The sequence below is a fragment of the Pristiophorus japonicus genome, chromosome 2 (assembly GCF_044704955.1).
Source record: "Pristiophorus japonicus isolate sPriJap1 chromosome 2, sPriJap1.hap1, whole genome shotgun sequence".
Taxonomy (NCBI): Eukaryota; Metazoa; Chordata; class Chondrichthyes; family Pristiophoridae; genus Pristiophorus; species Pristiophorus japonicus.
The window spans coordinates 350,520,369-351,673,801 of record NC_091978.1 but is presented as its reverse complement, the minus strand read 5'-3'; the positions used below and the strand labels follow the sequence as shown (position 1 = coordinate 351,673,801).

The 1,153,433-nt window shown below is 46.4% G+C and overlaps 3 protein-coding genes and 1 long non-coding RNA gene across 4 annotated transcripts; 2 read left to right on the top strand and 2 right to left on the bottom strand.

Moving 5' to 3' along the window:
- Positions 1-31,190: 31,190 nt before the first annotated feature.
- On the bottom strand, positions 31,191-45,972 carry LOC139249361 (exosome complex component RRP40-like). The gene is made up of 4 exons (XM_070872354.1): positions 45,727-45,972; positions 35,539-35,688; positions 32,310-32,461; positions 31,191-31,566 (listed from the first exon to the last, which is right to left on the bottom strand). Exons 1-4 carry the CDS (start codon positions 45,940-45,942, stop codon positions 31,359-31,361), a joined length of 726 nt encoding a protein of 241 aa, XP_070728455.1. The 5' UTR covers positions 45,943-45,972; the 3' UTR covers positions 31,191-31,358.
- Positions 45,973-289,707: 243,735 nt separating this feature from the next.
- LOC139231646 (thrombospondin type-1 domain-containing protein 4-like) lies at positions 289,708-962,146 on the top strand. The gene is made up of 17 exons (XM_070862523.1): positions 289,708-289,735; positions 289,920-289,990; positions 392,632-392,957; positions 408,653-409,043; positions 418,622-418,724; positions 443,850-443,986; positions 860,299-860,503; positions 889,456-889,631; positions 894,561-894,666; positions 903,151-903,384; positions 921,097-921,226; positions 923,464-923,668; positions 926,644-926,817; positions 927,274-927,447; positions 935,879-936,058; positions 937,081-937,225; positions 961,848-962,146. Exons 1-17 carry the CDS (start codon positions 289,708-289,710, stop codon positions 961,985-961,987), a joined length of 2,925 nt encoding a protein of 974 aa, XP_070718624.1. The 3' UTR covers positions 961,988-962,146.
- Positions 310,833-342,849, bottom strand: LOC139249358 (uncharacterized). Its single transcript, XR_011591136.1, has 2 exons — positions 342,764-342,849; positions 310,833-311,134 (listed from the first exon to the last, which is right to left on the bottom strand). It is a non-coding gene; the product is annotated as an uncharacterized lncRNA (long non-coding RNA).
- A 103,707-nt stretch (positions 962,147-1,065,853) lies between the features above and the next one.
- LOC139249351 (insulin-like growth factor-binding protein-like 1) lies at positions 1,065,854-1,141,306 on the top strand. Its single transcript, XM_070872333.1, has 5 exons — positions 1,065,854-1,066,510; positions 1,121,671-1,121,780; positions 1,132,825-1,132,941; positions 1,134,469-1,134,586; positions 1,140,486-1,141,306. Exons 1-5 carry the CDS (start codon positions 1,066,069-1,066,071, stop codon positions 1,140,521-1,140,523), a joined length of 825 nt encoding a protein of 274 aa, XP_070728434.1. The 5' UTR covers positions 1,065,854-1,066,068; the 3' UTR covers positions 1,140,524-1,141,306.
- The last annotated feature ends 12,127 nt before the right edge of the window (positions 1,141,307-1,153,433 follow it).

Genomic DNA, 1,153,433 nt, shown 5'->3' with positions numbered 1-1,153,433 from the left:
GTTATGTATGCAACACCTTGTAACCAGCATTCTACCACCACCAGAGGGTGTATCTGTTGGAGTCCCAAGGGATCCCAGCATTCTTTGGGAGCACTGCATATAAGCAGGCCTCCCATGCTGTGCCAGCTCTCTGGAGTCAGAATAAAGAGACTAAGGTCACACTTACTCAAATCTACAGTACTCAGTCACATTGCTTTATTTGAGACATAACAACTAGTGACGAGTAATAGATAACGAACCATCACGTGAAAATGCAGAGAACTGTTGGTATCCTGGAGAAATTCTCAGAAGGTGATGATTGGGAAGCCTTCATGGAGCGACTTGACCAATACTTCATGGCCAACGAGCTGGAAGAGAATGAGAATACTACCAAACGAAGGGCGATCCTCCGCACCGTCTGCAGGGCAACAACCCACGACCTCATGAAGAATATTTTTGCTCCAGTGAAACCAACAACCAAATCGTATGAAGAACTGTGTACGCTGGTCCGGGAGCACCTAAGTCCGAAGGAGAGCATTCTGATCGCAAGGTATCGATTTTATACATGTCAACGGTCTGAAGGCCAGGAAGTGACGAGCTACGTTGCCAAATTAAGGCACCTGCAGGACATGGCGAATTCGGTGGATTCCTGGAGCAAATGCTAAGAGACTATTTCATGCTTGGCATTGGCCATGAGGTTATCCTTCGCAAACTATTGACTGTTGAAACACCGAACCTGAGCAAAGCCATAACGATAGCCCAGGCATTTATGTCCACCAGCGATAACACCAAACAAATTTTGCAGCTTAAAGATGCATCGGCAAGTACTGTACACAAAGTAACGTCGTTTTCAGGCAGGAGTGCATATGGCAGAATGTACACGCCAGCAGCTGCACGACCTCCGATGATTCAGAGTCCGCCATCAAGTGTGAATGCAAGGCAATTAACATCTTGTTGGCACTGCGGAGGTGATCATCGAGCCAATCAATGCCGCTTCAAACACTATGCGTGCAAAGGCTGTGGAACAATGGGACTCCTCCGGCGAATGGGCAGATGAGCTGCAAACCCTGAAAACCACCACGTTGCAGAGGAAGACCGATCCATTGCGGATCAAACTGAACTAGAGACTCAAACCGAGGATGTAGAAGTGTAAGGAGTACACACCTTCACCACGAAATGTCGACCAATCATTTTAAAAGTTGAACTGAACGGAATTCCAGTATCCATGGAATTGGACACGGGTGAGAGACAGTCTATCATGAGCAAAAAAGCTTTCGAGAGGCTGTGGTGCAACAAGCACAAAGGCCCAAGCTGAGCCCTATTCGTGCCAAGCTGAGAACTTACACTCAAGAGCTGATCCCTGTATCTGGCAGTGCAGCAGTAAAAGTCTCTTATGATGGAGTGGTGCATGAACTACCACTATGGATTGTACCAGGAGATAGCCCCACACTGCTCGGCAGAAGCTGGTGGGAAAAATCCGCTGGAACTGGGACGACATCCAAGCATTTTCACCTATCAACGACGCCACATGTGCCCAGGTTTTGAGCAAGTTCCCGTCGTTGTTTGAGTCAGGCATCGGAAATTTCTCTGGGGCGAAGTTGCAGATCCACTTGGTTCCTGGTACACGACCATTCCACCACAAGGCATGAGTGGTGCCATACATGATGCGAGAGAAAGTGGAGATCGAGCTGGACAGGCTGCAACGAGAGGGCATCATTGCGCCAGTTGAGTTCAACAAGTGAGCCAGTCTGATTGTTCTGGTTCTCAAGGGCGATGGCACGGTCAGAATTTGTGAGGACTATAAAGTAACGATTAACCGTTTTTCGCTGCAGGACCAGTACCCGCTACCCAAGGCAGACGACCTATTTGCGACGCTGGCAGGAGGGAAGATATTCACCATGTTGGACCTGACCTCGGCCTACATGACGCAGGAGCTGGCGGAATCTTCTAAAGGCCTCACCTGCATCAACAAAGGTGTGTTCATCTACAATAGATGCCCGTTTGGGATTCGATCGGCCACAGCTATTCTTCAAAGGAACATGAGAGTCTGCTAAAGTCGGTTCCGCGCACCGTGGTTTTCCAAGACGACATATTGATCACAGGTCAGGACACCATCAAACACTTGCAGAACCTGGAAGAGGTTCTAAGTCGGCTAGATCGTGTGGGACTCAGGTTGAAATGCTCGAAGTGTGTTTTCCTGGCGCCAGAGGCCGAGTACTTAGGGAGAAGAATCGTGGCAGCTGGCATCAGACCCATCAACACCAATATGGAGGCCATCAAGAACACACTGAGACCACAGAGCGTGACGGAGCTGCAGTCGTTCTTGGGACTCCACAATTATTTTGGTAATTTCCTACCCGGGTTAAGCACCTTGCTAGAACCTCTACATGTGTTGCTACACAAGGGAGATGACTGGGTATAGGGGAAATCACAAGAGACTGCTTTTGAGAAAGCCAGAAATCTGTTATGTTCTAACAAACTGTTTGTTCTGTATGACCCATGTAAACGTTTAGTGCTAGCTTACGATGTGTCTTCGTAAGGGGTCGGGTGTGTGTTACAACAAGCAAACGAATCGGGAACATTGCAACCGGTCGCTTATGCATCCAGGAGTTTGTCCAAAGCCAAAAGGGCCAACAGCATGATTGAAAAAGAAGCTCTAGCATGCATTTACGGGGTAAAAAAAATGCACCAGTATCCGTTTCGGCTTAAGTTCGAGTTAGAAACTGACCATAAGCTGTTCATATCGCTATTCTCAGACAGCAAAGGCATTAATACCAAAGCCTCTGCTCACATCCAAAGATGGGCACTCACGCTGTCTGCATATAACTATGTAATTCGCCACAGGCCAGGCACAGAGAACTGCGCTGATGCTCTCAGTCGGCTACCATTGTCCATCACCAGAGTGGAAATGACACAGCCTGCAGACTTGCTCTTGGTGATGAATGCATTTGAAAATGAAAAGACACCCATTATGGCCCACCAGGTCAGGACCTGGACCAGCCAGGATCCTTTACTGTACCTTGTCCTCCATGGGAGCTGGTCCAGCGTCCCAGCAGAGATGCATGAAGAGATCAAGCTGTTCCAGCGGCGCACAGACGTAATGTCCACACAGGCGGACCGTCTTTTGTGGGGTAATCGTGTGGTTTTGCCTAAGAAAGGCAGGGAAACATTCATACGCAACCCACACAGTACCCACCCAGGCATAGTAATGATGAAAGCTATAGCCAGATCCCATGTGTGATGGCCCGACATCGACTCAGATTTGAAGTCTTGCATGCACCAATGCAACACTTGCTCTCAACTGAGCAATGCACCCAGGGAGGCACCGCAAACCGTGGACTAGGATCCACATTGACTTTGCTGGCCCGTTTCTAGGCAAAATGTTTTTGGTTGTTGTGGTTGCTTATTCAAAATGGATTGAGTGTGTCATAATGTCTGTAAGCATATCCACTGCCAGCATCAAAAGCCTACGAGCCATGTTTGCCACGCACGGCCTGCCTGATGTCCTTGTCAGCGACAATGAGCCGTGCTTCACCAGCGCTGAATTCAAGGAATTCATGACCCGCAATGGGATCAAGCACGTCACATCTGCCCCGTTCAAACCCGCAGCTAATGGCCAGGCAGAATGGGCAGTCCAAACCATCAAGCAAAGCTTGAAACGTGTGTCGGAAGGCTCCCTGCAGACCCGCCTGTCCCGAGTCTTGCTCGGCTACCGCACCAGACCCCACTCGCTCACCGGGGTTCCCCCTGCCGAATTGCTCATGAAAAGGGCACTCAAACCAAGGCTCTCTCCAGTCCACCCTGATCTCCATGATCACGTCGAGGGCAGGCAGCATCAACAAAGCATGTACAGGCAACTCGCGATTATCCGCACACGGATTCAACGGGAAACCGTTGTAACGGGATTTTAAATTTCGGCCCAGGAAGACATCAGGCCGGGGCATTCGGACTCCTTTCAGCCCTGGAAGGCATCAGGTTTTAACTTTATAATGTTAATCGCTCTAATGGAGAAATCGTTTACCCAGCATAGCCCAATCCCCAAGGAACCCGGATAATCGAGAGTTGCCTGTACTATGTTCGCGCAAATTTGTCACGCGATATTGAAGTCAATGACTCTGTATTTTACTCAACTATGGACGTGGTCCCAAATGGCTTGCCGGCATTGTGGTAGCCAAAGAAGGGAGTAGGGTGTTTCAGGTCAAACTCGCAAATGGACTAACTTGCAGAAAGCATTTGGACCAAACCAACCGCGATTCACAGACAGCCACGATCAACCGAAGAGGACACCACCAACTTCGACCCTCCGATACACACACAAGTGGCAACCGACATCACGGTTGACCACGAAGCTGAACTCATCATCCCCAGCAGCCCAGCAAGGCCAGCTGCACAGCAGCCCAGCGAAGGCCCAACCAACTCACCTGCACCTGTGTTTGTACCGAGACGAGCGACTAGGGAGCGGAAAGCCCCAGATCGTCTCACCCTGTAAATAAGTGTACTATTGACTTTGGGGGGGCGGAGTGATGTTATGTATGCAACACCTTGTAACCAGCATTCTACCATCACCAGAGGGCGCATCTGTTGGAGTCTCATGCTGTGCAGGCTCTCTGGAGTCAGAATAAAGAGACTAAAGTCACACTTACTCAAGTCTACAGTACTCAGTCACATTGCTTTATTTGAGACATAACAGCTGTACAGTCCAATACGAGAACCACAGTCTCTGTCACAGGTGGGACAGACAGAGGTTGAAGGAAAGGGTGGGTGGGGAGTCTGGTTTGCCGCATGCTCCTTCCGCTGCCTGCACTTGATTTCTGCAAGCTCTCGGCGCATATATATATTATATATATATATAATATATATATACACATATACATGGATGGATAGACAGACATATACATGGACAGGCAGATTATACACATTGACAGATATATACACAAAAAGACAGATATACTAATATACAGACAGGCAGCTGTATACATGGACAGATAGATGTACACACTGACAGACAGGCAGATGTATGCACTGACAGACAGGCAGATGTACGCACTGACAGACAGGCAGATGTACGCACTGACAGACCGATGTATACACTGACAGACAGGCAGATGTATAAACTGACAGACAGGCAGATGTATACAGTGACAAACAGATAGATGTATATAATGACAGACAGACAGATGCATAAACTGACAGACAGATGTATACAATGACAAACAGGTAGATGTATACAATGACAGGCAGACAAATATATACACTGACAGACAGGCAGATGTACACACTGGCAGACAGGCAGATGTATACAATGACAGACAGACAGATGTATATACTGGAATACAGATATATACACCGACAGACAGGCAGATGTATACAATGACAGACAGGCAGATGTATATACTGGCATAAAGATGTATAAACTGACGGACAGATGTATACACTGACAGACAGGCAGATGTATACATTGACAAACAGACAGATGTATACATTGACAGACAGATGTACACAATGACAGATGTATACAATGACAGACAGGCAGATGTATACACTGACAGACAGATGTATACACTGACAGACAGAAAGATGTACACAGAAGTATAGACACTCAGACAGGCAGATGCAACCAGCTGTTTTCGCAGTAGTTAACGTTTCAAATAACACTCACCCTATTCTCTTCCCCTCTCACCTTCTTCATGTGTGCCCCCCAAAAAGTTATAAATGTTTTTATAGTACTGATAAATAGAAACATAGAAAATAGGTGCAGGAGTAGGCCATTTGGCCCTTCGAGCCTGCACCACCATTCAATAAGATCATGGCTGATCATTCCCTCAGTACCCCTTTCCTGCTTTCTCTCCATATCCCTTGATCCCCTTAGCCGTAAGGGCAACATCTAATTCCCTCTTGAATATATCCAGTGAACTGGCATCAACAACTCTCTGCGGCAGGGAATTCCACAGATTAACAACTCTCTGAGTGAAGAAGTTTCTCCTCATCTCAGTCCTAAATGGCATACCCCTTATCCTGAGACTATGTCCCCTGGTTCTGGACTTCCCCAACATCGGAAACATTCTTCCCGCATCTAACCTATCCAGTCCTGTCAGAATCTTATATGTTCCTATGAGATCTCCTCTCATCCTTCTAAACTCCAGTGAATAAAGGCCCAGTTGATCCAGTCTCTCCTCATATGACAGTCCAACCATCCCTGGAATCAGTCTGGTGAACCTTCGCTGCACACCTTCAATAGCAAGAACGTCCTTCCTCAGATTAGGAGACCAAAACTAAACACAATATTCCAGGTGAGGCCTCACTAAGGCCCTGTACAACTGCAGTAAGACTTCCCTGCTCCTATACTCAAATCCCCTAGCTATGAAGGCCAACATACCATTTGCCTTCTTCACCGCCTGCTGTACCTGCATGCCAACTTTCAATGACTGATGAACCATGTCACCCAGGTCTCGTTGCATCTCCCCTTTTCCTAATCTGCCGCCATTCAGATAATATTCTGCCTTCGTGTTTTTGCCCCCAAAATGGATAACCTCACATTTATCCACATTATAGTGCATCTGCCATGCATTTGCCCACTCACCTAAACTGTCCAAGTTACCCTCACAGCTCACACTGCCACCCAGTTTAGTGTCATCTGCAAATTTGGAGATATTACACTCAATTCTTTCATCTAAATCATTAATGTATATTGTTTTCTATGTTTCTATGTAAAGAGCTGGGGTCCCAGCACTGAGCCCTACTGCACTCCACTAGTCACTGCCTGCCATTCTGAAAAGGACCCGTTTATCCCGACTCTCTGCTTCCTGTCTGCCAACCACTTCTCTATCCACGTCAGTATATTACCCCCAATACCATGTGCTTTGATTTTGCACATCAATCTCTTGTGCGGGACCTTGTCAAAAGCCTTTTGAAAGTCCAAATACACCACATCCACTGGTTCTCCCTTGTCCTCTGCTAGTTACATCCTCAAAAAATTCCAGAAGATTCGTCAAGCATGATTTCCCTTTCATAAATCCATGCTGACTTGGACCGATCCTGTCACTGCTTTCCAAATGCACCACTATTTCATCCTTCATGATTGATTCCAACATTTTCCCCACTACTGATGTCAGGCTAACCGGTCTATAATTACCCGTTTTTTCTCTCCCTCCTTTTTTAAAAAGTGGTGTAACATTAGCTACCCTCCAGTCCATAGGAACTGATCCAGAGTCGATAGACTGTTGGAAAATGATCACCAATGCATCCACTTTTTCTAGGGCCACTTCCTTAAGTACTCTGGGATGCAGACTATCAGGCCCCGGGGATTTATCGGCCTTCAATCCTATCAATTTCCCTAACACAATTTCCCATCTAATAAGGATATCCTTCAGTTCCTCCTTCTCACTAGACCCACTGTCCCCTAGTACATTCGGAAGGTTATTTGTGTCTTCCTTCATGAAGACAGAACCGAAGTATTTGTTCAACTGGTCTGCCATTTCTTTGTTCCCCATTATAAATTCACCTGAATCCGACTGCAAGGGACCTACGTTTGTCTTTACTAATCTTTTTCTCTTCACATATTTATAGAAGCTTTGGCAGTAGTTTTTATGTTCCCTGCAAGCTTCCTCTCGTACTCTATTTTCCCCCTCTTAATTAAACCCTTAGTCCTCCTCTGTTGAATTCTAAATTTCTCCCTGTCCTCAGGTTTGTTGCTTTTTCTAGCCAATTCAATGAGTGCAAATTACATGAAGATGATTTGACTGTACCTTTTGCTTTAAGATCATCCTGTCGATTATAGCGCTGTGATTGGCCACTTCCATATTCCTCTTGCTTATTCGTTCATGTTGTTCTTTTAAGGCACAGCAAGCAGTTTTAAGACTGTCAGTAAGGGCACATCTTCTGCTTTCAGACTCCAATAAACTTAACTTCAGGTTCCTCTCAGACTGTCTTCCATAGCGATGTGTTGCACAAATATCTTCCAAAGCCACTGGTGAGAATATTTCTTTTCCCTTGTTGCAAAGTTCAGAACTTGATCGACTACTGCAGGAACTGAAATAAATAAAATTCTCAACAACGTCCTTGTCAAAATATTTCAAAGACTGTATTATGTATTTAAAGAGAAATATAACCTGGACATGATGGTAATATTTTGCTAAGGTTGGTAGAGTGTGAATTATAACAAGCTTTTGGGGCGGATTTTCCGGTTCTTTGTGCCTTGTTTTTCGACCCGGAGGGCTGGCAATGACGGCGGTGAGGTCCTCTGGGCGGGTGGTCATCCTCCAGCGCCCCATGGGGGTTTTCGGGGCCAGTTTTGCGACGCCCCTAGTTACGACACTGGCTCGCTATTTGACTCCCACCCAACCCGTACGCCCCGCAGCGCCCCCTGTAGTGACCCCCTGGGAAAACGGCCGGTACGACCTATACCGACTGCAGGGCGGTAAGTAATGCCAACCCAAGGTAAGTCCGATTGTTTTTTCTTTTAGTTTTTTGGGCGATTTATGTTGTGCTAGTATGGGCTATGTAATGGGAATATTTTTGTGTATTTTTTCCAGTTTTTTTTCTCCCTAGGCATCTCTCGGAGTGCTCCCGGCCCGGCTCTTTAGCTGGGGATTTTCCCATCCTAACACCCTAAGAGAGGTGTACAATGCCTTCCTTAGCGCTGTGCCCCACACTCAAGGCCCTGCTGCCCAATTTTGCTGACTGAGGCGGAAACAGTTCCCGGGTGCAAAATTTACCGCCGCGCCGCCATTATCCCCCCCCCCGAAATCAGCAAAGCCGAAAATCCAGCCCAAAATATATTAAAAACACACTGATATTTGACTAATGCATCATTCTTACAAAGTAGGTACTGAATGTCTTTTAGTGACAGCAGTATATCGACTCCGTAACCATGGAGATTTCTTGCAAAATGTGTTTCATTTTTAATATGGGTCTGTCCCAAATTGCACCTAACAGCATTTGCCAGTTGGAAACCGATCCTGGTCAATATTGAGAGGTCATAAAATAATGCTTTGTTAAAGTGAGAACTATTGTCATACTAAATATTTTGATATATATATTCACTACATGCTGCCAAAGTGATACGTTCCAATTACTACAGCCTACACCCTCTCTACACAGTAATGTCTATATGTAAAGTGGGTTTAGGTTATAGTCAGTGACTAGTAGGGACGTGTGGACAACACAGGCTATAATGGGAAAGCTGCCAAATGTGATAATCAGTGGATAATTATTTAAGTTGTATTTTCCATAAGTAAAAGTAGGAGCCTAAATTTTTCGAGTACTTGTTGGCAGTGAGCAAGCTTGTCCACATTTAATGGCTGCTTTTATGTCAGACTCTCTGACATGTGCAAGGTTTCTCACCCAAGGGAACTCTCAGCTGTTTCTGTAAGAAAGAATTTACATTTATATTGCACATTATCACATTCCTAGGATACCCCAAAGCACTTAACAATCAATTGATTACTTTTGAAGCGTACTCACTGTTACGTGGACAAATGGAGCAGCTGAGTTTGCATATAGCAAGGTCCCACAAGCAACAAATGAGATGAATGACCAGCTAATCTGTTTTCAGTGGTTTTCATAGAATCATAGAATGGTTACAGCACAGAAGGCGGCCATTCGGCCAACACTTAGCTAGATCCATTCCCCTTCCCTTTCCCCATAGCCCTGTAAAATGTTTTCCTTCAGATACTTGTCCATCATCATCATCATAAGCTGTCCCTCAGGATCGAGGAAGACTTGCTTCCACTCTTAGCATGAGTTCTTAGGTGGCTGTACAGTCCAATATGAAAACCACAGTCTCTGTCACAGGTGGGCAGATAGTCATTGAGGGAAAGGGTGGGCAGGGAGCCTGGTTTGCCGCACGCTCCTTCCGCTGCCTGCGCTTGATTTCTACATGCTCTCGGCGATGATACTCGACGAGCTCAGCGCCCTCCCGGGTGCACTTCCTCCACTTAGGGCGGTCTATGGCCAAGGACCCCCAGGTGTCAGTGGGGATGTCGCACTTTATCAGGGAGGCTTTGAGGGTGTCCTTGTAACGTTTCCTCTGCCCACCTTTGGCTCGCTTGTCGTGGACGAGTTCCAAATAGAGTGCTTGCTTTGGGAGTCTGTCATGCGAACTATGTGGCCTGCCCAGCGGAGCTGATCAAGTGTGGTCAGTGCTTCAATGCTGGGGATGTTGGCCTGGATGAGGACGCTAATGTTTGTGCGTCTGTCCTCCCAGGGGATTTGCAGGATCTTGTGGAGACATCGCTGGTGGTCTGGACATGAATCGGGTCTGCGATGGATCCATTGGTAAGGATCACAGCTTGCATGTCATCGTGGAGCGGGCGGAGTATGGTGACATACTTTTGAGGGCATCCGAAACGGAGGAAGACGCTCCATAGAGGAGTCACAGTGCGGATTTCGTCCACTCCGGGGTACAACGGACATGATTTTTGCAGCACGACAGCTGCAGGAAAAATGCAGGGAACAGTGCCAGCTCTTATACATGGCCTTCTTCAATCTTACAAAGGCCTTTGACACTGTTGGCTTGTCAAACTCCTTGTTGAAAGCAGTGATTGAGTCTGCCTCCACCACCCTTTCAGGCCGTGCATTCCAGATCCTAACCACTCGCTGCATTAAAAAGCTTTTCCTTACGTCGCCTCTGGTTCTTCTGCCAATCACCTTAAATCCGAGCCCTCTGGTTCTCGACCTTTCTGCTAATGGGAACAGTTTCTCTGTATCTACTCTGTCCAGACCCCTCATGATTTTGAATACCTCTTTCAAATCTCCTCTCAATCTTCTCTGCTCCAAGGAGAACAATCCCAGCTTCTCCAATCTATCAGCGTAACTGAAGTCCCTCAGTCCTGGAATCAATCTTGTAAATCCTGTCTGCATCTTCTCTGAGACCTTCACATCCTTCCTAAAGTGTGGTGCCCAGATTTGGACACAATACTTCAGTTGGGGCCGAACCAGTGTTTTATACAGGTTCATCATAATTTCATATTTATGAAGCCCAGGATTCTGTAAGCCTTTTAAACAGCTTTCTCAACCTGCCCTGCTACCTTCAATGATGTCTCTCTGTTCATGCACCCCCTTTAGGATTGTACCCTTTAGTTTATATGTCCTCTCCTCATTCTTTCTACCAAAATGCATCACTTCACATGTTTCTGCGTTAAATTTCATCTGCCATGTGTCCGCCCATTTCACCAGCCCGTCGATGTCCTCTTGACATCTATCACTATCCACCTCACTGTTCATTAAACTTCCAAGTTTTGTGTCAACTGCAAATTTTGAAATTGTGCCCTGCACACCCATGTCCAAATCATTAATATATGTCACGAAAAGCAGTGGTCCTAGAACCGACCCCTGGGAAACACCACTGTGTACCGTCCTCCAGTTTGAAAACAACCGTTCACCGCTACTTTCTGTTTCCTGACAGTTAGCCAATTTCGTATCCATGCTGCCACTGTCCCTTTTATTCCATGGGCTTCAACTTTGCTGGCAAGCCTATTATGTGGCACTTTGGCGAATGCCTTTTGGAAATCAATGTACACTACGTCAACCGCATTATCCTCATCAATCCTCTCTGTTACCTCATCAAAAAACTCGATCAAGTTGGTCAAATACAATTTACCTTTAACAAATCCATGTTGGCTTTCCTTAATTAATCCATATGTATCCAAGTGGCTGTTAATTTTGTCTCTGATTACTGTTTCTAAAAGCTTCCCCACTACCAGCGTGGCGGTCCCGACCTGCAAGGAGACACCAGCGGCAAGTCGGGGCCATAAAAGGTGAGCGGCGAGTGGCCCCTGGACAGCATGGCGGCATACCGCTTCAGGGAGCAGCGCGAGCTGGTGCAAGAGGGCGACAGCAGTGAAGCGGGCAACTGGATTGGATGTCACCAAGGTCCAGGTCGGTGATTGGAGCGTGGGCAGGTACAGCAGGGGCGCCGAGGTCGGGCCGAAGGAGCGGCGAGTGATCGTAGAGTGATGTTATCGGGGCCCAGGAGCGGCGTGCGTTCGGGGCCCAGGGGCAGCACGGGCCAGCCCACACTGTGATACGTGTGCGCACTAGGTCTGTGCAGCAGAGCTGGTCTTGAGTCGTCTTGGGTAATCCCCGCCACTGGACCAAGACCTAGCTCTGTCAAGCCCGTGTGGTGGCTGGTGTGCAACGGCCACCACCCGTTAAAAAAATCCACGCACAGGCATCTTCCATCCCCTCAATTGGAGTTCAGATCTGGAACATTGGGTCCTTCATTGAAACATCTGTTAACTCATGTGGAAGCAAGTCATCCTCGTTTGAGGTTCTGCCTATGATGATGATGTCACAAGCGTGACATCCAATTTGCACAGTGTGATAATCACCAGATCATCTGTTGGTTGAGGGATTGGCCAGGACACCGGGGAGAACTCCCCTGCTCTTCTTCGGAATAGTGCCATGGGATCTTTTCCGAGCTCCTGAAAGTTCAGACGTGGAAGCAAGTCATCCTCGATACGAGGGACCGCCTAAGAAGAAGACTACCGAGGTTAAACTGACTGTCCTGTAGTTACTGGGTTTATCCTTACACCCTTTTTTGAACAATAGTGTACATTTACAATTCCCCAGTCCTCTAGCCCCACCCCCATATCTATGGAGGATTGAAATATTATGGCCAGTACCTCCACAATTTCTGTCCTGAATTCTCTCAGCATCCTAGGATCCATCCCATCGCTCCTGGTGATTTATCTACTTTTAAGTACAGCCAGCTTTTCTATTACCTCTTCTTTATCAATTTTTATCCCACCAAGTGTCTCCATTATCTCTTCCTTCACTCTGTCTATGGCAGCATCCCCTTACATGGTGAAGACCTGTACTGGCCGGACAGAACCAATATCCTCTCAGGGAGGTTTCCTTGTGCCAATGGAGAGGGTTTAAACTAATTTGGCAGGGGGATGGGCACCACAATGTAACATTAGAAAGGGCTCAAAGGATTGGGAGAGGCAGAGAGCACTAAAGTAAGAAATAGTAAGGTATTAGGTGGGGTCAAACAAAGAGAGATTACAGGATGGTGTAAGATGGGTTTACAGTGCATGTGTGTGAATGCACGAAGCGTTTTGGGTAAGAGGAGAATATTGCTCGGAACACTGGGAGAATTCTCTGCTCTCCTTCAAATAGTGCCATGGGATCTCTTACATCTACCTGATTGCGCGTGAATGGTTTGGATGTGGGCCTGGAATCTTCCGAAATGGCGTAACCGGCAAGTTGTGCCAAAATTGATGCTGAGCTTCTCTGGGCGAGTTATGCTGAAATCTCCCGAGATTCTCATTAGCATGCGCTGGAACGTAAAGACAATTTACTCGCTGTTGACTCACTCTGGGCTGGTCCCCCTGCTGAGCAAGGGTAATGCTGGTTCTGATTAAATGCAATGGCTCTGGTCACTTAAACAGTTTATTCTAAAGACGACTGCTAGTGTTGTTCACAGTAACTCACACCTGTTAAATACCCCATTAAAAGTTAGGTCCTTTTGGATAAGGTGTGACTGGAGTTTTAACAGGAAAGGTTATGGCCGTGAAAAATGAGTTGATAGGTTTTATGTTGATAAATGCTTTGTGTGATCAAGGGAGTGTGGAGGGTGGCGGGGGGGGGGGGGGGGGGAGGGAGATGGGGGAGGTAGTTAACCCCTTACTCACTGTGTTGCGCAATGCAAAATACAAATTAAAGACTCAATATGGACAAAAAGTACATTAATTGTCATAGTAATGTTTCCTTATATCAAATTTAAATCTACCTTCTCGCAGCTTAAGTCCTCTTGATCTGCTAACTTGCGTCAAAACAAAAGATTTACATTTTACTCCAGGTAAACTAGCATAACAATGTGTTATTTATATAATATGTACCTCAGAATTCCACTGTCTGTGTCCAGTACTTTAGTCAGCAAGGTTTGAGAAAATCTTGGAGAATTACAGGAAGCTGGACTGGATTTCTGTTTGGGTTTAAAAATTATATTTACTTAAGAACAATTTTTTAAAAAGCAAATAGACTTCATAGTTAATGCATTTGAAATTCAACAAGACAGTACATATCTTGAACTTGATTCGCACAATATAAACTACAGATATACACATGTACCACAAAGGCCACATATAGGGCCCAATTTTCCCCAACCCCTTTTTTCGGCGCACTTACCTTAAATGCGCCGACTTTGCCCGCTGGAAACGGCACCGAAGAAAAGGGGCCCCATCCTGCCCGCTCTGCTGACTCTCCAGTGTCCCAGCGTGGCGCAACTAGTGAAGTGGGGGGGCGGAAGAACAGGCCAGCGCAGAAAGCACTGCCGGCAGCTACGCGCATGCGTAGTGAAGTCTGCGCGCATGCTCCTGCCCTCCCAGCATGTCCTGCGGGCTGTGAGCAGGACCCGACGCTCGCAGCCCTTATCCCCGGCCGAAGGGACGCCCCGCTCTTCGCCACACCCTATCCCCGGCCGAGTGGCCTCCCGCACCGGCCGGCCGGCCCGCTGAGTTCCCGGGCCGAGGTAGGACTTCAGTTTTATTTTTTATTTATTGATGGTTGTGCTTTGTTTAGTGAGGAAAGTTTTTTTTTGGGGGGGGAGGGAGAAAGAGTGTTTTGATGGGGGGAGGGGGCTTAAAAAAAAAACTTGATTCTGGCATAAAGGTAGGACTTCTATTTTTTATTTGTTATTGATTGATTGCTTATTACTTGTTGGCCTTTGTTTAGTGCTTTGTAAGTCTTGGTGCAGGTCCTCTCAGCTTCCTTGTATTTTTTATTTGTTATTGAATGCTTGTTTTTGTGCTTTGTAAGTCGTGGTGATTTAAATGAACTAACCTGCGTCGATTTCTTAACTGCCCACAAGGTTTTTCAGAGCTGGCCAAAGTTGATTTAGAGTAAGTTTTTGCTGATCAAAGTGGCATAAATGGCCAAAACTGGTGTAAGTGCCTGGGAACGCCTCCTTTTGAAAAAAAAACTGAACTAAAAAAAAAATCGGCCCTAACTGACTTACTCTGGAGCAAATTTTGGGGGGGAAATGGCATTTTTTAAACTTACACCAGAAAAAACAACTTACTCCAAAATAATTGATGCAAGTCATGGCCAAAATTGGGCCCATAAAGTTTAAATCGATGTTGAAACCTTTTGTATTTGAAATACATTAGCTGATCTTTTACAGTGTATGTGTGTGAATGCACAAAGCGTTTTGGGCAAGAGGAGCATATTGCTCGGGACACTGGGAGAATTCTCTGCTCTCCTTCAAATAATGGGGTGTGAAACAGTTAATAACTGCTGGAACAAAAAATTGGTGCAAGGAAAAGGTTAGTCAGGCAGTCCTGAAGTCTGCTAATTTTTTTACTGCTGTTGATTTCTCTTTAAATTGTAGTCATAGTAACCTTTAGCTTTTGCCTGTGAAGTGACAAAGTACAAGTCAATTTAGATGCTTCAGGGATCCCGTGCAGCTGGCTTGCTGGCTTTTCAATGTGTGGTATTTTGAATGACCCGCACAGCCCCTTAAAGGGGCCCAGCATAGCCAAAAAAGTTACAGGGAACATCATCATCATAGGCAGTCCCTTGGAATCGAGGAAGACTTGCTTCCACTCTTAACATGAGTTCTTAGGTGGCTGTACAGTCCAATACGAGAACCACAGTCTCTGTCACAGGTGGGACAGAAAGTCATTGAAGGAAAGGGAGGGTGGGACTGGTTTGTCGCACGTTCCTTCCGCTGTCTGCGCTTGATTTCTGCATGCTCTCGGCGACGAGACTCAAGGTCCTCAGCGCCCTCCCGGACGCACTTCCTCCACTTAGGGTGGTCTTTGGCCAGGGACTCCCAGGTGTCAGTGGGGATGTCGCACTTTATCAGGGAGGCTTTGAGGGTTCGCATAGTTCATATAATTCACATGCCAGACACGAGACTCCCATAGCAAGCGCTCTACTCGGAACTCCTTCACGGCAAACGAGCCAAAGGTGGGCAGCTGAAACGTTACAGGGAACACTGAACTGTTCAACTGTTGAATTAAGACTAACCTTAAAGCAATGGTCAGTTTAAACAATAAACCTCATTAAAAAAAAACTTCCAGTGCACACTGCAGAGAACATTAAACAGTTGATAACAAGTTTGTTCTGCAGATGGATACATCTGCAAATACAACATAATTTATAGAAGCAGGAGATTGGTATGGAATGGTACAGATTTATAATTAGAAGTTTTATTTGGTAGTATAGCAACAAGTGAAACTATTGATAACAAAGTAGGGGAGATGTATGGAAAAATAGCTTGTTAAAATACGTTATTGATAATTGGCAAGGAAAAAGCTCATTAGCATTGACCTTATATGGAGTTGTATTAGGTAACGCAAAAACGTGTGGAGCGTCACGTAGAAGGGGTAACAAAAACCATCTAAAACGTGGGTGTTGGAACAGAGACTTAGGATTCAAAGGTCTTCAGCCTATACAACCAGTTCAGAACTTTGATGCAAGTGAACCCTCCGACTAAACTCACAAGGTTTTTTCGGTTTAGCATATGTTTAATTATTGTATACAGGTACTTAATATATCTGTGAGCTATGTCGCTGATTGGAGCATGGGCAGGTACAGCAGGAGAGGCGGCAAGCAGCAGAGGAGTGGCGAGGTTGGGGCGAAGGAGCGGCGAGAGATTGTAGAGTGACGTGATCGGGGCCCAGGAGAGGCGAAGGTTCGAGGCTCAGCAGAGGCAAGGGCCCAGGGGCAGCACGGGCCAGCCCACACTGCAATATGTGTTTGCACTAGGCCTGTGCAGCAGAGCTGGTCTCCAGTCGTCTTGGCTAATCCTTGCCACTGGAACAAGACCTAGCACTGTCAAGTCCGTGTGGTGGCTGGTGTGTAACGGCCACCACACGTTAAAAAAATCCACACACAGGCATCTTCCATCGTTCAACATGTAATTTGGGACTGGAATATCAGGTCCTTCATTGAAACACCTGTGAACTCATCCCTTTTTGGTGTGGAAGCAAGTCATCCTCAATACAAGGGACCGCCTGAGAAGAGAAGAGATATGACGTTCAATATTGCAAACCCTATTGATTTGAGGAGTAAATTTTAAGTAAGAACGCATACATTCAACCCTCTTCTAACACTGATAGTATTGTATATGTAGGCACCTTTAGTAATGACTCCACGAGGCAAGGTATGGTACTTAAACTGTGCAGACCTGCAGTCCTTTATTAGCAGCTCCTGAGTGACCACAACAAGCTGCGTGTTTCTTTTTATACTGGGTTACCTGCCGTGTGCAGGCAACCCCTGGGTCTCCTGCCGTGTGCAGGCAACCCCTGGGTCTCCAACAACAGCACCCTCTAGTGTACCGGTAAGGTGTGTACAGTACAAGGGTACATTCAATGTTGCATGACAGTGTTACAGATATCATACAGTGAACAGGCATGCCTACACAACAGATAGGAAGTATTTTTTGTCCCTTAAATTTAAAAATGATGGGTATTTACGTGCTACGTCCATACCCTTGGGTTCCAACTGTCTAAACTTATTTGATGTAGAGGCAGTATAATCAGCAGAGAGAAGATACCTTCATCCTGTCAGTCTGGGTTGGATTCAAAGCCAATTCCAATGGTAAATGTGGCGAACATCATCATCATCGACAGTCCCTCAGAATCGAGGAAGACTTGCTTCCATTCTTATAGTGAGTTCTCAGGTCCAATACGGGAATGATAGTTTCTGTCACAGGTGGGACAGACAGTTAGTGAAGGAAATGGTGGGTGGGGAGTCTGGTTTGCCACACAGTCCTTCCGCTGCCTGCGCTTGTTTTCTGCATGATCTCGTCAATGAGACTCGAGGTGCTCAGCGCCCAACCGGATGCTCTTCCTTCACTTAGGACGGTCTTGGGCCAGGGATTCCCAGGTGCCGGTGGGGATGTTGCACTTTATCAAGGAGGCTTTGAGGGTGTCCTTGAAATGTTTCCTCTGCCCACACCTGGGGCTCGCTTGCCGTGTAGGAATTCAGAGTAGAGCGCTTGCTTTGGGAGTCTCGTGTTGGGCATGCGGACAATATGGCCCACCCAACGGAGCTGGTCGAGTGCGGTCAGTGCTTCAATGCTGGGGATGTTGGCCTTAGCGAGAACACTGACATTGGTGCGTCTGTCCTCCCAGGGAATTTGCAGGATCTTGCGGAGACATCGTTGGTGGTATTTCTCCAGTGATTTGAGGTGTCTGCTGTGTATGGTCCACGTCTCTGAGCCATACAGGAGGGCGGGTATCACTACAGCCTTGTAGACCATAAGCTTGGTGCCAGATTTGAGGGCCTGATCCTCGAACACTCTCTTCCTCAGGCGACCAAAGGCTGCACTGGCACACTGGAGGCAGTTTTGGACCTCGTCAATGTCTGCCCTTGCTGATAGTAGGTTCCCGAGGTATGGAATGCCAATATAAATGCATGCCAAATCCATGACACCACAGTTTCATTTGTACGATGCTTCCTTATCGTTATTAAATTATAAGTATATATAGCAGAAAGAAAAAGACAACACTAGACTGAGGATTTGAATATTTATCACTGTCGTTACGCTGGCCTGGCCAGTACAGGATTGGCATTGTTTGTGCAGCTTTCATCATGTAGTTACAATGCAGCGGGGAACAACAGGGTTCTGTACATGTAAGTAGTGTGATTTATCACTCTCTTGTATTGTCCCCATCGAATGTCCTATCATTACCTCTCCATCGGCAGAAAATTCAAAAGTGACCTTCTGTGTGGCCAAACTTTAAAAACAAAGATCTTCACATTGGCTGCTAACATTCCTTCCTACCCCAACAACAACTCGTATTAATATAGCACCTTTAATGTAGTAAAATATCCCAAGGAGCGTTATCAGAAAAAATTGACACTGAGCCACAGAAGGAGATATTAGGACAGGTGACCAAAAGCTTGGTCAAAGAGGTAGGTTTTAAGAACATACGAATATAAGAATTAGGAGCAGGAGTAAGCCATTTGGCCTCTCAAGCCTGCTCCACCATTCAGTAAGATCATGACTGATCTTCTACCTCAACTGCACTTGCCTGCACTATCCCTATATCGCTTGATTCCCTTAATATCCAAAAATTTAGCGATCTCTGTCTTGAATATGCTCAACGACTGAGCTTCCACAGCCCTCTGGGGTAGAGAATTCCAAAGATTCACAGCCCCCTGAGTGAGGAAATTTCACCTCATCTCAGCCCTAAATAGCCAACCCCTTATTCTGAGACTGTGACCCCTGATTCCACGCTCCCCGGTCAGAGGAAACATCATCCGTGCATCTACCTTGTCAAGCCCTATAAGAATTTTATATGTTTCAATGAGATCGCCTCTCATTCTTCTAAACTCTAGAGAATATAAGCCCAGTCTACTCAATCTCTCCTCATAGGACACTTCCCCCCATCCCAGGAATCAGTCTGGTGAACCTTCGTGTCTGACTAACTTGATTTGAGGAGATAAAAAGGAGGGTCGATGAGGGCAGTGTGTTTGATGTAATCTACATGGATTTTAGCAAGGCTTTTTGACAAGGTCCCACATGGCAGGCTGATCAAAAAATTAAAAGCCCATGGGATCCAAGGGAGAGTGGCAAATTGCAACCAAAATTGTCTCAGTGGCAGGAAGTGGTTGACGGGTGTTTTTGTGACTGGAAGGCTGTTTTCAGTGGGGTTCCACAGGGCTCAGTACTTAGTCCCATGCTTTTGTAGTATATATCAATGATTTAGACTTAAATGTAGGGGGCATGATGCAATTTGCAGATGATACAAAAATTGTCCGTATGGTTGACAGTGAGGAGGAAAGGTTTAGACTACAGGAAGATATCGATGAACTGGTCAGTTGGGCAGAAAAATGGAATTCAATCCGGAAAAGTGTGAAGTAATGCATTTGTGGAGGGGCAACAAGGCAAGGGAATACACAATAAATGGGAGGATACTGAGAGGTGTGGAGGAACACAGAGACCTTGGAGTGTATGACCACAGATCCTTAAAGGTAGCAGGACAGGTCGATAAGATAGTTAAAAAGGCATATGGAATGCTTTCCTTTATTAGCTGAGGCATAAAATATAAAAGCAGAGAAGTTATGCTAGAACTGTATACAACACTAGTTAGTCCACAGCTTGTGTACTGCATGCAGTTCTAGTCACCACATTACAGAAAAGATGTGATTGCACTGGAGAGGGTCCAAAGGAGATTTACGAGGATGTTGCCAGGACTGGAAATTGTTAGCTATGAGGAAGGATTGGGTAGATCGGAGTTGTTTTCTTTGGATCAGAGGAGGTTGAGGGGAGACTTATTTGAGGTGTGTAACATAATGAGGGGCCTAGCTAGAGTGGATAGGAAGGACCTGTTTCCCTTAGCAGAGGGGTCAATAACCAGGGGGCATAGATTTAAAGTTGGTATAAGGACAGAGGGAAGATGAGGGAAAATGAGGAAAAATGTTTTCACCCAGAGGGTGGTGGGGGTCTGGAACTCACTGCCTGAAAGGGTGATCGAGGCAGAAACCCTCATCACATTTAAAAAGTACTTCGATGTGCACTTAAAGTGACTTATAACGCTATGGATGTAGTGCTGCAAGGTGGGATTAGGCTGGGTAGTTCTTTTTCGACAGACATGTAATTTTCTAGGATTCCATGTTTCTGTGATTCATTGCACTCCCTCTATGGCAAGAATATCCTTCCTTAGGTGAGACCACCATAACTGTACACAATACTCCGGGTGTGGTCTCACCAGGGCCCTATATAATTGCAGTAAGACGTCATACAATTTGCTTTCTTAATTGCTTGCTGTACCTGCATGTTAACTTTCAGTGATTCGTATAAGAGGACAACCAGGTCCCTCTGAACATCAACATTTCCCAATCTCTCACCATTTTAAAAATACTCTGCTTTTCTATTTTTCCCTACCAAAGTGGATAACTTCACATTTCTCCACATTATATTCCATTTGCCATGTTTTTGCCCACTCACTTAGCCTGTCTATATCCCCTCTTTGCATCCTCCTCACAACTTACATTCCCACCTAGCTTTGTATCATCAGCAAACTTAGATATATTACATTTGGTCCCCTCATCCAATTCATTGATATAGATTGTGAATAGCTGAGGCCCAAGCACCATTCCTTTCAGTACCCCACTAGTTACGGCCTGCCAACTGAAAATGACCAGTTTATTCCTACTCTCTGTTTTCTGTCCATTAACCAATCTACAATCCATGCTAGTATATTACCCCCAATCCCATGAGCCCTAATTTTGTTTAATAACCTCTTGTGTGGCACCTTATTGAATGCCTTCTGAAAATTCAAATACACCACACCCACTGAACCCCCCTTACCTATTCTGCTAGTTACAACCTTAAAAAACTCTAACAGATTTGTCAAACATGATTTCCCTTTCATAAATACATGCTGACTCTGCCCAATCTTATTATTATTTTCTAAGTGCCCTGTTATCAAGTGCTTAATAATAGATTCTAACATTTTCCCTACTACTGATGTCAGGCTAACTGGTCTGTAGTTCCCCATTTTCTCTCTCTCTTCTTTCTTAAATAGCGAGGTCACATTTACCATCTTTCAAATCGTGGGAACCGTTCTAGAATCTGTAGAATTTTAGAAGATGACAACCAATGCATCCACTATTTCTATTGCCACCTCTTTCAAAACCCTAGGATGTAGGACATCTGGTTCAGGGGATTTATCGGTTTTCAGCCCATTAATTTCTCCAGTACCATTTTTTTACTAATACTAATTTCTTTCAGTTCGTCATTCTCGCTAGACCCTTGGTTCTCCACTCTTCCGGCAAGTTTTTCACTATTTTTAATATTTTTATACTATTTTTAACTTCTCTTGTTACCCATGGTTGGACCACTTTTCCTGTAGGATTTTTGTGCCTTAAAGCAATGTATATTTGTTGTAAATTATGTGTTAATTATTTAAAAGCTCTGTTTTAAGAAGCAGAATTCCAGAACTTAGGACCTAGACAGCTAAAGGCATGGCCGCAAATGGTGGGGCGAATGAAATCAGGAATGTACAAGTGGCCAGAATTGGAGGAGCGCAAAGTTCTCGGATTGGTTGTAGAATTGGAGGAGGTTATAGAGAAAGGGAAGGAGGGGCAAGACTACAAAGGGATTTGTACACAAGGATGAGAATTCTAGGTTTGAGGAGTACTGAAATCAACATTAGTGTGGTCCTTCCTCCCTACCTCCCCCTTCTCCCGCCCCACCCAGATCTGTAAACTAAGCACAGATCCAAGTTCAAACTTAGGATCTTTGTTCACTGCATGGCTCATTTGCACACATTGACTGAATTCTGTAAAAACAATGTAAGGTGGTAACTGCCTAATTTGTAGTGATGATGACTTCGAAGATCTGGTTGGCATTGTAAGCATTATATTGTGCATTTGGCATTGGCATTGGGAAAATCTTGGCACAGGACCGCATATAAAAAAACAATTTTGAATAACAGTATTTCTTTGTGAACAGTTGAAGGAAGAAATCATTCGGAATATTTACTACCTTGTGCTCATTCACTGTTTCAACCCCTGTTTCCATCTTTAACCTTAGTTACCCAGATAGGCTAAAAGAGAGAAAAGCGTAGAATCAGGGAGGATTGCAGTTTTTAAAATAATGAAGAGACTACTTTGTGTTTATGTGGAACAATTATTTCAACAGGATAGGTTACGGAAGTCTAGGGGTTACGCTTACATGTTATATGAAGGCAGAACTAGGGTGGAAGTTAGGTGGTTCTTCTTTTCCCAGAGAACAGTGGATCTGTGGAACAGGTGGCCAGTTCATTTGGTGAATGGTGATTCACAGTATTCTTTTAAGAGAGAGTTGGGTCTGTTTCTAGCTGGGGCAGAGATCACTTCATACAAGAGGAAGGGACCCTAAAATAGATATCAGGATCTATCTGAGTCAGAAGATTGTGGGTTCAAATCCCACTCGAGCGACCTGAGCACATAAAGCTAGACTGACACTCCAGTGCAGTGCTGAGGGAGCACTGCACTGCCAGCGGTACCGTCTTTTGGATGAGACGTTAAACCAAGGCTCTGTCTGCCCTCTCAGGTGGATGTAAAAGATCCCATGGCACTATTTCGAAGAAGAGCAGGGGAGTTATCCCCGGTGTCTTGGCCAATATTTATCTCTCAATCAAAATAGAAAAAACAGATTATCTGGTCATTATCACATTGCTGTTTGTGGGAATTGCAGTGCGCAAATTGGCTGCCACATTTCCCACATTACAACAGTGACTACACTGCAAAAGTACTTAATTGACTGAGACATCTGGTGTCGTGAAAGGTGCCATATGTGATTTCCTGGATTCATTTTGATCGCCTAATGGAGTCGGATAGGAATTTCAAGATTTTTTGTCCTTAATTGACCTGGGTTTTTCCATTTGTTTTTTTCGCCTCTCCCAGGAGATTACAAGGCTCTGGGTGTGTCTATATCATGATGGGGCAGGTCATGTATTGGTGAGGCCACACCTGGAATATTGCGTGCAGTTTTGGCTTCCATATTTATGAAAGGATATACTTGCTTTGGAGTCAGTTCAGAGAAGGTTCACTAGGTTGATTCCGGAGTTGAGAGGGTTGACTTATGAGGAAAGGTTGAGTAGGTTGGGCCTCTACTCATTGGAGTTCAGAAGAATGAGAGGTGATCTTATCGAAATGCATAAGATTATGAGGGGGCTTGATAAGTTAGATGCAGAGAGGATGTTTCCACTGATGGGGAGACTAGATCTAGAGGGCATGATTTTAGAATAAGGGGCCGCCATTTAAAACAGAGATGAGGAGGAATTTCTTCTCTTAGAGGGTTGTAAATCTGTGGAATTTGCTGCCTCGGAGAGCTGTAGAAGCTGGGACATTGAATAAAGTTAAGACAGAAATAGACAGTTTCTTGAGCGATAAGGGGATAAGGGGTTATGGGGAGCGGGCGGGGAAGTGGAGCTGAGTCCATGATCAGATCAGCCATGATCTTATTGAATGGCAGAGCAGGCTCGAGGGGCCGTATGGCCTACTCCTGTTCCTATTTCTTATGTTCTTATGTTCATCTCTTCTCTAACTGTCCACTTAAGGTACTGAAAATAAATTCTTATGGTTAAGTTATTTGTCTGCAGCCATTCTTTTTCCAGGTATGTCTTTACCCATTAATAACCACTTTAAAATGTCTCTGCACATTCCTATATTTATACAGTGAGCCCTTCACATTTCTCCCTCCAGGATTTGTAGTTTGTTTTTCTTCTTTAATGCACCTGATTAATTTATTAACTCATTGCTTAGTCTAAGCTTGCTGAGTCTGCATCTGTATTTATTATATTGTCTTTAAAATGGTTGAATAATCCTCATCCAATCAACTTGTTTCCTCATTTCTTAGCAGTTAGCCCTTTAATATTATGTAGCTGGTTCCAGATCCTTGGTATTTCTGAACCTCGCATCACATCAAACTCAAATCATTCTGCAGTCGCCATGACTTCCATTTTTTGTATATTATCTGGGTCACTTACCATTACCAACTCAAGATTTGCACTATCGTTCATGGCATCCCTTAAGCACTGGGTCATGTGTTACATTTACTCACTTGTACATGGTTGCTTCAAGTCACCCAACTTTTCTGTTTTCATAAATGCTTCTAATCTCTTCATAAAACAACAGCCTTCCTTCTTATGCTGACTTGGTGGTCTGTAGCATGCCCCTAGTCATAGATATTTTTTTTGCACTAAAAGCTCTGAATGAATTTGCCCTGTTTTACCAACTCGCAATCATGCAAAGCACCTGTTGTCAACGGGGAAGAAAGTTCAGGTGGGAAGAACTGCAAGCAGCACGAATGGAGAGTAAAGGCCTCTAATGCATATTGATAAATGTGCAAAACCACAGATTACCATCATCATTGTAAAGCAAAAAAGATTGTGTGACCGCAACATTTTCCACAGCGTGGGCCCAGAATGGGGCAGTGGCATGGCAAAACAGCAGAGAAAGGCTATCTTAATCATAGATAACTGGCCCACTTATCTGAAAACAATTGCAATCCTAAGGTAACAATGATTGTGCACCTCCTCCCAATCACAAAGAGCTACCTTCAGCCAATTGTAGCTTGATAAGAAACTTCAAAACTGTGCTTTGGTGCCACGTGACAAGCAGTGCAATCACAGCTATGGAGAGATGATGGGAAACATGGGTATGCAGATTAGTCATTAGCATGGAATGTTACTGAAATAAAATTGGTACTGGCACTGCATCTTCAGTTTTGAAATATCTACAGAAAGGCCTCTTCCTGCAGCTGGTGATATACAGGAGCTAGCAACTGAGAGCACCTCTACCCCACCCCCAAGTATTCCAGGCGGTAATGGATTACATACATTAAATCTGTATTTACTTTCTTTCTATAAGAAAGCCCTGATCCAATTATCCACTGCCCTCTAATCCCATTTCGCCTGAAGACTACTCTTGATTTTACCTCCCTGGGGGCAATCAACTAGTCTGTAATAAATGTTTAATTGGTTGCTGTATGCTGTTACAAGTACAAGTGATCGAGATCATTTGGCCTTCTAACCTCCTCCCACAGAAACTTATGACTCCCATTGCAGCATTGAATGACTCCAGAGTTTTTGCTTCAACTACCCTATTTAGAGCCTATTCTAGGTATTAATCATTCATTGTGCGATGAAGTGCTTCTTGAACAGGCTCGAGGGGCCGTATTCCCTACTCCTGCTCATAATTCTTATGTTCTTATCAATCCTGAATTTGCCTTTTCCCAGCTTGTATGTGTATATCCCCTTGTCCCGCAGTTGTGATTTAAGTTGAAATAGTGCTTGGGATTAACTAATATCTTCTCTAGAAAGTCCCTTCTCAGTTGCTTCCTTTCAAAGCTGAAGAGTTGGCTTTGCTCATTACTCAGTCTTCTAACAAGAGGGATCAGCCTTACGACCCTTCTCTCCACCGCTTCCAGAGCTTAGATATTTCCCTTGTGCCTTGATGACCAACATGAATATGATACACATGATGCAGACTCACCAGATCACTAGGCAGCTTCATTATGCTGACCTTAGACTTAAACTCTACCGATTTCCAATATCGCTCAGTATTCTGTTTGCTTTGCTTGGAGTAGAATGTTGGAAAGTGTGAGGTCATGCACTTCGGCAGAAAAAAAATCAAAGAGCAAGTTATTATTTAAATGGAGAAAGATTACAAAGTGCTGCAGTACAGCGGGACCTGGGGGTACTTGTGCATGAAACACAAAAGGATAGTATGCAGGTACAGCAAGTGATCAGGAAGGCCAATGGTATCTTGGCCTTTATTGCAAAGGGGATGGAGTATAAAAGCAGGGAAGTCTTGCTCTAGCTATATAAGGTATTGCTGAGGCCACACCTGGAATACTGCATGCAGTTTTGGTTTCCATATTTACGAAAGGATATACTTGCTTTGGAGGCAGTTCAGAAAAGGTTCACTAGGTTGATTTCAGGGATGAGGGGATTGACTTATGAGGAAAGGTTGAAACTGAGATGAGGAGACATTTCTTCTCTCAGATGGTTGTTAGTCTGTGGAATTCATTGCCTCAGAGAGCTGTGGAAGCTGGGACATTGAATAAATTTAAGGCAGAAATAGACAGTTTCTTAAAAGATAAGGGGTTATGAGGAGTGGGCGGGGAAGTGGAGCTGAGTCTGTGATCAGATCAGCAATGATATTATTAAATGGTAGAGCAGGCTCGAGGGGCCGTATGGCCTACTCCTGCTCCTATTTCTTATGTTATGTTAATGGTTGCCCTGCAATGACTGGACATGGCCAGTGTAGAGACCATTATTCCCAGATCTGTTTAAGCCTCTACCTTAGCTAACTAACACCATTCACAGTACCTTCCTCATTTTTCTTCCACTGTGTGACACCTTGCACTGTATTGAATTTCAATAGGTCTGCCCCCTTGCAAATGTTGTCTTCGACCATCTGTAAATGAATAGCTTGTATAAAACAGTTCAGATAAAGCAGTTGCTGTATGGTGCTATGCTGCTGTACACTTTTAAATACACCACTTTATTTTGGTGTAGAGATGTAGATTGGAATATGGATGCACATCTACGAAGAGCAAATGTTTCCCGAAATGTCTAAATATTTTGAAGATTGGTTGCAACAACAATTTTAGTTCCTTCAACTTTGGTATAGTGAATTTACACGACTCTACCATAGCTTATGCCGTAAGGGATCCTTTTGGGCTGCCTGTGCGACAGGAGGAGCAGGAAGGTGGGGCGAGTAGCAACACTTCTCCATAGGGTCATTAATAACTCGAACATTGCCCTATATGAAGTTTGGTGGTTATATTAATTCCGCTAAAAGGGAGAACTGATTAATTAATGTCAATATAAAAATTTACCCTACATCTATTAAATTAAAATATCTTAAACTATAAAAGTAACCTTTATGAAAATTAGTGGCTATAACCATTAAGCTATTCGGGACAATCGAGTAATAAATTGTGCTAATTATAAAGCTTGAACTCTTCATGGCAAAAACGTGAAAACTGACATAAGCAGGAGCAAAAGCAGCTTTATCTAAACTAGTCCCGGCTTCGCCATTATAATGTTGGATCCGCTTTGAAGTGTCTGACTTGACATGATTCACACAAAACATTGCACACATTTGTGTTGGAGCTTGCTGTCCCAGTATATGATTGACATTTGCATCAATGGCACGGTTAGCAGATATATAAACAAGGCTCTGTTTAAATCTAACTTCCCCCAACTTACTCTCCTTATTCCAGCTCTAACCCTATGAATATTGCTGCTATGGAAACGATAGGACAACAGCTCCAGTTCTGGGAGCTCTGCACCCGAACTCACTGCATTGAAAGACCCGAAATGCCCAAAGAACCAGACTCACCGGGACATAATGTCGGCACTGTTCGCCACCTCTAAATAAACCTCGGTCAAAGGCTTCTGGATCCATGTTTCCTTTGGGATAGGTGCATGTGTTAATAGGGTTAGTATTTGCTACTTAACTCTCCGGTCCTCTCTGGCAGACTACAGGTGGTGCTGTGAGCTGCAGTCCTGCCATTCCCGGCAACCGAGCTCCCAGCTCCTCCCATTGTGAGATCTATAAAAGGACTTTGAGATGTACAGGAGGACAGCTCATATTTCCCCCAGCTGACAGTTCCTCAATATGAACGGGGCATATCTGATTCATACATGAATTCCAAAGGCATGTTAGTCCTCGTTTACTCGGGTCTCGATTAGTACCAACCATGACCTTGAAAATAGCGTCGAGTCTCCCTTCTTCGCTTCGTTTGGACGGAAGTGGGGTAAAAGATGTCATGGTCGCATGAATTGCAGCCACGCTCAACTATAACAAAGAGAGGTATGTCACAACTTACAGAAAGAAGTTCAACTTGCATAGTGCCTTTCACCACCTCAGACGCCCCAAAGCAAATTAAATACTTTTGAAATAAAATAGAAAATGCTTTCTCTCCACGGATGCTGCCTGACCCGAGTGTTTCCAGTATGTTGTGTTATTTCAGATTTCCAGCATCCACAGTATTTAAGCTTTGTTACTTTTGAATTGTAGTCACAATTGTGATGTGGGAAATGTATATCCAGCCAAAGGAAATAGTTGCACACAACTTAATGCACACGTGAGATTTATAGTTAATATGAGAAATAACATAGCATGCAGCAAAGAATAAGTTCTGTAGTACAAGATTTATCATCCCCCCTTCCTTTCAGGTTTTGGCTTAGTGATCAGCAGGAACTAATGGTCCAAAAGTAGAGGACAGCAGTAAGCACTGAGTTGTCAGAACATCAGTTTCCCTGTGGGAACTCGGCATCCTACATAGAGATGGTATAAGACTTTGGAATTAAGCTAATCAAATTAGATTTTGCATAAGTCTTGACTCTTGGGTATACTGTCTCTGGTGTCCCAATCTCTCCAATGCCAGTTATAGGGTCTTCTTCTGGGTTTAGGCCCTGTACCATTGTTTCAGAGGGCAAGTCACACGTCCACCAGTTGGCGACCTGTATGTGGAGCAGGGAGCAGGCTATTACGATGATTGTGAACGCCACTATAGTCTTGGTTTGTTTGCTAGATTAACATGGAGGTGGGAAAGAATTACGCTAACGATCTTCTTTTTTGAGTGAAAGATTGTGACGAGAATTAAGACATATGTCTGAAAGTTGTTCTCATGCCTGTTCTGTAAGGCACATTTATCAGCACACTAGCCTTCTTGGAAGCTTTAATGATCAGGAACAAGCTTAGAGGTTCTAGATTTTCTGCATGCAATTTCCGAAAGCCTTGTGCTTTTTTCAAAATGCTCTGCTTTTGAGGTACATTTCCCAGATCAGTAGATGCTACCTTGAGAAACTGAAATTTGAACCACTTATTGACATACAATATTACAGCACAGAAACAGGCCATGTGCCATTTCTCCACATTATTTCATGGTATTGCCTGTACATGGAGAAAATGTTGGAAGCTTTAGCATTTTTGTCCTTAACATCTTGCTTCCCTTATTTGGATGTATTGAGATTAATTTAAGTTCCATCTATAAAGATTTATTTCAGACAAAATTTAAATATTTCATTAGGTGGCATAGTGAAAGTCAATAAAAGCACCATTTCCTCAGGTTCTGTTCAGAAAGGATACAGTTACAAGTTTGAAGCCAAGTAAATGGCACAAGTTGATTGGGGAAAATATTCAATACAAACTTCAAGTAGATGCTCTTCAAAATAAGTTGTAGTACAGTGGCAAATTCTCATATGGTGTGACCAGTCTCCATCATAACTGGTGTGGATGGCAGGAGCAGAATATACTTCTACATGTAGTTTATTATAGACATAGAAAGGAAATTTCACAATTTGTGCCCACATAATTTAAGGTTCAAGGTATCTTAGTGTTTCCCTACTTTCTATGTGGAACTTGGCTTAACACAGAACAACAAGGACAATACTGGGCCTCTGTTCCACGCACCAATTTATTTGCAGGTTTCATTTGGAAACGGAGATATAGGAAGATATCTGTGGAGCAAAACAGAGTTAACATTTCAGGTCTGTGACCCTTCGTCCGAACTGATAAGACATGAGCTTACTGATATGCATTGTGGACATTTAAGATCTTATTGCAAGGGGGTTGGAGTACAAGAGTAAGGAAGTCTTACTACAATTGTGCAGGGCATTGGGGAGACCACACCTGAAGTATTGTGCATAGTTTGGGTCTCCTTATCCGAGAAAAGACATACATGCCTTGGAGGTGGTGCAACAAAGGTTCACTGGATTGATTCCTGGGATGTTCTATGAGGAGAAATTGAATAGATGGGGCTTATACTCTCTGGAGTTTAGAAAAATAAGGGGTGATCTCACTGAAAACAAGATTCTGAGGGGGATTGACAGGTTGTTTTCCCTGGGTGGAGTGTCTAGAACTAGGAGGCACAGTCTCAGGATAAGGGGCTGGCCATTTAAGACTGAGATGAGGAAGAATTTCTTCACTGAGGGTTGTGAATCTTTTGAATTCTCTGCCCCAAAGGGCTCAATGAGTCAGGACATTCGAGGCCGAGATTGATTTTTGGATTCTAGGGAAATCAAGGGATATGGGAATCGGGTGGGAAGTAGGCCATACTGCCCCTCGAGTCTACTCCGCAATTCATTATCACGGCTGATCTTTGACCTCCACTCCACTTTCCCAGTCGATTCCCATATCCCTTATGTTCTCATCCAATATCATTTCTCAAAACAGGTCATAGGCAAAAGTAAATAAAACTGCTAGAAATGTAGTACTTACACTAAAAATATCCTTTTTAGAGCATTAACTAAAATAGTTAATCCTGTGCACCTAAACTAGAAAATTATTACTTTTAAAGACTAAAAAGAACTGCCAATAAACTCGTGTTTTTATTTCTATAAATCTATCAATTTTAATTGATACAGAATTGACCATTTTAATCAATAGACAAATTATAATTAAATATTACTGAATATCAATTTTTTTAAATTTACCTTTTCAGTGTTATTTTCAAATTCAGAAACCATGTGGCTTTTTAAATTACAGTAAGGCACTGGGTAAACTATCATTTGCCTCAAGAGTGTTCTACTTTCTTTCCAGTTTTCATTGGAGCACAGCCGGAATACATTCCTATTTGGTCCATTATGTTGTGGTCTGATTTATTGGACGGATCAGGACCGTCCATTCAACTACTCTACAGGAAGAAGTCAGTCTTGACCATCAACATTTTGTATCCTTAAAATATTTTGAAGAGTTCAACAGTTGTCATGACTTGTTAATTAAATATTTTAAAAATGTTTGCACAATTCCAAGATCTAAACCAATACATTTATTACTTTCATAAAGTCATCAGGTAAACTGCTCATTTTATAATCCAGACTTCTTTTCTTCCAGCATCGTTTGTTTCTTCAACAAGTGTGCAGGGCCTATTTGTCCAACTTGCCAATGTTCTTACTGAATCACATGCCTGGGAGTCATGGCACATTTTCAGACAGTTTTTTGAAGACACATTTCCTTTGCTCTGTGGTCATGTTCTCACAGCTCTCCAACACATTAGCTACTAGTAACGTATGCTTAATTGTTTTGGCTTTTACCCATATCCGTCCATTCATTCCAATCACTATCTCAAATGGGTACAATTCTCCGAGATTCTTGATGACTTCACAGTTTGGAGAAAGTAGCCTGTAATTCAGAATTAAAAATATAATTAGGCAGTTGGCTGGTAGTGAAGCGCTCAGAATCTTGTCAAATTAATGACCCCGATTTATCGGAACCTTTGCAAGTGTCCCGCAAGTTCCGGGTTTCCGCATGTGATGCGTGAAAACCCAGAACTTGCGACCGGTCAGGTTTCCTTAACAGATCGTACCCACCTGCTGGAAATTCACTTTCGCTGCCGCAGAGTTAGGCTATGAGCTCAACTACTGCCCACCAAATATTCACCAAAACCTTAAGCCTGGTAAAAGTAGGGAAAAGGCCTTATTTTACCAGTGTATGAATGGAAAAAAATATTAATTCTTATTTTTTTTTAATAAATGGTTTAAAAATTCACTTACATTTAAAATTAGTTTGTCAATTTTGTCCTGGTTAAAAATGTTCATTTATTTTTGAAAAAAACATTATTTTAAACGTTTAATTAATTTTGAACCCATGATCGTTTATTTTTGTGTGTTGTGAAATTGTATTTTTTAGGCGGTTTTATCATGTTTGTGGGGATTTCATACATAAATTGGTCGATTGGCCTGGCCCACGTGATCCCAGGGATGCTTGCGAACCACATGGGCCTTTAGGCAGGCGTCCGGCTGCAGGCCCAGGACTGCAAGAGTACGAAGCTCCAGAGCCAACAGATAAGTATGGAGTTTTCTTGCGGTTTGGAGGCGTACGCGGGCGGCAAGCCTCCGACCGCAATTTCCAGGCTTTTAACTTACTTGCGTGCAATACTCAGTGAAACCTTAAATAATAATCCATCTGGCCCAATCACTCCCATTCCGTTGGATCGACCACAGCTGTCAATGCAAACCAGTTCTGGTTCCATATCTTTATTGGCCACAACAAACTGTGCAAAAACAAGATCTCCAACCTGCAACAATGAAACAAAGGTCAAAAAAGCTAACATTTCAAGTATGGCTGTCAATTAATCACAGTTAACTTTTGCGATTATCAAGCTAACATTATTTTTAAAATGTACATTATTCGCCAGAGGTAAACCCACCCCAAACCGTGTAAATAAAGTTCGCTGCTCCCAGCTCAGTATTTCCCACAGCTGGCACAAGCCTTTCCTGTTTCTTGGACTTGTTTGTATCAATTCTCAGAGACATCCTTACAATTTAACATCTACTGTCAAGTAACAATTATCATCTCCGGCTACTCCAGCCTTGTTTTTCTCTTCCCCTTACCATGATGATGAAGGAACGCTATAAAATTTGTCAAATAGAACTTGACATTAACAAATCCATGCTGTTTTTTTCCCCCAGTCCAGCATCCTTACCTTTGACTCATTATCCTTTTCTATTGTCACATTGAACCTAAATCTGGTGTGGTAGCCATTTCCTTGTGTTCTACTCTTGCATCAGTTAGTTGCCCCACTTCATTTCCAAGATCTAGATCAAGCAATGCTTTCCTTGTTAGAATGGAAACATGCTGCCCTAGGAACCCATCTTGGAAGCATTCTTAAAAAAAAAATTCCCATTGCGACCTTTATTTTGGGGTAGTTAGAGGTGCTCCATATTATTTATTAAATTACATAAACTAAAACCCATTCTTGATGAACAATCTATTTTTTCTATCTCAATGTCAAAAGAAAACAGAGGTGGTGTAAATCGCAGGTACTGTTTAACATCCGAGAGGTAAAATTGAACAGTTCATAAGTGAAAAGCAGTTCTTTATATTTTAACATGAAACTTGCCTGAAATAAAGCTATAAGAAGTTAATCTCTGCTGTGTTTTAAGTATTTTAGCAAAAGCAAAGAAACTCACAATAGTCAACATCCTCTGCTTCAACTCAGAGAAAGCTACTAATACACACTAGGGAATTCTCCAAACTTGACAGGCTTGGAGTGCAGGGATGTGGCTGGCAACATTCAGCTGAAACCGTAGTTTTAGAAACAGGCTAAGGCCTGTATCCAAATACTTTTCTATATATTAAAAGATTCAAGAACAATTCAATGTGTACATTTAATCATGTTATTGCAAAATGTAATTTTTTGAAAATAATAGTTTAAAATCTTATTTTGACATCAACATTGGAGTGTGATTTTTGATTGGACCAACTCCTGTGGCAGAGAAGTGATAGGTGTAGATCATACTGGTGGGCACAACTGTGAATAAAAACATAAGAATTAGGAACAGCAGTAGGCCATTCGGCCCCTCGAGCCTGCTCCTCCATTCAATAAGATCGTGGCTGATCTACCTCAACTCCATTTTCCTGCACTATCCCCATATCCCTCAATTCCCTTAATATGCAAAAATCTATCGATCTCTGTCTTGAATATACTTAAGACTGGGCATCCACAGCCCTCCGGGGTAGAGAATTCCAAACATTCACCACCTTCAGAGAAGAAATTTCTCCTCATCTCAGTCCTAAATGGCCAACCCCTTATTCTGCGACTGTGACCCCTGGTTCTACACTCCCCAGCCAGAGAAAACATCCTCCCTGCATCTACCCTGTCAAGCCCTGCAAGAATGTTGTATGTTTCAATGAGATCAGCTCTCATTCTCTAGAGAATAAAGGCCTAGCCTATTTAATCTCTCCTCCTAGGACAATCCCCCATCCCAGGAATCTGGAGATAGGGAGTCCAAGATTTTGACCTTTCTGCTGTTGGAGGGCAACAGTATTTGGTAGAATTCCTGAATATCTGAACAGCCTTTTTAGAATTGCACTGTTCACCTGGAATGAGTGAATAAGCAGCTATAAAAAGATGTTCTAAAAATTGCTAATTTCCACCGGCTTGTTGCAGTTGGTGGGCCATCTGCCCAAGTAGTTGAGACAAACATTATTGGGAGTATTATCTTGAATCAATCTAAACCATCCATACTGCTGAAGAGCTAAACTTTATATTTATGATTACATAGAGACCGTAAAAATGACTGTTTATATTGCAGCACCAGCCTATGGGCCCCAAGTTTCCACACGATAAAAAACGGGCGCCCCTCCGAGCTGGGCGCCCGTTTTTTGCGCCTAAAAAAAACCTCGCAATTCTGGAGCGTTCTGCAGCTCCTTGTCTGCCAGGCGGGCAGAGCCTACACTCGCGCCGATTTTGTAAGTGGGAGGAGGCGAGTACTATTTAAATTAGTTTTTTTCCTGCCGGCAATGCTGTGCGTGCGCGTTGGAGCGTTCGCGCATGCTCAGTGTGAAAAAAACATTGGCACTCGGCCATTTTTGTAGTTCTTTGTAGCTGTTTAATTTTTGAACATTTTTTAATAAAAGCACATTGCCATCAGCACTTGCAGCCTTCTCACTGTCTCCTTCCTCCTTCCCCCCTCCCCCCTCCCCCGCGGGAACAAAACGGCTGTTTAATTTCCCCCCTCCCCTCCACAGGAATGAAACGGCTGTTCCCCCCCCCCCCCCCCCCCCCCCACCGGGAACGAATGCCTGCAGCATTCTCCGTGCCTGAAGCACTTTCACACAGGTAGGAAGATGGTTTATTTAATCTTTTCTTATGTTTATTCAGGTTGGATTTATTTGTATAATATTTGTAGAAGTATAAATAAGCATTTATTGTAGAATTTAATGACTTCCCTTCCCCCCCCCACCTCGTTCTGGACGCCTAATTTGTAACCCGCGCCTGATTTTTTAATGTGTAGAACAGGTTTTTTCAGTTCTACAAAAATCTTCACTTGCTCCATTCTAACTTAGTTTGGAGTACGTTTTCACTGTGGAAACTTTGAAATCAGGCATCAGTGGCCGGACACGCCCCCTTTTGAAGAAAAAATTCTGTTCCAAAGTAGAACTGTTCTACCTGACTAGAACTGCAGAAAAAAAAGTGGAGAATTGCGATTTCTAAGATAGTCCGTTCTCCACCAGTTGCTCCTAAAAATCAGGCGCAAATCATGTGGAAATTTGGGCCCTATGTGTCTTAATGTTTGCAGTGGTATTCATAGCTAAAGTATTTAATCTAATCTGGTCTATCTTATTCAAACTAAGAAAAACAATTCTTACTTGGACATTTGGTCGGTTTCGCTTCGTGGCTCCTTCAAATGCTAAATATGACAACGAGGCTTGCTCACTTCCTCCAACATCAACTTTGAATATATCGCCAGACTTTGTGGTCACAATTCCGATCACATATTCTCCTTTAGCCGGTACATACTGGGAAAAAAGGCAATAACTCAATCATGTTAAATTCTTGTCCGGATAGGATCTGCTCTGCATTACATCAGCAAATTCCAATCAATGATATACAGGATTGATTATACTTGCATATTCTGGAACAATGCTGCTCAATTCCTTAAAAGTGCTCTAGAGAGCCAATGAATATTAGTGTTATTGGAAATCTGTGCTAAGAACCACCAAGGTATTCTTGAGAATTTTGTTTGAGGCAAACTTACCTATGTTTCTCCAGGGAGCTCGTGCTTTTGATCCATAAGAGACATAACTAGGCTAAATATTATCTTGCTGATAACACTGGTTCTTCAGGACCTTCTTTTGTGCTGATAAGCTGTATGGTTTTAGCTGGCTCGACTTTAGTAATGCACCCCCCCACCCCCCACACACACTTCAGGCTCCCAAGACTTGGACATTGCCAACTGACATCTAAGCTCTCGACGATTTGGGGACTCTTATTTTCATCTCTCAGGCAGCCCGCTAACTAAAAATACAAAAATGGGTGGGGGTGGGGGAGGGAAGGAGGGTCAATGCAAGACTGCTGTATCCAATGTTGTCTTCACCCAACATTCATCCAGTTCCACTTCCAGCAGGGCTCGATGGATAGATGCAGGCTGATTATCTCTTATACCCAGGGACACCGAAGCCAATTGTCATACCTTAAGCACGGTGATAACATAAGAAATAGGAGCATGAGTAGGTCATTTGGCTCCTCGAGCCTTCTCCGCCATTCAGTAAGATCATGGCTGATCTGATCATGGACTCAGCTCCATATTCCTGCCTGCTCCCCATAACCCTTGACCCTTATCATTCAAAAATCAGTCTATCTCCCTTTAAATATATTCAATGACCCAGCCTCCACAGCTCGCTGGGCTAGAGAATTCCAAAAATTCATGACCCTCAAGAAATTCCTCATCTCCGTTTTAATTGAACGACCCCTTAATCTGAAACCATGCCCCCTAGTTCTAGATTCCCTCGTGAGGTGAATCATCCTCTCTGTGTCTACCCTGTCAAGCCCCCTCAAAATCTTTTATGTTTCAATACGATCACCTCTCTTCGAAACGCCAATGAGTATAGGCCAAAAATACTCACCCTTTCTTCATAAGACAACCCCTTCATCTCAGAATCAATTGAGTGAACCTTCTTTGAACTGCCTCCAATGCAAGTTTATCCCTCCTTAAATAAGAGCAAAACTGTATGCAGTACTCCAGATGTGGCATCACCAACACCTTGCACCATTGCAGCAAGACTTTCCTGCTTTTATACTCCATCCCCTTTGCAATAAAGGCCAACATTCCATTTGCCTTCCTAATTACTTGCTGTGCCTGCATGCTAATTTTGTGTGTTTCATGAACAAGGACCCCCAGATCCCTCTGTACCGCAGCATTTTGTAATCTCTCCCCATTTAATTATTTGCTTTTTTATTCTTCCTACCAAAGTGGATAACCTCACATTTTCCCACATTATGCTCCATCTGCTAAATTTTTGCCCACTCACAACTTATCTATATCCCTTTGCAGATTATGTTTTCTCCTCACAACTTGCTTTCCCACCCATCTTTGTATCCGCAAATTTGGCGATGGTGCACTCGGTCCCTTCATCCAAGTCATTAATATAGATTGTAAATAGTTCAGGAACCAGCACCGATCCCTGCGGCACCTCACTAGTTACAATTTGCCAACCTGAAAATGACCCATTTATCCCGACTCTCTGCTTTCTGTTAGTTAGTCAATCCTCGATCTATGCTAATATATTACCCCCAACCTGGTGAGCTCTTGTGCAATAACCTTTTATGTGGCACCTTATCGAATGCCTTCTGAAAATCCAAATACACCACACACCCATTGGTACCCGCTTATAAGAACATAAGAAATAGGGGCAGTAGACCATACGGCCCCTCGAGCCTGCTCCGCCATTCAATAAGATCATGGCTGACTCCACTTCCCTGCCCGATCCCCATAACCACTTATCGTTTGAATAAATTTAAGACAGTTTCTTAATGTCCCAGCTTCCACAACTCAGACAGCGAATTCCACAGATTTACAACCCTCAGAAGAAATTTCTCCTCATCTCTGTTTTAAATGGGCGACCCCTTATTCTAAGATCATGCCCTCTAGTTCTAGTCTCCCCCATCAGTGGAAAAATCCTCTCTGCATCCACTTTGTCAAGCCCCCTCATAATCTTGTAAATTTCAATAAGATCACCTCTCATTCTTCTGAATTCGAATGAATAGAGGCCCAACCTACTCAACCTTTCCTCATAAGTCAACCCCCTCATCCCCAGAATCAACCCAGTGAACCTTCTCTAAATTGCCTCCAAAGCAAGTATATCCTTTTGTAAATATGGAAACCAAAACTGCACACAGTATTCCAGCTGTGGCCTCACTAATACCCTGTATAGCTGTAGCAAGACTTCCCTGCTTTTATACTCCATCCCCTTTGCAGTAAAGGCCAAGATTCCATTGGCCTTCCTGATCACTTGCTGTACCTGCATACTAACCTTTTGTGTTTCATGCACAAGTACCCCCAGGTCGCACTGTACTGCAGCACTTTGCAATCTTTCTCCATTTAAATAATAACGTGCTCTTTGATTTTTCTCTGCCAAAGTGTATGACCTCACACTTTCCAACATTATACTCCATCTGCCAAATTTTTGCCCACTCACTTAGCCTATGTCCTTTTGCAGATTTTGTGTCCTCCTCACACATTGTTTTTCCTCCCATTTTTGTCTCGTCAGCAAACTTGGCTACGTTACACTCGGTCCTTTCTTCCCCAAGTCGTTAATATAGATTGTAAATAGTTGGGGTCCCAGCACTGATCCTTGCAGCACCCCACTAGTTACTGATTGCTAACCAGAGAATGAACCATTTATCCCAACTCTGTTTTCTGTTCGTTAGCCAATCCTCTATCCATGCTAATATATTACCCCCAACCATGTGAACTTTTATCTTGTGCAGTAACCTTTTATGTGGCACCTGTCAAATGCCTCGAATTCCAAATACACCACATCCACTGGTTCCCCTTTATCCACCCTGTTCGTTACACCCTCAAAGAATTCCAGCAAATTTGTCAAACATGACTTCCCCTTCATAAACGCATGCTGACTCTGCCTGACCGAATTTTGCTTTTCAAAATGTCCTGCTTCTGCTTCTTTAATAATGGACTCCAACATTTTCCCAATCACAGATGTTAGGCTAACTGGTCTATAATTTCCTGCTTTTTGTCTGCCTCCTTTTTTTTTTTTAAATAGGGGCACTACATTTGCAGTTTTCCAATCTGCTGGAACCTCCCCAGAATCCAGGGAATTTTAGTAAATTACAACCAATGCATCCACAATCCCTGCTGCTACTTCTCTTAAGACCCTAGGATGCAAGCCATCAGGTCCAGGGGATTTATCTGCCTTTATTCCCATTATCTTATTGAGTACCACTCCTTAGTGATTGTGATAAGTTGCTCTCCCCCCCCCTATAGCCCCTTGACTACCACTGTTGGAATATTGTTAGTGTCCTCTACCATAAAGACTGATGCAAAATATTTGTTCATAGTTTCTGCCATCTCCATGTTCCCCATTACCAGTGCCCTGGTCTTGTCCTCTAAGGGACCAACATTTACTTTAGCCACTTTTCCTTTTTATAAACCTATAGAAACTCTTGCCATCTGTTTTTATATTTTGTGCTAGTTTACTTTCATAGTCTATCTTCCCTTTCTTAATCATTTTTTTTTAGTCATTCTTTGCTGGCTTTTAAAAGCTTCCCAATCTTCTGCAGCGGGAGCAGGACTTCCACGTTGGGGGCTAAAATTCCCTGCCCCAGAAGGTTACCGCCCCCAAGATGGGAGCCTGTGCGGGGAGGCAGAGGGAAGATGAGGGGAGACGGGGGATAGAGGGCAGAGTGGTGGAGGCGGGGGGCGGAGAAACCCAGGTAGGGGGACAGGAGGGGCCACATTGCAGCGAAGGTCTGGGGGGGCGAAGTGTGTTGGAGGGATGGGCCTGGGGGCTCTGTGCCTCGGTGCGGGGAGTGTTCAGAGTGGGGTGGACGGGTTGACTGCGCAGATGGCGGTTGGTGGATGTGGTGTGGTTGGCGTCGCGGGGGCGTGGCTCCGGGGTGGCCAGGGCTGGGGGCTCGACATCCGGGGGCGTTCGGCATTTGGGAAGGATTCTGACGGGACGGAGCAGGTTCAGGTTGGGTTGGGTGGGTCCAGAGCCGGGGGAATGACACGCTCTTGGGATGGGGAGGTGGGCTGTTTGGGGCTGGGATTGGGAGAGACCTCTTCACTCGGGGAATTGTTGGCCTGTGGAGTTCCCTGCCGCGGAGAGTTGTTGATGCCAGTTCATTGGATGTGTTCGGGAGGGAGTTGGATGTGGTCCTTGCGGCGGGGGGGGGGGGGGGGGGGTCGGTGTGGAGGCGTGGGGGGAGGTGCTGGGGTGGGTGATCAGCCATGATCTTGTTGAATGGCGGTGCAGGCTCGAAGGGCCGAATGGCCTGCTCCTGCACCTATTTTCTATCCTCCCATTAGTTTGGGCCACGTTGTGTGCCTTTGTTTTTAATTAGAGACTGTCCTTTATTTCTTTGGTTAGCCACCCTGCTCATTACAACCTCAAAGAACTCTAGCAAATTTGTCAAACACGATTTCCCTTTCATAAAACCATGCTGACTCTGCTTGGTTGTATTATGATTTTCTAAATGCCTTGCTACTACTTCGTTAATAAAGGACTTCAGCATTTTCCCAACGACAGATGTTAGGCTAACCAGTCTATAATTTCCTGCTTTCTGTCTCCCTCCCTTATATAGAAACATAGAAAATAGGTGCAGGAGTAGGCCATTCGGCCCTTCAAGCCTGCATCACCATTCAATAAGATCATGGCTGATCACTCCCCCAGTACCGCTTTCCTGCTTGCTCTCCATACCCTTTGTTCCCGTTAGCCACAAGGCCCTTGAATATATCCAATGAACTGGCATCAACAACTCTCTGCGGCAGGGAATTCCATAGGTTAACAACTCAGTGAAGAAGTTTCTCCTCATCTCAGTCCTAAATGGCCTACCCTTTATCCTAAGACTGTGTCCCCTCGTTCTGGACTTCCCCAACATCGGGAACATTCTACCCACATCTAACCTGTCCCGTCCCATCCCATCAGAATCTTATATGTTTCTATGAGATCCCCTCTCATCCTTCTAAACTCCAATGTATAAAGGCCCAGTTGATCCAGTCTCTTCTCATGTCAGTCCTGTCATCCCGGGAATCAGTCTGGTGAACTTTCGCTGCACTCCCTCAATAGCAAGAACTTCCTTCCTCAGATTGGGAGACCAAAACTGAACACAATATTCCAGGTGAGGCCTCACCAAGGCGCTGTACAACTGCAGTAAGACCTCCCTGCTCCTATACTCAAATCACCTAGCTATAAAGGCCATCATACCATTTGCTGCCTTCACCGCCTGCTATACCTGTATGCCAACTTTGAATAACTGATGAACCATGACACCCAGGTCTCGTTGCACCTCCCCTTTTCCTAATCTGCCGCCATTCAGATAATATTCTGTCTTTGCGTTTTTGCCCCCAAAGTGGATAACCTCACATTTATCCACATTATACTGCATCTGCCATGCATTTGCCTACTCACCTAACCTGTCCAATTCACCCTGCAGCCTCCTAGCGTCCCCCTCACAGCTCACACCGCCACCCAGTTTAATGTCATCTGCAAACTTGGAGATATTACACTCAATTCCTTCATCTAAATCATTGATGTATATTGTAAAGAGCTGGGGTCCCAGCACTGAGCCCTGCGGCACTCCACTAGTCACTGCCTGCCATTTTGAAAAGGACCCGTTTATTCCGACTCTCTGCTTCCTGTCTGTCAACCAGTTCTCTATCCACGTCAGTATATTACCCCCAATACCACGTGCTTTGATTTTGCACACCAATCTCTTGTGCGGGACTTTGTCAAAAGCCTTTTGAAAGTCCAAAAACACCACATCCACTAATTCTCCCTTGTCCACTCTACTAGTTACATCTTCAAAAAATTCCAAAAGATTTGTCAAGCATGATTGCCTCTTCATAAATCCATGCTGACTTGGACCGATCCTGTCACTGCTTTCCAAATGCGCTGCTATTTCATCCTTAATAATTGATTCCAACATTTTCCCCACTACTGATGTCAGGCTAACCGGTCTATAATTACCCACTTTCTCTCTCCCTCCCTTTTTAAAAAGTGGTGTTACATTGGCTACCCTCCAGTCCATAGGAACTGATCCCGAGTCGATAGACTCTTTGGAAAATGATCACCAATTCATCCACTATTTCTAGGGCCACTTCCTTAAGTACTCTGGGATGCAGACTATCAGGCCCCAGGGATTTATCAGTCTTCATTCCCATCAATTTCCCTAACACAATTTCCCACCTAATAAGGATATCCTTCAGTTCCTCCTTCTCACTAGACCCTCGGTCCCCTGGTACTTCCAGAAGGTTATTTGTGTCTTCCTTCGTGAATACAGAACCATAAGTATTTGTTCGACTGGTCTGCCATTTCTTTGTTCTCCATTATAAATTCACCTGAATCTGACTGCAAGGGACCTACGTTTGTCTTCACTAATCTTTTTCTCTTCACATATCTATCGAAGCTTTTGCAGTCAGTTTTTATGTTCCCGGCAAGCTTCTTCTCGTACTCTATTTCCCCCCCTCTTAATTAAACCCTTTGTCCTCTGCTGAATTCTAAATTTCTCCCAGTCCTCAGGTTTGTTGCTTTTTCTGGCCAATTTATATGCCTCTTCCTTGGATTTAACACTATCCTTAATTTCCCTTGTTAGCCACAGTTGAGCCACCTTCCCCGTTTTACTTTTACTCCAGACAGGGATGTACAATTGCTGAAGTTCATCCATGTGATCTTTAAATGTTTGCCATTGCCTATCCACCGTCAACCCTTTAAGTATCATTTGCCAGTCTATTCGACCCAATTCACGCCTCAAACCATCAAAGTTACCTTTCCTTAAGTTCAGGACCCTAGTTTCTGAATTAACTGTGTCACTCTCCATCTTAATAAAGAATTCTACCATGTTATGGTCACTCTTCCCCAAGGGGCCTCGCACAAGATTGCTAATTGGTCCTTTCTCATTACACATCACCCAGTCTAGGATGGCCAGCTCCCTAGTTGGTTCCTCGACATATTGGTCTGGAAAACCATCCCGAATACACTGCAGGAAATCCTCCTCCACCGCATTGCTACCAGTTTGGTTAGCCCAATTAATATGTAGATTAAAGTCACCCATGATAACTGCTGTACCTTTATTGCATGCATCCCTAATTTCTTGTTTGATGCTGTCCCCAACCTTACTACTCCTGTTTGGTGGTCTGTACACAACTCCCACTCGCGTTTTCTGCCACTTGGTATTCCGTAGCTCCACCCATACCGATTCCACATCATCCAAGCTAATGTCCTTTCTTACTGTTGCATTAATTTCCTCTTTAACCAGCAATGCCACCCCGCCTTCTTTTCCTTTCTGTCTATCCTTCCTAAATGTTGAATACCCCTGAATGTTGAGTTCCTAGCCTTGGTCATTCCGGAGCCATGTCTCCGCGATGCCAATTACATCATACCCGTTAACTGCTATCTGCGCAGTTAATTCGTCCACCTTATTCCAAATACTCCTCGCATTGAGGCACAGAGCCTTCAGGCTTGTCTTTCTAACACACTTTGCCCCTTTAGAATTTTGCTGTAATGTGGCCCTTTTTGCCTTAGGTTTCTCTGCCCTCCACTTTTACTTTTCTTCTTTCTATCTTTTGCTTCTGCCCCATTCTACTTCCCTCTGTCTCGCTGCATAGGTTCCCACCCCTTGCCATATTCATTTAACTCCTCCCCAACAGCACTAGCAAACACTCTCCTTAGGACATTGGTTCTAGTCCTGCCCAGGTGCAGACCGTCCGGTTTGTTCTGGTCCTACCTCCCCCAGAACCGGTTCCAATGTCCCAGGAATTTGAATTCCTCCCTTCTGCACCACTCTTCAAGCCACATATTCATTTGAGCTATCCTGTGATTCCTACTCTTGACTAGCACGTGGCACTTGTAGCAATCTTGAGATTACTACTTTTGAGGTCCTACTTTTTCATTTAGCTTCTAGCTCCCTAAATTCGTCTTGTAGGCCCTCATCCCATTTTTTACCTATATCGCTGGTATCTATATGCACCACGACACCTTGCTGTTCACCCTCCCTTTTCAGAATGCTCTGCACCCGCTCCGAGACATCCTTGACCCTTGCAGCAGGCAGGCAACATACCATCCTGGAGTCTCAGTTGCGGCCGCAGAAACGTCTATCTATTCCCCTTACAATTGAATCCCCTATCACTATAGCTCTCGCACTCCTTTTTCTGCCCTCCTCTGCATTGGCAGTTTTAAATTAATTGGGACCTCTCCAGAATCCAGGGAATTTTGGTAGATTACAACCAACGCATCCACTATCTCTGCAGCCACTTCTTTTAAGACCATAGGATGCAAGCAATCAGGTCCAGAGGACTTGTCCACCTTTAGTCCCATTAGTTTGTCTGGTACTTTTCTCGAGTGATAGTTTTAAGTTCCTCCCCCTCTATAGCCCCTTGATTATTGGGATGCTTTTCTTCCGTAAAGACCGATACAAAATATTTATGTTTCCCATTATTAATTTCCCAGTCCCATCCTCTAAGGGGCCAACGTTTACTTTTTATACACCTGTAGGAGCTCTTCCTGTCTGTTTTTATATTTCTTGCTAGTTTACTCAAATCAATCTTTTTTTTGTCATCCTTTGCTGATTTCTAAAAATGTCCCAATCCTCGCAACATTGTATGCTTTTGTTTTCAATTTGATACCATCTTTAATTTCCTTAGCTAGCCACGATGGTTCATCCTTCTCAGTCTTTCTTTCTCACTGAAATATATCTTTGCTGAGATCTGAAATATCTCCTTAAATATCTGCCACTGCTTATCTACTGTCTTAGCCTTTAATCTATGTTCCCAGTCCACTCTAATGATGTGTTAAGTGTGCATATCAGATTATAGAACTAGCATCACAATTAATGACTGAGTTACCCTGTCATATTGGTGCATTTACTGTGCTGTGTAGCATCAAAGGCAGTAAATTCCCATCATGAATTTCTGCAATAGCTTAGCATCACATTGGCACATTACTACAACAGCGACAAAGCCAGGCCATGGTGCAGGAGTCAAAAGGAACTGTGGAAACCCTGGATGCAGTGATCACTTTGTAGAGAGAGGGGTGTCAACAGTCAGTGAATCTACATGTGAAGAAAAAGATTAAAGGACATCGCCTAGGACATGAACTAAAGGCAGAATGGGCCCAAAAACATCTCCATTATGCTGCAGCTAGTCTGATTCAACATTCATATAGCATCTTTCACGACCACCAGAAATCTCGAAGCAGTTTACAGCCAAGAAGTACTTTTTAAAAAGAGTGTAGTAGTCACTGTTGTAATGAAGGAAGCGTGGCAGCCAAATTGCACACAGCAAGCTCCCACAAACAGCAAAGGGATAATGATCAGATAATTTTTTTTTATGATGTTGATTGAAGGATAAATATTGGCCAAGGATAGCTCCCCTGCTCTTGTTAGTGCCAAGGGATTTTTTTACCTCCACCTGAGGTACTGCACTGGGAGTGTCAGCCTAGATTTTTGCGCGCAAGTCCCTGGAGTGGGACTTGAACCTACAACCTTCTGACTCGGAGGCGAGTGTGCCACCCACTGGGCCACGGCTGTTCACAGATGGAGATGGAGCGGATGCAGGGCGCCTACTGGTGATCGCACTTGATGGGAGAGGGAGGCCCGGAAATCAGGGGCTGGTGTAAACATTATGAGCGAACATTAGCAGGGTCCCGTGCCGCGTGCGCTGGGCTACCTCAAACATTCAATGCGATGAACCGCCATAACCGCCTGGGGCCTGGGGCCTCGGGCCTCCTTCCCCCCCCCCCAGGTATCCCCATCCCGGGGCCCGGGGCCTCAGGCCGCCACAAGGCCCAGGCTCCAGCCTGCGCCAGCAGCCACCCGCTCACCCGCTTCTGCTGCGATTCCACCCAGTAGACGGAGGGCTCCTTGCGGCGGACCACGCCACACTTGCAAGCGGCCAAGCCGGAGCCGGAGGCGTGTGCGCGACCCTGGCGCCGCAGGCCGGGCCCGCACAGCAGCTTGTCGCCGGGTGCGACGGGAAAAGTGAGCAGGTCCCCGGCCAGCACCGTCTCGCCAACCGCCTCAGCCGCGTCGCGCGCCATTGCTTGCCGTGGTGACGTCACACGACCATATATGCCTCTCGCCGTGACGTCAGGCGAGGACAGACCCCGCCCCCCTCAGTGACGTCAGGTCGCAGCTGCACGCAGTCCAAGTGCGCCTGCGTGTGGGGCAGAGCCTGTTATCTTCGAGTCTGAGCTAACTCTCTTCAAATGATGCCAACTAAAAGTCAAGCCTGTGCCCCCTTTTTAGAGGGGCACAAAGAATGAAACGTGTAAATTAACAAAAGAAATGTTTAAAGGAAACTTAACAAATTAAATTAAAATTTGGTTGCCGGGGGTGATGAGGCACTCCAGTCCCTCCGGTGCCCACCACTCGCGGAAGGTCTCGAGCCTGCCACTGGACCACCGCCTGCTTCATCTCCTGGGACACCCCGGCGCGAATGTAGCTGCTGAAGAGAGGCAGGCAATCGGGCCGAACAACCCCCTCGACCACCCGCTGCCCCGACCTGGAGTCTGGCTCTTGGAGTCTGAGCTGGGCCGAGACTGAGATAACAACAACCTGCATTTATATCGAGGCAGTTGGAGAATAGACTGTGCCCACCTGCTGCAGATCGGTCCGAGCCCTAGACCTTGAACAGAGCGGTGCTGGGACCTGCGAGAACCTGACCATTGCCATAGTAACTCACGCACACACACACACACACACATACAGTCTGCTCAACTGCCGTGCTCAGCAACACACACTCATCACTTATCATAGCAGCCTGAACCACAGCAACAACCTGCACTCTGCAGCCACAACCCTGCGCTCTGCAGCAACAACCTGCACTAATGTTGAGCCTTCAACGTAAAAAGAAATGTCCCAAGGCACTTCAGAAAGAAACCAAGAGATTTGCTACAATGGTTCCAAGGATGAGAGAATACAGTTACATAGATAGACTAGAGAACCAACTCAAGCTCCGTTTTTTGGAGCTTGAGCGGCGGCTGGAGTCACTGCGGTGCATCTGCGAGGCTGAGGGCTACGTGGATAGCACGTTTCTAGAGGCGGTCAGCCCACAGCTTAAGAATGTGCAGGCAGATAGGGATTGGGTGACCCTTGGACAGAAGAGGAGGACTAGGCAGGTAGGGCAGGAGTCCCCTGAGTCCATCTCGCTCTCCAAGCGGTATTCTCTTCTGAGTACCGGCAGGGGCGATGCTGGCTCCGGGGAGTGCAGCCAGAGTCAAGTCAATGGCACTACGGGTGGCTCAGCTGCACAGGGGGGAGGAAGAAGAATGGAAGAGCTATATTGCTAGGGGATTCGATAGTCAGGGGAGCAGACAGGCGTTTCTGCAGTCGCAGATGTGAATCCAGGATGGTATGTTGCCTCCCTGGTGCCGGGGTCAAGGATGTCACTGAGCGGCTGCAGGGCATTCTAGGGTGGGGGGGGGGAGGAGGTGAACAGCCAGAGTTCATGGTCCACATTGGTATCAATGACATAGTTAGCAAGAGGGATGAGGTCCTGCAGGCAGAGTTTAGAGAGCTAGGAGAGAGATTAAAAAGCAGGATCTCAAAGGTAGTAATCTCTGGATTGCTCCCAGTGCCACAAGCTAGTGAATACAGAAATAGGAGGATAGAGCAGATGAATACATGGCTGGAGAGATGGTGCAGGCGGGAGGGCTTTAGTTTCCTGAGGCATTGGGACCGCTTCTGGGGGAGGTGGGATCTGCACAAACTGGATGGGTTGCACTTCAACAGAACCGCGACCAATATCCTCACAGAAGGGGTTGTTAGTGCTGTTGGGGAGGGTTTAAACTAGCTTGGCAGGGGGATGGGAACTTGAAAATGGATTCAGTAGGGAGGGGAGTAAATCTGGAATTAGAAAGCAAAATTAAAGAAAGTGAGTTTGAAGGAGAGAGGAAACAAGCAGGAAAAAAGGATAAAAAAAACGAATTTAAAGGCACTTTGTCTAAATGTACGTAGCATATGTAACAAAATAGATGAATTGACGGCACAAATTGAGACAAATGGGTATGATCTGATAGCCATTACAGTGGTTGCAAGGTAACCAGGACTGGGAATTAAATATTCAGGAGTATTTGACAATCCGGAAGGACAGACAGAAATGAAAAGGAGGTGGGCTAGCTCTATTGATAAAGGATGGAATCACTGCAAAAGTGAGAAATTATATTGGCTCAAATGATCAGGATGTTGAAACAGTTTGGGTGGAGATAAGGAATAATAAGGGGAAAAAGTCACTGGTGGGCATAGTCTATTGGGCAACTCTGTTGGTTGGAGCATAAACCAGGAAATCGCGGGGGTTTGTAAAAAGGAAACAACAATAATCATGGGTCATTTTAACCTCCATATTGATTGGACAAATCAAATTGGTCCGTAGCCTTGAGGAAGTATCCATAGAATGTATAAGGGACGGGTTCCTTGAGCAGTATGTAACAGAACCCACTAGGGGGCAGGCTATCTTAGATCTGGTTCTGTGTAATGAGACAGGATTAATAAACAATCTCCTAGTAAAGAATCCCTTGGAATGAGTGATCATAGTGTTATGTATGGAGAAAGAGTCAGACTGAACACTGTGAGCTCAAAGTAAAGTGTGACCTTAGTCTTTTATTGCAGGTCTCCAGAGTGCCTCTCCAGCCTGTGAGGCCTCCTTAAATACCTGTGCTCCCAAGGGATTATGGGATCCCTTGGGACTCCAGGGGATGAGCCCTCTGGTGGCTGTACAGAGCAAATACAAGTTTACATATATAACAACACTCCCCCCCCCCCCCAAAGTCAATAGTGTAACTATTTACAATGTGAGTCGATTTGGGGCCCTTCCTGCCCTGGTTGATCGCCTCGGTGTGAAAGCTGATATTGTTGAATCATTTGTTGGGCCCTCGCTGGGCTGCCTGGTCTGTTGGGTCCTGCTGGGCTGCTGTGGATGATGGGTTCTGCTTTGTGGTCAACCGTGGTGCCGGTTGCCACTGGTGTATATGTTGGGGGATCAAAAAAGGTAGGGTCCAAGGTGGGTTGCTCAGGATAGTCCGTGAATCTGAGTTTGATTTGGTCCAAGTGTTTCCGATGAATGAGTCCATTTGAAAGTTTGACCCGAAACACCCTGCTCTCCTCATTGGCCACGACGTTGCCAGGAAGCCACTTGGGACCTTGTCTATAATTCAATACAAATACAGGATAATTGATTTCAATATCGCATGACACATTTGCGCTATGGTATGTACTTTGTTGAAGCCGCCTGCTCTCTACCTGTTCATGTAGATCAGGGTGAATTAACGAAAGCCTTGTCTTAAGTGCTCTTTTCATGAGCAGTTCAGCAGGTGGGATCCCAGTGAGCGAGTGGGGTCCCATGCGGTAGCTAAGCAGGACTCGGGATATGCAAATCTGCAGTGAGTCTTCAAGCCTTGCTTGATGGTTTGCACTGCTCCCTCTGCCTGACCATTGGACGCTGGTTGAAACGGGGCTGATGTGACATGTTTGATCCCATTACGGGTCATGAATTCTTTGAACTCAGCACTGGTAAAACATGACCCGTTGTCGCTCACCAGGACATCAGGTAGACCGTGTGTGGCAAACATGGCCCGCAGGCTTTCAGCAGTGGCAACGGACGTGCTAGCCGACATTATCTCACATTCAATCCACTTGGAGTATGCATCTACAGCCACAAGGAACATTTTACCCAAGAACGGGCCTGCATAGTCAATGTACCCTAGACCACGGTTTGGAGGACTAAGACCATAAACTTAGCGGTGCCTCTTTGGGTACATTGCTTAACTGCGAGCGTGTATTACATCTGTGAATGCAGGACTCTAAGTTCGCAACGATAGTGGGCCAATACACGTGGGATCTGGCTATCGCTTTCATCATTACGATGCCTGGGTGGGTACTGTGGAGGACACTGTGAAAGTGTCTCTGCCTTTCTTGGGAATCACTACTCGATTGTCCCACAGAAGGCAGTCTACCTGTATAGACATTTCATCTTTGCACCGCTGGAAAGGCTTTATCTCTTGCTGCATTTCCACTGGGATACTGAACCAGCTCCCGTGAAGCACACAGCTTTTGACTAGGGATAATAAGGGGTCCTGGCTCATCCAGGTTTTGATCTGCTAGGCAGTGATGGGTGATTGCTCACTCTCAAATGCTTCTATAACCATGGCTAAATCTGCAGGCTACGCCATTTCCACCCCCGTGGTGGGCAATGGCAGCCTACTGAGAGCATCGGCGTAGTTTTCTGTGTCTGGCCTGTGGTGGTTGGCGTAGTTGTATGCGGACAACATGAGTGCCCATCTCTGGATGCGGGCCGATGCGTTGGTATTTATCCCTTTACTCTCAGAAAACAGGGATATGAGTGGCTTATGGTCAGTTTCCAATTCGAATTTTAGCCCAAACAGGTATTGATGCATTTTCTTTACCCCATAGACACACGCTAACGCTTCTTTCTCAATCATGCTGTGGGCTTTCTCAGCCTTAGACAGACTCCTGGATGCATAAGCAACCGGTTGCAGTTTCCCGAAATCATTAGCTTGTTGCAATACACACCCAACGCCATATGACGATGAATCACATGCTAGTACCAAACGCTTACATGGATCATACAACACAAGCAATTTGTTTGAGCATAACAATTTTCTCGCTTTTACAAAGGCATTTTCTTGGCTTTTGCCCCAAATCCATTCATCCCCTTTTCGTAGTAAGACATGCAGTGGTTCTAACAGTGTGCTGAGACCCGGTAAGAAGTTACCAAAGTAGTTCAGGAGTCCCAGAAACGACCGCAGCTCCATCACGTTCTGTGGCCTCGGTGCATTCTCGATTGTCTCCGTCTTCGCGTTGGTGGCCTGATGCCGTCCGCCGCAATCCTTCCCAAGAACTCGACTTCAGGCACCAGGAAAACGCACTTCAAGCGTTTAAACCTGAGCCCCACGCAGTTGAGTTGACTGAGAACCTCTTCCAGGTTCTGCAGATGCTCGACTGTGTTCTGACCTGTGACCAAAATGTCGTCCTGGAAGACCACGGTGTGCGGGACCGACTTCAGTAAACTTTCCATGTTTCTCTGGAATATCGCCACTGCTGATCAAATTCCAAACGGGCATCTGTTATAAATAAAAAGACCTTTGTGCGTGTCGATGCAGATGAGGTCCTTTGATGATTCCTCCAGTTCCTACGTCATGTAGGCTGAAGTCAGATCCAGTTTCGTGAACGTCTTTCCTCCCGTCAGCTTTGCAAAGAGGTCGTCGGTCTTTGGTAGTGGGTATTGGTTCTGCAGGGAGAAACGATTGATAGTTACTTTGTAATCGCCACAGATTCTGACGGTGCCGTCTCCCTTGAGAACTGGGACAATGGGACTGGCCCACTCGCTGAACTCGACCGGTGAAATGATGCCCTCTCTTTGCAGCCGATCTAGCTCGATCTCTACCCTTTCTCTCATCATGTACGGTACTGCTCTCGCCTTGTGATGGATGGGTTGAATAAGGTGGATCTGCACTTTTGCTTATTGGAATTTCCTGATGCCTGGTTCGAACAGCAAAGGAAATTTGTTTAAGACCTGGACACACGAAGTGTCGTCAGCGATAGCGCTCGGACGTCATCCCAGTTCCAGTGTATCTTTCCCAGCCAGCTCCTGCCGAGCAGCATGGGACTATCGCCCGGTACCACCCAGAGTGGCAGCTTGTGCACCACTCAATTGTAGCAGACCTTTACGGTAGCACTGCCGATTACGGGAATCAGTTCTTTTGTGTAAGCTCTTAATTTCGTGCGAACTGGAGTTAAGACTGGCTTTGAGGTCTCATCCTCATCTTAGAGGATGAGACCGGGGAATTAGTAATGGGGAACATGGAGATGGCAGAAACTCTGAACAAATATTTTGTATCAGTCTTTACAGTAGAAGACACTAACAATATTCCAACAGTGGAGAGTCAAGGGGCTATAGGGGGGAGGAACTTAACACAATCACAATCACTAAGGAGGTGATACTCAGTAAGATAATGGGACTAAAGGCAGATAAAACTCCTGGACCTGATGGCTTGCATCCTAGGGTCTTCAGAGAAGTAGCGGCAGGGATAGTGGATGCATTGGTTGTAATTTATTTTAAAATTTCCTTTATTAAAAAACTGCAAATGTAACGCCCCTATTTAAAAAAGGAGGCAGACAAAAAGCAGGAAACTATAGACCAGTTAGCCTAACATCTGTGGTTGGGAAAACGTTGGAGTCCATTATTAAAGAAGCAGTAGCAGGACATTTGGAAAAGCAAAATTCGGTCAGGCAGAGTCAGCATGGATTTATGAAGGGGACGTCATGTTTGACAAATTTGCTGGAATTCGTTGAGGATGTAACGAACAGGATGGATAAAGGGGAACCAGTGAATGTGGTGTATTTGGACTTCCAGAAGGCATTTGACAAGGTGCCACATAAAAGGTTACTGCAAAGATAAAAGTTCACAAGGTTGGGGGTAATATATTAGCATGGATAGAGGATTGGCTAATGAACAGAAGACAGAGAGTCGGGATAAATGGTTCATTCTCAGGTTGGAAATCAGTAACCAGTGGGGTGCCGCAGGTATCATTGTTGGGACCCCAAATATTTACAATCTATATTAACGACTTGGATGAAGGGACCGAGTGTAACGTAGCCAAGTTTGCTGATGATACAAAGATGGGAGGAAAAGCAATGTGTGAGGAGGACACAAAAAACCTGCAAAAGGACATAGACAGACTAAGTGAGTGGGCAAAAAATTGGTAGATAGAGTATAACGTTGGAAAGTGTGAGGTCATGCACTTTGGCAGAAAAAAAATCAAAACAAGTTATTATTTAAATGGAGAAAGATTGTAATGTGCTGCAGTACAGCAGGACCTGCAGGTACTTGTGCATGAAACACAAAAGGTTAGTATGCAGGTACAGCTAGTGATCAGGAAGGCCAATAGAATCTTGGCCTTTATTGCAAAGGGGATGGAGTATAAAAGCAGGGAAGTCTTGCTACATTTGTACAGGGTATTGGTGAGGCCACACCTGGAATACTGCGTGCAGTTTTGGTTTCCATATTTACGAAAGGATATACTTGCTTTGGAGGCAGTTCAGCGAAGGTTCACCAGGTTGATTCCGGAGATGAGGGGGTTGACATATGTGGAAAGGTTGAGTAGGTTGGGCCTTTACACATTGGAATTCAGAAGAATGAGAGATGATCTTATCGAAACATATAAGATTATAAGGGGGCTTGACAAGGTGGATGCAGAGAAGGTGATTCCACTGATAGGGGAGACTAGAACTAGAGGGCATAGTCTTAGAATAAGGGGCCGCCCATTTAGAACTGAGATGAGGAGAAATTTCTTCTCTCAGGTTGTGGATCTGTAGAATTCGCTGCCGCAGAGTTGTAGAAACTGGGACATTGAATAAATTTAAGACAGAAATAGACAGTTTCTTAAAGGGGTTATGGGGAGCGGGTAGGGACGTGGACCTGAGTCCATGATCGGATCAGCCATGATCGTATTAAATGGCGGAGCGGGCTCAAGGGGCCGTATGGCCTACTTCTGCTCCTATTTCTTGTGTTCTTATTAGAAGATGGGTTTGTTCTCCTTGGTGCAGAGAAGGCTAAGTGGAGATTTGATAGAAGTGTTTAAAATCATGAAGGATTTAGATAAATAAAGATAAACAGTTTCTAATGATGGAAGGGTTGATAACCAGAGGGCACAGATTGAAAGTGATTGGTAAAAGAACCAGAGGCGACATGAGGAAAACTTTTTTTACGCAATGAGCGTTTAGGATTTGGAATGCACTGCCTGATAGGGTGGTGGATACAGATTCAATAGTAGCTTTCAAAAGGGAATCAGATGCTTGAAGGAGAAAAAAAATTGCAGCGATATAGGAACGAGCGGGGAAGTGGGACTAACGGGATTGTCGACTCAACGGGCTCAATGGCCTCCTGCGCTGTACGATTCTGATTCAATGAAACGCAACAAAAATGGACACGGAGCCAGGAAGCGTGACCAAAAGCGTAGATTAAGAGCTGGGTTTAGAGTAAGTTTATAAAGAAGGGTGAAGAGGTGAAGGGATTTCCAGAGATTGGGACTCAAGTGGCTGAAAGCTCTGCCACCCACAGGAGTGCATTGGGGTTGAGTCTGGGGATGATGAAGGCATATATAGGGTTGATAGTGTAAGATCTTAGGCAGAGGCAGGCAATGTTGTGGAGGTGAAAGTAAGTATACGTACTGTTGGAGAGGATATTGGGTCTGAAGCTCAGTTAATGGTGAAACTGGACACTGAGGTTGAAGACAGTCTGGTTCAGCCTGAGAGAGAGGCAGATGAGGGGGACTAGAATCAGTGGTAAGTTTCTGGTTGCCAATCCTCTATTGTCCTGGAGTCTCCAGGAATGGAAGATTAATCTCCAGAACACTGCTGCAAGCAACCCAGGAGGAAAATCATTGGGGCATTAAACACATTTTTCTTTTTTTTCCATTTTCTTTGAACACTTTAATTTATTAGTTGTAAAAAATATTGGAGATGGGTGAAAAAAAAGCTGTTTCACTAACAGCGAAGAATCATCCAATTGGGTAACAAAGAGCCTGTTCCTTTTCCAATTGATATGGGAAGGAAGCATGCCTGGAGGATGGATCAATGGTGAGGCTGGGGTGATTTGAATTGGGAGGTCATGTGATGAAACATCCAGAGTTGGCAACCCTAGGTAAGGGAGTGGAGTTTGTAACAGGAGCTGGAGAGAAAGACTTCCATTTTCCTAATGTTGACATGGAGAAAGCTAAGACTCATCTAAGACTGGATGTTGGAGAAACAGTTTAACAGCAAGGAGACAGTTGAGAGAATTGGTGAAGAGGTAAAGAAAGAAAGACTTGGATTTATATAGCACCTTTCACGACCACCGGATGTCTCAAAGTGCGTTACAGCCAATGAAGTACTTTTGGAATGTAGTCACTGTTGTAATGTAAGAAACACGGCAGCCAATTTGAGCACAATCAAGCTCCCACAAACAGCAATGTGATAATGACCAGATAATCTGTTTTTTTAGTGATATTGATTGAGTGATAAATATTCCCTCTATGGCAAGTATATCCTTAGGTAAGGAGACGAAAACTACACAATACTCCAGGTGTGGTCTCACCAGGACGTTATATAATTGCAGTAAGACATCTTTACTCTTATACTCAAATCCTCTTGTAATAAAGGCCAACATACCATTTGTTTTTTTAATTGCTTTCTGTATCTGCATGTTAACTTTCAGTGATTCGTGTGGACAAGGACACCCAGGTCCCTCTGAACACCAACATTTCCCAATCTATCACCATTTTAAAAATACTCTGCTTTCTATTTTTCCTATGAATGTGGATAACTTCACATTTCTCCACATTATATTACATTTGCCATTTTCTTTCCCACTCACTTAGCCTGTCTATATCCCCTTGAAGCCTCTTTGCATCCTCCTCACAACTTACATTTCCACCTAACTATGTATCATCAGCAAATTTGGATATACCCTGTATTACATTTGGTCATCTCATCCAAATCATTGAAATCATAGCTGAGGCCCAAGCACTGATCCTTGCGGTACCCCACTATATACAGCTTGCCAACCTGAAAATGACCCGTTTATTCCTACTCTCTGTGTTTTGTCCATTAACCAATCCTCAATCCATGCTAGTATATCACCCCCAATCTCATGAGCCCTTGTTTAATAACCTCTTGTGTGGTACCTTATCGAATGCCTTCGCAAGTCCAAATACACCACATCCACTGCTTCCCCCTTACCTATTCTGCTAGTTACAACCTCAAAAAACTCTAACAGATTTGGCAAACATGATTTCCCTTTCATAAATCTGTGTTGACTCTGCCCAATCGTATTCTTTTCTGAGTGCCCTGTTACCAAATTCTTAATAATAGATTCTAGCACTTTCCCTACTACTGATGTCAGGCTAACTGGTCTTTAGTTTCCCGTTTTCTTTCTCCCTCCTTTCTTAAATAGTGGGGTTATATTAGCTACCTTCCAATCCGCGGGAACCATTCTAGAATCTACGGAATTTTGGGAAATGACAACCAATGCATCCACTATTTCTTTAGCCACATCTTTCAAAACCCTAGGATGTAGGTCATCAGGTCCAGGGGATTTATCGGCTTTCAGTCTCATTAATTTCTCCAGTACTATTTTTTTACTAATACTAATATCTTTCAGTTCCTCATTCTCACTGGACTCTTGATTCACCGCTATTTCCGGCAAGTTTTTTTGCGTCATTTTTCCGTGAAGACAGATACAAAATATTTGTTTAATTTCTCTGCCACTTCCTTATTCTCCATATCATTTCTTCTGTCTCAGGCTGTAAGGGACCCACATTTACTTTTGCTAACCTTTTCCTTTTTACATACCTATAGAAGCTTTGGAAGTCTGTTTTTATGTTTCTCGCTAGTTTACTCTCATTCTATTTTCTCTTTATCAATTTCTTGGTCCTCCATTGATGAATTCTAAAATCCTCCCAATCCTCAAGCTAACTACTCTTTTTGGAAACATTATAAGCCTCTACCTTTGATTTAATACTATTTTTAACTTCTCTTGTTAGCCACGGTTGCACCACTTTTCCTGTGGGGTTTTTGTTACTTAAATCAATGTATATTTGTTGTAAATTATGTATTAGTTCTTTAAATGCTATCAATTGCTTGCCTACTGTCATACCTTTTAATGTAGTTTCCCAACCATAGTCAACTCGTCCCTCATACCTTTAAGACCCTAGTTTCAGATTCAACTAACTCATTTTCAAATACAATATAAGATTCTATCATATTATGGTCACTCTTCCCTAAAGGTCCCATCACTACAAGCTTATTAATTAACTTTTTCTCATTGCACAATACTATATCTAAAATAGCCTGTTCCCTAGTTGGTTCCTCAACATACTGATCTAGAAAACTATCTTGTATACATTCCATGAATCTCTCCTCTACACTATTACAGCAAATTTGGTTTGCCCAGTCTATGTGTAAATTAAAGTCTTCCATGATTACTATATTACCCTTATTACATGCATTTCTAATTTCCTGATTTATACTCTGCCTTACATTACAACTATTGTTTGGGGGCCTTGAAATAACTCCCATCAATGTTTTCTGCCCCTTGCTCTTTCTTAGCTCCACTGAAACTGATTCAACTTAGAAGACAAAATAAATATATTTCCTGTAAGATAAAAAGGAAGAGCAAATAATAATATTCCAGGGATCAATAGAAAGATTAAAACTGAACTGAAAATTAAAAGGGAGGCATGAAATTACAGTTAACGATACTAAAGAGAGTCATGAGGAATATAGAGAGTGTACTGGCTCGGTGAAAAGGGAGTGTGTTTTTAAATGGGAATATGAAAAAGACTTGCAGATTAAAAAAAGAAATAGTAAGGGCATTTATAAGCATATTAAAAAATGTTTAAATATTTAAAGAGGAAGGCTATAGGAGGAATCTATTTGTAGAGGATGCAGGTTAGACAAAGATATAATGGCCTGGAATTTGCAGTAAATGACGAAGCGACAGCACTCTAGTGATCTCTGCGGTGTGAATTTTACCTCTCCAGACATTAGTTTGAATGTGGCACCAAATCAAGCGAATCTCCAGCCCCCAGTAATAGTGATGTCATCAAGCAGGCTAAGCAGCCAATCACATTGGGAGAATTCTCACAGATAGAAAACCAGGAAGTAAAATGCACAGATTATGTTACTTTTTCTAACTTTTACAGAGAGCGAAATAAAGATTGGGACATTCATATCAAATTAAGATAGAAGCTGAAATATCATAAACAAACTTAAAAAAAAAAATTATTATATTAAAAACCATATAATTCTTATTATATTAATGGAAAAAGTTGACATTCAACAAATATAAAATTAGTTTTTCAGGGCCAGAACAGTTGCTCAGAAGCCAATACACCATTAAAATCCCAGTTACACCTCTTTCAACAAGGCTTATCTTTTTTGGGGGGAGGGGTGGGGGGGGGGTGTTAACAGTGATATTCCAGCATAATAGGGGAAATTTTTATCAGGAATTGCTATTCAGTGTGACTTGAATGGATTGTGGGCTCCGAGGAGTTCCATAGCACAACCTGTGGAGAAGCGTAGAATCACTGACAGCAATTTCCGGATTTCTGCATTTATCTGCGCATGCGATGACTTAAGAAGTTGTCACTTCGCTGACAGTTTTTCCACCATTACCACTGCAAAATCCAGGTCATTAAATATATGATGGTGGTGGTGAGAATGTAGATGTACTAGAGGAGTAATGGTGGAACAATTGATGAGCTAACCCAGTGTTAAAATGTCATAAAAGTGGACAATATTCCTTGGCTTACCCCCAAACCACAGATAACCCTGTTCTCTTCAAATAGTGTGGCAGCATGGACTGCTGTACAATGAAGGCACCTACGCAGCTTCCTAGATAATGGCTGTTGGCATGTGTAATGATTCTTCTGTGGTCAGATGCCATCTAAACATTAATTAAATACAAACCTTTTCTGTTCTTGAATTCCGTGCAGTTGACCTGAAGGCTGATGCCGACATAGGCACTATGTGTGACATACTTGGCAAATCTTCCAGAATTTTTTGAGGATGTAACTAGTAAAGTGGATAAGGGAGAACCAGTGGATGTGGTGTATTTGGACTTTCAAAAGGCTTTTGACAAGGTGCCACACAAGAGATTAGAGTGCAAAATTAAAGCACATGGTATTGGGGGTAATGTATTGATGTGGATAGAGAACTGGTTGGCAGACAGGAAGCAAAGAGTAGGAATAAATGGGCTCTTTTCAGAATGGGGTACCACAAGGTTCAGTGCTGGGACCCCAGCTATTTCCAATATACATTAATGATTTCGACGAAAGAATTGAATGTAATATCTCCAAATTTGCAGATGACACTAAGCTGGGTGGCGGTGTGAGCTGTGAGGAGGATGCTAAGAGGCTGCTGGGTGACTTGGACAGGTTAGGTGAATGGACAAATGCATGGCAGATGCAGTATAATGTAGATAAATGTGAGGTTATCCACAGGAAGGCAGAATATTATCTGAATGGTGACAGATTAGTAACGAGACCTGGGTGTCATGGTACATCAGTCATTGAAAATTGGCACGCAGGTACAGCAGGCAGTGAAGAAGGCAAATGGCATGTTGGACTTCACAGCAAGAGGATTTGAGTATAGGAGCAAGGAGGTCTTACTGCAGTTGTAAGGGCCTTGGTGAGGCCACACCTTGAATATTGTGTACAGTTTTGGTCTCTTAATCTGAGGAAGGACATTCTTGCTATTGAAGGAGTGCAGCGAAGGTTCACCAGACTGATTCCCGGGATGGCAGGATTTACATATGAAGAAAGATTGGATCGACTAGGCTTATATTCACTGGAATTTAGAAGAATGAAAGGATATCTCATAGAAACATATAAAATTCTGATGGGATTGGACAGGTTAGATGCAGGAAGAATGTTCCTGATTTTGGGGAAGTCCAGAACCAGGGGTCACAGTCTAAGGATAAGGGGTAAGCCATTTAGGATCAAGATGAGGAGAAACTTCTTCACTTAGAGAATTGTGAACCTGTGGAATTCTCTACCACAGAAAGTTGTTGAGGCCAGTTCGTTCATCAGATATATTCAAAAGGGAGTTAGATGTGGCCCTTATGGCTAAAGGGATTAAGGGGTATGGAGAGTAAGCAGGAATGGGGTACTGAAGTTGCGTGATCGGCCATGATCATATTGAATGGTGGTGCAGCCTCGAAGTGCCGAATGGCCTGCTCCTGCACCTATTTTTTATGTTTCCATGTTTCTATGCATTTGAAGAACACTGCCACCCAGTGAAACCTGCACATCTTTTGCACAGGAGAAGTGCAAAGGGTGTTACCCCTTGCAAACATAGCAGTTGTCACTCTCCAGAATGCCTCATAATGAATGGAGGGTGTTTCTATGACTTGACTTGACATGATATGGGGACAAGTAAGCTTCATACTTCAATGAGAAATGTCCCTGATCCCATGGCAATGTACAGATCATGGAGCAACATGGAGAATTCTGTTGTGGTCCACCTTTTTAAAACATTTGTTCATATGATGTGGGCTTTGCTGGCAAGGCCAGCATTTATTGCCCATTCTTAATTGCCCTTGAAAAGGTGGTGGTGAGCCACCTTCTTGGATCGCTGCAGTCTGTGTGGTGAAGGTGTTGAGTATCTGTAAAGCATGCACTCCCATGTTCCGCCACCAGGGAGCGCATCCCCTGAAGTCCCAAGGGATCCCAGCATCCCTTGGGAGCACTGAATATAATCTGGCTCCTAAGGCCTGTTCCTCACTCTGGAGTGTCTCAATAAAGACTAAGGTCACTGTTACTTTAACCTCCCGGTGTGCAGTCTCATCTTTGTTAGGAAACAATAACTGGCGACGAGTATACGAATCCAATGCAAAGATGCAGCAAACTGCATCCTGGAGAAGTTCTCGGAGGAAGAGGACTGGGAAGCCTATATCGGATGGCTAGACCAGTACTTTGTAGCCAACGAGCTGGACGGAGAAGGAAGCGCTGCAAAAAGGAGAGCAGTCCTCCTCATGGACTGCGGGGCACCGACCTACAGCCTCACGAAGAACCTTCTGGCTCCGGTGAAACCCACAGATAAGCCGTATGAGGAGCTGTGTACACTGGTTCAGGAGCATCTTAACCCGAGAGAGAGCGTGCTGATGGCGAGGTATCGGTTCTACACATGCCAGCGATCTGAAGGTCAGGAAGTGGCGAGCTACGTCGCCGAGCTAAGGCGACTTGCAGGGCAATGTGAGTTTGATGGCTACCTGGAGCAGATGGTCAGAGACTTTTTTGTACTGGGCATTGGACATGAGACCATCCTACGAAAACTTTTGACTGTAGAGACACCGACCCTCAGTAAAGCCATTGCGACAGCACAGGCGTTTATGTCCACCAGTGATAACAGCAAACAAATCTCTCAGCACACAAGTGCTAGCAATGTTCATGAATTAACTGGAACTGTGTTTGCGAACAGAAATGTACAGGGCAGATACCACGAGTCTGCAAATGCCAGCAGGCCTCAGGTGACCCAGATGACTCAGAGTCTGCAACAAAGGATGAATGCAAGGCAATTCACACCTTGTTGGCGTTGTGGAGGCCTCCATTCAACCTATTCATGCCGCTTCAAAGGGTATGTTTGCAAGAGCTGTGGAACAATGGGGCACCTCCAACGAGCTTGCAGATGAGCTGCAAGCTCTGCAAAACCTGCTAACCACCACGTGGCAGAGGAAGATCGGTCCATGGTGGATCAAAACAATTTCGAGCCTCAGAGAGAGGAGGCAGATGCTGAAGTACATGGGGTGCACACATTTTCGATGAAATGTCCACCTATGATGCTTAATGTAAAATTGAATGGCTTACCCGTAGCCATGGAACTGGATACTGGTGCGAGCCAATTCACCATGCGTAAAAAGATGTTTGAGAGACTGTGGTGCAACAAGGCACTCAGACCAGCCCTGAGCCCCATCCACATGAAACTGAGAACGTACATCGAACAGCTCATCACTGTCCTGGGCAGCGCCATGGTCAAGGTCACTGGTATGACTGTCCCGGGCAATGGCCCCACACTGCTTGGAAGAAGCTGGCTGGGCAAAATCTGCTGGAACTGGGATGACATCCGAGCGCTATAACATGTTGAGGCCTCATGTACCCAGGTTCTGAACAAATTTCCTTCCCTCTTTGAGCCAGGTATTAGAAACTTTCCCGGGGTGAAGGTACGGATCTACTTGGTCCCAGAGGCACGACCCATTCACCACAATGCGCGAGCGGTACCTCACATGATGAGGGAGAGAGTGGAAATCGAGCTAGACAGGCTGCAACGCGAGGGCATCATCTCCCCAGTGGAATTCAGTGAGTGGGCCAGCCCGATTGTTCCAGTACTTAAAAGTGATGGCACAGTCAGGATTTACGGCGATTATAAAGTAACTTTTAATCGTTTCTCGCTACAGGACCAATACCCGCTACCTAAGCAGACAACCTATTTGCGACGCTGGCAGGAGGCAAGATATTCACCAAGCTCGAGCTGACTTCGGCCTACATGACGCAGTAGCTGGGGGAGTCTTCGAAGGGCCTCACCTGCATCAACACGCACAAGGGACTGTTCATCTACAACAGATGTCCGTTTGGAATTCGGTCGGCTGCAACGATCTTCCAGAGAAATATGGAGAGCCTACTCAAGTCGGTACCACGCACGGTGGTTTTTCAGGACGACATATTGGTTATGGGTCGGGACACCGTCGAGCACCTATAAAACCTGGAGGAGGTCCTCCAGCGACTGGATCGAGTAGGGCTGCGGCTGAAGAGGTCAAAATGCATCTTCATGGCTGTAAAGTCCTGTCCCCTCAGTACAGATTCACACGAGGCACGTAGTGAAGTCAAGATCACTCTGGATCTGCACCTTTATTTCACAGCTCTGGAATGCTGCACTTGCCTGAGACCTGTCCTTATATACCTGTCTCTTGCAAGTGCACCCGTGGTGGTAAGGTATGCTGGTGGTTACAGGTCATATCTTATTACAGTCATGTATAGCATGTTAGGATACAGTTATATATAATAATGTAAGATACATGACATCACTCTCCCCCAAGGTCTTATTGCCTTTATAGGTTCAGTCTCTCAGGTGGTCTACGCTCTCGCGTGGAGCGTCTGAGTTGTGGTTCAGTTGTTTGCCTTGTTGTCTGTTTTTCTTTGGGTGTGGTTGCTGGTATCTCGCCTGGGCTGTCTGTTTCGATTGGTGTGATTGTTGTTGACTCATCTGGGCTGTCTGTTGGGATTGCCTTTTCCTCAGGTTGTTCCCTCTGTCTGTCCACCAGGTGTGGTGCGAGTTCCACATTGTAGTCTGCCTCTGGTTCCACAGTGTTGTTGGTAAATCTGCTTTTGACTTGGTCTACATGCCTCCGGCAGGTTTTGCCATTGTCCATTTGTACTACCAGTAGCCTGTTTCCTTCCTTGCCCGTTACTGTCCCTGCAAGCCATTTGGGACCCCTGCTATAGTTTAGTACAAACACTTTGTCCCCTATCTCATTCCATCTCCCCCTTGAATTTCTGTCATGGTACTCAGTCAGCTTACGGCGCTTTGCCTCAATGATTTTGTGCATGTCTGGGAGGATTAATGAGAGCCTTGTTTTTAAAGTCCTTTTCATCAACAGTTGCGCGGGGGGGATCCCAGTCAGTGAGTGCGGACGAGATCTGTATGCCAGCAGCAGTCGCGACAGGCAACCCTGCAGAGTGGGACCTTGGATTTTAAGCATGCCTTGTTTAATGATTTGCACTGCTCTCTCTGCCTGGCCATTGGAGGCCAGCTTGAACGGTGCCGTCTTGACATGATTTATGCCGTGGTCAATTATAAAGTCTTGGAATTCTGCGCTGGTGAAGCACGGACCATTGTCACTGACCAATATGTCAGGGATTCCGTGCGTTGCAATAATGGTTGCGAGGCTCTCCACAGTGGTGGAGGTTGTGCTCGAGTTTAAAATGGTGCATTCGATCCACTTTGAAAATGCATCTACAACTACGAGGAACATTTTGCCCATGAATGGGCCCGCATAGTCTACGTGCACCCGCGACCACGGTTTGGTAGGCCAGGGCCAGGGGCTCAGTGGCGCCTCCCTGGGGGCATTGCTGAGTTGGGCACAAATGGTGCACCTTCGGGCGTAGAGCTCCAAGTCCGCGTCAACACCAGGCCACCAGACGTGGCTATGGCCTTCATGAGAACAATCCCCGGGTGCTCGCGGTGGAGCTCCCAGACAAATGCCTCTCTGCCTCGCAGAGGCATGACGACTCAGCTGCCCCACATCAGGCAGTCTGCTTGTAGTGATAGCTCATGCATGCACCTGTGAAAGGGTTTTAATTCCTCGGGGCAGGCATCGCGAGCCTCTGCCCAGTCACCGGTTAGGACACATCTTTTTACGAAGGATAATGTGGGGTCGCTGGCCACCAGGCTCTGATTTGGCGAGCCGTAATGGGCGAAACTGTGGACTCAAAGACATTGATTGTCATGACTATCTCACAGTCCTGTTCGTCAGACCCTTCCGTGGTCGCCAGGGGTAGCCTGCTGAGCGCGTCGGCACAGTTGTCTGTGCCTGGTCTGTGCCTTATGGTATAGTCGTAGGACGCCAGCATGAGCGCTCACCGTTGAATTCGCGCCGAGGCGTTGGCGTTTATTGCCTTGCTCTCGGATAGGAGGGACGTGAGGGGCTTGTGGTCAGTTTCTAACGTGAACTTGGCCCCGAAAAGGTATTGGTGCATCTTTTTGATACCGTACACGCACGCGAGCGCCTCCTTCTCTACCATTCCGTACCTGCGCTCCGCCCGCGAAAGTGACCTGGAAGCATAAGCTATGGGTTGTAATTTGCCCGCACCATTGACATGTTGCAAAACGCACCCGACCCCATACGCTGACGCATCGCATGTGAGAACTAGCTTTTTACCTGGGTCAAAGAAAGTCAAAACACTGTTGGAACACAGAAGGTTGCATGCCTTATTGAAGGCACGTTCCTGGGCGTCCCCCCAAAACCTATCGCACCCCTTCCTGAGTAGCATGTGGAGAGGCTCCAGCAGCGTGCTCAAGTTCTGCATAAAGTTCCCAAAGTAATTGAGTAGCCCGAGAAAGGCGCGCAGTTCTGAGACATTCCGGGGCCTGGGTGCCAGGCGAATTGCTTCTGTTTTGGAATCTGTTGGGTGGATTCCATCAGCGGCAATCCTTCTGCCCAAAAACAGGCACTTAGATTTCTTGACTCGTAGGCCTACCCGATCCAACTGCTTTAGTACTTCCTCCAAATTACGGAGATGGGAGTCGGTGTCCCTGCCCGTGATAAGTATGTCGTCTTGAAATACAACCGTCCCCGGGATGGACTTGCGCAGACTCTCCATGTTGCGCTGGAATATGGCAGCTGATGACCTGATGTCGAATGGGCATCGATTGTACATGAAAAGGCCTCGATGTGTGTTGATGGTGGTGAGTAGCTTGGATTCCTCAGTCAATTCTTGCGTCATATACGCAGATGTGAGGTCTAATTTTGAGAAAAGTTTACCTCCAGCCAATGTGGCAAATAAGTCCTCTGCTCTGGGCCTGTAGGGAGACTCTGTTTATGGTAGATTTGTAGTCCCCACAGATTCATACGGATCCATCAGGCTTCATAACTGGGACGATGGGACTTGCCCAGTCGCTAAATTCCACAGGTGATATAATGCCTTCCCGCAGAAGCCAGTCTAGTTCGTGTTCAATCTTTTCCCTCATCACATAGGGTACAGCTCTGGCCTTGTGATGTACCGGTCTAGCATTCTGTGTGATGTAGATTTTGACTTTGGCCCCTTTGAAAGTGCCCACACCTGGCTGAAAGAGATGTTCAAATCGCTTTATAACTGTTGAGCAGGAGGTCCGTTCCTCTAATGACATGGCATGGACATCATCCCATTTCCAGTTTAGTTTTGCCAGCCAGCTTCTCCCCAGCAGTGCTGGGGGGTCTCCGGGGATAATCCACAGGGGAAGTCGGATCACTGTCCCTTTGTGTGTGACAGAGAGCATGGCGCTGCCGAGGACTGGTACGATTTCTTTGATATAGGTCCTTAGTTTGGTGTCGACCCTTGTGAGTTTTGGTCTGTCTCTTTTATGCGGCCACAGTTGTTCAAATTGTTGAGTGCCCATGAGAGATTGACTCATTCCCGTATCCAGCTCCATGTTGACAGATATCCCGTTGAGTAGGACCCTCATCATTATAGGAGGCGTCCTGTTGTAGGAGCAGCGGCCATTGATCGTGTTGACCCGCTGTACATCGGTATCCCGGGTACTGTCCCCACCATCTTCTGGTCCGCTTTCCGACCCATTCGATTCGTATACCAGCCGAGCTGCTGTTTTTTTGCTCATGCAGGCCAAATGCCCTGTATATTCACAATTTCTGCGAACAGCCTGCTGAAATCGACATCCCCTTGATGAGTGCCCACCCTCACACCTCCAGCACAGACCTGTTCCATTGTTCAAAGTGTTCCCAAAGAATGAGTTGCGTCTGGCTGATCTCTCTTGAGTTTCTCTCAGTTTGTAATTGATTGCTCGCATTGTGGATTGATGAGGTGTGAACGGCCGTTCCTGTGGCCCTTGATGGCTTCTGCCTGCTGTCGAGAGCCTGTTCTCCTGGTTTTGTCTGTGTGTGGGGGTAGCAGCTTGTTTAGTGCTGTGAACTTCTTGTTCCGATATTTCGTTAGTTGTCGTACCTGCATTGTAAATCAACCTCGTTTCTTCTTCCCCTACCAAGAATGTCTGTGCAACCAGTGCTGCTGCCTCTAAGGTCAGGTTCTTGGTCTCTATGAGCTTTCGGAATATGCCTGCGTGGCCTATTCCTTCAATGAAAAAGTCTCTCAGCATTTCTCTCCTCAGTTCATCGGAGAACTCACATAAACTAGCCAACCTCCGAAGTTCCGCCACGAAGTCGGGTATGCTCTGGCCCACACAGCGTCTGTAGTTGTTGGACCTGTGTCTGGCCATGTGTAGGCTGCTCACTGGCTTCAGGTGGTCTCTTACCAGTGTGCTCAATTCTTCAAACGACTTGCTTGCTGGTTTCTCAGGTGCCAACAGATCCTTCATTAAAGCGTATGTTTTCGAGCCACAGCTGGTCAAGAGATGGGCTCTTCTCTTGGCTGCCTTATCGTCGCCTAACCAGTCTTTGGTTACAAAGCTTTGCTGGAGCCTTTCTATAAAGTCCTCCCAATTGTCTCCCACATTGTACTTTTCATCTGATCCGTTGTTCGCCATTCTGTGGATTCTGTAATCCCGCAACTCGTCGCCACTGTAAAGTCCTGTCCCCTCAGTACAGATTCACATGAGGCATTTAGTGAAGTCAAGGTCACTCTGGACCTGCACCTTTATTTCACAGCTCTGGAATGCTGCACTTGCCTGAGACCTGTCCTTATATACCTGTCTCTTGCAAGTGCACCCCTGGTGGTAAGGTATGCTGGTGGTTACAGGTCATATCTTATTGCAGTCATGTATAGCATGTTAGGATACAGTTATATATAATAATATAAGATTCATGACAATGGCAACAGAAGTGGAGTTTTTGGGGAGAAAGATCGCAGCGGACGGCATTCGGCCCACAGACACCAAGACAGAGGCTATCAGGAACGTGCCCAGGCCACAGAATGTCACGGAGCTGCGGTCATTCCTGGGACTCCTCAATTGTTTTGGTAAATTCCTACTGGGGGTAAGTACCCTCTTAGAGCCCCTACATGTGTTATTGCGCAAAGGTGAGATCTGGCTATGGGGAAAAAACCAAGTAATTGCTTTTGAGAAAGCCAGAAAGATTTTATGCTCCAACAAGCTGCTTGTATTGTATAACCCGTGTAAAAGACTTGTGCTAGCATGTGATGCGCCGTTGTCTGGAGTCGGGTGTGTATTACAACAAGCTAATGTTGTGGGGAAGTTGCAACCTGTCGCCTATGCCTCCAGGAGCTTGTCTAAGGCCAAGAGGGCCCACAGCATGATTGAGAAAGAGGCATTAGCGTGTGTGTTCGGGGTAAAGAAAATGCATCAGTAACTGTTTGGCCTCAAATTTGAGCTGGAAACCGATCACAAGCCCCTCATATCCCTGTTCGCTGAAAACAAGGGGACAAATACTAATGCCTCAGCCCGCATACAAAGGTGGGCACTCGCGCTATCAGTGTATAACTATACTATCCGCCACAGGCCAGGCACCGAGAACTGTGCGGATGCTCTCAGTCGGCTACCATTGCCCACCACGGGTTGTGAATGGTGCAGCCTGCAAACTTGTTGATGGTCATGGAAACGTTTGAAAATGATGTATCACCTGTCACAGCCCACCAGATTAGGGCTTGGACCAGCCAAGCTCCTCTGCTGTCCCTGGTAAAAAAACTGTGTACTGCATGGGAGCTGGGCCAGAATCCCTGTTGAAATGCAAGAGCTAATTAAGCCATTCCAGCGGCAAAAGGACGAGCTGTCCATTCAGGCAGACTGCCTTATGTGGGGTAACCCCATAGTGCTCCCCAAAAAGGGCAGGAAGACGTTCATCTCGGATCTCCACAGCACACACCTGGGTATTGTAATGATGAAAGCGATAGCCAGATCCCATGCGTGGTGGCCCAGTATCAACTCTGACTTAGAGTCCTGTGGATGGCAATGCCGCGTGTGTGCTCAATTGACCAATGCGTCCAGAGAGCCACCACTAAGTTTGTGGTCCTAGCCCTCCAGACCATGGTTGAGGATCCATGTCGACTATGCGGGCCCGTTTCTCGGTAAAATGTTCGTGATGGTGGTGGATGCTTTTTCAAAATGGATTGAATGTGCAATAATGTCGGGAAGCACCGCCACCACCACCATTGAAAGCCTGAGGGCCATGTTTGCCACCCATGGCCTGCCTGACATACTGGTCAGTGACAACGGGCCATGTTTCGCCAGTGCCGAATTTAAAGAATTCATGACCCGCAATGGGATCAAACATGTCACCTTGGCCCCGTTTAAACCAGCCTCCAATGGGCAGGCAGAGCGGGCAGTACAAACAATCAAATAGAGCCTTAAACGAGTCACAGAAGGCTCACTCTAAACCCGCCTATCCCGAGTACTGCTCAGCTACCGCACGAGATCCCACTCGCTCACAGGGGTGCCCCCGGCTGAGCTACTCATGAAAAGGACACTTAAAACCAGACTCTCGCTGGTTCACCCCAACCTGCATGATCAGGTAGAGAGCAGGCGGCAGCAACAAAATGTAAACGATGGTCGCGCCACTGTGTCATGGGAAATTGATTTGAATGACCCTGTGTATGTGTTAAACTATGGACATGGTCCCAAGTGGATCGCGGGCACGGTGATAGCTAAAGAAGGGAGTAGGGTGTTTGTAGTCAAACTAGACAATGGACAAATTTGCAGAAAGCACCTGGACCAAACGTGGCTGCGGTTCACAGACTGCCCTGAACAACTCACAGCAGACACCACCTTTTTCGAGCCCACAACATACACCCATAGGATCAACGACACGACCCCGGACCAGGAAATTGAACCCATCACGCCCAACAGCCCAGCAAGGCCAGGCTCACCCAGCAGCCCTGCAGGGCCAACAACACGCCAGCCCAGCGAGGGCACAGCCAACACACCAGAACAGACATTTGTACCGAGGCGGTCCACCAGGAAAAGAAAGACTCCCGACCACCTCACCTTGTAAATAGTTTTTACTTTGACTTTCGGGGGGAGTGATGTTGTGTATCTGTAAAGCATGCGCTCCCATGTTCCGCCACCAGGGAGCGCATCTCCTGAAGTCCCAAGGGATCCCAGCATCCCTTGGGAGCACTGTATATAAACTGGCCCCTAAGGCCTGTTCCTCACTCTGGAGTGTCTTAGTAAAGACTAGGTCACTGTTACTTTAACCTCCCGGTGTGCAGTCTCATCTGTGTTAGGAACACAGTAGAAGGTACTCCCAGTGCTGTTAGGGAGGGAGTTCCAGGATTTTGACCCAGCGACGATGAAGGTAATGCCAAGGGGCAGTGGTTAGACTCTCGCTTGTTGGAAATAGTAATTGCCTGGCACTTGTGTGGTGCAAATGTTACTTGCCACTTAGTAGCCCAAGCCTGAATTTCATCCAGGTCTTGCTGCATGCAGGCATGGACTTCTTCATTATCTGAGGAGTTGCGAATGACACTGAACACTGTGCAGTCAGCAGCGAACATCCCCACTTCTGACCTTATGATGGAGGGAAGCTCATTGATGAAGCAGCTGACGATGGTTGGGCCCAAGACACTGCCCTGAGGAACTCCTGCAGCGATGTCCTGGGGCTGGGATGATTGACCTCCAACCACACAACCGTCTTACTTTGTGCTCGGTATGACTCCAGCCAATGGAGAATTTTCTCCCTGAATCCCATTGACTTCAGCTTTACTCGGGCTCCTTGATGCCACATTCGGTCAAATGCTGCCTTGATGTCAAGGGCAGTCACTCTCATCTCACCTCTGGAATTCAGCTCTTTTATCCATGTTTGGACCAAGGCTGTAATGAGATCTGTAGCCGAGTGGTCCTGGCAGAACCCAAACTGTGCATCGGTGAGCAGGTTATTGGTACGCAAGTGCCACTTGATAGCACTGTCGACGACACCTTCCATCACTTTGCTGATGATTGAGAGTAGACTGATGGGGCTGGATTTTACACTTTTGTGCAAATCGCCCAAAAATGGCCGTTATTTCCGGTGTGGGTGGTAAAAATTATTTTCAGATCGCCGGCTTCTCGCCTGTTCTCAAAGCCCCTAGTCTCCATTTTTGAAATTGGGCATTACCACAACCGATATGAAATGGGTGGTAGCGTTAAATCTCTCTGACCTTCTGCCGCAAAGTGTCGCCGTCCTTAGCAACGGGATGGCAACGGTCGATTTCCGCGATTCAGGAGGTCAAGGGTCATCACAACATACGTAGAAGAGGAGACAGAGAGAGAGGGAGTTGAGAGGTACAGAAGGTGTGTGTGGGTGTGGTATGGCAGGGAGAGGAAGGGAGAGTTTAGAGCTTTAGAGCAAATATGGAAACAAAAATTAACTGATACCAGCCACGTATTTGCCCGAATTTGGTCTATAATGGAGGGAGAGAAGGAGGCGACACAGCACGCTGTGAAGACTGATGCTGGCGAGAGCAGTGAGCTGGGAGAGGAGCACATTGGAGGGCGCAAAAGAGCGAGGAGATTCTCAGATGATGCAAATGCCTCCCTTCTGCAGGAAGTCGAGTTATGGTGGGGTGATTTAATACAGGGAGGGCGTGGGAAGCCCACACCAAAGGCCTACCAGTAGATATGGGCCGAGATAGCAGAGGTGGTCTCATCGGCGATCAATGAGGTGCGTCAAAGCAACCAATGCTGCAAATGATGGAACGACCTTGTGGGATCTGCAAGAATAAGTATTACATTTATTTACGTGTACTTATGAATTTATATAATTTGATTTGTAACAGTTATGAGTGACTATCAGCACGTGTGAGGTCTTGCACTTTTACCAGGAATGTTGTACTCAAAACCTGCAGTCACGGTGCACGTCTTTAGGTAAAGAATGATAATTATCATAATAATCATGATTGCATCTGTCGGTGATGTGTTATCAGTCTCTGTGACAGTACCGAACAATGGTATCACGTAATGGTTTCATGCCATGTCGTCCTGTCACCTTTTACAGAAGAAGCTATCGACGATGAGGTCTGTGCAGAGGCGAACGGGTGGGGAGCCACCAGTTGTCAGCGACATCATTGAGATGGAGGAGCGGGTGCTCACACTCATGGGGAAGAATCCCCGAACATCCACGAAAGCATCTGCAGACCCTGAAGTGAAGCGACATGAGTAAAGTTTACACCATTGCGTGATGTAATATCAATAGATGCCACACCCACTCATATCTGAACAATCAGCAATGATAGATGATTTCTAAAATTGTCTTAGAAGTAATGCTGGTCTAATGGAAATCATTGCAATGCACCATGTGTTGAAGGTCATGAAATGTGATGTCGGTGATGATCTTGATAACGATAGTGCTTTTGTCGTGCATATGCTGTGTGTAGCGCTGGAATCACCTTGTGACCCTAGCACCCCTTTCTCTTCTAATAACCTCATTTGTGTTTTACAGCTCAGCCAGCAGCGTGGCCCCAGGCAAGACCACAGAGGCCAGAAGGTGGGGGCGCGGACTCGCTGAATGATCCTACATCTGCTGAGGAGCTCCGATTCTTGCCCGTCAATCCGCTGGGTCTGTTCTCTACGGATGAGAGCGCGGACTTCGAGGAACCTGCATCGCCATGCTCCAGAAGCCATTCCACCCCAAGGCCATCTAGTGCTCCTCCGGTCATTCCCGCCTCCACTCTGGAGGTACCGGCTCCAAGCACCTCCCCACAGGGTTCCCCATTTGTCCCCATGACGGTGCCGACCCCGCGGAGGTTTCGTGGATGCAGCAGGTCCGGTCCACGAGTGTGACATGAGAGCGGAGAGATGGTACAGTTGTCCAGGAGGACTGCAGATATTGGTGACCAGCTCCTCGAAGCATTGGGGGGGCATATCCCATCAGCTGGCCACCATGACTGAGTACATTCTGCCAAGGCTCTGGAGGCGATAGCCAGGAACACTGCTGGCACAGGCCTCCCAGTGGTCCCGGAGCGCGGCACTCCTCCCCTAGGTTCCGCACCACCACTGCGAACGACAGATGAGAGGCAGGACCAAGATCCTGCTTCTGGTTTGGAGAATGTTCCCCCCTCGGCACCCCCCGCTCCCGTATCTGTGCAATTAACGCCTCTGCCTTCATCCCCACCAATGAGGCACCGCCTGAGGAGCTCTTTGGCCAGGCGGCATGGAGCGAGGAGGGAAAGGGGTCGAGGTGGGGAGAAGGAGAGGGGGAAAGGAAAGTGAGATGCATGTCCGCAGGTGATGGCTGTGTTATATTTCCATCTGGGTGTATGCAATTTGTTATAATGTATGGGGGGAGGGGACAACCCTCCGGCTTTGCATTTGTATTCTGTGTTGCTGGACATGTTGAACATTTGATTGATGTCAATGTTGGAAAAAGTGGGGTGTGGGCGGGGGTTGGGTGTTTTTGCTCGTGATACTTATGATTTCAGACCAATGTTGGTATAAATTCTTTTTTATTGAACATAACCTTGTTGCGCATTGTCTCAGATAGCTGGACCGTTACACACAGGTGATTCCTTGACATGAAAGGGTTAAATAAAACTTAACTTCAATCAACATAAACTTTAACTGGCACCAAGATGATGGGCACCATTGATGTCTGAGCTGCACACACACAGCAGTGTGTCGGCATTGTCATTCACAGCATCATTTGTTCAGGCAAATCGTTCAGATATCAGCTCCTCACGTAAGAGTCTTGCAGCTATGTAGCCACCACGGGCCCCTTCCTGCGGTCTGGAGGGGGTCGTGGGTATGGTTGCATAGCCAGCCTGATTGTTTGGCCTTAGGTCAGCATCTAGCCCCTCGTCGTCCTCTTCCTCTCTCTCCTGAGGTGGAGCATCAGTCCCTTCTGGCAATTCTTGTCCCCTCCCGATAGCCAGGTGTGCAACATGGAGCACACGACCTTGAATTTATCTACTTGCTCAGGGTTGTATTGTAGCTCCCCTCCTGAGTGGTCCAGACATCTGAAGCACTGCTTAAGCACAGTTATTGTTTTCTGGACCACATTGTGTGTGTCTCTGTGGCTCTGGTTGTATCGCTTCTCGGCCTCGGTGTGGGTGTCACGCAGGGGGGTCATCAGCCAGGTGGCTAGGCCATATCGGTTATCAGCAAGCATCCAGCATTGTCCTTGTGGCTGACTCTGAAACATGTCAGAGACAGCGCTCTCACGCAGGATGTGAGCCTTATTGAAGCTGCCCGGACATTTGGCATTCACTGCCATTATGATTTGGTTGTGGTCGACAACTAGTTGGACCTTCAGGGAGTGAAATCCTTTTCTGTTACGAAAAGGCTCCAGGTCCTGAGAAGGTGCCCGCATGGCGATGTGAGTGCACTGCATAGCTCCCTGCACCCTGGGGAACTCAGCAATGTGATTGGATGCTCCAGCTCTGTCAGTCTGAGCCTCCGTGGTCATGGGGAAGCTGATAAAGTCCATCATTCATGCATAAAGGGCCTCCGTGACCTGTCTAATGCAGCGATGTGTGGCATGGTGAGACAGAGGAGAAATCTCGACCGCAGAGGCCTGAAAGGAACCGGACGCGTCGAAAGACAGTGTCGCGCTGATCTTGACCTCGACCGACCCGACACTGATGTCCTGATGGCAGGCTGCATATGTAGCCTGATGAGCTCACATATTTCATTGATCACCACGTTGTGGAAGCGCAATCTCCGATGGCAGATGTGCTCGAACACGTCGAAGTAAGACCTCTTTTCCCTGTACATGCGGGGTATGTGTAGTTTGACCCTCCTCCTCATTCTTGCACATCTTAAATTGGGCACATAATGATGTGCATCACACATTGAACCATCTGCACTCTGCAGCATCTGCGTATTAATCGATGCAGGCTGAGAAATGGCTGGCCCCCTTTGCAATGAAAGTATAGTAGCGATTGATCAGAAGCAATAATTTCTTCACTAAAATACACCTGCAGTAAGCCCCCAATAGTCCAGAGTCTGAAAATATGTCTGTTGAGATGGTCACTTTATCTGAGAAGAACTCCAGAGTCAATCCAAACTCCCTCGAAGTTGAAACAGCCTTTTGAATGAAGCGACCTGCGATTTAAAAAATGGCAGCCACACTGCTGGCTTTTGTTCAGAACAGTTCCATTTTTTCTGGGCGATTTTTTGGGCGAGCGATATTGTGGGCGATATGTGTGCGAGGTGGTGAAAGTGATGCTGGCCGATCTCCTGGGTGTTAGTTTCGGCAAATGTGATCTTTACGACAAAACAAAGTGGGCAGTCGGTATTAATTCCATGCGGAAACTAAGGCTGGGCGATATCATGGGTGTTGATTTCGTCCATTCTGATGATTCCACCCAAAAAAAGTGATCGGGCGGTATTATTTTTTCCCAGCGTTACGCACATGGGGAAAGTAAGGCTCGGCGATAAGTGTCCGAAAAATGCCCGCCAGTTTCCATTTTATGGCTAAATGGGCGATATATGGGCGTTATACATCATTTCAGCCGTAAAATGGACGTTAAGTGGGCATTAAGCATGCACAAAAAGTGGAAAATCTAGCCCATGGGCTAGCAATTGGCCGGATTGGATTTGTCCCGCTTTTTGTGGATAGGACATACCTGAGTAGTTTTCCACATTGTCGGATAGATGCCAGTGTTGTAGCTGTACTGGAACAGCTTGGCTAGAGGCACGGCTAGCTCTGTTTTCAGTACGACAGCAGGGATGTTGTCAAGGCCCATAGCCTTTGCTGTATCCAGTGCGCTCAACCGTTTCTTGATACATGTGGAGTGAATCGAATTGGCTGAAGACTGGTTTATGTGATGGTGAGGACCTCAGGAAGAGTCCGATATGGATCATCCACTCAGCACTTCTGGCTGAAGATGATTCCAAATGCTTCAGCCTTGCCTTTTGCACTCACGTGCTGGGCTCCGCCATCATTGAGGATGGGGTATTCATGGAGCCTCCTCCTCCCATTAGTTATTTAATGGTTCACCACCATTCATGACTGGATGTGGCAGAACTGCAGAGCTTTGATCTGATCCGTTGATTGTGGGATCGCTTAGCCCTGTTTATGGCATACTGCTTCTGCTTTTTAGCATGTATGTAGTCCTGTGTTGCAGCTTCCCCAGGTTGGTACCTCATTTCTAGGTAAGCCTGGTGCTGCTCCTGGCATGCTCTTCTGCATTCCTCATTGAACCAGGGTTGGTCCCCTGGCTTGATGGTAACGGTAGAGTGAGAGATATGCAGGGCCATGAGGTTACAGATTGTGGTGGGATACAATTCTGCTGCTGATGGCCTACAGCACCTCATGGATGCCCAATTTTGAGCTGCTAGATCTGTTCTAAATCTATCCCATTTAGCACGGTGGTAGTGCCACACAACACGATGGAGGGTGTCCTCAGTGTGAAGACGGGACTTTGTCTCCACAATGACTGTGCGGTGGTCACTGCTGCCAATGGAAAGATGCATCTGTGACAGGTAGATTGGTGACGTGTTCAAGTAACTTTTTCCCTCATGTTGGTTCGCTCATCACCTGTCGAAGGCCCAGTCTGGCAGCTATGTCCTACAGGACTCGGCCAGCTCGATCAGTAGTGGTGCTACCGAGCCACTCTTGGTGATGGACAGTGAAGTCCCTCACCCAGAGTACATTCTGTGCCCTTGCTACTCTCAGTACTTCTTCCAAGTGGTATTCAACATGGAGGAGCACTGATTTATCAGTTCAGGGCGGTAGATGATAATCAGGAGGAGGTCATGCTTGACCTTGGTAAGGGTATTGAGGTTATGGTACAACAATTGGTAAATGGAGTTGAGGTACAGATCAGCCATAATCCAATTGAATGTCAGAATCCTGTACCTATGTTTCTCTGTGAACTGGAAGTGGCAAAAATAGGAGTCTTCTGACAGTTGCAATTTAGACCTTGCTCTCTCTACACAGTATTAAAAAAATAAACAGTGCAGCCCTGCTCCCTGCTCTTCACTGGGGGAACGAGAGAGTGAGGGATTGGAAGAACAGAGAGAGAATGATCAGGGAACAGCTGGAGAGAAATTGGCCAAGGAGAGACTAAGGCACAGGAGAGAAAAATCAAGTGACAGATTGGGGAGATAGAGTGGCCGAAATGGCCCACAGCGGGAAATTGGAGAGGGCACTTTGAATTAACCGAAAATTTACCGCCATGCGGGAGTCAGAGGGAAGAGCCAGAAAATTGGGCTCTTTAACTCTGACACCGCCTCCCAGTGCTTTGGAGCGGTGTTTGAGGCAGTGTAGAGGTGGGTTTGAGAAGGAGTGGGGCTGACGTGGAGCCCACTGGGCCACCAGGGAGGGGTTCGGCCGGGCCAGCTGTTGGCGGCCCGGCCGAACCAGCAGCTGCCATTATCGGGCCAACTCAGGAGTCGGCCGACAATTAAAATAAAATGGCAGCCGCGGCAGTGTGCCTTCCCCTTTAAGGACGGCCGCACCGCCCAGCCACTGACAGCTCACCACCGCCCGAAGCTGTTGGGGGCACCGTCGGCGGCGGCCGTGCTATCTCAGGGCAATCTCCCCCGTGAGTCAGGAAGGGATTGCCGCCGGACGGTAAGAGGTCGGTGTGCCGGGCGGGGTGGAAACACAGGGCGTGACGGAAACCCGTTCCCGCTACCCTCGGCTCGGGGGCAATTGCAGATGGGTCAGCCTTAGTGATGGTAACGGGCCTTAAAGAAGGGTGCAATTTCACCCCCTCTTGTGGAAGGTGAAAGAAAAGAGGTTGTGGAAGCAAAAAAACAGTGACAATGAGGAAGACACAAAGATCAGGTTAGTGGAAAACTCACTGTGAGCAACTTCATGGACGATCTACTTCCACATTTAAACTTTTGCACGTGGTGTGCATTTTTTGTGTGACAATTTTGAGTCATTTTTAAGTCCACATTTAACATTGAATTTGTTTTTATATAAACATTTATGATGGGGGAAAAATCTAAGAAAATTGTCAACATTTATAAAGAAACATCTCCCATAAAGTTAATATTTGTTTATTGAGGAACCAATTGAATCGTGCAGAATTTTTTCTCAGTAACTGCAATTACAAATTTCCAAAATAAGGTCTTAAACAAAATAAAAATTACACATTTTACAATGACATTATTACATTTATTTATTAAATCTTCTTTTGCATCTTTTAATACCTTAATTGAAGGTTTTACTTGAAGGCCTCTGGCCCTTCCATAAGTCTGAGCTTCAACTTGATATTTTTGCCCAGACAGGTGGCGCTGTTAGCTAAAGACAAATCCTGCAATCGACCATGAGAAGTGTGTACAATTTCTCACAATTCATCAGTAGCACTTAATGTAGTCAAACGATTGAATGGTTCTCAGTGCTTAATAAAATCTATTTGGTGGTTTTTCAAAATTCTTCGATGAGTAGCTAGAGGATAAATTTCAAAAATGTAATTCAGAAAAAATGTATGTTGTGCAGAACAATAGAAGCTGTGGGCTGATTTTAATGGGGACGGCAGGTTGGGGAAGGGTGGGGTCTCCGAGGCAGTCGGAAAATGGGTTTGTCGCAGGCCCCGCCGACTTTAACGGCAGGGCCTGATTTGTATGGGCAGCCTCTGTTTCCCACCCGCAGCCAGCCAGATTGAGAGGCTTGCTGCATGCAGGTACAGCTAGGGCACAAGACCGCACAGAGAAGGAAGGGAGAGATCGGGTGGTGGCCAGGGCCGGACTCCTGAGCATCAGGGGGGAAGGGAGAGATGATTAAAGCCAGACTCATAGAAGAATCATACAATCATAACAATTTACAGCACGGAAGGAGGCCATTTTGGCCCATCGTGTCCGCGCCGGACGACCAAGAGCTATCCAGCCTAATCCCACCTTCCAGCTCTTGGTCCGTAGCCCCTGTAGGTTACGGCACTTTAAGTGCACATCCAAGTATTTTTAAAATGTGGTGAGGATTTCTGCCTCTACCACTCTTTCAGGCAGTGAGTTCCAGACCCCCACCACCCTCTGGGTGAAGAAATTCCCCTACATATCTCCTCTAAATCTCCCCCCAATTACTTTAAATCTATGCCCCCTGGTTGTTGAACCCTCCGCCAAGGGAAACAGGTCCTACCCATCCACTCTATCCAAGTCCCTCAAAATTTTACACACCTCAATAAAGTCTCCCCTCAGTCTCCTCTGCTCCAAAGAAAACAGACCCAGCATCTCCAATCTTTCCTCGTAGCCAAAATTCATCAGTCCAGGCAACATTCTTGTAAATCTCCTCTGCACCCTTTCCAGTGCAATCGCATCTTTCCTGTAATATGGTGACCAGAACTGCACACAGTACTCCAGCTGTGGCCTAACCAGTGCTTTATACAGGACGAGACTCCCAAAACAAGCACTCTACTCGGAGCCCCAGCACGGCAAGCAAGCCCCAGGTGGGCAGAGGAAACGCTTCAAGGACACCTTCAAAGCCTCCTTGAAAAAGTGCAACATACCCACTGACACATGGGAATCCCTCGCCCGAGACTGCACAAAGTGGAGGAAAAGAATCCGGGAAGGTGCCGAACACCTCGAGTCCTTTCACCGAGAGCCAAGCGTTAACAACGGAAGGAACGCACGGCAACCCAAGCACCTCACCCATCCATTCCTTCAACCACCATCTGCCCCACCTGGGACAGAGACCGTAGGTCCCACATAAAACTCATCAGTCACATGAGAACTCATTTTTAGTGTGCAAACATGTCATCCTCGATTCCGAAGGACTGCCTAAGAAGAGAAGAGAAGATATAGTTCAAGCATAACCTCCTTGCTCTTGTATTCCATGCCTCGACTAATAAAGGCATGTATTCCATATGTCTTCTTAACCACCTTATCTACCTGGCCTGCTACCTTCAGGGATCTGTGGGCCTGCACTTCAAGGTCCCTTTGTTCCTCTACACTTTTCAGTGTCGTATTCCCTTGCCTTGTTAGACCTCCCCAAATGCATTACCTCACACTTATCCATATTGAATTCCATTTGCCACTGTTCTGCCCACCTGACCAGTACATTGATATCTTCCGGCAGTCTGCAGCTTTCTTCTTCATTATCAACCACAGAGCCTATTTTAGTGCAACCTGCAAACTTCTTAATCATATCATTAACATTCAAGTTCAAGTCATTGATATATACTACAAAAAGCAAGGGACCCAGCACTGAGCCCTGCGGAACTCCACTGGATACAGCCTTCCAGTCACAAAAACACCCATCAACCATTACTCTTTGCTTCCTGCCTCTGACCTAATTTTGGATCCAAATTGTCACTTTGCCCTGGATCCCATGGGCTTTTACTTTCGTGACCAGTCTGCCACGTGAGATCTTATCAAAAACTTTGCTAAAATCCATATACAGTACATCATATGCACTGCCCTCATCGAGCCTCCTGGTTACCGCCTTGGTAGTCAGACATGACCTTACCTTAGCAAATCCATACTGACTGTCCTTGATTAATCCATGTCTTTCCAAATGAAGATTTATCCTGTCCCTCAGGATTTTTTCCAATAATTTTCCCACCACTGAGGTTAGGCTGACTGGCCGGTAGTTACTCGGTCTATCCCTTTCTCCCTTTTTAAACAAAGGTACAACATTAGTGTTGTGTATGCATGCCTGTTTACTGTGTGATGTCTGTAACACTGTTATGCCACAATGAATGTACCCTTATACTGCACACACCTTACCGGTACATCAGAGGGTGCTGCTGCTGGAGACCTAGGGGTAGCCTGCACACGGCAGGTAACCCAGTGTAAAAGGGAACTCACAGCTTGTTGTTGGCACTCAGGAGCTGCAAATAAAGGACTACAGGTCTCGACATTTTAAGTATCATACCCTGACTCGTGGAGTCATTACTAAAGGTGCCTACATACACTACAATTAGCAGTCCTCCAGTCCTCTGGCACCGCACCTGTAGCCAGAGAGGATTGGGAATTGATGGTCAGAGCCTCTGTTATTTACTCTTTTGCTTCTCTTAACAGCCTGGGGTGCATTTTATCCAGGCCTGGGGATTTATCCACTTTCAAAGCTGCTAAGCCCCTTAATACTTCCTCTCACACTATGTTTATCTCGGCTAACATTTCACAATCCTACTCCCTCATTGCAAAGTCTGCATCGCCCCTCTCTCTTGTGAAAACAGATGCAAAGTATTCATTAAGAATCATACCCACGTATTCTGCCTCCACACACAGATTTCCTTTATGGTCTCTATTAGGTCCCAATCTTTCTATAGTTATCCTCTTGCTCTTAATGTATTTATGAAACATCTTTGGGTTTTCCCTGATTTTGCTTGCCAACATTATTTCATGCTTTCTCTGCTTTCTTGATATCTTTTTTAATTGCATCCCTGCACTTCTTATACTCCTCTCGAGTTTCTGCAGTATTGAGTTCTTGGTAACTGTCATAAGCTTCTCTTTTTTTATTTATCTTACCCTGTATGTCCCTTGACATCCAGGGGGCTCTAGATTTGTTAACCCAACCCTTTTTTTTTTAAGGGAACATACTTGCTCTGTACCCTCAGGATCTACTCCTTAAATGTCTTCCACTGCTCCGACACTGATTTACCATCAAGTAGCCGTTTCCTGTCCACTTTGGCCAAATCCCATCTCAGTGCAGCAAAATTGGCTTTACCCCAATTAAGAACTTTTATTCTTGGTCCCCTTTGTCCTTTTCCATAACTACTCTGAATTATGATCACTAGCACCAAAATGTTCTCCCACTGATACCTCTTTCACCTGCCCTTCATTCCCCAAAACCAAGTCCAGAACCACTCCCTCCCTCATTGGGCTTGTTACATACTGGCTAAAGAAGTTCTCCTGGATGCATTTTAGGAATTCCGTACCCTCTGTACTATTCACACTACTTTTTTCCCAGTTAATATTAGGGTAGTTGAAATCCCCCACTATAACTGTATTAGGATGCATTTATTTGTACTGCCAAAATGGTCGCCTTGTCTCTGATTGGCTCTCCAGTATCACATGACCTATTGCTGATTGGTCCCCTTGGAGGATAAGCCACATCCTGAAGTTTCTCTGGAATGTGTAACCGGAACAGCCCAACCCAGATTCTGACTGACTTTGCAATTTGTATTTTAATCTATTTTGACTTCAGAAGCCAGAGTATAGATCTTCCCAAAAGCTACCAAGTTCCAGCTGAAGTCCCTTACCCCAGCAAAAGTGCTGCGTCCCCCAGCTGAAGTCCATTACGCCAGCGCAAGGGACCCCAGGTAAGGTATGACCTTACTCCCCACCCCCACCCCCACCCGCCATAGATGAGGCATTTTGTGTGGGTCACAGATTGTTAACAGGTTTATTGGTTATGAAGTGAATAGTGATAGTGTCGTGACTTCTGGATTTCATCCACTCTAATGATGTCCCTTTTAACACATGCACAGAGCATTCCGAGAAATTGGGTGTGGGTATAAAGGGGGTTGGAAGAATGTGATCCGTCTTCCCTGAGTTCCCTCTCTCCCCTCCCGCTTCCCCTCTCTCTTCCCACCCCTGTGTCCCTCTCTCTCTCCCGCCCCCTCCCCCCGTGTCTCTCTTCCCCCTTCCTGTGTCTCTCTCCTTCCCCTCCCTGTGCCCCTCTCTTCCCCCCCCCCATGTCTCTCTCTCTTTCTCCTTCCCGTGTCTCTCTCTCTCTCCCTCCCCCCCTCTCTCTCTTTCTCTCCTCCTCCACCATGTTTATTTCTCTCCCCACCCCCTCTCTCTCCTCCTCTCCCGTGTCCCTCTCTGCCCCCTTTCTCTCCTCCCACTCCACCCCTGTGTCTCTCTCTCTCACCCCCTCTCTCCTCCTGGATAAGGGGGAACCAATGGACGTGGTGTATTTGGATTTCCAAAAAGCATTCAATAATGTGCCACATAAAAGGTTACTGCACAAGATAAAAGTTTACGGGGTTGGGGTAATATATTAGCATGGATAGAGGATTGGCTAACTAACAGAAAACAGAGAGTCGGGATAAACGGGTCATATTCCGGTTGGCAAACAGTAACTAGTGGGGTGCTGCAGGGACAGGTGCTGGTGCCTCAACTATTTACAATCTATATTAATGACTTGGATGAAGGGATTGAGTGTAATGTAGCCAAGTTTACTGATGATACAAAGATGGGTAGGAAAGCAAATTGTGAAGAATCTGCAAAGGGATATAGACAGGCCAAGTGAGTGGGCAAAAATTTTGCAGATGGAGTACAATGTGGGAAAATGTGAGGTTATCCACTTTGGCAGAAAAAATAGAAAAGAAAATTATAATTTAAATGGAGAAAAATTGCAAAATACAGTGGGACCTGGGGGTCCTTGTGCATGAAACACAAAAAGTTAGTATGCAGATACAGCAAGTAATCAGGAAGGCAAATGGAATGTTGGCCTTTATTGCAAGGGGGATAGAGTATAAAAGCAGAGAAGTCCTGCTACAACTGTACAGGATATTGGTGAGGCCATACCTAGAGTATTGCGTGCAATTTTGGTCTCCGTATTGAAGGAAGGATGTACTTGCATTAGAGGCTGTTCAGAGAAAGGTCACTTGGTTGATTCTGAAAATGAGGGGGTTGACTTATGAAGATAGGTTGTGTAGGTTGGGTCTATACTCATTGGCATCCAGAATAATGAGAGGTGATCTTATCGGAAACGTATAAGATAATGAGGGGGCTCGATAAGGTGGATGCAGAGAGGATATTTCCATTCATAGGGGAACTAAAACTAGAGGGCATAGTCTCAGAATAAGGGGCTGCACATTTAAAACTGAGATGAGGAGGAATTTCTTCTCTCAGAGGGTTGTAAATCTGTGGAAATCTCTGCCCCAGAGAGCTGGGTCATTGAATATATTTACGGCGGAGTTAGACAGAATTTTGAGCTATAAGGGATAAAGGGTTATGGAGAGCGGGTGGGGAAGTGGAGCTGATCCATGATCAGATCAGCCATGGTGTTATTGAAAGGTGGAGCAGGCTCGCGGGCCAAATGGCCTACTCCTGCTCCTATTTCTTATGTTTCCCCCCCCCCTCGCTGCTTCCCCCCCCACCCCCCCCCGCACACGTGTCTCTCTCTCCTCCCCTCACCCCCCGTCTCTCTCCCCGCCGCTCCTCCCCGCTGCCTGCAGGCTCTCTCCCCGCCACCTCTCTCCGCCGCCCACCGCTGCTCTACCCGCCGCCCGCAGGCTCTGAGGAACAACGTGTCCGGGTCCTCACTTCCGGTTCCAGTGTTGGGCGGGAGGCATCGGGGCCGGAGTCGAGAGGACACAGGCGCAGAAGGACAGAAACAGGACAGTACAAATAGACACTCCGCCACTATTATAGCTCAATAGTTTTTGCACTTTGCAGCAATTTGCCCATTTATTTGTTTTTCTATCGTCCTCTGACTGTTTGGGGGGGTCTACAGTAGACTCCCAGTAGTGTGATCGCCCCTTTTTTATTCTTCAATTCAACCCATATGGCCTCGTTTGATGACCCCTCTAACATACCATCCCTTCTCACAGCTGTAATTGTTTCTTTAATCAATACTGCGACCCCCCCTCCTTTTTTACCCCCCTCTCTATACCGTCTGAAAACCGTGTAACCAGGAATGTTGAGGTGCCATACCTGCCCTCCTTTCAGCCATGTCTCAGTAATAGCTATATCGTACTCCCAAATGTCTATCTGTTCTATCAGCTCATCTGCCTTATTCCCTATGCTGCTTGCATTGAAATATTTACCATTTAGTGGTGCAAAATTCCCTTGTCTATTTTCCAGCCCTTGATTCCTCTGTCTTCCAAATTCACCTTTTACTTTTCTACTGCCTAATTCCAGCTTTGCTTCTCTCCCCACTGAATCTACTCTCCGGTTCCCATCCGCCTGCCCAAGCTAGTTTAAACCCTTCCCAACATCACTAGCAAACCGTCTGACGAGGATACTGGTCTCGGTCTGAATGGGGCCGACTACTGAGGATCGGGGTGTGGGAGAAAAGCACCAGACTCCTGAGGATCGGGGGGGGGGGGGGAGGGAAATATCTGGGCCAGAGAATCGCGGGGGTGGGGTGTGGATGGGATGAGAGAGGAAAGCATCGGGGGGGCGGTGGATGTAGCAACGATCGGGACCGGAGCATCAGTGTGGGGCTGGGAGGAAAGTTTCAGTGCTGGGGGTGATGGGGTGGGGGTGCGGAAAACATTGGGGCCAGCCTGAGGATCACCATTGGGGCGGGGGGGGAAGAGAGGAACAGGGCCGGCCTGAGGATCTGTGGTGGGAGTCCGGGAAGGCGATCGGTGGCCTCATGGGCTGGGGGGGGCTGGGGCGGGGTCTCTGATCATGGGGCTGGATTCGGCATTGAACCTCGATACAGGAGGTAGGTATAAAGGCACTTACCTCCTGGATGCACCTGTCCTCGCCATGCTGTAGCTGGCAAGGTTTACAAAGTGTGCAAAAACTTGACCAGCTACAGTTAAACACAAAATGGAGGTTAAAGAAGAGGCTTCTAACCTCATTATAATATTTAAATAAATTGCCTGCCTCCTGTGTAGTCACTGTATAGTTGTTATAAGATGGAGACTTGTTACCTGCTGTACTATCAATACACTGTGTATACACTATGCTGGCACCACTAGAGGGTGCAACAGGTGGAGACCGGGGTTTCTTGCCCCTGTGGCAGGAGGCTGTCCACTAGAGGACACTGTGGTGGGAGACCTGAAGGTCACCTGCATAGGTGTGCAGGGCCCAGTATAAAAGGCTGCCCACCATGCTTGTGCCTCACTCTGGAGTTACGAATAAAGGACCAAGGTCACTACAGTTTGAGTACAACACATTGCCTCGTGGAGTCATTCATAAGTGCATTACAGACATAACACTTGCAGTGTGAAAATTGGCTGCCGCATTTCCTACATTACAACACTGACTTCACTTCAAAAGCAATTGGCTGTAAAGGTCTTTGGGACGTCCTGAGGTCATGAAAGGCGCTTTATAAATGCAAGTTCTGTTTACTATTGTTTCTTTGTAGATACCCCCAACCTCAATGTAATTTTAAAGAAAAATTTCCCCAAAGTCAGTTGGGCCCCTGATCATATTGCTAGCGGTTAAGTTTTAATAGAAATCTGGCTCTGCTTTTCCTCCAAGTTGGCCTCAACTCTTGCTGGCTCCCCTCCCACTGTAAATTTTTTTTTTAAATCCCATGTCCTGCTGGCCCCAGTCCTGCTACAGAGGCTCTGCTTCCATTGTTAAACTTAAAAAGGTCCCACTGCTCCTGTAGAATCCGGAGATAACAAAAGCATGGACGGGGGTTTCAACAGTCATGGCAATGAGGTAAAAGTAGAAGTGGGCGATATTGCAAGGTGGAAGTAAGTAGTCTTGGTGAATCCCCATGTACAGTCCCAGGATTAGAATCCCCATGTACAGTCCCAGGTTTAGAATCGCCATGGACAGTTCCAGGGATAGCATCCCCATGTTCCCCACCTGAAGGGGGTTGACAGGATAGATGCAGAGAGGTTGTTTCTCTTGGCTGGAGTGTCTAGAATTAGGGGGCATAGTCTCAGGATAAAGGGTAGGTCATTTAAGACTGAGATGAAGAATTTATTCTCTCAGATTGTTGTGAATCTTTGGAATTCTCTGCCCCAGAGGACTGTGTATGCTGAGCCTTTGAGTATATTCAAGTCTGAGATAGATAGATTTTTGGACTCTAGGGGAATCAAGGGATATGGAGATCAGGTGGGAAAGTGGATTTGAGGTCGATGATCAGCTGTGATCTTATTGAATGGCAGAGCAGGCTCAAGGGGCCATATGGCCTAATCTTGTTCCTATTTCGTTTGTTCTTATGAAGTAAGTAGTCTTGGCGATGGATTGCGTATGGTGTTTGAAGCTTAGCCCAGGCTTGAACTGAGCACCATCTGGTTCAGCCCGAGTGAGCAGCAAGTGAGGGGAATGGAATCACGGTAAAGGCATAGAGTTTTTGGCAGGAGCCAAATAAGATGGCTTTACGTTTGTCAATGCTCATTTGGGGAAACATTTGGCTTGTGTACGACTTAATATTTGGCAAACAGTCTGGCCATACAGAAATGGTCGCAATGCTTACCTGCAACATCCTGCAATTGGCAGGGCTGTGGATTATTTCTGTGGATGCCCTGAACAAAAGCAAGATATGCCTTCATGGGTGAATAATCCAAAAAGCGGAGTGTATTAACTGGCTTTACAGGCAGGAAAGTCTGCGGTAGCTCTACCTCTCAGCAGTATCCTGTGATTCATTGAGACAGTCATAGCAGGACCGCGTATCTACATTTCATACAAAGGCAAATAGTCCAGGGGTGCATCTCTGTCACAGTTTGTGACCGCTGCAAATTACACAAAATCATGAAAATCCTTTGAATTTTGTGAGAATCGTGGGAAAAATGTGAAATTTAAGAGCACTGCCTCAGTGCTATTCTGGTCTCCTGGTGGAATGTGAACATTTTTAATGCATTACTTTTTGAACAGATCTGATGTGACCAATGAATTTTGCAATGTGTGTTCAGGAAGGCAACTGCGAAGGCAATGTGTGTTTTCTTTGGGAAGAAACTTTATAGGGTCGATACAAAAATAGAAAATGCTGAAAATACACAACAGGTCCATCAACACCATTGAGGAGAAAAGATGGATTCATCTTTCAGGTGTAGACCCTTTGTCAGAACGGAAAACCGTTTTAGAAGTAAGATTCAGTTTGCAACAGAAGACTAAAATGGCGCTGAGTGTTCCCAAACATCTCGGGTTTGAGTTTATCGATGGGTTATACCTGAAAACTTTAACCTGATTTTTCTCCTTACAGATGTTGACAGAGCTTCGATTTTCAGAGTTCCATTTTTTTTCCATTATTCTAAACTTTCGTGCTCCCCAAGATGAAGAGGTGTCTTTTTCAGGCACCCAGTCACCATCAAACACTCCCAGGTCAGGTATAGCACAGCCAGATGAATAAAGCTTCCTTTACTCTACTTTAGGAATGTTGCAAAGCTGCAAACTCAGTTTGATGTTTTTTTCCTTTTCGCACATCAACCAACCTGTGGTTTTCAGATTAGACTTGTCAAGTAGTGCAGAATGGAGAATTATTTGCTGCAGACTTATGAAAACCGGGAACTGAATTGATACTATCTAAACTCATTCACATAAAACCTTTACAGCCAGCAGACTTTCATCCCATCAGTTTGAGTTTGATTTGAACCCAGTTGCAAGAGGCCACTGTCTAACTAACTGTATCACCCAGTTCCTTTTATTAGTTTTATAGGATCAATGGTACGTGAGGTAAACAAATGGATGTTTGTTCATCACAAATGTACTGACTCGTTGTCAAAACACACTTGTTGAAAGATAATTGTGAATTAACAGGCAGATGGAACAGTGTTAAGACAAAGTTCAGGGGTTTCAAAGAATAGAAGCTGATGAATTATATCCATTTTGTATTTCTTCAGTTCTTGCAAGTTTTGATCTTCACCAGTGGCACATGACAGTAAATAACGTTAAAGAAAATTCGTCTTTTTTGTTTTGACAATGTGGTTTGTAGTTATTAATGGTTTGTCTGATTAGGTTTGAAGATTAGGATATAGTCTGAAGTGAGACAATTTAGAATTACATATTACCTATTTAAAATCCCTTATATATATTATAATAACCTTAGTTTTTAATGGCTCAACATTATTTTATAATGATGCCATTTGAAAGTTTTCATATGGGCCAAAAGGGCATCCGACAAAAGTATAGGGGATAGATGTATTGAAGGCATAAAGTGATTAAGAACTGCATAGGTCCTTTTGAGAGATTCAGCAGGACAGGTTAGGATTGAAGACCAATATATCGCTGAAATGCTAAATGGATGCTAGAAGATGATGCTAAGTTGCCAGTGGTGCCAGCTACACATCTCCCAAAATTGATGCTATAGAAATAAATGTAGAAATGGTCTTATCTTGGATTAAATCTCCCAAGGCAGATTGAGCTGTTGGACCTGGTGATCTTTACCTCAAAGTGCTGAAAGAAATGGAAAGTGTAGTATGCCAAATATTGGCTTATATATTTAACAGGTCTTTGAACTCTGAGATTTTTTATGTGGACTTATGTGGTTCCAATATTTAAGAAGGGAAATAAATACGATCCTGGGAATTATATGCCAGTTAGTTGGATGACAATTATAGGGAAGGTACTGCAAGGAATTATTGGGGATTAATGTATGATCACCTGGAGAGATCGGCAGTTAGTCGAGAATTATGGCAATGCTTTCGGAAACAGAGGTTCTGGCTCACTAATTTGATTGAATTCTTTGAAGAAGTGACAAGGTTAGAACATAAGAACGTAAGAAATAGGAGCAGAAGTAGGCCATACGGCCCCTCGAGCCTGCTCCGTCATTTCATATGATCATGGCTGATCGGTCATGGACTCAGGTCCACTTCCCTGCCCGCTCCTCATAATCCCTTATTCCCTTGACGGTTAAGAAACTGTCTATCTCTGTCTTAAATTTATTCAATGACCCAGCTTCCACAGCTCTCTGAGGCAGCGAATTCCACAGATTTACAACCCTCTGAGAGAAGAAATTCCTCCTCATCATAAGATGTCCCCTTATTATAAGAATATGCCCTCTAGTGAACCTTCTCTGAACTGCCTCCAAAGCAAGTATATCCTTTCTTAAATATGGAAACCAAAACTGTACCAGAATTCCAGGTGTGGCCTCACCAATATCCTGTACAACTGTAGCAAGACTTCCCTGCTTTTATACTCCATCCCCTTTGCAATAAAGGCCAATATTACATTGGCCTTCCTAATCACTTGCTGTACCTGCATACTAACCTTTTGTGATTCATGCACCAGGACCCCCAGGTCCTACTGTACTGCAGCACTTTACATTTTTTCTCCATTTAAATAATAACTTGCTCTTCGATTTTTTTCTGCCAAAGTGCATAACCTCACACTTTCCAACATTAGACTCCCATCTGCCAAATTTTTGCCCACTCACTTAGCCTGTCTATGTCCTTTTGCAGGTTTTTTGTGTCCTCCTCACACATTGCTTTTCCTCCCATCTTTGTATCATCAGCAAACTTGGCTACGTTACACTCGGTCCCTTCATCCAAGTCGTTAATATAGATTGTAAATAGTTGGGGTCCAAGCACTGATCCCTGTGGCACCCCACTAGTTACTGATTGAGAACCCGAGAATGGACCATTTATCCCGACTCTGTTTTCTGTTAGTTAGCCAATCCTCTATCCATGCTAATATATTATCCCCAACGCTGTGAACTTTTATCTTGTGCAGTAACCTTTTATGTGGCACTTGTCAGATACCTTCTGGAAGTCCAAATACACCACATCCACTGGTTCTTCTTTATCAACCCTGTTCATTACATCCTCAAAGAATTCTAGAAAATTTGTCAAACATGACTTCTCCTTCATAAATTCATGCTGACTCTGCCTCTGACTCTGCCTGACTGAATTATGCTTTGCCAAATGTCCTGCTATGCTTCTTTAATAATGGATTCCAACATTTCTGACTGTCTGTCTCACCTGTGGCAGGGACTGTGGCTCTCATATTGGACTGTTCAGCCATCTAAGGACTCATTATAAAAGTGGAAGCAAGTCTTCCTCGATTCCGAGGAACTGCCTATGATGAGGACGATGATTCTTTAATAATGGACTCCAACATTTTCCCAACCACAGATCTTAGGCTAACTGGTCTATAGTTTCCTGCTTTTTGTCTGCCTCCTTTTTTAAATAGGGGCATTACAGTTACAGTTTTCCAATCTGCTGGGAGCTCCCCAGAATCCAGGGAATTTTGGTAAATTACAACCAATGCATCCACTATCCCTGCCGCTACTTCTCTTAAGACCCTAGGATGCAAGCCATCAAGTCAGGTTAGTAGATAGTCAGGATTGTAATAGAGTTGATATTGTACACCTTAATTTGCAGATAATGTCCGATAAAGTGTTACACAGAAGGCTATCAAGTTAGATTTTATCATATGGAACTGACAGTCAGTTATTATAGTAGATAATGAATTGGTTGCATTCTGATAGCAGAGACTATAACTGCCAAGTCATAAGTTGGCGTCCCATAGGGAGCCAAGTGGGAATGTTGCTCTTCACCACCTTCATAAATGATTTGAATGAGGGCATTAAGGGAATCTTTCACAAATTTCTTTCATAATCTTTCATAAAAATATGCACAGCAGTTGGGAATTTAGACAATGTAAATAGAGTACAGTCCAATTTAGATATTTTGGGGGATTGGGCAGCATGGATAAATACAATGAAATGCATTTTGGTGTGGTTAATTCCAGATGTGCATACCGTGCATGGATACACACAAAAGGTTATGGATCAGGAGAGGAAAATGGGGTCAAAGTGATAAAACAGTGAAGGTCCACAAGAATGTCATGAGGCCATTGCGAAAGCAAATAAAGTTTTAGGTTGTATTGCTGGACCAGTACAGTATACACCAGGAATACGATGGTTGTACTTGATGTGCCTGCATTTAGACTAGTATCCATTTTTGGTCTTTATACATGGTGGGAGATATTAAGTCCCAGAGGCAGGTGCCCAAAATGATACCCAGTTTTGGGCACTTAGCTATCAGGAGAGGCTCAAGGAATTGGGGCTTTTTTATTCTTTAGAGAAATTAAGACTTATCAGATATTATTGAGGTTTTTTAAATCATGAAAGGCATAGATTGTGTCCAGTTGAACAAGCTATTTGAATCGATAGGAATGGGAGAGCCAGGAAGCATGAGTATAAAATACGTAAGCAAAGAATTAGGTTAGAGGAACCATTGACCTCAGCAATAAATTACTGAAACGTCTGGTAAGTGTGGATTCTTAGCGGACCTTCAAAAGGGAGCTGGACAAGTTGTTGAGACAAGAAGCAATTTCAAGTTATAAAAAGTAGTTTGCAGGGTGGTTGGAATTAGTAATACCTTTGGGTTATCGCAGTCTGATGGAGCTTTGTTTTGTTATCTTCACATGAAAGAATTTAGCAGGGTTTTCCCTAACTTGGACTCAGATTTCTTATTTTTTGAGAGTTGCTGTATCATTTACCCAAAAATAACGGTGATCACCATTAGCCTCAGCGTTATTTTGACAGCAAAATCTGGCCCATCAGGACAGGTGACTGAAAGCTTGGTCAAAGTGATAAGTTTTAAGGTGCGTCTTAAAGGAGGAGAGAGAGGTAAAGAGGCAGAGAGGTGTAGGGAGGGAATTATAGAGCTTAGGCAATTGAAGGTGTTATATATGCAGACTATAGATATACTCTCTGTGTAGTCACTGTATAGTTGCATAAGATGGAGACTTGTTACCTGATGTACTATCAATAAGGCTTACACTGTGTATATACTATGCTGGCACCACTAGAGGGTGCAACTGGTGGAGGCTGGGGTTTCCTGCCCCTGTGGCAGAGGCTATCCACCAGAGGGCACTGTGGTGGGAGACCTGAGGGTCAGCTGCATAGGTGCACAGGGCCCAGTACAAAAGGCTGCTCACCATGCTTGTGCCTCACTCTGGAGTTACGAATAAAGGACCAAGGTCACTACGGTTTGAGTACAACACATTGCTTCGTGGAGTCATTCATAAGTACATTACAGACATAACAGAAGGCACGGCCACCAATGGTGGAGCAACTTAAATCGGGGATGCACAAGAGGCCGGAATTGGAGGAGTGGAGAGATTTTGGAGGGTTGTAGGGTTGGAGGAGGTTACAGAGATAGTACTACGATTCTGACAGCAGCTATTAAATGACTGCTGGCTGCTCTTAAAGCTGTATCTTTTTTTTAAACAAAGTTGGTTGGAGGAATTAGTATATTTGTTTCATGGATTCTTTGCTTAAGAATTCATAGCTACACATTTGCTATAAAAAACTAGTTGGTTTCTTAGAAAAAGTTTAACACTCAAACTGAATGCTACCTGGCTCACAACTGCACACCTCATCGTAGAGAACCTGAACCCAACTAACTGGGGTTTTATTGAGTCTTGTGAACATCACATGACTGGCTAAGCCACTCACAGTGCAACAGTTCCACAATTATTTTGGTGAAAACTTTAAATCAAGGGCATTAAAACCAACAAATTAAACAAATTAAACTTTTAACATTAAAGGATTAAATTAAAATATGGTTGCCGGGGGTGATGATGCACTTCAGTCCCTCCGGCGCCCACCGTACCGGTGGACACCATGTGCTCCATCGTCAGGGACACCCTGGCTCGAACATAACCGTGGAAGAGAGGCTGGCAGTCAGGCTGAATGACTCCCTCGGCCGCTCGCTGCCTGGTCGGTTAATGGCCACCTTGGTCATGCCCAGGAGCAGTCCTACGAGGAGGCCTTCCATCCTGCCCATTCCCCTCTGCACAGGATGCCCAAAGATCAGGAGCGTGGGACTCAAGTGCAACCAGAATTTGAGGAGCAGCCCCTTCAACCTGACACACTCCACATAAACATGGAACACGGACTCTTCCAGACCGCAGAAATTGCAGGCAGCCTGGGAGTCCATGAACCGACTTAAAAACCGATTATACGGGACTGCCCCATGCAACACTCTCCAGGCCAAGTCCCCAATAAATAAAGGGAGGACTCCCACATATAGAGCACTCCATTGAGGACCCCCGCCTCCTCCGGACGGCAAGATGGTGTGCCATGGCGTGTCCGGATGGCAGACGAGGATGGCAAAATGGAGAGTGTGCAGGAGCAGCCCGTACAGGAATGCCCTCCATGCAGAACTGAAAGGCATGGAGGGGATTTCCCGGAGGAGGCTCAAGTTGTGAGGCAACAGTTCCACAAACCTGTGCAGAAGCTCCTGCCATGAAGAGCGATCATCCAGCAAACCACCCTTACAACTTTTGGATTGCACATGGGATGTCGAGTCGGTTTCAAATCCTCTGCCCAATAACATAGGTCTGGTGCCTGAATCAATGCAGCACTGTCCATTTTGTTATTGGCTTCTCTATATACTAATTTAGATGCAATAGAATGAACTGAAATGATATATCAGCCGCTTTCATATTTTAATGTTCGCCTGATTAATAATGCAATGACTGGATTGCTTTTCAATACCCCTAAAACTAATTTAAAATCTAAAACATGACTGATCAAAGACATTTTAACTCTTTAAACCCCATCTACCCTGAATGCTGTTAGTAAGAAAGAAAATCAAAGGTAAGGTTTTTTAGTTTCTGTGCTTTCATCAAATTCTACATTTCCAGGATTTTCCATCCATTTGAAATGAAGCTGAAATTCCTGACTCATTAAAGCTTTTCAGTCTGAAGCATTATAATCTCTTAATGTCCTCTGTGAGATTAGACCTTTCTGTGACAATAAATAGAATATTTTGTCCATGTTTTCTTATTTTTCTTTTTTCTTTATCTTGCTTAGACTAAAATAGGTTTTAAAATGCCACACTCAAGATGGGCGTTACATATTTATTTAAAAGCAAGCATGTTCACTTTGAGAGCTGACTTCTTTGAAGGGACAATGTATCCTTAATTTGTGAACATTTTTATTACAAAACTCGTTAAAAGTGAATGTACCACTGGAAACAATTACTGTAATTCAATCAAAGAAGATGTGCATTTCCCAATCCAATGAGTTAAGGACACTTTGAACTAAGTGTCCATGGGATATGTGAAACAGCTCAAACACAGACAGATATCATCGTGCCTTTGTGCTCATAGATTTGTTGACACTGTTCAATTATCTCTGTCTCACAGACTGAACTTCAAAGCAGGGGCTATTTTTCAAAGGATTTTGTGAGTATAAAGATCCAGCACATTTCATGCATTAGTCTGGCCATGAAGCACAGGGATGGAATGTGACTGCATAAGCATGTGCAACGACTGCGTTCTGTTTGTTCTCCGAGGAATAAGTCTGTTATTTCTTTCTGAAAGTATTTTTTTACCTCCAGGTTTGTAAGTAAATTTGGAAAGGATCTGCTAAGTTTGTCTGCCTAACTCGTCACAAATTAGTTCCAGGCTGCTGTTCATTGGAATGATTTTATTATTTTGCTTTTACTGCTTTCTTCTGCAAATGATTATTCATGAATAAACCTGTTTAATTGTTTAGCTTGTTATGGGTGCCTCCCGTGGCTCATATTATTTGTCTTCTGAAATGACGTGAGATGTAATGAAATTCCTACATGATATCCAGTAAAAATCTAAAGTTTCATGTTGAGTAGTAATGTCATTTTTTAGTTCATAGCAAGCAAAGGTTTGCTTATGGAAGGACACTTTTTGCACTTGAAATGAATGAGCCAAAATAGTAACTCCTTATCTGTCAGCTATTTTGACTTGCAACTGATACCCATCACAGGCTTGAAGGAATAAGTGTCCCTGTGATTTTTAATTTGTGTTATTTCTCAAAGCACACAAAGTATTTCTCCACTGCATACCTCTGTAGCAATTGCTTTCCAGATTTAAACAGTTCAGTTTTATTTTATAATGGACTCTGGGGCATTCTCTTGAACCCAGCAGTACATTTATATATAGGCTTACACAATATCTGGGAAGATCAGCCTGTCAAAGGCCACCTTCAGAAATGTGGGAAGAACAGATTTAGGAATCGTGCCTTATTTATACTTGCTCTCTCACCTCTCAATCCTAGTTTTGTTCTGGTTTAGGGAGAGTGAAGTGGAGGATGTTGGTTAGGAGTTAGCATAAAGGTATCTGTTTTAGGGAGGTTTCAGGAATTGATTTTTGGGGTGTGTTGTGGGGTTGTGGATATTTATCAGAGAGGTTAGGGAGTACCATGCAATCATAGCTGTGTTTCAAGATTGTGCCCTATATCAAAAAAGGTTTCAGCAGTGGATTTGGTCTGTATTTCTTATTCTCTTCACAGTCTTCAAAGAACTAGGGGGCATAGTTTCAAAATAAGGGGTCGCCCATTTAAGACGGAGGTGAGGAGGAATTTCTTCTCTGAGGGTTGTGAATCTTTGAAATTCTCTACCCTGAGAGCTGTGGAGACTGAGTCATTGAATATATTCAAGGCTGAGATAGACAGATTTTTGAACTACAGAGGAGTCTAGTGTTATGGGGAACAGGCAGGAAAATGGAGTTGAGGCCAAGATCAGATCAGCCATGATCTTATTGAATGGCGTAGCAGACTCGAGGAGCCACATCGCCTACTCCTGCTCCTATTTCTTATGTTCTTCCCAGACAAAGGATTTGCAAGTGTTTCCTGTTGCTTTCTCTCACTGGAAAAGACAGCCATGCAGGGAGGGTTATTCCAGCATTCACTGTGGTAGTAAAAAAAACATAGAAAGACTTCAGTTTCTAACGTTTTAATTGAGGTCTTTCACTATCACTTTAAATTCTGTTTCAGCCCTGCTGGAGAGCAAGTGAAAGCAAGATAAACTAATCACTGGAAAAGTGCACACATGGGAGATGTCCCATGAGATGCCTGACAAATCATCATCATAGGCAGTCCCTCAGAATCGAGGGAGACTTGCTTCCACTCTTAACATGAGTTCTTAGGTGGTTGTACAGTCCAATATGAGAACCACAGTCTCTGTCACAGGTGGGACAGATAGTCGTTGAGGGAAGGGGTGGGTGGGACTGCTTTTGCTGCACCCTATTTCCGCTGTCTGCGCTTGATTTCTGCATGCTGTCGATGATGAGACACGAGGTGCTCAGCGCCCTCCCGGATACATTTCCTCCACTTAGGGCAGTCTTTGGCCAGGGACTCTCAGCATGACAAATAACAAACACTTGGTAGCCTTGTGCTGTGGAACCAGAAATTATTGACCTTTCTGCTGCCAGTTCCTCTGATAAAACACGGGTTAGTAGTTGATGCATTGGGTTATATCTTCTTTGTTTTTGCCAGTCATTTAGCCAGCATGTACTTCCAACAACTCTGGGTGAGCTAATGAGAAAATTGTACAGACGGAAGAATTGGAGAGTATAGCCCATTAATGTGACCATTACTACTTGTCCACTCCATCTTCCCTAGTATGGAGATCAGGTTACACTTACTATCCCAGTTAGTTATAAGTTCTCCAACTCACTGCTTCTTGTCTGAGAATGTTACTGTTTACAATCACTTCCAGTCGCAGTCATTACAGTATTTCACAAAATAATCAAGGTTCTTTCCATGATTCATCATTTACCTCTGACAGCAGTCAAAAGCACAGACTTATAACCAAACAAATTTTGTTGCAAAGTAGGTTATCCTTTCCTCTGACAGAAATACCATAATGTTTGTTTGAAGTCAATGTAATTGTAACTTCAAAATTACTCTCAAATTGTAACTGACAATATCAGCCAACCACTGTTTTCCCAACAACATTTTGATTATTTTTCAGTATTGTAGACAGTCTTTCATTGAAAATATGGAGGTATTCATGGTTTTTACCAGATCTGGTGCCGCATTTATTGAAATTGTAATCTGAATTTATGAGTGGTGAGCAGGCAATCTCTGTTGTTCACTGTAGAGGGCATACTTCACTCAGACATATTACCTAGAAAAAGTTAGCTCCTAGGAAGCATCCCAAATTATTAACAAATTACCTAGTCACTAAGCGGTCCAGTAGAAATATATATGTGTACTTTCACAGTACTGGTATACAATAATATGACAAAGAGGGTCAAAATTCAAATTCATGAAAACCAATAAAAAATAACTTTATTTGGTTCTTCAATAACATAACAATAATAGGAAAAGGTAAAAAGATAATTACGTGATAGCAAGTTTATGAAAATTGCATCAGAATACACAAGCTGCGTTATGTAACATTTATCACTCGGTGTCCACAAGTGACCTCATAAGTAAACAAACACTCAATATTCCTCAAACCTTTCTTTGTTGATAGAATGCCATTGAAAGCATAACTCAACATGCATAATTTCTACTCCCTTTATCTAATCTTGTAATGTCTTATGTACATATGAAAAAAGGGCACCGCGACGCACATTACCCCAGTGGTGGCGACATCCTGTATCTTCCTGTTATGTGGTCACTTGTTTCAATTTACCACCTTTCCTATTTCCAAAAGCCAACTTAATATCTGATTATAAAAATATTATCACCATCCTATTGAAACAAAGCTCTTAAATTCAAACTTAAACTCATATGTAACATTCATCGCATGGACACCAAAACATGTGAAAAATGCAATTCTCTGGAACAACAAAGAAGCTTTCATTCTTCATTGAGCATCTACCAACATTTTTTAACTTACATATATAATAATGCATAATAATACCCTCTCATAGGAGGATATTTCAAATTGAAACTGTTATCCCAGCTATTTCCTTTTGAGTGTAGCATTCATCACATGAAAATACAGGATACAGGGCCACCTGTCTGTCTTTTTTTGTTTTCCTTTTGCCTTTCAATACAGGTATGAAAGCATGTACGATGGTTGATCCTATATTTAGGAAAACTGGAAAGATTTTGGAAGACACTTCTTGACATTTTGTGAGTCTGAGGAGGAGAAGCGGAATTTTTCTCTTTTGTTTGCAAGTTCAGGGAATTTCACTTTATAGACGATGCTACTCCTAGCTTCCTATGATGAGTCTTCCAGAGATGGCCAGATGTACAAGTCATAAGATATATGTGTCTATCTGTCTCTCTCTCCCTTTCTCTCATATAATATATGGAGACTCAGACAACATTGCTGTTTATAAAAGGCAATGCTCAGGATGGAAAATATTATGAGATCTGTAGGTCTCTCTGACTAAATTCCCAATATTTGAACTTAACAGGCAAAACTCTGTTGGAACTTTCAACTGAAAAATATGGGGGCCGAAATTCACCATGGCACTCAAGAGGGGGTGCCAGGCTGCCTGTTGGCGGTCCGGTCGAATTCAGGGGCAGTATTTTTCCGTCCGATTGGGAAGTCAGCCGGCAAAAATTTTTACATTGCGGCCGCGACAGTGGGCCCTCCCCTTTAAGGGTTGCTGCACTGCTGGGCCGCAATCTTCAAAGGCTGCACCGGCAGAAAAGCCTGTCAGGTGTACCGCATGGCGGATCGATGGATGGAGCTCAATATCGGAAGGTAAATATTTTTGTTTAATAACATTGGCGGTGCAACCCCTGATGACTCGCATTTGGCGGTCATCAGAATCGGGTCGAGGCTGCAAAATCCCCAACCTAAATTTAGGTCGGGTTGGCCAGTTAACCCCAAAGCAGTGGCCATTCGATTTTTAAGAATGGCTGCTGCAAACAGGCATTAATAAGTCTCTTTGAGACCCTGAATTTTGGCCCCAAGGTCTATAATATTTCTCCACTTTCTACTTAAATATAATAAGTCTCACTTTGTTATAGGGATGGGTCCCATCTGAGATGGTAAAACATTTGCAGCAATAGATTGTATAGTTGATGCATATTTACCACAGATGGATCAGATTTGGGGTTGCCAACTCTGGTTGGAGGTATTCCTGGAGGTTTGGTGACTTGACAATCTAACCACATGACATCTGCCTGATCACATGACATTTGATCACATGACTTCTAGAAATGTTATTGCATTTATCTTTATAAAGGTTGGGCCCAATGTGGTTTTGCTCGTGATTTCATGCCAGCAGCCATTGTGCGACAAGTTCAAAGAACCAGGAGGCCACCCATGAGCAGGAGAGGAAACTGGGGGCAGGGAGGATGGGAAACCGGAGCTGGAAGGAACTTTGATTCCACCAGGAACTAATGGTAACTCACTGATAGTCTATCTGTAAATTGGGGGGAAGCCCAAATATCCTATCTGCAACTAGTAGTAATCCTATAACCCGCTGATATTCACCCAAAAACCATTGCCCGAATCATATTACACTGCACAAGGTGTGGTCAGGCTCCCCTGTCAATGCCATTTTTAACAAGCCCGATCTCTCTCCCTATCTCCTAGAACTCTGGTTTGCACTCCAGTACCAAGTGCAGATGACAACTCTGAACTGGAAACGACAGTTAGAGCTGATCTGTACTTGGACTTCACACGTCAAAACCGAGTGACACAGACCCACCTGAACTAAACCAAAAGATCGCACATAGGACAGTGGGCTTGGTGTTGGGGCGCTCCTCAAAGGGCACATCGTCTTCAACTCAACTCAGCATCAACATTTCTAAACCACTCCCTGGGTTCGGACTCAATAGAATCATAGCACAGAAAAAGACCATTCGGCCCACCAAGTCTGCTCTTTCAAAAGTTTTCATAGAATTATAGAAATTGCAACATAGGAGGAGACCATTCGTCCCTAGGTACTGGTGCTCTCTCCTGTAACTCCATCCCCACCCCCACCCCCAGATCTTTTTATATTTATAGACAATATGGTAAATGGACTATGTATAGAACAGTAGGGAGATGGACTACTTATCGAATATTAGGGAGGTAGACTAATATCCAATAGTAGGTAGATGCATAATTTATAGATCAGCAGGGAGATAGACTTTTGGGCTATTAATAGAACAGTAGGTAGAGGAACTGATTATAGCAACTTGCAGATGGACTATTTTCAAAAAAGTAGTTAGATAGACTATTACAGAATAGACTATTTGATTTTGTACGTAAAGGGAATATTTATAGAGCAGTCATGATGCTGACACTATTGTGGTGCTTGTAATCCTGAATTTAATCGCTCGACGATTCGCGACCGTGCTTTCAGTGTCTGGGCCCTAAGCTCTGGATTCCTTCCCTAAACCTCTCCGCCTCTCTACCTCATTCTCCTCCTTAAGAACTACCTCTTTGACCAAACTTCTGGTCATCTGTCCTAATATTTCCTTATGTGGCACGGTGTCAAATTTTTGTCTGATAATCCCTCCTGTGAAACACCTTAAAGGCGCTATATAAAAGAGAGTTGTTGCTGTTGTACTGTTAACAGTATTAGATAAATGACATTAATAGGCAACTGAAACTTAAAGAGACGCACATGATAAAACTAGGGCTAACAATACTAAAGAAAATCATGTGGAATAGAGAAAGTGTAGTGGGGAAGTAGAATAGGGGACTACAACACCTAAAAGTGAATATAAGAAAAGGCGAGCAGCGAATATAAAAGGAAATAGTAAGGGCTTTTATTAGCATAAAAGGGATGGTAGGACTGCTAGGGGTGAAGTGAGAATTCTAATTATGGAGGATGAAGCTATGGCAGAGATATTAAATAAATATTTTGCAAATGATGATTGCTGTGAGGATGTATGCTAGATGAGGATGTGGAGCAGTTGTCAGAGATGGTTGAGAAAGAATTAATTCTGGAGGAAAAAAGAGCAGAACTCAAGGCAGATAAGCTAGCTTGCCCCGAATGGTATATTTCTGAGGCTGTCGAAGGAAGCCGGAAAGGAGAGAGAGGTTGGAGCACAATTTTTCAATCTGCCTTAGATATGCAAATTGTGCCAGGGCATTGGTGGGAAGCCAATTGAACACTTTTCAGGAAGGAAGAGAGGACTAAGTGAGAAACCATTGACAAGTTAGCCTAATGTCTGTTACGGGCAAATTCCTAGAATCCATTATTCTAGATTAATTAGTGAGCATTTAGAAATGCATTGGTTAATCAAGGACAGTCAGCATGGATTTCTTAAAGACAAGCTATGTTTGACAAATGTAATAGAGTGTTTTGAAGAAATGACTGGATAGATAAAAGAAATGCCGTGAATATAGAATATGTGTTCAATAAGATGTTTCCTAAGAGCATTGTTATGCCTTCCACCTACAGGTCTTCCATGTTGATGGCTTAATGTACTACAAAGTTCTGGACTATGCAGTGGACTAGTGATGTGGGAGCCTTTGGCCAGGCTGTATTGTTCGACATCCCCTGACCTGTCTTGACATTTTAATCTGTTTTAGCATGAACATATTGTGCTTTTATGATGATTCTGTTACATGTACAACCCAATGATCGCTGTATTGAGCAGATATACATAACAATTTTAGAGGTAGCATCAACTGCAGGTTATCGTTGGTCTACTAGGAGCCAACTTTTCACCTTTTCAATAGAGATCAAATAATGGGAGCCGGGTGGATTGTCTTTAAATCACGGAATTGCGATTGCCTCTGGGAAGCAGGTATTCCCCTGCATGATTGACTTGCGGATGGTCACCAACTGCTGCATGTTGATACCAGACACAGTTAATGTGTGTGGGATCATCTAGGGCTACATGGGTACCATCAATGAAGCTCTCATTTTGGCGAATACTGCATACAGTGTCCACTAATGCTATCTCCAGTTGGCAAATTTGCTAGCTCTGATAAACGATGCATCAGTCACCTGCTTAATAGATCTGTGCACTGCAGATTGACTGTGGCAGCTTGATGAATTTTAGCCTATTGTTCCTCAGCCAAGTCCGGGCCTTTGCTTATATACGGGGTTGGAAGGGTAATGGCAGATAGACTGGTTCAACCTGATATGGCCAGCATCCCTTTGTCAGTTCCTATGGAGTGGAGGGTAGCCAATGTAACCCCACTTTTTAAAAAAGGAGGGAGAGAGAAAACAGGGAATTATAGACCGGTCAGCCTGACCTCAGTAGTGGGTAAAGTGATGGAATCAATTATTAAGGATGTCATAGCAGTGCATCTGGAAAATGGTGACATGATAGGTCCAAGTCAGCATGGATTTGTGAAAGGGAAATCATGCTTGACAAATCTTCTGGAATTTTTTGAGGATGTTTCCAGTAAAGTGGACAAGGGAGAACCAGTTGATGTGGTATATTTGGACTTTCAGAAGGCTTTCGACAAGGTCCCACACAAGAGATTAATGTGCAAAGTTAAAGCACATGGGATTGGGGGTAGTGTGCTGACGTGGATTGAGAACTGGTTGTCAGACAGGAAGCAAAGAGTAGGAGTAAACGGGTACTTTTCAGAATGGCAGGCAGTGACTAGTGGAGTGCCGCAAGGTTCTGTGCTGGGGCCCCAGCTGTTTACATTGTACATTAATGATTTAGACGAGGGGATTAAATGCAGTATCTCCAAATTTGCGGATGATACTAAGTTGGGTGGCAGTGTGAGCTGCGAGGAGGATGCTATTAGGCTGCAGAGTGACTTGGATAGGTTAGGTGAGTGGGCAAATGCATGGCAGATGAAGTATAATGTGGATAAATGTGAGGTTATCCACTTTGGTGGTAAAAACAGAGAGACAGACTATTATCTGAATGGTGACAGATTAGGAAAAGGGAAGGTGCAACGAGACCTGGGTGTCATGGTACATCAGTCATTGAAGGTTGGCATGCAGGTACAGCAGGCGGTTAAGAAAGCAAATGGCATGTTGGCCTTCATAGCGAGGGGATTTGAATACAGGGGCAGGGAGGTGTTGCTACAGTTGTACAGGGCCTTGGTGAGGCCACACCTGGAGTATTGTGTACAGTTTTGGTCTCCTAACTTGAGGAAGGACATTCTTGCTATTGAGGGAGTGCAGCGAAGGTTCACCAGACTGATTCCCGGGATGGCGGGACTGACCTATCAAGAAAGATTGGATCAATTGGGATTGTATTCACTGGAGTTCAGAAGAATGAGAGGGGACCTCATAGAAACGTTTAAAATTCTGACGGGTTTAGACAGGTTAGATGCAGAAAGAATGTTCCCAATGTTGGGGAAGTCCAGAACCAGGGGTCACAGTCTGAGGATAAGGGGTAAGCCATTTAGGACCGAGATGAGGAGAAACTTCTTCACCCAGAGAGTGGTGAACCTGTGGAATTCTCTACCACAGAAAGTAGTTGAGGCCAATTCACTAAATATATTCAAAAGGGAGTTAGATGAAGTCTACTCGGGGGATCAAGGGTTATGGCGAGAAAGCAGGAAGGGGGTACTGAAGTTTCATGTTCAGCCATGAACTCATTGAATGGCGGTGCAGGCTAGAAGGGCTGAATGGCCTGCTCCTGCACCTATTTTCTATGTTTCTATGTTTCTATGTTCCTCCTCTTTCTTCAAATAGGATCAATACAAAATGATTTCAATTGGGGCAGCCTTTGTCCCAATGAATAGATTACTAACAAAAATTAAATGGCCCAAAACCTATGCCACACACCCCATTCGGTCTGAGTTGGTCAAACAAAAAGAATAAGAGCGGCAAAAACCAATTCAAAAACACACCTGAAACTGACAGGTTGTCCTTTGAAATAATTTCATATTCAAAGGCATAGCCGAATAACCTTGGACACCCAACTTATACAGGTATGGGCAAAATTTAGCATTGGTGTACTTCTAATGTAAGGGCCAAGGAATGTGTCACTTCTCCCATATTATCATATTGTAATTCAATTCCCATCTACTTTGTCGGGAGCTTCCTGTGCCATTCAAAATGCCGACAGAAATACAAATTATGTGCATTATGGCAGAAAATGATTTCTGGCTACATTTCCACTCCATTACTCCCTTATTGTGCTCATTTATGAGACACAGTGGAGCTTAAAATAAGGCCTGCTACATCTCTCTTTTAAAACTCTGTTCTCGGGGAGGTTCCATGTACTCACGGCATAGACCAGACGGGACCATTGGCCACTGCTGGCCCGTACAAAATATGTTAATTTGCAATCAGCAGAGCACCACAAGCAGCACTAATTGCAGGACCAAAGCCAACACTAATAGCAGAACTCACCACCAGCACAGTTGAACATGCACCAGCATAAATACAATTCACTGCATCACCACCACAATCAAGTGTTAAAGGGTGCCAGATGATACGGTAATGATGTAGAAGGAAGCTCCTACCCGTTTCCCTTTCTTAATTATAAGGAGCTGCATGCCACAATAACAGAATGAAGAAATGAGAAGCAACCTGCTGAAGGGAGAGAATTACGTTGCAAGCACAGATGTGAAAATCGACACCAATCTTCAATGCAGAAACACAGAGTGGCTACATTCTTCCTTGTACAGTGATGTGCTCAGTATGCATGGACTGGGATAGATAGGCGTGCAAAGACTTGATAAGTTCCATTACTGGGTTGCATGATCTATTAGATTTCTACTTGACAGAAGTTTCGGTAATATAGAGATTGGTTTTACAATTTAATAACTCTTGGTTTAACTGGCATAGGTGCTGAATTACAATCTGCTCTCAATCTTGATATTGAGAACATTCAGCTCTCAGTGTCGGTTTGACTGACAATGGGGATAGATTGCAGTCTGTTGCAAGAAGGATTAACAGGCATTTGGGATATTATTCACGCTGTCACAGGGTTGATTGCAGGATCACAGATCAAGGAAGCCACTTCGTTCATTTTAGCTAATCAATCCTGAATAGAAGACCTACAGACCCACATCACGATATCTAACTGTCTGTTGAATGAGTCGAATGTTTTTGCCCCCACTTTCATATCTAAAAAAACATTCAAATGTTGGCCACTATTTGTGCGAAGAAGATCTGACATCTGTCCTAAATTTTCCTTTCACCAGTTTTGTAAAAGAAGGAAAAAGAAAGACTTGCATTTATATAGCGCCTTTCACGACCACCGGACGTCTCAAAGTGCTTTACAGCCAATGAAGTACTTTTGGAGTGTAGTCACTGATTGCAATGTGGGTAAAGTGGCAGCCAATTTACGCACAGCAAGCTCCCACAAACAGCAATGTGATAATGATCAGATAATCTGTTTTTTTAATTATGTTGCTTGAGGGATAAATATTGGCCAGGACATCTGGGATAACTCCCCTGCTCATCTTTGAAATAGTGCCATGGGATCTTTTAAGTCCACCTGAGAGGGCAGACAGGTCCTTGGTTTAACATCTCATCTGAAAGACAGCACCTCCGACAGTGCAGCACTCCCTCAGCACTGCACTGGAGTATCAGCCTAGATTTATGTGCTCAAGTCCCTGGAGTGGGACTTGAACCCACAACCTTCTGACTCAGAGCTACCCACTGAGCCACAGCTGACACATTGTGCTGCCTTCTTCTAGTATCCTGGCATACCTTGATGTAGTGCTCTGCATTAACCTTGTCTATGCTGCTTAGTATCATATACTTTTATGAGGACCCCTCTCATGCCTCCTTGCAAGATTAAGGAGCCCCAGTTTCTCCTGTACTTCCTCACAACTCACTCCTTTGTTGATGGGGATCAGCCTCTTGGCTATTCTCTGCATCGTCACCATGACTTTTCTGTTCCCATTGTGTCTTGGGGCTAGAAATTCGGAAAATACCGCTATGACCGGTTTTTGGGTGGTATTTGAGGATTTTGATTTTTTTTTTTACTGCTGGAATACCACTATGACAGACCTCAAATCTGACTCCAAGCTTATGATCTACAGGGCAGTAGTGATACCAGCCCTCCTATATGGCTCAGAGATGTGGACCATATACAGTAGACACATAAAAGCGCTGGAGAAGTACCACCAGCGCTGCCTCAACAAGATCCTACAAATCCACTGGGAGGATAGACGCACCGATGTCAGTGTTCTCGATCAAGCCAACATCCCCAGCATTGAAGCACTGACCACACTCGACCAGCTCCGTTGGGCGGGCCACATCGTCCACATGCCCGTTACGAGACTCCCAGAGCAAGTGCTCTACTCGTACACGGCAAGTGAGCCCCAGGTGGGCAGAGGAAACGTTTGAAGGACACTGTCAAAGTCTCCTTGATAAAGTGCAACATCCCCAGCACCTGGGAGTCCCTGGCCCAAGACCGCCCGAAGTGGAGGAAAAGCATCTGGGAGGGCGTTGAGCACCTCGAGTCTCGTTGCTGTGAGCATGCAGAAAATTAGGGCAGGCAGCGGAAGGAGCGTGTGGCAATCCAGACTCCCCACCCACCCTTTCCTTCAATGTCTGTCTGTCCCACCTGTGACAGAGACTGTAATTCCTGTATTGGACAGTACAGCCATCTGAGAACTCACTTTTAGAGTGGAAGCAAATCTTCCACGATTTCGAGGGACTGCCTATAATGATGATGATGGAAGGCCGAAAAATTTGCCAAATGGTGACCAGCAGTAGCGGTAGCGGTAAAATCCGGCCTTGCACGATTGTTCGCCGGAGCCGAATTCAGCGATATGAAAAAAAACCGCATCTGCTGCGCAAATGTTTTTCTTTTTGCCGAATTTTTTTTCCCTTTTTTTCCCCCATGCTTCTGATCAGGTGTCAGGGTGCGCCCGTACATGTGCAGTACACCCAGCTCTCAATCAGATATTTTACAGACATAGTACAAGATGCAGCACGTTGATCAGAGCAGGCAGCGGGCCAGAAAATTTAGCTTTGAGGCAAATGAGGCACAAATAACAGTCATGGAGAGTAGATGAGGGGAGTTTAACAGGAGGGGTCGAGGTAACACCCCACCCATTGTAAAAAGACTTTGGACCGCTGTTGCTGAGGAGATGTCCTCAGTGGATGACATTCCAAGGGACTACCAGCAATGTCGGAAGAGCTGGAATGACCATTGCAGGATCGTGAGAGTAAATAATATTTATACTTATGCACTCCTTGATTATTTAAATTGTAAATCTGACACATGTTGCTGTAGGTAGGCTTAGTGTTGCAACTTATTTGCCATGAATGATCGTTACACATTATTAACATTGCTTTCTGAGATCGTAAATGATGTTTCTGCACTTCGAAGTCATCCTCATGAACCACGTGCTGCTTCCAGGGACATTAAGCAGAGGACTGTATTAAATACACACATTATGGTACAAGTGCTTTCATGGCTATCTGTGTGTGCCACAAGATCAGAAGGGCACTCAGGTAACCATTGCTATTGTCATTTTTGCAGAAAAAGCTGTCACACAATCGGCGCGAGCAGCGACAGACAGGCGGTGGTCCACCCAATACGTATACCTTGACTGACCTGGAGGAACACGTGGCAGGCTTAATCGGTGCCCACGGGAGGCCAACTACCCTTGCAAGTTCTGGGCCCACGAGCGGAGCTGAGGGTAAGTCCTGCAAAAATCCCGGGCTGGGTTCGGGTCATGTCATGCAGTGTCTGTGGACTCGTGTTCGGACAATGTGATGCAGTGTCTGTGGACTAGGGTTGGGGCAGTGTGATGTAGTGTCTGTGGACTAGGGTTGGGGAAATGTGATGTAGTGTCTGTGGACTAGGGTTGGGGTAATGTGATGTAATGTCTGTGGACTAGGGTTGGGGCAATGTGATGTAATGTCTGTGGACTAGGGTTGGGGCAATGTGATGTAATGTCTGTGGGCTAGGGTTGGGGCAATGTGATGTAATGTCTGTGGACTAGGGTTGGGGCAATGTGATGTAGTGTCTGTGGACTAGGGTTGGGGCAATGTGATGTAGTGTCTGTGGGCTAGGGTTGGGGCAATGTGATATAGTGTCTGTGGACCAGGGTTGGGGCAATGTGATATAGTGTCGGTGGGCTAGGGTTGGGGCAATGTGATGTAATGTCTGTGGGCTAGGGTTGGGGCAATGTGATGCAGTGTCTGTGGGCTAGGGTTGGGGCAATGTGATGCAGTGTCTGTGGATTAGGGTTGGGGCAATGTGATGCAGTGTCTGTGGACTAGGGTTGGGGCAATGTGATGCAGTGTCTGTGGACTAGGGTTGGGGCAATGTGATGTCGTGTCTGTGGACTAGGGTTGGGGCAATGTGATGTAATGTCTGTGGGCTAGGGTTGGGGCAATGTGATGCAGTGTCTGTTAATTCGGGTTGGGGCAATGTGATGTAGTGTCTGTGGACTAGGGTTGGGGCAATGTGATGTAGTGTCTGTGGACTAGGGTTGGGGCAATGTGATGCAGTGTCTGTGGACTAGGGTTGGGGTAATGTGATGTCGTGTCTGTGGACTAGGGTTGGGGCAATGTGATGTAATGTCTGTGGACTAGGTTTGGGGCAATGTGATGTAGTGTCTGTGGACTAGGGTTGGGGCAATGTGATGCAGTGTCTGTGGACTAGGGTTGGGGCAATGTGATGCAGTGTCTGTGGACTAGGGTTGGGACAATGTGATGCAGTGTCTGTGGACTAGGGTTGGGGTAATATGATGTCGTGTCTGTGGACTAGGGTTGGGGCAATGTGATGTAATGTCTGTGGATTCGGGTTGGGGCAATGTGATGTAGTGTCTGTGGACTAGGGTTGGGGCAATGTGATGTAGTGTCTGTGGGCTAGGATTGGGGCAATGTGATGCAGTGTCTGTGGATTCGGGTTGGGGCAATGTGATGTAGTGTCTGTGACTAGGGTTGGGGTAATGTGATATAGTGTCTGTGGACCAGGGTTGGGGCAATGTGATATAGTGTCTGTGGACCAGGGTTGGGGCAATGTGATATAGTGTCTGTGGGCTAGGGTTGGGGCAATGTGATGTAATGTCTGTGGGCTAGGGTTGGGGCAATGTGATGTAGTGTCTGTGGGCTCGGGTTGGGGCAATGTGATGCAGTGTCTGTGGATTAGGGTTGGGGCAATGTGATGCAGTGTCTGTGGACTAGGGTTGGGGCAATGTGATGTCGTGTCTGTGGACTAGGGTTGGGGCAATGTGATGTAATGTCTGTGGGCTAGGGTTGGGGCAATGTGATGTAATGTCTGTTGGCTAGGGTTGGGGCAATGTGATGCAGTGTCTGTGGACTAGCGTTGGGGCAATGTGATGTAGTGTCTGTGGACTAGGGTTGGGGCAATGTGATGTAATGTCTGTGGGCTAGGGTTGGGGCAATGTGATGTAGTGTCTGTGGGCTAGGGTTGGGGCAATGTGATGTAGTGTCTGTGGGCTAGGGTTGGGGCAATGTGATGACGTGTCTGTGGACTAGGGTTGGGGCAATGTGATGCAGTGTCTGTGGACTAGGGTTGGGGCAATGTGATGCAGTGTCTGTGGACTAGGGTTGGGGTAATGTGATGTCGTGTCTGTGGACTAGGGTTGGGGCAATGTGATGTAATGTCTGTGGATTCGGGTTGGGGCAATGTGATGTAGTGTCTGTGGACTAGGGTTGGGGCAATGTGATGTAGTGTCTGTGGGCTAGGATTGGGGCAATGTGATGCAGTGTCTGTGGATTCGGGTTGGGGCAATGTGATGTAGTGTCTGTGACCAGGGTTGGGGTAATGTGATATAGTGTCTGTGGACCAGGGTTGGGGCAATGTGATATAGTGTCTGTGGACCAGGGTTGGGGCAATGTGATATAGTGTCTGTGGGCTAGGGTTGGGGCAATGTGATGTAGTGTCTGTGGGCTCGGGTTGGGGCAATGTGATGCAGTGTCTGTGGATTAGGGTTGGGGCAATGTGATGCAGTGTCTGTGGACTAGGGTTGGGGCAATGTGATGTCGTGTCTGTGGACTAGGGTTGGGGCAATGTGATGTAATGTCTGTGGGCTAGGGTTGGGGCAATGTGATGTAATGTCTGTGGGCTAGGGTTGGGGCAATGTGATGCAGTGTCTGTGGACTAGCGTTGGGGCAATGTGATGTAGTGTCTGTGGACTAGGGTTGGGGCAATGTGATGTAATGTCTGTGGGCTAGGGTTGGGGCAATGTGATGTAGTGTCTGTGGGCTAGGGTTGGGGCAATGTGATGTAGTGTCTGTGGGCTAGGGTTGGGGCAATGTGATGACGTGTCTGTGGACTAGGGTTGGGGCAATGTGATGCAGTGTCTGTGGACTAGGGTTGGGGCAATGTGATGCAGTGTCTGTGGACTAGGGTTGGGGTAATGTGATGTCGTGTCTGTGGACTAGGGTTGGGGCAATGTGATGTAATGTCTGTGGATTCGGGTTGGGGCAATGTGATGTAGTGTCTGTGGGCTAGGGTTGGGGCAATGTGATGCAGTGTCTGTGGATTCGGGTTGGGGCAATGTGATGTAGTGTCTGTGGACTAGGGTTGGGGCAATGTGATGTAGTGTCTGTGGACTAGGGTTGGGGCAATGTGATGCAGTGTCTGTGGACTAGGGTTGGGGTAATGTGATGTCGTGTCTGTGGACTAGGGTTGGGGCAATGTGATGTAATGTCTGTGGACTAGGTTTGGGGCAATATGATGTAGTGTCTGTGGACTAGGGTTGGGGCAATGTGATGCAGTGTCTGTGGGCTCGGGTTGGGGCAATGTGATGACGTGTCTGTGGACTAGGGTTGGGGCAATGTGATGCAGTGTCTGTGGACTAGGGTTGGGACAATGTGATGCAGTGTCTGTGGACTAGGGTTGGGGTAATATGATGTAGTGTCTGTGGGCTAGGATTGGGGCAATGTGATGCAGTGTCTGTGGATTCGGGTTGGGGCAATGTGATGTAGTGTCTGTGGACTAGGGTTGGGGTAATGTGATGTAGTGTCTGTGGACTAGGGTTGGGGCAATGTGATGTAGTGTCTGTGGACTAGGTTTGGGGCAATGTGATGCAGTGTCTGTGGACTAGCGTTGGGGCAATGTGATGTAGTATCTGTGGGCTAGGGTTGGGGCAATGTGATGATGTGTCTGTGGACTAGGGTTGGGGCAATGTGATGCAGTGTCTATGGACTAGGGTTGGGGCAATGTGATGCAGTGTCTGTGGACTAGGGTTGGGGTAATGTGATGTCGTGTCTGTGGACTAGGGTTGGGGCAATGTGATGTAATGTCTGTGGGCTAGGGTTGGGGCAATGTGATGTAGTGTCTGTGGGCTAGGGTTGGGGCAGTGTGATGCAGTGTCTGTGGATTCGGGTTGGGGCAATGTGATGTAGTGTCTGTGGACTAGGGTTGGGGCAATGTGATGTAGTGTCTGTGGACTAGGGTTGGGGCAATGTGATGTCGTGTCTGTGGACTCGGGTTGGGGCAATGTGATGTCGTGTCTGTGGACTAGGGTTGGGGCAATGTGATGTAGTGTCTGTGGGCTAGGGTTGGGGCAGTGTGATGACGTGTCTGTGGACTAGGGTTGGGGCAATGTGATGCAGTGTCTGTGGACTAGGGTTGGGACAATGTGATGCAGTGTCTGTGGACTAGGGTTGGGGTAATATGATGTAGTGTCTGTGGGCTAGGATTGGGGCAATGTGATGCAGTGTCTGTGGATTCGGGTTGGGGCAATGTGATGTAGTGTCTGTGGACTAGGGTTGGGGTAATGTGATGTAGTGTCTGTGGACTAGGGTTGGGGCAATGTGATGTAGTGTCTGTGGACTAGGTTTGGGGCAATGTGATGCAGTGTCTGTGGACTAGGGTTGGGGCAATGTGATGTAGTGTCTGTGGGCTAGGGTTGGGGCAATGTGATGACGTGTCTGTGGGCTAGGGTTGGGGCAATGTGATGTAGTGTCTGTGGGCTAGGGTTGGGGCAGTGTGATGCAGTGTCTGTGGATTCGGGTTGGGGCAATGTGATGTAGTGTCTGTGGACTAGGGTTGGGGCAATGTGATGTCGTGTCTGTGGACTAGGGTTGGGGCAATGTGATGTCGTGTCTGTGGACTAGGGTTGGGGCAATGTGATGTAGTGTCTGTGGGCTAGGGTTGGGGCAGTGTGATGCAGTGTCTGTGGATTCGGGTTGGGGCAATGTGATGTAGTGTCTGTGGACTAGGGTTGGGGCAATGTGATGTTGTGTCTGTGGACTAGGGTTGGGGCAATGTGATGTCGTGTCTGTGGACTAGGGTTGGGGCAATGTGATGTCGTGTCTGTGGGCTAGGGTTGGGGCAATGTGATGTCGTGTCTGTGGACTAGGGTTGGGGCAATGTGATGGAGTGTCTGTGGGCTAAGGTTGGGGCAATGTGATGGAGTGTCCGTGGGCTAGGTTTGGGGCAATGTGATGTAGTGTCTGTGGACTAGGGTTGGGGCAATGTGATGTAGTGTCTGTGGGCTAGGGTTGGGGCAATGTGATGACGTGTCTGTGGACTAGGGTTGGGGCAATGTGATGCAGTGTCTGTGGACTAGGGTTGGGGCAATGTGATGCAGTGTCTGTGGACTAGGGTTGGGGTAATGTGATGTCGTGTCTGTGGACTAGGGTTGGGGCAATGTGATGTAGTGTCTGTGGGCTAGGGTTGGGGCAGTGTGATGCAGTGTCTGTGGATTCGGGTTGGGGCAATGTGATGTAGTGTCTGTGGACTAGGGTTGGGGCAATGTGATGTAGTGTCTGTGGACTAGGGTTGGGGCAATGTGATGTCGTGTCTGTGAACTAGGGTTGGGGCAATGTGATGTCGTGTCTGTGGACTAGGGTTGGAGCAATGTGATGCAGTGTGTGTGGACTAGGGTTGGGGCAATGTGATGCAGTGTCTGTGGACTAGGGTTGGGGTAATGTGATGTCGTGTCTGTGGGCTAGGGTTGGGGCAATGTGATGTAGTGTCTGTGGGCTAGGGTTGGGGCAGTGTGATGCAGTGTCTGTGGATTCGGGTTGGGGCAATGTGATATAGTGTCTCTGGACTCGGGTTGGGGCAATGTGATGTCGTGTCTGTGGACTAGGGTTGGGGCAATGTGATGTCGTGTCTGTGGACTAGGGTTGGGGCAATGTGATGTCGTGTCTGTGGACTAGGGTTGGGGCAATGTGATGTAGTGTCTGTGGGCTAGGGTTGGGGCAGTGTGATGCAGTGTCTGTGGATTCGGGTTGGGGCAATGTGATGTAGTGTCTGTGGACTAGGGTTGGGGCAATGTGATGTCGTGTCTGTGGACTAGGGTTGGGGCAATGTGATGTCGTGTCTGTGGACTAGGGTTGGGGCAATGTGATGTCGTGTCTGTGGGCTAGGGTTGGGGCAATGTGATGTCGTGTCTGTGGACTAGGGTTGGGGCAATGTGATGACGTGTCTGTGGACTAGGGTTGGGGCAATGTGATGCAGTGTCTGTGGACTAGGGTTGGGGCAATGTGATGTCGTGTCTGTGGACTAGGGTTGGGGTAATGTGATGTCGTGTCTGTGGGCTAGGGTTGGGGCAATGTGATGTAGTGTCTGTGGGCTAGGGTTGGGGCAATGTGATGTAGTGTCTGTGGACTAGGGTTGGGGCAATGTGATGTCGTGTCTGTGGACTAGGGTTGGGGCAATGTGATGTAGTGTCTGTGGGCTAGGGTTGGGGCAATGTGATGGAGTGTCTGTGGGCTAAGGTTGGGGCAATGTGATGGAGTGTCCGTGGGCTAGGTTTGGGGCAATGTGATGTAGTGTCTGTGGACTAGGGTTGGGGCAATGTGATGTAGTGTCTGTGGGCTCGGGTTGGGGCAATGTGATGACGTGTCTGTGGACTAGGGTTGGGGCAATGTGATGCAGTGTCTGTGGACTAGGGTTGGGGCAATGTGATGCAGTGTCTGTGGACTAGGGTTGGGGTAATGTGATGTCGTGTCTGTGGACTAGGGTTGGGGCAATGTGATGTAATGTCTGTGGGCTAGGGTTGGGGCAATGTGATGTAGTGTCTGTGGGCTAGGGTTGGGGCAGTGTGATGCAGTGTCTGTGGATTCGGGTTGGGGCAATGTGATGTAGTGTCTGTGGACTAGGGTTGGGGCAATGTGATGTAGTGTCTGTGGACTAGGGTTGGGGCAATGTGATGTCGTGTCTGTGGACTAGGGTTGGGGCAATGTGATGCAGTGTCTGTGGGCTAGGGTTGGGGCAGTGTGATGCAGTGTCTTTGGATTCGGGTTGGGGCAATGTGATGTAGTGTCTGTGGACTAGGGTTGGGGCAATGTGATGTCGTGTCTGTGGACTAGGGTTGGGGCAATGTGATGTCGTGTCTGTGGACTAGGGTTGGGGCAATGTGATGTCGTGTCTGTGGGCTAGGGTTGGGGCAATGTGATGTCAGTGTCTGTGGACTAGGGTTGGGGCAATGTGATGGAGTGTCTGTGGGCTAAGGTTGGGGCAATGTGATGGAGTGTCCGTGGGCTAGGTTTGGGGCAATGTGATGTAGTGTCTGTGGACCAGAATTGGGGCAATGTGATGCAGTTTTTGTGGACTAGGTTTGGGGCAATGTGATGCAGTGTCTGTGGACTACGATTGGGGCAATGTGATATCGTGTCTCTCGACGACATATAATGCAATAGTGGTTGTCCTTCAAACAAACCTGCGCTATGTGACCTTACTCATGTCACCCTGCCCCCTGCCCTGCTGTTAACCACTCATCTGTTGTTTTCTATTTTGCAGATGAGGATTCTGAGGCTCCACATCGTCCGATGCAAGTCTCCACCTCAGCCCATCGTGTGTGGGTCGAAGAGGAAAATGAGGGGTGCGCTCCATGGGAGGAACAACATCCTCCAGCTGTTGCAGGAGGGGTATTGTTAGTGGGGGTGCAGGGGGTGGAGGAGCTGTTGGGGGTGGAGGGGTTGCTGGGGTTGGGGGGCGGAGGGTGTGGAGGGGTTGCTGGGGTTGGGGGGCGGAGGGTGTGGAGGGGTGGAGCGTGTGGAGGGGTGGAGGGTGTGGAGGGGTGGAGGGGGTGCAAGTGTTTTAGCTGCGGCCACATCATCATCATAGGCGGTCCCTCGAAACGAGGATGACTTGCTTCCACGCCAAAAAAAGGACAAGTTTACAGGAGTTTCAATGAAGGACCTGAACTACGTCCTGAAGGGTGGAAGATGCCTGTGCGTGAATTTTTTTGACATGGGGTGACCACGGCACACCAGCCACCACAGTGGCAAGGATTACCCAAGACAACTGGAGACCAGCTCTGCTGCACGGACCTAGTGCGCGCACATATCGCAGTGTGGGCTGGTCCGTGCTGCCCCTGGGCCCCTGGCCCTGAACTTGCGTCTTCCTGGGCCCCGATCACGTCCCTCACAGTCTCTCGCTGCTCCTGCGCTATCTGCCCACGCTCCAATCACCGACCCGGATCTTGATGACGTCACTCTTCACAGCCGTCGCCCTCCTGCACCAGCTCGCGCTGTACATTGAAGTGGTACTCCTCCACGCTGCCCATGGCCAGCCTGCCGCTGATGTTCCCTCGCAGGTCGGGGCCTCCTCAAGTTGTGGCCACAAGCTCCTTGGAGGAAGCCACATTTACAGGCTTTGGCCCATCTGAGGCAGCGGGTACAAATCGTGTGCAGCAACGCACCCCCAGGGTTGAACCCCGTATGCCGCCCCTGCGGAAATTGAGTCGGCAAAGCCTTTCTGCTGAAAGTCAGGCAGACGCACACCTGGACATGGTGGGACTGTCAAGGGAGAGCGTTGAACTCAGTCGAGAGCTCTTCCAGGCCCTGGATGGCATTTCCGGCAAAATTGCCGCTGTCATGTATGCAAGCTTGGGTTTACTAGCCACCAGGTGGCGCCACTGTCGGAGGTCATTAGGCTGTGCGGACGTGTGTAAAGCCCAGGTATAAAAGGCCAGCCATCTTGTAATGTAATCACTTTGGGCCCTAACAAAATAGAGCCAGGTTTGTACCTGTTTGGAGTTTACTGTATTCAGTCTATTGAGTTATTGCATGCACAACATTTGGCGACGAGGTAACAAGAACCTTCGCATGCAAAAATGAGCACAATTGGAATTCTGGAGCGATTCGTGGAGGGAGAAGATTGGGCAGACTTTGTAGCCTGCTTGAACCAGTACTTCGTAGCCAAAAAAATGGAGAAAGGGGCAGACAAAGTTCGGCGCCGTGCGGTCCTCCTCATGGTTTGCGGTCTGAAAATCTATGGACTCATAAAGAATCTCCTCTCGCCCTTAACTCCAACAGACAAGGACTATGAAACATTATGTGCTCTGGTACATAACCATCTCAAACCAGATGAAGGCTTCATCATCCCAAGATATCGATTCTATACGCATGTTCGTTCTGAGGGCCAGGCTGTATCGGAATTCGTTGCCGACCTAAGACGTCTAGCTGGACCGTGTAAGTTCGAAACTGCATTGACAGACATGCTGCAAGACTTCTTTGTAATTGGCATCAACCACGAGGTCATCCTGCATAAGCTACTGGCGGCAGAGACACTGGATTTGAGCAAGGCCATCACGATTGCCCAATCATGCATGACGATTGTCAACAGCTTAAAGCAGATATCATTGAAAAATCGGATCTTGGCAAGTGCTGTAAACAAGATAGTATCGTTGTTTGGCAGAGCTGCATAGGGCAGGGCCTACCCGACTGCGTACGCGAAACCTGTAGCTGTTGAAAGCCCACCAACGGGAATGAATCCGATATCATCATGTTGCCGTCGTGCGGGAAATCATCAGCATCATCAGTGTTGGTTTAAACAGTATATTTGTAAAGGCTGTTCGAGAGTGGGGCATCGCCAGTGCATGTGTCCGCAATTGAGCAAGCGTGCTGCGACACACCACATTGAGGATGATGACCAATCTAGCGCGGATCCGGATATGCAATCCGAGATACCAGAGGAGGAAGTGTATGGACTGTATTCGTTCCGAACAAAGAGCCAACCGCTAATGATTAATGTAAAACTTAATGGTGTGCCGGTACCGATGGAATTGGACACGGGTGCGAGTCAATCAATAATGAGCCAGAGGACATTCGACAGGCTGTGTGATACTAAGGCTGTGAGGCCTAAGCTGAGTCCAGTCAATGCCAAGTTGCATACATACACTAAAGAACTCAACAATGATTGGCAGTGCAGCAATCAAGGTGTCGTATGATGGTGCAGTTCACGATTTACCGTTATGGATTGTTCGAGGCAATGGTCTAACGTTGTTCGGCAGGAACTGGTTAGAAAAAAATCAAATGGAAGTGGAACGAGATCAAAGCGTTGTCGTCAGAGGAGGATGCTCCATGTGCTCAAGTGCTGAGCAAGTTCTCCTCGCTGGTTGAACCAGGCATCGGCAATTTTACGGGAGCCAAAGTGCAGATCCACGTGGACTCGGTTGCAAGACCCATCCATCATAAAGTTTGGGCAGTTCCGTCCATGATGAGGGAGAAGGTCGAAATCGAACTGGACAGACTCCAGCATGAAGGGATCATATCACCGGTCGAATTTAACGAATGGGCCAGCCCCATTGTTCCTGTGTTGAAGAGTGATGGCACTGTCAGGATTTGTGGAGACTACAAGGTTACGATCAACCGAGTTTTGAAACAAGATCAATACCCATTACCAAAGACCGTTGACCTGTTTGCAACGCTAGCCGGGGGGGAAGTCATTCACAAAACTGGATCTGACGTCGGCCTACATGACACAGGAGCTGGTCGATACGTTGAAGAAACTTACGTGCATCAACACTCATAAAGGGCTGTTTATCTACAACAGGTGCCCTTTTGGAATATCCTCGGCTGCAGACATATTTCAGAGGAACATGGAGAGTCTACTGAAGTCCGTCCCCAGAACCGTCGTGATCCAAGAGGACATACTGGTCACAGGTCGTGACTCTGCCAAACATCTGAAAAACCTGGAAGAGGTTCTATATCATCTGGACAAAGTGGGACTCGAACTGAAACACTTGAAGTGCGTGTTCATGACGTCAGAAGTCGAATTCTTGGGGAGGAAAATTGCTGCTGACGGTATCAGGCCTACAGACTCGAAAACCAAGGCCATCAAAAATGCACCCAGGCCTCAGAATGTGATGGATCTGCGTTCGTTCCTTGGTCTACTCAACTACTTCGGTGATTTTTTACCTAGATTGAGCACCTTATTAGAGCCACTGCACATGCTGCTAAGAAAAGGTGTCAACTAGGTTTGGGGTGCGTCTCAAGATAGCGCTTTTGAGAAAGCTACTAATCTGCTTTTCTCTAGCAAGCTGCTGGTATATTATGATCCATGTAAGTGTCTAGTATTGGCCTTTGATGCTTCGTCATATGGAGTTGGTTGCGTGCTCCAACAAACTAATGAGTCGGGCAAATTACAACCTGTTGCATATGCTTCAAAAATTTGTCAAAGGTGGAAAGAGCCTACAGCATGGTAGAGAAAGAAGCACTAGCCTGTGTGTATGGGGTTAAAATGATGCATCAGTGCCTGTTTGGTCTTCGGTTTGAACTGGAAACAGATCACAAGCCACTCATTTCATTCTTTTCGGAAAACAAAGGTATCAATACCAATGCATCGTGCTGCATCCAGAGGTGGACGCTGACATTATCTGCCTATGATTATGTCATTCACCATAGACCTGGCACTGAGAATTGTACCGATGCATTAAGCCGTCTGCCGTTGCCCACACCGGAGGTGGAAACGCCACAACCAGCAGACCTACTGTTAGTCACGGATGCTTTTGAAAGTGAAGGAACCCCTGTCACAGCCCAACAAGTTAAGACCTGGATCAGCCAGGGCCCAATATTATCAGTTGTGAAATGTTGTATCCTTAGTGGTGATTGGTCTGCCATACCCAAGCAAATGTGTGAGGAGACCAAACCTTACATCCGTCACAAAGACGAACTATCCATTCAATCAGATTGTATACTGTGGAGTAATCATGTTGTTATGTCCAAGAAAGGCAGAGAGAAATTATTGCATGATCTACATAGCACTCATCCCAGCATTGTCATGATGAAAGCCATTGCCAGGTCTCATGTATGGTGGCCTGGAATTGACTCTGATCTGGAATCATGTGTGCATCAGTACAACACTTGCATGCAGCTTAGTAAAGCACCAGCGGAATCGCCGCTGAGTCTGTGGTCATGGCCATCTAAACCATGGTCCAGGATCCACATCGACTTTGCAGATCCCTTCCTGGGAAAGATGTTCTTAGTTATGGTGGATGCTTATGCCAAGTGGATAGAGTGTACAATCATATCATCCAGCACATCCACAGCTACCATTGAGAGCCTTCGTGTCATGTTTGCTATGCATGGTCTGCCTGACATCGTTGTAAGCGACAATTGATCGTGTTTCACCAGTCTGGAGTTTCAAGAGTTCATGAAACTCAATGGTATCAAACATGTGAGGTCAGCACCATTCAAACCCACATCCAATGGACAAGCAGAGCGTGCGGTCCAAACCATCAAGCAGAGTATGAAACGTGTTACTCAAGGTTCACTGCAAACTCGCATGTCACGCATATTGCTTAGTTACAGGACCAGACCCCATACGCTTACCGGGGTATCCTCTGCTGAACTATTGATGAAGAGAGGTCTTAAGACCAGGCTCTCTCTTGTCCACCCTGACTTGAATAATCGTGTCGAATACAGACATCAAAGTCAGCAAGGGTATCATGATCGCGCTACTGTGTCATGCAACATTTTTATCAATGATCCTGTGTACAGTTTTGGTCTCCTAATCTGAGGAAGGACATTCTTGCTATTGAGGGATTGCAGCGAAGGTTCACCGGGCTGATTTCCGGGATGACAGGACTGACATATGAAGAAAGACTGGATCGACTAGGCTTATATTCAATGGAATTTAGAAGAATGAGAGGGGATCTCATAGAAACATATAAAATTCTGACAGATTGGACAGGTTAGATGCAGGAAGAATGTTCCCAATGTTGGGGAAGTCCAGAACCAGAGGTTACAGTTTAGGGATAAGGGGTAAGCCATTTAGGACTGAGATGAAGAGAAACTTCTTCACTCAGAGAGTTGTGAGCATGTGGAATTCTCTACCACAGAAAGTTGTTGAGGCCAGTTCGTTAGATATATTCAAAGGGAGTTAGATGTGGCCCTTGCGGCTAAAGTGATCAAGGGGTATGGAGAGGAAGCAGGAATGGGGTACTGAAGTGCATGTTCAGCCATGATTATATTGAATGGTGGTGCAGGCTCGAAGGGCCGAATGGCCTACACCCGCACCTATTTTCTATTATTCTATGTTTCTATGTACTGAATTATGATCAATGTCCCAACTGGATCACCAGTACTGTTACGGCCAAGGAGGGTAACAGAGTGTTTATCGGTAAGCTCAGGAATGGGCAGATATGCAGGAAACATGTCGATCAGATAAAGCTGCGACACACGGAATATACGGAACAGTCTGAGGAAGATACAATGAGTGACCAACCAACCTACCCTCAGTCATCAGAGGACTCCGCTGACATCAATGAATCTGGACTTTCAATCACTGACATGGTCAATGAATCTGGATTTTCAATCCCTCACATGGTCATTGCCACTCCCATCAGGTTGGCTACCCAGCCCCCATTCGTAACAGACTCAGAACACTCGTCCAAGTCTGGAGTTGAACTGAGACATTCAACTCTGGAGCGGAAAGCCGGACCGTCTCAATTTGTAAAAAGGCCGTTACTAATATCTTAAGGGGGGGGGGGGGATATTGTCATGTATGTATGCTTGGGTTTACTAGCCACCAGGTGGCACCAGGATGGTATGTTGCCTCCCTGGTGCAAGGGTCAAGGATGTCTCGGAGCAGCTGCATGGCATTCTGGAGGGGGAGGGTGAACAGCCAGTTGTTTTGGTGCATATAGGTACCAACGATTTAGGTAAAAAATGGGATGAGGTCCTACAGGCTGAATTTAGGGAGCTAGGAGTTAAATTAAAAAGTAGGACCTCAAAGGTAGTAATCTCAGGATTGCTACCATTGCCACATGCGAGTCAGAGTAGAAATAGCAGGATAGTTAAGATGAATACGTGGCTTGAGGAATGGTGCAAGATGGAGGGATTCAAATTCCTGGGACATTGGAACTGGTTCTGGGGGAGGTGGGACCAGTACAAACCAGACCGTCTGCACCTGGGCAGGACCGGAACCGATGTCCTGGGGGGAGTGTTTGCTAGTGCTGTTGGGGAGGGTTTAAACTAATATGGCAGGAGGATGGGAATCTATGTAGGGAGAAAGAGGGAAGTAAAATGGGGGCAGAAGCAAAAGGTAGAAAGGAGATAAGTAAAAGTGGAGGGCAGAGAAATCAAAGGCAAAAGTCAAAAAGGGCCACATTACAACATAATTCTAAAAGGACAAAGAGTGTTACAAAAATAAGCCTGAAAACTCTGTGTCTCAATGTGAGGAACATTCGTAATAAGGTGGGTGAATTAACTGCGCAAACAGCTGTTAACGGATATGATGTATTTGGGATTACGGAGACATGGCCCCCAGGGTGACCAATGCTGGGAACTCAACATCCAGGGGTATTCAATATTCAGGAAGGATAGACAGAAAGGAAAAGGAGGTGGGGTAGCGTTGCTGGTTAAAGAGGAGATTAACGCAATAGTAAGGAAGGACATTAGCTTGGATGATGTGGAATCTGTATGGGTAGAGCTGCGGAACACCAAAGGGCAGAAAACGATAGTGGGAGTTGTGTACAGACCAGCAAATAGTAGTAGTGAGGTTGGGGATGGCATCAAACAGGAAATTATGGATGCGTGCAATAAAGGTACAGCAGTTATCATGGGTGACTTTAATCTACATATAAATTGGGCTAATCGGTGGAGAAGGATTTCCTGGAGGGATGGTTTATGAGGGATGGTTTTCTAGACCAATAGACCAATTGTGTAATGAGAGAGGATTAATTAGCAATCTTGTTGTGTGAGGCCCCTTGGGGAAGAGTGACTATAATATGGTAGAATTCTTCATTAAGATGGAGAGTGACACAGTTAAGTCAGAGACTAGGGTCCTGAACTTAAAGAAAGATAACTTTGATGGTATGAGACGTGAATTGGCTAGGATAGACTGGCGAATAATACTTAAAGGATTGACGGTGGATAGGCAATGCCAATAAAGATCACATGGATGAACTTCAACAATTGTACATCCCTGTCTGGCGTAAAAATAAAACGGGGAAGATGGCTCAACCATGGCTAACAAGGGAAATTAGGGATAATGTTAAATCCAAGGAAGAGGCATATAAATTGGCCAGAAAAAGCAGCGAACCTGAGAACTGGGAGAAATTTAGAATTCAGCAGAGGAGGACAAAGGGTTTAATTCGGAGGGGAAAAATAAATTATGAGAGTAAGCTTGCAGGGAACATAAAAATTGACTGCAAGAGCTTTTATAGATATGTGAAAAGAAAAAGATTTGTGAAGACAAATGTAGGCACCCTGCAGTCAGAATCAGGTGAATTTATAATGGGAAACAAAGAACTGGCAGACCAATTGAACAAATACTTTGGTTCTGTCTTCACTAAGGAAATACTAGGGGTCCAAGAGTCTAGCGAGAAGTAAGAACTGAAGGAGATCCTTATTGTCAGGAAATTGTGTAAGGGAAATTGATGGGATTGAAGGCCGATAAATACCCGGGGCCTGATAGTCTGCATCCCAGAGTAATTAAGGAAGTGGCCCGAGAAATAGTGGATGCACTGGTGATCATTTTCCAACATTCTATAGATTCTGGATCAGTTCCTATGAATTAGAGGGTAGCTAATGTAACCCCACTTTTTAAAAAAGGAGGGAGCGAGAAAACAGGGAACTATAGACGGTTAGCCTGACATCAGTAATGGGGAAAATGTTGGAATCAATTATTAAAGATGTAATAGCAGCGCATTTGGAAAGTAGTGACAGGATTGGTCCAAGTCAGCATGGATTTATGAAAGGGAAATCATGCTTGACAAATCTTCTAGAATTTTTTGAGGATGTAACTAGTAGAGTGGATAAGGGAGAACCAGTGGATGTGACGTATTTGGACTTTCAAAAGGCTTTTGACAAGGTCCCACACAAGAGATTAGTGTGCAAAATTAAAGCACATGGTATTGGGGGTAACGTATTGACATAGATAGAGAACTGGTTGGCAAACAGGGAGCAAAGAGTAGGAATAAATGAGTCCTTTTCAGAATGGCAGGCAGTGACTAGTGGGGTACCGCAAGGTTCAGTGCTGGGACCCCAGCTATTTACAATATATGATTTAGACGAAGGAATTGAATGTAATATCTTCAAGTTCACAGATGGCACTAAGCTGGGTGGCAGTGTGAGCTGTGAGGAGGATGCTAAGAGGCTAAAGGTGATTTGGACAGTTTAAGTGAGTGAGAAAATGCATGGCAGATGCAGTATAATGTAGATAATGTGAGGTTATCCACTTTGGTGGCAAAAACAGGAAGGCAGAATATTATCTGAATGGTGACAGATTAGGAAAAGGGGAAGTGCAACGAGACCTGGGTGTCATCGTACATCAGTCATTGAAAGTTGGCATGCAGGTAGATCAGGCGGTGAAGAAGGCAAATGGCATGTTGGCCTTCGTCACGAGAGGAATTGAGTATAGGAGCAGGGAGGTCTTACTGCAGTTGTACAAGGCCTTGGTGAGGCCACAGCTTGAATATTGTGTATAGTTTTGGTCTCCTAATCTGAGGAAGGACATTTTTGCTATTGAGGAAGTGCAACGAAGGTTCACCAGACTTATTCCTGTGATGGCAGGACTGACATATGAAGAAAGACTGGATCGACGAGGTTTATATTCACTGGAATTTAGAAGAATGAGAGGGGATCTCATAGAAACGTATTAAATTCTGACGGGATCGGATAGGTTAGATGCAGGAAGAATGTTCCCGATGTTGGGGAAGTCCAGAACCAGGGGTCACAGTCTAAGGATAAGGGACAAGCCATTTACGACTGAGATGATGAAAAACTTCTTCACTCAAAGAATTGTGAACCTGTGGAATTCTCTACCGCAGAAAGTTGTTGAGTCCAGTTCGTTGGATATATTCAAAAGGGAGTTTGATGTGGCCCTTATGTTAAAGGGATCAAAGGGTATGGAGAGAAAGCAGGAATGGGGTACTGAAGTTGCATGATCAGCCATGATCATATTGAATGGTGGTGCAGGCTCGAAGGGTCGAATGGCCTACTCCTGCACCTATTTTCTATGTTTCTATGTTTCTATTGCAGACACAACAGCTGCACAATCTGCGACACAATCTGCAGACATGGCGCAGATTGCTGCTGCGATCCGGGAGAATGCCCTGCGTCAATTGATGGTCTCGACCTTTGGCATTGCAGTCCCCAGTGTCATACTACCCAGACCGTTGGCCTAGCATGAGCCTTCAGAAGCCAGGCCTTCCATACCTCGAGCTTCTTCAGAGGGTCCAATGGCGTCTTCATTGTCTTTCCCCCAACAACAGCAGCGCTCTGTGCTCCATGCTGCACACCATCTTGGTCCCAATGCGGGTAGGGGCAAGAAGCGAGGGGCAGGGGGGGGGTTAAGATCGGGAAGGGGGAAAGGTGGCCGCAGTTCAATAGAATTTCGGTGCGGGGGCGGGGGGGTAACGGTGGGCAGTTGTCGTTGTTTTGTTGCTGGGTTTTGGTTATTTTATAAAAGTTTTACAAATTGTTTCAAGTAAAAAATATATTTAAGTTTCACAATTAAAATTTACCAAGTTACAACAGTGTACAAATGTTTCATAAAGGTAACAATATTTTATAAATTCTCTTGTTCAATAACTATTCTTGTGCAATGTCTCATTTATAGTATAAGAGGGGAAATAGTGAATATGATGGGATAGAATGGGCAGGCAATGGTGAAACGTGCCTTTCACTGTTCAAGCAAAGCATTAATTTATGAGCTGCTGACGTTAGACGTTTGCAGTGGCGAAAGCTCCACGAGGCCTTCCCTGTTGTAGTGGAGGTGTCATATTTGTAACCTTCACACAACTGTAACCTTTATGTAACGACACTGTACACTGTATACACCTGAGTAATGCACACCTTGACCACAGGGGGTAAATTTGTGGGAGACACTCCTCACCTGGTCATCCAGGTATATAAAGGGAGGTCCCACGGAGGGTCATCACTTCTTGGTCCTGGGAATAAAGGTTCAGGTCACGTAGTGACCTTGTCTGCAGTTCATGCCTCGTGTAATTCTATAGCAGGGTGTAAGGACACTACATTTGGCGCCGAAAAATGAGAATCAACGACCCACGAGGATGGCCACCGGTAGCACAGAGGAACGGTACTGTGTCGGTGAGGACTGGAACGACTTCGTTGAGAGGCTCCAGCAGAGCTTTGTCACGAAGGACTGGCTGGGAGAGGAAGCGGCTGACAAGCGGCGGGCGCATCTACTGACCAGCTGTGGCTCCAAGACGTATGCGCTGATGAAAGACCTGCTCGCACCCGAGAAGCCGGCGAACAAGTCCTTTGAAGAACTCAGCACTTTGATCGGTGAGCACCCCAAATCGGCGAGCAGTATACACATGGCCCGGCACCGGTTCTATACAGACCGGCGTTGGGAGGGACAAAGCATATCGGACTTTGTTGCGGACCTTCGGCATTTGGCCAGCCTCTGTAGGTTCACAGACGCCTACAGTGGGGAGATGTTAAGGGATTTCTTCATTGAGGGCATTGGTCATACCATGATTTTCAGGGAACTTATTGAGACCAAGGACTTGACTTTGGAAAAGGCAACGTTGATAGCCCAGACCTTCATGGCAGGGGAAGAGGAGACCAAGATAATTTACACACGCAGCCCTGGTTCCAACATGGCGATGGACCAGGGAGTTAACACTGTTAGCGAGACGCAGAAGCCCGCAGGCAGGCAAGGGCAATTCGACACCGCCCAGGCAGCAACAGACTCTATGGCATGTCAGCAACAGAGATAATGGCAGGGGGATCAGCAATTCACACCATCACAAGGGACAATGCGTCCCAGGATGGGACCATTGACACTCAGCAACAGAGTGCTCAGGAGTAATCAAAGAGACAATCAGAGAGGAATGCCTGCAAAGAGTTCCTTTGTTCACAACAATCTTAGCCCATGCTGGAGGTGCGGTGGCAGACATACTGCGAAAACCTGTAAGTTTCAACAATTTATCTGTAGAAACTGTAACTTCAAGGGACATCTGGCTATAATGTGCAGAAAGCCCATAGCGAGGCTAGTTTACGAGGCAGAGGAACCAGACGAGGGATCTGCCAGGCAGGGTGATGCTTGGGGCCAATCTATGGACACTGAAGTCCAGAGGGTTCATGTGGCAGATGTCCACAGCTCTTATACCAAAACGCCACCCATGATGATGAAAGTTCTATTAAATGGCATCTTGGTACATAGAAACATAGAAACAGAGAAAATAGGTGCAGGAGTAGGCCATTCAGCCCTTCGAGCCTGCACCACCATTCAATGAGTTCATGGCTGAACATGCAACTTCAGTACCCCATTCCTGCTTTCTCGCCATACCCCTTGATCCCCCGAGTAGTAAGGACTACATCTAACTCCTTTTTGAATATATTTAGTGAATTGGCCTCAACAACTTTCTGTGGTAGAGAATTCCACAGGTTCACCACTCTCTGGGTGAAGAAGTTTCTCCTCATCTCGGTCCTAAATGGCTTATTCCTTATCCTTAGACTGTGACCCCTGGTTCTGGACTTCCCCAACATTGGGAACATTCTTCCTGCATCTAACCTGTCTAAACCCGTCAGAATTTTAAACGTTTCTATGAGATCCCCTCTCATTCTTCTAAACTCCAGTGAATACAAGCCCAGTTGATCCAGTCTTTCTTGATAGGTCAGTCCTGCCATCCCGGGAATCAGTCTGGTGAACCTTCGCTGCACTCCCTCAATAGCAAGAATGTCCTTCCTCAGGTTAGGAAACCAAAACTGTACACAATACTCCAGGTGTGGCCTCACCAAGGCCCTGTACAACTGTAGCAACACCTCCCTGCCCCTGTACTCAAATCCCCTCGCTATGAAGGCCAACATGCCATTTGCTTTCTTAACCGCCTGCTATACCTGCATGCCAACCTTCAGTGACTGATGTACCATGACACCCAGGTCTCGTTGCACCTCCCCTTTTCCTAATCTGTCACCATTCAGATAATAGTCTGTCTCTCAGTTTTTACCAACAAAGTGGATAACCTCACATTTATCCACATTATACTTCATCTGCCATGCATTTGCCCACTCACCTAACCTATCCAAGTCACTCTGCAGCCTCATAGCATCCTCCTCGCAGCTCACACTGCCACCCAACTTAGTGTCATTCGCAAATTTGGAGATACTACATTTAATCCCCTCGTCTAAATCATTAATGTACAATGTAAACAGCTGGGGCCCCAGCACAGAACTTTGTGGTACCCCACTAGTCACTGCCTGCCATTCTGAAAAGTACCCATTTACTCCTACTCTTTGCTTCCTGTCTGCCAACCAGTTCTCAATCCATGTCAGCACACTACCCCCAATCCCATGTGCTTTAACTTTGCACATTAATCTCTTGTGTGGGACCTTGTCGAAAGCCTTCTGAAAGTCCAAATACACCACATCAACTGGTTCTCCCTTGTCCACTCGACTGGAAACATCCTCAAAAAATTCCAGAAGATTTGTCAAGCATGATTTCCCTTTCACAAATCCATGCTGATTTGGACATATCATGTCACCTCTTTCCAAATGCGCTGCTATGACATCCTTAATAATTGATTCCATCATTTTACCCACTACCGATGTCAGGCTGACCGGTCTATAATTCCCTGTTTTCTCTCTCCCCCCTTTTTTAAAAAGTGGGGTTACATTGGCTACCCATAGGAACTGATCCAGAGTCTATGGAATGTTGGAAAATCACTGTCAATGCATCTGCTATTTCCAAGGCTACCTCCTTAAGTACTCTGGGATGCAGACCATCAGGCCCTAGGGATTTATCGGCCTTCAATCTCATCAATTTCCCCAACACAATTTCCCGACTAATAAGGATTTCCCTCAGTTCCTCCTTCTTACTAGACCCTCTGACCCCTTTTATATCCGGAAGGTTGTTTGTGTCTTCCTTAGTGAATACCGAACCAAAGTACTTGTTCAATTGGTCTGCCATTTCTTTGTTCCCAGTTATGACTTCCCCTGATTCTGACCTCAGGGGACCTACGTTTGTCTTTACTAATCTTTTTCTCTTTACATATCTATAGAAGCTTTTGCAATCCGTTTTAATGTTCCCTGCAAGCTTCCTCTCGTAATCTATTTTCCCTGCCCTAATCAAACCCTTTGTCCTCCTCTGCTGAGTTCTAAATTTCTCCCAGTCCCCGGGTTCGCTGCTATTTCTGGCCAATTTGTATGCCACTTCCTTGGCTTTAATACTATCCCTGATTTCCCTTGATAGCTATGGTTGAGCCACCTTCCCTTTTTTATTTTTATGCCAGACAGGAATGTACAATTGTTGTAGTTCATCCATGCGGTCTCTAAATGTCTGCCATTGCCCATGCACTGTCAACCCCTTAAGTATAATTTGCCAATCTATCCTAGCCAATTCACACCTTATATCTTCAAAGTTACCCTTCTTTACATTCTGGACCATGGTCTCTGAATTAACTGTTTCATTCTCCGTCCTAATGTAGAATTCCACCATATTATGGCCACTCTTCTCCATGGGGCCTCGCACAACGATATTGCTAATTAATCCTCTCTCATTACACAACACCCAGTTTAAGATGGCCTCCCCCCTAGTTGGTTCCTTGACATATTGGTCTCGAAAACCATCCCTTATGCACTCCAGGAAATCCTCCTCCACCGTATTGTTTCCAGTTTGGTTAGCCCAATCTATATGCATATTGAAGTCACCCATGATAACTGCTGCACCTTTATTGCATGCACCCCTAACTTCCTGTTTGATGCCCTGCCCAACATCACTACTACTATTTGGAGGTCTGTACACAACTCCCACTAGCATTTTCTGCCCTTTGGTATTCCGTAGCTCCACCCAGACCAATTCCACATCATCTAAGCTAATGTCTTTCCTTACAATTGCATTAATTTCCTCTTTAACCAGCAATGCCACCCGACCTTCTTTTCCTTTCTGTCTATCCTTCCTAAATGTTGAATACCCTTGGATGTTGAGTTCCCAGCCTTGGTCACCCTGGAACCATGTCTCCGTGATACCAACCACATCGTATTCGTTAACTACTATCTGCACAGTTAATTCGTCCACCTTATTCCGAATACACCTCGCATTGAGGCACAGAGCCTTCAGGCTTGCCTTTTTAACACACTTTGACCCTTTAGAATTTTGCTGCAAAGTGGCCCTTTTTGTTTTTTGCCTTGGGTTTCTCTGCCCTCCACATTTACTCATCTCCTTTCTGTCTTTTTCTTCTGTCTCCATTTTGTTTCCCTCTGTCTCCCTGCATTGGTTCCCATTCCCCTGCCATGTTAGTTTAACTCCTCCCCAACAGCACCAGCAAACACTCCTCCTTGGAACTGGACACAGGAGCCAGCCAGTCACTTATGAGTGCCCAACAATTTGAAAAACTATGGCCACACAAAGCTAACAGGCCCAAATTGGAACGCATCGACACGCAGGTACGGACGTACACCAGAGAGATCATCCCAGTAGTAGGCAGTGCAAACTTGGTGGTCACACACAATGGATCGGAGAACTGGCTGCCACTCTGGATTGTCCCGGGGAATGGTCCCGCGCTCTTGGGGAGGAGCTGGTTAGACAAGATGAACTGGAAATGGGGGGATGTGCATGCCATTTCATTTGTGGAGCAAAGTTCATGCTCACAGGTCCTACAGAAATTAGAGCCACTTTTTCAACCAGGTGTCGGGACTTTTAAGGGCACCAAAGTAGTGATACGCATCACGCCGGACACCAGACCAGTGCGCCACAAAGCCAGAGACGAGCCGTATGTGATGCGTGAGAGAATTGAGAGTGAGTTGGACAGGCTGCTAAGAGTGGGCATAATTTCGCCTGTTGAATTCAGTGACTGGCCAAGCCCCATCGTTCCTGTCCTTAAAGCGGATGGTTCGGTCAGGAGTTGTGGTGACTACAAGGCCACCATCAACCGAGTGTCACTACAGAACCAATACCCGCTTCCAAGCAGGTGGCAGGTGGCAAGCTGTTCAACAAGTTGGACCTCACCTCTGCCTACATGACTCAGGAACTGGCTGATGAATCCAAGCTTCTGACCACCATCACTACGCACAAGGGGCTATTTGTTTACAACAGGTGTCCGTTAGGCATTTGTTCAGTGGCTGCTATCTTCCAGAGGAACATGAAAAGATTTCTTAAATCCATCCCTGGAACAATCGTATTCCAAGATGACATCCTAATCATGAGTCGAGACACCGAGGAACACCTCCGCAACCTGGAGGAGGCGCTATGCCGACTGGACCGGGTAGGCTTGCGGCTAAAGAAGTCCAAGTGTGTGTTTTTGGCCCCAGAGGTCCAGTTTTTGGGCAGGAGGGTTGCTGCAGACGAGATCCGGCCTACCGAATCCAAAACAGAGGCGATCCGTCGCGCGCCCAGGCCCGCCAACACACTAGAGTTGCGTTCATTTCTGGGACTATTGAACTATTTCGGGAACTTTCTGCCGAACTTAAGTACATTGCTGGAGCTGCTACACGTGCTCCTGCGTAAAGGTTGCGATCAGGAACGGGCTTTTAATCGGGCGCGGAACCTGCTTTGTTCTAATAAGTTATTGACCCTGCACGACCCCTGTAAGAAATTGGTTTTGACATGCGATGCATCATCCTATGGGATTGGGTGCATGCTGCAGCAGAGCAATGGTGAGGGCCAACTCCAACCTGTGGCTTATTCCTCTAGGTCGCTCTCCCAAGCAGAAAGGGGGTATGGGATGGTCGAAAAGGAAGCACTCGCATGTGACTATGGGGTGAAAAAGATGCACCAGTACCTTTTTGGCAGAAGGTTCGAGTTACAAACGGACCATAAGCCGTTAACATCCCTTTTGTCCGACAGCAAGGCTGTCGACGCCAATGCGGCAGCTCGCATACAGCGATGGGCTCTCACGCTGGCTGCGTATGACTACACCATACGGCACTGGCCAGGCACCGAAAATTGCACTGACGTGCTCAGCAGGCTCCCACTGGCAACCACCGAGGGGGTGTCGGAGCAAAATGCGGAGATGGTCATGACCGTTGAGGCTTTCGACACTGCAGGCTCTGCCATCACAGCCCGCCAGATCAAAATCTTGACCAACAGAGACCCTCTCCTATCCCTGATAAAGAAACGTGTCCTGACTGGGGATTGGGCGCCCGCACACGGAGCGTGCCCTGAGGAGGTCAGGCCGTTCCACGCACAGATGGACGAGCTCTCCATCCAAGCTGACTGCCTGCTATGGGGCAGTCGGGTAGTCATGCCCCAGAAGGGCAGGGAGGCATTCATCAGGGAACTCCACAGCAAGCACCCAGGCATTGTGCTAAACTAAAAGACGGGAAAATTTTAAACGACAGCAAAGAATGACTAAGAAAGCAATAAAGAAAGGAAAGATAGATTACGAAAGTAAACTTGCAGAAAACATAAAAGCAGATAGTAAAAGCTTTTACCGATATATAAAATGGAAAAGAGTGACTAAAGTAAATGTTGGTCTCTTAGAAGATGAGAAGGGGGATTTAATAATGGGAAATGTGGAAATGGTTGAGACCTTAAACAATTATTTTGCTTCGGTCTTCACAGTGGAAGACACAAAAACCATGCCAAAGATTGCAGGTCATGGGAATGTGGGAAGGGAGGACCTTGAGATAATCACTATCACTAGGGAGGTAGTGCTGCACAGGCTAATGGGACTCAAGGTAGACAAGTCCCCTGGTCCTGATGAAATGCATCCCAGGGTATTAAAAGAGATGGCGGAAGTTATAGCAGATGCATTCGTTATAATCTACCAAAATTCTCTGGACTCTGGGGAGGTACCAGCTGATTAGAAAGCAGCTAATGTAACGCCTCTGTTTAAAAAAGGGGGCAGACAAAAGGCAGGTAACTATAGGCCGGTTAGTTTAACATCTGTAGTGGGGAAAATGCTTGAAGCTATCATTAAGGAAGAAATAGCGGGACATCTAGATAGGAATAGTGCAATCAAGCAGACGCAACATGGATTCATGAAGGGGAAATCATGTTAAACTAATTTACTGGAATTCTTTGAGGATATAACGAGCATGGTGGATAGAGGTGTACCGATGGATGTGGTGCATTTAGATTTCCAAAAGGCATTCGATAAGGTGCCACACAAAAGGTTACTGCAGAAGATAAAGGTACGCGAAGTCAGAGGAAATGTATTAGCATGGATCGAGAATTGGCTGGCAAACAGAAAGCAGAGAATCAGGATAAATGGGTCCTGTTCGGGTTGGAAATCGGTGGTTAGTGGTGTGCCACAGGGATCGGTGCTGGGACCACAACTGTTTACATGTACATAGATGACCTGGAAGAGGGGACAGAGTGTAGTGTAACAAAATTTGCAGATGACACAAAGATTAGTGGGAAAGCGGGTTGTGTAGAGGACACAGAGAGGCTGCAAAGAAATTTAGATAGGTTAAGCGAATGGGCTAAGGTTTGGCAGATAGAATACAATGTCTGAAAATGTGAGGTCATTCACCTTGGAAAAAAATACAGTAAAAGAGAATATTATTTGAATGGGGAGAAATTACAACATGCTGCGGTGCAGAGGGACCTGGGGGTCCTTGTGCATGAATCCCAAAAAGTTAGTTTGCAGATGCAGCAGATAATCAGGAAGGCGAATGGAATGTTGGTCTTCATTGCGAGAGGGATGGAGTACAAAAGCAGGGAGGTCCTGCTGCAACTGTATAGGGTATTAGTGAGGCCACACCTGGAATATTGCGTGCAGTTTTGGTCACCTTACTTAAGGAAGGATATACTAGCTTTGGAGGGAGTACAGAGACGATTCACTAGGCTGATTCCGGAGATGAGGGAGTTAGCTTATGATGATAGATTGAGTAGACTGGGTCTTTACTCGTTGGAGTTCAGAAGGATGAGGAGTGATCTTATAGAAACATTTAAAATAATGAAAGGGATAGACAAGATAGAGGCAGAGAGGTTGTTTCCACTGGTCAGGGAGACTAGAACTAGGGGGCACAGCCTCAAAATACAGGGGAGCCAATTTAAAACCGAGTTGAGAAGGAATTTCTTCTCCCAGAGGGTTGTGAATCTGTGGAATTCTGTACCCAAGGAAGCAGTTGATGCTAGCTCATTGAATGTATTCAAATCACAGATAGATAGATTTTTAACCAATAAGGGAATTAAGGGTTATGGGGAGCGGGCGGGTAAGTGGAGCTGAGTCCACGGCCAGATCAGCCATGATCTTGTTGAATGGCGGAGCAGACTCGAGGGGCTAGATGGCCTACTCTTGTTCCTAATTCTTATGTTCTTATGTTCTTATGTAAGGCAATTGACTCAGACCTGGAACACCGGGCTCGCAGGTGCACGACATGTGCTCAGCTGGGCAATGCCCCAGGGAGGCCCCACTCAGCCCGTGGCCCTGGCCCACCAGGCCATGGTCACGTATTCACGTAGACTACGCAGGCCCGTTCATGGAAAAATGTTCCTGATTGTTGTCGATGCATACTCGAAATGGATCGAGTGCATAATGGGAATTAAACATACAGGGGTATCTGACAATTCGGAAAGATAGACAAGAAGCGAAAGGAGGTGGGGTAGCTCTGTTAATAAAGGATGATATCAGGGCAGTTGTGAGAGATGATATTGGCTCTAATGAACACAATGTTGAATAATTGTGGGTGGAGATTAGAGATAGTAAGGGGAAAAAGTCACTGGTGGGCATAGTTTATAGGTCCCCAAATAATAACTTCACGGTGGGGCGGACAATAATCAAGGGAATAATGGAGGCATGTGAAAAAGGAATGGCAGTAATCATGGGGGATTTTAACCTACATATCGATTGGTCAAATCAAATCGCACGGGGTAGCCTTGAGGAGGAATTCATGGAATGCATACGGGATTGTTTCTTAGAACAGTATGTTACAGAACCTACAAGGGAGCAAGCTATCTTCGATCTGATCCTGTGTAATGAGACAGGAATAATAAACGATCTCCTAGTAAAAGATCCTCTCGGAGTGAGTGATCACAGTATGGTTGAATTTGTAATACAGATTGAGGGCGAGGAAGCAGTGTCTCAAACTAGCGTACTATGCTTAAACAAAGGGGACTACAGTGGGATGAGGGCAGAGTTGGCTAAAGTAGACTGGGAACACAGACTAAACGGTGGCACAATTGAGGAACAGTGGAGGACTTTTAAGGAGCTCTTTCATAGCGCTCAACAAAAATATATTCCAATGAAAAAGAAGGGCGGTAAGAGAAGGGATAACCAGCCGTGGATAACCAAGGAAATAAAGGACAGTATCAAATTAAAAACCAATGCGTATAAGGTGGCCAAGGTTAGTGGGAAACTAGAAAATTGGGAAAATTTTAAACGACAGCAAAGAATGACTAAGAAAGCAATAAAAAAAAGGAAAGATAGATTACGAAAGTAAACTTGCGCAAAACATAAAAACAGATAGTAAAAGTTTTTACCGATATATAAAATGGAAAAGAGTGACTAAAGTAAATGTTGGCCCCTTAGAAGATGAGAAGGGGGATTTAATAATGGGAAATGTGGAAATGGCTGAGACCTTAAACAATTATTTTGCTTCGGTCTTCACAGTGGAAGACACAAAAACACCGCCAAAAATTGCTGGTCATGGGAATGTGGGAAGGGAGGATGTTGAGACAATCACTATCATTAGGGGGGTAGTGCTGGACAGGCTAACTCAAGGTAGACAAGTCCCCTGGTCCTGATGAAATGCATCCCAGGGTATTAAAAGAGGTGGCGGAGATTATAGCAGATGCATTCGTTATAATCTACCAAAATTCTCTGGACTCTGGGGAGGTACCAGCTGATTGGAAAGCAGCTAATGTAACATCTCTGTTTAAAAAAGGGGGCAGACAAAAGGCAGGTTAGTTTAACATCTGTAGTGGGGAAAATGCTTGAAGCTATCATTAAGGAAGAAATAGCGGGACATCTAGATAGGAATAGTGCAATCAAGCAGACGCAACATGGATTCATGAAGGGGAAATCATGTTTAACTAATTTACTGGAATTCTTTGAGGATATAACGAGCATGGTGGATAGAGGTGTACCGATGGATGTGGTGTATTTAGATTTCCAAAAGGCATTCGATAAGGTGCCACACAAAAGGTTACTGCAGAAGATAAAGGTATGTGGAGTCAGAGGAAATGTATTAGCATGGATAGAGAATTGGCTGGCTAACAGAAAGCAGAGAGTTGGGATAAATGGGTCCTTTTTGGGTTGGAAATCGGTGGTTAGTGGTGTGCCACAGGGATCGGTGCTGGGACCACAACTGTTTACAATATACATAGATGACCTGGAAGAGGGGACAGAGTGTAGTGTAACAAAATTTGCAGATGACACAAAGATTAGTGGGAAAGCAGGTTGTGTAGAGGACACAGAGAGGCTGCAAAGAGATTTAGATAGGTTAAGCGAATGGGCTAAGGTTTGGCAGATGGAATACAATGTCGGAAAATGTGAGGTCATTCACCTTGGAAAAAACACAGTAAAAGGGAGTATTATTTGAATGGGGAGAAATTACAACATGCTGCGGTGCAGAGGGACCTGGGGGTCCTTGTGCCTGAATCCCAAAAAGTTAATTTGCAGGTGCAGCACGTAATCAGGAAGGCGAATGGAATGTTGGCCTTCATTGCGAGAGGGATGGAATACAAAAGCAGGGAGGTCCTGCTGCAATTGTACAGGATATTGGTGATGCTGCACCTGGAGTACTGCGTGCAGTTTTGGTCACCTTACTTAAGGAAGGATATACTAGCTTTGGAGGGAGTACAGAGACGATTCACTAGGCTGATTCCGGAGATGAGGGGGTTACCTTATGATGATAGATTGAATAGACTGGGTCTTTACTCATTGGAGTTCAGAAGGATGAGGGGTGATCTTATAGAAACATTTAAAATAATGAAAGGGATAGACAAGATAGAGGCAGAGAGGTTGTTTCCACTGGTTGGGGAGACTAGAACTAGGGGGCACAGCCTCAAAATACCGGGGAGCCAATTTAAAACCGAGTTGAGAAGAAATTTCTTCTCCCAGAGTGTTGTGAATCTGTGGAATTCTCTGCCCAGGGAAGCAGTTGAGGCTAGCTCACTGAATGTATTCAAATCATAGATAGATAGATTTTTAACCAATAAGCGAATTAAGGGTTATGGGGAGCAGGCGGGTAAGTGGAGCTGAGTCCACGGCCAGATCAGCCATGATCTTGTTGAGTGGCGGAGCAGGCTCAAGGGGCTAGATGGCCTACTCTTGTTCCTAATTCTTATGTTCTTATGTTCTTATTGAATTCGTGCCCAACATCCACCACCGTGGAGAGTTTGAGTACGGTCTTTGCCGGACATCCTGGTTAGCGATAACGGCCCGTGTTTCACTAGCTATGAATTCCAGGAATTTATGTCGGGCAATGGTATCAAACATGTCAGGACAACACCATTCAAGCCGGCTTCCAATGGCCAGGCGGAATGTGCGGTTTAAGTCATAAAACAGAGCATGCTCCGGATTCAAGGACCCTCCCTTCAGTACCGCCTATCGCGCCTCCTGCTGGCCTATAGGACCCGCCCGCATTCGCTCACAGGAGTCCGCCCGCGGAACTACTCATGAAATGCACGCTTAAAACGCGGCTGTCCCTCATTCATCCAGCCCTGTCAGACATTGTTGAGGGCAAGCGCCAGTCCCAAACCGAGTGCCATGATTGCAATGCAGCGGGGAGATGCATAGAAATTGATGACCCTGTATTTGTTCTCAATCATGCTTTGGGACCCAAGTGGTTTGAGGGTACTGTAATTGGCAAAGAGGGGAATAGGGTTATAGTGGTCAGACTTAACAATGGGCAGATATGCCACAAACATCTGGACCAAGTAAAGAAAGCAAAATTCTAAAAGGACAAAGGGTTTTAAAAAAACAAGCCTGAAGGCTTTGTGTCTTAATGCAAGGAGTATCTGTAATAAGGTGGATGAATTAACTGTGCAAATAGATGTTAACAAATATGATGTGTTTGGGATTACAGAGACGTGGCTCCAGGATGATCAGGGCTGGGAACTCAACATCCAGGGGTATTCAACATTCAGGAAGGATAGAATAAAAGGAAAAGGAGGTGGGGTAGCATTGCTGGTTAAGGAGGAGATTAATGCAATTGTTAGGAAGGACATCAGCTTGGATGATGTGGAATCGATATGGGTAGAGCTGCAGAACACCAAAGGGCAAAAAACGTTAGTGTGAGTTGTGTACAGACCTCCAAACAGTAGTTGTGATGTTGGGGAGGGCATCAAACAGAAAATTAGGGGTGCATGCAATAAAGGTGCAGCAGTTATAATGGGTGATTTTAATATGCACATAAATTGGGCTAACCAAACTGGAAGCAATACGGTGGAGGAGGATTTCCTGGAGTGCATAAGGGATGGTTTTCTGGACCAATATGTCGAGGAACCAACTAGGAGGGAGGCCATCTTAGACTGGGTGTTGTGTAATGAGAGAGGATTAATTAGCAATCTCGTTGTGCGAGGCCACTTGGGGAAGAGTGACCATAATATGGTGGAATTCTGCATTAGGATGGAGAATGAAACAGTTAATTCGGAGACCATGGTCCAGAACTTAAAGAAGGGTAACTTTGAAGGTATGAGGCATGAATTGGCTAGGATAGATTGGCAAATGATACTTAAGGGGTTGACTGTGGATGGGCAATGGCAGACATTTAGAGACCGCATGGATGAACTACAACAATTGTACATTCCTGTCTGGCGTAAAAATAAAAAAGGGAAGGTGGCTCAACCGTGGCTATCAAGGAAAATCAGGGATTGTATTAAAGCCAAGGAAGTGGCATACAAATTGGCCAGAAATAGCAGCGAACCCGGGGACTGGGAGAAATTTAGAACTCAGCAGAGGAGGACAAGGGGTTTGATTAGGGCAGGGAAAATGGAGTACGAGAAGAAGCTTGCAGGGAACATTAAGACGGATTGCAAAAGTTTCTATCGATATGTAAAGAGAAAAAGGTTAGTAAAGACGAACGTAGGTCCCCTGCAGTCAGAATCAGGGGAAGTCATAACGGGGAACAAAGAAATGGCGGACCAATTGAACAAATACTTTGGTTCGGTATTCATTAAGGAGGACACAAACAACCTTCCGGATATAAAAGGGGTCAGAGGGTCTAGTAAGGAGGAGGAACTGAGGGAAATCCTTATTCGTCAGGAAATTGTGTTGGGGAAATTGATGGGATTGAACGCCGATAAATCCCCAGGGCCTGATGGACTGCATCCCAGAGTACTTAAGGAGATGGCCTTGGAAATAGCGGATGCATTGACAGTCATTTTCCAACATTCCATTGACTCTGGATCAGTTCCTATCGAGTGGAGGGTAGCCAATGTAACCCCACTTTTTAAAAAAGGAGGGAGAGAGAAAACAGGGAATTATAGACCGGTCAACCTGACATCGGTAGTGGGTAAAATGATGGAATCAATTATTAAGGATGTCATAGCAGCGCATTTGGAAAGAGGTGACATGATAGGTCCAAATCAGCATGGATTTGTAAAAGGGAAATCATGCTTGACAAATCTTCTGGAATTTTTTGAGGATGTTTCCAGTAGAGTGGACAAGGGAGAACCAGTTGATGTGGTATATTTGGACTTTCAGAAGGCTTTCGACAAGGTCCCACACAAGAGATTAATGTGCAAAGTTAAAGCACATGGGATTGGGGGTAGTGTGCTGACGTGGATTGAGAACTGGTTGGCAGACAGGAAGCAAAGAGTAGGAGTAAATGGGGACTTTTCAGAATGGCAGGCAATGATTAGTGGGGTACCGCAAGGTTCTGTGCTGGGGCCCCAGCTGTTTACACTGTACATTAATGATTTAGACGAGGGGATTAAATGTAGTATCTCCAAATTTGCGGATGACACTACGTTGGGTGGCAGTGTGAGCTGCGAGGAGGATGCTATGAGGCTGCAGAGTGACTTGGATAGGTTAGGTGAGTGGGCAAATGCATGGCAGATGAAGTATAATGTGGATAAATGTGAGGTTATCCACTTTGGTGGTAAAAACAGAGAGACAGACTATTATCTGAATGGTGACAGATTAGGATTAGGAAAAGGGGAGGTGCAACGAGACCTGGGTGTCATGGTACATCAGTCATTGAAGGTTGGCATGCAGGTACAGCAGGCGGTTAAGAAAGCAAATGGCATGTTGGCCTTCATAGCGAGGGGATTTGAGTACAGGGGCAGGGAGGTGTTGCTACAGTTGTACAGGGCCTTGGTGAGGCCACACCTGGAGTATTGTGTACAGTTTTGGTCTCCTAACCTGAGGAAGGACATTCTTGCTATTGAGGGAGTGCAGCGAAGGTTCACCAGACTGATTCCCGGGATGGCGGGACTGACCTATCAAGAAAGACTGGATCAACTGGGCTTGTATTCACTGGAGTTCAGAAGAATGAGAGGGGATCTCATAGAAACGTTTAAAATTCTGATGGGTTTAGACAGGTTAGATGGAGGAAGAATATTCCCAATGTTGGGGAAGTCCAGAACCAGGGGTCACAGTCTAAGGATAAGGGGTAAGCCATTTAGGACCGAGATGAGGAGAAACTTCTTCACCCAGAGAGCGGTGAACCTGTGGAATTCTCTACCCCAAAAAGTTGTTGAGGCCAATTCACTAAATATATTCAAAAAGGAGTTAGCTGAAGTCCTTACTACTCGGGGGATCAAGGGGTATGGCGAGAAAGCAGGAATGGGGTACTGAAGTTGCATGTTCAGCCATGAACTCATTGAATGGCGGTGCAGGCTAGAAGGGCCGAATGGCCTATTCCTGCACCTATTTTCTATGTTTCTAAAAGGTTCAGCATGGACATTGAGGAACCTGAGGAAGGTCATGAGATGCTACCCACACCACTGCCAGAGAACGAGCAACAAGGACATTCACCAGCATGCACAGTCCCTGCAGCCAGCCCGGACAGTCCAGAATCACCTCAGGAGACAGAAATGCATGCCAAGGCCCAACCACCAGAGCCCCAACTGCGGTGCTCCACGAGAGAGTGTTGACCGCCTGAAAGATTCAATCTTTGACCCAAAGACATTGGGGGGAGGTGATGTCATGTTTGTAACCTTCACACAACTGTAACCTTTATGTAACGACACTGTACACTGTATACACCTGAGTAATGCACACCTTGACCACAGGGGGTGAACTTGTGGGAGACACTCCTCACTTGGTCATCCAAGTATATAAAGGGAGGTCCCACGCAGGGTCATCACTTCTTGGTCCTGGGAATAAAGGTTTAGGTTACGTCATGACCTTGTCTGCAGTACATGCCTCGTGTGATTCTATAGCAGGGTGTAAGGACACCACAGGTTCTTTCTTTCTTTCTCTCTTTCTCTCTCGCCTCCCCTCAGGTGGTCCTGCAATCCCCATTGGCAATTCCTGTTCCCTCATGATGGCTAAGTTGTGTAGCATGCAGCACACCACAATGAACTCAGTGACCTGCTGAGGGGAGTATTGCAAGCTGCCTCCAGAGTGGTCCAGGCATCGGTAGCGTTGCTTGAGCACTCCAATTGTCTTTCGACGATGTTACTCTCTATATAGCTCTCATTATAGCGATGCTTGGCTTCTGTCTGAGGGTTCTGGAGGGGGCTCATGAGCCAGGTGGCGAGGCCGTAACCTTTGTCCCCGAGAATCCAGCTCTGACCTTGTGGCTGACGCTCAAACAGGTCAGAGACGCTGCTCTCACTCAACATGATAGCATCATGGATGCTCCCTGGAAACTGGGCATTGACTGCCATGATGCGCTGAGTAGGGTCGCAGACAATCTGTGTGTTCAGCGGCTGGAATCCCTTTCGGTTTCGGTAAGCCTCTGGCTCCTCTAAAGTTGCTCGCAGGACGCTGTGCGTACAGTTAATGACACCCTGAACCTTGGGGAAGCCAGCAATTCATGCAAAACCCACAGCCCTCTAATTCTGTGCCCCCCCTGGTCATTGGAAACTTTATAAAGTCTATCCTGCTTGCGTACAATGCAGTAGTCACCAGGCGAATGCAGCTATGTGTAACAAACTGAAAGATGCAGCATATGTCTCCCGCTGATGCTTAAAGGAGTTGGAGGCATTGAAGGCAAGTGTCGCAGTCACCTTCACCTCGACGGGCAGTGCAGTCTGTTGCCACTGGTAGGCTGTAGGTCTGCCTGTATGAGCTGGCATATCTCTGTGACCACCTCTTTTCGAAAGCACAGCCTTCAAACGCACTGTGCCTCAGACAGCTGCAGGTATGAGCGATGTTCCCTGTAAACTCGTGAGGGGTAAGGTCTCCTCCCCCTACGTCTGCGAGCTCTTTGATTACGCTCAAAATGCTCTTGAATAAGCCTTCTTCCAGCTCGATGCTGTGTAGAAAAAGCAGGCATCATTATTGGCAGAGAAAGTATAATCCCCATTCTTTTAAATGTCCTCCAATGTGCTCAAATAGCCTCACCTTAAAAATGAACTATGAACTCACATAAAGCTCAGTTAAACAAGGCCTTCTCTCAAAATTCTTTTATGCACTGAACTTCTGCTCCATTTTTAAAAATTGGCATCGTTAACATCCGAGCAGGTAAGACTTGAGTTTTCACGGCGGGTTTTTGGGCGGGCGGTAAAAATGGCGGCATCGGCAAATTTCCCGCCCACGGCGATAGCGGGGCATTGCACGCCGATTTATGTAATTACAAAAAGGGCAGGCGGTATTTTTTGCCGCCATCACATAACCGCTGGCGAATTTTCCACCACGGCGCTAAATTTTGTACGTTGCATGTACCGTCTAAAAAATGACCTTTTTTGCCCAAAAACGGCAGTAAATGGGCAGAAACCTGCTGAAAAACTGAACACACTACTGAAAGTGCAGTCTGACCAGGGCAATGCACAGATTTAGATTGCCATCATTAAACTTATATTCACTGCCCTAATAATATAATGTAGAATTTTGTTTATTGGTACTCCACAGTGAATAAACATGTTAAGTCCAACTCTATTGTTACTGCCAAATCCCTTTCCATTTCACGGTTAACTGTCCACACCATCCAAAGTATAGTTATGACAGCCATTTTTTCCAACCAATGTTTTGTATCTTGCACCTTTATTTTATTGTGAGGTACTCTGTAGAGTCCTGTAGAATAAGTTGGACCCCATATTTATACTTGGAGGAGGGCATTGGGCCCAAGTTTCGGTCTCAGTTGCTCCTGATTTTTTGGAGCAACTGGTGTAGAACGGAGTATCTTAGAAATTCAAATTCTCATCATTTAGTTTGCTCCAGTTCTAGTCAGTTAGAACAGTTTCACTTTGGAACAGAATTTTTTTTCAAAAGGGGGCGTGTCCGGCCACTTACGCCTGTTTTCAAAGTTTCGGCAGTGAAAACGTACTCCAAACTAACTTAGAATGGAGTAAGTGAAGATTTTTGTATGCTCAAAAAACCCTGTCTACACTTTAGAAAATCAGGCGCAGGTTACAAATTAGGCGTAGGGAACGAGGTGGGGGGGGAGGGGGGGGGGAAGGGAAGTCATTAAATTCTACAATTAATCCTTAGTTATACTTATACAAATATTATACAAATAAATCCAACCTGAATAAAAATTTATAAGCAAAGAAAAGATTAAATAAACCATGTTCCTACCTGTGTGAAACAGTAGCAGCCTTCGAGCTGCTGTGCTTGAGGCAGGCCTTTCATGTTGGAGACAGGCAGGGGTGTGGCGTCAGTGTCTCGACAGCAGCCCCAACAGCGGCAGCAAGCAGCCTTCGAGCTGAGCTGCGGTGCTGCAGGCAAGCCTTCATTCTGTTAGTGGCTGGCCGGCAGCCGAAGATACAGCACCGGACCGACGTGAGGCCATTCGGCCATGGGATAGCAGTGGCGTCAGTGGCTGGCCGGCAGCCGAAGAATCAACACAGGACACACGCAGCTCTTTATGGTGCTGGAGGCCATTCGGCCACGCTTTAGGGGCGGCGTCAGTGGCTGGCCGGCAGCTGAAGATACAGCAGCAACCTTCGAGCTGTGAGGGGGACTGGGGCCATTTGGACAGGGAGAGGCAGCCACATAGACAGTTTTATATTTAAATTTGCAGAATGGGTGCTGCATTGTCAACACCACGTATTATGCAATGGTTCGCCATCAATTCACTGCATAGGAGAGAATTGATTAGAGCTCACCGCACCAGGAACGTCGTAGCCCGTAGGTTGATGGGCAGGTGACCTTACCCATGTCGACAATATCGAACCAGGTGCTCGTACCTGGACATGAGCGAGGCTGATTGTGTGAAAAGGCTGCGTTTTCGCAGAGAAGTTGTCACTGAGATCTGTGATATGGTGAGAGCAGATTTGCAGCCCAGAAGCAGAACGCCAACTGCCCTGTCTGTTGCAGTGAAGGTAACAGCTGCACTTTCTTTCTATGCCTCGGGATCATTTCAGGCTACAACTGGAGATGTGTGTGCCATCTCTCAACGTGCAATACATGCCTGCATTTACCAACACGGCTGCACTGTATGCACGAAGGAATGACTTCATCAATTTCCCAATGACCGCACAAGCGATCCATGAGAGGGTTGTGGGCTTCTTCAGGATTGCCGGCTTCCCAAAGGTACAGGGCTGCATTGATTGTACCCACATAGCCTTGCGAGCACCTGTGGAGGATTCTGAGCAGTACCGAAATAGGAAAGGTTTCCACTCCATCAATGTGTAGCTCGTGTGTGACGACAAGCAGCGCATCATGTCAGTCGATGCGAGATACCCTGGCAGCACCCATGATGCATTCATCCTACGCGACAGCGTTCTATCTGACGTGTTTGAGCAGCAGCCAGAAGGGCAGAGCTGGCTACTGGGAGACAAAGGGTACGGCCTGACCACCTGGCTCATGACGCCCATACGCGTGTCACGGACAGAAGCTGACCGTCAATACAACATGGCGCACATTGCGATGCGCAGCATCATTGAGAGGACCATTGGCATATTGAAACAGCGATTCCGATGCCTGGACCATTCTGGAGGCCACTTGCAATACTCTCCTCAGATTGTCGGTCACTTCACTGTTGTGTGCTGCATGCTTCATAACTTAACCATCATGAGGCAGCAGGAGCTGGTAGTGGAACCAGAAGACCTACGTGAGGGTCCAGTGCCTGATGATAGTATTACGGAAGACCAGGATGTGGATGATAACGACAATCAGGAAAGCATGCAAGTGCCTGATGCCGGAGCACGAGGTTGGAGGAGGGCCGTCCATCGTGCCCCTTTAACGATTGCTCGAGCCCTGCACCAGCAGCTCATCCGTGAATGCTTCAACTACTGATGCCTGAGGGCTCTGCGATCACTTTTGCATATGGACATGTTTATTCATTGCAGTTGTTCCTACGTTGTGTTGTGTTAATGGAACATGAAACAGTTATAATGAAAAAATATTTTATTGAAAAGTTAACGTCACTGTAATAAAATATTTGTTGTATCAAACTATACTTTTTAATATGACTCTTGAAGATCACTTATAAACTTGTAAAGTTACAAAAGTTACAAAACACTTTCTATGTGAAAAATTTTACACTCTAAGATCACTTACACTTCAAGATCACTTTTTAGATGCAAAATTAAATAATTTACAGAATGTGAGAGCATTTACACTATACGATCACTTGAAAACCCTGAGATCACTTATATGTTGTAAAGTTACAAAACTTACAAAACAGTTTCATTGTGAAAAATCTTACACTCTGAAGAACACTTTAACTTCAGGATCACTTTTTAGGTGCAAAATTAAATAAGATACAAAAAGATTTGAGAGCATTTACACTATAAGATAACTTAAAAACCATAAGATCCCTTATAAGTTGTAAAGTTATAAAACTTACAAAACAATTTCAATTTGAAAAACGCTACTACAGCTACATCAAGAACAAGAACAAAAGCAGCAAAGGCTGCAACCATCTCTCATCCATATCTCAGTGAAAGTTCACTTCCTCATGGAGGTGTCATTTGATTGGCTGGGCTGTGTGCCCTTATTGCAGCAGCTACCTCAACCAGGCCCTCCCTGACGGCCTGTGCCGACACTTGCATGCCCTCCCTGATGGCCTGTGCACTCCCTCGGACATTCCCTCCCTAAGTTCCTGTGTCATTACTGCTATTTCTCCCGTCAGGACCGTCAACTCTTCACCTACTGCACTGACGCCACCGATGAGTGATCGGGTAAGCTCATTGGTCTCCATACCCAATGCCACAACCTGAGCCGCATCTGTTGCACGCTGCATCTCAGGAGAGCGTGTCTCCAAACTCCTTCTCCTCTGCCTGGGTCTGCCTCGAGGCACCACTGCACTGGGAGGCGCGGGCACGGACGGTGGGACGCTCGGTGTTGCAAGCGGCACCACAACACAGGGAGGCGCGGGCTGGGACGGCGGGAGGCTCTGTGTTCCAGACGGCAGAACTAGAGGGAGAGGCTCGGGCTGGGATGGTGGGACGCTCGGTGTTCCAGACGACAGCACTCGAGTGCGAGCCATGGGCTGGGATGAATGGGTGTAAACTGCTCCATGATATCAGCAGCATGATCCCGAAGCGTCGGAATCAAAACCATAGTAGGTGGAACCAGAACCTATGCGAGAGGGAGGCGCAGGCTGGGATGGTAGTGCACTGACTGTAGAATGCTGCATTATACCAGCAGCACCACTGGGACCGGCAACATCGGAAGCGAAACCATGGAAGGTGGAACCAAGGCCTATGCTAGGGGTTGAAACTCTGATGCCCCTTGATGGGGGCTCATAAACATTAAACTGGAAGCTCTCCCCTGCAGACATCGCTGCCATCATCCAGTTTGGATCGTCGCAGCTGGTTGTACTGGTTCTTGTTCTGTACCCTCAGGATCCTCAGGGTTGGCAGCAGCAGCATCGTCATCATCATCATCATCATCATGATGTTCTGCAAAATACATCAGAACAGTCAAATGCTTAACAGCAAGGAAGGGGGCCGGATGGGTGGCATGAGTACTCTGACACATAGCAGGCCAGGCAACAGGTTGATTTAAAGGGCCACGATGCATTTTCAGGACTTACCCTCTTCCTCGCGTGCGGGCCCAGCTTGTGCTGTACCGATTGCTTTTCTCCATGTACGACTCATCATAGCAGCTACCCTTTGTTCCAAGGGTGTTAGTGGATGCAGATTGGGCATGCCTCCTCCTGTCCGAGTTGCCTCCCTTTTGTTGTGGGCCAATTTCTTCTGCAAAGAATAAAATATAACTTTTTACAGAGTGTGTCAGTCTGCAAGGTGGGACATACAGATAGCCAGGTTACAATTACGATTAAATAAAAAATGGGAAATATTACTTACACTAACTTCTTTACCAAGGTCGTGCCATTTCTTTTTACACTGGCTTCCAGATCTCCTGGTATGCACCACTGCGCAGTAATCTTCTGCAACTTGGTTCCAGCGTTTCTTCATTTCTTTAGGTGGCACTTTTATGCGACCTCTGTTGCTGGTATCTAGCTCCTGCCACCTCTGCTCAATTACGTTGACTAATATCTCTACTTCCTCATGCAAGAAATTCTTTGTTCTTGGTGGACGTTGATCCATTGCAAAGTTGAATTGGAACTCTTATTTCTCAAAACACACAGTCCTTAATTTGCATGCACCAACGCAGCACCGGTTCTGCAAGTTTAGCAGTGAAAAGCTGAACTCACTGATTTCAGCAGGTGATTTATTCAACAGTGCTGCTAAAAGCACTCCCTCACACACAGAAATATCACAAAAATTAAATTACAAGCCTTTGCAGGGATCCAAGAGACAAATCTTCACTTTTTCTCCAGTCCTTTTACAAATGGCCGAGTGCCAATGTTTGTTTGACACTGCGCGTGCGTGCACGCTCCAACGCGCACGCGCAGGGTTGCCGGCACCATGTTGGCTCATTTCAATTGTACCCGCCCCCCACTACTTACAGAATCGGCGCGAGTGTTTGGCTCCGCCCCCCCGCTGTGAAGAGCGCGCCGCGCCAAGCTGAGATCGAGCTCTGAGGAGCCGGAGAATATCGAAGTTTTTTTCTAGCGCACTTTTAGGTGCGAAGAACAGGTGTCCAGCTCAGAGGTGCGCCATTTTCGGCGCGGACCGAAATTTGGGGCCTTTATAACTTACATTGCTGTAAAATCTGAGCTATCCATTAGAGAAATTTGCCATCGCCTCATTGTTCCCCAATTGTTCTTGGTCGGCTGGTTACCTGCCTGGGCAAAAATACACCACCAAGTTTGAGTCCCTAATTCACCCTAATGAAAAATCAACACCCACTTGTAGGGTTTCTGTTTATTAGTATGAAGTGCTCATATCCCGCTTACCCAAGATCAGAAAGCTTAGGTGCAGGTTGGCAGAGTCAAGGCTTGAGGACCCCAAAGTGTGTGCAGGAGTAATGCTGGAATGTAACCAGCTAACATTGTACAGCTTACTAGAACAGAGCAATCTGAGCTAAAATGCCGAAAGAGGTCCCGACAGAGCATCCATTCTCCGATGCTGCCTTGGACATCCCAATCCAGGTAGTAGGCAGGAGGCGGGATATCCCATCCATGTCACATCTGTAATGTATTTGCTTCATGGATTCTTTGTTTAAGAATTCATAGTAACACATTGCTATTAAGAATGAGTTTATTTATTAACGAAAGGTTTAACAATCACACTACACATTACCAGTTCATCCACCGGGCTCACAACCACCTGCCTCATCGTGGATCCCCCGCACCCAACGGGCTGGGGTTTTACTGAGTCTTGTGAACATCACGTAACTGACTAAGCTACTCACAACTCAACAGCTTTACAACTATTTTAAAGTAGCATTAATACAAGTGCTTCCTTATTAAAGGGACACTAAAACCGACAATTTAAACAAATTAAACTTTTTCAACTCTGGTCAAATTAAAATTTGGTTGCCGGGGGCGATGATGCACTCCAGTCCTCCGGTGCCCACCTTTCGTGGAAGGCCGCGAGTGTACCAGTGGACATCACGTGCTCCATCTCCAGGGACACCTTGGCGCAAATGTAGCTGCAGAAAAGAGGCAGGTAGTCACGCTGAATGACCCCCTCAGCCGCCCTCTGCCTGGGCCGGTTAATGGCCACCTTGGCCAGGCCCAGGAGCAGTCCTACGAGGAGGCCCTCCAACCTGCCCGCTCCCCTCCGCACTGGGTGCCCAAAGATCAGGGGTATGGGACTGAAGTGCAGCTAAAATTTGAGGAGCTGCCCCTTTAAATAATTGAAGAGAGTTTGCAACCTGACACACTCAACCTAGACGTGGAACACGGACTCATCCAGACCACAGAAATTGCAGGCTCCCTGGGAGTCCGTGCACCTACTTAAAAACCTATTGCAGGGGACTCAACAGCTCTATAAACCTGTGAGCATACTCACAGGTGCATACATTACACCCACCAGGCAACATCTCCAATGCCAGTGGGAAGAAGTTGCAGAGGAGATCAATGTCAGGAACTTAGTTCCCACGGCGTGGTTGCAATCACTATTCCCAATACACCTCTGCCCTGGTTCACTTCTCTCTCCTACAATCATTGTAGCAGACTTCACTACATCTCTTTCTCCTAATACTCATGGACTCATCACGATTGCAACCTTCACTTTCCCACACCTCACATCTTACACACTACATACCAACTATTCTACCATGACATGCACATTCTCTAAACACCTCCCACGATTGTCACAAACACACTACCCTCTTTCTTGCAGGAGAAGGTTGTGCATCACCTGTGCCGAGAGGTTGCCAATAGAGGAGGCCGAACACACCTGCACACCCTCTCTCCCTTGTGGAAAAAAATATGCTAGCCATCACGGGCATGGGGAGAGTTATGGCTGTGGCAAGTGGTAATGCGGGATGAAAAGTTGCTCAATCACCACCACCGCCACCAGAACAACTTGCATTTATGTCGCACCTTCAATGTAGTAAAACGTCCCAAGGTGCTTCACAGTTGCGTTTTCAACCAAAATTTGACACTAAGCATCTTAAGCAGACATTAGAACAGGTGAGAATTGGTTTTAAGGATCATCTTAAAGGAGGGGAGCGAGCTGGAGAGTTTTAGGTTTAGGGAGCTAATTTCAGAGGTTACGACCTCGGCAGCTGAAAGCACAGCCTGAGTGGAACGATGAAAATTGGGGATGTGCAAGAGGCCGGAACTGGAGGAGCACAGAGATCTCGAAGGGTGTAGGGCCGGGGAAAGTTACAGAGATAGGGAGAGGCAAGGCCATGGAGAGATTTGAAAACAAGGATGAGATTTTAAAATCGAGGCGTTACCGAACTGGGAGCCGATGTAGGTCAGCGAGCAAAGGGGTGATGAGTGAACGTGGCTTGGTGTGAGTTAGGATAGAGGTAGCAGAGTTTTGGATAAGCTGAAGTTTACGGAGGGTGCAAGGTGGGAGGCCGGCCATGAGAGCATTGGAATATTCGAGTCTAGAGGTAACAATGTCATAATAGGAGGGCAGAAAGAGAAACAGCAATGCAGAGCAAGTAAGAGAGGGACTATTCTCTAACTTATTGGGCCCCAGTTTCCACACGATAAAAAACGGGCGCCCCTCCGAGCTGGGCGCCCGTTTTACGCGCCTAAAACGGCGCCGGAAAAAAAACGCGCGATTCTGGAGCGCCCTGCAGCTCTTTGTCTGTTTGGCGCGGCGCCCAGGGGGGCGGAGCCTACACTTGCGCCGATTTTGTAAGTGGGAGGGGGCGGGTACCATTTAAATTAGTTTTTTTCCTGCCGGCAACGCTGCGCGTGCGTGTTGGAGCGTTCGCGCATGCTCAGTGTGAAAAAAACATTGGCACTCGGCCATTTTTGTAGTTCTTTGTAGCTGTTTAATTTTTGAACGTTTTTTAATAAAAGCACATTGCCATCAGCACATCAGCACTGAGAAGGCTGCAGGAAGCCTCAGAAAGTTGAGGCAGCCGTTTCCCTCCCCCTCCCCGCCCGCCGTCAGGAACAAACAACTGTCTCCTCCCCCCCCCCCCCGCGGGAACGAACGACTTTCTCCTCTCCTCCACACCCCCCCCCCCCCCCGCGGGAATGAACGGCTTTCTCCTCCCCCCCCCCCGCGGGAACGAACGGCTTTCTCCTCCCCCCCCCCCGCGGGAACGAACGGCTTTCTCCTCTCCCCCCCACCCCCCCCCGCGGGAACGAACGCCTGCAGCATTCTCCCTGGCTGAAGCACTTTCACACAGGTAGGAAGATGGTTTATTTAATCTTTTCTTTGCTTATAAATGTTTATTCAGGTTGGATTTATTTGTATAATATTTGTAGAAGTATAAATAAGGATTTATTATAGAATTTAATGACTTCCCTTCCCCCCCCCCCCCCCCCCACCTCGTTCTGGACGCCTAATTTGTAACCTGCGCCTGATTTTTTAATCTGTAGAACAGGTTTTTTCAGTTCTACAAAAATCTTCACTTGCTCCATTCTAAGTTAGTTTGGAGTACGTTTTCACTGTGGAAACTTTCAAATCAGGCGTCAGTGGCCGGACACGCCCCCTTTTGAAGAAAAAATTCTGTTCCAAGGTGGAACTGTTCTACCTGACTAGAACTGCAGAAAAAAAAATGTGGAGAATTGCGATTTCTAAGATAGTCCGTTCTCCACCAGTTGCTCCTAAAAATCAGGCGCAAATCATGTGGAAATTTGGGCCCATTGTGTTTAATGCCACAGGGGATCAACTAGTAATCTAAGTAAATAGATAGATATAGATGTTACTCACAGCTAAAATGTTGAAGACCAGGTAGCATCTTCTCAGGGGTAAATGATCCAGATCTAGATAATAAATGGGCCAGGAATTTATAACACATGTAAAGATCAGCCAAACAAGTGTTATGAATAAATTGGGAGAAGTAAGGAGCCTATTTTTGGACTTGTAGGGTAACATCATTTTTGGTGGGAACTGGTTGCAGGATCAGAGAGTAAGGGTGATAATTGGAGACTGTTATTTAAGCTAAATAGTTTCTGATTCTGGATTACAACTGTTCAAAACAATGTTAACCTGTCTAACTGCATATTATTCAAAACAATTTCAAATGTCTGTCCCTGAAACTCCACAGAGGTTCTACAAGTCTCCTGCTATAACTCATTGAAGTAATTTACAGCGGGTGAACCCTTGCAGAAATATCAGGGCCACTATTTTAATGACTAAATAAGCCACTTGATTTATATAATGGACCACAGTTTGTGCTCACCTTATGGATCTTCAGACTCTGGCAAGTGATATGCACTGCACTGTACAAATGTACTAATGAAAATAATAATTTCATAATTCAGCATGCCAATAAATATTAAACAGATTCCTGCAACTCATTTTTTGTTGTTGATTTACATTTCAGAAAAGAAATAAAGACCGATTTATATAGCGCCTTTCACGACCACCGGACGTCTCAAAGCACTTCACAGCAATGAATTAATTTTGGAGACACGAGACTCCCAAAGCAAGCGCTCTACTCGGAACTCCTTCAGGGCAAACGAGCCAAAGGTGGGCAGAGGAAACAATACAAGGACACCCTCAAAGCCTCCCTGATAAAATGCAACATCCCCACTGACACCTGGGAGACCTTGGCCAAAGACCGCCCTAAGTGGAGGAAGTGCATCCTCGAGTCTCATCGCCGAGAGCATGCAGAAATCAAGCACAGGCAGCGGAAAGAGCATGCGGCAAACCAGTCCCACCCACCCCTTCCCTCAACGACTATCTGTCCCACCTGTGACAGAGACTGTGGTCCTCATATTGGACTGTTCAGCCACCTAAGGACTCATGTTTAGAGTGGAAGCAAGTCTTCCTTGATTCCAAGGGACTGCCTATGATGATGATGATGATGATGAATTTTGGAGTGCAGTTTTTGTTGTAATGTAGGAAACGTGGCAGCCAATTTGCACACAGCAAGCTCCCAGAAACAGCAATATCATAATGACCACATAATCTGTTTTTTTCTTAAGTTGATTGAGGGATAAATATTGGCCAGGACACCAGGGATAACTCCCCTGCTCTTCTTAGAAATAGTGCTGTGGGTTCTTTTAAGTCCACTTGAAAGAGCAGACAGGGCCTCGGCTTAAGGTCTCATTCGAAAGACGGCACCTTCAACAGTGCAGCGCTCCCTCAGACTTGTAGTGTCTCTGCACCTTGTTACGAACTCACACTCTGTGACCTTCACTTTATTCCCAGGACCAAGGAGTGCTGACCCTGGGTGGGACCTCCCCTTTTATACCTGGAAACCCAGTTGAGGAGTGTCTCCTGCAAGCTCACCCCCTGTGGTCAGGGTGTGCATTTCAAGGATACAGGTACAGTGTGCATGAGTTACAGTTACATAACTATTGTCATTGCAAGATGGTTAAATACATGACATCACCTCCCCCCTTAAGTCTTTTTGTTTCAGAGGTTAAGTCTGTCAGGTGGTCGACGCTCTCTCGTGGAGCGCCGCAGTTGTGACTCTGGTGGCTGAGCCTCAGCACGCGTCTCTGTCACTTGAGGTGATTCCGGCCTGTCCGGGCTGGCTGCCAGGACTGTGCATGCTGAGGGCTGTCTTTGTTGCTCGTACGCTGGCAGTGGTGTGGGTGCTATCTCATCATGCTCTTCTTCCGGTTCCTCCATGACTATGCTGAACCTTGTCTTTACTTGGTCCAAGTGTTTGCGGCATATCTGCCCATTGTTTAGTCTGACCACCATGACCCTGTTTCCTTCTTTGCCGATTACAGTGCCCTCAAGCCATTTGGGTCCCAAAGCATGGTTAAGAACAAATACCGGGTCATCTATTTCTATATACCTCCCCCTTGAGCCTCGATCATGGAGCTCGGTTTGGGACTGGCGCTTGCCCTCAACAATGTCTGCCAGGTCTGGGTGAATAAGGGACAGCCGCGTCTTGAGCGTGCGTTTCATGAGGAGTTCCGCTGGCGGGACTCCCGTGAGCGAGTGCGGCCGGGACCTGTAGGCCAGCAGGAGGCGCGATAGGCTGTACTGAAGGGAGGGTCCTTGGATGCGTAGCATGCCCTGCTTTATGACTTGGACCACCCGTTCCGCCTGGCCATGGGAAGCCGGCTTGAACGGTGCTGTCCGGATGTGCTTGATCCCATTGCCCGACATAAACTCCTGGAATTCATGGCTGGTGAAACACGGGCCATTGGCGCTGACCAGGATGTCCGGCAAGCCGTGGGTCGCAAAAACCGTACGCAGACTCTCCACAGTGATGGATATCGTGCACGAGTTCAATATGATGCATTCGATCCACTTCGAGTATGCATTGACAACGATCAGGAATATTTTCCCCATTTACAGGCCCGCATAGTCGACATGAATGTGTGACCATGGCCTGGTGGGCCAGGGCCACGGGCTGAGTGGAGCCTCCCTGGGGGCACTGCCCAGCTGGGCACACGTCGTGCACCTGCGAACCCAGTGTTCCAGGTCTGAGTCAATCCCTTGCCACTATACATGTGACGGGCAATGGCCTTCATTAACACAATGCCAGGGTGCTCGCTATGGAGTTCCCTGATGAACGCTTCCCTTCCTTTCTGGGGCATGACTACCCGGCTGCCCCATAACAGGCAGTCAGCTTGGATGGAGAGTTCATCCATCTGTCTCTGAAACGGCCTGACTTCCTCGGGGCACACCCTGTGTGTGTGGGCGCCCAGTCCCCAGTCAGGACACATTTCTTTATCATGGATATGAGGGGGTCCCTGTTGGTCCAGAGTTTAATCTGTCAGGCTGTGATGGGGGAGCCCGCAGTGTCAAAAGCCTCAACGGCCATGACCATCTCGGCGCTCTGCTTCGACGCCCCCTCGGTGGTGGCCAGTGGGAGCCTGCTGAGTGTGTTAGCGCAATTTTCGGTGCCTGGCTGGTGCCGTATGGTGTAGTCATACGCAGCCAGCGTGAGGGCCCATCGCTGTATGTGAGCTGACGCATTAGCCGTTGACAGCCTTGCTGTCGGACAACAGGGATGTTAACGGCTTGTGGTCCGTCTCTAGCTTGAACTGTCTACCGAAAAGGTACTGGTGCATCTTTTTCACACCGTACACATACGCGAGTGCCTCCTTCTCGACCATGCCATATCCACACTCTGCCTGGGAGAGCGACCTGGAGGCGTAAGCCACCGGTTGGAGTCGGCCGTCATCGTTACCCTGCTGCAACACATACCCAACCCCGTAGGATGACGCATCGCATGTTAAAACCAGTTTTTTACAAGGGTCATACAAAGTCAACAGTTTGTTGGAACACAGCAGGTTCCTCGCCTTATTGAAAGTCCGTTCTTGACAATCTCCCCAAGACCATTCACAACCTCTACGGAGGAGCATGTGTAACGGGTCCAACAATGTGCTTAAGTTTTCAGAAAGTTCCCAAAATAGTTCAAAAGTCCCAGGAATGTTCGCAACTCTGACATGTTGCCGGGCCTGGGCGCCCGGCGAATTGCCTCAGTTTTTGATTCAGTGGGCTGGATCCCGTCTGCGGCAACCCTCCTGCCCGAAAACTCGACCTCTGGGGCCAAAAACACACACTTGACCTTTTTCAGCCGCAAGCCTACCCGATCCAATCGGCGTAGCACCTCCTCCAGGTTGCGGAGGTGTTCCTCGGTGTCTCGACCCATTATAAGGATGTCGTCTTGGAATATGACCGTTCCATGGATGGACTTGAGCAAGCTTTCCATGTTTTGCTGAAAGATAGCCGCTGCCGAACGAATGGCAAACGGGTACCTGTTGTAGACAAATAGTCCTTTGTGTGTCGTGATGGTGGTCAGAAGCTTGGAATCTTCCGCCAGTTCCTGAGTCATGTAGGCCGAAGTGAGGTCCAGCTTCATGAACAGCTTTCCACCTGCGGGAATTGGTCTTGCAGCGACACTCGGTTGATGGTGGCTTTGTCGTCGCCACAAATCCTAACCGAGCCATCTGCTTTGAGCACGGGAATGCTGGGACTTGCCCTGTCACTGAATTCAACGGCCGAAATTATGCCCTCGCTGAGCAGCCTGCCCAGTTCACTTTCAATTTTCTCATGCATCATGTACGGCACCGCTCTGGCTTTGTGGTGCACTGGTCTGGCGTCCGGAGTGATGCGTATCACTACTTTAGTGCCCTTGAATGATCCGACACCGGGTTGACAGAATGACTCGAATTTTTGCAGTACCTGCGAGCATGAACTTCACTCCACGGATGAAATAGTGTGCACAGCCCCCCATTTCCAGTTCATCTCAGCTAGCCAACTCCTCCCCAAAAGCACGGGGCCATTTCCCGGAACAATCCAGAGTGGCAGCCGGTTCTGTAATCCATTATGCGTTACCACCAAGTTTGCACAGCACTGGGATGATCTCTTTGGTGTACGTACGTAGCTGCATCTCAATGCGTTCCAATTTGGGCCTGCTAGCTCTGTGTGGCCACAGTCTCTCAAATTGTTGGGTGCTCATGAGTGACTGGCTAGCTCCATTCAGTAAGACTTTCATCATCATGGGTGGCGTTTTAGTGTATGAGCTGTGGACGTCAGCGACATGAACTCTCTGAACTTCAACATCCATGATTGTTCCCCAGGCCTCATCCTGCATTGCAGACCCCTCGTCTGGTTCCTCTGTCTCGCAGACTAGCCTCGCTACTGCCTTTTTGCACATCCTGGCCAAGTGTCCACTGACATTACAAATCCTACAGGTATAAAGCTGGAACCTGCAGCTTTTGGCAGTGTGTCTACCCCCACACCTCCAGCATGAGCTGAGGTTGCTGTTAACAAAAGGACTATTCCCAGGCATTCCTCTCTGATGGCCCGTTTGGCTGTTTCTAAGCACTCTGATGGGCGTGTTAATGGTCCCATCACTTGATGCATTGTTCCTCGTGATGGCATGAATTGCCAATCCCCTTTCCATTGTCCCTGTTGCGGGCCCACCCGGGAGCTTGTTGCTGCCTGGGCGGTGTCAAATTGTCCTTGCCTGCCTGCCTGGGCGGTGTCGAATTGCCCTTGCCTGCCTGTGGGGTTCTGCATCACTTTTACAACATTAACTCCCTGGTTCATCTCAACATTAAAACCAGGGCTGCGTGCATAAATTAGCTTGGTCTCCTCTTCCCCTGCCATAAAGGTCTGAGCTATCAATGCCGCCCCTTCTAAAGTCAGGTCCTTGGTCTTTATGAGCTTCCTGAAAATGCCAGCATGATTAATGCTCTCGATGAAAAAGTCCCTTAACATCTCCCCCCTGCAGGCATCGGAGAACTTACAAAGACTGGCCAAATGCCGCAGTTCCGCCACAAAGTCCGAAATGTTTTGATCCTCCCGATGACGGTGAGAGTAGAACCGGTGCCGGGCCATGTGTACACTACTTGCCGGCTTGAGATGCTCACTGATCAGCTGGCTGAGCTCTTTGAAGGACTTGTCCACTGGCTTTTGGGGCGTGAGCAGGTCTTTCATCAACGCATACGTCTGTGGACTGCAGCTGGTCAGTAGATGCGCCCTCCGCTTATCAGCCGCTGTCTCTTCCAGCCAGTCCTTTGCGACAAAGCTCTGCTGGAGTCTTTCCATAAGGTCGTCCCAGTCCTCACCCACACAGTAGCGTTCCTCTGTGCCACCGGTGGCCATCCTCGTGGTTTGGTGATTCCCATTTCTCGTCGCCAGATGTAGTGTCTCTGCACCTTGTTACGAACTCACACGAGGCATGTATATATCAGACACGGTCACTTTGTGAACTTCACTTTATTCCCAGGACCAAGGAGTGCTGACCCTGGGTGGGACCTCCCCTTTTGTACCTGGAAACCCAGGTGAGGAGTGTCTCCCGCAAGCTCACCCCCTGTGGTCAGGGTGTGCATTTCAAGGGTACAGGTACAGTGTGCATGAGTTACAGTTACATAACTATTGTCATTGCAAGATGGTTAAATACATGACAGACTCAGAGGCGAGAGTGCTACTCACTGAGCCACAGCTGACACTAATAAAATAAATATATTTACTATTTGCCTATTTTCATTTTGTGAAAGTGTGAAATTACAGCCATGGCTCCGATGTGAACTATAGCTCTTTAATGTGGTGCAGCCCAAGCTCTCGTTCCACTGTAGCCTATTGTGGAGCATGCATTGCATTTCATGCGCAGTTGTGTCCTCGCTTTAGGCCAGCCGTAGCCCATTTTTGCTAGGATTGCAAAATCAGGATTTACCGTAATCTGTGACTTCTTCAATATGCTTCTATAGCGGAAGGAAGAAGCGCGTCAGCTAGGCCGGAGTGGGAGCTGAATGGGAGAGCCCTGGTTGCTGCTTCCATCTCCTCTATATTCAGCAAATTTATATTTGTACGCAAGAAAAACTGTTGAAGCATTATCTGCAACAATTGCACTGTGTGTTCCAGAAAGGCACTTAAAGCACAATACTCAATCACAATCTGGGATACTTCAGTAAAGCATCACAGCGAAAAGCTGAGCAGAGACAATTAAAATAGCTTGGAACTGGAAAGGAAAAGCTGCAGGTAGAGTTACAGAAGTAATAACAGAAAACTGAAAGAGCAAAGGGCCCGAATTTGGTGAAGAGCCCCGCCAGTCCAAGTGCCGCCCAAAGGACCGCCGATAGCCGCCGAGGTACCTGACGGTACTTTGGGCAGAGTTTTCATCAAAAAGGTCCTTCAAAGGACGGCGGGCAGCAAATGAGGGACTTACATTGCCAATCTGGGCGGCAGCCGGTGGGAGCTCCCAATCTCACCGCCCAAGTGCCGCCAAGGATGGAGTCGGGCCCACAGAGGGTCGAAGATCTGCAAAGAAAAACATTTAAAAAATCCCCATCGGAACACCTTCAGGGGACCCCATCCATGTAAGTCCCTGTAAAGAAAAAATGTTAAAAATGTTTACTCACCTTTTTTTTCAGCTCTTCCTACCTACCTTCGGGGACAGACCAGCCCACCCATTGGAGCTGATTGAGCGTGATCAATGCTTCGATGCTGGGGATGTTGGCCTGAGTGAGAACACTGACGTTGGTGCGTCTATCCTCCCAATGGATTTGCAGGATTTTGTGGTGGCACTTCTCCAGTGCTTTGAGGTGCCTACTATACATTGTCCATGTCTCTGAAGCATAAAGGAGGGCGGGAATCACTACTGCTCTGTAGACCGTGAGCTTGGTGCCGGGTTTGAGATCTTGGTCTTCAAACATTCTTTTCCTCAGGCGACCGAAGGCTACATTGGCACATTGAAGGCGGTGTTGGCTTTCGTCATCGATGGCTGCCCTCGCTGGAAGCCAAGGTATGAAAAATGGTCCATGCTGTCCAAGGTCTTGTCGTGGATCTTGATGATCGGGGTGGGGGGGGGGGGCAGTACTTTGAGGCGGGGGAAGGTTGGTAGAGAACCTTTGTCTTATGGATGCTTACTGTAAGGCCCAGACTCTCGTACACTTCAGAGAAGATGTCAACGATGGTTTGGAGTTCGGCCTCTGAGTATGCACAAACGCAAACATTGTCTGCATGCTGTAATTCAATGACAGAGGTTGGGATAATCTTGGTACTCGTCTGGAGGTGACGGAGGTTGAACAATTTACCATTCGTCCTGTAGATTAGCTCCACTCCAACGGGGAGCTTGTTGGAGGTTAGATGAAGCATTGCAGCGAAAGATTGAGAAGAACGTTGGTGCAATGACACAGCCTCTCTTGACCCTAATCTGCACTTGTATTGGATCTGAGGTGGATCCATTGGTAAGGATCACGGCTTGCATGTCATCATTACCTCAAAATCACACAGTTTCCTGACTGAGACATATATCGCAGTTCCTTCATCATCACTGGATCAAGTTCCTGAACTCCCTACCTAAACAGCATTGCAGAACACCTTCACCACATGACGCAGTGATTCAAGAAGAAGGCCCACCACCATCTTCTCAAGGGCAACTAGCAATGGGCAATAAATGCCAGCCTCGGCTTTAACATCCACATCTCGAGAACAAGGCAAGGGAATACAATGGTACGACACGGAAAAGTAATAGAGGAATAGAGGGATCTTGGAGTGCATGACCACAGATCTCTGAAGGTAGCAGGACAGGTAGCTAAGGTGGTTAAGAAGGCATATGGGATACTTGCCTTTATTCACCGAGGCATAGAATATAAGAATAGGGAGGTTATGCTTCAACTGTATTAAACACTAGTTAGGTCACAGCTGGAGTACTGCGTGCAGTTCTGGTCACCACATTACAGGAAAGATGTGATTGCACGAGAGAGGGTGCAGAGCAGATTTACGAGGATGTTGCCTGGACTGGAGAATTTTAGCTATGAGGCAAGATTGGAAAGGCTGGGGTTTTCTTTGGAACATAGGAGGCTGAGGGGAGATTTAATTGAGGTGTATAAAATTATGAAGTGCCTGAACAGAGTGGATAGGACGAACCTATTTCCCAAAGCAGAGGGGTTAATAACCAGGGGGCATAGATTTAAAGTATTGGCGGGAGCTTTAGAGAGGATTTGAGGAGAATTATTTTCATCCAGAGGATGGTGGGGTCTGGAATTCACTGCCTGAAAGGGTGGTAGAGGCAGATAACCTCATCATATTTAAAAAGTACTTAGATATGCATTTGAAGTTCCGTAACATATAAAGCTGCGGACCAAGAGCTAGAAAGTAGGATTAGGCTGAATAGCTCTTTGTCGGCCGCCATGGACACGATGGGCCAAATAATTCTGTGCTGTGAATTTCTATGGTTCTATGGTTTGTAACAGGCATATCAATAGATCTGGGGATCGGTAATTAATGCTCACCACCCCCCGCCCCGCCCCGCAGCCTCCTTGCAAATTCTGCAGTGAAAGTTGTAAAGTCCTGACCCTGCAGTACAGACTTACACGAGGCACATGCTGAAGTCAAGGTCACCCAGGACCTGCACTTTTATTTCACAGCTCTGGAATGCCGCACTTGCCTGAGACCTGCCTTTATATACCTGTGTGGGACAGGTGTGTAGTGTCTCCTGCAAGTGCACCCCTGGTGGTAAGGTATGCTGTGGTTACAGGTCATATCCAGTTACAGTCATGTATAGCATGGTAAGATACAGTTATATACAGTGGTGTGAGATACATGACATCACCCTCCCCCAAGGTCTTATTGTCTTTATAGATTCAGTCTCTCAGGTGGTCTATGCTCTCGCGTGGAGCGTCTTAGTTGTGGTTCAGTTGTTTGCCTTGGCGCCTGTTTTTCTTTCGGTGTGATTGCTGGTATCTCGTCTGTGCTGTCTGTTTCGTTCAGTATGATTGCTGGTATCTCGCCTGGGCTGTCTGTTGAGATTGCCCTTTCCTCAGGTTGTTCCCTCTGTCTGTCCACCAGGTGTGGTGTGAGTTCCACATTGTAGTCTGCCTCTGGTTCTGCAGTGTTGTTGGTGAATCTACTTTTGACTTGGTCTACATGCCTCTGGCAGGTTTTGCCATTGTCCATTTGTACAACCAGTAGCCTGTTTCCTTCCTTGCCTGTTACTGTCCCTGCAAGCCATTTGGGACCCCTGCCATAGTTTAGCACAAACACTTTGTCCCCTATCTCATTCCACCTCCCTTGAATTTCGGTCATGGTACTCAGTTAGCTTCCGGCGCTTTGCCTCAACAATTTCATGCATGTCTGGGAGGATTAACGAGAGCCTTTAAAGTCCGTTTCATCAATAGTTGCACAGGGGGAACCCCAGTCAATGAATGCGGACGAGATCTGTATGCCAGCAGCAGTCGCGACAGGCGGCTCTGCAGCATGGGACCTTGGATTTTAAGCATGCCTTGTTTAATGATTTGCATTGCTCTCTCCACCTGGCCATTGGAGGCCGGCTTGAACGGTGCCATCTTAACGTGATTTATTCCGTGGTCAACTATAAAATCTTGGAATTCTGCGCTGGTGAAGCACGGACCAGTATCACTGACCAATATGTCAGGAATTCCATGCGTTGCAAACATGGTTCTAAGGCTCTCCACAGTGGTGGAGGTGGTGCTCGAGTTTAAAATGGTGCATTCGATCCACTTTGAAAATGCATCGACGACTACGAGGAACATTTTGCCCATGAATGGTCCCGCATAGTCGACATGCACCCACGACCACGGTTTGGTGGGCCAGGGCCAGGGGCTCAGGGGTGCCTCCCTGGGGGCATTGCTGAGTTGGGCACAAATGGTGCACTGTCGGATGCAGAGCTCCAAGTCCGCGTCAATGCCAGGCCATCAGATGTGGGATCTGGCTATGGCCTTCATGAGAACGAAACCCGGGTGCTCGCAGTGGAGCTCCCGGACAAACGCCTCTCTGCCTCGCAAAGGCATGACTACTCGGCTGCCCCACATCAGGCAGTCTGCCTGTAGTGATAGTTCATGCATGCGCCTATGGAAAGGTTTGATCTCCTCGGGGCAGGCATCGCGATCCTCTGCCCAGTCACCAGTTAAAACACATCTTTTGACTAAGGATAACGTGGGGTCGCTGGTCGTCCAGGCTCTGATTTGGCGAGCCATCACGGGCAAACCTGTGGACTCAAAGGCATTGATTGCCATGACCATCTCACAGTCCTGTTCGTCGGACCCTTCCGTGGTCGCCAGGGCTAGCCTGCTAAGCGAGTCGACACAGTTGTCTATGCCTGGTCTGTGCCTTATTGTGTAGTTGTAAGACGCCAGCATGAGTGCCCACCATTGAATACGCGCCGAGGCGTTGGCGTTTATTGCCTTGCTCTCGGATAGGAGGGACGTGAGGGGTTTGTGGTGGTTTTTAACACGAATTTGGCCCCGAAAAGGTATTGGTGCATCTTTTTGACACTGTACACGCACGCGAGCGCCTCCTTCTCCACCATACCGTACCCGCGCTCCGCCCGTGAAAGTGACCTGGAGGCTTAAGCAATGGGTTGTAATTTACCCGCACCATTGACATGCTGTAAATCGTACCCGACCCCGTACGCTGACGCATCACATGTAAGAACTAGCTTTTAATCTGGGTCAAAAAAAGTTAAAACACTGTTGGAACATAGAAGGTTGCATGCCTTATTGAAGGCACGTTCTTGGGCTTCCCCCCAAAACCAATCGCACCCCTTTCTGAGTAGCATGTGGAGAGGCTCCAGCAGCGTGCTCAAGTTCTGCATAAAGTTCCCAAAGTAATTGAGTAGCCCGAGAAAGGCGCGCAGTTCCGAGAAATTCCAGGGCCTGGGTGCCAAACGAATTGCTTCGGTTTTGGATTCTGTTGGGCGGATTCCATCAGCGGTAATCCGTCTGCCCAAAAATTCAACCTCGGGCGCGAGAAACAGACACTTGGATTTCTTAACTCTTAGGCCTACCCGATCCAATCGCTTTAGTACTTCCTCCAAATTGCGGAGATGGGAGTCGGTGTCCCTGCCCGTGATGAATATGTCGTCTTGAAACACAACCGTCCCCGGGATGGACTTGAGCAGACTCTCCATGTTGCGCTGGAATATAGCAGCTGCCGACCTGATGCCGAATGGGCATCGATTTTACATGAAAAGGCCTCGATGTGTGTTGATGGTGGTGAGTAGCTTAGACTCTTCGGTCAGTTCTTGCGTCATATACGCAGATGTGAGATCTAGATTCGAGAAAAGTTTTCCTCCAGCCAATGTGGCAAATAGGTCCTCCGCTCTGGGCAGCAGGTATTGGTCCTGTAGGAAGACTCTGTTTATGGTAGATTTGTAATCCCCACAGGTTCGTACGGATCCATCAGGCTTCATGATGGGGACGATGGGGCTTGCCCAGTCGCTAAATTTCACGGGTGAGATAATGTCTTCTCGCAGAAGCCGGTCCAGTTCATGTTCAATCTTTTCCCTCATCACATAAGACACAGCTCTAGCCTTGTGATGGACCGGTCTAGCATCCTGTGTGATGTAGCTTTTAACTTTAGCCCTTTTGAAGGTGCCCACACCTGGCTGAAAGAGATATTCAAATCGACTTAGAACTGTTGAGCAGGAGGTCCATTCCTCTGACGACATGGCGTGAACATCATCCCATTTCCAATTTAGTTTTTCCAGCCAGCTTCTCCCCAACAGTGCTGGGAGATCTCTGGGGACAATCCACAGGGGAAGTCGGTTCACCAACATTTTGTGTGTGACTGAGAGCATGGCGTTGCCAAGGACTGGGATGATTTCTTTGGTATAGGTCCTTAGTTTGGTGTCGACCCTTGTGAGTTTTGGTCTGTTGCTTTTGTGCGGCCACAGCTGTCCAAATTGTTGGACGCTCATAAGAGATTGACTCGCTCCCATGTCCAGTTCCATGTTGACGGGTATCCCGTTGAGTAGGACCCTCATCATTATTGGAGGCGTCTTGTTGTAAGAACAGTGTACATTGATCGTGTTGACCCGCTGTACCTCGGTGTCCCGGGCAGTGTCCCCACCGTCTTCTGGTCCGCTTTCCGACCCTTCCGATTCGTATACCAGCCGAGCTGCTGTTTTTTTGCACGAGGGCCAAATGCCCTGTATATTCACAATTTCTGCAAACAGCCTGCTGAAATCGACACCCCCTTGATGAGTGCCTACCCCCACATCTCCAGCACAGACCGCTTCCATTGTTTCCGAAGGATGAGCTGCGTCTGGCTGATCTCTCTTGAGCTTCCCTCAGTTTGTAGTTGATTGCTTGCATTGTGGGTTGATGAGGTGTGAACGGCCGTTCATGTGGCCCTTGATGGCTTCTGGCGCCACTGCCTGCTGTTGAAGGCCTGCTCTCCTGCTTTTGTCTGTGTGTGGGGGCAGCGGGTTGTTTCACGCTGTGAACCCCTTGTTCGATGTTTCGTTAGTTGTCGTACCCACAGTATAGATCAACCTCGTTTCTTCTTCTCCTGCCAAGAATGTCTGTGCGACTAATGCTGCTGCCTCTAGGGTCAAGTTCTTGGTCTCTATGAGATTTAGGAATATGCCTGCGTGGCCTATTCCTTCAATAAAAAAGTCTCTCAGTACTTCTCTCCTTAGTTCATCGGAAAATTCACATAAACTAGCCAGCCTCCGAAGTTCCGCCACGAAGTCAGGTATGCTCTGGCCCACACAGCGTCTGTAGTTGTAGAACCTGTGTCTGGCCATGTGTAGGCTGCTCGCTGGCTTCAAGTGGTCTCTCACCAGTGTGCTCAACTCTCCAAATGACTTGCTTGCTGGTTTCTCGGGTGCCAGCAGGTCCTTCATTAAGGCATATGTTTTCGAGCCACAGCTGGTCAAGAGATGGGCTCTTCTCTTGTCTGCCTTATCGTCGCCCAACCAGTCTTTGGTTACAAAGCTTTGCTGGAGCCTTTCTATAAAGTTCTCCCAATTATCTCCAGCATTGTATTTCTCATCTGAGCCGTTGGTAGCCATTCTGTGGATTCTGTGATCCCGTAACTCGTCGCTGCTGTAAAGTCCTGACCCTGCAGTACAGACTTACACGAGGCACATGCTGAAGTCAAGGTCACTCAGGACCTGCACCTTTATTTCACAGCTCTGGAATGCCGCACTTGCCTGAGACCTGCCTTTATGTACCTGTGTGGGACAGGTGTGCAGTAACTCCTGCAAGTGCACCCCTGGTGGTAAGGTATGCTTGTGGTTACAGGTTATATCTAGTTACAGTCATGTATAGCATGGCAAGATACAGTTATGTACAGTGGTGTGAGATAGATGACAAAAGTTGCAAGTTGCTGTCCTTCAGCAATGCTGCCTGGCCCTTTAAGCTGTTGCAATCACCGGTCTCCGCTGCAGAAGCTATTTCTCAGCCCCTCCCCACAATGGTGAACTCCCAGGCACAAGTTGAAATCCTTCTTGGAGCCTGCTGAAAATATACTGATTGACCTGAAGCTTCACAAGGATCAGTGGCCAACAGGTTCCCACTGCTTCACCGCCACAATCGTTTGCTGCTGCTCATTCAAACTCAGTTACTCAGCCAGCGCACCCTCCTGACACTGACCGGCAATGCATAAAATGAGTAACACAGGGTGTTGGAAGGTGTGAAATTGAGAGCTGCAACTGGTGTTTTGGGGTTGTCTATAGAAATAAAAGAGCAACATGCTGCCCTTTCACACATTACTTGTGTGAAATACACTGTTTACTATGGTTTTATGCTGGAGTGTTTGCCTGGCCGATAGTTAGAGGGAGTGAGCAAGAGAGTAAATACATGCATGGAGAAGAAAAAGCATGAGGAAGATGGTACTATCCCTCAGGGTGGAGCATGCACGTGGTTTCACCTTCTGTCGCTCCATCTGTTCCATCAGTCCCAAAGCTGCCTCCTCAAAGGCTCAAGAGGGCAAATAGTTCCGGACGTTTTTCAAATGTTTCCTTTGCAACTACTTACCCCAGGTCTGATTCCCGCTTGAACCCGGCATCGATGATATCCAGGCAGGGGTACGGGAGGTAGGCAAGTGTGCAAGGAGGCTGTGGCCGAGGACCTGTGGGAATGGCCTCTGGCAGTCAGGTAAGTGATGGTGGGGGGGGGGGGGGGGGAATGGTGGGAAGGCGAGGGAAGTAGGCGATTGCAGTCGGGGGAACGTGGAGATTGATTGCTGGCCCCGCCCCCCTTGCAGCCAAATATGGACGCGTCAAAAATGAGCCCTTTTAGCCCCACAATGCTGTGCTGGCTCTCTAAAGGAGCTATCCAATGTCGTTCTATTCCTCTGCACTTTTCCCAGACCATTTCAAATCATTTATATTTCAAATAATTCTCCATTTCCCTTTGAAAAGCTGTAAAAATAGATTCTACTTCCTCCACTTCTGATCCTGAATGTAAAAGGCCACCAAAACTTCACACTCAAAACCAGTTTTATTTACAATTTTAACAAAATAATATGAAGTACTACAGACCTATAGTTGTATATAGACTGAATTATGGGCAGTAAGCGGCTGACCACCATGTTTATTCCCCTGTGAGGAGGCATTTTCACTCTCTTTTACGTCCAATGAAGTTATCATTGAACTATTCATTATCCATTGGTTTTTCCAAGGTTGGTCACAATGAATTTAAAGCTCTGATGCTGGTTTACATTCTGCAGTTTCACAAGTTGCTGCTCCCACTGAGGAGCCTTGCTTGACAACAGGAGGTCTGCCTGTAAATCACCCGCAGAGGTCACTGTGACCGAATCACAGCTGTTCACATTTTCCGGTTATTAATCTAAATGAGTGAAAAATTGGGAGAGACAGCAATCACATTCGCTGAGCTCCGTATCCAATTGTCTAACCTGCTCTCCCGTCGAGCAAGGCACGGTAATGGGAGCGCTAAAACGCGGTCTCAGATACATGCCTGTTTTCTTCAAGCATCGGCAATAAGAATCTGATTTTCCACGTTTGCACCACCAACAGGTAACCTCACCCCTTGGAGAAGCATTTCGGGAAACTTAGGGCCGCACACCTGTAATTTCCCGATAGGTTTTCCAATAAAGGGGGACACAAATTAAAACTGAGGAGATTAGGAGTAAGATGAGAGGAGGGAAAAGAAAGAAGGAAAGAAAGAGAGAAAGAAAGAGAGAAAGAAAGAACAAGGCCCCATTTTCATCAGGCCTCCACCCGCCCAAGTGCCGCCGATGGCCGCCGAGGTACCGGACGGTACTTTCGGCGGGATATTCATCGCCGAGGTTCCTCGAAGGTTGGCAGGCGGCAAATGGATGACATATGCCGCCAATCTGGGCATCAGCGGGCAGGAGGACTCATTCTCGGCAGCAGAGGCACTTGCCGCCCAAGTGCCACTGGGGATGGAGTCGGGCCCACGGAGGGTCGAAGACCTGGGAAAAAAATTCAGTAGTAAAAAAATAAAAAAACTATCAGAAGATCTCCAGGGGACCCCATACAGGTAAGTCGCTGTGGAATTTTTTTTTTTTAAATGTTCACTTACCTTTTTTTCAGGTTCTTCACACTCACCGTCGGGGACAGACCCGCCTCCAGCCAGTGGTTCACCCCCGTTCTGCCGCCGAGTCCCGCTGACTCCCGCCCGCAGGAATATGAGAGCTCGGCGGGCGGGAGCTCAGTTGCGCCACTCGGCCTCATTTCCGTTTTAAATCGGCGACCCCTCATTCTGAGGCTATGGCTGCAAACTTACACTCACCAGCCGCTTCCGCCGAATGCGGGCAAGTTTGTGGGTGGTCTCCCCTCAGTGCCAGTTTCGTGGAGGTTCCCAGCGGTTCTCCCCTCCCACCTCCAAAGTGGCACTATGCGGATCAAGAAGAGCAATGTTGGCGACAGTGGGCGACAGCGGGTGGTGAGCTGATGAATTTCGGCCCCAAAGAAAGAAAGACTTGCATTTATATAGCGCCTTTCATGACCACCGAATGTCTCAAAGCATTTTACAGCCAATGAAGTCCTTTTGGAGTGTAGTCACTGTTGCAATGTAGGAAACGCGGCAGCCAATTTGCGCACAAGCAAACTCCCACAAACAGCAATGCGATAGTGACCAGATAATCCTTTTTTTTGTTACGTTGATTGAGCGATAAATATTGGCCAGGACATAAGGGATAACTTCCCTGCTCTTCACTGAAATAGTGCCATAGGATCTTTTTACCTAAGAGAGCAGACGGGATCTCGGTTTAATGTCTCATCCAAAAGACGGCACCTCCGACAGTGCAGAACTCCCTCAGCACTGCATTCAATTGTCAGCCTGAGAGAAGAGGATTGTCAATTTATAGATGGCAAGAATGATTTGACAAATACTTTGCATTGGTCTTTACTAAAGAGAAGGATAATCATCGAGCAATTCTGAAATGATTGAGAGCAAGACGTGCAATATTGCGATTGATAAAAGGAAAATGTTAGATGTTGGGATTAAAGGAAGCCAAAGCACCAAGGCCTGACAGGATACATCCGAGGAACCTGTGGAAGGCAATTGCTGAGGTCCTAGAAATTCAACGGCGCAAACCATGCACTTAAGCATCCAATATTGGGCGGAGCGTGCGTGCTGATTAAGCACCAGATGTACACATTGATAAAGGCAGGTTGGTGCATCTATCCTGCCAATGGATTTGCAGGAGCTTGCGGAGGCAGCTTTGATGGTACTTCTCCAGTGCTTTGAGGTGCCTGCTGTACATAGTCCATGTCTCTGAAGCATATAGGAGGCCGGGTATCACTACTGCTCTGTAAACCATGAGCTTGGTGCCAGGTTTGAGGTCCTGGTCTTCAAGCACCCTCTTTCTTTCTCAGGCGACCAAAAGCCGCACTGGCCAACATCCCCAGCATCGAAGCATGGACCATGCTTGATCAGCTCCGATGGATGGGCCACATCGTCTGCCAAAACACGCGCTCTACTCAGAGCTCCGGCACGGCAAGCGAGCCCCAGGTGGGCAGAGGAAATGCTTCAAGGACACCCTCAAAGCACCCTTGAAAAAGTGCCACATCCCCATCGACATCTGGGAATCCCTGGTCCAAAGTGGAGGAGAAGCATCCGGGAAGGCGCCGAACACCTCGAGACTCTTCGCCGGGAACACGTGAAAGCCAAGCGCAAACAGCGGAAGGAGCGCACGGCAACCCAAACACCCCACCCTCCCGTCCTTCCAACCGCCGTCTCACCCACCTGTGACAGAGACTGTAGGTCCCGCGTTGGACTCATCAATCACCTGAGAAGCAAGTCATCCTCGCTTCCGAGGGAGTGCCGAAGAGAGAACCAGTGGTCCGTCGAGGGACCAGTGCAGCCTGCCACCAAAAAGGTATGATGTTTTTAAAAAAAATAATACTTAGCTGAACGTGAAGCCAAGAGGTCTACTGCTTCCACCCCTAATTGTCCCCATCCTGGCCCCCTCCCGATCGCTTCCCCCCCCACCTCAGAATCTACCTAAGACGGCTGCCGAAGGCGCAACGGCCCAAGATTGGAATTCTCTTCGCCGGCGCGATGCCCAGTATAAGGTGAGCCTCGGGCCCACCCGTTCAGATGCAGGGGTTGACACCCGTCCCCAATACGCACCGGCACGCCTGCGCAAACCAATTGCTAGGCCCATACTTCAGGGCTTTATTGTGTGCCGGAGGAGTAGACAGTGGCCAATGTCGTTAAAAAGAGAGATGAATCTAATCTAGGTAATTACAGACCAATTAGTTTAACATCTGTGCTAAGAAAAGTCTTTGGGGATAATTTTGATTTTATGTGATCTGTAAAATGGGTGATATCGATTCAGCCACTCATTATACATCTCTCCCAATGTGGAAATGAAATTCTATATCGATTCAGCCACTCATTATACAACACTCCTCAATGTGGACATGAAATTAAGGAGAAATGTGCAACAACAACAACTTGTATTTATATGCAACAATTTGTATTTATATAGAGCCTTTAATGTAGTAAACAAGCCAAGGTGCTTCACAGGAGTATTATGAGATAAAAAGCTTGGTCAAAGAGGTAGGCTTTAAGGAACATTTTAAAGGAGAAACGAGAGATTGAGAGGAGGAGAGGGTTAGACAGGGAGTTCCAAAGCTTGGGGCCTAGGCAACAGAAAGCACGGCCACCAATGATTGAGTGATTATAATCAGGGATGCTCAAGAGAGCAGAATTAGAGGAGCACAGACATCTCGGGGGGGTTGAGCGGCTGGGGGAATTGACCTTACCCGGTTTCCACGATCACTCAGTGTCTTTCATTATAGATTAAATTCCCACATATTGAGATAAGGGAAAATGGATGTACAGTTGACAGCACAGAGTTCATAAGGGACAATTGTGCTTACATACCATAGAATTCCTTTAAGATAACAGATAGATTAAATGCATCAGAAGTAGTGTACATGGATTCTAGGAAATCCTTTGACAAGGTACCGCAAGAGATTAGTGGATTAAGGGTATGGAATTAGGGGGAGCATGGTAAACCAGATTGAAAATGGATTAGAAGGGAGCAAAGAGAGAGAGAGGAGTTAAGGTCAGTGTTTTAAAGTGCTTGAAAGTGGCTAGTGTTCCACAGGACTTTTAGGCATGTTACAGCCTTATGGACTCAACACTGAGTTCAACAATTTCAAACCATAACCTCTACCACTAGTTTTTTCTTTTTTTCTGTTAATTTCTCTTTCCCACAGCAGCTGTTGATGATTCTACCATTTACACCCTATCTAGACTCATCTTTTGTTTCTTAACTTGCCCCATTACCATCTCCTTTTGCCTAGCACCATCTCTTAATCTCTTCTACCTTCCATCCTATCACAGACCTTCCCTTTTGTTCTTTCCTCCCCTACCCCCTTTCCCTGCCCCTACACTTGCTTAAAAACTTGTTACATCTCTACCTTTTGCCAGTTCTGACAAAGGGTCATCAACCTGAAACGTTAACTCTGTTTCTCTCTCCACAGATGCTGCCTGACCTGCTGAGTATTTCCAGCATTTATTATAGTGTTCCACAGGGTTCAGTTCTGTAGCCATTTGTGTTCACTGTATCCATCAATTATTTGGAAGTGTTGCGATGTTTCCCACTGTTGGAAGGCACATGTAAATATAATGGACATCCACAAACTCTCCAGTGAGCAATATGCCATGGATAGAGATTAGTTGTTGATCCTGAGCATGCTGATCTGTACGTGTCAAAGAATAAAGATGCAGGTCTTGTTCATAAGAGACTTGGCCTGCAAACATCCATCAAGCCATGAACATGAGGGAAAGCGTTGGGAAAAAGTTTGAACCATAACAGAAAGGATTGTCGTGAAAACCCATCTGATTCATTAATGTCCTTTAGGGAAGGAGAATCTGCTGTCCTTACCCGGTCTGGCCTATATTTGTCTCCAGATTCATAGCAATGTGGTTGACTCTTAACAGCCCTCCGAAATGGCCTAGCAAGCCACTCAGTTAAAGACAATTAGGGATGGGCAATAATTGCTGGCCCTGCCAGCGATGCCCACATCCTGTGAATTAATTTTAAAAAAGGACCACCAGGTTTCTCCTGTACCTAAAAATTCTTATTTTGTTAAACAACATCTAAGTGTTCCGTTCTTCATTAATATGTGTTATACTGTTCCTTGTTGTGGGTTGAACCCAGCTGCAAGCTATAACTCTCATTAGCTTAAGAGCGGAAAATCTTTTGCTTCTGCCACCAAAAACTCTCAAGTTGTGATTTCACGTCTTTTTTTGTGTCATTCGGGATGCGTACTATCAGTGCACTGAACAAAGGTTTCACTCAAACCTAGCACAACATGAATGAACTGAAATGATAGATATTAGCCAGTGAAGAATGGGCTTTATATTAAAAAAAGAATCAACTTCTGTGTTGTAGTGCAGGACAGAACATGTCATACTAAACAATGTGCAAAGTTTGAAAGACTTTTCAGTCTACAGCACAAAGCTCATTTTACCTTTTGTAATGTATTTGCTTCATGGGTTCTTTGCTTAAGAATTCATAGCAACACATTGCTATTAAGAACTAGTTGGTTTATTAGCAAAGGTTTAACAATCAAACTATACATTACCAGTTCATCCACTAGGCGCACAACCATATGCCTCATTGTGGATCCCCTGAACCCAACTGGCTGGGGTTTTATTGAGTTTTGTGAACATCACGTGACTGGCTAAGCCAGTCCCAACTCAACAGCTCTAGAACCCCTGTGAGCATAATCACAGGCGCATACATTACACCTATAAATTATACTGACAATGAATAGTTAATATTGAGCTAAACTGGGTTGTCATTATATCAGTGGTCATTATAAAGAAAGTTATTTGAGTCCAAATTTATTATTTAATTATTAAAATTATTTGATTAGAAATGTAAAGGGAGATGGTAAGAGAAATTACAGTCTCTATCTACACCTTTATTTCAAATTGTGAGAACAATTTAGAAGCTGATGAAAAAAGTTCAAGTTATAAAAAATTCAGGGGTCATTTTGCAAATTTGTGCTCTTGGCACGGAGCATCTGCTGCCAGGAGCATGTATCACCAAGTTATTTTACAACACATTGGGTGCCAGCATTGACACAGTGCTAGCATTCCTACCTCTTGAGTCAGAAGGTTGAGGGTTCAAGGTCCACTCCAGAGGCTTGAACACACACTCTAGGTTGACACTTCAGTGAGGGAGTGCTGCACTGTCAGAGATGTCATCTATCAGATGATACATTAAACTAAGAACATAAAAAATAGCAGCAGGAGTAAGCCACATGGCCTCTCGAGCCTGCTCCGCAATTCAATAAGATCATGGCTGATCTGATCTTGGCCTCAACTCCACTTCCCTACCCTGCCCCCCATAACCCTTGACTCCCTTATCTTTCAAAAATCTAACTATCTCCATCTTAAAATTATTCAATGACACAGCCTCCACAACCCTATGGGGTAGAGAATTCCAAAGATTCACGACCCTCTGAGGGAAGAAATTCTTCCTCATTTCCGTTTTAAATCGGCGACCCCTCATTCTGAGGCTATGGCTGCGAACTTACACTCACCAGCCGCTTCCGCCGAATGCGGGCAAGTTTGTGGGTGGTCTCCCCTCAGTGCCAGTTTCGTGGAGGCCTCCCGCCGGCGGGAGAGGAGGACCGCTGGGAATCGCCCGCTGACGTCCGCTAGCGCGCAAGGCGCGAAAGTGTCCTCCCGCCCGCCGAGCTGCCAGTTTGCTCCGGGCGGGAGCCAGCGGCAGCAGGTGGAAGGACCGCTGGGTGAAGGCAGGTCTAACCCCAACGCTAAGTATGAAGACCTGCAAAAGAGGGCTAGTAAACTTCTTTTAATATTTTATTTTACAGCGATTCAGGTGGATCGGATCCCCTGAAGGTTTTCCAATGGTTTTTCCTTTTTTTTTTGTAAATTTTTATTTTTATATCTCCCCCCCACCCCCCTCCCTGGGCCCGACTCAATCCTCGGCGGCACTTTGGCGAGGATTCTATTTGCCGCCGAGATTAGGAGCTCCCGCCCGCTGCTGCCCACATTTAGGGCGTAAGTCGTTGTTTTGCCACCGGGCGATCTTTGCAGATCTTTTAGAGGAACCTTACTGGCAAAGTACCGCCGGGTCTCTCGACGGTCCTTTAGGCGGCACTTGGGTGAGCCTCAGCTTTCACCAAGTTCCGGTCCTCTATCCATTTGTTCTAGATTCCCCCACAAGAGGAAACATACTCTATGCAGCCAGCCAGTCGAGCCCTCCTCAGAATCTTACACGTTTCAATCAGATCATCTCTCATTCTTTGAAACTCCAATGAGTATAGCCCCAACCTGCTCAACCTTTCTTCATATGAAAACCCCTTCATTTCAGGAACCAACCTCGTGAACCTTCTCTGAACTGTCTCCAATGCAAGTATATCCCTCCTTAAATAAGGAAACCAAAACTGTACGCAGTACTCCAGGTGTGGTCTCACCAACACCCTGTACAGTTGTAGCAGGACTTCCCTACTTTTATACTCTATCCCCTTTGCAATAATGGCCAACATTCCATTGGCTTTCCAAATTATTTGCTGTACCTGCATCCTAACTTTTTGAGTTTCATGTACAACGACCCCCAGATCCCTCTGTACCACAGTATTTTGTAATCTCTCCACATTTAAATAATTATTTGCTTTTTTATTTTCGTTCCAAAATGGATAACCTCTCATTTTCCCACATTATACTCCATCTGCCAAATTTTTGCCCACTCACTTAGCCTATCTGTATCCCTTTGCAGATTCTTTGCCTCTTCCTCACAACATGCTTTCCCACCTATCTTTGTATCATCAGCAAATCTGGCTACATTACACTCGGTCCCTTCATCCAAGTCATTTATATAGATTGTAAATAGTTGAGGCTCCAACACTGATCCCTGTGGCAACCTACTAGTTACAGTTTATCAACATGAAAATGTTCCATTTATCCCGACTCTCTGTTTTCTGTTAGTTAGCCACTTCTCTATCCATGCTAATATATGACCCCCAACCCCGTATCTTGTGCAGTAACCCTTTTATGTGGCACCTTATCGAATGCCTTCTGGAAATCCAAATACACGACATCTACTGGTTCCCCTTTATCCACCTTGCTCGTTCCATCCTCAAAGAACTCCAGAAAATTTGTCAAACATGATTTCTCTTTCATAAAACCATGCTGACTCTGCTTGACTGTATTATGATTTTCTAAATGTCTTGCTATTACTTCCTTAATAATGGACTCCAGCATTTTCCAATGACAGATGTTAGGCTAACTGGTCTATAGTTTCCTGCTTTCTGTCTCCCTCCTTTCTTAAATAGGAGTGTTACATTTGCAGTTTTCCAATCTGCTGGGACCTCTCCAGACTGCAGAGAATTTTGGTAGATTACAACCAATGCGTCCACTATCTCTGCAGCCACTTCTTTTAAGATCCTAGGTTGCAGGCCATCAGGTCCAGGGAACTTATCCACCTTTAGTCCCATTAGTTTACCGAGTACATTCTCTCGAGTGATAGTGATTGTTTTAGGTACCCCCCCCCCCCCGCTCCCCCCCCCACACTCCACAATAACTTCTTGATTATCAACTTTTGGGATACTTTTAGTATCTGCTACCATGAAGACTGACACAAAATATTTGTTAAAATGTCTGCCATTTCCCTGTTTCCCATTATTAATTCCCCAGTCTCATCCTCCAAGGGACCAATGTTTACTTTAGCTACTCTCTTCCTTTTTATATACCTGTAGAAGCACTTACTGTCTGTTTATATATTTCTTGCTAGTTTACTCTCATAAACTATCTTCTCTCTCTTTATCATTTTTTTAGTTGTCCTTTGCTGGTTTCTAAAAATTTCCCAATCCTCTGGCCTTCCACTATTCTTCGCAACATTGTATGCCCTTGTTTGCAATTTGATACCATCTTTTACTTCCTTAGTTAGCCACGGATGGGTTCATCCTTCTCTTAGGGCCCGAACTTGGTGAAAGTTAAGGCCCGCCCAAGTGCTGCCCAAATGACGCCCAAAGGACTGCCGAGAGACCTGGCGGTACTTTGCCAGGGATATTCCTCTAAAAGGTATGCCAGTTCGGCCCAGCAGCAAAAAAATGACTTATGCCGTGAATCTGGGCGGCAGCGGGCGGGAGCTCCCAATCTCGGTGGCAAATGCGATCCTCGCCAAAGTGCCACCGAGGATTGAGTCGGGCCCAGGGAGGGAGGAACAGCTAAAAATAAAAATTTACACACAAAAAAAAAACCAGTGGAGCACCTTCAGGAGACCACATAAATCGCAGAAAAAAAATAAATGAAAGAATTCACTAATTTTTTTTTGCAGATTTTCTTACTTACCATTGGGGTTAGACTTGCCTTCACTCAGCGGTCCTTTCCGACTCCTGCCCACACCAAAATGGCAGCTCAGTGGGTGGGAGGATACTTACGCACCTTGCACACTAGTAGCCATCAGCGGGCGGTTCCCAGTGGTCCTCCCCTCCCGCCGGCGGGAGGTCTAGAGGAAACTGGCACCAGGGGAGACCACCCAAAAAACTCAGTGGCAGTTAACGGCAGTGGGTGGTAACGCCACAAAGTTTGGGCCCTTAGAGTCTTTCTGGAATATATCTTTGCTGAGAGTTATGAAATATCTCCTTAAGTGTTTGCCACTGGTTATCTACCATCTTACCTGTTAATTGATTTTCCCAGTTCACTTTAGCAAACTCTGCCTTCATATCTTTGTAATTGCCTTTATTTAAGTTCAGGACACTAGTTTGAGACCTAGCTTTCTCACTCTCAAACTGAGTTTGAAATTCTACCATGCTATGATCACTCTTCCCTAGAGGGTCCTTGACTATGGGATCATTAATTAAACCCGTCTCATTACACATTACCAGATTTAAAATAGCCTGCTCCCTGGTTGGTTCTACAATGTATTGTTCTAAAAAACCATCCCGCATACACTCTATGAACTCTTCCTCCAGGCTACCTTTGCCAATTTGATTTGTCCAATCAATATGAAGGTTTAAATCACCCATGATTATTGCGTACCTTTCTTACAAGCCTCCATTATTTTTTGATTATATTCTGTCCTACTGTGTTACTACTGTTAGGGGGCCTGTAGACCACTCCCACCCTTATTATTTCTTATCTCCACCCAAGCTGATTCTACATCTCGATATTCTGAGCCAATATTATTTCTCAGTACTGCACTGATCTCATCCTTTATGGATAGAGCTACCCCACTTCCATTTCCTTTCTGCCTATCCCTCTGAAATGGCAAATACCTCTGAATATTCAGTTCCCAGTCTTGGTCACCTTGCAACCACGTCTCTGTAATGGCAGTCAGTTCATATCCATTTATTTCTATTTGTGCCGTCAACTCAACTATTTTGTTACGAATGCTCACATTCAGATAAAGAGCTTTTACCATTATTCCCCACTCTGACCCCACTTTCTGATCCACTCTTATGTGTATACACTACCTTGCACCAGTGCCTTCTCATTTCTCTTTGACTTTTTAAATTTCCGCCCACCAGATCCCTCCCCGGCACTAGTTAGTTTAAAACTCTATCTACAGCCCTAGTTATTAGATTCGCCAGAAAAAAGCCCGTCCCCATGGAGCAGCTCCCTCTTATCCCAGTACTGGTGCCAGTGCCCCATGAATTGAGGACCCAGCTGCTTGCTGTGAAGGATCCCAGCACTATCTAAAGAAGGGAAGTGGAGTTATTCTGGTATCCTGGCCAACACCTATCCCTCAACCAACATCACTGAAACAGATCATTTGGTCATTTATTTCATTGTTGTTTTTCGGACCTTGCTGTGTGCAAATTCGCTGCCATGTTTGCTGCATTACAATAATGATTACCCTTCTGGTCTGCAGCACTTTGGAATGTCCTGAGGATGTTAAAGGATCTATAACCTCTTAATTGTGGGCAGTAAATTTCCGATATACACTCCATGTGGCTGAAACTCCATGTCAGATTCATAAAATGGCCCCCCTATTAAGTGAATTACAGAATAGAGCAACACAATAGTTACTACAATAGGGGGAGCTTTGAGAGGTTCCAGTCTTAAGGCCATAATGAAATAGGAGCAGGAATAGGCCATACGGCCCCTTGAACCTGCTCCGCCATTCAGTAAGAACACGGCTGATCTTCTACCTCAACTCTACTTTCCCGCCTAATCCCCATATCCCTTGATTCCGTTAGTGCCCAAAAAACTATCAATCTCAATCTTGGATCTATTCAACGACTCAGCATGAACAGTCCTGACATGGATCCTTGATAGATGGAACTAGAGTTATGTGATTTAGCTCTGTCTTTGATCTGCACTTCACCCTGGGAGCCTTGCCTTGCAAAAATACTCCTAACATTCCAAGGGCTGGATTTTTGGCCAGTTGCTAGCTCTGATTTTGCCCCGGAGGGGCAGCAATGGTGGCGGTGAGTTCTTCCAGGCGGGCGGCCAAATTCCAGCGCCCCGCCGGGGTTTGCGGGGCCGGTTTCGGCGGGGGAGGAGCATTACCGCCTGGGAGAGGCAAGCTTGTGTGCAACGTCCCTGGTTGTGACACCGGCTCGATTTCAGGACCCCGCCCGACCCGTAGCACTCTGTGGAGCGCCATGCTGGGACCGCCTGTGAAAGCGGGCGGTCTGAGCTGTAGCGGCTGCAGTGAGGTGAGTAATGGCCACCTCGGGTATGTGTGAATGGATTTTATTATATTTTTTTTGTGAGTTATGTTGTGGTGGCGTGAGTTATGTATTGGGAATGTTTTTGGTGGTTTGTTTTCAGTTTTTTTTTTCTCCCTAGGCCTCTCTTAGAGGCCAGCTGCTTAGCTCGGGATTTTTACTTGCTCAGCCGGCCTAGCGCCCTAAGAGAGGTGTGTAATGCCTCCCTTAGCGCTCCGCCCAACACTCAGGGCCCAGCTGCCCAATTTTGCTGACTGAGGCACAAACTGTTCCCGGATGCAAACCTTACCGCCCCGACGCCATTACCGCCCCGAAATGAGCAAAGCCGAAAATCTAGCTCTTCAATTGTTTCTTTATGATTGAAAATGTTGTGTATAGAAGAACTCCACAAGGCTGAGTACTGTGAGCTAAACTTAGTGTGACCTTAGTCTTCTTTATTACAACTCCAGAGTGCCTAAACAACATGGCAGCCAACCTTTTATACTGGCCCTGCACATGTGTGCAGGTGACCATTAGGACTCCAACAGTCACGCCCTCTGGTGGCAAGAATCACATAGTTACATACATAACATCACTCCCCCTCAAAAGTCTTCGGTACAAGTTATTTACAAGTTGAGGCGATCCGGAGCCCTTCGCTCCCTGGTTGATCATCTAAGTTCAAACCCTGGCGTGTGTGAGTTGGCCGGACCATTGCTGTACTGCACCGCGGCTGGTCTGACCGGACTGTCAGGAACGGTGGGTTCATCCTCGTGAGTGACAGCGAGGTCGATTGCTGGTTGGGTGTGTGTTGGTGGATCGTCGATGGTGATGTCCTCTTTAAGTCGTTCCTGGTTGTCAGTAAATCACATTTTGGTCTGATCTAAATGCTTTCTGCACGTTTGGCCATTAAACAATTTGATTCTAAACACTCTATTCCCTTCCTTGGCCAAAACAGTGCCAGCAACTCACTTGGGACCATGACCGTAATTCAGGACAAACACAGGGTCGTTAACATCAATGTCACGTAAAACAGCTGCGGGATCGTGGTACATGTTCTGCCGGTGTCGCCGGGTTTCCGTGTGATCATTAAGATCCGGGTGGACTAGGGAGAGCCTGGTTTGGAGGGCTCTCTTCATTAACAATTCTGCCGGGGGAATCCCGGTGAGCGAGTGGAGTCGCGTCCGATTACTGCGAAGAATGCGAGACAAGCAGGTCTGCAGGGAGCCGTCCGTCACACGTTTCATGCTCTGCTTGATTGTTTGGACTGCCCGCTCCGTTTGACCATTAGACGCGGGCTTAAACGGAGCAGACCTGACATGCTTGATGCCATTGCGGATCAAAAAACTCGTTGAATTCCGAGCTGGTGAAACACGGTCCATTGTCGCTGACAAGGACGTTGGGCAAGCCATGGGTGGCAATCATGGCCCGGAGGCTTTCAATGGTGGCTGTGGATGTGCTGGATGACATGATTACACATTCAATCCATTTGGAATAAGCGTCCACAACTACTAAAAGCATCTTTCCTAGAAACGGCGCCAGCAAAATCTACGTGGATCGTGGACCATGGTTTGGAGGGCCATGACCACAGACTCAGTGGAGCCTCCCTTGGTGCATTGCTCAGTTGCGAGCAAGTGTTGCTCTGATGCACACATGACTCCAAGTCCGAGTCAATGCCGGGCCACCAAACTTGCGACCTGGCAATTGCCTTCATCATGACAATGCCTGGGTGGGTACTGTGTAGGTCGCGTATAAACGTTCCCCTGCCTTTTTTTAAGCAAAACCACGCAATTACGTGGCTGGTCCAGGTCCTGATCTGGTGAGCTGTGACGGGTGACCCCTCGCTCTCAAAAGCATCCTTAACCAGTAGCAAGTCTGCGGGCTGCGCCATTTCAACCCCAGTGGTGGGTAATGGTAGCCGGCTGAGAGCATTGGCACAGTTTTCAGTGCCTCGTCTGTGGCGGATAACATAGTCATAAGCAGATAATGTTAGTGCCCATCTTTGGATGTGGGATGAAGCATTGGTATTTATTTATACCTTTGCTCTCTGAAAAAAGTGAAATGAGCGGCTTGTGGTCAGTTTCAAGCTCAAACCGAAGTCCAAATACGTATTGGTGCATTTTCTTAACCCCTCTAACGCCTCTTTCTCAACCATACTATAGGCTGTCTCAGCCTTAGACAGACTTCTAGACACGTGTTCAACCGGTTGGAGGTTGCCTGATACATTGGCATGCTGTAACACACAGCCGACCCCGTATGATGAGGCGTCACAAGCTAGAACTAAATGTTTACATGGGTCATAGTGTACAAGTTACTTATTAAACATAGCAGGTTCCTGGCCTTCTCAAAGGCTGTGTCTTGAGATTTGCCCCAAACCCAGTCGTCACCCTTACGTAGCAACATGTGCAAAGGCTCTAACAACGTGCTCAATCTGGGTAGAAAGTTACCGAAATAGTTGAGGAGTCCCAGGAATGAACACAGCTCCGTCACATTCTGTAGTCTGGATGCATTCTTGATGGCCTCTGTCTTTGAGTCCGTGGGCCTGATGCTGTCTGCTGCAATCTTTCTCCCCAAAAATTCGACTTCTGGCGCCAAGAAAACACACTTGGAGCATTTCAGCCTGAGTCCCACTCTGTCCAGGCGACTTAGAACCTCTTCCAGGTTGTGTAGATGTTCGATGGTGTCACGACCATGGTGATCAGGATGTCGTCTTGAAACAGAACGCTGCGCAGAACAGATTTCAGCAAATTCTGCATGTTTCTCTGGAAAATGGATGCAGCCGAGCGAATCCCGAAAGGGCACCTGTGGTATATAAACAGCCCTTTGTGTGTGTTGATGCACGTCAGTCTTTTCGAAGATTCAGCCAGTTCCTGTGTCATGTTGGTAGAGGTTAGGTCCAACTTGGTGAATGACTTCCCCCCCCCACTAACATTGTGAACAGGTCATCCACCTTGGGCAGTGGGTACAGGTCCTGTAGTGAGACTCGGTTAATAATTACCTTGTAGTCTCCACAGATTTTGACCGTGCCATCGCTTTTCAACACCGGAACAATTGGACTGGCCCACTCGTTGAACTCGACTGGCGATATGATTCCTTCGCGTTGGAGCCTGTCCAGTTCGATCTTGACTTTTTCCTTCATCATGTATGGAACCGCCCGAGCCTTGTGATGGACGGGCCGTGCATCGGGGCCTAGATGGATCTGTACCTTGGCGCCTGTGAAGTTGCTGATGCCTGGTCCGAATAGCGAGAGAAACTTGCTCAGCACTCGAGCACATGAGGCGTCATCTACTGAAGATAGTGCTTTGATGTCGTTCCAACTCCATCTAATCTTTTCCAGCCAGCTTCTGTCGAACAGTGTTGGGCCATTGCCTGGAACAATCCACAATGATAGGTCATGCACAGCTCCACCATACGATACCTTCACTGCCGCACTTCCAATGACTGGTATGAGGTCTTTGGTATAGGTACGCAGCTTTGCATTAATTGGGCTCAGTTTGGGCCTTTGTGCTTTATTGCCCCACAGTTTCTCGAAAGCCTTCTGGCTCATTATTGACTGACTTGCACCCGTGTCCAACTCCATGGATACTGGAACTCCATTTAATTTGATTTCAGCATTAAAGGAGGGCTCTTGGTGGTGAAGGTATGTACCCAATACACTTCTTCCTCGGGTTGAGTTGCCTGTGCTGCGTGATACGCGCCGGATCGATCATCCTCTGCAACGTGGTATGTCGCAGCACGTTTGCACATTCGCTGGAGGTGCCCCATCATTGCGCAGTCTTTGCACAAGTAGTTCTTGAATCGACATTGATGGGCCCGATGATTACCCCCACAGCGCCAACACGGTGCTAATGGATTCACATTCACCCACCGATGGCGCACTCTTAATCATCACAGGCCCTGCCATATGCAGTTCAGCCTGCTAGCGACATCATTTTATGCACAGTACTTGCCAGTGAGCTTCGATGTTGAGAAGATATCTGTTTGGTGTAATCGTCCGTGGCCATGCATGCCTGGACGATCGTGATGGCCCTGCTCAGGTCTAGGGTTTCGGCAGCCAGCAGCTTTCGAAGAATGACCTCGTGGCTGATGCCCAGCACGAAAAAGTCCTGCAGCATTTGCCCCAACACAGCTCCAAAATCGCAAGGTCCCGCGAGGCTTCTCAGGTCGCCGACATAATCCACCATGTCCTGGCCCCCGGAGCGATGGTGCGTGTAAAAATGATATCTGGCCATGAGGATACTCTCCTTCAGCTTGAGGTGGTCCAAAACCAGCGTGAACAACTCTATATATTCCTTCTCCGTTGGTTTTGTCGGTGCGAGCAGATTCTTGATGAGGTCGTGTATTTTAGGCCCACAGACGGTGAGGAGAACCGCCCTGTGCTTGGCTGCGTTAGTGTCTCCTTCCAGCTCATTGGCCACAAAGTACTGGTCAAGAAGTTCGATGCAGGCTTCCCAATCATCACCATCTACGAATCTCTCTAATATTCCAATGGCAGCCATGGTTGTGTGAAGGTTCGTATTCTGTTACTCGTCGCCAGTTGTTGTGTACAGAAGGACTCCACAAGGCTGAGTACTGTGAGCTAAACTTAGTGTGACCTTAGTTTTCTTTATTACAACTTCAGAGTGCCTAAACAACATGGCAGCCAACCTTTTATACTGACGCTGCACGTGTATACAGGTGACCATTAGGACTCCAACAGTCGCGCCCTCTGGTGGCAAGTATTACATAGTTACATACATAACAGAAAAGACATTAAAAACTGTGCTTATAAACAATGTATCTTTCATTGTCATGAGAAAGGCAAGGGCAGTAGCTGTGCAATCCTTACTTATTCTGTAGAGTACTGTTATTGTCATTGACCACACGACTACCAACTTCACATTCAGATCCATCCTTTAATCCACACATCATACTCCACATCAGACTCAACTTCATCCATAATCCATGCTCCACACTCCGTCCAGTTCATCATCTGTAGACAGTAAACATCACTGGAGAAGGCAAGGTTAAGAGGAGTTATAATTAGTTTATTAAATTATGAAGGGCTTTGCTAAGTTGAATAGGGAAAACCTGTTTTCTCTGGTTGGAAAGTTAGTAATAAGAGTTTTAAAATTGATGGACAATCACTAAAAGCATGAGGAGAGAGGTTCACAGAAATTTGTTCACACACAGGATTGTTGATTACAAATATTTGATGCAGAGGAAGATGTCGGGCATGGAAAGAGAGTATGGTTTCATTTTGGATTACTCTAACAATGAGCCAGCACACACATGATGGATCAAATGGCCTCCGTCAGTGATGTGAACTTCTATGGTTCACTCCATCAATTCCACATCTAACTCCACACCATAATCCATATTCCACACTCAACTTCACTCCATAGCCCATAATCCACACTCAGATACATTCAGGAATCCACGTTCTGCCTCAATCCATAATCCATGCTCCATATTGAACCCCACTCTATAATATACTCTCCACACTGAGTCCCACACCGTGGGGCCGAAATTGGTCAAGTACAGCCCAAAGGACCACCGATGACCGCCGAGATACCTGGTCGGAGTTTCGGCAAAAAGTCCTTTGAAAGGGCGCCTGGCAGCAAAAGAGGGACTTACGCCGTCAATCTGGGCGGCAGCGGGCAGGAGCTCTCATTTTCGGCGACAAAGGCACTTGCCGCCCAAGTGCCGCCGAGGATGGAGTTGGGCCCAGTGAGGGTTGAACAGCTGGAAATAAAAATCATCAAAAAAAAACTTCAGAATACCTTCAGGTGACCCCATCCAGGTAAGTCGTTATAAAGTAAAATTTAAGAAAATGTTTACTAACCTTTTCTTGCAGGTCTTCATACTTAAAGTCAGGGATAGACCAGCCTCCTCGCAGCGGCCCTTCCGCGTCCTGGCGCCAACTCCCGCCCGCACCAATCTGGCATCTCGGCAGGCGGGAGGTGACCTGCATCACTTGGCTGTCCACTGACGTATGTGGGCGGTTCCTGGCAGTTCTCCCCTCCCGCCAGCTCCAGACCAAATGGAAACTCGCACAGTGCGGAACCCGAGGAGGAATGTCAGCAGATCTTGGCAGCAGTGGGTGGCAAGGCCATCAATCCATGCTTTCATGATCAACTGCATTCCACAATCCATATGCTACACTCAGCCCCACTCTGAATAAAGACTCCACACTCAACTACATCATATAATAGGCCCAGATCTACTTCACTTACATACGAACAATGATAAATAAAAACCCTGTGGTCTGTCGAGCCTGTCCCACACAATGTGTATCACAACATATACACTCCACCCCACCCAAAACCATGTGATCTCCTGGGAGGAGGCATAAAACCAGATTAAAACCCCACGCCAATTTGGGAGAAAAAAATCTGGGAAATTCCTCTCCGACCCATCTAGGCGATCGAAACGAGTCTAGGAGATCACTCTGGCCATTAAATTCCCTGCAGTACCTACCTTCTGTAAGAGGTGATCTCCACCACAGCCAGGAACAAATCCAGCTTTCACTTGAAGGAATTCAGTGAATCTGCATCCACCACATGAGAGGGCAGCTTGTTCCAGAGGTCCACTATTCTCTGGGAAAAGAACCACCTCTTGACATCTAACCGAGATCTAGCCTTATACAACTTAAAATTATGACCCCTGGTCCTGCCTAGCTTATTTAATTGAAATAAACTCTCAGCTGGAACACCGTCTATTCCCTTCATTATCTTATAAACCTCAATCATATCTGTCATGTATTCAACCAGCATTGTAACCCATGTATAAACTGACCTAAGTTGTACACCGTGAGAACACTGACCACTAGGTGGGAGACACTCCTAACCTGGACCTTCAGGTATAAAAGGGGAAGCTCCACCCACCTTCATCACTTGAATGCTAAGGAATAAAGGACAGGTCACAGACTGACCTTCTCTCAAACATGGGCCTCGTGTGCATTTATACTGTGTAGTAAGGACGTATCAATATCCCCCCTAAGTCTATGCTGCTCTAAGGTACAGAGTCCCAACTCTCCACTCAGTTCACTCCACATTTATTCTACATTCCATTCCATACTGCATTCCCAACTCTACTCTAGACTATCTATTCATCCATTCACTCTGTAGTTCCTCGTCAGATCTCATACCCACTCTACTTCAGATTTGGTCGGAGAGGGGAAAACAGTAGCTTTTTTAATAATAGCAAAATGAGCTCGATAAGCCGACTGGCCTCCCTCAACTGTAATTATTCCATTCCCCACTGCGGTCCAACGCAAACTCCAGAATCCATACTCAACTTCACTCCAAACTCCTTACTTAATTTCACTTAACTTCATTCCAGAATCCATATTAACTATGAGTTTGCAACCTTCCCTCATCAGTTGAAACCCATACAAGGTGCCCCCGTTTTGCCAAGTGGTTGCTGGAATTATTTTACTTGTGAGAAACACCTGCCCTCTGCAATAACCAATGTACATCTTTTTCCAAAGGCCCACATCTTGACAGGTGAACAACTATCCTACATCTATGTCCAATACGGAATCAGTTAGCTCCTACAGACGATAATTAAAAGCATTTGGAAAAAGGTTGACCTTGGCAAGCTCATCCATTGTGTGCAATGGCTAACAGCTGAGAGCTGTGCAAAGAATAATGCCATTGTTCGGGTTTACTACCGTGCGAGCTGTGCTGTCATCGGTGGAATTTGTTTTGTGAAAGAGATTCTGACAGTCCTGCAAAAAGCAGAAATGCTGAAAGATAATGTGTAAAGCTTAGAGACCAAAGTGAACCCAGTGATTATGAAAACTGTTCAAAGGTAAAGGAGGCAGCGTTTATATCATTCCTTGCCGCATAGATTTGTGAATTCAGAAATTTTTGTGAATCATTAGGTAAATAAAAGGATTAATGGGGTTGGAGCGTATTTGCTGAGTGACATGATAAATGATTTCAGTAATGGGGGAAGCTCAGAATTCTATCATTATAGTGATTACTTACTTTGTCCTCAAATGTATTTATGTTTTTTTTTAACAGGTAAATGCACTCGGTATAAAGATCTACACACTGGAAGGAATCCATAAACTATTTAGAAAATCACAATGTTAGAACAATAAATAACCGAAAAGCAAAAAAAAACCTGAAGATTGTCTTCCCTTTAAACAGAAACACCTAGCCAATGGGATTTGTGTTTATATAGAGATAGTGGACACAAAACACACACATGCACACTTTTTTATCAAGAGCAGCTTTCAATGACAGGAAGTGCCTGTTCAGACAGCATTGAATAAGCATTCCATTCAGAATCCAGGGGATAAGGTTCCATAGATGTGCTCTCACTGATGCTGAAGCAGATAGCATTCCCTTTAATCAGTTCAGTGCTGCTGTTAATATACAATATAGTACACAAAGAATCAAGTTCTGCGCTAATTAGTCAGGCTTCCAAGTATCTGAAATATGCAATTACCTTTAATTAAACTGGCAACTGAAATTTAAGCTTTCAGAAAGGAACTATAGAAAAGTGTTTTCGACTTTTCAAAGTGGCCAGTGTTTTTCTAAAAATATAAACTAGTTGGGATTTTATGACAGCGTCATGGTCCACTGCAGCTTTTTATTTCCAAAAGTCCAGAGTCTTGAGCACAAAAATCTGAGGGAGCAATGCACTGTCGGAGGTGCCGTCTCTCGGATGAGACGTTAAAAGTCTGCTTTCTCAGGTGGGCGTAAAAAATCCCATGGCACTATTTCGAAGAAGAGCTGGGGAGTTATCTCCGTTGTCCTGGTCAATATTTATACCTTAATCAACATCACTAAAAATACAGATTATCTGGTCATTATTACATTGCTGTTTGTGGGAGCTTGCTGTGCGCCTAATGACTGCTGCATTTCTTACATTACAACAGTGACGACACTTCAAACCGTTAAAGGCTTTGGAACATCTGGTGGTCGTGAAGGGTGCTCTATAAATGCAAGTCTTTCATTTTATTAAACTGAATTCAAATTTTTAAATTTAGATTTTAATTCACGTTCTCTGGATTATTCATCCTGACCCATGGATTACTAGTCCAGGCCTTTGGATTCATTATCATCATCATCATAGGCAGTCCCTCAGAATCGAGGAAGACTTACTTCCACTCTTAGAATGATTCCTCAGGTGGCTGAACAGTTCAATACGAGAACCACAGTCCCTGTCACAGGTGGGACAGATAGTCATTGAGGGAAAGGGTGGGTGGGGAGTCTGGTTTGCCACACGCTCTTTCCGCTGCCTGCGCTTGTTTTCTGCTTGCACTCGGCGATGAGACTCGAGGTGCTCAGCGCCCTCCCGGATGCACTTCCTCCACTTAGGGCGGTCTTTTGACCAGGGACTCCCAGGTGTTGGTGGGGATGTTGCACTTTATCAGGGAGGCTTTGAGGGTGTCCTTGTAATGTTTCCTCTGTCCACCTTTGGCTCGTTTGCCATGGCTACCGTACCCCAGTACAGTTAAATCTGACTGACAGAGCTTTTGCAGATACAGGCTGGTTGTAAAGTACGAAGAGCTGAATTCTCTACATACTGGTATCAGTAGAGTGACCATGAAACTACCGGATTGTCATAAAAACCCATCTGGTTCACTAATGTTCTTTAGGGAAGGAAATCTGCCGTCCTTACCCGGTCTGGTCTATACGTAACTCCAGCCCCACACCAACGTGGTTGACTCTTAACTGCCCTCTGAAATGGCCTAGCAATCCACTCTGTTGTATCAAACTGCCAGAAAAAATAAGAAGAAGAAAATTGGACGGACCCCTTGGCTACAACGTAGGCGTCGGATTCGGACATGACAAAGGCACACTCAGTCCTGCAAAGTCCTCCTCGGTAACATCTGGAGACTGGTGCCAAAGTTGGGAGTGCTATCCAATAGATTAGTCAAGCAACAGCCAGGCATAGTCATACCCCTTGGAAAAAACTCTCTCCCGACTCTCTTACAACTGCTCTTAAAAACTCCCAGCCCTACTCCTAGTCCCTGTTAAAATAATTACTATCTCTCACCCTGGCCGTTTCCCCTGGTACAGCCCCGCTCTTCATTCCCTTAAGTCCAAGGGACGTAGACTTGAATGGATGTGGCAGACAACTGGTTTAGCCATTCACCGCCAGATCTGCCTGGACCAAATAAAGCACCATCGAGTCCCGCTCACTATTCCAGAATCGTTCTGGAATATAAAGATAAACCCCAGCTTCTATTCTCCACTGCTAACCACCTTTTTAAACCCCTCTCCCCAGCCTCCACCCTCACCACCGACAATAAGTGTGAGGAGGTCATGGACCTCTTTGTCACTAGATTGAGAACATCCTTCCTGCCATCTCTGCCTCTTCCCTTCCTCTCCCGAACCCATTGGGTCAAACTTCCTTTGAGGAAGCTTCCTGCCCTAGCCCTGAATTCACATCTTTCTCTCCACTAGTTCCTCTCCAATCTCCGCTCATGACCTTTCCGAGATCATCTTGTCCATGAGACCCACTTCCTGCTCCCTTGACCCTATTCCCATCAAACTGCTGACCACCTAACTTCCTTTTCTGGCTCCCATGTTAGTTGACATTCTTAACGGTTTTCTCTCCTCAGGTACTATCCCCCTCTCCCTCAAATCTGCCGTCATCACCCTTCTCCTCAAAAAACAACCCTTGACCCCTCCATCCTTGCAAACCAGCGCCCCATTTCCAACCTCCCTTTCCTCTCCAAAGTCCTTCAATGTGTTGTCGCCTCCCAAATCCGTGCCCATCTTTCCCATAATTCCATGGTTTGAATTCCTCCAATCTGGTTTCCGTGCCTGCCACAGTACCGAAATGGTTCTAATCAAAGTCACAAATGACATCCTCTGTGATTGTGACAAAGGCAAACTATCCCTCCTCATCCTTCTTGACTTGTCTGCAGCCTTTGACATGGTTGACCACTCTATCCTTCTCCAATGCCTCTCCACCGTCATCCAGCTGGGTGGGACTGCACTCGCCTGGTTCCATTCTTATCGATCTAAACGTAGCCAGAGAATCACTTGCAACAGCTTCTCTTTCCTCCCCCACATCATTACCTCTGGTGGACTCAAGGATCTATCCTTGGCCCCCTCCTATTTCTCATCTACATGTTGCCCCTTGGCGACATCATCCGGAAACACATGTACGCTGATGACACCCAGCTCTACCTGACTTCCACTTCTCTCGACCCCTCCACGCTCTCTAAATTGTCAGACTGCTTGACCAACATCCAGTTCTGGATGAGCAGAAATTTTCTCCAATTGAATATTGGGAAGACTGAAGCCATTGTTTTCGGTCCCCGCCACAAACTATGTTCCCTAGCCACTGACTCCATTCCTCTCCCCAGTTTCTGTCTGAGGCTGAACCCGACTGTTCAAATTGGTGCCATATTTGACCCTGAAATGAGCTTTCGACCTTATACCCGCAGCATAACTAAGACCACCTATTTCCACCTCCGTAACATCGCCCGTCTCTGCCCCTGCCTCAGCTCATCCGTTGCTGAAGCCTTTGTTATCTCTAGACTTGACTATTCCAATGCACTCCAGGCTGGCCTCCCACATACTACCCTACATAAACTTGAGGTCATCCAAAACTCGGCTGCCCGTGACCTAACTCACACTAAGTTCCGCTCACCCATCACCCCTGTTCTCACTGACCTACATTGGCTTCCGGTTAAGCAACACCTCGATTTCAAAATTCTCATCCTTTTTATCCAGTCTCTCCATGGCCTCGCCCCGCCCTATCTCTGTAATCTTCTCCAGCTCCACAACTCCCCTGAGATGTCTGCGCTCCTCTAGGCCTTCTGTTGCCTAGGCCCAAAGCTCTGGAACTCTCCGCCTAAACCTCTCCGCCTCTCTACCTCTCTTTCCTCCTTCAAGACGCTCCTTAAAACCTATCTCTTTGACCAAGCTTTTGGTCACCTGCGCTAATTTCTACTTACGCGGCTCGGTGTCAAATTTTTATCTCATAATTCTCCTGTGAAGCGCCTTGGGTCATTTCACTACATTAAAGGTGCTATATAAATACAAGTTGTTGTTGTTAGTTACAGAATCATACCTATCAGAGCAGAAACATACTGATCTAGCAAGCAGTCCTGGATGCTTTCCCTACTGTGACCACACGCATTACCTTTATTCTAGTCTGTCTTAGCATATTAAAAATCACCCAGCATTATTTCCCTGTGCCTGTACATATGTCTATAACTACTTGCATATCTCTATCTCTTCTCCATTGTTTGGTGGCCTGTAATGCAGACCAAGAACACAATTTCCCTACCCATTTCTTAATTGAATTCATTAATATTTAAGATGGAGATAGACAGATTGTTGGGCAATAAGGGAGTAAAGGGTTATGGGGAGCGGGCAGGGAAGTGGAGCTGAGCCCATGATCACATCAGCCATGATCTTATTGAATGGCAGAGCAAGCTCGAGGGATCAGGTGGCCTACTCCTGCTCCTATTTCTTATGTTCTTATGTTCTAATTCTATCTGTAGGGAATCTGTCTTAACACAAACCCCGGGTATTTGTACATTCCAGCACTGTGACAGAATCTTTTCTTAACACTAGTTTAGTTATCTTGTAGAAGATTTCCACCAGATTAGTGAGGCATGACATATTGATTCTAATCCTCTGTGCTATTTTAAATGTGCATCCCTGGAAACGCTGTCAAACAATTTTCCCACTGTGAAAGTTGCATTAACCGTCTTATGATTCTTGGGTTTATGTCTCATTCCCATGTCAAGTATTGGAATAGCATTCATCATCTATGGTCCTTGGTTGCAGCTACTTTGCTGATGGAACTCCTGAAAATCTTAACTACAGTCTGAGCTATTGTGTTCTCATTTGCCTGAGAATCATTAGGTGATACCAGGTGGCCCAGGTTCCTTGCAGACTTTGTAGGTCAGATAGCAGTACCTTTGCAGATGTGCCTTTAAAAAAATGAGTGGTTATTTAAAAATAAAAATATGTTTTAAGTTATTTCTGTTCAGTGCTGTGAATTTGTGGCACTTCTCGATTCTTCTGACACTGGTTGTCCAGGTTTTGCAACAGCCCCCTATTGTCGGAAGTGCTGTTTTGCTGGTATGTTTAGTTTGATACAATGACTCAATAAAGCGTGAGCTCCTGTGCCATTCCACACAGCTAACTCATTCCAGTTTGTTAATGTGGTATATGATAATCTGAGGAAGGATGTTCTTGCTATTGAGGGAGTGCAGTGAAGGTTCACCAGACTGATTCCTGGGATGGTTGGACTGACATATGAGGAGAGACTGGATCAACTGGGCCTTTAAATACTGGAGTTTAGAAGGATGAGAGGGGATCTCATAGAAACATACAAGATTCTGACGGGACAGGAAAGGTTAGATGTGGGTAGAATGTTCCCAATGTTGCGGAAGTCCAGAATCAGGGGGCACAGTCTTAGGATAAGGGGTAGGTCATATAGGACTGAGATGAGGAGAAACTCCTTCACTCAGAGAGTTGTTAACCTGTGGAAGTCCCTGCCGCAGAGAGTTGTTGATGCCAGTTCATTGGATATATTAAGAGGGAGTTAGATTTGTCCCTTACGGCTAAGGGGATCAAGGGGTATGGAGAGAAAGCAGGAAAGGGGTACTGAGGGAATGATCGGCCATGATCTTATTGATTGGTGGTGCAGGCTCGAAGGGCCGAATGGCCTACTCCTGCACCTATTTTCTATGTTTCTATGTTAATAATCTCAATGAATGCTCGGGGGAGAAATTGGGTGTGTTTGTGCCTCCCATGGGGGGGGGGGGACGTTAATTGTGCGCAAATCCCTTTGCAACCGGGCGCGGCGCTGATATTGACTCCTGCCATATCGCCCGGTTAGCGCCCCGGACCCCAAATTCACTTTCGTCCCCTGCAGTAACGCCGGGCAAAAACATCAGCAGCTGCAGGAGATGTGAATCGGGCGGCCGGTTGCTACCGGGGCGATGATTAAAGGTGAGGTGGCCGAGGTAAGTAAAAAAAAACTTACCTTTATTGTTGACGTTTTCTTCACGGGTTCTGCCAGCGATCGTTCAGCCCAGCACTCTGCCTGAGTGCCGAAATGATCGCGCAGGATCGCCATTGCCTCGGTGGTCTAGGTCGGTGAATTTTTAATTGCAGAGCCTGCAGCGATAGCCCTTCCATTTAAGGGAGGGAAGGGCCCTTTGTACGCGGCAGTGCTTCACGGCCCAGTGTGCAGCACTGCTGAGGTGTCTGCCCCACCTGTGTCCTTTAGCTTTCCCAGAAGGAAGTGGAGCACTTGATTTGGTGCTGCATTTCCTTCCTGGAGCACTAAAGCCAATTTTTTGAATGCGGGAAGCAGTAGTGCCTGGTGCTAAGTTTCCCAGCGCTCAAAAGTTACCGACCCCAAACGGGGCGATAATGAATTTCACCCCCTTATGTTTAATTTACAACAACTACTAGCATTCATATACTGCCTTTAACATAATAATACATTCCAAGGCACTTCACAGGAGCGATAGCAAACAACATTTGGCACCGAGCCACATAAGGAGATACAGATGGTCAAAGTGTTAGGTTTTAAGGACCATCTTAAAGACGGAGAGAGAGAGAGAGGTAAAGAGGTGGAGAGGTTTAGGGAGGGAATTCCAGAGCTTGGTGTCTCGACAGCCAAAGGCAAGGTCGCCAATGTTGGGACGAAGGATATCAGGGATGCACAGTAGGCCAGAATTGGAGGAACGCAGAGATCTCAGAGGGTTGTGGGGCTGGAGGAGGTTACAGAGAGAAGGATGAGGATTTTAAATTTGCTGCCAGTAGATTGCAATATTCATTACTCATTAACCAAAAGGAAAAAGTGACCAAGTGGTTCGGGTACTGAACCAGCAGTTGAAATCTGCTCACACCAAGTTGTGAAATTTAAGAAATCTTAAAGTCTGTCTGCTCCTACCAGAAAAATAACCATGTAATCTGGTAGATTATAATAAACGGAGCCTACGTGCGACTCCAGTCTCACACTGTATTGAGTATTAATGCCCTCGGAGGCTGCTTCAGGTGTAAACTTATTGACAATGACACTGGCCTTGCATCATGATAATCACAGCTTATTCGACTGTAAAGTCTTTCTCACTAACATCTGGTACCCAGGTTGGAAGAACTGTACCACAGATCAGTTAAACAATAGCCTAACATAGTTGGAGTCATGCGGCTGGATTTTCGAGGAGTTTGCGACCGTGTTTTCGGCGCGTTTTGGCCCTCCACGACCCGAAAACCCGGTCGCTAAGCCCGTTCACATTCCTCGGTTCCTTGTTTGCGGTAACGCTTGGAAGCACCGCCGTGGACAGCTGCGCCGGACATGTAACGACGCGGATTGCGTTTCCGTCCGAGTTTCGGCACTCACCCGACCCATACGTCGCGCCCCGAACACCGACAGGTAAAACCCAGTGGTGCAGCCCTGCCAGCAGCAGTGAGTTAGAAAACATGTAAAAAAGGTAAGTTAAAGTTTATTTTTTGCAGCGACTTGTTAGTTAAGGGTCTTGGTAATGTTTTTTTGAAGTTTCCCCCCCCCCCCCACTCTCTCGCAGCACTCCCGGCCCCGCACTAAAGTTGGCGAGGATCGCGTTTTTGCGCCCTGAATAATAGTGCAATGCTCCCCTTTGCGCTGCACCCCCGCAGACCCCAAGTGCCGAAAGTTAGGCCTTAAATCGGTAACACAGCAAAAACGGTAATTTTCGCGTTTTGCTTACATTTTCGCCCAAAAACGGAGAATCCCGAAAATCCAGCCATCAGCCAGGATTTGGGTGGGAGTGGACTTGGGAGTCCTCAATATTCACTCCATACCCCATGTGTCTCATGAGTTCAGATTAAACAAGGTCAAGGAAATCGCTTGCTGATCACCACCTCCCCCCTCTTCCTACCACTGAGAAATCAGAATTCCTTTGGAGAAAACTTTGAGGGAAACAAATTGTACCGAATATACTTTGGGGCCATGAAAAAATGCAAGATATAACTGTCAACGTAGGCCTGCACCAAATGGTGAGGTAACCAATGTGTAAAAGTAACCCTACTTGACCTTGTCCTCATCAATCTACCCACTACAGACACACCTGCCCAAAATAGCATTGATAAGAGGTCTTGTGAGGATGAAGTGTCATCTCCACAGTGAGGACATCACCTATTGTGTAATGTAGCACCTCAGCTGTGCTAAGGACAGATTCAGAAGCCTAAATCTGGGCATCCATAAGACACTGTGGGCCATCATCATGAGCAGAATTAGATATATCACACTCTGTAACCTCATGGCCACCACATCATCTCCCTCCTTGACCATCATCAAGCTGTAAAACCAACCCTTGGCATCAAGGCAACATTCTGCTGAGTATGGCACCAAGGAGCCCTAGCAACAGTGAGGTCAGTGGGGGGTCAAAGGAAAAATCCTCCTGTGGCTAGTCATACCTAACACACAGGAAACAGGTCATGATTAGCAATGGTCAATCACTGCAGCCTCGGAGGTTGCTGCAGGTGTTTTTCAGGGACGTGTCCACAGCCTAACAATCTTTAGCTGCTTCGTCAACATTCAGTCTGTCATAAGGTCTGGCACTTTACAGCCTTCTGCACTCAACATCGAGGTCAAAAATTTCAGCGTGTAACCGCTGCCAATCTTTGGCTCCCTCCCCCCCCCTCGGCCCCCCTCAGAGCCTGTTTCATTCTTTCTTTTTTTCTCCTTGTCTCTAATGGCAGTTGGTCATTATCCTGTCATTCACACCCGATCTTGACGAATGTTTTTCTAACTCCTGGCATTACCATTTGAATTTGGGCCATCATCCCTTCTGTCTCTTTAATCTCGTCTGTCTTCCAACCTATCACAGACCTTCCCTTTTGTTCTTTCTTCCCCTCCCCCTTGTTAAGAATCTGTTCTTTTCGAACACTCTCCAGTTCTGACGAACGTTAACTCTGCTTCATCTTCACAGACGTTGCTGAAATTTCCAGCATTTTCTGTTTTTATTCCAGATTCCAGCATCCGCAGTATTTTGCTTTTGCATAGGTCTATTCACTGATGATTCCAAAGTGTTCAACTCCATTCACAACTCTTCTGAAAATGAAGAAACGTATGGCAGCCTATAGAAGGACTTGGATAACATCTAGGCTTGGCAAGTCACAAGTACCATTTGTGCTACATAAGTGCCAGGTAATGGCCCTTTCAAACAAGTGATAGATCAGCCATTCTATCCCCTCACCCCCCACCCCGATCTTCAATGGTTGCAACATCATTGAATCCCCCATGGTCAACATCTTGTGGGTACGGTAGCATAGTGGTTATGTTACTGGACCAGAGTCCTAGAGTTCAAATCCTACCACAACAGCTGTGGAATTTAAATTCAATTAAATAAATCTGGAATTTTTTTAGAAAACGCTCGTATCAGTAACGGTAACCATCAAACTACCGGATTGTCGTAAAAACCCATCTGGTTCATTAATGTCCTTTAGGGAAGGAAATCTGCCGTCCTTACCCGGTGTGGCCTACAATTGTGACTCCAGACCCACAGCAATGTGGTTGACTCTTAACTGCCCACTGAAATGGCCCAATCAGTTGAAACAAATCACTACGACAAAGTCAACGGGAATTGTGGGACTACCTTCACAAGGACTGCAACAGTTCAAGAAGGTGGCTCAACATCCTCTCGAGGTAAATTGGGAATGGGCAATAAATGTTGGCCTTGCTAGCGATGCCCACATCCTGCGAACGAACTTTTAAAAAAATCTTGAGGGACACCATTGACCAAAAATATAACTGTGCAATGTAGACCCTATGGCTAGCTGAAGTAATATGACCATCAATGGATATGTATGTCACAAAGCTTGTACTGCTGTGTAACATTATAATATTTTTAGTCTTGCCAAGCGAATATTTTGCTATTATGAAAAATTACAGTGGACAAGTGAGATTCTGTTAAGCTGCCAGTATGCTGTTGTTCCTGAAATACTGAGTCATTGTTTCCCCCAGAAAACCCTTACTGTTATCAGGATGAAGTAGTAGCTTTGTTGAAGCTGTAATGTTGGTACGAGTATTCAATGGTACCTAATATTCTGTTGCCCCTTCAATTCTAATGTGTAGCAATCAATTGACCGAGCTTAATGCTCAGTCTTTGTTTGCTTGCATCTTTTAGAGTAGTTTCCCTGAAGGCAAGATTATTTTTCAATTCTTAGTGCTCTTCATTTTGCTATGATTGACTTTTTCTGACTTAAAAGATTACAATTGTTCACCTGTTTTATCTTTTAGTTGCATCACCCTCCTGCTTCACCCTCTCTCATAGCGTGTCTTAAAGCGCTGACTTAGTTTTTGTTAGTTTTGGCCTAAAGCTCTTATATCAATTCGAATGTACACTGATTACGAGGGACCCAGGCACACATCTATTTCCAGTTTCACACACAGTCCTGCTGTACAGATAAATAATACATCTAATGGTGCTGTTACACTGTCAGTGCTGGTTCCCAACAGCCATCTGGAAATTGTAAAAGTTTACTTTGTATCGGATGCATTAATACTGCAGCTGGTGGTAGGCTGAAGTGGTGTGAAGCTCTCAATCAATCATAGGCAGTCTCCCGAAACGAGGATGACTTGCTTCCATGCCAAAAAGGGATGAGTTCACACGTGTTTCAATGAAGGACCTAATCTTCCAGGTCCCGAACTACATCTTGAAGGGTGGATGATGCCTGTGCGTGGATTTTTTTAACGTCTGGTGGCCGTTGCACACCAGCCACCACACGGGCTTGACAGAGCTAGGTCTTGGTCCAGTGGCAAGGATTACCCAAGACAACTGGAATCCTTGCTCAGCAAAGTTTGATGTACTGTCAGTTCAGTGACCTAACTTCCTAGTCACCCAGTACGCTCCAGTTAAGGCACTAATGGTTTTCTCACAACTCCACGTGAGTCATAAGTTTGGACTGGATCCTGCGATTGTGTTTGCATATCAACAGTCATTTGTAAAATTCGTCTCGATTACGGAAAAAATGTACAAATCCTCCTTCCCCGCAGATACGTGGCACACATCACTTAAAGCTACAACAACAATAACTTGCATTTATATAGTGTCTTTAACATAGTAAAATATGCCACGGCGCTTCATAGGAGCGATTCAGCCATATTAGAACATAAGAAATAAGAGCTGGAGTAGGCCGTTTGGCACTTCGAGTCATTCAACAAGATCATGGCTGATCTATTACCTCAACTCCACCTTCCCGCACTATCCCCATATCCCTTAATTCCCTTCGTTCCCAAAATATTATCGAACTCTGTCTTGAATATACAGAGGCAGAACTCCAGGACATAGTCAATGTATTTACTGAGGCGTACGAAAGCATGGGCCTTACGCTAAACATCCGTAAGACAAAGGTCCTCCACCAGCCTGTCCTCGCCGCACAGCACTGCCCCCCCAGACATCAAGATCCACAGCGCGGCCCTGGACATCATTTCCCATACCTCTGGAGCCTCTTATCATCAAGAGCAGACATTGATGACGAGATTCAACACCGCCTCCAGTGCATCAGTGCAGCCTTCGGCCGCCTGAGGAAAAGACCAGGCCCTCAAATCTACCATCAAGCTCATGGTCTACAGGGCTGTAGTAATGACCACACTTGATCAGTTCTGTTGGGCAGACCACATGGTCATGTGTCTTGCATGCCAGACACAAGACTCCCAAAGCAAGCGCTCTACTCGGAACTCCTTCACGGCAAGCAAGCCAAAGGTGGGCAGAGGAAACGTTAAAAGGACACCCGCAAAGCCTCCCTGATAAAGTGCAACATCCCCACCGACATCTGGGAGTCCCTGGCCAAAGACCGCCCTAAGTGGAGGAAGTGCATCCGGGAGGGCGCTGATCACCTCGAGTCTCATCGCCGAGAACATACAGAAATCAAACGCAGGCAGCGGAAGGAGCATGCGGCAAATCTGTCCCACCCTCTCTTACCCTCAACGACTATCTGTCCCACCTGTGACAGGGACTGTGGCTCTCGTATTGGACTGTTCAACCACCTAAGGACTCATTTTAAGAGTGGAAGCAAGTTTTCCTCGATTCCGAGGGACTGCCTATGATGATGACTCAACGACTGAGCATCCACAGCTCTCTGGGGCAGAGAATTCCAAAGATTCATAAGCCTTCGAGTGAAGAAATTTCATCTCCTCTCAGTCCTAAATGGCCGACCTTTTATTTTGAGCCTGTAACCCCGTGTTCGAGATTCCCCAGCCAGGGGAAACATCTTCTCAGTTTTAACCCTGTCAAGCCCCTTAAGAATTTTATATGTTTCAATTAGATCACCTATTATTCTTCTAAACTCTAGGGCATATAGGTCTAGTCTACTCAATCTCTCCTCATAGGACAATCCCCTCATCCCAGGAACCAGTCTAGTGAACCTTTGTTGCACTCCCTCTAAGGCAGGTATGTCTTTCCTTAGATAAGGGGACCAGAACTGTACACAATACTCCAGGTGTGGCCTCACTAATGCCCTGTATAATTGTAGTAAGCTGATATTAGGACAGGTGACCAAATGTTTGGTCAAAGAGATGTAAGCATGGTAACTGCGCCTCATGTCCTTAGATGTGGCTTTACTGTTCCATGGAGAATTATGTTGGCCAGGTGTGTGTATGCAGGGTCTGAAATTTAATTTAAAATGGCACAATTCAATTTTAGATTATCTGCCAGTTACTGTCATCTCAAATTCATTCATTCCGAATGAGATAACCAGGAATCTTCACACATTTAGGAGCAGGAGATTGAATATGATACAGGAGTAATTTTATGAGTATAGGGCAGCAACAAGGAATCTCTCCCACTGGGAAAGTTGTAGGCCACACTGCTCGTGATTCTCCGATGTGCATTGGTGCCAGGTGAGGTGCCCCACCTGCACACACTCAGAGAATTACCCATTATAGGTTTTTCATTAGTCAACACACATTGGATAATCAGACGTTCCAATTATGTATGCAATTGTGACATTCTTCATTACTGAATGAGACCCCACAAAATAAAGAGTGCCAATGATATCTCACGGGGTCTCAGCTCTTCACATTTCAAAAGGCAAAATTGCGAGAAAGAACGGGACCTTGCAAAACAGATCGGGCTAGAAATTGACCTTCGCGCCAAACGGGGCGGATATTCCGAATTAAATGAATATTCTCCGCCCGAATCCACGGGGTGGAGAACAGAGGGAAATTGGCCTCTTTAACTTTTTTAAATCGTTGCGGCGGTGTTTGGGGCGGCTGAGGGGCGGAAGTGCGGCGGGAGCGGGGCGGAAGGTGGGCGTCGTCATCAGCGCCACGCTGAGCATGTCAGCGCGACACAGATGTGCCGTGTTAGCAACGTCCCTCTCCTTCAGTTAAAGGGGAAGGCTGCTGCGAGCTCTGCAGCCACTTTAGTGGCACGCTGTTGCCGAACCCGTGGCGGTCATTGCCGGGCCGACTCCAGAATCGGCCGACAATTAAAATAACAATGGCGGCCGCAGTGGTGCGCCCTACCCTTTAAGGGCAGACGCGCCGCCCAGCCACTGGCAGATTCCCGCCGGGAAAAGCTGTCGGGGGCAGCGAGTGGCGGCGGCTCCATTCCTGCGGGAAAATTTCCCTCGCAGGGCAGAAAGGGGTCACCGTTGGGCGGTAAAGGGTCGGCGCGCATGCTTGACAGAGCGGGCAAGTGGGCGGGGCGGAAACCCCTTTCCACCGGCCCCGGTCCAGGGGCAATTTGGAGTGGGTCAGCCCACCCGCCTGCCTCCAGTCAGAAAGGTCTTACTGCCCCAGCGCTAATGGACCTTAAAGAGGGGGACAATTTTGGCCCCATAGTTTTAACTGTACTGGAAATCAACTGCTCAGGTGAATTATTAAAACATTGATGTTAATGTTTCTAGGCCGTTTGATTGCAGTGAAAGGGCCTGCTTGAGAGTTTGCTGTAGAACATGTTAATAGAGTGCATTCCAAGGCAAGGATGGGAAGCTGGCCCAAATAAATTGAAGGGAAGCGGGAGGAAAATCTTGGAGTAGAGTTTCCGCGTCAGGCGCAATTGGGAAATTGCGGCCAAAATGTATTTGAAATTGTGTTGGTTAAGTTAGGCTTCAAGTTTCCACTAAAATTTATTTGCACAACCACAAAATTAAAATCTTCCATGAACCAGCACAATTGAACAGCTTAATAGCACATCATTGTTTCTTTTTTTTTCCATTTAAAAAGTATTCCTCGATGTATTTCAGAGCGGTAATCTGGTGCAGTTTTAATAATACAGCTGAAAATGAATTTATCAGCAAAAATAAGCATTTTTAAGCAGAGTGTCCAGTACTCCACCCTGCGAGTAACATGATCTAAAATAGAAAGAAAGACTTGCATTAAATAGCGCCTTTCACGACCATTGGATGTCTCAAAGCGCTTTACAGCCAAATAAGTATTTTTGGAGTGCAGTCACTGTTGTAATGTGGGAAACGGGGCAGCCAAATTGCGTACAGCAAGCTCACACAATCAGCAACGTGATAATGACCAGATAATCTGTTTTTTTGTGATGTTGATTTGAGAGATAAATATTGGCCAGTACACCAGGGATAACTCCCCTGCTCTTCTTCGAAATTGTGCCATGGGATCTTTTACGTCCACCTGAGAGAGCAGACAGGGCCTCGGTTTCTCATCCAATAGACGGCACCTCAGCACTGCACTGGAGTGTCAGCCTAGATTTTTGTGCTCAAGTCCCTGGAGTGAGACTTGAACCCACAACCTTCTGACTCAGAGATGAGTCTACTCACTGAGCTGCAGCTGACACTGAAATCACTGAAAATGACTTTAAAAGCACTGAAAATTACTTTAAAAAACTATACTGAACCATTTAATAGTTTACACTAGTCAGTTTCTCAGTAAAGTAAATCTTTTAAAACATGTCTACTAGGGCATGTGCGCCTAAGAAAAAGAGAGCAATTTGAAAAGTCTTCTTGAACCAGTGCAATCGGTGGAATGTCGCACTTTTCACCGGGGGCGTGGCCAGTTTTGTGGGCGGGGCCTGAGTCAGGTGAATGGAATCTTGGACCAGCGTAAAAGATTGTGGAAAACACGAGCGAAGGTGGTTTTGGGGTAACTCACTTATGTTTGCATTTCCCCGATCTTTAACGCTGGTTCGGGTGATACCGCCCAGAATGTGTTAATATAGCTGGTGGAAACAAGCGGATACTCGACCCCAACCAAGTTTTGAAGGTCCTTCATCAAGCATTTCCCTTTAACTCATGGATTGTGCCTGATTGCTAGCAGGTAGCAGTTAAATAGAGTACTATAGTCAAGGCGACACAAAAAGCCATGTTGCATTAATGGATAGACATAGTATAAATGGGTCATGATGTACCAGATATCATACGACCCCGCTTCACATATTGAACCAGAAATCATGCTCCCCACGGACGCATACAAAGTGCCCAAGCACCCGTGGAGCTCCTTAAAGTTCTGGGTTTAGGTATGCGAAGCGCATGTGCCTAAACCCGACACTTGCAATCTGTCAAAAAATCTCTTGACAGATCCACCACATCCAAAACTGAAGGCCACCGCGGGCGGATAGTTGGGCTATTTGCCCAGTGAATGTCCTTCAAATTCTTACACTGGTAAAAGCAGGTGCAAGAGTTAAAAAAAAATAGAAAAATAAAATGTTATAACTCATTTTTATATTAAAAACCCTGTACATTAAAGTAAATTTATTTTTAGCCCTGTTAAAACATATTTTAAAAAATATCAAAAAAAATAAATGTTTGTATAAAATATTTAATTAAATTGTATTTTAATTAATTTTAAATAAGTAATGTGTTTTTTAAAAGTTATTTTCAGTGTTTGTGTGTTTTGGGGGGTATTCCCATACATACGTATAGCAACTCCATTTATACAGAACTCACACTAATATGAATGGGGATCCCCCTACTCTGATAGGTTGGGTCGGCCCACGTGATCCCAGAGATCCGTATGAAACTCGTACAATCCTGGGCCCCTACGCTGGCCTTCGCATAGAGCCCCAGGACCACAAGTCTCCGAATTTCTGGGACCACCAGGTACTGTTGTAGAAAGGATTGTGGTCAGAATTGTCCGCCCGCGGGAAGCCTCCGACCATAATTTCTGGGCCATTGTGTTAAGAAGCAGTTGTTGATTATCTCTATAATTGTTTGGACTTTGTCCCCTTCAATTGTGCTCATTTTAACCAGTTACCCCATAGGATATTGAAAAACCCTTGTACTTATCACACGATAATTATAACAACCCCATAACTGTTAATCAGTTTGTAATTTATCCTGGGCTGAATCTACTTTTTAATTATAACCTTGTCATTACAGTACGTATTTGCACGAGTATTAATTCTGCCTTCTCACCTTGTGCTGGTAAGTTATTAACTACTGTATCACTAGTTAATGCCACCCATCCATCCAATATTTGAATCTTTGTGAAACATTCTTTATCTCCTCCCTTACGTCACTTCCTAATTTCATGTTCTGAGCTATGTTTCTGTGCTTTACCTGTTCCCAGTTCAGGTTTTTCTCCAGTGCCTCACTGCTGCCCTCTGATTAGCTGCAGCCCATTTTTTAGGTACACATTTCTTCTACACAATAGCTCCCCAGTAATTTACAAAACAATTTCTCTCCATTGCACATTATATTTACAAGCGCTTATTACATTCAATTATCCTTCTCATTATCTCCCTGCCCCTGGCAGCATTAGAATTGACCCAGCTCCCAGCACCTGATTGCTTTATATTTACCAAGATACCTTTACTTCCTCTAACCTTCCTTTCCAATCGCTTGTCCAGACATGGCATAGCGCTGTCACTTCAATCCTATTCTCCATTATTAGCTCATCGGCCCTTCTTTCCATATCCCCTGTGCGAGTTGCTATGAAACAGACTTGCAAACATGAACATTAACAGTGGAAAAATATGAACCCTGAGACTACTGGGAGCATGTTTTGAAAGGAACAGTTGAATGTGTTGATCAGGGGAGAGATCTGGGTGTTATACAATCTATGAAACTGTGTTTGGCTGTAGCATAAAAAGGCATATAAGATATGGGGTTGCATCAGCAGAGGGTCAGATTGCCCATTGAAAAAGGCTGTGTGAAGTGTGGCTGCCAACTAATCTGGAGTATTGGGTGCAGTAGTGGTCATTGAATCACAGAAAGGATAAACTTTCAGTTAGAGTCTCCTGTGATTAGTGGCTCCTTTCTTCCAATGCTGGCTGTCCAGAGCAAGATAATTGACTCCATCAGAGTATTATCTTGCCGTACATTCACCAGATCGTATTTTTCCACCGTTAATGTTTGTATTTGCGAGTCTGTAACAGACTAATCTTTTCGCTGGGCATTTTTATGTGAACAGGTCATTACTCTGACTCTCAATCCCCTACCGGGAGGACTGGTGAACTGTCTTTAATCTGGTTCCTATCTTTCAATCTGTCTGGCCCTATCAGGAGTTATACTGCCGCCAGCATAGCTCTCAGAGTCAGAGGGCATGCATGCCTTCCCGCTGCGTCAAGCTGTAGTCCAGCAAAATAAAGATACAACAGAGGGGGCAATAATGATGATTTGGGGTATTAGGAATTTAGATTATGAGGAAGGGTTAAGGAAATTGTGCTTGTTTTTCTTCAGAAACAATAGTAATTCCCTGAGGAAATGATAGGGTTGTGATTGCGCCCATGATGGGGTTGATTGCACAGTCATTGGAAGAAATGGATTAATGGATCGGATGGGCTGTGTCCCAGCCAATACTTATCCCTCCAGCAACGTCACTAAAAACAGATTATCTGGCCATTATCACATTGCTGTTTGTGGGACCTTGCTGTGCATAAATTGGCTGCCGCGTTTCCTATATTGCAACAGTGACTACACTTCAAAAGAACGTAATTGGCTGTAGAGTGCTTTGGGACGCCTTGCATTCATGAAAGGCGCTATGTAAATGCAAGTTCTTTCTTTCTTTCTTTTTTGACCCTTCCATTCTAGGTTCTATGAAAAAATATTTGGGAAGGGAGAAGACACAGACGAGTGTAATTTTCACCATGAGATGTGTGTCAAAGAAATAACGATGTGTTTCATGGCAACTTACCTCATCGTTCGGCTAGAGTGTGTTCTCAATACGCTGGGAAGCAAATGAAAAAGCTCTGCCAAACACCTTTTCCTGATGGCAGTGCCCTTTTATCGTTAATAGCTATTTTTCTGGAATTGTTTTAATATAAAACACAACATGACCATCAATAGCCAAGTTTTAAGGAAAACTTGGAGTGAGAAACTGGAATTTCACACACTAAACCTAACACTGCTGGGCCTGCCTTCTATTACGATCAAACAAACCAATAAATTGTGGTATAGCTGTAAGCGTAGTCAGGATTACAGCATTAAAAAAAATAGCAAAGCCCAAGCGTATATTGGCCTGTAAAACAAACCATTGTTATTTAGTTTCCGAGTTCCCTTGGATTTAAAGAAATATGAGAATATTTAGATTTGCACCAAACTCTGATTATTTAAGTACATCTGATTTTCGCAAGTGCAGTGATTGAGTACAGATGCTTTGCTTGCAGCTGAAAGTTAATTAAAACGAGTGAGTTTGTGTTGGATGGAGTTTTCTGATACTGTACTGTACTTCTTTATCAAGCAGGTTCAGTCATTCATCAGGTATTAATCTGTATTCATTAGTGCAGGGAATTGCGACTTAATTGCACCTATTAAGGGTTAGCATGGGCTGTGCCTTGTTGAGCTAATCCAATGAACAGTATCAAATGATCATAAAAAGGATTAGTTGCAGAACATTAGAAGGCTCACCTTTTACAGCAGCTGGCACACCAGAAACATGGTATCCCGACTGGTTTCACAAAAGAATCAAGGAGTAACAATCTGAATACTATGGGGAGGTTTATACTTAAGCACCAAGATAATGTCCCAATGTCAATGCTTCCTCCGACCTTTTGTCTAAACCCAATGTGGGTTATTTTGGCCAAAGGGTGAAACTAGGCACTAAATGGGTGCTGTGCTAATAGGAAATGCCTGTTTGAAAGACCGGATTTAGCACGCAATTTTCGGGCTAATTGATGGTTATCATGATTTGAAGGTGCCTGCAGGAGCAAACCAGAAACCTGCAGGTTTAGCACTCCAGTGCTGATTAGACACAATTTCCGTGGTGCGGTATATGTGGGCTCCTTGCACCCACTTCCACTGAAGGTGTGGAGTGCTCTGGCTGGCACACAGCGGCAGGCTTTAGGATGGCTCAGGGACCGAGGGAGAGGGTGCACAGGTTCTCGGACACTGCACTGGAGGTCCAGGTGGAGGATGTCCAGAGGAGGAGGGATGTCCTGTACCTGCAGGGGATTTGGACACCACCTCGCCCTCCTGACCCTCTCCCCTGCAGCAGTTGGGGCTGCTCTGCCCGGCCTCATGTCCTTCTCCCATTCCTCCTCCAGACCCAGGGGAAACCCGAGCAAGATGTCGATAACCAATCACTCCTTTCCCCCTGCTGACTCCTATATGGTGTCCAATAAAGTGGAGTAGCACAGCACTCACTTGCTTTAGGTGAAATCCCCACAGAATTTCCAGAATAAATGTTGCTCGAGCTTTGGTGAAGTCTTGACAAAGTTTCCCAGACAATCTCCCAATGTGTTTCAGAGGTCTTCTTCACAGCTCCAGCAGCAATGACCACAAGATGGGGAGTATCCCTTTAAGTGGTGAGTACCCTTTTAAGTAGCGCTTGAAATTGACATCAATGCCGTGTTTGCTCCCAAACATCTGGTCGCTGTTAGGAGAGGGAAGTAGCTGAAGCGTTAGCCACCAGAATGCCGTGCCACCTCTTTAATGAGCGTTAGCAGGCATTTTAAGAGGCAATCAGCTGTTTAATGAGCTATCGGGCATGGCTTCAACTCCTTTACCAAGATGGCGACTTGTGCTAAATGCAGGCTAAACTGGTGTTTTAGTTATGACCCTATCTTGGCTACCTCTTTACTGCCTGAAGTATTTGGCGAAAATCACCCCCGCAATTTCTTTTCCAGATTTCCAATTGCAGATATCACAGATTTCACATTCCATGGTTTCTTCTGACCATTTCCCAAGTGCTGCCCATTTCCTGTTGACTTAAAAGTGCACATTGAAGTTGTCAGATTAAATAGCAGGCTCTAGCTTGTGGGCTTTATCTTCAACAATTTATACTCCCAATTCACTAACCGGATTGTGAACGGAGTGAAACATGAATTTCGATTCCCAACATAACACGCTGCATTTATACATTGGGCCCTTAACATTGGGAACATCCCAGGCACTTTGCAGAGGAGGGAGACCAAATAACTAACATGGTTAACACAAATAAAGGAACAGACACAGAAACGTTGTGAGAGATCTAGGAGAGCTGCATGAAGAATTGGTCAAAAAGGTGACTTGCAAAAAAGGTTCTTAAAGATGGAGAGAAAAATGAAGAGGCAGAGGTTTAGTGGAAGAAATTCCAGAGAATAAGGCTGATGTGACTGAAGGGTCTGCTGTCAGTGGTGGGCTATGGTGGGTGGATCCACAAAAGGCTGGAATCAGAGGACTCAAGTGTGTGGTAGGGGATCAAAGGCTGGTGTAGATTGCAGAGGTAGGTTGGTGTGAGCCCATGGATGGAGTTGAAGGTATGACAAGGACTTTAAATTCAATTCATTTATAGACATGCCGGATGGGAATGATGGACGAGCTGGAGTTATTGCGGGGCAGAATTTGGATGGCCAAGTTTTGAACAAGTTGGAACTTTAAGGAGGGTCAAATATGGGAGGTCAGCAAGGAGGCGATTGGGAAAATCGAAACCAGCAGCGAAAAAATCATCTCAGTGACACAAGAACATAAGAACATAGGAAATAGGAGCAGGAGTAGAACACCTGGCCCCTCAAGCTTGTTCTACCAGTTAATAAGATCATGGCTGATCTGATCATGGATTCAGCTCCACTTCCCTGCCCGCTCCCCATAACCCTTTATACCCTTATCGCTCAAAAATCTGTCTATCTCCGCCTTAAATATATTCAATGACCTAGCCTCCACAGTTCTCTGGGGCAGAGAATTCCACAGATTTATAACCCTCTGAGAGAAGAAATTCCTCCTCATCTCAGTTTTAAATGCGGCCCCTTATTCTGAGACTATGTCCCCTAGTTTTAGTTTCCCCTATGAGTGGAAATATCCTCTCTGCATCCACCTTGTCGAGCCCCCTCATTATCTTATATGTTTCAATAAGATCACCTCTCATTCTTCTGAACTCCAATGTGTATAAGCTCAACCTACTCAACCTATCTTCATAAGTCAACCCCCTCATCTCCGGAATCAACCATGAACCTTCTCTGATGCAAGTATATCCTTCCTTAAATATGGAGACGAAAATTGTATGCAGTACTCTAGGTGCGGCCTCACCAATACCCTGTACAGTTAAAGCAGGTCTTCTCTGCTTTTATACTCTATCCCCCTTGCAATAAAGTCCAACATTCCATTTGCCTTCCTGATTACTTGCTGTACCTGTATACTAACTTTTTGTGTTTCATGCACAAGGAACCCCAGGTCCCTCTGTACTGCAGCACTTTGCAATTTTTCTCCATTTAAATTATAATTTACTTTTCTATTTTTTTCTGCCAAAGTGCACAACCTCACATTTTCCCACATTATACTCCATCTGCCAAATTTTTACCCACTCACTTAGCATGTCTATGGGCTCAAATTTTGGACCCCACTAGAACGGCACACATTGGAGAGGCCTGCCTAATTTATGGAACAGAAATTGCGGCGAATACTTACCTCGCGATTCTCGGATATATTTCGGGCCATTTCCACTTGGCGTGGCGCAGCAGGAGCTGCTGGGGGCGGCGCTACAGCCCTGCACATAAAAGAGTGCCAGCAGCTGCGCGCGTGCACAGTGGAGACTGCACGCATGCGCAGTAGCTCCTGGCCGTCCCAGCGCATCCTGTCTCTGAACGATGACCCTATCCCTGGCCGAAGAGACATCACCCCTATCATAAGAACATAAGAATTAGGAACAGGAGTAGGCCATCTAGCCCCTTGAGCCTGCTCCGCCACTCAACAAGATCATGGCTGATCTGGCCGTGGACTCAGCTCCACTTACCCGCCCGCTCCCTGTAACCCTTAATTCCCTTATTGGTTAAAAATCTATCTATCTGTGACTTGAATACATTCAATGAGCTAGCCTCAACTGCTTCCCTGGGTACAGAATTCCACAGATTCACAACCCTCTGGGAGAAGAAATTCCTTCTCAACTCGGTTTTAAATTGGCTCCCCCGTATTTTGAGGCTGTGCTCCCTAGTTCTAGTCTCCCCGACCAGTGGAAACAACCTCTCTGCCTCTATCTTGTCTATCCCTTTCATTATTTTAAATGTTTCTATAAGATCAACCCCTCATCCTTCTGAACTCCAACGAGTAAAGACCCAGTCTACTCAATCTATCATCATAAGGTAATCCCCTCATCTCCGGAATCAGCCTAGTGAATCGTCTCTGTACCCCCTCCAAAGCTACTATATCCTTCCTTAAGAAAGGTGACCAAAACTGCAAGCAGTACTCCAGGTGCGGCCTCACCAATATCCTGTACAGTTGCAGCAGGACCTCCTTGCTTTTGTACTCCATCCCTCTCGCAATGAAGGCCAACATTCCATTCGCCTTCCTGATTACCTGCTGCACCTGCAACTAACTTTTTGGGATTCATGCACAAGGACCCCCAGGTCCCTCTGCACTGCAGTATGTTGTAATTTCTCCCCATTCAAATAATATTCCCTTTTACTGTTTTTTTTTCCAAGGTGAATGACCTCACATTTTCCAACATTGTATTCCATCTGCCAAACCTCAGCCCATTCGCTTAACCTATCTAAATCTCTTTGCAGCCTCTCTGTGTCCTCTACACAATCTGCTTTCCCACTAATCTTTATGTCATCTGCAAATTTTGTTACACTACACTCTGTCCCCTCTTCCAGGTCATCTATGTATATTGTAAACAGTTGTGGTCCCAGCACCGATCCCTGTGGCACACCACTAACCACCGATTTCCAACCCAAAAAGGACCGATTTATCCCGATTCTCTGCTTTCTGTTAGCCAGCCAATTCTCGATCCATGCTAATACATTTCCTCCGACTCCGTGTACCTATATCTTCTGCAGTAACCTTTTGTGTGGCACCTTATCGAATGCCTTTTGGAAATCTAAATACACCACATCCATCGGTACACCTCTATCCACCATGCTCGTTATATCCTCAAAGAATTCCAGTAAATTAGTTAAACATGATTTTCCCTTCATGAATCCATGTTGCGTCTGCTTGATTGCACTATTCCTATCTAGATGTCCCGCTATTTCTTCCTTAATGATAGCTCCAAGCATTTTCCCCACTACAGATGTTAAACTAACCGGCCTATAGTTACCTGCCTTTTGTCTGCCCCCTTTTTTAAACAGAGGCGTTACATTAGCTGCTTTCCAATCCGCTGGTACCTCCCCAGAGTCCAGAGAATTTTGGTAGATTATAACGAATGCATCTGCTATAACTTCTGCCATCTCTTTTAATACCCTGAGATGCATTTCATCAGGACCAAGGGACTTGTCTACCTTGAGATCCATTAGCCTGTCCAGCACTACCCCCCCTAGTGATAGTGATTGTCTCAAGGTCCTCCCTTCCCACATTCCCGTGACCAGCAATTTTTGGCATGGTTTTTGTGTCTTCCACTGTGAAGACCGAAGCAAAATAATTGTTTAAGGTCTCAGCCATTTCCACATTTCCCATTATTAAATCCCCCTTCTCATCTTCTAAGGGACCAACATTTACTTTAGTCACTCTTTTCCGTTTTATATATCGGTAAAAGCTTTTACTATCTGTTTTTATATTTTGCGCAAATTTACTTTCGTAATCTATCTTTCTTTTCTTTATTGCTTTCTTAGTCATTCTTTGCTGTCGTTTAAAATTTTCCCAATTTTCTAGTTTCCCACTAACCTTGGCCACCTTATACGCATTGGTTTTTAATTTGATACTGTCCTTTATTTCCTTGGTTATCCACGGCTGGTTATCCCTTCTCTTACCGCCCTTCTTTTTCACTGGAAATGTATTTTTGTTGAGCACTATGAAAGAGCTCCTTAAAAGTCATCCATTGTTCCTCAATTGTGCCACCGTTTAGTCTGTGTTCCCAGTCTACTTTAGCCAACTCTGCCCTCATCCCACTTTAGTCCCCTTTGTTTAAGCATAGTACGCTCGTTTGAGACACTACTTCCTCACCCTCAATCTGTATTACAAATTCAACCATACTGTGATCACTCATTCCGAGAGGATCTTTTACTCGGAGATCGTTTATTATTCCTGTCTCATTACACAGGACCAGATCTAAGATAGCTTGCTCCCTTGTAGGTTCTGCAACATACTGTTCTAAGAAACAATCCTGTATGCATTCTATGAATTCCTCCTCAAGGCTACCCCTTGCGATTTGATTTGACCCATGATTACTGCCGTTTCTTTTTCACATGCCTCCATTATTCCCTTGATTATTGTCCGCCCCACCATGAAGTTATTATTTGGGGGCTATAAACTACGCCCACCAGTGACTTTTTTTCCTTACTATCTCTAATCTCCACCCACAATGATTCAACATTTTGTTCATTAGAGCCAATATCGTCTCTCACAACTGCCCTGATATCATCCTTTATTAACAGAGCTACCCCGCCTCCTTTCCCTTCTTGTCTATCTTTCTGAATTGTCAGATACCCCTGTATGTTTAATTCCCAGTCTTGGCCACCCTGCAACCACGTTTCTGTAATGGCCACCAAATCATACCCATTTGTAATGATTTGTGCCGTCAACTCATTTACTTTGTTTCGAATGATGCGTGCATTTAGGTAAAGTGTTTTAATACTAGTTTTTAAACCATGATTTTTAGTTTTGACCCCTCCTGCAGCCCCTTTATATTCATACATATTGTCCCTTCCTATCACCTTGTGGTTTACACTTACCCCAGTGCTACTCAGCTCGGTTGCCTCCTGCCTTTTGCATCCTTTCTTGGGGCTCTGTTCATCTGAGCTCTCACCCACTCGAACTAGCTCAGAGCCCTCTCCTGGGTTCCCATCCCCCTGCCAAGCTAGTTTAAAGCCTTCCCAACCGCACTATCAAAACCACCCGCGAGAACATTGGTCCCGTCTCTGTTGAGGTGTTACCTGTCCGACTTGTACAGGTCCCACCTACCCCCGAAGCGGTCCCTATTGTTCAGGAAACTAAAGCCCTCCCTCCTACACCAATGCCCCAACCACGTATTTATCTGACTAGCCTTCCTATTTCTACCCTCACTAGTACGTGGCACTGGCAGTAATCCCGAGATTACCACCTTTGAGGTCCTGGCTTTCAATCTTACTCCTAGCTCCCTAAACTCAGCTTTCAGGACATCACCCCTCTTTCTACCTATGTCGTCGGTACCAATGTGGACCACAACCACTGGCTGTTCCCCTTCCCTCCCCAGAATGCCCTGCAGTCGCTCAGTGACATCATTGACCCTTGCACCAGGGAGGCAACACACCATCACTTTTGCTGCCGCAGAAGCGCCTATCTGCTCCCCTAGCTATTGAATCTCCTATCACTATATCCCGGGACGAGTGGCCTGACTGCCCTTACCTCTTCTGTGACAGGCACGCCCGGCATCTCCTGTGGGTGGGCCCTGCCCGAGCAGCTCTTCAGCAGGCTGTTGGAGGGTTCCTGGTGCTGCAGTAGGTGAGTAGAAACTTTTAATTTTGTATTTATTGATTGATTTTTTTAATTATCTTTTTTATTTATTTATTTTTTTGATTGATTTATTGGTTGATTTATTGATTTATTGATTTATTTATCATTTCTTATTGATGATGGCTCTTTTTTGGTAAAAGTGAAGTGTTTAATGCTTGTAAAATCCGCTAACTTCCCTCTAACTTCCCTTCCTGTCCCTCGCCTCCACCCCCCCCACCCCCGCCATCTCTCGCTCCCTGCGCCTAATTCCTAAAATGTAGGCAAGGTTTTTCTGAGCGTACAAAAATCTACACTTACTCCATTCTAAATTGGTTTGGAGTAATGTTTCGCTGTCTAAACTTGCAAAACAGACGTAAGTGGTCGGTAACGCCCACTTTTGATTTAAAAAACTGTTCCAAAATGAAACTATTCTAACTAATTAGAATTGGAGCAAACTAAATGCCGAGAATTGCAATTTCTAAGATACTCCATACTAAACTAGTTACTCCAAAAAAATAGAGCAACTCAGGCCGAAACTTGAGCCCTATATCCCTTTGCACATTTTTTGTGTCCTCCTCACAATTTGCTTTCCCACCCATCTTTGTATCATCAGTAAACTTGGCTACATTACATTCGGTCCCTTCATCCAAGTCATTAATACACATTGTAAATAGTTGAGGACCCAGCACCAATCCCTGCGGCTCCCCACTAGTTACTGTTTGCCAACCAGAAAATGACCCATTTATCCCAACTCTCTGTTTTCTGTTAGTTAGCCAATCCTCTATCCACGCTAATATATTAACCCCATCCCCATGAACTTTTATCTTGTGCAGTAAACTTTTATGGGGCACCTTATCGAATGCCTTCTGGAAATCCAAATACACTACATCCACTGGCTTCCCCTTATCCACCCTGCTCGTTACATCCTCAAAGAACTCCAGCACATTTGTCAAATATGATTTCCCTTCCATAAAACCATGCTGACTCTGATTGATTGAATTATGCTTTTCCAAATGTCCTGCTACTGCTTGTTTAATAATGGACACCAGCATTTTACCAATGACAGATGTTCTGCTAACTGGTCTGTAGTTTCCTGCTTTTTGTCTGTCTCCTTTTTCAAATAGAGGCATTACATTTGCAGTTTTCCAATCTGCTGGGACCGCCCCAGAACCCAGGGAATTTTGGTAGATTACAATCAATGCATCCACTATCTCTGCAGCCACTTCTTTTAAGACCCTAGGATGTAAGCCATCAGGTCCAGGGGACTTGTCCGCCTTTAGTCCCATTATTCTACCGAATACTACTTCATTCGTGATAGTGATTGTATTAAGTTCCTCCCTCCCAATAATCCCTTGATTATCCATTATTGGGATGTTTTTGGTGTCTTCTACCGTGAAGACCGATGCAAAATATTTGTTCAACGTCTCTGCCATTTCCCTGTTCTCTATTATTAATTCCCCAGTCTCATCCTCTAGGGGACCAACATTTACTTTAGCCACTCTTTTCCTTTTCATGTTTCTGTAGAAACTCTTACTATCTGTTTTTATATTTCATGCTAGTTTACTTTCATAATCTATCTTCCCTTTCTTTATCATTTTGTTAGTCATTCTTTGCTGGCTTTTAAAAGTTTCCCAATCCTCTGGTCTCCTACTAGTCTTGACCACATTGTATGCCCTTGTTTTCAATTTTATACCATCCCTTATTTCCTTAGTTAGCCATGGATGGCTATCCCTTTTCTTACAGTCTTTCCTTCTCATTGGGATATATTTTTGTTGCTAGTTATGAAATATCTCCTTAAATGTCTGCCACTGCTCATCAACCGTCCCTTACTTTAATCTATTTTCCCAGTCCACTTTAGCCAACTCTGCCCTTATACCTTTGTAGTCTATTTTATTTAAGCTTAGGACACTGGTTTGAGATCCAACTTTCTCACCCTCCAACTGAATTTGAAATTCAATCATGTTACGGTCATTCATTTGCGGAACCATTCTGGGGAAGTCCAGAACCAGGGGACATAGTCTTAGGATAAGGGGTAGGCCATTTAGGACTGACATGAGGAGAAACTTCTTCACTCAGAGAATTGTTAACCTGTGGAATTCCCTGCCGCAGAGAGTTGTTGATGCCAGTTCACTGGATATATTCAAGAGGGAGTTAGATATGGCTCTTACGGTTCAGGGGATCAAGGGGTATGGCGAGAAAGCAGGAAAGGGGTACTGAAGGAATGATCAGCCATGATTTTATTGAATGACGGTGCAGGCTCGAAGGGCCGAATGGCCTACTCCTGCACCTATTTTTCTATGGTTTCTATGTTTCTATTTCTAGAGGATTCTTTACTACAAGATCATTTATTAATCTTGTGTCATTACACAGTACCAGATCTAAGATAGCCCTCTCCCTGGTTGGTTCCGCAACACACTGTTCAAGGAAACTATCCTGGATACATTCTATGAACTCTTCCTCAAGGCTAAACTGGCCAATTTGCTTTGACCAATCAATATGAAGATTAAAATTGTCCATGATTATTGCCGTTCCTTTTTTACGTGTCTCCATTATTTCTTGATTTATACTCTGTCCAACAGTGTAGCTACTGTTAGGGGGCTATAGACTACGCCTACCAGTGACTTTTTCCCCTTATTATTCCTTATCTCCACCCAAACTGATTCAACATCTTGATCTTCTGAGCCAATATCGTTTCTCACTAACGCATCCTTTATTAACAGTGCTACCCCACCTCCTTTTCCTTTCCATCTATCCTTCCGAATTGTCAAGTATACCTGAATATTTAGTTTCCAGTCCTGGTCACCTTACAATCATGTCTCTGTAATGGCTATCAGATCATACCCACTTGTATCTAGTTGTGCCGTCAACTCATCTATTTTGTTACGAATGCTGTGTGCATTCAGATAAAGAGCTTTTAAACTTGATTTTTTACCGTTTTTTCCTACTTTGACCCCACTTTCTGATTCATCTTTTTATTTATATATTCTGTCACTTCCTGGCACGCTCTGGTTTTTATTTCCCCCAGTGCTACAATGACATTGGGGACGAACCAGGCAATATCTTGGAACTGAAACTAAGTGATCTTGGCAATGCACTGGGTGTGCGGTTTGAAACATAACTCTGGGTCAAATCGAATGCCAAACTTTTGCATGCTGTGGTTCAACTTGAGCAGGGAAAGTGATGCAGTCAGTGGCAAGTTTAGGCGGGGGCTGAAAATGATGGCTAGTTTTCTGGCTGATCAGTTGGAGGAAATTCCGACTCATCCATAACTTGAGGTAAGACAGGTAATCTGAAGCAGAGGTAGTTGTGGGGTCGAGGGAAGTGGTGGAGAGGTACAGAAGGATGTCATCAGCGCATGTGTGAACCTGACCCTGTGTCTGCGGATGATGTCACTGAGAGGTAGCATGTGGTTGGGGAAGAGAATAGGAACTTGGGAAAGAATAGGAACTTGGGAAATTAAAGTGGTGGCAGTGTGGTCATTGGTGAAGGAGATGCCATTGCTGGAGATGTGCTGGCTACATATGGTAAGGGAAGGGTTGAACCATGTAAGGGCAGTCCCACTGAGTTGGATAATGGAGGAGAAGTGCCAGAGGAGAATGATGTGGATGACCGTACTAAACACTGTAAAGAGTTCAAGGAGGACAAGGAAGATAATGCATTATTATCACAATCACAAGGGATATCACTCATGACTTTTGCTAGGGCAATCTCGGTACTGAGAACATAGTGGAAGCTGGACTGAGGGATTTAGATCAGAAGCTTTGAGAGATGGGCATGGACCAGGGAGGCAATGACATGTTTTAAGATCTCAGCGAGGAAAAGGAGGTTAAAAATAAGGTGATGGTTGAAGAGGATAGATAAGTCAAGATTAAGCTTTTGAGGTAGAGTGCTTGGAAGAGTCAACAAGATGAGTGGGCAAGGCGCAGGTCTTCAGCTGCTAATCTCCTCCAAACACTCGGAACCTGTAATTTGGGCTGTTCAAAACATGTGTAAATACTGGAAATTTGCATTGTCTGGTCTTCTGAATTTCGGCTGAGGTTTCAGTCATTCCTAGATCTTTTACACTGGAAACTGGTGTAACCCTCGTACATCCACACATGTATTCCGAGGAATTTATGCACCTGCATTTCGCCGTATGGAAATTATCTCCACAGGAAATTTCAGTGTAAATTGCTGCCAACAATACCAGTGCAAGAAGAGTTTTGGCGTAAGTTGCCGGTTATGCTGTTTGAATGAACATTTTTAAAGTATGGATTTCAGCCTGTGTAAGTCTGATCTGTGTTCTTTTGCTCCACTGATCGAAGTGAATGAGAAGTTAGTGTAAGATTCAGCACCATGTTGTTTTTATATTTTCATATTCTTCCCTCGGAGAATAGTGTGTAGAGGAACGATCTGCAGGCTGCCATGGCCATAAACATCTTTAGACCAACTGATAGAGTAGTTAGTCCTCTATGGCAAGAGGGTTCGATAGGCTCCCACAACCCATACAATGAGGCAGGGCGGCATTCACACCCACCAGACATGACTTGTGACTGAGACGGGGAATGCTATCACTCAGCCAAAGGCTCACTGCAGAGGTTCTTATTGTCATGTGACGTTCCACAGTTGGGGTTAATGTTTAGCCTTAAGTTGTGCTATTTTCATTTTATTAGTCCCTTCAGTTTCATATACTTCTCACGAGGATTAAAGCCAATATTAAGTTCAGTATTAATGTGAATGTAACATAAGCTTTCTATGTCAGATCATTTATTACATCCTGGAATTGTTATGGATCTCCACGGCCCTGAATTTCCTCGGACTTTCTGCCACTCTGTCACTGTCGCTTTATCTGACGCGCATTAATGTGGTTTCCGCTGCACTTCCGATGGAGTTAACAGGCAACATGCCGATTTGAGGTCTCTATTCAGCAGCAATCAATCCTTCTATAACCCTCAGCTCTGCCCTTCCACGCTTGTGTGAAGTGACTCACCCACAACTTCTTCCACTAAGTCAGCAGAGTGTCTCTGGCCTGGTGCTGCTTCAAGTGTCTTAAGTGCCACGGTGAGAATTGTTGGTGATGAGGCTCATTTGGCTGCTACTGACATTGTGGCATATCTGTAACAAGAAGAAAATTAACTAGGATGAATGCAAACACCAAGTCAGGCATATTGTTGTTGCACAGACAGTACATGGTACACTTCATGGTGTACATAGAAACATAGAAACATAGAAAATAGGTGCAGGAGTAGGCCATTCGGCCCTTCTAGCCTGCACCGCCATTCAATGAGTTCATGGCTGAACATGCAACTTCAGTACCCCATTCCTGCTTTCTCGCCATACCCCTTGATCCCCCTAGTACTAGTCATTGTAAACTAGGATATTGTGAAAGCAAGAAAGACTTGCATTTATATAGTGTCTTTCACGACCACTGAAGTACTTTTGGAGTGCAGTCACTGTTGTAATGTAATGCAGCAGCCAATTTGTGCACAGCAAGCTCCCACAAACAGCAATGTGATAATGACCAGATAATCTGTTTTTGTTATGTTGATTGATGGATAAATATTGGCCAGGACACCAGGGATAACTCCCCTGCTCTTCTTCGAAATAGTGCCATGGGATCTTTTACGTCCACTTGAGAGAACAGACCGGGCCTCGGTTTCACGTCTCATCTGAAAGACGGCACCTCCGACAGTGCAGTGCTCCCCTCAGCACTGCACTGGAGTGTCAGCCTAAATTGTTCCTCTCATCCAGCTTATGCATCATTGATGCTATGTACTACCTCCCAGCCAATGATCTTGTATTGTTGCTGCTTTGAAGGGCTGAAGATTTTTCCTGATGAGTCTATCCATCAGGTTGTGCTTGGTGTCTACTGTTGTAATTTATCTTTTTCAGTGAGAAGAAAAAATGCATTGCATGAGAAAATATTTTGTACTGTGTATTTATCAAAAACAACTTGTATTTATATAGCGCCTTTAACATAGTATTATGAGATTAAAAATTTGACACCGAGCCGCATAAGTAGAAATTAGCACAGCTTGGTCAAAGAGGTAGGTTTTAAGGAGCATCTTGAAGGAGGAAAGAGAGGTAGAGAGGCGGAGGGGTTTAGGGAGGGAGTTCCAGAGCTTAGGGCCTACGCAACAGAAGGCACGGCCACCAATGGTTGAGCAATTATAATCAGGGATGCTCAAAAGGGCAGAATTAGAGGAGCGCGGACATCTCGAGGGGTTGTGGGGCTGAAGGAGATTACAGAGATAGGGAGGGGCGAGTCCCATGGAAAGATTTGAAAATAAGGATGAGAATTTTGAAATTGAGGCATTGCTTAAAAAGTGTATTACAGGTTTAATATTTTACGTGTAGCTTACCTGATTGTAAAGTACCTTGCTACAAAATGTTTGAGAGCTTATTGGGTTGGATTTTCGAGAGGTTTGCGACCGGGTTTTCGCCGTGATTTGACCCTCCGTGGTGAAAACAAAGTTGCAAAGCCCGGACGGGATCCTGGGCTCATTGTTTGCAGCGGCAATGGGAAATACCGCCGGGGAGAGGTGGGCCGACGTGCAACGACGTGGATTTGCGTTTGCGTCCGAGTTTCAGCATTCTCCCGACCCGTACGGTGCTCCCAGGACAGCGATGCAGCCCTGCCCGCAGCGATAAGTACGAAAACCTGCAAAAAAGGTCAGTTAAAGTTTTTATTTTTAAATTTTTTTTTGCAGCAATTAGATAGCTAAGGGTCTTGTAAATGTTTTTGGAATTCCTTTCCCCCTCCCAAGGCCTCTCTTGCAGCGATCCCAGGCCCGCACTAAAGTTGCCGAAACTTGCGTTTTGCGTCGCGAATGCTTGTGCAACGCCTCCCTTACCCCAGACGTAGGGACCGAAAGTTCCACCTAAAAACGCTAGCGCAGCGAAAATGGTAAGTTTCACGTATCGCTACCGTTTTCGCCAAAAAACCCCAAAAGCCGAAAATCCGGCCCAAGTGCATTGAAATTGTCAGCTAGTTGGCTGATTAATGGTAAGAACATAGGAACAGGAGGAGGCCATTTAGCTCCTCGAGCTTGTGCCGCCATTCAGTGAGATCTGTGTAGTCCACTCTATATAGTCCATCCTGTACAGTACATCCTGTGACCTAACTCCACATTCCCACCTTTGCCTCGTATTCCTTAATAACTTTGGTTGACAAAAATCTAGCAATCTCAGATTTTAAATTAACAATTGATCTCGTATCAATTGCCGTTTGCGGAAGAGAGTTCCAAACTTTTACCACCCTTTGCATGTAGATGTGTTTCCTAACTTCAGTCCTGAAAGGCCTAGCTCTAATTTTTAGACTGTGCCTCCTAGTAGTCAGCTTTCATCCTTTCTCAGCTGTATCATTCAATGTTTTCCTCTTCAATCTGCCCCACTAGTTCTGAACCATCTCCATTATTTCCCTTTTTATTACAATTGCACAGATTAAGCATGCTAAAGTACACAACAAAAAAAAATCACAGGATCAAGTTTAATCCCAGATGGGCATCAGCCATGTGACAGACAGTGCAATTTTGAGGGCCAGGTCTCATTTCCATATTCCCAATGAGTTGCGAGCTCTGTTCCAGTGCTCACAGGCAGCTCAGGGGAGCCAGAAGTCATGTCAGTACAGATAAGGAGTCAGAGTTGGAAATGTTATTCTTAGTGGGTGTGAGGGAGGTTATTGCGGATGGGGGACGCAGGTGGGTCGTCAGCGGGCCGGAAGACTTTTGTGGGGTCAGAAGGAGCCTTCATTTGCAGTGCCTTCAGTGGTCCTTTTAAAGATTCTTGGCTGCCCATTGCTGCCTCAATATTACATCAAGGTCCTCTGTATATCACAGGACTCCAATTAGCATATCGTCTGAAGCAGGCGGGTGCCTGGTCACCCATGCGAAGGTCCTAACCAAAATAGCAATGGGTGGGATCAGGGTGATAGCTGTGATTTTCGGGGGCATTTGCGGTTCTATTCCCACAAGTCAGAAAGAGGTAAAATTGCCCCAAACATGTGACATGCGTAACTTACTTTGATTGGAACTAATGGATTCCTAGGGATCATCCTGATTTCTCACTGTGGCACTTTTCTTCTAGTCGTAAACCTTCTTGCAGCTATTCCTCCAGCATTTCTGGGTGCATGAACTTGCAGTCTAGCCCAGGGTAGTGGCTTTGCACATCTGAGTTTAGCCCTCAGTTTATTAATAAATTGTCTTTCTACGCAATGAAGAACACGTTAAATCTTCATACCATCTACTATCACTGCGGATTGCTAAACTTTCACTCTTTGCTTGCAACTCCATTTCTACATGAGATTGTACACTGCACTATTCGATTGCCCTGGCTGGGGAGTCTAGAACCAGGGATCACAGTCTCAGAATAAGGGGTCGGCCATTTAGGACTGAGATGAGGAGAAATTTCTTCACTCAGAAGGTGATAAATCTTTGGAATTCTGTACCCCAGAGGGCTATGGAGGCTCAATCATTGAGCATATTCAAGATGGAGATCAATAGATTTTTGGATATTAAGGGAAGCAAGGGATATGGGGAAAGTGCAAGAAAGTGGAGTTGAGGTAGAGGATCAGCCATGATCTTATTGAATGGCGGAGCAGGCTCGAGGGGCCGAATGGCCTACTCCTGCTCCTATTTCTTATGTTTTTATGTTCTTATTAGTCCACAATGCACTGTTTACAGTTAAAGTTTACATTCCTGCCAGTACATAAAAATAATTGGCCAAATATCTTAACTAACATTTAATGCATCTTTGAGAAATTCACCTTAAACAGTAATGACACTGTACATGTATGCTCTTGTGACTTTAAAACAACAGTTATCCATTTCATATATCCATTTATTTCTTAGTTTTGAACAACAATCAATAGGCTATAAACTGAAGAATCCAGTAGATTGGAAATATGTTCTCTCCATACTCAAAAAGGTGACAAAACAGACACAGGTAACTATAGGCCCATTAACCATTCTGCAATTCTGTGTAAATTAATGGAATCAGTTATCAGTAGTAAATTTGAGGATTATCTGTACAATTACAATCTGGTAAACAGCAGTCAGGATAGATTGAGAAGGGGAAGAACCTGCCTGACCAACCTTCTTGAATTTTGGAGGAAGTGATAACCTAAGTGGCCTGTGCAAAGTCCTACGCTGTGTTGTACCTAGATTTTTCAGAAGGCTTTTAACAAAGTTCCACAGAAAGGCTATTAAAAGAAAGATTTGCATTTATATAGCATCCTTTACAACAACCGGATGTCTCAAATCACTTTACAGCCAATTAAGTACTCTTTGAAGTGTAGTCACTATTTAATGTGGGAAACACGGCAGCCAATACGTGCATAGCAAGCTCCCACAAACAGCAATGTGATAATGACCAGATAATCTGTTTTAGTGATGTTGATTGAGGGATAAATATTGACCAGGACACCGGGGATAACTCCCCTGCTCTTCTTAGAAATAGTGCCATTGGATCTTTTACGTCCACCTGCACTCTTTGCTTGTAATTCCATTTCTACATGAGATTGTACACTGCACTGTTAGTTTTCCTAGCTGGAGTGTCTGGAATCAGAGGTCACAGTCTCCAAATAAAGGGTCAGGCATTTAGGACTGAGATGAGGAGAAACTTTTTCACTTAGAGGTTTGTGAATCTTTGGAAATCTCTACCCCTTCAGTTCAACATCTCAGCCGAAAGATAGCACCTCCGACAGTGCAGCTCTCCTTCAGCACTGCACTGGTGTGTCAGCCTAGATTTTTGCGCTCAAATTTCTGACTCAGAGGCGAGAGTGCTTGCAAGTAAACCATGGCTGGCACGCATTAGTTAAACTTAAAACTTGGGGATTCAGGGTCAACCTTGAAAGGTATATGAAATTGATTGAAGGGTAGGAGATATGTCAGAGTGGGGAGAAGTACTGAGCGAGATGCCTCAGGACTCAATGGTTGGACCACTACTGATTAGAATTTATATCAGTGACTTGGAGTGAGAAGCTCACTGCAAATTGCGCAGGACACCAAACTAGGAGAAGTGAAATTGGAGGAGACAGCTCAGACATTACAGAATGATCTGGACAAAATCCCATAAATGGGAGAAACAATTGCCGATAAAATTTAATGCAGACAAATATAAAGTGCTGTACCTAGAAAGGAAACATAGGCAGCTTATGTACTCCATAAATAGTGTGGAAATTACTAAGGTTGAAGCTGAACGAGAGCTAGGAGTATTAGTAGACTCCACACTGAACATGTCCAACCAATGCAGATCAGAACCCACCAAACCCAATAGAATATCAAAACAGTAGAGTATAAGTCAGAGGAAGTCATGATCAAACTTTACAGTGCTCTGGTGAGACTGCATCTTGACTCCTTCATCCAGTTCTGATTGGCAAGAAACAAGAGCTATATTCAAGTGCTGGGGGCAGTGCAGAGGAGAGCAACGAGACTGATCCCAGTGTCAGGGTCTGAATTATGAGGAAAGACTGGAGAGACTTGGCTTCTGAGAGGTGACCTTATAGAGGTGTAGATGATTGTTGAGGGAATGGAAAAAGTTAAACTGTAATGTTACTTCGAATTAAATTGTGGGATTAGAACAAAGAGACACACGCTCAAACTAGTAAAGGTAAATTAGGGACTGATACCAGGATTTTTTTTCAATAACACAACAACTTTAACACAGTAAAACGCCCCAAGAATATAATCGAAGATTGATACTGAGCCAAAGAAAGAGAGATTAGGACATTAGGACAGATGACCAAAAGCTTGCTCAGAGGTTTTAAGGAGCTTCTTAACAACAACAACAACTTGTATTTATATAGCGCCTTTAACGTAGTAAAATGTCCCAAGGCTCTTCACAGGAGTGTTATAAGACAATAATTTGACACCGAGCCACATAAAAATAAATTATGGCAGATTGGTCAAAGAGTTAGGTTTTAAGGAGCGCCTTAAAGGAGGAAAGAGAGGTAGAGAAGTGGAGAGGTTTAGGGAGGAAATTCCAGAGTTTAGGCCCTAGGCAGCTGAAGTCACGGCCACTGATGGTTGAGCGATTATAATCAGGGATGCTCAAGAGGGCAGAATTTGAGGAGCTCAGACATCTCGGGGGATTGCGACGCTGGAGGAGATTACAGAGATAGGGAGGGGGCGAGGGCCATGGAGGGATTTGTAAACAAAGATGATCATTTTGAAATTGAGGCATTGCTTAACCAGGAGCCAATGTAGGTCAGCGAGCACAGGAGTGATGGATGAGCGGGACTTGGTGTGAGTTAGAACATGGGCAGCCGAGTTTTGGATCACCTCAAGTTTATGTAGGGTAGAATGTGGGAGGCCAGCTTGGAGTGCGTTGGAGTAGTCAAGTCTACAGGTAACAAAGGCTGAAAGGAGAAGAGACAGGTGCAGAGGTGGAGAGGTTTAGGGAGGAAATTCCAGAGCTTAAGTGCTAGATGACTGAAGGCACCTCCGCCAATGGCGGGGCGACGGAAATGCGTGATGCACAAGAGGCCAGAGTTGGAGGAATGCAGTTCTTGGAGGGTGGTAGGGCTGGAGAAGTTTACAGTGATAGGGAGGGGCAAGGTCATGAAGGGATTTGAACACAAGATGATGAGAATTGTAAAATCAAGGCGTGCTTGACCGGAAGCCAATGTAAGTGAGCAAGCACAGAGGGTGATAGGTGAACGGGATTTGGTGCGAGTTAGGATATGGGCTGCAAAGTTTTAAAAACCTCTCTTAAATCTCATTGCACCTTTTTCTGCTCTGGTGAGAAGTCCCAGTATCTCAAGTTTCCCCTCATCACTATAGTTTATCTTCTCTGGTATCATCCTGATGAATCGACTCTGTATGGTCTCTATGGCTTTAATATTCTTTCTATAATGAGCTACCCAAAATTGTACACAGTATTGTAACTGTGGTCTAAATGATTGCCATGGGCAAATTTATCTCTTTGCTTTTGTTTTCTATATTCCGATTTACAAATCCCAAAATGTCTTTTTATGGCATTGCACTCACGTTTGTACCTCTGCGTCTCTCTGTTTCTCCAGAGGTACATTGCATTGTATTTCCACTGAATATTTACTCCCATTCCCTGTTTTGCCTCCCAAAATGCATTACCTCACATTTCTCTGTATTAAGTTGCACCTCACCTGCTTTCCCACTCCACTAACCTAATCTTCCTGGAACCTTTTCTGTCCTCGCTGTTTGCCAAACCTACTATTTTTGTCATCAGCAAATTTCAATACTGAGCTCCCTGCATCCAGGTCCATAATATCTATATTGAGAACTAAATTAGACCCAGCACTAACGGAAGTGTACACCACTTCCAACTCTTCTCCATTCCAAGGAACATCCACCAAACACTCCTAGGGGAAACTAAAACTAGAGAGGGGAAACTAAAATTAGGGGACATAGTCTTAGAATAAGGGGCTGCCCATTTAAAACTGAGATGAGAAGGAATTTCTTCTCTCAGAGGGTTGTAAATCTATGGAATTCTCTGCCCCAGAGAGCTGTGGAGGCTGGGTCACTGAATATATTTAAGGTGGAGATAGACAGATTTTTGAGCGATAAGGGAGTAAAGGGTTATGGGGAGCGGGTAGGGAAGAGGAGCTGAGTCCATGATCAGATCAGCCATGATCTTATTGAATGGCGGAGCAAGCTCAAGGGGTCAAATGTCCTACTCCTGCTCCTATTTCTTATGGCCTTATGTTCTTAGAAACATGGACCATGTATAGTAGACACCTCAAATCGCTGGAGAAATACCACCAATTGTCTCCGCAAAATCCTACAAATCCCCTGGGAGGACAGACGCACCAATGTTAGCGTCCTTGACAGATCAACAACCCCAGTATTGAAGCACTGACCACACTTGCTCAGCTCCGCTGGGCAGGCCACATTGTTTGCATGCCCAACACGAGACTCCCAAAGCAAGCGCTCTACTCGGAACTCCTTCACAGCAAACAAGCCAAAGGTGGGCAGCGGAAACGTTACAAGAACACCCTCAAAGCCTCCTTGATAAAGTGCGATATCCTCACTGACACCTGAGAGACCCTGGCCAAAGACCGCCCTAAGTGGAGGTCGCTGAGCACACCTCGAGTCTCGTCGCCAAGAGCATGCAGAAATCAAGCGCAGGCTACGGAAAGAGCGTGCGGCAAACCAGTCCCACCCACCCCTTCCCTCAACGACTATCTGCCCCACCTGTGACAGAGACTGTGGCTCTCGTGTTGGACTGTTCAGCCACCTAAGAACTCATGTTAAGAGTGGAAGCAAATCTTCCTCGATTCCGAGGGACTGCCTATGATGCTGATGCTGTTCTTATGTTCCTGTCAGTACTACTACAATTCCTTTTATACCGCTCATCTGATTTTTTTTGTAACAAGCCTTTTGTGAAACACTTTATTGAATACCTTCAGAAAATCCATTTCCACGACATATAGTGCATTCCTTTTATCTCCCGAATCAGTAATTTCTTCAAAAAATTATATTAAATTTGGCAAACACACATGCCGTTAACCATTCTATGCTTGGCTTTCCTTGAATTTCTAAATGCATTTCTAAATCTGAAAGAAAGAACTTGCATTTAAATAGCGCCTTTCACATCTTCAGGACATCACAAAATTCTTCACTGCCAATGAATGACTTTTAAATTGCAGTCACTGTTGTTATATAGGCAAGCACAGCAGCCAAGTTTCATAAGGCAAGGTCCCACAAACAGCAATGAGATAATGGTCAGTTAATCTGCTTTGGTAGTATTGGCTAAGATAGTGGGCGCACACCTCTGCTCTTCAAACAGTCCCATGGAATCTCTTAAGTAAAGCTGAGCAGGCAAATGGGGCCTCAGTTTAATGCCTGATCCAAAAGACAGCACCTTTGACAATGCTGCATACCCTCAACACTGCACTGAAGTGCCAGCCTAGTTTACATACTTTAAGATGCATATGGCACACCCATGGGTCTTACATCAGTGGAATGATTCTGAAAGGGGCAAGACACAGAGTATGGGGTCTCCATGAGCCTGCACTTCTACAATAAGAATGAAGGTACCTGTTATTTCTACTTATGCGGCTCGGTGTCAAATTTTTCATCTCATAATAGTCCTGTGAAGCGCCTTGGGACGTTTCACTGCCTTAAAGGTGCTATATAAATACAAGTTGTTGTTGTTATTGGGTAGGAGATGTTGTGGTAACTGACAGAGCTTGGAGAATATAAAAGGCCAAATACTGCGGATGCTGGAAATCTGGAATACAAACAGAAAAAGCTGGAAATACTCAGCGGGTCAGGCAGCATCTGTGGAGAGAGAAACAAAGTTAACGTTTCAGGTCGACGACTTTTCATCAGAGCTTGGAGAATACATTGGACAGAAGTGCTGCCCTGGACTGCCTTTCCCATGTTTGTCAAAAACAATTGCAAACTGACAAATCTGTACCGAATATTTCCTTTGCATTACCTACACTAGGACAATGTTTAAAGTCAAATCCAGTATGTACATTTTGGGAAAGTATATGCGAGCACAGGAATATTTTAGCAAACAAGTAAACAATAAATCTGTTTCATCAAACCTATCTTTCGTAACAAGCAGACAAAAACATTACTTAAGATGAACAGTTTGAGGACGTTGACCAGAAAACACTAGCAATTGTTTGTAAAGTATAAATTTAAAAGCAATTCATCCACTTGAAAGCAGCAATCCTGCAAGGCTGCATATTGAAAGAATCTAGACATGAATACTTTCAATTATTTATGTGAGACAACCGTAGCGATTTGTTATTCCTAAATAGGTTACAGCTGTTAAAATCAATATGTCCTGTCAGGTAAAAATTTGCTGCAAGGTTTTCAACGTTAAGTGTATCCACACCTTACTGTTACATTTTCAATTGCCTATGACACTTTTAGGTGATGCTGGAATAGGACTTATTGCACTTTTGCCACACATTCCTGTCACTAAATCCCTGTCACTAAACCCCTGTGACTCTGTGAAATTCCCCCATGGGAACAATTGGTTTGCATTTGGGGAGGGCGAAGAAGGAAAGGGAATACACATTAAATGGTAGGACATTGAGAAGTGTAGAGGAACAAAGGGACCCTTGGAGTACATGACCACAGATCCCTGAAGGTAGCAGGCCAGGTGGATAAGATGCTAAGAAGGCAAACGGAATGCTTGCCTTTATTAGCCAAGGCATAGACTATAAGGGCAGGTGGGTTAAGCTTGAACTGTATGAAACACTGGTTAAACCACAGCTGGAGTACTGCGTGCAGTTCTGGGCACCGTATTACAGGAAGGACGTGATTGCATTGGAAAGGGTACAGAGGAGATTTACAAGGATGTTGCCGGGAGTGGAGAATCTTAGCTATGAGGACAGATTGGATAGGCTGGGCTTGTTTTCCTTGGAACAGAGGAAGCTGAGGGGAGACCTCATTGAAGAGTATAAAATTCTGAGGGGCCTAGATATAGTGGATAGCAAGGGCCTATTTCCCTTAGCAAAGGGGTCACTAACCAGAGGTCATAAATTTAAAGTAATTGATGGAAGGTTAGAGGGGATTTGAGGGGAAATTTCTTCACGCAGAGGGTTGTGTGGGTCTGGAACTCACTGCCCAAAAGAGTGGTAGAGGCAGAAACCCTCACCACATTTAAAACATACTTGGATGTGCACTTGAAGTGACCTAATAGACAGAAAATTCTACACTCTATTAAACCTATATACATTGACTGCACTTCAGGGTTACGGACCTAGAGCTGGAAAGTGGGATTAGGCTGGATAGCCCCTTGTTGGCCGGTGCAGACACGATGAGCCGAAATGACCTCTTTCCATGTTGTAAACTTCTATGATTCTATAGGTTTGAATCTACATGTAGTTGCAGGCTCTGACCACCGGATGTCACTATAGAGCAGATTTGTCAATCTTCATATGCAAATTATTTTCTTAAATATACCCATTGAATTGTCTATTGTTTCTTTTAATGCCTTTGTTAAAGTTGTTGTTTGAAGGCCCTGGCCTCTCCCAAAAGCCTGGGCTTGGAACTGAGGGCTGAGGAAATTTATGGGGACACAATCCCAGCAGAAAGGCCCACCACAAAACTCTGCTGCTAAGCCTGTTTATGATCACGGGGTCAGCTGAAGGGGTCTCCAATAGAAGGCACATCCGCAGGAACTCCTGCTGAAGACCCTGAAATGCCAGAAGAGGACATTCAGATTTCTCCCGTTTCCACCCCAAAAAAAGAACTATCTGGCTGCCTTCATGATCCCTCACAAAGCAGGCTGCCTTGAAATATAAAAGGGAAATGCCTCTTCTGACCTTTGGGTGGTCCAGGCCTTGATCCACAGGTGGGTTACAGAGGAACATAGGAGGAGGCCATTCAGCCCCACGAGCCTGTGCTGCCATTCACGGAGGTCATGGCTGATCTGTGGCCTAGCTCCATATACCTATGACCCATTTCCCTTAATAAATTTGGTTAACAAAAAGGTATCAATCGCCGTTTTAAAATTAGCAATCGATCTAGCATCAATTGCCATTTGCGGAAGAGAGTTCCAAACTTCTACCACCATTTGCGTGTAGGAGTATTTTCTAATTTCACTCCTGAAAGACCTGGCTTTAATTCTTAGACTATGCCGCCTAGTCTTAGACTCCCCAATCTCTCTATCTACCCTTAATATCTTGAAAACTTCAATCAGATCACCCCTTAACCTTCTAAATTCCAGGGAATACAACCCTAGTTTGTGTAATCTTTCCCCGTAACTTAACCCTTGGAGTCCAGGTATCATTCTGGTAAACCTACGCTGCACTCCCTCCAAGGCCAATAGATCCTTCCTTAGCTGTGGTGCCCAGAACTGCTCCCAGTACTCCAGGTGTGGTCTAACCAGGGTTTGTATAGCTGCAGCTTAACTTTGACCCCCTTGTACTCTAGTCATCGACATATAAAGGCCAGCATTCCATTAGCCTTTCTGATTATTTTCTGTACCTGCTCATGACATTTTAATTATCTTTTACCTGAACCCCCAAGCCTCTTTGGAACCCACTGTTTTTAGCTTTTCACCATTTAGAAAGTACCCTGTTCTATGCTTTCTATGTCCAAAGTGGATGACCTCACATTTGCCTACATTGATATCTATTTACCACAGTGTTGCCCATTCACTTAATCTATCGTATCCCTTTGTAATTTTATGCTTTCATCTACACTGCTTACAATGCCACCTATCTTTGTGTCATCGGCAAATTTGGATATATGATTTTCTATGCCATGATCTAAGTCGTTAATAAATACATTAGCCTTTTTGATTATTTTCGGTACCAGTGGTTCCACCACGGTTGGGTTCAGTGAGCTAGACTTGGTGAGACCAGGCACACCTGGGCCATACGACACCAGGTCTCGGCTGAGCTGCAGGAAGTCCTGACCGACAGAGTCCCCACCCTCAGCCCCGCCCATCCTCACAGCGAGAGCCTTGTACGGCTGAGTGAAGGCTCTGTTTGCACAAGGCCACACAGGAAACTCTGCCTTAAGATTGGCACCCAATGTACCTGAACCCTGGCCATGTATTCAGTTATTCCAGTGGACTCCCACTGAACCTGAGGCAGGAGACCTCCAGAATAGCTGGGACGATATTTTTGCCCAGTATTGTGATGCTGTGACCTGAATTTGGATTGTGCCATCTGAGCATGTGCTAAATGCTTAATTTCCCAGGATGCATCTGCACTGTTAATCCTGCTGTATTGATGGAATAGTTTTCATTAGTTTCTAGCAGTTCCCGTTCAATTATTTTTGAAAATTAATTTGAGGAAACGCTGGAAGTCAAACTTCAAAAGCCTGATAGAGGTCATATTTCTATTGAGCGCTTTTTAAAACAATACAGAGCAGCTGTATGTCTGAGATAGCAAACAAAATAACAGTGGAATGAATACACACAGCCTGTAATAGGTACTTATACTCTGTAAGTTTCAGAAAGGAAGAGTAGGAGGGGGTGAGGAAGAGAGAAACAGGGTGAAGAAGTCACTAGCCTCTCACTCACTTGGCTTTGGAAGTAGATGGAAGGGTAAGGGTGAGGTGAATGACAGCAGAATGCGGTGGTGGGGATGGAAGGAGAGGATACAGGAAGGTAGGGAAGAAGGGGGCAGGCAGAGTGGGTGAGGAAGGGCAGGAGGGAGGAGAACGTTTTTTTGAAGTGTAGTCGCTGTTATAATGTAGGAAACACAGCAGCTAATTTTGCCGCCGTAATAAAAACAGCAACGTGATAATGACCAGATAAGCTGTTTTTAATGATGGGAGTTTAGGAGGTGCTAGAAAGGGGAGTAGATAATGGGAAGCTGATGGAGTCATCATAGGCGGTCTCTCGAAACGAGGATGACTTGCTTCCACGCCAAAAAAAAAAGGATGAGTTCACAGGTGTTTCAAAGCTGATGGAGTAGGGATGGCTGATCATGCAACTTCAGTACCCCATTCCTGCCTTCTCTCCATACCCCCTGATCCCTTTAGCCGTAAGGGCCACATCTAACTCCCTTTTGAATATATCCAACGAACTGGACTCAATAACTTTCTGCGGTAGAGAATTCCACAGGTTCACAATTCTCTGGGTGAAAAAGTTTCTCCTCATCTCGGTCCTAGATGGCTTACCCCTTATCCTTAGACTGTGACCCCTGGTTCTGGACTTCCCCAACATCGAGAACATTCTCCCTGCATCTAACCTGTCCAATCCCGTCAGAATTTTATATGCTTCTATGAGATCCCCTCTCATTCTTCTAAATTCCAGTGAATATAAGCCTAGTCGATCCAGTCTTTCTTGATATGTCAGTCCTGCCATCCCTGGAATCAGTCTGGTGAATCTTCGCTGCACTCCCTCAATAGCAAGAATGTCCTTCCTCAGATTAGACCAAAACTGCACACAATACTCAAGGTGTGATCTCACCAAGGCCCTGTACAACTGCAGCAAGACCTCCCTGCTCCTATACTCAACTCCTCTCGCTATGAAGGCTAGCATGTCATTTGCCTTCTTTACTGCCTGCTGTACCTGCATGCCTACTTTCAATGACTGGTGTGCCATGACACCCAGGTCTCGTTGCACCTCCCCTTTTACTAATCTGTCACCATTCAGATAATAATCTGCCTTCCTGTTTTTGCCACAAAAGTGAATAACCTCAAATTTATCCACATTATACTGCATCTGCCATGTGTTTGCCCACTCACCTAACCTGTCCAAGTCCCCCTGCAGCCTCTTAGCATCCTCCTCACAACTCACACTGCCACCCAGCTTAGTGTCATCTGCAAACTTGGAGATATTACATTCAATTCCTTCGTCTAAATCATTAATGCATATTGTAAATAGCTGGGGTCTCAGCACTGAACCTTGCGGTACCCCACTATACACTGCCTGCCATTCTGAAAAGGATCCGTTTATTCCCACTCTTTGCTTCCTGCCTGCCAACCAGTTCTCTATTCACATCAATACATTACTACAATCCCATGTGCTTTAATTTTGCACACTAATCTCTTGTGTGGGACCTTGTCAAAATCCTTTTGAAAGTCCAAATACACCACATCCACTGGTTCTCCCTTGTCCACTCTACCAGTTACATGCTCAAAAAATTCTAGAAAATTTGTCAAGCATGATTTCCCTTTCATAAATCCATGCTGACTTGGACTGATCCTGTCACTGCTTTCCAAATGCGCTGCTATTACATCTTTAATAATTGATTCCAGCATTTTCCCCACTACCGATGTCAGGCTAACCGGTCTATGATTCCCTGTTTTCTCTCCCTCCTTTTTTAAAAAGTAGGGTTACATTAACTACCCTCCACTCCATAGGAACTGACCCAGAGTCCATGGAATGTTGGAAAATGATCACCAATGCATCTATTATTTCTAGGGCCACTTCCTTAAGTACAATGGGATGCAGACTATCAGGCCCTGGGGATTTATCGGCCTTCAATCCCATCAATTTCCTGAACACCATTTCTTGACTAATAAGGATTTCCCTCAGTTCCCTTAGTTCCTCCTTCTTGCTCGACCCTCGGTCCCCTAGTATTTTCGGGAGGTTATTCGTGACTTCCTTAGTGAAGACAGAACCAAAGTATTTGTTCAACTGGTTTGCCATTTCTTTGTTCCCCATTATGAATTCACCTGATTCTGACTGCAAGGGACCTACGTTTGTTTTCACTAATCTTTTTCTCTTCACATAGCTATAGAAGCTTTTGCAGTTAGTTTTTATGTTCCCTGTAAACTTCCTCTCATATTCTATTTTCCCCCTCCTCATTAAACCCTTAGTCCTTCTCTGCTGAATTCTAAATTTCTCCCAGTCCTCAGGATTGCTGCTTTTTCTGGTCAATTTATATGCCTCTTCCTTGGATTTAACATTATCCCTAATTTCCCTTGTTAGCCACGGTTGAGCCACCTTCCCTGATTTACTTTTACTCCAGACAGGGCTGTACAATTGTTGTAGTTCATCCATGTGATCTCTAAATGTCTGCCATTGCCTATCCACCATCAACCCTTTAAGTATCATTCGGCAGTCTATCCTAGCCAATTCATGTCTCATACCATCGAAGTTACCTTTGGAAGAAGTAATACAGAGCTCCCTCTAGTGGACTGCTGCTCCACCCAGTGGATTACTGTGGTAATACAATTACTGATGTATATAATAAAAGGATCATGTGACAAGGTCACATGACATGTTCTGCAGAGCCATCTTGTGTATGCATGTGTTTGTGATGTTGTAAAGAATATTACACATTGGTGACGTGGGATAGGATAATCGGATTCCTGAGCTGAAATTTTTGTTGGTGGATCATCCAACCAAAGAATAGAGAGACTTTGAGATGTTCTTTCTTATGCAGCACAGCTAAAAATCCAAGGTAAATCTGAAGCACGCTGTTGACATTGCCAGATTCCAGAGTTACATCTTTCAACAATCCCTACCCCAGATGCAGACTGCAGCCATTGGTAACTCATTTCCCTGCCAACCTGTGCCATGCCATGTTACCATCTCCCACCCAAAAGGAAAGCAGGAAAAAGCAGAGAGAGAGAGAAGCAAAGAGAAGAGTTGGCTGGAGAGGGAGCAAAGCAGGAGAGGAGATTTAGAAAAAAAGAAGAGTAATATGAAAGATAACAGAGAAAGTATTAAAAAATTGGTGAAGTTCAAAAAAGTTACATATTGTTTAGGATGAGCAATTTGCTTTAACTATTTAATTCTGTTCCATTTCACTTACTTAGGGTCCAAGTTTCGGGTGGAGTTGCTCTTATTTTTTTGGAGCAACTAGTTTAGTTTGGAGCATCTTAGAAATCACAATTCTCGGCATTTAGTTTGCTCCAGGTCTAGTAAGTTAGTTTAGTTTTGTTTTAGTTCAGTTTTTTTCCAAAAGGGGGAGTTACCAGCCACTTACGCCTGTTTTGCAAGTTTAGGCACTGAAACGTTACTCCAAACTAACTTAGAACAGAGTAAGTGTCGACTTTTGTACGCTCAAAAAAACCTTGAATACACTTTAGAATTAAGCGCAGGTAGCCAGAGATGGGGGAGAAGGGAAGTTAGAGGGAAGTGAGGGGATTTTCCAAAGCATTAAACACTTCACTTTTAAAAATAAAGAACCATCATCAATAATAAATAATAAATAAATCAATAAATCAATAAATAAAAAATTGTAAAAAGTAAAAATAAAAAATCAATTTAATAAATCAATAAATAAAAAATAAAAAGTTCCTACCTCACCTACCCATTCAGGAGCACCGGGAGCCGGCCAGGGCTAGGGGCTGTGTGCTGCAGGCTGGAAATCGGCACTCTGCCCGCTCCAGGAGTTCATTCGGCCAGGGCTCGGGTCAGCATGCTTTGGCCCCTCCCACACAGCCAGCAGCACACGCACACAGAATCTGGGGGCCAGGAGCTACTGCGCATGCGCGCAGACTCCACTGCGCACGTGCGCAGCACCGGCACTCATTTTGGCCCAGGGCTGTAGCTTTGTCCCCTCTGCTGCTGTTGTGCTGTGTCACACTGACTGCTGAACAGGTCTGCTGCACTCGGAGAATCGCAAGGTACGTTTTTGGCGCCCTTTTCATTCCACAAAATAGGCGGGCCTCTCGGAGGTGCTCCATTCTAGCGGATATCGGAAACTTGAGCCTTAGAAACAACATCCCATGTGGCAGAAAAGGGGCTGCAGCCCATTGGTTTCTGTAGCACATACTCTGATTTAGATCAACAACAACTTGTATTTATATAGCGCCTTTAATGTAATGAAACATCCCAAGGCACTTCACAGGAGTATTATGCGATAAAAATTTGACACCAAGTCGCATAAGTAGAAATTAGCTTGGTCAAAGAGATAGGTTTTAAGGAGCATCTTGAAGGAGGAAAGAGAGGCGGAGAGGTTTAGGCAGGGAGTTCCAGAGCTTGGGGCCTAGGCAACAGAAGGCACGGCCACCAATGCAGATGCAGCAGATAGAAACACAGGAAGCCACAGCTGGGGACAGAAGAAGTAGTCCCCAGAACTCAGGTAAATTGCAGGGAGCGGGTTCGGGAGGTGCTCACGATCGGGGAAACCCAGGGCAGGGGAGGATCTTAACTTTCCTTTTGGAGCCCGGAAAAGCACTCCTCTTCTGGACTCGACTGCTCTCGGTGAAAAAGTGTTATCTAGTCTCTCGTAGACTGCAAAATCCTTACATAATACCACAAATCCACACGAGGCACATTCTATGGACAAGGTCACTCTGTGACCTGCACCTTTATTCACAGGACCAAGAAGTGATGACCCTGCGTGGGACCTCCCTTTATATACCTGAATGACCAGGTGAGGAGTGTCTCCCACAAGTTCACCCCCTGTGGTCAAGGTGTGCATTTCTCAAGTATATACAGCATTGCAGTGTTGTTACATGAAGGTTACATACATGACATAGACTATTCCACCTAATGGCCTACTGATATAATAACAACTGATATCATAACAATAAAATGTCATGTGGCAAGGTCATGTGATCACAATTCTGTTAAGGAGCCATCTTGTAGTGCGCCTACTTGTGTAGTGGTGTCTAAAGATAGCAGGTTTTATAGGGACACTATAATTGACTTTAACTTCTCTCGGCTAGGCAATTAGTGGCTGGGGATGAGAGAGAGGAAATCAGCCAGTGCTTCTGCTCTTGATCATATCCATTGACCCTTACTGGAATGCATGCTTGTGTATTCATGACAGACTAGAGGAAATCGGCGCGGTCCCGGCCTGCAAGACCATCAGCAGCGTGCGGCGGTATACCACTCAGGGAGCAGCGCGTGCCGCTGCAGGAGGGCGATGGCTGCAAAGCCAGGTCGCTGATTGCAGTGCGGGCAGGCACAGCAGGAGGGGCGAAGGAGCGGCAAGAGTTTGTAGCGGGAAGTGACCGGGGCCCAGGAGAGGCATGAGTTTGGGGCCCAGAAGAGGCGAGGGCCCAGGGGCAGCACGGGCCAGCCCACACTGCGATACGTGTACTCATTAGGTCCGTGCAACAGAGCTGGTCTCCAGTCGTCTTGGGTAATGCTTGCCACTGGACCAAGACCTAGCTCTGTCAAGCCCGTGTGATGGCTGATGTGCAATGGTCACCACACGTTAAAAAGAAATCCACGCACAGGCATCTTCCACCCTTCAAGACGTAGTTCAGGATCTGGAATATTCGGTCCTTCATTGAAACACCTGTGAACTCATCCCTTTTTGGCATGGAAGCAAGTCATCCTCGCTTCGAGGGACTGTCTATGATGATGATGTCTAAAGATATTACAGATTGGTGATGAGGATAGGATTTTTGGATTCCCTAGCTGATATTTTTCTTGGTGGGCAATCCCGCCAACAAAAAGCTAAATCGTTTTGCCCACGTAGGCATCTAAAATAGCAGTCGGGTTCCGAAGACATTATCGGAGCCCAATCTGCATATTTAAAAAGAAGATCCCTCCAGTTTTGGTGGATGATTCTCTCGTTTGCTCAGGGAACAGGTTCATGTGTTCAGCTCACGTGTCAGCCATGGCTCAGTGGGTAGGACCCTCACCTCTGGGTCAGAAGGTTGTTGGTTCAAGTCCCATCCCAGAGACCTGAGCATAAAAATCTAGGCTGATACTCCAGTGCAGTGCTGCACTGTTGGAGGTGCTGCCTTTTGGGTGAGACTTTTTTTTTATTCGTTCATGGGATGTGGGCATCGCTGGCAAGGTCAGAATTTATTGCCCATCTCTAATTGCCCTTGAGAAGATGATGGTGAGCCGTCTCCTTGAATCACTGCAGTCCGTGTTAAACCGATGTCCCGTCTGCTCTCTCAGATGGATTATACAATCATGGAAGTTTACAGCATGGAAGGAGGGCATTTTGGCCCATCATGTCCATGCCGGCCAACAAGAGGCTATCCAGCCTAATCCCACTTTCCAGCTCTAGGTCCACAACCCTGCAGGTTGCAGCACTTCAAGTGCACATCCAAGTACATTTTGAATGTGGTGAGGGTTTCTGCCTCTACCATCCTTTCAGGCAGTGAGTTCCAGAACCCCTCAACCCTCTACATGAAGAAATTTCCCCTCAAATCCCCTCTAAACTGTCTACCAATTACTTTAAATTGATGCCCCCTGGTTGTTGACCTCTCTGCTAAGGCAAATAGGCCCTTGCTATCCACTATATCCAGGCCCCTCACAATTTTATACACCTCAATGAGGTCTCCCCTCAGCCTCCTCTGTTCCAAGGAAAACAAACCCAGCCTATCTAATCTGTCCTCATAGCTAAGATTCACCACTCCCGGCAACATCCTCATAATTCTCCTCTGTACCCTTTCCAATGCAATCACGTCCTTCCTGTAATACAGTGACCAGAACTGCATGCAATATTGCAGCTGTGGCCTAACCAGTGTTTTATACAGCTCAAGCATAACCCACCTGCTCTTATATTCTATGCCTCGTCTAATAAAGGCAAGCATTCCGTATGCCTTCTTAACCACCTTATCCACCTGGCCTGCTACCTTCAGGGATCTGTGGACATGCAATCCCAGGTCCCTTTGTTCCTCTACATTTCTCAATGTCCTACCATTTAATGTGTATTCCCTTTCCTACTTAGCCCTCTCCAAATGCATTACCTCACATTTCTCTGGATTAAATTACATTTGCCACTGTTCTGCCCATTTGACCAGTTGATTGACATCTTCATGCAGTCTGCAGCTTTCTTCTTCATTATCAACCACACAGCTGATTTTAGTATCATTTGCAAACTTCTTAATTATACACCCTATATTCAAGTCTAGATCATTGATGTATACCACAAAAAGCAAGGGACCTTGCACTGAGCCTTGCGGAACCCCACTGGAAACATCCTTCCAGTCGCAAAAGCACCCATCAACCATTACCCTTTGCTTCCTGCCTCTGAGCCAATTTTGGATCCAACTTGCCATTTTGCCCTGGATGCCATGGGCTTTTACTTTCGTGACCAGTCTGCCATGTGGGACCTTATCGAAAGCTTTGCTCAAATCCATATACACTACATCATACGCACTACCCTCATCGACCCTCCTAGTTACCTCCTCGAAAAATTCAATCAAGTTAGTCAGACACGACCTTCCCTTAATAAATCCATGCTGACTGTCTCTGATTAACCCGTGTCTTTCTAAATGTAGATTTATCGTGTCCTTCAGGATTTTTTCCAATAATTTTCCCACAACTGAGGTTCGGCTGACTGGTCTGTAATTACTCAGACTATCCCTTTCTCCCTTCTTAAACAAAGGTACCACATTAGCAGTCCTCCAGTCCTCTGGGACTACACCTGAAGCCAGAGAGGATTGGAAAATGATGGTCAAAGCCTCTGCTATTTCCTCTCTTATTTCGTTTAACAGCCTGGGATGCATTTCATCCAGGCCTGGGGACTTATCCACTTTCAAAGCTGCTAAACCTCTTAATACCTCCTTTCTCACTATGTTTATTTCATCTAATATTTCACACTCCTCCTCCTCAATAGCAGTGTCTACATCGTCCCTCTCTTTTGTGAAAACAGACACAAAGTATTCATTAAGAGCCATACCCACATCTTCCGCCTCCACAGACAGATTATCCTCATGGTCTCTAATAGATCCTACCCTTTCCTTAGTTATCCTTTTGCTCTTAATATGTTTATAAAACATCTTTGGGCTTTCCTTGATTTTACTTGCCAAGAATTTTTCATGTTCTCTCTTTGCTTTCCTAATATCCCTTTTGATCTCACCCCTGGACTTTCTATACTCCTCTAGAGATTCTGCAGCATTTAGCCCTCGATATCTGTCATAAGCTTCCCTTTTTTTCTTTTTCCTGTCCTGTATGTCCCTAGACATCTAAGGGGCTCTAGATTTGTTAGTCCTACCCTTTTTCCTTAAGGGCACATATTTGGCCTGATTCCCACGGATCTCCTCCTTGAATGCCTCCCAATGCTCTGACACTGATTTACCTTCAAGTAGCTGTTTCCATTCCACTGTGGCTAAATCACTTCTCAGCTTAGCAAAGTTGGCTTTTCCCCAATTTAGAACTTTTATTCCTGGTCTAACCTTGTCCTTTTCAATAACTACCTAAACCTAACTGAATTATGGTCTCTAGCACCTAAATGCTCTCCCACTGATACCCCTTCCATCTGCCCAGCTTCATTCCCATCAAAGGATATAAACAATCCCAACGCATTATTTCAAAGAAAAGCAGGGGAGTTCTCCCCAGTGTCCTGGCCATTATTTAATCCCTCAAGCAACATTACTAAAGCAGATTATCTGGTCATTATCACATCGCTGTTTGTGGGAGCTTGCTGTGCGCAAATGGCTGCCGAATTTCCTATAGTTACCTACAACACTTCAAAAAGTACTTCATTGGCTGTAAAGCACTTTGGGACGTCCGGTGTCATGAAAGATGCTATATAAATGCAAGTCTTTCTTTTTTTTCTTTTTAAAATGTGGAACCGGTGTGGGACGTAAGTGGGTGCATTCCATGAGTAATTTTAACTGCCTGCCCGCCTGCTTTCCCCCCGAGTGGCCAGGGTTAAAAATCGGCCTGTTCAAAATGTTAGGATTTCCTGGGGCTCAAATGCTGACTAGTACTGGATTTTTGAGTTGTGTTGGACTGTCACGATTAGAAGTCAACAGAAGATGGCCATCTCTGCTCATCTTAATGCCAATTGGCCAGAAACAGATCCATCAGATATGTGATCCAACAGGCATTTTCTAGCCAGAGGCTCAACCTGGCAGGCCTCCATGAGGCTGAATGTTACACTGACAAAATAGACTAAGGTCTGGAATCATTGGGGTGAAATTCAGTGGAAAGGAAAGCCGAGCTGTCAATTTGTTACCACCCATTTTGCAGTATCCCCAAGATGAATTTTACCTTTCCCCACCCCCCCCCCCCCCACGCCCTGATATGAGTGGGCAAGAAAATCAACCTTTCCAAATCTCTCAAGGAAGAAACAGTTTTAATTTTCTTTTTCTCTTTCCAGAGGGAAAATCCAGCAACGCTTACAGCATCGGAGAACACTCTAGCTCATGTGTGATGGGCCAAAGCTGGTGGCTCCTGTTTTATTTACAAGACTTTTATTATAACCACAGAGACATGCAGTAAAAGCTCACAATATTATTTGTGCCAGGCCATTAAACCCATTTCTAGTAGTTCCTTACTTACTGGCTTCATTATCATTAACAAGTCACTACTGGTGTGCAGGTTGCATCTTTCTTGGACTGCTCCTGGGCCTGGCCAAGGTGGCCATTAACTGGTCCAAGCAGCAGGCGGTCGAGGGGGTTGTTCAGCCCGACAGCCTGCCTCTCTTCCGCGGCTACGTTCACGCCGGGGTGTCCCTGGAGGTGGAGCATGCGGTGTCCACCAGTACGCTCGCGGCCTTCAGCGAGAAGTGGACACCAGAGGGACTGGAATGCATCATCACCCCCGGCAACCAAATTTGAATTTGATCTTTTAAGTTCCCTTTAAAGTTTTAGTTGGACATTTGTGGGTTTTAATAAGGGGGCGGCTTTGTCTGTTTATTCTAAAATAGTTGTAACTCTTTCTTCACAAATGAAGCCACATTCTTCCTCCCTTTGCCCTTGGTGCCACACAATTTCTCAACGTTCTCAGTATCCTCCTCGACTATTGCCACATCTGCTCCATGATGTGTGCCAGTCAGTGTGCACCGTACTTCCCCCAGTATTGAAAACTATCTTTTGCATTATCTTACATTTCCAACCTCAAAATGTGTAAATCCCAAGTTGTGTCTTGACTGAGGTGAAATTTCAAAAAGTTATTTGACCATTTTTTTTTGAAATGCTTAGATGTTAGGATATCGGAGGGCATGGATTAACTGCAAATGGCAGGTTCAAATGATATTGCCAGAAAATGTGTTGTAATGTCCTTGAGGGCTGGTCTGGACTGTACCATACCGTGCATGCAGGTGAGAAACTGAGATCATCGCCTGGAATTTACACAGGGGTTCTTCCAATCTCCTGCCATAACTTCGGTTGAACCCCCAGACAAATGGCGTAAACTTTCCACCAATGTAATGGCGGGAGATCAGAGGAACCTTCACAGTAATTCTAGGTGCAAATGTTATTCAAAACCATCACCAACAGAAACTTGCAGCCTTCTTATCTATTTTGTGTTGGGTGCTCCGACGAGTGCCCATTGTAAAGCCTTTGTATAATCTCTGCATGCATGTGGGTAGAATTGCAGGTGTTTCCCCAGTCTCCCACTGTAACTTTGGTGGAAAATCGGTGGAGACCTTGGAGAAATGGTGTAAGGTTACAGCAGAAGATCAGAAGAACTCCCTTCAAATTCCCATGTGTTACATCCTGCTATTCTATTCTACATTAAAACAGTGAGTACATTTCAAAAAGTACTTCATTGGCTGTCAAGCACTTTGGGACTTCTGGTGGTCATGAAAGACGCTACATAAATAAGAACATAAGAACATAAGAAATAGGAGCAGGAGTATGCCATAGGGCCCCTCGCGCCTGTTCCGCCATTCAATAAGATCATGGCTGATCATCGACCTCAAATCCACTTTCCCGCCCGATCTGCATATCCCTTGATTCCCCTAGACTCCAAAAATCTATCTATCTCAGTCTCGAATATATCCAGAGACTCAGCATCCACAGCCCTCTGCGGTGGAGAATTCCAAAGATTCACAACCCGCTGTGTGAAGAAATTCCTCCTCACTTCTGTCTTAAATGGCCTTCCCCTTATCCTGAGACTGTGACCCCTAGTTCTAGACACTCTAGCATCTACCACTTCAGAATCTTGTATGTTTCAATGAGATCACCTCTCATTCTTCTAAACTCCAGAGAGCATAGGCACATTCTACACAATCTCTCATCATAAGACAGACCTCAAATCCCAGGAATCAATCTAGTGCCAGTCTTTCTTTCTTTCTTTTATTCTGGCTATACGTTCCAGCATTTCCACTGGTTGGCGAATTGGTAACAATCGGTATCGACTCAGGATTATCACTAGGAGAACAAAAAAGATAGTTACAAGAAATATTTCACACATACGGAGGAAAAGCAGATTAACGGGATTGGAATGGATACCTTCCATTGAAGAGCCAACACTTGCACAGGTGTAATGGTGTACATGTCTACTTCTGTGCTGAATTCTCTATGATTCATTGAATTGGCTTTCTTAATGATGTCATTACATTGTCTATACGTTGACATTTTAAGGTAACTCCATTTAACGTTTAATATATTTACAATCCAAGTATTCTCCCACAAACTTTGAATGTCCGTTGTGTTGTTTGGAACAGGTTCGTGTTCCTGCTTTTTTTCCTCCCGTTTCTCTGTTCCATTTCTAAAAATTCCAAGAAAATTCCAGCTTGGCAGAACAACCTGAGATGTAGTTGTCCGAGAGCTTTGTCTCTTGTGGCCTGCTATTATCCGGTGGGATCTGCCTTCATTTATGTCTGGATGTAGTGTGCGGTTTGGCTTGGAGAGGGATTATTGTTTCAAAAGCATACTGCGCCAAAATGCATATTGTGCTGTGGTAAATATTAGAATTAGTTCAGAATGGAATATCCTTTCGGGTACACTGTCCTCCAAGCCCAAATTTCTGATATGTGTTCAGAGTTGATGCTAATTCCTAAAATCTTTCCCCGCAATGCTCTGTTAATAACAGTATTTACATAATTCATGCCATTTTCTCTCTCTTCCCTCATCTTCTGAACCTGACACATGTTGAAGTATGGTTCTGTGGGCATTTGGCACTCTCCACTACCTCCCTCTACTTGTTACACGTGACCCTAGATTGTATCAGAAAATTCAAGAGGCTTCGATAAGCACATGGGGCTGGATTTTGCTCGGAGTAGTAAGCAAACAATGCCAGTTGTTGGTTATACTTGCGCTTACCCACTGACTTTCTTTGGAGTTTTGCCCGGCAAGTTACTGTCAGCCAAACATGCACATAGTGCAGCGCCCTCTATAGGGCATCTGGGATCTGCGTGAACAAGGCAAGCAACTGTGTACCTCCTTCACCAATCAGATTGAAGAATCATTCATGATAAGCGCAGAGCCTGAACCAGGAAGTATCAGTTTGACTAGTGAATTAAATGTCAAAGCAGGTACAGAAAGTGAAATAAGGAAAGGGAAAGAAAGATTGGATTAAGAGAGAGAAATAAAAGAGACAGAAAGAAAAAAAAAATTACATTTAAAAAAAAATCTCCAACAATAATTAAAAGCTGAATGAATGAGAATCCACAGTTGTAAAAGTTAATTTTCAGTGCTAGAGTGGTTGTTTAGCAGTAATTAAGACTTAGTAAGCCATTAAAAGGGTACGTACACTGGAATGGACAAGCCCACACTACTTTTGGCGAGATTAGTCCATACCTGTGAGGTAAGTACCAGAACTTCATGTCGTTCAATACATTTGAATGGTGAGTCAGACAACGAGATGCCTTTTCGGGGAGCTTGTGGAGGAATGGTGCATCTCGGACAGCAACTTCTGGATTTCCGTATTTAACCTTTAGACTTGACTATTCCAATGCACTCCTGGCTGGCCTCCTACATTCTACCCTACGTAAACTGGAGGTGAACCAAAACTCGGCTGCCCGTGTCCTAACTCGCAGCAAGTCACGTTCACCCATCACCCCTATGCTCGCTGACCTACATTGGTTTCTGAGGCAACGCCTCGATTTCAAAATTCTCATCCTTATTTTCAAATCCCTCCGTGGCCTCTCCAGCCCCACAACCCCCCGAGATGTCTGTGCTCCTCTAATTCTGCCCTCCTGCGCATCCCTGATTATAATAGTTCAACTGTTGGTGGTCATGCCTTCTGTTGCCTAGGCTCTAAACTCTGGGACTCCCTGCCTGAACCTCTCCGCCTCTCTACCTCTCTTTCCTCCTTCAAGACGCTCCTTGAAACCTGCCTCTTTGACCACCTGCACTAATTTCCAATTAAGCGGCTCAAACTTTTATCACATAATACTCCTGTGAAGCGCCTTTCACTATGTTAAAGGCGCTATATAAATACAAGTTGTTGTTGATGACTGTGCATGTGCGGTCACTAGAAGTTGCTGTCCGATTTGGATATAAATACTGGTAAGCGCTGTTCGGCTCACTGTTACCTTCACAGCAATGTAGTAAATTTGATCAAGGGCAGCGAGGGGGTATGATATATCTCCTGGACACTGAGACCAGACAGGTGGACCAGAGTTGTGTAAGTTCCTGCATTCCTATGTTTCCCAATGTCAGCGATAGGGCGGCATCACATTTGAACCCAATTTTGCTGCCAGCCAAAATCCACGATCGCGCACTTCCTCCCTAACCTGGGGGGCAAGTAAGAAAAGCTTGCATTCCATTAAGGGTCAGGTCTGTGGCAGACCACAAGAATCAAACCATATAAATTAATCTGTAATATCCTGGGAGCAGTCCTAATATTTTTCATTTTGCGCATGTCTGCATCTGAATTCTGGTGGAGCGTGCCAATGGCACAGATTCAATCGTTTGGATAGATCAGAGAGAAGGACTTCCTGTTCTAGACCATGGACAAAGTCTCCGAAAGCATCTAGGTCTGTTTAATATTGCAGCATTTAGCGCCATTTTGCCATCCATAGAGAAATAACTACAGAGGAAGAGGACCAGGAGAGGAACCCTCAACACTTGAGAGAGAGGGAGGAGGAGGGAGAAATGGCTAAGTGAGAATGTGGTCAGGAAGATTTGTGACAATCAGTGATTGACTGGACTGGACCCAAGTCTGTAACTTAGGCCCTGCATGAACAGTCCTGGTCTACTCAGCACAATACAGTGGCCCCATGAACACCTTTGTAAGTTTCCCACTGTTAGCAGGCGTAATGAGCTCATCATCATAGGCAGTTCCTCGGCATCGAGGAAGACTTGCTTCCACTCTGAAAATGAGCCCTTAGGTGGCTGTACAGTCCAATACGAGAGCCACAGTCCCTGTCACAGGTGGGACAGATAGTCGTTGAGGGAAAGGGAGGGTGGGACAGTTTGCCGCACGCTCTTTCCGCTGCCTGCCAGGGGATTTGCAGGATCTTGCGGAGACATAATTGGTGGTATTTCTCCAGTGACTTGAGCTGTCTACTGTACATGGGTCCATGTCTCTGAGCCATACAGGAGGGCGGGTATTACTACAGCCCTGTAGACCATGAGCTTGGTGGCAGATTTGAGGGCCTGGTCTTCAAACACTCTTTTCCTCAGGCAGCCGAAGGTTGCACTGGCGCACTGGAGGTGGTGTTGAATCTCGTCGTCAATGTCTACTCTTGTTGATAAGAAGCTCCCGAGGTATGAGAAATGGTCCATGTTATCCAGGGCCATACCGTGGATCTTGATGTAATGAGCTAAAGAGCTAATGGCGAGCTAAAGTGTGTCAGCTGTGGCTCAGTGGGTAGCACACTTGCCTCTGAGTCAAAAGTCCCTGATACCTGTGGGAAGAAGTCCCTGATACTCCAGTGCAGTGCTGATGGAGTGTTGCACTATCGGAGGTGATGTCTTTCAGATGAGACGTTAAAGCGAGGCCCCGTCTGCTCTCTCAGACGGATGTAAAAGATCCCATGGCACTATTTCAAAGAAGAGCAGGGGAGTTCTCCCCAGTGTCCTGGCCAATATTTATCCCTCAATCAACATAACCAGAACAGATTATCTGGTCATTGTCACATTGCTGTTTGTAGGATCTTGCTGTGTGCAAATGGACTGCCGTGTTTCCCACATTACAGCAGTGACTACACTCCCAAAGTACTTCATTGGCTGTAAAGCGCTTTGAGACGTCCGGCGGTCTTGAAAGGTGCTATATAAATGTAAGTCTTTCTTTTTTTTATTTTCTAATGATTGTGGTTTGAGCTACAGCCACAAAGGTTGGCACTGTTGTTTTACGTTGATATCTGTTCATTGTTTGTCGTTAACCAAGTACAGGTAATGATATCCAACCTTACTGCTCAAGGTGTGGGAGAGGATGGGTGGGGTTTTAAATCTTTAGCATGATTGGCAGATTATGTGTCCATTTTTTTGGCACTGAATCTGTACATATGTAAACTTGTACAGCCACCAGAGGGCTCATCCCATGGAGTCCCAAGGGATCCCACAATCCCTTGGGAGCACAGGTACTTAAGGAGGCCTCACAGGCTGGAGAAGCACTCTGAAGACCTGCAATAAAAGACTACGGTCACACTTTACTTTGAGCTCACAGAATCCAGTCAGACTCTTTATTCATACATAACAACTGGCGACGAGATACAGATGATGAACCCAATGATGTAGAGAACAGTGGGCATCCTGGAGAAATTCTCGGAGGGAGAAGATTGGGAAATCTTTGTGGAGCGACTTGACCAATACTTCGTGGCCAATGAGCTGGAAGGAGAAACGAACGTTGCCAAACGAGGGACGATTCTCCTCACCACCTGCGGGGCACCAACGTATGGCCTCATGAAAAACCTGCTTGCTCCAGCGAAACCCACAGAGAAATCATACGATGATTTGTGCACACTGGTCCAGGAGCATCTGAACCTGAAGGAAAGCGTTCTGATGGCGAGGTACCGGTTCTACACCTACAAAAGGTCTGAAGGCCAGGAAGTGGCGAGTTATGTCGCTGAGCTAAGACACCTTGCAGGACATTGCGAATTTGAAGGACATTTGGAGCATATGCTCAGAAACTTTTTCGTACTTGGCATTGGCCATGAAATGATACTTCGCAAACTTTTGACCGTAGAGACCCCAACCTTGACTAAGGCCATAGCGATAGCTCAGGCGTTCATTGCCACCAGTGGCAATACTAAGCAAATCTCTCAGCACACAAATGCTGCGACAAGTACTGTGAACAAAGTGATGTTGTTTTCGAATTGTAACGTACAAGGCAGGCCACACATGCCTGCAGCTGCACGTCTGCAGATGTCTCAGAGTCGACCATCAAGGGTGATGAATGCAAGGCTATTAACACCTTGTTGGTGCTGCGGGGGTGATCATCGTTTCCATTCATGCCGCTTCAAAGGGTACGTTTGCAAGGGCTGTGGAACAATGGGACGCCTCCAATGCATGTGCAGGCGAGCTGCAAACCCTGTTAATCCTGCAAACCACCATGTTGCAGAAGAGGACAGATCCACGGCGGAACACGACAAACCAGAGCCTCAGACCAAGGAGGCAGAGGTATATGGGGTGCACACATTTACCACAAAGTGTCCCCCAATAATGCTGAAGGTTGAATTAAATGGACTCCCAGTGTCAATCGAGCTGGACACGGGCGCGAGCCAGTGCATTATGAGCAAAAAGACTTTCAAAAAATTGTGGTGCAGCAAGGCCTCAAGGCCAGTCTTAACCCCCATTCGCACGAAACTGAGAACTTACACAAAGGAACTGATTCCCATAATCGGCAGTGCTACTGTAAAGGTCTCCTATGATGGAGCGGTGCGCAAGCTATCACTCTGGGTGGTACCGGGCGATGGTCACACGCTGCTCGACAGGAGCTGCTTGGGAAAGATACGCTGGAACTGGGACGACGCCTGAGCGCTCTCGTCCACTGACGACACTTCATGTGCCCAGGTCTTAAACAAGTTCCCTTCGCTGTTCAAATCAGGCATCGGGAAGTTCCAAAGAGCAAAAATGCAGATCCACCTAATTCCGGGAGCGCGACCCATCCATCACAAGGCGAGAGCAGTACCGTACATGATGAGAGAAAGGGTAGAGATCGAGCTAGACCGGCTCCAAAGAGAGGGCATCATTTCACCAATCGAATTCAATGAGTGGGCCAGTCCAATTGTTCCAGTCCTCAAGGGAGACGGCATGGTCAGAATCTGTGGTGATTACAAAGTAACTATCAATCGTTTCTCCCTGCAGGATCAATACCCACTACCAAAGGCTGACGACCTTTTTGCAACGTTGGCGGGAGGAAAGACGTTCACGAAGCTGGACTTGACCTCGGCCTACATGACGCAGGAGCTGGCGGAATCATCGAAGGGCCTCACCTGCATCAACACGCACAAAGGTCTCTTCATTTATAACAGATGCCCGTTTGGAATTCGATCAGCCGCGGCGATATTCCAGAGAAACATGGAAAGCTTACTGAAGTCAGTCCCGCGTACGGTGGTCTTCCAGGACGACATCTTGGTTACAGGTCGGGACACAGTCGAGCATCTGCAGAACCTGGAGGCGGTTCTTAGCCAACTCAACCATGTGGGGCTCAGGTTAAAACACTCGAAGTGCGTTTTCCTGGCGCCTGAAGTGGAGTTCCTGTGGAGAAGAATCGCGGTGGATGGCATTGAAGACGGATGCAATCGAGAAAGCACTGAGGCCACAGAATGTGACAGAGCTGCGGTCGTTTCTAGGATGCCTGAATTATTTTGGTAACTTCTTACCGGGTCTCAGCACACTGTTAGAACCACTGCACGTCTTACTGCGTAAAGGAGATGAATGGGTATGGGGCAAAAGCCAAGAAAATGCCTTTGTAAAAGCTAGAAAATTGTTATGCTCAAACAAATCGCTTGTGTTGTATGATCCATCTAAGATTTGATACAAGCATGTGATGCGTCGTCGTACGGCATCGGGTGTGTATTGCAACAAGCTAATGATTCTGGGAAATTGCAATCGGTTGCTTATGCATCCAGAAGTCTGTCTATGGCTGAGAGAGCCTACAGCATGATTGCAAAAGAAGCGTTAGCATGTGTCTATGAGGTAAAGAAAATGCATCAATATGTGTTTGGGCTGAAATTTGAATTGGAAACTGACCATAAGCCACTAATATCCCTCTTTTCCGAGAGAAAGGGGATAAATACGAATGCATCGGCCCGCATCCAGAGATGGGCGCTCATGTTGTCCACATACAACTACGCCATCCGCCACAGGCCAGGCACAGAAAACTGTGCCGATGCTCTCAGTAGGCTGCCATTGCCCACCACGAGGGTGGAAACGGCGCAACCCACAGATTTAGTCATGGTTATGGAAGCATTCGAGAGTGAGCAATCACCCGTCACAGCCCGACAGATTAGAACTGGACGAGCCAGGACGCCTTACTATCCCTAGTAAAAAATTGTGTGCTTCATGGGAGCTGGTCCAGTGTCCCAGTGGAAATGCAAAAAGAGATAAAGCCGTACCAGCGGCGCAAAGATGAAATGTCTATACAGGCAGACTGCCTTCTGTGGGGCAATCGGGTAGCGGTCCCCAAGAAGGGCAGAGACACTTTCATCAGTGACCTCCATAGTACTCACCCAGGCATCGTAATGATGAAAGCGATAGCCAGATCCCACGTGTGGTGGCCCAGTATAGATGCGGACTTAGAGTCCTGCATGCACAGATGTAACACATGCTCGCAGTTAAGCAATGCACCCAGGGAGGCACCACTAAGTTTATGGTCTTGGTCCTCCAAACTGTGGTCCAAGGTCCACGTTGAGTATGCAGGCCCGTTTTTCGGTAAAATGTCCCTAGTAGTTGTAGATGCGTACTCCAAATGGATTGATGTGAGATAATGTTGGCAAGCACATCCGCTGCCACCACTGAACGCCTGTGGGCCATGTTTGCCACGCACGGACTCCTTGTGAGCGACAACGGGCCATGTTTTACCAGTGCCGAGTTCAAAGAGCTCATGACCTGTAATGGGATCAAACATGTTACATCTGCCCCATTCAAACCAGTATCCAATGGTCAGGCAGAGAGAGCAGTACAAACTATCAAGCAGGGCTTGAAGTGGGTAACTGAAGGCTCACTGTAGTCTCACCTATCCCAAGTCTTGCTTAGCTACAGCATGAGACCCCATTTGCTCACTGGGATTCCACCTACTGAACTGCTCAGGAAAAGGGCATTTAAGACAAGCCTTTCGTTAGTTCTCCCTGATCAACATGAACAGGTAGAGAGCAGGTGGCTTCAACAAAGTACATATCATGATAGCGCAAATGTGACATGCAAATTGAAATCAATGCTCCTGTATTTGTATTGAATTATGTGCAAGGCCCCAAGTGGTCTCCCGGCACTATTGTGGCCAAAGAGGGGAGCAGGGTGTTTCGGGTCAAACTTTCAAATGAACTAATTCACCGGAAACACTTGGACCAAATTAAACTCAGATTCACGGACTATCCTGAGCAACCCACTTTGGACCCTACCTTCTTTGGCCCCCTAACAGATACACCAGTGGCAACCGACACCACGGTTGGCCACGAAGCAGAACCCATCATCCACAGCAGCCCAGCAGGACTCACCACACCAGGCAGCCCAGCAAGGCCAGCTACATAGCAGCCCAGTGAGGGCCCAACAAATGTTTCACCAAAATCAGCATTTGCACCGAGACGATCAACCAGGGAAAGAAAGGCCCAGATCGACTCACCTTGTAAATAGTTACACTGTTGACTTTGGGGGAGGGGGTTAGTGCTGTTATATATGTGAACTTGTATATACCTTGTAAAGCCACCAGAGGGCTCATCCTCTGGAGTTCCAAGGGATCTCACAATCCCTTGGGAGTACCTGTACTTAAGGAGGCCTCACAGGCTGGAAAGGCACTCTGGAGACCTGCAATAAAAGACTAAGGTCACACTTTACTTTGAGCTCACAGTATCCAATCAGACTCTTTATTCATACATAACAGAATCTACATCTGATCTCTGCTGGAGTGAGACTGAGCGCATACTAGTTTATACTACAATACTGATTGTTTTTCCCTTGGAGAATAGCGTGACGCACGTAGGAACGTAAGAGCATCGGAACTGCAGTAGGCCATTCAGCCCCTCGAGCTCCTGTCAGACCGCATTGCGGCACTGGAGCTGCAGGTGGATTCACTGTGGAGCATCCACGATGCTGAAAATGACGTGAATAGCACGTTTTGGCGAGTTGGTCTTACCGCAGGTAAAGGATACACAGCCAGATAGGGGATGGGTGACCAACAGGAAGAGCAGTGGAAGGAAGGTAGTGCAGGGGTTCCCTGCGGTCATCCCCCTGCAAAACAGATACACCACTTTGGGTACTGTTGAGGGGGATGACTTACCAGGAGAGGGCAGCAGCAGCCAAGTTTATGGCACCATGGGTGGCTCTGCTGCACAGGAGAGCAGGAAAAATAGTGGGAGAGCTCTAGTGATAGGGAATTCGATTGTAAGGGGAATAGATAGACGTTTCTGCGGCCGCAACCGAGACTCCAGGGTGGTATGTTGCCTCCTTGGTGCAAGGGTCAAGGATGTCTCGGAGCGGGTGCAGGACATTCTGAAAAGGGAGAGTGAACAGCCAGTTGTCGTGGTGCATATAGGTACCAACGATATAGGTAAAAAAACGTGATGAGGTCCTATGAGATGAATTTAGGGAGCTAGGAGCTAAATTAAAAAGTAGGACCTCAAAAGTAGTAATCTCAGGATTGCTACCAGTGCCACGTGCTAGCCAGAGCAGGAATCGCAGGATAGCTCAGATGAATACGTGGCTTGAGGAGTGGTGCAGAAGGGAGGGATTCAAATTCCTGGGACACTGGAACTGGTTCTGGGGGAGGTGGAACCAGTACAAACCAGGCGGTCTGCACCTGGGCAGGACCAGAACCAATGTCCCAGGGGGAATGTTTACAAGTGCTGTTGGGGAGGAGTTAAACGAACATGGCAGGGGGATGGGAACCTATGCAGGGAGACAGAGGGAAATAAAATGGAGGCAGAAGCAAAAGATAGAAAGGAGAATAGTAAAAGTGGAGGACAGAGAAACCCAAGGCAAAAAACAAAAAGGGCCACATTACAGCAAAATTCTAAAGGGGCAAAGTGTGTTAGAAAGACAAGCCTGAAGGCTCTGTGCCTCAATGCGAGGAGTAGTCAGAATAAGGTGGACGAATTGACTGCGCAGATAGCAGTTAACGGATATGATGTAATTGGCATCACGGAGACATGGCTCCAGGGTGACCAAGGCTGGGAACTCAACATCCAGGGGTATTCAACATTTAGGAAGGATAGACAGAGAGGAAAAGGAGGCGGGGTGGCGCTGCTGGTTAAAGAGGAAATTAATGCAATAGTAAGGAGGGATATTAGCCTGGATGATGTGGAATCAGTATGGGTGGAGCTGCGGAATACCAAAGGACAGACAAGGCTAATGGGAGTTGTGTACAGACCACCAAACAGTTCTAATGAGGTTGGGGACAGCATCAAACAAGAAATAAGGTATGTGTGCAATAAAGGTACAGCGGTTATCATGGGCGACTTTAATCTACATATTGATTGGGCTAACCAAATGCCGTGGAGGAGGATTTCCTGGAGTGTATTAGTGATGGTTTTCTAGACCAATATGTCGAGGAACCAACTAGAGAACTGGCCATCCTAGACTGGGTGATGTGTAATGAGAAGGGATTAATTAGCAATCTTGTTGTGCAAGGCCCCTTGGGGTAGAATTCTTTATTAAGATGGAGAGTGACACAGTTAATTCGGAAACTAGGGTCCTGAAGTTAAGGAAAGGTAACTTTGATGGTATGAGGCGTGAAGTGGCTAGAATAGACTGGCAAAGGATACTTAAACGGTTGACAGTGGATAAGCAATGGCAAACATTTAAAGATCACATGGATGAACTTCAGCAATTGTACATCCCTGTCTGGAGTAAAAATAAAGCGGGGAAAGTGGCTCAACTGTGGCTAACAAGGGAAATTAAGTATAGTGTTAAAATCAAGGAAGAGGCATATAAATTGGCAAGAAAAAGCAACAAACTTGAGAACTGGGAGAAATTTAGAATTCAACAGAGGAGGACTAAGGGTTTAATTAAGAGGGGGAAAATAGAGTATGAGAGGAAGCTTGCAGGGAACATAAAACTGACTGCAAAAGCTTCTTTAAATATGTGAAGAGAAAAAGATTAGTGAAGACAAATGTAGGTCCCTTGCAGTCGGATTCAGGTGAATTTATAATGGGGAACAAAGAAATGGCAGACCAATTGAACAAATACTTCGGTTCTGTCTTCACAAAGGAAGACACAAATAAACTTCCGAATGTACGAGGGGACAGTGGGTCTAGTGAGAAGGAGGAACTGAAGGATATCCTTATAAAGCGGGAAATTGTGCTCGGGAAATTGATTGGATTGAAAGCCGATAATCCTTGGGGCCTGATAGTCTGCATCCCTGTGCACTTAAGGAAGTGGCCCTAGAAATAGTGGATGCATTGGTGATCATTTTCCAACAGCCTATCGACTCTGGATCAGTTCCTGTGGACTGGAGGGTAGCTAATGTAACACCACTTTTTAAAAAAGGAGGGAGAGAGAAAACGGGTAATTATAGACCGGTTAGCCTGACATCAGTAGTGGGGAAAATGTTGGAATCAATTATTAAGGGTGAAATAGTAGCGCATTTGGAAAGCAGTGACATGATCGGTCCAAGTCAGCATGGATTTATGAAAGGGAAATCCTGCTTGACGAATCTTTTGGAATTTTTTGAGGATGTAACTAACAGAGTGGACAAGGGAGAACCAGTGGATGTGCTGTATTTGGACTTTCAAAAGGCTTTTGACAAGGTGCTGCACAAGAGATTGGTGTGCAAAATCAAAGCACATGGTATTGGGGGTAATGTACTGACGTGGATAGAGAACTGGTTGGCAGACAGGAAGCAGAGAGTTGGGATAAACGGGTTCTTTTCAGAATGGCAGGCAGTGACTAGTGGAGTGCCGCAGGGCTCAGTGCTGGGACCCCAGCTCTTTACAATATACATTAATGATTTAGATGAAGGAATTGAGTGTAATATCTCCAAGTTTGCAGATGACACTAAACTGAGTGGCGGTGTGAGCTGTAAGAAGGACGCTAAGAGGCTGCAGGGTGACTTGGACAGGTTAGGTGAGTGGGAAAATGCATGGCAGATGCAGTATAATGTGGATAAATGTGAGGTTATCCATTTTGGGGGCAAAAACACGAAGGCAGAATATTATCTGAATGGCAGCAGATTTAGGAAAAGAGGAGATGCAACGAGACCTGGGTGTCATGGTTCATCTGTCATTGAAAGTTGGCATGCAGGTACAGCAGGCAATGAAGGCGGCAAATGGTATGTTGGCCTTTATAGCTAGGGGATTTGAGTATAGGAGCAGGGAAGTCTTACTGCAGTTTTACAGGGCCTTGGTGAGACCTCACCTGGAATATTGTGTTCAGTTTTGGTCTCCTAATCTGAGGAAGGATGTTCTTGCTATTGAGGGAGTGCAGCGAAGGTTCATCAGACTGATTGCAGCGATGGCTGGACTGACATATGAGGAGAGACTGGATCAACTGGGCCTTTATTCACTGGCGTTTAGAAGGATAAGAGGGGATCTAATAGAAACATAAGATTCTGACGAGACTGGACAGGGTAGATGTGGGAAGAATGTTCCCGATGTTGGGGAAGTCCAGAATCAGGGGACATAGTTTTAGGATAAGTGTAGGTCATTTAGGACTGAAATGAGGTGAAACTTCTTCACTCAAAGAGTTGTTAACCTGTGGAATTCGCTGCCGCAGAGAATTGTTGATGCAAGTTCATTGGATATATTCAAGAGGGAGTTAGATATGGCTCTTACGGCTAAAGAGATCAAGGGGTATGGAGAGAAAGCAGGAAAGGGGTACTGAGGGAATGATCAGCCATGATCTTATTGAATGGCGGTGCAGGCTCGAAGGGCCGAATGGCCTACTCCTGCACCTATTTTCTATGTTTCTATGTTTCTATGAGCCTGTTCTGCCATTTAATCTGATCCTGGCTCATCTGTGCCTCACCTCCATTTGCTCACCATTGTTCCATATCCCTCAAGCCACAATCATTAGAAAAGAAAAAAAAGAAAGACTTACAATTATATTGTGCCATTCACATCCACTGGTTAACCCTTGCCACTGGATTAAGACCTAGCTCTGTCAAGCCCGTATGGTGGCTGGTGTGCAACAGCCACCCCACTTTAAAAGAATTCATGCACAGGCATCTTCCACCCTTCAATACGTAGTTCAGGACCTAAAATGTCAGGTCCCTCATTGAAACACCTGCGAACTCCTCCCTTTTTGGTGTGGAAAATGGTCATCCTCGATACGAGGGACTGCCTAATACTATACTGTATATCCTTCAAAATCCTTACTTAATGAAAATATGTCAATCTCAGTCTTGAACATTTCAGTTGATCCAATATCCACACCTTTTTGGTGGAGAGAATTCCAGATTGCCTGGATGTGATTCCTTTTGTGTGAAAAAAGTGCCTCCTGATTTTACTTCTAAATGGCTTCGCTCTCATTTTAAGATTAGGGCCTCTTATTCTTGATTTCCCCACTAGAAGAAATAGCTTCTCTGTATCTTTTTGAACACCTCAATGAGATCATCCCACAACCTTTTAAACTTGAGGGAATACAAGCCAACTTCAAGCAACCTGTCCTCATAATTTAACCCTTTTAACCCTGATATAATTTGTAGTCTATCTGCAGTGTACCCCTTCCAAGACCAATATGTATTTCCTGAGATGCGGCGCCCAGAACCAAATCAGATCGGGTCTGACCAAGGCCCTGTACAATTGGAGCACAGCTCCACCCCTTTTATATTCCAGCCCTCTTGAGATAAAGGCCATCATTCCATTAGCCTTCTTGATTGCTTGTTGTACCTGTCCAATCGCTTTTAGTATTTGTGTAGTGGTGGCAGGATTTGCAGGCTGATTATGAGTGTGACAGTCCGTGGTGTGATTGCTCATTCCATGGCTGTAACCATCTTTATACTGGTCGATAGGGTGGTTTGTCCTATATGGTGGGAGGGTTTTATGAGAGGTGGGGGCCACCCACCGGACACAGGTATCCTGCTGGACGTCAACCCAGAGTCGGAGCTGTGGTCTCCACTCGCTGGGACTGTCTGGAACTGTAAAGTCCTGTCCCCTCAGTACAGATTCACATGAGGCATGTAGTGAAGTCAAGGTCACTCTGGACCTGCACTTTTAGTTCACAGCTCTGGAATGCTGCACTTGCCTGAGACCTGTCCTTATATACCTGTCTCTTGCAAGTGCACCCGTGGTGGTAAGGTATGCTGGTGGTTACAGGTCATATCTTATTACAGTCATGTATAGCATGTTAGGATACAGTTATATATAATAATGTAAGATACATGACATCACCCTCCCCCAAGGTCTTATTGTCTTTATAGGTTCAGTCTCTCAGGTGGTCTACGCTCTCGCGTGGAGCATCTGAGTTGTGGTTTGCTTGGTGTCTGTTTTTCTTTGGGTGTGGTTGCTGGTATCTTGCTTGGGCTGTCTGTTTCGATTGGTGTGATTGTTGTTGACTCGCCTGGGCTGTCTGTTGGGATTGCCCTTTCCTCAGGTTGTTCCCTCTGTCTGTCCACCAGGTGTGGTGCGAGTTCCACATTGTAGTCTGCCTCTGGTTCCGCAGTGTTGTTGGTAAATCTGCTTTTGACTTGGTCTACATACCTCCGGCAGGTTTTGCCATTGTCCATTTGTACTACCAGTAGCCTGTTTCCTTCCTTGCCCATTACTGTCCCTGCAAGCCATTTGGGACCCCTACCATAGTTTAGTACAAACACTTTGTCCCCTATCTCATTCCATCTCCCCCTCGAATTTCTGTCATGGTACTCAGTCAGCTTACGGTGCTTTGTCTCAACGATTTCGTGCATGTCTGGGAGGATTAATGAGAGCCTTGTTTTTAAAGTCCTTTTCATCAACAGTTGCGCGGGGGGATCCCAGTCAGTGAGTGCGGACGAGATCTGTATGCCAGCAGCAGTCGCGACAGGCGACCCTGCAGCGTGGGACCTTGGATTTTAAGCATGCCTTGTTTAATGATTTGCACTACTCTCTCCGCCTGGCCGTTGGAGGCCGGCTTGAACGGTGCACTCTTGACGTGATTTATGCCGTGGTCAATTATAAAGTCTTGGAATTCTGCGCTGATGAAGCACGGACCATTGTCACAGACCAATATGTCTGTGCGTTGCAAGCATGGTTGCGAGGCTCTCCACAGTGGTGGAGGTTGTGCTCGAGTTTAAAATGGTGCATTCGATCCACTTTGAAAATGCATCTACAACTACGAGGAACATTTTGCCCATGAATGGGCCCGCATAGTCTACGTGCACCCGTGACCACAGTTTGGTAGGCCAGGGCCAGGGGCTCAGTGGAGCCTCCCTGGGGGCATTGCTGAGTTGGGCACAAATGGTGCACCTTCGGATGCAGAGCTCCAAGTCCGCGTCAATACCAGGCCACCAGACGTGGGATCTGGCTATGGCCTTCATCAGAACGATCCCCCGGTGCTCACGGTGGAGCTCCCGGGCAAATGCATCTCTGCCTCGCAGAGGCATGACTACTCGGCTGCCCCACATCAGGCAGTCTGCTTGTAGTGATAGCTCATACATGCGCCTGTGAAAGGGTTTTAATTCCTCGGGGCAGGCATCACGAGCCTCTGTCCAGTCACCGGTTAGGACACATCTTTTTACAAAGGAAAATGTGGGGTCGCTGGCCGTCCAGGCTCTGATTTGGCGAGCCGTCATGGCGAACCTGTGGACTCAAAGGCATTGATTACCATGACTATCTCACAGTCCTGTTCGTCAGCCCCTTCCGTAGTCGTCAGGGGTAGCCTGCTAAGCGCGTCGGCACAGTTGTCTGTGCCTGGTCTGTGCCTTATGGTATAGTCGTAGGACGCCAGCATGAGTGCCCACCATTGAATTCGCACGAGGTGTTGGCGTTTATTGTCTTGCTCTTGGATAGGAGGGACGTGAGGGGCTTGTGTTCGGTTTCTAACGTGAACTTGGCCCCGAAAAGGTATTGGTGCATCTTTTTGACACCGTACAAGCACGCAAGCGCCTCCTTCTCTACCATTCCGTACCCTCACTCCGCCTGCGAAAGTGACCTGGAGGCATAAGCTATGGGTTGTAATTTGCCCGCACTATTGACATGTTGCAAAATGCACCCGACCCCATACGCTGACGCATCGCATGTGAGAACTAGCTTTTTACCTGGGTCAAAGAAAGTCAAAACACTGTTGGAACACAGAAGGTTGCGTGCCTTATTGAAGGCGCGTTCCTGGATGTCCCCCCAAAACCAATCGCACCCCTTCCTGAGTAGCACGTGGAGAGGCTCCAGCAGCGTGCTTAAGTTCTGCATAAAGTTCCCAAAGTAATTGAGTAGCCCGAGAAAGGCGCGCAGTTCTGAGGCATTCGGGGCCTGGGTGCCAGGCGAATTGCTTCTGTTTTGGACTCTGTTGGGCGGATTCCATCAGCGGCAATCCTTCTGCCCAAAAATTCAACCTCGGGTGCGAGAAACAGGCACTTGGATTTCTTGACTCGTAGGCCTACCCGATCCAACCGCTTTAGTACTTCCTCCAAATTACGGAGATGGGAGTCGGTGTCCCTGCCCGTGATAAGTATGTCGTCTTGAAATACAACCAGCCCCAGGATGGACTTGAGCAGACTCTCCATGTTGCGCTGGAATATGGCAGCTGCCGACCTGATGCCGAATGGACATCGATTGTACATGAAAAGGCCTCGATGTGTGTTGATGGTGGTGAGTAGCTTGGATTCCTCGGTCAATTCTTGCGTCATATACACAGATGTGAGATCTAATTTTGAGAAAAGTTTACCTCCAGCCAATGTGGCAAATAAGTCCTCCGCTCTGGGCAGTGGGCACTGGTCCTGTAGGGAGACTCTGTTTATCGTAGATTTGCAGTCCCCACAGATTCGAACGGATCCATCAGGCTTCATGACTGGGACGATGGGACTTGCCCAGTCGCTAAATTCCACAGGTGATATAATGCCTTCCCGCAGAAGCTGTCTAGTTCGTGTTCAATCTTTTCCCTCATCACATAGGGTACAGCTCTGGCCTTGTGATGGACCGGTCTAGCATCCTGTGTGATGTAGATTTTGACGTTGGCCCCTTTTAAAGTGCCCACACCTGGCTGAAAGAGATGTTCAAATCACTTTATAACTGCTGAGCAGGAGGTCCGTTCCTCTAATGACATGGCATGGACATCATCCCATTTCCAGTTTAATTTTGCCAGCCAGCTTCTCCCCAGCAGTGCTGGGGGGTCTCTGGGGACAATCCACAGGGGAAGTCGAATCACTGTCCTTTTGTGTGTGACAGAGAGCATGGCGCTGCCGAGGACTGGTACGATTTCTTTGGTATAGGTCCTTAGTTTGGTGTCGACCCTTGTGAGTTTTGGTCTGTCTCTTTTATGCGGCTACAGTTGTTCAAATTTTTGAGCGCCCATGAGAGATTGACTCGCTCCCGTATCCAGCTCCATGTTGACAGATATCCCGTTGAGTAGGACCCTCATCATTATAGGAGGCGTCCTGCTGTAGGAGCAGCGGCCATTGATCGTGTTGACCCGCTGTACATCGGTGTCCCGGGTACTGTCCCCACCATCTTCTGGTCCGCTTTTCAATCCATCCGATTCGTATACCAGCCGAGCTGCCATTTTTTTTGAACATGCAGGCCAAATGCCCTGTATATTCACAATTTCTGCAAACAGCCTGCTGAAATCGGCATCCCCTTGATGAGTGCCTACCCCCACACCTCCAGCACAGACCTGTTCCATTGTTCAAAGTGTTTCCAAAGAATGAGCTGCGTCTGGCTGATCTCTCTTGAGCTTCTCTTAGTTTGTCGTTGATTGCTCGCATTGTGGGTTGATGAGGTATGAACGGCCGTTCCTGTGGCCCTTGATGGCTTCTGCCTGCTGTCGAGAGCCTGTTCTCCTGGTTTTGTCTGTGTGTTGGGGTAGCAGCTTGTTTAGTGCTGTGAACTTCTTGTTCCGATATTTCGTTAGTTGTCGTACCTGCATTGTAAATCAACCTCGTTTCTTGTTCCCCTACCAAGAATGTCTGTGCAACCAGTGCTACTGCCTCTAAGGTCAGATTCTTGGTCTCTATGAGCTTTCTGAATATGCCTGCATGGCCTATTCCTTCAATGAAATAGTCTCTCAGCATTTCTCTGCTCAGTTCATCGGAGAACTCACATAAACTAGCTAACCTCCGAACTTCCGCCACAAAGTCGGGTATGCTCTGGCCCACACAGCGTCTATAGTTGTAGAACTTGTGTCTGGCCGTGTGTAGGCTGCTTGCTGGCTTCAGGTGGTCTCTTACCAGTGTGCTCAATTCTTCAAACGACTTGCTTGCTGGTTTCTCTGGTGCCAACAGATCCTTCATTCAAGCGTATGTTTTCGAGCCACAGCTGGTCAAGAGATGGGCTCTTCTCTTGTCTGCCTTATCGTCACCTAACCAGTCTTTGGTTACAAAGCTTTGCTGGAGCCTTTCTATAAAGTCCTCCCAATTGTCTCCCGCATTGTACTTTTCATCTGATCCGTTGTTCGCCATTCTGTGGATTCTGTAATCCCGTAACTCGTCGCCACTGTAAAGTCCTGTCCCCTCAGTACAGATTCACACGAGCATGTAGTGAAGTCAAGATCACTCTGGACCTGCACCTTTCTTTCACAGCTCTGGAATGCTGCACTTGCCTGAGACCTGTCCTTATATACCTGTCTCTTGCAAGTGCACCCCTGGTGGTAAGATATGCTGGTGGTTACAGGTCATATCTTATTACAGTCATGTATAGCATGTTAGGATACAGTTATATATAATAATGTAAGATACATGACAGGAACGAAGTTCAAACCCTCCACCTTCTGACTCAGAGGTGGAAATTGCTGTCACGAAGTCTAAAGCTCACTCCGATTGCAGTCGCGTTTTCCGGTAATATATCACATTCTGTGTGATTTTATAAGGCCTCATGTTTCAGCAGAGAGGATCAGATTTGGCTTTGCATTCAATAGCTGAATTTTGTAACACTAATAACTCTAGGAAAACCCAACTCATCTTTTCTGTATGTTATGTAATGAATAGATTGTGTAGAGAGACATAGGGTGCATATTGATACAGCAGTATTATTATGTACATTGAGCTCATAATCACAAGTTTGGGACATGGAAATCTGGCTACAAAGAGGATGTTCTGAAAGGAATATTGCAGATCAGCAACTGTGCTTATAACCAAGAGCATTTGGTTCGGAATATAAAGGGCTTAGTTTTACCAGTCCATTCTGGCTGCAGAGAGACACTCCCACTATATGCCATTGTTATTATAGAGAAGGTGCAGCACAGGATGGTGCTAAGAGAGTCAGGCACTATTTAAGGAGGATACAGCCCACCAAATATTACACATCCCCATGGAATATACAGACAGCACAGCCCATAAATTCAGTGCTAAGTGGGCAGAGTGTGTAGACAAAGGGAGAGACAAGAATAGAAAGAGAAATTATAAAGAAAGGAAACGTGGGGAGGTTCAGAGAATCTGGGGAGACTGTATGGACAGTGAGAGGAGACAAGATATAGATGAAGGAAGCTCAGTCTGAATTTACCACTGTAAGATTATAGGGACTGCAGAGAGAAAGAGAGAGAGAAAGGAAGCAATTTGAACGGACATGTGAAATTATAGGCTCTGTGGAAAAAGGAGGAAGGAGGTATGGAGGAGGGAACGTCAGCCTGAACTGACTCGGGTCAGTACTTTTCTGAAGTACTCCCCAAACTATCCCGTCTCCAATTCCATTCAATTACTGGTGCAGTAATCGAGAAAGGTTGTTGGGTTTGCTCACATTTAGAGCGGACAATTAGCTGCCTAACGGTCAATAAATGTAAAAATAAGTATTCATTATTAATTAATGAGTGATTTGGGTTACAGAAGATATTTTAAAATTAAACCAATGAGATTAAAGGCAGCTTTAACTGATGGGGGTTAACTATCTATATTAACTGTTAAACTGAAAGCCTATTCTGGTATAAATTTTATAAAAGAGTCAAAAAAAGACCGTGTGAGATTTAATTGTTCTCCCCCCCCCCCACCCCCCGCAATATAATCATGTAGTTAATCATTCAAGAACAGCTGTGTACATTAGAGAATTCAGCTAGTGCTGAAATGAGGGAGGATTATCGGATTTCCAGTATTTGAAGATGGATTTTTGGCTGGAAATAATATAAAAAGGACAAGTCCTGGGACAATTTCCAGAGGGGTCAAATCTCCCAATAAACTGAGTTCAGGGAATTGTGGTAACAGTTAGCCAGCATCTAGTTGCCCTGGAGAATGTGAGTTACAGAGCTGGATTTCATTGCTGCTGCGCCCCTGCTGCACACACACACAATGCCACAGTGCACAGCACCAGTGCGGCTCATCAGCACGCTGATGTCGTGTCATATTTCAGGCTTCCTCCATTAATGGCGGTGTGCCAGTAAGGAGGGGAGAGGGACAGGTAACTCCCTGCTATCTGCAACTTAATAGCTGCCACGTGGATATTGGCTGATCGCACATTGCCAATCCCGTTCTATGTTGTAGTTCGTAAACCCATTTGTGACTGACGATTTGTGATGCTTTTCATTCATTTTTAGCTCTCTCTTTTTTTGTTTTGGTGAATTTTTGTGCTTGAGGCAAGGGCTGTGAGTGCGAGAAATAGATTGCTCTCCCTTTCCCAGCACCCGGTATCAGCATTGGGCACATCCTTGGTCAGGTATAGTATGGGTCAGCTACAAAACTAAACTCCCTCTATTCTGCTTCATAGAATCATAGACATTTATGGCACAGAAGGAGTACATTCAGCCCATCGTGTCTGTGCCGTCTGAAAAAGAGCTATCCAGCCTACTCCCACCTTCTAGCTCTAGGTCCGTAGCCCTGTAGGTTAGGGCACTTTAAGTGCACATCCAAGTACTTTTTAAATGAGATTTTCTGCCTTTACCACCCTTTATGGCAGTAAGTTCCAGAGCCCCACCACTCTCTGGGTGAAAACAATTTTCCTCCATTCCCCTCTAATCATTCTATCAATTACTTTAAATCTTTGCCCTTTGGTTGTTGATCCCTCTGCTAAGAGAAATAGGTCCTTCATATCCACTCTATCTAGGCCCCTCATAATTTTATACATTTCAATTAGGTCTCCCCTCAGCCTTCTCTGTTCCAAAGAAAACAAACCCAGTCTATCCAATTTTTCCCTGTAGCTAAAATTCTCCAGTCCTGGCAACATCCTCACATCTCCTCTGTACCCTCTCTAGTGCAATCACATCTTTCCTGTAATGTGATGACCAGAACTGTACGCAGTACTCTAGCTGTAGCCCAACTATTGTTTAATACAGTTCAAGCATAGCCATATTCTTGCCTCTCTGTAATATGTCCGAACCAATGCATATTTAAAAATGATCAGTTTTAGAACTAACTGAAGCAAGGATTGTTTCTTTCTTTGGTAACACTGATAAATCTTAGTTATACTAGTTAGCTCTAAAGGTGAAATTTTAACCTGGGCACCTGGGACAGAGTGGCAGCCTTTTAGGAAATTCTGGGTGCGCTGCCTGTGATTTTCCACCAATGGACATGAATATACAAAAACAAGGACAAGTAAATACCTTCTTGTACATCTGCACATGATGCAGCCACATACTTTGTTTAAAGAAGGAATCTGAATGTATCCTCTGAGATTACATAAATACGTCACAATCAGTGTCTTATTTGGAAATACAGTCCTGTTGTTATGTAGGGAAATGTGGCAGCCAATTTGTGCACAGCAAGCTCCCACAAACAGCAAATAAATAAATGGTCGGGTAATCTGCTTTTTTTTTGGAGTAGTTGCTCGAAGGATGAAGGTTGACTACTAAGACATCAGGCGAACTCCCTGCCGTTCTTCGAATGTTGGGCTTGGTATCTTCTACTCCCATCTGAGCTACTGGGTGCCAGTTTAACATCTTGGGGTAGAAATTCCCTTCGACACATTTTCAGGCCTGGAAGGAGAGGGTGCCCAAACGGGAGGCCCGTGACCGGCCCGAAATTGGGCCTTGGCCTTATTAATATTATTTGGGCCAGCTGCTGGTGCCTGTACAGATAGCTTGTCCATTTTATAAAGATCGATGTGTGGCCACTTGCCACACTGGTATTGAACTACAGGTAATTCCTAGTGGGAGAGAAGGAAAACAGACCGGGCGATCGTGGGCTGGTAGCAACCCTCAGGAATGCTAGCAATCCACGAGGAGCACTCTTACTCCTGCTCCTCCTGGCTCCACATCAAATAAGCGAAAGACAAGTCACCTTTTTGGTGGCGGCCGCTCGTAAGGCCGCTAGCCGCTCTTGGGAAACCTCAGCGGAGCAGCCTTGGACACTTAAACATGGCCCAACCCAATATCGGGAAGGGTGTCTTCGACATTCTTGGGACGCAGGTCATTGGTCCCTGAAGTTGGCACTCATTGCTCCCGCGACTACCACCCTCATCTGAATGTCAGCACCTCTGACAATGTAACACTCCCTCAGTACTGCACGGAAGAATTTGGGGGGGACTGAAAACAGTCTGAGGTACAATAACCTCTTTCAAGGACTAGCCTTTGGAGATCAAGTAGGTCCAACAAAGTGCGGCCGTATTAGCGGAAGAGAGTCACCCAGGAGGAAAAAAGTTCCATTTATTTAGAGGCCTCCACTAAGCCTCTCGAGTCCTGCACAGGGTACTTGAGCTTGGTGTGCCTTTCTGTCTGTGAGCATACTTTGCATGATACGGTTTTTAGTAAGACGAGGCTTGGGTAATACGACCTGTGGAGAATTTATATGACTTGCACAAATCTAAGACAGTTTCTTCAAATCCTTGCCAGAATTTTCCGCAATATCCATCAAACATTAAACACAAGGCAGGATATAGACATAAGGATTGCTCTTAGCTGGTTTCATCCGCGCCTAATAGATGTAAATCTGAAAATATGCGTAAAATGAATTTTCAGTCAGTGCCAATACAATGTGTATATAGACAAGTATTCAGACTAGGGCCTTTATTGGTTGGCTCTGAATGGAGAAATTCAAATACATGAGAATTACAATGTAATATATTTCCAATAATATCATTAGGTCGGGAGTAAGAAAGTGGATCTTTCTGTTTGTCAGAATAAGCTCCAGGTCTGCAGTTAATGAAAATACTCGGTAGTGACTAGCTTACAAAAGACAAAAGATATGGGGCTAGAGTTTCCCTAACCCCTTTTTCTGGCGCCCTCACCCGAGGTGCACCGTTTTTGTCCACCTCCAAGCGCGTCGAAAAAAGACGTCCGTATTCTGGCCACTCCCCAGCCTCTCCTCGGTCGTGGGGCAGCGTGGCCCAATGGATTGGGGGTGGAGCCAAGTCCTGGCGCTGAAAACAGTGCCGGGACCTCTGCATATGCACGCTAGAGTCTGCGCGCATGTGCAGTAGCTCCTGGCAGGCCGTTTCTGCAAAGGCTGTGTGGGAGGGACCCGAAGCACACCGTCCCTAGCCCTGGCCAAATGGGCTCCCTCATCGGTGGCCCGCTGCCTTCCCTAAGGTAGGACTTCTATTTTTTATTTGTTATTTACTGATTGATTTTGGTGCTTTAGGTGCAGGGTTCCTTCTATTTTTTTATTTGTTATTTATTGATTGCTTATTACTTTGGTCTTGGTGCCTTAGGTGCTGGGTTCCTTCTATTTTACTTGCTAATTAATTGCTTATTACTTTTTGTGCTTTGTTTGGTGCTTGGTGGTGCTTTAAATGTAGTTACTTGCGCCGATTCCTTAACTCGAGGTAAGGTTTTTCTGTGCAGACAGAAGTGGCAACATATGCTGGCCTAAGTTAGTTTGGAGCAACTATTTGCTGGCCAAATGCCTAAAACAGGGGTAAGTGGCTGGGAACGCCCCTTTTGAAAAAAAAAACAGAACTTAAAAAAAAACCTAACTAACTCACTTACACTGGTGCAAATTAAATGGCCATAATTGCAACTAAAAAGCTAGTCCAGAAAAATCAAGTTGCTCCAAAAATTAAAGAGCAACTCCTGGGGAAACTTGGGCCCATGGGCCTTAATTTGCTCTGGTGGATCAGAAGTACAACGGAGCTGTCAGAAAATCGAGTGGTACCCAGAAACACAAGGGGGGGAGAAATTCGGTAGTTTAGTGCCACATTTAGCACCAGAGAGGGGCGCCAAGGGGCCGCTAAGCACCTACCTCCCGAGCGCCACGCTGTCAGCTCCTGGCGCAAACTTCAGCGAAGGTTTAGCGACGGTGCTGACAGCTTGCGCTGCGCTAGCGCCGCCCACTCGGTGATGTCACCGAGTGTGCAACGCCCCTGTAGCCCCGCGTTTGCAGAAATTACTTTTTGCCTGCGGTAGTGCCTGGCGCTGGGACCGGCCGGGGGAGGCAGTCGGTCCAGCGACGATCCCGGGGCGATATCGTCCGGAGTGCAAGGCAAGTGCTGAAATTCCGCTTTTTAAACTTCGACTTATTTGTTGCAGCAGTGGAGAAGTGTGGGTGAGGTTTATTGAGATTTCATCCAGGACTTTTCTTTTCATCTTCAGGCGCTCGGATGCGGCCAAAAAATGGAGTCGGCCTCCTGCGCTAGCGCTCCGTTAGCACCTGAAGAGGGACTGTGGAATGCTTCCCTTAGTGTTCCACTCTCCTCTTGGAGCGATATAACCGAATATCCCACTTTAAGACGGTAGATATCACCCGGCGCTACAGGTAGCGACCCGGCGCCATCACCACCTGAAAGTGGCCGATGTCGAATTTCTAGCCCCCAGCCCCCTGTCTAGACGAGCAGGCAGACACATTTCTGCTGGGGTCTGGGGCAGGCAAAAGTTTTGCCCTCCCAATAAAAGGCCCATTTCATCGAAAGAAGTAGGTGGGTTGGCTTCCATTGAATTCCCATGGCTCTACGCACAGTCTCATCTGTGGCTCAGTGTCGCCTCTGCAGGATTCAGGTCCCGCTCCAGAGACTTGAGCAGATAAATTTAGGCTGACACCCCAGTGCAGCGCTGAGGGAGTGCTGCACTGTCGGAGGTGCCGTCTTTCGCATGAGACGTTAAACCGAGGCATTATTTTGAAGAAAAGCAGGGGAGTTATCCCAGGTGGCATGGCTAATATTTATCCCTCAATCAACATAACAAAAACAGATTATCTGGTCATTATCCCATTGCTGTTTGTGGGAGCTTGCTGTGCGTAAATTGGCTGCCGTGTTACCCACATTACAACAGTGACTACACTCCAAAAGTACTTCATTGGCTGTAAAGCACTTTGAGACATCCGGTGGTCGTGAAAGGCGCTATATAAATGCAAGTCTTTCTTTTTTTCATGTCTCGAGACATTATTGCCTGTTCGTCATAGGATCTCATGAATGCTCAGCCTGCGGCAATAGTTTATACACAGATGCTGACTCATCTGCTGTGTTTGCAAAATGTTCTGATTTTTATTTCTTAATTATAACATCTGCAGTTTATTTGCTTTTTGTTTAATTTATTCATTAATTGTGTTTAATTTGTCATTACTGACTCACAATTGCTGGAAAAAGTTTCTCTCTATTTATGTTGTCAAAGCCCTTCATAATTTTAAACACCTTTAATAGATCTCCTCAACCTTTCAACAAAATGCTGCAGATGCTGGAATCTGAAATATTAACAGAAAATGCAAGAAATACTCAGCAGGTCAGGCAGCACCTGTGGCGAGAGAAACAGAATTAACGTTTCAGGCCTGTCGCAGTTCTGACGAAAGGTGATCGACGTGAAACATTAACTCTGTTTCTCTCGCCACAGATGCTGCCTGACCTGCTGAGTATTTCCAGCATTTTCTGTTTCTCCTACGGGTCTTTCAGTTGGCTCAGTGGGTGTCACTCTCTCTTCTGAGTCAGAAGGTTGTGGGTTCCAGTCCCACTCCAGGGACTTGAGCACAAAAGGCTAGGCTGATACTCCAGTGCCGTGCTGATGGAGTGCAGCACTGTCAGAGATGCTGTCTTTCAGGTGAGATGTTAAAGCAAGGCCCTGGCTCTCTCAGATGGATGTAAAAGATCCCATGGCACTATTTTGAAGAGCAGGAGAGTTATCCCCGGTGTTGTGGCCAATATTTATCCCTCAACCAACCTCACTAAAAGAAATTATTTGGTCATTGTCAGAGTGCTGGTTATGGGAGCTTGCTGTGCGCAAATTGGCTGCCTTGTTTCCTACATTATAATAGTGACTACACTTCAAAAGTACTTCATTGGTGTAAAGTGCTTTGGGACATCCTGAGGTCATGAAAGGCGCTATATAAATGCAAGTCTTTCTTTCTTACCCTTATGATCTGGATGCTGGAAAAATACTTGCATCCAGGTCCAAGGAAAGATGCAAGCTTGGATACTTTCTTGGGCACCCCAGAAGACTTTGGTAAGATCAGGCAAACCAGACCCCCGTTGCAGGTTGGAATGAGCCTGAAGTTCAGAGTTGAAAACTGCCAACAGTGCCAGCTTCTCTATTGCTTGGTTGCAGGTCAGTTTGCTGCAAGCAACATAACCTCTATATGCACTGCTCTTCAGATAAATCCAGGTAAGTCCTCCGATTGCTACATATGATGTTGGTAGGATAAAGGCACCTGGGTGGTCCTCCTCCGATGTAGTCTGGCTTGCCTGGAATCCCTCAATTCCATACTCTTCCTCCAAATAGAACATAAGAACATAAGGGGGCTGAAATTGCAGTCGGAGGCTTCCCGCGGGCAATTGCCTCTGACCTGAAACGAAATTACCTGGTGGTCCGGGAGGAGCGTGGGATTCCGGTGGGGAGGCCTTCCCTTCCCACGCGGCGAAGTGTGCTCCCGTCCTCCAGGTTCCCACACAGAAGGTGCAGTCACGTGTGACTGCTCAGCCAATCAGGCTCAGTATTCCACAGCTTTCTCATTAATAGCAATGGGAACTCCGTATCTACGACTTCTCATTGCTATTAATGAAAAAAAAACAAAGACACGAAACACTAATAAAAAAAACGCACCTCACATAATTAAAATTAATTGAAATTAAAGTTAATAAATATCTAAGAAAAAATGTTTTTTCCGAGATTTTAAAAAGTTTTTAAAATTATGGTTAAAAATAAATGTAACGTGGTGGGCAGGGTTTTTAAAAAATGTGTTTTTAAATTAAATTTAATTATATTTTTGTATGTTTTTAAACTCTTACGCCTGTAAAAACATGCTAAGTGCCTGCTTTTATCAGGCACAAATGTCCTTGCTCCCGATATGTGTGAGATCTGTCAAGCCAGAAACTTGACAGATTGGAAAAGCCGGTTTTCAGCGCATGCACATTGCGCGCTTTTCCGATGCCTTCCCGGGTCCATACGCATTCGTACGGACCCGGGGAGGCCGGGATTTCCAGGCCAATATATAGGAGCAGGAGAAGGCCATTTGCCCCCTCGAGCTTGCTCCGCCATTCAATAAGATCAGGACTGATCTGAATAGCACATATAAAGAGAGATTGCCATAGAGGCATTCATTGTTCCAAGTTATAGCTGCAGTGCCTGAAATGGAAGCCTATTGCCAGTCATAGGATCTCTCAGGAACACTCAGACTTTAGCAAAACAAGCCAGAAGACAGCCCATCTAATGTCCTGGGTCACCGAGATCAGGAGAAAGATGGGGCCAAGAGCCTGACAGCAACCATCACCTGCCATTCTCTGGACCTATTCCTAGGCCTATTCTCAAGGCTGCGTATCTCCTAGTTCGCCGTTCTTTTCCCCTGGAGCTATTTGACACCTCAGGCATCCTATAAAACTTCTAGCTTTTCCTCCTCCTCCTCCATGTTAAAAGTAACACATGTTGCTGGTCCTGTCCAACAGTGCACCTCCTCACCTCAGGCAGCAGGTTGCGCTGCAGAACCGGCTCCTTAAGATGAAAGGCATTCCACATCTGTCCCAGTTTTACCCACCGAGCCAACGTCTTAGCTCATGGCACCCCGTTTGGACAATTCAAACATAACCAATGACTATTTTCTGACAGATCCATCAGCCAATCCCCCTGGTTTTGATTTTCCATCACAATTGAGATGTAGCGTTAAATCTCAATCGTGTCAGATGTGGAATGACCAGATTTGCTCCAAATGACTATACCGGTGGCCCCTTGGCCACTGTGGTCAGTTGGAACATGTAGGCCACATACTTGTAGGCCGCATCTATCGCCAATCGAGTTACGCACCGTCCTTCACTCAGCTTTTCAATGATTAAAACACTTCACGCTTGACTTGACTGCAATGTAAATGCAATGGCAATAAAAAAATATGTAAAAGAAGATTGCATAATCTTGCACAATAAGGTCTCCTCCTAGCGACCTAAATCCTCTTAACAGAGTATCCAAGTTTGAATTTTCACAGTGCCCTCTGTTTTTGGGCTGGCAACTTGCACATGACCTGCGACCAATGTTTGTTTAGGAATTCTGGGCAAATTGGCATAAAATTACTCAATTGAATGTTTGAGCCTCCAAGTTGCATCACTCCTAGAGGGGATTTTGAACTAGCTCAGGAATGGTGCATGTGGAACTGATTCTAGTTGCTTGGTGTGTATGACCTTTTTTTCCTGGCACTGAGCTGACTATGGAAATTTTGGGGGGAGAAATTCCCCAACGGAAGTCCTGCCCCAGCCGCAAAATTGCGGTGACTGCCCCTCAGAGGAAGGGAGCACAATCTCACACGATCCACTGCCTCTTGGGGCGGGTTCCGTGGCGATACTGGGGCACGATCGGCAGCGCTGTGCAGCAGCTCCGCGTAGCACTGACACGTTTCAGCGCCTCTCCGCTTCGATTAAAAGGGAGGGCCGCTGTGCACTGGACCACCAGGGCGGCGTGGTGCTGAGGACGCAGCCCGCCACCCAAAATGGCACCCCGGGCTGCACGATGGCGGCTCGGACCAAGCAACGGAGCGAGAAGTCACGCCGACCGGTGAGTCGGCCAAACAGGTAAGATGGCGGCGCGGAGTGCTCCCAGCCTTCCCGTAAACGTCCGCCCCGCGAGAGCGGATGTCGGCACGGTTCATGACCCGCGGTGTTGGCACTGACGCCGCTTGCAGCAGCCTTGTGCGGTGCAGGGCAATATCTGCTGCGGGGTGGAAACGGGTCAGCGTGTGTCGCTAAGGGGTCGCTGCGCGCGCAGATGATGTCATCACCGGTTGCGCGCCGGCCTGGGGTGCTACCAGCAGGGCGTGGCGCTACCGTGGCAACGCCTCGGCTAACTCCTGCACAATTTCACAGCAGTCGGTAGCCACCCTTCCTGTCCCCGGGTGAAAACTGTTTTGCGCTCCATTAGCACCCCCTGGAGGCGCTAACAGGTGATACAAAGCAGAGCAATTTCCACCTCTTGAATCCACCAAACTAGGCTTCCCATATGCACATGGAGCTCATCCGGGTCTGTTTTAAAAAGACAATTCCTATTACAGTGCAGGAGATATTATTCTTTGAAATACTTTATTTACAGATGCAGTTCATCACTGAATCTCTATATTCTAGAACCGAAGACAAACACTTTTATCTAATGGGATTGAGGTTAAGTCATAACCTGCAAACATGAATTGCGTTGAGGGTTACCATTTTACATCAGCCACTGTTTCCCATTGTTTCTTTTATTGAAGCCTCAGGTTTCTTCTGAAACCCCTCTCCCCTACCTCCTCCACCCTCACCTCCAGCAAGGAGCTCATGTCATTTAAGATTGAGAACATCTATTCAGCTGCCTCTACTACTCCCCTCCCTTCCCCTAGCCCACCGGGCCAAACTGCCTCTAAGGTTCCCCCTACCCTAGCCCTGAACTCACATCTTTCTCTCGTTTCTCTCCTATCTTCCCTCATGCCCTCTCCATGAGACCCACCTCCTGCTCCCTGCACCCTATTACATAACATAAGAACATAAGAATTAGGAACAGGAGTAGGCCATCTAGCTCCTCGAGCCTGCTCCACCATTCAACAAGATCATGGCTGATCTGGCCGTGGACTCAGCTCCACTTACCCGCCCGCTCCCCATAACCCTTAATTCCCTTATTGGTTAAAAATCTATCTATCTGTGATTTGAATACATTCAATGAGCTAGCCTCAACTGCTTCCTTGGGCAGAGAATTCCACAGATTCACAACCCTCTGAGAGAAGAAATTCCTTCTCAACTCAGTTTTAAATTGGCTCCCCTGTATTTTGAGGCTGTGCCCCCTAGTTCTAGTCTCCCCGACCAGTGGAAACAACCTCTCTGCCTTTATCTTGTCTATCCCTTTCATGATTTTAAATGTTTCTATAAGATCACCCCTCATCCTTCTGAACTCCAACGACTAAAGACCCAGTCTACTCAAGCTATCATCATAAGATAACACCCTCATCCCCGGAATCAGCCTAGTGAATCGTCTCTGTACCCCCTCCAAAGCTAGTATATCCTTCCTTAAGTAAGGTGACCAAAACTGCACGCAGTACTCTAGGTGCAGCCTCACCAATAACCTGTACAGTTGCAGCAGGACCTCCCTGCCTTTGTACTCCATCCCTCTCGCAATGAAGGCCAACATTCCATTCGCCTTCCTGATTACCTGCTGCACCTGCAAACAAACTTTTTGGGATTCATGCACAAGGACCCCCAGGTCCCTCTGCACCGCAGCATGTTGTAATTTCTCCCCATTCAAATAATATTCCCTTTTACTGTTTTTTTTTCCAAGGTGGATGATCTCACATTTTCCGACATTGTATTCCATCTGCCAAACCTTAGCCCATTCGCTTAACCTATCTAAATCTCTTTGCAGCCTCTCTGTGTCCTCTACACAACCCGCTTTCCACTAATCTTTGTGTCATCTGCAAATTTTGTTGCACCACATTCTGTCCCCTCTTCCAGGTCATCTATGTATATTGTAAACAGTTGTGGTCCCAGCACCGATCCCTGTGGCACACCACCAACCACTGATTTCTAACCCGAAAAGGATCCATTTATCCCGAATCTCTGCTTTCTCTTAGCCAGCCAATTCTCGATCCATGCTAATACATTTCCTCTGACTCCGCGTACCTTTATCTTCTGCAGTAACCTTTTGTGTAGCACCTTATCGAATGCCTTTTGGAAATCTAAATACACCACATCCATCGGTACACCTCTATCCACCATGCTCGTTATATCCTCAAAGAATTCCAGTAAATTAGTTAAACATGATTTCCCCTTCATGAATCCATGTAGCGTCTGCTTGATTGCACTATTCCTATCTAGATGTCCCGTTACTTCCTTAATGATAGTTTCAAGCATTTTCCCCACTACAGATGTTAAACTAACCGGCCTATAGTTAACTGCCTTTTGTCTGCCCCCTTTTTTAAACAGAGGCGTTACATTAGCTGCTTTCCAATCCGCTGGTACCTCCCCAGAGTCCAGAGAATTTTGGTAGATTATAACGAATGCATCTGCTATAACTTCCGCCATCTCTTTTAATACCCTGAGATGCATTTCATCAGGACCAGGGGACTTGTCTACCTTGAGTCCCATTAGCCTGTCCAGCACTACACCCCTAGTGATAGTGATTGTCTCAAGGTCCTCACTTCCCACATTCCCGTGACCAGCAATTTTTGGCATGGTTTTTGTGTCTTCCACTGTGAAGACGGAAGCAAAATAATTGTTTAAGGTCTCAGCCATTTCCACATTTCCCATTATTAAATCCCCCTTCTCATCTTCTAAGGGACCAACATTTACTTTAGTCACTCTCTTCCGTTTTATATATTGGTAAAAGCTTTTACTATCTGTTTTTATGTTTTGCGCAAGTTTACTTTCGTAATCTATCTTTCCTTTCTTTATTGCTTTCTTAGTCATTCTTTGTTGTCGTTTAAAATTTTCCCAATTTTCTAGTTTCCCATTAACCTTGGCCACCTTATACGCATTGGTTTTTAATTTGATACTCTCCTTTATTTCCTTAGTTATCCACGGCTGGTTACCCCTTCTCTTACCGCCCTTCTTTTTCACTGGAATATATTTTTGTTGAGCACTATGAAAGAGCTCCTTAAAAGTCCTCCACTGTTCCTCAATTGTGCCACCGTTTAGTCTGTGTTTCCAGTCTACTTTAGCCAACTCTGCCCTCATCCCACTGTAGTCCCCTTTGTTTAAGCATAGTACGCTCGTTTGAGACACTACTTCCTCACCCTCAATCTGTATTACAAATTCAACCATACTGTGATCACTCATTCCGAGAGGATCTTTTACTCGGAGATCGTTTATTATTCCTGTCTCATTACACAGGACCAGATCTAAGATAGCTTGCTCCCTTGTAGGTTCTGTAACATACTGTTCTAAGAAACAATCCCGTATACATTCTATGAATTCCTCCTCAAGGCTACCCCTGTGCGCTTTGATTTGACCAATCGATATGTAGGTTAAAATCCCCCATGATTACTGCCATTCCTTTTTCACATGCCTCCATTATTCCCTTGATTATTGTCCGCCCCACCGTGATGTTATTATTTGAGGGCCTATAAACTTCGCCCACCGGTAACTTTTTCCCCTTACTATCTCTAATCTCCACCCACAATGATTCAACATTTTGTTCATTCCCACTATTCCCACTAAACTGCAGACCACCCAACTTACTTTCCTGGCCCCTATGTTAGCTGATGTCGTTAGCAGTTCTCTCTCCTCAGGTACTGCCTCTCTCCTTCAAATCTGCCGCCACCACCCACCCCTCCTCAAAAACAATCACCCTTGACCCCGCTGTGTTGCAAACTACCGTTTCATCTCCAACCTCCCTTTCTTTTTCAAAGTCCTTGAACGTGCTGTGAACTCCCAATCCGTGCCCATCTTTCCCGTAACTCCATGTTTGAATCCCTCCAATCTGGTTTCTGCCCCTGCCACAGTACCTAAATGGCTCCTGTCGAAGTCACAAATACCATCCTATGTGACAGTGACCATGGTAAACTATCCCTCCTCTTCCTTCTTGACCTGTCTGCAACCTTTGACACTGTTGATTGCACCATTCTCCTCCAACGCCTCTCCTGGCATCCAGCTGGGTGGGACTGTACTCATCTGGTTCCAGACAGATCTATCCAGTCATAGCCAGAGAATTACCTGCAATGGCTTCCCTTCCTGCTCCCACACCGTTACCTCTGGAGAAATATTCCCTTTAAGCCGCAGGGCCGCACAGCTGCCTGGAGCTCACGCACAGCTGGCTCGCCAGCTTTTAAAAGCAAGAACCACGTAACAGAAATTCGAGGGAACATTGCTTTGCAGTCCCGGAAGGATCTATCCCTGGCCCCCTCCTATTGCCCATCTACATGCTGCACCTGGGCGAGTCGATGGACAAGGATTGCGGGATACTGTGCTGAGTTTCATTTTCTTCAGTGGGAGGAGGAGCTACAGTAGACATGGACCCGATTCCATTTCCTGAGCAGGAGGGAGGTTTTCGGAATAGAGGAGGGATGGGTGGGGAGGATGGTGGGGGGGGGTGGTACTAAGTTGTTTCTGGCTGAGTGGCTGCAAGAGGCACAGATTACTTCTCGTGGCTTGAGGGTGAATTTGCTTCTCATTGGGGGCTGGGTGAGTTACAGCTCGCAGAGGAGAAATGGACCAATATTTTGTTCGAAGTGAAAACCAAGGTGGGCGATTAAGGGAATTATTATTTGTGGGGAATAAACAGTTGTGCGTAGTGGGGTGTGTGTGGTGGGGGGGGGGCGCGGGGGGGGGAGGGGAGGAGCGGGCTGGCGGGCAGGCGGGCAGGCGGATGGCTGAATTTCCTTCAGTTGGTGGTGGGGCAGGAATGGCGATTGTAGGGCTGTTTGTGTTCTTGGTGGGGAATGGGGAGAAAGGCCAGGTTAGTCTTTACTGGGGGAGCTCTGTCCGCAGTGGGAGGCAGCTAAGGCTAATCTTGTCCTCGGTGGGGGAGGGGGTTTATTTTCTGTGGTGGGAGAGGAGGCTGGGTGGCAGTGGAAGAATTTCAGCTCAGTGCTGATGGTAGCTGTGGCATAATCCCTGAGGAGTGCAGGGGGTAGGGTTAATGCGATTGTTTCTGCTGGGTTGGTGGAGGTTGATGACTATATTTCTACTCAATTGTGTGTGGAGCAGTTGGTGACCAGACCTCTGCTTGGTTCAGGCTGGTGCCCCGATCTCTCTTTTTTAAAAGGAGTACCTGGGGATTGTTGGATTCTTTGGAATTCTTTACCCTAGACAGCTGTGGAGGCTGGGTCATTGAATATATTTAAGGTGGCGATAGACAGATTTTTGAAAGATAAGGGAGTCAAGGGTTATAGGGAGCGGGCAGGGAAGTGGAGTTGAGCCCAAGATCAGATCAGCCATGATCTAATTGAGTGGCGGAGCAGGCTCAAGGGGCCAGATGGCCTACTCCTGCTCCTATTTCTTATGTTCTTATGACATCATCCAAAAACACAGCGTCAGCTTCTACATGTATGCTGATGACACTTAACTCTACCCCACCACTACCTCTTTTGACCCCTCCACCGTATCCAGCTTGCCAGACTGCTAGTCCGATATCCAGTTCTGGATGAGCAGAAATTTCCTCCAACTAAATATTGGAGAAAACAAAGCCATTTTCTTCGGGCCCCACCAGAAACTCGACTCCCTAGCCACTGACTCCATGTCTCTCCCTGGTAACTGCCTGAGGCTGAACCAGACTGGTCGCAACCTCGGTGTCGTATTTGACCCCGAGCTGACCTACCGACCCATATTCGCGCCATCACTAAGACCGCTTACTTCTGCCTCTATAAGCATCATGCGGTTCTGCCCCTGCCATAGCTCATCCGGTGCTGAAACCTTCATCCATGCCTTTGTTACCTCTAGACTTCTTCCAGCACACTCCTGGCCAGCCTCCCATCTTCCATCATCTATAACCTTAAGCTCATCCAAAACTCATGCCCATGTCCTAACTCGCATCAAGTCCCGCTCACTCATCGCCCCTGTGCTCGCTGACCTACATTTGCTCCCGGCTGAGCAATGCCTCAATTTAAAAATTCTCATTCTCATCCATGGCCTCGTCTCTCCCTATCTCTGTAACTGTAAGGGAGTTAGATGTGGCCCTTACGGCTAAAGTGATCAAGGGGTATGGAGAGAAAGCAGGAATGGGGTACTGAAGTTGCATGATCAGCTGTGATCATATTGAATGGTGGTGCAGGCTCGAAGGGCCGAATGGCCTACTCCTGCACCTATTTTCTATGTTTCTATGTTTCCTCCAGCAGTACTAGCCTCTGAGATATCTGCACTCTTCCAATTCTGGCCTCTTACGCATCACCGATTTTAATCATTCCATCATCGGTGGCTATGCCTTCAGCTGCTGTGGCGCTCAGCTCTGGAATTCCTCCGTAAACCTCTCTGCCTCTCTACCACTCCTTCCTCCTTTAGGATGCTCCTTAAAACCTACCTCTTTGAGCAAGCTCTGCCCTGATATCTCCTTATCTGGCTCGGTGTCAAATTTTGTTTGATAACGCTCATGTGAAGCGCCTTGGGACATTTCACTACATTAAAGGCACTATATAAATGCAAATTGTTGTTATTGATTGAAAATGAAAAAGGAACTGCTTTCATGACAAAAGGCATTTTTAATCACATGCGCTGAAACAGAAAGAAATGCAATGTATTATTGGCTTTACATCAGTTTAAACCGCTTTCCATCCCCATATGTCACATTCAACATCAGGCGTCGGGACTGAGTAACAGCTGACTTGTTTATACTGGCAGGGGTTTGTGTAAAACAGCTCGTGAGGGAGAAAAAAAGCAAAAGGGCAGAACTAGAGTGCAGACCAAAAGGAAAAGAAGAATAGATTGAGTGGTGAGAAATACAGAGGCCAACGAAAACAGACCGAAAGAGAGTGACAGAAAGTGAAGTCAGAAATTAGAGATTGAAAGTATTATAGGATAGAGAAGTGTCAGGAAAACTAAATAAAAGAATTGAAGGGATGTCAGACCTTCCTGTCTGTGGATAATTTTGACCATTTTTGATATTTTCCCAAGTAGGTATCCTTCCCTCGTAGTAGCTCTGATTTCAGAGAGTACAATTGCATATACAGGTTGAAGCTCCCTTATCCAGAACCCTCTGGACCTGGCCTGTTCTGGATAAGGGATTTTTCCGGACAAGGGGTGGTATTGGATGGTACAGGTACTGAGCAAGTGGATATCGGGGCTGGCTGACTTGGAGCTGGGAGTGCGACAGAGAGATCATGGGCGGGGGGGAGGGGGGGGGAGGTGGGAGGCGGTGGATCGCAGGGTCAGGCCAATGATTGCGGAGTCGGCAGCGAGAAAGGACTTCAATTTGTTCATGTCGGAGTTCTGCACATGCGCCACCCGGTGGCTGGGAATGGTTCTGGACGAGGTGTGGTTCCAGATAAGGGAGTTTTGGATAAGGGAAGTTCAACCTGTACCTTACAGCTAAGATAACCTCTCCCTGATAAACATACACACACACACACACACACACACACCCACAAGTCTCAAGCCCCAAAAGATAAAGAGAAGCCAGACATTGATGGGAAATAGAAGGCCAAAATTGTACAGGGTTGAAGAGAATAATTCTAGGGTAGGTCTGGCCGAAAGGGCATAACTTGGACTGATATGGCCCTTATGGCTAAAGGGATCAAGGGGTATGGAGAGAAAGCGGGAAAGGGGTACTGAGGTGAAGGATCAGCCATGATCTTATTGAATGGTGGTGCAGGCTCGAAGGGCCGAATGGCCTACTCCTGCATCTATTTTCTATGTTTCTATGTTTCTATGAACCCAGATCTGCCTCCATTCCTCCCTATTGATAAAAACAATGAAGAAACGACACTGAGAGAGGAGGAGGCCGCTGCTTCTTCTGTCTGCTCCCACGTTACATTGCTCTAGTAGTTTGAGGATATGTCGGGGGTTTTCCTCTGGTTCTCTGGGAATTCCATTCCATCTGATAGATCCATGGGCCTTAGGTCCATTGTTGGGTCTAACCTGCGGCTTGAAGCTGCAAAACAGTGATCAATCCCAGCAGTATCTCAGAGGGTTCAGTTACCTTTGCCAAAGGGCCATGCAGTGTCCCTTGAGATTTAAAATTGGTTGCTGACCTCTTTGTCTTCAACCCAAACTGGACCGCAGGCTCCCCTTCTTGGAGTGGTCAGCTCCCCTGGATTTTGGAAAGGGACAATGGTGGGTCCAAGCAGCAGACTGGAGTTCCACCCTGCCGCACCTCTGCAAGAAGCGCAGGATCCTAATTTAAAGAAATTATTCTGGGCTGTAAATGTTGCTGGCGTGCGTTCCCGCCACCAACGCATCTACCGTAACCAAGGCAACCATAGCAGGCAGTGCACTTCCAGCCAAAAACGTACATCCGCTATATTGAAGCCTCAGTAGGCCGTTTTTCGGGTGCTGCACAGCTGAATTTCGAGGCCATATCATTGCAAATCAGAACTAAATATTATCAGCATAGACAAGTGTGAAATAATTTGCAATCATGTTTCATGTTTTGAGAAATGTCCTTAAACCAGATGCCTTTTCCTAATGACTTCCTGTGTATGTTAGCTGTCAGACACATCCTTGGCTTGGGAGCCACAGACTTGCAAGCCCAGTGGACTCTGTGTGATAGTTGGATGTCCTCCAGACATGAGAAAGTGCTATTTGTTTTTCCCTGACACTATCCGCTCTGACCTGCATGGCATCATTGCTAAACATGGCTTTGTTGCAGTCATAACTCCTCCAAATTTCTCATTGTGTGGCAGTATTAGCTGTCAGCTATTTCAAACCCGTAAGAGCCAATTATGGCAGTCACAGAGTGCTGAAGCTGATTTACAGCAGCTGTGATCACATGCCATGCAGGGTTCTGGGTTGGTGCAAACCCATAGCATTCAAATTAGTTCATGGAATAAAGCTGCAAAAGTGGGACGATGGGCAAAAAGAAAATGGAGTAAAAATGAGCTCTCATTTAATGTACTCTCAGTGAGCTAAAAGTAAATTAGCTTTGGTATGGTTGACAAGATAAATGTAGCGAAGATAATAAAAAGCTTTGAGTTTGAAGCAGTTCAGAATAGAAACAGAGGGGAGAATTTTCAGTATCTGGGCGGATCGGGTGTGTAGGGGCGGAATTTTCTGTATCTGGGCGGATCGAGTGTGTAGGGGCGGAGTTTTCTGTATCTAGGCGGATCGGGTGTGTAGGGGCGGAATTTTCTGTATCTGGGTAGATCAGGTGTGCAGGGGCGGAGTTTTCTGTATCTAGGCGGATCGGGTGTGTAGGGGCGGAATTTTCTGTATCTGGGTAGATCAGGTGTGCAGGGGCGGAGTTTTCTGTATCTAGGCGGATCGGGTGTGTAGGGGCGGAGTTTTCTGTATCTAGGCGGATCGGGTGTGTAGGGGCGGAATTTTCTGTATCTGGGTGGATTGGGTGCGGCCGGTCACCATGGCGGGTCACGACCCTGCTCCCCATTCCACCTCGCTCCTGAGATCGACTTTCCCTCAATGGGGTCTATTAAGGCAGCGCTGTGCGTTACCCAGCCCTATTAAATGATGACATCATCGATGATGCGTTGTCAGCCGGGATATTCAAAGGAGCCACGGCCACATTGCATTTGAAGGTTCATCGAGGATTGTGCAGGCACTGCACTGGAGCTTGTGAGTTTTCCAAACACCTGTAGACATGACTGCACAGTGGCAGAGGGCTGCACCCAGATTCTAAGATGACTCCCTCCATATGCTTGCAGAGGGAGTGAGAGCATGCAGGAAGATCCACTTCCCTTCAGATGGGCGCAAGAGACCTCCCCAGTGGACTACAGGAGCCTGGCTCCAAATAGCAGAGGAGGGCAACAGCAGGGGTGTGGTCAGGAGGACCTGGGTGCAGTGCCAGAAGCACTTCAATGATCTGCTGAGATCAGGACAAGTGAGTGCAAAGCTACAACCAACTTCACCCTGCTGCGCTTCTCATCACATCCCCATCATTCTGCCTTCTCAAGCCTGTTCCTGCACATCCTTATTCACACCAACATACCTTGCACATCCACCCATCCCTCCCTCTCTAACTACATTATCACATCACCATCTGATACTCATACTCACCCTCAACCTAATGTAATCATACCAAGTAACACCACCCAAGCAGGCCATTTGGCATTGACACCCCACTCCATCATGGTCACCCTCTAAAGATGTAACCTATCCATTCCTTACACTCACTTCATCACTCTCACTCAAACTTCTCTTCTTTCCCTCCTTGCAGGAGAAGAGAGAACACACTAAGAGGGAGAGGGAGAGAACTGGAGGTGCCCCTCCATCATTGGCCACCTTAATTGCAACAAAGGAGGTTGCTCTGCAGGACTCAGGAGTGCAGAGCAGCTGGAGGTGGGAGACAGAGAAGAGGGGCATCTCGCCAACCTGGTGACTGAATTACATCTCAAATAGCCAAATGGCATACAGCAGTCACTCATATTGGGGATTGATGTCAACAGCCAGTGAATGTTCATCATGTGCATAATGGTATTGTTACCCATTCTTGATATGACATTTGTAAATTATCTCTTTACTTTCCCACTGTTCCATCAAGAGCCCTCATCACTGTCCAGGAGGAAGAGGAAGATGACTCCTCTGGGGGGGGGGGGGAGGGGAGGGTCTCCAGCCTCTGAGGGCACAGCGTCACCAGACATAAGCGCACCCAGCACCAGCACAGAGATGTACACCCCGGTGGCCCCACGCAAGATAGAGTACTGTTTTCAGATAGAGTACATAAGAAATAGGAGCAGGAGTAGGCCATATTGCCCCCGAGCCTGCTCCACCATTTAATATTATCATGGCTGATCTGATCATGGACTCAGGTCCACTTCCCCGCCCGCTCCCCATAACCCCTTAATCCCTTATCGGTTAAGAAGCTGTCTATCTCTGTCTTAAATTTATTCAATGTCCCAGCTTCCACAGCTCTCTGAGGCAGTGAATTCCACATATTTACAACCCTCTCAGAGAAGAAATTCCTCCTCATCTCAGTTTTAAAAGGCGGTCCCTTATTCTAAGACTATGCCCCCTAGTTCTAGTCTCCCCCATCAGCGGAAACATCTTCTCTGCATCCACCTTGTCAAGCGCCCTCATAATCTTACACGTTTCGATAAGATCACCTCTCATTCTTCTGAATTCCAATGAGTAGAGACCCAACCTCCTCAACCTTTCCTCATAAGTCAAACCCTCATCTCCGGAATCAACCTAGTGAACCTTCTCTGAACTCCCTCCAAAGCAAGTATATCCTTTTGTAAATATGGAAACCAAAACTGCACGCAGTATTCCAGGTGTGGCCTCATCAATACCCTGTATAACTGTAGCAAGACTTCCCTGCTTTTATACCATCCCCTTTGCAATAAAGACCAAGATTCCAGAATGAATACAGCAGCTGCGAATAGCTCCCGCAGGGTCCTAATGCCCGTCCGGTGAGCTGTAACAAATAAATAGAATATTAACACAGCATAGTTCCCCCCTTTTTAAAATCACAGTCTATGTACAGACAAAGTCCTTGAGATAGACAGGTTGTGTTCTGATACTCTGAGACTGGCATGGAGCTTGCGATTTTTGATCGAGGTTTTCGGTTAGGAAACAGAATGGTGCCTCTGTTCCATTCTGCTCGCCTATGAGTTGGGATCAGTCTATGAGCATTCTATCGAGTTCCATCATTGAGCTTGTGGGTGTGAGGCTAAACTTTCGCCCGATCTGTTTTGTAGGTGAAAGTGAAGATGCGAGTTTATGACTCCGGTTTGGGCGCTTAATTCTGACCCAATCTCCGTTCTTCAGTTGGGGATTTTGAGCGCGCGTTTTGTGTCGGTGTACGACTTTGCTTTTCGTTGGTTCTGAAATCTGGGATGCGAGTGTGGTTATCTTCATGCTAGGTTTGGCTGGGGGTTTGAGAATATCCAGTAGTCAGTGAAGATTCTGCCCAATCATGAGCTCAGCGGGTGTCTTCCCCGTTAGCGAGTACTTTGTCGAATGGTATGTGCGGAGAATGGTTTGAACTGCTTCGTCGAATGTATCGCCTGTTGCGAGGTTGGCTTTTAAACCTTATATGATGACGCGGTTAAATCGCTCAACACCTCCGTTGCTTTGAGGATTGTACCGAGCAGTAAGGCAATGCTCGATATCATGGCGAGTGAGGAAATCTGTGAACTGGACGGACACAAACTGTGCTCCATTGTCAGTGATTATGACCTCTGGGAGGCCCCACTTCGTGAACATACGCTGCAGAATAGTGGCGATCGTTGATGAGGTCACTGAACTTTTAGCGATTTCTGGCCATTTGGGATGCAGGTCATGTACTAGAACAAGGAAACACTGGTGCTGTGGAGCTGCTTCAACTGGACTGAAGATATCCAACTGAAATTGTTGCCATGGTCTTTGTGGCCATGAAATGGGCTTCATTGGCGCTGGTCGGATGTTTGTGGCCTTTTTGCTCAGACTGCAAGCTTCGCAGTGTGAGACGATGCTAGTGTCAATCCCAGGCCACCATCCTGAATCGCAACATCTCTGCTTCATGCGGACAATGCCAGGGTGTCCATTGTGTGCCAGTGAGAGAACGCGCTGTTGAAGTGACTTGGGAATTACTGCCCTATCACCACGAGCTAGGCAGCCATCGTTCCAAACGGAAAATTCATCGCGAAGTCTGTGAAATGTTTTTAGCTCTTCCGAAATTTGCTTAAGCCACTCGGTCTGGAGGAAGTGGCTCACGTGCTGGAGCGTAGCATCATGCTGTGATTCGGTTTTGAGTTCGTCGCAGGAGACAAGGTTTCTGACGGACTGAGTGATGATCGACGTGACATCTGTGTCATCATCTGTGAACAAGTCGGCACCAGAGTCCGAAGCAGGTGTCGAGCGGCTGAGCATGTCAGCTACGTGGTTGCGACTGCCAGCGATGTACTGTACATCAAAGTTATACTGATGAAGGCGATCTGACCATCGGCTGATTCGTAGTGGTCTGTGCCCAGATCCAGTTGTAGCGAGTAGCGTAGTTAGCGCTTGGTGGTCCGTACGGAGGGTAAATTTCCTGCCATAATGGTAGATGTACCGGTGTTCACATGTATAGATGCAAGCGAGTGCTTCGTGTTCCCCTGTAGCGTATTTCCGTTCTGCAGACAAGAGCGTGCGAGAGGCGAAGGTGACTGGGCGTTCCAGGCCATCAATCCATTGCAAGAGCACAGCATCCAAGGCGGTGCTTGATGCATCCCTGGTGACATACGTAGTGGCATTCGGATCAAAGTGCGCGAGGATAGGAGCAGATGTGATTTTCTCCCTAAGCGTGGTGAATGCAGGGCATAGCAGACCACGACGATTCTAGACACCGTGGCTGGTGCGTACTGAAGGGCTCCTCCAGACCTGTCAAGGCATCTGAAGCACATTGTCTATTGTCTGCTCTATGACACATCTGGTGGAAATGTGGCTTTCATTATATCTCTCCTCAGCCTCAGTACTTGGCCTCCTCAAGAGTGTCATAAATCATGTCTAATGTGGATAGCCCTTGTCTCTAAGCAGCCAGCCGGAAAGTCTGTTTGGAGGTGTGAAGAGTCAGGGAGGGTAGATTGGCACAACATGAAAGAGTCGTGGCAGCTGGCAGGGAATTTGGCGCACTCATACATGATGATCTTCCTATCGTTGCAGACAAGCTGCACATTGAGGGAGTGGAAGCCCTTGCCGTTGACAAAGACTCCTGGGTTATGATGGGATGCGCTGCTGGCCACATGTGTGCAGTCGATGACGCGCTGTACCCGTGGAAAGCTGGCCAGAGTGGCAAAGCCGAGCGCTTGCTCAGTAACAGTGGCAAAGTTGATATATTGGCTGACTTGTCAAACAAGGCACCGGTGATCTGTGTGATGCATCTGTGGGCGGCCAGCTGCCAGATGCCTGTCTGCTGCAGATCCCAGGAAGGAGCCTGAGATGAAGAAGTTGAGGGCGCTGGTGATCTTGACAGCCATTGGTAAGGTGTAGCCACCCGTTGCTCTGGGCTGCAGATCTTGCTCCAGCAATCTGCAAATGTCTGCAACAACCTGGTGCGATAGCCTAAGCTTCTTTTGGAACTGCTGCTCATTCAGTACATAGGATTATATAGGATATACGGCACAGAATCAGGCCATTTGGCCCAACCAGTCCATGCCGGTGTTTATGCTCCACTCGAACCTCCTCCCGTCTTTCCTCATCTAACTCTATCCACATAACCCTCTATTTCCTTCTCCCTCATATGCTTGTCTAGCCTCCCCTTAAATGCATCTATACTATTCGCTTCAACCACTCCCTGTGGTAGTGAGTTCCACATTCTCACCACTCGCTGGGTAAAGAAGTTTCTTGTGAATTCCTGTGGATTTCTTGGTAACTATCTTATATTGATGGTCTCTAGTTATGCTCTTCCCCACAAGTGGAAACATTCTCTCTGTATCCACTCTATCAAAACCTTTCATAATTTTAAAGACCTCCAATAGGTCATCCCTCAGCCTTCTTTTTTCAAGAGAAAAGAGACACAGCCTGTTCATCCTTTCCTGATATGCATACCCTCGCATTTCTGGTATCATCCTTGTAAATCTTCCCGTGCCTCTCGATCCTTTTAACAATATTGCGGCCAGAACTGTACACAGTGCTCTAAGTGTGGTCTAACTAAAGTTCGATACAGGTTTAGCATAACTTCCCAACTTTTTTCTATCGCTCTAGAAATAAACCCTAGAGCTTGGTTTGCATTTTTATGGCCTTGCTAACCTGTGTCGCAACTTTTAGTGATTTGTGTATTTGTTCTCCGAGATCCCTTAGTTCCTCTACTCTACCTCGACTCTCACCCTCCAAGGAATACGTGGCCTCCCTATTCTTCCTACCAAAATGTAATACAGTACCTTACATTTATCTATGTTGAACTTCATTTGCCTATTATATGCCCATTCTGCAAGTTTATTAATGTCCCCCCTGTAATTTGTTGCAATCCTCCTCAGTATTGACTATCACCCCCAAGTTGGTATCATCACAAATTTAGAAATTGTGTTTTTGAATCCAAAGCCTAAATCGTTAATATAACTTGTGAACAGCAGTGGTCCCAGCACTGATCCTCGTGGAACACCACTACCCACTAACTGCCACTGTGAATAGCTACCCTTTACCCCATCTCTCTGCTTTCTGTCTTGAAACCAGCTAGCGATCCATTCTGCTAATTGTCCCCTGAGTCTGCATTCTCTGACCTTGTTCATCAGTCTATTATGGGGTACCTTATCGAAAGCCTTTTGAAAATCTAGATAAATTACATCTACTGCATTACCATTGTCTACTCTCTCTGTTAGCTCTTAAAATAAATTCAATGAGATTGGTCAAGCAAAACTTTTGCTTTTGAAATCCATACTGACTATTCATTATTATATTTTTGTTTTCTAAATGTTCTATTTTCTCCTTTAGTAGTGATTCCATTATTTTTCCAACCACCGATGTTAAGCTGAGTGGTCTATAATTGCCTGGAGATGTTCTATCCCCCTTCTTAAATATAGCTATTACATTAGCTATCCATCAGTCCTCTGGCACTATACCTTTTTCTAACGAATATTAAATATTTGTAGTAAGACCTCTGCTTTCTCTTTCCTAGATTCTTTTAAAATGCGTGGATACAATCTAGCTATGTTGAAGAAGCTCATCCTCTGCCTGTATATCCTGTGTTGGGGATTTCGTCTCCAGTGCTGTATAACCCTCCGCTGATGCCCTCTGTTCTGTGCAGCATCCTGAGGAGAAAGTTGGTAGTGTTGTTGTTGGTGCTGCTGGTTGCCTGATGCTGCTGGTGTTGGGGCTCATTGTGGTCTGATTCTGAGGACCAAGGTGAGACAGTATAAATGGCCCCCATGCTGATGTAATAGATGCAGGTCAAGGAGAGATGAGAGAAGTAATCTGTCAATGGTGAGAGAGGTTCTACCAATAAGGTAACAATGGATCCTGACTTTGCTGAAAAGACTTGAAACCACTAGAAAGCTAAATCTGTGCTGACAATGCACTCAGCAACAGCTTCTGCCTTAGGAAAGTAAGCAAGCATCAGGTGGGAGTATTTATTGTACTTTTCATGCTGTGCAATAATGAGCTTGATCAATGGCCACTGAACTCCCGCCTCAGACGTGGTTCGTGAACTCTATGATTCCAATGGTCATCCAGGGAAATTTCAATGGTAGGGTTAAAAAGATGCTTAAGGATCTGACAAGTACCTGATAATCATCTAAATTAACTTGGCCACCTCTGCCGTTCGGGTCGCTGTCGCGCTGGGAAATGTGCCCGAGGGAAAGGCACGTGGGGACAGGATGATGGCGGTTTCCCAACCCGCTCCAACTTATTTCAAATTTCCCTCCTGACCCGCCTCCAATCCCACCCCCACGGACGCCAGAAAACTGAGGCCAACCTGTTTAATATTATTTAGATTTGTGGGAGTGAAACCTGAACTTAACTGAAAACCCAGGTTGGGCTATTTGCTCTTTCTTCATAAAATGGACAGAGGGGTTGGGATTCTTCTCCCAGCAGTGATGTACTGGAGGGATGAACTTCTGCCAGCCCCTTAGTCAGCTCCAGAACCGCAACTCCAGTACCTTGGGTCGGGATGTATCTGATATGTAGAATAGGCTCCTTACAGGATTCCAGTCACCAAGATTAAGCCCGTCATTGCCCAACCATGAAAACCCAGGCAGTGCTCCAGTGGTTCAGCGGAAGCACCCCAAGGATGCATTGTGGAACTTGGCCACACCTGAGGTCTACACAAGAAGATAAGTGGGTGGCAGAACAGAGGAAGGGGAGACAACTACATAGCTCTCGCCCTCCACTGGGGAATGCATGCTCTTTACCACCACTTCCTGGGCAGCGTAGTGATTATGTTATTGGACTAGTAATGAAGCGTTGTGAACCCATCGGAGCTGGTCGGGGAACGGAAGGAGCAGCGTGGAGGCCTGGCCCAGCAGGCTGAGCGGCCTCCGGCCAGCGAGCACCATCAGAGCAGGACGGGGAGCGGAAGGAACAGCGTGGCGGCCTGGCCCAGCAGGCTGAGCGGCCTCCGGCCAGTGAGCACCATCAGAGCAGGACGGGGAGCGGAAGGAACAGTGTGGCAGCATACCACTCCAGGGAGCAGCACGTGCTGGAGCAGGAGAACAATAGCAGCGAAGAGGGACATCACCAAGATCCAGGTCGGTGATTGGAGCATGGGCAGGTATATCAGGAGCGGTGAGGTCGGGGCGAAGGAGTGGCGACAGATTGTAGAGGGATGTGATCGGGGCCCAGGAGAGGCGCGAGTTCGGGGCTCCAAAGAGCCGAGGGCCCAGGGGCAGCACGGGCCAGCCCACACTGCGCTATGTGTGCGCACTAGGTCCGTGCAGCAGAGCTGGTCTCCAGTCATCTTGGTTTATCCTTGCTACTGGACCAAGCTCTGTCAAGCCCATGTGGTGGCTGGTGTGCAGCGGCCACCACATGTTAAAAAATCCACGCACAGGCATCTTCCACCCTTCAAGATTTAGTTCAGGACCTGGAATATTAGGTCCTTCATTGAAACACCTGTGAACTTTTTGCCGTGGAAACAAGTCATCCTCGATTCAAGGGACTGCCTATGATGATGATGGAGAAGTAATCAAGAGGCCTGGATTTGAATGTGAATGTGAGTTTGAATCCTACCCTGCAGTTTCAGAATTTGAATTCAATTTTAAATATCTGAAAATAAAAAGCTGGCACCAGTAAAAGTGATCAGGAAGCTGATGTCCTTTCGGTGTCCTTACCTGGTCTGGCCTATATCTGACTCAGTCTTGCATCACCGTGGTTGACCCAGAAGTGGCATAGTAAGCCACTCAGTTGTATGAAATTGCTACAAAGAATAACGCCACACAGATTGCAATGGTTCAAGAAGAAGGCCCACGACAACCTTCTCCGGGAAACCAGTGATGGGCAATAAATGCCAGCTTTGCCAGCAATGCTCACATCCTGGTAGTTCCAGTAAGTGGGGTGGATGGGAAGGAATTCCTCTGGGGACCGAGGCCCTATATTACCCCCATCCACTGCCATTTGCAAGGGTGAGGCTGGGAAAGGGCTGCTAGCGGTGGTCCTAGCAACAATGGGGGAGAGGCAGGGTGCTGAGGAAAATCCCGATTGGGGCAGTGTTGGTCTTTACTGCCCAAATTTTCGATCATTCTCCACTCATGGCCCCAGAAGAAAATCACGGCCATTTTGTCTCGATCAAGTCATTTTCTGATCAGCAGGTGGTGTTCATGTATTCAGGACGTGAGAGGATATATTTTCCGTTTACTAGTGTTGCTGATAGTGGTGTGAAACAGATGTCGGGATGGGCAAATAATCTGGAAGTTGCGCAGTACTGATGCTCATCCCCAACACTACATCTCAGCAAGAATATATTGGCCTCGGAGGCGGTGCAGTGCACATTCACCAATATAATACCATGGCTAAAAGGGTTAAATTATGTCGACAGACTGCATGGAGTAGGCTTGTATTCCCTTGAGTATAGATGATTAATGGGTGCTCTAATAGAGGAATTTAAGATGATTAAAGGAGTTAATAGGGTAGATAAACTATTTCCTCTGATGGGGGAAATCAGGGGGCATAACCTTAAAATTAGAGCCAGACCATTCAAGGGATGATGTCAGGACGCACTTCTTCACACAAAGGCTAGTGGGAACCTGGAACTCTCTCCCACAGAAAGCTGTTGAGGCCAGGGGTCAATTGAAAATTTCAAAACTGAGATTGATAGAGTTTGATTAGGCTGGGTATTAAAGGTTACAGAACCAAGGCGGGTAGATGGAATTAATATGCAGAGCAGCCATGATCTAACTGAATGGAGGAACAGGCTTGAGGGACTGAATAGCCGACTCCTGTTCCTATGTCCACAATGCTCATTACAGGACCTTGCTATGTTCAAATTGGCTGCTATGTGTGCCTACAAAACAATAGCGACTACACTTTAAAACAACAACAACAACTTGTATTTATATAGCACCTTTAATATGGTGAAACGTCCCAAGACCCTTCACAGGAGTGTTATAAGACAACAAATTTGACAGCGAGCCACATAAGAAGAAATTAGGGCAGGTGAACAAAAGCTTGGTCAAAGAGGTAGCTTTTAAGGAGCGTTTTGAAAGAGGAAAGAGTGGTAGAGAGGCGGAGAGGTTTAAGCAGGGCTTAGAGCCTAGGCAACAGAAGACATGGCCACCAAAAGTTTAGCGATTTTAATCAGGGATGCTCAAGAGGGCAGAATTAGAGGAGTGTTGACATCTCTGGGGGGGTTGTGGGGCTGAAATGAGCAATGATATAAATGACTAGTTAATCTGTTCTTGGAGGTATTGATTGAGGGATAAATGCTGGCCAGAACATTGGGAAAAATGCCCTATTCTTCAAATAATGGCATGGGATCTTCTTCATCCATCGGAACAGGCAGATCTGGCTTCTGTGTAACATTTCATCTGATAGGAATTAAGGAATAGACCGCCTCTGGTGTGGCTCGGGTGCTGGTAGGGTGGTCCTGATCTGGTGTAGCAACAGTAACTTTCCAGTTGAATTATGTTTGCCTTCTTTGTAAAGAAAGAAAGAAAGAGTTGCATTTATATACAGAGATAGCGAGGGGTGAGGCCATGGAGGGATTTGAAAACAAGGATGAGAATTTTGAAATTGAGGCGTTGCTTAACTGAGTTCGGACACGGGCAGCTGAGTTTTGGATCACCTCTAGTTTATGTCGGGTAGAATGTGGGAGGCCAGCCAGGAGTGTGTTGGAATAGTCAAGTCTAGAGGTAACAAAGGCATGGATGAGGGCTTCAGTAGTGGATGAGCTGAGGTTAGGACGGAGACAGGCGATGTTACGGATCTTATAGAAATATTTAAAATAATGAAAGGGATAGACAAGATAGAGGCAGAGAGATTGTTTCCACTGGTCGGGGAGACTAGAACTAGGGGGCACAGCCTCAAAATACAGGGGAGCCAATTTAAAACTGAGTTGAGAAGGAATTTCTTCTCCTAGAGGGTTGTGAATCTGTGGAATTCTCTGCCCAAGGAAGCAGTTGAGCTCATTGAATATATTCAAATCACAGATGGATAGATTTTTAACCAATAATGGAATTAAGGGTTAAGGGGAGCGGGCGGGTCAGTGGAGCTGAGTCCACGGCCAGATCAGCCATGATCTTTTTGAATGGCGGAGCAGGCTCGAGGGGCTAGATGGCCTACTCCTGTTCTTAATTCTTATGTTCTTATGTACGGAGATGGAAATAGGCAGTATTAGTTATGCTGTTGATATGTGGTCGAAAGCTTATTTCAGAGTCAAATATGACACCAAGGTTGCGAATAATCTGGTTCATCCTCAGACAAAAGTTGGGGAGAGGGATGGAGTCAGTGGCTAGGGAATGGAGTTTGTGGTGGGGCCCGAAAACAATGGCGTCGTTTTCCCAATATTCAAAAGGAGAAAATTTCTCCTCATCCAGAACAGGATGTCGGACAAGCAGTCTGACAATTTAGAGATAAATGAGGGGTCGCGAGAAATGGTGGGGAGGTAGAGCTGGGTATCATCAGTGTACATGTGGAAACTGATGCTGTATTTTCGGATGATGTCGCCAAGGGGCAACATGTAGATGAGAAATAGGAGGGGGCCGAGTATGGATCCTTGGGGGCCATCAGAGGTAATGATGCGGGGGGTGGGAAGAGAAGCCATTGCGGGTGATTCTCTGGCTACAACTGGATAGATAAGAATGGAACCAGGTGAGTGGTCCCACCCACTGGATGATGGTCGACAGGCGTTAGAGAAGGATAGAATGGTCAATCGTGTCAAAGGCTGCAGACAAGTCAAGAAGGATGAGAGGAATAGTTTGCCTTTGTCACAGTCACAAAAGCAAGTCATGAGCTGTGAAGTGCTTTGGGCTGTCCTGGAGATATGACTGTTGTTGTATAACTGAAAGATTTTTATTTAAAGTGAAATTGTGCTGGCAACAATCTGGGACAAAACATCCAAAAATAAACAAACTGCCAACAGAAACAAATAGTGAAAAATGCAAGCTCTGAGGAACGCAAAGATAAACTCCACTTTCCAATAGGCTCTAAATACAAATACCCACTTTGAATTCTCCCGACTCTCATCACCCATTTACACGGGTGAGCCGGGCACACAGCATATTCCCAGTAACTAGATTGGTAAATTGTATCCGCACCCATTTCATCTCATTACTGTACCCTGACATATTGAAAGGTGACTCAGGCACATCTTATGCAAGAGCACTTCAGGCCAATCCAAGGCTGAGTGGAAGATCAAAGGCGGAGGGCCAACAAGAGCAATTTTGCCCAATTTCCCAGATCCCAAATGGCTGTTCCTCTCTCGCACGTGTGGTGATTGAAAGATTTACCCATAAGTATGGAGTCGTAAAGGACAAGGGGTGAGACAGTACTGCTCTAATATTCAGTATGCTGCTGCTCACTGATGTGCAACGGCCACCACACGTTAAAAAAAATCCACGCACAGGCATCTTCCACCCTTCGAGATGTAGTTTGGGATCTGGAATATTAGATCGGGTTCTGAAACATTGAAACACCTGTGAACTCATCCCATTTTGGCGTGGAAGCAAGTCATCCTCGCTTCGAGGGACTGCCTATGATGACGAATATTCAGTGTTGGATGTCATTATCAGGAGCACTGTAAGGAATTAAGGAATAGACTGCCTCTGGTGTGGCTCGGGTGCTGGTAGGGTGGTCCTGATCTGGTGTAGCAACGGTAACTTACCAGTTGAATTATGTTTGCCTCCTGTGTAGTGGAACTGGTCCATGTTGGATACTAACAGCGTTGCTATTTAATAACAAGTGCAAGTGTCCAAGTTAGAGGGGCGGGGGGGCTAGGATAACTGAGGTACAGTTAGGCAGCTGGCCAGGTACAGGAAGTGGACTGTTGCCGATGCGATGAATGAGAGTCGCTCAGATTCAGGGAGTGGGTTACTTTTCCGGCGCGGTGCTGCTCAGGTATAGACTGCAGACCTCGTGTGTGTGTGTGTGTGGGTTAGTGCGGTTGTTTCTTCAGCTGGATGCGTGCTTCATGTGGTGCAGGCATTTGTCTGGGGCTGTGTGGACAAGACAGGTCTATTGGAGGAGCCGTTCTGTCTTTTGACCCGAAGCCTCTTTTAAAGGTCTGGCAGTCTTTCGGACCTGCCGCGCCGTCAGCTCATTCGACTTGGGACATGATCAGGTAAGCCTGGGCTATGGCTTTACATGTGACAGGAATGATTCCTTTGTAAACAAGCTGGTTTATTTCAATTTGCTGAACGCGAAGTCAATGTGTTTTATTTAAAATTCCGATCAGTAAAACGTCCCTATTATTGTGAATGTTTTTTTTTAATGTTGTTTAATGTGCTGCTGCATTACAAAGTTGAAGTTAATTTGGTGCCGAGAGTGTGTGTGTGTGTCACAGCTTTTCCACTTGGGGGGCTGCCATCTACTGGTTGGACGGTGGTGCAGGAAAAGCAGTGAAGCAGAATGGAATTCTGTAGCTGAATGTAGTCACTTGGGTTGAATGAGGACGGAGGGCCCAATCCCAATTCAGATTTTGCAGTGATGGGAAGTGAATGAGGTCATTTCGAAACAGACGTGTTCAGCACATTTGGGCTATTTTTAAAATGTATTCAGTAGTTATTTATTGCATGTGCAGATGTCACCATTCTGTTGCAATCTTAACAACTTGTATTTATATAGCACCTTTTAGTGTAGTGAAATGTCCCAAGGCGCTTCACAGGAGTATTATGTGATAAAAAATTTGAACTCAAGTCTAGAGGTAGCAAAGGCATGGATGAAGGCTTCAGCAGCGGATGAGCTGAGGTAAGGGCGGAGACGAGTGATGTTACGGAGGTGGAAATAAGCGGTCTTACGTTATGCTGCAGGTATGTGATCGAAAGCTCATTTCGGGGTCAAATATGACACGAAGGTTGCAAACAGTTTGGTTCAGCCGCAGACAAAAGTTGGGGAGAGGGATGGAGTCAGTGGCGAGGAAATAGAGTCTGTGGCGGGGACTGAAAACAATGGCTTCGGTCTTCCCAATATTCAGCCTGCAGCTAGCTGACCATCACATTCCAAACCTGCTGTTTCTCTGACTGAACGACAACTAAACTCTGACTTACCACAGGCTGTGCTTACGGACAGCAATTAGAGTGTGTGGCTTGAAAGGAACAGACCACCTAAAATATAACCACTTTAGCAGCAAAATAGTATATTAATGCATTACATGTTCTATTGCTCCAGTCCTTATAAAAATGCACATCATCTGAGTGGGAGATCCATTTTTAAATGAACCACCTATTGATTATGAACAGCCGAGTTTGCAAACAATATTTGCCCTTTGATGGATTCTTAAAGAATAAAGAATGTGCATTTATATAACGCCTTTCATGTTCTTGGGGTGTCCCAAAGCACTTTACAGCTAATTAAGTACTTTTGAAGTGTAGCCGCTGTTGTAGTATAAGGAAATTGAGAATGAATCCCACATTTTCATGGACTTTTAGGGATTGTTTCACCTGGTGCTGTAAAGAAAGAAAGACTTGCATTTATATAGCGCCTTTCACGACCACCGGATGGCTCAAAGTGCTTTACGGCAAATGAAATACTTTTGGAGTGTAGTCACTGTTAAATTGTGGGAAACGTGGCAGCCAGTTTGCGCACAGCAAGCTCCCACAAACAGCAATGTGATAATGACCAGCTAACCTGTTTTTGTTATGTTAATTGGGGGATAAATATTGGTCAGGACACCGGTGATAACTCCCCTGGCTCTTCTTTGGAATAGTGCCGTGGGATCTTTTACATCCACCTGAGAGAGCAGACGGAGCCTCGGTTTAACGTCTCATCCGAAAGACGGCACCTCCGACAGTGCAGCGTTCCCTCAGCACTGCACGGGAGTGTCAGCCTAGATTTATATGCTCAAGTCCCTGGAGTGGGACTTGAACCCACTGAGCCACAACTGACACTTCATACAGTTCAGTATTCAATAACTGTGCGTATTGGAATTGGCACCTTCCAGTGTTACAAATGGTTCTGAATTTTTATAAATTCAAAATTCCACTTAGTGTGTAAGTATTCCTGAACGCATGTGAATACTTGGTAAGATTTGGGTATTTATCAAGAATGTTCTTTGAAAATGTTTTCATTAGAAATGTTAATTTGCTTTGGAGAGTATTACTGAGGGATGAGGAGGGAAATATTTGCAATGCTGTTGCCTTTTTAAGCATTCAGCAGTTTGCGATTGGTTACAGGGGACAGATGAAGGTATTGAGAATTTTATTGCTAGGTAATCTACTGTGGTCATATTACTAGAAGTTCCTTTGACTTTTTGTTTGCCAGAAGGTATAGTGCTGAAAAATGCAGCTGGAGAGGTAGTTTCAGTCATTTTAAGGAATTGAGACTGAGAGGCAAGTAACGAATATAGTTAACGGAGAACGAAGAATGAACAGCCAGATGTCAGATAAAACAACAGAGAATGGGAGTCATCTTTTTCACTTTAAACTCATCCACAACAAATATTGTTTTGCATTCTTGGTCAATCAGCAGTAAAAGTCAGAGACAGATTTGAAAAGAAAAATGTTTCCTGCTTCCTGAGTGAACATAACTGTGCAGGACTTCATGACGGTTAGCAATTGTATTCTGAAAGGCTCCTGTGGCTGGCATCAGTGGAATGTACCTGCTTCTTATTTGGTGACATGTTGGGCAGCCAGGGTTTCATCCCTTGGTCGGTAAAAGTGTTTGTTTCAGTCAGACTCAGTCCAGAGACTGATTATGGAAGTGTTCACCGAATGTATTCACTGAAACTCTTTTCCTACAAATCTTCTATCAGTATGGTACAATAGGAAGTCTCTGATAAGCAAAAGATTTATTTTTATTACAATCACTACACATTAAATGATGCTTAAAGAAAACTGACAATTACCTACTCAGTAAACAAAGTAGTCACAGACACTTGCCATTTATATTCGGCGATAAGAGGGTCTAAAACATTGCAATCTAAGCTTTTGGGACTGAGTCTGTGTAAGGCAATGTAGGAGGCGATTCAGATCTGCTCCGAATATTTACTTACATATACTTCACCTCGCTTGAGAGACCAAATCAGTTCAAGATCTTGTATGAAAATGTTACAATATGATTGTGATAATGTATTGATATGCTATAATATTATAGTGCCCATTATGACAATTCTGTTTTACTAAGTGTGTTTTGCTCTGAGTAAAGAGGCTGCGAAGTTCTGTTTCATGATATCAAAAAATGTTAACTATTTTACAAAAGTCTACTAAAGCTCAGAATATTATCAGTCCACTTCAGTTGGAGAAAATTGTCTTTTATGTGTCAGGGATCGGTGCCTCCAAATAACTTGAGGATGATTGTTGCTTAATTATTTTGTGCAAGCCATTTTCTATTCGCTTGCTATGTCTTAAAGGTCATCTTCTCAAGCAGCTGTCAACAGTGTGTTTTGACTCAAGGAGGTTCCTTAATTTAATCGGTTCTGTAACCTTAAGCTCCATTTCCCTTGTCCAAGCATCATTGTCCTGTTAAAATGTGCTTATAGTTTTTTTTTATATACCTGTCAGGTTATTTGTTCCTACCTAAAATTTAATGTCACCAGCAGCCTGCGATTGGATTGTTTGTTGATGGTTTGAATCATCATAGTGGTGTCTGTTCACAGGACGATTAATTCTCCCTAAACCTTGGGGTGGAAGTGCTGAAATCGCTAGATTCACTGGCTGAGTTTCAACCTGTTTATATCTAAAGTTCTTTAGAACGGGGAGCTAGTGGCACAGGGTCATCAATTTAAAATTGCCCCTGTGAGTGAGGAGAGAGGTCAAGTGAAATCTCTCTACACAGAGTTGCTGGAGCATGGAATGCTTTTCACAGGGAGTGGTTAAGGCACAGCCCCGTGCACTTTTGTTAAAGGGAAAATTGGATAAATATTTGAAGCAGCGAAAGATACGGGGCTGTGGAGAGAACGAGCTGTGGGATTAGTTTGGAATTGCTCTAGCAACGAGCCAGCGCATACATCATAGGGTAAATTATTTTTCTAATGTCATAAACTACTATGGTTCTAAGTGCTGTTGATCCCATTTATCTCTCAGAAGAGCAAGTGGCCAGATAAGGTGGGATTGGCTGTGATCTTCCCTGACTAATGGTTGTAAAATGGTGCTGTATTCCTAGCACTTGCAGGCCACTGTTGAAGCCAGATTTATTGAATTCTAAGTGGTATATCAGTTATAGAGATCTACTGCCTTCCTTTTATGTTTTAAAAAAACAGGAAATATGACTGTTTTCATAATAATTAATGAGCCATTGGTGATATTGTGACAGCAAATGGTTGTAAAGCTTAATCTTCACTAATCTTTACTCCTTGTTCATTTCCTTTACACTGACATCAGACCTCTTGGCTCTTTTCTGCATCCTTTCAAATATATGCGTGATTAAAAAATAGATTTTTATCTTTTGAATTTTTTTATTGCATTTTATTAAATTTCTGTAACCAGTATGGAAGGGGGAATGGCCCTGGGTTACACAGGGTATTTCTCAAAGTAATGCCAGACACCTGACAGGTTAGCTGAGGTGGGCTTCACAAGATGTAAACTGTTAGGAAAGCACAGACTAAGGTTCTAGTTGCGTTCAATGGCTGCAGATTTCACTGCATGGCAAGCATCATGTGCGGTTGTCAAAGATTAATATTTATAAAGGAAGTGCAGTGTTTTGTAATAGGACTCTATTCCTTTCAACTTCAAATGGGTTTGGATTGTATTTTCGTGAAGCACCTCCTTACCAGGAAAATGGAGTGGGGAAGGGAGAGAATAGTGTCCTAGGCAGCCAGTAGTTAAAGCTCTCTGTTAAAGCGGTTGGGCCAGAAGAGAAGCTGGGCCAGTTTGGAACGGCAGCTTACAGTGTAAGAATTGAAATTCTGTAGTATACAGGAAGTGAATGGTGCCTTTATTATTTGATGTATCGAGGTGAAGTGTATGAGTCATTGTTTTCTACTGTATGCTGCTTGTCTACCTGTTTTGTGTAAATGAGTCATCCGTTGGCTTCGAGCCTGAGACATGCTCTGATAGAGCCTATATCCAGTTCACTCTTCAGAAAGAGGAAGCTCGTGTGGTGCCACATAATATATTCCAGTAGCGGCAGTACAGAGTAAGGGTTGTCAGTTATGATCACTGGGTCTCACTATCGTTTACCTTGACATTGGGCAGAAGAAAGAACACTCCAGATCATAGGAGGCGTGAGTCTGTTTACTGGAGTGATTGGCGACGTGAGTCCCTGTTATGTATGTAATAACTCGATAGACTGAATACTGTAAACTCCTTTAGGTGCAAACCTGGCTCAACTTTATTTGGGCCCAAAGTGCCTGCATTGCATGGTGGCTTCCTTTATATACCCGGCCCGCACACACGTGCGTACAGCCCAATGTCCTCCGACAGTGGTGGCTAGTAACCCCAAGCATACATACATGACAACATCCCCCTTCAAGATCTTAGTATCAGTCGTTTTACAAGTTAAGACGGTCCGGGGCTTTCCACTCACGAATTGATCGTCTCAGTTCAACTCCAGTTCTGGGCGAACGTTCTGAGTCAGTTATGACTGGAGGCTGGGTAGCCGATTTGATGGAAGTGGCAATGACCATGTCAGATATTGAAAGTCCAGATTCATTGATGACGGCGGAGTCCTTTGATGAATGAATAAATGTTGGTTGGTCACTGATCGTATCTTCCTCAATTTGTTCCAGTTCATCCGTGGGCCGCAGCTTTATCTGATCAACATGTTTCCTGCATGTTTGCCCTTTTTTGAGCCTGACAATAAACACTCTGTTACCCTCCTTGGCCGTAACAGTACTGGCGACCCATTTGGGACCTTGACCATAATTTAGCACATACACAGGATCGTTAACAGAAATGTCGCATGACACAGCAGCACGATCATGATGCCTCCACTGCTGATTTTGACGTCTGTTTTCAACACGATTGTTCAAGTCAGGATGGACGAGAGAGAGCTTGGTCTTGAGTCCTCTCCTCATCAAAAGTTCAGCAGGGGAGACCCCGGTAAGTATGTGGGGTCTTGTCCTGTAACTAAGCGACATGCATGACAAGCGAGTCTGCAGTGAACCCTGAGTTACACGTTTCATACTCTGCTTGATGGTTTGGACAGCACGCTCTGCTTGACCATTAGAAGCAGGTTTGAATGGTGCTGACCTCATGTTTTATACCATTAAGTTTCATGAACTCTTGAAACTCCAGACTTGTGAAGCAAGGTCCGTTGTCACTCACAACGATGTCAGGCAGACCATGAGTAGCAAACATGACACAAAGGCTCTCAATAGTAGCTGTGGATGTACTGGATGACATGATTATACACTCTATCCACTTGGCATATGCATCCACCATGACAAAAAACATCTTACCCAGGAAATGACCTGCAAAGTCGATATGGATCCTGGACCATGGTTTGGATGGCCACGACCACAGACTCAGCGGAGATCCTGCTGGTACTTTGCTTAGCTGCATGCAAGTGTTGCACTGATGCACACATGATTCCAGATCAGATTCAATTCCAGGCTACCATGGGTGAGACATGGCGATGGCTTTCATCATGACAATACCAGGATGAATGCTGTGTAGATCACATACAAATTTCTCTCTGCCTTTCTTAGGCATAACAACACGATTGCCCCACAGTAAACAATCTGACTGAATGGATAGTTTGTCTTTGCGACAGTTGTAAGGTTTGGTCTCATCACACATTTCCATAGGTATAGCAGACCAATCACCACTAAGGACACAACATTTTACAACCGATAAAATCGGGTCCTGTCTGGTCCAGCTCCTAACTTGTTGAGCCATGACAGGGGTTCCTTCACTCTCAAAAGCATCCATAACTAACAGTGGATCTGCAGGTTGTGGTGTCTCCACCTCTGGTGTGGGCAAAGGCAGACGGCTCAGTGCATCGGCACAATTCTCGGTGCCAGGTCTATGGCGAATGACGTAATCATAGGCAGACAATGTCAGCGCCCACCTCTGGATGCAGGACAATGCATTAGTATTGATATCTTTGTTTTACGAAAACAATTAAATGAGTGGCTTGTGATCCGTTTCGAGTTCAAAATGAAGATCAAACATATACTGATGCATCTTTTTAACCCCATACACGCAGGCTAAAGCTGCTTTTTCTACCATGCTGTATGCTCTTTCTGCCTTTGATAAACTTTTAGAAGCATACGCAACAGGTTGTAGTTTACCCGACTCATTAGTTTGTTGGAGCACGCAACCAACTCCATATGACGAAGCATCACAGGCCAATACTAGACACTTACACGGATCAAAATGTACCAACAGCTTGTTAGAGCAAAGCAGATTAGCAACTTCCTCAAAACTTCTATCTTGAGACGCACACCAAACCCAGTTGTCGCCTTTTCTTAGCGGCATGTGCAGTGGCTCTAATGAAGTGCTCAATCTAGGTAGGAAATTACCGAAGTAGTTGAGTAGACCAAGGAACGAACGCAGCTCCGTCACATTCTGAAGCCTGGGTGCTATTTTGATGGCCTTGATTTTCGAGTCTGTAGGCCTGATGCCATCAGCAGCAATCTTCCTTCCCAGAAATTCTACTTCCTGTGCCATGAAGACGCACTTCGAACGTTTCAGCCGGAGTTCCACTTTGTCCAGACGATGTAGAACCTCTTCAAGGTTGTTCAAATGTTCGGCAGTGTCACGGTCTGTGATAAGAATGTCATCTTGAAACACGACAGTTCTAGTGATGGACTTCAGTAGACTCTCCATGTTCCTCTGAAATATGGCTGCAGCTGAGCGAATTCCAAAAGGACACCTGTTGTAGATAAACAGTCCTTTATGAGTCCTGATGCACGTAAGTTTCTTCGACGTGTCGATGAACTCCTGTGTCATATAGGCCGATGTCCGATCCAGTTTAGTGAACGACTTCCCACCGGCTAGCGTTGCAAACAGGTCATCAGCCTTCGGTAACGGGTACTGATCCTGTTTCGAAAATCAGAATCTTGTAGTCTCCACAAATCCTGACAGTGCCATCACCCTTCAACACAGGAACAATGGGACTGGCCCATTCGTTAAATTTAATCGGTGATATGACCCCTTCACGTTGGAGTCTGTCAAGCTCAATTTCAGCCTTCTCCCTCATCATGTACGGAACAGCCCGAGCTTTGTGATGGATGTGTCTTGCACCCGAGTCCAGGTGAATCTGCACCTTGGCTTCTGTGAAATTGCTGATGCTCGGTTCAAACAGCGGGAGAAACTTGCTCAGCACTTGAGCACACAAAGTGTCATCCACTGATGACAGTGTTTGATATCGTTCCAATTACATTTGATTTTTTCGAACCAATTCCTGCCGAACAGCGTTGGACCATTGCCTGGAATGATCCATATCGGTAGATCATGAACCATACCATTATACGACACCTTGACCACTGCACTGCCAATCACCGATATGATTTCTTTGGTGTAAGTACGCAACTTGGCCTTGACTGGACTCAGCTTGGGCTTCACAGCCTTAGTGCCCCACAGCTTGTCGAATGTCCTTTGGCTCATTATCGACTGACTCGCACCTGCATCCATTCTATCGATACTGGCACGACATTTAGTTTCACATTAACCATTATCATTTGGCTCTATGTCAGGAACGAATACAGTCCATACACTTCCTCCTCGGGTATCTTGGGTTGCATATCCAGGTCTGCGCTGTACTGGTTGTCATCATCCACGTGGTGAGTCGCAGCACACTTGCTCAGTTGTGGACACATTCGCTGAAGATGCCCCACTTTCGAACAGCCTTTACAGATGTACTGTTTAAAACGACACCGATGATGCTGATGATTGCCCCCACAACAGGGTGAAATCGTATTCGTACTTGTTGGCGGACTTTGAACAGCTACAGGCTTTGCATACGCAGTCGAGTAGGCCCTGCCATAAGCAGTTCTGCCATACGACGACACAATCTTGTTTACAGTACTTGCCGTGGAGCTCCGACTCTTCGATGATATCTGCCTTAAATTATCATCCGTTGTCATGCATGGGCAATCGCGATGGCCTTGCTCAAATCCAGCGTCTCCACAGTCAATAACTTCCGGAGAATCACCCCATGGTTGATTCCTATTACGAAGAAATCTCGCAGCATGTCTGCCAACGTGTCTTCGAACTTACATGGCCCAGTAAGATGTCTTAGGTCGGCAATGAATTCTGACACAACCTGGCCCTCAGAACGAACAAGCGTGTAGAATCGATAGCGTGAGATGATGATGTCTTCTTTTGGTTTGGTTTGTGTACCAGAGCACACAATTCCTCATAGTCCTTGTCCGTTGGACATGCAGGCGAGAGGAAATTCTTTATGCGGCCATAGATTTTCGGACCGCAAACAGTGAGGAAAACTGCGCCAAACTGCATCAGTAGCTTCCGCCATTTTGTTGGCCATGAAGTACTGGTCCAGGTGATCGATAAAATCTGACCAGTCCTCTCCCTCCACGACTCTCTCCAGAATTCCAGTGGTGCTCATTTTGCTGCGAAGGTTCTTGACTTACCTCGTCGCCAAATGTTATGTATGTAATAATTCAATAGACTGAATACTGTAGACTCCTTCAGGTGCAAACCTGGCTCAACTTTATTCGGGCCCAAAATGACTGTATTACATGGTGGCTTCCTTTATATACCTGGCCCGCACACACGTGCGTAAAACCCAATGACCTCCGACAGTGGCGCCCCCTGGCGGCTAGTAACCCCAAGCATACATACATGACAGTCCCAAGCGAATATCTAACATAATATCCTAAAACTGTGACAATGTGGCGACCAAATTAAACCTAGTATCCGAGTGTGGTCTGACTGGTGCATTGCAAAGCTTCAGCATGACCTCTGTAGACTTCGCCTCTACTCTTCTAGCTATATAATCCCAGCATTCTCTTAGCTTTTTAAATGAAATTATTAACAATGCAATGAAAATATTGTTCAGAAAATCGGCAAGTTTACAAATGATAAATAAAATAGGATGCTGAGCGAATAATGTTGAACAATGTAATGGCGTTCAGAAGATCTTCTAGGTAATTAGACCAGTAGGTGGCAGATACAGTTCAATAGAAGAAGATGGACTTGCATTTATATAGAGCCTTTCACGACCACCGGACATCTCAAAGCGCTTTACAGCCAATGAAGTACTTTTGGAGTGTAGTCACTGTTGTAATGTGGGAAACACGGCAGCCAGCTTGCACACAGCAAACTCCCACAAACAGCAACGTGATAATGACCAGATAATCTGTTTTTTGTTTATGTTGATTGAGGGATAAATATTGGCCATAACTCCCCTGCTCTTTTTCAAAATAATGCCATGGGATCTTTTACATCCACCTGAAAGTGCAGACAGGGCCTCGGTTTAACGTCTCATCCGAAAGATGGCTCCTCCGACGGTGTAGCGCTCCCTTAGCACTGTACTGGAGCGTCAGCCTAGATATATGTCCCTGGAGTGGGACTTGAACCCACAACCTTCTGACTCCGAGGCAAGTGTGCTATCCACTGAGCCACAACTGACACTGGGCAAGCTGATATTGGGCAAGAAGCCTAAATAGGGAGTATGTGTTAAATGGAAAAGTGGGACACCTGCTCATCGGGAGAGAGAGAGAGAGCGGGGTTATAGCGTATACTAAATAGAACAGTAAACATATCTCGAGGTAATAGTGTGTGTGAAGTGAAAGTGCAGCAACAGTGTGCTGATCAGCAGAGAGATCTGAAGGTTATAGTCCTACCTTCTATGTAGCCAATACTTTTGACTTGGATAAGCAACAACGTTGAGGAAATGAAGAGGATAGGTATGTGTGTGATAAACTAATATATCAACATCTACTTCAGCAGGGGATTGATGTGCCAAGCACTGATCATGGCATTTTTAGTGGAGTTCAGGTCAAAGCATCACCAGTGGGCAGCATCTGAACTGCTGCAATAAACTTCTCTTCAACTTTCTATCTTTGGCGCAGTTTTGGAATTCTTCTGGTATCTGACCTCAATCTGTTTCTTCCACCAAAGGCCCAGAGACAATGCTGCTTTCATGAACACCTTGGGGTAGATTTTCAACTGGCTGCCTGGGCATAAGGCTGGCATTGTGGACCGGCCAACCAATAGTCATGTTTATTGAAATCGGGTGGTTTCTATAACAGGCAGACGGTGCACAATGCCAGTTTTACGCTCGTGCGGCATCTACCCGCATGTGTGCACTTGTGCTGACACCAGCTTGTTGTTGGCAGGTGAGGCAGATGCCTAATGCTCCTCCGCACTGCTTGTCCTCCAGTGGCCTGGGGCGGCGGTGAATGAACATTTCACAGAACAACAACCTGGACTGCGGAATGTGATCCCAAAATATCAACTAAAAGCCTAAAATCCATTGTAATATAAAGAGGTTTGATTTATTCAGTTGCCTCAAGTTGATGACTTTGGTCATTGGACTTTATTCAGTGCTGTTTTTCAGTCGTATACTGAAAAACACCTAGTCGCATACTGTTACCAGCTTTTTGGGGGCTGTGTCAGCTTTTACGAAGCTGTTAGTTAGCTACTACAAATTGCCAGTCTTGCCTCAGATATTCTCTCGGGTACAGCGGTGCTAATCACTCTCTTAACGGTCTGAGCATTTTGCATTTAGGGGTGTTCCCATACGACTAATATCTAACTATACATTAGCATAACTTAGGGGTGTAACAACTGGATCCCCTTGTGATTTTGAACTCGATTCTTTGCTAGTGTGCTCCTGTGATCTTCTCAAACGTGGACTGAGAAAATACAGCAGAATGAGGCCAGTTTTGAATCATTAAGCTGTTTATTTAACAGCAAGTGAGCATATGTAACAAGATTCATGATCATACTCACTTACGAAAATGGTCACTGAAGGGCTTAATATGGCATGTGCGCAATGAGTTCGCACCGCATACCAAATTAATTGGGGTGCTCTGAGTGGTTCAGGGCGTCAGCCAGATACCAGTGTTAGGTCTAATCAAATGGAGGCATGGACCAGTTTCTAGGCCATTGTCTAAGTACTTTTTAAAACTTGTATCAACACACTTTAAAAAAAAAATCCAAGGAACTCCTTTTCCCAAAATAACATTTTATGGGAAAAATGCGCAAAAGTTCAAAATCATGACCTAGCTTTTCCTAATCTTACATGTTGGCAAGTTGGCATGCGATAAATCAAGCAGTGTTGATCAGGAACGAAATCTAGGATTAAATTGCAAAATCCATGATTCTGTCTCGAAATACTTAAATGTAATGAAAATTATAAATAAGGTGCTGGGATGCAGCAGCAATGGGTGAGAGATTGCACTCTGTCCTTCTGCTGCAAATAGCACTGGTCAGACCCCATCTGGAATATTGGGCATGGTTCTGGTCACTCAATCAATGGAAGGGTATTATTACCATTGATGTGAGCACAGGTATGAGGAGAGCATAAGGACGCTGAGCTAAGTTTCTATGGTAAAGAGAGTTTAAGGTGATCGAGTTGAAGTTCTCAAGGTTACAATGTCATTTTACACAGAAGTTGCTCACTGTGGTTGAGGTATTAGGGGAAGCTAGTTAAACCTGAGGAAGTTGGGTTGAACTTTCACCTATAATCAACTAAAATTGTAGAATAAACAGGCAGTACTAAAAAAAAAAGACTTGCATTTACATAGCGCCTTTCATGGCCACCAGATGTTTCAAAGCGCTTTTTACAGCCAATGAAGTACTTTTGGAGTATAGTCACTGATGTAATGGAAACACGGCAGCCAATTTGCACACAGCAAGCTCCCACAAACAGCAATGTGATAATGACCAGATAATCTGTTTTTTGTTATGTTGATTGATGGATAAATATTGGCTAGGACACCGTGGATAACTCCCCTGCTCTTCTTCAAAATAGCACCATGGGATCTTTTACGTCCACCTGAGCGAGCCGACGGGGCCTTGGTTTAACGTCTCATCCGAAAGACCGCACCTCTGACAGTGCAGCACTCTCTCAGTACTGCACTGGAGTGTCAGCCTAGATTTATGTGCTCAAGTCTCTGGAGTGGAACTTGAACCCACAACCTTCTGACTCAGAGGCAAGTGTGCTACCCACTGAGCCACAGCTGACAGTGTAATGATTATGAGGAACATTTCTGGAGAGAGAAGGGATTGAGGGCCTTGGTGAGAAGACAGCATTGATCACAAAGGATGGGCTTGTTAGCCTGATGGCCAGTTACTAAATATTCTCAAATTCTAAAGTAGGAGGGACTTCATCTTGCATCTAGCCTTGCCCTAGAGCTTGTGCAACATTGGATGCCCAAAGTGTAAAAGAACCATTCCTGGTACCAACATCCCTGTCTTAATGATTCTCTGATTTTCTCTGTGTGCATGTCTCTCAAAAAAAAAGACATATTGCTGTAGGAATTTCTGTTTTGTATAAATTTTAATTCAAATATTTTCTCAAGTGTCTGGAGATGCTACCACTGTACCAAATTTCTCCAAGAGTTGCCCCTTTTTTTTTGGAGTAAGTAGCTTTTTTTGGAATAACTTAAAATTCGCAAATTTCCCCATTTAACTTGCTCCAGTGTAAGTCAGTTAGTTAGGTTTTTTTCTAGTTTAGTTTGTTCTCTCCAAAAGATGGTGTGACAAGCACTTACGCCTCTTTTGGCCATAGAAGCAAATTTGGCCAGCTGAAAGTTACTCCAAACTAACTTAGGCCAGTGTATGTGGCCATTTTTGTAGGCACAGAAAAACCTTACCTACATTTAAGAAATCAGCACAGGTAGCTAGAGATAGGGCGGCGGGAGGTGGTGGGGTGGGGGGGAGGGGAAGGTGAGTTAGAGGATTCTAAAGCACTAAAGACCTTCACAACATCAGCACAACATTACAATATCTTCAGCACAACAGCTGCACAACATCATCAAAAATAAATGAAAGATAAATCAGCTACCTTGCCAACTGCAGAATGCACTGGCTAGCCCTCCCGCCAGAGCTAGGGGTGGCAAGCACGCATGACTGTAGGGTGAGGGATTTTTACTTTTTACAGTTGACCCTAAATGTTGCGTGGTCCTAATGGAACATGATTCAGTTTTGATGCAAAATATCGTTTATTGGAAATTTTACAGTGCACTTCAACGACAACAACAACAACAGCAAAGGAAGGCTGGACCCATCTCTCACCCACATCTTGGGGAAAGTGCACTTCCTCATAGGGTCGGTGATGGTGGTGGGGGGGAGCTGGGGGCCCAGCTTTGGACTGACCAGTGGCTGGTGCGTGGAGTGAAGTGGGAGTGGCATTTGAGTCTCCGACCTTTATGCCCTTATTGCAGAAGCCAACTCCCTCATGGCATCTGCCATCATCTGCACACCCTCTGAAATGCCCACCCTCACTTCCCGTCTTAGTGCAGAGATTCCACCCGACAGTGTCGCGACCTCATCACGCTCCCCATTGACAGCCGCCATGAGTGATCTTGTGAGGGCATTGGTCTCCTCACCCAATGAAACAACCTGATTAACCTCTGCTGAGGGCTGCATCTCAGGAGAACTGGTCGGCTTCTCCTCCCCCTCGCCGTGGGTCTGCCTAGTGGCACCCCTCCAGTGCGAGGCACAGGCTGGGCTGATGGGGCAGTGGGTGTCCCAACATGCATTTCCCGACCACCACTGGGACCCGCGACCTCGGAAGGTGTGAACCCATGCAATGTTGCTGAGGAGCTCATGGAGGGTTCTGTGATATGTCCTGATCCATATCACGGTCAGCATTATCCTGAGCACACATTTCCATGGACCCCTCCTTCCCCCAACCCCCTTGGTCTGGAGCGCATGCATCTGGATCCTCTGGTGGATCTTCAGGATCTTGAGGAGTGTCTTCTTCTGCAAAATACAACAGATCAGTCAAATGGTTAGCAGCACAGGAGGGGGCAGGATGGGTGGCATGAGTAGTCTGATGCGTAGTCGGCCAGTCAGCAGGTTGATTTTGAAGGGCGAATATGCATTTTAATGACTTACCCTGACCCTCGCGTGTGGTTCCAGCTTGTGCAGTGCTGATTCTTTTTCTGCTGGTGCGAGTCAGCAAGTCAGCAACCCTCTGTTCCAGGGGTGGCAGTTGGTGCAGATTTGGTGGACCTCCTCCTGTTCTAGTTCTCTCCCTTTTGTTCTGGACCAATTTCTTCTGCAAAGATGAAAATATTAATTTTCAAACATGGTGCGCTTCTGATGGGTGGGATACATACAGATGGTCACATTTTCAATTGCAATTCAATTTAACGATGAAGATATTACTTACACTCACTACTTGACCAACGTCCTGCCATTTCTTCTTGCACTAGCTTCCAGATCTTGCGGTGTTGATCCCTGCGGAGTATTCTTCTGCAACTAGGTTCCATCTTTTTCTCATTCCCTTGGGTGAAACTTTTGACGGACCACTCTTGCTGATATCCAGCTCCAGCCATTTCTCCTCGATTACAGTCACTAATTTCTCCACTTCCTCATGGAGGAAATTCTTGGTTCATCTTGCACGCTCTTGCGCCATTCGTCTATTGGACTCAAACGCGGGTAATGTTCAGAAATCACACTTACACCTCTCTTACACCTATCCAGCACTCCTTGCCACTCCCTCAGCCACACAAAAATCAATATTCAAACCTTACCTTTATATATGGTCCATTACCAATGATACTGAGGATGCTGTCCCGCACTGCGCATGCGCACAGACTGAACCGCCCATTGCGCATGCACGCACGCTCAAATGGTCATGCGTGCCTCTGCCGGCACCACACAAAACGCTGGGCCCAAGCCCCGCCCCCACGCGCCAGCCACGCTGAGCAAGCACGGCCAAAGCTCCGCCCCCCCTCCCCCCCTACAGGCTCTGCAGCGCCACTCCAATGGATCCGGACAACGAGGGAGCGGCCAAATTGAAAGGTTTTCTCCCCCACGAAGTCGGCCTACCACATCAAAATACGGCGCTCTAAGCGACTGGGGAAATTTGGGGCCAGTGTGAGGGGTGTGGTATAAATGTTAGTTGTTGTCGTAGATTCACCTGTTCAGTACCTGGGACAAGAATAGCTCGCCACCTTTATAGGTTTCAAATTCCTTCACCCCTCCGACCCCAACGAGATCTGTATCTTTATCATTGATTATCTAATAATTATTTTCATGTGTGAAGCAATTTCTCAGAACTTTGGACCAGGTTTAGGAGCATCTATCAACTTCCCCAGAGTAACGTTCATGGCTGTGAGCCAGTTTGGAGGGCGCTTAATTGTTTGGAGAATAATTACCGTTATTTAGCCGCAAGGCCGCTTTCATCATTGTCTTTTTATGAGCTTTCTGAGAGCCATGTTTTTAATGTGGAGTGGGTCTGTGGTTCTTTTTGAGCTATGAGCAGATAAAAGAGCAGAAGTGTTCAGCAACGTAGATTTCAGCACTGTTTCCAATCCTTGACTAGTCCCAGGGGGCCCAATAAATGATTTGCAGCCGCTCCTACTTGGTAAATAGTTCAAATCCATTTAGACAGGTTGTGTGGTAAGGCCTGTGTTCCAGAAGTTAATGTGTTTGCCAAAAAAAGCATGTTGGTATACTTAACAATCCCATCCTCTTCTCCAAGCAGGACGTAAGATTATTTGTTTATTTTTTAGTTCTGATGTGCTCTACCTATTGCAGTTTCCTTATCACTATCTCATTTCATGGCACTTTAGCCCGAATTTTAACTCCTGGCAGGAGTCGTGTGGGCAGGGGCCTAGGAAGATGGGAAACCATCTGGCTCTCCTCGTTGATACCTGAGTGATTTTAACTCTGCAAGGCCCCCCGCCCCGAACCTCACAGGAAGCACGAGCTGGCTGGCTGGCAAGAGTGGATTTTGGACAGGAGGAGGCCGTCCATCTGGTGAAACGGTTCCTGGCAGTCAGGTAAGTGGTTGAGAGTGGGTCGAGAGGACATCATGGTCAGGGAAAGTGGAAGGCAGCCTGGGGTCGGGGGAGCCCAAGGCTTCCTTTGGGAGTCCTCCTGGTCCAAAAGGAAACACATTTTTTTGTTACCCTTACCTTTCTGGACACGCTCCTGTTTGCCCCCAGTTTGGCGAGGCGAGGAAGCCATGATGGTTAAAATTGCAATCAGGTCCGATTTGCATATTTAAATCAGGACCCTGCTACCTTCAATGGACATTCAGTTCACCTGCTGGAACAGCAGGCTATAATTAATCCCGCAGGACAGTGATGGGGTCGGAGAAGAAAGAAAGAAGACTTGCATTTATATAGCGCCTTTCATGACCACCGGATGTCTCAAAGTGCTTTACAGCCAATGAAGTACTTTTGGAGTGTAGTCACTGTTGTAATGTGGGAAATGCGGCAGTCAATTTGCACACAGCAAGCTCCCACACACAGCAATGTGATAATGACCAGATAAACTGTTTTTGTTATGTTGATTGAGAGATAAATATTGGCCAGGACACTGGGGATAACTCCTCGGCTCTTCTTCGAAATAGTGCCGTGGGATCTTTTACGTGCACTTCAGAGAACAGACGGGGTCTTGGTTTAACATCTCATCCAAAAGACGGCACTTCCGACAGTGCAACGTTCCCTCAGCACTGCACTGGAGTGTCAGCGTGGATTTCTTTTGTGCTCAGTTTCTGGAGTGGGACTTGAACCCGCAACCTTCTGACTCAGAGGCGACAGTGCTACCCACTGAGCCACAGCTGATGCAAGGTTTCCTGTTGGGTTCCTACTGGTCCAAAAGGAAACCAAATTTTTTTTTAAAAACTTGCCTTTCTGGGCCTCTTCCGGACACACTCCTGTTGCCACCAGGTTGGCCAGGTGAGGAAGCCACTATCATTAAGGAAGAAATAGCGGGACATCTAGATAGGAATAGTGCAATCGAGCAGGCGCAACATGGATTCATGAAGGGGAAATCATGTTTAACTAATTTACTGGAATTCTTTGAGGATATAATGAGCATGGTGGATAGAGGTGTACCGATGGATGTGGTATGTTTAGATTTCTAAAAGGCATTTGATAAGGTGCCACACAAAAGGTTACTGCAGAAGATAGAGGTACGCAGAGTCAGAGGAAATGTATTAGCATGGATCGAGAATTGGCTGGCGAACAGAAAGCAGAGAGTCGGGATAAATGGGTCCTTTTCGGGTTGGAAATCGGTGGTTAGTGGTGTGCCACAGGGATCAGTGCTGGGACCACAACTGTTTACAATATACACAGATGACCTGGAAGAGGGGACAGAGTGTAGTGTAACAAAATTTGCAGATGACACAAAGATTAGTGGGAAAGCGGGTTGTGTAGAGGACACAGAGAGGCTGCAAAGAGATTTAGATAGGTTAAGCGAATGGGCTAAGGTTTGGCAGATGGAATACAATGTCGGAAAGTGTGAGGGGGAAAAAAACAGTAAAAGGGAATATTATTTGAATGTGGAGAAATTACAACATGCTGAGGTGCAGAGGGACCTGGGGGTCCTTGTGCATGAATCCCAAAAATTTAGTTTGCAGGTGCAGCAGGTAATCAGGAAGGCGAATGGAACGTTGGCCTTCATTGCGAGAGGGATGGAGTACAAAAGCAGGGAGGTCCTGCTGCAACTGTATAGGGTATTGGTAAGGCCGCACCTGGAGTACTGCATGCAGTTTTGGTCACCTTACTTAAGGAAGGATATACTGGCTTTGGAGGGGGTACAGAGACGATTCACTAGGCTGATTCCGGAGATGAGGGGGTTACCTTATGATGATAGATTGAGTAGACTGGGTCTTTACTCCTTGGAGTTCAGAAGGATGAGGGGTGATCTTATAGAAACATTTAAAATCATGAAAGGGATAGACAAGATAGAGGCGGAGAGGTTGTTTCCACTGGTCGGGGAGACTAGAACGAGGGGGCACAGCCTCAAAATACGGGGGAGCCAATTTAAAACCGAGTTGAGAAGGAATTTCTTCTCCCAGAGGGTTGTGAATCTGTGGAATTCTCTGCCCAAGGAAGCAGTTGAGGCTAGCTCATTGAATGTATTCAAGTCACAGATAGATAGATTTTTAACCAATAAGGGAATTAAGGGTTACGGGGAGCGGGCGGGTAAGTGGAGCTGAGTCCACGGCCAGATCAGCCATGATCTTATTGAATGGCGGAGCAGGCTCGAGGGGCTAGATGGCCTACTCCTGTTCTTAATTCTGATGTTCTTATGTTCTTATGTTCTGTTTCCCTGCACAGGCCTGGGGTTAAAATTGCAATCGGGTCCGTATAGTGTCACTGGTGCTTGATCTGCATATGTTAATGCTGCCTTTAGTGGGCAGACCTTTCACCCGCTTAAAACCAGCAGGTTATAATGGCATCCCGCAGGACCGCGGTGTGATCGGAAAGGGTGCGTTGCAGTTCCCCCTGTTTTCTGCTGGGCAGGCAGGGTTAAAATCAAGCCTCTGTTCTTTCCCCAGTTATGTTTCACTTTACTCTCCTTTATTGCAAATTAATTCAACATGAACGTGCACTATGCTCCCAGTGCAGTTCCAGTGATTGAAGCAGGGGTACTTTTGGTCAAGGGCCATATACCAAATGGGCTTTCTGTCGGGCCACGATGAGAAAGCCAGGATATAATGGGCCCTTGGACATTCGCAAACTATCGATAAATGACTTGGTGCAGAGTACTGGTTATAAGTTTAAATACCGAACCAGCGATGAATCGAGGAGAAATAAATGGCATCCTAAACAGCTGGACTACTTAAGCAGGCGGCCTAAAGAATAGCAGATGGACTTTCGAGATAAGTGATGGTAACGGACTTTGAAACAAGAAATGGCAAGCAGGTGCACACGATAAAAGGCTCATGTTCTGAGTGGAGCAGGAGGAAAAGTATTCGGGTGCACTTTTTGATCGTCACGGAAAGTTACCCATCAATGCGAAGCTCTCTGAGCTAATCAGAAGATCGGATTCATCTTCAGAGTCTAGCATTTATACAGGTCGCTGGTGAGGCCATAATCAAAATAATTTGTGGACCCTACCTTTAAAATTTCACTGCTTCAAAAGAAAGGGTCCAGAGAAAAATGGCAGCGCTATTTCTGGAATGTGATGAAGAGAGACAAGCAGAGCTGGACGTGCTTTCATTTGGAATAGAGATTATAATCCAGATCTTCAAATGCTGAGAAGCATTGATGTTATTCTTTAGATGTGAGCAGACCATCTGACGTAGACTGTGAGGACAGAATGAGAGGTGCCAGATTTAACTGTTTTCATCTTGTACTACGTGATATGAATTAAATATGTATAACGCAATAGCAAAACCATTCCACTAACACGAGTAGTTTTATAACCATAATGAAACTTTGAATTTTCACTAAAAATGAAACACTTAGACCGGGAATTTCCTTCAAGCTGCTCCACTACCCATAACTTTGCAGATACACAGGTTTCCACTGCACTTTCAGTGAAGTTACGGAAGCCGAGTAGCTCTGAGGAAACTCCTAGCCTTAGATTCTTCCTGCCTTGTTATGCCTACCATGGTACCAAACACAGCTTCCATCAGTGGGTAAACAAAAGTTACAGTATTCTGTAACAATTACTACATAGGATTACATGGAACATATGGCACAGACAAAGGCCATTAGGCCCAACCAGTCCACGCCAGCATTTAGGCTCCACTCGAGCCTCCTCCCATTCTTCCTCATCTAACTGTATCAGCATTACCCTCCATGCTCTTCTCCCTGACAAGGTTGTCCAGCCTCCCCTTAAATGGACCTATACTATTCATCTCAACCACCCTCTGTGTAGCGAGTTCCACATTCACACCACTCTCGGTAAAGATGTTTCTTCTGAATTCCCTATTTGATTTCTTGGTGATCATCTTATATTGATGGCCTCAAGTTTTGCTTTTCCCTACAAGTGAAAACATTCTCTCTCTATCCACTCTATCAAAACCTTTATTAATTTTAAAGACCTCGATTAATTCACCACTCGGTCTTCCTCCTTTCCTGATGGTATAAGCTCGCAGTTCTGTTATCATCCGTGTAAATCTATTTTGCACCCTCTCCAGTACCTCTTATGTCTTTTTTATGTTATGGCGACCAGGACTATACACGGAACTGAAGCTGAAAAATAACCAGTTTTTATTCAAAAAGTCAGAAATAAACACCTTTCTTGACAAAAGCAGCCTGTCTCTTTAAGACAAAAAGCAATGTAAATGACAGCTCCTGAAGCTTTAGCATCAGTTTTATTTGTAACTGGTCCTCCCCAGAGCCTATCTCAACTGGTTCACCAGCAAAGGGCATGTATTTTCCATCCATCTTTCCATCCCAAAATCAATAGAAAGAGAATCTTCACAGTTAAATCTGTACTCTCCTGCCATTCAAAAACCTTCAGTGTACACTCCTGCACCTTCTTTTCCTTTTCACCTGCAGTATAATCAAACACAAAAACAATAGTGATCAAGTTCCAACAGTGATTTATGAAAATACAATGCTTGTGTGACTGTCTACTCTTCAGCACCATGATGCTTCTCTCATACCCATTTTATTCCTAGGTGTTAGGGACATAGGATCAGAAGAACAGGAGGAGATCATTCAGACCCTTGAGCCTGAGATCATGGCCAATCTGTGACCTCATTCCGTAAACCCGCCTTTGGTCCATATCCCTAAGTACCTTTGGTTAACAAACTATCAATCTCCAACTTAAAATTAACAATTAATCTGGCAGCAATTGCCATTGGTGGAACAGAGTTCCAAACTTCTAACCTTTTGTGTGTAGAAGTGTTTCCTAATTTCACTCCTGAAAAGTCTGGCTCTAATTTCTAGACTATGCCCCCGAGTCCTAGACTCTCCAATCTCTCTATCTACCCTCTCTGTTTTCCTTAACATCTTGAAAACTTCGATCAGATCACCCCTTAACCTTCCAAATTCTAAGGAATACAACCCTAATTTGTGTAATCACTCATTGTAACTTAACCCTTGAAGTCCTGGTATCATTTTGGTAAACCTACACTGCATTCCCTTCCTAAGTGTGGTGCCCAGAACTGCTCACAGTACTCCAGGTGTGGTCTCAAGGGTTTGTATAGATGCAGCATAACTTCTATTCCCTTGTACTCTAGTCCTCTCGATATAAAGGCCAGTATTCCATTAGACGTTCTGATTATTTTCTGTACCTGTTCATTATTTTAATTATCTATGTACCTGAACCTCCAAGCCTCTTTGGACCTCAACTGTTTTTAGCTTTTCAACATTTAGAAAGTACCCTGTTCTATGCTTTCTATGTCCATAGTGGATGACCTCACATTTACCTACATTGATATCTATTTGCCACAGTGTTGCCCATTCACTTAATCTATCGATATCCCTTTGAAATTTTCTGCTTTCATCTACACCGCCTACCTTTGGGTCATCGGCAAATTTGGATATATGATTTTCTATGCCATGATCCAAGACGTTGATAAATACGGTGAATAGTTTAGGCACCAACACAGGTTTGTCAGGTATAACCTACCTTTCACAAATCCATGCTGGGTGTTGTTCTGGGTGTGTGGCCACCTATCCTAATGCTCCTTCTAAGTGAACTCCCACTGATGAGAGTAAGCTACATCTCTGAGCATAAGAGTGCTGGGAACAAGGTAGCCCTCGATCTGAGTACAGAGTATAGCACCACCGCAGGTTGTGTCATCTCTTCACAGATGCAATGATAGCCAGGCCCAGCCTCTCTTCCAGCTCTTGGACAGTCAAGGGATCATTGGTGGAGAAGAAAGAAAAGGATTTATATAGCGCATTTCACGACCACCGGACGTCTTAAAGCACTATACAGCCAATGAAGTACTTTTGGAGTGTGGTCACTGTTGTAATGTAGGAAATGCGGCAGCCAATTTGCACACAGCAAGCTCCCACAAACAGCAATGTGATAATGACCAGATAATCTATTTTTGTTATGTTGATTAAGGGATGAATATTGGCCAGGACATCTGGGATAACTCCCCTACTCTTCTTCGAAATAGTGCCGGGGGATCTTTTACATCCACCTGAGAGAGCAGACGGGGCCTCGCTTTAACACCTCATCTGAAAGACAGCACCTCTGACAGTACAGCACTCCCTCAGAGTGTCAGCCTAGAATTTTGTGCTCAACTCCCTGGAGTGGGACTTGAACCCACAACCCGCTGACTCAGAGGCAAGAATGCTACACACTGAGTCACAGCTGACACGGCTTTCCTGAGGGAGAACCTCACGATCCAGGGTCAGTTCCATCCTGATCCTACTCGGAGCCTCCATGCCACCATGCCCTCTGATCTACAGGTACACAGATCTGATCGCTTCAGTGACATCATGGAAATCTGAGCCTATCTCACACCTCACCTGGGCACGTTCGTTGCCAATCATGCCCAGTGATGTAACAATAGTGTAACCCACGGCCTTGATGGTAGCTCTCTTGAGTTATCGCAGCCTTTCTTGTAGAGGATAGGCTTGCGAGCACTGGGGTTGGAGGTCTGGGAGCATGGGGAAAGTTTTGGAATCAGGCCTGGGATTATGGAGCACTGGGAATCTCGTTTAGTGGTTATGAGCAGGAATTAAAATCCAGCTGGAAGGAGATTGTTGCTGACTTGTTAAAATATTAAATCAGTGCCAAAACATCTGCTTTATTGTAATCTTGCAGCATCACCCATTTACTCTGCAGGTTTGTCCTTATTTTACTAAAATAGAACACTTACACTTGAGTTTTTTGGCACGGTGCAGATATTTTGAAGGTTCTAACCTTCAACAATTACTTAGAAAGAAAAGGGTTGCGATTTCTAATGTTTATGGCTTGGCAAGATTTATTTCAAGAAGTTTAGATCAGAGTACCTGAATTTGATGTTTTGTACGTGCATGCACGCACTCATGCACAACTGAAAACTATTTTACCGCAGAATAAACCAAAGAATGTTATTTTCCAGGAAAACAAGTGAGAATTTATTGTGCCTTTCATATTCCTAAGCTCTTACTTTAATCAAGGTGAAACTGTAATATTTTAGTCTTTATCTGTTTGGCTTAAACTGGATTTTGGTCATTTATTGTATTTCTGTAATGTTAAGACATTAAGGGGCTGAAATTGTCCCTTTGCTTAAGCTCCATTAACGCCTCCAAGAGGCGGCAATGGCGCAGATAGGCCTCACCGACTGGGGGCAGACGGATGGGCCGAACCTGCCGAGAATGCGCCTGGGCCGGGAGCGTCAGAAACGGGCTTCCACACCGCCCGTACTGCCAACCTCACACCGAACCGTGGTGACCCCCTTACCGACCCCCGCGGGAAATTACTCCGCGGGCGCAGCGCCGCCGCCGGTCGGTGCCACTGACAGCTTTCCCCGGCGGGAAGCCGTGTGTGCCTGGGCGGTGTGCCCGCCCTTAAAGGGGAGCGCGCACTGCCAGCACCTCCATTTTATTTTAATTGTTGGGCTGACTCCGCGGTTCGGCCGGGCCGCCAACAGTATTGGGCGGGGGTTTTGCAGAGGCGCTATGAGGTAGCGCCGCGCTCCTCCCGAGAGTGCCCCGCTCAGCTGCGCTCGATGATGATGACGCCATCAGCGTGCGCATCGCCCCGTTACCGCCTGGCAGTGACAATGACAGCTTCGGCCGTCGAGTTGCAGCCGGGAATCGGCTGGAGCAGCGCTATTTAAAGGCGTCATCTTGAAACAAAGTGACCGTCGGCCATGACTTTTTTCTGCTTTCCAACACATAGGCAGAGTGGCTGGTGGACCCATCCCAGCGATGTTTGCTTCAAGGACTGTTCTACCTCCTGACTATTCCTCTGTGTCACTCACAGCAGATTTGAAGTTACAACATTTCTCTCGCTTCACGGGGGCTGTGTTGGCACTCGAACTCCTGCACTGACATCACCGTCGGAGGATGCTTAGGCGAAAACAATTGTAGAGAGAAAGGCAGGAAGGTGGACATGGGGCAAGTCGCAGAGGGAGAGGCAGAGGGAACGGCACAGACAAAGGCAGAGACAAAGGCAGGGAGCATGTAAATGCAGGGAGGATGTTTTCCCGGGCTGGGGAATCCAGAAACCAGGGGTCACAGTCTCAAAATAAGGGGCCATTTAGGACCAAGATGAGGAAAAATGTTTTCACTCAGAGGGAGGTGAATCTTTGGAATTCTCTACCCCAGAGGGCTGTGGAAGTTCAGTCGTTGAGTATAATCAGACAGAGATCTTTAGATTTTTGAATGTTAAGGGAATGTTGAGGGATAGTGCAGGAAAGTGGAGTTGAAGTAGAAGATCAGCCGTGATCTTATTGAACGGTGGAGCAGGCTCGAGGGGCCAAATGCCCTACTCCTGCTCCTATTTCTTTTGTTCTTATGAGCAGCGCAGGGAGAAGGACTGAAAGAAAGGCAGCAAAATGTAACCCAAGGGAGAAGGTGTCATGTATCTTACATTATTATATATAACTGTATCCTAACATGCTATACATGACTGTAATAAGATATGACCTGTAACCACCAGCATATCTTACCACCAGGGGTGCACTTGCAAGAGACAGGTATATAAGGACAGGTCTCAGGCAAGTGCAGCATTCCAGAGCTGTGAAGTAAAGGTGCAGGTCCAGAGTGACCTTGACTTCACTACATGCCTCGTGTGAATCTGTACTGAGGGGACAGGACTTTACAGTGGCGACGAGTTACGGGATTACAGAATCCACAGAATGGCGAACAACAGATCAGATGAAAAGTACAATGCAGAAGACAATTGGGAGGACTTTATAGAAAGGCTCCAGCAAAGCTTTGTAACCAAAGACTGGTTAGGCGACGATAAGGCAGACAAGAGAAGAGCCCACCTCTTGACCAGCTGTGGCTCGAAAACATATGCTTTAATGAAGGATCTGTTGGCACCCGAGAAACCAGCAAGCAAGTCGTTTGAAGAATTGAGCACACTGGTAAGAGACCACCTGAAGCCAGCGAGCAGCCTATACATGGCCAGACACAGGTTCAACAACTACAGATGCTGTGTGGGCCAGAGCATACCCGACTTCGTGACGGAACTTCGGAGGTTGGCTAGTTTATGTGAGTTCTCCGATGAACTGAGGAGAGAAATGCTGAGAGAATTTTTCATTGAAGGAATAGGCCACGCAGGCATATTCCGAAAGCTCATAGAGACCAAGAACCTGACCTTAGAGGCAGCAGCACTGGTTGCACAGACATTCTTGGTAGGGGAACAAGAAACGAGGTTGATTTACAATGCAGGTACGACAATTAACGAAATATTGGAACACTATCACAGCACTAAACAAGCTGCTACCCCCACACATAGACAAAACCGGGAGAACAGGCTCTCGACAGCAGGCAGAAGCCATCAAGGGCCACAGGAACGGCCGTTCACACCTCATCAACCCACAATGCGAGCAATCAACTACAAACTGAGAGAAGCTCAAGAGAGATCAGCCAGACGCAGCTCATTCTTTGGGAACACTTTGAACAGTGGAACAGGTCTGTGCTGGAGGTGTGGAGGTGGGCACTCGTCAAGGGGATGTTGATTTCAGCAGACTGTTTGCAGAAATTGTGAATATACAGGGCATTTGGCCCGCATGTGCAAAAAAAACGGCAGCTCGGCTGGTATACGAATCGAATGGGTCGGAAAGCGGACCAGAAGATGGTGGGGACAGTATCTGGGACACTGATGTACAGCGGGTATACACGATCAATGGCCGCTGCTCCTACAATAGGACGCCTCCTATAATGATGAGGGTACTACTCAATGGGATATCTGTCAACATGGAGCTGGATACGGGCGCTCAACAATTTGAACAACTGTGGCCGCATAAAAGAGACAGACCAAAACTCACAAGGGTCGACACCAAACTAAGGACCTGTACCAAAGAAATCGTACCAGTCCTCGACAGCGTCATGCTCTCTGTTGCACACAAAGGGACAGTGAACCGACTTCCCCTGTGGATTGTCCCCGGAGACCCCCCCAGCATTCCTGGGGAGAAGTTGGCTGGCAAAACTAAACTGGAAATGGGATGATGTCCATGCCATGTCATTACTGCAGAAGATAAAGGTACGTGGAGTCAGAGGAAATGTATTAGCATGGATAGAGAATTGGCTGGCTAACAGAAAGCAGAGTCGGGATAAATGGGTCCTTTTCGAGTTGGAAATCGGTGGTTAGTGGTTTGCCACAGGGATCGGTGCTGGGACCACAACTGTTTACAACATACATAGATGACCTGGAAGAGGGGACAGAGTGTAATGTAACAAAATTTGCAGATGACACAAAGATTAGTGGGAAAGCAGGCTGTGTAGAGGACACAGAGAGGCTGCAAAGAGATTTAGATAGGTTAAGCGAATGGGCTAAGGTTTGGCAGATGGAATACAATGTTGGAAATGTGAGGTCATCCACCTTGGAAAAAAAAACAGTGAAAGGGAATATTATTTGAATGGGGAGAAATTACAACATGCTGCAGTGCAGAGAGACCTGGGGGTCCTTGTGCATGAATCCCAAAAAGTTAGTTTGCAGGTGCAGCAGGTAATCAGGAAGGCGAATGGAATGTTGGCCTTCATTGCGAGAGGGATGGAGTACAAAAGCAGGGAGGTCCTGCTGCAACTGTATAGGGTATTGGTGAGGCCGCACCTGGAGTACTGTGTGCAGTTTTGGTCACCTTTCTTAAGGAAGGATATACAAGCTTTGGAGGGGGTACAGAGTCGATTCAGTAGGCTGATTCCGGAGATAAGGGGGTTACCTTATGATGATAGATTGAGTAGACTGGGTCTTTACTCGTTGGAGTTCAGAAGGATGAGGGGTGATCTTATAGAAACATTTAAAATAATGAAAGGGATAGCCAAGTTAGAGGCAGAGAGGTTGTTTCCACTGGTCGGGGAGATTAGAACTAAGGGGCACAGCCTCAAAATACGGGGGAGCCAATTTAAAACCGAGTTGAGAAGGAATTTCTTCTCCCAGAGGGTTGTGAATCTGTGGAATTCTCTGCCCAAGGAAGCAGTTGAGGCTAGCTCATTGAATGTATTCAAATCACAGATAGATAGATTTTTAACCAATAAGGGAATTAAGGGTTACGGGGAGCAGGCGGGTAAGTGGAGCTGAGTCCACGGCCAGATTAGCCATGATCTTGTTGAATGGCGGAGCAGGCTCGAGGGGCGAGATGGCCTACTCCTGTTCCTAATTCTTATGTCTTAAGTTATGTCTTATTAGAGGAACGGACCTCCTGCTCAACAGTTATAAAGCGATTTGAACATCTCTTTCAGCCAGGTGTGGGCACTTTAAAAGGGGCCAACGTCAAAATCTACATCACACAGGATGCTAGACCGGTCCATCACAAGGCCAGAGCTGTACCCTATGTGATGAGGGAAAAGATTGAACACGAACTAGACAAGCTTCTGCGGGAAGGCATTATATCACCTGTGGAATTTAGCGACTGGGCAAGTCCCATCGTCCCAGTCATGAAGCCTGATGGATCCGTACAAATCTGTGGGGACTACAAATCTACCATAAACAGAGTCTCCCTACAGGTCCAGTACCCGCTGCTCAGAGCGGAGGACTTATTTGCCACATTGGCTGGAGGTAAACTTTTCTCAAAATTAGACCTCACATCTGCATATATGACGCAAGAATTGACCGAAGAATCTAAGCTACTCACCATCATCAACACACATCAAGGCCTTTTCATGTACAATCGATGCCCATTCGGCATCAGGTCGGCAGCTGCCATATTCCAGCGCAACATGGAGAGTCTGCTCAAGTCCATCCCGGAGACAGTTGTATTTCAAGACGACATACTTATCACAGACAGGGACACCGACTCCCATCTCCGTAATTTGGAGGAAGTACTAAAGCGGTTGGATCGGGTAGGCTTACGAGTCAAGAAATCCAAGTGCCTGTTTCTCGCACCCGAGGTTGAATTTTTGGGCAGAAGGATTGCCGCTGATGGAATCCGCCCAACAGAGTCCAAAACAGAAGCAATTCGCCTGGCACCCAGGCCCCGGAATGTCTCAGAACTGCGCGCCTTTCTCGGGCTACGCAATTACTTTGGGAACTTTATACAGAACTTAAGCACGCTGCTGGAGCCTCTCCATGTGCTACTCAGGAAGGGGTGCGATTGGTTTTGGGGGAAGCCCAGGAACGCGCCTTCAATAAGGCACGCAAACTTCTGTGTTCCAACAGTGTTTTGACTTTCTTTGACCCAGGTAAAAAGCTAGTTCTCACATGCGATGCGTCAGCATATGGGGTCAGGAGCATTTTGCAACATGTCAATAGTGCGGGTAAATTACAACCCATAGCTTATGCCTCCAGGTCACTTTCGCGGGCGGAGCGCGGGTACGGAATGGTAGAGAAGGAGGCGCTCGTGTGCGTGTACGGTGTCAAAAAGATGCACCGACCGACCACAAGCCCCTCATGTCCCTCCTATCCAAGAGCAAGGCAATAAACGGCAACACCTCGGCGCGAATTCAACGGTGGGCACTCATGCTGGCGTCCTACGACTATACCATAAGGCACAGAGCAGGCACAGAAAACTGTGCCGACGCGCTCAGCAAGCTACCCCTGGCGACCACGGAAGGGTCTGACGAACAGGACTGTGAGATAGTCATGGCAATCAATGCCTTTGAGTCCATAGGTTCGCCCATGACGGCTCGCCAAATCAGAGCCTGGACGGCCAGCGACCCCACGTTTTCCTTCGTAAAAAGATGTGTCCTAACCGGTGACTGGGCAGAGGCTCGCGATGCCTGCCCCGAAGAATTAAAACCCTTTCACAGGCGCATGCATGAGCTATCACTACAAGCAGACTGCCTGATGTGGGGCAGCCGAGTCGTCATGGTTCTGCGAGGCAGAGAGGCATTTGTCCGGGAGCTCCACCGCGAGCACCCGGGGATCGTTCTCATGAAGGCCATAGCCAGATCCCACGTCTGGTGGCCTGGTATTGACGCGGACTTGGAGCTCTGCATCCGAAGGTGCACCATTTGTGCCCAACTCAGCAATGCCCCCAGGGAGGCTCCACTGAGCCTCTGGCCCTGGCCTACCAAACCGTGGTCGCGGGTGCACGTAGACTATGCGGGCCCATTCATGGGCAAAATGTTCCTCGTAGTTGTAGATGCATTTTCAAGGTGCACCAGTTTAAACTCGAGCACAACCTCCACCACTGTGGAGAGCCTCGCAACCATGTTTGCAACGCACGGAATCCCTGAAATATTGATCAGTGACAATGGTCCGTGCTTCACCAGCGCAGAATTCCAAGACTTTATAATTGACCACGGCATAAATCACGTCAAGACGGTACCGTTCAAGCCGGCCTCCAACGGCCAGGCGGAGAGAGCAGTGCAAATCATTAAACAAGGCATGCTTAAAATCCAAGGTCCCACGCTGCAGGGTTGCCTGTCGCGACTGCTGCTGGCATACAGATCTCGTCCGCACTCGCTGACTGGGATCCCCCCGCGCAACTGTTGATGAAAAGGACTTTAAAAACAAGGCTCTCATTAATCCTCCCAGACATGCACGAAATCGTTGAGGCAAAGCGCCGTAAGCTGACTGAGTACCATGACAGAAATTCAAGGGGGAGATGGAATGAGATAGGGGACAAAGTGTTTGTACTAAACTATGGCAGGGGTCCCAAATGGCTTGCAGGGACAGTAACGGGCAAGGAAGGAAACAGGCTACTGGTAGTACAAATGGACAATGGCAAAACCTGCCGGAGGCATGTAGACCAAGTCAAAAGCAGATTTACCAACAACACTGCGGAACCAGAGGCAGACTACAATGTGGAACTCGCACCACACCTGGTGAACAGACAGTGGGAACAACCTGAGGAAAGGGCAATCCCAACAGACAGCCCAGGCGAGTCAACAACAATCACACCAATCGAAACAGACAGACCAGGCGAGATACCAGCAACCACACCCAAAGAAAAACAGACACCAAGGCAAACAACTGAACCACAACTCAGACGCTCCACGCGAGAGCATAGACCACCCGAGAGACTGAACCTATAAAGACAATAAGACCTTGGGGGAGGGTGATGTCATGTATCTTACATTATTATATATAACTGTATCCTAACATGCTATACATGACTGTAATAAGATATGACCTGTAACCACCAGCATACCTTACCACCAGGGGTGCACTTGCAAGAGACAGGACCATAAGGACAGGCCTCAGGCAAGTGCAGCATTCCAGAGCTGTGAAATAAAGGTGCAGGTCCAGAGTGACCTTGACTTCACTACATGCCTCGTGTGAATCTGTACTGAGGGGACAGGACTTTACAGAAGGCACCACAGGGCTGGCAACAGGAGGCCTTGCCCTCCCAGGGTATTCCGGCAGCAGTTCTCCTGCATCAATTTCAGTGAGGAGCAGTGTGTGCGAAGGCTGTGCTTCAGCAAGGATGTGGTCACAGGGCTCTGCATCTGCTGCAACCAGACCTCGAACCTCTGACCAGGGTGAAGACGGCTCTCTCAGTGGCAGTCAAGGTCACCATCGCGCTCACTTTCTCCGCCAATGGATTTTTCCAGTGAGCAGCAGGAGAAATCTCCAACATCTCCCAGTTTGGCGTCCATTGCTCCATTCAAGAGGTCACTGATGCTCTGTACGAAGGAGGAGGGTCTACATTTCCATCCCCATGAGCAGAGAGAAGCAGCACGAGCGTATATTTGGCTTTGCCAGGATAGCAGGCTTTCCCATGGTGCAGGGCACCATTGACTGCACCCACGTTGCTTTGAGGGCACCTCATCACAATCCCGAAGTTTTGTGTAACCGCAAAGGTTTCCACTCACTGACTGTGCAGATGGTCCACGACCACACATGCAGAATCCTCACCGTCAATGCCTGCTATCCAGCCACGAAGCCTTCATTCTGCACCAGACCGGAGTGCCAGCTCTGTTCCAGCCCCCAAATTAAGCTCGCAGCTGGCCGCATGGAGACAAAGGCTATCAGCTCTCCACCTGATTCATGATTCTCTTTCCAACCCCACCACACCTGTCCAGCCACTGGTGAGCCATGCCACCACCAGGAACATCATTGAGCAGACCATCAGAGTTCTGAAGCAATGGTTCCGCTGCCTTGACCGCTCGGGATGACTCCTCCAGTACTTGCCTGAGCGGGTCTCCCTATTCGTCGTCGTCTGCTGCATGCTGCACAACTTGGCCATCATGAGGGGATAGCCATTGCCACCAGGCACAACCGCACCACATGAGGGACAGGAGAAGGAGGAGGAGCAGGAAGAGGAGGAGGAGGGGGAGGAGGAGCAGGAGGAGGAGCAGGGGAGGAGGAGCAGTAGGAGGAGCAGGAGGAGGAGGAGGAGGGGGAGCAGGAGGAGGAGCAGGGGAGGAGGAGCAGGGGAGGAGCAGGATGAGAGGGAGGAGGAGGAGCAGGAGGAGGAGCAGCAGGAGGAGGAGCAGCAGGAGGAGGAGCAGGATGAGAGGGAGGAGGAGCAGCAGGAGGAGGAGCAGCAGGAGGAGGAGCAGCAACATCGGCGACGGAGGAGGCAGCATGGCCATTGCGATTGTGTAAGGGAGGTCCGTGACTGTGTCATCACCAGTGAATTCCATCCCACTTCCCGGTTCCTCTGGACGTCCCCATGACCACAACCATTTTCCCTTCCATTCCAAAGCCCCAAAACTGAAATGAGAGACAACAGCAAAGATTAAACATTCCAATCAAAATTTATATCATAACAACAAAGGCTTACATAATGTATTTACTAATCACTCTTGTGTATTTCCTTGTATCCGCTCTTTGGTCTAACTGATCTAGTGCTCCTTCAGTGTTTCCCCTGTGGCTGCAGCATGGCTTTTGGAAGGCTGCTGTGTGTCAGGGCCAGAGACTACAGATGGCCTTGCAGGACACCATCGACCAGCTCTGGGCCTGGGAGGCTCGGCTGTAGACTGCACCACCTCAGGCTGGGCGGCAGCAGTCTGGGCTGGCTGGGTAATGGCCAGCAACAAGGGTAATGACGGAGTGGCAGCGGTGGGATCAGGAATGCTGTCCTCCTGACCCACTGCCACTCCCCCGGGGCCGCACCTCAGCATCCCCACCAATCTGCTGGAGCACAGTTTTGCGGGCTGCCGCAAACACCGCGAGATCCCGGGTGGACTGTGGTGGACCTAGCGGCAGTGACCCCAGTCAAAGCACGTGTGGCATCCAGCTGAGACTGCGTGAGAGCAGTCTGAGACTGAATGCCAACACTCACTGACGGCATGACAGCACCAAGACACTGCATGACATCAACCTGAGAATGCCTGAGAGCAGTTTGAGCTTCGATGCCACCAACCATTGTCTGCATTACAGCTCTAAGATGTTGAGTTACCATTTACCGCTCCCCTGCCTCCCCCCCACCCCCTCACTTCTGGGGCAAAACCGCCCAATTTGGCGCCCCATCTTGCCGGGCGCTAAAATTTCTCAGAGTAAAAAATCACCGCCCCAAATCGGGCGCGACCTAATTTTGCCCCCTATATCTCAATAACAGACAGGAATTGAAGCAAAAGTGTGTTTTGGAATATTAAAGGAAAATGGGACAGGGTGGTCACTTGTGATTAATTCAACTGCTTCTCTGGAGATATTAAACAGCAACACAAACTAGTTTGCCCAAACAGCCTGTTTAACTGATGTAATTCCATGTAAAAGGTAGCATTGTTCTGTACATTCTCAAGTTACCATTACAATGAAATGGTTCCTGGATGACAGCAAATTGCAATATGTTGGCTCATCAAATTCAATAGACCGGCTGACGGAGACATTTGGAAGCAATGGTCCCTCGCATGAGAAAGGAGGTGCTTCAATCAAAGTGCTGACTTTGACAGTTTTTTATGCACCATATTCCTGCCCTCACAATCGTAAGGAGCTGGTTCATCCTCTCCAGATAACAGATTCTCTCTCCTGAGAACAGATTCTATTCTGGGATAACAGATTCTCTCTCCCGATAACAGAATCCTGTCTGCAGGATTCTCTCTCCCTCCCAATACAGGATTCTCTCTCGATACAGGACTCTCTCTCTTTCGATACAAGACTCTCTTTCTCTCTCTCTCTCTCTCTCTCTCTCTCTCTCTCTCTCGCGATACAAGACTTTCACTCTTCTTCTCGATACAGGATTCTCTCTCTCTCGGTACAAGACTCTCGTTCTCCCTCTCTCTTTCTCCAAGACTCTCGCTCTCTCTCCCGATGCTGGATTCTCTCTCTGTCTTGATACCTCTCTCACTCTCTCTTTCGGTACACAATTTCTCTTTCAGAACTGATTTTCACTCTCAATACATTATTTTTCTCTCTCTCTACATGAATCTCCCTCTCTCGCGATACAGGATTCTCTCTCTCTCTCTCTCTCGATGCATGATTGTCTCTCTCGATATAGGATTCTCTCTCTTGATACCAGCAGTCTGACCTTCCATTGAGACAGTGTGAACACAGGCTTCATCATGGTAGGTGCCACTGTCGCGCTCATGGAGCTGACCAATCACTTTATGTTGGACAGAATGATGTCCATACTCCACGTAAAGCATTTCCTGGTATATTACCATCAGCCTTCTTCGGTAGGCTGGGCCCTTGAAGTCAGCATCTGCATTGCCTGAAGGATCCCGCACTCCTGCAAGCTAGTGCCTGTGGCGTCCTATCCCCTGCCCTAGATCCTACACACTTGTAGACGGAGGTTCAACATGTGAAGACCCTTCCTCTCGCCTTGTCTCTAATGTACGTTGCATCTCCAAGAAGGCTGTTCTCTTCCTGAAGCGGCAGAGGAGCCATGACATTTTCAGCAGCTGAGATGAAAGCGAGGAGCAAGGGTTAGCTTTTAGTGTGAAGGGGGAGCAGAGGGAGATGGGTGCATGCTGAGAGCAGCTGCAGTTGTTCGTGCAGAGGCTCAGCCTCCTCCGGTTGCTGTCCCTTGCATCTTGTTGTGCCTGGCCTCCTCCTGCAAGAAACAAGGGAGTGCGTTACTGACAGCCTTGTGAGCTGTTCTGAGAATGCGTCTATCATGAATACTTCGTACCTTGTGTGAAAGATGTGAACTGTGCAGAAGTAAGGGTTGCAATAGTGGGTGAGGTGATGGAGTGTATGAGTGGGAGGAGAAGGAGGTGGAGTGACGTGTGGTGGTGATTATAGGAGAGTGAAGGAAAGCGGGGCGGGGAGTATGTGGAGTAGCGTGACCAGGGTGTAATTGAGGTGAGGGCAAGAATTCTTGCCTTGACAACTCTGGTGAAGTCTTTGGGCTGGATTTTAAGGTTTTCTGTTTTGGGGGCGATAATGGCGGTGGGGCAGGAAAGTTAGCGGCCGGGAATAGTTTGTGCTTTAGTATTTAAGTTTGGGCATCTGGGCCCAGTGTCGGGTGGCGGGGGCCAGAATCTTAAAAAAAAAATGGCCAAAAACATTCCTAAAACGTTGCCCACGCCACTGAAACACGAAGTGCACAACAAATTAAAACAAAAAACACTCACGCTTACTTTTGGAGTCCATTACCTTCCGCTCTGCCGACGGCTCTGATTTCCCCGGCGGTCATTGTAGGCGCACTTCCGGGCGCACGGGTTGGACAAGACTCAAAACTCGCGCCAGTGTCACAACCGGGGGCGTTGCCTACCTGGCGCACCTCTTCCCGGCGGCGCTGCTCAGCGCCATCGCGAAACCTACTGGAGAACTCACCGCCGCTTTTCTCGCCGCTCCGGGACAAAACCCAGAGCGCAAAGGACCGTAAAATCCAGCCCTTTGAACCGTTTTGCAGCCATGTCCTGGGAGCTGAGCTCCTGACATTGAGCTCCTCCGCGACCTCTTCCCACTGGTGTGGGGAGGTGTTGCCTGGTGGGTGTCTTCCCTCTGGGGGAGAACAGAATCGCCCTCCTGCTGTCCAGCGCCTGGACCTGAGCCTCCAACACAGCATCGGAGAGCCTGGGTGCCTTCTCTGTACCCCGTGCTGCCATTTCTCCACGTGCCAGCTTTCCCTGTTGTCTGCAGCCAGAGCGCACCTCTCCTTTTTAAGAGGTGCTGGCTGCCTTTGAGTGGCATCCGTGAAACCCGATTTCCTGCTCCCTGCCCTCCAAAACAGGCCAGTAAGCAGCACAGTCATGAGCTGCCTGCATGAATTTCACATTGCCCTTGTGCCCATGTGAACAGGCGCGCGCACTCTGCTCCGCGCATCCAGTTTCAGTCGCAGTCTAATTGCTAGGCCATGCTTTCCTGTCCTGTGACACCCTTGGGCCTTCACACACACACTCTCAGACTCACTCCTTATCCAGGTTACCGTCTCTCACCTACATTCAACACATGATAAAATACACTTGGGGGCCGAAATTGGCCTGTTGTGCGTTAGCGCCCCCTTTAACTGAAGGGGAGGGTCCCGTGGAACGCGTTGGCACTTGACGTAGCGGTTGGGCAGCGCTCCGACATTCACCCGGGTAGCGTTCCCGATCCCGCCCCAAGAGGAAGTGATGCGGCGACACTGCATTCCACTTCCTGACCGGTGCGGTAAGTCCAATTTCGCAGCAGGCGCAGAATGTCCGGCCTGGGAAAGGTTACCGGCCCCAACCGAGGCGATATGCAATTGCGGCCCCTTATTCGTTAATTGGTTAAATATAGTCCATCCTTACTCCAGCAGTCTCAGCGTTGAAGTGAGAGGTTTGTGCTGACAAGTGCAATCAAAGCTCCGTCAGTAAAAGCAGGGGCGGAAAGCTCAACAAGATCCATTTTGTAAATATGAAATCATTGCCTCCGCTGTGAATACCACTGATGTCACCATGTTATATACTCTTTAGACACTGCTGAGGCTAGGCAGTGTTCTCATACATATATAAAAAGTTGCTGCCCGATTTGAAGCAGTCTTTCTTTCCTTGCACTACAGTTGTGCATTGTAGTTGTGATTGTAAACAGTAACAGATACATTCAAATGGCTACTTGCGTGCAGAGTAGGAAGAAATTATTAGTGCAATTGAACAGAACGGCTTGCAATGAAATTCAGATAGGAAGGAAGTATAATAAATCGAATGGTCAGGGACTTGGGTATGCTAATGAATGGAGACTCCTACACTTTCTCATTTTAATAGCTAATTACTCTGCAGCCAGAAATGTCCTGTCATTGTAACGCTCCGCACTCCTACATCACTTTAAATGCTCGCCAGAATATACTGCTTGTTGCTCCCATCTATAATCCTGATGGTCAGAAGTTATTTCAGTTTAAGTGTACGCTGCTTGCTGCAAAAAAAAAAAATCCTGGCTAATAATTGGATGTGATATCCTGCACTAATTTGTCAGCATTGTGGCAGTCTAGGTATTAAGCTGCATTTCAGCAATGTTAGAACTGGTTCACAAATTCTGACACTTTTATTAAGGTGACAAATCATTTCTGCTGGTCGACCAAAAATAGCAATTAAGCCTGTTACTGAGGAGAGAGAGATATGAGGGAGGGCTTGGATCAATACTCCATCTATTTTTTAGGAGGTGGGCCGCATGTCCCCTTTAACCGACTTCGAGGCCCATTCGGTATTCTCCGCCTGTGCGGTTTTTCCCTTTAAAAGCCCAACTACGTGGGATCTCCAGAGCTCTGTGCAGCCACAAGCTTAAAGGGAACGTTAGTTTGGATCTAACTAACTAGTGCCACTGCAAATGTGGACCAGTTATACGTTGATCAGTACTCGAGTTCTGTGCATTGTGCTACAAGTATAGCATTGCTGTGTCTCATGTATGCATTATGAGTGGCTTAGCCAATCACATGATGTTCACAAGACTCAATAAAACCCCAGTCAGTTGGGTCTAGATCATCCATGATGAGGTATGCAGTTGTGAGCCCAGTGGATGAACTGGTAATGTGTAGTATGATTGTTAAACCTTTGTTAATAAACCAACTAGTTCTTCATAGCAATGTGTTGCTATGAATTCATAAGCAATGAACCCATGAAGCAAAGACATTACGATGTGAAGTGGCTTTACTTTGCACTGACGCTGCAGTTACTGTGTACATGGAACCTAAATGCAGAGTAAGACTCTGACTGGCAAGTGGAGTGAGATTCCCCAGAGGGGGAGTCTTGCTTTAGTTCACTTTGGAGTCAGATCAGGCCCTCTCTTTGGATTTCCACCACACGCGATTTAGGTTTAATGCAAGAACAGAAAATGCTTCGACCGAATGCTAAACTTACAGTGTAAATGCATCCTAGTCACACTCTGACCGAACGTTCTGTCAGCAGAATAAGGTCAATGGGCCCCACATTCTACAGGCCGTGATCTCGGCCGTTGTGCCCGCCCGTGCTTTCCAACACTGGCGCAGGCGAGCGCAAGTGCCAGTTCGGACGCATCGTTGATGCCCGCCTACCCAATGCGCCCAGAAACTTGGATTGCCACCTACCTATAGAAGGCGTTTGCCCAGCCGCTCCCACATCCCTCCCTTTCCTCCCTTCAGCCTAGGTTTGCCAACTCGTTGAACATATTCCTGGAATTTTCATCAGATAACATAAAGTTGTTAATGACTGAGTTACTCTGAAACAAATTCACAGTGGAGCAATGCACAGATCATCCATTTTCAAAGTGTATTGGACAGCGCTCGATGGGATTTAACGTGGCTACAAAGGGGAAGGTGCATATTTCCTATGATAGCTCGCTCTCGTCTCTTGCAGTATTGTTCAGAAGATTGAACTCTAATTCCTGGAGACTCCAGGACAATCCGAGAGGGTTGGCAACTTGACCCCAGCCCTGTCACCACTCGGATCAGCAGTGGGACAGGGGCTTGTTATACCTTAAGCTACAAGTATACTCAACATTCCATCACTTTTGTTGCAAGAAAAAAAGCCAATACAGAAACTCAGTTTTCAGCAGTTATCACTGAACTGCGATTGCCAAGGTCATGAGATTCAATTTATAGATGGTATCAGGTTATGCTCCTCCTTTTGATTTTTACTCTTTGTCTATTTGCATATTCAAATCAAAACTAGAACATAAGAAGTAGAAGCAGGAGTAGACCATTTGGCCCCTTGAGTCTGCTCTGCCATTCAGTAAGGTCATGGCTGATCTGATCTTGGCCTCAACTCCACATCCCTGCCCGTTTCCCATAACCCTTGACTAATTTCTAATTTCTAGAAACTAATTTCTCCTGGAAGGGTTACAGATATTTTAAAATAAAAGTAATTGTTAGGACTTTAATATATCTTTGCAGGGTTGCAATTCTTTCCATTGGGACTCTGACCCCAGATGCTAATTTGTGAACTGGACATGTTTTTACAACACTCACTTATAACAATCCCAATGTACAACACATTCATCATTTCCAATACTAAACTAGCTCACTGTGAGAGCCGACCCTGTCGTGGACCCCACGGCAGCCCAGAGGCTAGAGGAGATTACCTGCACTGAAGCTGCACTTATTTAACCATCTTAAATGATTCCTAATGTCTAAGTAGCTTTAGGACGGATAAGGGCGAATCAAAACAAAACCTTCGAACTGAGCTCTCATGAAGAATCACACACAAACATTTACCTGTCATTTCCTGATGAACCTGCTGTGCATTTCAAACACTTTTTTGCCTTTTAAAAGCTGAAAGCCACATGAGGAAAATGACTGTTGGTGATAGATAGCAGACAGATGCTTAATGCATCTTTGTGACATTCTCAACCTATTAATTTAATGGCGTTTTTAAACCATTAATATTAATATAGCGGAATATTGTACGAATGTGTGGTGTTTGCCTACTATCATCACACGCAGTAATTCCTAATCTATATATTGTTCTTCCGACACTGTCAAAAATGTTTGCCAAAAAAAAGTAAATGAAAATCTGAGTGCGATTGTTAATTGCTGCCAGTGTGTGCAGGGATTCTGCAGCCAGTAACCATTTCTTTCGTAGGTGGTGCTAGATCCAGAGTACCAAGTTGTTTAACATCCTTTCAATGCCAGATGTCCCAAATCTAAACAAAACAAAATAACAACTTACTACACCAATCATGCTAAAAATCTTACATACAGGGTACTCGGGTTAGGATTAGGCTTTTACCTTTTGCGAGCTGTGTTCAAATCCAGCTCGGGATTGATTGGATGAAAGTCCCCCGTGCGTCTGTTGGTTGTAAGATTCCAGTGCAAAATGACATTGGACAGTGTCAATCTAGCTGTGGGGCCATGTTTGAACCTGATGCCATGAAACTTCATGGGGTCAATATTGAAGAGTCTCAGGGCCACTCTGCCCCCACTCTATACCACTGTGCCTGCACCTCTGGCTGTTCTGTCCTGCTGCTGGGACAGGACCCACCCAGGGATGGTGATGGGGGAATCTGGGTCATTGGCTGATAGGTATGATTCGGTTAGTATAACTATGTCAGGCTGTTGCTGGACACACCTGTGGGACAGCTCTCCCAACATTGGCAGCAGTCCCCATATGTTAGCGAGGAGGGGTTTTCAGGATCGACTGTACTGGGTGTACCTTTGTCGTGTCCTGGTTCAATGTCTAGATCGCAGCTGAATGGTTCATCTTGTTTATTCTTGTCATTCTTTGCAGTGGTTTGATACAACTGAGTGGCTTGCTCGGCTATTTTAGAGGCTAGTTAAGATTTAACCAATTTGGTGTGGGACTGGAGTCACGATAGGCCAGACTGGGTAAGGACGTCAGGTTTTCTCCTAAACGATATTTGGGTTTTAGGACAAGACAGCTTCATATGTACCGGCTTTTTATTTCCATATTTTTTTAACTGAATTCAAATTCTCATGCTGCCGTGGTTGGATTTAAACATAATCCCTGGATTATTAGTCCAGGCCTCTGGGTTACCAATAACGTAATTAGTACGCTATCATACCTTCGCCATGGGCCATCAGCAGCAGCAGAATTGTACAGCACCGCAATCTGTAATCTCATGGCCCAGCATATCTCTCACTCCTTCATCACCATTAAGACAGATGACGAACCTTGGTTCAATGAGGAGTACAGAAGAACATGCGAGGAGCAGCACCAGGTGTACCTGAAAACGTGGTGCCAACTTAGTGAATTTACAATGCAGGACTACAGGCATGCTAAACCGCGAAACCTGCAAGCTATAGACAGAGCTAAGCGATCCCACAAGCAATGGATCAGATCAAAGCTCTGAAACCCTGCCACATTCAGCCGTAAATGTTGGTGAATAATTAAGCAACTAACGGAAGGAGAATGCTCTAGGAACATCCCCATCCTCAATGATGGTTGTTGTTGTTGTTATGTATGCAGGCTTGGAGTTACTAGCCACTAGGTGGCACCACTGTCGGAGGTCATTGGGCTGTACCCACGTGTGTGCGGCCCAGGGATAAAAGGCAAGCCATCATATAATGTGATCACTTTGGGCCCTAATAAAGCAGAGCCAGGTTTGTACCTGTGTTAGTTTACAGTATTCAGTCTATCGAGTTATTACATACATAACATTTGGCGACGAGGTAACTTAAGAACCTTCACAGGCAAAAATGAGCACAATTGGAATTCGGGAGAGATTCTTGGAGGGAGAGGACTGGGCAGATTTTGTAGCTCGCCTGGACCAGTACTTCATGGCCAACACAATGGAGGAACCCCCTGACGCAGTTAGGCGCAGGACGGTCTTCCTCATGGTTTGCGGTCCAAAAATCTATGGACTCAAAGAATCTTCTCACCTGCAAGTCCAACGAACAAGGACTTTGAGGAATTGTGTGTTCTGGCACGTGACCATCTCAAACCAGAAGAAGGCATCATCATCTCACGATATTGATTCTACGCACACGTTCGTTCTGAGGGCCAGGATGTGTCAAAATTCGTTGCCAACCTAAGACGTCTAGCTGGAGCGTGTAAGTTCGAAAACGCATTGGGAGATATGCTGCGGGACTTCTTTGTAATCAGCATCAACCACGAGGTGATCCTGCGTAAGCTACTGGCGGCGGAGATGCTGGATTTGAGCAAGGCCATCACGATTGCCCAGGCATGCAGGACGACGCACAAAAACTTAAAGCAGATATCATCGAAAAATCAGAACTTGGCAAGTACTGTAAACAAGATTGTATCGTCGTTTGGCAGAGCTGCATATGCCAGGACCTACTCGACTGCGTATGCGAAACCTGTGGCTTCCCAAGGTCTGCCAACGGGAATGAATCCGATTTCACCGTGTTGGCATTGTGGGGGCAATCAGCAGCCTCATCAGTCTTAATTTAAACAGTACATTTGTAAAGGCTGTTCGAGACTGGGGCATCTCCAGCGCATGGGTCCGCAACTGAGCAAGTGTGCTGCGACACACCACGTGGAGGATGATGACCAGTATAGCGCAGATCCGGATATGCAATCCGAGATATCAGAGGAAGAAGTAATATGAACTGTATTCATTCCTAACAAAGAGCCAACCGATAATGATTAATGTGAAACTTAACAGTGTGCCGGTACCGATGGAATTGGACACTGGTGCGAGTCAACTAATAATGAACCAGAGGACATTCGACAATCTGTGGGATACTAAGGTTGTGAGGCCTAAGCTGAGTCCAGTCAATGCCAAGTTGCGTACGTACACTAAAGAACCCATAACGGTGATTGGCAGTGCAGTAGTCAAGGTGTCGTATGATGGTGCGGTTCATGATTTACCATTATGGATTGTTCCAGGCAATGGTCCAACACTATTCGGCAGGAATTGGCTCGAAACAATCAAATTGAATTGGAACGATATCAAAGCATTGTCGTCGGAGGATGATACTCCATGTGCTCAAGTGCTGAGCGAGTTCCCCTCGCTGTTTGAGCCAGACATTGGCAATTTCACAGGAACCAAAGTGCAGATCCACGTGGACTTTGATGCAAGACCCGTCGATCATAAAGCTCGGGCAGTTCCGTACATGATGAGGGAGAAGGTCGAAATCGAACTGGACAGATTCCAGTGTGAAGGGGTCATATCACCGGTTGAATTTAACGAATGGGCCAGCCCCATTGTTCCTGTGTTGAAGAGTGATGGCACTGTCAGGATTTGTTGAGACTACAAGGTTACGATCAACTGAGTTTTGAAACAGGATCAATACCTGTTACCGAAGGCTGATGACCTGTTTGCAACGCTAGCCGGGGGGAAGTCATTCACTAAATTGGATCTGACGTCGGCCTATATGACACAGGAGCTGGTCGAGATGTCAAAGGAACTTACGTGCATCAATACTCATAAAGGATTGTTTACAACAGGTGTCCTTTCGGAATTCGCGCGGCTGCAGCCATATTTCAGAGGAACATGGAGAGTCTACTGAAATCCATCCCTAGAACCATTGTGTTCCAAGATGACATCCTGGTCGCAGGTTGTGACACCACCGAACATCTGAACAACCAGGAAGAGGTTCTACATCATCTGGACAAAGTGGGACTCAGACTGAAACGTTCAAAGTGCGTCTTCATGGCACCGGAAGTCAAATTCCTGGGGAGGAAGATTGCTGCTGATGGCATCAGGCCTACAGACTTGAAAACAAAGGCTATTAAAATGCATCTCGGCCTCAGAATGTGACGGAGCTGCGTTCATTCCTTGGTCTACTACTTCGGTAATTTCCTACCTAGATTGAGCACTTCATTAGAGCCACTGCACATGCTCCTAAGAAAAGGAGACAACTGGGTTTGGTGTGCGTCTCAAGATAGAGCTTTTGAGGAAGCTACTAATCTGCTTTGCTCTAACAAGCTGCTGGTACAAATTGATCCGTGTAAGTGTCCAGTATTGGCCTGTGATGCTTCGTCATATGGAGTTGGTTGCGTGTTCCAACAAGCTAATGAGCCGGGTAAACTACAACTTGTTGCGTATACTTCTAAAAGTTTATCAAAGGCGGAAAGAACCTACAGCATGGTAGAAAAAGAAGCATTAGCCTGTATGGGGTTAGAAAGATGCATCAGAAGCTTTTTGGTCTTCGGTTTGAACTGGAAACAGATCACAAGCCACTCATTTAATTGTTTTCAGAAAACAAAGGTATAACCTGCCATAACCTGCAAACCTATTGTTAGTTATGGATGCTTTTGAAAGTGAAGGAACCTCTGTCATGGTTCAGCAAGTTAAGACGTGGACCAGCCAGAACCCGATATTATCGGTTGTGAAACATTGTGTCCTTAGTGGTGATTGGTCTACCAATATTCAAGCAAAGGGTGATGAGACCAAATCTTACAACCATCACAAAGACGAACTATCCATTCAATCAGATTGTTTACTGTGGGGTAATCGTATTGTTATGCCTAAGAAAGGCAGAGAGAAATTTGTACATGATCTACATATATTGTCATGATGAAAGCCATTGCCAGGTCTCATGTATGGTGGCCTGGGATTGACTTTGATCTGGAATCCTGTGTGCATCAGTGCAACACTTGCATGCAGCTAAGTAAAGCACCAGCGGAATCGCTGCTGAGTCTGTGGTCATGGCCATCTAAACTATGGTCCAGGATCCACATCGACTTTGCAGGTCCCTTCCTGGGAAAGATGTTTTTAGCTGTGGTGAATGCATATTCCAAGTGGATAGAGTGTATAATCATGTCATCCAGTACATCCACAGCTACCATTGAGAGCCTTCGTGTCATGTTTGCCACTCATGGTCTGCCCGGCATCGTTGAAAGCGACAATGGACCTTGCTTCACTAGTCTGGAGTTTCAAGAGTTCATGAAACTCAATGGTATCAAACATATAAGGTCACACCATTCAAACCCGCATCTAATGGACAAGCCGAGCATGGGGTCCAAACCATCAAGCAGAGTATGAAATGTGTAACTCGGGGTTCACTGCAGACTCGCTTGTCATGCATATTACTTAGTTACAGGACAAGACCCCACACACTTACTGGGGTCCCCCCTGCTGAACTATTGATGAAGAGAGGTCTCAAGACCAGCCTCTCTCTTGTCCACCCTGAATTGAATGAATACAGACTTCAAAGTCAGCAGTGGTATCATGATCACCACGTGACATTTCTTTTAACGATCCTGTGTATGTACTAAATTATGGTCAAGGTCCCAAGTGGATCGCCAGTACTGTTACAGCCAAGAAGAGTAACAGTGTTTATCATCAAGCTCAAGAATGGGCAAACATGCAGGAAGCATGTTGATCAGATAAAGCTGTGGCACATGGATGAACCGGAACAGTCTGAGGAAGACACAATCAGTGACCAACCAATCTACCCTCAGTCATCAGAGGACTCCGCTGTCATCAATGAATCTGGACTTTCAATCCCTGACAAGGTAATTGCCATTCCCATCAGATCGGCTACCCAGCCCCCAGTCATAACAGACTCAGAACGCTCGCCCAAAGCTGGAGTTCAACTGAAACGATCAACTCGGGAGCGGAAAGCCCCCGATCGTCTCAATTTGTAAAAAGACTGTTAGTAATATCTTAAAGGGGGATATTGTCATGTATGTATGCTTGGTGTTACTAGCCACCAGGTGGCGCCACTGTCGGAGATCATTAAGCTATACGCACGTGTGTGCGATCCAGGTATAAAAGGCAAGCCATCATGTAATGTAACCACTTTGGGCCCTAATAAAGCAGAGCCAGGTTTGTATCTGTGTTAGCTTACGGTATTCACTCTATCGAGTTATTACATACGTAACAGCTGTGTATGTAAATAAACAGACTAATTGAAACAGGAGTAATGTAACCAACTGTGTCCTTTTATAGCAACAACCAAAATGGTGTAGCAAAACCAGCATGAGCCTGCATGTCTACAGCAGTGTGTGAATAGCTCCCGCAGGGTCCTAATGCCTTTTCTAGTGTCCTGTAACAAACAAATAGAGCATGAACACAACACTGGCGGAGCCCAGCATGTGTGTGCAAAGGTTGAAACATTTGCAACCATCTTCAGACAGAATTGCTAAGTGGATGATCCTTCTCAGTCTCCCCCTGAGGTTCCTGCCATCACTGATGCCAGTCTGCAGTTAATTCGATTCACTCCACGTGATATCAAGAAACGGCTGAGTGTACTGGACACAGCAAAGGCAATGGGCCCGACAACCACTCAGCTGTAGTGCTGAAGACTTGGGCTCCAGATCTAGCCGTGCCCCTAGCTAAGATGTTGCTGTATAGTGACAACGTTGACATCTACCTGACCATGTGGAAAATGATGTCCTAGCCACAAAAGGCAGGACAAATTCAAAGAGGCTAGTTACTGCCCTTTCATCCTACTCTCAATCATCAGCAAAGTGATGGAAGGAATCTTTAAGTGCTATTTGCACACTAATAGCCTGCTCACTGATGCCAAGTTTGGGTGCTGCCAGGACCCAGCTGTCATTACAATTTTGAATTCCAGAAGTGAGGTGAGACTGACTGCACTTGACATCAAGGCAGCATTAAGCCGACTGTAGCACCAATGATCGGGGGGAATCACTCCAGTGGCTGGAGTCATACCTAGCACAAAGGAAACTGGTTGTGGTTGTTGGAGGCCAATCACCTCAGCCCTAGGACATCACTGCAGGAGTTCCTCGGGACAGTGTCCTCGGCCCAGCCATCTTCAGCTGCTTCATCAATGAGCTTCCCTCCATATAAGTTCAGAAGTGAGGCTGTTCGCTGATGATTGCAAAGTTTTCAGCTCCCTGTGTAATTTCTCAGATAACAAAGCAGTGCCTGTCCACATGCAGCAAGATCCAGGCAACATCCAGCATTGGGCTAACTGCAAGTAACATTTCTACCACTCAGTGCCAGACAATGACAATCTCCAACAAGAGAGAACTTAACCACCGCCCCTTGACAATCAATGGCATTACCGTCACCGAATCCCCAACTATCAACTTCCTGGGGTCACCATTAACCAAAAACCCAACAGGGCCAGCCATATAAATGCTGCAACTATTAGAGCAGGTCAGAGGCTGGGAGTGCGAAATTGCCCCGGGGAGCGCTAATGGGGCACGAAAATGTTTTCGCCCGGTGGTAGGGGGGACTACCGGCTCCTGCGAAATTGGGCGGGAGTTAGCGGAGGCACAAAACCAGTCAAGCCTTGCCCCCGCCGGTAGAGCCGCAGTGCCCCGTGAGGCTGCCGCAGGCGATGTCAGCGCCAGTCTCGCGGGTCATGAACCGGGCCGCACTCCGCTCGCGGGCGGAAGTTTAAAGGGGAGGTGCACAGCGCCAGTTTGCACCCCCATCTGACTTACCGGTCCGGCCTCGGTGTCGCTTTCCGTTGGGTCCATGACGCGCAGTTGTGTGTGTATGGTGCGGTGTGGTGTGTGTGTGGTGTGTGTGTCCGAGCCGGCCTCAACAGGAAATGGAGCGCCTGACGTTGCGCTCCACTTCCTGTCTGGAGTGGTGACCCTAATTTAGGGTACAGGAACAGGAAGGCACAGGAAGTCCGGCCTCACGAAAGTTACCGCCCCCAAACTGGGCGCTCCCGAATTTCGTCACCTGGGTATTCTGCAGCGAGTGGCTCATGTCCTGATTCTCCAAAGCCTCACTATCACCTACAAAGCATGTGATGGAATACTCTTCACTAGCCGGCATAGGAGCAGCTGCAACAGCACTCCGGAATAACAATCACAGCAACTTGCATTTATATAGCACCGGTAACATAGTACAATTTCCCAACGTGCTTCACAGGATTGTAATCGCACAAAAAGTGACTCTGTGCCAAAGAAGAAGGTGGTTGGGCAAGTGGCCAAAAGCTTGGTCAAAGATTTAGGTTTTAAGAAGTGTCTTAAAGGAGAAGAGAGAGGTTTAAGGAGGGAACGCCAGAGTTTAGGGCTTAGATAGTTGAAGGCACGGCCGACAATGGAGGGACGAAGGAAGTGGGGGATGCACAAGAGGCCAGAGTTAGGGGAACGCAAAAAGGGGTTATAGATCTGGAGGTGGTTATAGAGATAGGATGGGGTAAGGCCTTGAGAGATTTGCACAACAGGATGAGAATTTTAAAATCAAGTCATTGCTGGACCCAATGTAGGTCAGCAAGCACAGGGATGATGGACGAATGGGACATAGTGTGAGTTGGGATAAGGGCCACAGAGTTTTGGAAGAACTTAAGTTTAAGAAGGGTGGAAGATGGGAGGCCAACCAGGAGAACATTGGAAGAGTCTGCCCTGTGCTGGATCCGACCAGTTCCAACCTAAAATGGCAATCAGGTCACAGGACCTTGAGTTCCACATTAAGAGGGCTTATTGCCTGAACCAAGCGCTTTAGACACCCAGCATGAGGCCCCTTTCAAAATGAGGCCATTGCTGCCCCGGTAATACCAGGCGAAGGCGGTCAAAATTGACCCCACTGAAATAATTAACTAACTCATTAAAGAAGAAGTGAGATCATTAAGTCATCAACTAAGTCATAATATTTCTATATTAACACTGTATAATTGCAATTACCTGCATTTAAGTATTACAGTTGAATTTTCAGTCATGAATTATCTCACCTGTGTTTTGTTTGACACAGTTAAATCTCCTAATTGATTATTGCTGTGAGACACAGAAACATAGACAGTAGGTGTAGGAGCAGGCCATTCGGCGTTTCGAGCCTGCACCACCATTCAATATGATCATGGCTGATCATGCAACTTCAGTACTCCATTCCTGCTTTCTCTCCATACCCCTTGATCTCTTTAGCCATAAGGGCCACATATAACTTCCTTTTGAATATATCTAACGAACTGGCCTCAACAACTCTCTGTGGGAGAGAATTCCACAGGTTCACAATTCTCTGAGTGAAGAAGTTTCTCCTCATCTCGGTCCTAAATGGCTTACACCTTATCCTTAGACTGTGACCTCTGGTTCTGGACTTCCCCAACATTGGGAACATTTTTCCTGCATCTAACCTGTCCAATCCCGTCAGAATTCTATATGTTTCTATGAGATCCCTTCTCATTCTTCTAAATTTCAGTGAATATAAGCCTAGTCGATTCAGTCTTCATATGTCAGTCCTGCCATCCCGGGAATCAGTTTGGTGAACCTTCGCTGCACTCCCTCAATAGCAAGAATGTCCTTCCTCAGATTAGGAGACCAAAACTGCACACAATACTCAAGGTGTGGCATCACCAAGGCCCTGTATAATTGCAGTAAGATCTCCCTGCTCCTATACTCAAATCCTCTTGCTATTCTAGATTCTAATTGCTAACAGCCATGTGACAGACAGAGAGAGAGAGAGAAAGTGGCAGAGAGAGAGGCAGACAGAGAAGAATGTCTATCCTCATCCTAGTTTGATTTCTCTTATTTAAAAAAAAAGTCACATTGAATTTTGAAAGAAATTAATGCCTCATTGAAGGAGACAGGAAGGGGGAGCCAGAGTGGGCCAAGGGAGATGAGAATAAAAGTTGCACGTGAGGAGGCCTTTGGCCTCATGCCACCTGACCTTAAGGGGAGTTAATTGGATTGGGGAAGTGGATGACGGGTTAAGAGCGAGCTGAATGACAGCAGAAAGAGATGGAGAAGAGGATTCAATGGTTGAGTGGGGGCGGTCTAAGGAGAAGAAGTAGGATGTTATAGGAAGGTGAAGGTCTAGGGAAGGTCGCAGAAGTGACTGGTGGGTGGAAGCACATGTGATGGGGAGAAATGATGGGATGGGAACCACTGGAACCATCCCACAACCCCTAAGCCAAATGCAGCCTACACCAATTAGTGGCTCCTTGACACATGCTATGCTGCCTACCATTACCCACCTGGAAGAGAAGAAAAGAGAGAGACACACAGAGAGAAGCAGAAGACAAGAAGAAGAGAGAGACAGAGCAGAAGAGCAGTGAGAGAAATAGCAACACAAAGGCAGCAGAGATAAGCAGGCGATATTCTCTGACTTATTGTATGGTACATTATGGGAGATAGACTCGTAATAAGAAGAATAACAAATGTGTATTTGTGGACTTGAGGCTTCACTTTCACAGTTTATAATGTTAGCAAAACCGCTGAAGAGAATCACTATAATAGTCTGTGAGCTGTCTCCTCCCTTTCAAGTACCCTAACCATAAAGTAAGCTGATAAAGGGGTTACTGGGCTCTGAGCGAGCATAAGTGTTTGAGTGCTGAGCGCTCCAATGCTGTGATGCAGTGGAGGTATGTTGACTTATTGTAAGACTTTACTGTTTCCTGACCCGTGCCCTCTGCTTGTTTTCATAATTCAGTTAACACCATATCCTGGCTTTTCAGGTTTGTTATCCACTTGACTGCTGTAATGGCATTCCCCAAAGGACAGGATTTCAGCACTTCGTGCCTGCGTGTCATTTGAGTAGTGGCTTGGCAAGCTCACCCTTTCTTTTTTACAACAATCTAGTATTTTTATGGAATACACTGAACTAAATTTTAGCAGCAGGAAGTTTCTTGAAGATTCTGGTGCGTGCTGTCCTAACCAATACACCAAGGTGGATTTGTGACACAGAGATGTGATGCCTGGAAGCCTGCAGCTCAGGTTGTCTGGGTGGAAAAATAGTTATCAAATTATTTTTCACAAAATTACTGAGGCGGGCTATTTGGCCCATCTACATACATCTATCCAGAAAGGCCTGAAGTCCCTCTTTATTGCAGTTTCCAATTATACTTAAATGATTCCAGCACTTTTGCCTCTGCCACTCTATGTGGAATCCATTCCATATGTTGACTGCTCCATGTGTGAAAGATTTCCTGATAGCAGTCCTAAATTTACTTTTTACTAGTTTGAACCTGTTCTCCCCTGGTTTTACTCTCGCAATGTAAAGTAATAGTCTGGATTTACGTTATCCATACCCTGAACTATTTTAAATACCTCTACCAGATCATCCCTCAGACCTTGCCTTTCCAGGTCGAAAAGCCCTCTGTAATGTATTTGCTTCATGGGTTCTTTGCTTAAGAATTCATAGAAACATATTGTTATTAAGAACTAGTTGGTTTATTAGCAAAGGTTTAACAATCACACTACACATTAGCAGTCCATCCACCAGGCTCACAACCACCTGCCTCATCATGGATCCCCCGAACCCAACTGGCTGGGGTTTTATTGAGTCTTGTGAACATTACATGACTGGCTAAGCCACTCCCAACTCAACAGCTCTACAACTATTTTTGTAAGAACTTTAAATCAAGTACCCCCTTTTGTGAGGGCACTAGAACCCACAAATGTCCAAATTAACATGGGAACTTTACCAAATTAAATTAAACTTCTGTTCGTTGGGGTGATAAGGCACTCCAGTCCCTCCAGTGCCCATCTCTCGTGGAAGGCCGCGAGCGTACCGGTGGTCACTGCGTGCTCCATCTCCAGGGACACCCTGGCTCAGACATAGCTGCGGAAGAGAGGCAGGCAGTCGGGCTGAATGACCTCCTCGACCGCCCGCTGCCTGGACCGGTTGATGGCCACCTTGGCCATGCCCAGGAGCAGTCCTACGAGGAGGCCTTCTGACCTGCCCGCTCCCCTCCGCACAGGGTGCCCAAAGATCAGGAGTGTGGGACTGAAGTGTAACCAGAAGTTGAGGAGCAGCCCCTTCAAATAATTGAACAGGGGCTGCAACCTCACACATTCAACGTAGACATGGAACACGGACTCCTCCAGACTACAGAAATTACAGGCGGCCTGGGAGTCCGTGAACTGACTTAAAAACTGATTGCATGGGACTGCCCCGTGCAACACCCTCCAGGTCAAGTCCCCATTAAATAAAGGGTCAACAGCTCTACAAACCTGTAAGCACACTCACAGGTCCATATATTACACCCACTTCTGTCATTTCTCGTAAGTGTTAGCCTTGGTTCTGTGGCAGCAATGTCGCTCTGAGTCAGTTGTGGGTTCAAGCTCCACTCCAGACTTGACCACAGAATCTAGGCTGACACTTCTCTGTATGAGGCTTGGGGAGAGAGATTGAGACGCATCTCAAGTTTTTGTGGGCCAAACTGGGCGCAACAAAGTCCAATACACAGTACGACGCTCTGGACCGGAAGACTACCGGAAGTGCACGCGACACCATAATTGGTCCGGGCGCTCAACAGGTGTCCATGGCAGCTGCCTAAAATGAGCATCATTTAAATGTCACAGTGTCAGCTGTGGCTCAGTGGGTAGCACCCTCACCTCTGAGTCAGATGGTTGTGGGTTCAAGTCCCACTCCAGGGACTTGAGCACAAAAAATCTCGGCTGACACTCAAGTGCAGTACTAAGGGAGTGCTGCACTGTCGGAGGTGCCGTCTTTCAGATGAGACGTTAAACCGAGGCCCCGTCTGCTCTCTCAGGTGGATGTAAAAGATCCCATGGCACTATTTCGAAGAAGTGCAGGGGAGTTATCCCTACTGTCTTGACTAATATTTATCCCTCAATCAACTTACCAAAAAAGCAGATTATCTGATCATTATCACATTGCTGTTTGTGGGAGCTTGCTGTGAGCAAATTAGCTGCCACGTTTCCCACATTACAACAGTGACTACACTCCAAAAGTACTTAATTGGCTGTAAAGCTCTTTGAGACATCCGGTGGTCATGAAAGGCGCTATATAAATGCAAGTCTTTCTATCTTTCTATCTTTCCATCTTTCTATCTTTCTATCTTTTTTCCTATCTTTCTTTCTTTTTTCCCATCTTTCTTTTTTCCCATTTTTCTTTTTTTCTATCTATCTATCTATCTATCTATCTATCTATCTATCTATCTATCTATGATAAGGTGAATGCGCTCGTCTGAAACATCACTTCCTTAACTCATCCAGCAAATCATGGTGGGAACAATCAGTAAGCAGTTTTCTCGAGCAGTATTTAAAGGAATCCTCACCACCATCAAGGGAGGTCTCTGGTTAATTGTTTTAGGGTGCTTTAGGTCAGGTGTTTGGCTGTTTTGGCAAGTGTTTTCCTGTTTAATACTTTTGCAGCGTGGTGTGTGGAGAGCTGGAGCTGTTTCACAGGATTTGCTTGTTCTCACTTGCTGAACATGGCAACGCTGTTGGGTCTTACCACTGAGGCTCCCAAATCAGGAGGAGCAGCAAGGAAGGCAGCAAAGACCTGCACAGCCGGCAAGAAGAAGGTTGCAGGGGGCTTTACAGCCTGTGCGTTTTCATAAACAGAACATCATACTTGAACCTCACGGGAGCAGTATGTAGGGCAGCTGCATTTCAGGAGGGAGACGGTCACATTTCTCAATGACATTCAAATTTAGCTAAACATGGGTCAGGTCATTATCCTGTTGGTCACGAGGTGTCGTAATTGTGGACTTGCTAGTGTTTTGTTTTGTATAGTCCACAAATCTTCAATTCCAAGAAAATAGACATTTTCAAGTTGGCGTTCGACTAAAAATAGGACAAAAGATGCGCACCTACCTTTTGGTCGAATACCCGCCAGAGATCCCGGACTTGAGGCCTCCTCTTCTTGCGCAACAGAGCGCTTTCACGTTGGGACGTCCACAGGAGTCACGTGAGCCTGGACACCCAATCACGGTAAAGTATTTTCTCATTCATAGTAATAGAAGTTTCGTAAGTCGGAAACTCCTATAACTATGAATGAGAAACACCCCCAAACAGGCAAACACTACATAAAATTTTTTTAAAAACACCTCACATAAATACACTACAGAAATGAAAGTGGATAGAAATGTTTTTAAAGAAAAAAAATTTGCCGATTTTTTAAAAAGGTTTTAATTATGGTTTAAAATAAAATTACCTCAGTGGGCAGGGTTTTAACATAAATATGTTTTTTAACATTTTATTTTAATCATGTTTTTGATATGTTTTTAAACTCGTATGCCTGTAAAAGTAGGCTATGAGCCTGCTTTTATCAGGCGCAAGAGTTTTGAGGACATTTGCTGGGCAAGATATGTGTAAATCCCGCAATCTTGCCCTTGCAAATGTCCTTGCTCCCGATATGTGTGAGATCTGTCAAGCCAGAAACTTGACAGATCGGAAAAGCCGGTTTTCAGCGCATGCGCATTGTGCGCTGAAAACCGGCTTTTCCGATGCTTGCCCGGGTCCGTAGAAACTTCGTGTGGGCCTGGGGAGGCCGGGATTTCCACACCAATGTAAATCAACTTCATAGACTGATTAGTTCTGAGAGGTTAATGATGTCATAACGTGTGCATATTGCACTGTGCTTTAACCTTGTTGGAAAGCAAATCGGAGACCAGAACCAAGGCAAGCAAAGTGGTGCCAAGCTTTTATACGTCTGGCTCCTTCCAAACTGCTTCTGGGGACATCGTTTCTGGGGGACACCAGCAATCTCAATCAGTTTTCTGTGCACATGGCGATCTGGTAGGTCACTGATTCACTGTTTGTGAAGTGGCAACAGTTCATTAGCTTCCCCATGGAGGCTGACAAGCAAGAAGATACAGCACTGGGATTTTCCCACTGCTGGATTCCCGCAGGCGCAGGGCATCATAAATTGTTCCCCATACCGAATCCGCTTTGTTTATCAACAGGAAGGGCTTCCATTCGCTCAATGTTCAACTCGTTTGTGACCACATCAAGTGAGTCACGCAAGCCTATGCCTGGTTCCCTGGCAGTGGTAATGACTCTTTCATATTGTGCTCGTCCTCAATAGCCCCTCTGTTCCACCCAGACCATCGGGCAGCAAGCTGGATGCTGCAGGTCAAGGGCTATCCTCTCCATCAACTGGCTCATGACGCCTGTCAGGAACCGGGGCACCAATGAAGAGCGCCAGTATAATGAGAGCAATACAGCAACTAGGGCTCTGTTTGAGCGAACCATTGGTGTCCTGTCTGGACAGCTCAGGAGGATCCCTCGGCACAGCCCAGAGAGAGTGTCAACATTTGTTATAGTTTGCTGCATGCCTCACAATCTCCAAAGAGGAGTTACCTTGGAGCTGCCTCAGGAGGACGAGATTGAGCAACAACAACAAACAACAACTTGCATTTATATAGCGCCTTTAATGTAGTAAAGCTTCCTAAGGCACTTCACAGGAGTATTTTAAGACAAAACAAATAAATTTGACACCGATCCACATAAGAAGAAATTACGGCAGATGACCAAAAACTTGGTCGAAGAGGTAGATTTTAAGGTGTATCTTAAAGTAGAAAGAGAAGTAGAGAGATGGAGAGATTTAGGGAGGGAGTTCCAGAGCTTTGGGCTGGGCAACTGAAGGCCACCAATGGTTGAGCGATTATAATTAGGGATGCTCAAGAGGGCAGAATTAGAGGAATGCAGACATCTCGGGGGTTTGTGAGGCCGAAGGAGATTACAAAGATAGGGAAGGGCGAGGAATTTGTAAACCAGGATGAGAACTTTGAAATCGAGGTGTTGGATAACTGGGAGCCAATATAGGTTAGTGAGCACATGGGTGATGCGTGAGCGGGACTTGGTGCGAGTTTGGATATGGGCTGCTGAGTTTTGGATGACCTCAATTTTACATAGGATAGAATGTGGGAGGCCAGCCAGGAGTGCATTTGAGTAGTCAAGTCTAGAGGTAACAAATGCATGGATGAGGGTTTAGCAGCAGATGAGCTGAGGCAGGGTCAGAGATGGGCAATGTTCCGGAGGTGGAAATAGGCGGTTTTAGTTATGCCACAGATATATGGCCGGAAGCTCATTTCAGGGTCAAATATGATGCCTAGGTTACGAACAGTCTGATTCAGCGTCAGACAGATGTTAAACAGAGGGATGGAGTCACTGTCTAGGGAACGTAGTTTGTGGCGGGGACCAAAGACAATGGCTTCGGTCTTCCCAATATTTAACTGGAGAAAATTTCTGCTCATCCAGTACTGGGTGTCAGACGAGCAGTTCGACAATTTAGAGATGTAATGTCTGTAAGCTTGTAATGTTTGTAGCTCCACGCTGTGGATGTGGACGTATTGTGTACTGCAACTACAGAGTTAATAATTAAGCAAATGCAGCAGGTTCCGGAGCCTGCCATGTTAGGAAGCTGTGTGTGCTTGTGCTCTGTGAATATATCACATTTGGCGGCGAGGTGGGATTTTTCAGATGATTTAAAGCTGAAATTTTGTTGGTGAAGGTTTCAGCCAGCCGACAGAGAGACTTCAGAATCTTCTCTGTCTTTGGAAATAGCTACAAAATCCGAGGTAAAATACAGCACACTCTCTGCACTGCAGAGACAAAATGGCAGCATCCGTAGCAGTAATGGGACACCTAGGTGAATATAAACATGACCAGTAAAGGTTTAAAGCGTATGTGGATTGGTTAGAAATGTATTTCACTGCAAATAACATAATCGAAGTTCCAGAGAATGCAAATCAGAACCGGGCGATGTTGGAACGGAAGCGAGCTATCTTCTTATCGGAGACAGGTCCGGCATTGTATGAAATACTGATAAATCTGCTTGTGCCTGACGAGCCAAAGGACACAACGCTTAAAGAGATTTTAACGAAGCTGGAGCAGCACTATAACCCCAAACCGTTAGAAATTGCTGAAAGCTATCGTTTCAATATACAAAATCAAAAGACTGATGAAAGTATCAGTGATTACATTGTAGCATTAAAACAGCTATCAATACACTGTAATTTCGGAAACTTTCAAAACCGAGCATTGCGGGATCGTTTTGTTTGTGGGGTGAAAAATGATGCGATCAGAAGAAAGTTATTGATGACAGATGACTTGACATTTGAGATTTCTTGTCGGACAGCGAGGTCGATGGGCATGGCTGATCAATATTCCCGAGAATTTCATAATAATTACGGTCGTCAGTCAACCGAGGTAAATTACCTGCAGCTTCAAAGTAAAAGGCAGCGGGGGCCCAAAGTCTCAGAAGCTGGAAATTCTAACAGAGCGTCGAAGTTGTGCGATAGGTGCCTGGGACAACACATTGCTCAAAGATGTCTAGATGTGAAGGCAGAGTGTTTCTTCTGCAGAAAGACTGGGCATCTTGCGAAGGCATGCCGACCGAAGGGTCAATCAGCTTTCAAAGCTATGAGTCCAGCGTTCAAAGCTATGAGTAGAAATCCCCAGAGATTAATATCATGGAAGAACAACAACAGGACAAGGAGATGTTAGAGTTACACATCATCAAGAGCACGAGGTTAACGGACAGCGATTCGAAAAGTATCAAAATCCACATCGATGTTGCGGGATTCAAGATACCAATGGAATTCGACACGGGTGCATCCGTGAGTGTAGTACTGGAGTTGCTATACCTCGACAAATTGCATGATTTCCCATTGGAGAAAGCCAAGAGCTGCGAGGCTACTTGGGAGAGGAAATTCCTGTGGTAGGTCGTATCACTGTACCGGTGAAATATAAAGATCAATTTCAGAACTTGCCTCTAATAGTAGTGAAAGGAGACAAGCCTGATTTACTAGGACGAAATTGGTTGAGATCACTGAAGCTGGATTGGAGTGAGATTTTCTGTGTGGAAGTGAGATTTGCATCAACAGATGATGTTATCAAGAAGTATCCGAAGGTGTTCTGCGAAACGGGCAGTCCGATCCAAGGCTTCAAGGCGAGTGTCAGGGTACAGAAGGACGCTAGATCAGTTTACTACAAGCCATGTCCCGTACCAGATGCACTCAAGGAGAAAGTTGAGCAAGAACTCAAAAGAATAGAGACTGAGAAAATTATTTGTAAGATAGATCGATGTAATTGGGCTACACCCATTGTTGTTGTACCTAAGTCCGATGGTAAGGTAAGATTGTGTGGTGATTATAAAGTAACCGTAAACCAGGTTCTAGAGGGTAATGTCCCCAATACATTGCCGAATATAGAAGATTTGTTCACAACACTGACAGGTGGTCAGATCTTCTCAAAACTGGATCTTACGAATGCCTACTTACAGCTTGAACTAGATGAGGAGTCCAAGTCATGTTTGACTATAAATATTCATCTAGGCCTATATCAATTTAATAGGCTACCGTTTGGAGTGTCTTCCACCCCTGCCATATTCCAAGGGGTGATGAACCAGATTTTTCAAGATATTGAAGGGGTAGTATGTTATTTAGATAACATACTAATTTTAGCACCAAATAGGCAAATTCATAATAACATATTGAATGAAGTCCTCAAACGGCTAGAGAAGCACAGAGTACGAGTGTCTGCTCGTAAGTGTGAGTTATTTCAAAACTCAGTGGTGTACTTAGGGTACAGAGTAGACAAAGGTGGTTTACATCCAACCATGGGAAAGCTGGATGCAATCAAAAATGCACCCACTCCCAGGAATGTCACTGAACTTCGTTCAGTTTTGGGTCTTTTGAACTATTATGGGAAGTTCCTACCAAATTTGGCTACAGTATTACATCCACTGAATGAAAAAACAGGTCCATTGGAAGTGGTCAAAAGAATGCGGTACAGCATTCAAGGAGTGTAAAAGCAAATTGGTAGAGAGCACCATGTTAGTTCACTATGACATATCTAAGGAGATTAAGCTAGCATGTGATGCCTCTCCATATGGAGTTGGGGCAGTGATCTCTCATCTATCATGTAGTGGGGAGGAGCGACCAATTGCTTTTGCTTCATGCACTCTCAGTGCCAGTGAGAGTAATTATGCGCAAATTGAAAGGGAAGTTTCGGCATTAATTTTTGAGGTCAAGAAGTTCCATAAATACTTGTATGGTCGTAAGTTTACCATTTTTACTGACCATAAGCCCCTAACACCAATCCTCCATCCAAAGTCACCAGTTCCAACATTAGCTGCAGCCCGAATGCAGAGATGGGCTTTAATTTTGTCAGCATATACATATGATATTGAGTACAGACGATCAGCTGATCACAGTAATGCTGATGTAATGTCTAGATTGCCTTCCCCGTCACAAGTTATACCGGATAGGGAAGAAGTGTTTTATTTTTCATATTTTGATGAACTACCAGTCACAGCTGAAGAGATTGGTAGAGCAACCAAACATGACCCAGTGATGTCAAAGAAGTATGATTATATTGCAAATGGATGGCCAAACCATGTAACAGACAAAGATATTCATCCATTCTTCATTTGAAGGAATGAATTATCAGTCAATAAAGATTGTATCATGTGGGGTGCATGAGTGGTTATACCAAATAAATGCAGGTCCAAATTATTAGGAGACCTCCATGACCAGCACCTGGGAATGTGCTTGACCAAGAGTTTTGCACGGAGTTATTTATGGTGGCCAGGTCTTGATAAAGATATTGAGTACATCGTGAGTCAGTGTACGACATGTCAATCGGTAAGCAAGCAACCACCAGTACCATTACAGCCATGGAAATGGCCTCCAGGTGTGGCAAAGGCTACAAATTGATTTTGCTGAGTTAGAAGGACAACAATTGTTCATTATGATTGATAGCCATTCGAAATGGATTGAGGTGTTTCCAATGTGGAAAACATTGGACATTTTGAGAAGTTTATTTTCTTCAGTTGGCCTCCCAGAAGAAATTGTTTCGGATAATGGACCACAATTTTGTTCAGAAGAATTTGCACAGTTCACGAGCAAAAATGGGGTGAAACATACCAAGCTTCCACCGTACCACCCTGCTTCGAATGGTGCAGCAGTACGCACTGTACAAATTGTAAAATGTGTACTCATGAAACAAATGTTAGATCCAAATCCAAAGAAATGACAGTTGTCATTAGATCACAAATTGGCAAATTTTCTAATTACATATCGTAATACTCCTTACACAACTCCTGTTAGAACACCAGCGGGGTTGTTTCTCAAACGACAGCCTCAAACCAGATTCTCGTTGTTAAAACCAAATTTGGTACAGTCTGTAGAAGAGACACAATTAAGACAGAAAGAGAATCATGATAGAGGTAGAGTAAAAGAGAGGTGTGAAATTAAATCAGAAGGTGAGAGTGAAGAACCATCACCATAAACCGGTTAAAGTGGTTACTAGGAAGAGTGATGAAGATATGTGGTCCTCGCACATATTGTTCAAGATGCTTGATAGTGGACAATCATATTGATTATATTTTACCTACAGATATGGAAGGAGTTGAAGGTGGGAATGATTCAATTATTCCTGACTCATCAGATAGTTTTGATACACCAGTAGCAAATCCTAAATCCAATGTACTGGAAACAAATCCAACAGAAAATCAGAATGTAAGTCTGAGTCTGAGTCAGGAAAACAAACAGCCTGAAGTTAGAGTGAGTTCAATTGAAAATCAAGGAAATTCCGTGGAAATTCCTCAGGATGAACCTTGAAGGAGTTTAGATTCGACAACATGTTTGGAAGGTTCTGTTCGAGAGCGAAGGTGTCCTCTTCGAAACAGAAAACAAGTGGTTAAGTTAAATTTGTAAATATGGGAAAAATAAATCTATATCCTGTGTTATGTATAAACATGCAAGTTATGTATGATGTTATAATAACTTCTTAATTAAGGAGGGAGAAGTGTAATGTCTGTAAGCTTGTAATGTTTGTAGCTCCACACTGTGGATGTGGATGTATTGTGTACTGCAACTACAGAGTTAATAATTAAACAGAAACAGCAGGTTTCGGAGACTTCCGAGAGCTGTCTGCCACGTGAGGAAGTTGTGTGGTGTGCTGTGCTCTGTGAATATATCACAAGAGACCATGGAGGGGTTGAGAGAAGTGGTGGAGAGGTAGAGCTGAGTGTCATCAGCGTACATGTGGAAATTGATGCCGTGTTTTCGGATGATGTCGCCAAGGGGCAGCATATAGATAAGAAATAGGAGGAAGACGTAGAAGAAGAGCACTGATCAGCAGTACAGAGAGCTTCCAGAGCTATAATGCTGTAAATTATTCAGGAGAGATTCTCCTGAAAAATTCCCGCCACCCCACCCACCCATCCAGAGCACCCTTCTCCCTTCCTGTTTGACCCAGTCCTGACACCCACCAACCATATTATGAATGTTCCTTTTACATCACTAAGATTATGAAGACCAACAGCTATCCTAAAACACGCATTTTTACATCCAACATATGAACATAGAAACCAGAGGAGGCCATTCAGCCCCTCGAGCCTGTTCCGCCATGCATTGAGATCGTGGCTGATCTGTGACCTAACTCCATATACCCACCTTTGGCCCTCATCCCTTAATACCTTTGGTTAATAGAAAGCTATCAATCTCAGATTTAAAATTAACAATGGCCATTTGCGGAAGAGGGTTTCAAACTTCTACCACCCTTTGGGCTCAGTTTTGGCCAGGAGTTGCTCTGTTTTTTTTGGAGTAACTTGGTTTTTCTGGCATAACTTAAAAATCCCCATTTTCCCCAATCAATTTGCACCGGTGTAACTGAGTTAGTTACGATTTTTTTAGGTTAGTTTTTTTTCTCAAAAAGGGGCATTACCAGCCACCCACGCCTGTTCTGTCCATGTAGGCAACATTGGCCAGCTAATAGTTACTCCATTTATACTTAGGCCAGCGTATATGGCCACTTCAGAAAACCCTTGCGGAGAGTTAAAGAAATTGGCGCAGGTAGGTACATCAGAGGCCATTCGGCCTGGGATAGGGGCAGGAAGGGAAATGGAAGGACCTGCACTTAAAGCACCAAGCCTTACAAACCACCAAACTTTGCAAACAAAAAGTTCTGAGAATTCAATAAGAAATAAAAAAATTGAAGTAAGTCCTACCTTCATCTTCAAACTCGGCCCGGGCAGGTAGCGGGCCGGCCGGTGCGGGAGGCCACTCGGCCTGGGCTAGGGGAGGGATGACAACGCATCGGGTGGTCACTCGGCTTGGGCTAGGGGCGGGATGACAACGCACGGGAAGGCCACTCGGCCTGGACTAGGGGCAGGATGACAATGCACGGGAAGGCCACTCGGCCTGGACTAGGGGCAGGATGACAACGCACCGGGACGTCACTCGGCCTGAGCTAGGGGCGGGAGTGATTCAACTGGCTGGCATTGGGGCCCACAGAGCAGCTGCAGCAAGAAAATTAACGGGGAGGGAGGGAGGGAGGGAGCTGGCAAGCATTGGGGGACAGAGAGGGAGAGGCTGCAATTCAACGGAGAGGCTGGGGTGGGGGGAGGGGGTGTGGAGGGAGAGAGGTCACAAGACTCAAGGGGGGGGCACGGAGGAGAGAGGAAAGAGAGGTCACAAGACTTAAGGGGGGAAGGGGGAGAAGAGAGGAAAAAAGACCTTTGGGTGTGGTCCATCCATACAGACCTTGTGGGGAGAGAGAGGGAGAGAGAGAGAACTGAAAACCTGTGCTGCCTGCTTTCCTGCCATTTTGACCTTCTTTGAAAGTTTAACTTTAAGTATGGGGGCAATACTGACAATGCCATACCTTTTGCAAGTGTTCTGCATCATTGTGCTACGTAGGAAACAATTGATTAGAGCTCATCACATCAGGAACATCAGAACACGTAGGCTGCTGGGCAGGAGGCCTTACCCACCTCGACAATTTCGAGTCAGGCGTTCGGACCTGGACCTGAGAGATGCAGATTGTGTCAGAAGGCTGCGTCTCCGCAGAGAAGTTGTCCATGAGATCTGTGAGTTGCTGAGAAGTGGCAAGAGGACTGCTTTGTCAGTTGAAGTGAAGGTTACAGCTGCACTTTCCTTCTATGCCTCCGGATCGTTTCAAACTACAACTGGAGATGTGTGCGCCATCTCTCAACATAAAGTGTTTTTTTCCACGTCATAAAAATCTTCACATTCAGTGGGTTATTTTGAAGTGCAACGCCCCGTGTTATGAGGGCAATCTTTCCAGGTCACTTGTTTAAAGTTCCTTTGAAACACACAACTCCTCCAGCCCTTTCCCTTGGAGGAAACCCCACTTCCTTCTCACCATCATGCAATACATGTCTCCACTGTATGCGCGGAGGAATGACTTCATCAAGTTCCCAATGATCGCCCAAGCAATCCATGACAGGGCTGTGGGCTTCTCATGGATTGCTAGCTTGCCAAAGGTACAGGGCTGCATTGATTGTACCCACATCGCCTTGCGAGCACCTTTGGAGAATGCTGAGCTGTTCAGAAATAGAAAAGGCTTCCACTCCGTGAATGTGCAGCTCGTGTGTTACAACATGCATCGCATCATGTCAGTCGATGCGAGATACCCTGGCAGCACCCACGATGCGTTCATTCTACGCGACAGCATTATATATGACATATTTGAGCAGCAGCCAGAAGGGCAGAGCTGGCTACTGGGAGACAAAGGGTACGGCCTCGCCACCTGGCTCATGACGTCCCTACGCGTAACCCGGACGGAAGATGACCGGGAATACAACATGTCGCACATTACGACACGCAGCATCACAGAGAGGACCATTGGCATCTTGAAGCAGCTTTTCCGATGCCTGAACCATTCTGGAGGCTACTTGCAATACTCCCCTGAGGTGTGGTCTAACCAGGGTTTGTCTAGCTGCAGCATAACTTCTACTCCCTTGTATTCTAGTCCTCTCGATATAAAGGCCAGCATTCCATTAGCCTTTTTGATTATTTTTTGTACCTGTTCATGACATTTTAATGATCTAAGTACCTGGACACCCAAGCCTCTTTGGACCTTGAGTATTTTGAGCCGATAACCATTTAGAAAGTATCCCGTTCTATCTTTTTTAGGTTGAAAGTGCATGCCCTCACATTTGACTATATTGAAATCCATTTGCTAGTTTTGCCCATTTACTTAATCTGTCGAATCTCCATTTTTGATTTCACTAATGATTACATGATGGCTACATGTCTATAAATCACCCTCTTCACTTCCCCTAGGCAGTCCCTCGGAGTCGAGGATGACTTGTTTCCACACTAATATGAGTTCTCAGGTGACTGATGAGACCAATGCGTGACCTATAATCTCTGTCACAGGTGGGGTAGACGGTGGTTGGAGGGATGGGTGGATGGGGTGTTTGGGTTGTCGTACGCTCCTTCCGCTGTTTGCGCTTGGCTTCCGCGTGCTCCCAGTGAAGAGACTCGAGGTGTTCAGCGCCTTCCTGAATGCTTTTCCTCCATTTCAAGCAGTCTTGGGCCAGGGATTCCCAGGGGTTGGTGGAGATGTTGCACTTTTTTAATGAGGTTTTGAAGGTGTGCTTGAAGAATCTCCACTGCCTACCTGGGACTCACTTGCCGTGTCGGAGCTCTGAATAGAGCGCTTGTTTTGGGAGTCTAGTATTGGGCATGTGGACGATCGAGCTGATCGAGCGTGGTCAATGCTTCGATGCTGGGGATGTTGGCCTGAGCGAGAACACTGACATTGGTGCGCCTATCCTGCCAATGGGATTTGCAGGATCTTGTGGAGGCAGCGTTGGTGGTACTTTTCCAGTGCTTTGAGGTGCCTGCAGTACATAGTCCATGTCTTTGAAGCATATAGGAGGGTGGGTATTACTACTGCTCTGTAGACCATGAGCTTGGTGCCGGGTTTGAGATCCTGGTCTTCAAACACTCTCTTTCTCGGGCGACCGAAGACTGCACTGGCAAACTGAAGGCGGTGTTGGACTTCATCATCGATATCTGCCCCTGTTGACAGTAGGCTGCTGGGGTATGGAAAGTGGTCTACGTTGTCCATGGCCTCATCATGGATCTTGATAATCAGGGGGCAGTACTGTGTGGCGAGGGCAAGTTGGTAGACGACCTTTGTTTTACGGATGATTAATGTAAGGCACATACTCTCGTACGCTTCGGTGAAGGTGTTGACAATGGTTTGGAGTTCGACCTCCGAGTGTGCGCAAATTCAAGTGTCACCTCTATACTGTAATTAAGTAACCAGCTCAATGACCAATGACCAACTCAAGGAACAAGGCGGTGGTTACACCCACTTCTGGAAGGGAAAACCAGAAGAAGAACGCCACCTCCATGGGGTAGGCTTCACCATAAAAAAATGCGCTAGTTGGGCGTCTCAGAGACTCCCTTTGCGGGATAAACGAACGCCTCATGACCATTGGGCTCACCCTAGCCCGGAAGCTGTGCTCTATGGTCCAACTTTGGAAGCTACACACGAGACCAACATGCTGATTCTCCTGGGTGCCTTTAATGGCAGTTGGAAAGGACACAGACCTCTGGGGAGGCGTGATCGGCAGAGAGAGGGTAGGGAAAACCAACTCCCAACGGTACCCTCCTTCTGACGAAATGCTTATAACATGCTCTTGTCATAACCAACCTTGTTCCGTCAGAGAGACAAGTACAAGGCCTCATGGCAACACCCTCTGCGAGACTACGTCATTGTCCGAGCGAGGGTCCGCAAGGACATGCGCATCACCCGCGCCTTGACAGGAGCCGACAACTCCTGGACGGACCACCGCCTAATCCGCTCGGTTATTTCCATCAACATAGCCTCAAAACAGTAGCAGCAACAGAAACTCTGCCGCAGGAAAATCAACGCTGGAGCACTCAAAGGAAGCCCTATTCAGTCTGCGCCTCACAACCAACCTGACGACTTTGCTTGTTATAGTTAAATTTCATGTTATGAGTCCCATTGGGCCTTTGCTTATTCATATCCAGCTGGGACTGGACCACCCAATAAATCACCTCTCTTATATGTTCTTTACCCAATTCTGGTGCTTATTCGAGGTGACTCCCAGTGGCTGCAGCTTGGGAGATAGACGGCTGTCGAACTACCACTGAGGGCACTTGAGATGGCCGAACTCAAGGAGCTTTGGCCTTTGATGATCCAAATACAGACTGCTGGAACTCTGCTTTGGCCGGGGCAGACTTGCCCAGCTGGCTGTCTGTCATAAAAAGGGCACTGATTGACAGGATGGTGGAGGAGTAGGTCTGCTGTCATCCTGAAAGAGGACAGCCGGTGCCTCGCCCATGGAGCGAATGTTAACCCTACTGCTCTATGCGAGAACAGCGCAGGCGTGAAGGGCTGGTGGGTGGCAAGCTGAGTTGGAACCTCGCCTGCTACTCCAGAAATAAGGCCTTGGCTATTTTAACATTTAACTGCAACAAATGCCTTTTGAAAGTGTAAGTACACCATAGGAGCATAGGAACAGGAGGAGGCCATTTAGCCCATCGAGCTTGTGATTGTAATGAGATCATGGCTGATCTGCGACCTAATTCCATCTACCCGCCTTTGGCCCATATCCCTTAATACCTTTGGTTAACAAAAAGAGATCAATCTCAGATTTCAAATGTAAAGAGCGGTGGGGGGTAATTTTAACCTAATCCATCATGTCAGAGAGTTTTCCACAGACCCTTTGAGTTGTCACTTCCTCAAAAAACACAAGGAAGTTTATTTTAAATTGTACTTTTCGTTTTGCAATTTTTAAGTAACTTTTGTACAGCACGCCTAGGAAACTTATATTGTGAGCTTTTCTGCACGGTCCCAGCTGGATATGAATAAGCAAAGGCCCAATGGGACTCTCATGAAATTTAAATATAACAAGCAAAGAAACTGTTGTAACCGAGACCAGTAGAACCCTGGATGTCTATGGAAGGGCACTGAATCCTAACGCCTTTGTCCCCAGCTTGAGTTTACAGGCTCAATCTATTCTTCAAATTGTCGGGATGTGGGTAGCAGTGAAACCCTGGGGATTTGTGCCTCGACCTCCTTTTTGTTTTACATTTGTATAATTGATTATGGCAGACACTAGGGGACGCTATCAAAGTTTACCAATGACACCAAATTAGATGTAAATAAAAACTGAGGAAGATTGCAGAAGATTAAAGGAGAACATTTCGGGGGGAGAAATTCCCATCATTTGCGCCTCCCGTTAGCGTTCCGCAGGTGTTAACGGAGGAACAAACCGTCAGAGCCCCGCTCCCGCCGGTAGTGTCCCAGGCCGCTATGCCGGTGATAATGACATCATTGCCGTGTGCAGCAACCCGTTTTCGCCCCGGAGTGGAAATTCGATAGGGCCCTGCAAGGCCGCCATGGGCGGTGTTCTGCCAGCCTCGCTGGTCGCGATCTGGGCAACACCGGGCTCACGGGCCGAAAGTTAAAGGGGAGATGCTTGGCGCCATTTTTATTCCATGGCCGACTTACCGATTTCGCGGGGGTCCACTTCTGTACCAGGCTGCTGCCACAGCACCCCCGCGCCCCACTGGAGAATTGGTGGCCCCTCACCCCACTGCTGAGCTCGCAGCATGCCCTCCCCTTTAATGGAAGGGGAGGGCCCTGTGCTCCCACCAGCGGCACTCCGCATAGCGCTGGAAAATTCCCATGCTTCGTGTCCCGGTCCTGCCCCCGAGAGGAAGTGATGCGCCCGACATTACGCTCCGCTTCCTCCCAGGGGTGGTATCCCCAATTTCATGGTCGGGGCAGGACTTCCGCGCCGGGCACAGGATGTCCTGCCTCACCTCGGTTACCATCCCAAACGGGGCATGACCGGATTTCGGCCCCTTACAGTTAAAAGGAAGGCAGATGCAGTTCAATGTAGAGATGTAGGGGTGTCATTTTTGCTTAATCCATCTGGAGTTAAACTGATGGGTTTGGATCAGCTGCCTGTTTTACAACCTGTCTGATTTTACATTCCATGGACTTCAATCAGGTGGGGTGTAAAACATGCTGCTGACCTGATCCCGTCAGTTTCCTGTCGGTTTCCTGCTGGGTGGGCTGGGTTACAATCATTCCTGTGAAGTAGAGTGAAACATGTAAAATACGGACACCTTGGGGACTGGCATCAACTATTCTTTTTTATGCAGGTGTCCTTATTTTCAAAATGGTTGTTGTACGTACTCAGAACATTTTCCCAACAATCTTGACGAACCAGTTGAGGTTTCGCTCAGCACCTAATCAGCTGCAGCAATGCCAAGGATCCCCCTCCCACACACCAAGCTCTGTGCACTTAACAGTTTTGCATCTAAATCCCTGTTTCATTTCAAACCGCTCTCACTTGAAGCAGAGTGTAACTTCAGTAATGCACTGTATCTATTCGGAACTCCTTCATGGCAAATGAGCTGAAGGTTGGCAGAGGAAATGTTACAAGGACACCCTCAAAGCCTCCCCAATACAGTGCAACATCCCCACCGACATCTGGGAGTCCCTGGCCAAAGACCGCCTTAAGTGGAGGAAGTGCATCCGGGAGGGCGCTGAGCACCTCGAGTCTCATCACCGAGAGCATGTAGAAACCAAGCGCAGGCAGCGGAAGGAGCGTGCGGCAATCCAGTCCCACCCTCCCTTTCCCCCAATGACTGTCTGACCCAGCTATGACAGAGACTGTGGTTCTCATATTGGACTGTTCAGCCACCTAAGAACTCATTTTAAGAGTGGAAGCAAGTCTTCCTTGATTCCGAGGGACTGCCTATGATAATGGTATCTCTCAGTTCTCCTTACCAGCATTAGGGCAGTCACAGGACAAATAAAAGGGGAAAACGTGATAATTGGTGTGCCGGTATATTGACGCTTCCAAAGGCAAGTCTTAGAACAGATTGAGAACAGTTGCGAGGCAAAACACAACCGGTCACATTATGTGTCGGAGTGAAACTGCAGTTTTCTGGTTAAGTAATGAATCTATGTAAGGGGTGGTCCCGGAGGTCAGGTTCACCTCTGACCTACTTGAGTGGTTCGAATCGCTCCCACACCCTTGGGTTCTAGACTCTGGGTTTATTTGGGGGGGTGATAAAGTGCAAAGAACAACTGGTTTGGTGCAAAAAGAACTTTGTACTTTTCTTGTCTGTAATAAAATCAATGTCAAACTTATAATCACTCTAATAAAGGACAATACATCACACATTCAAAGGGGGTTACAGTAAAATTACACCTCCCACCTCCCAATACCTAATCCTAGCTAGGTTAGACTCCAGGCCAGGCAGGGACTATGCTTACCAATCCTTTCTGGTCAGTTAGCGGTAGTTCACGATTTCGGGGTTCATTGAATTCTGTAGGTTCTGCTTGCCATACCCCGAATGTCAGAGAAGACTTCTTACTGTGCAATCTTCAGTTGGGCTGAGTCCGCTGATGCGGTAAGGCGCGTTTTGGATCTATGGGGTAAGTACCCGGTTTCCTTTGTTAGAAATAGGTTTAAAGTCTCTTTCAGTAATATTTTCACCTGTTGGTAGTCAGGCCTTAGATTGCAGAGTGGAAACTTTCGATTCTTCGGTTTCTTCCTTGTGGAATTTTGTTTCGAAATTGGTCGATCGCGGTGGTTTTTCGGTGGTACCACGTTGGCTGTGGTTGGTTGCTGCCACGATGGTGATGTTCTTCCTTCCTTTTGGACTTCAGGACTCCGAGGCTGGAGAACTTAGTTTACAACTGTCGCGTTGGTTTCTCCCCCTTCTTGATGCCTAGTTGCAGTATGCCCCCTGGTGTAGTATGGCATACCCTTTGTTAAAACAGGGGGCCAGTTATACGGTTTGAGTTGTCTTAATCTTCGCACCAAATCAGTCTAGAATTCTTTGTTTAAATTTGGCGGGCTTGACATTTCTTTGTAATATTTTGGTGGGCTCGTTAAAAGTTAATATGTCTTGGGTGGGTTGCTCTTCTAAATCTGTTTCCTGATGGAAATATTAACTTGGTAATCGCAATGTCCTTTTGTGCTTGGTTTTTGCATACAGGCTGTAGTGGACCCTTTGTTCTTATTCATGTTGAAGATGGCTTTTCTCGGTTTAGTTTGATGGCTGGCCATCTCTGAGTTATTGTTGTAATGTTAATGTCTTTTGTGGAGAAGGGTTTTCGAGTATCCATTTCTCCAGACAATTTACCTTAGTCCCAACACCTAGTACAATAATCAAGTTGGCTTCTTTAGTTTCTTACGCCTGCCCACAGACTTGAATTTGTCTTGTAAAAGTCCAACATTCGATTAAAATTCGTAGTTTCTTCCATAAGCACTTTAGGATTTCAAACTTTCCAGTAGATAGTCCCAAATTAAATTTCCTTTCCAATGAGCCCAAACTCTGGGGGGGTTCCTGTGAATTTTGACCTGAAGCATCCAAAAGCAAGTCTTAGAACAGATTGAGAACAGTTGCAAGGCAAAACACAACCGGTCACATTATGTGTCAGAGTGAAACTGCAGTTTTCTGGTTGAGTAGTGAGCCTGCAGGAAGACTGAGTCAGAGCTGGGACTCACAGGTCTGTCCACCACTCTATAGAACAGCAGAAAGACCTGGGACAGCCATCCACCTTCACCCCCACCTCCCCAATCCAAAGCCAAAGCCCCTCAAAGAAGTGAATCCACCATCAGAAGCAGAAGGAAAGAAGCCGATGGCAGGGTCAGGGGGAGAGGAGCTGCCAGCAACAGCTGAGTGTATGGACACAGTGCTGGGGCAGGGAAGGACGGCCCGTCTCGCTGCTCACATGCTCTTTCTTTGATTCGGGAGGCTGGTGAGGTCAGTGCATGCAGGTTAGCGTGAGGCAGCAGTGGGTTTTGTGAAAGAAACGGCGCTTATCGAATGGGGCGTTCTTTACCCAGCATCCATAGGGACAGAGAAACCACTCTATCCCTGGGATAGAGCCATGCGGGCATTGCATCCCAGGGATAGAGCGGTTTCTCTGCTACCATGGATGCTGGCTGAAGATCTCAACTTTCACAAAACGCGCTGCTGCCTCGTGCTGACCTGTGTGTCCAATGTTTCAAATTGCTTGGTGCTTTGAAGGCTTGGTGCATTGAAGGCTGTCTGTAGTTCGTAAAGTGTCCGTGTTTTCAGGGGGCCTCTTGTATATTTTACCATGTACTTTATTTGGGTCCCTCAATAAGTGCCTGTTTTTTGCAGGTATCCGTTTTTGTGGGAATGTCCATTTTATACAGACGTCACTGTAGTTCATTTTATGAAAAAAATCAATGAAAGGGAATGTTGTGTATCTGTAAAGCATGCACTCCCATATTCCGCCACCAGGGAGCGCATCCCCTGAAGTCCCAAGGGATCCCAGCATTAACCTCCCTGTGTGCAGTCTTATCTGTGTTAGGAACACAACAACTGGCGACGAGTACACAAATCCAACGCAAAAATGCAGCAAACTGTGGGCATCCTGGAGAAGTTCTCGGAGGGTGAGGACTGGGAAGCCTATGTCGAACAGTTAGACCAATACTTTGTAGCCAATGAGCTGGACGGAGAAGGAAGTGCTGCAAAAAGGAGAGCGGTCCTCCTCACAGTCTGCGGGGCACCGACCTACAGCCTCATGAAGAACCTTCTGGCTCTGGTGAAATCCACAGATAAGTCGTATGAGGAGCTGTGTACACTGGTTCGGGAGCATTTTAACCCGAGGGAGAGCGTGCTGATGGCAAGGTATCGGTTCTATACGTACCAGCGATCTGAAGGTCAGGAAGTGGTGAGCTACGTCGCCGAGCTAAGGCGACTTGCAGGACAATGTGAGTTTGATGGCTACCTGGAGCAAATGCTCAGAGACTTTTTTATACTGGGCATTGGCCACGAGACCATCCTACGAAAACTTTTGACTGTAGAGACACCGACCCTCAGTAAGGCCATTGCAATAGCACAGGCGTTTATGTCCACCTGTGATAACACCAAACAAATCTCTCAGCACACAAGTGCTAGCAATGTTCATAAATTAACTGGAACTGTGTTTGCGAGCAGAAATGTACAGGGCAGAAACCACGAGTCTGCAACTGCCAGCAGGCCTCAGGTGACCCAGATGACTCAGAGTCCGCAACAAAGGATGAATGTAAGGCAATTCATACCTTGTTGGCGTTGTGGAGACTTCCATTCAGCCTATTCATGCTGCTTCAAAGGGTATGTTTGCAAGAGCTGTGGAACAATGGGGCACCTCCAATGAGCTTGCAGATAAACTGCAAGCTCTGCAAAACCTGCTAACCACCACGTGGCAGAGGAAGATCGGTCCATGGTGGATCAAAGCAATTTCGAGCCTCAGGGAGAGGAGGCAGATGCTGAAGTATACGGGGTGCACACATTTTCGACGAAATGTCCACTTATAATGCTTAATGTAAAATTGAATGGCTTACCCGTAGCCATGGAACTGGACACTGGCGCTAGCCAATCCATCATGAGTAAAAAGATGTTTGAGAGACTGTGGTGCAACAAGGCACTCAGACCAGCCCTGAGCCCCATCCACATGAAACTGAGAACGTACATCAAAGAGCTTATCATTGTCCTGGGCAGTGCCATGGTCAAGGTCACCTACGAGGGCACAATGCATGAACTGCCACTCTGGATTGTCCCGGGCGATGGCCCCACACTGCTTGGAAGGAGCTGGCTGGGCAAAATCCGCTGGAACGGGAATGACATCCGAGCGCTATCACATGTCGATAAGGCCTCATGTACCCAGGTTCTTAACAAATTTCCTTCCCTTTCTGAGCCAGGCATTGGAAACTTTTCTGGGGCGAAGGTGCGGATCCACTTGGTCCCAGTGGCACGACCCATTCACCACAAGGCGCGAGCGGTACCTCACATGATGAGGGAGAGAGTGGAAATCGAGCTGGACAGGCTGCAACGCGAGGGCATCATCTCCCCAGTGGAATTCAGCGAGTGGGCCAGCCCGATTGTTCTAGTACTCAAAAGTGATGGCACGGTCAGGATTTGCGGTGATTATAAAGTAACTACTAATCGATTCTCGCTACAGGACCAATACCCGCAACCTAAGGCAGATGACCTATTTGCGACGCTGGCAGGAGGCAAGACATTCACCAAGCTCAACCTGACTTCGACCTACATGACGCAGGAGCTGGAGGAGCCTTCGAAGGGCCTCACCTGCATCAACACGCACAAGGGACTGTTCATCTACAACAGATGCCCTTTTGGCATTCGGTCGGCTGCAGCGATCTTCCAGAGAAACATGGAGAGCCTATTAAAGTCGATACCATGCACGGTGGTTTTTCAGGACGACATATTGGTCACGGGTCGGGACACCGTCGAGCACCTACAAAACCTGGAGGAGGTTCTCCAGCGACTGAATCACTTAGGGCTGCAGCTGAAGCAGTCGAAATGCGTCTTCATGGCAACAGAAGTGGAGTTTTTGGGGAGAAAGATCACGGCGGACGGCATTTGGCCCACAGACACCACAGACAGAGGCTATCAGGAAGCTCCCAGGCCACGGAATGTCACGGAGCTGCGGTCGTTCCTGGGACTCCTCAACTATTTTGGTAACTTCCTACCGGGGTTAAGCACCCTCTTAGAGCCCCTAAATGTGTTATTGCGTAAAGGTGAGAACTGGGTATGAGGAAAAAAAACAAGTAATTGCTTTTGAGAAAGCCAGAAAGATTTTATGCTCCAACAAGCTGCTTGTATTGTATAAGACTCGTGCTAGCATGTGATGCGTCGTCGTACGGAGTCGGGTGTGTATTACAACAAGCTAACGTTGCGGGGAAGTTGCAACCTGTCGCCTATGCTTCCAGGAGCTTGTCTAAGGCCAAGAGGGCCTACAGCATGATTGAGAAAGAGGCATTAGCGTGTGTGTTTGGGGTAAAGAAAATACATCAGTACCTATTTGGCCTCAAATTTGAGCTGGAAACCGATCACAAGCCCCTCATATCCCCGTTCGCTGAAAACAAGGGGATAAATACTAATGCCTCAGCCCGCATACAAAGGTGGGCACTCGCGCTATTAGCATATAACTATACCATCCGCCACAGGCCAGGCACCGAGAACTGTGCAGATGCTCTCAGTCGGCTACCATTAAACTTGTTGATGGTGGCGCAGCCCGCAGACTTGTTGATTGTCTTGGAAGCATTTGAAAATGATAAATCACCTGTCACGGCCTGCGAGATTAGGACTTGGACCAGCCAAGATCCTCTGCTGTCCCTAGTAAAAAATTGTGTACTGCATGGGAGCTGGGCCAGCATCCCTGTTGAAATGCAAGAGCCAATCAAGCCGTTCCAGCAGCGAAAGGACGAGCTGTCCATTCAGGCGGACTGCCTGTTGTGGGGTAACCGCATAGTGCTACCCAAAAAGGGCAGGAAGACGTTTATCTCAATTCTCCACATCACACACCCGGGTATAGTAATGATGAAAGCGATAGCCAGATCCCACGTGTGGTGGCCCGGTATCGACTCTGACTTAGAGTCCTGTGTACAGCAATGCAGCATGTGTGCTCAGTTGAGCAACGCGCCCAGAGAGTCACCACTAAGTTGGTGGTCCTGGCCCTCCAAACCATAGTCGAGGATCCATGTCGACTATGCAGGCCCGTTTCTCGATAAAATGTTCCTGGTGGTAGTGGATGCTTTTTCAAAATAGATTGAATGTGAAATAATGTCGGGAAGCATCGCCACCGCCACCATTGAAAGCCTGAGGGCCATGTTTGCCACCCACGGCCTGCCTGACATACTGGTCAGTGACAACGGGCCATGTTTCACCAGTGCCGAATTTAAAGAATTCATGACTCGCAATCGGATCAAACATGTCACCTCGGCCCCGTTTAAACCAGCCTCCAATGGGCAGGCAGAGCGGGCAGTACAAACCATCAAACAGAGCCTCAAACGAGTCACGGAAGGCTCACTCCAAACCCGCCTGTCCCGAGTACTGCTCAGCTACCGCACGAGACCCCACTCGCTCACAGGGGTGCCCCTGGCTGAGCTACTCATGAAAAGGACACTTAAAACCAGATTCTTGCTGGTTCACCCCAACCTGCATGATCAGGTAGAGTGTAGGCAGCAGCAACAAAATGTCAACGATGGTCGCGCCACTGTGTCGTGGGAAATTGATCTGAATTACCCTATGTATGTGCTAAACTATGGACATGGTCCCAAGTGGATCGCGGGCACGGTGATAGCTAAAGAAGGGAGTAGGGTGTTTGTAGTCAAACTAGACAATGGACAAATTTGCAGCAAGTGCCTGGACCAAACGAGGCTGCGGTTCACAGACTGCCCTGAACAACCCACAGCAGACACCACCTTTTTCGAGCCCACAACACACACCCAAAGGATCAATGACACCACGCCGGACCAGGAAATCGAACCCATCACGCCCAACAGCCTAGCAAGGCCAGGCTCACCCAGCAGCCCTGCAGGACCAACAACACGCCAGCCCAGTAATGGCACAGCCAACACACCAGAACAGACATTTGTACCGAGGCGGTCCACCAGGGAAAGAAAAGCTCCCGACCGCCTCACCTTTTAAATTGTTTTCACTTTGACATTGGCGGGGAGTGATGTTGTGTATCTGTAAAGCATGCACTCCCATGTTCCGCCACCAGGGAGCGCATCCCTTGAAGTCCCAAGGGATCCCAGCATCCCTTGGGACCACTGTATATAAGCCGGCCCCTAAGGCCTGTTCCTCACTCTGGAGTGTCTTAATAAAGACTGAGGTCACTGTTACTTTAACCTCCCTGTGTGCAGTCTCATCTGTGTTTGGAACACAACAGGGAACATATCCTAAATGATACATAAGGGTGCTAATGCATAGATCTCTAAATGTGAAGTGGGAGATAAAGTGGTGAATCTATACAAGGCAATAATTAGGCCAGAGTTGGAGTATTGCATCCAGTTCTGGATCTCCCATTAGAGGAACAGATATTAGAGCCAAGATAGACCTTACTCGACCCTGAGCTGAGCTCCTGACCCCATAGCATTCCTGCTTCCATACCTACATCAGCCCTGTTGCTAAAATCCGCATGTCTTTGTCACTTTCAGACTTAACCATTCCAATGCTCCCCTGGCTGCCCTCCCATCCTCCACCCTCCATAAACTTCAGCTCATCCAAAACTCTACTGCCCATATACCAAAGCACGCCACATTCTGCTCATTCATCATCACTGTCCTTGCTGACTCACATTGACTCCAAGTCTGATTGCCTTAAATTAAAAATTTTCATCCTTTTGTTCCTACGTGGCCTCACCCCTCCAGCTCTGTAGCCTCCTGCAGCTCGACAATCCCCATCCCAAACTCTCCCTTTGTTCGCTTCTTGTGCATCTCCTTCCTTGCCCCACCATTGGCTGACGTGCCTTCATCCATGGATCTAGGGCTCCCACTCTGGAATTTCATCTCTAAACCCTTCCCCCACTTTTCCTTTGAGACCCTCCTCAAAGAAGAATAGGTGATCTCATTGAAACATATAAGATTCTGAGAGAACTTGACAGGGTAGACGCTGAGAAGCTGTTTATCCTAGCTGGAGAGTCGAGAACCAGGGGGTATAGGGGCAGGATAAGGGGCTGGCCATTTAGGACCGAGATGAGGAGACATTTCTTCACTCAGAGGAATGTGAATCTTTGGAATTCTCTGCCCTAGAGGGCTGTAGATGCTTGGTCACTGAGTATATTCAAGAGTGAGATTGGTTGATTTTTGGACTAAGGCAATCAAGGGGTATGGGAATCGGATGGGAAAGTGGAGTTAAGGTCGAAGGTCAGCCATGATCTTATTGAATGGCAGAGCAGGCTCGAGGGGCCGTATGGCCTACTCCTGCTTCTATTTCTTATGTTAAAACCCACCTCTCTGATAAATTTTTCGATAATCCCTCCTAATATCTATTTCGTCATTTTGGTGTCCTTTATTTTGATTGCACCTCTGTGAAATGGAAATTTTTCTACATTTAACGGCACTATGTAAATGAAATATGTTGTGCATCTCAACATTTTATGCAAATGCACTCTTCTCAGCTAACTCCACCAATTAGATAGAAATGTTGTGAGCCTAGAGCCTACAGCATTCTAAACCTTTCTCCTATCCCTTCCCTTGTGATGCTCAGGATGCCCTGTACGTTGTCTCTTGTGTACACCTTTGTCAACTTGGGCATTTGTCCCTGTTTTACAGCCCCCTATATACCTAAGCTCCGACTTAAACCTAAAACAATTGATATTTATTAACATAGTTATATATTTATGATAAACTGCACAGTACCTGTACATATAATAAAATGACAGTTCCATTCAGTGTTGTTCATTGCATCTTTAGTTATGGAATCATAGAATGTACCAGCATTGAAACAAACCATTCAACCCATAATTTCAATGCTAGTCTCGGCGCACTCCTCACACCATTTAGAATTCCTCTTTCTTTTAATTCAACTATTTAATTTCCTTTTTAAAAGAATTTATGGCAGCTGGTTAACTAAGCTTTGAGGATTGCATATTTCATCCTCTTGCTTGATATTTAACGGCTGGATTTTCAGCTTTTGAGATTTTGGGGCGATAATGGCGGTGGGGCAGTCCTGATACCGCCTGGAAAATGTTTGCGCCTCGTCTGCAAAATTCGGCAAAAAATGACGTTCCATGATCGGGGGCGCAAAATCAGGCGTTACACAAGAAACTTTTTTGCGCCCCAACCGAAAATCGCGGCGTTAAAAAAGTTTTGCTGATTTAAGGAACTTCATGTTTGTTTAGTGCCCTGCAGCATAAGGTTGTACATTGTTTTGGTGTGGGGAGTTTTTGTGACTTTGTTTCAGTAACATTTAAGACTCATCCTTTGCCATTGGTGTCTTGTGCATCATTCCAACGTTCACCGGAGATGTGCCTTGATGGGGTGTCCAGTATTAGCTCCATCCCTCAGTTTCCTCCATTTAGGAGAGCCGGTCGATTACGAGTTGGTGACGTGTGACTCTTGGTCCGGCAGCATCTCCACACTGCCTCCCCCGTGGATGGTGTGGCTATCCAATAGGGGCCTCGCCTGGCTCCTCTTCGTTCTCCTCCTCCTCCTCCTCCTCCTCCTAAGGTGGGCCTGCAATCCTCTTCTATCATTAAGATAACTGAACAATTCACATGGTCACTTGTAAGAGGAAGGATGTTCCATTGCATTTGTCTATGACCTGGAATCTCCTCGGAGCCGCTCTGCTGTCGTAACTTTGGCAGATGTGCTGCAGAAACCCCGCTTACACATGAAAATGGTGTTTCTGCTGCATGGAAGGCAGAGTGAGAAAGCTCCAAGGAAATTCCTAGCTAATGTAAACTGTATTCTCCTGTTTTTCCCCTTCACATTAATACCCACTGAGGGAGCATTGCACTGTCGGAGGTGCCGTCTTTCAGATGAGACGTTAAACTGAGGCCCCGTCTGCCCTCTCAAGTGGATGTAAAAGATCCCATGGCACTATTTCGAAGAAGAGTAGCCAATATTTATCCCTTAATCAACATGATCAAAAATAACCAGATTATCTGGTCATTATCACATTGCTATTTGTGGGGGCTTGCTTGTGCACAAATTGGCTGCTGCATTTCCTACATTACAACAGTGACTACACTCCAGAAGTACTTCATTGGCTGTAACGCGCTTTGAGATATCTGGTGGTCTTGAAAGGCGCTATATAAATCCAAGTCTTTCATTCAATGGTTCTTAGTTCATTAGCCACATTCTGCACTTTGCCTACCAACTAATTCAATAATATTCTGTAAATGTATTGATGTGTGAATACAAGAAGACCAGATTGTTAATGTAACTTTGTGACTCATTTAGCAACAGACATTCTATCTTATTCTGTAGTTTAAACAGTTGCTCCAGATAAATATAATTTCATCCCTCGGCACAGATTCCCTAAAGTTTTCATCTCCCTCTATTTCCAGTTGCCAAACTATATTGGTATTATGAACTGTTTGAGAAGAATTACTGCAAAGTGGGAGGTACACGGAACGATATAGTCTGACTTTGAGACTTAGGAATAGATTCAGTAAGCAGTTCCAAAAACAACAGAGAATGATATTATTGCCAATCAGTATGATCGTTTTTAATAGTTTTGGTGTTCTTGAAGGAGGAAGAGATGTTGCAGCTGCCAGGATATGGGTGACTGATCACTTCTCACTGGGTGACTATTAAATAAGAACCCATAGTGCATTTTTTAATTACATCTGTATTTTTACTTAACATCTGTATGTTATTTGGGACTGATTGTGTATTTACTATTTCATGGTACTTAGGCTGAGTGATAAAATATATGACTTGTATAAAGACTAACCTGTGTAATCGCAACATAAAGAAAAAGTATTTTTTAATGTTAATAATTATGTTGTTTCAGCAAAAATAACAGCTCTGAATTTCCATGCACATTGTCCCAATCGCCTGCTTAATTTCAACAGGAGATGGATGTAACCCTCGGAGAATCGCTGTAAAGAAGAATTTCTCTGTGGATTCTGCTGGTCTCCTGCCAAAGTTACAGCAGGTGGTCGGGACAACCCCTGTGGAAATTCAGAGCCAATGTTTAATGGTCTTTACAAGTATGCTTGCACTTATGTGTTAGTTTTAATTGCTTTGCAGGGTTTACTATATATTGTTGGCAAGCTGATGGTGTGAAGTCGGAACCACCAACCAGACAATGTTACACACAGCAGAATGGTTGATCAGGTGAGCGATTATTTTTGACAGTGCGATCCTAAATTTCCATGGGGTTCTTCTGAACTTTTGCTCTAACTTTGGCGGGGGATTGACTGAACCCCCAGAGCAATGGCGTAAGTAGCTGTTTTGAGCCACTTATGTCATTTCTTTGCTTTCCTCCGATCTCACACGAGATCCCCTGAGGAAAGATAAGGAATACATATCAAAGTGTTCCTTTCATCCATATTTTCTATATTCCCAGTATAGACTTGGTTATTTGTGAATGCTTCACACTGCAGTGAAACTATGGAAACCACCCAGCCAAACTCCAGGAATCACCCATTCATTCAAATCCAATATTCCACTCCCCCACCCACCCACTTCTACCAAACCCCACATTACTGCCACACTATCGGATCTCCCTCCAATTTTACCAAAGTAGAGTAACCCCCATAACTTCTGCTAAACCCCACAAGATCCCTTCTTCCCATTGCTAAACCCGTCATACCTATCTTCAAACTACTATATTATCTACCATCATCCTGTATCCCTTTGTCTTTAAAAAGGCGAGAATTAAATACATAGGTGAATGAACAGATAATAATAAAGACCAAAAATGGGCAGAGTTGTTGAATTTCATCCCTAAAACATCAAGAAAGATCCTTGAATGACATGCAGTATAATCACAATTTGACTTCTTTAGTCATTGTAAAACAGAGCAACTGGACACTGCAATGCGATGCATCACCAGAACCCTCAAGTTTACCCCAACTCCATGGCTGCCCATGCAGTCACCACATCACGCCCCGCCCCATCCATTCGCCACAATGCTGTAACCCTCCGGGAAGTCCAGCAAATCGTGGCAAAGGAACAGCTCTCAGTCCACCAGGATCTCAACAACATCCCTCATCACTGCCTGAAGTCGCGCAAGCCCTTTTGGGCCCCACGCGCTCCACCATCGACAACGTGACTTTAACCCGGATAATGCTTGGAAAGCCAAATGGAGTTCACAAGAAGTCACAAACAAACGCCTTGTGAAAGACCCACTGCGGACGATCTCGAGATTTGATCTTCCGTGATGCTTATGGGCATCCCCAAACTGCATCCGCACAAACCGTGGCAGACACGGACACAATGGGCCGAAATGGCCTCCTTCCCTGCTGTAAATTTCTATGATTCTATGAGATGCGGATACTTGATGCACAAATCATCATCATAGGCAGTCCCTCGAAACGAGGATGACTTGCTTCCATGCCAAAAATGGATGAGTTCACAGATATTTCAATCATATTCCCAATCCCGAACTACATCCTGAAGGGTGGAAGATGCCTGTGGGTGGATTTTTTGCTGTTGCACCCCAGCCACCACACGTGCTTGACAGAGCTAGGTCTTGGTCCAGTGGCAAGGATTAAACAAGACGACTGGAGACCAGCTCTGCTGCACGGACCTAGTGCGCACACATATCGCACAAATGGAGAACGGAAAACTCTCCAGTGTGCGACTGTGGTCACCAGGAACAAACCATGGAACCGATAACGACTGAATGCCCCATTCACAAATACGAAGGAGGCATCACAGTGATACACTCTGCTACTCCTAGCCACCTAACTGTAAAACTATAGTTGTTGCTCTACATCTACATCAGCCATACAAAGTAGTCGTACAGGCCCTGATAATACATTTTGGTTTGCATGACATAAATATCCTGATGTATCCTCCAACTCACTATGCATAATGCCAAGTGAGATCTCATATTCACTTTTACAATATGCCAGATACTGTTCACAAGCTTGATCTGATGTAGGAGGTCCATCTCAGCTCATCCATCAGAATAAAACAAGTACATTTCACAGTGTCAGCTGTGGCTCAGTGGGTAGCACACTCGCCTCTGAGTCAGGAGGTTATGGGTTTCACGTCCCACTCCAGGGACTTGAATCTAAGCTGACACTCCTGTGCAGTGCTGAGGGATTACTGCCCTGTCAGAGGTGCCGTCTTTTGGATGAGATGTTAACCGAGGCCCCGTCTGCTCTCTCAGGTGGACATCAAAGATCCCAGGGCACTATCTTGAAGAAGAGCAGGGAAGTTATCCTCGGTGCCCTAGCCAATCCCTCAATCAACATCACTAAAACATATTATCTGGTTATTATCACATTGCTGTTTGTGGGAGCTCGCTGTGGGCAAATTGGCTGCCACATTTCCCACATTACAAGTGACAATACTTCATTGGCTGTAAAGCACTTTGAGATGTCCAATGATTGTGAAAGGTGCTATATAAATGTAAGTCTTTCATTCCCCTGCCACCCCCATCATCACATCACTGAACTGACCAAGGTTTTTCTCCCCACAACTCTAACTGGAGGCTATTCCAAGTGCTAGCAAATCAACAAAAAGAAATTCTTGATATAGGCCTAAACACGTGGTACAGCTAATGTGCTAAATTTCCCCCTCTCTAGTTTTGTATGTTCCTTTGTTCAAACATTGAAATAGTGCTCCAGAATAACCTTACCTAAATATCTTTAAATATATTTAATAAGGTCCCCCTCAGTTGCCTCCTTACAAGGCTATGGAGCCCCAACCGTTCCAGATTTCCCTTCGAGCTCCATCCTTTGGCACCAACCATTAATTTGGTGGAACTTCTCTGCACTGTCTCCATATTTCCCTTATGTCTTGGTGACCAATACTGGAACAGCAGGGCTTTACAATTGCTAACTTACAAAATATTTTTTTTTTGAAGGTTGGTTGTAACTGGAACTGTTTTCAGCCTACAGATGGGAGCTGGGCTGGTTAATGTAAATGCAAGCAAATCGGTGAGTGTCTCCAAACTGTATTATTTTTGGTAAATGGCAGGATAACAACAATGTTTTTACCGCATCTTTCCTATACTGAACCATTTGAAGGTACGATACAAGAAAAGTGGTGGACACGGAGCAGAAAGTAGGGGAAAAGCGAAAGGGAGGTTACTGGAAACATGGTCAGGACGCAAGGTTTTTGAGGAAGATTTGAAGATGGGGAGTAGTGAGATATGAAATTTAGGGAGAGTATTTCAGAGGACATGGACGGGATAACTGAAGGTTATGACACAGATGTTGGGGCCAGTGTTGTAACAATCGAGGATATTACCTCGGACAAAGCTGACGAAGATAGGACGGAGCAAGGCCATGGGGAGATTTTAAGATGAAGATAAGGATTTAAAAACTGATGTAATGGAGAACAGGGAGTTAGTAGAGTTAGTGAGGACAGGAAGGTTGATTGTATGGGGTTCAGCATGGGAGCGAATGTGGACAGTAAAGTTCTGCGAAAGTAGGAGTTTGAGTAAAATAGAGGTGAGGAGGCCAACGAGGAGAACATTGTACGGTGTGGTAGATGTGAAGATCTGCTAGATGCAATGTAAGTATTCATAGCTGGCTATTCTTTCAAGTAAATCAGATCACCCATCAATTTCTTCCTTGTTGAAGTGTTCAAGATGGAAGCAGTGTATTGATGCAGGACTGAAGATCTAGCGATATTTTTTTTAAGCTGTTGGCTTTGAGAACCTGTGCAATCCATAGCTGTGGTGTATTTGCTTCACGGGTTCTTTGCTTAAGAATTCACAGCTACACATTTTCTGCAAAGAACTAGCTGGTTTATTAGCAAAGGTTTAACAATCAAACTGAACACTACCTGGCTCACAACTGCACACCTCATTGCGGAGAACCTGAACTCCATTAACTGGGGTTTTATGAGTCTTGTGAACATCATATGACTGGCTAAGCCACTCATAGTGCAACAGCTCCACAACTATTTTAGTTGTATACTTTAATCAAATGCCCCCTGATTAAAGCGGAGGGTGGGTGGGGGCACACGCCAAAAACTGTTCAAGTGCCCCCTTGTTTTTTTTGTTTTTGAAGGCACTAAAACATAAATTATACAAGTGTCCGTTGGCGAAAAGGGGTGGGGGGGTGGGGGGCGGGGGGAGGGGGCACTGAAACCGACAACTTAAACAAATTAAGTTTTAGACATTAAAATCAAATTAAAATTTGATTGCCGGGGGTGATGATGCACTCCAGTCCCTCCGGCGCCCACCTCTTGCAGAAGGCCGTGAGCGTACCGGTGGACACCGCGTGCTCCATCTCCAGGGACACCCTGGCTCGGATGTAACCGCAGAAGAGAGGCAGGCAGTCGGGCTGAACGACCCCCTCGACCGCCCGCTGCCTGGACCGGCTGATGGCCCCCTTGGCCGTGCCCAGGAGCAGTCCTACGAGGAGGCCTTTCGATCTGCCCGCTCCCCTCCGCACAGGGTGCCCAAAGATCAGGAGTGTGGGACTGAAGTGCAACCAGAATTTGAGGAGCAGCCCCTTCAAATATTGGAAGAGGGGCTGCAACCTCGCACATTCAATAAAAACGTGGAACACGGACTCTTCCAGGCCGCAGAAATTGCAGGCGACCTGGGAGCCCGTGAACCGACTTAAAAACATATTGCACGGGTCTGCTCCGTGCTACACCCTCCAGGCCAAATCCCCAATAAATAAAGGGAGACCTCCCAAGTAGAGTGCACTCCATTGGGGACCCCTGCCACCTCCGGATGGCAAGATGGTGCACCATGGCGTGTCCGGACGGCAGATGAGGATGGCAAAGTGGAGAGTGCGCAAGAGCAGCCTGTACAGGAATCCCCTCCGCGCGGAACTAAAAGGCACGGAGGGTATTTCCCGGAGGAGGTTCAAGTTGTGAGGCGCTGGCTCCCGAGGGAGATTTCGGGGCTTGGCGCCGATGAGAAATTCCATCTGGATGGGGGTCAGTTCGGACGGGATCTCTCCACGTGCTTGAGCCTCCTCGTCACACCTAACGGAGTCAGGGCCCAGTGTTGTTTTTAGCGACTCGATGGCATTGGCCACGCGCCAGACGTCGGCCCAGGATAGGCGCCGTGCCAGCACGTCTGGCGCCATCCAGCCTGCTCCTCCGCCATCGGGCAGGTCCCTGACCCTGGTCACCTTGCCAGCCACAGGCCTCTCATCCGCCTGCCACCTAAAACCGCGGTCGAGGATGTACGGATTCCTGAGCAGCGACTTCCAAAGGACAGCCGCCACTCCAGACGGGGGAGAACTGCGTTTGGTGGTGACTCTGTTCCAGACCCTGATGAGTTCCTGGTAAAAGACAGGCAGCCCCCGCCTGGTGGTCCTGACACACCCCCAGGTTCACAAACAGGAGCTGCATGTCATAATTGAGGCTGTACTGCTGGCGGAAGAAATACGTCGCTAGCGCACACCATCTAGGAGGGGGCTCGACGTAGAGGTATCTCTGCAGGGTCTGAAGACGGAAAGTCGCTAGCTGGGTACCGACGCACACCAACGCCTGACCGCCCTCCCTAAGCGGGAGACTCATAGCAGAGACCCAGTGCTTCCTGTTATTCCAGAAGAAGTCGACCAGCTTCTTCTGTATCTTGGCGACAAACGCAGCGGGAGGGGTCAAAGTGACCAGCCGGTACCACAGCATAGCGGCCACCAGCTGGTTTATGACTAGCGCTCGCCCACTGTAGGACAGCACTCGGAGCAGTCCTGTCCAGCGCACTAGGCGAGCGGCGACCTTGGCCTCCAGCTCTTGCCAGTTCGCCGGCCAGGCTTCCTCGTCAGGGCTAAGGTAGACTCCCAGATAGAAGAGATGGGTCGTGCTCCAGGCAAAAGGCCTGAGCTCCTCCGGCAGGGAGTCCACCTGCCACTGACCCACCAGGAGTCCGGAACATTTCTCCCAGTTGATCCTGGCGGAGGATGCGGCCGAGTAAATCTTCTAGCACTCACGCATCCTCCGCAGGTCAGCGGGATCCTCTACCGCGAGGAGCACGTCATCGGCGTAAGCCGAGAGGAAAACCTCCACACCCGGCCCTTGCAAAGCCAGTCCCGGCAAGCTTTTCCGCAAGAGATGCAGGAAAGGCTCCATGCAGATGGCATATAACTGGCAGGACATGGGGCATCCCTGGCACATCCCTCTCCCAAAGCGAAGGGCACCGTCAAAGACCTATTAAGCTTAATCAGACATTCAGCGTCGGCGTACAAAAGTCGGATCCGGGCGACGAAATGTGTCCCGAACCCGAAAGCACGCAGAGTTTCGAACAGATACTCGTGATCCACCCTGTCGAACGCCTTCTCCTGATCTAGGGAAAGGAAGGCGACCGACAGACCAACTTCCTGGGAATGGAGGACTAGGTCCCGGACCAGATGGGTGTTGTCATGGATTGTCCGGCCTGGGACCGTGTAGGACTGGTCGGGGTGGATCATGTGATCCAGCACGGCGACAAGGCAATCAGACATCACCCTGGCAAAAATATTGTAATCCGTGCTGAGGAGGGAGACAGGGCGCCAGTTTGTAAGTGGGCGGAGATCGCCCATCTTAGGCAGCAGGATGATGACTTCCCTGCCAAGAGAGGGGCATCTCTCCGGTCGACAGACTTTCCTCCAGGACCCGCGCGTAGTCGCCCCACAAGATGTCCCAGAATGCCCTGTGGAACTCCACGGTCAGCCCGTCCAGCCCCGGGGACTTTCCCCTCGAGAGCCGGTCGAGGGCGTCGGTCAGCTCCGCCAGGCTTAGCGGAGTGTCTAGATTTTTGGCGCCCTCCGGGCCTTTGACAGGTCCTCCCACAAAACTCTACGCAACAGCTCCACAAGCCTGTGAGCATGCTCACAGATGCATATATTACAATCGCTATGGATGGATAGACTCCCAACCTGCTGCTGAACTTTATAAACTGTAAATAACATGCCAGCCACGTGTAATCACAGTTTTATAGACATTGAATTAGCTGGTTAAGTCATTTTGGAAATTAAGCAATCTGTGTGGCTATCTAAAAGCAGAGAAAATCTATTGATGTTTTACAGATGATTAAATGAATATTTGAACAGGGACATACGGACGTACATGATTTAAATTCATGGTACATCACAATAATAGATAAATGGTACAGTGACCAACTGCTCTGGTGTCTCTTGAGCTGAGGCAGATCAAGGTTAATCTATTTGGGCAATGCGGTTTCACTTTAATGTGTTTTCATAGATATTTTTAAAAGAAAATTAATCTTTTGTTCACAAATTCAGCCACTTTACCAAATACTCTCGTTTGAAAACTATTGCCTATTAAACTGAGAGGAGGAGGGAGAAGGGCAGATGGGAAGGGGAGGAAAGAGAGGAGGGGCAGGTAGAGGGGGAGTGGGAGAGGGGAGAATACGAGGGGAGGTGAAATTATAGATGAGAAGGAGGGGAAAGGTCGGTAGAGGAGGAGGGTAGCTGGTGGGAGGGCAGGGGAAGATGAGGAGAGAGGTGCAAAAGAGTGAGTTGGGGAGGAAAGAACTGCAGGGGAGGGAGGACGGGGGAGTGTCTGGCCCTGGCTATATGTATGTATGTACATAAGTTTATCACAGACACCAAATAGGTGTTTTATTAAATATTTACATCATTAAGGCAACAAATATGCCATTTAAATGTATTGGTGCACTCTGTAAAATGGTTGTAAATTCAACTGGTGTTGTGGAGAAATTAAGCGCTTATAAGGTGACTATTGTGCAACCTTTTTGTGAGCGGGAGCAGGACAGTGATAGCGAGAATCAGGACTGGGGCCAAGATTGCCGTGGCAAAAGGACATATGAGATACTTGGAGGAAATGAAGGCTTAAATGGGCAGGATTGAGTTGTGATGGTGACCACCCCAAGGAATGCAGATAAAATATGCTGAAATATATAAAAGGCAACCTCCAAGGGACATAATAGTGGAATAGGAAATTGGGAGAGACCTGCCAGGGGGCAAAGAAAACAGGCCATGGGAGATCAAGCTGGATATCCATGGGCTGAGCAACTCAAACTTCAAATCAATTAATTTCAAATGGAGAAAGCAAAATTGCCACTCAACTCCGTACCTGGATTCAGGACACCAAAACCCGACAGCACCACAAGTGGAGTGGAGCTCGGAGATGGGAAAGCTGTGATGCCACAGCACCACCACTGGTGAGGGGTGTAGTTACCACATAACAAATTTACATCACGAATGTGGACACAGGAATTTATAATGTAAAAAATGTTGATAGGAAAATCTGACCACAGAAAAAAATGTTTTGTAGATGTGAAGTGAAAATTTCTATGTGCAAAATAAAGGTTTAAACAAAATGGGGAGGAAAAAAAATCAAAAAATACATATGTCACAGTCAATGTCCCCTGTAATTTTTGGGGGGGCCATATGGCCCCTTTAACACATTTTGCGCGATTTTTCAATTTAAAAGCTGGCTCGTCGGCCGCGCAGGAGCCTGGGAGCGCTGCGCAATCACGTGGCCCTGTAGCTTAAAGGGAACATTGGTCACACTAAATCTTCCTGCTAATGCTTTTTGGGTGTGTGGCCCCTTTAAGAAGCTGCGTGGTCCATTCAAATTAGTGCCCCCCCCAAAAAAAAATTACAGGGAACATTGACTGTGACATATGTATTTTTTGATTTTTTTCCCTCCCCATTTTGTTTAAACCTTTATTTTGCACATAGAAATTTTCACTTCACATCTACAAAACATTTTTTTCTGGTTTTTCCATTATGAAGCCATTGAGTGGCCTGAGCGGGACTCCCAGATCATTGTGCTCACAGGAACATTGGTTACAGTTATACAATTGAACACCATCAGTTGAATTGTCACTGGAGTTTAGAAGGATGAGAGGGGATCTCATAGAAACATATAAAATTCTGACGGGACGAGACAGGTTAGATGCAGGAAGAATGTTCCCGATGTTGGGGAAGTCCAGAACCAGGGGACACAGTTTAAGGATAAGGGGAAAGCCATTTAGGACTGAGATGAGGAGAAACTTCTTCACTCAGAGAGTTGTTAACCTGTGGAATTCTCTACCGCAGAGAGTTGTTGAGGACAGTTTGTTGGATATATTCAAGAGGGAGTTAGATATGGCCCTTATGGCTAAACGGATCAAGGGGTATGGAGAGAAAGCAGGAAAGGGGTACTGAGGGAATGATCAGCCATGATCTTATTGAATGGTGGTGCAGGCTCGAAGGGTCGAATGGCCTACCGCACCTATTTTCTATGTTTCAATGTCTTTTGTAACTTTTTACTCCTGTCATTAAAGTTTTTACTTAAAGGCCTCGGCCTATCCTAGAATCCAGGGCTTGCTTTAATATTTTTGCTCATATCTGTAATTCTGTGAACTGAGTTTGGATGGTGCAGTCTGAGCATGTGCAATGTACCTAACTTCCCATGATGCGTCTGTGCCATTCAGCCAGCTGGATTGAAGGAATACTTTTCTTTAGCTTCAGGCAGTTTGCGCTCAATTATTGCTCAGAATTATTTGAAGAAAAGCTACGGGAAAATTTCCAACATCTTGAACAAGGTGAAGCTTATATTGAGTGTTTTTAATATTGAGAGGCGATATGTGGGTGATATTTAAAAGGTGACTAATCTACCACCTAGCACGTCATGTCACCAAATCACGACCTGCGGCCTCTGATGCCTACCTCACCCTGACCCTCAGAACTTCTGACCTCTTGACCTCTTGTTCCCCACCTCCTTATCCTTCCCCTATATAACTAACTCTACTTCCCCGTTGGAGCTTCCTTTCCAGAACCCAATCTTCATCTGGGCTAAATCAACACAGATGCCTTTTACCGGCTGAATTCTTTACAGAAATTATAATATTAACTCTTTGAATGCCTTAGCAAGCCAAGCACCCCTTTCTTTGCTTTGGTGACTTGCAAGAGGCTTTATTTATTTTTCAACTTGACTTATCTGCAGGGGCCAGGTGAATTTTGTTATGGCGGGACCATTTACATAGTCATGGGGATAGCAAAACAGCATACCTGCGAACACACCAAGACCAATGCCATGGGAGATCTCCGAGTAATATATTAAAGGTTTTGCGTGCGCCTCACACATTTATAGGTGTCACAATTACTTCCTGAAATAACTTTGCCATCACGCTTTCCCTGTCATACTTTGTTGTTAATAACCCTATTATTACAAACAGCGATATCTTCTGAATCACCCTGAGCAATACCTCGGGACACCTTTGTAAAATGACAGAGCTGACTGATGACGAAGGGCTGTTGACTTGTCTGCACGCTCCGAAGATGGTGACTGATCGCTGAGTGTTTCCAGCATTTTTCTGATTTAGAAACATAGAAACATAGAAACATAGAAAATAGGTGCAGGAGTAGGCCATTCAGCCCTTCTAGCCTGCACCGCCATTCAATGAGTTCATGGCTGAACATGAAACTTCAGTACCCCCTTCCTGCTTTCTCGCCATAACCCTTGATCCCCCGAGTAGTAAGGACTTCATCTAACTCCCTTTTGAATATATTTAGTGAATTGGCCTCAACTACTTTCTGTGGTAGAGAATTCCACAGGTTCACCACTCTCTGGGTGAAGAAGTTTCTCCTCATCTCGGTCCTAAATGGCTTACCCCTTATCCTCAGACTGTGACCCCTGGTTCTGGACTTCCCCAACATTGGGAACATTCTTTCTGCATCTAACCTGTCTAAACCCGTCAGAATTTTAAACGTTTCTATGAGGTCCCCTCTCATTCTTCTGAACTCCAGTGAATGTTTCAGATTTCCAGTATTTGTAATTTTTATTGCTCTTAAATAGTATCCCAGACAAAATCTAGCCTCACTGGCTTAATAGATACATATAATGATGGTGTTTAAGATTGCATTGCAGCATTATAGGAAAATTAATGTTTTATTCACCCTTTTCTGATTTTTATTTCATCAATTTTTTTCCCCTACCCCAACCCTTCCCTTCTCCTGAAGGCATTGACTCCATGCTGGAGTGCAGTTCTATGGGTGCTGGGCTCCATCTAATGTGACGCCATTCTTCATTTGTGAGGCTAGATGAGTATTGTCAGGCTATTCAATCACAACCAAGGTGATCCTGTCCTTGTACATTGTCCTTATATGTGCACTTTTAGTAGGGAGCCACTAGCTGGTGATCAGGAGCAGGAACCCTGGGTGATTTTCCTCCTCCTAACCCAGGAGCACTGAAGCCAATTGTAGCACAGACTAAGAATTGGCGCTATAATGTTTCTGATTGGTAAGGTCCAGCTACTCACTGCTTTAATCAACAAGACTTGGTGTAAGATTCAGATTACATTGCATGGTTCATCTGTGTGAAGTGGTTTTTGCTTCCCACTGACCTTAGGCGAACAGTGTAAATCTGGAGTCTGGGTTCGATCCATCACCAGAGTGAAGCTGATTGAGATCTATCCCCTGGAGACAATAATCTGAGATTGCTTCACTTTGATGCTCCATGTATGTGTATCCAGTGCACTGTTAATTGCTGGGGGTTGTTCGATTAGGATCACAGATCACACACAGATACCCAAAGGATCTTAGCAGTTTAGCATTTTATTAAAGGAACGGTGGTTCAAATATAGTTAAACACAACACACAATACAGATGGACATAGTAGACATACGACCATGACCAGTAGCTGGTACTATTCCCGATTGGACAGACGGCTGGTGAACAGTTCTTATCTTCACCGTCTGCCCTGAAATGCCTTCTGGGTCTTTCTTTTATTCTCTTTTTAGGGGTGGGCCTGGTGTAGGATATTGGCAGGACCATTTAACCTATGATATGTCGAGTTCTTTATCTCAACTCTTGGATGAAACCCTCCTCTTCACATCCTCCCAAGGTCGGAGCCAGACATGCCATTCTTGGCCCTCAGATGTTTGGAGCTATCTGTTATCAGTTATTTACGTTCACGCTGTTCAAGCCGCTTTAGCTATTGAATCACAGAATGAATCTGAACCAGTCTGAAGAGACTTTTTGGTCTTGTTATTTCTTCCAATTCACAATTTCTTACAGGGTTGGGGGTGGGAGGGGGTTCTGGAGACTTTATAAACCAATCCTGATTTCTCCCCTCCCCCTGCCCTCAAAACATTTACATTTCTAAGTGTTGGGCGACTGTTCTGCCCGCCCCCCCCCCCCCCCCCCGTTATATCTCAGCATGCACAGCTGTTTTCTGCACAGGCCACAATGCTAACAATGCAAACCTGGTTGGAACCTGGACCACAGCTCCCACTCTCAGACTTGCCTCAGATTGGTAGCTGTCCTGCAAATGAACCCTTAAAAGCTGATGTAAAATTTCCTCAGAGCCTGTCCCGTTCCGCTGGGAAAACGATGGTTTCCACCAAACCTGCAGCAGTAGGGCTGAGGAAATTCTGAGGAAATTCATCACCTAGATGTGTTCCAAAGCCTGAAACCCACTTTGAGCCACTCTCCCACGTAAAGTAATTGGAACGTTAGTTTCATCGAAGTTGTACTGAATCTTTTTGAACCAGGCCGGCAGTTTTTATTCAGTGTGTGGTTAAAATAATGTGCGGTAAAGTGGAAAGGGGGAATTGGGATACAAGAGGAGACCCATGGTTAACATAGGGGGGCCTTCAGAATCTTTAGGCCAGCTTAATATGTTACAGCGTACTATTCACAAATTGACATCACTGATGTCGCTATATACAACTGAGTTTCATAAAGATCAGATTGCAGATTGAGCTGTAGAGGAAAGCATACTTTTGTAATTGTGATTCTGTCAAATTCACGAATTAAGGTAGTTTATCTGGAACCAGTTATGCTGTCAATCATTGACCAGCACACTGTTCCAGCCAATTGCGCTAATCCACTGGTTCATTAATGTATCAGGAGTGACAGGTAAATTCCTTTCCATTCCCTGTAGATCCATCAGGTCGCAGAAAAAGCATTTTTGAAAGGTTGAAAATCCCTCACTCAGCAAGCAGGTCCTTCTCTAACCCCTCCTAGCAATTTGAATCTGCACATAAACCGATGGAGGTATTCGCAGTTCTTCAGGAGGCCTGGAGACAGCTTAACTTTCTGATAATCAAGTTCCACTCCAGGAACTTGAGTATCAATATTCAGGGCCAAGTTTCGGCCTGAGTTGCTCCTGTTTTTTTGGAGCAACTGGTTTAGAATGGAGTATCTTAGAAATTTGAATTCTTGGCATTTAGTTTGCTCCAGTTCTAGTCAGTTAGAACAGTTTCACTTTGGAACAGAATTTTTTTTTCAAAAGGGGGCGTGTCCGGCCACTTACGCCTGTTTTCAAAGTTTAGGCAGTGAAAACTTACTCCAAACTAACTTAGAATGGAGTAAGTGAAGATTTTTGTACGTTTGAAAAAACCTTGTCTACACTTTAGAAAATCAGGCGTAGGTTACAAATTAGGCGTAGGGAATGGTGGGGGCGGTTTAAAGGGAAGTTTACAAAAATTAAACACTTCAGTTTTACAAATAAAGAGCCATCATCAATAATAAGTGATAAATACATCAATAAATCAACCAATAAATCAATCAAAAAAAATTAATACAAAAATTAAAATGTTTTAAAAAAATCAATAAATAAAACATTTTCTACTTACTGACTGCAGCATCAGGAGTCCTCCAACAGCATGCTGGGACGGTCCCCCAGAGTGTCTCTATCTCTGTCTGTCTATGTGTGTGTCTCTCACTCTCTCTGTCAGTGTCTGTGTTTCTGACAGCGAGGGGAGGGGGAGAGGAGGAGGGGGAGAAGGGGAGGGGGAGAAGGAGAGGGGGAGGGGGGAGAAGGGAGGGGGGAGGGGAGAAGGCAGGAGGGAGGTGGGGGAAGGGGGAGGGGGAGGAAGGAGGAGGGGTGGGGGAGGGAGGGAAGGAGAGAGGAGGGAGGGAGGGAAGAAGAGAGGAGGGAGGGAGAGAGGAGGGAGGGAGGGAGAGAGCAGGAAGGGAGAGAGGAGGGAGGGAGGGAAGGAGAGAGGAGGGAGAGAGGGAGGGAGGGAAGGAGAGAGGAGGGAGGGAGGAGGGGAGGGAAGGAGAGAGGAGGGAGGGAGGGAAGAAGAGAGGAGGGAGGGAGAGAGGAGGGAGGGAGGGAGAGAGGAGGGAGAGAGGGAGGGAGAGAGCAGGAAGGGAGAGAGGAGGGAGGGAGGGAAGGAGAGAGGAGGGAGAGAGGGAGGGAGAGAGGAAGGAGGGAGGGAAGGAGAGAGGAGGGAGAGAGGGGGGAGGGAGATAGGAGGGAGGGAGGGAGAGAGGAGGGAGGGAAGGAGAGAGGAGGGAGGGAGGGAGGGAAGGAGGGAGGGAGGGAGGGAAAAATGAGGGAGGGAAAGAGGGAGAGAGGAGGGAGAGAGGGAAGGAGAGAGGAGGGGAGGGAAGGAGAGAGTGGGGGGGGAGGGAAGGAGAGAGTGGGGGGGGAAGGGAAGGAAAGAGTGGGGGGGGATGGAGGGAAGGAGAGAGGGGGGGAGGGAAGGGAGAGAAGGAGGCTGAACGGCCGGGCCCAAGACCTCGGGCTGGATTTACAGGTAGGTGGCGTCGGGTCTCGGGGGGGGTCGCGGAGGTCCGCCGGGGGGTGGCGGGGGGGGGAGAGAGTCGCGGAGGTCTGGGGGGGGAGAGTCGAGGAGGTCCGGCGGGGGGGGGGGGGGGGAGAGAGAGTTGCAGAGGTCCGGGGGGGAGGGGGGAGTCGCGGGGTGGGGGCGGTTGGGGAGAGAGTCGCAGAAGTCCGGGGGGGGGAGAGTCGCAGAGGTCCAGGGGAGAGAGAGAGTCGCGGAGGTCCGGGGGGGGGTGGAGAGCGGGGGTCGGGTCAGGTCTGGTCGGGTGGGAGTGAGGCCATTCGACCAGGGCTAGGGGCTGCGTGCTTCGGGCCCCTCCCACAGTTTTGGGCGCCTGGAGCTACTGCACATGCGCGCCCACTGTAGCGCACATGTGCAGAGGTCCCGGCACTGTTTTCAGCGCAGGGACCTGGCTCCGCCCCCTACACCTCGTGCTGCGCCACGCCCAGCTGCAAACGACCTGCAGGGAGCCGGAGAATAGGTAAGTTTTTTTTAGGCGCACTTTCTGGCGCGAGAAACGGGTGTCCAGGTCCGGCGCGGCCTGAAACTTGGGCCCACTAAGTGATCATTTGCTGTTTGCTCTCCAGTGGCAGCCCAAGTGGCTGGTGAGTGCACGGATAGCCCTGCAGCTCTATTTGCTTTATGATAATGTGGAAGTTTGCAGGTTCTACTGAGGTACAGAATTGTTGCTGAACAGTGGCTCACTGTAACATTCTCAGAGCTTTCAGAGGGTGTCCCAAACCTCAAGTTGCTGGAGAAATACCACCAACGATGTCTCCGCAAGATCCTACAAATCCCCTGGGAGGACAGGTGCACCAACATTAGCGTCCTCAACCAGGCCAACATCCCCAGCATTGAAGCACTGACCACACTTGATCAGCTCTACTGGGCAGGCCACATTGTCCGCATGCCAGAGACGAGACTCCCAAAGCAAGCGCTCTACTCGAAACTCCTACACGGCAAACGAGCCAAAGGTGGGCAGAGGAAATGTTACAAAGACACCCTCAAAGCCTCCCTGATAAAGTGCAACATCCCCACTGTCACCTGGGAGTCTCTGGCCAAAGACCACCCTAAGTGGAGGAAGTGCATCCAGGAGGGTGCTGAGCACCGCGAGTCTCATCGCCGAGAGCATGCAGAAATCAAGCGCAGGCAGCGGGAAAGAGCGTGCGGCAAACCTGTCCCACCTACCCTTTCCCTCAACGACTATTTGTCCCACCTGTGACAGAGACTGTGGCTCTCGTATCGGACTGTTCAGCCACCTAAGGACTCATTTTAAGAGTGGAAGCAAGTCTTCCTCGATTCCGAGGGACTGCCTATGATGATGATGATGATGATGTAACATTGTGTCCCAAACCTAGAACAGGGTGCACTCTATTTTAATGACTCACTGCAGTGGGGTGCTATCTTTCTCAGCTGTGGCTCAGTGGAGATCACACTCACCTCTGAGTCAGAAGATTGTGGGTTCAAGTCCCACTCCAGGAACTTGAACACATAAATCCAGGCTGACACCCCAGTGCTATTTGAGGGAGTGCTGCACAATCAGAGGTGCCGTCTTTCGGATGAGACCTTAAACCGAGGTCCTGTCTGCCCTCTCAGGTGGATGTAGAAGATCCCATGGCACTATTTCGAAGAAGAACAGGGGAGTTATCCCCGGTGTCCTGGCCAATATTTATCCCTCAATCAACATAACAAAAAAAACCAATTTATTTGGTCATTATCAGATTGTTGTTTGTGGGAGCTTGCTGTGTGCATGTTGGCTGCCACATTTCCCACATTACAACAGGGACTACACTCCAAACAGTACTTCATTGGCTGTAAAGCGCTTTGAGATGTCCGGTGGTCATGAAAGGCGCTATATAAATGCAAATCTTTCTTTCTTTCTATCTTTAGCTGGAAGGAGTGTTGTCTGACACCAGCCTTCATGTTGTCATGCTGAGCCAGTCAGCTTCAGATTCTCCCCAGTAGCTTCACCATAGTTTATCCGGCCTTCAGATGGAGCTATTCTTAGATCTCATCTGAACCCGTTGCTTAAAATTGTCAGGGTTTCATCCTTTTAAAGCAATAACTGTGCCAAGAATGTTCCCATCGCTGACCTCTCACAGACTGAAAGCTGATTTCTCTCCATAGATGTTTTTAGAGCTCTGGGATACTGAAGGAGTGGGATAAAATATGTGTGAATTTTGGCAATTATTTATTGTTATTTGGCAACGATACTTTATTTTTTGATAGATGGGTAGTGTAATGTATATATCTTTGTTAAAAACTTCAGCAGCTGCTCATAAACAATGTATTCCACTGATCTATGGTTACCAACTAGTGAATGTTATGAATTGGCATAGACTCCAGCTTGAAGCAGCGAGGTGACGCAATCCTTCTGTTTATAACAAACCGTATTTGAATTTACCGTCTCTGTTTAGGTCAAAAAGATCTTGTAGAGACATCGTTGGTGGTATTTCTCCAGCAACTTGAGCTGTCTACTGTACATGGCCCATGTTTCTGAGCCATACAGGAGGGTGGGTATTACTACAGCCCTGTAGACCATGAGCTTGGTGACAGTTTTGAGGGCCTGGTCTTCAAAAGATCCTACAAATCCCCTGGGAGGACAGACTCACCAACATTAGCGTCCTCGACCAGGCCAACATCCCCAGCATTGAAGCACTGACTACACTTGGTTAGCTCCGATGGGCAGGCCACATAGTTCGCATGCCAGACACGAGACTCCCAAAGCAAGTGCTCTACTCGGAACTCCTTCACGGCAAATGAGCCAAAGGTGGGCAGCGGAAGCATTACAAGGACACCCTCAAAGCCTCCCTGATAAAGTGCGACATCCCCACTGACACCTGGGAGTCCCTGGCCAAAGACCGCCCTAAGTGGAGAAAGTGCATCCGGGAGGGCGCTGAGCTTCTCGAGTCTCAACGCCGAAAGCATGCAGAAATCAAGCGCAGGCAGCGGAAAGAGCGTGCGGCAAATCTGTCCCACCCTCCCTTACCCTCAACGACTATTTGTCCCACCTGTGACAGGGACTGTGGCTCTCGTATTTGACTGTTCAGCCACCTAAGAACTCATTTTAAGAGTGGAAGCAAGTCTTCCTCAAGTTGCCTAGGTCAAAAGATAGGACTTAACATTGAGTCTAATAAGAACATTCCCATTCTTTAACACAACTTTGCTGTTAATATGTCCTTACTATACAGTATAAATGCACACGAGGCCCATACTAGAGAGAAGGTCACTCTGTGACCAGTATCCTTTATTCCAGCACTGAAGTGGAGAAGATGGGTGGAGCTTCCCCTTTTATATCTGAAGGTCCAGGTTAGGAATGTCTCCCACAAGTTCACCACCTAGTGGTCAGTGTTCTCACAGTGTACAACTTAGGTTAGTTTATACATGGATTACAATGACAGTAGAATACATGACATCACCTCCCCCCCAAAGTTTTATTGGAATCACAGGTTAAGTCTCTCTGGTGGTTTACGCTCCCTTGTAGAGCGACTGAGTTGGGGCTCCAGTTGTTGGGCGCTGGCCTGAGTGTCTGCTGTTTGCGGTGCCTCAGGCCTGTCCGGACTACCCACAGTGACTGGACTCTCCTCCACTTGGTTCCTGTGGTGGAGTGAACTCTATATTGTGTTCTTCCTCTGCTTCTTCTATGGGGCTGCTGAACCTCCTTTTTGTTTGATCCACGTGTTTGCGGCAGATTTGGCCATTGGTAAGTTTAACTACCAGAATCCGATTCCCCTCTTTGGCAATCACAGTGCCTGCGAGCCATTTGGGCCCTGCAGCGTAGTTGAGAACAAAGACAGGGTCATTGACATCAATACATCGCGCCCTCGCATTCCCGTCATGGTAGTCACATTGTGACTGGCGCCTGCTCTCAACAATTTCTTTCATGGTGGGGTGTATAAGGGATAACCTGGTTTTGAGCATCCTTTTCATTAGCAGCTGTGCAAGTGGAACCCCTGTGAGCAAGTGTGGTCGGGATCTATTGGCCAACAGGAGGCGTGATAAGCGGCTTTGAAGGGAACCCCCTTGGATTCTGAGCATCCCCTGTTTGATTATCTGCACTGCTCGTTCCGCCTGGCCGTTTGAGGCCGGCTTGAACGGTGCCGTTCTGACATAGTTGATACCATTTCCTGCCATGAAGTCCTGGAATTCAATGCTTGTAAAGCACGGGCCAGTGTCGCTGACCAAGACGTCCGGTAGACCGTGGGCGGCAAACATTGCCCGTAGACTTCCTACCGTGGCAGAGGATGTGCTTGAATTGAGAATGTCACACTCGATCCATTTGGAGTAGGCGTCTACTACAACCAAAAACATTTTTCCCATGAAAGGACCTGCGTAGTCCACTTGGATGCGTGACCATGGCTTGGCGGGCCAGGACCAGGGACTAAGGGGGGCTTCCCTGGGCGCATTGCCCAGCTGGGCACACGTGTTGCACCTGCGAACACAAAGTTCCAGGTCTGCATCTATCCCTGGCCACCAAACATGTGATCTGATAATTGCCTTCATCATGACAATGCCCAGGTGCTCATTGTGGAGTTCTCGGATGATGCCTCTCTGCCCATCTGGGGCATGACTATTCAGTTTCCCCATGGTAGGCAATCGGCCTGAATCGAGAGTTCATCCTTGCGCCTGTGAAATGGTTTCAATTCCTCAGGGCATGCCCCGTACATGGCTGCCCAGTCCCCATTCAGGACACATTTCTTGACTAAAGACAGTAGCAGGCCTCTATTTGTCCAGACTTTGATCTGACGGGCTGTCACGGTGAGCCTTCGCTTTTGAAAGCTTCAACAGCCATGACCATCTCAGCAGCATGCTCGGTTGCCCCCTTGGTGGTGGCTAATGGGAGCCTGCTGAGTGTATCGGCGCAGTTTTTCAGTGCCCGGTCTGTGCCGAATTGTATAGTCATAGGCGGCTAACGTGAGTGCCCACCTCTGTATGCGGGCCAACGTATTTGCATTTATGGCCTTATTGTCGGTCAAAAGGGACGTTAGAAGTTTGTGATCTGTCTCCAACTCAAATTTCCTGCCAAACAGGTACTGATGCATTTTTTTTACTGCATATACACATGCAAGCACTTCCTTTTCTACCATCCCGTAGCCCCTTTCTGCCTGGGACAGACTTCTGGAGGCATAAGCTACTGGTTGTAACTGACCCTTGGCATTAACATGCTGAAACACACACCCGACACATAGGACGACGCATCGCACGTTAAAACAAGTTTCTTACATGGGTCATATAGAGTTTACAGATTGTTGGAGCATAACAAATTGCGTGCTCTGTCAAAAGCCCTTTCCTGGCTGTCCCCCCAGACCAATTCGCGACCTTTGTGTAGGAGCACGTGTAGCGGCTCTAACAGCGTGCTCAATTTGGGAAGAAAGTTACCAAAATAGTTCAGGAGCCCCAAGAACAAACGCAGCTCCGTCGTGTTATGGGGTCTGGGTGCTCTCTGGATCGCTTCCGTTTTGGACGCAGTAGGTCTGATCCTGTCTGCTGCTACCCTCATCCCCAGGAATTCTACCTCTGGAGCTAGGAAGATGCACTTCGCCTTTTTCAGTCGCAGCCCTACCCGCTCCAGTCTGCGTAGCACCTCCTCCAGGTTGTGGAGGTGTTCTTCAGTATCGCAAACCGTGATGAGGATGTCGTCTTGAAAAACCACCATCCTTGGAATCGACTTGAGGAGACTTTCCATATTTCGTTGAAAGATCGCGGCGGCCGAGCGAATCCCGAACGGACATCTGTTGTACTCAAACAACATCTTGTGTGTCGTGATGGTGGTCAGCTTTTTCGACTCACTCGCCAGCTCCTAGGTCATGTAAGCTGAGGTCAGGTCCAATTTTGAAAAAAGTTTGCCACCGGATAACGTCGCAAAGCGGTCCTCCGCTCTCGGTAGCGGGTACTGGTCTTGGAGTGACAGCCGATTGATGGTGGCCTTGTAATCACCACATATCCTGACCCATCCGCCTTGAGCACTGGCACAATCGGGTTCGCCCAGTCACTGAATTCGACTGACGAGATGATGCCTTCCCTCAGCAGGCGGTCCAATTCACCTTCTATCTTTTCCCGCATCACGTACGGCACCGCTCTGGCCTTGTGGTGTACTGGCCTGGCATCCGGGTTTATGTGAATCACTACCTTGGCCCCTATGAAAGTGCCAATGCTGGGTTGAAATAGTGAGTCAAATTTGTCCAGGACCTGTGAGCATGATATTCGCTCCACAGAAGAAATTGCATTGACATCGCCCCATTTCCAGTTCATGACAGCAAGCCAACTCCTCCCCAGCAGTGCGGGACCATCTCCCGGGACAATCCAGAGTGGCAGCCTGTTCTCCGAATCTTTGTGGGTCACGACTACCGTGGCGCTGCCTAGCACCGGAATGATCTCCTTTGTATTTGTCCGTAGCTGTGCGTCAATCGGCAATAATTTTGGCCTCCTGGCCTTGGACGCCCACAACTTGTCCAACTGTTTGATACTCATCAAGGACTGGCTGGCCCTCGTGTCTAGCTCCATTGATACTGAGATGCCATTGAGGAGCACTTTCATCATTATCGGTGGCTTCCTGGTGTATGAACTGTATACGTGCTACACATGAACTCGCTGAACTTCAGCTTCCAGCGATTTCCCCCAATGTCCATTTGGCCTCGTAGGGCTTACATCGGGCCCGTCCTCCTTGTACATCAACCTTGCTGCAGGCTTCCTGCACATATGCGCCAAGTGACCGCTGACGTTGCAATTTCTGCAGGTATATTGCTGATACCTTCAAGCTCTGGCTGTGTTTGCCTCCACACTTCCAACATGAACCATTGTTGGAAACAAAAGGTCCATTACCAGCCGATCGTCACTGACTGTCTCTGTAACTGTCCTTAAACGCACCATTGACAGGTTTTGATGGCCCTATTACTGGCCGCATTGTCCCTTGCGATGGCATGAATCACCGTTCAGCTAGCCATTGCCTCTGTTGAATTCCCCCTTTGGGTTCGACTACCCATGTCTGCCTGGAGAATTGTGTGCCGTGTTAACAATGTTGACTCCTTATCCATTTGCTGCATTTAAACCAAGATTTTTGTCAAACATCATTCTAGTCTCTTCCTTCCCTGAGATAAATGTCTGGGCCATCAAAGCCGCCATTTCCAGGGTCAAGTCTTTAGTCTCAGTCAGTTTCCTGAAAAGTTTCCCAGCGTGCCCGATGCCGTCAATAAAAAAGTCTCGCAGCATATCCACTCTGCATGCATCTGGGAACTTACATAGCCTCGCCAGTTGCCGGAGGTCTGCCACGAAGTCTGGAACGCTTTGCCCTTCTCGCCGCCGGTGCGTGTAAAACTGGTGTCTCACCATGTGCATGCTGCTCGCCGGTTTATGTGTTCCCCGATCAACTTATTGAGCTCTTTGAATGTCTTGTCCGCCGGCTTCTCTGGCGCTAGAAGGTCCTTCATCAGGGAGTACGTCCTGGGTCCACAAACCATCAGGAGATGAGCCCTGCATTTGTCGGCCAAATCCTGTCCCAGCCATTCCTTCGTGGCGAAACTTTGCTGTAGTCTCTCAATAAAGTCGTCCCAATCATCACCAACACAGTACCTCTCATCTGTGCTGCTAGTGGCAATGCTCACGTGGTTTAAATCCCCGTTTCTCGTCGCTAATAATATGTCCTTACTATACAGTATAAATGCACACGAGGCCCATACTAGAGAGAAAGTCGCTCTGTGAGCAGTTACCTTTATTCCAGCACTGAAGTGAAGAAGATGCGTGGAGCTTCTCCTTTTATACCTGAAAGTCCAGGTTAGGAGTGTCTCCCACAAGTTCACCACCTTGTGGTCAGTGTTCTCACGGTGTACAACTTAGGTCAGTTTATACATGAATTACAATGACAGTAGAATGCACGACAGCTGTAGTCACTGCAAAGGTTAATGGATCATTAACAAATAAGGAAGAAATGAAATGTTCTAATTGCAGCATGATCTTCTTATCCTTTGTAGCTGATTTTTCACTTCCAATCTCTTACCTTCTGAGCTGAGAATATCTAATTCTGATCTGAGGTTGTCTGGGTGTGTGCTGTACAAGCATTGCCTGTTGTTCAGTCTGTCTCATTTTGAAGAGGTCTGTGGTTGTGAGTGCGATACAATAATGGAACTGGCAGGGAAGCCCAAGCACACTTGTAGATATTTTAGGTTAACCGGAGAGCATTGGGAGACTTCCCATAGGCTTGGGTAATATAACTTCCCATAGGCTTGGGTAATATAACTTCCCATAGGCTTGGGTAATATAACTTCCCATAGGCTTGGGTAATATAACTTCCCATAGGCTTGGGTAATATAACTTCCCATAGGCTTGGGCAATATAACTTCCCATAGGCTTGGGTAATATAACTTCCCATAGGCTTGGGCAATATAACTTCCCATAGGCTTGGGTAATATAACTTCCCATAGGCTTGGGTAATATAACTTCCCATAGGCTTGGGTAATATAACTTCCCATAGGCTTGGGCAATATAACTTCCCATAGGCTTGGGTAATATAACTTCCCATAGGCTTGGGTAATATAACTTCCCATAGACTTGGGTAATATAACTTCCCATAGGCTTGGGCAATATAACTTCCCATAGGCTTGGGTAATATAACTTCCCATAGGCTTGGGTAATATAACTTCCCATAGGCTTGGGCAATATTGGGTAATAACAAATAAACGGATGAAGCAGGCAGCTCCTGTTGAAGAGCGAGAATTGGTACAGGCACAAATAGGGCCTCTTTTTATACTGTCATTTTTACATTTCTACTTTACTAGCAATTGCATTTAACCAGAAATAAAGCAAAGTGAACAACTTATTTATATTGTCGAATATAAATAATTACGTTAATTTATATGCAAGGTATAAAGCTGTTTATTATTACTGAAATGAGGAAAACACATCTGGGTTCTTAGATTTATAAATAGGGCAATAGTGCATAAAAGAAAAGAGGTAATGTTAACAATAATTTAAATTTATATAGCACTTTTAATGTTGTAAAATGTCCCAAGGCATCTCCTAGAAGTGCTATTGGACAAAATTTGACACAAAGCCACATAAAGAGAGGTTGGTCAAAGGGGTAGGTTTTAAGGAGAGTTTTAAAGGCGGAGAGAGAGCTGGAAAGGTTTCGGGAGGAAATTCCAGAGCTTAGCGCCTAGACAGCTGAAGGTAAGACTGCCAAGGGTAGGGCGAAGGAAATCAGCCAGAATTGAAGGAATGTAGAGTTCTCGGAGGGTTGTTGAGCTGGAGGAGGTTACAGAGATAGGAAGGGGCGAGGCCATGGAGGGATTTGAACATAAGAATGAGAATTTTAAAATCGAGGTGTTGCTGAACTGGATGTGGGTCAGGGGTGATGGGTGAATGGGACTTAGTGCGAGTTAACCCTATGTGAATCATTGGTTAAGCCACTGTTTGAATATTGTGCCCAGTTTTGATCACCTTGTTTTCGGAAGGACATCAAGGCCATAGAGAGGGTTCAGGAGATACTTACTAAGAGTATGCCAGGGATGAGAGACTTTCAATTATGAGGAGAGACAAGAGAAACTGGAACTCTTTTCATTAGAACAAAGAAGGTTAAGGAGGGTCCTAATAGAGGTTTCAAAGTTATGAGTGTTTTGATAAGACAAATATGCAAAAATTATATCCACAGGTTTGTGAGTCATTAACTCGAAGGCGTACATTTAAGATCACCAAAAGGGAGGTTAGGAGAATTTTTTATATATACAAACGAACAATTATGCAATCAAATACCCTGCCGGAAACAGTGGTGGAAGCAGAATGCCAAATAGCTTTTAAAAGAGAAGTCAATAAATATTTGAAAAAGAAAACAATGAAGAGGTCACGGAGAAAAGAATGTTGAATGGGAGTCAGTGAATAGGTCTTTCAAGCAGCCAGCGTAAGCCTGAAGGGCCAAATAGCCTCCTTCTGTGCTGTAAGATTCCACCACAGCATTCACATATTATTGTCGTAAGTGTGATACTATTTCTCAAAATAACATGAGGATGCTTTAAGATAATCCGTCTTTTTTTGTTGCGAAAGGTTCAGAACCAAGTGAAGCACCGGAATGCTGACACATTGACGGAAGAACAGCCAAAAGGTTCATGGGGCCAATGGGGACCTTGGTCTGCATGCACCAGGACTTGTGGCGGCGGAGTAATGCAACAGACACGGCCCTGTCTTCCTCAAATAAACCAGAGGACTCAGCCGACATTCCAGTTTGCAACGGGAGATCAATCCCTGCGGGTATTTCACATTCCGCCTGGGCGAGTACTGTCCACAGTCCGCCATTCTGTCCCACTCCACCGGAGTTCAGCCAACAAGCTATCAGGAGCCAGCATTAACCAGATTTATCACATCTCCAACAGGTAAAACCCACTCCTTATTTCAAATCTAATGAAAACCCTTGATTACGGCTCTTTACTCCATTACCTACTTGTACTTCAATGACAATTTGAAATCTGCAGTCAGCAGATGAGGGGGGCAATCTCCGACAGATGGGAGTAGGGAAAGCTGAGCAATTCTGATAGCTGGAAGCCAGACAGACATAGAAATGTTTCACCAGGGACCAGGTTCCAGAGTGGCTGTTTATGTTGTACCCCCCAAACTTAAAAAGAAAAGTGCATATGAAGTTTGAAGTTTATCCAAATTAGGATTTTTTTTTAAATGAAAAAAGGCCCAACTGGTGAGATGAAGAATTAATGTCAGAGTTATCTTGGTGTCTGGTTTGGCAGCAGGTTTTCTGAATAACCTTAACATCTAGTCTAGATTTTCCACCACTGGCTGCCTGTTGTAGCAGTTTTGTCAAGTGGTAGGTAATTTTTTTTTAACTGATATTTTATTATGAGGCCCTCTATCTTTTAGTATAATTAATGTGTATTTTTTTTTTCCTCAAGTCAGTCAAGTAACATTGATCATAAGTTGTCTGTGACATAGCATGCAGTTTCTGATGATTACCTGAAGCAGATATACTTGCCACACTGGTGAAAAACCAGTAACCTTGCTTTTCACTGCTCCAGGCTGTGGATGATTAAGAGCTCCCTCAAGTCTTCTGACGCCAGTCTTTGAGGGGTGTGGGATCAACCTCCTATTTTGCTTTCCCATCAAATCCAGAAAGTGATTGAATTTTGGAGGACCCTCGAATCGGGTCCTCCCAAAGCTGAACAGCCAGAATTTGCAAGTAGATGTCCATTGACGTTGCTCATGGGTTGTCCAGTACCTAATTGCGGTTTTCAATGTTTACCACAATCCCACTGAATATGAAAGTGGTTCATCCATTACTATAATAAAGAAAAACGTCTGAAGTAATATATCACTTGACTGACACAAGGTAAAAAAATTACACACCTGACTGATGCAGAAAGACAAAACCTGCTTAATATGCTTAACAATGATTTAAATGTAATTTATATTTCCTGTTTTTTACTTCCTGCTTTGTATTACTTTCTGCATGGCTCAGTGGCTAATTTCTTGGCTCGCCCTTAGATTTACATTGTATATTTTTTTGCACTGACTCCCTTGATGGATTTGCACTACTTACATAAGGTCTAATAGGTACTTTATTTGTTCATTTATTCTTTCCTCCTAACCATTCTTCTTTTGCTCATTTATTCATGATTATAAAATATGCCAGTTGATCTCCCATGGTGTTGCACATGGAATGTCAAGACCAAGTGAAGTTTTCAGGTGAAGCAGGGTTAGAGGATGGGAGAAAAATGGACCAGAGTACGCAGATGTAATTCTGTCTCCATTCTAAAGTTGCACATTCTCTGCTCAGTTTTATATAACATTTAAATTTGATATTGGCCTGGATATTACTGTGCGTGGCGAAGGTTTCGCTGTTCACCTCGCATACGGTAGCCCACAGACTTCTAGCGGACTTGTCAGTGGAGAGTTCGAGTCATCCACTATCTATTTGAATTTTCCACCCTATGCAGGGGATCTTAGCCTCTGTGAGCAGGCAGAGCAGCAGGGAGGCTCTTCAACCAATCAGATTGAAGAATTCTCACTGAGCCACGCAGAAAGTAATACAAAGCAGGAAGTAAAAAACAGGAAATATAAATTACATTTAAATCATTGTACAGGAAACAAAATAAAGATTGAGACATAAATATGGGATTAAGAAAAAGAACAAAAAAAAAACAGAAAAACTATTTAAAAATGTTTTTATTTTAAATCTGCAACATTAATTTTCTTAGGGGAATGAGACTCCACACTTGTAAAATTAATATTTCAGGCCCAGAGAGATTGTTAAGCAATAATTATCACTTACTATGCCGTAAAAAAACTCAGTTACTCCTGATTGTACAAGGCCTAATTTTTTCATCTGTCTTTAGAGCGAGAATAGTGGGTAATTAGCCTAAGTTCACATCATCACAGTGATCTCTGTGCAGATTACAGCAGTGAAGACTGCAACAGCTTACCCTGTGGAGGAGCAGGGTATCACTGCCAGCAACTTCTGGATTTCCACGTTTAACTGTGCATGTGCACAGTGGCTGTCAGTTTTTTCCAGTAATAACGGCAAGTGCTGACAGCCACTCAGTACAGTAAAATTCAGGCCAATATTTAGCGATAAAAATCAAATTTATTAACATTTTGGAAGCAGAGAAGTAGAATTGGTTGGTGCATAGGACAGACTGAGATTCTGGGAGATGCAAAGCTGCATTACGGGTGTATCACAAATAGCATGAGCATCTGACCATAGCAGTGACTAGCTTACATTGGTAGGTCCCTATTATATGGGAATTTATAATAGAGAGAAAGAAAAACATGCATTTATATAGCGTCTTTCACAACCACCGGATATCACAAAGTGCTTTACAGCCACTGAAGTACCTTTGTAGTGTTGTCACTGTTGTAATGTGGGAATCGCGGCAGCCAATTTGCGCACAGCAAGCTCCCACAAATAGCAATGGGATAATGACCAGAAAATCTATTTTGTTATGTTCATTGAGGGATAAATATTGGCTAGGACACCGGGGATAACTCCCCTGCTCTTCTTCAAAATAGTGCCATGGAATCTTTTACGTCCACCTGAGGTCTCTGTCTCATCTGAAAGACGCTAAACCTCCGACAGTGCAGCACTCCCTCAGCACTGCAGTGCCAGCCTAGATTTATGTTCTCAAGTCCCTGGAGTGGGATTTGAACCCACAACCTTCTGACTCAGAGGCGAATGTGCTACCCATTGGGCCACAGCTGATACTGTGCAAAATGATTGCGCAAAATTGGAAACAAAATGTGACAAAAGGAAGTAAGGTTTTTAATACGTTATTGATATGCTTCTCCTCCGTACTTCCCATGGTGGATTTGTAGTTCTTGAAGTATTTCCCAGGGAGATTTTTCCTAGTGTCAAGTCGTCATTGACGAGCACCTATAGATACACGCAATTTGATTTTTTAGCAGGTCAACCACCCGACTTGACCCTACGCTAACAGTAGGACCCTGACACAAATTCCAGGTACCAATGAGCAAAGCTTGCATGCGGTCCTTAAAGGGACCATCAACCGCCCGGCCTTTAAGTGTGTACTTTCAGGTTGGCTCCATTGATGAGCCACCAAATTTGTGCACTTGGGTCTCCTCCTTGTCCTGAGTCCCTTTGGAAATTTGGGCTGGTATCTTCTTGCACAATATCTGAATTAGAGCTGATTCCGTGGGACCGTGACCGGCCAATTCGAGAACGATGGCGAGATAAGTTATGTTTTGTCCTGCCATTTACAAAGAATAGCGGGATTTATTGCCTTTCCCTTTTTCTAAAAGTTTATTACTGGGAGGTTTTTTTTTCCATGCAGCTCTACTTTCACAGCTATTCTGTAACCAGATACAACTGACACACTCATGAACTTTCAATGACTACACACCAGCCTCTACTAACAGATTTGTAATATTCAGTACGTATGGACTGCCCCTCAAAAAAACGCATGAGGCAAGCCGCCTGCATCCCAACTTCATCGAAATGCAAAAGGAGCACCAACAGATGCAGACCAGGCAAATTAATCCCATCCCATGGTGCCAAGCGGAGCTCACTGCACTACAAAGGGATTTCAATTTTACATTTGACATACAAATTGGAAAGATGTGGCTACACACTATCATATTTCAGACAGAGGATCTCCACTGGCACTGTGTACGTGAAACCGGAGTTCGAAAAGGATGCCCGCAGCAATAAAAACTCCACCCAGTGCGTTGGCTAGAATTTCCAAGGAGGTCCTTGGGTGGGAGATCAGTCGAACCCCCAATGAACCGCTCAAAACGACTATTTCTCCAGGGTTAAGATAAGATTCTGTATATGATTCTGACAGGGTAGATGCAGAGAGGATGTTTCCCCTCGTGGGGGAATCTAGAACGAGGGGGCATAGTTTCAGAATAAGGGGTCGTCCATTTAAAATGGAAATGAGGAGGAATTTCTTCTCTCAGTGGGTCATGAATCTTTGGAATTCTCTACCCCAGAGAGCTGTGGAGGCTGGGTCATATTTAAGTTGGACATAGACAGATTTTTGAATGATAAGGGACTCAAGGGTTATGGGGAGCGGGCAGGGAAGTGGAGTTGAGGCCAGGATCAGATCACCCATGATCTTATTGAAGGGCGGAGGAGGCTTGAGGGGCCAAATGGTCTACTCCTGCTCCTGTTTCTTGTGTTTTTATGGTTTCGGATCATCTACTGCGAAGGTGTGGCAGGAGTCTTGGAGGACCCTGTGGAAGTGCGCCCCACAGTGAGTACAACACTTCCAAATACCACAGGAAGCTACCCAAAAAACGGGGTCATTTCCAGCACCAACACCCAATTGTCCCAGTGGCAGCTGAAGTGCTACAGCCTGCAGCCAGGCCCTCTCGGGCTCCAGCTCCCAGAGGAGGGTGGTGGGGGGGCAGTCAGGAGCAGCTCAAGGGTCCCAACATGAGCAATAGCAGCCTACCACCAGCATTGCTGAGGCCACTGGAGGAGCACTTCTGGCCGAGTCAGTAACCCTTGCACTATGTTGACACTTGAGTGAGAAATGAATTCAAGGCAATTATTGTCTTTTGGTATTAAATTAATCACCTTTTATCACATTTGGTACTTTGGTCATTAGTGCCTTTTCATAACCAGCTTCTGAGGCAGTATAGGGATGATTGTAACTCTGCCTGCCCTTCTGAAACGAGGTGGGGGGGTAGTTAAACCTGCCAATGGGACTTAGCAGCATCAATCCTCCTGTCTTCCCGTGGCAATATACTGTGAATGGAGATTATTTATTAAACCTGGGCACACTGACCCCATACACAGCTCCAATAAAGACATCATCCAACCCTACTGACATTTTGCTGACAATTTCACTCTACATTCATCAAATTCCTTCAAATCACCCACCCTCAGTGTTCATAAGCTCGATTCATCTCAGTGCAGCAAGCGAGTCACATAAAAGAATGTTGCCTGTGTTGTGTAACTCCTTGTTCACAACCTTGGTGTCATATTTAACCCTGAAATGAGCTTCCGATCACATATCCACAGCATAACTAAGACCGCTCATTTCCACCCACATAAGAACATAAGAACATAAGAATTAGGAACAGGAGTAGGCCATCTAGCCCCTCGAGCCTGCTCCGCCATTCAACAAGATCATGGCTGATCTGGCCGTGGACTCAGCTCCACTTACCCGCCCGCTCCCCTGAACCCTTAATACCCTTATTAGTTAAAAATCTATCTATCTGTGACTTGAATACATTCAATGAGCTAGCCTCAACTGCTTCCTTGGGCAGAGAATTCCACAGATTCACAACCCTCTGGGAGAAGAAATTCCTTCTCAACTCGGTTTTAAATTGGCTCTCCCATATTTTGAGGCTGTGCCCCCTAGTTCTAGTCTCCCCAACCAGTGGAAACAACCTCTCTGCCTCTATCTTGTCTATCCCTTTCATTATTTTAAATGTTTCTATAAGATCACCCCTCATCCTTCTGAACTCCAATGAGTAAAGACCCAGTCTACTAAATCTATCATCATAAGGTAACCCCCTCATCTCCGGAATCAGCCTAGTGAATCGTCTCTGTACCCCCTCCAAAGCCACTATATCCTTCCTTAAGTAAGGCGACCAAAACTGCACGCAGTACTCCAGGTTCGGCCTCACCAATACCCTATACAGTTGCAGAAGGACCTCCCTGCTTTTGTACTCCATCCCTCTTGCAATGAAGGCCAACACTCCATTTGCCTTCCTGATTACCTGCTGCACCTGCAAACTAACTTTTTGGGATTCATGCACAAGGACCCCCAGACCCCTCTGCACCGCAGCATGTTGTAATTTCTCCCCATTCCAATAGTATTCCCTTTTATTGTTTTTTTTCCCAAGGTGGATGACCTCACACTTTCCGACATTGTATTCCATCTGCCAAACCTTAGCCCATTCGCTTAACCTATCTAAATCTCTTTGCAGCCTCTCTGTGTCCTCTCACAACCCGCTTTCCCACTAATCTTTGTGTCATCTGCAAATTTTGTTGCACTACACTCTGTCCCCTCTTCCAGGTCATCTGTGTATATTGTAAACAGTTGTGGTCCCAGCACGGATCCCTGTGGCACACCACTAACCACCGATTTCCAACCCGAAAAGGACCCATTTATCCCGAACCTCCGTAACATTGCCTGTCTCAGCCCTTGCCTCAGCTCATCTGCTGCTGGAACCCTCACCCATACTTTTGTTACCTCTGGACTTGACTATGCCAACGCACTCCTGGCTGGCCTCCCACATTCTACCCTATGTAAACTTGAGGTCATCCAAAACTCGACTGCCCCCCGCCCCCCCCCACCCCCGTGCTCGCTCTGATCTACATTGGCTCCTGGTTAAGCAACGCCTCAATTTCAAAATTCTCATCCTTGTTTTGAAATCCTCCCCTGGCCTCGTTCCTCCCTATCTTTATAATCTCCTCCAGCCCCACAACCACCCCAAGATATCTGTGCTCCTCTAACTCTGCCCTCTTGAGCATCCCTGATTATAACTGCTCAACCATCGGTGGCCGTGCCTTCTCTTGCCTTGGCCACAAGTTCTGAAACTACCTGCCTAAACCTTTCTCGCTACTTCTCTTTCCTCCTTTAAGATACTCCTTAAAACCTACCTCTTTGTCTGAGCTTTTGGTCATCGCCCTAATTTCTCCTTATGTGGCTCGGTGTCAAAAAAAATTCTGACGGGATTGGACAGGTTAGATGCAGGAAGAATGTTCCCGATGTTGGGGAAGTCCAGAACCAGGGGTCACAGTCTAAGGGTAAGGGATAAGCCATTTAGGACTGAGATGAGGAGAAACTTCTTCACTCAGAGAATTGTGAACCTGTGGAATTATCTACCACAGAAAGTTGTTGAGGTCAGTTCGTTAGATATATTCAAAAGAGAGTTAGATGTGGCGCTTGCGGCTAAAGGGATCAAGGGGTATGGAGAGAAAACAGGAATGTGGTACTGAAGTTGCATGATCAGCCATGATCATATTGAATGGTGGTGCAGGCTCGAAGGGCCGAATGGCCTACTCCTGCACCAATTTTCTATGTTTCTATGTTTGTCTTGGGCCTTGAGACGTTTTATTACATTAAAGGTACTATATAAATATAAGTTGTTGTTGTTGTTCTATTCAGCCTCTGTACTTTTCCTTTGTTATGAGATACCCGTTTTCCTGATGTGCTCCCAATTCTCATTGACTTTGTGACGCCTCCTTGTCCCGAGTCTACAAGCTGCAGATTTTCCCCTGAGCCAAATTTACCCATTAACAAAGCATTACTGAAGCATCCTGCAGAACCCATATTGATTGAAGAACATGGAAAATAGGGTGAAGTGTTTCTATCATCCAAATTTTATCAACTTGCCCCGCATATAATTGAGAGCCTGTTGATGCAATTTTACTGTGGTGTTCAGATTGCCCCTCTCGACTACCTATGATTAAATCTAATCGCACGCATCTGGCTGCACAGTTCCTTTACTAATATCATAGATTAAGACTAATGACATCTCTACTTTATTTTCTTTTTTTCTCCTTACCATTTCTGTAACATAAGAACATAAGAACATAAGAATTAGGAACAGGAGTAGGCCATCTAGCCCCTCGAGCCTGCTCCGCCATTCAACAAGATCATGGCTGATCTGGCCGTGGACTCAGCTCTACTTACCCGCCCGCTCCCATAACCCTTAATTCCCTTATTGGTTAAAAATCTATCTATCTGTGATTTGAATACGTTCAATGAGCTAGCCTCAACTGCTTCCTTGGGCAGAGAATGCCATAGATTCACAACCCTCTGGGAGAAGAAATTCCTTCTCAACTCGGTTTTAAATTGGCTCCCCCTGTATTTTGAGGCTGTGCCCCCTAGTTCTAGTCTCCCCTACCAGTGGAAACAACCTCTTTGCCTCTATCTTGTCTGTCCCTTTCATTATTTTAAATGTTTCTATAAGATCACCCCTCATCTTTCTGAACTCCAATGAGTAAAGACCCAGTCTATTCAATCTATCATCATAAGGTAACCCCCTCATCTCCGGTATCAGCCTAGTGAATCGTCTCTGTACCCCCTCCAAAGCTAGTATATCCTTCCTTAAGTAAGGCGATCAAAACTGCACACAGTACTCCAGGTGCGGCATCACCAATATCCTGTACAGTTGCAGCAAGACCTCCCTGCTTTTGTATTCCATCCCTCTCGCAATGAAGGCCAACATTCCATTCGCCTTCCTGATTACCTGCTGCACCTGCAAACTAACTTTTTGGGATTCATGCACAAGGACCCCCAGGTCCCTCTGCACAGCAGAATGTTGTAATTTCTCCCCATTCAAATAATATTCCCTTTTACTGTTTTTTTTCCCCAAGGTGGATGACCTCACTTTTTCCGACATTGTATTCCATCTGCCAAACCTTAGCCCATTCGCTTAACCTATCGAAATCTCTTTGCAGCCTCTCTGTGTCCTCTACACAACCCGCTTTCCCACTAATCTTTGTGTCATCTGCAAATTTTGTTACATTACACTCTGCCCCCTCTTCCAGGTCATCTAAGTATATTGTAAACAGTTGTGGTCCCAGCACCGATCCCTGTGGCACACCACTAACCACCGATTTCCAACCTGAAAAGGACCCATTTATCCCGACTCTCTGCTTTCTGTTAGCCAGCCAATTCTCTATCCATGCTAATACATTTCCTCTGACTCCGCGTACCTTTATCTTCTGCAGTAACCTTTTGTGTGGCACCTTATCGAATGCCTTTTGGAAATCTAAATACAGAACATCCATCGGTACACCTCTATCCACCATGCTCGTTATATCCTCAAAGAATTCCAGTAAATTAGTTAAACATGATTTCCCCTTCATGAATCTATGTTGCGTCTGCTTGATTGCACTATTCCTATCTAGATGTCCCGCTATTTCTTCCTTAATGATAGTTTCAAGCATTTTCCCCACTACAGGCTGCCATCCACTCCATACATCACGATGCTGACAGATTTTTAGTTTATTGATATGTGCAGTTGTGAAATCTAGTCACCTGTATTTTTCCAGCATTTTCTGCTTTTATTTCAGATTTCCAGCATCCGGAGTATTTTGCTTTTGTACCTGTATAATCTTAACAGCTCAACATATTTGTATTTTAAATTGAAAATGATTGCAGACCTGTCTTTATATTTCTTTTCCTTGTTCTTGATCATTTTCTCCTCTTTCCTCTTCGCCTGTCCTCAAGGTGTTGATTCCTTGCTGTAGTTTTGCCTCCACGCCTCTTGCTGAATCCCAAGTGGTCTTATGTGTGAGTCTTGACAGTAAGTCTCACCAGGCCACAAGTTAAAAGAAAAGGATCATTTATTATATACCAGACACATACGGACCTAGAATTAAACAATATCTACAGTTCTGACATGATATAGAAGTGCTTTCACAGCAAAAAAAATGAAAATGTTCTGACTCCAAAATACATGTCCTTATTAGAGAAAAAGGCCTAAATTGTACTGTCCCATTCAAAGAAAGTTGTACATATACTTGGGGTCAGCTCAGGCTTTGGGGATTTGTTGAGGTCTTGAGTGTGTCAGCAGTGGCTCAGTGGGTAGCACACTCACCTCTGAGTCATGAAGGTCCCACTCCAGGCACTTGAGCACAAAAATCTAGGCTGACACTCCAGTGCAGTGCTGAGGGAACCGCCGCACTGTTGGAGGTGCCATCATTCGGATGAGATGTTAAACCGAGGCCCCATCTGCTCTCTCAGGTGGAAGTAAAAGATCCCATGGCACTATTTCGAAAAAGAGCAGGGGAGTTTTCCCTGGTGACCTGGCCAATATTTATCCCTTAATCAACACAACAAAAACAGTTTATCTGGTCATTCACACTGCTGTTTGTGGGAGCTTGCTGTGTGCAAATTACCTGCCACTTTTACCACATTACAACAGTGACTACACTTCAAAAAGTATTTCATTGGTTGTAAAGCGCTTTGAGACGTTTGGTTGTCATGAAAGGCGCTATACAACATAAGAACAACACAAGAAATAGGAGCAAGAGTAGGCCATTTGACCCCTCGAGCCTGCTCCGCCATTTAATAAGATCATGGTGATCTGATCATGGACTCAGCTCCACTTCTCTGCCCGCTCCCCATAACCCTTTATTCCCTTTTCGCTCAAAAATCTGTCTATCTCTGTCTTAAATATAATCAATGACTCAGCCTCCACAGCTCTCTAGGGCAGAGAATTCCATTGATTTACAACCCTTTGAGAGAAGAAATTCCTCCTCATCTCAGTTTTAAATGGGCGGCACTTATTCTGAGACTATGAACCCTAGTTTTAGTCTCCCCCATCAGTGGAAATATCCTCTGCATCCACCTTGTCGAGCCCCCTCATTATCTTATATGTTTCGATAAGATCACCTCTCATTCTTGTGAACTCCAATGAGTATAGGCACAATCTACTCAACCTATCTTCATAAGTCAACCCCCTCATCATCACAATCAACCTAGTGAACCTTCTGTGAACTGCCTCCAATGCAAGTATATTCTTCCTTAAATAAGGAGACCAAAACTGTACTCTGTACTCTAGGTGTGGCCTCCCCAATACCCTGTACAGTTGTAGCAGGACATCTCTGCTTTTATACTCTATTCCCCTTGCAATATAGGTCAACATTCTATTAGAAATGTAAGTCTTTCTTGTAGATGTCTCGATGCCCACAACTAGTTTTGTAGCACAGGAAGTGATCTGAAGAAGCAGCGAGGCAGAGCGAGGTGAAAAAGTTGCAGGAATATGGGGAAAGAGCGAGAGAGTGGGACTAACTGGAGCAGGGGCAGACTTGATGGGCCAAATGGCTTCCTTCTGTGCTGTACAGTGCTATGTACTCGATCAGCTCTGCTGGACAGGCCACATTGTTTGCATACCTGACACGAGACTCCCAAAGCAAGCGCTCTACTCGGAACTCCTTCACGGCAAACAAGCCAAAGGTGGGCAGAGGAAACGTTACAAGGACACCCTCAAATCCTCCCTGATAAAGTGCAACATCCCCACCGACACCTGGGAGTCCTTGGCAAAAGACCGCCCCAAGTGGAGGAAGTGCATCCGGGAGGGCGGTAAGCACCTCGAGTCTGATCGCCGAGAGCATGTAGAAATCGAGCGCAGGCAGCGGAAAGAGTGTGTGGCAAACCAGTCCCACACCCCCCCCCTTTCCCTCAACCACTGTCTGTCCCACCTGTGACAGAGTCTGTGTTTCTCTTATTGGACTGTTCAGTCACCTAAGAACTCATTTTTAGAGTGGAAGCAAGTCTTCCTCGATTCCGAGGGACTGTCTATGATGATGATGATGATTGCGCTATGATTCTATGACGGTCATTTCTATTATCCCATTTATTGAGACCACACCTTTGGGCCAGTTGCTTATCAACAATCGGCTTCTTCCAATACTCAGGAATTGATTAACACTCCCTTCATCCATTGTCTTTAATATGGCTCAGTTATGCAGGTTTCCACGGCGATCAGTCTTACTTTTGTATCAACAATGAGTTGTGACTCAGAAGTCCATTTTACTCCAGCCTGCCTGGAGCCAATTCCTCCCTTTCTATACAAAACTTTATTTTATTATATATTATTTTTACTACAACTCCTTGATTCCAATCTCATTCCTTTATTGCATCAGGATTATAAGAGCTACACTCTCATTCTTGGGCTTCCCCTGAATTTATGGAGCTCCTAAAAATAATAACCAGAGTCAGGCCTATTTACTCAACAATTCTGAGCTCTATAGTGTTCTATCTAAGGTTTTGGTAGAGTAGATAGGGAGAAACTGTTTCCACTGGCAGAAGGGTCGGTAACCAGAGGACACAGATTTAAGATAACTGTCAAACAAAATCCAGGGAGGAACTGAGGAAAAACTATTTTACGCAACGTAAAGCACTACCCGAAAAATTGGTTGAAGCAGATTCAATAGTAACTTTCAAAAGTGATTTCATATTACTTGACAAGGAGAAATTTGCAGGGCTCTGGGGAATGAGATCAATTGGATAGTTCTTTCAAAGAGCCAACACAGACAAGATGGGCCAAATGGCCTCCTATGCTGGGTAATTCTATGATTCTATATTCCGCTGTGTTTAGTGCCTGAATGCTTTGAATTCTTCCAGAACATATGTCTTACTGACCTCTACATATGTTATAGATTCCTAACACAGTTCAACTGGTTTGGGAATATTAAAGATTACTGATTTCCCCCATGAGATTTCAGCCCAAATTGTGCCTTACAGGAAATTGCTCTAAATACTCTGTTATCCAATCAAAGCCCAATTTCTTATCCTGTCTTCTGACCTGCAAAGCACATGGTAACTTTATGCAACTGATTTTATATGGTTCGGAGTTCTCATACTTTTTGTATTTTTAAAACATTCTTAGCCTTTGTTATTTCTGACCTCATTATTCAACTATGCTCTCCTTATCTCGGTAATATATTTCACGTCAATGAGTCTTAAAGTTGTCGTATAGCATTAAACGTTTTATTCTGCAGTGCGTCTTAATCCTACTATTGTATCTCCTCCAGAATTCTTCATATCCACAAAAGTTGCTTTACTGAAGTCTTGCACCTCTGTAGCGTTTTTTTTTTGTTTTTTGCTAATTCCAATGTCAAGTTGAACTATGCACTTACTATTAGGACCCAAGTGATCAGTCACTTCCAGCAACGCTAAAAAGAGTAATTTCAGATTGACGCACTAATTGAGTCAACTCAGCGTAGACTGAGCGTTGAACCTAGGACCTTTTGGTCATTTTTTCTTAATGCTATGCTGGTGGTATTAACATCCAGTGGCCTATTTGGAGAGGGGCAAGGGGCTGCAAGTTTCATGGAATGTAAATAAAGGTGGGTATCAAACATTAGATTTGTGTCTTAATATTTTTAATAATGTGTTTGTATCAATATCAATCATATGCGTTACAGATAGTCAATATTTTAAAACATTGAATGAAGTGGTAATGTTAAAAATAAACACTTCACAGAGATAGAGGACTAAATGGAGATTTAATTTAGGTTTTTTTTGGGGGGGGAGTGTTTGCTGAAGCAATTTGACACAGTTAGTGAAAAAAGAGCTCTTTCATCCCTAGCTATTTATTTATTTCTTTTTCACAAGTTATTTAATTCAAATATGAGTTTTCGCTCCCTAAAACAATAACAACAATTTGCACTTATATTGCACCTTGAACGTAGTAAAATGTCCCAAGGCGCTTCACAGGAGTGTTATCAAACAAAATTTGACATCGAGCCATAGAAAGAGCTATTAGGGCATTGACCAAAAGCTTGGTCAAAGCGATAGGTTTTAAGGAGCATCTTAAAGGAGGAAAGAGAAGCAGAGAGATTTACAGAGGGAATTCCAGAGCTTAGGAGCCAGGCTGGAGGAGATGACACAGATAGGGAGGGCATGGAGGGATTTGAAAACAAGGATGAGAATTTTGAAATCGAGTCGTTGCTTAACCGGGAGCCAATGTAGGCCAGTGAGCACAGGGGTGATGGGTGAACAGGATTTGGTGCGAGTTAGGATACGGACAGCAGAGTTTTGGATGACCTTAAGTTTATGGAAGGTGGAAGATGGGAGGCCGGCCAGGAGAACATTGGAATAGTCAAGTCTAGAGCTAACAAAGGCATGGATGAGGCTTTCAGCAGCAGTTGAGGTGAGACAGGGATGGAGGCGGGCATTGTTACAGAGGTGGAATTAAGTGGTCTTAGTGATGGTGCGAATATGTGGTCGAAAGCTCATCTCGGGGTCAAATACGACACCTAGGTTGCGAACAGTCTGGTTCAACTTCAGACAGTTGCTAGGAAGAGGGATGGAGACAGTGGCTGGGGAACAGAGTTTGTGGCAGGGCCAATTGGCCCTGAAATTCCGTTTTGGCCTTCCCGCGGGCATTTTAGAGAAAAAATACGTACCCACCTTAAGCTGCTGCCCACGTTTGACTTTCCGATGCTGAGGCCTCTCCTGACTGCCAGTCGCAGTGTGTGCACGTCGGGACGTGCGCAGGCCTGGGGCTGGAGTCACATGGCTCTGGGCAGCCAATCAGGTAAAGTATCATAGTAATAGGAGTTCCGAAAGGTCCTAAACTCCTATTAAATTGATTGAACAACAGCCCCAAACACCCAAAACACAGCCCCAAACACCTAAAACACTAATAAAAAATCGAAAATATACACTACATTCATTTAAATTAAAGTTATTAATGTCTTAATAAAATATATATTTTTCCAATTTTTAAAAAAGTTTTTTTAAATAAACTTACCATTATGGGGAAGGTTTTTAATGATAAAATATGTTTTAATAACTTTATTTTTATATGATTTTATGTTTTTAAAACACTTGCGCCTGTAAAAGTAGGCTATGCGCCTGCTTTTTCAGGCGCAAGATTTTTTAGGACATTTGTATGCGTAAATATCGGAAATTTGCACTTACAAATGTCCTCAATTCCGATCTGCGGAGGATCTGTCAAGCCAGAAACTTGACAGATCGGAAAATCCGGTTTTCAGCGCATGCACATTGCACGCCAAAAACCGATGCTTTCCCGGGTCCGTAAAAACTTCGTATGGACCCGGGGAGGCCGAAATTTCAGGGCCAATGGCTTTGGTCTTCCCAATATTTAGTTGGAAGAAATTTCTGCTCATCTTCTAAAATTAAAAAACAAAAAAAACGGAATTCTAAAACGAAAACAGCAAATGCTGGAAACACACGTTGGTCAGGTCAGGTTGCAAGCGTGGAGAGAAAACATGGGTTGAGGATTTGAGCTGGGCTCTTTGTTGGAACTGAAAATTGAAAGATAGAGAAGCATTTTATTGAAGGGGAGGAGAATGCCAAGCACAGAAATGGACCTAATGGAATGAATGACTTGTAACTTGCTTAAAAGAAAAGCATGCAATTGTTAGATGATAAAAAAAACATCATTTCAGTCAGGCAATAGAGAGAAGCATTAAAGAAACAAATTAATGTGCACATTACTAAAACATTCAACGATAAGGGAGTGCAGGTTATGGGGAGCGGGTGGGATAGTGGAGTTGAGGTTAAAGATCAGCCATGATCTTATTGAGTGGCGGAGCAGGCTCGAGGGGCCGTATGGCCTACTCCTTCTCCTATTTCTTATGTTCTTTCCAGAATTGTCAAGCCTCATTCTTAGGAGCTCGCCTGGATGAACTTAAAATCAGCCTTTCTGTGTCGTAATGTCATACAGGGAATCGGAGAGTGCAGGAACAGCCTTTAGATCAGCGGAGGAGGTGAAAGGTAAATTGAGGTGTCATTGGTGTACATGTGGCAGACGATATTGTAAAGAGGAGGAACCAAGAATGGAGCCTTGGGGTACAGCAGAGCCCTGCAATGGGGAACTGGTTTTCAAAACAAACCCATCATTTGCAACAGCGCTGTTCAATCAAGTTCTCTTTCCATTTTCTTTTCTATAGAATAGAAGAGAGCAGTTCAAAAATGTATAGAATTTGCCGATACTTAATGGCAATATTATTAATATTAATGTTTTGCAATCATTATACTCTCGTAATTAAATGAATGTATATAAGCCTCTCCCAGGCTATGACAAGAGAGATTTACTTCACTTACTTTGTAAATTACTTAATATTATTGCTAGTTTAAAACAAATCTCCATTTATTTGCAGGGAATCATTGAATACACTGAGACTAAAGAGGTTACAGGCAGGAGATTCATTTCAGAGCGCTACCTCAAGCCAACGCACAGATCCAGACCAAACAAAACTGGCTGAAATGTCGGACGGTTTCCGTCTATATCGGCATCAGACAAGTAGTCCAGTGGTGAGGCCAGGTCACTGGAGGCAGTCCCCGCAGCATCAAACCCCAGAGTCAATGCCGCCGAAGGTGGATTTGTCACAACTCTTCCAGCCACAGTTGGAAACCAGAGTTCGAGCAGGTGAACACATTCCAACAGAACAAGTCTTAAAGCAACAGCCGCACAGAGTTTCACGGAGTCCTACTGCTCAGGGTTTCAATTGTCTTGGAGTTTTCAGACAGTACAAGTCGTGTAACTCTCAGGTATGATCTGAAGTTACCACACTGTGTGGTGTCATTTTGCTTGAAGCTTATTTGTATTCTGAACAGAGATTTTAAAAAGGGGCTGCCAGGTGTAATGTAGGGGTGTAATTGAGTGTCAGTGAGGGAATGTGGTAGAAGGTAAATGAGGGGGCGCGGTAAAGGGTAAACAAGAGGATGTAGTGGAGGGGTAAATCAAAGATTGCCGTGAAGGGTGAATGCAGGTCTGTGGTAGAGGATAACTGAAAGTATGCAGTGCAATGTAAATGAAGGGACGTTGTGGCGGGAATCCCAGGCTATACTCAGTACAACCTGATTTTATTTTAGAGGCTAAGATGTTTTGGAGGGTTAAAAGTAATTGAGTAAAGTCCTCAACCCTGTATTCTCACTGTTGCTCTATTCTCCGACCCACATTCCCTTTAAGCGTGGCCTTCGCTTTAAGTGTGAGATTAAGAACATAAGAAATAGGAGCAGGAGTAGGCCATACGGCCCCTTGAGCCTGCTCCGCCATTCAATAAGATCATAGCTGATCATCGACCTCAACTCCACTTTCGCACCCAATCCCCACATCCCTCGATTGCCCTAGATTCCAAAGATCTAACTATTTCAGCCTTGAATAAACTCAACGGCTTCCTTGGATAAAAACGGCACCAAAAAGTTATCCCCGCATTCTGGCCACTCTGTGGCCTCTCCCATGGCTTGGCGCAGCATGGCAATTCAATTAGGGGGCGAAACTAGGGCCCTGCGCTCAAAAGAATGCCGGCAGCTCAACGCATGTGCACTGGAGGTTTCGTGCATGCGCAGTAGCTCCTCTGCAGCATGGGACCCGATGTCCCGCCCCTATACCAGGCCGAGTGGCGTCACGACGCCCGCTGGGCTGCTGCACACCATAGAGAGAATCCCGCACCTATCCCTGGCCGAGTGGCCTCCCGCACTGGTCGGCCGGCCGCTGACTTCCCAGGCCGAGGTAGGACTTGAGTTTTATTTTGTATATATTGATGGTTGTGCTTTGTTTAGTGAGGAGAGTTTTGATTGCGGGTGGGGGGGAGGAGGAGAGTTTTGATCGGCGGGGTAGGGGGGAGAGAGTGTTTTGATCGGGGGGGGAGAGAGTGTTTTGATCGGGGGGGGAGAGAGTGTTTTGATCGGGGGGGGGAGAGAGTGTTTTGATCGGGGGGGGAGAGAGTGTTTTGATCGGGGGGGGAGAGAGTGTTTTGATCGGGGGGGGGAGAGTGTTTTGATCGGGGGGGGGAGAGTGTTTTGATCAGGGGGGGGAGAGAGTGTTTTGATCGGGGGGGGGAGAGAGTGTTTTGATTGGGGGGGGAAGAGAGTGTTTTGATCGGGGGGGGAGAGAGTGTTTTGATCGGGGGGGGAGAGAGTGTTTTGATCGGGGGGGAGAGAGTGTTTTGATCGGGGGGGGGGGAGAGAGTGTTTTGATCGGGGGGGGAGAGAGTGTTTTGATCGGGGGGGAGAGAGTGTTTTGATCGGGGGGGGGGGAGAGAGTGTTTTGATCGGGGGGGGGAGAGAGTGTTTTGATCGGGGGGGGGAGAGAGTGTTTTGATCGGGGGGGGGAGAGAGTGTTTTGATCAGGGGGGGGGAGAGTGTTTTGATCGGGGGGAGAGAGTGTGTTTTGATCGGGGGGGGGGGGGAGAGAGTGTTTTGATCGGGGGGGGAGGGGAGTTTCGATGGAGGGGGGAGTTTTGAGATGGGGGTTGGGAGTTTTGATGGAGGGGAGGAGGAAAGTTTTGATGGGGGGTGGGGGAAGAGTTTTGATCGAGGGGGAGAGTGTTTTGATGGGGAGGGGCGAGTTTTGATATCGGGGGAGAGAGTTTTGATGGGGGGGGAGGAAGAGAGTTTTGGTAAGGGGGGGGGAAGAGTTTTGATCTGAGGGGAGAGTGTTTTGATCCGGGGGCGGGGGGGGAGTTTTGATGGGGGAAGGGGTGATAATTTTTTTTCATCTGGATATTTTGAAAAAATTATGTAAATATGTTTTGTCTCTTTACTTCTTTTATTTTTGTAGTTTAAGCTTCCATAAATGCTTCTGTTGTCTAGTAAATTAACTTTGCGAAGTTTGTCATATCCTTTATAGCTGTTTGATCCTATTCACATTCTTTAGTCAAGTCATGAAGTACCTACCTGCACTGATTTCTTAACTCTCCACAAGTGGCCACATACGCTGGCCTAAGTTAGTTTGGAGCAACTATTAGCTGTCCAAAGTGGCTTAAATGGCCAAAACAGGCAAAGGTGGCTGGTAACGCCCCCTTTTGAAAAGAAAACTAAACTAAAAAAAATCATAACTAACTCACTTACACTGGCGCAAATTGAATGTGCAGAATGGGATTTTTAAGATACTCCAGAGAAATCAAGTTGCTCCAAAAAAAACAGAGCAACTCCTGGGCAAATTTGGGCCCAAAGACTCAGCACCCACAGTGCTCTGGAGCAGAGTATTCCAAAGATTCACCACCCTCTGAGTAAAGAAATTCCTCCCCTTATCCTGAGACTGTGCCCCCTTGTTCTAGACACTCCAGCCAGGGGAAACAACCTCTCAGCATCTACCCTGTCAGTCCCCTTCACAATCTTGTATTCCTGTATGTTGCAAATTAGTGAATTTACTCTTTTGATTAGTTTTCATTCGTACCTAATTCCCATTATTCCATACTCTATTTAAACTATCCTGATATACAGTTCCCATCTCCATTACATACTGTTTTTAATTTTGATTCATAAATATTCCATACTGCCATGTCACTGAATTACAACCCCCACCCAGCCCCATTAATAGAGACTGATAAATTCCATCCAGTTATGAAATGGACAATCAGGAATGGTCTATAGCCCATAAATTGGTTTATTCCACTGATTACATAAACCTGGCATCTGAGATTATCATATAGTTATGGGTTATATTATTAATCCTCCTTTTAAAGATCTTATTCAGATGAAACTAGATATCATTGATCAGACATTCATTGTTCTACTTTTAATTTTGATCAAACCCCAATTTTGAACAGTTCTATAATGCTGGCACAGAATAATTCTGAAATTATGATTGAAATAAAGCAGTACCTTTTACACTCTCAGGACGTTCCAAATAATTCATAGCCAATAGATAACTTGTGAATTGTAAGCAAACAGAGCAGCCAATTTGTGAACAGCAAGATCCCACAAACAGGAAATTAGGTAATTGTTCGGTGTTATTGTAGAAGGATCATTTGCTAGAAAACCAGGAGAACTCCCTGCTCTTCCCCAAATAGTGCCATAGGATCTTTTACATTCATCTAAGCAGGCAGATAGAGACTTGATGTAATATCTCATCCAAAAGATGACAAGGCAGCACTCCCCCAATCCTGCACTAGAATGTCAGTCTAGGCTATGTGCTCAAACCTTGAAGCGAACCCACAATTTGCTGACACAGAGGGCCCGAGTTTGGTCAAACCTAAATTCCGCCCATGTACCGTCGAAAAGGCCGCTAAGATCCTGACGGTACTTTGGGCGGAAGTTTGGTGGAAAAATGGGGAAAAATCCCCTAGTCAGAAAAAATGGGCCTTACATGCTGATTCTGGGCGGCAGCGGGCGGTAGGCTGGATTCTGGGCGGCAAATGCGACCCTCGGCAAAGTAACGGCGAGGATAGAGTCGAGCCCAGGGAGGGGGGAATGGGGAAAAAAACCCGTCAACAAATGGAAAAAAAACGTTTCCAAATCCTTCAGAAGACCCTATCCACCAAAATCGCTGCAAAAGTAATGAAGAAAACCAGCGCACTAACCTTTCCTTGCGGGTCTTCATACTTACCGTTCGGGAAAGACCTGCCTCCACGCGGCGATCTCTTCTGCTGCTGGAGCGGAGGACCGCCCGGACCAACCACGAGAGGGAGCGGGCGGGAGGACGTTTGTCGGTGTTCCACATTGGCGCACACCAGCGAACGCTTCCCAGCGGTCTTCTCTCCCCGCCGACGTGAGGGCCTCACCAAACTCACTCGGAGGGGAGAGCGCCCAGAAACCAGGGGGACCGCCGAGTTGCCGGAGGTAAGTCTACCAAATTCAGGCCCAGAGTCTGTTACTAATTGAGCCAAGTGACACTTAGATGCTATGTGATGGATATAGAGAATGCCAATAGAACCGCACTCCTTTTCTCACACGTGGCCAGTCTTAAAGCTGTGACCCTGAATGGACTATCATTTCTCTTGCCAAAGAGTACATCAGATCCTGGCTCCAAAAGCACAAGGTGGGTAATCACACAAGATCAGGGTGATGTCTCTGGAGGAAGATCATAAGGCTCTGTGGCAGTTACTGTAATGAGCTATTTTTATTACAATTAGTAACTTCAAGAGGTAACACGAATGGAGAAATAACCAATGGCTGAAAAAGTGCAATACAATATTGATCATCATCATCTATCATAGACTTGCTTCCACTCTAAAAATGAGTTCATAGGTGACTGAACAGTCAAATACGGGAATTACAGTCTCTGTCACAGGAGGGACAGACAATGGTTGAAGGAAAGGGTGGGTGGGGAGTCTGGTTTACCGCACGCTCCTTCCGCTGCCATGCGCTTGTTTTCTGCACGCTCTCGGCGCCGAGACTCGAGGTGCTCAGCGCCCTCCCGGATGCTCTTCCTCCACTTTGGGCTGTCTTGGGCCAGGGATTCCCAGGTGCCGGTGGGGATGTTACACTTTATCAAGGAGGCTTTGAGGGTGTCCTTGAAGCGTTTCCTCTGCCCACCTGGGGCTCGCTTGCCATGTAGGGGTTCCGAGTGGAGTGCTTGCTTGGGGAGTTTCGTGTCTGGCATGCGGACGATCTGGCCTGCCCAACGAAGCTGGTCGAGTGTGGTCAGTGCTTCGAAGCTGGGGATACTCTTCATTCAACCAAGCATTGCTATTGGATATATCACCAGGTAAATAAGGGTTTTGTCCACAAAAAAATCCCACAGATTTTCACTGGGAATTTCTTTGGTAGTTCTCCCAATTTGCTGCCATAACATTGGCGGTAGATCAGCAGAACACATTTCTCTGAAATTATGTTGGGCAAGCAAGTGAACCCATGAGAAAATTCCCAATTATCCTTCTCTTTAGCACACTGAGCCCTGCTGTTTGCATTCCTGTGATCCGAGTACTCTATTGTCATCCAGTTTTCTTTGCTTTACCTCTCCTGGTTCATAATGAGTTGATCGCGACTCTGGCTGAAATTGGCTTCATGTTCCCAGGCTAATCAGTCAGCGATCCTGCTGTTAGGTTCAACCCAGTGACCCCTGCTGAAATTAGGATGAAAACGGAATTGTGGTTGTTTGTGATGTCTGTCATGATCAGTTCATCATCAGTCTCCGAGGTCACCTGGGAAATGACCACTCTGCTGAGGTACTGGAGGCCTGCATCATCATCATAGGTGGTCCCTCGTATCGATGATGACTTGCTTCCATGCCAACGAAAGAGTTCGCAGGTGTTTCAAAGAAGGACCTGATATTCCAGGTCCCGAACTACATGCTGAAGGGTGGAAGATGCCTGTGCGTGGAATTTTTTTTAACGTGTGGTGGCCACTGCACACCAGCCACCACACGGGCTTGACAGAGCTTGGTCTTGGTCCAGTGACAAGAATTAACCAAGACGACTGGAGACCAGCTCTGCTGCACGGACCTAGTGCGCACACGTATCGTAGTGTGGGCTGGCCCGTGCTGCCCCTGGGCCCTCGTCTCTTCTGGGCCCCCCGTGGAATCACATACCGGCATAAATTATCATCTTCAAGAGAGGTAAAGAACACTGGCTGGAAAATAATACAAGGATCACAGGAACAGAGACTGCAGGGTTCAACATGCCAAAGAGGAGAATATAATCTATGGGATGTGTTTTGTGTTTGTTGGGGAAAAAATCTGTACTTAGCAATGTTTGGTTGCTTCAGGAGAGTTCCCACCCTCTGCCAGCCACCACCCCCCTGCTCCCCTCCCGCATTCCCTGTCACAAATTGTTACAATTTACATTCTCTCTTGGCAATTTTTGCTCTCAGTCAATGGATTACTTAGTTTTCATAGGCAAGCATGTACTTCTTATGACGCAAACTTTGTGTGCAAGATAGCTGGGATAGCGGGTGCCTGGGCGAATGAGGGGCCTTTTTACTACTGAGGTATTCCCATGAACTCGGGAGTAAAAATTGCTCCCCCCCACCCCCCCCCCCCCCCGCCCGAAACGGTGCGCTCCTACCCTGTTTCGATGGTTTTTATCGCAGCTGCGGTTCAGGTCGACTCTTTTGCGAAATTCCGCTCTTTGTTTTTTTAATTTGATCCGGAAGTCGATGTAAATGGGGGCAGTGACAGCAACTGAGGGGCAGAAGTTGGCGGGGAGGGTGGGGTATGCCAGCCTGTTGGCGGCCCGGCTGAACCCGGAGGCTTAACTGTTGGGCCGACGTGGCAGTCGGCCGACAAAACAAAAAACATGGCGGCAGCGGCAGTGCGCCCTCCCCTTTGAGGGAAGACGCACCTCCGCTGCAGAAGGCCACAGCCTCACCGGACCATCGGGGAAAAGGTTGTTTTGGCACCGCCGGGCGGGCCGAAGATTTTCCGAGGGCAATGTCGCCATGCGGGGCGGGGGGGGGGGTTAGATCGGCGGTGCGCATGGTGATGACGTGCTTACCACGGATCGGCAGCAGCGGTAAGAGAGGGATCAGGGCACCACCGGGGAAACGCGGCAGGGCAATTGGGCTAGCAGCGGCCAAAAGTCACCCCACTCCGGAGCGTGGCCGCCAATTTGCGGTGGTAAAAGGCCATAAGGAAAGGTACAATTTCAGCCCCCTGATCTCTCCGAAGGATGGTAAATGGAAAGTAAAATTGGGCGGGGTGTAAAATGGGTGGCTGATCCAATCCCGCCAGTTTCCCGCTGGACTGATTAGGTTAAAATGACCCCCATAGTGTCTGTTTCAAAAGCAATAAAAGCTCACAGAAATAAACAGAAGCTACAAATAATAAAGGAACAAATAGTTTGTTTCAGCAATTACCCTCCACTCTGCTCCTGGAGAGCTCCACCGGCTCCTGGCACATATGGCAGATCAGCGAGGTAGGAAAGCGAGGAAGAAACCAGACTGGCAGCCTGATTATATCCCTCCTCGCTCCTTGAAATCAAGCTGTTGCAAAAGGCAGAATTGAAAAAGCACTTTCACATTTAATCAGTGCTGTGTCATTTTGATAGTTTCCTGATGCACTTGTGTGGTTCCCAGTTCCGCAGCTGGTCTTCCAGTTCAGCTCAATATGTTCTCTGCCAGGATGTAAGAGAGCTTCATTAAATTCAACATGGTATCAATCCAATCTCATTTAATTTTCCTGAATTTTACGCAAGTCTTGTACTCTGTGATTATCTTGCCCTATAAAATGGGATTTAAAGGCGAGTCATGTTGTAAACTATCAGGAAATAGTGGCTTAAAGTAGTTTCTGCATTACAACAGAGAGTACACTTTAAACACACACTTCATTCATTGTAAAGCACTTTGGAATGTCTTTATTTCATACCTTTTTCTCTTTCTCTCTTTTTCTTTCTGTCTGTCTGTCTGCAAATATTACTTTTATGAAAGTTACTTGTCCTCTTCCATTGCTTTGCCTCATAATAATAGTTGAGAATATCAGAGAACTTTCCAGAATTGTTTGCCTTTGAAAAAGGACGCCAACATAGGCAGTTTGCCTTTACTTGCCATTTTCTACAGAGCCATATTTACAGACATAGGTGCCACTCAATGGGAATGGCTGATGAGAACTGTTTTTGTAGGCTGTCAAGTGAGGTAGTTATGTCATTTACTGGAAGCTGACTTGCTGACAACCTCAACCAGCGGAATTGCAGTCAAGGCCACAACTGCCCTCATCATCTATGCATCTGGATTCTTCCATGTTATCACAGGTGGCAACATTAGTAAATTAGCAGTGTGCAGATGTATCAACAAGTCACTGATATTTTGTTCACTGGACCAAATACCATCTCGCAGAGAAAAACAGCAGAATGACAGGACACTACCAAAAGAACAAAGGGCCCATCTGTCTGATCACACCGATGTTAAAAAAAAGTACCCAGAGCAGGGAATTCTTCAGCTCTCCTGGGCAATTCTCCTCCCTCAACCAACATCGCTAAAAACAAAATTATTTGGTTAATGTCAAGGCTGTTTATGGGACCTTGCTGTGCGCAGATTAGCTGCCACATTTGCATATGTAACAACGGCAACTGCATTTCAAAAGCAATTCATTGACTATGAATTGCTTTGGGACATTCTGAAGATATGAAAGGCGTTATATAAATGCAAGGTCATTCTTGAAAAGACTTCGGTCCATGTTGTCATTCTATTTTATTTAACAGGGAGTGAAATACATCGTTAAAAATGTTTGTATAACATGATGTTTGTTATAACATAGAATTTATAGGACTAATATTTTTTTTAATCTGATTTTGTAACAATTAGTGTTTGTACAGTAACTGTTATGGTTTATTCTTTGACCCTGTACACCCAGCACAGAGCATGGCTCAGTGGGATGAGGGTCCGAGAATCAGTGCCCGTGTTGTAGCCCTATCTCTAACCTATGCTGCAATCCAGCAAAGTTGCCTGCTTGGAGTGTGGGGCACTCAGTTTGCCCGAATTAGTAGCTGTTTAAGGGGAATAATATGCTCTGTGCGCACAGTTAAAGGAAAATCCTTTAACTAAACTGTCATAGTAACCCTGCCAGCTTTTTAATTGTGCGCAGAGCAAAATAAGCCCAGTGGTCCATCCTGAAAATGGAAATTGCATTTCATTACACGCCACAGAAGAGCACGCCTGGTTATGTTGCGAATGTTCGCTCTTTTTGTTTCGTTGGCTTCTGTACATAAACCCTATCGGAATGGGTCTCCGCGCCACCCATGCTAGTGCCACCCGTTGGGCACGTGCCGACCCCACACCGCCGGGCAGCGACCCCCCCCTTTCCAACCCCCTCGGGAAATTGCCCCGCGGGAGTCTTGCTACTGCCGGTCGATGCCACTGACAGCGTTCCCCGGCGGGAAGCTGTGTGTGCCTGGGCGGCGTGTCCGCCCTTAAAGGGGAGGGCAGGCTGCCGGCGTCTCAATTTTATTTTAATGGTCAGCCGACTCCAAGGTCAGCCCGCCAATGGTGGCCACGGGTTCGGCCTAATTCAACTAAATGCAGAGCTCGCAGGGGCCCTGCCCTTTAACTGAAGGGGAGGGGCGTTGTGCCTCGTCGCGTTGATGTCATCACCATGTGCGCACGCTGATGACCACTCCCGAGGTCCGCTCCGCCGCAACACCACTTCCGCCCCGCAGCCGACCCAAGCACCGCCCGGAAGGACAAAAAAAAAGAAAGTTCTGAAAATCGCTCTATTCTCCGCCCCATGGACTGGGGCAGAGAAACAACTTCAAAAATGGTCAGTGCACCTGCTTTTAGTCAGGGGGGCAATTTGGGCATCTGTATGTTTAATGCCACTTCCTTCTGCTATGATTGTGAGTGTACCTCAAAAACGTCCAATCGTGCAGTCTGTTGGACAATGATGCGTCTAATAGCATCTACTAAATAAACCTACTATATGCAAGCTCGATAAACTTTAACTCTGAATTCTAGTGTCTTGTCTGTGACAGCCCTGCCCACATGGGAGTCGGGACTTTCGAGAGGTGCAGTGTTCTGCTTATAATGACAAAGCGTTTATGGGAAAGCATTATGAATGGGAGCCTTTTACTGATGGTGAGTACAGCTCTAGTTACTGCTTTAAGAACCAAAAATTGTCTATGTGTTATGTCTTCCAGGAGCTAATACTTAACTACTTCTTCAATAGAACTCAAATAATATCTGCATATAATCACACTAAAAGTCTTATGTATCCACACGCTTCTTATCCCAACTTTCTGTTGTCATAACTTTTGAGCAATACTTTTCTGTTAACATCTCTGACAACATTTGTAATAGGAATTCCCTATTTACCTCTGTCAACAATGGGCTGTCGTGACTCAGGCCTCCATCCAATAGGTAGCACTGTGGCTGCTCCTCGGCCCGTCTCCTAGCAACCTAGATTTTAGTACTGACCCCTGGCACCTCCTCTGGTCCTGCTGCAGTTTCTCCTTCCTCTTGGGCCTGCTCCTGGGCTTGGCCAAGGTGGCCATTAACAGACCCAGGCAGAGGGGGCCGTTCAGCCTGACTGCCTGCCTCTCATCTGCGGCTACGTTCGAGCCAGGGTGTCCCTGGAGATGGAGCAGACGGTGTCCAGCGGTACGCTCACGGCCTTCCCCGACCGGTAGGCACCGGAGGGACTGGAGTGCATCATTTCAACAGGGAACAACATTTTAATTTAATTTGATTTGACAAAGTTCCCTTTAATGTTTAATTGCTAATTTCTGGGTATCGGTGCCCTTAAAAAAAAGGGTCACTTGATTTAAAAGTTTTACCAAAATAGTTGCAGCTTCTCCTTCTGAAATTCTTGTGAGTGTTCCACTTTTGGAACCATTTATTGAACATTTTGTGACTGATTTTTAATATATTTACATTAATCTCCTTGAACTATCCACTCTTCATTTTTATCTGGAACTCTGATCTTCACCAGTGCCCCACTTTTCAAGTAATGGTCTCGATGAATGGCCCCATTGTAGCTGCCAGATCTGTTTTGACCAGACAGGTGTTAGACTGATGTGGAAACCAATCAGCATCGTGAAGCATCTCCAAACCAAACTACTGTGCAATCCACAATTTCCCACCTCATGACACAACCACTGACCCAAATCCAGAGAGCTCAGGCACAGGTTGACAAGATCCAAATGTTGGGGATACCGATATGTGCACAAGACTACTTCTGGAGTTTAATGAGCAGACACCACTTAGGTTAACAGTGCAGATCGTTGATGAGTTTTCCATAGAACCTTTTGAAGCATTGATTTGCAGAGATAACTGGACTCGAGCAGGCCAAATCCCAGTCCCCGTGATGTCTACCTCTGCAGGTCCTATTTATCAGCAGGCTTGCTGGTCAATCATCAACAATGTCCTGGAGTTAAGAAGAAAAGTGCGTTCTCCCAATGTCCTTACCAAGTGTCAATGCTCAACTAGAAACAGCTTATCTGTTTATCATTATTTTGCTGTTTGTGGGACCTTGCTGTGTGCAAATTGGCTCTACATTACACTACAAAAAAATAGTAACTACACTTCAAAAGTAATTCATCCATTGTAAAGCACATTGGGATGTCCTGAGAACATGAAAGATGCTATATAAATGCAAGTTCTTTCTTTTATTATGGATCTGCCTAGCACAGGTATCCTTCTGTCAGAACATGAATGCCAAGTGTGCTAGAAGCAAAGTCCAGAGGTTTAACATGCAATGCTGTGAAATTGCATCATTAATCTTTGCTGACAGAAATACTTAAACATGTTCAGCGAGTGCTGAGCTGAATCAGTTCCAAGAACTGTAGATATGTAATGATGCTTCTGGACCACAGCAAATAGTCATTTTACAGGCTAAGGGTTTCCTCATCATCATATGCCAACTCAATCAAACAATAAAAAAGGAAAAGAATGAAGATAAATAATGGCCCTGAAATTCCGGTTTGGCCTTCCCACGGGCATTTTAGTGAAAAAATACGCACCTACCTTAAGCTGGTGCCCACGTTCGACTTTCCGATGCTGTGGCCTCCTTCGACTGCGATTCGCAGCGCGTGCACGTCGACGCATGCGCAGGCCTCGAGCTGGAGTCACATGGCTCTGGGCAGCCAATCAGGTAAAGTATCATAGTAATAGGAGTTCTGCAGGGTCCGAAACTCCGATTACTATGATTGTGATAGAGCCCGAAACATCCAAAACACAGCCCCAAACACCCAGAACACTAATAAAAAACTAATAAAAAATAGAAAATAATTACAGTACATTCATTTAAATTAAAGTTATTAATGTCTTTAAAAAAAAAATTTCCGATTTAAAAAAAAAAGTAGTTTAAAATAAAATTATCGTTGTGGGGAGGGTTTTTAATGATAAAATATGTTTTAATAGCTTTATTTTTATATGTTTTTGTGTTTTTTAAAAAACTTGTACCTGTAAAAGTAGGCTATGTGCCTGCTTTTTCAGGCACAAGATTTTTGAGGACATTTGTAAGCGTAAATATAGGAAATTTAAGTGTCCTCGCTCCCGAGATGCGGCCATCTATCAAGTCAGAAACTTGACAGATCGGAAATGATGGTTTCCAGCGCATGCGCATTGCGCGCTAGAAACTGCCATTTCCAATGCCTTCCCGGGTCCGTAGGAACTCCGTACGGACCCAGGGAGGCCGGAATTTCAGGGCCAATAAAGTAAATTGTACTGAAGAGAGGGAAATGAATTAAAGAGGAAAGAAATGGATAATAAAGGGGAAAACTGCCGAATAGTAGAGCGAATACTGACGAAGTGATTACATTCTCTTTCTGTCTAGGGCGGGTGGTAATCAGGCAGAGTGGATTATCCGCCCTTTAACTAGAGGTGATCCAAAACTCGCTGTCCGTGTCCTAACTCGCACCAAGTCCCGTTCACCCATCACCCCTGTGCTCGCCAACGTACATTGGCTCCCGGTTAAGCAACGACTCGATTTTAAAATTCTCATCCTTGTTCTTAAATCCCTCCATGGCCTCGCCCCTCCCTATCTCTGTCATCTCCGCCATCCCTGATTATAATTGCTCAACCATTGGTGGCCGTGCCTTCTGTTGCCTAGACCCCAAGCTCTGGAACTCCTTCCCTAACCCTCTCCGCCTCTCTACCTCTCTTTCCTCCTTCAAGACGTTTCTTAAAATCTACCTTTTTGACCAAGCTTTTGGTCACTCGCCCTAATTTCCCCTTTGCAGCTCGGTGTCAAATTTTTTGTCTCATAGTACTCCTGTGAAGCACCTTGGGATGTTTCACTACATTAAAGGCGCTATATAAATACAAGTTGTTGTTGTTGTTTATAGAACCTAGCCGATTTTTATTTCCTTGATTTCAGTGGAATGCCAGATTACTGCCGAGGCAAGGAAATTGAAAACCTACCCTTCTGTCTTTCTCCCTCTTTCTCTTCTTTGTCTCTGTCCTTGTCTCACTCTCTTTCTCTTTGTCTCTCTCACTCTTTGTTTGTCTCTCTGTCTGGCTCCATCTTTCTTTGTCTGGTTGTGTGTGTGTGTGTGTGTGCATGTGCATGTGTGTGTCCCTCTGTCTCTCTGACCAGTGTCCATTGCACAGACCAAGTGCCAACTCCCCTTAGGCCTACTTGGCCAGAACACCTAGCACGCCAGTGCTGCAGGCCAGCATGTCACCATTGGGCCCCAAGCTTGCACCCGTTGGATCTCAAAAAATAAATTTCTACAAAACCATGCTCTTCTCTCTCCCTCCAAAATTCTTTTCTTCTTTAGGTGCCAGCAGCTGTGTACATCAGGGAGCAAACCACCGGCATGCTGAAGCATCGTTTCCACTGCCTGGATCATTCCAGAGGAGCTTTGCAGCGCACCTCTGAGATTTGTATGTTCCACAACTTCACCATCATGAAGGCCCAGCCCTTACCTCCACCTGAACAGTAACAAGAAAAGGAGGAATAGGAAGTGATGGAAGAGGAGGAGGAGATGCAGCGACCACTCGAGCCCCTATCTGCACGAGCTCTCCAGGAGAAGCTCATTGAGGAGCATATCAACTAAATCAGCATTCCCCATTCACCAATAATCCCACAATCCTTACCTCACTTAACTATAAAGACACATATCAGCACCAGATGAAAATACAAATTTATCAAACAAATCATTTCAGCATTGACAACAAAACTGCCTTACGCAAGCTCTTTGTGCTTTCCTGTTGTACTCATTTTCTTATCCTGGTGCTCCTACGAGGTGCTTCCCCAGTGGCTACAGCGTGGGAGATTAACGGTTGCCGAGATTCCACTGAGGATACTTCAGATGGTCTTGGAGGATTACCTCGAGCAGCCCTGGGCCTAGAGGGCCCGGCTGTAGACTGCAGCATCTTGGCCTGGGCTACAGCAGTCTGGGCTGACTGACTGACTGGCACTAGCAAGGGCACTGGTGGAGTGTCTGGTGGGGGAGTGTCTGCTAGGGGAGCAGGCATGTTATCATCCTGAGCGAGGACAGCAGGTGCCTCTCCCAGGGAACCAAAGCCATTTTCCTGGAGTGGATCCTCAGCACTCCGAGGACTCATCTGGAGAACAGAGTGCAGGAGTGATGTGACTCCCTGGAAGCCCCTTATAACAGTGGCCCCCAAAGCCAAGGTGGCAGCCATTTGAACTTCCATGTCATCAGTGTAAACTGCCATAGTAACCCTATGACCTTCCATGGCAGCAGTATGTGCTAGGGGCATGGCTACTTCTGGAGCACAAGTCTTCAAGCACTAGAGTTGCAATGTTCTTGTGGTGTACTCAGCCATTTCTTGACATTGCATGGAATGAATTGAATTGGCTGAAGATTGGTATCTGTGAAGGTGGTAACCTCAGACCAAGAAGGATCATCTACTCGACACTTCTGGCTGAAGATGGTGGGAAACAGACTTGTCTTTTGCACTAACGCATTGAGCTCCATCACCTATCCAGGAACCGCACACATATCCATGGAATAACCACTTATCCAATGTACCAACCACCTGGAACTGGCCATCTATACATGGATATGTCCTATATCCATGGACCCAACCACATAAAACCAGCCACCTCGCATGCATCCCACTACCAATTCATGACTGTCCACCAACCATGGACCTGTCATGTATCCATCAATGCTGTCACCTATCTATAGAGCCAGCTATCCATGGGCCTGGACACTTAGGGGCTGAAATTGAGCCTCACACCAAACAGGGTACATCTACTATTAGGGTGGAGATACGGAAGAAATTCAGCATTTTGACATTTTTTTTTCCTCGGTGAGGTGTTCCGGTCCGATGCAGGGCGGAAGTGTTACAGGGCCGCCACCATCAGAGCGTTACCGAATTTCAGGTGACTTGCATTGAGCAATCATCCTTCACTCCTGCGCACTAACTTATTACAGCTCTTAAAGGGGAGTTTGTATCAATCTGCAGCTGTTCATTTTCAGCATTCCTGCAACTGACGTTGATCTGAGAGCAAGTGAAACACCTCATGGCTGCTCCCAATCTAAATCCAAGGGAGAGAGCTTGTCGGTTCAGTTACGTCACATTGGATGCACTGGTGGTGGCAGTGGAACAAAGGAGGGAAACGCTGTTTACTGCCAGTGGAAGGAGGCCATTGCCCCAGGTCTTCAGGGCAATATGGAAGGGAGTGGCCGAGGAGGTCTTGGACAGTCATGTCATCGAACGCAGCCTGACATAGTGCCGCAAAAAATTCAACAACCTCAGTTGGGTGGTCAAGGTGAGTACAGCTTCAACAGGTCCTACATACCAGCATCTGAGCCTCTGTCGGAGCACACTGCACAAAGCACCACTCCCCAAAACTCACCCACCAAACATCTGCTTCCCACCGGTCGAAGCTCATCTCAACATCGGATACGACACCAAGGATGCGAACAATCTAGTTCAGCCTCAGATAGTTGCCAGGGAGAGGGATTGAGTTGGTGGCTTGAGAACAGAGCTTGTGGCGGAGACCAAAGCCAATAGCCTCGGGCTTCCCAATATTCAGTTGGGAGGAAATTTCTGCTCGTCCAATACTGGATATCGGACAGGCGGTTTGACAATTTAGAGACGGTAGAGCGGTCGAGAGAAGTGCTAGTGAGGTGGAGCTGGGTGTCATCGGCGTACATATGGAAACTGATGCTGTGTTTTCAGATGATGTTGCCGAGGGGCACTCTGTAGATGAGAAATAGGAGAGGGCCATGGATAGATTCTTGGGGGACACCAGAGATAATGATGTGGGAGTGGGAATAGAAGCCATTGCAGGTGATTCTCTGGCAACGATTAGATAGATAAAAATGGAACCAGGCGAGTGCAGTCCCACCCAGCTGGACGACGATGGAGAGGTGTTGAAGGATAGAGTGGTCAAACATGTCAAAGGCTGCAGACAAGTTGAGAAGCATGAGGAGGGATAGTTTACCTTTGTCACAATCACATAGGCTGTCATTTGTCACTTTGAGAGCTGTTTCAGTATGTGGCAGGGACGGAAATCTGATTGGAGGGATTCAAATATAGAGTTCCGGGAAAGATGGGCACAGATTTGGGAGGCGACAACATGTTCAAGGACTTTGGAGAGGAAAGGGATGTTGGATATGGAGCGGTAGTTTGCAATAACAGAGGGGGTCATGGGTTGGATCTTTAAGGAGAGGGGCGATGATGCCAGATTTGAGGGAGTGGGGGACAGTACCTGAAGAAAGAGAGCCGCTAACATGGGAGCCAGGAAGAGAAGTTGAGTGGTCAGCTGTTTAGTGGGAATAGTGTCGAGGGAGCAGGAAGTCAGTCTGGTGGACAAAATGAGCTGGGTGAGAGGGCATGAGGGGAGATGGGCGAGAAACGGGGGAAACAAGCAGCTGTGAACTAGAGAGAAACTAGAGTCCATTTATGATGCCACCATTGTGGAATACCCGCTGAAACTCGCCATGTCGGGTTATACATGAATAACAGCCATTTGGTTAGGGTACGAGCGAGTGCTGGCACCAGTGGAATTGTAGGCCCCAGCATTCAAGAGAGGAGGAGGAAAAAACAAGTAGGGCAAGTATTGTAGGTTTATGTTTTTGAATTATAGAGGGAATAAAAAGGGATACATTTAAAAACTGGGGAAGATTAGCAAAATTGAAATTGGCGGGGAGTGAAAGTGAAGAATCTAGTAAAGGAAATTACAGTTGAGAGTAGTGTCGTTTTTACCCAGAGGTGGAGCAGCGTGGACAAGACCAAGGGAAGGTGAAGCATGGGCCAATAGCGAGGCTGTGAGGTCGTGAGGCTCACATTGCATACTATGAGTTCCACGTAGAGAGAGGTCCTGTGGGAAGGAGGAAGGAAGGAAGACAGTAGGAGTATGTTTGAGTTTGTGTGTGTATGTATTGGCACATGCAACGGAGCCTGCTCTCCAATCGTCTTGGATCTCCTCGCCACTGGACCAAAGCCTTGCTCCGTCAAGCCCGTGTGGTGGCTGGTGTGAAACAGCCACCCCACGTTAAAAGAATTCATAAACAGGCATCTCCCAGCGTTTAAAATGAGCTCATCAGTCACCTGAGTACTCATTTTTAGTGTGGAAGCAAGTCATCCTCGACCTCGAGGGACTGCCTACGATGATGATGAAACATCTGCAACTACTCAAACTCACATCCTCATCTCACGCCTTGCCTACATTCACAGCTGTTCATCGACAGCCAGCATATCTCCCACACACATAGCTGGACTCTGACTCACGTACATCCGTTTCTTTTGCGGGCCAAGATGGCACACAATATGAGGGAGCAGCAGAGGACAGACGGGGGTGAAGCTCGGCTCCAGCAGCTCTCAGACCTTGAGGAGCGAGTGCTGCGACTCATTGGGCAGCTGATGGTGGGCGCCGTGGCCATCGATCCCGTTGGGGGCAACAACGGTATCCTCATCTCTCCTTTTCTCATCCCACTTCCCCCTTCGCATCACAAGCCTTTATCACGTTCCAACTCCTGATACTGTCTGCATTCCTCGCTCTATTCCTGCCCTCACCTTAATGTGAGTCTTGTGTCTTATGCTTTCAGATAAGCAGCCAGCAGATGACCAGTGTGTCCCTGAACCCCCTCAATGAGAGTGATGAAGGAGAAGAGGAGGAGGATCCAAGCACCGTGTCACTGCACCTCTCACCCGCAGGCACCACATCCTCGTTCTCCACCAGGTCCTGCTCCTCCTCGCCCTCCTCTTCCTGAGGTGGTGGAGCTATGCCTGGTGGCAATGGCTGGGCCCTCATGATGGCCAAGTTGTGCAGCATGCAGCAGACGACGATGAGGAGGGAGACCCACTCAGCCGAGTACTAGAGGACTGCTTCGAGCAGTCAAGGCAATGGAATCGTTGCTTGAGCACTCCGATGGTCTGCTCAATGATGTTCCTGGTGGCAGCATGGCTCTCATTATACGAGTATTGGGCACAAGTGTTGGGGTTGCGGAGGGGAGTCATGAGCCAGGTGGAGAGCGGATAGCCTTTGTCTCCGAGCAGCCAGCCGCGAGCTTGATGTGGTGGCTGGAAGAGAGCTGGCGCACCGGTCTGACGCATGATGAAGGCATGGTGGCTGCTGCCAGGATAGTGGGCACTGATGGTGAGGATTCTGCATGTGTGGTCGCACACCAACTGCACATTCAGTGAATGATGGCCTTTGCGGATACGGAATACCTTAGCATTGTTATGCGGTGCCCACAAAGTGACGTGGATGCAGTCAATGGTGCCCTACACCATAGGGAAGCCCGCTATTCTGGCAAAGCCACATGCACGATCATGCTGCTTCTCTCTGGTCATGGGGACAGAGATGTAGTCCTTTCTCCTTCTCCAAGTTAAGTTGGTCCATAAATAGACAGAAACTGGTGTGCTGAAATGTACAATACGAGGATGTCCCTGTCGGTTCAAATGTGGAGTGTTGCAACGAGGAACTTCAACAGTGGAAGGTCAACAGAGCATCTATGATCTCACGGATGCAGCAATGGATGGCAAATGGGGAGATGTTGGAGATGCCTCCTGAGGCACATTGGAAGGGTCCACAGGTATAGAAATTGAGCGCAATGGTGACCTTGACTGCCACGGAGAGAGCCATCCGCACCATGGTCTGAGGCATGAGTCTGGTTGTAGGAGGTGGCAGAGCTCTGTGACCACATCCTTGCTGAAGCGCAGCCTTCGAACACACTGTTCCTCAGTGTGAAATTGATGTAGGAGAACTGCTGCTGGAATACCCTGGGAGGGTAAGGCCTCCTTTTGAGAGCCCTGTTGGCCCTCCTCCCTCTGGCCACATTTTGCAGTCTTTCTCTGTGCCCCAATTGCCTCCAACGGTGAGGCTGGAGTGTGAGGTCCAGTGCCAGCACAGCCCGCATGAAATTATATAAATGTTTTGAGTTTCAAATCTGCCCTCAATGAAGGTCACGAATCTTTACTAGCCACATCACTCCTTCAACTGCAAATCACTGAAATCAGTAAAAATTCCTGTCTGCCTGTTATACTGAGAAGAATACAGTATTGGCAGACTAAAAGTTAACCAGATGCTGTCGCCTTTACAGAGCGCTCCTCCAGCCGACATCTGACTGAAACCCGACTGCTGGAGCTGTTGTTGTCAGCACCAGGCACTAAACCAGAGGGCGAGGGCTAACTTTGGTACCGGGGCGCTGCGCACGGTGATGGACGTCAGCATCGCCGGGCGCAGCAGAGCGGGGCACTACGTGTTACCGCCGCCGCAAAACCCCTGCCCAATTTAGCGAGAGGCGCTGTTCTCGTTGCGCCCAGTCACAAACTCATTTGCGTCCTAACGGGAGGCGCAAATTAGCCCAATTTCTCCCCAATGAGGCTTAATGTTTTTACTTATCTAAAATTCTGTCATTGCTTAATATGGGACTGTCATTTATTAGTAAAAAGCCTTCTCTTGCTGTTGGCTGTTTACAGTCGCACAGTGTCTTTGTCTGAAGGTTCACTGCACATCTGTTCATCACATTAAATGATCTGTGGAAAGGTGGGACATTTTTGCTTTCAGGAAGCTTGCTTTGTTGAAAAGCCATTCATCACCGGTTCGATGGAGTATTTAGAAAATGGTTACCAAATTGTTTCAACAAATGCCTTATTGACAGATATATTTCTTATTTGAAAAGCTATTAAAATGCATTAAATAGGATAAAGGGGCTGGGCTTTTGTGATCATTGTAAGATTATAAAGAAAGTACGAAAAGCTGCAACTCTTTGTTTTCGAGCCAGAGCTCTCACAGCTAATTACTCATTTAACGGGCCATTCGAACCTGATTTTTACATTCCATTTACTTGAACAAATGTGATAGGAATCAGAGATTTACTTTGTTCTCTTTTGGAAGCTTTTCGAGTGAAATCCTCATTCCGATCTGTGGGTTTCTTAACTCTCTGGGACAGGGAATCCTGGCTCGGCCTGTAGGGTTCTGCAAGCGCTATTTGCACTTCTCTTTAAATGCTTCGTATTGTTCTCTGGATTACTTTCAATCCTCTCGTAAAGATAACCCCCTCAAATTGTACACAACTTACCTTTTTATTGCCATCGTGAATTATTGACTGTCTGGCGGTTAATGCATTCCCAATAATGTCTAGTATGCAGGGGGCACTAACAAGCCATTCCATGCATTTCTTTTCAGCATCACTTCTATTAATATTCTACACATATGGTTACGATCATAATTCTCCCCCTGCCCTCCACCCCCACCCCATCCCCTCACCCGTGTACTGATACCCGATCTTTATCAAAACTCATCCTTCTGCCTGTATGAGGCACACTTCTGGTTTGTTGGTAAAGGGGACTCCAGTGTAACTGGATGCTAGGTCTGAGCCAGATTTCCACTGCTCCCAGGTCATACCCAGATATTTTTTGCATTGAGCCCTTTTTTTTTACTGTTTCTCTCTGGAATTCATACCTTTTTTACAGTGATAAAATCTTCCCTTTGCAGATAAAAATAGCCAAAACTCTGTATGGTTACCTGCCCATGCCAAGATGAGCTGAAAGGCAGTGTGGGCTTAAGAAAATTGCTGGATTTTGGTATCCTAGCAAATATATACTAAGGAACTATACAAGACCTTCACATAGGAACATAGAAAATAGGTGCAGGAGTAGGCCATTCGGCCCTTCGAGCCTGCACCACCATTCAATATGATCATGGCTGATCATGCAACTTCCTACCCCATTCCTGCTTCCATCCGTACCCCTTGGTCCCTTTAGCCATAAGGGTCACATCTAACTCCCTTTTGAATATATCTAACGAATTGGCCTCAACAACGTTCTGTGATAGAGAATTCCACAGGTTCACAATTCTCTGAGTGAAGAAGTTTCTCCTCATCTCGGTCCTAAATGGCTTACCCCTTATCCTTAGACTGTGACCCCTGGTTCTGGACTTCCCCAACATCGGGAACATTCTTTCTGCATCTAACCTGTCCAATCCCGTCAGAATTGTATATGTTTCTATGAGAGCCCCTCTCATTCTTCTAAATTCCATAAATATAAGCCTAGTCGATCCAGTCTTTCTTTATATGTCAGTCCTGCCATCCCAGGAATCAGTCTGGTGAACCTTCGCTGCACACTCCCTCAATAGCATGAATGTCCTTCCTCAGATTAGGAGACCAAAACTGTACACAATATTCAAGGTGTTGCCTCACCAAGGCCCTGTACAACTGCAGAAAGACCTCCCTGCTCCTATACTCAAATCCTCTCGTTATGAAGGCCAGTCTCCCAATCCTCAGGTTTGCTGCTTTTTCTGGCTAATTTATATGCCTCTTCCTTGGATTTAACACTATCCCTAATTTCCCTTGTTAGCCATGGTTGAGCCACCTTCCCCTTTTTATTTTTACGCCAGGCAAGGATGTACAATTGTTGTAGTTCATCCATGTGATCTTTAAATGTTTGCCATTGCCTATCCACCGTCAGCCCTTTAAGTATCATTCACCAGTCTATCCTCGCCAATTCACGTCCCATACCATCGAAGTTACCTTTCTTTAAGTTCAGGACCCTAGTCTCTGAATTAACTGTGTCACTCTCCATCTTAATGAAGAATTCTACCATATTATAGTCATTCTTCCCCAAAGGGCCTTGCACAACAAGATTGCTAATTAATCCTCTCTCATTACACAGGACCCAGTCCAGGATGGTCTGCTCTCTAGTTGGTATATTGGTTGAGAAAACCATCCCTTATACACTCCAGGAAATCCTCCTCCACAGTACTGCTACCAGTTTGGTTAGCCCAATCTATATGTAGATTAAAGTCACCCATGATAACCGCTGTATCTTTATTGCATGCATCCCTAATTTTCTGTTAGATGCCATCCCCAACCTCCTTACTAATGTTTGGTGGTCTGTACACAACTCCCACTAATGTTTTCTGCCCTTTGGTATTTCGCAGCTCTATCCATATAGATTCCACATCATCCAAACTAATGTCCTTCCTTACTATTGAGTTAATCTTTTCTTTAATCAGTAACTCTACCCCACCTCTTTTTCCTTCTTGTCTATCCTTCCTGAATATTGAATTCCCCTGGATGTTGAGTTCCCAGCCTTGGTTACCCTGGAGCCATGTCTTCATAATCCCAATTACATCATATCCATTAAAAGCTATCTGCGCAGTTAATTTATCCACCTTATTACGAATGCTCCTCACATTGAGACTCAGAGCCTTCAGGCTTGTTTTTTTAACACTCTTTGTCCTTTTAGAATTATGTTGTAATGTGGCCCTTTTTGATTTTGTACTGGTTTTTGCTGGTCCCACCTCTCCCAGAACCAGTTCCAATGTACCAGGAATTTGAATCCTTCCCTCTTGCACCATTCCTCAAGCCACGTATTCATCTTAACTATCCTGCTATTTCTACTCTGACTAGCATGTGGCACTGGTAGCAATCCTGAGATTACTACCTTTGAGGTCCCACTTTTTAATTTAACTCCTAGCTCCCTAAATTCAGCATGTAGGACCTCATCCCGCTTTTTACCTACATCGTTGGTACCTATATGCACCATGACAGCTGGTTGTTCACCCTCCCCCTCCTGCTTCACCCTTCACCTGCTTACCTAACCCCTCACGAGGAATCGATCTGGAGTTGTACTGCCCAGTCGGCCTCGGAGTGAGTGAATGGTCCTGTTCGCATATCAGTTCTGATTAAATTTTCGACTCTCAATTAGGATATCATCTCCACCCTCATCAACTGTCCACACTTAGCACGGGCAGCTACCTATATCGGGCAAATGGGGCTAACCATTTCCCATCACCATCTGAGTCAATTGCACAAATGCCGCTTAAATCGTATTCAGCACGCTGATTATTTCGGGCAGATCAGATAGTTCTTACCCTGCACTTCGCATTTAAAGGCTCCGCTGATTTCAGCCAAAGTCGGGTCTTCAAGAAGGTTCAATCAGTTGTTTGCACTTCGTTAAAAAACGTGATTACCGCAGTGACAACATAAGAACATAAGAACATAAGAATTAGGAACAGGAGTAGGCCATCTAGCCCCTCGAGCCTGATCCGCCATTCAACAAGATCATGACTGATCTGGCCGTGGACTCAGCTCCACTTACCCGCCCGCTCCCCATAACCCTTAATTCCCTTATTGGTTAAAAATCTATCTATCTGTGACTTGAATACATTCAATGAGCCAGCCTCAACTGCTTCCCTGGGCAGAGAATTCCACAGTTTCACAACCCTCTGGGAGAAGAAATTCCTTCTCAACTCGATTTTAAATTGGCTCCCCTGTATTTTGAGGCTGTGTTCCCTAGTTCTAGTCTCCCCTACCAGTGGAAACAACCTCTCTGCCTCTATCTTGTCTATCCCTTTCATTATTTTAAATGTTTCTATAAGATCACCCCTTATCCTTCTGAACTCCAACGAGTAAAGACCCAGTCTACTCAATCTATCATCATAGGGTAACCCGCTCATCTCCGGAATCAGACTAGTGAATCGTCTCTGTACCCCCTCCAAAGCTAGTATATCCTTCCTTACGTAAGGTGACCAAAACTGCACACAGTACTCCAGGTGCGGCCTCACCAATGCCCTCTATGTTGCAGCAGGACTTCCCTGCTTTTGTACTCCATCCCTCTCGCAATGAAGGCCAACATTCCATTCGCCTTCCTGATTACCTGCTGCACCTGCAAACTAACTTTTTGGGATTCATGCACAAGGACCCCCAGGTCCCACTGCACCGCAGCATGTTGTAATTTCTCCCCATTCAAATAATATTCCCTTTTACTGTTTTTTTTTCCAAGGTGGATGACCTCACATTTTCCGACATTGTATTCCATCTGCCAAACCTTAGCCCATTCGCTGAACCTATCTAAATCTCTTTGCAGCCTCTCTATGTCCTCTACATAACCCGCTTTCCCACTAATCTTAGTGTCATCTGCAAATTTTGTTACACTACACTCTGTCCCCTCTTCCAGGTCATCTATGTATATTGTAAACAGTTGTGGTCCCAGCACCGATCCCTGTGGCACACCACTAACCACCGATTTCCAACCCGAAAAGGACCCATTTATCCCAACTCTGTTAGCCAGCCAATTCTCTATCCATGCTAATACATTTCCTCTGAGTCCGCATTCCTTTATTTTCTGCGGTAACCTTTTGTGTGGCACCTCATCGAATGCCTTTTGGAAATCTAAATACATCACATCCATTGGTACACCTCTATCCACCATGCTCGTTATATCCTCAAAGAATTCCAGTAAATTAGTTAAACATGATTTCCCCTTCATGAATCCATGTTGCGCCTGCTTGATTGCACTATTCCTATCAAGATGTCCGGCTATTTCTTCCTTAATGATAGCTTCAAGCATTTTCCCCACTATAGATGTTAAACTAACCGGCCTATAGTTACCTGCCTTTTGTCTACCCCCTTTTTTAAACAGAGGCGTTACATTAGCTGCTTTCCAATCCGCTGGTACCTCCCCAGAGTCCAGAGAATTTTGGTAGATTATAACGAATGCATCTGCTATAACTTCTGCCATCTCTTTTAATACCCTGGGATGCATTTCATCAGGACCAGGGGACTTGTCTACCTTGAGTCCCATTAGCCTGTCCAGCACTACCCCCCCTAGTGATAGTGATTGTCTCAAGGTCCTCCCTTCCCATATTCCCGTGACCAGCAATTTTTTGCATGGTTTTTGTGCCTTCCACTGTGAAGACCGAAGCAAAATAATTGTTTAAGGTCTCAGCCATTTCCACATTTCCCATTATTAAATTCCCCTTCTCATCTTCTAAGGGACCAACATTTACTTTAGTCACTCTTTTCCGTTTTATATATTGGTAAAAGCTTTTACTATCTGTTTTTATGTTTTGCGCAAGTTTACTTTTGTAATCTATCTTGCCTTTCTTTATTGCTTTCTTAGTCATTCTTTGCTGTCGTTTAAAATGTTCCCAATCTTCTAGTTTCCCACTAACCTTGGCCACCTTATACGCATTGGTTTTTAATTTGATACTCTCCTTTATTTCCTTGGTTATCCAGGGCTGGTTATCCCTTCTCTTACCGCGCTTCTTTTTCACTGGAATATATTTTTGTTGAGCACTATGAAAGAGCTCCTTAAAAGTCCTCCACTGTTCCTCAATTGTGCCACCGTTTAGTCTGTGTTCCCAGTCTACTTTAGCCAACTCTGCCCTCATCCCACTGTAGTCCCCTTTGTTTAAGCATAGTACGCTCGTTTGAGACACTACTTCCTCACCCTCAATCTGTATTACAAGATCCTGGTAACTGTTAACGAGTGGGAAAGGTGGGTGCGAAATGGAGATTGCCTGTTTTTAACAAAAGGGTTACTTACCATTTTGGTTTTACCATCTACCATGTATAGCAGGCAAGTCACGTGAACCCCAGCACGCCCGTTATAAACGGTGGGGACTGTACCTCTAAGCTACTGAGTGAGTGAATAAACTCATCAAAGACCGAGTCCGGCAACCGGTCATGCAGAAAGACTATATATTGGTTACAAGATCACTGCTTAAAGTTAAAGTTGGGTACACAAACACTTAAAAGATATGACTAAATATAGTCAGAGTTCACCAGCCGTTGAGTAGCAAATCATTAATGAAAAAAGCTGCTTAACAAAATAAATGTCCAAGTTTATACAAGAATTCAGTGTATCTGTGTACATCGGTATTAATGGACACTGAGGGGCTGAAATTCCCCTGTTCTGTGCATCTCATTAGAGCCTCCAGTGGTATTAATGGGGAGCAAAACAGTTTTTGCCCGGCAGGGCGCCACCGGCTCCCGCAAAATTGCGCGGGTGTTAGCGGAGGCGCGAAAATGGTCGTGCCGTTCCCCCGCCGGTAGCGCCCTGTGCCGCTGCGATTCTGGTGATGATGTCATCGCCATGCACGCCGATCCCTTTTCACCCCAGTCACCCATCGCGGGGTGAACCTTAAAGGGGAGGTGCTCTGCACCGCACACCACCATCTTTGTTTTTCCCTCCTGACCGATCGGGCCGTTCGCTGCTCCTTTCGCGGGGTCTGGGCCGCCACCGTGCAGCCCGGCACTCCGTCTCCTTGCCGGGCTACAGCCACGGCACCCCTTAGCCCTGGTGGCCCAGTGGAGCCCGCAGCGTCCCTCCCCTTTAACAAAAGGGGAGGGGCGTTGAACTGCGTCCAGTGCTACGCGGAGTCGCTCCCGAACCCGCCCAACGACATTGTGCTCCACTTCCTGTGAGGGGCAGTGACTGGAATTTCGCAGCTGGGGCGGGACTTCCGCGCTGGGCGCAGGAAGTCCCATCTCACCTTGGTTACCGCCCCCAAACTAGGCATTACCGAATTTCAACCCCTGAGTATTAATTATAGCGATTATTACAACTAATGAGACTAGTTTTGGGTTAAATCCCGAGATAGCCAATAAGAACATTTGGATAACCAATCTATTGGTCGGATTTTCATCTAGATACTAGTGATTAGCAATCATAGAATCATAGAAATTTACAGCACAGAAGGAGGCCATTTCGGCCTATGCATAACTTTGTCCTCAAGAGCAGAGCAGTTGAGTTAATCTCCTCCTCTCCCTGGGTCGCAGGTGTCAGCTTCTGGTCTGTCGAGTCGATGAGCTCTCTTTTGGCAGCTTGGGTTCCACTTGGGTTTTCAGTTCGATGTGAACCCTACTTGGACATGCATGCCAATATCTGAGATGGCTTCTCTCTCAACTTTCTCAATTTCAGACTACTCACCAGACTACTTCATCGAGGCGTACGAGAGCATGGGCCTTACAATAAACATCCATAAGACAAAAATCCTCCACCAACCTGACCCCGCCACACAGTACTGTCCCCCGATCATCAGAATCCACGGCATGGCCTTTGACAATGTGGACCATTTTCCATACCTCGGGAGCCAACTGTCAGCAAGGGCAGACATCGAAAACGAGGTTCAACACCACCTCCAGTGTGCCAGTGTAGCCTTCGATCGTCTGAAGAAGAGAGTGTTTCCAGGACCTCAAATCTGGCACCAAGCTTATGATCTACAGGGCAGTAGTAATAGTCCGCCCTCCTATATGGCTCAGAGATGTGGACTATATACAGCAGACATCTCAAAGCGCTGGAGTAGTACCACTAGCCCTGCCTCTGCAAGATCCTGCAAATCCCCTGGGAGGATAGACACACCAACGTCAGTGTTCTCGCTCAGGCCAACATCCCCAGCATCGAAGCACTGGCAACGCTCGACCAGCTCCGCTGGGCGGGCCACATTGTCCGCATGCCCGACACGAGACTCCCTAAGCAAGTGCTCTACTCGGAACCCCTACACAGCAAGCGAGCCCCAGGTGGGCAGAGGAAACGTTTCAAGGATACCCTCAAAGCTTCCTTGATAAAGTGCAACATCCCCACCGACACTTGGGAATCCCTGGCCCAAGACTGCCCAAAGTGGAGGAAGAGCATCTGGGAGGGCACTTCGAGTCTGGTCGTCGAGAGCATGCAGAAACCAAGCACAGACAGCGGAAGGAGCGTGCGGCAAACCAGACTCCCTACCCACCCTTTTCTTCAACCACTGTCTGTCCCACCTGTGACAGAGACCGTAATTCCTGTATTGGACTGTACAGTCACCTGAGAACTCACTTTTAGAGTGGAAGCAAGTCTTCCTCCATTCCGAGGGACTGCCTATGATGATGACTCACCATTACGCAACACTCTTGCCTCTGCCTGTAATTAGCTAGTATAACCATTTAATTTGATTTTGATAATTTGCTATCTGTTCTGAATACATTTGTAAAAGTGCCCTTTTTAAATTTTCTTGGTAAAAGTTGTTTAAATGAGACTAGGTAACACAACAGAGTCTGAGGCGGTGATGAATGTAAAGCCAAGTGTGTGAAATGTGAAGTGAGGAAGGAGTGCTCGGAGGAGTTGGTGCTTGTGCAAGTGCTGGTATGTGGGAAGAGAATGGTGTTAGTGGCTGGTGTGAAGAGAGCAAAGGAAGAGTGTGTGTGTGCTTGGAATGAGAAAGAGAGGTGTTGCAGTGTGCCCTCGTGATTCTATGCTGGAGGATGTAGTGGTGGGGCAGGAGTGAGGTGGGAAGAGCTGTGGGTGCTAGGGAACGATACCTCCCTCCTTACCCTGACATCCTCCTCCAGTACCCTAGGGAGGGAAGGGGATGGAGGGACAGCCATCCGACCCACCTCTGCTGCCATAATATTCTTGAAGCCGAAGAAAGAAAGAAAGATTTGCATTTATATAGTGCCTTTCATGACCTCCAGACGTCTCAAAGTGCTTTACAGCCAATAAAGTACATTTGGAGTGTAGTCACTGTTGTAATGTGGGAAACACGGCAGCCAACTTGCGCACAGCAAGCTCCCACAAACAGCAATGTGATAATGACCAGATAATCTGTTTTTGTTATGTTGATTAAGGGATAGAGGGGATAACTGCCCTGCTCTTCTTCGAAATAATGCCATGGGATCTTTTACATCCACCTGAGAGAGCAGACGGGACCTCGGTTTAACGTCTCATCCGAAAGACAGCACCTCCGACAGTGCAGCGCTCCCTCAGCGCTGCACTGGAGTGTCAGCCTAGATTTTTGTGCTCGAGTCCCTGGAGTGGGACTTGAACCCACAACCTTCTGACTCAGAGGCGAGTGTGCTACCCACTGAGCCACAGCTGACACAAAATGAAAAAGGCAATGCAACCTCGCTTTAAGAGATGCATCAATACTTTAACTCGGCCTTGAGAGGCCAGCCAGATATTGCGCTCGTCATGTGGATAGGCTGCCCGATTCCCAACGTGAGCAAGAGGGCAGCCTGTCAATCAGACGGCAATGAAAGCAAGGGGTTGATATTGTCCAAGCCTCATGCTGGCGACATGGGAGCTTCCCGCTCACCCAGCCCACCACCCACCTGGTTCATGCCCCAAGTTAAAATTGGGGCTTGAGAATTACACCGAGAAAAGTCTCGAAATCTTTGTCAGGCATGGGAGATGCACAGAGTGATGTTTGTTTCGAAGAGAAATGATTTGATTACTTTTTTGCAGCTGGCAAATACGCAGCTGGTTCCACAAGAGGTCATGTGCACTGAACAGAACAAAGTTTTCATTTTAAAATCTTCATCTGTTGGAGAATTGCAGAAAGTATATTCTTAAGAAACCTATTGTGTGCTTGTACCTAGTGCTGCGACAGCATGCAGATTAGTGCTAGCTGCCAAGGTCAGATTCATATCACTTTGTGGTTGAAAAGTGATCAATAATGCTGAGAAACGACATCCTGCTACATGTTGCCAGGACACAGCACGTAGTGTGTTCATTTGACCCAGTCTGCACACAGCTACACCTGTTATTGACTGCCCATCCAGGCAGGGGTTGACTTTCTTGTTTTCACGTTAAAGAAAGAAAGAACTTGGATTTAAATCGCGCCTTTCACGACCCCAGGACATCCCAAGTGCTTTACAGCCAATGAAGTACTTTTGAAGTCGTGGTAACGTAGGGAAATGTAGCAGCCAGTTTATGCACAGCAAGCTCCCACAAGCAGCAATGCGATAATGACCAGATAAGGGCCCAGACATTCGAGTAGTTGGCGTCTGCCGTTACTGCCCACGGGGGGCGCAAACGGGGCACAAACGACTTTTCGCCTGGGCGTGGCGCCGCTAACAACTCCCGCTAAATTCCACAGGCGTTTGGTGGCAGCGGTAACTCATAGCGCCCGGCCGTGCGCAGCGCCCCGTTATCGCCCCGGGGCCAAAATTGGGGAGTGCCCCCTGAAGCTGCTCTGGCCGATACCAGGGGCAGCTTCAGGGGACGTGAACCGAGCTGCAGGCCACTTGCGGGGCGATACTTAAAGTTGGGTTGGCCATTTTAAAAAAAAAAAGCAAATCTACCGGCTTTCTTCTGCGCCCCATTGGCACTTCAATCGCAGGGTCGGTGCCGTGATCGGTCTGTCCGGCACTCTGCTTGAGCTCGGCAGCCCAGCTCCCCAGTGGTCCAGGGAGGCCCATTGCTTCACTGCAGAGTTTGCAGCTTGGGCCTTTCCCTTTAATGAAGGGACGATCCCCTCCCAGTGGTAGCACCGCATCCCGCTCCCGACACGTCCGTCCCACTACTGCCCCAGAAAGGAAGTGGAGCACGTTATTTTGCGCTCCATTTCCTTTCAGGGCGGTAGCCCGAATTTTTCGAGCGGAGAGGGACTTCCACGCCTGGCACAGAATGTCCCGCCTCCCGGATGTCACCGCCCCCAAACGGGGCGGAACGGAATTTCACCCCAATCTGTTTTTAGTGATGTTGGTTGAGGGATAAATATTGACCAGGACAGTGGGAGAACTCACCCACTTTTCTTCAATTAGTGCCATGGGATCTTTTACCTGAGAGGACAGATGAGACTTCAGTTTAACATATCCAAAAGATGGCACCTCCGACATTGCTGCTTTCCTTCAGTACTACACTGAAATGTCAGCCTGGATTATATGTTAAAATCTTTGGAGTGGGACCTGAACCCACATCACTCAGTAATATATCATAAAATACTTTTAGGGCTGGATTTTGGGCTATTTGGATTTTGGGGCGTTAATCACGGCGGGGCGTTAAAGTTAGCACCTGAAAATAGTTTGCTCCTCCGACTGCAAGTTTCGGTGAAAATGTATGTTGGAGGAGCGTTGGCGTTAAGTCAGGCGTTACACAACGGACTTTGTGCACCCAAGCCGAAATTTGTGGTGGTAAAGAAGTTTCATTGTTTAGTGCCCTGCAACACAACATTGTATATTGTATGGTTTTATTTTTGTTTTTGTGACTTTGTTGCAGTAAAATTTATGACTTATCATTTGCCATTGGTGTCTTGTGCATCATTACAACGTTCTCCGGAGATGTGCCTTTATGGAGGAACATAGCGTGTCCAGTATTAGCTCCATCCCTCAGTTTCCTCCATTTAGGAGAGCCGATCCATTACGAGCTGGCGACATGCGAGTGCTGGTCCGGCACCATCCTCACACTGCCTTCCCCATGGATGGGTGGCTATCCAATGGATCTTTGCAGGCTCCCCTCCATCGTCCTCCTCCTCCTGAGGTGTGCATGCAATCCCCACTGGCAATGCCTGGCCCCTCATGATGGCCAAGCTGTGCAACATGCAGCACACCACAATGAATTCTGAGAACTATTGTGGGGAGTATTGAAGGCTGCCTCCAGAGTGGTGCAGGCATGTGTCTGCCTGTAGGAGATGGCATATCTCTGTCAACACTTCCTTTCGGAAGTGCAGCCTTCTCACACACTGCTCCTCAGAGAGCTGGAGGTCTGAGCGTTGGTGCCTGTAAACCCATGGAGGGGGGTAAACCCTCCTCCCCAGACATCATCCGTGGGCCGACATGGCCAAGAGTCCTTCCTCTAGCTTGACACCGCCCAGCAATAGCATGGAGTATGATACGCTGGAGAACGAGTAGTGCCCCCATTAAATTTTCTCATTGAGGTTGTAAGGGCGCTGTAGTGGCAGACACAAGTGAAGTTTGCAAGTTGGAGCTTCACACAGCATTATGTGCGCAACGTTGTAGTCAATATGATCTGTGAAGTCGGATCCTCATCCCTCCATTTAAAAATGCTGCCAATACCGCCTGCCGCACCCTGGGACCGCCTGTTTTTTTTCGGGCGTTTCCTGGGCGTAAAATGAGGTGTTAAGGCCGAATGTTCCATCTGGAGCGCAAGCACAGCATTGCACGACGGTTGACATCACGCTAAAAACAGAGGGCGGGGTGTTAAGTATTTGTGCCGGTGCAAACCAATAGCCGAATCTTCTGGCCGGACGATAAATCCTGGACGCTTGGCATAACGCCCAAAAATAGCATTTAACGCCCTGCTGGGGCACTAGCAGAAGTGCAAATGAGCTGAAAATCCAGCCTTTCATGTTTTGTGCAGAAACAGGGCTGTTGTGCATCCCTGATATCTACAGCATACTGTAGTCACCAGGGTTAGCCTGAGGCCCATGATATGTTCAGTGCCTAGCTTGAGTCCCATGTTCGGTTCAATATGTTATACAATTCTCATGATATATTCCGTATGTAACCCAAGGCCCATGATGCATTCAATATTTTACCCATTGGGGGTGTAATTCCGTTGCACCCCGTTTGGAGGTGGTGACATCCGGGAGGCGGGACATTCTGCGGCAGCCGCAGAAGTCACGCCCCATTCGGAAAATTCGGGTTACTGCCCCCGAAAGGAAGTGGAGCGCAAAATAACACGTTCCACTTCCTTTCTGGGGCATGAGTGCGACAGACGGGACAGGAGCGGGGCACAGCGCCAGGCACTGGGCCGCATAGCGCTGCCGCGGAGGAGGGGCTCGTCCCTTCATTAACAGGAAGGGCCCAAGCTGCAAACTGTGCAGGTAAGAAACAGGCCTCCAAGGACCACCAGGGAGCGGGGGTGCTCTGCCAACTGCCCGGCACTCAAATCAGTTTTATAACATGGCCACCACCTCCCCTTTAATTAGTGCCCCGCAAACGGCCTGCAGCCCGGTTCACATCCCCTGAAGCTGCCGCTGGCATCGCCCAGCACAGTTTCAGGGGGGCGATACCCAATTTCTGCTCCAGGGCAAAAACGGTGCGTTGCGCACAGTGATCGCCGGCGCAACAAAGTGGGGCGCTACGGGTTACCGCCCCCGCTAACCTCCTGTGGAATTTAGCAGGAGCTGTCAGTGGCGCCGTGCCCAGGCGAAAAGTCGTTTGCGTCCCGTTAGCGCACCCCCAGAGGCGCTAATGGTAGGCACAAACGACTCGAATTTCTCGGCCAATGTGTTTCAAACCTAATCTGAGACTCAAGATGTGTTCAACATCTTACCCGAGTCCCATGGGGTATTCAATACTGTATCAAAGTCCCATGGATGTGCTGAGTAGTGTGAATACCTATCCTGAGTTTCCTGATATATTCAATATCTAACTGAGACCCCGAATGTGTTCAATACGTGGTCATTGTTTCACTTATTAGTTTATTGAACCCAGTGTTCATCAGACCAGCCCAACCCGATGGAGAGAGTTAGAGGTGCGTTTGCTCACCCACACGCACGCACTTTTACTTTTCAATGTCATCATAGTAGCCAGCGGTCCATTAGAAAACAGCACTGCACCAGACCTGGACACCAACTGAAAATTGGTGCCGCGGCCACTACCTAAAGAAGCTGGTATTTGAACCACAGGAAATTGGGCTCGTTATATAATACTGTGGGTACCAGTCATGGTCACACAGGCAGCTCGCCAGACACGGGGGAGGAGTGAGATCAGCCAGTTGGTGTGCCATCTAAGGGCAGCAGTTCTGTCCAGGAGGAAAAGGAGGCAATCTGGAAGGGGGAACGGGGGTGGGGGATGGGGGGAGCGAAGGGAGGAGGGGGCGAAATGGGGGAGTGAGTGGTAGCGGGGAGGGTGAAGGGGAGAGGGTGGGAGCGGAGGGAGGAGAGGGGAGAGGGGCTGGGCAGGTGGGGGGGGCGGTAGGCAGGTGGGGGCAAGCACAGGACAGCATTGGCCTACTGTTTTAATATGAAGCCAGTAGGAGTGGGGGCGTGGGTGGAGTGGAGGGGGAGGGTGAGTGCGGGGTGTGGGTGGAGCAGTGGAGTGGAAGTGAGGGGAGGGAGCGGAGGGAGAGGGGGTAGTCGGAGATGTGGGGAGCGGAGGGGTAGGGGGGAGGGGATAGGCAGGGGGAGTGGGGAGCGAAGGGGGAGGGAGAGAGGGGGTGGGAGCCCAGGGGGAGGATGGAGTGGGGGGGGGGAGGGGCTGGGAACGCAGGGGAGGGGGGAACGGAGGGGGAGAGGGAGAGGGGGTGGGAGCGGAGGGGGAGAGGAGAGGGGGGGAGAGGGAGAGGGAGAGGGGGAGCGGAGGGGAGGGGAGAGGGGGGGAATGGAGGGGGATGGGGAGGGGGGGAGCAGAGGGGGAGGGGGGAGTAGAGGGGGAGGGGGGAGCAGAGGGGGAGGGGGGAGAAGGGTTTGGAGCGCGGAGGGAGTGGGGGGAGCGGAGGGGGTTGGGGGTGGGAGCAGAGGGGGAGTGGGGGCAGTGGAGGGGTTAGGCGGGGGGAGGGGTATGAGGGGAGGGGGCGGGGCAGTGGGGGCAAGCACAGGACGACATTGGCCCACAGTTTTAATATGGTGCCAGGAGGCATACTCCTGCTCCCCTTGGCTCCACATTCAGTTCGTACTTACCATTTTGGTGACAAGCTTCAATGATAGCCTTGAAATCCATTGGTTTGGCTACTGATATTGGTAACTCTGACCTCATTTACTTCTGACCGGTGAGTTGCAGATCCCTGTTGTGTATCGGATGGGCCTCGGCCTGATCTGTTCCGGTGCAGGAACTGACCAATTTCTACCTGTGGAGAAAAAAGCAAATGCAAAAAATGTAAGTGAATATAAGGATAGATTTGGTGCATTTGCACTCCCTGCATGGAGTTTAAAGCATGGGCTCACTTATTGGGGACTTAGGTCAGAGTTCAGTGAGCTCCCACCTGAATTTAGAGCACATGACTTCATGCCAGGAGCATAAAATCTGCCCTTCTATTCAAGGATGCGCATGTTTTAGCAACCAGCCAATGCAGGAGAACCTCCTGATCTGATATAATTTGCTTCCTTTGCTAATTGTGTTGTCTGCTGTGGATATTCTTGGGATTAAATGATAATTTAACCCACTGTAACTAATGAATTTACTGCTGTATTATATTTTGCATAGTGCACTTGATTGGTCACCTGTATATTGCAAACTCCCATGAGCTTTGATTTTGATGTTCAAGCATTTCAATACATCCACAAGTTGTGTTAAAACTACAGCTCATAATAAATGCCCCAATTAAAATCTCCAGATCCAACTGTTGGGCAAAGTCACATCTCAATATTTTGTTTCTCCCGCTGTTCAGTAACAGATAACCAAAACTGTGAGCTCAACTGTGGAGCTATTGGGTATAAGTTCTACGTACGCCACGCCAGCCAAGTCATAGATGGAACGCCTTGCGACCCTGGCTCTTTGAATATCTGTGTCAATGGACAGTGTAAGGTAAGCCTGCAAAATCTCTGCTGGAATTGGACATGGTCACAACTTCCTCTTGTATTTCAGAGTTGCATGTACTGTACCGTCCATCTTTCAGGGACCAAAACTGTGCTTTGAAGATTGGTCCTGAATTTCCTAATCCTATTCCGACGCTGTAACCTTGCCGGAAATGCGGCCTAAACCCCATTTACCGCGTGTGAAAAGGGTTTCCGCTGCACTCCCCTCGTAGTTACAATGGTGGAACGGGAGCAGCTCCCAGGAAATTCCTTTGCTCATTGTGTGTCGTGCAATATCTCCCACTACTTCATCAAAAATTCAAATCAGTAGCACAAAGAGTCAGTGGGGCACAAACCCGTTCTGAGCAATGGATGACGAGACGATGGAAATCTGTTTTGTTGTGAGAAGCATGTTTTAAAAAAATGCAGAAATTTTCTAAAGTGAAATTGGTTGAATATTCTGAAGCCCATCACATTTGCCGGAGCCTGTATTCACATTTTGACTGTCACAGGAGAGCCACATTTCCCAGGTGGATTTCTGTGCCGCACATTTTTGTCATTTGTCCCCAGTAAGCCCAGATATTAGCTGTGTTCATCAGGAAAGAGGAAATATTTACTTTAAACCAGTGAATTTAGTCAACTGCGACCCCTGTCTGATAGTTTTCCGGCCAATTGTTTAAGTTCTGGCATTTTCAATCAGTACAAGAATGAGTGACAAATGGATGCAAACAGTTTGACATATATAATGTGCCATAAATTTTCAATTTTAATGCACTCTCATATATAATGTACCATAAATTTTCAATTTTAATGCACTCCCATATATAATGTACTGTAAATGTTCAATCTTAATATTGTTCTATATCATGTACTGTAAATCTTCGATTTTAATGCACTCCCATATATAATGTGCTGCCCCACTGTGGACTGCAAATTTTAGTTTAAAAAATTAGTATTCATGTATAAAATGCATCCTCTCTGAAAGTATCAGTAAGCAATGAAAATCTATTTTGCCATGGAAATTACAGGGTAATTGCAATGAGGCTTTGCTCCCTGAATATGTTTGTTTGAAAAACCTTGTAGTGAATAAAATACTGAGATATGTCATCCTTCAAGGAGTTAGGAAGTGGATAGAATTGCACCAAGTACTGACACATTCTGCTGTGTTAGCCTCAGACACCCCAGTTAGAATTGGGTTGCCATGCAAAAAATAGTGCTATAGGATAACGTGCCTTTCATGTTTAACACTCATCGGCACTGGAGACTTCAAACACTGTCTAAATGTCAAATTAGTGCTTGCTACCAACAAGGTGAGTGTCTGATTTTTGCAATGCTGGAACAGTTCTTTAAATCACTTAAATAAGCAGGTTGATCCAGATGTGTCAAGGGGACGTAGTTGTCTTTGAACATAAGAATTAGGAATAGGAGTAGGCCATCTAGCCCCTCGAGCCTGCTCCGCCATTCAACAAGATCATGGCTGATCTGGCCGTGGACTCAGCTCCACGTACCCGCCCGCTCCCCGTAACCCTTAATTCCCTTATTGGTTAAAAATCTATCTATCTGTGACTTGAATACATTCAATGAGCTAGCCTCAACTGCTTCCTTGGGCAGAGAATTCCACAGATTCACAACCCTCTGGGAGAAGAAATTCCTTCTCAACTCGGTTTAAATATAAGAACATATATATGTTCTCCCATTATCCTGAATTTACAGTTTGAAACAGCTGGTTAGTTGTTGTTTGCTGACCACAATGTTGGGTAAAAAGTATGACATGGTGCATTAACCTTTCATTACTAATTCTCTTTACAGTTGCTCGCAGTATCGCACGTTAGGGCTGATTCTGCGATCTAATGCTCCTCGCAGGGAGCTTATCTCAGGAAACCGTAGGTCACATGCCTGCAGTTTCCCAAGATGTGCTCTCCGTGAGCACCACTGCCCCCACTGGGAGGGCTAGATCATGAAAGCGGCCCTTTGTGCTTGAACATAAGGCTTCCATCCTTCAGAGTTCCCGCTAAGGTGCGTGCGCGCGTGCGGCTGCACAGTGGTCTGAGAAGTCCCGCGCAGGCCGCTCAACAGCTTTTACATTGTAGGCACCGCGCGTGCGCAGAAATGTGCATGTGCCATGCATTAGGGGAAGCCGACTGCGCAGGAGGCAGTATAGCTTTAGGAGGAACATTACCATCCATTCAATGCTTTTCCCAGTTTGCTCTTGTGCCTCACAATGCCATCTATTGTAAAGTGAAGCAAGAAGCATAGAAGCTTTTCAAGCTGATCGTATCTTCTCTGAATAAACCAAAACAAACAGAGATGTTATCTTTGATTTTAATATGGAAATGCCACTGCAGTTCTCAAGGGTGCCTGCACTGTCAGACACTGTACTTCTTGTGCCAGAGCTTTGCCCAGCCCGAGTCCTGTGTGGTCTGGATGAATATAGCTTTGAAGAGTTTTATAGCTGTTTCTTTAAGTTCATTTTGCATTTGCTCAAATAGTTGCTTTCAAGAAAATGCTTCCTTTCCTGCCTTAGAAGGTAATCTTTGGAATGGAATATGTGTGGGAAAAGCAAACTTCATGAGAATTTCAACTAACTTTTGTTTGTTTAGTAGTGATTGAGTTGGTATTGCCGTGACGTACATTGTGCCAGATACAAAACTGAACAAAAACGTGCAAACCTGGGTAGAAAGGGACGAAACTGGTTAGAGATGGACGAAACTGGGTAGAGATAGACCAACATGGATAGAAAGGGGCAAAGCTGTTGAAATGGGCAAACTCGATAGAAAGGAAGAAAGCTGGGGGAAAACAGACAAAACCGCTGAAGATCCAAAGGTGAATGCCAGTCAATTCCAGAAGGATCAATTGCTGTTTCCAAGTGGCTCCTATATTCCAGAGGGGAAACAATTTGGCTTTTTTCCTTGGGCTCCCCCTCCTGGAGCAGTAGGGCCCTGATTGCAGGAGTTGGGAGGGGCCAGGTACTCACACTGGGCATTGATACAGGATTATCATGAGAAGAAGGGGAAGCTATGAGATTATTTTTCACGTCGAGGCTATTTTGAACAAGGAATGTTTTACCACAGTTGGCTATTGAGACAGAGACTGCAACATCATTTAAAAGGGGATTGGCTAAATATTTGAAAAGGCTACGATGAAAGAGTAGGGTTATTTGGCACAGTGGAGTCTTGGGCACAGTACAGAATCTGGTTTGACAGTATTTGTCATAGTTCAATTTTTAGCTGCAGAGTATTTGGTACAGTATTTGGTTTGGCATTATTTGATTCAGTACAGTTTTGGCATAATACAGTATTTGGCACAGTAAAATATTTGGTATTTTTTGGCATTGTACAGTATTTAGCACTGTACAACATTTAGCACACTATATTTGACAAAAATGAATGTTATTTTACAAGCTGAGGGTTCAATTTTCCCCAGTTATCGCGCTGTTTTTTTGGCGTACGACGCTTTTTTTGGCGTAAATTAAAATATCCCAGTTTCCCCAAAGTTTCTGTGCCAGCGTAACTCAGTTCCGATTTTTTTTAGATTAGTTTTTTTTGCGTCATAGTAACCTGATGTCTGCGCCAGTTTTTCACATTTAAGCAAGTTTGGCCAACTTCCATTTTTCCTAGGACAGTGTTGGTGACCACTCCCAAAAAACTTTCTGGGCACTTAAGAAAAACCAGCGCACATTAAAAAATCGGCGCAGAAAGACGCCAATGTTTTTATGCGAAGTTTTAGAGGGAGTCAGGACGACGAAGAATATACATCATGAAGTTTAATTTTTCAAAGTCAAAGGGGAGAAAATGGAAGTCTAATGCAATTCTTGAATTTTAGATTTTTTTTCAAAGTACATCACCACCACCGAACGTCTCCTTACCGAGCTCGAGGGTCGGAGCGTCGGCCGGCAGAATCTCTCCCTCGCCCGGACATGGGCTCGGCTTCAAAAGAAGCCCGGGGAGGGGGAGGAAGCAGAACTGAAGGGATGAGAACCCGTAGACATATAGCAGCTCAAAAGAAGCCCGGCTGGCGGGGGTGTTTTGCCGAGCCCCTGTGTCCGGGCAAGGGAGTGATCCTGCGGGCCGACCCACGAGCTCGGTGAGGAGATGTTCGGTCGGTGGTGGGGTGGTACTTTGAAAAAAAAATCTAAAATTAAAGAATTGCATTAGAATTCGATGTCCCAAAAGTCTTCATTGAATTCCTAGCTTCCTGTTCTAAGCAAGCCTATTGCACATGCGCAGACCAGGGTGTGGTCCATATTAGGGTGTCAACCTTGGGGAGAGAGAGAGAGGAAAGAAGGTTTGAGTCCTGCTGTTTTGAGCTTCTTGCAAAGCTACAGTTTAATTATGGGGGCAATATTGACAATGTCATACCCCGTGCAAGCCTTCTGCATGATGGTGCTGTGGAGGAGACGATTGATTGGACATCATCGCATGAGGAACCTCAGAGCACGTAGAATGATAGGCAGGAGGCCTTACCCAAGTCGGGTATATCAAGACAGGCGTTCATACCTGCACCTGTGTGATGCAGACTGTGAGAAGGCTGCAGTTCCGCAAAGAAGTTGTTACTGAGATCTGTTGAGTTCGTAAAAGCAGATCTGCAACCAAGAATCATCAGGAGGACTGCTTTGTCCATTGAAGTAAAGGTTACAGCTGCACTTTCATTTTATGCATCTGGATCATTCCAGGCCACAACTGGGGATGTGTGCACCATCTCTCAACATGCAACACATATCTGCATTCGGCCGGTGACTGCTGCACTATATGCCCAGAGGAATGATGACATAAAGTTCTGTGAGAGGACTGTGGGCTTCTCCAGGATTGCTGGCTTCCCAAAGGCACAGAGCTGCATTGATTGTACCCACATCGCCTTGCGAGCACCTTTGGAGGATTCCGAGATGTGCAGAAACAGAAAAGGCTTCCACTCCGTGTGTAACGACATGAATCGCATCATGTCAGTTGATGCGAGATACCCTGGGAGCACCCATGATGCGTTCATCCTACGCGAGAGTGCTATATCTCTAATGTTTCAGCAGCAGCCAGAAGGGTAGAGCTGGCTGCTGGGAGACAAAGGGTACGACCTCGCCACCTGGCTCATGACGCCCCTACGCATAACCTGGATGGAAGCTGACTGGAAATATAACATGTCGCACATTGCGATGTGCAGCATAATAGAGAGGACCATTGGTATCTTGAAGCAGCGTTTCCGATGCCTGGACCATTCTGGAAGCTGCTTGCAATATTCCCTTGAGATTGTCGGTCAGTTCACTTGTTGTGTGCTGCGAGCTGCATAAGTTAGCCATCATGAGGCAGCAGCAGCTGGTAGTAGAAGACCCACCTGAGGTGAGAGCGGCTGATGATGAGGAGGAACATACAGATGATGAGGAGGAGGACGAGGAAGCCATGCAACTACCTGAACCTGGAGCACGACGGCGGAGGAGGGCGGGCCGTTGTGCCCTTTTAACGATTGCTTGAGCCTTGCGCCAGCATCTCATCGGTGAATGCTTTGCTGCCTGAAGGCTCAGCGGCAACTATTCCAAATGGACCATGTTTACTGTTTGGACCTGTTCTGTAATGTTGTGTTGTATTAATGGAACAAATAATGGAAATTCTTCTTCTTTAGTTCAGAAAGTTGTGTTAATAATGGAACAATAATGGAAATGATTCAGTTATAATTTAAAATATATTTTATTCAAAAGTTTAACACTTGTTTGTACTTAACTTTAATAATGTTCTTGAATCGAACTTTAAAGTTTTCAGTTAAGATCACTTACAAGCTTTAAGATCACTTAGAAACTGTTAAATTTGTAAATTTACAACACTCACAAAAAACTTTTCATTTGAGAACAGTTACAACAGTAACAACAATAACAACAACAACAGCAGCAGCAAAGAAAGGCTGCACCCGTCACTCCTCCACCTTATTGTAAGACTGCCCGCTGCACTTGGTCTTGGTGACTCCACTCCTGCCCGCAGGCAGTGACGCAGCATTTCTCGGGTTGGTACCAAGCTCATTCTTTCGAGCATCTCGGGTAATGCGCACTTTTTGATGGGGGCATGGGCAGCTGGTAATGTGGAAGGCCCGGCTTGAGCCTCTTCAGAGGCTGGTCTGGGGATTGGAGTGGGAGTGGCAGTTGATTCCGTCAATGGCTGGTCATGTTCCCTTATTGCAGCAGCTAACTCCGACATTCCCTCCCTCATGTGCAGCGACATTGTGTCATCTGCCTGCGACATTTCCTCCCTCTTGTGCCTGGACAGTGTTCGATTTCTCCTGAGAGTGTTGTTACCTCTCCCGACAATCCCAATACCTCATCACCCACTCCACTGATGGTGTCTAGGAGTGATCGCATTGCGTAAGGTCAATGCTCTCCGCACTCATTGCCATCATCTGAACCACATCTGTTAGATCCTGCACCTCAGCAGAGTGTTTTCGAGCTCTCCTTCCCCTCCTCACCCTGGGTGTGCCTCGCTGCACCCCACTGGGACCCACAGCCTCGGACGGTGGGGCCCTGGGTGCGCCTTGCTGCATCCCACTGGAATCCCCAGTCTCAGACTGTGAGAAACCGTGGAATGTCCCAATACTCGTACCATTCAGGAAAAGGACTGGCACCTCAATGGGCGGCACCAACACCTCCTCCAGAGTGAGTACAACAGTGGGGGCTTTATCCATCCCCTCCCCCTCACCCCCATGCTCTTGGTCTGGAAGGTGGGATTGGAAGATGTTCTCCTCCTCAGGCTCGTCCTGCTCTGAATCTTCTTCTGCATTGGCTTCAGCCTCGTCAGGGTTGGCCTCAAGTTCTGCAAAATATAACAGAACAGACAAATGGTTAGCAGCAGAGGAGGGGGCAGGGTGGGTGACATGAGTAGGCACACACAGGGCAGGCAGCAGGCTGATTTGAAGAACCACGATGAATGATAGCACATTGCATCAATCGAAGCGTAGCTGATAGAGACATCCCCATGAACCGAAGCATGGCTAGCCCGCGCAGTACTTAACATTTAGCAAAGCCAGGCTGTGGAATTTGCAGGACTTACCCTCTCCCTCGAGTGTGGTCCCAGCTTGTGCAGTGGTGGTTGCTTTTCTCCAGACAGGACCCATCAAAGCAGCGACCCTCTCTTCCAAGGGTGTCAGTGGGTGCAGATTTGCCGGGCCTCTTCCTGTTCGAGTTCTTTCTCTTTTGTTGTGTGCCACCTTCCTCTGCAAAGATGAAAATATAACTTTTTAGAGAGGGTGTCTTTCTGCTGGGTGGGACATACAGATGGTCACATTTATATTTGCAATTCCAGTGAACAAATGAAAATATTACTTACACTAACTACTTGACCAAGGTCCTGCCACTTCTTTTTGCTCTGGCCTCCAGACCTCGGGGTGGTCACCATTGCACAGTAATCTTCTGCAAGTTGGTTCCAGCGTTTCTTCATTTCTTTTGGCGAAACTTTTATGTGACCTCTGCTGGTGTCCAGCTCGTGCCATCTGGCCTCAATTACAGTAACTAGTGCCTCCACTTCGTCCTGTGAGAAATTCTTGATCCTTGAGCCGCATTGCATATTGCAGCTCCGATTTTTCCGCTGAGAATTAAAGTTCTCACATAGCACTCAAAGTTCTCACACACAACTGGCTCTTTAAAAATGGCCGAATGCAGACTGGGAGGTGTACTGGGCATGCGCGCCCATACCAGTCTCGTAAAAAAGTCACTTTTTTTCCCCCACACATGCGCAGAAGGGGGTGGGGGGCGGGGGCGGGGGCGGGAGGGGAAACTTGCAAGTTATTTTTTTGGAGAAGTCGGGGCCAAAAGAAAACTGGCGTAACTCTTGAAATATGCAAAAAAAACGCCATTGGGGAAAACTGAGCCCTGAATATTTAACTCCTGAACTTTTATTTTATGCTTCTAAACCTTTGAAGAACTGGGCCTCATGTTTAGTTTATATCATTAAATAAATAGTCCCTCTCTTATTTTTACAACTAGATTTTGTTTCTGTCTGAAGTGGATAATTCAAATCAATGTTTAAAAATTTAATAGTTTCATGGTTCATTCCTTCTACCTGCTGCTTTAACAATGGCTGTCTAATAATCGGAGTTGGAATTACGTGTACGTAAGAACACAGTGGGGGATGTAATACAATGCTGGGTGCTCTTTATTAAAAGGTGTGGATCCTTGACCCAATGCGGCCTCAAGAGTGGATGGCAATTGGAGCCATTGCACAAATTATACAAGGCTCATTAATGCTCCAAAGATTCATTATCATTGGCAGTCCCTTGAAATCGAGGAAGACTTGCTTCCATTCTAAAAGTGAGTTCTCAAGTGACTGAACAGTCCAATACAGAATTACAATCTCTGTCACAGGTGAGACAGACAGTCGTTGAAGGAAAGGGTGGGTGGGGAGTCAGGTTTGCCGCACGCTACTTCCGCTGCCTGCGCTTGTTTTCTGCATGCTTTCGGCGATGAGACTCGAGGTGCTCAGCACCCTCCCGGATGCTCTTCCTCTGCTTAGGGCGGTCTTTGGCCAGGGACTCCCAGGTGTCGGTGGGGATGTTGCACTTTATCAAGGAGGCTTTGAGGGTGTCCTTGAAACGTTTCCTCTGCCCACCTGGGGATCGCTTGACGTGAAGGAGTTCCGAGAAGAGCGCTTGCTTTGGGAGTCTTGTGTCGGGCATGCAGACAATGTGGCCCGCCCAACGGAGCTGGTCGAGTGTGGTCAGTGCTTCGATGCTGGGGATGTTGGCCTGATCGAAAACACTGACGTTGGTGCATCTATCCTCCCAGGGGATTTGCATGATCTTGTGGAGACAGCGTCGGTGGTATTTCTCCAGCTTCAAATATTATGGGATTGAGGGCACCACGTATAATGCAAGTGAAACGTATGATTAGTGTTCCGAAAGGACATCCCACCTCAAAAATGTTAATTTCGATCCAAGGTGGCCCTCTCCTGTTTATAGGAACATCTTTTCTAGTTTCCTCATGCTTCCTGGCCTTCATCAGTCAAATACATAAAAGAGACTTCGAGTCTCTTCGTCGGGAGCACGCGGAAGCCAAGTACAAGCAGCGGAACGAGCGTACGACAAATCAAGCACCCTACCTACTCGTCCCTCCAACCACCATCTGCCCACCTGTGACAGAGACTGTAGATCCCTCATTGGTCTCATCAGTCACCTTCAAACTCATATTAATGTGAAAGCAAATCATCCTCGACTCTGGGGGACTGCCCAGGAAGAGGACGACATAAGCCCCATCAAATTTGGGGCCCAACAAAATACCAGGACTTCAAAGGAAGGTAGCAGACCTTCACTGGCTGTTGAGACCTAGCATTCTCTTTACCTGATGCTTTGAAGCTCACAGTGTATCATGCACCAGCAGGGTTCAAAAATGTTTAACTGAGCTGTCCTTGCATGATAGCACAGGGTCAGCTTATTCGGCCAGAGACTGTAATTCCCGTACAACCACCTGAGAACTCACTTTTAGAATGGAAGCAAGTCTTCCTCGATTTTGAGGGACTGCCTATGATGATGATGATGAGTTTATTTGGGTACAGACATGCTTGCAATCTAATGACCTATGGTCCAACTACTATGTCTTACAATTCAGTAGCTTCTGTAAAAATCGAGAATTTAATTTTGACCAGAAAAATTCAGCCGATTCTGATTTTGAAAAGCTCCCATCAAGTGTCACATTGTATCCATAGCAACATGTTTCAGCATGTAAAAATTGCATGTTCTTTATTGTATGTAAATGAGTCACAGCCACAAGGGAAGAAATGTCTTCCTTAATTGCTGCTATCACACGGGAAGTCTTTGATGTTGTTCCCTGAGCTGTGGCCCAGTGGGTAGTACACTCGCCTCTGAGTTCTGGAAGATTGTGGGTTCAAGTCCCACTCCAGGGACTTGAGCACATAAATCTATGACACTCCAGTGCAGTGCTGAGGGAGCGCTGCACTGTCGGAGATGACGTCTTTCAAATGAGATGTTAAACCAAAGTCCTGTCTGCTCTCTCAAGTGAACGTAAAAGATCCCATGGCATTATTTCGAAGAAGAGCAGTGGAATTATCCCTGGTGTCCTGGCCAATATTTATCCCTCAATGAGCATCACAAAAAACAGATTATCTGGTCATTATCTTGTTGCTGTTTGTGGGAGCTTGCTGTGCACAAATTGGTTGCCACGTTTCCCACATTACAATCGTGACTCCACTCCAAGAGCACCTTATTGGCTGTAAAATGTTTTGCGACATCTGGTAGTCGTGAAAGCCGTTATATAAATCCAAGTCTTTCTTAATGGTAATCCCGCCTATCTACAAGAATTGCAATACTATCTTGAAGAGTTTGTAAGATTTTTGTGTCAGTTTTCATTAGATAAAAACTTTCCTCACATCTCACACTCCCAATTGGGATGCCCCATCCGAAGGGACCATGGCCCCGAACTTGGTGAACGCTAAGTGCCGCCCAAAGGCCCGCTGAGATCCTGACGGTACTTTGGGCGGAAGTTTCATTAAAAAGTCCTGGAAAGACGGCCCGGCGGCAAAAAAAGGACTTACGCCTTGAATCTGGGTGGCAGCGGGCGGGAGCTCCCATTCTCGGCAGCAAACGCAATCCTCGGCAAAGTACCACCGAGGATCGAGTCGGGCCCACGGAGGGGGCAACAGATAAAATGAAAATTCCCCCCCCACCTCAAAAGAAAATCCACGAGAACACCTTCAAGGGACCCCATCCACCTGAATCGCTGCAAAAAAAAATGAAGAAGAGTGCTAACCTTTTTTTGCCGGTCTTCTTACCCACCGTTGAGGTAAGACCTGCCTCCACACGGCGGTCCTTCCCCCTGTTGCAGCGGACTCCCGCCCGGACCAAACTGGCAGCTCGGAGGGCGGGAGGACGCTAACGCACGTTGCGCGTCAGCGGGCGATCCCTAGCGGTCTTCCCTCCCCACCGGTGAGAAGCCTCCGCCAAACCCGCTCGGAGGGGAGACCGCCCAGAAAACTTGGCGGCAGCGAACGGTAAGTCCGCCAATTTCGGCCCCAATGTGTTGGAAACAGGACTACAAGATTTTAGGCCCAATTCTGTGACCTGTGCTTCTTTTCAGGACAGCTCATCGGCAGCATTATGGAATCGGGGAATTTATCCTTCTGTCTTTCTGTGTATTAAAAATAAAATGAACTGCTTCTGTCATAGAAAGCTAAAGATCACTTAACGACTAGCATCTAAGTCATTGAATTTCAGAGTCATTATTTAAAAAAATAAAGCTAAGCAGAAATTAAAAGCTGCCTTCTTTTGAACAATATGACTTATAATACAAAGCTGAAGTAAATGGCGCTAACTTTATGGTCTGGCTAAAAAATTCCAGTGATTTATTACTTTCCAGCACGCTCTAAAGTGCCATCTAGTGCATGCCTGGATAATGAGGCCTAAACTTTAGATGAGGAAATGAACTTCCTAGTGAGGAACCTCCAGGTCGATCCACAAAAATGCCAGAAATCAGAGTATCACACGATAAATATGGATGAGGAAGGCCATTTGGTCTACCATAATTTGTATGTCATTGCAGTTTCCAATTTTTTATTAAATGGATCCAGGGTTTTTGCCTACTATTAATTTCCATACAGTACTCAGTCTGTGTGCAGAAAACAAAACCTGACATCAATTCTAAAGTCTCCTTTTGCTCAGATTTTTTGTCTTCCCTTGTCCTACTTCTAAAATGTAAAGTAATATTCTAGATTTACCTTTTCATAAGAACATAAAAACAGGAGCAGGAGTAGGCCATTTGGCCCCTCAAGCCTGCTCCACCATTCAATAAGATCATGGCTGATCTGATCATGGATTCAGCTCCACTTCCCTGCTCGCTCTCCATAACCCTTGACTCCCTTATCGCTCAAACATCTGTCTATCTCCACCTATAAGCACTCTCTCTCTCTCTTTCTCTCTCAGGCAGTCCCCCAGAGTCGATGATGACTTGCTTCCACACCAAAATGAGTTCTAAGGTGACTGATAAGGCCAATGCGGAACAGGTCCCGAACTTCATTTTAAAGGGTGGAAGAGGCCTATGCATGAATTCCTTTAACATGGAGTGGCCGTTGCACATCAGCCACCTCACGGACTTGACCGAGCAAGGTCTTGGTCCAATAGCAAGGGGATCCAAGACGATTGGAGACCAGGCTCTGCTGCATGTGCCTAGCACACACCCACACTCATATATTCCTACTGACCCCCTCCCTTCCTCCCCCAGGTCCTCTCTCCCTGGTTTTCAGAGATCGCAGTGTGGGTGAGCGCGTTGATCTTGGAGCAGTTTGCGTTTAAGCACAGCACATTTCTGAAGATGTGAACAAGTGCCTGAGAATCCCAGACAGCACCATTGTTGTGAATATCTCCCTCCCTATGACCGACCTCCTGACAGTAGTTTGCGTGTTGTTTTTCCTGCTGATACATTTTTTGCAGGTGACCCATGAAGTGCTATGTATATGGTATTATTGTCCCTCACTGCAAATGTGGCATGAAGCTTCTGTTGACTGAAAGGGCATGGCAAAAAGAGATTGATGCTCTGTGCCTGTTCTTTAGCTTATCTCTCTGAGGGTGCAGCAGGTTGAACATGTTCAGTGGCCATGTATGAAAGGTGAGTCTCAATGCTTACAATGTATACTGTGGCACTTTGATGTCTCATTTACTCCAAGGTGCAGTGACCTAGGAGAGTGCATTCACTCGCTTATTGACCTCCAGCAGCACAACTTGTACCTTGAATTTCATAGGTCGGTGCTATAATTCCTGCAGCAAAACCCTCCAATGAGTTGTTATTGAAGACTGGAGTCGTTTGGCACCTCTTTAACTTCACACATGGTATTGCCAAATCAATTCCTCCCTCCCACTGAACAATTTCAGGCAAATCTCCTTTAAGAGTGAGCAGCAGCCCTTTAAGAGCAGCTGGCTCACTTAATTTTCCAACACCTCACCTACCAGCTTCCCAGTCTGCCTCCCTACTGACATTTTCCATGCATAGAGATTCTATTCAGCTTAATTTTGCCATGCTAAATTTGGTGAGATCAGCCTCCCCTACTGTTGGTCGAGTGGAACCACACCATGGAGAGCATTCTAGCCTACATAAACTGGAGGTGATCCAAAACTCGGCTGCCCATGTCCTAACTCGCACCAAGTCCGGCTCACCCATCACCCCTGTGCTCGCTGAGTTACATTGGCTTCCGGTTGAGCAACGCCTCGATTTCAAAATTCTCATCCTTATTTTCAAATCCCTTCATAGCCTCGCACCTCCCTATCTCTGTAATCTAGCTCTCTACTCCCAGCTATGTCACAGCAGGCGAGTCCCAGGAGGGCAGAGAAAACGCTTCAAGGACACCCTCAAAGCCTCCTTGAAAAAATGCAGGAAGAGCATCTGAGAAGGTGCCGAACATCTCGAGTCTGTTCACCAGGAGCACGCAGAAGCCAAGCACAAAAGCGGAAGGAGCGCACGACAAATCAAGCACCCCACCCACCCGTCCCTCTAAACTATCGCCTGCCCCACCTGTGACAGAGACTGTAGATCTCGCATTGGTCTCATCTTAGAACACATTTTAGTGTGGAAGCAAGTCATCCTCGACTCCGGGGAACTGCCTAAGAGAAAAAGAATCTACTGCAGCCACACAACCGCCCCCGCCCCCCCCCCCCCCCCCCGCGAGATACGAGATATCTGCGCTCCTCTAATTCTGCCCTCTTGAGCATCTCTGATTATAATCGCTCAATCATTGGTGGCCGTGCCTTCTGTTACCTGGGCCCTAAGCTCTGGAACGCCCTGCCTAAACCTCTCCGCCTCTCTACCTCTCTTTCCTCCTTCAAGACGCTCCTTAAAACCTACCTCTTTGAACACACGTTTGGTCACCTGCGCTAATTTTTACTTATGCGGCTTGATGTCAATTTTTTTAAAACTCATAATACTCCTGTGAAGCGCCTTGGGACGTTTCGGTATGTTAAAGGCGCTATATAAATACAAGTTGTTGTTGTTTTGCTAGATTTCCACAATCGGGTGAACAGTGCTTTGTCAACACACTTTACTGGACTGTTCAGACAACATACTAACTCCCTTGTGAGGTAGTTGCTAATGTTGGGAAATCTTGCATTCAGCACCTCTAAAGGTGTATTTTTCCGTGTTTACCATCCCAGCATGCAGTGTCCCTTATTTAGCACCCCAGTAGCATCTTTCCTGTTCCTAAATATAGCACCTGCACTTTTTTGTGTCTCTGGTAGGTGGGGGATTGCATTCGTACTCTCGTGGCAATGAGGCTCAGATGGCACCATCATGGCTTGGGCCTCATTTTCCTGTATTTACACGTAGTGCAGATTATCTGTTGCTTGCCCCCATTTAAGTTCAGTACTATGAGTCCAGTAGGTTTAAGCCTCCTTGATAAAGTGCAACATCCCCACCGGCACCTGGGAATCCCTGGCCAAAGTTTGGTTCAGTTTTCGTTTGCATATTTATGAAAGGATATACTTGCTTTGGAGGCAGTTCAGAGAAGGTTCACTAGGTTGATTCCGGGGATGAGGGGGTTGACTTATGAGGAAAGGTTGAGTAGGTTGGGCCTCTACTCATTGGAATTCAGAAGAATGAAAGGTGATCTTATCGAAATGTATAAGATTATGAGGGGGCTTGACAAGGTGATGCAGAGAGGATGTTTCCACTGACGGGGGATTCTAGAACTAAAGGGTATGATCTTAGAATAAGGGGCCACCATTTAAAACAGAGATGAGGAGAAATTTCTTCTCTCAGAGGGTTGTAAATCTATGAAATTCGCTGCCTCAGAGAGCTGTGGAAGCTGGGACATTGAATAAATTTAAGACAGAAATAGACAGTTTCTTAAATGATAAGGGGATAAGGGGTTATGGGGAGCGGGCGGGGAAATGGAGCTGAGTCCATGATCAGATCAGCCATGATCGTATTGAATGGTGGAGCAGGCTCGAGGGGCCGTATGGCCTACTCCTGTTCATATTTCTTATGTTTTTATTAAAGACCACCTTAAGTGGAGGAAGAGCATCCGGGAGGGCGCTGAGCACCTCGAGTCTCGTCGCTGAGAGCATGCAGAAACCAACGCAGGCAGCGGAAGGAGCGTGCAGCAAACCAGACTCCCCACCCACCTTTTCCTTAAACCACTGTCTATCCCACCTGTGACAGAGACTGTAATTCCCGCATTGGACTGTTCACTCACCTGAGAACTCAATTTTGAAGTGGAAGCAAGTCTTCCTTGATTTCGAGGGACTGCCTATGATGATGACTAGGAGTGTTTTGAATGCTATCTATAAGGGAATCTATATTTGTTGAGTAATGTTGCAGATTTACCTGCAGAGTTAAAGAGGAGCTGCAGTGGAAAACACCTTGGTCTGTTGTACGGAGGTTCAATGACCTTTCCATACTCAAATCCAACCACCATGTGGGATCGAATGTGTGTGTTTTCCAGAGATCATCTTCATCCCATATTACAACAGTGACTACATTCAAAAAGTATTTATTTGGTTGTAAAGACGCCCGGTGGTCGTGAAAGGCGCTATATAAATGCAAGTCTTTCTTGTTTCCTTTCATCTGCTTCCTCCTTCTGGTGACATAGGTAAGCCGAAAGCAATGTTGGATGCCAGAGCAGTGAAACAACATCAGAGAAGGAGCTTCTGGGTTGATTCACATCCCTGTCAACATTTCTAAAGACCCCAGAGGTCATAGCTGACTGTGTCTGGGGCAGTGCATCCGGCAACTGAAGTTTTCAAGGGGAGGTGGTTCGAGAAATTTGTGACCTCCTGATCGGAGGCTGAGAACCATGGTGTAGGACTAGCCCCTGAGAGAAGACCTAGAGCTGTGGTGTCGTACTACCGGGATATGGGAACTCCCAAGCTAGGGATTCCTACTCCCCAGCCCCTCCTAAGTTAATGGTCACATTTATGGTGGATGGAGTTTCTTCCTCCTAACAAGCCACGGTGGAATTCCCAACTTTAGGCAGGAAGCAGGGTGGCGAAATTGCGCTGCGGCCCGATTGGGGACGGTATCCTTCCGGGGCTGGGACTTTTAGTTACCTGGTGCAGAGGTCCCATCCCCGCCACTGAATTGGGCTTACCGCCTCTTAAAGGAAGTGGACCACAATCTCCCAGAGCTCCACTTCCTGAGGGGACGGTAACCGGGGCACTACTGGGGGGTTGAGTTGAGCGCTATGCGGATGCTCTGTGGGGCGCGGCACGGGGCTGCCGGGGCGGCACCTCCAAAACCTCCCGGGCAATTTCCCGGGAGGCGGTAGCGCTCACCCTCATCCCGGTGAAAACTGTCTAGCCCCGGAGGCGCTAACGGGGCTATAAAAAGGGGCAATTTTGCGCCCCCCCCCCACGACATATAAAGATGCCAGCCTAAATTCCAGCTACTCTGATAGATTCTCGCCAGTATGGAGGTCATTTAGGTAAAAATACTTTGAGTTGGCACAATCAGACCCTCACTATAGTCATCCAAAATTAAAAGCTCCTCTAAAGTTTTTAAAATGGACTCTAGCAAGTAGCCTCACAGCGAGCCTTTAAGGCTTCACACCGGCCTTAATTTCCTGTTTGTCTTCAGGCAAAGAATATAATTGAAAGACCGAGGGGCCGAAATTGGCTATTGCCCTGGCTGGGGGCGGGAACCTATCCGAGGCCGGCCATTCTGTGCTTGGCGTTGAGGTCCTGTCCCGGAAGTGAAATTGGGCTCACCGCCTCTCTCACTGGAAGTGGAGCACTCTCCACTTCCTCTCGAGGCGGGATCGGCGGTGCTACCCGGGCGCACCACGTGGCGCATACGTTTCAACGCCCCTCCCTTGCCGTTAAAGGGGAGGGAGGCAGCGATCTCTGCAAGCCCTTTGCTGACCTGCACTGGGCCACCGGGGATGAGGGGTGCCTTGGAGTGCCGTGGCCGCAGCCCGGCAATGAAACAGAGTGCGGACCCCGCGAGAGCATCAGACAAACGGCCCGACTTGTGAGTCAGGGAAGAAAAACAAAATGGCGGCGCAAGGCGCAGCGCACTTCCCCTTTAAGTTTCGCCCCGCGATGGGTGTGCGGCCCATCAGGGGCCGTCACAGAGCGCTACCGGTGGGGCGCAGTGCAGAGCGACTGGATTCGCGCCTCTGCTAACTCCCGCACACGTTCGCGGGAGCCGCTGCCCCCACCCTCCCCCCACCCCTGGATGAAAACACTTTCGCATCCCGTTAGTGCCCCCCAGAGGCGCTAATGGGAGGTGCACAACAGGGGAATTTGGCCCACCAAGTTTTCACCACTGCAGTACCACCTCCATGCAAATGAAGGGAAACAGAAGATTGGGGGAGGTGTATTTGCCCAGTTTTCTCCAGCGTTGAAGGTCCCCTGGAAAAATCACCATCTCCGTCAGTTCTCAGTGCTCCCTCCCTGTTGTGCTACACTGTGCACGTTTGCATTGCATTCCTGTTTCGCCATCTGTTAGAGGTCATTCTTCTGATTTCAGCGACTCGTTGGTGTTTTTGAATCTTTGCTGGTTATCGAGATAATCGCTGTTGTGAACTTTAACATAATTAGATCTCTTCAATCAATAGTGGTGGATTTATGGGATTATCTCAGTCGGTACTGCATTGATGCATAAAACAGGTGACCGATTGTATGTTTGCGAAGGCGAATTCCTTCATCACTTTTCCCATGGAAAGCAGCCAGCAGCTTGAGAGGGCAGGGCACTTTTTGTATGTCACCGGTTTTCCCAAAGTGCTCTGCATTACTACAGGCACATATGTCACCACCATCCTAGGGATTCCATTCCATTAATGTGCAGCTGGCCTCCAACTCCATACATGGCCTCCGGCTCCAGAATGTGAGAAACGGTCTCTCATTGCAGATCAATGGGTAATAGTTGAGAGGACGCTCTCCAGTCCAGTTGTGCCTGCCTGTTATGTGTGGCTTTTTCCACCATGCCAGCTGTGGCTCAGTGGGTAGCACCCTCGCCTCAGAGTCAGAAAGTGTGGGTTCTTAGTCCCACTCCAGAGACTTGAGCACAAAAATCTCGGCTGACACTCCAATGCAGTGCGGAGGGAGTGCTGCACAGTCGGAGGTGCCGTCTTTCAGATGGTCCTGATTGGAAGATGTTGCTCTCCCAGGTGGATGTAATAGATCCCACGGCACTATTTTGTGGCGGCGGGTGGGCGGGGCTCGGGGTGGCTGGTGATGTGGTGGAGGGTGGGCGGGGCTCGGGGTGGCTGGTGATGTGGTGGAGGGTGGGCGGGGCTCGGGGTGGCTGGTGATGTGGTGGAGGGTGGGCGGGGCTCAGGATGGCTAGTGACACGGCGGAGGGTGGGCGGGGCTCGGGGTGGCTGGTGATGTGGTGGAGGGTGGGCGGGGCTCGGGGTGGCTGGTGATGTGGAGGGTGGTCGGGGCTCGGGGTGGCTGGTGATGTGGAGGGTGAGCGGGGCTCGGGGTGGCTGGTGATGTGAGGGTGGGCGGGGCTCGGGGTGGCTGGTGACGCGGCGGATGGTGGGCGGGGCTCGGGGTGGCTGGTGACGCGGCGGAGGGTGGGCGGGGCTCAGGGTGGCTGGTGATGTGGTGGAGGGTGGGCGGGGCTCAGGATGGCTGGTGACACAGCGGAGGGTGGGCGGGGCTCGGGGTGGCTGGTGATGTGGTGGAGGGTGGGCGGGGCTCAGGGTGGCTGGTGATGTGGAGGGTGGGCGGGGCTCGGGGTGGCTGGTGACGTGGTGGAGGGTGGGCGGGACTCGGGGTGGCTGGTGACGCGGCGGATGGTGGGCGGGGCTCGGGGTGGCTGGTGATGTGGAGGGTGGGCGGGGCTCGGGGTGGCTGGTGATGTGGTGGAGGGTGGGCGGGGCTCGGGGTGGCTGGTGACGCGGTGGAGGGTGGGCGGGGCTCGGGGTGGCTGGTGATGTGGAGGGTGGGCGGGGCTCGGGTTGGCTGGTGATGTGGTGGAGGATGGGCGGGGCTCGGGGTGTCTGGTGATGTGGCGGAGGATGGGCGGGGCTCGGGGTGGCTGGTGATGTGGATGGTGGGCGGGGCTCGGGGTGGCTGGTGAAGCGGCGGAGGGTGGGCGGGGCTCGGGGTGGCTGGTGACGCGGCGGAGGGTGGGCGGGGCTCGGGGTGGCTGGTGACGTGGTGGAGGGTGGGCGGGGCTCGGGGTGGCTGGTGACGCGGCGGAGGGTGGGCGGGGCTCGGGGTGGCTGGTGACGCGGTGGAGGGTGGGCGGGGCTCGGGGTGGCTGGTGACGTGGTGGAGGGTGGGCGGGGCTCGGGGTGGCTGGTGATGTGGAGGGTGGGCGGGGCTCGGGGTGGCTGGTGATGTGGAGGGTGGGCGGGGCTCGGGGTGGCTGGTGATGTGGAGGGTGGGCGGGGCTCGGGATGGCTGGTGATGTGGTGGAGGGTGGGCGGGGCTCGAGGTGGCTGGTGATGTGGAGGGTGGGCGGGGCTCGGGGTGGCTGGTGATGTGGAGGGTGGGCGGGGCTCGGGTGGCTGGTGACGCGGCGGAGGGTGGGCGGGGCTCGGGGTGGCTGGTGATGTGGTGGAGGGTGGGCGGGGCTCGGGGTGGCTGGTGACGCGGCGGAGGGTGGGCGGGGCTCGGTGTGGCTGGTGATGTGGTGGAGGGTGGGCGGGGCTCGGGGTGGCTGGTGACGCGGCGGAGGGTGGGCGGGGTTCGGGATGGCTGGTGATGTGGTGGAGGGTGGGCGGGGCTCAGGGTGGCTGGTGATGTGGAGGGTGGGCGGGGCTCGGGGTGACTGGTGATGTGGAGGGTGGGCGGGGCTCGGGGTGGCTGGTGATGTGGTGGATGGTGGGCGGGGCTCGGGGTGGCTGGTGATGTGGAGGGTGGGCGGGGCTCGGGGTGGCTGGTGATGTGCAGGAGGGTGGGCGGGGCTCGGGGTGGCTGGTGATGTGGTGGAGGGATACTGAGGTGAATGATCTTATTGAATGGTATTGTAGGCTTGAAGGGCCGAATGGCCTACACCTGCACCTATTTTCTGTGTTTCTATGTTTAAGAGCAGGGGAGTAATCCCCAGTGCCCTGGCCAATATTTATCCCTCAGTCAACATTGCTAAAACAGATTATCTGGTCACTATCACATTGCTGTTTGTGGGAGCTTGCTGTGTACAACTTGATCATGTTTCCTACATTACAACAGTAACTACACTTCATAAAGAACTTCGTTGGCTGTAAAGCACTTTGGGATGTCCTGGGGTCGTGAAAGGCACTATATAAATGCAATTCTTTTTTTTTTAAGCAAATGCAAAACTTTGATTCATTGGGATTTGGAGGAACAGAGAAAGTCTCACTCAAGAGCGCAGCCTATGTGTCACCTTGTGTGAGTCAATGACCATGTAGCATGCAAAATCCTGTAAATCCCCTGGGAGGACAGACGCACCAACGTCAGTGTTCTCAATCAGGCCAACATTCCCAGCATCACTGACCACACTCGACCAACTCCGCTGGGCGGGCCACATTGGCCGCATGCCCGACACGAGGCTCCCAAAGCAAGCGCTCTATTCGGAACTCCTACACGGCAAGCGAGCCCCAGGTGGGCAGAGGAAACATTTCAAGGACACCCTCCAAAGCCTCCTTGATAAAGTGCAACATCCCCACTGACATCTGGGAGTCCCTGGCCCAAAACTGCCCTAATGGAGGAAGAGCATCCGGGAGGGCACTAAGCACCTCGAGTCTTGTCGCTGAGAGCATGCAGAAAACAAGCGCAGGCAGCGGAAGGAGCGTGCGGCAAACCAGACTCCCCGCCCACCCTTTCCCTCAACCACTCTCTGTCCCGCCTGCGACAGAGACTGTAATTCCCGTATTGGACTGTACAGCCATCTGAGAACTCACTTTTAGTGATCAATGCCCATAACAATTCAGAACTGTCTATGATGATGAGTACGCAGGTAACTTCTGCTGGCAGCATGTTCGGTGTTTGCAAGATTTAGACGTGACATTAAAAATGTATTTGACTGCCAGCAACAAAGTCTGCCCTGCAGCATGTGTATACGCCAAAGAACTAAAAGGATGCCTGAGGGTTCTGCATGCTGCTTCATTCAAGCAGCACCGAGTTGAGAATGAATTCTTATGGGCATTGATGCTAAAAGTAGGCAAAGTGTGGGTGCTCTTACCTTGACAGTCCAGAATTCTTTTTTGTGTTCTCCATGATCTATGGATGTGCACTTACTTTTTCTGCTGCCTCCAAACAGCTTCCTTGTTGTGGTCCTGATTGGGAGGTGTTGCTCACCATCAAAGCATGCAGCCCTCCAATGCAGCATTGCCAAGGGAAGGACCTCCAGCACAGCATCCTCGCAAGCAGCAGACCTCCATGTTATAGTGCTAACAACAGGCCTTTAAATGTTTCTGCTTTAATTACGAGCTCTTCAAGAATTGCCGGCTCACTACGTGTCCTGCCCATGCACGCAGCACTGCTCCCTCTGTCTCATCCAATCATAATAATTATTTTAAAAAAGGGCTGACCTGGGAAAACACGTAAGGCTTGCTCCCTGTGTTATTGTGCACCATGGGTCCGAATCAATGGCCAAATGGCCTCCTTCTGTGCTGTACTGTTTTATGATTCTCTGATTCTCTTCATGGTGCGTTCTGGTCCTGCCCTCGTGCCCGATTATGCTATTAAAAGGGAGCAGGCTTTGTAGGTTAGGTTAACAGTGTGACCAAAATTCCTTTGCCATTCTGCCGGGCCAATTCTGACTGATTCCAGAGGTGGGGGTGGGGAGCGGTGTCTCAACAACCCCCTCTCCCACCAGCCTTGGCATCAAGGTTGCCAACCCAGGGCAGGTGGGTGCTTGAGATACACCCATAGCCCATATTTTAATGAGGTGACCTCCAACTGATCCCACATACACTGGGATGGTTGTTGGCACAGGTCATTGGCAGGCACAATCCCACTGTAATTGCCAGGATCAGATCCCTGAGAAATTTATGGGTCAATATCTGTATTTTTGGGGGGTAATTTTGATTTATTTATTACCTTCCATTGCTTGCTGATAAGTCCCAGAGGATGGATGGGGTGGGGGTGGGGGGGATGGGTGGAGATGACAACCGGAGGGGCACCAATCACGGGTCGGCAGTGACCCTCGGGAGTGCTGTGGAACTGGGAGAAGGACCCCTGCTTCTCGTTGCTCACATCAGCCGTAAAAAAAAATGTCACCTGCCATTTTGGTGGTGGCCACTTGCTGGGCTAACACCTGTTTTAGGTGGCCATCAGGGATGCCTAAAAAATCTTCCGACCCAATTTAAGGTCAGATGTATTTCAGGCGCCCTTGGGACTTGGGAGATAGCACCGTGAAATCTGTGCTTTGGAACCTCATTTTGTGTCTGCTCTAACTGCTAGGTGTGGCTTTATCTGGAGTGCTGTGTATACTTATGAGAAAGCCACCCATGCATTGGAGAGGGTCCTGCAAAGGACAACTAAATCAATAGCTTGGATTGGGGGCACCTAGTCATGAAGTGGGGATGCAGTAGCTGGTAATCTTTACAGCTGAGAAGCAAAAGTTTAGAGGTGATCTTCTCGAATTATCAAGAGTATAGAGTCTAAACATCAATATATCGAACATGTCATAAATTCTACAAAGGGATAGCCTGCCCAGCATGTATGAAATATACTACCGAGGGAGGTAATGGAGGCGTATTGTATCAGCAAATTCAATATCGAATTGGATAAGGAAAATTTGTTAGCGAGGTATCGTGTGCTGTGATATTTCCTAGACCCTGATTTTTGAATGATTAGGGAGTCAAGGGTTATGAGGAGCGGGCAGGGAAGTGGAGTTGAGGCCAGGATCAGGTCAGCCATGATCTTATTGAATGGCAGAGCAGGCTCGAGGGGCCAAGTGGCCAACTCCTGCTCCTATTTCTTATGTTCTTATGTTCTGAGGTTGGCCAAATGAGCAACGGTGGTCTTTTTGGGTCAATTCTATCCTTGTGTTCTGAAAGACCTATAAGGTTGTGTGAAGATCTTACATGGGTGAGTAATAACTGTTCAACAGATTGATGGGCAATGCCTTGTGGCATTGAAAATTGGGCCGTCTTCTTAGTAAAAAGAAAGACTTGCATTTATATAGCACCTTTCACGACCACCGGACGTCTCAAAGCGCTTTACAGCCAATGAAGTACTTTTGGAGTGGGGTCACTGTTGTAATGTGGGAAACGTGGCAGCCAATTTGCACACAGCAAGCTCCCACAAACAGCAATGTGATAATGACCAGATAATCTGTTTTTTTTGTTATGTTGATTGAGGGATAAATATTGGCCAGGACATCGGGGATAACTCCCCTTTCTCTTCTTCGAAATAGTGCCATGGGAGCTTTTACATCCACCTGAGAGAGCAGACGGGGCCTAGGTTTAATGTCTCATTCGAAAGACGGATGGTACTGCATACTGTTGGGAAATCTGACCTTGCCAGATTGCTTCACAAAGGCTCACATAGAGTAGTTGCTCCTACATGTGGCAACTTAAAGGTTTCAAAATGAGCAACAGCCCTTGAGGTGTCACTGGCTCATAGGTTATCTCTCTCACACATAAAGCAAGCTCCCTAGGACTGGGCCAATTTGTACAGGGAGCGTATACAAATGATATACATGAATTGACCTCGCAAAATCAGGTAAGGTCTGTTGGCATGGCAAAATGCATGGGGCGCATGCATGTTAATCCAATACTGCCAGCGTTGAACCAGGACTGGATAATTGATTGTGTCGTCCACAACTGTCATTGTCCTTCTGTCTGGTTGAATTCATTCCAAACAAACTATCTTTGGCTCTGACAGTTCAGCAGTTGTACATCATGATCGCTTGTAGATTTTAATCTCCAACTTTGCATCCTTTATCACCAAAATTCAAGTTGAAGTATTTCATTTTTTGTTCATTGAAGTGGATGCATTTGAATAATTTCAACTAACGCCTCTTTGGGCATCTTAAGTTCGTGCTGACAGCAAGTTGAGATATTTTTACTCAGCCTGTACAACATGCTGGCCTGGGCGGTAAGTGAACATATTTATCATTTAACTGCTGTTCAACTCTTGGACGTTCCTCCACACACGATAGTTCAAACTTTGCCTCTGGTTATCAAACCTTTCCCTCCCTTTTGGTGCTGTCACTTTGAAGTGTGTATGAAGCAGCTGGAAACTTCGGAAGATGCTTTAATTTAAAACAGGCTGTGACATATCTTGAAAAATGGTTGAAGGTATGGAAATATTCTCCAGAAATCAAGTAGGGCCCGAGGGGATAGAAAAGAAGATGGATGATACTTTTTTGCAGACAAAGGGCTGTTCACAAAATCTAACAGAAACTTGGCGCCTACCAGTGATCAGTACAACCTGTCCTTTAATAAATCAGCTTGTGGTTTAACACTAATCCTTGAAAATTAAATTACCACATTTGATATTTAAGACAAACAAAGCTTAACATTGGGCTGCAATGAATCTTTGTGCCTCATGGTCGTAGAATAACATGTCCCACAGTCCGGCCTTGTGATTGCTGTAATAAAGCTACAAATTCTATTTTACAACCACAACTTAAATCACCCTGTTAAACACAAAGAGGCACGTCAGGTTTTGATCCTCAATACCATGTGCGTTTGAAGTAGTAAATAATTGGGGTGTGCTCAGTCAGTGGAAAGTATCCTGATAAAAGGTGCTTCCTTCAAACATTGTGGGCTAGAGTTTCCTTTCAAATCGCCCATTTACCGCCCAGATACCGCCCGGCGGTAAATTCTGCAGTCATTACTGCCGGGCAGTATTCGATACTGTCCGCCCATATATTACTGCCCAAACACTGCCCAAAATGGAAGTTTACCACCGGACCTTAATACTGCCCTGAAAAAGCAAGTCTTACTGGATCTTAAGTGGGCAGTATGGACACAGATGTGACAGGTTTGTTTGATATTACACAGATCTTTTTAGTTCTCCACAGTTTGATGTATTTTTTTAATGGATTGTAGTATTTTCTAGTATTAGGCAATAATATAAATGGTCTAATAAAGCCTTCTTTACTCTCTCTCACTCACTAGTCTCACCCACATTAGTCTCTTCACCCCCCTTCCCCCCAGTCTCTCTCACCCGCCTGTCTCTCTCCTCCCCCCAGTCTCCCTCACCCCTCCCCCAGTCTCTCTCAGCCCCCAGTCTCTTTCACTCCCCAGTCTCTCTCACCCCCCTCAGTCTCCCTCATCCCCCCAGTCTCTCTCATCCCCCCCCCAGTCTCCCGCACCCCCTCAGTCTCCCTCACCCCCTCAGTCTCCCTCACCCCCTCAGTCTCCCTCAACCCCGTCTCTCTCACCCCCCTCAGTCTCCCTCACCCCCCCAGTCTCCCTCACCCCACCCCAGTCTCCCTCAGCCCCCCAGTCTCTCTCGCCCTCCCAGTCTCCCTCACACCCTCAGTCTCCCTCACCCCCCTCAGTCTCCCTCACCCCCCTCAGTCTCCCTCATCCTCCCCCCTGTCATGTATGTAACCTCAATGTAACACCACTGTATTACTGTATACACTCAACCTAGATGCACACCTTGACCACAAGGGGTGAACTTGTGGGAGACACTCCTTACCTGATCGCACAGGTATAAAAAGGGAGGTCCCACGTAGGGTCATCACTTGGAGTCCTGTGAATAAAGAGTTAAGGTCACAGAGTGACCTTGTTCCCAGAATGTGCCTCGTGTGGTTTCATGCTTTAGAGTAAGGACTTTACATTGGCAACGAGAAACGGGAATTCACGACCCACGAGAATGGCCACCAGTAGCACAGAGGAACGGTACTGTGTTGGGGAAGACTGGGGCGATTTTATCGAGAGACTTCAACAAAGCTTCGTTACAAAAGAATGGCTGGGGGATGCAGCGGCCGACAAGCGAAGGGCTCATCTCTTGACCAGCTGCGGACCAAAGACTTACGCGCTCATGAAGGAGATACTAGCACCCGAAAAGCCGGCGGACAAAACATTTGAAGAACTGAGCAAACTGATCGGGGAGCACCTCAAACCGGTGAGTAGCATACATATGGCCCGACACAGATTCTACACCCACCGACATCAGGAAGGACAGAGCATACCGGACTTTGTAGCGGACCTCCGTTGTTTGGCCAGCCTCTGTAAGTTCTCAGACGCCTGCAGGGGGGAGATGCTAATGGATTTCTTTATCGAGGGCATCGGTCATGCGGGATTTTCCTCAAGTTAATTGAGACCAAGGATTTGACCTTGGAAGCTGCGACATTGCTAGCTCAAACTTTCATGGCGGGGGAGGAAGAGACGAAAATAATATACGCGCGCAATTCTGCCCCTAATGTGGCGAGGGATCACGGAGTCAACATCATCAATGCGGCTCAGAGCCCCGCAGGCAGGCTGGGGCAGTTCGACACCCCCCAGGCAGCAATAGACCCCAGAGTAGGACTTCAACAGAGACAATGGCAGGCTGAACGGACATTCACGCCATCACAGCGGACAATGTGGCCCGGGGTGGGGCCATTGATACCCACTAATAGGGTACTTAAGAGCAGTCAAAGGGACAATCAGCACGGAATGCCTAACCATAGTCCCTTTGTTCCCAACAATAGAAGCTTTAACTCATGCTGGAGGGGTGGGGGAAAACATCCAGCCAGATCTTGCAGATTTCAATAGTTTGTCTGCAGGAACTGCAATCTCAGTGGCCATTTATCTCGAATGTGCAGGAAGCCTGCAACCAGACTAATATATGAGGCGGATGGACCAGAAGAGGGCCCTCTGAGGCAGGATGACTTTTGGGGCGAATCGATGGATGCCGAGGTTCAGCGGGTCCATGTGGCGAATATTCACAGTTCATACACCAAAACGCCACCCATGATGATGAAGGTTTTGTTAAATGGTATCCCTGTACACATGGAGCTGGACACTGGGGCCAGCCAGTCACTCATGGGTGTTCAGCAATTTGAGACGCTATGGCCGTTTAAAGCCAGCAGACCAAAATTAGCACGTGTTGAGACACTATTACGGACTTACACTAAAGAAATCATTCCGTTGCTAGGCAGTACGAAGTTGGCTGTTGCACACAACGGGCTAGTGAATCGGCTGCCACTCTGGATTGTCCCGGGCAATGGTCCCGCACTGTTGGGGAGGAACTTGTTAGCCGAGATGAACTGGAAATGGGGGTTGTTCACGCAATGTCATCTGTGGAGCGAAGTTCGTGCTCATAAGTTCTGCAACAATTCGACTCACTATTCCAACCTGGCGTCGGGACTTTCAAAGGCACTAAAGTAAGGATACACATCACCCCGGACGCCAGGCCAGTTCACCACAAAGCCAGAGCGGTGCTGTATGTAATGCGGGAAAAGATCGAGAGCGAATTGGACTGGCTGTTGAGAGAGGGCATCATCTCGCCTGTTGAATTCAGCGACTGGACGAGCCCCATTGTTCCCGTCCTAAAGGCGGTGGCGACTACAAGGGCACCATCAATCAGGTGTCCCGACAAGACCAATACCCGCTCCTGAGAGCGGAGGATCTTTTCGCCACACTGGCGGGTGGCAAGCTGTTCACCAAGTTGGACCTCACTTCAGCCTATATGACCCAGGAACTGGCCGACGAATCCAAACTACTGACCACCATCACCACGCACAAGGGACTGTTCGTTTATAACAGGTGCCCGTTTGGCATTCGATCAGCGGCTGTGATTTTTCAATGAAACATGGAAAGCCTGCTCAAATCCATTCCTGGAACGATCATATTCCAGGACGACATCCTCATCTCGGGTCGAGACACCGAGGAACACCTCCACAACCTGGAGGAGGTGCTACACCGATTGGATCGGGTAGGCCTGTGACTCAAGAAGTCTAAATGTGTGTTTTTAGCCCCTGAGATTGAGTTTCTGGGCAGGAGGGTTGCTGTTGATGGGATTCGGCCCACCGAATCCAAAACAGAGGCGATTCGACGAGCACCCAGGCCCTGCAACACATCGGAGTTGCGTTCATTCCTGGGACTGTTGAACTATTTCGTGAACTTTCTGCCGAACTTGAGCATGTTGTTGGAGCCGCTACACGTGCTCCTGCATAAGGGTTGCGATTGGTTTTGGGGGGACTGTCAGGAACGGGCTTTTGATCGGGCGCGAAACCTACTTTGTTCAAACAAGTTGTTGACCCTGTACGACCCCTGTAAAAAAATTGGTTCTGACATGTGATGCATCGTCCCATGGGGTTGGGTGCGTGTTGCAGCAGGGCAATGCTGAGGGTCAACTACAACCTGTGGCTTATGCCTCCAGGTTGCTCTCTCAAGCAGAACGGGGATATGGCATGGTCGAGAAGGAAGCGCTTGCATGTGTCTATGGGGGGAAAAAAAGCATCAGTACCTCTTTGGTAGGAAGTTTGAGTTAGAGACGGACCACAAGCCATTAACATCCCTGTTATCTGACAGCAAGTCTATCAATGCTAACGCATCAGCAATGAGCTCTCACGCTGGCTGCTTATGACTACTCCATCCGGCACCGGTCCGGCACTGAAAATTGCGCTGACGCGCTCAGCAGGCTTCCACTGGCCACCACTGAGGGGGCAGCGGAGCAAAATGCCGAGATGGTCATGGCTGTCGATGCCTTTGACAGCGCAGGCTCCCCCATCACAGCCCGCCAGATCAAAATCTGGACAAACAGAGACCCCCTCCTATCCCTGATTAAGAAATGTGTCCTGACTGGGGATTGGGCGCCCGCACACGGAGCATGCCTTGAGGAGGTCAGACCGTTCCGCAGACGGATGGATGAACTCTCCGTCCAAGCTGACTGCCTACTACGGGAGAGCCGGGTAGTTATGCCCCAGAAGGGCAGGGAGGCATTCATCCGGGAACTCCACAGCGAGCACCCAGGCATTGTGCTGATGAAGGCCATTGTCCGGTCACACGTTTGGTGGCTGGGAATTGATTCAGACCTGGAACACTGTGTTTGCAGGTGCATGACGTGTGCCCAGCTGAGTAATGCCCTCCTCCCCCAAGTCTCTCTTTCCCCCGCCAGTCTCTCTTCACCCCCCAGTCTCTCTTCACCCCCCAGTCTCTCTTCTCCCCCCAGTCTCTCTTCTCCCCCCAGTCTCTCTTCTCCCCCCAGTCTCTCTTCCCCCACCAGTCTCTCTTCTCCCCCCAGTCTCTCTTCCCCCACCAGTCTCTCTTCACCCCCCAGTCTCTCTCCCCCCCCAGTCTCTCCCTCCTCCCCCCAGTCTCTCTTTCCCCCGCCAATCTCTCTTCTCCCCCCAGTCTCTCTTCCCCCGCTAGTCTCTCTTTCCCCCCGCCAGTCCCTCTTCTCCCCCGCCCAGTCTCTCTTGCCCCGCCCCCGCCAGTCTCACCCCCCTTCTCTCTCCTCCCCCGCCAATCTCTCTCCCTCCCCAGTCTCTCTCCTCCCCCCTCAAGTCTCTTTTCCCATCCCCCCCCGCATCACTCTTCCCTCCTGCCCCGTCTCTCACCTCCCCCCTCACCAGTCTCTCTCCTCCCCCGCCCTCAGTCTTTCTCCTCCCCCCCCCCAGTCTCTCTTCCCTCCCCCCACATCTCTCTTCCCTCCCCCCCCAGTCTCTCTTCCCCCCCTCCCCGCAGTCTCTCTTCTCCCCCCCAGTCTCTCCCCTCCCCCCCCAGTCTCTCTCCCCTCCCCCACCCAGTCTCTCTCCTCACCCCCCCTCAGTCTCTCTCCTCCCCACCCCACCCCCCCCAGTCTCTCTTCCCTCCCCGCCACCAGTCACTCTCCTCCCCCCCGCCCAGGCTCTCTACCCTCACCCCCCCCCAGTCTCTCTTCCCTCCCCCCCCCGCCAGTCTCTCCTCCCTCCACTCCAGTCTCCCCCCTCCAGTCTCCCCCCTCCCCCTCCAGTCTCTCTCCTCGCCCCCCAGTCTCTTCCCCCCCCCCTCCAGTCTCTCTCGCCCCCCCAGTCTCCCTCACCCCCCCCAGTCTCCCTCACCCCCCCAGTCTCCCTCACCCCCCACCCCATTCTCCCTCACCCCCTCCAGTCACTCAGCTCCCCCCCACCGTCTCTCAGCCACTCCCCCAGTCTCTCAGCACTCCCCCAGTCTCTCAGCGCCCCCCCCCCCAGTCTCTCAGCTCCCCCCAGTCTTTCTGCCCTGTCAGTCTTTCTCCCCCGCCCCAGTATTTCTCCCCCCCAGTCTTTCTCCAACCCCCGTCTTTCTACCCCCACTCTCTCCCCCACAATCTCTCTCCACCGCCTCCCCCAGTCTCTCTTCCCTTCCCTCCCCCCCCAGTCTCTCTCCTCCCCCCCCCCAGTCTCTCTCCTCCCCCCCCCATCTCTCTCCTCCGCCCCTCAGTCTCTCTCCACCGCCCCGTCTTTCTTCCGCCCTCCCCGTCTTTCTCCCCTCACAGTCTCCCTCACCCCCCCGTCTCACTCAGCTCCCCCCTCAGTCTCTCAGCCACCCCTCCCAGTCACTCAGCACCCCCCAAGTCTCTCAGCCCCCCCCAGTCTCTCAGCCACCCTCCCAGTCTCTCAGCTCCCCCAGTCTTTCTCCCCCCCCCCCCACCAGTAGCTCTCCTCCCCCCCACTCCAGTCTCTCTCCTCCCCCGCTCCAGTCTCTCTCCACCCCCCCCAATCGCTCTCCCCCCGCAATCTCTTTCCTCCCCCCCTCAAGTCTCTCTTCCCTCCCCCCCGCAGTTTCTTTACCCTCCCCCCACCCCAGTCTCCCCCTCACCCCCCCAGTCTCCCTCCCCACCCAGTCTTCCTCACCCCCCTAGTCTCTCAGCCCCCACCCCAGTCTCTCAGCCCCTCCCAGTCTCTCAGCCCCCCCCAGTCTCTCAGCCCCCCCCAGTCTCTCAGACCCCCCAGTCTCTCAGCTCCCCCCCAATCTCTCAGCCCCCCCCCCCAAGTCTCTCAGCTCGCCCCCAGTCTTTCAGCTCCCCCCCAGCCTCTCAACCACGCCCTCCCAGTCTCTCAGCCCCCCCAAATCTTTCAGACCTCCCCCCAGTCTCTCAGCTCCCCCAGTCTTTCTCCCCCACCCCTCAGTCTTTCTTCCGCCCTCCCTGTCTTTCTCCCCCCCTCCCCCCTTGTCTCCCCCCGTCTCTCTCCTCCCCCCCAGTCTCTCTCCTCACCACGCCCCCCCCGTCTCCCTCACCCCCCCAGTCTCCCTCACCCCCCTAGTCTCTCAGCCCCCACCCCAGTCACTCAGCTCCCCCCCCCAGTCACTCAATTCCTCCCCAGTCTCTCAGCCCCTTGCCCCAGTCTCTCAGCACCCCCCCCCAGTCACTCAGCACCCCCCCCAGTCTCTCAGCACCCCCCCCAGTCACTCAATTCTCCCCCAGTCTCTCAGCCCCCCCCCCAAGTCTCTCAGCTCCCCCAGTCTTTCTCCCCCCCCCCTGTCTCTCCCCCCCAATCTCTCTCCACCCCCCCCAGTCTCTCTTCCCTTCCCCCCGCCCCCAGTCTCTCTTCCCTTCCCCCCGCCCCCAGTCTGTCTCATCCACCCCACCCCCACCCCCCACAGCGATCTCACTCTCCCTCCCCAAACCCCCCAACCCCACAGCAATCTCAGGTCAGCAGTCTCTGGCCTCTCAGAGGGGCAGAGCTTGACAGCCGCGAGCGGGTGCGCACAACCCGGGAGCCGAAGATTCCTGAGTCGATAGGCCTCCTCTGGTGCACACTGCCCGCTGCACTTCGCTCCCGCACCGCTTCGCGCCACCGACATGGAACACCCGTAAACCGCGGGAGCACGCACCAGCGGCATTCCGGCGGTTGAAAAAGACACCATCGCCAGAACACCGCTAAGGATCGGGCGGGGGAGATTTATTCGGAAAATTCAACCATGTCATTTGTGATGGAAAAATGTTCAATTTCGATCACAGGTATGGATTCTATTGTAAACACTTGGGCTGAATTTGCGGTCACAGGCATCGCCCGGGCGGATGCCTGCAACCAGCAAAAAATCTCCAAACTTACCTTCTGCCTTGGAATCCACGGAGACTCGCGCTCTTGGGCCTCTGTGCGCAGACGCCCATGTATCCCAGGGGAGCACACGGTTGGCAAGCGTCTCTGGGATCACGTGGGCTGGCCCAACCAATCAAAGAAGGGAATCCCCATAAGAATGAATGGAGATCACATAAAATAGAGATTTAGACATCAAATTTTTAAAAAGCATTACATATTTAAAATGAATTAAAAAGACATTTACATATTTTAACAGGGCTAAAAATAAACTTACCTTATTATGCAGGGTTTTTAATGTATAAATGATTGCATTTTTTTTTTAATGTGTTTTTAAACTCTTACACTGGTAAAAGAAAACAGGCCTTACGCCTGCTTTTACCAGACGTAAGAATTCCACGGGCATTCGCTGGGCCGATAGCCGAACTCTCTGCCCGTGGAGGCCCTATTCACAGGGATGTGTGCGATATGTCGACAGATTGCAAGTTTTGGGTTTAGCGCCTGCACAGTGCATGCTAAACCCGGAACCCGAGCGCACCTCGTACGTACCGTAGGGACGGCAAATCACGGCCTATTGGTTATTGTTAGTCGGGAAACACATTAAGGCTTGTAAATTCTCCTAATGCTGTGTCTTAGCAAAAAACCTTAGACATAAGCAGATGAGACAGCATTGAACTCTACCTCCTTCTGTGACCGCCCCCTGGAAAAAACTCTCCACCGACTCTCTTACAACTGCACTTATCAAACTCCCTTTGCAGCCTTTGGACCTCCATTCACCATGACATTTCCACAGCTAGTGATCTGCTCAATCCCACCTTCACCACCACCTTTGTTGCCCTAGTCCCTGTTAAAACAATTACGCTCTTTCATCCTGGCCGTTCCCCCTGGTACAGCTCTGATCTTTGCTCAATTAAATCCAAGGGATACAGACTTGAACGGATGTGGCGGACAACTGGTTTAGCCATTCACCGCCAGATCTGGCAGGACCACATAAAGCACTATCGGGTCCTGCTCTCGTCTGCCAAATGACATCCTTTGTGACTGTGACAAAGGAAAACTATTCCTTCTTGTCCTTCTTGACTTGTCTGCAGCCTTTGACATGATTGACCACTCTACCCTTCTCCAACATCTCTCCACTGTCGTCCAGCTGGGTCGGACTGCAATCGCCTGGTTCCATTCTTATCTATCAAATCGTAGCCAGAGAATGTCTTGTCTTCCCATCCCCGCATCATTACCTCTGGTGTCCCCCCAAGGATCTATCCTTGGCCCCCTCCTATTTCTCGTCTACATGTTGCCCCTTGGCGATATCATCCGAAGACACAGCGTCAGTTTCCACATGTACGCTGATGACACCCAGCTCTACCTCACTACCGCTTCTCTCAACCCCTCTAAATTTTCAGATTGCTTGTCCGACATCCAGTTCTGGATGAGCAGAAATATTCTCCAATTGAATATTGGGAAGACCGAAGCCATTGTTTTCAGTTCTGCCACAAACTCCATTCCCTAGCTACTGACTCCGTCCCTCTCCCCAACTTCTGTCTGAGACTGACTCACACTGTCCGCAACCTTGGTGTCATATTTGACCCTGAAATTAACTGTCGACCACATATCCGCAGCATAACCAAGACCGCCCATTTCCACTTCTGTAACATCGCCCGTCTCTGCCCTTGCCTCAGCTCATCCACTGCTAAAGCCCTCATCCATGCCTTTGTTACCTCTAGACTTGACTATTCCAATGCATTCCTGGCTAGCCTCCCACATTCTACATAAACTAGAGGTGATCCAAACCTCGACTGCCCATATCCTAACTCGCACCAAGTCCCGCTCACCCATCACTCCTGTGCTTGATGACCTACATTGGCTTCTGGTTAAGCAACAGCTCAATTTCAAAGTTCTCATTCTTATTTTCAAATCCCTCCATGGCCTCGCCCCTCCCTATCTCTGTAATCTCCTCCAGCAGCATCCCCCCCCCCGCCCCGAGATGTCTGCGCTCCTCTAATTCTGCCCTCTTGAGTAACCCTGATTATAATCGCTCAACCATTGGTGGCCGTGCCTTCTGTTGCCTAGGCCTCAAACTCTGGAACTCCCTGCCTAAACCTCTCTACCTCTCTTTCCTCCTTCAAGACGCTCCTTAAAACATACCTGTTGGACCAAGCTTTTGGTCAGCCCTAATTTATACTTATGCGGCTTGGTGTCAAAATTTTTTAAATCTTATAATACTCCTGTGATGTGCTTTGGGACGTTTCACTACGTTAAAGGTGCTATATAAATACACGTTGTTGTTGTCGATTAGAAAAGGCACATTACAGTACAATCTTGCATAGACTTTACCCAATGCAGTTAATCTCATTATAAAGGGTCTGTATGCCTCTTAATGACAAGTGGTGTAAACCCCAATATCTATTTAACCTTGTTTCCACAACACGTATCATTTCCCCCAGGGCTGACATGTCTATGTTCCCAGCAGCTCAGGAATTATCAGGTTCTAAGCAGCATTTAATTCTTTTTATTGAATTTTGCCATTGTTGCATCAGAGAAATAATTGTTTAAAATGATTTGAACACTTCCATGGTTCTGGAATATTCGTATTTAAATTGCACTTTATGTCGATATTACCTGTGCCTAATGTCTTGGTTGTCAGTTCTTGGAGTCCTGCATAGCATGCAGCTTACCCCCAACATCCGTCAGGTAAATTCCTATCTCTGGCTTCCTCCGGGTATATTCCCACCTCCTGATCCTTCAGGTTTGACCCAACCTCATTCGGTATATTTCTGCCTTGGGCCCGTGCATGGGTATTCCTAATAGTGCAGGGCTCATGTCTCATGTTTTCTACAATCACTGCTAGTTTATCACTTCATCTAAATAACGGTTATAAAAGAGCTAGGGGCCAAAATTGCCTGAAAGTGGCGGCCCCAGGGCGATGCCAAAAAGCTGCCGACTCTCCATGGAGGGGCCACCATTTTGGAAATTGCCCTCCTTTATTTTTGGAGCAGTGGCCAAGATCGCTCCGCCTGTTTTCCCGCTGCGGCAAAACCGGTAGATGAGCCTCGTTTCAGGCAGTGGGCAATTTCGGCCCCCTAGCATCGTATTAATAGACCAATGGGAACAGTACAGGATAATCACTTTGTCTGGGAGTCTCTGTGTTAATGTTTGTTGCAGTCTGCTTTCTCAGTCATTAGTGTAAAGTGGGCAAAATTAATTCGAAATATTTTTAAAATATACATATAATATTCAATAATGTAGCAATTAAAAAATACATTTGAGGCAAATCTTACAAATTAAAGGTCCCAGTACAGATTCTGTGTGTAAAATCCAGTGGCCCACTGAAATTTGCACCTGGTTTCCTCATATGCTCTCCCAGTGAGTGAGTCCCCACACCGGGAGTACAAATTCATAAAATGCATCCTTAAAAGAGAATTGGATAAGTATTTGAAAAGGAAGAATATAATGTAGGAGGGAATGGGCATGAAATTCAATTATTAAGTGAAGTGGAAATGAAACCCCCTGATGAAATGCATCCCAAGGTATTAAAAGAGATGGCGGAAGTTATAGCAGATGCATTTGTTATAATCTATTTATAACCCATTTATCCCGACTCTCTGCCTTCTGTCAGCCAGCCAATTCTCTATCCATGCTAATACATTTCCTCTGACTCCGCGTACCTTTATCTTCTGCAGTAACCTTTTGTGTGGCACCTTATCGAATGCCTTTTGGAAATCTAAATACACCACATCCATCGGTACACCTCTATCCACCATGTTCGTTATATCCTCAAAGAATTCCAGTAAGTTAGTTAAACCTGATTTCCCTTTCATGAATCCATGCTGCGTCTGCTTGATTGCACTATTCCTATCAAGATGTCCCGCTATTTCTTCCTTAATGATAGTTTCAAGCATTTTCCCCACTACAGATGTTAAACTAACCGGCCTATAGTTACCTGCCTTTAGAAATCAGTGGTTAGTGGTGTGCCACAGGGATCAGTGCTGGGACCACAACTGTTTACAATATACATAGATGACCTAGAAGAGGGGACAAAGTGTAGTGCAACAAATTTTGCAGATGACACTAAGATTAGTGGGAAAGCGGGTTGTGTAGAGGACTCAGAGAGGCTGCAAGGAGATTTGGATAGGTTAAGCGAATGGACTAAAGTTTGGCAGATGGAATACAATGTCGGAAAGTGTGAGGTCATCCACCTTGGGAAAAAAAACAGTAAAAGGGAATATTATTTGAATGGGGAGAAATTACAACATGCTGTGGTGCAGAGGGACCTGGGGGTCCTTGTGCATGAATCCCAAAAAGTTAGTTTGCAGGTGCAGCAGGTAATCAGGAAGGCAAATGGAATGTTGGCCTTCATTGCGAGAGGGATGGAGTACAAAAGCAGGGAGGTCTTGCTGCAACTGTATAAGGTATTGGTAAGGCCGCACCTGGAGTACTGCGTGCAGTTTTGGTCACCTTACTTAAGGAAGGATATACTAGCTTTGGAAGGGGTACAGAGACGATTCACTCGGCTGATTCCAGAAATGAGGGGGTTACCTTATGATGATAGATTGAGTAGACTGGGTCTTTACTCCTTAGAGTTCAGAAGGATGAGGGGTGATCTTATAGAAACATTTAAAATCATGAAAGGGATAGACAAGATAGAGGCAGAGAGGTTGTTTCCATTGGTAGGGGAGACTAGAACTAGGGGGCACAGCCTCAAAATACGGAGGAGCCAATTTAAAACCGAGTTGAGAAAAAATTTCTTCTCCCAGAGGGTTGTGAATCTGTGGAATTCTCTGCCTAAGGAAGTAGTTGAAGCTAGCTCATTGAATGTATTCAAGTCACAGATAGATAGATTTTTAACCAATAAGGGAATTAAGGGTTACGGGGAGAGGGCGGGTAAGTGGAGCTGAATCCACGACCAGATCAGCCATGATCTTATTGAATGGCGGAGCAGGCTCGAGGGGCTAGATGGCCTACTCCTTTTCCTAATTCTTATGTTCTTATGTTCTTATGTTTTCAGTTATTTTCTCTCTGCTTCAAGATTTTCCACGCCAGCCACCATTACCAAGACCTTATGTCCTCTGAGACTTTGGCTCTGTAGCCCATCACTTGCAGAGGTGTAACAGTGATGTCAGACATACTTGACCACTGTGTCTCCCTTCTTTCCCATGAATCAGTGCCCAACCCAGTTGAGATTGTGCGCTTGGTGGTGTTGGGAACCAGAGTTATACACCTGCCTCCTGACACTAGTTGCTTCAATTAGTCACTGAAGCTCATAATATTCATTAGATCAGTTAGCATGTGCAAAGAAGCAAAGGCTGTTTTTTTGTGCTCTGTGTGTGTAACCATTCATCAGAACTGAAGACTGAGAGCTAAACAGACATCTTAGTAAGATTAGAAGGCATTGGTGCTTGGCGGAATCCATCTGACGTTGGTGTCAACTGACCTTTGGAAGGTTTCCCAGTCTGCTTTTTTGAAGTTCCACCGTGGTTCCGGTGTTGATGTAATGACAGGAATTTCGATGCCAACGTTGACTGAGGGTCTGTGTTAACTGTTGGGGAAGTTGTCGAGAATGGTTCTGGAGGCGATGATTGGTTTTCCTTTGCTGTCTATAGAGAGGAAACATAGGTCTGGGTTATATTCCCTCTGCCACCTTGACGACTGAAATGTACCTCAATCTTCATCAAAATGGGAGGAATTTATTCTCTAGTGAAGCCCACTGTACAATTGCTTCTCCATTATAGTTGGCGTCTGCATAGCACCACATTGTGTGGTGGCTATTAAATGAATGGATGGATGTTGACTAGGAAGGAGCAGTGGGTCAGGCCACTGTACGAATGGTGGTTTGTAGACATTGGAGATCGTTAGTTTTCCTACGCACATTGCTGTAATGAAAACTCCGGCAATACTGGTATGCACGAGTTCAGTGCAGCCTTCGATACTTTGTTTGACACAGCACACCAGGCCATATTTGGGATGGTTATTGCAAGCGATTAGTTCAAAACCTGTGATACGTCCTCTTGTATCGGACTGGTGGATGTGTTCAATGTGTGTTTCTTCAAACATTGACGCTGTGTTTCTTCAGTAACCTTTCGAGGTATTCGCATTTTGAACGAGAGATGCCTTCGATGTTGAGTTGGCATATTTGGCTGGCTGGGCCTACATGTAGTTTTCTTTGGTTCTGGAGAGGACCATTTGATTTGCTTGGTTTGCTACCATCACTGGGAGGTCGATTTATCGACAAGTTCGGTGTCCTTTGAGATGACATTAGTTGATCACATAACAGGGTGGGCAGCAAGAAAGCGGTCATCATTATCCATAGATTTATAGGAATTATTAAAACACAGTATACCTCGGGAGTTTAGAAAGTCATGTATTCCTTGTTGGATGCAAGAAAGAGAGGCTCTCTACCAGGAGTACTCGCTGAACAAGAGCCCAGCCACAGTCACCACAATGCTGGACTAGGCGAGACGAGAAAGGTGGAGGAGCCTTGTGGAGAAGCCTAACTTCACTCACTCCAGCAGGAAAGCTTGGGCCCTGCTCCATCAACTGCTCCGTCAAACCCCACCTATAAACACAGGACGACCATCAGAGCGGACGCCATTGCATCGCTCCTGATACAAACATCAAAAGCTCCTGTGGACAAAGAAATTCAATGCCAGGTGAAAATCTTGATGACAGCACCAAGATCGTCAACGGTGTCTGGTCCATTCACCTTGGACAAACTAAACGCAGCTCTTTTGATAACCAAATCCGAAAAAGCTGCTGGTCCAGATGGTGTTTACCCACAATTCTTAAAAGCAGTGGGAACCAAAGCGAAGAGATGATTAACCTTCTTCTTCTCTGAGGAACAGGCAACCGGTAAAATTCCATCTATTTGGAGGGAGACTAAAATAATCGTCCTCCTGAAGCAGGGGAAGAATGCTTGTGAAGCCTCCAGCTACTGCCCGATCTCCTTACTTTGCACTTGTTATAAAGTGCTGGAGAGGCCACTACTCCACAGACTTACCCCCATCATCGAGCCAACCATTCCGAAGGAGCAAGGGGACTTGATGGAGCGGCCGTAACTGCTGCGACCAAATGGTAGCTTTAACAACGCACATCGAAGCAGGCTTCCGGCTCCAGCTCAAGACTACCATAGCATTTGTGACCTGTCAGCGGCGTATGACACAGTGTGGAAGCATGGACTGTTTTTCAAGCTCTCCACCATTTTACCCTGCAGAACAGCAATCCATCCTCTCAACTCCATGCTTATCAACCATCGCTTCCGTGCACACTCTGGCACCCAGAAGAACAGATATAGGACATTGGACAAAGGATTCCCACAGGGTTCTGTCTTGGCACCCATATTATTCAACGTTTACACCAGTGACCTACCTGAAACAGAACTCTGCAAGGTCGTACACACTGATACCATTGCCTTGGCCACGCAAAACAATAATCTGTCCATCACTGAGGAGACCCTGGCCAGTGATTTACAGAGGATGGAGGCCTATTTCCGCTGATGGCGATTCCGGCCAAACCCGCAAAAGACCGTCACCTCAACATTCCACCTCAGCACCCATCAAGCAAACCAAGCTTTGAAAGTCTCCTTTTGCAGTGCAGAGGTAAACCACATCAAAAAACCCTGCTATTTAGGAGTCACGCTTGATCGCACCATGTCATATAGACAACATCTCCAGAGACTTGGGAAGAAACTAGTCAGGTCAACTTGACCCACATGGGGAGCAGACGCTCAAACCTTCCGTACGGCAGCACTAGCCCTGGTGTATACAGCGGAGTACTGCTGTCCGGCATGGCTATCGAGTCCGCATGTCAAATCAGTTGATGTTCAGTTAATTCTACTCTGAGAATTATCACCGGTATGCTTTTATCGATACCAATACCTTGACTCCCCGTGCTTTCAAACATCGCACCACTACACACACACCGCGAATACGCAGTCTCCAGAGAATACAACCATTACACCAGCAAAGACATGCCGATCCAAGTCGACTCGAACGCCCTACCACCAACCCGTCTCAAATCTAGAAAACCATTTTGGACTGTTGCCGAAACCCTTCAGTGATCTCCCCTCAGCCTTGATGACCGAGGGCAAAATGCTTGGAAGAACTGTGACATACGGAATGGATTCTTATAGAGGACCCACAGTACAATCTGAAGAATCAAACATTCCTCGCAAACAGTGGACAACCATCAACTGCCTCAGAACCCGACATGGTCGATGCTGTCGCCTTCTCCATAGCTGGAAGATTAAAGCATCACCATCATTTGACTGTGGAGCTCCTAATCAGACCCTGGAGCACATCATCGAGACTGCCCTCAGAGGGAATTCACAGGCAACCTACAAGATATCCACACTGTTACACCAGAAGCTTTGGCCTGGATATCTGACTTGGATATTGACATTTGATTGGCTTTGCTACCACCAGACGAAAGAAGAAGTATGGTTAGAAAAAATAGAGAGGAGAAAGAGGAGGAATGGGAGAGAATCAACAAGTATGCCGATCAGTGAGAGAGACTAAATGGGTAAATTTACCTAAGAGAAGACTGATATAAAAGATCATCAATGAGGTGATGAAAAAATAAAATAGACAAAAGATCCTGTAAGTAATAGACGCACGAAAACACAGGAGTGGCTGAGACAGCTAAAACAATGAGAAATTGGGTTTCCTGCTCTCCCACGAACTTTGGTGGAAGATCAGTTAAACTCTGGAGCAATGGTTTTCCATGCCTTTTTTCAGTTTTTTTTAATGATTTTCCACTGAAATCGGGAGAAGCCCCACCAAAAATATCCCACTATTTTTACCATTTTTGGATGACCATATATTGCTAATAGATCAGGAAAAAGTGCTTTTATTATGGCAAAAAATATAAACGGCTAAATGGAGAATTCCCTCATCCTTCTCAAGAAAAGGCCCAGCTCCACTCCTGTGTGGAGTGTCATTGGAGCCAATCCCAGCTCCGCCCCTGTGTGGAGTGTCACTGGAGCCAATCCCAGCTCCGTCCCTGTGTGGAGTGTCACTGGAGTCAATCCCAGCTCTGCCCCTGTATAGAGTGTCCCTGGAGCCAATCCCAGCTCCGCCCCTGTGTGGAGGGTCACTGGAGCCAATCCCAGCTCCGCCCCTGTGTGGACTGTCACTAGAGCCAATCCCAGCTCCGCCCCTGTATAGAGTGTCCCTGGAGCCAATCCCAGCTCCGCCCCTATGTGGAGGGTCACTGGAGCCAATCCCAGCTCCGCCCCTGTGTGGACTGTCACTAGAGCCAATCCCAGCTCCGCCCCTGTGTGGAGTGTCACTGGAGCCAATCCCAGCTCCGCCCCTGTGTGGAGTATCGCTGGAGCCAATCCCAGCTCCGCCCCTGTATAGAGTGTCCCTGGAGCCAATCCCAGCTCCGCCCCTGTGTGGAGGGTCACTAGAGCCAATCCCAGTTCCGCCCCTGTGTGGAGTGTCACTGGAGCCAATCCCAGCTCCGCCCCTGTGTGGAATGTCACTGGAGCCAATCCCAGCTCCGCCCCTGTGTGGAATGTCACTGGAGCCAATCCCAGCTCCGCCCCTGTGTGGAGTATCGCTGGAGCCAATCCCAGTTCCGCCCCTGTGTGGAGTATCGCTGGAGCCAATCCCAGCTCCGCCCCTGTATAGAGTGTCACTGGAGCCAATCCCAGCTCCGCCCCTGTGTGGAGTGTCACTGGAGCCAATCCCAGCTCCGCCCCTGTGTGGAGTGTCACTGGAGCCAATCCCAGCTCCGCCCCTATGTGGAGTGTCACTGGAGCCAATCCCAGCTCCGCCCCTGTGTGGAGTGTCACTGGAGCCAATCCCAGCTCCGCCACTGTGTGGAGTGTCCCTGGAGCCAATCCCAGCTCCGCCCCTGTATAGAGTGTCCCTGGAGCCAATCCCAGCTCCGCCTCCCGTGTGGAGGGTCACTGGAGCCAATCCTAGTGTCCTGCCGAGGTCACGGCAGAAGATTGGGAGAACACCTGCAGAAATTCACTTATTGCTAATTGTTTTTCAATTTTTACAAAGTTACAGGAAGCCTCAGAGCAGCATTAAACAACAACAACTTGTATTTATATAGCGACTTTAATGTAGTAAAATGTCACAAAACACTTCACGGGAGCATTATGAAACATAGAATTTGACACCGAGCCACATAAGGAGAAATTAGGGCAGATGACCAAAACCTTGGTCAAAGAGAGAGGTTTTAAGGAGTGTCTTAAAGGAAGAAAGAGAGGTTTAGTGAGGCAATTCCAGAGCTTGGGGCCTAGGCAACAAAAGGCATGGCCACCAATGGTTGAGCAATTATAATCAAGGATACTGAAGAGGGCAGAATTGAAGAAGCGCAGATAATTGAAATCAAAGCATTGCTTAAATGGGAGCCAATGTAGGCCAGCGAGCACAGGAGTGATGGGTGAACGGGACTTGGTGTGAGTTAGGACACGGACAGCCGAGTTTTGGATGACCTCAAGTTTACATACATGGGAGGCCAGCCAGGAGTGCGTTGGAATAGTCAAGCCTAAACATGGATGATGGTCTATTAATCCTTTCGACGGCATTCTATCCCTTTGTACTTGAGCATTCTTTTACGCTGAAATAATTAAAGTGAGGGAAAGATAGCTCATCTGGTTCCTTGCAAAATCCATTTCTATTGTCTGCCTTAGTGTGCTTCTCTGGTACCTTGTTCTGTAATGTTATTACCCTGTAAGTGAGAAAATGCCGTCTGACTTCCTTTCTAACTCTTAACTTCCTAATGTTTAGCTTGTGTTCCCTTTCACCCTTCACCACAATAAACAATTTGCAATTGACTGCTAGACAGTAATTAGTGAGGAGTGTAATAGTTGTAATAGTTTACACTGTGTCATGTATCTCACATTACTGTACATAACTGTATCTTACCATGCTATACATGACTGTAACTAGAGATGACCTGTAACCACAAGCTTACCTTACCACCAGGAGTGCACTTGCAGGAGACACTGGATACCTGTCCCAGACAGGTATATAAGGACAGGTCTCAGGCAAGTGTGCCATTCGAGAGCTGTGTAATAAAGGTGCAGGTCCTGAGTGACCTTGACTTCAACATGTGCCTCGTGTGAGACTGTACTACAGGGACAGGACTTTACACACAGTGTAAACTATTACAACTATTACACTCCTCACTAATTACTGTCTAGCAGTCAATTGCAAATTATTTTATGGGGCTCCTGTCTCAGCATGAAGCACTGCTGGATGGGTGCAGTTCTAGATCTAGTGTTCTAGTTCTATCTGAACCCACTCTTCCATCGAGAAAAGCCCATGTCAGGATAGGGTCTCATCAACGGCGATTTGCTGAATATTTCTAGCAGGTTACATACAAATCCAGCAGAGGGAGACAGACTCAAGGTAACACAACAGAAATAGTCAATCGGTAAGCAATGTATGGGATAAGTTACGTTCGTTTAAACAATCCAAACCAGAAGGGATTCATATGCTAATTAATAACACATTAAGCATGTTTGTATCAGAGTTTTCCTTGTAAAGTTATTTTGCGATATATTATCATGGTCCTGAATTTGCATTCAGAGGCTTCCTGCGGGGAAATGCCTCCGATCCACAAATTAAATGCCCGCGTACCTGGTGGCCCAGGAGGTACGGAGACTCGTGGTCCTGGGCCTCTCAGGGTACCTGCAGGTAGTCCACGTATTTCAGTGGCGCAAGCGGTTCGCGAGTGCCCCTGGGATCACCTGGGCCAGCCCAACCAATGAAAGAAGGGGATCTCCATTCATACTTATGGGGATCCCGTATGTATGGAAACCCCATAAGCATGAACGAGAATGCCCCAAAAATACCTCTACACTTCAAGTAAATTTTAAAAACATATATTTAAAATTAATTAAAATGGCATTTAATTAAATATTTAAAACAAAAATGTAATATTTTGAAAACTAACTTTACATTTTAAAGAGGCTAAAAATAAACTTAGCGTATTTCACAGGTTCTGAATGTAATGAATTATTGATCATTTTATTTTTCTGTTTTTTTTCAACTCTTAGGCTGGTAAAAGCAGGTCATACTCCTGCATTTACCAGGCGTAAGAATTTAACAGGCGTTCGCTGGGCAGAAGTGGGGCAAATAGCCCAACTCTCCGTCCGCGGAGGCCCTTTTCCTGGGGATGTGATGGATCTGTCGAGAGAATTCTTGACGGACCGCAAGTTCTGGATTTTAGCGCATGCTTAAACCCGGAACGTGCGCTGCCCCTGCAGGCATGTCCGCACCTCGTACACACCTGTAGGGACTGCAAAATATGGCCTGATGTTTTTATTCTGTGAATATTTTTCCTGATTAGAGAAAAGAACATCACTTTGTGCTTATATAACACCTTTCAACATAGCAACAACATCCCAAGGTGCATCACAAAGTGGCAATCAGACTCTGACAGGAAAAAAAGGCGAGAAAGTTGGCCAAAGGCATAGCAGAGTTTCTTGTAGGCTTTTTAAGATGGGGAGCGTAACAAGAGGGAGATTAAGGGTGAAAGTTCCAGAGTGCTGGATTAGATGGCTGATGGATGTGCCGCCGATGGTTAAGCGGCAGGATGGGGTATGTACAGTATAACAGTGTCGCAAAAGTGAGGGGCAGGGCTCGGAATAGGCAGCAGAGGTAGATGGGATTTGTCAATGAAGATGGGGCTCAATATACTGAGGATGGGGAGCCCGGGAAGGTTGGTGAGGGCAGGGGGTAACTGGAGAGTGTAATCCAGTCAATGTACTGAGGATGGGGAGCCCGGGAAGGTTGTTGAGGGTAGTGGGTAACTGGAGAGTGTAACCCAGTGTAGGTCAGGATGAGGGCGGTGGAGGTCTGGGTCAGTCAGAGTTTTTGAAGGATGGAGCTCGGGAGGCTGAAGAGGAGAATGTTGGAGAAGTCAAGCCTGGAAAGCAGTGAAAATATTGATGTGGGTCAGCGGTGATGAGGTTGAGGTAGACATAGAGATAAATGTTATTCCGGAGGTGGAAGTAGACAGTCTTGGCGATGGGCTGGATGTGGAGTTTAAAATTTAACTCAAGGCCAAATAGGTCACCAATGCTGGCTGAGTGTTCAGCCTGAAGGCCGGGGAGGAGGTTGGGACCAGGCGCTAAGGTGCAAGGTTTCTGGCAAGAATCGGGATAGCTTCAGTCTTGTTTGGAACATAGTAATGAGCTGCGGGAAGTTCTAGCTTATCCTTGACTTCATGTCAGATGGAGATGGTGGTGGAGAAGTAAAGTTGAGTGTTATTGGTGCATATCTGGAACCTGATCCTATACTTTTGGATCATGTCACCGAATAGCAGAATATAGAAGAGGAAGAGAAGGGAGGGTGCTGGGCAAGGTAGGAAGCATGTATCATTTGCAACAGAAAATGAAAGAAATTACAACTGTTAAATTGGCCAGTAACAACTTTAAATAATGTGTTAATGCTTGTCTAACCAGCAGTATGTACGTGTTTGGGCGTGGCTGAGTGTATTTGTCGGTGTGTATGTCTACGGGTATATGCATGGATTTGCATGTGTATTGGTGCATGGGAGGGTGTATGTATGGGTGCATTAGTGGGTGTATGTGTATGGATGAGTAAGTATGAGGGAGGGGTGCTCTCAATCCCTCTATCCATGAACTATTGTCTCAATAGTTTTCGAATATTTCACTGGATTGTCATCAAATTTTATAGTAAGCGTTCTCTCATCAGATGTTTATAAATCTGAAGTGGTCCATGTGCAGACAGGTTTGGTGTCAACCCCATACAGGGTAGCGAGTTCCACATTCTCACCGCTCTCATTGAAAAGAGAAACAGCAGCAAGCTGACCACTAAAAGCAGGGAGAGAGATGCAAGAGGGCCTTGTTACCCAGTAAGCACTGCAATTGGCTACCGCTATCTGGAGGGCCACTTAGCAAGTTTTGGTGAGCTGTTGAGGGCCACCCACTAATGTTCCCCCTAAGGCGCATGGCCACACGGTCACGCACCAATCGCGGGGTCCGGTGCAGGCCGCTCCCCAGCCCCTGCCGTTGGAAGAGATACTGCGCATGTACGGCTGCAGGGACCGCGTGCGAAAAAAATTAGAGGGAACATTGCATAAACATAAACATTGCATAAACATAAATTCAGACAGTCGTCAGATACTGCCTTAAATACACAACATGAATTCGATACTGCTTAGAAATGAATCAAAGACAAAAGTTGAAACTGTTGTGGTATCTTCTGGTCTCTATAAATCCGTGCTGTGAAATAGAACTGTACCCCCTTTAGAGCCTGTGTCAGCAATAATTTCCCACCTCAGTCATCCTTCTGTCCCTCTGCAGAGTACTAATGCTGTCCCAATTGGTGCCAGATGAGAACTCCCCTACCGTCGTTCTCTGGGTACTGGGAGAGGAAAGATACAGCGCCGGTCACTTTCTTCAGTAAAAGAGTCATGGAGATAAGCAGCCATGGCTCCACTCTAAACTGGATAGGGCATAGTCCAGTATGCAGTGCATTCTGGGTACAGACATCCGCCATTGGGGCCCAGAATCACAGAACGGATTTATTTAAGATCTGGCTAGGAGAATCACTTTTGCGAATTATTAATTTGAATGAAGTATGACTATGTTTTTTCCTTGGCTGCAGTTTGGGTCTGTCTCTGACCCATGAGAAGTAAAAGTGGATAGAGGAATATGCAGCTCAAACTCCGGCTCGGGTTCTATTTCTGTCCCATCCTGCGGACTGGATAGAATGCCTTTGCGGGCCAGATATGGCCTGCGGGCCGTATTTTGCCCACCACTGATCTAAGCCAAACCTGTCTTGTTTGGCTCTAGAAATCAGCTGAATAGAATGGTCTTGTAGAATTCTCTCCTGTTTTACCCTGGTCCCACTCCTGGTTTGATCCTTCTAGCAGTAAACTAACTGACATTATTCGAACTGGGATGGAAATGTTCATACCTCACTTTTATTGTCAGATCTGACCTTTCATGTCAGTTTACTAGTGCTACCTTTCTGTTGTCTATCATTACACACCTACCTGGCCCCTTGAATAGTTGACTGTATCTCTGCTCATTACTCATCATTAGAGCAGCTAAGTGTAATTTAATTGAAAAAAGAAGCAACAGCAAGCTGACCACTAAACCCAGGGAGAGAGGTGTGTGAGGGCTTCATTTCCCAGAAAGCTCTGCAATTGGGCACGACTATTTTCCTTTCCATATACTTACAATCAAAACTGCTGGTTACAACCCTGTTTAATTTTTGATGTACACGTCATGTTTCGGATCACTGATGTTTTAGGCCTGAAATTTTATGGCAGTCCTGATCGCCCATGGTTACTCTTCTGGGAGACCAGTGGAACCTCTCTCCTCTCCCTGCGGAACTTCAGAGCTTACAGGGCCGAAATTGCCCCCTCTATAAGCTCCATTACCGCCTCTAAGAGACGGGAATGCAGTGGAGAGGCCTTAACGAACGGGTGCAGACGGATTGGCCAACCCAACCGAAATTGCTCCCGGGCCGGAAGCAGCAGGAACGGGTTTCCGCACCACCCGTGTTCCCGTCCCGTCGGGCACGCGCCAAGCCTTTACCGACCGGCGGCAACCCCCTTTCCAACACCCACGCGGGACTGCCCCACGGGAGTAGCACCGCCGCCGGTTGGTATCCCCTCTTGGGTGCCAGGCCACTGGCCCAGTGTTTGACACTAAAATGGCTGCAGTTCCGACACCAACATCGCTCTGACCGGAAACAAGAAACAAAGTGCTGAAAATCGCTGATTGTCTGCCCCATGCACTGGGGCGGACAGAACATTGAAAAATCGTTAGGTGCGCCCCATTTCGGGCGGAGGGCAATTTCGGCCTCTACATCTTTAACGCACGATCGACTGATAGACTCATAGTTTGGTAAGGCTGAGCTTCCGTTATTGATTCAGTTGTGCAGTGTTCACTCTGCACATGTTTAATTTGTTTTGCTGCCGTTTGCCTACCGTGTATCGTGAACGTCATGTTGTTTGTGGGGGTTCCATGCTGCTAATGGACACAGCCAAAGGCGGCACAGAGCACTCATTTCTAAAACTTCTTGCGCATCAGTATTTCAGTCTGCTTCATTTACAGGGAAAATCAGTCTGATGTTTGCGTGTTGTTGGAGCTTAATTCCTGCCCATGGAGGTGGAGGGGGGAAATCAAGCTGATCAGATGGGTTACACATACAGTACTGGCTTATTTACACTAGATGGGGCCATTTCTTTAGGGTATAAGGAAGGCATACAGAAAGGAGGCTGAATAGACAGTTATATCTAATAGAATTAATATCAAATGTTTTGCATTGATTGGGAATTTCTTTGGGGTCTCTCCCATTGAGTGCCATAACTTCGGTGGAGGATTGGCAGAGATCCCATTTACGTGCGCGCGCTGAGGTTCTCCCGATCTTCCGACAAAGTTACACTGGCCGAATCAGAGAACCCCTGAGCAAATTCACCTCCAAGTGTATCACTTCCAAAATGTCTGTCAGACAAAAAAGCGATAGAATCCCTAATTTTCTCTGTAATTAACTATCGGCAATAAAAACATAAGATCACACAGTTCTAAGAGCGAGATTAGAAAGAATGCGGGCATGTCAGCAGCTTGTTAATTGTAAATTCTTCGCCTCAACATCATTATTCAAGGCCATGTCTCGTACTCATGGGAAATCTGACCAAAGACCATCCATTCAGCTGCCTCTGTCCCTTCCCTCCCTTCCCCTAGCCAAACTTCCTAGAAGGATCCTCCCTGCTCTAGTCTGAACTCGTATCTTTCTCTAGTTTCTCAAATATCTCCCCTCATGCCCTCTCCAAGCTCATCTAGTCTATGAGATGCACGTCCTGTTCCCTCGACTTTACCCTCACCAAACAGCTGACGACCCATCTTCGCTTCCTGGCCTCCATGCTAGCTGGTACTGTTAATGGTTCCCTCTCCAAGTACTGTCCCTCTCCCCTTCAAATCTGGCATCACCCTCAAAAAAAACACACTTGATCCCTCTATCCTTGCAAACTACCACCCCATCTCCAACATCCTTTTCCTCTCCAAAGTGCTTTAACGTGTTTTCCCCTCCCAAATCCGTGCCCACCTTCTCTGCAGCTCCATGTTAAAACTCCTTCAATCAGGTTTCTGCCCCATGCCACAGCCCTAAAACGTCCCTTATCAAAGTCACAAATTACATCCTTTGTGACTGTGGTAAGCTATCCCTCCTCATCATTTTCAACCTGTCTGCATCCTTTGATATGGGTGCCGACACCACCCTCGTCCAACGCTCCTCCTCTGTCGTCCAGCTGGGTGGGCTGTCCTTGTCTGGTTTCATTACTGTCTATCCAGCTGTAGCGAGAGAACCACCTACAATAGCTTCTCTTCCCACTCTCGCTTCTGTACTCTTGCCTCTGGAGTGCCCCAAGGAGCTATCCTTGGTCGCCTCCTATTTCTCATCTATGTGCTGTCCCTTGGCGACATCATCCCAAAACACAATGGCGGGTTCCACATGTATGCTGACGGCACCCAAATCTACCTCACCACCACCTCCCTTGACCCCTCCACAGTCTCTAACTTGTCACGCTGCCTGACTGACATGAGCAGATGAGCAGAAATTTCCTCCAATTAAATATTGGGAAGATCGAAGCCATTCAGTTCCCGCCACAAACTCTGTTCCTAGCCACTGACTCATTGGCTCTCCCTAGCCATTCTGTGAGGCTGAACCAGATCGACGGCAACCTTGGCATCCTATTTGACCCAGAGATGAGCTTCCAACCCGATATCCGCTCCATCACCAAGACTGCCTACTTCGACCTCCATAACATTGCCCATCTCTGCCCTGCCTCAGCTATACTGCAGACACCACACTGCAGATCTAACACTGCAGATACCACACTGTAGATCTAACACTATGGACACCACACTGCAGATCTAACACTGCAGATACCACACTGCAGATACCACATTGTAGATCTAACACTATGGACACCACACTGTAGATACCACACTGCAGACACCACATTGTAGATCTAACACTATGGACACCACACTGCAGATATCATACTGCAGATACCACACTGTAGATCTAACACTATGGACACCATGCTGTAGATGCCACACTGCAGACCACTTATTTACAGTACTAACATTAGCATTGCTCACAGTAATTCAGAGTGGATATTTCCTCAGGACTTCTCCCCCCTCTGCTGGTGTAACTTCAGTGCAAGTTCAGCGGTAGCCCTGCTTATTACCCATGTTGTTGTTTGGTCATGGAACTTTGAGAACTGAAGTGTGTTTGTGAAGCACATAGCAATTCAAGGTTGTGTTGCACCTGTAACAAATTGTGGCATGTGCAGTGTGAAGTCTGCGCGTGCTGATGCACTGATTGTATTCCCAGTGGAACTCCTGGTGTTCAGGGTGTGTTGGATGTGCTTTTATGAGTGTAAGAGTGATAGAAACAAGCTGGGTCAGACAGTCCTGAAGCTGAGTTGTTACACCCCCTCAGACCCGAGTTCCTAGTCGTCTGTCACTTTAATTTTCCGCTCCACTCACACTCCGTCCTCGGCCTCCTACACTCTTCCAATGCAGCTCAACGCAAGCTCGAGAAACAGCACCTCACCTTTCGTTTAGGCACTTTACAGCATTCTGGACTCAACATCGAGTTCAACAATTTCAGATCATAACCTCTGCCCATATTTTGTTCCCTTTCCTCTTTTTTTAATGAACCCCCCTCCCGATCTTATGTATTTTTTCTCTCTCCCATGGCAGCAGGTAATTATTCTGCCATTCACACTCTATCTCGACTAATCTTTTTCTAACTTCTGCCATTACCATCTCAAGTCAGCCCATCATCCCTTTTGTCTCTCTAATCTCTCCTGTTTTCCACCCTATCACAGACCTTCCCTCTTGCTCTATCCTCCCCTCCCCCTTTCAGTGCTCCTTAAGAATCTGTTCATTTCGAACATTCGCCACTTCTGACGAGGGGTCATCGACCTGAAACGTTAATTCTGTTTCACTCTCCACAGATGCTGCCTGACCCACTGAGATTTCCAGCATTCTCTGTGTTTATTTTAGATTCCAGCATTTTGCTTTTGTGATGTATTATACCTCAGTTCCTAGAGTTTGTTGTAAACAAGTATCTTTCCTTAAATTGAGCCTCAGCACTCTATGTCCTCCCACATTGCAGTTACTGGGGGAACATCTCTTGGAAGCACTATAGTGGGTAAAAGAGAACAGTCAGGCAGTAGGAGTTCATACTGAGGTGATAAAAAGTGGGCAAGCGTTTCTGAACGCCAATAAACCCATAATGCTATTTTCAGACCTTGTCGGCAGACAGTGTGGTTCTTGTTCTCGCAGCTGGCTTCAAATCTTACAGCATGGAACCCAACCAACTTTCTATCCATGCTGCTACATTTCCTCTCATACTACATGCTTGCCTTTTTTGAACAAGCCTACTGTGAGGCACCTTATTAACACCTTCTGAAGGAAGCCAGCAGCAATGAGGACAGCCGTTGTATCTGGCAGTACTGGGTAAGATATGGCACACCCTGGATATGGCAGCATGGTGAATGGTACTGGGTTCGGGCAGCTCTGGGGAGAGATGGGCCAGGAACAACTGCTCCACCCTGGTACTACAGTGCACCATCACAAACTTCCTGTTATTTTCCTGGACCCCTGACATAGAAACATGGAAAATAGGTGCAGGAGTAGGTCATTCGGCCCTTCGAGCCTACACCGCCATTCAATATGATCATGGCTGATCATGCAACCTCAGTACCCATCCCAGCCTTCTCTCCATACCCTCTGATCCCTTTAGCCGTAAGGGCCACATCCAACTCCCTTTTTGAATATGTCCAACGAATTGGACTCCACAACTTTCTGTGGCAGAGAATTCCACAGGTTCACAACTGTCTGGGTGAAAAGGTTTCTCCTCATCTCGGTCCTATATGGCTTAACCCTTATCCTTAGACTGTGTCTCCTGGTTCTGGACTTCCCCAACACCGGGAACATTCTTCCTGCATCTAACCTGTCCAGTCCCGTCAGAATTTTATATGTTTCTATGAGATCCCCTCTCATTCTTCTTATCCATACATAACCATTGCACTATCATACCCCTAATTTATGTCAGTTACATTATGAATATATTTTGTTAACCTTTTTACAAAATGGGCTGTCTGAGGGGGTAAAAACAGTAGATGAAAAGTTATTTAGATGTAATTATTCCTGTATAGTATTGAGAAACAGTCACTATCTCCCATGAAGACGTTCTCTTGACCACATCGAATTTATCGGGCTGATTTATGAAATTTTGCTTCCTGTGGGGAGCCTTGCCTGTTGGGAATGCACGTGGTGCATTTGACCGTGGTCCCCATGGCTTTCTGCTGCCAGATAATCACAGGGCACGCGTGCCCAAATCTCTCAGCACGGCAAATGAGATCTTCCATCGACTCCGCAAGATCGCAGGCAGTGCAGGAAATACATCATTACCATTTTAAGTATGATCGTACAGCTGAGAAAAAAAAAACAAAGTGATCATACACAAAAGTTATTTTGCAGTGAGCGCTACATACTACAAAAGCACATTGTAATGTCATCTTATTTTCCTGCACATTCTTAAAGACAGAGCGATTCCTCACTGTCTCAAACATAACATTGACTGCTGTGAGAAATGCCACTGTCACTGAAACAAATGAGTTTCCTTAGATTGGTTGTGGTGGCTCTCAACCAATACCAACAAAGCCAGATCATTCATTTCATTCCTGAATATGGTCAGTAAATCCAGAGCTTTAGCGGTGTTGGAATAAAAAGAGCCATGACCCATATTCTCTTTCCATGTTCAAGCAAATTTGTCAACGTCAACAGGAAAAAAATGCAGCATATTTTTGTGGACTGAAGCCTCCATTTTAGATGTTAACTCGCACAAGGATTTTCACCATTAAGTATTTCATTCAATGTGCAGATGAACTGCACATTTCTTCGTCAACTTCTTCAAAAAAAAACTCGTTTTGATCGTTTTGTGAAAAGATCCTCCATTTTGAGTAATTCAGTTACTAATTCCAGAACAGCTTTTCAAAATGCTGGCGCAGTGTGAAGGAAATTCTTCTGTCAAAACAGCCTGATTGGGGAGATCACATTCTACAGACAGGGAAAATCACAGTTAATTTGGGACCGAAGTTAAGAATTGTGGTGTAAATGTCTGATGAATTTGCTCGTGACATAGAGTCCAATTTGATGGTAGCATAGATTGGGGAATGGGGTTGCATAGGTCACAAAGCAGAAAAAGTAAGTACGGCCTTGAATTTCCTCAAAGGGAGTCTTGCCACTGTTGCACCTTTAAAAACGTCGACAGTAGAAGTTGCATGTGGGTTTCCTGGGTTTTAACACCTAAACGTGGAGCTGGGAGGAGCAGGGGGTGCTCCTTCAGGCTCCGCTGCAATGTTAAAGACTATTATCAGCCCTCCCACAACCCCGTCCGAATCTCCTCCCTCCCTTTCCCGGACACCCTGAATCCCGATCACTTCTCCCCTTCCCCTCCTGGTCACCCACCCTCATTCCCGATCACTTCTTCCACCCCCTCTTGTGGTCACCAACCCTGACCTCCCGATAGATTCTCCCGCCAGCACTCCCCCCCCCCACCCCACTCCTGGTCACTTCACTCTCGATTGCTTCTTCCCCCCCCCCTGCCGCCACCTCCACCCCTCCCGGTCACCCTCACTCTCGATCACTTCTCTCCCCCTCCCCTCTCCTCCCCTCCCTCTCCTGGTCACCCACCCTCTCTCCCGAACGCTTCTCCTCCCACCCTCGCTCCCAATTGGTTCGCCCACCAGTCACGCTCCCGATCGCTCTCAACCCCTCCGCTCACTCTGCCCGACTCCCCCTCTGCCTCTAATTGTTCCTCTCCCAGAGGCTGGGATGGTTTCCCGAGAAGCAGAGTTCACATGCCACTTTCAGTAGGAGTGAATCGAAGGCTTCATGTTATAGTTGAGACAGCTCACAGTGTGAAGAGAAACAGAATGTCATCACAAACTGATAGATGACATATGCACACCTACTTCTCCCATCTCTGACACTTTTACCTCCCTTCCCAGGATGTGGATAGTGGGAGAAGCAGGGGAAGAATTCAGAGATCTGGGGGACTGCCACCTGTTGCAGGTTTTGTACCAGCACACAAAGTGCCACCGATCCAGTGTCATCTACACACGAATAATGGGACTGAGTCAGAATATTAACACCACCCAACTAATGCTGATCGGAAGCTTGACTGGAATACTTATCTCATCTGGTTCAGTTTGGTTTCACTGAATTATTACAAAAGATTACATGGGATATATGACACAGAAACAGGCCATTCGGCCCAACCAGTCCATGCCAGCGTTTATGCTCCACTCGAGCCTCCTCCCATCTTTCCTCATCTAAATCTATCAGCGGAACCCTCTATTCTCTCCCTCATATGCTTGTCTAGCCTCCCCTTAAATGTATCTGTAGTATTTGCTTCAACCACTCCCTGTGGTAGCGAGTTCCACATTCTTACCACTCTTTGGGTAAAGAAATTTCTTCTGAATTCCCTACTGGATTTCTTGGTGACTATTGATGGCCACTAGTTATATTCTTCCCCACAAGTGGAAACATTCTCTCTGTATCCACTCTTTCAAAACCTTTCATAATTTTAAAGACCTCTATTAGGTCACCCCCTCAGCCTTCTTTTTTCAAGAGAAAAGAGACCCAGCCTGTTCTAAATCTATTCTTGTGTTTTAAGAACATAAGAAACATAAGAAATAGGAGCAGGAATAAACCATTCGGCCTCTCGAGCCTGCTCCCCCCATTCAATAAGATCATGTTTGATCTTCTACCTCAACTCCACTTTCCCACCTGAGCCCCATATCCCTTAGTGCCCAAAAATCTATCGATCTCTGTCTTGAATATATTCAGCCACAGAGCATCCACACCCTCTTGGATAAAGAATTTCACAAACCTCTGAGTGAAGAAATTTCTCCTCTTATCAGTCCTAAATGGCCCAACCCCTTATCCTGAGATTTATCATCACAGGCAGTCCCTTGAAATCGAGGAAGACTTGCTTCCTCCACTCTAAAAGTGAGTTGTTAGGTGACTGAACAGTCCAATACAGGAACCACAGTCTCTGTCACAGGTGGGACAGACAGTCATTGAAGGAAAGGGTGGGTGGGACTGGTTTACCGCACGCTCCTTCCGGTCTCTGCGCCTGGTTTCTGCATGCTCTCAGCGACGAGATTCGAGGTGCTCGGCGCCCGCCCGGAATCACCTCCTCCACCTAAGGCGGTCTTTGGCCAGGGACTCCCAGGTGTCGGTGAGGATGTTGCATTTTATCAAGGAGGCATTGAGGGTGTCCTTGAAATGTTTCCTCTGCCCACCTGGGGATCACTTGCCGTGTAGGAGTTCCGAGTAGAGCGCTTGCTTTGGGAGTCTTGTGACTGGCATGCGAACAGTGTGGCCTGCCCAATGGAGCTGGTCGAGTGTGGTCAGTGCTTCGATGCTGGGGATGTTGGCCTGATCGAGGACGCTAAGGTTGGTGCGTCTGTCCTCCCAGGGGATTTGCAGGATCTTGCAGAGACATCGTTGGTGGTATTTCTCCAGCGATTTGAGGTGTCTACTGTATATGGTCCATGTCTCTGACCCCTATGACACCTAGGTGTAAAACTCCACTGTTCCACTGCTGACACATGCCAGGCATACACATCAGGAAATTTTGCACTCCCAACCCATTACTTTCTGTCTTAGCACACACCAGGAGTGGGCGCAGTGGAATTTTTGCCCTTATTTAAATAAGTATATGTTAATCGGCTTGATCTAACATTTCTGGCTTGAATGGAAATATGAGTCTCAAAGTTTGGTTGTTTTTTAGATTAATTCACAGAAGGATGGTTTACACCCACTTCAATTACACCTCTCTCCCAGAGGAGCTGGCAATGCTTTAAAAGACATACAGCATGCTACAAATATTAGGCATACTTTCCACAAGGAATGATGAAGCCATCTGAAATACATTTGAAAATGCTAAAGGTCTCCTCAGTCACAGACTAAGTAAAACATTGCACCTCATCATTTTTTGTTGAGCTGCAGTATGAAATCAGAATTAAACCCAGATTTTTCCACCAATACGCCCATCCATTTTAGCACCTGCACATTCCTCCACTCTTCTATCCAGAGGATGGGAAAAAGTGTATGCCGTAAAATGGAAAGTAAGTGGTCCCATTTACTTTCATTACCGCCTCATTTACGCTCAGCAGCAATCATATCCTCGTAAAAAAGGGAGAAGGATTAACCTGCCACTTACAGGCTTGTCAGTTTAACGTTGGTGGCGAGGAAGCTTTTCCAAATAATAATACAGCAGAAAATTAACAGCCACTTGGACAAGCGTGGACTAATAAAGGAGAGCCAGCATGGATTTGTTAAGGGCAAATTATGTTTGACTAACTTGATTGAGTTTTTTGATGAGGTCACTGAGAGGGTAGATGAGGGCAGTGCAGGTGATTTTGTCTATATGGATTTTCAAAAGGCATTTGATAAAGCACCACATACTCGGGTTGTTAGCAAAATTGAAGCCCATGGGATAAAAGGGGCAGTTGCAGCATGGATACAAAACTTACCAAGGGATAGATAACAGAGTGTTGTGGCGAATGGCTATTTTTTTTAGACTGGAGGGAGGTATACAGTGGTGTTCCCCAGCGTTCAGCACTAGGACCACTGCTGTTTTTGATACGAATTGATGAGTTGGACTTGGGGGTACAAAGCACAATTTTAAAATTTGAAACGTGGAAGTGTAGCAAACAGTGGGGAAGATAGTAATAGACTTCAAGTGGACATAGACAGGCTGGTGGAATGAATGAGCACGTGGCAGATGAAATTCAATGTAAAAAACGTATAAGGTGATACATATAAGTAGGAAGAATGAGGAGAAACAATACAAGATAAATGGTACAATTTTAAAGGGGGTGAAAGAACAGAGAGACCTGCACGAATCTTTGAAGGTGGCAGGACAGGTTACAAAGAGTTAATGAAGCAAATGGGATCATTGGTGTGATAAATAGAGGCATAGAGTACAAAAGCCAGGAAGTTATTCTAAAGCTACATAAAACACTAGTTCAGCCCCAGCTGGAGTATTGTGTCCAGTTCTGGGCACCACACTTTAGAAAGGATATGATGGCTTTGGAGAGGGGACAGAAGAGATTTACGAGAATGGTTCCAGGGATGAGGGATTACAGTTACGTGGATAGACTGGAGAAGCTGGGGCTGTTCTCCTTGGAGCAGAGAAGGCTAAGAGGAGAATGGATAGAGGTGTTTAAAATCATGAAGGGTTTAGACAGAGTAAATAAAGAGAAGCTGTTTCCAATGGCTGAACGGTCGATAACCAGAGGGCACAGATTTAAGTGATTGGCAAAAGAGCCAGAAACGACATGAGGAAAAACTTTTTTACGCAACGAGTGGTTAGGATTTGGAACGCACTGCCTGACAGGGCGGTGGAAACAGATGCAGGAGTAGCTTTCAAAAGCGAATTGGATAACTAATTGAAGGAGAAAAAAATTGCCGCGCTATGGGGAAAGAGCGGGGGAGTGGGACTAACTGCATTGCTCTACGAAAGAGCCAGCGCAGACCAATATTCCCTCTAACTTTGTTTGGCGTCGCAGTTCCGCGGGCCATTCAAAATATCCGCATGCACGGTTTTTGTATTGAGAAGCTGGCAAGCGGGATGCATGGATTCCCTGGAGTGTTGCACAGCCGTACAGCGTACAAGGAACATAGAAGCGGACCCGATGGGCCAAAATCCCTCCTTCTGTGCTGTGGTATTGTATGATTACAAAAAACTCAATACTACTCGGCACCACAAAAAAGTTCATTTGAAGGACCCAACAAGTGAGATTCATAGGAAGATGAAATATCCCAGCTGATTTTGGAAATGTTTTTTGCTGTTAACAACTGTTTTAACATTTACTTTTGTACCTAATGTTTTGGAGCTGTCGTTCCCTGTTCCCAAACCCCAGGAGAGGATACACTGGGGTAGATCTTGACTTTGTGCGACAGTGATAAAGTTTGACAGCGAGTTGGCAGCCCGTTTAACATCTAAATCAATTTTTATTTCCATTGCCTTCAGAAGCGGAAGATTATGGATCTATTAGCTTGGCTTCAGTTATTGGAAAGTTGTTAGAAGTACTATTAGAGATAACAACGGGAGCTAGCAGAGACACGGGAGCAGTACTGCTCCCCCGCTGGTAGCGTCCCGGGCCACTGCTCCTCCGGTGATGACATCATCGCGGTGCGTAGCGACCCGTTTTCGCCCCGCAGCCAAAATTGGGCAGCGTCCCTTGAGGCTGCCCCGGGCGATGTCAGCACCAGCCTCGCGGGGCGAAACTGAAAGTGGAGGTGCGCGCCATTTATTTCCCGTTGACTTACCGATCGGGCCTTTCTCTTCTGATTTCGCGGGGTACGCGCCACGGTCGTGCTCCGTTTCGATGCCGGGCTACGGCCACGGAACCCTGCATCCATGGTCGGCGAGTAGAGGCCCATCAAAAGGCCTGCAGAGCTCACAGCGTTTCCCCCCCCCCCCCTTTAACAGAATGCGTCAGCGCTGCACGGAGAGGCCGCGTAGCACTCCGACGCTCGCCCACGTAGCGCCCCCCCCCCCCATCCTGCCCTCTCAGGGATGGTGACCCCAATTTAGGTCGCGGGGCGGGACTTTTGTGCCGGGCGCAGGAAGACCTGCCTCATGAGGGTTACCGCCCCCCCCAACCAATTTCTAGGCCTTAAGGTTCGAAATTCGTATGGCAGTTTTTGAGACGGTGTCACCGCCTGAATGCTGATTTTAGCGCTGGATGTTAGGTACAGCCTCAAAGTCCTAATTTCAGTTTTTAGGCCCAAAGACGGAGAGAGCAGCGCTAAAAAGTGCCGTGGCACACATCCTCGGGGTGGGAGCTCAGGAGACCGACTTAATTTCCCGACGGGAGGCAGCCGCCAAGCGAGAAAAAGTACAGAACTAAAACTTCTCTGAGCCACACACACTTCCCCACTCTTAACACTAATGAAAACAGGCACAAATAAACCGAGAGAAAAACTTACCTTCCTTTTTATGCGATTCAGACCGAGATCCGCTCTTTCACGACAACTTTTTCCTGGCTGTACGGCCGCCTGCCGGTACGGCAGCACACAAAGCAAATGTCGCGACGGAGGCGTCAAAGAGGCGTTGTACGCTGGCTGACGTCACCACATGGGTGGCGTTAACTGGCACAGCGTTACCTCATGGCGCTTCTGCCAAAGAGCCGACTGAGTTTAGGTCAATGTGTCAACACCGCTTACTGACGATGGTCGGCATTTGCTGCCCGTTAGCTGCCTCCCGCTGTGGTAACAGGTGGCGTCCTCAACCGAATTTCGACCCAAAGTATCTTACTAACCTGGTTAAATTCTTTGAGGAAGTTACGTGATTGATGGATGAAGCTAGCCCTGTAGACATTGTATATTTGGACTTTCAAAAAGCTTTTGACATGGTGCCACACAATGGGTTCCAATATATGATAGTGTCCTGTGGATTTGTTTTGGATAGGCAATTGGTTGCATTCTTGTAGACAGAGGGTTGTCACTAATATGTGAGTGGCTCCATGTATAGACCGATTACTCATGGAGTCCCACAGGGACCAGTGTTCAGACCATTTCTCTTCACAATCTATATCAATGATCCCAACAAAGGCATTAGTGGTACTGGCCACAAGTTTGCAGATGACACCAAAATCTCTGCTGGAGTCTGAAAAATGATTAGAATTGGATCTAGATCCGATGGGCCAATGACATTTAATGGAGATGTCAGCTGTGGCTCAGTGGGCAGCGCACTCACCTCTGAGTCAGAAAGTTGTGGGTTCAAATCCCACTCCAGGGACTTGAGCACATAAATCTAGGCTGACACTCCAGTGAGTGCTGAGGGAGCATTGCACTGTTGGAGGTGCCGTTTTTCAGATGAGATGTTAAATCGAGGCCTTGTTTGCCCCCTCAGGTAGACATAAAATAATTCCATTGCACTATTTCAAAGAAGAGCAGGGGAGTTATCCCTGGTGTCCTGGCCAATATTTATTCCTCAAAAAACATATTATCTGGTCATCATCGAGTTGCTGTGTGCAAATGAGCTGCCGCATTTCCCATATTGCAACAGTGACTACACTCCAAAAAGTACTTCATTGGCTGTAAAGCACTTTGAGACCTCTGGGGGTAGTGAAAGGTGCTATATAAATGCAAGTCTTTCTTTTTACATAAATGTAGTGTTATGGATGTGGGTTTCAGCCTTATTTTCAAATCCCTCCATGGCCTCGCCCCTCCCTATCTTTGTAATCTCCTCCAGCCCCACAACCCCCTCCGAGATGTCTGTGCTCCTCTAAATCTGCCCTCTTAAGCATCCCTAATTATAATTGTTCAGCAATTGGTGGCCATGCCTTCTGTTGCCTAGGCCCTAAGCTGTGGAATTCCCTGCTTAAACCTCTCCGACTCTCTACCTCTCTTTCCTCCTTTAAGATGCTCCTTAAAACCTACCTCTTTGACCAAGCTTTTGGTCACCTGCCCTGTTATCTCCTTATGTGCCTAGGTGTCAAACTTTTTGTCTCATAATACTCCAGTGAAGCACCTTGGGACGGTTCACTACGTTAAAGGTGCTATATAAATACAAGTTGTTGGTTAAGACCAATGTGAAGCATATGTATATCATGATGGGTTCTCAATTAAATTATTTTGAAAGGAAAGGAGACGGAGGTGTTACAGTGCATGAATTTCCAAAAGTCCAAGACTAGTGCTGAGAGCCTATAGAGAAATAGGATGTATAACTGTGATGATCAAATATAAAACAAAAAGTGATATAAAGGCCCTGGAAAAGATGCTGAAGTGGGCCATTAGATTAATACCTAGTTTAAAAACCCTTAGTTATCACATTAGGCTCAACGAGCTGTGTCTCCTTACTCTAGAAAAGCATAGACTTCAAGGAGACATGATTGAAATATTTAAAATGATGAAGGGACTAGCCTGTGTACATGTGAACAAATTATTTGAATTAGATAAGTTAGGGTCAATAAGACGGCATGGGTGTAAGGTACATAGGCATAGAATTAGGTTAGATGTTAAGAGAATTTGCTTTTCTCAGAGGGTCATTGAGCTTTGAAACAAGTTGCCGGCTCATGTAGTGGATGGAGATTTGCTTGTTGAGATTTTCTTATCTCTAGTCTTTCCGATAATCAGGTTCGAGTGCAAACCAATATGGTGGGTATATTGGCCCAGAAATTGCGGTCGGAGGCTTCCCACAGGCTCCAGGTTCCAACGCAGAAGGTGCAGTCATGTGTGACTGCTCAGGCAATCAGGTATTCCACAGCTTTCTCATTAATAGCAATGAGCACTCTGTATTTACGAGTTCTCATTGCTATTAATGAGAAAAGAAAACATCACACTAAACACCATATTAAAACATAAAAAACACACCTCACATAATTAAACTTAATTGGAATTAAAGTTAATAAATTCCTTAGAAAAAATATATAGTTTTCTGATTTTTTTTGTAAAGTCTTGTAATTAGGGTTAAAATAAACTTACCTTCGTGGGCAGGGTTTTTAAACAATAAAATGTGTTTTTTTAATTTAATTTAATTATATTTGTGTATGTTTTAAAACTCTTACGCCTGTAAAAGTGGGCTATGCGCCAGCTTTTATCAGGCGCAAGAGTTTTGAGGACATTTGCTGGGCAACACCACAATCTTGCCCGTGCAAATGTCCTCGCTCCTGAGATATGGAAGATCTGTCAAGCTCCAGCTTGACAGATCGGAAAAGCCGGTTTTCGGTGTGCTGAAAACCGGCTTTTGTGATGCCTTCCCAGGTCGGTAGACACTCAGTCCAGACCCGGGAGACCGGGATTTCCAGGGCATTGTGTTTAATCGGAGTTTCGGATGGAATACAGCACACTAGTTATTCAGCAAAATCACACGACGTTGACAAGTAGTTATCCCTAATTTCTAACAACTGCAAAAGTTCAAAAGGGAGCTGAACGGGTTTGTGGACAAGGCCGATTTTGCAGTCTAAAGGTAGATGGAATGTTGCATGAAGTACCTTGTGGTCACGGTTACCTCCTTAAAATTGGGGATCAGAGATGAATTTCCCAGAATTTTGTCCCCCTGAATTGGCCGAGGGATTATGTTTAATCTGGGTTTTATTTGCCTGTCACAGGAGATGACAAAGCTGCTGGTGGTCGAGAGCTTTGGCGGGCTATATTGCCTAGTTTTCATATGGCCGAATGGGAAAGATGATAGACCAACTGGTCTTTTTCTGACTGTCTTTTTTGGTATGTTTCGTGTGTTCTTGGGATGACAATGTTTGGGATTTCCTTGGAAAAACAGAGCTTGTGAATGGCAGGAGGGGTCACCGGAGCTTTGCACCAATCACTGAGCCTCTGATTTTGCAAAGAACTCCCAAACATTGTCACCCCAAGATGGTAGCACACGTTCTCTCCACTGCAACTGAACTGCCATCTTTTAGCTCCCTGACATGCCATTGTCTTCCTGTGGGTCTGCAGTCCTTGGGTGCGCTCCTTGCTCTGCTGCACACCCACTCCTTGTTTAAAGGTAGATTTATGCAGCATTAGGCAAACGGTGATGAATTTGGAGACCTTGTGCAGACTATAGAGCAGCACCCTATCTGTGTGGTCCAAATAACAAGACATTGCTTCAGACTCTCTCTCTCTCTGTGCTCGACAGAGACTTGAGTTCTGGCCTAGGCCTCATTCTATTTTTTTGCTTTTCTGTTGTGTGGGGATTTCTAGCTCAGCATGGGACCCGATTTAGGTACATTTTCCAATTAGATGAGGTCGCCAATTATAAGCCTGTATAGTGTGGCGTCTTTCCTTATCTCAAAGTTGCACTGTGGAAAATTGGGCACCCGATGAATAAGGCGTGGGAGGTCCTGAGCCAAGTTTTTGGACTCGCACCCACCTTCAGCAAAGCTGCACAATGCTGGTATATCTTTAGAAAATCACGGCTGAAATGTGCTATATAAATGGGCTATTAATAAACATCTACCTCCAAGCCTCTGGCTCTTGTTGGGAATAATTAATGGTAAAATTCACACCAATACTTCAACTGGTAAGTACAGATCTGCTGTGATGTTCAGGTTTATGGCTCGACATGTCTCTTTTACTTAAAAAATGTGTAATTGCTTCCTATTAAATAAACAGAAAAATGATTATTCTGTTGGCAATTGTAGTTGTTGGGGAGGCTTTGCTGGGAACTGCAGTCTGCCTCAATTCTCTCAAAAACAAAAATGTCTTTCTGTTAACAGCATCACCGCTGCCAATAACTGTCAGGCTGCTTGCCATTAGACAGGAATATACAGTACCCCTCAAGATTGCCTGCTATAAGGCAAGGATATACATTAACCCTTGAGACTACCTGCTATAAGGCAAGGGCATACAGTAACCCTGAGCACATTCTTTTTAGTTTATCATTTCTGATGTTTATGGTGCATCCTAGACTAATGTGAACTTGAACCAAATAATAGAAGATTGAGACGAGATTTGATAGAGGCGTTCAAAACCATGAAGGGTTTTGATGAAGTAAGTGAGGAGAAACTCCTTCCACTGGCAGAAGGGTCGGTAACCAGAGGACGCAGATTTAAGGTGATTGACAAGAGAATGAAGACGTGACATGAGGAAACGTTTATTGTGCCCAGCAAGTTGTTATGATCTGGAATGCACTGCCTGTAAGGGAATTGGAAGCAACTTCAACAATAACTTTCAAGAAGGGAATTGGACAACTGCTTGAAGGAGAAAAATTTACAGGTCTATGGGGAAGGAGCAGGGCTGTGGGACTAATTAGATAGTTCTTTTCACGAGCTGGCACAGGAACGGTGAGCCGAATGGCCTCCTAATGTGCTGAATCATTCGATGATTCTATAATGTGCAATTGCAGATAAAACAATATAAGTGGAAAACAAATAAAAACAGAAAATCATGGAAATAGATGGCAGGACTGTGACCTGTAAGGGGAAAAGACAAATTAATGGTTTCTGGAGAAGGGTTTGAAGCTAAAATGTTAACCTGTCTTTTGCTTTTACGGTTGGTGACTGACCTATTGCGCAATTCAAGCGTTTTCTGCACAATATTTCAGTTTACTCTGATTCTGTATCGCAAACATAAATCTTGCATTGAGAAAAGGTCATTTAAACCCATCAAGACCACATCTTCCAAGGCCCACATTTGACGACTTAAACTGTGGACTACTCCGAAGATCTTTATTATCATACTCCTAACCTTACGTGAATCAAGCAGATAGAGGGCTGAATTAGCCTCGTGTGTTCTAGCAACCCTTACCTCTGCCATGGGATTGATATTGTATTTTCTGGTGCCTCTTGTAGTTTGTGTGAATGGATTCCTGTTGACAGAGTGCGCAGTCCTGTCCCATGTCTTAACTAGATTGCATTACACGGCCTCGTTGGAGGAGCAGGCTCGAGGGGCACAAATGGTCTACTCCTGCTCCTATTTCTTATGTTCTTATGTTACTTATATTGAGAAGTTGTAAATTCCCTGTTAATTGTGTTCAAAAGTGTCTCAGACTCCATGGAATAATAACGGTGAAACAGACTTCAGCAAATAACACGCAGGATTATCACAGGATGAACAAAGGGGGAGGTTCGAAGAAATATTTTCACACAGAGGGTTACTGGAACATAAAATACTTTACCACAAATGGCTATTGAAACAGTGACTACAACTTCATTTTAAAGGAACTGGATAAGCATTTGAAAGGGAAGAACCTAAAATGACCTGGCGAAAGGGTGGAAAGTAGATAGCTCCAGTTCCAGAGTTAGCAGTGGCACAGGAGCCCTGGGCTGACTGGCCTCCGTCTTAGAATCATAGAAACGTTACAGCAGTGTAGGCTGCCATTCGGCCCATCGAGCCTGTGCCAGCTCTCTGCAAGAGCAATTCAGCTAGTCCCACCTCCCCCCCCCCCCCCCCGCCCTTTCCCCGTAGCCCTACAATTTATTTTCCTTCAGGTGCTTATCCCACTCCCTTTTGAAAGCCACGCTCGAGTCTGCCTTCACCACCCTTTCAGGCAGTGCATTCCAGATCCTAACCACTCGCTGCGTAAAAACGATTTTCCTCCTGTCGCTTTGGATCTTCTGCCAATCACCACAAATCTGAGTTCTCTGGTTCTCGACCCTTCTGCCAATGGGAACAGTTTCTCTCTATCAACACTGTCTAGAGCCCTCGTGATTTGTAACACCTCTATCAAATCTCCCCTCAACCTTCTCTGCTCTATGGAGAATAACCCCAGCCTCTCCAATCCATCCATGTAACTGTAATTCCTCAACCCTAGAACCATTCTTGTAAATCTTTTCCGCACCCTCTTTAAAGCCATCACATCCTTCCTAAAGTGTGGTGCCCAGAATTGGACACAGTATTCCAGTTGTGGACAAACTAGTGTTTTATAAAGGTTCATCATATTTTCCTTGCTTTTGTACTCTATGCCTCTATTTATAAAGCCCAAGGTCCCGTAAGCTTTTTAACCACTTTCTCAACCTGCCCTGCCACCTTCAATGACTTGTCCACATATACCCCCAGGTCTCCTCTGTTCATGTACCACCTTTAGGATTGTACCCTTTAGTTTATATTGCCTCTCCTCGTACTTCCGACCAAAATGTATCACTTTGCACTTTTCTGCATTAAATTTATCTACCACGTGTCCGCCCATTCCACCAGCCTGTCTATGTCCTCTTGAAGTCTACTATCCTCCTCACTGTTCACTATACTTCCAAATTTTGTGGCATCTGCAAATTTTGAAATTGTGCCTTGTATACCCAAGTCCAAGTCATTAATATAGATCAAGAAAAGCAGTGGTCCTAAAACCGACTGCTAGGGAACGTCACTGTATAGCTTCCTCCAATCTGAAAAACAACCTTTCACCACTACTCTCTGTTTTCTGTCACTTAGCCAATTTCGTATCCATGCTGCCACTGTCCCTTTTATTCCATGGGCTTCAACTTTGCTGGCAAGCCTATTATGTGGCACTTTATCAAATGCCTTTTGGAAGTCCATGTACATTACATCAACCACATTGCCCTCATCAAAGCTCATCAAAAAACTCAATCAAGTTAGTTAAACACGATTTGCCTTTAACAAATCTTTGTTGGCTTTCCTTAATTAATCCACAGTTGTCCAAGTGACTGTTAATTTTGTCTCTGATTATCGTTTATAAAAACATCCCCACCACCAAGGTTAAACTGATTGGCCTGTAGTGGCTGGGCTTATCCTTACACCCTTTTTTGAACAAGGGTATAACATTTGCAATTCCCCAGTCCTCTGGCACCACTCCCGTATCCAAGGAGAATTGGAAGATTATGGCCAGTACCTCCGCAATTTCCACCCTTACCTCCCTCAGCATCCTAGGATGCATCGCATCCGGCCCTGGTGACATATCTACTTTAAGTACAGCCAATCTTTCTAGTACCTCCTCTTTATCAATTCTTATCCCATCCAGTATCTCAACTACCTCCTCTTTCGCTATGTCTATAGCAGCATCCTCTTCCTTGTTGAAGACAGATGCAACATATTCATTTAGTACGTCGACCATGCCCTCTGCCTCCATGTATATATAGGTCACCTTTTTGGTCCCTAATCGGCCCCACCCCTCCTCTGACTACTTGTTTACTAGTCATATACTGATAGAAGACTTTTAGATTTCCTTTTATGTTAGCTGCCAGACTATTCTCAATCCTCTCTTTGCTCCTCATTTCCCTTTTCACTTCCCCTCCTGAATCTGCCTCATTCAGCCTGGTTCTCACTTGTATTCTCAACCTGACATCTGTCGTAAGCACCTTTTTACTGCTGCATCTTACTCTCTATCTCTTTCGTCATTCAGGGAGCTCTGGCTTTTGTTGCCCTACTTTTCCTGCAGCACCCCCCCCCGCGCCCCCACCCACTGTGGGAATGTACCTCCACTGCACCGGAACCATCTCCTCTTTAAAGGCAGCCCATTGTTCAATTTCAGTTTTACCTCCAATTTACCCGGGCCAGGTCCAATCTCAACCCACTGAAATTGGCCCTCTTCCAATTAAGTATTTTAATCCTAGATTGCTCCTTGTCCTTTTACATTGCAAATCTAAATCTTATGATACTATGAAAACTGTTCCCTAGATGTACCCCCACTGACACTTTATCCACCTGACCCTGTGCTGTAATTTCTGTGAATCCATGAAATATTGACAGTGTGACTGGTAAAATAGTGCGATATGGTTAACTCCTCAAGTGTTTATGGCCAACGATGGTTCAGGACCAAGGTTTAACATCTTGATCTGAATATAGTATTGCCTGAAGATAGCAAACATTCCATGAAGATTTATAAACACGGGGGCGGTGGGGGAGGGAGGGAGATAGCAAGGCAGGGGTTCCTGCACCAGGTGCGGAAGTCCCACCCCATGAGCTATAGTGGGCTTATCGCCCTTGAGAGGCACCGCTGTGCAAAATGTCACACTGCAATTCCTCTCGGGGACGGGACTGGGGTGCAAAGGCACGCGAAGTTCGCAGCGCTATGTAGAGGGACACATAGCCATGGCGTATATTAAAGGGGAGTGCCAAGCTGCCGACCGCCAGGGAACATGGTGCCATGGAAGCAGCCCAGCACACAAGTGGTGTGCCGGACTGCAAGATCATGGCACGGACCCTCCGATCTGCTATCAAGACGGCCACGACCGGTAAGTCGGTCATTTTTTTTTTATTGCCCCACCTCCCCTTTAATTTCCGCCCAGCGATCGGCCAACAGCCTGGTATGTGCCCTGCAAAGGTATCGCGGGCATTGCCCATGGCAGCTTCATGGGGCGCTACTGAATTTTCGCTCTGGGGCAAAAACGGGTCGCTGCACACAATGTTGACGCCCCCGGGGGCGCTAACAGGAGGCACAAATGACCCAAACTTTTTGTCCATGGACTTTTTCTATCACTGATGGATTTTCTGAATTAATACCTTCAGATTGTCAGCTGACTGTCAGTATTACTCTTTTTTGGAGGATTTTTTACCAGTAATATTCGCTCTTCACATGTATCAGCAATGTTTAGTCAAAAAAATCCAAAGGAATTCCTTTATAGATTTTCTTTTGTGTGCAATGTTGAGATTCTTGTGTTGAAGCACAAGACCTGTCCATAAGGAGAGCAGGTGTGTATAAGAAGATAAGAACATAAGAATTAGGAGCAGGAGTAGGCCATACGGCCCCCTCGAGCCGACTCCGCCATTCAATATCATGGCTGATCTTCGACCTCAACTCCATTTTCCCACCCAATCCCCTTATCCCTAGATTCCCCTAGAGTCCAAATTGGTGTGGAGCGAGTGTGCAATGGCTGAACCTGACTGTTCGCCACCTGGGTGTCACATTTGAACCTGAAATGAGCTTCTGACCACATATCTGCGGCATAACTAAGACCGCCTATTTCCACCTCCGTAACAGTGTCCGCTTCTGCCCCTACCTCAGCTCATCTGCTGCTGAAACCCTCATCCATGCCTTTGTTACCTCTAGACTTGACTATTGCAATGTACTCCTGGCTGACCTCCCACATTATACCCCCTGTAAACTTGAGGTCATCCAAAACATCCCAAGTCCTAACTCGCACCAAGTCCCACTCACCCATCACCCCTGTGCTTGCTGACTGACATTGGCTCCCAGTTAAGCAACGCCTAGATTTCAAAATTCTCATTCCTTGTTTTCAAATCCCTCCATGGCCTTGCCCCTCCCTATCTCTGTAATCTCCTCCAGTCCCACCAGCCCCCCCCCCACCCCCACCCCCCGAGATATCTGCGACACACGTCGATCATTACCCTTTGCTTTTTGGATCCAACTTGCTACTTTCCCTTGGATGCACTGGCCTTTTATTGTTTTGACCAAACTGCCATGTGGGACCTCATCAAAGGCCATGCTAAAATCCATGTCAGACATGACCTTCCCTTAACAAGTCCATGCTGACTGTCCTTGATTAACCTGTGATTTTCTAAACGATGATTTGTACTGTCCCTCAGAATTTTTTCCAACAACTTTCCCACCACCGAGGGTTTTTAAACAATAGTACAACGTTAGCAGTCCTCCAGTCCTCTGGCATCACACCTGTAGTCAGAGAGGATTGTAAAATGATGGTCAGAGCCTCTGCTATTTCCTTCTTGTCTCTCAACAGTCGGGGATACATTTCATCCGGGCCTGGCGATTTATCTACTTTCAAAGAATGGGGAGAGCAGGCATGTAATCGGTGCAGAGGGAATGTACACTGGGATGAACCGGCCCTGCGCCAGTTTATTTCTGGCCTGGAATTCTGCACTCTTTGATTTTTAGTGAACTGAAGTGCTTGCTTCTATTGTATCTGTGTCTTTGTGTGGTGGTGTGTGTGTGTCTGTGTGTGGTGTGAGGTGGTGGTGTGTGTGTCTGTATCTGTGTATGTGTGTGTGTGTGTGTGTGTGTGTGTCTCTGTGTGTAGTGGGGTGTGTGTCTGTGTGTCTGTATCTGTATGTTTGAGTATGTGTGTGTCTGTGTGTGAGTGTGTGTGTCTGTCTGTCTGTATGTGTGAGTATGTGTGTGTCTGTGTGTGAGTGTGTGTGTGTGTGTGTGTCTGTCCGTCTGTATGTGTGAGTATGTGTGTGTCTGCGTGTGAGTGTGTGTGTCTGTCTGTATGTGTGAGTATGTGTGTGTCTGTGTGTGAGTGTGTGTGTCTGTCTGTCTGTGTGGGTGTGTGTGAGCTTCATTAAGGCTCAAACAGATTTGAATGTCACATGGCACATGTCAGTGTGATGTGTTCTTCAGTCTTTTTGGAATAGGAGCAAAGAAAATTTTGTGGGTGCCGGAGCACTTTGAAAGTTTTTTTCTGTAATTTCTTCAGTACTATTCAGTGTGATGTTTTCTTTCATCATTTTTGCCATACTTCTAATATTTTTATTAGTATTAGCTGGGCAGTAGAACAGTATAGCCTCAGTGATCTCATTATTTTTATTGTGCAACCAAGTATTTTGAGATCAATTGACTGAATGATGGCATGTTTCCATGTTACTGAATTTTTAAATTCATTTCTTTAAATAAATGTTGCTGATTTGAATTCAGCTGGATTTTTTTACCTGCTGGTCACTTTTCCAGAATTCTAAGATGCTGTAGTGAGATGTATTACATAAAGTAACATGGTTCTACCTACTTTCCAGTACCTAAGACAATCACAGTGAGGAATTAGTGTACACAACAAGCAATGCATCAGAATTAACCAGAGGAATTTTTACCCCTTACTTTAGCAAGGAAAAACAACCACTGCAGTTTTGAATCAAAGTGATGCTATTCCTAAAATGCATGGTTGAATGAAGGAAACCCAAACTCAAACTGATTTCTAAAAACAAGAAGGGGTTCAAATATCAGAATGAGTTCTAGTTATGTTAGTTTTTTAAAAAGTAGCTACAATAGGGCAGGATTTTCGGCTTTGCTCATTTCGGGGCGGTAATGGAGGTGGGGCGGTAAAGTTTGCGCCCGGGAACAGTTTGCGCCTCCGTCAGCAAAATTGGGCAACTGGGCCCCGAGTGTGGGGTGGAGCGCTAAGGGAGGCGTTGCACACCTCTCTGAGGGCACTAGGCCGGCTGAGCAAGTGAAAATGCTGAGCTAATCAGACGGCCTCGGAGCGCTCAGAGAGAGGCCTGGGAAGGAATTAAAAACCTGAAAAAAATACAAAAAACATTCCCAATACATAGGCCGTGCCACCACAACATAAATCGCAAATAAAAAAAAGAAAAAACAATCACACTTGCCTGTGGTGGACATTATTTACCTCGCTGCAGCCGGTATAGGTCGGACAGCCCGTTTTCACAGGCGGTCACAGCAGGGCGCGCTGCGGGTCGGGCGGGAGTCAAAAAGCGAACCGGTGTCGCAACCAGGGGCATTGATCACCGGCTCAACTCTTCCGGGCGGTACTGCTCTGTGCCCCGCCAAAACAGGCCCCGAAAACCCCTCCCCTCCGGAGTGTAAACAGCGACCGACAGCACTGGAAAATCCAGCCCGAAGAATTAAGAATGGAAATAAATCTAAAGGAAGGAGAGTGGAGAACAGAGTGGGCAGAAGTAATTGCTTAAATGTTTTTGGATTGATTTTAAATTGTGTGTTTATTTTTAGTCGCTTAGGGTCAATATTACGGCAAGTCCTTGACATTCATGTGTCTTTATTACGGTAATTGTAGGGTTTGTTTCGGTCACATTATCGTAAACTTTAAGGGGAAAGAAAATCCATGCAAATGCTCTTTACTGTTTCTATAGCAATAAATGATGCACTTACCTTAAATTTATTTGACTTTTGTTTGAAAGCAGCAACCTTGCTGAATTGGAAATTATTAGGTAAGGTCTTTGTGCCTTCTCATGCGCTCTGGAGCGGCTTGATTGCAAACAGCAGGGGGCATGACTTCAAAGTGACCTGAGAACCACTCGCCGGCGCCTCACAACTTGAGCCGCCTCGGGGAAATCCCCTCCGTGCCTTTCAGTTCCGCGCGGAGGGGTTTCCTGCACGGGCTGCTCCTGCACACTCTCAACTTTGCCATCCTCGCCGGCCGTCCGGACACGCCATGGCGTACCATCTTGCCGTCCGGAGGAGGCGGGGGTCCCCGATGGAGGGCACTCTACGCTGGGGTCCTCCCACTATTCATCGGGGACTTGGCCTGGAGGGTGGTGCACGGAGCAGTGCCGTGCAACAAATTTTTAAGCCGGTTCACGGACTCCCAGGCCGCCTGCAATTTCTGCGGTCTGGAAGAGTCCGTGTTCCATGTTTTTATGGAATGTACAAGGTTGCAGCCCCTGTTTTATTATTTGAAGGGGCTGCTCCTGAAATTCTGGCTGCACTTCAGTCCCACTCTCCTGATCTTTGGGCACCCTGTGCGGAGGGGAGCGGGTAGGTCCGAAGGCCTCCTCGTAGGATTGCTCCTGGGCACGGCCAAGGGTGCCATCAGCCGGTCCAGGCAGCGGGCGGTCGAGGGGGTCGTTCAACCTGACTGCCTGCCTCTCTTCCGCTCTTACATCCGGTCCAGGGTGTCCTTGGAGATGGAGCACGCGGTGTCCACCGGTACGCTCGTGGCCTTCCGCGAGAGGTGGGCACCGGAGGGACTGGAGTGCATCATCACGCCCGGCAACCAAATTTTAATTTGATTTTACGTTTTAAAGTTTAATTTGTTTTAATTGCCGGTGCTTTTAGTGTCCCCTTCCCTTTTATAGGGGGCACTGGAAAAATGTGATTTTAGCGCCCAAAAAAAAAAAAGACCTGAGAACCACTGAAGCCTGGGAAAGCAGGTTACAGTGACACCTCTCAGCACTGGACTGTTTCACAGTGGTCACTGTCCAGCTCATCAGATCCATACCTATCTCGCCATTCGGAGCTGGAAATCATCATTTAGTACCACTTCTATTTTAGACTGATATGAAGCTGACTATTAAGTAGAAATTCTTATCATTAATCGCTCCCAGCTGCACGGGTATCAGAATCCCCGCTGCTCCCTCCCCTTTGACTCTGCGTACAATGTATGTTCATGTGTCGCATAGTTTTATGGCACTTCCTTCATTGACAGGGTCACTTTGTAAAGCAAATATTATACATAACTTAGTGGCAAATTGCAAACAAAAAAAAATTGCTAATTGAATTTTGATAATGTGATTTTTCTCTTGTGTTATTGTAGTGCATGTTGCACGTGAAACTGTTATTTGAGCCTGTCACAAAATCTCTGATATTTTCCTTATGTACGGAGGCTTCAATTACCACTGCTTGGATTTTAGAAATGCCATTGTTTGCTCTTTGTTCTGTCTCAGATTGTGAGGAATGTCTATTATTTAGTTTATTTGGTATAAAGAAAGTGGAATGCACAAAGCAGATGTGAGTTTCGACATGTTTTGTGTTATCGCAAACATTTGCAGAGTGTTCGAGTCGAGCGTACAATTGCTGGTTAAAAGAAAGATTTTCAATAACAGGAAAGCAGAGAATGCATTCAGCTGGTCGGATTTGAGTTCTGTCCCATTTGTGGCTGCGAAATGGTAACAGCCGAACAAACGCTGCTTCATTGAGACACAGTTGGTGCCAGGAATCTCAAAAAAGTTTTGGGGAGTCTGGCATTTAATGTGACTGATCACCATCGATATCAAGTGACCATGCAGTCTGTTAGCATTTACAAGGAGACGTAGAGGAAGATACAGTTTGTCATGCACATCTGGATGTGTTGAGAGGGGGGGGGGGGGTTAATGCAAGTGCTGATTGTAACATATTTACAGTTAGAAATTAATCAGCAGAATAGAGTCTACCAGAAAGACCAAAGAAAAGCACAAAAAGCTGGTTTGTAATGAAAATGCGGCGTTGATATAAAGTTACTTGGATGACCTTCAGCACATAGTGAGGCAATGCCGAAGCAATAACTCGCACTGTTTAAAAATACATTCCATTTTTCTATAGTTTAATTATTGTTCCGTAAAACTTCCCAAAGCACCCAAACCTGCATAATTTGTCACTGAAAGAACACACATGATTCAGTAAAACATGCAAGAAACAGGCTGGATCTTTGAGGGCAGTGTATCTTACTTTGATGAGCTGAAACTATACACCACCAAGAATTTGGGCCGGTCCTTTGAGCGTTCATTGTAAATGCGCCACTTAGTTTAAGTGGAAATGTCTTTTTTGGGGGGGCAAATTTGTAATAGTTCGAAGAACATGGAAATCCAGCACAATTAGAGGAGTTAGACAAGGCAGAAAAGGAACTGCTTAGTACAGCAGATGCTGGAAATCTGAAACACAAACCGCAGATACCGGACTCAGCAGGTATGTCAGCGTGTTGGAAGAGAGCAGGCAGGTTTATCATTTCAGGTGTGGACCCACCAACGGAAGTGAAATATAAGAGGCGGTGAGGCATATTGATACAATCGGGAAAAGGGGAGTGGAGAAAACACAAAACATACGACAAACACAGAGAAGAATCATAAAATGACAGGTCAATCAATCATCAAAGGCATTCCCACGAAATTGAGGAAGACTTGCTTCCACTCTAAAAGTGAGTTCTCAGGTGATGGTACAATCCAATACGGGAATTACAGTCTCTGTCACAGGTGGGACAGACAGTCACTGGAGGAAAGGATGGGTGGGGAGTCTGGTTTTCAGCAGGCTCTTTCCGCTGCCTGCTCTTGCTTTCTGCATGCTTTTGACGACGAGACTCGAGATGCTCAGCGCCCTCCCGGATGCTCTTCCTCCACTTAGGGTGGACTTTGGCCAGGGATTCCCAGGTGTCGGTGGGGATGTTGCACTTTATCAAGGAGGCTTTGAGGGTGTCCTTGAAATGTTTCTTCTGCGCACTTGGTGCTCGCTTGCCGTGTAGGAGTTCCGAATAGAGCGCTTGCTTTGGGAGTCTTGTGTTGGGCATGTGGCCCGCCCAATGGAGCTGGTTGAGTGTGGTCAGTGCTTTGATGCTGGGGATGTTGGCCTGATTGAGAACATTGGCGTTGGTGCGTCTGTCATCCTTGGGGATTTGAAGGATCTTGCGGATACATCGTTGATGGTATAACACACAACAGCAACTTGTAGTTATATAGCGCCTTTAAAGTAGTGAAACGCCCCAAGGCGCTTCACAGGTGTGCTATAGGATTAAAAAATTTACACCGAGCCACAGAAGGAGAAATTAGGTTGGTGATCATAAGCTTGGTCAAAGAGGGTAGGTTTTAAAGAGCATCTTAAAAGAGGAAAGTGGGATAGAGAGGTGGAGAGGTTTAGGCAGGGAATTCCGGAGCTCAGGACCTAGGCAACAGAAAACACGGCCACTAATGGTTGACTGATTATAATCAGAGATGCTCAAGAGGACAGAATTAGAGGAGCACTGACATCTCGGGGTTTGTGGGACTGGAGGAGATTACAGAGATGGGGAGGGCCGAGGCCATGGAGGGATTTGAAAAAACAAGGATGAGAATTTTGAGATCGAGGCATTGTTTAACCGGGAGCCAGAATAGGTCAGCGAGCACAAGGGTAGTGGGTGAACAGGACTTGATGCGAGTTAGGACACGGGCAGCCAAGTTTTGGATGACCTCATGTTTATGTAGACCATTTCAGTCAAGTAATGGGCAGATTTATTAAAACATTGAAGAAACAAAGGGTGTGTAAATTGCAAAGGAAATGGGAGGCCTTGGGAAATGGGAGAGATGTAAGACATGGAAGATCTGGGGGTTAGGTGTGGAATGGAAACAAGTTTAAAAGTGAGGATATAGCTATCATCTGAGGTTACTGAAATCAGTGTTCAGACCAGATGGCTGCAGGGTGCCTCCGTGAAAGATAAGATATCATTCTTTGAAAGAAAGACTTGGATTTATATAGCGCCTTTCACGACCACCGGATGTCTCAGAGTGCTTTGCAGCCAATTAAGTACTTTCTGAAGTGTTGTCACTGTTGTAATGTCGGCGCTTTGAAGCTGATGCTAATGCACTGTTGGAACAGTGTATGAGGCTTGTGCCAGGTCGGTGGAGAATAGGAGGGAGAGCTAAAGTGGTGAGCTAGAGGTAGCTCAAGGTCACATCAGTATCCGTGATTGTTCCTGTTGATCTCTGTTCCTGTAAGATGATGCAACTGTTGAAAAGCAGTGTCTTCACAAACAGTACTGTCAGTTAATGTTTCTCGGAAAACATCATTGATTTCCACTGGAATTATTTCAACAAAAACACATTTGGAAAAAAAAAGCAATGGTTTTGTTTGATCTTCGTTGCAGTGTAACCAAATGCCATTGGGCCTATAATGAACAGCAGCTGCTTCTAAAGCAGAAACTGTAAGCTGATGGGCAGAATGGCCTGTTTCTGTGCTGTAACGATGGTTTTAGTCATGATATAAAGCTGAAGATTTATTTTGCTAACATTTCTCAGAATGCTCTGTTCAATGAGACAGTAGGCTGAACCAGCAGATTGGGCCTACCTGATTAATGCTGGACCTCTGCTCCATTTTCCACAAGGACCCCCACACAGAAAAATTGGATATGCTGCGAATTAGAACATAAGAACATAAGAAATCGGAGCAGGGGTAGGCCCGACGGCCCCTTGAGCCTGCTCCATCATTCAATATCATGGCTGATCATCGACCTCAACTCCACTTTCCCGCCCGATTTCCAAACCCCTTGATTCCCTAAGACTCCAAAAATCTATCTATCTCAACCTTGAATATATTCAGAGTCTCAGCATTCACAGCCCTCTAGAGCAGAGAATTCCAAAGATTCACAACCCACCGAGTGAAGAAATTCCTCCTCATCTCTGTCTTAAATGGCCGACCCCTTATCCTGAGACTATGCCCCCTAGTTCTAGACACTCCAGCCAATGGAAACAACCTCTCAACATCTACCCTGTCGATCCCCTTCAGAATCATGTATGTTTCAATGAGATCACCTCTCATTCTTCTAAACTCCAGAGAGCATAGGCCCATTCTACACAATCTCTCATTAGAAGACAGCTTTCCCATTGGATGGATGGATGGGCCAGCCAGTCTAATTTCCCAAACCCCTCCTTGCTACCTTCGAGACCGCACACTACAAATGGAGCTTTGGGAAACTTACCCTTACCTAACATGTACGCTACGGTACTAGCAGTAAGCTTATGGAAAACCCTTTGTTGCACCATCCTCTGTACTTACCCACCCAATGAGATTGTGGCTTGACCTGCTCAGGACCACCACCATTACATGGTTGCTCCTGCTCATTACACATCGCTTGGAAAAAGAACTGAAGTACAGTAGGTATGTGGAGCACAGCTTCAAGACAACACTGCATGCTGCAAACTGAACACGAAACAATCTGCTAGATTGATTTTCAAGCATTGCTTTAGGAAATGTTGTGGCCCACACAGCTTGCCTATGCACTTGCTCATCATTTCTTTCCATGCAGAATTACCCCCATTCTGGGTAGCATTCATTGCCGTGTTTCTCTCTCTCGCCAGTATGACACAGTTTAACTTCCACTTTCGGGTTAGCAGCGGAAAGTAGGCAAGGATTTATAGTTTGTCATGTCACAGACGTCTGTCATGCAGAGTATTATTTTGGTTTATTATAGCAGATTTCCTCCAATATGACATCTTTAGTCTTTTTGCCATCTCCTTTTGCCTCACACTATCATCCATTTTGTCTTTTGATCTCTTCTGCTTTCCACCCTATCATGGACCTTTCCTTTTGTTCTTTCCTCCTCCCCCTACCTTTCCCTGCACTTGCTTAAAATCAGTTACACCTCTAACTTTTTCCAGTTCTGGCAAAGGGTCATTGACCTCAAACTCTGTTTCTCTCTCCACAGAGGCTGCCTGACCTGAGTATTTCCAGCACTTTCTGTTTTTATCTCAGGTTTCCAGCATCTGCAGAATTTTGTATATTTGACATCTTTTCTCGATCTTTCCAGCCTCCATCCATTCTGTTCATTGACCCATTTTGCTATTTCTTCTATTGCCCGGTGCATGAGGTGCTTCAGGGAGGGTTGTGTTGGTGGGATAACAGTCCATCCCATAGTTCTGTCTGTCCATGTCTCTCACTCGTTGTCATAGCAGGGTTTGATCAATTAATCTGGCTTCCTCCTATCCTTAAACTGCTATTACAGTGGAATTTTGCAGAGTAAATAGCTGCACTCCACTCCCCTCCACTACTTCAGGCTTTAAGTGGCTGCTTAGTGGATTTAACAGATACTGGTCAATGTTATTGATTCCACAGTCTCCGTTGTGTAATGTATGCACCCGTGAGTACGCTCACAGGTTTACAGAACTGTTGACATGAGGCAGTCCCGTGCAATAGGTTTTTGAGTCAGCTTACAGACTCCTAGACTGCCTGTAATTTCTGCGGTCTGGAAGAGTCTGTGTTCCATGTATATGTAGAATGTGGCAGGTTGCAGTCCCTCTTCAATTATTTAAAGGGGCTGCTCCTTAAATTCTGGCTGCACTTCAGTCCCACATTCCTGATCTTTGGGCACCCTGTGCGGAGGGGAGCGGGCAGGTCGGAAGACCTCCTCATAGGACTGCTCCTGGGCATGGCCAAGGGGGCCATCAGCCGGTCCAGGCAACGGGCGGTCGAGGGGGTTGTTCAGCCCAACTGCCTGCCTCTCTTCCAAGGTTATATCCGAGCCAGGGGTCCCTGGAGATGGAGCACACGGTGTCCACCGGTACGCTCGCGGCCTTCCGCGAGAGGTGGGCGCCGGAGTGACTGGAGTGCATCATCACCCCCGGCAATCAAATTTTAATTTGAACCATGTCCAAAGTTTAACTTGTCTATGTTTGTCGGTTTTAGTGCACCGCCCCCCCCACCCCCGACCCCATTTTAGCCAGCGAGCACTTGTATAACTTGTGTTTTTAGTGCCCTCAAAAAAAAAACAAGGGGGCACTTGTTTGAAAGTGTTTGGAGTGTGCCGCCCCCCTCCCCCCCCCACCCTTTAACCAGGGGCACTTGATTAAAGTGCACAACTAAAATAGTTATAGAACTGTTGACATGAGGCTGTCCCGTGCAATAGGTTTTTAAGTCAGTTTATGGACTCCTAGGCTGCCTGTAATTTCTGAGGTCTGGAAGAGTTCATGTTCCATGTATCTATAGGATTTGTCAGGTTGCAGTCCCTCTTCAATTATTTTAAGGGACTGCTCCTTAAATTTTGGCTGCACTTCAGTCCCACATTCCTGATCTTTGGGCACTCTGTGCAGAGGGGAGCGGGCAGGTCGGAAGGCCTCCTCGTAGGACTGCTCCTGGGCATGGCCAAGGGGGCCATCAACTGGTCCAGGCAGCGGGCGGTCGAGGGGTCATTCAGCCTGACTCCCTGCCTCTCTTCCGCGCTTACGTCCGAGCCAGGGTGTCCCTGGAGATGGAGCACGGGGTGTCCACCGGTACGCTCACGGCCTTCTGCGAGAGGTGGGCAGCGGAGGGACTGGAGTGCATCATCACCCCCGGCAACCAAATTTTAATTTGACCGTAGTTCAAAAAAGTTTAATTTGTTTAATTTGTCGGTTTTAGTGCCCCTTTAATAAGAGGGCACTTGTATTAACGTTACTTTTTAAATAGTTGTAGAGTGTTGAGTTGTGAGTGGCTTAGCCATTCACGTGATGTTCACTAGACTCAATAAAACCCCAGCCAGTTGGGCTCAGGGGATGTACGATGAGGCAGGTGGTTGTGAGCCCGGTGGATGAACTGGTAATGTGTAGTGTAATTGTTAAAAACTAGTTGGTTTATTAACAAAGGTTTAATAGCAATGTGTTGCTATGAATTCTTAAGCAAAGAACCCATGAAGCAAATACATTACACATTGAATGGCCTGTGGTGCTGGAGTTATTGTGAACATTGTATGGCTGCTCCAGTAAACAGTAAAATGAAGCTTAATGAACATACTTAATAACAATTGAAACCTTAAGCCCTCAGTAATGCTGAAACAGTCATTTCAAATGTTTAGAGATTAGAAGCAGGAATGTCCACTCTCTCTGAATTTTCAAATCAACTACAGATAAGTTTGAAAAGTGCTCATGAGTTCCGAATGGATCCCCTCAGCATTTTAAAATTGGGGTTGATACTAATAAGTTACACTCCATGTGGTGTCAGGCAGTATTGGTCGGTCTCCTGCAGGAGGCCTCACACCGTCTCTCATCTGGACTCAGGTGGGTGTTCTGCAATTATACTACAACATGGAGTGGAAAGCACTCAATAAAGTTGTAATATAAACACACCTGTGGCTACAGCAATATTTCACTACATCTCTGTACTACATGTCGGTAGCTTGCAAACGGTGAAAATGCAAGTCGTTCTGGTGTGGCACAGTAACATTGCTACTGTATCTGCTGATAATATCGTCCTGGCGCTAGGCCCTGGAATATTGTGGCGGAGGTGCGGCGAATGAGGGTACGGAGCCCAGAAGAGCCGAGATCCCAGGGGCAGCACGGGCCCAGCCCACACTGCGATATGTGTGCGCGTCAGGTCCATGCAGCAGAGCAGGTCTCCAGTCGTCCTGGTTAACCCTTGCCACTGGATAAAGGACTAGCTCTGTCAAGCCCGTGTGGTCGCTGATGTGCAACGGTCACCACAGGTTAAAAAAATCCATGCACAGGCATCTTACATCCTCTCAACTGAAGTTCAGGACTGGAACATTGGGTCCTTCATTGAAATATCTGTGAACCCTCGTGGAGGCAAGTCATCCTCGTTCGAGGGACTGCCTATGATGATGAATGAATCTCTTCAAACATGAAACTATTATAGCCCTAGAGCGGGATGATATGTTGTGGGGCTAAAGACAGAGTCTATTTGGTTAGAATTTAGGAACAATAGAACTGTTTCTGGAGAATGAAGTGAGGCAAGTGGGGCATGTTTCAGTGAGAGAGCATTTGGGGAACAGTAATCATAATATCATCTGGTTTAGAATAGTTATGGAAACAGACAAAGTACAACCAAGCATAAAATACTTAACTGAAGGAGGACTAACTTCAATGAATTGAGAAGGGATCTGGCCCAGGTAGATTATAATCAAAAATTGGTAGGGAAACAGTAATTAAACAATGGGAGGCCTTCAAAGAGGAGATGGTTTGGGTATAGAGTAGACACATTCTCAAAGGAAGAGCATCCAAAGCCAGAGCTCCCGGTATGACTAAAGATTAGATGTTAAAATTAGACAGAAAAAATTGGCTTATGACAATTGTAAGGTTAACACAGAAGATAACCAAGCTGAATATAGAATGTACAGAAGAGATCTAAAAAAATGAATAATTGGCAAGAGAGGAAGAATAGATGAGCGGCTAACATAAAAAGAAACCTAAAAGTCTTTTACAAACATACAAATAGTAAAAGGCTAGTCAAAGGAAGAGTGAAGCCGATTAAGAATCAAAAATGAGATATTCTTGTGGAGGTTGAGGGCAAAGCTGAGGTACAAAATGAGTACTTTGCATTCACTTGAGAAGAGGTTGCTGCAAATATAGCAGTGAAGGAGGAGGCAGTATAGGATAGGATAAAAATAGATAAAGAGAATGTACTTAAAAAGTTGGCAGTCATTAAAGTAGAAAAGTCACCTGGTCCGGATGGGGATGCATCCTAGGTTGCTGAGAGAAGTGAGAGTGGAAATTGCAAACGCTCTAACCACAATCTTCCAATCCTCTTTTGATATGGAGCTGGTGCCAGAGGACTGGAGGAGTGCAAATGTTACACAATGTATAAAAAAGGCGAGAGAGATAGAACCGTCCACTACAGGCCAGTCAGCCGATCATCGGTGGTGGAGAAACCTTTAGAGACAATGGCCAGAATTTTCTGAGGTAAGAACGGGTGGGTGGGAGGCGTGGGGGAAAGTGAAAGTTGAAAAAATCTAAACCCCCGCCTCTAATCCGCCTGAAACCCACCCACTTTCACCTTTCACCAGGGCTGCCAACTGGCAATTTAAATATTATAATGAAGCCTAGAGCCTCTACTTTAATCTGCTATGCAGGTTTAATTGCAGGCGGTCAGGGATTCCGGGGCTCAGGATTCCCAGTGGCTCCAACGAGGTGGCCTCAGCCTCGGTGAATAATCCTTGTGGGCCGGGAGAGCAGGAGTGCTAACTCCCGGCCTCCCACGCTCCTCCACCATCAGTCTGCCCCTCTCTAGGTCGGGGATTGAACCCCCTGCCCCCCGCCCCGGGGATTGCAACTCTGGGCCTGGGGTTCAATCTTACCCCTCCCCAGGGGTCAGGGATGGGTGCCCCCCCCCCCCCCGTCACTCCGGGCTTGTATTCCCCCCCACCCCCCCAACCATCCTGGGCCCAGCACCTACCTGGTCCTGTGGCCTCCTGATCCGCCTCTCCGCACGACTGAAAGCCAGCTTGTCAATCAGGCTGACTTCCGGGTGGGGAATCCGCCCTTTATATCGCATGCATGCCCCGTGGAGTTAAAACTCCACAGTGTGCCGGGAAACCCGAACTTCTGGGTTTCCCGCCATCTCCAGGATTCCCCCACATCGTGTGGGTGGAACCCCGGAAAGCCCAGCCCAATAATTCAGGACAAAATTAATTGGCCTTTGGAAAACTATGGGCTAATAAATGAAAGTCAGCATGAAATTGTTAAAGGCAAATCATGTTTGACTAACTTGATCGAATTCTTTGATAAAATGATGGAGAGGGTTGATGTTGTGTATATGGACTTTCAAAAGATGTTTGACAAAATAATACTAATAATAACTTTTATTTATATAGCGCCTTTAACGTAGTAAAACTTCCCAAGGCGCTTCACAAAGGTGTTACAGAAAAACAGATACATTTTGACACTGAGCCACAGAAGAAACAGGTAACTATAGGCCGGTTAGTTTAACATCTGTAGTGGGGAAAATGCTTGAAACTATCATTAAGGAAGAAATAGCGGGACATCTAGATAGGAATAGTGCAATCAAGCAGACGCAGCATGGATTCATGAAGGGGAAATCATGTTTAACTAATTTACTGGAATTCTTTGAGGATATAACGAGCATGGTGGATAGAGGTGTACCGATGGATGTTGTGTATTTAGATTTCCAAAAGGCATTCGATAAGGTGCCACACAAAAGGTTACTGCAGAAGATAGAGGTACGCGGAGTCAGAGGAAATGTATTTGCATGGATCGAGAATTGGCTGGCGAACAGAAAGCAGAGAGTCGGGATAAATGGGTCCTTTTCGGGTTGGAAATCGGTGGTTAGTGGTGTGCCACAGGGATCGGTGCTGGGACCACAACTGTTTACAATATACATAGATGACCTGGAAGAGGGGACTGAGTGTAGTGTAACAAAATTTGCAGATGACACAAAGATTAGTGGGAAAGCGGGTTGTGTAGAGGACACAGAGAGGCTGCAAAGAGATTTGGATAGGTTAAGCGAATGGGCTAAGGTTTGGCAGATGGAATACAATGTCGGAAAGTGTGAGGTCATCCACCTTGGGAAAAAAATCAGTAAAAGGGAATATTATTTGAATGGGGAGAAATTACAACATGCTGAGGTGCAGAGGGACCTGGGGGTCCTTGTGCATGAATCCCAAAAAAGTTAGTTTGCAGGTGCAGCAGGTAATCAGGAAGGCGAATGAAATGCTGGCCTTCATTGCGAGAGGGATGGAGTACAAAAGCAGGGAGGTCCTGCTGCAACTGTATAGGGTATTGGTGAGGCCGCACCTGGAGTACTGCTTGCAGTTTTGGTCACCTTACTTAAGGAAGGATATACTGGCTTTGGAGGGGGTACAGAGACGATTCACTAGGCTGATTCCGGAGATGAGGGGGTTACCTTATGATGATAGATTGAGTAGACTGGGTCTTTACTCGTTGGAGTTCAGAAAGATAAGGGGTGATCTTATAGAAATATTTAAAATATGAAAGGGATAGACAAGATAGAGGCAGAGAGGTTGTTTCCACTGGTAGGGGAGACTGGAACTCAGGGGCACAGCCTCAAAATACAGGGGAGCCAATTTAAAACCAAGTTGAGAAGGAATTTCTTCTCCCAGAGGGTTGTGAATCTGTGGAATTCTCTGCCCAAGGAAGTAGTTGAGGCTAGCTCATTGAATGTAATCAAGTCACAGATAGATAGATTTTTAACCAATAAGAGAATTAAGGGTTACGGGGAGCGGGCGGGTAAGTGGAGCTGAGTCCACGGCCAGATCAGCCATGATCTTGTTGAATGGCGGAGTAGGCTCGAGGGGCTAGATGGCCTACTCCTGTTCCTAATTCTTATGTTCTTATGTAGATGATCAAAAGCTTGTTTAAAGAGGTATGTTTTAAGGAGCTTCTTAAAGGAAGAAAGAGAGGTAGAGAGGCGTAGAGGTTTAGGGAGGGAGTTCCAGAGCTTAGGGTCCAGGCAGCTGAAAGTATCACATAATAGACTTGTTCGTAAAATTAAAGCCCATGTATTAAAAGTACAGTGGCAGCATGGATAGAAAATTGGCTAATGGACAGAAAGCAAAGAGTAGTGGTGAACTGGAGGGAACTCAGACTGGAGGGAAATATACAGCGGTGTTCCCCAGGGTTCAGTACTAGGACCACTGCTCTTTTTGATATATATTAATGAATTGGACTTGGATATACAGGGCATAATTTCAATGTTTGCAGATGATATGAAACTCTGAAATGTAGTAAACGAGGAGGAGGCTAGTTACAGACTGAAGGCGGACAGCGACAGGCTGGTAAAATGGGCTGACACGTGGCAGATGAAATTTAATGCAAAGACATGTGAAGTGATACATTTTGGTAGGAAGAATGAGGAGAGGCAATATGAACTAAATGATACAATTTTAAAGTGGGTGAGGGAAGAGAGAGACCTGGGGGTATTTGTACACAAATCTTTGAATGTGGGAGGAGAAATTGAGAAGGCTGTTAAAAAAAAAATATGGAATCTTTGCCTTTATTGATATACAGTTAAAAATGCATGGAAGTTATGCTAAACTTTTATCAAACACTGGTTAGGCCTTGCTGGCATATTGTTGCCGATTCTGGGCACTTTCAGAAGGATATCAAGGTCTTTAAGAGGGTGAAGAAGAGATTTACTATAAAGGTACCAGGAATGAGGGACTTCAGTTACATGGATAGACTGGAGAAGCTGGGCTTAGTCGCCTTAGAGCAGAAAAGCCTAAGAGGAGATTTGACAGCGATGTTCAAAATCATGAATGTTTTTGGTAGAGTAAATAAGGTGAAACTGTTTCCAATGACAGGAGAGCCGATAACCAAAGGATACAGATTTATGGTGATTGGCAGAAGAACCAGAGGCGACATGAGGAAACATGTTTTACACAGCGAGATGTGATCTGGAATGCACTGCCTGAAAGGGCGGTGAAAGCAGATTCAATAATAACATTCAAAGAGAAGTGGATAAATATTTGAAGGGAAAAAAATTACAGGTCTATGGGGAAAGGTCAGGGGAGTGGGATCAATTGAATAGCTCTGCTATAAAAAGCCAGCACAGGCACAAAGTGCAGTATCATTCTATGATTCTATGAAGTGAAAGTACCTGGGGCTACGGACAAACACACTGCTCACCGTATTGCACAGGTTTTGTGGCACTTGCGCCAATGCAAAGCATGTTTACACCACTGTTCATCACAACTGCTACAGAGGCTGTAGTGTCACCATTGTTGGAAAGTGAATTTGGAAGACCTTTTTCTGCGTTCAGTCATATAATGGGTGGATTTGCAATTCGATCTTGGGTACATGAGAAGGATTAGTTGGACGTAGAGATCAAGGGCATGACTTCAACACATGAATGTTGGAATATCTGCAGGATGTGCCAGTGCTTTCATTTTGCTATGTAATTCAGAAAATGGACCTTCTGAAATGCTCAATCTCAGATACACAGAACCTGCTGGAGCAAGTAATAGGTTGCAACAATGAAAGGGATGTCATCCAAAGTGGTGCCCTCCATGAAATGCTCATCTATTTGTGATGCAGCAGTGTAGTGGGACAATGCTTAACTCATTGTGAATGCAGTAGTATAATGGGACACTGCTCAACTATTGTGAATGATAATTGCCCTCTGTCTCTTTCCCTTCAACCAGTTACTAATTCACATCCATGTCTTACCCTGATACTCACTGGCCTTAGTTTTTTAAAGATGTTTCTCAGGCTTCTTTGGAACTCTAGTTGCAATATGTTACATAGCTTCAACCCATCCTCTTGCAATGTCACCTTCTCAATAAGGTCTGAGAGATCGGGCAAGATCGTGAAGCATATTGGCTGTCATTTATTATGGGGCATTCTCACACATTTTCTTCCGGCTGTTCCGATTATTGACTCCTTTGTTTTTCTAATTATGGAGGACAAGGCTGATGGGTCAGACATTGCTGGTATGGCTCTATTTCCTTATTTGAATACAGGAACTACATTCACTTGTGTCTAGTGCAGGGGTGTCAACGTTATTTTGTATGGTGGAATTGATCTGACATCCTGGCACTTGCTGTGGGCTACATTCAACAGAAGTTATTGGAACACATACTGGGACTTAGCCAAGTCTCAAAACTTCTGAAACAGGGTAATTTGATCCCAGAAGGAATTGGTTATCTTTCCATGAATCTATTTTTGCTCTCTTTGGGGCAATGTAAAATAAATATATATATATTTAAATCTTAGGCCCTTCCCAGGTCTCACCGACTGCCACCCAAAGGGTAGGAGCTTCTGCTGTGTCTACAGGTGCGGGCTATCTGCACCGAATATGGAAATGACCCATTCCTACAATGTGGATGGAATCAACAGGTAAATGGGAGTCCCACACTGCCGCACTTCCAGCACAGGAACAGGGGACCCCAGAATTACAAGACACAAAGATTTCATCTATGCCTTTGTTACCTCTAGACTTGATTACTCCAACCCACTCCTGGCTAGCCTCCCACATTTCTACCCTACGTAAACTTGAGGTCATCCAAAACTTTGCAGCCCGTGCCCTAACTCGCACCAAGTCCCGCTCACCCATCACCCCTGTGCTCACCAACCTACATTGGCTCCTGGTTAAGCAATGCCTCGATTTCAAAATTCTCATCCTTGTTTACAAGTCCCTCCATGGCCTCGCCCCTTCCCTATCTCTGTAATCTCTTTCAGCCTCACACCCCCATGAGATGTCTGCGCTCCTCAAATTCTGCCCTCTTGAGCATCCTTGATTATAACTGCTTAACCATCAGTGGCCGTGCCTTTAGCTGCCTGGGCCCTAAGCTCTGGAACTCCTCCCTAAACTTCTCTACCTCTCTTCCCTCCTTTAAGATGCTCCTTAAAACCTACCTCTTTAACCAAAGTTTTGGTCATCTGCCGTAATTTCTTCTTATGTGGCTTGCTGTCAAATTTATTTGTTTTATCTTATAACACTGCCTTGTTGTTGTTGAGGCCAGTTCGTTAGATATATTCAAAAGGGAGTTAGATGTGGCCCTTACGGCTAAAGGGATCAAGGGGTATGGAGAGAAAGCAGGAATGGGGTACTGAAGTTGCATGATCAGCCATGATCATATTGAATGGTGACGCAGGCTCGAAGGGCCGAATGGCCTACTCCTGCATCTATTTTCTATGTTTCTATGAAGTGCCTTGGGGCGTTTTACTATGTTAAGTGCGCTATATAAATAAAAGTTGTTGTTATTGTCCTTAATCCATCGCATCTGCATGTAATTGAGGAAGTATCTACTATCATCGTTCAGTCCCCTATAAATGATCCCTGCAACATCAGTCAGTTTGTTGCCCTCTGCTGCATCAGCAAAGTTTCTGACACCCTTTTATGCCTCGAAGCACATATGCCAGCTTCCCTGGAACCGCAGCAGGAGAAGAAGATTGGCTTTCGTCATGTCATGTGGTTGGTTTGCCACCAGCAGCAGTTGATCACTCATATCAATTCCTAGTTTTTTGGCAGCTCACGTGACGCCTTCATTTTGCTACAAATCTACGATTCTTCTCAGTGGGAACCACCGGATGCAAAGAAAGCGCCTGGCATTGAAGTTTCTGATTTGCTGATGTGGGTCATGCCCCCACTGAGGAACATTGGTGCAGAGGCGGAGAATATGTCAAGTGAGACATGCTTTATTCAATGTTATACAGCAGGCTTGTCGGATCCTGAAGTCATGTTTCCATAGGATCAGTCAGCAGTCACTTCAGAATATGGCCCAAACACGTCAGTAAGCTTGTGGGGAGATGCACAATGCAGGAGAGATCCTTGGTGAGTCAGCATGGCTGGGACTAGCCACAAATGAGGAAGATTCTTCATCATCATCATCATAGGTAGTCCCTCGGAATCGAGGAAGACTTGCTTCCATTCTTAAAATGAGTCCTTAGGTGGCTGAACTGTCCAATACGAGAACCACAGTCCCTGTCACAGGAGGGAAAGGGTGGGTGGGACTGGTTTGCCGCACGCTCTTTCCGCTGCCTGTGCTTGATTTCTGCATGCTCTCGGCGATGAGACTCGAGGTGCTCAGCGCCCTCCCGGATACACTTCCTCCAATTAGGACGGTTTTTGGCCAGGGACTCCCAGGTGTCATTGGGGATGCTGCACTTTTTCAGGGAGGCTTTTGAGGGTGTCCCTGTAACATTTCCTCTGCCCACCTTTGGCTCATTTGCCGTGAAGGAGTTCCGAGTAGAGCGTTTGCTTTGGGAGTCTCGTGTCTGGCATGTGAACGATGTGGCCTGCCCAGTGGAGCTAATCAAGTGTGGTCAGTGCTTCAATGCTGGGGATGTTGGCCTGGTCGAGGACGCTAATGTTGGTGCATCTGTCCTCCCAGGGGATTTGTAGGATCTTGCGGATGCATCGTTGGTGGTATTTCTCCAGCGACTTGAGGTGTTTACTGTACATGGTGCCTACTATACATGAAGAGCAAACAGATGCAAGATATGGTGTGGTACAGGCAAGATGTATTTGCCAGGGCTTGATCAATGATTGAACTACTCATTCAATTACAGGGTAGGTTTAGGAGTTAGCACTCCTGGTGTGAAGCCACACTCAACAGGAGGGCAGATGGGCAATTGGGTGTGAAAGTCTGTGCTCCCGATTTGTTGCTCTCCTAATTTTCTAGTTATTAGTTTTAACATCCATAAAATTTGAAGGGTCACAAATCAGGTGTAGTGAACCTTGCACCCAATTACCAGACCTGTCCTCCCATCCAGCGACGTTCCGCACCAGGCTCACTAACTTGTGAAATGTATCCTTGTATGTCTTGCATAAAGCACACCTGAAAACAACAGGACACAGCCCCTATTTATAGTCGCACTATGCTCCTTCTCATTACGCATATACAGACCACAGTTGTCCAGTGCAACCTACCTTTCCTCATTTCCAACCGGGGTTTCATGTTCTGCTAAACCCCCAATTTTATGCGCTGCTGCTTGTAAGCATGTCTTTCATTCACAAATAAACATCAATTAACGTTCAAACCCCTCAGTATGTTTCCTGTCAGCCATAGCCAGAAGCAGTTTAAACAGATGTCTGACTCCACTCTTGCCTGCCCAGTCAGGTGGACCGACATACAGACCTGAAATTACGCACAATTTTTGACATTGTTGGGGCCTCCGATCAAGGGCAACTCCTTTTTTTCGAACACGCAAAATGGAGCGGGCAGCGTTTCTGCTGGATGTTACCCCAAAAACAATTTTTCGGTTGCGCGTTGGTCCTTCCGTGATTTTATTGTCAAGTTGACATACAGCCAATTTTAAATGAGAGGCAGTGGTGCTGCCTCTCCGAATTTCAGGGAGTTGTGCTCACAATGAATTTGGAGCAAGTTAGAATGAGAAACATAAGGAACACCTGTTGCCAGTATCAGCCGAGACTGCCAGAGGTAACGATCGTTTGATCTTGAAGACTGCTTGAGATCTGCTGTTTACTGAAGGCTGGAAACGTGTTTTCTTTGCTCCTAGACAGCATTGGACCTGCCTCGGACTGCCTGTGGAACTGTGAGATCCCTCGGGTATTTGTGCCCCAGAGCCAATGAGAGCTTCTCAGGGACAGATCTATTTCCAATGGGGGCAGAGCATCTCTGGTGCAGTTTGACCTGTATTGAACCTGGCCTCTTCTTTCCCTAAAAAGCACTGAATGTAGGAGGATTCCCATGGGGAAACCATTGCGTCACTATTGGATCTGTTGGAAAAGAAAAGACAAGCGGCAAAAGGGCTCTGGAAAACCAAAACAACAGCAGGAAAGGAAAATAGAAAAATGCTGCAGAAGTTACCGTACAATATTGTCAGTGGGCTCTTTAAACTTCCATAAACAGTTCAAAACTAAGCAACTCTAACCCTAGATACCTAGTTGATCTGGGTTGGTAACATTAACAGTGCTAAACAGGTCAAAACGATGGAAAATAATGTAAATGGTGCCCTAGTGTCAGCTGTGGTTCAGTGGGTGACACACCTGCCTCTGAGTCAGAAGGTTGTGGGTTCAAGTCCCACTCCAGGGACTTGAGCACATAAATCTAGGCTGACACTCCAGTGCAGTACCGAGGGAGTGCTGCACTGTCGGAGGTGCCATTTTTCAGATGAGACCTTAAACCGAGGCCCCGTCTGCTCTCTCAGGTGGAAGTAAAAGATCCCACGGCACTATTTCGAAGAAGAGCAGAGGAGTTATCCCTCGTGTCCTGGGCAATATTTATCCCTCAATTAACATAACAAAAACAGATTGTCTGGTCATTATCACATTACTGATTGTGGGAGCTTGTTGTGCACAAATTGGCTGCCGCATTTCCCAAATTACAATAGTGACTACACTTCAAAAGTACTTCATTGGCTGTAAAGTGCTTTGGGACATCTGGTGGTCGTGAAAGGAACTACACAAATGCAAGTCTTTCTTTCTAGGTCTGATCTTACTTTAGCCTCATCTTTGTGAATCTGCCCACAAACTTGCAGATGCTTCTTTGACCCATTACAATTTCCAGCGTTAAATTGAAAAGGATGAAAAGTTGGTAGAGATCCAATGTAAAAGATATTCACCCAATTTTCCTATTATTAATACCCTGTACTCTCCAAAGTCAGTTACTACCAATAAGAAATGTATTCTATTTTCTCTTGAGCCCATTTGTACTATATGCTTCAATGGCCTTCCCTGGTAACTGGTAACAAATCCATTTGTCTATTACCCTTGTTATGAAATAGAATTTTCTATTTACTCCTTGGCACAGAAATCTGGGGGTGCCCAAAAGAGGGGGGGGGCCACAGGGGCGGCGATGTCAGGAGGAGCAGTCTGGTCATGTGGGCAGATTCACAAAGATGAGGCTAAAGTAAGATCAGACCTAGAAAGAAAGACTTGCATTTGTGCAGTTCCTTTCACGACCACCAGATGTCCCAAAGCACTTTACAGCCAATGAAGTACTTTTGAAGTGTAGTCACTATTGTAATTTGGGAAATGCTGCAGCCAATTTGTGCACAGCAAGCTCCCACAAACAGCAATGTGATAATGACCAGATAATTCAGGTAAGTTGCTTACCTTCTTTGTTGCGGGCGATCCTTGAGTGTAGCTGCCGAAGGCTATCTCAGGCCAAACCAATCTTGGAGAGTGGTCATCGGGCAGGTTTGAAACTCCTTATTTGCATATACAGCGGGACTAACGCCTGCCTTAGGAGTGGGTACTGGACGCATCTTTCTTTATCATTAACCAATGTGGCGGGCGGCACATTTCTGGCCGTAAGTGTGCATGTACTTCCTGCCTACCATTATGGGGTCTTGGGTGTCCGCGCAGCACCAAAAATATGGGCGCAGCGCTATGCAATTGGTAGGTCCTGATTTCCCCATTTTGAAATGTTCTACCCTTCTTTGAAGTTATAAGAGTCAGTAATGTATTTCTGATTTCCATTTATAAATTGATAACTTGTCACTGCTGACAGCATTATTGCTCTAATGAAAGGGGAAACTGATTCCAGAAAGCAATGCCAGTGTCTGTCAGGCACAAAATCCAGGCCATAACTTTTAAGCATTTCACAAAAATTTTACTGGAACGCTATGAAAAGTTTAAAAGCAATAACTGAAAAATGACATCAAAGTCCTAGACAATTATAAAACTAGGAATAAAAAGCAACAGGTGGAAGTTTTACTGCTCTCAGCAATCTAGAAACACAAGACATACTTGGCTTAAAGTGTTTTTTCAGCTCTTTCCCCAATAAAGTGTATTTCTATGTAAGCTATGAGGCTATACAAGACTTTCCAGTTCACCAAGGCAACAGCATCAATTTGCATTATTGTCCATCCTAAACTCAGTAAGTATTCTTCAATTCACAAGAACGCAATAAATCAGTTTACATTTTACAGTTTTAATTAAAGCATTGACAGAGTATAATAAATTAGAGATACATTCAAGTTAAACATGACAATGTTATGTATGTGACAGCAATTCCTGACTTGTAACATTAGTCTACAAAAGATTTGTTTAAATGCACAGCTTCCAAAACGTTTCCATAAATGTTTATAAATTAGGGGACACTTGCAAGTTAAGATTGATATTTTCACACTTGTAGCTTGCTTTGCATCTATAAACAATATAAGAGGAGTCATTTATCAGGGATGTGTATGTATCGGTGACTATTCAATCCATGTTAGTTTGGCAGTATTAATTCTGTGAAACAAACTTGGAACATTTTACTACGTTAAAGGTGCTATATAAATACAAGTTGTTGTTGTTTGGGATAAATGGTGGCCAAGACATCTCCCCTGCTCTTCTTTGAATAGTGTCATGGGACCTTATACCTGCACCAGAGGAACATAAGAATTAGGAGCAGCAGTAGGCCATATGGCCCCTCAAGCCTGCTCCGCCATCCAATAATATCGTGGCTGATCATCGACCTCAACTCCACTTTCCCGCCCGATCGCCATATCCCTTGATTCCCCTATACTCCAATAATCTATCTCAACCTTGAATATATTCAGAGTCTCAGCAATCACAGCTCTCTGGGGCAGAGAATTTCAAAGATTCACAACCCGCTGAGTGAAGAAATTCCTCCTCATCTCCGTCTTAAATGGCCTACCCCTTATCCTGAGACTGTGCCCCCTAGTTCTAGACACTCCAGCCAGGGGAAACAACCTCTCAGCATCTACCCTGTCGATCCCCCTCAGAATCTTGCATGTTTCAATGAGATCACCTCTCATTCTTCTAATCTCCAGAGAGTATAGGCCCATTCTACACAATCTCTCATTATAAGACAGCCCTTTCATCCCAGGAATCAATCTAGTGAACCTTCGTTGCACCGTCTCAAAGGCAAGTATATTCTTCCTTAGTACTCCAGGTGTGGTCTCACCAAGGCCCTGTAAAATTGTAGCAAATCTTCCTTACTCTTATATTCCAAACCCCTTGCAATAAAGGACAGCATACCAGGAGTGGGATGGGCCTCAGTTTAACATCTCAACCATAATTCAGCACCTCCAACAGTGCAAGTCCCGCAGTACTGCACTGAAGTGACAGCTGAGATGATGTGATCAAGTCTCTGGAGCCTTCTGACTCGAATGCTACCACTCCGCCATGGTTTCTATTCTAGAGAGAGATTGGGATTACTTAGCGATGAAGATGGGAATCTAGTTGTGCAGGATGAAGATATGGTGAAGACATTAAATAAATATTTTGTGTCGGTTTTTGTAAACAGTGATGGACGATTCTAGAAGAGGATTAGAACAATTGTTAGCGATAACTGTAGAAAAGGTTCTGATAAAAATGACCAAGACTCAAGATTGGAAATCTTGATGGAATACACCCAAGACTGCTGAAGGAAGTTAGAGAGGAAACAGGTGAAGCTGTGGAACTAGAGGGTTGGCATGTAACATCTCAGTTCAAGAAGGGACAGACAGAAAAGGCCATAACTATAGACCAGTTAGTCTTAAGTCTGTTGTGGAACAACTCTTCGGGTCAATTTGGGTGGATGGACTGTTAGAAACAAAGCGAGTTGAAAAATAAATTCTCATCCTTGTTTCCAAATCCCTCCGTAACCTCGCCCCTCCCTATCTCTGTAACCTCCTCCCTCCCTATCTCTGTAACCTCCTCCAGCCCTCTAAGATCTCCGCACTCCTCCAATTCTGGCTTCTCGCACATCCCCAATTTTAATCGCTCCACCATTGTCGCCAGCATCTTCAGCTGCCACGGTCCAAAGCTCGGGAATTCCCTTCCCAAACCTCTCTGTCTCTCTACCTCTCTCTCCTCCTTTAAGACGCTCCTTAAAACCTACCTCTTACTAATAGCTCCGTGCGTGGCTCCATGTCATAATTTGTTCGATATCGCTCCTGTGAAGCGCCTTGGGACATTTTGCTACATTAAAGGCGCTATATGAATGCAAGCTGTTGTGGTTGAAACGTGACTCTTGTGAAAGTTCCAATTTTAAAATGCAGGGTTCTGCAGATGGGTGAGGCACTTGCCTAAAGCCCGGGTTACCTGATCAATTTACGAACCGAGTGACTGCTGCCAATGAGCCGGAATCAGCGCAGAAGCACTCTGCACATGTCGGTTCCCAAATTTGAAAATGTAACATTCACCACAGCAGACGGAGGAGGTGATAGCATAAATAAAAACTCTCCCAATCTGACGACATCCTAATATCACTTACAAGCAACATTTCCTCGTTAAATTGTCCTGTAAGTTTTAGCAGATCATTCCGATGAATTAATCACACGTTTGCCACTCTCTCGCATGCCTTCTCTGCCCTCCCTCTTGTTTTCCTCCTCAGTCTCTTTGTCTGGCGCTGCTCTCTCTATCTCTCCACCATGGGTCGACTACACTCTTTCTCAATGATCCTTTTCCCAGCCGATTAAATCCTAACGTCCTGGGCCTGCATTTTGTTCACCAGCCGCGTGTTCAAAGCACAGCAGCAGATAGCGATAAGTACATTCCGCGAGATCACAATAAACTCTCACAAGCTGACAACATCCGAAGATCACCGTCAAGTCGCATTACAGACATCACAATACCTGACATTACCACCACTCACCTTCACCTTTCACCAATCTGTGGGAAGTCCGGTGAGAACAACCAAAAAAAACCCACTGGAACTGCGCATGCGCAACTTCTTTCTGTCGTGGGCAGCAGTCACATCCATTTACATATCAAGATGTCGCAGTATGTCAGTAGAAACCTGATTGCATTTTCACCAGAGCCCTGAGCAAGGAGGCAGCTGCAGCTTTCCCATTAGGCTGAAGCAGGTCTACCACTGGTCGATTGGCAGAAGAAGCCTTCCAACGTGTAATGTGTCCACCTGCGAGTATGCTCACAGGTTTGTGGAGTTGTTGTTTTGCCATCCTCATCTGCCATCCGGACACGCCATGGTGCACCACCTTGCCGTCTGAGGAGGCGAGGGACCCCAATGGAGTGCACTCTGTGCGGGAGTCCTCCCTCTATTTACCGGGGACTTGGCCTGGAGGGTGTTGCACGGAGCAGTCCCGTGCAATAAGTTTTTAGGTCGGTTCACGGGCTCCCAGGCCGCCTGTAATTTCTGCGGTCTGGAGGAGTCCGTGTTCCACGTATATGTTGAATGTGCGAGGTTGCAGCCCCTCTTCCATTATTTGAAGGGGCTGCTCTTCAATTTCTGGCTGCACTTCAGTCCCACACTCCTGATCTTTGGGCACCCTGTGCGGAGGGGAGCGGGTAGGTCCGAGGGCCTCCTCTTGGGACTGCTCCTGGGCATGACCAAGGGTGCCATCAGCCGGTCCAGGCAGCGGGCGGTCGAGGGGGTCGTTCAGCCCGACTGCCAGCCTCTCTTCTGCGGTTACATCCGAGCCAGGGTGTCCCTGGAGATGGAGCACGCGGTGTCCACCGGTACGCTCGCGGCCTTCCGCGAGAGGTGGGCAGCGGAGGGACTGGAATGCATCATCACCCCCGGCAACCAAATTTTAATTTGATTTTATATGTTTAAAGTTTAATTTGTTTAATTGCCAGGTTTTAGTGTCCCCCCCCCACCGCCCTTTTAGCCAGGGGGCACTTATATAATTTGTGTTTTTTAGTACCCTCACCAAAAAAGTAAGGGGGCACTTATTTGAAAAGGTTTGGTGTGCCGCCCCCCTTTAACCAGGGGGCACTTGATTTTCTGTTTTTCAACGAAAATAGTTATAGAGTTGTTGTTTTGCCATCCTCATCTGCCTTCCAGACACGCCATGGCGCACCATCTTGCGGTCCCCAATAGAGTGCACTCTACGCGGGAGTCCTCCTTTTCTTTATTGGGGACTTAGCCGGGAGGGTGTTGCACGGAGCAGTCCCATGCAATAAGTTTTTAATTCGGTTCACGGGCTCCCATGCCGCCTGTAATTTCTGCGGTCTAGAGGAGTCCGTGTTCCATGCTTTTATGGAGTGTGCAAGGTTGCAGCTCCTCTTCCAATATCTGAAGGGGCTGCACTTCAGTCCCACTCTCCTGATCTTTGGGCAGCCTGTGCGGAGGGGAGCGGGCAGATCGGAAGGACTCCTCGTAGGACTGCTCCTGGGCACGGCCAAGGGGGCCATCAGCTGGTCCAGGCAGCGGACGGTCGAGTCGGTCATTCAGCCCAACTACCTGCCTCTCTTCCGCGCTTACATCCGAGCCAGGGTGTCCCTGGAGATGGAGCACGTGGTGTCCACCAGTACGCTTACGGCCTTTTGCAAGAGGTGGGCACCGGAGGGACTGGAGTGCATCATCACCCCCGGCAACCAAATTTTAATTTGATCATTAATATTTAACGACTTGGAAGAAAGGACCGAGTGTAACATAGACAAGTTTGCTGACGATACAAAGATGGAAGGAAAAGCAATGTGTGAGGAGAACACAAAAAATCTGCAAAAGGACATAGACAGGCTAAGTGGGTGGGCAAAAATTTGGCAGATGGAGTATAATGTTGGAAAGTGTAAGGTCATGCACTTTGGCAGAAAAAAATTAAAGAGCAAGTTATTATTTACATGGAGAAAGATTGCAAAGTGCTGCAGTACAGCAGGACCTTGGGGTACTTGTGCATGAAACACAAAAGTTTAGTATGCAGGTATAGCAAGTGATCAGGAAGGCCAATGGAATCTTGACCTTTATTGCAAAGGGGATGGAGTATAAAAGCAGGGAAGTCCTGCTACAGTTATACAGGGTATTGGTGAGGCCACACCTGGAATACTGCGTGCAGTTTTGGTTTCCATATTTACGAAAGGATATACTTGCTTTGGAGGCAGTTCAGAGAAGGTTCACTAGGTTGATTCCGGAGATGAAGGGAATGACTTATGAGGAAAGGTTGAGGAGGTTGGGTCTCTACCCATTAGAATTCAGAAGAATGAGAGGTGATCTTATCGAAATGTATAAGATTATGAGGGGGCTTGACAAGGTGAATGCAGAGAGGGTGTTTCCACTGATGGGGGAGACTAGAACTAGGGGGCATAATCTTAGAATAAGGGGCTGCCCATTTAAAACTGAGATGAGGAGGAATTTCTTCTCTCAGAGGGTTGTAAATCTGTGGCATTCGCTGCCTCAGAGAGCTGTGGGACATTGAATAAATTTAAGATAGAGATAGACAGTTTCTTAACCGATAAGGGATTAAAGGATTATGGGGAGCGGGCAGGGAAGTGGACCTGAATCCATGATCGGATCAGCCATGATTGTATTAAATGGTGGAGCAGGCTAGAGGGGCCATATGGCCTACTCCTGCTCCTATTTCTTATGTTCTTATGTTCTTATTTATTGGTTCTAGTGCCCCTTTAATAAGGGGGCACTTGATTTATAGTTTTACTTAAAATAGTTGTAAAGCTGTTGCATTGTGAGTGGCTAAGCCAGTCACGTGATGTTCACAAGACTCAATAAAACCCCAGTCAGTTGGGTCGAGGTCATCCACGATGAGGTATGCAGTTGTGAGCCTGGTGGATGAACTGGTAATGTGTAGTGTGATTGTTAAACCTTTGTTAATTAAACCAACTAGTTCTTAATAGCAATATGTTGCTATGAATTCTTAAGCAAAGAACTCATGAAGCAAATACATTACACAATGTAAATATCAAACTTACCTCTCTACAGCCAGAAGAAGCAGGATTGTTCCTTCATGCCCCACAAGGAAGGTCTTGGCCTCCTTTGCCCCAGGACCCCCTTCCGTCCCTCTGACAATACTCTTCCGAAACCCTTCCCCTACCACTTAGCCGCATGACAGCAGGCAGTCAATGGCCGCCCAATCTTTACCTGCTTTGGGCCATCTTCCTGCCCGTTCCAGGGGATAAAGAGATTTTCTGGTCATTTATCACATTGCTGTTTGTGGGACCTTGCTGTCTGCAAATTGACTGTTACATTTCCCTACATCACAAGTGACTACACTTTAAAAGTGCTTTATTGGCTGTGAAGAGTTTTGGGACTTTCTCAGACCTTGACGGGGGCTGTATTTTCTTACTTTCCTTTAATTCTGTGATAATTCTGTGATAAAGTTGTAAGTATAGTGCAGTGCATAATAGCCTGTCATTTGCGGTCAGCGGTGAAGCAAAGGCGCTTGCTATCTCTATAGAAGGAAGGTTGCCTTTTTTGATGTGTAATTGATTTGCTGTGAATAGGGAATATCCAGTGAAGAGCTGCAGCAACACCAACAAACTGTCTAAGCAGCTAATCACATTGAAGAATTAATCACAGGTGGCAAACCAGGAAATGAGAAGCAGCTTTTATCCGGACTTTTAAAAAATGTTAGAGAGCAAAATAAAGATTGGGACTTTCACATGGGTATAAGATAGAAGTTGAAATATTAAAAAACTAATTATTTTTTTTAAGTTTTAGAAAATTGTAATTGTTATCCTAATGGAGAAATTTGACACTCTGCGAATATAACAATTAGTCTTTTAGGGCCAGAACATTTGTTTAGCAGTCAATACGCTGTTAAAACCCCAGTTGCACCTATGCCACAAGGCTTCACATTTAATGGGGTATTTAACTGTATTCTTAGCATGGAAAAGCCCAAGTTTACCACTGGTTACATTGATTGCCTGTTATGGGAGGGGTCCACAACGTAACCAAACTGCAACTTGAGGATTTCCACGTTTGGATGCGCATGCATTAAATCCTGAAGTTGCAGACAATTTCAGAGGGGTAAAGATGGGGAACGCAGACAGTTCCTGTCATTTCCCCCTGCAAGTTCCAGGTCAATACCATCACAATGACTGTGTAGTTCTGTGGCAAAGTATGTGAGTACAGTGCAGTACATAATACCGTCACAATGGGTGTGTAATTTTAAGCATATCTAAGGATTGCTAAATGCTGCTCTGACATCCACCGCTCACAGTTTGTCGCTTTTCGAAGTTGCAGTGAACATAGTGAGTCTGGAGTGGGCGAGAAGGGTCTAAAAGTGAGATAGGTCAATAGACAATCAGCCACACTATAGAGAAGGTAAACCTGGCACACCGGCCAAGCATACAGAAAATCAAAGATCTGTGAACACAACATTAGTCTCCGAGTTCTCAAAACAGGCTTTTGAAATCTATGCATGCAGAGTTAGTTTTATAAAAAAAAGGGTTACAATCCATAAAATAGATCATTGAATATTAATAACCGTGACACAGACCTTTTAGCTATTATCCTTCTGTATCTAATCAAAATTTTCAGCTTTTGCCTGTTACTATCAGAGGATAATAACTAACATGATTTGGCATTTGAGGATTTTACAATAAAAAAGATGTGTTGTAATTTTATACATTTTAAGAAATAAACTGAGCCCAGTGTTTTCAATCATCTGAGGTTTTCCAGCCAAAAACAAATACTGCCAAACGATTCCATTTCACCTTTTTTTTTAATGTGGCTTGGAGCTGACCAACTTAAACAGAATGGTAATTGTTTTGTAGCCTAGATATGTCCAGCCCTGAGATGACACTCGTTAGATACCATTTTCACAGACCAATTTCTCTCCGCATGCAGGCAGGTCATTTAAACCCAGCAGGACCAGAAGGCAGTGACCTGCTGTCCAAAGTCAATTGCTGCAGAACAAATGTCTTGAGAAACTGAAGGCAGCCATTTCAGCCCACTGCAGCATGCTTCATGTCACAGCGCACCTCATAGGATGGCTTCATTCTTCACTCAGCAGGGTATCAATCCCTCAGACAGCTTTCCCGTATCTCTAAAGTGCCCACAAGCTGTTTCCTGGCCTTATAAACAATGTTTTGCATTTCTGTTTCTGGTAAAAATAGAAAATACGGCAAGCACCCAGCATGGGGGTTTATTTGTCCAATGTTTGGACCCAACACCATAATAGGTGTTTTTTTGAGATTAGGAACGTTTTTGAGAGGATGAGTAATGACTGCTTGTTTCCACTGGTTGACGAATCAGTAACAAGGGAGCGCAGGCTGAGGATTATCACGAGAAGAACGAAGGGCACGTTCGATGATTTTTATTCACAGAAGGTTATTAATACATGGAATGCTTCACCACATGTTGCTATTAAGGCAGAGGCTAGAAAATCATCTGCAAGGGAACTGGATATGTTTTTGCAAGAGAATATAAAAGGATCAGGGGCCTGGATGGGAAGATGGAATGATAGTGGGGGGAGGAAGCGGGGGCCCCGATAGTGGGGGGAGGAAGCGCGGGACACACGTTTGCGGCCGGGAAACTCGGAAATACTTTGCATTTACCGTATAAAGGTTGGGCCCCCTGCTGGTGAGTATCCTTGCAGGTGGTTTCACTCCAGCCGCTGTCGTACGAGAAGTTCCAAGGATCAGGAGGCCAACCGTGAGCAGGTGAAGAGGGGAACCAAAGGTGGGCTAACAACTTGCAGGGGGGGAAACCGGAGCTGGAAGGACCGTTAGTTCTGACATTAATCTGCTCAACCTGCTAACTCTTCCGTGTTTTTCTGATGCAGCTTATGTGCGCTTCACAGTTAGTCACATTCCCTATTTTCGTGTCGTCTGCGAATCTGGCTATCAGGTATTAGCCAACAGGATCATTGGGATGGCCACCTGCCCCCCATTAACACTGGAAAAACAGAACGGCAGGACGTTGAAAACATCTTTTTTGAATCACCCGTCCCTTGACTGCCTGAGAACCACCCAGTACAATTGGAACTACCTGAATCTTGGTGGCCTTCGCAGGTTATTAGACCCTGTGTGCAGTTTTCAATACTAATGGATGAGGCATTGGCACCACGTCCATTGGTACTAAGCCTTGAGTGGCTTAGCCAATGGCACTTAAACAGACTGATAGAGGCAACTTACAAAATGGCAAATATAACTTTTTCTGTATATACCTTTGAGACTGCTCAGAGGCCTCTCCGCCCTTCCCAGCTTTCTTCCAGTTCGATTCTGCAATGGAGCTGCCGGATTTCCACTCTAAGTGGCACATGTAGCAGAAAGGTTTACCTCTTCGGTTGTCAATCATTTCGAACAGGCACGTAAAGGTTCTGGAAGATGTCAAAGTTAATGAGCTATGGATACCTACGCATGCCAAGTTCCGATTTCACTCCCTAACTTTTCAATTTTCCTCCCTAATTTTTCCATTTTCCTTTAACATAGAGTTCCAACACAGGACCAGATAAGGTTTGGCATATTTATGTCACACTAACATGTTATTCCTCAGCTGAGTGCTCAATCTTATCACCAGTAAGGAATGTTTGTTTAAATAAACATCTTCAGGGTTTTAATTAGTTTTGTTTTCCTAGTCATTTCCCTGTGTCCAGTTCCACTACTGACTCCATATTGTGTGGCCACTTTTACAGAGATTCCAATTTACGGGGCATTTCCCTTACAAAACCTCGTTTCTCCAAATAAAGAAGAAAGAAAGAAAGACTTGTATTTATATAGCGCCTTTCACGACCACCGGACATCTCAAAGTTCTTTACAGTAAATGGAATACTTTTAGAGCGTAGTCACTGTTGTAATGTGGGAAATAAGATGAACAAACCAGAAGCTTGAATCCCAGAATCCTTCTAACCAATAAAGAAATAGGAGAAATGCTGCTAATGATTTGAATAATGGTCCAGAATTACTTGTAGGTGATATATTGGCTGATAATTTGCTATAGAAATGCATCATCATCCTAGGCAGTCCCTCGAAATTGAGGACGACTTGCTTCCACTCTAAAAATGAGTTCTTAGGTGACTGAACAGTCCAATACGGGAATTACAGTCTCTGTCACAGGTGGGACAGACAGTGGTTGAGGGAAGGGGTGGGAGGGAAGACTGGTTTGCCACAAGCACCTTCCGCTGCCTGCACTTGCTTTCTGCATGCTCTAGGCGATGAGACTTGAGGTGCTCAACGCCCTCCCGGATGCTCTTCCTCCAATTAGGGTGGTCTTTGACCAGGTAGAAATGAATCTAGTGGCATCTACCATTGGTTAGACTTTCCCTTGCATGTTTAGTTTTATACATTTTTTTGCACAGCTGAAAGTGTGAGCTGATAACGTTGCAGTGAGGGAAGTCTGGCATCTGGGATTTGAGTGAACAAGACATGCAACTGTGTATCTTCTTAACCAATCAGACTGAGGAATTGTGAAATTATCAGTGTAAGGACTGAAAAGGAAGTGTAAATTAGAGTGGGTGAATTCAATGTCAAATCAGGTACAGAAAGAGAAATAAAGAGAGGAAAAGAAAGATTGGCTTAAGAGACAGAGAAATTACATTTTAAAAGTCTCCAACAACAATTAAAACCTGAAGGAATGAGACTCCACACTTGTAATAGTTTTAATTACTGAAAAAGAGGTTGAGTGGCAGTAATTAACACTTAACACATCGTTAAAAGAGTACTTAGACTGAAATGGACAAGACTTAACTTTCTGTGGCAAGTTTAGTCTGTGTCTTATCATCATCATCATCCTAGGCAGTCCCTCGGAATCGAGGAAGACTTGCTTCCACTCTAAAAGTGAATTCTCAAGTGGCTGTACAGTCCAATGTGGGAATTACAGTCTCTGTCACAGGTGGGGCAGACAGTGGTTGAAGGAAAGGGTGGGTGGGACTGGTTTGCAGCACGCTCCTTCCGCTGTCTGCGCTTGATTTCTGCATGCTCTCAGCGATAAGACTCGAGGTGTTCAGCCCCCTACCAGATGCTCTTCCTCCATTTTGTGCTGTCTTGGGCCAAGGATTCCCAGGTGCCAGTGAGGATGTTGCACATTATCAAGGAGGCTTTGAGGGTGTCCTTGAAATGTTTCCTGTGCCCACATGGGGCTCGCTTGCCGTGTAGGAGTTAAGAGTAGAGAGCTTGCTTAGGGAGTCTCGTATTGGGCATATGGACGATGTGGCCTGTCCAACGGAGCTGGTCAAGTGTGGTCAGTGCTTCGATGCTGGGGCTGTTGACTCGAGTGAGGACACTGACATTGGTGCATCTATCCTTCCAGTGGATTTGCAGGATCTTGCAGAGGCAGCGCTGGTGGTACTTCTCCAGCGCTTTGAGATGTCTGCTGTATATGGTCCACATCTCTGAGCCATATAGGAGGGCGAGTATCAACAGGTGCAGGAAAAATGCAGAGAACAGTGTAGCCCTAATACATGGCCTTCTTTGACCTTACAAAGACCTTTGACACTGTCAACCGCGAGGGTCTATGGAGCGTCCTCCTCCGTTTCGGATGCCCCCAAAAGTACGTCAACATCCTCTGCCTGCTCCACGATGACATGCAGGCTGTGATCCTTAACAATGGATCCATCACAGACCCAATCCACGTCCGGAACGGGGTCAAACAGGGCTGCGTCATCGCCTCAACCCTCTTCTCAATCTTCCTCGCTGCTATGCTCCACCTCACAGTCGACAAGCTCCCTGCTGGAATGGAACTAAACTACAGAACCAGTGGGAATCTGTTCAACCTTCGCCGTCTCTAGGCCAGGCCCAATCCCTGTCGTCGAGCTACAGTACGTGGACGACGCCTGCATCTGCATACATACAGAGGCTGAACTCCAGGACATAGTCAACGTATTTACTGAGGCATACGAAAGCATGGGCCATACGCTAAACATCAGTCAGACAAAGGTCTTCCACCAGCCTGTCCTCGCCGCACAGCACTGCCTCCCAGTCATCAAGATCCACGGCGCATCCCTGGACAACGTGGACCACTTCCCATATCTCGGGAGCCTCCTATCAACGAGAGCAAGCATTGATGATGAGATCCAACACCACCTCCAGTGCAGCCTTCGGATGTCTGAGGAAAAGAGTGTTTGAAGACCAGGCCCTCAAAACTGCCACCAAACTCATGGTCTACAGGGCTGTAGTAATACCCACCCTCCTGTAAGGTTCAGAAACATGGACCATGTACAGTAGACACCTCACGTCGCTGAAGAAATACCACCAACGATGTCTCCGCAAGATCCTACAAATCTCCTGGGAGGACAGACGCACCAACATTAGCGTCCTCGACCAGGCCAACATCCCCAGTATTGAATGACTGACCTCATTTGATCAGCTCCGCTGGGCAGGCCACATAGTTCGCATGCCGGACATGAGACTCCCAAAGCAAGTGCTCTACTCGGAACTCCTTCACGGCAAACGAGCCAAAGGTGGGCAGTCGAAATGTTACAAGGACACCCTCAAAGCCACTTGGGTAATTTACTAGAGGGCAGCTCTTTGCCTGTGAAACTGTACCGAGCAAGGGGCACGGTAGCATAGTGGTTATGTTACTGGACTAATGATCCGGAGATGTGAGTTTGAATTCAGTTAATTAAATAAATCTGGAATAAAAACCTAGTAACAGTAATGGTGACCATGAAACTATTGGATTGTCGTAAAAACCCATCTGGTTCACTAATGTCCTTTAGGGAAGGAAATCTGCCGTCCTTACCCGGTCTGGCCTATATGTGACTCCAGACCCACAACAATGTGGTTGATTCTTAACTATCCTTTGCGGTTCAAAAAGGCGGCTTACCGCCACCTTCCCAAGGGCAATTAGGGATGGGCAATAAATGCTGGCCTTGCCAGCAATGCCCATATCCCATGAACGCATAAAAAAAAAGCAAGGTAGACAAAACCTCCGGGAGAGTGGTGGCGAGGAGGGAACTGAAGAGAAAAGTAACATCATTTATCAGAAAAGCTGGACTTTTGGGTGCTTTTATAACATAGGAAGTGGAAATCTTTTCTGGTGATATCACTTCCTGTACAGAAGAAAAGCATCAGTCCAGGTCAAAGGACTGTTGTACGTCTGAGATGGAATGTCCACTGTGTGACTCACGTGTGATACGTTTGTGATCTTTGAGCGCATATCTTCCCATGGTTGAGCCATTTTAGGATGATTCTCCTTCCTAATATTTCTGCTAGACCTTCAGAGCCCTCTGGGAGATTGGTATTTGGGACACACAACCATAAGATGCTGAGATGAAACTTTCAAGTTCTCAGTACTTTTAAGCCTATTTTCCAATAATTTAAGCAGTGTACATTTACACTCATATAACGGAAAATTGCTGGTGCTATTGAGCGACTAGCTGAGTGTTCCGAAGAAAGCTGTTTAACACAGGACTTTACTGTGTGCAGCACAGAGGCAAAAGTGGGTTGTGACTGCCACACAATGGGCAAGACAAAGAAATGGAAGAAGCAACAGTTCATGTGATTAGCTGTGAACTGTCATTAGGAGGCACTTGATGCACTGAAATCGAACTGGGAGGTATGGGCAGCTGTCAACTGAGCATAATTTTGAAAGAATGAAGTGCTCCAAAGTGAGAACAGGTAGGTTTGCTGCCCAGGAACTGGAAGCAATGCTGCCAAGAGGACAGTGAATGCAGTTTATGGGACTGATAGCCATGCTTTCAGAAGCATCTGGTACCACAGGCATGGGAGGACATGTCGGAAAGCAGGCAGCACCAGTCAGCCTCCACAGTACAGTACAGGACACGGCTGATTCAGATGCAGGGCTCTTGCAATGCACAACTCAAGGAAATCTTGGGCCCACCAGGATCCCAGCAGTTTGCTGCAGTCATGCAGGCAGCTAGAACGTAACCATGGGCTTAATTTCCTACTGTTGTGCTGTAATATTCTATGATTCTATAATCACTTAGAAGTTGATCACTGAGACACCCTCGAAGCACCCCTGATAAAGTGCAACATCCCCACTGACACCTGGGAGTCTCTGGCCAAAGACCGCCCTAAGTGGAGGAAGTGCATCTAGGAGGGCACTGAGCACCTCGAGTCTCATCGCCGAGAGCATGCAGAAATCAAGCGCAGGCAGCGGAAAGAGCATGCGGCAAACCAGTCCCACCCACCCCTTCCCTCAACGACTATGCGACTATCTGTCCCACCTGTCAGGGACTGTGGCTCTCGCATTGGACTGTTCAGCCACCTAAGGACTCATTTTTAGAGTGGAAGCAAGTCTTCTTCGATTCCAAGGGACTGCCTATGATGAGAAGGTGCTGTAGATTAGGCGCCATAAGTCTGAAACAAAGCACAAAGGGGCAGCTTCTTGCTTAATCACACTGATAATAGTCATACACCATTCAAATAAATGGACTACACTTGGTTGAAAGCATTCTACAAAGTCAAGTGGCTTGTCATTAGTTACTATAAAGTAGGACCCTAGTATAAGATGATGGGGCCCAATATGCGACCAGCTGCACAAGCAGAATAGGCACAGAGCGTGCATTGGGAATTTGCACATAAAGGTCGGCGTATCCTGCATGATGTTCCATCTATTAGCAGCACTAATTCATAAAATCTGGAACTGCTCCTGCAGGCATTTGGCATATTTGATGCCCAACTCCTGCCTACAATTTTTGGAGCACCTGCATTTTGCATTGCTTTCATGCTGTTGCCTCAATGAGGCCCCAGAATTCACACAGACATATTTATCTGAATATCTGCCACAATTTCCAGGCTTTTGTGCTAGCGTTCGGCTTTTTTAGTGGGTGCAGGAGCAGTTCCAGATTTTATGAATTAGTGCTACTAATTAATAGATGAATTATCATGCAGGATATGCTGACCTTCATGTGCAAATTTCCAATACACGCTCCATTGTGTGACGTTCCCAATACACACTGCATTGTGTGAAGTTCCCAATACACACTGCATTGTGTGACGTTCCCAATACACACTGCATTGTGTGACGTTCCCAATACACACTACATTGTGTGACGTTCCCAATACACACTGCATTGTGTGACGTTCCCAATACACACTGCATTGTGTGACGTTCCCAATACACACTACATTGTGTGAAGTTCCCAATACACACTGCATTGTGTGACGTTCCCAATACACACTGCATTGTGTGAAGTTCCCAATACACACTGCATTGTGTGAAGTTCTATGCCAAGAGCGCTAATTCCAAAAATATACCTCCATGTGCAATGGGGCTCTCAAAGGGGAAGAGGCTCTAGATGTGTTTATTGTTGTAATGCTTGCAGTACCTTTTAGTACTGTATTTTACTAAAATCTATTTTTCATTATTAATATGTATTTTTGGAGTTAATTTTGAGGAGCTGTTATTTACGCATCACAGTAAAGTTGGTTTTCCAACATGTTGGAGGCCAATCATCTCAGCCCCAGGACATCGCTGCAGGAGTTCCTCAGGGCAGTGTCCTAGGCCCAACCATCTTCAGCTGCTCCATCATTGACCTTCCCTCCATCATAATGTCAGACATGGGGATATTCGCTGATGATTGCACAGTGTTCAGTTCCATTCGCAACTCTTCAGATAATGAAGCAGTTTATGCCCACATGCAGCAAGATCTGGACGACATTCAGGCTTGGGCTGATCAGTGGCAAGTAACATTCGCGCCACACAAATGCCAGGCAATGACTATCTCCAACAAGCAAAAGCCTAACCCCCGTCCCTTGACATTCAACAGAACTACCATTGGCTAATCTCCCACCATCAACCTCCTGGGGGGATGACCATTGACCAGAAACTTAACTGGACCAGATATTGTGCTGTGATTCACTTTGCCACCATAACTTCGTCATATAACTTGGGTTTCTGCTGAAGTTCCGATGAGGGATCAAGAGAAGCTGTGAAGGAAGTCCTGATGCTGACCTGCACTAACTGCGTCTGCAGTTATGCCACCAACCATTATCTCCAGGCCTTGCCTACTGTCACATTTAGGGATTTTCTTGACCATTTTTCCACAAAAGCATTTTGGAAACAAGGGTCACATTTATTGATTTTATTTTAAAGTAAAGTGTATTTAGACAGGTTAGAAAAAACACTGAGACGAGGTGATTAAAATGCAGATGATCAAAGCTGCGATGTTGTTTCCCCAAAGTAATAAACACATTTTCACATGCTGCTTGGGAGATGCTTCTGCAATCATAGAAGATTGTCTTAAATTGATGACTGCTGCCTGCAAAGCGGGGATTGACCTGCGTGATCCTGTGTTGCTGATGACCGAGTAACTACACATTTATGGAGTGGAACTTTGTAGTTTACAATGGCCATAGATTGTGTACAAGGATTGGAATGGCCATGTGAGTACCATCAATAGTGACCTGGACTTTGGCGAATTCTGCAATGTGGGAAAACAAACTCCAGAACCTGCCATTCTGCTGTCAGACTTTATGGGGGTTTACTTGTTTGCCATGGTGACCATTGCATCAGTGGCCTGGTTGATACATCTATGCACTGCAGATTGACTGATATTTGTGATATCACTGTGAAGCTGAAGAGTGAGAATTCCAAGGCGAGTAGTTGAGGCAGAAACTATTCAAGGTTAGACTAGGGAACAAGGTGGGTAAATTTGATGAGGACTATTTGCTCATGTGCAATTTTAGACTGATTGGGCTGAATGACCTGTTTCCATGTAGTAACTTCTATGTATTTTTATGAATGGGACCTTGACTGTAGTAAAGGCTGGCTTCAAGCTAACATTTGAGAAAACAGCACAACTCCATTACTGCCTCCTTTGGACATGTCCAGGTGCCTGGATCTATAGACTTGGCTGCAAGTCTATAGACCACCTTTTGCGCTGTCAGAATTGCCTCACAGCCCTCCCCTTTCATCTTCTTCTACATAGTCCAATTACAGAAAAAGGAAGAAATCTCCATTGGACTTCCAGAATTTTGATTGTAGCAATGATAAATCTTTCTTGCAACGATCTGGGTCAAAACCCTCAACATGTAAACAAATCAAACTCTGACAATGTAATTCCTCCAAAAGTTGAAGTCCACTTTCATAGATCCACTACATCAAAATGTAGCTGATCCTCTTTGAAACACTGGCTTCCTGTCATCTCAGAATATGTCAGACCCTACTGGTTGTTTTATATGGACAATATGTGCGCAAAGCGCATTTACCCAAGATTGGAGAATTGTGGCTCCCCTGATTTCCATCTCATTAGCATTGAATGTAATTATAAAATGAAAGCTGCCTTGAAGGTCATGTGTGGCGCACGCTGTGCAGGCATCCACTGAGAGCAATCTCGGCAGGAGTTCCTGAGGCCCATCGCCCATTTCACTGTGATCCCAGTGGGCATCGCGAATGGAAAATTGACCCTGTGCTCTGAATGAGCTATTGTGTGACAATAGTGAAGCAAAAGGACTGTAATGCCATGGCTGCAGCATTAGTGAGTTCAGAGTCAACTCACAGCAACTGCACAGCATTTGGAAAACAGACGGAAAATGAGGGGCAAACTTTCTGAGGGACAGGAATTCCCAGCAGACACCAGAAGCACATATTGGGAAATTGTACACTGCAGGCCCGTGCGTTTTTTAAACGAATGGCAGGCTGGTGTTATGCAGTGTTGATGTATGCTCTTCTGGTGGGATCCAGGAGCGTCGATGTACTTTTATCCCGAAATTATCAATCAGTAACACTCCCAATACTGCAGGCATTAGGATTAACGCTGACAGCTATTTCCAGACTATTCTATCTTGGAGTAAGTTCATGCCATATTTTGAGAAAAATATATCTGCTCTCGACAAATTCCATTTCTGTTCCTGATACATCAGACAGCTGATAAATGTCGTTTCTGTTCTCACATCTGTAGCTTGTAATCCAACTCCAGCGTATTGTGTGACCCCAAAAATGTGCACTGGGATCACACACATCAGCTCATACCTGTAAGAAATGGTCAATGAGCAGATATGCCCAGACATGAGCCAGTATGAGGGAACAGAAAGACATCCAGATGTAGGTAACATCTGCTACATATTTTCCATATGACCTATAATACAGCTGACAGTGGGGCAACTCGGTGTTTCCTGTTACTTTGGTATATTCATCCAATCAGATTTTACCCAGCGATGATTCCCACTCCATATAAATTTGGATGATACCCGTATATTAATTTTTTTGGAATACTTGAATAAGCAACATTCTAAAATGACACAACAGATTTGCCAGGACATTCATCTTAATAGCCCCAAACTCTCCAGAGAGCATCAAGTGGAAGTGGACGTCAGAGTTCTAGATGAAGAATGATCTCCTGCAACAAGAAAGCTTAGTTCTTCCAGAGCTTATACAAAGGAAGGGAAAATCAACCTGAATACGTGGCACAGCTTCTTCTCTGTCACGTAGCCTGTGTTTTGTTTGGAAAGTCGAGATTTGCCCATATTCACCCAGTGTCTGGAACTTAAGAAGGTCACTGATCAGTAACATACAGCAGAACATCACCCAATGCTAGTGAGATAATTCTCTGTGCTAATAAACAGCCATCATTCACTACACTGTTCTTAATCAAAACCACTAGTGGCTAAATTGAAATTGCTAAAAGGACCGAGACCATGGACATCCTCGTCTTGGGCCTCTGAGGTGAAGAATGCATCCCACGTTTGCTCTTCCAACAACGTCCGGCCCCCATAAACTGAAATACTCAATAGGCAGAACGAGAGGAGAAATATGTAGCTCAGGATGAATGTTATCGGTGGTAAAGGATGTAGCTCCAATTTTGAGGTAAAGTGGCATGAATAGAACCCAATTTGAACCATTCTGGCACGGTACAACCTGAAAGAGCGAGAAGGAAAAGACTGAAGGCGAATGGGTCTTAGTTGGCATTAGGGAATGAAAGCCTGGAGGATAAGGAATCAACCAGGAGCAATAGGTATCTTCCTGTCCAGCCTCCCGTCTTCCACCCTCCTTCAACTTCAAGTGATTCAAAGCTCAGCTGCACATATCCTATCCCACAAAATATGCTGCACTGTTCTATTTGATGGTGCTCATTGACCGACACTGGTTCCCTAAAATGCTCATTTTCAATCCTATGACTTTGCCCCATCATCGGTGCAAAATTGGGAACATTAGCACTTGATTTTGGTGCTATGAGTGCCCTTAGAGCTCCAACATGATGTCCGCAGTGGGTGCGTACGCCTGTGGGGCGAATCGTGCCGGCTGCCATGTTGGTAAGGGCTTTAGCGCGTGCGGTGAACGTCTGATGGAAGTATGCAGTGCCGGCACATGATGACGTCAATCAGCGTGTAACACTGATTTGATGCCAGCGGTGCCATTTTGGAACTCAGCGCTCCAGCTAACACCTTCTCTTAACCTCGCACAGCAGCAGGAAGGCCCCCACCACCACCAGCGTTACTTAAAGGGGTCATCAACTACTTACAGGGTAGTTGCTGGTTGATTTCTTCTGGCTGTTGCTATGATTCTGCAATTGTTTGGTGCGTTGTATAGTTGCTTGAAGTTGCAAAAATCTATAGGGAGTGGTGTGGCTTTTGCTGATTTCAAGGCTTCAGCACAAAACCACTTGCTGCCAGACATGGGTGCACTCTTAGGAATGGGTTGATGTCCAGCTGAACTCAACTATGAGAATTATCACTGGTACGCTTTTATCGACACTAACACCTTGGCTCCCCGTGCTTGCAAACATCGCACCACCACACCTACACTGGGAATATGCAGTCTCCAGTGAATACCATCATTACACCAGCATTGACATGCCGATCCAGGCCGATTTGAAGAACCTGCCGCCGACCCATCTCAAATCTAGAACGCCATTTTGGACAGTCACCAAAGCCCTTCAGTGATCTCCCCTCGGCCTTGATGACCGATGGCGAAATTTTTGGAAGAGCTGCGACATACGGAATGGATTCCTTATAGAGGACCCCACAGTACAACCTGAAGGATCAAACCTTCCTCACAAACAGTGGACAACCATCAACCGCCTCAGAACTGGCCATGGTTGATACTGCCACCTTCTCCATAGGTGACTGTGGAGCTCCTAATCAGACCCTGGAGCACATCATCGAGACTGCCCTCAGAGGAAATTCTCAGGCAGCCTACAGGATATTCACACTGTTCTACCGGATATCTAACTTAGGTATAGACATTTGATTTGCTTTGCTACAACAGATAAAAGAAGAAGACTAATAGGAATTGTCCTTGGAATACAGCAGGACTTGGAGAATGAACAGGGGTCACGCAGAGCAGGACAAGCTGCTAGAAGAGGGAGGAGATGGGGAGATGATCTTTCAGCAGGAGATATTCGCCCAGGGTGTTCAGGGAATAATTCTCCGACCTGAACCTCAGCGAGCAGAAATGTGAGAGTCAGCTGCACTTCAGTAGGGACATCCTCTCTGAATTCTGCCATTTTCTGCAGCCACAACCGCAACTTCAGAGCAGGGCAAGGACTGCATTGCCAGTGGCTGTGAAGGTAACCGTGACGACGAACATTGATGCGTCTGGCTCCTTCCCACTTGGAGCTGGAGATGTTTGCAACATCAGGCAGTTTGTCGTCTACTGGAGGTCACTGAGGCTTCTATCCAAAGAAAGCTGACTACATTTCATTCTCTCGTGCCAGAGAACAGCAGGCAGAAGGGGCACACAGCTTTGCTAGGATTGCAGGCTTCCCCGTGGTGCAGGGTGCCATTGACTGCACGCACATCGCTTTGCCGTTGCCACATGTCGACTCTGCCATATATCAGAACTGAAAGGGATTCCACTCACTCAACTTCCAGCAGGTGTGTGACCATAGGCAGAAAATGATGCCTGGTATTCTGGCAGCGGTCATGATGCCTTCATTCTGTGCCAGCTGTGTTTCGGTCACCCCGGCAAACCAAAGGGTGGCTACTCGGCACTTCTATGCTGTCCTCTAAATTACTCGCAGTGTCGTTATCTGAGCTGTGGCTGCAAGTGTCGCATCGAATGACAGTGTGTCTTCTTCAGCATTGTGTTCTGACTCTTCCACCACTGCCTGAGCAGGCTGCCGGTTCTTGGCTGTCTGAAAGGCGAAAGGCACAGGGTACGGTTGTGGTAAGGGGAGGAGGGAGAGTAAGATGCAGCTTGTAAATCAGAAGAGATTGTGGGATGAAGGGAAAGTGAGATATGAGAAGGAGGATTAGACATGACGATACCGCCATCTTCGATGTTTTCAGTGCCACCGCTATCCACGATCTCAGCAATCGCCATTCCAATAATAACTCACACCATCTCCTCCACGGGGGTTAGGACACGCAGGCGCACCTGTCTGCTGCCGCTAGCTCCTGCTGCCTCTGGTTGTGCACAACCTTGGCCTGTAAGAGAGAGGGAAGTGCTTCAGTGAGTTTGGTACGATCTGTTTGGGTGATGTGGCTGTCACGGTTGAATAGCTCGACGCGTGTGCAAGCTGTGAGACATGCGTGGAAGGCTTGCAGCAATGCTAAGTTTTTGTGAGCAGCTATGAATGTTAGGTATGAATCCTGATTGATAGAAATTTTTGGTAGGTGAGTGATGGGGGTGTGGTGCATTGAGCAGTGGCTGAGGCTAGTGGTGCAGTTGGTAGGATATGGCATTTGAAGATGCATTCACTGACCTTGACCACGTGTGTGAGATCATTGAACTTCTTGCGGCACTGCATCCAGGTTCTTGGGGCTTGACTCCTGGCATTGACCTCCACGGCTTACTGGTCCTACTGCCTTCTGAGCTTGTGTTTGGAGGGCCATCTCTCCTACACTCCACCTCCTCCACCATGGCCTCCAGTTCAGCGTCGAAAAACCTCGGAGCCCGCTTTCTCCCATGTTGTGCCATTCTTCGCTGTTTCCCAGGACATATTCACTTCCTGAACAACTGCCAGCACCTGCTCCAGCCACAATGCACCTCCCCTTTAACAGGTGCAGGCTAGCTTAAAGCAGTGCAGGCTAGCTTTAACTGGTGCTAGCAAGCTATTGGGCTCAATTTTCCCCAGTGATCTGCAGCGTTTTATTTGGCGCGTGCCGCTTTTTTTGGCCTAAATTTAAAAATCCAAGATTCCTCAAAGATTGCGCGCCAGTGTAACTCAGTTAGTTACGATTTTTTTAGGTTAGTTTTTTTTTGCGTCATAACCTGATGTCTGCACCAGTTTTTCACAATTATGCAAGTTGTGACCACTCACAAAAAAACCTTCTGGGCACTTAAGAAAACCCAGCGCACATCAAGAAATCGGCGCAGAAAGTCGCCATTGTTTTTAGGCGAAGTTTTGTAGGGAGTCGAGAACAAATAAATATGCATCGTCCACCTTAACTTTTTCCAACCGAAAACGCAGAAAAATGGAAGTTTCATGCAATACTTTAAGTTTTGATTTTTTTTAAAGTGCCATGCCACCACCGAACGTCTCCAAACCGGGCTCGGAGGTCAGAGTGTCGGCCGGCAGAATCGTCCCTCGTCCGGACACAAGGGCTCAGGGCTCGACTTGAAAAGAAACCTGGGGCGGGGGAGGGGGGGGGTTGTGAAAGCTGAACTGAAAGGATGTGAACCCTTACACTATACATTATGCCACTATGCATCAACATAAGCCCGGGGGTGAGGAGGGGGCGGGGGACGGGGGACGGGTGGAAGGCGAACTGAAGGCATGAGAAGCCTTACACCATGCCACTATGCAACAAGCAGCATCAAATGAAGCCCGGGGGTGGGGTCCCTGATCGAAGCAAGCCTATTGCACATGCTCAGACCTGGGTGTGGTCCATACTAGGGTATCGACCTTGGAGGGAGAGACAACAAAGAAGCTTGTCCTGCCTGCCATTTTGAGCTTCTTGCAAAGGTATAATTTAATCATGGAGGCAATACTGACAATGCAATATCTCGTGCAAGTCTTCTGCATGAAGATGTTGCGGAGGAGACAATTGATGCAATCAGAATCAGGGGAAGTCATAACGGGGAACAAAGAAATGGCGGACCAATTGAACAAGTACTTTGGTTCGGTATTCACGAAGGAGGACACAAACAACCTTCCGGTTATAAAAGGGGTCGGGGGGTCTAGCAAGGAGGAGGAACTGAGGGAAATCCTTATTAGCCGGGAAATTGTGTTGGGGAAATTGATGGGATTGAAGGCCGATAAATCCCCAGGGCCTGATGGACTGCATCCCAGAGTACTTAAGGAGGTGGCCTTGGAAATAGTGGATGCGTTGACAGTCATTTTCCAACATTCCATTGACTCTGGATCAGTTCCTATAGAGTGGAGGGTAGCCAATGTAACCCCACTTTTTAAAAAAGGAGGGAGAGAGAAAACAGGGAATTATAGACCGGTCAGCCTGACATCAGTAGTGGGTAAAATGATGGAATCAATTATTAAGGATGTCATAGCAGTGCATTTGGAAAGAGGTGACATGATAGGTCCAAGTCAGCATGGATTTGTGAAAGGGAAATCATTCTTGACAAATCTTCTGGAATTTTTTGAGGATGTTTCCAGTTAAGTGGACAAGGGAGAACCAGTTGATGTGATATATTTGGACTTTCAGAAGGCGTTCGACAAGGTCCCACACAAGAGATTGATGTGCAAAGTTAGAGCACATGGGATTGGGGGTGGTGTACTGACATGGATTGAGAACTGGTTGTCAGACAGGAAGCAAAGAGTAGGAGTAAATGGGTACTTTTCAGAATGGCAGGCAGTGACTAGTGGGGTACCGCAAGGTTCTGTGCTGGGGCCCCAGCTGTTTACACTGTACATTAATGATTTAGATGAGGGGATTAAATGTAGTATCTCCAAATTTGCGGATGACACTAAGTTGGGTGGCAGTGTGAGCTGCGAGGAGGATGCTGTGAGGCTGCAGAGCGACTTGGATAGGTTAGGTGAGTGGGCAAATGCATGGCAGATGAAGTATAATGTGGATAAATGTGAGGTTATCCACTTTGGTGGTAAAAACAGAGAGACAGACTATTATCTGAATGGTGACAGATTAGGAAAAGGGGAGGTGCAAAGAGACCTGGGTGTCATGGTACATCAGTCATTGAAGGTTGGCATGCAGGTGCAGCAGGCAGTTAAGAAAGCAAATGGCATGTTGGCCTTCATAGCAAGGGGATTTGAGTACAGGGGCAGGGAGGTGTTGCTACAGTTGTACAGGGCATTGGTGAGGCCACACCTGGAGTATTGTGTACAGTTTTGGTCTCCTAACCTGAGGAAGGACATTCTTGCTATTGAGGGAGTGCAGCGAAGGTTCACCAGACTGATTCCCGGGATGGCGGGACTGACCTATCAAGAAAGACTGGATCAACTGGGCTTGTATTCACTGGAGTTCAGAAGAATGAGAGGGGACCTCATAGAAACATTTAAAATTCTGACGGGGTTAGACAGGTTAGATGCAGGAAGAATGTTCCCAATGTTGGGGAAGTCCAGAACCAGAGGTCACAGTCTAAGGATAAGGGGTAAGCCATTTAGGACCGAGATGCAGAGGAACTTCTTCACCCAGAGAGTGGTGAACCTGTGGAATTCTCTACCACAGAAAGTTGTTGAGGCCAATTCACTAAATATATTCAAAAAGGAGTTAGATGAGGTCCTTACTACTAGGGGGATCAAGGGGTATGGCGAGAAAGCAGGAATGGGGTACTGAAGTTGAATGTTCAGCCATGAACTCATTGAATGGCGGTGCAGGCTCGAAGGACCGAATGGCCTACTCCTGCACCTATTTTCTATGTTTCTATGTTTCTATGAGGAACCTCAGAGCACGTAGGATGATGCGAAGGAGGCCTTACCCACGTTGGGTATATTGAGACAGGCATTCATACCTGCACCTGAGTGATGCAGACTGCGTGAGAAGGCTGTGTTTCCGCAAAGAAGTAGTAACCGAGATCTGTGAGTTAGTAAAAGCAGACCTGCAACCTAGAAGTGTCACGAGGACTGCTTTGTAAGTTGAAGTGAAGGTTACAGCTGCACTTTCATTCTAAGCATCTGGATCATTCCAGGCCACAACTGGGGATGTGTGCGCAATTTCTCAACATTGCGCATTCGGCAGGTGACTGCTGCACTATATGCCCGGAGGAATGACTACATAAAGTTCCTCATGACCGCCCAGGCAATGCATGAAAGGGCTGTGGGCTTCTCCAGGATAGCTGGCTTAACAAAGGTACAGGGCTGCATTGATTGTACCCACATCACCTTGCGAGCACCTTTGGAGGATTCCGAGATGTGTAGAAACAGAAAAGGCTTCCACTCCATTAATGTGCAACTTGTGTGTGACGACATGCATCGCATCATGTCAGTTGATACAAGATACCCTGGGAGCACCCATGATGCGTTCATCCTATGCGAGAGCGCTATATCTGCCATGTTTCAGCAGCAGCCAGAAGGACAGAGCTGGCTACTGGGAGACAAAGGGTACGGCCTCGCCACCTGGCTCACGACGCCCCTACACGTAACCCGGATGGAAGCTGACCGGGAAAACAACATGTCGCACATTGCGACACAGTATAATAGAGAGGACGATTAGCATCTTGAAGCAGCGATTCCGATGCCTGAATCATTCTGGAGGCTACTTGCAATATTCCCCTGAGATTGTCGGTTCACTGTTGTGTGCTGCATGCTGCATAACTTGGCCATCATGAGGCAGCAGCAGTGGTACTGGAAGACCCACTTAAGGTGAGAGTGGCTGATGATGAGGAGGAAGAAGCAGATGATGATGAGGAGGAGGAGAAGGATGAGGACGAGGAAGCCATGCAACTACCTGAACCTGGAGCATGACACCGGAGGCTTTGCTGCCTGAAGGCTCAGTGCAACTTTTTCAAATGGACCATGTTTACGGTTTGGACCTGTTCCGTAATGTGTTGTGTTAATGGAACAAATAATGGAAATGATTCAGTTTAAAATTTAAAATATATTTTATTCAAAAGTTTAACAAACATTTGTTTGTGCTTAACTTAACTTTAATAAAAATATTCTTGTATCAAACTTTAAAGTTTTCAGTTAAGATCACTTACAAACTTTAACATCACTTACAAACTCTAAGATCACTTGGCTAGCCCGCACAGTACTTAACATTTAGCAAAGCCAGACTGCGGAATTTGCAGGACCTACCCTCTCGCTCAAGTGTGGGCCCAGCTTGTGCAGTGGTAGTTGCTTTTCTCCGGGCAGGACCCATCAAAGCAGCGACCCTGTCTTCCAAGGGTGTCAGTAGGTGCAGATTTGCCGGGCCTCCTCCTGTTCGAATTCTTTCCCTTTTGTTGTGTGCCACCTTCTTCTGCAAAGATGAAAACATAACTTTTTAGAGAGGGTGTCTTTCTGCTGGGTGGGACATATACAGATGGTCACATTTACAACAGCAATTCCATTGAATAAATAAAAATATTATTACACTAACTTCTTGACCAAGGTCCTGCTGTTTTGCTCTGGCCTCCAGACCTCGGGGTGGTCACCATTGCACAGGAATCTTCTGCAAGTTGGTTCCAGTGTTTCTTCATTTCTTTTGGTAAAACTTTTATGTGACCTCTGCTGGTGTCCAGCTCATGCCATCTGGCCTCAATTACAGTAACTAGTGCCTCCACTTCATCCTGTACAAAATTCTGGGTCCTTGAGCCGCATTGCATGTTGTATTGCAGCTCCGATTTTTCCAATGAGATTTAAAGTTCTCACACACAACTGGCTCTTTGAAAATGGCCGAATACAGACCGGGAGCTGAACTGGGCATGCGCGGCCAAGGCTTGTGACAAGGTCCCACACAAGAGATTAGAGTGCAAACTTAAAGCACATGGTATTGGGAGTAATGTATTGATGTGGATAGAGAACTAGTTGACAGACAAGAAGCAAAGAGTAGGAATAAACGGTTTTTTTTCAGAATGGCAGGCAGTAACTAGTGGGGTACCGCAAGGTTCAGTGCTGGGACCCCAGCTATTTACAATATACATTAATGATTTAGACGAAGGAATTGAATGTAATATCTCCAAGTTTGCAGATGACACTAAGCTGGGTGGCAGTTTGAGCTGTGAGGAGGATGCTAAGAGGCTGCAGGGTGACTTGGACAGATTAGGTGAGTGGGCAAATGCATGGCAGATGCAGTATAATGTAGATAAATGTGAGGTTATCCACTTTGGTGGCAAAAACAGGAAGGCAGAATATTATCTGAATGGTGACAGATTAGGAAAAGGGGAGGTGCAACGAGACCTGGGTATCATGATACATCAGTCATTGAAAGTTGGCATGTAGGTACAGCATGTGCTGAAGAAGGCAACTGGTATGTTGGCCTTCATAGCGAGAGGATTTGAGTATAGGAGCAGGGAGGTCTTACTGCACTTGTACAGGGCCTTGGTGAGGCCACACCTTGAATATTGTGTACAGTTTTGGTCTCCTAATCTAAGGAAGGACATTCTTGCTATTGAGGGAGTGCAGCGAAGGTTCACCAGACTGATTCCCGGGATGGCAGGACTGACATATGAAGAAAGACTAGATCGACTAGGCTTATATTCACTGGAATTTAGAAGAATGAGAGGGGATCTCATAGAAACATATAAAATTCAGATCGGATTAGACAGGTTAGATGCAGGAAGAATGTTCCCGATGTTGGGGAAGTCCAGAATCAGGGATCACAGTCTAAGGATAAGGGGTACGCCATTTAGGACCGAGATGAGGAGAAACCTCTTCACTCAGAGAATTGTGAACCTGTGGAATTCTCTACCACAGAAAGTTGTTGAGGCCAGTTCATTAGATATATTCAAAAAGGAGTTAGATATGGCCCTTAGAGCTAAAGGGATCAAGGGGTATGGTGAGAAAGCTGGAATGGGGTGCTAAAGTTGCATGATCAGCCATGATCATATTGAATGGTGGTGCAGGCTCGAAGGGCTGAATGGCCTACTCCTGCAACTATTTTCTATGTTTCTAAAAACATCCTTTTTTTTTGCGCATGCGCAGAAGGGGGGGACATCATTTTGCCGGCGCAGACATTAGGCTCTTCTCACCGAAGCTACATGACAAGCTGCATGGCGCCAATTTCAAAAAATAGTGTGGGGAAAATTGGTACTTAATTTTTTGGAGTAGTTGAACCAGAAAAAACAGACGTAAGTCTGGCAATATGCCAAAAAACGGCATTGGAAAATTGAGCCCATTATTTTGGGCCCTTTGCTGATACTTGCAGCCAGTAAACAATGTGGTTAGCACTGGCTGCAATCAATGAATGTGGGTTAATCGTGCATCATGATTTCCATGGCTGTTTTCTGGGGCTAACTAATTTAACCCCCAACCTCCTCCCCTCCAAATCCCTAATTTTCCAGCCTTACATCCTCTTTGATTCCCTCTGGACGCCTTGTCCCACCATCTGCAGCAGAGCCTGTGGCTCCCTCAGGTGGGAGGAACAGTGGCAAATTCAATTCAATCCTGAGAAGTGTGCGATAATGCATTTGAGGAGGGCTAAAATGGCAAGATAATACACTGAGAAATGCAGAGGAACAAAGGGACCTTGGAGTGTATGTTCACAGATCCCTGAAGTTAGCAGGACAGGTAGATAAAATGGTTAACAAGGCATACAGAATATTTGCCTTTATTAGCCGAGGTATAGAATACAAGAGTAGGAAGGATATGCTTGAACTGTATAAAACGCTGGTTAGGCCACAGCTAGAGTACTGCATGCAGTCTGGTCACTACACTACAGGAAAGATGTGATTGGATTGGTGAAGATACAGAGGAGATTTACGAAGATGTTGTATGGACTGGAGAATTTTACCTACGAGGAAAGATTGGATAGGCTGGGTTTGTTTTCTTTGGAACAGAGGAGGCTGAGGGGAGACCATATTGAGGTGTATAAAATTATGAGAGGCCTAGTTAGGGTGGATAGGAAGGACCTATTCCCCTTAGCAGAGAGGTTAACAACCAGGGGGCATAGATATAAAGTAATTGGTAGGAGATTTAGAGGAGATTTAAGGGAACATTTCTTCACTGTAGGGGTCTGGAACTCACTGCCTGAAAGGTGGTAGAGGCAGAAACTCTCACCACATTTAAAATGACCTGGATGTGCACTTGAAGTGCTGCAACCTACAGGGCTACGGGCCAAGAACTGAAAAGTGGGATTAGACTGGATAGCTCTTTGTCGGCCGGCGTGAACACAATGGGCTGAAATGGCCTCCTTCCGTGCTGTAAAGTTCTATGATTCTGTGAACTCGCTCCCTGAGGCTCCTCTGCCTCGGTACTTCTCTCACTGCCTTTAAAAACCTTCTCAGAACCCAACTTTTTGACCAAGCTTTTCTCCTAATTCTTGCACCACGCTTTGTCAGATCCTCGATTGCTTTTTAGGCACTATAAAAATACAAGCAAGTGACCATAAAACATTCAGACAAATGTAGCATTCAGTGTCTGATGCATTAGTGGAATAGTGTGTAATTCATTCAGTAAGAGTTTGACTCTAAGATTAATTGTGGCATGAATTCTTTATTTAGGTTATGCCAAGCAGTATATTTATTCATTTCAATCCATGATTTATTTAGTTATTGGTCGGTCAAGAATTTATTTATTTCATTCAGTCAGTGATTTTTTTTTTTAAACATTTACTTAATGCTATTATCTGTTCCTCAAAGCCACAAGATTCTTTATTTAGAGACCTCATTTCAGAAGTTATGCTCATTTGAAATCCAGTCAATGTTTCTTCAGTATATTCACTCAGCAATGTATTTATTTATTACCCCAGCTTCAGGGAGCAATTCTGTGTGAGGTTAACAAAGTATTTCATGATCTTTGCTCATGGAGGCAATTTCCTGAAATAATAACTAACAGTTGAGCTAAAGCATTGGGTACAACAGATGTCTGTGGTATTGAGTGAACCGAAGTAGACACAGGTGAGGGGTTGGATTTGGGATACCATTTAAGGACTCATGAGTCCTGAGATATGGTGCAGAAACTGAGTTCATTCGTTTGTTAAGGACCGAGATCAGTAATGTGTATGGGCCTCACATTAACCGCAATATCGCTCAATGTGTGATTGTCGAAAATAATTCGAGCTGGAGGACTGGATTTTCTGCTGCTGAATGCCCATTCCTGTGTAAATCGGGCAATAGTGGAGGATGGGCAAATATATAATTGGGTCCGTGTCCATTATACACGCTATTTTGTATTGGGGTTTGGCAAAGTCAAGGTATGCTCGGCAATCAACTGTGGTGTACGCAATTTTCCCCAGTGATTTGCGCCATTTTTGTTGGAGCAGGCTGCTCTTTTTGGCCTAAGTTGAAAAACCACAGTTTCCCCAATTAATTTGCACCAGTGTAACTCAGTTAGTTACGATTTTTTTAGGTCATTTTTTTTTTCAGCCAAAGGGGGCGTAACCAGCCACCCGTGTCAATTCTGGTCATTTCTGGAAGTTCGGCCAGCTGAGAGTTACTCCAGTTCTGCTTCAGCCAGTGTATTGTGGAGAGTTAAATAAATTGGATCAAGTAAGGAAATCAGACGAGCAGCAGGTGCCTGGACACATATTAAAAGAATTGAAAAACTTACAATAGCAGCAACTTACACCCCGGTTCACACATGCAAGAACACAAGAAAGAGAGAGAGAGACAGACAGGATTTGCAGAATGGGACTGGGGCCCGAGAATTGGACCGGACCGACAAGCCTTTCGGGCGGGGTTGGAGGTAAGTTGATGTTATGTGTTTTTCAATTCTTTTAATGTGTTGGGAGCTGGCTGTATGCTTCACTTTGCAGCCTCAGTTCGCATTGTGTCCCTGGTTACCATGGCAGCCCGATCTTTTTGGCGCAGATCAAGGCTCCGCCCCCAAAACTAGAGGACAGGTTAGGCTGCGTCAAAATGAAGAAATCCAATGGGGAAACTTAGAATATTTTTTTTGGCATACTTGGGCCCCAAAGAATTGGGAGTAACTATTCAAGTACGCCTAAAAATTGCTTTGGGGAAAATTGAACCCATAGTAAGTAATTTTAATCCTTCTTATTTCGGTCATTTTCTGGAGCTGTTTGCATTATTTTTTTTTTTTTGCTATTTTCTCTTCTACTTAGGTTCTCATGAATCTTTGAGCTGAATTATCGTCCCGTTGGTTTAGCAGAGGGACAGGACTGCCCCTGTGACTCTGTTGCTAACCCGCTGACCTTTCCTCCTGGGGCGCTCATTGACCATACAGGATGGATTAAGAGCAGTAATAGCACTCCTGACTGGGCTATTGCCACTGAGAAGGACGAGAATCCAGTGTTGCTGCAGCCTTTTAAAGGTTACGGCCAGTTAAAAGGGGACGTCATTTATTCAGCAGCAGGAAGCACAATTGCTCGAATGGCTGAAGGAACAGAAGCTTTGTTGGGGGGGCGGGGGGGATGAAAGGTTTGTCAGCAGCAGGAAAGGCTCTCAGCATCACAGATACATTCATGGAGATCTGGCTGACTTCAAAGAGATTGTCTTTTGGGTATTGAGGGCAGAAAGCTGTATTAAAGGGTGGTTCCAGCAGTATGGAGAGAGATGGCAGAGACAGTCAGTGCAACATTCACCAATCTAAGAACTGCCACTAAGTGACCTCTTGAAGGTGGCTAAGCTAAGTCGAGTCGCCTATCCAAATCCTGTGCCACTGATAAAGGCGTTGTTCACTTCTTTACTTCTCTCATTCTTTCTCTGTCATCACCCGGGTGCCACGAAACTCACCAACGCAAAGGGAAGCCTGCACAATGCTCAAGAACCAGCTGAATGCACAATCACTCTGTCAACTCATATGGCCTGTCACAAGGGGTTCTGTTAGTCTTCAACAACAGTTCATTTAAAGGAACAATGAACCTGATCCTCTCAGCATCACGGGGTGCATTTGCTCATAACGGGCAAGAACAAGTCTCGATGCAACTCACATTCCTTTAACGTTGCCTTCCTTCCTCACAAAGGGAAAGTGGTTTCCAAACCCCTGGCAATGAACTACAACTGGGGAAGGAACAGCACTACTGAAAACCCTGAATCTACACAATCAGAAAACTGCCAAGAATTGTCAGACAGATAGGACAGCCTGTAGGACATGGCAAACTTGGAGCAGGAGAAGTTTGATAAAGATGCAGGGCAAACCTCATCAGTTCAGAGAAGATTCACGAGCTTGATTCCTGAGATGCAGGAGTTGTCTTATGAGGTAAGGTTGAACAGGTTGGGCCTGTATTCATTGAAGTTTAGAAGGATGAGAGCTGACCTTATTGAAACATATAAGATTCTGAGGGGTCTTGACAGGGTAAATGCTGAGATCTTTCCCCTCGTGGGGAAATCTAGAACTAGGGGGCATAGTTTCAGAATAAGGGGTCGGCCATTTAAGACGAAGATGAGGAGGAAATTCTTCTCTCAGAGGATCGTGAATCTTTGGAATTCTTTACCCCAGAGAGCTGTGGAGGCTGAGTCGTTGAATATATTCAAGGTGGAGATAGATTTTTGAACTACAAGGGAGTCAAGAGTTATGGGGAACAGGCAGGAAAGTGGAGTTGAGGCTGAGATCAGATCAGCCATGATCTTATTGAATGGAGGGGCAGGCTCGAGGGACCGTATGGCCTACTCCTGCTCCAATTTCTTATGTTCTTATGTTCTGTCTGCCACATGTGCTTTCTCAAAGCATTGCAATGGCCTTACACTAAGCCACTGTTTTTTTTTGTTGCTGGCAAATGTTACTGCGTGCACAGCTGAACAAGCTCTTCTGTACATTATAGAGGTTGCCTTGGAGGAAGAGGTCAGCCACTTCGATGACCACCAGAACTGCAGGCACTGCCGCTTGCATATCTGTAATTCCTGCCACTTCATCACCAACTCTGTCATGGTATCTTACCACTGCAAGTACCAGTACAGAGACACCAGCTAGGGAGGAAGTAGTTAGCTGTGAAGCACTGACCACTAGTGAGAATGAGGTCTTGGGTGTAGAAGAGTGTCAATGCTCCACAGTGGGTGCAGAGTGGACCATTCTCAGGTGAGGCATCGAGGGACTCAGTCTTCAAAAGAGCAATGATTAGAGAGTATTGATCTGAAATGGAGGTAGTTGAGAAGATACAGAAGTGAGACAAGTCCACTCCTTGCATCTGCAACACATTGTAGGAAATTTCCCATGACATGCAGAACTCCCTGTATTGAGTGACAGCCTGGGAGATTTCCTCAGCAACAAGGTACCAGGAAGAAACATAGAAACGAAGAAAATAAATGCAGGAGCAGGCCATTCGGCCCTTCAAGCCTGCACCTCCATTCAATATGATCATGGCTGATCATTCAACCTCAGTACCCCACCCCAGCCTTCTCTCCATTCTCCATAGAAGTACTAAGATAGCTTCCGGAATGGCAGCTACCACTGTTTGAATAAATGCGTTGAGCAGGATACTTTCACAGAGCCTCCAAGACATAAATGGGACTTTTCAGTCTGTGATGACACCAACATGCAATTCCTTTGTGTCTGTGGGAGAACCAGTGGTTGTGCAGCATAATATTGCTGTTGCTCTGGAGATTGGCAATCAGTCTGTGTCCTTACAAGTCCTTAAAATGCCTGAACATGAGAGAGCTTCAGACATAGGCTTGGCATCCCTTGACACTGCAATAGAGAAATGTGCCAGAAACTGTTCCTTCTGGGATAGCTGCATCCCTGAGATATGACCTCAAGATTTTAAGGCTCCAGGGGGATCTTCCCAGCTCATCAACAATGAACCACATCTCACTTAGGCAGCACCTTGTAGAAGTAGCAGACTAGGGGCTAGAGCAAACGATGACATGGCGTTAATTTCACGCATTACATCGGTGACTACACTTTAAAAGTACTCCTTTGGCGATAAAGTGCTTTGGGATATCGTGAGGACATGAAAGGCGCTATATAACTGCAAGTCTTTTTTTAAATGAAAATGTTGTAGATAGTGCGGAGTGATTTTAGAACATAAGAACATAAGAACATAAGAATTAGGAGCAGGAGTAGGCCATACGGCTCTTCGGGTCTGCTCCGCCATTCAATAAGATCATGGCTAATCTTCGAACTCAACACTTTCCCACCCAATCCCCATATTCCTCGATTTCCCCAAAAATTTATCTATCACAGCCTTGAATATACTCAATGACTCAGCCCTTTGGGGCAGAGAATTCCAAAGATTCACAACCCTCTGAGTTAAGGAATTCCTCGTCATCTCAGTCTTAAATGACTGACCCCTTATCCTGAGACTGTGCCCCCTAGTTCTAGACTCTCCAGCTAGGGGAAAGAACCTCTCAGCATCTACCCTGTCAATTCCCTCCCAGTATCTTATATGTTTCAATAAGATCACCTTTCATTCTTCTAAACTCCAGAGAGTATGGACCCAATCTACTCAATATCGCATCATAGACAACTCTCTCATCCCAGGCATCAGTCTTGTGAACTTTTGCTGCACCGCCTCGAAGGCATGAATGTCCTTTCTGAGATAAGGAGACCAAAACTGTGCACTGTACTCCAGGTGTGGTCTCACCAAAGTCCTGTATAATTGTAGTAAGATTTTCTTACTCTTGTACTCCAACCCCCTTACAATAAAGGCCAACATGCCATTTGCCTTCCTAATAGTTCGCTGTACCTGCATGCAAACTTTCTGAGGTTCCTGTACGAGGACACCTAAATCTCTCTGAACACCAACATTTAATAGTTTCTCAACATTTAAAAAATATTCTATTTTTCTATTCTTGTACCTTTGGGTGCATTCTGTTCTGTAAGGTAAACATGGCTAGAACACATAGAAGTCTGCGTTCATTTCTGTGTATGCTTGCAACTTTGGGAGGTTGGAAGATGGGACTGAAAATGTAGACTTATATCTTGTGAAGAAAATTGACCACGGTCTTTGAGAGTGAGGGTGTGGGAGAGCAGGTAGGTGTGAAATGCCTTTATTTGCCTTTTTATCCATTGAAAGCACTGGGCTATAAGCTCTGTCCTTTCTCTGGCTGGCTGGTTCTCCTGTTTCACATCAGTATGTTACAGAACCTACAAGGGAGCAAGCTATCTTAGATCTGGTCCTGTGTAATGAGACAGGAATAATAAACAATCTCCTTGTAAAAGATCCTCTAGGAATGAATGATCACAGTATGGTTGAATTTGTAATACAGATTGAGGGTGAGGAAGTAGTATCTCAAACGAGCTTAAACAAAGGGGACTACAGTGGGAGAGTTGTCTAAAGTAGATTGGAAACACTGACTAAACGGTGGCACAATTGAGGAACAGTGGAGGACTTTTAAGGAGCTCTTTCATAGTGCTCAACAAAAATATATTCCAGTGAAAAAGAAGGGCGGTAAGAGAAGGGATAACCAGCCGTGGATAATGAAGGAAACAAAGGAGAGTATCAAATTAAAAACCAATGCGTATAAGGTGACCAAGGTTAGTGGGAAACTAGCAGATTGGGAAAATTTTAAACGATAGCAAAGAATGACGAAGAAAGCGATAAAGAAAGGAAAGATAGATTACGAAAGTAAACTTGCGCAAAACATAAAAACAGATAGTAAAAGCTTATACCGATATATAAAACGGAAAAGAGTGACTAAAGTAAATGTTGGTCCCTTAGAAGATGAGAAGGGGAATTTAATAATGGGAAATGTGGAAATGGCTGAGACCTTAAACAATTATTTTGCTTCAGTCTTCGCAGTGGAAGACACAAAAACCATGCCAAAAATTGCTAGTCACGGGAATGTGGGAAGGGAGGACCTTGAGATAATCACTATCACTAGGGGGGTAGTGCTGGACAGGCTAATGGGACTCAAGGTAGACAAGTCCCCTGGTCCTGATGAAATGCATCCCAGGGTATTAAAAGAGATGGCGGAAGTTATAGCAGATGCATTCGTTATAATCTACCAAAATTCTCTGGACTCTGGGGACGTACCAGCGGATTGGAAAGCAGCTAATGTAACGCCTTTGTTTAAAAAAGGGGGCAGACAAAAGGCAGGTAACTATAGGCCGGTTAGTTTAACATCTGTAGTGGGGAAAATGCTTGAAGCTATCATTAAGGAAGAAATTGCGGGACATCTAGATAGGAATAGTGCAATCAAGCAGACGCTTGGAGGGGAAATAATGTTTAACTAATTTACTGGAATTCTTTGAGGATATAACGAGCATGGTTGATAGAGGTATACCGATGGATGTGGTGTATTTAGATTTCCAAAAGGCATTCGATAAGGTGCCACACAAAAGGTTACTGCAGAAGATAAAGGTATGCGGAGTCAGAGGAAATGTATTAGCATGGATAGAGAATTGGCTAGCTAACAGAAAACAGAGAGTGGGGATAAATGGGTCCTTTTCGGGTTGGAAATCGGTGGTTAGTGGTGTGCCACAGGGATCGGTGCTGGGACCACAACTGTTTACAATATACATTGATGACCTGGAAGAGGGGACAAAGCGTAGTGTAACAAAATTTGCAGATGACACAAAGATTAGTGGGAAAGCGGGTTGTGTAGAGGACACAGAGAGGCTGCAAAGAGATTTAGATAGGTTAAGCGAATGGACTAAGGTTTGGCAGATGGAATACAATGTCGGAAAATGTGAGGTCACCCACCTTGGAAAAAAAAACAGTAAAAGGGAATATTATTTGAATGGGGAGAAATTACAACATACTGCAGTGCAGAGGGACCTGGGGGTCCTTGTGCATGAATCCCAAAAAGTTAGTTTGCAGGTGCAGCAGGTAATCAGGAAGGCGAATGGAATGTTGGCCTTCATTGCGAGAGGGGTGGAGTACAAAAGCAGGGAGGTCCTGCTGCAACTGTATAGGGTATTGGTGAGGCCGCACCTGGTATACTGCGTGCACTTTTGGTCACCTTTCTTAAGGAAGGATATACTACTAGCTTTGGAGGGGGTACAGAGACGATTCACTAGGCTGATTCCGGAGATGAGGGGGTTACCTTATGTTGATAGATTGAGTAGACTGGGTCTTTACTCATTGGAGTTCAGAAGGATGAGGGGTGATCTTATAGAAACATTTAAAATCATGAAAGGGATAGACAAGATAGAGGCAGAGAGGTTGTTTCCACTGGTCGGGGAGATTAGAACTAGGGGGCACAGCCTCAAAATACGGGGGAGCCAATTTAAAACCGAGTTGCGAAGGAATTTCTTCTCCCAGAGGGCTGTGAATCTGTGGAATTCTCTGCCCAAGGAAGCAGTTGAGGCTAGTTCATTGAATGTATTCAAGTCACAGATAGATAGATTTTTAACCAATAAGGGAATTAAGGGTTATGGGGAGCGGGCGGGTAAGTGGAGCTGAGTCCACGGCCACATCAGCCATGATCTTGTTGAATGGCGGAGCAGGCTCGAGGGGCTAGATGGCCTACTTCTTATGTTCTTATGTTCCTTCCTGTGCTGCCTCCTCATGCGGTCAGGATGGAGGTGTTTCTTCCCCAACCATATCTTCATCAACATCCCCTTCAACCTCGAGAAGTAACACATAAGAACATAAGAAATAGGAGCAGGAGTAGGCCATACGGCCCCTCGAGCCTGCTCCACCATTTAATACGATGATGGCAGATCCGATCATGGACTCGGGTCCACTTCCCTGCTCGCTGCCCATAACCCCTTATTCTCTTATCATTTAAGAAACTGTCTATCCCTGTCTTAAATTAATTCAATGTCCCAGCTTCCACAGCTCTCTGGGGCAGAGAATTCCATAGATTTACAACCCTCTGAGAGAAGAAATTCCTCCTCATCTCAGTTTTAAATGGGCGGCCCCTTATTCTAAGATTATGCCCCCTAATTCTAGTCTCCCCTTTTCATTGTATGTAATACACTGCAAGGTACAATGATTCTGGAGATGCTTGCTGAGCTGTCTTGAAGGGCTCCACCAGATTTATCCAGGCACCTAAAATGAGACTTCAAAATGTCTATGGTCTGCTCTGTCGCACTTCTTGTAATGGCACGGGCTTCATTATATCTGTTATCTCCCTCTATCTGCAAATACCTTGCTGTTTTATCAGCCAATAACTACCAGGGGTTAGCCCTGATCACCAATTAACTTCCCTGATATACAGCTCTGAGTCATGAGAACAGGTATGGTAGATTGTTGCAAGATCATAGAATGCTTACAGCACGGAAGAAGGCCATTCGGCCCGTCGAGTCCATGCAAGTTTTATGACAGCTTCCTGGGTGTCAGTCATTTCACGTGCAGAATGATATGATTAGTGTTGTGTATGGAGAAAGAGTCAGACTGAACACTGTGAGCTCAAAGTAAAGTGTGACCTTAGTCTTTTATTGCTGGTCTCCAGAGTGCCTCTCCAACCTGTGAGGCCTCCTTAAATACCTGTGCTCCCAAGGGATTGTGGGATCTCTTGGGACTCCAGGGGTTGAGCCCTCTGGTGGCTGTACAGAGTAAATACAAGTCCACATATATAACAATTAGCATCGCACACAAGCTTCCCGTTAATTGTGTTAAAGCCCCTCCTGTTGGTAAAACTGAATGGATTTTCATACGGAGGGTTTGAGTGGCACCTGAATTCCAGAATTTGCTCCTGGCATCTGTGACCACCCTGCCAGTCTGTAGAACGGGTTAATGCTCCTGCTCCATTGGAAAGGATAGGAATCGCATGGCTCTCCTGCATGGAGTATCAGTCTGTCAGTCACCTGCCGTGGTGATCTCATGCATGATTAATCCGGCAAGGCTGCCTGAAAGGGTCCAGTTGGAAAAAAGAATGTGCAGTAGTGGTGACATTGACTGGTACAGACAGTGCTGTTCCCCGAGTGCAAGTGAGCTGCAGGTCTTCAGCCAGCAGTTGAAATGTTTCCCCACGAGCCTCTGGGGCAGGTGGGGGGTTGCAGCTTTTTGAGGCCCTGATGTTAAGACCAGTCTAAATCAGACCTTTGTGGTCTGTAAACCCTGGTGAGTGAGTTTCTGCACCAAAAGAACAATTGTTTCCTGTGCTATCTGACGCTAAGTGCCTCCAACCTAGTCTCTTCCACCTCCTCATCCTACCATGGGAATAGAGGGATTCCCATTGGCAAATCCACATTCCCAGTGGAAAAAGTCCACGGTTTGCAAGGCTGACTGAACAGTTTGGTAAAAGCCCCCACAGAATTTCTGGAGCACCAAGCAACTTAAATTAATGTGCAGACAAAATAAAACCAAACTTCAGCTGCAGCAATCAAAACAGCCTCCTCAAGGTGGAATCCACCTCAGGATATAGCCTTTTACATTTTTTTATTTTATTTCAACCCTTACTTTGTGTATCAGAAGGTTTCGTTCCTGAGAAATAAAGTGGCAGAGGAAAAAGCATTTGAGCACTTTGTGGGAACCCGGAGGCCAGATTATGCAATCAGAGTGATGACTTGACATAGGTCAAACCCATCATAAATGTGGACATGAGAATTTATGATTGGAAAAAGTGACAAAAACGTGACAGCAGGAAATCAAGTTGTGCAGACAGAAAGTGTGCAAGGGGGTAAGATGTTTAATTAGATATGGAAAGATATATATACACAGGCACGAAGATAAGTGAAGCTAATTAAGTTGAACTGCTCATAGTTGTCATTCTGAACATGGAATGAGGTAAGGTAGGAGTAAAAACATTACAACATTGTTCTCGTAACTGTGAGAAGGAAGCCTTTTCCCCGTAGTATTGTGTTCAGTCTTGGCCTGCAGCTCATATTTGCTCTAGTCAGTGTTCTGACTCTCACTTTCCACTAAACGTTTTGATTTATGCCAAGACTTGGCTTCAATATTTGCATCAGCTGCAGGAAGTCTCTCCTGTGAGTCCAGTCATGGAGTGCACCTCTGGGGTCTGATCGGATTAGGTCTTCATGCAAAGTCTCAGGAAAATATTGCAGCTAAGCACGGCAAGGATTCCTTTACATTTTTGAAGAAATATTTGTTGTGCAAGTTTATATTTACTTGTAATTAGTTGGCGCAGGGCATAATAAGCATTTCGGTGATCTTTTGCATCGATTCAGCAGAACCTCTGCCTCTCATTAAGGTAGTCCATGCAAAAAATCAGAGAACGCAAACTTCCTCATTTACACCATTTCTGGATGGACTGCACATTTAACATTTTAGGTGCAGCAGGATCCAAAGTCATATTTCTGTTTTTTTTTAAATGGTGAATTTTGTAGGCAGTGTTTTTATTTAATTCTCCTCACTGAGCCCTGCACTATATTTTCTGTGAATACATCTTCGTAGCATCAGCATCATTTGCATTTAAAAATTGAAAAGCTTCCATTATTGCATTTTCTAAAACCTGCTAGAGAAAAGGTTCCGCCTTATTTCGTTGGTCTTTTCGGCGCGAATTGCTCGAAATCCGCGTAACCAGTGCGAAAGAGCGCGGAACTCTAAACGCAAATTACGTTCAACGCAAATCAAAGTTCCACGATTTCTTTGCGCTAGTTTAAAAAAAACATCGCAGAAGTGACCACGACCCCATGGTGAATGAATCACCTTTGGGAGTTTCCGCTAATTGCACTCATTTGCACGCCTTCGAGGCGGCTCTAAAACTTAAGCTAACTCTTTTGGGAGCAAGAACCCTAATGGGAATGTTTTAAAAGTTTTTGAATATATATTTTTTAATTTTCTAAGAAATTGACTACTAATGAGCGACAGAGAGTTTTGGCAGAGGTTTTGCTGAATCAGTGCAAAACTCTTTCTGCACTTATAATTACAATATAACTAGTAAATGGTTCTGTATATTTTTGAAAGTCATTATCAGTAATTTAAAATCGGGTTTCACACAGATGGGCTGACATTGTGATTAAAAATGTTTTTATCATGACCTATCCATTTTCAGCTGTATTAATCAAACTGCATCACGTTACCACTCTTAAATATATCAAGGAATATTTTTTGAAGCAAAATTCTTTTTCTTTAAGTTACTTTTTAAAACACTGCCCGATTGCACTGGTTCAAGACAGATTTTTCAATCGGTGATATGCAAATGAATTCAAGTGAAAACGTGAGGGGAAAAAACTCAGCGCCCATTTTACCGATTGTGTCCAAATCGGAAACTCTATCCTGCAGTGCCTAATGTGCATAAATGATGAATTGATGGCTTTAAACTTAATTTTCAGACATAACAAATGAATATGGTACAAGTTCCATGCTTTCCTCTGGCACACATTGCTAACACTAATTTTGGCTTCTTCACACCATTTTCCAGTGTATGCTTATGAGATTAGCAATAAATGTTGGCAAGATGGTCATAAAAACCAGCATAAATTTGGCATACCTTTCAGGAACGTCTGGGTCACTGGGGCCAAAATTCAGTAATGCCAAGCTTGGGGACAGAAATTGAGGCAAGGCAGAACTTCCTGAGCCTGGTATGGAGATCCTGCCTTGGCTGCGAAATTGGGGTGACCGCCCCCGAGAGGAAGTGGGGTGTAATGTCGGGTGCTCCACTTCTTCTAGGGGGCGGGACCGGGGCACTGAGCGCGGGAATGTTCCAACGCTACGAGGAGCGCCGCGTGGCACTGGCGGGAGAACAGGACCCTACCCATCCATTAAAGGGGTGGGCGCATTGTGAGCTCTGCAGTGGGGCAAGGGGCCACCACTTCTCCACTAGAGTGCGAGGTACCGTGGCAACAGCACGGCACAGTAATGTCGGGCTGCAACATGACGTCACGGAAGTCGCAAATTCATCAATGCAATGCCGCATCTGGTAAGTCGGCCATTGAGACAAAATCTTCTTCTTAAGCAGTCCCTCGGAGTCGAGAATGACTTGCTTCCACACTAAAAATGTGTTCTCAGGTGACTAATGAGTCCAATGCGGAACCTAGTCTCTGTCACAGATGGGGCAGACGGTGGTTGAAGCAACAGGTGGGTGAGGTGCTTGGGTTGTCGTGCGCTCCTTCAGCTGTTTACGCTTGGCTTCAGCTTGCTCTCGATGAAAGGACTCGAGGTGTTCAGTGCCTTTCCGGATGCTTTTCCTCCAATTAGGGAAATCTTGGGCTAGGGATTCCCAGGTGTCGGTGGGGATGTTGCACTTTTTCAAGGAGGCTTTGAGGGTGTCCTTGAAGCGTTTCCTCTGCCCACCTGGGGCTCGCTTGCCTTGTCGGAGTTCCGAGTGGAGCACTTGTTTTGGGAGTCTCGAGTCAACGGAGCTGATTGAGCATGGTCAATGCTTCGATGCTGGGGATGCGAGAACACTGATGTTGGTGCACATATCCTGCCAATGGATTTGCAGGATCTTGCGGAGGCAGCATTGGTGGTACTTCTCCAGTGCTTTGAGGTGTCTGCTGTACATAGTCCATGTCTCTGAAGCATAAAGGAGGGCAGGTATCACTACTGCTCTGTAGACCATGAGCCGGGTTTGAGGTCCTGTCTTCAAACACTCTGTTCCTCAGGCGACCGAAGGCTGCACTGGCACACTGAAGGTGGTGTTGGATTTCATCATCGATATCTGCCCTTGTTGACAGTAGGCTCCGAGGTATGGAAAAAAGTCCACATTGTCCAAGGCCTCGTCGTGGATTTAGATAATGAGGGGCAGTGCTGTGTGGCGGGGGCAGATTGGTAGAGGACATTTGTCTTACGGATGTTTAGTGTAAGGCTCATGCTCTTGTGCACTTCGGTGAAGGTGTTGACGGTGGCTTGAAGTTCGGCCTCCGAGTGTGCGCAATCGCAAGCATCGTCTGCGTACTGTAATCCAGAGGATGGGACGACCTTGGATCTGGCCTGGAGGTGGCGGAGGTTGAACGGTTTACCGTTTGTTCAGTAGATTAGCTCCACTCCAGCGGGGAGCTTACTGAGGGTGAGCAGGAGCATTGCAAAAGGAAGATCGAGAAGAGTGTTGGTGTGATGACATAGCCTTGCTTGACCCCAGTCCAAACGTGGAATGGGTCTGTGATGGATCCATTGGTCAGGATCACAGCTTGCATGCCATCGTGAAGCAGGCGAAGGATGGTGACAAACTTTTGATGGCAGCCGAATCTGAGGAGACCGCTCCATAATCCCTTGACAGTGTGGAAGGCCTTTGTGAGGTCAAAGAAGGCCATGTACAAAGACTGGTTCTGTTCCCTGCATTTCTCTTGTAGTTGTCGCACGGTGAAGATCATCTCCATTGTGTCCCTTAGAGGGCGGAATCCGCATTGCGACTCTGGGAGGAGCTCTTCAGCCACAGGGAGTAGGCGATTGAGGAGGATTCTTGCAATGACTTTCCCTGGCAGACAGCAGGGAAACTCCTCTGTAATTACCGCAATCGGAGTTGTCGCCTTTCTTGTAGATGGTCACAATTACAGCGTCTCTGAGATCCCCTGGCATGCTCTCCTCCTTCCAGATAAGAGAAATGAGATCATGTGTTCGCGCCAATAGTGCTTCCCCGCCATGTTTTAGTGCGTCGGCGGGGATTCCATCTGCTCCTGAGGCCTTGTTGTTCTTCAGTTGTTGGATGACCTTTTCAACCTCATGCCGGGCTGGGGTTGTGCTGAGATGGTGGCGGGGTAGCATGCTGTAGGATGGAGTCGAAGATACTCACGTCAGTTAAGGAGATCTTCAAAGTGCTCCTTCCAGCGGGCACTGACTGCCTTTTTGTCCTTGATGAGTGTCTCTCCGTTCTTGGCCAGCAGTGGGGTAGGGCCTTGAGTGCTTGGGTCATAGGTGGTCGTGACTGCGCTAACGAATCCTCGCATGTTATGGTTGTCGGCTAGTTGCTGGATCTCCTGCGCTTTCTCCACCCGCCATCTGTTCTTTAGGTCGTGAATTTTTTTGTTGGACCTCGGCCTTCAGATGTCTGTTGAGTTGCTTTCTCACTCTCAAGTTGTGTTGCTGTTTCCAGTTCAAGAATGCCTTACTCTTGCGGCTGATTAGCGCCTGGATTTCCTGGTCATTCTCATCGAACCAGTCTTGGTGTTTCCTGGTCAAGTGACTGAGCATCTCTTCACAGATGCTAATTATGGAGGCCATGAGGGCAGACCAGGTACAGTGTACACTCTGCGTCTCTGGGTCACTGGGAGTCGTCAGCTTGGCAGTGAGGCACTGGCTGAATAGGGATTTCCTAGCAGGGTCTTTGAGTGCTCCAGCGTTGATTTTCCTGCAGCATTGTTTCTGTTGTCATCGCTGTTTTGGAGCTACGTTGATGGTGATGACAGAACGGATTAGGCAATGGTCCGTCCAGCAGTCGTCAGCTCCTGTGTTGGCGCGGCTGATGTGCACATCCTTGCGGTCCCTCGCTCGGACGATGACGTAGTCCAGCAGATGCCAGTGCTTGGAGCGAGGGTTTTGCCATGAAGCCTTATACTTGTCTTTCTGAAAGAACAAGATATTGTTATAACAAGACCATGTTCTAAGCATTTCGTCAGCAGCTGGGTACCATTGGAGTTGGGTTTTCCCTACCCGCTCTCTGCCATTCACGCTTCCCCAGAGGTCTGTGTCCTTTCCGACTCTGGCATTAAAGTCGCCAGGAGGATCAGCTTGTCGCCTGTTGGGACTCGGGACAGGGATTGTTCAAGGCTGGAGTAGAATTCCTCTTTGGTCTCGTCTGTAGCTTCCAGTGTTGGGGCATACACACTGATGACTGTAACGCACTGGTTCCGGGCTAGGATGCGCCGAAGAGTCATGAGGCGTTCGTTTATCCCACAAGGGGAGTCTCTGAGAAAGCCAACCAGTTCAATTTTTATGGTGAAGCCAACCCCATGGAGGCGGCATTCTTCTTCTGGTTTGCCTTTCCAGAAGAAGGTGTAACCACCACCTTGTTCTTTGAGCTGGCCTTCCCCTGCCCGCCGGTCTCGCTTAGGGTGGCGATGTCTACGTCGAAGCCTCTGAGTTCCCGGGCAACGATAGCAGTGCGCCGTTCCAGTCTGTCGTTGTTCGGGTTGGTCCATGAGGGTTCTGATGTTCCAGGTCCCGAATTTCATTTTGAAGGGTGGAAGGTGCTTGTGCGTGAATTTTTTAACGTGGGGTGGCCGTTGCACACTAGCTTTTACACAGGCTTAGCAGAGCAAGGTCTTGGTCCAGAGACCAGGCTCTACTGCATGTGTCCACACACACATACTCCTACTGTCCTCCTTTCTCCTTCCTGCTGGTCCTCTCTCCCTGGGATTCATAGTATGCAGTATAGGCCTCACGACTTCGCTGTTGGCCCCGTGCTGCTCCTTCCCTGGGCCACGACTCCACTGCTGGTCCACACCGCGCCGGTCCTGGGCCTCGATCTTCGTTCCTCGCCGCTTCCCACCTCCGGGCCTCGCCGGTCCATACCTCCACTCCTCATCGATCTCCAAACCTCCGGTCCTCGCCGTTCCTTTCCTCCCGCTGTTCGACGACCTCCAGTACTCGCCGCTCCTCTCCTCCCGCTGCTCACCAACCTCAAACCTTGCCACTGCACGCCAACCTCTCCTGGACCCCGACCCCGCCGCTGGGCTCGACCTCACTCCAAGATACGCCACCAATCAGCTACCTGGGTTTCCGTGACGCCGGTTTTGTTGCCCTCTTTGATTTCGTCACCCTCTTGAGACAAAATGGCGGCACGCACCACCCCTTTAATTTCCACCCCACGATCGGAGTACGGCCCGGTACAAGGCTGGCACGAACATCGCCCGCGGCGGCCTCATGGGACACTACCCAATTTCCGCTGCGGGGCAAAACAGGTCAATGCGCACGCCAATTACATCATCATTACTGCTGGCGTAGCGACCTGGGGCACTACCGGCAGGAATGGATGCTGTCGGTTTGCACCTCTGCTAACTCCCACGTAATTTCGCGGGAGCTGGTAGCGGCATCACACCCCGGGCGAGACATGGTTTGTGCCCCATTAGTGCCCACAGGAGGCACAATGATGCAAATTTCTCCTCATCTGTTGCCTTTTTGGGAAACTTTGCTAAAATGAAGGGGAAGATTGCAAATGGTTTCCCCATGTGGCTTCCCATCTTTATAATTTATACCTTGGAGGAGAAAGAGAAAGTGAACAAGCAGGAAATCTGGGAAGCCAGGCTTACGAGGCAACAGTGCAAGTTATCTTGACCCTCCTGCAGATATCCAGCCAGTCGGGTGTATAGCCCCAGAAGATAATGCCTCAATATACCCAGGAAGTTATATGTCAGGAGGCCTCTTTGTCCTGTAGGATGTTTGCAGGAGTTCCTGGATCCCCCATTCGCTCCGGCATGCTATGCATTGTAGAGATGAAGGAGTTGCCATATGAAGATAGGTTGAGCAGGTTGGGCCTATACTCATTGGAGTTTAGAAGACTGAGAGGGTCAAATGGCCTACTCCTGCTCCTATTTCTTATGTTCTAGAAGCAGGTGTGTAGTGCCGCAAAGGATGACATTGCACTCTGCCACCATCGTTGCCATCTACCGCATATCTTTACAGAGTCTCTGCAGACCCTTGATAAGGTTCTGATGCTCTGCAATGCTTATCTGTTCATGGCAGAACCCTGCCATCATTGTCTGAATGCTGAACAACTAGGACTTGACATCTCCTTAGTCTCCACTCAGGTACCTCATGCTCCACCCATAATACCGTATCCCCAGGCTACCTCGTGAGTTGTGAATCACCCTCTGTCCATTTTTCACCTAGAATATCTGTATCACTCTGAGTTACTCTACCTGGTGAGTGCAAGTTGATAAATTTCATGATGAAGTTGGTCAGTTTCTGCTGACAGTGCCAGATATTGAAGGTTTTGGTATTGATTCCTCCTTTCTCTCTCTCTGCAGCATCATTCTTGTGTCTGGCTTCTGTGGAGAGATAAAGAATGGAAGATAAAATGAGTTTTCTGCTGTCCAATATATCCTTCCTGTTAACCTCATGTAAGGATCTCTCACAGTATGAGCCTCAAAAAGTGAAACCATATCTGATATTTGACCATTATCACTTATCACAAACCATGTGTGGGGTAAACCCATCCTGTGCCAGAAGGTGAATGAATTCCCAGCTTTGCCTCCTCCTTCTCCTGGTGTCCCTCCTCCAGTAGCCTGTCCTTCTCGGAATCGTCCGTGATCTTTTCCTGCATGACAAAAGAATGTTTGTTATTGTCAGTCACGGACTGTTTAATTTTACAACCACAGTCCCCACCACATAAAACATTGACGTTTAAAATGGGCAGATCAGCCATTCAAGCGTAACCGTTATCCATTTGCATTAAAGTCAATTTCAAAGTTTGCGGTTAAGTGCTTTGTTTATTACATGCAGAAACAGCTGTGCTTGCTGACTAGATTGCAGAGTCTACTTCCCTTAGATTTCCATTTCTTCTCCAATTTAACATGCAGACTTCGTATCACAGAAAAATATTGCAAAGCCACATCCACAAGACAGGAGATAGTCAGTTGGAGGAAGTGAATTACAAGACAGCAACTCCATGAAGTGGTGGTTTTATAATCGGTGGTGAAACTGAAGCAGTTTGTTGGTACCTGAACCCTCAGATCAGGTCACTCCCACTAACTCTCTGCTACCCAACCAGTACTGTGTGTTATAGGAAATTTATTTTGATTCTCTGTTGATGCAGTTTCTTTATGGGGCTGAAATTGCGGTCGGAGGCTTCCCGCGGGGCAGTTGTCTCCGACGTGAAACATTTCTACCAAATACCTGGTGGTCCGGGAGGAGCGTGGGATTCCGGTGGGAAGGCCTTCTCTTCCCGCGCTGCGAAGCACGCTCCCGTCCTCCAGATTCCCACGCAGAAGATGCAGTCACGTGTGACTGCTCAGCCAATCAGGCACAGTATTCCACAGCTTTCTCATTAATAACAATGAGAACTCTGTATCTATGAGTTCTCATTGCTATTAATGAGGAAAAAAAATACTAAACACATATAATAAAAAACAGACCTCACATAATTAAAATTAATGTTAATAAATATCTTAGAGAAAAGCATTTTTTCTGAGTTTTTAAAAAGTTTTTTTAATTATGCTTAAAAATAAATGTAATGTAGTGGGCAGGGTTTTAAAAATATGTGTTTATTTCATTTAATTTAATTAGATTTTTGTATGTTTTTAAACTCTTACGCCTGTAAAAGTAGGCTATACGCCTGCTTTTATCAGGCGCAAGAATTTTGAGGACATTTGCTGGGCAAGATATGGGTAAAGACTGCCATCTTGCCCTTGCAAATGTCCTCACTCCCGAGATGCAGATGATCTGTCAAGCTCCAGCTTGACAGATCGGAAAAGCCGGTTTTCAGCGCGTGCGCATTGTGCGCTGAAAACCGGCTTTTGCGATGCGTTCCCGGGTCTGGAAGACACTCAGTACAGACCCGGAATTTCTGCACCAATATTTTTCACTGATACTGAGTAATGGTGTAAACTGACTCAGGATTTGACAGTAATTTGCCTTGGTGAGGTAAAATATTGCCAAACTTAGTGGAATGTAATTTTTTTGGATGTGAGTTAAAACAAATCTCCTTTTTGCATTGACAAATTGTGCGCAGCAGCCTCTCAAGGGCAAGTAGCTGGAATTATTTTTAATTTTACTAACGTTAGCGCGTTATACCGACCATCGTGTATAGCGGGCAAATCGCATTTGCACGAACGCACCCACCATAAGCTGCAGGGACTGCATCCTCTTCTCTTATGGAATTTCCACAGAAGTAGTGAGTTTTCAGTAGGAATGCATAAATTGCAGGATGCTGTATCTAATCAAAGTGTTCCATGTGCAGGTGTCACTACAGATCCAAAAAAGAAGAACGATTGACTTGCATTTATAAAGCGCCTTTCACAATCCCCAGACATCTGAGAGCGCTTTATAGCCAATGAAGTACTATAAGCTGTATTGGCAGGTAGCTTGCCGCCAACTCTTAATAGTCCATCTTCCCCCAGCCCTGTGTGTAATATTCATTCAGAATCATTTAGTTTCGAGGGATTTGTAAATGTACTTTTAGGGTAAATATAGGCTGACTGTCTGAAATATACGAAATATATCTTAACGGCAGCATGAAGCCACCACACTTACCTTTGCTGACCTTTTGAGATCATTAAACATTATCCTGCATTGGAGCGATGTTCTGCGGGTTAGGGTGGAGCCATTCGCCATGTACACCACTTACTTCCACATAATCCTGGCTGCTGAATTGGCAGGTAGCTTGCCACCAAGTCTGAATAGCCCATCTTCCCCCAGCCCCGGGTGCAATATTCAGTCAGAATCTTTGTCGGCCGGTGTGGACACGATGGGCTGAAATGACCTCCTTCTGTGCTGTAAATTTCTATGTTTCTGTACTTTAGTCACTCTCTGAGAAGTTTCAGGCTCTCATCTTCCACGTTCCTTTTAGAACCCAGGATTGAAATTGCTACTGCTTGTACTGCTTTAAGAGCAGCATTTCGCCCAGTACCAGGGCTTCCTCTCCCCCCACGGATTTGCTGTAGCACCACCTGCGCTGTTGTCCCACCCAGCAATACTTAAATTTGCTGCCCCGGGAAATGAGAACGGGGTCAGAAAATTGGAGCACACAGGGCGAGCTTCAATGGGACAGCTTTCAGAGTGGGGCTGCGTTATATTTGTTTTTAAATAGGCAGGGAGAATGTTTTTAACAGCGATGAGGGAATAATAAATTACTTTTCGCATTGGGAAGAAATAAAATTAATTAAATGAAATATTGAGAAAACTATGGAAAATACCTTCACGTAGTGGTATGTGTAAGTCTGGGTAGGTTAGCTTTTTGTAGTATTACAAAAGGCAGGCGCTAGTCATTTGGCTTGTTAAAGCATTACATAAACATTACTCGGGTGTGAGAAAGCATCACAAGGTGTAACAGATTTGTGACACAGAAAGTAAGTGCGACAGCAGAAAGTGCACGCATTTGCAAAAAGAGCTTATTATATTGCTAGATGTGCATTGAGCGATTTATTTGTTCCTCTGTGGGAATATGAAACTATCGTTGTAAACCTTCATATGTTTTTGAAACCTCATAAACAGTGCAAGCTGAGGCTGGAGTCTGTGTCACAGTCTCATTTTACTGGGCTTGAGGCTGGGTTTTCCATGGAGCGGTGGCAGGAATCTTTGAGCTTGCACTTGAATTGAGCACTTTTGCTGGCTTTTTGAAGTGTGACCTAACTGGGGAGCATTTTACTGCTTCTAAACACATGTTAATCTTCTGCTTAGCAACTTGGTTGGTGTGGTTAGAGAGTCCAGGATTGGTTTCTGGAACCATAAAGGCTGAATTTACAAATACAAGCTACCAGCAAGGAGCATTTAGGGTTGGGGTTAGGGTTAGGTCGCCCATAGGTCTTCAAAGGTTGCGGGCACGCTGTCCATATTTTTCCATCTATTAGAAAGAAACATAAGATCAGGAGTAGGCCATTCAACCCCTCAAGCCTGTTCCATTACACAATTAAATCATGGCTGATTGGTATCTTAACTCCACCTGCACACCTTAGTTGCGTAATCTTAGCAAAAATCTATCAATCTCCATTTTGAAATTTTCAATTGATCCCCAGCCTCAACAGCTTTTTGAGGGAGAGAGTTCCAGATTTCCACTATCCTTTGTTCGAAGAAGTTCTTTCTGACTTCAACCCTGAATGGCCTAGCTCTAATTTTAAGCTAGGTTGTCCTATGAGGAAAGGTTGAGCAGATTGGGCATGTACTCATTGGAGTTTAGAAGAATGAGAGGTGATCTTATTGAAACATATAAAGATTCTGAGGGGGCTTGACAAGGTAGATGCTGAGAGGATGTTTCCCCTTGTGGGGGAAATCTAGAACTAGGGGGCATTGTTTCAGAATAAGGGGTCGCCCATTTAAGACGGAGATGAGGAGAAATGTCTTCTCTCAGAGGATCGTGAATCTTTGGAATTCTCTACTCCAGAGAGCTGTGGAGGCTGGGTCATTGAATATATTCAATGCTGAGATAGACAGATTCTTGAACTATAGGGGAGTCATGGGTTATGGGGAACAGGCAAGAAAGTAGAGTTGAGGCCAAGATCAGATCAGCCATGAACTTATTGAATGGCGGAGCAGGCTCGAGGGGCCATATGGCCTACTCCTGCTCCTATTTCTTATGTTCTTATGTTCTTAAGGTTATGCCCCCTTGTTCTGGACTCTTCCACCAGAGGAAATAGTTTCTCTTTTTCTACCCTATCCTTTAATCACCTTAAACACCTCAATTAGATCACCTCTTATTTTTCTGTACTCGTGGGATTAAAAGGCTAGTCCATGCAATCTGTCCTCATAATTTAACCCTGTTAGCCCCCGTTGGCCTCTCCGGTGAACCCAATATGCACAACTAGCAGGTGTGTGGCTTGCTGCCAGTAGCACGCATTTGTAAAATTGGCCCTGTACACTTTAGAGCCTCGAAACTGAGAGAGTCCATTTCTGGTGCAGTCTCGCTCAGCAGGAGGGCAGATTTGAGAGCAGAGGTCAACACACTCGTTTACGACATCCCCGATTTTCCATTCATTAAATACCATTTTTCAATCTTCCCTGGCTACAGGAGATGTGCCAGAGAATTGTCGAACTGCTAACGTTGTACCATTGTTTAGAAAGGGAGGAAGGGATAAACCGAGCAATTACAGGCTAGTTAGTTTAACCTCGGTGCTGGGCAAATTACTGGAATCGATTCTGAGGGACAGGCTAAACCTTCATTTCGAAAGACACAGATTAATCAAGGTCAGTCAGCATGGATTTGATAAGTGAAGGTCGTGTCTGACTAACTTGTTTAAGTTCTTTGAGGAAGTAACAAGGAGGGTCGATGAGGGCGGTGCGTTTGATGTAGTTTACATGGATTTTAGCAAGACTTTTGACAAAGTCCCACCTGGTAGGCTGATCAAAAAAGTAAAAGCCATCGGAATCCAAGGGAGAGTGGCAAATTGGATCCAAAATTAGCTCAGTGGCAGGAAGCAAAGGGTAACGGTTGAGGGGAGTTTTTGCGACTGGAAGGCTGTTTCCAGTGGGGTTCCACAGGGCTCAGTAATTGGTCCCGGTTAAATTACCAATCAAATGGTGTTTTCTGTTATGTTCATGTCAGGACCAAACTATAAAAGATTGCACAACTGAACAATATGTTCAGAGACATCTTGGGACAATCATACAAACAGTTCCACAGCAAAGGGAAATAGTCAGAGAATCTTCTGTACTTAACTATGGATAGGTGTCAGCTGTGGCTCAGTGGCTAGCACATTCGTCTCTGATCAGAAGGTTGTGGGTTCAAGTCCCACTCCAGGGACTTGAGCGCATTAATCTAAGTTGACACTCCAGTGCAGTACCAAGGGAGTGCTGCACTGTCAGAGGTGCTGTCTTTCGGATGAGACTTTAAACCGATGCCCCGTCTGCTCACTCAGGTAGATATAAAAGATCCCATCGCACTATTTTGAAGAAGAGCAGGGGAGTTATCCCCAGTGTCCTAGCCAATATTTATCCCTCAATCAACATAACAAAAACAGTTTATCTGGACTTTATCGCATTGCTGTTTGTGGGAGCTTGCCGTGCACAATTTTGCTGCCACGTTTCCCACATTACAAAAAGATAACTACCCTCCAAAAGTACTGCATTGGCTGTAAAGTGCTTTGAGACATCTGGTGGTCGTGCAAGGCGCCATATAAATGTAAGTCTGTCTTTTCTTTTACATAAGGGAGTCAAGGGTTATGGGGAAAGGGCAGGGAAGTGGAGTTGAGGCCAAGTTCATATCAGCCATGATCTTATTGAATGGTGAAGCAGGCTTGAGGTGCCAAATAGCCTACTCCTGCTCCTATTTCTTGTGTTCTTATCTCTGTCGTCAAAAAAAACTTAAATAGGAACCCTCATCAACAATAATAATAAAATCTGTATCGATTCTATAGAACAATGATTCTGATAGTTTCAGTTCAACCAACCAATCTACTGTTACATGATTTTGAGCTACGTTACCACTCTACATTGTTAATATTGTGGGCTCATTATTCATTGTGTTGATAGGAGATTTATAGTTAAATGCTTGTTTGCTCATTAATATTTGTTACCAGCCAACATCTTTATTGCAGAACCAGGTCAGATTGTCATTTCTGAAGCATAGCTTCTCTTTTCCATTGCTCACTTGTCTCGGTTTCAGAAATCGGCTTGCTGTAGGGAGGAGTGTCTTAATTAATATGCCAAATGGACTCGAGCTGGTGAGCTGCCCAGTATCTCACTAAATATATTGTACTAGTGAAAAAGAACAAGGTGTGGATCTGTGTCAGATTCATGTGTTTTTTATGGAAGTGTAGTTTTAACAGCTTTCTTTGTTCTTGTTATTTGATACTTTGGTGAGCTGGGAACGTGACTGATTTCATATTGTTGCCGGAATTCCCTCCAATATTACCTGTAATACCACAAAGTGATTAGCTTTCATCTTAGAAATGACCTCTCCCCTTTAAATCTGCATATTTAGTAGAAATCAGAGTAATCGTCAGCAGGTATGAAATAGTATGTTTCATCTTGCTTCAAATAGACCAACCTTATTTTCTCCAGGATCTTTATGGTGTTTTGTGGTTAATAAATGAGTTCTTTTCCTGTGTAGCTTGAAACTGCTAGCATACATGACACCTTTGTTGCCTGTCTCTATGTCCTTGTCCATCATCGGCCAGTGTCAGCTGTGGCTCAGTAGCACTCTCAGTAGCACTGAGTCAGAAGATTGTGGGTTCAAGTCCCACTCCAGGGACTTGAGCACATTAATCTAGGCTGACACTCCAGTGCAGTGCTAAGGGAGCACTGCACTGTCGGAGGTGCCGTCTTTCAGATGAGACATTAAACAGAGGCCCCGTCTGCTCTCTCAAGTGTACGTAAAAGATCCCATGGCACTATTTTGAAGACGAACTGGGGAGTTATCCCCGGTGCCCTGGCCAATATTTATCCCTCAATCAACATAACAAAAAAACAGATTATCTGGTCATTATCACATTGCTGTTTGTGGGAGCTTGCTTGTGCGCAAATTGGCTGCCGCGTTTCCTATGTTACAACAGCGACTACACTCCAAAAGTACTTCATTGGCTGTAAAGCGCTTTGAGATGTCTAGTTGTCGTGTAAGACGTTAATATACATTCAAATCTTTCTTTTTTTTAACATCACTTCACCACCTCTCCTTGGATTCTGATGTGACTTGAGTGAACATGGACTTTGTCTCTTCCCTCGTTCAGAGTGGTATAACTTGAAAATCAATCCATCCTGTATGGCTGAGTTTGACTCCAATATTAAATTTGTACTTTTGAAGACATACGAACATTCATTCTCTGGAACCTTTTGAGTGTACTAATTCGATTAGTTTTCAAGGTGACATCAAGTGGTTTGTGATTGAAAGAGGGAGTGGGCTTGACAGAGGCTGGAGAGTCAAGAACTAGGGGGCATGATCTCAGAATAAGAGGTCGGCCATTTAAGACAGCGATGAGGAGAATTTCCTTCACTCGGAGGATGATGAATCCTTGGAATTCTCAACCCCAGAGGGCTGTGGATGCTCAGTCGTTGAGTATACCCAAGGCTGAGATCTATAGATTTTTGGACTCGAAAGGAATCAAGGAATATGGGGATTGCGCGGAAAAGTGGAGTTGAGGTAGAAGATCACCCACTTTCTTATTGAATTGCAGAGCAGGCTCGAGGGGATATATGATCTACTCCTGCTCCTATTTCTTATGTTCTTATCACTTTCCACAGTGATTTTCTTTCCAAATTTGATAACGGCCCTACAATTGGATTGCTGGATAGTCCAATGCAAAATTGCTGCATCTTGATCAGGTTCACTAGGTTGATTCCGGGGATAAGGGGGTTGAATTGAGTAGGTTGGGCCTCTACTCATTGGAATTCAGAAGACTTAGAGGTAATCTTATCGAGACGTGTAAGATTATGATGGGGTATGACACGATGGATACAAAGAGGATGTTTCCACTGATGGGGAAGACTCGAACTAGAGGGCACGATCTTAGAATAAGGGGTCGCCCATTTAAAACTGAGATGAGGAGGAATTTTTTCTCTCAGAGGGTTGTGAATCTGTGGAATTCGCTGCCTGAGAGGGCTGTGGAAGCTGGGACAATGAATAAATTTAAGACAGAAATAGACGGTTTCTTAATCGATAAGGGGTTATGGGGAGCGCAGGGAAGTGCAGTTGAGTCCATGATCAGCTCAGCCATGATCTTATTGAATGGCGGAGCAGGCTCGAGGGGCCATATGGCCTACTCTTGTTCCTATTTCTTATGTTCTTATATTAACAACCTCAGTATCTGCCTTCATCTGTCTCAAACTGGAACTGATCTAGCAATCTCAGTGCCTTTTACCCACAGAGGTAACTGGTGCAGCAGGTCTGACATAATTTGACTTTTTAATGGAACGTGATGCAATCTTGTAATTTTCCATTGTACTTTAAAAGTTTTCCCAATTGCCAGCGTGATTACTTGCCATCTCTGGTTTTGCTAGGAAAGGTGCATTTTGAATAATGGGTTCATAAAAGTCAGCAGCAGCTGAACTCTCGGTGCTTAGAATTTTAATTTTCCATTTAAAAATGTCTGTTCAGCTGATTCAGTCACACAGAGCAGGATAGAGTTAAGGAACCATAGAACAGCGTCTGGATTCCATCAGTTTAGCATAAAGTTAGATACGTAGCTGAAAGCACGTGGAACTGCAGGAAGCTTAACTTTCCAGGCTTCCAATGTTCTGTTTCTTTCATCTGTTTCTTCTTTCTAAACCCGTACGGCATATTCAGAGTGAGTTACTTCCAACTCTCACACTATGTGGTGTTTGTTATTAAGTTCAGTTGGTAGCAAGCTAGGAAAGTCTGCAGAGCTTCAAAACATGAGGGGTGCACAATTCCACCAGCTGCAATTTGGCAGAGAGGAACTCCTAGACTCTCAGGCATGAGCACCCAGATTCTGCCCCAAATTGGGGTAATTTGCATTGCCTGTAAAGGCCTTTCTTAGGTAGCTGATGGAACTCTAGCCAGCTGTCAGTTGGAAAGAGTTCTATCGAGGCCTTATAAAGGCAGAATGGGCAGAATTCTAGTGTTAGTCCAGGAATGCCCCAGTTACACCCTATTCATGTGGGGGGATAAGTGGTTGATTCACCCTCTCTTCCCCCTGCCTCCCATCCCCAATCATTATATGGTCAATTGTGATAAACAAGACTGAATCCTATTTTCAGATCCCTTGGCCAGAGATCCAATTGGAGAGAGTATTGGCCTTCATTGGAATTTCGGTCCCATAGTCTGTATTTATCATAGTGCAGTCTTACCCCAATGGGCGGGTCTTGCCAGAATCACTGGCTTGGATTTTGCCGGCGCTTAGAGGACAGGTTTGGAGGCGGGTCCACTGTCAAAATATAAAAGATTGACAGCGGATTGACAGCTCGCTGTGAACCCGCCTCCGTGTCAGTTTCCCAAGTTAGGTTTGCCTGTACCTTACAGAACCGTCACTAACCGCCGGGTGAGCCAATTGAAATATTAAGACCTTGTTAAAAGATACTTAAACAGTATTTTATCATCTATTTACCATTGTCCAGCTTTTGCATGAGGTTCCCGCCGCTCGGGGATCATGTCAGGTAAGCGGGTTGGGTTTTCAATGACTCTCCATTCTTCTGAAAAGGTGACAGCTGCAAAAGTGGTATAAAAGTTGCTTTTTCACAACTGTTCACTTTGCAATCTTAGAAGCTGGAGCCTTAAGGATTTGGAAGACACTTTTCAGCTTTATGCAGTTTGGAAGTGTTTGGAGTATACTCTCTATCCACTGCCACCTCCTTGAGCAACCTCTCTCACCATTGACAGATCGCTTCTGTCATCTCAACTTCAGCCATCTATTCCATCAGCATTGGTGCCCTTGAAAAAATCTCACCTTGGACCTCAGAATTCCACCACGATCAGCCCCAACATACCATCACCAGGCACACCATCATCATCAGGCACACCAGCAGCACCAACAACATCACCAACCTCTGCAATCTGCTGATGCTGCACAGGACCCAGGGAATCAGCACCCGATCACATTGCTGTCTGGTATGCTAGGGATGGTCTCACCATGACCACATTTACCTCACTTGACGCCGTACACCCTGGCTGCCACATGATGCGCCAGGTTGTCTCCACACTACACCAGCACCATAAAGACTCTCTGCAATGCCTAAGCTATTCCTTTCACATTCATCAGCATTGCAAGGAGTACCCTTATGTCTCACCATTCACTACAACTCACTAAACCACTTCCAAAGGTGCACTCAACTATGTCCAAGAAGGCAAAGTATTCAAAATAAAGATTTCAATGTTTGACAACACATTAGCAGAACTTCTACATGAACATTGGCTAAAAGACCCAAGTCCCTACCCTTGTGTGTTGTTTGGTGGACAAGGATGAGAGTGAGTTTGAGGGGTGACAAGTGAGATGGGGATGTGATAATGTAAAGAGAGAGAGGTTTGGGTGGAGGTGCAAGGTAAGTTGGTGTGAGTAAGGATGTGCAGGAGTAGGGTAAGAAAGGCAGAGTGATGGGAATGTGATGAGTGGCACAGCAGGATGAGATTGAGTGTGGCTTTGCAGTAACCTTTCATGATCCAATGAGATCATTGAAGTGTTTGCACCACTGCAGCCTGGTCCTCCTGACGGCATCGTGGATTTTCGGGGCTATTCTGAACGCTGAAGTTTTCAGTTTATTCAAACAGGCCCACACACACACAAACAAAATACGAGCCACCTAGTCTAAAATCAGACGTTCTATTTTTAAGGTTCAATTCATCAGGGCTGTGACATTTACTGTCAGCATGTTGGGAAAATCTGGATTGAGCTATTTCACATTCTAAAAACAACCTGCTCCCTGAACTATTCCAAAGTGAAGCTGAACCTGGGGAAATGAGGGGTTATAATTTTCATCAAATCAAAGTTGGTGGGTAATTTGTCTTTGATGACACCTCGTGCTTGCTTGGGAGTTGCCAGCTGCCGCTTGACTATTCTGCTTCCCAAATGCATTGGCAAAACACTGAAACTTTCTGTGGCTGACGCACATTTCTGTTTAACACAATATCATAGGCAGAATCAATGATTTTATTCTGTGGGGACAATGAGTCAGACCTACCGAGATTAAACATTCTGAACTGTTTTACGCTAAACAGTTACAGAGCTTTTGATGAATCGATAACATATTTTTTTATATGGAAACCCTCCTTAAGTCAGCTTAAAGTAATTGTCTGAGGGCAAAAAACAACTGAACCGGCCTTGGAACTGGTACATGTGAAAAATAAACTATTTCCACCGCTGGGCGAATCCAGAACAAGGGGGCACGAACAATCATAGAACTGGAGCTAGGCCATTTCGGCATGATCAGGAAGCATTGATTCACACACAGAGTAGTGGAAATCTGGAACATTCTCACTCAAAAGGCTGTTCATACTGGGTCAATTAAAATTTTGAACTCTAATAGATTTTTTTAGGCAAGGATATTAAGGGACGTGGAGCAAACACAGCTAAATGGAGTTAAGGTAATCAGCCATGATCTAATTGAATGGTGGAACAGGCTTGAGGGGCTGAATAGCCAACTCCTGTTCCTGTATTCTGATCACAGTGGCCAGCTTGCCTTTTCTCAATTAATGGGCCTGAAATTCTGGCCTCGCCGGGTCCGTACGGAATATGTAAATTGTTAGGCATTTCTGAACATTTTGGGGAAACTCCAGTGATCTTGCATTCTGATAAGTGAAACTCTGACAGGTGCCTGGTTCTAGAACTGTCTTGGGGATCTGGAAGGAGTCTTAAACCCCCAACTCCATATAAGTGAGTACCCACAAAGCTACTGCTGTATAATATTTCTATACAGGCCCGCGAAAGACGGTTTCCGGGGCGCGATGCACATGTGCCGAAAACCGACTTTTCCGATCTGTCAAGTTTTAGCTTGACAGATCTACCGCATCCCCACAGCCAGGGCATTTCCACGGGCAAGATTACACTATTTGCTCATCTCTTGCCCAGCGAATGTCCTTAAAACTCTTGCGCCTGGTAAAAGCAGGCGCATAACTTACTTTTACCAGCATAAGAGTTTTAAAACATATAAAAAGCATATAAAAATAAAAATTACAAACACATTTTTATGTTAAAAACCTGTCGACTAAGTAAGTTTATTTTAAACCCTAATTACAAACTTTAAAAATAAATAAATAAATACATTTTAAAACATTTCATTAACTTTAATTTCAATTAATGTTAAATATGTGAGGTATTTTTTATATTTTTTAAGTTGTGTTTAGGTGTTTGTGGGAGGGTTTCTCATTGATAGTAATAGGAGCTCCATAACTGTGAGTTCCTATTACTATCAATGAGAAACCCTCCCACAAACACCCAAACACAAGGGTGGCCTGGACACCCAATCAAGGTAAAGTATTCTCCTTCATAGTAATAGGAGCTCCGTAACTGTGAGTTCCTATTACTATGAAGGAGAATACTTTACCTTGATTGGGTGTCCAGCCCCTCGTGCCTCCAGCTCCAGCTCCTGCTCCAGTTACGTATCTACAAGACGTGTACGTGCTCCAATGCGCATGAAGAAGAAGCCTAAAACCACAATTGCTGGTGGGCGCCCAGGCAAAAGGTAAGTGCGCATCTTTTTTCTTCTTTTCAGGTGACCACCTGCGGGAAGCCCAGAACCGGGATTTCAGGCCCAATAAATAAACATAGAAACAGAAAATAGGTGCAGGAGTAAGCCAGTTGGCCCTTCGAGCCTGCACCATCATTCAATATGATCATGGCTGATCATGCAACTACAGTAGCCCATTCCTGCTTTCTCTCCATACCCCTTGATCCCTTTAGCCGCAAGGGCCACATCTAACTCCCTTTTGAATATATCTAACGAACTGGCCTCAACAATTTTCTGTGGTAAAGAAATAGGGCGCAAAATGCGCCACAATTTAGCTTCATTTTTTTTTAGGGTTTTTTTGGGGCTAACTTAATTTAGCAAGTTTCGCCAATGTTATACTGCCCTCCTTAACAGATAATAACCGATTTTTTTTCGCTAACGTTTTTATGATATCACTCGGGGTCAAACCCACTCATAATGCATTTTTGGCCATTTTTGTGAGTTTGGCCAATAAGGATATTTTTAAAACAGCGCTGGGACGGCTTTGTAAAACCTACCTTACCAAGTCGGAGTCAGATAGAAATCGACATTACAGACGCCATCTTGTTTATCGGAGCTGAGTTATAGGTTTTGGAGCGAGGGAACAAGACTTATATTCTATCTAATTAAAAATGTTTGTTTGTGCAGAGGGAAAAGAGTAACTTTATTTATTGCAGTAAATTGCGAGTTGAAATTCCACCACCGAACCACTGCTCACCGGGCTCAAGGCACACACGGTCAGAGTGCTGGCCGGCAGGACCACTCTCTCGGCCGGACACAGGAGCTCGGGCTCGGCTTCGAAAGAAGCCCGGGGGCAGGGGGGAGGTGGAAGCCAAGCCAGGGAGAGGGGCGACTGCGGGGGGCCTTTCGGCCAGGGATAGGGGCGGCAATGGGAGGAGGCCATTCGGCCAGGGATAGGGGCAGCAGCGTGGGGCCATTTGGCCAGGGATAGGAGCTACAGCAAGGGGGCCAGTTGCAAGTCGTCGCCTGGGATGGGGAGTTTCAGCATCAATACACTCCCAGGGCAGGTACAGCACGGATACAAATGCAAAATACTGGATGCTGGAATGAAAACCGAAAATGCTGGAAATCTCAGCGGGTCGGCACGGGAAGAATCAGCATGGGTTAGCTACAGAGTAAAGCTGTACAATTACACGTTACCTTGGAAACCTAAATGCTTGGGCCTCAGTTTTTCAGCGCTATCAGTTAGCTCCGCCCACAGAAGCGAAGGTCTTTATGAGCAGCACCAAATTCAAAAAGAAAAATGGCAAAACTTTGGACTTTTTTTTTGCGCTAACTCGGCTTAAAAAAATCGGCCGTTAATCTTAAATAGCGCCCCCAAAAATGTGGAATTTTAGGCCCAATGTACTGAACAAAACATTGCTTAGCAATACAATTGAAACACAAATTCAGCCACCTACACAATCATTCAAATGGACGATGGAAAAGCAGAGCAAGAGCTTTGGAAGTGGGTTTGTCCAAGGCTGGGGTGAAGCTGCACCACCACCATCAGATCCACTGTACTACCAAATGAATGCTAAAAGACTTGGGGAGCGAAATTGGGCTCCTTTGCAACTCCCATAAGTGCCTCCGGGGGCGATAACGGGGCGCAAATGGGTTTGCAACCAGGCGTGGCGAGATCAACATCTCCCGCTAAATTCGGCGGGAGTTTTGCGGTGTAGTAAGAGGTTGCGCCTCGACCTCCTGCGCCCAGAGATCGTGACTTACTTGCCATGCACAGCGCCCGAGTAACGCCCTGGATGCTAAATTCCCTCTCGCCCCATTCTTGTGCACCTACCGTTAGCAATGACGGGTAGGGGAGGCAGCTTTTAGTCAGATATCGGCTGGAGGAGCCTATTTAAAGGCATCAACATCCGGTTTAGTTGTAGTCGGCCAACAATGCTACCTTGTTACTTTCACATAGACAAACAGGCCTTTTGACTGATTTGAGCATTTTGGAGTTTAACTCGTGTTCTGGCTCATAAAGATTATTGAGTTTCATTGAGGGGAGATTTGAAACTGCAATATTTGTATCCTTTCATGGGGGCTGTGCTGGCACTGGACCTCCCCCTCCAGCATCAAAGTCAGAGGCAACTGAGGCACAGAGAAAGACAGCAAAATATGGCCAGAGGGAGGAGGGCCAACAAGGCTCTCAACAGGAGGCCTTACCCTCCCAGGCAGTTCTCCTACATCAATTTCACTGAGGAACATTGTGTTCGAAGGCTCCGCTTCAGCAAGGACGTGGCCACAGAGCTCTGCCACCTCCTGCAACCTGACCTCAAGCCTCAGACCCAGGGTGAGGACGGCTCTCTCAGTGGCAGTCAAGATCACTATCGTGCTCAAATTCTATGCCAGTGGATCCTTCCAGTGTACAACAGGAGACATCTCCAACATCTCCCAGTTTGCCGTCCAAACTCCATCCGCCAGGTCACAGATGCTCGGTACAGAAGGAGCAGGGACTACATTTTGTTCCCCATGACTAGAGAGAAACAGCACGACTGTGCATGTGGCTTTGCCAGGATAGCGGGCTTCCCCATGGTGCAGGGCGCCATTGACTGCAGGCAACGCATAACAATCCTGATGTATTCTGTAACCGCAGCGGCTACCACTCACTTAATATGCAGTTGGTGTCCGACCACACATGATGAATCCTCATCGTCAATGCCCGCTATCCGGGCAGCAGCCACCATGCCTTCATCCTGCGCCAGACCGGTGCGCCAGCTCTCTTCCAGCCACCACATGAAGCTTGTGGCTGGTTGCTTAGAGACAAGGGCTAGCCGCACTCCACCTGGCTCATGACTCCCCTCGTGCCCAGTACTCATATAATGAGAACCATGGAACATCATTGAACAGATCATCGGAGTGCTCAAGCAACGGTTCCGCTGCCTTGACCGCTCGGGAGGAGCCCTCCAGTACTTGGCTGAGTGACTGTTCCTTTTCATCGTCGTCTGCTGCATGTTACAGAACCTGGCCATCGTAAGGGCGAAGCCACTGCCAGCAGGCCTAGCTCCACCACCTCAGGAGGAGGAGGAGGAGGAGGAAGAGGAAGAGGAACAACAGCGACGGAGGAGGCAGCCACTCAAGTGGCCTTGTTGAAGGGCAATCCATGACCGCCTCATCAGACTTTGGTCCCAATGAATTCCAGGCCACTTCCCGACTGCTCAGCACTTCCCATCATTACATCAATTTGTCATTGCATGCCACACCCTAAAACTGAAATGAGTGACAGCATCAAATGTGCAACATTCCAGTAATAAATTTATCAAAAAACATTAACCACATACATACACAACAACAATATTAACTAGTCACCTGAGTGTCGATGCCAGAGACTGCAGATGGCCTTGCAGGACGCCCTCGACCAGCTCTGAGCCTGGAAGGCCCGGCTGTAGACTGCACCGCCTCAGGCTGGGCAGCGGCAGTCTGGGCTGGCTGGATGATAGGCAGCAACAAGTGCAATGGTTGGACCAGGAGCGCTGTCATCCTGAGAGAGGACAACAGGTACCCGTTTCACTGACCCACTGCCACTCCCACGGGGCAGTACCTCAGTATCCCTATCAAGCTGCTGGAGCACAGATTGATGGCCTGCTCAGATCCCCGGTGGACTGTGGTGGACCCAGCAATGATGGCAGCAGTCAGAGCTCGTGTGACAGTGAGCTGAGACTGCACGAGAGCAGTCTGAGATTCGATGCCAGCAACCATTGTCTGCATTACGGCACTAAGACGTTGCGTGACTTTCGCCCTTGCTGCAATGGAAGCTGCCACATCGTCCATGAGGTCTAGATCCGCACATTCTCGCAGGGAGTCCACCATCCTCTGCAGACTAGGAATGACGGGCTCCATGGTATGTGTAGAGCTCTGCCCCTTTCCATTGCCGAGAGACTATCGGGCACCCTTGCAATTGCACTTATTATGTCAGAGTGCATGGCCACCACCCTTCTTCTGTATGCTGCCCTATCGAGGTCCTCATCTAAGTCCTGTGCAGCAGAACTCTCATGCGAATTCACCCTCTGGGGATCTGAGTCCAAGGTACCCTTTCCCCTTGGCCTTGCTGCAGCCCGCTCTTCCCTGGTGCATCACCCAGTGCAGACCCCTTTACCAAACTTGCCTTTAAAGATCGTGTGCTGGCAGTATCTGAGTTGGTGCTTGAGGGTGAGAGATGCTGTGATGCAGTACTTTGCTCCTCTTCCTCTTCTCCCTCCTCACTCTTAGTGGGGTCTCGGGGACAAGCTGGTTAGCTGGTTGCTGATTTTCTGAAAGACTAAAGGCACAAGACTTGCCTTAAGGTGAGGGCAGGGGGCCAGGAATAGAGCAAGGAAGGCAGACTGTATCAGGAGCTGGAAAGTAATAAAGGCTTGTATTGTGAGGGGGAAGTGGGATGAGAAAATGAGAGGGGATGAAGATACCGTTGTTGCCCCCGCCCCCAGTGGGGTCGACGTTGCCGACAGCCATGGCGCCCACCACCTGCTATCCAATGAGTAGCAGCACTTGCTCCTTAAGGTCTGTAAGCTGCTGGAGCTGCGCATCACCCCTGCCTGTTCTCTGCTGTTCCCTCCTATTGTGGGTCATCTTGGCCTGCAAAAGAAACTAATGTGTGTGAGTGAGAGTGCAGCTATGTGTTTGGGAGATATGCCTGCCATCGTTGAATATCTGTGATTGTAGGCAAAGCGTGAGATGAGAATGTGAGTAGGTGCAGATGTGTGGTGGGGGAATGGTTGAGGAGTGGTGCTTTGCGCAGTGTGCACAGACAGAGGTGCAGATGCTGGTATGTAGGACTTGTTGAAGCATGTACTCACCTTGACCATCCATCTCAGGTCGTTGAATTTCTTCCTGCACTGTGTCAGGCTGCGTTGCGCCACACTACTGGCCGAGACCTGCTGGGCTATTTCCCTCCACATTGCCCTGAAGAGCTGGGGCAATGGTCTCCTTCCAGTGGCCGGGACAGCACTGCCCTCCTTCGCTCCAGTCCAGCCTCCAATGCCACGTCTGTGAAACGATGAGCTCTCTCCCTGGGAATGGGATCAGCCATTGCCATCAGGGGATTCAATTGCCCGCAGGCCACCTTCAGAGCCAGCAATGCTGACAATGCGCATCTGCACAATGGTACAACCTCCCCTTTAAGAGCTGGAATGAGCCAGTGCAAAGGATCATTGCCGAATGCATTGCACCTGAAATTCAATATCGCTCTGCTGGTAACATCCAGTAGTGCCCTACTGAGGTCATTAGTGCTTGATTTAGTGCTCCATGTCCTTCCTGGGGCGCTAACTTAGTAGAAGTTCAAAATCATTAATGCCTGCCGCTACAATTTCAAAAGTTAACACCCCGAACGGAGCGCCACTGAATTTTTCCCCCTTGCTTTAGACTCAGATAGAGCCAAAGGCCTGCCAAGCACCTGACCTCCTCAACCAGCTATGAGCCTTACCGAGTGAAACAAATCGAGTAGTTTTAGATTAGGGTGAAAATGGAGTCTGTGGGAGCAGCAACTTTTGCCATGTCTGAATTCCTCTCTCCCATTCTCAAAATAGAGCCACAACTGAGTACTGCAAACTAGAAGCGTTCACTTTGTTAAAGCCCACCAGCAGATTTGGCTCGAAACTATTGGCTTGAGAAATAAAGATGTGCAGCAGGAATAAAAATGCACCTCACTGGGATCGGCGCTGTCAGCCTTGTTACTTCCACTCACAGCTGCCCTATCCGTTCTCTAATCCAGGCCCTTCCTGGGAAACTAGTAAAATTGTGGCATATAGTTTCACCGGCAATTTATCTCACCAAATCCTGACAGCATCTCCGCCCGAAACCTCCCCCAATGCACAAGGAGTATCGTCTGTACCCCTATCAAACAACCGCCAGGCACAATGACCAGAGCCCATCAAAATGGCAGCAACCTGCCTGAAGAAGGAAAGAGCTACTGCCCTCAAATCAAGCACTCCCAGGACTGACGGCAGCAGCGAGGATATCCCCACCGCCGGGATTACGGCCCTGCACCTTGGTTGCGATGGTGAGCCCCAAGTGTCCAAAACCCAGCTTTCTATTTTTATGTCATCAGTAGCCTTGACCAGTTTATACCTGGTTTCAATATCCAAGTTATTTATGTAGATTGGAAACAGGAGGTTCTTCAAGCACTGACCCCTGTGGCACTTGCTCCAGTCTGGCATTACATCTCTCTCAAACAATCTCTGTTTTCCTTCTTAAATCGAAGATACCCAGACAAGTTAAATTTGCATTCTGATCTCTGTGTTTGAATTTCTGATCTGTGCTGCGATAAAGTGGAACTCTGCATTGGGACTGTAGCGTTACTGAAGTAACCCTTATTGTCTTCCCTCTTCAAATCTCCCATTGTCAGGCAGCATTCTCAACCGGGGTGGTGTGTGTGGGGGGGGGGGGGGGGGGCGGTGGGGGGATGGGGGAGGGGGTTGGTGCACATAGATGAAGACCAGTCACCACTTTCCCTCCTATTGCCAGAGGCACTCTATACCTGGCTAGTTATTGGTTAATGACAGCTGGGAGTCCCTGGCCAAAGACCGCCCTAAGTGGAGGAAGTGCATCCGAGAGGGCGCTGAGCTCCTCGAGTATCGTCGCCGAGAGCATGCTGAAATCAAGCGCAGGCAGCGGAAGGAGCGTACGGCAAACCAGACTCCCCGTCCACACTTCCCCTCAACCACTGTCTGTCCCGCCTGTGACAGAGACTGTGGTTCTCGTATTGGACTGTACAGCCACCTAAGAATTCATGCTAAGAGTGGAAGCAAGTCTTCCTCGATTCCGAGGGACTGCCTATGATGATGGTTAATGAGCAGGTTCTCTCCCTGCTTCTCATGGCCTGGTTGTGGGGAGGAAGAATTTGGGGAGCAGTTCGGTTGCTTTGCGCCTCACGTTTGTGCCTGAGGGGGGCAGTAACGGAGTGCTGAAGGCTTCGCGACCAGATGCGACGAATTCAGCGACGCCCACGAACTTCGGTGCCGGTTTAGCGCTGGCGCTAACACTTACCGCCTGGGCCTCTAGCGCCTCGCAGATCGCGACGTCATAAAGTGCGCCGCGCCCCGTTACCGCCCCGGATGTGAAATTGCCTCGGGCGTCAACAACAGCAGGAAGAGGAGGCATTGTCACCTCGGCTGGCCGCCTGGGGAGCGATAATTAAAGGGAATGGTTTTCAGGTGGGTAGGTATTCTTTGCACTAGTCTGGTGCGTGCTGAAAGTTTTTGATGTTTCATTGCTGCAAGATATCCAAGCCCTCCGCTTTCAGAGTGTTTGGGGCTGTAATGGCAGTCGCGCAGATCCTCTTGCAATGCAGAAATCAGCGGAAGTATGCTGTGCACCATCATTGGGCCTTCCCTTTAAGCGCGGGAAGCAACCGCTGATACCGGTAGCATTGCGCCTTGTTCAACGCTTTGCCGCCATCGCCCGCTCTCGCACTTTAGCGCCCTAAGACAAGTGGTTAGCGCTTGATTCCGCGCTTCACTTCCCTCTTGGAGCGCGAAAGCTGAATTTCCCAGGAGCACAAAATCAAGATCGCCTGGTGCTACTTTTCCGAGATTTCAAAATTTACGCCCCAAATGGGGCGCTACGGAATTTCTAGCCCGTACTCTGGACACCATGTAAAATATGGTTCTTCATTTGCTGAACATAGTGCTAAATGTCTGTCTTTTGCACTTCCGTTGCAGTGTTCCAGAGCACATTTCGAGAATTCAGGTATGTGTCAGTCTGCAGACCTAGCACACGAAGCATCGTACTGGGAGTGCTAAAGAGAAAATTTACACCATTGTAAGGAGAGCAATTTTTCCCTGGTGTAGCATGTTACTTGCCCAATACACTTTATCACCCAGCTATTCTTTTACATGTACTTGAGTGCCGTGGAGAGCTATATATTCTTACCCAAATTCATATTGTCAGGGTTAACTGATACAGATGTAAAAAGCTGATTCTGGTTCCTTTTTATCTATTCAGTTTTAACTTGAGATAATTTTGAAACTAATTGCATACAGGCAGAAAATAGCTTCCAGATTTTTGGAGAGTATGTCAACTGAGGAAATATTTGAAGAAATGCAGCAATACAGACAGCAGGTCCATGTGGGAAAAAAATGTACATTTTCACATACATCAGCTGTACAAACAAATGTAATTTGTTCATAAAGAGTAATGTTTAGGAAACCCCATAGGCTGCAAGTGCAAACGAACAAAAAGGTTTTCCATAACTGCAGGCAGTGAGCTAATAAACTGGAGAGCTGTTAGAATGAAATGAAAGAGTTCTGTTAAAGTCTGTTGCCCATGATAATTTTCCATATTATCTGGCTAATTTGTAATCTCAATGATGTAGGATAAAAAGTGCAGTTTATAAATATGAATATGCATGCTAATAAGTGAGATGTAAACTTGTGTTTTTCATTTGTTGTCAAGGTGGCAAGGTTGTATTTATTGCCGAGTGGTGTGGTGCCTTTGTTACCTCTAGACTTGATTATTCCAACGCACTCCTGGCTGGTCTCCCACATTCTACACTACATAACCCAGAGATGATCCAAAACTTGACAACCCGTGTCCTAGCTCGCACCAAGGCCCCATCACCCCTGTGCTCACTGACCTACATTAGCTTCCGGTTAAGCAATGCCGCGATTTCAAAATTCTCAGCCTTGTTTACAAATCCCTCCAGGGTTTCGGCCTTCCCTATCTCTGCCCCACAACCACCTCCCACGAGATGTCTGCGCTCCTCTAATTCTGCCTTCTTGAGCATCCCTGATTATAACAGCTCAACCATCGGTGGGCCGTGCCTTCAACTACTTGGGCCCTAAGCTCTGGAGCTCCCTCCCTAAACCTCTCCACCTCTCTTTCCTCCTTTAAGATGCTCCTTAAAAACTACCTGTTTGACTAAGCTTTTGGTTATCTGCCTTAATTTCTTCTTATCTAGCTCAGTGTCAAATTTAGAACACAGTCTTATAACACTGCTGTGAAGCGCCTTGGGATGTTTTACATAAGAACATAAGTGTTATATATTTGAACTTGTATTTACTCTGTACAGCCAACAGAGGGCTCATCCCCTGAAGTCCCAAGGGATCCCACAATCCCTTGGGAGCACAGGTATTTAAGGAGGCCTCACAGGTTGGAGAGGCACTCTGGCGAATTGCAATAAAAGACTAAGGTCACACTTTACTTTTAGCTCACAGTGTTCAGTCTGACTCTTTCTCCATACATAACAGCTGGCGATGAGATACAGATAGCGAACCCAAAGATGCAGAGAATGGTGGCCATCCTGGAGAAATTCTCGGAGGGAGATCATTGGGAAACTTTTGTGGAGCGACTCGACGAATACTTTGTAGCCAATGAGCTAGATGGGGAAGAGAGCGCTGCCAAATGAAAGGCGATCCTCCTCACCGTCTGTGGGGCACCAACGTATGGCCTCAATAAGAATCTGCTCACTCCAGCGAAACCCACAGAGAAATCATACGACGATTTGTGCACACTGGTCCGAGAGCATTTGAACCCGAAGGAAAGCGTTCTGATGGCGAGGTACCGGTTCTACACCTACAAAAGATCTGAAGGCCAGGAAGTGGTGAGTTATGTCGCCGAGTTAAGACGCCTTGCAGGACATTGCGAATTTGAAGGACAATTGGAGCACATGCTCAGAGACTTTTTCATACTTGGCATTGGCTACGAAACCATATTTCGCAAACTTTTGACTGTAGAGATCCCAACCTTGAGTAAGGCCATAGCGATAGCCCAGGCGTTCATTGCCACCAGTGACAATACTAAGCAAATCTCTCAGCACACAAGTGCTGCTACAAGTACTGTGACAAAGTGATGTTTTCAAATCATAATGTACAGGGCAGGTCACACATACCTGCAGCTGCATGTCAGCAGATGTCTCAGAGTCCACCATCAAGGGTTATGAATGCAAGGCCATTAACACCTTGTTGACGCTGCGGGGGTGATCCTCGTTTCCATTCATGCCGATTCAAAGAGTACGTTTGCAAGGGCTGTGGAACATTGGGACACCTCCAACGAGTGCGCAGGCATGCTGCAAATCCTGTTAAACCTGCAAACCACCATGTTGCAGAGGAGGACAGATCCATGGAGGATCACGACGAAGCAGAGCCTCAGACCGAGGAGGCAGAGGTACATGGGGTACACACATTCACCGTGAATTGTCCCCCGATAATGCTGAATGTTGAACTAAATGGACTCCCAGTGTCAATGGAGCTGGACACAGGCACGAGCCAGTCCATCATGGGCAAAAAGACTTTCGAAAGATTGTGGTACAACAAGCCTCAAGGCCAATCTTAATTCCAGTTCTCACGAAACTAAGAACTTACACAAAAGAACTGATTCCTGTAATCAACAGTGCTACCGTAAAGGTCTCCTACGATGGAGCGGTGCACAAGCTACCACTCTGGGTGGTACTGGGCGATGGTCCCACGCTGCTCGAGCAGGATCTGGCTGGGAAAGATACGCTGGAACTGGGACAACGTCCGAGCGCTATCACCCGCTGACGACACTTCGTCTTAAACAAATTTCCTTCGCTGTTCGAACCAGGCATCGGGAAATTCCAAGGAGAAAAAATGCAGAAACACCTAATTCCGGGAGCGCGACCCAGCCATCACAAGGCGAGAGCAGTACCGTACATGATGAGAGCAAGGGTAGAGATCAAGCTAGACCGGCTGCAAAGAGAGGGCATCATTTCACCGATCGAGTTCAATGAGTGGGCCAGTCTGATCGTTCCTGTCCTCAAGGGGGATGGCACCGTCAGAATCTGTGGCAATTACAAAGTAACTATCAATTGTTTCTCCCTACAGGACCAATACCCACTACCAAAGGCCTACGACTCTTTATAACGTTGGCGGGAGAAAAGACGTTCACGAAGCTGGATCTGACTTCAGCCTACATGATGCAGGAACTGGAGGAATCATCGAAGGCCCTCACCTGCATCACCACGCACTAAGGTCTTTTTGTTTATAACAGATGCCCGTTTGGAATCCGATCAGTGGCAGCGATATTCCAGAGAAACATGGAAAGTTTACTGAAGTTGGTCTCGCACACCATGGTCTTCCAGGACAACATCTCGATCACAGGTCGGAACACAATCGAGCACCTGTAGAATCTGGAGGAGGTTCTTAGTCGACTCAACCATGTGGGCCTCAGGTTAAAACACTCGAAGTGCATTTTCCTGGTGCCTGAAGTGGAGTTTTTGGGAAGGAGAATTGCGGCAGACAGCATCAGGCCCACCAACGCGAAGACGGAGGCAATTGAGAACGCACTGAGGCCACAGAACTTGACGGAGCTGCGGTCATTTCTGGGACTCCTGAACTACTTTTGTAACTTCTTACCGGGTCTTAGCACACTGTTAGAACCACTGCATGTTTTACTATGGAAAGGGGACAAATGGGTTTGGGTTTGGGGCAAAAGCCAAGAAAATGCCTTTGTAAAAGCGAGAAAATTGCTATGCTCAAACAAATTGCTTGTGTTGTATGATCCATGTAAGCGTTTAGTACTAGCATGTGATGCGTTGTTATGTGGCATCGGGTGTGTATTGCAACAAGCTAATAATTTCGGGAAACTGCAACCGGTTGCTTATGCATCCAGGAGTCTGTCTAAGGCTGAAAGATCCTACAGCATTATTGAGAAAGAAGCGTTAGCATGTGTCTATGGGGTAAAGAAAATGCATCAATACCTGTTGGGCTAAAATTCGAATTGGAAACTGACCATAAACCACTTATATCCCTGTTTTCCGAGAGTAAAGAGATAAATACCAACGCATCGGCCCGAGTCCAGAGATGGGCGCTCACATTGTCCGCATACATCTACGCCATCTGCCACAGGCCAGGCACAGAATACTGCGCCGATGCTCTCAGTAGGCTGCCGTTGCCCACCACGGGGGTGGAAATAGCACAGTCCGCAGATCTAGCCATGGTTATGGAAGCATTTGAGAGTGAGCAATCACCCGTCACTGCTCGTCAGATCAAAACCTGGACAAGCCAGGACCCCTTATTATCTCTAATCAAAAGCTGCGTGCTTCACGGGAGCTGGTCCAGTGCCCCATTGGAAATGCACAAAGAGATTAAACCGTTCCAGCAGCGCAAAGATGAAATGCCTTTACAAGCAGACTGCCTTCTGTGGGGCAATCGAGTAGTAGTCCCCAAGAAGGGCAGAGACCTTCATCAATGACCTCCACAGTACCCACCCAGGCATCGTACTGATGAAAGCGATAGCCAGATTCCATGTGTGGTGGTCGGTATCGATGCGGAATTAGAGTCTTGCGTTCACAGATGTAATACATGCTCGCAGTTAAGCAATGTACCCAGGGAGGCGCCGCTAAGTTTATGGTCTTGGCCCTCCAAACCATGGTCTAGGGTACACGTCGACTATGCAGGCCCGTTCTTGGGTTAAATGCTCCTTGTGGTGCTAGACGCGTATTCCAAGTGGATTGAATGTGAGATAATGTCAGCTAGCATGTCCGCTGCCACGCTGCCATGTTTGCCACTCACGGCTTACCCGACGTCCTGGTGAGCGACAACGGGCCATGTTTTACCAGTGCTGAGTTCAAAGAATTCATGACCCGTAACGGGATCAAACATGTCACATCTGCCCTGTTTAAAACAGCGACCAATGGTCAGCCAGAGAGAGCAGTGCAAACCATCAAGCAAGACTTGAAGAGGGTAACTGAAGGCTTGCTGCAGACTCGCCTAACCCGAGTCCTGCTCAGCTACCGCACGAGACCCCACTCGCTCACTGGAATCCCACCTGCTGAACTGCTCATGAAAAAAGCACTTAAGACAAGGCTCTCGTTAGTTCACCCTGATCTACATGAACAGGTAGAGAGCAGGCGGTTTCAACAAAGTACATACCATAATAGCACAAATGTGTAACGCGAGATTGAAATCAATGATCCTGTATTTGTATTAAATTATGGACAAGGTCCCAAGTGGCTTCCCGGCACTGCGGTGGCCAAAGAGGGGAGCAGGGTGTTTCGATTCAAACTTTCAAATGGACTCATTCACCGGAAACACCAAGTCAAACTCAGATTTACGGACTATCCTGAGCAACCCACCTTGGACCCTACCTTTTTTGATCCCCCAACATACACACCAGTGGCAACCGGCAGAACCCATCATCCACAGCAGCCCAGCAGGACCCAACACACCAGGCAGCCCAGCAAGACCAGCTGCACAGCAGCCCAGCGAGGGCCCAACAAATGATTCAACAACACCAGCTTTCACACCGAGACGATCAACCAGGGCAAGAAGGGCCCCAGATTGACTCACGTCGTAAATGGTTACACTATTGACTTTGGGGGGCAGTGTTATTATATATGTGAACTTGTATTTACTCTGTACAGCCACCAGAGGGCTCATCCCCTGGAGTCCCAAGGGATCCCACAATCCCTTGGGAGCACAGGTATTTAAGGAGGCTTCACAGGTTGGAGAGGCACTCTGGAAACCTGCAATAAAAAACTAAGGCCACACTTTACTTTGAGCTCACAGTGTTCAATCTGACTCCTTCTCCATACATAACAATAAGGGCATAAGAAATAGGAGCAGGAGAAGGCCATGTGACCCCTCGAGCCTGCTCCACCATTTAATATGATCATGGCTGATCCGATCATGGACTCAGGTCCACTTCCCTGCCTGCTCTCCATAACCCCTTATTCCCTTATTGTTTAAGAAACTGTCTATTTCTGTCTTGAATTTATTTAATGTTTCAGCTTCCAGCTCACTGAGGCAGCGAATTCTACAGATCCGCAACCCTCTGAGAGAAGAAATTTCTCCTCATCTCAGTTTTACGTGGACGGCCCCTTATTCTAAGATTATGCCCTCTAGTTCTAGTCTCCCCTATTATCGGAAACATCCTCTCTACATCCACTTTGTCAAGCCCCCTCATAATCTTATACGTTTCAATAAGATCGCCTCTCATTCTTTTGAATTCCAATGAGTAGAGGCCCAACCTACTCAACCTTTCCTCATAATTCAACCCCCTCATCTCTGGAATCAACCTTGTGAACCTTTTCTGAACTGCCTCCAAAGCAATATATCCTTTCATAAATATGGAAACCAAAACTGCACGCAGTATTCCAGGTGTGGCCTCACCAATACCCTGTACAACTGTAGCAAGATTTCCCTGCTTTTATACTCCATCCCCTTTGCAATAAAGGCCAAGATTGCATTGGCCTTCCTGATCATTTGCTGTACCTGCATACTAACCTTTTGTGTTCCATGCACAAGTACCTCCAGGTCCTGCTGTACAACAGGACTTTGCAATCTTTCTCAATTTAAATAATAACTTGCTCTTTGATTTTTTTCTGCCACAGTGCATGACCTCACACTTTCCAACATTATACTCCATCTGCCAAATTTTTGCCCACCCACTTAGCCTGTCTATGTCCTTTTGCAGATTTTGTGTGTCCTCCTCACACAGTGCTTTTCTTCCCATCTTTGTATCATCAGCCAACTTGGCTACATTACACTCAGTTCCTTCCTCCAAGTCGTTAATATAGATTGTAAATAGTTAGGGTCCCAGCACTGATCCATGCGGCACCCCACTGGTTACTGGTTGCCAACCCGAGAATGAACCATTTATCCCTACTCTCTATTTTCTGTTTGTTAGCCAATCCTCTATCCATGCTAATATATTACCCCCAACCCCGTGATCTTTTATCTTGTGCAGTAACCTTTAATGTGGCACCTATGTTAAAGGCGCTATATAACTAAATTGTTGTTGTTGCTTTCTTCTTGAATTGCTGAAGTCCATGTGGTGATGGTACTCCCACAATGGTGTTAGGTAGGGACTCCCAGAATTTTGACAAAGAAGTGATGGAATGTCAGCCTTGGTTCAATGGTAGCTCTCTCACCTCTGAGTCAGAAGGTTGTAAGCGTAAGCCCCAGTTCCAGGACCTGAGCACATAATCTAGGCTCACATTTCAGTTCTGAGGTGCTGTCTTTCAGATGAGATGTTAAACCAACTAATGTTCTACCTGCTCAGGTGAACAACACTATTCAAAGAAGAGCCATGAGGGTTATCCTGGTGACCATGACAACATTTATCCCACAATGCCAAAAGGACAGTATAACGAACCATTCCTCCCATTACTGTTTACGCAACCTTGCTGTGCGCTGTGCTACAAAATTACGATGACCACACTTCAAAAGTAATTTGTTTCTTTATTCATTCACTGGATGTGGGCGTCATTGGCAAGGCCAGCATTTTTTGCCCATTCATATTTGCCCTTGAGAAGGTAGTGGTGAGCCACCTTCTTGAACCGCTGCAGTCCCATAGTGCTGTTAGGTCGGGAGTACCAGGATTTTGACCCAGCGATAATGAAGGAATGGCGATATATTTCCAAATCAGGATGGTGTGTGACTTGGAGGGGAATTTGACGTTAGTGATGTTCCATGTGCCTGCTGCCCTTGTCCTTGTAGGTGGTAGAGGTTGTGGGTTTGGGAGGTGCTGTCAAAGATGCCTTGGTGAGTTGCTGCAGTGCATTTTGTAGAAGTTAAACGCTGCAGATACGGTGTGCTGGTCGTGGAGAGAGTGAATGTTTAAGGTGGTGGATGAGGACCAATCAAGCGGGCTGCTTTGTCCTGGGTGGTGTCGAACTTCTTGAGTGTTGTTGGAGCTGCGCTCATCCAGGCAAGTGGAGAGAATTCCATCACGCTCCTGACTTGTGCCTTGCAGATGGTGGAAACGTTTTGGGGAGTCGGGAGGTGAGACACTCGCTGCAGAATACCCAGCCTCTGGCCTGCTCCTGTAGCCCCAGTATTTATGTGGCTGGTCCAGTTACATTTCTGGTCAATGGTGACAGCCAGGATGTTATTGGTGGGGGATTTGATGATGGTAATGCCATTGAATGTCAAGTGGACGTGGTTAGACTTTCTCTTGTTGGAGATGGTCATTGCCTCGCACTTGTGTGCGCAAATGTTACTTGCCACTTATCAGCCCAAGCCTGAAAGTTGTCCAGGCTTTCTGCATGCTTCACTATCAGAGAACATCTCCACTTCTGACTTTATGATGGAGGGAAGATCATTGAGGAAGCAGCTGAAGATGGCTGGGACTAGCACAATGCCCTGAGGAACTCCTGCAGCGATGTCCTGGGGTTGATATGATTGGCCTCCAATAACCACAGTCATCTTCCTGTGTGTTAGGTATGACTCCAGCCAGTGGAAGGTTTTCGTCCTGATTCCCATTGACTTCAATTTTAATAGGGCTCTTTGATGCCACACTTGGTCAAATGCTGTCTTGATGTCAAGGGCTGCAGAGCTTTGATCTGATCCATTGATTGTGAGATCGCTTAGCTCTGTCTATAGTATGCTGCTTTCACTGTTTAGCAAGCATGTAGTCCTGTGTTGTAGCTTCAGTAGGAGATATGCCTGGTGCTGATCCTGGCATGCTCTTCTACGCTCCTCATTGAACCAGGGTAGGTTCTCTGGCTTGATGGTGATGAGGGACCATGAGGTTATAGACTGTAGTGGACTACAATTCTGCTTTAATTGGAGGTAAAACATTTTAGATTGGCCTGAGGACAGGAAAGTTGATATATAAATGCAAGATTGTCCAAATCAGGATGTTGCGTGACTCGAAAGTGACAGTGCTCCCAAGACGTTGCTGCCGTTGTCCATTTCGTCGGCCTACAAAGCCCTTTACAGTGGTAATTACTCATACTCACACTGATTTTCCAAGCATGTAGTACCATGTGTTGGAAGCAGATTCAATCATAGTTTTCAAAAGGGTATTGAATATATACTTGCAGGATTATGGAGCACTAGCAGTGGAGTGGGGCTAATTGAATAACTCTTTCAATGAGCTGGCACAGGCACGATGGGCCGTTGGCCTCCTTCACTGCTGTAAAATTCAATGATTCTATATGCTTGTTAACCATGACTGTTGAAAAATTATAGCTCATAATTTTTTGGTTCATTAATTTTATGAACAGAGAATCAAGGCCGCCACTTCCTGACCAGATCGGCAGTCGGTCGAGACTTCCCATCACCATGCCAACTTGGAAATTGGCTCTCTTGATTTTTGAACAAGTAACAGAAACTATCTTTCCCAGCCATGAAATCGAATCCCAGCAAACGGGAGATAAAACTGTGTAGAATTTATCAAACCAGCTCATGCTTGCTATCTGGGACACATCTGCTGACATTTGAGTGACAGGAAAGTAAAGAAAAGATTTGCATTTATATAGCGTCTCCCACGACCACTAGATGTCTGAAAGCCCTTTACTGCCAATTAAGTACTTTTGGAGTGTAGTCACTATTGTAATGTGGGAAACGTGGCCGCCAATTTGCGCACAGCAAGCTCCCACAAACAGCAATGTGATAATGCCCAGATAATCTGTTTTTGTTATGTTGATTGAGGGATAAATATTGGTCAACGGGGATAATTCCCCTGCTCTTCTTTGAAAAATAGTGCCATGGATCTTTTATGTCCGCCTGAAAGAGCAGACGGGGCCTCGGTTTAACACCCCATCCGAAAGACGGTACCTCCGACAGTGAGGTAAAGGGGACTCGGTGTGACATTCTCCTGAGAAACAGCAGCCTACATATGTTTAGTGCAGCTATGCCCCTGCTGCTGGGCACTCCCTCAACAGGTCCTGTAATCGGTGTGGGAGCGGACAACTAGCCAGCAATGAGAGCAGTGAAGCCCCGGGTAATGGTTTTCACAAGCAGATCTCCAACATGTTGAAGTCGGACAAGAAGGCCTGCCATCCAAGTCTTCCTTAGAAGCAGTATAACCATTCACGAGATAAGCTCCTATTGTGCAAAGGACCTCAATCAGTGTGGGCTCAAGTGTCGAGGCTCATGCAATTCCACGATGAACTGCAGTTCTGATGAGTCATTGAGGCGAGTTGACTCCTTCAAATCTGTAATGCATTTGTTTCATGGGTTATTTGCTTGAGAATATATAGCAACACATTGCTATCAAGAACTAGTTGGTTTATTAACAAAGGTTTAACAATCACACTACACATTACCAGTTCATCCTCTAGGCTCACAACTGCATACCTCATCGTGGATGACCTAGATCCAACTGACTGGGGTTTTATTGAGTCATGGGAACATCACGTGACTGGCTAAGCCACTCACAATTCAACAGCTCTGCAACTATTTTAGCTGAAACAATAATCATGGGGGCACTAAAACTGACAAAATAAACCAATTAAACTTTGTACGGTAAAATTAAATCAAATTAAAATTTGGTTGCCGAGGGTGAGGATGCACTCCAGTCCCTCCGGTGCGCAGCTCTCGCGGAAGGCTGGGAGCGTACCGATGGACACCGTGTGCTCCATCTCCAGGGACACCCTGGCTCGGATGTACCCGTGGAAGAGAGGCAGGCAGTCGGGCTGAACGACCCCCTCGACTGCCCGCTGCCTGGACCGGTTGATGGCCACCTTGGCCATGCCCAGGAGCAGTCCTACGAGGAGGCCTTCCGATCTGCCCGCTCCCCTCCGCACAGGGTGCCCAAAGATCAGGAACGTGGGACTGAAGTGCAACCAGAATTTGAGGAGCAGCCCCTTCAAATAATGGAAGAGGGGCTGCAACCTCACACATACGACATAAACATGGAACATGGACTCCTCTAGACCGCAGAAATTACAGGCAGCCTGGGAGTCCGTGAACTAACTTAAAAACTTATTGCATGGGACTGCTCCATGCAACATCCTCCAGACCAAGTCCCTAATAAATAAAAGGAGGACTCCCGCATAGAGAGCATGCCATTGAGGACCACCGCCTCATCCGGATGGCAAGATGGTACGCCACCTGGACGGCAGACGAGGATGGCAAAGTGAAGAGTGTGCAAGAGCAGCCCGGTGTTCCTGGAGATGGAGCACGCAGTGTCCACTGGTACACTCGCGGCCTTCCGCGAGAGGTGGGCGCCAGAGGGACTGGAGTGCATCATCACCCCCGGCAACCAAATTTTAATTTAATCCACTAATGCCTAAAGTTTAATTTATTTAAGTTTGTTGGTTTTAGTGCCCCCTTTTAATCAAGTGCAACTTAAAATAGTTGTAAAGCTGTTGCATTGTGAGTGGCTTAGCCAGTCACGTGATGTTCACAAGACTCAATAAAACCCCAGTCAGTTGGGTCTAGGTCATCCACGATGAGGTAGGTGGTTGTGAGCCTGGTGGATGAACTGGTAATGTGTAGTGTGATTGTTAAACCTTTGTTAATAAACCAACGAGTTCTTAATAGCAATGTGTTACTATGAATTCTTAAGCAAAGAAACCATGAAGCAAATACATTACAAAAAGTAAATTTTAATGCTGAGTTTGTGTATTCTCAACAATTTATTTTTAAAAAAGAGGCACCTAGACGAAAGGTGGTTAATACGCTAATCAGAACTTGCTTCTCCCAGAGTTTGGCTGGGCAGTCAGAAAGATTGTGTTGGAAAATGATCTCTGCCAGTCTGTGACAGACTTTTTGACACCGTCCAAGATGATTTAAAAAACAGAGCACAGACACCAAGGGGAAAGAGGATGCTGCTAAACAGACATTCAAAGGCTTTGAAAGACAGGGGACTGCAGAGAGAGTGGTTGTACCTGGGCGGCAGAAGGATTATGCTGTCTACATTAAGGTGACCCACCGAAGTGAGGATAAAGTCGTGTATTCTTTATACTGTATCTTTATGCAAATATAAGTTGTATTGATTGAACTAATCAACTCTGATCATTCCTATTGCTCCGTACATTTCACCTTACTGTGGCATAACGCAGCTTACACTTTAAACCAAACTTTGCCGCTTCTAGTGTTAACTTAGTCCATGTGCAAAAGATGCGAATGTCTGGCCCAGAGGGAACTATTCCTACATCCCTGAGTTGGGCTATTGTACAAGTAGACATAGGGACAGCGTGAGCCGTCTCCCATTAAAATGAAGTAAACAACTGACTCCACCAACCCTGAGACGGTATCTATGACAGATCCAAATTCACAGCACAGGCCCTGTAGCCAGCAGTTTGCTGCTCTGCCACTCCCATTAATCCATGCACCTACTCACTCATCCTCTGTGATTCACCCAATCCTCTCTCATCAAGATGACTACCTAATCCTCCAGGATGGATGTACCTGTCCTGGTGCTTTCAACAGATGGAGCGAGTGGCATTGATCGCTTTCAGAGTCACCGTGGCATGGAAATGTTGCCAATGGCAACCCACAGTAAAAGTTCCTTTGGGAGGCTGCATCCGGTCCAGAAACTCACCACGGAAGGTCTGACAAGGTTGGCCATGCATCATATATGGGAGTGTAAAGCTCGTTCCACAATGTTTACATACAAGAAGTTCCAACCTCAGAATTATCTCGAGAAAGTACGCAAACCCTTATTGACTGCCACAAGCCATTTTTAGCAGATCTGTCGGAATCTATGAGTAATCTGTACGGTTGGTCATGGAGATGGAAGTGTCGCTGTCTCTCTGATATTGCCCGATACTGCAGTGGTTGTGAGACTGTCTTCTGGTGTGATGTATGATGCAGTTGTGTCTGCAGTCTGAACGGTCCAGAGAAGACAAAAGTTATTAGCTCAGGACTGCATGAAGGTCCAAAGTATTGCTTGTGCCTGTGCAGTGTACTAAAAAGCAGGCAATAGCAATTAAGAATCCCATCTTTTATTACAGACTAGACTTCTCATTTGGCATAGCGCATGGGAAAGCATTATTGCAGGATGGAAGCCATTTACTCCAGTTACAACCAGACCCATCCATTTCACCACTGCTGCACTCCTCCTGACACTTCCTATTAAAGATCAGACTTTGTTCCCACAAAATGTACTCTTGATTGCCCATTGATTAGAAGCTAACTTTTGCTTGGAGCTTTCTTCTTTATAGAGTGGAGTCTTAACTTGACATCCTTCCATCTTCTGAAGGTCATGGCATTGATCCAGCTGGCAATTTCCTCCCAGGCTTGCTTTCTTGCATGGGAGTGGGGCGAGAGGTTGCAGAACAGCCCTTCTGACCAATACCTCTGCTTTGGTGAAGTGCCTCAATTATTAATTTTTCTGGAGAAGCAGAGTTAACGTTTCAGGTCAATGGCCCTTCGTCAGTATTCTTGATCAGTCATCGACCCAAAACGTTAACTCTGCTTCTCTCCACAGATACTGCCTGAGAAGTTGAGATTTCCAGCATTTTCTGTTTTTATTTCAGAGTCCAGTATCCGCAGTATTTTGTTTTTGTATAAATGTTTCTATCCTGGCTCTAAGGATTCAAATGAGCACATTGGTCCTGGCAAAAAAATGGTTTCAATCGAGATCCAGAGGATTGTTTCTGCTTGTGAAAGTGTCAGCCTATGATGATTGAGTCTCACTATTGTGACTGGTTTCAGTAAACTTACCACTAAACCACATTGTTCGCATGCCTGACGCAAGACTCCCAAAGCAAGCGCTCTACTTGGAACTCCTGCACGCCAAGCGAGCCCCAGGTGGGTAGAGGAAACATTTCAAAGCCTCCCTGATAAAATGCAACATCCCCACTGACACCTGGGAGTCCCTGGCCAAAGATCGCCCTAATTAGAGGAAGAGTATCCGGGAGGGCACTGAGCACCTCGAGTCTCATCGCCGAGAGCATGCAGCAATCAAGCACAGGCAGCAGAAGGAGCATGCGGCAAACCAGACTCCCCACCCATCCTTTCCCTCAACAACTGTCTATTCCACCTGTGACAAAGATTGTAATTCCCGTATTGGACTGTACAGTCACCTGAGAACTCACTTTTAGAGTGGAAGCACTTTTAGAGTTGGTAATGTGTAATGAGAAAGGACTAATTAGCAATCTTATTGTGCGAGGCCCCTTGGGGAAGAGTGATCATAACATGGTAGAATTCTTTATTAAGATGGAGAGTGACACAGTTAATTCAGAAACTAAGGTCCTCAACTTAAGGAAAGGTGACTTCGATGGTTTGAGGCGTGAATTGGCTAGAATAGACTGGCAAATGATACTTAAAGAGTTGACGGTGGACAGGCAATGGCAAACATTTAACAATCACATGGATGAACTTCAGCAATTGTACATCCCTGTCTGGAGTAAAAATAAAACCGTGGCTAACAAAGGAAATTAGGATAGTGTTAAATCCAAGGAAGAAGCATATAAATTGACCAGAAAAAGCAGCAAACCTGAGGACTGGCACAAATTTAGAATTCAGCAGAGGAGGACAAAGGGTTTAATTAAGAGGGGGAAAATAGAGTATGAGAAGAAGCTTGCTGGGAACATAAAAACTGACTGCAAAAGCTTCCATAGATATGTGAAGAGAAAAAGATTAGTGAAGACAAACGTAGGTCCCTTGTAGTCGGATTCAGGTGAATTTATAATGGGGAACAAAGAAATGGCAGACTAATTGAACAAATACTTTGGTTCTGTCTTCACGAAGGAAGACACAAATAACCTTCCGGAAGTACCAGGCGACCGAGGGTCTAGTGAGAAGGAGGAACTGAAGGATATCCTTATCAGGCGGGAAATTGTGTTAGGGAAATTGATGGGATTGAAGGCCAATAAATCCCCGGGGCCTGATAGTCTGCATCACAGAGTACTTAAGAAAGTGGCCCCAGAAATAGTGGATGCATTGGTGATCATTTTCCAACAGTCTATCAACTCTGGGTCAGTTCCTATGGACTGGAGTTTAGCTAATGTAACACCACTTTTTAAAAAGGGAGGGAGAGAGAAAGCGGGTAATTATAGACCGGTTAGCCTGACATCAGTAGTGGGGAAAATGTTGGCATCAATTATTAAAGATGAAAAAGCAGCGTATTTGGAAAGCAGTGACAGGATCGGTCCAAGTCAGCATGAATTTATGAAGGGGAAATCATGCTTGACAAATCTTCTGGAATTTTTTGAGAATGTAACTCGTAGAGTGGACAAGGAAAAACCAGTGGATGTGGTATATTTGGACTTTCAAAAGGCTTTTGACAAGGTCCCACACAAGAGATTGGTGTGCAAAATCAAAGCACATGGTATTGGGGGTAATATACTGACATGGATAGAGAACTGGTTGGCAGACAGAAAGCAGAGAGTCGGGATAAACGGGTCCTTTTCAGAATGGCAGGCAGTGACTAGTGGAGTGCCGCAGGGCTCAGTGCTGGGACCCCAGCTGTTTACAATATACATCAATGATTTAGATGATGGAATTGAGTGTAATATCTCCAAGTTTGCAGATGACACTAAACTGGGTGGCGGTGTGAGCTGTGAGGAGGACGCTAAGAGGCTACAGGGTGAATTGGACAGGTTAGGTGAGTGAGCAAATGCATGGTAGATGCAGTATAATGTGGATAAATGTGAAGTTATCCACTTTGGTGGCAAAAACACGAAGGCAGAATATTATCTGAATGGCGGCAGATTAGGAAAAGAGGAGGTGCAACAAGACCTGGGTGTCATGGTTCATCAGTCATTGAAAGTTGGCATACAGGTACAGCAGGCGATGAAGAAGGCAAATGGTATGTTGGTCTTCACAGCTAGGAGATTTGAGTATAGGAGCAGGGAGGTCTTACTACAGTTGTACAGGGCCTTGGTGAGGCCTCACCTGGAATATTGCGTTCAGTTTTGGTCTCCTAATCTGAGGAAGGATGTTCTTGCTATTGAGGGAGTGCAGCAAAGGTTCACCAGCCTGATTCCCGGGATGGCTGGACTGACATATGAGGAGAAACTGGATCAACTGGGCCTTTATACATTGGAGTTTAGAAGGATGAGAGGGGATTTCATAGAAACATATAAGATTCGGGACAGGTTAGATGCGGGTAGAATGTGCCTGATGTTGGGGAAGTCCAGAACCAGGGGACACAGACTTAGGATAATGGGTAGGCTATTTAGGACTGAGATGAGGAGAAACTTCTTCACTCAGAGAGTTGTTAACCTGTGGAATTCCCTGCCGCAGAGAGTTGTTGATGCCAGTTCATTGGATATATTCAAGAGGGAGTTAAATATGGCCCTTATGGCTCAGGGGATCAAGGGGTATGGAGAGAAAGCAGGAAAGGGGTACTGAGGGAATGATCAGCCATGAACTCATTGAATGGCGATGCAGGCTCGAAGGACCGAATGGCCTACTCCTGCACCTATTTTCTATGTTTCTATGTTTCCTCGATCTCGAGGGACTGCCTTTGATGATATGATGATAATGATAAACAACAAACACTGAAGCACTGGGATCCTCAGTGGATACTTCAGTCTTCACATTGTATTTTTTTATTCAGCAAGGCGAGAGAGATGTTAATACAAAAGCAAAATACTGCAGATGCTGGAAATCTGAAATGAAAACGCAATGCTAGAAATACTCAGCAGGTCAGGCAGCATCTGTGGCGAGAGAAATAGAGTTAACGTTTCAGGTCGATGACCTTCCGGCAGAACTGAAAAAGGTTAGAAATGTGACAGGTGCAAAGACAGGGAAAGGAGCAGAGCAGGAAAGAACATAAGGGAAGGTCTGTGATAGGGTGGAAGGCAGGAGAGATTAAATGACAAATTTGCCGGATCATTCCCACTCTGACCTCCCTGTCCTTCATCTCCGACAGTGTTCCAACAGAGCTCAATGAAGTGCAACTCAAGAAACAACTCCTCATCTTTCTCATCATCATCAAAGGCAGTCCCTCAGAATCGAGGAAGACTTGCTTCCACTCCCAAAGTGAGTTCTCTGGTGGCTGAACAGTCCAATATGAGAGCCACAGACCCTGTCACAGGTGGGACAGACATTTGTCGAGGGGAGGGGTGGGTGGGCCTGGTTTGCCGCGTGCTCCTTCCGCTGTCTGCGCTTGACCTCTTCACGCTCTTTGCGTTGAGACTCGAAGAACTCAACGCCCTCCCGGATGCACTTTCTCCACCTCAGGCGGTCTTTGGCCAGGGTCTCCCAGGTATCAGTGGTGATGTCGCACTTTACCAGGGAGGCTTTGAGGGTGTCTTTGTAATACTTCCGCTGCCCACCTTTACACTTTCTATTTGGCACTTTACAGCCTTCCAGGCTCCACATTGAGTTCAACAATTTCAGTTCATAACCTCGAGCCCCATTTTTTCGGATAGCAGCTGTGCTGATGATTCTGTTGTTCCCATTCACGCCTCCTCTGGACCCATCTTTTCTTTCTTTGCTTGTCCCATTACCATCTACTTTTGCCTTGCACCATCATCTCCTTTTGTCTCTTCTCTCCCTTTTTGTGCCACTGCTGCAGCTACAGTGACATTAAGGTACTTCTGCAACAAAGCACCTCCCCTTCAGGAAGTACAGAGAGCCTTTGGGGGAGAAATTGAATATTGCCTCGTTTGGGGGCGGTAACTGTTGAGAGGCGGGAAACTTAGCGCCAGGCCCTAATGTTTCCCCGCTCTCCAAAAATTGGCTTTAGTGTTCCAGGAAGGAAGTGAAGCACTAAATCAAGCACTCCACTGCCATCTTGGAGCACTAATGGGGCACACACTTTCGCAGCGCTGCACACTGGACCGTGCAGTGTCACCGCATTCAAAGGACCCTTCCCTCCCTTAAAGGGAAGAACCATTGCTGCAGGCTCTGCAAGTTAAAAAAACACCGACCTGGACCACCAAGGGAGCAGCAGACCCCACGAAGAAAACAGAAGGAACCGTCAACAGCAAAGCTAAGTTGTTTTTTTTTTACTTACCTCAGCCACCTCATCTTTAGTCATGGCCCCGGTAACAGCCGACCACCCGATCACACCTCCTGCAGCTGCCGGTGTTTTTGCCCGGCGCTGCTGCATGGGACACTAAAGTTTGGGTCCCGGGCGCTAATGGGACGATGTACACGGCGATGGTCTCCGAGCGCAAGAGATCGGGGTGCAACGCCATAGCACCGCTTCTAAATTCCAGTATGGCAGGAGTCGTTGTAAGCGCGCCTGGTTGCAAATGCATTTGCGCCCATTAGCGCCCCCTGGGAGTGCTAACGGGAGGCGCAAATGCACCCAATTTCTCGACCTTTCACTCTGCAGGCGAACTTAACTTGGACAGCTGACTACATCCGATATTGGTCCCCCTGCTGTACGCTGAGCCGAACAGCAGCCCGTTCAGCACTAGGCTCAGCACTGCAATCATGCTGAGGGGCAGGAGCACGAATTTTGCGTGCTGCCTGCACTACTGTCAATGGGAGCGAGCAGATCGCGCATCGTGATCCCTGCGCCCGTTTCTGGGCCTAATCCAATTTTAACTCCCATCCAGTCTCATCATGAAGCAATCTCAAATCAGGTATAATACAACCCAATAAAGATCTCTCTACTCTGCTCTAATAATGGGCATCAGCTGAAACCACATAAGAGCACTGGCGACTGAGGAGGTTACAGTGGTTTCATTTGGAGCACAGTCTGACCGAAGAGCAGTATTTAAAAGGTAAAGGATTCAGAATTGACTCCAACAGGATGCTACCAACAATCTGAGCAGTTAATCTGATGAATACTAATTTGAGCCACTCATTGTGACAGTTGTCAGATGCTTGACTAGCACTTACGAGTTTCTGGCGTAAAACAAATGAAATGATTTATTAAATCTACAATGATTAAAAATATACGAAGACATTTTGAGATCACATAGCGATAGAAATATAAATATTTTTGTGTTAGACTTTTTTTTAGTAAGCATTGAAAATCATTCCCATATGCCACAAACCTAGTTATTATGAATTGGCCGATGGACTTTTCTTGCAATATAATATTTAGAGAGTGCGTTCAGTGGAAAATGGATATGATTTTTCTTCTCTCATAACTCAGGCGAACTACTGACAAACAGAAAGTCTTCTATTTTCAAGAGGTGGCTATGACACAATGGTGGTAATGACATACAATCCACGTTACAGGGTCTCTGCTTATGGTATGAAAAGCTATATCTTTAAGATTGAAATCTTTGCAGAAAATTTTCATTCCTGTTAGAATTGAAATCCACTGTCACAAACTTATTTTGATCCAGTCTGCGTGTGGTATGCTTTTCAGCCAAGTGACATTCCTGTATAATCAAATGCAGAGCTTTTATATATCAGGGAGCAATGGGCCAACAGTGTGAGTTGGTTTCGTAAGAGGTGACACCAACCTTTTGATGTGATTGACACAATGCATAATATTTGACAGTGGACTGGAGATTTATGTAAAACATATACTAATTTATTTGAAATTTAAATGACATGTTTGGAGTTGAATGCACGAGTCGGGGTGCTTTCTCTCCTTGGCTTCCATGTGCCACCATGTTCATTGAAATGGACTGATTTCTTGAGTAAATATAATGTTTTTTTCCAGGATATTACAATCATTTTATCATTAAATAAGGGTTAAAGAGTCAAGATGATTCAAGAAAATAGCTAAGATTCTTTTGCAGATGGGGCTGCTGCCACACTTTTCTGTGATGTGGATATCCTGCAGAGCCAGACTTAAAGCATGCATGATGGGATATGGTAGATCACCAAAAGGTGGCCCATTTGCAGGAACATCATGTAGCCTTGAACCAAGTGTGGATTAGTTCAGGGGACACTAATTTTAGAGGTAAACTAGGGGACGGGAAGAGAGTCAGGAGGATGGTTTGAGAGCAGCAAAGAACAAAAGTATTGAGGTCAATTATAACCCTACTCACCGATGGAAACTGGTGGGTGGGCAGTTAAACAGAAGACTTAAGAAATAGGAACAGGAGTAGGCCATACGGCCCATCGAGCCTGCTCCGCCATAGAAACATAGAAAATAGGTGCAGGAGTAGGTCATTTGGTCCTTCGAGCCTGCACCAACATTCAATAAGATCATTGCTGATCATTCACCTCAGTACCCCTTTCCTGCTTTCCCTCCATACCCCTTGCTCCCTTTAGCCATTAAGGCCATATCTAACTCCCTCTTGAATATATCCAATGAACTGGCATCAACAACTCTCTGCGGTAGGGAATTCCACAGGTTAACAACTCTCTGAGTGAAGAAGTTTCTCCTCATCTCAGTCCTAAATGGCTTACCCCTTATCTTTAGACTGTGCCCCTGGATCTGGACTTCCACAACATCGGGAACATTCTTCCTGTATCTAACCTGTCCAGTCCCGTCAGAATTTTATATGTTTCTATGAGATTCCCTCGCATCCTTCTAAACTCCAGTGAATACAGGCCCAGTCGATCCAGTCTCTCCTCATATGTCAGTCCTGCCATCCCGGGAATCAGTCTGGTGAACCTTCGCTGCACTTCCTCAATAGCAAGAACGTCCTTCCTCAGATAAGGAGACCAAAACTGAACACAATATTCCAGGTGAGGCCTCACTAAGGCGCTGTGCAACTGCAGTAAGACCTCCCTGCTCCTACACTCAAATCCCCTAGCTATGAAGACCAACATACGATTTGCCTTCTTCACCCCCTACTGTACCTGCATACCAACTTTCAATGACTGATGTACCATGACACCCAGGTCTCGTTGCACCTTCCCTTTTCCTAATCAGCCGCCATTCAGATAATATTCTGTCTTCGTGTTTTTGCCAACAAAGTGGATAACCTCACATTTATCCACATTATACAGTATCTGCCACTCGTTTGCCCACTCACCTAACCTGTCCAAGTCACCCTGCAGCCTCTTAGCATCCTCCTCACAGCTCACACCGCCACCCAGCTTAGTATCATCTGCAAACTCAGAGATATTACATTCAATTCCCTCATCCAAATCATTGCTGTATATTGTAAATAGCTGGGGTCCCAGCACTTAGCCCTACGGCACCCCACTAGTCACTGCCTGCCATTCTGAAAAGGACCCGTTTATACCGACTCTCTGCTTCCTGTCTGCCAACCAGTTCTCTATCCACGTCAGTACATTACCTCCAATACCATGTGCTTTAATTTTGCACACCAATCTCTTATGTGGGACCTTATCAAAAGCCTTTTTAAAGTCCAAATACACCACATCCACCAGTTCTCCCTTGTCCACTTTACCAGTTACATCCTCAAAAAATTCTAGAAGATTTGTCAAGCAAGATTTCCCTTTCATAAATCCATGTTGACTTGGACCAATCCTGTCACTGCTTTCCAAATATGCTGCTTATTTCATCTTTAATAATTGATTCCAACAATTTCCCCACTACTGATGTCAGGCTAACCGGTCTATAATTACCCGCCTTCTCTCTCCCTCCCTTTTGAAAAAGTGGTGTTACATTAGCTACCCTCCAGTCCATAGGAACCGATCCAGAGTCGATAGACTGTTAGAAAATGATCACCAATGCATCCACATTTTCTAGGGCTACTTCCTTAAGTACTCTGTGATACAGACTATCAGGCCCCGGGGATTTATCGGCCTTCAATCCCATCAATTTCCCGAACACAATTTCCTGCCTAATAAGGATTTCCTTCAGTTCCTCCTTCTCACTAGACCCTCGATCCCTTAGTATTTCCGGAAGGTTATTTGTGTCTTCCTTCGTGAAGACAGAACCAAAGTATTTGTTTAATTGGCCCGCCATTTATTTGTTCCCCATTATAAATTCACCTGAATCCGACTGCAAGGGACCTACGTTTGTCTTCACTAATCTTTTTCTCTTCACATATCTATAAAAGCTTTTGCAGTCAGTTTTTATGTCCCAGCAAGCTTCCTCTCATACTCCATTTTCCCCCTCCTAATTAAACCCTTTGTCCTCCTCTGCTGTATTACAAAATTCTCCCAGTCCTCAGGTTTGCTGCTTTTTCTGGCCAATTTATATGCCTCTTCCTTGGATTTAACACTATCTTTAATTTCCCTTGTTAGCCACGGTTGAGCCATCTTCCCCGTTTTATTTTTACTCCAGACAGGGATGTACAATTCTTGAAGTTCATTCATATGATCTTTAAATGTTTGCCATTGCCTATCCACCATCAACCCTTTAATTATCACTAGCCAGTCTATTCCAGCCAATTCACTCCTCATACCATCGAAGTTACCTTTCCTTAAGTTCAGGACCCTCGTCTCTGAATTAACTGTGTCACTCTCCATCTTAATAAAGAATTCTGCCATATTATGGTCACTCTTCCCCAAGGGCCTCGCACAATAAGTTTGCTAATTAGTCCTATCTCATTACATATCACCTCTAGTTGGCTCCTCAACATAATGGTCCAGAAAACCATCCCTAATACACTCCAGGAAATCCTCCTCCACCGCATTGCTACTAGTTTGGTTAGCCCAATCTATATGTAGATTAAAATCGCCCATGATAACCTTTACTGAGCGCATCCCTAATTTCTTGTTTAATGCTGTCCCTACCTCACTACTACTGTTTGGTGGTCTGTACACAACTCCCACTAGCATTTTCTGCGCTTTGGTATTCCGTAGCTCCACCCATACCGATTCCACATCATCCAAGTTAATGTCCTTCCTTACTATTGCATTAATTTCCTCTTTTACCAGCAACGCCACCTCCTTTTCTTTTCTATCTATCCTTCCTACATGTTGAATACCCCTGGATGTTGAGTTCCCAGCCTTGGTCACCCTGGAGCCATATCTCCGTGATGCCAATTACATCATATCCATTCACTGCTATCTGCACAGTTAATTCGTCCACCTTATTGCGAATACTCTTCGCATTGAGGCACAGAGCCTTCAGGCTTGTCTTTTTAACACCCTCTGCCCCTTTAGAATTTTGCTGTAATGTGGCCCTTTTTGCTTTTTGCCTTGGGTTTCTCTGCCCTCCATTTTTACTTTTCCTCTTTCTATCTTTTGCTTCTGCCCCGATTCTACTTCCCTCTGTCTCCCTGCATAGGTTCCCATCCCCCTGCCATATTAGTTTAACCCCTCCCCTACAGCACTAGCAAACACTCCCCCCAGGACATTGGTTCCGATCCTGCCCAGGTGCAGACTTTCCCATTTGTAATGGTCCCACCTCCCACAGAACTGGTTCCAATTTCCCAGGAATTTGAATCCCTCCCTTCTGCACCACTCCTCAAGCCACATATTCATCTGAGCTATCCTGTGATTCCTACTCTGACTAGCACATGGCACTGGTAGCAATCCTGAGATTACTACTTTTGAGGTCTTTCTTTTTAATTTAGCTCCTAGCTCCCTAAATTCGTCTTGTAGGACCTCATCCTGTTTTTTACCTATATCGTTGGTACCAACTGGCTGTTTGCCCTCCCCCTTCAAAATGTCCTCCATCGATCTGACTCATCCTTGACCCTTGCACCAGGGAGGCAACATAACATCCTGGAGTATCGGTTGCGGCCGCAGAAACTATCTATTCTCCTTACAATAGAATCCCCTATCACTATAGCTCTCCCACTCTTTTTCCTGCCCTCCTGTGCAGCAAAGCCACCCACGCTGCCATGAACTTGTCTGCTGCTGCTCTCCCCTGATGAGTCATCCCCCTCAACAGTACCCAAAGCGGTGTGTCTGTTTTGCAGGGGGATGGCCGCAGGGAACCCCTGCACTACCTTCCTTCCACTGCTCTTCCTATTGGTCATCCATCTCCTATCTGGCTGTGTACTCTTTACCTGCAGTGTGGCCAACTCACTAAACATGCTATTCGTGTCATCCTCAGCATCGCAGATGCTCCAGAGTAAATCCACCCACAGCTCCAGTGCCACAGGTGCTGCAGGCGGATGCACTTCCCGCACATGTAGTCGTCAGGGACACTGGAAGCGTCCCTGACTTCCCACATAGCACATGAGGAGCATAACACGTGTCCGAGCTCTCCTGCCATGACTTAACTCTTAGATTGACATAATTTGGCAACAATAATGCTTAAGGTTACTTACTGATAATGAAAAGAAAAAAACTACTCACCAATCATGTACCTCCTTGGCTGTGACGTCACCTTTCAATTTCTTTCTATTTCTTTGTTTACCTTCTGCCCTTGTAGCCGACGATGCTCCCCGACTCCCTCCTCCTCCTCCTCCTCCTGCTTCTCGACGCTGTCGCTGGACCTTTATAGGCCTCTCCAACGATGCTCCCCAACTCCCTCCTCCTCTGACTGCCTCTCAACCTGCCGCTGTTCATTTATAGGCCTCTCCAATGATGCTCCCCGACTCCCTCCTCCGACGATCATAGCTGATCCGATCATGGACTCAGGTCCACTTACACCTTATTATAGAATCACACGAGGCATGTACAGCAGACAAGGTCACTACGTGACCTGAACCTTTATTCCCAGGACCAAAACGTGCTGACCCTGCGTGGGACCTCCCTTTATATACCTGGATGACCAGGTGAGGAGTGTCTCCCACAAGTTCACCCCTTGTGGTCAAGGTGTGCATTTCTCAGGTGTATACAGTGTACAGTGTTGTTACATAAGGGTTACAGTTATGTGAAGGTTACAAACATGACATCACCTCCCCCCAACGTCTTTTGGGTCAAAGATTGACTCTTTCAGGCAGTCAACGCTCTCTCGTGGAGCGCCGCAGTTGGGGCTTTAGTGGTTGAGCCTTGGCATGCGTCTCTGTCGCCTGAGGTGATTCCGGCCTGTCCGGGCTGGCCGCTGGGACTGTGCATGTTGTTGAATGTCCTTGTTGCTCATTCACTGGCGATGGTGTGGGTAACATCTCATGATATTCCTCAGGTTCCTCCGTGTCTATGCTGAACCTTTTTTTTACTTGGTCCAGATGTTTGCGGCATATCTGTCCATTATTAAGTCTGACCACTATGACCCCATTCCCCTCTTTGCCAATTACAGTACCCTCAAGCCACTTGGGTCCCAAAGCGTGATTAAGAACAAATACAGGGTCATCGATTTCTATGCATCTCCCCACTGAGTTGCGATCATGGCACTCGATTTGGGACTGGCGCTTGCCCTCAACAATGTCTGACAGGGCTGGATGAATGAGGGACAGCCGCATTTTAAGCGTGCATTTCATGAGTAGTTCCGCGGGCGGGCCTCCCGTGAGCGAATGCGGGCGGGACCTATAGGCCAGCAGGAGGCGCGATAGGCGGTACTGAAGAGAGGGTCCTTGAATCCGGAGCATGCCCTGTTTTATAATTTGAACCACACGTTCCGCCTGGTCATTGGAAGCCGGCTTGAACGGTGCTGTCCTGACGTGTTTGATACCATTACCCGACATAAACTCCTGGAATTCATAGCTCGTGAAACACGGGCCATTGTCGCTAACCAGGATGTCCGGCAAGCCGTGGGTCGCAAAGACTGTACGCAGACTCTCCACCATGGTGGATGTCGTGCACGAATTCAATATGATGCACTCGATCCATTTCGAGTATGCATCGACAACAATCAGGAACATTTTTCCCATGAACGGGCCCGTGTAGTCTACGTGAGTACGTGACCATGGCTTGGTGGGCCAGGGCCACGGGCTGAGTGGGGCCTCCCTGGGGGCATTTCCCAGCTGAGCACACATCGTGCACCCGCGAACCCAGTGTTCCAGGTCTATGCCCATTCACGGCCAGCATACATGTGATTGAGCAGTGGCCTTCATTAGCACGATGCCTGTTTGCTCGCTGTGGAGTTCCCTGATGAATGCTTCCCTTCCTTTCTGGGGCATGACTACCCGGCTGCCCCATAGCAGGCAGTCGGCTTGGATGAAGAGCTCGTCCATCCACCTGTAAAATGGTCTGACCTCCTCGGGGCATGCTCCGTGTGCGGGCACCCAATCCCCAGTCAGGACACATTTCTTTATCAGGGATAGGAGGGGATCTCTGTTGGTCCAGATTTTGATCTGGCGGGCTGTGATGGGGGAGCCTGCGGTGTCGAAAGCTTCAATGACCATGACCATCTCCGTGCTTTGCTCCGACGCCCCCTCAGTGGTCGCCAGTGGGAGCCTGCTGAGCATGTCAGCGGATTTTTCGGTGCCTGGCCGGTGCCGTATGGGGTAGTCATTCACAGCCAGCGTAAGGGCCCACCGCTGTATGTAGCTGACGCATTGGCATTGATAGCCTTGCTGCCTGACAACAGGGATGTTAACAGCTTGTGGTCCATTTCTAACTTGAACCTTCTGCCGAAAAGGTACTGGTGCATCTTTTTCACCCCATAGACACATGCCAGTGCTTCCTTTTCAACCATCCCATATCCCTGTGCTGCGTGGGAGAGCGACCTGAAGGCATAAGCCACAGGTTGGAGTTGGCCCTCATCATTACTCTGCTGCAACACACACCCAACCCCACAGGATGATGCATCACACGTTAAAACCAATTTCTTACAGGGGTTGTACAGGGTCAACAGCTTGTTAGAACAAAGCAGGTTCCGCGCCTGATTGAAAGCCCATTCTTGACAGCCCCCCAAAACCATTCGCAACCCTTACGCAAGAGCACGCGTAGCGGCTCCAACAATGTGCTTAAGTTCGGCAGAAAGCTCCTGAAGTAGTTCAAGAGACCCAGGAATGACCGCAACTCTGATGTGTTGTCGGGCCTGGACGCACGATGGATCGCCTCCGTTTTGGATTCGGTAGGCCGGATCCCATCTGCGGCAACCCTCCTGCCCAAAAACTCGACCTCTGGGGCCAAAAACACACACTTAGACTTCTTTAGTCGCAAGCCTATCCGGTCCAGTCGGCGTAGCACCTCCTCCAGGTTGTGGAGCTGTTCCTCGGTGTCTTGACCTGTGATTAGGATGTTATCTTGGAATAAGATTGTTCCAGTGATGGATTTAAGCAAGCTTTCCATGTTCCTCTGGAAGATAGCGGCCGCTGAACGAATGCCAAACGGACACCTGTTGTAAACGAATAGCCCCTTGTGCGTAGTGATGGTGGTCAGAATCTTGGATTCTTCAGCCAGTTCCTGAGTCATGTAGGCTGAAGTGAGGTCCAACTTGGTGAACAGCTTGTCATCTGCCAGCGTGGCAAAAAGATCCTCCGCTCTCGGAAGCGGTTATTGGTCCTGTAGGGACACTCGGTTCATGGTGGCTTTGTAGTCGCCACAAATCCTGACCGAGCCATCTGCTTTAAGGACAGGAACGATGGGGCTTGCCCAGTCACTGAATTCAACAGGCGAAATTATGCCCTCTCTTAGCAGCCTGTCCAACTCACTCTCAATTCTCTCATGCATTAAACACGGCATGGCTCTGGCTTTGTGGTGCATTGGTCTGGCGTCTGGGGTGATGCGTATCACTACTTTGGTGCCCTTAAAAGTCCCGACACCTTGTTGAAAAAGTGACTCGAATTTCTGTAGGACCTGTGAGCATGAACTTCGCTCCACAGATGAAATGGCATGCACATCCCCCCATTTCCAGTTCATTTCGGCTAACCAGCTCCTCCCCAAGAGCGCGGGACCATTCCCCGGGACAATCCAGAGTGGCAGCCGGTTCTCCGATCCGTTGTGTGTGACTACCAAGTTTGCACTGCCTAGCACTGGGATGATCTCTCTGGTGTACATCCGTACCTGCGTGTCAATGCGTTCCAGTTTGGGCCTGTTAGCTTTGAGTGGCCATAGTTTTTCAAATTGTTGGGCACTCATAAGTGACTGGCTGGCTCCTGTGTCCAGCTCCATGCATACCGGGATGCCATTTAACAGGACTTTCATCATCATAGGTGGCGTTTTGGTATACGAGCTGTGGATGTCTGCCACATGAACCCGCTGGACTTCAGCATCTATAGCATAGCCCCAAGCATCAACCTGCCTTGCAGACCCCTCGTCTGGTTCCTCTGCCTCGTAAACTAGCCTCGCTACGGGCTTTCTGCATATTCTGGCCAAATGTCCACTGAAGTTACAGTTTCTACAGATAAATTGTTGAAACCTATAGATTTTCGCAGCATGTCTGCCACCGCACTTCCAGCATGAACTGTTACCAGGCATTCCTCTCTGATTGCCTCTTTGATTACTCCTGAGCACTCTGTTGGTGAGTGTCAATGGTCCCATCCTGGGACGCATTGTCCCTTGTGATGGCGTGAATTGCCGATCCTCCTACCATTGTCTCTGTTGCTGGCCCACCCTAGAGTCTGTTGCTGCCTGGGCGGTGTTGAATTGCCCTTGCCTGCCTGTGGGGTTCTGAGTCGCGTTCACAATGTTAACTCCCTGGTCCATCGCCACGTTGGAACCAGAGCTGCGCGCGTAAATTATCTTGGTCTCCTCTTCCCCTGCCATGAAGGTCTGAGCTATCAACGCTGCCCTTTCCAAAGTCAAGTCCTTGGTCTCAATAAGCTTCCTGAAAATCCCGGCATGACCAAAGCCCTCAATGAAGAAATCCCTTAACATCGCCCCCCTGCAGGCGCCTGTGAACTTACAGAGGCTGGCTAAACGCCGAAGGTTCGCAACGAAGTCCGATATGCTTTGTCCCTCCCGACGCCGGTGTGTATAGAACCGGTGCCAGGCCATGTGTATACTGCTCACTGGTTTGAGGTGCTCACCAATCAGTATGCTGAACTCTTCAAAGGACTTGTCCGCCGGCTTCTCGGGTATGAGCAGGTCTTTCATCAGCGCATACGTCTTGGATCCACAGCTGACCAGTAGATGCGCCCTCCGCTTGTCTACTCATTGGAGCTCAGAAGGATGAGAGGTGATCTTATCGAAATGTTTAAGATTATGAGGGGGCTCGACAAGGTGCATGCATAGAGGATGTTTCCACTGATAGGGGAGACTAGAATTAGGGGGCATCATTTTAGAATAAGGGGCCGCCCATTTAAAACTGAGATGAGGAGGAATTTCTTCTCTCAGAGGATTGTAAATTTGTGGAATTCGCTGCCTCAGAGAGCTGTGGAAGCTGGGACATTGAATAAATTTAAGACAGATAGACAGTTTCTTAACCGATAAGGGAATAAGGGATTATGGGAAGTGTCATGTTTGTAACCTTCACATAACTGTAACCCTTATGTAACAACACTACCTACTGTATACACCTGAGAAATGCTTCCTCTCCCAGCCAGTCCTTCGTGACAAAGCTCTGCTCAAGTTTCTCAACGAAATTGTCCCAGTCCTCACCAACACAGTACCGTTCCTCTGTGCTACCGGTGGCCATCCTCGTGGGTCGTTGATTCCCGTTTCTCGTCGCCAAATGTAGTGTCCTTACACCTTACTATAGAATCACACGAGGCATGTACTGCAGACAAGATCACTACGTGACGTGAACCTTTATTCCCAGGACCAAGAAGTGCTGACCCTGCGTGGGACCTCCCTTTATATACCTGGATGACCAGGTGAGGTGTGTCTCCCACAAGTTCACCGCTGTGGTCAAGGTGTGCATTTCTCAGGTGTATACAGTATGCAGTGTTGTTACATAAGGGTTACAGTTATGTGAAGGTTACAAACATGACACTCGCCAAAATCCCTTATTCCCTTATCGGTTAAGAAACTGTCTATCTCTGTCTTAAATTTATTCAATGTCCCAGCTTCCACAGCTCTCTGAGGCAGCGAATTCTACAGATTTACAATCCTCTGTGAGAAGAAATTCCTCCTCATCTCAGTTTTAAATGGGCGGCCCCTTATTCTAAGATTATGCCCCCTAATTCTAGTCTCCCCTATCAGTGGAAACATCCTCTCTGCATGCACCTTGTCGAGCCCCCTCATAATCTTATACATTTCGATAAGATCACCTATCATCCTTCTGAACTCCAATGAGTAGACCTGCCCCGAAGTACTTATCCACCCTGAGGCCACCAGTATTCTGCCATCTGCGATTATCTGAGCAGGCGGCAGTGACACCCGCCCAAAGCCAGCGGTATCCTTACATAGGCATAGAATCATAGAATGGTTACATCACAGAAGGAGGCCATTCGGCCTGTCGAGCCCGTGCAAGAGCACTTCAACTAGTCCCACTGCCCGCCCTTTCCCCGTAGCCCTGCAACTTTTTCCCTTCGGATACTTCTCCTGGTCACTTTTGAAAACTAGAGCTAATCCAATACTCGGCTGCCCATGTCCTAACTCGCACCAAGTCCCGTTCACCCATCACCCCTATGCTAATTGACCTGCATTGGCTTCCAGTTAAACAGCACCTCGATATCAAAATTCTCATCCTTATTTTCAAATTCCTACATTGTCTCGCTCCTCCCTAACTCTGTAATCTCCTCCAGCCCCACAACCCCCCGAGATGTCTGCGCTCCTCTAATTCTGCCCTCTTGAGCATCCCTGATTATAATCGCTCAACCATTGGTGGCTGTGCCTTCTGTTGTCTAGGCCCCAAGCTCTGGAACTCTCTGCCTCAATCTCTCCACTTCTCTACTTCTCTTTCCCCATTCAAGGCGCTCCTTAAAACATACCTCTTTGACCAAGCTTTTGGTCACCTGCGCTAATTTCTACTTATGCGGCTCGGGGTGTCAAATTTTTATCTCATAATACTCCTGTGAAGCACCTTGGGATGTTTAACTACGTTAAAGGCACTATATAAATACAAGTTGTTGTTGTTAATGTGATTGAGTTGCCTCCGCCACTCTTTCAGGCAGTGCATTCCAGATCCTAACCACTTGCAGCGTAAAAAAGTTTTTCCTCATGTCGCCTTTGGTTCATCTGGCAATCATCTTAAATCTGTGTCATCTGGCTTTCGACCTTTCTGCTGCCAATGGGAACAGTTTCTCTCTAACTACCCTGTCCAGACAAATCGTGATTTTGAACCCCTCTATCAAATCTCCTCATAACTTTCTCTGCTCCAAGGAGAACAACCCCAGCTTCTCCAGTCTATCCACGTAATTGAAGTCCCTCATCCCTGCAACCATTCTTGTCAATATTTTCTGCACCCTCCTGAAGGCCTTCACGTCCGTCCTAAAGTGTGTTGCCCAGAATTGGGCACTCGGTGACCTGATCCTGTTTAGTTGCATAGTTACGGGTGGCCTTTGGGCCACGGTATTTTCGCCCAACTTTCCGACTCCTCCCAAGACGGGCGGGAAATAGACTAGCGGCATATTAATGAACCCCAGGAGTTAAAATAGCACAGGCCTGATTTCTGCATAGTGGTTGTGTTTCCAATATAACATGCCACCCAACCACCCAAAACTCACCCAGAGTAAATATTGAGGCCATTATGTCAGGAGACCAGAGGATGGGGACTCGGGTCTTGAAGCCGAGAAAATTGGGTCTGGTAAATGTGCGCCTGCCAGGGGAAACCCAATCAGTGCGTCAATTCGTGTGAATTGTTTGCTGGTGTGGGGATTGAAAAGCAGGCAAGATATAAGCTCGCCAATCACGATAAGCATTGTATAGATTTAGGGAGCCGGGCATGAGTTGGTGGATTCAAGTGAATTGATATTTTGAGGCCTGTGCTGCAAACAGTTAGGAGGCTAACTTGAGAAAAAATAGTTTCAGTGTGTGAATTGCACTGGTGGGAGTGTGAAACCATATAGCCTAAATAGAGCAATAAAAACTGGAAATATATCATTGGTCAACTCTCAGTGTGAATGACAGAAATAAAAATAAACACCGTACACAAATTTTGCCCTGGACACCTAAAACAAATGCTAAACATTTACCAGCTTCCACAAAAATCCAGGCTGACATTCCAGTGAAGTGCTGAGGAAGCACTGCATTGTCGGTGGTGCCATCTTTCGGATGAGACGTTAAACCGAGGCCTGGTCTGCTCCCTCAAGTGGACGTAAAAGATCCCGTGACACTATTTCGAAGAAGAGCAGGGGAGTTATCCCCAGTGTCTTGGCCAATATTTATCCCTCAATCAACATAACAAAAACAGATTATCTGGTCATTATTACATTGCTGTTTATGGCAGCTTACTGTGTGCAAATTGACTGCCGTGTTTCCCTCATTACAACAGTGACTACATTCCAAAAGTATTTCATTGGCTGTAAAGCGCTTTGAGATGCCCGTTGGCCGTATATAAATCCAAGTCTTTCTATTAGTAGGCAAATATACTGGGCAAATACAGCAGTATTAGTCAAAATTAAATAATTAAGGCTAGGTCATTGGATAATTAGTTAGTATGCAAGAATGTTTAAATGTGTCATTGCATCTTACAAACAGAACTACAAAGAAATTAGATGATCACACAATCATCCTCGTGCTGTCCTCCTATGACGAAGGAGAGGAAAGAAGTTGATTTCAAGAGAAAAGGGACTGGAAAACTTTGGAACACACTCATTTCAGTGCCAAAGAAGGCAGATAAAAAGTAAAGGAAGGAGAAAATGAGTAATTGGAATGAAGGAATGTAAAACAGGAAAGTAATAAAAACAATGCCTAAATTCCATTTATTTTGTAGTAGCATGCATAACTGAGATGAGGAGAAGTTTATTCTCTCAGAGGGTTGTGAATCTGTGCAATTCGCTGCCTCAGAGAGCTGTGGAAGCTGGGACATTAAATAAATTTAAGACCGAAATAGACAGTTTCTTGAGCGATGGGGGGGATGAGGGGTTATGGGGAGCGGGCGGGGAAGTGGAGCTGAGTCCATGATCGGATCAGCCATGATCGTATTGAATGGCGGAGCAGGCGCGAGGGGCCGTATGGCCTACTCCTGCTCCTATTTCTTATGTTCTTATAACACAGGTGGCATGCTTCATGCTATACCAACATTTTAATATTTAGCGGCCTGGGTTGGTAAGTGCTGTGGAAGAGCAGATGCTCATCCCACAATTCATAGAATGATACAGCACAGAAGGAGGCCCTTCGTGTGTGTGTCAGCTCTTTGAAAGAGTGATCCAATTAGTCCCACACCCCATTTTCAACAGAGCCCGACAAATTTTTCCCCTTCCAAGTATTTATCCATTTCCCTTTTGAAAGTTATTATTGAATCTGTTTCCACCACCCTTTCAAGCAATTACATGCAAAATGTAAATGTTGGAGAAATAAAATTGAAATATATGCTAATAATGTACTCTCGCTTGTTTGGCACCCCATCCACCACCTTAAACATTCACTCCCTCCACCACCAGCACACCGTGGCTGCAGGGTGTACCATCTATAAGATGCACTACAGCAACTTGCTAAGGCTTCTTCGGCAGCACCTCCCAAACCCGTGACCTCTGCCACCTCGAAGGACAATGGCAGCAGGCGCCTGGGAGCACCATCAGCTGCAGCTTCCCCTCCAAGTTACACACCATCCTGATTTGGAAATATATAAGAACATAAGAAATAGGAGCAGAAGTAGGCCATCTGGCCCCTCGAGCCTCCTCCGCCATTCAATAAGACCATGGCTGATCTGACCTTGGCCTCAACTCCACTTCCCTGCCCACTCCCCATAACCCTTGACTCCCTTATCTTTCAAAAATCTGTCTTGCTTCACCTTAAATGTATTCAGTGACCCAGCCTCCACAGCTCTCTGGGGTAGAGAATTCCAAAGATTCACAACCTTCTGATGGAAGAAATTACTCCTCGTTTCCATTTTAAATGGGCGACCCCTTATTCTGAAACTACGCCCTCTAGTTCTAGATTCCCCCACGAGGGGAAACATCCTCCCTGCATCTACCCTGTCAGGCCCTCTCAGAATCTTACACGCTTCAATAAGATCACTTCCAATGAGTATAGGCCCAACCTGCTCAACCTTTCTTCATATGACAACCCCTTCATCTCAGGTATCAACCTCTGAGCTGCGTCCAATGCAAGTATATCCCTCCTTAAATAAGACCAATACTGTACTTAGTGCTCCAGGTGCAGTCTCACCAACGCCCTGTACAGTTGTATCAGGACTTCCTTACTTTTAAACTCGTTTATGTCGTCATTCCTTCATCATCCCTGGGTCAAAATCCTGGAACTCCTTCCCTAACAGTGCTGTGGGAATTCTTTCACACGGACTGCAGCGGTTCAAGAAGGCGGCTCACCACCACCTTCTCAAGGGCACTTAGGGATGGGCAATAAATGCCGGCCTTGCCAATGACGCCCACATCCCAGAACAATTAAAAGAAAAAGGAAAGTAATGCAAGTGCGGAGGGAGTGGTGGCCATTCATAGGTAAAATAAAAGGAGATGTTATAAAGCACAGAAACACCTGAAAACAGCAACAGTGTAAATGAGAGGTTTCTCTTGTTTTTGACTTGGTGCTTCCTGTAAGTAAAATGCTCAAGTATAAAGAGCAGTAATTTGGACTACAAACAAGAGGATTGAATCCAGTCTGAGTATAATCAGCAAAATGATTGCCTGCTCAGAGAGGCTTAGAAAGGTAGAATGACCTAAAAGACCTTTATACTGTCCAGGCCAAAACATCCCATAATATCGACTTTGGATAGTGTCATCACTGATTTCTTGCATATGTGCTGATTGAAGAGTAGAGTTCACTTGGCTTATTCTGATTCTGAGTCTTTTTTTTTTGATTCTGTCAGTAGCCAACATTTTTTCTTCACATAAATGGATAACAGTGCATTGGGGGGTGGTGCTGTGGCTGAATATTGTTATCCCCTATGGCCAATACATCTCACACAATCAAATTCACTGTTGACTTGCTACTCTTGTTGATTTTTCCATCCTGGCTCTAGAATTTCTTCTCAGCATGCCTGTGCTGGGGCATTGGAACAGATTTTGGGAAAGGAAGAGGTTGTACAAAAGAGATGGGGGGAGAAATTCGTTTTTTTAGTGCTGCCATTCGGGCCAGAGAGGGGCGCGAAGGGGCCGCTAATCACCTACCGAGCGCCGCGCTATGACAGTCCACCGCGAATTTCATTGGTGGTTTAGCGACGGCGCTGTCGATTACCGCTGCGCACTCTAGCGCCACCCGCCTGGTGACGTCACTCCCTCGCAACGCCCCCTTTGCGACACATTTCCGAAATTGACTGCTTCCTCCTGCCGTAGCGCCTGGCGCTACTCCCGACAGGTGGAAGAACATAAGAACATAAGAAATAAGAGCAGGAGTAGGCCATTTGGCCCCTCGAGCTTGTTCTGCCATTCAATACGTTCATGCCTGATCTGATCATGGACTCAGCTCCACTTTCCTGCTGACTCCCCATAACCTTATCGTTCAAAAATCTGTCTATCTCCACCTTAAATATATTCAATAACCCAGCCTCCACAGCTCTCTGGGGCAGAGAATTCCAAAGATTCACGACCCTCTGGGAGAAGAAATTGCTCCTCATCTTATTTTTAAATGGGTGACCCCTTATTCTGAAACTATGCCCCCTAGTTCTAGATTCCCCTAAGAGAGGAAACGTCCTCTCTGAATCCACCCTGTCGAGCCCCCTCAGAATCTTATATGTTTCAATATGATCACCTCTCATTCTTCGAAACCTCAATGAGTACAGGCCCAACCTGCCCAACCTTTCTTCATAAGACAACCCCTTCATCTCAGGAATCAACCCAGTGAAGCAGATGGTGCACAGAGGATCCCGGGGCGATATCACAGGAAATGAAGAGGTGAGCGTTGAGCGTCAAATTTTTAACAATTACTTACCTCTCTTACCTGTGGAAGGCTATTGGCAGACTCCCTTCCATTTTTTTTTGCAGCTTTTACATGGGCGACCTCACCTCCTCTTTAGGCGCTAGGATGTCAGTACGCGACGCCTCAAGTTGAGAAGTGCTCCCACGCCCAGCGATGGGCCTTTAGTGTCCTAAGAGGATTGTGCAATGCTTCCCTTATTGCTCCACTCCCCTCTTGGGGCGATACAACTGAATATCCCACTTTGAGGCGGTAGACATGACCGAGCGCTAAAGGTAACGTCTCAGCAGTACCACCGCCTCAAAGCAGACCATACTGAATTTCCAGTTCTTTATTTGAGCCGAAATAACACCAGTGTCTTTGTGGGCTGCGAGTTGGATAGTGAGAGGGAATTAAATTTTACAAAGCGGGGGAGAGACACAGCTTGCTGAGCAAGTCTACTAAGAGGTTGACTGCAGATAAAGAGGAGGATGAAAATAACACAAACCAGGTAACAAAGCGAGATTGTGAGGGAGGAGCGATAATGAGATGAGGGGGGGTGGGGGAGGCGGGCGGGAGGAAACTAAAGATTAAAGAAAAAGTGTAACAGTGAGAAAAATATAAATGGACCAACTCAAGAAGCAGAAGGAATATAAATTGAGGAACTAGAAACAATAATTGCAGGGGAAAAATATGACATCATTACTTTAGCTGAAACTTGTGTCACCCAGGGAATGATGGAAACAAAACATTCCAGGTTATAGAGAAAGGAGAAAGGACAGAGCATTACTTATTGACGAAGAGGTTTCGGCATTAGAAAGGAAAAATATTGCCAGTAATAATATATAATAATATAATAATATAGAATATAAGAAATAGGAGCGGGAGTAGGCCATTTGGCCCCTCGGGCCTGCTTCACAGGTAGAGGTAGATTCTTTGAAATTCCTGAGCCCGGGAGGGATCTGCGGCAATGTAAGTTCAACTGGCCGACTGGAATTTGGTCGAGACCCAATTTTGCCAGGTCCCCAGCCCCAGTATCTAATTTGTGAAATTCCGCTGTAAGTGGGGTAGGTGCTACTTACAATCTTCGCCCTTCCATACAGACGTCATTAGAAGAGTCAGGACTGACAGGAAGACATCATCTATCTACCAGTTCCACCTCACACACCCCCGTCACAAAGTACACTTGTATGATGAAGATCTAATTACATGCCAGGATAAGATACCGATAGCATTGGGACCCCAAACGGTTGAAAATCCCAGTTTAGGAAAATGGCAACTTCAAAATCGCACCCTTTTTTAATGACTTTTTTTTTACTAGTCTACAGCCCACCCTCCACCTGATATTTGGTCTCCTCTACATTGGGGAGACCAAATGCAGATTGGGTGACCGCTTTGCGGAGCACCTCCGTTCAGTCACTTTAATTCCCTGCTCCACTCCCATTCCGACATCTCCGTCCTCGGCCTCCTACACTGTTCCAATGAAGCTCAATGCAAGCACCTCATCTTTCGTTTAGGCACTTTACAGTCTTCTGGACTCAATATCGAGTTCAACAATTTCAGAAAATAACCTCCCTTCCTCCCCCCAATCTTATTTTTTTTCTCTCTTTGTCTCCAATGGCATGTGGTCATTATTCTGCCATTCACACCCTATCTAGATTAACCTTATTCTAACTTCTGCCATTACCATTTCAATTCGGCCCATCATCCCTTTTGTCTCTCTAATCTCTCCTGCCATCCACCCTATTACAGACCATCCTTTTGTTCTTTCTTCACCTCCCCCGCCCCACCCCCGTGTTCCTCAAGATCTGTTCTTTTCGAACATTCGCCAGTTCTGACAAAGGATCATCGACCTGAAACGTTAACGTTGTTTCTCTCTCCACAGATGCTGCCTGACCCGCTGAGATTTCCAGCATTCTCTGTTTTTACTCCACCTGATGCTGTTATGGTTTCAGCTAGTTTCTCAGCTTTATTTTCTTGCTGTGTGGGTTCTGGCTATTAACCCACTTCTCCTGGGCCAAAGTCTATTTCTCCGCTGGTTCAGAACCTTATAGTGACTTGCGATGTCACCGCCGTTTTCTACAGAGTCTCTATTCTCTGCTGGGTTCCATTATCTGGCCTGCTGCTGTGTCCTCAGTTTTCTGCTCCTCTGCTGGGAATTTTTCACTCTCCACTGAGCTAGCTCTGATCTATTTCCTCACAAGCTAACCCCCAGGACTCTGACAATGAGAATGCCTGACTAACTTATATGGAAGATTTTTCAGAAGAACTCAATCACAGCTTGTCAGGCTTTACCTGGTACCACATTAATCATCATAGGCAGTTCCTCGGAATTGAGGAAGACTTGCTTCCACTCCTGAAGTGAGTTCTTTGGTGGCTGAACAGTCCAATACGAGAGCCACAGACTCTGTCGCAAGTGGGACAGATAGTCGTTGAGGGAAGGGGTGGGTGAGACTGGTTTGCCGCAGGCTCTTTCCGCTCTCTGCGCTTGATTTCTGCATGCTCTCTGCGTTGAGACCCGAGGTGCTCAGGGACCTCTCGGATCCACTACCTCCTCTTAGGGCGGTCTTGGGCCAGGGACTCCCAGATATCAGTGGGGATGTCGCACTTTATCAGGGAGGCTTTGAGGGTGTCCTTGTAGCGTTTCCACTGCCCACCTTTGGCTCGTTTGTCGTGAAGGAGCTCCGAGTAGAGCACTTGCTTTGGGAGTCTCGTGTCTGGCATGTGGACTATGTGGCCTGCCCAGCAGAGCTGATCAAGTGTGGCCAGTGCTTCAATGCTGGGGATGTTGGCCTGAATGAGGACACTGATGTTGGTGCACCTGTCCTCCCAGGGATTTGTAGGATCTTGCGGAGACATCGTTGGTGATATTTCTCCAGCAACTTGAGGTGTCTACTGTACATGGTCCATGTCTCTGAGCCATACAGTAGGGCAGGTATTACTACAGTCCTGTAGACCATGAGCTTGGTGGCAGTTTTGAAGACCTGGTCTTCAAAATTCTTTTCCTCAGGCTCTTGTTGATAGGAGGCTCCCGACTTAGGGGAAGTGGTCCACGGTGTCCAGGGCAGCGCCGTGGATTTTGATGACTGGGGGGCAGTGCTGTGCGGTGAGGGCAGACTGGTGGAAGACCTTTGTCTTACGGATGTTTAGCATAAGGCCAATGCTCTCGTACACCTCAGTAAATATATCGACTATGTCCTGGAGTGCAGCCTCTGTATGTGTGCAGACACAGGCGTCGTCCGTGTACTGTAGCTCGACGACAGAGGTTGGGGTGGTCTTGCATCTGGCCTGGAGGTTGAACAGGTTCCCACTGGTTCTGTAGTTTAGTTCCACTCCAGCGGGGAGCTTGTTGACTGTGAGGTGGAGCATGGCGGCAAGAAAGATTGAGAAGAGGGTTGTGGCGATGACGCAGCCCTGTTTCACCCCGGTCCGGTCGTGGATTGGGTCTGTGATGGATCCATTGGTAAGGATCACTGGTACCACATGGAATGAAGGAATGCCAGGGTGACCAAAGCCTATATTGGCTTATTGGCCAAACCTGCCAAGGTGCCACCGACCATTCCTGGAAGCTCTGAGGGCACTGACTTGGGAACGTCGAGGGGGCCTGTCTTCTAAGAATCTGAGACAGCAAAGGGGCATATGCAGAGCTGTGCCATAAGAACATAAGAATTAGGAACAGGAGTAGGCCATCTAGCCCCTCGAGCCTGCTCCGCCATTCAAAAAGATCATGGCTGATCTGGCTGTGGACTCAGCTCCACTTACCCGCCCGCTCCCCATAACCCTTAATTCCCTTATTGGTTAAAAATCTATCTATCTGTGATTTGAATACATTCAATGAGCTAGCCTCAACTGCTTCCTTGGGCAGAGAATTCCACAGATTCACAACCCTCTGGGAGAAGAAATTCCTTCTCAGCTCGATTTTAAATTGGCTCCCCCATATTTTGAGGCTGTGCCCCCTAGTTCTAGTCTCCCCGACCAGTGGAAACAACCTCTCTGCCTCTATCCTGTCTATCCACTTCATTATTTTAAATGTTTCTATAAGATCACCCCTCATCCTTCTGAACTCCAACGAGTAAAGACCCAGGCTACTCAATCTATCATCATAAGGTAACCCCCTCATCTCCGGAATCAGCCTAGTGAATCGTCTCTGTACCCCCTCCAAAGCTAGTATATCCTTCCTTAAGTAAGGTGACCAAAACTGCACGCAGTACTCCAGGTGCGGCCTCACCAATACCCTGTACAGTTGCAGCAGGACATCCCTGCTTTTGTACTCCATCCCTCTCGCAATGAAGGCCAACATTCCATTCGCCTTCCTGATTACCTGCTGCACCTGCAAACTAACTTTTGGGGATTCATGCACAGGACCCCCAGGTCCCTCTGCACCGCAGCATGTTGTAATTTCTCCCCATTCAAATAATATTCCCTTTTACTGTTTTTTTTTTCCAAGGTGGATGACCTCACATTTTCCGACATTGTATTCCATCTGCCAGACCTTAGCCCATTCGCTTAACCTATCTAAATCTCTTTGCAGCCTCTCTGTGTCCTCTACACAACCCGCTTTCCCACTAATCTTTGTGTCATCTGCAAATTTTGTTACACTACACTCTTTCCCCTCTTCCAGGTCATCTATGTATAATGTAAACAGTTGTGGTCCCAGCACCAATTCCTGTGGCACACCACTAACCATCGATTTCCAACCCGAAAAGGACCCATTTATCCCGACTCTCTGCTTTCTGTTAGCCAGCCAATTCTCTATCCATGCTAATACATTTCTTCTGACTCCGCATACCTTTATCTTCTGCAGTAACCTTTTGTGTGGCACCTTTATGAATGCGTTTTGGAAATCTAAATACACCACATCCATCGGTACACCTCTATCCACCATGCTCGTTATATCCTCAAAGAATTCCAGTAAATTAGTTACACATGATTTCCCCTTCATGAATCCATGTTGCATCTGCTTGATTGCACTATTCCTATCTAGATGTCCCGCTATTTCTTCCTTAATGATAGCTTCAAGCATTTTCCCCACTACAGATGTTAAACTAACCGGCCTTTAGTTACCTGCCTTTTGTCTGCTCCCTTTTTTAAACAGAGGCGTTACATTAGCTGCTTTCCAATCTGCTGGTACCTCCCCAGAGTCCAGAGAATTTTGGTTGATTATAACGAATGCATCTGCTATAACTTTCGCCATCTCTTTTAATACCCTGGGATGCATTTCATCAGGACCAGGGGACTTGTCTACCTTGAGTCCCATTAGCCTATCCAGCACTACCTCCCTAGTGATAGCGATTGTCTCAAGGTGCTCCCTTCCCACATTCCTGTGACCAGCAATTTTTGGCATGGTTTTTGTGTCTTCCACTGTGAAGACCGAAGCAAAATAATTGTTTAAGGTCTCAGCCATTTTCCACATTTCCCATTATTAAATCCCCCTTCTCATCTTCTAAGGGACCAACATTTACTTTAGTCACTCTTTTCCGTTTTATAAATCGGGAAAAGCTTTTACTATCTGTTTTTATGTTTTGCGCAAGTTTACTTTCGTAATCTATCTTTCCTTTCTTTATTGCTTTCTTAGTCATTCTTTGCTGTCATTTAAAATTTTCCCAATCTGCTAGTTTCCCACTAACCTTGGCCACCTTATACGCATTGGTTTTTAATTTGATACTCTCCTTTATTTCCTTGGTTATCCACGGCTGGTTATCCCTTCTCTTACCGCCCTTCTTTTTCACTGGAATATATTTTTGTTGAGCACTATGAAAGAACTCCTTAAAAGTCCTCCACTGTTCCTCAATTGTGCCACCGTTTAGTCTGTGTTCCCAACCTACTTTAGCTAACTCTGCGCTCATCCCACTGTAGTCCCCTTTGTTTAAGCATAGTATGCTCGTTTGAGACGCTACTTCCTCACCCTCAATCTGTATTACAAATTCAACCATACTGTGATCACTCATTCCGAGAGGATCTTTTACTAAGAGATCGTTTATTATTCCTGTCTCATTACACAGGATCAGATCTAAGATAGCTTGCTCCCTTGTAGGTTCTGTAACATACTGTTCTAAGAAACAATCCCGTATGCATTCTATGAATTCCTCCTCCAGGCTATCCCGTGCGATTTGATTTGACCATGTAATGTAGAGACAAGTACGGCCATGGACCATAAGAGCCTGAAACTTGGCTGTACCTTCTTGCTGCAATGCTGACCCATGGTGATGGTAGTGTGGAGTGGCAGAGAGGGCAATCATCAGTACAACCACCCTAAACAGCACCGTACAAAAGCATAATACTGCGGTTGCTGGAATCTGGAATAAAAACAGAAGATGCTGGAAATCTCAGCGGGTCAGGCAGCTTCTGTGGAGAGAAAGCAGATTTAACATTTCGGGTCGGCGACCATTCGTCAGAACTGGAGAGTGTTTGGAAAGAACGGATTCTGAACAAGCACTGAAAGGGAGAGGGGAAGAAAGAACTAAAGGGAAGGTCTGTGATAGGTTGGAAGACAGGAGAGATTCGAGAAAAAAAAGGGATGTTGGCCCAAATTCAAATGGTAATGCCAAGAGTTAGAAAAACATTAGTCAAGATTGTCATCATCAACCCCATCTTCACTTCTGCAACCATAAATATCAGCCTCGGTCCTCGCTTGCTTTCACTTGTCCAGGGTTGCGAATAATTATCAAAATGAGCTTAGAGTGGAGAATTGTGTGCTATTTCCACTTGAGATTATTTGGCGTTAGCACCAATTCTAAACCAATTACAACTGACTTTGATGTGTTGATGAAAAATGGCCCCAAGAATCCAAAATATGAAAGAAAGAAAAGAAAGACTTACATTTATACAGCATCTTTCATGACCACCAGACGTCTCAAAGCGCTTTACAGCCAATGAAGTACTTTGGGAGTGTAGTCATTATTGTAATGTGGGAAACATGGCAGCCAATTTGTGCACAGCAAACTCCCACAACAGCAATGTGATAATGACCAGATAATATGTTGATTGAGGCATAACTATTGGCCAGGACACCGGGGATAACACCCCTGCTCTTCGAGAGAGAGAGAGAGAGAGAGAGCAGGCAGTACCTCAGTTTAACGTCTCATCCAAAAAGCGGCACCTCCGACAGTGCAGCACTCCCTCAGCACTGCACCGGGGTGTCAGCCTAGCTTTTTGTGTTCAAGTCCCTGGGGTGGGACTTGAACCCACAATCTTCTGACTTAAAGGCGAGGGTGTTACATTAGCAACCACTTTAAAAGGCATGAGGTAATGAGGAATAGTCATCGTGGATTTGTATAAGTTAGTTGATGCTTGATTTATTTAATTGAAGTTTAAAGGAAATTTAAAGAATAGATAAATGGAACCTAATGGATGCTATGCACGATCGGCACTTGGTAAGGTGCCATGCAGGAGATGCATTCCAAAAATGAAGACATATGGGTTAGATCTTCACTTTGTGCAATATTATAAAACTGCTGCTAGCAAGTTGACAGCCTATTTTACATATCACCTGATTTTTATTTCCATTTACTTCAATGGAAGGGTCTCCACTCCATCAATTTACAACTGATCCGTGACCATCACCTGCACATGTTGTAGGTGGCACTGCCCGCTTCCCTGGCAGCTGTCATGACAGATTTTTCTTGTACCAGTCTAGACTGAGAGGAGTGAGGAAGAATTCCTACCTGAGCACTGCTGGTAAGGTGACTGGATTTCTTGTGGCATTGTAGCTAAATATTTGTGTATGTACTGCTGACATTTATACGCTGTGCTACCTTCTGGCCGGCCTGTTCCCTCGCTTGCCATGGAACACGCCAACCATCGCAAGAGGAAGAGAATGTCCCTCCTCTCCCCAGCTTGCCCTGGCGGGAGCTCCACAATCATCTCTGAGACTCTGGACACTTTCCCAATCCCTTGATTGCCCCAAGACATCTTTCTGCAGTATCCACAGTTTTGCACCTCCTGTTGCTGACTAAATGGATACCTCCTTCAGCGGCTGCATGCCTTTAGGAACAAAGTAGATTAAAGCGAAAATGCAGGAAATCTCATCAGGTCAGGCAGCATCTGCGGAGAGAAAGCAGAGTTAACGTTTCGGGTCAATAATCCTTCCTTAGCTCTGCTTCCTCTCCACAGATGTTCCTGACCCGCTGAGATTTCCAGCATTTTCTGTTTTTATTCCAGATTCCAACATCCACAGTATTTTGCGTTTAGTTTAAAGGGACCTCTAATAGAGCTTTTCAAAATTATGAAATGTTCTGAGAGCGTTAATAGTAGCAGAAATTGCTTCCACTGGCTGGTGAATTAGTAACAAGGGGTATAAACTCTGGATTATCCCTCGAAGAACGATAGGGAAAATTGGAATATTTTCTTTACACAAAGGGTTATTAAAACATGAAGGCCCTGATTTTATGTGGCGTTTTCTCAATCACCTGCTGCTTCTCCAGTGTTTCTGCCAATTTCCCGCAGGGAGAACTGCTGTAGATATTCTAGGCAGGAATGCTTTATCACACATGCCTATCGAGTCAGACATTATGGGGTAGAAATTGCTCAACATTGAAGCCGTTACTAATTTTGCAGGTTATCGCCCTGGGTCTCAAGGACTCCTCCAACGTCTGATGCCAATACTGCAACAGCCACCACCAAAAAGGAAGTCATTTTAAAAATAAAATTTATGTGGCATCAGGAAGGGCAGGCGTGTCCCTTCCAACTCCGTCACACACCTGCCAGCCGAGATCACTCCCCCTCCTAAAGATCAGCGCCCCCCCCCTAATGTCCCCCACTAGGGTTCCCATCATGGTTGGACGAATACCTGGAGGTATCAACATGTGACCTCCCATCTCCCACTGTCTCACCTCCACCATTGGTCTAGCAACAGATCGATTCTTGCGCCACGCAGTCTTCCAAGCCCATTAAGAAGGGAGCAGCCTCTTCATTATCCGATTGGATGATTCACAACGTCAGTCAAATAGCCCTTTTTCCCATCTCCAATTTTTTTTTATAACGAATAAGCGAAAGTGTTCAAAGAAATTTAAAAAGCACACCCCATTTTATAATGTCCTGGTGATTTATCTCTCCAGGATTTGCCGACGGCACTGTCCTGGAAATCACCTTCAATGCCTGGAGATTCCAAATCCATCCTGAAGGATTGGCAAACCTACCTCCCACCCTCCCGGGACTTACCTGAGGTTCACTGCCAGCTCAAAGTTCAATCCTCCTGAAGAGAAAACTGCCTGTGAAGAAGTGATAGGCTCTGGCAGCAGGCTAGGCCCGAGGCTCAATTTGGGTGCCTCAGTTTGGGCATGCGCAGCTCTCTCAACATCGAGTCTGAGCCCAAAAATGGGTCCAATTAATTTCTACCCCTAAATCTTCAATTAAAAGGAAAATGACTGAAAAGGAAGATTGCAAAGGATGTGGGAAGGAAAGGATTACAGTAGACAGATCTAAAACCTAGCACTGATACAGGTGCAGTGGGTCAAATAGTCCCCTGCTGTGCTTTTAATTCTTTTTCAACAAAATCTAACTTTGAAGTAACAAATTTGATAACTGTTTGAATCGTTTGTAGCAAGTTTTGGAGCGGATGCAAAAAGTGTAAAGGCGAAAGCATCCCTTTTCCCATAAGTTATTATTTTTTTAATTATTCGTTCATGGAATGTGGGCGTTGCTGGCAAGGCCAACATTTATTGCCCATCCCTAATTGCTCTTGAGCAGGTGGTGGTGAGCGCCTTCTTGAACTGCTGCAGTCCATGTGGTGAAGGTAATCCATAGTGCTGTTAAGGAAAGAACGGTGATATATTTCCAGGTCAGGATGGTGTGTGACTTGGAAGGGAACTTGGAGGTTGTGGTGTTCCCAAGCGCCTGCTGCCCTTGTCCTTCTAGGTGGTAGAGGTCGCAGGTTTAGGAGGTGCTGCGAAGAAGCCTTGGCGAATTGCTGCAGTGCATCTTGTAGATGGTACACACCGGTAGTGAAGGGAGTGAATATTTAAAATGGTGGATGGGCTGCCAGTCAAGCGGGCTGCTTTGTCCTGGATGGTGTTGAGCTTCTTGAGTGTTGTTGGAGCTGCACCCATCCAGGCAAGTGGGGAGTATTCCATCACACTTCTGACTTGTGCCTTGTAGATGGTGGAAAGGCTTTGGGGAGTCAGGAGGTGAGGCACTCACTGCAGAATACCCAGCGTCTGACCGACTCTTGTTGCCACAGTGTTTATGTGGCTGGTCCAGTTAAGTTTCTGGTCAATGGTGACCCCCAGGATGTTGATGTTGGGGGATTTGGCGATGGTAATGCTGTTGAATGTCAAGGGGCGGTGGTTAGACTCTCGCTTGTTGGAGATAGTCATTGCCTGACACTTGTGTGGCGCTATGTTACTTGCCACTTATCAGCCCAAGCCTGACTGTCATCCAGATCTTGCTTTTGAGGGCATGGATTGCTTCATTACCTGAGGATTTGCAAATGGCACTGAACACTGTGCAATCATCAGTGAACATCCCCACCTTAAGGGATGGAGGGAAGGTCATTGATGAAGCAGCTGAAGATGGTTGTGCCTAGGACACTGCCGTGAGGAACTCCTGCAGCAATGTCCTGGGGCTGTGATGTTTGACCTCCAACCACCACAACCATCTTCCTTTGTGCTAGGTATGACCACAGCCAGTGAAGAGTTTTCCCCCGACTCCCATTGACATCAATTTTACTAGGGCTGCTCAGTCAAATGCTGTCTTGATGTCAAGGGCAGTTACTCTCACCTCACCTCTGGAATTCAGCTCTTTTGTCCATGTTTGGACCAAGGCTGTACTGAGATCTGGAGCCGAGTGGTCCTGGCTGAACACAGGCTGGGCATTGGTGAGCAGGTTAGTGGTGAGTTGTGCAAGAAGCATTCAATATTCATCATAATTTCAACTTTGAAGAAGGAGAGAATAACAAATAAGTTTTAAAGTGAGTGCAACTCTAAGCAAAATATGACTTATGAAAGGCACAGAACTGATATATGCGCAAAAAACGTGAGAAGCCATCGATCAGTATGAAACTGAATTAAAAGATTTCTAATAAAGCATATGAATTTGATGAACTGATAGCATCAATAACAAAGGACTAAATAATCTGTGGAACATTGGATCATTCTCCGAGAGAGGCTGCTTGGAGAATACAACTAATATATAGGGCAGCTGAAACCATAAAACAGTAAGGCAACATGTGCAGTGGAAAAAATGTTTTTAAAAAAAGAATTCAGCAAGCAATCAAATATGAAATGTAATCAGTCAAAACTAAAGCAGAGAAATGGAAAATGCTGTGCATTGTGTGGCAAACACCATAAAGTCAACCGCTGCTGAGCTTTGCGGAACGCATACATGAAAATAACTAGTGCGCAAGATGTTGTCAATCACAGAATAAGAAAAATCCACTGCACGCTATGGAAAAAAGAGACTTGAAGATTTCTTCGTGACTGTGACAGCTGCAATTAAAGCAATTGCGAGACTGGATGTTTTCATTGGTAGTGAATGAGAGTCATGTAATTTAAACTGGATACAGGTACACAGTAATAAAAACAGAACATGATGGTAATACTCAGCAGATCAGGCAGCATCTGTTGAGAGAGTTAACATCTCAGGTCAATGACCCTTTGTCAGAACAGGTACACAGCAGATGCATTTAGGGGAAGCTAGCTAAATGCATAAGGGTGAAAGGAATAGAAGGTTAAGCCAATAGCGTTAGATGAAGTAGGGTGGGAGAAGGCTCATGTGGAGCATAAACACCAGCGTAGACCAGTTGGGCCGAACGGCCTGTTTCTGTGCCGTACATTTTATGTAATTTTACGTAACAATCGAATGTCGTATCTGAGGAAGCTTACAAGTGATTTCAATGTTCCTTTTATTTATAGGAGGCTTGGAGAAATGTGATGCAATACTTGGGGGCAGACATACAGTGAAAGTAAAGTATATTGCTATCAACGTGTTCAACAGTACTAAATACCAGCTGTCATTTGTCGAGGCGTTAAAAGATGCACAGCCAATTTTTAGGGGTCAAGGGTAATGGGGAGCGGCCAGGGAAGTTGAGGCCAAGATCAGATCAGCTATGATCTTATTGAATGGCAGAGCAGGCTCGAGGGGCCAAATGGCCTACTCCTGCTCCTATTATGTTCTTATGTAAATACTTTTGAAAAGCACGATCTGCTGAAAGGATATGCATACACAAGCGATTAAATATTTATGTGGGAATACAGGAATTTGTTTCAAAGATTGGACTGTTTGCCAAGGGAGCACCATTCAGCACTGATTGACAAGATAATCCATCCATACAGAAAAGTACCACTGGCACTGCAAGAAAAAAAAATGGAGCTTGATAGAATGAAGGGCTTAGGGGCCATAAAGAAAAGCGATGGATCAATGGAGTGCAAGGTTAGTAATAGTTGAAGAAAAGAATGAATTAGCTTGTATTCCAGAAATGTAAATGAGACTCTAAGCCTCTAACTCATGAAAAAACTATGGCACAGTTTGCCAAAATATACTATTGTAACAAGGGAGATGCATCCAATGTTTCTTGCAACTGAAATAGGATAAGCCACGTTCCAAATTATGCAAGTTCGATATTCCTTCTGGGAGGGATCAATTCTTACAGCTTTCCTTTGGCATTGCTTCAGCTCTAGAAATATATTACAAAAACACCCATATTATATATGAACAAGCTGAAGGTGTTGACAACAATGCCACGCATAATAGTGTTGGATTAATCAAAAGAGGAACGAGACCACATACTTCAGAAGGTATTTGAAATTACTGGAAGAGACCAGCCAAAAGTTAATAAAGGCAAATGTGTAGTTGGAGTACTCGAGCTATCATTTCATGGTGACATCATCACTGGTGAAGGCATTAAGCCGGATAACAGGAACACCTCAGCTATTGGACAATACCACATTTACAGTACAAGAAAAATGTACAGAGCTTGATATGAAATCTTGATACTTGCTGAAATAAATGACTGTTAAAATCTTTAAGTCGACCTTCTGGCCTCAGGCATGTCTGTACTTGAGCTTCACCTTTACAGACGATCGCCGCCCCCCCACCTCCGACCCGTCCTCTGCTCCTCAGGAGCTCCTCACAGCTCTAAATGTGCTGTGATATGAACAGGAAAACCATCTAATACCAGCCCAAACCAGGTATCGGCTTTCCCATTGACTTTTAGCACTGTATCACCTCTCAGACCCCCAGTTTCTCTCTCACCCTTGTATGTTGCAACAACTTCCCGACAGCCTGCTTCCACCCATCCCCAGCATCTTCCAACCCACCTTCATATTCCCCAGAGCCATCTCGATCTGGTACACGATGGCTACCTTTTTTATTCCATGCCTTGATCTTTAAAAAAGGTGAAAGTTCCACTCCAGGACGTCAGCACATAAGTCAGTGCATCATCATCATCATCATCATCATCATCGGCAGTCCCTCGGAATCGAGGAAGACTTGCTTCCACTCCTGAAGTGAGTTCTTTGATGGCTGAACAGTCCAATAAGAGAGCCACAGACTCTGTCACAGGTGGGACAGATAGTCGTTGAGGGAAGAGGTGGGTGGGACAGGTTTGCCGCACGCTCCTTCCGCTGCCTGCGCTTGATTTCTGCATGCTCTCATCGTTGAGACTCGAGGTGCTCAGCGCCCCCTTGGATGCACTTCCTCCACTTAGGGCAGTCTTGGGCCAGGGACTCCCAGGTGTCAGTGGGGATGTCGCACTTTATCAGGTAGGCTTTGAGGGTATCCTTGTAGCGTTTCCGCTGCCCACCTTTGGCTCGTTTGCCGTGAAGGAGCTCCGAGTAGAGCACTTGCTTTGGGAGTCTCGTGCCTGGCATGGGGACTATGTGGCCTGCCCAGTGGAGTTGATCGAGTGTGGTTAGTGCTTCAATGCTGGGGATGTTAGCCTGAATAAGGATGCTGATGTTGGTGTGCCTGTCCTCCCAGGGGATTTGTAGGATCTTGTGGAGACATCGTTGGTGATATTTCTCCAGCAACTTGAGGTGTCTACTGTACATGGTCCATGTTTCTGAGCCATACAGGAAGGCGGGTATTACTACAGCCCTGTAGACCATGAGCTTGCTGGCGGTGCAGTGCAGTACCGAACAGTATGCATCTTCTAAAATCTCAACATTGCTGGCATACTGAGGTGGCAAATAACAGGAAGACCAAACCCCCACTGAAGGAGCGCCAAGCACTTTGAAGCCTTTGAGCCTCATTCGAAGAGGCAATGTAGGAAGTGAAGGATTTGAGAGCAGAGAGGGAGTGGGACAGAATAAAGCCAAAAGCCTTCCCAAACTCAGGGATAGTTATGTTTGCTGTTGTTCTTTCTCCCACTCATCTTCATCATAGACGGTCCCTCAAACGAGGATGACTAGCTTCCAAAAGGGATGAGTTCGCAGATGTTTCAATGAAGGACCCGATATTCCAGTCCTGAACTCGAGGGGTCAAGGACATCGGCGGGGCCCAGGTTCAGCAGAGGAGTGGGAAAGTCGGGGTGGATGAGCGGCGAGAGATCGTGGCGGAGTTGTAATGAATAATTGAGGCGAAGAAGCAGCGAGAAATCGAGGCAAAAATGCGGCGGAAGAGTGGTGAGGGATCATGGCTGAAATTCGGCGAATGAGCGCGGCGGAGATGCGGCAAATATTTTGTGGCGGAGGTGTGGTGAGGGACCGTGTCTGAGATCGCGGCAAACGTTTTGGGGCGGAGGAGCAGCGAAAGTTCGTGGTGAGAGATCGTGGCGCAGATGCGGTGAATGTTTTGTGGCGGAGGAGCAGCGCGAGATCGTGGTGGAGGTGCGGTGAATGTTTTCTCCCACTACTCATTCACTGACTCACTGGCCGGAATTTTCTGGTGTCTGTGCAGGCATGATTAGAGACGGGTCTGGTGGGAAAGCTGAAATATCTTGAGGTGGGTCGGGAACCTGCCATCATCCCGCCTCATGTACCTTTCCCTCGGGCACATTTGTCAGAGAGACAGAAACCCGAACGGCAGAGGCGAGCATCCTAATTTAAATAATTATCAGATACTTATCAGACACTTAAGTGCCTTTTTAAGCCTACCTTTCAAATTTCCCTTCATGGCCACAGGATGCACGCAGCTCGGAAACCATGTCTGTCAACCTGAGGCGGGAATTGAGTGGCCATTGCTCCTGCTGATTAGTTGACAGCATGAAAAGTACTATAAAAGCTCCTGCCTCACAGCTGATCGCTTTCCTCAGATCAATGCTGTTGCCGACTGCATTGCCAGCACACATTTAGCTTTCTGCAGGCTGCAAGTGTTTCCAGCAAAGTCACCATTCAGTGTCACCTCATTGGTAGGACCTCTCTTACCATTGACAGATCGCTTCTGTCATCTCTATTTGACCTGCCATCTATTCCATCAGCATGCGTGCCATTCATATTGTCTCACCTTGGTCCTCAGAATCTGACCACGGTGAGTCTCAACACCAGCAACACCAGGCACACCAGCCGTACCAACAACACTACCACCAACGTTCTCCTCAACCACCTGATGCTTCACAGGGCAGAGGGCATCAGTGCAGGGCTGCACCATGCCGGAGGCAATACGCCCAACACAGGGTACACAGGCAGAGGATGAAATTCTTCAACATGACTGAGCAGCAGTGCCAAAGGAGGCTCAGGCTATCACGCCAGGTCATCGCAGACATTTGCATATTGCTGGAGCAAGAGCTGCAGCCCAGAGAAGCAGGTGGACATGCCTTACTGTCAAAGTCACCAGCGCCCTCAACTTCTTCGCCTCAGGCTCCTTCCAGGGATCTGCAGCAGACCTTTACGGCATCTTGCAGTTGGCCGCCCACAGATGCATCACACAGGTCACCGATTCCCTGTTTGACAAGTCAGCCAATTATATCAACTTTGCCGCTGATGATGCCAGTGTTACTGAGCGGGCGCTCAGCTTTGCGGCTATGTCTAGCTTCCCACGGATACAGGGCATCATGGACTACACACATGTGGCCATCAGCGCACCCCATCATAACCCAGGAGTCTTTGTCAACGGCAAGGGCTTCCACTCCCTCAATGTGCAGCTGATCTGCAACCATAGGAAGATCACCATGTATGTGTGAGCCAGATTCTCTGGCAGCTGCCATAACTCTTTCGTCCATCGCCAATCCCGCCTCCCTCAGCTCTTTGCTCCTCCAAACAGGCTTTCCGGCTGGTTGACAACATGGCTCATGACACCCTTGAGGAGGCCAAGTACTGAGGCCGAGGAGCGATATAATGAAAGCCACATTTCCACCAGATGTGTCATAGAGCAGACAATAGACAATGTGCTTCAGATGCCTTGACAGATCTGGAGGAGCCCTTCAGTACGCACCAGCCACGCTCTCCAGAATTGTCGTGGTCTGGTGCACAACATAGTGCAGCAACAAGGATTAGTACTGCCTGAGGAGCAAGGCACTGAGTGCATAGCCTCTTCGGAGGAGTAGGAGGAGGAGGAGGGGCATCAGCTGGAAGATGAGGATGAGGATGCAGTGGTCCAGATCCCACCACCACCCGAGCACATTGCTGCCCGGGAGGCCAGGGATGGGCTCACCATGGCCAGATTTACTTAACTTTACGCAGTACACTCATATACTTGGCTGCCATATGCAGTTTCAGGTTGGCATCACCCACAGCAAACATTCAAACAATGATCAAGCCATTTCGTTCACACTGACCACCATTGCTGGAGGTACCGTTATGTCTCACCATTCACTCCAACTTACTAAGCCACTTCCAAAGGTGCACACAAATCTGTCCAAGATGGGAACATGGTGAAAATAAAGATTCTTCCGTGTGACATCACACAAACAGGGACTTTACAGAAACATTGAATAAAACACACAAGTGACCTTGTGAATCTACTTGTGTGTCATCTTTCTCTTCCACGTGCTTCTATGAGGTGCTACCCCTGAGGCTTCAGCAGAGGTAGAGGTAGCCTGCTCACTTCCCTGCAGTGACTGCAAAGACACTTTTGCCAGACATCCTCTGGGTTTTGGAGCCTGTGATGGCCCCACCAAAGTCTGCTCCTCCTGTGACTGTGCAGGGGCAGACTCGGCCATCGCGATCTGAGGAGGCATCGGGAGCTCTGGGGGAGAAGTGGGAGCACTTTGAGAGGAGCCCCTACTTTCATGTGCCCTTTCACCATCATCCCTCTCATGGGCCACCCGCACTTCCCTGCTAGCAAGGAGCTGGAGGGAACCCTGCTGCAAATCAGTGGGGCCATGAGGACCCACGGCCATCTACGTTGACAGCCCTCCTAAAGAGGAGGTTTATGAGCCTCTGCCATCTATTCTCCATTAGGACCGAGATGCGGAGAAACTTCTTCACCCAGAGAGTGGTGAACCTGTGGAATTCTCTACCACAGAAAGTAGTTGAGGCCAATTCACTAAATATATTCAAAAGGGAGTTAGATGAAGTCCTTACTACTCGGGGGATCAAGGGTTATGGCGAGAAAGCAGGAAGGGGGTACTGAAGTTTCATGTTCAGCCATGAACTCATTGAATGGCGGTGCAGGCTAGAAGGGCTGAATGGCCTGCTTCTGCACCTATTTTCTATGTTTCTATGTTTACATAGACAGCCATCTATTTTCAGTAGAGTCCTTGTGCTCCTGTGAGTGGCACATCCATGCAGGTGGCCATCCTTTCCATGGAAGAGCCCACAGTCGCCATTGCCTGTGACACGGTGGTGCTCATGTTGGAGATGGACTCCTCCATTCTCTGGACATTTGCATACACCTGTCAAAGCCTCCTGCACTACTTAAAGGATTGACGGTGGATAGGCAATGGCAAACATTTAAAGATCACATGGATGAACTTCAACAATTGCACATCCCTGTCTGGAGTAAAAATAAAACGGGGAAGGTGGCTCAACCGTGGCTAACAAGGGAAATTAAGGATAGTGTTAAATTCAAGGAAAAGGCATATAAATTGGCCAGAAAAAGCAGCAAACCTGAGGACTGGGAGAATTTTATAATTCAGCAGAGGAGGACAAAGGGTTTAATTAGGAGGGGGAAAATAGAGTATGAGAGGATGCTTGCTGGGAACATAAAAACTGACTGCAAAAGCTTCGATAGATATGTGAAGAGAAAAAGATTAGTGAAGACAAACGTAGGTCCCTTGCAGTCAGATTCAGGTGAATTTATAATGGGGAACAAAGAAATGGCAGACCAGTTGAACAAATACATTGGTTCTGTCTTCACGAAGGAAATACTAGGGGACCGAATGGCCTACTCTTGCACCTATTTTCTATGTTTCCTGCGCCTCCAGGATCGTCCTCTTTCTGGATGGCCCCTGAGGCTCAGCGCCTGCATGCAGCTGAGCGAAGTTGGGAGTATCCTGCACCCTCCAGCGAGGAGTCTCCACTGCTGTCCCTGTCTTCACCATTTCCTCCTCACTTGTGACTTGTGACACACCAGGTGACAACACTACTCGATCTCGTGTGGGACCCACCGAGGTGTACGTGTCTGCATTGGTGCTGGGTGCGCTTATATCTGGTGACAGGCACCCTCAAGGCTGGAGACTCCTCTGAGGAGTCCTCTTCCTCTTCCTCCTGGACAGTTGGGGGCTGGGGGGCTCTTGATGGACCTGTGGGCTTGTAAAGAGATGAGTTAGCTATGTCATATGAAGAATGGGTACAGATACCATTATGCACATGATGACAATTCAATGGCTGTTGACATCAGTCCCCATATGAGTGACTGCTGTATGCCATAGAAACATAGAAACATAGAAAATAGGTGCAGGAGTAGGCCATTCAGCCCTTCTAGCCTGCACCGCCATTCAATGAGTTCATGGCTGAACATTCAACTTCAGTACCCCATTCCTGCTTTCTCGCCATATCCCTTGATCCCCCTAGTAGTAAGGACCTCATCTAACTCCTTTTTGAATATATTTAGTGAATTGGCCTCAACAACTTTCTGTGGTAGAGAATTCCACAGGTTCACCACTCTCTGGGTGAAGAAGTTCCTCCGCATCTCGGTCCTAAATGGCTTACCCCTTATCCTTAGACTGTGACCTCTGGTTCTGGACTTCCCCAACATTGGGAACATTCTTCCTGCATCTAACCTGTCTAACCCCGTCAGAATTTTAAATGTTTCTATGAGGTTCCCTCTCATTCTTCTGAACTCCAGTGAATACAAGCCCAGTTGATCCAGTCTTTCTTGATAGGTCAGTCCCGCCATCCCGGGAATCAGTCTGGTGAACCTTCGCTGCACTCCCTCAATAGCAAGAATGTCCTTCCTCAGGTTAGGAGACCAAAACTGTACACAATACTCCAGGTGTGGCCTCACCAATGCCCTGTACAACTGTAGCAACACCTCCCTGCCCCTGTACTCAAATCCCCTTGCTATGAAGGCCAACATGCCATTTGCTTTCTTAACCGCCTGCTGCACCTGCATGCCAACCTTCAATGACTGATGTACCATGACACCCAGGTCTCTTTGCACCTCCCCTTTTCCTAATCTGTCACCATTCAGATAATAGTCTGTCTCTCTGTTTTTACCACCAAAGTGGATAACCTCACATTTATCCACATTATACTTCATCTGCCATGCATTTGCCCACTCACCTAACCTATCCAAGTCGCTCTGCAGCCTCACAGCATCCTCCTCGCAGCTCACACTGCCACCCAACTTAGTGTCATCCGCAAATTTGGAGATACTACATTTAATCCCCTCATCTAAATCATTAATGTACAGTGTAAACAGCTGGGGCCCCAGCACAGAACCTTGCGGTACCCCACTAGTCACTGCCTGCCATTCTGAAAAGTACCCATTTACTCCTACTCTTTGCTTCCTGTCTGACAACCATGTAGCTGTATGATATGTAATTCTGTTGCCAGGTAGCTGAGATGTCCCCGTCTCTCCGTCTCCTACTTCCAGCTGCTCAGGAACTCCCAAAACATCTAAGGCAACCTCCTGTGCTGCTGTTATTGCCGCCAATGATGGCAATCCACCTCCAGTTCTCTCCCCCTCGCTCTTATTGTGGGCTCTCTTTTCCTGCAAGGAGGGAAAGAAAAGAAGGTTGAGTGATAGTGATGGAATGAGTGTAAGGAATGGACGGGTTAAATCTTTGGAGGGAGACTATGATGGAGTGGGGTGCCAAAGCCAAGTGGCCTCCTTGTGGGTTGTTAACTGCTATGGTTGCTATAACAGATCAGCCATGATCTTGTTGAATGGCGGAGCAGGCTCAAGGGGCTAGATGGCCTACTCCTGTTCCTAATTCTTATGTTCTTATGTTCTTATTGCATTAGGATGAGGGCGAGTGTGAGGGGTGGTTAGTCAGATGGGGATATGATAATTAGATAGAGAGAGAGAGAGGGATGGGTGGACGTGCAAGGTATGTTGGTGTGAGTAAAGATGTACAGGAGCAGATTTAGGAATGCAGAGTGATGGGATGTGATGAGAGGCGCAGCAGGATGAAGTCGAGAGTGGATTTGTGCTCACTTTTCCTGATCTAATGAGATCATTGAAATGTTTGTGGCACTGCACCCACGTCCTCCTCACAACATCCGTACTGTTGACCTCCTCAGTTATTTGGAGCCAGACTCTTTTGGTCTCCTGGGGAAGTCTCTTCTGCCCATTAGAAGGGAGCGGACATCCCTGCATGTTCTAACTCCCTCCACAAGCATATGGAGGGAGTCATTGGGGTGCAGCCCTCTATCTCTCTGCCATCATGTCTGGAAATGTTTGGAACACTCCTATGGTGCAATGCGCTGCCTGAACACTCATAGATGAATCTTCAAATGCAATGTGGCCTTGGCACCTGTAGATATTTCAGCTGAAAACGCATCATTGATGATTTCATCAGACCCGCACCATTTAATAGGGCTGGGTAACATGCAGGGCGGGCTTAATAAGCCCCATTAACACAAAGTTGGAATCAACAACAGGGTTGCAACCTGTCACGGCGAGCGCCCGCACACGACCTGCCCAGGTGAACCAAATGCCGGCCGCTGTATTTTGGATCAAACATTAAACTGAGGATCTGTCTGCCTGTTCCGGTGAGCGTATAATATCCGCTGACAATATTTGAAGAGCTGCAGCTCTCCCGATGTCCTCGCCAACATCACTTCTTCAACCAACACCACCATTTGCTGTCTCTGGGAGCTTGCTGAGTGCAAATTGGCTGCAGTCTTTGCCTACCCAACAAAGGTGACTACACGTCAAAACATTCATAGGGTATGAAGTGCTTGGGATATCCTGAGCTTGTGATAAGCCACTATAGAAACGCAGCTGCAGGGCATTCTGGGAGGAGAGGGTGAACACCCAGAGGTCGTGGTCCATATCGATACCAATGACATAGGCAGAGAGAGGGATGAGGTTCTGCAGGCAGAGTTTAGGAGAACTAGGAGGGAGATTAAAAGCAGGACCTCAAAGGTAGCAATCTCCGGATTACTCCCGGTGCCACGAGCTAGTGAGTACAGAAATAGGAGGATAGAGTAGATGACTACGTGGCTGGAGAGATGGTGCAGCAGAGAGGGCTTTAGATTCCTGAGGCATTGGGGCCGCTTCTGGGGGAGGTGGGACCTGTACAAGGCGGATGGGTTGCACCTCAACAGAGCCGGGACCAATATCCTCACGGGCAGGGGGGGGATTTGCTAGTGCTGTTGGGAAGGGTTTAAACTAGCTTGGCAGGGAGATGGGAACCTGAAAATAGATTCAGTTAGGGAGGAGAGTAAAGTTGGAATTAGAAAGCAAAAACGTAGAAAGTGAGTTTCAAGGACAGAGGAAAAAAGCAGGAAAAAAGGTAAGAAAACAAATTTAAAGATCTTTGTCTAAATGCACGTAGCATTCGTAACAAAATAGATGAGTTGATGGCACAAATAGATACAAATTGGTATGATCTGATAGCCATTACAGAGACGTGGTTGCAAAGTGACCAGGACTGGGAACTAAATATTCAGGGATATTTCACAATTGGGAAGGACAGACAGAAAGGAAAAGAAGGTGTGGTAGCACTGTTAATAAAGGATGGGATCAGTGCATTAGTGAGAAACGATTTTGGCTCAGAGGATCAAGATGTTGAATCAGTTTGGCTGGAGATAAGGAATAATAAAGAGAAAAAGTCGCTGGTCGGCCCCCTAACAGTAGCTACACTGTTGGACGGAGTATAAATCAAGAAATAATGGAGGCTTGTAATAAAGGAACGGCAATAATCTTGGGCGATTTTAACCTTCTCATTGATTGGACAAAGCAAATTGGCCAGGGTAGCCTTGAGGAGGAGTTCATAGAGTGTATCCAGGATAGTGTCCTTGAACAGTTCATTGCGGAACCAACCAGGGAGCAGGCTATCTTAGATCTGTTACTGTGTAATGAGGCAGGATTAATAAATGATCTTGTAGTAAAGGATCCTCTAGAAATGAGTGACCATAACATGGTTGAATTTCAAATTCAGTTGGAGGGTGAGAAAGTTGGTATCCTAAGCTTAAATAAAGGAGACGACAAAGGTATGAGGGCAGAGTAGGCTAAAGTGGAAAAATAGACTAAAGAATGGGACGGTTGATGATCAGTGGCAAATATTTAAGGAGATATTTCATAACTCGCAACGAAAATATATCCCAATGAGAAGGAAAGACTGTAAGAGAAGGGATAACCTTCCGTGGCTAACTAAGGAAATAAGGGAGAGTATCAAATTGAAAACAAAGGCATACAATGTGGCCAAGACTAGTGGGAAGCCAGAGGATTGGTAAATTTTTAAAAGCCAGCAGAGAACTACTAAAAAAATGATAAAGAGAGGGAAGATAGATTATGAAAGTAAACTAGCACAAAATATAAAAACAGATAGTATGAGTTTCTACAGGTACATAAAAAGGAAAAGAGTGGCTAAAGCAAATGTTGGTCCCTGGAGGATAAGACTGGGGAATTAATAATGGAGAACAGGGAAATGACAGAGACGTTGAACAAATATTTTGTATCGGTCTTCATGGTAGAAGACACTAAAAACATCCCAATAGTAGAGAATCAAGGGGCTATAGGTAGGGAGGAACTTAATACAATCACTTGCACGAATGAAGTAGTACTAGGTAAAATAACGGGACTAAAGGCGGACAAATTCCCTGGACCTGATGGCTTACATCCTCGGGTCTTAAGAGAAGTGGCTTCAGAGATAGTGGGTGCATTGGTTTTAATCCACCAAAATTCCCTGGATTCTGGGGTGGTCCCAGCAGATTGGAAAACCGCAAATGTAATGCCCCTATTTACAAAAGTAGGCAGACAAAAAGCAGGAAATTATAGACCAGTTAGCCTAACATCTGTTGTTGGGAAAATGCTGGAGTCCATTATGAAGGAAACTGTAGCAAGACATTTGGAAAAGCATGATTCAATTAAGCATAAGAACATAAGAACATAAGAAATATGAGCAGGAGTAGTTCATATGATCTCTCGAGTCTGCTCCGCCATTTAATACGATCATAGCTGATCCGATCTTGGACTCAGGTCCACTTCCCTGCCCGCTCCCCATAACCCCATATTCCCTTATCAGTTAAGAAACTGTCTCTCTCTGTCTTAAATTTATTCAATGACCCAGCTTCCACAGCTCTCTCAGGCAGCGAATTTCACAGATTTACAACCCTCTGAGAGAAGAAATTCCTCTTCATCTCAGTTTTAAATGGGCAGCCCCTTATTCTAAAATTATGACCCTAGTTCTATTCTTCCCGATCAATGGAAACATGCTCTCTGCATCCACCTTGTCAAGCCCCCTCATAATCTTATACGTTTCGATAAGATTATTACATAGAAACATAGAAACGTAGAAAATAGGTGCAGGAGTAGGCCATTCGGCCCTTCTAGCCTGCACCACCATTCAATGAGTTCATGGCTGAACATGCAACCTCAGTACCCGCTTCCCACTTTCTCACCATACCCTTTGATCCCCCTAGTAGTAAGGTCTTCATCTAACTCCCTTTTGAATATATTTAGTGAATTGGCCTCAACAACTTTCTCTGGTAGAGAATTCCACAGGTTCACCACTCTCTGGGTGAAGAAGTTTCTCCTCATCTCGGTCCTAAATGGCTTACCCCTTATCCTTAGACTGTGACCACTAGTTCTGGACTTCCCCAACATTGGGAACATTCTTCCTGCATCTAACCTGTCTAAAGCCGTCAGAATTTTAAACGTTTCTATGAGGACCCCTCTCATTCTTCTGAACTCCAGTGAATACAAGCTCAGTTGATCCTTTCTTGATAGGTCAGTCCCACCATCCCGGGAATCAGTCTGGTGAACCTTCGCTGCACTCCCTCAATAGCAAGAATGTCCTTCCTCAAGTTAGGAGACCAAAACTGTACACAATACTCCAGGTGTGGCCTCACCAAGGCCCTGTACAACTGTTGCAACACCTCCCTGCCCCTGTACTCAAATCCCCTCGCTATGAAGGCCAACATGCCATTTGCTTTCTTAACCGCCTGCTGTACCTGCATGCCAACCATCAATGACTGATGTACCATGACACCCAGGTCTCGTTACACCTCCCCTTTTCCTAATCTGTCACCATTCAGATAATAGTCTGTCTCTCTGTTTTTACCACCAAAGTGGATAACCTCACATTTATCCACATTATACTTCATCTGCCATGCATTTGCCCACTCACCTAACCTATCCAAGTCACTCTGCAGCCTCATAGCATCCTCCTCGCAGCTCACACTGCCACCCAACTTAGTGTCATCCGCAAATTTGGAGATACTACATTTAATCCCCTCGTCTAAATCATTAATGTACAGTGTAAACAGCTGGGGCCCCAGCACGGAACCTTGCGGTACCCCACTAGTCACTGCCTGCCATTCTGAAAAGTACCCATTTACTCCCTACTCTTTGCTTCCTGTCTGACAACCAGTTCTCAATCCATGTCAGCACACTACCCCCAATCCCATGTGCTTTAACTTTGCACATTAATCTCTTGTGTGGGACCTTGTCGAAAGCCTTCTGAAAGTCTAAATACACCACATCAACTGGTTCTCCTTTGTCCACTTTACTGGAAACATCCTCAAAAAATTCCAGAAGATTTGTCAAGCATGATTTCCCTTTCACAAATCCATGCTGACTTGGACCTCTCATGTCACCTCTTTCCAAATGCGCTGCTATGACATCCTTAATAATTGATTCCATCATTTTGCCCACTACTGTTTTCTCTCTCCCTCCTTTTTTAAAAAGTGGGGTTACATTGGCAACCCTCCACTCGATAGGAACTGATCCAGAGTCAATGGAATGTTGGAAAATGACTGTCAATGCATCCGCTATTTCCAAGGCCACCTCCTTAAGTACTCTGGGATGCAGTCCATCAGGCCCTGGGGATTCATCGGCCTTCAATCCCATCAATTTTCCCAACACAATTTCCCGACTAATAAAGATTATTGTGTTCCTAACACAGGTGAAGCTGCACACAGGGAGGTTAAAGTAACAGTGACCTCAGTCTTTAATAAGACACTCCAGAGTGAGGAACAGGCCTTATGGGCCGGCTTATATACAGTGCTCCCAAGGGATGCTGGGATCCCTTGGGACTTCAGGGGATGAGCTCCCTGGTGGCGGAACATGGGAGTGCATGCTTTACAGAAACACATCACTCCCCCCGCCAAAGTCAAATTGAAAACTATTTACAAGGTGAGGCGGTCAGGAGCCTTTCTTTCCCTGGTGGACTGCCTCGGTACAAATGTCTCTTCTGGTGTGTTGGCTGTTCCGTCGCTGGGCTGGCATGTTGTTGGCCCTACAGGGCTGCTAGGTGAGCCTGGCCTTGCTGGGCGTTGGGCATGATGGTTTCGATTTCCTGGTCCAGCGTGGTGTCATTGATCCTTTGGGTGTGTGTTGTGGGCTCGAAAAAGGTGGTGTCTACTGTGGGTTGTTCAGGGCAGTCTGTGAACTGCAGCCTCGTTTGGTCCAGGTGCTTTCTGCAAATTTGTCCATTGTCTAGTTTGACTACAAACACCCTACTCCCTTCTTTAGCTATCACCGTGCCCGCGATCCACTTGCGACCATGTCCATAGTTTAGCACATACACAGGGTCATTCAGATCAATTTCCTGTGACATAGTGGCGCGACCATCGTTTACATTTTGTTGCTGCCGCCTGCTCTCTACCTGATCATGCAGGTTGGGGTGAACCAGCGAGAGTCTGGTTTTAAGTGTCCTTTTCATGAGTAGCTCAGCCGGGGGCATCTCTGTGAGCGAGTGGGGTCTCGTGCGGTGGCTGAGCAGTACTCGGGACAGGCGGGTTTAGAGTGAGCCTTCTGTGACTCATTTAAGGCTCTGTTTGATTGTTTGTACTGCCCGCTTTGCCTGCCTATTGGAGGCTGGTTTAAACGGGGCTGAGGTGACATGTTTGATCCGATTGCGGGTCATGAATTCTTTAAATTCGGCACTGGTGAAACATGGCCCGTTGTCACTGACCAATATGTCAGGCAGGCCGTGGGTGGCAAACATGGCCCTCAGGCTTTCAATGGTGGTGGTGGCGGTGCTTCCCGACATTATTTCACATTCAATCCATTTTGAAAAAGCAACCACCACCACCAGGAACATTTTACCGAGAAACGGGCCCGCATAGTCGACATGGATCCTCGACCATGGTCTGGAGGGCCAGGACCATAAACTTAGTGGTGCCTCTCTGGGTGCGTTGCTCAACTGAGCACACATGCTGCATTGCCGTACACAGGACTCTAAGTCAGAGTTGATACCGGGCCACCACACGTGGGATCTGGCTAGCGCTTTCATCATTACTATACCCAGGTGTGTGCTGTGGATATCCGACATGAACGTCTCCCTGCCCTTTTTTGGTAGCACTACACGGTTACCCCACAACAGGCAGTCTACCTGAATGGACAGCTCGTCCTTTCGCCGCTGGAACGGCTTGATTGGCTCTTGCATTTCAACGGGGATGCTGGCCCAGTTCCCATGCAGTCCTAATCTAGCGGGCCGTGACAGGTGATTTATCATTTTCAAATGCTTCCATGACCATCAACAAGTCTGCAGGCTGCGCCACCATCAACAAGTTTGCAGGCTGCGCGATTTCCACCCCCGTGGTGGGCAATGGTAGCCGACTGAGAGCATCCACACAGTTCTCGATGCCTGGCCTATGGCAGATGGTATAGTTATACGCTGATAGCGCGAGTGCCCATCTTTGTATGCGGGCTGAGGCATTAGTATTTATCCCCTTGTTTTCAGCGACCAAGGATGTGAGCGGCTTGTGATCGGTTTCCAGCTCAAATTTGAGGCCAAACAGGTACTGATGCATTTTCTTTACCCCGAACACACAAGCTAATGCCTCTTTCTCAATCATGCTGTCGGCCCTCTCGGCCTTAGACAAGCTCCTGGAAGCAAAGGCGACAAGTTGCAACTTCCCCGCAACGTTAGCTTGTTGTAATACACACCCGACTCCGTACGACGCGTCACATGCTAGCACAAGTCTTTTACACGGGTTATACAATACAAGCAGCTTGTTGGAGCATAAAATGTTTCTGGCTTTCTCAAAAGCAATTACTTGTTTTTTTCCCCCATACCCAGTTCTTACCTTTCGCAATAACACATGTAGGGGCTCTAAAAGGGTGCTTAACCCCAGTACGAAGTTACCAAAATAGTTGAGGAGTCCCAGGAACGACCATAGCTCTGTGACGTTTTGTGGCCCAGAGAGCTGTGGATTACTGGTTTAAGGCGGAGATAGAGATTTTTGAGTGATAAGGAAGAAAAGATTTTTGGGGAATGGGCAGGGAAGTGGAGCTGAGTTGATAAGACGCTCCCGAGGTATGGGAAATGATCCATTGTTGCTCTTGATGACTGGGGACAGTGCTGTGCGGCAAGGACAGGCTGGTGGAGGACCTTTATCTTGCTGATGTTTAGCGTGAGGCCCATGCTTTCGTACTCTTCAGTAAATACGTTGACTAAGTCCTGGAGTTCAGCCTCTGTATGTGCGCAGACACAGGTATACTGTAGCTCGACGACAGAAGTTGGGGTCATCTTCGACCTGGCCTGGAGCAAGCCAATATCCCCAGCATTGAAGCACTGACCACAGTTGATCAAATCCGCTGGCAGGCCATATTGTCCGTATGCCAGACACGAGACTCCCAAAGCAAACTCCTTCACGGCAAACGAGCCAAAGGTGGGCAGTGGAAACATTACAAGGACACCCTCAAAGCCTCCCTGATAGAGTGCAACATCCCCACTTGGGAGTCCCTGGCCAAAGACCACCCTAAGTGGAGGAAGTGCATCCGAGAGGGCGCTGAGCACCTCGAGTCTCATCGCCGAGAGCATGCAGAAATCAAGGTCAGGCAGTGGAAAGAGCATGCGGCAACTCTGTCCCACCCTCCCTTACCCTCAATGACTTTCTGTCCCACCTGTGACAGGGACTGTGGTTCTCGTATTGAACTGTTCAGCCACCTAAGGACTAATTTTTCGAGTGGAAGCAAGTCTTCCTCGATCTCGAGGGACTGCCTATGATGATGATGAGGAGGATGATGGAGCTGAGTCCATGATCAGATCAGTCATTATCTTATTGAATGGCGGAGCAGGCTTGAGGGGCCAAATGGCTTACTCCTGCTCCTAATTCTTATGTTCTTATGTGCTTAAGATCTTTCTTGCTTATTACTTGCTGAAGTGCAGACATTAAATGGACTGAACTTCTAACTGAATATAACCAGGCACTCTGAACTAACCAGGCTTCCCAGAGGAACCTGAGCTATCTCCAACAAGTGGCCTTTTCATCACTTGTGAAGAAATTCTTCAGAATTCATTGGTGACTTCATTATGTTTGTTGAACGATCTATTCGCTGACAAGAATGAAATGGTTTTCTACAGTTACTGCCTCTCCCTTGCTGCCATTTGGGGCAATCGTGAGTTATGAACACATGCCACATGATTGATGGAGCAAATCATATTCTGACAGTGACTAAAACAGCTAATAATCCTAGGAATAAACAAAGCATTTCCTACGTGGGAAACCTGTACGATTTCATCAAAGAAATCTGTCAGAATGTCGCTGCGGTCCACAGAGTTAGCTCTAAACAAGAATGATATACATGAGGATAGTTTAACAGTGAGCATGTGGTGAATGGTAAACGTTGCAGAAAGCAACCTCTAATTACCGGCCTGGCCAGATGTTAGCAATATTGGCAAAAGCAGGGAATTACAATAGTTTGTACATAAGTACAGTTCTGCCTTTGAAATGCCAGGCAGCAATTCCAAGAATGCGCACGGCACAGCCAATATAAGTCACTTTGAGCAGAAGTATAAATCTTCATTAAAGGTGTCATATGCACCCTCCTTACTTTGCTCTTCAGCAGCAAGGCACTCGCTTGGGCTGGGCCTGAGATAGTTACACCCCCATCAGTGGCTCCGCTTTATCCAGCCCTTAATTATCTTCTAGCTTTCTTATTGGGCTTAGTAATGGTTTTTGCTTATATTGCACAAAACTCTAAACATACATCAACCCAAATTAATCCGACAGATGGCAGTCAGCTGCTTGTTTCATCTCTCATCTCCCTCCTTTGCCCCCTTTAGGGTATATATTGTATGACAATTCAAAGTAGTTAGAGCCATAATAGTTTCAGAATAAAATTTTCTAGATTCATACTGTACTATTTGTCTTGCTTCAAGTTTCTTATTAAAGCTGCAATAACCCAAAACAATAATTTCTCTTTCAACAAACGTCTCTGGCATAGTAACACCATTGAAGGACTTGCGATTCATTATTTTACACCGTGTTATTTTTGGGATTGGAGCCAGTCGGTAATATTTTGACAGTCCCTGGAGTACATTTGCTGATCATCTGTAAAATGTGCCATGAGGGCATCAACCACAGCACGACACTGCAGTGATTGACAGGCCCTGGCACGTGCAGCCATGTGAAGAATATTGCTTTGATTCTAAACATAGCACTGATGGCAAAGCGCCAACAAGCTCTTCCACTGCATTGGCCACTCAAGGAGAAGCAAAGGGCTCAACATTTTAAGCACTTGTTCCCTTGTATAGAATCTAATTTTTAAAATGCCATAAAGCTCCCCCCTCAGTCTCAGTCAGGGAGGCTGGAAGGAAATGGTGAATGTTACACCATGCACAGTAATCATCATCAAATCATCATCGGCAGTCTCTCGGAATCAAGGAAGACTTGCTTCCACTTTTAGCATGAGTTCTTAGGTGGCTGAATAGTCCAATACGAGAATACAGTCTCTGTCACAGGTGGGACAGAGAGTCATTGAGGGAAGGGGTGGGTGATTTGCCATATGCTCCTTCCGCTGCCTGCGCTTGATTTCGGCATGCTCTCGGCGACGATACTCGAGGAGCTCAGCGCCCTCCCGGATGCACTTCTTCCACTTAGGGCGGTCTTTGGCCAGGGTCTCCCAGGTGTAGGTGGGGATGCCGCACTTTATCAGGGAGGCTTTGAGGGTGTCCTTGTCACATTTTCTCTGCCCACCTTTGGCTCGTTTGCCGTGGACGAGTTCCGAGTAGAGCGCTTGCTTTGCACAGTATGGGGGCATTCTTGTGAGGTTGGAGCGGAGGGGTAGTTTGGGGGTGGAATGGGGAGGGGAGCTTTATTTAAGAATATAACACGTGCTGTATCTGACATGGGAGTCTGATGGTGAGCCGGCCACTGCCCTCCGGTACTGACCCACCCGGAATGTGTTGGGTCAGTGGGAAGGCACTTCATTTGTATAGGCCCAGTGGCACAGCTTGGGGTCCTGCTGGCCTCATGCTGTCTGAAACCTCAGCACCTGGTGGCCATTGGATGGGTAGGGGTAGGGGTAGGGGCGGATAAACCATGGGTGGATGAGGCTGCAGCTCCAGGCCCACCATAGAAACTTGGCCCACCAAATAAATGTAGGAAAAAAAATATAAGACCTCCCAAATAGGCTGAATAGACTAGACAACAAGAGAGGAAAAACAAGAACGAGGAAAATAGATTCACTTGTTTATACCTATATACAGAAGTACCAATATACACTAATGTACCAATATACAGAACAGAATATGTACTAGCCTGTTTTATTTCACATGTTATTGAGAGAAATATGCATATATGTATAGGAATCTAGTATTGCAATGTTACCAGAACCAGAATATATACCTACTTGATACAGAACATAGGCTTTCATTGTTGAATATACTGGCCTATGTTTTCATACTCAGAATCACAATCATATGCGTAATGTAATGAATATGAACAAACATAACTATAGGACCATTTGGTTCAGTTTTCCCCAGGCCCATCAAGCCCTTAATCCGGCCCTGGGTAGGGGGGGGGGCAGGGGACTACCCAGGCTCAACTCTCTCCGAGATCCCATGCAGCCGCCAGCTCCATCCTGTGAAAGGAGAGACGATCTATAAAAATCTTGCCATCGGGGTCCAGTATACTCCTGCAGCCGGGACACCCCCCTCCAATTCTGCAGGCCAATACACCTGATCTCACTGGACATGCAGTCATCCCCCTGCAAAACAGATACACCGCTTTGGGTACTGTTGAGGGGGATGACTCACCAGGGGAGGGCAGCAGCAGACAAGTTCATGGCACCGTGGGTGGCTTTGCTGCACAGGAGGGCAGGAAAAAGAGTGGGAGAGCTATAATGATAGGGGATTCAATTGTAAGGGGAATAGATAGACGTTTCTGCGGCCACTACCAAGACTCCAGGATGGTATGTTGCCTTCCTGGTGCAAGGGTCAAGGATGTCTCGGAGCGGGTGCAGGGCATTCTGAAAAGGGAGGGTGAACAGCCAGTTGTCGTGGTGCATATAGGTACCAACGATATAAGTAAAAAATGGGATGAGATCCTACAAGAGGAATTTAGGGAGCTAGGAGCTAAATTAAAAAGTAGGACCTCAAAAGTAGTAATCTCAGGATTGCTACCAGTGCCACGTGCTAGTCAGAGTAGGAATCGCAGGATAGCTCAGATGAAATCGTGGCTTGAGGAGTGGTGCAGAAGGGAGGGATTCAAATTCCTGGGACATTGGAACCGGTTCTCGGGGAGGTGGGACCAGTACAACCCGGATGGTCTGCAGCTGGGCAGCACTGGAACCAATGTGCGAGGGGGAGTGTTTGCTAGTGCTGTTGGGGAGGAGTTAAACTAATGTGGCAGGGGGATGGGAACCTATGCAGGGAGACAGAGTGAAGTAGAATGGGGGCAGAAGCAAAAGATAGAAAGGAGAAAAGTAAAAGTGGAGGCCAGAGAAACCTCAGGAAAAAAGCAAAAAGGGCCACATTACATCAAATTTCTAAAGGGGCAAAGTGTGTTCGAAAGACAAGCCTGAAGGCTCTGTGCCTCAATGCGAGGAGTATTCGAAATAAGGTGGACGAATTAACTACGCAGATAGCAGTTAATGGGTATGATGTAATTGGCATCACGGAGACATGACTCCAGGGAGACCAAGGCTGGGAACTCAACATCCAGGGGTATTCAACATTTAGGAAGGATAAACAGAAAGGAAAAGAAGGCGGGGTGGCGTTGCTGGTTAAAGAGGAAATTAATGCAATAGTAAGGAGGGACATTAGCTTGGATGATGTGGAATCGGTATGGGTGGAGCTACGGAATACCAAGGGGCAGAAAACGCTAGTGGGAGTTGTGTACAGACCACCAAACAGTAGTAGTAAGGTTGGGGACAGCATCAAACAAGAAATTCGGGATGTGTGCAATAAAAGTACAGCAGTTATCATGGGTGACATTAATCTACATATTGATTGGGCTAACCAAACTGGTAGCAATGCGGTGGAGGAGGATTTCCTGGAGTGTATTAGGGATGGTTTTATCGACCAATATGTCGAGGAACCAACTAGAGAGCTGGCCATCCTAGACTGGGTGATGTGTAATGAGAAAGGACTAATTAGCAATCTTGTTGTGTGAGGCCCCTTGGGGAAGAGTGACCATAACATGGTAGAATTCTTTATTAAGATGGAGAGTGACACAGTTAATTCAGAAACTAGGGTCCTGAACTTAAGGGAAGGTAACTTCGATGGATTGAGGCGTGAATTGGCTGGAATAGACTGGCAAATGATACTTAAAGGGTTGACGGTGGATAGGCAATGGCAAACATTTAAAGATCACATGGATAAACTTCAGCAATTGTACATCCCTGTCTGGAGTAAAAATCAAACGGGGAAGGTGGCTCAACCGTGGCTAACAAGGGAAATTAAGGATAGTGTTAAATCCAAGGAAGAGGCATATAAATTGGCTAGTAAAAGCAACAAACCTGAGGACTGGGAGAAATTTAGAATTCAGCAGAGGAGGACTAAGGGTTTAATTAAGAGGGGGAAAATAGAGTACGAGAAGAAGCTTGCCAGGAACATAAAAACTGACTGCAAAAGCTTCGATAGATATGTGAAGAGAAAAAGATTATTGAAGACAAACGTAGGTCCCTTGCAGTCAGATTCAGGTGAATTTATAATGGGAACAAAGAAATGGCAGACCAATTGAACAAATACTTTGGTTCAGTCTTCAGAAAGGAAGACACAAATAACCTTCTGGAAGTTCTAGGGGACCGAGGATCTAGTGAGAAGGAGGAACTGAAGGATATCCTTATCAGGCGGCAAATTATGTTAGGGAAATTGATGGGATTGAAGGCCGATAAATCCCCGGGGCCTGATAGTCTGCATCCCAGAGTACTTAAGGAAGTGGCTCTAGAAATAGTGGATGCATTGGTGATCATTTTCCAACAGTCTATCAACTCTGGATCAGTTCCTATGGACTGGAGGGTAGCTAATGTAACACCACTTTTAAAAAAGGGAGGGAGAGAGAAAGCGGGTAATTATAGATCGGTTAGCCTGACAGCAGTAGTGGGGAAAATGTCAGAATCAATTATTAATGATGAAATAGCAGCGCATTTGGAAAGCAGTGACCGGATTGGTCCAAGTCAGCATGGATTTATGAAGGGGAAATCATGCTTGACAAATCTTCTGGAATTTTTTGAGAATGTAACTCGTAGAGCGTACAAGGGAGAACCAGTGGATGTGGTATATTTGGACTTTCAAAAGGCTTTTGACAAGGTCCCACACAAGAGATTGGTGTGCAAAATCAAAGCACATGGTATTGGGGGTAATATACTGACGTGGATAGAGAACTGGTTGGCAGACAGGAAGCAGAGAGTCGGGATAAACGGTTCCTTTTCAGAATGGCAGGCTGTGACTAGTGGAGTGCCGCAGGGCTCAGTGCTGGGACCCCAGCTCTTTACAATATACATCAATGATTTGGATTAAGGAATTGAGTGTAATATCTCCAAGTTTGCAGATGACACTAAACTGGGTGGCGGTGTGAGCTGTGAGGGGGACGCTAGGAGGCTGCAGGATGACTTGGACAGGTTAGGTGAGTGGGCAAATGCATGGCAGATGCAGTATAATGTGGATAAATGTGAGGTTATCCACTTTGGGGGCAAAAACGCGAAGACAGAATATTATCTGAATGGTGGCAGATTAGGAAAAGGGGAGGTGCAACGAGACTTGGGTGTCATGGTTCATCAGTCATTGAAAGTTGGCATACAGGTACAGCAGGCGGTGAAGAACATTCTAAAAAGGGAGGGAGAACAGCCAGTTGTCGTGGTGCACGTTGGTACCAATGACATAGGTAAAAAAAAGGGATGAGTTCCTACGAAATGAATTTAAGGAGCTAGGAGCTAAATTAAAAAGTAGGACCTCAAAAGTAGTAATCTCGGGATTGCTACCAGTGCCACGTGCTAGTCAGAGTAGGAATCGCAGGATAGCTCAGATGAATACGTGGCTTGAGCAATGGTGCAGCAGGGAGGGATTCAAATTCCTGGGGCATTGGAACCGGTTCTGGGGGAGGTGGGACCAGTACAATCCGGACGGTCTGCACCTGGGCAGAATCGGAACCAATGTCCTCGGGGGAGTGTTTGCTAGTGCTGTTGGGGAGGAGTTAAACTAATATGGCAGGGGGATGGGAACCAATGCAGGGAGATAGAGGGAAACAAAAAGGAGGCAAAAACAAAAGACAGAAAGGAGATGAGGAAAAGTGGAGGGCAGAGAAACCCAAGGCAAAGAACAAAAAGGGCCATTGTACAGCAAAATTCTAAAAGGACAGAGGGTGTTAAAAAAACAAGCCTAAAGGCTTTGTGTCTTAATGCAAGGAGTATCCACAATAAGGTGGATGAATTAACTGTGCAAATAGATGTTAACAAATATGATGTGATTGGGATTACGGAGACGTGGCTCCAGGATGATCAGGGCTGGGAACTCAACATCCAGGGGTATTCAACATTCAGGAAGGATAGAATAAAAGGAAAAGGAGGTGGGGTAGCATTGCTGGATAAGGAGGAGATTAAGGCAATAGTTAGGAAGGACATTAGCTTGGATGATGTGGAATCTATATGGGTAGAGCTGCAGAACACCAAAGGGCAAAAAACGTTAGTGGGAGTTGTGTACAGACCTCCAAACAGTAGTAGTGATGTTGGGGAGGGCATCAAACATGAAATTAGGGGTGCGTGCAATAAAGGTGCAGCAGTTATAATGGGTGACTTTAATATGCACATAGATTGGGCTAACCAAACTGGAAGCAATACGGTGGAGGAGGATTTTCTGGAGTGCATAAGGGATGGTTTTTTAGACCAATATGTCGAGGAACCAACTAGGGGGGAGGCCATCTTAGACTGGGTGTTATGTAATGAGAGAGGATTAATTAGCAATCTCGTTGTGCGAGGCCCCTTGGGGAAGAGTGACCATAATATGGTGGAATTCTGCATTGGGATGGAGAATGAAACAGTTAATTCAGAGACCATGGTCCAGAACTTAAAGAAGGCTAACTTTGAAGGTATGAGGCGTGAATTGGCTGGGATGGATTGGCGAATGATACTTAAGGGGTTGACTGTGGATGGGCAATGGCAGACATTTAGAGACCGCATGGATGAACTACAACAATTGTACATTCCTGTCTGGCATAAAAATAAAAAAGGGAAGGTGGCTCAACCGTGGCTATCAAGGGAAATCAGGGATAGTATTAAAGCCAAGGAAGTGGCATACAACTTGGCCAGAAATAGCAGCGAACCTGGGGACTGGGAGAAATTTAGAACTCAGCAGAGGAGGACAAAGGGTTTGATTAGGGCAGGGAAAATGGAGTATGAGAAGAAGCTTGCAGGGAACATTAAGACGGATTGCAAAAGTTTCTATAGATATGTAAAGAGAAAAAGGTTAGTAAAGACAAACGTAGGTCCCCTGCAGTCAGAATCAGGGGAAGTCATAACGGGGAACAAAGAAATGGCGGACCAATTGAACAAGTACTTTGGTTCGGTATTCACGAAGGAGGACACGAACAACCTTCCGGTTATAAAAGGGGTCGGGGGGTCTAGTAAGGAGGAGGAACTGAGGGAAATCCTTATTAGCCGGGAAATTGTGTTGGGGAAATTGATGGGATTGAAGGCCGATAAATCCCCAGGGCCTGATGGACTGCATCCCAGAGTACTTAAGGAGGTGGCCTTGGAAATAGTGGATGCGTTGACAGTCATTTTCCAACATTCCATTGACTCTGGATCAGTTCCTATGGAGTGGAGGGTAGCCAATGTAACCCCACTTTTTAAAAAAGGAGGGAGAGAGAAAACCGGTCAGCCTGACATCGGTAGTGGGTAAAATGATGGAATCAATTATTAAGGATGTCATAGCAGTGCATTTGGAAAGAGGTGACATGATAGGTCCAAGTCAGCATGGATTTGTGAAAGGGAAATCATGCTTGACAAATCTTCTGGAATTTTTTGAGGATGTTTCCAGTAGAGTGGATAAGGGAGAACCAGTTGATGTGGTATATTTGGACTTTCAGAAGGCGTTCGACAAGGTCCCACACAAGAGATTGATGTGCAAAGTTAGAGCACATGGGATTGGGGGTAGTGTACTGACATGGATTGAGAACTGGTTGTCAGACAGGAAGCAAAGAGTAGGAGTAAATGGGTACTTTTCAGAATGGCAGGCAGTGACTAGTGGGGTACCGCAAGGTTCTGTGCTGGGGCCCCAGCTGTTTACACTGTACATTAATGATTTAGATGAGGGGATTAAATGTAGTATCTCCAAATTTGCGGATGACACTAAGTTGGGTGGCAGTGTGAGCTGCGAGGAGGATGCTGTGAGGCTGCAGAGCGACTTGGATAGGTTAGGTGAGTGGGCAAATGCATGGCAGATGAAGTATAATGTGGATAAATGTGAGGTTATCCACTTTGGTGGTAAAAACAGAGAGACAGACTATTATCTGAATGGTGACAGATTAGGAAAAGGGGAGGTGCAAAGAGACCTGGGTGTCATGGTACATCAGTCATTGAAGGTTGGCATGCAGGTGCAGCAGGCGGTTAAGAAAGCAAATGGCATGTTGGCCTTCATAGCAAGGGGATTTGAGTACAAGGGCAGGGAGGTGTTGCTACAGTTGTACAGGGCATTGGTGAGGCCACACCTGGAGTATTGTGTACAGTTTTGGTCTCCTAACCTGAGGAAGGACATTCTTGCTATTGAGGGAGTGCAGCGAAGGTTCACCAGACTGATTCCCGGGATGGCGGGACTGAGCTATCAAGAAAGACTGGATCAACTGGGCTTGTATTCACTGGAGTTCAGAAGAATGAGAGGGGACCTCATAGAAACATTTAAAATTCTGACGGGGTTAGACAGGTTAGATGCAGGAAGAATGTTCCCAATGTTGGGGAAGTCCAGAACCAGAGGTCACAGTCTAAGGATAAGGGGTAAGCCATTTAGGACCGAGATGCGGAGGAACTTCTTCACCCAGAGAGTGGTGAACCTGTGGAATTCTCTACCACAGAAAGTTGTTGAGGCCAATTCACTAAATATATTCAAAAAGGAGTTAGATGAGGTCCTTACTACTAGGGGGATCAAGGGGTATGGCGAGAAAGCAGGAATGGGGTACTGAAGTTGAATGTTCAGCCATGAACTCATTGAATGGCGGTGCAGGCTAGAAGGGCCGAATGGCCTACTCCTGCACCTATTTTCTATGTTTCTATGTTTCTATGTTTCTAAGAAGGCAAATGGTATGTTCACCTTCATAGCTCGGGGATTTGAGTATAGAAGCAGGGAGGTCTTACTGCAGTTGTACAGGGCCTTGGTGAGGCCTCACCTGGAATATTGTGTTCAGTTTTGGTCTCCTAATCTGAGGAAGAATGTTCTTGCTATTGAGGGAGTGCAGCGAAGGTTCACCAGACTGATTCCCGGGATGGCAGGACTGACATATGAGGAGAGATTGGATAAACTGGGCCTTTATACATTGGAACTTCGAAGGATAAGAGCGGATCTCATAGAAACATACAAGATTCTGATGGGACGGGACAGGTTAGATGCGTGTAGAATGTTCCCGATGTTGGGGAAGTCCAGAACCAGGGGACACAGTCTTCGGATAAGGGGTAGGCCATTTAGGACTGAGATGAGGAGAAACTTCTTCACTCAGAGAGTTGTTAACCTGTGGAATTCCCTACCGCAGAGAGTTGTTGATGCCAGTTCATTAGATATATCCAAGAGGGAGTTAGATATGGCCCTTACGGCTAAGGGGATCAAGGGGTATGGAGAGAAAGCAGGAAAGGGGTACTGAGGGAATGATCAGCCATGATCTTATTGAATGGCGGTGCAGGCTCGAAGGGCCGAATGGCCTACTCCTGCACCTATTTTCTATGTTTCTATGCCAGCTTCCGGTGTTGCGTCATGTCCCTCATACATTTACACTGTAACTGCAGCGTCTGTGCTAAACAAACCCACTTCAACCCAACACTACATTTGTGGTGCCAATGCACCTCGAGTGTGATAAGCCAAGGGTTATGGGGAGCAGGCAAGGAAGTGGCGTTGAGGCCAAGATCAGATCAGCCATGATCGTATTGAATGGCGGAGCAGGCTCGAGGGGCCAAGTGGCCTACTCCTGCTCCTATCTCTTTTGTTCTTATGATCTTATCATGCGCGTCTTCATCTTTGTAAAATTAACATAGGCAACTATTGCAAACAAGGCACCACAGTCTGCTGTGCAAATGTTTGCTGAGCACACTAGTATATTCATGTAACAACACTTTGCTGTGGTCGTTAGTTTAGTGTCTTCTGCTTTCCTTACTCTTGTCTGATGTCTTCTGGAACAATTATGTGCCTGTGATCTTATTATAATCACATAATAAAATGGATTTTTACAAGTAACTGATATGATCTTAGATCGTAGGCTGAAATGCCCCATTTTATTGCTGTTTTCATTCGTGCAGGTCACTAACTGAGTCTCACTCAATGACCCACTTTTATTGGTTTACATTTCTATTATTTCCTTTTTTTTTACTGATTTAAATTATTAATCCTTTTGGAACGTCTGTTACATTCCTATGAAAGAAACGGAATGTTGGTTTAATTTAGAACAAAAACTAAAACTGCTGGAAGCACTCAGTAGAGTCTGTCACCATCTGGAAAGGGAGAGCATACCGGGTATAAACTTTCCTCGGAACGGGTAGGTTCGAACAAAGACTTTCAGCCCGACTGTATTGGTTCTATTCTTTTCTCCCCGCTTCACCTGACAATATCATCTTTGTGGTGAAATGAGAGTGTTGTAAATTCTCACTCTGTAAAACTAAGCACTGTCAAACTGCCTGGTAAATCAAATCACCTTTAAAAATCTGTTTCATTACCCTCCTCCCCACCCCCCAGCCCGCCACATCCCCCGCTGTTTGTACAGTGTTAATGAAGCTCAATAATATGGCAAAATAAAGTGTGGATAAAATCTCTCTTTCAGTCGTGTTGTCTGCAGGTCAGTTGTGTCCTGTGAAGAATGCCCAGGTTTACTGGAGGCAGCGTTTCATTCAGTACTGACGCACATTGTGACTCTCACCAGCTCGCTCGCATTGTTGCCACATTCTCTATTTTACATTTCTTGCCGTGCTGATGAAATACGACCCGAGAAAGTCAGCCGCTTCATACACGGTTGTTTTTAAGGAAATTAACTGCCCACAGCTTCCCTTTATCCACCCCTGTTCCCTTTCAGTGCTGTTTTGGGCAGTGGGCTAGGTGTTTCTATTGGGACAGTGACAATCTGTGGGAGGTGTGTCTGTTTGGAAGGGGGTGGATAGGTTACCTTGCAGTTTTTAGGAGCTGATATACTGTTCCTCCCACTGCAGCAGAGTGTTAAAAGCCCACAGGCATCTAAAATTGGCATCATTTATATTGCACAGGCTTTCTGCTGCAGTTCCCCCTCAGCTTTTCCTAGCAAACAGAGTGCCGGCTTCCTTGATGGTTGCTACTGCCAATGCAAATCAGCAAGATAAAGTGAAGTGTATTATGACTGTGAGAATGAAGGCTACTGCTGGAATTTCCCTTGCTGTGCTGTTGGAAACTTTGCTAATTTGTTGTAAACCTTGTCTGTCACTACCTCCAAATTTCAGTTTTATGAGAGAGGTAAGTGGCGGCTGTACTTACTGATATAAGTCCGTACAGTTACTGTTTTATTTGTTATAGGGCATAATGAGAACAGTAGGGAGTTACACTTTTAGAAGGAGCCAGTGTTCTCAGTTATATCTGGCTGAATAGCATTTTTCAAATCGTCGCAACTGCAGTTAAAAGTATTTTGTTGCAGAGTGTAATAAGGATTCTTCTTTCACATGTACTCTTTAGAATGTTATTGTGGCCGGGTGTTTATGTTTGAACAACTATAAGTGTTTCACATACCAGGTAAAGAATAAGCTAACATCCCGAGTGTGACTTATACAGGACAAGAGACTGGGGGAGGGCTAATTTTAATGGTTATTGTGTTCAGAATGTTGAGAATGTTCAGAATGAAGGGCTTTTTAGTTTTTAAGAAAGTAGCACAATTTCAACTCTTTTTTTTGCAACGCTGTGCAAAACAATAATGTGCTATTGAACACAATGAGAATGAAAGCGAGGGCAAATTAAAATAATGACTTGCTTTTTAACTTGGACAAGCTGCTGTTTGACCTCTTCTGTTCAATTACCTTTTTTATTTCCTTTCTGAACAATGCTGAGTTTACCGTACACAGCTACTGAGCTTCTGGGAGCTGTTGTGTAGGAGTGCCCAAATGTTCAGCCTTGTTTGGGAGCCTTTTGATTTCTTGGTTTACTAATTCTATTGAACCCGTGTTCCCTTGGCAGAATCTTCTGTTACTTTCAGCATATTGGCTACAGATTGTAAATGATAATGTCTGGACCGGTTTAAATGTTGCAGTCTGCGCAGTCCTACCTTGTTGCTTGGAGCTTGCGGCAGACTCTCTTTTTATCGCGTTCCTTTTATAGAGAAACAGCTCCTCTTCCAGCTTCTATCTGTATCACAAATAGCTGATGTGTATATTTGTGTCACTGTGAAGGTGGCTAGAGTTGAATCAAGAAGGTTTTGATTGTAATAAGCACTTCAAATACTCATGCAGTGTGTTTTACCAGGACTAATATTCACTACACATGGTGCTGTAAGAGCTTGCTGATCTTATAGCAACTCTCTGTTATCATTTGTTGAACTCCATGGACTTTAATGGAGATTTATCAGGCCCATGATAAAGGTTTACTGTGGAAGCTTCGGAATTGGAATACAGGGTACCTCCCATGGAGAGCAGGAGTAGTCCCTTTATCCCTTCATTCGTATTAAAACGTGTTGTATGTACAGGGAATGAATCTGGGCCTGAGGAACCAACATTCTCATTAACTGGCATCAGTTGCAATGAGAGGTTTGTGCTTATGCGTGGTTCAACTGTATCTTTTAATTTTCAGCAACAGAATTTCAAGATGTAAGCTGTGGAAGTACTTTTCAACTGTCACGAAAAAGTAGCCTTCACACTTATGGCCACAGCAATGATACCCATCCTATTTTTCTGTGACGCTTCATCTATGCATCATCTCAGTAATGATTGGATTTGGCTATTTGTAACAATGGTAAAGTGACAATGGCGTAATATCAACAGTGAGGGTGGGTTAATCCAGAGCTGTGATTAAAGGTAATGCGTGCATGGTAATGATAAATCTGATGCTGCAAACTGGCTAAAGCCAATATGTTACTTTGCAATCTGTATTCACAGAAGTGGTTTTGCTGAGTGTGTGTGTGTGTGTGAGAGAGAGAGAGTGTGCGTTTGAGTGTGTAAGAGAGTGCGCTTGAGCGTGTGTGTGTTTGAGCGTGTGTGAGAGATTGTGCGTTTGAGTGTATGTGTGTGTGTGAGAGAGTGTGCGTTTGAATGTGTGAGAGTATGCGTTTGAATGTGTGTCTGTGAGACTGTATGTGTACGTGTGTGTGTGAGAGAGAGTGTGTGTTTGAGCATGTGTGGGAGTGTGTGTGTGAGAGTGTGTTTGAATGTGTGTGTGAGACTGTGTGCGTGTGTGTGAGAGAGAGAGTGAGTGTGTTTGAGCATGTGTGAGAGCGTGCGTGAGCATGTGTGAGAGTGTGTGTGAGCATGTGTGAGAGTGTGTGAGAGCATGTGTGAGAGTGTGTCTGAATGTGTGTATGTGAGGGTGTGCATTTGAGTGTGAGAGTGTGTGTATTCTGTTAATTGATGAAGATGGGCAGTAAATGCCACCCACTCCCCACTTTCTGGATTTCAGCAATGAGGACAATTAAAAGTGGCATTTAACAGTACTACAGCACTAACATTAAATGGCTGGAGCCTTGTCGCGAGCTTTATCCTTGGCTCAGTTGTATTTCTTCCCCAGCACCCCTGCAGTATTTAATGGCCAAATACAGCCAGCAGGAAAATAAAATATACAAACTGAACCTTTAGTGCCAGAAGTGGAAAAAAGCTGCCAGAGATTTACTGGCAACAACCAATGTCAGGTGCAAACTCAAAAATTCTTTTCAACAAGTCTTCTTTAAGATATGTGTCGATAAGCTTTGCTGAGATTTTAGCAAACTGTCCATTTGCTATAGTCTGACCCAGAATTAAAAAGTCTACCGGTCCTTTCAAGCGTTTGACAGCAAGAATAAATAAAAGGAAATTGCAAAAGTTGAAAATCTGAACTAAAAACAGAAAATGCTGAAATCATACAGCAGGTCAGTCGGCATGTTTGAAGAGACGAGAGGTTAATGTTTCAGGTGTAGACCCTCCATCAGAACCCACAATGTTAACCCTTTCGCTTTGCAGCTGTTGGCAGACCTGCTGTGTAATTGCAGCATTTTCTGTTTGCTGTGAGGAATATATGAGCAAGAGTTAATTGTGCTGTGTATTTGTGATGGGGCACGGGGCAGCTGGACCAAAAGATCACATTTAAGAGATTAAATGTGCAACTATTTTTCACTGTCATCTGATCCGATTGTGCGAGATGGGACCATATGAAAACAAATGAAGACATTTTCTAGATAACTGGACAAATGCAAAGTAATTTTACAGCAACCAAACGTCAAAATGAATCAACTAAATCCATTTAACACTTAGCTTTTAACACTGTTGTGTGAAATTATCTGCTGCTAAATATAATTCCTGAATTAGTGCTTGCCATGAAGTTATTTTTATTTATTTCAATATTTAAAATTCATGACACAAATTATATGTTAGAAAGTTGCATTTCTGTTAACAGAATGTTCATGGAAAACAAAACTAAATAAATAGACCTGCAGCTCTGTATTTTTCGATAATAATGAACTTTATGTATCCTGTATTCATCTGGTAAGTTAGGGTACGTGTTCAATACTTTTCCCCTGGACTTGCCATACATGTGCATTTCCTAAATAAACACAGAAATCAAGCTGTGTGGGACTTCACAATGCACAAGGGCCCTATTCACTGACATTCAGTGGCTTGCAGCTAACATATCTCTACAAATGTAATTTGCACTGTGGAAATGTTAATTAAAGCTGAAGCACTTCTCACAAGACATTTGCTGAAAAAAGTCTGCAGAGCTGCAAATATTCAGACAGTGTGTAATAATACCACTGATTGAAGTTGTTTGTTGCTGGAGGAGCTCCAGAATTCAGTAAAATCATTGCTGTATGCTAGGGCAGCAAGCGAGCTGTCTTCACAATGTCATCTCGGGATTTTCCTTGACTGACGACACAGTGCTCCAACATTGTGCTGCAGAGCCACACAGAGTCATGCCCACCATTCTCATCTCGGTGTGCCATCGACAGACCAAGAATAAATTCAAAACTCGGACATGGGCATTTCACCAATAGAAACAATGAGGCACATAATGACACTTTGGCGAAAGAAAGAAAGACTTGCATTTACATAAACACCTCAGGTCGTCCCACAGCGCTTTACAGCCAATGAAGTGCTTTTTGAAGTGCAGTCACTGTTGCAGTGTAGGAAACGCTTTAGAAGTTTGCACACAGCAAGCAAGCTCCCGCAAACAACAATGTGATAACGACCAGAAAATCTGTCGGTTGAGGGATCAATATTGCTCAGGACACCAGGGAGAACTACCCTACTTTTCTTCAAAATAGTGTCACGGGATCTTTTGCGTCCACCTGAGAGGGATGACGGGGCTTCGGCTTAACGTCACATCCGAAAGACGGCACCTCCGACACTGCAGCACTCCACTGGAGTGTCAGCTTGGATTTTGTGCTCAAGCCCCTGGAGGGGGACTTGAACCCACAACCTTCTGCCTCCGAGGCAAAAGTGCTACCCACTGAGCTATGACTGACACTGAAAGCTCCATAAAGCTTTCTCCGTGGACACAGCAGAGTATCGGCCAAGTCAGCGTGGCTTCTTGGGTCTCAGCCCATCAAGACCTCGGGGATGACCACCTGGTGCTCACCCTCAAAGCCTCCCTCATAAAGTGCAACATCCCCACCGACAGCTGGGAGTCCCTGGCCAAGGACCACCCGAAGTGAAGGAAGTGCATCCGAGAGGGCGCTGAGCACCTCGAGTCTCATTGCCGAGAGCATGCAGAAACCAAGCGCAGGCAGTGGAAAGAGCGTGCGGCAAACCTGTCCCATCCACCCTTTCCCTCAACGACTGTCTGTCTCACCTGTGACAGAGACTGTAATTCCCGTATTGGACTGTTCAGTCACCTAAGAACTCACTTTTAGAGTGGAAGCAAGTCTTCCTCGCTTTCGAGGGACTGCCTATGATGATGATGATGATGATGGATCAGGGTGCGTACTGCATTCGGATTCGGATCCATGGGCCCAATTTTAGCCATGACTTGCATCAATTTTTTGGAGTAAGTTTTTTTTTCTGGTGTAAGTTTAAAAAAATGCCACATTTGCTCCAGAATAAGTCAGTTAGGTACGATTTTTTTTTCAAAAGGGAGCGTTCCCAGACACTTACGCCAGTTTTGGCCATTTATGCCACTTTGACCAGCAAAAACTTACTCCAAATCGACTTAGGTCAGCGTATGTGGCCAGCTCTGAAAAACCTTGCGGGCAGTTAAGAATTCGGCGCAGGTTAGTACATTTAAAGCACCAAGACTTACAAAGCACTAAACAAACCACAAACAGTAATAAGCAATCAATCAATAACAAATAAAAAATAGAAGTCGTACCTTTATGCCAGAATCACGTTTTTTTTTTAAAGTCCCCCCCACCATCAAAACACTTTTTCTCCCCCACTCCCCCCAAAACTCTCCTCTTCCCTGTCCCTCCCAATCAAAACTCTCAAGCACAACCATCAATAAATAAAAAATAAAACTGAAGTCCTACCTCGGCCCGGGAACCTAGCCGGCCGGCCAGCCAGTGCGGGATGCCATTCGGCCGGGGATAGAGTGTGACGAAGATCGGGCGTCCCTTCGGCCGGGGATAAGGGCTGCGAGCATCGGGTCCTGCTCACAGCCCGTAGGACATGCTGGGAGGGCAGGAGCATGCGCGCAGGCTTCACTGCGCATGCGCGCAGCTGCCGGCAGTGCTTTCTGCGCTGGCCTGTTGCTCCACTCCCCACTGCACAATGCACGCCACGCTGGGACTCCGGCAACTTGGAAGAGTGGCCAGGATGGGGTGACTTTTTTCCGCCGCCGTTTCCAGCGCGCAGAGTTGACGCACTTAAGGTAAGCACGCCGAAAAAAGGAGTTGGGCAAAATTGAGCCCAATGTTCCCTCTACCTTTTTTTCCATGCGTGGTCCTTTTAAGTTTGCTGCGTGGTATCTTCCAGTGGCAACAGCTTGTGAGCAGCCTGTGCAGGACCTCCCAATGGATGCTTGGTAATGCGCCTGCACACCGGATGGGGAACATTGGTTAGGTTTCGTGTCACCCAATGATCGCTGCTGCAAGTAAACGTGCGGATGTCAGGTGAGGACAAGGTTAGGTTTGGCTGTGGTGCACCCTGCAGTTGAATAGGCTGCCAACATTCACTGTCAGGGCACACATACAAGTACTGGCCACATGAGCGACACAGCAAAAGGTGTCCAGCACCTTTGGAACTATGCTCCAGCAAAAAGTCAACATCTTTGAGGAGGAAGGAAGGGAAAGGGAGAGTGGAGGAGGAAAAGGGAGAAGAGGAGAAGGGAGGGAGGGAAAAGGAGAGGAAAAGACTTGGATTTATATAGCGCCTTTCACGACCACCGGACATCTCAAAGCACCTTACAGCCAATGAAGTACTTTTGGAGTGCAGTCATGGTTGTAATGTAGGAAACGCAGAAGCCAATTTGGACACAAGCAAGCTCCCACAAATAGCGATGTGATAATGACCAGATAATCTGTTTTTGTTATGTTGATTGAGGGATAAATATTGGCCACGACACCGGGGATAACTCCCCTGCTCTTCTTCAAAATAGTGCCATAGGATCTTTTATGTCCGTCTGAAAGGGCAGACGGGGCCTCGGTTTAACATCTCATCCAAAAGACGGCACCTCCGACAGTGCAGCGCTCCCTCAGCACTGCACTGGGAGTGTCAAGGGAGAGGAGGGGAAAAAGAGCAAAGAGGATAGCAAGGGAAAGGAAGGGCAAAACAGGGGAGCAGAGGGAAGGGAGTAGAAGACAAATGAGAAAAGGGAAAGTGAGGGGAGAAAAGGCAAGAACTTGGGAAGGGAAAAGGTTGGGGGAACAAGAGCACAGCAGTGGAAGAGAGTGGAAAAGAAAGAAAACGAGGAGACATGGGAACTGAGGGCAAAGGGAGGAGGGGAGGGAAGGGAGAAAATTAAAGGAACTGATAGCTGACTACGTGCTACCAGTGAGTATTCTTTCCCGCTGGTTGCACATTGTGGGAAATAATGCATGCTGTGTTGGGTTTTCCAGCCATTGCATGTAAGTTTTCTCTGTAGCAGTCTCATATTTTTTACATAACATTCATATACAAGTTAGTTTATATTAGGAGATAGATAAAAAGCCACTTATTAGATGGCTTTGATTTCACTGCTCCAGATGTGGAAGCTGGAATATGTTTTGTAGAAACGCAAGCCAATGAGCGATCACACACCCAGCACAAGGGGAAGAAGGAAGAAGAGGCAAGTGATGTCAATTTGCTTGTACAAAGCCCCCTTCCCCCTTCCAAAAGAGTCACTGCTGCTCCGTCCACAGGAACAGCACCTCTGCATGGTGGCAGCTAATGACCATTTTCAGCAGCCGTTTTTGGCCTCTCAAAACTATCAACACCGTTCTCAATCCAGAAAGTTGGACAGAGTCCAGCCCCTCGTAAAAAGCTCGTCGTCAGTACTTACAACGTGAGCTTAAAAACAAGCATCAGGTGTTCATGAACAGCTCAGCGCCGTTGAGGCAGAAACAAGCCGTGCTTCTGTACACCCAGTCTGGGGAAGATGTCACAGATTGTTTCCTGCAAGCTCTCTTACACTTCTTACCCTTCAACTAGCCTTCTTCCTCGAAGGGCTCTCAGTGTCCTCTTGGGGACAAGGAGCCAGTGAACTTTGGTGCAATGGATTCAGGAACAACTCCTGCTTCTCCCCAAAATAAATGTCGTGTAACAGGACATGATATTTTTCACTTCAAACGTTCAGTTTTTAAACTGACTTTGTCTTTTGAACTGTTCGCCTTATTAGTTTTATGTATATGGTCATAATACTCTCTCAGAGATGTTGGTAACAATTATATTAATTTATATTTGAATTTCATTATTTCAAAATTACTCCGCTGTTTCGGCCAAATCCCGCCTTGCGTTAGGATAGATGCCTTGAGGGAAATTTACAGATGATACCAAAATTGTGATAAAGTGCCACCTGAGAGACTCATGACAAAGATTTGGGATTGCAAAGTCAGAGGCCAGTGAGCAGAATGGATTGAAAGATGGTGACAAAACAGAAATCAGAGGGTAGGAGTTGAGGCAAGTGTCCCAGACCAGCAGAAAGTGAGACGTGCTGTCCTGCAGGAATCCGTGTTGGGACCAATGTCCAACATCATATGCATCAATCATTTGGACTCAGAAATTTGGTGTCAAAATTTATAGATAATAAATTGGGAATTAAAGTATATAATGTGGAGGTTTGCACCAAAATACAGGACAAATGGAAAATGCAATTCAGTATAGCAAAGTGTGAGGTGATTTATTTTAGTAAAGAAAGATTTGCATTTATATATCGCCTTTCACAACCACTGGACATCTCAAAGCATTTTACAGCCAATTAAGTACTTTTGGAGTGTAGTCACTGTTGTAATGTGGGAAACGCAGCAGCCAACCTGCGCACAGCAAGCTCCCACAAACAACAATGTGATAATGACCAGATAATCCGTTTTCTTGTGATGTTGATTGAGGGATAAATATTGGCCAGGACACTGGGGATAACTCACCTGCTTTTCTTCGAAATAGTGCCATGGGATCTTTTACATCCACCTGAGAGAGCAGACGGGCCTCAGTTTAACGTCTCATCCAAAAGACGGCACCTCCAACAGTGCAGCACTCCCTCAGCACTGCACTGGAGTGTCAGCCTAGATTTATGTGCTTAAGTCTCTGGATTGGGACTTGAACCCACAACCTTCTGACTCAGAGACCCACTGAGCCACAGCTGACAGAATAGGAGGAGTAAGGAGGCCACTTATTTGTTGGATGTTAAGAAACTAAATTGAGGAGAGCAGCAAAGAGATCTTGAAATACTGCTAAATAATTAAAATTAGTAACACACGACCATAAAGAGTACAAACAAAATACTGGGGTTCAGTTGTTGCAGAACAGAATACAAAAGCAGGGAGGTGGTATTAAATTTAGATAACACCTTGGTTAGACCACACTTGGGCGTACTTTGCGCAGATCTGGTCTTTAAACTACACAAAGGATATTGAAACACTGGAGAAAGTGCAGAAAAGATTTACAAGGATGTTCCCAATGTTGGGGAAGTCCAGAACCAGGGGTCACAGTCTAAGAATAAGGGGTAAGCCATTTAGGACCGAGATGAGGAGAAACTTCTTCACTCAGAGAATTATTAACCTGTGGAATTCTCTACCGCAGAGAGTTGTTGATGCTAGATCGTTGGATATATTCAAGAGGGAGTTAGATATGGCTCTTACGGCGAAAAGGATCAAGGGGTATGGAGAGAAAGCAGGAAAGGGGTACTGAGGTGAATGTTCAGCCATGATCTTATTGAATGGTGGTGCAGGCTTGAAGGGCCGAATGGCCTACTCCTGCACCTATTTGTTTCTATATTACTAGAATTGAGAGGATGTTACTATCAGGAAAGATTGATCAAGCTGGGGCTCGTTTCTCTGGAGAAAGGTAGACTAAGAGGAGACATGATAGAGGTCTTTAAATTTATGAACAGGTTTGATTGGATGGATGTGAAGAAACTGTTCCCACTTATGGGTGAGTCTAAAAAAGGGGACATAAATATAAGGTAGCCACTAACCAATCAATAAAGAATCTCAGATACATTTATTTACACAGAGAGTGCTGAGAATGTCAAACTCGCTGCCACATGGAGTGGCTGAAGCAGGGTCAGCTTGGTGCACGTATAAGGGAGAAGGGAATGGGGGGCAGGGTGGGAAGAGGACATTAGAGTGGGAGAAGGCTTGTGTGGAATGTAAACACCAGCATAGACCAGTTGGGCTGAGTGGCCTAACTCTGTGCTGTAGATTCTATCTTTGTAATTCTTTCGAAGATCAAAGGAAGCAGCAACAGGATAAGATGGTGGAACCGGCTAACAAGTGTCAGACGGGATTCAATGTCAGTACGTGGCAGGTGATAAATTGTGGAAGTTGTGCCATGCTGTGGAAGAGCAGAGCGATTTGGGAGGACCGTTTCACAGGATAATAAAGGTAGCACCTCAGGTTGATAAGACTAGAAAAACTAACTGAATTCGCAGTGTTATCGCAAGAGGTGTAGAATATTTAAATGCCAAGGTAAGGATGAGACTATGTAAAACCTTAATAAGACCCCAGTTAGAGTACAGTGATGCCTGATATGAGGAATTACAAATATAAAGAAAGATGAAAAATTGGGTCTTCTTTCCTTAAAACAACGCAGATTATGGGGCAATATGATAGAAGTGTTTAAAACTTTGAAAGGATGGAAGAGGGTAGATAGAAGTAGACTGTTTCCAGTAGTTACAGGTTCAGACGTGGGGGCTACAAGATTAAATATAAGCGATTTAGAACAGAGAGCAGGAGTAACTTCTTGACACAGAGAGCTCCGATGCTACGGAATTCACTTCTAGGGTTACTGATTGGGACAGAAACGACGTCATCATTTAAGATTAGAGATTGGATGGGTGAATGAAGGAAATGGGGATAAAGGGAGGTGGGAACAAGGCTGGCAAATGCAATAGGGGCTGTCTGCTCATATGGAGGAGAAAAGCTGACAGACTAATTGGGCCAAATGGCCTGTGTCGGTGTTGTAACTTCAGTAGGTTCAGCAGTGGAGTTCTGTGGCACAATCCCAACATAACTCTTGTGATCGTGATCCCATAAATGTTCTGTGCCATAAAGTGAAGTTTGATTGTGTAGAATTACTTTAACATTACCTGAAGTTGTGGTGGTTAATTACCTTCACTTGTCACTTCCCAGTGGATTGTTGCCCTGTTTTTCATGTCCTATGCCCTGACGGTTACACAGGTAAATTCAATGATCTAGTGCTCCCAGGTTTGAGCTGTGCTCGAAAGGAGCATGGTTCAGAAACATACTGTAACATCGCAGCCCTAATTCTCTAACCTGCACTCGCTTAGAACACAGCCCAGCAGTAGGAATGCTGGATTCTTGAATTTGCCCAACTTGGTATAGCTGCAATGTTGTTTGGGAGAACATCGAACATAAGAAATAGGAGCAGGAGTAGGCCACCTGGCCCCTCGAGCCTGCTCCGCTATTTAATAAGATCATGGCTGATCTGATCATGGATCAGCTCCACTTCCCTGCCCGCTCCCCATAACCCTTTATTCCTTTATCGCTCAAAAATCTGTCTATCTCAGCCCTAAATATATTCAATGACCCAGCCTCCACAGCTTTCTGGACCAGAGAATTCCACAGATTTACAACCTTCTGAGAAAAGAAATTTCTCCTCGTCTAGTTTTAAATGGGCGGCCTCTTATTCTGAGGCTATGTCCCCTAGTTTTAGTTTCCCCTATGAGTGAAAATATCCACTCTGCATCCAGCTTGTCGAGCCCCCTCATTATCTTATATGTTTTGATAAAATCACCTCTCATTCTTCTGAACTCCAATGAGCATAGGCACAACCTGCTCAACCAATCTTTATAAATCAACCCACTCATCTCCAGAATCAACCTAGTGAGCCTTCGCGGAACAGCCTCCAATGCAAGTATATCCTTTCTTAAATACGGAGACCAAAACTGTACGCAGTACTCTAGGTGTGGCCTCACCAATACCCCGTACAATTGTAGCAGGACTGCTCTGCTTTTATACTCTATCCCCCTTGCAATAAAGGCCAACATTCCATTTGCCTTCCTGATCACTTGCTGTACCTGCATACTAACTTTTTGTGTTTCCTGCACAAGGACCTCCAGGTCCCTCTGTACTGCAGCACTTTGCAATTTTTCTCCATTTCAATGATAATTTGCTTTTCTATTTTTTCTGTCAAAGTGGATAACCTCACATTTTCCCACATTATACTCCATCTGCCAAATTTTTGCCCACTCAATTAGCCTGTCTTTATTCCTTTGCAGATTTTTTGTGTCCTCCTCACAATTTGCGTTCCCATCCATCAGCAAACTTGGCTACATTATACTCGGTCCCTTCAAACAAATCATTAATATAGATTGTAAATAGTTGAGGACCCAGCACCGATTCCTGCAACACTCCACAAGTTACTGTTTGCCAACTGGGAAATGACCCATTTATCCCGACTCTCTGTTTTCTGTTAGTTAGCAATCCTCTATCCATGCTAATATAGGTTGAGCATCCGAAATCCGGAGTTCCAAAATTCAGAATGTTCCGGAATCCAGACACCAGGCCAATCCGTGGTGGGGTCATCTGGAAACCGGAAAAAGTACCGAAATCCGGACTCCCCCCCGCCTCCCAACTTCACCCGCCCCGACCTCACCCCGGCCTGACCTCGCCCCGGCCTGACCTCGCCCCAGCCCTCGGTGGCCCGACCTCGCCCCGACCTCGCCCCGGCCTGACCTCGCCCCGGCCTTAGCTTGCCCCGGCCTTACCTTGCCCCAGCCCTCGGTGGCCCGACCTCGCCCCGACCTCGCCCCGGCCTGACCTCGCCCCGACCTTACCTTGCCCCGGCCTTACCTTGCCCCAGCCCTCGGTGGCCCGACCTCGCCCCGGCCTGACCTCGCCCCGACCTTACCTTGCCCCGGCCTTACCTTGCCCCAGCCCTCGGTGGCCCGACCTCGCCCCGACCTCGCCCCGGCCTGACCTCGCCCCGGCCTTACCTTGCCCCGGCCTTACCTTGCCCCAGCCCTCGGTGGCCCGACCTCGCCCCGGCCTGACCTCGCCCCGGCCTGACCTCGCCCCGGCCTTACCTTGCCCCAGCCCTCGGTGGCCCCGACCTCGCCCCGGCCTGACCTCGCCCCGGCGCTCGGTGGCCCTGACCTCGCCCCGAAACCTCGGTGGCCCGACCTCGCCCCGGCCTGACCTCGTCCCGGCCTGACCTTGCCCCAGCCCTCGGTGGCCCGACCTCCAGTCTGACTTCATCCGCCCCAACCTCGCCCCGGCCTGACCTCGCCCCGGCCTTATCTTGCCCTAGCCCTCAGTGGCCCGACCTCCAGCCTGACTTCACCCGCCCCGACCTCGCCCCAGCCCTCGGTGGCCCCGACCTCGCCCCAGCCCTCGGTGGCCCCAACCTCGCCCCAAAACCTCGGTGGCCCGACCTCGTCCCGGCCTGACCTTGCCCCAGCCCTCGGTGGCCCGACCTCCAGCCTGACTTCATCCGCCCCGACCTCGCCCCGGCCCTCGGTGGCCCCGACCTCGCCCCGGCCTGACCTCGCCCCGGCCTGACCTCGCCCCGGCCCTCGGTGGCCCTGACCTCGCCCCGAAACCTCGGTGGCCCGACCTCGCCCCGGCCTGACCTCGCCCCGGCCTTACCTTGCCCCAGCCCTCAGTGGCCCGACCTCCAGCCTGACTTCACCCGCCCCGACCTCGCCCCAGCCCTCGGTGGCCCCGACCTCGCCCCGGCCCTCGGTGGCCCCGACCTCGCCCCGGCCTGACCTCGCCCCGGCCTGACCTCGCCCCAGCCCTCGGTGGCCCGACCTCGCCCCGACCTCGCCCCGGCCTGACCTCGCCCCGGCCTTAGCTTGCCCCGGCCTTACCTTGCCCCAGCCCTCGGTGGCCCGACCTCGCCCCGACCTCGCCCCGGCCTGACCTCGCCCCGACCTTACCTTGCCCCGGCCTTACCTTGCCCCAGCCCTCGGTGGCCCGACCTCGCCCCGACCTCGCCCCGGCCTGACCTCGCCCCGGCCTTACCTTGCCCCGGCCTTACCTTGCCCCAGCCCTCGGTGGCCCGACCTCGCCCCGGCCTGACCTCGCCCCGGCCTGACCTCGCCCCGGCCTTACCTTGCCCCAGCCCTCGGTGGCCCCGACCTCGCCCCGGCCTGACCTCGCCCCGGCCCTCGGTGGCCCTGACCTCGCCCCGAAACCTCGGTGGCCCGACCTCGCCCCGGCCTGACCTCGTCCCGGCCTGACCTTGCCCCAGCCCTCGGTGGCCCGACCTCCAGTCTGACTTCATCCGCCCCAACCTCGCCCCGGCCTGACCTCGCCCCGGCCTTATCTTGCCCTAGCCCTCAGTGGCCCGACCTCCAGCCTGACTTCACCCGCCCCGACCTCGCCCCAGCCCTCGGTGGCCCCGACCTCGCCCCAGCCCTCGGTGGCCCCAACCTCGCCCCAAAACCTCGGTGGCCCGACCTCGTCCCTGCCTGACCTTGCACCAGCCCTCGGTGGCCCGACCTCCAGCCTGACTTCATCCGCCCCGACCTCGCCCCGGCCCTCGGTGGCCCCGACCTCGCCCCGGCCTGACCTCGCCCCGGCCTGACCTCGCCCCGGCCCTCGGTGGCCCTGACCTCGCCCCGAAACCTCGGTGGCCCGACCTCGCCCCGGCCTGACCTCGCCCCGGCCTTACCTTGCCCCAGCCCTCAGTGGCCCGACCTCCAGCCTGACTTCACCCGCCCCGACCTCGCCCCAGCCCTCGGTGGCCCCGACCTCGCCCCAGCCCTCGGTGGCCCCGACCTCGCCCCGAAACCTCGGTGGCCCGACCTCGTCCCGGCCTGACCTTGCCCCAGCCCTCGGTGGCCCGACCTCCAGCCTGACTTCATCCGCCCCGATCTCGCCCCGAAACCTCGGTGGCCCCGACCTCGCCCCAGCCCTCGGTGGCCCGACCTCGCCCCGGCCCGACCTCGCCCCGGCCTGACCTTGCCCCAGCCCTCGGTGGCTTGACCTCCAGTCTGACTTCATCCGCCCCGACCTCGCCCCGGCCCTCGGTGGCCCCGACCTCGCCCCGGCCCGACCTCGCCCTGGCCTGACCTTGCCCCAGCCCTCGGTGGCTTGACCTCCAGTCTGACTTCATCTGCCCCGACCTCGCCCCGGCCCTCGGTGGTCCCGACCTCGCCCCGGCCTGACCTCGCCCCGGCCTGACCTCGCCCCGGCCCTCGGTGGCCCCGACCTCGCCCCGGCCCTCGGTGGCCCCGACCTCATCCCGAAACCTCGGTGGCCCGACCTCGCCCCGGCCTGACCGCGCCCCGGCCTTACCTCGCCCCGGCCTTACCTCGCCCCGGCCTTACCTCGCCCCGGCCTTACCTTGCCCCGGCCTTACCTTGCCCCAGCCCTCAGTGGCCTGACCTCCAGCCCGACTTTGCCCGCCCCGATTTCGCCTGTAGAAACTCTTACTATCTGTTTTTATATTTTGTGCTAGTTTACTTTCATAATCTATCTTCCCTCTCTTTATCAGTTTTTTAGTCGTTCTTTGCTGGCTTTTAAAATTTTCCCGATCCTCTGGTTTCCCACTAGTCTTGGCCACATTGTATGCCTTTCTTTTTAATTTGATACCATGCCTTATTTCCTTAGTTAGCCACAGATGGTTATCCCTTTTCTTAAAGGCTTTCCTTCTCATTGGGATATATTTTTGTTGTGAGTTATGTAATATCGCCTTAAATGTCTGCCACTGCTCATCAACCGTCCCACACTTTAATCTATTTTCCCAGTCCACTTTAGCCAACTCTGCCTTCATACCTTTGTAGTCTCCTTTATTTAAGCATAGGACCCTGGTTTGAGATCCAACTTTCTCACCCTCCAACTGAATTTGAAATTCAACCATGTTATGGTCACTCATTCCTAGAGGATCCTTTACTACAAGATCATTTATTAATCTTGTCTCATTACACAGTACCAGATCTAAGATAGTCTGCTCCCTGGTTGGTTCCGCAACGTACTGTTCAAGGAAACTATCCCGGATACACTATGAACTCTTCCTCAAGGCTACCCTGACTCATTTGCTTTGTCCAATCAATATGAAGGTTAAAATCGCCCATGACTATTGCCGTTCCTTTATTACAAACCTCCATTATTTCTTGATTTATACTCCGTCCAACAGTGTAGCTCCTATTAGGGGGCCTGTAGACTATGCCCACCAGCGACCTTTTCCCCTTATTATTCCTTATCTCCACCCAGAATGATTCAACATCTTGACCCTCTGAGCCAATATCGTTTCTCACTAACGCACTGATCTCATCCTTTATTAACAGAGCTACCCGACCTCCTTTTCCTTTCTGTCTGTCCTTACGAATTGGGAGGGTGATATCATAATATATTAGCAGGTGAGATAAGGAAGATGGGGAGTAGGAGGAGGAGCAGCATGAGGGTAGGAAAATGAGCAAAAACAGGAGGAAGAGAAGGAGAGACAACCACCAGTGCCCCTACCTGCCAGAGCTCTCAAAGACCAGCTCATCAAGGAGTGCTTCACATTAATCACAGCCCTCCCATTACCCGTTCATCTTGAGTCCAACAATACTTACCATTTCCGTTACATCATCATCATCATAGGCAGTCCCTCGGATCGAGGATGACTTGCTTCCACGTCAAAAAGTTCACAGGTGTTTCAATGATGGACCTAAAATTCCAGGTTTGAACTAAATTTTGAAGGGTGGAAGGTGCCTGTGCTTGGATTATTTTAACGTGTGGTGACCGTTGCACACCAGCCACCACATGGGCTTGACAGAGCTAGGTCTTGGTCCAGTAGCAAGGATTATCCAAGACGACTGGAGACCTGCTCTGCTGCACGGACCTAGCGCGCACATATCGCATTGTGGGCTGGCCCGTGCTCTTCTGGGCCCCGAACTCACGCCTCTCCTGGGCCCCGATCGCGCCCCTTTACAATCTCTCGCCGCTCCTTCGCCCCGACCTCGTCGCTCCTGCTGTACCTGCCCACGCTCCAATCACCGACCTGGACCTTGATGACGTCACCCTTCACTGCCGTTGCTCTCCTGCTCCAGCACGCTCTGCTCCCTAGAGTGGCATGCTGCCACGCTGCTCCTTCTCCTCCCCCAGCCCGCTCCGATGGTGCTCACAGGCCAGAAAGCGGCGCCCTGCCTGCGAACACCATCAGAGCAGGCCAGGAAGCAGAAGGAGCAGCGTAGCAGCCTAGCCCAGCCTTACAACCACCAGCCAATTGCCTTCCTACTCGCCCTCACTTCGCTACATAGATAACACCAGCATCAAATGCAGAACAAAAAACAAATGTATCAAACAAATATGCTCACTGTATGTCAGCATTGACTAAAAAAGCATGAATCACCTTTGTGCAAGCTCTTAGAGTCTGTCTTGTGCTCTTGTTTTTCCTATTCTAGCGCTCCTATGTAGTGTTTCCCCAGTGGCTACAGATTGGGAGGTGGAAGGCTGCTGAGCTTCTATTGAGGACACTTCACATGGCTCAGCTCTGGGCCTTTAGGGCCTGGTTGTGGAGTACAGCACCCTGGCGGGGGCTCGAGCAATCTGGCCCAGCCGGCTATGTGGCACTAGCAAGCATGCCATGCAGAGTGCGTGGGGTGAGAGAGAAGTCAGATGGGACAAAGAGGATTAGGTATGAAGAAACCCTGTGTAACTTCTCCTCCAGCACTTCCACGGTTTCGCCTTTGCCCATGCCCATGATAGCCAGCAAGCTTTCTTCGAGGGGGAAAGGCTGTGCAGGCGGGTTCTTCCTCCTCCAGTGCCAGTCTGCTGCCTTGAATAGTGTGAAACCTTCTCCTGTATTAATGAAGGGGAGTGTCTTGTGAGGTGTTTGGAGGCTGTGGCTGCCATGGATTATAGCTGATAGTCTGTTTGTGAGTTGTCTGTAAGTGAGGGTTGTAACAGTGGTGAGTGTGTGAGTATGAGGAGAAGGAGGTGTAGTGAAGTGTGGTGCAGTGATTGTCGGAGAATGAAGGGAATTAGGGGCGAGAAGTCTTGTGAGTGCTGTCAGTGTTGTAATTAAGGGCTGTAAGTGGGATCACGGTGAGCAAAGAGTGTACGAGCAGTCTTCGTACTGCAACAACTCTGGTTAGATCATTACATTTCTTACAGCATTGCAGCCATGTTCTGGGTGCAGTGCTCCTGGCGTTGACGTGCTCTGAAATTTCTTCCCATTGTTAGCAGAGTAGATGTCTGGGGGGCTTCCTGCCCCCTAGGGGGTAGATGATGTACCTGCGCCACCCCACGGCCTGCATCAGGATCTCCAAGGCAGCATCGTAGAACCTTGGTGGCCACTCAGTGCCTCCCCCAGCTAGTTCTTCAACAGAAGTTCTTCCCTGGTGTCTGTAGGTGCTGACTACCTTTAGGTGGCATTATAGATACCCAATATTTGTCCGCCTGCTAGGTGAGCAGCCAATGAGTAGCTCAGGTAGTGCTGGCTGCATGCCTACATTATTTATAATCAGCAGGAATATTGCGTGCTACCTGAGTCCGGATTAACAGGCCCGTGTAGCGTGCGCCCACCCCCGTACAGATGATTCTGGCCACGATCAAATTTCTAGATCTTGGTCGACTTCCCGTGTGCACAACACCATCCAGTATTTTAGCAATTTCCGAATCACTATCGAATGACTTTGTTTAAGTATAAGTGAAATAATTGATTTAAAAGCACGGTATCAGTTTGTCAAATCATCCAGTTAAGGCTCATAACTCTGATCTCTCCAGAAAGATACCTCAAACATTTCTTTCATGTATCAGTTATATCTGTTTGAAAAATGAACTTAATTTCCCTAATGTAGTCAATTAAAATGTTCTGCTGGCGACTCTTGAGACGTCAAAACATTAAGTCAGCGGCAAAGGAACAACACTTGCCATTCATCACGCTTACAGCTGCCCACAGACTTTTCGTGGGCATTTGAGCGGCAACTTACGCTTACTAGAGTGCGGCACCCTCTACAGGGGATCTGTTGCAAGTGTGAGCCAGTCAAGCAACAGCGTGTCTCTTCAACCAATCAGATTGAAGAATCCTCACTGAGACACGCAGAGTCGAAACCCGGAAATATAAATTAGAATATTTAATTCAGTGTAAAATTACGTACAGAAAGTGAAATAAAATGAGGCAAAGAAAGATGGGATTAGGAGAGAGAGATAAAAGAGACAGGAAGAAAAATATTTTTAAAATATTTTACTGTTTAATTAAAAAAAACATTTTTTTTTAAATCACCAACAATAATTACATTCTGAAGGAATGACATTTCACATTTGTAGAATTAAATTTCCAGGGCCTTTGTTTGTCAGTAATTAAGACGTATCATGCTGTTAAAAATTCACTTATACTTGAATGGACAAGCCTTAACTTTTTTTGGCGTGTTCAGTAGGTAATTAGTGGGTAAGTAACACAACTTCACACCCTTCATGTATTTAATGCTGTGTCTCTCAGCAAGGTAGCTGCTTGTGGAGGAGCAGGGTAAATCGGACAGCAACTTCCAGATTTCTGTGTTTAACTGCACTTGTGCAGACTCTGGAACCATTATTCCTATCGCAAAATCCGGGCCATTGTATTTTTGCCATTATGCGATAGCATGTAGAAAAAATGGATTCTATCTCATGCATACATTTTATTCTACCTTTATTTTAAGTTGCTACTTTATATCAGCAATGAGCTCACTCTTAAACTTTGAAAGCACGAGCTTTCCTGATACAAATAAGGTCCCCAGTCTGCCATAAGTGTGAGAATTAATTGCTTACAGTGGCTGTTCCACCAAGCTTATGATATCAGAGACATTCTTAGTGAATCAGAAGCACATGTCTGCCATTTGACCCTACATTAAACGTTAATAGACTGAAACAACCAAGTGAGACCTCATCATTTAGACTGAAATGTTTTCTGAAATTTATACAGTAATTGTTTTATTTTGTGACAAGCTGTTCAATGATTTGTTACATACTTGGAATGAACAAAAATATTGTTTTGAATCAGATTACACGTCAATCAACCAGACTGCACCAACACTGACTGTATAGGAACAGTGGCTATACCTTCAAAACAAAATCCCTTATACTGTCAGTGAGTTTTCTGGTGGGGTTTTAATTAAAAAAAATGTTTTCACTTACAGAGGAATCTAGTGATCCTAGCAGGGAAACCCCTTGCGAAGCCAGTGCTGACTAGGCCAATCATCTCAGCCACAGGATTTCGCAACAGGGCAATATCCTAGGCCCAACTAAAGTTCTGCTGCTTCATCAATGACATTCTTTAAATCACAGAGTCAGATGTAGGGTTGATCGCTGATTGCACAATGTTCAGATCCATTCACAATTCCTGCGATAATGAAACATAGAAACGTAGAAAATAGGTGCAGGAGCAGGCCATTCGGCCCTTCGAGCCTGCACCACCATTCAATATGATCATGGCTGATCATGCAACTTCAGTACCCCACTCCCGCCTTCTCTGCATACCCCCTGATCCCCTTAGCCGTAAGGGCCACATCTAACTCCCTGTTGAATATATCCAATGAACTGGACTCAACAATTTTCCGTGGTAGAGAATTCCACAGGTTCACCACTCTCTGGGTGAAAAGCTTTCTCCTCATCTCGGTCCTAAATGGCTTACCCCTTATCCTTAGACTGCGACCCCTGTTTCTGGACTTCTCCAACATCAGGAACATTCTTCCTGCATCTAACCTGTCCAGTCCCGTCATAATTTTATATGTTTCTATGAGAAGCAGTCCATGCCTGCACGCAACAAGACCTGGACAACATCCAGACTTAGGCTGATAACTGGCAAGTAACATTTGCGCCACACAGATGTCAGGCAATGACCATCTCCAACCAGACAGAGCCTAACCACGACATTGCCATCGATGAGTCCCCCACCAACAACATCCTGGTTGTTCACCATTGACTAAATACTCAACTGGACCAGCCGCATAAATGCTGTGGCTACAAGAGCAGGTAAGAGGCTGGGTATTCTGCGGCGAGTGGCTCAAATACTGACTCTCCAAAGCCCAATACCACCTAAAGGGATAAGGGGTAAGCCATTTCGGACCGAGATGAGGAGAAACTTCTTCACTCAGGGAATTGTGAACCTGTGGAATTCTCTACCACAGAAAGTTGTTGAGGCCAGTTCATTAGATATATTCAAAAGGGAGTTAGATGTGGCCCTTACGGCTAAAGGGATCAAGGGATATGGGGAGAAAGCAGGAATGGGGTACTGAAGTTGCATGATCAGCCATGATCATATTGAATGGTGGTGCAGGCTCGAAGGGCCGTATGGCCTACTCCTGCACCATCTTTCTAAGTTTCTATGTTTGCAAGGTAGAAGTCAGAAACTCCCAAACCCACAGCCTCCATCACCTCGATAGACAATTTCCCCTCCAATTCACACACCATCCTGACTTGGGCACGTGTCGCTGTTCCTTCATCGTCGCTGGCTCAAACTCCCGACCTAACAGCACTCTGGGAGCACCATTACCACACGGACTGCAGCAGTTCACGAAGAAAGCTTACCATCACCTTCACAGGGCAACTAGGGATGGCTAATAAATGCCGACGCCACCAGCAATGCCCACAGGAGCAGAATGAATAAGAAGACAGGGTTTGAGTGTGGTAGCATTGATCTTTCAGTGTATTCTCTCCCTTGTGTGTCATCCCACTGAAAATGTAGGACAATGAAATTTGTCAATTTACATATTAGTGCAGTTTATACTATTCAAACAGAAAGACATTGGTCTGGCAACTGGGACTGTTTCTACTTTCATGATAGAAAAATCATTGTAAGCATTTAATTCTCACACTTACATCAGACTGGCAAACTTATTTGTCTCACACCAACCATTTTTGTGATTTCTTTCAGTGAGATTGTTAATTTAATCCTAATTTGTATTAAATTGGAGACAGGTTACTGTTCTAGTCTCCTACCCACAAGAAACTGGGTTGAATCGACTAGTCTGTGCAGGATTAAATCCTAGCCACAAAGGCCACACGTACCATTCTAATCAATTGGGCTAACCATGACCTGAATCTTTAGATATTTCCAGCAGGTTGAGTTGTGTAGTTTAGTGGTTTAATGCTCTGGCCTTTTAAGCTGCCAAACCTGCGTTTGAACCCAGGCTGGAGCAATGGAACGTAAGTTGTCTCTGTTGTGCGAATCCATTGTGAATTTTGACAGGCCAGCCCAAGACAGGTTTGTAGCAGGCAGTGACTAGTGGGGTACCGCAAGGTTCAGTGCTGGGACCCCAGCTATTTACAATATATATTAATGACTTAGACGAAGGAATTCAATGTAATATCTCCAAGTTTGCAGATGACACTAAGCTGGGTGGCAGTGTGAGCTGTGAGGAGGATGCAAAGAGGCTGCAGGGTGATTTGGACAGGTTAGGTGAGTGACCAAATGCATGGCAGATGCAGTATAATGTGGATAAATGTTGAGATTATCCACTTTGGTGGCAAAAACAGGAAGGCAATTATTATCTGAATGGTGACAGATTAGGAAAAGGGGAGATGCAACGATACCTGGGTGTCATGGTACATAGTCATTGAAAGTAGGCATGCAGGTACAGCAGGCAGTAAAGAAAGCAAATGGCATGTTGGCCCTCATAGCGAGAGGATTTGAGTATAGGAGTAGGGAGGTCTTACTGCAGTTGCACAGGGCCTTGATGAGATCACACCTTGAGTATTGTATGCAGTTTTGGTCTCCTAATCTGAGGAAGGACATTCTTGCTATTGAGGGAGTGCAGCTAAGGTTCCACAGACTGATTCCCGGGGTGGCAGAACTGACGTATGAAGAAAGGTTAGATCGACGAGGCCTACATTCAATGGAATTTAGAAGAATGAGAGGGGATCTCATAGAAGCATATAAAATTCTGACGGAATTGGACAGGTTAGATGCAGGAAGAATGTTCTCAATGTTGGGTAAGTCCAGAACCAGGGGTCACAGTCTAAGGATAAGGGGCAAACCATCTCGAACTGAGATGAGGAGAAACTTTTGAACCTATGGAATTCTCTACCACAGAAAATTGTTGAGGCCAGTTCGTTCCTCAAAAGGGAGTTAGATGTGGCCCTTACGGCTAAAGGGATCAGGGGGTATGGAGAGAAGGCAGGAGTGGGGTACTGAAGTTGCATGATCAGCCATTATCATATTGAATGGTGGTGCAGGCTCGAAGGGCCGAATGGCCTGCTCCTGTTCCTATTTTCTATGTTTCTAATGGTTTTAAAGCATAAAACTGTCCCAAAGCAGCGCAAATTGGCACCAAATCAGCAGGCTCACTCACAGGGTCAACTGGAAAGGGTGCACTAAGGGATGTTCTTCTAAATTTGTGATTAAGCCACACTGTTGGAGCATAGCTAAGGAATTTTTACTCTCCCTCTAAATTGTCCGTTACATCATGGGTGTCCAATGCTTGTCCTACAGGCGCAATCCAACCAGTGCAACTGCTCGGTACTGAAATGTTACTGCTCCATTTCAAAGGCTGAAGGTGAATTGTTGGGTTTGCCCTGAAGATTTTGTCTTTACATAATTTAATGCTAATGGCAATGAACGGGTTATGGGATGAACCAGTAATCGTGGTACCATGCTGCAGAGAGTAAGGCAGGGCTTCCTGTGGGGCAATGGCGCTTTGTGCCAAAATGGAACTGCCCATGGCCATCAAATGCTCACTGTTTAGTTACGGAATGCGCTCAGCATGAGGACCTGATCAGCTGTCTCAGCAAGTCAGTGCTTTCAAAAAGCCAAACTCATCAGGAAAATGCTCATAGAAACACATGCACAATGTAAGGAATAAAGAAAACTCAAGAGAGCCTGGAGCAGGTTCTGATTCATCTAGGCCGCAGTTGTTCATGGACATCTGTGATTGAAGGAGGGTTCTTGGATAATAGAGGTCGCCGGCACATACAAAAGAGAGAAAAACGGTCAAGAGATCAGAAATTCAGAGAGGGATCAACCGGGGACAAAATTGGTTACGAGGATAAATATTTGAAGCAAAAGATACCGGGGTCAAAATTGCCCTCTGCCCGAAATGGGGTGCTCCCCCTCTGTTTCAATGGTTTTTACCACAGCTATGGTTGAGGCCACCTCTTGAGCGAAATTCCACTCTTTGTTGTGTTTTTTAATTTGGATCCAGAAGCGCTCTTAATGGAGGTGGTGACTACACGACAGGGGCAGATATGCGGCGGTGGCAACACTTGAGGGGCGGAAGTTGGGGGCGATGTGGAGTGACCGCCATGATGACATCATCATGGCGCCGCATCACCACGGCTCTCCCCTTCACTTAAAGGGGGAGAGCCTACCCGATTTTGAAACTTCAGTCCACTGGGCCACCAAGGAGGGTTTCAGCCGAACCCTGGGGCAGCGGCAGGGCATCCTCCCCTTTAAGGGAAGCTGCACCATTGCAGAAGGCCACAGCCTCACTGGACCACTGGGAAAAAACAGGCTTTGGCACTGCCGGGCGGGCCAAAGATTTTCAGAGCGGAATTTCACCGTCATAGGGGCGGGTTAGATCGGCGGTGCGCACGGTGATGACGCACTTAACGCGCATTGGCAGCAGCCGAGTGGTGGGGGAGATCACGGCACCGGAGGGAAACCTCGGAAAGGCAATTGAGCTATCGGCGGCCATTCCATGAAAAGTCGGTGACCACTCCACTCCGCAGCATGGCCGCCAATTTGCGATGGTAACAGGCCTTAAGGAGAGGCACAATTGCGGCCCCACCAGGTTATGGGGAGAGAGCAGGCCAATGGGATTTGATATTGATTGCTTTAGCAAGGAACAAGCCAAATGGCTTCCCTCTGTGCAGTAAAGTTACGATTCTATAGTAAGAAGATCAGAGAGGTACCAGAGGCAAAAAAAATCAAAGCAACACAGAAATAAAGAGATAGGAACCAAAAACGGATCATCAGAAAGTGTAAAAGAGTGATTAACAAGTGATCAGCCAGAGTGTAAAATCAACAGAGAAGAGGAACAATAGGAAAAATGAGGACGAAAAAGAGAAGGATCATCCAGAGGAATTAACAGCCGCAATATGAACAAAAATTCATCCCCTAAAATATGGCAAATTCATTATCAGCAAAATCACAATATTCTGCAATTATTTTGCAAGTACTTGAAATATTGCACAAAAGCTGGAGCTCACGGGCTGTGCAACAGGTCCAAGGCAAATTAGAACTTGAGTGAGTTGGAAGCGTTACTGAGGTTGTAACTCCTGGGCCATGAACAAATATACATAAATCATTTCTATAAACCTGGAAATAATGAGCCAAAACCAGCCGGTATTGGGCAAAGGCAAGACTTTTGTACATTTTGATGCAAAGATAATTTAGAGAAAATTTTCAGCAGGCCGTACTGTAGAAGGAATTATCACAAGGATGCTGTGGTGAGGCAGGATGAAAGGGGAATTAAACAAAGAAAAACCTTGTATTTATATAGCACCTTTCATGACCTCAGAATATCCCAAAGTAGTTCACAGCCAGTGAAGTACTTTTTTGAAGTGCAGTCATCGTTGTAATGGAAGGAAACGCAGCAGTTAATTTGTGCATAGCAACAGGCCGCACAAACAGCAGTGAGATCAATGACCAGATCATCTGTTTCTTAAAGTGGTAGTGATTGCGGGATAAATATTGGCCAGGACATCGGGAGAACTGCCCCGCTCTTTTTTGAAATAGTGGCATGGGATCTTTTTAACGTCCACCTGAGGGGGCCGACAGGACCTTCTTTTAATGTCTTATCTGAAAGACGGCACCTCCTACAGCGCAGAGCTCCCTCAGTACTGCACCGAGTGTCAGCCTATATAACGCGCCCCAGTCTCTGGAGTGTGGCTTGAACCCATGATGTTCTGCCTGATAGGCAAGAGTGCTAGCAACTGAGGGAACACTGACACCTGAATCATGCAGAAATATCCATTGCCTCCACCTTGCTCCTGAATTCTATTTGTAAAATTATAACTGAGAAAATAGTATGTAACTAGGCATGCTTCAATTGCATTCTGCAAATGGAGCACAGATGGAAAATCTATTGGAGAAAACAGCCCTTTGTAACTATTTCCATTTCACAGACATTACTGGCAGCAATTCGTTGCGATCGTGGCTGCATATATGTGGATTTGGCTACAGTTTAAATGGCTTTGTTGACAATTTATTTCGCCAAAGAATCTTACTATCCCAGGCTAAGCAGCTCACGGTCTAAATATAGCTGCTCATTCCTGACATCCACCATGGATTTGTTTTCCTGCTAAGTGGCTGCATAAGTTTGGATCTAGTCACAGTTGACTTTTAGTTTCCGAAGGAGCTAAAGAGATGTGTAACATCAGTGATCAAATGGCCTGTCTCTTCATCTTTGGGGAAATGCTGGAAATCAACACAACGAAATAGATGGTCTGCTGATTCTTAATTTTGCAACCAGCCAATATTGTCATATTTGCTCCAACTAGTTGCAACTAAATATGAGAAACATTGGAAAATGTGTGCAAGTCGCGTTTCCAACATTACAACAGTGACGACACTCCAAAAAGTACTTCATTGGCTTTAAAGCGTTTTGAGACGTCTGGTGGTCGTGAAAGGCGTTAGATAAATGCAAGTCCTTCTTCTTAAAATCGGGCGGAGTGCTAAACGAGCTGCGGATTTACCATTGCCTTTTTGGAGCTATTGCCAAAGGTGTATTTATACCCCAATATTCCTGCGATGGTTCCTCCTGTCTCCTTCTCCTTCCCCTGCAAGACACAAAGCAATTTACTTCCTGCAGCTTCACTATTTCTCTCTATTCGGAGTCTCTGAAACATGTCTTCCAGAAACGTTTTCTTCCATGCATACTCATAGAATCCTATAAACTTACAAGACAGAAGGAGGCCATTAGTATCTGTGCTGGCTGTTTGAAAGAGCAGTCGTGTTTGGTGCCACTGTAGTGTCCTTAGATGCCCGAGTAATGATTCCACGAGGCAATGTGTTGTACTTGAACAGTAGTGACCTTAGTCCTTTATTAGTTAACTCCAGAGTGAGGATCACACCTGGTGGCCTGCCTTTTATACTAGACCAAGCACACCTGTACAGGTAACCTACGAGTCTCCCACTGCTGTGCCCTCTGGTGGCACATCTTGTGATAGTACCACCAGTAGCCATGTAGGATACATGACAGCCACATTGCCAGTTGTAGGTTGAAGTGGACTAGCATTTGGCTCAACATTCCTCTACTTGAGCAACACAACTCATAAACACGTTATACATATGTAACCCTGCTAGCGTGGAGGCCTTGACCTGAGAGACACCATCAGCAGCAGGTCGAGTCCATAAAAGGAGCGGTGAGCGGCGGCCCCGGGAACAGCATGGCGGCCCCGACCTGTGAGAGATCATCACTGGTGGCATACCACTGTAAGGTACAGCGTGAGCTGGTGCAGGAGGGCGACGGCAGTGAAGAGGGTAACTGGATTGGATGTCATCAAGGTCCAGGTCGGTGATTGGAGCGTGGGCAGCTCCAGCAGGAGCGGCGAGGTTGGGTGCAGGAGAGGCGAGTGATCGTGGAGCGATGCAATCGGGGCTCAGGAGAGGCGTGAGTTCTGGGCCCAGCAGAGGCACGGGCACTGGGGCAGCACGGGCCAGCCCACACTGCGATATGTGTGCACTGAGTCCATGCAGCAGAGCTGGTCTCCAGTCGTCTTGGGTAATCCTTGCCACTGGACCAAGACCCAGCTCTGTCAAGCCTGTGTGGTGGCTGGTGTGCAACGGTCACCACAAGTTAAAAACACCCACGCACAGGCATCTTCCACCCTTTAACATGTAGTTCGTGACTGGAAATATTAGGTCCTTCATTGAAACACCTGTGAACTCATCCCTTTTTGGCGTAGATGCAAGTCATCCTCGATACGAGGGACTGCCTATGATGATGATGATGAATCCTGCTAGATACTTTGTAGGTCCAGGATATTCCATGCTGAACACCTCACTAGCCTGGATCCTAACCCTGCTACTTCTATTAAGGAGGAAAGAAAGAACTTGCATTTGATATGTCCTTACTATACAGTATAAATGCACACGAGGCCCATACTTGACAGAAGGTCACTCGGTGACCAGTTACCTTTATTACCAAGACCTCAAGTGATGAAGGTGGATGGAGTTTCCCCTTTTGTACCTGAAAGTCCAGGTTAGGAGTGTTTCCCACAAGTTCACCCCCTTGTGGTCAATGTTTTCAAGGTGTACAATTTAGGTCAGCTTATACATGGGTTACAATGATAGTTGAATACATGACATCACCTCCCCCCCCAAAGTCTTATTGGGATCACAGGTTAAGTCTCTCTGGTGGTTTACGCTCCCTTGTAGAGCGCCTGAGTTGGGGCTCCGGTTGTTGGGCGCTGGCCTGAGTGTCTGCTGTTTGCAGTGCCTCAGGCCTGTCCGGACTGCCCACAGTGACTGGGCTCTCCTCCACTTGGTTCCGGTGTTCGGTCACCTGTGGTGGAGTAAACTCTACGTCATGTTCTTCCTCTACTTCTTCTATGGGGTTGCTGAACCTCCCTTTTGTTTGATCCACCTGTTTGCGGCAGATTTGTCCAATGGTAAGTTTAACTACCAAAACCCTATTCCCCTCTTTGGCAATCACAGTGCCTGCGAGCCATTTGCGCCCCGCAGCATAATTAAGGACAAAAACAGGGTCATTGACATCAATACATCGCGCCCTCGCATTCCTGTCATGATAGTCACATTGTGACTGACGCCTGCTCTCAACTTTCTTTCATAGTAGGGTGTATAAGGGATAATCTGGTTTTGAGCATCCTTTTCATTAGCAGCTCTGCGGGTGGAACCTCTGTGAGCGAGTGTGGTCGGGATCTATTGGCTAACAGGAGGCGTGATAAGCGGCTTTGTAGGGAACCCCCTTGGATTCTGAGCATTCCCTGTTTGATTATCTGCACTGCTCGTTCCGCCTGGCCGTTTGAGGCCGGCTTGAACAGTGCCGTTCTGACATGGTTGATTCCATTGCCTGCCATGAAGTCCTAGAATTCAGTGCTTGTGAAGCACGGGCCATTGTCGCTGACCAAGACATCCAGTAGACCATGGGCGGCGAACATTGCCCGTAGACTTTCTACCGTGACAGAGGATGTGCTTGATTTTAAAATGACACACTCAATCCATTTGGAGTAGGTGTCTACTGCACCCAAAAACATTTTTTCCATGAAAGGACCTGCGTAGTCCACATAGATGCGTGACCATGGCTTGGTGGGCCAGGACCAGGGGCTAAGGGGGTCTTCCCTGGGTGTGTTGCCCAGCTGAGCACACGTGTTGCACCTGCAAACACAAAGTTCCAGGTCTGCATCTATCCCTGGCCACCAAACTTGTGACCTGGCAATTGCCTTCATCATGACAATGCCCGGGTGCTCATTGTGAAGTTCTCTGATAAACACCTCTCTGCCCTTCTGGGGCATGACTATTCGGTTTCCCCACAGTAGGCAATCGGCCTGAATCGAGAGTTCATCCTTGCGCCTATGAAACGGTTTAAATTCCTCAAGGCATGCCCCGTACGTGGCTGCCCAGTACCCATTCAGGACACATTTCTTAACTGAAGACAGTAACGGGTCTTTATTTATCCAGACTTTAATCTGACGGGCTGTCACAGGTGAGCCTTCACTTTCGAAAGTTTCAACAGGCATGACCATCTCAACATCATGCTCAGTTGCCCCCTCAGTGGTGGCTAGTGGGAGCCTGCTGATGCATCGGCACAGTTTTCAGTGCCCAGTCTGTGCCGAATTGTGTAGTCATAGGCGGCTAACGTAAGTGCCCACCTCTGTATGCGGGCCGATGCATTCGCATTTATGGTCTTGTTGTCCGCCAAAAGGGACATTAGGGGTTTGTGATCTGTCTGCAGCTCAAATTTCCTGCCAAACAGATACTGGTGCATTTTTTTTACTGCATATACACATGCTAGCGCTTCCTTTTCTACCATCCCGCAGCCCCTTTCTGTCTGGGACAGACTTCTGGAGGCATAAGCTACCGGCTGTAACTGACGATTGCCATTCACATGCTGCAACACACACCAGACACCATAGGACGACGCATCGCACATTAGAACAAGTTTCTTACACGGGTCATATAACGTTGACAGTTTGTGGGAGCATAACAAGTTGCGTGCTCTATCAAAAGCCCTTTCCTGGCTGTCCCCCCAGACCCAATCGCGACCTTTGCATAGGAGCACATGTAGCGGCTAACAGCGTATTCAATTTGGGAAGAAAGTTACCAAAATAGTTCAGGAGCCCCAGGAACGAACGCAGCTCCGTCATGTTACGGGGTCTGGGTGCTCTCTGGATCGCTTCCGTTTTGGATGCAGTGGGTCTGATCCCGTCGACTGCTACCCTCCTCCCCAGGAATTCTACCTCTGGAGCTAAGAAGACGCACTTCGCCTTTTTCAGTCGCAGCCCTACCCGGTCCAGTCTGCGTAGCACCTCCTCCAGGTTGTGGAGGTGTTCTTCAGTATCACGACCCATAATGAGGATGTCGTCTTGAAAAATCGCCGTCCTTGGAATCGACTTGAGGAGGCTTTTCATATTTCAATGAAAGATCACGGCGGCCGAATGAATCCCGAACAGACATCTGTTATACTCAAACAACCCTTTGTGTGTCGTGATGGTGGTCAGCTTCTTCGACTCACTCGCCAGCTCCTGGGTCATGTAAGCTGAGGTCAGGTCCAATTTTGAAAAAAGTTTGCCACCGGATAGCGTCGCAAAGAGGACCTCTGCTCTCAGTAGTGGGTACTGGTCTTGGAGTGACACCCGATTGATAGTGGCCTTGTAATCGCCACATATCCTGACCGACCTATCCGCCTTGAGCACCGGCTGAATTCGACTGGCGAGATGATGCCTTCCCTCAGCAGGCGGTCCAATTCACATTTTATCTTTTCCCACATCACGTACGGCACCGCTCTGGCCTTGTGGTGTACTAGCCTGGTATCTGGATTTATGTGAATCGCTACCTTGGCCCCCATGAAAGTGCCGATGCCAGGTTAAAATAATGAGTCAAATTTGTCCAGGACCTGTGAGCATGATACTCGCTCCACCGAAGAAATTGCATTGACATCGCCCCATTTCCAGTTCATGACAGCAAGCCAACTTCTCCCCAGTAGTGCGGGACCATCCCCCGGGACAATCCAGAGTGGCAACCTGTTCTCCGAATCTTTGTGGGTCACGACTACCGTGGCGCTGCCTAGCACCGGAATAATCTCCTTTGTATATGTCCGCAGCTGTGCGTCAATCGGCAATAGTTTTGACCTCCTGGCCTTGGACACCTACAACCTTTCGATACTCATCAGGGACTGACTGGCCCCCGTATCTAGCTTCATTAATATTGGGATGCCATTGAGGAGCACTTCCATCATTATCGGTGGCGTCCTGGTGTATGAACTGTATATATGCTCCACATGAACTCGCTGAACTTCAGCTTCCAGCGATTCCCCCCAGTATTCATTTGGCCTCGTAGGGCTTACAACCGGCCCATCCTCCTCGTACATCATCCTGGCTGCAGGCTTCCTGCACATACGCGCCAAGTGACCGCTGACGTTGCAGTTTCTGCAGGTATATTGCTGATACCTACAAGCTCTGGCTGGGTGTTTGCCTCTACACCTCCAGCATGAGCTGGAGGCCCCGTTGTTGGAAACAAAAGGTCCATTACCAGTCGATCATCTCTGACTGTCTCTGTAACTGTCCTTAAGCGTACCATTAACAGGTGTTGATGGCCCCATTACCAGCCGCATTGTCCATTGCAATGGCATGAATCGCCGTTCAGCTAGCCATTGTCTCTGTTGAATTCCCCCTTTGGGTTCGACTACATGCTGGGGCATGTCTGATTGCCCTTGTCTGCCTCAAGAACTGTATGCCGCGTTAACAATGTTGACTCCCTGGTCGTTTGCCGCATTTGAACCAAGATTTTTGTCATACATCATTCTGGTCTCTTCCTACCCTGAGATAAATGTCTGGGCTATCAGAGCCGCCGTTTCCAAGGTCAAGTCTTTGGTCTCAAATAGTTTCCTGAAAAGCCCATCGTGCCCGATGCCCTCAATAAAAAAGTCTCGCAGCATCTCCGCTCTGCATGCATCTGTGAACTTACATAGGTTCGCCAGTCGCCGGAGATTTATACGAAGTCAGGAACGCTTTGCCCTTCTCGCCGCCGCTGCGTATAAAACCGGTGTCTCGCCATGTGCATGCTGCTCGCCGGTTTAAGGTGTTCCCTGATCAACTTACTGAGCTCTTCGAACGTCTTGTCCACCGGCTTCTCTGGTGCTAGAAGGTCCTTCATCAGAGAGTACGTTCTGGATCCACAAACCATCAGGAGATGAGCCCTGCGTTTGTCGGCTGAATCCTGTCCCAACCATTCCTTAGTGACAAAACTTTGCTGTAGTCTCTCAATAAAGTCGTCCCGATCATCACCAACACAGTACCTCTCTTCTGTGCTGCTAGTGGCCATGCTCGCGTGGTTTAAATCCCAGTTTCTCATCGCCAATGATATCTCCTTACTATACAGTATAAATGCACATGAGGCCCATACTTGAGAGAAGGTCACTCTGTGAGCAGTTACCTTTATTACCAAGACCTCAAGAGATGAAGGTGGGTGGAGCTTCCCCTTTTATACCTGATAGTCCAGATTAGGAGTGTCTCCCACAAGTTCACCCCTTGTGGTCAATGTTCTCAAGGTGTACAACTTAGGTCAGCTTATACATGGGTTACAATGATAGTTGAATACATGACACATTTAAATAGCACCTTTCACGAACTCGGGATGTCCCCAGCGATTCACAGCCAATTAATTATTTTTGAAGTTTACTCAATGTTGTAGTGTCGGGAAATGAAGCAGCCAATTTTCACACAGCAAGGTCTCAGAAACAGCAATGCCTGTTTTTGCTGGTGTTGCTTAAGGGGTAAATGTTGGGCAAGGCACTGGGCAAACTCCCCTGCTCGTTTTCAAATCAGAGTGACTACTGCCAACGAACCAGAAGCTGCTGCCAATGACCGGAAGCTGCACAGATACATTCTGTGCGTAAATCTGAGGTAGTTTAAGTGTTAATGTTTCATAATATCATTATATTGCATAAATCTGTGGAATCCGTGGAGCTGTGCGTTGGTTTAATAATAATGTATAATAATATCGAGGGTTGTTTTAATGATTAATGTGTGATATTTTCACGGAGAGCGGGTTACGGAGATTTATTTGTACAGAGCTCGAGCTCTGTCTGAAGGGAAAGGAGAATAAAAATGGACGTTTGCTGTGTTTTGCTGGTATAGAGTTTCTTTTCCTGACACAGCTCTGTTCACAGCAGCGATCGCTTTTCACCACCCCCTCCCCTCCTATCTCTCTGGAAGTGTTTTCTTTGTGATGGCGACAATATTTTCATTTCAGTTCGCAAGCAAACGAAGAAACACTGAAGCTCCGCACACGCAATTACTTCAACTTCGTTGGCAGCAGTTGCTGCCTTTCCAAATAGTGCCATAGGATCTTTGATCTGCTCCTGAGAGAGCATGCGGTGCTTCAGTCCAAAGTCTCATCCGAAAGATGGCACCTCCCACAGTGTCAGCCTGAATAATGTGCTCAAGTCTCTGATGTGGGCTTTGAACTAAACTTCTGTTCTACATTAGACTTAATTAATTAAATCTAATTCATACTTATTGGCCTGCTGTAGCTTATCTATGTATCAGGATTTTACACATTTTGTAAAGCTATCTTGTTGTAATGTTAAAAGAGAGCTGTCAGTATTATTATTAATTGCGAGATTTATTTTTTTTATAATAAATGTTCATGTATAATGTACAGTTCTGTGCACAGCAGCTAGTGCCTGCACTGTTTGTAGCTCTATCTAGTAATGCTGGTGCTTTCACTGGATATTTAGCCTAGAACGGATTTTTGGTTTAATAGTGTTATCTATATAAGATTAGGTTCAGGTTGCAATGGGTTAATTCACGGAGATCCAGCATATATTTCTGGTTTTAGCAGTAGAAATGCCTGTAGTCATTGAACAATGGGTGTTTGGGGAATATTAGTGTACTCTCCCGAGGGGACGGGAAATAACCATTAAATATGTTGGCCTGGTGTTTTCGCTAGGTTGCGCTGGTTTTTATTCAGCCCAATTCGCCCGAGATCAGCCAAACCAGCGCAAAAGATGGCAAATTCCGTCCAACACAAATCGAGTTTCTGTGATCTAAGCTGCCCGCCCGTTCACCTCTGGAAACGAATGCACTTTTGAGCACAATTTGCGCCCGGATCGCCGATTGCACCCAAAGCGGGCATTATCCATATGCATTAGTTTGTGGGGGGTGGGGGTGGGGGGGCGGGGGCATATTGGGAAGAGTTTTCATTCCAGGTGGTAACTGTGATTGGTGGCTCCAATGAAATGGAAAGTTCAGAGGTCAGCCATTGTCTCTCTGGAGAAGTCAGTAGGGCAGTCCTTGGGAGTAATATTAGTCATGGGCAGAAACAGGCGATAGCAAAGCGACAGCCCGTTTTACACCCGCCTGATTTATTTTCCATTGGCATCAAGGCTGCCGATTCTCTCTCGTCTGTTTTGGGTAACTGCCCGAGACCAATTTCTCTCCCCTTGAGTCTGGAATAGCTGGAGTGAATCAGAGGGGTCTCACTTTCTATGGTTAGTGCCAGTTGGTACAATGACTCTAGCTTGTGAGTGACTTTAGCCTGTGGCAGGTTTGGATGCATATCTTATTTTGTTGTTACGGGGAGCAGTAGGAAATGGATATATTTCATTAAAAGACTATTCATACAATTCATGTTAAATAAACTGACTTATTGGTCTGGTCTTTCTAGAATGCTTTTCAGTCATCCTTCCAGAAAGATCAGAGAGTAAATGTTGTGGTGTGTGTGAGATCATAGTATTCAGTACACAAAACGAGGGCTCTCACTGTTACGATTCCTTAGTCATGCCATCAGCTAACTAGACATTGGTCAGATAGGTCCACACATGGGAGTGACTGCTGATGCTGAATCTGAGAGAAAGTCTACTGTAAACATAGATTTTTAAAAGTATGCTGATTGTAGCAGAAAGGAAAGCCTGCACAAGTAGGATGTATCAATCAGTTTCCAACACTAAGGGCTGGAAATTCGATTGCGCCTCTGTTGCTGCGTTAATCCAGGCGGAGTGGTAAATTTTATGCCAGGAAATGGTTTGTGTCTCCAGCCACAAAATTCACCAGCTGGGCCCTGAGTGTGGAATGGAGCGGTAATGGAGGCGTTCCACACCTCTTTTAGGGCGCTAGGCCAGCTGAGCAAGTGAAAAACCCGAGTTAAACAGCCGGTCTCGGAGCGCCCTAAGAGAGGCTTCCCTGGGAAAAAAGAAATCAGCAAAAAAAAACACCAAAAACATTCCCAAAATCTTACTGACCACATCAACATAAATCACAAAATAAAACAACAATCACACTTACTTCAGGTAGACATTCCTTCACTCACTGCGGCCGGGACAGCTCAGAATGGCAGCTTTCACAGGCATTCCCACTAGGGCGCGCTAACAGGGCGATATGGATCGGGCGAGTCTCGAATTTCGAGCCGGTGTCACAGCCAGGGCGGTACTGCTCCGCGCCCCTGCAAATGCGGCACCGAATGTCCCAGCGGGGCGCTGGAAGCCGGCCGCCCGCCCGGAAGTGCTTTCCGCCTCCATTGCCGCCCCCTCCGGGGCACTAACAGGGCGACAAAAGACCGAAAATCCAGCCTGAAAAGCTTTATCTTACCCCTCCTGCCAACAGAGGTTAAATACATGACTGGTGTCCTACCAACTGCGGGCAGGACTTCAGCCACATTAGAGAACAGAGGCCAGTGTGGAAATAAAGTCAAGCTGGACTTGTGTTTGGTGACATTCACTGGCCCTTCCCTGTTAAGGTATGCAGTCCATTCTGCTGTAGCCCCCTACTGTTACGGACCGGGGAACAATTCAACCCAGGCCCCCATGTTGGTGAATGCATTAAACAGCTTTTAATCCATACCAGCTTTTGGTTTTGTTCAGTCATTTGTTATTAGTTTCAGTCAAAAGGCCTGTTGCATGAAAATTCTCCATAACTACTGGTTTGTCTGCTGGGTTCAGAGCATCATAGGCTCCTACACTAGTGCAGCACTGAAGGAGGCCATTCGGCCCATCGAGTCAGTGGCAGCTCTTTCGAAGAGCAAGCCAGTTAGTCCCACTTCCCTCGCTCTTTCCCCATATCCCTGCAATTCTTTCTCCTTCATGTGTTTATCCAATTCCCTTTTGAAGGCTACGACTGAATCTGTAGCCAACACCCTATCAGCCAGTGCATTCCAAATCCTAACCACTCGTTGTATAAAAAAATGTGAAAATTGGGTGGGCAGGGACAATTTTGCCACCTTTGCCACCCCATGAAGCCCTAAGGCCCAACGGATTCAGTGTTCATACAGGCCTGTAAATGGGTGAGGACATGCCTGTTTCAGCAACAACAACAACAACTTGTATTTATATAGCTCCTTTCACATAGTGAAACATCCCAAGGTACTTCACAGGAGTATTATGAGATAAAAATTTGACACCGAGCCACATAAGGAGAAATTAGGTCAAAGAGGTAGGTTTTAAGGAGCATCTCGAGGAGGAGAGCGAGGCGGAGAGGTTTGAGCGGGGAATTCCAGAGCTTGGATCGTAGGCAACAGAAGGCGCGGCCACCAATGGTTGAGCGATTATAATCAGGGATGCTCAGAGGGCAGAATTAGAGGAGCGCAGACATCTCGGGGGGATGGGGGGTGGGGGGGTTGTGGGGCTGGAGGAGATTACAGAGATAGAGAGGGGCGAGGCCATGGAGGGATTTGAAAATAAAGTGGGAAGCTGCTTAAATATGCAAATTGGGGTCCTACCCATGTGCAATATTCAGGTGCAGAGGAGCATAGTATATAGATGGTGTTAGTCTGAACTTCCAATAGCAACAAACTCTTGAAAGAATTAAACTCCTCTTACGCACTTCACATGTATTAATTGTAGAAAAAGGAACGATCTGTCCAATAGTGCTGGCAGGCTGAACTCTGACTGAGGCTAAACCCCACTCTTTTTTGTTAGGCAAGGGTATTAAGCGTTTAAGAACCAAGGCGGGTAGTTAGAGTTAAGGTACAGATTAGCCATGATCTAATTGAATGGTGGCACAGGCTCAAGGGGCTGAATGGCCGACTCCTGTTCCTATGTTCTTCTGGCCTCTAACACGCCACAGGCTTCTTGAAGCCCTGGTTTCATCCATTTCATTGGTGTAGAGAGGGATGGACCTATTGGGCCGATATCGATGAAGAGAGTGTGACCCTGCTTATTAAACGGCAGTCAGACCCACACCCTCTTAAACCACTGATTAATAAATAGATCCACAAAGGCTTGTGTTCAGGTCCCCTCCACCCCCCCCCCATGCTAAAGTTAATGGAGTAGATGGACTCCACAAAGTATTCATTAGCTTTCACACACTCAGGCCGAAATTGCCCTCCACCCCAAATGGGGCATACTTACCGTTTCTTTAAGTTTTTCTCCACCCGAATCCATGGATCGAAATTCAACACTTGGGTTTTTTTATTTTGTGTCGGGGCGGATGTCGTGGCTGCTGTGAGGCGGGAATGCCCTTGCAGCGGGTCAGCCGCCCCGACGAGTCATCAGCGCCACACTGGTGATGTCATCGCGCTGATGCGTCACACCGTCCCTCTCCTTCAGTTAAAGGGGAGAGCCGCTGCGAACTATGCAAAGTTGTTAGTTAGGTCCACTGGGCCACCAGGGAGGGTTTCGGCTGGGCCATCGGCCTGGCACCCGAGAGGGGGTGCCAGGCTGCCTGTTGGCGGTCCGGCCAAACCTGTGGGCATAATTATCGGCCCGACCTGGCAGTCGGCCGACAACAAAAAATAAAATGAAGTTGCCGGCAGCGCGACCTCCCCTTTAAGGGCTCCCCGCTGGGAAAGCTGTCAGTGGCACCGACCGGCGGCGCTCCCGTGGGGCAATTCCCCACGGAGGTCAGAAAGGGGGTCACCGCCGGCCATTAAGAGGTCGGCACATGCCCAATGGGGCGGGAACACGGGCAGAGCGGTAACCAATTTTCCGTTTCTGGCCCGGGGGCAATTTCAGACATGTCAGCCCATCTGTCTGCGAGGCAGTAATGGAGTTTATAGAGGGGGGTAATTTTGGTCCCTCAATATTTCCTCTTTACAGACTGAACTAGACAATATATATGGCTCCACAGAGCAGCCCTGTAAATAGAATCAATTTATAAAGTTATTGATGAATGCAAGAAGTATACACTGGGAACAAATCAGGATTCAAAAAGTACTGTAATATATCAACATACCTATACTTGTAATTGGAACTGCCTAATAGTAATACAATCAGGCTCCATTAGTGTCAACAATATGGATCTTTAAATGTCCATTACCATTATTTTTCATTACCATTCTGCCTTTTAATCAATTTCAAGGGTGTAAAATGAACAATTTGGTCCAAAATTGTACATTGAAAGTAAAGTGAGCGACACCTGTAGTGAGCATTGTGTTTAGAGTAATGCCATGGCACCTCAGGTGGTCTCACTGAGTGAATGCAGCAGAGCTGTGAAAAGTGTCTGAGAGCTGTTCAAAGAGCAGAATGAACGAGATGGCTTTTACTTTAAGAATTAGTAAGCTGCTAACATTGAATGTTCGCCTTTCAAATTGAGGAGGATAGCATCTAATAGTGTAAATTAGCCATTTATAAACATGGTAATTATATTTGTAATTTTTCCACAGGAATTTAATATTTGATACATGCAGTGCTCAGTATTAAATGTTCGGCTGTCCACATTTTAACCTAGTAAATGAGAGGTGATGTAATGCACTTAATTGCCTGGGTAATTTTAGATCTGACGTGCCAATGCTGATGATCGTGACTGCATTAAATCCTTGCGATTAGCCGCGAATTAAATAGCAAGCTATTACCCGGCTGGCTGTCCATCTACTTTTCGTTTATCTAACCACTGATGTTTTTCAATTTGTTTCTCTATTCGGCTTCAAGGCAAATCCAATTATTTTGATAACTTCAAATCTTTAACACATTTCCAAATTGCTCCTAAGTTATTCCACTGTTCACAAAAGCTTTTATTATTTGTTAAAATGTGGTTTTCCACTTGTGTCTACAATTTTTTTTTCCAAAATTGGAGACTTTTGACCTATTGCAGATGTGTGATATTTTATTGAAACACTTCTGTGTTGCAACAATTATTTTGTAGAGCGCTGCTTTTAATATTTGGCTCCATTTTGCTTGGCTACTGTGTAAATACGCTGTCCGAGACTATAATTGTCCAGGTGATTGTTTCTTTATTCTTTGGCCTTTACTTGGACATTTACTTCTGTGAAATGTCAGGCTTTCCAAATGCCTTGGAACCCATCAAGTACACACACATGTGGCTCCCACACTAGAATTAAGTCACCTTCCTACAGCAGAAGTATTGGCATAAATAGGCAGGTAGATTGTTATATTTAGCAATAAATCACCCTCAGACATGTATTAAAGCAACACGAATTTTCCTGACTTTTATGTTTTGTCTTGTATTTCTCCTGGATTTCCTTTCATATTTTCCTGTCTATTCAAACTACAAACACATAAAGGAAAAACATAAGAAATAGGAGCAGGAGTAGGCCATTTGGCCCCTCGAGCCTGCTCTGCCATTCATCATCATCATAGGCAGTTCCTCGAAATCGAGGAAGACTTACTTCCACTCTTAACATGAGTTCTCAGGTGATTGTTCAGTCCAATACCGGAATTACAGTCTCTGTCACAGGTGGGGCAGGAGGAAAGGGTGGGTAGGACTGGTTTGCCGCACGCTCTTTCCGCTGCCTGCGCTTGATTTCTGCATGCTCTCGGCGACGAAACTCGAGGTGCTCAGCACCCTCCCGGATGCACTTCCTCCACTTAGGGCAGTCTTTGGCCAGGGACTCCCAGGGGTCAGTGGGTGATCTGATCCTGGCCTCAACTCCACTTCCCTGCCTGCTCCCCATAACCCTTGACTCCCTTGAAAAGTTTGGAACTGCTAAGCTCTCTGGACTGGAAATTCTGTTCTAGGATTAGGCGAATCTCTGGCATAACTGTCGGGATCGGGGTGGGAAATGGGGTGGAACCTGGTTCTGCATGAGTTCCACAGCATGGTGAGGAGACGGGGAAATTCTGATGGGAGGGTTGAAGAGGACAGATATTCCACCTTCACTCCCCCCTCCAACCCCACCCTACCCCCCAACATCAACAAGTGTGTCTGGGAGAATTTCCAGGCTTCACTGTAAAATTCTTCCCAGTACACTACCTTAAAGGCTTTCTTTTTTGAAACAGGGATTTTGTGACTTTTATTAATAATATTGTGCTCAGCAGGCCTTTAAGGTAGTGTACTGGAAATAGTTTTCATGACCATTAGACGTCTCAAAGTGCTTTACAGCCAATGAAATACTTTCGGAGTGTAGTCACTGTTGTAATGTTGGAAACGCAGCAGTCAACTTGCGCACAGCAAACTCCCACAAACAGCAATATGATAATGATCAGATAATCTATTTTGTTATGTTGATTGAGACCTAAATATTGCCCAGGACACTTTTTCGAAATAGTGGCATGGGATCTTTTATGTCCACGAGAGCAGACGGGCCTCGGTTTAACGTCTCATCCGTAAAGGTAAATAATCTAGGAGGGGATCAGTGACCTTGCAGGGATTTCCATTGCTCTATCTCTCTGAGCCCCATGCCAGGCGTCCTCTGCTGTGTTGGAGTGGCATGGTGGCACTCTGACCTTGTGTTGGGGGTAGTGTCACTGACGTGCCCTTACAGCAGGCACCATGCTAAAGACCCCATCCCATAATTTGGGATGGGGGTGATGTGCCTAGATGTTAGTGAACTTAGGCCCCACTCCACCACACTTCTGCCAGCACAGTGGAGCCACTTCAATTCCCCCTCCTACCGCCCCCCTTTGGTATGGTCTCATTTATAGCAACAAAATGTATTTTAGAATAATTTACTTTGCAGTAATTTTCTTTGGTTTTCTTTTCAACAGTTTAACATCTCTTCTGTTTGAGTCTCTGTTCTTTCATGTTTCTTTTGCTGTCCGTCATTTTCCTAATTGATGAAGCGGCAGGAAGTCTATGAACCGCAATGCGACAAAATGGCTGGTCAGATCCAGCCCAGCGTGAAGTTTAACAGTCTTTGTGAAGTTAACATGTTACAGCTCACAGCATGCACCTGTGCATTTAACTTCCAGAGGTGTTTCACGATTAACAGCCAGACTGTCTATTCACAGAGCACATAATGACTTGCTGTTTGTAAGCCCCACTCTCTACAGTGGAAAATTACAGAGGAGGAAAAACTCCACGTTTTTTTGGTTTAAAAAATGTAACCATATAACCTTGCTCTATCCTTCAGATGCCTCGGCCCAAAACTTTGGAATTCCCTCCCTCTGCCTCTCAATTTCTCCACCTCTCTCTCCTCCTTTAAGATGCTCCTTAAACCCTACCTCCACCTGTCCTAATATCTCCTTATGTGGTTCGGTGTCAAATTTTGTTTGATATCACTCCTGTGAAGCAACTTGGGACGTTAGAGGTGCTATATTGTTATGTATTTATGCTTGGGGTCACCGGACACCAGGGGGCGCCACTGTCGGGGGTCATCAGGCTGTACGTGCACATGCGCAGTCACTGGTATATAAGCGTGGGTACTATGTCACGCGGGTTACTTTGGGCGCGAATAAAGTTGGATCAGGTTTGTACCTGAGGCAGCTTAGAGTAACTAGTCTTTTGAGTCATTACATTCATTACATATATAAATACAAGTTGTTGTTTATCCTGCCATAGATGTCCTTCGTTTCCATTCTGTGACAGGAAAATGCTCAGGCCTTACCCTGGTGCTCATTTCCATTTGTGAAACTTCTCAGACCTCTTCACAAGGCGCTTCATAGTGATTGAATTCACCTTGACCTGGTCTGTAACGTGCTGGACTGCTCGTCCAAAAATGTCATCATTGTTTTCTAGAATGGGGATCGGCAGGAAAGTGGCCATCATCTTATTGAATGGCGGAGCAGGCTTGAAGGGCCGTATGGCCTACTCCTGCTCCTATTTCTAATTATCTGATGTTTGTAATGCTCTCTGCCGTGGCCTCTAGATCCCGTTCAGTAAAATGGGTTTTCCTTAATTCTTGTGCTGCATTTTTCAAAATGATTGTGCAGCCCATAGTTGGACGAACATAATATTCGTCATTGATGTTGAGTATGTGACAGTCTAGTTGCCTGAGAGTTACAAAGGGAGCATTATGACAGCTATATCATGATTAGTTCCTGCACTAAATCATCCACAGCAAAAGCATGTATTTTGATTTGCATTTCATAAATTCTACAAATTTAGGGCGATGTAGCCATATTTCACAAGAGAGAAACATGGTCCCATGAAGCAAAAGTTCATCTGGGACATGTATACTGACACCGCAAGAGGGAACGTTATCTCACACCTCCTGCTGTCTAGAAGCAATCTCTCTTTTAATCAACTTTCAAGTTCTTTCTTTCTGACTCAAACTTTCTTCAGTGCTCCCGTGATACATAGAAACATAGAAAATAGTTGCAGGAGTAGGCCATTCGGCCCTTCGGGCCTGCACCACCATTCAATATGATCATGGCTGATCATGCAACTTCAGTACCCTATTCCTGCTTTCTCTCCATACCCCTTGATCCCTTTAGCCGTAATTGCCACATCTAACTCCCTTTTGAATATATCTAACGAATTGGCCTCAACAACTTTCTGTGGTAGAGAATTACACAGGTACGCAATTTTCTGAGTGAAGAAATTTCTCCTCATCTCGGTCCTAAATGGCTTACCCCTTATTCTTAGACTGTGACCCCTGGTTCTGGACTTACCCAAAATCGGGAACATTCTTCCTGCATCTAACCTGTCCAATCCCGTCAGAATTTTATATGTTTCTAAGAAATCCTCTCTCATTCTTCTAAATTCCAGTGAATGTAAGCCTAGACGATCTAATCTTTCTTCATATGTCAGTTCTGCCATCCCGGGAATCAGTCTGGTGAACCTTCGCTGCACTCCCTCAATAGCAAGAATGTCCTTCCTCAGATTAGGAGACCAAAACTGAACACAATATTCAAGGTGTGGCCTCACCAAGGCCTTGTACAACTGCAGTAAGAGCTCCCTGCTCCTATACTCAAATCCTCTCGCTATGAAGGCCAACATGCCATTTGCCTTCTTCACCACCTGCTGCACCTGCATGCCAACTTTCATCGCTAGTTCCTTCATATTGTGTTCCTAACACAGATGAGGCTGCACACAGGGAGGTTAAAGTAACAGTGACATCAGTCTTTAATAAGACACTCCAGAGTGAGGAACAGGCCTTAGGGGCCGGCTTATATACAGTGCTCCCAAGGGATGCTGGGATCCCTTGGGACTTCAGGGGATGAGCTCCCTGGTGGCGGAACATGGGAGTGCATGCTTTACAGATACACAACACTTCAGGGTCCAAATCCATCACTATCACTCTCACACTGTTCCACCTCCTCACTGTGTTGAAATCAAGACTCATCACACAGTGCACTATCCAAACTCCTCACCTCCTCTAGTCTTCCCTCCCTTTACAATCTTCGAGCTTTTAAATCCCAGGTTTGGTGACACCAAATCACTATATCCTGATTTACCTCATCGCTTTCATTCTATTCAATCTTCGCAGTATTTTGTACTATCACTGTCCATCATTGTTTCTGAATTTTAAAAAGTTAAAAGTAGCAGCCCTGAATTTGCGTTCGGAGACGTCCCTCCAGTGTACCTCTCCAAACTTAGCTCCTGGTCCCAAAACTGCAGGGAATTCAGATCTCAGGCCTCCAGGCATACGGCTGCGTAAAGGCCCAGAGATCATGTGGGCCTGGTCCTCCAATGAGAAAAGAGGATTCCATTGCAGTCATTTCCAAATGGGATCTCGTAATGACATGCAATGGAATCCCCAAATAATTAAAGAATTTAGACAACTATAATAAATATAAATGTTCTGATTATCAAATTTAATTATAAATCCCTTAATTATAGCAAATACACAACAAAAATGTAATTTTTTGGAAAATAATTGTCAACATTTTAATCTGGGCCAATATTTGCATAAATTAATTTTAAGTGCTTGCGCATCATTTTTCAATTTTTAATTTTTAATTTAAGATTTATATTAACCCTTACGCTGGTGCGAGTAGGCCCTGCGCATGCTGCTACCAGCCGCAAGAGTTGCGTGGGCAGTGGCTGGGCAGTGGCTGGGCAGTGGCTGGGCAGTGGCTGCCCAACTCTGCACCAGCGAAAGTGATTTCCCAATCGGTTTGGTAGATCTGTCAAGACGAACCTTGACTGATCGCAAAGTTTTGGCGCCTGCACAGTGCATGCGGGTACCCGGAACTTGCAGGCCCCAAGCAGAAGGACTGGGATGGCAGACTCTGAGCGTACACCGTCAAAGGCACTGTAAATTCCAGCCCAATCTGATTCCTTCGGGACTTTATTCCCCCTCCCTCCCTCCCTCCCATTTACTTTAGCAGCAATCCAAATGAAACTAAAAATTAAGGAATGTTACATTTTACTTGATGCCATTCGAACCTACTGATTTGCTGCAATTTGTCATGTCTCTTATTCTGTGCCTGCTTTGCTTTAAGCCCTGTGAAAGAGAAGGTTTGTTACTGCGAAAGCCTTTCACTGGATGTTGGCCAGATCGAGAATACCGGTTAGGTGATAGATTATAATTTCCACCATTGCTGCTTTTTCTTCCAGTCTAATGCTTCTAATGTCACATCATTTTGTGCATTCTCTTCCTTTTAGGTTTGCGACATATTACTGCCAAATACACCACTAATCTGAACCGTATATCTTCCAAATGGCATGATCAACTTTAATTTAATTTAGTATTAAATTTAAAACAGATCGCTCTACTATTTGTAAAAGGTTTATTTTTGTATGTGCAGTCCGAAAGGAGGCACAGTGCGTTGTGCAGATGGGAATAGGAGGTTACAAAGGGACTTAGACAGATTAAGTGCGTGGGCAAAGCTGTGGCAGATGGAGTTCAATGTGGGGAAGTGTGAGGCCATCCACTTTGGATCCAAGGAAGACAAATCGAATATTTTCTTCATGGCGAGAGACTAGGAGCTGTGGAGAAGCAAGGAGACTCAGGTGTCCATGTACCTCATTAAAAGCTCGTGCAAAAACTAGTCAAAAAGGCTAATAGCATGTTGACATTTATCTCAAAGGGGTTGGACGTTCTGCTTCAGTTGGACTCCATTTGGAGTACTGTGTGCAGTTTTGGGCGCCGCGCCTCAGGAAGGATATTTTGGCCTTTAAATTTGACCCCACATCAGTTTTTAGGGTGCCAACCAGCCTACTAAACCCCCAATAAACCAGGCAGGAAGCACCTGCTCATTTCCGCCCGCCATATTGGGAAAGGAGGTTGTGTTGGTGCAAGGAGCGCACGCCGGCAACATTAAAAGTGGAGAGTAATTTATGTAAATTAGGGTCACGCACTTCTTGCAGGACCCATTGTAGATTTTCGATTGCCCAGCGCGTTACTTGTCATGCACAGTACAACGTGGCGCTAACCAGTAGGAAGGCCCCCTCACCAGCACTATTTAAAGGAATCGTGCAGTACAAGCACAATTGCTCACTTCACTCCAAACTTGTGGGTCTTACCTTCACTTCACTACAAAGACAATCACCAAATCCAATACAAAACCAAATTTGCCAAATCATGTCAGCATTGACAGAAAAGTAACTAATCGCCCTTGTATGACCTTTATACCTGTCTTGTGTGTTCGTTTTCCTATCCTTGTGCTCCTACAAAATGTTTTTGCAGTGCCTACAGCTTGGGAAGTAGAAGGCTGCTAAGCTTTCACTGAGGATGCTTCAGATGGTATTGGAGGATGACTTTGAGCAGCTCTGGGCCTAGTGGGCCTAGCTGCAGACTGCAGCATCTTGGCCTGAGCTGCAGCAGTCTGGGCCAGACTGGCTGAATGACACCAGCAAGGGCACTGGAGGAGTGACTGGCAGGGGACGGGGCAGCCATGCCAGCGTCTTGACAGAGGATAGCAAGCACCTCTTCCATAGAGCAAGGCCACTCTCCTGGGGTGGCACCTCAGCACTCCGAGGGCTGTGCTGGAGAATAGAGTGGAGGAACGATGAGATGCCCTGGAATCTCCTTATAATGGTGTCCCTCAAAAGCCATGACGGCAGCCTTCTGTGCTGCCATGGAAGCTGGCAGAGCTGTCACGAGGCTCCACCATGGTGGCTGCCACTGTGGTGTTGATGGATCTGACCACTGACCATGTTGAACAGAACGGTCTGCATGGTCTGCACAAAACCTTCAGGCAAGTTGGAGCTGGACTCTTCCATGCTCCACGGCATTGTGCAGCCTGCCCAGTGCACCTACCATTTTCTGATAGATATCCATCAGCCTGCTTCTTAGCCTGAGCCCTCGATGTCTGCATCTGAGTCCTTTGCAGCGTAACTAGTATGCAGCCTCCGGTGAGTTGGCAGCCATGGTGTTCGATCCCCCTGTCCCTAGTTCCTGTGCTCAGTGAGTCATCACGTGCAGATATCTCCTTTTAACCTCGCCTCTAAAGTCTGTGTGTGGTGCCAGCATCTGAGCTGGTGCTTGCGAGAGTCAGATCGAGTAACGGCGCATCTTTGGGAAGGCCGGGCTCTGCTTCCTGCACTGGCCGAGGGGGGGCGTTGACATTCTCAGCAGCTGAAATGAAAGAAAGGGGCAGCTGAGAGAAAGATCTGCAGCTGGTCGTTCAGAGTGAGGGAGAAGGGACAAAGAGGACTAGGTCTGAAGAAACCCTGCCTGACGTTTCCTCCAGCGTCGCCAGTCGTCACGGCCTCCACTCTGCCCCTGCCCACGGTGTCTGGCACACTCTCCTCAAGGGCAGCGGAGTGGTGCAGGCAGGCTCCTCCTCCTCCGGTTCCAGCCTATCGCCTGAGATCGCTTCTTCTGCGAGGAGGAGTAGTGACACGGCTCTGCAGTAATTGTCGGAGAGGGAAGGGCAGTGGGGGAGGCCAGTCTTGTGGGTGCTGCCCGTGTTGTAATTAATGAGGCTGTGAGTGGTGTAACTGTGAGCAGAACGTATGAGAGCAGCCATCAGCCTTCTTCGGTAGCCTGGGCCCTCAAATGGGAGCCAGATCCTGGGCCTGGAGCTTCGGTGCATTTGAGCGTCCGGCGAGCGCCCCCGGCGTTGACAGCGCCACATTTTACCGACAACGCTACGACATTGCAGTCCGATCTCCTGTGCCCGGAGATTTTGACATCATCGGAGAGCGCATTGCCCCGTTAGCGCCCTGGCCCCGAAATTGACTTTCGACCCCTGAAGCAGTGGCTGGCGAAAACACCAGCAGCTGCTGGAGGTGCGGATCAGGCAGCCGGCTGCTACCAGGGCGATGATTAAAGGCGAGGTGGCCCGAGGTAAGTAAAAAAAAAAAAGACTTAACCTTTGTTTTCACTGTGTGCCTCCATTTTCTTCACGGGTTCCTGCCTGCGATCACTCCGCCCGGCACTTCGTTTGCGTGTCGAGCTGATCATACAGGTACCCCCGCGCCCTCGGTGGTCCAGGTAGGTGCTTTTTTAATTGCCGAGCCTGCAGTGATGGCCCTTCTCTTTAAGGGGAGGGAAAGGCCATTGAATGCGGAGCGCTGCACCACCCGCCCCGTCAGCGCTCCCGGAAGGAAGTGGAGCGCTCCTTCTGGGAGCGCTACAAAAAATTTTTTAGAGGGGGGTGAGCGTGGGGAGAACTTTAGTTTCTTAAGTTAACTTAAGTTTCCCGCCTCTCAAAGGTTAGTGATCCCAAAAGGGGCGATAATCAATTTCTCCCCCCTTGATATTTTTTTTACAGCATTGCAACCATGTCCTTCATGCAATGCTCCTGACCTTGACATACGGGTCGATTTACCCACTGTCTGTGAAGGAGCTGCTTGGCGAGTTTCCTGGCCACTGTGAGCAAGGGGATGTCACTCTTCCTCACCAGTGCCTGCATCCAGGCCTCCACTGCAGCACCAGAGAACCTCAGTGCCTGCTTGCTCCCTCCTACTGCCACTTGTTCACCAACGTGTTCCTGGGCGTCTGCAGCCAGAATCTACCTCCCCTTTAAAAGGTGCTGGCTGCCATTAAATGGCATCATAGACACCCAATATCCCTCCCTCTCCCTCCCCCCCGCATAGGTGGGTAGTACCAGCTGCACCTCGGGATCATTCAAATCAGCGGGCAGCAGAAAGATGGAGCCTGCAGTGTGTGCCACGCATGCCACGCCCTCCCTGCGCACCCATTTTCGGGCACAATAGGATTCTAGGCCATTGGCTTTGGAGGGGGATCAATGCAGATTGACCAGAATTATAGCAGGGCTCACAGGGTGGGATTATGAGAACAGGTTTCCATAAACTTGGCTTCTTTTCCTTTGAGTTTTGAAGTGTCTAAAATGATAAAGGGATTTGTTACAGTCAATACAGACACACTATTGCCTCTGGTGGGAGAAAGCCAGAACAAGGGGGCACAATCTTAAAATCAGAGCTCGGCCATTCAAGAGTGAAATCCAGACGCTTTTTCACACAAAGGGTCATGGAAATAGGGATTTTCTCCCCAAAAAAGGCTGTGGGTATTGGGTGAATTTAAGACCGGGATCGACAGTTCTTTATTAGGTAAGGGTACCAAGGGATATGGAAATGGAGTTGAGCTACAGGTCAACATTGACCTGATGAATGGCGGAACGTGTGAGGGGCTGAATGGCCTCTTCCTGTCCCCATGAACGGGTTCTGTCAGAATGGACTGTTCAATGAGCCCATTCCAGTCAATACAAGTAAACAGTCAACAGAGCAACAGCTCATTACACATACAATTGCACATGTATAATGCATAATATTTGTTATACGTCTATTTAACAACGACAGCAACTTGTATTTATATAGCGCCTTTAACGTAGTACAACATCACAAGGCACTTCACAGGAGCGTTATAAGACAACAACAAAAATTTGACACTGAGCCAGATAAGAAGAAATTACAGCAGATGACCAAAAGCTTGGTTTAAAGAGATAGGTTTTAAGGAGCGTCTTGAAGGAGGAAAGCGAGGCAGAGAGGCGGAGAGGTTTAGGCAGGGAGTTCCAGAGCTTGGGGCCCAGGCAGCTGAAGGCACAGCCACCGTTGGTTGAGCAGTTATAATTAGGAATGCCCAATATGGTAGAATTAGAGGAGCGCAGATATCTTGGGGGGTTGCGGGGCTGGAGGAGATGACAGAAATAGGGAGCGGCGAGGCCATGGAGGGATTTGTAAACAAGGATGAAAATTTTGAAATCGAGATGTCACTTAACCGGGAGCCAATGTAGGTCAGCGAGCACATGGGTGATGGGTGAGTGGGGCTTGGTGCGAGATAGGACATGGACCATTCGGCCCATCAGCCTGTGCCGGCTCTTTAAAAGGCCTACACCCCTGCTCTTTCCCTATAGACCTGCAATTTTAGATTAGGAGTTCAATAGAACTTAGGGGCTATTAGTTTGAAAAACCCTATCCATAAGAAGTTTATTCAATGCCTGCAACATGTATGATTGGTAGAGTTCTGCTACTCACATTATTCAGAAACCACATGGAGGAGAACATTTAATGCAATATCTCTATTCATCCACCTATATAAAGCATTACATCTGGCATGTGCTCCGTCTATGCTTTACATTTGGGGCATCATATTTGGGGCGTCAAAGTTCTTACAAAGTTCATCGGCTCAAATTTCAAGGAGCCTAAGATGTGAATTTACGCAGGTACCCAGATGCATAACTCTGGGAGTTAACACGTTACAGCTCACAGCAGGCATCTGTCCACCTGACTTCCAGAATTTATTATGATTAACAGCAAGACTGTCCATTCACAGAGCATGTCATGACTTGCTGATTGTAAATCCCACGGCCTACAGTGGAAAAATATTGAGGATGAAAGCCAAAAGGTTTTTTGGAGTTTAAAGAAAATGATCTGCTAGTTTACATATCATGTAAGTTTGGCCATTGTGCTATTTAATATCTTGCTCTGTCTTTATGTTCTGTCAATTGATTGGCACCCCATCCACCACCTTAAACATTCACTCCCTCCACCAGTGTGTACCATCTACAAGATGCACTGCAGCAACTTGCCAAGGCTTCTTTGGCAGCACCTCCCAAACCTGCGACCTCTACCACCTAGAAGGACAAGGGCAGCAGGCGCATGGGAACACCACCACCTCCAAGTTCCCCTCCAAGTCACACACCATCCAGACTTGGAAATACATCGCTGTTCCTTCATCGTTGCTGGGTCAAAATGCTGGAACACCCTGCCTAACAGCACTGTGGAAGTTCCTTCACCACACCGACTGCAGTGATTCAAGAAGGAGACTCACCACCACCTTCTCAAGGGCAATTAGGGATGGGCAATAAATGCTGGCCTTGGCAGCGACGCCTATCTCGGATGAACGAATAAATAAGAAATAGATCTGACCCCAATTGTCTGTACACAACTTTCCCAGAACTGTTCACATGAGCACCTGCATTAAGTAATTGGTAATAAACTCAGTATTGGACTTGGACATCGAGAGTATCAACGTGGCTGGCATACCTCAAACTGTCCTGCAAAGGTCCTTCCACTGCTAAAAGCTGGTACAGCTATTTCGATACTCAGAAGAGGGTCAACTTATTCAAATGCAAATTAGATTTCTTTCAGAAAATAATATTTTGGGATACAGTATATGAGCGATTTGTGATAAATGTAGCGTGCTTGAGAGACAGAGGTGACTTTGGACCTATGTTTCTATGTAAAGTTACCAAAACTTTCCACCACTGGTGGTTTCCTCATGTCTGGGAATGTTGCAGCCTAATTGATAGAGATTGATTGTCATGATTAGTCAACCACTGCATTATTGTTGTATCATAAGTTATCAAGATAGTAGAAGGCGAACTAAATGGAATTTGATCATTTTTTTGTCCAAAAGTTCCTATGTTCCTATTAAAGCAGAGCAATGGCGTATCCAATGGGCATTGCACTGTTCCTGGATCGGCCACTGGTTCTATCCTTCATGGGGCAAATCTCCCCTGCCACTCACTCATTAATGTCGCAAGGACCAATGAAGCACTTGCCAAACAAAACTGGGCTATAAAGTCCTCTTCTTCTGCTTGCTTTTTTAATATCTTACTGTTCTTTTCTGACTTTTTCTCTCTCTCTCTTAATCCACTTTCTTTCATTCCCTCCCTTCCATCATCTTTCTGTCTCTAATTGACTCTAATTCACCCTATTCCCTGCTCCGCCTCTCACTCTGTTTCATTGGGAAAGGAGTTCAGCTGTTGGGCATGACGTTCTCAAGCTCCCAGATGCAACATTGACATTGCTGCATTGTTATCAGATTGACGTGCCAGCATTTTGCGGCACTAATATAGTGAGCTATCAATGGTCAACATTCAAGTCTAATTAACGTCATTCATCACAAAACCCACCTTTGTAGTATTTACTGCAAATTCAGATTTACTTAACCATAAACCACGTGCAGTTCTCCACTTACACTGTTTTTCACTTTACTCTCCACCTGCCTGGATGGGTGCAGCTCCAACAACACTCAAGAAGCTCGACACCATCCAGGACAAGGCAGCCCACTTCATTGGCACTCCATCCCTCATCTTAAACATTCACTCCCTCCACCAGCGGCGCACCGTGGCTGCAGTGCGTACCATCGACAAGATGCACAGCTGCAACTTGCCAAAACTTCTTTGGCAGCACCTCCCAAACCCGCCTAGAAGGACAAGGGCAGCAGGCGCATGGGAACACCACCACCTGCAAGTTCCCCTCCAAGTCACACACCATCCTGACTTGGAAATATATCGCCATTCCTTCATCATTGCCAGGTCAAAATCCTGGAACTCCCTCCCGAACACCACTGTGGGAGTACTTTCACCACACGGACTGCAGCGGTTCAAGAAGGCAGCTCACCACCACCTTCTCGAGGGCAATTAGGGATGGGCAATAAATGCTGGCATTGCCAGCGACGCCCACATCCCATGAGCGAATAAAAGAAATAGTCTAGAGGGAGCCGAACTATGTCCATTTTAGTGAAACTGACGCCCTGCAGGTATGTAGCGAAGAAAAAGTGCCGGCTACAGTACACTTAAAATATTTTATGGTTTACTCATGAACTGTTCTTTCTCAGTATTTACTGAAACATTTGCTCCGAAGGCTTGCCTACTCAAGCTCTCTGTAGCTAGTTAGTGGGATTAGAATGCAAACAGGCTGGGGGGTGCAACAGGAGGACCCAGCTGCTGTTAGTACCCCCACTGCTGCGGTTTGGTGCCAAGTCAATGTCAGGCATTAAAAAGACAATAATGAGGAGCCAAGCCATGTTAGAAACACAAAGCACAATGCAGGCTCGCAGCTGGGATTCGCTGTACAGTGTGTTTCTGATTCTTGAGGTGCCATCATGAAGGAGGTGCCAGAGGAGACGAGACATGCGCCATTATTATGTGCCTCCACGCAACCAATTAATTAATGGTACAGTTCTGGCAAAACACATGGAGGTTCAAAAGGAGATAAACAGGAAAATCATAGAGCTTTTATAGAAAAAGAGTCCTGCACAGCCCTCTCTAGCCAAGCTGGAAAATGAAGGCAATAGTACAGGTTATATTATTGACAGTCGTGAGCTAGCTGTGTGCTAGTGCAGTAACTGTGTTAATGCAACTGCTCTGTGTGATGATGGAGTAGCTGTTTCAATGTATGTGATCTGTGTGCCAGTGAATTCACTGTTAATACATGTCTGAATCTAGCCATCCATCCCCTCACATGGCTGGGCCACATCAACTGCTGTTTGGCCAAAAGTGGCCACTACTCCAGGATCATTGGGAGAGCAAGGGAGACAGTTTATTTTCTCTAATATCAACCGTCTCGCTCTAATATCATGCCTTTGACCATGACTTGACTACTCCAATGCACTCCTGGCTGACCTCCCACATTCTACACCTACGTAAACTTGAGGTCATCCAAACTCGGCAGCCCGTGTCCTAACTCGCACCAAGTCCCGCTCACCCATCACCCCTGAGTTCGTCAACCTACATTGGCTCCCGGTTAAGCAATACCTCGATTTCAACATTCTCATCCTTGTTTACAAATCCCTCCATGGCCTCACCCCTCTCTATCTCTGTAATCTCCTCCCCTGAGATGTCCGCGCTCCTCTAATTCTGCCCTCTTGAGCATCCCTGATTATAACTGCTCAACCATTAGTGGCCGTGCCTTCGGCTGCCTCGGCCCTAAGCTCTAGAACTCCCTCCCTAAACCTCCCCATCTCTCTACCTCTCATTCTTCCTTCAAGACGTTCCTTAAAACCTATTTATTTGACCAAGCTTTTGGTCACCTACCGTAATTTCTTCTTATGTGGATCAGCGTGAAATTTATTTGTTTTTTCTTATGAAGCGCTTTGGGATGTTTTGCTACATTAAATGCGCTATATAAACACAAGCTATTGTTGTTGTTGTATTCTTACACCCCTCTACCCAGCTTCCTCCAACCTCACCTCCAACAAGTGCGAGAGGCTCATGGATTATTTTGCCTCTAAGGTCGAGACCATCCATCAGCTGCATGTGGTCCTTTCCCCCTTTCCCTTTCCCACCAAGTCAAATCTCCTCTCAGGCTCCCCCACAGTGCTAGCCTTGAACCCGTGTTTCTCCCTTGTTCCTTTCCCATCTCGCCTCATGACTTTTCCAAGCTCATCTCAGAGGAGGAACTGAGGGAAATCTTTATTCGTCGGGAAATTGTGTTGGGGAAATTGATGGGATTGAAGGCCGATAAATCCCCAGGGCCTGATGGACTGCATCCCAAATTACTTAAGGAGGTGGCCTTGGAAATAGCGGATGCATTGACAGTCATTTTCCAACATTCCATTGACTCTGGATCAGTTCCTATGGAGTGGAGGGTAGCCAATGTAACCCCACTTTTTAAAAAAGGAGGGAGAGAGAAAACAGGGAATTATAGACCGGTCAGCCTGACCTCAGTAGTGGGTAAAATGATGGAATCAATTATTAAGGATGTCATAGCAGCGCATTTGGAAAATGGTGACATGATAGGTCCAAGTCAGCATGGATTTGTGAAAGGGAAATCATGCTTGACAAATCTTCTGGAATTTTTTGAGGATGTTTCCAGTAAAGTGGACAAGGGAGAACCAGTTGATGTGGTATATTTGGACTTTCAGAAGGCTTTCGACAAGGTCCCACACAAGAGATTAATGTGCAAAGTTAAAGCACATGGGATTGGGGGTAGTGTGCTGACGTGGATTGAGAACTTGTTGTCAGACAGGAAGCAAAGAGTAGGAGTAAATGGGTACTTTTCAGAATGGCACGCAGTGACTAGTGGGGTACCGCAAGGTTCTGTGCTGGGGCCCCAGCTGTTTATATTGTACATTAATGATTTAGACGAGGGAATTAAATGTAGTATCTCCAAATTTGCGGATGTCACTAAGTTGGGTGGCAGTGTGAGCTGCGAGGAGGATGCTATGAGGCTGCAGAGTGACTTGGATAGGTTAGGTGAGTGGGCAAATGCATGGCAGATGAAGTATAATGTGGATAAATGTGAGGTTATCCACTTTGGTGGTAAAAACAGAGAGACAGACTATTATCTGAATGGTGACAGATTAGGAAAAGGAGAGGTGCAACGAGACCTGGGTGTCATGGTACATCAGTCATTGAAGGTTGGCATGCAGGTACAGCAGGCGGTTAAGAAAGCAAATGGCATGTTGGCTTTCATAGCGAGGGGATTTGAGTTCAGGGGCAGGGAGGTGTTGCTACAGTTGTACAGGGCCTTGGTGAGGCCACACCTGGAGTATTGTGTACAGTTTTGGTCTCCTAACTTGAGGAAGGACATTCTTGCTATTGAGGGAGTGCAGCGAAGATTCACCAGACTGATTCCCGGGATGGTGGGACTGACCTATCAAGAAAGACTGGATCAACTGGGCTTGTATTCACTGGAGTTCAGAAGAATGAGAGGGGACCTCATAGAAACGTTTAAAATTCTGACGGGTTTAGACAGGTTAGATGCAGGAAGAATGTTCCCAATGTTGGGGAAGTCCAGAACCAGGGGTCACAGTCTAAGGATAAGGGGTAAGCCATTTAGGACCGAGATGAGGAGAAACTTCTTCACCCAGAGAGTGGTGAACCTGTGGAATTCTCTACCACAGAAAGTAGTTGAGGCCAATTCACTAAATATATTCAAAAGGGAGTTAGATGAAGTCCTTACTACTCGGGGGATCAAGGGGTATGGCGAGAAAGCAGGAAGGGGGTACTGAAGTTGCATGTTCAGCCATGAACTCATTGAATGGCGGTGCAGGCTAGAAGGGCTGAATGGCCTACTCCTGCACCTATTTTCTATGTTTCTATGTTTCTATCTCGTCCATGATGGCCATCTCCTGATCCCTTGAGTCATAGAAACATTCCCATTAAACTGTTGCTCACCCAACTTCCCTTCCTGGGCCCCATGCTAAATGATTCCCTCTCCTGTGTGCTGTCAGGATTCCCTTTCAAAAATTGCTGTCATTACATCCATCATCAAAGAAATTACCCTCGATGCCACTGGGTTTGCAAACTAGGACCCTAACTTCAATTTTCCATTTTCCTACCAAAGCTCCGAAGGGTTCAAATTTGCCCCTTTCTATAAGGCCTGAAAGCAGCGGCTAGGGTTGGTGCACAATTGCCACTGAGTCTCCCTGGAGGGGCCACTATTTTAAACACTGCCCTTCCTCAGGGTCAGAGCGGTGCAGGGAGTGGAGGGTTCGAAGGCCTCGCAGAGTGGGGGAGGTCGGGGTGGGGTGTCCGATTATGGGGGGGGGGGGGAGTTTGACGAGGCAGGAATGCTGGATCCAACAGGTAAGTGGAAAGTCATTTACCTCCTGGATCCAGCAGTCCCTGCCTCCCTTTAGATGGTGGGTTCCCCCAGGCCCAGGAAACCCGTCCGCCCAGAGTTAAATTCAAAATGGAGCTTCAAAATGAGGCACACAGCCTCATTATAATATTTAAAGCGCCATTTGTGATTTGTGTGATAGTGCAGTAACTGTGTAAATGTATCTGAGCTGCACGGTGGTGAAGTAGTTAAATTAAAGCAGGTCTTTATTTCCCATCCTGAGTTGTCTTCGAGAAGGTGCTGATGAACCCTGTTGAAGCACTGCTGTCTGAGTGCTGAAGGTGCTCACAGCGACAATAAAGGATCGGCGATGTATGTTCAAGTCAGGATGGTGTGTGACTTGGAGGGGAACTTGAGAGGTTACAGCTGCTGTCCTTGTCCTTCCAGGTGATGGATGTTGCGTGTTTGGGAGGTGCCGCAGTGCATGCTGTAGACGGTATACACTGCACCACGGTTGGGTGGATTGGATGTTTAGTCTAACGGATGAAGTGCCGATCAAACAGGCTACTGTGTCCTGGATGGTGTCGAGATTCTTGAGCGTAGTTGCAATTGCATCCATCCAGGCAAGTGGAGAGTTTTCCACCACACTCCTGACTTGTACTTGGAGGTGACGCAGAGGCTTTGGGAATTCAGGAGGTGAGACACTCACCACAGAATCACCATCCTCTCACCTGCTGCAGTGCCTGATCTGTGTGACAGTGGAGTAGTTGTGTTAATATATCTGACCCTCCCTCTGGGCTGGCCTTGTTGCCTGGAATCAGGGAGCTGGACTGGGATGCTTGTTTGGGTCTCAAAATGGGCACCGTACTCATTGCCGATTGGCCAGAAAAAAGTTCAAAATCGACCCCAAACTTCCCTGCTAGTCTAGAACTCTTCTTTCTGTGGATCCCTCAGTACACACTTTCCCTTTGCGCAAAGATTTTAACCATGCCTCTGTCCCATTAAATTTCTCTGCCTATTGTTTTTGTAAGCTGAATTCCTAAAGGGAATCTGTCATTTTTTAACTTAAATTTAGATCAATGCAGTCTCTGTATGAGATCCATAATAAAGCAAAGGATGAATGCTAATCATTACACAGATCAGAGCTCCATTCTGGCAATCATAATCTAAGTCAGTCTGCAGTGTAAGGGATTAACACATGATAAGTATTTTGGTTGTCTTTTAATTCCAAAATAGATACAATGTTGGTACAATGCAAAAGCAAATATTTTTAATATTTAACAATGATCTTCAGCCAAACGCACTAAATAATTCCATAACTTCTCTGCCACTGTGAGTCCAAACAGTTAAACAGCACTTAACCACTGCTGACAATGTCATGTATCTTACATTATTATATATAACTGTATCCTAACATGCTATATATGATTGTAATAAGATATGACCTGTAACCACCAGCATACCTCACCACCAGCGGTGCACTTGCAAGAGACGGGTATATAAGGACAGGTCTCAGGCAAGTGCAGCATTCCAGAGCGGTGAAATAAAGGTGCAGGTCCAGAGCGACCTTGACTTCACTACATGCTCGTGTGAATCTGTACTGAGGGGACAGGACTTTACAGTGGCGACGGGTTACGGGATTACAGAATCCACAGAATGGCGAACAATGGATCAGATGAAAAGTACAATGCGGGAGACAATTGGGAGGACTTTATAGAAAGGCTCCAGCAAAGCTTTGTAACCAAAGACTGGTTAGGCGACGATAAGGCAGACAAGAGAAGAGCCCATCTCTTGACCAGCTGTGGCTCGAAAACATACGCTTTAATGAAGGATCTGTTGGCACCCGAGAAACAAGCAAGCAAGTCGTTTGAAGAATTGAGCACACTGGTAAGAGACCACCTGAAGCCAGCGAGCAGCCTACACATGGCCAGACACAGGTTCTACAACTACAGATGCTGTGTGGGCCAGAGCATACCCGACTTCGTGGCGGAACTTCGGAGGTTGGCTAGTTTATGTGAGTTCTTCGATGAACTGAGGAGAGAAATGCTGAGAGACTTTTTCATTGAAGGAATAGGCCACGCAGGCATATTCTGAAAGCTCATAGAGACCAAGAACCTGACCTTAGAGGCAGCAGCACTGGTTGCACAGACATTCTTGGTAGGGGAAGAAGAAACGAGGTTAATTTACAATGCAGGTACGACAACTAACAAAATATTGGAACAAGAAGTTCACAGCATTAAACAAGCTGCTACTCCCACACGCAGACAAAACCGGGAGAACAGGTTCTCGACAGCAGGCAGAAGCCATCAAGGGCCACAGGAATGGCCGTTCACACCTCATCAACCCACAATGCCAGCAATCAACTACAAACTGAGAGAAGCTCAAGAGAGATCAGCCAGACGCAGCTCATTCTTTAAGAACTCTTTGAACAATGGAACAGGTCTGTGCTGGAGGTGTGGGGGTAGGCACTCATCAAGGGGATGTCGATTTCAGCAGGCTGTTTGCAGAAATTGTGAATATACAGGGCATTTGGCCCGCATGTGCAAAAAAACTGCAGCTCGGCTGGTATACAAATCAGATGGGTCGGAAAGCGGACCAGAAGATGGTGGGGACAGTACCCGGGACACTGGTGTACAGCGGGTCAAAACGATAAATGGCCGCTGCTCCTACAACAGGACGCCTCCTATAATGATGAGGGTCCTACTCAACGGGATATCTGTCAACATGGAGCTGGATACGGGAGCGAGTCAATCTCTCATGGGCGCTCAACAATTTGAACAACTGTAAAGTCCTGTCCCCTCAATACAGATTCACATGAGGCATGTAGTGAAGTCAAGGTCACTCTGGACCTGCACCTTTATTTCACAGCTCTGGAATGCTGCACTTGCCTGAGACCTGTCCTCATACACCTATCTCTTGCAAGTGCACCCCCGGTGGTAAGGTATGCTGGTGGTTACAGGTCATATCTTATTACAGTCATGTATAGCATGTTTGGATACAGTTATATATAATAATGTAAGATACATGACAGACAAGATCACACAGTGGTTGAATTAGTGGTAAAGATCATCATCATAGGCAGTCCCTTGAAATCGAGGAAGACTTGCTTCCACTCTAAAAGTAAGTTCTCAGGTGACTGAACAGTCCAATACGAGAATTATTGTCACAGGTGGGCGGAAAGGTTGGGTGGGGAGTCTAGTTTGTAGCACGCTCCTTCCGCTGCCTGCGTTTGTTTTCTGCATGCTCTCGGCGACGAGACTCGAGGTGCTCAGCGCCCAACCAGATGCACTTCCTCCACTTAGGAAGGTCTTTGGCCAGGGACTCCCAGGTGGCGGTGGGGATGTTGCACTTTATCAAGGAGGCTTTGAGGGTGTGCTTGAAATGTTTCCTCTGCCCACCTGCCGCTCACTTGCCATGTAGGAGTGGTAAAGATCACCAGAAACTAATCACAGCCACTGCTATTCTGATGATTTCCCGCTGCATGATTTCAGCAAAAAAATGTTCGCCCGATGCAATTTCTTCCTGCTGTCAAAATGTAACTCATCATCATCATAAGCAGTCCCTCGGAATCAGTGAAGACTTGCTTCCACTCCTGAAGTGAGTTCTTTGGTGGCTGAACAGTCCAATACGAGAGCCACAGTCACAGGTGGGTCAGAAAGTCGTTGAGGGAAGGGGTGGGTGGGACTGGTTTGCCGCGCATTCATTCTGCTGCCTGTGCTTGATTTCTGCATGCTCTCGGCATTGAGACTCGAGGTGCTCGGCGCCCTCTCAGATGCACTTCCTCCACTTAGGGCGGTCTTGGGCCAGGGACTCCCAGGTGTCAGTGGGGATGTTGCACTTTATCAAGGAGGCTTTGAGGGTGTCCTTGTAGCGTTTCCGCTGCCCACCTTTGGCTCATTTGCCGTGAAGGACCTCCGAGTAGAGCACTTGCTTTGGGAGTCTCGTGTCCGGCATGCGAACTATGTGGCCTGCCCAGCGGAGCTGATCGAGTGTGGTCAGTGCTTCAATGCTGGGGATGTTAGCCTGGACGAGGACATCGATGTTGGTGTGCCTGTCCTCCCAGGGGATTTGTAGGATCTTGCGGAGACATCATTGGTGATATTTCTCCAGCAACTTGAGGTGTCTACTGTACATGGTCCATATCTCTGAGCCATACAGGAAGGCAGGTATTACTACAAAGACCATGATCTTGGTGGCAGTTTTGAGGGCCTGGTCTTCAAACACTCTTTTCCTCAGGCAGCCGAAGGCTGCACTGGTGCACTGGAGGCGGTGTTGGATCTCATCGTCGATGCTTGCTCTTGTTGATAGGAGGCTCCCGAGATATGGGAAGTGGTCCACGGTGTCCAGGGCCACACCGTGGATCTTGATGACTGGGGGGCAGTCCTGTGTGGTGAGGACAGGCTGGTGGAGGACCTTTGTCTTACGGATGATTAGCATAAGGCCAATGTTTTCGTACGCCTCAGTAAATACGTCGACTATGTCCTGGAGTTCAGCTTCTGTATGTGTGCAGACGCAGGCGTCGTCCGCGTACTGTAGCTCGACGACAGATGTTGGGGTGGTCTTGGATCTGGCCTGGAGACGGTGAAGGTTGAACAGATTCCCACTGGTTCTGTAGTTTAGTTCCACTCCAGCGAGGAGCTTGTTGACTGTGAGGTGGAGCATGGCAGCGAGAAAGATTGAAAAGAGGATTGGGGCGATGACGCAGCCCTGTTTGACCCCGGTCCGGACGTGGATTGGGTCTGTGATGGATCCGTTGGTAAGGATCACGGCCTGCATGTTGTCGTGGAGCAGGCGGAGGATGGTGACGAACTTTTGGGGGCATCCAAAACGGAGGCGGACGCTCCATAGACCCTCGCAGTTGACAGTGTCAAAGGCCTTTGTAAGGTCGAAGAAGGCCATGCATATGGGCCGCGCTGCTCCCTGCATTTTTCCTGCAGCTGTCGCGCTGCAAAAATTATGTCCATTGTGCCCCGTAGGGGACGAAATCCGCACTGTAACTCCGGGAGGAGCTCCTCGTCCATGGGAAGAAGACGGTTGAGGAGGACTCTAGCGACGACTTTCCCAGTGGCTGATAGCAGGGAGATTCCTCTGTAGTTGCTGCAGTCGGACTTGTCCCTTTTTTTAAAGATGGTCACGATTACTGCATCTCTGAGATCCCCCGGCATGCTCTCCTCCCTCCAAATGAGAGAGATGAGGTCGTGTATTCCCGCCAGCAGTGTCTCTCCGCCATACTTCACTGCCTCAGCAGGGATTCCATCCGCTCCCGTAGCCTTGTTGTTTTTAAGCTGTCTTCTGGCTTTTTCTGCCTCGTGCAGCGTTGGGGTCTTACTGAGGTGGTGGCGGGTCGCATGCTGCGGGATGGAGTCGAGAACACTCGAGTCAAAGGCAGAGTCTCGATTGAGGAGATCTTCGAAGTGCTCCTTCCAGCGGGCCCTGACTGCCTCAGTGTCCTTGATGAGTGTTTCCCCGTTCTTGGCCAGCAGTGGGGTGTTTGGTCCGTAGGTGGCCTTGACTGCGATGAAGAATCCTCGCACATCATGGTTGTCGGCCAGCTGCTGTATCTCCTGTGCTTTCTCCATCCACCACCTGTTCTTTAGGTCCCGGATTTTTTGTTGGACCTCAGCCTTGAGCTGTCTGTAATGCTGCTTTGCTGCTCTCGTGTTGGGTTATTGTTTAAGGCTCAGAAATGCCCTGCGCTTGTGATCTATTAGCTCTTGGATCTCCCTCACACACTGTCAATAATATAACTCACACTGTCAATAATGTAACCCACACTGTCAATAGTGTAACTCACACTATTGTCAATAATGTAACCCACGATGAAGGAACGGCGATATATTTCCAAGTCAAGATGGTGTGTGACTTGGAGGGGAACATGGAGATGGTGGCCTTTCCATGCGCCTGCTGCCCTTGTCCTTCTAGTTGGTAGAGGTCGTGGGTTTGGGAGGTGCTGCTGAAGAAGGCTTGGCGAGTTGCTGCAGTGCATCTTGTAGATTGTACACACTGCAGCCACGGTGCGCCGGTGGTGGAGGGAGTGAATGTTTAAGGTGGTGGATGGAGTGCCAATGAAGCGGGCTGCTTTGTCCTGAATGGTGTCGAGCTTCTTGTGTGTTGTTGGAGCTGCACTCATCCAGGAAAGTGGAGAATATTCCATCACCCTCCTGGGTTGTGCCTTTTGTGCGGTGGAAAGGTTTTGGGGAGTCAGGATGTGAGATAGTCGCTGTAGAATACCCAGCCACTGACCTGCTCTTGTAGCCACTGCTGTTCCCCTAAGGTGCACTAATTGAAATGCCGTGCAGAGCCGGATAGCAGCTGGAGCGGGGGAGCTCCCTGATAAAAACACCAATGACTTTGCGGCCCTCTGCACTTGCGTGATATCATGGAGCCGCGCATGTGGACACAATTCCCTTTTGCACATGCGCGGTTTAACCAAAGCCATGCATGCAAAGTATCCCACCATTGCGGCTTACAGTATAGGCCACGCTTTGGATCCTTTGGGATGGGAGAGAGATACTGTTGGGAAAGAACAAAGGAGACTGGGGGAGAGAGCGCGATGCTGGGGAGAGAGAGACTAGGGGAGAGAGAATGTCTGGGGGGGCGCGGTGAGAGAGAGAGGCTGGGTGGAAGAGAGAAAGAGAAACTGCGGGGAAAGAGAACGAGAGACTGGGGAGAGTGAGATTGGGGGGAGAGGGAAAGAGAGACGGAGAGAGAGAGAGAGACTAAGGCGGGTGGGGAGAGAGAGAGAGACGGGGGGAGAGAGAGAGAGAGAGAGAGAGAGACTGGGTGAGAGATGTTATATATATAATGACTCAAAAGACTAGTTACTGTAAATTCACTCAGTGTAAACCTGGTCCACTTTATTCGTGCCCAAAGTGACTACAAGACATGGTACCAGCACATGTTTACCAGGGCCCGTGCACACACATGTACAGCCCAATGACCTCCGACAGTGGCGCTCCCTAGTATCTAGTGACCCCAAGCATCAATACATAACAACATCCCCCTTCAAGATCTTAGTATCAGTCTCTTTACAAATTAAGACGGTCTGGGGCGTTTCGCTCACGAGTTGATCGTCTCAGTTCAACTCCAGTTCTGGGCGAGCATTCTGAGTCAGTTATGCCTGTGGGCTGAGTAACCGATCTGATGGGAGTGGTGATGGCCATGTCAGAGACTGAAAGTCCAGATTCAGTAATGACAGCAGAGTCTTCTGATGCATGACCATTGGTTGGTTGGTCACTGATGGCATCTTCCTCAAGCGGTTCCAGTTCATCCGTCTGCCGCAGTTTCACTTGATCAATATGTTTCCTGAATGTTTGCCCATTCTTGAGCACGACAGTAAACACTCTGTTACCCTCCTTGGCTGTGACAGTACCGGCGATCCACTTTGGACCTTGACCATAGTTCAATACATAAACCGGATCATTGACAGAAATATCATGTGACACAGCAGCATGATCATGATACAATTGCTGGCTCTGACGTCTGTTTTCAACACAATCATTCAAATCGGGATGAACAACAGAGAGCCTGGTCCTGAGACTTCTCTTCATCAGTAGTTCAGCAGGGGAGACCCCGGTAAGCATGTGAGGTCTTGTCCTGTAACTAAGCAATATGTGTGACAAACGAGTCTGCAGTGAACCCTGAGTCACACATTTCATGCTCTGCTTGATCATTTGAACAGCACGCTCTGCTTGACCACTGGAAGCAAGTTTGAATGGGGCTGACCTCACATGTTTAATACCATTGAGTTTCATGAACTCTTGAAACTTCAGACTTGTGAAGCAAGATCCGTTGTCGCTCACAACAATGTCAGGCAAACCTTGAGTAGCAAATATGACACGAAGGCTCACAATGGTAGCTATGGGCATACTGGATGACATAATAATACACTCTATCCACTTTGAATATGCATCCACCACAATTAAAAACATTTTTCCCAGGAAAGGGCCCGCAAAATCGATGTGTATCCTCAACCATGGTTTAGATGGCCACGACCAAAGACTCAGCGGAGATTCCGCTGGTACTTTACTAAGCTGCATGCAAGTAATGTACTGATGCACACATGATTCCAGATCAGAGTCAATTCCAGGCCACCAAACATGAACCCTGGCAATGGCTTTCATCATGACAATGCCAGGATGAGTGCTATGTAGTTCACATACAAATTTTTCACTGCTTTTCTTGGGCATAACAACACGATTGCCCCACAGTAGACAATCTGACTGAATGGACAGTTTATCTTGCGATGGTTGTAAGGTTTGGTGACATCATGCATCTCCATGGGTATTGCAGACCAATCACTGAGGACACAGTGTTTTGCAACCGATAAAATAGGGTCATGGCTGGTCCAGATCCTAACTTGTTGAGCAGTGACAGGGGTTCCTTCACTCTCAAAAGCCTCCATTACTAACAATAGATCTGCAGGTTGAGGTGTCTCCATATCTAGTGTAGGCAAAGGCAGACGACTCAGTGCTTCGGCACAATTCTCAGTCCCCGGTCTGTGACGAATAACATAGTCATAGGCAGACAATGTCAATGCCCACCTCTGAATGTGGGACGATGCGTTGGTATTGATACCTTTGTTTTCCAAAAACAATGAATCCGTTTCAAGTTCAAAACGAAGACCAAACAGGTACTGATGCATTTTTTTTACCCATACATACAGGTCAAAACTTCTTTTTCTACCATGCTGTAAGTTCTTTCCGCTTTGACAAACTTCTCAAAGCATATGCAACAAGTTGTAGCTTACCCGACTCATTTGCTTGTTGGAGTACACAGCCAACCCCATATGATGAAGCATCACAGGCCAATACAAGACGCTTACACGGATCATAGTGAACCAGCAGCTTGTTTGAACAGAGCAGATTCTTAGCTTTCTCAAAAGCTCTATCTTGAGATACACCCCAGACCTAATTGTCGCCTTTTCTGAGCAGCATGTGCAGTGGCTCTAGTAAAGTGCTCAATCCAGGTAAAAAAATTATCAAAGTAGTTGAGTAGCCCAAGGAATGAACACAGCTCCGTCACATTCTGAGGCCTGGGTGCATTTTTGATGGCCTTGGTTTTTGAATCGGTAGGCCTGATGCCATCAGCAGCAATTTTCCTCCCCAGGAATTCAACTTCAGGTGCCATGAAGACACACTTCGAACGTTTCAGCCTGAGTCCCACTGTGTCCAACTTCTTCAAGGTTGTTCAGATGTTTGGCAGTGTCGCGACCTGTGACCAGAATGTCATCTTGAAACACGACAGTTCTAGTGACGGATTTTAGTAGACTTTCCATATTCCTCTGAAATATGGCTGCAGCCGAATGAATTCCAAAAAGGACACTTGTTGTAGACAAACAGTCCTTTATGGGTGTTAATGCAGGTAAGTTTCTTCAAAGTGTCGACAAGCTCCTGTGTCATGTAGGCTGATATCAGATCCAGTTTAGTGAACGACTTTCCACCAGCTAGCATGGCGAACAGGTCATCAGCTCTCGATAACGGATACTGATCCTGTTTCGAAAATTGGTTAATCATAACCTTGTAGTCTCCACAAATCCTGACAGTGCCATCACTCTTCAACACAGGAACAATAGGACTGGCCCACTCGTTAAACTCGACCGGTGATATAACCCCTTCACGTTGGAATCTGTAAAGCTCAATTTCAATCTTCTCCCTTATCAAATAGGGAACAGACCAAGCTTTATGATAGACAGGCCTTACATCAGAATCCAGATGAATCTGCACCTTGTCTCCCATAAAATTTCCAATGCCCGAGTCAAATAAAGAAGGAAACTTCTTGAACACTTGAGCACACAAAGTGTCATTTACGCTTTGATATCGTTTCAATTCCACTTGATTTTCTCGAGCCAATTCCTGCAAACAGCGTTGGACCATTGCCTGGAACGATCCATAACGGAAGATCATGAACCACACCATCATATGACAACTTGACGACTGCACTTCCAATCACCGGTATGTGTTCCTTAGTGTAAGTACGCAACTTGGCATTGACTGGACTCAGCTTAGGCTTCACCACCTCAGTGTCCCACAGCTTGTTGAATGACCTTTGGCTCATTATCGACTGACTCGCACCCGTGTCTAGCTCCATCGATACCGGCACGCCATTCAGTTTAACATTAACCATTATCGCTGGCTCTTTCCCAAGAATACAGGCCATACACTTCCTCCTCGGGTTGTGCATCCGGGCCAGCACTAGACTGGTCATCATCACCAATGTGATGAGTGGCAGCACGCTTGCTCAGTTGTGGGCACATTCTCTGTAGATGACCCACTTTGGAACAGACTTTACAGATGTACTGCCTAAACCAACACTGATGAGGTCGATGATTGCCCCCACAACGCCAACACGGTGAAATAGGATTCGTACCAGTTGGCGGACTTTGAGCAGCTACAGGTTTCACGTAAGCAGTTGAATAGGCCCTGCCATAAGCAGCTCTGCCAGACGACGACACAATCTTGTTTACTGTACTTGCCGTGGACCTCCGACTTTTCAATGATATCTGCCTCAAATTATCATCAGTCGTCATGCATGCCTGGGTAGTCACGATGGCCTTCCTCAAATCCAGCGTATCTATAGCCAATAACTTCCGGAGAATCACATCATGGTTGATGCCTATCACAAAGAAATCTCGCAGCATGTTTTCAAACACGGTCCCGAACTTACACGACTCAGCAAGACGTCGCAGGTCGGCAACGAATCCCAACACATCCTGGCCCTCAGCACGAACATGTGTGTAGAAGCGATAGCATGATATGCTGATCCCCTTGTTTGGCTTGAGATGGTCATGTACCAAAGCACACAAATCCTTGTGTTCTTTGTCCGTTGGACGTGCAGGCGAGAGCAGATTCTTCATGAGGCCATATATTCTTGAACCACAAACAGTGAGGAAAACCGCCCGCGCCTAACTGCGTCATCATCTCTCGCCATGTTGTTAGCCACAAAATACTGATCCAGGCGGTCGATAAAATCCGCCCAATCCTCGCCATCCACGAATCTCTCCAGAATTCCAATAGTGCCCATTGTGCATGCGAAGGTTCTTAAGTTACCTCGTCACCAAATGTTATGTATATAATGACTCAAAAGACTAGTTACTATAAACTCACTCAGGTGTAAAGCTGGCCCAAAGTGACTACAAGACATGGTACCAGCACTTATATACCGCACACATACACGTACAGCCCGATGACCTCCGTCAGTGACGCCCGCTATTGTCTAGTGACCCCAAGCATCAATACATGACAAGGGAGACTGGGAGAGAGAGAGAGAGAGACTGGGAGAGAGAGAGAGAGCAAGAGAGAGACTGGGGGGAGAGAGAAAGAGAGATTGCGGGAAGAGAGAAATAGAGATGGGGGAGAGAGAGACTGTGGGGAAAGAGAAAGAGAGACAGGGAGAGGTAGAGAGACTGGGAGAGAGAGAGAGAGACGGGGAGAGAGAGAGGTGAGGCTGGGTGAGAGAGAGAGAAAGAGAGCGAGAAGGACTGGGGAAGAGAGGGAGGGAGAGAGTGACTAGGGAGAGAGAGATTGGGGAAATGGAGAGAGACTGGGGGGAGAGAGAGACTGGGGGCCACAGAGAGAGAGAGAGAGAGAGACTGAATAAGAGATGGAGGGAGAGAGAGAGACTGGGGGAAGAGAGATTCTCTGCGCTTCTTACAATAGCATTAAAATAAAATCTAACCTTCATTGTCAGGGCCTCATTTAATCGTCTCTCCTAAAACCTGCAGGCAGTTATTACTCAGGATTACACTGAGCTGGGACACTAAGGGCCTTCAATTAATTGCAAACAGGTTAGTGGTGCTGGTGTCTGATATGAGCACAAGAGCACAAATAGGAAAGCATTGTCAAGAATCATTTCCCCTCAGAGGGAAAGAATTCTGCTCATTTTTCAACATTGACTGGATTTAAAATTTTTTTTAAAAACTGGGAGGAAAGCTCTCTCTTGAACTGATACTGATTCTCCGCTTCTCCTTTTGCTCTGTTGTTCTTTGCAGAGAGAGAAAGCAAGACAGAGAGACATAGATGTTATGTCTTTAATACTCTTATGAATGACTCCATGAGGTCTAGTGTTGTACTTGAGCTGTTGTGACCTTAGTCCCATTTATTGTAGCTCCAGAGTGGGCCCTGCATACCTATGCAGGTGACCCTCAGGTTTCCCACCGCAGTGCCCTCTGGTGGCACACCTTATGTGACTATACAGTTAGTATACATGGTCTACATACATGACAATAGACATAGAGAGAGAGAGAGAAGCAAGGAAATAGGGAGAGAGAGAGGCAGATAGACATTCTGGGACAGAGGGAGGGAGAGACTGGGACAGAGGGACAGAGAGACAGAGACAGGGAAAGAGGGAGATGGAGAGAGACAGGGACAGAGGGAGATGGAGAGAGAGAGAGACAAGGACAGTGGGAGATGGAGAGAGAGGCAAAGACAGAGGGAGATGGAGAGAGAGAGAGAGAGACAGGGACAGAGGGAGTTGGAGAGAGAGAGAGACAAGGACAGTGGGAGATGGAGAGAGAGAGAGAGAGAGACAGGGACAGAAGGAGATGGGGAGAGAGGGACTAGACAGAGCGAGAGAGAGAAACAGAGGGAGAGAGAGAGACAGCGAAAGGGGGAGAGAGGGAGATGGGTGAGGGTCCATCCAGGCACGTGTAGTCCATTCCTGGGGACTGAGCAGTAGCCACACTTTGGAACAACACCGATGGAGGTGCAGCACATGTTCAATGGCCGCTGGAAAGAGGCTAACATAAAACAATTTTTAGACCTGTGGTAAATTCAGAAAATTCATTAAAACTCCCCCAAAAAATACCGGAAAGTGACGTTGAATGTCCCGTGTTAAGTTCCAGTTAAGTTTAGCCAGATGTTGTCCCCTTTTTGAAAGTGTCTATCGGGGTTATTTGAATCATGTTATGAGGGGGGAAAAGTTGTGCCACTGTTTGTTGAGAGACGGAGGGAACGACAGCAGAAAAAGAGGAAACAATTTCTCCAAAAATGGTCCCAACTCATTGCCAAGGCTGGGGATAGATAACCTCACTGCCTTCTGAGGAAGTTGAACCACTTTATCCACTTTCTTATTTGAGCTCCATTTGGAATGTTATTATTTTTTGTTGTATGCTTAAGAGGGAAAGAAAAACTTGGAGTAACTTCTTCTGTCAAAGGTGCAATGAGACTTGAAAGAATTTAAATATTTTTAATGAACTTTTCACAAAAGATGAGTGATAAAAACACTGGGACTGAAATTGAGCCCCACCCCAAACGGGGCTCACCCTCCGCTTTTGAAGTTTGGGTTGCGGTCGATATGCGGCATTTTGAATTTTTGTTTGGTCGGGGTGGATGTTGTGTCAGCTGAGGGGCGGAATTCCTCTTGCAGCCAGTCGGCCGCCCAACATCAGCATCTCTCCCCTTCAGTTAAAGGGGAGGGCCGCTGCGATCTGTGCATATTTCTCCCATCGGTTCACTGGGCCACCGGGGAGGGTTTCGGCCGGGCCAGCGGCCTGGCATCCAGGAGAGGGTGCCAGGCGGCCCGACTGAAGCCAGGGGGCATAATTGTCGGGCCGACCTGGCAGTCGTCCGACAATAACAAATAAAATGGCGTCGCCAGCAGCGCCACCTCCCCTTTAAGGGCGGCAGCGGCGCAATTCTGCAAAGGGGCAATTCCTCACGGGCAATTTCGGGACGGGGGTCGCAGCCAGTCGGTAAGGGGTGCACACCGCGGTGGAAAACGGAAGGAGTGGTCCCTGACACCGCTCCGACACTGAGCAAGGGCGATTTTTTAAATGGTGGCCCTTTCGCGGAGACTCGGCGGGTATTCCGCACCGCCCCGTGGCCGCCATTTTCAGGCGGCCAGAGGCCCTATCGGAAGGGGTATTTCGGCACAACTTTCTCCCCCCGCTAAGTTTCGAATATGATTTTGGAAGAAACAAGCAAAAATCAATTTTCTCTTCATCTAAAAAAGTTTCAACCAGGTCTTCAAGTCCAAATGATTTAAAAGAGGCTTAAAACGCTTTAAAATTGAAATCTCTCAATATTTGATTTTGAACGATCGACGGAAGTGTGTAGCTTTACACAAACATAAAACATGCTGCGAAGGTGGAGGGGGGGTGGAGGCAGGGGGGATTTGAAGGAGTTACATATCACTTTTTATTGACTTTAAAATAAAATCATTAAGATGTTTAGGAAGAGAACTAAAAAAGGGGGAAAACACAAACCATTTTATTTTATCTGTCATTCTTTAGTCCAAACAAGTCACAGGAATAATGCAAATATAGGTTTCCTCTTAAACGATTAGTCTTGTTCATAGAAACAAGAGTTATGTAATGATGTATAAAAATTGCAAGAAGCTATTTTAGAAGAAACCACTATTTGTTTATTGAGAAAGACACAGAAAATACTTCAATTCAACTGATAATGTACAATTTCGATTTGGTATAAATGTTAAATAGGAGATAAAAATTGAGAGTACAATGAAATTTGTTTCCGGCTATTTAATTGCAAAGTATCTAAAATAATTCAACACTTTTTGTGATAAGAACAGGGATTAATATTGTGCCGAATGTTGCAGAGAAAAACATTAGAAGCAAAATTCATAAATTAACATCTTTGCATCACCATATTAGTTTCCAAGTCAATCTGATTGGTTTTCCTGTCCAGGAAGAAAGATTAATGTTTATTTCTGTAAAATCAGAGCTTTGCCTGCTTTTTTATTTTTAATTTGGTGGCACAAATTGTGTATGTGTTTTCCTGCACTTGTAAATAAGTTCTGTATTTCTGATATGTTACACGGGGTGTGATGGTTCAAGAAAACAATGTTTATTCATGGAAGTGATTGAAGTTGAAAATACCCGTTGTTTAATTCTTCTTAATACTGTGAACTAAAGAATTACAGCACTTTATATTTGTTGGTTGTCTGGTTGCATTATGATTAATATTCTAATTACTTATGTGGATGTACAGCATGTCGGCGCAATAAGAAAGCCACTGCTCCTGCTGCTTGTGCAGCAATGCTATAGTGACATGAGGGGTGGGCTCGTACGTTGAAAACTTTAAAATTAATACCATTTGCACGAATAGATATGCCTCTTTCAGCTCACCTTGGGATTTTGGATTGTTTGTGGATACATACCCGTGTACCTGAGTGATGTTTCAGAAGTGCTAATGCATTATTAAGCAATTCTTTTATATCCCGAGCATTTCTAACAAGCATTTATTCTAAATAGAATTTGTACATGATGAACCAAAAGCTTTTAATTCATTCTACTACAAACAAACAGCAGAATGGGCATGTAAATGACAAATTAATTTTAATATGGATAAGTGTGAGGTGGTGCATTTTGGAAGGAGGAGTAAGTTCCTTGGAAAATCAGAGTCGAATTTGGTAGAGGTGCAAAGGGATCTAGGGGCGTAGATTCACAAATCATTAAAAGTAGCAATGCAGGTTAAAAAAGCCATAAAAGTGCAAATAAAGTACTGGGGTTCATTTCAAAAGCAGAGAAGTTATGTTAAACTTGTATGGAAACTTGTCTGAATGTCTCATGATTTGAGACGGTATGCCATTACTATATATATGCTTTTAAGTTGTTGTTGCAAACATTGTTGTAAAAGTTGTTGTTGTAACAGTAGTTTTGCAAAATTTGCTCACGTACAAAAAGGTCGCACTCAAAGGAATTTGTAGCTCGCTCAGTACAAAAATAATTGGTAGCTGCAGTATTTATTTGGCTGGTCCAGTTGAGTTTCTTGTCAATGGTGACCCCCAGCATATTGATGGTGGGAGATTCAGTGATGGTAGTTTTGTTGAATTTCAAGGGGCAGTGGTTAGACATAGAAACATGGAAACATAGAAAATAAGTGCAGGAGTAGGCCATTCAGTCCTTCGAGCTTGCACCACCATTCAATAAGATCATGGCTGATTATTCCCTCAGTTCCCCTTTCCTGTTTGCTCTCTATACCCATTGATCCCTTTAGCCGTAAGTGCCATATCTAACTCCATCTTGAATATATCCAATGAACTGGCATCAACAACTCTCTGCGGTAGGGAATTCCACAGGTTAACAACTCTCTGAGTGAAGAAGTTTATCCTCATTTCAGTCCTAAATGGCTTACCCCTTATCCTTAGACTATGACCCCTGGTTCTGGACTTCCCCAACATTGGGAACATTCTTCTTGCATCTAACCTGTCCAGTCCCACCAGAATTTTACATGTTTCTATGAGATCCCCTCTCATCCTTCTAAACTCCAGTGAATACAGGCAGTCAATCCAGTCTCTCCTCATATGTCAGTCCTGCCATCCCAGGAATCAGTCTGGTGAATCTTTGCTGCACTCCCTCAAAAGCAAGAAAGTCCTGCCTCAGATTAGGAGACCAAAACTGAACATAGTATTCCAGGTGAGGCCTCACTAAGGCACTGTACAACTGCAGTAAGACCTCCCTGCTCCAATACTCAAATCCCCTAGCTATGAGCCAACATACCATTTGCCTTCTTCACTGCCTGCTGTACCTGTATGCCAACTTTCAATGACTGATGTACCATGACACCCAGGTCTCGTTGCACCTCCCCTTTTCCTAATCTGCCGCCATTCAGATAATATTCTGCCTTCGTGTTTTTATCACCAAAGTGGATAACCTCACATTTATCCATATTATACTGCATCTGCCATGCGTTTGCCCACTCACCTAACCTGTCCAAGTCACCCTGCAGCCTCTTAGCGTCCTCCTCACAGCTCACACTGCCACCCAGCTTAGTGCCATCTACAAACTTGGAGATATTACACTCAATTCCTTCATCTAAATCATTAATGTATATTGTAAATAGCTGGGGTCCCAGCACTGAGCCCTGCGGCACCCCACTAGTCACTGCTTGCCATTCTGAAAAGGCCCCGTTTATCCCGACTCTCTGCTTCCTATCTGCAAACCAGTTCTCTATCCACGTCAGTACATTACCCCCAATACCATGTGCTTTGATTTTGCACCCCAATCTCTTGTGTGAGACCTTGTCAAAAGCCTTTTGAAAGTTCAAATACATCACATCCACTGGTTCTCCCTTGTCCACTCTGCCAGTTACATCCTCCAAAAATTCTAGAAGATTTCCCTTTCACAAATGCATGCTGACTTGGACTGATCCTGTCACTGCTTTCCAAATACGCTGCTATTTCATCTTTAATAATTGAATCCAACATTTTCCCCACTGCTGATGTCAGGCAAACCGGTCTATAATTACCCATTTTTTCTCTCCCTCCTTTCTTAAAAAGTGGTGTTACATTAGCTATCCTCCAGTCCATAGGAACTGATCCAGAGTCGATAGACTGTTGGAAAATGATCACCAATGCATCCACTATTTCTAGGGCCACTTCCTTAAGTACTCTGGGATGCAGGTATCAGGCTCCAGGGATTTATTGGCCTTCAATCCCATCAATTTCCCTAACACAATTTCCCGCTTTATAAGGATATCCTTCAGTTCCTCCTTCTCACTAGACCCTCGGTCCCCTAGTATTTCCAGAAGGTTATTTGTGTCTTCCTTCGTGAAGACAGAACCAAAGTATTTACTTAACTGGTCCGCCATTTCTTTGTTCCCCATTATAAATTTACCTGAATCTGACTGCAAGGGACCTATGTTTGTTTTCACTAATCTTTTTCACTCCACATATCTATAGAAGCTTTTGCAGTCAGTTTTTATGTTCGCAGCAAGCCTCCTTTCATACTCTATTTTCCCCCTCCTAATTAAACCCTTTGTCCTCCTCTGCTGAATTATAAAATTCTCCCAGTCCTCAGGTTTGCTGTTTTTTCTGGCCAATTTATATGCCTCTTCCTTGGATTTAACACTATCCTTAATTTCCCTTGTTAGCCACAGTTGAGCCACCTTCCCCATTTTATTTTTATTCCGGACAGGGATGTACAATTGTTGAAGTTCATTCATGTGATCTTTAAATGTTTGCCATTGCCTATCCACCGTCAACCCTTTAAGTATCACTCGCCAGTCTATTCTAGCCAATTCACGTCTCATACCATCGAAGTTACCTTTCCTTAAGTTCAGGACCCTCGTCTCTGAATTAACTGTGTCATTCTCCATCTTAATAAAGAATTCTACCATATTATGGTCACTCTTCCCCAAGGGGCCTCACACAACAAGATTGCAAATTAGTCTTTTCTCATTACACATCACCCAGTCTAGGATGACCAGCCCTCTAGTTGGTTCCTCGACATATTGGTCTAGAAAACCATCCCTAATACACTTCAGGAAATCCTCCTCCTCTGCATTGTTACCAGTTTAGTTAGCCCAATCAATATGTAGATCAAAGTCGCCTATGATAACTACTGTACCTTTATTGCACGCCTCCCTAATTTCTTGTTTGATGCTGTCCCCAATCTCACTACTACTGTTTGGTGGTCTGTTCAACAACTCCCACTAGCGTTTTCTTCCCTTTGGTATTCCGTAGCTCCACCCATACCGATTCCACATCATCCAAGCTAATGTCCTTCCTTACTATTGCGTTAATTTCCTCTTTAACCAGCAACGCCACCCCACCTCCTTTTCCTTTCTGTCTATCCTTCCTGAATGTTGAATACCCTTGCATGTTGAGTTCCCAGCCTTGGTCACCTTGGAGCCATGTCTCTGTGATGCCAATTACATCCGTTAACAGCTATCTGCACAGTTAATTCGTCCACATTATTATGAATACTCCTCGCATTGAGGCACAGAGCCTTTAGGCTTGTCTTTTTAACCTCCTTTGCCCCTTTAGAATTTTGCTGTGATGTGGCACTTTTTGCTTTTTGCCTTGGGTTTCTCTGCCCTCCACTTTTCCTTTTCTTCTTTCTATCTTTTGCTTCTGCCCCCATTCTACTTCCCTCTGTCTCCCTGCATAGGTCCCATCCCCCTGCCATGTTAGTTTAACTCCTCCCCAACAGCACTCACAAACACTCCCCCTAGGACATTAGTTCCGGTCCTGCCCATGTGCAGAACGTCCGGTTTGTACTGGTCCCACCTCCCCCAGAGCCGTTCCAATGTCCCAGGAATTTGAATCCCTCCCTGCTGCACCACTCCTCAAGCCACATATTCATCTGAGCTATCCTATGATTCCTACTCTGACTAGCATGTGGCACTGGTAGAAATTCTGAGATTACTACTTTTGAGGTCCTACTTATTAATTTTGCTCCTAGCTCCTTAAATTCTTGTCGGATCTCATCCCGTTTTTTACCTATAGCGTTGGTACCTATATGCACCACAACAACTAGCTGTTCACCCTCCCCCTTCAAAATGTCCTGCAGCTGCTCCGAGACATCCTTGACCCTTACACCAGGGAGGCAACATACCATCCTGGAGTCTCAATTGCGGCCGCAGAAACGTCTATCTATTCCCCTTACAATAGAATCTCCTACCACTATAGCTCTCCCACTCTTTTTCCTGCCCTCCTGTGTAGCAGAGCCACCCACGATGTCATGAACTTGGCTTCTGTTGCTCTCCCCTGATGAGTCATCCCCCTCAACAGTACCCAAAGCGGTGTATCTGTTTTGCAGGGGGATGGCCGCAGGGGCTCCTGCACTACCTTCCTTCCACTGCTCTTCCTGTTGGTTACCCATCCCCTATCTGGCTTTACCTGCGGTAAGACCAACTCACTAAACGTGCTATTCATGACATCCTCAGCATCGCGGATAATCCAGAGTAAATGCACCCGCAGTTCCAATGCCGCAATGCAGTCTGTCAGGTGCTGCAGCCGGATGCTGTAGACTCTCGCTTGTTGGAGATGGTCATTTGCCTGGCACTTGTGTGACACGAGTATTACCTGCCCCTTTTCAGGCCAAGCCTGAATATCATCCAGGTCTGGCTGCATGCTGGCATGGACCGCTTCATTATCTGAGGAGCTGCGAATGGAACTGGACAGTGTGCCGTCATCAGCGAACATCCCCTTATGATGGAGGGAAGGTCATTGATGAAGCAGCTTAAGATGGTTGAGCCTGTAAACACTGCCCTGAGGAACTCCTGCAGCGATGTCCTAAGGCTAGGATGATTGACTTCCAACAACTACAACCATGTTCTTTTGTGCTAGGTATGACTCCAGCCAGTGGAGAGTTTTCCCCCTGATTCCCATTGACTTCAATTTTACTAGGGCTCCTTGATGCCACACTCGGTCAAATGCTGCCTTGATGTCAAGGGCAGTCACTCTCACCTCACCTTTGGAATTTAGCTCTTTTGTCCATGTTTGGACAAAGGCTGTAATGAGGTCTGGAGTCGAGTGGTCTTGGCAGTACCCAAACTGGGCATCGGTGAGCAGGTTATTAGTGAGTAAATGCCGCTTGATAGCACTGTCACTTTGCTGATGATTGAAAGTAGACTGATGGGGCATTAATTAGCCAGATTGGATTGTCCTGCTTTTTATGGAGAGGACAAACCTGGGCCATTTTCCACATTGGCGGAGAGATGCCAGTGTTGTAGCTGTATTAGAACAGCTTGGTTAGAGGCGTGGCTAGTTCGACAGCCGACATGTTGTCAGGGCCCATTGCCTTTGCTGTATCAGTGCACTCAGCCGTTTCTTGATATCATGTGGAGTGAATTGAATTGGCTGAAGACTGGCTTCTGTGATGGTGGGGATCTCAGGAGGAGGCCGACAAGGATCATTTACTCAGCACTTCTGGCTGAAGTTGGTTGCAAACACTTCAGCCTTGTCTTTTGCACTTGTGTGCTAGGCTCCGCCATCACTGAGGATGGGGGTATTCATGGTGCCCCCACCTCCCGTAGTTGTTTAATTGTCCACCACCATTCACGACTGAATGTGGAAGGACTGCAGAGCTTTAATCTGATCCATTGATTGTAAGATCGCATAGCTCTGTCTATACAATGCAGCTTAGCATGCATGTAGTCCTGTGTTGCAGCTTCCCCAGGTTGGCACCTCATTTCTAGGTACACCTGGTACTGCTCCTGGCATGCTCTTCTGCACTCCTCATTGAACCAGGGTTGGTCTTCTGACTCGATGGTAATGGTACAGTGAGGGATATGCCAGGCTATCAGATTGTGGTGGAATACAATTCTGCTGCTGCTGATGGCCCACAGTGCCTCATGGATGCCAAGTTTTGAGCTGCTAGAATCTGTTATGAATCTATCCCATTTAGCATGGTGGTAGTCATCATCGTCATAGGCAGTCCCTCGGAATTGAGGAAGACTTGCTTCCACTCTTAAAATGAGTCCTTAGGTGGCTGAACAGTCCAATATGAGAACCACAGTCCCTGTCACAGAAGGGACAGATAGTCGTTGAGGGAAAGGGTGGATGGGACAGGTTTGCCGCACGCTCTTTCCGCTGCCTGCGCTTGATTTCTGCATGCTCTCGGCGATGAGACTCGAGGTGCTCAGCGCCTTCCCGGATGCACTTCCTCCACTTAGGGCGGTCTTTGGCCAGGTGTCAGTGGGGATGTTGCACTTTGTCAGGGAGCCTTTGATGGTGTCCTTGTAACGTTTTCCTCTGCCCACCTTTGACTCGTTTGCCATGAAGGAGTTCTAAATAGAGCGCTTGCTTTGGAAGTCTTGTGTCTTGCATGCGAACAATGTGGCCTGCCCAGCGGAGCTGATCAAGTGTGGTAGTGCCACACAACACAATGGAGGGTGTCCTCAGTGTGAAGATGGAATTTCATCTCCACAAGGACTGTGCGGTGGTCACTGCTACCAATACCATCTTGGACAGATGCATCTGTGACAGGTAGATTGGTGAAGACGAGGTCAAGCAGATATTTTTCCTCATGTTGCTAGTCTCACCATCGTCCTAGTCTGGCAGCTATGTCCTTCAGGACTCGACCAGCTCAGTCAGTAGTGGTGCTACCGAGCCACTTTTGATGATGGACATTAAAGTCCCTCACCTAGAGTATATTCTGTGTCCTTGCTACCCTCAGTGCTTCTTCCAAGAGGTGTTCAACATGGAGGATTACTGATTCATCAGCTGGGGGAGGGCAGTAGGTGGTAATCAGCAGGAGGTTTCCTTGCCCATGCTTGACCTGAAGCCATAAGACTGCATGGGATCCAGAGTCAATTTTGAGGATTACCAGGGCCACTCCCTCCCAACTGTATACCGCTGTGCTGCCACACCTGCGGGAGGGGGTTGTCCTGCCAGTGGGACAGGACATACCCAGGGATGGTGATGGAAAAGTCTGGGACATTGGCTGAAAGGTATGATTCTGTGAGTATGACTATGTCTGGCTGTTGCTTGACTAGTCTGTGGGACAGCGCTCCACATTTTGGCACAAGTCCCCAGATGTTGATGAGGAGGATTTTGCTGGGTCGACTGGGCTGGGTGTGCCGTTGCCGTGTCCAAAGCTAGTTCCGAGGTCGATGCCAGTTTTATTCCTATTATTGCTTTTCGTAGCGGTTTGTTACAACTGAGTGGCTTGCTAGGCCAGTTCAGAGGTCAGTTAAGAGTCAACCACATTGCTGTGGGTCTGGAATCACATATAGGCCAGACCAGGTAAGGTCGGCAGATTTCCTTCCCTAAAGAACATTAGTGAATCAGATGGGTTTTTATGACAATCCGGTAGTTTCGTGGTCACCATTCCTGATACTCGCTTTTAATTCCAGATTTTTTTAATTAACTGAAGTTAAATTCCCAAACTGATGTGGTGGGATTTGAACTCGCATCTCTGGATCATTCACTGTGGCCTTTGGATTGCTAGTCCACTAACATAACACTAAGAGACCATTCCTGCCAATGTAACTAACACTACTGTCAATAATCTAACCCACAATGTCAATAATATAAATCACACTGACAATAATGTAACTCACATTGTCAAATAACAAATAACATAATCAACATAACTCACGCTGCCAAATAACGTAACTCTCACTGTCAATTATGTAACTCACACTATGGTCAATAACGTAACGCACACCGTCAAAAATGTAACTCACACTACTGTCACTAATGTAACGCACACTATCTATAATATAACTCACACTGTCAATAATGCAAATCACACTACTCTCAATAATGTAACTCACACTATTGTCACTAATGTAATCGACACTGTTAATAAAGTAACTCAGACTGTCAATAATGTAAATCACACTACTGTCAGGAATGTAATTGACACTGTCAATAAAATAACTTAGACTCTCAATAATGTAAGACACATTACTTTTAATAATGGGCCATAATTTGCGCCCCTAGTGGCATGTATGGGCACCTGAAGGGGCAGCGCATGTGCTAAAACCCGGAACTTGCGATCTGTCAAGAATGCTCTTGACAGATCATCTGCTTCCCGGGAAAAGGGCATCTGTGGGTGGAGAGTTAGGATATTTGCCCAACTTCTGTCCAGTGAATGTTTGTGATATTTCTACACCTGCTTCTCCAGCGAAAAAGTTTTAAAAAACATAACAATAAATTTTTTTCATTCATTTAAACATTAAACCACGTGCAAAATAAGGTAGGTTATTGTTGACCCCTTTAAAATATTTAAATTTATTTTTCAAAAATTATATTTTGGTTTTACATATTTAATTATATTCTATTTGAATTAATTTTTTGTAGGTATATATTTTTATTTGTTATATTAATTATGTTTTACATGTGATTCCCATGCATGCTTATGGGGATTCCGTACATACCGAATTCCCCTAAACATGACTGTAGATCCCCTTTTACATTGGTTGGGCCGGTCCATGTGATTCCAGGAGCACATGCAGTTCACAGTCAAGTAATGTAACTCATACTAATGTAACTCACACATCAATAATGTAACTCACACTGTCAATAATGTAACTTACAATGTCAATAATGTAACTTAAACTGTCAACTAATGCAATTCACACTGTCAAATAATGTAACCCACATTGTCAATAATGTAACCCACATTGTCAATAATGTAACTCTGTCAATAGTGTAACTCACACTGTCCATAATGTAACCCACATTGTCAGTAATGTAACTCACACTGTCAATAATGTAACCCACACTGTCAAACAATGTAACCCACACTGTTAAACAATGTAACTCATACTGTCAATAATGTAACTCACACTATTGTCCATAATGATACTCACACTGTCAATAATGTAACTCCCTGTCAATATCAAACTCACACTGTCAATAATGTAAATCTTACTACTGTCCATAATGTAACTCACACTGTCAATAATGCAACTCAAACTCTCAATAATGTAGCTCACATTGTCAATAATGTAACTAACATTTTCAATATTGTAACTCACACTACAATCAATAATATAGCCAACAATGTCAATAATGTAACTCCCTGTCAATAATGTAGTTCACACTGTCAATAATGTAGCTCACACTAATAATAATGCAACCCACAATGTCAATAATGTAACTCACGCAGTCATATAATGCAACTCACACTGTTAATAATGTAACTTAAACTGTCAACTAATGCAATTTACACTGTCAATAATGTAACTCACATGGTCAATAATGTAACTCACACTACTGTCAATAATGTAACTCACACTGACAATAATGTAACTCACACTACTGTCAATAATGTAACTTACACTTCTGTCAATAATGTAACTCACACTGTCAATAATGTTACTGACACTGTCAATAATGTAACTGACACTACTGTCAATAATGTAACTGACTCTGTCAATAATGTAACTGACACTGTCAATAATGTAACTCACACTGTCAATAATGTAACTTACACTACTGTCAATAATGTAACTCATACTCAATAATGTAACTCACACTACTGTCAATAATGTAACTCACACTGACAATAATGTAACTCGCACTACTGTCAATAATGTAATTCACACTGTCAATAATGAAATTTATGCTGTCAGTAATATAACTCACACTGTCACTCGTGCAACTGACACTGCAGTCACTAAAGTAACCTACACGATCAATAATGTAATTCACACTATGGTCAATAATATAGCTGACAATGTCAATGAGATAACTCACACTGTCAATAATATAACCCACACTCTCAATGTTGAAATTCACACTACTGTCAATAATGTAACTCACACTGTCAATAACAAAACTCAATACTATCACTAATGAAACTCACACGCTCAATAATGTAATTCAAACTGTTAATTAGGTAACTCACACTACTCTGAATAATGTAACTCGCACTGTCAAACAATGTAACCCCTACTGTCAATGATGTAATACATGCTGTCAAATAATGTACCCACATTTTCAATAATGAAACTGACACTGTCAATAATGTAACTCATGCTACTGTCAATAATGTAACCCACGCTACTGTGAATAATCTAACCCATACTGTCAACATTGTAACTCATGACACCAATAATGTAACGCAAACTTTCTATAATGTTATTCACACTACTGTCAATGTAATCGGTGCTTTCAATAATTGAACTCACACAGTCAATAATGTAACGCGCACTGTCCATAATGTTACTCACACTATCAATAACATAACTCACACTATCAATAATGTAAGTCACAATATTGTCCACAATGATACTCACACTGTCAATAAAATAACTCACAATATCAATAATGTAACTCACACTGTCAATAATATAATTCACTGTCAATAATGCAACTTGCACTACAATCACTATGTAGCCCACAAGATCAATAATGCAACACACACTGTCAATAATATAATTCACTGTCAATAATGCAACTTGCACTACAACCACTATGTAGCCCACAAGATCAATAATGCAACACACACTGTCAATAATATAAATCAGTCAATAATGTAACTCACACGCTCAATAATGCAGCTCAATCTCTCTATAATGTAGCTCACGCTGTCAATAATGTATACCACACTACTGTGAATAATCTAACCCACACTGTCAATATTTTAACTCACAATGTCAGTAATGTAACTCATGCTATTGTCCATAATGTTACTCATTCTTATCAAAAAGAGAATATAGGGCTAGATTTTACACTTTTGTGCAGAGAGCCCAAAAATGGGCGTTATTTCCGGCGTGGGCAGTAAAAATGGGTTTTCAGATCGCCAGCTTCTCATCCATTCTCAAAGCACCTCGTCTCCATTTTTGAAATTTGGCATTACCGCGAGCAATATGAAATGGGCGGTAGTGTTAAATCTCTCTGACCTTCTGCCGTAAAGTGTCACCGTCCTTAGCAACGGCATGGCAATGCTCGATTCCCGCGATTCAGGAGGTCAAGGGTCATCATGACATGCGCAGAAGAGGAGACAGAGAAAGAGGGAGCTGAGAGGGACTGAAAGCGTGTGTGGCTGTGGTGTGTGCTTGTTTGGCTGTTGTGGAAGGTACGAGGGAGATTCACCAGCGGCAAAAAGCCGACTAAGCACCAAGAACATAGTTGGCACCGAGTTTTTGTCCAACAAATAATATATAACATGGAAGGGATGGAGGAGGCCTTGGAGCTGGTAGCCAGGAACACTGGTGGCAGAGGGCTCCCAGTGGTCCCGGAGTGCGGCACTGCACCCCAAAGTGCCGCACCCCCATTGCCAATGACACATGAGAGCCAAGAACAACATCTTGCTTCTGGCTCGGAGCACGTTCCCACCTCGGGACCGTCCTCTCCCATATTCATCCAAGCAATGGTTCGGCCGTTATCATGCGGTCTACAGGTGGGCTAGTGCATGGCTTCAGCATCAGCCTGATTGTCTGGGCCAATGTCAGTGTCCACCTCCTGGTCCTCCTCTTCCTCTCTCTGGTGAGGTGGACTGTCAGACACTTCAGGCACTTCTTGTTCCCTCCTGATAACCAAGTTGTGCAGCATGGAGCACACCACCACGAATTGAGCTACCTGCTCAGGGTGGCATTGGAGCTCACCTCCTGAGTGGTCCAGGCATCTTAAGCATTGCTTAAGCACTCCAATGGTTTTCGCCATGATATTTTGAGGGCTCTGTGGCTCTCATTGTATCGCCTCTCGGCTTCGGTGTGGGTGTCACACAGCGGAGTCATCAGCCAGGTGATGACCCCGCTGTGTGACACCCACACCCTTCGTCACCAAGCATCCAACATTGACCTTGTGGCTGATTGTTAAACAAGTCAGATACAGTGCTCTCACGCAGGATGTGAGCATCATGGATGCTGCCTGGAAATTTAGCATTCACTGCCAGTATAATTTGCTGGTGGTCGACAATGAGTTGCTCATTCAGGAAGTGGAATCCCTTGTGGTTCCTGAAAACCTCTGCATCCTGAAAAGGTGTCCGCATCGCGATGTGCGAACAGTCTATTGTTCCCTGCACCTTGGGGAAGTTAGCAATTTGGGAGAATCCTAGAGCCCTCTCAGTCTGTGCCACCCTGGTCATAGGGAAGCTGATAAAGTCCCTCCTGTGTGCATACAGGGCTTCAGTGACCTGTCTAATGCAGCAATGTGTGGCATGCTGAGACAGACCGCAAATGTCGCCAGCTGAGGCCTGAAAAGAACCCGACGTGTAGAACGACAGTGCCGCCATGACTTTGACCTCAACGGACAGTGCAGTACTGATGGTGCTTGCAGTACTGATGGTGCTGGCAGGCTGCAGATCTCCCCTTATGAGCTGGCATACCTCAGTGATAACCTCTTTGTGGAAGCGCAGTCTCCGAAGGCAGGTGGTGTCGGGCAAGTCGAGGTAAGACTGCTTCTCCCTGTACTTGCAGTGGGTGTAACGTCTTGTCCTCCTCATTAGTCTGGCACATTTTACATTAGGCACATAACGCTGTGGAGAATACCTTCAACGATATTGAGTCTGCACATGTAACTAGTCATCAAGAGAGGGTGAGAAAGGACAGGCTCCATTGTAATAGCACTCTATTTTCCACCGATTGGTCACAAAGAATAAATGTCTCGACAAAGGCACCTATTCAATTCCAATCATTCACAGTATGGTGATGTTTGTACAGATGTTCACTTCACCTCCAAAGACCTCCAAAGTACATTCAAACTCCCCTGAGGTTGAAGCAGACCAACCTTTGAAAGGATGTGACATATGATGTAGAACATGACGTCCATAACGCTGTGATTAGTTCCGGTTAGTTCTTTTGGGCAAGCAATATTGTGGACGATATGTGTACGAGGTGATGAAAGTGACGCTGGGCGATCTCCTGGCTGTTAATTTCGGCAAATGTGATCTTTACAACAAAAAAAATGAGCGGTCGGTATTATTGAATCTCGGTGTTAATTCCGTGCGGAAATTAATGCTGGCCGAAATTATGTGCATTGATTTCGCCCATTCTGATGATTCCGCCCCAAAAAAGTGGGCGGGCGGTATTAGTTTTTCCCGGCGTTACGCACATGGGGAAAGTAATGCTCGTCAATAAGTATCCGAATAATGCCCATCAGTTTCCATTTTGTGGCTAAATGGGCGATATATGGGCCTTATACGTCACTTCACCGGTAAAATGGACGTTAAATGAGCATTAAGCATGCAAAAAAAGTGGAAAATCTAGCCCATTGAGTCACTGGAGAGGGTGCAGAGAAGATTTACAAGGATGATACCAGAAATGTGAGGGTATACATATCAGAGAAGGATGAACAGGCTGGGTCTCTATTCTCTTAATAAAAGGCTGAGGGGTGGCCTAATAGAAGTCTTTAAAATTATGAAAGGTTTTGTTAGAGAGGCTGCAGAGAGAATGTTTCCACTTGTGGGGAAGAGCATAACAAGAGGCCATCAATATAAGATAGTCACCAAGAAATCCAATAGAAAATTCAAAAGAAACTTCATTACTCAAAGAGTGGACCTCGCTACCACAGGGAGTGGTTGAAGTGAATAGTATACATGCATTTAAGGGGAGGCTAGACAAGCTTATGAGGAAGAAGGGAATAAAGAGTATGCAGATAGATTTATATGAGGAAAGACAGGAGGAGGCTTGATTGGAGCATAAATGCTGGCATGGACTGGTTGGGCCGAATGGCCTGATTCTGTGTCACATATCCTATGTCAATAATGTAACCCATGACATCAATAATGAAACTCACACTGTCAATATTGTAACTCACATTATCAATAATGTAACCCACGTTATGTCAATAATATACCTCAAACTACAGTCACTAACGTAACTCACACTGTTAATAATGTAACCAACACGGTCAGTAAGAGGGCTGAATTTGTAGCCCCTATGGTTGTGTACGAGGAGCGCATGTGCCCGTATGGTCCTCAAGTTCTGGGTTTAGACATTCACTGCACATGCACTGAAACCCCAATGACAGATCGCACGCATTCAACAGAAAAGGGCTACCACGGGCGGAGAGTTCTGCCCAGCGAAGGCTCTTGAAATTCTTATGCCTGGTTAAAGCAGACGTAAAGTCTGCTTTTATCAGCGTAAGAGTCTAAAAAAAATAGAAAAATAAAATGTTATCACTTATTTATATATTAACAATCCTGTCCATTAAGATACGTTTTTTTATTTCATGTATTCGTGTATTTTTTAAGTGATCCCCATTCATACTTATGGGAGTTCTGTAAAAATGGAATTCCCCAAAAGTACGAATGGGGAATCCCTTTTTTGGTTGAGCAAGCCCACATGCATGCACCCCTGGGTTACGTGGGCCTCTACGCAGAACCTCCCGGACCACCAGTTAAATTCATACATTTTTTGCAGGTCTTGTTATCCACCCACATTCATGACTCATTGGCGGTTCCTCGAACGAAGATGACTTGCTGCCACATGAGTTCACAGATGTATCAATGAAGGACCCGATATTCCAGTCCTGAACTCCAGTTGAAAGTATGGAAGATGCTTGTGCGTGGATTTTTTTAACATGTGGTGACCGTTGCCTCCACCCGCATTATTGAGAGTGTGAGTTACATTAAATTTTGGGCCACTGTATCTCACACTGCCAATAATGTAACTCACACTAATGTCAATCTAATCGACACAGTCAATAATTGAACTTACTCTGTCAATAATGTAACCCACACTATCATCAATGCAACTCACACTGTCAAAAACTTATCACACTATTAATAATCTAACTCACACTGTCAATATAGTAACTCAGTGTCAATAATGTAACTCACACAGTCAGTAAAATAACTCACACTGTCGATAATGCACCTGACAATACAGTCACTAATGTAACCCACACTCTCAATAATGTAACTCACACTGCAGTCAATAATATAGCCCAAATTTCAATACTGCAACACACACTGTCAATAATGTAACTCCCTGTCAAGAATGTAACCCACACTGTCAATAATGTAACTCACAATGTCAATAAAATAACCTACACTATCAATAATGTAACCCACACTGTCAATAATGTAACTCACACAGTCAAATAATGTAACACACAGTCAAAAATATAACTCACACTGTAATAATGCAACTCAAACTCTCCATAATTTAGCTCACACTGTCAATAATGTTACTAAAAATGTAAATATTGTAACTCGCACTACGGTCAATAATATAGCCGACAATGTCAATAGTGTAATGCACACTGTCAATAATGTAACTCCCTGTCAATAATGTAACTCACACTGTCAATAATGTAGCTCATGTCAATAATGTAACCGACGATGTCAATAATGTAATTCACAACACTGTCAATAATGTAACTCACACTGTCAATAATGTAACTCACACTATCAATAATGTAACTTACACTACTGTCAATAATGTAAAGCAAACTGTCAATAATGTAACTCACACTATCAATAATGTAACTTACACTACTGTCAATAATGTAAAGCAAACTGTCAATAATGAAACTAAATACAGTCACTAATGTAACTCGCACTGTAAATAATGTACCCACAGTCAATAATGTAATTCACTGTCAATAATCTATCCCACACTACTGTCAACAATGTTACCTACATTAATGTGAATAATCTAACCCACACTGTCAATATTGTAACCCACGACATCAATAATGCAAGTCACATTATGTCAATAAAGTAACCGACACAGTCAATAATGTATCTCACACTGTCAATAATGTTACTCGCACTACTGTTAATGCAATCGACACTGTTAATAATGTAACTCACACTGTCAATAATGTAACTCACACTATCAACAATGTAACTCACACTATCAATAACGTAACTCACACTGTCAATAATGCAACACCAACTGACAATAATGTAACACACACTACTGTACATAATGTTACCCTCACTGTCAATAACATAACTTACAATATCAATAATGTAACTCACACTGTCAATAATATAACTCACTGTCAATACTGCAATTTGCACTATGTAGCCCACAAGGTCAAAGTGCAACACACACTGTCAATAATGTAACTCACAACGTCAATATAATAATCCACAATGTCAAAAATGTAACTTATACTCTCAGTAATATAAGTCATACTGTCAATCATGCAACTGACACCGCAGTCACTAATGTAACCCACATGCTCAACAATGTAATTCACACTATGGTCAATAATATAACTGACAATATCAATGATGTAACTCACACTGTGAATAACCCACACTCTCAATAATGAAATTCACACTACTGTCGATAATGAAACTCCCTGTCAATCATCATCATCATAGGCCATCCCTCGAAATCGAGGAAGACTTGCTTCCAGTCCAAAAGTGAGTTCTCAGGTGATTGTAGAGTCCAATGCAGGAATTACAATCTCTGTTACAGGTGGGACAGACAGTCGTTGGAGGAAAGGGTGGATGGGGAGCCTGGTTTGCCGCATGCTCCTTCTGCTGCCTGTGCTTGTTTTCTGGATGCTCTCGGCAATGAGCCTTGAGGTGCTCAGCGCCTTCCCGGAGGCTTGTCCTCCACTTTGGGCAATCTTGCTGCCGCCGACTGCCACCAAGAATTGCTGCCATTTTCCTCTCCTCTTCCATCTTCCTCTTGGGCTGGAGCAGGCGGGAGGGGAGTACCGCCGGGAACCGTCCGCTGACGTCCTCTGGCAACCAAGTCACGCAAGTGGCCTCCCGCCCACTGAGATGCCAGATTGGTGTGGGCGGGAGTCGGCGCCAGCAGGGGGAAGGACTGCTGCGAGGAGACTGTTCTTACCCCGATGGTAGGTATGAAGACCTGCAAGAAAAGGTTTGTGAAAATCCTGAAAAGAACATTTTTACAGCGACTTACCTGCATGGGTGAGCCCTGAAGGTGTTCCGGTGTTTTTTTCAATAATGTAACGCACACTGTCAATGATGTAAACCACTCTGTCAAAAATATAACTCACGCTATCAATAATGAACTCGCAATTTCAATAATGTAACATGCAATTTCTATAATGTAACCGACACAGTAAATAATGTAACTTACACATTGTCAATAATGTAACTCACACAGTCATTAATGAAACCGACACTGTCAATATGTAACTCACTGTCAATAATGCATCTCACACTGAGAATAATGTAACTCACACCATCAATAATGTACATCACAATGTCAATTATGTAAATCACACTATCAATAATGTAACTCACAGGGTCAATAATATAACCAAATTACTCTCAATAATTCAAGTCACACTGTCAATAATGTAACTCACAATTTCAGTAATGTAACCCACACTTTCAATAATGTAACTCACACTGTCAATAATCCAAACTACAGTCAATAATGTAAATCATACTATAAATAATGTAACTCACATTACTCTCAATAAGGTAACCCACACGGTCAATAATGTTACCCGCATAGTCAATAATGTAAGTCACACTGTCAAATATGTAATGCACACTATCAAACATAATGCCCCTATTTAAAAAAGGAGGCAGGCAAAAAGCAGGAAACTATAGACCAGTTAGCCTAACATCTGTGGTTGGGAAAATGTTGGAGTCCATTATTAAAGAAACAGTAGCAGGACCCCAATTATTTACAATCTATATTAACGACTTGGAAGAAGGGACTGAGTGTAACGTAGCCAAGTTTGCTGGCGATAAAAGATGGGAGGAAAAGCAATGTGTGAGGAGGACACAAAAAAATCTGCAAAAGACATAGTCAGGCCACTTATGGTGGGCAAAAAATTTGGCAGATGGAATATAATGTTGGAAAGTGTGAGGCCATGCACTTTGGCAGAAAAAATCAAAGAGCAAGTTATTATTTAAATGGAGAAAGATTGCAAAGTGTCGCAGTACAGCAGGACCTGGGGGTACTTGTGCATGAAACCAAAAAGGATGGTATGCTGGTACAGCAAGTGATCAGGGAGGCCAATGGAATCTTGGCCTTTATTGCAAAGGGGATGGAGTATAAAAGCAGGGAAGTCTTGCTACAGCTGTACAGGGTATTGGTGAGGCCACACCTGGAATACTGCTTGCAGTTTTGGTTTCCATATTTACGAAAGGATATACTTGCTTTGGAGGCAGCTCAGAGAAGGTTCACTAGGTTTATTCCGGAGATGAGAGGGTTGACTTATGAGGAAAGGTTAAATAGGTTGGGCCTCTACTCATTGGAATTCAGAAGAATGAGAGGTGATCTTATCGAAACGTATAAGATTATGAGGGGGCTCAACAAGGTGGATGCAGAGAGGATGTTTCCCCTTATGGGGGAGACTAGAACTAGAGGGTATGATCTTAGAATAAGGGGCCGCCCATTTAAAACTGAGATGAGGAGAAATTTCTTCTCTCAGAGGGTTGTAAATCTGTGGAATTCGCTGCCTCAAAGAGCTGTGGAATCTGGAACATTGAATAAATTTAAGACAGAAATAGACAGTTTCTTAACCGATAAGGGGATAAGGGGTTATGGGGAGCGGGCGGGGAAGTGGAGCTGAGTCCATGATCAGATCAGCCATGATCTTATTGAATGGCGGAGCAGACTCGAGGGGCCGTATGACTTACTCCTGCTCCTATTTCTTATGTTCTTATGTTCTTATAAATATGTAACAGGCACTATCAATAATGTAACTCACACTGTCAAAAATGTAATCCACACTGTCAATAATATAACCCATAGTGTCAAAAATGTAACTCACACTACTGTGAATAATGAACTCGTAATTTCAATAATGTAATGCACAATTTCAATAATGCAACCGACACTGTCAATAATGTAACTTACACTGTCAATAACACACATTTCTAAAATGAACCTCACACATGTCAATAATTTAATTCATACTGTCAATAATGTAACTCACCCTTTCAATAATGTAACACACTGTTTCAATAAAGTAACTCACACTGTGAATAATGTAATTCACACTGTCAATAATATAACCCAAACTTTCAGTAATATGTCACTGTCAATTAACATAACTCGGATCATCAATAATGTTAACGAACCTACATTCAATAATGAAAATCACATTGTAAATAATGTAACTCACACTGTCAATAATATATCTCACACTATCAATAACATATCTCAAACAACTGTCAATTTAACCCACAATGTCAATAATTTACATCATACTGTCAATAGTGTAACTCACACTGTCAATAATGTAACTGACATAGTCGATAATGTGACCTACACTGTCAATAATGTAAACCACAGTCAAATAATGTAACTCATCATTTCAATAATGTAACACACACTACTCAATAAGGTAAACCATGCTGTCAATAATGTAACTCACACTACTGTCAATAATGAAATCACAATTTCAATAATGTAATGTACAATTTCAATAAGGTAACCGACAGTGTCAATAATGTAACTCACACTGTCAGCAATGCATCTCACACTGTCACTAATGTAACCCACACTGTCAATAATGTAATTCACACTGCTTATAATATAACCCACACTTTTAGTAATGTAACTCACACTTTCAGTAATGTTCCGCACACGCATGTCAATAATGTAATCGATGCTGTCAATAACTTAACTCACACTGTCAACAATATATCTCACACTGCTGTCAATAACTTAACTCACATTGTCAATAATGTAACTCAACACTCATCATCATAGGCAGTCCCTCGGAGTCGAGGAAGTCTTGCTTCCACTCCCAAAGTGAGTTCTTTGATGGCTGAACATTCCGATACGAGAGCCACAGACCCTGTTACAGGTGGGACAGACATTCATCGAGGGAGAGGGTGGGTGGGGCTGGTTTGTCATGCGCTCCTTCCGCTGCCTACGCTTAACCTCTTCACGCTCTTTGTGTTGAGACTCGAAGAGCTCGGCGCCCTCCCGGCGCACTTTCTCCACCTCGGGCGGTCTTCGCCCAGGATCTCCCAGGTGTCAATGGTGATGTCACACTTTACCAGGGAGGCTTTGAGGGTGTCCTTATAACGTTTCTGCTGCCCACCTTTGGCTCATTTACCACGAAGGAGCTCCACATAAAGCTTTTGCTTAGGGAGTTTCGTATCTGGCATGTGTACTAAGTGGCCTGCCCAGCGAAGCTGATCGAGTGTGGTCAGTGCTTCAATATTGAGGGTGTTAGCCTGGACAAGGACACTGATGTTGGTGCGCCTGTCCTCCCAGAGGATTTGCAGCATCTTGCAGAGACATCGTTGATGATATATCTCCAGCGATTTGAGGTGCCTTCTATACATCGTCAGATCGATACAGGAGGGCAGGTATTACGACAGCCCTGTAGACCATGAGCTTGGTGATAGATTTGAGGGCCTGGTCTTCAACCACTCTTTTCCTCAGACGGCCAAAGGCTACACTGGCGCACTGGAGGCGATGTTGAATCTCCACATCAATGTCTGCCTTTGTTGATAAGAGGCTCCCGAGATATGGGAAATGGTCCACGTTGTCGAGGGCCGCGCCGTGCATCTTGATGATTGGAGGGCAGTGCTGTGCGGCGGGGACAGACTAGTGGAGGACCTTTGTCTTACGGATGTTTTTAAAAAAGGGGACAAGCCCGACTGCGGCAACCACAGGGGAATCTCCCTGCTATCAGCCACTGGGAAAGTTGTCGCTTGAGTTCTCCTCAATCGTCTTCTCCCTGTGGCCGAGGAGCTCCTCCTGGAATCACAATGCGGGTTTTGTCCCCTATGGGCACAACGGACATGATCTTTGCAGCGCGACAGCTGCAGGAAAAATGCAGGGAACAGGGCCAGCCCTTATACATAGCCTTTTTCGACCTTACAAAGGCCTTTGACACTGTCGACCGCGAGGGTCTATGGAGCCCATTTCAGATGCCCCCAAAAGTTTGCCAACATCCTTCGGCTACTTCACGATGACATGCAGGCCGTGATCCTTACCAACAGATCCATTACAGACCCAATCCACGTCCGGACCGGGGTCAGGGCTGCGTCATCGCTCCAACCCTCTTCTCAAGCTTCCTCGCTGCCATGCTCCACCTCACAGTCAACAAGCTCCTCGCTGGAGTGGAACTAAACTACAGAACCAGTGGGAAGCTGTTTAACCTGTGCCGCCTTCAGGCCAGGTCCAAGATCACCCCAACCTCAGTCGTTGAGCTGCAGTATGAGGACGACGCCTGCGTCTGTGCACATTTCAAGGCTGAACTCCAGGATGTAGTCAATATATTCACTGAAGCATATGAAAGCATGGGCCTTATGCTTAACATCCAACTCAGTACTGGCAATAATGTAACTCACACAGTCAATACTATAACTCACACTCAATAATGTAGCACATGCATCTAAATAATGTAACTCACACTGTCAATAATGTTACCCACAATGTCAATTATGTAATCCACACTGTCAATAGAGAAAAAGTACTAGGCAACCTAATGGGACTAAAGGTGGACAAGTTCCCTGGACCTGATGGCCTGCACCATAGGGTCTTAAAAGAAGTGGTTACAGAGATAGTGGATGCATTGTTTGTAATCCACCAAAATTCCCTAGATTCTGGAGAGGCCACTCGAACCTGCTCCGTCATTCAATAATATCATTGCTGATCTGATCTTGGCCTCAACTCCACTTTCCTGCCCACTCTCCATAATCCTTGACTCCCCTATAGTTCAAAAATATGTCTATCTCCACCTTAAATATGTTCAATGACCCAGGCTCCACAGTTCTCTGAGGTAGAGAATTCCAAAAATTCGCAACCCTCTGAGAGAAGAAATTCCTCCTCATCTCCCTTTTAAAGGGGCAACCCCTTATTCTGAAACTATGCCCCCTAGTTCTAGATTCACCCATGAGGGGAAACATCCTTTTTCCATCTACCCTGTCAAGTCTCCTCAGAATCTTATATGTTCCAATAAGATCACCTCTCATTCTTCAATGAGTATAGGCCCAACCTGCTCAATCTTTCTTCATAAGACAACCCCTTCATCTCAGGAATCAAACTACTGAACCTTCTCTGAACTGCCTCCAATGTAAGTATGCCCCTCCTTAAATAAGGAGACGAAAACTATATGCAGTACTCCAGGTGTGGTCTCACCAATGCCCTGTACAGTTGTAGCAAGACTTTCCTACTTTTATACTCCATCTCCCTTGCAATAAAGGCCAATATTCCATTTATGTTCCTAATCACTTGCTGTACCTGCATGCTAACTTTTTGTGTTTCTTGTACAAGGAGCCCCAGATCCCTCTGTACCACAGTATTCTGTAGTCTCTCTCCATTTAAATAAGAATTTGCTTTTTTATTCTTCCTACCAATGTGGTTGATAAGAGGTTCCTGAGGTATGGGAAATGGTCCACGTTGTCGAGGGCCACGCCGTGAATTTGATGATTGGAGGGCAGTGCTGTGTAGTGGTGATAGGCTGGTGGAGGATCTTTGTCTTACGGATGTTAAGCGTAAGGCCCATGCTTTCATATGCCTCAGTGAATACATTGACTATATCCTGGAGATCAGCCTCTGAATGTGCGCAGACGCAGGCGTCGTCCGCATACTGCAGCTCAACGACAGAGGTTGAGGTGATCTTGGAACTAGCCTGGAGGCGGCGTAGGTTAAGCAGCTTCCCATTGGTCCCACCAACATCAGTGTCCTCGACCAGGCTAACATCCCCAGTATTGAAGCACTGACCACACTCGATCAGCTTCGCTGGGCAGGCCACATAGTTCGCATGCCATATACGAGACTCCCGAAGCAAATGCTTTATGCAGAGCTCCTTCGTAGGAAACGAGCCAAAGGAGGACAGCGGAAACGTTTTAAGGACACCCTCAAAGCTTCCCTGGTAAAGTGCGACATCACCACTGACACCTTGGAGACCCTGGCCGATGACCACCCAAGGTGGAGAAAGTGCATCCAGGAGGGCGTTGAGCTCTTTGAGTCGCAACGCAAAGAATGTGAAGAGGCCAAGCACAGGCAGTGGAAGGAGCACGCAGCAAACCAGCCCCACTGACCCCTTCCCTCAACGAATGTCTGTCCCACCTGTGACAGGGTCTGTGGCTCTCGTATCGGACTGTTCAGCCATCAAAGAACTCATTTTGGGAGTGGAAGCAAGTCTCCCTTGATTCCGAGAAACTGCCTATGATGACCAATGTGGATAACCTCACATTTTCCCACATTATACTCCATCTGCTAAATTTTTACCCACTCACTTAACCTATCTATGGGCTAGACTTTCCACTTTTTTTGCATGCTTAACGTTCACTTAACATCCATTTTACCACTGAAATGACGTATAATGCCCATATATCGCCCATTTAGCCACAAAATGGAAACTAATGGGCATTTTTCAGCAACTTATCGCCGAGCATTACTTTCCCCATGTGAGTAACGCCGGGAAAAAATAATACCGACCGCCCACTTTTTTGGGGCGGAATCATCAGAATGGGCGAAAATCAACACACATGATATCGTCCAGTGTTAGTTTCCGCGCGGAATTAGCCGCCGAGATTCAATAATACCACCCGCTCATTTTTTTTTGTCGTAAAGATCACATTTGCCGAAACTAACGCCCAGGAAATCGCCCAGCATTACTTTCACAGGCTCGCACACATATCGCCCACAATATCGCTCGCCCAAAAAAACGCCCAGAAAGAATGGAACTAATCACAGCGTTATGGACGCCATGTTTTACATCACATGTCGCATCCTTTAAAAGGCTGCTCTGCTTCAACCTCAGGGGAGGTCGGGTGTACTCTGGAGGTCTTTGGAGGTGATGTGAACATCTGTACAAACATGTTGACCATACTGTGACCGATTGGAATTTAATAGGAATGAATTCATTGTGACCAGTCGGAGGAAAACAGAGAGCTATTGCAATGGGGCCTGTCCTTTTTCACCCTCTCTTTATGACCAATTACATGCTGCAGACTCGAGATGGCTGAAGGTACACTCCACAGCATTATGCGCCCAATGTAAGACGTGCCAGACTGATGAGAAGGACCAGACATTACACCCCCCACAAGTACAGGGAGAAGCAGTCTTACCTCGACTTGCCCGACACCACCTGCCTTCGGAGACTGCGCTTCCACAAAGAGGTTATCACTGAGGTATGCCAGCTCATAAGGGGAGATCTGCAGCCTGACAGCACCATCAGTACTGCAAGCACCATCAGTACTGCACTGTCCGTCGAGGTCAAAGCCACCGCAGCACTGTCGTTCTACGCGTCAGGTTCTTTTCAGGCCTCAGCTGGCGACATTTGCAGTCTGTCTCAGCATGCCACACATTGCTGCATTAGACAGGTCACTGAAGCCCTATATGCATGCAGGATGGACTTGATCAGCTTCTCTTTGACCAGGGAGGCACAGACTGAGAGGGCTCTAGGATTCTCCACACTCAACTAATGTAACTCACAATGTCAATAATGTTACTATCTCAGTCAATAATGTAACTCACACTACTCAATAGTGTAACTCACACTAATGTCAATAATGTAACTCGCACAGTCAACTAATGTAACTCAGTTTCAATAATGTAAATCACACTGTCGACTAATGTAGTCACACTGTCAATAATTTATCTCACACTGTCAATAATGTAACCCACACTGTCAATAATTTATCTTACACTGTCAATAATGTAGCACACATTACTGTCAATAATGTAACTCACACAATCAATAATATAACACACACAGTCAATAATGTAACTCACGCTACTCTCAATAATGTAACTCACGCTAATCTCAATAATGTAACTCACACTGATGTCAAGAATATAACTCGCACAGTCAATGAATGTACCTCAGTGTCTATAATATAACTCACAATGTCAATAATGTATTCACAGTCAATAATTTATCCAACACTGGCAATAATGTAACTCACACTGTGAATAAAATAACTCACACTGTCAATAAAGTAACTCACAATGTCAATAATTTATCTCACACTGTAAAAATGTAACTCAAATTAATGTCAATAATGTAATTCAAACTCTCTATAATGTAACTCACACTACTGCCAATAATGTAACTCACATTAATGTATATATAATGAAATTCACACTATTCTCAATTTTGTAACCAACACTACTGTCAACAATGAAACCCACACTGTCAATAATGTAACACAGTGTCAATAATGTAACACACACTGTCAATAATGTAACTCACATGGCAATAACGTAACTCACATTAATGTCAATAATGTAACTCAAACTGCCTATAATGTAACTCACACTACTGTCAATATTATAAACCACACTACTGTCAACAATGTAAGCAACACTGTCAAATAATGTAAATCACACTGTCAATAATATAATGGAAACTTTCAATAATGTAACAAAATGTTGTCAATAATGTAACTCACTGCTTTAAAAATTCACTTACACCTGAATGCACCAGGCTTAACCTTTTCTTTCCTGTTTAGTGGGCTACTAGTAAGTAATTACTGTAACTTCATCCCTTTACATGCATTCCATTGCCGGGTCTGTCGCTGAACCCATACTGCTCATTTGCGGACTCCGGTTGTTGCCATCCGATTTACTCCATAATAACGGTGACTACAATTAGCCTCACCATTATTTTCAATGCAAAATATGGGCCTTTATTGAAAGTAGTCTGCATTACATTATTGTAAAAAATGTGGGTTACTTTGTTAAAAGATGAATGGCCTGTATCTGTCTATGGGCTAGAACCTCCACTTTTTTTGCCATATTAACGCCCACTTAACACCCATTTAACCGCTGAAATTACATATAACGCCAATATATTGCCCATTTGGCACAAAATGGAAACTGACGAGCTTTTTTAGGAGACTTGTCACTGAGCATTATTTTCTCCGTGTGCTTAACGCCGAGAAAAAGAATGACCACCCGCCCACTTTTTGGGGCCGGCATCAGCAGAATGGGCGATTTCAATGCCCATGTTATCGCCCAGCATTACTTTCCTCATGGAATTAATGGCGAGATTCAATAATAACACCCGGCACCTGTTTTTTGTTGTAAAGGGCATATTTACTCAAACTAGCAGCCATGGAGATCGGCAACCGTCAATTTCACCACCTTGCACACATATCGTCCAGAATATCGCCCGCTCAAAAAACCACCCACAAAAGTGGAATTAACTGGGATGGACGCCAGCGATGTGGCTGGCATTTGTTAAATCCCACTCTTACGTGAGGAGCTGATATTGGGAAGATTTGCCTGAAAGAGCACTGATGTAAGTGACAATGCTGACACACTGATGTGTGTGTGCAGCTCAGACATCAATGGTGCCCATCACCTTGGTGCCAGTAAAGTTTACGTTGATTGATGTAAAGTTGTATTTAACCCTTTCACGGTAAGGAATCACCAGTGCGTAATGGTCCAGCTATCTGAGACAATGCACAACAAGGTTATATTCAATATCAAAAGTTTAATACCAACATTGGTCTGAAATCATAAGTGACACAGCCAATAAAACCCAACCCCCGCCCACATCCCACTTTTTCCACCATTGACATAAATCACATGTTCAACATGTCCAGCAACACAGAATACAAAGGCAAAGCAGGAGCGTGGTCCCCAGCCCCCATACATTGCAACAAATTGCATACACCCAGATGGAGTTATAACACAACCATCATCTGCGCACATGCACCTCATTTTCCTTCCCCCCCCCTCTCTTTCTTCTCCCCACCTCTATCCCTTCCCCTCCTTGCTCCACGGCACCTGGCCGAGGAGCTCCTCAGGCAGTGCCTCATTGGGGGAGATGAAGGCAGATGCAGTGAGTGCACGAGTATGGGAGTGGGAATTCCGAGGGGGCAATATTCTCTGATGCAGAAGCAGGATCTTGGTCCTTGCTCTCATCTGTCATTTGCAGTGGTGATGCGGAACCTAGGGGTGGAGTGCCGTGCTCGGGGACCACTGGGAGCCCTCTGCCATCACTGTTCCTGGCTACCAGCACCGGGGTCTCCTCCATCCCTTTCATGTTATATCTTATTTGTTGGACAAAAACTCGGTGCCAACTATGTTCTTGGTGCTTAGTAGGCTTTTTGCTACTGGTGAATCTCCTTCGTGCCTCCCACAACAGCCAGACAAGCGCACACCAGAGCCACACACGCTTTCAGTGCCTCTGAGCTCCCTCTCTCTCTGTCTCCTCTTCTACGTGACCTCCTGAATCACGGGAATCGAGCATTGCTATGCCGTTGCTAAGGACGGCCACACTTTACGGCAGAAGGTCAAAAAAATGTAATGTTGCCGCCCATTTGATATCGCTCACGGTAACATCCATTTTCAAAAATGTAAACTAGGTGTTTTGAGAATGGGCGAGAAGTTGGCGATCTGAAAATCCTTTTTTACCGCCTACACCGGAAATAACGCCCATTTTTGGGCGATAAGCTTAAAAGTGGAGGTTCTAGCACTATGAGTCTATTAAAAAGCTCACATTCTATTCTACCCAACCAATGCACCGCGCCTCCCCCCCCGCCTACTCCACATATACACACACACACGAAAATCTACTCATCATTTTTTAACCTCCTTATTCACATCACTAGAAATTCTTGTAAGTATATTCTTATCCTCTTAAATTGTTTAATGGAATGATATCAAAACTCTCCACAGAAATATGGCAATGATATTTACAGCATAAAGCCAATCCATAAAGAGACCCTTCCTTACACTGGTATAATGTTAAAGTAGAGGGAAAGCCTGGGGGAGTAGTTTTATTTCAAAGTACTTCCAATTTATAGAAGAAAATAATAACTTGAGCAGAACATTTTTGGACATTTTAGTAAAAATATCAAGTTTCCAATCAGAATGAGGGCCTCTTTGCTGGTCCATTTAGGTGGGGTCCAACTCAGGAAAGCACACAATAGTCTGAAAATCTTGCATCCCCTCTATCTAAATCCAGCATTTAAAATGTAAAAGCTTCATTAGGAGGCACATGATTAAGCATCATATGGTTATAATTCACACTTTCAGGTAGTTGTAATGCCTGCTCTATTCTATAACCACAGATCCTGATTTTAATGCAATGTAGACTAATGATAATGGTCCAGATTTTCATTTTAGCAATGAAGGAACGACGCCAGCTGTTCACTACACTTACACTTGCCCACAAACTTTCTTTGGGGTTTTGCACTGGAAGTTGTGGTTATTAGAAATCAAAAATGGCGTGGCACCCACTACAGGGGATCTAGGACCTGTGTGAACAGGGCAAGCAACTGTGTGGCCAGTATTTTGCAATTGGAATAACGGTGAGGCAACGGTTAGACTCAGCAACTTCCAGCATCCGTAAATGCAGAATAAAACACGGAAATCTGGACATTGCTGTCAAAGATATCCTGCTTCGCCACAGGGTGCGTTATGCCGATGGACTCAGCATTGAAATCAATGCAATGTGTGAAGTTGCTGTACTTACCCACTAGTTCCCCACTAAACACTGCAAAAAAGTTAGGGCTGGTACATTCAGGAGTAAGTTCATTTTTAACGGCATGATAATTGCTGTCAAACAACCTCTCTGGCCCTGAAAATTAAATTTTACAAATGTGGAGTCTCCTTCCACCAGAACTTAATTGGTGTTGGAGATTTTTTTTTAAATAAGTTTTTTTTCACTTTTGCTGTTTGTCTCTTTTAGCTCTCTTAATCTCACCTGTCTTCCAATCTTTATGTTGCTTTCTGTACATGATTTAAATCTAATTTAGACTTCCTGCTTCATACTTACTGCTTTACTGTCTCCTGGACTCTGCAAGTCTCAGTGGGGAGTCTGCAAACTGATTGGTTGAAGAGCCTCACAGTTTCTTTACCTGCTCACATATGCCACAAAACCTCTGTAGAGGGTGCCGCACTGGATCAGATGTTGGATTTGAGTAAGTCTCTGTTCAAAAGCCCACAGAAGCTTTGTGAGCAGCTGTCAGCATAGTGAACGCCGAGCGACGATCCTGCGCCACTGACCGCAAAATCTGAGCCATTGTCTTCTTAACCAATCAGATTGCAGAATCCTTTCTGAGACACGCAGAGCCTAAACCAGGAAGAGTACATTAGAAGTTAATTCAATGCTAAATCATGTACAGAAAGCAAAATAAAGAGAGGGAATGAAGGATGGAATTAAGAGAGAGAGAGAGATAAGAGACAAGACAGAAAAAGTGAAAACAATTATTTAATATTCTAAAATCTCCAACAATGATAAAAATCTGAAGGAATGAGACACCACACTTGTAAAAGTTAATTTACAGTGCCAGAGAGGTTGCTTGGAAGTAATTAAGACTTATCACGGTGTTAAACATTCATTTACACTTGAATGGACAAGCCCTACCTTTTTCTGGTGTGTTTAGTGGGTAGCCATCACGTAACTGCGCCAACTTCACGCAGTTGCATGTGTTTGAATGTCGAGTTTCTCGGTGAGAATCCGGAATAGTGCAGCTTCTGGAGGAGCAGGACAGCTGGAACAGCAACTTCCTGATTTCCACGTTTAACTGCACAGGTACGGACATCGGAGGTTGCTGTTCAGTGTACTCCTTAATAATTAATAGCCTCACCATTATTTCTATTGCAAAAAATGAGCAATTTTGTTCTGAAGAGGGGGAAGTGGAAGTGGTGGTGATTCTGGTTCTCAGCAGATGATGCATGTTTTTGTTGAGGAGGGGAGAGGGGAAAGAAGGTACAGTTTTGATATTTATTGAATCTTTGTAAATACGTTCTTTGATATCCAAAAGCTGCTCTGGCTCACATCATTTTGTGGTAAGTGGCACTGTTTCATCATCCCTGGTGTGTGGGTATTCTAAATCCTTTGCTGTATAAATTGGATACCGTCATCATGGACTTGCCTCACATTTTCCTTGCGAGAGAAGGTTGACCTCATATCCCATTCCACAAAGAAACAGCTCTTCCACTTGAAATCAGCACATCAAGGATCTTGCTCACTGGTATCTCCTCGGTTTCTCTTTCTTCAAGCACCTCCGGCAATGTAGCATTCCCTCAATACTGGAGTGTCAGTCTAGATTATGAGCTTATCGCCTGAACTAAATCTTAATTCTGAACCAACTGAGCTAAGCTGCTATAAACCAGCAATTATCATTGCGCAGTTTGATATCATTCTACAGTCTCAGATTGTTTAATAGAGTGGGGGCTGGAAACAATGACAAAACCTGTATTTATATAGCGCCTTTAATGTAATAAAACATCCCAAGGCACTTCACGGGGATGTTATAAAATAAACTTTGACACCGAGGCGCATGAGGAGAAGATAGGGCAGATGCTTGGTCAAAGAGATAGGTTTTAAGGAGCATCTTAAGGGGAGATAGAGAGGCAGAGAGGTTTAAGGAGAGAATTCCAGAGCTTAGGGCCTAGGCAGCTGAAGGCACGGTCACGAATGGTGGAGCGATTAAAATCAGGGATGCTCAAGAGGTCAGAATTAGAGGAACGCAGATATCTCGGGGGTGGGGGGAGGCTGGAGGAGATTACAGAGGGAATAATATCATGCTGGGCACTGAAATCTCAATGTTTGCTTTCATTGACAGCTGTCAATCAGTGCTTGAGATCCAGGAGATTGGCTGCCATCAGTGCTTGAGGTGGGATGCTGTGTGCAGGTGTGGTGCAGATATTTACTACTCACATTATTTAGTACAATTACTCTTTGTTTTGCATTCCAAGCTCCATTACAAGATTGAGTGACTACCATTCAACCAAAAAGCCGAGAATGGTTAACCAGATAGCAGAGGTGTCCTATGTAAAATAAATTTGGGCAGTCTTAATCCAGCTGCTAATGGATATGGACCACCAATTAACAATGTCACTCAGACAGGCCAAAAGATGGTTGGTACAGGAAACGGGGGAAAATGGCAGGCTGTTTTAATATGAGGGTACTCTGCATCTCGCTGACGTGGGAGTGTTTGATGGTGGCACTGGGTGCCTCAAATGGAAATTGCTCCATTCTACAGCAGTATTAAACCCCACTTTGATGAGCACAGAACAACTATAGACCAGAAAGTGATAAGCACCCAGAATTTCCATAGGGGCTCTCCCGAACACCCTGTCCCAACTTCAGTGGAAACCCTGGAGGAACAGTGTAAAATTCCATTTATGCTGATTCTCTTGGTTGTTTGCCACTCTTCCACTGACATTACTGCAGACAATTGGGGAACTGCTAGCAAAGGGGCCATGTGGCCTATTTCTACTATTTCTTATGTTCTAAACGCTACCTCCAAGTCTTGCCGTGTTCATCAGCTCTTGAAAATTAAATGGTTAGTTTATTCTGATTTTTAGAATTTTCATTTCAATTCCTATTTCTGAGCAGACAATTAAGATTGCATTACATGGACTATAGATCAATCTAAACTACAAAGTCTAGAAACCTACAAATGCAATGGCCGTGAAATTCCATGGGGGTTTTCTCCCTGTCTCCTTGAGACTCGCGAAGCCCCTTGGGCTATGTATGATGTTTCCCTGGGGTCGCCGCTGGAACACCAGCAAGAGACTCTGAGACAATTCCCCATGGAATTGCAAGGTTAATGTCTCCCTGGAGAATGAGATAATGGCCTAGAAGTGACTCAATGTTTTTGCATCTCTTTAAAAAATGGTATTACATCCGCCGCTGGCCTCTGAAGGAGGTAGTTAGGTACGCTCATTTGCATATCGATTGGTACAAGCATTGGTCTAAAGCCCAGGCAAACAGCAGCACGAGCAAGATATCCCTGTGTAGCCTTTTAACTGCACTGCTCAGCCTGCACTATTCAGCAGGACACTGCAATAACAACAACTTGCATTTACATAGCGCCTTTAACATTGTAATGTATTTGCTTCGTGGGTTCTTTGCTTAAGAATTCATAACAACATATTGCTATTAAGAACTAGTTGGTTTATTAGCAAAAGGTTTAACAATCACACCACACATTACCAGCTCATCCACCAGGCTCACAACCACCTGCCTCATCGTGGATTCCCCCGAACCCAACTGGCTGGGGTTTTATTGAGTCTTGTGAACATCACGTGGCTGGCTAAGCCACTCACACTCAACAACTCTATAACTATTTTTCATTGAACATTAATACAAGTGCCCCCTTAATAAAGGGGCACTAAACCGACAAATAAACAAACTAAACTTTAGACATCAAGTGGTTCAAATTAAAATTTGGTTGCCTGGGGTGATGATGCACTCTAGTCCCTTCGGCGCCCACCTCTCGTGGAAGGCCGCGAGCGTACCGGTGGATGCCACATGCTCCATCTCCAGCGACACCCTGGCTCGGAAGTAACTGTGAAAGAGAAGCAGGCAGTCGGGCTGAACGACCCCCTCTACCGCCCGCTGCCTGAATCAGTTGATGGCCACCTTGGCCATGCCCAGGAGCAGTCCTACGAGGAGGCCTTCCGACCTGCCCGCTCCCCTCCGCACAGGGTGCTCAAAGATCAGGAGTGTGGGACTGAAGTGCAACCAGAATTTGAGGAGCATCCCCTTCAAATAATGGATGAGCGGCTGCAACCTCGCACATGCGACGTAAACATGGAACACAGACTCTTCCAGAACACAGACATTGCAGGTGGCCTGGGAGTCCACGAACCAACTTAAAAACCTATTGCATGGGACTGCTCTGTGCAACACCCCCCAGGCCAAGTCCCCAAGAAATAAAGGGAGGACTTCCGCTTAGAGAGCACTCCATTGGGGACCCCCGCCTCCTCTGGACGGCAAGATGGTGCGCCATGGTGTGTCCGGATGGCAGACGAGGATGGCAAAGTGGAGAGTGTGCAAGAGAAACCCATACAGGAATCTCCTCCGCGCAGAACTGAAAGGCAGGGAGGGGATTTCCCGGAGGAGGCTTAAGCTGACCAAATGGCTGATGCGTTATTGGCTTTCAACCTGTGCTGGGCAGTCATTGTTGCTGGATAGAAGGGGGCCGGCAAGCCGAGCGCCTTTCTTGGGAAGCCAGCATACTCACAGGTGCATACATTACAAACATCATAAACCTGGGGGGCAAGACTGTAAGGCAGGAATGTTGCTTGGCTCTTTCATCTTTCTCGCAAATAACTTCACTGTACGTCTTACAAATATTGTTATTACACTAGGACGGAATTATGAATATCCAGGTGCCTTCTGTGCCCAGAGGGCAGCAAGCCGGAGGTGAAGAATGCACAACCTCACTCATTTAGACCTGCAAGATGTCCTAGGGGCTTTGAAGGAAGGACCAATAGACTGCTGGTTGTGGGTACCATGTGCCACCTGAAGAGAGGCGGCACTGGCACTGACTGCCAGTGTGGTGAGATTAGGGGCACCTTCCAGAGATGCAGCCACCAACCAGCTGCCGTAGGACAAACACCATCTTGATCCCAAGGTCCTTCGGTGCAGCACAAGGAGCCAACTGCTTCTTGCAATCTTGGCCATCAGGTTGCATTTATGAGAAGCTTGAGAATAGGTGTCCTTAGGAAATGCAGTAGTTGTTCCTGGGTACCCTTGATGTTGGGTAGGTGAGCTGGTGGCCTGATGGGGGTGGGGGGGGAGCGGAATCTAAAATGTCAACCCGCTAGAAGCAGTCGGAAGCACGTGCAGGTGTCTGTAGGCAGAATGCAAAGAAAAGCTGCTTAAAAATATATCTGCCGCCTGCAGAAACATGAGGATCTCCTCACTTCCGCCTTGAACAGCTGATTCTGACAGCTGGAGCGTCTCATTGAACTGAGTGTAAATTGCCCGAGGCTCAGCAGCTGTGTAAACTCGAGGGTCCTTTGCCACTGGCTGACAGGCGCCCATATGTAAATGAGCCCATTAGCGACCCGACAGACGCGTTGCGGAATGGCTCTCGGAGTGAGAGGAAACCCGGGAGGGGTGTGGGGGGGAAGCCATTTATAGGCTCGCTGGGCAAATTGCCGTCGTTCCAATGCCACTAACGTGCCAGAAATTCATCATCCACCCAACTGCACTCCGGAAAACTTTAGTCTGGGTAGTTTAGAGACAGAGAATGTTACAAAAATTACAGCTCTTAAATATTTCATCTCATTCCCTTTACGTTCTCCAAAGATTTTTTTTTTTAATTGCAAAGAGATGCAAAACAAAATGCTAAACTCATGGGTGAAGCAGTCTGACTTGCAATTGGAATTCTCGACTTGAGAATCAAGCAAATTCAAAACAGATTCATCAGAGTTTTATTGGTTAATGTCAAAGATCATCCTGTTAGCAATAAAGGAAACACCCAACTTTAATTAGTTACTCTACCTGCAACAACTTAGTTAATGCTCACAGCCTCATTTTAATATGACACATGCATCACATACAAGTTTCACATCGGCTTGTGAATGTCGAAACAGCAGTATTTAAATACAACATAAACACTCTCAATGCAACAGCGTGAAAATATTGACTTTGGCTCAGATTGATCTGAGCTATCATATTTGAAAAATATGTCCTATTTTATTATATGAGGCAAAGATAATACGAGATTAATGTAAAACCAGTTCATGCTTGTACTATTAAGATGTACACAGTATGCATGTACAAATCTATTACAACAAATTCTTGTAAAATACCTGAGAACGGTAGTAATGCATCATAGAATTTTAACAGCGCCGAAGGAAGCCATTCGGCCCGTTACACCTCCATCAGCTCTCTGAAAGAGTTCCCTGATGGATGCCATATTTTTCAAGTCGTTTTCTGTTCAGTCAGCCACTGTGGCCTGGCGTTTTTTTTTTTAAAGGCTAATGCTTCCCTCTAGATTGCACTTTTCTCGTGTATTTCCTGTCCTCGGTTCCAAGCTGGACCCCTTGTGATTGAAGTTGGGGGAGAATGCTGTGACATCACTGCCAGTTCTGAAAGATCTCCATTCTCAGGAATGTCCTTGTTCCCTTTAGTGGTTCAAACTAAAGGGTCTCCTAATCTGAGGAAGGACATGCTTGCTATTGAGGGAGTGCAGCGAAAGTTCACCAGACTGATTCCCGGGATGACATATGAGGAAAGATTGGATCAACTAGGCTTATACTCACTGGAATTTAGAAGAATGAGAGGGGATCTCATAGAAACTTATAAAATTCTGACGGGACTGGACAGGTTAGATGCAGGAAGAATGTTCCCGATGTTGGGGAAGTCCAGAACCAGGGGTCACAGTCTAAGGATAAGGGGTAAGCCATATAAGATTGAGATGAGGAGAAATTTTTTCACCCAGAGAGTTGTGAACCTGTGGAATTCTCTACCACAGAAAGTTGTTGAATCCAGTTCGTTGGACATATTCAAAAGGGAGTTAGATGTGGCCCTTACAGCTAAAGTGATCAGTGGGTATGGAGAGAAGGCAGGGGTGGGGTACTGAGGTTGCATGATCAGCCATGATCATATTGAATGGCGGTGCAGGCTCGATGGGCCGAATGGCCTACTCATGCAACTGTTTTCTATGTTTCTATGTTTCAAACACTGAAATGCTGCAGCTAGATTAATTCTCACTGTCATAATCAGAGACTGCATTTTACTCTTTGGGCAAAGCACAATTTACCAAATCATTTATACAAGTCTTGTTGAGTGACAAAATTAGGATTTCCGGTATTTATTTCCTAATTTTGGCCACTCAAATATTTATACCCTTCAAGCAGGGGTCCAGTAAACGTAAAGGCAGGTTTTAATCAGTGCCATTTCATAACATAAATCTGAGCCTATTCAGATCAGTCTCTCCACTTGATTGTTGTGCATCTGATAGCAAGGTTCCTGCCAGGGTGGTGACATTAGGCCTTGATTTATTTCTGCCCAGCAACCAGTAGGTGCAGCTCTCTGAAGGCAATGGGGGAAAATAATGTGGGAAACTATGCTTGGAAAATGGAATGGAGGCAGGTCGGCTTAGGATACACCACATATCTCCCAGTGGATCACTGACAGGATTCGAGCATACATGAAGAAGAGAATTAGCATTATACTTTGATACTTTATGCCCGTTAATGCAGAAAAGGGTTTATAATATCTGGCCGTATCATACTTCTGCTGTCAAGGGTTCACGCTTTGCTTTGTTTCCCTTTGAGCACAGTATGCCAGTTGAAATTCGCATTAATTATTCTCACCATTAGCCACGGGATTCTCTCCATTTATATATCAGCCTTTTTTCCTACCTTCCCTTCATCTAAGACCTTCGGTTCCTCCTTCCATTTTGTTGATTGTTCGTTTGCTGCCCTGACTTTGAAAGTATTATGGTTGCAGTTCGTGATGGGGTTTGGGAGTGATCGTTAATCGTACCCCGAAAGCATCTGGTCAATGTGTGGGGCAAATCAGATACAACATCTACCTTATTACATTTATTTGTATATTCTATAATTTCTTCCAAAAAAAATCAATGAATATCGTGAAGCACAAGCTATCGTTTGCAGATCGCACTGACTCTCCCTGTGATTGGCCTATACCTTAGCCCACATTATAGACTCCAGAGGGCAGAATTTCTGAAGGTAAGCCCTTGGTTTTAATGGATGGAAAATCGTGGAGAGCGTATCCAGCATTTTCCAATATGCCTCCGGGTGATCAAGACTGCACGCTGGGACCATGTATTCAGAAACCCGGCCCTAAGAACTTTCTTCTTCTTCTTCTTAGGCAATTCCCCCGGAGTCAAGGATGACTTGCTTCCACACTACAATGAGTTCTAAGGTGACTGATGAGACCAATGAGGGATCTACAGTCTCTGTCACAGGTGGGGCAGATGGCGGTTGGAGGGATGGGTGGGTGGGGTGCTTGATTTGTCGTACGCTCCTTCCGCTGTTTGTACTTGGCTTCCGCGTGCTCCCGACGAAGAGACTCAAAGTGTTCGGCGCCTTCTCGGCTGCTTCTCATCCACTTTGAGCGGTCTTGGGCCAGGAATTCCCAAGAGTCGGTGGGGATGTTACTTTTTTTCAAGGAGGCTTTGAGGGTGTTCTTGAAGTGTTTTCTCTGCCCTCCTGGAGCTCGCCTGCCGTGACGTAGCTCAGAGTAGAGTGCTTGTTGGGTGCTCCCATCCGGTCTTTTGGCGCAATTGGCATTTCCGCATAAGTTTGGAAAATTATGGTTAGCTTCTCTGCTATATGTTCCCCATCCTCCTTCAGGAGACACTTCTTACACGTGGTTGTCTTGGACACTCATGGGGGCTGAAATTCCAGACGTCCTGCTTTGCTGGAGCAGAACTCCCACTCACCCATGGATACCCAAATTGAAGCGCCGGGATCATTAACATAATCAGAGTGGGTGACCCACAGTGGATATTCAATACCGTTGTCCTGGTAACTTATCGGGCCTTTAATATGCCCTGGATGGAACTCTCACTAGTACCGAGTATCCGAGTTCCATACCAGATTCCTGGCGGGACTTGCAGATTCTCTCTGTCCTCCCCGGCTGTCAGAATTTCATGCTCATAGTATCCAGATACTCCCATATCACAGCGAATTTCACACAGGCTTCCAATGTCCTTCCATAATAAGTAGATTCTCAGGACGGTGAGCATCAAGCCATGTGGTTCAGGTCAAACTCACTCAGCTACCCTTTCACTCTGCTAGTCTCTCGCAACTCAGTTGCCTCGATTCCTAAATAAAAATAATCACAAACAGGCACTAATACTGGAACACCTAATTAATGGCGAGCTTGTCCATGCAAACCAGCCCAGTCAATACTTGCAAGAAACAAGGTAAGAAGACAGAAGGAGAAGTAAGAAAAAAAATAACATTTCGCGTTTCAAATTTTTGAAATCTCCCAAAACAATTTACTACCTGCAGGAATGAGACTCCACAGTTTCAGTTGTTTGCTTTCTGGGCCAGAGAGGTTGAGTGGCATTGCAGGAGCTATATCTCATCATTAAATGGGTCCTTATGCTGTTAAGTACCAGCTCTAACTTTCTGCAGTGAGTTTAAGTAACTCATGCGCAAATGCAGGTCCTGAAACTCGTGGTGAGGTTGGTGGTGAATTGCTGTTTTTGCGAGGCTAACAGGCAGCAATTTGTGGTGATTCGCAGTTCACGGGGGAGCTCTTCCTTGCCACAAATTGCCGGGTGATTTACGCACTAATAACGGTGAGCACCATTAAACTCGCCATTATTTTGCCAGCAAATTCTAACCCATTACGTTTGTCCAGAAGCATTCAGCTAGTTAAAGAAGTTAATATTTAAAAGCAGCAGGGGAGAGATGTCGGGAATGAAAACGTTTAGTGCATTCCTCATAGATTGAATCTTTATGGACTGGATTCAATCTGCGTTGGTTTTGGGTAAATGTAAATGTAAAACCTGCACACTTAAACAGGCAAAATGTACTACTTTAAAACACTCAAAAGCACTTATGCATATTCATAAAAGGGGAACAGAGAGGCGTGACTCTGTAACTAGAGTGTCAAATCCCTAATGCAGTTTTCGGTAAAACAGCAATTAATATTTACTCACTGTCAGTGCTGCCTAATTTAGTTTATTATGTTCTTTTCTTGTGCTTTGCTTTGAATCCATCAATGAAAACATCTAAAATTACACAGACATCATTCAGAACGTGGTATCATTTGCAAAAATTAAAACGCGCTTTGTGTAGGAGAATCACACGTTGAAATGTTAGTGCAGTAATTCCTGTTAAATGTTATTTTATCATGCAAGGAAAATGGCATCTAAATGTGTTCAATGATATTCTAGTAGATGGTATTATTGTGAAGACAAAAGGGGCAAAATTTCCCCTTTTTGAGAGGCCTGTTAGCACCTCCAGGGAGCACGAACGAGACCCAAGAAACCTTTCACCCCCGGAAGGGGGGTGGGGGAAGGGTGGCGCTACCGGCTCCTGGGGAATTCCCCAGGAATTTGCGGAGGCGTTATGGTGAATAGCGCCCCGGGCTGTGCAACCGCCGATGACATCATCAGCATGCGCGGCGACACCTCAGTGCAGTACACAGCGACCCCTTACAACCCTGCACGGGAAATTGCCGCGTGGCCTGTGAGTCTGGCGCGAGTGGATGTCAACGCCAGTGTCACGGGTCGCTAAGCTGGCTGACGTCTGCTCGCGGGGTGGAAGTTAAAGGCGAGGTCGCCAGCTCCCCGCACTGCCATCTCGCTGTTTTTGCCGACTCTCGGATCGGCTTCCCTACTTGCACTTTCGCGTGGTCCAGGCCGCCATCGTGCATTCGGCACTCCATTTTGGGTGCCGGGCTGCAGGCCCAGCAGCACGCTGCCCTGGTGGTGTACTGGAGGCCTTGCAGCGGCCCTCCCCTTTAAGCGAAGGGGAGGGGCATTGACGCTCATCAGTGCTACGCGGAGCATCCACACAGCGCTTCACTACTCACCCCAGCGTCCCCCCGGGCCCGCCCTGAAAGGAAGTGGAGCGGGCGGGATTACACTCCACTTCCATTGAGGGACGGTGAGCCCAATTCAGCGGCTGGGGCAGGACTTGCGCGCCAAGCACAGGAAGTCCTGCACCCTGCAGGTTACCGCCCCCAATCGGAGAGCAGGGAAGTTTCGTCTCCAAACACTTTACATACATTTTCTTTATAAAAACAGTATGTAAATAAAATGGGCATGAGATCCAATCTCGCCTCCCAGCAGACACTGCGGCCTGGATTTCCGGTTGCCTGATGCCCCAGTTAGCGACCAGATTTATTATACTTCGCAGTAAACAGTTCTCAAATAGTTGTGACTAGACCTCTTCTAGATTATGGCAGATGATTTAAGCATGGGAGTTCCTGCTGTCGTTGGGTATAATGTAGTTACATATTATTTACAGCACCGAAACAAGTCATTTGACCCAACAGGACCATGCCGGTGTTTATGCTCCATTCCAGCCTCCACCCATTATTTAAATATTTACACAGTAAAGCTTTCACCACTTCGGCATATTCCTTTAATATTTGGGTTATTGAAAAAAAATTCACTGGAGAGTTTTGTTTCAAACACTTGTAAATTGGGTGTAGCTCTTAAGAGTATAAAATTCAACAGTTTTTCAGAGCACAAAGTGGTCTTAAAGGGAGTGGACTTAAACAGAGACATTTATTTGGGAATTTGGAAAGAGTGGGAATTCAGAGAAGAGGGGGAAGGAGTTGCAGCTTTTTTGCCCACGCTATTTGTAGTGCTTTGTGTTACAGGTAGATATTTAATTTCTTAATTAAATTATTACCCATTACTTAATCCAGATCAATTAAGAAATCAAGGAACTAACTGTAAACTAAGTTACTTAAATACAAATTGAATTACATTTAATTAAATGGAACAAGGTTTCAAAACTTGGGCACTGGTTTAAATTAAGAACCATGGTACAGATTAAAAGCTACACATAGATAATTTGATATTTCAAAACTTGAAAACCTAATTAGTTAAATAAAATACAATAGAGATGGCAGGGCAGGCGATGTAACCAGAGTCCAACAGTAGCTACTGTTAGGGGGTCTATAGACCAACCCCACCAGTGACTTCTTCCCCTTATTATTTCTTCTGGAGTGGAGGGCAGCCAATGTAACCCCATTTTTTTAAAAAGGAGGGAGAGAGAAAACAGGGAATTATAGACCGGTCAGCCTGACCTCAGTAGTGGGCAAAATGATGGAATCAATTATTAAGGATGTCATAGCAGCGCATTTGGAAAGAGGTGACATGAGAGGTCCAAGTCAGCATGGATTTGTGAAAGGGAAATCATGCTTGACAAATCTTCTGGAATTTTTTGAGGATGTTTCCAGTAGAGTGGACAAGGGAGAACCAGGTGATGTGGTATATTTAGACTTGTAGAAGGCTTTCGACAAGGTCCCACACAAGAGATTAATGTGCAAAGTTAAAGCACATGGGATTGGGGGTAGTGTGCTGACGTGGATTGAGAACTGGTTGTCAGACAGGAAGCAAAGAGTAGGGAGTAAATGGGTACTTTTCAGAATGGCAGGCAGTGACTAGTGGGGTACTGCAAGGTTCCGTGCTGGGGCCCCAGCTGTTTACACTGTACATTAATGATTTAGACGAGGGGATTAAATGTAGTATCTCCAAATTTGCGGATGACACTAAGTTGGGTGGCAGTGTGAGCTGCGAGGAGGATGCTATGAGGCTGCAGAGTGACTTGGATAGGTTAGGTGAGTGGGCAAATGCATGGCAGATGAAGTATAATGTGGATAAATGTGAGGTTATCCACTTTGGTGGTAAAAACAGAGAGACAGACTATTATCTGAATGGTGACAGATTAGGAAAAGGGGAGGTGTAACGAGACCTGGGTGTCATGGTACATCAGTCATTGATGGTTGGCATGCAGGTACAGCAGGCAGTTAAGAAAGCAAATGGCATGTTGGCCTTCATAGCGAGGGGATTTGAGTACAGGGGCAGGGAGGTGTTGCAACAGTTGTACAGGGCCTTGGTGAGGCCACACCTGGAGTATTGTGTACAGTTTTGGTCTCCTAACTTGAGGAAGGACATTCTTGCTATTGAGGGCGAAGGTTCACCAGACTGATTCCCGGGATGGTGGGACTGACCTATCAAGAAAGGATCAACTGAGCTTGTATTCACTGGAGTTCAGAAGAATGAGAGGGGACCTCATAGAAACGTTTAAAATTCTGACGGCTTTAGACAGGTTAGATGCAGGAAGAATGTTTCCAATGTTGGGGAAGTCCAGAACCAGGGGTCACAGTCTAAGGATAAGGGGTAAGCCATTTAGGACCGAGATGAGGAGAAACTTCTTCACCCAGAGAGTGGTGAACCTGTGGAATTCTCTACCACAGAAAGTTGTTGAGGCCAATTCACTAAATATATTCAAAAAGGAGTTAGATGTAGTCCTTACTACTAGGGGGATCAAGGGGTATGGCAAGAAAGCAGGAATGGGGTACTGAAGTTGCATGTTCAGCCATGAGCTCATTGAATGGCGGTGCAGGCTCGAAGGGCCGAATGGCCTACTCCTGCACCTATTTTCTATGTTTCTATGTTTCTAATAAAATCCATCTATTTCCCTGCAGCATTAACTTTGCTTTCTCGTCAGTGAACACACTTCTTCATTCAACTTTCTGTTCAGTCCATTATGAGCAAAAAGACTTTCGATAAATTGTGGTGCAGCAAGGGCTCAAGGCCAGTCCTGACCCCCATTCACACTAAACTGAGAACTTACACAAAGGAACTGATTCCCATAATCGGCAGTGGTGCTGTAAAGGTCTCGTACATTGGAGCGGTGCTCAAGTTACCACTTTGGGTGGTACCGAGCAATGGTCCCACGCTGCTCGGCAGGAGCTGGCTGGGAAAGATACGCTAGAACTGGGACAACGTCCGAGCGCTCTCATCCGTCAACGACACTTCGTGTGCCCAGGTCTTAAACAAGTTCCCCTCGCTGTTCAAACCAGGCATCGGGAAATTCCAAGGAGCAAAAGTGCAGAACTACCTAATTCCGGGGACACGACCCATCCACCACAAGGTGAGAGCAGTACCGTACATGATGAGAGAGAGGCTGGAGATTGAGCTGGACAGGCTGCAACGAGAGGGCATCATTTCACCGATCGAATTCAATGAGTGGGCCAGTCCAATTGTTCCAGTCCTCAAGGGAGACGGCACAGTCAGAATCTGTGGTGATTACAAAGTAACTATCAATCAATTCTCCCTGCAGGATCAATACCCACTACCAAAGGCAGATGACCTTTTTGCGACGCTGGCAGGAGGAAAGACGGTCACGAAGCTGGACTTGACCTCGGCCTACATGACGCAGGAGCTGGAGGAATCATCGAAGGGCCTCACCTGCATCAACACGCACAAAGGTCTCTTCATTTACAACAGATGCCCATTTGGGATTCGATCAGCTTCGTCGATATTCCAGAGAAACATGGAAAGCTTACTGAAGTTGGTCCCGCGCACCCGTGGTGTTCCAGGACGACGTCTTGGTAACAGGTCGGGACACAGTCGAGCATCTGCAGAACCTGTGGGAGGTTCTTAGTCGGCTCAACCGCGTGGGGCTCAGGTTAAAACGCTCGAAGTGCTTTTCCTGGCGCCTGAAGTGGAGTTCCTGGGGAGAAGAATCGACCCACCGATTCGAAGACGGAGGCAATCGAGAATGTACCGAGGCCACAGGACGTGACGGAGCTGCGGTCGTTTCTAGGACTCCTGAACTATTTTGGTAACTTCTTACCGGGTCTCAGCACACTGTTAGAACCACTGCACGTCTTACTGCGTAAAGGAGATGAATGGGTATGGGGTAAAACCCAAGAAAATGCCTTTGTAAAAGCTAGAAAATTGTTACGCTCAAACAAATTGCTTGTGTTGTATGATCCATGTAAGCGTTTGGTACTAGCATGTGATGCGTCGTCATACAGTGTCGGGTGTGTATTGCAACAAGCTAATGAATTTGGGAAATTACAACCAGTTGCTTATGCATCCAGAAGTCTGTCTAAGGCTGAGAGGGCCTACAGCATGATTGAAAAAGAAGTGTGAGCGTGTGTTTATGGGGTAAAGAAAATGCATCAATATCTGTTTGGGCTCAAATTTGAATTGGAAACCAACCATAAGCCACTGATATCCCTCTTTTCTGAAAGTAAGGGGATAAATACGAATGCATCGGCCCACATCCCGAGATGGGCGCTCACGTTGTCCGCATACAACTACGCCATCCGCCACAGGCTACGCACAGAAAACTGCGCCGATGCTCTCAGTAGGCTGCCATTGCTCACCACAGGGGTGCAAATGGCACAGCCCGCAGATTTAGTCATGGTAATGGAAGCATTCGCGAGTGAGCAATCACCCGTTACCCCCTGACAGAATAAAACCTGGACAAACCAGGACCCCTTACTGTCCTTAGTAAAAAATTGTATGCTTCACGGGAGCTGGTCCAGTGTCCCATTGGAAATGCAGGAAGAGATAAAGCCATACCAGCAGCGCAGAGATGAAATGTCTTTACAGGCAGACTGCCTTATGTGGGGTAATCGGGTAGTGGTACCCAAAGAGAGCAGGGACACTTTCATTAGTGATCTCCACAGTACTCACCCAGGCATTGTAATGGTGAAAGCGATAGACTGATCCCACGTGTGGTGGCCCGGTATCGATGCGGACTTAGAGTCCTGCATGCACAAATGTAATACATGTTCATAGTTAAGCAATACACCCAGGGAGGCGCCATTAAGTTTATGGTCTTGGCCCTCTAAACCATGGTCTAGGGTCCATGTCGATTATGCAGGCCCGTTCTTGGGTAAAATGTCCCTAGTGGTTGTAGGTGCATACTGCAAATGGATTGAATGTGAGATAATGTCGGCAAGCACGTCCTCTGCCACCATTGAAAGCCTACGGGCCATGTTTGCCACGCACGACCTGCCTGATGTCCGTGTGAGCGACAACGGGTCGTGTTTCTCCAGTGCCAAGTTCAAAGAGTTCATGACCCGCAATGGGATTAAACATGTCCCGTTCAAACCAGCATCCAACGGTCAGGCAGAGAGAGCAGTGTAAAAAATTAAGCAAGGCTTGAAGAGAGTAACAGAAGGCTCACTGCAGACTCGCCCATCCCGAGCCCTGCTGAGTTACCGAATGAGATTCCACTCGCTCAGTGGAATTCCACCAGCTGAACTGCTCATGAAAAGGGCACGTAAGACAAGACTCTCGTTAGTCCACCCTGATCTACACGAACAGGTAGAGAGCAGGTGGCTTCAACAAATTACATATCATAATAGCGCAAATGTGTCACGCAAAATTGAAATTAATGATCCTGTATTTGTGTTGAACTATTGACAAGGTCCCAAGTGGCTTCCCGGCACTGTTGTGGCCAAAGAGGGGAGTAGGGGGTTTCGGGTCAAACTTTCAAATGGACTCATCTACAGGAAACACTTGGACCAAACCAAACTCAGATTCACAAACTATCCAGAGCAACCCACATTAGACCCCATCTTTTTTGACCCCCCAACACACACACCAGTGGCAACCAACACAGCGGTTAACCATGATACAGAACCCATCATCCGCAGCAGCCCAGCAGGACTCACCACACCAGACAGCCCAGCGAGGCCAGCTGCACAGCAGCCCAGCGAGGGACCAACAAACGACTCGCCAAAATCAGCATTTGCACCGAGACAATCAACCAGGGAAAGAAATGCCCCAGATCGACTCACCATGTAAATAGTTACACTATTGACTTTGGAGGGGAGTGGTGTTATATATGTTAACCTGTAAATATCTTGTGTGACCACCAGAGGGCTCATCCCCTGGAGTCCCAAGGGATCCCACAATCCCTTGGGAGCACCTGTACTTAAGGAGGCCTCACAGGCTGGAGAGGCACTCTGGAGACCTATAATAAAAGACTAAGGTCACACTTTACTTTGAGCTCACAGTATCCGGTCAGTCTCTTTATTCATAAATAACAGAGAATGTCCTTGAAACGTTTCCTCTGCCCACCTGGGGATCGCCTGCTGTGTAGGAATTCCAAGTCGAGTGCTTGCTTTGGGGGGTCTTGTGTCGGGCATGCGGACAATGCTGCTGACGTGTGTTACCTGGTGATCTATTAATTACATTAATTGGTGCGCTATATTGCTCGGCTCACACAACACAAATGTGATGCACGATGAGTTCCTTCAGCGACCATGGCCGAGAAGCGGCGACAGTACTGTGTCATCCCCTTCAGAGAGAGCTGCGAACACGATCTACCATCCATGCAACACTGGCAGCAGCAGTCAAAGCCACCAGGGGGCTGTGCCTTTTTATGCATCCTGCTCCTTCCAGGGTAACACTGGTGATGTCTGCAGCAACAACCAGTTTATTGCCCATACATGCCTCACAGAGCTCACAGATATATTGGCCCAGAAATCGCAAGGCTATTCCGGTGGACTCCTATCCGGATGACCTGTAGTTTATGACCGGTGGAAGGCAGGAAGACTGGCAAGGGAAGTGGAGATATGCAGTCTCGAGGTGACAAAGATGTGGTTTGGGATTTTGGAGATGGGGTACGGGTGGAGATAGGTGCTGGAAGTACAATGAATACATTTCAGAACAAGCTAGACAAAGTCATGTTTTCCTTCTAGAGCAATCCTGAAACATAAATTTTACATCTGTAACTGTTTAAACACATCTCTTTACCTCTCCTCAAGTTTTGGTCTCTTTCCCACTTTTGCTTTCACTTACCTATTAAAGTATAATTAGATGCCAGCAATATATGAAATTTACGGATTTTTGAACAACAGTTTTCATTTTACCCTGTATGAAGTCGAGTCCAAGCAGGCTGGCTCACTTAGTTTTTTTCTGCTTACTTTGGAAAAAATTCAAAATTATTTTAAAAATCTTGGTACTGCTACATGGATTCTGAGGTACAACATGTTGTTTTCAAGCTAGACATTTTGGGCTAGAAATTGCGTAGTGCCCCATTTGGAGTGATAACTTTTGCGGAGGCGCAAAGGTATCGCTGGGTGCTACACAGGAATCAAACGCTCCCTTAGAGCGCTAAAGGGAGTGCGAGGGGTGGTATCGGCAGATCGCTGCACAATCTTCAGTGTAGTGCTGCTGGTTTTACAGGCTCCTTTCCTCCCTTAAAGGGAAGGGCCAATGCTGCGGCGTTGGAGGCTAAGGCTGGGAATGTCGTTGACAGCACCCGCGATACGTGCAGAGCAGCCCCAAGCACTGTAAGAGAGTGCAGGGCTGAGCAGTCGCAGCCTACAAAAAAAGGCAAAATCCAACGCATCGGGGGACAGAGTTCAATTTTGGCCTACCTGTAATTAGCACTCCCCAAGCGGCCAGCCAAGGTGACAACACCTCCTGCAGCTGCCGTTGTTGACGCCCGGCGATGCTGTAGGGGGCAGAAGCAGATTCTACATCTCGGGCACTGTGATGTCACGATCTCCAGGGCGCAAGAGATTGAGGCGGTAAGTTTTAATGCTAGACCTAACCTGCCATGGAAGTTCACGGACGTTGGTGATTTCACCACGCCCAGTCGATAAGCCCTTAGCGCCCCTTTATCACACCCCGCAGGCGCTAACAGGAGGCGCAAAGGAGGCCAATTTCTCCCCCAATGATTTTGCAGAAAGGTGAATTGCATAAGTGCATTCATTTCGGTTATTGCATGATCATTGATTGTGATTAGAGCAACATACCAATTTGGTCTGATACACAATAGCCTTACTTACAACTGAATCTCAGTCCTCCCTGAAGAATGATGGAACCACTATATTTATGCATAAATATCATTATAACACCTGATTTTATTAAATGTTAAATGTAACCTCAAAATCATAGAATTACATAGCATTTTTTTTATTCGTTCATGGTATGTGGGCGTCGCTGGCAAGGCCGGCATTTATTGCCCATCTCTACTTGCCCTGGAGAAGGTGGTGGTGAGCCGCCTTCTTGAACTGCTGCAGTCCATGTGGTTACAGCTCAGAAACAGGCCATTTGGCTCAACAGGTCATTGATGCTCCACGCGAACTTCCAGGAATAATGAAGCAGAATGATTAAGGGCTAACCAATATATAAAAAGGAGAACAAATTGATAAAGCTGGAAAGAAAAGCAAATGGAATCCTTGGTTTTATAAAAAGGGCCTTTGAGTACAAAGTGAGCAGGTGACAGTTAGAATATTAGTATATAAATTCCACCAGTAAGAATACACGATGGAGAGGAGCAATTTAGGGAAGACCCCAAATCTGCTGGGTTTTTCACTCTCGTAAGTTGCCACTAAATTGCGCTCTGGGAGCGGGGCTTGTCCCTGGAACATCAAAGGGGTATGGGGTCATGTGATGATGGAGTGATTACTGAGGCAGGTTAATAATGTTGGTTAGTGTGGTGTCCAGATGAATGCATTTACCGCTCAGGGTCATGGCAACGGGCCTAGAAGAGATCTCAAATTGGATCTTTTTAGTTCCTGGTGTTCGATGAAGGCATTGAATGATGGCGTTCGTGCTAAGATGCTCATTCGGTACCTCGCGACGACAATCACATTCACAATCCAGTCTGTCACCTCTGACCCAGTTGTAGCCATTTGCCCATTCAGGAAAAGCCTAGCCCTGCCGTAGAGCTCTCAGCCCATCTGAAAGAATTTTCAACATGCAGCCCAGCAGGAGGGTGACCAACAACACACTAAACTAAACATTTTCTGTTGTTGGTGAGTTGGATGCCTTATCTTTCCCCAGGTCTCTCCAAGTATCTTCAAATACTCTACAAATATCTTCAAGTGTTGTACAGATCTCGTTTCTCCAGTGGTGTTGGGAGTGGCAGTGATTGTAATAGGGAAAAAACACGTCAGGGACATGGGTCTCACCTCCCTGCCCTCATTACATGTGACAGGGCAATCTGCATCCCATCCTATCACTCAAAATGCACAGGAGGAATAGAAGTGGAGCATGATATTTAAAAAAAGGTATTTTTGGCAGGCAGACTTATGAAAGGGTATCAGAGATAAATTGGGATAGGAAGCCCAGACCTTTGGGACTGACCTTTTCTGTCCTGTGTCCCTGGGGTATGTGGCTAGTGTAAGTATGTCTATTGGTCTCCTGGTCAGTGCTTGATTCACTGAATTTTTTATTTTATGTAAACAGCATTAGGTTTGTTTGCAGAGTTCATGGTGAGCTCTTTATAATAGCGCTGCATGGAATAGGTGGGCAGTTACTGAATTGGATTGACTACTGGCTGCAAGTAAAGAGATAGAGGGCAGTCACGCATGGAGCTTTGTCAGAATAATGCGAAGTGACAGGTGGGGTGCCCCATAGATCAGGGCTGAGACCTTTTTTTATTCAGGTTGTATGTCAATGATTTGGAAATGAGGAGAGAGACAAAATGATAAAAAATTTGTCAAATTAAGGTAGGGGTAGGGAGCGCACTTAATCAAGAGTGCAGGGTGATCGGGTGCAGAGGGATCTAGAGCGATGAGAAAGTTGGGCTGAGAAATGGCACATAAAGTTTAATGTTGACAAATGCAGTGATGAGACTGGGGAAGGAGAATGAAGAATGGAACTAAAGTCTGTGGATGCTGAGAGAATTGAAACTTTCAAGACTGAGGCCGATAGATTTTTTTAGGTAAGGGTATCAAGTAGGAATAGGTGGGTAAATGTTGAAGTACAGATCGGCCACAATTGAATTGAATGGCGGAACAGGCTCAAGGAGCTGAATGGCCGACTCCTGTTCCTATGGCCGCTCAAAATCCCTCTTCCACCCACCAGCCAGGTAGTGATTCCAGGTGGGAGCCTCACGTAAAAAATGGGAACGAGACCCAGAATTAGACAGCCCGGGCCGATCACGAGTGAGGCCAGCAGATCTGGTCACTCGCTCCACCCCCTCCATGCCACATTCCTGCCCGAGTTAAAACTGGGGCTTAAGTATTTTGTGTTAAAGGCAGGGTAAGTCCTCCATGGCAAAGTAAGCCATCAGCACACGTTACTGAGAAACAGGAATCTTTTGACGTTTTCTCAGCCCACAATGAGACTACTAACAAGTCAACTCAACCTTTTGCCTTCTCATCAAAGTCAATAAATGTAATAGCAACCTCAGTTTTGAAACTGTTGCGACATTGCTGAAATGTGAAAAAGAATGAATCACGATCTATGTTTACTCTATCTAGATGAAATATTAAAAATAAAATAAGACCACCTGATCCACCTTTACTGCTTGGGTCAGGCCCATGTACTTGGCTTCATTGCCAACAAGAACTATCACTCTTAGAGTGAAAGACCCAATTCCCATCAGTGAAAATCAAAGAGCAAGTTATTATTTAAATGGAGAAAGATTGCAAAGTGCCGCAGTACAGCGGGACCTGGTGCATGAAACACAAAAGGATAGTATGCAGGTACAGCAAGTGATCAGGAAGGCCAATGGTATCTTGGCCTTTATTGCAAAGGGGATGGAGTATAAAAGCAGAGAAGTCTTGCTACAGTTGTACAGGGTATTGGTGAGGCCACACCTGGAATACTGTGTGCAGTTTTGCTTTCCATATTTACGAAAGGATATACTTGCTTTGGAGGCAGCTCAGAGAAGGTTCACTCGGTTGATTCCGGGGATGAGGGGGTTGACTTACGAGGAAAAGTTGAGTAGGTTGGGCCTCTACTCATTGGAGTTCAGAAGAATGAGAGGTGATCTTATCGAAAAGTATAAGATTATGAGGGGGCTCAACAAGGTGGATGCAGAGAGGATGTTTCCACTGATAGGGGAGACTAGAACTAGAGGGCATGATCTTAGAATAAAGGGCCGCCCATTTAAAACTGAGATGAGGAGAAATTTCTTCTCTCAGAGGGTTGTAAATCTGTGAAATTTGCTGCCTCGGAGAGCTGTGGAAGCTGGGACATTGAATAAATTTAAGACAGAAAGATAGACAGTTTCTTGAGCAATAAGGGGATAAGGGGTCATGGGGAGCAAGTGGGGAAGTGGAGCTGAGTCCTTGATCAGATCAGCCATGATCTTATTAAATGGCGGAGCAGGCTCGAGGGGCCATATGGACTACTCCTGCTCCTATTTCTTATGTTCTTATGTTCTTTAATGTAGATAGACAGGTCATACATCCAGCAGGAAATTGGCCAGGTGAGGCCACGTGCGCACCAGTTGAACTGGCGTTCTCTCATCTTGACTTCTCAAGATTGATCCCAGGCCATACATGTCCTAAGGAGGAGCTCGTGTATGGCAAAGCAAATCAAAGAGAACATAACACCTCATCTCTTTCTTTGTTGCTTGGAATGATGCTGACTTCTGGTATTAATTTTTTTTGTTGGAACGAATTGAAATGCTGTATATGACTTGCGGAGAATTTGCTAACAAAACTTGAAAAGTTTCTGTTGGCTTCCTCAGCTCCTCTGGGGAGCAAAAATATTCTGAACGAGTGACGTCAACTCATAAGGAGAGGGAGAAAATATTTTCTTTTACAGTGGCCTATGTGACCTGACAGGAACAACAACCGGCTAAGAATGGGTATTAGAAAATGTGAAGCAAATTTGTTTTTTGTCATTTATATCTATTAAACGACAATCTGTTCCTTAACGTGAAGGTGTTATAGCTGCAGGAATAGGTCAGTTAGGCACCAGAATGTAACGGGCCTGTTAAACAGACAACTTCCCGGGGGAAAGCGGAGACTTGGGGACACGGGAGAGGAGAGTCCTGTTATGTACTTGGAACACATATCGGATTATTGCGAATGCCTCCGCCCAGGATTTCTCAGCAATTTATTTTTATGGACGGGATATCACGAGCTGGGGTACGCAATTTCCAGATATGCGTTCTCAGCATGCACTACCAGCACCAAAGCACATTGAACGCAACAGGCAGGAGAAAATGCGCACAGCTGCTGTGATGCAATGATGCTCGGCTGCAACGACCAGACTAGTGTAGAGCGATGGAGTTTACATTAAACAGTAAGTTTTCATTGATGGTGGTGCTCAGACAAAGACTGCCTGCATTGAGTTAAGAAATAATGAGGTCTATTACTATATGGTAAGTACATTATAGACTACAAAATAATGGGAACAAAATAGAGGATTACATTTGTAGGCAATTTGGAGAGGGTTGTGGTAGTAAGAACTGTAACAATGGCTGGGGCGGTGGAGGGGGGGTGGTGCTTTAACTATCTTAAAGTGGACTGGAATAAGTTTGTGGTAAAAATAGTTAAAGGCTCTTAGATTCATCCAGGCTGTTTCTTTAATCAGTATGTGGATTGCACATTGAGGAAGGATTCGGTGCTGCATCTGGTTATGGGTAATGAGGCAGGGCTATTAAATGATGGTATGTATCCCAGAATATTCTTAAACTGTTAATTTAAGAATAGAAAATGAAAAATAAGAAAAATCATTGCCAGGTGTATCTGACTGTGAATAAGAGGAGGTTTGTGGGAGATAGCTGAGATACTGACCATAGTTGTTCAAGCATTGTTGGAATCGGGAATGATGTCAAAGGACTGGAGGCAAATGTTCAATAAAGGGGAAAATAATTGTCAGGCAATTAAGCCCAGAAGAACAAGTTTTTTTTGTGGGCGTCGCCGGCAAGGCCAGCATTTATTGCCCATCCCTAATTGCCCTAGAGAAGGAGGTCGTAAGCCATCATTTCAGAGGGCAGTTAAGAGTCAACAACATTGCTGTGGGTCTGGAGTCACATATAGGCCAGACCGGGTAAGGACAGCAGATTTCCTTCCCTAAAGGAAATTAGTGAACCAGATGGGCTTTTATGACATACCGATAGTTTCATGGTTACCATACTAGCTTTTTATTCTCGATTTATTAATTAACTGTATCTAAATTCCCCAGCTGCCGTGGTGGGATTTGAACTCACATCTGCATGGATCATTTAGTCCAGGCCTCTGGATTACTAGTCCAGTGACATAACCATTATGTTACCGTACCCAATGTGGCTTCTGAAGAACTTTCTACCCACATTCAGTGAAACTATACAAAGGAGCTGGTATCACGCCAGTGGGGAATCCTGACATAGAAACATAGACATAGAAAATAGGTGCAGGAGCAGGCCATTCAGCCCTTCTAGCCTGCACCGCCATTCAATGAGTTCATGGCTGAACATGAAACTTCAGTACCCCCTTCCTGCTTTCTCGCCATAACCCTTGATCCCCCGAGTAGTAAGGACTTCATCTAACTCCCTTTTGAATATATTTAGTGAATTGGCCTCAACTACTTTCTGTGGTAGAGAATTCCACAGATTCACCACTCTCTGGGTGAAGAAGTTTCTCCTCATCTCGGTCCTAAATGGCTTACCCCTTATCCTCAGACTGTGACCCCTGGTTCTGGACTTCCCCAACATTGGGAACATTCTTCCTGCATCTAACCTGTCTAAATCCGTCAGAATTTTAAACGTTTCTATGAGGTCCCCTCTCATTCTTCTGAACTCCAGTGAATACAAGCCCAGTTGATCCAGTCTTTCTTGATAGGTCAGTCCCGCCATCCCGGGAATCAGTCTGGTGAATCTTCGCTGCACTCCCTCAATAGCAAGAATGTCCTTCCTCAAGTTAGGAGACCAAAACTGTACACAATACTCCAGGTGTGGCCTCACCAAGGCCCTGTACAACTGTAGCAACACCTCCCTGCCCCTGTATTCAAATCCCCTCGCTATGAAGGCCAACATGCCATTTGCTTTCTTAACCGCCTGCTGTACCTGCATGCTAACCTTCAATGACTGATGTACCATGGCACCCAGGTCTCATTGCACCTTCCCTTTTCCTAATCTGTCACCATTCAGATAATAGTCTGTCTCTCTGTTTTTACCACCAAAGTGGATAACCTCACATTTATCCACATTATACTTCATCTGCCATGCATTTGCCCACTCACCTAACCTATCCAAGTCACTCTGCAGCTTAATAGCATCCTCCTCGCAGCTCACACTGCCCCCCAGAGTTCACCTTATTGGATGAAATTAGCATAACACTTTTACTATCCTAAGGTCGACTGGGAGAAGACAAATGTTTCCAGTCTAAATGGGGAGGGGGGTTCTTCATCCAGGACTGTTGCCTTAATCAGTACATGGCATGTGGTAAAGAAAGAAAGACTTGCATTTCTATAGCGCCTTTCATCATCACCGGACGTCCCAAAGCACTTTACAACCAATGACGTACTTTTTGAAGTGTAGTCACTGTTGCAGTGTAGGAAACGCAGCAGCCAATTTGCGCACAGCAAGCTTCCACAAACAGCAATGTGATAATGACCAGATAATCTGTTTTAGTGATGTTGATTGAGGGATAAATATTGGCCAGGACACTGGGGAGAACTCTTCGAAATAGTGCCATGAGATTCTTTACATCCACCTGAGAGAGTAGGGGCCTCAGTTTAATGTCTCATCCGAAAGACGGCCAACGCTGACAGTGCAGCACTCCCTCAGCACTGCACTGGAGTGTCGGCCTAAATGTTTGTGCTCAAGTCTCTGGAGTGGGACTTGAACCCACAACCTTCTGACTCAGAGACGAGGGTGCTGCCCACTGAGCCGCTGGTCCAAGGAAGGAGCCATGGACTAACTGGCTGGTTGTTAATGGCTACTGCTAATGGCACTCCATATGTCCTTAAAGGGGGTGGGCTGGGTTGGACAGATGTGGCAGAAACTTGAGAAGTAGTTGCTTGTGTGCATTTAGCTGATGCCTGTGAGAAATCAAGCAAAACTGGTGAGTTAAAAGTAGTTTTATGGGACATTTGGAATTTAGCTTCATAACTCATATTTTTGTATTTTTTCCAAGTAACTTTATTTTGATATTGAGTTGTACGGGAATTTACCTGCGACGGGCTACATCACAACTGTGTCCAAACTGCTTTGTAGGTTGCACAGTAATTTCAGTTACATACATTGCGGTTCTTGTATATCTCTTAAATTCTTACAGTGGAGTGGCAGGGTAAGGGCCTTCACTGTCAGGAGGCTCAGGACACACAGTGGAGTGAGAGGTGCATGTTTCATTGGGCATGGAGGCTCCATTTGGGACATATGAGAATTGATTTTTTTTTTCATTATGCACAGAAAGTTGAGTGGATGCACTGACCTCTGCTCCTGAATCCCCGATATGTACTCCTGTCCCAGCTCTGTAACACTTACTCCATACTGCAGGATGTTGTCCACACAGATTGATATTTTGTGCTCTGCACTCAGAACTGTCTCCTGTGGGTGCAGGTATCCACTTCCATGGATGTAGCTAGGGGCTGTATGGACACGTGAAGGAGAAGGGGTAGGAGATAACGGATAGCTCCAGCCCATGAGGGTAATGTGGAGGAGATGTTGCCATTTCTGTACACAGGTACAACGTCTGAAATCCGGAATCCTTGGGACCGAGTCCGTGCCGGTTTTTTGGGTGTTGCCGGATTTCAGACAAGAAAATCAAGTCTGAAATCCGGAATCCTCGGGTCCGAATCCGTGCCGGGGTTTTGGGTTTTACCAGATTTCAAACCTCGCTGTTGACGTTCCTCGCAGCCTACCGTTCCTCCGTTCGCCAATTCCCGCCGCTCCATTTCCTACCTGTTTCCTCATCCCTCGCCGCCCGATGTCGCCATCTTGGCTGCCTCAAAAATGTCCGGCTTTTGGACAATTCCGTTTTTTTGGAATTCGGGCTTCGGGACGCTGCACCTGTACTGACAATGAAGATTTGCAGTAGAGGACTCTGACCCCTCTTCTAAAGACGTCCTTAAAATCATTTGCTTGAATCAGGGGTATAGGAATCTCCACTGTGCCCGGTTTAAAGCTTTTACTTCAGACTAGGGCAGTTGCATCTGTGCTGCACCACATGAAGTAGTCATTTAATGTTGCTTACTGAGAACTGTCCTCGCCGGAGGCCGGTTTGGTCTGGGTGGACGAGTCTTAGAACCACTGTGTCCAGTATTTTGCTCTCATTATTGTGGTGGGAAATTGGCCTGCATCCTGCTCGTGGATCACTTGCTCAACCTTTTCATGAATTAAGGTGATTGTGGCAAAGTTGAGTGACTCTGGAAGAGTGTACGCCTCCGAGGCATGAGGTCCAACTTGCAGTGCACTGCAATGTATATTGGAGAAATGAATATGGAGGTAGAGTTTCAGAGCATTCAGCAAGTAATAGGAGTGAGAGACAGGAAGTGTCTTGTATGCTTGGAGGAAGGAGAGATGATCTGAGAGACATAGGGGTCTAAATTCAGTTTATGCAGCCACCCGTTACCACGCGCGGGAGGCAGCCAGCGGGCAGCAAAGGCCGACCTGTGACAGTAAGCGGCATCCACGCCCTGGCTGAAATTAAGTCGGCTCTTTGGCAGAGGCGCCAAGAGGCAACGCTGAGCCGGCTGACGCCACCCACGTGGTGATGTCATCCAGCATGCAACGCCTCTGACACCTCTGTCGCGACATTTGCTTTGTATGGCTGCCGTACCCTGCAACACGTGGTGGTTAAACAGCGGAATTCGGGCGGAATCGGCCCGAGAGCAAGCTAAGTTTTTTTTCCTTTTTTTTATTCCTTCCTTTTTTTCATTAGTTTTAATAGTGGGGAAGTTTATGTGTGGGTCGGAGAAGTTTGAAGGTTTTTTCTTTCTTCCCTTATCTTCCCGTTTTCCAGCTAGCGTGGCGGCAGTCTCCCGTTGCAACATTCAGTCGGCCTCCCGAGCTCCCGCCCGAAGATGAGTGTGCAACCTCACTTCTTAGCGCTGCTCTCTCAACTTTGGCCGTAAAAAACAAATTTGGCCGTTTGAGCCTAACGCCTGGCGGTAAAATCAGCACTCAAGCGGTGACACCGCCTCTAAAACGGTGGTACCGAATTTCGAGCCCATAGAGCTGGTGAGGAAGGAAATGTTTTCAGAATTGTGAAAAAGCAACACCTATTCCACAGAATCAATTAACCACATTTCTTCACACATCTGCCCAGAAAAATATAACTCGAGGTTATTATGTCATAACAGATATGAGTTTATGATCTATAATCTACTGACAATTGTTTTCTATCTGTTGTATGTATGTGTATCTGTGTATCCCGATTTTAACCAGAAGCTGGTATTGGGGTGGGGGTCTGAAGCAAGTACCACGCTCCCCCACTTCCAGCCCTCAGCAGCATGAGGCCTGGGCGATTATAACTCCTCACCTTCATGTTGCTGGTCAGCCACTTGCCCAAAATGAGCAGGAAATGGCAGCTGGCTGGCGGGCAGGAACAGAATGTTGGGCAGCAGAAAGCTGGTGTTAAAGGAACAGTCACTAGTCACAAGGCAATTCTGGCAGAGATTGTTTCCGGAGGGAAGATTGGTGGGGGGGGAAGGCCTAAACCTCCCTTGTGTGGCCCAAAGGAGCACTCCTGCTCCTCCTGGGCCCACGTGCAAAATTTTAAAGGCCCTGAATTCGAGGCCCTTACGAGTGCGTACGAAGTGCGCACGCGCCCGTGGGGGCCCCACAAGTTCCGGGTTTAGTCATGCACTGCACATGTGACTAAACCCGGCACTTGCGATCTGTCAAGAATCCGCTTGACAGAATGCACGCATCCGGAAGAAATGGGCCTCCGTGGCGGAGAGTTGGGCTCTTTGCCCAACTTCTGCCTAGCAAATGCTTGTGAAATTCTTACAACTGATAAAAGCTTTTTTATCAGTGTAAGACTTTTAAAGGACAGATAAATAAATTTTTTTCAATAATTTGAACATTTAACAATCTGTGAAATAAGGTGAGTTTATTTTTAAACCCTTTAAAGTATGTACATTTATTTCACAAAAAATTAAATTTTTGTTTTAAATAATTAATTAAATTCCATTTTGATTCATTTTAAATGTGATTCTTAAAGACATTTATTTTAAGTGTTTGTGTATTTTTGGGGTATTCCCATCCGTACTTATGGTGATTCTGTACATACGGAACTCACCACAAGTATGAATGGGAATACCCTACTTTGATTGGTTGGGCCGGCCCACGTGATCCCAGGGGCATGTGCGAACTGCCCACTCCCCTGGGATACGTGGGCCTCTACGCCCAGGATCACAATTCTCCACACCTCCCGGACCACCAGCTAAGTTTGTAGATATTTTTCAGGTCGGAGGCATCTGCCCGCGGGAAGCCTCCGACTGCAATTTCTGCACCAAACGGTTTCAAATCTTGCATTTCTTCTGGTCCGGATCCACTTCCTGTTGGTAGGAAATCCCCAACAGCTTCCCCGCTTCAGACCCCCACTGGAAATTGCAGCCTGGACCCATTGACATCATTGGATCTCGATCTGCATCTTTAAAGAAGGACCTCACTCGATCAGCTCTGCTGGGCAGGCCACACTGTTTGCATGCCAGACTCGAGACTCCCAAAGCAAGCGCTCTACTCGGAACTCCTTCACAGCAAACAAGCCAAAGGTGGGCAGCGGAAATGTTACAAGGACACCTGCTGCCTGCACAGAAGGGAAAGTTAAGATAGATTGCGGAGAATGCTGGAAAACACTCCGCAGATCAGGCAACCTCTGTGGAGAGAGAGACAGAGCTAACATTTCAGATTAACCTGAAACACTGGCTCTGATTCTCTCCGCAGATGCTGCCTGACTTGTGAGTGTTTTCGATTTTTATTTCAGAGTTCCAGCAACCGCAATATTTTAATTTATTATCATAGAAGACGACACGACATCACCCGGCCGATTTTCATGTCCACACTTTTACCGGCAGGCAGATCATCATCATCATCATAGGCAGTCCCTCGGAATCGAGGAAGACTTGCTTCCACTCTTAACATGAGTCCTTAGGTGGCTGAACAGTCCAATATGAGAGCCACAGTCCCTATCACACGTGGGACAGATAGTTGTTGAGGGAAAGGTTGGGTGGGACTAGTTTGCCGCACGTTCTTTCCGCTGCCTGCGCTTATTTTCTGCATGCTCTCGGCGATGAGACTCGAGGTGCTCAGCGCCCTCCCGGATGCACTTCCTCCACTTAGGGCGATCTTTGGCCAGGGACTCCCAGGTGTCTGTGGGGATGTCGCACTTTATCAGCGAGGCTTTGAGGGTGTCCTTGTAATGATTCCTCTGCCTACCTTTGGCTCGTTTGCCGTGAAGGAGTTCCAAGTAGAGCGCTTGCTTTGCGAGTCTCGTGTCTGACATACGGACAATGTAGCCTGCCCAGCAGAGCGGATCAAGTGTGGTCAGTGCTTCAATGCTGGGGATGTTGGCCTGGTCAAGGACAGTAATGTTGGTGCGTCTGTCCTCCCAGGGGATTTGTAGGATCTTGCGGAGACATCGTTGGTTGTATTTCTCCAGCGACTTGAGGGGTCTACTGTACATAGTCCATGTCTCTGAGCCATATAGGAGGGCGGGTATTACTACAGCCCTGAAGACCATGAGCTTGGTGGAAGATTTGAGGGCCTGGTCTTCGAACACTTTTTTCCTCAGGCGGCCGAAGGCTGTACTGGTGCACTGGAGGCGGTGTTGGATCTCGTCGTCAATATCTGCTCTTGTTGATAAAAGGTTCCAGAGGTATGGGAAATGGTCCCATTGTCCAGGGCAGCGCCGTGGATCTTAATGATGGGGGCATTGCTGTGCAGCGAGGACAGGCTGGTGGAGGACCTTTGTCTTATGGATGTCTAGCGTAAGGCCCATGCTTTTGTACACCTCAATAAATACATTAACTATGTCCTGGAGTTCAGCCTCTGTATGTGTGCAGATGCAGGCATCGTCCACGTACTGTAGCTCAACAACACAGGTTAGAAAACATAGAAACATAGAAAATAGGTGCAGGAGTAGGCCATTCGGCCCTTCTAGCCTGCACCGCCATTCAATGAGTTCATGGCTGAACATGCAACTTCAGTACCCCATTCCTGCTTTCTCACCATACCCCTTGATCCCCTTAGTAGTAAGGACTACATCTAACTCTTTTTTGAATATATTTAGTGAAATGGCCTCAACAACTTTCTGTGGTAGAGAATTCCACAGGTTCACCACTCTCTGGGTGAAGAAGTTTCTCCTCATCTCGGTCCTAAATGGCTTACCCCCTATCCTTAGACTGTGACCCCTGGTTCTGGACTTCCCCAACATTGGGAACATTCTTCCTGCATCTAACCTGTCTAAACCCGTCAGAATTTTAAACGTTTCTATGAGGTCCCCTCTCATTCTTCTGAACTCCAGTGAATACAAGCCCAGTTGATCCAGTCTTTCTTGATAGGTCAGTCCCGCCATCCCGGGAATCAGTCTGGTGAACCTTCGCTTCACTCCCTCAATAGCAAGAATGTCCTTCCTCAGGTTAGGAGACCAAAACTGTACACAATACTCCAGGTGTGGCCTCACCAATGCCCTGTACAACTGGAGCAACACCTCCCTGCCCCTGTACTCAAATCCCTTCGCTATGAAGACCAACATGCCATTTGCTTTCTTAACCGCCTGCTGTACCTGCATGCCAAGCTTCAATGACTGATGTACCATGACACCCAGGTCTCGTTGCACCTCCCCTTTTCCTAATCTGTCACCATTCAGATAATAGTCTGTCTCTCTGTTTTTACCACCAAAGTGGATAACCTCACATTTATCCACATTATACTTCATCTGCCATGCATTTGCCCACTCACCTAACCTATCCAAGTCGCTCTGCAGCCTCATAGCATCCTCCTCGCAGCTCACACTGCCACCTAACTTAGTGCCATCTGCAAATTTGGAGATACTACATTTAATCCCCTCATCTAAATCATTAATGTACAGTGTAAACAGCTGGGGCCCCAGCACAGAACCTTGCGGTACCCCACTAGTCACCGCCTGCCATTCTGAAAAGTACCCATTTACTCCTACTCTTTGCTTCCTGTCTGACAACCAGTTCTCAATCCATGTCAGCACACTACCCCCAATCCCATGTGCTTTAACTTTGCACATTAATCTCTTGTGTGGGACCTTGTCGAAAGCCTTCTGAAAGTCCAAATATACCACATCAACTGGTTCTCCCTTGTCCACTCCACTGGAAACATCCTCAAAAAATTCCAGAAGATTTGTCAAGCATGATTTCCCTTTCACAAATCCATGCTGACTTGGACCTATCATGTCACCTCTTTCCAAATGCGCTGCTGTGACATCCTTAATAATTGATTCCATCATCTTACCCACTACTGATGTCAGGCTGACCGGTCTATAATTCTCTGTTTTCTCTGTCCCTCCTTTTTTTAAAAGTGGGGTTACATTGGCTACCCTCCACTCGATAGGAACTGATCCAGAGTCAATGGAATGTTGGAAAATGACTGTTAATGCATCCGCTATTTCCAAGGCCACCTCCTTAAGTACTCTGGGATGCAGTCCATCAGGCCCTGGGGATTTATCGGCCTTCAATCCCATTAATTTCCCCAACAATTTCCCGACTAATAAGGATTTCCCTCAGTTCCTCCTCCTTACTAGACCCTCTGACCCCTCTTATATCCGGAAGGTTGTTAGTGTCCTCCTTAGTGAATACGGAACCAAAGTACTTGTTCAATTGGTCCGCCATTTCTTTGTTCCCCGTTATGACTTCTTGGGGTAGTCTTGGACCTGGCCTGGAGACGACGAAGGTTTAACAGGTTCCCACTGGTTCTGTAGTTTAGTTCAGTAGAAATCGGGTCAAAACCGTGCATGCACGCTTGTTTGTGTGTGTGTCTGTGCTTATCTTTAAGAATTCCACTTGTTGCTATACTAAAAGTGAATTTTGATTTACGTGTGGCAGGTTTATTGTGAGAAAAGACAGACCTAAGCCGTAGCCTAGTGTGCAGATGGCTAACTGTTTCTCTGTTGGCCTCCCCTCCCTCACAGCTCTCACTATCTGATCATGGTCCAGGAAGTTTACTTGTTGAAAGTAGATTGGCATTTCAGTTTACGGTGTACGATTCCCTCCCTCATATGCAAGAGACATTATGAGATATAGCCAGTAAAGCAAAGGCTTCGGACAAGAGTGTTGCATGGACACAGAAAACTGAAGTGCAGTTACTGACCTTTGCCTATGCATTAACAGTTAATACACTTCAAAAGTAATTCATTGGGTGTGAAGCACTTTGAGTGGTCCTGATAAGTCACTATATTAATGCAATTTTTTGTGACTTAATGCCGCACATATGAAAATGGCTGGAAGCAAAACCTAATTGTCTGACGAGGTGAACTGCTGTCTGTGTCTGAAGCCTGTACTTGTTTAATAGGCAGCGTGTGATTATAGTTTCATTAACCTAATAGCTCGAAATCTCTGAACAATGGATTGCTGCAGTATTTTCACATTCTTCTTCATTTAAAACCTTAACTCCCACGCTTGTTATTTAATACAAAAACAAGAAAGTCACATTATGATCCTTACCCACTGGACCCGTGCAGAGACAATCAGATCAATCCTTTAGTCTGTATATTGCTGTCACCTTGATTTACACATCGGAGAAAGTGTGCAACTTGTGTTACTATAAAAATTGTATATTTAAACAATGGCTTGTGTTAGGGATGTTGGCCGACTGGCTGCTAACGGCTGCATTATTTCTTTAATATGGGATTCGTAAAGTTAAGGGCAGAATATGATGTTTTGAAACTTAAAATGGGTTTGTAAAACCAATCTTAGGAATGACCAGCAAGAAACTGGGATTTATTTTCAGTTTGGCAGTGTAGTTATATTGTGGCTCCAATACTCTTTGGCCTGTTCTTGGTCCCTGAGCAACTGAGGAATGCAGATGGATTATTTTGATAATTGTTTTTAGATGCCAAATACGTCCAGAGCTTGGCATGTTACAGCATGGGTTTCGGAGTTCTAGACTGCACAATGCACTCACCTCTTGACACTACAGAAGGACGTGTGGCCTAAATTAAGACATTTACGAGACTTTAACTGATTTGTAAAATTTCAGCTAATAAAGTTTCTTACTGTAAATCATCGCATAAACATTTTAGACACGTTTTAAAAATTAGTTTCTGCTGGTCATATCCCGAATATTATTATGAAAATCAGGCAAAATGAATTCAGTCCTAAGATATGTGTTAGCAATAGCAGAAAGTCTGGAAACCAGGTAGTGAAATGATTTGTATCACTAGCTGTTTGCTTGTATAACATCACTACATTAGTATTAGTGAGATGATGCTATCAAGAATTGTTATTAAGTTACTCAATAATATTTCTGTTTTCCATTACCTGGCTGTAACTCATTGCAAGTCTGTCAAAATGAATTTAGACCCACAGTCACAATATAGGAAGTGTGCCAAAAGAGGATATATAACATACTTAGAAGAAGATTAGTCGTTTGTTTTGCAATATCTCTTATTTTAATATTACTTTCATATCTCAGTTAAATACATAAGCTCGCAGTTTCACAATTTACCAGTCTGTGCTGTATCTTTGAGAGACTGCGTTATATCCCATTGCTCATGTATTTTAGAAACACCATTTCCTATTCCATATAAATGAATAATAGCACTTTCGGTACAATCCTAATTCAAGGCTATGTTTGTTACAGAAACGTAAGATTTTTAGGGGCCGAAATTTAGCCTCCCGAAAAGGCCTCTTCCCGCAAGAAAGCGGCGGCCAAGCGGTGGAGTCTAGTGACCGACGATTGGCTGCAGCTAGTGAAATTCACCGTGGTGGAACTTCCGGCAGTTCCCACTTCTGCCCCGCTGCTGCCGGCCAGTCCTGAGTGCATAATCAAATGCGCATTGCCGATCTACCACACCTCCATCTAAATTCTGCTTGACAAATCTTCGATCCGCCGACAGCTTTTTCTGTCTGTGCACCTTGTTGTCTGTGTGTGGGATTGGCTGCGCGGCGGCCATTAAAGGTGAGGGCACACTGCTGTGGCCGCCATTTTATTTTTTTTGCCGGCCGACTTCCAGATCGGCCGGACACAAATGCCTCCCGGGTTCGGCCAGGCAACCTGGCACCCCCTCTTGGCTGCCAGGCCGCTGGCCCGGCCAAAACCCTCCCTGGTGGCCCGGTGAACCTAACTAAAATCTTCGCAGCGCTCACAGTGGCCCTCCCCTTTAAGTGAAGGGGAGAGACATGGTGACGCACACGCGTCATGACATCATCACCGCTCCGCTGATGATTAACAGCTGCAATGACTCCGTCCCGCTTCCATCCACCACTCTTTAATTGCCGGTGCTTTTAGTGTCCCCTTCCCTTTTATAGGGGGCACTGGGGAAAAATTGTGATTTTAGTGCCCAAAAAAAAAAAAAAAAAAAAAAAAAAAGAAAGAAAAACACAAAAAAAAACAAAAAAAAAAGGGGGGGAAAAAGGGCCTTGTAAATGTCTGGAGTGTCACCCAGGTCGGGTGGCACAGTTTAATGTTTATGTTTTGCAGGTAGACTCTAAAAGAGTTTCCATCCACCACTCTTGTTGTCGACCTTCTGCTTACTGCCCCACCTCCGCCTCCATTATGACCTACTTCCGATCCGCTTCAAAAAAACGACAAAGAGCTGAATTTTGCAAAAGAGGCCACCTCAGCAGCAGCATAAAACACATTTCCGGAGGTGTGACCCGTTTCAGGCGGACCTGAATTGTTACCCCTTTAGAAGCAACAGAGCATGCTGGAATTCTTTGAACTAAATCAATGCACAAAGAGTGTCCAACAGATATAATTAGCCTGGGTTTCTCGAAGCTGTTTGATAAAGTTCTACACTTAAGACTTTAAAGAAGTTTAATGCCTGCGGTAGGAATGACATATTAGTTGGATTGGAAACTGGTTTGGCAATAGAAGGTAATACGCACAACATTCAAATAGATATGGACAAACTAAGTGGATGGGCTAAGGAATGGTGGGTAGATGTTAATGCAGTGCATTGCAAAATGATGCATAGTGAATGGTTATACATTGAAAGATGCAAAGGGAAAAGATTGAGCTGTAATGATTGACACTGTTCACTCAAAGTGAAGCTGTTACCTATAAAATCAATCATTTATTGGGATGCACCTTGAGCATGTTCAATTATAAATCACAGGAAAGTAGAGAATTAAGAAAGACTTTGCCGTCTATCTGACCATTCTCCAAAACTAATACCCCTAAATTACCTGCTCCCTCAAATATCTATCTAAATTTCATTTTTTGCCTCATCAAAAAGTAATTAAATCCAAATTGTCTGTGCCTTGCCCTTTTCCAAGCTAGAGCCCATGTCCCTGGTTCTAGAGTGTGACAAGCTCGAGAATAATATTGGGGTTCAATTTATCTATTCCCTTACGTGTTCTGAATATTTGACTAACAGCTCTCCTAAGCCTTCTCTAATGTAAACAATCCTCGGCTCTTCAAACTCTCCTCATAGGTCGGATGCCTTACGGTGGATGTTAGTTTGGTTACTCTTTTTCTGCACTGCATCCAATACCTGGATAACCTGCGGTGACCAGAAATGCCCACAGTACTTCTGGTGTGGTCATATCAGCACCCTGTACAGGCTCATTAGCAGCTCCTGGGATTTCTGCCCCATCCTTATGGCTGTACATGCGAAGATCCGATTAGCTTGCCCGACTGCTATTGCAGATTGCACTACTGGTTTCAGTAAAGTATTCATGAATACCTCACAGAGATGTGAGCATAAGTAACTCAACATTGCTCCGCCGTCCTCCTGACACCAGCATACGTCTTCCTCATTTGCACTCAACTACAAAGAAGAAAGAACTTGCATTTATAAAGTGCCTTTGATGACCTCACGACTTCCCAAAGTGTCTTAAAGCCAATGAAGTACTTTTTGAAGTGTAGTCACTGTTGTAATGTAGGAAATGCGGCAGCCATTGTGCGCACAGCAAGGTCCCACAAACAGCAATCTGATAATGACCAGATAATCTGTTCTAGTGATGTCGGGACCTGGGTATCTGCATTCACTTGGTGGCCCACCTATATCTACGCAGCCATATCTCAGCTTTCACAGGAGGGTAGCCTTCTGTGATAGGACCATCCTCCTTTGGTGCACATCCTGCGGTAAGGCCTCCAACTCTCCAGCATCACAGGCAGAAGTGTTGCCCACATGTCTCCCTATTACCAGTGCACAATTGAGACATTTTTATAAATAATAGGCACTACGTAAAAGCAAGTTGCATTGTTGTTGTAGTTAACACTTCTGCCACCACAAGCAACTTCTCCTTGAATCATACGGTGCAGCCCTTTAAAAGCTGCTGCATTCACCATATTTTCTACCAAGTGTGCTACAGGTGAAGCTCTCTGGGCAAGCTTTTCATGTGCAATAGCCTATTCAAATTAGGGTAGGATGGTCTGGTCACAAAATATGGTGCGACCTGCTCTCCAGACAACCAACCATCGCCAGCTCAACCCTATTTTTGCCATTCTCGCAAAATTGGGACTTTTTCCTCGTTGGGGAGTGAAAAATAGTCCTTTGCTTAATATGATTACATTTAAGCATATAAATGATGGCTGGCCATGTTACCACGTGAATGTTGGCACATTGGTATCAGTTTCCTGCCTTTGCAGTTTTAATTGAGGTGTGAAAACGTTCCAAAGATACTTATGGTTCATAAATGATTGTTTTCCATTGGAATTTTTAAATAACTTTAATTGATGCTAAAATTGCAAGGGTGGGCACGTTTCAGTGGATTCAGAGCGTTCTGGAAAAATAAATGTCCTTCTGGTGAGTCTCAGCAGACTTGTGTCTAGATACTTTCTTTCCAAGCTAATGTGAGCATACACCCAGACTCTGCACTAATTCTGCAAACACTCACATTCCAAACAGTGGCGGGCTGAACTGAAACCCAAACAGGTGTAAGTCATTTACACATGGGTCTAGACTTTTGCAATCATTTATTTTTTTGAAAGTAGCACATAAGGAAGAAGAGGTGACTGATTTGCAATGGAAGAAAAATCCTGCAGACCTTGCAAAAAAACAAAAAAGTTCTAACCAAAAACATATTGCAACTGCAAAAATTCTGGAAAAAAAAGGGCAATCGCAGAAAAATGTCACATTCCCAGATGACGGCATGGATTCAGAAGGCCCTCAAAGATCACGGGGCCAATTCAGCACAAATGGAAAGGCAAGTGCAGATCTCCCCTGCTCCCGCAATCCTTCGTTCAGCCAAAGAGGGGACCTAGGCATCTTTGGATCCAGAGACATCCGTTTAGTCGAAAAATTTGAATGCACTCCCTGTGGATTTTCATGAGCTCGGGGAGTATAATGAATGAATGCGGGTCAGGGCATCATGAGAGAAGCAGTTAGTTGCTCTGGCTTTATTGAAGAGCAGATGTGGAAGGGTATCGAGGACATATGGGCAGAACAGTCCCCTTCAATTATGACAGTTTGTATCCTCTGCTGGAAGAGATGTATATTTGAAGCTCAAGGGAAGCCCACCTCTGTGCCCCAATGCACAGGGTGTTGGAGAAGGTGGCAGATAGATTGAATGCTGCCTCCCACAACCATATGTCATGGGAGCAGGAAAGGAAGCAATTCACAGGCCTGACAAAGATGCCAAGAATGGTTGTCCATAGTTTGACAAGTGTGTGGCCATAGTATAAATAGCACAATAACTGCCCTGAGCATCACCAACAGAACATGGGCAGCACGGGCATAACCTCTCACACCTTGCACCGCAGAGCTTCTATCTCCATAATGCTTCAGTTTGAACTAGGGTTGCCATCTCTGGTTCGACATATTCCAGGCGGTTTCAGGACGTGGCCTCCAACCGCCTCCTACCATTGGTCGCCCGACATGTCCACACTCACAGTGTACCACCTTCCCATGCTAATTGGAAAATAAATGGACTCTTCATTACCCAAATGGATGCTTCTTGACACTTAGCCTTTTTCACCATCTCAAATTTTCTTATAATTAATAAACAAAAGTATTCAAAAGCAAATGGAAAAAAAAGCACACAATTTCTTTTTTAATGCCCCTATTATTTTTCACCCGCATTTCTTGCCGTAGTGTGGGGATTAATCTTTAATTCTCACGACTCCAGGTCAATCCTGGAGGGTTGCCAACCCTTGCTTGAACTTTATAGTTGGCACTTGTTGTTGCTGCACAGAGTTACTGCATGTTGTGCCCACAGTTTAAAATGCCACCAGGAACTACATGTATGCTGTTTTGTTATCCATTCGCACACGATGGGACGCAAGTTCAACACTCACTCTCCTTCCAAACGCTAAAAGAGTATGTTTTGGCGGTTTCTTCAAAAAAAATTGTTCTTGGCGTGTGGAAGACATTGGCAAGGCTATATTTATTCCCCATCCCTGGTGGTTGGTGCCAGAGTAGACTGCGCACAGTCGTGGAGAGACAATCCAGTCTGGTGGAGGACCTGCCAACTTCTACATTTTTTATCGGCATGAGCAGGCAGGACTTCAAATCATGGGAACAGAGGAAAGTACAAGTCCAGAAAATCATCTGCAATCTATCTGACCAGTCCCAAGAACTGAAAACCTCTCCATCACCCACTCCCTTTATAAACAGGGAATTATAGACTCGTCAGCCTGACATCGGTAGTGGGTAAAATGATGGAATCAATTATTAAGGATGTCATAGCAGCGCATTTGGAAAGAGGTGACATGATAGGTCCAAGTCAGCATGGATTTGTGAAAGGGAAATCATGCTTGACAAATCTTCTGGAATTTTTTGAGGATGTTTCCAGTAGAGTGGACAGGGGAGAACCAGTTGATGTGGTGTATTTGGACTTTCAGGAGGCTTTCGACAAGGTCCCACACAAGAGATTAATGTGCAAAGTTAAAGCACATGGGATTGGGGGTAGTGTGCTGACGTGGATTGAGAACTGGTTGTCAGACAGGAAGCAAAGAGTGGGAGTAAATGGGTACTTTTCAGAATGGCAGGCAGTGACGAGTGGGGTACCGCAAGCTTCTATGCTGGGGCCCCAGCTGTTTACATTGTACATTAATGATTTAGACGATGGGATTAAATGTAGTATCTCCAAATTTGCGGATGACACTAAGTTGGGTGGCAGTGTGAGCTTTGAGGAGGATGCTAAGAGGCTGCAGGGTAACTTGGACAGGTTAGTTGAGTGGGCAAATGCATGGCAGATGAAGTATAGTGTGGATAAATGTGAGGTTATCCACTTTGGTGGTAAAAACAGAGAGACAGACTATTATCTGAATGGTGACAGATTAGGAAAAGGGGAGGTGCAATGAGACTTGGGTGTCATGATATATCAGTCATTGAAGGTTGGCATGCAGGTACAGCAGGCGGTTAAGAAAGCAAATGGTATGTTGGCCTTCATAGCGAGGGGATTTGAGTACAGGGGCAGGGAGGTGTTACTACAGTTGTACAGGGCATTGCTGAGGCCACACCTGGAGTATTGTGTACAGTTTTGGTCTCCTAACTTGAGGAAGGACATTCTTGTTATTGAGGGATTGCAGCGAAGGTTCACCAGACTGATTCCCGGGATGGCGGGACTGACATATCAAGAAAGACTGGATCAACTGGGCTTGTATTCACTGGAGTTCAGAAGAATGAGAGGGGATCTCATAGAAACGTTTAAAATTTTGACGGGTTTAGACAGGTTAGATGCAGGAAGAATGTTCCCAATGTTGGGGAAGTCCAGAACCAGGGTTCACAGTCTAAGGATAAGGGGCAAGCCATTTAGGACCGAGATGAGGAGAAACTTCTTCACCCAGAGAGTGGTGAAGTTGTGGAATTCTCTACCACAGAAAGTTGTTGAGGCCAATTCACTAAATATATTCAAAAAGGAGTTAGATGTAGTCCTTGCTACTAGGGGGATCAAGGGGTATGGCGAGAAAGCAGGAATGGGGTACTGAAGTTGCATGTTCAGCCATGAACTCATTGAATGGCGGTACAGGCTCGAAGGGCCGAATGGCCTACTTCTGCACCTATTTTCTATGTTTCTGTGTCTATTTCTCCCGGTTAAGCAACGCCTCGATTTCAAAATTCTCATCCTTGTTTTCAAATCCCTCCATGGCCTTTCCCCTCCCTATCTCTGTAATCTCCTCCAGTGCCACAACCCCCCGGGATGTCTGCGCTCCTCTAATTCTTCCCTCTTGAGCATCTCTGATTATAATCTCTCAACCATTGTCTTCTGTTGCCTCGGCCCTAAGCTATGGAATTCGCACACCGCCTCTCTACCTCTCTTTCCTCCTTCAAGATGCTCCTTCAAACCTATCTCTTTGACCAAGCTTTTGGTCACCTGCTCTAATTTCTCCTTATGCGGCTCGGTGTCAAATTTTTTATCTCATAATACTCCTGTGAAGCGCCTTTCACTACGTTAAAGGCGCTATATAAATACAAGTTTTTGTTCTCTGGGTAGTACATTCCACATATTCGCTACTCTCTATGTAAAGAACAGCCCCCACCACTTATACTGCCTGTGGTTATTGTGACCAGTTGTTTATACCAAGCAACTAACATTAGCCATTTCCATAGATGTCAATGGCAAATGCACCGCTTATACCGTAATAAACGCTCAGGCTATTTTGGGCAGACTCAGCAGTTCAATCAGCTGTTAGCACCTCTTTTAGGTGCAATTACCTTGGCTACTTACTCCTCTGTTGTTAGTGTTAGGTTACATTTTGAATTAACAGCTGTGACCGCAGCAGCAAACATGGGTCAGAGAGAAAAGTGATGAGCCTCAGCCCAAATACTGACCCCCAAAGCAAGATGGATAAGTTGCCAAAGATGAGCCAGTGCAACGTAGCACGGCAGTACAGTCTATCTAAACAGAGACAGCGTGAACAGCTGTTCACTGAATGGCACCAAATTCCAACCCGGACAAGCGTAAGGGGAAGTCGAGGAGGCACTCCTGCGCTGGTTTCAGAATGCACATACGCAAGACCCTGCAAATCCCCTGGGAGGACAGACGCACCAACGTCAGTGTTCTCGATCAGGCCAACATCCCCAGCATCACTGACCACACTCAACCAGCTCCGTTGGGCGGGCCACATTGTCCGCATGCCCGACATGAGACTCCGAAAGCAAGCGCTCTACTCGGAATTCCTACACGGCAAGCGAGCCCCAGGTGGGTAGAGGAAACGTTTCAAGGACACCCTTAAAGCCTCCTTGATTTGATTAAGTGCAACATCCCCACCATCATCTGGGAATCCCTGGCCCAATGCAGCTCTAAGTGGAGGAAGAGCATCCGGGAGGGCGCTGAGCACCTCGAGTCTTTTTGCCGAGAGCATGCAGAAATCAAGCACAGGCAGCGGAAGGAGCGTGCGGCAAACCAGCCTTTCCTTCAACCACTGTCTGTCCCACCTGTGACAGAGACTATAATTCCCGAATTGGACTGTTCAGTCACCTGAGAACTCACTTTTAGAGTGGAAGCAAGTCTTCCTCCATTTTGAGGGACTGCCTATGATGAGGACAGGTATTAGAGAGGCTCATTATCTGAAGTAATTTTTTTTTAATTTAGCAAGTGTGGCTTGAATAAAGTTTGTGAACCAGAGAAGCTCTACTCATTTTACTGTCCACTCCGTATAAAGGGCACATACATTCTCACCAATGAGCCCAACATAAGCGGTGGGGACCATAATTTAAACTGTGCACCCTCCTTCATTTAAGCCTAAGCCTGTGTCTCCTGATTCTAGAGTTTGCGGCAGCCTTGAGGCAAGAGAGTATGTGGCAGGGGAAACATGGCAGCTTGCTGGAGCTCATCAACTGTCCTCTTTAACTTTGTCTTCTAGCTGCACCCTCTCAAACTCACTTACTCACTCGCACACAGGCACATCGTCCCAAAAGCATCACGGCACTCAGTGTTCGGGCACAGGGACCGTGTGCGGAAGTGTTCCAAGCACACGTCATGGCAACGTAGACTCCTTTTCTCTTGGTGTAGAAGACTCCTAAGGTGATGTACTTGCCATCAGAAATAACCAGGATGCTGGGACACTTCACAAGCATGCATTTGCACTCCTGAGCACGTAGGCACCAGCACAGATATACTTACCTCAGGGGAATCAGAGAGAGTGGGTCAGGAGTGAGAACCTGAGCAAGCACACAGCACCAAAAGAGAAGGTGGCAGAGGGCAAGCAAGAACAACCTGGACTCTGGAGGCCCAGGCATTCCTATACCGTAGGGTCACAGATTCTTATCTTATCTAAGGATGGGTGGAGGGGGGTGGGGGGGCATTACATTAATAGAAAACATAGAAATTTACAGTGTAGAAGGAGGCCATTCCGGCCCATCGTGTCCCCACCAGCCGACAAAGAGCCGCACGGCCCTCGGTCAGCAGCTCTGAGGGTTACATATAAACCTATGAACAATGGCGGAAAGGTAAAGAGCACCCAGCCCAACCAGTCCGTCCCACACAACTGCGACATCCCTTGTACCGAAACATTCTACACTCCACCCCAACCGGAGCCATGTGATCTCATGGGAGAGGCAGGCTCCGACCCATCTAAGCGATCGAAACTAGTCCAGGAGATCACCCTGGCCGTATTCGGTTCCCTGCAGTACTTACCATCGTATCTGTGCCAGCTAACCAGAGGATATCCAGTCTAATCCCACTTACCAGCTCTAGGTCCGTAACCCTGCAGGTTACGGCACTTAATGAAGCACTTCTTCATGCAGTTCTTTGAGAACCCTCAGCTCTCTGCATGGTATGTGAGAGAATCTGCGGAAGAAGTCATCCGAGATGGATTGAGAAGCCTGCAGGTCATCAAGGAGCCTTTGGAAACTCCACAGGCATTGCATGGGAGCCTTTAAGTGTCAGTTCAGATTCCTTTAATGAGGTCTGATCTTCATTGCAGCAGCATTTCACCTTTGGTTTGGAGCTTCTCAGTGGCATCATGAGCCAGGGCTCCAATGGGTAGCCTTGGTCCCCCAGCAGTGACCATTACAGAGCATTGATGGAGGAGAAAGTGTCTCCAGGCATCGCCGAGCTTAGCTCTTCTCCTGGGATGAGGCCGAATGGACATCTGATGCCTGAGGTAAAATCTCCTTTCCCCTTCCTCCTCCAAATCTATCATCGCCATTGGACGACCCAATGCAGCTCCCATGCGGAGCACTGTGGGTTCTGCTACTGAAGCGATTGCTATGGGAAAAGAAGTCTGCAAAAGGAGTCTTGGAATACAAACAGCTCCGTGAACAGGAAAGGAAACAGAACTTTAATCACTAAAGTGACTGTCACTCGTACTTTTAAGAATAAAGCCAGTCAAGACGACAGCCGGAAAATCCTACGGGACCTGTTTTAAACAGACAAGCAGCACTGAGAGAGTGAGCAGGTGAAAAGGACGATGGACATTGGCATAGGTCCAATTTACACATGACCGACTAAAACTAAAGGCCTGAGTTTCCTCAGACTTTACGGCGGAGCGGCAGCCGATATTCTGAAGAAATGCAGGTACTAAGCGGAGTAATGAGGCTCCCAAACACTTTGTGCAAAGTCTCCAAATATTGAGAAATTTTACAGCATACTAAATTCGGCAACATACCAACCTAATCTTCTTGCCCAATTCAGCAAGACACAGACTTAGAGGGTGAGGCTACAATCTGTGGAGACGCTGAATCGCGTGTGCAAGTTGTCCTTCAACATTACATCAAGTTTGGGTAATAATACAAGGAAATCAGGATCTGTGTTGGAAGCTTTTATTCGGAAAAGTAGGTACCGATTATTACATTTGATTCAATGTGGATGTGTGCCGGTGGGACAGACTGAGTATTAGATGGATTTAAATCAGCCTTGACATTAAGGCTTTTTAAAGATGGTAAACGCATTAGTTTGTGGCCTGTAGGTGTGGACTTTAAAAGTTCCAGGATATCTGGGAAATGGAGCTAAACATTGTTTCAGTTCAAACTCCAGTCGAGTTTTGGTTGGGTTTCCAGTTCCTGAGAACTGTGATTAATACTTGACATCGCCCATAAATTCTGCATCTGGTTCCGCATCATATTTTCATAAAACTGGCTGACCTTCCTAATCCCTGTCAAAAAAAAATGGCCTTGTCATGTGACAGTGTACAAATCTCGCATTGGCCTTTTAAATTGTTTTGTAACATTCTTTTGACAAGTACAGGAGCTTTCAGAAGGACATATATCTTATTCTGGAATGTCTTTTTACTTTGAAATTTGTCTGGTGCTAGAGATAAACGTACGAACATTGAGGTAAGACCTTCTGACCGTACTAGGAAAACACTCCAGTCAATAGCACCTTCTTGTTCACAAAATCAACATTTCCAACCCACCTCAAGCATATCATAAAACAGTTTAGAAATATCCTGCGTAACAAATCTAAAATAGAGCAGTGTCACTCGGCAGTAAATTATCTGTTTTATTCTGATTGTGTTTTTTTATCCTTTTAATAAAAGAATAGATTGTAATGTAAGCACATCTGAGTATGCTCACAGGTTTGTAGAGTTGTTGAGACGGAATTCCTCATCGGCGCCAAGCCCCGAAACCTCCCTCAGGAGCCGGCACCTCACATCTTGAGCTTCCTCGGGGAAATCCCCTCCGTGCCTTTCAGTTCTGCGCGGAGGGGTTTCCTGTACGGGCTGCTCCTGCACACTCTCCACGTTGCCATCTTCGTCTGCCGTCCGGACACGCCATGGCGCACCATCTTGCCGTCCGGAGGAGGCGGGGGTCCCCAATGGAGTGCACTCCACGCGGGAGTCCTCCCTCTATTTTTTGGGAACTTGGCCTGGAGGGTGTTGCATGGAGCGGTTCACGGGCTCCCAGGCCGCTTGTAATTTCTGCGGTCTAGAGGAGTCCGTGTTCCACGTATATGTTGAGTGTGCGAGGTTGCAGCCCCTGTTGCATTATTTAAAGGGGCTGCTCCTCAAATTCTAGTTGCACTTCAATCCCACACTCCTGATCTTTGGGCACCCTGTGCGGAGGGGAGCGGGCAGGTCGGAAGGCCTCCTCGATGGACTGCTCCTGGGCATGGCCAAGGGGGCTATCACCCGGTCCAGGCAGCGGGCGGTCAAGGGGGTTGTTCAGCCCGACTGCCTGCCTCTCTTCCGCAGTTACATTTGAGCCAGGGTGTCCCTGGAGATGGAGCACACGGTGTCCACCGGTACGCTCGCGGCCTTCCGCGAGAGGTGAGCGCCGGAGGGACTGGAGTGCATCATCAACCCCGGCAACCAAATTTTAATTTGAACCACTTGTCTAAAGGTTAATTTGTCTATGTTTGTCGGTTTAAGTGCCCCCCCCCCATTTTAGCGAGGGGGCACTTGTATAATTGTGTTTTGGTGCCCTCAGAAAAAACAAGGAGGCACCTGAAAGGTTTTTGGAGTGTGACCCGCCCTTTAATCAGGGGGCACTTGATTAAAGTATACAACAAAATAGTTGTAGAGTTGTTGAGATGGAATTCCTCCCTCAGGAGCCGACGCCTCACAACTTGAGCCTCCTCCGGGAAATCCCCTCCATGCCTTTCAGTTCTGCGTGGAGGGGATTCCTGTACGGGCTACTCCTGCACACTCTCCACTTTGCCATCCTCGTCTGCCGTCCCGACACGCCATGGCGCACCATCTTGCCATCCGGGGGAGGCGGGGGTCCCCAATGGAGTGCACTCTATGCGGGAGTCCTCCCACTATTTATTGGGAACTTGGCCTGGAGGGTGTTGCACGGACCATTCCCATGCAATAAGTTTTGGAGTCGGTTCACGGACTCCCAGGCCGCCTGCAATTTCAGCGGTCTAAAGGAGTCCGTGTTCCACGTATATGTAGAGTGTGTGAGGTTGCAGCCCTTATTCCATTATTTGAAGGCTCTTCTAATTCTGGTTGCACTTCAGTCCCACACTCCTGATCTTTGGGCACCCTGTGCGGAGGGGAGCGGGCAGGTCGGATGGCCTCCTCATAGGACTGCTCCTGGGCATGGCCAAGGTGGCCATCAACTAGTCCGGGCAGCGGGCGGTCAAGGGGTCGTTCAGCCCGACTGCCTGCCACTCTTCCGCAGTTACATCCGAGCCAGAGTGTCCCTAGAGATGGAGCACGCGGTGTCCACCGGTACGCTCGCGGCGCCGGAGGGACTGGAGTGCATCATCACCCCCGGCAACCAAATTTTTATTTGATTTAAGTTTACTGTCCAATGTGTCGGTTTTAATGCCCCCCTTTAATCAGGGGGCACTTGATTTACTGATGCAACTTAAAATAGTTGTAGAGCTGTTGAGTTGGGAGTGGCTTAGCCAGTCATGTGATGTCCACAAGACTCAATAAAACCCGAGCCAGTTGGGTTCAGGGAATCCACAATGAGGCAGGTGGTTGTGAGCTTGGTGGATGAACTGGTAATGTGTAGTGTGATTGTTAAACCGTTTGTTAATAAACCAACTAGTTCTTAATAGCAACGTGTTGCTATGAATTCTTAAGCAAAGAACCCCTGAAGCAAATACAGGTTCAACCTCCAAAATCCTGAGTTCCGGAATCCAGAATGTTCCAGAATCCGGACACCGGGCCGATCCATGGCGGGGTCGTCCGGAAACCGGAAAATGTTCCAATATCCGGACTCTCCCCGCCTCAGCGACCCGACTTCGCCCGTGCCGACTTTGCCACGACTTCGCCCGCCCCGAATTCGGGGACCTGACCGCACCCCGACCCCCTCCCTCCCCTTTACCTCGGCTGCCTGACCCCACCTACCTCGGGCCAGACAAGGAACTCCTCCACAGTGGCGGGGCCTCGCCTGAACACTTCCTCGGCGATGGGGCCCCACCCGATCAGGTCCTCGGCGGTGGGCCCCACGCGAACATCTCGGCGGTGGGCCCCCGCGCGAACATCTCGGTGTTGGGACCCCGCGCGAACATCTCGGTGTTGGGACCCCGCGCGAACATCTCGGCAGTGGGCCCCCTGCACGAACATCTCGGTGTTGGGCCCCCGCGCGAACATCTCGGTGTTGGGACCCCGCGCGAACATCTCGGCAGTGGGCCCCCTGCACGAACATCTCGGTGTTGGGCCCCCGCGCGAACATCTCGGTGTTGGGACCCCGCACGAACATCTCGGTGTTGGGACCCCGCACGAACATCTCGGTGTTGGGACCCCGCGCGAACATCTCGGTGTTGGGACCCCGCACGAACATCTCGGTGTTGGGCCCCCGCGCGAACATCTCGGTGTTGGGACCCCGCGCGAACATCTCGGCAGTGGGCCCCCTGCACGAACATCTCGGTGTTGGGCCCCCGCGCGAACATCTCGGTGTTGGGACCCCGCGCGAACATCTCGGTGTTGGGACCCCGCACGAACATCTCGGTGTTGGGACCCCGCGCGAACATCTCGGCTGTGGGCCCCCTGCACGAACATCTCGGTGTTGGGACCCCGCGCGAACATCTCGGCTGTGGGCCCCCTGCACGAACATCTCGGTGTTGGGCCCCCTGCGCGAACATCTCGGTGTTGGGACCCCGCGCGAACATCTCGGCAGTGGGCCCTGCGCGAACATCTCGGTGTTGGGCCCCCGCGCGAACATCTCGGCAGTGGGCCCTGCGCGAACATCTCGGTGTTGGGACCCCGCGTGAACATCTCGGCAGTGGGCCCCCTGCACGAACATCTCGGCTGTGGGCCCCCTGCACGAACATCTCGGCAGTGGGCCCCCTGCACGAACATCTCGGCAGTGGGCCCCCTGCACGAACATCTCGGCAGTGGGCCCCCGCGTGAACATCTCGGCGGTGGGCCCCCGCGCGAACATCTCGGTGTTGGGCCCCCTGCACGAACATCTCGGCTGTGGGCCCCCGCGTGAACATCTCGGCGGTGGGCCCCCGCGCGAACATCTCGGCAGTGGGCCCCCGCGCGAACATCTCGGTGTTGGGCCCCCGCGCGAACATCTCGGCAGTGGGCCCCCGCGCGAACATCTCGGCAGTGGGCCCCCGCGCGAACATCTCGGTGTTGGGCCCCCGTGCGAACATCTCGGTGTTGGGCCCCCGCGCGAACATCTCGGCAGTGGGCCCCCGCGCGAACATCTCGGCAGTGGGCCCCCGCGCGAACATCTCGGTGTTGGGCCCCCGCGCGAACATCTCGGTGTTGGGCCCCCGCGCGAACATCTCGGTGTTGGGACCCGCGCGAACATCTCGGCGGTGGGCCCCCGCGCGAACATCTCGGTGTTGGGACCCGCGCGAACATCTCGGTGTTGGGCCCCCGCGCGAACATCTCGGTGTTGGGCCCCCGCGCGAACATCTCGGTGTTGGGCCCCCGCGCGAACATCTCGGCAGTGGGACCCCACGCGAACATCTCGGTGTTGGGCCCCCGCGCGAACATCTCGGTGTTGGGCCCCCGCACGAACATCTCGGCAGTGGGACCCGCGCGAACATCTCGGTGTTGGGCCCCCGCGCGAACATCTCGGCAGTGGGCCCCCGCGCGAACATCTCGGTGTTGGGCCCCCGCGCGAACATCTCGGTGTTGGGCCCCCGCGCGAACATCTCGGTGTTGGGCCCCCACGCGAACATCTCGGTGTTGGGCCCCCGCGCGAACATCTCGGTGTTGGGACCCCGCACGAACATCTCGGCAGTGGGCCCCCGCACGAACATCTCGGCAGTGGGTCCCCGCACGAACATCTCGGTGTTGGGCCCCCGCGCGAACATCTCGGTGTTGGGCCCCCGCGCGAACATCTCGGTGTTGGGACCTGCACGAACATCTCGGCAGTGGGCCCCCGCACGAACATCTCGGCAGTGGGCCCCCGCACGAACATCTCGGCAGTGGGTCCCCGCACGAACATCTCGGCAGTGGGCCCCCGCACGAACATCTCGGCAGTGGGCCCCCGCGTGAACATCTCGGTGTTGGGACCCGCGCGAACATCTCGGCGGTGGGCCCCGCGCGAACATCTCGGTGTTGGGCCCCCGCGCGAACATCTCGGTGTTGGGACCCGCGCGAACATCTCGGTGTTGGGCCCCCGCGCGAACATCTCGGTGTTGGGCCCCCGCGCGAACATCTCGGTGTTGGGCCCCCGCGCGAACATCTCGGTGTTGGGCCCCCGCGCGAACATCTCGGTGTTGGGCCCCCGCGCGAACATCTCGGTGTTGGTCCCCCGCGCGAACATCTCGGTGTTGGGCCCCCGCGCGAACATCTCGGTGTTGGGCCCCCGCGCGAACATCTCGGTGTTGGGCCCCCGCGCGAACATCTCGGTGTTGGGACCCGCGCGAACATCTCGGTGTTGGGCCCCCGCGCGAACATCTCGGTGTTGGGACCCCGCGCGAACATCTCGGTGTTGGGACCCGCGCGAACATCTCGGTGTTGGGCCCCCGCGCGAACATCTCGGTGTTGGGCCCCCGCGCGAACATCTCGGTGTTGGGCCCCCGCGCGAACATCTCGGTGTTGGGCCCCGCCCGAACATCTCGGCAGTGGGTCCCCGCCCGAACATCTCGGCAGTGGGTCCCCGCCCGAACATCTCCATGGTGGCGGGGCCCCGCGCGAACATCTCGGTGTTGGGCCCCCGCGCGAACATCTCGGTGTTGGGCCCCCGCGCGAACATCTCGGTGTTGGGCCCCCGCGCGAACATCTCGGTGTTGGTCCCCCGCGCGAACATCTCGGTGTTGGGCCCCCGCGCGAACATCTCGGTGTTGGGCCCCCGCGCGAACATCTCGGTGTTGGGCCCCCGCGCGAACATCTCGGTGTTGGGACCCGCGCGAACATCTCGGTGTTGGGCCCCCGCGCGAACATCTCGGTGTTGGGACCCCGCGCGAACATCTCGGTGTTGGGACCCGCGCGAACATCTCGGTGTTGGGCCCCCGCGCGAACATCTCGGTGTTGGGCCCCCGCGCGAACATCTCGGTGTTGGGCCCCCGCGCGAACATCTCGGTGTTGGGCCCCGCCCGAACATCTCGGCAGTGGGTCCCCGCCCGAACATCTCGGCAGTGGGTCCCCGCCCGAACATCTCCATGGTGGCGGGGCCCCGCGCGAACATCTCGGTGTTGGGACCCGCGCGAACATCTCGGTGTTGGGCCCCCGCGCGAACATCTCGGTGTTGGGCCCCCGCGCGAACATCTCGGTGTTGGGCCCCCGCGCGAACATCTCGGTGTTGGGCCCCCGCGCGAACATCTCGGTGTTGGGCCCCCGCGCGAACATCTCGGTGTTGGTCCCCCGCGCGAACATCTCGGTGTTGGGCCCCCGCGCGAACATCTCGGTGTTGGGCCCCCGCGCGAACATCTCGGTGTTGGGCCCCCGCGCGAACATCTCGGTGTTGGGACCCGCGCGAACATCTCGGTGTTGGGCCCCCGCGCGAACATCTCGGTGTTGGGACCCGCGCGAACATCTCGGTGTTGGGCCCCCGCGCGAACATCTCGGTGTTGGGACCCGCGCGAACATCTCCATGGTGTTGGGCCCCGCCCGAACATCTCGGTGTTGGGCCCCCGCACGAACATCTCGGTGTTGGGCCCCCGCGCGAACATCTCGGTGTTGGGCCCCGCCCGAACATCTCGGCAGTGGGTCCCCGCCCGAACATCTCGGCAGTGGGTCCCCGCCCGAACATCTCCATGGTGGCGGGGCCCCGCGCGAACATCTCCATGGTGGCGGGGCCCCGCGCGAACATCTCCATGGTGGCGGGGCCCCGCCCGATGACCCGAACAGCTCATCAACGTGCAACCCCCCTCTCTCCGCCTCCCCCACCCCCTTTCTGACATTCCGAAATCTGGAAATATCCAAACCTGGGCTCGGATGTTTCCAGATTCGTGACGTCAGAAAGACGTTCCAAAATCCGGCAAAACGCATAATCCGGAATGGCCTCAGTCCCCAGGGTTCTGGATTCGGAACGCTGCACCTGTACATTGCATCTATAGCGACTGAATTCTCCTTTGTTACCCCAAATCGGGTGGAAAATTTCAGGAAAATTAGGTGGCAATGTCGAGCACCACTTCCCGCCCTGAACTCCAGTTTCCTCCCACGACCCAACCAGGTACATGAGAACATAAGAAATAGGAGCAGGAGTAGGCCATTTGGCCCCTTGAGCCTGCTCCGCCATTCAATAAGATCATGGCTGATCTGGTCTTGCCTCAATTCCACTTCCCCGCCCACTCCCCATAACCCTTGGCTCCCTTATCATTCAAAAATTTGTCTCTCTCTACCTTAAATATATTCAATGACCCAGCCTCCACAGCTCTCCGGGGTAGAGAATTCCAAAGGTTCATGACCCTCTGAGAGAATAAATTCCTTATTTCCATTTTAAATGGGCAACCCATTCTTCTGAAACTATTCTCCCTAGTTCTAAATTCAAACATCCTCTTAGCATCTACCCTGTCAAGCTCCCTCAGAATCTTATACATTTCAATAAGATCACATCTCATTCTTCTAAACTCCAGTGAGCATAGGCCAAACCTGCTCAATCTTTCTTCATAAGGCAACCCCTTCATTACAGGAATCAATCTCGTGAACCTTCTCTGAATTGCCTCCAATGCAAGTATATCCTTCCTTAAATAAGGAGACCAAAACTGTACGCAGTACTCTAAGTGTGGCCTCACCAACGTCCTGTACAATTGTATCAGGACTTCCCTACTTTTATACTCCATTCCCCCTTGCATTGTGAAAGTGTTCCCATAGTACTGGCTTTGTCGTAGCGGTTTGGTACAACGGGGTGGCTTGCTAGACTGTTTCAGAGGGCAGTTAGGAGTTAACCACAAGTGGATCTGGAGTAACATACAGGTAAAAAAAATGTTTTCTGTCATGACAGTACCGATCCTTTAAAGTGTATGTTGCTTCTTAGATTGTGTTCTCCTTCTTAATGGTAGGCCTGTGTCCCAAGGTTCAAGCATCCCCCTCTCCACCTTTCGCCCTTTGGGCTTCTGTCAGCTCCGCTCACAGCAACAACAGGACCTGACGCAGATTTGCAAATGTATCGTACAAATGATAACACTCTCTCTCTCTCTCTCTCTCTCCTCCTTGGCTTTCTGCCGTGCTGACCCCATACGCTCAAACTTTAAAAGCAAGCACAGTGGCCACCAGTTCTCCTTCTGCAAGATCCTGCAAATCCCCTGGGAGGACAGATTCACCAACATTAGCGTCCTTGACCAGGCCAACATCCCCAGCATTGAAGCACTGACCACACTTGATCAGCTCCGCTGGGCAGGCCACATTGTCCGCATGCCAGGCACGAGACTCCCCAAAGCAAGCGCTCTACTCGGAACTCCTTCACGGCAAACGAGCCAAAGGTGGGCAGAGGAAACATTACAAGGACACCCTGAAAGCCTCCCTGTTAAAGTGCGACACCCCCAATGACACCTGGGAGTCCCTGGCCAAAGATCGTCCTAAGTGGAGGAAGTGCATCCAGGAGGGCACTGAGCACCTCGAGTCTCATCGCCGAGAGCATGTAGAAATCAAGCGCAGGCAGCGGAAAGAGCGTGCGGCAAACCTATCCCACCCTCCCTTACCCTCAACGACTATCTGTGACAGGGACTATAGTTCCCGTATTGGACTGTTCAGCCACCTAAGGACTCATTTTAAGAGTGGAAGCAAATCTTCCTCGATTCCGAGGAGCTGCCTATGATGATGATGATGATGCTGTCCCACTACAGGGAGGTGGAGCCTGACGACCTATCCACTTTCCATGCTTACCGCTGTTGATACCATTGGACCTCAGCATCGCCAGCAGAGGGATGATGGTAAACTTTTGGGGTAGTGGCGTCGAGCCCCTTAATTTGCTGATTGAAGGATTTAATAGTAGCCTCCTATTGCTCCATTAAGACCGCAAACACTCATCTCTTGAATCCCTTGTCTCACTCCAAGGCCTTGAGTGAAAACTTTCATGCACTCGTTGGCATACTTCTTCCCCAGTTAAATGGGCTCCCTCCAAGTCTGCTGCTGCAGTTAAAAAAAAGAAAGTTGCATTTATTTAGCGCCATTCACAACCTCGGGACATCCCAACGCGCTTTACAGCCAATGAATTACTTTTGAAGTGTGGTCACTGTTGTAATGTAGGAAACAGCAGTCAACTTGCACGCAGCAAGCTCCCACAAACAGCAATGTGATAATGATCTGATAATCTGTTTTTTTGTGATGTCGATGTGGTGAAGCCTGGAGTGCTCACTCACTCGGGGGGGTAGATGATGTATGAGTGACAGACTGGAGTGCTCTCACTCGGGGGGTAGATGATGTGTGAGTGACAGACTGGAGTGCTCTCACTCAGGGGGTAGATGATGTGTGAGTGACAGACTGGAGTGCTCTCACTCAGGGGGTAGATGATGTGTGAGTGACAGACTGGAGTGCTCTCACTCAGGGGGTAGATGATGTGTGAGTGACAGACTGGAGTGCTCTCACTCAGGGGGTAGATGATGTGTGAGTGACAGACTGGAGTGCTCTCACTCAGGGGGTAGATGATAGGTGAGTGACAGACTGGAGTGCTTACTCACTCGGGGGTAGATGATGTGTGAGTGACAGACTGGAGTGCTCTCACTCAGGGGGGTAGATGATAGGTGAGTGACAGACTGGAGTGCTTACTCACTCGGGGGGTAGATGATGTGTGAGTGACAGACTGGAGTGCTCTCACTCAGGGGGTAGATGATGGGTGAGTGACAGACTGGAGTGCTCTCACTCAGGGGGTAGATGATGTGTGAGTGACAGACTGGAGTGCTCTCACTCAGGTGGGTAGATGATGTGTGAGTGACAGACTGGAGTGCTCTCACTCAGGTGGGTAGATGATGTGTGAGTGACAGACTGGAGTGCTCTCAGTCAGGGGGGTAGATGATGTGTGAGTGACAGACTGGAGTGCTCTCACTCGGGGGGGTAGATGATGTGTGAGTGACAGACTGGAGTGCTCTCACTCAGGGGGTAGATGATGTGTGAGTGACAGACTGGAGTGCTCTCACTCAGGGGGTAGATGATGTGTGAGTGACAGACTGGAGTGCTCTCAGTCAGGGGGGTAGATGATGTGTGAGTGACAGACTGGAGTGCTCTCACTCGGGGGGGTAGATGATGTGTGAGTGACAGACTGGAGTGCTCTCACTCAGGGGGTAGATGATGTGTGAGTGACAGACTGGAGTGCTCTCACTCAGGGGATAGATGATGTGTGAGTGACAGACTGGAGTGCTCTCACTGAGGGGGTAGATGATGTGTGAGTGACAGACTGAAGTGCTCTCACTCAGGGGGTAGATGATGTGTGAGTGACAGACTGAAGTGCTCTCACTCAGGGGGTAGATGATAGGTGAGTGACAGACTGGAGTGCTCTCACTCAGGGGGGTAGATGATGGGTGAGTGACAGACTGGAGTGCTCTCACTCAGGGGATAGATGATAGGTGAGTGACAGACTGGAGTGCTCTCACTCAGGGGGTAGATGATGGGTGAGTGACAGACTGAAGTGCTCTCACTCACTCGGGGGGTAGATGATGGGTGAGTGACAGACTGGAGTGCTCTCACTCAGGGGGGTAGATGATGGGTGAGTGACAGACTGGAGTGCTCTCACTCACTCGGGGGGTAGATGATGGGTGAGTGACAGACTGGAGTGCTCTCACTCAGGGGGTAGATGATGTGTGAGTGACAGACTGAAGTGCTCTCACTCACTTGGTCGGGGTGGGGCGCGGGATTAGGTGATGAGTGAGTGATGGTCGATTGATGTAAAATTATGTGTGCAAGCTTTAAAAATATTAAAAGAAAAGAAAGACTCGGATTTATATAGCGCCTTTCACGACCACTGGACGTCTCAAAGCGCCTTACAGCCAATGAAATACTTTTGGAGTGTAGTCACTTGTAATGTGGAAAACACGGCAGCTAATTTGCGCACAGCAAGCTCCCAGAAACAGCAATGTGATAATGACTAGATAATCTGTTTGTGCTGTGTTAATTGAGGGATAAATATTGGCCAGGACACCGGGGGTAACTCCCCTGCTCTTCTTCGAAATAGTGCCATGGGATCTTTTATGTCCACTTGAGAGAGCAGACGGGGCCTCGGCTTAACGTCTCATCCGAAAGACAGCACCTCCCTCAGCACTACACTGGAGTGTCAGCCTAGATTTTTTTCATGTGCTCAAATTCCTGGAGTGGAACTTGAACCCACAACCTTCTGACTCAGAGGTGAGTGTGCCACCCACTGAATGTGATACAAAACCATTCAGAACACGTCTAGTCTGATTCCTGTTTTGTACCATACAGTGTTGATCCAACAAAGGAAATTCAGATCTGATTCATACTCACTGTTATCCTATTACCTGTACTGTGTGTGCACGCGTCTCTCTGTATCTATATATGTGTGTGTGTCAGGGTGTGTGCCTCTGTAGTCATCTATGTATGTATGTCTGTGTTTGTCTATATGTGTCTGTGTGTGTAAGCTTGCCTGTATATATCTATGTGTGTGTCTCTTTGTGAATCACACAACTTTACAGCCCAGAGAGAGGCTGTTCAGCCCATCGTGCCTATGCCAGCTCTTTGCTAGAGCAATCCTAAATTAATCCCACTGCTGTGCTCTCTCCCCATAGCCTTGTGCTTTCCTCTACTTCAAATAGTTATACCATTTCTTGTAAAAGATGAAGTGGTCACTGTCTTAACCATTCCCTGGGGCCCACTGCATGGAGACATTTCTGCTATGCCCTCTCCTCACTCTCTTGAAGACAATTTTAAAATTGATGACCCCTCATCACTGACTCCCCAACCAGATGAAACAGTCCTTTCATAGTCACTCTATCAAAAGACTCCATCATTTTAAAAAGTTCAGTTCATTCTTCTCTTAGTCTTCTCTGCTCCAGTGGAAAAAGTCCACGGATACATTTAAGGGGAAGCTAGATAAGCACATGAGGGAGAAAGGAGTATAATGATACGTTGAAAGGGTTAGATGAAGAAGGGTGGGAGGGGGGCTCGTGTGGAGCATGGATCTGTTGGGCCAAATGGCCTGTTTCTGTTCTGTAAATACTTTGTGAAACTTTGCAATAGTCTTCGGTCAATTAAAGGGCTCCATTACAACATGAAAACACTGCAAAATGGGCAACACCACAGTCATAGTAGTTTCATGAACCTTCAAACAAACCTGCTCAACAGGATATTTCAAGATTCACAGTCAGGGTTACAAGACATAATGTCACTGAGATTACAAAAAGCAGAAATAACCCAGGGAAACATCAATTTCTGTGAAAGGAAATCACGGATTTATAAACAACATTGGTCACAAGGGGAAAAAAACTGGCTGTAAATTACACCATGGAGTGCAGTCATGCAAATGTCTAACATCTTCATCTGAAATTGATGTTAAACCGAGGCCCCATCTGCTCTCTCAGGTGGACGTAAAAGTTCCCGTGGCGCTATTTCGAAGCAGAGTAAGAAAGTTCACCCGTGTCCCAGCCAATATTTATCCCTCAATCAACATCACTAAAACACATTGGCCTGGATTTTCCGCTAGTTTGCGCCTCATTTTGCGATGCGGTGAGACGAATGATGTTTCTGGGCATCAAACGGGGTGTCCAGGATTTAGCGCCCAGCCGGAGCTTTGGGCATAGGTTTTGCGGCGACGTTAAAACTTACTGCCCCGCCCTCCATTTGGATCGTCAGGATGACGTCAATCGCCGTGCAAGGCTGCGCTAGCGGGTGGAATTTTCGGGCCTTATGCCTGATTTAGCGGCCGCGCCAAGATCTGAATGGAAAAACCTGGCATTCCCATGGTGCAGCAGGCGCAATAGAGGCAACTTTGAACGGAAATCGGAGCATCTTACATCGGAGTTGTCAGAGACTGCTATGGTTGTGCGCCGAACGCTGCGTGAGTCTACAGTTTAAATCAGGACTTTCATGTGAGTTAACTCATTGACAGCCAGGTCGCAAGGGCACAGTACGCACGGCGAATGGAATTTAAAGTTCCCAATGAGCGGGGACAGGCTTCAGACGCTTTGCAGGTTTCCCCAACGTTCAGGGTGCCATTGACTGTACACATAACGCCCTGCGAGCACCAACACTGAATGCTGAGCTCTTATGAGACAGAAAGGGATATGACTCCCTAAATGTCCAGCTGGTCTGTGACCACACTCAGCGCATCCTCACCGACAATGCCTGATATCCAGGGAGCACGCAGGATGCTTTCATCTTGCGTGAGAGCAGTGTCTCACCGAATATTCCTGTGACAAGGACCAGGTCAGAGCTGGCTGGTCAGGGACAGAAGATACGGCCTAGCCACCTGGGTTATGACCCCCCCCCCCCCTCCGCAACCCTGCCACAGAAGCTGAGCAGCTCTATAATGAGAGCCATGCAGCCACCCGCCACATCATTGAGCAGACAATTGGTGTGCTGAAGCAGCGCTTATCATGGCTGGACCGCTCTGGAGGCAGCCTTCAAGACTCTCCTGAGCAGTCTCTGAGTTCATTGTCATGTGCTGCATGCTACACCACTTGGCCATCATGAGGGGACAGGCGTTGCTAGTGGGGATTGCAGGACCACCTCAGGAGAAGGAGGACGACGAAGAGGGGCCTGTCCACGAGCTCATACCGTGACCCCCACAACCACAGCGGCGGCAGCGTAGAGATGTTGACGCTGCAAGAGCCTTACATCGTCAGCTCATCACTGACCGCTTTGTTTGAACGGGGAAGGAGAGGTTTGAGCGAAGCCTCACGACTCATGTTTGACAAATTTGCTAGTATTATTTGAGAATGTAACAAACAGGGTTGACAAAGGGGAACCAGTGGATGTGGTATATTTGGACTTCCAGAAGGCATTTGACAAGGTGCCACATAAAAGGTTACTGCACAAGATAAAAGATCAAGGGGTTGAGGGTAAATATTAGCATGGATAGAGGATTGGCTAACTAACAGAGAACAGAGAGTCGGGATAAATGGTTCAGTCTCTGGTTGGCAATCAGGAACTAGTGGGTTGCCGCAGGGATCAGTGCTGGGACCCCAACTATTTACAATCTATATTAACGACTTGGAGGAAGGGACTGAGTGTCATGTAGCCAAGTTTGCCGATGATACAAAGATGGGAGGAAAAGCAATGCGTGAGGAGGACACACAAAATCTGCAAAAGGACATAGACAGGCTAAGTGAGTGGGCAAAAATTTGGCAGATGGAGTATAATGTTGGAAAGTGTGAGGTCATGCACTTTGGCCGAAAAAAAATCAAAGAGCAGGTTACTATTTAAATGGAGAAAGATTGCAAAGTGCTGCAGTACAGCGTGACCTGGGGGTACTTGTGCATGGAACACAAAAGGTTTGTATGCAGGTACAGCAAGTGATCAGGAAGGCCAATAGAAACTTGGCCTTTCTTGCAAAGGGGATGGAGTATAAAAGCAGGGAAGTCTGTGTGTGGGACTTGGCTGCGCGGCGGCCATTCAAGAGGACGGCGCACTGCTGCAGCCATCATTTTAATTTTTTTGATGGCCGACTTCCAGATCGGCCGGACAGTTATGTCCCCAGGTTCGGCCAGGCCGCCAACAGGCAGCCTGGCACCCCCTATAGAGTGCCAGGCCGCTGGCCCAGCCGAAGCCCTCCCCCTCGTGGCCCAGTGCACCTAGCTAAAATCTTTGCAGAGCTCGCAGCAGCTCTCCCCTTTAACAGCAGTGGAGACTCCATTCCGCCTCCACTTTCGCCCCTCTTATAGTCAGTCTTCTGCTTACTCCGCCCCCATCAAGAGCTGAATTTCATGAAAGAGGCCACCTCATCCCATGCAGCGGAAAAAAACATTTCAAAAGTGGTAGGTGCGACCCATTTCGGGCGGACCTGAATTTCTGCCCCGCTGCATCCTGCAGTAGATAATATCTAAAATTAATTAAGACTGGATTCTGCAGTGCACAACATTGTTGCAAGGCCTTGATGTTTCTTGGTCATGCTTTAAACCCACCCCTCTTCCCTTCAGCCCCCTCCCAAGCCTGCTGCTCCTCCTCAATGCGGCATCAGGACGTGCAGCAAGGCTGCTAGGGGGCTGCTGTTTCGGGCGCTCAGCCAATGGAGACGGCGTCTGAGGACGCACTGGCCTGGAAGTCCCAGCTTCTGACTGGCGCACCTCTTCCTTGGTGTTACCAGCCACAGGTGGCTCGGGTGTCAACCGTGGTTGGTGCTTGGTTGGCGAGTGAGTGGTGGGAGCCGGAATGCTGCCATCCTGAGGAATGCCAGCACCTCCCATTTCCCTGAAGCCACTCCGTCGCTGACGGGGTTGAGCCTTAGCAAACGGAGCATGCTGTAAAGGAGCACCTTGCTAGCCTGCTTCGGCATCGTCACTTCCCCGTGGGACAGTGGAGAATGCAGAGAGTATGGAGGCAGACATGGACTGCGTCACTTGCCCAAGCTGAAGCAGAGCTTGTGCCTGTGATGCGCCTGAGCCTGCTATGTGATCAAGGACATGAGCCACACTCTCTGGGATTCCACTGTGACAGCTCGCGGCCACCGGCCTCTGAGTGTGGGCAGTGGTGGTCTCGCTGGACTCACGACTCGCAGCGACAATCTGCGACCCTACCACCGTAACAGTCGCAGTGAGCTTGTTGGGGATCCGTCCCAATACATCAATGATCTCACGGTGCATTGCTGTGCTTTCCCTGGACATTGCCACCAGGTCCAGTTCCAGATCTGCCTGTCTGTGGGCAGACCGTCTTTGCCAACTCACCCTCTGGAGGGTTGGCCTGCAGGATTCCACCCCAGCTCTGTGTTGCTGCACGCCACTGGGCCCAGGAGCCTCCGAGTCCTCAAACCCCAGCAACGCAGCCTCGTCCCCAGATAAACTCAGTCCCGATGGGACATCAGGTGGGCTGGGGTGCTCTGCTGGAGTTGTCTCATCCAGTCCGTCGTCTCCACCATAGCCTGACGTGGCGGGCTCCCTCGAGGGATGCGGCGCCTCTGGCTGGAAGTAGAAAGCAGCAGGGGAGGGGGCAGGGTGACATGAGGAAGGTCACATAGCACAGCCTCATTTGAAGGTCTGTAGCTACTCCATTATATGCAATGTTTTGAGTCGCACGATCCATTTACATACCCTCACTATCCGAAGGGGGCTCAGCATCGCCCCCGGCAACTGGCCGACCTGTGACTCCTATGAGGGCAGAGACCTCTCCACATCCGTCAGAGGAAGTGTTTGAGGCGGACCCCTGCCCATCCGTAGTTGCTCCCTCCAGTTGTGGGAGTGCTTCGACTGAAAAGATGAAAAGGGGAAGTGTTAAAAAAGGGTGATCTGTTGTTGTGACACAGATGCCTACCAAAGTAGTTTAGGCAATACTGTGTGAATGTTTTAGTGGCCTCTATTTAACCCGCTTGGATCTTGCATGTGCTTCGTCAGAATGTATTCGAAGGTTACAGGCATCTAACATGAGGTCTGTAAGAGATCTTTCAGAAAGCGATAGGAGCAGTTGTAGTGCATTGCGATGAACGATGTTAAATATGTGCATAGATCATTCAACGTCAATAGGGTGCCGAAATAAGCCTTCCTTTCTGTTATGCATTGTGAGAGGCACCCGACAGAGTGTTGAGAGAGACAAAAAGCATGAGAAAATTCAGATAGTGTGTGAGATTGATCTTTGAATTCATGGCGGCTTGCATAGATGAAAATGATACTCACCCTGACTACCCTCGTGAGGTCGTTAAACTTTTTCTCGAGTCCTGGGCAGAGTGTCTGCAACAGAGACCTCTCGTGCTATGTCCCTCCAAATCTGCTTGAACACTGGAGGCAGTGCTCTGGATCCCCCCCCTCCGCCCCCCCCCCCCCTGCCCCCGAAGATGCAGTGCCGCCCAGCTCCTCTCCACCGTGCTCAGCAATGATTCATTGGCCTCATGGGTGACGCGCCTGGCACGCTGCCTTCCCTCCTGCTCCTCTATCTCAGCAGAAGTGGCTGAAGTGGGCCAGTTTAAATGCACATGCGAGCAGGAAGCTGCTACACCCTGCATTAGCATCTGCGACCGGAAAAGAAACTAGAAGGAAAAAAAATTTCAAAGCGCATGCGCAAAATGGCTGCCACCTTCAACATCGAAAGTGTCGGCTCTGGTGCACAAAGGCAGTCGTGCAACGCCTGACTTAACGCCAATGATCTTACGGAGCATTTGTTTTGCGAAAATTACCTGCGAGGTCGCAAACTTTCTCCCCGCGCAAACTGTTGCGCTCTGCCGCGAATTGCGCCCTGAAATCCTAAAAACCAAAAATCCAGCCCATTATCTGGTCATTATCACATTGCTATCTGTGGGAGCTTGCTGTGCGCAAATTGGCTGCCGCGTTTCCTACATTACAACAGTGACTACTCTTCAAAAGTACTTCATTGGATGTAAAGCGCTTTGGGGCCTCCCGAGGTTGTGAAAGGCGCTATATAAATACAAGTCTTCCTTTCTTATGGAATAAGGTGTTAACCGGCTTAAAACAGCGAAGATGAGTTCCAGACTAATGTGCTTATCAGGACCGATTTCCTTATTTTTAGTTCTACTTTCCCCTGCTTTCATTCATTATAGGTTTTGGTGGATGTGGGAGTTCTAAAATCACTCCTCATATAAGAGTAGACAAGTTCAGTAAGAACTGGCACATGTGGTGTCAGCATTAACAGCTGCTTTCCTGTCTCTCTACTTGTGTACAATAAGAATCTGTTACAGTCCACCGCTCGCAACACAACAGCTGTTACAGCTGCACTGTACCATTCCATATCAATCCAAGCAGTCAGAACAGGGGCCAGCGGGCAAAGCTCCACACACCACTTCTCTTGTCTGTGCATCTCTGCATCTCTGTCCCTTGTACTTAGGCACTTAGCACAGAGTGGTGCCGATTTTAACTCGCCAAAATCGGCGTTAAAGAGGAGGTAGTACAGAGAGAAACCTTTGTCTCTGTGAGCTGCACAGTTGAGTACCACAGAGATTCGGCACCTAATGTAATTTAAAACAGTGATCCCATTCATTTGCATATTTGTCACAAGTTACTAACAAAGCACGAAAGGACTTGCATTTATATAAGAACATAAGTACATAAGAAATAGGAGCAGAAGTAGGCCCTCGAGTCTGCTCCGCCATTCAATAAGATCATGGCTGATCTGATCATGGACTCAACTCCACTTCCCCGCCCGCTCCCCATAACCCCTATCCGCTTATCGTTTAAGAAACTGTCTATTTCTGTCTTCAATTTATTCAATGTCCCAGCTTCCACAGCTCTCTGAGGCAGCGAATTTCACAGATTCACAACCCTCCGAGAGAAGAAATTCCTCCTCATCTCTGTTTTGAATGGGCGGCCCCTTATTCTAAGATCATGCCCTCTAGTTCTAGTCTCCCCTATCAACGGAAACATCCACTCTGCTTCCACCTTGTCAAGCCCCCTCATAATCTTACACGTTCCGATAAGATCACCTTTCATTCTTCTGAATTCCAATGAATAGAGGCCCAACCTACTCAACTTTTCCTCATAAGTCAACCCCCTTATCCCCGGAATCAACCTAGTGAACCTTCTTTGAACTGCCTCCAAAGCAAGTATATCCTTTCGTAAATATGGAAACCAAAACTGCACGCAGTATTCCAGGTGTGGTCTCACCAATACCTGTACAACTGTAGCAAGACTTCCCTGCTTTTATACTCCATCCCCTTTGCAATAAAGGCCAAGATACCATTGGCCTTCCTGATCACTTGCTGTACCTGCATACTATCCTTTTGTGTTTCATGCACAAGTACCCCCAGGTCCCGCTGTACTGCAGCACTTTGCAATCTAGCGCCATTCACAACCTCAGAATGCCCCGAAGCACTTTCACACCTAATGAAGTACGTTCAAAGTAAAAGCATCAAATGCTTGAAATACTCAGCAGATAGTGTAGTCATTGTTGCAATGTTGGGAAACGAGCTGTCAATTTGCACACAGCAAGGTCCCACCAACAGAAATGAGTTTGAGTGACCGGTTAGCCTGTTTCCAGTGATGCTGGTTGAAGGATAAATGTGCTCCTCTTCGGATAGTGCCACGGGATTTTTTTATATCCGCCTGAGAGTTAAGACCGGCCTCTGTTTAATGTCTCATCTGAAAGACTGCACCTCTGACAGTGCAGCACTCCCTCAGTAGTGCACTCAAGTGTCAGCCTAACTGACGTGCTCAAGTCTGTTGAGAGGGGCCTGAGTCCAAGACGGATGAGAGCACTGTGGGAGTGAAAGCCCTTATTTCTGAAATGCTTTGCATTCGGTGCAGTCTGGAGTTGAAGCAGCTTTCAGAGTTCAAATGTTGGATCAAAAACAGGGGATGTCCCACAAAACAGGCTGCTAGATGATATGGAGCCATTTAGCCATTCAAATGTCATCATCATTGTGATGTATGTAGCACACAAATCACTGACTCCACACGGTCTGGTGTTGATCTAACTGCAATGACCTTGGTTCTTTATTGAACAGCTCCAGAGTGCTCCACAGGTGTGGTGGGCAGCCTTTTATACTGCCTCGTGCAGGTACTTTCAGGTCTCCCACCACAGCGCCCTCTGTGGTGCACCATTGTACTTATCATACATTTAATGTACCAGAGCAATACACAACATCACTGCCCCCCCCCCCCAGTTCAAAAAGCCCCCCCCCCCCAGTTCAAAAAACCATTGCTTGAATCCCCTAAATCGAAAAACGCATTAGCCCATTGGTAATGTTGGTCACGGATCCACGTCCCTGAATTTAAACACAGTGACCATTCAGCATTGAAATATTAACTCTTGTCATAATTCGCAATTCATGTCCATTATTTTAAACAGTGACCACCCAGCATTAAAATATTAGTTCTTGTCATAAATCCATCATCCCACATTCACATTGCACACTTAGACTCGCTCTAGCCTTACAAAAGTCCAAAAGTCTTTATGTGGGGACCGCAGTGGTGTGAGGCCCTTTTAAGACGCCTGGGAGCATTTCCCTTTTAAGACGCCATCTTGTGGCTCGCACGAGGCTTCGGTTGGGCGCCGCCATCTTAGGTGTTCAGCTGGCCTAGAAAGAAGAAGAAGAAACACGGAAGGAGGGAAAGGAAAACACAGAAGGTGGGGAGAGGGAATTTTGCAGTGTTTTTTGGGAAAGGTTTCAGGCATTTGTCCAAGATCCTGTTCCTCTGGCGCTGCTGGAAATACTCGATGCTGGCGCTCTCAAACTCGGCGCAGTGTTCCGTTAACAGAATGAGGAACCACAAACATCAGCGGCAGCGCCAGTTTGCTTGCTGCCGTGCCCGCCGCAGCCTCCGCCCCCGCCGTGGCCGCCCCTCCTGCAGCTGCCGTGGCCGCCACCATCGCAGCCGCTGCCGCCGCCCGATTGTTCCGCTGCGTGGGTCGGACGGCCATCGATGGACCGCAGCGCCCCGCCAGCCCGCACCCCAGCAATGGGCCCGCACCTGTAACCTTGAGTGGAAGCTGAGGCTGCAGGATTGCTTGGGGCCAGGAGTTCTGGGCCGCTGCTGCAGCTCCAGCTCGGTTGCCGCTGCCCTTTGGAAACCCGGGGAGCAGCAGTCTGTGGGGGAGTGAAGAAGTCTTCCCAGCTCCCACGGACCTTTCCCATCCATCTTCTGCCGAGTAGCGTCGGCCCATCGCCTGCAATGACCCATAAAGGTAAACCGCGCGTCTCGCCCCCGTGAGATACCTGCACATCCGCTCTGCCGAGAACAGGTATCAGTTCCTTGGTGTAAGTACGCAGCATTGCCGTGACCGGGACCAGCTCGGGTCGTGCAGCCGGGTTACCCCACCGTTTATCAAAACTTCTCTGACTCATCAACGACGGACCGATCCTGTATCCACTGCCGTACTCACTGGGACTCCGTCAGTTTTTACTTCCATTATCACTGGGGGCGCATCGTCGGTGCACGTATACAGTCCCAACACCTCATCTTCTTCTGCCTGCTCCTCGCTGAACAGTGGATCATCCCCCATCTCCTCAGCCACATGGTGAGTCCAATTTCTTTTACACATGCGCTGAAGGCGGCCTTTAATGTGGCAGGTATTGCACGTGTGCTCCGCAAACCTGCACCGGTGAGCCCCATGGCTGCTTGATTGGCCCCCCTCAGCGGACTCTGAGTTCCAGGATCCCGAGGTCCGTGCTCTCTGCCCCGGGCAGAGCCACGTTCTGCAGTTTTGTCCATGGTGGGCGCCATCCTGTGGACAGTGCCTGCCGGATTCGAGACTGTGTGGATCATTTGCTTGGTGCTGCAAGTCGAGGTCATATATGCCCGGCTGATGGTGATGACCCTTGTCAGGGTGACTGTGGGTTCCGTGGCTAGCAGCTTGTGAAGGAGGCCCTCGTGGCCAATCCCCATAACGAAAACGTCCTGCAGCGCCTCGTCAAGATGTGTGCCAAAATCACACGGCGCCGCGAGTCTCCTGAGGTCCGCAGTGTATTTGGTGAGATCCTGGCCCTCGGGTCTGCAGTGATGGTAAAATTTGTATCTGGCCGTGAGGATGCTCTCCTTCGGTTTCAACTGGTCACGAATGAGTTCAGTCAGCTCCTCGTATGACTTGTCCCTGGCGCTCCCGGGTGCCAGCAAATCCCTGACGAGACAGTAAACCTCATCGCCACTACTGGAGAGCAATATCGCCTTACGCTTCTCTCAGTGCGTTCATGTCCTCCGTCAGATCGTTTGCTGTGAAGTAGTACTCGAACCTTTCCGTAAAGGCCTCCCAATCATTGCCCACCGTAAAATCCTTTAGCGAGCCCAGAGTAGCCATGATTGCGTGGAATTCGTCCGCTTCCTCGTCGCCAATGTGGTGTATGTAGCACACAAATCACTGACTCCACACGGTCTGGTGTTGATCTAACTGCTGTGACCTTGGTCCTTTATTGAACAGCTCCAGAGTGCTCAACAGGTGTGGTGGGCAACCTTTTATACTGCCTCATGCAGGTACTTTCAGGTCTCCCACCACAGCGCCATCTGTGGTGCACCATTGTACTTATCATACATTTAATGTACCAGAACAATACACAACAATCATCATCATAGGCAGTCCCTCAAAATGGAGGAAGACTTGCTTCCACTCTAAAAGTGAGTTCTCAGGTGACTGAACAGTCCAATACGGAAATTACCGTCTCTGTCACAGGTGGGGCAGTCATTGAAGGAAAGGGTGGGTGGGGAGTCTGGTTTGCCGCACTCTCCCTCCACTGTCTGCGTTTGTTTTCTGCATGCTCTCAGCGACGAGACTCGAGGTGCTCAGGGCCATCCCGGATGCTTTTCCTCCACTTATTCAAATGTGTCTATCTGGATCACCTGTCTGCTTACAGTACTTCATGGTGAGGGTCCTTTGAAGCAGTAAGACTTGATTTCAGGATAATGGGTAGCTGGTCATTTATCTGTATGTTAATTATTTGTATGTAACATCGATACTATCTATATCCTCGAGTCTCGTCGCCAAGAGCATGCAGAAAACAAGCGCAGGCAGTGGAAGGAGCATGCGGCAAGCCAGACTCCCCACCCAACCTTTCCTCCAATGACTGTCTGTCCAACCTGCGACAGAGACTGTAATTCCTGTATTGGACTGTACAGTCACCTGAGAACTCAATTTTGGAGTGGAAGCAAGTTTTCCTCGATTTCAAGGGGCCGCCTATGATCTATGCATGGAATCAAAGAAACTCCTCTGCTGATCACCTGGTTTGTGTACAGTAATTCATGACATCGTCTGTATGTTAATTATTTGAATGTACCATTAGTTACATGCGAGGAAACGACCTGGGTTTGTGTATAGTAATTCAGAAAGCAGTTAGTTGTGATTTCAGGACAAAGCCATTTATGTCTACATCGTCTCCATATTAATTATCCGTGTGTACTATGCAACGAAACGAGAATTCAAAGGCTTTTTTTGGTATAAGAGATGAGAGGGAAGGCTGTTTGAGAGACAGTAGACACTACACACTGCACAGTGCGAGAGACCATCAGCGACAGGTCAGAAGAGCCACAGTTTAAAGCCCTTCTGCCACGGTAAACCCAGGGGCTGGTATCAGTATAAAGCTCCCCTCGGGCTGCAATGGTAAACCTTTTGTATACACAGAGCACCATGATCGGCAAACACCTATGTAGTGCCATGTATAATGCAAGTTCTGTTGCGTAATGCATGTTGGAAAGAAATGTAACTGTACCCTCACTGTGTACTGTATGGTGACACATGTAATGTAACTTGATGAACGTACCACAATGTATCCCGGATTGTATGAATTGTACCTTGAAATGTAAAGTAAAGAAATGTATTGAACGGAACTGCGGTCAGCATCCAAATGTAATGTATGGAATTGCTGACCGCATCCAAATGTACTGAACTGCTTTCGAATGTATTGTGCAAATTTTTATATGAAGAAAGTATATTTTGAAATAAAAAAAAAAAAAATCAGCGGCAGGTCAGGGCCATAAAAGGAGCAGCGAGCAGAGGCCCTGGAGCAGTGTGGCGGCATGCCACTGCAAGGTACAGCACGAGCTGGTGCGCAATGGCAGCGAAGAGGGCGACTGTATTGGATGTCATCAAGGTCCAGGTCAGTGATTGGAGCGTGGGCCGGTACAGCAGGAGCGACGAGGTCAGGGCGCAGGAGCGGCGACAGATTGTAGAGCGATGTGATCAGGGCCCAGGAGAGGCGTGAGTTCGGGGGGCCCAGAAGAGGCAAGGGCCCAGGGGCAGCACGGGCCAGTCCACACGGCAACACGTGTGCGCAGTCGGTCTGTGCAGCAGAGCTTGGGTAATCCTTGCCACTGGACCAAGACCCAGCTCTGTCAAGCCCGTGTGGTGGCTGGTGTGCAACGGCCTCCAAACATTAAAAAAACCCACGCACAGGCATCTTCCACCCTTCAAGATTTAGTGCGGGACCTGGAATATTAGGTCCTTCATTGAAATACCTGTGACTTTTTTGGCGTGGAAGCAAGTCATCCTCGATTCGAGGGACTGCCTATGATGTACTATGCAATGAAACAAGAGTACAAAGGCTTTTTTTAAATGAGATGAGATGGGAGACACTAAACACTACACACTGGTTTGTGCTTCACAAGCAGCCACTGGTTAATTGGAACAAGCAGAAAGCTGGCCTTGCGAACTGTCTTAGTAGCATTCACACTGGATCTGTATAGTATGACTGTTTAAATAAAAGACCTGATCTTGCCATTACTACAATTGTGTGTGTGTAATTCCGAATTTTAAAGCAACAAAGCTAAAAGAGCAAGAAAGCTGTACAACAAGTGCCAGCACTGAATTTGGAATTTATTCCCCAATGAGTCAACAGCGCTAACAGCCCTTTATAAACATCCAGGGCCAAAACACTGCAGCAGGACAAGCCAGAAAATGAGAAATATAAGCGCAAATAATTGAGTTGCCGGGGATTTCGGGGTCAGGTTGTCAGGACGCGGGGTCACATGACCCTGGGGCTACAAGTTGAACAATCCTTCTGTCGGCGAATATGGAAAATGTCATGGCACCGTTTAACTGAGCATTCCCTGCAGGAGGAATTTCTAAACGCTTCAAAAACACAGTTTGCAGCAATAAATCATAGCTTAGATACTGAACAATGCAACAGCAGTCGTGCTGGCATCCGCTGAATAACTGGTTTGTACGATACCTTGAGTTTAATAACAAGTCCTGTGCACAGTTTGCTTACCAGTTGCAGGCTGGCATTGTAATCTTTTAAGTTAGTAAAATGGCCATCGTGATCATAGTGCTGTGAGGCATATGGCACTGTAGAAATAGGAAGTAAAATGTTTGTCTTGGTACATTGTATGGAGATTTTATATCGTGAATGATTGCTACATGTTTTTTTTACTGCCAAAAGCATACACTCCCAGCGCGCCCACCTCTCTTGGGTGTATGAAGTTGCATATGTGGTGGAGAATTATCTTGATTATCATTAAAAGAATGCAGAAGTTTGAACAAGATTTATTTAGCAACGAATTACAAGGTCTTAATTGTAGTCAGGACCCCGTTCCCATTACTCAATTTGTATTGGGCCTCCCTGAAATTGCACAAACGAGCACGCATAAGTGAACCTAGGGATGACGACAGGGCCTAATTTCCTGGCGCTATCGCTCCAGGAGAATGTGTACAGGAGGCAGAGCACACCAATTTGGATGGAAACCTGTAACACAAGGGGGTGGGAATTTGGTCCCCCCTCATTTGGGGCGGTAACCTAGGAGGAGCGGTACTTTTTGCGCCTTGAAAAAGTTTGCGCCTCCCACCCAGAAATTCGGCTAAATCAGCCGTTGCACACCAGAGCTGGGGGGAGCGCCATAACAAAAGTTTTGTCAGTAAATTTGTCAGCCTCGTTGCGCATACGTGGAACTCCGAGTCAGACTCCAGGAACAGCCGAGCCTCAAAGGCATGGCATGGTGATGCATCCATTAAAGTTTTCAAACTCACTTTTTCTCAAGCTGAACTCTTATGTCCCTCTGCCGCTGCAAACTCCGAGGCTCAAGCACCCTGCTCCGTGTAAACGTGGCACTGACTGTAACCTCCGTGGGAAGCGCTTCCTCATCCCTTTAAGTAGCCACCAGTTAACGACTCTGCAAGCCTGTTACCTACTGTTTTTCCAGACGTTGGTCTTGGCGGAGCTAAATGAGGCGGCCGCACCTAATTCTCCGACTGGGGGGCAAGCGTGGGCGTTGTACCAGGAATACGCCATGATCGGAGTGATCACCAGCAGCCAGGCACTACTGGTTTTCCGCCCCCAGTGAGCCTCCAATGAATTTTCAGTCAGGACACTAAACGCTGCACTCCCGGTCAGTAACCTCTTATGCTCCCATTGACGCTCCCTCTGGCCGCTAACTGAGGGGTTAGGCAACCAAAAATCCGAGTCTCCACTGCCACAGCGCAACATCTGAACTTACTTTCTACGTTATTTAAGAGGCCGACATCACCACGTCAGAAGCAAGCGCTGGTGCGTAAATAGTAAGATTTCATCCCATTTTATGACATCAGGAACATCATGGGGCCCGTTCAGAGATTCAATTTGGGGCCGCTCCATTTTACGAGGCAATGATAGTAATTGCATAATTCTCCACTCGCTGCAGCCGCTCAAGGGCGCCGACTGGCTTGGGTGCGATTGCACGAGTTGCGCAGTGCGTATGATGTCACGGTGACCTGTGACTCGATTTCCTGCTTCAGCGATGGTCGAAGGTCATGTGCAAGCTGCCGACTGTGTCGTCTGCTCTGTTGAGAGCAAACAATTAAGAAAGCAAATGGTATGTTGGCCTTTATTGCAAGAGGATTTGAGTATAAGAGTAAAGGCATCTTACTGCAACTATATAGGGCCCTGGTGAGACTGCACCTGGAGTATTATGTACAGTTTTGGTCTCCTTACCTAAGGAACGTGGCTGAAAGAGGGGCAGGATTTGGCAGATCAATATTCCTGGCTACAAGATTTTTAGACAAGATAGAGAGGAACATAGGAACATAGGAATTAGGAACAGGAGTAGGCCATCTAGCCCCTCGAGCCTGCTCCGCCATTCAGTAAGATCATGGCTGATCTGGTCGTGGACTCAGCTCCACTTACCCGCCCTCTCCCCATAACCCTTAATTCCCTTATTGCTTAAAAATCTATCTATCTTTGACTTGAAAACATTCGATGAGCCAGCCTCAACTGCTTCCTTGGGCAGAGAATTCCACAGATTCACAACCCTCTGGGAGAAGAAATTCCTTCTCAACTCGGTTTTAAATTGGCTCCTCCGTATTTTGAGGCTGTGCCCCCTAGTTCTAGTCTCCCCCACCAATTGAAACAACCTCTCTGCCTCTATCTTGTCTATCCCTTTCATGATTTTAAATGTTTCTATAAGATCACCCCTCATCTTTCTGAACTCCAAGGAGTAAAGACCCAGTCTACTCAATCTATCATCATAAGGTAACCCCCTCATTTCTCGAATCAGCCTAGTGAATCGTCTCTGTACCCCTTCCAAAGCTAGTATATCCTTCCTTAAGTAAGGTGACCAAAACTGCACGCAGTACTCCAGGTGCGGCCTTACCAATACCTTATACAGTTGCAGCAACACCTCCCTGCTTTTGTACTCCATCCCTTTCGCAATGAAGGCCAACATTCCATTCGCCTTCCTGATTACCTGCTGCACCTGCAAACTAACTTTTTGGGATTCATGCACAAGGACCCCCAGGTCCCTCTGCACCACAGCATGTTGTAATTTCTCCCCATTCAAATAATATTCCCTTTTACTGTTTTTTTTCCCAAGGCGGATGACCTCACACTTTCCGACATTGTATTCCATCTGCCAAACCTTAGCCCATTCGCTTAACCTATCCAAATCTCCTTGTAGCCTCTCTGAGTCCTCTACACAACCCGCTTTCCCACTAATCTTAGTGTCATCTGCAAATTTTGTTGCACTACACTCTGTCCCCTCCTCTAGGTCATCTATGTATATTGTAAACAGTTGTGGTCCCAGCACTGATCCTGTGGCACACCACTAACCACTGATTTCCAACCGGAAAAGGACCCATTTATCCCGACTCTCTGCTTTCTGTTCGCCAGCCAATTCTCTATCCATGCTAATACATTTCCTCTGACTCCGCGTACCTTTATCTTCTGCAGTAACCTTTTGTGTGGCACCTTATCGAATGCCTTTTGGAAATCTAAATACACCACATCCATCGGTACACCTCTATCCACCATGCTCGTTATATCCTCAAAGAATTCCAGTAAGTTAGTTAAACCTGATTTCCCTTTCATGAATCCATGCTGCGTCTGCTTGATTGCACTATTCCTATCCAGATGTCCCGCTATTTCTTCCTTAATGATAGTTTCAAGCATTTTCCCCACTACAGATGTTAAACTAACCGGCCTATAGTTACCTGCCTTTTGCCTGCCCCCTTTTTTAAACAGAGGCGTTACATTAGCTGCTCTCCAATCCGCTGGTACCTCCCCAGAGTCCAGAGAATTTTGGTAGATTATAACAAATGCATCTGATATAACTTCCGCCATCTCTTTTAATACCCTGGGATGCATTTCATCAGGACCAGGGGACTTGTCTACCTTCAATCCCATTAGTCTGTCCAGCACTACCTCCCTAGTGATAGTGATCATCTCAAGGTCCTCCCTTCCCACATTCCTATGACCAGCAATTTTTGGCATGGTTTTTGTGTCTTCCACTGTGAAGACGGAAGCAAAATAATTGTTTAAGATCTCAGCCATTTCCACATTTCCCATTATTAAATCCCCCTTTTCATCTTCTAAGGGACCAACATTTACTTTAGTCACTCTTTTCCGTTTTATATATCTGTAAAAGCTTTTACTATCTGTTTTTATGTTTTGCGCAAGTTTACCTTCGTAATCTATCTTCCCTTTCTTTATTGCTTTTTTAGTCATTCTTTGCTGTTGCTTAAAATCTTCCCAATCCTCTAGTTTCCCACTAACCTTGGCCACCTTATACGCATTGGTCTTTGATTTGATACTTTCCTTTATTTCCTTGGTTATCCACGGCTGGTTATCTCTTCTCTTGCCGCCCTTCTTTTTCACTGGAATATATTTTTGTTGCGCATTTTGAAAGAGCTCCTTAAAAGTCCTCCACTGTTCCTCAATTGTGCCACCATTTAGTCCTTGTTTCCAGGAAGAGGGGGGGTAAAAAGGTGGCGGGGGTGGGGGGAGTTGTGGTACTGATTAAAGAAACTATTACAGCGGTGAGGAGGGATGATATGTTAGAGGGATCATCAAATGAGACCATATGGGTCGAATTGAAAAATAAAAAAGGGGCGATCACACTGCTGAGCATGTATTATAGACCCCCAAACAGTGGGAGGGAGATGGAGGAGCAAATATGTAGGCAAATTGCTGTGAATTCCAAAAACCATAGCGTAGTAATAGTAGGGGATTTTAACTATCAAATATTGATTGAGACAAATATAGTGTGAAGGGTATAAAGGGTGCGGAATTCTTGAAATGCAGTCAAGAGAACTTTTTTAATCAGTATGTAGCAAGCCCAACACGAGAAGGGGCGGTCTTGGATTTAGTTTTGGGGAATGAAGCTGGGCAGGTTGAAGGGAGAGCACTTGGGTGCCAGTGACCATAATTCAGACAGATTCAAATTGGTTAGGGATAAGGGCAAGAATAGGCTTGGAGTAAATGTTCTGAATTGGGGAAAAGCTAATTTTGCTAAGTTAAAGAGTGATTTGGCCATGGTGGACTGGAAACAGCTACTTGTGGGTAAATTAGTATCAGAACAGTCGGAGCATTCAAGGAGGAGATCCGGAAGGCTCAGGCCAAACATGTGCCCTTGAAGAAAAAGGTTGCAAAAAATAATTCTAGAGCCCCTTGGATGTCTAGGGACTTACAGGGGAGGATTAAGGAAAAAAGAGACGCTTATGTCATATATCAACGGTTAAATATTATAGAATCTTGAGAGGAATATAGAAAGTTAAGAGGCAAAATTAAAAAGGATATTAGGAATGCTAAGAGAGAGCATGAGAAATTCTTGGCCAATAAAATTAAGGAAAATCCTAAGATGTTTCTTTCAATATATTAAGAGTAAAAGGTTAAATAAAGAAAGGGTTGGGCCTATTAGACAGCACGAGGATAATCTTTGTGTGGAGGCGGAAGATGTTGGGAGGGTCCTTAACAAATACTTTGTATCTGTTTTCACAAAGGAAAGAGGTAATGCAGATACTGCTATAGAGAAGGAGTGTGATATTCTGGATGAAATAAATATAGTGAGAGAGGAAGTATTAAGGGGTTTAGCAGCGTTGAAAGTAGATAAGTCCCCAGGCCCGGATGAAATCATCCCAGGCTGTGGAGCGAAGTAAAAGAGGAAATAGCAGAGGCCTTCGCCATCATTTTCCGGTCCTCTTTGGATCTGGGCATGATGCCGGAGGACTTGTTAAAGAAGGGAGAAAGGGATAGGCCGAGTAAATATAGGCCTGTCAGCCTAACCTCAGTGGTGGGAAAATTATTGGAAAAAATCCTGAAAGACAGGATAAATCTGCATTTGGAAAGGCAAGGATTAATTAGGGACAGTCAGCATGGATTTGTTAAGGGAAGATCGTGTCTGGCCAACCTGATTGAATTTTTTGAGGAGGTAACCAAGAGGGTCGATGAGAATAGTGCGTATGATGTAGCAAAGCTTTTGATAAGGTCCCACATGGTAGACTGGTCATGAAGGTTAAAGCCCATAGAATACAGGGCAAAGTGTCAAGTTGGATCCAAAATTAGCTTGGAGATAGGAAGCAAAGGGTAATGATTGATGGATGTTTTTGTGACTGGAAGGATGTTTCCAGTGCGGTTCCGCAGGGCTCAGTACTGGGACCCTTGCTCTTTGTGGTATATATCAACGATTTAGATTTGAATATAGGGAGTGTGATTAAGAAGTTTGCAGACGACACTAAAATTGGCTGTGTGGTTAATAATGAACAGGAAAGTCATGGGCTGCAGGAGGATATCAATCTACTGGTCAGGTGGGCAGAGCAGTGGCAAATGGAATTTAATTCAGAGAAGTGTGAGGTGATGCACTTTGGGATGGCAAATAAGGAAAAGTTATACACATTAAGTGGTAGCCCACTTAATAGTGTAGATGAACAAAGAGATCTTGGAGTGCTGGTCCACAGATCCCTGAAAGTAGCAGGCCAGGTGGATAAGGTGGTTAAGAAGGCATACGGAATGCTTGTCTTTATTGGCCGAGGCATAGAATATAAGAGCATGGAGGTTATACTTAAATTGTATAAGACCTTGAGTTAGGCCACAGCTGGAGTATAGCGTGCAGTTCTGGTCACCGTATTATAGGAAGGACGTGATTACACTAGAGAGGGTACAGAGAAGATTTACTAGGATGCTGCCTGGAATGGAGAATCTTAGTTAAGAGGACAGATTGGATAGGCCTGGTTTGTTCTCATTGAAACAGAGGAGGTTGAGAGGAGACCTCATTGAGGTGTACAAAATATTGAGGGGCCTGGACATAGTGGATAGTAAGGATCTATTTCCATTGTTGGAAGGGTCTATTACGAGGAGGCATAGTTTTAAGGTGGTTGGTGGAAGGTTTAGAGGGGATTTGAGGGGGGGTTTCTTTACGCAGAGGGTTGAGGGGATCTGGAACTCGCTGCCTGGAAGAGTGGTGGATGCAGAAACCCTCACCACTTTTAAGAGATGGTTGGATGGGCACTTAAAGTGCGGCAGCCTGCAGAGTTACAGACCTAGAGCTGGTAATTGGGATTAGACTGGATGACCTTTTGTTGGACGGAGCAGATATAATGGTAAGTACTGCAGGGAATAGAATACAGGCAGGGTGATCTCCAGTACTAGTTTCGATCACCTGGATGGGTCGGAGAGGAATTTTCCCAGATTTTTTCTCTCTAAATTGGCCTAGGTTTTTATCTGTTTTTTCCGTCTCCCAGGAAATCACATGGCTCCAGTTGGGGTGGAGTGTAGAATATTTTAGTATGAGGGCTGTCACAGTTGTGGTGAGGCAGATTAGTTGGGCTGGTACTCTTTGCCTTTCCGTCATTGTTCATAGGTTTATATGTAACCTTTAGGGCTGCTGACCAAGGGCCGTGTGGTTCTTTGTCAGTCGGCGAGGACACGATGGGCCGAAATGGCCTCCTTCTGCACTGTAAATTTCTATGTTTCTATTTTTCTAAGGAAGGATATACTTGCCATTGAGGGAGTGCAATGAAGGTTCACCCGACTGATTCCTGGGATGGGAGGATTATCCTACGAGGAGAGATTGACTAGAGGAGGCCTATCTTCTCTCAAGTTTAGAAGAATGAGAGGTGATCTCATTGAAACATACAAATTCTTACAGGGCTTGATGGGGTAGATGCAGGGAGGATGTTCCCCCTGGCTGGGGAGTTTAGAACCAGGGATCACAGTCTCAGAATAAGGGATCGCACATTTAGGACTGAGATGAGGAGAAACTTCTTCACTCAGAGGGTGGTGAATTTTTGAAAATGTCTACCCCAGAGGGCTGTGGTGGCTCAGTCTTTGAGTATATTCAAAACAGAGATTGATAGATTTTTTGATATTAATGGATATGGGGACAGTGCAGGAAAGTGGATTTGGGGTAGAAGATCAGCCATGATCTCATTGAATGGTGGATCAGACTCAAGGCGTGGTATAAGTACATAAGAAATAGGAGCAGGAGTAGGCCATACAGCCCCTCAAGCCTGCTCCACCATTTAATACGATCATGGCTGATCTGATCATGGACTCAGCTCCACTTCCCTGCCCGCTCCCCATAACCCCTTGTCCCCTTATCGTTAAAGAAACTGTCTATTTCTGTCTTAAATTTATTCAATGTCCCAGCTTCCACAGCTCTCTGAGGCAGCGAATTCCACAGATTTACAATCCTCTGAGAGAAGAAATTCCTCCTCATCTCAGTTTTAAATGGACGGCCCCTTATTCTAAGATTATGCCCTCTAGTTCTAGTCTCCCCTATCAGCGGAAACATCCTCTCAGCATCCACCTTGTCAAGCCCCTTCATAATCTTATACGTCTCGATAAGATCACCTCTCATTCTTCTGAATTCCAATGAGTAGAGGCCAAACCTACTCAACCTATCCTCATAAGTCAGCCCCCTCATCTCCGGAATCAACCGAGTGAACCTTCTCTGAACTTCCTCCAAAGCAAGTACTGTATATCCTTTCACAAATATGGAAACCAAAACTGTACACAGTATTCCAATTGTGGCCTCACCAATAGCCTGTATAGCTGTAGCAAGACTTCCCTGCTTTTATACTCCATCCCCTTTGCAATAAAGGCCAAGATTCCATTGGTCTTCCTGATCATTTGCTGTACCTGCATACTATCCTTTTGTGTTTCATGCACAAGTACCCCCAGGAGCCGCTGTACTGCAGCAACTTTGCAATCTTTCTCCATTTAAATAATAACTTGCTCTTTGATTTTTTTTGCCAAAGTGCATGACCTCACACTTTCCAACATTATGCTCATCTGCCAAATTTTTGCCCACTCACTTAGCCTGTCTATGTCCTTTTGCAGATTTTTTTGTGTCCTCACACATTGCTTTTCCTCCCATCTTTGTATCATCAGCAAACTTGGCTACGTTACACACGGTCCTGTTATGTATTGATGTATATATCGTCCTGGTACCTTAAATGTATAATAAGCACAATGGTACACCACAGAGGGCGCTGTGGTGGGAGACCTGAAAGTACCTGCAAGAGGCAGTATAAAAGGTTGCCCACCACACCTGTGAGTCACTCTGAGGCTGTTCAATAAAGAACGAAGTCACAGCAGTTAGATTTACACCAGACCGTGTGGAGTCAGTGATTTGTGTGCTACATACATCACATTGGCGACGAGGAAGCGGACGAATTCCACGCAACCATGGCTACTCTGGGCTCGCTAAAGGATTTTACAGTGGGCAATGATTGGGAGGCCTTTATGGAAAGGCTCGAGTACTACTTCGCAGCAAACGACCTGACGGAGGACATGAACGCACTGAGAGAAGCGTAAGGCGATATTGCTTTCCAGTTGTGGAGATGAGGTTTACTGTCACGTCAGGGATTTGCTGGCACCCGGGAGCGCCAGGGACAAGTCATATGAGGAGCTGGTCGCACTCATTCGTGACCAGTTGAAACCGAAGGAGAGCATCCTCATGGCCAGATACAAATTTTACCATCACTGCAGACCTGAGGGCCAGGATGTCACCAAATATGCTGCAGACCTTAGGAGACTTGTGGCGCCGTGTGATTTTGGCACACACCTTGACGAGGCGTTGTGGGACGTTTTCGTTATGGGGATTGGCCACGAGGGCCTCCTTCACAAGCTGTTGGCCACGGAACCCACAAGTCACTCTGACAAAGGCCATCACCATCAGCGGGGCATATATGACCTCGACTTGCAGCACCAAGCAAATAATCCACACAGACTTGAACCCGGCAGGCACTGTCCACAGGATAGCGCCCACCATGGACAAAACTGCAGAACGTGGCTCTGCCCGGGGCAGAGAGCACGGACCTCGTGGTCCTGGAACTCAGAGTCCGCTGAGGGGGGCCAATCAAGCAGCACCATGCTGGCGCTGTGGAGGAAGCCATGGGGCTCACCGGTGCAGGTTTGCGGAGTACACGTGCAATACCTGCCACACGAAAGGCCACCTTCAGCGTATGTGTAAAAGAAATTGGACTCACCATGTGGCTGAGGAGATGGGGGATGATCCACTGTTCAGCGAGGAGCAGGCAGAAGAAGATGAGGTGTTGGGACTGAATACATGCACCGACGATTCGCCCCCAGTGATAATGGAAGTAAAAATCAACGGAGTCCCTGTGAGTATGGAAGTAGACATGGGCTCGGGTCCGTCGTTGATGAGTCGGAGAACTTTTGATGAACTGTGGATTAACCCAGCTGCACGACCCAAGCTGGTCCCGGTCACGGCGACGCTGCGTACCTACACCAGGGAACTAATACCTGTTCTTGGCAGAGCGATGGTGCAGGTATCCCATGGGAACGAGACGCATGGTTTACCTTTGTGGGTCGTTGCAGGCGATGGGCCGACACTCCTCGGCCGGAGGTGGATGGGGACGGTCCGTGGGAGCTGGGAAGACTTCACCACTCCCCGGGGTGCTGCTCCCCGGGGTGCTGCCGTGCCCCGGGTTCCCAGAGAGCAGCGCCGACCGAGCTGGAGCTGCAGCCTCAATCCACCCACAGGCAAGTCCCAGGCCCGGACCTCACACAGAGACCCTGCAGCCTCAATCCACCCACAGGCAAGCAGAGCAAGCCCCAGCCCCGGACCTCAAGCCCCAGAGATCCTGCAGCCTCAGCCCCCACAGGCAAGCAGCCCTGTAGAGAGGGGCCTAGTGGGGCGGGGGGGGGTGAGCCGGCGGGGTGCGAGGGATCCAGGATGGCCGGCGGATCGGAGGGGCCCACGCAGAGGGAGAGTCGGGTGGCGGCAGCAGCTGGCTGTCAGCGGCCACGGCGGCCGCAGGGGAGGCCGCTACGGCGGCCGCAGGGGAGGCGGCTACGCTGGCCGCCGGAGAAGCGATGGCAACGGCCGCAGGAGAGGCGGCAAGTCAGGTGGCAGCGGAGGGGAGCGGAGGCTGCGGCGGCGGAGGGCATCCGGAGCGGCGGAGAGCAAAATGGCGGCGGCCTCATGTCCAGAGCAGCAGAGCATCAAAGATGGCAGCGCCCAAGGAGAAGCCTCATGGAATCCTGCTGCATCAAAGGTGGCGCCTTAAAAAAAGAAATGCACCCGGGAGTCTTAAAAGGGCCTTACCACGTGGTGGTCCCCACAAAGGACTTCTGTAAGGCAAGAGCGAGTCTTAAATGAGCTATGTTAATGTGAGATGGCGGATTTATAAGAAGAATTAATATTTTAATGCTGAATGGTCACCGTGTTTGAGTAAAATAATGGATATGAAGTACAATTAATGATAAGAGCTAATAAGGAAATCAGGGATCCGTTACCAGTCAATAACTATTTAATGTAACTGCTCAGTGTACCCGCAACCCGTTGACGCACATCTGTACCAGATAACATGTACCATACTAACGCACTCTCGATGCCTACCTGCCTTCCGTTGGACAAACAAGGTCGAGATCCCCGGCAATGGCTTCGGGACTGGTGGGGGGAGTGAGATGTTATGTATTGATATGTGTATCGTCCTGGTACCTTAAATGTATAATAAGCACAATGGTACACCACAGAGGGCGCTGTGGTGGGAAACCTGAAAGTACCTGCAAGAGGCAGTATAAAAGGCTGACCACCACACCTGAGAGTCACTCTGAGGCTGTTCAATAAAGGACGAAGGTCACAGCAGTTAGATTAACACCAGACTGTGTGGAGTCGGAGAGTGGAGTGTGCTGCATACACCACAGGTCCCTTCTTCCAAGTCGTTAATGTAGATTGTATGAGCTACTCCTGCTCCTATTTCTTATGTCTCATAGTCAAAAATAGGGAAGATAGACTCACTTGATGGTTGAATATCTAACTTATTTATTTAGTTGCTACTCTTTGCCTGTCATACTTCATAACCACATTGGACAGTCTCTCCATCTTGACTTTCCATGGCAATGAAAGATCCCATAGACATCTGAACAAACACTATTGTACCACCTGCAAAGCCTTTGGTTCCCTCGAAAGAGAAATGAATTGACACACTATTCACTAGTGTCATCCCACTTATTGTGAAGATATTACCATCTCGTCAGTGTCTAACTAATTGCTCCAACGCAGTGCTTCCCCTTCCTAGCACACGGGTGCCATTTGGGCACAGCTAACTAATCTAGTGCTTGTCCTAAAGTGGTGTCTCAAATGCAGGAACAGGGCTAGAGGATGGCAGCTGACTGTTCCTTTCAGGCTCTTGGACCCACATTGGTTCCCAATCTCTGCGTTCCCGCAAACCAGACGGACCGGCCAAAGGCTGCAGCTCTTTCACTGCTGAGGCAGTAGCTTGCCCCGGCTTCATTTCACGTTCCTGTGCAAGGCACAGTCTTAACATCCACTGACTGTTCCAACCCATCCCTTCTCCCTGCCTCTGTGTCACTTTGTCCGCTGATCTGAGGTGACATGAGTGGCAAAGAGTAAGGCAGCCATTATTTCCATAGTGGTCTAAGTGGCCTCCTCTAGAACCATCGAAGACCTGCAGTGTTAGCACTCTGAGCATTGATGAGAGAACTGACAACACAAGTTTTACTGACCCTCGAATTGTCACTCACTGCAGTGCTTATCTGCATGTTTTTGAATCCATGAAGTAAGGCCCCACACATACGGGATGTGGACACTCTCTTATTTGTCAGCATGTTGTGAAAGCTCCTTAACACTTCACTCAATGACTTTAGCTGTCTATCATGCTATGAAAGTGATCGGGCTAGATTTTCACTTTGTTGGCACCTCTGTTTTCAACCCGCAGGGGCGGTAATGGCAGCAGTCAGCTCTTCCGGGCGGGCAGCCAGCTTCCAGCACCCCGCCGGGATTTTCAGGGCTGGAAGAGGCGAGCCGGTGTGCAACGTCCCTCGTTACAACACCGGCTCGATTTATGGCTGTCACCCAATCCGTAGAGCACCATGCTGGGACTGCCTGTGAAAGCGGGCAGTCGGACTTATAGATGCTGCATTGAGGTAAGTAATGGTGACATCGGGTAAGTGTGATTGCTTTTTTTTGCGATTTTAGATTGCGATGGCTTGTTATTTATTGGGAATGTTTTTGGTGTTTTTTTTCCAGGTTTTCTTTTTCTCCCGAGGCCGGCTGTTTAGCTCAGGATTTTGACTTGCTCAGCCGGCCTAGTGCCCTCAGAGAGGTGTGCAACGCCTCCCTTAGCGCTCCACCCCACACTCGGGGCCCAGTTGCCCAATTTTGCTGACTGAGGCGCAAACTGTTCCCGGGCGCAAACTTTACCGCCCCGAAATGAGCAAAGCCGAAAATCCAGCCCATCATCTTTTAAAAGCAGGCCCTGGAAGATCTGGGTCCACAGCCTGTGTAGGATCTTCCCTTCCTCTTCCTCCTCCTCATGCACTTCCTGCTCCTGATCACCTGTACTTGGCAAATCAATTACAGCGCTCCCCACATATGCTCTCTCTGTATGAAAAGATTTGCATTTATATAACTTCTTTCGGGATGCCCTAAAGCACTTTATAGCCAATGAAGTACTTTTGAAGTGTAGTCTTTTTTTTCAAAAATATACTTTATTCATATAAAATGTTCACAATACACTGGAAAATAGTTCAGTCCCTTGCGGTCAGCAATTCCATACAATTCGTTTGGATGCTGACATCAGTTCCCTACAATGCACTCGCGTACATTTCATTTCAAGGTACAGTTTAGTACAATCCATAAATCACGTTACCTGTAGTACTGTGCAAATAAGGGTATTACATGGGGGAATTGAGAACAGGTTTACATTACGTTCCAGGATACATTTCGATACCGATCACCAATCACGTTACATGTAACACTATGCAGATGAAAGCAGTACATGGAACGGATGGGAATATATTTACATTTCTTTATAAGTTACTAAACAGTGTAGAGACTTTCATTATACATGGCACAACACAGGTGTTTTTCAGTACATGGTACTCTATGTATACAAGCAGATTAACAAGTATAGCCCGAGGGGGGTCTGATTCCATCCCCTGGGTTTACCGTGACAGAGGGGCCTTAAACTGTGGCTCTTCCCCATCGTGTCTTTGCGGTGACTGCACCAATCTTTAGTGCGTCCCTCAGCACGTACCCCTGGACCTTGGATTGCGCCAGTCTGCAAAACTCGGCCGTGGACATCTCCTTGCTCTGGAAGACCAACAAGTTTGGGGAAGACCAAAGTGCGTCTTTCACTGAGTTGATGGCTCTCCAGCAGCAGATGATGTCTGTCTGGCTGTGTGTCCCTGGGAACAGTCCGCAGAGCACAGAGTCCTGTGTTACAGAGCTGCTTGGGATGAACCTCGACAGCAACCACTGCATCTCCTTCCAGACTTGCCTTGCAAAGGGGCAATCCTGAAGGAGATGGATGACTGTCTCGTCCGCACCACAGCCGACTCGGGGGCAGAGTGCCGTGTCTCTGAAACCCCAGCTGTGCATGAAGGATCTGACGGTGTAGTCACTGTTGTAATGTAGGAATCATGGTGGCTAATTTGCGCACAGCAAGATCTCACAAACAAATAATAACCAGTTAACCTGTTTTAGTGATGTTGATTGAGGGGCAAATATTGGCCAGGACACCGGGGAGAACCACACTGATCTTCTTTGAAATAATGCCTTGGGATCTTTTACATCGACTGGCGAGACCTAGTTTGACGTCTCATCCGAAGGAAGGCACCTCCAATAGTGCAGTCCTGATTTGCATATGCAAGGGGCCAAACACTGATTTCAGGCAGGGGCCTGGATTGCCTGGAAAGACACTTTTACCAATATGGCAGCACCCTTAACGCAGGGGAGACAAGGGTTATGGGAACAGGCAGGAAAGTGGAGTTGAGGCCAAGATCAGATCAGCCATGATCTTATTGAATGGTGGAGCAGGCTCGAAGGGCCATATGGCCTACTGCTGCTCCCATTTCTTACGTTCTTGTGTTCTTATGTGGATCAGGCGGAGGATGCTTCCTAAAATTGATCCGGCCACAGTTGAGCTTTTTGTTAACTTCTGGGCACGAAGGCACAAGGGAAACATGCAAGTGGTGGTCAAAAAGGGCCACCAGGGGATCTTATGGCGGAATATAAGATACTAAGTAAGGACCATTTCAAGTTAAACCCCAACTGCAGGACAAAGGTAGAAACTAGTAAACAGCAAGTTCAGGACTAATGTCAGGAAGTGCTTCTTACAAAGAATGATTTCTACCTGGAATGGTCTCTGGGTTGAAAGAATGGAGGACAAAACTCTGGATTCATTCAAGAGGTTGGTAGATATTGTGTTAGAGAATTGTAGGATTCTACAGAGGGATGAACTAGATAGGCCAAATGTCCTCTGTCATCTCTATTTATCTTTGCAATGATCATGGAATTATCATCATGGGCGGTCCCTTAAATGAGGATGACTTGCTTCCACATGAGTTCACAGATGTTTCAATGAAGGACCCGATGTTCCAGGTCCTGAACTCCAGTTGAAAGGGTGGAAGATGCCTGTGCGTGGATTTTTTTATCGTGTGGTGGCCGTTGCACATCAGCCATCACACGGGCTTGACAGAGCTAGGCCTTTATCCAGTGGCAAGGGTTAACCAGGACGACTGGAGACCTGCTCTGCTGCACAGACCTAATGCGCACACGTATCCCAGTGCTGCCCCTGGGCCCTCTGCTCTTCTGGGCCCCGTACCCTCATTTGCCGCACCTCCGCCACGATCTCTCACCACTCCTCCGCCACAAATATTCGCCGCACCTCCGCCACAACCTTCCCGCTCCTCAGCTTTACCAGGGCCCCGCCGATGCTCCTGCCCATTCTCCAAACAGCGACCTGGGTCCTGATGACATCACCCATTTGTGACAGCTCGCGCTGGACGTTGCAGTGGTATGCTCCAGCTTTTTTATGGCCCGGCCTGCGGAGGTGTTTAACATGGAGTTATATAAAGCAATGAACAGATATTAATTTTTCACTTCACGCCTGTCTTTACAGAACCTTGGCTGTGACGAGATACTGGGCTCCAACAAAGTTTTGGACAAATGTGGTGTTTGCGGTGGGGACAACACCACATGTAAAGTAGTGTCTGGAACTTTCAAGCAAACCATCATGTCAGTAGGGTATCACAAGATTCTCGAAATTCCTGAAGGAGCTACACGTATCAATGTCACCGAGATGACGAAAAGCAGGAATTACCTGGGTAAGCAGAAACTGTGTACAAATGCACTGAGCTTGATTTATAGACAGCACCATGTGAGCCTTTTGAAAAAACCAGGACCGGGAAATTCTACATGACTCCTCACGAACTCCTGCTGTAACCTCAGCAGGTAACCTATGGAACAGCCATTGAGGCTGTTTCTCCAGGGTCCTGCAGATTTCCTAACGGAGTTATGGTGGAAAATCCTGTGGAATTTTAGGGCCAAGATACTTCCTTTTTTGAAGCTTTAGTTTTCTCCCTATTTTCTTAAATAAAGAATTTGGGACGGTACCCCTTCTGACCTGGCCACAATGATTCCTGCACTTCAGTCAAGTTGCCAGGACGCGTGCCTGAGTGCCAAATATTCCAGCATGAGAGTACTTCAGAGTGGCAGAAAATAACTGAGTCCATTAAATCCAAGTCTGAATGCAAATTAATTGCATGCATTCTTTGACTTTACTCAGGGATACCTGTATTTCTATTGACTGATTGCTCTGGACCTATTGCACTATCTCTTTGTGCCGAAGTGGGTATTATTGGATAATTGTCAAGGCTGCTGGAGGTTTCTCCCTATCATGAGTACTATTAAAAACATTTTATGACAGGAGAAGGTAGTTTTTACATATGTGTAATATGATTCACTTTAGTCAACTGTTCAATAATTATCGCTGAAATAAATGCCAGCTTTTAGCCAATCAAGTAGCTATTTTTCAAATTGTTCTCTGCTCCCACGCGCATAATTGAAGCAGGGAGGCCATTGTGTGAGCTCATGCTGTCAACAGGAGGTTTTGCCAGTTGGCTGGGCATATCGAGAAATCACGGGCGCACTGCCAACCATTTTCAATTCAAACTCGGCCCTCACAGGTAAGTAAATTTACTAAAGTTTGAAGAATGAAAGACAAGATTAGAAAGGGAAGAATAGATGATATTAATAAGAAAACAAGTGAAAATTTAATTTAAAATAAAATATAACAGAAAGGACTAAAGGTAACAAGAAGATTGTATGGGGATAAAGGAAGTCAAGCCAAGGTGGCAAAATTGGTCTGTGCCAGTAGCAGGAAATGAGCTCGTAACAAATGGCAGCCCATTGTATAAAGTGCACGATTTTCTTATCTATTGACTGCAATCTGGAGTGGTGTGGATCGGGAGCGGTGTGGACTGGGAGCGTTGTGGATCGGGAGCGGTGTGGATCGGGAGTGGTGTGGATCAGGAGTAGTGTGGATCGGGAGCAGTGTGGATCGGGAGCGGTGCGGTTCAGGAGCGGTGCGGATCGGGAGCAGTGTGGATTGGGAGCAGTGTGGATCGGGAGCGGTGTGGATCGGGAGTGGTGTGGATCGGGAGTGGTGTGGATTGGGAGCGGTGTGGATTGGGAGCAGTGTGGATCGGGAGCAATGTGGATTGGGAGCGGTGTGGTTCAGGAGTGGTGCGGATCGGGAGTAGTGTGGTTCAGGAGTGGTGTGGATCGGGAGCAGTGTGGATTGGGAGCAGTGTGGTTCAGGAGCGGTGTAGATCGGGAGCAGTGTGGATCGGGAGTAGTGTGGATTGGGAGCGGTGTGGTTCAGGAGTGGTGTGGATCGGGAGCAGTGTGGATCGGGAGCAGTGTGGATTATGAGCGGTGTGGTTCAGGAGTGGTGCGGATCGGGAGCAGTGTGGATCGGGAGCAGTGTGGATTATGAGCGGTGTGGTTCAGGAGTGGTGCGGATCGGGAGCAGTGTGGATCGGGAGCAGTGTGGATCGGGAGCAGTGTGGATTGGGAGCGGTGTGGATCGGGAGCAGTGTGGATCGGGAGCAGTGTGGATTGGGAGCGGTGTGGATCGGAAATGCTGTGAGACGGGAACGATTCTCTATGAGCTTGTTTCGCACGGTGACACAGATCTATTTCACCCCGAAGTGGCTTAGTTGCATATTACAGTAAAAAGCTACTGCTGACATCTGAGTGGATTGTTTCCTGCATTATCTGTTTTATTGTCACAGTGCATGACCTGAGAACCATTTTGTTCAAGGAGTCAGCAGTTTCCTGAACTTGGCAACAGTCTAAAAGTTAACGCCATTCTGTCAGCATAGTTGCCCGAATAAATCCATTTGAAATTCAGGAATTGCTCATTCATGAATGGTTCAGTTTCCAAGAGCTGCTTTTACTCGAGTCTCGGGGCGAGAAATCGGCGTTGTTTGCGCCAAACGACTTCTCGGCCGGTTTGTGGGGCCGCTACTGATTCCCGTGAAATTCCGTGGGAGTTAGCCGAGGTGCAAACCGCTCGCGCCGCCATACTGCCGGTAGCGCCCCAGGCCACTGCGACGACATCCTCACCGCGCGCAGCGACCCGTCTTTGTCCCAGAGCGAAGATTCAGCAGTGTCCCGTGAGGCTACCGCGGGTGATGTCAGCGCCAGCCTTGCAGGTCGCCAACCCGGCTTCAGGCCACTCACGGGGGCGAAAATTAAAGGGCGGTGCGGCACCGACATTTTACAAAATGGCCAACTTACTGGTGGCGGCCTTGCCCTGCTGAACTCGCGGGTTCCATATCGTGTTGTCCGCTTCTGTGCTGGGCTGCTGCCAGGGCACACCGCTGCCCAGTGGTGTAACGGTGGCCCCTTCTCCCCGATGCAGAGTCCGCAGCGTGCCCTCCCATTTAACGGAAGGGGAGGGCCCTGTGCTCCCGCCAGCGTTACGCGCCTCTCCGCACAGCGCTGTAAAATTCCCGCAGTTAGCGCCCCAATCGCACCCCAGTCCCGCCCGAACTCCACGTCTTCTCACTGACGGTAACTCCAATTTCGCTGCCGGGGCGGGACTTCTGTGCCTGCCGGTTACCGAATTTTGCCCCCACTGTTTTAAAGCTAGTAGTCAGATTTATTTGCAAGCTGAATAGCACACAGAAGCAAGATACTGTAACTGCTCAATAATTACGGAGTGTAGAGTTTCCACTTTGGGCACAATCGCTGATTGCGGCGCAAACTGTGTCCAAAATTGCACCCATTTCACAAGGTGTATCTTGTCCCCCGAGTTTCCGCTCAAAGTCATTTGCATATTGGCGAATACAAAATCTGCCATGAACCAGCACAATCAGACAGTGCTTTAAAATGTAATTTTTTTTAATTTACTTTAAAAAGTATTCCTTGATATATTTAAGAGTGGTAACTTGGTAAAGTTGGATTAATACAGCTGAGAATAGGTTTATCACAAAAAAATAAGCATTTTAAATCGCAGTATCAATCCACCACCTGTGTGTAACCCAATTTTAAATGACTTAAAATGACTTCTAAAAAATATACAAAACCATTTACTAGTTAGATTGGGGTACAGTAGTCAGTGCCTCAGGAATTTTTTTTTAAATTCATTCAAAGCGTATCGGTTAATGTCCTTGCACCCAAAAGAACCAACTTAATTTTAAGAATCTCCCTGAAGGCCTGCAAACGAACGCAATTACCTGAAACTCCCAATGGTGATTAAGTCAGCCTGGGGGGCGGGGCCACTTCGATCGCAATGTTTGTAAAACGAGCGCGAAAGATTGAGGATAATGGAGTTGCGCCGGACGCAGTTTGCGCTTAAAATTCTGCAATCTTTTGCGCGGTTACGCCGATATCAGGTGAATTGAGCCACAATAAGCAGCAAAATTAAGCAGAAACTGCAGGCCATTTGCTGTACCTGCACCTGCAGTTTTTCCACTATAAATCCCTATGTCCACGGATATCATGGAAAATGCCCTTGTAAACTGGTCATCTACAGCTCCATACCTACACAACCTTTCCCTTCATTTTGTCTTCCACTTCTTAACCCCGGCCCCTTCTGTCTTGGCAAAAGCTGCTCATTTGATGAGATGCCATTTTTTAAGGTTCTCCAAAGGCTTTCATTCTGATGCTGAGCTCTAATTGTCCCTATTTCTTGACATTTCATGTACACGCAATTTTCCTCTTCCAACCAATAGTCTGCTCCTCAAATCGATACAAGTTTGCACCTGGTGCCATAAAAAATTATTCAAATGGGCTTGCCCAAGAGAACTGACGGGGGCGATCTTCGAAGGACACCCACCCGTTTAACAATGATAATATGAGTGCTTACACCCCTGAAAATTGGGTCACAATTTACTTGTCTGTTCTACGGCAGAAGGGGCCTTCTCTTTGGTGACTAGCATGCCTGCCTAAAATTGGCGGACACGTATTTAATATGTTCAAATGAGGGTCCTTCCCTTGTTTTAAGGACACAACTGCCATTATCAATAATTTCAGCTCACTATTCGACAGTTCTTCAATGGACTCCAAATCGTGGGTGGGAACAATCAAGAGAGCATCATTTCGTGTGTTATTTAAAGGGATCATCAATTGATTTCAAGTAACTCACAGGTTTGTTCATTTTGACTGTTAGTGTGCTGCTTTTGCTATTTTGGTTGTTGCAGCCGAGATTAAACTTTGCAAAAAGTTATCTGGCTGAGCCTACAGTGCAGTTTTGACCAGAGGCTTATGACAAACCTTAGCTTGGCATCGGTTTATTGATTGGGATACCATTGTAATTGGAAGAGGAGGGGGAGAAGCTGCAGGCAAGATCCAAAGAGGAGGAGGTTGAAGGAGGGAAGATTGCAGAAGGCCTTACCTCCCTAGAGTGCTCAAGGCCAAGAACCTTATAGCTGCAGCTCAGTGAGGAGCTGTTTGCGAGCAAGCTCCATTTGACCAGGCAGGCTGTCACATAGCACCAACTGCAGCCAAACACCAGGTCATGCTTGTCCTTACCTGTGGCCCTGAATTGTTATGCCTCGGGATCATTCCTGGCTGCTGCAGGTGACATTAGTCAATCTGCTATGTATGCCTGTATCCTAATCATCATAGGCGGTCCCTCGAACGAGGATGACTTGCTTCCACATCAAAAGGGATGAGTTTGCAGATATTTCAATGAAGGACACAATATTCCAGTCCTGAACACCAGGGGTGGAAGATGCCTGTGCGTGGATTTTTTTAACGTGTGGTGGCCGTTACACGGGCTTGACAGAGCTAGGCCTTTATCCAGTGGCAAGGGTTAACCAGGACGACTGGAGACCTGCTCTGCTGCACGGACCTAGTGCGCGCACATATCGCAGTGTGGGCTGGCCCGTGCTGCCCCTGGGCCCTCGGCTCTTCTAGGCCCCATACCCCTATTTGCCACACCCCCACCATGATCTCTCGCCGCTCCTTCGCCACAAACATTCATCGCACCTCCGTCACAATCTCTCACTGCTCCACTGCCACAATCTCTCACCGCACTAAACATTTGCCGCACCTCCGCCACGAAGTGACGGATACACTCTTCACCAGAGCTAACAACTTCACCCTCTCCCTTGTGGAGAGAGCAAAGCAAGAAGACAGGGCTCGGAGCTTTGCCAGGATTGCAGGCTTCCTCCCAGATCTATGGCACCATAAACTACACACATATAGCCTTGGGTACTCCCAACATAAGACCCCTGTGTACACAGGAGCACAACGAACATAAGGACATAAGAATTAGGAGCAGGAGTAGGCCATTCAGCCCTTCAAGTCTGCTCTACCATTCAATGAGATCCTGGCTGATCTTCTACCTCAACTCCATTTTCCTGCACTATCCCCATATCCCTTGATTCCTTTAATATCCAAAAATCAGTCTTGAATGTACTCAAAGACTGAGCCTCCACAGCCCTCTGGAGTAGAGAATTCCAAAGATTCACTACGCTCTGAATGAAGAGGTTTCTCCTCATCTCAGTCATAAGAACATAAGAATTAGGAACAGGAGTAGGCCATCTAGCCCCTTGAGCCTGCTCCGCCATTCAACAAGATCATGGCTGATCTGGCCGTGGACTCAGCTCCACTTACCCGCCCGCTCCCCATAACCCTTAATTCCCTTATTGGTTAAAAATCTATCTATCTGTGACTTGAATACATTCAATGAGCTAGCCTCAACTGCTTCCTTGGGCAGAGAATTCCACAGATTCACAACCCTCTGGGAGAAGAAATTCCTTCTCAACTCGGTTTTAAATTGGCTCCCCCGTATTTTGAGGCTGTGCCCCCTAGTTCTAGTCTCCCCGACCAGTGGAAACAACCTCTCTGCCTCTATCTTGTCTATCCCTTTCATTATTTTAAATATTTCTATAAGATCACCCCTCATCCTTCTGAACTCCAACGAGTAAAGACCCAGTCTACTCAATCTATCATCATAAGGTAACCCCCTCATCTCCGGAATCAGCCTCGTGAATCGTCTCTGTACCCCCTCCAAAGCTAGTATATCATTCCTTAAGTAAGGTGACCAAAACTGCCGCAATACTCCAGGTGCGGCCTCACCAATACCCTATACAGTTGCAGAAGGACCTCCCTGCTTTTGTACTCCATCTCTCTCGCAATGAAGGCCAACATTCCATTCGCCTTCCTGATTACCTGCTGCACCTGCAAACTAACTTTTTGGGATTCATGCACAAGGACCCCCAGGTCTCTCTGCACCGCAGCATGTTGTAATTTCTCCCCATTCAAATAATATTCCCTTTTACTGTTTTTTTTCCCAAGGTGGATGACCTCACACTTTCCAACATTGTATTCCATCTGCCAAACCTTAGCCCATTCGCTTAACCTATCTAAATCTCTTTGCAGCCTTTCTGTGTCCTCTACACAACCCGCTTTCCCACTAATCTTTGTGTCATCTGCAAATTTTGTTACACTACACTCTGTCCCCTCTTCCAGGTCATCTATGTATATTGTAAACAGTTGTGGTCCCAGCACCGATCCCTGTGGCACACCACTAACCACTGATTTCCAACCCGAAAAGGACCCATTTATCCCGACTCTCTGCTTTCTGTTCGCCAGCCAATTCTCTATCCATGCTAATACATTTCCTCCGACTCCGCGTACCTTTATCTTCTGCAGTAACCTTTTGTGTGGCACCTTATCAAATGCCTTTTGAAAATCTAAATACACCACAAATGGCCGACCCCTTATTCTGAGACTGTGACTGTGACCCCTGGTTCTAGACTCCCCAGCCAGAGGAAACATCCTTCCTGCATCTACCCTGTCAAGCGCCTCGTCTACTCAATCTCTCCTTGCTGAACGTTCAGCGGGTGTGCGATGATATGCAGGTCTGTGCCAGATTTTCTGGTAGCTGTCATGATGCTTACATCCTGTGCCAGCCCTCAATTCCCTCTCTCTCTTTCACCCAGACCATTGGGCCAGAGAATATCGACCTGTGTGAGTAGCCACTCTATGGGCCACAATGTTGTCATTGAGTGTGTGAGGGAGAGAGTTCAGTCTCAAGAGAAAAGAAGAGGAAGGCAGCCAAGCAGCCCAGGAGAAGCTTCCTCCATTATTACCACCTGCTACATTCTCCTCTCGTGCTTTGCCCTTGATTGCCACCTCCTCTATTGGAGTAAGCTTTATCTGAAGGAAGAGTGAGAGTGTGTTATTGTTTGACCTGTTGAAGGGATGTGAAGATGTCTGTGGCAGCTTAGCATAGTGTGCACGGTGAGCAAAAGCAGCAGCCGGTGTTGGGAAGAGTGAGCAGCAATTGTGAGGGCAATAGAAGGTGCCGAGTGTGCAAGTGAAAGCTGAAGTACGCTGCTGTGATTGGAGGAGTGAGATGGAAAGTGGAGTGGAGTGGCAAGTAGAATGGTGCAGGGCTGTGCAGATTGTAGGAAAGCGATGTATGAGCTTCTTACCTAAGCAGCTGTGGTCAGGTCAGTGAAGTTCGTGTTACATTGCTGACAGGACTGTGGTGTCAGGTTCCTGGCATTCACATGCTCGGCAGCATATATAAATTCACTTGGTGCATATGAATTTCTCGGGTTAAACTTCTTCATCCTGATCACCATTCCTTGTCTTTGCAAAGAAAGAAGAAAGAAAGATTTGGATTTATATAGCATCTTTCACAACAACCAGACGTCTCAAAGCGCTTTACAGCCAATTATGTATTTTTTGGAGTGTAGTCACTGTTGGAATGTGGGAAATTCGGCAGCCAATTTGCACACAGCAAGCTCCCACAAACAGCAATGTGATAATGACCAGATAATCGGTTTTTTGTTGTGTTGATTGAGGGATAAATATTGGCCAGGATACCGAGAATAACACCCTTGCTCTTCTTCGAAATAGTGCCATGAGATTTTTTTACATCCACCTGAGAGAGCAGATAGGGTCTCGGTTCAACGTTTCATTCGAAAGACGACACCTCTGACAGTGCAGTTTTCTCTCAGCAATCCACTGGAGTGTCAGCCTAGATTTTTTTTATACTCAAGTCCCTGGAGTGGGATTTGAACCCACAACCTTCTGACTCAGAGGCAAGAGGCTACCCACTGAGCCACAGTTTTCAAAGATTTTACAAATACAGTAGAACAATTAGCGTTATGCAGTCTATTTCGACACTAATGATGCAGCCATGCACAAACTGATTGTGCTTGCTTGTGAAAGTGTTAATGTTTAGAGCGACCTTCTCAATCTGTGCATATATTGCCCCTATAACGTTCAATAAACATGATGGATTTGCAAAGGGTTGCCATTGATCATGTTAATTGACCAGAAGATTTTGCATGTTTTTTTTTTAAATGTGAACATAGCATGTGGTCAATAGCTGAGATGTTAATCCTGCTGGCTTAATGCCTTGACTAGTGATCAAGTCACCAATAACTGACAGCTCACATTTGTTACACAAATATACACTTGTCTTTATTGAGTTCCAGGTTGACCATTCTAATAACTTCAGTTACTTTACTTCAAGTCTGTCATCATCTTCCTCTTTGGATGGGCCCCACTCTATTATGTCATCTCTTGATGAGTCAACACCTTCAGTGTGCTCATATATAATATGAATGGTTTTGTGATACACTCAAGGGGAAGGTGTAAGCATAGCTTGGAACTTATGTCATCCAATTTCACTTGCCAGAAACCACAGGAGGCATTTAACGTGCTAAAATATTTTACTGAAGCATCATAAATTTCTAATGTGTTGGAAAATTATAATCTATTATTTTAATAGCCTTGTTACATTTCTGGGATCCACGTACATTTGCAATTTATCATTCATTTTGTCATAATTTCTAACAGGTATGCTTATTCATTTATTTTCTTCACAATATTTAAGTCCTTCATTCTGTCAAGCTTCATTTTCCTGATACACATTTTTCCTGCTTTTCTGCATGGATGGGTTACTGAGCAACATGTTGACCAGTTGTGAACCTCGCAAACAATCCAATCCTTCAAACAGATATAGATCAATACCATGACCCCGATATTAATTGGGGGCTAGTTTTCAGTGGGTGAGTTTTTGTGTCAGTTCAAGATTCACCTGTTGCAGCAAAAAAAGAGGTATTTTAGCTCTCAGGCCTCATTTAAATGCCTTGGACAGAATGGGTGATCGATGGGAATCGGCGCAAAATCGTGTGGTGCAGAGGCTGACAGATAAGTGCGCAGAATTCACTGCTGAGCCAATCCACGGGGATCGTTGATATCGGCGAAGGGTGCAGGGGGAAGATTATAGCAGGGTGACCTAGGGCTAGAAATTTGGGTGGAGGGTTCTTAAGGTGCTAAAGTCGGGTGGTCGCTAAATTTAGCGCCGGAAATGATTAGTGACGGGAGCCCAAAATTCAGTGATTGCGTCCTGACAGTGGAGTGGCGTGCTAAGGGAAACGTTCCACACTTCTCTTCGGGCGCTAGGCAGGATGAGCAACTGAATATCCGTTGTGAAAGAGCCGGCCTCGTAGCACTCTAAGTGATGCCTACCTGCAAAAGAAAAGAATCAGAACAAAAAACATCAAAAAAAAATCTCTGTATATTACTCACCCCAAATAAAGTTAAATCTAAAAAAACATTTCAATCATACTTACCTCATGCCACCATTCCTTCCCTTCACGCCCCAAGACAGCTCTGCACGCCAGCTTTTTCTGGCGGCGTTACTACGGGGAGCTAATGGTGCAGCAAACCAAAGTTACCATCCGTGTCGGTACCGGGGGCATTGCACAGCAGCGCGAGGCTCCCACCAATACTCCTCAGCACCGCCGATCCCGGCACACTGAATTTGCTGAGCGGCGTTAATGGCTGCAACTCCTTTAACGCCCCTACAAATGCCCCTCGCCTGAGATGAAGGGGTTGTCATATGAAGAAAGGTTGAGCAGGTTGGGCCTATACACCTCCGTTCAGTTCACAAGTGTGACCCTGAGCTTCCGGTCACCTGTCACTTTAATTCTCCACTCCCTTCCCACTCTGACGTCTCCGCCCTCGGTCTCCTACATTGTTCCAATGAAGCTCATTGCAAGCTCGAGGAACAGCACCTCATCTTTCATTTAGGAACCATAGCGCCTTCTGGACTGAACATCGAGTTCAACAATTTCAAAGCATAACCTCTGGCCATCTTTGGCTCCCTTCCCCCCACCCCCGCCATATTATGTTTTTTTTTCCTTCTTTGTCTAAAATGGCAGCTGGTCGTTACTACGCCATTCACACCCTATCCAGATTAGCTTTTTTCTAACTTCTCTCATTACCATTTCAATTCATCCCATCAACTCTTTTGTCACTCTAATCTCTCCTGCCTTCCACCCTATCACAGACCTCTCCTTTTGTTCTTTCTGCCCCTCTCCCTTTCAGTGCTTAAGAATGTGCTCTCTTCGAACATTCAGCAGTTCTGACGAAGGGTCATCGACCTGAAACGTTAACTTTGTTTTTCTCTTCACAGATGCTGCCTGACCCGCTGAGATTTCCAGCATTCTCTGTTTTAATTGGGCCTATACCCATTGGAGTTTAGAAGACTTAGAGGTGATCTTATTGAAATGTATAAGATTCTGAGGTGGCTTGACAGGGTACATGCAGAGAGGATGTTTCCACTCGTGGGGAAATCTAGAACTAGGGGGCATAGTCTCAGAATAAGGGTCGCCCATTTAAAACAGAAATGAGGAGGAATTTCTTCTCTCAGAGGATCATGATCTGTGGAATTCTCTACCCTAGAGAGCTGTGTAGGCTGGTTCATTGAATGTATTTAAGATGGAGATAGACAGATTTTTGAAAGATAAGGGAGTCAAGGGTTATGGGGAACGGGCAAGAAAGTGGAATTGAGGCCAGGATCAGATCAGCCATGATCTTATTGAATGACGGAGCAGGCTCGAGGAGCCAAATGGACTACTCTTGCTCCTATTTCTTATGTTCGATCCAACCAAATTTCTCCCCCCTACAATTTCTTCACAAGGAAGAAGAAAAAAATATTTTTACACATACAGTTTCATATGATAAAAGCGACCCTGCCAACAAGTTACAATATAAACTGGGCAATCCCTGGCAGTTTCAAGGTGGCTAAATAACATAAGAATTAGGACATAAGAATTCGGAGCAGGAGTAAGCCATACGGCCCCTCAAGTCTGCTTCGCAACCCTGGCAATTTTAACCGCCCACCCGTCCGGTTTCTGTTGGGCGGGTAGGGTTATATTCACTTTGAGTCTTTACTGTGAGTGCACTTTTCAGAAGATGGCGTTTCTCACAAACACTCAATCCTGAAGTTGGTTAGACATCTTTTGGTACCACCACAAATGGCTACATGTATTTGTTGTTCTATTTGACACTGCCGCCACACTTTCCTCCCATAATAACCCGTCACTTTTACCTTAACCTGCAGCCATTTAAAGGGGAGCTTTTCCACCCAATGTGCACGCCTGGTGTTGGGGGAGGGGGTAATTCAGGGAGACTTGTTGCCCTGAAAGTGTACTGCTTATTTTTCACCCAGGCTGTACTGTGGCTATTCAAGATGTTTGTGCTGCTGGAGCTCACCGGCCTCATTTCAGGTTTGAACAGGAAGTAAATGAGGGTGGGAATGAGCTCTCTCTCATTTTCTATGGTTTGCCTGTGAAACGCAGTGTCAGTATAAAATGAGCGCTACACTCCAAACTCACTTCCTGCCCCTCAGAACTGAAGCATTTAAAGGTATTTAACCGAGAGTGAGCTTCTTTATTTTTGGGCTTTTGTTCAGCTTTTGTTGTTTAATTTAGGTGCATTTGTTTTTGAATTTTAAAGTTTAATTTTCTATTTCACTTTTCCTTTTCACTGCCGCCCATTCAAGGGCATTTTACTGTGATTTGAAATATCGCTGTTTAAATTTTTTCCCAGTTTTTGGCCCAATTCCCAGCGATTCGCAGGCTAGGTGGAAGTTGCATTTCCCTTTTATATTTAACTGCACAAAGCTCTTTTTTTTAAACTTATTGTGATTTTTTTTCATTTCTGTCTTCCTTTTCCCATTTAATTATTCCGACCCAATAATGTTGCTTTTCGGATTATTTTCGGATTCTTTGAAATCCGAATGATTGAATGAAAGAGTAACATTATTGGAAAGAAGAAAGGACTTGCATTTATATAGCACCTTTCATGACTTCAGTACAACCCAAAACAACCCAAGGGTGCAGCCTCTGGTACTAAGATAAGTCATCAGGGAGGTGGTGACGGGGGTGGGGGGGGGAGAGTTGTTGGGCGACAATCACGGTCAGGGGAGAGAAAGGGACAGGGGAGGCCCAAGGTTTACTTGTGGGGCCTGCTCGGTCTAGCCCGCAAGGAAACCATTAACTTGCTGGGTCTCGCCTGGCCCTGACTTCATTCAGCGAGTGCTTTCCCCCATACCATCAGCACTGTGATGACTTGCCTGACTCAGCGTTGAAAGCACATTTGGGTGGAAGTACCGTCATCGGCCCCCAACACTTGAGGCCTCACATGCTTCCCAAAACCCAAAAGTTAAAATCATAATCATCATAGACAGTCCCTCGGAATCGAGGAAGACTTGCTTTCACTCTTAAAATGAGTCCTTAGGTGGCTGAACAGTCCAACACGAGAACCACAGACCCTGTCACAGGTGAGTCCTCCACCAGCCTGTCCTCGCTGCACAGCACTGCCCCCCAGTCATCAAGATCCACGGCGCGGCCCTAGACAATGTGGACTACTTCCCAGACCTCAGGAGCCTCTTATCAACAAGAGCAGGCTTTGACGATGAGACTCAACACCGCCTCCAGTGCGCCAGTGCAGCCTTCGGCCGCCTGAGGAAAAGAGTATTTGAAAAGTTAAAATAGTGCCTGGCGGGAGTGCGGCGTGAACAAGGAGGTAAATACTCTGCCCCTATTTTAATCCATCCTTGTCAGCTGCGGGGGGTTAAAATCGGGGCTCTGGTCTTTGGTTGAATTTGTGTCAACCCAAGTTGTCTATTCCATATTGACTCGGAAAATATCGCTGAGAAATATGTTACATGCGACAATCTGATGGCTCCTTATTGCTTCATTTTGTCTGATGGCTCTTTATCGCGTCAGCTGTGGCTCAGTGGGTGGCACACTCACCTCTGAAGCAGAAGGTTGTGAGTTCAAGTCCCACTCCAGCAACTTGAGCACATAAATCCAGGCTGACACTGCAGTGCTGAGGGAACGCTGCACTGTCAAAGATGTCTTTCAGATGAGACGTTAAATTGAGGCCCCGTCTGCTCTCTCAGGTGAGTGTAAAAGATCCCATGGCACTATTTCAAAGAAGAGCAGGGGAGTTATCCCTGGTGTCCTGGGCCAATATTTATCCCTCAATCAACAGAACAAAAACAGATTATCCGGTCAGTATCACATTGCTGTTTGTGGGAGTTTGTTGTGCGCAGGTTGGCTGCCGCGTTTCCTACATTACAACAGCGACTACACTCCAAAAAGTACTTAATTAGCTGTAAAGCGCTTTGAGACATCTGGTGGTTGTGAAAGGCGCTATATAAATGCAAGTCTTTCTTTCTTTCATCTCCAATACTCACTATATCCTCCAGTGCAAAAATGAAATTAAAAAGTTGAAATGCTAGGAATCTGAAATAAAAACAGAAAATGCTGGAGATATAAAGCAGATCCATCATCATCTGTAATATTAACAGACCCACCAAAAGGTTGGCAGCTCTGTTGTGTATTTCCAGTTCCCTCCAAAAAGTGCTGGGAGCCGATGAGCACCTTTTAACTGTCTACGAATTGAATATAAGTCATTGCCCAACACATTAACAGTGCAGCAGCAATGAAGCTTGTCCCATCATACCTTCAGATTAGAAACAGGGTAATATAAAATTTGGGAAAACTTTACTAACCTTGGTTACGGTACTTAATGTGCCACAGTGTAAAATGTCACACGTTGGTCTGGCTGAAACCTGTCACACATCCCCATGCATCTTAACAGGTTTGTGTCCTTAGGAAACACAACCATGGACTTCTCTTGCGTTCCCTGTTCTATGCAGAGTTCATGTCTGATGGATTTTTCCCACCCCCAAAGAATCAATGTCTAATTATTATGCCCTCCCTTCCGCCCAGAGCTAATGTCTAAATATTGTTTTATGGACTCCCGCCAGTCCCCCCCGCCCACTCAGGTCTATCCAGACTCCATGTCTGACTATTATATCCTGTACTCTTCCCTCATCCCCCCTGTTGATCTCCTACTTTAAGGAACACTAAAGGGCTGATGTTCCAAACACGTAGTCCCAACACTGCCCACTGAGAGCGCGTACAGGAAATCTCAAGTGCGCTCAGAAAATCAGACCTTAATTGCCTTCCCTGAAAGAAAACGTCAAGCAGTGTTATTAATAACTCTCTGGGCCTCCATCTGCTTTTCAACCTATACCAATCCAGCTCCTTGTAAAGGTGTCAGTTGACCCTGACTCAACTCCCTTCGGTGGGAGTTTGCTGCTTGCTTCCACTGTCCTGTGGAGGAAAAACACTCTCATTTCTATCCTGCTGGAGGCTTGTAATGCCGAAGGGGTCTGTTTAAAATAAAGCCGGCGTACTCCTCATTCGTTTATTTTACCAGGGAGGTAACATAAACATAATTTCACTGGAAATCCTGAACTCTTGAGTTTATTTATGAAGTTTATAAACTCGGATTTTCTTGTCCCCTTTCTGCCATTTCAAGTAGTTTATTGAAACAAACAGAAACCCGATAGGTATTGGAGGTGATATGCAGCACAGACACGACCAGCCCCCTACCAGTCACATTGAGGACGACCCACCCAGAGTTGTGAGTGCTTTTACCGACCTCAGGACTGGATTTTAGGCTTTTTGGTTTTCGAGGCGAAATCGGAGGCGGGGCGGGAAAGTGACTGTCCGAGAATAGTTTGCGCTTGGGTTAAGGAGGTTTCAGCATCTGGGCCCGCGTCAGGGGGCGCGGGGCGAAGGGAGGCATTGTACACTTTTCATGGCGCAAGGATGGGAAACTCGCCAACGAAAGTGCCGGGCCGCGTGCGCTCCGAGAGAGGCCAAGGGCGGGGAGAGGGAAGGAAAAACCTTTTAAAAAAAAACCCACAAAACCATTCCCGAAATATTGCACAACACATTGCTAAAAAAAAAGAACTCGCAGTTACCTTTGGAGTCATTTAATTTCCTCTGCGCCGTCGGCAAGGCTGGACCGCACTGATTTCCCAGGCGGTCATTGCGGGGCACTTCTGGGCGGACGGCTCGGGCAAAAGTCCGAACTACTGCTGGTGCCGCAACACGAGGCGTTGCACACCTGGCGCAGCTCTTCCTAGCGGTGCTACTCTGCGCCAGCGCAAAAGGGGGCCAGAGGACCGAGACCTGAATGACAGCTTTCACGCCGCTCCGGGACGAAACCCGGAGCGCAAAGCGCCAGAAAATCCGGCCTTCAGTCAATTCTGTGCGGAACATGACTTCAACACGTCAGAAGAAACGATATTTTTGTCGATTAAATGTGTCATTTACTTGCTGTGCATCCTCAGCGTGACGCTGGGCTGGATGTTTTATCCAGGAATGGGCTCCCGTGTGAATGTGCCACTCACATGTTACCAGGTCTTCTGCCTTCTGCAGCAAACGGGCTTTGCTCCACCGTTCCTCTCCTGCATTCTCTCTACACTGGGCTTCACGCGGGAGGAGGGAAATTTCCGCAGGGGATCTCCCGTTCATAACCTCGGTAGAAGAGCTGCGAAACGTGTTGGGGACGGAGGGATAACCCCAAAACAATGGTGTCATTGGCATTTGCTTGGCCTACAAGAGAGACAAAATGATGCATTGATTTCATGTTTTCAGTCAAGAGCCAACTCACAAGTATTACGAATAGAATATGTCACGGCCACTGGAATAGTCTTATGAAGATCTGCTGCCCATGTGGAACCTGTGCAGGCATGAACACAGGTTGCAGAATAATAACTATAGTGTCCTATCTTGGAATCATGCCCCCCACTAACGAGACTTCACTCCTCACAAAATGTCCCATAATTCTCTTCATAACCCCCAAGTGACATCATTAGTTGACATATAAAATATCATAAAATATCAGCTATCAAAGCGAAGCATGTTTATTTGCCTATTCACTGTCCGTTTGTACTTTTTTAGCTATGCTTAAAAGAAAAACATTGACAGCATTTGAAAATATCATCCCAAAGTAATGGACCCTCGAGTTTCATGTAGCTTCTTAAAGCGGGATGACTGATTGTTGCTGTGGGAATAGTTACTCTGCAGATGATGCATCCCTTTGAAAGTAATGGGTAAATAGCAATGAAAGGAACAGTGAGACTGAGTGTAAGAAGCTGTTTGATTTAGCGCTGGTTAATATTTGTCTTAAAGAAAAAAACTGCAGCAGTGCCTCATGAATCTTTGAAAATAGTGTCCCTGTACAAACGGAACACAAGTATCCTTTCTCATTCTCTGACACTCCATTTGTCATTGAAACCCATGTTATGTTTAGCAGCAGTTTTCCCAACATTTCCATGTTTTGTTAATTTCACCTCACATTCTGTGAACATCTCAACTGTTTTCCTGACTTATTTTATTGACTGCACGTGCGCCGGCCACGATTTGTAATAATGCAGGACTGAGGCAACATGTACCTGTACGTCTAAGCGGATGTCGGGGTCACAAGCTGGGCCATCTCACTCGGCCCAGTGCTTGTTAGCAATTATCACACCTTTTTCCTACCCCTTCAGTTTGTTTCTTGATTTTTTTTCCCTCATCCTGTCTCCTGCGGGTATAACGTCAGTCACACTGGGGACACTTTTATATCCAATTATGTTCACTGGTACTGGTACTGATAAAGTGCAACACCCCCACTGACACCTGGGAGTCTCTGGCCGAGGACCGCCCTAAGTGGAGGAAGAGCATCCGGGAGGGCGCTGAGCACCTCGAGTCTCATCGCCGAGAGCATGCAGAAAACAAGCGCAGGCAGCAGAAGGAGCGTGCGGCAAACCTGTCCCACCCACCCCTCCCCTCAACGACTGTCCCACCTGTGACAGAGACTGTGGTTCTCGTATTGGACTGTTCGGCCACCGAAGGACTCATTTTAAGAGTGGAAGCAAGTCTTCTTTGACTACCTATGATGATGACAAATACATAGGGGCCAAACTTGGTGGACTCACTGCCCGCTGCTCTCAACTGGCGGCAAGTTTTCTGGGCGGTCTCCCCTCCGAGCAAGTTTGGTGAAGGCCCCCCGGCCGGTGGGGAAGGAAGACCGCTGGGGACTGCCCGCTGACGTCCGCTGGCGCGCAACGCTCATAGGTGTCCTCCCGCTCGCCGAGCTGCCAATTTGGTCCGGGCGGGAGTCCGCTGCAGTAGGGGAAAGGAATGCCGCATGGAGGCAGGTCCGACCTCAACGGTAAGTAAGAAGACCGGCAAAAAAAGGTTAGTAAACTTATTTTCTTTATTTTTTTCCCAGCAATTCAGGTGGATGGGGTCCCCTGAAGGTTTTCCTGTGTTTTTTTTTTATTTTTTGAAAATTTTAAATTTTATATGTTCCCTGGGCCTTTGCCGAGGATTGCATTTGGTGCCGAGATTGGGAGTTCCCGCCCGCTGCCGTCCAGATTCAGGATGTAAGTCGTTTTTTTGCCGGTCTTTTCCATGAAACTCCTGCCCAAAGTACCGTCAGGTATCTCAGCGGTCCTTTGGGCGGAACTTAGCTTCCACCAAGTTCGGGGCCATAGAAAAGACAACACAGGAGCAAGCCACTTGGCCCAACCAGTCTGTGCCGATGTTTACCCTCCATGCTAGCAAATACTCCCAATCATATTTCCCTGCGCTGTTCCACATCCCTTTGTTCCATTTCCGTCATCCACCTATCCAATCTAATCTTAAATGTTGACGTCATTTCTGCCTCAATCACTAACCCTGGAAGTGAATCCCAGGGCCCACTATGGCCTCATATGGCGATAGTGCGGAAAGGTGGAGTTGAGGGCGAAGATCGGCCGTGATCTCATTGAATGGCGGAGCAGGCTCAAGGGGCCGAATGGTCTACTCCTGCTCCTATTTCTTATAACTTTCTGTTCTATTACATTTAATCTTGTGTCTATGACTCCTTGTTCTAGACCCATCAACTGCTGGAAACAGACTGCTTCTATCTACCTGCCCCATCTTTTCATAATTTTAAACACTTCTATCACCCTGTAATTTGCTGTGTCTAACAAAGAAATCCATGTTTTTCAAGTCTATCTTTGTATTTCCTCATACCAGGCAGCATCCTGGTGAATCTGCACTGTACCCTCTCGAAAGCCTCAGGGCTGGATTTTTCGGCTTTTCTGTTTACGAGGCGATAATGGCGGTGGAGCGGGAAAGCCGGGAATAGTCTGCACTTTGGTAAGGGAGGCGTTGTGCACTTTTCGTGGCGCAAAAATGGGAAACTCACGAACTAAACACAAAAACATTCCCAAAACATGGCCCACGCCACCACAACACAAATCGCTAACAAAAATTAAAAGAACAAACGCTCGCGCTTACCTTCGGAGTATTTTACCTCCCTCACCGCCGCCGGCATGGCTGGACCGCACCGATTTCCCAGGCGGTCGTCGCGGGCGCACTTCCGGGAGGACGGGTCGGGGGAAAGTCCAAACTCCTGCCGGTGCCGCAACGAGAGGCGTTGTACATCCGGCGCAGCTCTTCCCGGCGGTGCTGCTGAGCACCGCCACAACACCCGACCCAAGGATCGCGAAGGGGCGCAGGAGACCTGAACGCCGCCTTTCATGCCACTCCGGGGTGAAACATGGAGCGCAGTGGACTGGAAAATCCAACCCTTAATACCTTTCTTATAGTGTGGAGCCCAATTCTACACTTGAGTACGCTAACTGAGATCTTATTAGCTGTGGCTCAGTGGGCAACACACTCACCTCTAAGTCAGAAGGTTGTGGGTTCAAGTCCCACTCCAGGAACTTGAGCACAAAAACCTAGGCTGGCACTCCAGTGCAGTGCTGAGTGAGCACTGCACTGTTGGAGCTGCTGTCTTTCAGATGAGCCGTTAAACTGAGGCCCTGTCTGCTGTCTCAGGTGGACGTAAAAGATCCCATGGCACTATTTCGAAGAAGAGCAGGGGAGTTATCCCCAGTGTTCTGGCCAATATTTACCCCTCAATCAACAGAACAAATCAGATTATCTGGTCATTATCACATTGCTGTTTGTGGGAGCTTGCTGTGCGCAAGTTAGCTGCCGCATATCCCATATTATAACAGTGACTACACTCCAAAAGTACTTCATTGGCTATGAAGCTCTTTAAGAAGTCCAGTGGTCATGAAAGGCACTATATAAGGCAAGTATTTATTTATTTTATATAGGCTCATCATTACTTCTTGGCTTTTATATTTTATACATCTTGCGATAAAACCTAGAGTTCTGTTTTATGGTCTCATAAACCTGAGATGCTGCCTTTAATGTCCTGCGAACCTGTACCCTCAAATTCCTCAGCTCTTCCATAGCACTGAGCTACTTCCATTGAGTACTGCAGCTGTTTTATTAAAAAACATTAACCTCACACTTACTGACCTTAAATTCCTTCTGCCACTTTTTATCCCATTCCCTCATCTTATTAATCTTCCTTTTCAGCTTTGTTCAAAGAATTTTAATATCATCTACAATTTTCAACACCACTCCTAGGTCCATGTCCAAATCTTGATATAGACTGTGAAGAGAAGCGGCCTCAAACTGAACCTTGTGGGTCACCACTCCCCACTTTCAACCACTCTGAAAAACTGCCTTTAGCTTCGACTCTCCATTCAAACCAATGTTTAATTCCGTTTGCTATCCACCCCCTAATTCCAGCTCCCTTAACCTTCACTAGTAATCTTTCACATGGTGCCTTGTCAAAGGCATTCCTCAAGTCCATGTCAGCTACATCCAATGCAATTCCTCCATCTACCATGTCTGTTACCTTCTCAAAAAATTCTATGAAGTTCAAGTACAATCGTCCCTTTGGAAATCCACACTGGCTACTTCTATTTGATATCTGTCCAAGCCAGGATGATGCATGACTTAGAGGGGAACTAGGAGGTGACGATGCTTCCATGCACTTGCTGCCCTTGTCCTTCAGGCTGGTGGAGGTCATGGGTTTGGCAGGTGTTGATAAAGAAGCCTTGGCAGCTTGCTGCAATACATCTTGTAGATAGTACACACTGCAGCCACAGTATGCCAGTGGTGGAGGGTGGATACCTAAGCTGGTGGATGAGGTGCCGATCAAGTGAACTGCTTTGTCCTGGATGGTGTTGAGCTTCTTGAGTGTTGTTGGAGTTGCACTCATCCAGGGAAATGGAGAGTATTCCATCACACTCCTGACTTGTGCCTTGTAGATGGTGGAAAGGCTTTGAGGAGTGAGGAGGTGAACCACTCACTGTAGACTGTACCCAGCCTCTGACCTGCTCTGGTAGCCATAGCATTTATCTAGCTGGTCCAGTTAAGTTTCTGGTCAATGTGAATCCCAAGATATTGATGGCGAGGTCTTGGCAGTGGTAATGCCGTTAATTGTCAAGGGGAGGTGGTTAAGCGCTCTCTTGTTGGAGATGGTCATTGCCTGGTACTTGTGTTGTGTGACTATTGCTTGCCACTTATCAGTCCAAGCGTGGATGTTGTCCAGGTCTTGCTCCATGCGGGCATGAACTGCTTCATTATCTGAGGAATTGCGAATGGAGCTGAACAATGTACAATCATCAATGAATAGCCTCACTTCTGACTATGATAGAAGGAAGGTCATTGATGAAGCAGCGGAATTGATGTTGGGCACGGCACCCTGTCAATGGACTTAAAGACAATGGAAATAAAAATTGGGATATAAAACGGGCTGCCTACTCACTAGTACTTCTTTTGCATGATTGCTCCTAGTCAAGATTTACCCCATTCTGAGTTAACTCTGCTTAACTCACTGGCGGTATTATCTATTTAATTCACCGGCTCTATCATGTACCTAAACAGACCATGACCTAGAAATTGGGCCGCTTACCACCATGAGTTGCCGCTGCTACCCTGCCAAAAAATGGCGGCCGCCACTCAAGTGCCCTTCTCTGGCGCGGGACTCGGCGGCCGCCATTTTGATGAGGGCCTTAGCGCTGCCGATAGCAGCGTGGCTCTGAAAATGTAAATGAAGAGAGGGTGACGTCGGTTGGCGTGCAATGAGAACTTAATGTCACCTTATCAAACTTCGACCTTAGCGCTGAGTTCAGCGCTGGGCTATGTTCGCTGTAAGATGCTCGGCAACACAGTGAGCTTTAAGGTCTCGCGCACTTAAATTCACAGGCCATGCAGTGAGATGGAGAGCTGGAGAGGGGACGGGCCCAACCCAATGAGTGGGAAAAAGCCACCAGTGCCTTAGCCAAAGATGGCGGCCCTACGCACCACATAAAGCAGACCTTCCCACCCGCACTAAGATGGTAACACCCGTGCCCGAGGCAAAGTTGGCGGCATTGCTCAATGAACAAAGCAGCAAGACCCCCGCACCGCATAAATATGGCGGAACTCGTGGCGCTGACGCCCCGCACAAAGAAGGTGGCAGGGCCGTCCCCATCGGGCAGTTGATGCTATTGAGATTCCCTTCCCACAAGTGTCGCTGGGTGAGATGCAGTGGGCGTCGAGCATCCGGTGGGCAGCAACTGGAGGATCCGGTTACTATGGGAGTGAGCGGCGAAGGGAGCAGCGCGGTCTGCCATGCAGCCTGCAGGAGACCGAGCAGCCCGGAAAGGTAAGGAGCAGGCCCGGTACCAGACCATGGGCACGCCCAGTGTCTGCTCACTTCCTGTCGACCACGCCCCACATTAGCGCAGCTCGACCCGGCACTGGGTGCGCAATGTACTATCCCAGTTTCAGTACTGCAAATGTTTAGCTGTGCTGTACAGCATTTTGCCTTTGCTTCTGGTTCTGTAAAATATGAAGCCACCTGGACAGTGGTTCAATCTGTAGAAAGTACTTGAGCGTTGTGAATACTTTCTGCCTTCCAAGATATACTGGATATCCTGCAGGAGATGTAATGCATATCCCACAGGAGATATAGTGGATATCCCACAGGAGATATCGTGGATATCCCACAGGAGATATCGTGGATATCCCACAGAAGATATAGAGGATATCACACAGGAGATATAGTGGATATCCCACAGGAGATATCGTGGATATCCCACAGGAGATATAGTGGATATCTCACAGGAGATATCGTGGATATCCCACAGGAGATATAGTGGATATCCCCACAGGAGATATAGTGGATATTCTACAGGAGATGTAATGCATATCCTACATGAGATATAGTGGATATTCCACAGGAGATATAATGGATATTCTACAGTGGATGTAATGCATATCCTACAGGAGATATAGTGGATATCCCACAGGAGATGTGATGCATTCCCTACATGAGATATAGTGTATATCCCACAGGAGATGTAGTGGCTATCCTACAGGGGATTTACCATGCTCAGGGTTAACTGTTAGACCTGAGCTGCAATAACTTGGTGTGGCAGAGAGTAAAAAACGCTGTTTCTCAGTTCATAAGAGATGCAGTCTGCTTATGGAAACTATCGTCGAGCCATTTATATGATGATTAGGTTTTGAAAACCTAAATTTTATCACCCACATCATTAATGAACGCAGTGCTATGCTGCACCTACTGGGCTCAGTAAGGGCTGCTCCAGACCCTGGGCCTGAGGGGGTATCTCTGGATACCAGGGCTGAGTTGGAATATATTTATTTTTAGGTGAACTTTTTTTTAAATAATTGAGCTCACTCTCTTGACAGTGAGTGTCTTGGTGAACCTCCAGGCAAAACTTATTTTTTAATGTTTAACGTTTCAATTCACGCGGTGTAATGCAGACAAAGGTGAGTTGAAGATGTGTAACCCAAGAAGACGGTCCTGAACTGGAAAGGTTGATGTGAATGAATATTTGATTAAAGCAGAAGGGAGGGGGAACAGAAGCATTTTCTAAAATTAAATAATGCCGCAGTTCTATAAGTGCGTTTTCTCCCATGGAACGTGGCTCTGGGTGCATTTCAATGAAAACATAGTGATTATAAACTAAGAGATAATTGAGGGTAAATAAAGATATGAGGCATGAGGCTCATAGGGGTTTATGTTTGCACTGAGTGCACGTGAACTCCAGCTTTAGTTACTCACCACCTCCCAACAAATGTTGGAAATAAATTTATTGCTAATGTCTGGTGTAATAATAACACAACAGAGATAGTCATTTAGTTCATCAAGTGTTTTCCTTCCACCAACAATATCCAGACTATTTGTTTTTGGAATGAGACGATACATCTGCTCCTGTGGTTCAGATGGATTAATAAGGGACAGCCAGCATAACTTTGTTTAAGGCAAATCGTGTCTGACTAACCTGATTGCGTTCTTTGATGAAGTATCAGGCAGTCATCATCATAGGCAGTCCCTCGGAATCAAGGAAGACTTGCTTCCACTCTTAAAATGAGTCCTTAGGTGGCTGAACAGTCCGATACAAGAGCCACAGTCCCTGTCACAGGTGAGACAGATAGTCATTGAGGGAAAGGGTAGATGGGACTGGTTTGCCGCACGCTCTTTCCGCTGCCTGCACTTGATTTCTGCATGCTCGCGGCAATGAGACACGAGGTGCTCAGCGCCCTCCCGGATGCACTTCCTCCACCAAGGGTGATCTTTGGCCAGGGACTCCCAGGTGTCAGTGGGGATGTTGCACTTTATCAGGGAGGCTATAAGGGATTCCTTGTAACATTTCCTCTGCCCACCTTTGGCTCACTTGCCGTGAAGGAGTTCCGAGTAGAGCACTTGCTTTGGGAGTCTCTTGTCTAGCATGCGAACAATGTAGCCTGCCCAGCGGAGCTGATCAAGTGTGGTCAGTGCTTGTGGGGATGTTGGCCTGGTCAAGGACATAATAGAGAGGGTTAATGAAGGTAGTGAGTCAGCTGTGGCTCAGTGGGTAGCACTCTCGCCTCTGAGTCAGAAGGCTGTGGATTCAAGTCCCACTCCAGGGACATGAGTACAAAAAAATCTAGGCTGACACTCCAATGCAGTGCTGAGGGAGCACTGCACTATCGGAGGTGCCGTCTTTCAGATGAAACATTAAACCGAGGCCCCATCTGCTCTCTCAAGTGGAAGTAGAAGATTCCATGGCACTATTTCGAAGAAGAGCAGGAGAGTTATCCCTGGTCTTCTGACCAATCATCATCATAGGCAGTCCCTCGGAATCGAGGAAGACTTGCTTCCACTCTTAACATGATTTCTTAGGTGGCTGTACAGTCCAATACGAGAACCACAGTCTCTGTCACAGGTGGAACAAATTGTCGTTGAGGGAAGGGACTGGTTTGCCGCACGCTCCTTCTGCTGCCTGCGCTTGATTTCTGCATGCTCTCGGCGACGAGACTTGAGGAGCTCAGCGCCCTTCCCCGATGCACTTCCTCCACTTAGGGCGGACTTTGGCCAGGGACTCCCAGGTGTCAATGGGGATGTTGCATTTTTTCAGGGAGGCTTTGAGGGTGTCCTTATAATGTTTCCGCCCAGCTTTGGCTCGTTTGCCACGAAGGAGTTCCGAGTAGTGCGCTTGCTTTGGGAGTCTCATGTCTGGCATGCGAACAATGTGGCCTGCCCAGTGAAGCTGATCAAGTGTGGTCAGTGCTTCAATGCTGGGGATGTTGGCCTGGATGAGGACGCTAACGTTTGTGCATCTGTCCTCCCAGGGGATTTGTAGGATCTTGCAGAGACATCGTTGGTGGTATTTCTCCAGCGACTTGAGGTGTCTGCTGTACATGGTCCATGTTTCTGAGTCATACAGGAGGGTGGATATTATTACAGCCCTGTAGACCATGAGCTTGGTGGCAGTTTTGAGGGCCTGGTCTTCAAACACTCTTTTCCTCAGACGGCCGAAGGCTGCACTGGCGCACTGGAGGCGGTGTTGGATCTCGTCGTCAATGTCTGCTCTTGTTGTTAGCCAATATTTATCCCTCAATTAACAAAACAAAAAAACAGATTATCTGGTCATTATCACATTGCTATTTGTGAGAGCTTGCTTGTGTGCAAATTGGCTGCTGCGTTTCTCCACATTACAACAGTGACTACACTCCAAAAGTACTTAATTGACTGTAAAGCGCTTTGAGACATCCTCACTGCCATGCTCCACTTCACAGTCGACAAGCTCCCTGCTGGAGTGGAACTAAACTACAGAACCAGTGGGAAGCTGTTCAACCTACGTCGTCTCCAGTTCAGGTCCAAGACCAGCCCAGCCTCTGTCGTCATGCTACAGTACGCGGACGACGCCTGCGCACATTCAGAGGCTGAACGCCAGGACATAGTCGACGTATTTACTGAGGTGTACAAAAGCATGGGCCTTACGCTAAACATCAGCAGGACAAAGGTCCTCCACCAGCCTGTCCTTACCGTACAGCACTGTCCCCCAGTCATCAAGATCCACGGCGCGGCCCTGGACATGTGGACCACTTCCCATATCTCGGGAACCTCCTATCAACAAGAGCAGACATCGACGACGAGATCCAACACCGCCTCCAGTGCACCAGGCAGCCTTTGGCCGCCTGAGGAAAAGAGTGTTTGAAGACCAGGCCCTCAAAACTGCCACCAAGCTCATGGTCTACAGGGCTGTAGTAATACCCGCCCTCCTGTATGGCTCAGAAACAAGGACCATGTGCAGTAGACACCTCACGTCGCTGGAGAAATACCACCACGATGTCTCTGCAAGATCCTACAAATCCCCTGGGAGGACAGATGCACAAACATTAGTGTCCTCAACCAGGCCAACATCCCCAGCATTGAAGCACTGACCACACTTGATCAGCTCCACAGGGCAGGCCACATAGTTCACATGCCAGACACGAGACTCCCAAAGCAAGCGCTTCATTCGGAACTCCTTCACGGCAAATGAGCCAAAGGTGGGCAGTGGAAACGTTACAAGGACACCCTCAAAGCCTCCTTGATAAAGTGCAACATCCCCACTGACACCTGGGAGTCCCTGGCCAAAGACAGCCCTACGTGGAGGAAGTGCATCCGGGAGGGCGCTGAGCACCTCGAGTCTCATCGCCAAGAGCCTGCAGAAATCAAGCACAGGCAGCGGAAACATAGGAACATAGAAAATAGGTGCAGGAGTACGACATTCGGCCCTTCAAGCCTGCACCACCATTCAATATGATCATGGCATGAAAGAGCGTGCGGCAAACCAGTTCCACCTACCCCTTCCCTCAACGACTATCTGCCCCACCTGTGATAGAAACTGTGGCTCTTGTATTGGACTGTTCAGCCACCCAAAAACTCATGTTAAGAGTGGAAGCAACTCTTCCTCGATTCCGAGGGGCTGCCTATGATGATGATGGTCGTGAAATGCGTTATATAAGTCCAAGTATTTCTTTCTCGTGTAGTAGATGTATATATGAACTTTGAAAAGGCATTTGATGAAGAACCACATAACAGACTTATTCAGAAAGCACATGGTATTAAAGGGACAGTGTTAACTGGGGTACATAATTGGCTACGGGATAGGAGGCATAGAGTAGTGGTGAACGGATGTTTTTCTGATTATAGAGAAGTATGCAGTGGGGTCCCCAGGGGTCCGTATTAGGACCATTGCTTACTTGTTATATATACATGACCTGGACTCGGGTATAGAGAGTGCAATTTTGAAGTTTGCAGATGATGCAAAACTTGGCAATGTAGTAAATAGTGAGCAGGATAGTCACAGAGGCGAGGTAGCATGGGAGGTGTGAGACTTTGCCTAGAATATATATTGAAGCAAGGTTCCTTCTCACCAAACCTCCAGACCTTGACATAGTGGCTGACTTGATGGTTTAACTGCTAATCAGTGCTAAAAACCTGATGTTTCCTGTCTGAATTTACAAAGGAACAGGAGATGACCTGGACACTCTCAGATAATTAAAGTGACCTTGCTAATAGTTGCTAATGTGTTAGCTTGTTCTGGCCAACCTGCTATTAACACCTCACATGGGATGTTGCTAACCCATCTGCTTCATCCTCCAGCATTGTCCTGACTAATCTGCAATATTAGCACATCCTAATAGGACAATGACCCCCCGAGATGTTATAATTAACTTTGATGGGACACATGACAGAGCAAATTCGAACACGAGATACGTGTAATGTAGCTTTGGTAAGAGCTGTGACCTATTAGAGATTAAATAAAGCCATGAATGAGCTTTATAAACCAAAAAAGAGCAACTGGTTTTGATTTTTAAGAGTTTATCTGATTGTCTCATGATGGTGGGGTGGCTAAATGGCACTACTGTATATATGTTTTTAAGTGGTTGTTGTCGTAAAATATGTTGTTGTTGTTGTTGTTGCAAAATTTGACCACGGACAAAAAGATGGCGCTCAAAGGAATTTAGTATAAAAAAAAATTAGAGGGAACATTGGCGCTGGGTCCTCAGCTCACTATGAAAACCCAGCATTGAGCAGACTGACAGATGCTGTCAGCACCTCTGAAAGGGACACACACATCTTTCAGGTAAGTTTGCATTTAAGCTTTTTGGACTGGATTTTTAAATTTTTTTATTGAAGTAGTGGCTTGGTGCAATAGATGTTAAAAGTTTTTTTAAGTGTGCAGGGAGTGCTGCTGGACACTTGCAACTTGCAAGGCCTCAGATGGTAAAGGATGGCCCCTGAGCAGACAGATATGCTGGAAATACTCAGCAGGTCAGGCAACATCGGTGGAGAGAGAAACAGGGTTCACTTCTCAGGTCGAGATGCTGCCTGACCTGCTGATTATTTGCAGCATTTTATGCTTTTAGTTCATTCAGATTTACAGCATCCGCTCGCAGAGGGAAGAGGAAGACTCAGAAGAGGAAGACGGAAAAGGAAGGATGCAACCCAGACAGCCCCTTCTGGCTGTGATATCTGGGATGGAATTATCCATCTGGGGACTCAGTGACCACAATCGCAATTCGCCTTTCCGCATTTCCCACACCTTACATTTCCTCCGTTACGGACTATCACAGCATCTTCTTAGCCACAATACTGAAATAAAAGTCACCAACCATTTGGCTCTGAATTGCCATGTTGGGCAGGATTCCACAAGTTAGAGGTCTATGAAGAAGGATTCTGAAGAATTTTAAACACTAAATTATTGTTAGTTGAGCACTTAATTATTGTTCTTTATATGAAATTGATAAGGACATAAGAAATAAGAGCAGGAGTAGGCCATTTGGCCCCTCGAGCCTGCTCCGCCATTCAATGAGATCATGGCTGATCTGATCTTGGACTCAGCTCCACTTCCCTGCCCGCTCCCCATAACCCTTGACTTCTTTATCATTCAAAAATCTGTCTATCTCCACCTTAAATATATTCAATGAGTAGCCATGGGAACTCTGGTTGGATATCCCTGGCTATTTCCTATTCTCTCTAATGGTTCTGTTCACAGAATCTCAACATGCATGTATGTATGTATGTATGTAACTGTAAGTATGCTCACAGGTTTGTTGAGTTGGGATTGGCTTGGCCAGTCACGTGATGTTCACAAGACTAAATAAAACCCCAGCCAATTGGGTTCGGGGGATCTACGATGAGGCAGGTGGTTGTGAGCCTGGTAGATGAACTGGTAATGTGTAGTGTGATTATTAAACCTTTTACTAATAAACCAATTAGTTCTTAATAGCAATGTGTTGCTATGAATTCTTAAGCAAAGAACCCATGAAGCAAATATATTACAACAGCAATCCACTTTTTGTTGTCTCAGGCACAGCTGAAAATGTTTTCACCTGTTATTGCAGAATGTTGCTATCCTGTGATCTGACTTTTATTTGCTAAATATTTATTGGCTTGTATCTGCTTGTATTTGCAGCTTTGAGAAGCCACTTTGGCCAACCTATCATTAATGGAAACTGGGCCATAGATAGGCCAGGCTCTTATGAAGCTGCAGGAACCTTGTTCAAGTACAAGAGGCCAAATGAGATCAGTACTACAGCAGGGGAATCCTTCATTGCTGAGGGGCCAACCAGTGAAATTCTGGATGTCTACGTAAGTTTAAACTTTAGATCTAAGCTGGGCAATTCCTTTGAAATGCCAACAAAGCTTCACATTGCTTCTGTTCATAAATCAAAGTCTCTAATCTTCTGGGGATTGAATTGAAAAAACTCCAGTAAAAGAAAGCTTCAAGAATCTGGCGATCAGTCAACATCAACTGTAGGGAACAGTTGTAGGACATCAGAAAAATAGAAATGAATAGGAAACATAAAGAAAGTGTCAATATAATGTGAGCGATGGGAGAGAATGTAATACAATATAAATGTTGGAGAAATTGTTAATATATTGTCAGTGATTAGAAATAATGTTAATATAATTTTGCTGATTGGACAAAATAGTAATATAATGTTGGAGAGAATGTTGATATAATGGCCTGGATTTTGCGTTCAGCGGTGAAGGAACGGGGCTCGCCATTCAGTACTCTTACAGCTGCCCTCAGACTTTTTGCGGGTTTTTGAGCGGAAATTTATGTTTACTCGAGCCCCATTTCAGCGCGGCACCCTCTAGAAGGGATCTATGGTGTGTGTGAGCAGGACAAGCAACAGCATGTCTACTCAACCAATCAGATTGAAAAATCCCCACTGAGACACGCAGAGTCTAAACCAGGAAGTATAAATTAGAATATTTAATTCATTGTAAAATAATACACAGAAAGCAAAATAAAGAGAGCAAAAGAAAGATGTGATTAAGCGAGAGAGAGCTAAAAGAGACAGAAATTTTAAACAATTAAATTCTCCAACAATAATTACATTCTGAAGGAATTAGACTAAACACTTGTAAAATAAAATTTTCAGTGGCAAAGAGGTTGTTTGACAATAATTAAGACTTATCATATGTTAAAAATTAATTTGCACCTGAATGCACCAGCTCTTTTTCTGGAATGTTTAGTGGGTAAATGGTGAGTAAGTACAGCAACTTCATGCCTTTACAGGGATTTCATTGCAGTGTAGTGAAGCTTATGGAGTAGCAGGGCAAAACAGACAGCAACTTCCTAATTGCCACATTTAATTGCGCATGTGCGGACTCCAGAAGATGCTGTCTGATTTACTCCATAATAACAGTGAGCGCCTCACCATTATTCCTATCACAAAGCCAAGCCAATGTTTGTGATTGGAGTGAATGTTAATATAAAATAGTGATCATGAATGCTGCCAGATTGACATAAAAAATAATGGGGGTTAAAATTCTGGCTTTGCCGTGTCTGTATGGAATACGTACGGACCTGGTGAGGCCCCGCAAAAGCCGGTTTTCGCCAATGCGCATGCGCCAGAAACCGGCTTTTCCGATCTATCAAGTTTGGGCTTGACCAATCCTCCGCATCCCCGCAGCCAGGACATTTGTGCGGGAGAGATTGGGCTATTTGCCCAACTCTTGCCCAGTGAATGTCCTTAAAACTCTTGCGCCTGGTAAAAGTAGGTGCATAGCCTACTTTTACCAGCATAGGAGTTTTAAAACATATAAAAAATAAAATTTAAATACACATTTTTACGTTAAAAATCCTGTTCACTAAGGTAAGTTTATTTTAAACCCTATAAAAACACACAAAAAAATCCTCAAAATATTTTTTTTTCTAAAACATTTTAATTAACTTTAATTTCAATTAATTTTAAATATGTGAGGTGTTTTTTATTTTTATGTTGTGTTTTGGGTTTTTTTTCCTCATTGATAGCAATAAGAACTCGAAGTTTTCATCGCTATCAATGAGAATACTGTACCGTGATTGGTTGTCCAGTCACACGTGACTCCACCTTCTATGTGCGAAACCTGGAGGACAGTGGCGCGCTCTGAGCGCAGGAAGAGAAGGCCTCCCACTGCAATGTCAGGCTCCGGGACCACCATTCTCGGGTCGCAGGCGTTCGTGCGAAGGAAACCTCCAACCGGAATTTTTTGTTCATAAATGTCCTCCAGAGAAAGTAACCTCCCACCCCTACCCAGTATGGCCAACATGTGACTCCAGTCCTACATTATGTGGTTGACTCAAATTCCCTCAGGAAAACTAAGATAGTGCAATAAATGGGACCTTGCCAGTGTCTGGAGAACAAATAAAAATTATGTCAGTAAGTGGGAGAGAATGGTAATATACTTTAGTGATTGGAGAGAAAGTGAATACAAAGTCAGTGATTGAAGAGAATGTTGCTATAAAGTCAGTAATTGGAGAGAATGTTAATGGCCCAGAATTTGCTGTAACCATTCAACAAACGGCACCCGCCATTAGCTAGACTTACCCATGCCGATTTAATCTCCATGATATTTTGCCCTGCAAGCTGCTGGAAGTGCAAGATGGAAACAGCACTGCGCCCTCTTCAGGGCATGTGGGACCTGAGTGAACAGGACAATCAACTGTGTATCTCCTTAACCAATCACATTGAAGGATTGTGAACCACAAGATCTCAGACGTAGGGTGAATTAGAGTGGGTGATTTAAAGTCAAATCAAGTTCCTAAAGAGAAATAAAAGAGAAATCCTTCATTGCAAGAGGATTTGAGTACAGGAGCAAGGATGTCTTACTACAGTTATACAGGGCCTTGGTGAGACTGCACCTGGAGTATTGTGTGCAGTTTTGCTCTCCTTACCTATACTTGCCAACGAGGGAGCGCAGTGAAGGTTCACCAGACTGATTCCTGGGATGGCAGGACTGTCGTATGAGGAGAGATTGGGTCGACTAGACCTGTATTCACTAGAGTTAGAAGAATGAGAGGGGATCTCATTGAAACGTATAAAGTTCTGACTGGGTTGGACAGACTGGATGCGGGGAGGATGTTTCCCCTGGTTGGGAAGTCTAGAACAAGGGGTCACAGTCTCAGGATACATGGTAGGAAATTTAGGACCGAGATGAGGAGAAATAGAAACATAGAAACATAGAAAATAGGTGCAGGAGTAGGCCATTCGGCCCTTCGAGCCTGCACCGCCATTCAATGAGTTCATGGCTGAACATGCAAACTCAGTACCCCATTCCTGCTTTCTCGCCATACCCCTTGATCCCCCTAGTAGTAAGGACTACATCTAACTCCTTTTTGAATATATTTAGTGAATTAGCCTCAACAACTTTCTGTGATACAGAATTCCACAGGTTCACCACTCTCTGGGTGAAGAAGTTTCTCCTCATCTCGGTCTTAAATGGCTTACTCCTTATCCTTAGACTGTGATCCTTGGTTCTGGACTTCCCCAACATTGGGAACATTCTTCCTGCATCTAACCTGTCTAAACCCGTCAGAATTTTAAACGTTTCTATGAGATCCCCTCTCATTCTTCTGAACTCCAGTGAATACAAGCCCAGTTGATCCAGTCTTTCTTGATACGTCAGTCCCGCCATCCCGGGAATCAGTCTGGTGAACCTTCGCTGCACTCCCTCAATAGCAAGAATGTCCTTCCTCAAGTTAGGAGACCAAAACTGTACACAATACTCCAGGTGTGGCCTCACCAAGGCCCGTACAACTGTAGTAACACCTCCCTGCCCCTGTACTCAAATCCCCTCGCTATGAAGGCCAACATGCCATTTGCTTTTTAACCGCCTGCTGTACTTGCATGCCAACCTTCAATGACTGATGTACCATGACACCCAGGTCTCGTTGCACCTCCCCTTTTCCTAATCTGTCACCATTCAGATAATAGTCTGTCTCTCTGTTTTTACCACCAAAGTGGATAACCTCACATTTATCCACATTATAATTCATCTGCTATGCATTTGCTCACTCACCTAACCTATCCAAATCACTCTGCAGCCTCATAGCATCCTCCTCGCAACTCACACTGCCACCCAACTTAGTGTCATCCGCAAATTTGGAGATACTACATTTAATCCCCTCATCTAAATCATTAATATACAATGTAAACAGTTGGGTTTTCACTCAGAGGGTTGTGAACCTGTGGAATTCTCGACCACAGAAGGCTGTGGAGGCCAAGTCACTGAATATATTTAAGAGGAAGATAGATAGATTTCCAGAAACAAAAGTCATTAAGGGGTATGGGGAAAAAACGGGAATATTGTGTTGAGATAGAAGATCAGCTATGATCATATTGAATGGCGGTGCAGACTCGAAGGGCCGAATGGCCTACCACTCTGCAGACTCGAAGGGCCGAATGGCCTACTACTGCTCCTATTTTCTATGTAAAGATTGGATTAAGAGAGAGAAGAAAGAGACAGGAAGAAAAAGTTTAAAAAATGTAAATTTACCTTTTTTTGTTTGAAATTCCTAACAATTAAACCAAGAAGGAATGAGACTCTACACTTGTAATAGTTAATTTTCAGTGCCAGAGAAGTTGTCTGGCAGTAATTAACACTTATCACATGGAATGACTTGACTTAACTTTCTGTGGTGAGTGTCATTCGTATCTACATTTCGGACAGCAATGTTTGGATTTCTGCGTTTAATCGTGTGCCTGCCCCGCCCCTAAAGTTGCTGTAGCATTTCTGCATAAATAACAGTGAGCGCCATTAGCCCCGCTATTATTTTGACAGCGAATTATGAGCCATTATAATGTCAGTGATTAGAAAGAATGTTAATACAATAACTCCGAGGTCTCAATTATGAACTCTAAAAGTGAAGTCGACAAAGCTCCTGTCGGAGCTGATGCCCATCAGCACATGTCAAAGAAGCTTGATGTTGTTTCTGAAGATTGGGCCCCTTAAGCATGTAAAGGAACTCTTTGAACACTGGATACAGGCAATCTATTAACAACACCTGTCAAACCTGGGTGAGAGTTGAAAAGAAAGAAGCCAAGTTGCTTGGATATTTTGGAAAATGAAACAGTGAAAATAAAAAATACCAGAAAGCATTAAATGTGCAATCCATAAAGTAATCTAAATTTTGATTTGAAAAATTCAATCAAAATTCAGACTTCCAACATGTTATGAATTATTTTTTATATTGAAATGCTTTTGTGCTCCATCGAAAGGTTTTATTTTCCTTACCTTTTTTTCCAGGTGATATATCAGCAAGCAAACCCCAAGGTGCAGTTTGAATATGTTTTGCCAACTGACAATGTTGTCAGCAGCCATTCACTACCACATACGGCAGGTCAACATTTAGGTAAACGTCTTGTATCTTTCCTTCCAAGACCACACTGCATTTAGAATATTTCATTATACAGGTAGTGCAATTAGTGTGACAATATAGTGTGACCTTGGGGTCCCCATAATTGCTCAGTAGTTCAAAGGGATTGTTAAAAAATGTTACGGAAGACTATGGCCATGGTTCTGCCAAAGTCTGTAAAAAAAAAACAATAGATCTATCATTTCATCTCACATACCATACAACTCTACCTCACATACCATACACTCTACCTCACATACCATACGCCCTACCTCACATACCATACGCCTTACCTCACATACCATATGCCCTACCTCACATACCATACAACTCTACCTAACATACCATACGCCCTACCTCACATACCATACACTCTACCTCACATACCATACAACCCTACCTCACATACCATACGCCCTACCTCACATACCATACAACTCTACCTAACATACCATGCGCCCTACCTCACATACCATATGCCCTACCTAACATACCATACAACCCCACCTCACATACCATACAACTCTACCTCACATACCATACAACTCTACCTAACATACCATGCACCCTACCTCACATACCATATGCCCTACCTCACATCCCATGCACTCTACCTCACATACCATGCACTCTAGCTCACATACCATGTACTCTACCTCACATACCATGTATTCTACCTCACATACCATGTACTCTACCTCACATACCACACACTCTACCTCACATACCATGCACTCTAGCTCACATACCACACACTCTACCTCACATACCATACACCTCTAGCTCACATACCATGCACTCTACCTCACATCCCATGCACTCTACCTCACATACTATGCACTCTACCTCACATATCAAGCACTCTACCTCACATATCAAGCACTCTACCTCACATACCATGCACTCTACCTCACATATCAAGCACTCTACCTCACATACTATGCACTCTACCTCACATATCAAGCACTCTACCTCACATATCAAGCACTCTACCTCACATACCATGCACTCTACCTCACATACCATATGCTCTACCTCACATACCATACACCGCTCTACATCACATACCATGCACTAATTTGTTACATTTATCATTAGTGTTTCTTCTCAACATCTTCTAAAAAAAGATATGGGATGTCACACAGAATTTGGGCCCAGGAAATCTGTAGGTGTGTGGACACATTCTGACATACATTCCAGGATGTGACTGCTTGGGACCTCCCTCACCGATCCTGATAAACGATAAGGCATTAAGGGGAGTGCCCCTGTTTTGTAATGGGAAGGTAAGTGCCCACAACACTAAGAGTACACCTAGGGCACCCAGCATGCTTGAGGCCCAAATAAACTGGCAAAAATGTACCGGGCCAAGGGGGGGGGTGCTGGGTCCCCCAGAAGTAGCTTCTAAATGCTCTGGACCAACATTTATTTGCACTGCAATATGATCACATGACAGCATTAGTGGTATCTACATTGGTAATGTCAGTAACACAAGCCATAGTCACCAGAGAAGTATTTCTTATTAATGCTCCCATTGTTGTTTTGGAGATTGCCAGGTTCCTGTTCCAAGAAATAGTTATGGCTGCCTTCAAATCACTTGAAGATTGGTTGGAGGTAACCAAAAGGGAAGACGCTCACACATATCATGTGGAGATGCCATCCATTAGTCCCATGAGTACAGTAGCACAAGAGCAGTCGGTTGCCCTACAACCCTCAGGGATATCTGCACTTCTCCAGTTCTGGCCTCTTGAGCATCCCTGATATTAATCACTCCAACATTGCAGCTGTGCCTTCAGCTGCCTAGGCCCTAAGCTCTGGAATTCCCTCCCTAAATCTATTTGCCTCTTTTTCTTCCTTCGAGATGCTTCTTAAGACCTTCCTCTTTGGTCACCTGCCCTAATGTCTCCTTATGTGGCTCAGTGTCAAATGTTGTTTGGTAGCATTCCTGGGAAGAGCCTTGGGACGTTTTACAATGTTAAAGGCACTATATAAGTGCAAGTTGTTGTTGTTGGTAGACGCTCATATCCGCAACAGTGCCATGCCATCACCTAGGCCAACATAAGTGGCTGTTTTTCTATGCTAAGTTGTTATGTGATTGGCAGTGCGGGCAGGTACAGCAGGAGGTGCGAAGGAGGGGCAAGAGTCCATAGAGGGAAGTGACCTGGGCGCAGGAGAGGCGTGAGTTTAGGGCCCAGAAGAGACGAGGACCCAGGGGCAGCACGGGCCAGCCCACACTGCGATATGTGTGCGCGCTCGGTCTGTGCAGCAGAGCTGGTCTCCAGTTAGTCTCGAGTAATCCTTTCCACTGGATCAAGACCTAGCTCTGTCAAGCCCGTGTGATGGCTGGTGTGCAACGGCCACCGCATGTTAAAAAAATCCACGCACAGGCATCTTCCACCCTTCACATTGTAGTTCGGGATTTGGAATATTCGGTTCTTCATTGAAACACCTGTGAACTCATCCCTTTTTGGTGTGGAAGCAAATCATCCTCACCTCGAGGGACTGTCTATGATGATGATAAGTGGCAGTGAGCACAGCCTCTGAACGCTCTCGGACAAGAACAATAAATAGAGACAATATATATGCTAAGCTCTCATTTTGTAGTTAGCTTTTAAATTGGCAGTATTTTTTTCTTGTACTTTTTCTAATTGCGGGATGGAACTATGGCTGGGTAATTCCTCAGAGCTGCTCCTGTTCAGCCAGACTTACTTCACCAAAAAGTGCAGAGGAAAGCTTAAGTTTATCTCCGAGATACTCTTTAGTTATTTTATTTGTCAGTTTGGCCACAATCAAAGCCATCACAACATCTCCTTTCACATAAAGAGGATGCGAAAACAGACATAGTTACTGAGGTGGGTGTGGGCATTTTATAGCATTAAAAATCGATGACCGGAATTTGCTTATTGTAAGAGGGATAGAGTATAAAAGCAGACAAGTCCTACTACAACTGTACAGGGTATTGGTGATGCCACACTTGGAGTACTGCGTGCAGTTTTGGTCTCCGTATTTAAGGAAGGATATACTTGCATTGGAGGCTGTTCAGAGAAGGTTCACTAGGTTGATTCTGGAGATGAGAGGGTTGACTTATGAGGATAGGTTGAATAGGTTGGGCCGATACACATTGGAGGAGAATTTAATGAGAGGTGATCTTATTGAAACTTATAAGATAATGAGGGGGCGTGACAAGGTGGATGCAGAGAGGATATATCCACTCATAGGGGAAACTAAAACTAGGGGACATAGACTTAGAATAATGGGCCGGCCATTTAAAAGTGAGATGAGGAGAAATTTCTTCTCTGAGGGTTGTAAATCTATGGAATTCTCTGCCCAAGAGAGCTGTGGAGGCTGGGTCATTGAATATATTTAAGATGGAGATAGACAGATTTTTGAGCGATAACGGAATAGAGGGTTATGGGGAGTGTCATGTATCTTACATTATTATATATAACTGTATCCTAACATGCTATACATGACTGTAATAAGATATGACCTGTAACCACCAGCATACCTTACCACCAGGGGTGCACTTGCAAGAGACAGGTATATAAGGACAGGTCTCAGGCAAGTGCAGCATTCGAGAGCTGTGAAATAAAAGGTGCAGGTCCAGAGTGACCTTGACTTCACTACATGCCTCGTGTGAATCTGTACTGAGGGGACAGGACTTTACAGTGGCGACGAGTTACGGGATTACAGAATCCACAGAATGGCGAACAATGGATCAGATGAAAAGTACAATGCGGGAGACAATTGGGAGGACTTTATAGAAAGGCTGCAGCAAAGCTTTGTAACCAAAGACTGGTTAGGTGACGATAAGGCAGACAAGAGAAGAGCCCATCTCTTGACCAGCTGTGGCTCGAAAACATACGCTTTAATGAAGGATCTGTTGGCACCCGAGAAACCAGCAAGCAAGTCGTTTGAAGAATTGAGCACACTGGTAAGAGACCACCTGAAGCCAGTGAGCAGCCTACACATGGCCAGACACATGTTCTACAACTACAGATGCTGTGTGGGCCAGAGCATACCCGATTTCGTGGCGGAACTTCGAAGGTTGGCTAATTTATGTGAGTTCTCCGATGAACTGAGGAGAGAAATGCTGAGAGACTTTTTCATTGAAGGAATAGGCCATGCAGGCATATTCCGAAAGCTCATAGAGACCAAGAACCTGACCTTAGAGGCAGCAGCACTGGTTGCACAGACATTCTTGGTAGGGGAAGAAGAAACGAGGTTAATTTACAATGCAGGTACGACAACTAACGAAATATCGGAACAAGAAGTTCACAGCGCTAAACAAGCTGCTACCCCCACACACAGACAAAACCGGGAGAACAGGCTCTCGACAGCAGGCAGAAGCCATCAAAGGCCACAGGAACGGCCGTTCACACCTCATCAACCCACAATGCGAGCAATCAACTACAAACTGAGAGACGCTCAAGAGAGATCAGCCAGACGCAGCTCATTCTTTGGGAACACTTTGAACAATGGAACAGGTCTGTGCTGGAGGTGTGGGGGTGGGCACTCAGCAAGGGGATGTCGATTTCAGCAGGCTGTTTTCAGAAATTGTGAATATACAGGGCATTTGGCTCGCATGTGCAAAAAAACAGCAGCTCGGCTGGTATACGAATCGGATGGATAGGAAAGCGGACCAGAAGATGGTGGGGACAGTACCCGGGACACCGATGTACAGTGGGTCAACACGATCAATGGCTGCTGCTCCTACAACAGGATGCCTCCTATAATGATGAGGATCCTACTCAACGGGATATCTGTCAACATGGAGCTGGATACGGGAGCGAGTCAATCTCTCATGGGCGCTCAACAATTTGAACTGTGGCCGCATAAAAGAGACAGACCAAAACTCACAAGGGTCGACACCAAACTAAGGACCTATACCAAAGAAATCGTACCAGTCCTTGGCAGCGCTATGCTCTCTGTCACACACAAAGGGACAGTGATCCGACTTCCCCTGTGGATTGTCCCCAGAGACCCCCCAGCACTGCTGGGGAGAAGCTGGCTGGCAAAACTAAACTGGAAATGGGATGATGTCCATGCCATGTCATTAGAGGAATGGACCTCCTGCTCAACAGTTATAAAGCGATTTGAACATCTCTTTCAGCCAGGTGTGGGCACTTTCAAAGGGTCCAAAGTCAAAATCTACATCACACAGGATGCGAGACCGGTCCATCACAAGGCCAGAGCTGTACCCTATGTGATGAGGGAAAAGATTGAACACGAACTAGACAGGCTTCTGCGGGAATGCATTATATCACCTGTGGAATTTAGCGACTGGGCAAGTCCCATCGTCCCAGTCATGAAGCCTGATGGATCCGTACGAATCTGTGGGGACTACAAATCTATCACAAACAGAGTCTCCCTACAGGACCAGTACCCGCTGCCCAGAGCGGAGGACTTATTTGCCACATTGGTTGGAGGTAAACTTTTCTCAAAATTAGACTTCAAATCTGCGTATATCACGCAAGAATTGACCGAGGAATCCAAGCTACTCACCACCATCAACACACATCGAGGCCTTTTCATGTACAATCGATGCCCATTCGGCATCAGGTCGGCAGCTGCCATATTCCAGCGCAACATGGAGAGTCTGCTCTCCATGGGGACAGTCCCGGGGACAGTTGTATTTCAATACTGATCACGGGCAGGGACACCGACTCCCATCTCCGTAATTTGGAGGAAGTACTAAAGCGGTTGGAACGGGTAGGCCTACGAGTCAAGAAATCCAAGTGCCTGTTTCTCGCACCCGAGGTTGAATTTTTGGCAGAAGGATTGCCACTGATGAAATCCGCCCAACAGAGTCCAAAACAGAAGCAATTCGCCTGGTACCCAGGCCCCGGAATGTCTCAGAACTGCGCGCCTTTCTCAAGCGACTCAATTACTTTGGGAACTTTATGCAGAACTTAAGCACGCTGCTGGAGCCTCTCCACGTGCTACTCAGGAAGAGGTGCGATTGGTTTTGGGTGGACGCCCAGGAACGTGCCTTCAATAAGGCACGCAACCTTCTGTGTTCCAACAGTGTTTTGACTTTCTTTGACCCAGGTAAAAAGCTAGTTCTTACATGTGATGCGTCAGCGTATGGGGTAGGGTGCGTTTTGCAACATGTCAATAGTGCGTGCAAATTACAACCCATAGCTTATTCCTCCAGGTCACTTTCGCGGGCGGAGCGCGGGTACGGAATGGTAGAGAAGGAGGCGCTCGCATGCGTGTACGGTGTCAAAAAGATGCACCAATACCTTTTCGGGGCCAAGTTCACATTAGAACCCGACCACAAGCTCCTCACGTCCCTCCTATCCGAGAGCAAGGCAATAAACGCCAACGCCTCGGCGCGAATTCAACGCTGGGCACTCATGCTGGCGTCCTACGACTATACCATAAGGCACAGACCAGGCACAGACAACTGTGCCGACGCGCTCAGCAGGCTACCCCTGGCGACCACAGAAGGGTCTGACGAACAAGACTGTGAGATAGTCATGGCAATCAATGCCTTTGAGTCCACAGGTTCGCCCATGATGGCTGGCCAAATCAGAGCCCGGACGGCCAGCGATCCCACATTATCCTTAGTAAAAAGATGTGTCCTAACCAGTGACTGGGCAGAGGCTCGCGATGCCTTCCCCGAGGAAATAAAACCCTTTCACAGGCACATGCATGAGCTATCACTACAAGCAGACTGCCTGATGTGGGGCAGTCGAGTAGTCATGCCTCTGCGAGGCAGAGAGGCATTTGCCGGGAGCTCCACCGCGAGCACCCGGGGATCGTTCTCATGAAGGCCATAGCCAGATCCCACGTCTGGTGGCCTCGTATTGACGCGGACTTGGAGCTCTGCGTCCGAAGGTGCACCATTTGTGCCCAACTCAGCAATGCCCCCAGGGAGGCTCCACTGAGCCCCTGACCCTGGCCTACCAAACCGTGGTCGCGGGTGCACGTAGACTATGCGGGCCCATTCATGGGCAAAATGTTCCTCGTAGTTGTAGATGCATTTTCAAAGTGGATCGAATGCACCATTTTAAACTCGAGCACAACCTCCACCACTGTTGAGAGCCTCGCAACCATGTTTGTAACGCACAGAATCCCTGACATATTGGTCAGTGACAATGGTCCGTGCTTCACCAGTGCAGAATTCCAAGACTTTATAATTGACCGCGGCATAAATCACGTCAAGACGGCACCGTTCAAGCCGGCCTCCAACGGCCAGGCGGAGAGAGCAGTGCAAATCATTAAACAAGGTATGCTTAAAATCCAAGGTCCCATGCTGCAGGGTCGCCTGTCGTGACTGCTGCTGGCATACTGATCTCGTCCGCACTCACTGACTGGGATCCCCCCCCCCCGTGCATCTGTTGATGAAAAGCACTTTAAAAACAAGACTCTCATTAATCCTCCCAGACATGCACGAAATTGTTGAGGCAAAGCCCCGTAAGCTGACTGAGTACCATGTCAGAAATTCGAGGGGGAGATGGAATGAGATAGGGGACAAAGTGTTTGTACTAAACTATGGCAGGGGTCCCAAATGGCTTGCAGGGACAGTAACGGGCAAGGAAGGAAACAGGCTACTGATAGTACAAATGGACAATGGCAAAACCTGCCGGAGGCATGTAGACCAAGTCAAAAGCAGATTTGCCAACAACACTGCGGAATCAGAGGCAGACTACAATGTGGAACTCGCACCACACCTGGTGGACAGACAGAGGGAACAACCTGAGGAAAGGGCAATCCCAACAGACAACCCAGGCGAGTCAACAACAATCACACCAATCGAAACAGACAGCCCAGGCAAGATACCAGCAACCACACCCAAAGAAAAACAGACACCAAGGCAAACAACTGAACCACAACTCAGACGCTCCACCCGAGAGCGTAGACCACCTGAGAGACTGAACCTATAAAGACAATAAGACCTTGGGAGTGGGTGATGTCATGTATCTTACATTATTATATATAACTGTATCCCAACATGCTATACATGTAATAAGATATGACCTGTAACCACCAGCATACCTTACCACCAGGGGTGCACTTGCAAGCGACAGGTCAATAAGGACAGGTCTCAGGCAAGTGCAGCATTCCAGAGCTGTGAAATAAAGGTGCAGGTCCAGAGTGACCTTGACTTCACTATATGCCTCGTGTGAATCTGTACTGAGGGGACAGGACTTTACAGGGAGTGGGCAGGAAAGTGGAACTGAGTCCATGATCAGATCAGCCATGATCTTACTGAATGGCGGAGCAGGCTCGAGGGGCCAAATGGCCTACTCCTGCTCCTGTTTCTCATGTTCTCCCACTATGACTTCGGCGACAGTGCGGCAGAAATCCGATTTATGTGCACACTTCCAGCATCGTTACGGTGGCAAAGCGGGATCGGCTCTCAGGAATATTCAGCTGTTCCCAATGGTTCGGCCAACCCTCTCACTTAGACTCCCCCACTTTAGATTTTGATTTGTGCCTGCAGTGTAAAATATGAAACCTTTCTGTCGGTTCCAGAAGAGGCTTTCAATGGCCAGCTGTCGTACAGTGTTGACGGTGAGGTCTACGTTCTCCACGAAAGTGAGGTGGGAAACTTTGTCAATGGAGTCCTCGCAAATCAGCTGCAGTCCAGAGATTACCAAAAGAGACCTGAAGAAGGCATAAACTCCTGGGGAGAGGGGCCGAGGAAAAAGAGGGAGTTCAATTGGAAACAAGTTGGAAGCACTGAATGCACTGCCACGTGTGGATCAGGTAAGATGCCGCAAATTTAATTAACCCTTAGCCTAACCCCTGATGTGAAAAAAAAAAGTTCATTAAGAATGGGCTTGTAAACATACTGATCAGTCGTAACCATATTGCATCCTAATAGAACCGATCCTTTTATGTGTCTTTTTAATAGAAACACGCTAAACTACAGAACTGTAAAAACCACATCTGACTGGTCCCAAAAATGAATCCCCTACAAATCGCCGACATCTTGCAATATTTATCAAATTATTTCATAAATATTATACTTTATTTGACTCCAAGGGCAGTCTATACCTCGCATTCGCCATCCTCTGCATAAAGTAGTGAAACTAAACTGTCTGTAGCCTTCCCGCTGCTAAGCATAGAGCCCATGGTTCCCTGGTCCAGAGTTTCTGCACTATCTTGAAAATATATTGAGATTCAGTTTCTATATTCTCTTAGAGATTGTGAATAGCACCATCGAGGTTTCCAGCCCTTCGTCCCATCTGTGCCAGCTCTTTACTACAGTAATTCAATACTAATTACACTGCCCTGCTCTCTCCATAACCGCTTCAAATGTTTATCTACTCTTCCCTTAAAAGATGAAATGATCTCTGCCCAGCTACTCCCTATTGGCACAGTATTCCACTTTCTAAACTCGCTCCTCGCGCTCCGACTGATCATTTTAAATTGACGATCCTTACGTCATTGACCCCCCCAACTGGAGGAAGTAGAAGAGAAGCACCAGAATTAGGAGGAGCAGAAGGGGGAGAGGAGGAGAAGCAGGGATGGTGGAGGAAAGAGGATAGGGAGGCCTTGTATGGTCTTGCTTTTTATATAAGAAGATAACATAAGAATTAGGAGCAGGAGTAGGCCATTCATCCCCTCGAGCTTACTCCGCCATTCACTAAGATCATGGCTGATCTTCTACCTCAACTCCACTTTTCTGCACTATCCCCATATCCCTTGATTCCCTTAATATCCAAAAATCTATCGATCTCGGTCTTGAATATACTCAACGACTGAGCCTCCACAGCCCTCTGGGGTGGAGAATTCTAGAGATTCATCACGCTCAGTGAAGAAATTTCTCTTCATCTCAGTCCTAAATGGCCGACCCCTTATTCTGAGACTGCGACCCCTGGTTCTAGACTTCCCAGCCAGAGGAAACATCCTTTCTGCATCTATCCTGTCAAGCCCTGTAAGAATTTTGTGTTTTTTAATGAGATCACCTCTCATTCTTCTAAATTCTAGAGAATATAGGCTTAGTCTACTTAATCTCTCCTCATAGGACGATCCCCCCATCACTGGAATCAGTCTGGTGAGTTGCACTCCCTCTATGGCAAGTATATCCTTCCTTAGGTAAGGAGACCAAAATTGTACACAATACTCAAGGTGCGGTCTTACCAGGGCCCTATATAAATTGCAATAAGACATCTTTACTCTTATACTCAAATCTTCTTGTAATAAAGACCAACATACTACTTGCTTTCTTAATTGCGCCCATATGTGCACCCATTCATGGGTTTTAACACCTCCAACCAATCCCCAGCCCCAAAAGGTTGTTAATTCATACAGATCAGCTATGGTCTCATCGAATGGTGGAATAGGCTCAAAGGACTGAATAGCCTACCCTCGTTCCTATCCCTGCTACAGGGTCCAATGAGACTCCTCAGCCACAAACAGCAGAAACTCTGTAAATCAGTCCCTATAAGTACAATCAAAGTTTAAAGAAGAGGCTGAATTTCGTGTAACAGGATTTGAAATGCCAGAAAGGGAAAGTTATTGAAAGAGATGATTCAGCCAAAGACTGGGGTGAGAGGAGGTGGACATTTCACATTAATTTTGTGTAAATCTGAGACACTGAGAAGGAAGTGAATCCTAAGAAATTACTGTACACAATTAGAGGAAAGGGAAATGATTAATGCACAGAGCATACTAAGGAGTGAATTTAATACAGACTAACTCAGGAAAGCTTGTTTTCTAATAATGGCCAATTTCAGTTACACTGAATTCAAGTCAAATACCAGTGGGCTAATATGAAAACTTGGACTTAAATAATCAAATTAGAATTTGAATTAATCAGAAAGGTAACCAATATTGTACAGGGTGGGAGGTGTATTTATTGCGATGCTCAAAAGTATTGCCTTTGTGTGGGACAGGCTGGAAGGAGCAGAGGGTCTTTTCCACTCCATCATTGTTCGTATGTTAGTATGATCGTACCCTGTATTTGCATCTTTGGTTGGCAATTTATGCAGTTTCTGAAACTACAAATAATTAAACACTTTTTCGGTAAGATAGTATTTACCAACCACTGCAAGGGTTAAATATTGAATCTTGTGTCGATCTGACTTTGGAACATGCATAAAGACAAAAAACTGCTGTATTTAGTTTTAAATGGTTGGGTGAGCTTGAATATTACTTTCTGGTGTGCAAAAATCAATTACAATCACCTAACAACTACCTTCATTTAAATATTTTGCATTTTTATAATTATTGGCTTTGACTGCTGAATAACAATGCATTTTGAACTGTTGGAAAATGCACCTTAAAAGTTCCCCCAGACTTCCTCGGGTGTAAATGTTGGACCATTAGAGCTCACTCGACCCTTTAAAATGTTCTAAATCCACAACTCCAACAATTGCACTTTTGTGTACCTCAGTGTTTTTCTTACTAGTTAATCTTCGATGACATTGCACATGGTAATTCGGAGAACATGGTCACGCTCTTCCACAGGCTCTTGTCTGTCTCTCCTGTCTTCGTGTTATTGATTCTACAAGAGGGAATTTTACTCTGTGATCCTTGCCCAGTTTCCTGAATTATTAACTTAAACATAGAGGGAGGGAACTGAAGCAAGGAAGTAAGAAAAAAGGTCAGAAGTTGTTCCAAACTTACTGTTATCCAGGAGTAACATTAGAAGTGTTGGCAGAGTCCTGAGTTGTGAGGTTGCTTGAATAGTGCTGTAGTAAGTTTCGGTACAGGTACAGGTTGAACCTCCCTTATCCAGAATTCCCTTATCCAGAACCACCCCTCGTCCAGAACCATTCCTGGCCACCGGGTGGCGCATGCGCAGAACTCCGACATGAACAAATTGAACAAATTGAAGTCCTTCCTCGCTGCCGACTCCCATAATCGCTGGACCCCGCGATCCACCGCACCCCCCACCTCCCCCCCCCCCCCCCCGCCCATGATCTCTCTGCCACACTCCCAGCCCCAAGCCAGCCAGCCCCCATATCCCCTTGCTCAGTACCTGTACCATCCAATTTAATGTGACCACCCCTCGACTGGAAAAATCCCTTATCCAGAACAGGCCAGATCCCAAGGGTTCCGATTAAAGGAGGTTCAATCTGTATAAGGATTTGCAAATTCGGAAGCTCTACCTAATGGTAGAAGTGTGCATCGGCAGATGTGACTGCATGACAGGTAACTTTATAATCGGAAAATCAAATTGAAATACCCAGCACTAGAGGCACAACAAAATGGTGATGCTAAAGTTAGGGGTGTATGACCCTTGACTCCTTCCATGTTCGATATGCCAGGATGTCCATTGCGGTTTCTTCAAATGGAGCCGAGAGCCTGTCATTTATGAGTGCTCCTCCACTTCTGGTCTGTTCCCTTGCGTTCTGTCACATTAGTCACGCAAGCAAAGGAGTACTTTTAGGATGTTGTAAATTGAAGAAATATTTACACAAGAACAGATGTGGAGCTAATCTCAGAGAATGGTGAGAATGTGGAACTCGCTACCACATGGAGTAGTTGAGGCGAATAGCAAAGATGCATTTAAAGAGAAACTAGATAAACACATGAGGGAGAAAGGGATAGAAGGATATGTTGATAGGTTTAGATTAAGTAAATAGAGTGTGAGGAGGCTTGTGTGGAGCATAAACACCAGCATAGGACTGAATGGCCTGTTCCTGTGCTTTAAATTTTATGTAAGGTACATAATCTGTAGCACACCCTAGCTGCAAGGATTGCAGTTGTAAGTTGCAGCTAGAATTTATCCCCCTATTGAGTATGGTTATGCGTAAGAGCTAATGAATGAACTGTAAGGCTATGTGAAAGGTTGGCCTTGGTGAGTGATACATGTGAGTCAGGTTGATGGGCAACATTTTGTGGCATGCAACCATGGCCACGCTACCTGATCTGTATTCCCATTGGGAAGTTTTACCTTGCTAAATTCCGTCTCCTGCGCCTGTTCCCCGATACCGCGGGTACTGTACACTGGTACACTGACGTCCTCTAGGGAGGGTGGAATAGGCAACCCTCTTTAAACACATCTCATGCAGCAACACCTCCAATTTGCTCACCATCGTATTGAGGCCATTTACTTGCTGACAGATTCTGGCCCGGAATTTGTGCTCCAGATGTTGGCGAGTTGGTAGCACTCACTGTCGTTCCACTGTTGAAGCTGACCGCAATGTCGGGATCTGCCGCAGGCGCAAGCGGAAATTCCTAACTTGCAGCCTTGTCTGTTTCATGGTTCCACGTTGGATACATTGCACTTTGGTTTTGTATGTCACTTCTTTCCTCCCTTCCATTAGGGCTGCATATTTGTGGGATTTCACACCCCCTGATTAGAGGAGCTTCCTCTGCATGGCACGATGCTTACAGGGAACTCAAATGATTATTTAAATGAGTTAATCTTGTAAACGAACCAGACATTGTAACAACCCATCTAGTTCACTAATGTCCTCTCGGGAAGGAAATCTGCCACCCTTACCTGGTCTGGGCCTATATGTGACTCCAGACCCACAGCAGTGTGGTTGACTCTTAACTGACCTCTGAAATGGCCTAGCAAGCCTCTCAGTTGTAACAAACCGCTACAAAAAGCAATAATAAGAATAAAACCAGATGGCATTGACCTCGGCACCGGTTTCAGACAAAGCAACGGCATACCCAGCCCAGTCGACCCTGCAAAGTCCTCCTCACTAACATCTGGGAACTTGAGCAAAATTGGGAGAGCTGTCCCACAGACTAGTCAAGCAACAGCCTGACATAGTCATACTCACAGAATCATACCTTTCAGCCAATGTCCCAGACTCCTCCATCACCATCCCTGGGTATGCCCTGTCCCACCGGCAGGACAGACCCACCAGAGGTGGTGGCAAAGCAGTATACAGCCAGGAGGAAGTGGTAGGGCAAGGAAACCGCCTGCTGATTACCACCTACCACCATCCCTCAGCTGATGAATCAGTACTCCTCCATGTTGAACACCACTTGGAAGCAACACTGAGAGTAGCAAGGGAACAGAATGTACTCTGGGCAGTGACATAACTACGCCAATGCAGCCAATGCGGTGGCATTGGGGCCCTCGCCTGAAGGGGGGGGGCCAGCACCTGCTTCCTCGCGAAGTCGTTGGAGCAGGCGAACGGGTAAGGGTTCTCCTGCCACGCGGGCCGGCCGCCACGCGGATCTTGTCACCGTCCCTTGACGAAGCCGGCCGTCTCGCCCAGGCTGAACGCCTCGCCGTCCGACTTGACGAAGGTTGAGGTTCCTGCTGACCATGGCCGTGTTCTTGGAGGAGGAGGCGGTGGCCGAGGAGGAGGAGGACACCGACTCCCCGACATCCCGGCCGCCGGCCCCCATGCTCACTCGATAACGGCCCGTCCAGTCGAAATCCGAGAACCTGCCGCTGCCTTCCCAGATCCCGCCACCCCCGGACAGCGGCTCGTCCACCACCATCGAGTTATCGTCTCAGTCGTCGCCAATGCCCAACGCCTGGTGCTGCAGCACCAAGGGGCAGCTACGCGGGGTCCTCCCTGGCCGGCTGCACTTTTCCCTGTCGTGCTGTGATTTTTTAAAATCTATGTTTGCATTGGGGCCCACATCCTCTAGTTACGCCACTGACTCTAGGTAGGGGACTTCAATGTCCATCACCAAGAGTGCACAGTAGCACCACTACTGAATGAGCTGGCAGAGTCCCAAAGGACATAGCTGCCAAACTGGGCCTGCGGCAGGTGGTGAAAGGACCAGCACGAGCGAAAAACCTACTTGACCTCGTCCTCGCCAATCTACCTTGTCGCAGATGCATCTGTCCATGACAGCATTGGTAGCAGTGACCACCTCACAGTCCTTGTGGAGACGAAATCCCATCTTCACACTGAGGATACACGTCATGTTGTGTGGCACTACCACCGTGCTAAATGGGATAGATTCAGAACAGATCTAGCAGCTCAAAACTGGGCATTCATGAGGTGCTGTGGGCCATCAGCAGCAGCAGAATTGTATTCCGCCACAATCTGTAACCTCATGGCCTGGCATATCCCTCACTGTACCATTACCATCAAGGGGACCAACCCTGGTTCAGTGAGGAGTGCAGAAGGGCATGCCCAGAGCAGCACCAGGTTGTACTTAAAAATGAGGTGCCAACCTGGGGAAGCTGAAACACAGGACTACATGCATGCTAAACAGCGGAAGCAGCATATTATAGACAGAGCTAACCGATCCAACAATCAACAGATCAGATCAAAGCTCTGCAGTCCTGTCACATCCAATCGTGAATGATGGTGGACAATTAAACAATTAACAGGAGAAGAAGACTCCATGAATATCCCCCATCCTCAATGATGGCGGAGCCCAGCACGTGAGTGAAAAAGACATGGCTGAACCATTTGCAACCATCTTCAGCCAGAATTGCCGAGTGGATGATCCATCGGCCTCCTTCTGAGGTCCCCACCATCACAGAAGCTAGTCTTCAGCCAATTTGATTCACTCCAGATAATTCCAAGAAACAGCTGAGCGCACTCTATGCAGCAAAGGCTATGGGCCCTGACAGCATCCTGGCTATCGTGCTAAAGACTTGTGCTCCAGAACTAGCCGCGACTCGAGCCAAGCTCTTCCAGTACAGCTGCAACACTGGCATCTATCCGACATCATCTCCATAAAAAGCCTGACAAATCCAATCCAGCCAATGATTGTCCCATCAGTGATGGAAGGTATCATCGTCAGTGCTATCAGGTGGCAATTATTCACCAACAATCTTCTCATCGATGCTCAGTTTAGCTCCAGACCTCATCACAGCCTTGGTCCAACTATGGACAAAAGAGCTGAATTCCAGAGGTGAAGTGAGAGTGACTGCCCTTGACATCAAGGCAGCATTTGACCAATTGTGACATCAAGGAGCCCGAGTAAAATTGAAGGCAATGGGAGTCAGGAGAAAAACGCTCCACTTTCTGGAGTCATACCATGCACAAAGAAGATGGTTGTGGTTGTTGGAGGTCAATCATCACTGCAGGACTTCCTCAGGGCAGTGTTCTAGGCCCAACCATCTTCAGCTGTTTCATCAATGAGCTTCCCTCCATCATAAGGTCAAAAGTGGGGATGTTCGCTGATGACTGCACAGTGTTCAGTGTCATTCACAAGTCCTCAGATAATGAAGCAGTTCATGCCCACATACAGCAGGACCAGCACAATATTCAGGCTTGGGACTGATAAGTGGCAAGTAACATTCACGCCACACAAGTGCCAAGCTATGACTATCACCAAGAAGCCAGAGTCTAACCACCGCCCCTTGACTTTCAATGGCATTACCATCACCGAATCCCCCACCATGAACATCCTGGGGGTAACCATTGACCAGAAACGTAACTGGACTAACAAGATAAAGAACAGGTCAGAGGCTAGATATTCTGTGATGAGTGTCTCACCTCCTTACTCCCCAAAGCCTTTCCACCATCTACAAGGCACAAGTCAGGAGTGTGATGGAATACTCTCCACTTGCCTGGATGAGCGCAGCTCCATCAACACTCAAAGCTCGACACCATCCAGGACAAAGCAGCCCACATCCACCACCTTAAACATTCACTCCCTGCACCACTGGTGCACCGTGGCTGCAGTGTGTACCATCTACAAGATGCATTGCAGCAACATGCCAAGGCTTCTTCAGCAGCACCTCCCAAACTCATGGCCTCTACCACCTAGAAGGACAAGGGCAGCAGGCGCATGGGAACACCATCAACTGCAAGTTCCCCTCCAAATGACACACTTTCCTGACTTGGAAATACATCGCCGTTCCTTCATCATTGCTGGGTTAAAATCCTGGAACTGCCTCCCTACAGGACTGCGGGAGTACCTTCGCCACACGGACTGCGGCGGCTCACCACTACCTTCTCAAGGGCAACTAAGGATGGGCAATAAATGCTGGCCTTGCCAGCAACGCCCACATCCCATTAACAAATTTTAAAAGAAGTATCTGCTTCATGAGATTTCATGACGATATCAGTCGTGGCTCAGTGGTAGCACTCTTGCCTCGGTCAGAAGATCATTTTTATTTATCTCATTGTTGTTTGTGGGGTCTTGCTGTGCACAAGTTGACTGCTGTGTTTCCCAGCTTTACAACTGTGACTAATTGGCTGTGAATTAAGTCATTAATTGGCTGTGAAGCACTTTGGGATGTCCTGAGGTCATGAAAGGCGCTATGTAAATTCAACTTTCTTCCTGTCTGTCTAATCTATCTTTTATCATCAGATTTGGTAAGTAGTGTGTTCACCGCACAGAGGCTTGGTTAGTTAAGGAATCCGCATTGAGATTCCAGCCTAATATTTTAAATCTAAGTCTTACCAATGAGTAATGCAGGGTTAAGGAAGTCTGTTTTCAGTTGGTAACAAATATCTTTGGGCCGAATCCTACTCCGCAATTCGGTTTTTGGATAACATGCTCACCTTGATACTTCAGTATATGGTCAATAATTGTACCCAAATTGTCTTCCTGTCTGCATTTGCTAATCAAAACCAAACCAGAATCCCTTCCATGTACATATGTTTCAGATTTCCTCCATTGCTGTATATTTTATCCTCATTGAATCCTTCCTACATTCCTTGGCCCATCCATTGAATTTGTCCAGATTCTTTGTCTATCAGTCTTCCCAACACAAGTCACTCATACACATAGCTAGCTGTCATCAGCAAATTTTACAATAGTACCTCTGCTATATTCTTCATGAATTATGTGAACAGCAAGGGGGCCAGAATAGATCCCTTCAGGATTCTAGTCACCACTTCCTTTGAACTTTTTTCCATTTATCACTCCCAGCTTTATATACACTAACTAGTTTTTCATCCAGCTGGCTAATTTGTCATTCATTCCATGACTTTTATTTTCTTGAAAAGCTGCGTAAGTGCAATTTTATCAAATAACTGCTGAAAATCAAATTAACTTATTTCCATCGCATATTCTATGACCTGCCGCCAGGGACTCAACGGGTGCCAAAACCATGGTGTTCTGGTCATTCATTTTAATGGACATAAAATCACAGATTATGTTTCCAGGATTTGCCAAGATTGCAGATCATTATGGATGAGGAAGGCCATTTGACCCACCTCTAATCATCCCTGCATTGCAACATCCAATTGTGTATTAAATGATTCCAGAGTTGGTGAGAACATGTGATCATGAATTCGCAGCCCGTTTTACACTATTGCACAAAGTCAAAATTACCCCTTTTGTGTGAAGAAACTTTCCTTATTAAATAAAGCAGAGTATTTTTTAAATGGTGAGAGATTGGGAACTGTTGGTGATCAGAGGGACGTGCGTGTCCTTGTACACTGAAAGTTAAACATGCAGAGATACAGCAAGCAATTAAGAAAGCATATGGTAGGTTGGCCTTTATTGCAAGAAGATTTGAGTATAAGACTAAAGACATCTTTACTGCCATTATATAGGGCCCTGGTGAGACCGCACCTGGAGTACTGTGTACAGTTTTGGTCTCCTTACCTAAGGAAGGATATACTTGCTATTGAGGGAGTGCAACGAAGGTTCACCAGACTGATTCCTGGAATGGGGTGGGGGGGATTATCCTTGAGGAGAGTTTGAGTAGACTAGGCCTATATTTTCTAGAGTTTAGAAGAATTAGAGGTGACCTCATTGACACGGTAGATGCAGGGAGGATGTTTCCCCTAGCTGGGGAGTCTAGAACCAGGGATCACAGTCTCAGAATAAGGAGTCGGCCATTTAGGACTGAGAAGAGGAGAAATTTCTTCACTCAGAGGATGGTGAATCTCTGGTATTCTCTACCCCAGAGGGCTGTGGAGGTTCAGTTTTTGAGTATATTCAAGACAGAGGTCGATAGATTTTTGGATATTAAGGGAATCAAGGGATATGGGGACAGTGCAGGAAAGTGGAGTTGAGGTCAAAGAGCAACCAATGGCTGAGCATGTTCGAGGGGCCAAATGGTCTACTCCTGCTCCTTGTTCTTATGTTCTTAGTCCTAAAGTTACCTTTTATGAGTTTGAACTAGTGCCCCCATCGTTCTACTCCCACTGTTTAATTTATAGTAATATTCCAGGTTAATGTTTTCAATGCCCTTAACTGTATGAGATCACCTCTCAGGCACCTCCTTTTGCCTATGCTAAAAACCCAAATTTCTCCTGTCCTTCCTCATACATCAGACCTCTGGCACGCAGGAATAGTCTTGTTTCTCTTCTCTGCACTCTCTCCAGTGCTTTCATGTTTTTTTTGTTTCTTGGTGACCAGAATTGGGTGCAATATTCAAAGTGCTGTTTGATCAGAGCACTTTCTTCTTGGGCTGTCGCTTGTATCGAGGATGACTTGCTTCCACACCAAAAAGGGATGAGCTCACAGGTGTTACAATGAGGAACCTGATAGTCAGGTCCCGAACTACATGCATATTGAAGGGTGGAAGTTGCCTGTGCATGGATTTTTTTAATGTGGGGTGGCCGTTGCACACCAGCCACCACACGGGCTTGACAGAGCTAGGTCTTGGTCCAGTGACAAGGGTTATCCAAGATGACTGGAGACCAGCTCTGCAGTAAAGATTTGCTCACTGCCTCTTCTGATTTGTATTCCACTGTTTAGGTTATGTGGTTAACATCCTATAGGCTTTGTTAATAGCTGCTGATTGGTTGAATATATTTATCTTTGAGTCCACTAAGACTGCCAGTTCACTTTCAGCTTCGTCCTTTACATTTTTCAACACCATTCGTGGAGTATGTGTGTCATCTAATTTTTCTTGCTCTGTGTAGCACTTTACACTTGTCTGCATTAACTTTCATTAATTTTCAGAAAATTGTAAGTTCAAATCCCAGTTCAGGGACTTAAGCACAAAAAAATCTAGGCTAGCACTCCAGTGCAGTGCTGAGGGAGCGCTGCACTGTCGGAGGTGCCGTCTTCTGGATGAGACATTAAACCGAGGCCCCGCCTGCCCTCTCAAGTGGATGTAAAAGATCCCATGGCACTATTTCGAAGAAGAGCAGGGGAGTTATCCCTTGTGTCCTGGCCAATATTTATCCCTCAATCAACATAACAAAAAAACAGATTATCTGGTCATTATCACATTGCTGTTTGTGGGAGCTTGCTTGTGTGCAAATTGGCTGCCACGTTTCCCACATTACAACAGTGACTACACTCCAAAAGTACTTCATTGGCTGTAAAGCGCTTTGAGACGTTCGGTGATCATGAAAGCCGCTATATAAATTAAAGTCTTCCTGTCTTTCTGCCTTTCTTTCTTTTTTTCTTTCTTTCTTTCTTTCATTCATCTGGCACTATTCTGCTCACTGACATTTCTTGTCTGACTCATTCCATGATGGAACCTCTGCCGACGGTTTCCGTGGCAGCCCAGACTGCTGCAATGGAAGCTCAGGTGGCTGCCCACGTGCTGCTGGGGTTAAATGTCGACTACACTCTGTTCTTGTGCAAAGCCGTAGGAATGCTGAGCCGCCAGCCTAAGAGAGTGACTGTGACTCTTGGGAGAGGCACCTGCAGTCTTCTCTCAGGATGACAGCATGCATGCTTCCCCCACCACCCACTCTGCCAGTGCCCTTGTTAGTGCCACACAGTCAGCCGGGACGGACGGCTCCTGCCCGCGCCAAGATGCTGCAGTGTGCAGCCGGGCCATCAAGGCCCAGAACTACTCAAGGTCGGCCATCTGAAGTGCCCTCGATGGAAGCTCTGCAGCCTTCCACCTCCCTCGCTGTAGCCACTGGGGAAACATCTCATCGGAGCACTAGGATAGGGAAACGAGCTCGCAAGATATGCACAAAGGGCGTGCACAAGGGTGATTCTGACAAAAGGTCTTCGACCTGAAACGTTAACTCTGTTTCTCTCTTCACAAACGCTGCCTGACCTGCTGAGTATTTCCAGCATTTTTCTGTTTTTATTTCAGATTTCCAGTATCCGCAGTATTTTGCTTTTGATTCTTAATCATTTCTGTGAACTATTAGATAGAGATATAATTGAGTCGGTTGCTAAATTTGCTTTTAGTTCTGGATTTGGTGTTGGTGTTTCTCTTTGCAGTGAAGTAAAGGCAACATCCAAGAAGTGCAGGGCCCTAATTTAACTAAATTATTCTCCCATTTAAATCATTCCGAGGTGCTCTCCTGACACCAGCACCGCCACCTTAGCCAACATGGTAAGCGGCGCACTTCCAGTCCGCCATATTGAATACTTAGTAGGCCAGTTAGCACCCGAACTGTGCACGCAGCTGAATTTCTAAGCCCCAGTATTTAGCGAGCTCCTGAAAATATGGCTCAGAGTTGGCATTCTTTAACTCTCTGCTCCTATCAAGATTAAATAGGCAAATTTTAGATAAATTGTTGAGATAGATGGCCGACATTTAGAACATAAGAAATAGGAGCAGGAGTAGGCCATACGACCCCTCGAGCCTGTTCCGCTATTCAATATGGCTGATCTTCGACCTCAACTCCACTTTCCCGCCCGATCTCCATTTGTTAATACATTGGCCCTGCAGGTACAGCTGCATTCATCAAGAATTCCACTCCACTATTTTAACTGTGGTGCTTGCCCATTTATTTTAAACCAGCTAAAACAGCAGAGAGACGAATTCTAGGTAAGTGTATTCGGGGTTTGAATGCTAATGTGCTATGATGTCATTTCAGAGTCTATGGGGGTCAGTTTCACCCTCAGCGCCTGGGTAGTAATTTGGTGGAACAAATCACCTGCCCGTTGTCGAAGCCACCCAATTTTCATCCAGTTGATTTCAATGGCCGATCTGTTCTGCCAGATTACTGCTCGGTGGTAATGGTGAAAATGACCCTCGATATCTTTCTGCACTGTCACACTCTGGGGTGAAACTCTCATTATCTTTTGCCGACAAGTACCATCTTGAATGCACAGATGCAAGAAATAGCACTGGCATCTCCAGCTAGCCACATCAGAGACAGTGCAGTGAAAGATAACTCTGAGCACTTATTAAAAATAGCTTTTGTAGGCAGGCAGCAAGGTCAGAAGTTTATGGACGTAGTTGCCAACCTAATCAAATACCAACGCAGGAAAAACTCGCTGTAATAAAGGACAGGTTGTGTGGAACGTTTTTATAAATAGGATCAATAGGCAGTCTATAATAAGAGATATAATTTTACATTTTCAGATGGCTGCCTTTCAGACTGTGCATCCTTCACATTCTCTGGAACAAAGCACCTGGTCACACGTTGCCAGAAAACCAGCCGGTGGTTTTAATAACTTGAGATTTCTCTACTTGCCGTGTATTCTAATAAACTGTTCCAAACTGCCTGATAGATAGGTGACCTACAAAAGAATAATAGGACTGTTTGTACTTGGTCCTTGATACACAGTGCTTTTCACAGCACATTATTCATGTCGTGACTTTCTGAAACGTGAAAAGGAACACTAAAAGGGTAGACACTGTGGTGTGCCGAATGGGTTAATGACTGTTCAAGCAGGAAACACAGCGGTTTTATCGATGGTGCTGACCAAAGTGTTAAAAGTAGCAGATAGAAAATGTCATCCCCAGTGTAAACACGATGGATAGAATAGGGTTCTGTCTTTTGAATGAGACATTAAACCGAGGCCCCGTCTGCTCTCTCAGACGGATGTAAAAGATCCCACGGCACTTTTCAACGAAGCGCAGTGGAGTTCTCCCGGTGACTTGGCCAACGTTTCTCCCTCAACTAATGCCATCGAAACTGATTTATTTGGTCATTTCGCTCATTGCTGTTTGTGGGACCTTGCTGTGCCCAGTTTGCCTGCTGCATTTCCCTACATCATTCACTGTAAAGTGGTTTGGGACATCCTGAGGTCGTGACAGATGCTATATAAATGCAAGTCTTTTCTTTCCGACAGCACTGGCCCTTACGTGTTGCATGCACCTGCAGATCGGAGAGCTGACCTCACCCGATAAGATGAGATTGGTTCATGTCAATATTTATCTGGCACTCCTGGCATTCAGCGAAGGGAGCAGCGACTGAAATTTTGGGATCAAATAGCCAGTGAAGGACCACTGGCTCCCTAGGGAGCACCAGAAGCCTTTCTAAAGGGATCAAAGGAAAAGGGGAGGGACATGACAATGGGGAAAGCGGAAAATGGAGATTGGGGTATTAAAATGGATCAGCAAGCCACAAACTTTTAATTTATGAAATAAGACCTTTCCTTCACTACCCGTTCCACATGATCATATTTGGGGAATCCCTCTAATTAAAAATATCTTAAGGGTCTCACTGAACCTTATACGCCGGCTCCCAGTGCCTTGTCATCACATTACAGCGACACTGGACTTTGTTACAGTGGTTTAAATGTGTCTATGTAGGGCAGGGGGAGGGGTACATTTATTTAAACTGTGGAGACCGACACAGCTGGACTGCCATCACTCTGCAGGATCTGACCAAGTACGTTTCAAGTTGCTTTTTTTCCCCAGCTCTCAACTTACCTCGAGAGAAACAAAAATATTTCATACTAGGCTTTTTAAGGACTTGAGCTTGTTGACAACTTTGAGTTTCTCTCATACTGAAGTTGTTAAAAAAGCCCCATACTAGTTAAAATGAGATTGCCTACATTTCAGCCCATTAATTGATTCAACATAGCAGAACGTCTGTACTATTATGACACACAATAACGAGCTAGGATCAATGTTCCCTCTAAGCTGAGCCTGTGTGCGGCCTTGCAGCAATCAAGAAGGTACCACGTAGGTCGCTCACAAGCTGTTCTCCCCTCGATACCGAACATGCGTGGCAGCACAGCAAATTTAAAGGTACCACACACAAACAAAAGTTACAGGGAACATTGGCTAGGATACCAACTAAAATCCTCGGTTGTCTAGCTCCTCAGTTAGCGGCCTGAAGGAGGGTTAAAGCGTGTGTAATAGCTTAGCGGCCGGGCACGCAGCTTTTACCGCCCTGCCAGAAAATTTAGTTGAGGGCTAACTGAGGCGTGAAATGCTAGCGCCCGGCTGCTGACTATCCATCCGATCATGCAGCAGTCGGGTGCAACAACCACACTCGCGCCCCGCTCGCTAAATTCGGTCCGGCCGCCTCATTTAGCGACCGCCACTAATCACAGCTGAAAAAAACGGTCGGAACAGCCTTCCACAGTCGTTAACTGGTGGCAACTTAAAGGGATGAGGAAGCGCTTTCCTCAGAGGTCACAGTCAGTGCAACGTTTACACACAGCTCGGTGCGTGGAGCCTCCCGGTTTGCAGCGGCAGACAGACATAACAGTACAGCCTGACAACAAGTGATTTTGAAAACTTCAGTGGGTGCATTACTTTGTCGCGCCTTTAAGACTCGGCTTTTCCCGGGATTTCAAATCGGACTTCGGAGCATGCGCAGTGGATTCCAGAATTTAACGCGAGCATTTTTGTTAGCTCCACGCCCCCCCCACCCCAGGTCAAGCGTGTAAAAGCTAATTTAGTGCCCCTGTCAGCTCTTGGCCCGATTCCAACAAATATCTTGGCGGGAGGCACAAACTATTTCAAGGTGCGATACTTACTGGATTAATGCCTCAAAATGGGCAGTAACGAATTTCTACCCCTTGATCTTACATGTGTACAACCTCTGTCATTCTATATTCGTCAATAACTAGTTTTAAACTGCATAACTGAACTTCACTGAATATATTTGGTAGCACAGTGGTTATATTACTGGACTAGTAATCCTGGACTAATGATCCAGAGACATGAGTTGAAATCCCACACGGCAGCTGGGGAATTTAAATTCAGTTAATTAAATAAATCTGGAATTTAAAAAAAATTCCAGTAATGGTGGCCATGAAATATCGTATTGTCATAAATACCCATCTGGTTCACTAATGTCCTTTAGGGAAGAAAATCTGCTGTCCTTACCCGATCTGGCCTATATGTGACTCCAGATCCCCATCAATCCAGCAGAGCTTGGTCTCCGGTCGTCTTGGTTAACCCTTGCCACTGGATCAAGATCTAGCTCTGTCAAGCCCGTATGGTGCCTGGCGTGCAACGGCCACCCTACGTTAAAAGAGTCCACACACAGGCATCTTCCACCCTTCAATCTGTAGTTCGGGACCTAGAATGTCAGGTCCTTCATTGAAAACCTGTGAACTCATCCCTTTTTGGTGTGGAAGCAATTTACCCTCAATACGAGGGACTGCCTAATACTAATTCTATACATCAATGAGGTTGACTCTTACCTGCCTCTGATATGGCGGTTCACCATCACCTTCTAAAGGGCAGTTAGAGATGGGCCACATCCCGTGAATAAATAAATATAAAATTACCCCAACATAAAAGGCAATTTGCAATTCTGATATGTATCCATTCATATTTTGACCTGGTGAACAACTGCTGCAGTCCAGCACCTATCTGGCTGTGTTGTGGATAACTTGTACATTCTGACTGTTTATGATGATTATAATAATGAATTGCGCATTTGAAAGCTACTTCACTGTATTCAACCCAATGCAATATTTCACATGAAAGACTGCGAATTATGGTTTTGATTTGTTAACCTGAATAAAACTGGGCGAATATTTTGGGGAACAATGAACAAGTCAATGGTACCAACATTACATCAGTGTGTCCCTGTCCCCAGTGTATATCGTGTGCACCAGCCCTGCTGTACATCAATGAACAATGTCCCTGGTTGAGTAAAATTGAGAACTTTCCTTTATACAATTCCGATTCAAGTCACCACTTTTGGAAATAGTGCAACTGACCCAATTGTGATTTTTTTAAATAAATGACAAAACCATGTAGCGGGTGAGGAGCGAGAACAATGCAGAGAAAGCCACCACTACATTTCAAGTGATCTGAGAATCTCTGCTGTCCCTACACATTATACTGAACACATTGAGCAGCGATCAGTGTAATATAACCCACACTGCACACTACCCAGTATTAAACCCATTACATGCGGCAGTTCAGAGATTTGTCCATATTTTAATCCGATGAAATAAGGAACATGTGTTAGCTGCAAAGTACATGACAAATTGCTCTTACGACAACAACCTCATTACCTGCTTCCAGAGATCAGATCTGATTCCATTTTAAATGAGCTATCCCTTATCTTTGCACATAGAGACTCATGTTACAAGCCCACATTGTCAACAGGGAGTCTCGCCACAGCATAGTAGAATTTGGGCAAAAGTGCTCATGATTTTCCAACCATCAAAACTGATCATTGTATCATCATGAATTCCCGATATGTGTCCTGCCAATAACGCAGACTTATGAATTTACATAGGAACAGGAGTTGGCCATTCAGCCCCTCGAGTCAGTTCCGCCATTCAATTAGATCACGGCTGATTTTTTATTTTAACTCCATTTACCCACCTTGTTTCCGTAACCCTTAATAACCTTGCCTAATAAAATTATCCCTTTAAAGTGTTAACTTATTGGAGGTCCTGTCACAATGCTGGTACATTGCCTCCAGTGTACCTGTCCCTAAAACTGAGAATTTTTGTTAAATGTTTAATCAGCTGAATAGTATTCATCATTAAACTAGTGGTGCTGAGGTAGGGAATGCTCTCTGTTATTAACAAATGTCTTTTCTTGACTTTTAGGGAGCCGTGTTCTTATTTTTAAGTGTGTTAACAGGAATACGCATGAAGAAGTATCTGAAAACCTGTGTGAAATTGCAATGAGGCCGACACCAGAGGAAGAAGCTTGCAACACCCAGCCGTGTCCGGCCTAGTACGTTCACCGAGTCTTTCTTTTTTGATCTAAATTATCCAGTCTAAATAGAAATATCTGTTTTACATTTATCTGCTGTTGGTCTGAAGGGACAAATGCTGTACAATCACACACACACAATAAAGCCTGGCGCTGGATTCCTGGTCTTCTGTTGCCGTTAGCGCCCCAGAGGGGCAGCAATGGCGGCGGGAATGGTTTCTGGGCGGGCGGCCAGCTCCCAGCACCCCAGCGGGAAATTAGTCGCTGGTTTTGTGGTGGTGCGGAGTAGCACTGCCCGGGAGCATCGAGCCAGTGTGGAAGGCCACTGGTTTCGACGGCGCTTCGATTGTGAATTGACGCTGAGCTTCTAGCGCCCCACAGTGGGACCGCCTGGTAAAGCAAGCGGTCAGAGCTGTCCCGGTGGTGGTGAGTGCAGCAAGTAATAAATGAGGCAAGTGAGATTGTTTAGTTTATTTTTATTATTGCGATTTATCCTAATGCGGGGTGGGCAAGGTATTGGGAATGTTTGTGTGTGTTTTGTGCCGACTTTTTTTTTTTCTTCAAGCGAGCCTCTCTTCGGGCACTCCGAGGCCAGCTCTTTAGCTCGGGACTTTCAGTTACTCAGCCGGCCTAGCGCCCGAAAAGAAGTGTGCAACGCCTCCCTTAGCGCTCCGCTCGGGGCCAAGCTGATGAATTTTGTGGCTGAGGACGCAATCCATTTCCCGGCGCAAACTTTACCGACCCACTGCCAATACCGCCCTGAAATGACCAGGACCGAACGTCCAGCCCCTGCTAGTGTTTGAATGGAACGTTTCATAAACCTGGAACAGCCAGGGAGCAGTCTCCGCAGTAATAGATGCAGTTTGGATACAATCCAATCAGGGGCCAACAGAAACAGAAATTTAATCAAAGCCCCATGAAGCAATGAAATTGCAATGTAATAACAAGCAACCACTGGAGATTGAGCAGATTTAATAAAAATGGAAACCTCCGGAAGCAATGTGATCTGGTTAAACATGTTACAAATGTTCTTCAGTGGTGGCATTATTGAATGACAGCGGTCATGAAGTTTTGTTTTGTTCTGATATTTTGGGGAGATTTTTTTTCTGCTCGTCAAGGTGGTGAGGGTTAGCAGGGTGGGGAGGGGGGAGAATAGCAAACGTTCCATTTTTATCACTCCCAGGTCAGGCACAGGCCAGGGGCAGCATTAAAGCCCTCAGTCATGTGGTCTAGTAAACTGCCTTCACCCTAGCCACTGACTTGCCGATTGAAAAGTTTCCATTTCCCACTCCGGCCATAATCAGAAATGGAAATACTTTTACGTGACTTCTGCAAGGCAACTTTTCCTCCGGCAATTTTTACTTTTTAATGAAAATCAGGAATAAAAATCTCCAGCAATCCAAAACCTCATTAGCACTTTAAAAAAAAAATACATTTGAATGACCTGCTTGTAGTTTTCGGTTCTGTGCATTGTTTGTATCACTGAGCAGGTCTCACTGAAAAGGCACTGGGAATGGGAAAAAAATAGGCTCCTTCCTCCTCTTTGAAAGCTGCACGTTGTGTGAAGTATGTAAACACTCTGGGGGTGGATTCCCGCGGGCTTTCCCCCATCATCCATGGTGATTTCAGCGGAAGAGCCGCCGGAACCCCGGAAAAGTGGCATAAATAATGGATGAGTGGGAGAATCCCTGTGGAAATCCACCCACACCTCCCCTCACCTCGCCATCCCCAGTCTAGATCATTTCCAACATGTTTGAGCTAAATGGGTTCATGCAGAGCAACAGTTTTTTTTTACTTCAAGGCCCTTCAGTTTTAAATGACAGTTCTCTGGAGTATCTACCTACGTTCACTGATCTTGAATGATTTAATCTGCATTCTCTTCCCTTGGTTGGAAAGCGCTTTGGGACATCCTGAGTTCGTGGAAGGCGCTATATAAATGCAAGTCTGTCCGTGTCTGTCTTTCTTTCTGTCCTTTCTATCATTCTTTTATTAGTTCGCTCATTCTTTTATTCTCTCTTTCTTTCCAGATGTTTATTTGGGGATTGTACTTTACAGATGTCACTGACAATTGTGTGCTGGGAACATTAGCACACGTTCATTCACATAGTGATGTGCGTGTGCACTCAGATAATTTCTTACTCTCTTTGCATTTCTTTACTCGATGATAATTACAGTGCTAAAAGTGTATTTCTTCCCAATAGTTCCTGATTGTGCAGGGATCGTTAACGTAACGCATGTTATTGCTTTTTTTATCAAAGCTGGGATCTGGGTGAATGGTCAGAATGCAGTAAAACGTGTGGCCCCGGGATACAGCACCGGCAGGTTCTTTGCAGACAAGTCTATGCCAATCGCACAACTACTGTCCAACCTGAACGATGCCGGCACCTGGAGAGACCTGAAACAACGACCACCTGCCAGCTGAAAATCTGCAGCGAATGGCAAATCAGGACAGAATGGTCTGAGGTAAACAAAACTCACGGAAGGCGCGACTAAAGCAGCTGGTATAAATAGTGGGCGCACCAGCTCCATATCGATCTGAAGCTCTGCCGGGGGGCTAACTGAGGAACCAGTTTAGATTTTTCCTTTTATCGGTATTGATCATTCGTCAGTCCCAGCCCAAAGTTGTCAGAGGCTCGGGGCAAAAGGTTCACCTCCATGTGGAGAATTACTTCTAGTCAAGAGCAAAAAATGTAAAACATTACTCATGAGTTCAAATCAAACAGGTACCCCTGGGACCCACACCATCCACCATCGCATGTGTGTGAGTAATTGTTTCCCCGCCAATAACGTAGCTTGCTGGTGGCTGCACGAGGCCTGATTGTAAGGCCTCAATCCAGCGAGCTGCACCAGGACCCCGCAGCTCGCCTGGCAGATTTAAATCGCTGCCAGAATTGGGCGGCCAATCAGCGCACTCCCAAAAATGCAAAATAGTTGGGAGATAAATGGGAGTGTACATTCAACGGAAAGACCCATATTAAGGATGTGGATGAGCAGAGAGACATAGGGGTTCAAATACCTCATTCACTGAAAGTGTGAGTGCTAATAACATATTTAAATGATGCCTGCTGTTTGTTTCAGGCAACACTAGGGACACCTATCAAGCGCCCGAACCAATATGCTGTCAGGTGCAAGTCCAGCGCAGTTGCTGCGCGGGGCATCATGTTGAAAAATTCAGCTTCATGGCACCCATTTTGGAAAAGGTGTAAAACGCGCATCAATTTGTACCCCATAGTCTCATCTCGCTGTGGAAATCTGTGGGAGCAATGGAGGATGGTCGTGAATTAATACATTTTTTTAGGCAGCTCTGCCTGGGAGAGGAGCGATTTTAACCACCGGGTGGCCAGCCGCCCATTCCCTCCAACAGTAGGCCTGGGCCGATTTGAGAGCAGGGCCTCATTAACATGCCACCGGCGAGCTGCATACCCCAAATGGTCATCCCACTTGCAGCTCATCAGTTCTGGGCCGGCGCAAAATCAAGCGGCCCGGAGGCCAACCTTAGGTAGGTCCGAAGGGTGGAATCTCACAAGTGTGTGTGAGGGTGGAGGGGTGGGGGGGCAGGGTGGTCGCGGCCCACATTATTCTTCTGGAGCCTGTGGGAGTACTCCTGGCCCCACAATTTTAGACTTGCCTTGTTAGGCCCCTTCCTCGTGCCCGTCAGGTTTTACTGAGCAGAGCGTCAGCAACACAATTCACCCAGTAGGCCCTCAAGACTGCCGCAGGGCCCTAGTTACATCATAGGACCCCTATTTTCATAGATCAATGAGGCTCCCATATGATTCTGGAAGCTGCCTGGGCTGCCCAGTATTTCAGAGGGTGATTAAAGCTGACTGCATCATTAAGTATGGTGAGTTACTAGGTGAATAACACTCACTACCATTCGGTACAGGGTGGCAAATGCAGACTGTACATTAGGTACAGGATTTGACAAGATAATTAAGACCAACTGTATCATTAGGTGTGGTATTTTCTAGGCAGATTAACACTGACTGTATCAGTAGGTACCGTATTCGACAGGAGGATTGGTATTGACAAGGTAACTGAAAATCCTCTTCCCTGCTGGTGTTTCCCATTATTATATAATTCATTACATGACAGGTTTCTCAGGAGGTTCTTTTTGTATTTTTTTATAAATCCGTTCATGTGTATCACTGAGTGAACCCAGTATTATGTTTGAGGGCATTAGATGAGATACCGTCGAGGAACAGCAGGGATTCGGTAAGGAGCCATCATCTGGTTTTACAGGTAACCGATCAGGTCGAGCAAACCTAACGGAATTCTTTGAAGAGGTAATTAGGCTGCTGGATGAGGACTTACTTGGATTTTCAGAAGGCACCAAAGAACCAGAGATGTTTACAGCCAAAAGAGGGCTGTAATGTATACTCACAGGTTTGTTGAGTTGGGAGTGGCTTAGCCAGTCATGTGATGTTCACAAGACAATAAAACCCCAGCCAGTTGAGTTTAGGCGATCCACGATGAGGCAGGTGGTAGTGAGCCTGGTGGATGAACTGGTAATGCGTAGTGTGATTGTTAAACCTTTGCTAATAAACCAACTAGTTCTTAATAGCAATGTGTTGCTTTGAATTCTTAAGCAAAGAACCCATGAAGCAAACCATCATCATCATAGGCAGTCCCTCGTATCGAGGATGACTTGCTTCCACGTCAAAAAGGGATGAGTTCACAGGTGTTTCAATGAAGGACCTAATATTCCAGGTCCCGAACTACATCTTGAAGGGTGGAAGATGCCAGTGCGTGGATTTTTTTAACATGTGGTGGCCATTGCACAGCAGCCACCACACGGGTTTGACAGAGCTAGGTCTTGGTCCAGTGGCAAGGATTAACCAAGACAACTGGAGACCAGTACAATGCAAGGGCCTTCCTGGTAAATTTACTCCTTTTATGCCCTTAAAAGTAGTGAGACCCTTTGAGACCTTCTGAAAGGCTTCAAATTATTACTAGATTAAGATAATGGATCCAGTAGGGAGTTGATTACTTTGTGTGGAGGCTAAATGGCGCGTTTAGGAGCCAAAGGCCTGAAATATGTATTTTGTCTTCAATCCTATTGGGGCTCGGGAGCGCTGGTATGGGCCTCTGCGCCTTATAAGGCCTGGTTGAGGTGCGTGCTACTATGCCCATTTGCAGGTGTCAGTGGCCCAGCCCAGCCATTGAAATAAGCTCTTCCCTGGGAATGGGATGGGGCCTCTGACCTGAGCCTAAAGCAGGTGGGGCCTCTGCTCTGCCACATTTGCACCGGTGAAGCGGGCCCCAGGAATTTCAACGGTCTTATTTTCTAACTAAAACAATGATGAGATTAATAACTCTCAGTCGGTGAGCAGAGTGACAACAGAATTGTTTGGTTTATTGAGGACTGATATTGCTGTTTGGTTTTCAGTCGACCCTTACATTTGTTTAGTTACCTCTACTTTTCACCCTTTTGGCAGTGCTCAGTGCCTTGCGGTGTGGGACAAAGAATCCGGGATGTAAAATGCATTGACAATCTCGGAGATATTGTTGATGATGAAGAGTGCAACATGCAGCTGAAACCTGCTGATACAGAAAATTGTGACATGGGGCCATGTGCAAAGAGTTGGTTCCACACAGACTGGAGTGCAAGGGTAAAGAACATTATTCTCTCTAAACAGATCTCTTAGCACTAATATCACAACGGTGTCAGTTCCTGTACTTTCTAAGCTGAATTTATAAGAGAAGGTCTTAACAGGAGTACAGAGGCAGATGTGCATCATTCAATTTAGTTATGAATAATGAGCTAGAAATAGTGATCTGGTGGAAAGGAAGCATCTTAGGAATAGAAATCAGAAAATAAAATTCACAGTCAGGCTTTTAGGGCAGAAATAAGGAACATCGACCAATGATTTGTAATTAAAAACCTTGACGGATTACGAAATCGGCAGTAATAACAATCTTGCCTGTGTGTTGATTTAAGCCCCACTATGGATTTGAGCAGAAAATTGAGGCTGACACATCAGTGTAGTATTTTCTGTGCTATTTTCTTTGGAGTGGTTCATTGTGATTACTTAGTTACCAAGTTTTTGGTCTGTGTCTTACTGCAGTGCTCCGCGGAGTGTGGGACAGGCATCCAGACACGATCGGTTGTGTGTTTGATGAATCACATCAGCAGCTTACCGTTAGAAGGCTGCGGGCATGAGAAGCCCGGAGATGTCAGATCTTGCAACTTTGGTCCTTGCAATGAGAATGTCAAGTGGTTTACGGGCCCATGGAGTCAGGTACCGTTGGTAATGACTTTACTTTGCATGTTATAGCAGGTGAAATATCACCAAGCAGATGGTAAGAGTATGTGGTAATAATTTTCTGCATTCTTATGTCTGTTCTGTATCGTGAGAATAATGGGGTTATCTCTTCACAATACCAGAAGGAAGACTTGCATTTATATAGCACCTTTCACCACCACAGGATATCCCAACGCGCTTTACAGGCAATGAAGTACTTTTCGAAGTGTGGTCACTGTTGTACCGTAGGAAACGTGGCAGCCAGTTTGCACACAGCAAGCTCCCACAAACATCATCATCATCATCGGCAGTCCCTCGAATCGAGGATGACTTGCTTCCACGTCAAAACATTCACACGTGTTTCAATGAAGGACCTAAAATTCCAGGTCCCGAACTAAATCTTGAAGGGCAGAAGATGCCTGTGCGTGGATTTTTTTAACGTGTGGTGGCCGTTGCACACCAGCCCCACACGGGCTTGACAGAGCTAGGTTTTGGTCCAGTGGCAAGGATTAACCAAGACGACTAGAGACCAGCACAGACCTAGCGCGCACACATATCGCAGTGTGGGCTGGCCCGTGCTGCCCCTGGGCCCTCGCCTCTTCTGGGCCCCGAACTCGCGCCTTTCCTGGCCGCCGACCACGTCCCTCTACAAACCCTCGCCACTCCTGCTGTACCTGCCCACGCTCCAATCACCGACCTGGATCTTAGTGAAATCCCTCTTCGCTGCCGTTGCTCTCCTGCTCCAGCACATGCCGCTCCCTGGAGTGGTCTGCCGCCACGCTGCTCCTTCCACTCCCACAAACAGCAATGTGATAATGACCAGATAATCGGCTTTTTTAGTGATGTTGATTGAGGGATAAATATTGGCCGGGACACCGGGGAGAACTCCTCTGCTCTTCTTCAAAATAGTGTCATTGGATCTTTTACATCCACCTGAGAGAACAGTCCCGGCCTCGATTTAATGTCTCATCCAAAAGACGGCACCTCCGACAGTGCAGCACTCCCTCAGCACGGCACTGGAGTGTCCGCCTGTGCTCAAGCTAACAGCGAGGTTGTTGGCTGATCTTGCCTCATTGAATTCTGTGATCTCTCCCCCAGAAACTACTCTTTCATGTCGTTTTTTTTTGCATCCTGTTAAGTTTGAGTATGACCTAATGTTCCGTTCATGTCCCCTGTCAATGACTTCAGTTTTACACATCCTGATTGATCTGTCAAACAAATCCTTAGGATGAAGTTAGTTACAGAAATTCATAAACTAGCAGTCTCCTTTTAACACTCCTGTGCGGGCGTTACTTTTCCATTAGCCTGGCCGTATTCTTTCGCCTTCCAAGATGGCCTTCAACTTTACAGACACCTAATCACCATAACATTGTCACACCTTTCTTATGTCCCTGTGAAGTTAAAAGATGAATAATTTACAAGATGGTGTCCGTCTACATAATAAGAACATAAGAAATAGGAGCAAGAGTAGGCCATTCGGCCCCTCGAGCCTGCTCCGCCATTCAATAAGATCATGGCTGATCTTCTACCTCAACTCCACTATCCCCATATCCCTTGATTCCCTTAATATCCACAAAACAATCGATCTCTGTCTTGAATATACTCAACGACTGAGCCTCCACAACCCTCAGGGGTAGACAATTCCAAAGATTCATCACCCTCTGAGTGAAGAAATTTCTCCTCATCTCAGTCCTAAATGGCCCACTCCTTAGTCTGAGACTGTGACCCCTGATTCTAGACATCCCAGCCGGGGGAAACATCCTCCTTGCATCTACCCTGTCGAGTCCTGTAAGAATTTTGTAGGCTTCAATGAGATCATCTCTCATTCTTCTGAACTCCAGAGAATATAGGCCGAGTCGACTCAATCTCTCCTCATAGGACAATCCCAGTCTGCTGAATGTAGTATCTGATGATGTGGTTTGGAGTAGACAGGAGAGAGTGGTGGGCAAACTACATGGTCATATGTGACACCTGGTCACACCTACAAGCCTCCCGAGATCTTGCGACAGGATCTGTCTATATCAAAGGAATGATCAAACTGCTGGTGAAATTAGCTCCAATTGAAAAGTTACTGATTGCAGGTAAATGAATGCAAGGAGAAATCAGCGGCTGTCCCATTTGATTAACCCTTTGCTAATACCTGTAACCCTGGGATCTGTAACAGCGAGGGCCCTTCCTTGTTTTGTGTGTAGAGCACAGGCTTCAGTATAACTGCAGCGAGAATGCTTCATTCAGCACGAGAATCTAGTTAGAGCCTCACCTGCTACAATTTGGTGCAAAGTCAAAGGTTGTATATGGCCAGGAGTGACTACCAGTTTTTGACAAATTCCACTTCTTGTTAGTGTACACACTCTGTGTAGTCTGAGGTGACCCTATAACCTCTTGGACCCTGCTTTGTGCTGAACATGATTCTCTCCCGCACTGCTCCTTGCTGGACCTGTAGGTCTCGCTCTGGGTCTGCTCAAAGCCGAATCTCTGCTGCCTCTCCCCTCTGCCATCTTCACCGACAGGCGCTCTCTCCTGCCAACTCTCTCCTCTCGCCGGCTCTCTTCTGCCTGCTTTCCCTCCTGTCAGCATTTTCCTGTTGGCTCCCTTTTCTGTTGGCTGTCTCCTCAGCCGCGCCTCTCCTTCCAACTTTCTCCTTCCAGCTTTTTCCCGTTGGCTCTCTGCTCTGGTGGCTCTCATCACCGCCCCCCACCCCCCCCCCCCCCCCCCGCACCTGCTCCCCGGCTCTACTGCCAAAGCATTCCTTGGCTGACCCTCTCCTCTGCCGACTCTCTCATCTGCTGCAACTCTATCCTGCCAACATATTATATATGACCATGTGGATTGCCCATCACACTCTCCTACCTACTCTAAACCACATCTTCAGCTATTACACTCAACGACTGCAGATATATCCAACTGGTTCACTAATGTCCTTCAGGGACCAGAACCTGCAACCCTACCTGGTCTGGCTTACACGTGACTCCAGTCCTACACTACGTGGTTGGCTCTTAATGCCCACAAAGCCACTAAGAATCGGCAATAAATGTTGCCTTGTTAGCGTCATCCACATCCCAAGAACAAGCAAGGACAGTGGAGAATGTTGATAAATGCTAAAGCTACTGTGGCAATGTGATGCTTGCTTTTATTTCAGACCCTTTAAAGGGCTGGATTTTTGACTTTGATGTGTTTGGGGCGTTAATGGCAGCAGGGCGGTAAAGTTTGCGCCCGGGAACAGTTTGTGCCTCCATAAGTAAAATTGGGCAGCTGGGCCCTGAGTAAGGGGCGCAGCACTAAGGGAGGCATTGTGCAACTCTCTTGGGCGCTAGGATGGGAAAATTCCGAGCTAAAGGGCCGGGCCGGGAGCGCTTCGAGAGACGCCTGTTGGGAAAAAAACCTAAAAGAATCTCCACACAAATATTCCCAGAACATTGCCCATGCCATTTCAACACAAATGGCAAAAAAAAAATTTACAGAAAAAACATTCACGCTTACCTTCGGAGTCCATTACTTACCTCTCTGCTGTCGGTATCATTGGACCGCCTGATTTCCCAGGCGTTCACTTTGGGGCGTACAGGTCGAGAAAGAGTCAAAGCTCGCGCCGGTGTCGCAACCAGGGGCGTTGCACACCAGGCGCAGCTCCTCCGGGCGGTGATGCTCCGCGTCGCCGCTAAACCGAACCCGCGGATCGCCACGACGTGCTGGAGGCTGACTGCCCGGCCAAAACACCTCAATGTTGGCATTGCTACCATTCTGGGGTGAAAAACGGAGCGGAGAGGAGCCGAAAACCCTGTGGATATAACATTCAATATGAGTGGAGACTCTGGAGTGTAATCACTACAATATGCTTGGTACTACCAGTAGATAGCCTCTCCCATCATCTGCAATGATCAGGATATCATGGGCCCCCTGCCCTCTATAAGTGGTCCATGGTATTGAATGGATGGAATATCGTGGGCAGTGCAATAGCGAAATCCTGATATACGTAGCAAATGAGTGAGCCTCCCAGTGGAACTGCAAATCAGGACAATCAGCCACCCCACTCCAGAGTAAGCATTGAGAACTTCCAGCACAAGTACATGATGGATTAGTTGTAAGAGAACATTCCCTCTGCACTAGCCCGTCAAGCATACCAGGGGTGACAGTCTCAGAGTAAGGGATCAGCTTTTTAGGACTGAGTTGAGGAGAGATTTCTTCACTCAAAAGGTTGTGAATCTTTGGAATTCTCTACCCTAGAGGGCTGTGGATGCTCAATCATTGAGTATATTGAAGACAGAGCTCAATAGATTTTTGGATATGATGGGAACCAAGAGATATGGGAATAGTGTGGGTAGGTGGAGTTGGGATAGAAGATCAGCCATGATCTTATGGCGGAGTGGGCTTGAAGGGCTGAATGGCCTACTCCTGCTCCTATTTCTTATGTTCTTACCAAAGGCAGATACAGCACAGGTTAGATACAGAACAAAGTTCCCTCTATACTGCCCCATCAAACATTCCCAGGTCAGGACAGAACCATTGAAGCTTACAGCACAGAAAGAGGCCATTGGCTCAGCATGCTGACAGCTCTTTGCTAGAGCAATCTAAAACTAATCCCACTGCCTGTTCTCTCCCCATAGCCTTGTATCTTCCAATGTTTCAAATATATATCCATTTTTTCCTTAAAAGAAGCACTGATGTCCATCTGTACAAGGAAATTTCCCTGAACCTCTCTCCTCACTCACTTCTAAATCATCAGAGTCCCCAGCCAGTGGAAATAATATTGGTCTGGATTTTGCGGTCAGTAGCGAAGTGATGACGCTCACTGTTGACCTCAAAGAAAGCTGCCCACAAAGATCTAGCTGTGGAGTCGATTTCACCTTTCTCGGTGTTAATTTGATTCTGTTGCCAGGTCTAGGGGATCACCAGCACCCAGCAACAGTGATGTCATCAAGTTGGCTTAGCAGCCAATCACATTGAAGAATTCTTACAAGACAGTAAACCCAGAAGTAAAATGCACTTTTAATAAATACACTTTTAATAAATTTTACAGAGTGAAATTAAGATTGGGTCATACACATAGAATTGAGGGTAGAAGATGAAATATCATAAACAAACTTAAAAAAAAATGATTACATTAAAAATCGTGGGCCTAGAAATTGGCCTCCTTAGCGCTTCCCGTTATCGCCTCCGGGGGGGTAACGACTTACTGACCGGACGCGGCAAAAAGATCGACTCCCGCCATATTCGGCGGGAGGTTTGCAATGGCGGTACGGCATTGCGCCCAGATCTCCATCGCCCGGAGATGGTGATGACACCACGCAACGTCCTGGTAGCACCCCAGACCTGAACTTGGGATCCGTCCCCTGCAGCATCACCAGGCGATAACACCGGCAGCTGCAGGAGGCGTTCATCGGGAGGCCTGGCGCTTCGGGGACGATACTTAAAGGCAAGGTGGCCGAAGTAAGTGAAAAACAATTTGCCGTTGCTCTGATTGTTTTTATCAGCTTTCTCCCCCGCGATCGATCAGCTAGGCACTGAGCCACAGCGCATCGGGCTGGTCGGGCCGGATCACGGCTGCTATCAGGGAGAAGGTAAATTCTTATTTTACAGAGCTTGCAGCGATGGCCCTTCCCTTTAAGGGAGGGAAGGAGCCTTCCAACGCGGCAGCACTGCACGGCCCATTGTGCAGCACTGTACACCTACTACCCCGCCTGCTGCCTCTTGCGCTCCAGGAAGTGGAGCACTTGATTTAGCCCTCCACTTCCTTCCTGGAGCGCAAACGGCAATTTTTCTTTTAAGTAAATTTTTCAAACTCTTAAAAGTTAGCGCCACAAACTGGACGTTCCCGAATTTCTCCCCCATGGAATTTTTATCATAATGGAAACGTTTGACATTTCATAAATATAAAATGAGTTTTTCAGGGCCAGAACGGTTGTTCAGTAGCAGTTATGACTTAGTACGCCGTTAAAAACCCAGTTACACATCATTGAACAAGGCTTAACTTTTTGGGGGGTTTTAACAGCGATGTTAGAGGGTAAATGCTGAAGTTCTCGTCAGTTCAGTGACTTCAATCGTTTGCTTGCTGTGGGGAATTCAGCAGTGCAGCCTGTGGAGGAGCAGGGAATGACTGTCAGCAACTTCTGGATTTCCGCGGTTAACTGCGCATGTGCGGACCTCAGAAGTTGCCGTGAGTTTCACGGTTGTAATGACGGCGAACGCTGTCAGATTCGCCATCGCTACAATCGCAAATTCCGGACCAGACTTTCCTTATTCACTCTATCAAAATGCTTCACAATTTAAAAACCCTCTTTTAAATCTCCTAGCCTTTTCCACTCGAATGCAAAAAAGCCAATATCTCAATTCCCTCATAACGACAGTTTCTCAGCCCTGGCATCATGCTGAATATTTGTGGCACTTTTCTTAGGCTTTAGTGTCCTATTGATAATGGGGTGCCCGAAACTGCAAAAAATATTGTAACTGAAGCCTAACCAGTGTTTTGTATAAATTCGTCAATATTTTATTCTATGCTCCTGTTTATAAAACCCAAAACTGTATTGGCTTTTTTTATGGCATTATATACCTAAACTCATGGTCTAGAAATTCAGTGTCGCCCACTTTGAGGCAGTGACCCCTCCGGATCGCTACCTTTAGTGCCGGGCGACTACCGCCTTAAAGTGGGATATTCAGTTGTATCGCCCCAAGAGGAGAGTGGAACGCTAAGGGAAGCGTTCCACAGTCCTCTTCGGATGCTAACGGAGCGCTAGCGCAGGAGGTCTACTCAATTTTTTTGTCACTAGGATGCCGGCACCGAGCGCCTGAAGAAGAAAAAAAAATCTTGGTGAAAATCTCAATAAACCTCACCCACACTTACCCACGACCGCAACAAATAAGTCGAAGTTTAAAAACTGGAATTTTAGCAATCGCCTTGCACTCCGGACAATATCGCCCCGGGATCGTCGCTGGACCGACTGCTTTCCCCGGCCGGCCTCAGTGCCAGGCGCTACCGCAGGCAAAAGAGTACATTTTGGAAACGCAGGATTACGGGGGCGTTGCACACTCGGTGACATCATCGAGTGGGCGGTGCTAGCGAGCGCATCGCAAACAGTCAGCGCCGTCGCTAAACCTTCACTGAAGTTCACGGCAGGCGCTGACAGTGCGGCACTCGGGCGGTGGGTGATTAGCGGCCCTCTAGCGCCCCTCTCTGGCACTAATGGTGGTGCTAAACTACCAAATTCTTCCCCCATACTTTCAGTGAATTATATATTTGAACCCCTAGGTTCTCTGTTCATCAAAATCCTTGTCTTTCCAATAAGTTAAATTCTCATTTCCTGTTTCTTCTTCCAAAATGTATTATCCACATTAAGTTGTATCTGCCACCTGTCTGCCCATTCTGCTTACCTTCTGAAATCTTTCACAGTTTGTCAAACCTTACATTTTGTATTGTCATCAAATGTTCAGTAAAGTGAACCCAGCACTAACTTCTGCGGTCGACCACTTCCATCCCTTCTCCATCAATAGAGTGAGGCTGTCCCATCGAGCCTTTTCTAGGTCAGGCTCAGCATAGTTAGCTGCTCAGTGAAGCTCCTTCGATTTCTCCCCAACAATGCAACTCAGCCCCGGTCTGGGCCATGATTATAATCTCTCACACAACAGCCAACGTTTCTCCAATTCCCCAACCAGCCTTTCCAAACGGGATTGCCAACTTACCATAACTTAGGGGTAGTTCGGTGCCAGAAATTCAAAAATCAGCACGAATCCACCAACTAGTGAACAGGCTGCAGGAAAAGCTGGGCGAAAACAGCAAATGTGGAAGGAACAGTAAGTGGATTCACGGGCTGGATAAAAGGGGCTCACTGGCTGGATAAAAGGGACTGATGGTCTGGATAAAGGCTACTCACAGACTGACTTTGGACATCCCCATTCCAAGCCTGCTTAGGATCACAGGCTTTACAGGCTTTATGCTGACCATCTGTCAGTACACATGAAGGACCAGGAGTTGGCTCAAATCCTTCCAAAAGCTGGAGCAGCGAGAGGGAATCTAGTCTGTTTCCTTTTGCTTGCTTTGACCACACTAAGTTATTTTTCTTTCATTTTTATGAAGCACCAAACAGAGAATTTCCACAGGGATTTTCCAGCTAATCAACTTCGGCTGGAACAGCCCTGGAAACCCCAGAAAAACAGTGTGAATGCCGTTTGTGCATTTATCCCAGGACTTTCATGGTTCTTCTGCCAGTTATGGTGCAGGAGCGGGAGAACCCTGGCAGAAATTTACCCCCGAAATCTGTTTAATTGTGATCACTGAGGCTACAAATACAGAATACATAGGAACTGGAGTAGGCCATTCAGCCCCTCGAGCCTGTTCCGCCATCCAATTAGATCGTGGCTGATCTGTATCTTAACTCCATCTGTCCACCTTGGTTCCATAACCCTTCATAAAAATGTTTTGCTCCTGTTTCTTTCACAGTGCTCTGCAGATTGTAGTAATGGAACCCAAATCCGCAGTGTGGTCTGCCTGAAAAAGACTGATGACAAACTTATGGTGATAGACACACTTGAATGTTCCCACCTGGAGAGACCAGCATCAGAACAAAGCTGTCACCTGAGGAAATGTGACGTCAAATGGTACACAACAGACTGGAGTGCAGTAAGTATCACAGCCAAATAATTATCAGTGGGGAGTGCAGTAAATAAATATTGTACCAGAGTGATATGCGCTAAATATTCCAGTTAAAGACCTGTACCAGTGCAGAGTGTAATATGTACCACAGCTAAAGAACTCTGTCTGTGAAGAATACAGTAACTCCACAGCTAAAACCTGTACCAGAGCGGAGTGCAGTAAGTATCACAGCTAAAAACGTTATACCAGGAGCAGTAAGTGTCCTGGAAGAACTGTGACATACGGAATGGATTCCTTATAGAGGACACCCTACAGTAGAACGTGAAGGATCAAACCTTCCTCGAAAACAGTGGACGACCATCAACCGCCTCAGAACCAGTCATGGTTGATTCTGCCACCTTCTCCATAGGTGGAAGAGTAAAGCATCCCCATCATGTAACTGTGGAGCTCCTAATCAGACCCTGGAGCACATCATCGAGCATTGCCCTCAGAGGAAATTCACATGTAGCCTACAAGATATTCACGTTATTACACCAGAAGCTTTGGCCTGGATATCTGACTTGGATTTTGACATTTGATTTGCTTTGCTACCACCATTCGAAAGAAGAAGAAGAAGACGAAGTGTCTGGTTACCACTTACTGATAGAAATGGTGCACTGCTTTCCTTTGATGGCAACCTCCGTAACCAGCCCGTTTTACAGTCAGCTGGAACTAGTGTCAAAGGAGATGGTTTTAACACTCAAGCCTCTTAAGGCTGGTGTCTTAAGGTAACTTAAGTCAAAATATAACTATGCTTCTCTGCAAACCATTGTATTAAAAGGATGTATCATGATTGAATTGTCATGCTATACCTTCAAAATATGAATAAAAAGAAAATCTCATCACATTTTGAAATATTATAAAATACAATGTGCTGTGCCAGTTACTCAGAACCTGATTGTGCAAAGAAAATTGCTAAGTATCCTTATCAGACGATGAATCATATCTGTAATTGTAATTTGCCCATCACTCATTTCCATCTTACTCCAGCCAGGCTTTTTATTTTTCAGTGCTCTAAATCCTGTGAAGGTGGTTATCGTGTTCGAGAGGTCCGATGCCTTGCCGATGACATGACACAAAGCAGCAGTTGTGATTCCTTCCTAATGCCAGTTGATAAAGAAGTCTGCAACACCGACCCATGCATACCGGAGATAGGTACAGTATAAATGCACCAATTACATGTGTGTACAGCAAATGTCCCCAACCTTTCCGAAACTAGTTCATCTGTTGTTTACTGTATGTGTAGCATTGCTTTGTTTAAATACAGTTTTTTAAACTTTTTTGTGTGAGTTTTGTGCTCCTCAAGATTGTTGAAGTGGAATAAGGAATCGTCTCTATTTCAGTGCTGGCACTCCTAGGTCAGGAAGAGCAGTTAAATGCAGAGAAAGAAGCTCCCTCTACTCTGCTTCAACAACTTAGCCCAGCCCCTTTCTTAGAAGAGCACAATTTACTGCACCAGTGTTATATTCCACTTCCTACATCAATCATCCTGTGATCGTGCTGACTGAATTGCCATGTAGTATTAAATGATGAGCATTTGTATTCTGTGGGCCTGAATAGGAAGCAGCTTGCAACTGGCCCAAACACATTGCAGCTAACAGATGGAGGGGTGATACAAATTCATTTAGTCACTGTGTAAAATGGCGGTGCCACTATAGTAAAGCGGCATTAAACATTTTTCAGATTCTAATAACACAGTTGGCCATTGACGATTCTATCCGATGTTCTAATGATTTAACTTACTCTTTTGAGCATTGATCCTGCATTCGGTGAGTTTGCTTTATCTCCCTATTTCTTTACCACAGTCACAGGAACTCATGACTTAATTCTGTACCCTTCTTGGTGGTCAGATACACAGCAGTGAAAACTGCGTGACCAATCCAAAAGCACCTGTAATAATTCTGCTGAATCACCAAGTATACCCTGAATAGGCCCCCATAAATAATGCTCAGAGTGTATCATCAGCTGTGGACTAACAAATTTGATTTCTCATGGAGGAAGTAAATCCCTGCAGATCATTGTGAGCAATGTGAGGGATCAGAGAAATGGCTATAATTGGGAATGACCACCCAGTATACAATGGGATCTGGTAGACATGGGAGATAAGCCTGGAGGAGATAAATATGATATCTGCTACCTAACACACTCGGAAGGATGTGCAATTCGAAGGAAGTGTTAAGGTGAACAGTAAGGGTCACTGTCAATCACTTAACACTACTATGGGCCCAAGTTTCGGCCTCAGTTGCTCCTGATTTTTTGGAGCAACTGGTGTAGAACGGAGTATCTTAGAAATTCAAATTCTCGGCATTTAGTTTGCTCCAGTTCTAGTCAGTTAGAACAGTTTCACTTTGGAACAGAATTTTTTTTTCAAAAGGGGGCGTGTCCGGCCACTTACGCCTGTTTTCAAAGTTTCGGCAGTGAAAACTTACTCCAAACTAACTTAGAATGGAGTAAGTGAAGATTTTTGTACGTTCGAAAAAACCTTGTCTACACTTTAGAAAATCAGGCATAGATTACAAATTAGGGTAGGGAATGGGGGGGGGCTAGGGTTTAAAGGGAAGTTTACAAACATTAAACCCTTCAGTTTTACAAATAAAGAGCCATCATCAATAATAAATGATAAATACATCAATAAATCAACCAATAAATCAATCAAAAAAAATTAATAAAAAATAAAAAAAAAAATTTAAAATCAATAAATAAAACATTTTCTACTTACCGACTGCAGCACCGGAAGTCCTCCAACAGCGTGCTGGGATGGCCCCCCCAGTGTGTCTCTGTCAGTGTCTCTATCTCCCTGTCTGTCTGTGTGTGTGTGTCTCTCACTCTCTGTCTGTCAGTGTCTGTGTTTCTGACAGCGAGGGGAGGGGGAGGGGTGGGGGGGAGGGGGAGAAGGGGGGTATGGGGAGGGGGGAGGGGGAGAAGGGAAGGGGGAGAAGGGGGGGCAGGGGGAGGGGGAGAAGGGTGGGGTGGGGAGGGGGGAGGGGGAGAAGGGGGGAGGTGGAGGGGAAGAAGGGTGGGGGGGAGAAGGGTGGGGGGGAGGAGGGGGAGAAGGGTGGGGGGAGAGGGGGGGAAGGGTGGGGGGAGAGGGGGAGAAGGGGAGACGAGGGGAGAAGGGGGGATGTAGGGAGGGAAGGAGAGAGGATGTAGGGAGGGAAGGAGAGAGGGAGGGAGGGAAGGAGAGAGGATGTAGGGAGGGAAGGAGAGAGGAGGGAGGGAAGGAGAGAGGGAGGGAGGGAAGGAGAGAGGAGGGAGGGAGGGAGGGAGGGAGGGAAGGAGCGAGGAGGGATGGAAGGAGAGAGGGAGGGAGGGAAGGAGTGAGGAGGGAGGGAAGGAGAGAGGGAGGGAGAGAGGGAAGGAGAGAGGGAGGGAGGGAAGGAGAGAGGGAGGGAGGGACGGAGGGAAGGAGAGAGGAGGGAGGGAAGGAGAGAGGAGGGAGGGAGGGAAGGAGCGAGGAGGGAGGGAGGGAGGGAAGGAGAGAGGAGGGAGGGAGGGAAGGAGAGAGGAGGGAGGGAGGGAAGGAGAGAGGAGGGAGGGAAGGAGGGAGGGAAGGAGAGAGGAGGGAGGGAGGGAGGGAAGGAGAGGGGGTGGGGGGGAGGGAGAGAAGGAGGCTGAACAGCTGGGCCGAAGACCTCGGGCTGGATTTACAGGTAGGTGGCGTCGGGTCTCGGGGGGGGTCGCGGAGGTCCGGGGAGGGGGGGGGGGAAGAAAGAGTCGCGGAGGTCCGGGGTGGGGGGGGGGAGCGGAGGTCGGGTCGCCGGGGGAGGGGGGGAGCGGGGGTCGGGGTCGGGTGGGAGGAGCCATATTCACGCAGCCCCAGTGAGGCCATTCGGCCAGGGCTAGGGGCTGCATGCTTCGGGCCCCTCCCACAGTTTTGGGCGCCTGGAGCTACTGCACATGCACTTCCACTGTAGCGCGCATGTGCAGAGGTCCCGGCACTGTTTTCAGCGCAGGGACCTGGCTCCGCGCCCTACAGCTCGTGCTGTGCTGCGCCCAGCTGCAGAAGACCTGCAGGGAGCCGGAGAATAGGTAAGTTTTTTTTAGGCGCACTTTCTGGCGCGAAAAACGGGCGTCCAGGTCCGGGCTGCGCCGCTTTAGGCACGGCCCGAAACTTGGGCCCTATTTATGGGCAGCACGGTCAGTTATCTTAACATTGGTAGAAATGCCTATTCAAAGAGTTTGACCTGTTTACCTAAATAGCGTCAGGAGAGTATTAATGTGAAGAATATATCGCTGGAAGAGATGCACAAAAGAGAGGCAGTGAAGATATTTCAGAAAAAATACAACAAAAAATTGCCATTTTCTTCACTGTATTGCTCAATGGTGTCAGGCTACAAAACTTAACTGAGAATAGTTTGTTCACTGACTATCCTGTGCTAGCGTGTGGCTAGTGGAGCCATGCAGTGGAGCTATGAACCCCTTCTCCACTATAAAAATGCCATCATTGATAACATAGGCCAAGCAGTTGTTTAGGACTTGGCGAGATTGTGGAGACAACGGGGTAGAATTTGACATTTTTTGATGGTGGAAAACGGGCAGTAGTGGATCAGGAAAAGTCAGGACTGCAAGACCATAATTTTCACCTCAGCACTCACATCACTCCCATCACTTGAGCCAGATATCGGGCAAAGAAAGATACTTTAGAAGGTAAACTTGAGGAGGAAACACAGGGTGGTTTACTGATCACGTTGAGGAGAGATACTTGCAGCGATAAAGAATGGCTTTCGATGTACAGTATGGCAAAGACCCCACAGGGACATCAGTCGAGCAGAGGATCATTCATGATCCTGAATCGGTGAGCAACTCACTTGCCTCATGGTAAAGTTGTAGAGCTGGATTTTCACTATGTTGCAGGCTCTGTTCGCGCCCCAGAGGGGCGGTAATGGAGGCGGCAATGGTTTCCGGGTGGCCAGCCAGCTCCCAGCGCCCTGTCAGGAAATTAGTTGCCGGTTTTGCGGGGGCGCAGAGCAGCACCGCCCGGGAGCGTTGAGCCGGTGTGCAATGCCACCGGTTTCGACTGCGCTTTGAAATTTGTTGTCCGCTGGCCCCATAGCACCCCCTAGCGTGTCGTGGTGGGACCGTCTGGAAAACCAGGCGGGCAGAGCTGTCCCACGGTGGTGAATAATGGAGTTGGTGAATGAGATCAGTTTGATTGTGTTGTTTAGTTTTATGTTTGTGATGTAGCTTATTGTGGCATGTTTTAGGTATTGCGAACGTTTGTTGTGTTTTTAGGTGCGGTTTTTTTTGCCACAGAATCGTCTCTTAGGGTACTCCGAGGCTAGTTCTTTAGCAACGGATTTTCAGTTGCTCAGCTGGCCTTGCGCCCTAAGAGAGGAACACCTCCCTTAGTGCTCCGCCCCACACTCAGGGCCCAGCTTATGAATTTTGCTGACTGAGACGCAAACTGCTCCCGGGCGCAAACTTTACCGCCCCGCCACCATTACCGCCCCGAAATGAGCAGAACTGCAAATTCCGCCCTGTCGTTTCTACCATCAAGTTGGCCAATGCTTGCAGATTTGCATTGAGCATCAGTGGCCTCAGTAGGAGAGGTCTCAGGCATGCAGTTGGCAAGGTCTCTGAGGAACACTGCCATTGAAAATATTGAGGCATTGAGGTTAACATCCAGGATATGACAAAGGCTGGCTTTTTCAAGTATTTGAAAACATGCAGGACAGGTGGTTGCTGTCAAGATTTGGCTTGGAACACAGCGAGTATGTAAAAGTGCAGGGACAGGCTCTCACATCACCAGCCTCTTAGCAGCACAGGAAAATGCCCAAACCACGTAGGGCCTTACAGCCAGAATAGAAAAGGCTATCCCTGGCACACTGACAGGACTGTCTGGATCTGTAACAGATATAGATAATTAGCCAGTGCAAAAACAGGCAGAACCCTAGGTAGAGCACTCAGAAATCCTTCACTTTTACTGTCTCAATAGGACATGAAAGAGCACAGTGCACTCGTACAAGTAGCACAATGGGTTAGTTAGCACGTTTGTTAAACATTTTGCATGCATGCACTCTAAAGCACTGTAAGGATTGCTGTCACTTTTGTTTAAAATCACAATAGGTTCAAAATCTGGATCGGCATCTGGGGGCTAGAATTTGGGGCAGATCCCAATTCTGCAGGATCTCCACCCTGTTTTAACATCTGTCCTAAATTCCGGTGGTCAGGAGCAAGCAAATCGTTAGCCAACATTCCTCAGATCAAAGGGATGTTTGTGACATTATCTCAGGAATTACACCCCCATTAAGCTCAATGGAAATCTCCCCAGCTGAGAGCTAGCGTGAGTTCGATTGAGAGCTTTATTAAGACTTCAAGGCTGCCTAAGACAAAACCGTCAATAAAAAGAGCCTTCTTGCTTCCTTATGAGCAGAAGGACAAGTAAGAAGGCTCTCCCTTTGGCCTTTCCTGGACCTCACGTCTGTCCTTGGAACAACATGAGTCATTTCATTTCACCTCCCCTCACCCCCCACCCTCAGATTGAGACAGGTTTCTTTGGATCACACTTACAGGCATAGGCTGTCCCCAATCATGTTAATCAGCTCAGGTTTATTTGCAGACAAAATTATCGGTTCAGAATCTCTTGGCATAAATAAGGTGTAAGAGTGGCCATTTTCTTTGTAATTAAGTTCACGTATAACTGATTTGGCACTAGTCTTGCACTGAAGCACCGGTACGCGTCAATTTCCTTGATGGTTTCCTCGACGGTTTCTCGTGGAGTTTCTCGCTCCTTGGACAAGAGAAAGGATGGGGCCCTAAATTCCCTCGGAGGTTGGCCCAATCTCCGGCCGTAACTTCAGCAGGAGATCGGCGGAACCAATCCGAACGCGAGAAACACCATAAACGGTGATTTTCAGCCACTTACACCCATTTCTCTGGAGAGTCCTCTGATCTCCTGCCCAGGTTACTGCGGTAGACCGGGAGAGCCCCCGTGGAAATTCAGAGCTTCGGTGAATGGAGAGTGTTACGCTCATAATAAAGTGATACAACTGAGTACTGTATGCAATGAGTAAGTGTGGCCTTAGCTCCATTAATTAAACTCCAGAGTGATGGTACAGCATGGGAGGTCTACTTATATACAGTGCTCCCAAGAGATGCTGGGATCCCTTGGGACTCCAACAGGTCGGCCCTCTGGTGGTGGTATGAAACAAGTTGTCAAGGGTTACATACATAACAGAAATCACAGATGAGTCCTTTATCAAAAGGGTGTCTTTTCTTTGATACAGAAGGAGAACTGCTGAGGATGGTCTATACCTTCCAGCACTTGCCTTGCTCAGACCGCCGTGGTGGCGGTGTGGCTCTCATCAGCAAATCACACCTTGGTTTGTCCCTTTTCTCCTCCGGCACTTTCTCCTCCTTTGAGCGTCTCACCTTATTCCATCCCTCTCACCTCTCATTTTAAATTTTCGTTCTCTACCATCCACCTAAGTACCATAAAAATGTTATCACTGATATAACCTCACTACTTTCCGCTCTCTGCCTCTGCACTGAACGACTTCTCATCCTCGGTGATTTCAACCTCCACCTCATGCTCTCTCTCCTCTGAGTTCTTTAGCCTCCGATCCTCCCTTAATCTCTCCCTCCATGTAAACTTCCCCAACCCGTATTTACGGCCCAGTCTCAAACTTGCCATCTCTCGTGGTCTCGCTACTCCCATCATGCCAATCACAGGTAAGGCCATCTCTGACCACTTCCTCATATCGCTCTCCGCCCACATCCCCCTTCCACACCACCACCACACCCTCCCCCCAAGCGCCCCCCCACCTCCCACAAACCCTACCTCTTGTGTCCGCCCCTGGAAACTACTCTCTCCCAACTCTCGTACAACTGCACTTATGAACTCCCAACTGGCCAGCCTTTCATGACATTTCTGCAGCCACCGATCTGCTCAACCACACCCTCACCATCACCTTTGATGCCCTAGTCCCTGTTAAAACAATTACCCTCTCTCACCCTGGCCGTTCCCCCTGGTATAGTTGATCTTCGCTCCCTTAAGTCCAACTGGTTTAGCCATTCACCGCCAGATCTGGCCGGTACACATAAACCATCATCGGGTACTGCTCTCGTCTGCCAAAATCGCTCACTATTCCAGAATCATTCTGGAATGTAAAGATAAACCCCAGCTTCTAATTTCCACTGCTAACCATCTTTTTAAACCCCTCTCCCCAGTCCCCACCCTCACCTCCGACAGTAAGTGTGAGGAGCTCATGGATATCTTTGTGTCTAAGATTGAGACCATCCATTTGGTCGCCTCTGCCTCTTCCCTTCCTCCCCCGAGCCCACCAGGCCAAACTTCCTCAAAGGGAGCTTCCTGCCCTCGCCCTGACCTCACATCTTTCTCCAGTTTCTCTCTGCTCTCCCCTCATGACCTCTCTGAGCTCATCCTGTCCATCAGATCCACTTTGTGCTCCCTTAAACCTATTCCCATCAAACTGCTGACCACCCAGCTTCCTTTTCTGGCTCCCATTGTTAATGGTTCTGTCTCCTCGGGTACTATCCCCCTCTCCCCCCAAATCTGCCGTTATCAGCCCTCTCCTCAAAATAAATACTCTACACCCTTCCGTCCTTGCAAATTACCCCATCTCCAACCTCCCCTTCCTCTCCAAAGCCTTTGAATAAACATGTTGGAATGAAAATGCTGGAATCAATTATTAAAAATGTAATAGCAGCGCATCTGGAAAGCAATGACAAGATCGGTCCAAGTCAGCAAGGATTTATGAAAGGGAAATCATGATTGACAAATCTTCTAGAGTTTTTTGAGGATATAACTAGTAGAGTGGATAAGGGAGAACCAGTGGATGTGGTGTATTTGGACTTTCAAAGGGCTTTTGGTAAGGTCCCACACAAGAGATTAGTGTTCAAAATTAAGGCACATGGTATTGGGGGTATGTATTAACGTGGATAGAGAACTGGTTGGCAGACAGGAAGCAAAAAATAGGAATAAACAGGTTCTTTTCAGATTGGCAGGCAGTGACTAGTGGGGTGCCGCAGGGTTCAGTGCTAGGACCTCAGCTATTTACAATATACATTAATGATTTAGACGAAGGAATTGAAGGTAATATCTCCAAGTTTGTAGATGACACTAAGCTGGGTGGCAGTGTTAGCTGCAAGGAGGATGCGAAGAGGCTGCAGGGGGACTTGGACAGGTTAGGTGAGTGGGCAAATGCATGGCAGATGCAGTATAATGTGCATAAATGTGACATTATCCACTTTGGTGGCAAAAACAGGAAGGCAGATTATTATCTGAATGATGACAGATTAGTAAAAGGGGAGGTGCAACGAGACCTGGGTGTCATGATATATCAGTCATTGAAGGTAGGCATGCAGGTACAGCAGGCAGTAAAGAAAGCAAATGGCACGTGGCCTTCATAGCGAGGGGATTTGAGTATAGGAGCAGGGAAGTTTTACTGCAGTTGTACAGGGCCTTGGTGAGACCACACCTTGAGCATTGTGGGCAGTTTTGGTCTCCTAATCTGAGGAAGGACATTCTTGCTATTGAGGGAGTGCAGCGAAGGTTCAGCAGACTGATTCCTGGGATGGCAGGATTGACATATGAGGAAAGACTGGATCGGTTAGGCTTATACTCACTGGAATTTAGAAGAATGAGAGGGGATCTCATGGAAACTTATAAAATTCTGACGGGACTGGACAGGTTAGATGCAGGTAGAATGTCCCCGATGTTGGGGAAGTCCAGAACCAGGGGTCACAGTCTAAAGATAAGGGGTAAGCCATTTAGGACCGAGATGAGGAGAAACTTCTTCACCCAGAGAGTGGTGAACCTGTGGAATTCTCTACCACAGAAAGTTGTTGAGTCCAGTTTGTTGGACATATTCAAAAGGGAGTTAGATGTGGCCTTACGGCTAAAGGGATCGGGGGTATGGAGAGAAGGCAGGGGTGGGGTACTGAGGTTGCATGATCAGCCATGATCATATTGAATGGCGGTGCAGGCTTGAAGGGCCGAATGGCCTGCTCCTGCACCTATTTTCTATGTTTCTATGTTTCGATGTTATTGCCTCCCAAATCTGTGCCCATCTTTCCCTCAATTCCATGTTTGAATCCCTGCGATGTGGTTTCCGCACCTGCCACAGTACCAAAACGGCTCTCATCAAAGTCACAAATGACATCCTTTGTGACTGTGACAAAGGGAAACTATCCCTCTTCATGCTTCTTGACTTGTCTGCAGCCTTTGACACAGTTGACCACTCTATCCTTCTCCAACGCCTCTCCACCGTCGTCCTGCTGGGTGGGACTGCACTCGCCTGGATCCATTCTTATCTATCTAATCGTAACCAGAGAATCACCTGCAACAGCTTCTCTTCCTGCCCCTGCATCATTACCTCTGGTGTCCTCCAAGGATCTATCCTTTACCCCCTCCTGTTTCTCATATACATGTTGCCCCTTGGCAACATTATCCAAAGACAAAGTGTCATTTTCCTCATGTAAGCTGATGACACCCAGCTCTACCTTACTACTACTTCCCTGGACCCTTCCACGGTCCCTGAATTGTCAGACTGCTTGTCCGACATCCAGTTCTGGATGAGCAGAAATTTTCTCCAATTAAACATAAGAACATAAGAAATAAGAGCAGGAGTAGGCCATTCGGCCCCTCGAGCTTGCTCCGCCTTTCAATAAGATCATGGCTGATCTTATCATGGACTCAGCTCCACTTCCCTGCCCGTTCCCCATAACCCTTTATTCCCTTATCACTCAAACATCTGTCTATCTCTGCCTTAAATATATTCAATGACCCCGCCTCCACAGCTCTCTGGGGCAGAGAATTCCATAGATTTACAACCTTCTGAGAGAAGAAATTCCTCCTCATCTCAGTTTTAAATGAGCGGCCCCTTATTCTGAGACTATGTGCCCCAGTTTTAGTTTCCCCTACGAGTGGAAATATCCTCTCTGCATCCACCTTGTTGAGACCCCTCATTATCTTATATGTTTCAATAAGATCACCTCTCATTCTTCTGAACTCCAATGAGTATAGGCCCAACCTACTCAACCTATCTTCATAAGTCAACCCCCTCATCTCCGGAATCAACCTAGTGAACCTTCTCTGAACAGCCTCCAATGCAAGTATATCCTTCCTTAAATACAGAGACTAAATCTGCATGCAGTACTCTAGGTGTGGCCTCACCAATACCCCGTACAGTTGTAGCAGGACTGCTCTGCTTTTATACTCTATCCCCCTTGCAATAAAGGCCAACATTCCATTTGCCTTCCTGATTACTTGTTGTAACTGCATACTAACTTTTTGTGTTTCATGCACAAGGACCCCCGGACCCTCTGTACTGCAGCACTTCGCAATTTTTCTCCATTTAAATTATAATTTGCTTTTCTGCTTTTTCTGCCAAAGTGGATATCCTCACATTTCCCCACATTATACTCCATTTGCCAAATTTTTGCCCACTCACTTAGCCTGTCTATATCCATTTGCAGATTGTTTGTGTCCTCCTCACAATTTGCTTTCCCACCCATCTTTGTATCATTACAAACTTGGCTACTTTACACTCGGTCCTTTCATCCAAGTCATTAATATAGATTGTAAATAGTTGAGGCCCAGCACTGATCCCTGCAGCATCCCACTAGTTACTGTTTGCCAACCAGAAAATACCCCATTTATCCCGACTCTCTGTTTTCTATTCGTTAGCCAATCCGCTATCCATGCTAATATATTACCCTTAACTCCATGAACTTTTATCTTGTGCAGTAACCTTTTATGTGGCAGCTTATCGAATGCCTTCTGGAAATCTAAATACACCTCATCCGCTGGTTCCCCCTTATTCACCCTGCTCGTTACATTCACAAAGAACTCCAGCAAATTTGTCAAACATGATTTCCCTTTTTTAAAACCATGCTGACTCTGCTTGATTGAATTATGCTTTTCCAACTATCCCACTACTGCTTCCTTAATAATGGACTCCAGCATTTTCCTAGTGACAGAAGTTAGGCTAACTGGTCTATAGTTTCCTGCTTTCTGTCTGCCTCCTTTTTTAAATAGGGGCGTTACATTTGTGGTTTTCCAATCCGCTGGGATCTCCCCAGAATCCCGGGAATTGTGGTAGATTACAACCAATGCATCCACTATCTCTTCAGCCACTTCTTTTAAGACCCTAGGATGAATATTGGGAAGACCGAAGCCATTGTTTTCGGTCCCCGCCACAAACTCCGTTTCCTCGCCACTGACTCCACCCCTCTGCTCAACGTCGTCTGAGGTTGAACCAGACTGTTCGCAACCTTGGGTGTCATATTTGACCCTGAAATGAGCTTTTGACCACATATCCGCATCTTAACTAAGACCGCTTATTTCCACCTCTGTAACATCGCCCGTCTCCGCACTTACCTCAGCTCATGCGCTGTTGAAGCCCTCATCCATGCCTTTGTTACCTCTATACTTTACTATTCCAAGCACTCCTGGTTGGCCGCCCACATTCTACCCTACCTAAACTAGAGGTGATCCAAAAGTTGACAGCCCATGTCCTAACTCGCACCAAGTCCCGCTCACCCACCACCCCTGTGCTCGCTGACCTACATTGGTTCCCGGTTAAGCAACACCTCAATTTCAAAATTCTCATCATTGCTTTGAAATCCCTCATTGTCTCGCCCCTCCCTATCTCTGTAATCTCCTTCGGCCCCGCAACCCCCAGAGATGTCTGCGCTCCTCTAATTCTGCCCTCTTGTGCATCCCTGATTATAATCGCTCAACCATTGGTGGCCGAGCCCTCTGTTGCCTAGGCCCTAACCTCTGGAACTCCCTGCCTAAACCTCTCCACATCTCTACCTCTCTTCCTTCAAGACACTCCTTAAAACCTACCTCTTTGACCAAGCCTTTGGTCAACTGCCCTAATTTCTCCATATGTGGGTTGGTGTCAAATTTTTATTTTGTCTCATAATGCTCCTGTGAAACACCTTGGGACGTTTCACTATGTTAAAGGCGCTATGTAAATACCAGTTGTTGTTGGATGATCAGTTTTATTCAGCCATTAAGACAACAATGGTGTCTTCTCTGCGATAGTGATGCCAATTCTAAACCCCACTTTTCAATGTATTTCTTATTAATTTAGCAAGCAGTAAGCTTAAGGATTTTTGGATCCCTCTCCTGTTATCACTTTTGGGGAGAATTGGCATTTTGGAAATTAACATTTGGCCAAGTTACCTCACTTATTTCTGGTGCTCACTGTCCATACACTCAAATCTACCTTTGTGAGCATTGAGTACGAGAGGAAGCTTGCAGTGAACATTAAAATGGACTGCAAAAGCTTCTATAGATATGTAAAGAGAAAAAGGTTAGTAAAGACGAACGTAGGTCCCCTGCAGTCAGAATCAGGGGAAGTCATAACTGGGAACAAAGAAATGGCGGACCAATTGAACAAGTACTTTGGTTCGGTATTCACTAAGGAGGACACAAACAACCTTCTGGATATAAAAGGGGTCAGAGGGTCTAGTAAGAAGGAGGAACTGAGGGAAATCCTTATTAGTCAGAAAATTGTGTTGGGGAATTTGATGGGATTGAAGGCCGATAAATCCCCAGGGCCTGATGGTCTGCATCCCAAAGTACTTAAGGAGGTGGCCTTGGAAATAGCAGATGCATTGACAGTCATTTTCCAACATTCCATAGACTCTGGATCAGTTCCTATGGAGTAGAGGGTAGCCAATGTAACCCCACTTTTTAAAAAAGGAGGGAGAGAGAAAACAGGGAATTATAGACCGGTCAGCCTGACATCGGTAGTGGGTAAAATGATGGAATCAATTATTAAGGATGTCATAGCAGCGCATTTGGAAAGAGGTGACATGATAGGTCCAAGTCAGCATGGATTTTTGAAAGGGAAATCATGCTTGACAAGTCTTCTGGAATTTTTTGAGGATGTTTCAGTAGAGTGGACAAGGGAGAACCAGTTGATGTGGTGTATTTGGACTTTCAGAAGGCTTTCGACAAGGTCCCACACAAGAGATTAATGTGCAAAGTTAAAGCACATGGGATTGGGGGTAGTGTGCTGATGTGGATTGAGAACTGGTTGGCAGACAGGAAGCAAAGAGTAGGAGTAAATGGGTACTTTTCAGAATGGCAGGCAGTGACTAGTGGGGTACCGCAAGGTTCTGTGCTGGGGCCCCAGCTGTTTACATTGTACATTAATGATTTAGCCGAGGGGATTAAATGTAGTATCTCCAAATTTGCGGATGACACTAAGTTGGATGGCAGTGTGAGCCGCGAGGAGGATGCTATGAGGCTGTAGAGTGACTTGAATAGGTTAGGTGAGTGGGCAAATGCATGGCAGATGAAGTATAATGTGGATAAATGTGAGGTTATCCACTTTGGTGGTAAAAACAGAGAGACAGACTATTATCTGAATGGTGACAGATTAGGAAAAGGGGAGGTGCAACGAGACCTGGGTGTCATGGTACATCAGTCATTGAAGGTTGGCATGCAGATACAGCAGGTGGTTAAGAAAGCAAATGGCATGTTGGCCTTCATAGCGAGGGGATTTGAGTACAGGGGCAGGGAGGTGTTACTACAGTTGTACAGGGCCTTGGTGAGGCCACACCTGGAGTATTGTGTACATTTTTGGTCTCCTAACTTGAGGAAAGACATTCTTGCTATTGAGGGGGTGCAGCGAAGGTTCACCAGAATGATTCCCAGGATGGCGGGACTGACGTATCAAGAAAGACTGGATCAACTGGGCTTGTATTCACTGGAGTTCAGAAGAATGAGAGGGGATCTCATAGAAACATTTAAAATTCTGACGGGTTTAGACAGGCTAGATGCAGGAAAATGTTCCCAATGTTGGGGAAGTCCAGAACCAGGGGTCACAGTCTAAGGATAAGGGGTAAGCCATTTAGGACCGAGATGAGGAGAAACTTCTTCACCCAGAGAGTGGTGAACCTGTGGAATTCTGTACCACAGAAAGTTGTTGAGGCCAATTCACTAAATATATTCAAAAAGGAGTTAGATGTAGTCCTTACTACTAGGGGGATCAAGGGGTATGGCGAGAAAGCAGGAATAGGGTACTGAAGTTGCATGTTCAGCCATGAACTCATTGAATGGCAGTGCAGGCTCGAAGGTCCAAATGGCCTACTCCTGCACCTATTTTCTATGTTTCTATGATCAGTTTTGACCTTAGAATGGCAGGCACCCTGTAATTCAATTTAAGTCGCCGCAGTGAAAGGTTAAGCCGGAGGAGCAGACCTCCCTCCTTGCTTATTCTACCACTGGACTCTGCGACCTGACTCTGTGGGGGAGAAATTCGATTGGCTAGCGACACCCGCCCGCGAGCCATGCTGTCAGTTCCTACCGCGACCTTCGGTGGAGGTCCTCCGGCGACGCTGACAGTTAACGCTGCACACTCTAGCGCCGCCCACTCAGTGACATCACCGAATGTGCAACACCCTCATAGCGCCGCGGTGGCGAACTTGACTGCTTTCGCCTGCCGTAGCGCCTGGCCTCTACCTCCGACAGGGAAAGCAGGCGTCACGGAGAAGTTGCCGGGGTGATATGTTTTAGGGGGAGCAGGTGGGCAGTTGAAATGACATTTTTTACTATTAATGCATCTCTCCTACTGTTGTTTAGCTGCCTTGGCTTTTCTTTTTCGGGTGGGCCAGCTGACCTCCCCTTTAGACGCTGGGATGCCGGTTTCCTAGCAGCAGAACCTCAACAGCGTTTCTGCGATAGCGCCCCAGGAATCAGGGTTAGCGCCCTAAGGAGGGTGTGGAATGCTGCCCTTAGCGCTCCACTCCCCTCTTGGGGCGCTAAAAGTCAATATCCCGGTTGGAGGCCCAGCGCTGAAGTTAGCGACCAGGCGGTGTCACTGCCTCAAACCAGACGATAATCAATTTTTAGCCCCATGTTCTTTGGCTTCCTTGATGCATTCCTTAATGGGGATGGAGAAAATGTTGTTTCTGGTCATTCTCATCTTTCATTTACCAAGTTGCACTGTTCCAGCATCTGTGAGATCACGCTCAGTTGTGGTGGCAGACAACCAAGTATGCTTCAATGTCTGTCATCATTTGCACTTTCGATGGGGCCATTCCATCTGCTCCTCGATATGGAGCGATCCTGAAATAAAGTTAAGACTCTGTAATCCATATCCCATTAGTCCAAACATCTGGGGATCTGAAAGACTTCTCTGCATTACTAATATGAACCATTATTTTTATATGGTTAATCCTTGCTTCTGGAATGGAGTTGTCGGAAATGATAACCAAACATCAGGGTTCTGTTGTTTTTTTCCTCTTTTAATATGTAAAACTATCAACATTTTTCATCTGGCTGGTTTCAATCATTCTGATGAATGCTAGCATCTAATAGTTACTTAACAGTTGGCATAGAAATGGCTTCACAAAAATCACCATGGTCAGAACAAGCCACGTTTTGGTACTCGATCGGCTTGTTCTGATGCCTGCACAGCCTCTGAATCTCCAATATGCCACTCAGTCTCCTCTGTTACATGTGATTCTATCTGATATTCGTCACCATGCACAGTGGTCACAGCCACTTTAAACAGCCCGGCAGAGCTTCAGGGAGGAAAGATAGGAACTTATCAAAATGCCCAATTTTTCAAAAGAAAAAGCAAAAGTATTAAAAGTATAAAGTATAAACTGGATTTCAAGAAGGACGACTAGGCCTCTATTTTCTCCACGATTGTGCGCCATTTTCTTTGGTGTGCGCCGTATTTTGGCGTGAAATCCTCCATTTCCAACTTTCGCCAACGTTTCTATGCCGGCGCCGACCATGTGCACCAGTTTAACATTTTTTGGCACAGACACGAGTGAAAACAGAATCGGGTGCCATTTTGCGCAGTTAAGCGATTTTGGCCATCCACGATTTTTTTCAGCTTAGCGCACAAAAGCCCCGAAAAAAAACCCTTCTGTAAACTTAAGGAAATCTGGTGCAGCGCACAAAAGGGCATTGGGGCCAGACAAAAGAAGACAAAATAAAGTACAAATGCATGAATTTCTTTTGACAGGGTACTCTGAAAATAACTCGGAAAGTAATTTCCGACTTTTTGGAGCGAGACAATGTAAAAAAACACATGTATCATTTATTCAGATGGAACTGAAATAACTTTGTTGGGTTCTTTTTCACTCAAATCGCGACTGTCCACCCCAACACAATCGTTGCTGATCGGGCTCCAGGCACGGGTCGGGGGAGTGCTGGCCAGGCAGGACTGCGGGCTCGGCCGGACACAAGCACCAGAGCCCGGGCTGCTTTTGAAGCCGCGCGTCGAGTTGTTGTGCTTGTGTCCGTCCGAGCTTGCGATCCTGCCTGGCCGGCACTCCTTCGGCCCGTGCCTCGAGCTCGGTCAGCATCCAAACGGGACGTTTTATGCACAGGCACAGCAGCAAGCTAGAAATGACCATTTGTCACAGGTGACCCAAGAGAATCATTGTACAAACAAACAAACAAATGCATGCGTAGATCAGGGTGTGGTCCGATCTAGGGTGTCACCCAGCCTTGTGGAGCAAATCGAAGAGGAAAGGTGTTAGTGATTTAAGTATTTATCTGCATAATAACAATAATAATGGGTGCAATTATTAGCATGCCTGATGTAATTAGGGCGTTGGCCATACATGGCATGCACCATGTAATTCAACACCAATATCGGGGAGACCAACTGATGGGGAGGAGGCCTTACCTTCTGTGAGTCTATAGGGAGAGGCACTCATACCTGCAACTGAGTGAGGCAGACTGCGTTCGTAGGCTCCGATTCAGAAAGGAGGTTATCACTGAGATCTGCCAACTAATCAGGGCAGACATACGGCCAAGAAGTGGAAGGAGGACTGCCCTACCAGTGGAAGTAAAGGTAACAGCGGCACTTGCCTTCTATGCTACGGGATCATTTCAAGCTTCAACTGGGGACATATATTCGATCTCGCAGCACACCACCCATTGCTGCATTCAACAGGTGACTGCTGCTCTGTATGACCAGTTGATCACTTTCCCTATGACCACGCAGACAATGAGAGACAGGGCAGTGGGGTTCTCCAGAATTGCTGGCTTCCCCAGGGTACAGGGTGCCATTGACTGTACCCACATTGCCTTGACAGCACCCTTGGAAGATTACAAAGTATATCGCAACAGGAAAGAGTTCCACTCCCTAAATGTGCAGCTGGTGTGCGACGCTCTGCAGCGGATCATGGCAGTGGATGCCAAATATCTCGGTAGCATCCATGATGCTTTCATCCTACGTGAGAGCATTATATCTGCGATGTTTCAGGAGCTGCCAGAAGGGCAGAGCTGGTTGCTCGGGGACAAAGGTTACGGGCTCGCCACCTGGCTTATGACCCCCACACTGAGGCAGAGCGTCAGTACAATATGTCCCACATAACGACACGGGGCATCATAGAGAGGACAATTGACAATTTAAAGCAGCGTTTCCGATGCCTGGACCACTCTGGAGGCTACCTACAATACTCCTCTCACTACGTCCATCAGTTCACTGTCGTATGCTGCAGGCTGCACAACTTGGCCATCATGAGGGGACAGGTACTGGACATTGATGATCCTCCTGAGGGGAGAAGGAGGGATGATTCGGAGGAGGCTGATGATGAGGAGAAGGAGGAAGAGGAGGACCAGCAGCAGGAGGAGGAACCACCTCAAGCCGCAGGACGACGGCAGGGGAAAGTGGAGCGACCAAGGGCATCTATAGCCATTGCCAGAGACTTGCGTCTGTGGCATATCAGTCAACGTTTTTCTGCCTAAAGGCTAAACGACGGCACGTTTGATTAGAGTGTCGCACCATGTTGACTGTTTACACCCGTTTGCACTTCTAATAATGTTGTGTTGGTTTATGTTGGTCTACTATATACTGTTGGCTAAATTCACAAAATAATGTACTGATTCTGGTTAAATTAGAATAGGTTTATTAAATATTTGTACATTTGTACTTAACTTTAATAAAATGTTTTGTATCAAACTTTTAACTTTTCAATTAAGAAATATTAAACTTTAAAATTTTCACTTAACATGTATCAAACTTTAAACTTCTCGTAAACTTTAACATTTTCAATTAACAAAACTTTATTGTATCAAACTTTTCTAGTAACAAAACAAGTGACAGCAAGATACAAATATCTCTCCTCCCTTATTCAATGACCACTAGCACGTAGTGCCTCTCTTGCCCGCCCTGATGCCGCTACCCTTAGCCCGGTCTGTTGGCGCAGCAGACTTCCTCAGCTCCCCGGTGAGCCCAAGGTTATATTTTTTTGGTTTTCGTTGGTGAAGTTGGATAGGGGCAGACCTGGTTCGTCTTCATCTTTTTCAAGCTGTGGATCACCCTGTGGCACAGTCCCTGAGGTTGGTCTGGGGATGATTTGAGTGGCAGTAGTTGATGCCGCCAATTGGTGTCGTTGAATGACAACCTGGGCGTGTTCCCTTATTGCAGCAGATACCTGCAAATTTCCCTCACATATGTCAGACAATTTCCCCATCAGCTGCCCCGACAGTGCATCAAGTGCATCCACCATTCCCTCCCTAATCTGCCCCGCCAGTGGTGATCCTATTCCTCCAGACAGTGTTGCTACTTCTCCTGACAGCCCCGTAATTTCTACCCTCACCTCACCCATGGTGTCCAGGAGCGACCTGGTTAGCTGCATACTCTCCCCACTCATCCCGATGAGCTGTACCATGTCTACCTGCACTTGTGGTTCAGCGATCCTTTCCACCCTCCTTCGCTGTCTCCCACCTGTGCCTTGCTCCTCAACCCTATTGGGCATCCCTCTCACAGGTGTGCATTGCTGGACCATGCTGGGACCTGCATCCTGATCCATGGACTCCACCAGCTGCAGGTCCAATATGATCATCTGATCAGTGGGGGAGATCTTCATACTGGCCTTCATCCAGATCGTCCTGCTCAAAATCAGGAAACAATTCTGGACTCTCTTCTGGATGTTCTTTGGGTGCTACTTCTGCTGCTACTTCTGCTTGTCCTTCTGCTTCTCCTTCTGGATCACCTCCTGCCTGACGCGCAGCTGCTGTAAAACATAACAGAGCAGAGGTGCTTGTTTAGCAGCAGGGGAGGGGGCAGAGGGGGCAGGGAGACATAGGTACAGGGCTCACACAGCGCAGGGGCAGGGTCTTTTCAAAGACATTGCATAAACCGAAGCTTAGCTGATCGAAAACATCCATTAAAGCCTAGCTAGCCCACGCAGTATTTAGCCAACCCACAGGGCGAATTTCAGAGATTACCCCGTCTCTTTGACCTGGGCCCAGTGTCCACATTGGTGGTGGAACTTCTCCAGAGTGCTTTAATCAGATCAGAGATCCTCTGTTCCAGCTGGCTCAATTGCAGCTTACTTGGTGGACCTCCACCAGTACAATTCCTGTGGTTCCTGATCTTTGCATTTTTCAACTGCATAGATGAAAATAGAACTTTTTAAGAGAGGGTCCTTTTGTGTGGTGGCCACACACACACACGCACATTTACAAATGTAATTGCAGTGCATACTTACTTTAGCTAATTGTCCTAGGTCCTGCCACTTTTTCAGCTGCCCGCCAATTCTCCGGGTGATTGTACTCTACAGCAACATCATCCCAACGTTGAGCCATTGTAGCAGGTTTTACTTTGTTTCGCTTTTCCCCCTGAGTTGCCTGCAGATCCCGTTTCCTCTCAATGATATCCACCAGAGATACCACCTCATGTGGGAGAAATCGAACGGCCCTCCCTCCTCCTCCTCCTTCGAATTCCTATTCCACTTCCCTCTTTTGTTTTGCAGGAGGTTTTAATGGTCAAAATTGCAGGAAGATCAAGCCAGCATGAACCGATCACAGAAGGAAAAACACAAAGGAAGTTCATTTTTCTGCGCATGCCCAGGGAGCTTTGAGCGCAGACTTGAAGCTCTGCCTCTGTCAGACAACTTTGGCGAGCGCAGCGCCAAATTCAAATATTTGTTTGGTGAAAGTCCTGATTTTTTTTCTCTGGCGCGAACGAACACAAAAGAATCATACGTTAACATGCGCGGGCGCCAAAAATGCAGCAAGTGGAAAATAGGGGCCGTAGTAAGTTATTATCTGCAGAGACCCTTTTGCCTCCTTCTAATTCTGAATATAAGCTGTTTTTATGACTCTACTTGCTTTTGCTTACTAAGGAACTGCATTAATGGTTGGCTGATTTTGCTAAAGACATTTCAGCTGTGGTTTGAGAGGTTCAATGCCAGGCCATTTCCAGAATGTCACATGTAATCAGCTGTATAAATGCCAATTAGTACTCATCATCATCATCATAGGCAGTCCCTCGAAGTCGAGGAAGACTTGCTTCCACTCTAAAAGTGAGTTCTTACGTGACTGTACAGTCCAATATAGGAATTACATTATCTGTCACAGTTGGGACAGACAGTGGTTGGAGGAAAGGGTGGGTGGGGAGTCTGGTTTGCTGCATGCTCCTTCCGCTGCCTGCGCTTGTTTTCTGCATGCTCTCGGCAACGAGACTCGAGGTGTTCAGCGCCCTCCCAGATGCTCTTCCTCCACTTAGGGCGGTCTTTGGCCAGGGACTCTCAGGTGTCGATGGGGATGTTTCACTTTATCAAGGATGCTTTGAGGGTGTCCTTGTAACGTTTCCGCTGCCCACCTGGGGCTCGCATGCCGTGTAGGAGTTCCAAGTAGAGCGCTTGCTTTAGGAATCTTGTGTCAGGCATGCGAACAATGTGGCCTGCCCAGCGGAGCTGGCCAAGTGTGGTCAGTGCTTTGATGCTGAGAATGTTGGCCTGATCAAGGACACTAACGTTGGTGCGCCTATCCTCCCAGGGGATTTGCAGGATCTTGCGGAGACATCGTTGGTGCTATTTCTCCAGCGATTTGAGGTATCTACTGTATATGGTCCATGTCTCTGAGCCATACAGGAGGGCGGGTATCACTACAGCCCTGTAGACAATGAGCTTGGTGCCAGATTTGAGGGCCTGATCTTCGAACACTCTCTTCCTCAGGCAGCCGAAGGCTGCACTGGCACACTGGAGGCGGTGTTGAACCTCGTTGTCGATGTCTGCCCTTGCTGATAATAGGCTCCCGAGGTATGGAAAGTGGTCCACGTTGTCCAAGACAGCGCCGTGGATCTTGATGACTGGGGGGGGGGGGGGCAGTGCTGTGAGGTAGGGTCAGGTTGGTGAAGGATCTTTGTCTTACGGATGTTTAGTGTAAGGCCTATGCTCTCGTACGCCTCAGTGAAGATGTTGACTATGACTTGAAGTTCAGTCTCTGAACTCCAATTAGTACTTACACTGCCACACTGCGCTTTCTTTGCACTACTTCCCAAAAGTATGCGACGAGCATAATGGTGAGGCGAGCAGACATTTTATCGGCATGTCCATAGATCTGAGGGTAGGGAGTTTTATAAATATGCAACTTCTAACCCTTGCAAAGTACATACCGATCATATCAGAAATTGTATGGAGGCATGAACCTGTTGCTCTGCTGCAGTGTGGTGTTAATAACTAGGGTATCAACTCCCAGCAGCCACTCTTTCAGTCTACCGGTTCCTTCAAATAATGGTGGTATCTTCTAATTTGACAAGATGAAAGCATCATGGCTGCTGCTATTGTATCTTGCAGTCACCTGTATCATTCTGTTGTGGTGGTCCAGGATCACCTGGATGTTCATTGAAACATAGAAATTTTCAGCGCGGAAGGAGACCATTTCAGCCCATCGTGTCCGCGCCGGCCCACCAAGAGCTATCCAGCCTAATCCCACTTTCCAGCTCTTGGTCCGTAGTCCTGTAGGTTACGGCACTTCAAGTACATATCCAAGTACTTTTTAAATGTGGTGAGGGTTTCTGCCTCCACCACCCTTTCAGGCAGTGAGTTCCAGACCCCCACCACTCTCTGTGTGTAGAAATTTCCCCTCTAAGCCTCCTACCAATTTCTTTAAATCTATGCCCCCCTGGTTGTTGACCCCTCTGCTAAGAGAAATAGGTCCATCCTATCCACTCTGTTTAGGCTCCTCATAATTTTATACACCTCAGTAAGGTCTCCCCTCAGCCTGCTCTGTTCCTTTGCTGTCAGTCGCTATGTGTACCATCAATAAGCCCCGCACTTTGGGAACCCAACCACTGAGAAAAAGTGCTGTGCCCTCTCACGTTGTTGTTTCCTTTCCATTCAGAAAGTGACCCTGGTGTAGCCCATGTAGTTGTGCCTAGGTTGGGTACTGCAATTTCTGGACCACCTGCAAGTGCAGTTGAACCTAACACTGAGGCCCACCTTGCCTGATTGGTGGGCCTTGCTGTGCAGGGGGCATTATTCAAGCACAACATCATGGACTCAGCCTCTTACGGCATGAATCTCATACTTCCTTGTTGGGAAGCTTCATTACCTTGATCACTAAATTATAAACTTGCCACAATTCATTTGGCAGATTTAGCTGCTGACAGCTGGCTTTTATAGTTTAACAATTTACTAGTTTTCATTAATTTTAGCTTTCCACCAGTGACATTCTGTGGAATTAAAATTTCTGGCAGTGAGGACTTTTAGTGATATTCAGATGCCGTTTCAATAGAAACATAGAAAATAGGAGCAGTGATGGCCATTCTGTCCATCGAGTCTGCAACACCATTCAATATGATCATGGCTGATCCTCTATCTCAACACCATATTCCCGCTTTTTCCCCATACCCTTGATGCCTTTTGTTTCTAGAAATCTATCTATCTCCCTCTTAAATATATTCAGTGACTTGGCCTCCACAGCCTTCTGTGGTAGAGAATTCCACAGGTTCACCACCCTCTGAGTGAATAAATTTCTCCTCATCTCGGTCCTAAATTTCTTACCCTGTATCCTGAGACTGTGACCCCTTGTTCTAGACTTCCCAGCCAGGGGAAACATCCTCCCCGCATCCAGACTATCCAACCCAGTCAGAATTTTATACGTTTCAATGAGATTCCCTCTCATTCTTCTGAACTCTAGTGAATACTGGCCTAGTCGACCCAATCTCGCCTCATACGACAGTCCGGAATCAGTCTGGTGAACCTTCGCTGCACTTCGGAAATAGAAGCAGGAACAGCCCCTCGAGCCTGCGCCATCATTCAATAAGATCCTGCCTGATCCCCATATCCCAAAAATCTATCTATTTCAGCCTTGAATATACTCAACAACTCAGCATCCACAGCCCTCTGAGCAGAATATTCCAAAGATTCACAACCCTCTGAGTGAAGAAATTTCTCCTCATCTCAGTCCTAAATGGCCAACCCCTTATCCGGAGATGATACCTCGTAGTTCTAGACTCTCCAACCAGGGGAAACAGCCTCTCAGCATCTATCCTGTCAAGCTCTCTCAGAATCTTACATGTTTCAATGAGATCACCTCTCATTCTTCTAAACTCCAGACAGTATAGGCACCTTCTACTCAATTCTCCTCATAGGACAACCCCCTCATTCCAGGAATCAATCTAGCGATTTTTGTTGTGCACCCTCTAAGGCAAGTATATCTTTTTTTAGGTACGGAGACCAAAACTGTTCACAGTGCTCCAGGTGTGGTCTCACCAAAGCCCTGTACAATTGCACCAAGACTTCCCTAGTCTTGTACTCCAACCCCCTTACAATAAAGGCCAACATGCTATTGACCTTCCTAATTGCTTGCTGTACCTGCATGCTAGCTTTCTGTGCTTCGTGTACAAGGGCTCCCAAATCCCTCCGATCACCAACATTTAATAGTTAATTTAATTCTGTTTTTCTATTCTTCCGACCAAAGTGAATGACCACACATTTCCCCACATTATACTCCACCTGCCACGTTCTTGCCCACTCACTTAACCTGTCTAATCCCTTTGCAGACTCTTTGGGGCCAAAATTGCCCACTGCCAGAAATGCGGCGCACCTACCCAGTTTCAGCTGTTTTTACCGGCACGGTGGATGTGGTGGCCTCTTGAGCGAAAGTCTGCTCTTTGGCTTTTTTTTCCAGCAGCCCGAAAGTCGGTCATAATGGGGGCGGAAGTGCGACGGTGAGCGGAAGTTCACACGTTAGAGGGGCGAAAGTTAGTGGCCGGGAGGAGTGTCCTCCTCTGTCACACATCAGCGCAGCGCTGATGATGTCATCACGCTGGCGTGTCACCGCGTCTCTCCCCTTCATTTAAAAGGGAGAGCCGCTGCCATTCTTTAAGTTAGGACCACTGGGCCACCAGGGAGGGTTTCCCTGAGGGGGTGCCAGGCTGCCTGTTGGCAGACCGGCCAAACCCGGGGGGCATAATTGTCGGCCAGACCTCGCAGTCGTCCGACAAAAGAATTAAGATGGCGGCCGCAGCAGTAGGTCATCCCCTTTAATAGCAGCCGCACCGCCATTTTGCAAGCACTCCAAACACAGTGCACCGACAGAAAAAGCTGTGGGTGGCACCGAGCAGCGGGAGGAAGATTTCCTGGGCGGAATTTCACGTTCGGGGGGCACATCGGCGGTGCGCGCTCTGATGACGCACTTCGGATGGATCGGCAGCAACGGAGCGGTAGTGGGGCGAGCGGGTCACCGCAGGAGCAGAATTTTCAAAATGGTGGCCACTGCATGAAAAGTCAGCGGCCATTCCACTCTGGCCGCCGATTTCTAGCGGTAACAGGCCTTACGGGAAGGAGCAATTGTGGCCCCTTTGTGTCCTCCTCACGGCTTACTTTCCCACCTGTGAAGCACCTTGGGACGTTTTACTATCTTAAAAGTGCTCTATAAATGCAAGTTGTTATTGCTGTAAGGGAGCTCACCAGCATCTCGCATTTGTTTTAAACCGGCTGTGAACATAATATTACACATTATTCCCCAGCTCGGCAACCAGTGACATTTTAGGGTTTTAGAACTAATTCCGTCTTCTGTTTGTTTTCACAGATGAAAGTTGCAGGGACATGTACTTCAACTGTAATGTTGTGGTACAAGCCAGACTCTGTGTCTATACATACTACAAAACGGCGTGCTGCGCGTCATGTGCCAAGGCCAGAAGAAGAGCTGCCCAGCTCAGAAGACGATAACTGCTTCCCTTCAATGGCTAGACCTCCTCACAGATTGTGACTCAGTAATATTACCAGAGGAGAACTTGCAGATTCTACTGTTTTGACAACATCATATTTGACAAAGACAAAGGGTCAAATTTAGTATGTACGTGGCTAGTTTATAAAGAGGAAATGTTATGTATAGTATTAATATAATCTTATACTATTATCATGCTGGTCTTTGGTCAAAGTACTGAATTTCTAGTTAATTTACAGTATTTGAATTTCAGATATATGAAATGCATTCTACCAATGAATGAAACGTATTCAGTAGTAGGTTTCGGGATCTCTCTTTGCTGCAGCAAAACCTCAGAAGGCTGGTTAGAAAAAGCATGCATTGACTTTCACTGAACTTTTCCTATTCCTTGACAAACTTGCCCTCTTAATATGGTGTTCAATTCAAGGTTCATCTGTGGATTTTTTTTAAACTGAAAAACAAGTTGTTGACATCACGGTAATGCAGCATCCTACATCTATCCGTTGTAGAACTATCGCACTAAGGCAACTCCTCCAATTCTATTTAATTATATAGCTGGGCCTGCTTTCCTCCCAGGAGACCCCCCCCCCCCTTCTTGATGCATACATTCCATCCACCAGCTTTATATTCGTCTGTTTGTCAACATTTTGCGACTTAAAGCTGTCGATTATGAACCTATCAGATCAGTTCGAACGCACAACTGGAGATTGTCAGGATCAAATGGATCTCCAATTGTGCGTTCGACCTGATGGTTATTAGAATCATTCCTCCCAGTATTGATTAAAATGAGCAGATGGCTTCTGAGAGTTGCAGTTACAGGTGCTCCACTGCATTTGTGGAATTTCCAGTGTTTGAAAGTAAAGGATGGGGTTGAAGTGGCAATGAGTTTTACTTCATTTAAATAAATTACACTGAGAATGTGATATGTAGGATAAGTCAGGGTTGAGAAAATACCATTTGTCCCATCCTGCTAGTCGTCTATCAAAAACTATCCCTCTGGTCCAGTAACCCCCCCCCCCCACTCAAAAGTCCATCTTTCTCAAACCTTAACTCCTCCCATCAAACTGCCATCCTTATGGCACATTCCAGCATTGAAGCTCGTCCCTCCAGTATATTTACTCTCCCGTCATGCCATTAAACTGTACTTTGAACAATCCCGCTGTTTTTGCTTCTATTTACCTTGCCTGGTATACTATCTCAAAGTTTTTACATCCTTTTGAGTAAGGAAGTTTTTCCTGATATTTTTTCCAAGTTGTATTAAGTCAAACAAGAGCCACGCCTAATCTGAAAAGTCGTCCACTTTGACTTTAGTGTCGGACCGAACTGAACGAGGACCCGTATAGAACAGAACATGGGCCCGATTTATTTTCAGCAATGCTGCCGCTACTGATAATAGTTTGTTTCTATACAAATGGCAAAATGATATTTAGACCTTTAATGGGAGCGATAGAAATTGGCAGATTGTGTTTTAAGTTGAACAGATATGGTTAATGGTCTCAATGTTCTTTCCATGTCTCTGTTGTCACAATGGCAGGAGATAATAAAGGGGAAGGGATAGTGCAGGAACCTGGGAACCAGCAAAAGTGGTCTGTTTCCTTCTCTGGCTCTGAGGATGCTGGGATAGGGCAGCTACAATGCATGTTCATGTCTCAGAGAAAGATAGAGGTAGCAATGGGGTGGGTTGGAGGGAGATTAAAGGCTGATCTTGGACAGCTGAGGAAAATCCTTTGCAATAGAAGCATACTATTGATCCATGGAATGGAGGACAAATCCAATAGGCAGGAAGAATGAGAGTCAAAAGTGAATGGGAGGGGTTATTACAGAGGATACTGCACACTGGAATAATTGAGGTCATCTATTCTTTTCTAATTTAATATTGTTGTTAGAACTTGGGTATTGTCAGATTCTGTGCGGTTCTATATAATGCTTCATTTCTTACCGTGCTTACCGAACCTGACGGTATTAGGTCAGGGTGTTGCTGCCTGTATTGTATGGGAGCCCAAACTCTTTGCTTGCTTCACATGTTGCTGCAGAATCAATGCATCTGATTCACAGTGCTCTCAATTTTCCAGTCATCAATTTTACCCCATAATCACATGTAGAATATATTCATAAAGACGTAACTCGGATAGAAAGGATCTATTTTGCTACTGATTAACTTATTAAATCATCACTGCCGTGATGCCATTCACTGCTCCTCAGTTAAAGCTGTACACAGCCCTGTGATTCCATGTTGCTCATGAAATACCATTTGAAAGCCTGAGATCAGATGCCCGCTATCTTATTTATACTGATGTAAACATTCATTAGGTTGTGTAAATGAAATGTTATATCTACGCTCTTCACAAACTGCAGTAGATCCAACATGCTGTAGCTTGAGTCTTCTCCGACAGTCCTGATACCACTGGCTCTCTGTACACCAGGATATTGATTTGAAGAGTCTCATCCTCATCGTCAATTCCTTCATGGCTTTGTTCCACTCTATTAGAGTGATCTTCTACAGTCATGTATCCAGCCTGCAGTCTCCCGTACCCTTTACTCTGGGTTTCCGCCCCATTCCCATTGACTCTGGTCCACCATCGGACCATCAGAGACCCCCTTGTTCAGCCATTGTGACCCGCCCTCTGGAACTTCCTTCCAGAACCACTTTCCCTCGCTATCTCTCGTCCTGGCTTCCAAAGCCTCCATGGACCTTTCTTTTCCACCATGCTTTTGCTCTCTCCTTTCCTCCCCTCATTTCCTCCTTGACGCCCGTTCCTGCCCTTTTTAAAGTGCTCTGAGGCAGTTCTCTGCACGGGGAATTTATATGAATGTAAGCCGCTGTCCAAAGTATTTTAGTAACCGGCGATTTCAGATCTCAGTGACAAACGAGGAAGGTAAATTTAATTATGGGAATGCAGATGGATGAAGTGAGCTGCTTGTTGTGTTTTTGTTAGAATTACAATTTGGGAATAAGTTGCCGCAAGCCACAGTGAAACAACTGTGAATATCGGGAACTGGGAAAAGTAAGCTTGAGCTCAGCAGGTTTGGCTGCAGCTTCATATTTTGAACATTTTAATTTTCAACACAGTGCTTTTGTTTGCCATAATCTCCACATCCTGCCAGCACTGCAGAAATTAGTTTCTGGTATGGGACAAAAATATTTACTGACGGAGCACAGAAAATATTTCTAACACAATATACAAAAGGGGTTCTTGCTCACAACTGGCCGTATTCCATATTAGGGTCGATTATAACTCTGGGTGCGTTTAGGGTGCGGGGAGGATACGAAGTCCCCGCGGAAATTGAAGCCTGGGTCATTTGAGCTTCCAGGACATGTTTAAATACTGCAGCACTATCGTCCACCCGAAGTTGACAGGGGTGATAGTCAGGGCCAGCAGGCGGGAGCAAAAACAGGGACTCAAGCCCCAGGACTCTGGGGACCCAAGGGAATGGGAGGGGGGAGGGCGCAGTTTCCCGCAGCTGATGTTGGCGCTGGGAGAGAGAGGCAAGGCTGGGGCTGGGGAGGGCCAAGGACTCCTTGCGGACCTGCGGGAGCACACCCCTGCAAAAAAAAAGGTCAACTTAAACGCATACCGTGCGTGGCACTCTCTGGCCTCTCTGCTGTCTGCCGCCTGCTCCTGCAGACTGGTTTGCTCCCGAGCGAGCCACGCGGGTCTTTTAGTTAAAATGGTATTGCGGTGCCGACGGCATCGCGGAACCACAACCTTTGAATGTAAACTGGGCCCTCGTCTGCGTGGGGGGCGCGTCCCTCCCATGCCTGATCTGAGGTGAGTTACGAGGGGTGGGAGAGGTGGGCAGTAGGGGAGGAAATGGGAACACGTCGGGATCGCAGCGCTACACCACCACCATCTTAACCCCAATGCCCGCACCATTCTTCCCAAGCAGGCAAGGTTAACATCGACACGTAACGAAACGTAAAAGATTATGAGCGGGCTTGACAAGGTGGATGCAGAGAGGATGTTTCCACTCTTAGTGAAGACTAGAACTAGAGGGCATGATCTTAGAATAAGGGGCCGCCCATTTAATACTGAGATGAGGAGACATTTCTTCTTTCAGAGGGTTGTAAATCTGTGGAACTCGCTGCCTCAGAGAGCTGTGGAAGCTGGGACATTGAATAAATTTAAGACAGAAATAGACAGTTTCTTAAACGATAAGGGAATAAGGGGTTATGGGGAGCGGGCGGGTAAGTGGACCTGAGTCCATGATCGGATCAGCCATGATCGTATTAAATGGCGGAACAGGCTCGAGGGGCCAAATAGCCTACTCCAGCTCCTATTTCTTACGTTCTTATGACCCCAGCAAGGGCTTCCCTTGGGAATTGCTCAGAATATTGAGCAGCCATGTTGGAGCTCACTTTGTGCACTGCTCCTGAGTGCATTATGCATACAGCCTGTCCCTGAGCGCCCTATATACATACATATGCATATATATATAGACCGCTAATGCATTACCCACCAATTGTCAGCTGGTTCCATGAAAACAGTCATGCTTTTTCTGAGTGAGTTCACCAGTCAAATGTTCAGACGTATAACAATCCAAACAATGTGCAAATGGTAAAATGAGCTGAACCAAACAAGTCCTCAACATGTATTTCATTTTAACCTAATCACTGTTCTGACACCAATTATTTGCTGGCACCCTGTTTTTATACCAAAACAGGCCGGTTGAACAAACAGTCCAAATGTATTCCAGACCCTGCTGTGTGAAACATGTTATGATTTTATGCAGTTGCCATAAAAGAGCTGTTGCCAGGATGTGTTTCTTAAATAATTCCCTGAGCACAGATACATGTGCTGGCTTATTGAAGAAGCCCAGACTACATTTGGAAACATTTACAGTAAAACGCTCCCCTCAATTAATGATGTTTTTGAGCTTGAATTGAAAAATATTATTTAAAAGGAGTTTTAAGATTGTTCAATTCTTTAGTCTCTTAAAAATCTTTATTTTACCAGTAATTGGACCAGATACCATTTCGTAATAGTCATATTTAGATAGATATTTGGACTCTCGGGGAATCAAGGGATATGGAGATCCTATGAGGAGAGATGCGTAGAATGGGCTTATATTCTCTGGAGTTTAGAAGAATGAGAGGTGATCTCATTGAAACATAAGCTTCAGAGGGGGATTGACAGGGTAGATGCTGAGCGGCTGTTTCCCCTGACTGGAGAGTCTAGAACTAGGGGGCATAGTCTCAGGATAAGGGCCCGGCTATTTAGGACTGAGATTAGGAGAAATTTCTTCACTCAGAGGGTTGTGAATCTTTGGAATTCTCTACCCCATAGGGCTGTGGATGCTGAGTCGTTGAGAATATTCAAGGCTGAGATAGATTTTTGAACTCGAGGGGAATCAAGGGATATGGGGATCGGGTGGGATAGTGAAGTTGAGGTCGATGATCAGCCATGATCTTATTGAATGGCGGAGTAGGATCTACTAGTATGGCCTACTCTTGCTCCCAATTCTTATGTTCTTAGCCTCATATTTGGGTATATATCAGTATATGATTTTCCTGCTCTGTGTTACTCAGTGTTTCCTGCTCTGGATATTACTCAGTTTCCTGGATTTTGTTACTTGTTATCACAGCACAGACCACAAATTGATCCTATGACTGTCCGGGTCCATTTTATTCCTCATTTCCTGGTTTTTGTTGCTCAATTTCCCCCAGCCAGTGTTACTCAGTATTTCCTAGTAATTTGTGGTCTGTGTTGCTTGCTATTCCCTGGTCTTCTTACATGGTGTCAGACCACAAAGTGCATTTACTCATTGAGCCGTTCAGGAACGAGTGCCAATTATTATTTTTTTAAATTTTACTTGCAAGTTTTCTCCCTTCCGTTCCTGGAGATGCTGGCTGTTGCTGTGGTAGAATTGCACAGCTACAGCTCACCTCGCAGTGACCTTCCCCGAGTGGCCGTTATTCACACGTGAGCTCAGGCAGAGGGTGCTGATGGACTATTGTACCTTTGAGAATATCATAGAATGAGTCTAGTTCTGTCATCATCCAATGCCCACACATACATGTACACACACACACACACACACATATACACATACGCACACACACATATACACCTACATACCCGTATGCACACTACTGAAAGGGAATCACTGGATAGCGATCAGGCCTGGCTGATTTCCCTCTCGCTAATCCAGAGGTATTGCGGCCAATTACAGTTCCTCAACTGCCACTCTGGTTGAGATCAACTAACTCAACCTTGGCTGGGAAACTTCCTGCTCTGTGTGATTTAGCTACTGGCTGGATAACCCTTTTGGCCCAGAATGTCCTGCAGTGGCGAGATCAGCGATGTACACCATAAATTTAGCGCAGTCTAGCGTGGCGATCCACCATCACTAAGTTCCTCCATTTTCCTGCATATCTAATCACAAAATGCCTCAATGAGGATGGCGGTGATTCTAATTAGCGGCCCCGCCATTCTTTCCCAGCGATTCAAAGATTCCGCAACCGATGGGCTGCAGTGCATAATCACAACCAGGAACAAAACTTGAATTACATTTGTTACGGTTCCTTTCAACTTTTTCGTTAATTTACAGGTTGTATTGGTTGTGCCCCTTTAAAAAGGAGGCAAATGCGTGACTTTTAATTGGCAATTGCCAACATTTAAAAGAGTCAGCGATTCGAAGAATATATAAACAAGAGATCACAGTATCACAGAAATTTCCAACACAGAGGGAGGCCATTCGGCCCATCGAAAAAGAGTTACCCGGCCTAATCCCACCTTCCAGCATTAGGTCCGTAGCCCTGTAGGTTACAGTTCTTTAAGTGCACATCCAAGTGCCTTTTAAATGTGATGAGGGTTTCTGCCTCTACCAGCCTTTCAGGCAGTGAGTTCCACACCCCACCACCCTCTGGATGAAAAGATGAGTCCTCATCTCCCCTCTAATCCTTCTACCAATTACTTTAAATCTATGACCCCTGGTTATTGATCTCTCTGCTAAGGGAAATAGGTCCTTGCTATCCATTCTATCTAGGCCCCTCATAATTTTATACACCTCAATTAAATCTCCCCTCAGCCTCCTCTGTTCCAAGGAAACCAAACCCAGCCTAGCCAATCTTTCCTCATAGCTAAGGTTTTCCAGTCCTGGCAACATCCTCGTAAATCTGCTCTGTACCCTCTCTAGTGCAATCACATCCTTCCTGTAATGTGGTGACCAGGACTGCACGCAGTACTCAAGCTGTGGCCTAACTAATGTTGTATACAGTTCAAACATAGGGTGGTATATGTAAAGTCTTAAAACCAGTTTTTATATGAAGCCAAAGTATGGCACTTGTTAAAAGCACTACCCCTGCCCATCCAATCGCTTCTCAGTGGAATTGGTCGGCCTGCTTCAGTTTAGACCATGTTGTTGAAGTGTCACAAATTTGAGTACAGCAGTTCCACAGGTGTACAGAGCCTGCCCACACGCTTCAGGTGCTTTTAATTGTGTGAGCAATTTTTTTTAATTGCTTAGAAAAATGTCATCAGCTGTGAATCGCATCACCGCCAGGCCATTGTTTTTCAATGTAAGTGGCAGTGGCATGATTAACAGATGAGAACCCAGCGACATCGCCATTGTTTCCTGTGGTGGAGCGGAGCTATGAACATGAGCTTCCAACTCTTGGCGAGGGACATCTGCGGTGCAAAAGACCGAGGGAAATATGGAGCGCCATAAGTGACGGAGTAAGTCACTCACTCCATAATTTCCACTTCTGCACTATTCAAGGGTCCCAACCCAACGCCGTCGGTGCACCATTGGAATGGGGCAAGTCCCCAGGAGAGTCTGGACCAATGAGTTTTCAGGGTAACCTTTTTAATCAGCGCTGAGCCCATTCATTTGACAAATGAACAATTAAGCCCTGCCATACCAGTGGAGCATCTCATCCCATGAGCCAACAATTGAAACACCAACTCACTTGCAGCAGTCACTGCTGTACCAGATGTCACGCAGGGCAATTCTAGCAGTTTGGGGATGAGCAGCGAATGGCAAGAATGCAGGTACATTGCTACACAGACACAGATCCAGGAGGAGTGAGGAAACGTGTGAAATAGCTACTCAGTAATAGGTTCTGTGATTGAAACGTCATTACACAAGAGCAAAGGGGATTGAACACTATGAAAATGCTGTGATTGCAGTTTGATGTGTAAAAAATGTATTTTTAATCGAATCTCAGATTAAAATATCCCTTTGTTTGGGAGATTGTAAAAATGTGTGGACTGTTTTTATTTGGAATAATTTATTTTATATGCAGTGGAACCTCCCAATCATTCACTAGAATGTGTATAGGACAAACCCTCGTGTCAGATGTTGCCTAATTGCACGTCTGCTGTTACTTTTGTTCTTTGTTTTGTATTTACCTTTAATGTGTTATGTGTGAAACCCAATATCGAGGACTCACAAATATCTGCTCATTTCCATTTTACCCCGGGGCAGATAACGAAAGTTCTATTGTAATTAGAACAGAAAAGTTTGCATTTCCCTTTCTGTATTAATAAGTGGCTGTTTCGGTTTATTCCTTTTACACTGTTAAATAAAAAAAGTTATTTACTATTAATTGTCTAAAGTTTTTTTTTTGACTAGAAATGTGAAATAAGGGATTGATACAGTACAGTGGGTTGGCACACTGTCTCTTCACTTCTGGGACCTGGGTTTCAATTCTACCCAAATTGATGGTGTTCAAGCCTTCTCCTTCCCCGCCGGGATTTTCGGGGCCGGTGTCGGCGGGGCCTGGAACATTACTGCCTGGAAGAGGCAAGCCGGTGTGCATTGCCCCTGGTTGCGTCACTGGCTCGATTTTTGGCCCCCGCCCGATCCATAGTGCTCCATAGAGCGCCCGGCTGGGACCGCCTGTGAAAGCGGGAGGTCTGTGTTACTCAGTGTTTCCTGCTCTGGATATTACTCAGTTTCCTGGATTTTGTTACTTGTTATCATAGCACAGACCACAAATTGATCCTATGACTGTCCGGGTCCATTTTATTCCTCATTTCCTGGTTTTTGTTGCTCAATTTCCCCAGCCAGTGTTACTCAGTATTTCCTGCTAATTTGTGGTCTGTGTTGCTTGCTATTCCCTGATCTTCTTACATGGTGTCAGACCACAAAGTGCATTTACTCACTGAGCCGTTCAGGAACTAGTGGCAATTATTATTTTTTTTAATTTTACTTGCAAGTTTTCTCCCTTCCGTTCCTGGAGATGTTGGCTGTTGCTGTGGTAGAGTTGCACAGCTGCAGCTCACCTCGCAGTGACCTTCCCCGAGTGGCCGTTATTCACACGTGAGCTCAGGCAGTGGGTGCTGATGGACTATTGTACCTTTGAGACTAACATAGAACGAGTCTAGTTCTGTCATCATCCAATGCCCACACATACATATACACACACACATACACATATGCACACACACATATACACACACACATACATGTACACACACACACATACACAGACGCACACACACACATATACACATACGCACACACACATATACACCTACATACCCGTATGCACACTACTGAAAGGGAATCACTGGATAGCGATCATGCCTGGCTGATTTCCCTCTCGCTAATCCAGAGGTATTGCGGCCAATTACAGCTCCTCATCTGCCACTCTGGTTGAGATCAACTAACTCAACCTTGGCTAGGAAACTTCCTGCGCTGTATGATTTAGCTACTGGCTGGATAACCCTTTTGGCCCAGAATGTCCTGCAGTGGCGAGATCAGCGATGTACACCATAAATTTAGCGCAGTCTAGCGTGGCGATCCACCATCACTAAGTTCCTCCATTTTCCTGCATTTCTAATCAGAAAATGCCTCAATGAGGATGGCGGTGATTCTAATTAGCGGCCCCGCCATTCTTTCCCAGCAATTCAAAGATTCCGCAACCGATGGGCTGCAGTGCATAATCACAACCAGGAACAAAACTTGAATTACATTTGTTACGGTTCCTTTCAACTTTTTCGTTAATTTACAGGTTGTATTGGTTGTGCCCCTTTAAAAAGGAGGCAAATGCGTGACTTTTAATTGGCAATTGCCAGCATTTAAAAGAGTCAGCGATTCGAGGAATATATAAACAAGAGATCATAGTATCATAGAAAATTACAACACAGAGAGAGGCCATTCGGCCCATCGAAAAAGAGTTACCAGGCCTAATCCCACCTTCCAGCATTAGGTCCGTAGCACTTTGGTTATGGCACTTTAAGTGCACATCCAAGTACCTTTTAAATGTGATGAGAGTTTCTGCTTCTACCACCCTTTCAGGCAATGAGTTTCAGTCTCCCAACGCCCTCTAGATGAAAAGATGTTTCCTCATCTACCCCTAATCCTTCTACCAACTACTTTAAATCTATGACCCCTGGTTATTGACACCTCTGCTAAGGGAAATAGGTCCTTCCTATCCATTCTATCTAGGCCCCTCATAATTTTATACACCTCAATTAAATCTCCCCTCAGCCTCCTCTGTTCCAAAAAGCAGGAATAGGGTACTGAAGTTGGATGTTCAGCCATGAACTCATTGAATGGCGGTGCAGGCTCGAAGGGCCGAATGGCCTACTCCTGCACCTATTTTCTATGTTTCTATGTTTCTATCCAATCTTTCCTCATAGCTAAAGTTTTCCAGTCCTGGCAACATCCTCGTAAATCTCCTCTGTACCCTCTCTAGTGCAATCACATCCTTCCTGTAATGTGATGACCAGGACTGCACACAATACTCGAGCTGTGGCCTAACTAATGTGGTATACAGTTCAAGCATACGGTGGTATATGTAAAGTCTTAAAACCAGCTTTTATATGAAACCAAAGTATGGCACTTGTTAAAAGCACTACCCCCGCCCGTCCAATCGCTTCTCAGTGGAATTGGTCGGCCTGCTTCAGTTTAGACCATGTTGTTGAAGTGTCACAAATTTGAGTACAGCAGTTCCACAGGTGTACAGAGCCTGCCCACACGCTTAAGGTGCTTTTAATCGTGTGAGCAATTTTTTTTAATTGCTTAGAAAAATGTCATCAGCTGTGAATCGCATCACCGCCAGGCCATTGTTTTTCAATGTAGGTGGCAGTGGCATGATTAACAGATGAGAACCCAGCGACATCGCCATTGTTTCCTGTGGTGGAGCGGAGCTATGAACATGAGCTTCCAACTCTTGGCGAGGGACATCTGCGGTGCAAAAGACCGAAGGAAATATGGAACGTCATAAGTGACGGAGTAAGTCACTCACTCCATAATTTCCACTTCTGCACTATTCAAGGGTCCCAACCCAACGCACCATTGGAATGGGGCAAGTCCCCAGGAGAGTCTGGACCAATGAGTTTTCAGGGTAACCTTTTTAATCAGCGCTGAGCCCATTCATTTGACAAATGAACAATTAAGCCCTGCCATACCACTGGAGCATCTCATCCCATGAGCCAACAATTGAAACACCAACTCACTTGCAGCAGTCACTGCTGTACCAGATGTCACGCAGGGCAATTCTAGCAGTTTGGGGATGAGCAGCGAATGGCAAGAATGCAGGTACATTGCTACACAGACACAGATCCAGGAGGAGTGAGGAAACGTGTGAAGTAGCTACTCAGTAATAGGTTCTGTGATTGAAACGTCATTACACAAGAGCAAAGGGGATTGAACACTATGAAAATGCTGTGATTGCAGTTTGATGTGTAAAAAATGTATTTTTAATCGAATCGCAGATTAAAATATCCCTTTGTTTGGGAGATTGTAAAAATGTGTGGACTGTTTTTATTTGGAATGATTTATTTTATATGCAGTGGAACCTCCCAATCATTCACTAGAATGTGTATAGGACAAACCCTCGTGTCAGATGTTGCCTAATTGCACGTCTGCTGTTACTTTTGTTCTTTGTTTTGTATTTACCTTTAATGTGTTATGTGTGAAACCCAATATCGAGGACTCACAAATATCTGCTCATTTCCATTTTACCCCGGGGCAGATAACGAAAGTTCTATTGTAATTAGAACAGAAACGTTTACATTTCCCTTTCTGTATTAATAAGTGGCTGTTTCGGTTTATTCCTTTTACACTGTTAAATAAAAAAGTTATTTACTATGAATTGTCTAAAGTATTTTTTTTGACTAGAAATGTGAAATAAGGGATTGATACAGTACAGTGGGTTGGCACACTGTCTCTTCACCTCTGGGACCTGGGTTTCAAATCTCCCCAAATTGATGGTGTTCAAGCCTCCTCCTTCCCCGCCGGGATTTTCGTGGCCGGTGTCGGCGGGGCCTGGAACATTACTGCCCGGAAGAGGTAAGTCGGTGTGCATTGACCCTGGTTGCGTCACTGGCTCGATTTTTGGCCCCCGCCCGATCCATAGTGCTCCATAGAGCGCCCTGCTGGGACCGCCTGTGAAAGCGGGAGGTCCGACCTGTCACGGCTGCAGTGAGGTAGGTAATGTCCACTTCAAGTAAGTGTGATTGTTTTTGTTTTATGATTTATGTTGTGGTACCCTGAGTTATTTATTGGGAATGTTTTTGGTGGGTTTATTTCTGGGGGTTTTTTTCTCCCCAGCCGTCTCTTACAGTGCTCCGAGGCCAGCTGGTTAGCTCGGGATTTTGGCTTGCTCAGCCGGCCTAGCGCCCTAAAAGAGCTGTGTGTAATGCCTCCGTTAGCACTCTGCCCCACACTCAGGGCCCAGTTGCCGAATTTTGATGACTGAGGCGCAAACTGTTCCCGGGCGCAAACTTTAGCACCCCGCCGCCATTACCGCCCCGAAATGAGCAAAACTGAAAATCCAGCCCTAAGTAGCATCTCAACTTGACTGCATGTCCAAGGCAGCAAAGTGTCTATAAACAGCAGCAGAAACTGATGCTAAATTGTCAATCTTCCTCAGCAACAGATGGTGAGGGAACTAGAACATTTCACACTGATACAATCTGAGGTTAAGGTATGTTGTTTGGACAACCACAGGGTTTTTACTTTCCATCTGTTTGCACTATGTCTGAATTGAAGCTAATTCTTTCTGTATGAATTGGGACATGTTCCATTTCTCCAGTGCAAACATCCTCCAATTTAGAAAGCATAACATTTGATTTAATAACCGGAAGAAATGGAGTGCAGTTGGAAGAAAAATCTGAATTGTGCATTGTTAATTCTACTTTGTCCCATATTAATCCAGCTCTTTTGGAAAATGCAAAACCCAGGAAAATTCAAGCAGAAAAAAGCAAAATGCTGCAGACACCAGAATCTGAAATGAAAACCAAAAAATGCTCGAAACAATTTGCAGGTTAGACAGAACGGATAAGCTTATGTTTCAAGTGAAGACCCTTCATCAAAACAAGGAAAAAAATGATAGGTTAACAGCACTAAAAAAAACAGAACAAAGGGAAAAGGAGGAAGGGAAAATACATACATGAGAGACAGGGAGCTTGGGGTCACACAAGAGCACAGAACAGAGGTGTTGGACAAATTGATCACCTAATCTGTGTTTGCTCTCCCATGAGCAGTGAATACAGTCTACTGGGTTGGAGTACGTACATGTAAATTGCTGTTTAACATGGAAGGCATGTTTAGATCCTTGGTAGGAGGTGAATGGGCAGCTGTTGTATCTCCTGCACTTGTATTGGAAAGGCAGCAGGTGATAGGAAGCTAGACGAATGAACATGGTATCAGCTATTCACATATTCTCTGTAGTTCTTAAATGTCCTTAACTTCTTGAATTGTGCTTCATCCTATTGTCTCGTATTAATCACATTTCAATTAATTAAACAATTTTCTGTTTTCCATTTAAGCACTTACAGGATTATTCTAGGTGTGCGTGTGTGTGCGCACGTGTGCATTTTTTGCTTCCCTCCCCCTTTTGTTCCTTTTTAAATGCTGTTAATCTGTAATTTTGTATTTCCAAATCCAGTAAGAATTCAAGCCAAGACTGTCAGGAATTCTCTGGGATTGCTTTTCAGGTCAACTAGAATTGCGTTGGCGTTGTAATTATAGGATGTGTAGATGACTGAAAAATCAGCAGCAGTAGCTCCCGACAATGACTCACTGACAATGTTTATACCAATTGTATTGATGCCACAGCCTCATGAAGAGCAGCAATGTCACTGGGGAGAGAAAGAACCGAGATGTCGGACATGAAGTTGGGGTTCTGGATCATTCGGAAGGAAAGTGTGTGCCTTAGCTTGTGTGCATATTGTGTGCAATTCTGGGCACCACACTTTAAGAAGGATGTTGAGGTCCTGGAGAACGTAGAGAGGAGGTTTGCCAGCGTGATGCCAGGAATGAGGGAGTTCAGTTACGTGGACAGATTGCAGAAGCTGGGATTGTTCTCCATTGAGCAGAGAAGGTTAAGGGGAGACCTAAGAGAGGTATTCAAAATTATGAGAGGTTTTGATAGAGCCAACAGGGAGAAACAATTTCCTCTGGCAAGTGGATTGGTCAACAGAGGTCATAGATTTAAAATAGCTGGCAAAAGAACTAGAGGGGAAATGAGGAGAAATGTCCTCACACAGAGGGTCGTTAAGATCTGGAATGCACTATCTGAAAGGGTGGTGGGATCAGATTCCATAGGAACTTTATAAAGGCAATTGGACATGTACGTGAACAGGACTCACTTGCAGGGCTATGGGAGTGGGATTAAATTGGACAGCTCCTTCAAAGAGCCGGCACAGGCATGATGGGCCGAATGGTCCCATTCTGTGCTGTAAGATTCTTTGATTTTACATAAAACAAAAGATGGTGAATACACTTTTAAGATCAAATACAGCACTGAAATCATCATTCCTATCTGTCATAACGAGGGAGGACTACATGGGATCCTCTGCAATAAACCCTGAGACTCCAGTCTCCTTTGAAGCCGAGCTACTCTCACACCGTCCCTCCCCTTTGGAGAGACGGAAACAATCCTGACATGTAAACCCAATCTTTATCTTTTGATCCAGAATTATCTTGGGGCTGTGTGAACCTATCCCAAAGAATACTGTGTAATATATAAACCAAGGATTAATCTAATAGAAAATCTACCTTGGGACACAAGAATCATTTGTGATTTCTGCTGCAAAGCAAGCAAACTTTGGTTGCACCCAAGCAGGGGTATGGGGGAAATGGGGGAGGTGGCTGAAAGTAAGGTTGAAGGGGTAGGTGTTAAAGATGGAAGAGAGATAAGATAAGGTTCAGTGAGAGGCTTAGATGGATGCAGACTTTGTGACCTATGGCATCAGATCCAACGTGGCAGAGATTGGAGACTGAAGAACATAACTCACAACATCAAAAGAGAGAACTTCAGCAAATTAAACCTGTAGTAATTACATTATCACCAAATATCTTTTAAAGTCACGTGCTTAAATCAATAGGGGAAATACAGCAGAAACAAGTGCACATAGTAGCCAATATCATGCATTTAGTCATATGAAATTGCAGATGATTAAATAAAAGGGAATACAAGTATTAATTAAAATACAGAGAGAGAAAATGCATTTACTGCCCAGCCTTTCTCAAACAACCAGAGACAGTAATGGAAATCTGAGATTATGGAAAGCCCCACTTTGAAACTAAAATATATTCAATGCTACATTTAACGATAATGAAATAAATAACTAGAATTCTTACATTATGCAATGAACAAAATCAAACTTTTAACTTGTATTTTTGTTGAAAGATAGGAGATATAAATCATATCATATCATAGGCAGTCTCTCGGGGTCGAGGGTGATTTGCTTCCACACTAAAAATGAGTACTCAGGTGACTGATGTATACAAGTAGCATTTACCAATTACCAAAAAATGACCAATCCAGATATGATCCAAAACCTAGGTGAGTTAAGGATACAACAACATCATAAATGTGACAGTTACCCTGAGCTGCTCCATCTTTAGTTTAATTTGCCAAGCCATAAAAAGCTCAGCTTTCTATTCCTTCAAACAATAGCTGGATATTCTCATCAGTTCTCATTCAGCCAGCCAAAGCTCCTCTATGCTGGCTGGTTTCAAAAAACAACCGGTAAATGGATAATTGGAAAGAAACCCAACTCTGAATCTTTGTAAATCAATCCAACTCAGAATTAGACACAAGTGATTTTATTTATAAGAGTTTTCCCAACCACCAGTGGTTTAAAAGGTACTTCAGGCTTTATTATTCCACCAGTTAAACTCACAACAAAACCTCCTGCCAGTTCTTCAGAACTCTGCAGCTGTGTGAAATCTATTTAACATTTTGCACTTTTTTTTAGTTTTCTTCTCACTCCATCGTTGCCAGGTTTCTCAATAAAAGTAATTGATTACAGCTTAGTGCCTTGGAGAATGTTAGCAATGGGACACTTGTCCACAATGAAGTCATCAGACAAGTATTTTATGTTTGTGATATTCACCCTTTTAAGAAGTTGCAGATAGAAGCAGGCAAGTCAAAGAGAGACAAGTGTATTGACTCGTGATTAAAAAACTGTTACAAGTTGGATTTCTGAAGGGTACAGATCAGATCAGAATCAGCTCGGCTTAATTGTTAGCACGCTCACCTCTGAGTTAGAAAGTCATCAGTTCAAGCCCCATTCCAAAACTTGAGCATATTATCTAAGCTGATAGTCTAGTGAGGTACTAAGAGAGTGCGACACCGTTAAACCCAGGTCTGTCTGCCTGCTCAGGTGGATGTAAAAGATCCCATTGAGATACTGGGAGAGTGCTGCACTATTAAACCCAGATCTGTCTGCCTGTCCAGGTAGATGTAAAAGATCCCATTGCGGTACTGAAAGAGTACTGCACTGTGAAGCCCAGGTCTGTCTGCCTGCTCAGGTTCCATTGCACGATTCAATTGAATTCAAAATTCAAGAACAGCAAAGAGTTTTCCTGCTGTCCTAGCCAATGTTCCCTGTAATTTTCTTTTGGGCCACGTGACCCCTTTACCGGGCTGCGTGGCTCATTCACAAATCCGCACATGCGCAGTTTTTTCAATGTTCACAGGACCCCTGAAGCGCTGCATGGCCGTGCAGCGTAAAGGGAACATTGGTCCGTGCCAACAATCCTGTGCAGTCGCGCGGCCGTGCAGCGCTCTGCAGCTCCCTCGGAACTGGCTCACTGGCTTTTAAATGGGAAAAACCGCGCATGCACAGTAATTTGAATAGGCCTTGCGGCTCATTAAAGGAGCCCACGCCTCTAAAAATTAACGGGAATGTTGGTCCTCGCCAATATTCCTCCCTTGATCAACACGACTAAAAAACAGATGAACTGGTCATTCAACTTTGTCAGTTGTTCATGGCATCATGCTGTGTGCAAATTAGCTGCTGCATTTGCCTACATAAAAACAGTAATGAAACTTCAAAAGTAATTTGTAGTGTCTCTGCACCTTGTTACAAACTCACATGAGGCATGGATATATCAGACACGGTCACTCTGTGACCTTCACTTTATTCCCAGGACTGAAGAGTGCTGATCCTGGGTGAGACCTCCTCTTTTATACCAGGAAGCCCAGGTGAGGAGCTCACTCCCTGTGGTCAGGGTGTGCATTACAAGGGTACAGGTACAGTATGCATGAGTTACAGTTACATACTTATAGTCATTGCAAGATGGTGAAATACATGACATCACCTCCCCCCTTAGGTCTTTAGTTTCAGAGGTTAAGTCTATCGGGTGGTCGGCGCTCTCTCGTGGAGCGCCGCAGTTGTGGCTCTGGTGGCTGAGCCTCAGCACGCGTCTCTGTCACTTGAGGTGATTCCGGCCTGTCCGGGCTGGCCGCAGGGACTGTGCATGCTGAGGGCTGTCTTTGTTGCTCGTGCGCTGGCAGTGGTGTGGGTGCTACCTCATCATGCTCTTCTTCCGGTTCCTCCGTGTCTGCATTGAACCTTGTCTTTACTTGGTCCAAGTGTTTGTGGCATATCTGCCCATTGTTTAGTCTGACCCTGTTTCCTTCTTTGCCAATTACGGTGCCCTCAAGCCATTTGGGTCCCAAAGCATGGTTAAGAACAAATACCGGGTCATCTATTTCTATACACCTCCCCCTTGAGCCTCGATCATGGTGCTCGGTTTGGGACTGGCGCTTGCCCTCAACAATGTCTGCCAGTGAGTGAATGAGGGACAGCCGCGCCTTGAGCGTGCTTTTCATGAGGAGTTCCGCTGGTGGAACTCCCGTGAGCGAGTGCGGCCGGGACCTGTAGGCCATCAGGAGGCGCGATAGGCGGTACTGAAGGGAGGGTCCTTGGATGCCTAGCATGCCCTGCTTTATGACTTGGACCGCCCGTTCTGCCTGGCCATTGGAGGCCGGCTTGAACGGCACTGTCCGGATGTGCTTGATCCCATTGCCCGACATAAACTCCTGGAATTCATGGCTGGTAAAACACGGGCCATTATCACTGACCAGGATTTACGGCAAGCCGTGGGTCGCGAAAACCGTACGCAGACTCTCCACAGTGATGGATGTCGGCACGAGTTCAATATGATGCATTCGATCCACTTCGAGTATGCATCGACAACGATCAGGAACATTTTTCCCATGAACGGGCCCGCATAGTCCACGTGAATGCATGACCATGGCCTGGTGGGCCAGGGCCACGGGCTGAGTGGGGCCTCCCTGGAGGCATTGCCCAGCTGGGCACACGTCGTGCACCTGCGAATCCAGTGTTCCAGGTCTGAGTCAATCCCCGGCCACCACACATGTGACCGGGCAATGGCCTTCATTAACACGATGCCAGGGTGCTCGCTGTGGAGTTCCCTGATGAAGACTTCCCTTCCTTTCTGGGGCATGACTACCCGGCTGTCCCATAATAGGCAGTCGGCTTGGGTGGAGAGTTCATCCATCCATCTCTGAAACGGCCTGACTTCCTTGGGGCACGCCCTGTGTACGGGCGCCCAGTCCCCAGTCAGGACACATTTCTTTATCATGGATAGGAGGGGGTCCCTGTTGGTCCAGAGTTTGATCTAGCGGGCTGTGATGGGGGAGCCCGCAGTGTCAAAAGCCTCAACGGCCATGACCATCTCGGCGCTCTGCTCCGACGCCCCCTCGGTGGTGGCCAGTGGGAGCCTGCTGAGCGCGTCAGCGCAATTTTCGGTGCCTGGCCGGTGCCATATGGTGTAGTCATACGCAGCCAGAGTGAGGGCCCATCGCTGTATGCGAGCTGACGCATTAGCGTTGACAGCCTTGCTGTCGGACACCAGGGATGTTAACGGCTTGTGGTCTGTCTCTAGCTCGAACCATCTACTGAAAAGGTACTGGTGCATCTTTTTCACACCGTACACACGCGCGAGTGCCTCCTTCTCGACCATGCCATAGCCACGCTCTGCCTGGGAGAGCGACATGGAGGCGTAAGCCACCGGTTGGAGTCGGCCGTCATCGTTACCCTGCTGCTATACACACCCAACCCCGTAGGATGACGCATCGCATGTTAAAACCAGTTTTTTTTACAGGGGTCATATAAAGTCAACAGTTGTTGGAACACAGCAGGTTCCTCGCCTTATTGAAAGCCTGTTCTTGACAATCCCCCCAAGACCATTCACAACCTTTATGGAGGAGCATGTGTAACGGCTCCAACAATGTGCTTAAGTTCAGCGGGAAGTTCCCAAAATAGTTCAAGAGTCCCAGGAATGATCGCAACTCTGACGTGTTGCCGGGCCTGGGTGCCCGGTGAATCGCTTCAGTTTTTGATTCAGTGGGCCGGATCCCGTCTGCGGCAACCCTCCTGCCCAGGAACTCGACCTCTGGGGCCAAAAACACGCACTTGGCCTTTTTCAGCCACAGGCCTACCCGGTCCAGTCGGCGTAGCACCTCCTCCAGGTTGCGGAGGTGTTCCTCAGTGTCTCGACCCGTTATAAGGATGTTGTCTTGGAACACGATCGTTCCAGGGATGGACTTGAGCAAGCTTTCCATGTTTCGCTGAAAGATAGTCGCTGCCGAACGAATGCCAAACGGGCACCTATTGTAAACAAATAATCCCTTGTGCGTCGTGATGGTGGTCAGAAGCTTGGATTCTTCAGCCAGTTCCTGAGTCATGTAGGCCGAAGTGAGGTCCAGCTTCATGAACAGCTTACCACCTGCCAGCGTGACAAAAAGGTCCTCCGCTCTCAGGAGCGGGTATTGGTCTTGCAGCGACACTCTGTTGATGGTGGCTTTGTAGTCGCCACAAATCCTAACAGAGCCATCTGCTTTGAGGACGGGAACAATGGGACTTGCCCAGTCGCTGAATTCAGCGGATGAAATTATGCCCTCTCTGAGCAGCCTGTCCAGTTCACTTTCAATTTTTCACACATCACGTGCGGCACCGCTCTGGCTTTGTGGTGCACTGGTCTGGCGTTCGGAGTGATGTGTATCACTACTTTGGTGCCCTTGAACGTTCCGACACCAGGTTGAAAGAGTGGCTCGAATTTTTGCAATACCTGCAAGCTTGAACTTCGCTCCACGATGAAATGGCATGCACATCCCCCCCATTTCCAATTCATCTTAGCTAGCCAACTCCTCCCCAATAGCGCGGGGCCATTTCCCGGAACAATCCAGAGTGGCAGCCGGTTCTGTGATCCATTATACGTTACCACCAAGTTTGCACTGCCCAGCACTGGGATGATCTCTTTGATGTACGTACATAGCTGCGTCTCAATGCGTTCCAATTTGGGCCTGCTAGCTCTGTGGGGCCATAATCTCTCAAATTGTTGGGCGCTCATGAGGGACTGGCTAGCTCCGGTATCCAGCTCCATTCAGTAAGACTTTCATCATTATGGGTAGCGTTTTGGTGTATGAGCTGTGAACGTCGGCCACATGAACTCTCTGAACTTCAGCGTCCATGGTTGTTCCCCAGGCCTCATCCTGCATTTCAGACCCCTTGTCTGGTTCATCTGTCTCGCAGACTAGCCTCGCTACTGCCTTTTTGCACATCCTGGCCAGGTGTCCCTAGACATTACAAATCCTACAGGTGTAAAGTTGGAACCTGCAGATTTTTGCAGTGTGTCTGCTCCCACATCTCCAACATGAGCTGAGATTGCTGTTAACGAAAGGACTATTCCCAGGCATTCCTCTCTGATGGCCCTTTTGGCTGTTTCTAAGCCTTCTGATGGGGGGGAGTTAATTGTCCCATCACAGGATGTATTGTTCCTCGTGATGGTGTGAATTGCCGATCCCCTTTCCATTGTCCCTGTTGCCAGGAGCTTGTTGCTGCCTGGTTGGTGTAGAATTGCCCTTGCCTGCCTGCCTGGACGTTGTCGAATTGCCCTTGCCTGCCTGCCTGGACAGTGTCGAATTGCCCTTGCCTGCCTGTGGGGTTCTGTGTCATTTTTATAACATTGTTTCCCTGGTTCAACGCAACTTTAAAACCAGGGCTGTGTGCGTAGATTAGCTTGGTCTCCTCTTGCCCCGCCATAAAGGTCTGAGCTATCAACGCCACCCCTTCTAAAGTCAAATCCTTCGTCTTTATGAGCTTCCTGAAAATGCCGGCATGATTAATGCCCTCGATGAAAAAGTCCCTTAACATCTCCCCCCTGCAGGCATCAGAGAACTTACAGAGACTGGCCAAACGCCGCAGTTCCGCCACGAAGTCCGAGATGTTTTCACCCTCCCGACGCCGGTGAGAGTAGAACCGGTGCCGGGCCATGTGTACGCTACTTGCCGGCTTGAGATGCTCACTGATCAGCTGGCTAAGCTCTTCGAAGGACTTGTCCACTGGCTTTTGGGATGCGAGCAGGTCTTTCATCAGCGCATACGTCTGTGGACCACAGCTGGTCAGTAGATGAGCCCTCCGCTTGTCAGCTGCCGCCTCTTCCAGCCAGTCCTGTGTGACGAAGCTCTGCTGGAGTCTTTCCACAAAGTCGTCCCAGTCCTTACCCACACAGTAGCGTTCCTCTGTGCTGCCAGTGGCCATCCTCATGGTTCGGTGATTCCCGATTCTTGTCGCCAGATGTAGTGTCTCTGCACCTGGTTACAAACTTACATGAGGCATGGATATATCAGACACGGTCACTCTGTGATCTTCACTTCATTTCTAGGACTGAAGAGTGTTGATCCTGGGTGGGACCTGCCTTTTTATACCTGGAAGCCCAGGTGAGGAGCTCACTCCCTGTGGTCAGGGTGTGCATTACAAGGGTACAGGTACAGTATGCATGAGTTACAGTTACATACTTATAGTCATTGCAAGATGGTGAAATACATGGCATAATTTATTGATTTTAACGATGCAATGCAATGCTATACAATACAAGTTCCTCTTTAACAGAAATTTACATTGATGAGTAAACTACAAAAGTGTTGCCAAAGCTCTCATCATATGGGCGTGGTGTAAGTGGGTTCAGGTACATGATATGGAGTCGGAAGGCCATAGTAGGGTTGGGTTAGTTTTATGCAGACAAAACTGAGGTACCAAATTTTGAAATGATTAACTCCCAGACTTGGCAACTCCACCCATCTGGCGTGAGAATAATTCATTTTTAACTTACTTTGGCCAATTTTAACATGACTCACTCTAAAAAAGTAAAAACCATTTAAAAGTAAAAACTTCTCCAATGTGTTTACATAGGCTTCTAACCCGTGTTACTGTTTATGATTACAATCCTGGCCCTCCCCAGTGTTGACATCTCTAATCGGTTTCTATTAAATCAAACACAACAGATAATCCAAACGTAGTCTAGATTTATCAATTTTCACACGTGGCTGCTCTCTATATTTGATCTCATGAAACCTCGCGCAGTGACTTAGCACAGACCCTTTCTCCAACGCAACTCGCCACAAGCTTCATAATGAGCCTGACAACACTCTAGTCTGCATTTTAGCTGTAGTTATTGCAGAAATCGGCCCTGATTTTAACTCCCCCCCTCACCGCCCCCCCACTCACCTGGTGGAAACCGGGCAGAGGCGGGGGCAGTTAAGATGAGAGGAAAATCTAAGCCCTTCCGATCCTGCTGCCTTCCCAAGGGTCCGAATATTACCCTGCTCTTTTGAGCAGGATACCTGGATTAAGGCAAGAGGATCCTGCTTAAATATGCAGATGACATCACCATTTAATTGGAGGTGTGAGAGGGCGAGTATATAATCAGGCCAGACCTGTCGGGGGGTGGATTGTGGGCCAGAAGAGGCCCAAGCAGATATTTTTAAAAATTTAATTGAGCAGGAGAGCTTTCCCCTCTCTCCCCCGCTCACCTTGGCCCACTCCTTCCCCATCACCTTGGCCCACTGACAAATCCCCCTTTTAACACTAGCTGACTGCCAGGGACCAATCCCATGGGTCCTGGCTCCTGCCTGTGACTGTCCACTCTAGCCCGCCCGCCGGGTAGTGGAGCTGGCCAGGTTCGGGAGGGACTCCGATGAAAGTTATGGTGAGATCAGCCAGGCCTCCATGTCCCCGGACTTTCCAGGTGTGCTGCCCACTTCAGGGCTCATGCACACCCACACCATACCCATCTCTCTAACCGCCCCCCCACCCCCCCACCCCATTAAAATCAAGAACTTAATCATCTCTAGACCAGGACTACACGAGGGATGCAAGGACAGCATTGGGCACAAGGCAACTCGCGATCACTCTCCAATAGTTACACAAGTCAAATAGCCAGCTTCAAGTTGTCATTTGTGTCATGTAAATGCTTGGGGGTAACCAGACACCAGAGGGCGCCGCGGTCGGAGGTCATCGGACTGTACGCATGTGGCATGTGTGCTTGGTCACCTGTATGTAAGCTGGGTATCTTTGTCACGCTGGGACTCTTGGGCTGGAATAAAGATGGATCAGGTTGCACCTGAGTGAATTTACAGTAACCAGACTCTTGAGTCATTACAGTTTGACTCTTATAACCTATTTCCAGTAACATATCGCTGGTTCTGTCTCTTCATATTCAATAGCTTTCCTCTGATTATTGATGCTCGTTAAAGATGTTTTTTTGGATTAGACCATACTACACAATGTGACAGAACTCAAACCAATCCTCTGTTCTTAGCAGACTTTGTAATATTGATATCGGAACTTTGGTCATTAGATTATTCCATTCTCATTACTATTATACTCAGCATTGCCAACAACTGCAATTTGGTTACATATTTACTGTTTTTGCAGGATTGTTTTAATGTATGCAATTCAGCAATATAGAAGGTGACAGACAGAGGGCAAATATATGTCCTTCATGTACATTAAATTACATTTAATGTACAAATCAATAAATAGTTAATAAAATCACAAGTGTTGGCGACACTGTACATGAAAAAAAACAGAAAATGCTGATGCTCTTTGTCAGAAGGGGCATGGACCTGAAACGTTAACTCTGTTTCTCTCTCCACAGATGCTGCTTGACCCGCTGAGTATTTCCAGCATTTCTGGTTTTATTTCAGATTCCAGCATCCGCAGTATTTTGCTTTTGCAACTGTATATGAATAGCTGCTTAACTATTTTTCTTCCATCTCTCTTAGATGCGATGACTTGTGTGGGACTAAATTTCTTAAGGCAGCAACAGCTCGATAGTGCCTCACCCAAGTGGCCGTTGGTCATGCGTGACTGAGAGTATTGGCAAGTTACTGGACCATGGGGACCCCACGATTATCAAACCAAACCTGTGGCCATTCACCACTGTCCAGTGGGGTCACTATATAGTGATCAGAAGCAGGAATCTTGGCGCATAGCAACCACTGGACAGGAAAAGACTAGAGTCCATCTAGTTCTACCGTCAACCATCCTGGTAGTCTCATGTTTCAAAATGAATGGAGATTTTGACCAATGATGGCAATCAGCCTCTATCAATTAGTCTACAACAGACCCAGACATAAGGGTCGCGATTTCTCCACACACAGCGGGATCGATGCAGCCGGGGTAGGTGGCGTGTTGAAAACCCGCTCCCAACTCAAGCCCGCTCTCCGGAAGCTTCCGATGATTGTGCTTGCGTCCTGCGAGCTTCCCGGCCAATTAAGTGGAAGCCGGTCTGATGATGTTATTTGACGATGTGTCATCAGCCAGTTTCCTTAAAGGGACCATGCCCGCAATAGTTTTGACAGTTCTTCTGTCAGTGTCCTGCAGGATTGAGGTGCTGCAAACACTGAGAAGCACTGCACAGAGGTGCACGGCTGCACCCAGGCTCTCCCATCACTCCCTCCAGATGTTTATGGAGGGAGTCACAGCACACAGGGAAGTCCTCTTCCCTTCCCAAGGGTGAAAGGAATCTCCCCAGTACACCAACGCAGCCTGGTTGCACATTGCACAGGAGGGCACAAGCAGGGATATCGTCAGGAGGACCAGGCTGCAGTGGTGCAAACCCTTCAATGATCTCAGCAGATCACGAAACGTTACTGCAAAGCCACACTCAACCTCATCCTGCTGTGCCACTCATCACATCCCCATCACTCTACCTTCCCTACTCTACCCCTGCACATCCTTTCTCTCACCAACTTACCTTGCACCTCCACCCATCCCTCTCGCTCTCTCCTTATCTACATTATCAGTTCTGTATTTCACTAGCCACCCCTCACACTCACCCTTATCCTTGTCCAATCATGCGGAGACAGCGCTGGTGGTACTTCTTCAGCGCTTTGAGGTGTCTGCTGTATATAGTCCACGTCTCTGAGCCATATAGGAGGACAGGTATTACTACTGCCCTGTAGACCATAAGCTTGGTGCCAGATTTGAGGTTCTGGTCTTCAAACACTTTCTTCCTCAAGCAACCGAAGTCCACTGGGAGGATAAACGCACTAACTTCAGTGAACCCGCCTAGGCCAACATCCTCAGCATCGAAGCGCTGACCACACTCAACCAGCTCTGTTGGGCGGGCCACATCGTCCGCATGCCCGACAAGAGACTCACTAAGCAAGTGCTCTATTTGAAACTCCTATATGGCAAGCGAGTCCCAAGTGGGCAGAGGAAACGCTTCAAGGACACCCTCAAAGCCTCCTTGATAAAATGTAACATCCCCACCGTCACCTGAGAATCCCTGGCCCAAGACCGGCCAAAGTGAAAGAAGAGCATCCGGGAGGGCGCAGAGCACCTCGAGTCTCGTCGCCGAGAGCATGCAGAAACCAAGCTCAGACAGCGGAAGGAACGTGCAGCAAACCAGACTTCCCACCCACCCTTTCCTTCAACCACTGTCTATCCCACCTGTTACAGAGATTGTAATTCCTACATTGGACTGTACAGTCACCTGAGAACTCACTTTTAGAGTGGAAGCAAGTCTTCCTCGACTCCGAGGGACTGCCTATGATGATGATGTCCAATCATATCAACTAACAACACACAATGATAGGCACTTAGGTCCTTTAGTCAATGTTCATGTATAGTTAATGTTGATGTATTGTCAAACATTTAATTCTTTATTTTCAGGACTTTGCATTTTGGACAGATTTGTGAGCACCTTTGGAAGTGGCTTAGTGAGTTGTAGTGAATGGTGTGACATAAGGGTACTCCCCACAATGGTGATGAGTGTGAAAGGAATGGGTTGGACATTGCAGGGATGCGTTATGGAGCTGGTGTGGGGTGGTGCCAACCTGGCACATCATGTGGTAGTCAGGGTGAACAGCGTGAAGTGAAGTAAAAGTGGCCATGGTGAGGCCAGCCCTGGCCTCCCGGGCAGCATTGTGGTTAGGTGCTGATGTCTTGTGTCCTCTGCAGCATCAGGTGATTACGGAGAAGGTTGATGTTGTTGTTGGTGATGCTGGTGTGTTTAGTGATGTTGGTGTTGGGGCTGATCGTGGTTGGGGCTGATCATCTGAGGACTAAGGTAAGATTTTTTTCAAGGGCAGCGATGCTGCTGGAATAGATGGCAGATGTGGTTGAGATGACAGAAGCGATCTGCCAATGGTGAGCGAGGTTGCTCCAAGGAGGTGACATTGAATAGAGAGTTCACTGCAAACACTTCCAGAGTGAATACAGTTCACAAATCTTTTCCAAAACCTGGAGGCTTCAGCTTCTGACATTGGAAAGCGAACAGCTGTGAAATGGTAGCTTTTATACCACTTCTGCAGCTGTCAACTAGTCAAAGCTGCAGAAGTGGTATAGAGAGTCACTGAGAACCCGACACACTTACCTGGTGTGGAACCCAAGGGGTGGTAAGGCCATCAAAAGGTTGGTAAAATTGTAAGTGCCTGCTATTAACCATCTTAACTACCATTTAAGTACCTTTCAATGATGCTATCTGAATGCCGACCCGACTGCTGAGAAACTGACCCACTGTCAATCAGGGTCATTTTGACAATGGGCCCATCTCCAAAGCCACACTCACGGGGCTGGAATGGTGAGGAAAACCCCCCAATGGTGGAGAGCATTGGGAACCTTCGGTCCAAAACCAACTATTCCTCCCAAGCATGCAACACGTGCCATAGGTTATGTCTCAAATGACTCATATACTGTATCCCCAAAATATTTTTTTCTGAAAGAAATCGTATTCACTTTTTATTTGAATAAATCAACATTATCTGCTTTCATAGTCTCTCTAAGGAACCTGTTCCACAGATTTACCGCCTTCATTAGCTTTTGTTTCATCTGCAAATTTAGCCAGTGTGCTTCTGACTACCAACTCCAGATCATTTATAAAGTTATTAAACAAAAGAGGTCCCTTGCTCACATTCTCTCAGGCTGATGGCAGTCCATGTGTCACCACCTTCCAGGTTCTCCCAGCCAACAATTACGTATCCGCTGTAAAATATTTTCACTGATTCCCATTTTATTTAGTTTCAGTACCAACCTTTCCAGAGGAACTCCGTCAAAGGCCTTACACAAGTGCACCACATCCACTGCCTTGCTCCTTCCATGCTCCTTTGTCACGCTCTCACCAACAACACCTTTAATATGGTAAAATGCTCCAAGGTGCTTCACAGGAGTATCACAAGATAAAAGTTTGAAACTGAGAAACGTAAGGAGAAATTAGAGCAGGTGACCCAAATGCTTGGTCAAAGAGGTGGGCTTTAAGGAGAATCTTAAAGGAGGAAAGAGAGGTAGAGGTGCAGAGAGGTTTAGGCAGGGAATTCCAGAGCTTTGGACTTAAGTAACAGAAGTCAGAAGGCAAAAGAAGACAAAGAAAAACAGTAAATTAGATCTCCTTCATGAACCCGAACTGACAATCTTTTATAATTTTTGTCATGTATGTATGCTTGGGGTTACTAGCCACCAGGTGGCGTCACTGTCGGAGGTCATTGAGCTGTATGCACGTGTGCACGGCCCAGGTATAAAAGGCAAGCCATTATGTAATGTGATCACTTTGGGCACTAATAAAGCAGAGCCAGGTTTGTACCTGTGTTGGTTTACAGTATTCAGTCTATCAAGTTATTACATACATAACATTTGGTGACGAGGTAACTTAAGAACCTGCGCAGGCAAAAATGAGCATAATTAGAATTCTGAAGGGATTCGTGGAGGGAGAGGACTGGGCAGATTTTGTAGCTCGCCTGGACCAGTGCTTCGTGGCCAACAAAATGGAGGAACCCACTGACGCAGTTAGGCGCAGAGCGGTCTTCCTCGCGGTTTGCGGTCCGAAAATCTATGGACTCATAAAGAATCTTCTCTCGCCTGCAAGTCCAACGGACAAGGACTATAAGGAACTGTGTGCTCTGGTACGTGACCATCTCAAACCAGAAGATGGCATCATCATCTCACGATATCGATTTTACAACACGTTCGTTCTGAGGGGCAGAATGTGTCGGAATTCGTTGCCGACCTAAGACGTCGAGCTGGACCGTGTAAGTTTGAAAACGCGTTGGGAGATGTGCTGCGGGATTTCTTTGTAATCGGCATCAACCACGAGGTGATCCTGAGTAAGCTACTGGCGGCGGAGACGCTGGATTTGAGCAAGGCCATCACGATTGCCCAGACGGAAAAAAACTTAAAGCAGATATCATCGAAAAATTGGAACTCGGCAAGTACTGTAATCAAGATTGTATCGTTGTTTGGCAGAGCTGCATATGGCAGGACCTACTTGACTGCATATGCGAAACTTGTAGCTGCTCAAAGTCCGCCAACGGGAGTGAATCCGATTTCACCATGTTGGCATTGTGGGGGCAATCATCGGCCTCATCAGTGTCGGTTTAAACAGTACATTTGTAAAGGCTGGCTGAGACGGGGGCATCTCCAGCGCATGTGTCCGCAACTGAGCAAGTGTGCTGCGACACACCACGTGGAGGATGATGACCAGTATAGCGCGGATCCAGATATGCAATCTGAGATACCAGAGGAGGAAGTGTATGGACCGTATTCATTCCGAACAAAGAGCCAGCCTATAATGATTAATGTGAAACCTAACGGTGTGCTGGTACCGATGGAATTGGACACAGGTGTGAGTCAATCAATAATAAGCCAGAGGACATTCAACAAGCTGTGGGATACTGTGAGGCCTAAGCTGAGTCCAGTCAATGCCAAGTTGTGTACGTACACTAAAGAACTCATAACAGTGATTGGCAGTGCAGTAATCAAGGTGTCGTATGTTGGTGCGGTTCATGATTTACTCTTATGGATTGCTCCAGGCAATGGTCCAACGCTGTTCGGCAGAAATTGGCTAGAAAAAATCAAATGGAATTGGAACGATATCAAAGCGTTGTCGTCGGAGGATAATACTCCATGTGCTCAAGTGCTGAGCAAGTTCCCCTCGCTGTTTGAACCAGGCATCGGCAATTTCACGGGAGCCAACGTGGACTCGGATGCAAGACCCGTCCATCATAAAACTCGGGCAGTTTCGTACATGATGAGGGGGAATGTCGAAATCGAACTGGACAGACTCCAGCATGAAGGGGTCATAATCACTGGTCGATTTTAACGAATGGGCCAACCTTATTGTTCCTGTGTTGAAGAGTGATGGCACTGTCAGGATTTGTGGTTACGATCAACTGAGTTTCGAAACAGGATCAATACCCGTTACCGAAGGCCGATGACCTGTTTGCAACGCTTACCGGGGGAAAGTCATTCACTAAACTGGATCTGACGTCGGCCTACATGACATAGGAGCTGGTCGAGACGTCGAAGAAACTTACATGCATCAACACTCGTAAAGGACTGTTTATCTACAACAGATGTCCTTTCGGAATTCGCTCGGCTGCAGCAATATTTCAGAGGAACATGGAGTGTCTACTGAAGTCCGTCCCTAGAGCCATCGTGTTCCAAGATGACATCCTGGTCACAGATCGTGACACCGCCGAACAGCTTAATAACCTGGAAGAGGTTCTACATCGTCTGGACAAAATGGGACTCAGACTGAAATGTTCGAAATGCGTCTTCATGGCACCGGAAGTCAAACTCCTGGGGAGGAAAATTGCTGCTGACAGCATCAGGCCTACGGACATCAAAAATGCACCCAAGCCTCAGAATGTGATGGAGCTGCTTTGGTCTACTCAACTACTTTGGTAATTTCCTACCTAGATTGAGCACTTCATTAGAGCCATTGCACATGCTGCTAAGAAGAGGCGACAACTGGGTTTGGGGTGCATCTCAAGATAGAGCTTTTGCGAAAGCTACTAATCTGCTCTACTCTAACAAGCTGCTGGTACATTATGATCCGTGTAAACGTCTAGTATTGGCCTGTGATGTTTCATCATATGTGGTTGGTTACGTACTCCAACAAGCTAATGAGTCGGGTAAACTATAATCTGTTGCGTATGCTTCTAAAAGTTTGTCAAAGGCGGAAAGAGCCTACAGGATGGTAGAAAAAGAAGCATTAGCCTGTGTGTATGGGGTTAAAAAGATGCAGCAGTACCTGTTTGGTCTTCGGTTTGAACTGGAAACAGATCACAAGCCACTCATTTCATTATTTTCGGAAAACAAAGGTATAAATACCAATGCATCATCCCGCATCCAGAGGTGGGTGCTGACATTATCTGCCTATGATTATGTAATTCGCCATAGACCTGGCACCGAGAATTGTGCCGATACACTGAGCCGTCTGCCGTTGCCCACACCGGATGTGGAGACGCCACAACCTGCAGACCTACTGTTAGTTATGGATGCTTTTGAAAGTGAAGGAACCTCTGTCACGGCTCAACAAATTAAGACCCGGACCAGCCAGGACTCGATATTATTGGTTGTGAAACGTTGTGTCCTTAGTGGTGATTGGTCTGCCATACCTAAGCAAATGGGTGATGAGACCAAACCTTAAACCGTCGCAAAGACAAACTATCCATTCAGTCAGATTGTTTACTGTGGGTTAATCGTGTTGTTATGCCTAAGAAAGGCAGAGAGAAATTTGTACATGATCTACATAGCACTCATCCCGATATTGTCATGATGAAAGCCATTGCCAGATCTCATGTATGGTGACCTGGAATTGACTCTGATCTGGAATCATGTGTGCATCAGTGCAACACTTGCATGCAGCTAAGTAAAGCACCATGAGTCACCGCTGAGTCTGTGGCCATGGCCATATAAACCATGGTCCAGGATCCACATCGACTTTGCAGGTCCCTTCCTGGGAAAGATGTTTTAAGTTGTGGTGGATGCATATTCCAAGTGGATAGAGTGTATAATCATGTGATCCAGTATATCCAGAGCTACCATTGAGGGCCTTCATGTCATGATTGCCAATTCATGGTCTGCTCGACATCATTGCAAGCCACAACGGATCTTGCTTCACTAGTCTGGAGTTTCAAGAGTTCATGAAACTCAATGGTATCAAACATGTGAGGTCAGCACCATTCAAACCCACATCTAATGGTCAAGCCGAGCGTGCTGTCCAAACCATCAAGCAGAGTATGAAACGTGTAACTCAAGGTTCACTGCAGACTCGCTTGTCATGCATGTCGCTTAGTTACAGGACAAGACCCACACACTTACCGGGGTCCCCCCTGCTGAACTATTGATGAAGAGAGGTCTCAAGACCAAGCTCTCTTGTGCACCCTGATTTGAACGATCATGTTGAATACAGACGTCAAAGTCAGCAGTGGTATCATGATCGCACTGCTGTGTCACGCGACATTCCTGTTAACGATCCTGTGTATGTACTAAATTATGGTCAAGGTCCCAAGTGGATCGCCGGTACTGTTACGGCCAAAGAGCGGCAGTTGGCGAGAGGTGGGAGCAGCGTCGGAGCGGCCTTTAAAAGGCGGGGCTTGTGCAGCTACAGCGGTAGAGAAAGCAAAATAGAAGTAGAAAGGAATCAAAAAGTGACATCACAGCCAATGGGGTAAGTGATTGGCTGGTGATTGGTGAGTAGCTTTTCTTTTTATTTGTTATATCAGTAAGTGAACTGTAACATTGTTATTACCAATTTAAGGGTATCTAAGGGTTAAGGCATGGCAGGAGAGGTCGGTCACGTGATATGCTCCTCCGGTACCATGTGGGAACTCAGGGACACTTCCGGTGTCCCTGGGGACTACGTGTGTGGGAAGTGTATCCACCTCGAGCTCCTGACGGTCCGCGTGGCGGAATTGGAGCTGAGGGTGGATTCACTCTGGAGCATCCACGATGCTGAGAATGACGTGAGTATCACGTGTAGTGAGTTGGTCTTACCGCAGGAGAAAGGTCCACAGCCAGATAGGGAATGGAAGACCAGCAGGAAGAGCAGTGCAAGAAAGGTAGTGCTGGGGTCACCTGTGGTCATTCCCCTGCAAAACAGATACACCGCTTTGAGTACTATTGGGGGGGATGACTCATCAGAGGAGGGCAGCAGCAGCCAAGTTCATGGCACCGTGGCTGGCTCTGCTGCACAGGAGGGCAGAAAAAAGAGTGGGAGCGCGATAGTGATAGGGGATTCAATGGTGAGGGGAATAGATAGGCGTTTCTGCGGCCGCAACCGAGACTCCAGGATGGTATGTTGCCTCCCTGGTGCAAGGGTCAAGGATGTCTCGGAGCGGGTGCAGGACATTCTGAAATGGGAGGGAGAACAGCCAGTTGTCGTGGTGCACATTGGTACCAACGACATAGGTTAAAAAAGGGATGAGGTCCTACGAAACGAATTTAAGGAGCTAGGAATAAATTAAAAAGTAGGACCTCAAAAGTAGTAATTTCGGGATTGCTACCAGTGCCACGTGCTAGTCAGAGTAGGAATCGCAGGATAGCGCAGATTAATACGTGGCTTGAGCAGTGGTGCAGCAGGGAGGGATTCAAATTCCTGGGGCATTGGAACCGGTTCTGGGGGAGGTGGGACCAGTACAAACCGGACGGTCTGCACCTGGGCAGGACCGGAACCAATGTCCGAGGGGGAGTGTTTGCTAGTGCTGTTGGGGAGGAGTTAAACTAATATGGCAGGGGGATGGTAACCAATGCAGGGAGACAGAGGGAGACAAAAAGGAGGCAAAAGCAAAAGACAGAAAGGAGATGAGGAAAAGTGGAGGGCAGAGAAACCCAAGGCAAAGAACAAAAAGGGCCACTGTACAGCAAAATTCTAAAAGGAAAAAGGGTGTTAAAAAAACAAGCCTGAAGGCTTTGTGTCTTAATGCAAGGAGTATCCGCAATAAGGTAGATGAATTAACTGTGCAAATAGATGTTAACAAACATGATGTGATTGGGATTACGGAGACGTGGCTCCAGGATGATCAGGGCTGGGAACTCAACATCCAGGGTTATTCAACATTCAGGAAGGATAGAATAAAAGGAAAAGGAGGTGGGGTAGCATTTCTGGTTAAAGAGGAGATGAATGCAATAGTTAGGAAAGACATTAGCTTGGATGATGTGGAATCTATATGGGTAGAGCTGCAGAACACCAAAGGGCAAAAAACGTTAGTGGGAGTTGTGTACAGACCTCCAAACAGTAGTAGTGATGTTGGGGAGGGCATCAAACAGGAAATTAGGGGTGCATGCAATAAAGGTACAGCAGTTATAATGGGTGACTTTAATATGCACATAGATTGGGCTAGCCAAACTGGAAGCAATACGGTGGAGGAGGATTTCCTGGAGTGCATAAGGGATGGTTTTCTAGACCAATATGTCGAGGAACCAACTAGGGGGGAGGCCATCTTAGACTGGGTGTTGTGTAATGAGAGAGGATTAATTAGCAATCTCATTGTGCGAGGCCCCTTGGGGAAGAGTGACCATAATATGGTGGAATTCTGCATTAGGATGGAGAATGAAACAGTGAATTCAGAGACCATGGTCCAGAACTTAAAGAAGGGTAACTTTGAAGGTATGAGGCGTGAATTGGCTAGGATAGATTGGCGAATGATACTTAAGGGGTTGACTGTGGATGGGCAATGGCAGACATTTAGAGATCGCATGGATGAATTACAACAATTGTACATTCCTGTCTGGCGTAAAAATAAAAAAGGGAAGGTGGCTCAACCATGGCTATCTAGGGAAATCAGGGATAGTATTAAAGCCAAGGAAGTGGCATACAAATTGGCCAGAAATAGCAGCGAACCTGGGGACTGGGAGAAATTTAGAACTCAGCAGAGGAGGACAAAGGGTTTGATTAGGGCAGGGAAAATGGAGTACGAGAAGAAGCTTGCAGGGAACATTAAGGCGGATTGCAAAAATTTCTATAGATATGTAAAGAGAAAAAGGTTAGTAAAGACAAACGTAGGTTCCCTGCAGTCAGAATCAGGGGAAGTCATAACAGGGAACAAAGAAATGGCAGACCAATTGAACAAGTACTTTGGTTCCGTATTCACTAAGGAGGACACAAACAACCTTCCGGATATAAAAGGGGTCAGAGGGTCTAGTAAGGAGGAGGAACTGAGGGAAATCTTTATTAGTCGGGAAATTGTGTTGGGGAAATTGATGGGATTGAAGGCCGATAAATCCCCAGGGCCTGATGGACTCCATCCCAGAGTACTTAAGGAGGTGGTCTTGGAAATAGCGGATGTATTGACAGTCATTTTCCAACATTCCATTGACTCTGGATCAGTTCCTATCGAGTGGAGGGTAGCCAATGTAACCCCACTTTTTAAAAAAGGAGGGTGAGAGAAAGCAGGGAATTATAGACCGGTCAGCCTGACCTCAGTAGTGGGTAAAATGATGGAATCAATTATTAAGGATGTCATAGCAGCGCATTTGGAAAATGGTGACGTGATAGGTCCAAGTCAGCATGGATTTGTGAAAGGGATATCATGCTTGACAAATCTTCTGGAATTTTTTGAGGATGTTTCCAGTAAAGTGGACAAAGGAGAACCAGTTGATGTGGTGTATTTGGACTTTCAGAAGGCTTTCGACAAGGTCCCACACAAGAGATTAATGTGCAAAGTTAAAGCACATGGGATTGGGGGTAGTGTGCTGATGTGGATTGAGAACTGGTTGGCAGACAGAAAGCAAAGAGGAGGAGTAAATGGGTACTTTTCAGAATGGCAGGCAGTGACTAGTGGGGTACCGCAAGGTTCTGTGCTGGGGCCCCAGCTGTTTACATTGTACATTAATGATTTTGACGAGGGGATTAAATGTAGTATCTCCAAATTTGCGGATGACACTAAGTTGGGTGGCAGTGTGAGCTGCGAGGAGGATGCTATGAGGCTGCAGAGTGACTTGGATAGGTTAGGTGAGTGGGCAAATGCATGGCAGATGAAGTATAATGTGGATAAATGTGAGGTTATCCACTTTGGTGGTAAAAACAGAGAGACAGATTTTATCTGAATGGTGACAGATTAGGAAAAGGGAAGGTGCAACGAGACCTGGGTGTCATGGTACATCAGTCATTGAAGGGTGGCATGCAGGTACAGCAGGCGGTTAAGAAAGCAAATGGCATGTTGGCCTTCATAGCGAGGGGATTTGAGTACAGGGGCAGGGAGGTGTTGCTACAGTTGTACAGGACCTTGGTGAGGCCACACCTGGAGTATTGTGTACAGTTTTGGTCTCCTAACTTGAGGAAGGACATTCTTGCTATTGAGGGAGTGCAGCGAAGATTCACCAGACTGATTCCCGGGATGGTGGGACTGACCTATCAAGAAAGACTGGATCAACTGGGCTTGTATTCACTGGAGTTCAGAAGAGTGAGAGGGGACCTCATAGAAACATTTAAAATTCTGACGGTTAGATGCAGGAAGAATGTTCCCAATATTGGGGAAGTCCAGAACCAGGGGTCACAGTCTAAGGATAAGGGGTAAGCCATTTAGGACCGAGATGAGGAGAAACTTCTTCACCCAGAGAGTGGTGAACCTGTGGAATTCTCTACCACAGAAAGTAGTTGAGGCCAATTCACTAAATATATTCAAAAGGGAGTTAGATGAAGTCCTTACTACTCGGGGGATCAAGGGGTATGGTGAGAAAGCAGGAAGGGGGTACTAAAGTTTCATGTTCAGCCATGAACTCATTGAATGGCGGTGCAGGCTAGAAGGGCTGAATGGCCTACTCCTGCACCTATTTTCTATGTTTCTATGTTTCTAAAGAGGGTAACAGAGTGTTTATCGTCAAGCTCAAGAATGGGCAGACATGCAGGAAACATGTTGATCAGATAAAGCTGCGGCACACGGATGAACTGGAACAGTCTGAGAAAAACACAATCAGTGACCAACCAACCTACCCTCAGTCAGAGGACTCCGCTGTCATCAATGAATCTGGACTTTCAATCCCTGACATGGTCACTGTCACTCCCATCAGATCGGCTACCCAGCCCCCAGTCATAACAGACTCAGAACGCTCGCCCAAGGCTGGAGTTGAACTGAAACGATCAACTCAGGAGCGAAAAACCCCGGACCATCTCAATTTGTAAAAAGACTGTTACGAATATCTTAAAGGGGGATATTGTCATGTATGTATGCTTGGTGTTACTAGCCACCAGGTGGCGCCACTGTTGGAGGTCATTGGGCTGTACGTATGTGTGTGCGGCCCAGGTATAAAAGGCAAGCCATCATGTAATGTAACCACTTTGGGCCCTAATAAAGCAGAGCCAGGTTTGTACCTGTGTTAGTTTAGAGTATTCAGTCTATTGAGTTATACATAGATAACAATTTTATTTCAATCCAAGTAGCCCTTGACCAAACTAAGGAAGTAAAGGATGGTATCAAATTGAAAACAAAGGCATACAATGTTGCGAAGAACAGTGGAAGGCCAGAGGAGTGGGAAATGTTTAGAAAGAGGCAAAGAACGACTAAACACCTGATAATGAGAGAGAAGATAACTTATGAGAGTAAACTAGCAAGAAACATAAAAATGGACAGTAAGTGCTTCTACAGGTATATAAAAAGGAAGAGAGTAGCTAAAGTAAACATTGGTCCCTTAGAGGATGAGACTGGGGAATTAATAATGGGAAACAGGGAAATGGCAGAGACTTTGAACAGTCTTCATGATAGATGACACTAAAAGCATCCCAATAATGGATAATCAAGAGCTATAGGGAGGGAAGAACTTAAAACAATCACTATCACTAAAGGTAAACTAATGGGACTAAAGGTGGACAAGTCCCCTGGACCTGATGGCCTGCATCCTAGGGTCTTAAAAGAGGTGGCTGCAGAGATAGTGGATGCATTGGTTGTAATCTACCAAAATTCCCTAGATTCTGGAGAGATCCCAGCGGACTAGAAAACGGCAAATGTAACGCCCCTATTTAAGAAAGGAGGGAGACAAAAAACAGGAAACTATAGACCAGTTACCTAACATCTGTCATTGGGAAAATGCTGGAATCCATCATTAAGGAAGTAGTAGCAGGACATGGGATGGCCATTGCACACCAGCTACCACACGGGCTTGACAGAGCAAGGTCTTGGTTCAATGGCAAGGAGATCCAAGACAACTGGAGACCATGCTCCACTGCATTAGCCTAGTACATATATACAAATACAAACATATTCCTACTGTCCATTGTCCTCCTTCCCACAGGATCTCTCTCCCTGGAATTCATAGGACGTTCCTCGTTGGTCTCTTTCTCTGCACCTCGCCATTTCCGATCTCCGCTCCTCACTGCTTCCGACCTCCGCCCCTCACCGCTTCCGACCTCCGCTTCTCGCCTCTTCCGATCTCCGCTCCTCACCCCTTCCGACTTCCACTCCTCACCCCTTCCAACCTCCACTTCTCACCCCTTCCGACCTCCACTCCTCACCCCTTCCAACCTCCACTTCTCACCCCTTCCGACCTCCACTCCTCACCCCTTCCAACCTCCACTTCTCACCCCTTCCGACCTCCACTCCACTCCCCTTCCGACCTCCACTCCACTCCCCTTCCGATCTCCGCTCCTCGCCCCTTCCGACCTCCGCTCCTCTCCGACCCCGACTTCTGCTCCTCTCCGATCCCGACCTCTGCTCCTCCCCGCTTCTGACCTCTGCTCCTCGCCCCTTCCGACCTCCGCTCCTCACTGCTTCCGACCTCCGCTCATCGCACCTTCCGACCTCCGCTCCTCTCCGACCCCGACCTCCGCTCCTCTCCGACCCCGACCTCCGCTCCTCTCCGACCCTGACCTCCGCTCCTCTCCGACCCCGACCTCCGCTCCTTGCCCGTCCCGACCTCCGTTCCTTGCCCGTCCCGACCTCCGCTCCTCACCGCTTCCGACCTCCGCTCCTCTCCGACCCCGACCTCCGCTCCTCTCCGACCCCGACCTCCGCTCCTTGCCCGTCCCGACCTCCGCTCCTCACCACTTCCGACCTCCGCTCCTCTCCGACCCCGACCTCCGCTCCTCTCCGACCCCGACCTCCGCTCCTTGCCCGTCCCGACCTCCGCTCCTCACCGCTTCCGACCTCCGCTCCTCTCCGACCCCGACCTCCGCTCCCCTCCGACCCCGACCTCCGCTCCTCTCCGACCCCGACCTCCGCTCCTTGCCCGTCCCGACCTCCACTCCTCTCCGACCCCGACCTCCGCTCCTCTCCGACCCCAACCTCCGCTCCTCTCTGACCCCGACCTCCGCTCCTCTCCGACCCCAACCTCCGCTCCTTGCCCGTCCCGACCTCCGCTCCTCGCCCCTTCCGACCTCCGCTCCTCACCGCTTCCGACCTGCGCTCCTCGCCCCTTCCGACCTCCGCTCCTCTCCGACCCCGACCTCCGCTCCTCTCCGACCCCGACCTCCGCTCCTCTCCGATCCCGACCTGCGCTCCTCGCCCGTCTCAAACTCCGCTCCTCACCGCTTCCGACCTGCGCTCCTTGCCGCTTCCGACCTCCGCTCCTCGCCCCTTCCGACCTGCGCTCCTCGCCCCTTCCGACCTCCGCTCCTCGCCCCTTCCGGCCTCCGCTCCTCACCGCTTCCGACCTCCGCTCCTCGCCGCTTCCGACCTGCGCTCCTCGCCCCTTCCGACCTCCGCTCCTCGCCCCTTCCGACCTCCGCTCCTCGCCCCTTCCGACCTCCGCTCCTCACCCCTTCCGACCTCCGCTCCTCGCCCCTTCCGACCTCCGCTCCTCACCCCTTCCGACCTCCGCTCCTCGCCGCTTCCGACCTCCGCTCCTCGCCCCTTCCGACCTCCGCTCCTCACTGCTTCCGACTTCTGCTCCTCACCCAGTCCGACCTCCGCTCCTCGCCCCTTCCGACCTCCGCTCCTCACTGCTTCCGACTTCTGCTCCTCACCCAGTCCGACCTCCGCTCCTCACTGCTTCCGACCTGCACTCCTCACCCCTTCCGACCTCCGCTCCTCGCCCCTTCCGACCTCCACTCCTCACCCCTTCCGACCTCCGCTCCTCGCCCCTTCCGACCTCCACTCCTCACCCCTTCCGACCTCCGCTCCTCGCCCCTTCCGACCTCCACTCCTCGCCCCTGCCGACCTTCGCTCCTCGCCCGTCCCGACCTCCGCTCCTCGCCCAGTCCGATCTCCGCACTTCTCCAATCCCGACCTCCTCGCCACTTCTGACTGCCACTCCTTGCCGCTTCCAACCTCCACTTCTCTCGCTCCTGCTTCTGGGTCCCGGCCCCTCCACTGGGCTCCACCACACTCCAAGATAAGCAACCAATCAGCTACTTGGATTCTGATGACGTCTAATTTTGTGGCCTATTTTGAGTTTGCCGCTCCCTCGAGACCTTTGTTGAATCTGCTGCTGCGGTGGCTAGCTTTTTTTAAAGCAACAATGTCAGTGTTCTTGTGCAGGCCAACATCTTCAGCATCGAAGCATTGACAACGCTCGATCAGCTTCGATGGACAGGCCACAGCCCCACTGACACCTGGGAATCACTGGCGCAAGATCGCTCAAAATGGAAGAGAATAATCCGTGAGGGCGTCGAACACTTCGAGTCTCTTCACCGGGAGCAAGCGGATATAGCGGAAGGAGCGCATGACAACCCAAAAAACAGCACTTTCAACCACAGTCTGTCCAACCTGCGACAGAGACTATAGCTCCTGCCTTGGACTTAACAGCCATCTGAGAACTCCTTTTTAATGTGGAAGCAAGTCAACCTCGACTCCGAGGGACTGCCTAAGATGATGAGCAGCAGGACATTTAGAAAATCATAATGCAGTCAAGCAGAGTCAACATGGTTTTATGAAAGGGAAATCATGTTTGATACATTTGCTGGAATTTTTAAGGCTGTAACAAGCAGGGTGGATAAAAGGGAACCAGTAGATGTCGTGTATTTGGATTTCCAGAAAACATTCGATAATGTTCCATATAACAGGTTACTGCACAAGATAAGAGCTCACGGGGTTGGGGGTAATATACTAGCATGGATAGAGGATTGGCTAACTAACAGAAAAATGAGAGGTGGGATAAATGGATCATTTTCAGGCTGGAAAACTGTAAGTGGGGTGCCACAGGGATCAGTGCGGGGACCTCAACTATTTACAATCTATATTAATGACTTGGATGAAGGGACCGAGTGTAATGTAGCTAAGTCTGCTAATGATACAAAGATGGGTGGGAAAGAAAATTGTGAGGAGGACACAGAAAATCTGCAGAGGTATATGGACAGGCTAAGTGAGTGGGCAAAAATTTGGCAGATGGAGTACAATGTGGGAAAATGTGAGGTTATCCAATTTGGCAGAAAAAATAAAAAAGCAAATTATAATTTAAATGGAGAAAAATTGCAAAGTGCTGCAGTACAGAGGGACCTGGGGGTCCTTGTGCAGGAAACACAAAAAGTTAGTATGCAGATACAAGCAAGTAATCAGGAAGGCAAATGGAATGTTGGCCTTTATTTCAAGGGGGATAGAGTATAAAAGCAAAGTCCTGCTACAACTGTAGAGGGTATTGGTGAGGCCACACCTGGAGTACTGCGTACAGTTTTGGTCTCCGTATCTTATAGGGTTAAATAACCATGTTCAGATTAGAGTTGGCCTGACAAAACCACAATTGCATCTCAGACAAAGTCAGACAGTTCCGGAAGAAAGCATTGAAATGTCAAGACAGAATGAGACTTAGACAAGGTGCTAGCTGGCCAAGGTGGCCATTCACAGGTCCAGGTTGGATGAGGCCCTCTGGCTCTGGCTCTCTTCCACAGCTTTGTCCATACCCAGGTGGCCCTGGCGAAGGAGTGTGTGGTGTCCGCCTGTAAGCTTGAGGCCTTGAATGGCCAGTGGGCACCGCAAGGAATGGAGTGTGTACTGGACATCGGTGGAAATTTTATTATTTAAATTGTTACATTTCCTTTGTCTTTTGTTCTGGTTTGGGTTTTATTAGTTGTGCCGTTCTATAAAGGGGGCACTTTTGGTAGATCTTTTTGATGACACTAGGGCAACCCAGTGGGCGAGAAATTCACTATCACCCCATTTGGGGCCCTAACTTTGAGAAGGCTGGAAAGTTAGCGCCAGGCGCTAAAGATTTCAAACTTTTAAAACATTCGCCGTATGCATCCAAGAAGGAGGTGGAGCACAAAATCAAGCACTCCAATTCCTTCTTGGAATGCAATCGTCAGCAGCAGGGTGGTGAGTGGAGCATCGCTGTACACTGGGCCGTACAGCGCTGCCACGTTGAAAAGCTCTGTCCCACCCTTAAGGGGAAGGGACAATGCTGCAGGCTCTGCACAATAAAAACAACTTACCTGGACCACGACGGCAGCCGTGATCCCGTGCGACCAGCCTGGCTCTCACGCAGAGTGATCGATCGCGGGCAGGAACCCGCGAAAAAAGCTGGAAGAAAAAAGGTACTTTTTTTTTTTTTTACTTACCTCGGCAACCTCGCCTTTAAGCGTCGCCCCCGAAGCGGCCGGCCGCTCGATGCACGCCTCCTGCAGCTGTCGGTGTTTTCGCTCAGCGCTCCTGCAGGGGGCAGAAGGCAATTTCGGGTCAGGGGCGCTACCGGGGCGATACACACGCCGATGACGTCACGATCTCCGGGTGAAGGAGATCGGAGCGCAACACTGTAGCGGCGCCACAAAACTCCCACCGAATATGGCGGGAGTCAATGTGATCGTAAAGCCATTTGCACCCCGTTAGCACACCCAATTTCATCCCCAGTGTCTATTTCTAGTTTTCATTAAAACAGTAAAGGTGCTGGTCGAGAGTCAACGATAGTGCAAACTGATGCAGTTATCTAAATTAGACAACAGAAATTGGTAACGTGATCAGCTGCGCAGGAGGCTGATTTGTTAAACTGTTTAACCAAGGGGTACAAAGCAGGACTAGGTTGCGGACATTTACTACCTTTAAGGAGAGGTACTGTGAACGGCCAGGCTGTGCCATCACTTGCAGTGCCCGAAGAGATTCCGTTGCCCGCGACTATCTCGACGCAATGCTTCCATGTGCAGCTCTCTACGTAGTCTTGAAGTGAACCTTTGCCAAACGATAAACAATCAAGTTAGTCAATGATCTGACATATTACTGTCTCTTGCATCGACAAATCTGTTATTTAGAATTGAAGGATAGCAATGATCCAACACTCCAATCCCCAGCCACCTCTCCAGTATTGAGTGATTTCTATAACACTTGTGCCAGAGATCCTGCAATTTCCTCCCTTCGTTCCTGAAGGATCCTCAAATGAATCTTATCCGACCCCTGAGATTTATTTACCTTAAGTTTGCACAGCTGTTCAGCAACCTTAGAATCCTAGATAGAATCATAGAACGATACAACATAGAAGGAAGCCATTTGACCCATCCTGCCTGTTCCGGCTCTTTGAAAGAGCTAGCCAAATAATCGCACTCCCCTGCCTGCTCTAATGTACCAATTAGTACTAATTGGTTGTAACGTAAATAGTGTCACAACATACCTCTGCAACACCATCTAGTTCCCACTCCAGAGCAAAAAATGAATCATACAGCACAGAAGGAGGCCACCCAGGCCATCTTGCCTGTGTCGACCCTTTGAACGAGCTCCCCAATCAGTCGCACTTACGTGCTCTTCCCCCATAGCCCTGCAAATTTCTCCCTTCAAGTATTTATCCAATTCCATTTTGAAAGTTACTACTTTCAGGCAGTGCATTCCAGATCATAGCAACTCGCTGCACAACTAAAATTCTCCTCATCTCCCCTCTGGCTCTTTTCCCAATGACCTTAAATCTATGTCCTCTGGTTACCGACCTTCCTGCCAGTGGGAACAGTTTTGCCCTGTTAACTATATTAAATCCCCTCATAATTTTGAGCATCTCTATTACATCAGTACTAATTGGTGCAGTGCAGTTCTGGTCACCACATTACAGGAACGATATGATTGCATTAGAGAGGGTACAGAGGAGGTTTATGAGGATGTTGCCTGAACTGGAGCATTTTAGCTATGAAGAAAGATCGGATAGGCTGGAGTTGTTTTCTCTGGAACAGAGGAGGCTGAGGGGAAATCTTATTGAGGTGTATAAAATTATGAGGGGCTTAGATAGAGTGGATAGGGCGGACCTATTTCCCTTAACAGAGGAGTCAACAACCAGGGGCATAAATTTAAAGTAGTTGGTAGGAGGTTTAGAGGGGATTTGAGGTGAAATGTTTTCACCCAGAGGGCGGTGGGAAGTCTGGAACTCACTGCCTGAAAGGGTGGTAGAGGCAGAAACCCTCACCACATTTAAAAAGCACTTGGATGTGCACTTGAAGTGCCGTAACCTACAGGCTACGGACCGAGAGCTGGAAAGTGGGATTAGGATAGATAACTCTTTGTCGGCCAGCATGGACGCTATGGGCCGAATGGCCTCCTTCTGTGCTGTAAATTCCTATGATTCTATATATTTCCCCTTCAACTTCTCTGCTCTCAGGAGAACAATCCCAGCTTCTCCAGTCTCCTCTTTGGTAAAAACAGAGGCAAAAAACATATTTTGCACTTTTGCAGCCTGTGTAGCATCAGTTGTCATGCCCTCATTCAATCCCATTTTAGAGGCCTCACTCCATCCTTTGTTTTTATATTTCTCTTAATAAAAAACATTTTATTATCATCCTTCTTTTTTTTTGCCATATTCAATTCAAAAAGTTTGTCTGCCATTTTGATGCTTTTTGCTTCTGAATCTATCTTAACTCTGTGCCATTGTCCCTCGTGGCCTTAAATTCCTACTTTTACCAGCTGTGGCTCAGTGGGTAGTACACTCGCCTCTGAGTCAGAAGGTTGTAGGTTCAAGTCCCACTCCAGGGACTTGTGCACAAAAATCTCGGCTGACACTCCAGTGCAGTGCTGAGGGAGTGCTGCACTGTCGGAGATGCCGTCTTTCGAATGAAACGTTAAACCGAGGCCCCGTCTGCTCTCTCAGGTGGACGTAAAAGATTCCTAATCACTATTTTGTAGAAGGGCAGTGGAGTTCTCCCTAGTGTCCTAGCCAATATTTCAATCTCAATCGACATAAACAAAAAAAAAACAGATTATCTGGCCATTAGCACATTGCGGTTTGTGGGAACTTGCTGTGTGCAAATTGGCTGCCGCATTTGTGACAATACAATAGTGACTCCACTTCAACAGTGGATGTAAAGTGCTTTGGGAAATCCTGAAGTCCTGAAAGGCACTATATAACTACAAGTCTTTCGTTCTTTACTTTTTTTAATTTTCTTTTTTCCTTTTCAAACAGGCAGGTTGCTCTGTGTGCGTACACATTGGTCCATCGAATTCAGAATCACCCCCCTGAAAAATCTCCATAGTTCCTCCATTCCCCTAACAATGTTTAAACCTTCCACCCATTCTGACAAGTTCATAAAGTCGGTCCTCTAAAAAATTGCCAATTTAGTTTCGGTATTTCTTAACCCTAGAAATCCTTGTAATGTCAAATGTGATCACGTTGTGATCGCTGATACTTAAAGGCTCACCCAGCTTTGTGTTGGGGATTTGATCATCCCTATTACTCAATCAAATCCAACGTGATTTCCCCTCTTGTTGGCTCTTTCACAAACAAATTCATAAAACCATCTTCTATTAATTTTAGAAATCCTTTCCCTATCTTAGCAGTAGAGACATAGAAACATAGAAACATAGAAACATAAAAAATAGGTGCAGGAGTAGGCCATTCGGCCCTTCTAGCCTGCACCGCCATTCAATGAGTTCATGGCTGAACATGCAACTTCAGTACCCCATTCCTGCTTTCTCACCATACCCCTTGATTCCCCTAGTAGTAAGGACTTCATCTAACTCCTTTTTGAATATATTTAGTGAATTGGCCTCAACAACTTTCTGTGGTAGAGAATTCCACAGGTTCACCACTCTCTGGGTGAAGAAGTTTCTCCTCATCTCGGTCCTAAATGGCTTCCCCCTTATCCTTAGACTGTGTCCCCTGGTTCTGGACTTCCCCAACATTGGGAACATTCTTCCTGCATCTAACCTGTCTAACCCCGTCAGAATTTTAAACGTTTCTATGAGGTCCCCTCTCATTCTTCTGAACTCCAGTGAATACAAGCCCAGTTGATCCAGTCTTTCTTGATATGTCAGTCCCGCCATCCCGGGAATCAGTCTGGTGAACCTTCGCTGCACTCCCTCAATAGCAAGAATGTCCTTCCTCAGGTTAGGAGACCAAAACTGTACACAATACTCCAGGTGTGGCCTCACCACGGCCCTGTACAATTGTAGCAACACCTCCCTGCCCCTGTACTCAAATCCACTTACTATGAAGGCCAACATGCCATTTGCTTTCTTAACCGCCTGCTGTACCTGCATGCCAACCTTCAATGACTGATGTACCATGACACCCAGGTCTCGCTGCACCTCCCCTTTTCCTAATCTGTCACCATTCAGATAATAGTCTGTCTCTCTGTTTTTACCACCAAAGTGGATAACCTCACATTTATCCACATTATACTTCATCTGCCATGCATTTGCCCACTCACCTAACCTATCCAAGACGCTCTGCAGCCTCATAGCATCCTCCTCGCAGCTCACACTGCCACCCAACTTAGTGTCATCCGCAAATTTGGAGATACTACATTTAATCCCCTCGTCTAAATCATTAATGTACAGTGTAAACAGCTGGGGCCCCAGCACAAAACCTTGCGGTACCCCACTAGTCACTGCCTGCCATTCTGAAAAGTCCCCATTTACTCCTACTCTTTGCTTCCTGTCTGACAACCAGTTCTCAATCCATGTCAGCACACTACCCCCAATCCCATGTGCTTTAACTTTGCACATTAATCTCTTGTGTGGGACCTTGTCGAAAGCCTTCTGAAAGTCCAAAGACATTATTGTCCCAGTAAATTTCCGATGAGTTGCAATCTCCAACTACCACAGGTGCCACATAAAAGGTTACTGCACAAGATAAAAGTTCACGGGGTTGGGGGTAATATATTAGCATGGATAGAGGATTGACTAACTAACAGAGAAGAGAGCGTCGGGATAAATGGTTCATTCTCTGGTTGGCAACCAGTAACTAGCCGGTTGCCACAGGGATCAGTGCTTGGACCCCAACTATTTACAATCTATATTAACGACTTGGAAGAAGGGACTGAGTGTAACGTAGCCAAGTTTGCTGATGATACAAAGATAGGAGGAAAAGCAATGTGTGAGGAGGACACAAAAAATCTTCAAAGTGACATAGACAGGCTAAGTGAGTGGGCAAAAATTTGGCAGCTGGAGTATAATGTTGGAAAGTGTGAGGTCATGCACTTTGACAGAAAAAATCAAAGAGCAAGTTATTATTTAAATGGAGAAAGATTGCAAAGTGCTGCAGTACAGCGGGACCTGGGGTACTTGTGCACGAAACACAAAAGGATAGTATACAGGTACAGCAAGTGATCAGGAAGGCCAATGGTATCTTGGACTTTATTGCAAAGGGGATGGAGTATAAAAACAGGGAAATCTTGCTACAGCTATACAAGGTATTGGTGAGGCCACACCTGGAATACTGCGTGTAGTTTTGGTTTCCATATTTAAGGAAGGATATACTTGCTTTGGAGGCAGTTCAGAGAAGGTTCACTCGGTTGATTCCGGAGATGAGGGGGTTGACTTATGAGGAAAGGTAGAGTAGGTTGGGCCTCTACTCATTGGAATTCAGAAGAATGAGAGGTGATCTTATCGATACGTATAAGATTATGAGGGGGCTTGACAAGGTGGATGCAGAGAGGATGTTTCCACTGATAGGGGAGACTAGAACTAGAGGTCATGATCTTAGAATAAGGGGCCGCCCATTTAAAACTGAGATGAGGAGAAATTTCTTCTCTCAGAGGGTTGTAAATCTGTGGAATTCGCTGCCTCAGAGAGCTGTGGAAGCTGGGACATTGAATAAATTTAAGACAGAGATAGACAGTTTCTTAAACAATAATGGGGATAAGGGGTTATGGGGAGCGGGAGTGGAAATGGAGCTGAGTCCATGATCAGATCAGCCATGATCTTACTGATTGGTGGAGCAGGCTCGAGGGGCCTTATGGCCTACTCCTGCTCCTATTTCTTATGTTCTTATGTCCCTGACCACTCGTCGCCCCTTATGACATCCCAAAGTTCCAGAGAGGCTTACACCTTACCTGAGGATCTATAGCACACCCCCAGAAATAGTTTACTCCTGTTACCATCTATTAATTCTACCTTTTCCATTTGTATATCCTCTCTCACTTGAGCCTCAATACTGGAGTTGATATAATAAAGTTAGAGCTAGTCCATTCGGGGGTGATGTCTGGAAGCACTTCTTCACATTAAGGGTAGTGGAAATCTGGAACTCTATCCCCCAAAAAGCTGTTGAGGCTAAGTCAATTGAAAATGTTCAACTTAGGTTTTTGTTAGGCAAGGGTATTCAGGGATATGGGGAGCGAAATTGCTCTGCGCCCCAATTGGGGGCGGTAGCCAACTGAGGCCGGGACTTACTGCGCCCGGCGCAGCAGTCCCACCCCTGCCACTTAATTGGTCTTACCACCCCTCAAAGGAAGTGGAATGCAATCTCACGCAATCCACTTCCTTTAAGGGCGGTTCCCAGGGTGCTACTGGGGTGGTGAGTGAAGCGCCATGCAAATGCTCCGCGTAGCGCTACTGCGCTAAAATGCCCCTCCCTTTCTCTTAAAGAGGAGGTCTGCAGCGGCCTCTGTTGGGCTCCACTGGGCCACCAGGGCAGCATGGGACTGGGTCTGCAGCTCGGCACCCAAAATAGAGTGCCAGGCTGCACAATTGCGGCCACACTAGGGCAGGGCTCCACGATGGAGGCCACACCAGGGCCGCCATCCAGGAGCCGACCTGAGCATCGGCAATCCAGAAAAGGTGACGGTGCTGGGCACTGGCACCCTCCCCTTTAAGTAGCGCCCCGAGAGCGGTTGTCTGCCAGCTTCGTGACGCAGGGGGCAATTTCATCCGCAGCACGGTTAGGAGTCGGCACGGAGCAGTGAGGAGTCGCCACATACGCCGATGATGTCATTGCCGATTGCGCAGCGGCCCGGATGCCTATTGTAGGGCACAGCTGTCTCCGCAACCTCCCGGGCAATTTCCCAGGAGCTGGTAGCACTTCCCCACCCGCTCCCCCACCCCCCAACAAAAGGTCTCTTCTGCCCTGCTAGAGTCCCCAGAGACTCTAATGGGCCTCTAAAAAAGGAGCAATTTAATTTCACCACCAGGGACGTTGGAGAGGCAGAGCGGCAACGTGGTGAGGCCTATAAAAGGCCCAACAGGCGTCGGGAGCCAGCAGGACGTCGGAGAGGCAGAGCAGCAGCGTGGTGAGGCCTATAAAAGGCCCAGCTTGTGCAGCTGCAGCTGGGTGAGAAGGCAAACAAGAAATAGAAATAAATTGAAAGGTGATGTCACAGCAAAGGGGGTAAGTGATTGGCTGGTGATTGGTGAGTAGTTTTTCTTTTCTTCTTTTCTTTTTTCTTTTTCTTTTCTATATCAGTAAGTAACCGTTAGCATTATTGTTGCCAAATTAAGCTAATCTGAGGGTTAATTGCTGGCAGGAGAGCTCGGACACGTGTTATGCTCCTCCTGTACTATGTGGGAAGTTAGGGTCGCTTCCGGTGTCCCTGACGACTACGTGCGTGGGAAGTGTATCCGCCTGCAGATCCTAACCGATCGCATTGCGGCACTGGAGCTGCGGGTGGATTCACTCTGGAGCATCCACGATGCTGAGAATGATGTGTATAGCATGTTTAGCGAGTTGGTCTTACCGCAGGAAAAGGGTACACAGCCAGATAATAAATGGAAGACCAACAGGAAGAGCAGTGCAAGCAAGGTAGTGCAGGGGCCCCCTGCGGTCATCCCCCTGCAAAACAGATACACCGCTTTGAGTACTGTTGAGGGGGATGACTCATCAGGGGAGAGCAGCAGCAGCCAAGTTCATGCCACCATGGGTGGCTCTGCTGCACAGGAGGGCAGGAAAAAGAGTGGGAGAGCTATAGTGATAGGGGATTCGATTGTAAGGGGAATAGATAGGCGTTTCTGCGGCCGCAACCGAGACTCCAGGATGGTATGTTGCCTCCCTGGTGCAAGGGTCAAGGATGTCTCGGAGCGGGTGCAGGACATTCTCAAAAAGGGAGGGTGAACAGCCAGTTGTCGTGGTGCATATAGGTACCAACGATAGAGGTAAAAAACGGGATGAGGTTCTACGAGACAAATTTAGGGAGCTAGGAGTTAAATTAAAAAGTAGGACCTCAAAAATAGTAATCTCAGGATTGCAACCGGTGCCACGTGCTAGCCAGAGTAAGAATCGCAGGATAGCTCAGATGAATACATGGCTTGAGCGGTGGTGTAGAAGGGAGGGATTCAAATTCCTGGGACATTGGAACCGGTTCTGGGGGAGGTGGGACCAGTACAAACTGGACGGTCTGCACCTGGGCAGGACCGGAACCAATGTCCTAGGGGGAGTGTTTGCTAGTGCTGTTTGGGAGGAGTTAAACTAATATGGTAGGGGGATGGGAACCTATGCAGGGAGACAGAGGGGGATAAAATGGAGTCAGAAGCAAAATATAGAAAGGAGAATAGTAAAAGTGGAGGACAGAGAAACCCAAGGCAAAAAACAAAAAGGGCCAATTTACAGGAAAATTCTAAAGCGTCAAAGTGTGTTAAAAAGACAAGCCTGAAGGCTCTGTGCCTCAATGCGAGGAATATTCAGAATAAGGTGGACGAATTAACTGCACAGATAGCAGTTAACGGATATGATGTGATTGGCATCACGGAGACATGGCTCCAGGGTAACCAAGCCTGGGAACTCAACATCCAGGGGTATTCAGCATTTAGGAAGGATAGGCAGAAAGGAAAAGGAGGCGGGGTGGCGTTGCTGGTTAAAGAGGAAATTAATGCAATTATAAGAAAAGACATTAGCTTGGATGATGTGGAATCGGTATGGGTGGAGCTACGGAATACCAAAGGGCAAAAAACGCGAGTGGGAGTTGTGTACAGGCCACCAAATAGTAGTAGTGAGGTTGGGGACAGCATTAAACAAGAAATAAGGGATGTGTGCAATAAAGGTACAGCAGTAATCATGGGCGACTTTAATCTGCATATTGATTGGGCTAACCGAACTGGTAGCAGTACGGTGTTGGAGGATTTCTTGGAGTGTATTAGGGATGGTTTTCTAGACCAATATGTTGAGGAACCAACCAGAGAGCTGGCCATCCTAGACTGGGTGATGTGTAATGAGAAGGGACTAATTAGCAATCTTGTTGTGTGAGACCCCTTGAGGAAGAGTGACCATAATATGGTAGAATTCTTTATTAAGATGGAGAGTGACAAAGCTAATTCAGAAACGAGGGTCCTGAACTTAAGGAAAGGTAACTTTGATGGTATGAGGCGCAAATTGGCTAGATTAGACTGGCAAATGATACTTAAAGTGTTGACGGTGGATAGGCAGTGGCAAAACTTTAAAGATCATATGGACGAACTCCAACAATTGTACACCCCTGTCTGGAGTAAAAGTAAACGGGGAAGGTGGCTCAACCGTGGCTAACAAGGGAAATTAAGCATAGTGTTAAATCCAAGGAAGAGGCATACAAATTAGCCAGAAAAAGCAGCAAACTGGAGGACTGGGAGAAATTTAGAATACAGCAGAGGAGGACAAAGGGTTTAATGAAGAGGGGGAAAATAGAGTACGAGAGGAAGCTTGCCGGAAACATAAAAAATGACTGCAAAAGCTTCTATAGATATGTGAAGAGAAAAAGATTAGTGAAGACAAACGTAGGTCACTTGCAGTCAGATTCAGGTAAATTTGTAATGGGGAACAAAGAAGTGGCAGACCAATTGAACAAGTACTTTGGTTCTGTCTTCACAAAGGAAGACATAAATAACCTTCCGGATGTACTAGGGGACCGAAGGTCTAGTGAGAAGGAGGAACTGAAGGATATCCTTATTAGGCGGGAAATTGTGTTCGGGAAATTGACGAGATTGAAGGCCGATAAATCCCCAGGGCCTGATAGTCTACATCCCAGAGTACTTAAGGAAGTGGCCCTAGAAATAGTGGATGCATTGGTGATCATTTTCCAACAGTCTATCAAATCTGGATCAGTTCCTATGGACTGGAGGGTTGCTAATGTAACACCATTTTTTAAAAAAGGAGGGAGAGAGAAAACGAGTAATTATAACGAGTAGTTAGCCTGACATCAGTAGTGGGGAAAATGTTGGAATCAATCATTAAGGATGAAATAGAAGCCCATTTGGAAAGCAGTAATAAGATTGGTCCAAGTCAGCATGGATTTATGAAAGGGAAATCATGCTTGACAAATCTTCTGGAATTTTTTGAGGATGTAACTAGTAGAGTGGACAGGGGAGAACCAGTGGATGTGGTGTATTTGGACTTTCAAAAGGCTTTTGACAAGGTCCCACACAAGAGATTGGTGTGCAAAATCAAAGCACATGGTATTGGGGGTAATGTACTGACGTGGATAGAGAACTGGTTGGCAGACAGGAAGCAGAGAGTCGGGATAAACGGGTCCTTTTCAGAATGGCAGGCGGTGACTAGTGGAGTGCCGCAGGGCTCAGTGCTGGGACCCCAGCTCTTTACAATATATATTAATAAATTAGATGATCGAATTGAGTGTAATATCTCCAAGTTTGCAGATGACACTAAACTGGGTGGCGGTGTGAGCTGTGAGGAGGACGCTAAGAGACTGCTAGGTGATTGGGACAGGTTAGGCGAATGGGCAAATACATGGCAGATGCAGTATAATGTGGATAAATGTGAGGTTATCCACTTTGGGGGCAAAAACACGAGGGCAGAATATTATCTGAATGGCGGCAGATTAGGAAAGGGGGAGGTGCAGCGAGACCTGAGTATCATGGTTCATCAGTCATTGAAGGTTGGCATGCAGATACAGCAGGCGGTGAAGAAGGCAAATGGTATGTTGGCCTTCATAGCAAGGGGATTTGAGTATAGGAGCAGGGAAGTCTTACTGCAGTTTTACAGGGCCTTGGTGAGGCCGCACCTGGAATATTGTGTTCAGTTTTGGTCTCCTAATCTGTGGAAGGACGTTCTTGCTATTGAGAGAGTGCAGCCAAGGTTCACCAGACTGATTCCAGGGATGGCTGGACTGACATATGAGGAGAGACTGGATCAACTGGGCCTTTATACACTGGAGTTTAGAAGGATGAGAGGGGATCTCATAGAAACATATACGATTCTGACGGGACTGGACAGGTTAGATGCGGGAAGAATGTTCCCGATGTTGGGGAAGTCCAGAACCAGGGGACACAGCCTTAGGAGAAGGGGCAGGCCATTTAGGACTGAGATGAGGAGAAACTTCTTCACTCAGAGAGTTGTTAACTTGTGGAATTCCCTGCCGCAGAGAGTTGTTGATGCCAATTCATTGGATATATTCAAGAGGGAGTTAAATATGGCCCTTGCGGTTAAAGGGATCAAGGGGTATGGAGAGAAAGCAGGAACTGGGTACTGAAGGAGTGATCAGCCATGATCTTATTGAATGGTGGTGCAGGCTCAAAGGGTCGGATGGCCTACTCCTGCACCTATTTTCTATGTTTCTATGTTTCTATGGAGCTATGCGGGTAAATGGAGTTAAGCTTTCGATCAGCCATGATCTAACTGAATGGCGGAACATGCTCGAGGGGCTGAATTGCCTCCTCCTGTTCCTATGTCCCGATATATACTGCCACACCGCCTCCTTTACTCCCAATACAGTCTCTTCTAAACAATTTATATCCTTCCAGCTATGTATCCTATTAATTGGAGTAATCTTTCTTTCCTACCCTAATCTGAAAGGAAAAAAAGACTTATATCATGCCCAGCACAATCTCAGGATGTCCCAAAGCCCTTTACAGCCCATGAAGTACTTTTGAAGTGTAGTTACTGTTATAATGTAGGAACACTGGGACTCTGAGATCAATAAGTCCTCTTTCTCCAATTTGCTTACTGCTCCCTCCCCCCCCCCCCCCCCCCCCCCCCCCCCAGTGAGATCAGTTAGCTCAATACAGAGCAGTATTGATCCCTGGACCTTCTGATCAGCATTGACTCACTGAACCATCAGGGGACCAGCGGACTGATTGATCAGTAGCACACTGAGCATTAAACACTGCCATTCCATGGTGCAATTATTAAGTACTCCGAAAGTTTCTCACTGAGGTTTGTATTGACTTTTATATTCACAATATATATTTTTTACAGTGTTTTAAGGATTATTTTTTCAATGTGCAAACTATATTGGTGTCGTGACCTTAAAGGTAACAGCTAATTTATATCAGAAAAGCACAACTGTGGATTATTCCTGACACCAACAGAGCAGAGATCACTAGCCAAGACGTGGTGCTCTATGATCGTGTTTTCAATCATCTCCTCTAAACCCTCGCTCTTCCTGCTCAGAACCCCCTCGCACTACCCACGCGCCCCCCGACACCATGTAAAGCACCTTGGAATGTTTTGCATTGTTTTATAAAAGTGCAAGTGCAATAAGAGATGGTGAGTAACAGTCTTTCACCAGAATATAGTTAACCAAACAAATCCAATTTCCAACTTACCTTACACATTTAGGATGATGAACAGGCACTCTGGGGGCAGCAGTGACACCCAGTGTTAAGAAAAATGTTTGACTGTTTTATGAGAAATTGCACCGCCTAGTGTTTGTTTTTCTGAACACCAGAATTTTGCCTCAAAGTCGTATGCTGAGTCTAGGCTATTGGTGCTTAATATTATAATGATTTTGTTCACTCGAAAGAATTCAGTGCAGGAGAACAATTGATTAAAATATAAATATAACAATGTAATACAATCTTATTGAAGGCAATATTACAGACTAATAACTGTGGGTTGATACTTGGCTGGGAAAAAAGAAGAAATTGCATTTATGTAGGACATTTAGTCATCAGGATATCCCAAAGCACTTCACAAGTATTTTAACCTTATTTCTGCCGGGTATCAGGAATATCCCATGAAGATACATTGGTGAGAGATTGTAAAAAGTTGATGTTCAAAGGGACCTGGATGTCCTTGTACATGAATCACTGAAAGTTAATATGCAGGTACAGCAAGCAATTAAGAGTGCAAATAGTATGTTGGCCTTTATTACAAGATGATTTGCGTCTAAGAGTAAAGATGTCTTACTGCAATTATATAGGGCCCTGGTGAGACCACATCTGGAATATTGTGTACAGTTTTAGTCTCCTTACCCAAGGAAGGATATACTTGCCATTGAGGGAGTGCAACGAAGGTTCACCAGACTGATTCCTGGGATGGGGGTATTGTCCTATGAGGAAAGATTGAGTAGACTAATAATAATAACTTTTATGTATATGGCACCTTTAATGTAGTAAAATGTCCCAAGGCGCTTCACAGCAGTGTTACAAGACAAAACAGATAAATTTGACACCGAGCCACGAAAGAAGAAATTAAGGCAGATGACCAAAAGCTTGTTTAAAGAGGTAGGTTTTAAGGAGCACTTTAAAGGAGAAAAGAGAGGTAGAGAGGCGGAGAGGTTGAGGGAGGGAGTTCCAGAGCTTAGGGCCCAAACAGCTGAAGGCACGGCCACCAATGGTTGAGCAGTTATAATGAAGGATGTTCAAGAGGTCAGGACTTGGAGGAGCACAGTCATCTTGTGAGGTGGTGAGGCTGAAAAAGATTACAGAGATAATATATAGACATAGATATAGATAGATATAGACCAGGCCTATACTCTGTAGAGTTTAGTAGAATGAGAGGTGATCTCATTCAAACATACAAAATTCTTACAGGCTTGACAGGGTAGATGCGGGGAGGATGTTTCCCCTGGCTAGGGAGTCTAGAACCAGGGGTCACAGACTCAGAATAAGGGGTCAGCCATTTAGGACTGAACTTTCTTCAATCAGAGGGTTGTGAATCTTTGGAATTCTCTACCCCAAAGGGCTGTGGAAGCTCAGTCGTTGAGCATATTCAAGACAGAGATCGATAGATTTTTGAATATTAAGGGAATCAGGAAAGTGGAGTTGAGGTAGCGGATCAGCCATGAACTTATTGAATGGCGGAGCAGGCTCGAGGGGCCGAATTGCCTACTCCTGCTCCTATTTCTTATTCCACATTTATGTGGTTCTCTCTCCTCAGGTACTGTTCCTCTCCCCTTCAAATTTACTGTCATCACCGCTCTCCTCAAAAAAAAACAATCCTTGCTAGCTACCGCCCCATCTCTGACCTCCCTTACCACTCCAAAGTCCTTGAACGTGTTGTCACCTCCCAAATCTGTGCCCATCTTTCCTGGAACTCCATGTTTGAATCCCTCCAATTAGGTTTCCATCCCTGCCACAGTAGCGAAATGGCTCTCATCAAAGTTACAAATGACATGCTGTGTGACAGTGACCATGGTAAGCTATCGCTCCTCATCCTTGTCAACCAGTCTGCAGCCTTTGATACAGTTGATAGAAACATAGAAACATAGAAACATAGAAAATAGGTGTAGGAGTAGGCCATTCGGCCCCTCGAGCCTGCACCGCCATTCAATGAGTTCATGGCTGAACATGCAACTTCAGTACCCCATTCCTGCTTTCTCGCCATACCCCTTGATCCCCCTAGTAGTAAGGATGACATCTAACTCCTTTTTGAATATATTTAGTGAATTGGCATCAACAACTTTCTGTGGTAGAGAATTCCACAGGTTCACCACTCTCTGGGTGAAGAAGTTTCTCCTCATCTCAGTCCTAAATGGCTTACCCCTTATCCTTAGACTGTGACCCTTGGTTCTGGACTTCCCCAACATTGGGAACATTCTTCCTGCATCTAACCTGTCTAAACCCATCAGAATTTTAAACGTTTCTATGAGATCCCCTCTCATTCTTCTGAACTCCGGTGAATACAAGCCCAGTTGATCCAGTCTTTCTTGATATGTCAGTCCCGCCATTCCGGGAATCAGTCTGGTGAACCTTCGCTGCACTCCCTCAATAGCAAGAATGTCCTTCCTCAAGTTAGGAGACCAAAACTGTACACAATACTCCAGGTGTGGCTTCACCAAGGCCCTGTACAGCTGTAGTAACACCTCCCTGCCCCTGATCACACCATTCTCCTCCAACACCTCTCCACCATAATCCAGATGGGTGGGACTGCACTCGCCTGGTTCCATTCTTACCTATCTAATCGTAGCCAAAAAATCACCTGCAATGGCTTCAGTTCCCACTCCTGCACCGTTTCCCCTGGTGTCCCCCAAGGATCCCCTCCTATTTCTCATCTACATGCTGCCCCTTGGCGATATCATCCAAAAACATGGAGTCAATATCCACATGTACGCTGATGACACCCAGCCCTAACTCACCACCATCTGTCTCTAAATTGTCAGGCTGCTTGTCAGAGCAGAAATTTCCTCCAACTAAATATTGGGAAGACCGAAGCCATTGTCTTCGTTCCCTTCCGCAAACTCCGTTCCCTATCCGCTGACTCCATCCCTCTCCCTGGCAACTGTCTGAGGCTGAACCACACTGTTCACAACCTTGCGTTGTATTTGACCCCAAGATGAGCTTCTGGCCACATATTCGTGCCATCACCTATTTTCACCTCCTTAACATTGCCCAATCCGCCCCTGCCTCAGCTCATCTACTGCTGAAACACTCATCCATGCCTTTGTTACTTTTAGATTTCACTATTCCAATACATTCCTGGCCAGTTTCCCATCTTCTACCCTCCATAAACTTAAGCTCATCCAAAAGTCTGCTGCCCATATCCTAACTCGCACCATGTCCCGTTCTCCCATCACCCCTGTGCTCGCTGACATTGACACCCCATCCTTGCTTTCAAAACCCTCCATGGCCTCGCCCTTCCCTATCTCTGTAATCTCCTCCAGCTCAACAACCCTCTGAGATATTTGCGCTCCTCCAATTCTGGCCTCTTGTGCACCCCCGATTTTAATTGCTCAACCACTGGCAGTCGTGCCTTTAGCTGCCGAGTCCTAAGCTCTGGAATTCCCTTCCTAAACTTCTCCACCTCTTCTTCCTCCTTTAAGATGCTCCTTAAAACCTTTGATGTCTGCCATAATATTCCCTTATGTGGCTCGCAGTCAAATTTTGCTGGATAACGCTCCTGTGAAATATCTTGGATTGTTTTACTACATTAAAGTAGATAAATGCAAGTTGTTGTTGTTGTTGTATTTTTACTATAACTACTTTTTGGTCATAGGATTTTTTGTATTTGTTCCTGGGATGTGGGCATCGCTGGCAAGACCGGCATTTATTGCCTATCCCTAATTGCCATTGTGAAGATGGTGGTGAGCTGCCTTCTTGAACCGCTGCAGTCCGTGTGGTGAAGGTACTCCCACAGTGCTGGTAGGGAGGGAGTTCCAGGATTTTGATCCACAATGATGAAGGAATGACGATACATTTCCAAGTCAGGATGGTGTGTAATTTGGAGGGGCACTTGCAGGTGATGGTGTTCCCATGCACCTGCTGCCCTTGTCCATCTGGGTGGTCGAGGTCGCAGGTTTGGACGGTGCTGCTGAAGAAGCCTTGGCAAGTTGTGCAGTGCAGGATATGATGTAACTCGAGCACTAATATGCTATGCCTTTGTTTGAAACTGATCGATGACTGGTTTTGGAGAGTAACTGTTAACAGTTAAATGATGCCCCAGCCCTTATCTCTGCTCAAGATTGCTGCCTCTTATTTTTCTTACAATGTTCTGCTTGAGCTTCTTCCAGTACTTATAGTTCTCCTCTATACTTAGACCTGTCTACTCCATGGTAACCCCTTACCCCCCATGACTGTTCTGACTTATATACAATATACAACACAGAAACATAAGGGATCATAACCAGTTCATGCTGCCGCTAGTGCTCCCATCTTTCCTCATCTAACTCTATCAGCATAACTCTGTATTCCCTTCTCCCTCATGTGCTTATCTAGCTTTCCCTTAAACGCCTCAACCACTCCCTGTGGTAGCAAGTTCCACATTCTCACCACTCTCTGGGTAAAGAAGTTTCTTCTGAGTTCTCTATTTGAATTCTTGGTGACTATCTTATATTGATGGCCTTTGGTTTTGCTCTTCTCCACAAGTGGAAACACCCTCTCTGTGTTTACTCTATGAAAACCTTTCATAATTTTAAAAACCTTCTATTAGGTCACCCCTCAGCCTTCTATTTTCAAGAGAAAAGAGACCCAGCCTGTTCATCCTTTCCTGATAGGTATAACCTCGTATTTCTGGTATCAATCTTCTCTGCACCCTCTCCAGTGCCTCTATATCCTTTTAATAATATGACGACCAGAACTGTACGCAGTACTCTAAGTGTGGACTAACCAAGGTTCGATACAGGTTTAGCATTCTATCACTCTAGAAATAAACCCTAGTGCTTGGTTTGCTTTTGGTTTGGCCTTATTGACCTGCATCGCAACTTTAAGTGATTTGTGTATTTGTACTCTGAGATCCCTTTGCTCTTTGACCCCATTTAGATTCTTATTTTCCAAGTAATATGTGACTTATACACTATTAAAGTCATGTGATATCAGTTTCATCTCAGATTCTATTGTCTGAACCCAGTTCTACAGGAATACCGTTAATTAAATCTACAACTACATTTAATTCTGTTATTTGCTCTTTACCTTGCTCAAGCTGTCTGTTTTGCATGGAGATGTCTCAGGTTTGAAGGTCAGCCTCAATCTCCCTGTCAGCATGCATACTGTACTGCACATTCTTTCTCTCTCACTCTATGCTGCCACTCTAGCTCCTTATCCTTTTGGCCATCTGACCTGCTATCTCCTTTTGTGGCTCGGTGTCAAAATGTTTATTGATAGCGCTCTTGTTAAGTGCCTTGGGACGTTTTGCTACGTTAGAGGCGTTATATAAATGCAAGTTGTTGTTTATCCTAATTAACCTTTGATGCTCCTTACCTAGATCAAGCTGTTAACCTATTACACACCATCCTACACAATAGTATTGATGGAAGGCCCACAAAGTCCGAGGAACACACAACTGCTCAAAGTTAAAGGTATGCAGCTTCGACACATGCGGTGAATCAGTGAACCCCTGCATTTTGGGTAAATTCACCAATAAGAACATAAGAATTAGGAGCAGGAGTAGGCCATACAGCCTCCTCGAGCCTGCTTCGCCACTCAATAAGATTATGGAGTTCAACTCCACTTCCTGCCATATCCCCATATTCCTTGATTCCTCTGGAATCCAAAATTCTATCTATCTCAGACCTGAATATACTCAACAGCTGAGCATCCACAGCTCTTTGGGGCAGATGCAATTGATAATGTTTGTCATGGTATTCAGTGAGAAAGGAGATGCAAGTGCTCGGCATGAAGACCAATGCATCAGTCACCTTTCTGAGACATCTGTCACAGTACAATGACTGATATTGCAATGTAAGGTGGGACTAAGCAATGGGGTTATCAATTGAAGGCAGTGGTGATCTAACCAATCACTGGTAGTGTAGTCCCTATGTTGCAAGCTTGCTCTCGTGTCCTTGCTGCAGATGGCAAAGCACTGTCCCGACTACTGACCTGAAACAAGTGAGGTTGCTGTCCTGTGTAATTGGCAATGAGGAAATAAAGAGCTTTCATTTATATAAGCCTTTCGCTTCCTCAGGGTGCCCCAAAAGCATTTTACAACCAATGCAGACAAATGTGGCAGCCAATCTGCACACAGCAATATCCCACAAACCACAATAAAATAAATAATCAGTTAGTCGGTTTTGATGGTGTCAGGATAAATGAGGGATAACAATTAAGTGCGTGGGAATGTTTGGCTGTTGTGATGGAGTGGTGTCCTGAGCGGAGACTTTCCAAATCTTGCCTTTTGTAATGGCTGGTGGTTGCAATGCAATCGCTGAAATTTCTGAGATTGTTATCAATAGATTGGCATTACAGTAGACCCGACAGGATTTGTGTTTGCTTTTTATTGTAATACTTGACCAGAACATCTGGATACCTTCCTTGTTCTTCTTTGAATAGTGCCATAGGATCTTTTACATCCACCTGAACAGGCAGACAGGGTTTGGTTTACATCTTATCCACAAGATCGACCTGTGACAATGCAGGATTCCCACAGTGTCAGCCGAAGAGTGCAGTCGGAATTCCAAGGACTGCAAGATGGCCTCCCGATCACGCTGGCCTGCCTTCTTTCATTTTGTACCAGTTAAACTTTGAAATTGAGGCAATTTAAAAGCAAACTTATCTTAAGGAGTGAGCAAAAATGCCTGCCAAAATTTTAGCCCCAAAAAATAATATTTCCATAAAAATGTCAGAAATATGGAAAAATATCTTGCTAAGAACATTGCATTGAAAGGAGCTATAAACATTAGGGGTATAAAACCCCTTCCAATAGTTTTGCATCAAATCGAGGACCTTAGTGAGGTATGATATGGACACCAGCACTTCAGTTCACTGACAACAGAAGAATGGGGAATTTCAACTGAGTAAGGCATTGGAAATTGGTATTTGTTGTACCAGAGTGATCCAGCGGAAATATGAACCCAGCGGAAATATGAACCCAGCAGGAATGGGAAGTCCTCAAAGCCCAATGGGCCAAATAGCCCCTTCGATGATGGAAGAGGTGAAAGAGAGGAGGGCCATATTTGTACCCAAAGGAAGCCCCTTGTGAGGAGGCCTCAAAAAAGCTAAGTTTAAAATTATTTTTGTGAGGTCAGGAGGAGCAAGAATTCCCCTCTCTCTCCAACCTGCGATTGAGACTTCCCCCAGACTTACCTTGCCATTGCCAAATATTGTGCCGGCCTGATTTCGGTGTCTTGCGTCGGGACGCCATTTTGGGGCAGACCGCCCGCAGTTCTATTTATGAATCCAGTGACTCAAAATGGATCCAACTTCTCTTCGTTGCGGGAACAGGTGAGCTCCATCAGTCGGCTGCCCAAGGGTTAAAATTAGTCCGTGTGGTTGCATGTTCGTGGTGCACAGCTCTTGTCACCTGACCAGTTTGAATGGGTTATGCTTCTGTGAGAGCTTGTGTAGTTGTGGTAAAATACAGCCGGAACAGAGCTTATATTGTCATTAAAATTCCCCCTGATCTGAGCCTTAGTTCTAAACAGAACCTTTAATCGCTCTGAATTAAACATTGCAGCAGGCCACAAGCAACCAGAAACTCCCAATTGAACAAATCAACCCCTATGTTAGGAGCCTACTTAAGTCCACTCAAAATCTTGATTAACCCGAGGAGAGTTTCTAAATTGTAATAATCATGATCAGCTCAATATACATGCAGCACCCTCTAGGTGTCACCATAGATCTGTACATAACCAGAGCAGCATAGTAGAAGGATTATGGGCTGGTAGCGATATGTCCCTGGAGAAGCAGATGAAGATGTGGTCAGAGATTATCACTTTGGAGGTAGTGAGGTTTTGTTTGGTAGCAAGCCAGCATCTCCAATTTCCCCTCCAAGTCACACACCAGCCACACTTCGAAATATATCGCCATTCCTTCATTGTGGCTGGATCAAAATCCTGGAACTCCCTCCCTAACAGCACTGTGGGCGTACCTTCATCACACGGACTGCAGCGGTTCAAGAAGGCGGCTCACCACCACCTTCTCAAGGGCAATTAGAGATGGGCAATAAATGCTGGCCTTGCCGTCGACACCCACATCCCATGAATGATTTAAAGCCACGAATGTGGCTGGGAAAATTTATATGGAAGTGGAGATTGAGGAAGGAAGAAAGGGAAAGAATTTGAAAGAGATAGGATGAAGTATGTTCAGGTGCAAGTTGAAATTGTCAAAGATGAGGAGCGATTCAGTGCAAAGGCTGAGTGAGAATTGAAGTTCGAGAGGCCGAGCAGCAGCATTGGTGAGGCCTAAAAATGGCCCAGTGGGAGTCCGGGAATCGGCGGAAGTTCGAGAGGTGGATCGGGACGTTGGTGAGGCCTAAAAATGGCCCAGTGGGAGTCCGGGAATCAGCGGCAGTTTGAGAGGTGGATCGGGACGTTGGTGAGGCCTATAAAGGCCCAGCGGGAGTCCGGGAATCGGCAGCAGTTTGAGAGGTGGATCGGGACGTTGGTGAGGCCTATAAAGGCCCAGCGGGAGTCCGGGAATCGGCGGCAGTTTGAAAGGTGGATCGGGATGTTGGTGAGGCCTATAAAGGCCCAGCGGGAGTCCGGGGATCGGCGGCAGTTCAAGAAGCAGAGCGGGACGTTGGTGAGGCTTATAAAGGCCCAGTGGGAGTCCGGGGATCCGCGGCAGTTTGAGAAGCAGAGCGGGACGTTGGTGAGGCCTATAAAGGCCCAGCTGGTGCAGCTGCAGCAGGGTGAGAAGGCAAAAAAGAAGTAGAAAGAAATCGAAAGGTGACGTCACAGCCAAGGGGGTAAGTGACTGGTTGGTGATTGGTAAGTAGTTTTCTTTTTCTTTTCTATATCAATAAGTAACCTTTAGCATTGTTGTTGCCAATTTAAGTGTATCTAAGGGTTATGTAATGGCAGGACAGCTCAGACACGTGTTATGCTCCTCCTGTACTATGTGCGAAGTCAGGGACGCTTCCAGTGTCCATGATGACTACGTGTGCGGGAAGTGCATCCGCCTGCAGCTCCTGACGGACCGCATTGCGGCACTGGAGCTGCAGGTGGATTCACTCTGGAGCATCCATGATGCTGAGAATGATGTCAATAGCACGTTTAGTGAGTTGGTCTTACCGCAGGTAAAGGGTACACAGCCAGATAGGGAATGGATGACCAACAGGAAGAGCAGTGCAAGGAAGGTAGTGCAGGGGTCCCCTGCGGTCATCCTCCTCCACTTTGGGTACTGTTGAGGGGGATGACTCATCAGGGGAGGGCAGCAGCAGCCAAGTTCATGGCACCGTGGGTGGCTCTGCTGCACAGGAGGGCAGGAAAAAGAGTGAGAGAGCTATAGTGTGGGGAATAGATCGATGTTTCTGCGGCCGCAACCGGGACTCCAGGATGGTATGTTGCCTCCCTGGTGCAAGGGTCAAGGATGTCTTGGACGGGTGCAGGCATTCTGAAGAGGGAGGGTGAACAGCTAGTTGTCGTGGTGTACATAGGTACCAACGATATAGGTAAAAAATGGGATGAGGTCCTACGAGATGAATTTAGGGAGCTAGGAGCTAAATTAAAAGGTAGGACCTCAAAAGTAGTAATCCCAGGATTGCTACCAGTGCCACGTGCTAGTCAGAGTAGGAATCGCAGGATAGCTCAGATGAACGTGGCTTGAGGAGTGGTGCAGAAGAGAGGGATTCAAATTCCTGGGACATTGGAACCGGTTCTGGGGGAGGTGGGACCAGTACAAACCGGACGGTCTGCACCTGGACAGGACCGGAACCAATGTCCAATGGGGAGTGTTTTCTCATGCTGTTGGGGAGGAGTTAAACTAATATGGCAGGGGGATGGGAACCTATGCAGGGAGACAGAGGGAAGTAGAATGTGGGCAGAAGCAAAAGATAGAAAGAAGAAAAGTAAAAGTGGAGGGCAGAGAAACCTAAGGCAAAAAGCAAAAAGGGCCACATTACACCAAAATTTTAAAGCGTCAAAGTATGTTAGAAAGATGAGCCTGAAGGCTCTGTGCCTCAATGCGAGGAGTATTCGGAATAAGGAGGACGAATTAACTGCACCGATAGCAGTTAATGGGTACGATGTAATTGGCATCTCGGAGACATGGCTCCAGGGTGACCAAGGCTGGGAACTCAACATCCAGGGGTATTCAACATTTAGGAAGGATAGGCAGAAAGGAAAAGGAGGCTGGGTGGCATTGTTGGTTAAAGAGGAAATTAATGCAATAGTAAGAAAGGACATTAGCTTGAATGATGTGGAATCGGTATGGGTGGAGCTACAGAATATCAAGGAGCAGAAAACGCTAGTGGGAGTTGTGTACAGACCACCAAACAGTAGTAGTAAGGTCAGGGACAGTATCAAACAAGAAATTAGGGATGCATGCATGCATTAATTTCCTCTTTAACCAGCAGTTCAACCCCGTCTCCTTTTCCTTTCTGTCTATCCTTCCTAAATGTTGAATACCCCTGCATGTTGAGTTCCCAGCCTTGGTCACCCTGGAGCCATGTCTCCGTGATGCCAATTACATCATACCTATTAACTGCTATCTGCGCAGTCAATTCGTCCACCTTATTCCGAATACTCCTCGGAAGGTACAGCAGTTATCATGGGTGACTTTAATCTACATATTGATTGGGCTAACCAAACTAGTAGCAATATGTCGAGGAACCAACTAGAGAGCTGGCCATCCTAGACTGGGTGATGTGTAATGAGAAAGGACTAATTAGCAATCTTGTTGTGCGAGGCCCCTTGGGGAAGAGTGACCATAACATGGTAGAATTCTTTATTAAGATGGAGAGTGACACTGTTAATTCAGAAACTAGGGTCCCGAACTTAAGGAAAGGTAACTTTGATGGTATGAGACGTGAATTGGCTAGAATAGACTGGCAAATGATACTTAAAGAGTTGACGGTGGATAAGCAATGGCAGACATTTAAAGATCACATGGATGAACTTCAGCAATTGTGCATCCCTGTCTGGAGTAAAAATAAAATAGGGAAGATGGCTCAACCGTGGCTAACAAGGGAAATTAAGGATAGTGTTAAATCCAAGGAAGAGGTATATAAATTGGACAGAAAGAGCAACAAACCTGAGGACTGGGAGAAATTTAGAATTCAGCAGATGAGGACAAATGGTTTAATTAAGAGGGGGAAAATAGAGTATGAGAAGAAGCTTGCCGGGAACATAAAAACTGACTGCAAAAGCTTCTATAGATATGTGAAGAGAAAAAGATTAGTGAAGACAAACGTAGGTCCCTTGTAGTCGGATTCAGGTGAATTTATAATGGGGAACAAAGAAATGGCAGACCAAATGAACAAATACTTTGGTTCTGTCTTCACGAAGGAAGACACAAATAACCTCCCGGAAGTACTGGGGGACCGAGGATCTAGTGAGAAGGAGGAACTGAAGGATATCCTTATTAGGCGGAAAATTGTGTGAGGGAAATTGATAGGATTGAAGGCCGATAAATCCCTGGGGCCTGATAGTCTGCATCCCAGAGTACTTAAGGAAGTGGCCCTAGAAATAGTGGATGCATTGGTGATCATTTTCCAACAGTCTATCGACTCTGGATCAGTTCCTATGGACTGGAGGGTGGCTAATGTAACACCACTTTTTAAAAAGGAGGGAGAGAGAAAGCGGGTAATTATAGACCGGTTAGCCTGACATCAGTAGTGGGGAAAATGTTGGCATCAATTATTAAGGATGAAATAGCAGCGAATTTTGAAAGCAGTGACAGGATCGGTCCAAGTCAGCATGGATTTATGATGGGGAAACCATGCTTGGCAAATCTTCTGGAATTTTTTGAGGATGTAACTAGTAGAGTGGACAAGGGAGAACCAGTGGATGTGGTGTATTTGGACTTTCAAAAGGCTTTTGACAAGGTCCCACACAAGAGATTGGTGTGCAAACTCAAAGCACATGGTATTGGGGGTAATATACTGATGTGGATAGAGAACTGTTTGGCAGACAGGAAGCAGAGAATCGGGATAAACGTGTCCTTTTCAGAATGGCAGGCAGTGACTAGTGGAATGCCGCAGGGCTCAGTGCTGGGACCCCAGCTCTTTACAATATACATCAATGATTTGGATGAAGGAGTTGAGTGTAATATCTCCAAGTTTGCAGATGACACTAAACTGGGTGGCGGTGTGAGCTGTGAGGGTGACACTAGGAGGCTGCAGGGTGACTTGGACAGGTTAGGTGAGTGGGCAAATGCATGGCAGATGCAGAATAGCATGGATAAATGTGAGGTTATCCACTTTGGGGGCAAAAACGCAAAGACAGAATATTATCTGAATGGCGGCAGATTAGAAAAGGGGAGGTGCAATGAAACCTGGGTGTCATGGTTCATCAGTCATTGAAAGTTGGCATACGGGTACAGCAGGCGGTAAAGAAGGCAAATGGTATGTTGGCCTTCATAGCTAGGGGATTTGAGTATAGGAGCAGGGAGGTCTTACTGCAGTTGTACAGGGCTTTGGTGAGGCCTCTCCTGGAATATTGTGTTTAGTTTTGGTCTCCTAATCTAAGGAAGGACGTTCTTGCTATTGAGGGAGTGCAGCAAAGGTTCACCAGACTGATTCCCAGGATGGCAGGACTGACATATGAGGAGAGACTGGACCAACTGGGCCTTTATACACTGGAGTTTAGAAGGATAAGATGGATCTTATAGAAACATAAAAGATTCTGACGGGACGGGACAGGTTAGATGCGGGTAGAATGTTCCCGATGTTGGGGAAGTCCAGAACCAGGGGACACAGTGTTAGAATAAGGGGTAGGCCATTTAGGACTGAGATGAGGAGAAACTTCTTCACTCAGAGAGTTGTTAACCTGTGGAATTCCCTGCCGCAGAGAGTTGTTGATGCCAGTTCATTGAATATATTCAAGAGGGAGTTGGATATGGCCCTTACAGCTAAGGGGATCAAGGGGTATGGAGAGAAAGCAGGAAAGGGGTACTGAGGGAATGATCAGCCATGATCTTATTGAATGGTGGTGCAGGCTCGAAGGGCCGAATGGCCTACTCCTGCACCTATTTTCTATGTTTCTATGTTTCTATGAAGGGAGAAGGTCTCGAGGTAGATGCTAAGGACCCATTTCCAAAGATGCAAACAATGATACTGTCCTAATATTTTTAGAAGTTTTCAACACACCCCAGTGTTTACTGTTATAATTATTTAAGATTTAAAAATATATATATATATATCTAATATTGCCAAGTGACACGCAGTAAAGCACATAGATTCTGCATTTCGCATCTAAACACGTTTGCTTGGAATGTGTGAAATGTTGTAAATTTTAGCTTGCAGTGCTAATAATTACCAAAATTAACTTCTCGAATTTAACAGCTCTGGATAATTGTCTCACTGCAGTGCCTGGCAGGGAGGGGGAGGTGATCTAACCACTGGGACACCATCTCTATCCTGTTATATCCCCCATCACGTCTCAGCAAAAGCCTTTGGTGCAGGGGTATTGATTGACCAAGTAGTATTTTGTGAATGTTACTTGATGTTCGCCATGGCTCAGTTGCTAATATTCTTGCCTTTGAATTGTGGGCTCAAATTGCACTCTAGAAATTTATCTAGGCTGACACTCCAGTGCAGTACTGAGGGAGCGCTGCAGTGTCAGAGGTGCTGTCTTTTGGATGAGACATTGGGCTCAATTTTGGCCATGACTTGCTACAATTCTTTTGGAGTAAGTTGGTTTTTCTGGCGTAAGTTGAAAAACGCCATTTTCCCCAATAAACTTGCTGCAGAGTAACTTAGTTAGATACGATTTTTTTTAGATCTGTTTTTTTTTCAAAAGGAGGCTTTTCCCAGCCACTTACGCCAGTTTTGGCCATTTATGTCACTTTGGCCAGCTAAAACTTACTCCAAATCAACTTAGGTCAGCGTATGTGGCCAGCTCTGAAGAACATTGCGGGCAGTGAAGAAAGCAGCACACATTAGTACGTCGGCGGACATTAGGGCAGGGATAGGGGAGGGAAGGGAGCTGGAGAGGACCTGAAACAATACAACCAAGCACCAAACATTGTTAGGAAAAGCACAAACAAGTAACATGCTAATAGAAATCAAGTAAATTCTACCTTAATCTTTAAAGTCAGGCCGGGAAGGCAGCGGTGGGAGTCGAGGGGGGTGGGGGGGGAGGTGGGTAGCGAGATGCTGGCCTCAATATCACCGGGTGGGGGAAGGCTGCGAAACAAAGCACCAAGCACAAAAAGTAATCAGCAATTAATTAACAAATAAAAAATAGAAGGAACCCTGCACCTAAAGCACCAAGACCAAAGTAATAAGCAATCAATAAATAACAAATAAAAAATAGAAGGAACCCTGCACCTAAAGCACCAAAATCAATCAGTAAATAACAAATAAAAAACAGAAGTCCTACCTTAGGGAATGCAGCGGGCTGCCGCTGAGGGAGCCCATTCTGCCAGGGCTAGGGACAGCGTGCTTCGGGCCCCTCCCACACAGCCTGTAGCGCGTTTGGAGAAACGGCCTGCCAGGAGCTACTGCGCATGCGCGCAGACTCTAGCGCGCATGTGCAGAGGTCCCTGCACTGTTTTCAGCGCCGGGACCTGGCTCCGCCCCCAATCCATTGGGCCACGCTGCGCCACGACCGAGTAGAGGCTGAGGAGCGGCCAGAATACCGACGTCTTTTTTCGGCGCGCTTGAAGGCGGATAAAAACGGTGCACCTTGGGTGAGGGCGCCAGAAAAAGGGATTAGGGAAATTTGAGCCCATAAAACTAAGGCTCAGTCTGCCCTTTCAGGTGGATGTAAAGATCCCATGGCACTATTTCGAAGAAGAGCAGGGAGTTCTCCCCGGTGTCCTCCCCAATATTTATCTTTCAATGAACGTGATTAAAACAGATTATCTGGTCATTATCACATTGCCATTTGTGGAATCTTGCTATGCGCAAATTGGTTGCCTCATTTCCTAAATTACAACTGTGACTACACTTCAAAAAGTGCTTCCTTGAGGTTGTGATAGGCACTATATAAATGCAAGTCTTTCCTTCCTTCTTTCCTATCACTTGTTTCAACTCACCCAGCTAGTGGTCACTGCTGTATTTACGCTAATTACAAAATAATCAAGAGTGGAAGCCCATGACAAGAGTTTCACACTCGGAACTGCAGTAGTCAAGCATTGGAGGATTGTGCTGTTATTCTGGGGATCAGAGGCATGCATCGATCTGGAAAGGAGATATCGCCACTCCTCTAAATCTGCCCTGTGAGTATCCCCAATTTAATAACTCCATCATTGGTGGCCGTGTCTTCAACTGCCAAGGCCTTAGTTCTGGAATTCCCTCCCTAAACTTCTCCCCCTATCTGTCTCTTTCCTCCTTTAAGAGACTCCTTAAAACTTACCTTTTTGACCACACTTTTGGCGATCTGCCCTAATATCTTCTTATGTGGCTCGGTGTCAAAGTTTGTTTAATAATGCTCCTGTGGTGCACCTTGGGATGCTTTATTACATTACAGGCGCTATTTGAATACAAGTTGTTGTTGTCGAAAATGGTGTAACCTGTCTGCTGCATTTATTTATTATTGATTTATTTATTTTGTGTTGTTGCATAATACATCAGGCAGGGTCCCGATCACATTCAGATAAATCCATGTGCATCCTTCGTTGATCTTACCCAGTAGATGGGACACAACCTCATTCCTGTTTTTTAGAGGAAGAATGGAACAATGTCCCTGTGCTATTGTCTTCTTGTGTCTCTGTTACTCTCTACCTCTCTCTTTCTGTCGTTCTGGTATTCTCTCCTTGAGTGTCTCTCTTTATTTCCAGGAATTTTCTCAGAAATTCTCCTGTTTCACTGTTGGAAACCCCGTTTATGCTCGTAAACACTGCCAACACCTACTGTCCTGCACAAATTGGATCAGAAGGAGCATTCTGTTATCGGTGATCAGTTGCAGGTGCAAAGACACCTCAAGTGCTAGATATGCACCTTCCACTACCTCCACACCGAGATCTACAGAGCATGCCATTCCCACCTTGGCATGTCCGCTTCACCTCAGGTGTTGTGATAGACCTCAACCATCTTCTGCAGTTGGACTTACAGGATCACCTCCAGAACTGGAACTGCTCTACCTGCCGTGGTGAAGCTCACAACTGCCTTGTTCTTCTACTTCACAGGATCTTTCCAAGTGACTACAGGAGACATCTGCCACAACAGCAAATCTTCTGTTCACACATGCATCAAGCAAGTCAGTGCCATATGTGCCCAAGGGATTCAATTTCTCTCTTTTCCACTGCAAAGCAGACAGCAGCAAAAGTAAGCCCAGAACTTGTGCCAAACGGGTGGCTTTCCTGAGAGTTCACATACTTGTGGTCATCAAAGCTCCTTACTGCAAGCCAAATGTTTAGATTAACCAGAAGGTTTGGCACTTAATGTGTAGGTGGTGTCAGGCCATAGAAATGTTGACTTGCATGTCAATACACGCTACCTAGGGAACAGCCATAATGTTTCATCATGCAGTATTTGACACTCTCTGAACTGTTGGAAGAGTGTTATGGGATGCCCAGATAGCTCTTGGGCAACCAGGTCTACACACTGGTCCCATGGTTCATAACATTCATTCAGGACATAATAACAGAAGAAATCGGAGCAGGAGTTGGCCATTTGGCCCGTCGAGCCTGCTCTGCCATTCAATAAGATCGTGGTTGATCTTCTACCCCAACTCCACCTTCCTGCCCCATACCCATCTACCTTGCTTCCCTTTGTAGCCAAACATCTATCAATCGCTAAGGAACCACAAATAGCATCAGGGAGAAGGTATCATCAAGCCCTTGTAACCGTGTAGGTTACAGTGGAACACACCACTGGTTTGTTGAAGCAAATGACCTGCATTTAGACTGCTCGGGGATGCGGGGGAGGGGGGGAGGCGGAGGTTTGTTACATGCCAGCTGACGTGGTCAAGATTGTCATTGCTAATGCATATTCTCTAGGCAGAGCGTTCAGCTTGCTGCTGCAGGATACTGAGGCCAATAGGCCAGAAACCCCACAAAAAGAGGACAAGGAAGAAGAGTTGCCTGATGCAGGGGTCCCGGATGTCCACACAGGCTAAGGAGCCTAAAACACTTTCATCCATAACTATTTTAACTAGTCATCATCATCATATCATAGGCAGTCCCTCGAAACGAGGATGACTTGCTTCCACGTCAAAAGAAAAGGATGAGTTCACAGGTGTTTCGAATGAAGAACCCGAACTACATCCTGAAGGGTGGAAGATGCCGGTGGGTGGATTGTTTTAATGTGGGGTGGCCGATGTACACCAGCCACTACACGGCCTTGACAGAGCTAGGTCTTGGTCCAGTGGCAAGGATTAACCAAGACAACTGGAGACCTGCTCTGCTGCACGGACCTAGTGCGCGCACATATCGCAGTGTGGGCTGGCCCGTGCTGCCCCTGGGTCCCTGACCCTGAACTCACGCCTCCCCTGGGCCCCGATCACATCCCTCCACAGTCTCTCGCCGCTCCTGCTGCATCTGCAATCACTCTCCAATCACCGACCTGGACCTTGCTGACATCACTCGTCGTCCTGCACCAGCTCGCACTGGACCTTGTAGTGGCATGCCTCCACGCTGCTCCCTGGGCCGCACGCCGCTCCTTTTATGGCCCCGACCTGCCACTGATGGTTACTCGCAGGTCGGGGCCTCCACCCTGCTCCCTGGGCCACACGCCGTTCACCTGCTCACAGTGTGGGAAGGGATTCACTTGTTCATCCTTGCTGCTGACACACCAGCGAGTTCACACTGGGGAGAGACCGTTCACCTACTCTGAGTGTGGGAAGGGATTCACTCAGTTATTCTGCGTGCTGAGACACCAACGAGTTCACAAGTGACTGCAGGGGTTGGAATCTGCTGCTATTGCTGCTGTTAATCACATCCCGACTGAACCATGTTCATTCTGACAGTTGGGGATTGTTTCTGCTGATGTTAATAACCTTATAACTGGGCTGGACTTTAATATTCTGGATATATTGCTGATTGTGTTCTCGGGGCTGCAGTGTCCATTTAAGAAACGCTGTGTGTTATTTTTCCCTTTAATTCAGCAACTCTCAACAGAAATTTAGTTTGCAAAAAAATTATGAACTTTTACGTTAATCCTAAATTGACCTTTGGTATAAAATCTACAATAGTGTGCAAGTTTCCACTGAATAAAATCTCCAATTAGAAAGAGCTTGCTGACACTTCTTACTGACTTGCAGATTACACACAGTGGCCCCTCCATTATCCACCAGAAAGGAGGGGAATGGGAATTGGTGAGGAATGCGTGTCCCCAAATGTTGCCCCTCCCGCCTGGTGTAGCAATCCCCTCGGCACGGGAATGGAGACAAGTCCAGACCAAAACTGTATGCAGTACTCCAGGCGTGACCGCACCAATACCCTGTACAATTGTAGCAGGACTTCCCTACTTTTATACTCCATCCCCCTTGCAATAAAGGCCAGCATTCCACTTGCCTTCCTGACTAGTATGGAGCAATTAATTAACAATCGAAAGATACAATGGGAACGTGGCCAGCTGATAAAGCTGTTGATGGTTGAAGCAGGCCAAGTCAGGAGCAGCAAGGCAGCATTACAGACGGCTTAAGGCTGAGGTGCAACAAAAAACTCGGGACCTAAAGACCTAAAGAACAATGGTGTATGGAGAATGCACAAGAGATACAGCAGCTGGTCGATAGCCATGATTTGCGAGGATTCTTCACCACAGTCAAGGCCACCTACTGCCCCAACACCCAAGGCCCCACCCCACTGCTGGCCAAGGACGGGGAAACACTCATCAAAGACACCAAGGCAGTCAGGGCCCGCTGGAAGGAGCATTTCGAAGATCTCCTCACTCGAGACTCTGCCTTTGACTCGAGTGTTCTCGACTCCCTCCCGCAGTGTGGTACCTGCCACCACCTCAGTGAGACCCCAACACTGCACGAGGTAGAAAAAGCCATAAGACAGATTTAGAACAACAAGACTACGGGAGCGGATGGAATCCCCGCTGAGGCACTGAAGTATGGAGGAGAGGCACTGTTGGCGTGAATACATGACCTCATCTCTCTCATCTGGAGGGAGGAGAGCATGCCGGGAGATCTCAGAGATGCAGTGATCGTGACCATCTTTAAAAAAAGGGACAAGTCCGACTGCGGCAACTACAGAGGAATCTCCCTGCTATCAGCCACTAGGAAAGTCATCACTAGAGTCCTCCTCAACCGTCTTCTCCCTGTGGATGAGGAGCTCCTCCCGGAGTCACAGTGCGGATTTTGTCCCCTACGGGGCACAACAGACATAATTTTTACAGCGCGACAGCTGCAAGAAAAATGCAGAGAACAGCGCCAGCCCTTATACATGGCCTTCTTCGACTTTACAAAGGCCTTTGACACTGTCAACCGCGAGGGTCTAAGGAACGTCCTCCTCCGTTTCAGATGCCCCCAAATGTTTGTCACCATCCTCCGCCTGCTCCACGACAACATGCAAGCCGTGATCCTTACCTTCGGATCCATCACAGACCCAATCACGTCCGGACCGGGGTCAAACAGGGCTACGTCATCGCCCCAAACCTCTTCTCAATCTTCCTCGCTGCCATGCTCCACCTCACAGTCAACACGCTCCCTGCTGGAGTGGAACTAAACCACAGAACCAGTGGGAACCTGTTCAACCTTTGCCATCACCAGGCCAGTTCCAAGACCACCCCAACCTCTGTCGTCGAGCTACAGCATGTACATACAGAGGCTGATCTCCAAGTCATAGTCAACGTATTCACTGAGGCGTACGAAAGCATGGGCCTTACACTAAACATCCGTAAGACAAAGGTCCTCCACCAACCTGTCCTCGCCACACAGCACTGTCCCCCAATCATCAAGATCCATGGCGTGGCCCTGAACAACCTGGACCATTTCCCATACCTCGGGAGTCTTTTATCAACAAGAGCAGACATTGACGACAAGATTCAACACCCCATCCAGTGCGCCAGTGCAGCCTTCGCCCGCCTGAGGGAAAGAGTGTTCGAAGACCAGGTCCTCAAATCTGCCACCAAGCTCATGGTCTATAGTAATAGCCGCCCTCCTGTATGGCTCAGAGATATGGACCATGTATAGTAGACACCTCAAGTCACTGGAGAAATACCACCAATGATGTCTACGCAAGATCCTGCAAATCCCCTGGGAGGACAGATGCACCAACGTTAGCGTCTTCGACCAGGCCAACATCCCCAGCATTGAAGCACTGACCACACTTTATCAGCTCCACTTGGCAGGCCACATTGTTTGCATGACAGACACAAGACTCGCAAAGCAAGCGCTCTACTCGGAACTCCTTCATGGCAAACGAGCCAAAGATGGGCAGAGGAAACGTTGCAAGGACACCCTCAAAGCCTCCCTGATAAAGTGCAACATCCCCACTGACACCTGGGAGTCCCTGGCCATAGATCACCCTATTTTAGCGTGGAAGCAAGCCTTCCTCGATTCCGAGGGACTGCCTATGATGATAATAATGGATGGATTAGCAATTAATATGTGCCCATGTACTAACTCGCACCAAGTCTCATTCTCCCATCACGCCTGTGCTCACTGACCTACATTCATCATAGGCAGTCCCTCGAAATCGAGGAAGGTTTGCTCCACTCCAAAAGTGAGCTCTCAGGTGACCGAGCAGTCCAATATGGGAATTAAAGTCTCTGTCACAGGTGGGACAGTCAGTCATTGGAGGAAAGGGTAGGTGGGACTGGTTTGCCACACGCTCCTTCCACTGCCTGTGCTTGGTTTCTGCTTGATCTCGGCGACGAGACTCAAGGTGTTCAGCGCCCTCCCGGATGCTCATCGTCCACTTAGGGCGGTCTTTGGCCAGGGAGTCCCAGGTGTCGGTGGGGATGTTGCACTTTATCAAGGAGGCTTTAAGGGTGTCCTTGAAACGTTTCCTCTGTCCACCTGGGGCTCGCTTGCCGTGGAGGAGTTCCGAGTAGAGCGCTTGCTTTGGGAGTCTTGTGTCGGGTATGCGAACAATGTGGCCCGCCTAACGGAGCTGGTCAAGTGTGGTCGGTGCTTCGATGCTGAGCATGTTGGCCTGATCGAGTACACGAACCTATATTGACCTATATGGCTCCTGGTTAAGCAAGGCCTCGATTTCAAAATTCTCACCATGGCCGTGCCCCTCCCTACCTCTGTAATCTCTTTCAGCCTCACAACCCCACGAGATATCTGCGCTCCTCCAATTCTGCCCTTTTAAGCATCCCTGATTATAAATGCTCAACCATCGGTGGCCGTGCCTTCAGCTGCCTAGGCCCTAAGCTCTGGAACTCCCTCCCTCAACCTCTCTGCCTCTCCAACTCTCTTTCCTCCTTCAAGACGCTCCTTAAAACATACATCTTTGCTGCCCTAATTTCTATTTATGCAGCTCCGTGTCAAATTTTTTAATCTCATAATAGTCCTGTGAAGCGCCTTGGGACGTTTCACTGCATTAAAGGCGCTATATAAACACAAGTTGTTGTTGTTGTAAACAGGTTCCCAAACAAGGGCAACTTCTTGGCCCAAGTGACCAGCAAAGGCCATTAACATCATTCAATTTCATCGATATGTTCTCACACCTTTTGGAGCTACTTGTTGTGGGCTGAGACCAGCATGTGACTGAGCCACTGAAAACGACTTTAATCCCCAGATAAGCCAATCAGTAAACATCGATTATTTTCCAAATAAAGAGAAATGATGTCTGCAGTGATCAGTTTAAAGTGCTGCTGTCACAAGATTTTAAATAATTAACAGAATATATTATAAAGGGCTCAATTTTCCCCAGTGCTGTTTTTTGGCGTATTGCAAGAGTTACGGCCTGTTTCTTTTGGCCCCGACTAATCCCCAAAAAAGAAAGAGCAAGTTTCCCCGCTCTAATTTTTGAAATTGTCGCCACACAGCCTGTCCTTTAGCTTCGGGGGTGGGGGGGGGGGGGAGGGTGGGTGGAGCCTAATGTCGGCGCCAAAAAAACGATGCCACCCCCTTCTGCACATGCACGATTTTTACATGACTGCCTTGTCCGCGCATGCCCAGTACAGCTCCCAGTCTGCATTCGGCCATTTTTAAAGAACCAGTTGTGTGTGAGAACTTTAATTGTCAGTGGAAAAATCGGAGCTGCAACACAACATGCAACGCAGATCAAGGACCAAGAATTTCTCACAGGATGAAGTGGAGGCACTGGTTACTGTGATTGAGGCCAGATGGCACGAGCTGGACACCAGCAGAGGTCACATAAAAGTTCCAGCAAAAGAAATGAAGAAACGCTGGAACCAACTTGCAGAAGATTACTGTGCAATGGTGATCACCCCAAGGTCTGGAGGCCAGTGCAAAAAGAAGTGGCAGGACCTTGGTCAAGTAGTTAGTGTAAGCAATATTTTCATTTTTCAATGGAACTGCAATTGTAAATGTGACCAGTTGTATATGTCCCACCCAGCAGAAAGACACCCTCTCTAAAAAGTTATATTTTCATCTTTGCAGAGGAAAGTGGCACACAACAAAAGGGAAAGAACTCGAACAGGAGGAGGCCCGGCAAATCTGCACCCACTGACACCCTTGGAAGAGAGGGTCGCTGCTTTGATGGGTCGTGCCTGGAGAAAAGCAACCACCACTGCACAAGCTGGGCCCACACTCGAGGGAGAGGGTAAGTCCTGCAAATTCCACAGCCTGGCTTTGCTCGATGTTAAATACTGCGCGGGCTAGCCATGCTTCGGTTCATGGGGATGTCTTCGTAGCTACGCTTCGGTTGATGCGATGTGCTATCATTCATCATGGTCCTTCAAATCAGCCTGCTGCCTGCGCTGTGTGAGCCTACTCATGTCACCCACCCTGCCCCCTCCTCTGCTGCTAACCATTTGTCTGTTCTGTTATGTTTTGCAGAACTTGAGGCCAACCCTGATGAGACTGAAGCCGATGCAGAAGAAGATTCAGACACGGATGAGCCTGAAGAGGAGAACATCTTCCAATCCCACCTTCCAGACCAAGAGCATGGGGGTGAGGGGTTGGGGGAGGGGCAGAAGGAAGGGATGGATGAAGCCACCACTCATACTCACTCTGGAGGAGGTGCAGGTGCTGCCCATAGAGGTGCCAACCCCTTTCCTGAGTGGTACGAGTGTTGCTGGGTTATTCCATGGTTTCTCACAGTCCGAGGTTGGGAATTCCAGTGGGATGCAGTGAGGCACACCCAGGCCCCACCGTCCAAGGCTGCGGGGCCCAGTGGGGTGCAGCGAGCCACACACAAGGTGAGGAGGGGATAGAAAGCTCGATAGTACTCTCCTGAGATGCAGGATCTAACAGATGTGGTTCAGATGATGGCAATGAGTATGGAGAGCACTCCTGGACACCATCAGTGGGGTGGGTGATGAGGTATCATGATTGTCGGGAGAAGTAACAACACTCTCACGAGAAATGGGAATACATCCGGGCACATGAGGGAGGAAATGTTACAAGTAGCTGATACACTGTCGGTGAACATGAGGAAGGGAATTCGGTCAGGCAGAGTCAGCATGGATTTATGAAGGGGAAGTCATGTTGACAAATTTGCTGGAGCTCTTCGAGTATGTAACGAACAGGGTGGATAAAGGGGAACCAGTGGATGTGGTGTATTTGGAGTGTATTTGACAAGGTGCCACATAAAAGGTTACTGCACAAGGTAAAAGTTCCCGGGGTTGGGGGTAATATATTAGCATGGATAGAGGATTGGCTAACTAACAGAAAACAGAGAGTCGGGATAAATGGGACATTTTCAGATTGGCAACCAGTAACTTGTGGGGGTGCCGCTTGGATCAGTGCTGGGACCCCAACTATTTACAATCTATATTCACGACTTGGAAGAAGGGACTGAGTATAACGTAGCCAAGTTTGCTGATGATACAAAGATGGGAGGAAAAGTAATGTGTGAGGAGGACACAAAAAATCTGCAAAAGGACATAGACAGGCTAAGTGAGCGGGCAAAAATTTGGCAGATGGAGTATAATGTTGGAAAGTGTGAGATAATGCACTTTGGCAGAAAAAAATCAAAGAGCAAGTTATTATTTAAATGGAGAAAGATTGCAAAGTGCTGCAGTACAGCGGGACCTGGGGTACTTGTTCATGAAACACAAAAGTTTAGTATGCAAGTACAGCAAATGATCAGGAAGGCCAATGGAATCTTGGCCTTTATTGCAAAGGGGATGGAGTATAAAATCAGGGAAATCTTGCTACAGTTGTACAGGGTATTGGTGAGGCCACACCTGGAATACTGCATGCAGTTTTGGTTTCCATATTTACAAAAGGATATACTTGCTTTGGAAGCAGTTCAGGGAAGGTTCACTAGGTTGATTCCGGGGATGAGGGGGTTGACTTATGAGGAAAGGTTGATTAGGTTGGGCCTCTACTCATTGGAATTCAGAAGAATGAGAGGTGATCTTATCGAAATTTGTAAGATTATGAGGGGGCTTGACAAGGTGGATGCAGAGAGGATGTTTCCACTGATGGGGGAGACTAGAACTAGAGGGCATGATCTTAGAATAAGAGGCCACCCATTTAAAACAGAGATGAGGAGAAATTTCTTCTCTCAGAGGGTTGTAAATCTGTGGAATTCGCTGCCTCAGAGAGCTGTGGAAGCTGGGACATTGAATAAATTTAAGACGGAAATAGTTTCTTAAACGATAAGGGGATAAGGGGTTATGGGGAGCGGACGGGGAAGTAGAGCTGAGTCCATGATCAGATCAGCCATGATCTTGTTGAATGGCGGAGCAGGCTCGAGGGGCCATTTGGCCTACTCCTATTCCTATTTCTTATATTCTTATGTTCTTAGGAATGTTGCAGGTAGTTGATACATTGTCGGTGAACATGAGGGAGGGAATGTTCCAGGTAGTTGATACACTGTTGGTGAACATGAGGGAGGGAATGTCGCAGGTAGCTGATATACTGTCGGCCAACATGAGGGAGCGATGTTGCAGGTCGTTGAGACACTGTCAGGGCACATGAGGGAGGGAATGTCGGAGTTAGCTGCTGCAATAAGGGAATGCCTCAACCCCATGGCCATTGACAGAATCAACTGTCACTCCCACTCCAATCCACAGACCAGCCTCTGAAGAGGCCCAAGCCGGGCCCTCCACATTACCGCCTGCCCACGCCGCCCAATCAAGAAGTGCACATTACCCGAGATGCTTGAAAGAATAAGCTTGGTACCAACCTGAGAAATGCTGCGTCACCGCCTGCGGGCAGGAGTGGAGTCAACATGACCAAGCGCTGCGGGCGGTCTTAGAATAAGGTGGAGGAGAGATGGGTGCAGCCTTTCTTTGCTGCTGCTGCTGCTGCTGCTGCTGTTGTTGTTGTTGTTGTTGTTGTTGTTGTTGTTGTTGTTACTATTATTGTTGTTACTATTTTAACTATTCTCAAATTAAAAGTTTTTTGTAAGTTATATAAATTTACAAGTTTAAAAGTTGGTAAGCGATCTTAAACTTTTTAAGTGATCTTAGAGTTTGTAAGTGATTTTAAAGTTTGCAAGTGATCTTAAAGTTTGGTAAGTGATCTTAAAGTTTGTAAATGATCTTAACTGAAAACTTTAAAGTTTGATACAAGAATATTTTTATTAAACTTAATTGCAAACAAGTGTTAAACTTTTGAATAAAATATATTTTAAATTATAACTGAATCATTTCCATTATTTGTTCCATTATTACCACAACTTTTTGAACTAAAGAAGAACCATTCCATTATTTGTTCCATTAAAACAGCACAACATTACGGAACAGGTCAAAACAGTAAACATGGTCCATTTGAATAGTTGCCACTAAGCCTTCAGGCAGCAAAGTGTTCACGGATGAGACGCTGGCGCAAGGCTCGAGCAATCGTTAAAGGGGCACAACGGCCTGCCCTCCTCCGCTATCCGGGTTCAGGTAGTTGCATGGCTTCCTCGCCTTCCTCCTCCTTGTCATCTGCATCTTCCTCCACATCATCAGCCACTCTCACCTCAGGTGGGTTTTCTACTACCAGCTGCTGCTGCCTCATGATGGCTAAGTTATGCAGCATGCAGCATACAACAGTGAACTGACCGACAATCTCAGGGAAGTATTGCAAGTAGCCTCCAGAATGGTCCAGGCATCGGAAACTTTGTTTCAAGATGCCAATGGTCCTCTCTATTATGCTGCACATCGCAATGTTGTATTCCCGATCAGCTTCCGTCCGGGTTACACGTAGGGGCGTCATGAGCCAGGTAGCGAGACCGTACCTTTTGTCTCCCAGCAGCCAGCTCTGCCCTTCTGACTGCTGCTGAAACATGGCAGATATAGCGCTGTCATGTAGGATGAACACATCATGGGTGCTCCCAGGGTATCTCGCATCAACTGACATGTCGTCACACATGAGTTGCACCTTCACGGAGTGGAAGCCTTTTCTGTTCCTGTACATCTCGGAATCCTCCAAAGGTGCTTGCAAGGCGATGTGGGTACAATCAATTCAGCCTTGTACCTTTGGGAAGCCAGCAATCCTGGAGAAGCCCACAGCCCTGTTACGCATGCCTGGGCAGTTGTGGGGAACTTTATGTAGTCATTCCTCTGGGCATAATGTGCAGTAGTCACCTGCCGAATGCAGATGTGTTGCATGTTGAGAAATGGCGTACACATCCCTATTTGTGGCCTGGAATGATCCAGATGCATAGAATGAAAGTGCAGCTGTAACCTTCACTTCAACTGACAAAGCAGTCCTCCTGACACTTCTACGTTGCAGGTTTGCTTTTACTAACTCACATATCTTGGTTACAACTTCTTTGCGGAAACGCAGCCTTCTCATACAGTCTGCATCACTCAGGTGCAGGTACGAACGCCTGTCTCGATATACCCGACATGGGTAAGGCCTCCTGCCCATCATCCTACGTGCTCCGAGGTTCCTCAGGCGATGACATTGAATCAATTGTCTCCTCCGCAGCACCATCATGCAGAAGGCTTGCATGAGATATGGCATTATCAATATTGCCCCCATAATTAACTTGTACCTTTGCAAGAAGCTCAAAATAGCAGGACAAGGAATTAAAGCTTCTCTCCTCTCTCTCTCCCCAAGGTCGACGACGTAGTATGGACCACACCCTGGTCTGCGCATGTGCAATAGGCTTTGCTTCGAACGGGAAGCTAGGCATTCAATGAGGACACTTGGGGCAACAAAGTGTAATGCAGTTGTTTAATTTTAGATTTTTTTCAAAGTACCATCCCATCACCAACCGAATGTCTCCTCACCGGGCTCAAAGGTCAGCCGGCAGAATCGCTCCCTCGCCCGGACACAGGGGCTCGGCAAACACCCAGCCACACACACACCCCGCTCCCCGGGCTTCTTTTGAAGCCGAGCTCTGAGCCCCCCTGTGCCGGGGCGAGGGAGCGATTCTGCCGGCCGACGTTCTGACCCTCGAGCCCGATGAGGAAACAGTCGGTGGGGGCGTGGCACTTTGAAATAAAAATTCAAAATTAAAGAATTGCATTTGACTTCCATTTTCTCCGTTTTGAGTTTGAAAAAATTAAGCTTCATGATGCATAGTCTTCTTGACTCCCTTCAAAACTTCGCATAAAAACAATGGCGTCTTTCTGCATCAATTTTTCGATGTACGCTGGTTTTTCTTAAGTGTCCAGAATGTTTTTTGGGAGTGGTTACAAACGGCGTCCTCGGAAAAATGTAAGTTGGCCAAACTTGCTTAAATCTGAAAAACTGACGCAGACATCAGATTGATGCAAAAAAATACCAACCTAAAAAAATCGTAACTAACTGAGTTACGCTGGCACAGAAACTTTGGGGAAACTGGGACATTTTAATTTGCACCAAAAAAAGCGGCGTGCGCCAAAAAAGTGGCGCAGATAACTGGGGAAAATTGAGCCCAAAGTTTCTTATGACATTAAACCGGACGTATTTCTGATTTATCACAGTTACCACTATTTGATACGGGCCACTCCAGATACTCCTCATGCCAATGCAAAAATATCAATTTCCATAGGCAAACCTTCAGCCTCCATGAACGGAAAAGTGACCTTTGTATGTGAAATAAGCTCAGATAGTTTGCAAAGCCTTTTATTGTTGTTCGATAATATAGGAATTCCACTGTACCTCACATCATTTAAGTCCAACCAGGAGCTTTCCATAATAGGCTAAATTATTAAACAGGTTCATTTATGAAGACAGTTGTTCACTGCAACAAATAATATTGGCGAGATATTTAAAACAGTCCAATACAAAAATCTGAAACCAGTTCACAATAGCTTAAAACCAGCAAATCACTCAGATGGTACCAGAAATGAAAGATTTCAGTTATGTGGGAGGGACTGGAGAAAGTGGGGCTCTCCTTAGAGCAGAGAAGATTAAATCGAGATTTAATAGAGGCGTTCAAAATCATGAAGGATTTTTATACAGTAAATAAGGAGACACTGTTTCCACTGGCAGAGGGTCAGTAACCAAAAGACACAGATTTAAAGTAATTGGCAAAAGATCCAGAAATGAAGATTTTTTTTTTACACGGTCCGAGAAATTCGAGACTTACTGCTTTACATTAAGGCCCATTTCTAGAAAGCTAAAATGGTGGCCGGCTCACATCTGCCCGCCTCTGGCGTGGGACTCAGCAGCTGCCATTTTGGTGAGAGCCACAGTGCTGCCGTTAGCAGTGCTGGCCCTAGAAATGCAAATCAACAGAGAATGGTGTCAATCCCCGTGCAATGCTGACTTGATTCCACATCTGCAGACTTTGACCTTTTCGCTGAATTTAACGCCGGGTCCTAAGCACGCTCAGAAAAGCATACGTGCAGCAGATCTACAGGGACGTTGTCAGCGCTTCTTAAAGGGATACACATATCTTTCAGGTGAGTTTGGATTTAAGCTTCTGGACCGGATGTTTAAAATATTTTATTGAAGTAGTGGCTTGCTGCAATACACGTTAAAAGTTTTTAAAGTGCGCAGGAAGTGATGCTGGATGCTTGCAAGGCCTCGGATGGTAAAGGAAGGCCTCTGAGAAGGCAGAAAATGCTGGAAATACTCAGCAGGTCAGGCAACATCTGTGCAGAGAGAAACAGAGTTCACGTCTCAGGTCGAGATGTGCGCTGACCTGCTGAGTAGTTCCAGCATTTTCTGCTTTTATTTAAGATTTCAAGTATCCGCTCGCAGAGGGAAGACTAAGACACAGGAGAGGAAGACTCAGAAGAGGAAGACGCAAAGAGGAAGACACAGAAGAGGAGGAAGCAGAAGGAAGAATGCAACCCAGCCAGCCCCTTTCCGGCTGAGATATCCGGGGTGGAATCATCTGCCTGTGGTACCAGTAACCGCAACCCCAATTCCCCTTTCAACATTTGTCCTACACCTTACCTTCCCTCTGTTACTGTCACAGCATCTTCTTGGCCACAAAACTGAAATAAAAGCCATCACAAAGCAAACTTTCCAATCCAACTTTATACATCTATCCATCCAATATTACGTCAAGAAATCAGCTAATCACCCTTATGCATTCCCTTAGTGACTGCCTTGCATGTGCCTTTGCCTATCCTATGTCATGCAGTGCTACCATGGTGGCTGCAACATGGCTGCTGGAAGTCTACTGAATTTCAGTGGAGAACACTGTAGGTGGCCTTGTAGGATGTCCTCGAGGATCTGGTGGCTGGGAGTGTCAAATCAAGTGATGGTATTTCTTCTTCTTCTTCTTCCTCTCCTCCCTCTCCTCCATCTTCTTGGTCAAACATTGGCTGGGGAGGCTGCATTTCTTGGGTGTGTGCAATGAGGAAAGCACCAGGGTAGAGTTGTGGTGAAGGTAGGGCGGGATAGCAAGAGGTGCATAACCAGAAGGAGGATAACGTAGGAGGGTACCTGCATCTTGTATCCTTTAAGCCCCACTGCTGGCCAATGGCTCAGCCATGCCCCTGCCAAGAATGGCCCACATGGCCTCCTCCAAGGGGGTGAGGTGAAGCTAGGAATGTGACGTGTGCCTCGTGTTTGGTACAGATTGTTGGTAGCTGAGTGATGGGAGATCATGCCATGAGCAGTGTGCGAGGCCAGTTGGTGCAGGTGGTAGGAGACGGCTTTTGAAGATGCATTCACTGACCTTGAACTGGTCTGAGGTCATGAAGCTTCTTGGGCACAGGAGCCAAGCAGTGGGGGTGACACTGCTGGCAGTGACAGCCTCGGTGATGTGATCCCACATACTTATTCTTGAGGGCCTCCTGGCTCCTGTGGATAGAGAATATTTCTTGAAGTGTCGAACCTCTGCACAAAGCTGGAGTGCTGTGTGCGAAACCCTGGATGCCCCTTCCCTGGCTTGTTAGAAACATAGAAACTGTTGTCGGCATTAGGCACCTGCTGAATATATCAAAACACTAGACATTAGGCACCTGCTGAATATATCTAAACTTATATAAGTTTAAAGTGGCCACACATAAAATGGCTGCCCAGGCATGATGGGTACTCAGTTAGTCAAGTAATGAACTGGGGCTGACCGAGCAATGACCCTGTGAGGCCCACTACCTTGGATATGCCTTGGATACAAGATAATTATAACGAACCATTATAGTACAATGGTATAATCAGTGACTTCACACAGCCGAACCCCGAGGAACAGAGATAAGGGGAGAACCTGCCTCACATAATGAGGTCATTAATCAGCCCGAGCTGACAAAAAACGAACATACAGCCCCTGTGGTATCAGGGGAATTCGATTGGGTTAAAGAAACCTATATGTAATCTATAATCGTTATGATTGGATTTTGTCCAGTTGAAGTGGGCTGAGTAACTGTAAAGAACTATTGTAAAACATATAAATATCGATGAGTTTCTTTGTTCGTCGGAGAGAAGTGCCTGGATCCAGCCCTGAGGCTTCCTCCCCGCATGCGAAAATAAAGGCCGCATTGGCATTGGAACCAACTCTGAGTGTTGAGTGATTCTTCTGAGAAAACATTCACACTAACATTGGAGTCACGAACAGGATTTCGGGGTCGCTGACGCTCTTGGAGAAACCGGGTGAGTATACCTTAAACAAAATTTTATAACGGGTGCGGAAGGTGGATGCTGGTTGATCGACATGAGGAGACGGTCCAATATCTCAAACACCTAGCCTGAGCCTGAATTAAGAGGACTTTAGTCCCACGTGACGGCCAGGAACTAAGTAGGTGCCGGGAACACACTTGGACCGTGGGATCGTGATACCGAAAGACATCTTCCGGACCCAGTAGTGTGATTTGAAATATACCCCGGGGTAGAACCAAGCGGTGTTCAGCGGCTAACGGAATCCAAACCTGTGAACAGGGTCAGACCAACGGGCAGAGCAGTGGTAGGTAGTCGTTAAGGATACATAGAGCACTGCGGGAATTGCTTAAACGCGTTTTAAGAATTGTATAAGTTTGTGTAACAGCAGAACTTGTGACCTGACAGTAGCCAGGAGATGGTCTACTACAAGTTACGCTAGGTAGAAAGCGGACCTCTGAGAGTAGATTCCTAACGGTTCTAGTCCTACCCAGGAATGGCCACGAAAGCAAGTAACCTTGAGTGGGGACTAGAAGGATCCCTTACCCACCACCTGGCGGAAAAACAAAAGAAACTAATCGAGAAAATGATTAGAGCAGGGTGGGATCCCCAGGACCTGCCAGCGAATAAAAATGAAAAGGCTGTGGTCTTGATACTGCGAGCCCACATAAAACTAACAGAGGAAGTAAATCAATATGTAAGAAATAAAAAAACCTGATAGTGATTATCTTAAGTGAAGTATGGATCCAAGAATAGAGCCGGCCAAAAAAAAAAATTAATAAGCTTTGTTGAATGAAGAGAGACTTTTGTGAATGTCTGTCGTTGAGAGTCCTTGTGTGATTTTTTGACTGCGGAGTGAATTTTTTAATGTTTTCATGTTTCCGAAAGCCTGGTTGGAAGAGGAATGCAAGTGTCTGTTTATTTTAGCTCCACCCACTTTTCTAAACAGAGTGAAAGTTTTTTTAACCCTTTGTAGTGTTGTCCTGTATGTGGGAAGTTTTAAGACATTTTAAGTTAGAAACGCAGGTGTGGATTTATTCGGATGATAAGTTACGGAGCTAGGAAATGTACAAAGGATAGGTTTGTTGAGCAAAAGATAAAAAATACATGGTCCCGGTGGTTAAAAAAAAAATAATTTATTTGACACGCTCACTTACTTGTCGAAAGAAAACATTGATTACATTGGGTTGAAAGACATAAATTTAGTCTCGGAATGAGATAAAGAATGCCTTTTAAAAAAAGCTTCTAGCTCAAAAAAAAAGTTTTAAATAAAGATTGAAATTACAAAGTTTGAATTGGGATTTTGAGATATTCAGAGAAGGCACAGTAAAATACTGAGGTGGATTCAAAATAAAAAAATTATTAAATTAAATCTGATCTCTTAAAGAAAAAAAGGAGATATAAAACTAAAAGGTTTGGAAACAATCTAGAAATACCTTCAGGGATCAGGTCAAACTTCTGGGCGAGTGGCGAGCTATCTGCGAAGGTGTAAAAGGGACTTTTGAAAAATGTTAAAAACAGCAAGCTTTAGCAGTTTCGAAGAGACATTTTAACGACTTTGAAACTGGAGCATTTTGAAGATAACAAGGAGAAAAGATCTAAGCTATGCGAACTCAGCACAGAAAGAAAAAACTGGGAATTAGAGAATCTTACTGAATTTTTTAATTCTTATAGAAAATGGAACTGGCATGGATGTTTAGATTTTGTGCTGAGAGAGAAATAAAACACAAGATTTGCCCAGTGAACGGGACCGTAAAAAAAAACCGAAATGTTGGAATGTATGAAAATAACGAGAAGAAAAGATCTAAGCTATGCTAACTCAGCACAGAAAGAAAAAATGGAACTGGCACAGAAGTTTAGAATTTGTGCTGAGAGAGAAATTTAAAAAAAAATTGAATTTCAGTTAACAAAATAGATATTAAAAATGTGTGGTCTCGTTTTAAATCAATTAAAAAAAAATTGTTTGGCAAGTACTTGAATTAGAAGTTAAGAAAAAATTGGAGTTTAATCTAAAATGCTGTCTTTCCTGATGAGAAGATTTTTATTATGACCACTTCACTAATGATTTATGCTGTTTAACGGATTCCTAATTTCTAAGCAAGTTTTGAAGGCACAAAGACTTGAAAAAAAAAGAATTTTTCGGATGATTACGTGAAGTCACGTAATTACATCAGGCTTTCTTACAAACCTGTAAAGGAGTTAACCCTTTTCAATTGACAGCTGTTTATACTGGACATTATTAATTTGGATTTCTTAATAAAATAAAGAAGACTCACCTGACAGACAGAGGAAATGGTGGGATATTCAGAATGAAAATAAAACGGAACTAGCTGGTCAAGAGTTAAAAACTAAGATAAACAGGCTGGAAGAGATGTTTTAAAAAACGGGACTAGATGGATAGTGCAGTGCGCAGCCATAGCACCATCACATAGAAACATAGAAACATAGAAAATAGGTGCAGGAGCAGGCCATTCGGCCCTTCTAGCCTGCACCGCCATTCAATGAGTTCATGGCTGAACATGAAACTTCAGTACCCCATTCCTGCTTTCTCGCCATACCCCTTCATCCCCCGAGTAGTAAGGACTTCATCTAACTCCCTTTTGAATATATTTAGTGAATTGGCCCCAACCACTTTCTGTGGCAGAGAATTCCACAGGTTCACCACTCTCTGGGTGAAGAAGTCTCTCCTCATCTCGGTCCTAAATGGCTTACCCCTTATCCTTAGACTGTGACCCCTGGTTCTGGACTTCCCCAGCATTGGGAACATTCTTCCTGCATCTAACCTGTCTAAACCCATCAGAATTTTAAACGTTTCTATGAGGTCCCCTCTCATTCTTCTGAACACCAGTGAATACAAGCCCAGTTGATTTAGTCTTTCTTGATAGGTCAGTCCCACCATCCCGGGAATCAGTCTGGTGAATCTTCGCTGCATTCCCTCAATAGCAAGAATGTCCTTCCTCAAGTTAGGAGACCAAAATTGTACACAATACTCCAGGTGTGGCCTCACCAAGGCCCTGTACAACTGTAGCAACACCTCCCTGCCCCTGTACTCAAATCCCCTCGCTATGAAGGCCAACATGCCATTTGCTTTCTTAACCGCCTGCTGTACCTGCATGCCAACCTTCAATGACTGATGTACCATGACACCCTGGTCTCGTTGCACCTTCCCTTTTTCTAATCTGTCACCATTCAGATAATAGTCTGTCTCTCTGTTTTTACCACCAAAGTGGATAACCTCACATTTATCCACATTATACTTCATCTGCCATGCATTTGCCCACTCACCTAACCTATCCAAGTCACTCTGCAGCCTCATAGCATCCTCATAGCATCCTCCTCGCAGCTCACACTGCCACCCAACTTAGTGTCATCCTCAAATCCCCTCGTCTAAATCATTAATGTACAATGTAAACAGCTGGGGCCCCAGCACAGAACCTTGCGGTACCTCGCTAGTCACTGCCTGCCATTCTGAAAAGTACCCGTATACTCCTACTCTTTGCTTCCTGTCTGACAACCAGTTCTCAATCCACGTCAGCACACTACCCCCAATCCCAAGTGCTTTAACTTTGCACATTAATCTCTTGTGTGGGACCTTGTCGAAAGCCTTCTGAAAGTCCAAATATACCACATCAACTGGTTCTCCTTTGTCCACTTTACTGGAAACATCCTCAAAAAATTCCAGAAGATTTGTCAAGCATGGTTTCCCCTTCACAAATCCATGCTGACTTGGACCTATCATATCACCATTTTCCAAATGCGCTGCTATGACATCCTTAATAATTGATTCCATCATTTTACCCACTACTGAGGTCAGGCTGACCGGTCTATAATTCCCTGTTTTCTCTCTCCCTCCTTTTTTAAAAAGTGGGGTTACATTGGCTACCCTCCACTCCATAGGAACTGATCCAGAGTCAATGGAATGTTGGAAAATGACTGTCAATGCATCCGCTATTTCCAAGGCCACCTCCTTAAGTACTCTGGGATGCAATCCATCAGGCCCTGAGGATTTATCGGCCTTCAATCCCATCAATTTCCCCAACACAATTTCCCGACTAATAAAGATTTCCCTCAGTTCCTCCTCCCTACTAGACCCTCTGACCCCTTTTATATCCAGAAGGTTGTTTGTGTCCTCCTTCGTGAATACTGAACCAAAGTACTTGTTCAATTGGTCTGCCATTTCTTTGTTCCCCGTTATGACTTCCCCTGATTCTGACTGCAGGGGACCTACGTTTGTCTTTACTAACCTTTTTCTCTTTACATACCTATAGAAACTTTTGCAATCCGCCTTAATGTTCCCTGCAAGCTTCTTCTCGTACTCCATTTTCCCTGCCCTAATCAAACCCTTTGTCCTCCTCTGCTGAGTTCTAAATTTCTCCCAGTCCCCAGGTTCGCTGCTATTTCTGGCCAATTTTTATGCCACTTCCTTGGCTTTAATACTATCCCTGATTTCCCTAGATAGCCACGGTTGAGCCACCTTCCCTTTTTTATTTTTACGCCAGACAGGAATGTACAATTGTTGTAATTCATCCATGCGGTCTCTAAATGTCTGCCATTGCCCATCCACAGTCAACCCCTTAAGTATCATTCGCCAATCTATCCTAACCAATTCACGCCTCATGCCTTCAAAGTTACCCTTCTTTAAGTTCTGGACCATGGTCTCTGAATTAACTGTATCATTCTCCATCCTAATGCAGAATTCCACCATATTATGGTCACTCTTCCCCAAGAGGCCTCGCACAATGAGATTGCTAATTAGTCCTCTCTCATTACACAACACCCAGTCTAAGATGGCCTCCCCCCTAGTTGGTTCCTCGACATATTGGTCTAGAAAACCGTCCCTTATGCACTCCAGGAAATCCTCATCCACCGTATTGCTTCCAGTTTGGTTAGCTCAATCTATGTGCATATTAAAGTCACCCATTATAACTGCTGCACCTTTATTACATGCACCCCTAATTTCCTGTTTGATGCCCTCCCCAACATCACTACTACTGTTTGGAGGTCTGTACACAACTCCCACTAACGTTTTTTGCCCTTTGGTGTTCTGCAGCTCTACCCATATAGATTCCACATCATCCAAGCTAATGTCTTTCCTAACTATTGCATTACTCTCCTCTTTAACCAGCAATGCTACCCCACCTCCTTTTCCTTTTATTCTATCCTTCCTGAATGTTGAATACCCCTGGATGTTGAGTTCCCAGCCCTGATCATCCAGGAGCCACGTCTCCGTAATCCCAATCACATCATATTTGTTAACATCTATTTGCACAGTTAATTCATCCACCTTATTACAGATACTTCTTGCATTAAGACACAAAGCCTTCAGGCTTGTTTTTTTAACACCCTTTGTCCTTTTAGAATTCTGCCGCATAGTGGCCCTTCCTGTTCCCCGCCCCGGGCTTCTCCGCCCCCCCACCACCCCCCCCATCTCCCCTCCATCTCCTGCCTCTGCCTCCCTTTTGTCTCCCTCTGTCTCCCTGCATTGGTTCCCATCCCCCTGCCATATTAGTTTAACTCCTCCCCAACAGCACTAGCAAACACTCCCCCGAGGACATTGGTTCCGGTCCTGCCCAGATGCAGACCGTCCGGTTTGTACTGGTCCCACCTCCCCCAGAACCGGTTCCAATGCCCCAGGAATTTGAATCCCTCCCTGCTGCACCACTGCCCAAGCCACGTATTCATCTGCGCTATCCTGCGATTCCTACTCTGACTAGCACGTGGCACTGGTAGCAATCCCGAGATGACTACTTTTGAGGTCACCTATGGCAATCGAGCCAATGTACCCCACGGTGGGTAGGTGTAGTCCACAAACCCAACCTAACGGTAAAGCAGACAGCGATGTTTGGAGGAATAATGGTGGCATTGGTGTTGATTGGAGTTTGGATAATATTTAGATGGGTCATCGTGCAGGCTCGAGCACAGCAGGCTCAAACGCAAAACCGACTGCAGCCCAGACAGGGACATGAAGTGATAGAGATGGTACGACTATAAAGAATATGGTTAACCTAATCCTTACCTCTGATTCCACAGAGTGACAGCGACACAAGTAGACCAGAACCTAACACCTGGTGACGACCAGGCTATCTGTTTAAAATTTTCAGACAAAACACTCACCAAGATGGGACCGCAGTGGTGACTTCGACTCTGGGGACTCTTGATACTGGGAACCTCAAGACCCACGCAAACACTGGATGATACCAACGGATTGCAGCGCACTCAGGAAATAAACAACTACATGAACGATGGAGTCTTGTTTAATTTAACGGATGGAATGTGCATCCCAGCAGCCAAGGACTGGAGCAAGGACAGGACTTATTTTAATGCATGGTTACAAATGAATCCTAATAAGAACCGGGTATGTGTACAGTGCTCCACGGGTATAAGGAGCAGCTGCATTAAACGGAGGGATGTCAAAGGGCCCGATGAATGTACTTTCGGCATAATTTGCGCGCCTCCGGGACAGTCCCAGCAATCAGTCATCCGCAAAAAGGGAATGGGGCTGTGTGAGTACTACGAGGAGGTGGGGGCGGCTGCAATATCATTGTATGTATGCTTCTCACCCCCTCCGACACCGCACCCCATAAGAACCACTACATTGCCCGAGGAACTGCCTTGTCCCATAACTACTAAGGGACCAGAAAATGGGATTGTAATGTACAACGAAGGGGAATTATTGTATGATAATGTTAAACATGAAATTGTGCCTGTCCTGATCAATATTTCAGGCATCCAGATGCCGGAATACTGTACAGAACAGTCAAGGAAAATGTACAATGTATTAAGTAAAGTTGTAATGCAGCAGGCTGCCGATGCAATGGGTGCCAGTAGATTCCGAGGACAGGGGTCAGCCCCCAGGATAAAGAGGGGAATAGTTAATGATTTTGCTACCGGTTTCAATACAGGGACCTCTGTAGTAAACTCGATAGATATAAAGGGTTAAATGAGAGGGTGGAACAGCTTAGAGGGGTGATGAAGGGGTTATTAGAGAGGGTGGAGCAAAACCAGGAAGACAAAGCCAACCTAGGAAAGGAGGGTGCCGAAATCCAGTTGGATGGCATCTCAGTCCTGGAAGCTCACGCCAAAACCATCAATCACCTCATTGATAGAGAAAGAGAAGATACAGGAAAGCAAAGACAGGGGCAACTCTGTCATGCTTATGGTCTGTGGATGGTGGGACAGATCCGCCACAATCTCGACCAGATCCAATGCGGGGAAATACCCGATTGGATAGACAGTTCACATTTGGCTCAGTTGGTTAACCAGAGGGGGACACTGGATAATTGTACTCTGAAGGGACTGACCCGAGTATACCCGGCAATCCCAGATTGCCAGATGGGTAGGAATACTGGGATAGGGATAGTCCTGATGATCCCTATAGCCACGCCGGACTCAGGGCCGTTTCCCCTGTACCAAGTAGAGAATATCGGAGTAATACGGGAAAATGTCTCCATACGTTACTATCTGACCACCACCTCCGCCGTTCATCGAAACAACATACTTATTGGAATTTCCCTAACAGAATGCAAGCAAAGGGGGGAGATCACAGTATGCCCTCACCCGGTAGGCCGAGGTGAGCTAGACAAGTGCGGGTTTAACCGAACCGACGGGTGTGTACTAGAAATAGTGCCCGCACACAGGCACTTCGCGAGGGCAGGCTACGGAGGGAAGGGAAGATACTGCGTCTCTACCACAGAGCGTTCATACCGGTATAATGACCTGCAATGCCCGATACCACAGCTGAACTTTTGCTTTGCGACGCTACGACCTGTCACGATCGGGCAAGCGCATATCACCCAGGTTAGGCGCCGGAAGCCCGAAGTTATTGATGTAACCGATCAGCTCCACGATCATTTGCAAGATTATGACGAGCCAGAGCAGGTCCCTATCCCACATCTAACCGAAGTATTACGAGAATTGAGGCTCAGGGTGGGTCAATCCGTAAAGCTCTACCACCAACTGCAAACTAAAATCAAAGTACTGGAAGAAGATATCGATGTAGACTTACAAAGTCAGAGTTGGTGGAGAAAGGTCTGGGACTGGGGAATAAATGTGAACATCCATCCTTGGATTCGAATAATTTCACACATACTGGTCGGGATACAATTGATCTTAGCAGTAACATGGAGCATAATGGCCTGCCAGGCATGCAGGCACCACGTACGACGAAGAGGGACCCATGACCGGTCCCCAAATATAAACAAGTTTGTCTAATAAAGGGGCAGGAGGATTTGGCCTTTGTTAATTTGATTTAAGCAACCGGGACTCCTGAAACCGCATGACTGGCCAGCACGTTGAGGCAGGGAGTACTGGGCCGTGCACAAAATCTAATAAAAGTAGGGCGGTCAGTTAAAGGGGGACTAGGACTAGTCCCTTTACCGAAAGGAGGGAATTGTTGTAGGCATTAGGCACCTGCTGAATATATCAAAACACTAGGCATTAGGCACCTGCTGAATATATCTAAACTCATATAAGTTTAAAGTGGCCACACATAAAATGGCTGTCCAAGCATGATGGGTACTCAGTTAGTCAAGTAATGAACTGGGGCTGACCGAGCAATGACCCTGTGAGGCCCACTACCAGGAATGCCTTGGATACAAGATAATTATAATGAACCATTATAGTACACTGGTATAATCAGTGATTTCACACAGCCGAGCCCTGAAGAACAGAGATAAGGGGAGAACCTGCCTCACATAACGAGGTCATTAATCAGCCCGAGCTGACAAAAACCGAACATACAGCCCCTGAGATATCAGGAGAATTCTATTGGTTTAAAGAAACCTATATGTAATCTATAATCGTTATGATTGGATTGTGTCCAGCTGAAGTGGGCTGAGTAACTGTAAAGAACTATTGTAAAACATATAAATATCGATGAGTTTCTTTGTTCGTCGGAGAGAAGTGCCTGGATCCAGTCCTGAGGCTTCCTCCCCGCATGCGAAAATAAAGGCCGCATTGGCGTTGGAACCAACTCTGAGTGTTGAGTGATTCTTCTGAGAAAACATTCACACTAACAGAAACATAGAAAATAGGTGCAGGAGTAGGCCATTCGGCCCTTCGAGCCTGCACCACCATTCAATGAATTCATGGCTGAACATGCAACTTCAGTACCCCATTCCTGCTTTCTCGCCATACCCCTTGTTCTCCTTAGTAGTAAGGACTACATCTAACTCCTTTTTGAATATATTTAGTGAATTGGCCTCAACAACTTTCTGTGGTAGAGAATTCCACAGGTTCACCACTCTCTGCGTGAAGAAGTTTCTCCTCATCTCGGTCCTAAATGGCTTACCCCTTATCCTTAGACTGTGACCCCTGGTTCTGGACTTCCTCAACATTGGGAACATTCTTCCTGCATCTAACCTGTCTAAACCCGTCAGAATTTTAAACATTTCTATGAGATCCCCTCTCATTCTTCTGAACTCCAGTGAATACAAGCCTAGTTGATCCAGTCTTTCTTGATATGTCAGTCCCGCCATCCAGGGAATCAGTCTGGTGAACCTTCGCTGCACTCCCTCAATAGCAAGAATGTCCTTCCTCAAGTTAGGAGACCAAAACTGTACACAATACTCCAGGTGTGACCTCACCAAGGCCCTGTACAACTGTAGTAACACCTCCCTGCCCCTGTACTCAAATCCCCTCGTTATGAAGGCCAACATGCCATTTGCTTTCTTAACCGCCTGCTGTACCTGTATGCCAACCTTCAATGACTGATGTACCATGACACCCAGGTCTCGTTGCACAATTAATCTCTTGTGTGGGACCTTGTTGAAAGCCTTCTGAAAGTCCAAATACACCACATCAACTGGTTCCCCCTTGTCCACTCTCCTGGAAACATACTCAAAAAATTCCAGAAGATTTGTCAAGCATGATTTCCCTTTCACAAATCCATGCTGACTTGGACCTATCATGTCACCTCTTTCCAAATGCGCTGCTATGACATCCTTAATAATTGATTCCATCATTTTACCCACTACCGATGTAATTTTACCCACTACCGATGAACCATTTGAAGCAATTTTACCATTTTTTCATGTGCGGAAGACAATTCAGCTGTAAGAGCCGAAGATTGCTATTTGGGAATTCGTTTTAATGTTTACTTTTTTTCAGAAGGCAATTGAGCTGTAAGGGCTTAATAACTGCCTATTTTTAAATGATTTTTATTGTTTTACATTTTAGAAGACAGTTCCCCTTTAAGGGACCGACACTGCTTTCTAAAATGATAGCCTTGCTTTAAGACAATGTTGTTCTTGCTCCAGGGATGCTGCAGCCATGATACATTGGACCTCCGGCTGAGAGTAGTGCCAGAAAAAGAGGATTGAATGGTAGGTTTAGTGCTGCACTAATTTAAATAAGCGGCTGTGGGAGCGCAAGCCCACTTTGCTTCAGCGTGGTCTGGCGATCGAAAGGTTGAGAGTTGGAAGGTTGAAGTTTGGATTAAAAAACAGGAAGATTGGATTAAAAGAGGCTGCTAGACAATCGGAGCCACCTAGCCATTCAAATGTGGCTTTCTGATCACCTGGATGTTTACAGTACTTCATGGTGGGTGGGAGTCGATTTATGGCAGTGAGACTTGACTTTGGGATAATGAATAGCTGGTCATTGTCTGTATGTTAAGTATTTGAGTGTACCTTGTCGTCTTGGTCAGTCCTTGCTACTGGACCAAGATCTAGCTTTGTCAAGCCCGTGTGCTGGCTGGTGTGCAATGGTCAACACACGTTAAAAAAATCCAATGCACAGGCATCTTCCACCCTTCAAGATTTAGTTCGGACCTGGAATTTTAGATCCATCATTGAAACACCTGTGAACTTTTTGACGTGGAAGCAAGTCATCCTCGGTCCGAGGGACTGCCAATGATGATGATGACTATTTGATGACATCATCTGTATGTTAAACGATGTTAAGTATTTGAGTACCTTGTTACTATGTGAATAATAGTAATTCATGACATTGTCTGTATTTGAGTACCTTGTTACTATTTGATGACATCTGTATGTTAAATAATCTGGTTTGTGTAAAGTAATTCAGAAAGCAGTTAGCCATGATTGTCTAAATGCAAAGAAATAAGAGTTCAAAGGCTTGTTAAGTATAAACTGGCTTTTGTCACACACACACACGGACACCAGTGACACTGGAATCTCGAAAGGTGTGTCAGTGCTTGGAGAGCTGCCTTTGCAAGTAGAGAGTTTGTTTAGTATGAATGTCTAAATAAAAGACCCGATCCTGTCCTTACTACAACTGAGTGTGTGTAATTCCACGTTTAAAGCAACAAAGCGAAAAGAGCAAGACAGCCGTTTACAACATTTTGGTGACATCGACGTGATTTTCAAAAGTTCGTTGGCTGAGTTGTTGGAAGAAGTGTTTCCCACACATCAGTTCGAGGGGTGAGCACTCTCTTAGTTGTCGTGAATTAAAGGGATCTCCAGCTAGTAATTGGAGGATTAGGGAATATTCCAGATGAGGTCCGTAAATTCTTAATGAATGGATTGAGTCGAAAGTGGGACCTTATGGGACAGGAGGATGGAGAGAGACATGGCAGTCCTTAGTGGAGAGTGTCCAGTTAAAAAAGATTAAAGTGTTTGGGTTAAAAAGTGATTAAAAAGAGAAAAGGGTTAGTGTTGCAGTGTCTAATGCTAGGGATTCAAAAGTTAGGAGAAGAGGCTGAGGCTAGAGATAGGGAAGTCTCAGAACTCACACAGAGCAGCTAACAGCAGCTAGGAAAGAAGTAGAGAATTGACAACTTCAGGCAGCCAGGACTGTTCTGATGCTGGATATTGCTGATGAACAGAACCGTAATGAAGATCTAGAGAAAGGACTATCTAAGCTGCAGCAGATGGTGGTATTAGATTGCCCAGCGGAGACAGCAATTGATAAAGCTGGGTGGTATTTGGAGGATTCCCCGGGTCTGAGAGTTGAAAAGGGGATTAAGGGACAGGGAGAATGCCCACCGTTCCCTTCCACAGCTCCTTTGCCTTCTCTGACTTCGGAGCCTCGAACCCGTGTGGTTCGCGTGGCAACGTTAGATATGGAGGCGAAGCTTTTAGATGCCTCTTCAGTTACTCCGACGCTTAACACCCCGCAACATTACACATGGCCTTCCGGTGATGCGGAGAGTGGGGGAAGCACGTTCGGGCGGACAAGGCGAGAGCAGGATCGTGATTCCCCTACTCCCTATGGAGCTCGTGAAGGGAACACTTCCTTAAAGTGGCTTTGGGGATTCCTGGTATGAGCGAGGAGGGGTAAAGTCACAGGACATGAGAGCTATCCTGGACCTGCACCGCTTCACGATCTTAATAAGTTTTCCCAATGGTGGTGTAATATTCTGGAATGGTGGCAATCGGGGGACATATCGGAAAAACAGAGGGTTCACACAATTTTACGAGCTTTAGGGAATCATCGGGGAAAGGTAGTTGATTTTGAAACAACTTCCAGGGTTCTGTTTGGTCGAATCATAGTTGCAATCTTTGGTGCTCACTCACGGCTTGCATTATTACCAGGGGAAGGACCCAGGGAAGCTGGAGAACGTATATTCCAGTTGTGTAAAAGTTTGGGAAGTAATTGGATTGATATCGGTCATTACGGGGATGATACACATAGAGAGATCATTTTGACTCTCCTACCCCCTTCAGCAGTTCTGGAAGTAGATGCCTGGGGCGGGGACGATAGTTTTGATAAATGGTTGACAAGGGTAGAAAGCTTGTATCAGAGCGCTGCAGGTATACGAGTCATGGAAGTGAGACAGGGGTTACAGCAATGGAAGGCAGAAGGGCCTGAGTGGATGAATCCCGCGAGGAGTCGCATAAAAGGAGCAGGACCAGGTGGTGCCTGGATCCCGACCTGTCAGTTGATAGAGGACAGGGATAGACTGGCTAAAGAATTGTAAAAGTTAAAAGAAAAGCTGAAGGATCAGGAAAGAGAAGCTAGTGTCACAGACAGGAATGATACCTCGGTTCCGTTGCTGAGGTCGGGGGTAGATTCCGCAGGTGAGGGAGGATTCCTATCGGGACGCCGTGCCTCAACCACACATGTTTCTTTCGGACCCTTACTTCAGGATAGGGGTGGGCAAAACCTTATCGAGGCTTGTGTGGAAGGGCAGCGGGTAATGGACACAGGGTCTGCCGGACAAATGAAGGTTGAGGTGCTCCTGGTGGAAGGGGATTTCCCCTCTTCAGAGACAGTACCCCATCACCCCAGATGCACGAGGAGCAGTTACTGAACAGTCAGAGATGAAAGCAGTGGGAGAAGCTTGCTCAGAAGCATTTAAAGTTTCTGCAGGAACGGGCTGTCTCAGAACTGATGAGATGTTCAGTGAAAAGCTCAAATGTGGGAGTTACAAACATGATCGTAAAGGATGCGAAATAGAAGTTGGTGCGTTGCAAATGTCGAGAGAGGAAATTATAGCAGTTCCGAAGGGTGAACTGAGAGAAGGACTGGGTCTCTCGACTGACTATTCAGCATTTCCGTCATCTTTTACTCTATGTTGTTCCAATTCTCCCATAAAGCAGAGAAAATTGTTAAAACCTGTGCAGAGGGCAACAGACTTGGTCGAAGACACTGATTGCAAGTTTACATTTCTGAATGTAAACAGCATAGATTTCAGTCGAAAACATCAAAAATTGAAAGTTGACTTTTAAGTGAAAATGGATATGGTGATCACAGACTACGGACTTTAAAATGGCATCCTCAGAATCGGGATCTGCAGCAACCCTACTTTGACCCTGATCATGCCGCTGTTTGGAAGAAGGAAATGCGGAAATGGAGTCCAAGCTTTCAACAGCTACAGAGTTTGAATCAAGCAATTGTGGATATTAACCATCACACTGCGGAAAGTGAGAATGTTCGCACAACTTTGGAAAATGTTACCCAGATGAGGCCTGCAGAGAGGCAAGGACAAGAAGTGGGGGAATGTGTGAGCACAAGCCCGCTTTGCTTCAGCGTGGTCTGGAGATCGAAAGGTTGAGAGTTGAAAGATTGAAGTTTGGATTAAAAAACAGGAAGATTGGATTAAAGAGGCTGCTCGATGATCAGAGCCACCTAGCCATTCAAATGTGACTTTCTGATCAACTGGATGTTTACAGTACTTCATGGTGGGAGTGGATTTATGGCAGTGAGACTTGACTTTGGGATAATGAGTAGCTGGTCATTGTCTGTATGTTAAGTATTTGAGTGTACCTTGTTACTATTTGATGACATCATCTGAATGTTAATCATCATCATCATCATCATAGGCAGTTCCCTCGGAATCGAGGTAGACTTGCTTCCACTCCTGAAGTGAGTTCTTTGGTGGCTGAACAATCCAATACGAGAGTCACAGACTTTGTCACAGGTGGGACAGATAGTCGTTGAGGGAAGGGGTGGGTGGGACTGGTTTGCCGCACGCTCTTTCCGCTGTCTGCGCTTGATTTCTGCATGCTCTCGGCGTTGAGACTCGAGGTGCTCAGCGCCCTCCCGGATGCAGTTCCTTCACTTAGGGCAATCTTGGGCCAGGGACTCCCAGGTGTCAGTGGGGATGTTGCACTTTATCAGGGAGGCTTTAAAGGTGTCCTTGTGGCGTTTCCGCTGCCCACCTTTGGCTCATTTGCCGTGAAGGAGCTCCGAGTAGAGCACTTGCATTGGGAGTCTCATTTCTGGCATGCGGACTATGTGGCCTGCCCAGCGGAGCTGATCGAGTGTGGTCAGTGCTTCAATGCTGGGGATGTTGGCCTGAACGAGGACGCTGATGTTGGTGCACCTGTCCTCCCAGGGAATTTGTAGGATCTTGCGGAGACATATGTTAAATGATGTTAAGTATTTGAGTACCTTGTTACTCTGTGAATAGTAGTGATTCATGGCATTGTCTGTATTTGAGTACCTTGTTACTATTTGATGACATCTGTATGTTAAATAATCTGGTTTGTGTAAAGTAATTCAGAAAGCAGTTAGCCGTGATTGTCTAAATGCAAAGAAATAAGAGTTCAAAGGCTTTTTAGGTATAAACTGGCTTTTGTCACACACACACACCAGTGACACTGGAATCTCGAAAGGTGTGTCACTGCTTGGAGACCTTTGCAAGCAGAGAGTTTGTTTAGTATGAATGTCTAAATAAAAGGCCCGATCCTGTCTTTACTACAACTGAGTGTGTGCGTAATTCCACGTTTAAAGCAACAAAGTGAAAAGAGCAAGACAGCCGTTTACAACAGCAGCCAGCACCAAAATACCAGTGCTGCCAGTGGCACCAGCAGGTCTTTGGCATACTGGAATTTTTAGGCCACAGTTTGTTCTTATGATCTGGAATGCACTGCCTGAAAAGGCGTAAGCAGATTGAATAGTATCTTTCAATAAGAAATTGGATAAATACATGCAGGGCTATGGGGAAAGAGCAGGAGAGTGGGACTAATTGGATAGCTCTTTCAAAGAGCGGGCACAGGCACGATGGGCCAAATGGCCTCCTTCTGTACTGTATCGCTCTATGATGCTGTGAGATCTTTTTGCAGCAATCTTTGTAGCACTTGCAATTCATTGTTTCTCAGAAGCCAGCTGGCAGCGCTGCTCCTCCAACAATGAATCAGTATATTTGCAAGATTTACGCTCGCACCCAGAGGCAGCATATCCAACCCCTTACCTCGAGGCCAGACAAAATTGAACTGCTGCCACACAAAACCCTTTGGAAAACAGATCCCGTTCTGAAGGTCACTTTTTGAAACAGCGATAATCTACTTTAGCAATATCAACAACCTTCACAGCATGTAAACAAAAAGGGTGTTCACTATCTATGTTTGGGCTGTTTCACATGTCCAATTGGCATCTCATTCAAACATGGCTTTATTCAGGACCAGAACAACCTCTTTGAGTCAATTGCAATCACTGGGGTGAAAATGGTCATGGGCGGCAGCGCAGAATGGGCAATAGAGAATTATACACCCCCGCCTGATTTTCTCATCCATTAGAAAAAAAGAAAGACTTGGATTTCTATAGTGCCTTACACGACCACTGGACGTCTCTAAGCGCTTTACAGCTAATAAAGTACTTTTGGAGTATAGTCACTCTTGTAATGTGAGAAACACGACAAGCAATTTGAGCACAGCAAGCTCCCACAAGCAGCAATGTAATAATGACCAGACAATCTGTTTTGTTATAAGAATATAAGAACATAAGAAATAGGAGCAGGAGTAGGCCATATGGCCCCTCGAGCCTGCTCCGCCATTCAATAAGATCATGGCTGATTTGATCATGGACTCAGCTCCACTTCCCTGCCCACTCCCCATAACGGTTTACTGCCTTATCGCTCAACAATCTGTCTATCTCCGCCTTAAATATATTCGATGACCCAACCTCCACAGCCCTCTGGGGCAGAGAATTCCACAGATTTACAACCCTCCGTGAGAAGAAATTTCTCCTCATCTTAGTTTTAAATGGGTGACTCCTTATTCTAAAACTATGTTTCCTAGTTTTAGTTTCCCTTATGAGTGGAAATATCCTCTCTGCATCCACCTTGTCGAGCCCCCTCATTATCTTCTAAGTTTCAATAAGATCACCTCTCATTCTTCTGAACTCCAATGTGTATAGGCCCAACCTACTCAACCTATCCTCATAAGTCAACCCCCTCATCTCTGGAATCAACCTAGTGAACCTTCTCTGAACAGTCTCCAATGCAAGTATATCCTTCTTTAAATACGGAGATCAAAACTGTACACAGTACTCCAGGTATGGCCTCACCAATACCCTGTACAGTTGTAGCAGGACTTCTCTGTTTTTATACTCTATCCCCCTTGAAATAAAGGCTAACATTGCATTTGGCTTCCTGATTACTTGCTGTACTTGTATACGCACTTTTTGTGTTTCATGCACAAGGGCCCCCGGGTCCCTCTGTACTGCAGCACTTTGCAATTTTTCTCCATTTAAATTAAAATTTGCTTTTCTATTATTTCTGTAAATAGTTGAGGACCCAGCATTGGTCCTTGCGGCACCCCACTAGGCACTGTTTGCCAACCAGAAAATGACCCATTTATCCCAACTCTCTGTTTTCTGTTAGTTAGCCAATCCTCTATCCATGCTAATATATTACCCCCAACCCCGTGAGCTTTTATCTTGTACAGTAACCTTTTATGTGGCATCTTATCGAATACCTTCTGGAATTCCAAATACACCACATCCACTGGTTCCCCCTCATCCACCCTGTGCGTTACATCCTCAAAGAACTCCAGCAAATTTGTCAAACATGATTTCCTTTTCATAAAACCATGCTGACTCTGTTTGATTGAATTATGCTTTTCCAAATGTCCCGCTACTGCTTCCTTAATAATGGACTCCAGCATTTTCCCAACAACAGATGGTATGCTAACTGGTCTATAGTTTCCTGCTTTTGGTCTGCCTCCTTTTTTAAATAGTGGCGTTACATTTGCGGTTTTCCAATCTGCTGGGACCACCCCAGAATCCAGGAAATTTTGGTAGATTACAACCAATGCATCCACTATCTCTGCAGCCACTTCTCTTAAGACCCTAGGATGTAAGGCATCAGGTCCAGGGGACTTGTCCGCCTTTAGTCCCATTATTATACCGAGTACTACTTCATTAGGGATGATTGAGGGATAAATATTGACCAAGACACCAGGGATAACTCCCTTGTTCCTTTTTGAAATAGTGCCACAGGATCTTTTGCATCCATCTGAGAGAGCAAACAGGGCCTCGGTTTAACGTCTCATCTGGAAGATGGCACCTTCAACAGTGCAGCTCTCCCTCAGCACTGCACTGAAGTGGAAATACCCCCAAAATACATATACACTTAAAATACATTTTTTTTTAATAACATATTCAAAACTAATCAAAATAGCATTAAATAAAATAAGATTTGAATTTTTTGAAAAATAAATTTACACATTTTAAAGTGTCTGAAAATAATCTTACCTTATTTTGCAGGTTTTTAAATGTTTAAATTATTGAACAAAATGTATTTTTCTGTCCTTTTAAAGTCTTACACTGGTAAAAGCAGGCCTTACAGTGTCAGCCATGGCTCAGTGGGTAACATATTTGCCTCTGAGTCAAAAGGTTGTGGGTTCAAGTCCTACTTCAGAGACTTGAGCACAAAAATCTAGGCTGACACTCCAGCGCAGTACTGAGGGAGTGCTGCACTGTCTTTCGGATGAGACGTTAAACTAAGACCCTGTCTGCTCTCTCAGTGGGCGTAAAAGATTTCGAAGAAAAGCACTATTTCGAAGAAAAGCAGGGGAGTTATCCCTAGTGTCCTGGCCAATATTTATCTCTCAATCAACATCACTGAAACAGATTATCTGGTCATTATTACATTGTTGTTTGTGGGAGCTTGCTGTGCGAAAATTGGCTGCCGTGTTTCCCACATTACAACAGTGACTAACCTCCAAAAGTACTTCATTGGCTGTAAAGCGCTTTGAGACGTCTGGTGGTTGTGAAAGGTGCTATATAAATGCAAGTCTTTTTTTTTACACCTGCTTTTACCAGGTGTAAGAATTTCACGGGCATTCGCTGGGCAGAAGTTGGGCAAATAGCCCAACCTCTCCGCCCGCAGAAGCCCTTTTCCTGGGAATGCATGCAATCTGTCGAGACGATTCTTGACAGATCGCAAGTTCCGGGTTTTAGCGCCTGTGCTTCGCATGCCTAGACCCTGAACTTGCGCGAACCCTAGGGGCGCCTGCGCACCTCGTACGCACCCATAGGGGCTGCAAATTACGGCCCAACCTAGGCTGAAATTTCAGTGTAGTGCAGTGGACGTAATAGATCCATGATGGCACTGTTTGAAGTTGTGCAGGGAAGCTCTCCCAGTGTCCTCGCCAATATTTATCCCTCAACCAACATCATTTTTTTTTAAGAAACAAGATAATCCGGTAATTTATCTCATAACTCTTTGTGGCATCTTGCTGTGTACAAATTAGCCGCAGCGTTTACTACATTACAACAGTGACTACCCTTCAAAAGTATTTCGTTGACTGTAAAGCGCTTTGGGACGTCTTGAGATGGCGAAAGTTGCACGTTATTTTTTTTAAATTATATTGTGCAAAAGATCTACCATGAAAGAAAACCTGATTGCAAACGCAAAGGATAGCGGCGAACATCCTTCAGCGATCGCACCGCTTGACAAGGTGGGCGGGGGAGGCGTTGTTCATGTTAATGTAGTTTGAGTGGGGGTGGCTTTACTTTCCCCGGGACAGAGGGGGTGACTGGGGGTGTCCCAGGGTGGTCGGTGGGGTGCAGGTGGGATGGTCCTAACAGGAGCTGGGACAGTTAGGTGCTTTTTGTGAAGTGCTGTATCACTGGCTGAGAATATTCTGGGTGGGATTTTGATTTTTCAGGGATCTGCACTGGTCCAATGTGCAGAGCCCGGGCGGCATGAATAATGAATGATGGGCCGAGTTAGCAGCTTGGCACGGTTTGAGCGTGGGCCAGTCGCACAGGAGGCTCTGGCAGCATGGAGCTGGGGCTGTTGGCGGTGCTGTTGGTCGGAGCGCTGTGCTGGGGGCCGGGGGTGAGGGCTGAGTGCGGCCGCTGCCAGCCCAGCTCCTGCCCGGCCGTCCAGTGCAGAGTGCCCGAGCTGTTGGCCAAGGACGAGTGCGGCTGCTGCGGCCGCTGCCTGGGGATCCAGGGCGAGGTGTGCGGGGGCCAGGGGCTGAGGCACGGCCGCTGCGCCCCGGGCTATGTGTGTCTGACCTCGGCGGACGGGCAGCGGCGGGAGGAGGCGGAGGCGGAGGAGGAGGGCACCGGCTCCTGTGTCTGCAAGCACGACTACCCGGTGTGCGCTTCCGACAGCAGCACCTACCCCACCATCTGCGCCCTACACCTGGCCAGCTGGCTCTCCGTGCACCGGCTGCAGGGCAAAATCCACAAGACGCACGATGGGGAGTGTAAATACGGTAAGAGATGGGGAGAGGGGAGGGGGAGAGGAGGGAAGGGGAGTGAGAGGGGACACGGGGGTGGGGGGGGGAGAGGGGACACGGGGGGGAGGGGGAGAGGAGGTAAGGGGAGTGAGTGGAGATGAGGGGGAGAGGAGGGAAGGAGAGTGAGAGGAGATGGGGGGAAGAGGAGGGAAGGGGAGTGAGAGGGGACAGGGGAGGGAAGAGGAGGGAAGGGGAGTGAGAGGGGACACGGGGGGAAGAGGAGGGAAGGGGAATGAGAGGGGACACGGGGGGGGGGGAGCGGAGGGAAGGGGAGTGAGAGGAGATGAGGGGAAGAGGAGGGAAGGGGAGTGAGAGGAGATGAAGGGAAGGGGAGTGAGAGGAGATGGGGGAAGAGGAGGGAAGGGGAGTGAGAGGGGACACGGGGGGGGGGGAAGAGGAGGGAAGGGGAGTGAGAGGGGACACGAGGGGGGAGAGGAGGGAAGGGGAGTGAGAGGAGATGGGGGAAAGAGGAGGGAAGGGGAGTGAGAGGAGATACGGGGGCGAGGAGGGAAGGGGACAAGATGTGAGAGGGAACACGGGGGAGGAGAGGGAGGGTGGAGGAGATGGGAGGGGAGAAGAGGCAGAGGGGAAGGGGAGAGGAGAAGATGGCTGATAGAGGGAGGGGAGAGAGGGGAGAGAGGGGGAAGACAGATGGGGAGAAAGGGGGGAAAGAGGGAGCGGGGACAAGACCAGGAAAGGAAGGTGGAGGAGGGAGAAAATGAGGGGACAGGGGAGGAGAAAGGTGAGAGGAGGGAGGGGAAATGGACAAAAGGGGCAAAACTAAGGAGTGGAGCGAAAGGGGATAGGGGAAGGGGCGAGAAGGGATTTCAGATAGGGGGAGAGAGGGGAGGCAGATCCTGAGAAAATAGGAAAGAGAGGGCAGGGAGACCGAGAGAGAGAAGGGTAGGGGAGAGGTGGAGGAGGGATAGGTGGAGGAGGGATAGGGGAGAGGTGGAGGGGAGAAGGTGGAGGAGGGATAGGGGAGAGGTGGAGGAGGGAGAGGTGGAGGAAGGAGGGGAGAGGGGAGAAGAGGACATAAGGGGCAGAAATAAGGAGGGGAAAGGGGACAGGAGAGAGGGGATAGAGAGGAATGGGTTGGGAGAGGGGGAATGGAGGGGTTACCAGGGGAGAAAACTTGGGAGTAGAACAGCGGATGGGAGTGAGGGAAGGGAAGGGGAGAGAAGATGGACTAAGTGCACCAGATGGTTTTTATGTTACTGCTCACTCTCTTATTTTCTCTCACTCTTTAATTTATTTTTCTTTCTCCCTCTGCCTCTCGCTCCCCCTGGCTCACTGTTCCCCGCACTTTGTCTCTGCATTTCTCTGTCTCCATCTTTCTTTCTCTCGGCCCCTTTCCCCATCTCTTTATTCTTTCCTCTTCCTCTGCCACCTCACCTCTCTCTCCTTTTTTGTCTCACTTTTTGTACTTGCAGTCTTGCCGTTTTTCCTGTGTGCGCCTCGCTGACTGATAGAGAAAAGGACAGAGAGAAAGTGAGACAGAGACAAAGGGAAGAAAGGACAGATAGAGAAAGGGACAGAGCGAGAGAAGGGCGCAGAGAGAGAGAGAGAGACAGCTATAAAGGGACAGAGATATAAAGACACAAACCGAGACAAACACGGGGGGGGGGGGGGGGGGGAGACACACACAATTGAAGGCAAGAGTGAGACAGAGACTCTCGTTCTCTCTCTCTCTCTCCCTCACCATCTCAGCTCAGACTATGTGCGTGTCACACGGTATCTATCTACTCTTTTACCCCAGCTTTGAATGGGACGCTGTGTAACGCCTCTAACTGCGGCAAATGATGGGATTTGGCAAACAATCCTGGCCAATTCTAAATACACTTCCAGAACGGAACAGCGGGGTGTCGGGCTGTGACCGGCTGCGCTCCAACACTCCGAGCTTTGCACACAGGTCCCTCAAGGCTAATTGTTTCACTCCTTTAATGTAGTGCTTTGGTAATCAATCGCCGTGTCTGTTAGACTTCCAGCGAGTACGCCAGGCTAAGTGTGCCAATTGTGATTTATTTTTTACATAAAGTTGTCCGGTGACAGCAAGGGCTCGTAAAATGAAGACACAAGGTTACTTTTTAACTGGTCCCTGTGGGAGGAGGCGCTTGTCTCGTCCTGGAACTAGAGTCCCGAAAAACAGCTGCTGCCTCGTTTAATGGAATATTTGTACCATTGTATTCGTCTTAATCCGTGCCAGCCTATTTCCTTGGTAATTGGATATTCCAGCAATTAGAAAAAAATGATTGATTATCTAGTCAGGATATTAAACTGTAATACAAATATGACTTTCGTATGTTGGCATATGTTACTGAAAGGATTTAATATAGACTGTCTCGGTCTCAAGTCTTTTCTCCAAATACTAGTCCCTGCCTGTTTATCCTACCTCCTACTTGGATATCTCCTTCCTGTATATGCAGCAGGAGGGAGCTATACAAGCCGGAGGTGCGATACACAGGAACACCCAGAGAATACTAGACAATCCCAGCCCGGGAATTTCTGTCCAGTTTGGATGGGAATTCCTGGATGGTGTTACACTCGGGTCTGCAAGTACTGATGTGGAAAGTTTGTCCACGTTCTGGTTGCAAATTAACCTTGTATCTCAACACATACTAGGAGCCACCCAGCCATCTTCTCCCATCATTTTTGTGTTGTTTTTTAAAAATTTGCTAGCTCGAAAATGTCTCGGGGCTTCGCCCCCTCTCTCGTCCTAATTTGGCGGAAGTTCGCGAAAGCCCCGTTTTCTCGCGTAAGCGGGATTCCGCCGAAGTTGCGGCGGGGGGAACGGGAGAAGCCCGAGAAATTCCCTGCGTTGAGACTTTAGCGACGGTAACAGAGCAATGTAGTGGTATCAGCGTCGGAGTGGCATCTGTTCTGTTCAGAGGCTCATTCGGGGTTTATCGTATCCTCATCCATCAAATGTCAATACTATTTATGCCACGCTTAACTACTAGGGAGCTCACGTTAACTTTTGATAGCAGTTTGAAGTGTCTGTATTCCCATATGTTCAGGGATCTAAGGACGAATATTGCAGGCATATGTATTTATATTCAAGGATCTATGGACATATGTTACAGGTGTATGTATTTTATAACAACAACAACTTGTATTTATATAGCGCCTTTAATATAGTAACATCCCAAGGAACTTCATAGGCATGTTATCAAAGAACACATAAGGAGCTATTAGGCCAGGTGCACAAAAGCTTGTTCGAAGAGACAGGTTTTAAGGAGAGTATTACAGGAGGAGAAAGAGGTAGAGAGACGGAAAGGTTTAGGGAGGGAATTCCAGAGCTTCGGCACTGAGTAGCTAAAGGCACAACCAGTGGTGGAGGAATTAAAACCGGGATGAGCCAGAGACCAGAATTGGAGGAATACAGATATCTCGGGGGTTGTGGGGCTGGAGGAGATTACAGAGATAGGGAGCGGCGAGACCATGGAGGGATTTGGAAACAAGGATGAGAATGTTTTGATTGAGGCGTTGCTAGACTGGGAGCCTGATTAAAAAAAGGATGAGGGAAACAGGCACCAGGAGAAAATGGAACGGGGGTGACTGAAGGCGAGGTCAAAGAGGTAGGTTTCGAGGAGGCTTTTGAAGGAGGGAAGGCATAGTAAGTAGTTAAAGAGTTCTGGAATGTGGAGTATGACAGCTGAAGCCTTTGTCACTGATGATGAAGAGAAGCCAGACTGTTCGCAACCTTGGTGTCATATTTGACCCTGCAATAAGCTTTCAACCACATATCCGCAGCATAACTAAGACCGCCTATATCCACCTCCACCCGTTTCCACCCTTGCCACAGCTCATCCGTTGCTGAAGCCCTCATCTATGCCTTTGTTACCTCTAGACTTGACTACTCTAACGTGGTCCTGGCTGGCCCCCCACATTCTACCCTACGTAAACTAGAGATGATCCAAAACTCGGTTGCCCTTGTCCTAACTCGCACCAAGTCCCACTCACCCATCACCTGCGTGCTCGCTGACTACATTGGCTTCCGGTTAAGCAACACCTCGATTTTAAACACTAATCCTTATTTTCAAATCCCTCCATTGTCTCATCCCTCCCTATCTCTGTAATCTCCACCAGGCCCACAACCCCCTGAGATATCTGTGCTCCTCTAATTCAACCCTCTTGAGCATTCTTGATTATAATCACTCAACCATTGGCGACTGTGCCTTCTGTGGTCTAGGCCCCAAGCTCTGGAACTCCCTGCCTAAATCTCTTCGCCTCTCTACCTCTCTTTCTTCCTTCATCATCATCATAGGCAGTCCCTCGAAATCAAAGAAGACTTGCTTCCACTCTAAAAGTGAGTTCTCAGGTGACTTTTCAAGACACTCCTTAAAACATACCTCTTTGACCAAGCTATTGGTCACATGCACTCATTTCTACTTATACGACTCGGTGTCAAATTTTTAGCTCATAATACTCCTGTGAAGCGCCTTGGGACGATTTACTACATTAAAGGCGCTATATAAATACAAGTTGTTGTTGTTGAAGAGAGAGGGAATTGCCTAGGAAGTCTCAGTCAGAAGAGCAGAGTTGCGGAAGAGCATGCACTGACACCATGGGTTGGAGAAGGTTATGGATGTAGGGTGGGGCGAGGCAGTGGAGTGATTTCTAAATGAGGTTAAGAATTTTGAAGACAATGCATTGGGGGATGGCGATCCAGAGGAGTTAGGAAGATGGGGATGGCCATGGAGGTCAAGAGTGAAAGCCATTGCAAGAGATGTGACCTGCTATTTTGGAAGTAGAATCATGCAAGAGCAATGCCATGCTGGTGAACAGTGGAAGAGAAGTGGCAAAGGTGATGGAATCATTGACCCGGTCAGCATTTGAGGAGAACCAGGAGTGATAACATGCCACAAAAGATGTTAGTGACTTTGACAGAAGTGACCTCGGTTCTGTGAGTAGGACAGAAATCAGACTGAAAGGATTTAAACAGGGAGCGCTGGGAGAATGAGCTCGGTGGCAAAGATGCATTCAAGTGCTTCAGAGAAGAAAGGAAGGTGATGATGGAGGGATTAAGAGTGGGTTTTTGAGGAGGGAAGTCAATTTGGCAATTATCTTTGCATTGCAACCACAGTATGAAACGAGGACAAAAACCTATGCCTGACTGGGTGACAAACTCACTTGCATCAGTAGCTGATGAGTGTGCCTGCGTTCTTTAACAAGATGTTGGTGTCATTTACAATTTAAAACCCCGGCATGAATTCTCATCTTGGCGTCTCTCATGTTTTTAGCTTCATGAGTAAACTATTCTAAGTGATTTAGATTTACTTCCCAAAAAGGACACAAATGAAAAGTTTTCCTCTTTAAGGAACTTGCAAGCTTCCAAACTAAACTGCTTACATTGCGTGCGCAGAAAACTCCAATGGTATTTCGTTTTCGATGTTCACGGTTCCAGCTGTATCATACAAACAAGTATCCAAGTGCTGATTTTCCATAAAGTTGTAAAAATGTTTTGGAGAATCCATTAGCATCTTTTTATTGTGGGATGATGTGTCAGTGTTTGCTCGTGTCAACTGAAACTATGGCCCCAATATTAAAACGGTGAGGGATTTGCCCGATTGAGGACATAGAGGGCCAAGGCTCTCATTCTCCTCCTGGCTTACAAGGACATCTAAAATAACATTTAGGAAAGGTACCTGCCTGGCCCACTGCTGGCCCAGATCCCCCTCCCAACAGGTTTGGCCTGACGGGGACCCCAGCCACCACTTCTCCACCGAAACTTCCAATTTCAGGTCAGGTCCCCATGATATCATCGAGCCCTGATTGGCTTGGGTCGTATGTCCTGCTGGCCTGCTCAGAAAAGCAGGTTAGCATTGGGACACGGTGGGAAGGCAAGAGGGGGTTCGTCATTTTAACTGCCCCTCGCCCAGTTTCCGCCAGGCGGATGGGGGCACTTAAAATAACATCTCAACACAGGAGCTCTTTTGGCTTCTTTAAAAGTAAAATATGATCACCATTGTGAATATTGTTGGTATTCAATGACACTGAAGTACATCAGCAGAAATAGCTTCACTGTTGTTCTCAGTAGTTGTAACTCAAAAGCTGTAATAAACATCTAATAATAATTGTGCAAAGAAACCTTGGGATTACCGTTCATTCCATACACTGTAACAACAACAACTCGCATTTATATAGCAGGTAGCAAAACATCCGAAGGCGCTGAGATTTTGAGTGATGAAAACCATGTTTGTACGGTTGGGTGGAGAGTCACAGATTGACTTTTATCAAGGCTCATCTGTAATTTTCATGGAGAATTATACTTTGAAAGATGGTGATTTCAGCAGGTAGCAGCTGATAGAAATGCACTGTACATAATGTGTATTATATCAAATGTTACTGATCATTTCTAAAGCTATGGCTAAAACTATGGTCAAAGATAACGGAGCAGCACCAATGTTCTTATTTTGAAGTATTTGAAGTGGATATTTGCCTCCTGTGCAATTAAAGAATGTGCTATGACATTGTTGAATGACATTGTTGGTTGGGATGTGTTCTTAGGAATTGTGCTGATTTGCAGCCGTACTAAGCATCGTCTGTGTAATTCATTAAAAGGGTTACAGCTGGCGTTTACTTTTTCTCTTGCTGAGCTTAGTGTCTGTGAATGGATATGAAGCTGGATGTCTGCGTGCTGAATCAGTCTGCGTTTTTGAATAGAAAAGAGTGAATAATTTAACTACAATAGTCTTCTGTGACAAATCTCTGGGAATACTGGTGCGTTTCGCATCCAAATGAATTAGTATCCAAATGTAATCCTGGGCATTTTTCACATTAATTATCTTTTCACCAAGATGCAAGAAGTTCTTTAATACACCTCAGCATTGAGAACTTCAAATGATAGTGCGGAAGGCAGTAACTAGTAGCTTATTGTGTTGAAAAAATAATTAATCAAGTGTGATGTTTATCCATCTTGATGAACAAATGCGTTTTAAATGCTCATTATGTTCTGATAATCGTTGCATTTTGCTTGCAATTTGACAAAACCGAGTGAGATGCTGTTACTATGCACCAGAGAAACAGCATACCTATAAACTGCGCTGAATAAAACCGTCCTCCTTTCTTCATTCATTCCGTGTACAATAGGCAACCGAGAAAATTGAAGGGACACCGAAGCCTTTTAAGGGATTTTCCTGCTACTAATCTCACGGTTTCAGCTTGTTCCATCTATAAGGTCACCCTTCATGATTTCATTTCACATCTTTTTCTCCGACCATCAAATGGGAACAAAGACCACAGAAGGGCTGTCATAATCCCTTTGTGTTATAAAAGCATCATTGCTTCTCTTTGAAGTTTTGCAGAATTTTTCGATTTTTATGTTCCCTTTTCGTTTCGAGATATTGACATATTGTATCAAGGTAACTGCTGATAGGTGCAGAATGTCCCTATAGGTATCTCCCCTGGATCATCATTTCCCTTTCTGAAAATTCAGGCCTGCATTTAAAAAAATAGGGCTAGATTTGTCCTTTGATGCAAAAATGGCCAATTAAATCAGGGGAGGAGAAAGCAGTCAAGTAAGAAGAGCTTAATCCTGGTCCCTGTGCAGAACATTCTTACTCACAGGGGGCGAAGATGAAATGTGAAAATCCTCCATAGTAGCATCAGCATGGAGTTCAATCTCCAGATCCACCTCAGGGCATGTAAAACTGCTGATGCAGTATACAAAAAATATATCTTAAACTGCCTTCCATATTATGCATCTCAAAGCACCACCACACGATGTTTAATGCCAATATCTGAGGGAAGGCCTGTTACAATCACACCAAAGCAGCTATATCCGCTAATTCTTGATATTGTAGCTGCAAGCTGTGTGTGTATCAGTCCTGGTGATCTGCCCGAGGGAGCGGTATATAGAATTTCCAACTGAGGAGCAGTTGCCAGGGATCTCTTCTTCGTGGCCAGTCCCTCGTATCGAGGATGACTTGCTTCCACACCAAAAAGGGATGAGTTCACAGGTGTTTCAATGAAGGACCTGACATTCCAGGTCCTGAACTACATCTTGAAGGGTGGAAGATGCCTGTGCGTGGATTTTTTTAACGTGTGGTGGCCGTTGCACACCAGCCGCCATGCGGGCTTGACAGAGCTAGGCCTTGGTCCAGTGGCAAGGATTAACCGAGACGACTGGAGACCAGCTCTGCTGCACGGAGCTCGTGCGCGCACGTGTCGCAGTGTGGGCTGGCCAGTGCTGCCCCTGGGCCCACGCTTTTTCTGGGCCCCGAACTCACGCCTCTCCCGGGCCCCGATCACATCTCTCTACAATCTCTCGCCACTCCTTCGCCCTGACCTCATCACTCCCCTGCTGCTTACCGCCGCTCTTGCTGTACCTGCTCATGCTCCAATCAGCGAACTTGATTTTAGTGACTTCCAATCCAGTCGCCCTTCTCCAAGTCATCGCCCCGCCCTTCACCAGCTCGCGCTGCTGCCTGAAGTGGCATGCCTCCACACTGCTCCCAGGCCATCGCACCTCCGCTCCTTTTATGGCCCCGACTTGGCGCTGGTGGTTTCTCGCAGGTCAGGGCCTCCACGCCGCTCCCGGGCTGCCGCACCTCCACTCCGCTCCTGTAAGTTGCGTCACGGATCGCGGCTCTGTAACAGACACAAACGCCTTTTCCCGGAAGGCCCCGCGCCGACTCCACGCCACAGGATCCACAGGGATATAGGAAAGGAAAGAAAGAACTTGCATTTATATTGCGACTTTCATGACCTCAGGACATACCAAAGTGCTTTACAACCAATGAAATACTTTTTGAAATGTAGTCACTGTAAGGAAATGTGGCAGCCAATTTGCAGACCGCAAAGTGCCAAAAATAATGAAGTAAATGACCAGATAATCTGTTCTAGTGATGTTCGCTGATGGATAAATTGTAAGGGCGGGGGGGGAATGGGGTGGTGTGTTGTGGTCTCTATGAGGGGGTCAGGTTCCTTTCTGACCAACTTGAGCGGTTTCGAATCGCTCCCCCTCCCTTGGGTTCTGTAGTCTGGATTTATTTGGGGGGTGTGACAAAAGTACAGAGGACACTGGTTTGATTCAAAGAACTTTGATTTTATTACAGTCAAAGTAATACAGGCTTATTACTCTCGTAAGAAAATACATGGCCAAACTTAAAATCACTCTAATAAAGAACAAGACAAGGAAAGGTACAAGGTCAAACTTATAATCACTCTAATAAAGTACCTACACATACACATTCAAAGGGGGTTGCAGTAAAATTATACCTCCACCTCCCAATACCTAATTCTAGCTAGGTTAGACTCCAGAGCGACAGGGACTTATGCTTACCAATCCTTTTGATAGTTAATGGTAGATGGTGATGTTCTTCCTTCCTTCGGGACTTCAAGACTTCGAGGCTGGAGAAGTTAGTTTTACAACTGTCGCGTTGGTTTCTCTCCTTGTCTTGAGGACAAGGAGAGAAACCACCTCTCTCCCCCACTAACCTCTGTTGAAAAACAGTGGCCAGTTATACGATTTCAGTGTTCTAATCTTGCCACCCAATCTGTTCACAATCCTTTGTATAATTTTGGCGGGCTTGGTTCTTCTTTCTAATATTTTGTCGGGCTCGTTAAAGTTGATATGTCTTGGGTGGGTTGATCTTCGAAAAACTGTTTCCTGATGGAAATATTAGTTTGGTAATTGTAATGTCCTTTTGTGCTCAGTCTTTCGCATACAGGCTGGATTGGGCCTCTTTGTGATGTATATGTTGAAAATGGTTTGTCCAGACCCATGTTGATGGGGAGCTATCTCTGGGTGATACTGTGATGGTAATGTCTCTTGTGGAGGAAGATTTCCAAATACTCATTCTTCCACCAGGTTAACTCTGTCCTCACACCCAGGTAGTTCCAATAATCAAGTGAGCTTCTATTGTTCCCTAGGTCCGCCCACAGGCTTGAATTTGCCTTGTAAAAGTTCATAATTCTATTAAATTTGTAGTTTCTTCCATAAGTACTTTAGAGTTCCAAACTTTTCGGTAGATAGCCCCAAATTAAATTTCCTTTCGAATGAACCCAAACACAGGGTGGGGGTTCTGGTGAATTTTGCATTCCTTCAAAATGTTGTCCAGGATACCAGGTGAACTCCACTGCTCTTCTTCGCAAAGTGCCATTGGATCTTTCACTTCTCCCTGAGAGAGCAGATGTTTCATCTGAAATACAGCCCTTCCAACAATACAACACTCCCTCAGTACTGCACTGAAGTGTCAGCCTAGATTACGTGCTCAAGTCTATAGTAATCAATTTGGACAATGGAGATGATTCCAGATTCTAGACTTTATGATCAAAAGAGTGGCAGCTCTGGCACAAGTTAAGGGGATGAAAGATGAAATGAAATCCCCCATCCTACCTCAATATGCTTTCTAGAGTTAATAACCCACCTGTTATAGTTTGGATTTTATTAAATAGTGTTTATGTTGGAATTAGAATATTGTTCAGGAGAAGTTGGATAGAATGGGCCTATATTCTCTGAAGTTTAGAAGAATGAAAGGTGATCTCATAAGATATAAGAATATAAGATTCTGAGAGGGCTTGACAGGATAGATACTGACAGGCTGATTCCTCTGGCTGGAGAGTCTAGAACTAAGGGTCTTAGTCTTAGAATAAGGGGTCGGCCATTTAGGACTGAAATGTGGATAAATTTCTGCACTCAAGAGTTGTGAATCTGTGTAATTCTCTACCCCAGAGGGCTGTGGATGCTCAAATATTGAGTTTATTCAAGGCTGAGACCGATAGAGATTTTCACTCTAAGCGAATCAAGGGAAATGGCGATCGGGCGGGAAAGTAGAGTTGATGTCGAAGATCAGCAATGATCTTATTGAATGGCAGAGCAGGCTCGAGGGGCCGTATAGCCTAGTCCTTATTTCTTATGTTCTTGTGTTCTAATGGTTGTACTTATAAGCAGGTCACACCCATTGTGATCGGGTAAGATATCTTGGCTTGTCTCCCATAGATAACAATTACCCTACTTAGCAGTAGCACTGTGCAGTGTAATTCCCACAATATTCTCACTACATCTCTTATGGAACTGGAAAATGGAAATTCAAACACTAGACCCATCTCATATAATCTATAACTAGTGATCAAATTGATTCATACCTAACTTACAGAGGCAGAGGATTTATCAAATATTCTATAATGCAGTAACTACACATAAAAGATCCAAAAAAGGTCTTAATTTATCTCTTTCAGCTTCAGTCTTTTCCAGTCTAACAAAGTGGCAGTTTTTTTACGGTTTCTTGAAATCAAACAATTTCTTAGGATCAAACAAATGAGTTTTCTCTCGTCCCTTGTGAAACAGATCATAGTTTTCAGATGGATCCTTTAGATAGAGGCACTGCACATGGAATACATGACGCCAAATGCTCACTGAGTTCTATCCATCATATCAGCTGCAATGCCAGAACTGCTGAACACTCAAAGGTTATTGGACTAGAACCTCTACTTTTTTTGCATGCTTAACGCACACTTAACGCCCATTTTACCGCTGAAATGACGTATATCACCCATTCGGGCTTTTTTAGGAGACTTATCGCCGAGCATTATTTTCCCAATGGGCTTAATGCTGAGAAAAAATATTATCGCTCATCCACTTCTTTTGGGCGGAATCAGCAGAATGGGCGAATTCAACGCCCATAATATCGCCCAGCGTTACTTTTCGCACAGAATTAACGCCGAGATTCAATATTAATACCCGGCGACTGTTTTTTGTCATAAAGAGCATATTTACCCAAACCAGCAGCCATGGAGATCGCCCACTGTCAATTTCACCACCTCGCACACATATCGGCCAGAATATCGCCCACTGAAAAAAACACCCACAAATAGTGGAACTAACCAGGACGAACACCAGCGATGTGGCTGGCATTTGTTAAATCCCACTCATACGTGAGGAGCTGATATTGGAAAGATTTGCCTGAAAGAGCCCTGATGTAAGTGACAATGCTGACACACTGCTGTGAGTGTGCAGCTCAGACACCAATGGTGCCCATCACCTTGGTGCCAGTTAAAGTTTACGTTGATTGATGTTAAGTTGTATTTAACCCTCTCATGGTAAGGAATCACCAGTGTGTAATGGTCCAGCTATCTGAGACAATGCGCAACAGGGTTATGTTCAGTAACAAAAGTTTAATAGCAACATTGGTCTGAAATCAAATGTATCACAGTCAATAACACCCAACCCCTGCCCACACCCCACCTTTTCCACCATTGACATAAATCATATTTCAACATGTCCAGCAACACAGAATACAAAGGCAAAGCAGGAGCGTGGTCCCCAGCCCCCAGACATTGCAACAAATTGCATACATCCAGATGGAGATATAACACAGCCATCACCTGCGCACATGCACCTCACCTTGCTTCCCCCCTCTCCTTCTCCCCACCTCTACCCCTTCCCCTCCTCGCTCCACGGCGCCTGGCCGAGGAGCTCCTCAGGCGGTGCCTCATTGGGGGGGATGAAGGCAGATGCGTTGGTTGCACAGGTACGGGAGCAGGGGGTGCCGAGGGGGAAACATTCTCTGATGCAGAAGCAGGATCTTGGTCCTTGCTCTCATCTGTCGTTCGCAGTGGTGGGGTGGAACCTAGGGGTGGAGTGCCGCGCTCGGGGACCACTGGGAGGCCTGTGGCAGCAGTGTTCCTGGCTATCGGATCCAGGGACTCCGCCATGCGTGGAATGTACTCGATCATGGTGGCCAGGTGTCAGTATATGACCCCCAGTGCTTCGATGAGCTGGTCACCAATGTCTACAGTCCTCCTGGACAACCGTACCATCTCTCCGCTGTCATGTCCCGCTTGTGGAACAGACCTGCCGTGTCCATGAGGTCTCCGCGGGGTCAGCGCCGTCCTGGGGACAAATGGGGTGCCCTGTGGCGAGGTGCTTGGGACCGGCACCTCCAAAGTGGAGGTGGCAATGATCGGAAGACCACTAGATGGCCTTGGGGTGTAATGGCTTCTGGAGCGTGGCGATGCAGGTTCTTCAATGTATGTGCTCTCATCCGTCGAGAACAGACCCAGCGGATTGACGGGCGACAATCGGAGCTCCTCAGCAGCAGATGTAGTAGGATCGTCCGCCGACTCCTACCCCATGCCCCCACCTTCTGGGCTCTGTGGCCTTGCCTGGAGCCGCGCTGCTGTCTGAGCTGCAAGACATAAATGAGGTTATTAGAGGAGAAGGGGGTGCTAGGAGACGAGGTGAGTCCAGCACTACACACAGCATATTCACGACAAAAGCACCACTGCTCTCAAAATCTTCGCAGACATCACATTTCATGACCATCACCACATTGTGCATTGCAATGATTTTCATGAGGCCTGCATTATTTCTATGACAGTTTTAGAAATCATCTATCATATATGATTGTTCGGATCTGAGTGGGTGTGGCATCTATTGACTCTAGATCACGCAATGGTGTAAGCTTTACTCACGTGGCATCACGTGGCTGTCCGAGGGTACTTCCACACGAGTGCGAGCACACGCTCCTCCATCTCAGTGATGTCGCTGGGGGCTGGTGGCCCCCCACCCGTTCGCCTCTGCATGGACCTCATCATCGATAGCTTCTTCTGTAAAAGGTGCCAGGACAACATGGCATAAGATCATTGCGTGATATCATTGCTAGATACTGTCATAGACACTGATACAACACATAACCGACAGATGTAATCATGATTATTATGATTATTATCATTCTTTACCTAAAGACGTACACCGTGACCGCAGGCTTTGAGTAAAACATTCCCGGTAAAAGTGCAAGACCTCACATCTGCTGATAGTCACTCATGACTGTTACAAATCAAATTATATAAATACATAAGTACATGTAAATCAATGTAATACTTACTCTTGCGGATCCCACAGGGTCGTTCTATCATTTGCAGCATTGGTTGCCCTCACGCACCACGAGACCACCTCTGCTATCTCGGTCCATATCCTCTGGTAGGCCTTTGGGGTGGGCTACCCAGGCCCTCCCTGTGTCAAATCACCCCAGCGTGATTCGACCTCCTGCAGGAGGGAGGCATTTGCCTCGTCCGAGAACATCCTAGCTCTTTTGTGGCCTCCAATGTGCTCCTCTCCCACCTCACTGCTCTCTCCAGCGTCAGTCGCCACAGCGTGCTGTGATGCCTCCTCCTCTCCCTCCATTATAGGGCAAATATGTGGCTGGTAACAACTACTTTTTATTTGCTTACTTGCTGTGAAGCTCTTAAGTCTCCCTCCTTCCTCCCAAAGCAGCCACACCACACCCAGACACACCTTCAGTCCCTCTGAGCTCCCTCTCTCTCTGTCTCCTCCTCTGCGCATGTCATGGTGACCCTTGACCTCCAGAATCGTGGGAACCGAGCGTTGTCATGCCGTTGCTAAGGATAGCCACACTTTACGGCAGAAGGTCAGAAAAATGTAACGCTACCTCCCATTTCACATCGCTCGCAGTAACGCCCATTTTCAAAAATGTAAACTAGGTGTTTTGAGAATGGACGAGAAGCCGGAGATCTGAAAACCCTTTTTTACCGCCCACGCCGGAAATAACGCCCATTTTTGGGTGATAGCCACAAAAGTGGGGTTTCTAGCCGATATTGTTTTATACATAGGAACATAGGAGCAGGAGTAGGCCATTCAGCCCCTCAAGCCTGTTCCGTCATTCAATGAGATCATGGTTGATCTGTATCTTAACTCTATCCACTTGCCTTGGCTCCATATCCTTTCATACCCTTGTCTGGCAAAAATATATTGATCTCAGATTTAAAATTATTAATTGAGCTAGCATCTACTGCTTTTTGTGGGAGAGAGGTCCACACTTTTACCACCCTTTGCGTGAAGGTGTTACCTAACTTCTCCCTTGAATGACCTGGCTCTGATTTTAAGGTTGTGTTCCCTTGTCCTAGACTTCTCCCATCAGCAGAAAAAAGTTTCTCTCTATCTACCCTATCAATTCCCTTCAAACTCGCCAAAACCTCAATCGAATCATCCCTTAAACTTCTGTATTACAGGGACTAAAGGCCTAGTTTATGTAATCTCTCTTTATAATCCATGCCTTGGAGCCTTGGTAACATTCTGGTAAATCTGCGCTGCACTCCTTCCAAGGCCAACATATCCTTTCTAAGGTGCCTGTGCCTAGAACTAACTGTACACAGTACTCCAGATGTGGTCTAACTAGAGCTTTGTATACCTGTAGCAAAACTTTATATTCTAGCCCTCTAGTAATAAAGGCTAATATTCCATTAGGAAAAGGGGAGGTGCAAAGAGACCTGGATGTCATGGTACATCAGTCATTGAAGGTTGGCATGCAGGTACAACAGGCGGTTAAGAAAGCAAATAACATGTTGGTCTTCATAGCGAGGGGATTTGAGTACAGGGGCAGGGAGGTGTTACTACAGTTGTACAGGGCCTTGGTGAGGCCACATCTGGAGTATTGTGTACAATTTTGGTCTCCTAACTTGAGGAAGGACATTCTTGCTATTGAGGGAGTGCAGCGAAAGTTCACCAGAATGATTCCCGGGATGGCGGGACTGACATATCAAGAAAGACTGGATCAACTGGGCTTGTATTCACTGGAGTTCAGAAGAATGAGAGGGGATCTCATAGAAACGTTTAAAATTCTGACGGGTTTAGACAGGTTAGATGCAGGAAGAATGTTCCCAATGTTGGGGAAGTCCAGAACCAGGGGACACAGTCTAAGGATAAGGGGTAAGCCATTTAGGACCGAGATGAGGAGAAACTTCTTCACCCAGAGAGTTGTGAACCTGTGGAATTCTCTACCACAGAAAGTTGTTGAGGCCAATTCACTAAATATATTCAAAAAGGAATTAGATGTAGTCCTTACTACTAGGGGGATCAAGGGGTATGGCGAGAAAGCAGGAATGGGGTACTGAAGTTGCATGTTCAGCCATGAACTCATTGAATGGCGTTGCAGGCTAGAAGGGCCGAATGGTCTATTCCTGCACCTATTTTCTATGTTTCTATGTTTCTATTCGCCTTTTTGATTATTTACGTACTTGATGACATTTTAGTGATCTGTGTACAGGGATCCCTAAACCTCCTTGGGTCTCCACTGTTCCTAGCTTTTCAACATTTAAATAATACTCAGATCGATCCTCTTTTGGTCCAAAATAGATGGCCTGTCACTTACGTGCAATGAAATTAATCTGCCACAGGTTTGCCCACTCATTAATCTGTCAATGTCTCATTGTAATTTTATACTTTCATCTACACTAACTATACCACAAATCTTTGTGTCAGCAGCAAAGTTGGATATATGGCTTGCTATTGTGTTATCGAAGTCATTAATAAATATAGTGAATAGTTGAGGCCCCAGCATAGATGTGAGACAACATTAATTCCTTTGACGATAAGACTGTCAATCAATCTTGATAACATGAACAATAGCTTGAAACTACACAGATTCACAGGTATGTCTGGTATCAATTAATTACCAAACTTCTCATAAACAAGCTGAAGATGCACTAAATTACTGGCAGTAGTAGCATACAAAATGTTATACTGTTGATGTTCTCTTAAAACAGATATAGGGCCGTAAATTGCAGCCTCTCCGGGTGGGTACGATGTGCGCACGCGCCCAAAGAGGCCCCGCAAGTTCCAGGTTTAGGCGCGCAAAGCGCATGCGCCTAAACACGGCACTTCTGATCTGTCAAAATTTCTTCCAATGCATCCCCGGGAGAAAGGCCTTCGCGGGTGGAAATTTGGGCTATTTGCCCAAAACCTGCCCAGCGAATGTCCTTCAAACTCTTGCGCCTGGTAAAAGCAGGCGTAAGGCCGGCTTTTTCCAACATAAGAGTTTTAAAAGATAGAAAAATTAAATGTTATCACTTTTTTACGTTTAAAACCCTGTCCATTAAGGTAAGTTTATTTTTAACGCGATTAAAAATATTTGTAAAACATTTTCAAAGGAATTTCTTTTCCTAAAAACATTTAATTTAATTAAATTTCAATTAATTTGAAATATGTGAGGTGTTTTCTTTATTTATTGTGTTGTTTTTCTGTGTTTTTGGAGATATTCTCATTGATACTAATACAAACGGATCTCGCCATTATTATCAATGAGAATATTACATTGTGATTGGTGGTCCAGGCCCACGTGATCCCAAGATGCACTTATGTTCCTGGGATGCATGGGCCTCTGCGCTGTGCTGTGCATTCGGCCTTGGACAGGAAGTGTTCGTTCCCCTGCACCACTAGGTAATTTCGTTAAGAAAATTTCGGTCGGTGGCATCCGCCCGCGGGAAGCCTCCGACCGCAATTTTGGCCCATTATGTTAATTCAGGATGGGGTAGATAACCACCTTTTAAGCATTCATCTGAAAACTCAGAGCAAGTTCTATCATGTGGATGCTATCTGGATAACTTGTACTAACCAGATCTAGATGCAATTTACCACCATTTGGATCCTTGACACATTATTAGATTATAAAGTAATCCTCGAGCACAGTCATTGGTTTTAATTCTGTTGCTTGACTTCCATTGAAGGATTTCCAATTGATACGGGTTTGATGTCTGGCCATAGCTTGGTATTCATGGGCTCCACCTGGGAGTCCAGGCTGGAATCATGGCCTGGACCTCTAAAGATTTAAGGATAGAATTTTAAAAACTATTTCTAAAAGTAGCCCCCTTACAAAAATGGCTGAAGCGGTTCTTACCTTTTCCTTCATATCTTCAGCGCCCAACGCCTGCCTTTAAATGAGTCACCTCCCCTCCACCTACCCCCAGCCCTACCCATACTCCAGCAGGCACATCCCAGCACTTGTACCAGTGTGTGGCCACTGTGACTTATCAGTGCCAGGTTCTTTCAAGAAGGATGCCATCCTCAAGATGGCTTCTGCAACTGCCTGGTGTGAAATATCAGAATGATATTAAAGTCAATACTGTTGAATGTTTGCCGCGGCGTATATACCCAGTAGTAATCACAGCAAGTGCTAGAAACAATTATTGTGCATCACCAGGATATTAAGTAATGAACTAATTTCTCTAGAGTGTGCAATCTGATTCACTCTATTGACTGTTGAGGTAGTAACTTGTGACTTTTGATGCTGTATTGTGCAGTGGCTCCATCACTCATCAATTAAAAGTCACTTAGTGTTACATATTACAATATTAATAGACAATCTATAAATACAGCATCCTTGCAGAAGGTTAAATGCCAGTAAGTGGAGATTAGAACCTATATAAACACAAGCAGAGTGCTTCATTCACTCAGGTTTCATTTCCTGAACCACAAAAGCTTGTCCTAACTGGTAAACTAGAAACATAGAAACATAGAAAATAGGTGCAGGAGTAGGCCATTCGGCCCTTCTAGCCTGCACCGCCATTCAATGAGTTCATGGCTGAACATGCAACTTCAGTACCCCATTCCTGCTTTCTCACCATAACCCTTGATCCCCCTAGTAGTAAGGACTTCATCTAACTCCTTTTTGAATATATTTAGTGAATTGGCCTCAACAACTTTCTGTGGTAGAGAATTCCATAGGTTCACCACTCTCTGGGTGAAGAAATTCCTCCTCATCTCGGTCCTAAATGGCTTACCCCTTATCCTTAGACTGTGTCCCCTGGTTCTGGACTTCCCCAACATTGGGAATATTCTTCCTGCATCTAACCTGTCTAACCCCGTCAGAATTTTAAATGTTTCTATGAGGTCCCCTCTCATTCTTCTGAACTCCAGTGAATACAAGCCCAGTTGATCCAGTCTTTCTTGATAGGTCAGTCCCGCCATCCCGGGAATCAGTCTGGTGAACCTTCGCTGCACTCCCTCAATAGCAAGAATGTCCTTCCTCAGGTTAGGAGACCAAAACTGTACACAATACTCCAGGTGTGGCCTCACCAAGGCCCTGTACAACTGTAGCAACACCTCCCTGCCCCTGTACTCAAATCCCCTCGCTATGAAGGCCAACATGCCATTTGCTTTCTTAACCGCCTGCTGTACCTGCATGCCAACCTTCAATGACTGATGTACCATGACACCCAGGTCTCTTTGCACCTCCCCTTTTCCTAATCTGTCACCATTCAGATAATAGTCTGTCTCTCTGTTTTTACCACCAAAGTGGATAACCTCACATTTATCCACATTATACTTCATTTGCCATGCATTTGCCCACTCACCTAACCTATCCAAGTCGCTCTGCAGCCTCATAGCAACCTCCTCGCAGCTCACACTGCCACCCAACTTAGTGTCATCCGCAAATTTGGAGATACTACATTTAATCCTAGCTCCAGTTACTACCCTTCTTATATTACCCTGTGAAGCACAGAAACATGAGCCTGTGCTATTTGTGATGGGATGTAGGAATATTCCGTTATCCAAATACACATTGCCACTGTTGGAGGCTGAACCGGACCTCAACATCTTATTTGATCCTGAACTGACTGTCAGACCCCATATGCTCTCCATCACCAAGACTGCCTACTTCCACCTCCATCATTTCTCCCTGCCTCAGCTGACCTGCTGAAACCCTCAGCTGTGACTCAGTGAGTAGCACTATCGCCTCAGAGTCAGAAGGTTGGGGGAACTTGAGCACAAAAATCCAGGTGGACACTCCAGTGCAGTACTGAGGGAGTGCTGCACTGTCAGAGGTGTCATCTGTCGGATGGGATGTTAAAATGGTGGACGTAAAAGATCCCATGGCACTATTTTGAAGAAGAGCAGGGATCCCCTGCGTCCTGGCCAATATTTATCCCTCAACCAACATAAAAAAAAACAGATTTTCTGTTCATTATGTTTGTGGGAGCTTGCTGTGTGCAAATTGGCTGCCACGTTTCCTACATTACAAAAGTGACTATATTTCAAAAGTACTTCATTGGCTGTAAAGCACTTTGGATGTCCTAAGGTCATGAAAGGCACTATAGAAATGCTAATCTTTCTCATCCATCCCTTCATTACTTACAGATTTGTCTATTCCAGTGCTCTCTAGGTTGGCCTTCCACTTCCCACCCTCCATAAATGTCAGACCATGCAAAACTCTGCTGTCTGTATCCTAACTTGCACCGTCCCATTCACCCATCATCTCTGTGCTGGCTGACCAACATTGATTCCCAGTCCAGCAATACCTTGATATTAAGGAGGAGAAATTGGGGTTGTTTGCACCAGGGGGCGCTAACAGGGCACAAATTTCATTTTGCCTGGGCGCTGCGCCGCTAACGACTCCCGCTAAATTCCCCGGGAGTTTAGCGGCGGCCGTAACTGGTCATCACCGTGTATAGTGACCCATTTTCGTCTCGGAGCAAAAATTGGGGTATCGGCCCCCTGAAGCTGTGCCGGGCGATGCTAGCGACAACTTCAGGCAGCACACAGCTGGCGGCCGGCCGCTCACGGGGCGCCAGTTAAAGGGAAGGTGGCGGAGCGTAAATAAAGAATCGGCTGATTTACTTGTCGCAACACGTTGCCTCCTTGAAAGAGCCGCCCGTGTCGCGATCTGGCAGCCCGGCACTCCGCTTGAGCAGCGGGCTGATGGCATGGCACCCGCTCCCTGGTAGTCCAGGTAGATCCCTGCAGAGTCTGCAGCTTGGCCCTCCCCTTTAATAAAGGGGAGGGCCCCTTCTACGCGGCAGCGCTACGCGGCCCAGTGCATAACGCTGTTTCCGCACCCTTAGCACCCCAGAGAGGAAGTAGCGCTCGTTTCTTTTTGCACTCTACTTCCTCTCGGGGGCAGTAACCCCAATTTCGCGAGCGGGGCCGGACTTCCGCACCTGGCGGATCTTACCGCCCTCAAATGGGGTGCTATGCAATTTCCCGGCCAAAAATTCTCATTCTTTTGTTCAGGATACTCCATGGCCTCATCCCTCCCTATCTCTGTAACCTCCTTCAGCGCGCCAAAATCTCTACGCTTGTCCAAATCTAGCATCTTGTGCATCCCTGATTTTAGTAGCTCCACTATTGGTGACGGTACCTTCAGCTGCCAAAGCCCTAAGCTCTGGAATTCCTTCCCTAAACCTCTCCGCCTCTCCACTTCTCTCCTCCTTTGAGGCACTCTTTAAAACCTCTCTCTTTGACCGAGCTATCAGTTACCTGTCCAAATATCTCTACGTGGCTTGGTGTCAAATTTTGTCTGATAGTGCTCCTGTGAAGTGACTTGGGACGGTTTCTACTACTTTAAAGGCACTATGGGCTGGATTTTTGGCTTTTAAGATTTCGGGGGGGGTCACTGACGGTGGGATGGTCCTGATGCCGCCTGGGAAAAGTTTGCACATCAGTCAGCAATATTCGGCAGCTGAGCACTGAGCGTGGGGCGGAGCGCTAAGGGAGGCATTGCACACCTCTCTTACGGCGCTAGGCCGGCTGAGCAAGCGAAAATCCCGAGCTAAGCAGCTGGCCTTGGCTCTGAGAGAGGCCTGGGGAGAGAGGAAAAAAACCTGAAACAAAAACACCAAAAAAATAATTCACGTCACCACAACATAAATCACAAAAAAAAAACCCCAATCACACTTACCCGAGGTGGACATTACTTACCTCAATGCAGCCGCTACAGCTCGGACCGACAGACGGTCCCAGCAGGGGGCGCTCTACGGGGTCGGGCGGGGATCCAAAAATAGAGCCGGTGTTGTAATCGGGGATGTTGCACACCGGCTCACCTCTGCCGGACGGTGATGCTCCGCGCCGCCAAAACCAGCCCCGAAAACCTCGGCGGGGCGCTGGAAGCTAGCCGCCGGCCCAGAAGAGCTCACCGCCGCCATTGCCGTGCCTCTGGGCCAAAAACAGGCAGCAACAGACTGAAAATCCAGCCCAAAATGATGTTATTGTTGTTTAAACACTTTCAGTTTTAATGGCTGTAGTTTAGGGACTGCAAACACCAAAGCAACCACAATATCATATAAAAAACTATTAGAAAGAGACACCTGAAGGTGTTGCAAGTAATTAATATTTAATCACAAAATCTGCAGATAGTGGAAATCGGAAACAAAAACGGAAAACATATCACATTTTACATTTCTCAGTCTTAAATGGCATCTGTCATTGTTCTGCCCTCTTACGTTTGGATAAGAAACTTTGCTGAAGGGTAGAAAACAACAGGTACTTGTTGGAGAAGTTACATCGGGTGAGGGAGCTACTGAGTGGGATGTTCCAGGGAATTGTGCTGGGACGCTACTATTTATAATTTATATCAATGACTTGGATTCAGAAGCTCAATGCAAATTGGTCAAATTTGCAGATGATATTAAACCAGTAGAGTCAGAAGAGGGCGGAAGGATGAGAGATAATCTGTTTTTGTTATGTTGATTGAGGGATGAATACAGGTATTGGCCAGGACACCGGGGATAACTAACTCCCCTGCTTTTCTTCGAAATAGTGCCATGGGATCTTTTATGTCCATCTGAGAGAGCAGACAAGGCCTCGGTTTAACATCTTATCCGTAAGTGGGCAGAACAATGACAGACAACAGTTAATACAGAGAAATGTAAAATACTGCATATAGGAAGAAACACATATACCCCATAAATGGTATTGAAATAGCTAAAGGTGAAGTTAAAAGAGACCGAGGAGACTTGGTAGACTTGATACAGAAAATGTCCAACGAATGTAGATCAACAATCAACAAAGCCAATAGAATTTTGGCAACAGTGATCTAATCAGACAAAAATTGACACCGAGCCAAACTAGGCGATATTAGGACAGGTGACTGAACTCTTAGTCAAAGAGGTAGATTTTAAGGAGGGTCTTAAAGGACGAGAGAAGTGGAGAGATGGAGAGGCTAAGAAAGGGAATTCAAGAGCTTAGGTGCTAACGGCTGAAGGCACGGCCATCAATGGTGAGGCAAAGGGGGTGGAAGATGCATAAGAGGCCAGAGTTGGAGGAACGCAGAGTTTTTGGAGGGCTGCATGGCTGGATGAGGTTACAGAGATAGGGAGGGGCAAGGCCATGGAGTGATTTAAACACGAAGATGAGAAATTTTTAAATCACAACATTGCTGGGTTGGGAGCCAGTGTAGGTCAGCTTAGGGATGATAGGTGAACAGGTCTTGGTGCGGGTTAGAATGGTGTGGGACTTGGAGCAGGCAGTAGCGTTATGGACGAACTCAAGTTTATGGAGTGTGGAAGATGGGAGGACGGCCAGAGAGCATTGCAATTGTGGAGTCTGGAGAAAAGAAAAGAAAAGAATGGATGAGAGTTTCAACAGCAGATAAGCTGAGGCAAGGGCAGAGACAGGTGATGCCACGGATATAGAAGTAGGTGATCCTTATGATGGAGGGGTTCGGGGTCAGAAGCCTAGCCCTGTTTCAAATAGGATGCCAAGGTTGCGAACCTGGTTCAGCCTGAGACACTGGCCAGGGAAGAGGGATGGAATCGGTGATGAGGGAATGGAGTTTGGGGATGAATAGAATGGCTTTGGTGTTCCCAATAAGTAGGCAAATTTGGGTATCGGGCAAGCAGGCTGACAACAGGAAGGCAGTGGAGGGATCGAGACACCTGGTGGTGAGGTAGAGCATACTGGTGTTGTGTTTTCAGATGATGTTGCCAAGGGACAGCATGTAGATGAGAGATAAGAGGGGGCCAAGGATAGATCCTTGAGGGACTCCAGAGGTAATGGTGCAGGGCAGGAAGAGTAACCCTTGCCGGAGATTCTTTGGCTACAATTGGATCGGTAAGAATAGAACCAGGTGAGGGCAGTCCCACTCAGCTGGACAACAAAGTAGAGGCATTGGTGGAGGGTGGTGTGGTCAATCTTCTAATCCTACAGTGCCCTTTTACAGAAGCTGGTCCCAGCTGAAGTCTTGCACTATTCTGAGTCCTGAGAAGAGTGGAGCTGTCCCACTGAATCGCTCCATTTTAAAATCTACTTTTAAGTAAAGTTCATTCAGGTTGTGGGTTTGCTTTGAGCTTTGCACCAATCTGAGAGCCTAGATGAATGAAGTCACACTTTGTGCCTCCCCGGCCCCAGTCTGCTTTTTGGCCCAGCAGCAGGAAGCCAACATACATGGCATGCCATTATGTTATTTATAAAGTGGCTTTGCTGCCCAGAAGAAATCTTCTTTTTCTGTATCTGATGACCAGTGCCCATAGATCCATTTCATTCATGCAGAGTCTCCTGTGTCACTTTTCCTTGTTGATTTCTGTGCTCACCACCACCAGCGCAACAACAATTTGTATTTATATAGCACCTTTAATGTAGTAAAATGTCCCAAGGTGCTTCACAGGAGCCTTATCGGGCAACATTTGTCACTAAGCCACATAAGGAGATATTAGGACAGGTGACCATAAGCTTGAGCAAAGAGGTAGGTTTTAAGAAGTATCTTAAAGGAGGAGCGAGAGATGGAGAGGTGGAGATGTTTAAGGAGAGAATTCCAGAGCTTAGGAGCTTGGTAGCAGAACGCACAGCCACCAATGGTGGGGCGAATAAATTGAGGATATACAAGAGATAGAATTGGAGGAACAGAGTTCTTCCACTGTTTTCATAGGTAGAGGGAGAAAATTTGTGTATGTTAATTACCATCTGACTGGGCAGTATAACCATTATGTTGACAGTTCCAGGGATTTCCAGGCTCCCTGGGCCAGTGTGTTTTAAACCTCCTCAACACCAAATGAAGCCATAGGTCTACTGTTGCTAGATGTAGTTTTATTGCAAATACTGAATAGTTTTATTGCTTTAATAAAATAATAGCGTGTTAGCTGTGGTTCAGTGGGCAGCACACTTGCTTCTGAGTCAGAAGGTTGTGGGTTCAAGTCCCACTCTTCAGACTTGAGCACATAAATCTAGGCTGACACTCCAGTGCAGTGCTGAGGGAGTGCTGCACTGTCGGAGGTGCCATCTTTCGGATGAGACGTTAAAACGAGGCCCAGTCTGCTCTCTCAGGTGGACGTAAAAGATCCCATGGCACTATTTCGAAGAAGAGCAGGGGAGTTATCCCTGGTGTCCTGGCCAATATTTATCCCTCAATCAACGTAACAAAAGCAGATTATCTGGTCATTATCACATTGCTGTTTGTGGGAGTTTGCTGTGTGCAAGTTGGCTGCTGCATTTCCTACATTACAAAAGTGACTGCACTCCAAACAGTACTTGGCTGTAACTTCGGACAGTGCAGCACTCCCTCAGCACTGCACTGGAGTGTCAGCCTAGATTTTTATGCTCAAGTTCCTGGAGTGAGACTTAAACCCACAACCTTCTGATTTAGAGGCGAGTGAGCTACCCACTGAGCCACTGCTGACACATGTGATAATAGCCACTTGTCATTACAGGCTATTCTTTTAAATGTGTCACCTTCATTGCCCTGTTGCATTAGGGGCTGGGCCTCACTAAAAGAAGTCTCATCGTTAGGGTTTGCCAGCAAGTATTCTGTTCCGATATTACCACCTGCTCATAATAAAGAAAATCAGTACAGGGTATTAAGAAATATTTTTAAACAGCACTTTACAGATGATTGCGAAAACGTTTTTAACAAATACAATATAAATCTTGCTGAGGTGAGAGGGTGAATTTAGTTGGTTGGGGGGAACATACACAGTGTAATGAGAAGTGGAGAGGCAGTAAGTTGGTGGGAAAAGCTTTGATAGAGTGAGGCAAGGCTGCATTATAAAACCCTTCTCCACGATTGTATTCGCAAACTAGTTTCTGAATGAAAAATAAAACAGCAATCCTTACACTTGGGCAGCAGTGACATGTGAAGAAAGAACTTTCATTTATATACTTCCCTTCAGGTCTACAGGACGTCCCAAAGCATTTCACAGCCAATGAATTACTTTTAATGTTCAGTCAAACATAGGAACAAGGCCCCACACAGAGTAATGAGATGAATGACCAGTTAATCTGTTTGAGTCACATTGGTTGAAAGAGGAAATTACATCAGGATAAAGCCTGCTCTTCTTGGAAAACAGCACAGGGTGTTGTAGATCACCCGAACAGGCAGACAAGGCCTCAGTTTAACATCTGATTGGAATGACCTTGCAGCCCTCCCTCAGTACTGCATTAAAGTGTAGCCCAGATTACAGGCTCAGATCCAGGAGTGGGACTTGAATCCACAACCTTCTGACTCAGAGGCGAGAATGCCGTCACTCAGCAACGCTGACACAACAGCAACAACAAGAAGTTGCATTTATATAGCGTATCTAATGTGGGAAATATCCCAAGGTATTTTACAGCATTGCAAAGAGAGAGAGAAAGGAAATCAATCCATTAACACATCCTGCCCCTCAGTCCTCCATCCCTGGAAGAGTTTTAAAAAGTCTGTTCCATAGATCATTTTACCACAGCTTACTGCTCCATATGTCTCTGCTACATAGGTCACTACTCACTAGTCCCGTACTTCACTGTTCCACACATCAGTGTTTCATAGTTCACTGCTCCATATGTCAATGCTCCATACGTCACTGTTTAATCATCACTGATCCATACATTATTGTTCCATATGCCACTGTTCCATGTCATTGCTCCATAAGTCACTGTTCCATATGTCACTGTTCCACAAGTCAGTGTCCTGCAGATCACTGTTCCATACTTCAATGCTGCTTATGTCATTGTTTCATAGCCCACTGTTCCATGCATCACTGCTCCGTACATCACTGTTCGTAAACAGAACCAGATAGGTGGAATGCGCCACTGGAGTCCGCTCAGTACCCACCTTGTTAAAAATGCAGCCCTGGTGGAAGGTGCTGGAGCCAAGTTCTGCTTGGAATACATTTTTATAAACCTTTATTGCTGAATTATTGTGTTCAACAAGGGGATGGGTGTTTGTGCCAAGGAATGAAACATATTCCATTTTGGGCACCCTGGCTCATCATCAAGCACTCCCAGATCAGGTTCAGCACTGGTTAGATACAGAATAAAGCTCCATCTAAACTTCCCCATCAAACATTCCGAGGTTAGGTACACCATGGATTCAGAGTAAAGCTCCCTCTACACTTTCCAATCAGCTTCTCCCAGGTCAAATACAGTAGAGCCATTCAAAAGTCTTAACAAGAAAACCAGTGGTCACCTTGCACTGTAGAGAAGAAAGAAGCTCATAATTTAGCAGCAGGTCAATTTAAGACAATAAATGGTTTAATTTTTTTAATTCTCGTCACTTGCAAGACCAACGTTTTATTGCCCATCCCTAGTTTCCCTTGAGAAGAAGGTGATGCTGCAGTCGATAAGGTGAAGGAACTCCCCAATGCTGTTAGGCAGGGAGCTCCGGGTTTGTGACCCAGTGATGAAGGAACAGCAATACAAAAGCAAAATACTGCAGATGCTGGAATCTGAAATAAAAACTGAAAATGCTGGAAATCTCAGCGGATCTCTGTGGAGAGAAACAGAGTTAACGTTTCAGGTCAATGACCCTTCGTCAGAACTGGCGAATGTTCGAAATGAACAAATTCTTAAGGAGCACTGAAAGGGGGAGAGAAGGAAAGAACAAAAAGGTAAGGTCTGTGATAGGGTGGAAGACAGGAGAGATTAGAGAGACAAAAGGAATGATGGGCCAACTTGAGATGGTAATGGCAGAAGTTAGAAAAAGATTCGTTTAGATAGGATGCGAATGGCAGAATAATTACCAGCTGCCATGGGAAACAGAGGAAAAATAGATCAGAAGAAAATATGGGCAGAGGTTATGGTCTGAAATCGTTGAACTCAATGTTGAGTCCAGACGGCTTAAAGTGCCTAAATGAAAGATGAGGTGCTATTCCTCGAGCTTCATTGGAACAATGTAGGAGTCTGAGGACAGAGATATCAGAGTGGGAGTGGAGCAGAGATTTAAAGTGACAGGCGACCGGAAGCTCGGGGTCACACTTACGAACTGAACGGAGGTGTTCTGCAAAACAGTCACCCAATCTGCGTTTGGTCTCCCCAATGTAGAGGAGACCACATCGTGAGCAGCGAACACAGTATATTAAATTGAAAGAAGTGCAAGTAAATCGCTGTTTCACCTGGAAGGAGTATTTGGGGCCCTGGACAGTGGGAAGGGAGGAGGTAAAAGGGCAGGTGTTGCATCTCCTGCGCTTGCATGGGAAGGTGCAATGGGAAAGGGAGGGACTTCTGACGGTGACTGCGGAATGGACCAGGGTGTCGGGGAGGGAGCGGTCCCTTCGGAATGCTATGGGGGGGGGGGGGGAGGGGAAGATGTGATTGGTGGTGGGATCATGCTGGAGGTGGCGGAAATGGCGGAGGATGATCCGTTGAACGTGGATGCTGGTGGGGTGAATGGTGAGGACAAGGGGATCTGAGAGGGAGGGGAAGGAACAACAATATATGCCCAAGTTGGGATGGTGTATAACTTGGAGGGGAACTTGGTGGTGATGGTGTTCCCATGCACCTGCTAACCTTTTCCTTCTCTATGGTGGAAGCTGTGGGCTTAGGAGATGCTGCTGAAGAAGCCTTGAGACGTGCTGCAAGCAACAGATTAATAAAATAAGCAAGTTAATACAGTAAATCCGTTCATTTAATAAACAATTTAACAAGTCAAATGGTCTAATTTAATAGAACAATTCAAAAGAACTGTGAAATGTAATAAAACAAGCAGGTTGATGTAATAAAATAAATAAGCTAATTCGGTAAAATTAATGGGTTCATTTAATAAAAGAAGCTGGTTAATTTATTAAAACAAGTGATTTAATTTAATAAAACAAGTGGGATAATTTGCTAACACCAGTAGGTTATAATAACAAATAAAGCAAATTAATTTAATAAAGGAAGCTGGTTCATTTTGCAAAATTAATGGGTATATTTAATAAAATAAAAGGAAAATGTAATAAAACAAGGATATCAATTTGCTAAAAGAAACAGCTAATTTAATAAAATAAGCATGTTAACTTAATTAAAAAAGTAAAACAAATAGATTATTTAAGAAAACAAGTAGGTTCATTTAAGAGGTTAACGCCTCCACTAAAATTGAGAGAGCAATTTGATGTGAACAGATTAAACATTCTTACAATAACATCCCCGACTTTGCTTTGCAGACTATGATGACTTGTTATCCATAAGCATCTTTACATGCTCTAAAAATTCTTGTATATTTTCTTAACATTTTTTATACTTGTAGTAAGTGATGGTTTAATCAGCTGGTGTCATTCAGTTAATGTTGTGCTTAATAGAAAATTTGAGGGAGGGAATAATTACCAGAAATACTATTTATCTCTATGTATATATATATTACACACACTGCATATACCATCAGTGTACTGTCAGAGTTTAGCTTAAACCATCTCGCTCTAGGTTCCCTGCTATTTCCTCCACTCCAAGCTCATCTTATCCATGAGACCCAACTCATGCTTTCTCAACCCTATTGCCACTAAACTGGTAACCACCAATGTTCCCTCTTTTGTTTGGCCCTGCGTGGCCCCTTTAAGGGGCTGCGCGGGCCATTGAAAATACGTTTTATTCTATTGACAAGCCGGCAAGCCAGGGGTTCCCTGGCAAGCAGCCGCGCAGCTTACAGGGAACATTGGCAACCACCCAAAGTCCCTTCCTGGCCCCACTTCTAGCTGACATTGTAAACGGTTCCCCTTTCTCAGGCATGGTTCCCCCTCCTTTTCAAAACCAGTAACATTGTTGTATTCACTCCAGCCATTCTTTGACATCTTCAGTTTCCTTGGTCAACTCCTCTTCTTTCTCGAACATGTAAAATGTGCCAGTGAACATTATTTTGCTTCCCCTATCTTTGAGTGTTAAAGCAATCCTTGGGTATGCAACTTTTAACGCATACTGACCCGTAAATTGCGGCCTCACCAGATACATATGATGCGTACCCGAAGAGGCCTCGCAAATACTTGACGCGCCAAGTACCAGATTTTGCAATCTGTCAAAATACCTTTTGACAGAGCACACGCATCCCCAGGAGAAGGACATTCGCGTGCAGAGATTGGGCTATGTTGCCCAGCGAATGTCCGTCAAACTCTTACGCCTGGTAAAAGCAGGAGTATGGCCTACCTTTATCAGCGTAAGAAGTTTTAAAACATAGAAAAATTAAACTTTATCACTAATTTTTATATTAAAAACCCTGTCAATTAAGGTAAGTTTATTTTTAACCCAAATTAAAAGATATTTTTTTTAAATTCCAAAAATGTTTTTTTTTCTAAAACTTTTAATTAAGTTCAATTTCAACTAAGTTTAAATATATAAGTTTTTTTTTTATTTATTGTGTTGTGGTTTTGTGTTTTTAGGGTAATCCCATTGCCAGTAAAGGGAGCTTGTACAAACGGAACTCCCATTACAGGTGCAGCGACTAAAATCCGGAACTCTCGGGACAGAGGCCGTTCCGGATTCGGGGCTTTTCCGGACTTGCAATTTCTTTTATGATGTCACAAATCCGGAAACACCTGAGCCCAGGTTCAGGTATTTCCGGATTTCGGAACGTCAGAATGTGGGGGGGGGGGGGATTCTGCCGACGAGCTGTTTGGGGCTCCTGGCCCCACTGAGGAGGATGTCATCGGACGGGCCCTGCCGAGGAGGTGTTCAGGCGGGCAGGCGAGGAGGCCCCGAGGTAAGGGCAGCGGCGGTGGGGCGAGGCGAGCGACGGCGAGACCCGAGGTCGTCAGGTCCGGATTCCGGAACATTTTATGAATTCCGGACGACCCTTCCACCGATCGGTCCGGAGTTCGAGATTCCGGAACATTCCGGATTCCGGATTCGTGACGCTGCACCTAGATTAATGAGAATATTACATTATGATTGGTGGTCCAGGCCCACGTGATCCCAGGTTACACTTACGTTCCCGGGATGCATGGGCCCGTACGCTGGGCTGCTCATCTAGTCCTCGGACCGCAAGTACGCGTGCCTCCAGGACCACCAGGTACTTTCAGGAAAAAACATTCCAGACGGAGACATGCACCCGCAGGAAGCCTCCCACTGCAATTTTAGAGCCATTGTCTCTCCCTCTGTTATTTGTCCCTACCTGGAGTGCCATCACTGGGTCCCTTCCTGTCCCCTTCAGTAGCCATTCCAAACTTTCTTTAATATATCCTGCTCTTGCTGCAGGTAGACAACTCACCGTGCTGTAGGTATTGTTGATCTGGACCAGGGATGTATAGGTATATCTTTTCTATTTGCTGACTTGATGTGCATGAATTTTGTGGACCTGGAGGTTCACAGTGGCTATTAATAAATCCTAAATCAGAATACCTGCACCAAGATCTGTTAACATTGATAAAAAGAGAAAAAAATACAAGTGCTTGCATGTAGCTTCTACTAATTTTCCAGGGTGGAAGCTATGCATGGTATAACATGCTGCTGAATGAAAGGTCCAGGGCTTTGTTCAAAGCGCCTGTTACTTTGCATTTGATTCATGTGTCAAACCTACTGAACAAAATGTGCCCAAACATTACTTCCAGCTGATTAACGATGGGAGGGTTGATTAGGTGTAGGCTAGTCCTGGCCCTGCAGTTATATTAATGCTGTGTTATTGTAGATGTCTGGTCCCATATTTTAAAAGGAGTTTGCTTCGAAGTTACAAATCACTTCCTTTTAGCGTAAAAAGCAACTGAGTTGTAAGTGAATAGATGCACCTGTTCTGTTGACAACTTTAATGGGATTGCGCTAAGCTGAGCATTTGTGCATTAAATTTAGTTTGCGTGACTTTGTCATTCTTGGCCCTGGATGTGATCACAAAAAAAGCACATTTAGCAGTGCTTGGATGGCTTGCCAGCTGGAGTGAGACAACTGATTTATTCCGGATGAAGTGCATGATCACAAGTGCACATAGCTTGCAAACTCATGTGTAAACTCATGGTCAGCATCCTTGGTGTTAGCCAAGGCTCAGTGGCAACACTCTCGCCTCTGCGTCAGCTTGTAGGTTCAAGTCCCACTCCAGAGACTTGAGCACAAATCTCGGCTGTCACTTTTGTCTTTCAGATGAGACATTAAAGTGAGGGCACGTCTGCGCTCTCAGGTGGTCGTTAAAGATCCCACCGCACTATTTTGAAGGAGGGCAACGTTTATCCCTCAATCGACAGCATTGAAATAGATCATCTGGTCATTATCGCATTGCTGCCTGTGGGAGCTTGCTGTGCGCAAATTGTCTGCCGTGTTTCCTACATTACAGCAGTGGCCCCACTTCAAACGTACTTCATTGGCTGTAAAATGCTTTGGGACGTCCTGAAATGTGTTATATAAGTGCAAGTCTTTCGTCTTTATATCCTGCAATTGGGGAAAGGGGCTTCCATTGGGTGCCTCTCAAAATAGGCAGACAGCAACAATGATGGGACTTACTAAGTCCCTTTCCCCCCCCTGGGATAGAGATCAATGCTGGAAGCCTTTTGACCACTGTTTTTGGATGCAACTTGAAGGACCCAGTGCAGACAGCTACGCTCACCACTCCAGGACTTTCAGTTTCCCGCTCAAGCTTCTGTTCCACTCCTTTAGCTGAAGTTGATATTCTTCTTCTGTTCCAACCCACTTCGAGTTGGCACTCTTCTTCCCTCTGCCCTCTGCCCCCTTGTTAATGCTGGCACTATCCCTCACAACTCCTTCTCAAATCACCATTCCCAGCTTCTCCTGCCCGTCCCCTCCCAAAGCAATGCTGCCAGTATCTGCTCTCATTCATTTCCCCTCCATTTCCTTTATTGCCATTATCTTCCCTTCATTTCCCCTTCATTGCAATTCAAATCCTTCCTTCCCTCTCTACTTCATTGCCATCCATTTCCCCATTACATCTCTACATTTACCCCTTCTCTCCCCCCTCAGTGCTGCTGCTGCTGTAAGTGATTCCGGGCACATTCCATCTGTAGACTGTCATTCCACTCTGACGAGAAATCCAACTTTAAGAGACTAAAACTCCTTGCAGTAACATTGGGAGTGGTGCTGAGATGGGGTTGCCAACTCTGGTTGGTCATATTCCTGGGGGTTTCATCACATGGCCTCCTGCCTCTAACTGTCCCGCCCCCACATTCTTGCTATAGGCCACCCAACCTGTCCATCCTCATGGTACAACACCTTACTACTCCAATTGGAAAATAATTAGGGGACGAAATTGTCCTTTTTATAGCCCCGTCAGCGCCTCCGGGGGCCAGTTACTGCAGTTACTAAGGCCCGGGGGAGAGCAGGTCTTCCGCCTCCCAAGAAATTGCCCGGGAGGTTGCGGCGGCGTTGCCTCGGCAGCAGCGCGAATCGCGCTTAGCGCCCCGGGCCGCCACCCAACCGGCGATGACGTGCACGGCAACCCCTCACTGCCCCACGCCGACCCCTTAGTGCCCTGCAGGGGAAATTGCCCCCCGAGGCCAGCGCGGGCAGATGTCAATGCCAGCATGGCGACCCTAGCGTGGTCCGGGCCACCATCGTGCAGCCTGGCACTCCGTTGTGGGTGCCGGGCTACTGGCTCGCTCGCATGCTGCCCTGGTTGCCTAGTGGAGGTCATCAGAGGCCGTGCAGAGTGTGCAGCGGCCCTCCCCTTTAATCGAAAAGGGGGCTCATTGAAGCGCGTCAGCACGACGCGTAGCGATTGACTTACCGCTCCAGTAGCGCTCCAGGACCCATCCCCGACGGAAGTGGTGCGTCGGAGATTGCGCTCCGCTTCCTTTGAGGGGCGGTAAGCCCAATTCAGCGTCGGGGGCGGGTCTTCCAAGCTGGGCGCAGAAGGTCCCGCCCCCGGAAGGTTACCGCCCCCAATCGGGGCGCGGGGCAATTTCGCCCCCTTAGACTCTTCAGTATCCGATTCGATGAATCTTCATGTCAGTCAACAGGATTTTTTCCCATGTTCAATGTAGGGGGAATTGGGAAGGCTTCTCTTCCCACGAGTGGACCCTCTGATATAAAGGGTCGACGCTCGCCCCAACCCAAGTAACAGCCCCCGGAGTTAGCAGACAGAGGCGGATGGCAAGGTATAACGATCTTTTATTACGAACGTCCGGGAACACCTCTCATCACAGCCGCCTGTGAGTGGAGATGCTCCCCAAACAGCACAATCATACAACTTTTATACATTTTAAAAACCCCTCCATTCCCGGGCAAGACCTCCCTAGATCTCTAATTGGACTACCTTATCGGTGCTACTTCGGATTGACAAGCTATGATCTCGGATTGACAGGCCATGATCTCGTGACCACCTTAGACCGTACCCAGAATGATATCATTAGGTTAGAATTTGTTAAACATTTCCTTTGGTGCCATGAAGTCTACCTCGGGCCTCTTCACAAGGCCTTATCAGTGGTCTGTTTAGGCTCTCTCATATACACATGTCTTGTTGAAAAATGCTATCTGGTATCCCAACCCATAACAGTACCTTCTGGAGCCTTGGTACTGGAATGTACAAGTCCATAGAGAGGACTTTTACCTCCTTTATGGGTCGGTGCAGGAACCAGCACTTTAACCCTTGTCCCGCTGGTACCCCTAATGCCAAATTTTTCTCTTACATTTCCCCCCTTTTGGCCCTTGGCTATACGCCAAGCTGGCCATATTTCCCGATAACTGTCTCCCTGTAGGCAAGTTCCAGATAGGTCCATTCACCTGGGTGGCTATCTCCCAAGCTTCGGGATCTCCTAAGACCTTTCCCGCAGAGTTATATGAGGTAAGTCCTTCCTGTAGGACTGCTTAAATTTTCATCCCTTATGACCTTAATCATAGCACGTGCTCTACCGTGTCGTTTTACCTGTTTAATTCGTGCACATGTTAATCCCATCGTGACTATCAGAACCAGGCCCTGTATTACTACAAGTACATGTGATATTATTCTTATCCATGGATGAATTTGAATGTTAAGTCCAATGTCCCACAGCTTTGAGTACCAGGGCTGATCAGCCAGCATTGCGTTAGTGTCTCTCTGTTGGTTGTCTATTTCTTCCATCAGCCGGATATACTGTCGTCTCTGATTCTGGATTCCTTGCACCAAACGTAATTGTTCCTCATTTAATTCCAGTATCTGTTTGCCTTGCGGTTCCCATACCGCCTCCATGTACCCCTCTCGAAGGGTATCCGTGACTGTTCCATGGATGATTTCTGTTGTCTCGGGATGTATGTGATATCCATTTATGTGTATTTCTCCCTTGGGTCTGAAACAGAAGTTAGGGCTAATGAGGACACAGGAGGTGACTCCTCCCCTGGTCTTAATCATCATGTTGGCTGCCCCGTGCTCACGCACCACTCTCCGTTTCCTTGCGGGGCAGCAATGGTCTCAAGATCGTGTTCAAGAGGAGTGATACTCAGCATACATCCGTTTATCTGGTGGAATCCACAATCATCATTCGTCATTCATGGCGTACCTCGACATAAAACCACTTGGTTATTTTTATAGCAGTCGGTTATGTCAATGCCTTTGGTACTATTGTTCATTTTAATCACCCGTCTGGCAGACTGATGGTAACGCAAGCGAGTTTGGTTTCTTACTTCACCGATATTATCGATCTGGTATACTGTGGTACGGACAACACAAATCCGATCATATTCAACCGCCCGGTAATACATCTGAATCTTGGCACCCATTCGTGACTATTCCTTTGTACCTCACACATGTTATTCATTTTTTTAATCTAGAGTCCAATTATTAAGTATGCTGTTCGGGATTCAATTTGGTATGTCCCCATTCTGGAGTTGCTCCAAGTTATGTTGTACTTCACTTAATATCCAGGCCCCATACCCGGAGCAAACTATCTCAGCTTGTAATCGTTTACTTATGTCGTTCCCCATTGCGTGGATCAAATTTATTGTCTTGGCATGTTTCTGTAATGTATGGGCCACCTGGAACAGTTCCCCTTCCGCGCCATCTCCCAACCGCGCTTGTAGGGCTTGGTTATTTATGTCCCTTCCCAATAAACCCCTTAAGATTTGCGTCAAGGAATTGACCCGGTCGTCTATTGCATACAGGTCTATGGTATTCACTGTTGCAAGACCCGCAGCGTAACCCATGCCCAGCGTTTCCAGTATATCCCTTTTTGTTCGACCTCGTTCTATCCCCTTTCTGTTATTGAATCTCATGTTTGTGGATTCCGGGCCTTCAGGGATTTGCTGAGTCAGATTCTGGTACAGACTTATAGTCCTATTCCCACAGAAGCTAGGAAAGATGATATCCGTGAGGTTTAGGACCACCATAAGTAACCGTTGCCACACCCCAAAATGTATCCTCTTCTTAGATTCCTTTATCACTAGTCCCCCTGTGGATCCCGTCTTTATGGACAGGTATGTGGGAAGGGGATGTGTGGTGGTACTATAAAGAGTTGTTGTTCCCAGAGTGGTTGCCAGAGCAGCGGTGGTGGATCTATTCTGGACCCGAACATCCCAACACCACTGATCCGTACCCACGCACGGGGAGGCCGGGCATATTCTCCACCTGGTGTCCCCTCGTTGAGGCCTCCCTGAGAATTGGGCAAAGACAGGCGTGCACCTTATTTGTGCCCCCTCCCTATAACTTCCCCATTCCTTCTCTAGCACGAAGCACACAGCGGTCTCGTTTACTACTACTGTCAGGCCCTTATTATTGGTCCACCCCCAATGTCGATTCAGATCCGTATTGAGTTGAGTTATGCCCGTTAGTCCAATGCTACAATTTAAATCTACTGTTGTACCAGTTGCCACCATTAAGGCTCCCGAATTGGAATCACAGTTAGTGGTTTCAGACATTTTATAGTATAGGCCTTGAGGTCTGTGGCTTCCTTTGTCGGAGGACGTCCCAGCTCCAAGGAGGAATAAGATCCTGTAAAACACAACGTTTCCAGTGTCCACCGGTCGGTTAAGATCCAAATCGTTTCAACTGGGTCCATTGCTTCCATCTACCACTACCCCCCATATCTACGCAAGCGCATGTTTCGCTGATCATGATCACTTGGTGGGGTCCGGTCCATTTTGGTGACAATCCGGGTCTTTCGGGATTTAACCTCACCATGACCTGGCTCCCTATGGGGAGTACCTGAACTCTTTGTTCCTTCGTATCTCTTTCTAAATCTTTAATGGTTTGTTGGTCCCTAGCTTGCGCTCGTAATCCATGTAGCTGTTTACATCGCTCCATGACGAACCTTCGTATCTTGTCCTTGTAAGGTCCTACGTCCTCACTCCCAGATACTAATACTCCTGCCAATCTCATGGCTCTTCCTGTCATTAGCTCAAAGAGGGTCAGGCCGGTAGTTCGGCTCGGGGTAGCTCTCAATTTCATTAGGATTCGTGGGAGTAACTCCACCCACCCCTTCCCGGTCTCCTCGATTGCTTTGGCTAATGCAGTTTTTAGGGTCCTATTCATTCCGGATGGTACCGGATGTGGAATTTTTGTTTAATCCCTAGCAGGGCACAGGCTTGTTTCATGATTTTCCCCGTAAAATGCGTACCTTGATCTGAGTCAACTGCAATGGCATTCCCCACCTGGATATTATTTCCCCAGCCAGGATTTTAGCCACTGTATCGGCGGTGCAATTCCTGGTAGCAAAGGCTTCTACCCACTTTGTAAATTGATCTATTACTACCAGGCAGTACATTTTTCCCCTCTGGCTGGGCAGTGGCCCAGTAAAATCTATTTGTAGGGCTTCCCAGGGTCCCTTTGGGCGAGGTTGGTGTCCCAGCCTGACCTTTATCTTGTTTCCCGGGTTGTGTTTTGCACAGGTTATACACCTCCTACAAAAGCTTTCTACGTCTCTCCCCATTCCTTCCCACCACCAACATCGTGACATGGAGTTTATCACGCCGGTCCGACCGGTGTGGGTGTACCCATGGTAGAGACCCAATAGATTCTGTCGGAGACATTCCGGGGCCACCACGGTTGTCATATCTCCTCCACACTCCATCCGTCCCCTTTCTTGCTCCATTCTGTTCCCATCCTTCTATTTCTTGCGGGGTGGATTCTACCTGTACCTTGAGTATGTTTATTTCTTCTGTTTGGGTGGTACATGAGCCAATTGGGGTGTAGCTGGTCATATCTAATTCAGCTGCCTGTCTGGCAGCTTCGTCTGCCCAGGCATTTCCCTGCTGGTGCATGTCTGTCATTTTCGAGTGCGCTTTAATTTTTATTACTGCACGTTCCTGAGGGGGGAGGGAAGCTTCTACCAATCCCTTAACTATCTCTTCATGCCTAATGGGTCCCCCTCCCGAAGTAACGTAACCCCGCCTCTTCCAAGCAGTCATGTAATCGTGCACCACTCCAAAGGCATACCAGCTGTCAGTGTATAAGTTGACCCTCTTCCCTGCTGCTAGTTTCAATGCTTCGGTGAGGGCTACCAATTCCGCTCCCTGAGCCGATAGGTTTCCCTCTAGGGCACCTTTTCCCCTGTCTTGCCCATTGCTGTCCACGACTGCCCACCCTGTCCGGGGGGGGTTCCGTTTACATGTCGACGGGATCCATCCACATAAAGATCCATGTGTGCCCTTTCGAGCGGGGTTTCCCTAATCTGGCTCCCTTCCCCCTCGCTTCCCGTGGGGTCACACTGGTGCTCTTTGCCTTCGGTGACTATCCATCCTGCCCGGGATTATTTCCGCTATCCTTTATTATAGTCAAGGCGCCATTTGGGGGCAAAAGCATTGCTTCCCAATTGGCGCGTCGTGCGTCGGATATCGTCCTTAGCCTCCCGGTGTTAAGCAACAGGATAATTTGCCCGGTCATTATTATAGGCTCGCTAGCCCTCACGGCCCATGCCGCACAATCAAGAGCTGCGACACATCGAGGTAGCCCTGCGGATATCGCTCCTTGTTTCGTACGCAACGGGTCTTTGTCTATCCCCGTGTTCCTGGCTTACCACTGCATTGTAGTGGGTCTCACTATTGTACATATACAGGTGGAAGGGCCTATTCTGATCTGGCAACCCCAAGGCGGGCGCGCTCATAAGGGCGTGTTTAAGCTGTATGAATGCCGTCTCCTGGGGGTGGCCCCAGTCTATAGGCTCCTGGGAGGGTTTAACTCCTTTCACTACGTCCTGTATCGGCTGGGCCATTTCTGCATATTCTGGAATAAAGTTCCGGCAATAATTAAATAACCCTAATATCTGTCGGACCCCTCTCACTGTCCCTGGTCTAGGCATAGTTCTAAAAGCCTCCTTCCTATCAGCAGGCGTCTGTCTATTCCTTTGGGATACTACGTATCCCAAATATGTAATCTCCCTTCTTCCGACCTGAGCTTTCCTAGGGTTAGCCTTCAACCCCGAGCGCTGTAAGGCCCCTAATACTGTAGTTAGGGCCACCAGGTGTTGCGCCTTAGTACCTGAGGCGATAAGAATGTTGTCCACGTCCTGTAGTACAGTGCTTCCTTCCCCTACGTCCAGGGGTTCCAAGATCCCTGATAATGCCCAATGAAATATTCCCGGGCTGTTGAAAAACCCCTGGGGCACCCTAGTCCACGTATATTGTCTCCCCTTTATAGTGAAAGCAAACTTCTTCTGTGACTCCTCCTCTAAAGGTATGGCCCAGAACCCGTTTGCTATGTCAAGTACCGTGAAGATTTTATGTTCTGGGTTCAGGTTGTTGAACACAGTGGAAGGGCTTGCCACAATCGGGTATTTCCTCGGGGTGACTTTGTTCAGGGCGGTGTAATCAACGGTGAACCTATAGGTCCCGTCGGGTTTCTTCACAGGCCACACCGGTGAATTAGTGGTGGCTGTTACTTGCTTCACCACCCCTTGAGCTTCTAACTCTTGGACTATTTGGTGGACTGCTGCATCAGCCTCGGGTTTTAAAGGGTATTGTTTATGGGCCTTATGCTCCGGCCCGGGAATATTGACTGGGTTCATCCGGGCCAGCCCACAATCTTGTTTGTGCCGTGCCCACAGCGTCGGGTACAGTCGGCAGACACTGCCCCACACGCCCTTCGTTTCCCATTCAGGCTGTATTGGGACTATCCTTGCTACTCGCTGCTGCGGATGCCCCGGGCAATCGAACTTCTGTTCGGTCTGATGTTTTTCTCCCCATATAATCCGATTACGCTGGGGGTCTATAAGTGCCCCTACTTCCCTCAAAGTGTCTATCCCTAGTATGGTGCCTTCTGGGTTAGGGCAGCACCAGAATTGGGTGGGTATCATTATGCCCTGTATCTCTAGAGGTACTACTTCACTCAATGTTGCTTTTTTAAATCCCCCCCCCATCCCTTGGATATTGACCGTGGTCCGGGTAAGGGGGAGGTCTAGGTTGGTTATGGATACTGACGCTCCCGTGTCTACTAGCATGTTGCACTGCCGGCCCCCTAACACCGCACTAATAAACATACGGGATCTAACGTTGGCTGTTCCAACCTTCCTTCGGGGGCCGGTAACCCCTAGCGGCCACCACTGGCCAGTTTGAGAAGGTTGAGGAGCTCTTCATTAGAGGGTGGCTCCGGCGGGGGCAATGTTTTTTGCTGGGGGATCTCCACCAGTTCCTCACGGGTAATGGGTGTCCCTGGTTGATTCCCGGTTTGGGGGATTTGTTTCCCAGTTTGCTGGGAACCCTTTCCTGCCTCCCCCCCTCCCGGTGCCTGGCATCTTCTTGCTATGTGCCCCAGTTTATTACAATTATGGCACCTGGGTCTATATGTCCCTTTCCCGGCCTCCTTTTGCGGGCATTCTCTGCTAAAGTGTCCGTCCCGATGGCATGTGTAACACGTCAAGGGGGCGGCACGGAGGTCCCCATCCCCTTCCTTTCCTTCTGTTGCTAATGCTGCCGCCACCATCTTAGACACTTTCTCCTTCTGCTCGGCCTTTAGCTCCTCTACATTCCGTGCCCACTCTAAGATCTCATCATAGTCATCCCCTATCTTGAATCCCAGTTTAATTATTTTTTGATGCGCCTCCCCCAGCCCATCCTTAAACATTTCTAAGAATGCCTCATCATCTTTCTCGGGGTCATTAGCACCGAAGTGGTCCTTGTACTCGAGCCATTTCCGCTCCCCATTCTCTCCTACAGTTTCGTTTGGCTTCTGGGTTATCTTTAATCTTCTGCTCCAGTCAGTTCTTATAGGTCCCCAACATCCATCCATCCCGTGTTTTAAGTCTAGTAACCGCTGTGGCTTGGTCCGGTTCCTTACCGTCATCCAGTCGCCATCTTGCACGCCTAGGGTAGCCCTCTGCCAATTTACACTACCGGTTTTAGCCTTTACCAAACTGTGTACGTCGCCTAAGGTTAAGTTATGTGCATCGAACATTTCCTCAACCTTTTGCCAGAACTCTGTATTTCTGCTATTGGGTTTGGGTGTGGGTAGATCCTTTAGTAGTGTCTGCCTCTCATGCGGGGTGAGGGGAACTTCTTGTATAGTGACCTGAGCGCGTTGCTGCCCGTGTGCAGGGGTGGTAGTCGTGCGTACGGGAGCTGCCTGTACGTATTCATTATATGCCGGGGGCTCTCTCTGCGTCCCATCATTCTGAGGCTCTCCTGCCGGTATTTTTTCCAGGGAGGGGTATATTGGGGCAGTTATCGGGGATGGCTTTGGGTCGGGTGTTGCTGGTGAACACTGTAGGGGCTTACCGTTCTCCTTTACGGCCCTTTCTAAGGTTGCTATTTTCGTGTTTAATCTCTGAATCAACTCTACCTGAGTATCTATTTCCAATACTAGTTCCCGGTGGCAGGTGAGGATAATTGTCTGAGCCATTCTAACCTTGTTTTTGGTCTGACTATCCCACCATTTTTTTCTGCCTATTCGGGGCATCCGTGGGCTGCCACCCTCTCTGTTTTCATTCCTTCAATTAAGGTTGCGTATTTGTTACTTAGTAACTCTAATAGAGACCCCTCGGGTCCCCGGCTACACTCTCCCTTCTTCCCTTGTTTAATGGCCTGGGTCCCCGTTCCCTCACCAGCTCCATTTGTCCTTTTACTTGTCGAGTTACCCATCTTCTTAGGGGCTATGAGGGTCTTGGGCACTCCCTTTAATTGGTGTTAGGTATGCAGGATGTTATATATATCTATATGCCTTCCCTTGGCGCCCGTACACTTGTACTGCCACGCTTTGGGTCAATATGTCCCATCACTGCGGGGACGTTGTCTTTATGTCCTCTCTCTCTCGTCCCTGCACCGTGCGCTCGTACCGCTTCGGGTCAATAGACCTTCCTCGGTATCTTCCCTTGCGTCGTACCCTCGCACTGCCGCGCTACCTCCACGCACGCGTTTTAGGATGCACCTTTTGACCCCCTTCCACCCCTAGATCGTCCCTGTCCTCCGTCTCTGTCCCTCCGGGACTCGCTACAGATGGTTCTTTGTACGGATATGCTTCCCTTGCGGTTTACAATACTTTAGAGCTAATAAACCATAGTACAGGCAACTCTCGATTCTCCGGGTCCCTCGGGGTTTGGGTTACGCTGGGTAAACGATTTCTCCGTTAGAGCGAGTTGACATTACAGTTAATGCTTACAGGTGTGCTCTAACCAATAGCTGTAGCGTATCTTCTAATCCTTGAATCCTAGTCCTCTCGATCTAAAGACCATTAGGCTTGTTGATTACTTCCTGTAACTGTCCGTGGCATTTTAATGAAAGAAGCAGCCTGGCAAGTGCAGGCTCGACCGAGGCAGTGGACCTGTGTGTGAGCAGCAGCGGGAGCTGAGGCAAGGCAGACGCTTAAAAGCAAGGCTCAACAGGCAACATTCGAAAAGAACATCAAGAGTTTCAAAGTGACGTCACACACACGGAATTTTAAATGCGTAGAGAAGGTATTTCCATTTGCGGGAAAGACCAGAACTGGGGGCCATAAATATAAGATAGTCACCATTAAATCCAATAGGGAATTCAAGAGAAACTTCTTTATACAGTGTGTGGTTAGAATGTGGAACTTGCTACCACAAAGAGTAGTTGAGGCGACTAGCATAGATACTTTTAAGGGGAAGCTACATAAACACATGAGGCAGAAAGGAATAGAAGGATTTGTCGATGGGGGTTTGATGGTTACAACGGTTTCCCGTTGCAGCCGTGTGCAGATAATGGAGAGTTGCCTGTATTACAAATGATTACATTGTTTTTACAGCAGCAAATCAGGCCATTGAGTCCAACACGTCTATCCAGGTGTTTGTGTTCCACATGAGCCTCCTCCCGCCCTTCTTCATCAAACCCCATCAACAAATCCTTTTATTCCTTTCTGCCTCATGTGTTTATGTAGCTTCCCCTTAAAAGTATCTATGCTAGTCGCCTCAACTACTCTTTGTGGTAGCAAGTTCCACATTCTAACCACAAACTGGATAAAGAAGTTTCTCCTGAATTTCCTATTGGATTTAATGGTGACTATTTTATATTTATGGCCCCCAGTCTGGTCTTTCCCGCAAATGGAAATACCTTCTCTACGTCTATCCTGTTAAACCCTTTCATAATCTTAAAGACCTCTGACAGGTCATCTCCTCTGAAGAAATGAGGCCCAGCCAGTTCAATCTTTCCTGATACATATAACCTTTCAATTCTGGTATCATTTTCGTAAACCTGTTTGCATCTTTTCCAGTGCCTCTATATCCTTTTAATAATATCAAAGAAAGACTTGCATTTATTTAGCGCCTTTCACGGCCACCAGACGTCTCAAAGTGCTTTACAGCCAATGAAGTATTTTTGGAGTGTAGTCACTGTTGTAATGTGGCAGCCAATTTGCACACTGCAAGCTCCCACAAACAGCAATGTGATAATGACCAGATAATCTCTTTTTGTGATGTTGATTGAGGGATAAATATTGGCCAGGACACCGGGGAGAACTCCCCGGCCCTTCTTCGAAATAGTGCCGTGGGAACTTTTACATCCACCTGAGAGAGCAGACGGGGCCTCGGTTTAACGGCTCATCCGAAAGATGGCACCTCCGACAGTGCAGCACTCCCTCAGCATTGCACTGGGGGCAGCCTAAATATTTGTGGTCAGGTTCCTGGAGTGGGACTTGAACCCACCATCTTCTGACTCAGAGGCGAGAGTGCTACCCACTGAGCGACAGCTGATAATATGGAGACCAGAGTTGTTCACAGTACTCCAAGTGTGGTCTAACGAAGTTTCCATACAAGTTTAACATAACTTCTCACCTTTTCAATTCTGTCCCTCTAGAAAATAACTCCTGTGCTTTGTTTGCTATTTTTATGGCCTTATTAACCTGCAAAGTGTTGAAAGAAAATGTTTATAAAAACAATGTTTTTTAATGCCTTTATGATATTTCTCCTGGGTTGTTCTCAGCAGTGTCCTGGAGATTAGTCTTTAATTCCTAGAGACTGAAGATAATCCGATACTGAAGGGAAAGGATCCAGTCTGCCTGTCAGTACTTACCGGACCCCTTCCCCGCAGCACGCTGATTGAACTGTTTAAATTAGTTGCTACTATCTATATATTCCGGCCAGAATTAGTGATGGCCAATGATGCTGTAGTTTTACTGTTTAGTAACCATTGATTTGTGTACATTAGAAGTTGACATTATCAGATTTACTCTTTTCATTTATCATTAACTGCCATTAACTTATTTTGAATACTCTAATTCGATGAACATAAAAAATAGGAGCAGGAAGGAGTAGGCAATTCGTCCTCTCAAGCCTGCTCCTCCATTCAATAAGATCATGGCTGATCTTCTACCTCAACTCCATTTTCCTGCACAATCCCTATATCCCTTGATTCCCTTAACATCCAAAATTCTAGCGATCTCTGTCCTGAATATACTCAACGACTGAGCCTTCATGGTCCCCTCGGGTAGAGAATTCCAAAGATTCATCACCCTCTGAGTGAAGAACTGTCTCTACATTTCTCCCCTAATTCTATTGTTAAAACAGATCCTCAAAAGGCAGGAAGGTCATTTTTTCTTTCCTTGTGCATTTATTTGTGCGATATCCAGGTGTCCAAACTCTACGGGGTAGAAATTTACCTCTGCCCGAAACGGGGCGCACCTTCAGTTTTTTTGTCGTTTTTCTCTGCCTCATGGGTTGCAGCGGAGGTGCCGTCAATATTCAGCACTTGGACGTTTTTTTTTTGCTCGGGGCAGGTGTAGTCGCTCGCGGCTGAGGGGCGAAAGTGCCCTTGAAGTGGCTCGGCCGCCGAGATCACTCATCAGCGCCACGCTAATGACATCAGCGCGCCGCTGACCCGTCACAACGTCTGTCTCCTTCAGTTAAAGGGGAGAGCCGCAGCGAGCTCTGCATATTTTTCAGTTCGGTCCACTGGGCCACCGGAGAGGAACTCAGCCGGGCCTGGCCCCTGATGAAGGACACTTTGCAAAATAGCGGCCTCTCCACGGAGAGTCAGGGGCCGTTCTGTGCCGCTCCATGGCCGCTGCTTTCAGGCCGTCAGAGGTCTTTTTGGGAGGTGCAGTTTCGGCTCCTGCAGCTTCCGGTAGACCGTTACTGTTTCCTGTGTACAAAATGTAACACAAGTGCTAAATGTTTCCTTCTCCTGCCCCCGGGTATGGATATCTATGAAAATGTAACCACTTAATTTCCTATTTTCACAGTATATACAGGGTACATTCTTCAGTCTGTAAGTGGTTGCTATGTGTGATTTCACAAGGTGAATTTAACCTCTTTGTTCCTCCACAATTACCCGTCTCATTATTAAGAAAATAGTCCAATTTGTCTTCCTTGATCACAGTTCCTCACATTGAACTCCATCTGCCATGGTTTTGCCCACCCACTTAATCTGTCTATGGTCCCTTGTAACTTCTTGCTCCCAGCTATACATACTGTTAACCTTAATAATTCACTAGGTTAATGTCAAAAATGGATCAACCAAAAAGTTTTTAAAATTTGTTCTTGGGATGTGGGTGATGCTGACAATGCAACATTTATTGCCCAACCTTACTTGTCCTGAGGGCATTCAGAGTCAGCCACAGAAGTATTGGAATGGAGTCACATGCAAGCCAGACTGGGTGGGGCCTGGCAGCTCCCTTCCTGAAAGACATGAATGATCTAGTTGGGTATTGACACAGCGTCTAAGATAGAACACACTGCAGGTTACACACACAGGGTCTGAGAAAGAACATGCTGCTGGTTACACACACAGGGTCTGGAACAGAACACACTGCTGGTAACACACACAGGGTCTGGGACAGAACACACTGCGGTTACACACACAGGGTCTGGGACAGAACACACTGCTGGTAACACACACAGGGTCTGGGACAGAACACACTGCTGGTTACACACACAGGGTCTGGGACAGAACACACTGCGGTTACACACACAGGGTCTGGGACAGAACACACTGCTGGTTACACACACAGGGTCTGGGACAGAACACACTGCTGGTAATACACACAGGGTCTGGGACAGAATATGCCACTGGTTATACACACAGGGTCTGGGAAGAACACACTGCTGGTTACACACACAGGGTCTGGGACAGAACACACTGCTGGTTACACACACAGGGTCTGGGACAGAACACACTGCTGGTAACACACACAGGGTCTGGGAAGAACACACTGCTGGTTACACACACAGGGTCTGGGAAGAACACACTGCTGGTTACACACACAGGGTCTGGGACAGAACACACTGCTGGTAACACACACAGGGTCTGGGACAAAACACACTGCTGGTAACACACACAGGGTCTGGGACAGAACACACTGCTGGTTACACACACAGGGTCTGGGACAGAACACACTGCTGGTTACACACACAGGGTCTGAGACAGAATATGCCACTGGTTATACACACAGGGTCTGGGGCAGAACACTTTGCCTGTTCATGTACATTAGTTACTCACTGGATCATGTATGCTGACTGCTTAATAAATGGTATATACTCCCTGCTCACTGAAACATGTACACCTGCTGCTCACTAAACCGTGTTACATCTTTAGTTGCTCAGATGAGATCCAGAGAGCCATAGTTGTGATTTCTGGGGCTGGTTCGGCTCTCCACTACCTGGAAGAAGACAACGTGTGAATCATGCCAAGTTGTGCTGCATATTCCAGGAATTCAGAACACCTGCGTTGTAGTGAAGAAACATCTCACTCGGCTCTCTGCAGTGCATGTGGCGAGTGGGAGCAGGTAGTACCTATGTTAGGCTAGGAGCTAACATCTACTGCTCCACAAACTTGGGAAATAGCACAATACAGAAAGGAGCTTTCCTATTGTGCGGAATAGTCTTCAATCCAGCCATATAAAAATCTTGTTATGGAATCTTCCTTCAATAAGAGTTGGTTGAAAAGAATCTTTCTGTTCAGATGACTCAGTCTTATTACTCTCATCCTCTCAGATGCACTCAGAAATATGTTCAAATGTCCATTTTCTAACTATTTGATACCTCATTTATACCAGCCTTTCAGAGTCAAATTGACCAAAACAGGTAGCTTGGCTCCTCTTTGTTACAACAGACACTTTGCTGAGAATAAGTGCAGACTTCCTGCCAGCACAAGGCAGCAGGCTCCCAGTAATAAATTAGTGATGGTGAAAGCTTGTGGCAGCTGACAGCCTGCCTGTCGCTGTCTTGCACCAGTGCCTCTGGCTCCCTGCTCACTCATTCTTAGTGGATTCATTTAAGCTAGCATACTCCTTGAGCAACTTTAAAATCAGGGTAAAGTGGGGGGAAAGGACATACATTCTAGACTATGGCAGGGAGGGGGAGAAATCCAGTTTGTCTTATTATGTGTGGGTAGTGTGAATATTTATTAAGTATTGAATTCTTCACATTCCCATGTGGTATTTATAACGTGATAAATTAAAACAGCAAACAACAATAATGGTTGCAGTCACAGTGAGCGGGATCTGGTGTCGGAAAGGATACAGGCAGCGGAGTTTAGGATGAGCTGAAGCTTATGGGCGGTGGAAGATGGGAGGCTGGCCAGGAGAGCATTGGAATAGTCGAGTCTGGAGGTAACAAAGGCATGGATGAAGGTTTCAGCAGAAGATGGTCTGAGACAAGGGTGGAGACGAGTAATGATACAGAGGTGGAAGACTTTGTAATGGAGAGGATACGAGGTTCGAAGCTCAGCTCAGAGTCAAATAGGTGGCCAGGGAGGGGGATGGAATCATCAGTATGGAAATGGTGTATGTGGCAGGGGCTGAAATCAATGGTTGATTTTAGTTGCTTAGAGGCTGCAATCTGGACCAATTCTGTATAATCACAAAGGTAAGTACAGACGAGCAGAGCTCATTTTGCACTTCTAGCTCATCCTTCCATACAAAGCTATGAATTCCCATCACAGCGTGTAAACGCCTCTTGAATGACTCCAGATGTTTTGCCTCCTCTACCTACCCAGAGACCATTCCAGGTATTAATCCCAGTGTGTTTGAAGAAGCGCTTCCTGGCATCAGTCCTGAACTTGGCCTGGAACCTTTTTGGAATTATGACATATTCTGGGGTAGATTTTCAGTGCCAAGCAGCATAAAATGAGTTTTTGAAGGCTACTGACTCAAATCCACCTCAAAAAAATTGCACCTGCATTTTCCTTGCAAAAAGCTGTCCCGTTTCTTTTAAGCAGCCCACTCTCCACATTTAAATGGGGTCAAGGGCATGGCTAACCCTTTGCCTAATTTCCCACCATTTCTGACCCATAACCACTCCAAATAATTACCGCATCTATATCGGTGGTGGTACGAGCTGCTGCAATGAGGTGGATACCACATTGGGGAACCCATTTTATTTGCTGATCTTTTTAATGTTTTAAGGTTTTTCCTGTTACTTTTAGTCAACACTGCTCAAAGTCCTGCTTCACACTGTAGAACTCTGTTTCTCAATAGGAATAGAAGTTTTAAGCAGCGAGTATTAAATAGTAAGGATGCTCATAACCAAGCAATTAGTTAATCAGGCAGATGTCCAGGAATGATCACTATACAACATTGGATTACTTTTACCTTTAAGACAAAATGGTTATCAAAATAATCTCTGGCCCCTTGGAAGTTGAGCAACACATAGCTTTTTATGCATCTGTATTCCTGTTGTTCATTAAAGGTTCCTTCAGGAAACTGTTTTAATGCAAAGAATTGTTTCAATCCTTGCGAACATTGCCTCAGATTTTGCCTTATTTGTAATTTTACAGATGGAATATTCTCAGCAGATGGGCCTTCATTGTTCACTGAAATGTAACAGCTGTCATAACAGTATCTATGTGGCGTCCACAGGGGTCCAGGTTCCCAACAGACACCCATGGTTCTCTCATAATAAGAGGACATTTGGCAAAAGTGCAACAGCCTCCTTTAAAAGCACTCTACTGCTTCATTAAGAAGAAGATTGATTCACTGTGGACTCCATAATGGGCTCCAGCAGTGTCATTCTCGAAAGTGCTTTCATAAAGACCTCGTTAGGCACAGCTTTATTAGATGCTAAACTCTACCACCTACATTTCTGTCCAGCTACATGCAGAGCAAGAATTTTTGTGGATTTTGAATCAAAAGGCCATTTAGATTGGTTCTAACTTCCAACTTTCAGCAGTTGCTATCTACTCTGCAGGACCTCAGTGCTACTGCTGCAGACTGTGGTCACTTTGCGATGCAGTTACTCTGCCAGTCTCATTTTCAAAATGCTGTAAGAGTATAGCACTGAGTCGTACTGCTCTAGCCACACAACTGTCAAAATTGGGGAAAAGCAGAGCGTTGTGCTGCATTCTTAAACATAATCAGGCATTTAAGGGGCCAGCACACCTCCAAAGTTACCCGTGTCTTTGTGAGGCCGAAGATGCAGGAACTCCCAGCGTAGCGAGGTGTAATGTATGCAGCTGTGAGTATGCTCACAGGTTTGTGTGTAGCGGTTATCACGGTCGCCTCACACGCGAAAAGCCCCTGGTTCGATCCCGAGCAGAAACATTATTTAACAAAATAGTTGTAGAGCTGTTGAATTGCTGGTGGACATAGCCAAGGTGGCCATCAGCCGGTCCAAGCAGCTGGCGGTCGAGGGGGTCGTTCAGCCCGACTGCCTACCTCTTATCAATGGTTACATCCGAGCCAGGGTGTCCCTGGAGATGGAACACGCAGTGTCCACCGGTACGCTCGCAGCCTTCCGCGAAAGGTGGGCACCGGAGGGACTGGAGTGCAGCATCACCCCCGGCAACCAAATTTTAATTTGATTTAAGAATACTGTCCAAAGTTTAATTTACTTAATGTGTCGATTTTAGTGCTCCCCTTTAATCAGGGGGCACTTGATTTACAGATCAACAACAAAATAGTTGTCGAGCTGTTGAATTGTGAGTGGTTTAGCCAGTCACGTGATGTTCACAAGACTCAATAAAACCCCAGTCAGTTGGGCTGAGGGGATCCACGATGAACCATGCGGCTGTGAGCCTGGTGGATGAACTGGCAATGTGTAGTGTGATTGTTAAACTGTTTGCTAATAAACCAACTAGTTCTTAATCCATGTTGCTATGGATGCTTAAGCAAAGAACCCATGAAGCAAATACATTACAGGAGGCTTTGCTACTACTCTCACGCCCTCTGAGGCGGGAGCCATTGTGAAGGGCGGACAAAGATTCACCGTCTTTGCTTCTCCCCCTCACAGGAGCCCCCGCTTATACTGCCACAGATTTCCAGCGCTTCTAATGCACTCCCAAAAGAGCTACAAAAGGACGGGCTGTGAAATCATGGGACTTATCAGATGCTTAACTGTAGTTAGAAGCAGCTGCGAGCCAATCTTGTCCCGTTTCCAATATTGTGCATTGTTTTGATATTGTGCATTGTTTTGTGATTTGATGCGTCCTTGCCTTGAGAAGCAAACCCCTGATTATGTGGAAGGACAGTTAATAGGGGATGGTTTATTGTGTCTGGATAGATGTTCAGATGATGATCAGGGACACACACGACTGTTGTACAATCTTGCCTCCTATTACCCAAATGGACGTTTTGCCTAGATATTCCTCATGTGATAAATGCCTAGGTTGCACAATTGCATTGTAGAGTCTGGTATGAATAGCAATGCCACTTCTATTTTCCCTGAAGGGTATAGGGCCGATTTTAACCCTGCCCACCCAGCAGGCAATTAAAAATGGCCAGTGTGACGTACCTGCAGCGATTCCGCTGCCTTGCCGCAGGTTTCAGTTTTAAACTTCTCTTTGGAGCAGATGAGAGGGGCTTCGAATCCTTCTTTAATATGGGGATCACACAGCGATGATGTCAACAGAGGCTGGCTGCAATTTTAATGAGAAACCTGCGCATGGAAGCCATTGTGGCTTTTAGGCCAGGTCACCCTGAGGCAAGAGGAGGCCACAAGAAACCCAGACAGGTAAGTGGCTCCTCTAAGCCCCACAAGGAAATCTTTGACCTCTCCCCCGCCCCCCCCTCCCCCGCCCCACCCCCCCTGACCCACGACTGCGATACCCTTTCCCAACACTCCTTCCAACCAATTACCCGAGTGCTGGCGAGCGTTCCTAAGCGTCCCCGACAGCGGCCCCCTTCCGCACAACTCCCACCTGGAGTTAAAACCTGCCCTTAAGCAGAGTGAAAGAACTTGCATTTATATAGCACCTTCCACATCCTCAGGACCTCACATTCACTTCACAGCCAGTGAAATGTTTTAGAAGGGTTGCACAAAATAAAACTCAGCAAACTTTCAATTATTGCAACGAGCTCTCACAACCACTTCACAAACCGATTGATAAGACTTGAAACCCAAACCTGAGTGAGCAAGGCACGACAGAGGACGGGATCAACGATCATGCTTAACACACTCTGCACCAGGCTCCTCTGCACCGGCAGTTTGATAATGGATGACATTAATAGTTGGTGTTTTTTTGCACCGTATTATTCCAAAGCACGGTGACCGGGCTATTTTTTAAAATCACAATTGATGGAAATGATATTAAATTATTCATATTCAGGGACTGAAAGCAAATTGAACCAGTGGAATGATGGGAATGAAATTGTTACTGTTGATGACTTGATTTAATGTGTAACTGGACAATCACAGTATACTGTGAGAAAAACCTGACCAGAAACAACACAAACATTTATTTAAATGGTATATGTAATTTTTTATAGTGCAGATCAATTCACTGCAACTACTGTTCAGTTGGAAGGCAACAGCTGAGAATAGCCAGTGAAAAATTAACATTAAAATTAATCAGATTGTTCACAACTTTGGTGTCATATTTGACCTTGAAATGAGCTTTCGACCACATATCTACAGCATAACTAAGACTGCCCATTTCCACCTCTGTAACATCGCCTGTCTCCAGTCATCCACTGCTGAAACCCTCATCCATGCCTTTGTTATCTCTAGACTTGACTATTTCAGCGCACTCCTGGCTGGCCTCCCACATTCTACACTATATAAACTAGAAGTCATCCAAACTGCGGCTGCCCATGTGTAACTCACACCAAGTCCCACTCATCCATCACCCCTGTGCTCGCTGACCTACATTGGCTCCCGGTTAAGCAACGCCTCAATTTCAAAATTCTCGTCCTTATTTTCAAATCCTTCCATGGCCGCGCCCCTCCCTATCTTTGTAATCTCCTCCAGCCTCACAAGCCCCCCAGATGTCTGCGCTCCTCTAATTCTGCCCTTTTAAACATCCCTGATTATAATCGCTCAACCATTGACGACCGTGCCTTCTGTTGCCTCGGCCCGAAGCTCTGGAATTCCCTGGCTAAACCTTTCGCCCCTCTACCTCTCCTCCTTTAAGACAATCCTGAAAACCTACCTCTTTGACCAAGCTTTTGGTCATCTGCCCTAATTTCTCCTTATTTGGCTCAGTATCAAATTTTGTCTCATAATACATGAAGCGCCTTGGGTCATTTTCTGGTTGGCAAACAGTAGCTAGTGGGGTGCCGCAGGGATCAGTGCTGGGGCCTCAACTATTTACAATCTATTTTAATGACTTGGATGAAGGGACCGAGTGTAATGTAGCCAAGTTTGCTGATGATACAAAGATGGGTGGGAAAGCAAATTGTGAGCAGGACACAAAAAATCTGCAAAGGGATACAGACACATTTTTGGCAGATGGAGTATAATGTGGGAAAATATGAAGTTATCCACTTTGACAAAAAAAAATAGAAAAGCAAATTATAATTCAAATGGAGAAAAATTGCAAAGCGCTGCAGTACAGAGGGACCTGGGGGACCTGCATGAAACACAAATAGTATGCAGGTACAGCAAATGATCAGGAAGGCAAATGGAATGTTGGCCTTTATTGCAAGGGGGATAGAGTATAAAAGCAGAGAAGTCCTACTGCAACTGTACAGGGTATGGGTGAGGCCGCACCTGGAGGACTGCGTACAATTTTGGTCTCCGTATTTAAGGAAGGATATACTTGCATTGGAGGCTATTCAGAGAAGGTCCACTAGGTTGATTCCGGAGATGAGGGAGTTGACTTATGTCGGTTGAGTAGGTTAGGCCGATACTCATTGGAGTTCAGAAGAATGAGAGGTGATCTTATCAAAATATATAAGATAATGAGGGGGCTCGACAAGGTGGATGCAGAGAGGATATTTCCAATCATTGGGGAAACTAAAACTAGGGCACATAGTCTTAGAATAATGGGATGTCCATTTAAAACTGAGATGAGGAGGAATTTCTTCTCTCAGAGGGTTGTAAATCTATGGAATTCTCTGCCCCAGAGAACTGTAGAGGCTGGGTCATTGAATATATTTAAGGTGGAGATAGACAGATTTTTGAGCGATAAGGGAATAACAGATTATGGGGAGCGGGCAGGGAAGTGGAGCTGAGTCCATGATCAGATCAGCCATGATCTTATTAAATGGCGGAACAGGCTCGAGGGGCCAAGTGGCCTACTCCTGCTCCTATTTCTTATGTTCTTGTGTTTCACTACGTTAAAGGTGCTATATAAACACAAGTTGTTATTGTTGCTGTTATTTACCAGTAGTTTTTCAAGTAGTACAGAATTTCATCAACATGCTTATCTTTTGGTTTATTTTCCATTCTGTCAAGTAATCAGTTGGAGCAATGGCCACGGAACTCACGCCTCAGGTTGAGAGACGTGGTTCCCGAGCTGTGTGAATCCTGCAGGGAAATTTAAAAATTAAGGCAAAAAGGCCCTTAAGTGCCTGTAACGTACCTCATAATGATTTCAATTGGGTTTCCCTGCTGCTGCAGGTCGGGTGAGCTTCACCATGACACATGCGCCTATGGGGAAAAAACAATTTTCCCATCCAACCCGCCACCAATCGCGCCTGCTACCACCACGGAAAATTCAGCCCACAGTGACTGTGCTATTCTTAAGGGTCGCAATTCATAGTAATGATACAGTGCTATTTCTTTGCTGTCGTGGGCTTCTACCATATTTTACACAAGTTGAAGGTAGTTTCGGCTGGTTTTAATCAGAGAAAAGAAGAACATCCAATTCTGAAATCCAGAATATTGAATCAATATTAAATGATATCCATTACAGGTCGAACCTCCCTTATCCAGGGACTCCCTTATCCGGCACCACCCCTCGTCCGGCACCATTCCCGGCCGCACCGACATGAACAAATTGAAGTCCTTCCTCGCTGCCGATTCCTGCAATCGCTGGCCTGAACCTGCGATCCACCGCCTCTCCTCACCACCACAATCTTTCTGTCGCACTCCCAGCTCCAAGCCAGCCAGCCCCGATATCTCCTTGATCGGTACCTGTACCATCCAATTTAACGTGACCACTCCTCGTGGCCAGGTCCTGAGGGTGCCGAGTAAGAGAGGTTCAACCTGTATTCATTTGTTATTCCAATGTTAATGCAGTCTATTCTGACAGTATATTTCTGTACATAATAAGAAACTGATTGGCATCGTCCTTCCTTGCGTAAATGATAACTGAATACAGGAGCCCATCTTTGTGGTTAATTGAAGTCTGGTGGGCTCTGCTTTACTTCATGGATATCCCAGATGATCCGATCCAATTATACAGTTGCACTGAAGTCTAGTTAGTGAATAGGAAAATATTACATGGAATGGGCAGTACTGTAAGCGCAATGGTGTAGACAGAATTTGTCCCAATAGTTTTACACCCACCAGCACAGCAAACAGAAGGTGGGTAATTGCTTTTTTATTGTGTTAAATGCTGTTAGATTAAGGGGATAATCAGTGACCAAAAATACGCAGCCATGACGCTCCCACCGTATCTCCAGCAGAAGTGCACCAGAAGGGAACGTGGGAACAGCCCCCCGAGCCTGTTCCTCCATTCAATCGGATCATGGCTGTTCTGTACCTCAACCCTATTTTCACGTCTTTGATCCCTCAGTACCCTTACCTAACAAAAGTTTATCGATCTCAGCCGTGAAAATTTAAATTGGCCCACCATCCACAGCCTTTTGGAGGAGGAGGGGAGAGTTATTTTTCCATGAATATCTGTGTGTGAAAAATGCTTCCTGATTTCACTCCTGAGGAAGGTGTCTGTCCACCAGCAGGGGGGAGCAAATCATTCATTTTGACTCTTGTATCGTTCAGGAAAAAAATCTCAAGTCAGAAAGAGCAAAATGCAAAACTCACAACCTGAGACTTCAAACTGCTGCGTTCTTGTTGAACATTCAGAGCACTAATGGAGCCAGTTTAAAATGTAAATATGTCAATCATTTGCTCTTTCACAGCTCCTGTAATCATATTCTCGCCAAAGTCGGTCCAGAACGTGACTGGTTCTCAAGTCTACTTGGCCTGTGAAGTGAAAGCTGTTCCAACTCCCATTGTCACTTGGAGGAAGGTAGGACAGTTAACACCGCATGATGTCTGCTTGTTTCCTTAGTGAATACATTCACATGGAAGAAGCAGATAATGATGATAGGTTACAACAGTAGTTTAATTTTCAGAACTTTTATTCTACAAAGTAACTGTCCTTTGCCAGTTTTAGGCCCAACTTTTGCTGTTTTTTTTTCCAGAAGCTCATAGTTGTGAATGTGACAGTGAAATCGTTACCACTTCCCCATTGCTAACGAGCACACACATCCACATAAATCCTTTCTAAGCATAAATTTTTCCCCAACGTGTATTCAAAGTTATCAACTGCAGAAGCAGTCCCTTGGTGACAGCGTGTGATGCGAAAACTGAGATGGAGAGTCTTGTACCGACACTGATGAACGATATAGCAGCAGACCTGCAGTCCTATCCAAAGGATGTTTGCTCCTGCACGGATGTGAGTGGAGGAGCATGTGAGACTGCAGGAGGACACGCAGCCAAGTGGTCTGTCCAGTTCATTGAGTGGTTTGCTAGCCCATTTCAGAGGGCAGTTAAGAGTCAACCACATTGGTGTGGGACCAGAGTCACATACCAAACTGTATAAGGACAGTAGGTGTCCTTCGCCAAAGAACATTAGTGAACCAGTTGAGTTTTACAACTTCATTGTCACTTTTTATTCCAGATTTATTTCAAAGGTTTTTTTAAAATGAACTCAAATTCACAAAGTGCTACGGTGGGATTGTGAATTTACATTCTCTGGATTATTAGTCCAGGCCTCTGGATTACTAGTCCAGTCAGATAACCACTATGCCACCATACCACTGACACAGCTAAGACCCACAGACCTACCAGCCAATCAGTCAAAGGTGATTGCACCTCTGTTGTTGCTGTCAGCCTTCATTCTGTAAGGGATGAGGCTCTTGGCCTTCCTGATGTTTTGCAGAGCACCTCCATTCAGTCCGTAAGTGTGACCCTGAGCTTCCGGTCACCTCTCACTTTAATTCTCCACTCCACTCCCACTCTGACCTCTCCGTCCTCGGCCTCCTACACTGTTCCAATGAAGCTCAACGCAAGTTCGAGGAACAGCACCTCATCTTTCTTTTAGGCACTTTGCAGCCTTCTGGACTCAACATTGAATTCAACAATTTCAGAGCGTAACCGCTGCCAATCTTTGGCTCCCTTCCCCCTCCTCCCACCTCCCAGAGCCTGTTTCTTTCTTTTTTTCTCCTTGTCTCGAATGGCAGTTGGTCATTATCCCGCCATTCACACCCTATCTCGACTAATGTTTTTCTGACTCCCGGCATTGCCATTTGAATTTGCGCCATCGTCCCTTTTGCCTCTCCAATCTCTCCTGTCTTCCAACCTATCACAGACCTTCCCTTTAGTTCTTTCTTCCCCTCCCCCTTTCAGTGCTTGTTAAAAATCTGTTCTTTCTGAACACTCTTCAGTCTGACAAAGGGTCACCGACCCAAAACGTTAACTCTGCTTCCTCTCCACAGATGCTGCCTGACCCGCTGAGATTTCCAGCATTTTCTGTTTTTATTCCAGATTCCAGCATCCGCAGTATTTTGCTTTGGTCTGATATTTTATCTCTTGGCCTTCCTGTTGTGCTTTGTGCACAGCTTTTTATTGCCTGATTTTTTTTCTCCCTTTGCAGCAGGTCCTGTGAATGTGGAGTGCTGGCCATTGGATATACAGCTCCTCTAACAGTCATTCAGATGATATCACCTGAATTCTCACATGCAAATTAGTCATTGTAAGATAGACTTTTCCTTAAAACTGTGTCAAAACGCTCTTTGGGAAAGGATTGTAAATAAAATACATACTAAGATTCCTGGTCTCAAGAGTGTTTCATTTTAGGGAGAAATAATTCTACTTCAAAAAAAGCAAGAGATTTGAGGGCCAGTTGGTCCATATGCCCATGAGTTACAGTCTGAAGAGAAAACAAAGACTTCTAAAATGGTACCAGACCATCTGGGTATCTTAAATAATAATGTAGGCAATGAGGGAAGCACTACCTTTGATGCGGCATTTGACTCCAGCAATTTGTTGGGTAAGGTAGCATATGTCACTGGACTAGTAATCCAGAGGGCTTAATGAACCTAGAGACATGAGTCCAAATACCACCACGGCAGCTGAGGACATTTAGTTAATTAAATAAATCTGGAATAAAATGCTAGTATCAGTAATGGTGAGCATGAAACTACTGAATTGTTGTAAAAAGCCATCTGGTTCACTAATACCAGAGACCATGGTCCATATCGGTACCAATAACATAGGTAGAAAGAGGGATGAGGTCCTGTAGGCAGAGTTTAGAGAGCTAGGAGAGAGATTAAAAAGCAGGACCTCAAAGGTAGTAATCTCTGGATTGCTGCCGGTGCCATGTGCTAGTGAGTACAGAAATAGGAGGATAGAGAAGATGAATACGTGGCTGGAGAGATGGTGCAGGCAGGAGGGCTTTAGATTCCTGAGGCATTGGGACCGTTTTTGGGGGAGGCAGGGCCTGTACAAGCCAGATGGGTTGCACCTTAACAGAGCCAGGACCATGATCCTCGCGAGAGGTTTTACTAGTGCTGTTGGGGCGACTTTAAACTAGCTTGGTAAGGGGGTGAGAACTGGAGAATAGATTCAGTGGGGAGAGAAGCAAAGCTGGAATTGGGCAGCAGAGAAAGAGAAGTAGAAATAGAAAGTGAATTTGGAAGACAGATGAAACAAGGACTGGAATATAGACAACAGGGGAGTTTGGCAATACTAAATGGTATATACTTCAATGCAAGGAGTATAGTAAATAAGGCAGATGAGCTGAGAGCACAGATTGACATTTGGGAGTACGATATCGCTATTACTGAGATATGGCTGAAAGAAGGGAAGGTATGGCAGCTCAACATTCCTGGTTACACGGTTTTCAGACGGTATAGAGAGGGGGGTAAGAAAGGAGGAGGGGTTCGCAGTATTGATTAAAGAAACAATTACAGCTGTGAGAAAAGATGATATGTTAGATGGGGTCATCAAAGGAGGCCATATGGGTTAAATTAAAGAACAAAAATGGGGCGATCACACTACTGGGAGTGTACTATACATCCCCTCCCCCCCCAAGCAGTCAGAGGGAGCTAGAAGAACAAATATATGGGCAAATTGCTGCAAAGTGCAAAAACTATAGAGCTGTAATAGTGGGGGATTTCAACTACCCTAATATTAACTGGAAAAAGGGTAGTGTGAATGGAAGAGGGTACAGAATTCCTAAAATGCTATCAGGAGACTTTCCTTAGCCAGTATGTAACAAGCTCAACAAGGGAGGGGGCAGTTCTGGACTTGATTTTGGGGAATGAAGAGGGTATCAATGGGGGAGCATTTTGGTGCTAGTGATCATAATTCAGTGAGATTTAAGGTAGTTATGGAAAAGGACAAAGGGAGAAAAGGAATCAAAGCTGTCAATTGGGGTAAAGCCAATTTTGCTGAGCTGAGATGGGATTTAGCCAAAGTGAACTGGAAACGGATACGTGATGGTAAATCAGTGTCAGAGCAGCGAGAGGCATTCAAGGAGGAAATCCTGAGGGTATGTTCCCTATAAAAAAACGTGGGGCTAACAAATCTAGAGCCCCCTGGATTAATAATGGAGAACAGGGAAATGGCAGAGACGTTGAACAAATATTTTGTATCGATCTTCACAGCTGAACACACTAAAAACATCCCAATAGTGGATAATCAAGGGGCTATGGGGCGAGAAGAACTTAATACAATCACTATCACTAATGAAGGAGTACTCGGTAAAATAATGCGACTTAAGGCTGACAAGTCCCCTGGACATGATGGCTTACATCCTAGGGTCTTAAAAGAAGTGGCTACAGCGATAGTGGATGCATTGGTTGTAATCTACCAAAATTCCTTGGATTCTGGGGCGGTCCTGGCGGATTGGAAAACCGCAAATGTAACGAACCCTTTTTAAAAAAGGAGGCAGATAAAAAGCAGGAAACTATAGACCAGTTAGCCTAACATCTGTCATTGGGAAAATGCTGGAGTCCATTATTAAGGAAGCAGTAGCGGGATATTTGGAAAAGCATAATTCAATCAAGCAGAACCAGCATGGTTTTATGAAAGGAAATCACGTTTGACAAATTTACTGGAGTTCTTTGAAGAAAAAAAGAACAGGGTGGATAAGAGGGAATCAGTTGATGTGATGTATTTGGATTTCTAGAAGGCATTTGATAAGGTGCCACATAAAAGGTTACTGCACAAGATAAAAGTGCATGGGAGTAATATATTATCATGGCTAGAGGATTGGCTAACAAACAGAAGACAGAGAGTCGGGATAAATGAGTCATTTTCCGGTTGGCAAACATAGCCGCAGGGTTCGGTGCTGGGTCCTCAACTATTTACAATTTATATTAATGACTTGGATGAAGGGACCGAGTGTAATGTCGCCAAGTTTTCTGATGATACAAAGATGGGTGGGAAAGAAAATTGTGAGGAGGACACAAAAAATCTGCAAAGGGATACAAGCCAGGCTAAGTAAGTGGGCAAAAATTTGGCAGATTGAGTATAATGTGGGAAAATGTGAGATTATCCACTTTGGCAGAAAAAATAGAAAAGCAAATTATAATTTAAATGGAGAAAAAATGCAAAGTGCTGCAGTACAGAGGGACCTGGGGGTCCTTGTGCATGAAACACAAAATGTTAGTATACAGGTACAGCAAGTAATCAGGAAGCCAAATGGAATGTTGGCCTTTATTGCAAGGGGGTTCAAATATAAAAGCAAAGAAGTCTTGCTACAACTGTACAGGGTATTGGTGAGGCCACACCTCGAGTACTACGTACAGTTTTGATTTCCGCATTTAAGGAAGGATATACTTGCATTGGAGGCTGTTCAGAGAAGGTTCACTAGGTTGATTCTGGAGATGAAGGGGTTGACTTATGAAGATAGGTTGAGTAGGTTCATTTAAGTTCAGAAGAATGAGAGGTGATCTTATCGAAACATATAAGATAATGAGGGGGCTCGACAAGGTGGATGCAGAGAGGATATTTCCACTCATAGGGGAAACTAAAACTAGGGGACATAGGGCCCGAACTTGGTCAAAGCCAAGGCCAGCCCAAGTGCCGCCCAAAGGACTGCCGATGGCCGCTGAGAGACCGGGTGATAGTTTGCCAGGAAGAATCCTCCAAAAGAGATGGCAGTACCGCCCGGCGGCAAAATAACGGCTCACGCCGTCAATCTGGGCAGCAGCGGGCAGGAGCTCCCAATCTCGGCGGCAAATGCGATCCTCACCAAAGCGCCGCCGAGGATTGAATCGGGCCCAGGGAGGGGTGAACAGCTAAAAATAAAAATCTTTCACAAAATAAACACTGGAACACCTTCAGGGCATCCCATACCGATAAATCGCTGGGGAAAAAAAAGATGTTCACTAACCTTTTTCTTCTTACTTACCATCTGGGTCAGACCTGCCTCCACGCAGCAGTCCTTCCCCGTGCTGCCACCAACTCCCGCCTGGAGGAATCTGCCAGCTCGGCGGGCGGGAGGACACCGAGGCGACTTGCCGCCAGTAGGTGGTTCCTGACGGTACTCCCCTCCCGCCAGCTGTAGACCTGGAGGAGTCTGTCACCGAGGGGAGACCGCCGAAAAAACCCGGTGGCAGTGGGCAGTAAGGTCACCAATTTCGGGCCCATAGAATAAGGGGCAGCCCATTTAAAACTGAAATGAGGAGGAATTTCTTCTCTCAGAAGGTTGTAAATCTGTGGAATTCTCTGCCCCAAAGAGCTGTGGAGACTGGGTCATTGAATATATTTAAGACGAAGATAGACAGATTTTTTGAGCGATAAGAGAATAAAGGGTTATGGGGAGCAGGCAGGGAAGTGGAGCTGAGTCCATGATCAGACCAGCCATGATCTTATTACATGGCGGAGCAGGCTCAAAGGGCCAGGTGGCCTACTCCTGCTCTTACTTCTTATGTTCTTGTGTCAAGGGACATACAGGGTAAGATAAAGAAAAAAAGGGAAGCTTATGACAGATACCGGGAACTCAACACTGCAGAAATGCCAGAGGAGTATAAGAAGTGCAGGGGTGCAATTAAAAAAGATATCAGGAAAGCAAAGAGAGAGCATGAAAGTATATTGGCAAGTAAAATCAGGGAAAACCCAAAGATGTTTTATAAATACATTAAGAGCAAGAGGATAATTAGAAAAAGAGTGAGGCCTGTTAGAGACCATAAAGGAAATCTGTGTGTGGAGGCGAAAGACATGGGTAGGATTCTTAATGAATACTTTGCATCCGTTTTCACAAAAGAGAGGGGCGATGCAGACTTTGCAATTAGGGAGGAGGAGTGTGAAATATTAGATGAGATAAACATAGTGAAAGAGGAAGTATTAAGGGGATTAGCAGCTTTGAAAATGGATAAATCCCCAGTCCTGGATGAAATGTATCCCAGACTGTTACGAGAAGCAAAAGAGGAAATAGCAGAGGCTCTGACCATCATTTTCCAATTCTCTGGCTACAGGTGCAGTGCCAGAGAACTGGAGGACTGCTAATGTTGTACCTTTGTTTAAAAAGGGAGAATGGGATAGACCGAGTAATTACAGGCCAGTCAGCCTAACCTCGGTGGTGGGAAAATTATTGGCGAAAATCCTGAAGGACAGGATAAATCTTCCTTTGGAAAGACATGGATTAATCAAGGACAGTCAGCATGGATGTGTCAAGGGAAGGTCGTGTCTGACAAAGTTGATTTAATTTTTCGAGGAGGTAACAAGGAGGGTCGATGAGGGCAGTGCATATGATGTAGTGTATATGGATTTTAGCAAAGCTTTTGATAACGTCCCACATGGCAGAATGGTCACGAAAGTAATAGCCCATGGGATCCAGGGCAAAGTGGCAAGTTGGATCCAAAATTGGCTCGGAGGCAGGAAGCAAAGGGTAATGGTTGATGGGTGTTTTTGTGACTGGAAGGCTGTATCCAGTGGAGTTCCGCAGGGCTCAGTGCTGGGTCCCTTGCTTTTAGTGGTATATATCAATGACTTGGACTTAAATATTGGGGATATGATTAAGAAGTTTTCAGATGACACTAAAATAGGCTGTGTGGTTGATAATGAAGAAGAAAGCTGCGGACTGCAGGAAGCTATCAATGTACTTATCAGGTGGGCAGAAGAGTGGCAAATGGAATTCAATCTGGATAAGCGTGAGGTAGTGCATTTGGGGAGGTCTAACAAGGGAAGGGAATACAAATTAAATGGTACAACTCTGAAAAGTGTAGAGGAACAAGGGGACCTTGGAGTGCAGGTCCACAGATCCCCAAAGGTAGCAGGCCAGGTAGATAAGGTGGTTAAGAAGCCAGATGGAATGCTTGCCTTTATAAGTCGAGGCATGGAATACAAGAGCAAGGAGGTTATGCTTGAACTGTATAAAAAACTGGTTAGGCCGCAGCTGGAGTACTGTGTGCAGTTCTGGTCACCACATTACAGGAAAGATGTGATTGCACTAGAAAGGGTGCAGAGGAAATTTACAAGAATGTTGCCAGGACTGGAGAATTTTGGCTATAAGGAAAGATTGGAGATGCTGGTTCTGTTTTCTTTGGAACAGAGGAGGCTAAGGGGAGACCTGATTGAAATGTATAAAATTATGAGGGGCCTGGATAGAGTGGATAGGAAGGACCTGTTTCCCTTGGCAGAGGGGTCAACAACTAGGGGGCAAAGATTTAAAGTAACTCGAGGGAAGTTTAGAGGAGATGTGAGTGGAAATTTCTTCACCCAAAGGGTGTTGGGGATCCGGAACTCACATCTGGAAAGGGTGGTAGAGGCACATTTAAAAGATACTTGGATGTGCACTTAAAGTACTGTAACCTACAGGGCTACGGACCAAGAGCTGGTAAGTGGGATTAGGATGGGTGGCTCTTGGTCGGCCGGCGCGGACACGATGGGCCAAAATGACCTCCACCCGTGCTGTAAATTTCAATGATTCTATGGAAAAGGAAATCTGCTGTCCTTACCTGGTCTGGCCTATATGTGATTCCAGACCCACAGCAATGTGGTTGACTCTTAACTTCCCCCTGAGTGTATGTATGATTTTGTAAATCATAGCTAAGACATGTAAAGAGAAATAGGGGAACCGGCAGTTGACACGTTGCATTTCACCTGGGTGTGTACAACAATGTCACTTAAATTGGTAATTTTCGGTGTTTCATTAGATCCAGCATATCCTTGATCAGAATGTTTGCCATTTAATTTAATTTGGTAAGTAGGGGCACAATGTTTTGCCTGCTACCATGCAACTAATTCTGGCCAAACATCTCCTAGGATGTCAATCTGAGACTCGGTCAGTTGATCATTATCCATTGGACAGTTTCACCTAATTCAATCATTCCACTAATATAAAAGCGCCGACAGAATCATTTCTTCGATATTTGTTACATTTTTTTTTCATCAAAAGGATTTGGAAACGCGTTATGTCTAAGTGCTGTGTTTGAAATCAAAGTTTTTTTTAAAAAGCCACAGGCAACAGGTATTGAAAGTGTGTATTAAAACTGGACAAGCCAGTTTGTGAGATTACAGCTCATGCTCTATTTTGATACAATGAAGGTCTATTGTCTCCTCCTGAGCCCATTGACCAGGATGACCACTATTCATTTTGAGAATAGTAAGAGATGTTTTCTTTGAACCTGCATCACAAAAGAGAAGAGATGGTGGTTTTATTCATGAGTCACCAAATTGGAATGAAGTCACAGTAACACCCCTATTGCTGGCCTGAAACCAGACTAAAGAAGAAAAGGACACAAAATATATATATTTTAAACAAGATACTGCAACTTCGAGGCTGGGGGCCCAGAACTGGAAGATAAAATACAGGAGATCAATTTTTGCAGTTAGAAGTCTAGAAAGAACATAAGAAATAGGAGCAGGAGTAGGCCTTTTAACCCATTAAGCCTGCACCGCCATTTAATAAGATCATGGTGATCTGATCATGGACTCAGCTCCACTTCCCCGCCCGCTCCCCATAATCCTTTATTCCCCTATTGCTCAAAAATCTGTCTATCTCTGCCTTAAATATATTCAGTGACCCAGCCTCCACAGCTCTCTGGGGCAGAGAATTCCACAGATTTACAACTCTCTGAAAGAAGAAATTTCTCCTCATTTCAGTTTTAAGTGGGCGGCCCCTTATTCTGAGACTGTGTCCCCTAGTTTTAGTTTCCCCTATGAGTGGAAATATCCTCTCTGCATCCACCTTATCGAGCCCCCTCATTATCTTATATGTTTCGATAAGATCACCTCTCATTCTTCTGAACTTAAATGAGTATAGGCCCAACCTACTCAACCTATCTTCATAAGTCAACCCCGTCATCTCCAGAATCAACCTAGTGATCCTTCTCTGAACAGCCTCCAATGCAAGTATATCCTTCCTTAAATGCGGAAATCAAAACTATACGCAATACTCTAGGTGTGGCCTCACCAATACCCTGTACAGTTGTAGCAGGACTTCTCTGCTTTTATACTCTATCCCCTTTGCAATAAGGCCAACATTCCATTTGCCCTCCTGATTACTTGCTGTACCTGCATACTAACTTTTTGTGTTTCATGCACAAGGACCACCAGGTCTCTGTGTACTGCAGCACTTTGTAATTGTTTTCCAATTAAATTATAATTTTATTTTCTATTTTTTCTGCCAAAGTGGATAACCTCACACTTTCCCACATTATACTCCATCTGTAAAATTTTTGCCCACTCACTTAGCCTGTCTATGTCGCTTTGCAGATTTTTTGTATCCTCCTCACAATTTGCTTGCCCACCCCTCTTTGTATCATCAGCAAACTTGGCTACATTATAGAAAGGTAATTGCAAGAATAAGTCAGCCCATGGAAGTGACAAGAGTGTGTGGTTTATTAACTTTTCCAATTTTTTAAAGGACGGAAGTGAGATTGAGTGAACCAAAGATATTAAGGGATATGGGTCAATGGTGGGTACATGGAGTTAGGTTGCAGATCAGCCATGATCTCATTGAATGGTGGAGCTGGCTCAAGGGGCTGAATGGCCTACTCCTACTCCTATGCTCCTATGAAGTAGGATTTGTTTTAACTGTTACTCTGTACATTCTCTTGCTATCTGTAAAATAAAGCAGCTTAATAGATTTGTATTTGAAAGAAAGACTTGGATTTATATAGCGCCGTTCACAACCACCGGATGTCTCAAAGCGATTGACAGCCAATGAAGTACTTTTGGAGTGTAGTCACTGTTGTAATGTAGGAAATGCGACAATCAATTTGCACACAAGCAAGCTCTCACAAACAGTAATGTGATAATGACCAGATAATCTATTTTTGTTATGTTGGTTGAGGGATAAATATTAACAAGAACACCTGGGATAACTCCCCTGCTCTACTTTGAAATAGTGCCATGAGATATTTTACATCAACCTGAGAGAACAGACAGGACCTCAGTTTAATGTCTCATACAAAAGACAGCACTTCCAACAGTGCAGCACTCCATCAGAACTACACTGGAGTGTCAGCCTAGATTTTTGTGCTCAAGTACCTGGAGAGGGACTTGAACCCACAACCTTCTGACACAGAGGCGAGTGTGCTACCCACTGAGCTACAGCTGATACTTTGGCCTCATTTCACTAACAGTGCATCTTTGGAAAAATTGGAGAAGCACAATTGAGGGCATAATCCATCCAGGTTGGATCATGAGGGGTTCTAATTGTTATATCCCTGGGTTGCATTACGATATGATTAGATATTGGATAGTATGGGCAGACTCCTGTTTCCTGAACATAAGACACTCAGACTGCTGATGGGAGAGAGTAGCACCACTGTACCCAAGAGAATATCTAAGGCAGGCCCAAAATATGTAACTATTATTATCCATGTTCTTACTACCTTATTTTTTTTAATGTAAATTTATAAGCCCTCAAAGCCAGGTACTCAGTGGCATTGTCTGGTGTGAATTATTGTCATATACTTGGGATCATGTATATCTTTCTGTTCAACCATTATTGCAGAATCCCATTGTGATGTTCTGTAATGTATTAGTGTTTATTATTTATTTACTGGTCTCCTTTATCATTTAACTGTTGTTTACTGCTTTGCTGCGAGCAGGTGACTGAGTCCCCCAAGGGAGTAAAGCTTTTGGAAGAGTTGCCTGGAGACCGGGTGAATATTGCGATTCAGGTTCGCGGTGGACCATCCAAACATGAAAGCACAGGATGGGTTTTGGTAAGAAATAGGTTTTACACACAGAGAGATAAGGTGGCATAGCCACTGGGTGAAGGCAGAGACAACCATAACAAGGTCAAATCTTTCCCCATATTGGCCGTGGTAGAACTTGGCAAAGTTATACTAGAGTATCAATGCACAACGGAATTGTCAGTGAGATACATCCTTCCATCAATATTGGCTCGCAATTTAGGGTAATCCCGGACACCCAGCGGGAAGACACATTCAATGGGAGCATGGGTCAGATCTCCCTTCCTGCTTGGAGCCTAGGAACGCTGCATTAATTAACTTTTATCTGTGAGAGGGAGTCCAGCAGGTATGAGAAGTGACAGCTAGAGGTATTTTGTGCAGACTATTTTGCATTGCTTCAGAATGTTAAGGTGCAATGATTTTAGAGTTCTTGATTAAAGGGGTAGGGAAATCTAAGGGAATATTTTTACTTAAAGTACATCTCATTTTTTATATAAGAAAAAGTAACTTGCCTTAAATTAATTTGACATATTCTTGAAAATATCTGTTTTTCCACTTGCCTGGTTGGGGCCCCTCCCCTCCCCGCTCACCTGCTTAATAAACTAATAAACTACTACAATATCCTACACCTGGGAGCTTTGTGCAAGGCTGATGTTGCAAGCAATGACAAGTAGCACCGAGCTTTCTGGAAGGTCCCACTCAACACACAGACACACACACTGCAATACTCCATGTTCTCATGTAATCACTCACATACAATGCATGCAGTATAAGTTTGCTATTTTCTTTTAAACAGGAGGAGTTTTTGCCCTTCTAACAAATCTTAGAACATTCACAAAATCACAAAGTCATAGCTGACTATTTTCACTGTTATGGCCCCACAGTCTAACAGGATGATGGCATGAAAGCATCACTCAAAGCTGTACAAATGGCCTATGATCACACACTATTTCTTATGGATTTAAAGGATCACAAGTTCAATATTTTCCAAATCCTGCATTTCCTCTTCCTGATGGTACATGGCTCTGAATGCCCCACTCTGATCCCTCTCCATAATCTAATCTGCGAGCTTCCTTTGAATAAAGTGCAGGGCATGGAACATTTTTCACAAGATAAGCTCTCCAAAACTGGCCAAGGGCTTCTCCTACACATAACTCCCTTTTACATGTTGTCAGAAAAATATGGAGGCACTGCACTCACTAAAGAAACTGATCAATTCGGAACCAGTTGGATGCTACAATGAGGGGACTTTAAGATCTCTCTGGATGGATAAATTTAGATGCTTTTTTTTTCATCAGTAACAATCTTATGATGGAAAATAATATCAAAGGTTTCCACTGGTCATTGCCAATACTGTGATTGTCACAACTTTTTTATTATTGTGTATAGGCTACACACAATGGAGGGCAGTGTTTAGGTCGATTGGATTGACCTTTGTCCTTGCAGACATCCAGGCATCTTTACAGTTCTAACTCCAGTAATTCTTGTTTCTACATACTATATATATATTTTTTATAAATCAACCTTTGTTTTTCAAAATTCTTCCTTGTAACTCAGATTAATCCACTGACGAAGGAAGATGAAGGTGTCTATCAGTGCCATGCCAGCAATATCCTTGGAGAGGTTCAGACAGAAGGTACAATCAAGGTCACGGAGAAAGCCGCTAGAACTAAAGGTACGATTAACACCCGGGAACGTAATAAATGAGCAGTAATCTGCTAGGATGCCGCATTTCATTAGTCTAACCCTATAAAATCTGCCAGGGTATGGAGGGAAGTAAAGGGGCACTGCTCCATCGAATTTACTTCAGCATTACACTAGAGTTCCAGCTGAAAGGTTTAGAGATGGAGGTATCTCCAGTCAACGGAGATTGTTGAAGATGACATTTAAGTATGCTTGGTTAGATTCTCAACCTCATACTGCCAGGTACCTGCACGCGCCACACCATGGATAGCATTAGCGCCTCTGGATTGTGGCTCTTACAGGAGGTCGAGGAGGAGAAGGATAGGATGCTTGAGAGCAGCATGGACAGAGAAGGCATATTATCAGGAGATACCTCCGGCACTGGAAGAAGATCAGCTTCCCTGGCTAGATTAAGGAGCAATTCATTAAGAGGCTCAAACTTAGCAAGACAGAAAATTACAGCCCACAGCCTCATTAGCAGAAGCAGTGCTGTTGCATTCCACCATCAGCATGGTAAAGTTGACAACAGCACTGAATGTGTACATGGCTGGCTCATTTTAGATACCTATCGAACATTTCCTGTGTGTTGCATTATTGTGTAAGGGATTTCACAGAAGGTCTTTATTGGCAGGCAGTAACATACATACCCCTTTTAGCACTGACCCAAACCAACAGAAGAAAGTCAATATTTTCAGTTGTAGCTTCCCCGGTGCATCGTGTACCTATCATAAATCCAAAGGTCTGCATAAATTAAAAAGGATATAATTTACTTATGGACACACTTATTTGCACTAGCAAAATGCTCTGATTGGCGCACCATGATCACATGACCTAATTGCTGATTGGTCCCCTTGGAGGATAAGACACACCAAGCAGTTTCTCTGGAATGTGTAATTAGAACTGCCCAGCCCAAGTTCTCAGTGACATTGTAAAGTGTAATTCAGGCCATTCTGACTGCTGTCTCCAGACAGCAGAGAGCTTCCCCATCCCAGCCGAAGTTCCTGATCTTACACCCACTGCAGCTCCCCCCCCCCCCCCACACCACCACCCCCCCATAGATGAGGCATAAGAACAGAAGAAATAGGAGCAGGAGTAGGCCACCTGGCCCCTCGAGCCTGCTTCGCCATTTAATAAGAGCATTGCTGATCTGATCATGGACTCAGCTCCACTTCCCTGCCCACTTCCCATAACCCTTTACTCCCTTATTACTCAAAAATCTGTCTATCACCGCCTTAAATATATTCAATGGCCCAGTTTCCACAGCTCTCTGGGGCAGAGAATTCCATAGATTTACAAACTCTCTGGGAGAAGAAATTCCTCCTCATCTCATTTAAATGGACGGCTCCTTATTCTAGAAACATAGAAACATAGAAAATAGGTGCAGGAGCAGGTCATTCGGCCCTTCGAGCCTGCACCACCATTCAATATGATCATGGCTGATCATGCAACTTCAGTACCCCATTCCTGCTTTCTCCCCATACTCCTTGAGCCCTTTAGCCGTAAGGGTCACATCTAACTCCCTTTTGAATATACTTAACGAACTGGCTTGAACAACTTTCTGTGGTAGAGAATTCCACAGGTTCATAATTCTCTAAGTGAAGAAATTTCCCCTCATCTCGGTCCTAAATGGGTTACCCCTTACCCTTAGACTGTGACCCCTGGTTCTGGACTTCCACAACATCGGGAACATTCTTCCTGCATCTCGTCAGGATTTAATATGTTTCTATGAGATCCCCTCTCGTTCTTCTAAATTCCAGTGAATATAAGCCTAGTCGATCCAGTCTTTCTTCATATGTCAGTCCTACCATCCCGGGAATCAGTCTGGTGAACCTTCGCTGCACTCCATCAATAACAAGATTGTCCTTCCTCAGATTAGGAGACCAAAACTGTACACAATATTCAAGGTGTGACCTCACCAAGGCCCTGTACAACTGCAGTAAGACTGCCCTGCTCCTATACTCAAATCTTCTCGCTATGAAGGCCAACATGCCATTTGCCTTCTTCACCGCCTGCTGTACCTGCATGCCAATTTTCAATGACTGATGTACCATGACACCCAGGTCTCGTTGCACCTCCCCTTTTCCTAATCTGTCACCATTCAAATAATATTCTGCCTTCCTGTTTTTGCCACCAAAGTGGATAACCTCACATTTATCTACATTATACTGCATCTGCCATGTATTTGCCCACTCACCTAACCTGTCCAAGTCACCCTGCAGCCTCTTAGCATCCTTCTCACAGCTCACACTGCCACCCAGCTTAGTGTCATCTACAAACTTGGAGATATTACATTCAATTGCTTCGTCTAAATCATTAATATATATTGTAAATAACTGGGGTCCCAGCACTGAGCCCTGCAGCACCCCACTCGTCACTGCCTGCCATTCTGAAAAGGACCCGTTTATTCCTACTCTTTACTTCCTGTCTGCCAACCAGTTCGTTATCCACGTCAATACATTACGATCAATACCATGTGCTTTAGTTTTGCACACTAATCTCTTGTGTGACCTTGTCAAAAGTCTTTTGAAAGTCCAAATATACCACATCCACTGGTTCTCCTTATCCACTCTACTAGTTACATCCTCAAAGAATTCTAGAAGATTTGTCAAGCATGATTTCCCTTTCATAAATTCTTGCTGACTTGGACCGATCCTGTCACTGCTTTCCAAATGCTATTACATCTTTAATAATTGATTCCAAAATTTTTCCTACTACCGTTGTCAGGCTATCTGGTATATAATTCCTGTTTTCTCTCTCCCTCCTTTTTTAAAAAGTGGGGTTACATTAGCTACTCTCCAATCCATAGGAACTGATCCAAAGTCTATCCAAAGTCTATCGAATGTTGGAAAATGACCACCAATGCATCCACTATTCCTTAAGTACTCTGGGATACAGACTATCAGGCCCTAGGGATTTATCAGCCTTCAATCCCATCAATTTCCCTAACACAATTTCTTGACTAATAAGGATTTCCTTCAGTTCCTCCTTCTCGCTAGACCCTCGATCCCCTAGTATTTCCAGAAGATTATTTGTGTCTTCCTTCGTGAAGACAGAACCAAAGTATTTGTTCAATTGGTCTGCCATTTCTTTGTTCCCCATTATAAATTCACCTGATTCTGACTGCAAGGGACCTATGTTTGTCTTCACTAATCTTTTTCTCTTCACATATCTATAGAAGCTTTTGCAGTCAGTTTTTATGTTCCCAGCAAGCTTCCTCTTATACTCAATTTTCCCCCTCCTAATTAAACCCTTTGTCCTCCTCTGCTGAATTCTAAATTTCTCCCAGTCCTCAGGTTTGCTACTTTTTCTGGCCAATTTATACCTCTTCCTTGGATTTAACACTATCCCTAATTTTCCTTGTAAGCCACGGTTGAGCCACCTTTCCAGCTTTATTTTTACGCCGGACAGGGGTGTACAATTGTTGACGTTCATCCATGTGATCTTTAAATGTCTGCCATTGCCTATCCACCATCAACCCTTTAAGTATCATTCGCCAGTCTATCATAGCCAATTCACGTCTCATACCATCGAAATTAACTTTTCTTAAGTTCAGAACCCTAGTCTCTGAATTAACTGTGTCACTCTCCAACTTAATGACGAATTCTATCATTTATGGTCACTCTTCCCCAAGGGGCTTCGCACAACTAGATCGCTAATTAATCCTCTCTCATTACACAACACCCAGTCTAGGATGGCTAGCTCTCTAGTTGGTTCCTCGACATATTGGTCTCGAAAACAATCCCTTAGACACTCCAGGAAATCCTCCTCCACCGTATTGCTACCAGTTTGGTTAGCCCAATCTATATTTAGATTAAAGTCACCCATGATAACTGCTGTACCTTTATTGCACGCATTCCTAATTTCCTTTCTGAGACTATGTTACCTAGTTTTAGTTTTCCCTATGAGCGGAAATATCCTTTCTGCATCCACCTTGTTGAGCCCCCTCATTATCTTATATGTTTCGATAAGATTACCTCTCATTGTTCTGAACTCCACTGAGTATAGAACCAACCTACTCAATCTATCTTCATAAGTCAACCCCCTCATCTCCGGAATCAACCGAGTGAACCTTCTTTGAACAGCCTCCAAGGCAAGTATATCCTTCCTTAAACACAGAGACCAAAACTGAACGCAGTACTCTAGGTGTGGCCTCACCAATACCCTGCTTAGTTGTAGCAGGACTTCTCTGCTTTTATACTCTATTCCCCTTGCAATAAAGGCCAATATTCTATTTGCCTTCCTGATTACTTGCTATACCTGCATACTAACTTTTTGTGTTTCATGCGCAAGGACCCCCAGGTCCCTCTGTACTGCAGCACTTTGCAATTTTTCTCCATTTAAATTATAATTTTCTTTTCTACTTTTTCTGCCAAAGTGGATAACCTCACAATTTCCCACATTATACTCCATCTGCCAAATTGATGCCCACTCATTTAGCCTGTCTATATCCCTTTGCAGATTTTTTGTGTCCTCCTCACAATTTGCTTTCCCACCCATCTTTGTTTCATCAGCAAACTTGGCTACATTACACTCAGTCCCTTCATCGAATTCATTAATATAGATTGTAAATAGTTGAGGACCCAGCACTGATCCATGTGGCACCCCACTAGTTACTGTTTGCCAACCAGAAAATGACCCATTTATTCCAACTCTCTGTTTTCTGTTAGTTAGCCAATCCTCTATCCATGCTAATATATTACCCACAACCCCGTGAACTTTTATCCTGTGCAGTACCTTTTTATGTGGCATCTTATCGAATGCTTTCGGTAAATCCAAATACAGGTACACCACATCCACTGGTTCCCCATTTATCTACCCTGCTCGTTACATCCTCAAAGAACTCCAGCAAATTTGTCAAACATGATTTCCCTTTCATAAAACCATGCTGACTTTGCATGATTGAATTATGCTTTTCCAAATATCCCGCTACTGCTTCCTTAATAATGGACTCCAGCATTTTTTCAACGACAGATGTTACGCTAACTGGTCTATAGTTTCCTGCTTTTTGTCTGCCTCCTTTTTGTAAATAGGTGCTTACATTTGCAGTTTTCCAATCCACTGGGACCGCACCAGAATCCAGGGAATTTTGGTAGATTACAACCAATGCATTCACTATCTCTGCAGCTACCTCTTTAAGAACCTAGGATGTAAGCCATCAGGTCCAGGGGACTTGTCCGCCTTTAGTCCCATTATTTTACCAAGTACTACTTCATTAGTAATAGTGATTGTACTAAGTTCCTCTCTCCCTAATATATATGTCATTTAACATTAATTTTAATAATCGTCAAACTGGACCTTGACCCGAGAAATGGTGACCTTCCTCCTTTCGTGTAAAATGGAAGAATGTTTATTTAGATCTGTAAATACCCAGTCACACATGGAATTGGGGCAGCACACAACTTTGAAACGTGCAATTTGTGGGGAAGCAATTTTAATGGCCACTCGCTAATTAAGGAGAAAAACACACATTTCCACATTTTTGGTTGAAGTTGGATTTTTCTTTGTCAGAGAAGTGTGTGAAACCCATCACCACGGTGGGAAGGATTAAGTGAAGGCAGGGCTGGTTAGGTGAACAATCCCACTGTGACTGTGCCACAATTAATGCATCAAAATCTATCCATTCAAATCTACTTTATGTCTAGTGTTTTCGCGTATGAAGCTATATTTAGCACGCATCAAGGTGCCCTACATTACTCAACCAAACAATATTAAGAAATGATTCTACATCTGGAGTGAAAGGCTACATTGAATCAAAACCAGTTAACTCTTGGCGTACCCGAGATCAAGGAATAAACACTAAGTTATATCCTCAGCATTGTCTGGGAATTTCCACCGATGTGCTGCTCGTTTCTTTGACATGCTGTTTAATTGACTGGTTGTCATTTTTTCAGGTAAGAAGAAAGACGGCCTTCAAAAAGAGGAAAACTAAACTCTGACTGACTCCAAACGCAGTCACCATCGACTGCTCACCGATAAATCCTTCTACTGCTTTTTAGGGTTAGGTAAAGGTGCAACATAATTGACTGAATTGCAAACGATGTATTTTGTACCAATTTCTTCTACTTTTGTAAAATTTTTATGGTAACATTGGTAGGTACGGTATAAAATGATTGTCATATGCAAAGTCTCCAGGGTTTAAGAATGCAATTGTCCTAGATTTGTGTAGGGTAGGGGGTGGGGTTGTGAGCATTTAAATCTCACAGCAGCTGTATGCAACGTGGAGACAGGGTGTAATATGGGCACACCATAACAAGCATACTTAGTTGTAGTAAATTATTTTGTGCTACATTAACTACATTTTAATCTTCCAGCAAAGTTCCTGGTACATTGTTTAACTCTTAAACCACACAATAGGCTTGTCGTCTTCAGTGCTGCCCAATAATAGTCTTTGTATAGATTTCATTAAAAACTGTACTTTTATATTTTTTAAGGAATTTTACCTTCTATTTTACTGAACTAACAAGGTGGAAATTGTGCAACTACTGAGTTCCCCTCCTTAATTTTAACGGAAAACACTACTTGCGAATAGATGAGTACTGGATAGTTCTGTTACTGGCAGCAACCTGCTGTAACTAATCCAGCATGGAGATTATCAACAAGAACTGCTGAAGCTATGTGAAATATAACTGCTGTATGCATATCAATTCAGCCATCTTTGTTCTGTATTCTTTACAAAGTGTTTTAATAAAAATCTTTTGTTCCTCTTCAAAAACATTTCCCTTTTGTTACATCTTATTTTTCAAGTCCTTATGTGGTTCCCATTTTCTCTCCTGGCAGTGACTCTTGTCTCCTCCAGCAGAGAGAGAAGAAACACAATGGAAGGCTCTGCTCTTTGGCTGTTACCAATTTAATATATTTAGCCTAACACTCCATCACAAGAAAGGATCTGCCTTTCTTTCCGAACACAAAGTGAAGGGCCCAGGATCACATTGCAGGGTGTCACCTATGTTGCAAAGATGAAAGAGAAGACATAGGAAATTGGGAATGTAGAAGGACCACAGGAGGACATTGCAGCCCATCCAGCTGGTCCCAAGCTTTATAAAAGCACAATGCACCATTCTATCTCTCATATCTTATCTGACAATTATGTATCAAAAGGAAGATATAGGACTTGAAGAACCAATTGTGGTCCATCTGGCTGGAAAGCCAAGGTGAATCAGGTGGTATTAGCGAGGCGACACCCAGCACTGGTTTTAACCGTCTGAAGATTGCAGGAAGAAGAAAAGATTGAGACAGGTATACGGAGTTTCACAGTTTGAGATCCTGGTTAAAACAAAAACAATCAGCAGACTGCAACGATCTTGCAGACATCAGGGGTGGGGGCTCTATTGTGTTGTATACCGGCAAAAACTGAGCATTACTTCAAGGAAGCTGACACAGCCCTCAAAAACAGGCCTAACTACAAGCCTAGAATATGTATAAGCAAGTAACTAAACTGAATATACAAAAATGTAAGAATTCTCAATTGGATGCACATTTTCAAAATTATTCATGGCCGGAATTTTCCCGCTATAAAATGGGTGGGTTTGGAGCCTGGGGGCAGTTAAATTGTTAAAAATTCCCGATTCTCGACCTGATCCCACCTCCAACCTGCTCTCTTCCGGTTTTGCCGGAGGCAGGATGAGGGTGGGTGACTAACCTGCTCCCAGGGGGTGTTACCGTAACTTAAATATTGTACTGAGGCTTGGAAACTCTATTTTCCCCTCCATTTTGAATTTAACTGCCTCGGACGGATTTCACACAATTCGAGAAACCCGGCAGTTAAACCGAGGCAGAAATTGCTGCATCCAGGAGGGAAGTGGCTTTATACCTACCTCCTGGATCCCTACCATACTCACCACGTGCGATCGAAGACTGTTCTCCACCATGAGGCCTCTGATTGTATTCCTAGGTCTCCTCTGCCCGCCCCCCCCCCAGATCTCTAGCCGACCCTCCCCCCTTCGCGATCCCTGATCCCATCCCCCAATCCCCAACCACCCCCGATCCTGAAATCTCCTTCACTGCCGATCCTCTCTCCCCCCCTCCCAATTGCCAACCCCCTCCCACCGATCCCCAACCCCCCTCCCGTAATCCCTCCCATTGACCGACCCTTTGCAACTGAGGCCTACGTGCCCACAGCCTGCCAACGTCCCAAGCTGGCTGGCTGCGGGCGGGAAACCAAGGTCTCACAATGTAAATCAGACCCTGCTGGTAAAGTTGGCAGGGCCTGAGGGAAAGCAGCCTCCGGAGTTTTCCACCTGCCTCAGACCCGCACCCCCGCCCCCAACCTCTTCCCCGAAGAAAATTCCGGCCCATGTCTTAAGAAGGTAGCCGAGTAACATCAGACCTTGTTTTAGGCTTTAGCTGTCAAACAGGTTTATTAAATAATAATTAAACAAGTAAATAATAGTGGCAATACAACATATAAGGGATGATTTTCCTATGACATGTATCTGAGAACACTCAATTCCCAGGCACAAAGCAGAGGGAAAATGAGCAGAGACGCATTACACCATACCTGCACCCACTATGCGTCGCCCAGTGATTTCCTGGGGATCCTTTGGAGGGAGGGGGTGGAGCTTGGCAGAGTCTGCATCATTCACCTATTGGACCACCAACAGGCAGAAGCCCATTTGGATGGGCATCCAGTAGAAGGGGTCAGTTGGCTTGTTTCCCAGCCACACTGGGATCAGAGGATCTCAGAGCGAGAAAGAAATGGAGGCCAAAGAAAGTAAGTGAAACCTTTTTATAACAGGGCTGACAGGATGTCGCTTGGGGTTGAAGGTTGTTTGTGGACAGCAGCCAGAAAGGCCTAATGTCAGGCAGGCATTACTCAGATTGGGTTTCTTTTCCCTGCCAAGGGGAGCACCTGTGGCTGCGGAGCATTGGGCCAATAAAAATGACCTGACTATGGGTTGGTTCAAGTTTGATCAAGCCAAGTGTATTTTGAGCGTCTAATGCCATGGCAGAGGGAGGAAAGACTGACGTATGAGGAGAGATTGGATCGACTGGGCCTCCATTCACTGGAATTTAGAAGAGGGGATCTCATAGAAACATATAAAATTCTGACGGAACTGGACAAGTTAGATGCAGGAAGAATGTTCCCGATGTTGGGGGAGTCCAGAACCAGGGGACACAGTCTAAGGATAAGGGGTAGGCCATTTAGGACCGAGATGAGGAGGAACTTCTTCACTCAGAGAGTTGTTAACCTGTGATGATGAGATGAGGAGGAACTTCTTCACTCAGAGAGTTGTTAACCTGTGGAATTCTATACCGCAGAGAGTTTTTGATGCCGGTTCGTTAGATATATTCAAGAGGGAGTTGGATATGGCCCTTACGGCTAAAGGGATCAAGGGGTATGGAGGGAAAGCAAGAAAGGGGTACTGAGGTGAATGATCAGCCATGATCTTATTGAATGGTGGTGCAGGCTCGAAGGGCCGAACGGTCTACTCCTATTTTCTATGTTTCTAAATTGGGGCTATATTTTGACAGTAGTTGTTAAACTTTACTAGCTCCTTGTATAGTAGAAAATAATAAATAGTTTGATGAAACTTTTATACTAAATCTATGCTGTGGTAACTTTTTTATGTCGTGATTCTTTAATCCATTTGTCAATAACTATGGAATTTGGCTTATCTAATTCTCTTCAGAGGTTGCAGTCAGACAGTCTCTCTTCAAAGGTTTCAGATAAAAATATAAATACCTAATAAATACCTTTCAAAACAGTAACCAGAGCTTCTTAAAAGTAAATAGATGTTACATTCAAAGAGCCACTAACCAGACACATATCTGAATAAATCACAAACCATGTTTGTATGTGAATTAAGTGGCTTTGCTCATGTCTCAAGCAAACTGACCGATGACCAACCAAAGAATTGTCGCAACAACGCATTGAGTTAAGCTGGAACATTCTTCTGGCCATATAAGTGCAAGTCTTTCTTTTCCTTTTTGTTTTTTAACTCCTTGTGTATCATGAAAGAATTAAAGAATCTAAGGGCAAGCTGAATATTGCCCAACAATGCTTCATTTTAGTCACATAGCCTACTGAGTAGCTCTCACCTGTTTGAGCATTATTGGGCCTGTTTTCTTCCTGAGCAAGGCTAATAATGTGCATGGAACCCTACACAAATTTGTAACATTTGTATTGGTATCTGAATGAGATCATTTGATTATTAATACGTGGCCCACGCATGTTGTTTACATGATCTCATTCAACTTCTCCAAATCATAACTTGTGATATCAAGCAACCAACAAATACTGCACACATGTATGTGAGATACCATCAGTAACAATAACAACGTGTATTTATATAGCGCCTTTGATATAGTGAAACGTCCCAAGGCGCTTCACATGAGTATTATGAGATAAAAAGTTTGATACTGAGCCACATAAGGAGAAATCAGGGCAGGTGACCAAAAGCTTGGTCAAAGAGGTATGTTTTAAGGAGCGTCTTAAAGGATGAAAGAGAGGCGGAGAGGTTTAGGCAGGGAATTCCAGAGCTTAGGACCTAGGCAACTGAAGGCATGGCCACCAATGGTTAAGCAATTATAATCAGGGATGCTCAAGAGGGCAGAATTAGAGGAGTGCAGACATCTCAGGCTGTTGTGGGGCTGGAGGAGATTACAGAGATAAGGAGAGGCGAGGCCATGGAGGGATTTGAAAACAAGGATGAGAATTTTGAAAGCGAGGCGTTGCTTAACTGGGAACCAATGCAGGCCAGCGAGCACAGGGGTGATGGGTGAGCGGGACTTGGTGTGAGTTAGGACAGGGGCAGAGGAGTTTTGGGTCACCTCTACTTTACATAGGGCAGAATGTGGGAGGCCAGCAGGAGTGCATTGGAGTAGTCAAGTCTAGAAGTAACAAAGGCATGGATGAGGGCTTCAGCAGCGGATGAGCTGAGGCAAGGGTGGAGATGGACGCCTTTACGGAGGTAGAAATAGGCGGTCTTAGTTATGCTGTGGATATGTGGTCGAAAGCTAATTTCAGGGTCAAATATGACACCAAGGTTGCAAACAATCTGTTTCAGTCTCAGACAGGAGTTGGGGAGAGGGATGGAGTCAGTGGCTAGGGAACGGAGTTTGTGGCGAGGGCTGAAAACAATGGCTTCGGTCTTCCCAATATTCAATTGGCGAAAATTTCTGCTTATCCAGAACTGGATGTTGGTCAAGCAGTCTGAAAATTTAGAGACTGTGGAGGGGTTGATAGAAGTGGTCATGAGGTAGAGTTGGGTGTCATCAGTGTACATGTGGAAACTGACGCTGTGTTTCTGGATGATGTTGCCAAGGGGCAACATGTAGATGAGAAATAGGAGGAGACCAAGGATAGATCCTTGGGTCCACCAGAGGTAATGATATGGAGGCAGGAAGAGAAGCTGTTGCAGGTGATTCTCTGGCTACGACTGGATAGATAAGAATGGAAGCAGGTGTGTGCAGTCCCACCCAGCTGGATGATGGTGGAGAAGGATAGAGTGGTCAACCATGTCAAAGGCTGAAGACAAGTCAAGAAGGACGAGGAGGGATAATTTGCATTTGTCACAGTCACAAAAGATGTAATTTGTGACTTTGATGAGAGCCGTTTCGGTACAGTGGCCAGCACAGAAACAGGATTGGAGGGATTCAGCAGTAGCAGACTTAATAATACCGGGCTTCATATGCACCTTTAGACTTCTCTTGTCCTTCTTAACTTGCACACATCAAAAATGATTCAGAAAGTCAAAGTATAATTCATCTATGTAAATCTGGTCCAATAACACAAACAATAATTGTTGATTCCTGCTTAAATTTCCAGTCAATTATACTTAAACTGTTTTATGGGGAATTCTGACAGCATAGTCCAAATTCTGCTTGTGTACTTCACTTGGGTGGTCCTTTCCCAGCTGTACTTGTTCTACTATTCTCGCAGCTTCGTATTAGTGCGTTTTACTTTTCTCCAAACATTTCTGTCATATGTTAAATGTTCATGGGAAAATGTTTTCACAATCTGGCCAAATCTAAACAACACTCACACTGCTCCAACCACCCAATCATCCCATGTGATAACTTTTAGCCTTCTCTTAAAGTTATATTTCTGCAGGAATATACCTTTAAATGAAGCCATCCCTTTTCAATCTGTTTATTTCCTTGCGTCTTACATTCTATTTCCATCTCTTCCTCTACCTGTTTCTCGCAATCACAAACCCTGCGGCCTAGAAATTCACCTCAGGTGGTGGAGTAGATCGGGGGGTGGGTGCGTGTATCGGATCGGCTGACTATTACACGCAGCACCTGATATTCAGTTCCATCGCCGATCCAATACTGCCTGTTTTGCGCCATCATCCGAGACGAATTTCTACGCCTAAGGGCTAACCATTTGTTGGCTTAGTGCCACCCGTTAGCACCTAAGCACCTACTGCGCTGCGACAGCCTGCTGTGAACCTCACTGGGGATTTAGCAGTGGCGCTGTCATTTAACGCTGCGCACTCTAGCACCGCCCACTTGGTGACGTCAGGAGTGTTCAACGCCTCCTTTGCGACACGTTTCCGAAATTGACTGCTATCACCTGCCTGCTGCTGCTCCCGACAGGGGGAAGCAGACAGTGCACAGAGGATCCCGGGGCGGTATCGCAGGGAAGGAAGAGGTAAGTGTTGAGAGTCAAATTTTCAACAATTTATTGACCGTTCTTACCTGTGGAAAGCTGTTGGTGGCCTCCATTCCATTTTTTGGTAGGTTTCAGATTATCGACCTCACCTCTTCTTTAGGCGCTAGGATGCCTGTATCCGAGCGCCTCAACTTGAGAAATGCTGCCACCCCGCGATGGGCCTTTAGCGCCCTCAGAGGATTGTGCAATGCTTCCTTTAGTGCTCCACTCCGCACTTGGGGCGCCTAAAAGGAATGACCCAGTTGGAGGCGGTAGACATCAACCGGCACTAAAGTTAGCTTCCAGTCGGTGTTACCGCCTCAAACTGGGCTATAACCAATTTTTAGCCCTAAATGTTTATTAAACTCAGTGCATTTGATGAGGATTCAAATTCCACGTGGTGAGTTGCACCACTGTTATGCCAATGGAAAAGGATTGCATCCATCGGTGGTCAGAGGAGGTATTCACGCAAGGCTTTCCTGGGTCAGTTCATGTGCATACCATTGGAATAATCATTGGCGTGAATCCCATGTAAAACACGTGTAATCTGCTGGAGTGCATGGAAATCTTAACCAAAAAGGGAATAAGGGGTAATGGGGAGTGGGTAGGGAAGTGGACCTGAGTCCATGATCGGATCAGCAATGGTGGAGCAGGCTCGAGGGGCCATCTGGCCTACTCCTGCTCCTATTCCTTATGTTCTTATGTTCTTATGAAATTAGAGCGCTGCCTTTAAAAAAAAAAGTTCTGGCTGAACTCCACAGCAGCAGACCGGGAGAAACCAGGTACGGAAGGAATAGTGCTTGACTCACTCTCAGGTAACTGCACTACATGTCTCATCAATCTTCTTCTCAGACTTTTCAAGAATGCCTACAGCAGGAACCTGCTGAAACAAGCAGCCAAACAAGGCAGCAGAGCACGGCACCCGGGAATAAAAGGTTCCAGAATTTAACAGGCAAACCTCCAAAGCCTCCTGGACAAAATAGAGCTAAGGAGATATAGACTGCTGGGCATCTGTGCCAGTAAACCTGCCAGATTTCTCACTTGTGCCAGCAGGACTGCAGACCAGTGCCGCAAGAAGTTCAATGACCTCGACAGGGCAGGCAAAGTAACAATGTCCCTTTTCTTCTTGCCCACCCTGGGCACCAGCACACTCTTCAATCTCTTAAAGGAACACTTGTACAACTAAGCCTTCACAATGTACTCTGATTAACAGAGCACTAACATGCACTATGGCTACCTAGCTGCCATAATAACAATTTCCTGCACATAAAGTGTCAGCTGTGGCTCAGTGGGTATACCCTTGCCTCTGGGTCAGAAGGTTGTGGGTTCAAGACCCACTCCAAAATCTAGGCTGGCAGTACTGAGGGAGCACTGTTGGAGGTGCCATCAAGCCAGATGTGACGTTAAATTATCTGCTCTCTCGGGTGGACGTTAAAGATCTCATGGCACTATTTCGAAGAAGAGATGGGGAAATTTCCCTGGTGACAATATTTATCCCTCAATCAACATCACTAAAACAGATTATCTGGTCATTATCACATTGCTGTTTGTGGGAGCTTGCTATGTGCAAAATTGGCTGCCACATTTCCTATATTATAACAGAACCTACACTTCAAAAAGTACTGCATTGGCTGCAAAGCGCTTTGGGACGTCCAGTGGTCGTGAAAGGTGCTATATAAGTGTAAGTCTTTCTTTTCTTTTTTTCTTTAGACAACCCTAAAAGCCATTTCTCTACTTGAACAAGCTTACATCCCCACCACTCTTACTGCAGCTCTCCTTCACCATCTGGCACACACTCCCTTAGCTGCAAGCCTCCCTTCCCCTCATTTACTCAATTTTCTTTCAGAGGAATTGCCACGCAGTGCCCATGAGAAGCAGGTCACTGGAGGGGCCATCCCCACCTTAACACAACTTATGCCTAATGGGGAGAAGGCCGCAGAGGCAATCTGCTCTTGGTGTGTGAGATGGTGAGATTGGCAGCATATTGCTGGCACCAGGTTAATGATTGAACAATGTTGCCCTGTGAAGGTCCAGACAGACACAAGCCTGCATCCCTTTCTGAGTCTTCTTACTCCCGAGAGTAATGCTCGTCCATTGCGGAGCAGGCTCGAGGGGCTGTATGGCCTACTCCTGCTCCTATTTCTGCTGTTCATTCTTAGCCTGTATCCTCCCTTCCTGCTGATCCAGCATGTAAAGAGGGGGCACAGGAAGAGAACAACGATGTGAGACCCAGAACTCAAGGGTCCTTGACTGAGAAGAAGGAGGTGCGAGAAACATCATGCCTATGTGCAGAAGTCAGTCTCTGAGGCTGAGCAACAACTAACAGCTGTGACTCTCAAGTCTAGAGTGATCATTTGTGGTAACATCAGGGAAACCTCTTCATTGCAGACACCAATGGACTATGTGGCAGCTGCATTGGAATCTGCAGCAGACCCTTTACCGAAGGAGGCAGGGACCACTCAGTGCCTCCTCCTCCATGGAAGCGCAGACTGCAACTCTATTGGCAACTGGAGAGAGAGATTTTAAAGTGAGATGTTAGCAACAGGACAAGTCTGCTTTCTATTGTATACATGCCTGACTATGATGGAGGATAACAGAATCCCATGGCACTACTTCGAAGAAGAGCAAGGAAGTTTTTCCTGGTTACTTGGTCAATATTTATTCCTTAACCAACACATAAAAGATTATCTGGTCATTATCTCATTGCTGTTTGTGGGAGCTTGCTGTGCATAAATTGGCTGCCACATTTCCTACATTACATCGAGTCTGCAGCACAGAAGCAGGCCATTCTGCCCAACTGGTCAATGCCAGCGTTGGTGCTCCACACAAGCCTTCTCCCACCCCTTTTCATCTAACCCTATCATCGTATCCTCCTATTCCTCTCACCTTCCTGTACTTAATAGAATAGTAACTGCACTTCAAATGTACACTCATTGTAAAGTGCTTTGGAACATCCTGAAGTTGTGAGAGGCGCTATATAAATGCAAATCAGTCTTTCTGTCTTTCTTTCCTTTTTTCATATAGAATTTCATCATATAAACCACTGAACTTTTGAATTGAAGCTTAGCCTTACAGCATCAACGGTTTAATTAGCCTTTAGCGGTAACAAGTCTCTGATAAACTTACAAGGGCTTTGGAAACATCTCGACCCTAAGTGCTGCGAGACAGTGTGGCAGCTCCCAGCCTATCAATTCTCCTAGTTTCAGAGGGAGATCAGAGATATGTGACATCTGTATGATGGCTCGTTGTGATCACAGGTTGGTGGAGGAACATCACTGACATTCCCTGCACAGAAAGGAATGTTGTGAATATCTGTAAAAATTGCCTTGCTGCCTAATTAATTTCATAGTTCCAATTAGTTCCTGAAGCAAAACATTTGATCGTGGGAAAAGAATGTAATGCAAAACTGTTAAGTTGCCAAACAAATCTACAAGGCTATGTCTGCAAAAAGAATACTTTAGCAGATAAGAGGACAACATTGCTTCAGTTAAAATAGAATGGTTTTGTCAGTCCATTAATTTTACCCTGTGAGATTGCTTGTTCTGTAACTTTCAACTGATATAATGAGGCAAGTGACAGGTATAATATTGGCAACTCTCCATCAAGAGAGAAGGGATTTCGGGGTGATCTCGTGATGGAACGCCTAAATCTCAGGATTTTTTGGAGGGGAGGGGGGAGAAATATGTGACTTGCGCATGTGGCAAAAAAAAATCAGGTTCAGAGGGCTTTCCGTAACATCCATTGGGTTCCTCCTCACTCCGCCATATCCGCATCCGTGGGCTCAGCTCGGACCGGCCGTCATAAGGCCGCACTCCTATATCAACAGGCACAGGCCGAAGGCCAGGCTTAACCAGGGTGAACAACCAACCAAGTCAGCCACCTCCTCCCTCCAAGTGGAGGCAGCCACAATCAGCTTCCTCCCCTCTGGGCCTGGCTGACGACAGTGCCACGGTCCCTGTTGCATTGATTGGCCCCGTGAGCATTTTACCCCTACGTCTTCCTGTCAGCTATGGCTCAGTGGGTAGTACTCTCACCTCTGAGTCAGAAGGTTGTGGGTTCAAATTCCACTCCAGGGACTTGAACACACACAAAAAGAAATCTAGGCTGACACTCCAGTGCAGTGCTGAGGGAGCGCTGCATTGTCGGAGGTGCCGTCTTTCGGATGAGATGTTAAACCAAGTGGATATAAAAGATTCCATAGCACTATTTCGAAGACGGGCCGGGGAGTTATCCCTTGTGTCCTGGCCAATATTTATCCCTCAAGCAACATAATAAAAAAAGCAGATTATCTGGTCATTATCACATTGCTGTTTATGGGAGCTTGCTGTGCGTAATTTGGCTGCCGCGTTTCCCACATTCCAACTGTGGCTACACTCCAAAAGCTACTTCATTGGTTATAAAGCACTGAGATATCCGGTGGTCGTGAAAGGCGCTATATAAATGCAAATCTTTCTTTTCTTTCCTTCTTGCGAATGCCAAGCGATCTCGCGATGCCTTGCGCCTCCTGCGCGGTTGCCGTAGTAACAAAGAGGCAGTGCGAAGCGGCTGGAGCATGAGGTCGGGGAGCGAAGGAGCCAAGGACGGTCGAACAGATGAACTCTATCGGGAAACGTATTTTACGGTCAGAGTGTAGCCGATCCTTTTTTGGAACCAAGTCAAATTTTGAAGCCTTAAATTAATCTTGTTGATGGAGAGTACAGTATTATGAAGATCACCAAGCTCATGGTCTACAGGGCTTTAGTAATACCCGCCCTCCTGTATGGATCTGAGGCATGGACGATGTATAGAAGGCATCTCAAGTCGCTGGAGACATATCACCAACGATGTCTCCGCAAAATCCTGCAAATCCCCTGGGAGGACAGGCGCACCAACATCAGTGTCCTCGTCCAGGCTAACATCCCCAGTATTGAAGCACTGACCACACTCGATCAGCTTCGCTGGGCAGGCCACATAGTTCGCATACCAGATACGAGACTCCCTAAGCAAATGTTTTATGCGGAGCTCCTTCATGGTAAACGAGCCAACAGTGGGCAGCGGAAACGTTATAAGGACACCCTCAAAGCCTCCCTGGTAAAGTGCGACATCACCACTGACACCTGGGAGACCCTGGCCGAAGACCGCCCGAGGTGGAGAAAGTGCATCCGGGCGGGCGTTGAATTCTTCGAGTCTCAACGCAAAGAGCGTGAAGAGGTCAAGCGCAGGCAGCGGAAGGAGCGTGCGGCAAACCAGCCCCACCCACCTCTTCCCTCGACGAATGTCTGTCCCACCTGTGACAGAGTCTGTGTCTCTCGTATTGGACTGTTCAGCCATCAAAGAACTCACTTAGGGAGTAGAAGCAAGTCTTCCTCGATTCCGAGGGACTTCCTATAATGATGATGATGATGAAGAGCCCGGCAGGCCCTGACCCCCCCTCTCCCCCAGTGGCACTGAGCACTGAGCTTTGTGAAGTAGGAGCCCAGGTCTTGGGTACCGTAATGTGATATTATAAAGAAATCTTACATCAGGCCCTCCCAAAGTGCTCCACGGCCACAGAACTGTGCACAGAAGGTGCATAAAAGGTTCACAAGGATACGATAGTTGTTAGTTAAATTTGAATGAACGTTTCCCTTCTCTTAACCCTGATAGAAAGCTCTGTCTTTATTTTTTACCCGTGCACAAAGATGCATCTGTAATATTTACTGGCAAAAATCACTAAACCTTATAGTTGGGGGGAAAATCACTACAAGAGCTGGCCATCTGAAATAAAATAGTTCAGATGAGCTTGAGGCGATACAATAGTGTTTAAAATTATGAAGAGATTGGACAGAATAGGTAGAAACAGATTATTTTCTGGATCTAGATTAGAATAACATAATGTTAAAGAAAGAAAGGCTTGCATTTATATAGCGCCTTTCACGACCACTGGACGTCACCACCAGTGAAGTACTTTTTTAGTCACTGTTATAATGTGGGAAACGCGGCAGTAATTTGCACACAGCAAGCTCCCACCAACAGCAATGTGATAACGACCAGACAATCTGTTTTTGTTATGTTGATTGAGGGATGAATATTGGCCAGGACACGAGGGATAACTCCCATGCTCTTCTTCGGAATAGTGCTATGGGATCTTCTACGTCCACCTGAGAGGGCAGATGGGGCCTCGGTTTAACGGCTCAGCTGAAAGATGGCACCTCCGACAGTGCAGTGCACTGGAAGGAGTAACGGTCAAAAGTGAAACAAGGCCAGCCCGCGAGTGACGTGACAG

Excerpts from the sequence above, each read along its gene's own strand:
- LOC139231646 (XM_070862523.1), top strand. The coding sequence starts at position 289,708 with ATGAATGAGAGTCGCTCAGATTCAGGGA. Across the intron at positions 889,632-894,560 it reads GTGAAATTCTGGATGTCTAC|GTGATATATCAGCAAGCAAA; the intron begins GTAAGTTTAAAC and ends CTTTTTTTCCAG. Across the intron at positions 937,226-961,847 it reads CCCATGCATACCGGAGATAG|ATGAAAGTTGCAGGGACATG; the intron begins GTACAGTATAAA and ends TTGTTTTCACAG.
- LOC139249361 (XM_070872354.1), bottom strand. The coding sequence starts at position 45,942 with ATGGCGCGCGACGCGGCTGAGGCGGTTGGCGAGACGGTGCTGGCCGGG. Across the intron at positions 32,462-35,538 it reads GAAACCGACCAAATGTCCAA|GTTGGAGATCTTGTTTTTGC; the intron begins GTAAGAATTGTT and ends TCATTGTTGCAG. Across the intron at positions 31,567-32,309 it reads TCACTGAGTATTGCACGCAA|GCTACTTTCTCCAAACTGTG; the intron begins GTAAGTTAAAAG and ends TCTGAATTACAG.
- LOC139249351 (XM_070872333.1), top strand. The coding sequence starts at position 1,066,069 with ATGGAGCTGGGGCTGTTGGCGGTGCTGTTGGTCGGAGCGCTGTGCTGG. Across the intron at positions 1,066,511-1,121,670 it reads CGATGGGGAGTGTAAATACG|CTCCTGTAATCATATTCTCG; the intron begins GTAAGAGATGGG and ends GCTCTTTCACAG. Across the intron at positions 1,134,587-1,140,485 it reads GAAAGCCGCTAGAACTAAAG|GTAAGAAGAAAGACGGCCTT; the intron begins GTACGATTAACA and ends TCATTTTTTCAG.